The sequence below is a fragment of the Capricornis sumatraensis genome, chromosome 8 (assembly GCF_032405125.1).
Source record: "Capricornis sumatraensis isolate serow.1 chromosome 8, serow.2, whole genome shotgun sequence".
Taxonomy (NCBI): domain Eukaryota; kingdom Metazoa; phylum Chordata; class Mammalia; order Artiodactyla; family Bovidae; genus Capricornis; species Capricornis sumatraensis.
This window is the reverse complement of record NC_091076.1, coordinates 50887401-52040833: the sequence shown is the minus strand read 5'-3', so window position 1 is coordinate 52040833 and position 1153433 is coordinate 50887401. Positions and strand designations below refer to the sequence as shown.

At 39.7% G+C, this 1153433-nt stretch overlaps 1 protein-coding gene, 1 non-coding gene and 2 pseudogenes across 2 annotated transcripts; 3 read left to right on the top strand and 1 right to left on the bottom strand.

Moving 5' to 3' along the window:
• Positions 1 to 68986: 68986 nt before the first annotated feature.
• Positions 68987 to 69677, top strand: LOC138083547 (mRNA turnover protein 4 homolog; annotated as a pseudogene).
• A 119374-nt stretch (positions 69678 to 189051) lies between these two features.
• Positions 189052 to 972938, top strand: CA10 (carbonic anhydrase 10). The gene is made up of 9 exons (XM_068978556.1): positions 189052 to 189112; positions 292088 to 292162; positions 454307 to 454449; positions 779715 to 779900; positions 945518 to 945613; positions 961980 to 962052; positions 968198 to 968352; positions 970912 to 971086; positions 972916 to 972938. Exons 1-9 carry the CDS (start codon positions 189052 to 189054, stop codon positions 972936 to 972938), a joined length of 987 nt encoding a protein of 328 aa, XP_068834657.1.
• TRNAS-GGA (transfer RNA serine (anticodon GGA)) lies at positions 210469 to 210540 on the top strand. Its single transcript has one exon. It is a non-coding gene; the product is annotated as a tRNA-Ser (tRNA).
• LOC138082732 (protein MIS12 homolog) lies at positions 743977 to 744596 on the bottom strand (annotated as a pseudogene).
• Positions 972939 to 1153433: the final 180495 nt, after the last annotated feature.

Here is a 1153433-nt window from a genome sequence, read left to right as displayed (position 1 = left end):
AAGGCCTCCTCAGAAAGCCATTTGGCTTTTTTGCATTTCTTTCCATTCGGATGCTCTCGATGCTTGTCTCCTGTACAATGTCATGAACCTCCATCCGTATTTCATCAGACACTCTATCTATTAGATCTAGTGCCTTAAATCTATTTCTCACTTCCAGTGTATAATCATAAGGGATTTGATTTAGGTCATACCTGAATGGTCTAGTGGTTTTCCCTACTTTCTTCAAATTCAGTCTGAATTTGGCAATAAAGAGTTCATGATCTGAGCCACAGTCAGCTCCTGGTCTTGTTTTTGTTGACTGTATAGAGCTTCTCCGTCTTTGGCTGCAAAGAATATAATCAATCTGATTTTGCTGTTGACCATCTGGTGATGTCCATGTGTAGAGTCTTCTCTTGTGTTGTTGGAAGAGGGTGTTTCCCATGACCAGTGTACTCTCTTGGCAAAACTCTTAGTCTTTGTCCTGCTAATTCTGTACTCCAAGGCCAAATTTGCTTGTTACTCCAGGGGTTTCTTGACTTCCTACTTTTGCATTCCTGTCCCCTATAATGGAAAGAACATATTTTTGGGGGTGTTCTAAAAGGTCTTGTAGGTCTTCATAGAACCTTTCAACTTCAGCTTCTTCAGCGTTACTGGTTGAGGCATTGGATTACTGTGGTATTGAATGATTTGCCTTGGAAATGAACAGAGATCATTCTGTCGTTTTTGAGATTGCATCCAAATACTGCATTTCAGACTCTTTTGTTGACCATGATGGCTACTCCATTTCTTCTAAGGGATTCCTGCCCACAATAGTAGATATAATGGTCATCTGAGTTAAATTCACTCATTCTAGTCCATTGTAGTTTGCTGATTCCTCCATCTCTTGTTTGACCACTTCCAATTTGCCTTGATTCATGGACCTGACATTCTTGGTACCTATGCAATATTGCTCTTTACAGCATCAGACCTTGCTTCTATCACAAGTTATATCCACAACTGGATATTGTTTTTGCTTTGGCTCCATCCCTTCATTCTTTCTGGAGTTATTTCTGCACTGATCTCCAGTAGCATATTGGGCACCTACTGACCTGGGTAGTTCCTTTTTCAGTATCCTATCATTTTTCCTTTTCATACTGTTCGTGGGGTTCTCAAGGCAAGAATACTGAAGTGGTTTGCCATTCCCTTCTCCAGTGGACCAGTTACCAAAATATTTTAGTTTCAGCTTCAACATCAGTTCCTCCAATGAATATTCACAACTGATTTCATTTAGGACTGACTGGTTTGGTCTCCTTGCAGTCCAAGGAACTCTCAAGAGTCTTCTCCAACACCCCAGTTCAAAAACATCAACTCTTCAGTGCTCAGCACTCTTTACAGTCCAACTCTCACATCCATACATGAGTACTAGAAAAACCATAGCTCTGACTGAAGGATCATAAGACTTAAATGTTATTATTGCCATGGCAAATGCACCTCTTTCTACATATAAACAACTAGATTCTGTTTGCTAAATGGAGTTTTAAATAGATTAATTATATGATCTTAGTTGCTTGACTCATATTTTCTCTTTGGTTTTAGTGTCTAGATCATACTATCATCATTTAATATGTCAGATGGCTTTTCATGATTTTTTTTATCTTAGAACAATTTGAATAAGATTAGAGTTAACAATTTCTTAAAGCTTTTAGTCTAGAGCTGTTTTGTTTTGTTTTGTTAGTGAAAATTTGATAATTGACTCTGTGGGGAAGAAAAATAACTCTGCATGGCATGAAGATTAATTTAGACTTATTATTTTTAAGAAACAGAAGACTCAGGAAGTTTGTGCTATCTTCCCCTTAACTGACAAAAAAAAAAAAATTATTAAGAGCATTTTTTGAAGAATAGAACTATCACCAGAGATAATTCCAAAGAATATGGGCTGAGTGTGGTGGAGAAATTCTGTAGGGCCTGGAGATCAGAATTTATTCTGTTTCTCTTTGTCTCTGCCTGGCCCAGCGTATATTTGCATAACAAGCATTTTCTTATCTGTCTCCTTGTGAATTGCCTTCCTCCACTTTGAAGTCCCAAATTACTACAAAATAGGATCCTTACCACTTTTTTATTTTATTTGAATAAAACATTCAGTTAATAAATAAAATCATTAGTAATTATTAAACAAATATGTCAGGAGAGTGCATAATTTTCTTAGTTCAGTCTTGCCACAACAAAGATCTGAAACAATGGACCAGTGTTACTGCTAAGTCACAGCTCAGGGTTTTATTCAATTAACAAATGATAGTACACCCCAGAGAAACTTGAGGGTGGGCCAACTCTGAGGGAAAAGCTTTAATGCATCTTGGATCCCTCTTTATATACTTTTGTTCTCACCCCACCGAGGCTGCCATAAGCAAATCAAGGCTTTCACTCATCTTTGATCAGGAAAATATTTATTTCACCTGAGGTTCTCACTCAGGTCTGCAGATTTTTTATTTTGTTCCCTTTTCACGTGCTTTTTCCCTTTCTTTATCTGTCTTTTAGCCACTGTCATTTTGGACTCTTTTTTCTATTCTACCTACCTAACAAATAATATATAAAATATAAATTTAAAATATTTAATTATTTAAATAAAATAAAAAAAAATTTCTTTATTTAAAGTGAGACTTTGGGCCATAATTAGGCAAGTTAGTCAGTTTTCCTTGATCTCTTCCTAGTATGAAAGCTATTAGACTTCTGTTTAATTTTCTCCTGTTAATCTGTCTCATGTAAATTAAGTTCTTAAGTCAGCTAGAAGAACCTAGAAACGTGGAGTCATTTTTCTTTCCCCCCAATGATCTGTATTTCAAAGAAGGTAAGGAAAAAAAAAAAAAAAAGAGAGAGAGAGGAAAGCAAGAGTATTAGGAAGCTTATGGTGTGTCATAACAAAGAATTATTCTTTGGCTTTACTTTTTTCACTATTTTAACCATTTTAATGTGTACAATTCAGTGGTCTTTAATACAATCACAGTGTTGTAGAAACATCACTGTTATTTCCATAATATTTTATCATTCAAAAGAAACCCCATACCCATTAAGCAGCAATGACTTATTCCACCCACCACTTTGAAACTACTAACTTGTATCTATGGATTTCCCTATCCTGCATATTTCATATGAATGTAATTATATAATATGTGGCCTATTGTGTCTGAATTATTTTACTTAATAATGATTTCAGTCTTCATCTATGTTGTAGGATGAATCAGTACTTAGTTTTCTTTATGGCGGAATGACGTTCCATTGTATGGGTATACTACATTTTGTTTATTCTTTCATCTATTGATGGATATTTGGATTGTCTTCATTTGGGGGCAATTATAATCAATGCTACTATGGACATTTATGTATAATTTTCTGTGTGAATATACTAAATTTTAGACTAGTTTTTGCTTATTTTTTAGGCTTTAAGGGGTGTACTCCTTTTATGTTAGATTAACAAGTCAAAATAAGCATATTATCTAAGATTCTTTTTCTAATATTCAGCCATACATTTTTTCTTTAAAAAAAATTTAATTGAAGAATAACTGCTTAAAAATATTGTATACGTTTTTATTACACATCTAAATGAATCAGCCATAGATATGTCCCCTCCCTCTGATACCTTCCTCCCACCCAATCCCACCCCTCTAGATTGTCACAGAGCACCCTGTTTGAGCTCCTTCTGTTACACAGTAAATTCTCACTGGATATTTTACACATGGTAATATATATGTTTCAATGCTACTTTCTCTATTTGTTCCACCCCCTTCTTCCCCCACAGTGTCCACAAGTCTTTTCCTTATGTCTATGTCACCATTGCTTCCCTGCAAATAGGGCCATCAGTACCATCTTTCTAGATTCCATATGTATGCATTGATGTATGATATTTATTTTTCTCTTTCTAACTTAATTCACTTTACATAATAGGCTCTAGGTTCATCCACCTCATTATAACTGACTCAAATATGTTCCATTTTATGGCTGAGTAACATTGCATTGTATATATGTACCACAACTTCTTTATCTATTCAACTGTCAATAGCCGTTTTGGTTGCTTCCATGTACTATTTACAATAGCTATTGTAAATTGTACTGCAATGAACACTGGGGTACGTGGATCTCTTCCAGTTATGGTTCCCTTTATGGTATAAGTTCAATAGCGAAATTATTGGGTCATACGGTAGTTCTATTCTTAATTTTTAAAGGAATCTCCAAACTGTTCCCCATAATCCCTTTATCTTTTTACATTTCCACCAACAGTGAAGAGGGTTCCCTTTTCCCACATCCCTTCCAGCATTTATTGTTTGTAGATTTTTTGATGATAGCCATTCTGAGCAATATGAGATGATACCTCGCTGTAGTTTTGGTTTGCATTTCTCTAATAATCAGCAATGTTGATCATCTTTTCACATGGATTTCCATCTTTTCAATGTTGAACATCTTTTCCTCTAAGAGTTTTATAGTGTCTGATCTTGCGTTTAGGTTTTTAATCCATTTTAAGTTTATCTTTGTGTATGGAGTTAGGAAGTATTCTAATTTAATTATTTTATGACACAACAGTCTAGCTTTTCCAGCACCATTTATTGAAGAGGGTGTTTTTTCTCCATTGTATAATCTTGACTCCTCTGTCAAAGATAGGGTGCTCATAGGTGCCTGGGTTTATCTCTGGGCTTTCTATCTTGTGCTATTGATGTATATTTATGTTTTTGTGCCAGTACCATACTGTCTTAATTACTGTAACTTGGTAGTGTAGTCTGAGATCAGGGAAGTTTGATTCCTCCAGCTCCATTCTTCTTTCTCAAGACTGTTTTGGCTATTCAGGGTCTCTTGTGTTCCCATACAATTTGTGACATTTATTTCCTAGTACTGTGAAAAATACCATTGCTAGTTTACTAACGATTGTATTGAATCCATTGTTTGATTTGGGTAATATATTCATTTTCACAATATTGATTCTTCCAGTTGAAAAACGTGGTATATCTCTCCATCTGTTTGTTTCATCTTTGATTTATTTCATCAGTTTCTTACAGTTTTCTGTATACAGATATTTTTTTCTCTATAGGTTTCTGTTAAGTTCAGTTCAGTTCAGTCACTCAGTCATGTCAGATGCTTTGTGACCCCATGGACTGCAGCATGCCAGGCTTCCCTGTCCATCACCAACTCCCAGAACTTATTCAAACTCGTGTCACTGCTGGCATCAGTGATGCCATCCAACCATCTCACCCTCTGTTGTCCCCTTCTCCTACCACCTTCAATCTTTCCCAGCATCAGGGTATTTTCCGATAAGTTAGTTCTTCACATTAAGTGGCCAAAGTATTAGAGTTTCAGCTTGAGCATCAATCCTTCCAATGAATATTCAGGACAGATTTCCTTTGGGATTGACTGGTTGGATCTCCTTTCTTTGGGATTGGAATGAAAACTGACCATTTCCATCCCTGTGGCTACTGCTGAGTTTTCCAGATTTGCTGGCATATTGACTGTAGTAATTTCACAGCATCATCTTTGAGGGTTTGAAATAGCTCAACTGGAATTCATCACTTCCTCTAGCTTTGTTCATAGTGATGCTTCCTAAGACCTACTTGTCTTTGCATTCCAGGATGGCTGGCTCTAGGTGAGTGATCACACTATCATGTTTATCTGGGTCATGATCTTTTTTTTTATAGTTCTTCTGTGGATCCTTGCCACCTCTTTTTTGTCTCTTCTGCTTCTATAGGTTTATCCCTAGGTATTCTATTAATTTTGTTGCAATGGTGAATAGACTTGTTTTCTTAATTTATCTTTTTGATTTTCTATTGTTAATGTATAGATATGACAGGGATTTCTGTGTGTTAATTTTATAAACTGTGGCTTTCCTATATTCATTGCTTCACTCTATTATTTTCCTGTTGACCTCTTTACAATTCTTTATGTACAGTATCCTGTCATCTGCAAACAGTGAAATTTTTACTTCTTTTCCAATCTGAATTCCTTTCATTTCTTTTTCTTCTCTGATTTCTGTGGCTAGGACTTCCAAAACTATATTCAATAATTGTGATGACAGTGGGCTCCTTTGTCTTATTCTTGAATTAGAAATAATGCTTTCAGTTTTTCATCATTGAGAATGTTTGCCATTGGTTTGTCATATATGACCTTTATTATGCTCAGATATGTTCCTTTTATGCCTTCTTATCTGGAGAGGTTGCTGTGTTTTTTTTGTTTTGTTTTTTTTTTTTGTTTTAACCATAATGGGTGTTGAATTTTGTCAAAATCTTTCTCCACATCTATTGAGGTGATCATGTACTTTTTATCTTTCAATTTGTTAATATTGTGTATCACATTGACTGACTTGCATACATTGAATAAACTTTGCATCTCTGGGATTAAGCCTAAATGATCATAGTGCATGTTCTTTTAAATTTATTTTAATACATTTTAAATATATTTAAATGTATTGCATTCTATTTTCAAATTTGCTAGAATTTGGCTGAGAATTTTTACATCTATGTTCATCAGTTATATTGGCCTATATTTTTTTCTTTTTTGGTGTGATATTTTAGTCTGTTTTTGGTATCATGGTGATGATGGCCTTGTAAAATGAGTTTAGGCGTTTTCTTTACTCTGAAATCTTTTGGAAGACTTTAAACAGGATAGCTTTTAGCTTTTCTCTAAACTTGTGGAAGAATTCCCCTGTGGAGTTATCTGACCCGGGTATTAATTTGTTGGAAGATATTTTATAACAATTTCTATTTCTGCACTTTTCTTTGGTCTTTTCATATTTTCTGTTTCTTCTTGGTTCGGTTTTGGAAGGTTATACTTGTCTAGGTATTAATCTATACATTCCAGGTTGTCAATTTGTGACATATATTAATAGTTGCTTGTAATAGTCTCTTGTGAACCTTTGTATTTCTGTGTTATATGTTTTAACTTATTTTTCATTTCTGCTTTATTTGATTTGAGTATTCTCCCCTTTTTTTTTTTCCTGATGAGTCTGGCTAATGGCTTGTCAATATTTTTTTTAACTTCTCAAAGAACTAGCTTTTAGTTTTATTGATATTTACTATTATCTCCTTCCTTTTTTTTTTTTTTTTCATTTATTTCTGCTCTGATCATTAGGATTTCTGTCCTTCTACTAACTTTGGGGGCTTTTTGTTCTTCCCTTTCTAGTTGCTTTAGGTGTAAGTTTCAGGTGAGTTCCGTTCAGTTGCTCAGTCGTGTCTGCCTCTTTGTGACCCCATGAGTTGCAGAACGACAGGCCTCCCTGTCAATCAATAACTCCCAGAGTTCACTCAGACTCATGTCCATCGACAGTGATGCCATCCAGCCATCTCATCCTCTGTCATCCTCTTCCCCTCCTGCCCCCAAATCCTCCCAGCATCAAAGTCTTTTCCAATGAGTCAACTCTTCTCATGAGGTAGACAAAGTACTGGAGTTTCAGCATTAGCCTCATTCCTTCCAAATCCCAGGGCTGATCTCCTTCAGAACGGACTGGTTGGACATGCTTGCAGTCCAAGGGACTCTCAAGAGTTTTCTCCAACACCACAGTTCAAAAGCATCAATTCTTTGGGGCTCAGCCTTCTTCACAGTCCAACTCTCACATCCATACATGACCACTGGAAAAACCATAGCTTTGACCAGTTGGACCTTTGTTGGCAAGGTAATATCTCAGCTTTTCAATATGCTATATATGTTGGTCAAAACTTTTCTTCCAAGGAGTAGGCGTCTTTTAATTTAATGGCTGCAGTCACCATCTGCAGTGATTTTGGAGCCGCCAAAAACAGTCTAGCACTGTTTCCACTGCTTCCCTATCTATTTCCCATGAAGTGATGGGACCAGATGCCATGACCTTCGTTTTCTGAATATTGAGCTTTAAGCCAACTTTTTCACTCTCCTCTTTCATTTTCATCGGGAGACTTCTTAGTTCCTCTTCGCTTTCTGCCATAAGGGTGGTGTCATCTGCATATCTGAGGCTATTGATATTTCTCCCGGCAATGTTGATTCCAGCTTGTGCTTCTTCCACCCTAACATTTCTCACGATGTTCTCTGCATAGAAGTTAAATAAGCAGGGTGACAATATACAGCCTTAACGTACTCCTTTTCCTATTTGGAACCAGTCTGTTGTTCCATGTCCAGTTCTAACTGTTGCTTCCTGACCTGCATCCAGGTTTCTCAAGAGGCAGGTCAGGTGGACTGGTATTCCCATCTCTTTCAGAATTTTCCACAGTTTATTGTGATCCACACAGTCAAGGCTTTGGCATAGTCAATAAACAGAAACAGATGTTTTTCTGGAACTCTCTTGCTTTCTCGATGATCCAGCAGATGTTGGCAATTTTATCTCTGGTTCCTCTGCCTTTTCTAAAACCAGCTTGAACATCTGGAAGTTCACGGTTCATGTATTGCTGAAGCCTGGCTTGGAGAATTTTGAGCATTACTCTACTAGCGTGTGAGATGAGTGCAGTTGTGTAGTAGTTTGAACATTCTTTGGCATTGCCTTTCTTTGGGATTAGAATGAAAACTGACCTTTTCCAGTCCTGTGGCCACTGCTGAGTTTTCCAAATTTGCTGTCATACTGAGTGTTGCACTTTCACAGCATCATCTTTCAGGATTTGAAATAGCTCAACTGGAATCCATCACCTCCACCAGCTTTGTTAGTAGTGATGCTCCCTCAGGCCCACTTAACTTCACATTCCAGGGTGTCTGGCTCTCGGTGAGTGGTCATACCATCTTGATTATCTTGGTCGTGAGGATCTTTTTCGTACAGTTCTGTGTATTCTTGCCACCTCTTCTTAATATCTTCTGCTTCTGTTAGGTCCATACCATTTCTGCCCTTTATCGAGCCCATCTTTGCATGAAATGTTCCCTTAGTATCTCTAATTTTCTTGAAGAGATCTCTAGTCTTTCCCATTCTGTTCTTTTCCTCTATTTCTTTGCATTGATCTGTGAGGAAGGTTTTCTTATTTCTTCTTGCTATTCTTTGGAATTCTGCATTCAGATGCTTCTATCTTTCCTTTTCTCCTTTGCTTTTTGCCTCTCTTCTTTTCACAGCTATTTGTGAGGCCTCCTTAGACAGGTGTATGGCTTTTTTGCATTTTTTTCCCATGGGGATGGTCTTGATCCCTGTCTCCTGTACAATGTCACGAACCTCCATCCATAGTTCATCAGGCACTCTATCTATCAGATCTAGTGCCTTAAATCTATTTCTCACTTCCACTGTATAATCATAAGGGATTTGATTTAGGTCATACCTGAATGATCTAGTGGTGTAACTTTAGGTTGTTTATTTGATGGTTCTCTTGTTTCTTAACAAAGGCCTGTATTGCTGAAAGCTTCCTTCTTGGCATGGCTTTTAATGTGTTCCATAGGATTTGAGTTGTCATGCTTTCATTCTCATTTACTTCTAGGTTATCTTTTGATTTCCTCTTTAATTTCTACTGTGACCTCTTCGTTATTCAGAAGTGTATTGTTTAGACTGCATATGTTTGTGTCTTTTTGTAGTATATCTTCCTGTAGTTGATAACTAATCTTATAGCATTGTGGTCAGAAAGGATGTTTGAAATAATCTAAATGGTTTATTATTTACCAAAGCTTGATGTGTAACCCCAGATATAATCTACCTTAGAGAATATTCCCTGTGCATTCGAAAAGAAACTGAAGTCTATTTCTTTTGGATGAAATGCCCTGTAGCTACCAATTAGGCCTAATTGGTCCAAAGTATCATTTTAAAGCTAATGTTTTCTTATTAAATTTCTGTCTCGATAATTTTTCCATTGTTGTGAGTGGAATATTAAATTTCTCCACTATTATTCTGTTACTATGGATTTCCTATTTAATAGTTGCTAGCATTTGCCTTCTGTATTGAGGGCCTTCTATGTTGTGTTATTTATATTGGTAAGTATTATATCTTATTCTTGGATTGATATTTTGATCATTATGTAATGTCCTACGTTTTCTCTTGTAAAGGTCTTTATTTTAAAATCTACTTTATATAAGCATTACTACTCTGTGATCTTTGGATTTCCATTTGCATGAAATATCTTTTTCCAGTCCCTCACTTTCAGTCTTTACACATCCCAAGGGATGAATTGTGTCTGCTGTAGATAGCATATACAGGGGTCCTGGTATTGTATCTGTTCAGCCAATCTGTGTCTTTTGGTTGAAGCATTTAATCCATTTATATTTAAGGTAATTATATTGTATGATCCTATTATCGTTTACTTTATTGTTTTTGATTTGGTTTTGTAAGCCTTTTATTTCTCTAATACTTCTTGTTCGGGGAAGTTCCTTTAGAATTTATTGTAAAGCTGATTTGGTGATGCTAATTTGGTGATGCTCTTAACTTTTTCTTGTCTGTTAAGCTTTTGATTTCTCCTTCAAGTCTGAATGATATCCTTGTTGGAAAGAGTAATTTGGTTATAGATTTTTCCCTTTCATCACTTTAAGTATATACTGCCACTGCCTCTGGCCTGCAGTTTCTGTTGCAAATTCAGCAGTTAGCCTTATGGGGATCCCATTATATATTATTTGTTGCTTTTCCTTGCTGCATTTAATACTAGTTCTTTGTGTTTAATTTTTGTTAGTTTGATTACTATGTGTCTTGGTGTGTTTCTTCTTTGGTTGGTCATATATGGGAACTCTCTGAGCTTCCTTGACTTGGGTGCCTATTTCTTTTCCTATGTTAGGGAAGTTTTTGACTACAGTCTCCTCAAATATTGTCTTATATGCTTTCATTTCCTCTTCTTCTTCTGGCGCCCCTGTAATTCTAATGTTGGTTTGTGCTTAATTTGTCCCACTCTGAGACTCTCCTTATATCTTTTTATTTTTTCTTCTTTACTCTGCTTCAGTTATTTTCACCATTCTATCTTCCAGCACTTATCTGTTCTGCCTCAGTTATTCTGATATTGTTTTCCTCTAGTGTATTTTTATTTCAGTTATTGTTCGGTTCATTGCTAATTGCCTATTCTTTAATTATTCTAGGTCCTTGTTAAACATTTCTTGTATCTTCTTGATCCATGCTTCCAATCTATTTATCTATGCGTCCATTTTATTTTCAATGTTTTGAATTATCCTTATTATCATTGTTCTGAATTCATTTTCAGATATATTGCTTAATTCCTCTTAATTGTTTTGGTCTTTTGGGTTTTTACCATGTTCCTTCATCTGTTGCATATTTCTCTGTCTTTTCATTTTCTTTAATTGACTATGCTTGAAGGCTCCTTTCTGCAGGCTGGAAGGTTGAGTTCCTGTTAATTTTTGAGTCTGCTCTCCATGTATGGGGTTAGACCAATGCCTTGTGAAGTCTTCTTGGTTCAGAGAACTTGTGTCTGCTTTCTGGGGGGGAGAACTGGATCTTGTCTCTATAAAGGACAGTGTCATGTCTTGTAGTGTGTTTTGGGGTGTCTGTGGGCTTGATATTTCTTTAGGGAGCATTTCTATAATGGGTAGTTTTGCGTTCCCATTTTGCTAAAGTTTTGGTGTTCAGCACTAGAGCTTGCTAGCCTTTAAGTTAGTTGTGGTCTTAGTGTTGAGATGGAGCCTTTAGGAGAGCACTTGCCAGTTAATATTCCATGGTGTCAGGATTTCTCTGGTGGTTCAAAGTCCTGGACAAATGTCTACCACCTTGGGGATCAGGTCAGACCCCAACTGTATCACCAAGATTTCATAGGCCACATAGCACAGAAGACAAAATCCCAAGGCTAAAAGTGAAAGCAACACTCAACAGCCAAGAACACCTGAAAAAGTTGCACATCTATGAGGAGAAGAGAGAAAAAGAGAAAGAAAATAAGATACAGACAGGAGTCAAAAAAAGAAGAGTGCAATCTAGCCAATAAAATCTGTAAGTGAAAATGAAGAGTAAATATAAGCTAGCAAAAATACAAATTAAAAAACATAGAAAAAGGTGCAGTATAAATATAGAGTGCTGTAAAAATAGGAAAAAATAAAATGAATTTACTTAAAAATAGATGTTTTAAAAGAGAAAAAGTAGGTTTAAAAACTAAAAATTAAAAGAATAATAAAGAAAGAACAACATTAGGAACAATGTGAGAGAGGAAAAATGTGGACAATATATATAGAATGGTTTTAAGAAGAATGTCATTGTGATTCCTGCATTTTCCTTTCCAAATAGTTTGTTCTAGTCAATATGTCTATTCAAAAATTCCTCCAATATTTCTAGGACTACCTCAGGACCTGTTTTGCACAGTGCGGGGTCAGCTCAGACTCAGCTCTTAGCTTACTCCAGCTTGTACATGTTCCCAAAGCCCACAGTTTCCCTTAACACCCACAGTCTCATGATAATTGAGGAGATTTAGTCCCCTGGACCTACAGCTGCAGGACCAGTTTCTCCTTCCTTCCTTTGCTCATGCATCGTGTGGTGCTCTACTTTGATTTTGGCCATGCCTCTGCTTGTAGGTCACTTTCCAATGTCTGTTCTCCACCCAGACATAAGGGAGTGAAAGTATCGGCTTATTAGTACTTGTTCAGTTGAACTGGGGAGAAAGGAGGGTATTGCAGACAGAGTTGGGGTGTGTGGTGTGTGCCTGCTGTTGCCAAGACCTGTGATAAGTTGCCACAGTCTGAGGCAGGTCATATGTTTCCCCAGGGGAGTTGATCCTGGGTTATGGGTCCCTCAGCAGAGCCAAGCTGTTGAGGCTCCCAGCAAGACGTGGGCAGCAACTCATGCCTGCTTGCAGTTTGGTGGTAGCTGTGACCCCGCAGGTCTGGACTGTAGTGGCCTCCTGTCCTCTACCTATGGATCTCATACTGATTTCTCTACTTCTTAAGTCAGAGACAGAGGTGATTGGTTCCATCTATGGCAGTCACAAAGGCATGCCCTTGTATTCTGTGACAGTACCGACTGAGAAGTTTCCCACAGAAATGAGCTCTTGCCTCTTTGGCTGGACCAGGCTTTTCCCTGGGCTCCCTCAGCTGTGTCGTACTAGACTCCTCAGAGTATATTCTAAGCCGTGAACTCTGGTCATGTCCCTGGTGTCTGATTCCCAAAGTCTGATCTCATGCACCCAACCCCCACTTGCTGTGTTGGACTCATAAGCCATTTCTTGACAGGAAGTTTTATTCAGCAACAATCTCTGTGGTGAATCCTCTCCATTTTGCCTCCAAGCACCTGTTGCTGCGTTCCTCTCTGAGGTTCTGAAACTCCCCCTCCCACCCATGAAGGGGTTTTCAAATGTATGGAATCTTTTCCTCCTTCACAACCCCCTGCTCAGGGTTCAATCACCATCCCAAAATCCTTTGTCTCTCTCTCTCTCTCTCTCTCTCTCTCTCTCTCTCTCTTTTTTTTTTCTTTATCTTCTGCCCTACCTCATTCTGAGGAGATTGGCTTGCCTTTTTGGAAGTCTAGCACCTTGGCCAGCATTCAGAAGTTTGTAGGAGTTGATCTGCATGAAAATGAAATTTTTATGTTTTTCTGTGTGGGGAGGTGATCTCTCTGTCTTATTCCTCAGCCATCTTGAAAGTCTTCTCAGCTATACTTTTTCCTACTGCGACTTTAATAAGTAATGAAAGTATCCATTTCTCCTTCTCCCTTGATCTTTATCTATCTCAATATATTCAGAACTCAGACAGGGAGAATAGATATATCATTTAAAAGCATTCTCAACCCCTAAACCCTAATACTTAAGTTTCTATCATCAGGACTCACATTCAGAAGCCTGAACTATGGGCATCATTATGAAAGCTTCTGAAACCATCCAACTAAGATTTAGACTTGAACCCATGGACTGAGACTCAAACCTAAACAAAACCCAGTTGAAATCACACACCTGTTCTTAGGACTTAATGAAATTCAGGTTCTTTGTGTCTCATTGAAGAAAGAATTCAGTGAGAGACAATGTGATAGGTAAGAAATGGATTTATTTAGAGAGATACCCATTCCAAAGACAAAGTATCTCAAAAAGTAAGAATGACCCTGAGAGAAACACCTCCACAGAATGTAGGCCATCTCAGAAGGTGAGAGACCTTTAAATATGGAGTGATGGGACTTCCCTGATGGTCTAGTGATTGACACTTCATCTCCCAATGTGGGGGCTGTTCCCTGGTTGGGGAGCTGAGATCCCATGTGCTTCATGTCCAAAAAATCAAAACATAAAACAAAAGGAATATTGTAACAAATTCAATAAAGACTTTTAAAAAGAAATGTGGAATGATAGTTTTTAAGGGCTAGGTAATTTCATAGGTTGCCTGAAGACTTTTTAGTTCCATGACATGCAGTTCTAAATTCTGCAATTGACTTAATTAGACCCCATGTAGCCTTTTCATGTTCTTCATGGGGTTCTCGAGGCAAGAATACTGAAGTGGTTTTCCATTCCCTTCTCCAGTAGACCACATTTGTCAGAATTCTCCACCACGACCCATTCATCTTGGTGGTCCTGCACAGCATGGCTTATAGCTTCATTGAGTTACACAAGGCTATGATCTACGTGATCATTTTGGTTAGCTTTCTGTGGTTGCAGTTTTCATAAAACTTTAATCCAATTATCTGCTGATGGGTGAGGCTGTGCTCCCCTCCCTGTTAGTTGTCTGGTCCACGGCAACCCAGTCTTAGAGTTTATAGGTTCTATAGTAGGACTACTGGCAAACTCCAAGAAGGACTTATGCCAACACATGACACCAGGACTGCTTCTGCCAGTGCCCCATCCCTGTGGCAGGCAACTCCCAATCCAATCATGTGGGAGACACACTAACACAGGCAGATCTGGCTGACTATATTGTGCAGTCAATATCCCTTTACCCTGGGGTCCTGGTGTGCACAGAATTTTTGGGGGCCTTACAAGAGATCTCTTCAAGAAAATATTGGAGATAAAAAGAGAATATGTCATGCAAAGATGGGCACAATAAAGGGCATAAACAGCAAGGGTCTAACAGAAGTACAAGAGATTAAGAACAGGTGGCAAGAATACACAGAACTATAAAAAAGAGTCTTAATGATTGGGATAACCATGATAGTGTGCTCACTCACCTAGAGCCAGACATCCTAGAGTGTGAAGTCAAATGAGCCATAAGAAGCATTAATACAAACAAAGCTAGTGGAGGTGATCGAATTCCAGCTGATCTATTTCAAATCCTAAAAGATGATGCTGTGAAAGTGCTGAACTCAATATACCAGTGAATTTGGAAAACTCAGCAGTGGCCCCAAGACTGGAAAATCTCAGTTTTCATTCCAATTCCTAAGAAAGACAATGCCAAAGAATGTTCAAACTGCCACGCAATTGCACTCATCTCAGAAGCTATCAAAGTAATGCCCAAAATTCTCCAAGCTAGGCTTCAACAGTACATGAACTTGACATGGAAAAATGGACTGGTTACAAATGGGAAAGGAATATGTCAAGGCTATATATTGTCACCCTGCTTACTTAAATTCTATGCAGAGTACATCATGTGAAATGCCAGATTGGCAGGGGAAATATTAAAAACCTCAGATATGCACATGACACCATCCTTATGGCAGAAAGTGAAAAGGAACTAAAGAGCCTCTTGATGAAGATGAAAGAGGAGAGTGAAAAAGCTGGCTTAAACCTCAACATTTGAAAAAAAAACTAAGATCATGGCATCTGGTCCCATCTCTTCATAGCAAATAGATGGGGAAAAAATTGAAACAGTGGCAGACTTTATTTTCTTGGGCTCCAAAATCACTGCAGATGGTGATTGTAGCTCTGAAATTAAAAGATGCTTGTTCCTTGAAAGAAAAGCTATGACAAACCTAGGTAGCATATTTAAAAGCAGAGACATCACTTTGGATACAAAAGCCACACACAGTCAAAGCTATGGTTTATCCAAGAGTCATGTACAGATGCAAGAATTGGACCATAAAGAAGGCTGAGCACTGACAAATTGATGCTTTCAAATTGTGGTGCTGGAGAAGACTCTCGAGAGTCCCTTGTACAACAAGGAGATCAAACCAGTCAATCCTAAAGAAAATCAGCCCTGAATATTCATTGGAAGGACTAATGTGGAAGATGCAGCTCCGAAACTGCGGCCACCTGATGCAAAGTACTGACTCATTGGAAAAGACTCTGATGCTGAGAAAGATTGAGGGCAAAAGAGAAGAAGGGGCAAATGGTGACCTTCTCCAAGAGGACTCTTACTGTACATTACACCTTCCAGTTCTGCTGTAGCCAGAGCCCCTGTCCTTTTTCAACTGAACAAAATGTTACTTCAGGAAAATTTTTCCTGGATGATACAGATGATACCTTATACATACAGCAAATAGTGCCAACGGATTCATGGTTTGCAAAAGAGATTTAACCCCAGGACCAAAGACAGGTCTCAGTCACTCAGAGCTTTGTGTTTACTTTTATTTGAATTGACGGTGATAGGAAAAGCTTCTGACATAGACATCAGAAGGGGGTATGAGTCTACTCACCTCACTAGTTTAAGAGACCCATTATAAACTTCTCAACTTGTAGCTGAGAGTAAATAAGAAGAATGCCTCAAGTTTGTAAGAATTCCACCATACCCTTTCCCAAGGCATACATCCTGAGATAACTTTGGCACATGATTAGCCAGGGAGAATAGGTTCTGGGCAATGTCTCTGGGTGAGATATACTGTTGATGTGTAATCAGGGGTACAAGTATTGAGAAACAGGCAAGATTTGTTCCAATTTTGTTTATTAACATAGAATCTAAGAAAAGTATTTCCATGAGTAAGACATTGTGCTATGTATTCATTAGTTCAAGACCCAAGGAAAGGCCAGTTCTCGGGCAAGATATAGTATTGCACAAAGCTTAAAAGAAACAAGAGTTAGAATGTTCCTTAAGGGGCTCTAAGCTTTAATTCTCTCACAAAGATGGCATAAATCTTAGCAGTTGTGATTTTGCTAAAATGGAAGGTGCCACTTTTTGATCATTGAAACTGATTGTGTCTGAGATTAAATCTGTAGTTGAGAAAGTCTTCTTAAAGAAGTATCAATAAGTGTGATGCTTTCCTTCACCCACCACTAATCAGTTTCATTCTTTAGGGAAATACTTAATTTCCTGTTATTTTCTAAGCACTGTGCTGGGCACTAGCTCTGCAGTGATACAGAAGGTCTCTGCTTTCAGGAAGTGCAACCTATAGATAAGAGGACAGACATATACTTGACTACAGTGCCATTAATATGAACAATCTTAATAAATTTTAAAATTATTGAGGATGTCCTGATGATGCAACTTAAGGAAGGAAAGAGATGAAGATGGACCCAGTGGGAACACTGAGCTGGACTCTGAAAGAAAATAATTACTCAGTTAAAAAAAAAAAAAAGGAAAGAGATTAAAAGGCAGAGAAAACAGTGTATAGAAGAGATTGAAAGAGTGATATATAAATAATAACAATAATAATCTCATGTGACTAGCAGGTTGATATTGAGACTGGAAGTGATAGAAGACAAGTAAAAACAGTAGCTTGATAAAGATCATGAGAGCCCTTGAATGCCTTATGGAAAGGTTGCAGAAATCATTATATGAATATTAGAAAGATAGCTTCCTTTCTGATCATGTATCCATGTGATAATCAGTGGGAAGAAAGTGAAGGTCACAAGGACATAAGCATCTGGACAGAGGCTTTCAAATTACACCAACCACACTGCACCTGACCCAGCATCATTTATTAGAAAAAAAGACATGATGCAATCTCCATTTCAATTTTCATTTGCACTAAAATGGATGACCTTTTTACATACTATGAATAATGTCTGTGCTGAAGGTGCTCTTATTAGGACAAACATTCATCATTTTAAGGTTACTCTCCCCAAAATCATGAGAGCAATTTGTTGGCAAATTGGAAAATTCTTGTGCATTGGGCTGTTCTGCTCCCTTTTTGTCGGGAAGTGATCTCTGATAGGAGAGAATGACAATGACTGAAAATAGAAAAAAAAAAAAAGTGTGATTTATCATTTTTCTTAGCAATGTTCTTTCTGAGGAAGCTGTTCAATATAACATGAAGGGTAGGATAAGAGCAGTTGATCAGTGTTCTAAATACAGCTTTGTTATCAAATAATTGTTAATTTAAGTAATCTACTTACATTCCCTAAGGCTAAAGCCCCCTCGTCTTTAAAGTTCATGGGATGCTATCTACAGGGTTTCCCTGGTAGCTCAGATGGTTTGAAAAATCTGTCTGCAATGCTAGAGACTCTGGTTCAGTCGCTGGGTGGGGAAGATCCTCTAGAGAAGGAAATAGCTACTTACTCCAGTATTTTTGTCAGGAGAATTCCATGGACAGAGGAGCCTGTGGGCATCGTGAAGAGTCAGACACAGCTGAGTAACACACACACATTACACCACCACCAGTTCTCATAACTTATTTGAACATAACAGCTGCATTCTGATTGTATTATCATTCAGATTGAAAACATTCTTTCAATTTGAAAATACTCAATACTTGGACTATACTGAATGGTGATTTGTTCATTTAAATTTAATAAAATTGTAGATGAGATATAAGTCCAAATCAAAAGACATTTTTATTAAGATTTTAAATTCCAATTCCCAGTTAGTCCACTGAGTGTTAACTATGATGAAGAGAACTTGCTCTGAGAAGAATCTAATAATGTGTAATCATGAAATCTGTTCAGCTCAGTTCAATTTCTCAGTTATGTCTGACTCTTTGTGACCCCATGCACTGCAGCACGCCAGACCTCCCTGTCCATCAACAACTCCTGGAGTTTACTCAAACTCATATCCATTGACCTGGTGATGACATCCAACCATCTTATCCTCTGTTGTCCCCTTCTCCTCTCACTTTCAATCTTTCTCAGCATCAGGGTCTTTTCAAATAAGTCAGCTCTTCTCATCAGGTGGCCAAAATATTGGAGTTTCAGATTCAGCATCAGTCCTTCTGATGAACACCCAGAACTGATATCCTTTAGGATGGATTGGTTGGATCTCCTTGCAGGCCAAGGGACTCTCAAGAGTCTTTTCCAACACCACAGTTTAAAAGCATCAATTCTTTGGCACTCAGTTTTCCTTGTAATTGTGAAATAGATGCGAGTTCAATCCATTTGTACTAGATAAGCACTTATAGATTTCCTTGCATATGCTAGACACTGTGGAAAGTGATAATAGTCACTGGAAAGTATCAGAGGACTTTTCTGACCTCAAGGAGGCTACAGTCTGGTTTAAGGGGAGGAAACAAACATATAGAAGAAAAATAATGAGTCCGAGGCATTAAAGAATTTCAGAAAAACTTCCACTTCTGCTTCATTGATTATGCTAAAGCCTTTTACTGTGTGGATCACAACAAACTGTGGAAGGTTTTTAAAGAGATGGACATACCAGACCACCTTATCTGGCTTCTGAGAAATCTTTATGTAGGTTAAGAAGAAACGGTAAGAACCAGACATCGAACAATGGACTGGTTCCAAATTGGGAAAGGAGTACGTTAAAGCTGTATATTGTCACGCTGCTTATTTAACTTCTATGCAGAGTACACCATGCGAAATGCCAGACAGGATGAAGCATAAGCTAGAATCAAGATTAAAGGGAGAAATATCAACCTCAGATATACAAATGACACCACCTTTATGGCAGAAAGTGAAGAGGAACTAAAGAGCCTCTTGATGAAGATGAAAGAGGAGAGTGAAAGAGGTTTATTAAAACTCAACACTCAAAAAAAATGAAGATCATGGCATCCAGCCCCTTCACTTCATGCAAATAGATGGGGAAACAATGGAAACAGTGACTGACTTTATTTTTTTGGGCTCCAAAATCACTGCAGTTGGTAACCGCAGTCATGCAATTAAAAACATTTACTCCTTGGAAGTAAAGCTATAGCAAACCTAGACAACATATTAAAAAGCAGAGACATTACTTTGCTGACAAAAGTCTGTTTAGTCAAGCTATGTTTTTTTCTGGTAGTCATGTACAGATGTAAGAGTTGGACATTTAAGAAAAATTTGAACTGTGGTGTTGGAGAAGACTGTTGAGAGTCCCTTGGGCAGCAAGGAGAACCAACCAGTCAATCCTAAAGGAAATCAGTCCTGAATATTCAGAAAGACTGATGCTGAATCTGAAACTCCAATACTTTAGCCACTTGATGTGAAGAACTGACTCATTGGAAAAGATTGTGATGCTGGGAAAGATTCAAGGCAGGAGAAAGGGATGAGAGGATGCGATGATTGGATAGCATTACTAACTCAATGGACAAGAGTTTGAGCAAGCTCTGGAGTTAGTGATGGACAGGGAGGCCTGGCATGCTGCAGTCCATGTTGTCACAAAGAGTCGGACACAACTGAACGACTGAATTGAACTGAACTGAAGACATGCTATAAGGGTGCCCAAGAATTCAAGATAATAAAAGGCATCAAGGAAAAGACTTGTTTTGGAGTGTTCCCATTGAAAGTAATCACACCTTTTAATAAGACTTTTCAATAGCAGTAGTACTTTTATTTTTTCATGCTAAAGTTAAAACTGGAACTGAATTTTGAATCCTGCATCTTTGTTTTAGATGTGGCTCTGCATGTTCACATTGAGTGGCTTTTCCTTTAATTGCACTTTTCTGTCGTAAATACTGAATTATCTTCATAACCATCACACCTGCATTCTCTTTGTCTCCTCCAAGTCATTTTCCAAAACAAGAGCCAAAGAAGTGCTTTAAAAATCCATTGTCTCTTTGATTAAGACTAACAAATTGTCTCTTAATGTCTTGGGAATTGCCTGGTGCTCCAGTGGTTACGACGGTGGGCTAGGGTTTGATCCCTGTTTGGGGAACTGAGGTCCTGAAAGCCTAGTGTTGATAATTATTTCTAAATAATCATGTTCTCTAGAACTCTCCTTCCCCATCTTGCCTTTATACATGCTTTACTGAAATTATTCAGAAAGTTCAGAGATTCAGACGGGGTCCTGAAATAAGCCTTTCTTTGTTTTAGATTCCAATGAGTTGGTTTGTTTGGCCTCACTGTGTATGGGGCACACGAACATGCATTTAGTAATAATTGCTTTCCAGGTCTACAAAGTAGATGCAGCAGACAGCTGAATTCCTTTTTCCTACCTCTTCAGTTCAGTTCAATTGAGTTCAGTTGCTCAGTCGTGTCCGATTCTTTGCGACCCCATGAATCGCAGCACGCCACTCCTCCCTCTCCATCACCACCTTCCGGAGTTCACTCAGATTCAGGCCCATCGAGTCAGTGATGCCATCCAGCCATCTCATCCTCTGTCGTCCCCTTCTCCTCCTGCCACCAATCCCTCCCAGCATCAGAGTCTTTTCCAATGAGTCAACTCTTCGCATGAAGTGACCTCTTAGGTTTCATTTTCTGTTTCCTAGAGTTTAATTTTGATTATATTTTTCTTTGTGGTTTATTTTCTTGTTTTTCATGACGTATATTTTCCAGTTTATTTATTAGGTTAAAAAGTTAGTACCATAGAGTGAATTATGATAACAGCCCTGAACACTTGTTTTCAGTTTTTTTGTTTTATTTTCTTCCAGTTCTATTGAAATGTGGTTGATATATAACACTATTTAAGATATACAATGTAATAATTTGACTTACATACATCAAGAATGATCATCACAATAAGTTTAGTGAACATCCCTCATCTTTTATAAATAAAAATTGTGTTTAACTTAAAAATATATTTTGCTACAATTTGTGTCACAGAGTGTTCCATCTATGTACTCTTCCAAGAATTTTATAAATTCAGGTTTTACATTTAGATCTTTAAAACATTTGGAGTTTATTGTTTTATATAATATTGCATGTGGATATGTTCAAATCTCATTTTATATGTGATTATCTAGTACCCTCAGCACCACTTGTTGAAGAAACTTTTTTTCCCCATTGTATACTGCTTCCTTTGTAATAAGCTAATTGATTATAAGTGGGTGACTTTATTTTGGGGTTTGTTTGCTGTTTTATCAATATACACTTCTGTTTTGTGTTAATACCATGCTGTTGAAATACTGCAGCTTTGTAGTATAGTCTGAAGTCCAGGAGAGACATACCTCTAGATTTGCTCCTTTTTGATCAGAGTTACTTTGGAATTCAGGGTCTTTTGTGGTAAAGTAATTAGCCTCCAATTAAAATAAATAAATTTAAATTTAAAAATACTAATAAAATAAAATAAAATACAATTTAGAATTTTTAGTTTTAGTTCTGTGGAAAATGTCCTAGGTATTTTGTTAGAGATTCCATTAAATATGAAAATTGATTTGGGGAGCACAGTTATTTTAATAATATTAATTCTTCCAGTTGGACAGTGTGGGACACATTTCCATTCAATCTTCTAATGCAAAAGAAATAAAATTTTTAAAATGTGACCGAATTAAATTTAAAAGCTTTTGGATAATAGGAACCCATGGACATAATGAAAACAGCAACCTGCAGAATGGGAGAAAATATTTGCAAGTGATGCCATTGATAAGAAGTTAATATTCCAAACATACAAACAGCTCATACAACAACTCAATAGCAATTCATAAATACAAGCAAAAGACTTGAATGGACACTTTTCCAAAGAATACATACAGGTGGCTAACAGACACATGAAAAGATGTTTAATATCACTGCTTATAAAGAAAACGCAAGTTAAAATCATAATGAGGTATCACCTCACATCTGTCATAATTGTTATCATCAGAAAGCCTATAAAAAAACAAATATTGGAGAAAATATGCAGAAAAGAGGACACTTGTACACTCTATTCTGTGGATGAGAATGTAAACTGATGCAACCATTATGGAAAACGGTATGGAGTCCCCTTTAAAAACTAAATATAGAATTGTCATATGATCCAGCGTTCCATTCCTTGGTATATAATTAGAAAAAAGTGAAAACGCTAAATTGAAAAGGCACATGCACCTCAATGTTCACAACAGCACTATTTACAATAGCCAAATAGAAAAAGGAGTACATCAAGGCTGTATATTGTCACCCTGCTTATTTAACTTCTATGCAGAGTACATCATGAGAAACGCTTGGCTAGAGGAAGCACAAGCTTGAATCAAGATTGCCGGGAAAAATACCAATAGCCTCAGATATGCAGATGACACCACCCTTATGGCAGAAAGTGAAGAGGAACTGAAAACCTCTTGATGAAACTGAAAGTGGAGAGTGAAAAAGTTGGCTTAAAGCTCAACATTCAGAAAACGAAGATCATGGCATCTGGTCCCATCACTTCATGGGAAATAGATGGGGAAATAGTGGAAACAAAGTTAGACTTTTTTTTTTTTTTTTTGGTAGTTCCAAAATTACTGCCGATGGTGACTGCAGCCATGAAATTAAAAGACGCTTACTCCTTGGAAGGAAAGTTATGACCAACCTAGATAGCATATTGAAAAGCAGAGACATTATTTTGCCAACAAAGGTCCGTCTAGTCAAGGCTATGGTTTTTCCAGTGGTCATATATAGATGTGAGAGTTGGACTGTGAAGAAAGCTGAATGAGGAAGAATTGATGTTGGAGAGGACTCTTGAGAGTCCCTTGGACTGCAAGGAGACCCAACCAGTCCATTCTGAAGGAGATCAGCCCTGGGATTTCTTTGGAGGGAATGATACTGAAGCTGAAACTCCAGTACTTTGGCCACCTCATGTGAAGAGTTGACTCATTGGAAAAGTGTCTGATGCTGGGAGGGTTTGGGGGTAGGAGGAGAAGGGGATGACAGAGGATGAAATGGCTGGATGGCATCACTGACTTGATGGACGTGAGTCTGAGTGAACTCCGGGAGTTGGTAATGGACAGGGAGGCTTGGCGTGCTGCGATTCATGGGGTCACAAAGAGTCGGACACGACTGAGTGACTGAACTGAACTGAACAATAGCCAAGACATGGAAGCAATCTATGTGTCCATCAACAGATAATTAGATGGGCTTGCCTGGTGGCTCAGACGGTAAAGAATCTGCCTGCAGTGTGGGAGACCTGGGTTCGATTCCTGGGTTGGGAAGATCCCCTGGAGAAGGAAATGGCAATCCACTCCAGCACTCTTGCCTGGAAAATCCCATGGAGGGAGGAGCCTGATAGGCTACAGTCCATGGGGTAGCAGAGTCGGACAGAACTGAAGGAATTCACTTTCACTTTCACTTTCACTATATATATGTGCTAAGTTGCTTCAGTTGTGTCTGTTTCTTTGCAATCCCATGGACTATAGCTCACCAGTCTCCTCTGTCTATGGAATTCTCCAGGCAAGAATACTGGAGTAAGTTGCCTTGCCCTTCTCCAGGGGATATTCCCAACCTAAGTATGGAAGCTACATTTCTTTCTTACATCTCCTGCATTGTCAAGTGCGTTCTTTACCACTAGCACCACTTGGGAAGCCTGGTATGTATATATATATAACATACAAAATATATGTACATAACATAGGTATAGCATATATATATTAACTGTAAAAATATTACTCAGCTACCAAAAGAAGGAAATACTATTTGAAGCAACGTGAATAGACCTAGAGAATACCATCCTTAGTGAAGTAAAAGATAAATGCTATATAACTCTATGTTGAATCTAAAAATTAATACAAATGAATGTGCATGCAAAACAGAAACAAACTCACAGATATGGAAAAAAAAAATTGTAGTTACCAGAGAGGAGAGAGAAGCAGGCAGGGACAAATCAGGCATATGAGATTAACAGAAACAAGCCACTATATACAAAATAGACAAGTAACTAGGATATACTGTATAGCACAGGCATAGTAATTGTATGTAATAATCTATAATGAATATAATCTGGAAAAACCCTGAGTCACTATGTTTGCTGTATAATATTGTAAATCAGTCATACTTCAATAAAATAAATAAAAATAATTTTAATTTTAAAAATTAAAAAAAGTGATGGGGTAGGGTAACATGAAAATAATTTAATTAGAAATAAAAATATACTTTTTGTGATGGAAACTTTTAGGATTTACTGTCTTAAAAATGTTCATATATAACATAGAGCAGTGTTAATTATATTTATTATGTTGTATGTTATATCCCTAGTACTTACTTATGTTGTAATATTACTTACTTATGTTTTACCTACTTCCAGTCAATTTACCCTCACCCCTCACCCCACCTCTGGCAATGAAAAATCTGATATTATTTAGTATGAGTTTGCTTTTTAAGCATAATTGACCTATAACAGTGTTTTAGTTCTTGGCACACAGCATAATGGTATGATATTTCTATACATTTCAAAATGACCACCACTTTCCTTCTGTCACCATATAAAAAGTACTTTAAAACTGCATTCCCCACACAGTACATACCATGCCCATAAGTTAATTATTTGAGAGTTAAAGTTTGTATCTCTTAATCTCCTTCATATTTTTTCTCTCATCTCCTTTCTAGGACCATTCATTTGTTCTCTGTATTGATGACTCTATTTCTGTTTAACTGTATTTGTTCATTTGTCTTATTTTTTAGATTCCACATATAAGCGATCATAAGGTATGATCACTATGGCTTTCTCTATCTGATCTGTTTTACTTAGCATATTACCCTCTAGGTCCATCTATATTATTGCAAATGACAATATTTCATCCTGTTTTAATATTCCTATTATATTTAACATATTTTATCTTATTTTTCCATTTATTTATTTTGACTACTTAGATTACTTCCAAATCTTTACATGGTAAATAAAGTTACAATGAATGTAGGAGTGCATGTATTTTTTAAAATTAGTGTTTTAATTTTCTTTGTATAAATACACAACAGTGAAATTGCTGGATCATATGGTAGTTCTTTTTTTTTTTTTTTTTTTGAAAACTCTCCAATACTGCTTTGCAAAGTGACTGGACCAATTTAAATTCTTACCAACAGTGCATGAGTATTCCCTTTTCTTCACATCCTCACCAAAGCCTATTATTTGTTGAGTTTTTAATAATAGTCATTCTGACAGGTGTGAGATATCTTCAAAGTGATTTTTGTTTCCAATTCCATGATAATAAGTGATGTTGTTCATCTTTTCATTTGCTTATTGTCTATCAGCAGGTCTTTTATGGGAAAAAAAATGTTTATTCAGATCCTCTTCTCATTATTTAAATTGGGTTATTTGGTTGGTTTTTTACATATTACTTTTGTTAATTTCTCACTTTATGTTCTTTTATTTTAATATATGCTTTATGCACTTAGGTGCTCGGTGGTGGATGTATATATATTTACAGACATTGTATATTCTTCAACTGATAATTCTATCATTGTTCAATGCCCTTCTTTGTCTCTCGTTACAATTTGTTTTAATTTTATCTTGTTTGACATAAGTATGTTTACCCTCGATTTTTTTTTTTTTCTATTTTTGCCCTGGCTTTTTTTTTTTCTTTTCCATTTATATGTAATATCATTTTTCTACTCCCTTGCTTTCAATCTGTGTGTTTCTTTAAATCTGAATTTCTTGTAGGCAGTATATATGTAGTGTATATATATAATTGCTTTTTATTTTATTTATTTATTTATTTTAATTGGAGGCCAACTACTTGTTCAACCACCCTATGTCTTTTGATTGGAGAATTTAGACTCTACATTAACTATTTATAGCTATGTACTAATTTCCATTTTGTTCATTGTTTTCTGGTTGTTTTGGTAGTTTTTTGTGTGTGTTTTTTTGTTTGTTTGTTTGTTTGTTTTGTTTTTTTGTCTCTTTCTCCTTTTGTAGTTCTCTCCACCTTGTGATTTTTAAATTCTGGTTACACCATGTGACTGTGAGATCTTAGTTCCCCAAGCAGGGATAGAACCTGGCCCCCAGCAATGGGAGCATGGAGCCCTAACCATTGATCTGGACCATAAGAAATTCCCTGCCTTTTTCATTGCTGACTAGTTTTATGTTTGAATTCCTTTATCTTTTTAGCATGTTCATCTATTATAAATTTTGGATTGTTGTTACCATGAGGTTTAAATATAGATATAGATTAAACAGATAGATGGACTTCCCTCGTAACTCAGACAGTAAAGAATCTGCCTGTAATGTGGGAGACCTGGTTTTGATCTCTGGGCTGGGAACACTCCCTGTAGGAGGGCATGACAACCCACTCCAGTATTCTTGCCTAGAGAATCGCCATGGACAGAGGAACTTAGGGGACTTCAGTCCTTAGGATTGCAAAGAAAATTTGGAAAACTCAGCACAGGCCACAGGACTGGAAAAGGTAACTTTTCATTCCAATCCCAAAGAAAGGCATTGCCAAAGAATGTTCAAAATACCACCTAGTTCTACTCATTTCACATGCAACTATAATAATGCTCAAAATTCTCCAAGCTAGACTTCAGTAGTACTTGAACTAAGAACTTCCAGATGTTCATCCTTGATTTAGACAAGCCAGAGGAAGCAGAGATCAAATTGTCAACATCCACTGGATCAAAGAAAAAGCAAAAGAATTCCAGGAAAATATCTACTTTTGCTTAATTGACAATGCTAAATCCTTTGACTATGTGGATCCTTAAAAAAAAAAAAAAATTCTTCAAGAGATGGGATTATCAGACCACCTTACAAGCCTCATGTAAAATATGTATGCAGGTCAAGAAGCAACACTTAGAACTGGACATGGAACAATAAACTGGTTCCAAATTGGGAAAGGAGTACGTCAAGACTGTATTGATACCCTGCTTATTTCACTTCTATACAGAGTACACCATGCCAAATTTCAGGCTGGTTGAAGCACAATCTGGAATCAAGATTGCCAGGAGAAATATCAATAACCTCAGAAATTAATATGAGACCACACTTATGGCAGAAAGAAAAGAGGAACTAAAAATCCATTTGATGAAAGTTAAAGAGAAGAGCAGAAAAGCTGGACTAAAACTCAACATTCAAAACATTAGGATCATGGCGTCCAATCCCATCACTTCACGGCAAGCAGATGGGGAAAAAAATGGAAACGGTGACAAACTTTATTTTCTTATGCTCCAAAATCACAGCAGATGGTGACTGCAGTCATGAAATTAAAAGATAGTTGTTCCTTGGAAGAAAAAATATAACCAACCTAAAGAGCATATTAAAAAGCAGACACATTGCCAACAAAGTTTCATATAGTCAAAGCTATGGCTTTTCCAATAGTCATGTGTAGATTTGAAAGTTGAACCATTAAGAAGCCTTATCACCGAAGAACTGATGCTTTTGAACTGTGGTGTGGTATAGGACTCTTGGGAGTCCCTTGAACTACAAGGACATAACACCAGTGAATCGTAAAGGAAGTCAATCCTGAATCATTGGAAGAATTGATGCTGGCTGAAGCCCTAATAGTTTGACCACTTGATGGGAAGACCTGCCTTATTACAAAAGACCTGATGCTGGGAAAGATTGAAGGCAGGAGAAGAACAGGACAACAGAGGATGAGATGGCTGGATGGCATCACCGACGTAACGGACATGAGGTTGAGTAAGCTCTGGGAGATGGTGAAGGGCAGGGAAGCCAAGAGGAAGCATTGGTCATAGCAAACGCCTTCTTTGAATGACACAAAAAAAGACTCTACACAAGGACATCACCAGATGGTCAATAGGAGTTGGATTGATTATATTTTTTGCAGCCAAAGATGGAGAGCTCTATACATTCAGCAAAAATAAGACTGGGAGCTGACTGTGGCTGAGATCAGGAACTCCTTATTGGCAAATTTAAACTTAAGTGGAAGAAATATGAAAAACCACTAGGCCATTCAGTTCAGTTCAGTTGAGTTCAGTTCAGTCGCTCAGTCGTCTCAAAATCTTTGCAATGCCATGAATCACAGCACGCCAGGCCTCCCTGTCCATCACCAACACCTGGAGTTCACTCAGACTCATGTCCATTGAGTCAGTGATGCCATTCAGCCATCTCATCCTCGGTCGTCTCCTTCTCCTACTGCCCCCAATCCCTCCCGGCATCAAAGTCTTTTCCAGTGAGTCAACTCTTCTCATGAGGTGGCCAAAGTACTGGAGTTTCAGCTTTAGCAGCATTCCTTCCAAAGAAAACCCATTGCTGATCTCCTTCAGAATGGACTGGTTGGATCTCCTTGCAGTCCAAAGGATTCTCAAGAGTCTTCTCCAACGCCACAGTTCAAAAGTGTCAATTTTTGGCACTCAGCTTTCTTCACAGTCCAACTCACACATCCATACATGATCACTGGAAAAACCATAGCCTTGACTAGACGGACCTTTGTTGGCAAAGTAATGTCTCTGCTTTTCAATATGCTATCTAGGTTGGTCATAACTTTCCTTCCAAGGAGTAAGTGTCTTTTAACTTCATGGCTGCAGTCACCATCTGCAGTGATTTTTGGAAACCAAAAAAATGAAGTATGACACTGTTTCCACTGTTTCCCCATCTATTTCCCATGGAGTGATGAAACCAGATGCCATAATCTTCATTTTCTGAATGTTAAGCTTTAAGCCAACTTTTTCATTCTCTTCTTTCACATTCATCAAGAGGCTTTATAGTTCCTCTTCACTTTCTGCCATAAGGGTGGTGTCATCTGCATATCTGAGGTTATTGATACTTCTTCCAGGAATTTGTGTGTGTGTGTGTGAATTAAAATAATTTTATTTAATTTTTTTTTATTTTTACTCTATTTTACTTTACTATACTGTATTTGTTTTGCCATACATCAACATGAATCTGCCACGGGTGTACATGAGTTCCCAGTCCTGAATCCCCTTCCCACCTCCCTCCCCATACCATCTCTCTGGGTCATCCAGGGCACCAGCCCCAAGCATCCTGTATCCTGCATCAAACCTAGACTGGCGATTCGTTTCGTACATGATATTACACATGTTTCAATGCAATTTTCCCAAATCATCCCACCCTCGCTCTCTCCTACAGAGTCCAAAAGTCTGTTCTATACATCTGTGTCTCTTTTTCTGTCTTGCATACAGGGTTATCATTGCCATCTTTCTAAATTCCACATATATGTGTTAGTATACTGCATTGGTGTTTTTCTTTCTGGCTTACTTCACTCTATATATTCGGCTCCAGTTTCATCCACCGGCTTCAATTTCATTAGAATTGATTCAAATATATTATTTTTAATGGCTGAGTATTACTCCATTGTGTATATGTACCATCGCTTTCATATCCATTCATCTGCTGATGGACATCCACGGTACTTTCATGTCCTGGCTATTATAAACAGTGCTGCGATGAACACTGGGGTACACGTGTCTCTTTAAATTCTGGTTTCCTCAGTGTGTATGCCCAGAAGTGGGATTGCTAGGTAATAAGGCAGTTCTATTTTCAGTTTTTTAAGGAATCTCCACACTGTTCTCCATAGTGGCTGTACTAGTTTGCATTCCCACCAACAGTGTAAGAGGGTTCCCTTTTCTCCACACCCTCTCCAGCATTTATTGCTTGTAGACATTTGGATTGCAGCCATTCTGACTGGTGTGTAATGGTACCTCATTGTGGTCTTGATTTGCATTTATCTGATAATGTGTGATGTTTAGCATCTTTTCTTGTGTTTGTTAGCCATCTGTATGTCTTCTTTGGAGAAATGTCTATTTAGATCTTTGGCCCATGATTTGATTGGGTCATTTATTTTTCTGGAATTGAGCTGTAGGAGATGCTTGTATATTTTTGAAATTAGTTGTTTGTCAGTTGCTTCATTTGCTATTTATTTATCCCATTCCAAAGGCTGTCGTTTCACCTTGCTTATAGCTTCCTTTGTTATGCAGAAGCTTTTAATTTTAATTAGAGCCCATTTGTTTATTTTTGCTTTTATTTCCAGTATTCTGAGAGGTAGGTCATAAAGGATCCTGCTGTGATGTATGTCGGAGGGTGTTTTGCCTATGTTCTCCGCTAGGAGTTTTATAGTTTCTGGTCTTATGTTTAGATCTTTAATCCATTTTGAGTTTATTTTTGTGTATGGTGTTAGAAAGTGTTCTAGTTTCAGTCTTTTACAAGCGGTTGACCAGTTTTCCCAACACCACTTGTTAAAGAGATTGTCTTTAGTCCATTGTTTATTCTTGCCTCCTTGGTCGAAGATAAGGTGTCCATCAATTCAGTTCAGTTCAGTCGCTCAGTCGTGTCGGACTCTTTACGACCCCATGAATCACAGCACGCCAGGCCTCCCTGTTCATCACCAACTCCCGGAGTTCACTCAGATTCAATCATGTCCATCGAGTCCGTAATGCTATCCAGCCATCTCATCCTCTGTCGTCCCCTTCTCCTCCTGCCCCCAATCCCTCCTAGCATCAGAGTCTTTTCCAATGAGTCAACTCTTTGCATGAGGTGGCCAAAGTACTGGAGTTTCAGTTTTAGCATCATTCCTTCCAAAGAAATCCCAGGGTTGATCTTCTTCAGAATGGACTGGTTGGATCTCCTTGTAGTCCAGGGGACTCTCAAGAGTCGTCTCCAACACCACAGTTCAAAAGCATCAATTCTTCGGCACTCAGCCTTCTTCACAGTCCAACTCTCACATCCATACATGACCACAGGAAAATCCATAGCCTTGGCTAGATGTTTTCTAAGGCCCACTTGACTTCACATTCCAGATGTCTGGCTCTAGATTAGTCATCACATCATCATGACTATCTGGGTGGTGAAGATATTTTTTGTTCAGTTCTTCTGTGTATTCCTGCCATCTCTCCTTAATATCTTCTGCTTCTGTTAGGTCCAGAACATTTCTGTCCTTTATCGAGCCCATCTTTGCATGAAATGTTCCCTGGGTATCTCTAATTTTCTTGAAGACATCTCTAGTCTTTCTCATTCTGTTGTTTTCCTCTATTTCTTTGCATGGATCACTGAAGAAGGCTTTCTTATCTCTTCTTGCTATTCTTTGGAACTCTGCATTCAGATGCCTATATCTTTCGTTTCTCCTTTGTTTTTGCCTCTCTTCTCTTCACAGCTGTTTGTAAGGCCTCCCCAAACAGCCATTTTGCTTTTTTGCATTTCTTTTCCATGGGGATGATCTTGATCCCTGTCTCCTGCACAATGTCACAAACCTCATTCCATATTTCATCAGGCACTCTATCTATCAGATCTAGACCCTTAAATCTATTTCTCACTTCCACTGTATAATCATAAGGGATTTGATTTAGGTCATACCTGAATGGTCTAGTGGTTTTCCCTACTGTCTTCAATTTAAGTCTGAATTTGGCAATAAGGACTTCATGATCTGAGCCACAGTCAAATCCTGGTCTTGTTTTTGTTGACTGTATAGAGCTTCTCCATCTTTGGCTGCAAAGAATAAAATTAATCTGATTTTGGTGTTAACCATCTGGTGATGTCCATGTGTAGAGTCTTCTCTTGTGTTGTTGGAAGAGCATGTTTGCTATTACCTGTGAATTTTCTTGGCAAAACTCTGTTAGTCTTTGCCCTGCTTCATTCCACATTCCAAGGCCAAATTTGCCTATTACTCCAGGTGTTTCTTGACTTCCTACTTTTGCATTCCAGTCCCCTATAATGAAAAGGACATCTTTTTTGGGTGTTAGTTCTAAAAGGTCTTGTAGGTCTTCATAAAATGGTTCAACTTCAATTTCTTCAGCATTACTGGTTGGGGCATAGACTTGGATAACTGTAATATTGAATGGTTTGCCTTGGAGATGAACAGAGATCATTCTATCATTTTTGAGATTGCGTCTAAGTACTGCATTTCAGACTCTTTTGTTGACCACTATGGTGACTCCATTTCTTCTGAGGGATTCCTGCCTGCAGTAGTATTTATAATGGTCATCTGAGTTAAATTCACTCACTCCAGTCTATTTTAGTTCGCTGATTCCTAGAATGTCCACATTCACCCTTGCCATCTCTTGTTTGACCACTTCCAATTTGCCTTGATTCATAGACCTGACATTCCAGGTTCCTATGCAATATTGCTCTTTACAGCATCAGATCTTGCTTCTATCACCAGTCCCATCCACAGCTGGGTATTGTTTTTGCTTTGGCTCCATCCCTTCATTCCTTCTGGAGTTATTTCTGCACTGATCTCCAGTAGCATATCAGGCACCTAATGGCCTGGGGAATTCCTCTTTTGGTATCCTATCATATTGCCTTTTCATACTGTTCATGGAGTTCTCAAGGGAAGAATACTGAAGTGGCTTGCCATTCCCTTCTCCAGTGGACCACGTTCTGTCAGACCTCTCCACCATGACCTGCCCATCTTGGGTTGCCCCCAGGCATGTCTTGGTTTCATTGAGTTAGACAAGGCTGTGATCCTAGTGCGATTAGATTGACTAGTTTTCTGTGAGTATGGTTTCCGTGTGTCTGCTCTCTGATGCTCCCTTACAACACCTACCGTCTTACTTGGGTTTCTCTTACATTGGACGTGAGGATATCTCTTCACGGCTGCTCCAGCAGAGCACAGCTGCTGCTCCTTACCTTGGATGAGGTGTATCTCCTTATCTCCGCAGTTCGTGACTTTCAAGTGGGGTAGCTCCTCTAGGCCCTCCTGCGCCTGTGCAGCCACCGCTCCTCGGGTTGCTCCTCCCAGCCGCCGGCCCTGGCCTAGGGCGTAGGTTGCTCCTTCAAGCTGCCGTCCCTAGCTGTGGGCTCGAGGTGGCTCCTCAGGGTCACTGCCCCGACCTCAGATGCGGGATAGCTCCTTCCAGCAGCCCAGACCTCAGACGCAGGGTTTCTCCTCTCAGCTGCCACTGACCTCAGACACAGGGTAGCTCCTCTCAGCCTCCGCCCCGACCTTGGACATGGGGTAGTTCCTCCTGGCTGCCACTGACCTCGGACACAGGGTTGTTCCTCTCGGCCATTCCTGCACCATTGCAGCCTGTCACACTAGGCCGCTGCCCCTGACCTCGGATGTGGGGTAGCTCCTCTTGGCCTTGCTTAGTGAGACGGATCTCACAGCCACCCGTGCTTATCTCTGGGCTTTCTATTTTGTTCCATTGATCTATATGTCTGTCTTTGTGCCAGTACCATACTTTCTTGATGATTGTGGCTTTGTAGTAGAGCCTGAAGTGAGGTAGGTTGATACCTCCAGTTCCATCCTTCTTTTTCAAGATTGCTTTGGCTATTCGAGGTTTTTTGTATTTACATAGAAATTGTGAAATTATTCGTTCTAGCTCTGTGAAAAATACTGCTGGTAGCTTGATAGGGATTGCATTGTATCTGTAGATTGCTTTGGATAGAATACTCATTTTTACTGTATTGATTCTTCTGATCAATGAACATGGTATATTTTTCCATCTATTAGTGTCCTCTTTGATTTCTTTCATCAGTGTTTTATAGTTTTCTATATATAGGTCTTTAGTTTCTTTGGGTAGATATATTCCTAAGTATTTTATTCTTTTCGTTGCAATGGTGAATGGAATTGTTTCTTTAATTTCTTTTTCTACTTTCTCATTATTAGTGTGTAGGAATGCAAGGGATTTCTGTGTGTTGATTTTACATCCTGCAACTTTACTATATTCATTGATTAACTCTAGTAATTTTCTGGTGGAGTCTTTAGGGTTTTCTATGTAGAGGATCATGTCATCTGCAAAGAGTGAGAGTTTTACTTCTTCTTTTCCAATTTGGATTCCTTTTAATTGTTTTTCTGCTCTGATTGCTGTGGCCAAAACTTCCAGAACTATGTTAAATAGTAGCAGTGAAAGTGGGCACCCTTGTCTTGTTCCTGACTTTAGGGGGAATGCTTTCAATTTTTCACCATTAAGGATAATGTTTGCTGTGGGTTTGTCATATATAACTTTTATTATGTTGAGGTATGTTTCTTCTATTCCTGCTTTCTGGAGAGTTTTTATCATAAATGGATGTTGAGTTTTGTCAAAGGCTTTCTCTGCATCTATTGAGATAATCATAAGGCTTTTATTTTTCTATTTGTTAATGTGGTGAATTACATTGATTGATTTGTGGATATTGAAGAATCCTTGCATCCTTGGGATAAAGCCCACTTGGTCATGGTGTATGATCTTTATAATGTGTTGTTGGATTCTGATTGCTAGAATTTTGTTAAGGATTTTTGCATCTATGTTCATCAGTGACATTGGCCTGTAGTTTTCTTTTTTTGTGGCATCTTTTCAGGTTTTGGTATTAGGGTAATGGTGGCCTCATAATATGAGTTTGGGAGTTACCTTCTGCAATTTTCTGGAAGAGTTTGAGTAGGATAGGTGTTAGCTCTTCTCGAAATTTTTGGTAGAATTCAGCTGTGAAGCCATCTGGACCTGGGCTTTTGTTTGCTGGAAGAATTCTGATTACAGTTTCAATTTCCGTGCTTGTGATGGGTCTGTTAAGATTTTCTATTTCTTCCTGGTTCAGTTTTGGAAAGTTGTACTTTTCTAAGAATTTGTCCATTTCTTCCACGTTGTCCATTTTATTGGCATATAATTGCTGATAGTAATCTCTTATGACCCTTTGTATTTCTGTGTTGTCTGTCATGATCTCTCCATTTTTATTTCTAATTTGATTGATATGATTTTTATACCTTTGCTTCTTGATGAGTCTGGCTAATGGTTTGTCAATTTTATTTATCCTTTTAAAGAAGGAGCTTTTGGTTTTGTTGATTTTTGCTACGGTCTCTTTTGTTTCTTTTGCCTTGATTTCTACCCTGATTTTTAAGATTTATTTCCTTCTACTAACCCTGGGATTCTCCATTTCTTCCTTTTCCAGTTCCTTTAGGTGTAGAGTTAGGTTATTTATTTGGCTATTTTCTTGTTTCTTGAGGTATGCCTATATTACTATGAACTTTACCCTTATCACTGCTTTTATAGAGCCCCAGTTTTTGGGTTGTTGTGTTTTCATTTTCATTCATTTCTATGCACAGTTTGATTTCTTTTTTGATTTATTTTGTGATTTGTTGGTTATTCAGAAGCATGTTGTTTAGCCTCCATATCTTGGAATTTTTAATAGTCTTTCTCCTGTAAGTGAGATCTAATCTTACTGCATTATGGTCAGAAAAGATGCTTGGAATGATTTCATTTTTTTTTTAATTTAGCAAGGCTAGATTTATGGCCCAGGATGTGATCTACCCTGGAGAACGTTCTGTGAGCACTTGAGAAAAAGGTAAAATTCATTGTTTTGGGGTGAAATGTCCTGTAGATATCAATTAGGTCTAACTGGTCTATTGTATCATTTAAAGTTTGTGTTTCATTATTAATTTTCTGTTTAGTTGATCTATCCATAGGTGTGAGTAGGGTATTAAAGTATCCCACTATTATTGTGTTATTGTTAATTTCCCCTTTCATACTTGTTACCATTTGTCTTACATATTGTGGTGTTCCTATGTTGGGTGCATATATATTTATAATTGTTCTATCTTCTTCTTGGATTGATCCTTTGATCATTATGTAGTGTCCTTCTTTGTCTCTTTTCACAGCCTTTGTTTTAAAGTCTACTTTATCTGATATGAGTATTGCTACTCCTGCTTTCTTTTGGTCTCTATTTTTGTGGAATATCTTTTTCCAGACCTTTACTTTCAGTCTATATGTGTCCCTTGTTTTGAGGTGGGTCTCTTGTAGACAATATATATAGGTGTCTTGTTTTTGTATCCATTCAGCCAATCTTTGCCTTTTGGTTGGTGCATTCAACCCATTTACGTTTAAGGTAATTATTGATAAGTATGGTCATGTTGCCATTTACTTTATTGTTTTGGGCTCAGGTTTATACACCTTTTTTGTGTTTCCTGTCTGGAGAATATCCTTTAACATTTGTTGAACAGCTGGTTTGGTGGTGCTGAATTCTCTCAGCTTTTGCTTGTCTGTAAAGCTTTTGATTTCTCCTTCATATTTGAATGAGATCCTTGCTGGGTATAGTAATCTGGGCTGTAGGCTATTTTCTTCCATCACTTTAACTATGTCTTGCCATTCCCTCCTGGCCTGAAGAGTTACTATTGAAAGATCAGCTGTTGTCCTTATGGGAATCCCCTTGTGTGTCATTTGTTATTTTTCCCTTGCTGCTTTTAATGTTTGTTCTTTGTGTTTGATCTTTGTTAATTTGATTAATATGTGTCTTGGGGTGTTCCACCTTGGGCTTACACTGTTTGGGACTTTCTGGGTTTCTTGGACTTGGGTGGTTATTTCCTTGCCCATTTTAGGGAAGTTTTCAACTATTATCTCCTCAAGGATTTTCTCATGGTCTTTCTTTTTGTCTTCTTCTTCTGGGATTCCTATAATTCGAATGTTGGAGTGCTTCATATTGTCCTGGAGGTCTCTCAGATTGTCTCATTTCTTTTAATTCGTTTTTCTTTTTTCCTCTCTGATTCATTTATTTCTACCATTCTATCTTCTATTTCACTAATCCTATCTTCTGCCTCCGTTACTCTACTATTTGTTGCCTCCAGAGTGTTTTTGATCTCATTTATTGCATTATTCATTATATAGTGACTCTTTTTTTATTTCTTCTAGGTCCTTGTTAAACCTTTCTTGCATCTTCTTAATCCTTGTCTCCAGGCTATTTATATGTGATTCCATTTTGATTTCAATATGTTGGATCATTTTCACTATCAATATTTGGAATTCTTTCTCAGGTAGATTCCCCATCTCTTCCTCTTTTGTTTGGTTTGGTGGGCATTTATCCTTTTCCTTTACCTGCTGGGTATTCCTCAGTCTCTTCATCCTGTTTATATTGCTTCGTTTGGGGTGGCCTTTCTGTATTCTGGCAGTTTATGGAATTCTCTTTATTATGAAGTTTCCTCACTGTGAGTGGGGTTGTATCAGTGGTTAGGGAAGGTTGTGTCGGTGTTCTGGTGGGTGGAGCTGGATTTCTTCTCTCTGGAGTGCAATGACATGTCCAGAAATGAGTTATGAGATGTCAGTGGTTTTGGAGTAACTTTGAGCTGCCTGTGTGTTAAAGCTCAGGGCTGTGTTCCTGTGTTGCTGGAGGATTTGCATGGTAAGTCTTGCTCTGGAACTTGTTGGCCCTTGGGTAGTGCTTGGTTTCAGTGTAGATATGGAGGCGTGTGATAAGCTCCTATCAATTAATGTTCCCTGGAGTCAGGAGATCTCCCTTGTTCTCAGGATCTGGATTTAAGCCTCCTGCTTCTTGTTTTCACTTTTACTTTTACAGTAGTCTCAAGACTTCTCCTTCTATACTGAACCACTGATAAAACATCTAGGTTAAAGATGAAAAGTTTCTCCACATTGAGGGACACCCAGAGAGGTTCACAAAGTTACATGGAGAAGAGAAGATGGAGGAGGGAGTTAGAGGTGACCCGAATGAGGTGAGGTGGAATAAAAAGGGGAGAGCAAGCTAGCCAGTAATCACTTCCTTATGTGCACTCCACAGTCCGGACTGCTCAGAGATATTCACGGAGTTATACAGAGAAGAGGAGAGGGAGGAAGGAGACAGAGGTGGCCAGGAGTATAAAAGAGGGGAATGAAAAGGAGAGAAACATATCCAGCCAGTAATCAGTTCCCTAAGTGTCCTCCACTGGAACACAGAGATTCCTGCAGTTGGGTAGAGAAGAGCAGGGGGAGGGAGAAGTCAGAGGCGACCTAGTGGAGAAAAAGGAGAGTCCAAAGGAGGAGAGAGAAGTCAGGCCACTAATCTCACTCTCAGTAAAAATGGAAACTGAAGATTGTGTTTTTGAAGTTACAAAATTGATAACAAATACCATAAGAAAAAGTTAAAAATCTAGAGAAGAGGTAGGATTTTCAAAATTACAATATTAAAGAATAGAAGAAGAAGAAGAAAAAAAACAAAATCACAATAATTATATATATATATAATACATATATATACATATATATACATATATGTATATACATACATGTATATATACATACATATATATATGCATGAAGTTTGCTTTAAAAATAGAGTCTTTTTTTGGTGGGGGAAGTAATAAGCTATAGTAGTAGGTTATAGAAATGAAAATTAAAGGAGAAATAGAGGACTTAAAAATTAAAAACTGTTAAAAAAGAAGAAGAAAAAGAAAAGAGAAAACGAACATCAAAAAAAGAATGATCGTAAAATAGTAAAGATATATCTAGGACTTTCTCTGGTGTTGTTGTAGGCAGTGTGGGGTCAGTTCATTTTTGGATAGTTCCTTGGTCCAGCTTTTATTTCTCAAGATCTATAGGCCCCTTCCTATTTAGTCAGTACTAACGACAGGGTTTTAATCTATTGCACCTGTCATTTCCAAGGTGGTTCCCTTTGTTTTAGCTTCTTCTGTTTGCTGGTCTCTTCAGTGTCTGATTTCTGCCCTGACACAAGGGGGGTGGTGGTGGACACTTTTTTTTAGGCTCGCTTGTTCATTAGCGCTGTGGGAAGGGAGGGATGCTGCAAACAAATAACACTGGTGTGTGCTCGCAGTGTCCCAGCCACACTGGACCTGTCCCTGCTCATGGCGCATACAGCTTAGGCTCTAGGATGCTCCACTGGGAATCTTCTGAGGCTGGCCCTGGGCTGCATGCACCTCCCAGGTCTAAACCGCTCAGATTCAGGTACTCAGGTAGTCCTCAGAGGCACACACTCAGATGGGCCTGCATTTTGTGCCCTTCCCAGGTCCGAGTAGCTCAGTTGTTTGGCGAGCACGGTCGCTGTGACTTATCACCTCTCCTGTCCCTGCTGCTCAGTTTTCTGGGTGTACAACTGGCACACCTTCTCAGGTGGATGATGACTCTCCAGAACCCCAAGAAATCTTAGTTAGCAAAGAAGCCTGTTTGCAGTTTGATAGTTAATGTCTCTCTCAGGCTGTGATTGCCACCTTCCGGCCCTTCTGGGTCTGGCTGCCTGTCACTGGAGGGGAATGGTCTGTAGCTGGCTAATTCTGTTCTGTCCTTTGTTCTGTGCGTGGTCCTGGAGGCGTCTTATGTAGAGCTTTTCACGCGGTAGCTATCCCACAGTCTGGTTTGCTAGCTCAAGTTAGCTCACTCTGGTTACACTCGGGGCATTCGGGCTTGATTCTTAAAAAGCAGTGCAGACCGCGCCTCTCTGCCCAGCCCCCGCTTGCTAGTGGCAGATGCAGGCATCTGCTCTGCTTCTCCACTAGGGGAGTTACCGTTGGGCTTGTAGTCTGTGGGTTTAATTATTTATTTATTTTTCCTCACTGTTATGTTGCCCTCTGTTCTTCCAAGGCTCGCCACAGACACAGCAGTGAGAGTGTTTCCTGGTGTTTGGAAACTTCTCTCTTTTTAAGACTCCCTTCCCAGGAAGGAGCTCCCTCCCTACCTCTTTTGTCTCTTTTTTTGTCTTTTATATTTTTTTCCTACCTGTTTTCGAAGACAGTGAGCTGCTTTTCTGAGTGACTGATATCCTCTGCCGGCATTCAGAAGTTGTTTTGTGGAATTTAATCAGCGTTGAAATGTTCTTTTGATGAATTTGTGGGGGAGAAAGTGGTCTCTCTGTTCTATTCTTCTGCCATTTTAGGACAGCCCCTCTCCCAGCAGTCGTGTTTCCAGCTTGTGTTTCTTCCAGCCCAGCATTTCTCATGATGTACTCTGCATATAAGCTAAATAAGCAGGGTGACAATATACAGCCTTGCTGTACTCTTTTTCCTATTTGGAACCAGTCTGTTGTTCCATGTCCAGTTCTAACTGTTGCTTTCTGACCTGCATATAGGTTTCTCAAGAGGCAGGTCAGATGGTCTGGTATTCCCATCTCTTTCAGAATTTTCCACAGTTTATTGTAATCCACACAGTCAAAGGCTTTGGCATAGTCAATAAAGCAGAAATAGATGTTTTTCTGGAACTCTCCTTGCTTTTTCAATTATAAACTAAATCAAATCCCTAAAAATTATACAGTGGAAGTGACAGATTCAAGGGATTAGATTTGATAGATAGTACCTGAAGAACTAAAGACAGATGTTCGTGACATTGTACAGGAGGCAGGGATCAAGACCATCACCAAGAAAAAAAAATGCAAAAAGGCAATATGGTTATCTGAGGAGGTCTTACAAATAGCTGAGGAAAGAAGGAAGCAAAAAGCAAAGGAGAAAAGGAAAGATATTCCCATTTGAATGCAGATTTCCAAAGAACAGCAGGGAGATATAAGAAAGCCTTCCTCAGTGATCAATGAAAAGAAATAGAGGAAAATAACAGAATGAAAGATGAGAGATCTATTCAAGAAAGTTAGAAACAAAGGGAATATTTCATACAAAGATGGGAACAATTAAGGATAGAAACTATAGGGACCTAACAGAAGCAGAAGATATTAAGAAGAGGTGGCAAGTATACACAGAAGAACTATGCAAAAAAAAGATTTTCAAAACATAGATAATCACTATGGTGTGATCACTCACCTAGAGCCAGACATTCTGGCATGCGAAGTGGGCCTTTGGAAGCATCATTGTGAACAAAGCTAGTGGAGGTGATGGAATTCCAGTTGAGTTATTTCAAATCCTAAAAGATGATGCTGAAAGTGTTGCACTCAATACACCAGCAAATTTGAAACAGTCAACAGTGGCTAAGGCCTGGAAAAGTTGTTTTCATTCCAATCTCAAAGAAAGGCAATGCCAAAGAATGCTCAAACGACTGCACAATTGCACTCATCTCACACACCAGCAAAGTAATGCTAAAAATTCTCCAAGCCAAACTTCAACAGTACATGAACTATGAACTTCCAGCTGTTCAAGTTGGTTTTAGAAAAGGCAGAGGAGCCAGAGATCAAATTGCCAACATCTGCTGGATCATTGAAAAAGCAAGAAAGTTCCAGAAAAAAAAAAAAAAAAACCATGTACTTCTGTTATTTAGTATTCTAAAGCCTTTGACTGTGTGGATCATAATAGACTGTGGAAAATTTTGAAAGAGATAAGAATATTAGACCACCTGACCAGCCTCCTTAGAAACCTGTAAACAGGTCAAGAATCAACAGTTAGAACTGGACTTGGAACAGCAGGTTGGCTCACAATCAGGAAAGGAGTACGTCAAGGCTGCATATTGTCACCCTGTTTATTTAACTTCTATGCAGAGTACATCATGAGAAATGCCAGGCTGGATGAAGCACAATCTGGAATCAAGATTGCTGGGAGAAATAGCAATAACCTCAGATATGCAGATAATGTTGAAATATCAATAACCTCAGATAGGCAAATGGCCTTTTGGCAGAAAGCAAAGAAAAATTAAAGATCTTCTTGATCAAAGTGAAAGAGGAGAGTGAAAAAGTTGACTTAACCTCAACATTCAGAAAATTAAGATCATGGCAACTGGTCCAATCACTTCATGGCAAACAGATAGAGAAATAATGGAAACAGTGAGAGACTTTATTTTAGGGGGCTCCAGAATCACTGCACATGGTGACTGCTGCCATGTAATTAAAAGATGCCTTCTCCTTGGAAGGACAGCTTTGATCAATCTAGATATCATAGTAAAAAGCAGAGACATTGCTTTGCCAACAAGTATCCATCTAGTCAAAGCTATGGTTTTTCTAGTAGTCATGTATAGATGTGAGAGTTGGACTATAAAGAAAGCTGAGTTCAGAAGAATTGATGCTTTTGAAATGTGTTGGAGAAGACTCATGAGAGTCCATTGGACTGCAAGGAGTTCCAGCCCGTCCATCCTAAAAATCAGTCCTGGGTGTTCATTGGAAGGACTGATGTTGAAGCTGAAACTCAACACTTTGGCCACCTGATGGGAAGAGCAAATTCTTTGTAAAAGACCCTGATGCTGGGAAAGATTGAAGGTGGGAAGAGAAAGGGACGACAGAAGATGATATGGTGGATGGCATCATGGACTCGATGGACATGAGTTTGTGTAAGTTTCAAAAATGCATGATGAAGCAAAGCCTGGCATGCTGCAGTCCATGGGGTTGCAAAAAGTTTTATCCGAGTGAGTGACCCCAATAAAAAATAGATAGATGGCAGTTAGATAGATAGATAATGATTATTTATTTTTCTGATCTCTTAAGTTTGTGTACATTTTAACAATCTTATATTTTATCTCTTCCCGAATGTTTACTCTTTTGACATATTTTGCAATTTTGTTTTCTGTATCCCTTACCTAATTATTATAGACATCAATTATCTTTACCACTTTTGACTTTTAATCTTCCTAGAAACCTTATAAGTGGTTGATATACTACCCTTACTGTATATTTGCTTTTATGAATGGGATTTTCCTTTCCAAATTTTGTGTTTCTACTTGTGACCTTTTCTTTTCCAGTTATAAATGTCTTTTTTTAAAAAAAAAAAAAAAGAAGAACTGGTTTCACTGCAATGAAATTTTGTAGTTTTACTTTTCTGTAAAATTCTTGATCTCTCCTTGAAATCCAAATGATAGCCGTGCTGAGTTACATATTCTTCATCTTCCTTTTTGGGGTATTTTTGTTTGTTTGTCTTGCGTTTGCTTTCATCCTCTAGATATATCATGCTAGTCCTTTCTGGCCGATAGGTTTTCTGTTGAAAATTCAGCTAATAGCATTATGGGTATTCCTCTATATGCATCTTGCTTCTTTTCCCTTTTTTTATTTTTTGCATTTTAATTACATTATGTCTTGGTGTAGAACTCCTTAGATTGATCTGTGTATCTACCTCCTTTCCACTTATCTTTTGTTTTTGGATGTTATCTTGTTCCTCTGTAACATACTCCTCTGTCATCTCGTTTTGCCTAAATTGCTGTTTTTATTTCTATATACTTGGTAGGTTGGTTATACTTCTCAATATTAGAAAAGTGATTCTATATCATAGACATCCTATAGGACCCAGCAGTTCACTTCCTGTGGTCACCAGACTTATATGCTCTAGGGCTACCCTCAATGTGAACTGCATGACTCCTTCTGTTGTGGTGGGAACATAGAAAGTGGTGACTGACCCTGGCCTGGTTGATTGCCAGGCCCTGCCTTGTATGGGAGCTGCTTGTTACTGGTGTGAGCTTCTCTGCTGGCTCAGTGGTAAAAAAAAAAACCTGTCTGCCATTGTAGGAAACCTGGGTTTGATCCCTGGGTGTGGATGACCCCATGAAGAAGGAAATGACAACCCTTTCCAGTATTATTGCCTGGGAAATCCCATGGAGAGAGGAGCTTGGTGGATGATAGTCCATTGAGTCAAAAAAGTCAGAAAACAACTATATAGATATATGTAATATTTATGAATGTTTTTAAGAGAATAAATCCTGAGTTCTCATCAAAAGGAAAAGCATGTTTTTGTTTTTTTTCTATTTTCTTGCTTTATCTTTTTATTGTAGCTGCACAGCATGATAAATGCTAACTAAATTTATTGCAATAGTCATTTAACAAAATATTCACATTAAGCCATTGTGCAGTAGGCCTGAAATTCATGCAATTATGTATGTCAGTTATGTATCTTAACAAATCTGGTAAAAATAGAAGCTTTGGTGAATATTTCAATCACTATAAACCGAGGACCTGCATCTGTTTTGAAAATTAAATTGTTTTAAAAAACGAATTTAAAGCTTTTTTTTTTTTTTGTTTGTTTGTTTGTTTGTTTGTTTTTGGGGGATCTTACATTACTGATGCAGAAAAAAATGAAAATTTTAATCTTATTAAGGAAATATTGTTTTCAATTTTTCCCTGAACTTTTTAATATGCATTCTTATTATCCCTCCATTAATCCCATTTCATTTTTTCTCTTTAAATAGGGTTGCTATATCCAAAAGTACTAACATGATATTCATGAAATTAGTAGAGAAATGAATGGATGAGATTCTGATTGAGACTTTGGTGGTTTTGCATTTTTACTTCTTAGATATATTTTTCTCCATTATGAATTAAAGAATCATTAGAGGAGTCTATGCTATCCATAATGTTCTTCCTAGACCCTTCATTTCAGCCCAGTTGCATTAATTTAATGCTTAAGTTTATTGACCTAGTCTAACGTATATTACTCTTGTCAGCATTAAATTTAATTTAGTGCAATGGGATAAATGAGTTGCTGAAACCAGATTTTAATTCCTAAGCCATTAAAATATGATGTCTTTAATATATAAGAACTTTACTATATACAAGTAAAATGTATGTGCCTATACAGCTATAGTTCTGCAGAATGTGCTTTTCCTTTTTTAAATTATGTCTTTCATTTGTATATATGAATGTTCCAAAAATATTGAACTATTGAACCATTTTGTTCTAACTTTTCTTCTAGATTTTTCTCAAATGAAGAAATAGGAAATATTAATGTAACCCCAGCCAGATTACAGAATTCTGCTGTAATCATGTTGAGATCTTCTCAGCAGTTGATTTATTCTAAAAATCTATTTAAAAAAAAAGTTAAAGAGCATTTTGTTTTTAAAGTTACGTATGAATATGTGTGTGTTAAGTCACTTCAGTTCAGTTACATTCAGGTATTGCTCAGTTGTGTCCAATTCTTTGAGACCCATGGACGGCAGCATACCAAGCCTCCCTGTACAACACCAACTCCCGGAGTTTACCCAAACTCATGTCCATTGAGTTGGTGATTGCATCTAACCATCTCATCCTCTGTCATCCCCTTTTCCTTCTGCCTTCCAACTTTCCCAGCAACAGGGTCTTATTAAATGAGACAGCTCATTGCATCAGGTGGCCAAAGTATTGGAGTTTCAGCTTCAACATCAGTCCTTCCAATGAACACTCAGGACTGTACTCCTTTAGGGTGGACTGGTTGTCTCTCCTTGCAGTCCAAGGGACTCTCGAGTCTTCTCCAAACTACAGTTCAAAAGCATCAATTCATTGACACTCATCTTGCCTTATAGTCCAACACTCACATTCTACATGACTACTGGAAAAACCATAGCCTTGACTAGATGGACCTTTGTTGGCAAAGTAATGTTTCTGTTCTTTATTATGCTGTCTAGATAGGTCATAACTTTCCTTCCAAGGTGTAACTGTCTTTTAATTTCATGGCTGCAGTCAGCATCTGCAGCGATTTTGGACCCCAGAAAAATAAAGTCAGTCACTGTTTCCACTATTTCTCCATCTATTTGCCATGAAGTGATGGGGCGGATGCCATGATCTTTGTTTTCCACTCTCCTCTTTCAGTTTCATCAACAGGCTCTTAGTTCTTTTTCACTTTCTGCCCTAAAGGTGGTGTCATCTGCATATTTGAGTTTATTGATATTTCTCCTGGCAATCTTGACTCTAGCTTGTGCTTCATCCAGCCTGGCATTTCTCATGATGTACTCTGCATAAAAGTTAAATAAGCAAGGTGAAAATATATAGCCTTGGCATACTCCTTTTTCCTATTTGGAACCAGTCTGTTGCTCCATGTCCAGTTCTAACTGTTGCTTCTTGACCTATATACACATTTATCAGGAGGTAGGTCAGGTGGTTTGGTATTCCCATCTCTTTCATAATTTTCCACAGTTCATTGTGATCCTCACAGTCAAAGGCTTTGGCATTGTCAATAAAGCAGAAATAGATGTTATTGTGGAACTCTCTTGCTTTCTTGATGATTCAGCAGATATTGGCAATTTGGTTTCTGGTTCCTCTGCCTTTTCTAAAATCAGCTTGAATATGTGAAAGTTCACAGTTCATGTATTATTGAAGCCTATCTTAGAGAATTTTAAGCATTACTTTTCTAGTGTGTGAGATGAGTGCAATTGTGCAGTAGTATGAGCGTTCTTTGGCATTGCCTTTCTTTGGGTTTGGAATGAAACACCTTTTCCAGTTCTGTGGCCACTGCTGAGTTTTCCAAATTTGCTGACATATTGAGTTCAGCACTTTCTCAGGATCATCTTCTAGGATTTGAACTATCTCAACTGGAATTCCACCACCTCTACTAGCTTTGTTTGTAGTGATGCTTCCTAAGGCCCACTTGATTTCACTTTCCAGGATGTCTGGCTCTAGGTGAGTGAGCACAGTATCGTGATTATCTGGGTCGTAAAGATCTTTTTGCATAGTTCTTCTGCGTATTCTTGCCACCTCTTCTTAATATCTTTTGCTTCTGTTAGGTCCATACCATTTCTCTCCTTAATTGTTCCCATCTTTGCATGAAATCTTCCCTTGGTATCTCTAATTTTCTTGAAGTGATCTCTAGTGTTTCCCATTGTATTGTTTTCCTCTATTTCTTTGTACTGACTACTGAAGAATGTTTTCTTATCTCGCCTTGTTATCTTTGGAACTCTGCATTCAAATGGGTATATCTTTCCTTTTCTCCTTTGCTTTTTGCTTCTCTTCTTTTAAAAGCTATTTGTAAGGCCTCCTCGGACAGCCGCTTTGCGTTTTTGCATTTCTTTTTCTTGAGGATGGTCTTGATCCCTGTGTCTTGTACAATGTCACGAACCTCCGTCCATAGTTCATCAGGCACTCTGTCTATCAGATTTAGTCCCGTAAGTCTATTTCTCACTTCCACTGTATAATCATAAGAGATTTGATTTAGGTCATGACTGAATGGCCTAATGTTTTTCCTTACTTTCTTCAATTTAAGTCTGAATTTGGCAATAAGGAAGTCACTTTGGCTGTGTCCAACTCTTTGTGACCCCATGGACTGTAGCCTGCTATGCTCCTCCACCCATGGGATTCTCCAGGCAAGCATATTGGATTGGTTTACTATGCGCTCTCACCGGGGCCTTCCCAATGCCGGGATCAAACCTGCATCTCCTGTGTTGGCAGGCAGCCTCTTTACCACTAGCACCATATGAGAAGCCCAAAGTAACATATACTTGCAAAGAATTCAATTAGTGTGAAATATTCAGAAAACTGTCCAGTTTCATTATGTATCTTTCTATATATCTTCTTTCCTCTAATCTTTTCTACTCCACCCTCTTTGTATATGTGTGTGTGCATACGTTTAATGTGTATCTGAGTGTGCACATGTTCATTGGCAGCATATGTATTTACTAAGCTTTCTTTCTTTGCACAGTACATAATTAACCATTCAATAAATATTTATAGAACAATTGATTAAATATTTTATTTGTGGCATTTATTAATTGCATACAGATGCATGATGCTGTATGTAAAACAAAGCAAACAAAAATAAACCTAAAATTGACTGAAAATGAGTTGTATTAACTCACGTAAGAGTAAAGTTTCAAGTAAAATAGACTTATGGATTGATTTCTTGGCAGCTCTATGATGTTTTCAAGGCTCATTTTTTTAATGTCTCTCTTTTCTGTGAAAATAAGATGAATCCCATGTTTCCATAACAATTAGAGTTCCATGTTTCATCTTCTTTCATGTTATAATCATAGTTGATTCATATGAGTATTCCTCAACTAGTTCATAGCAAAGAGTGTGAGAATTCATTGTATCAATCAGGTCAATTGCTGATTCTATTCTGAAAAACAGAACTGTATGCCTAAGTGGTAGCCACCAAGCAAAATCTAGTTGCTAGTAAAAACAAAATGCAGTGTATCTGGGTTTATCACACAAAATCTCCTATCATAATATAAATCTCTGAAGTTCTAATTGTTTCAGTTATTTCTTTGGACTCACTTATTGACCTCAAGACTTATTAATGAGAACTGTTTTTACATTTAGTAAAATGCTTACTTTTTATTTTTTTCTTAATGTGGTTTTGGTTTTAATTTTTTTGTTTGTGTGTGTGTGTGTGTGTGTGATCTTTTGCTTTGTCTCATTTTTGTTAATATCAAAGCTTTGAATTAAAATTGTGGACTCTCCAGTGTGACAACCCACTCCAGCGTTCTTGCCTGGAGAATCCCAGAAACGGGGCAGCCTGGTGGGCTGTCATCTCTAGGGTCACACAGAATTGGACACGACTGAAGCGACTTAGCAGCAGCCAGTGATTACTTAGTAATATCTTATAACTTTAAAGTAATATATCTAAACTCTATTTAATAATTTAGCAATTTCAATAGTATTTATTGATACCATGACTTGAAAAATGAGTACATAATTAAACTTAAAATGCCTTTATATATTGTATTTTCTTATTCTTGATTTTGATTAGTTATTACATTTTACAGTCAGTTTTTATACTTTTTTGCATTACAGTCAGTCTAGTATGGATTGTAAAATTTATTTTCTATATTTACATACATACAATGATCACTGCTATTTCTTTTATCTTCTAAATTACTGACATTCATTTTGATTCTATTTTCCATTTTCTCTTTCTTCTGATTGGCTAGATTTCCAAAAAGGATTCAATCAATCCATCTGAGTGCAATTTTCCTCTAAGTTCTTAAATTGTTATTGTTGTTCAGGTGCTAAGTTATGTCTGGCTCTCTGTGACCCCATTCACGGCAGCATGCCAGACTTCCCTGTCCTTCACTATCTCCCAGAGTTTGCTCAAATTCATGCACCTTGTGTGGGTGATGCCATCCAATCATCTCATCCTCTCTCATCCCCTTCTCCACTTCCCTCAATCTTTCTCAGCATGAGTCTTTTTACAATGAATTGGCTCTGTCCATCAGATATCCAAAGTATTGGAGCTTCATCTTCAGCATCAGCCCTTCCAATGATATTCAGGGTTGATTTCCTTTAGGATTGAGTGGTTTACTATCTTTGCTGTCTAAGGTACTCTCAAGCATCTTCTCCAGCATCACAGTTTGAAAGAATCAATTCTTTGGTGCCCAGTTTTCTTTATGATCCAACTCTCATATCCTACATGACAACTGGAAAAACCATAGCTTTGACTATATGGACCTTTGTCGGCAACATGATGTCTCTACATTTTAATATACTCTGTAGGTTTGCCATAGCTTTCCTTCCAAAAAGCAAGCGTCTCTCACACTATCCACTTTTTCTCCGTCTATTTGCCATGAAGTGATAGGACCAGATGCCATGATCTTTGTTTGTGGATTGTTTAGTTTTAAGCCAGCTTTTTCTTCACTCTCCTTTTTTAACTTCATCAAAAGTCTCTTCAGTTCCTCTATACTTTCTGCCATTAGAGTGGTATCATATGCATATATGAGGTTGTTGACATTTCTCCTGGCAATCTTAATTCCAGCATGTGAATCTTCTAACCTGGCATATCTCATGATGTAATCTGCATATAAGTTAAATAAGCAGGGTGACAATATGCAGCCTTTATATTACTAAATTACAGACATTATTTTCTACACCATTATACAATAACTTAGCAGGGTATGAAATCTCTGTATTCACTTATCTCACAATTCTGAAAATATTATTTTAACATATTCTTCTGTTGAATTGTTGCTGAGAACTGTTAAACCTTTTTTTTTTTAAAGGTATTTCTGTTCTACCTAGATTACAGTAGTGTTAATTTTTATATTTTGAAATTCACTGTAACTTCTATGACTGTCATGCTTTAGCAGTTCTCCCGCCACCCATTTGATCACATAGTATTTTTTTGAATTTGTACACTTATGGCTTAATTTATTTAAGAAAAGCATTCCTGTATTATATCCATGAATACACTCTGCAATGTGAGAACAGTCCCCTTCAGGGTTTAGATTTCCTTCTTTTTTGGGTCATCCTATACCAAGGGATGAAACTTCACTGGTAAAGAATCTGCCTGCAATGCAGGAGCCACACAAATCATGGGTTCAATCCCTGGGTGGGAAAGATTCCCTGGAGGAGGGCATGGCAGCCCCCTCCATTATTCTTACCTGGCAAATCCCCATGGACAGAGGAGCTTGGCAGGACACAGTTCACAGGGTCACAAAGAATTAGACGACTGAGGTGACAACACGCACACATATGAAGGGAAAATTTCATGCAAAGATGGGCACAGTAAAGGACACCAATGGCAAGGGCCTAACAAAGCAGAAGAGTTTTCTTTAAAGGTGGCAAGACTACACAGAAGAACTATACAAAAATGGTTCTAATGACCCAGACAACCACAATAATGTGGTCATCCCCCTAGAGCCAGATATCCTGGGATGCAAAGTCAAGTGGGCCTTAGAAAGTATTACTCTGAACACAGCTAGTGGAGGTAATGGAATTCCAGAATAGCTGTTTATTATCTTAAAAGGTGGTTCTGTTAAAGTGTAGGTGTTGGAATCTAAACTGAGCTCTTTAAAATCTTAAAAGATGGTGCTGTACTCAATATGTCAGCAAATTTGGAAAACTCAACAGTGGCCACAGGACAAAAAGGTCAGTTTTCATTCCAATTAAAAAGAAAGGCAATGCCAAAGAATGTTTAAGCTGCCATACAATTGCACTAATTTCACAGGTTAGCGGGATAATGCTCAAAATCCTTCAAGTTAGGCTTCAACAGTACATGAACTGAACACTTCCAGATGTACAAGCTGACTGGATTTGGAAAATGCAGAGAAATCATAGATCAAATTGCCAACTTCCATTGAATTAAAAAAAAAAAAAAGGCAAAGGAATTCCAAAAAAAGAAAAAATCTACTTCTACTTCATTGACTATGTTAAAGCCTTTGACTGTGTGGATCACAACAAACTGTGGAAAATTCTTAAAGAGAGGGGAACACCAGACCACCTTACTTGTTCCTGAGAAATCTGTACACAGGAAAAAAGCAACAGTTAGTATTGGACATGGAACTATAGTTCAAAATTTGAAAAGGAATATGTCAAGGCTGCATATTTTCACTCTGCTTGTTTGACTGCTATGCAGAATACATCATGTGAAATGCCAGGCTGGATGAAGCACAAGCTGGAATCAAGATTACCAGGAAAAATATCAATAACCTCAGATATGCAGATGATATACTCTAATGGCAAAAATTGAAGAACTATAGAATCTCTTGATGAAGGTAAATAGAAGAACGGAAAAGCTGGCTTAAAATTCAACATTCAAAAAGCTAATATCCAGGCAAATGGTCCCATCACTTCATGGCAAATATATAGGCAAAAAGTGGAAACAGTGACAAGTTTCATTTTCTTGGGCTTAAAAATCACTGTGGACAATGATTGCAGCCATGAAATGAAAAGATGTTCGCTGCCTGGAAGAAATGCTATGACAAACCTAGATAGTACATTAAAAAGAAGAGACTACCAACAAAGGTCCATCTAATTAAAGCTATGGTTTTCCCAGTTTTCATGTAAGTATGTGAGAGTTGGGCCATAAAGAAGACTGAGTGCCGAAAAGCTGATGCTTTTGAACTGTGGTGCTGGAGATGACTCTTGAGAGCTCCTTAGACTGCAAGGAGATAATACTAGTCAATCCTAAAGGAAATCAACCTTGAATATTCATTGGAAGTAGTGATACTGAAGCTGAGGCGCCAATGCATTCATTGGCCACCTGATGCAAAGAGTTGACTCGTTGAAAAAAAAAAAAAAAAAAAAAACCCTGATTCTGGGAATGATTGAGAACAAAAGGAGAAAATAGTGGCAGAAAATGAGATGGTTAGCATCACTTACTCAATGGATATGAATTTGAGCAAACTCTGGGAGATAGTAAAGGACAGGGAAGCTTGGCCTGCTGCAGTCCATAGCGTTGCAATAAGTCAGAAAGGACTAAGAGACTAAACAAGAGCAACAGTTACTGCTAGCATATGGTGTAAAGTTACCCTAGTTTACTTATGACAACTGGAAGAATTCTTGTGTTAATTCTTATTTTATACTGAAGAATAGTTTATTTACCATGTTTTGTTAGTATCAGGTGTACCGCAATGTGATTCAGTTATACATATAGCCATTTATTTCAAATTCTGTTCCCATGTAGATTATTACATAATAGTGAGTAGAATTTCCTGTGCTATACAGTAGATACTTTTGATTATTTATTTTATATATAGTAGTGTCTACATGTTAATCCCAATCTCCTAGTTTATCCCTCCCTCCAACTTATCTCCTTTGGTAACCATAACTTGGTAACCTTGCTTTCAAAGTCTGCAAGTCTATTTCTGCTTGTAAATAAGCTCATTTGTATCAGTTTTTAGACTTCACACATAAGTGATATGATATGATACATGTCTTTCTCTGTCTGACTTATTTCAATTAGTATGATAATCTCCAGGTCCATCTATATTACTGTAAATGACATGATTTCATTCTTTTTAATGGCTGAGTAATATTCGATTGTATATATGCTCCCTGTGCTCTTTATCCATTCCTCTGTTGATGGACATTTAGTTTGCTTCTATATCTTAATTGTTGTAAATAGTGCAGCAATGAACATCTGGGTTCATACATCTTTTTGAGTTATAGTATTCTCTGAATTTATATCCAGGAGTGGGACTCCTGGTTCATATGGTAATTGAATATTTAGTTTTTAAAGGAAACCCCACATGGTTCTGCATAATAGCATACCACTTTACATTCTCAAGAACAATGTAATGAGGTTCATTTTCTCCACACCCTCTCCACCATTTATTGTTTGCAGACTTTTTGATGATGGCCATTCTGACTGATGTGAGGTGATATCTCATTGTAATTTTGATTTGCATTTCTCTAATAATTTGAAATATTTTGAATTGTTCTTTGCTCTATAGCCATCTGTATGTCTTCTTTGAAGAAACATCTATTTAGATTTTCTACTTGGATTTTTAGATTTTTTAATATTGAGCTGCATGAGCTGTTTGAGTGTTTTGAAAATCTCTTTCAGTAGCTTAATTTACATTCTGTGGGAGACAAGGCCTTTTCATTTTGTTTATGATTTCATTTGTTGTGCAGAAGTTTTTAAACTTAATTTTGTCCAATTTGTTTACTTTTGTTTTATTTCCAATACTCTGGGAGATGGATCAGAGAAGATCTTGCTGCTATTTATGTCAAACTGTGTTCTATATATGCTTTCCTCAAGAGTTAATAGTATTCAGATTTACATTTAGGTCTTCACTCCATTTTGAGTTTACTTTTGTGTATTATGCTAGACAATGTTCTAATTTCATTCTTTTGCATGTACCTGTCCAGTTTTTCCAGTACCACTTGAAAAGATTGTCTTTTCTCCATTATATATTCTTGTCTCCTTTGTCCATAAGTTGACCATAGGCATGTGGGTTTATTTCTGGGCTTCTTATCTATTCTATTGAACTATGTTTGCATTTTTGTGTCAGTATTCTATTATTTTGATTACTGTGGCTTTGTAATATGGTCTGAAGTAAAGAAGCCTGATTTCTGAGATTTGAAAGAATTCTATTGCAGAATTTGCCAGTCTTTATTAATAAATGAATGAGGCTAAGTGTGCCAGGCATTCTGAAGAGATGAACTGATAAACAGGAAATTTGCAATTACTTTCTACATAGCATTTTATTAGAAATGTAAGTACCATTATTCAGATTCAGGTTCAGAAAAATCTGTCTTCTTTCATGAAAAGGAGAACTTGATAGAAGAAAAGTACATACTATCTGCCCTTTCACTCTCATCCTTAGCTTCCAGATATAACTCTATTAGTTGAATCAGGGAGTCAGTAGTAAAAATGAAATAAATGGATCAAGATGTAAAACTAAGAAAGAAACCAATCTAGTACAAAGGAGAGCATTTTAAAATAATTGTTTAGGTATTGTGTAATAATAGACTATTCAACAGAAGATAATATTGTTTCTATGTACAAAACTAAACAGTGTCAAAACTGAGTAGGTAGGAATTCAGGGGTGGAGGGGGAAGAAGAGTAATATTTACAATAAATAATACTGGATCAGTTCGACATTGGTGAGGAAAAGTTAATTTTGATCCTTACCTTGATTTTTCCTAGCTTTGTTGATATATAAATGACATAACATTGTATTCAGTACAGTATATAATAAAGCATTATCAGGAAGTCTGCATACTGTATTTAGACCTTAGTAACATATTCAACTTATAACTGGGAGTTTGTGCTCTATGACCATTGCTACTCATTTTAGGCACACCTTATCCCTGGCACTCTGCATATAAGTTAAATAAGCAGGGTGACAATATACAGCCTTGATGTACTCCTTTTCCTATTTGGAACCAGTCCATTGTTCCATGTCCAGTTCTAACTGTTGCTTCCTGACCTGCATATAGGTTTCTCAAGAGGCAGCTCAGGTAGTCTGGTATTCCCATCTCTTTCAGAATTTTCCACAGTCTATTATGATCCAAACAGTAAAAGGCTTTGGCATAGTCAATAACGCAGAAATAGATGTTTTTCTGGAACTCTCTTGCTTTTTCCATGATCCAGCGGATGTTGGCAATTGGATCTCTGATTTCTCTGCCTTTTCTAAAACCAGCTTGAACATCAGGGAGTTCATGGTTCACGTATTGCTGAAGCCTGGCTTGGAGAATTTTGAGCATTACTCTACTAGCGTGTGAGATGAGTAAAATTGTGTGGTAGTTTGAGCATTCTTAGCATTGTCTTTCTTTGGAATTGGAATGAAAACTGACTTTTTCCAGTCCTGTGGCCACTGCTGAGTTTTCCAAATTTGCTGGCATATTGAGTGTAGCACTTTCACAACATCATCGTTCAGGATTTGAAAGAGCTCAACTGGAATGCCATCACCTACACTAGCTTTGTTCTTAGTGATGCTTTCTAAGGCCCATTTGACTTTACCTTCCAGGCTGTATGGCTCTAGGTGAGTGATCACACCATCGTGATTATCTGGCTCGTGAAGATCTTTTTTGTATAGTTCATCTGTGTATTATTGCCACCTCTTCTTAATATATTCTGCTTCTGTTAGGTCCATACCATTTCTGTCCTTTATTAAATGTTCCCTTAGTATCTCTAATTTTCTTGAAGAGATCTCTAGTCTTTCCCATTCTGTTGTTTTCCTCTATTTCTTTACTTTGATCACTAAGGAAGGCTTTCTTATCTCTTCTTGCTATTCTTTGGAACTCTGCATTCAGATGCTTGCATCTTTCCTTTCCTCCCTTGCTTTTTGCTTGAAGAAGCACAAGCTGAAATCAAGATTGCTGGGAGAAATACCAATAACCTCAGATATGCATATGACACCACCCTTATGGCAGAAAGTGAAGAGGAACTGAAAATCCTCTTGAGGAAACTGAAAGTGGAGAGTGAAAAAGGTTGGCTTAAAGCTCAACATTCAGAAAACGAAGATCATGGCATCTGGTCCCATCACTTCATGAGAAATAGATAGGGAAACGGTGGAAATAGTGTCAAACTTTATTTTGGGGGGCTCCAAAATCACTGCAGATGGTGACTGCAGCCATGAAATTAAAATACGCTTTCTCCTTGGAAGAAAAGTTATGACCAAACTAGATAGTATATTGAAAAGCAGAGACATTACTCTGCCAACAAAGGTCCATCTTCAAGGCTATGGTTTTTCCAATGTTCATGTATTGATGTGAGAGTTGTACTGTGAAGAAAGCTGAGCACTGATGAATTGATGCGTTTGAACTGTAGTGTTGGAGAAGACTCTTGAGAGTTCCTTGGACTGCAAGGAGATCCAACCAGTTCATTCTGAAGGAGATCAGCAATGGGTTTTCTTTGGAGGGAATGATGCTGAAGCTGAAACTCCGGTACTTTGGCCACCTCATGTGAAGAGTTGACTCATTGGAAAAGACTCTGATGCTGGGAGGGATTGGGGGCAGGAGGAGAAGGGGACGACAGAGGATGAGATGGCTGGATGGAATCACTGACTCGATGGACGTGAGTCTGAGTGAACTCCAGGAGTTGGTGATGGACAGGGAGGCCTGGTGTGCTACTGTTCATGGGGTTGCAAATAGTATGACACGACTGAGTGACTGAACTGAACTGAACTATCCTTGGCAACCACCAACCTACTATCTCTGTTTCTATGAATTCAGTTTAAAATTCCACATAAAAGTGAGATTACATAGTGTTTGCCTTTGTCTGTCTGATATTTCACTTAGTGTAAGTGATTCATCCAAGTTGTTGCAAATGTCAGGGCAAGGAACGACAGATTGTGCTCCAAAGTTGACTGAAGAAACAACCTGAGGTTTGCAGTTGGATAGTTTTGGCTGTGGTCAGCAGTTGGGTAACATTGGTGAATTCCTGCCCTAGTTGGGCAGGGTCACTAGCTATACCCCAAAGTTGATTGGAGTTGAAGATAATGCTTTGTGTTAGTGGAGTCTTCTGTCTAGACTTCCTGGTTAGGTAGGTTTATAGGCTATGCTTCCTAATTGGTTAGGGCCTCTGGCTGGACTCCCTGCCTCCACAGGCTATATTCGGCAATTACACAAAAATATATGCTGAGCTCTGTTTCTGGGTATGGTCACTGAACTAAACAGAGATGCAGGATATGCTCCACAGAGTAACACTGAAGATTAAACTTAGGAGTTGGATAGGAGAGCAAATTTTTCCCCTTGTCTGGATAGAGCCTTAGGATGTGCTCCACAGCTGGTATAGCCCGCTGGCTGTGTTTCCAAATCAAGCATAACTGCCAGACAAACTCGTTGGTCATAGAGGACCACTAGTTTGGCTCTAAAAATGGACAAAGCTGCTAATTTCTGGCCTAAATCTCTGTTCAGTCACCACTGCAAGCAGAAATTAAGACTGTCAATATGTGGACACAGGTTGCTATAAGCCTCTTCCCCTTCTCAGTCTCTATCTGAAATCCTGTGTTATAGATCCACAGGTTCCCCCAGTAATCCTTGTGGTATCAGACTCCATTGAGCTTCCTGGAAAGTGTTTGATAATTTGAAGGGAGCCAGATGTTCACCTTGGGTTAGCATTTTCCCACCAGAGAAGCAGCAATCTTAAGAGAATCCTCATGATGCTTCCCTGTGCAAGCATGGGGAAGGTTAATGTGGTCAAAATGTGGCTGCTCCTCTTTACCTTCTAATACAGTTCATCTTGGTCTCTGATGTCGATGGAAGTGCTACAGCCCATGCTCCACACCGAGCCTAGGTTCTGGCACTTTTATAATAATGTCTTATATATGTTAAATTACTGTATGGTCTTCTTGTGAGGAAGACTGAAGTCAGTTAACTCTTCAATGTATTGCCATTTTGATGACTACCTCCTTTAATTTAAAGTGAAACTCAAAACAATTTTGAGAAAGAACGGTAAGGTTAAAGGACACACAAGCTAAGAGAATTCAGCACCACTAAAGCAGTTTACAACAATTTCTAAAGGAACTTCTCTAAATAAGACACCCAAGAGCAGAGAAAAAAAGATGAGGGAATGATAAAGACTTACAAAAATAGACCAAAAACAATTAACAAATTAACCATAGAAACATACATATTAATAATTACCTTAAATGTAAATGGATTGATTGCTCCAAACAAGAGACATAGACAGGTTGAATGGATACAAAATCAACAGCCATATAGATGTTGTCCACAAGAGACCCACCTCAGACCTAACAGATCAAAACAAAACAATTTGAGTCATAGACTGGAAGTGAGGGGTTGAAAATAGGTACTCCATGCAAATGGAAATCAAAAAGAAAGCTAGATTACCAATACTCATATCAAAAAAAAAAAAAAGACTTTAAAATAAGAGACAAAGAATAACACTACATAATTACCCAGAGATTAATTCAAGAAGAAGACATAATAATTGTAAATATATATGCACCCAACATAGGAGCACCTCAATATATAAAGCAAATGCTAACAGTCATAAAGAGATAAATTGACTACAATAGTGGGGAAGACAATATCAAAGATCAATGAAACTAAAAGCTGGTTCTTTGAAAAAATAAAATTGATAAACTTTTAGCCAGACTCATCAAGGAAAAAATAAACAAACAAACAAACAAGACAGAGGACTCTAATCAGTAAAATCAGAAATGAAAAAGGAGAAGTTACAAATAACACCATGATAAGACAAAGGATCACAAGAGACCACAATGAGGTACTTTATGCCAATGAAATGGACAACATGGAAAAAATGGACAGATTCATAGGTACAATTTCCATGACTGTAATAGGAAGAAATACAAAATATGAACATAGCAATCACAATACTGAAATTTAAACTCTGATTTTAAAACTTCCAAAAAGAAAACTCCAGGACCAGTGTGCTTCACATGGGGGATTCTATCAAATATTTAAAGAAAAGCTAACATTTATTTTTCAGAAACTTTTCCAAAAAATTGCTGAGGAATAAAACTTGCCAAGTTCACACTGCAAGGGCACCATCACCCTGATACCAAAACCAAAGATGCTTACAAAAATAAAAATTTTAAGGGAATATCACTGATGAACATATACACAAAAGTCCTCAACAAAATGCTAGCAAATCTGAATCCAAGAATATATTAAAAAGATCAAGAAATGTTTTTCCCAAGGATGCAAGGATTTTTTAATATCCACAAAATCAATAAATGTGATACACCACATCAACCAATTGAAGAATAAAAACTATATGATCAACTCAATAGATGTAGGAAAGCTTTTGACAGTATTCAACACCTACTTAAAATAAAAACTCTCAAGAAAGTGAGCATAGAAGGAACATAACATGATAAAGGTCATATATGACAAACCTATAGATAACATCATACTCAATGGTGAATTGCTAAAAGCATTTCCCCTAAGATTAGGAATGAAATAAAGATTTTCATGCTCACTACCTTTATTTAACATAGCTTAGGAAGCCTTAACTATGGCAATCAGTAAAGAAAAAGTGATAAGAGCAATCTAAGCTGGAAAAAAAGAGTTTAAACTATCACAGTCTGCTGAAGACATGCAGCAGAAATAGAAAATATTTCTGCTAAAATATTTCTGCTAAATAGAAAATGCTAAGGCTGCTACCAGAAAACTACTAGACTTCAATAATGAATTTGATAAAGTTGCAGGTTACAAAATTAATACACAGAAATCTGTTGCATTTCTATACACTAAAACAAAAGGCCAGAAAGAGAAGTCCAATAAATAATCCCATTTACCATCACATCTGAAAGGGTAAAATGCCTAGGAATAAGTCTACTTAAAGACTTATACTCTGAAAATTATAAGAAACTGATGGAAGAAATCAAAGATGACATGAACAAATGGAAAGATATATCATTTGGGGGGTATCAGAAAAATCAGTATTTTCAAAATGTCTATACTACCCAAGGCAATCTACAGATTCAATGGAATCACTATTCAATGGAATCAGTATTCCAATCAAACATTGAAATCACTTGGTACAATGGAAAAATACAAAGGATATTTTTCACAAAACTAGGATTAAAAAAAAAAAAAAACCTTAAAATTTGACACAAAAGACCCTGAGTAGCCAAAGCAATATTGAGAAATAAGAACGGAGCTCAAAGAATCGAGGTGCCTGTCTTCAGATTATAATATAAAACTAAAGTCATCAAAACAGTATAGTACTGGCACAAAAATAGAAATATAGAATGGTGGAACAGGACAGGCTGCCCAGAAATAGACCCATGAACCTATAGCCAATTAATATATAACAAAAGAGGCAAGACTATAAAATGAAATAAAGAGAGTCTTTTTAATAAGTGGTGCTGGGAAAACTGGACAGCTACATGTAAAAAACTGAAACTAGATCATTCTTTGAGACCATACACAAAAATAAACCCAAAATGGATTAAAGTTCTAAATGTCAGATGGGATACTATAAACTCTAAGAAGAAAACATAGGCTGACTATTCTGTGACATAAATCATAGCAAGATCTTTTTGGATCTATCTCCCAGAATAGTGGAAATAAAAACAAAAATAAACAAATGGAAATTAATTAAACTCTAAAGCTTCTACACAGTGAAGGAAACCATAAAACAAAAAGATAATCCACATAGTGGGAGAAAATATTTGCAAATAATGTGACTGACAAGAAATCAATCTCCAAAATTTACAGTTTATGCAGCTTAATGCCATCAAAACAGACAATCCAATAAAAAAAAAATGGAAGATCTAAATAGACATTTCTACAAAGAAGTCATACAGGAGGCCAAGAAGCACTTGAAAAGATGTTCAATATTGCTTTTCATCAGAGAAATGCACATTAAAACTACAGTGAGATATACCCTCACAGCAGTCAGGATGGCTATCCTCAAAAAAAAAAAAATCTTAAATGCTGGAGAAGGTGTTAAGAGAAGGCAACACTTCTATACTCTTGGTGGGAATGTAAATTGGCATAGCCACTGTGAAGAACAATATGGAGGTTCCTTAAAAAAAAAAAAAAAAAAAACTAAAAAGAGAGCTATCATATGATCCTGCAGTCTCATTCCTGGGCATATATCTGGAAAAAAAAAAAAAAAGTCTGAAAGGGTATGCATCTCAATGTTCATTGCAACACTGTTTCCAATAGCCACAATTGGAAGTGATCTAAGTGTCCAACAACAGGTGAATGGATAAAGAAGATGTGGTACATATGTACAATGGAATATTGCTCAGCCATTAAAAATAAAAAAAAATTCCATTTGTAAAAATATGGATGGACCTAGAGAGTGTCATATTGAGTGAAGTAAGTCAGACATAAAAAGAGAAATACCCTATGGTATTGCTTATATGTGGAACCAAAAAAGAAAAAGATCCAAATGAATATATTTATAAAATATAAACAAACTTGAATATGAGGGAATGAACTTGTAGTTGTCACAGGGAAAGGGACAGGGGGAGGGAATTTTAGGGAGTAGGGTATTAACATGTACACACTGTTATATTTAAAATGGGTAACAAACAAGTACTTCCTATATAGCATAGGAAAATCTGGTCAATATTATGTAACAACTTAATTGGCAAAAGAATTTAAAAAAGAATAGATGTATATATCACTGAATCACTTTTGCTGTACTCCTGAAACTAAACAACATTGTAAATCGACTATACTCTGGTGTAAAATAAAAAGTTTAAAAAAAAAGGAAAAAAATTAACAATAATAATGAAAGTATTGCAGTAGTTTAAATATAAATCATGGAACAGGCTATTATGAATGGGGAAGGAGAAAAGAGCAATTCAGATTTTTATTTAATAAAACAATTCATACATAGTGACCTATGGGTGCATAAATTACAGCTGAGCTTCAAAAATACTGTATAAGCTTAACATAATACTGCATTTTCCCAGTCAGTCTTATTAATATTCTTTCTAAGTATGAGAAATGGAAGCTTGGATTGTTCAACTTAAAAAGTTATGTAAGATCTTATTCTGTTCTCTCCTTTTTTTTTCTTCTATAGTTCTTTAATATCATCAATATAATTGATTTCTTTCTCTTTGAGTTGAGTGTTTATTTTTTATTCTGGACTGTGTTGCCATTTCCTTCTCCAATGATGTTGGCTGTTTATTTGTAATATATTTTCCTTATTCTATTGAGCTGTGCTTCCTCTAGAATAATTTTGTTGAGTTTTTAAATCATGAATGGAAAAAAAAAATTATCAAATGCTTTTTCTGCACCTACTGAGATGAGGAGATTATTTTTTTAAGTCCTTTTCTTACTGTGGTATATCACACTGATTGTTTTGTGGAAATTAAACCATTCTTGCATCCCTAGAATAAATTCTACCTGATTATGATATATGGTCTTTTTTCTGTATTTTAAATTTGATTTGTTATTATTGTATAGAAGATCTTGCTATGTATTTGTCAGGGATATTGTCCCATTGTCTCCACGTTGACTGTGCAGGACCATACAGAAATCATGGGTCTAAGACACATTTGTGAGCAAGATCTGCTTCCCCTAGCATAATGGCAAGTCCTGACTTGGTAAGGGACTGCAGTTTTGTTAGTTTTTTTTTTTTTTTTCTTTGAATTGATTTCTTATTCTGTTGTAGCCAGAAAAGAGGCTTGATTTCAAGCTTCTTTAATTTATTAAGACTTGTGTTGTGGCCTACCATGTGATCTATGCTTGAGAATGTTCCATGAGCAGTTTAAAAGAATGTGCATTTTGATGGTTTTGAATGGAATGTTTTGCAGATATCTATTAAATCCATCTGGTCTTATGTGTCACTTAAGAGAACTGTCTGTTTATTTATCTTTTTGGTATGAATTACTTATCCATTTTTGTAAGAGTATTAAAGTTCTCTGCTGTTGTTCAGTCATGCAGTTGTGTCCAACTCTTTGCAATTCCATGGACTGCAGTACACCAGGCCTTCCTGTCCCTCACCATTGCCCAAAGTTTGCCCAAGTTCATGTTCATTGCATTAATGATGCTGTCCAGCTATCTCATCCTCTGACACCCTCTTGTCCTTCTGTCCCAGCATTAGGGACTTTTCCAATGAGTCATCTGTTTGCATTAGATGACCAAAATACTGGAGCTTCAGCTTTAGCATCAGTCCTTCCAGTGAATATTCAGGGTTGATCTCCCTTAAGATTGACAGGTTTGATCTCCTTGCTGTACAAAGGACTTTCAGGAGTCTTCTTCAGCACCACAGTTTGAAGGCATAAATTCTTTGGCATTCTGCCTTCTTTATGGTTCAGGTTTCACAACTGTACATGACCACTGCGAAGACCATAGCTTTGACTATACAGACATTTGTTGGCAGAGTAAAGTCTCTGCTTTTTGTCACACTGTCTAGGTTTGCCATCACTTCCCTGCCAAGAAACAAGCATCTTCTGATTTCATGGCTGCAATCACCATCTGCAGTGATTTTGGAGCCCAAGAAGAGGAAGTCTGTCACTACTTCCACATTTTACCTTTCTATTTGTCATGCAGTAATGGGACCAGATGCCATAATCTTAGTTTTTTTGTTTTTTGTTTTTCTAATATTTAGTCTTAAGCCAGTTCTTTCAACCTCCTCCTTCACTGTCATCAAGAGGTTCTTTAGTTCCCCTTCACTTTCTTCCATTAGAATGATATCATCTGCATATCTGAGGCTGTTGATGTTTCTCCCATCTATCTTGATTACAGCTTGTAACTCATCCCACCCCATGTTTCTCATGATGTACTTAGCATGTAGGTTAAACAAGCAGGGTGACAGCAGACAGCCCTGTCTTACTCTTTTCTTGATCTTGAACAAATACGATGTTCCATACAGGGTTTTAACTGTTGCTTCTTGGCCCACATACAGGTTTTTCAGGAGACAGGTAAGATGGGCTGGTATTCCCATCTATCTAAGAGCTTTCCACAGTTTTTCATGTTCCAAATAGTCAAAGACCTTAGCATGGTCAATGAAACAGAGATAGATGTTTTTCTTAAATTCCCTTGATTTCTCTGTAATCCAGGGCATGTTGGCAATCTGATCTCTAATTCTTCTTCTTTTTCTAAACCCACCTTGGACATCTGGAATTTCTTGGTTTGCATGATGCCAAAGCCTAGCATGCAGGGTTTTAAGCATAACCTTACTAGCCTGGGGTATGAGTGCAATTGTCCTATGGTTAGCACACTCTTTGGTACTGCCCTTCTTGGGAACTGGCATGAGAATTGATCTTTTCCAGTCCTGAGGTCACTGCTGGGTCTTCAAGATTTACTGACATAATGAATGAAAAACCTTGATGGCATCATCCTTTGGGGATCTAAATAGGTCGGTTGGAATTTCTCCACATTCACTAGTTTTATTAACAACAGTGTTTCTTAAGGCCTACTTGACTTCACACTCTAGAATGTCTGGCCCTAGGTGAAAAACTACACTGTCACAGTAATCTGGTTCATTAAGATCCTTTAAATACAGTTCTTCTGTGTATTCTTTCCATCTCATCATGATCTCTTTAGTGTCTCCTCAGTTCAGTTCAGTTCAGTCACTCAGTCATGCCTTACAAATAGCTGTGAAAAGAAGAGAAGCAAAAGGCAAAGGAGAAAAGGAAAGATATAAGCATCTGAATACAGAATTCCAAAAAATAGCAAGAAGAGATAAGAAAGCCTTCCTCAGTGATCAATGCAAAGAAATAGAGGAAAACAACAGAATGGGAAAGACTAGAGATCTCTTCAAGAAAATTAGAGATACCAAGAGAATGGGCTCAATAAAAGACAAAAATGATATGGACCTAACAGAAGCAGAATATATTAAGAAGAGGTGGCAAGAATACACAGAAGAACTTTACAAAAAAGATCTTCATGACCAAGATAATTACAATGGTGTGATCACTCACCTAGAGCCAGACATCCTGCCTGGAATGTGAAGTCAAGTGGGCCTTAGAAAGCATCACTACGAACAAAGCTAGTGGAGGTGCTGGAATTCCAGTTTAGCTATTTCAAATTCTGAAAGATGATGCTGTGAAAGTGCTGTACTCAATATGCCAGTAAATTTGGAAAACTCAACAATGGCCACAGGACTGGAAAAGGTCAGTTTTCATTCCAATCCCAAAGAAAGGCAATGCCAATGAATGCTCAAACTACCGCACAATTGCACTCAATATCTCCTCGGTCTCTACAATTTTTATTCTTTATTGTGCTCATCTTTGGATGGAATGTTCCCTTTATGCTTCAAGTTTTCCTGAAGAGATCTCTAGTCTTTATCTTTTTGTTGTTTTCTTCTATTGTTAAGCACTGTTTATTGAAGAAGTCCTACTTGTCTCTACTAGCTATTCTTTGAAAGTATGCATTTAATTGGATGTTCCTTTCCCTGTCTGCCTTGCTTTTTGCTTCTCTTCATTATTCCTCTATTTGTAAAGCTTCCTCAGATAAACACTTTCACTTCTCGGGACTAGACTCAAGGGAGTAGATTTAGTTAACAGTGTACCTGAAGAACTATGGACAGAGATCTGTAATATTATACAGGAGGCGGCAAATGAAACTACCCCCAAAAACCAAAAGCTAAAAAGCATTAAAGTCCTCTACTCTTATTATATTACTGTCAATTTATCCCTTTATGTCTGCTAATGGTTTATTTATAATTAGGTGTATATATTTTTATGAAAGCTATATCCTCTCGGATTGACTCCTTTATCATTAAATAATGTCCCCTTTGCATTTTGTTGCAGACTTACTTTTAAAGTTTTATAATAGTCTTGCTGCCATAATCTTTTCATTTTTACTTACATGGATTATCTTTTTCTGTCTCTTCACTTTCAGGCTGTATGACCTGTTTTGTAGTTAATCTCTTGTAGGCAGCCAATATATAGGTCTTCTTTTTTTTTCTGATTAGACCATTTAGTTCATTTACACTCCATCTTTATTAATAGACATAGACTTATTGACACTTTCTTAATTATCATTTTGTTTTCTTGCTATTTTTTGGTTATTCTGTTCTTTTATCCATCTTTTCATCAATTCTTTATGGGTTGTCTTTTTCTTTCTTTCTTTCGTTTGCATATCTATTATAGCTTCCTGATTTGTAGCTATCATAATGTTTGTGTATAAATAGTAACCTATAAATATACATACAATTTTTAAACAAATCGTCATTCTAGTTCAAATAAGGCAAGAAAATATAGCAACTCTTGGAGGAAAACATAGGTAGAGCACTCTTTGATATAAATCATGGCAGTATCTTCTTCTATCCACCTCGCAGAGTAATGGAAATAAAACAAAAATTTAAAAGTGGGACTTAAATTAACTTAAAAGATTTGCACAGCAAAGGAAACTATGAACAAGATGAAAAGACAACCCTCAGAATGGGAGAAGATAATTGCAAATGAACCAATTGATAAAGGATTAATCTCCAAAATGTATGGCAGCTCAGGCAGTTCCATACCAGAAACACAAACAATGCAATAAAAAATGGATGGAAGATCTAAACAGATTATTTCTCCAAAGAAAACATACAAATGACCAAAAAAACACATGAGATGCTACTCAATATCACTCATCATTAGAGAAATGCAAGTCACAAATACAGTGAGGTGTCAGAATGCCGGAGAGGGTGTGGAGAAAAAGGAATCTTCTTACGCTGTTGGGCGGAACATAATTGATACAGTCATTATGGAGAATAGTATAGAGATGCCTTAAAAATCTAGGAATCTACAACGTGCATGCATTCTCAGTCTCTTCAGTCATGTCCAACCATTCATGACCCCACTTACTGTATCATGCCAGGCTCCTCTGTCGATGGGATTTTCCCAGCAAGAAGCCTGGAGTGTGTTGTCACGCCCTCCTCCAGGAGAATTTCCCAACCCTAGGATTGAATCTGTGACTCCTGCGTCTCCTGTATTGTAGGGGGATTCTTTACTGCTGAGACACCAGGAAAGCCCTAAAACTACCCATATGACCCAGCAGTCCCACCACTGGGCATATACCCTGAGAAATCCATAACTGACAAAGACATGTGTAGCCCTGTGTTCATTGCAACACTGTATGCAATAACTAGGACATGGAAGCTACCTAGATGTCCATCAACAGGTGAAAGGATAAAGTAGTTGTGGTACATATGCACAATAGAATGTTACTCAGCCATGAAAAGGAAGACATCTGAGTCAGTTCTACTTAGGTGGAAGAACTTAGAACTTGTTATATAAAAGCTGTAAAATACAATATAAAAACACACACTGTGGGGGGAAATAAAAGTATTGAGCTTTAGAATGTGTTTCAATTTGAATGACCATCATTAAGTAGATATGAAAATAAAAACCTACAATAGATATACAAAAATTAAAGAGAAAAAAAAAAAGGTTTTTATAACCGAACACTAAAAAATCAAACCACAAGGGCAGAGACTAACAGAAGACAAGAACAGAGAAGAGCTACAAAAGTAACAAGAACATAAGTAACAAAATAGAAAAAAGCAAATGCTTATCAATTATGACTTTAAGTATCAATGTACTAAATGCTCCAATCATAAGAGCTATGTTGGAGATTGGAATAAGTAAAAATAAACATCTATGTGCTGCCTACAGGAGATTCACTTAGAACCAACGATGCACACCCTGAAAGAACAGCGATTGAAAAGTTATTTCATGAAAATGGAAATGAAAAGAAGCTTGTGTAGCAATACTCACATCAGACAAATTAGAACCTGAAATAAAGTTTATAATAAAGACAAATAAGGGCATTATATAATTACAACAAAGGCCAACCAAAGAAGAGGATATAACACAATAAATATATGTGCACCTAATGTAGGAACACTTAAATATATAAAGCAAATACTAATAGATGTAAATCAGAAATAATCAGTAATTCCATAGTAGTTGGGAACTTTTTACCGCACTTGCATCAATAGATAGAACTTCTAGACAGAAAATAAATAACCAGTGGCCTTTAATGAAACATACAACCAAATGAATTTAATGGATATCTACAAGATTTTACATCCTAAACAGCAACATGCACATGTTTTTAAATTGGACGTGGAATATTCTTCAGGATAGATCATATACTATGTCAAATAAAAAATCTCAATTAATTTAAGAAGATATAAATTATATCAAGCATTGTTTCCATCCACTATACTATACCAAAAATCAATTAATAGAAGAAAACTGAAAAAAAAAAAAAAAACTCAAACATGGAGAAATGCTACTAAATAGAACAATGGGGGTCAATGAAGAATTCAGATAGGAAATCAGATATTGTGTTGAGACAAAAGAAAATTAAAACACAATTTTCCAAAATTTTTGAGACATAGAAAAATAGTTATGAGGGAAGTTTTTAACAATATTATATTACCTCGAAGTAGAAGAAAAAAAATCTCAAACAACCTAACTTTTCATCTTAAGGTACAAGAAAAGAACAAACGAAACTCAAATTCAGCAGCAAGAAGGAAATAATAAAGGCTAGAGCAGGAATAAATAAAACAAAAGCCAAAAAGTAGAGAAAAATCAATGAAACTCTATATAAAATAGTAAATGATACTGATAAAACTTGTCAGACTCATTATTAAAAAAAAGAAAGGGCTCACATAAACAAAAGTAGTCTAAAAGTAAGAGAATTACAACCAATACCACACAATACAAATAATCACAAGAAAATGATATGAAATGTTATACACCCAGAAACTGGAAAACCTAGAATAAATAGATTAATTTTAGAAACATATAATCTTCCATGACTAAATGAAAGGTTACCATGATATCAAAACTAGACAAAAATACTACCAAAAAAAGAAGAAAATGACAGCTCAATACCCCTGCTGCTCCTAGGTGCAAAAATACTCAATGAAAGACTAGCAAACCAAATTCAGCAATAGATAAATAAAACCATGCACTGTGAAGAAGAGAGATTTATTCCAGGAATGCAAGAATTTTTCAATGTTCACAATCAATGTGATTCATCACACACACACGCACACACACACACACACAATGATAAAATTCACATGATTACCTTAATAGATTAGAAAACTATTTGAAAAAAAATCAATATTGGTTTGTGATAAAACCTTCAGCAAAGTTGTTATGGAGGGAGCATAACTCAGCGAACTAAAGCCTGTTGTTACCAAATCCACAGCTAACATCACACTCAATGGGGAAAATGTCAAAACTTTTCCTTCAAGATCAGAAACAACGATGCACAATCTCACCATTCTATTTAACATAGAATTGGAAGTCCTAGACACAGCAATCAGAAAAGAAAAAGAAGTAAAAGCCATCCAAATTGGAAAGGAAAAAGTAAAATTGTAACTATTTGCAAATGATAGGAAACTATATGCTGAAGTCTCCACCAGAAAACTATGAGAATTGATACATGAATTCAGCAGTTTCAGAATATAAGATTAATATAGAGAAGTCTGTTGCTTTTCTGTACACTAATAACTTCTATCTGAAACATATCAAGAAAGCAATCCAATTTACCACCTCATCAATAAGAATAACATTTTTAGAAATAAAATTAATCAAAAAGGTGAAAGATTTGTACTCTGAAAACTGTAAGACTTTGATGATGGGAACTGTGGATAATTCATTTAAATGAAACACATCTAGGTGCCTGCAGTGAGATGCCCAAGTCCAAGTGCAACAAGAAAGTCTTCCTAACCAAAACTGCCAAGAAAGCCTTGGAAATGAAACAGAACTTGATAAAAGAGCTTCAGGAATGTGTGAACACATACAAGTACCTCTTCATCTTCTCCATGGCTAGCATGAGGGAGAACAAGCTGAAGCACATCCACAGTACCTGGAAGCACAGTCTAATGTTCTTTGGCAAAAACAAAGTGATGATGGTGGACTTGGGTCAAAGCCCATCTGATGAATACTAAGACAATCTGCATCAGGTCAGCAGGAAGTTGAGGGGTGAGGTTGGTCTCCTTTTTGCCAATGGAACTAAGAAGGAAGTAAATGAGTGGTTCATGAAATACACAGAAATGGACTATATCTGAGTATAGTCTGCTTTCACCATAATCTGGACCTGGGGCTCCTTTGACAGTTATCAGATTCCATGGAGGCACACCTGAGGCAGCTGGGTCTGCCAACGGCCCCAAAGAAAGGTGTGGTGAACCTGCTGTCCGACTACAAAGTGTGCAAAGAGGGCAATGTGCTGATCCCAGAGCAGGCCCACATACTGAAGCTTTTTGGGTATAAGATGGATGAACTCAAGGTGACCCTGAAATACATGTGGGATGTGCAGTCTAGAGGTTCCTACAAATGGGAGATGACTTGCCAGGGTCAGAGGGAGACGATGATGACAGCTGATGGGCACTGGGGTCAGGGCCTCTGGACCTCTTCAGGCCTCATCCAGACTGGACCATGAGGGACTGCCAGTGCCTTCCTGGGAGAGCAGCCTTGTATTTTGCTGTGGATGAACATGAGCGAGGGTGACAAGGACAGATTATTTTTCTATAAACAATGAAGCTGTCTTTCAGGATATCTTCTGCAAAGGGGATTTTTCTTGAGAAAAAAACCTGTTAGGTTTGGGCTTTGATTTGGAAAAAAAATAAATAAATAACTCAAACACATCCAGTTTTTTTTCTGGGTTAGAAGAATTAATATTGTTAAATGTTCATATTACATGAAGCAATCTACAGATTTAATAAAATCCTCCATCAAAATACCCATGACAGGGATTCCACTGGTTAAGAATCCACATTCCAATACAGGGAATATGGGTTTGATCTTGGTCAAAGAAATAATATCCCACATGCTGTGGGACAACAAAACTTGCATGCTGCAACTACAGAGACCATGCACCTCAACTACAGAGAAACTCACAAACCACGATTAAGATCCTGCATGTCACAACTAAGACTTGACTACTTTTACCAGTTTTCTCAGTAAACAATTTTCATTTTTCTAATACATAAATGACTATATTTTAAATACCCATGATGTTTTCCATAGATCAAAAACAAATAATCCTAAGATGTGTATGAATCAAAAAGACCTCAAATAGCTAAAGCATTCTTGAACAATAAGAATAAACTTTGAAGGGATCATGTTCCTTGACTTCAGACTATACTACAAAGCTACAATAATCAAAACAGTAGGGAACTAGCACAAGAAAAACATGCAGATCCATGAAACAAAATAGAGATCCTGGAAATAAGCCCACACCAATACCTTTAATCAATCTGTGATAAAGGGTGCAAAAATATATAATGAGAAAAAACAGTCTCTTCAATAAGTGGTGTTGGAGAATTGGATTGATACATGCAAAAAAAGAAAAAAGAAAACATGTAAGAATTAAAGATTTTAAAATTAAAAAAAAAGATCCTAAAGGTAAAAAAAAAATAAAATAAAAATAAAAAAATAATAATAAAATTGGCAAATAGATAGGGAAAAAATGGAAACAATGACAGGCTTTTATTTAAAAAAATTAAAAAAAAGAAAGTAGAACATTTTCTTATAGCATACATGAAAATAAAATAGATTAAAGACCTAAGTGTAAGATGAAAAACCATAAAACTCCTAGAAGAAAATATAGGCAGTTCACTCTTTGACATAAATCTTAGCAATATTTATATGGATCTGTCTCCTCAGACAAGGAAAACAAAAGTAAAAACAAACCAATGTGACCTAATGAAACTTAAAAGCTTTTGCATATGCATGGAAATCTCATACTTTTTACATAAGTATGGGAAATCCTCAACAAAAAAAAGGCAACTTTCTGAATGAGAGAAGATATTTGTAAATGATATGTCTGATAACAGGTTAATATACAAAACATATAGAAACCTCATATAACTTAATATTTTAAAAAAGCCCAATTAAAAATGGACATAAGATTTTCCTGGTAGTTCAGTGATAAAGAATTTGCCTGCTAATGCAGCAGACACAGATTCAATCCCTAATCCAGGAAGAGCTCACATGCCACAGAGAAGTTAAGCCTGTGTTCCACAGCTATTGAGTACGAGCCCTAGAGACCAGGAGCTCAACTTCTGGGACCATATGCTGCAACAACTGAAGCTCATATACTCTAAAGTTCATTCTCCAAAAGAGAACCCATCTCAGTGAGAAGCCTCCCACCACAAAAAATAATAGCCCTCACTCACCACAACTAGAGAAAAGCCTGTGCAGCAACAAAGACCAAACACAGCCATAAATAAATAAATATGTATTATTTTAAATGGGCAAAAGACCTGAATAGGAATTTCCGAAGAATTCATACACATGACCAACAAGCACATGAAAAGATGCATAACATCTGTAATCATCAGGAAAATCCAAATCAAAATCCAGTGAGATATCACCTCACAAAAGTCCAAATGGCTATCATCAAAAACACAACAAATAACAAGTGTCGCCAAGAAAAGTGAGAAAAGAAACCCTAGTACACCACTGGTGGGAACTTAAATTGGTACTACTATAGGAAAAGTATAACTGCTTCTCAAAAATTAAAAATATAACTACCATATGAGCCATAGACATCATATATGCGATTCTACTCCTGGGTATATTTCCCCTATCCCCACCCCACCCCCCACAAAAAGAATTAGCAATTAGATATATAAACACCAATTTTCATGATGCATTATTTTATTTAGCCAAGATATGGAAGCAACCTTAATGTTCATCAACAGATGAATGGATAAAGAAGATATGGTGTATACATACAATGACTATTACCTAGCCACTAAAGTGAATAGAACTTTTCCATTTGCAATGATATGAATGGGCCTGGAGGATATTATGTTCAGTGAAGTAAGTCAGACAAAGACAGATATTATATGTTTTCACTTACATGTGGAATCTAAAAACAAAACAAGTTAACTGGTATAATAAAACTGAAATAGACTTGAGATACAGAGAACAAATTGTTGTTCAGTGACTAAGTCATGTCCCGCTTTTTGTGATCCCATGAAAAAACTAATGGTTACCAACACAGAAAGGATGTGGGGAGGGGCTATATAGGTGAAGAAGATTACAAGATATAAACTACTAGGTATAAATAAATTTGACACAGAAATGAAGTGCACACAATTGGGATATAGCCAATATTTTATAGTGTCTTTTTATCAAATATAACATAAAAATATTGAATGACTATGTTGTACTTCTAAAACTAACAATATTTTAAGTGAACTACACTTTAAAAAAGTACATCTCCCTTATTTTACCTTGCCCATGTAGAATTAATTGATCACCAATACCAATCTCTGCATAAATCAGCCAAGATTTTCACCTTCAGGTAAGAACTAAATTGACACATGACAACAAAAAGGCAATATTGATCAAGGTGATAATGGATTTCATCAATGACTAGAGATGGAATTTCATTAAGTTGCATATCAGTAAGCATGAACATACTAACTGACATTGTCAATGGTCTCAGCATTTTTAAAAATCACGTTGAAATGATTAGAAAAAAAAATTACAGAAGTGACAAATACTATGAGTTAGACACACAAAAAAAAATAATGAATAATTTATCTTTCTTTGTATTTTATTACAAAAGCTAAAGTAAAAGAGAAGATCTTCAAAGATTTAATTTTCCTCCCTGTCTTTAAACTACTTGTTCAGAATTTTGTTTCCATTGCTTAATTTCTATAATCATAAGAGACAGTCTAAGCACTTTTCTGGCCTTTGTCTGCATGATTTTCTGATGCCTATATATTCTTCATGGATGTCAGCAAAAGAGCAAGATAACATTCTCTTTAAATTTGGAAAATAACTGTACCAGCGATTCAAACTGTAACTTAACTCATGCAACGTTTTTTCTATATGGCACCATCTCTTATTCTAATAATCAGGGAAATTTAAGAAACCCAACAGTTTCCTCTCATTTCCTGCTTTAGAGGAATTCATGAGCTATCACTTCACTAAATTAAGAAGAGGTGCCAGGAAAAATATATATATATATTAGCCCATTGTCTCCAAATTTCCAACTCTGAGATAATTTTGATTGTAGATTCACTAAATAGTCTCTTACCAGGATAGCCTTTAAACTCTGAAAATAAATTTTGTCTTTCTGAGCCTTTATTTCATTTATAGAGATTTTGCAGAATGTCCCTAGAAGCTTTTCCAGTTCTAATATCTCAGGATTTAGAAGAAAAACACAACTAGCATTGTAATGGGGATAATCGAGTGACAAAATCCCTAATTATTTGTAGAAATAAAGAAGAATCAAAGCAAAATGTTATTGATTTTTAGATACCAAGTGCTCTCTCATTCATTTCCTCATGGTAATGAAAATAATTTTACCATAGAATCTTTGAAATGCCCTAGATGATAGCTTATTTTTCCAATTCCTACTTGATTACACTGATTTTTACATTTTGAATGAATTGTTAAACCTACTTCTGCATTTTTGTTTATTTTTAGTAGGGTTAATTTAACTTGGCAGAATTATAGCTACAATATCTGTAAGGAATATTCTGCTCTCAAGTGCTTTCTTTGTACAGTAAGTATATCTTCTGGTCTAGATGCTATCCAGTGTGCAAGTTATAAAACCACCTTTTATAAAATATGTAAACCTATAGAGGAAATGATGGGGGAAAGAAATGGGAAATCCTAGTCTCACATTGTGTGATCCACAGAGAAAATGTCTCTCTGGCTCTGTATTCAAAATGGGTCTGTTCCAAAACAGTTACTCATCCTCAGATCTCCACATGCTCCTCCAGGGTGACAATATCTTAAGCACACTCCAAAGTCTTATTGTTTCAAAATATTGTTGTTTCTTTTACTTTCTTCTACTTTCCTTCCCTTAATTTTGCAAGACACCCAGCATAATCAAAGTAAATGCCCTCTCTGCATATATATATATATATATTCTTTTCTAAATAAAGAAGTGGGAGGCAGGGTGAATTTGTTCTACTTGAGTGTTTCTGCTTTTCCCAGAGGAGCAATCGAACTTAAAATATTTTTTCCTGTCTTTCACAGCACACTTTTACATTTCCAAAAATAAAAGTGTGGATTCTAAACCCCATTCCTGTCTCCTCTTCTATCTTGCCCTCACTTACGCCACAAATCATTTCTCAACATTTCCTGATATTTCTTTTGTCAGTTGTCCTCTGTTCCCCATTTGCTTTACCAACAGAATATTAGCTCTACTCTCAGCTGTTTCTCTGAATTCTTACTAATGAAAAACTTCTTATGAAATCTCTTCCTCGGTATATTTATAGATCTTTGACTCTGAGTAAAAAGAGCTAGAAGTGGGCCTCTATGTAGTCATTCAGTTCCATTGGCTTAGACAAAATATACCTCCAGTTCATTACTCACCTGCAAAAGCAGCTTGCTCAGATAAAATGAGAGATAGGAAACATGAAATCTCAGAAATATCTTAAAAGAGAGAAACCTGGAAGAACTTTTAGAAAAAAAAAATATACAAAAAAGAGTTTTATTACAAAAGCTGGATTCCTCCAAATATGTCCTAAAATATCCCCCTGTCATTTGTCTTACACCTTCCAAAATTTCATCACGACCCAAATAGAGTCATCTCTCTAAATGTCAATGCTAATTGTCATGTGACTATGTAAATTTTTTTCAAGCCTCTCCCCACCAAACCTCCAAGGGTGATGTCTTGGCCTTTAGCATGGCATGACTTGGGCCTTACTAGTTCTTCAGTCATATCTCTTCTGTCCCAACTCTGTCCCCCACCTCCAACTTGTATCCTATGCTTCAGTCACACACTGCACATCATTCAGTGCATCTTGTTCATACTTCTCCCTCTGCTCAGAATAACTTTTTAAAAAATTATCTCAACTCTACATATCTCTGTTTTTAAACCTCAACTAATGATATGAAGCCAACTCTTGACACTCTCTTGGAAAACTTTATTTTTTTCATAAATTTATTCATTTAATTGGAAGCTGATTACTTTACAATATTGTAGTGGTTTTGCCATACATTGACATGAATCCACTATGGGTGTACATGTGTTCCCCATCCTGAAACCCAATCCCCATCCCCCTCCCCATCCCATCCCTCGGGGTCATCTCAGTGCACCAGCCCTGAGCACCCTGTCTCATACATCGAAACTGGACTGGTGATTCGTTTCATATATGATAATATACATATTTCAATGCCATTCTCCCAAATGCCATTCTCCCAAATCATCCCACCCTTGCCCTCTCCTACAGAGTCCAAAAGACTGTTCTTTTGTTGTCTCGCATATAGGGTTATCATTACATAATTCTAAATTCCATATATATGAATTAGTATACTGTATTGGTGTTTTTATGTTTTTTTTCTGGCATACTTCACCCTGTATAATAGGCTCTAGTTTCAGCCACCTCATTAGAACTGACTCAAATGTGTTCTTTTTAATGGCTGAGTAGATAGACAGAGTGCATGATTAACTATGGATGTAGGTTCATGACACTGTACAGGAGTCAGGAATCAAAACCATCCACAAAAAAAGAAATGAAAAAAAAAGAAAAATTGCTATCTGAGGAGGATTTACAAATAGCTGTGAAAAAAAGGGAAATGAAAAGCACAGGTGAAAAGGAAAGACATAACCATTTGTATGCAGAGTTTCAAAGACCAGCAAGGAAAGAAAAGAAAGCTTTTTTCAGTGATCAATGCAAAGAAATAGAGGAAAACAATAGAATGGCAAAAAACTAGAGATATCCTCAAGAAAATTAGAGATACCAAGGGATCATTTCATACAAAGATGGGCACAAAAAAGGGCAGAAATTGTAGGGACATAACAAAAGCAGAAGATATTAAGAAGAGGTGGCAATAATACACAGAAGACTGTACACAAAAGATCTTCATGATCCAGATAATCATCATGGTGTGATCACTCACCTAGAGCCAGACATCCTGGAATGTGAAGTCAAGTGGGCCTTAGGAAGCATCACTATGAACAAAGCTAGTGGAGGTGATGGAATTCCAGTTGAGCTATTTCAAACCCTAAAAGATGTTGCTGTGAAAGTGTTGCACTCAATATGCCAGCAAATTTGGAAAACTCAACAGTGGCCACAGGACTGGAAAAGGTCAGTTTTCATTCCAATTCCAAAGAAAGGCAATGCCAAAGAATGTTCAAACTATTCAAACTGTTCAAATGTTCACACAGTTGCATTCATCTCACATGCTATTAAAGTAATGCTCAAAATTCTCCAAGCCAGGCTTCAGTAATACATGAACCGTGAACTCCCTGATGTTCAAGCTGGTTTTAGAAAAGGCAGAGGAACCAGAGATCAAATTGCCAACATCCGCTGGATTATGCAAAAAGCAAGAGAGTTCCAGAAAAATATCTATATCTGCTTTATTTACTATGCCAAAGCCTTGACTGTGTGGATCACAATAAACTGTGAAAAATTCTGAAAGAGATAGGAATACCAGACAACATGACCTGCCTCTTGAGAAATCTGTATGCAGGTCAGGAAGCAACAGTTAGAACTGGACATGGAACAACAGACTGGTTCCAAATAGGAAAAGGAGTATGTCAAGGCTGTATATTGTCATCCTGCTTATTTAACTTCTATGCAGAGTACATCATGAGAAATGCTGCGCTGAAAGAAGCACAAGCTGGAATCAAGATTACAAGGAGAAATATCAATAACCTCAGATACACAGATGACACCACTCTTATGGCAGAAAGTGAAGGGGAACTAAAAAGCCTCTTGATGAAAGTGAAAGTGGAGAGTGAAAAAGTTGGCCTAAAGCTCAACATTCAGAAAACTAAGTTCATGGCATCTGGTCCCATCACTTCATGGCAAATAGATGGGGAAACAGTGGCTGACTTTATTTTTATGGGCTGCAAAATTACTGCACATGGTGATTGCAACCATGAAAATTAAAGACACTTACTCCTTGGAAGGAAAGTTATGACCAATCTTGACATCATATTGAAAAGGAGAGACATTACTTTGCCAACAAAGATCTGTCTCGTCAAAGCTATGGTTTTTCCAGTGGTCATGTATGGATGTGAGAGTTGGACTGTGAAGAAAGCTGAGCGCTGAAGAATTGATGATTTTGAAGTGTGGTGTTGGAGAAGACTCTTGATAGTCCCTTGGACTGCAAGGAGATCCAAACATTCCATTCTAAAGGAGATCTGTCCTGGGTGTTCTTCAGAAGGATTGATGCTAAAGCTGAAACTCCAATACTTAGGCCACCTAATGCAAAGAGCTAACTGGTTTGAAAATACCTTGTTGCTAGGAAAGATTGAGGGCAGGAGAAGAAGGGGTGACAGAGGATGAGATGGTTGGATGGCATCACTGACTCGATGTACATGGGTTTGGGTGAACTCTGGGAGTTGGTGATTGACAGGGAGGCCTAGAGTGCTGAGGTTCACGGGATCACAAAGAGTTGGACACAACTGAGTGACTGAACTGAACTGAATATTCCACTGGGTATATGTTACCACAGCTATCTTATCCATTCGTCAGCTGATGGACATCTAGGTTGCTTCCATGTCTTGGCTATTATAACCAGTGCTGTGATGAATATTAGGGTATACGTGTCTCTTTCAATTCTGGATTCCTCGGTGTTTATGCCCAGCAGTGGGATTGCTGGGTTATATGGCAGTTCTATTCCAAATTTTTTTAATAATCTCCACACTGTTCTCCATAGTGGCTTTACTAGTTTGCATTCCCACCTAGAGTGTAAGAGGATTCCCTTTTCTTCACACCCTCTCCAGCATTTACTACATGTAGACTTTTGGATAGCAGCCATTCTGACTGGCGTGAGGTGCTACCTCACTGTGGTTTTGATTTGCATTTCTCTGATAATGAGTGATGTTGAGCATCTTTTCATGTGTTTTTAGCCATCTGTATGTCTTCTTTGGAGAAATGTCTGTTTAGATCTTTGGCCCATTTATGATTGGGTCATTTATTTTTCTGGAATTGAGCTGCATAAGTTGCTTGTATATTTTTGAGACTAATTCTTTGTCAGTTGCTTCACTTGCTATTATTTTCTCCCATTCTGAAGGCTGTCTTTTCACCTTGCTTACAGTTTTCTTTGTTGTGAAAAAGCTTTAAAGTTTAATTGGGTCCCATTTGTTTATTTTTGCTTTTATTTTCAATATTCTGGGACGTAGGTCATAGAGGACCCTGTTGTGATTTATGTCAGAGAGTGTTTTGCCTATGTTTTCTTCTAGGAGTTTTATAGTTTCTGGTCTTATGTTTAGATTTTAATGCATTTTGAGTTTATTTTTGTGTATGGTGTTAGAAAGTATTCTAGTTTTATTCTTTTAAAAGTGGTTGACCAGTTTTCCCAGCACCACTTGTTAAAGAGATTGTCTTTTCTCCATTGTATATTCTTGCCTCCTTTGTTGAAGATAAGGTGTCCATAGGTGCGTGGATTAATCTCTGGGCTTTCTATTTTGTTCCATTGATCTATATTTCTGTCTTTGTGCCAGTACCATACTGTCTTGATGACTGTGGCTTTGTAGTAGAGCCTGAAGTGAGGCAGGTTGATTCCTCCAGTTCCATTCTTCTTTCTTAAGATTGCTTTGGCTATTTGATATTTTTTTTTTATTTCCATATATATTCTAAAATTATTTGTTCTAGCTCTGTGAAAAATACCGCTGGTAGCTTGATAGGGATTGCATTGAATCTATAGATTACTTTGGGTATAATACTCATTTTCACTATATTAATTCCTCCAATCCATGAACACGGTATATTTCTCTGTCTATTTGTGTCTTCTTTGATTTCTTTCACCAGTGTTTGATATTTTTCTCTATATAGGCATTTTGTTTCTTTAGGCAGATATATTCCGGAGTATTTTATTCTTTTGTTACAATGGTGAATGGAATTGTTTCCTTGATTTCCCTTTCAGTTTACTCATTGTTCAGTTCAGTTGTTCAGTCGTGTCCGACTCTTTGCGATCCCATGAATCGCAGCACGCCAGGCCTCCCTGTCCATCACCATCTCCTGGAGTTCACTCAGACTCACATCCATCGAGTCCATGATGCCATCCAGCCATCTCATCCTCGGTCGTCCTCTTCTCCTCCTGCCCCCAATCACTCCCAGCATCAGAGTCTTTTCCAATGAGTCAACTCTTCCCACGCGGTGGCCAAAGAACTGGAGCTTCAGCTTTAGCATCATTCCTTCCAAAGAAATCCCAGGGTTGATCTCCTTCAGAATGGACTGTTTGGATCTCCTTGCAGTCCAAGGGACTCTCAAGAGTCTTCTCCAACACAACAGTTCAAAAGTATCAATTCTTCAGCGCTCAGCCTTCTTCACAGTCCAGCTCTCACATCCATACATGACCACAGGAAAAACCATAGCCTTGACTAGACAGACCTTAGTCGGCAAAGTAACGTCTCTGCTTTTGAATATACTATCTAGTTTGGTCATAACTTTTCTTCCAAGGAGTAAGCATCTTTTAATTTCATGGCTGCACTCACCATCTGTAGTGATTTTGGAGCCCAGAAAAATAAAGTCTGACACTGTTTCCACTGTTTCCCCATCTATTTCCCATGAAGTGATGGGACCAGATTCTCATTGTTAGTGTTTAGGAATGTGATGGATTTCTGTGTGTTGATTTTTTATCCTGTAAATTTACTGTATTCATTGATTAGCTCGAGTAGTTTTCTGGTGGAGTCTTTAGGGTTTTCTATGTAGAGTATCATGTCATCTGCAAACAGTGAAAGTTTTGCTTCTTCTTTTCCAATATGGATTAATTTTATTTCTTTTTCTGCTCTGATTGCTGTGGCCAAAACTTCCAAACTATGTTGAATAGTAGTGGTGAGAGCACCCTTGTCTTGTTCCTGACTTTAGGGGGAATGCTTTCAATTTTTCACCATTGAGGATAATGTTTGCTGTGGGTTTGTCATATATAGCTTTTATTATGTAGGTATGTTCCTTCTATTCCTGCTTCTGGATGATTTTTGTAATAAATGGATGTTGAATTTTGTCAAAGGTTTTCTCTGCATCTATTGAGATAATCTTATCATTTTTATCTTTAAATGTTAATGTGGTATATTACATTGATTGCTTTGCAGATATTGAAGAATCCTTGCATCCCTGCAATAAGCTCACTTGGACAGGAAGTATGATCTTTTTAATATGTTGTTGGATTATGTTTTCTAGAATTTTGTTAAGAATTTTTGTATATATGTTCATCAGTGATATTGGCCTATAGTTTTCTTTTTTTGTGGCATCTTTGTCAGGTTTTGGTATTAGGGTGATGGTGGCCTCATAGAATGAGTTTTGAAATTTACTTTCCTCTGCAATTTTCTGAAAGAGTTTGAGTAAGATAGGTGTTAGCTCTTCTCTAAATTTTTGGTAGAATTCAGCTGTAAAGCTGTCTGGTCCTGGGCTTTTGTTTCCTGGAAGATATTTCATTAAAGTTTCAATTTCCATGCTTGTCATGGGTCTGTTAAGATTTTCTATTCCTTCCTAATTTAGTTTTGCAAAGTTATACTTTTCTAAGAATTTGTCCATTTATTCCAAGTTGTCCATTTTATTGGTGTATAGTTGCTGATAGTGGTCTCTTATCACCCTTTGTATTTCTGTGTTGTCTGTTGCAATCTCTTCATTTTCTTTCTTTTTATTTCCCCATTTTCACTTCTAATTTTGTTGATTTGATTCTTCTCCCTTTGTTTCTTGATGAGTCTGGCTAATGTTTTGTTAATTTTACTTATCTTCTCAAAGAACCATCTTTTAGCTTTGTTGATTTTTGCTATGATCTTATTGGTTTCTTTTGTATTTATTTCTGCCTTAATTTTTAAGATTTATTTTCTTCTACCAACCCTGGGGTTCTTCATTTCTTCCTTTTCTAGTTGCTTTAGGTGTAGTGTTAGGTTATTTATTTGACTTTTTTCTTGTTTCTTGAGGTAAGCATATATTATTATGAACCTTCCCCTTAGCACTGGTTTTACAGTGTCCCATAGGTTTTGGTTTGTTTGTTTGCTTCAGTTTCATTCATTTCTGAGCATACTTTGATTTTTAAAAAATTTCTTCTGTGTTTCATTAGTTATTCAGCAGCGTGTTTTTCAGCCTCCATATGTTTGTATTTTTAATAGATTTTTTCCCTAAATCAAATCCCTTATGATTGTACAGTGGAAGTGAGAAATAGATTTAAGGGCCTAGATCTGATAGAGTGCCTGATGAACTATGGAATGAGGTTCTTGACATTGTACACGAGACAGGGATCAAGACCATTCCCATGGAAAAGAAATGCAAAAAACCAAAATGGCTGTCTGGGGAAGCCCTACAAATAGCTGTGAAAAGAAGAGAAGCAAACAGCCAAGGAGAAAAGGAAAGATATAAGCAACTGAATGCAGAGTTCCAAAGAATAGCAAGAGATAAGAAAGCCTTCTTCAGCAATCAGTGCAAACAAATAGAGGAAAACAACAGAATGGGAAAGACTAGAGATCTCTTCAAGAAAATCAGAGATACCAAGGGAACATTTCATGCAAAGATGGGCTCAATAAAGGACAGAAATGGTATGGACCTAACAAAACTAGAAGATATTAAGAGATGACAAGAACACACAGAAGACCTGTACAAAAAGGATCTTCATGACCCGGATATTCACGATGGTGTGATCACTCATCTAGAGACAGACATCCTGAAATGTGAAGTCATGTGGGCCTTAGAAAGCATCACTAAGGATAAAGCTAGGGGAGGTGATGGAATTCCAGTAGAGCTATTTTAAATCCTGAAAAATGATGCTGTGAAAGTGCTGCACTCAATATGCCAGCAAATTTGGAAAACTCAGCAGTGGCCACAGGACTGGAAAAGGTCAGTTTTCATTCCAATCCCAAATAAAGGCAATGCTAAAGAATGTTCAAAATACCACACATTGCACTCATCTCACACGCTAGTAAAGTAATGCTCAAAATTCTCCACGACAGGCTTCAGCAATATGTGAACCATGAACTTTTTGATGTTCAAGCTGGTTTTCGAAAAGGCAAAGGAACCAGAGATCAAATTGCCAACATTCTCTGGATCATGGAAAAAAAGCAAGAGAGTTCCAGAAAAAAAAAAAAAAAACACATCTATTTCTGCTTTATTGACTATGTCAAAGCCTTTGACTGTGTGGATAACATTAAACTGTGGAAAATTCTGAAAAAGATGGGAATAGCAGACCACCTAACCTGCCTCTTGAGAAATCTGTATGCAGGCCAGAAGGCAACAGTTAGAACTGGACATGGAACAACAGACTGGTTCCAAATAGGAAAAAGAATACATCAAGGCTGTATATTGTCACCCTGCTTATTTAACTTCTATGCAGAGTACATCATGAGAAATGCTGGACTGGAAGAAACACAAGCTGGAATCAAGATTTCTGGAAGAAATATCAATAAACTCAGATATGGAAATGACACCACCTTTTCAGAAGAAAATGAAGAAGAACTAAAAAGCCTCTTGATGAAAGTAAAAGAGGATAGAGAAAAAGTTGGCTTAAAGCTCAACATTCAGAAAACGAAGATCATGGCATTTGGTCCCATCACTTCATGGGAAATAGATGGGGAAACAGTGGAAACAGTGTCAAACTTTATTTTTCTGGGCTCCAAAATCACTGCAGATGGTGACTGCAGCCATGAAATTAAAAGACACCTACTCCTTGGAAGAGAAGTTATGAGCAGCCTAGATAGCATATTCAAAAGCACAGACATTACTTTGCTGACTAAGTTCTGTCTAGTCAAGGCTATGGTTTTTCCTGTGGTCATGTATGGATGTGAGAGTTGGACTGTAAAGAAGGCTGAGTGCTGAAGAATTGATACTTTTGAACTGTGGTGTTGGAGAAGACTCTTGAGCGTCCCTTGGACTGCAAGGAGATCCAACCAGTCCATTCTGAAAGAGATCAACCTTGGAATTTCTTTGGAAGGAATGATGCTGAAGCTGAAACTCCCGTACTTTGGCCACTTCATGGGAAGAGTTGACTCACTGGAAAAGACTCTGATGCTAGGAGGGATTGGGGGCAGGAGGAAAAGGGGATGACAGAGGATGAGATGGCTGGATGGCATCATTGACTCAATGGACGCAAGTCTGACTGAACTCCGGGAGTTGGTGATGGACAGGGGGGCCTGGTGTGCTGCGATTCATGAGGTCACAAATAGTCGGACACGACTGAGTGACTGAACTGAACTGAACTGAACTGACATCTAATTTCTCTGCATTGTGATCAGAGAAAACGTTTTCAACTTTTAAAAATTTACCAAGGCTAGATTTATGGCCTAGGATGTGATCTATCCTGGAGGATGTCCCATGTGCACTTTGAAAAAAGTTAAATTCCATTATTTTTGAGTGAAATGCCCTATACATTATCAGTTAGGTCTAACTGGTCCATTGTATCATTTAAAGTTTGTGTTTCCTTTTTAATTTTCTGTTTTGTTGATCTATCCATAGCTGTGAGTGGAGTATTAAAGTCTCACACTATTGTGTTATTTTTAATTTCCTGTTTTATACTTGTTAGTATTTGTCTTACACATTGTGGTGCTCCAATGTTGGGTGTATATATATTTATAATTGTTATATATTCTTCTTGGATTGATCTTTTGATCATTATGTAGAGTCCATCTTTGTCTCTTTTCACCGCCTTAATTTTAAAGTCTATTTTATCTGATATGAGTATTGCTACTCCTGGTTTCTTTTGGTCTCTATTTGCATGGAATATCTTTTTCCAGCCCTTCGCTTTCAGTCTGTATGTATCCCTTGTTTTGAGGTGAGTCTTTAGTAGATAACATATATAGGGGTCTTGATTTCGTATCCATTCACCCAGTCTTTGTCTTTTGGTTGGGGCATTCAATGCATTTATATTTAAGGTAGTTGTTGATAAGTATGACTCATTGCCATTTAGTTTGTTGTTTTGAGTTCAAGTTTATACACTCTTTCTGTGTTTCCTATCTAGAGAAGATCCTTTAGTATTTGTTGAAGAGCTGGTTTGGTGGTGCTAAGTTCTCTCAGCTTTTGCTTGTCTGTAAAGCTTTTGATTTCTCCTTCATATTTGAATGAGATCCTTGCTGGGTACAGTAATCTTGGTTGTAGGTTTTTCTGTTTTATCACTTTAAGTATGCCCTGCCATTCCCTTCTAGCCTGAAGAGTTTCTATTGAAAGATCAGCTGTTATACTTATGGGAATCCCCTTGTGTGTTATTTGTTGTTTTTCCTTTGTGGTTGTTAATATTTGTTCTTTGTGTTTGATCTTTGTTAATTTGATTAATATGCCTTGGGGTGTTTCACCTTGGGTTTATCTTGTTTGGGACTCTCTGGGTTTCTTGGACTTGGGTGACTATTTCCTTCCCCATTTTAGGGAAGTTTTTAACTATTATTTCCTCAAGTATTTTCTCATGGTCTTTATTTTTGTCTTCTTCTTCTGGGACTCCTATCATTTGAATGTTGGGGTGTTTAACATTGTCCTGGAGAACTCTGAGGTTGTCCTCATTTCTTTTTATTCTTTTTTTTTTTATTTTTTCCTCTCTGATTAATTCATTTCTATGGTTCTATCTTCTACCTCACTTATTCTATCTTCTGCCTCTATTATTCTGCTATCAGTTCCCTCCAGAGTGTTTTTTATCTCATTTATTGCATTATTCGTTATATAGTGACTCTTTTTTATTTCTCTAGGTCCTTGTTAAACATTTCTTGCATCTTCTCAATCCTTGTGTCCAGGCTATTTATCTGTAACTCCATTTTGTTTTCAAGATTTTGTATCGTTTTCACTATCATTATTCTGAATTCTTTTCAGGTAGATTCCCTATCTCTTCCTCTTTTGTTTTTCGGTTTGGTGGTCATTTATACTGTTCCTTTACCTGTTGAGTATTTCTCTGCCTTTTCATCTTGTTTAGATTGCTGTGTTTGGGGTGGCCTTTCTGTATTCTGGCAGTTTGTGGTTCCTCTTTATTGAGGAGGTTCCTCACTGTGAGTGGGGTTGGATGGGAGGCTTGTCAAGGTTTCCTGGTTAGGGAAGCTTGTGTTGGTGTTCTGGTGGGTGGAGCTGGATTTCTTCTCTTTGGAGTGCAATGAAGTGTCTAATAGTGAGTTTTGAGATGTCTATGGGTTGGTGTGACTTTGGCCAGCATATATACTGAAGCTCAGGGCTATGTTTCTGTGTTGCTGGAGAATTTGTGTGGTATGTCTTGCTCTGGAACTTATTTGCTCTTGGGTAGTGCTTGTTTTCAGTGTAGGTATGGAGGCTTTTTGATGAGCTCTTATCGATTAACATTCCCTGGAGTCAAGAGTTATCTGGTGTTCTCAGGTTTTGATCTTAAGCCTCCTGCCTCTGGATTTCAGTCTTATTCTTACAGTAGCCTCAAGACTTCTCCATCTATACAGCACTAATGATAAAACATCTATGTTAATGGAGAAAAGTTTCTCCACAGTGAGGGACACCCAGAGAAGTTTACAGAGTTGCATGAAGAGAAGAGAGAGGATGGAGATAGAAGTGACCAGGAGAAGAGGGGGAATCAAAAAGAGAGACAGATCCAGCCAGTAATCAGTGACCGAAGTGTTCTCCACAGCCCGGAACACATAAAAAGATTCACAGAGTTGGGTAGAGAAGAAAAGGGGAGGGAGGAGATAGAGGCAACCTGGTGGAGAAAAAGGAGAGTCAAAAGGGGGAGAGAGCAATCAAGCAGTAATCACATTCCCAGGTAAAAATGGGTACTGAAGATTGGGTTCTTAAAGGTACAAAATTGATACCAAATACCATAAAGCAAAGATTAAAAATCTAGAGTAGAGGTTAGACTCTCAAAAATACAATATTAAAAAAAAGTCACAAGATATTATATATTATAAGATATTAGATATATATTGCTTTTAAAATAGGGTCTTTTTTTTGGGCAAGGTAATAGTAGAGTATAAAAATGACCATTAAAGTAGTAATAGAGGACTTAATTTTTTTTTAATTTAAAAAATGATAATAGTAAAAATATTTCTAGGAATTTGAAGCTGTTGCAGACAGTGTGGGGTCAGTTCAGTTTCAGATAGTTCCTTGATCCAGCTTATACTTCTCAAGATCTATAAGCCCTTTCCAATGTAGTCGGTGCTAACTACAGGTTTTTAATCTGTTTCAACTGTTACTTCCAAAGGCGTTCCCTCTGTTTATTTTAGCTTCTTCTGTTTGCTGGTCTCTTCAGTGTTTAATTTCTGCCCTGAAACAAGGGGGCGAAGGTCGTCACTTATTTAAGTTCACTAGTTCAGTAGTGTTGTGGGGAGGGAGGAACACTGCAAACAAATATTACTAGTGTGCATGGGGAGTGCTCTCAGTGTTTCAGCTGCACTGGGTTTGCTCCTGCTCACGGTGTATGATTTCATGGTCTAACTTCTCAGGCTCTAGATTGCTCTTCCCAGGAACTGCCTGAGGTGGGCCCTGGGTTGCATGCACTTTCCAGGTCTAAGCTGCTCAGGTTCAGGTTCTCAAGTACTCCCCAAAGGTGCAGACTCGGTTGGGCCTGCGTTTTGTGCCCTTCCCAAGTCAGAGAAGCTCAGGTGACCAGATGTTTGGCGAGTCACCCCCAGGTGGGCAGTAGGTCATTGCTTCCCCTATGCCAGCTGCTTGGTTTTCTGGGTGTACAAAAGGTGTGCCTTCTCAGGTGTGCCATGTGTCTCTTCTGGGGAGCTGATCTCTGGCCATGACCCTCCTGGCATATGTTAACCATCCAGAATCCCAAGAACTCTTGGTTAGCAATGGAATCTGTTTACAGTTTGGTAGAGGCCTCTCTGGGGCCGTGATTGCCTCTTTCAGGCTCTGGCTGCCCACCCCCTCCCTGCTTGTCTCCAGCAGGGTATAGGCTAGTCTGCATCCAGCTTGCATATTTTTGAGATTAGTTGTTTGTCAGTTGCTTCATTTGTTATTATTTTCTCCCATTCCAAAGGCTGTCTTTTCACCTTGCTTATAGTTTCCTTTGTTGTGCAGAGGCTTTTAATTTTAATTAGATCCCATTTGTTTATTTTTGCTTTTATTTCCAGTATTCTGGGAGGTGGGTCATAGACAATCCTGCTGTGATGTATGTTGGAGAGTGTTTTGCCTATGTTCTCCTCTAGGAGTTTTATATTTTGTGGCCTTACGTTTAAATCTTTAATCCATTTTGAGTTTGTTTTTGTGTATGATGTTAGAAAGTGTTCTAATTGCATTCTTCTACAAGTGGTTGACCAGTTTTCCCAGTACCACTTGTTAAAGAGATTGTCTTTAGTCCATTGTATATTCTTGCCTCCTTTGTCAAAGATAAGGTGTCCATAGGTGTGTGGATTTATCTCTGGGCTTTCTATTTTGTTCCATTGATCTACATTTCTGTCTTTGTGCCAGTACCTTACTGTCTTGATGACTGTGGCTTTGTGGTAGAGCCTGAAGTCAGGCAGGTTGATTCCTCCAGTTCCAGTCTTCTTTCTCAAGATTGCTTTGGCTATTCGAGGAATGCAAACTAGTACAGCCACTATGGAGAACAGTGTGGAGAGTCCTTAAAAAACTGGAAATAGAACTGCCTTATGACCCAGTAATCTCACTGCTTGGCATACACACTGAGGAGACCAGAATTGAAAGAGACACATGTTCCCCAATATTCATCACAGTACTGTTTATAATAGCTAGGACATGAAAGCAACCTGGATATCCATCAGCAGATGAATGGATAAGAAAGCTGTGGTACATATACACAATGGAGTATTACTCAGCCATTAAAAGGAATATATTTGAATCAGTTCTAATGAGGTGGATGAAACTGGAGCTGATTATACAGAGCGAAGTAAGCCAGAAAGAAAAACACCAATACAGTATACTAACACATATATATGGAATTTAGAAAGATGACAATGATAACCCTGTATGCGAGATAGCAAAATTGACACAGATGTATAGAACAGACGTTTGGAGTCTGTGGGAAAGGGCAAGGGTGGGATGATTTGGGAGAATGGCATTGAAACATGTATAATATCATGTAAGAAACGAATTGGCAGTCTAGGTTCGATGCAGGATACAGGATGCTTGGGGCTGGTGCACTGGGATGACCCAGAGAGATGGTATGGGGAGGGAGGTGGGAGGGGGGTTCAGGATTGAGGACTCATATACATCCATGGTGGATTCATGTTGGTGTATGGCAAAACCAATACAGTATTGTAAAGTAAAATAAAGTAAAAAATAAATAAATACAAAAATAATAAATAAAATAAACAGCTTTTGATACATGTGTAGAATACAGATTTATCTTACATAGACATCTATCAGTATATGAGCAACCCTTCTTGTTCTTACAACAAAGAGTCTTCTTTTTCCAAGGAAACTCTATGTTCAATAAGGGCAAGAACATGTCTGTGCTGTTCATTTCTGACTCTACAAGGTCTAAGAGTGCCTGCCATATAGTAAGTGTTCAGTTAATTTAAACAAATGAACAACTTAAACCATAATTTCCCTTCTTAAAATTCTATCAATGAACACCTTAACTTTTGAACATTTTATCAAAGGACCATAGGAACCTCAGGGAAACACTTGTTTTACTGTGACATGTACTGTGTTGTCTTTTTAAATTATACAAATAGTCACCCATTCAGATATGATTGGGGATTCATTCAGTATATGTAGTTTAGGATAAAGGAGAAATGAAGAAAAGAGGGTCCCACTTTGCACCAATAAAAATCTGAGTCATACCTGATCTGTTTTAAATTATGAAAGGTCTCAATTTGAGTGGTACAACTTTTCATTTTGGACAGGACAATAAATCTTCTAAATTGCAGTTTTAACACCTGTTGTCAACTCTTAAATGTCTTTCTGATTTAAATTCTAAATATTAAAATTCCACTCACTTTTTAGAAATCATTGAATGGTACTCTTAAAATGAGTAAATTTAATGGTGTATAAATTATACCTCAATAAAGCTATTTAAAAAAAAAATCCGGCCATCTGGATTATGTGCATGGTAAAAGTAAGGGACAGTTTTTCCTTAATGTGTATTACCTCCCTTTGCTCCCAATTATGATCATTCTTTCTGCTTTCAGCAAGGTGGCTAAGTTTCTCAGTTTAACCCAGAAGTTTATTTTTGGAAATGAAAGGATGGTTAAAACCTGGCAATGTATTTTCAAGAGAATAATAAAAGTCAAATTACCATTTGTACCTTGCAGGGCCAACCGAAACAGATGGGTCATGGCGGAGAGTTCTGAAAGAACATATTCCACTAGTTAAGGGAATAGCAAACTACTTCAACTTTCTTACAATGAGAACCTAATTAACAGTATGAAAAAAAAAAATTTAAAAAGACATGACACTGGAAGATGAGCCCCACAGGTCAGTAGGTGTACAAAATATCACTGGAGAAAAGGAGAGAAATAGCTCCAGAAAGAACAAAGAGGCTAGGAAATGATACCCAGTTGTGGATGTGTTTTGTGGTGAAAGTAAAATTCTATGCTTTAAAGAAGAATGTTGAATAGAAACTTGGAATGTTAGGTCCATGAATCAAGATAAGTTGGATGTAGTCAAGCAGGAGACGGCAATAATGAACATTGACATTTTAGGAATCAGCGAACTCAAACGGATGGGAATGGGTGAATTTAATTCAGAGGACCATTATATCTACTAATGTGGACAAGAATCTCTTAGAAGCAATGGAATAGCCCTCATAGTAAGCAAAAGAGACTGAAATGCACTACTTGGTTGTAATCTCAAAAAAAAAAAAAAAACAGACAAACAAAAAAGAAAAACTGAATGACCTCAGTTTGTTTCCAAGGCAAACAATTCAACATCACAGTTATCCAAATCTATGCTATAATCACTGATGTCAAAGAAGCTGAAGTTGAACCATTATATGAAGACCTACACAACCTTCTACAACTATCGGGAAAAAAAAAAAAAAAAAGCTATTTTTCATCGTATGGGATTGGAATAAAAAAGTAAGAAATCAAGAGATACCTGGAGTAACAGACAAGTTTAGCCTTGAAGTACAAAATGAAGCAGAGCAAATGATAACAGAATTTTGCTCAGAAAACACACTGGTCATAGAAAACACCCTCTTACAACAACACAAGAGATGACACTATGCTTTGGATCTCACCAAATGATAAATACCAGAATCAGATTGATTGTATTCTTTGCAGTTGAAGATGAAGAAACTCTATACAGCCAACAAAAACAAGACCTGGAGCTCAACGTTTTTCAGATCATGAGCTCCTCACTATAAAATTCAGACTTAAATTGAAGAAACTAGGGAAAACAATTAGGCCATTCAGGTATGATCTGAACAGAATCCCTTATGATTATACAGTTGCTGCTTCTGCTGCTAAATCGCTTCAGTTGTGTCCGACTCCGTGTGACTCCATAGACGGCAGCCACCAGGCTCCCCCATCCTTGCGATTCTCCAGGCAAGAACACTGGAGTGGGTTGCCATTTCCTTCTCCAATGCATCAAAGTGAAAAGTGAAAGTGAAGTCGCTCAGTCGCGTCCGACTCTTCGCGACCCCATGGACTGCAGCCTACCAGGCTCCTCCATCCATGGGATTTTCCAGGCAAGAGTACTGGAGTGGGGTGCCATTGCCTTCTCCAGATTATACAGTGGAAGTGACAAATAGATTCAAGGGTTTAGAATGATAGACAGAGTGCCTGAAGATCTGTGGACAGAGGTTCATAACAGTGTACAGGAGGCAGTGGACAAAATAATTCCAAACAAAAAGAAATGCAAGAAGGCAAAATGGTTGTCTAAAGAGGCCTTAAAAATATCTGAGAAAAGAGGAGACGTGAAAGACAAAGGACAAAGGGAAAGATACACCCAACTGAATGCAGAGTTCCAAAGAATAAGTAGATGGAAAAAATACACAGAAGAACTATACAGAAAAGGTTTCAATGACCCAGATAACCACAAAGGTGTGATCACTCACCTAGAGGAAGTCAAGTGGGTCTTAGAAGCATCACTGGCTAGTGGAGGTGAAGAATTCAAGATGAGCTATTTCAAATCCAAAAAGATGGTGCTGTTAAAGTGCTGCACTCAATATGTCAGCAAATTTGGATAACTCAGCAGTGGCCACATGACTGGAAAACCTGTTTTCATTTCTATCCTAAAGAAAGGAAATGCCAAAGAATGTTCAAACTAACCCACAATTGCACTCATTTCACATATTAGCAAGATAATGTTCAAAATCCTTCAGGCTAGACTTCAACAGTATGTGAACCAAGAACTTCCAGATATCCAAGTTGGATTTAGAAAAGGCAGAGGAGCCAGAGATCAAATTGTCAACATTTATTGGATCATAGAGAACCAAGGGAATTCCATAGAAACATCTACTTCTGCTTCAATGGCTGTGCTAAAGTCTTTGACTGTGTGTATCACAGCAAACTGGAAAATTCTCAAGGAGATGAGAATACAAAAACACCATACCTACATCCTGAGAAACCTGTATGCAAGTGAAAAAGAAATTAGAACCGGACATGGGACAATGGACTGATTCAAAATTGGGAAAGGAGTATGTTAAGGGAAAATTGGGAAAGGAGTATGCCATATACTGGCATCCTGCTTATTTAACCTATTTGAAGAGAACATCATGCCAAATTCTGAGATGAATGAATCACAAGTTGGAATCAAGGTTGCCAGGAGAAATATCAACAACTTCAGATATGGATATGATACAACTCTGACAGAAAGTGAAGACAAATTAAATCATCTCTTGATGAAAGCTAAAGAGGAGAGTGAAAAATCTGGCTTAAAATGCAACATTAAAAAAAAAAAAACTAATATCATGGCATCTGTTCTCAGCACTTCATAGCAAATAGAGGGGGAGAAAATGGAAACAGTGACAGAGTTTATCTTCTTGGGCTCCAAAATCACTTCAGTACGTGACCACAATGGCAAAATTAAAAGTTGCTTGCTCCTTGGAAGAGAAGCTATGACACACCTAGATTTAAAAAAAAAAAAAAAAAGGCAGAGACATCACTTTGCCAATGAAGGTCCATATAGTTAATGCTATGGTTTTGCCAGTAATCATGTATGGATGTGAGGGTTGGACCATAAAGAAGACTGAACACAGGAGAATTGAACTTTCCTATATTGTTATGGAGAAGACTCTTGAGAGTCCCTTGGACAGCAAGGAGACCAAGCCAGTCAGTTCTAAAGTAAATCAACACTGAATGTTCATTGGAAGGAATGATGCTGAAGCTGAAGATCCAATACTTTAGTGACCTTATACAAAGATCTGATTCATTGGAAAAGACACTAATACTGGGAAAGACTGAAGTTAAGAGAAGGGGATAACAGAAGATGACAAGGTTGCATGGCATCACCGACTCAGTGAACATGAATTTCAGCAAACTCTGGGATATACTGAAGGACAATGAAGACTGCCTCGCATCAATCCATAGGGTCGCAAAGAGTTGTACATGACTTAGAGATGGACCAACAACAGCAAATGGTACAACTCTGCTCTTGAATGTTTCTGATTCCATATCTCCTACCTCATTTACTTCCCCTAGACCCAAATATTCTCCAACTATTTGCTAACCTGTCTTTGACAACTAGCCATACCTATAAATGAGCATTCTTCACCATGAGCACTCTACTCATTTTACTAACCTGTAAAAATTTTGAAGCAATCTAATAATTTTTCCTTTTCGGACTGAAGCTGTGTGTTTTCTGCAAAGAACCTGTAACAGATTGTGTGCATGACCTTAGTCAGTATATGTAAGTTCTTTGGATTTCAGTTTCTACATCTGTGAAATGGAAAGAATAAAAAACATAGTGCAAAAGTTAAGATTTATTACAATAATGTATATTAGGAAAAGTGTTTGTCAGTAATGTCCAACTCTTTGCAACACTATAGATGGTGTATCTCCAGGCTCAACTCTCCATGGAATTTTGCAGGCAAGAATACTGAAGTGGGTTGTCATTCCCTTTTCCAGGGTATTTTTCTGATTAGGGATTAAACTTGGGTCTCCTTCTTTGCAGATGGATTCTTTACCGTTTGACCACCAAGGAAACCCAACTGTGACATGGTGACACAAATCTGTGAATTGTGTTTATTCAAAAAGTTTTGAAACTGCTCTTATTTTCAGGTGTTTGAATACACTGGTGAATTAGCAAATTTCTGGAGCTTTAGTCTAGAATGTTGAGTCAGATAATAAACAATGGGCAAATTAGTAAAGTGAACACTACTGAGTATATTGTTACCCTGCTTATTTAACTTATAAAAAGAGTACATTATGCGAAATGCTGGGCTGGATGAAGGAAAAGCTGGAATCAGCACTGCCAGGAAAAATATTAGTAACCTCAGATAAGAAGATTATACCACCCTTATGGCAGAAAGTGAAGAGGAACTGAAGGGCCTCTTGAAGAAGTTGAAAGAAGAGAGTGAAAAACTGGCTTAAAACTCAACATTCAAAAGGCTAATCATGGTATCCAGTGCCATCACTTCATGGTAAATAGATGGGGAAACAATGGAAACAGTGGCAGACTTTATTCTCTTGGTCTCCAAAATCACTGTAGATGGTCAGTGGAGTCATGAAATTAAATGACCCTTACTTCTTGGAAAAAAAAGCTATGATCAACCTTGACAGCATATTAAAAAGTAGAGACATTATTTTGCCAAGAAAATCTCTCTAGACAAAGCTATGGCTTTTCCAGTAGTCATGTATGAATGTGAAAGCTGAATCATAAAGAAAGCTGAGCCCAAAGAATTGATGTTTTTGAACTGTGGTGTTGGAGAAGACTCTTGAGAGTTTCTTGGACTGCAAGAAGATCAAAACAATCAGTCTTAAAGGGAATCAGTCCCCAATATTCATGGAAAGGTTGATGCTGAAACTGAAGCTCCAATATTTTCAACACCTGATGCAAAGAGCCGACTCATTGGAAGAGACCCTGATGCTGGGAAAGATTGAAGGTAGGAGGAGAAGGAAATGAAAGTGGACGAGATAGTTGGATGCCATCTCTGACTCAATGAGTTGGAGTTTAAACAAGCTGTAGGACTTGGTGAAAGACAGGAAAGACTGTCATGCTGCAGTCCATGGGTTGCAAAGTGTCAGACATGAATGATGATTCAACAACAAAAACACTGCATTATAGAATGATATGTGCTATAAATTAAAAGATAAAGTAAACTATACATAGGACTGAAAGTGTAGAGGAGGACAAGAGAGGTGTAGGTTGGAACATTAAAGAAAATGATTGAGAAATTATAAAATTTGATCACACAGATCTCTAGAGAGTGTGCTCTCCAGAAGAGACACTCACTGCCAATGAGATGTTCAGGGGAAAATTAATAGGACAGTGATTATGGAGCTGAGCAATGGAGAGGGAACTGGTTGGGGGCTGAGATCAGAGGTGAGCAGTATCAACTCTGTAGGGAAAGGGGCCATTGTAAGGACATGGATCTTTACTCTGAGTGAGATGTTAGTTGTCTTAACTTTCACTGAAGTTTAGTGTAATGATTACTAGATCCGATAGGTAGAATGGTTGAAGAACTATGGATGGAGGTTCATGACATTGCACAGAAGGTGATGATCAAAACCATCCCCAAGGAAAAGAAATGCAAAAAAGCAAAATGGTCGTCAGAGGAGACCTTACAAATAGTTGAGAAAAGAAGAGAAACAAAAGGAAAGGAGAAAAGGAAAGATATATCCATCTGAATGCAGAGTCCTAAAGAAGAGCAAGGAGAGATAAGAAAACTTTCCTCAGTGATCAATGCAAAGAAATAGAGGAAAACAATAGAATGGGAAAGACTAGAGATCTCTTCAAGAAAAATTAGAGATACCAAGGGAATATTTCATGCAAACATGGGCAAAATAAAAACAGAAATGTATGGACCTAGCAGAAGCAGAAGATATTAAGAAGGGCTGGCAAGAATACACAGAAAAACTATACAGATCTTAAAGACATAGATAACCATGATGTTGTGATCACTCATGTAAAGCTAGACATCCTAGAGTATGAAGTCAAGGCCTTAGGAAGCATCACTATGAATAAAGGTAGTGGAGGTGATGGAATTTCTGTTGAGCTATATCAAATTCTAAAAGATGATACTCTTAAGGTGATGCACTCAATATGCCAGCAAATTTGGAAAACTCAGCAGTGGCCAGAGGACTAGAAAACCTCAATTTTCATTCCAATCCCAAAGAAAGGCAATGTCAAAGAATGTTGAAACTACCACACAACTGCACTGATCTCACACACTAGCAAAGTGATGCTAAAAATTCTTCATGCTAGGCTTCAACAGTATGTGAACAAAGAAAATCCAGACGTTCAACCTGGGTTTAGAAAAGGCAGAGGAACCAGAGATCAAATTGTCAATGATCATAGAAAAAGCAAGAGAATTCCAGAAAAACATCTACCTCTGCTTTAGTGATTAAGGCAAAGCCTTTGACTTTGTGGGTCACCACAATCAGTGGTGAGTCTTGTGAAATCAATATTCCAACACAACAGGACTTCCCTGCTGGCTCAGATGGTAAAGCATCTGTCTACAATGCGGGAGACCCGGGTTCGGTCCCTGGGTCAGGAAGATCCCCTGGAGAAGGAAATGGAAATCCACTCCAGTAATATTGCCTGGAAAATCCCATGGACAGAGGAGCCTGGTAGGCTATAGTCCATGGGGTGGTAAAGAGTCGGACACGACTGAGCGACTTCACTCACTCACTAACTGTGGAAAATTCTTCAAGAGATTAAAATACCAGAGCACCCTACCTGCCTCCTGAGAAATCTGTATGCAGGTCAAGAAGCGACAGTCAGAACCAGAATGGAACAACAGATTGGTTCCAAATTCGGATTGGAGTTCAACAAGGCTGTATAATGTCACCCTGATTATTTAATTTATATGCAGAGGGCATCATGCAAAATGGTGACCTGGATGAAGCACAACCTGGAATCAAATTTGCCAGGAGAAATATCAGTAACCTCAGATATCCAGATGAAACCACCCTTATGGCAGAAAGCGAAGAGGAAATAAAGAGCCTCTTGATTAAGGTGAAAGAGGAGAGTGAAAATGCTGGCTTAAAACTCAACATTCAGAAAACTAAGATCATGGGATTTGGTCCCACAACTTCATGGCAAACAGATGGGGAAAGAGTGAAAACAGTGAGAGACTTTATTTTCTTGGGCTCCAAAATCACTGCAGACGGTGACTGCAACCATGAAATTGAAGATATTTGCTCCTTGGAATAAAAGCTATCATCAATCTCGACAGCATATTAAAAGCAGAGACAATACTTTACTGACAAATGTCTGTTTCGTAAAAGTTATGGTTTTTCCAGTAGTCATATATGGATGTGAGAGTTGGACTACAAAGAAAGCTGAGTCTGAAGAATTGATGCTTTTGAACTGTGATGTTGGAGAAGATCTGAGTGTCCCTTGGACTGCAAAGAGATCAAACCAATCAGTCCTAAAGGAAATCAGTCCCCAATATTCATTGGAAGGGCTGATGCTGAAGCTGAAGTGCCAATACTTTGGCCGCTGATGCAAAGAACTGACTTGATGCCATGAAAGATTGGAGGCAGGAAGGGAAGGGGATGACAGAGGATGAGACAGTTGGATGGCATCACTGACTAGATGGACATGTGTTTGAGCAAGCTCCAGGAGTTGGTGATGGACAAGGAAACCTTGTATGCTGCAGTCTATGGGGTCACAAAGAGTTGGACAGGACTGAGAGATTGAACTGCATTGATGATGATTATTAGAATCTGTTTCTTATTCTTTTATTCTCTTGGTGTAATGCCTTCAGTGAATTACGGGAGTTTCAATCAGTGGTGAGTCTTGTGAAATTAATATTCCAATGCATAGAGGTGAAGAGGAATGCTATCTAGGCAAGTGCACCATCATGTAATTGTGAAAGGACATGACATACATGGGTATGTGAAAAGCTCTGTCCTACTAGTTCATAATACACATATCTGAGAAGAAAGGAAAGACAACAACTGGGAAAATGGAATGAGACAGCGCTGGATGTCTTAAGTCAGATTATAAAAAGAATTGTTCTCCTGCAGATTTTAAATTTTCTACTAAGAAATAGAAAACAACATAGATTCTTTTTTTTTTAAAAAAGATGACATATCCAAGCTGAAGAAATTTTGTTTTTTTAAAAAAATTAATACTACTAAATAGCTGGAAAGGAGAGTTTAGAAACCCATCCCTTGAAGTACAGTTACCAACATTATGTAACAAACTGATAATATTTTGCCTCAATCATCCAAAAACCACCATTTTTTTTACATTAAATCATGCATTCATTCAATAAATATTTATTAAAATTTCTTTGTGCTAGATTTGTGGGACAAAGTGTTAAGCAAAACAAGTATAGTCCTGGTTCTTGTGAGTTTACAAGCTATTGGGAAATAAACATTATTGCTGAAAAATCATACAGAACAGATTGTTACAGGTTGTGATAAATGCTATTACAATAACACTACATAGCCATGGCATTTGCTGATACTGTTACCAAGCTTTCAGATTGAGCTCAAACTAATTACCCATAAAAAATGTCTATGGAAGTTACCTCAACAAAATAGCAAAATTACATTATTAATGGTATTTGCCAAGGAATTTAGAGTCAGTAACCTCAGCACCAGGTTTCCCAAGTGGTGCTAATGGTAAAGAATGTGCATACAAATTCAGTAGAGATAATAGACGTGGGTTTGATCCCTGGGTCAAGAAGATCTCCTGGGAGGGCATGGCAACCCCCTCCAGTGTTCTTATCTGGAGAAGCCCATGGACAGAGGAGCCTGGTGGGCTACAGTCCACAGGGTTGCAAAGAGTTAGTCATGACTGAAGCAATTGAACACACACACATACACAACCTCACCACAAACCAATGTAATATTTGTAACATTTTTTGCTACTTGAAATGCTGATAAATTATTAGAAATTGTTATATTTTGCTATAAAAGAGAAATAGCTTTTCTAGGAAAAAGTATTTGAAATGTATAGGTTTACTGGGAAAAAAGGACAGATGGCTGAGCTAATGTTAGTGACTACAAGGGAAAAAAATCCACTGTTAACCTGAAAATGCAACTGAATTATTTTTTTATAACATTCTAATGACTAGCTAGCTTAAGTTCCTAGATATTGCAAAATTTAGAAAAAGTAGCTGACTTCAGAAAATTTCCATAAGTACAAGAATACCAGGCCAATTCTCTGTTTATATTTAAATCATCTTTCCATTCTTTCCCCTCACTGACATCTCTCTGCAGTGATAATCAGTAGTTTGATCTCTGTATCTGCCTGTGAGTCTGTGTCTGTTTACTTATAATTGTTTATTGTTTTTATTTTTCAGATTCCACATATAAGTGAAAATATACATTTGTTTTCTCTGTCTGAAGTGTTTGACTAAGTATAAATATCCTTCAAGTCCATTCATGTTGTTGCAAGAGGCAACACTTTATTAATTTTAAGTTACATCATGAACTCCTTATTGCCAAATTCAGACTGAAATTGAAGGAAGTGGAGAAAACCACTAAACCATTCAGATATGACCTAAGTCAAATCCCTTATGACTATAAGGTGGAAGTGAGAAACAGATTTAAAGGACTAGATATGATAGAGTGTCTGATGAACTATGGATGTTCATGACATTGTACAGGAGACAGGAATCAAGACCACCCCCAAGGGGAAAAAAAATGTAAAAAAGGAAAAGAACTGTCTGAGGAGGCCTTACAAATAGCTGTGAAAAGAAGGGAAGTGAAAAGCAAAGGAGAAAAGGAAAGACATACCCATCTGAATGCAGAGTTCCAAAGAATAGCAAGGAGAGATTTTTAAAAAGCCTTCCTAAATGATCAATGCCAAGAAAAAGAGGAAAACAATAGAATGGGAAAGATGAGAGCTCTCTTCAAGAAAATTAGAGATACAAAAGGAACACTTCATGCAAAGATGGGCACAATAAAGGACAGAAATGGTAGGGACCTAACAGAAGCAGAAGATGTTAAGAAGAGGTCGCAAGAATACACAGAAGAACTGTACAAAAAAGATATCCATGACCAAGATAACCACAATGGTGTGATCACTCACCTAGAGCCAGACATCCTGGAAGGTGAAGTCAAGTGGGCCTGAGGAAGCATCACTACGAACAAAGCTAGTGGAGGTGATGGAATTCCAGTTGAGCTACTTCTAATCCTAAAAGATGATGCTGTGAAAGTGCTGCACTCAATATGCCAGCAAATTTGGAAAACTCAACAGTGGTCACAGGACTGGAAAAAGTCAGTTTTCATTTCAATCCCAAAGAAAGGCAATGCCAAAGAATGCTTGAGATGCCACATAATTGCACTCATCTCACACACTAGTAAAGTGATGCTTAATATTCTCCAAGCCAGGCTTCAGCAATACATGAACTTGAACGTCCAGATCTTCAAGCTGGTTTTAGAAAAGGCAGAGGAACCAGAGATCAAATTGCCAACATCTGCTGGATCATTGGAAAAGCAAGGAAGTTCCAGAAAAACATCTATTTCTGCTTTATTGACTATGCCAAAGCCTTTGACTGTGTGGATCACAAAAAACTGTGGAAAATTCTGAGAGAGATGGGAATACCAGACCCACCTGACCTGCCTCTTCAGAAACCTGTATGCAGGTCAGGAAGTAACAGTTAGAACTGGACATGGAAGAACAGACTTGTTCCAAATAGGAAAAGATATTCCTCAAGGCTGTGTATTGTCACCCTGCTTATTTAACTTATTTGCAGGATACATCATGAGAAACACTGGGTTGGATGAAAAACAAGCTGGAATCAAGACCTCCAGGAGAAATATCAATAACCTCAAATATGCAGATGGCACCACCTGTCAGGAGCTGCATTAGGCAGTACTGACAAAATGGAGGCACAGCCCCAACCCCTTCTCCTCATCCCGCAGGCACAGTCCCAGGATGAAGGAGTTAGGTCTTATGATTCTGATTTGTTTTTTTTCCTTTCTTTGGTTGAGTTGCCTGGAAAGAATGTTAAGGTGCTTATTGTTCTGAGAGAAGCATGAGAAAACACAAAACCTTCTGCAGTTTTGCCCAGAAAACAATGTATAAAGTAAACATTGACATTTGTTCAAGGGTCTTTACAAAGAATGTTCCAGGATGAGCACGTAGGTCGCTTGAGGCCATGGGAAAGATTGTTATCTGAGACCTGTTTGTGAGGGGAATGTTTCAAAGGAAGTTTGCTGAGTTTAGGGTTTAGGAATAAATAAGAATAGCTGGAAGCCTTTTTAGGAGATAGCTTAGGATACTAGGGGCAAGCAGGATTTAGAAAGATAAGAAATAAACTGAGGGATGTGGTATGCAGCCCAGACATAAGCATGAGTTGTAACTCTGATTGAAGGGCAACAATGATTTATGGAGACATTAAATCGGGGTGAGGGGGAGCTGAAAGAGCCAAACCTCTGACCTACTGCTTTTGTCAAAGTATAAAAGAAAACCTGATGCTTGAAATAAACATGCAGTCCTGCACCATGGGTCAGAGGCTGCATCATTCCCCGCTGACACCACTCATCTCTTCAGGCTTATTCCCTGGCTGCTGGAACCACCCTTGTGGCAGAAAGTGAAGAAGAACTGACTAGTGTCTTGATCAAAGTGAAAAAGGAGAGTGAAAAAGTTGGCTTAAAGCTCAACATTCAGAAAACGAAAATCATGTCATCCAGTCCCATCACTTCATGGCAAATAGATGGGGAAACTGGAAGCAGTGGCTGACTTTATTTTGGGGGGCTCCAAAATCACTGCAGATGGTGACTGCAGCCGTGAAATTTAAAGACACTGACTCCTTGGAAGGAAAGTTATGACCAACCTAGACAGCATATTAAAAAGCAGAGATATTACTTTGTCAGCAAAGGTCTGTTTAGTCAAGGATATGGTTTTTCAAGTGGTCATATATGGATGTGAGAGTTGGAATACAGAGAAAGCTGAGCACAGAAGAATTGATGCTTTTGAACTGTGGTGTTGAAGAAGACTCTTGAGAGTCCCTTGGACTGTGAGGAGATCCAACCAGTCCAACCTAAAGGAAATCAGTCCTGGGTGTTCATTGGAAAGACTGATGTTGAAGCTGAGACTCCAATACTTTGGTCACCTGATGCAGAGCTGACTCACTTGAAAAGACCCTGATGTGGGAATGATTGAAGGCAGGAGGATAAGGAGATGACAGAGGATGAGATGGTTGGATGGCATCATCGATTCAATGGACATGGGTTTAAGTGGATTGCAGGAGTTGGTGATAAACAGGGAGGCCTGGTGTGCTGCGGTTCATGGGGTCACAAAGAGTCGGACACGACTGAGTGACTGAATTGAATTGAAGTAATAGTCCATTGTATTTTATGTCTGAGTAATGTTCCATGTAGACAACATGTTTTCTGTGGTAATTGTCTTTTATGTCTAAGTAATATCCCATGTACACCACATCTTCTCTGTGGTAAAAGTGTTGTAATGAAATTGGAGGTTCCTGTATCTTTTTGAACCAGTGTTTTCATTTTCTTTTTATATATTCCAAGAAGTGGAACTGCTGGGTCATATGATTGTTCTTTTTTTTTTTTTTTTTTTTTTTTACTTTTCTGAGGAATCTCCATACTTTATCCACGATAGCTGTACCAGTTTATATTCTCACTAAGAGTGTACTAAGTTTCCCTTTCTCAACTTTCTGAGAAACACTTGCTATTTGTTGTCTTTTTGATGAAAGCCATTCTAACAGGTGGGAGGTCATATCTAATGGCAGCTTTGATGTGCCTTTCTGTGATGTGTAATGATGTTTAGCATCTTTTCACATGCTTGTTCACATGTCATGTGTGTGACTTCGTCAAAAATATATGCTCCTTAGTTCTTTTCAGGATCCATTGATATTTTAGGATTATTTGTTTTAATTCTATGAAAAAAAATGTCACAGATATTTTGATAGGAATTACATAAGTCTGTATATTGCCTTTGGGAATTATGGACAGTTTAATGATATTAATTATTTCAATCCAGAATATGAGATATCTTCCCATTTATTTGTTTCATCTCCTGTTTCCTTCGTTAAGTCTTATAGGTTTCAGAGTATAGTTTCTCCATATCCTTAAATATATTCCAAGGTATTTTATTCTTTATTATGTGGTTTTTAAATAAGGTGGTTTTCTTGATTTCTCTTTCTGATAGTACATTATTACTATGTAGAAAAGCAATAGATTTTTGTACATTAATCTTGTATCTTGCAACTCTTTTGAATTCATTCAGAGATTTATTGGTGGAGACTAGTGTTTTCTATAGAGTAGATATCATCTGCAAATCCTGACAGTTTCCTTTCCTATCTTGCAATTTGGATGTTGTTTATTTCCTTTTCTTGTCTGTTGTGTCTAGGGCTTCCAATGCTATGTTAAATAGAAATGCTGAGAGTGGGCATCCTTGTCTTGTTCCTAATGTTGGATGAAAGGCTTTAAGCTCTTTATCATTGAGTGTGATGTTACACATGTATGTCATAAATGGCTTTATTTGTTGAGACTTGTTACTTATATATCAATTTTGTTCAGAGTTTCTAATATGAATGTAGATAAATTTTCTCAAAGGCTTTCACTACATCTATTGAAATAATCATGTGACATTTATCTTCCATTTTAACAATGGATATTGATTTATTTGTTGATTTGTATCATACTTCTGGATTAAATCTCAGTTGATCATGGTGTGTGATCCTTTAAAAATACTATTGAATTTGGTTTATGAAATTTTGTTGAGAATTTTTGATTTATTCATCAGAGACATTGACCTGTAATTTTCTTTTCGTATGTTGTTGCTGTATGGTTTTTGTATTAGGGTAGTGGTGACATTTTAGAAACTATTTGTGAGTATTCCCTCATCTTTACCTTTGGGATTAGTTTGAGAAAGATAGATATTAAGCATTCCATAAGTGTACATTTGGCCAAACTCCCATGAGATGGTATCTGGTCCTGGACTTTTGATTTTGGGGATAGTTTTGATTGCTGACTCAGTTTCAATACTAATAATTGATCTGTTCAGATTACCTGCTTATTCCTGGTTTAGTCTTGGAAGATTGTGTATTTCCAGGAATTCAACCACTTCTTTCAGGTTTTCCAGTTTTGAGGGGCATATAGTTCACAGTATTCTCCATGTGTGGAAACTTCTCTTTCATTTTTTATTTTGTTTCCTTGTTTGTTCCTTTCTTTCTTAGCACCACCAAAGGCTTATCAATTTCTGATTATTTTTTATCTAATTTATCAGACTTATCATATCAATTTCTGTTACTGTTTCAAAAGATCAGCTTTTTGTTTCATTGATGTTTTCTACCAGTTTCTTTTTTAGTCTCTTACGTATTTCAACTCTAATCTTTATGATTTCCTTCATTCTGCTGACTTTGGACTTTGCTTATTCTTTATCTAATTTGTTTAGTTGGTACATCAAGTTGTTTAATTGGTACATTAAGTTGTTTAATTGAGATTTTTCTTGTTTCTTGAGGGAGACGTGTATTGCTAAAAAAAAAAAAAATCCACTTAGAGCTGCTTTTGCTAGAGACCAAAGATTTTGAAAATTTGTACTTCTATTTTCAATTGTCTCAAGATGCTTTCTGGTTTCTTCTTCGATTTATTCATTGACCCATTGTTTTTTTAGCAGTATGCTTTTTTACTATGCTTGTTTTCTTTTAATTTCATTTTTTCTTGTAATTGATTTCTATTTTCATGTTGCTGGGGTTGGAAAAAGAAAGTTGGATATAACTTCTATCCTCTTAAATTACCTGAAATTTGTTTTGTGGCCTAGACTATGATCTAATTAAGAGAAAATTTCATGTGCACTTGAAAGCAGTGTATTTTGCTGTTTGGGAGCTGTCCTGTTGATATCTACTAAGTCAAGCTTGTTTAATATGTCATCTAAAACCACTGTTTCCTTATTCTTATACTGTCCGGATTATCTATTGATGTATGTGGTTGTTAAACTCCCCTGCTATTATTATATTACTTTCAATTTTTTCCTTTATATTGTTAAAGTTTGCTGTATATACTTCAATATTCCTGTATTAGGTGCATCTGAATTTATGAATGCTATATTCTGTTTTTTAATTGATTTATTTACCACCATCTGATGCTGGGAAGGATTGGGGACAGGAGGAAAAGGGAATGACAGAGGATGAGATGGCTGGATGGCATCACTGACTCGATGAATGTGAGTTTGAGTGACCTCTGGGAGATGGTGATGGACAGGGAAACGTGGCGTGCTGTGATTCATGGGGTCGCATAGAGTCAGACACAACTGAGAGACTGAAGTGAACTGAATTGATATAATGCCTTTATTTGCTTTTCTTGTAGACTTTGTTTTAAAATCTAATTTGCCTGATGTGAATGTTGTTGCTAAACTTTTTAAAAATTTCCACTTGCATGGAATATCTTTTTCCATTCCCTCACTTTTATCTTTTTTGTGTATTTAGCTCTGAAGTGAATCTCTTCTTTGTAGCATACAGATGTATCTTTGTTTATCTAGTCACTCTGTGTATTTTGATTGGAGCATTTAGTCCATTGAGATTTAAAGTAGTTATTGATAGATATGTAATTATTTCCATTTTGTTACTTGTTTTCTGGTTGCTTTTGTAGTTCTTCTTTGTTCTTTTCTTATTTTAGTCTTTTCTCTTGTGGTTAATGATTTCGTTTAGTGTTACATTCATGTACCTTTCTTTCTAGGCTTGGGTGTCTACTGTAGATCTTTGATTTGTAGTTACAAAATAATTTTGGTATAATTTTAACTATTTGTTTTAAACTGATCATCATTTCAGTGCAAACATAATCTAAACGTTCTGTTTTTTATTTCCACATATTTTGGATTTAATGTCATGGTTTATATTTCCATATCTATTCTTTATTTTTTTAATGTACTTATAGATGATTTTTGGAGAAGGAAATGGCAACTCACTCCAGTGTTCTTGCCTGCAGAATCCCAGGGACGGAGGAGCCTGGTGGGCTGCTGTCTATGGGGTCGCACAGAGTCGGATATGACTGAAGTGACTTAGCAGCAGCAGCAGCATAGATGATTTTATATTTTTTTTTCTTTTAGCCTCATATTAGTTTATTTAAATGATTCATCTACTGCTTTTACTACATATTTGACCTTTCATTGGATTTCCCCCTCATATTTTCTTCTTTTTTGTTATACACTTTTTTTTTTTTTTTTTTCACTTAAAGACCATTTCGCATTTCTTATGAGGTCAGTGTAGTTGTGATGGACTTACTTTTTGCTTGCTGGAAAAACTTATTTCTCCTTCAGTTTTGAATGATATCCTTGCTGGATAGAGTATCTTAGATTGTAGCTATTTCCTTTCAGCACTTAAAAAGTATCACAACACTTCCTTTGTGCCTGAAAATTTTCTGCTGAAAACTCAGCTGATAGCCTTATGGGGGGAGGATGCCTTTTATGTGGTAAAATGTTTCTCTTTTTCTTTAAAATTTAAATAAATTTTAAAATTCTTTTTTTTAATCCTCTAAAATTATCTCTTTATTTTAAACTTTTGCCATTTTAATTACAATATTTTTAAATTTATTTATTTTTAATTTAAGGATATTTGCTTTACAGAATTTTGCTGTTTTCTGTCAAACCTCAACATGAGTGAGCAATAGATATACATATATACTGTCCCATTTGAACCTCCCTCCAATATCCCTCCCCATCCCATTCCTCTAGGTTGATACAGAGCTCCTGTTTGAGTTTCCTGAGCCTTACAGCAAATTCCTGTTGACTATTTATTTTACATATGGTAATGTAAGTTTTCACCATATTATTCTCTCCATACATCTCACCCTCTCATCCCATCTCCCCATGTCCATAAGTCTATTCTCTATATATGTTTCTCCATTGCTGCCCTGTAAGCAAATTCTTCAGTACCATTTTTCCAGATTCCATATATATGCGTTAGAATACGATATTTATTTTTCTCTGACTTACTAAAATCTGTGTAATAGGCTGTAGGTTCACCCACCTTATTATAACTGACTCAAATGTGTTCCCTTTTATGGCTGAGTGATATTCCATTGTTTATATGTACTACAACTTCTTTATCCATTCCTCTGTCAATTGACATATAGGTTGCTTCCATGTGCCAGCTATTTTGAATAATGCTGCAATGAACAATGGAATACATGTGTCTTTTTCAATTTTTCTTTCCTCAGGGTATATGCTTATGAGTCGGATTGCTGGGCATATGGTAGTTTTATTCCTAGTTTTTTAAGGAATCTCCACACCGTCTTCCATAGTGCCTGTATCAATCTACATTCCCACCAACAGTACAAGAGTGTTTCCTTTTCTCCACACCCTCCCCAGCATTTATTGTTTGTAGACATTTAATGATGGCCATTCTGACTGTTGTGAGGTGATATCTCATTGTAGTTTTTATTTGGATTTATCTAATAATGAGTGATTGTTGAGCATCTTTTCATGTGTTTGTTAACAATCTATATGTCTTCTTTGGAGAAATGTCTGGTTAGGTCTTTTTCCAAAAGCAAGACCCTCTATGACCCACCTCCTAGAGTAATGCAAATAAAAACAAAATCAAATAAGTGGGACCTGATTAAACTTAAAAGCTTTTGTACAGCAAAGGAAACTAAGTAAGTGAAAAGACAACCCTCAGAATGGAAGAAAACAATAGCAAATGAAACAGCTGACAAAGGATTAATTTCCAAAATATACAAGCAGCTCAAATAACTCTATATCAGAAAAATAATTATGATATATTTTTATGTGTTGCACTCACATCATCTTATTGAGACTCTACTTCTTTATTTTTATTAATTTTTTGTAAAATTATGTTTTTTAATTGGAAGATAATTTCTTTACAATATTGTGGTGGTTATTGCCATGTATCAACATAAATCACCCATGGGTGGACATGTGTCACCCCATCCTGAACCCGTCCGCCTTCCTCCCCATCACATCACTCTGAGTTGTCCCAGAGCACTGGCTTTATGTGCCCACTGTCATGCCTCCAACTTGCACTGGTCATCTATTTTACATATGGTAACGTACATGTTTCAATGGTATTCTCTCAAATCATCTCTCAAATCACCCTTGGCTTCATCCACAGAGTCAAAAAGTCTGTTCTTCACATCTGTGTCTTTTGTGCTGCCTTGCATATAGGGTCATCATTATCGCCTTTCTAAATTCCATATATATGTGTTAATATACTGTATCTGTGTTTCACTTACTGACTTACTTCACTCTGTATAATAGGCTCCAGTTTCATAAACCTCATTAAAATGATTCAAATGCATTCTTTTTTATAGCTGAGTAATATTCCATTGTACATATGTAACACGAATTATTTATCCATTCATCTGTTGATGGACATCTAGGTTGATTCCATGTCCTAGCTATTGTAAAGTGTTGCAATGAACACTGCACTATGTACAATGTGCTCATTTCAATTCTGCTTTCCTCAGTGTGTATGCCGAGCAATGGGGTTGCTCTGTCTTTGGCCTGCTTTTTGATTGGGCTGTTTGCTTTTCTGGCTTTGAGCTCCATGAGCTGCTTACATACTTTGGAGATTAATTCTTTGTCAATTGCTCCATTTGTTATTATTTTCTCCCATTCAGAAGGCTGCCTTTTCACCTTGCTTATAGATTCCTTCATTATACAAAAGATTTTAAGTTTAATAAAGTCCCACTTGTTTATTTTGGTTTGTATTTCTAATACTCTGGTAGATCGGTCATAGAGGATCTTGCTGTGAGTTTTGTTTATATTTCCAATAATCTGGCAGGTGCATCATAGAGGATATTACTTGTTCTGCTTATGTTTTCCTCTAAGGATTTTATAGTTTTTGAACTTATATTTATATATTTAATCCCTTTTGAGTTTATTTTTGGGTATGATGTTAGAAAGTGTTTTAGTTTCTTTCTTTTGCATACGGTTGACTAGTTTTCCCAGCACTATTTGTTAAAGAGATTGTCTTTTGTCCACTGTATCTTTTTGTCTCTTTTGTCAAAGATAAGGTGTCCATAGGTGCATGGATTTATCTCTGGGCTTTCTATTTTGTTCCACTAATCTATATTTCTGTCTTTGTCCCACTACCATATTGTCCTGATAACTGTAGCTTTGTAGTATAGTCTGAAATAGGAAGGTTGATTCCTCTCCTCCAGTTCCATTGTTCTTTCTCAAGGTTGCTTTGGCTATTTGAGGTTTTTTGTATTTCCATACAAATTGTGAAATTATTTATTCTAGTCCTGTGAAAAATACCCTTGGTAGCTTAATAGGGATTGCATTGAATCTATAGATTGCTTTGGGTATTATACTTATTTTCACTAAATTGATTCTTCCAATCCATGAACATGTTACATTTCTCCACTTGTGTCATCTTAGATTTCTTTCATCAATATTTGATAGATATTTATATACACATGTGTGTGTTTTTAGTTTCTTTAGGTAAATTTATGCCTAAGTATTTTATTATTTTCATTGCAATAGTGAATGGGATTTTTCTTTTTCCCTTAATTTCTCTTTCTGTTTTTCTCATTGCCAGTGTATGGGAATGCTAGGTATTTCTGTATATTAATTTTATATCCTGAAACTTTGCTATCTTCACTGATTAGCACTAGTAATTTTCTGGGGGTTTCTTTAGGATTTTCTATGTAGAGGATCATATCATCTGCAAACAGTGAGAGTTTTAATTATTCTTTTCCAATATGGATTCCTTTTATTTCTTTTGCTTCTCTGATTTTTGTGGCTATTACTTCCAAAACTCCATTGAATAGTAGTTGTGAGAATGGGCACCTTTTGATTTTAGAGGAAATGCTTTCAATTTTTCATCATTGAGGATAATGTCTGCTGTGCGCTTGTCATATATGATTTTAATTATGTTGAGGTATGTTCCCTCTATGCCTGCTATCATGAGAGTTTATATCATAAATTGCATTAAATTTTGTCAAAGGCTTTCTCTGCATCTATTGAGATAATCATTTGGTTTCATCTTTCAGTTTATTAATATGGTATATCACATTGGTTGATATGTGAATATTGAAGAATCCTTGCATCCCTGGGATAAACTGCACTTGGTCATGATGCATGATCTTTTTAATATGCTGTTGGGTTCTGTTTGCTAGTATTTTATTGAGGATTCTAACATCTATGTTCATTAGTGCTATTGGTGTGCAGATTTCTTTTTTTGTGCCATCTAAGTCTGGTTTTAGTATTAGGGTGGTGATTGCTTCATTGAATGAATTTAGGAGTTTACCTTCCTTTGCAATTTTCTGGAAGCGTTTGAGTAGGATTGGCATTAGCTCTTCTCTAAACTTTTGGTAGAATTCACCTGTGAAGTCACTGGTTCTAGGCTTTTGTTTGTTGGAAGATTTTTTATTACAGTTTCGATTTCCATGCCCTTGATGGGTCTATTAAGATTTCTATCTCTTCCTGGTTCAGTTTTGGAAAGTTACACTTTCCTAAGAATTTGTCCATTTCTTCCAAGTTGTCCATTTTATTGGCATATAATTGCTTATAGTAGTCTCTTATGATCTTTTTTTTTAAATTTCTGTTTTGTGTGTTCTGATTTCTCTATTTCTATTCTAATTTTATTGATTTCATTCTTCTCCCTTTTTTCTTGCTGATCGGCTAAATGTTTGTCTATTTTATTTATCTTTGCAAATAACCAGCTTTTAGTTTTGTTGATCTTTGCTAGGGTCTCCTACGTTTCTTCTCACTTATTTCTGCTCTGATTTCTATGATTTCTTTCCTTCTATTAACTTTGAGATTATTCTCTTCTTCTTTTCTATTTGTTTTAGGTGTAAATTAGGTTCTTTATTTGATGTTTCTCTAGTTTTTTGCGGTGGCTTATATTGTTCTGAACATACCTCTTAGCACTGCCTTTACTAAATCAATATGTTTTGGGTTGTTATGTTTTCATTTTCATTTGTCTCCATCCATATTTTTATTTCCTTTTTGTTTCTTCTGTGATTTGTTGGTAATTCTTTAGTCTCTAGCCTCCATATATTTGTATTTTTTACAGTTTTTTTTTTTCATGTAGTTGACATCTAATCTTACTGCATTGTGATCAGAAAAGATGCTTGAAATGATTTCAACTTTTTAAATTTTTCTGAAGCTAGTTTTATGACCCAGGGTGTGATCAATCCTGGAGAATGTTCCCTGTGCATGTGAGCAAAAGGTGAAATCCTTTGATTTGGGGTGAAATGCCCTGTAAATATCAATTAGGTCTGCCTTGTCCATTTTATCATTTAAAGCTTGTGTTTACTTGCTATTTTTTCTCTTTTTCTTTATCTATCTATACATGTGAGTGGGGGTACTAATGGTCCCCACTATTATTGGGTTACTGTTATTTTCCCCTTTTATACTTGTTAGCATTTGTCTTATGTATTGAGGTGCTCCCATGTTGGATGCCTATATATTTATAATTATTTTATCTTCTTCTTGGATTGATCTTTTGATCATTATGTAATGTCCTTCTTTGTCTCTTATCACAGTCTTTATTTCAAAATCAATTTTATCTGACATGTATATTGCCATTTCTGCTTTCTTTTGGTCTCCATTTGTATAAAATGTCTCTTTCCAGCCCCTCTTTTTCAATCTGCATGTGCCCCTAGGTTTGAGGTGGGTCTCTTGTAGACAGCACATACAGGAGTCTTGTTTTTAATCCATTCGGCCAGTATTTGTCTTTTGGTTGAATCATTTAACTCATTTACATTTAAGGTAATTATTGATAACTATGATCCAGTTATCATTTATTTGTTTTGTTTTGAGTTCATTTTTATAAACTTTCCCTTTGTTTCCTGTCTAGAGAAGATCCTTTAGCATTTGTTGAAGAGCTGATTTGGTGGTGCTGAATTCTCTCAACTTTTGCTTGTCTGTAAAATTTTTTATTTCTCCTTCATGTCTGAATGAGACCCTTGTTGGGTAGAGTAATCTTGGTTGTAGGATTTTCTCTTTCATCACTTTAAGTATGTCCTGCCATTCCCTTCTGGCTTGAAGAGTTTCTATTGAAAGATCAGCTGTTATCCTTATGGGGATCCCCTTATGTGTTATTTGTTCCTTTCCCCTTGCTGCTTTTAATATTTTCTCTTTGTGTTTGATCTTTGTTAATTTGATTAATATGTGTCTTGAGTGTTTACCCTTGGATTGATCCTGTTTGGGACTCTCTGGGTTTCTTGGACTTGGGTGGCTATTTCCTTCCCCATATTAGGGAAGTTTTTGACTATTACCTCCTCCAGTGTTTTCTCATGCTCTTCCTTTTTGTCTTCTATTCTGGGACACTTATGATTCTAATGTCGGGGCATTTAACATTGTCCCAGAGGGCTCTGAGGTTGTCCTCATTTCTTTGTTTTCTTTTCTCTCTCTCTCTCTCTCTCTCTCTCTCTGCTTCATCTATTTCCAACATACTATATTTCACTTCACCTATCCTGTCCTCTGCCTCAGTCATTCTTCTCTTAGTTCCCATCAGAGTGCTTTTAATTTCAATTATTTCATTGTTCATTATTGATTGACTCTTCTTTCTTTCTTCTAGGTCCCTGTTAAAAATTTTTTGCATCTTCTCAATCCTTGTCTCTAGTCTGTTTATCTATGACTCAAAGATATAACTTGTAGTTCTCAAGATTTTAGACCATGTTTACTATCAGTATTCTGAATTTTTTTTTTAAGTAGACTCCCTATCTCTTCCTCTTTTGTTTGGTTTGGTGGGTTTTTATCATGTTCCTTTACCTGCTGAATATTACTTTGCCTTTTAATTTTGTTTAGATTTCTGTGATTGGGTTGGAAGCTTGTAGTTCCTCTTAGTTGTGAAGTCTGCTCCCAGTGGGTGGGGTTGAACCAGTGGCTTGTCAAGGTTTCTTGGTTGGGGGAACTTGTGTCTGTGTTCTTGCAGGTAGAGCTGGATCTCTTCTCTCTGCAGTGCAATGAAGATTCCAGTAGTGAGTTTTGGGGTGTCTATGAGCTTGGCATGGCTTTGGGCAGACCATCTTTTAATATTCAGAGTTATGTTCCTGCTGGATAATTAGCATGGTGTGTCTTTCACTGGAACTTGCTGACTCTTTAGTGGAGCTTGGTTTCAGTGTAGGTATGGAGACTTTGGGGTGATTTCTTGTCTATTAATGTTCCCTGGAGTCAGGAGTTCTCTGATATTCTAAAGTTCTGCAGCTAAGCCTCTTGACTCTGGGTTTCAGTCCTTCTCTTACAGAAGCCTCAAGACTTGATCACCTTCACAGATGTTTTCTATTTCATTTCAAGTTGACAGAGAAGTTATCATAACCCTTTTCTTATGATTCTCCACTGGAGCTGCCCACTCACCAAGCTCCCACCACTCTTACTTTAGTAGCCCAGGACTGCCTGTGCACTAAGGAACACCATCTTCCAACGCCAGGCCAGCAAGAGCCTTCACTGGACCATTTCTCATGCCCACCAAGACTCTGCTTCCTGTACCTTCATGTCTGTTTCCTTCATCAAGTTAGGAAATATATTAGCCATAATTTTATCATGTATATTTTCTAACCCTTTCTCTCTCTCTTCTCCTTCTGGAATCTCTATAATGTGAATGTTAGTATACTTCGTGAGTAACAGAGGTCCTCTATACATCTCACATTGATTTCTTTTTGTCAGGGAGGGGGAGCTATCCTCGTTGATGATTTCTACTAATCTGTCTTCCAAGTTGCTTATTCTTCTGTATCAGTTAATGTGCTGTTAACTCCTTCTAGTGTATTTTTTCATTTTAATAATTGTATTTTTCAGCTCTGACAGGTTCTTATTTATATTCTAGTCCTTTGTTTTAGTTCTCACTATGTTCATCTGTTCTTTCTCCAAGTTCAATTTGCATTTTTGTTGCCATTGCTTTGGACTTTTTATCAGGTACGTTATTTTTCTTTTTTAATAGGGTATTAAGGTATTTTCTATGGTTTGTCTCTTTTTTAATATATTTATTTGTTTTCTCACTTCATTAACTTTCCTTGTCTTTATGAAATTAGATTAAACAGTTACCTCTCTCAGTCTTGAAGTAATATTCTTGTTTGGTAGCATCCCTATGCTATCTGCTTGTGTCTAGTGTCTTTTGTGGAAGAGCTAAATCTTAATTGAAGGTTAACTGTGTCTTCTCCTAGGGTGTGCTGGCAACCATTGCTATGGTGAGAATAGGGCTGGAGTTGGAGAAGCTAAAGCCTGAGCTAGGTGCAAGCTGGGGTTTTGCCTATGCTCAATGATTGTTATCACACTGTCAGAGTGGGGCTAGGGCCACAACACCTGTAGCAGGAACCTTTGGGGAGTTGGGCTTTTCCCTTTTGTGATGGTATTCTCCACTTGATTGGTGGTGTGATGAGGGCCTGAGTGTTTGGGAATGCACTTCTTAGCTAGTTCTTTTTTCTCAGTGTTCATGTCTTGGTTAGAGGTGGGGTTGGGGCTGGGGCAATTGGAGCCATGCTACTGAGCTACCTCTGATCCTTCTCAGGTGCCATAACATGCGTTTGCAATGGTTCCCTCCATCTTAGTGAGGAGCAGTGCCAGAGGAGGACGTGCTGGAGCCAGGGTTGGTGAAGGTTGTAGGACAATACCTGATGGGGTAGTACTGCAGGGCCAGGCAGAACAGCTGGAAATTTTTAATCTGCTGCCTTCACACTAGGACCGAGAGTAAGCAAGGATTTATGCACATCCTTTAGGACTGTAGGCTCAGTTTCTTACAGCTATCTGCTATTTCCCATTGGCTTTTAGACCATTTATAGGGGTTTCTTTCCTGGTGTCAGGACCCTGGGATGGATTGTCTCTTAAGTACCCCTTGCTTTCCAAGGAGAGCAACTATATGATATCCTCCTCCTTTTCTGGGTCACCACCTAAAGATGTGACTCCCGGATATGTTACCACTTATCCTTTCCTATCGGGCTCTGTATGGCTTTTACTTTACATCCTTAGTTGTAGAACTTTTCTGCTAGTTTTTAGGTCATTCTTAGAAATATTTACTCTCTACATAATTATAGATATGATGGAGAGGAGATGAACTCAAAGTCGTCAGACTCTACCATCTTGACCCACCTACATGTTAAAATAAAATAGTGTCTTTTCAGAGTGTATAACCATCACCTTTTCATATTTTGTTAAAATTCTATGTTTGCTAGAGTTTCTGTAACACAGTACTACTAAATGGGCTGCTGCTACTGCTAAGTCACTTCAATCATGTCCAACTCTGTGCGACCCCATAGACGGCAGCCCAGCAGGCTCCCCCATCCCTGGGATTCCCCAGGCAAGAACACTGGTGTGGGTTGCCATTTCCTTCTCCAGTGCATGAAAGTGAAAAGTGAAAATGAAGTCACTCAGTCGTGTCCGACCCTCAGCGACCCCATGGACTGCAGGCTTCCAGGCTCCTCCGTCCATGGGATTTTCTAGCCAAGAGTACTGGAGTGAGGTGCCATTGCCTTCTCCAACTAACTGGACAACTTAAATATTAAAAAAAAAAAAAAAAAGGTATTGTCTCACATCTGAAGGCTAGAAATCCAAGGTCAAGGTGTCACCAGGACTGGTTCTTTCTGATAATTGTATTGAATAATATCTTCCATGTTATTTCCTAGTCTTCTGGTGGTTTGTCCTTCATCTTGACATGACATTTTCCATGTGTACTGTTTGTCATTTGTCTCCCATTTTCTCTTTCTATACATTTTACCATTAATTTTGGGATAACAGGAAAAGCATGTATTTCATCCTTGTTGGGTCTACACTATGATGATCATACATCTAATGTAAAAGTAAAGCAACTATACTCCAATAAAAAGCAATTTGAAAAAAAAAAAAACCCTCATACCTGTCAGCAGTCACGCTACACCTTCACAGACTTAGACAGCCACAAATCTACTTTGTGCCTCTTTTGGTTTGTTTATTCTGCACATTTACTATAAGTGGAATCATTCAATAAAATAATTAGAGCAATAGTAAAGAGTGGCCAACTTGGAAGAGTAAGAAGACACTGAACTCAACTCCTCCCATGTGGATACCAAAATTACAACCATTTATAGAGCAACTATTGATGAGAATTACCTAAAGAATAGGAGAAAAGCTTTTCTACAACTAAAGATATAAAGAAGGAACCATACCAATATTGGTTAGAGGAAAGGAGATGCAGGATAGTGAAGACCCCACCAGATGTCAAGCACAAGCCCTGGAACTCACAGGATCCACAACCATCCCTGGAATTCCTGGACCCAACAGTAGCTGCTATGATATCTAACCCACCCACCAATGTGTCAGGGCAAGATTTGGAATGCCCAGGAGCACCCAACAAGCAAAGACTATCCTTCACATGAGGCAAGACTTGGCAGCAAACCTTGTCAGGAGCCAGCTCCCAACTTCCAGAGCACCCACTGCTGACAGCCATGCCACTACAGAAGAGCCCATGAAGCCAATGTAGGGAACATGCCTAAGGCCTATAACTCTTGTGACTAGAGAAGAGTGTGCTGCTAGGACCACAGAATATCTCTTACATAGGACCACTTATTCAAGATTGGAAATGTAAGCAACCTAACTAATGCATAGAGTAAAAATTGAAATTAGCCAAAATGAGGCAACAGAGGAATTTGTTCCAAATGAAGAAATAAGATAAAACCCCAGAAGAAGAACTGAGTGAAGATAAGAAATCTACCTGATAATGAGTTCTAGGTAATGACTCAAAGAGTGCTTAATAAACTCAAAAGAAGGATGAATGAAAACAGAGAGAAGTTTAACAGAGCATTAGAAAATATAAAGAAAAAATCTGAACTGAAAAACTAACTGAAGTAAAAACTACACTAGAAGTAATAACCGTGGTGAGATTATACAAAGGAAACAAATAAGTGAACTAGAGGACAGAGTAGTGGAAATCACCAAAACTGAACAGGAAAGAAATTAAAAAATAAGGACAATTAAAGAGATTTTTGGAACAACATCAAATGTACTATCACTTGCATCATAAGGATCTCAAAATGAGAAGAAAATGAGAAATTATTTGAAGACAAATTAGTTGAAAATTTCCCTAACCTGAGAGGCCATTCATTCATCACTCCAGGAAGCACAGAGTCCCAAGATAAGATGGATTCAAAGAGGTCCACACCAAAACATCTTGCTTTTAAAATGACAAATAAATAATAAAAGATAAAGAGAGGATCTGAAAAGTAGCAAGGGAGGAGAAAGTCTGTACAAAGGAAGTTCCATAAGGTAATCAACTTACTTTTCATCAGAAACTAATATATTCAATATGATTAATGAATAACACTTATAACCAAGATACTATAACCACAAGATTAACATTCAGATGTAAAGGAGAGGTAAAGACTATTACAGAGAAGCAAAAGATAAAAGAGCTCAGCACCTCTGAACTGCTTAATAAGAAGTTTTAAAAGGACTCTGAAAGTGGAAAAGATAAGGTCACAGCTAGAAATAGAAATATATATATATATATATATATTAAGAAAGCAAAAATCTCCTTGGTAAAAGCAAACATGTAGGTTTATAAAGCTACTAAAAATATTAACAACAAAGGTGGTAAAATCATCTATATCCACAATTAGTAGTTAAGAGATACAAAAAACAAAAAGATGCAAAACATGATGCCAGGAAACATTAAATGCAGAGAAGGAAATAAGAATTAAATATAAACCTCATAGTGGACACACACACACACATATATGTAAACACAAATTAAAAATCTATGATAGATATATGAACAATAAGGAGAAAGGAATTCAAACAAAGCAATAAAGATAGTGACCAAATTATAAGGGAAGAGAGTAAAAGAAGAAAGGAACAAAAAAAGAACTACAAAGGAAACCCTAAAACATTAACAGAATGAAAATAAGTATGTACATATTAATAATCACTTTAAATGTAATGGGCTAAATTCTTCAATCAAAAGTCATAAAGTAGTTGAATGATTAAAAAACATGACATATACATTTATGCTGAGATTCACTTCAGATATAAATATACGCACAAAATGATAGTGAGGGGGTAGTAAAACACGTTCCAAACAAATGGAAATAGAAATGCAAGAAGATGGTGGAGAAGTAAGATGGGGAGATTGCCAGCCTCCCCACAAATACATCAAAAACTCATCAAGATATGAAACAACTCCTAGAAGGCAACCTTTAATGACAGCAGAAGATCCCAGACCTTCAGGGGGACAGGCTAAGCTCCCTGAAATGAGGTAGAGAGGAGGGAGACATAAAAAAACAGAGAACTTCTGGGCAGGAGCCCCAAAGGAGAAAGGGAGCCTTGAAACAAGAGGAGTTCCCGTGCACAGGGAAACTCCCTCACAGTCGGGACCAAATAGCAACTGTGAAGTCTCAGAAGACCAGGCAAAGCAAGGACTTGAAGGGCAGTAAACAGAAAAAGCTGCACTTCTCAGCCCCTTAGGAGCTCCTGGACTGTGGCCTCAAACAGACGGTGGGCTCAGGGAACCGAGAGTGGGGCAGCATACTAACCCAGACAGCACACACAACCCTTGCCACAGGGGGCAGGCCCAGATAGCCGAGTGCGACAAACTGCTGACGAAAGGGCGGGACTGGGGTCCCGATAGAGGGGAGGTAGACAAACTTGGGCAGCGTACACAGCCCTCCTGGCACAGCTGAAAGGAGAACAAATAACCCCCGGTGAGAGAGAGTGTAGGCAGTGAGATGAAACAAGTGCACACAAGCACCACGACACAGCAGGTGGACCTCGGGAACTGAGACAAGTGCACACAAGCCCCGCGATCTAGAGGGCGGACCTCGGGAACTGAGACAAGTGCACACAAGCTCCATTATGCAGAGGGGGAATTCAAGGACTGAGGGATGCACACAAGTGACCACAACGCAGAAGGATCCACACAAGCAACTGCCTAGCAAGTTTCTGCCAGCAGTGCAGGGCAGGACAGGGGAACAGAAGCACCAGCAATGATCCCAGGGACAAGTAGGGGGCTGGCAGCACTGCAGATATGCTGAGAGGGCCACTTTGAAGTCGCTCTGTATATAGACGCCGCCAACACCAGAAAAGCTAGAAGGACTGCTCAAAGGCATACTGAACCCATACTGAACTCTCCAAAACCTACTACTAAACACTGAGCTGCCCTTTAGAGAGACGAGATCCAGCTCCAGCAACCAGAACACAGGCACAAGCTTCCCCAACAAGGAAAACATCACAGGACACTAACCCAATCCCATGCACAAAGGCAGACTCCACAACCAAGAGCTGTGACCTTGAGAACCTTTTTAAAATATTTTTTTTCTGTTTTGTTTGTTTCTTCTTTTATAAATCACACTTTATTCCCCCAACATATCTTCACCTTCATACTAGCCTTTAGCAGCGCTATGGAGTTTTCCTTGTTTAAAAAAAAAAAAAAAATCATTTTAATAGTTTTTTTTTTCTTTTTTTCTTATAAATTACATGGTTTATTCCCCCTACACATTTCCATCTCCATATTAGCTTTTTGTGATGCTGTGGAGCAATCCTCTTTGTGTTTCTTGTCAAAAAAGAAAAAAAAAATCTTAAAAATATTTTAAATCATTTTAAAATCTTAAAATCATTTTAAGATTTTTTTCTCTTTCACTTTTAAAAAAATTAACTTATTTTAATTGGAGGCTAACTACTTTACAATATTGTGGCAGTTTTTGCCATACATTGACATGAATCAGCCATGGGTGTACATGTGTCCCCCATCCTGAACCCCCTTCCTATCTTCCTCCCCATCCCATTCCTCTGGGTTGTCCCAGTGCACCAGCTTTGAGTTCCCTAGTTCATGCATCCAACTTGGACTGATGATCCATTTCACATATGGTAATATACATGTTTCAATGCTATTCTCTCAAATTATCCCACCCTTACCTTCTCCCACATATTTCAAAAGTCTGTTCTTTACATCTGTGTCTCTTTTGCTGTCTCACATATAGGGTCATCATTACTATCTTTCTAAATTTCATATATACGTGTTAATATACTGTATTAGTGTTTTCTTTGTGACTTACTTCACTCTGTATAATAGGATCCAGTTTCATCCACCTCATTAGAATTGATTCAAATGTGTCATTTTTAATACCTGAATAATATTTTATTGTCTATATGCACCACAACTTTCTTATCCATTCATCTGCTGATGGACATCTAGGTTGCTTACATGTCCTAGCTATTGTAAACAGTACTGTGATGAATATTGGGGTACACATGTCTCTTTCAATTCTGGATTTTCAGCATGTATGCCCAGCTGTGGGATTTCTGGGTCATACGCCAGATCTATTTTCAGCTTTTTAAGCATTTTTCACAGAACTAGAACAAGTAATTTCACAATATGAATGGAAATACAAAAAAAAATCCTTGAATAGCTAAAGCAATCTTAAGAAAGAAGAGTGGAACTGGAGGAATCAAACTGCGTGACTTCAGACTGTACTATAAAGCTACACTCATCAAGACAGATGGTACTGGCACAAAGACAGAAATATAGATCAATGAAAAAAAAAACACATAGCCTAGAGATAAATCCATACACCTATAGACACCTTATTTTTGACAAAGGAGGCAAAAATATACAATGGAGAAAAGACAATCTCTTTAACAAGTGTTGCTGGGGAAACTGGTCCACAATTTGTAAGAGAATGAAACTAGAACTCTTTCTAACACCATACACAAAAATAAACTCGAAATGGATTAAAGATCTAAATGTAAAACCAGAAACTATAAAACTCCTAAAGGAAAACAGGAAAAACACTCTCTGACATAAATCACAGCAAGATCCTCTATGATTCACCTCCCAGAATAATGGAAATAAAAGCAAAAATAAACAAATGAGACCTAATTAAGCTCTAAAAGCTTTTTCACAATGATTGAAGCTATAAGCAAGTTGAAAAGACAGCCTTCATAATGGGAGAAAATAATAGCAAATAAAGCAACAGACAAAGATTTAATCTCAAAATATACAAACAGCTCATTCATCTCAATTCCAGAAAAATAAATGACCCAATCAAAAAATGGTCCCAAGAACTAAACAGACATTTCTCCAAAGAAGACATACAGATGACTAATAAACACATGAAAAATTGCTCAACATCAGTCATTATCAGAGAAATGAAAATCAAAACCACAATGAAGTACCATCTCACACCAGTCAGAATGCCTGCTATTAAAAAGTCTACGAACAATAAATGCTGGAGAGGGTGTGGAGAAAAAGCAAACATCTTTCTCACTTTTTTTTTTTTTAATTCATGAGTTTTTGGATTTTGTTTCTGATATATTCAACTACTTTTTCCTACAGTTTTTACTGGCTATAGCTATACATCTATTCATCTTTGATTTTCTAATTTTTGTTCTCTCTCTCTCTCTCTCTTTTATTCTCCCCCTTTTCCTTCAATTTTTCTTCTTTCACTGGGTAAGTTAAATTGTTGAGCTCTCTATGCTATATTCATAGTTGGACCACTGCTCATGCTCAGATTTCCAGATCGAGGGTTAGCTAACTCTACTTTCAATTGGTTGATATCATCTCTAGTTTCCCTTGATCACCAAGTCAGATTCCTGTACTCTTTTCTGTAGAACACTTTGGTTATAACTGTATGTGTGTAAGTGTGTATATATATATATGTCCCAGTATTTTTATAAGTACCTACTTGATTCCCATCCACTAGAACACAGGCATACATGACTTCTAACAAGAAATCAACACAAACCACCCAACCAACACTTCCCTCCAAGGGCAAAAGTCAAAAAGAAGAATTAATACAACCCTAAAGTCTGGGAAAAGGAGATTTCAAGTGGAGCAAGTTAGAAAAGAAAAGAAAAAAGATGAAAAGACAGAAAAATACAGCACAAATGAAAAAGCAAAGAATAAACTCAAAAAGCCAAATAATCAAAGGAGAAATAAGTAATCTCCCTGAAAGAGAATTCAGAATAATGATAGTAGAGATGATCCAAAGACTTGAAAATACAATGGAGAAAATGCAAGAGGCACTTAATATAGTTAATGCAGTCACCAAGGACATAGAAGAAATAAAGAATAAGCAAACAGAGATGAATAACATAATTACTGAAATTAAAAATACTCTAGAAAGAACCAATAGCAAAATAACTGAGGCAGAGTAATGGATAAGTGAGCTGGAGGATTGAATGGTGGAAATAACTGCTGAAGAGCAGAATAAAGGGAAAGAAATGAAAGTAATAGAGGATACCCTTAGATACCTTTGGGACAATATTAAACACAATGACATTCGAATTATAGGGATCACAGAGGAAGAAGAAAAAAAGAAAGGCAATAAGAAAATGTTTGAAGAAATTACAATTGAAAACTTCACCAACTCGAGAAAGGTAATATTCATTCAAGATGAAGAAGTGCAGAGAGTCCCTTTCAGGTTAAACCAAAGGGGAAACACATTAAGACACATTAATCAAGCTCAAAGAGATTAAGAACAAAGAAAGAATATTAAAAGCAGCAAGGGAGAAGCAACAAGCAACATACGAAGGAAAATCCATATGATTCAGTTCAATTCAGTTGCTCAGTCGTGTCTGACTCTTTATAACCCCGTGAATTGCAGCATGCCAGGCCTCCCGTCCATAACCAACTCCCAGAGTTCACCCGAACTCATGTCCATCGAGCCGGTGATGCCATCCAGCCATCTCATTCTCTGTTGTCCCCTTCTCTTCCTGCACCCAATCCCTCCCAGCATCAGAGTCTTTTCCAATGAGTCAACATTTTGCATGAGGTGGCCAAAGTACTGGAGTTTCAGCTTTAGCATCAGTCCTTCCAAAGAACACCCAGGACTGATCTCCTTTAGAATGGACTGGTTGGATCTCCTTGCAGTCCAAGGGATGCTCAAGAGTCTTCTCCACCAATACAGTTCAAAAGCATCAATTCTTTGGCTGGCGCTCAGCTTTCTTCGCAGTCTAACTCTCACATCCATACATGACCACTGGAAAAACCATAGCCTTGACTAGATGAACCTTTGTTGGAAAAGTAATGTCTCTGCTTTTGAATATGCTATCTAGGTTGGTCATAACTTTCCTTCCAAGAAGTAAGCATCTTTTAATTTCATGGCTGCAGCAGATATTTCAGCAGAAACTCTACAGGCCAGAAGGAAATGTCAGGATATATTTAAAGTACTGAAAGAGAAAAACCTACAACCACCACTACTATACTCGGCAAAGATCTCATTCAAAATTGATGAAGAAATCAAAAGCTTTATGGACAAGCAGAAGTTAAGAGAATTCAGCAGCACCAAACCACCCTTGAAACAAATACTAAAGGGACGCACAGAGCCAGGAAACACAAGAGAAAGGAAAGACCTACAAAAACAAACCCAAAATAACAAGAAAATTCCAATAGGAACATATGTACCAATAATTACCTTAAATGTAAGTGGATTAAATGCACCAACCAAGAGATACAGACTGACTGAATGAGTACAAAAACAAGACCCACATATATGTTGCCTAGAGGAGACCCACTTCAGACCTAGAGACACGTACAGACTGAAAGTAAAAGGATGGAAACAGATATCCCATGTGAATGGAAATCAAAAGAAAGCTTAATGGCAATCCTTATTTCTGAAAAAGATAGTCTTTAAAATAAAGATCATAAGAGACAGAGAAGGACACTACATAATGATCAAAGGATCAATCCAAGAAGAAGACATAACAATTGTAAATGTATACACACACAGCATAGGAGCACCTCACTACATAAGGCAAACACTAACAGGCAAAAGAGGAAAAATCAACAGCAACACAATAATAGTAGGGGACTTCATCACCCAACTTTCACCAATGGACAGATCATCAAAAAAGGAGAATCAATAAGGAAACACAAACCTTAAATGAAACATTAGGCCAAATGGACCTAATTGACATCTTCAGGACTTTCCATCCAAATGCAGAAGAACACACTGTCTTCTCAAGTGCACATGGAACATTTTCCAGGATAGATCACATCTTGGGCCTCAAATGAAGCCTTAGTACATTTAAGAAAATCATAATTGTATTAAGTATCTTCTCTGACCACAACACTATGAGGTTAGATATCAACTACAGGGAAAAAAAAACAGCAAAAAAACACAAATTAATAGAGATTAAGCAATGCATTACTAAATAACAAAGAGGTTACTGAAGAAATAAGACAAGAAATTAAAAATATTCCTATAAACAAATGACAATGAAAAGACGACAACCCGAAACCTATGGGATTCAGTAAAAGCAGGTCTAAGTGGGAGCAATACAATCAAACCTCAAGAAACAAGAAAAGCATCAAAGAGAGAGCCTGACTCTACATCTAAAGCAGCTGGAAAAAGAAGAACCAAAAACCCCTAAAGTCAGCAGGAGGAAGGAGATCATAAAAGTCAGAGCAGAAATAAATGAAAAAGAAATGAAAGAAACAGGAGTAAAGATTAATAAAACTAAAAGCTGGTTCTTTGAGAAGATATACAAAATTGACAAACCAGTTGCCAGACTCATCAAGAAAACAAGGGAGAAAAATCAATTCAATAAAATTAGAAATGAAAAAGGAGAGGTTACAACAGAAAACACAGAAATACAAAGAATCATAAGAGAATATTATGAGCAACTATATGCTAATAAAATGGATAACCTAGAGGAAATGAACAACAGCAACACATTAAAAAGCTCATATACCATGATCAAGTTGGCTTTATTCCAGGGATGCAAGGATTCTTCAATATATGTAAATCAATCAGCATGATATACCATATCAACAAATTGAAAAATAAGAAAACATATGATCATCTCAATAGATTCAGAAAAAGCCTTTGATAAATTCCAGCATCCATTTGTGATAAAAACGCTTGAAAAAAATGGATAGAAGGAAGGTACCTTAACATAGTAAAGGCCATATATGAAAAGCCCACAGCAAACATTATTCTCAGTGGTGAAAAATTGAAAGCTTTCCCTGTAAGATCAGGAACAAGAAAAGGGTGTCCACTCCCACTACTATTATTTGACATAGTTTTGGAAATCCTAGCTATGGCAATTAGAGAAGAAAAAGAAATAAAAGAATCCAGATGGGAAAAGAAGAAGTAAAAATCTCAGTTTGCAGATGACATGATACATGATACTATACATATTTGGGAACACATGTAAGAAATAAAGATTTTAAAATTAAAAAAAATAATAATAAAATATGTAAAAAAAATAAAAATAAAAATAAATAAAAAATAAAAATAAATAAAAATTTCTTTGACAAATCAGAAAAAACAAACAAACAAAAAAAACTATCAGAAAATTACTAGAGTTAATCAGTGAATTTATCAAAGTCACAGGATACAAAATTAATACACAGAAATCACTTGCATTTCTATATACAAATAATGAAAAATCAGTAAGAGAAATTAAGGACTCAATCCCATTCACCATTACCACAAAAAGAATAAATATATAGGAATAAATTCACCTACAGAGACAAAAGACCTGTATACAGAAAACTATAAGACACTGATGAAAGAAATCAAAGATGACATAAACAGATGGAGACATATCCCATGCTTCTGGGTAAGAAGAATCAATGTTGTGAAAATGACTGTACTACAAAATGCAATCTACAGATTCAATGCAATCACTATAAAATTACCAATGGAATTTTTCACAGAAGAAAAATTTTTCACAATTCATATGGAACCACAAAAGATACCAAATAGCCAAAGCAGTTTTGAGAAAGAAGAACAGAGCTGGAGAGATTACCCTAAAAGAGGAGAGTGAAAAAGTTGGCTTAAAGCTCAACACTCAGAAAACGAAGATCATGGTATTCTGTCCCATCACTCCATGGGAAATAGATGGAGAAACAGTGGAAACAGTGTCAGACTTTATTTTTTTGGGCTCCAAAATCACTGCAGATGGTGACTGCAGCCATGAAACTAAAAGACGCTTACTCCTTGGAAGAAATGTTATGACCAACCTAGATAGTATATTCAAAAGCAGAGACATTACTTTGCCAAGTAAGGTCCGTCTAGTCAAGATTATTGTTTTTCCTCTGGTCATGTATGGATGTGAGAGTTGGACTGTGAAGAAGGCTGAGCGCCGAAGAATTGATGCTTTTGAACTGTGGTGTTGGAGAAGACTCTTGAGAGTTGAGGGGATATGAAAAGGTAAACCTCCCAGAATGATGTTTTTCAAGTACCTTTAATAGGGCCTGAAATTCTTCAGCGTCAGTGAAAACCTTCACTTCAGAGGAGCATGAGTGAAAAATATGACCAGGAATTGGCATCAAAAATTTTGGGGCCTGGTCTACACACTAACTTTTATTTGTTGGCTAACTATGCGTAATGCCTGTTAAAATCACTTGTCTCACTCTGTACATATGAAAAGTGGGTGCTAATATTATTATTAAGGAGGAATTAAAATGAGATCTTTTGTTAAAGCACTTTGTATATATGATGGAGATTAATGAATTTTACATAAGAGGTGAAATATAATGTTGTTGCTGCTGCTTTTTGAGACCCCATGAACTGTAGCATGCCAGGCTTCCTGTCCTACACTATCTCCCTGAGTTTGCTCAAACTCAGAATGAAATGGCAACCCACTCCAGTATTCTTGCCTGGAGAATCCCAGGGGAAGAGGAGCCTGGTGGGCTGCTATCTATAGGGTCGCACAGAATCATACACAACTGAAGTGACTTAGCAGCAGCAGCAGCAGCAGCATGTCCATTGAGTCAGTGATGCCATCTAACCATCTCATCCCCTGTCCTCCCCTTCTCATCCTGACTTCAGTCTTTCCCAGCATCAGGGTGTTTTCCAGTGAGTCAGTTCTTCGCATCAGGTGGCCAAATTATTGGAATTTCAGCTTTGCATCAGTCCTTCTAATGAATATTCAGGGTTGATTTCCTTTAGGATTGACTACTTTGATCTCCTTACTATTCAAGGAACTCTCAAGAATCTTCCCCAGCACCATAGTTCAAAAGCATCAGTGTTTTTGGAATTCAGCCGACTGGAAAAAAACATAACTTTGAATAGACAGAAATTTGTTGGTAAAGTGATGTCTGCTTTTTAGTATGCTATCCAGGTATGTCACAGATTTTCTTCCAATTTAATGATTTTTAGTATCTTTTGTTGCATGCCTCTAAAATTCACACTCAAACCACTCCTGCAGCTATCTATTCAATGCTAAATCTCTTTCTGTAGTTGTGTCCATTGATGGTTTTCCAGGCTGTGCTTGCACACCTTGAGTAATGAAGGGGTGAACAGAAAGTTCCAACCCATCTGTGACAATGTTTCCCAAAAGTGTTTTGTTTGTTTGTTTGTTTTTTAACATAACAAAAGCCGCTTTAATTACTCTTATCACTTAGGATAATTCCAAGGGTTTTAGGAACTCTGTGACAGAAATGAGAGGGATACCAAATATATATTTCTTATAAATCACAATATCAGAGCAAGAGTTTCTGAGGCCTAGAACTAGGCCAAGTTTTTAGATTTGGGGCCTATTTCAAGGGTAACATCCATAGGGATTCATGAAGGTTAGAGAAATGAAAGAAATAGAGGAGATAAGAAATTTGTTATGGAACACAAGCAAATCAATTTTTGTAAGCAGATTAAAGAACCAATAGGTACAAAAAGTTTTATTAACACATGAGCAATAATATCCTGACATATCTCATTGGCAACATGAGATAACATATACAACACTGGACTAAGAACTCACGCTTTTCTGACTTTGTCACTTGTAATTTGACCTTGAGCAGAGAAATTTCTCAGTTTCTTTTTTTTTTTTAATTTTTATTTTTACTTTACAATACTGTATTGGTTTTGCTTATATGTAAAAACTAAAGTGTAACCTACATGCTCTCTAAAAGTCCATTTAGTTCAGTTATGCAATGTCTTGAAGGGGTAAACACAACCTTCATTTGCTAATCAGTGATAGAAAAAAAAAAAGATGCTAACCCAGGAGACGCCCTCAGATGGAAGGAGACTTTACCAATAGCTCTCCTCCAAACCTGTATTGCTCCTAAGGAACAGGTGGATCTTAGTCCCTATGAGATGCTCTGTGGGAGAACTTTTATGTCAATGACCTCTTCCTAGATCCAGAGGTTCAGACCCTGTGGTCTTACACCATGGCCATTGGGCAATTCCAACAGGAAATATGCTTATGGGGTGTCAATTCATACCGAAAAGATTCTAAAGAGCCATCACTATATGCTCTAGGGACTCAAGTCCTAATTAAAGTCTGAAAAGATGGGTCTCCAAGGGCTCAACTCCAGCCCACATGGAAGGGTCCCTACACTATAATACTTTCTACCCCCACAGCAGTCAAGGTACCAGGGCAAGAATCCTGGATTCACTACTCCCAAGTCAAGCCATGGAAGAAAACAGAAGAGGACACTTAATACACCTGTGAGGCCCTGGGAGATCTCAGATACCTATTTGGGACTACAGAGGAGTGCCATCCTAATGAACACCCCCAAAATTAAGTTTCTCAGGATAGCTCTAAAGAGTCAACTCATCTTGGCAGGGTTGTACTCCAAAACAGGCAGGCGGTAGATCTCCTGACCACTGAACAAGGAGGGACTTTAAGCCATCTTGTATAAGATGTATTGTTTCTGGGTAAATACCTCCAGCCAAGTTGAAGAAAGTCTCACAGTACTCAAGAGAAACATTCAGATCCTACAGGATCTCAAAGAACGAGCTGAAGAGTCCTTGGAGTGGCTACAATCACTCTTTGGGGGATCGTTCTCCTGATTAGGGGTTATTGAAGTTGGCTAATGCCCCTACTAACCACTGTTATCTACCATGTTGATACTGCTTATGATTGTTCCATGCATTGCCAGTCATTTAATTCATTTTGTTTCTGCCCAGGTCAAGATGCTACAAAATGCAGTGCTAGTTCAACAAGGGTATACAAAATTGCAGTTGACCATGGAAAATACCTATCACTCACCCTTAGATGGACACTGCTATAAGGATTCTGAACCTTGAGGCTAGCAAGAGGGGGAGGCCAAACACCACTCATTGTCCCAGCTCAGCAGGAAGTAGCCAGAGAAATCTCAAAACCCCTATATCCAAAGAATTGAGTCCCCCCTCATCTCTTGAGAGGGGAATGTTGGTAATTAGAATGGGAAAAAGGAGTCCAAAATAGTGGTGGCTAAAAGACAAAGAAAGGGAAAAGCCCATGAATGGGTAACAAAGGAAAAATCCAGAGACTAGAGTGAGAAACTCAGGTGAAACAAACATGCCCTGTTCTTGGTTAGCCCTAATTTGCATAGGGCAGAATCAGGGAGGAGGAGACAAACATATAAAAAGAGGAAACCAAGACTAGTTGGGGCCGACACTATTCTTTGTTTGCCAAATAAAACTCTGGGCTGTAAACAAGCTGTAACACTAGTCTGCCTTTTCAAATCTTTGTTGTGGTGAGACAGAACTGAGGAAATTACACACTCTCCCTACATATTTTGAACCCATTGGTAATATTAGGAGACTGTTTCATACGGGAAGTATTTCCTAAGTGAAAAGTGTAGAATTCCATTATAAATTTAACCAGCGAATTGAGATATCATTTGGAGCTTGCACGGAGTCCCATTTTAATGACATGACCTATAAGACAAAGTGAATAAATAGAAAATTACCTTACTAGTGCCTGGGGCACAGAGAAGAGGTTCAATTTAGTTATTATACATCACTATATGTTTGACATGTTTCGTGTTTTTTCAGGTAAAAGATTAACCTAAAAAGTCAGTAAATGTGTGTTCAGTGGAATAAGAAGTACACAATGATTTAATTACATGTTATAGCTTCATTGATTTATGGCAAAGTACTAAGATATTTCACTTGGTTAACTGAAACTCTTGCATGGAATAATAAAAAAAGAAAACCTTGATTGTGTAATCAGAGCATGTTAACATATTGTTATCATTTCAAATATGTTTTTTCCTTTTTGAAAAAAATCTGAAAGAATATTTGTTTTACATTGTTTATATTCCAAGATCATGGAGTATAAACATAAGAACAGCAGTAGCTAAAGATGGAAGGGAGGTAGAAATGGGAAAGATTTATACAAAGTGAGAGAAAAATCTAGATCAGGGAGAGGGCAAATTTAAACACTATACCTTTCTCTTCCAATATTGAGAAAAAAAATTATTTCATGGATCTTGTCAACTTCCTCTTGTTAACACTTTCATTCTTCCTGCACACACACAAAAATCTGTTCATTTGGAAACTTTCTGCCTAAAATCAATCAAGTAAATTACAGGTGAATGTATTTTGTGACACTTAGGTTCTCCTCTTGGCTAATTGTTCTCAAGCTGTAATGATGATAGGAATCACATGTGGAACTTGGTGAACATGCAGACTTCAAGATTCCATCCCTCAGAGATTCACACTTGACATCGAAGATGGAGCTCCTAGCATATTTTTTTTTTTTTATCAAGCATCCCAGGTGATTCTGATGCAGATGGTCACCCATCACATTTTAATATCCACCTCTTAAGAAGCTTCACTGTATCATAGTTGAACTGATAATATTAATTTTTCTTGTTTGAGTCATTTACTCTTGCTGAAATTCTACAAGCAAATGGGTATTTTCTCATCACCAAACTTTCACATACTATATAAAATACAAAATTCAAACCTATGCTACTTAAGGGAAGTGCACCAGGAAAATGAAAGTATAGATGAAAAATTTTATTTCAGCTAGGTAGAATTCAAGATAAGAAAAATTAAATGGCAACAAACTGATTATTTTATACTATTACAGGCAAACTGAAATAAAGATATAATAATTATGAACATTTATGCACTTATTAATAAAATATTAAATATATTTTTAAAATATAGCTTCTTTAAAAACAGAAAAATTTTAAAAGTCTATAGTTTTATTGCAGCTAAATATTGTGGTCTTGAAATAGTCTAGTAGCTAATTTTATCATTTCTTCTATATTTAAAGGCAAAAAATGTTTGAACCTACCCATTGGAACTCAGAGATCATGGAAGCTGAATGAAGCCTATTTCCTAATTAAGAAATGGGGGACAAAGGAAGACTTTTTTGCCAAAGAGCACCACAGGTCCCTGCTCAACCTCAATATTACAAGCTTATCTTCTGCAGACTGTGTCCAAGAGCTAGAATCAAGAATTTCTCAAAGAACTTGGTATTTAAGAAAATAATCTGTGTAGTAGGTTTCTGAATTGCTCATGGGTTGGCCATTGTTTCCAGGGCTTTTTAATGGATAGAATTATGGTGGAAATATACTGCATATGTGTATCATATGTACATTGATATATGTTATATATGTGCATATGTTTCTTTTTACAGATTTACATGCATATTAATTTTTCATGTTTGTATTTAAAGATAAACCACATTATAAGTTTATACTTCCAATTAAAATTTAGGCAATTGTTTGAACTTAATCTCATCAATCTTACATCGATGCATTTATCTTTCTCTCATGTTAAAAGTCTTCATTCCTAGTATTACTAATTTAATTTCTAATTATTTAAATTCCAGAATTCATAGTCGTCTCAGAATAAAGTCACCAATGCTACCTCAAAGTCATGTACTGAGTTTTTTTTTTTTTTTTAATTATTACTCTTACTGTCTTTGGATGAATCTCCTTAGAGCTAATTGACATAATAAATGTTTTAATTTTTGCAAAATAATTCTTCTTTTCATTGCTGGCTATGCTACCCACTCAATACACAGCCATGTTCCTTTATTTCATTACGATTATCATTTTTAGGAATTGCTATTTAAATTTTATTTTTCTTTTTTGATTATGTTAAAATTTTGACCCCAAGATTAAGCATATAAAGCAAGATATATTTAGAGATTTCTAGCTTTAATCTCTGTCCCCTATAACCTTTTCCCTTCCATTAGGTTACCATTTTAGTTTTTTAACATATCGATTAAAAAAAAAATGTTCATCCAGCACATTTGTTTGTATACTCTCATTTCAAAAACTTTTTCTCCATCTTGCATTTTTCACTTATTATATACTATAGACCCCTTTATAACAATACATAGACGATATGCTGCATTTCTTGTTCTAGTATTATAAAGTTATTTCACACCTGTAACATAAGTGAAGTCGCTCAGTCGTGTCCGACTCTTTGCGACCCCATTGACTGTAGCCTATCAGGCTCCTCCGTCCATGGAATTTTCTAGGCAAGAGTGCTGGAGTGGATTGCCATTTCCTGCTCCAGGAGACCTTCCCCACCCAGGAATCGAACTTGGGTCTCCTGCATTGCAGGTAGACGCTTTACCATCTGAGCCACCAGGGAAGCCCATCAACCTAAAAATTAATAGAATAAGAAAAGGACTCTGACCAAATTCTATGCCCTTAGTATTCTGTAATTGTTAAGTGAAACTACACTTGAATGGCTACTGAAATTTTCACCAAGAATACAGTTTTGTCAGATCTTCTATAGAAGACTTTTTCTGCTCAATATAATCACATTTTCTTTTGAATAAACAAATGTTTAAAGAGTTCCATTCCACTATTTGATATACCAAGATATACAAGATTCCTTCTAGTCTTAAATGGCTAAAAAGTAGCAGAGAAAGCACTCACTTAAAACTGATATAAGTAAGTTAAGTGCGTGGCACATGATGCTTATGTCTCTCTTCATCATTTTCCCTTTGCTGTTTGCCTTAATGGCACTGAATAATGATGAAGCATGTGGAAGGCAAGTTGAAAGATTTCAAGAGGAGTCCAGTTCAGTGCAGTATCTTAAAGTTACAGGGAGACACGTGGACATATAATAAACATTAACTTTTCTATTCTTCCCCCAGAGTGTCACCAAACTTCTACTAGTTTATTAAAGCTCTCCTTTTAAGCTCTCCACCCCATTCCTATCCTCTTCTTTCCTTTCTTCTAATGCTTCTGTTGTATAAATTTCCAGTCATCCCTGCTGTTTCCTCCTTTACTCTAATGTAATTAATTCCACTCCTACAAACCCAATTCATTCCAAAATGAGACTTAATGTGCCATAAAACTAATGGGAGATTGCTCTTAAGGTGGGCAGAAAGCTGACTCAGCATACAGGTAATATTTGTACAGCAATATTTGGGAAGTATAAGCCACTACACTGCTTGTAAATCATAGAGTAATTATCAGCTTTAGGTCCTTAATCACCAGAGCAAAACCCTTCAATAGTAAACACAAATAGTGAACCTGGATGCTAAAGAATAATAAGACAAGAGAAAGGCAACCTTAGGTGTCAGGTGAAAAGCAGTGGAAGGAGTGCCTCTCTAAGGTCTTTAGGGAGGCAGTGAAATATAGTGGTCAGTATCAGAGTCTTTGATCTCAAGTAAACACAAGTTAAAATAATGCCATGACCTTGAACCAGTGCCTTGGTTTTCTTCCACAGAAGATAGACAAGATATTCCCACGTTACAGATTTGTTACAGGAATCAAATTATATAATGTGTCTAAATAAACACATAAATAAATAAATAATAAACACAAATAAATACTTAATAAACACAAATATATTTCTTCTTATTATCAGTGTTTCACCTTCATTTATAACTACCAAGTTTTTCTTCTTAGAGGACTTATTTTGAGGGGATCCAGAAAAAAAAACACATAAATTGTACTGATCATCACTTTACTGATCATCACTTTGCTGTACTTTGTTTGCTCCTATGCTGTTTCTTTAGAGAACTACAGGCTAAGACTCACCCTTGAAGAATGGGGTAACTAGAGATGCACTTTCAGCTTCCTTTTACCACACAGTTACAGATGAAAGTGACAGCCTAATTTTAGAAAGAGGCAAAAATGGGGACATTTTAGAAGCTCCAGGTTTTGCATGGAAAGCACTATCCTGACCTAACTATAGTAATAGCTAATGTATAAGCAGTCGTCTAGTCAAGGCTATGGTTTTTCCAGTGGTCATGTATGCATGTGAGAGTTGGACTGTGAAGAAAGCTGAGTGTTAAAGAATTGATGCGTTTGAACTGTGGTGTTGGAGAAGACTCTTGAGTGTCCCTTGGACTACAAGGCGATTAAACCAGTCCATTCTGAAGGAGATCAGCCCTGGGATTTCTTTGGAAGGAATGACACTAAAGCTGAAACTCCAGTACTCTGGCCATCTCATGCGAAGAGTTGACTCACTGGAAAAGACTCTGATGCTGGGAGGGATTGGGTGCAGGAGGAGAAGGGGACAACAGAGGATGAGATGGCTGGATGGAATCACTGACTCGATGGATGTGAATCTGAATGAACTCTGGGAGTTGATGATGGACAGGGAGGCCTGGTGTGCTGCAATTCATGGGGTCGCAAAGAGTTGGACACGACTGAGTGACTGAACTGAACTAAACTGAACTGAAGCATTCCCAACACATTTTAGAGCCTGCTTAACAATGATTCTTAGCCTTCTGGCTCAGGATGGCAGAGTAGAAAGATGTGTGCTCCTGCAAAAGTACAGAAATCACTGCTACCTGTTGAATAACCATCAACAGGAGGGTGCTGAAATCCATCAAAAGAAGATACTCTCCAAAAACAAAGAAGTTACAGTGAGACAGTAGGAGGGGCATGATCACAATAAAATAAAATCCCATACCTGCTGGGTGGGTGACACACAAAGTGGATAACAATAATACCAAAGAAGTTCTCCCACCCTGGTCAAGGTTCTGAACCCCACATCAGGCTTTCCAGGCTGGGAATCCAACAAAGGGACTGGAAATCCCTAGGGAATCTGACCTGGAAGGCCAGCATAATTTGATTATAGGACTGCCACAGGACTGGGAAACAGAGGCTCCGGTCTTAGAGGTCACAAACAAAATCTTGCCTGCACCAAGATTCAGAGGAAAGGAGCAGTAACCCCACAGGAGACTGAAACAAAACTACAAGTTAGTGTTGGAGGGTCTCCTGTGGAGGCCTGGGTTGGCAGGGGCTGACCACAGGGATGGGTCCCTCCTTGGCATAAACCCTCTTGGAGTTAACCATTACCCCTACCATTGACCCCAGGGCTGGGCCACCTCAGGCCAAACAATTACCAGTCATGGAATACAACCTCACTCATCAGCAGATAGTTGGAATAAAGCTTTACTGAGCAAGGCCCTGACTACTAGAGCAAGACCTAGTTGTTTCCATCGCCAGTCCCTCCCATCAGGAAGTTTACACTAGCCATTTAGCTTCATTTATCAGAGTGCAGACAGAATAAGTTAAAAAAAAAAAAAAAAGTCTAACAGTGGCTAAAACAAAGACCATATTACTGAAAGTTAGTCATGATGAAAAAGCAGAAAATTATGTCCCAGATTAAGGGTCAAGATAAAACCCCAGAAAAACAGCTAAATGAAGTTGAGATAGGCAACCTTCCAGAAAAATAACTCAGAGTTACAAAGGAAAATGATCCAGAACTCAGGAAAACAATGGAGAAGGTGAAAGAAATGTTTACCAAAGACCTGTAAGAACTAAAGAACAAACAAGCAGAGGTGAATAATACACTAGAAGGAAACAAGAGCAGAATAACTGAAACAGAAGAGATAAATGACCTGGAGGACAAAATGGTGGAAATATCTGCTGCAGAACAGAATACAGAAAAAGAATGAAAGGAAATGAAGACAGCCTAACAGACCACTGGGACAACATTAAGTGCACCAACATTTGAATTATAGGAGTCCCAGAAGAAGAAGAGAAATAAAGGACCTCAGTAAATATAAGAAGAGATAATAGCTGAAATCTTCCCTAACATGGGAAAGGAAATAGTCAACCAAGTCCAGGAAGCACAGAGAGTTCCAGGCAGGATAAACCTAAGGAAGAACACACTGAGACACATAGTAATCAAACTGACAAAAATTAAAGACAAAGATGAAATATTAAAGTGATGAAAGGAAGAATCTACAGGCAAGAATACTCTCCCAGCAAGACTCTCATTCCGATTTGATAGAGAAATCAAAAGACTTCCAGACAAGCGAAAGTTAAGAGAATACAGCACCACCAAACCAGCCTTGCGACAAATGCTAAAGGAACTTTTCTGGCAGGAAACACAAGAAAAGGAAAAGATCTACAGAAAATAAACCCATAACAATTAAGAAAATGGGAATGGGATCATGCATATTGATGCGGTTGTGGTTGTTGTTAGTCACTCTCTTGTGTCCAACTCTGTAAACCCATGAACTATAGCCCACCAGGCTCCTCTGTCCATGGACTTTTCCAGGCAAGAATACTGGAGCGGATTGTCGTTCCCTTCTCCAGGAGATCTCCATATTGATAATTGCCTTAAATGTAAATGGATTAAATGTACTGAGCAAAAAACATAGACTGATTGGGCAAATGAAACCATGTGCATGTATGCATTTCCACTTCCCACATCACTCTGCTTGAGCCCACAAATTGTATGTAATTGTTTTATATTGTGGGGCTTCCCTGGTGGCTCAGACGTTAAAGCGTCTGCCTGCAATGCAGGAAACCTGGGTTCTATCCCTGGGTCGGGAAGATCCCCTGGAGAAGGAAATGGCAACCCACTCCAGTATTCTTGCCTGGAGAATCCCATGGATGGAGGAGCCTGGTGGGCTACAGTCCATGGGGTTGCAAAGAGTCGGACAGGATGGAGCGACTTCACTTCATTTCACTTCATTTTATATTGTTAAGTAAATCATGCTCTAATTATGGCTTGCAACTGTAATTATCTTTTTTTTTGGCCTGGCTATTGATTGTGAAAACTCTTTGTAAAAGACAAGCATCTTTTACTGCTGTGATTGTGTAATTATTACTCAATACCATTGTATCATGATTGGTCAACAAAAAAATTGATATAACTCTATATCACAAAAACTAGGATTTAATAGAAAAATCCATAATCAGTTTTTTTCTTTTTTTTTTAAATTTATGACTCACTTACTGTCAGCAGTGATTTTGGAGCCAAAGAAAATAAAATCTGTCACTATTTCCACTTCTTCCCCTACTATTTGCCATGAAGTGATGGGACCAGATGCCATGACATTAGTTTTTTGAACGTGGAGTTTTAAGCCAGTTTTTTCACTCTCCTTTATCACCCTTATCAAGAGGTTCTTTTGTTACTTTTCACTTCCTGCCATTAGAGTGGTATCATCTGCATATCTGAGGTTGTTGATATTTCTCCTGGAAATCTTAGTTTCAGCTTGAGCTTCATCCAAAGCATCATTTTGCATGATGTACTCTACATATAAGTTAAATAAGCAGGGTGACAATATACAGGTCTGTTACTCTTTCCCAATTTGAACCAGTCAGTTGTTCCAAGTCTGATCCTAACTATTGCTTCTTAATCTACATACAGGTTTCTCAGGAGACAGATAAAACAGATAAGCTTATATATCTGGAAGTTCTTGGTTTACAGATTGCTAAAGCCTAGCTTGAAGAATTTTGAGCATGACCTTACTAGCATGTGAAATGAGTGCAGTTGAGCAGTAAATCGAACATTCTTTATATTGCCCTCTTTTGAAATTGGAATGTAAACTGAGCTTTTCGAGTCATGTGGCCACTGTTGAGTTTTCCAAATTTTGTGACATACAGAGTGCAGCACTTTAACCACATCATTTTTTAGGGTTTTGAATAGCTCAGGTGGCATTCCAGTACCTCCACTAGCTTTGTTCATAGTTATGCTTCTTAAAGCCCACTTGACTTCACACTCCAGGATGTCTGACTCTACGTGAGTGACCACACAATCATGGTTATCCCAGTCATTAAGACCTTTTTTGTATAGTTCTTCTCTGTATTCTTGTCACCTCATCTCAATCTTTTCTGCTTCTTTTAGGTCCTTACTATTTCTGTCCTAGTGCCTATCCTTAAATGAAATGTTCCTCTGATATCTCTAATTTTCTTGAAAAGATCTCTAGAGTCATGAAGATGGTGGAGGAATAGGATGGGAAGACCACTTTCTCCCTCACAAATTCCTCAAAAGAACATTTCAACACTGAGCGAACTCCACAAAACAACTTCTGAATGCTGGCAGAGGACATCAGGCAACCAGAAAAGCAGATCACTGTCTTCAAAAACAGGTAGGAAAAAATAAAAAAGATGAAAAAAGAGACAAAGGAGGTGGGGAGGGAGCTCTGTCCCGGGAAGGGAAGCCCGTCCCAGGAAGGGAATTTTAAGAAGAGAGGTTTCCAAACACCAGGAAACATTCTCCCTGCTGAGTCTGTGGCGAGCCTTGAAAACACAGAGGGCAACATAAAAGGAAGGAAAAATAAATAAATAATTAAAACCAGCAGATTACAAGCCCAACAGTAGCTCCCCCAGTGGAAAAGCAGCACAGACGCTTGCATCCACCCCTAGCAAGTGGGGGCAGAGCAGGGAAGCGCGGGAGACGCAGGCTGCAGAGATTTGTAAGAATCGGGCAGGAACACCCCATGCGTAACCAGAACAATCTAACTTGGGCTAGCAAACCAGACTGTGGGATAGCTACCACATGAAAAGCTCGAACATAAGACACCACCAGAACTGCACACAGAACAAAGGATGGAACGGAAATAGCCGGCTGCAGACCATCCCCCGCCGGGGACAGGCAGCCAGAGACGTAAGGGCTGGAAAGGGGCAACTGCATCCCTGGAGAGACTTAACCTACCAAACTGCAAGCAGGCTGCTTTGCTAAGACTTCTGGGGGATGCTGGACAGTCACCATCTGTCTCACAAGGGGCACCAGCGGTATGCCCAGAAAACTGAGCAGCAGAGACAGAAAAGGCGACAAGTCGCGCTCGCCAAACTCCTGAGCTACTCGAACCTGGGAAGGGCACAAAATGCAGTCGCAACTGAATCTGTGCCTCTGAGGGCTACCTGAGCGCCGAACCTGAGCAGCTTAGACTGGGGAGGTGCACGCAGCCTAGGGCCAGCCTCAGACGGTTCCCAGCTGAGCATCATAGAGCCGGAGAGGTTTGTGCACCACTAGAAGGGACAGGTCCAGCGGGGCTGAGACACTGTGTGCACACGACAGTGCGATTTGTTTGCAGCATCCCCCCCTCCCCACAGTGCGACTGAACTAGTGAGCCTTAAAAACCAGCAAACAGAAGAAGTTAAACAGAGGGAACCACCTTGGAAGTGACCCCACACTGCCCACAACATCAGAGAAGGGCCAGATATATCTTTACTATTCTTACAATCATTCCTTTCTTTCTTTATTTCTTTCTTTTTTTTCTAACTTTTTTTTAATTGTTAAGTCTTCTATTTCTCCTCTAATTTTTATTTCTATAACCTACTATTACTTTTCAAAAAAAAAAAAGATTCTATTTTTTTAAGGCAAACACCATATATAGACTTTATGTGGTTGTTGTTGGAGTTTTTTAATAATTCTTGTGGATTTTTTTCTTTTTTTTTTCTTTTTTCCTTCTGCTTCTTTTCTTTAATATTGTATTTTTGAAAATCCAACCTCTACTCTAGATTTTTAATCTTTGCTTTTTGGTTTTCATTGTCAATTTTGTACATTTTAAAACTCAAACTTCACTACCCAATTTTACCTGAGAGTGAAATTACTGGCTTGACCACTCTCTACTCCTTTGGACTCTCCTTTTTCTCCACCAGGTGGCCTCTGTCTCTTTCCTCCCCCATCTCTTCTCTATCCAACTCTGTGAATCTCTGTGTGTTCCAGACGGTGGAGAACACCTAAGGAACTGGTTACTGGCAGGATTTGTCTCTCTCCTTTTCATTCCTCTCTCTTATCCTCCTGGCCACCTCTGTCTACTTCCTCCCTCTCCTCTTCCCTGTATAACTCCGTAAATACCTCTGAGCGATCCAGACGGTGGAGCTCACATAAGGAAGTGATTGCTGGCTAGCTTTCTCTCTCCTCTTTTGATCCCACCTCATTTCATTCCAGTCACCTCTAACTACCCCCTCCCTCTTCTCTTCTCCATGTACCTCAGTGAACCTCGGGTGTCCTTTAATGTGGAGAAACTTTTTATCTTTAACCTAGATGTTTTATCATTGCTGCTGTATAGATGGAGAAGTCTAGAGGCTACAGTAAAAATAAAACTGAAAACCAGAAGCAGGAGGCTTAAGTCCAAAGCCTGAGAACATCAGAGAACACCTGAATTCAGGGAACATTAAGCAATAGGAGCTCATCAAATGCCTCCATACCTACACTGAAACCAAGCTCTACCCAAGGGCCAACAAGTTCCAGAGCAAGACATATCACGCAAATTCTCTGGCAACACAGGAACACACCCCTGAGCTTCAATATACAGGCAGCTCAAAGTTACTCCAAAACCTTTGACGTCTCATAGCACATTACTGGTCACTCCACTGCACTCCAGAGAGAAGAAACCCAGCTCCACCCATCAGAACTCCAACACAAGCCTCCCTAACCAGGAAACCTTGACAAGCCACTGATACAACCCCACCCACAGTGAGGAAGCTCCATAATAAAGAGAACTCCACAAATTACCAGAATATAAAAAGGCCACCCCAAATGCAGCAATATAACCAAGATGAAGACACAGAGGAATACTCAGCAGGTAAAGGAACAGGAGAAATGCTTACCAAACCAAACAAAAAAGGAAGATATAGGGAATTTACCTGAGAAAGAATTCCGAATATTGATAGTGAAAATGATCCAAAATCTTGAAATCAAAATGGAATCACAGATAAGCAGCCTAGAGACAAGGATTGAGAAGATGCAAGAAAGGTTTAACAAGGACCTAGAAGAAATAAAAAAGAGTCAATATATAATGAATAACACAATAAATAAGATCAAAAACACTCTGGAGGCAACAAATAGTAGAATAACGGAGGCAGAAGATAGGATTAGTGACATAGAAGATAGAATGGTAGAAATAAATGAATCAGAGAGGAAAAAAGAAAAACGAATTAAAAGAAATGAGGATAATCTCAGAGACCTCCAGGACAATATGAAATGCTCCAACATTCGAATTATAGGAGTACCAGAAGAAGAAGACAAAAAGAAAGACCATGAGAAAATCCTTGAGGAGATAATACTTGAAAACTTCCCTACAATGGGGAAGGAAATAATCACCCAAGTCCAAGAAACCCAAAGAGTTCCAAATAAGATAAACCCAAGCCAAAACACCCCAAGACACATACTAATCAAATTAACAAAGATCAAACACAAAGAACAAATATTAAAAGCAGTAAGGGAAAAACAACAAATAACACACAAGAGGATTCCCATAAGGATAACAGCTGATCTTTCAATAGAAACTCTTAAAGGCAGGAGGGAATGGCAAGACATACTTAAAGTGATGAAAGAAAATAACCTACAGCCCAGATTACTGTACCCAGCAAAGATCTCATTCAAATACAAAGGAGAAATCAAAAGCTTTACAGACAAGCAAAATCTGAGAGAATTCAGCACCACCAAACCAGCTCTCCAACAAATTCTAAAGGATATTCTCTAGACAGGAAACACAAAAAGAGTGTATAAACCCAAACCCAAAACAATAAAGTAAATGGTAACGGGATCAGACTTATCAATAATTACCTTAAATGTAAATGGGTTGAATGCCCCAACCAAAAGGCAAAGATTGGCCAAATGGATACAAAAACAAGTCCCCTCTGTATGCTGCTTACAAGAGACCCACCTCAAAACAAAGGACACATACAGTTTGAAAGTGAAGGGCTGGAAAAAGATATTCCACCCAAATAGAGACCAAAAGAAAGCAGGAGTGGCAATACTCATATCCGATAAAATAGACTTTAAAACAAAGGCTGTGAAAAGAGACAAAGAAGGCCACTACATAATGATCAAAGGATCAATCCAAGAAGAAGATATAACAATTATAAATATATATGCACCCAATATAGGACCACCACAATATGTAAGACAAATGCTCACAAGTATGAAAGGGGAAATTAACAATAACACAATAATAGCGGGAGACTTTAATACCCCACTCACACCTATGGACAGATCAACTAAACTGAAAATTAACAAAGAAACACAAACTTTAAATGATACATTAGACCAGTTAGACCTAATTGATATCTATAGGACATTTCACCCCAAAACAATGAATTTCACCTTTATCTCAAGTGCTCATGGAACCTTCTCCAGGATAGATCACATCCTGGGCCATAAATCTAAACTTGATGAATTCAAAAAAATCGAAATCATTCCAAGCATCTTTTCTGACCATAATGCATTAAGATTAGATCTCAATTACAGGAGAAAAACTATTAAAAATTCCAACATATGGAGGTTGAACAACACACTTCTGAATAACCAACAAATCACAGAAGAAATCACAAAAGAAATCAAAATATGCATAGAAACTAATGAAAATGAAAACACAACAACCCAAACCCTGTGGGACACTATAAAAGCAGTGCTAAGAGGAAAGTTCATAGCAATACAGGCATACCTCAAGAAACAAGAAAAAAGTCAAATAAATAACCTAACTCTACACCTAAAGCAACTAGAAAAGGAAGAAATGGAGAACCCCAGAGTTAGTAGAAGGAAAGAAATCTTAAAAATTAGGGCAGAAATAAGTGCAAAAGAAACAACAGAGACCACAGCAAAAATCAACAAAGCCAAAAGCTGGTTCTTTGAAAGGATAAATGAAATTGACAAACCATTAGCCAGACTCATCAAGAAGCAAAGAGAGAAAAATCAAATTAATAAAATTAGAAATGAAAATGGAGAGATCACAACAGACAACACAGAAATACAAAGGATCTTAAGAGACTACTATCAGCAATTATATGCCAATAAAATGGACAACGTGGAAGAAATGGACAAATTCTTAGAAAAGTACAATTTTCCAAAACTGAACCAGGAAGAAATAGAACATCTTAACACACCCATCACAAGCATGGAAATTGAAACTGTAAACAGAAATCTTCCAGCAAACAAAAGCCCAGGTCCAGACGGCTTCACAGCTGAATTCTACTAAAAATTTCAAGAAGAGCTAACACCTATCCCACTCAAACTCTTCCAGAAAATTGCAGAGGAAGGTAAACTTCCAAACTCATTCTATGAGGCCACCATCACCCTAATACCAAAACCTGACAAAGATACTACAAAACTAAAGAAAACTGCAGGCCAATATCACTGATGAACATAGATGCAAAAATCCTCAACAAAATTCTAGCAATCAGAATCCAACAACACATTAAAAAGATCATACACCATGACCAAGTGGGCTTTATCCCAGGGATGCAAGGATTCTTCAATGTCTGCAAATCAATCAACGTAATTCACCACAGTAACAAATTAAAAAAAAAAAGCCATATGATTATCTCAATAGATGCAGAGAAGGCCATTGACAAAATTCAATATCCATTTATGATAAAAACTCTTCAGAAAGCAGGAATAGAAGGAACATACCTTAACATAATAAAAGCTATATATGACAAACCCACAGCAAACATTATCCTCTATGGTGAAAAATTGAAAGCATTTCCCCTAGAGTCAGGAACAAGACAAGGGTGCCCACTTTCACCGCTACTATTCAACATAGTTCTGGAAGTTTTGGCCACAGCAATCAGAGCAGAAAAAAAAATAAAAGGAATTCAAATTGGAAAAGAAGGAGCAAAACTCTCACTGTTTGCAGATGACATGATCCTCTACATAGAAAACCCTAAAGACTCCACCAGAAAATTACTAGAGCTAATCAATGAATATAGTAAATTTTCGGGATATAAAATCAACACACAGAAATCCCTTGCATTCCTACACACTAATAATGAGAAAGTAGAAAAAGAATTTAAGGAAACAATTCCATTCACCATTGCAACGAAAAGAATAAAATACTTAGGAATATATCTACCCAAAGAAACTAAAGACCTATATATAGAAAACTATAAAACACTGATGAAAGAAATCAAAGAGGACACTAATAGACGGAGAAATATACCATGTTCATGGATCGGAAGAATCAATATAGTGAAAATGAGTATACTACCCAAAGCAATTTACAAATTCAATGCAATCCCTATCAAGCTACCAGCGATATTTTTCACAGAACTAGAACAAATCGTTTCAAGATTTGTATGGAAATACAAAAAACCTCGAATAGCCAAAGCAATCTTGAGAAAGAAGAAGGGAACTGGAGGAATCAACTTGCCTAACTTCATGCTCTACTACAAAGCCACAGTCATCAAAATAGTATGGCACTGGCCCAAAGACAGAAATATAGATCAATGGAACAAAATAGAAAGCCCAGAGATAAATCCACACACCTATGGACACCTTATTTTTGACAAAGGAGGCAAGAATATACAATGGAGTAAAGACAATCTCTTTAACAAGTGGTGCTGGGAAAACTGGTCAACCTCTTGTAAAAGAATGAAACTAGATCACTTTCTAACATTGCGCACAAAAATAAACTCAAAATGGATTAATGATCTAAACGTAAGACCAGAAACTATAAAACTCCTAGAGGAGAACATAGGCAAAACACTCTCAGACATAAATCACAGCAGGATCCTCTATGATCCACCTCCCAAAATTCTGGAAATAAAAGCAAAAATAAACAAATGGGATCTAATTAAAATTAAAAGCTTCTGCACAACAAAGGAAAATATAAGCAAGGTGAAAAGACAGCCTTCTGAATGGGAGAAAATAATAGCAAGTGAAGCAACTGACAAACAACTAATCTCAAAAATATACAAGCAACTTATGCAGCTCAATTCCAGAAAAATAAACGACCCAATCAAAAAATGGGCCAAAGAACTAAATAGACATTTCTCCAAAGAAGACATACGGATGGCTAACAAACACATGAAAAGATGCTCAACATCACTCATTATTAAAGAAATGCATATCAAAACCACAATGAGGTACCACTTCACACCAGTCAGAATGTCTGCGATCCAAAAATCTGCAAGCAATAAATGCTGGAGAGGGTGTGGAGAAAAGGGAACCCTCCTACACTGTTGGTGGAATGCAAACTAGTACAGCCACTATGGAAAACAGTGTGGAGAGTCCTTAAAAAATTGCAAATAGAATTGCCCAGCAATCCCACTGCTGGGCATACACACTGAGGAAACTAGAATTGAAAGAGACACATGTACCCCAATGTTCATCGCAGCACTGTTTATAATAGACAGGACATGGAAACAACCTAGATGTTCATCAGCAGATGAATGGATAAGAAAGCTGTGGTCATATACACAATGGAGTGTTACTCAGACATTAAAAAGAATACATGTGAATCAGTTCTAATGAGATGGATGAAACTGGAGCCGATTATACAGAGTGAAGTAAGCCAGAAAGAAAAACACCAATACAGTATACTAACACATATATATGGAATTTAGAAAGATGGCAATGATGACCCTGTATGCAAGACAGCCAAAAAGACACAGATGTGTATAGCGGACTTTTGGACTCAGAGGGAGAGGGAGCGGGGTGGAATGATTTGGGAGAATGGCATTGAAACATGTATACTATCATGTAAGAATCAAATCGCCAATCTATGTCCAATGCAGGATATAGCATGCTTGGGGCTGGTGCACGGGGATGACCCAGAGATGTTATGGGGAGGGAGGTGGGAGGGGGGTTCATGTTTGGGATCGCATGTACACCCATGGTGGATTCATGTCAATGTATGGCAAAACCAATGCAGTATTGTAAAGTAAAATAAAGTAAAAATAAAAATTTTTAAAAAAAGAAAGAAAGAAAAGATCTCTAGTCTTTCCCATTGTATAGCTTTCATCTCTCTCTCTCTCTCTCTTTTTTTTTTTTTTGCATTTTTCACTTAAGAAGCCTTTGTTATCTTCTTGCTATTCTCTGGAACTCTGCATCCAGTTGATTATGTCTTTCCCTTTCTTTCACCAGCTTCCCTTGTGGCTCAGATGGTAAAGAATCTTCCCTCAATGAAGGAGATCTGGGTTCAATATCTAGGTTTGGAAGATCCCCTGGAGAAGGGAACAACTACCCACTCCAGTGTTCTGGCCTGGAGGATTTCATGGACAGAGGAGCCTAGCAGGCTATGGTCCATGGGGTTGCAAAGAGTTGGATACAAATAAGCTACTTTCACTTCCCTTCTCTATTTCCTTTTGCTTCTCTTCTTTTCACAGCTTTAGTAAAGCCTACTCAGACAACAGTTTTGCCTTCTCACATTTCTTTTTCTTTGGGATTGTTTTGGTCACCACCTCCTGTACAATGTCCATACAAACCTATGTCCATAGTTCTTCAGATATTCTCTCTACCAGATCTAATCTCTTGAAACTATTCACCACCTCCTTTGTAGAATCATAAGGGATTTGATTCAGATTATACCTGAATGGCCTGTGGTTTTCTCTACTTTGTTCAGTTTAAGTCTGAATTCTGCAGTAAGGAGTTCATGTTCTGAGCCACAGTCAACTCCAGGTCTTGTTTTTTTTTTTTTTTCCTGTACTGTGTAGAGCTTCTCCACCTATGGTTTCAGAGAACATAATCAATATGACTTCAGTATTGACCATCTGGTGATGTTCATGTGTAGAGTCATCTCTTGTGTCATTGAAAGAGAGTGTTTTCTGACCAGTGTGTTCTCTTGATAAAACTGTGTTAGCCTTTCCCCTGCCTTATTTTGTACTCCAAGGGCAAATTTGCCTGTGTCTCTAGACATCTCCTGAGTTCCTACTTTTGAACTCCCATCCCCTATGATTGAAAGGACATCTATTGGGGGGGGGGGGAAGTGGGTGTCAGTTCTAGAAGCTCTAGCCTACATTAGTAGATATAATGGTCATCTAAATTAAATTTGCCCATTCTTGTCCATTTTGTTTCACTAATTTCTAAAATGTCAGTGTTCCTTCTTGCTATCTCCTGCTAGATTGCTTCCGAATTATGTTGATTAATGGGTCTAAAAGTCCAGGTTTCTAAGTAATATTATTCTTTACACCTGCTGCTGCTGCTAAGTCACTTTAGTCATGTCTGACTCTGTGCGACCCCATAAACGGCAGCTCACCAGGCTCCCCCATCCCTGGGATTCTCCAGGCAAGAACACTGGAGTGGGTTGTCATTTCCTTCTTCAATGCATAAAAGTGAAAAGTGAAAGGGAAGTCGCTCAGTCGTGTTTGATTCATAGTGACCCCATGGACTGCAGCCCACCAGGTTCCTCCATCCATGGAATTTTCCAGGCAAGAGCACTAGAGTGGGTTGCCAGTTCAACACCAGACACATCCACAACTGAGGATTGTTTCTTATTTGTCCCAGCCTCTTCATTCTTTCTGAAACAATTTGTAATGGCCAAATTTGTATTGAACACCTTCTGACCTGGGGCAGGGGGTGGTGGTCGGTGTTCATCTTCAGTGTCACAGCTTATTACCTTTCCATACTGTTCATGGGTTTCTCATAGCCACAGCACTTAAGTAGTTTGCCATTCCCTCCTTCAGTGAGCCACATTTTGTCAAAACTCTTCTCTATGACTCTTCAATATGAGTTTTTCCATAGGTACTGCTTGTATTAACAGATTCAGTAAAAGAGAGGAATTTTAAAGGTTTCTGTCTGGATTCAATATCTGATATCATTACTACATATAGATTTACATAACTGGAAATGACTTCATTGAAAATGAAACTATTTTATTCCACCTTTTCTATTCTTGAATGAAAAGCCCATGGAGTAAAGTGACACATCTAAGGGCAACATTTTGCGTTGTGCAAAATGGAAATTAGAACTCTATTCTCTCAATCCCCAGGACCATTGCTTTTTATTAATTTGTAGATGGCTTTGGATGTTAATAAATTAAATAATAATGTACCTGTTTTTTGATACAGATCAAGAAAACAAAATTATGAAAAAGCTTAATAAGACAGTGCAGTTTTTATATTTCTTTGAAAGTCACATTAGGCCTGCCATATCCTGCTAAATAGGGCTTCCCTGGTAGCTCAGTGGTAAAGAACCTCTCTGCCAATTCAGGAGACATAAGCAATGTGACTTCGATCCCTGGGTCAGGAATATCCCCTGGAGGAGGGCATGACAACCCAGTCTAGTATTCTTGCCTGGAGAATCACATGGTCAGAGTCCCTGGGCTACAGTCCATGGGGTCACAAGGAGTTGGACGCTACTGAAGTTATACAGCAGGAGCAGCATCCTGCTAGATAAAATTCAGAGATAGTTCCCTATGATCTTTTAAGCAAAGGGGAAATAATACATTGTTTATCTTCATCAGTGATCCAATATGGAAGCTTTTTATTGTTGCTAAACTACTGCTCATCCTATCCTATGCAACAGGGAAGACTGTAGATATCACTCAAAGATGCATGTCATGAATCAGCAAAAGCATGGATAATTTGATTTCATGCAAATATTACAGTGTTCCCTAATTTTAAGATAGTGAATTGAGTGGCTCCTTACCACTGAAATTATGTTAAAAATTATAGCAGCAATGCTGTGGCAAGCAGGATAGTGACCTTTCCCAAATAGGCCCTTATATTAATAACTGTGAATACGTGGTGAAAGGGATTTTACAGGTATGAATAAGGGTATGCATTTTGAGATGGGAAGATTACACGGGCTCATCTAGGTGATTTGGCCTGAGCAAATGAATCCTTAAAAGTGGAAGAGGAAGGCATTAAGCGAGTAAGAGATATGATGGAAAAAAAAAGAGGAGGCTTGCAAGAATTAAAGGGTAGGGACTCAATTCATGATGCATTCTTTAACAATGTAAGACAGGGGCCACTAATAAAGAAATGTAAGCAATTTCTAGAAGTTGGAATGACTTTCAGCTGACAGTAAAAAAGTGGGAACCTCAGTTGTAAAAACAGTAGAAGTTGAATTTTGCTGACAATGTGAATGGCTAAGGAAATGGAATCCCTCTTATTCCATGAGTAGCACAGTTGTCTACACCATGATTTTTGCCTGGTGAGATCAATTTCAGACTTCTGACTTACAGAACAGTGGGATAATAAATTTGCATTGTCTTAAGCCATTAAATTTGTGGTTATTTGTTTTAGAAGGATTTTTAAAAGTAATACAAATTAATATTTTCAAATATTAATTCTCACATTGATTCTCAAAACTAGAAAACTTATTTAGACCAAATCTGCCTTCCTAACTTTTTATTTGTTTCTTTGTTTCTCACTGTCCTAATTGATTCTTTACCCAACACATATATTTACTGATAGGCATCCTCAAATTAAACTGCTGTGGTTTTTATATCACAGATAAAGCTACACATTGAGATTAATATTAGTGCTTTTTTTTGTATGGAAATTAATCAAAATATTTTCTTTAAAATATAGAACAAAGCTTTGAACAACAAAAAAAAAAAGATAACCACCAAGTAATTTTATAAACACAGATGCATTCTCCTTTAGTTACATCAAGTTATGATTTCAAATCTAGTAAGGTTAAGACTTGTTGATTAGCTTAAGATAATCAAAGTCTATTAAGCAGGTAGTAATCAATGCAACCCAAACCACAAGAATGAGAGAGGAAGTAGTTTCCCCAAGGAAATTCATAAAATAGAAGGAGGATAAGTGAATGCTGGGCTGGAAAAGGCATGCTAGAAAGCATAGCCCTTAATGTATACACCACACTAATTTGTCCACACATAGAACTCATCTAGGGGGGAAAACTCAAGTTCAGAATTCTTCAATAGATAAAAATGTAATTCTCTTAGTATCTCCTTGTCTTTTGATATATGTCTAAATTATAATTCAGCCACCAAATGGGTATAAATGGTGTAAAACTCCTCTTTGGAGTAATTGTTGGTAAATAATATACAGTGGTCATGTAACTATGGTAAGCATTATATTCTCCAAGTCAGAAAGGAGGAATGTTGATCTCTAACAAAGGAGTAGATTTCTTGGTCTGTCAATTTGGTAGCTTCAGGTTCTGTTCTCTGATTAGGTTCTCTCTTCTTCATTGCCCTCTATGGACATATTTCAAAAGGGCTATTGGCAAGAATTTATTTTCTCTGTGTAGATTGTAAATTTTTAGCAGCATATATGACACAGCGTGAGTTTGAGGCCACGAAAATTTTCTTTGGGGTTAAGGAATTACAGAAATCAGTTAGACAAGCTTGTTTTTGGTTTGTTTCCCAACACAATTCTGTTAAACACTTAGAAGGTCATTTTTATCTTGGCGAACTAGTCTTTGAGTCCAGAACATGCATTTGGAATTTATATATGTGCATCTGTGTGTTTGTCTATATGTGTGTTTGTGTGTATACATTGACTTGCTCATGATTAGTGGTTTCCTAAATTCTTTATATTTCTGAATGTGAGAGTTTCCTTAGATTGGATTTCCTTTCCTATGGAAAGAGAATCCATGGTATTCATACGTTTCTATGGTGATTTTAAATTTGCCTCTGCCTAGAGCTTTGAACCGGAGAAGGCAATGGCAACCCACTCCAGTACTCTTGCCTGGAAAATCCCATGGGAAGAGGAGCCTGGTAGGCTGCAATCTATGGGGTCGCTAAGAGTCGAACACGACTGAGCGAGTTCACTTTCACTTTTCACTTTCATGCATTGGAGAAGGAAATGGCAACTCACTCCAGTGTTCTTGCCTGCAGAATCCCCGGGACGGAGGAGCCTGGTGGGCGGCCGTCTATGGGGTCGCACAGAGTCGGACATGACTGAAGCGACTTAGCAGCAGCAGCAGCAGAGCTTTGAACAGAGACATTACTTCACTGACAAAGGTCCATCTAGTCAAAGCTCTGGTTTTTCCAGTAGCCATGTATGGATGTGAGAGTTGTATCGTAAAGAAAGCTGAGTGCTGAAGAATTGATGGCTTTGAACTGTTGTGTTGGAGAAGACTTGAGAGTCCCTTGGACCACAAGAAGATCAAGTCAGTCAATCCTAAAGGAGATTACTCCTGAATATTCATTGGAAGGTCTGATGCTGAAGCTGAAGCTCCAGTCTTTTGGCCACCTGATGCAAAGAACTGACTTATTAGAAAAACCTTGATAGTGGGAAAGATTGAAGGAAGGAGTAGAAGGGGACGACAGGATGAGATGGTTGGATGGCATCACCGACTTGATAGACATGAGTTTGAACAAGCTCCGGGAGCTGGTGATGGACGGGGAAGCCTGGCGTGTTGCAGTCCATGGGGTCACAAATAGTCAGACATGACTGAGCTACTGAACTGACAGAGGTTTGAAAGATTAAAACTGAAATCAATTTTAACATTCGTTTCATGTTTAAAAGTTCACACACCCTTCAGGTGTATATATTTGAGCTTAAAATTCATGTGTCAAAGTTTCACAATCATGAAGTTTAAGGGAAACCAGTTTATTTTTTTCATTCAAATACCAAGTAGATACAAAGTGTTTTTGATAATTCTACTAATCCAACTGTCAAGAGTCTCAGCTTTATATAGGAGTCAGTTCTATTACCCTGTTTCCCATTGGTCCAAGGTTTAATCTATTGTGGTTATAAAATGTTAATAAAACACAGATTCTTGAGACTTGTTAGTACCTCCTAAGGCAGTTTCAATTTCTGCTCACATACTTATATTTGTAGTTAGTTTGCAGGAGAATGGATACATGTATATGTATGCTGAGTCTCTCTTTGTGCACCTGAAATTACCACAACATTGTTAACTTGCTATACTCCAATATAAAAAGTTTAAAAGTTAAAAACAACAACAACAACAACCAAACTTAAATAAGTGAAAAAAAAAAAAAACCTAAAAATTGAATTTAGGCAGTAAGGATATTTGAGAATCAGGCTAGTTGACTACAAATATATTCTAATTGTTCTCATATTAAAAAAAAAAATCATAGGTTTCCAGTCTTTATGGGGAAACCATTCAAGCTAAAAGGTCTGCTATAGGATGAAGGCTACAGGATATTTGGGTCTTACTCAAACACTGAATTTTGTCCTTTCTTTGATATATATCTTTAAAATATGTGATAAATTACTTGCAATAAGTGGCAGACTAGTTTGTCTTGTTTCTTAAGAAAAGTGAGTGGAAATTAACTAGGCATGTTTCCTGTTTGTATCCTATTAGGATCACGTCTGTCATTCTTGATATCTGTGATCATTACCAGTAACTGTAAGTCAAATGTTTCTTAAAATACTGTGTGTTGTTTCTTTCCCTTGCTATCAAATTAATGAACTAGTGGCAATTCTGGTTTGTAACATCACAAAGAGAAGTCATTGAGATCATTACTACTGATAGTTTCATCAGTTTCATTTTTATCTTTTAACTAGAATATTAAAATCTTATAATCTAAGATTATAATAAAGAATAATAATACTGCATGCAAAGCAATAAAGTGAAAGTGTTAAAGTGTTAGTCACTCAGTCATGTTCAACTATTTGTGGCTCCATTGACTGTAGTCTACCAGGCTCCTCTGTCCACGGGATTCTCCAGGCAAGCATGCTGGAGTGGATTGCCATGCCCTCCTCCAGGGGATCTTTCCCACCCAGGGATGAAACACATGTCTCTTATGTCTCCCGCATTAGCAGGTGATTTATTCAATTTATAGGCAGAATACTTCATGCAAAATGCCAGGTTGGGTGAAGCTCAAATTGGAATCAAAATCACTGGGAGAAATATCAATAAACTCAAATATGCAGATGATACCACCCTAATGACAGAAAGTGAAGAGGAACTAAAGAGCCTCTTGATGAAGGTAAAAGACAGGAGCAAAAAATTGGCTTAAATCTCATCATTTAAAAAACTAAGATCATGGCATGTGGTCCCATGACTTCATAGCAAATAGATGGTGAAAAATTGGGAAGAGTGACCCATTTTATTTTCTTGGACTCCAAAATGTCTGCAGATGGTGACTGCAGCCATGAAATTAAAAGATGCCTGCTCCTTGGAAGAAAAGCTATGACAAACCTAGACAGTGTATTAAAAAGCAGAGACACCACTTTGCTGACAAAGTTCCATCTAGTCAAAGCTGTGGTTTTTGCAGTAGTCATGCACAGATGTGAGAGTTGGACCATAAAGAAGTTTGAGTGCTGAAGAACTGATGCTTTGGAGCTGTGGTGCTGGAGAAGACTTTTGATAATACCTTGGACAGAAAGAAGAGCAACTAGTCATTCCCATAGGAAATCAAACCTGAATGTTCATTGGAAGGACTGATACTGAAGCTCCAGTACTTGAACACCTGATGAGAAGAGTCAGTTCACTGGAAAACACCCTGATGTTGGGAAAGATTGATGGCAGGAAGAGAAAGGGATGACAGAGTATGAGATGACTGGATAGCATCACTGACTCAATGGACGTGAGTTTGAGCAAACTTGGGGAGATAGTGAAGGACAGGGAAGTCTGGCATGCTGCAGTACATTGGGTCACAAAATTGGGACAAAATTGAGTGGCCAAACAACAAGAACAACATTATCAGAATGGAAAATAATAAATCAAATGATTATTTCAACAGAGAAAAATTATTTGACAAAATTCAACATTCAATCATGACAAAAATCTTAACAAAGTTGGTACAAGATAACCTATCTCAACATTAAAAAAAAAAAAAGCCATTTATGACAAACCCACAACTAATATTTTACCCAATAGTGAAAAGATGAAAACTCCACCACCGCCCCCCCCACCATATCAGGAACAAGATAAATATTTTCACTCTTGCCATTTCTATTACAATGATATTGAAAATCATAGACACAGCAATTAAAGAAGAAACAGAAATGAATGTCATCCAAACTAGAAGAGAAGTAAAAATGTCATTATTTGCAGATTATATAATGCTATTTCTAGTAAACCCTGATGTCTCCACCAAAACGTTGTTAGCATTACTAAATGAATTGAATAAAGTTTCAGGATATGAAATTAATGTACAGAAATCTGTTTCTCTTCTATACAATAATAATCAATTACCAAAACTAGAAAACAAAAGTAAATTCCATTTTCAATTGAATCAAATATACATACCTAGGAATATCTTTAATAAAGGATATGAAAGACTTATGCTGTGAAACCTATGACATTAATTAATGAAACTGAAGATGGTACAACTACAGATATAATGCAATCCCTATCAAAATACCCATGACATTTTCACAAACCTAGATCAAATAATCCTACTATTTGTATGGAACTACAAAAAGCCTGAATAACCAAAAAGCATGAGTGACAAAGAACAAAGCTGAAAGTATCACACTCCCCGATTTCAGACTATACTATCAATACAAATCTAAAGTAATCAAAGAATATGGTACTGGTACAAAAAACCTGCATAGATCCATAGAACAGAGGTTAGAGAGTCTAGAAGTAAGCCCACACATATATCTTCAAGTAATCTATAATAAAGGATGTAAGAGTGTATGATGGGAAAAAGACAGTATTTTCAATGAGTAATATTGGGAATATTGGACAGATATATACCAAAAATACAATTATAATATTTTCTTACACCATATACAGAAACAGTTTCAAAATGGGTTAAAAAAAAAAAAAATTAAGGCTTGACACAATAATACTCCAAAAGGAAACATAGGCAATATGTTCACTGACATGGATCTTTGCAATATTTATTTGTATGTGTCTCCTCAGGCAAAGGATACAAAAGCAAAGATAAACAGATATGACCGAATCAAATTAAAAGCTTTTGCACAGTGAAGGGAAACATCATAAAAATGAAAAGGTCTATTCCTGAATGGGAGAATACTTTTGCAAAACATGTATACGATAAGGGATAAGTATTTAAAATTCACAAAGATCTCATAAACACAACAGCAAAGAAAACAAAGTCTGATTAAAAATCAACAGAAGATCCAAATAGGCATTTCTCCAAAGAAGACATACAGATTACCAGTATGCACAAGAAAGATGCTCAACATCACTAATTACCAGGGAAAATCAAATCAAAATTATGAGCTATATTCTCACACCTATTCCAATTCAGTTCAGTTTAGTCACTCAGTTGTGTCTGATTCTTTGCCACCCCATCCTATTGGAATGGTTATTGTCAAAATTACAATAAATAATTAACATTAATGTGGAGAAAATTGAACCCTAGTACACAGTTGGAATATAAATTGGCACAGAATTATGGAAAACAGTTTAGATATTCCTCAAAATATTAAAAATGAACTACCATGTGATACAGCAATTTCACTCCTGGGTATATATCTGGAAAAAATAAAATCTGTATGTAGAAAAGATATATGCATCCCAATGTTCATAGCAGTGTTGCAGGAAGGGGGATCCCTTCCAGGGCCTGAAACTGGGCTCATGTCTAAAACTCAGAAATGAATTTTCTGAATAGACACATGTGCTGACAAAGCAAGAGATTTTATTGGGAAAGGGCACCTGGGTGGAGAGCAGTAGGGTAAGGGAAACCAGGAGAACAGCTCTGCCACTTGGCTCACAGTCTGAGGGTTTATGGTGATGGGATTAGTTTCCAGGTTGTCTTTAGTTAATCATTCTGACTCAGAGTCTTTCCTGGTGGTGCACGCCTTGTTCAGCCAAGGTGGATGCCAGAGGGAAGGATTCTGGGAGGTGGTTGGACATGCGGTGTCTCCTTTTGACCTTTCCTGAACTCTGGTTGGTGGTGGCTCATTAGTTTCATGTTCCTTACAAGGACCTCCTGTTGTAAAACAATTTATGCAAATGGTTACTATGGTGCCTGGCCAGGGTGGATGGTTTCAGTCAGTGTGCTTCCCCTAACAGTAGCATTATTTACCATGACCAAGAAAAGGAAGCATCTTAGTTATCCCTCAACAGATGCATTGATGAAGCATATGCTGCTACTGCTGCTGCTAAGTCGCTCAGTCATGTCCAACTCTGTGAGACCCCATAGATGGCAGCCCACCAGGCTCCTCCTTCCATGGGATTTTCCAGGCAAGAGTACTGAAGTGGAGTGCCATTGCTTTCTCTGGATGAAGAGTATAAGATATATACATATATATTAAATAAATACATATATAAGGGGGTATTAATCATAACAATACTTTTTATGATTTTTCCATTCAGAACAACATGTATGAACCTGGAGGGTATTATGGCTAGTTAAGTAAGTCAGAGAATGATAAATACTGTATTTTACACTTATTTGTAGAAGATAAAATGTAAAACGAATGAATATAACAAACAGAAACAGACTCACAGATACAGAAAACAAACTTTTGGTTACTCCCAACTGGGAGAGACTAGGAGGGCCAGAAATGATAGCAAAAAGAGATTCAAATGTACAGACTACTAGGTAATAAATAAATTATAAGATATAATGTACCCCTCAGGGAATGCAACCTACATTTTGTAAAAACTTTAAATGGAGTATTATCTATAAAGATATGAAATGACTATATTATATACCTGAAACTAATATAATATTATAAATCAGTTATACTTTAATAAAAAAGAAAATAACTGTGAAGCAATATTAATTGTGTTCAGTTCAGTTCAGTTGCTCTGTTGTGTCCGACTCTTTGCCACCCCATGAATCGCAGCATGCTAGGCCTCCCTGAACATCACCAACTCCCGGAGTTTACTCAAACTAATGCCCATCAAGTTGGTGATGCCATCAAGACTTCTCATCCTCTGTCATCCCCTTCTTCTCCTGCACCCAATCCCTCCCAGCATCAGTCTTTTCCAATGAGTCAACTCTTCGCATGTGGTGGCCAAAGTACTGGAGTTTCAGCTTTAGCATCAATTCTTCCAAAGAAATCCCAGAGCTCATCTCCTTCAGAATGGACTGGTTGGATCTCCTTGCAGCCCAAGGGACTCTCAAGAGTCTTCAACACCACAGTTCAAAAGCATCAATTCTTCGGCACTAATCTTTCTTCACAGTCCAACTCACATCCATACATGACCACTGGAAAAACCATAACATTGACTAGACGGACCTTAGTCAGCAAAGTAATGTCTCTGCCTTTCAATATGCTATCTAGGTTGGTCGTAGCTTTCCTTCCAAGAGGTAAATAACTTTTGATTTCATTGCTGCAGTCACCATCTGCAGTGATTTTGGAGCCCAAATAATAAAGTCTGACACTGTTTCCACTGTTTCCCTATCTATTTCTCATGAAGTGATGGGACAAGATGCCATGATCTTCGTTTTCTGAATTGAGCTTTAAGCCAACCTTTTCACTCTCCTCTTACACTTTAATCAAGAGGCTTTTTAGTTCTTCTTCACTTTCTACCAAAAGGGTAGTGTCATCTGCATATCTGAGGTTATTGATATTTCTCCCGGCAATCTTGATTACAGCTTATGCTTCATCCAGCCCAGCGTTTCTTGTGATGTACTCTGCATATAAGTTAAATAAGTTAGTTAACATCTGTTGATGGTTTATAGTGTGCCAAGCTCTGTTCTAAGCACTTCATGTATATTAACTTCTTTAATCTCTAATATACTTTGTAAATTTTTTTAAAGGAACAGAAAGATTAATCATTGAGACAGTTATTTTTAAAAAATGTTTTTGGAAAGGAATTATGTAAAAATTTACAAAAAAAAATATATAAGTAAATCCTCCAGATTATAACAGAGATGAAAAGACATAAAATAAACATGGATGGAAAAAATGAAACACCAAAGTGTAATTCTAATGAGATTTCCAGAAATGAATCCCAATTTAAATACTTGAAAAGAGGTAAAGGCTGAATCCAACTCTCTGTTCTCACAAGCATAAAGCTTGTTGATAATATCCACTCTTGGTGTTGAGAAAATGCATTGTATTAGGAAAGAGAAAATCCCAAGAATTGTCACTGCTTTGTGAAGCAGAATTTTTGGTAATAGTTCTCAGAGAATATTGACAGTGACCACAACATATATATCTTTATAATTTATGAAATTGCCTCATTTTATCTTCATAACAACCTGGAAAGTCACTTTTATTTTAAGTAGAATGCAGATGTTGTAAGCCAGTCTATGTTCGATACAGGATACAGGATGCTTGGGGCTGGTGCATGGGGATGATCCAGAGGGATGATATGGAGTGGGAGGTGGAAGGGGGATTCAGGATTGGGAGCTCGTATACACCCGTGGTAGATTCATGTCAATATATGGCAAAACCAATACAGTATTGTAAAGTAAAATAAAGTAAAAATAAAATTTAAAAAACAAAAATAAATAAACTATAAGAAAAATCAACAGCAAATAAATAAATAAATAAATATATATATCTTGAAATAACCAAAGTTAACGGTGAAGTTTTACACCTTTCAGTTCAGTTCAGTTCAGTCGCTCAGTCGTGTCCGACTCTTTGCGACCCCATGAATCGCAGCATGCCAGGCCTCCCTGTCCATCACCAACTCCCGGAGTTCACTCAGACTCACGTCCATCGAGTCAGTGATGCCATCCAGTCATCTCATCCTCAGTCGTCCCCTTCTTCTCCTGCCCCCAATCCCTCCCAGCATCAGAGTATTTTCCAGTGAGTCAACTCTTCACATGAGGTGGCTAAAGGACTGGAGTTTCAGCTTTAGCATCTTTATTGTTAAATTATTTTAATGATTTGTCATGGTCATAATCTTCATTTTCAGATAAGGTTATTTGGCTCCCAAGATCATGTTCTATGAAACAGTTTGAATAAAGATCTTCTGATTCCTAATTCTGGGCTGTTCCATTACACAGTATTACACACACACACACACACACATACAGACACACACACACACACACAAATCCATGCTATTTTACTCTAACCTATCAATGGATGACAGTTCTTAAAGGAATGTTGAGCTTTTAAAATAAGTTCCTGGAAATCCTATCTCAAATGGGAACTTCATGAATGGACACTATGGATGGATGATGAACAAGGCAATTAGTAAATCCTGACTCCTCTATGTGCTGGTTACTTCTCTGCCTCGCTATCCAAACTTAAGTTACACACAGGAACCCAGCAGTTGACTATCTTTTTATAATCTGGCCCTGTGGAAACTCTACTTGGCATCTGCTCCTGCTGTGTAAGCAAGGCAATGGCTCCATGGTTAGAGAAGTAGGCACACTTTCAGCCTCTACCACTTCTTAGTTCTAGGGCTTTAGATTTCTAAATCATTGGAGGTGTCTTTTTTTCTTCTGCAATAGAGACATCAACATATTTGTCTCAAAGAGTTGTCTCAAATAATTTAATGATTATAAATGTTACAAACTCTAGTGTCATCTTATGTTATCTTTCATTATTTATTGTGTCCTATGCATTAATCTTGTCTTGACAACAAGATGGTAAAACTTTGAGTATCTGCTTCAAGCATATTTTTGTTTCTCCTCCAAGAATAGCGAATAAATGCTAGACCCTCAGCAAATACTTACTAAAATTATGAAACTAAATAATTATGTTCTTTCATTCTATACATGTTACAGTCTATTTTCCCTCCCCTAATTCCATGAGGGGAGATTTTTTGTATTGTTCTTTGTTGAATTACACAGGCCTAGGCCTTGTCTGATATGTTTGGGCAGTTATTAAATATTTAATGATGAAAAAGTAAGGGAATGTATGACATTCCTTGACCTAAGCTAGTTTTGAGTAAGGAATCTAACTTTTTTCAGCAATAAGTTCTTTTTCTGGACTATTAGGCACATTAATTGTTTTTGGATGAGTTAGTACTTACCTTTATGAATATTTTGCTCCTTTCTGTCTGTTCTCATTGCTTTCATTCTTGTCCAGGTAGAATTAAATCACTTTCATATTATCTAAATCTTTTCATAATTTTTAATTAAAATCATTCTTTTGTATTACATATTGTATTATGCTCCCAGAAAAATCTACTTAAAATACAGATTTCAACCACTTATCTGCCTTAAAATATGTTCAGTGGTTTCACTAACCAAAAAATTTTATTGTGATTTTCACAATCACTAACACTTTAAATCCATCTGACTTTTTATTCATTTCCCTTAATATTTCCTCCTGTATCTGAAACCATTACTTGTAGCTAGCCTATCTCTTCTTATGTCTTTCATTTTCCCAGTTTTCCTACTTCAGGCATATTAGTCACTATCCAAAAGGATCTTCCTCCATAACTAACATGTATTCATCCAGTATACTTTAACTCTGAACTCTTTATCTAAATCATATGATGCTTATCCCCACAGTCCCTTTTGGTTCAAAAGTTAATATATTTTCAAAAAGATTATGGAATATTGCAAAGAAATCTTGCTATTTATTACAAATTAATTAACTAATTAAATTTGTTTTGTTTTACTTATTTATAAAATGTACTTTTAAAAATAAGTTGAATTTCATCATGAATATTATAAGAAAGCAATCTGAGTGATTTAAGGTGAAGAGTGACATGATCCAACTAATGATTAAAGCAGAGTTTCTCAACTTCAGCACTATTGACATTTAAAATCAGATAGTTCTTTGTTACAGGGTGTATTCCTGTGCGTTGCACGATGCTGATGGCTTCTACCTGCCAGATGCCAGTACACCTCCATCTCCATTGTAACAATCCAAAATGTCTCCAGATGTTGTCAAATGTCTCTTGATGGGCAAAACTGACCCCTTTTGAGAATTATTGTCTTGAGGAATCTTCCAGACTGCTATGGGGAGAAGAGACAGACTATAAAAACAAAGAAGATAAACTTTTGTGCAAACATTCCCACCATCTCTCTTACTCCAATCCTTAAATTTGAGGGCCCAGATATAAGAAAGGAAGCCATACACATGTAACCATATAGAACCAGCTAGCACCAAGATCTGACCTCCAACAGACTCTGAGTCTGAATTGACAAATATGTTGATTTTATTTATTAGCATATTAAATGGCACAACTACTGATAACCAGGACCAAAAAGGAATAAAAGAGAGCTGACACCCCACTCATCCAAAAAGCCCTGCCCTCTCCCCAGGAGACAAATACATGTGCCTCCTCACCATTAGCCTCACTCCTCCCTTTGTCTTTACTTTTGAAACTCAAATCATTCTCCCCAGGTGGGAGAGTGAACTTAATCTGTGAACTTAGTTCTATTCTGCTTCTGCATTCTTTACCACTGAATAAAGTTTGTGCTGTGACAACCTCAGCTTGGTTCCCTTATTCACCTACTTGAACACAAATGGAAAAAGAACCCTCCCCCACCATCTAGGCAGAGAGCCTGGGCCAGGCTAAGGCCTGACAAGGGTCCATACAATTTAATTGGTAACACCAGTGCAATATTCAGAGTTTAAAATGTTGTTTCTTGTTTTGAGAGATTTCTTTCTGTAATCAAATATGAATAACAAATTGTTAGTAATTAATTGATAGGAGCAGTGGCTCCCTTCCTGCAGCCTGTGACTGGGGTAACTATTTATCTTTAATCCTAGCCTGTATCTCCAGGATACTCTGGACTCCAGAATCAATCCTGCCTCCTGGCAGGGATGATAGGAGCTCCATGCCTTTTACTTTTTGGATCAGCTTTGAGTACGTATTGCTTTCATTCTAACTCAACTTTGGAATAAGCTTCCCAAGCATCTGGTTCCTAATTTGTTTTTTCATCTCTCTTAATGCTTGACTTTAAAGTGTTTTAAACCAATTATTCTTATTGAGATTGTTCCCACCATTTTTCTGATTGTGGCTACTGCACTACAAAATTATAGGTTTTTTTTTTTTTTCATCAAAAATTATTTCTATAATGGTTTTGAATCACTCACTGGAAAAAAATGAGAACATGAATATTTATTACATGAAAACACAGCACTTTTCAATATCTGGAGTTTGGAGATGAGTGAACTAATCTCTCCAGTTATAATTATATAGCACTGATAATAAAAACCATGTCAGAAACAGGTATGTATCAGAACACATTTTCTCTTTTCCATTCATATTTTCTGCTCTATCTTATTTATTATAGGATTGAAGGTGTTCTGTAAGAAAAATGATACAACAGGTACAATATTTGGATAATGATAATACTCTAAATTTTTACTCTGAGAGGAAGACAATGCAGTGTAGAGAGTTTGTTTATCTTGAATAAGATTCCCTCTTTAGCGGAAGACTCTACTGTCACTACTCAGAGTGTTAAGTCAGAAACAAGGTCTGCTATCCCCTCTCCAGGATGGATCTCTGACCCTTGGGAGAGAGTGGAGGAGGAGAAAGAAGAAAGGATGGTAAAGAGAAGGAATGAGAGGCCCATGATAAAAGGGACACCAGGATACCCATTATTCAATCTGATAGATGATTTACTGAGAAGAGTAAAAGGACATTCTGCTCCACATTTGGTCTCTATGAATTCATGTCTGCTTAATAGAATCTTCTTTTTATGTTAATAGATTCAATTTACCCTCCCTACCACTGAGGAGGAAACACCACCACTCCTGTAAGAACAATAAACATTACTTAAAGGCTTATTCATGCTGCCCTCTTGCTAAGCCCTTCGCCAGCTCTTCCTCTATATCCTAACAACAAAACCTGATTTTTTTTTTTCAGATTTCTTTCTCGATGAATTTGGAAAGACCTGTGCAAGATGAGAGCACAGAAATACCTTGAAAACTTTGCTGCCAGGCAAGTTTAGGACCAGGGATCAAAGTGGAGCAGGTATTTTTTCCTAGAGACTGGCTATCCAAGGAACTATTTGGCATTAAAAATGCTTTGTTCATTTTTCAGTGACAGGAGCCTATGGGCTGTCAAGAGAAGGTCCTTGGGAGCCCAGAGCTGAATTAGAAGGCAGCTTTCCCTTCCCTGGTGGCTCAGATGGTAAAGCGTCTGCCTGCAATGTGGGAGACCCGGGTTCGATTCCTGGGTCGGGAAGATCCCCTGGAGAAGGGAATGACAATCCACTCCATCACTTTTGCCTGGAAAATCCCATGGACGGAGGATCCTGATAGGCTACAGTCCATGGGGTCACAAAGAGTCGGACACGACTGAGTGATTTCACTTTCACTTTCCTTTCCTAGATTCTAACTGAATCAATACTAAGGATCACTCTTTTTTATTTTTAAATTGGAGGCTAATTACTTTACAATATTATAGTGGTTTTTGCCATACATTGACATGAACCAGCCATGGGTGCTCATGTGTACCCCATCCTGAACCCCTCTCCCAAATCCCTCCCCATCCCATTCCCCAGGGTCATTCCAGTGTACCGGCCCTGTCACATATGATAATATACACGTTTCAAGGCTACCCTCTCAAATCATCCCACCCTCACCTTCTCCCACAGAGTCCCAAAGACTGTTCTTTACATCTGTATCTCTTCTGCTGTCTCGCATATAGGGTCATTGTTACAATCTTTCTAAATTCCATATGTATGTGTTACTATACTGTATTGGTGTTTTTCTTTCTGACTTACTTTACTCTGTATAATAGGCTCATTAGAGAATCACTCTTGAACAAGTTCTGAGGACAGACCATTGCACTGTGATTACCCAGTCTTTTCACAAGTGCAGGATTTCACTTAGGGGCATACTAGAGAGCTGAATAGTGGGAGGGCTGATAATACTTTGAAAATCTGGTTTGAAGATCGTATCTGAGGTTGGGAAGCTTTCTTTATTTGACATGGTACAGCACGCAATCTTTTTCCCAGTTCTTCACCCTCTGCCCTTTATCAATAATCACCCCCTTGAAGTGCGTGACTTTACAATAATGTTCAGTAAACTACATCTGCTGCTACTGCTGCTAAGTCACTTCAATCTTGTCTAACTCTGTGCGACCCCATAGATGACAGCCCACCAGTCTCCCCTGTCCCTGGGATTCTCCAGGCAAGAGTACTGGAGTGGGTTGCCATTTCCTTCTCCAATGCATGAAAGTGAAAAGTGAAAGTGAAGTCGCTCAGTTGTGTCCGACTGTTCGAGACCCCATGGACTGCAGCCTACCAGGCTCCTCTGTCTGTGGGATTTTCCAGGCAAGAATACTGGAGTGGGGTGCCATTGCCTTCTCCTAAACTACATCTAGAGGGAGCTAAATCCTCAATGTGAAGGCAGTTTGTCAGTGCAATACTAAAGTGTGGAGAAGGAACACTTCCGCAAAAGTCTAGTTTGAGAATCTTTCAGAAGTAAGTGTACTTAATTTGAGCTGAATCAGAAAGACTGTTTGGCTGCTTAGGTATTTATACGCATTATGTTTAGGCTTTATTTTAGTCCAAAGTCTCCTTGTAAAATCTGCAATCCATCTGCAAAAATGTCTTCTTGAGCTGTAAGCTTAATCCAGAATCTTTACTAGCCTGGAGTACTTCTGTATTTGCTCAACCTGCCTTAGGGCTGTGTTGTGAACATTACTTCCTTGCTCTATTTTCCTATTCCTTCCTCAATCGTCACCACCTCACCCAAAAATGGCTGCTAGATATAGCCCAGAGATGAGATATTTTAGCATAACATCTTAGCTAGACTTGCTGTCTCCAGTTTCTACTTCTTTCATCAAAAAATGAAGCATACTATTTTCCACAAAGTTGTCAAAGTGACCTTTCAAAAATATAGGTCCATTATATTATTCTCCTGTTTAAACTTCTATGGCTTCCTGTTGCCTATTGATGAAATCCAAACTGTTTATAATGAAATTCATGGTAGTTCTCTGTTTGCACCCACTGTTATGCTAATCCATAGTTTCCAAGCCTTCCATATCTCTGACTGGAATTCTTCTTCTTAATGTCATGACTGGGGAAGTTCTATTCACTCTTAAAAATCTCATTTCAATAATCATCTCTTTTTGAAAGCCTCTTTGTCTTATTGTCTATGTAATCATTTCCTCCTCAAAGTTATTTTTGTCTCTTGCATATGCTTGTATTTGTGCACCTATTAGGCATTTTAGTTTCCTTACACCTCTGCCATATCAAATTATAACTATTTGAGGTAGAGATTGTATCTTACTCATTTTTGTATTTTTAACATTTAGCAATGCATTGGGTTGGCCAAAACATTCATTCGGGTTTACCCAAATGAACAATTTGGCAGCCCAGTACATGACACAGTAAGCACTCCACAGCTACTTCTTGATTTGTTTTGTTTTTTCAGAAAACTGGTAAATGTTTGATGGAAGAAAAAACAGTGTACAGATATAGAAGGAAATATGATTTCACGTTGAAAAATCATAAATCAAGTAAGTTGTACTAGATTGATTCTGGTTGCTTTTAATTGTATAAACTGGAAGAAGTATCTTGTTACTTTTGATGGATGAAAATAATTATATTTATATTTTCATAGTCAGTCCTTCCTCCTTTCTTCACTTTTTTCTCTCCCTAGAACTAAAGGGCACTGTTCTGAGTGCCTTCTATCCTCATCCTTCATTTCTTTTGTTGGACTTATCATGAAAGCATGAGATCAAGTTAACCCAAAATAGGCCTAGGTTGCACTTGACTTATTTTCAACATGAAAAAATGAACCCTTTCCATCTAGAGTTTAAAGGATTGGACAATAAATTTTGTGACCATTACTGCATACACACACACACACATGTTCACAAACACACACATACACACACACACATACCAGAATCAGAAAGTTGAAAAATCATAAAATGAACGATTTTAAGTTGAGAGTCACCTGCATAGGTTTTTATTTCTTATTCTTTAATGACCATCTCCTTCTTAGATGTTCTAAAGGGCTACAGAAATCAACACATGCAGTGAGGAATTTTTACATTACTTTGTTATGCCCTTCTACCCTTCAACTCCTTTGGTATTTCCTTTCGTGAATGGCACTATCACCTCCTTAGAAGTTGGAGGCAGAATTCTGCTTTTAACCATATTTTCTTCCCTCTCACACATCCAGTCACATATTCTGTAGATGTTAATATTTGAATATATATCCAATCTGACTCCTCATTCAATTGTCAAACATCACTTGAGTTGGTTGGACTCATTATATCTTGCTAGAAATATTGCCTAGGATTTTTCTTACACCCTGTCTCCAATCTTGTCTATTTCCAGTTTAATGCTTGATGTCAGATGAGGATTCCAAAATATAATTTTATGTATAATATTACCATGTTTGAAATCTGTTGATTGTAATGACCAACATGAATACAAAACATCGGGACTAACAAGAATGTTTTATTATCTAGATATGGTTAGCTTTGAAATCCCATAAATCTTAACTCTCCAAAATTTATAATCATACAACACAGCTGATGCAGTCTTATGTTACCTTGGCACTCTCACCCATCCATTCCTCATACCTACTTCCCTCAAAGTAAGAGTTAGTGTTTTCCTTCTATAATGAACACATAGCCGTTTATGACCTAGTCTGTATCATATTTAGAATAACTTATTTTCATACTTGCATTCCCTAGTCGCCTGTGAAATCCTCAGAATAAGATATTTTATATTACTAATCTTCAAAACCATGGGACTAATAACAAAGTGTCTTACTACACTGAAGACTATGAGTTCAGCAATTATTATTGAATTTTTGTTACCTTCTAAACACTGATACCGTGAAACTGTTCAGGGTTTTCAAAGAATGTCATAAACATGTGAAGATAATAAATTTGGCTTCCAACACAAGCAAACTTTATTCAGTTAGTAATTACAGTCAGAAGATAAGGGTTCAATTTCCTGGATTATATCATATTTTCTTTCTGTGAGTTTAAGCAAGATATTTAAACTCAGTTTAAATTTGTTAATCATTAAAGTTAGGATAACAATTCATGATCTGCCATTTTACTGTGCAGATTAAATGCAATCATATGTGACAAAAGAAGTTTGAAAATTTAAAAATGCTTTCAAAACCAAGATATTATGATTATCACAAAATAAAATTTATCAGATGTTGAAAATATAATTTCTGTATAATTTGAAATAATTTCAATTGAAAAACCAAAACAAAGAGAACATTGGCTTAAGAAACAGAAGCCAGGCCTTCCCCAGTGGTCCAGTGACTAAGACTAGACTCCATACTTCCAATGCAGGGGGCCTGGGTTTGATTCTTGGTCAGGGAACTAGATTCCATGTGCCAAAACTAAGATTCACATGCTGCAACTAAAGATCCTGGATGTCACAACAAAGATCAAAGATCCTGGGGATTGACAAGATGGTGAAGGAGTAGGTGGACTTGGAGTGTATCTCCAGTGTGTCAGGAATACATATTCAGATGCAGAAGATCTCACAGAGCACCAGCTGAGTACTAGCAGGATTCCCTGGCCATGGGAAAAGAATACATAGATCCATAGGATGAAGGAAAGAAGTGAAAAAGAAGAAGAGAGTGAGAAGAACCAGAACTACACCTGGGTATGGGAGAGCTGAATCAAGGGAGAGATCTCCACATCTAGGGGAATGGATTAGGACAGAAGGGAAGAATCGGAGGCTGTCAGAGAGTGAGACATCTGACGTATGACAGTCTGAATGGAGTGAGAACCACACAGATGATCCTTGGTGCGGTCCTATGTACCCCAGACAGAGACACAAGTAAACCAAAATGCATGGCGACTGGCAGCTGGGGCATGGAAACTGGAGAGCAATTCAGGGCAAAGGCTGCTGTTGACTGCTGGGGGATGGCCCAAGGGGATGAGAAAGAGGAAATCTGTGACAGGAAATGTCTCTTGAGGAAGGGTAGTCAGTCATAGAGGCAGGGTGCTGCTGCTGAGTCACATGCCAGCGTGGAGTCATTACTATAGCCTCTTTCTCCCCACACACTGGTGACAGCAGTTAGGCAGTAGAGAAAGACCCAGTGAGGGTGGCCCTTTGAGCACACGATATACTGAGCATTAGAGAAGAACCAGCCAGGAAGGTGCTTTGAGCTCCAGGTACCAGAATCTAGAAAAGAATCCTGATAGAGCCATATCTCCTGTGAGCCTGGCACTGCTGGGGTCCCCATGATCCAAGCAGCCATGCCAGTTTATGCCTAGCCCTCACTGGGTCAGACCCAAGTCCTCTAGCACAGCCTCAGGAGCAAACTCCTCAGGATGACCCACGTGTAGAGCTTGGAATAAAACCACACTATTTTGCTTCAGAGGTGGAGCAATCAAGGAAGAGGATCAGAAACATTTCTATGAGCTATGCAACCTACAGATTAAATCCACATGATCAACTTGGTAATTCTCTGTGTCTATGGAATATTAAAAGGACAATGAGTATTCCCACAAAAGAAAATGCTCTAGCTCTGGCAGTTTTGGACATTGGAGGCAAGAACCAGCACAAGTAGGCTTTGAATTCAGATTCTACTTACAAGTAGAGTGTAGAAAGATAAACACAAAAAGAATATAGACAGGAGAAGATTTAGAAAATAGAAAGAAGTAATGGAAGAAAGCAAAACTCTCAAAGACAAGACAAAACAAGAAGAACAAAGTTAAAATAATTTTAATAGCCTTTCTGCATAAATCCCAACATGGCATTTACTTTATAAAGAGCAAGGCAGTCTTCCTCCCTGGTCTCTCCTGGATGCTATGCAACAATTTTTTAAGATTACTAGTGAATTTGGTAGAGGTATTTACATTTTTCAGGTATGGAGAAATTAAGAACAGCCTTTGTTTTCACTAGTTCTGTCAAAGAGAGATGAAGAGCATCTTAAATAAGCATTATAAGGGTATTTTTTGAAAGCACAAAGGGTCATGACTCTGTTCAAGTATCAATTTAGTCAAGGAGTATATTCTGGGCTGTGACTACTCTATTTAACACACTGCATTTTGCTTATTTCTTACTGAAATATAATTGACTTACTACAGTGTGTTAATTTCAGGTATACAACAAAATCATTTATTTAGTAATATATCTGTGTATATATTTGTTTTTCAAGTATTTCCATTATAGTTTATTACAAGATATTGAATACATTTCCCTTGCTATACAGTAAATTCTTGTTGTTTACAGAGCATTTTACAGTAGAATAATTCTGCAGCAGATGGCCCATTTCTGTTTTTTGAAGAGTGGACTTGGGATATGTTTTACTTTTGATCATATTGAAAGGTTTTCTAAAAATTCAGAACCTATCAATCCCTTTTTATGTTTCTTATTTAAGCTAAAGCAAAATTGCATTAAAAATACTATTTAAAAATAGTAGAAATGGAATATATAATACCGTTCACAAAAATGAAGACATTAATTCTAACAATAAATCTGAGACCACAATACAAAATCACAGTAACCACCTGCTTCCACCATCATGTGGAAAAAATACTTAGTAGAAGCTGTCTATTATGTATTTCTTTCCAGCTTTTCCTATCTCCACCCTTTATGGCTTTTTTTCTGATATTTTCTGTAGTCCTTAACTTAAGCCACAAAGGTAGTGAGATCGATGATTTTGTAAAAGCTCTCTGCTAGAAACTATTCATGGCCTCCTTAATTTAAGGTCTATAGTTGCTTTTATAGGCAATGCTATCTACCAATGTTGCAGATGCTAGGCTTTTATGATGGACATAACTACAGTCAGTCTCTATTTTCTCATTCAGAGCATCTGACAACATTTTCAAGTTTAACCCTAACACACCAGTTCCTTAGATTGAGTTGTATTGAAAATCCATTTCTAGTTTGCTATGTGTATTTATTTATTTTCATTGGTCAACAAGCCTTCAAAGAAATTCAGTTGTCAACTTTAAATGTTGTAACTATTAATCTCTTAAATTGCATACAAGTAAAAGAAATTGACTAATATGCAGAAAGTCAACTTTTTTTTCTTTAAACAATAAATTCAGATGCTAGATAAAAAAGGCAGAGGAGTAAGAAGCAGAGTTCACCTCCCGTCACAGAAACATTGAAAATGCATCTACAATTGGAGTAATTCACACAAAACTGCTACTGAATACCTACAGAAGAACTCAGATGTCCAGAAAGATAAGAAAACCTCCGCAGGACCAGGCAGAACAACAACAACAAAAACAGAAATCAGGCATATGCCCTGGGGAGGGAGCTGTGAAGGAAGAAAGTTTTGTGAACCTTGGGAAGACTCTTCACCATGGAGACATTACACTGGACACAGGGAGAATTTGAGCACCTAAAGAAGGGAGACCCTCATGCTGGGAGTTTTTGAGGCAGGAGGAGAAGGAATGACAGAGGATGAGATGGCTGGATGGCATCACCGACTAGATGCACATGAGTTTGGGTGAACTCCAAGAGTTGGTGATGGACAGGGAGGCCTGGTGTGCTGTGATTCATGGGGTGGTAGAGAGTTAGACATGACTGAGTGACTAAATGAACTAAAAGAAGGGAGAGTAGTAACTGGTTTGTGGAAAGCAAGATGGAGTGTAGGCTACACAGAGGGTCAGAACCACCACACTGAATTCCCAAACCTGAGTTACCCCTCTGATAGTGAGAGTGGAAGTCAGGTGCTGAAGCTCAAACGCCAAAGCTCAGGCTCAGAAAGAGGACCAGGGTTAGAGGTGGAAACAGCCTATGTTAGATGTAGAAACAGTCAGGGTTAGATTGGGCCATGGCAAATGACAGTATACCAAAAAGAAGCCTGGCACACCAAAGAGGCAAAGCATCATTACTGGGAGGTGCCTGAGGAGAGGTGAAAGATCACCATCATAATTTATTTCCCTGTGAACACTCCCAGGCAATAGGACACTGCATTCAGGAGCTCCAGTGTGGGTATGTCACTGCCACCATCTTGGGCTCCATAGCCAGACACTGACCACATCTTCTAGATCCATGGGCAGACATCAGGTCCCATACCCACTAATTTAGAAGGGTGAAGACAACTTTCCCCACTAGGAATTCTGACATTGGGCCATACGACCTGCCCCAATTGACCTTAAATGTATGGGCATTTCCATCTACTATCATTGCTACCAACAGGCCCCAGGACCTGCTCTTGCTGATCCAGAAGGTTGCAGATAACTTTTCAAACCATTGGAAATTCACCAGTGGATGCCAGAGCTTGCCTTACTGTACCAGGAATGTACATAAATCTCCTACTTCTAAGAAATATACAAGTGGGTTCAGGGACCCTCCATGCTGTTCCAGGAGCATGTTGATAGCTCTGCTACTAGGAAACTTACCAGTGGGTTCTGGGACCCAGGGGAGGGGCTGAAACCATAACTGAACCACCAAGGGTGTATGACTAAGGAAGAAGAGCAGAAATCTCTCCTCATGGGTGTATGAACTGTGAAGTTACATCTCCACCGATGGCTTCCTAAATTCAGCACCTGGGAAATATCCAAAAGGACATGTGTTCTTGCAGCTGACCCAGGTTTGGCTTTAGTAATCATTATCTCTGTGGGCATGTAAGCACAGGGATTAGACCAGAACAGGGTCTGAACTGCCTCTATAGCTCCCACCATGAGTCCAGATATTATTATAGTCCTGGGACCTGAACTCAGTGGATCTTCACCAGAGGCCAGAATAAACCTGAGAATCACTACAGCGAGTTGCCAGCATACCAGTTAAGACAGGACAAAGAGTAGTATCAACAGCAGTATACTTTGTAAGCCTGTACAATGAGTGAAAGGGGACACAAAAGAGCACATTCACAGATGAAAATCTCCAGAGGAGGAATGCTTAGTGGCTTGTCTCTCAGCAAGGCTGCTCCAATCTTGCCTACCTCAAACCACAGATCAGAATCACAGCCAAGAAACAGAGCTAAGGGTCTCTACTTCAACAACTAGGGAGGAAACCCTGCCCCTGATAGGGGAGTGACAACCGCAGAACAAAGAGACCCTGCTGGCCATAGCCTCTAGAAAAATCTCACCCACAAAGGAGGAAGATAACATAAGCAAGAGGAACTATAAGCCTGCATCCTGTGGAATGAGCACAATAATTTTGACAAAATGAGAGGACTAAGAAGTGTGCTGCAGATGAAGGAGGCAGGCAAAAACCTATAAGAACAATTAAATAAAGAGGAGATAGCAATCTATCTGAAAAAGATTTCAGAACAATGATACTAAAGATGATCCAAGACCTCAGAAAAAAAATCGAGGCACAGATCAAGAAGTTACAAGAAAACTTTTACACAGACCTTGAAGAACTAAAGAACAAGCAAAGAGAGATGCACAAGACAATTGCTGAAATGAAAAGTACACTAGAGGAAATCAATAGCAGAATAACTGGCACAGAAGAACAGAAAAGTAACCTGGAAGATAGGATGCCAAAAATTTCTGCCACAGACAGAAAAAAGAACAGAATGAAAAGAAATGAAGACAGTCTAAGAGACTTCTGAAACAATAAATTCATCAACATTAGAGTTATAGGGGTTCCCAGAAAAAGAGCAAGTGCCTGAGAAAAGGTTTGAAAAGATTATAATCAAAACTTCCCTAACATAGGAAAGAAAGTAATCACCCAAGTCAAGGAAGTGCATAAGATAAACCAAAGGAGGAACACTCTGAAACACATTCATTCAAATGAACAAAAATAAAATACAAATAAAAACTTTAAGAGCAACAACTAATATACAAGGGGATCCCCATAAGGTTATCAGTTGATTTTCAGCAGACACACTGCAAGCCAGAATGGAGTGGCAGGATATACTTAAAGTGAAGAAAGGGAAAAGCCTACAAGCAAGAATACTTTACCTAGCAAGGTTCTCGTTCATATTTGAAGGAAAAATCAAAAGGACAAACAAAAGCTAAGAGAATTCAGCATCACAAAACCAGGTTTACAACAAACACCAAAGGTAATTCTCTAGGCAAGAAAAGTAAGAGAAGAGAACAAAAGAGGAAGGAAAACAGACCTACAAAAATCCCCCAGAACAGTTATGAAAATGGCAGTAGGAACATATACATCAATGACCTCCTTAATGCAAATGGATTAAATGTTCCAATGAAAAGACATAGATTAGCTGAATGGATACAAAAATAAAACTCATATATGGTGCCTATAAGAGAACCACTTCACACCTAGACACACATACAGACTGAAAGTAAAAGCATAGGAAAAGATACTCCACACAAATGAAAATCAAAAGAGAACTGGAGTAGCAATATTCGTATCAAACAATATAGACCTTAAAATAAAGACTGTTAAAAGAGAAAAGGAAGAACATTACATAATGATCAAGGGATTAATCTAAGAAAAAGATGTAAAAATTGTAACTATTTATGTACCCAAGGTAAGACCACCTCAATATATGAGGTAAATACTAACAGTCATAAAAGGGGAAATTGACAGTAGCACAATAATAGTGGGGAAATTTAATACCAAATTTACACTAGTGGACACATCACCCAGACAGAATATTAAAAAGGGAACATGAACCTTAAGTGACACTTTAGATGAGAGAGACCTAATTGATTTCATCTGAAAGCAACGTTGGTTGCTTTGTGGTTTGTCATGTTGAAAGCAACATTTTTTTCTCAAGTACACATGGAGCATTCTCCAGGATAGATCATATCTTGGGTCACAAATCAGGCCACAGGAAGTGGAAGAAAATTTATTTTAGATGCCATATCAAACATCTTTTCCAACCACAATGCTTTGAAATTAAAAATAAACTACAGGGGAAAAATTATAAAAAACACAAACACATGTAGGCTAAACATTATGTTACTAAATAACCAATGGATCAATGAAGAAATCAAAGAGGAGTTTAAAAATACCTAGAGAAAAGTGACAATGAAAACACGACAAACCAAAACCTAAGGGTCACAACAAAAGAAGTTCTAAGAGGGAAGTTTATAGCAATATAATCTCACCTTAAAAAACGTTAGCCACAGCAACCAGAAAAGAAAAATAAATAAAAAGAATCCAAATTAGAAAAGAAGTGAAACTCTCACTGTTTGCAGATTATGTCACACTGTACATTTGTTGCACACTCAGTTATGTCTGACTTTGTGACCCCATGGACTACAGCAGAGCAGGCTTTCCTGTCCTTCACTATTTCCCAGTTTTCTACACATAAAAAACCATGAAGGTGCTACCAGAAAACTGCTAGAATGAATTTTTTAAACTTGCAGGATACAAATCAATAACATAGAAATCCCCTGTATTCCTATACACTAACAATAAAAGATGAGAAAGAGAACTTATGGAAACAATCCCACTTACCATCATAACAAAAAAGAATTAAATACCTAGGAATAAACCCATCTAAAAAAGGAAAAATCCTGTACTCAAAAAACTATAAAATTACTGATGGAAGATATCAAAGATACAGATGGCGATCTATATACCAGGTTTTTGGACTGGGAGAATCAGTATTGTGAAAATAACTATATTACCAAAAGCAATCTACAGATTCAATGCTATCCCTATCAAATTACCAATGGCATTTTTTTCACAGAACTAGAACTGAGAATTTTACAGTTTGTTTGGAAACAAAAAGACCTCAAATAGCTAAAGCATTCTTGAGAAAGTAAAATGGAGTTGGAAAATCAGGCTTCCTTACTTCTGACTACACTACAAAGGTACAGTCACGAAAGAAATATGACACCGTCACAAAAACAAAAAATATAGATCAGTGCAACAGGATATGAAGCCTAAGAACATCGCAGACACTTTTGGTCACATAATCTATGACAAAGAAGGGAAGAATATATAATGGAAAAAAAGAGAATCTTGAGAAATGGTGCTGGGGAAACTGGACAGTTATATGTAAAAGAATGAAATTAAAGTAACCTCGAACAAGACATAGAAATAAACTCCAATGGATTAAAGACCTAAATGTAACCCAAGATTATATGAAACTATTAGATGAAAAGTTAGACTGAACACTTTGACAGAAAATAGTGAAAATAAAAGCAAACGAATAGGGCCTAATTAAACTTAAAAGATTTTGCACTGTAATGTAAACCGTAAGCAAAATGGTAGCCTTCAGAATGGGAGAAGCTATTTGCAAACTTATAAAATCAACAAGGGATTCAGTTCAGTCTCTCAGTCGTGTCCGACTCTTCCACACCCCATGTCTGCAACACGCCAGGCTTCCCTGTTCATTACCAACTCTCAGAGCTTGCTCAAACTCATGTTCATCGAGTCAGTGATGCCATCCAACCATCCCATCCTCCATCATCCCCTTCTCCTCATGCCCTGAATCTTTCCCAGTATCAGGGTCTTTTCCAATGAGACAGTTCATCATCAGGTGGCCAAAGTTTCAGCTTCAGCATCAGTCCTTCCAATGAACACTCAGGCCTGATTTCCTTTAGGATTGACAGGTTTGATCTCCTTGCAGTTCAAGGGTCTCTCAAGAGTCTTCTCCAACACCACAGTTCAAAAACATCAATTCTTCAGCACTCAGCTTTCTTTATGGTCCAACTCTCACATCCGTAAATTATTATTTGAAAAACCATAGCTTTGACTAGATATACCTTTGTTGGCAAAGTAATGTCTCTGCTTTTTAATATGTTGTATAGTTTTATCACAGCTTTTCTTTCAAGGAGCAAGTATCTTTCAATTTCATGGTTGTAGTTGTCATCTGCAGTTATTTTGGAGCCCAAGAAAATAGTCTTTCACTGTTTCCATTGTTTCCCCATCTATTTGCCATGAAGTTATGGGACCAGATGCCATGATCTTGGTTTTTTGAATGTTGAGTTTTAAGTCAGCTTTTTCACTCTCCTCTTTGACTTTTATCAAGAGGCTCTTCCTCTAAAAAGGAAGCATACAGATGGCCAAAAAGCACATGAAATGATGCACAACATCACTAGTTATTACAGAAATGCAAATCAAAACTACAACACTACATCACCAAAAAATCTACAAACAATAAATAATGTTGGTGGGACTGGAAATTGGGGTAGCCACTACAGAGAACAGTAGGGAAGCTCCTCAAAAAAGTTAAAAAAAAAAAAAAAAGAACTAACATATCACCCAACAATCCCACTCCTTGGCATATACCTGGAGAAAACCAGAATTAAAAAATATACATGAACACCGATGATCATTGAAGCATTATTTACAGTAGCCAGGATATGTAAGCAAACTAAATGTCTATCAAGAGAAGAATAAATAAATATGTGGTACATATATACAATGAAATATTACACAACCATAAAAAGTACAAAATAATGTTATTTTCAACAACACAGATGGACCTCGAAATTGTCATACTGAGTGAAGTAAGTCAGACACAGGAAAAATAATGTGATACTGCTTATAAGTGCAACCTAAAAAGAGATAAAAATGAACTTACAAAATAAAACTAGAGACCAGAAAGCAAACTTATGGCTACCAGGGGATAGGGGAGGGATAAACTGGGAGACTGTGATTGAAATATGTACATTATTATTTGCAAAATAGATAACTAAAGAAAACCTGCAGTATACCAGAGGGAACTCTACTCAGTATTCTGTAATGGCTTTATATGGAAAAAACCTCTTCTAAAAAGAAAGGATATGTGTATAATTGATTCACTTTGCTGTACAACTGAGATTAACACAGCATTGTAAATCAACTATTTTGTGGTCGTTGAATCTCTAAGTTATATCTGACTCTTTGCGACCCCATGGACTGCACTACAACAGGCACTTCTGACCTCCACTATTTCCCAGAGTTTACTTAAATTCATGTCCTTTGAGCCAGTGATGGTATTGAACCATCTCATCCTCTGTCACTCCCATCTCCTGTTGCCTTCAATTTCTCCCAAAATCAGGGTCTTTTTCAATGGGTTGACTCTTGTCATCAACTGGTCAAAGTATTCGTGCTTCAGCTTAAGCATCAGTACTTCATTCAGGGTTTATTTCCTTTAGGATTGACTGATTTGATCTCCTTTCAGTTCAAGGGTCTCTCAAGAGTCTTCTCCAGCACCACAATTCAAATATATCAATTCTTCAGTGCTCAGGCTTTTTTATGGTCCAACTCTCACATCCATATCTGACTACTGGGAAAACCATATCTTTGACTACCTGGGTCTTTGTTGGCGAAGTAATGTCTCTGCTTTTTAATATGCTGTCTAGGATTGCCATAACTTTCCTTTCAAGGAGCAAGCATCTTTTAATTTCATGGCTGCAATCACCATCTCCAGTGATTTTGGAGCCCCCCAAAAATAAAATACTTCACTGCTGCCACTTTTTCCACTTGTATTTGCTTTGAAGTGATGGGACCAGATGCCATAATTGTATACTTTTTTTAATATTGAGTTTTGAGCCAGCTTTTTTACTCACCTCTTTAACTCTCATCAAGAGGTTCTTTAGTTACTCTTCACTTTCTGCCATTATAGTGATGTCATCTACATATCTGAGACTGTTGCTGTTTCATCCAGCCTGGCATTTTGTTTGATGTACTCTGCATACAAGTTAAATATACAGGGTGACAATTTACAGCCTTGTTGTACTCCTTTCCAGTTTTGAACGATTCCATTGTTCTATGTTTGGCTCTAATTGCTGCTTCTTGACATGCAAACAAGTTTATCAGGAGACAGGAACGGTAGTCTGGTACCTCCATCTCTTTAAAATTGTTTCACAGTTTGTTATGAGTTCTTCATGGTTTCTTGGGTCTTACTTCGTGCAGATGTTTCACCTGTAACCAGACTATTTCCACAAAGTATAGACTGTTATTTCTTACAAATGTGGAGCACAGTCTCAGAATGAACTCAAACTTTCCACATCCTTTTTTAATATTGTGCCTGGACTCTGAGTCACCACCATCAGGTACTTATCCTCCATTTTAGTTAATTTTAGTTAATTCATTCATGTGGATGCTATACCTATCCAGCTCCTCTCATTTCTCCTGGTAATGAGTGTCCATAATTTCTTACACCAACATCTCCTGAGCTTAGACACCATTAGGAGATTTGAAGATAAATGAAAAGTTTAATGGATGAAGGTGATCTGTGCAGGGCACAGAATATTGCGATATTTCAGTGACACAACTGTTCCTCATCCAGAAGATCACATCAAGCAGAGTTATTTGGTTAAAATGGACTTATGACTGGCAATGAACCCTTCTTTTTGATAGAGGGCCATGCTTCTTAATCAAGGTTTATGCACCTTAAACTTCATTATTCTTGCTATCATCCAAGGAACCTTGCAGATGTGCTTGAAAATATCTGATGTAGCAGTAAATAAATTGGTCAGGAACTGCTTTAGGAAACTGATATCATTAAAAACAAAACCATTTCTAATTTTGACCTTTAAATGAACAGATGATATCAGCACCCTAAAGAGGTTTATTTGTAAGGTTTGGGCATTGAGGGGCATTTGACTGAGAATGAGTGGAACATAGGAATTAGGCTGCTCTGTGCTACTGCCCACATTTATTATTCTTTCTCACAAACAACAGCAATTGATTTTGACTCTGTGAATGGCTAAAATTAGAAACAGTATTGGAGGACACTAGCAATGGTGATCATACTGTAAATACAACTCATAGGTATATATGCATATATATAGGCTTCCTTTGTGGCTCAGCACTAAAGAATCCACCTGCAATGCAGCAGATACAGAATATTTGGGTTCGACCCCTTGGCTGGGAAGATGCCCTGGAGAAGGCATGACAACCCACTCCAGTATTCTTGTCTGAAGAATCCCATGAATAGAGAATCTTGATAGGCTATAGTCCATAGGGTCACAAAGAGTTGGACATGATGAAGCAATTTAGCACACATGCACTATATATGCATATATACGTATGTATATTTGTTCAAATATATGTTCAAACATATATATATATCTTTTTCTCTTTAAAGAATGATTACCTTAATCTTCAGATTATTTCAGATATTTGGAACTACTTTACTATTCTTTTTTTAATTCTTTGAAATTTTAATACCTTTTCCAAAGTTTTATTGAGGTCTTGCTGATAAAAATTATATCATTGGAGATATACAATATGATGGTTTTATAGAAATTTGCATTGTGAAATGATCATGAAAATCAAGAAGATTGCTTTTTTTTTTTTTTTTTTTTTGTGGTTATTCCACTCCCCCACCCTTATTCCTCCCCTCTGGAAAGTCCATGCTTGCTCTCTGCATCTATGAAGCTGTTTTGTTATTCCTGTTTACTTGTCTTGTTTTATACATAGCACACGTAAGTGAAATCACACATTATTTGGTCTTTCTCTGATTTATTTTGGTTAGTGTAACTCCCTCTAGAAATATTAATGTTGTCATTATAGCAAAATTTGGTTATTTTTTATGGCTGAGTGTATATATACCATTTTTTAAAATGCATTTATCCATCAGTGGACACTCATATCTTGTGTTTTTTTTTTTGTAAATAATGCTTCAATAAACAAATTAGACAATCTAATCACATGGACCACAGCCTTGTCTAACTCAATGAACTAAGCCATGATGTGTAGGGCCACCCAAGATGGACGGGTCTTGGTGGAGAGTTCTGATAAAATGTGGTCCACTGGAGAAAAGAATGTCAAACCACTTCAGTATTCTTGCCTTGAGAACCACATGAACAGTATGAAGAGACAAAAAAGATAGGACACTGAAAGATGAACTCCCTAGATGGATAGATGCCCAATATGCTACTGGAGGTAAGTGGAGAAATAACACCAGAAAGAATGAAGTGACAGAGCCAAAGCAAAAGCAACACCCAGTTGTGGGTGGGACTGGTGATAGAAGCAAGGTCCAATGCTGTAAAGAGCAATATTGCATAGGAACCTGGAATATTAGGTCCATGAATCAAGGCAAATTGCAAGTGGTCAAACAGAAGATGGCAAGAGTGAATGTCGACTTTCTAGGAATCAGCAAACTAAAATGGACTGCTGCTGCTGCTGCTGCTAAGTTGGTTCAGCCATGTCTGACTCTGTGCGATTCCATAGATGGCAGCCCACCAGGCTCCCCTCTCCCTGGGATTCTCCAGGCAAGAACACTGGAGTGGGTTGCCATTTCCTCCTCCAATGCATGAAAGTGAAAAGTGAAAGTAAAGTCGCTCAGTCGTGTCCAACTCTTTGTGATCCCATGGACTGCAGCCTGCCAGGCTCTTCCATCCATGGGATTTTTCAGGCAAGAGTACTGAAGTGGGGTGCCATCGCATTCTCTGAAAATGGACTAGAAGGGGTGAATTTAACTTAGATGACCATTATATCTGCTGCTGTGGGCAGGAATCCCTTAGAAGAAATGGAGTAACAATCATAGTCAGCAAAAGAGTCTGAAATACAGTACTTGGATGCAATTTCAAAAATGACAGAATGATCTCTGTTCATTTCCAAGGCAAACCATTCAATATCACTGTAATCCAAGTCTATGCCCTGACCAAACAGTGAAGAAATTGAAGTTGAACAGTGCCATGAAGACCTACAAGACCTTTTAGAAGTAACACCCCAAAAATATGTCCTTTTCACTATTGGGGACTGGAATGCAAAAGCAGGAAGTCAAGAAACACCTGGAGTAACAGGAAATTTGTCCTTGGAGTACAGAATGAAGCAGGGCAAAGGCTAATAGAGTTTTGTCAAGAGAACACACTGGTCATAGGAAACACCCTCTTCCAACAACACAAGAGAAGACTCTACAGATGGACATCCAGATGGGCAACACTGAAATCAGATTGATTATATTCTTTGCCATCAAAGATGGAGAAGCTCTATACAGTCAGCAAAAACAAAACTGGGAGCTGACTGCAGCTCAGATCATGAACTCCTTATTGCCAAGTTCAGACTTAAATTGAAAAAAGTGGGGAAAACCACTAGATTTTTCAGGTATAACCTAAATTAAATCCCTAATGATTATACAGTGGAAGTGACAAGTAGATTTAAGGTACTTGATCTTATAGACAGAGTGCCTGATGAACTATGGATGGAGGTCTATGACACTGTACAGGAGACAGGGATCAAGACCATCCCAATGGAAAATAAATGCAGAAAAGCAAAATGGCTGTCTGAGGAGGCCTTACAAATAGTTGTGAAAAGAAGAGAGGTGAAAAGCAAAGGAGGAAAGGAAAGATATACCCATTTGAATGCAGAGTTCCAAAAAATAGCAAGGAGAGACATGAAAGCCATCCTCAGTGATCAAAGCAAAGAAATAGAGGAAAACAAGAGAATGGGAAAGACTAGAGATCTCTTCAAGAAAATTAGAGATACCAACGGAATATTTCATGCAAAGATGGTCCCAGTAGAGGACAGAAATGGTATGGACCTAACAGAAGCAAAAGATATTAAGAAGAGGTGGCAAGAATACACAGAAGAACTGTAAAGAAAAGGTCTTCATGAACCAGATAATCATAATGGTGTGATCACTCACACCTAGAGCCAGACATCCTGGAATGTGAAGTTAAGTGGGCCTTAGAAAGCATCACTATGAACAAAGCTAGTGGAGGTGATGGAATTCCAGTTGAGCTATTTCAAATCCTAAAAGATGATGCTGTGAAAGTGCTGAACTCAATATGGCAGCAAATTTGGAAAACTCAGCAGTGGCCACAGGAATTGAAAAGGTCAGTTTTCATTCCAATCCCAAAGAAAGGCAATGCAAAAATGCCCAAACTACCTCACAATTGCACTCATCTCACACGCTAGTAAAGTAATGCTCAAAATTCTCTAAGCCAAGCTTCAGCAATATTTGAACCATAAACTTTCAGATGTTCAAGCTGGATTTAGAAAAGGCAGAAGAACCAGAGATCAAATTGCAAACATCTGCTGGATCATTGAAAAAGCAAAAGAATTCCAGAAAGACATCTACTTCTGCTTTATTGACTACCCCAAAGCGTTTGACTGTGTGGATCACAACAAATTGTGGAAAATTCTTAAAGAGATGGGAACACCAGACCACCTGGCTTGCCTCTTGAGATATCTGTATGCAAGTCAAGAAGCAACAGTTAGAACTGGACATGAAACAACAGACTGGCTCCAAAATGAGAAAAGAGTACAACAAAGCTGTATATTGTCACCTTGCTTATTTAACTCTTATACAGAGTACATTGTGCATAATGTCAGGTTGTATGAAGCAGAAGCACAAGCTGGAATCAAGATTGCTGGGAGAAATATCAATAACCTCAGATATGCAGATGACACCACCCTTATGGCAGAAAGCAAGGAATTAAAGAGCCCCTTGATGAAAATGAAAGAGGAGAGTGAAAATGCTGGCTTAAAATTCAGCATTCAGAAAACTAAGATCATGGCATCTGGTCCCATTACTTCATGGCAAATAGATGGGCAACAATGGAAATAGTAAGATTTTTTTTTTTTTTTAACTCCAAAATCACTTCAGATGGTGACTGCAGCCATGAAATTAAAAGACGCTTGCTCCTTGGAAGAAAATTTATGACCAACCTAAACAGCATATTAAAAAGCAGAGACAAAGGTCCTAGACAAAGGTCCATGTAGTCAAAGCTATGGCTTTTACAGTAGTCAGGTATGAATGTGAGAGTTGGACTGTGAAGAAAGTTGAGTGCCGAAGAATTAATGTTTTTGAAGTGTGGTATTGGAGAAGATTCTTGAGAGTCCCTACAAGTAGATCAAACCAGTCTTGAGACTGCAAGTAGATCAAACCAGTCAATCCTAAAGGACAGGGAAGCCTGGAATGCAGCAGTCCATGGGGTCGCAAAGAGTTGGACACAACTGAGCAACTGAACTGAACTAAATTGCAATGTACCATCAAATCTACCATCAAATCCAGGACACAAATGTAAGAAAGACTTAAGCTATTTAAATAAACAAATAGACTAATTAAAATTTTCAGAAACAGTTTACAGAATTCCTGCTATTTATTAATTCTAAATAAGTCTTCCACTTTTAAAATCTTGCATGCAGAAGCCTGGATACTTGAGAGAGAGAGATCAATTGTAATGAAAAGAAGAAAAATATAGTATGGGTGTTGCTAATTTCCAAACTGAATTTTAAGTTATTGACCAAAACTCTATAGGGTTAACTTGTACCTTTTTCTAGTAATTATTCTTCTGTCCTAACTTAAATAACAAATAAGGAATAGTACTTTACAGAAATAAAATATTCATTGTCTCCACTAAAAAATGAATTTTCTTATGTTGGTTTTAAATTATAGAATGGATGAGAAGAATCCTATTTCAAAAATACATCCTCAGAGACAAACTAAAATTTATTTTCTCAAGGTTCATGTTGTTGCTTTTGTAGCATTTGATGGAGGATCTTTTATATATATTGTAATAGATAAAAATAGACCAGATTGCCAATCCTTTTTCTTTCTTTTTAAAAGTAAACCATGTACCATGTTTTTGGTTTAAATTGTATAGGATAAGTAAAACTGCATTCTATTAACCAATATGAGTGTATTTCTGTAAGTGTAGTTAATTTAAAATAGATTTAAAAAGCAAAAGACATGTCCTATTTCAAAAATATTTCAACATCTTAATCCTTAGAATTTGTAAATATCTTCTGTGGCAAAGGGAATTCTGCAATGTGATTAATTTAAAGATTTTGAGAGGGAAGAGATTATCCTGGATTATCCAGGGAACTCAATGTAATCACAAGGATCTTTATTAAAAAAAAAAAAAGGGGGGGGCGGGGAATCAGGGTGTAAAAGAAGAGATGATGATTGAAGCAGAGGTTGAAGAGAAGGCAGTTCTGAAAGTGAGCCATGAGCAAAGGAATGAGGACAACCTCTTAGAAACTGAAAAAGGCAAGGAACAAATTCTCACCTTGAGACTCCAGAAACAAAGCTATACTTTAGACTTATTTCAGAATTCTGGCCTCCAGCACTGAAAGATTAGAAATTTCTGTCATTTTAAACCACTCGATGTGTAATAATCTATCACAGAAGCAACAGGAGACTAAGACACTGCTTGGTGGCCTCAGCTTGCATGCTGAATTGTACAATTGTAGACCTGTTTTTGAGGTTCTTCTCTCCCACCTACTAACTCCTGAGGATATCAGTGCTCACAATCCATGTCATCATCTGAATCTTCATCTGATCCTTTCTTCAATATAGTTCTCAGTTTCACCTACGGTTTACCTGCTGTATCACTTTCCATCACACTCTGCAGTTTGGTGTACAGCCATGTGTTTCCTTCTGCTACCACCTCTACATTAGTTTTGGATCTGTTGCAAGACCCCTTATCATTGTAGCTTAAGTGTTGGTACACAAATTTTCTCACAATGTTATAGTGTTTATCAATAGTCATCTGAAGACATAGTAGAAAAGAAGAACATTCAAAGATACTTTTTAACTGGTTACTATATATGATTGCTCTCAAATTACAGAATTACATGCCAGTCTTACTGGTTACCTTTGGTATGTTCCTGCCCTGCCTAGCTCATAGCCCACATCCAAGTGGCAGAATCCAGCCATCACCATTAAGCACACTCCTTTGTCTCTCATCCTAACTCAGTGAGATGAAAGTATTCTTGCTTGGTTCCACACTAAAGCTCATCTTTCAAGTTTTAGTTTTTGCCCCAAGAATTGCCTCTCTTCAGGAATGACTGACTGGACAATTATCACAAACTTCAAGGAAACTCTCCCCATATAATACTAGGGAAGCTTATCATATGTCCCCAAGAAGGTAGTTACATTGTAACTTAATAGTCCAATACTGATAAAATATATAAAGATACAGAGACAACATTAGAGCTACTTCTTTGAGTGATAACTTCCAAATTAAAGAATAACTCCTATAATTTTTGATGCTTCTCAAAATCTGAGTAACATTTCACATAGATCAGCAACAGTGTGCTAAAGTTGAGCTTCTCTAAGCCTAGTTGGGCCACAGTTTGTTAAATATATCCATTTCTGATTATTTATGATTATAGTCTGCCTCTATTTGCAAGAGGTAGTAATCTATTTTGATTGATAACCTTGAGATATAATTGACATAAAATAAACTTCACATATTTAAAGTGCACAATTTGACAACTTTTGCCATATGTATGTATCCATAAGCCATCAACACAATTAAGATATTGAATATATCCATTACTTTTAAAAAGCTTCCTTTTACTCCTTTGTAACACCTCCCTCCTGTCCACCTTCATTCCCCTGTCTCCCTTCCCAGAAAATCACTATTATTTTTGAGTCAAATATGGCATGGAAACCAGAAACACATGCGGGGGACCGCCCGTGAAGGGTTAAGTCTTGGGAGCTGCTCGGCAGGTATGCAGAGCCTTAGGCATTGTTCCTAAGCTCCCTGTCCCGCCACCCTTGAAGAGTTTTTACAGCCCTTAAGGTCAGGGTGTCCTGCAACATGTCATAGAAGATAGATTACTTAGTATACTCTGTACACAATGGTAAGGGTCTAGTGATTGTATCCTGAGGTTAAAAAATAATCTTGTACATGTCTTAAGTCACGTACATTATCCTATAAATACTATAGCCTAATAAAGAAAGGCATCAGCCAATTGTGGTCTGATCCTCTCAACCCCATCTTTTGTCTCTCTCTTATTTTTCTTAGTGGGGACGCTCCGTTCTCTCCCTGTGCAGGTGCAACTCTTGCTTGTGCTGGCCGCGGCAAACACGTACTGAAATTGTGAACCTATTTTGCCTGAATATAGGTTGACCAAGTGGAGAAGGCAATTGCACCCCACTCCAGCACTCTTGCCTGGAAAATCCCATGGATGGAGGAGCCTGGTGGGCTGCCGTCTATAGAGTCGCACAGAGCTGGACACGACTGAAGCGACTTAGCAGCAGTACCAGGTTGACCAAGAGAGCAGTGGGGAAGAGAGATGGATCTGCTTTGTGTTCTAATACATGGAAGATCTGCCTCAGAGAAATGTGCCCTGATGGATGTCAAATTCTCAAAAAATTTTATCAACCAGATGAGTCATTCCTTTTTCAGTGGGGCTGAGTAAAAGAGAAGGTAGAAAAATAATCCAAAGAATTTCAATACTGTTCTCTTCTAGGGAATGGAAGAGTCCCTTGCTTTCTTTGGGAAAACTGGAATTGACTCTCACACTTGGACTCAGCCAAGACTTTCTTTTGTATGTGTAACATACTTGTGCTGAATTTGTAGTAGAGAAATGTAAAGTAGGAAAGAGACAAAGACAGATACAGTAGAGAGAGATTCTTTGTAGTTATCAAGATTTGGGTACCAGTGTAAGATGGACAGCTGGTAAGAAGCTGCTCTGTAGCATGGGGAGTCCAGTCTTGGACGCTGTGACAACCTGGAGGGATGGCTTGGGGAGCCCCAGAGGGAGGGGATGTACAGACATTATGTTTTATAGCAAAAAACAAACACAATATTATAAAAAGTTTAAAAAAAATAAAAATATGAAAAAAAAGGATAAGAGTAAGTATTTTCTAGCTTCATAGTGTTTTTTTAATTTCTTTTGTTAGTTTCATGGGCTAAAAAATAAACACTTAAGTAAAGAGTGAAGACAGAAATTTTAAAATTAATACAAGCTTTTCCAGAGTTATTTTATGAATTAAGATGAAAAATTTCTTAGAAAACATGGGTTGAGCCTAGAAATAAGTCAAAAAAATATTGAGTTTTTTTCCTTCTAGAAAATGCTAACACGGAAATTAAATTTTGAGGGACTTTGATTTCACTGTTGTCTTCCAAGTGCCAAGAACTGAGTTGGCACTTAGCAGGCACTCACTTTCTTTCATTAGAAATGCCTTGGAGGAAATTCTTTGGGAGTTCAGTGGCTGGGACTTTCATTTCCAAAGGCCCAGGTTCAATCCCTGCTCAGGGAACTAGGAACTAGGATTCCAAAAGCTGTGCGATGCAGCAATTAAAAAAAAAAAATCACCTTTCATTATTCAATTTCCAGTGATCTTTTCTTTCTCCCAATTCTAGGGAAGTTAAATTCTAAACTGCATAATCTACCATTACATTTCAATGTGCCTTAAATTTCTTCTTGTGGCCTCTATCTACCTCCTCAAGATGACAAGATGATCCATTTTATTTTCTAGAGAGTGAAGGGAGATAGTCTGTCACAGAATCTAAATCTGAAATGCTTAGCTCTGATCTCTACACTATCAGTTAGTAGCTGTGAGACCCTGGACAAATAACCACTCTAGGGCTTTGTATTATCATCTGTAAAATATAAGTAATAACAGTATTTCACTCATATATATGATTAAATAAGATTATTCATGGAAGGGATTTGGCAATGCCTACCACATAGCAAACAATTGATACATACACGTTACTAGTTTTAGTTAAATACTATCCTATGAATTGATGTTTTTTGGGTTTTTAATTAAAAGGACTTGGTGGCAGAGAACGGATTAAATATTCTTTGAGAGGGCTGAAGGTGAGTATACAGACTGAAAAGAGAAAAGTATTGTTTTACTGGCATTGGCTTTTAAGGCAAAATGTAGAAGGTATTATAGTTTATAAGTATCTTGAAAACAAGGGTTATGAATTTTTAGTAACAAAATTCCAACGACTTGCCAGTGTGCTTGACTCATATCTAGCATTCAGTTAATAATTGCATAATTCATCAGTAAACAAACGGGTGAGCTGTATTCAATCCCTCAGTGCTCAGACCTGTCTGACTCTTTGCCCCATGTATCCTACCAGGCTCCTCTGTCCATTGAATTTTCTAGGCAAGAATACTGAGTAGGTTACCATTTCCTACTCCACCGGATCCTCCCCACACCGGGATCCAACCCGAGTCTCTCTGTCTCCTGCATTGGCAGGATTCTTTACCACTGCCACCTGGAATGCCCAGCCGATAAATGAATCCTGGTATAAAAATCCAGGCACTGTTCTGCTTCCAGAGAGAGCGCTCCTGCTGGCAAGCAGATTCCACTCCCATGTGCAGAAGGTAGGTCACTGTCTATGGTTTCAAAATCTCCCTAGGGTGGGATCTGTTCATCTTTAGCAAACAAACAGCTTTCTCTCTCCCTTCAAACTCTCTTTTGGGCGGAGCTTCCCTCCTCCCCCATGTATCCTAAAATGACTAGTTCTCACTATCTCGGATTCTTTTAATATTTCCAGATCTCAGTGTATTTCCTGCTGAGCTTCTAAGCTCTCTGCATAAGAATCCTGGACTTCCGTCATCTGGGCCTAGATTTTTAATATGCTGACCACCTGGAGACCCTGGCCTTCATCTCAGAAAACAGATAGCTCAGTCACACGTCTGTCTTAAAAAACAGTCGTCTGCTTGTGGTTCTTTTTTCGAATCCCTGAAGGCAGCAGAACTAAGCAGCTGTGGCTCCCAAAGTCTGCCCGGCCGAGGAAGCTCATGCTATTCACACTTCTCACTCTCCCTGCCCTCCACCCCCAACCCCGCAAAGGACAGCCACTCTGCAAAAAGGCGGCTGCGTTTCTTCCTGAACAGTTAGTTCAAGAATCCTGGGAACGCTGCACTGTAACTCCTTTGGTTCCAATCCCGCACTCTCACAAGCCACACTGCCTGGAAGACTCACTAACTTTACTGTGCGGATAATGGTAACCATTTCCCTTCTTCTCCATCCTTTATGCGGTTATTAGACCGAACCCCAAACCTCATACTGAAATGGTTTCTAAACTTTCCAAAATAAAAAGTACAAACAACAACAACAACAACCCTTGCGGGTTACGTGTCTTTGTTGTGTGTCCATCCGCGCTCGTGGAAAATCTCCAAACGTCATAGTTTGCAATCTGAACAAGAACGCAGAGCAATCCGAGATCATTTCAGGGATTTCCCCTTCACTGTCCTCTTCTTCAGCACTCCCAATGTGGTGAGTCTGGGGGTTTCTCAGACCTCTATAGCAGCCATAGAGGCAATACAACTCTGCAATTTTTTTTCTTTCTTTTTTTTTTTTTTTCTGTCTCGTTGCCAGCCTTCTCAAGGAAACAGTCCCGAGCCCAGGGTCTCTTCCGACTCCTTTGCATCTACACCGCGAGCTGTTGACCGGAAGCAAGTCCTTTCCTGGTCGCGGAGGGGACCTTTTGCGGAACATCGTGAGGCTGCGGCCACAGCCTCCGCCTGTGTGGCTGCTGGCGCTCCGGCCGCCCCCACCTTCCCCGAGGCCTAGAGGACCCGAGCTCTAGGCTTGTGTGCGTGCGCGCTCGCGCGGTTGGTGCGGGAAAATCTGAAGAAACTGCTGAGTATTGCTGGCAGTGATCTGAAGCCCAGCAAAAGCCTGCAAAGCACTTGAGCTTTCCGAAAGAAAAACAGAATAAACGAAAGAAAAGAAGCGAAACCCGTTCTCCTGGAGACCGGGTTTCCAATAGTCCTGGATCTTCCTGGAGCTAGGCAGAGGCGTGTTTGGCAGTGGCCACTGCCCGCACCCGGGCTTGGAAAGACGGGTTTTCCCCGTTTCAGGAGGGAGGTGAGGGACTTGCAGGACCTGGTCTACAAGCCTGCAGAGAGAACTCTAGGGTAAGTACTGTTGGGGCACCGGAGCGGAAACGGGGCATGAGGAGGGGGGCAGAAGAGGGACAGGAGAGAGGGAATGGAATGAATTATGCAAAGAAAAAAACAAAACAAAACAATACTCCACAGCGGAGGGAGCGCAGCGCAGCACTGGCAAGATGAGTCCGCCCGGGTCTCCCGCTCCTAACCCGCTGGCACAAAGTTCTTTTTAAGGAGAGGGAAAATCTCCCCAAATCCTGTAGTGACAGCAGCCGCCAGGGCGGGGCAGAGTGAGGGGCTGCGGCTCGGCGCTGGGCCTGGGCGGCCGTGCTGCCCCGAAGCCCCGCGTTCCCATCCTCATGGTCGCGTTAGGCCTCGCCTCCCCGCCGCGCCCTCCTGCCTCCGCCCCGAGCGGCAGGTCGCCAGGGTGACGCTGGGCCCGGGCTCGGCTAGACAGCTCACCTGGCCGAGCCCCTCTCCCGCCCCCCAGCCCCCGCCCGCCGCCTCCCCGCGGAATCGGAAGGCGCCGGGATCCGTAGACGAGGAAATAACGACCCCTGCAGTTGCATTGCGGAAAATCGTGGCGGCGGCGGCAGCGGCGGCGCTAGTCGCGGACCATGGAAGCGAGGGAACTGGAGGTTCTGGGGAGACCAGAAAAATAGAAGAGGGACAGCAGGCACGCGCGCCGTGGGAAGCCCGTGAGCTCGCGAGGCCAGCGGGGAGCCGGCCCCACACGGCCCCCGCTCCACGCCCTGGAGTGTCGCTCGAGCCGGGCTCCGAGGAGGCAGGCTGCGCGCAGACTGGGGCGGGAGGAAAGGTCTGCGGAGGCGGCAGGCGGCCGGCAGTCTCGGGCAGTAACCCCTGCCTCTCTTTCTGTCCCTCTGTATGCTGTGTCTGCGTCCCTCTGGTACCCAGGAACAGGAAGAGAACGGCGCGGCACGGAGCAGCCACCCTCTGACCATGCCCCGGTGAGGGGGGCGGACTTCGAGGGCAACTCGTCGCGGACTGCCGGGGCTTAGCCTGCAAACTGCGAGCAGCCAGGGACCTAAAACTGCACGGCGCGGCCTGGAGGGGGGCTATCGTCTATGTCTTCTTGGAGAGCCAGGCGGATCCGGGTCTCGTTTTTGCAGGAAGAGCCCAGAGCTGGTGCGTTCGGGTGGCTGCTGCCGCCACTGCTAGTGCTGTTTCCGCCTCCTGTGCAAGGAGCAGAGACCGGTGAGCAAGGAGACCTCCCGGGCAGCGAGGCATCGGTCATGTGTCAGCACGTCTGGGGCTCACGTCCGTCGAGCCCGAGGGGAAATTTGCTGGAACAGTTCAAACTGCGATATTGATTTTGGGGGTGACTGTCCCTGGCCGACTATCCGGTGGAAGTGAGAGTGTGCGCTCGCTAGGAAGTGTGCGTGTGTGCGTGTGTGTGTTCCTTGTGGGGCTCCCCCTTCCCCCCCTGTTTTCACGTCGAGTGATGCACTTGGAATGAGAATCAGAGGATGGAAATAGTCTGGGAGGTGCTTTTTCTTCTTCAAGCCAATTTCATCGTCTGCATATCAGGTATGGGACGCGTGCTGGAGTCAAAGGCGGGTCCGGGTTATGTTATGGTCTTTGGAATGTATGGGGGTTTTATTGTGTGTAGACAATTAAGTAGCCTTGCGGGGTGGGACGGAAGAGGGATGGTGGCAGAGACCCTTTCAGTGGGTTTGCTGCCTTAAGAATTAAAAAGCTTCTAAACCCAAGTGTGTGTGTGTGTGTGTGTGTGTGTGTGTGTGTGTTGGAGGTAATATCTGGGAGTCCTGGAAATTGTAGGGGTGGAGAGATAAGAAAGAAGAGGCAAACTAGTGTTGATTTCCAACTGTTTTCCTGATTGAGAACTATGACAAGGAAATCTGAGCCTTGGCAACCCCTGCTGCCTTCCTCTGGCTTTCAAAGTTCCCAAACTAGATGGTTTCTGTTTGTAAAAATAGATGCAGAGCCCTGCCCTAATATCTAGGCACTTTCAGGAGACTGCAGGAGGGTATGGAGACTGGAAAGTACCACCAGGGACCAAAGGGATGTAGATAAACTCCATGCCTTCCACAAATACATCAGACCTCCCCCCCGCCCCAAGAAAAAAGCAAAATCTATCTGAAACAACACAGTATCATAAATACCCCCCTTTAAATCATGATATTTCCTAATTTCCAGTGGTAAGAATGTACTTACTGGCTCAGACTTACAGACCTCAGGCTACTGGTGCCAGTGTGTGGATTTAGGAGCATGTGGGAAGCCAGGACATTGAAATGAATAAGGCAGAGCTTGTGCCTGGCTCTCTGTGTGTGAGTGTGTTTGTGTGTGTGTGTTAGGAAGGATTTTGATTTCCAAACAGTGTTCTTGTCAGTGCAGGAAGTTGAAGGTATGGAGTAGAGATACAAGAAAAAGCTCCAGGCTAAGCAGTATTTCCCTGTTCGGTTCAGTTCAGTGCCTCCTCCCACTGACAGTGTCCACACCATTTCTTTCACATTTATCATTTAAGCACCCAGGGTAAAGCCTGTGTGCAGTACTCCCCTCTGCCTGCATCCCTCTGCAGAACTGGGGACTCAGCCAAGTTCCCATGAAGTCAACAGAAGAGAACAGAAACCTTACCTTTGTGAGCAGGCCTATTTGAGCAGGATTAGGATGGAGGGACATGTTTCCTCTATCTTTGTTCTGCTCAGCCAGTCTCCACCCTTTAAACCAGACCTGATTCTGGATGTTAAAAAAACCCTTGTCTGCCCTTATTCTGGATCCAGTTCCAAATATCATTATTCAGGACAGGAATGGGGGATCTTTTATTTTAAATCATTCTGTTTGAGGCTTGGCTACCGTTGTTAGAAATTTGCCTCTATAAACTTTAGAGATATGTTGTGTACCTAGAAAACAAAAGCGCCCTGGGGTCATTCCCAACCCTCTACTCCTCTATGCATCCTACATATATGAGAAAAAAATTTCCAAGTGACTGTAAAGGTTTATATCAGTCATATATCTAGAGATAGACTAGGTGGCATCTTACAAGGCCACATTTTACATCTTTCTCTTCCACATCTCTTTCAAGTTCTCTTTCTTTTCTCCATGTTATTTCACTAGTTATAAAATAGCCTTTTTGTGCCTCTTTCCTCACATCATAAATGATTTTCAAATCAGACAATCTGAGTTCCTTTAAGATTTACAAAAGGTTAACATTAATGCTCTGGGCCTCCCCATCTTTTGTCCCTAACCTCTACTCTGCATTTGGGCGGGCTGGCACAGCGGAGAACCAGCTGAGAACGAGTCGAGTCTGTTCTTAGCTTCCAAAAGAGGCATTAGTGAAATATTTGTCACAGCTATACTAGATTTGGTGTATCAGCAGCTAAATTATATAAATAGAAGCTATTTCCAACCCAGGAGAGTTGCTGTGTAGTATGTGGCCTTTCACATGTATTTATTAAATTATCATTGTTATGTAATGAGAAAATAAAAGTATAAGCAAAATTGCTATTGCTTAGCATTCCTAAGGCTAACTGGAATGCCTAGTTATGATCAGCACTCGTTTACTCTTTATGAAGACATTTAGGCAGAGATACAACATTATGGACTCATTATTTACACACTCATAAACTTAACTTTAAAAGGTCATTCTTTCTCTAAAATCAAGGTAGCCTCTTCCCTCTATAAGAAGAATAGAGATGCTCATTCGGTGATGTCCATGTATATCACAGTTCTCATTAGTAATTTATAACTCATATTTGCCACGTTTTGGGAGACTTTGTTTCCCATCTGGCACCCCTCAGAGGAATGCAATGCACTAAGGTTAAATAATTGGCTCAGGGAGGGTTTAGTGGGCTTATCATTTCTGTTTCTGTGATTTGCAGTCTTAATTTAATCATGAATGAGCTTTACTGAAAGGAATGCAGGCGTGTATTCATAGAACCTACTAAATCTTAACTTTGAAAACAAGTTTTTTAAAAAGCACCTCTCTACCATTTTGGGATCAATTGCCCTGCCTAGTAAATGGGTACTAATTGTTACTGAGTTACCAGGAGTCTATGTTTGTTACATTTGTGTTTGGCTTCCTTACTGAGGAGTACCAGAGTAGAAGAGGCTAGCAAAAGTCTGCAGTGTAAACATTCTGCAAAAGGTAAATTTTGGTAGTAAATTTGGCCTATAGAAAATATGTTGAATGAATTTCAGTTGGCTTTCAGGAACACTCTGGAATTTTGTAACTTAGGGTTTACTTTACCAAAGGTTCCTACCCTCAGGGGTTTCCCTGGTGGCTCAGAGGATAAAGAGTATGCCTGCAATGCAGGAGGGTTTGATCCATCCCTGGGTGGAGAAGATCCCCTGGAGAAGGGAACGGCTACCTAAATCAGTTATTCTTGCTTGAAGAATTCCATGGACAGAGGACCCTGGCAAGCTGACATCCATGGGGTTGCAAAGAGTCAGACCTGACTGGGTGACTAACACTTCCCTTTTCCTACCCTCATCCTACCCCAGCACCTAAATTAAAAGTACACCCAAAGGAATTTTCTCCCTAAGTCTGTGTGTCTATGTTGTTTAAAATACAGACACCTGGGCTTGTATGTTTCATGGCTTTGCATTAATCATTTTGTTATGATGAAACTGAGTAAATGGGACGAGGGGGTCTGCTAGCTAGCTTAACCAGCTTTAGTTAGCTGCTGGCGACATAGCATGTGTGCCTTCACTTGAGAGAATTTGGTTACTTCTGGACAGCACAGCTAGTCTGAAGAGGGAATGTCATGATCTGGGAGTTCTTGGGTCTGTATGTTTGGCTGACATCTCATTTTACTGAAAATGTCAGGCGGCCAAGATTTGTGGAGATGAGAGAGAAAGAGAGAGAGAGAGAGAGAATATTTCCTCTTGCTAGCAAGAACACTATTTCCTTCTTACAAATGCAGCTCAGATCAGCGAGAATGAATACTTAGCAGCACCAGGAGAGAATTTTCTGGTCCAAAGAAAGCTGTCTGATTTAATTTGTGTTGAACATCCTACTTTTCTATATATAACTGTATATAACTTTAGTTCCTTGTCAGTTTATTCATAATGACTGCAATAGTAATTAGAATTATGTGATACTTTCACATTTATTATGTAATACTGCACACATTTTAACTCATCTAGTATCAAAATTTGTAGGGTGATTTTATAAATGAGGCAACCAAAGCCCACAGAAGTTCAGCTTGAAGGATTCACACATAGTTCTGAGGCAAAATTCAGTATATCATTTATGTTTTGGTATAAGATTTCTTTTAAAGTTTTCGTTATTTTTTATTTTGATATATCCAGTTGAATGACTAAAGTGTCTTAAATGGACGTAAGGCTTAGAGAGTTTCAAACTGGAATTTTAGGATGATTGCAGTCTAGATCTAGGATTAAGATAGTGTTTGCGTTGTATGTGACTCTGTCATTCAAACAGAGTGACAAACTGTTGCCCGTTTGCCTCCAGTGTCTCATGATCAGCAATACCTGAAAGAAATGAATATTTCATACATTTTCTCCTAATCTGAAAGTTGAATGGTTTCACATCAATGGCTTACATGTAGAAAGGGATAGTTGTATATATCCCATGTTTGTCATATAGGTTAAATTAGATAATATGATCAGTGATTTTCACTTAGCACAGTGTCTCAGGCCTATTGTTTGCAATAATATAATTTTGCCTGCAAACTTTGCATGGGTTTGTGAGGAATAAATAGAATCTTTGCCTTCATCCCATAACAGGTGTTTAAAAGTGAGCAAACAAACAAACAAAAATTCCAAAAACAAACATTAGCTAGTGCATTTTGTAAAATTGAGTACAAATCCTACTTTCAGTGAGGTGTTGGCTTGAAATGTTTCTTAATTTTCTTTCTCGTATAAATGAGACTGGTAACATTGGGCTTTGGTACATAGTTATGAGTGTGACCCACTTTATCTGTGTGAGCCCAATATTGAGATGAGGCTTGGAAATCACTGGGCACAATGTAGTGCTTATTTCCAGGGGAGCAGCAGCATTTTTCTTCTTTCTGCTTGTCAATTATAACTCAATATAGACTCAACTTTAAAGTGCTTCTGAAGTGGCAAACTGTATATGCTGTCAATATGATTTGTAATAGAAAATCCCATTAAATATGAAAAAGATAAAGAATAAAGAATCTGATAACCTTCTTGGCGATATGGTTTCTTTAAATTCAGTTTCCCATGTGATGTCTTATAGTCACAGATACCATAAATGGCAGATACAATAGATATGACTCTCTTGGCAGTGACATGAAAGATTTCCTAAGTAATACATCCTTGGTGTGTTGGGGGAGGGTGAAGAATTGTCAGTGTCAAAAAACATTTTGTTTGGTGGGGAGAGGGAGTTTTATTGCCATCCTAGACAGTCACGCTTATCATTCCAACTTTTAACCTTAATAAGCATTATATATTTGAGCCTGAGGTGTAGGTCAGGAAGAGGTCTAGGCCCATAAATGTATATGGTAGTAGGCCATTTTATAAAGAATAGGGGAGTTTGAAGACCCACCCTGCAATCAAAGTCTGCCTGATGGCTTTGGGCAATTCTCTTAGCCTCTTAAGAGTCTGTTTCCTCATTTGTGAAATGAAAAGTTCTGTCTTGTTTGCCTATTTCAAAGAACTGTTGAAGGAAACATCGAAGAGTGATCTTGAACATTCTTTGTGTTATACAAATGTAAAGTATCTGTGTCTTTACCATATTATGCTTAAAATATAGTTATAAAAGTAGAGATATATACATATAATGTAGAGTGATATTAAAAATATTAATAATACTTATGAAAGCAGTGTTGTAATGCACAAAATGTATTGTGATATAAAGCAGTATGAATAATGCCTAATTATTTGCTAGAGTTCATAAATGCTGTCTATGTGAGAAGGCCAGACTTGAAGGCAAAAGAAAATATTAAATAGGTGTTAGAGGTTTGGATAGAAAAGTTAGAGGGAAGTATATCATCAAAAGAAGATGAATCGAAATGAGTAAGATACACAGTGGAGAATGTCTCAATTGGAAAAAGATTCACTTCAGAAGATACTCAAAAGTTGGGAGGAGTCCACTTTGGAAGCTGTTGAATTGAGAGAATATGGAGTGTTCTAATATATTTAATTTCTTGGTGATTTTTATTTTCTCTTTTGGTTCTTTACATGGATTCAATGGATTGAACTTGGGTAAGATTTGGGAGAGATAGAGGAAAGAGAGTAAGTAGTGCCAGAAAGGAATTAGGGGTGAGTCTTAAAGGAAGCTTAAGAGTTGACTTAGAAGACTTTTATTGATTGACCAGGAGTGCGATGGGGAGGAATCATCATAGGAAACAACATTAGCTAAGACAGGGTAATCAGATAAGACATGATGAATTCAGGGGACTGTGAAGAGGTAAACAGGGCAATAAGTAGAGGGTGAAGTATGATGGATGAGGCTGAGATAGAAGAGCATTTAGGAAATATGATTCTAATAAGAATAATGCTTTACATATGATAGTAGTAGAAATTACCCTTGTGCCTCTCTGTGCAAGGAGAGCAAATTTTAAAGGAGGGTCAGTCCTCCGGAAGGTAGGTCTAGTTTTCTCTTATTTAGCAATAGACCAGTCAGGGTTAAAGCTTTTGGGTTTATTCCAGCTATGCTGTTTTTACGAAATCACAAATTATTTTCCAGTATTGTCTCTAGTTCCAAGTAGCTTCCCAGAAGCTTTTTTGATATTTCAGATTTAGACTACAGAATTTATCTCCTCACTTAGTTTGTATTCACATAATTCTACCCTAGGAAAAAGAGACAGGATGCTATTGGCTAACCCTAGATTTTGCAATGTGGCAATTTTATCTTACTCCCTTTGACAATTGAATCTTTCCTGTTACTATTTTGTTTTCATCTTGTGTAATCTTAAGCAAGACTAAAAGACTTCTAGCATGTGAAGGTGGTGTGGGGAGCTGTAAATGTTAAGAAATGGTCTGGGATTGCCTTCATAAAAAAAGCAAGATTGAGCTGGTAATGAGGTAGCCAGTATTTGGGTTTGATTTTATTTGCATTAAGGTGACTTCAAGATAGAAGTGGAAAGATCATCAGAGGTTGTAAAGGAGACAGCCTACAAATGCCTTTTCCTCCTAATCTGGGAGAGGTGGAGTCTTTTTCATAGTAAATGGATAATTAATCTTTAACTTCATCTAATACATCATGCCCAGAGACTGAAGGGGCTGAGAATAGAAAATGAAGCCTGTAACTTTCAGGTGAATTTTCCTGACCCAAATCCTGCTGGCTTTGCAACACATTTGACAGGAATGCCACAGTTGAAATAAACATGTTAACTGAAGGATATGAGTCAACATATTCCTCTTTTGCTGCTCCCTCTTCCTGCCATACACACAAGCAAGCTTTCATCCTCAAGGTAAACAATTTTGATGGCAGACTTACTGAGTGAATACAGGGCATTGCTCCTCCATGATATTAGAATAATGTAAATACCTAATAGGATTCTTAAAAAGGACAAATACAGGTGCATGCCTGTGGGAGGATTTTCTCCCACCCTGAAGGAATTTAATGTGCTGGTTCATTAATCTCACAAATGTTAATAAATGCCTCCTATGAGTGAGGCACTGGGCCAGACAAAAATATAATAAGCTAAACAGCTTTGCCCTCGTAGAATGTATATTTAGTGATGCACATTTCCCCCTTTGCTCAACCCGGGGCTTGACATTTTAGTAGATACTCAATAATGAATGTTTGAATTGGTACATAAATTAATAACAAGGATTGATTTAGAATGACTTTCCTTGCTTCACAGGACTCTGGGGAACACAATTGAGATCTTGTATGGGGGTTAAGAGTGAGGAAAATGAAGACATCTCTGTTAGCTGCCCTCTTGCTTCTTACTGTATACAGTCAGAGCTGGAACTTTTTCAGGGAGCAACTTATTGAATAGTTTTTTATTTCCTTCTCAGACTCAACTTTTATCTGCATTAAAGACATCAGTGCTAGTTGGGACACTTAACTGTAGTTTAAAATATCTTTCTGCTCCTTTGTGTTCTGAGATACCACTCTATAAGACTTGAACTAAGGTTCCATGGGTACATTGTTGTTCTTCCTCCATGCTTCTCTGTCCCTGTTAAAGTGAAGGGGAAGTCGCTCAGTCGTGTCCAGCTCTCTATGACCCCATGGACCATACAGTCCATGGAATTCTCCAGGCCAGAATACTGGAGTGGATAGCCGTTCCCTTCTCCAAGGGATCTTTCCCACCCAGGGATTGAACCCAGGTCTTCTGCATTGTAGGCGGGTTCTTTACCAACTGGGAAGCCCAAACCACTCACTTGGTTCCAGCTTGGGAGACGCCAGCACTTGAGAAGGCTCACTGTTAGCAATGAAGTAGAGTACTTTCAGTGAAAACCTACCCATTCTTTAGTCTTCATGCAGAGCAACACAGGAAACTGGTTTCGGAGGTGTTTTTGATCTTCTGTCAGAAAACTTTACTTTCCCCATGGCCTTTTGTAACAGAATTGTGGTGCCCAATGGTTCTTAACCCTGGAGGGGAGCCAGGAGCCTAGAAATTGAAAGAACATAATCGGTTTGCTGTTCTTGGCTGATCATTCTGCCTGTGATCTCCTAGTTGCTCTTCATAACTATGAGAAAATGGTCAGTTGGATGGTCTGTTGTTTGTTTCCTTTAAATTTGATTATAGAAAACATAGGAGGATATAGAAAAAATGGCTCCTACTGTTAATCTTGGCAGTAGATATGATAAAATTATACTGAGAGTTAGAAAGAGACATCTATGAATAATAAATGTCTGTTGTGTGGCCTGGGTATGAATAAAAATATGTTACTGTCTTTCTGTCTTGCAGTACACAGTAATGATACCAGCTCTAAGTAACTCACATCTTACAGAATGAAATATGAAGTAGTCAAGTCATTATTTTGTGTTATCTCTAACAGGGTCCTTCCCTGTTTTCCACTTTGGTGAAGATATTCTTGTGGTTTTAGTCTATGTCTTTGAAATTATGTGTTGTAGTGGCTAAATGAGTGCATGCTTAGTCAGTCATGTCCAACTCTTTGTGACCCCATTGACTGCAGCCTGCCAGGTTCCTCTGTCCATGGGAATCTGCAGGCAAGAATACTGGAGTGGGTTGCCAGGTCCTCCTCCAGTGTATCTTCCCAACCCAGGGATCAAACCCAGGTATCCCACTTTGCAGGTGGATTTTTTCCTATTTGAGCCAGCAGGGAAGCCTGGCTAAATGAGGGTCCTTTGCAATTAAAAGAGTGCGTAAGTTGGTGCAGCTTTTTTTTTCTTCCTCTTGCTATTAGAACTGCTGAAATTAGAGTCTGACTGAGCTAGGTAAAGTTTTTTAATGTGCCATATCTAAAGGTAAAATGTGTTGAACAAATTAAAAATGAGACTTTTATTTATGCATTTGTTGTTTAGGCTAATTGTGTGTTCAGTTGAAATGCTCCTTCTTGATCATTGCTCCATATGAGCAAGGTACTGTATATGCAAGTGTTTTAGTGTTACAAACATGAATGATACTAGAAGTCATTGAGGTAATTTTAATGCTAAGTGTGATACAACAGTAGTATCAAACAAAATTTATGAAAACAAACTGTTTCTTCATAGGCTAAATTTTTAATTTATCAAAGTTTACAGTTATAATTTTTTCCCTTAAAGCTTTGTACTTTAAACAACAACAACAACAACTTTGCATTGTATCTTAAGTGTTCCCCTGTGTTGCTATTCTAGTTGTGTTAGTGCAGGAAATTCAGGGTTTTGTGTTCAGTAAGCCCAACAATCTCAGAAACATAACACAGCAGAAGCTCACCTCCTGCTCATATTAATTATCTAACTGGTGTCTGTGTATGTGTGTGAGAGGGAGAGAGAGAGAATAGGGCCTTGGTAAGGGGGGAAAGATAAAAGAGAAGACATCCTGTTTGTGTAGTGACTTGGGAGTCTCAAGGCTGATAGTCTCTGTAATCTTCAAGACATGGCTTCCAGTGTTGTTCCCAGCATCAACATTAATAATTGGAAAAAGAGTGAGGAGGAGGAGGATCATCAGAGAGGTGCTTATGAGCCTGACAGAAAAACTGTATACCTCCTGTCTGGTCAGTCACATGACAATATCTTAATGCAAAAGAAACTGGAAATTGCAGGCTAGTCTTGTGTCCAAGAATAAAGAGAAAGATTTGGTGAACAACTGGCCACCATTTGCCACTTTAACATTTATGATTTTCTTTGTAATAGTTTTGAAATAATTTATTTATATAAAATAGCATTGTTTATATTTATCTTTTCCCCTATTTTTGAGCACTTATGTTGTTTCTAGTTTTAACATTCTGGGCATATGTTTTTATGTCTATAGATATTTCTTTCTATTGAACTATTTCCTTAAATAATCTCATTATTGAGATTACTGGGTAAAAGAATACAAAGTTTTTTGTGGTTTTACCATACTACAGGCAGAAGTTGGGAAAAGGAAGTTAGTTGCAAAGACTTGATTGTTTCAGGCAAGGTTACCTTTCTTTGGAGGACAGCAAGAATCTACCTGGCAGGTTACCTCATTAGTGCTGACTAGGAAATTCCAGTTGAGAAGGAAATGGCAACCCACTCCAGGATTCTTGCTTGGAGAATCCTATGGACAGAGGAACCTGGCAGGCTACAGCCCATAGGGTCACAAAGAGTCAGACACGACTGAATGACTGATCACACAGGAAATTCCAGAGTGACTGGTTAAGGTAATATTTCTAGGAGAGGCTGTAACTGCAGTTAGGTTAGGTATTAAGTCTTAATTTGGTGACACGAGCCTTAGCATAAATGACTCCATTTTGAACTTCTTGTTTCTTTTTTGACAGGTGATTTCAATAGTGGTCCATCCCAAGAAAGTATTAAGCAAAAGCTGTGAACATCCATGGCATTCAAGATGATATTTTTGCTTAATGTCAGATCAGAGAGGAAACCAAGGTTAAGGACAAGCAAATATCTCTTCTGAGTCCAGAAATTTGAGCCTTCTTGAGTATTGTTCCTAGAGCATGTTTTAATAAATTATTGGGAAGAATGACTCAGTTGATTTTCAAAAAGGATTATTGGGATGGAATTTAGAACATGTTTTGGTTAGTACTTGGTTTTCCACTGTGTTGTGTTGTGAAAGAAGTAGTTTTAATTGTCTGAACCCCAGTTTTCTCCTTTTAAACAAGGATATTGAACTGGGTAATTTCTAGGTCCCTTTCTAACTTGGAAAGTTTTACTGTTATGAACCTTTTAAGAAAATTATCAAAGTTTGCTGTCGATGCTAAATTTTTCTAAGTTGTGAAATGTCACGATAGCAAGATTAAATTATAGGAAGAATTTTGGAGGTTGTGGATAAGCAGAAAAGTGAGAAGTGACTTTCGAGATGGGCAAGTGTAAGGATAAGGTATAATAAAAGACTAACCGTAACTATATTTGTAGATTGCTGACCTTGTACCTCTCTAGTAAGACCCTGAGAAAGAGTTAATGGGTTGTCATTGACTGCTTCATAAAAGCATTTACTGAAAACCTTGGGGGAGGATCCTATATATTAAAGTCTTTAGAATTTAATCTCAACTCTGCTGTTGCTCATTGTGTGACATTAAGAAATATCTTAAAATCTCTAACTGAAAGGGTAACAGGCAGGAAGGCCAGAGGTCCCCAAGCAGCAGGAGGAAATAAACTGTAAGTGGCAGATTTTTTTTTCTTTTCCTTCTCTACACAAAATTAAAAGAGGCTTATTTAATTGTGTTGACCACACCTGGTTCAGGCTTGAGTTAACCAATGCGTTTTTCTTACGTTAATGGAACTGTGTATTTGCTTTGGAATTTGCCTTTCTTCAAAATGGTATCACCTAAGACTAACATTTTTCTTTTCTCAAATCTTGAACCGATAATGGCTCAACAAGCCAGTATTTTTGTCGATTGCTTTATTGCTGTGGGATAACACACCTTGTGCCATTCTATCTCAAAAGTGCATATTGTGGGAGAGGGGCCTGATGAAACTCCTTCAGCCTTGAGGTGTCTTACCTGATTAATAGCTTTCTAACAGATGTAAAACCCCTTGCTAAAAACTAGCAAGAAGGCATTCTATCTGTCCCCTTCTGATGTCTATGTCAGAAGCTTTCCCTATGTCTATTATACTTTATTAAAACTTTACTGCACAAAAAGCTCCAAGTGGTCAAGCCTTGTCTCTGACACCAGATCAAAATCCCCTCCTCCAGAGGTCATGAATCCCAGCATAACACATGGAATATTTTAGAGATTATAAGAAAGAAAACCATCATGACTTTTTCATAAAATTATCTTCAGAGATAATTTACTGAGTCTGACCCACATTTTTCTTTAATAATTACAAAAAATTAATGATGCATTTTCATTTTACAACTAGAGCTTAGACTTATCAAGGCCTCTAATATAAGCATATGGTCTCATGTGACTCAGTAAATACTCAACCTTCACAATAATGAAATAAACAAAATCCTGATTCAGAAATGTGGTCATAGTTTTTATCACTTTATATGTTTTTTCACCAGAGCAATAAAGATATGAGGCATTATGATCCAATCCATTTATGATAAAATATATAATATTTATATGTTCTAAAACTGTCACTCATTTGCTTTTACTAGAATCTCCTTGCTCTCTTTTATTTTCATTATTTTGTCTTGCCAGCTTCTTCAGGCATTAATACATACATGGTAGCCTTAATACACACATGGTAGTTTTTTCAATAGATTTTCAACATGAAAAGATCATTTTTATTTATGCTTCCTAGTCACATAAGAGAATGATTTTTATTTATTTATTTATTTTTTAATTAAATGCTAGACCATTTGTCAGATTGCAACATAGTTCCTTTTCAAATGTATCTGTCCTGAGAATTTAAGCAAAAGACATAAAAGAAAAACCTAAAAGAAATAGGACAGATGACAAATGCTATAAGGATGTTAAGTAAAAGCAAGCAACCTATGACCCAAGTGTGCCAGTCTCTAGGGAGCTGGCTTTGGAGTATTTTTGAGTGTTTGGATTTTTTCTGGGATTTTTTTCCCAATCACTTTGGTAGAGGCTGGATTACAATTGAGAATGCAGAGATTAATGGCCTGTTTTGACTAATCCACTAAGCCTCTACACTTATTTCTCTTAAATTGATTGAATTTAGAGAAGCCAAAGATAGGCCCATACCAGCTACCCTGTTATTAGATCCCAGTGAATTAATGGGTCTTAATAACTGTAAGTACATATAATCAAGAATCATGGCACCTTCATGTAGTCACTTTTGCATTAGAAAACTCCTCAATTATTTCTTTAGTAGAGTAGATCCCAATGTATTATTTCATAACCTTTTTTTTAAGAGAACATTTTTTACATGATTGAATTTAAGATAATTAAATTTTAATTAATTTAGAGAATGAGAAATGAAACAGATCACCTGAAATCACATAAATTGAATGCAACTGTTTTTAACAGTTTATTCCTCTTTAGGTTTTATTTATAAGCATGTTTACTTATTTGAAATTGTATACTTGAGTAAAAAGTAAACTGTTATACTTGAGTAAAAAGTCATGTGAGATATATTGTTTGTGTGCACTGAAGCAAGGTACACCTAAAATTTAGACAAAAACAATGTGAAAATAATCATGTAGTGAGATGGATAGATATGACATTGATTTAAAAATCACACACTTATGCTAAATTAGTGAGCTGAGACTGGATGAAATTTGAATATAACTTAAATTTCTACATCTTTGATTTGAATCTCTTGCTGTTGGAAAAAATATTTAGTAGGAAGACAAAAAAATGAAGAAGGTAGTATAGTATTGGGGATTTTAAGTAGGAGAAACATTCTGAAGAGACGGTTTAAAAGTGAGATTTAAAAAAAAATTTTTTTTAATACAACAATATGTTTAAATGCACTGAGAAGTCATTTAGGAGAATAATTAAAAGCTTACAGACAGATAAACTTACATTTAAACCCGCAGTCTGCTTCTTCTAAGCCGGATGGCTTTGTGTAAGTTAAATTCTTCTGCATCTCAATTTTCTAATCTGTAAAATTGGGATAAAAATAACCACCTTTGTGACCTTTTATAAGTTCTAAGTGATATATGATAGTAAAGCACTGAGTTTATTACTATCAGTTTATAATATATCATTGTTATCACATAACAATGGCTTAGTAAGTGTGACTCATTAGTTACATGACATTCATAATATGTAAGATGCAGCCAGTCTCATTGTCTTTCTAAAAGAAAAGGATTCCTTGAGTTGCCTGCTTTGAAGGGAATCTTGTACTAGGAGCTCAGAGATCCTCAGTACCTCCCACTAACTCTACAAAAGAGTTCACGCTGTTAAAACTGGATGTGTGATACTACATAAACCCTTTCCAGCTTTGCTCCAGTCTGCTAGCTCACTATTCTGTGAATGCATTTTATGCATACTTGCCCATGACTTTGTTTTTTTGTTGTGTTTCTCTACCTGATTTTCACTCACCTTAAACATACCCATCTCACAAGAAGTCTCCTTTTCTGCTAATGCTGTTGTGGTCAGTCCAGTTGGCGGTGGTCTCTTGATTCTCTACACCGCGTCGGCTTTTGTCGATTGTAGTGCTGCTTGTCACTAACTTTTCTTCCTCATCAGTTTCAAATGGAAAACTCATTGTGATCTAGTTTCATCTGGTCTGCTTGTATATCCTATTCTAATTCTAGCGATTGCCTGGGTTTTACTCTCTAGTCTGTAATGATGGTTATGAGATTATCTGTAGATATTCCAAGTAATATCTGTTGATCTAAGTTTTATTTTTTCTTTCCCAGCCTATCTAGTCCCAGTTCAGGACAGGGCTCATCAAACAGTAGCCAGTAGGCCAAATCTGGCCCACTATTTAATTTTGTAAGCAAAGTTTTCTTGGAGCATAACCATGCTCATTCATTTTTGCATTGTCTGTGGCTGCTTTTATACCATAGCCAACAGAGTTGAGTAGATGCAGCAGAGTGCATTGCCTGAAATGACTAAAATATTTACTATGTGGCCCTTTACAGAAAAAAGTTTGCAAGTTCTAATGCAAACAATTAAGGCTTTTCTTCAATGAAACCATTTTCCTCAATAAAAGATTGGCTCAGCTTTATTTTCTTAATTTTTATTTTATATTGGAACATACTTAACAATGTTGTATTGGTTTTGGATATACAACAAAGTTATTCAGTTATACACAGCATGTATCTATTCTTTTTCAAATTATTTTCCTATTTATGTTATTATAGAATATAGAGCAGAGTTCCCAGTCCTATACAGTAGGTACTTCTTGGTTATCTATTTTAAGTATAGTAGTGTGTAAATCCCAAACTCCCAATCTGTCCCTCATCCCACCCTTCTCCCCTGGTAACCATACATTAATCCTCTAAATCTGTGAGTTTCTTTCTGTTTTGTAAATAATTTCTTTTGTATCATTTTTTAATATTTCATATATGAACAATCATATAATATTTGTTTTTCTCAGTCTGATTTACTTTACTTTCAGTCTGTATGTGTCTGTAGACCTGAAGTAGGCCTCTTGTAGGCAGCATATATACTGGTCTTGTCTTTGTGTATATTCAGCCAGTCTGCATCTTTTGGTTGGAACATTTAATCCACTTACACTTAAGGCAATTATCAATATGTATGTTCTTTTTGCCATTTTCTTAATTGTTTTAGCTTCGTTTTTGTAGGTCTTTTGTTCTTCCCTTCTTTCATTCTCTTCTCTTGTGATTTGATGACTAACTTACGTGTTGTGTTCGGATTTCATTTTCTGTTTGTTTCATGTATCAGTTGTAGATTTTCAGTTTGCGATTACCATGATGTTTTGATTTAGCAGTCCATATGTGAACAATATTGCTTTAGGTTGCTGGTCTTTTACTTTTCAATGCATATCCAATATCCTATATTTAGGGGTCGCAAAGAGTTGGACACGACTGAGCGACTGAACTGAACTGAACTGATACTCTCCTCTTCTCACAGTTGCTGGTTTTGATATATTTGCATGTAGATAATTTTCTACCTTTTTGAATGTTTGCCTTTGCTGGTGAGCTTTTCCATTCCTAATTTTCTTGTTTATACTAGTAGTTTTTTTTCTTTTCTGCTTAGAGAAGTGCCTTTAGCATTTGTTGCAAAGCTTGTCAGGTGGTGTTGAATTCTCATAATTTTGGTTTGTCTGTAAAGCTTTTGATTTATATGTTGAATTTGAAAGAGAGCCTTGATGGGTGGAGTATCCTCTTTTTAAAAGGATCCTCCAATTTTAATTGGAGGCTAATAACTTTCCAATATTGTAGTGGTTTTTGCCGTACATCAACATGAATCAGCCATTGGTATACATATGTTCCACCATCCTGAATCCCTTCCCACATCTTTCCCCACCCCATCCCTCTGGGTTGTCCCAGAGTACCACCTTTGAGTGCCCTACTTTATGCATTGAACTTGTGCTTGTAATCTATTTTACATATGGTAATATACATGTTTCAATATTATCCTCTCCTATCATCCCACCTTCACATTCTCCTAGGTAATCCAAAAGTCTCTTCTTTCCATCTGTGTCTCTTTTGCAGTCTTGCATATAAGGTTATCATTATCGTCTTTCTAAATTCCATATATTTGCATTAATATGCTATATTGGCATTTCTTTTTCTGGCTTACTTCACCCTGTGTAATAGGCTTCAGTTTCATCCACTTCATTGTAACTGAGTCAAAGGTGTTTTTTTTTAATACCTGAGTAAATCCATTGTGTACATTTACCACAAATTCCTTATCCATTTGTCTGCCAATGAACATCTAGATTACTTCCATGTTCTAGTTATAATAAACAGTGCTGCGATGAACATTGGGGTACACGTGGATCTTTCAATTATGGTTTCCTCAGTGTGTATGCCCAGCAGTGGGATTGCTGGGTCATATGGCAGTTCTGTTTCCAGTTTTTTAAGGAATCTCCACATTGTTCTCTGTAGTGGCTGTACTAATTTGCATTCCCACCAACAGTGTAAGAGGGTTCCCTTTTCTCCACACCCTCTTCAGCATTTATTGTTTGTACACTTTGGTGGCAGCCATTCTGACTGGCATGAGATGGTACCTCATTGTGGTTTTGATTTGCATTTCTCTGATAATGGGTGATGTTGAGCATCTTTTCATGCATTTGTTAGCCATTTGTATGTCTTCCTTGGAAAAATGTCTATTTAGTTATTTGGCCCATTTTTTAATTGGGTCATTTATTTTTCTGGTATTGAGCTGTATGAGCTGCTTGTATATTTTTGAGGTTAATTATTCGTCAGTTGCTTCGTTTGCTATTATTTTCTCCCATTCTGAAGACTGCCTTTTCACATTGCTTATAGTTTCCTTCATTGTGCAAAAGCTTTTATGTTTACTTAGGTCCCATTTGTTTATTCTTCTCTTTATTTAAATTCCTCTGGGAGGTGGGTCATAAAAGATCTTGCTGTAATGTATGTCAGAGAGTGTTCTGCCTATGTTTTCCTCTAAGAGTTTCATAGTTTCTGATATTACATTTAGATCTTTAATCCATTTTGAGTTTATTTTTGTGTATGGTGTTAGAAAGTGTTTTAGTTTCATTCTTTTACAGGCTGTAGATCAGTTTTCCCAGAACCACTATTAAAGATATTGTTTTTTCTCCATTGTATATTTGATTCTCCTTTGTCAAAGATAAGGTGTCCATAGGTGTGTGGATTTATCGCTGGGCTTCCTATTTTGTTCCATTGATCTGTATTTCTGTGTTTGTGCCAGTACCATACTTTCTTGATGACTGTAACTTTGTAATGTAGTCTGAAGTCAGAAAGGTAAGGCTATTCAAGGCTTTTTGTGTTTCCATACAAATTTTGAAAGTATTTGTTCTAGTTCTGTGAAAATACACGTTGGTAGCTTGATAGTGATTGTGTTGAATCTATAGATTGTTTAAGTAGTATACTCATTTGCACTATATTGATTCTTCCAATCCACAAACACGGTATATTTCTCCATCTATTTGTGTCACCTTTGATTTCTTTCATCAGTGTTTTATAATTTTCTATATATAGGTCTTTTGTTTCTTTATGTAAATTTATACCTAAGTATTTTATTATTTTCGTTGCAATGGTGAATGGGATTGTTTCCTTACTTTCTCATTCTGTATTCTCATTGTTAGTGTATAAGAATGCAAGGGATTTCTGTATGTTAATTTTGTATACTGCAAATTTACTATAGTCATTGATTAGCTCTAGTAACTTTCTGTTGGTTTCTTTAGGGTCTATGTAGAGGATCATGTCAGGTAAAAGTTTTACTTCTTCTTTTCCAATCTGTATTCCTTTTATTTCTTTTTCTTCTCTGATTGCTGTGACTAGGACTTCCAAAACTATTTTGAATAATAGTGGTGAGAGTGGGCCTGACCACTTTTTTTTGTTCCTGATTTTAGAGGAAATGCTTTCAATTTTTTGCCATTGAGGATATTTGCTGTGGGTTTGTTGTATATGGCTTTCATTATGTTTAGGAATGTTTCTTTTATGCCTGCTTTCTGGAACATTTTTATCAGAAATGGATGTTGAATTTTGTCAATGACTTTCTCTTCCTTTATTGAGATAATTATATGGTGTTTATTTTTCAATTTGTTAATATGGTATCACATCGATTGATTTGTGAATATTGAAGAATCCTTCCAGCCTTGGGATAAAGCCCACTTGGTCATGGTGTATGATGTTTTTAATATGTTTTTGGATTCTGTTTGCTAGAATTTTATTGCAGATTTTTGCATCTATGTTTATCAGTGATATTGGCCTGCAGGTTTCTTTTTTTGTGTGGCATCTTTGTCTGGTTTTGGTATTAGGAATATGTTGGACTCGTAGAATGTGTTTGGGTGTTTACCTTCCTCTTCAATTTCCTGGAAGAGTTTGAGTAGGATAGGTGTTGGCTCTTCTCTAAATTTTTGGAAGAATTCACCTGTGAAGCCATCTGGACCTGGGCTTTTGTTTGTTGGAAGATTTTTTATTACTTTGATTTCTGTGCTTGTGATCAGCAAGCTTTGATTGCTGAAATCAAATCAGAAGCTTTGATTTCTGTTCTTGTGATGTGTCTGTTAAGATTTTCTTTCTTCCTGGTTCATTTTTGGAAGGTTATTCTTTTCTAAGAATTTGTCTATTTCTTCCAAGTTGTCCATTTTATTGGCATATAAGTGCTCATAGTAGTTTCTTATGGTCTTTTGTAGTTCTGTGTTGTGTATTGTGATTTCTCCATTTTTATTTCTAATTTTATTGACTTGATTCTTATCACTTTTTTTTTTCTTGATGAGCCTGATAATGGTTTGTCCAGTTTATTTATCTTCTCAAAGAGTCAGCTTTTAACTTGTTGATTTTTTTCTATAGTCTCCTTCTCCTATAAGGACTTCCCTGGTGGCTCAGATGGTAAAGTGTCTGTCTACAATGTGGGAGACCCAGGTTCGATCCTTGGGTCAGGAAGACCCCCTGGAGGTGGAAATGACAATCCACTCCAGTACTATTGCCTGGAAAATCCCATGGACAGAGAAGCCTGGTAGGCTACAGTCCATGGGGTCGCAAAGAGTCAGACACGACTGAGCGATGTCACTTTCACTTTCATAGTCTCCTTAGTTTCTCTTTCGTTTATTTCTGCTCTGATTTTTATGATTTCTTTCCTTCTGCTAACTTTGGGTTTCCTCATTTCCTCTTTTTCTAGTTGGTTTAGATGTAAAGTTAGGTTGTTATTTGATGTTTCTCTTGTGTCTTGAGGTAGGTGTGTATGGCTGTGAATCTCCATCTTAGCACTGCTTTTACTGGATCTCAGGGGTTGTGGGTTGTGGTGTTTTCATTTTCATTAGTTTCTGTGCATATTTTTATTTCCTTTGTAATTTCTTCTGTGATCTGTTGGTTATTCAGGAGCATGTTGTTTAGCCTCCATATGTTTGTATTTTTAATAGTGTTTTTTCCTCTAGTTGGCATCTAATCTCTGCATTGTGATCAGAAAATATGCTTTAAATGGTTTCAACTTTTAAAAATTTACAAGGCCAGATTTATGGCCTAGGATGTGATCTATCCTGGAGAATATCCCATGTGCACTATGAAAAAAGGTGAATTCCATTCTTTTTGAGTGAAATGCCCTATGCATATCAGTTAGGTCTAACTGGTCCATTGTATCATTTAAAGTTTGTGTTTCCTTGTTAATTGTCTATTTAGTTGATCTATCCATAGGTGTCAGTGGCATATTAACGTCTCCCACTATTATTGTGTTATTGTTAATTTCCCCTTTCATACTTGTTAGAATTTGCCTTACATATTGAGGCACTCTTATGTTGGATGTATAAATATTTATAATTGTTATATCTTCTTCTTGGATTGATCCTTTGATCATTATGTCATGCTTTTATGTTCAGTGCTCTTATGTTGGGTGCATAAATATTAATTATTGTTAAATCTTCTTCTTGGATTGATCCTTTGATCATTATGTCATGTCCTTCTGTTTCTCTTGTCACAGTCTTTATTTCAAAGTCATTTTGTCTGATATGAGTATTGCTACTCATGCTTTCTTTTGATCCCCCCTTTTCATGGGCTTCCCTCATAGCTCAGTTGGTAAAGAATCCACCTGAAATACAGGAGACCCCAGTTTGATTCCTGGGTCAGGAAGATCCACTGGAGAAGGGATAGGCTACCCACTCTAATATTCTTGGGCTCCCTCATGGCTCAGCAGGCAAAGAATCTGCCTGCAATGTGGGAGACCTGGCTTTAATCCCTGAGTTGGGAAGATTCCCTGGAGAAGGGAAAGGCTACCCACTTCAGTATTCTGGCCTGGAGAATTCCATGGACTGTATAGTGCATGGGGTCACAAAGAGTAGGACACGACTTTCACTTCACTTGCATGGATTATATATTTTCCAGCCCTTCACTTTCAGTCTGTATGTGTCCCTAGGTTTGAAATGGGTCTCTTGTAGACAGCATATACAGAAGTCTTGTTTTTGTATCCAATCAGCCAGTCTTTGTCTTTTGGTTTCCACATTTAACCCATTTAGATTTAAGATAATTGTCGATAAGTGTGATCCCATTACCATTTACTTTGTTAGTCTGGGTTCATTTTTAAAAACGTTTCCTGTGTTTCCTGTCTAGAGAACAACATTTAGCATTTGTTGAAAATCTGATTTGGTGGTGCTGAATTCTCTCAGCATTTGCTTGTCTGTAAAACTTTTGATTTCTCCTTCATATCTGAATGAGATCCTTGCTGGGTAGAGTAATCTTGGTTGTAGGTTTTTCTCTTTCTTCACTTTAAGTATATCCTGCATTCCCTTCTGGGGTGAAGAGTTTCTATTGAAAGATCAGCCTTTATCCTTATGGGAATCCCCTTGTGTATTATTTTTTGCTTTACCCTTGCTGCTTTTAATATTTGCACTTTGTGTTTGATCTTTGTTAGTTTGATTAATATGTGTCTTGGGGTGTTTTGCCTTGGATTTATCCTGTTTGGGACTCTCTGGGTTTCTTGGACTTGGGTGGCTATTTCCTTCCCCATATTAGGTGAGTTTGTGGCTATTATCTCCTCCAGTATTTTCTCATGCCTTTTCTTTTTGTCTTCTCTGGGACACTTATGATTTGAATGTTGGGGCATTTAACATTGTCCCAGAGTTCTCTGAGGTTGTCCTCATTTCTTTGTATTCTTTTTTTTTTTTTTTTCTGCTTTATTTATTTCCATCTTTCTATGTTCCATTTCACTTATCCTCTCTTCTGCCTGAGTTATTCTACCTTTGGTTCCCTCCAGAGTGCTTTTGATCTCAGTTATTGCATTATTCATTATTGATTTGACTCTTCTTTGTTTTTTCTAGGTCTTTGTTAAGTATTTCTTGCATCTTCTTAATCCTTGTCTCTAGGCTATTTATCTGTAACTCCATTTTTTTAAAGATTTTGGGTCATCTTTACTATCATTGGACTTCCCTGGTGGCTCAGAGGTTAAAGTTTCTGCCTGGAATGCAGGAGACCCAGGTTCGATCCCTGGGTTGGGAAGATCCCCTGGAGAAGGAAATGGCAACCCACTCCAGTACTCTTGCCTGGAGAATCCCATGGACAGAGGAGCCTGGTAGGCTACAGTCCATGGGGTCGCAAAGAGTCAGACACGATTGAGCGACTTCACTTTCACTTTCATTTACTATTATTATTCTGAATTCTTTTTCAGGTAGACTCCATATCTCCTCTTTTTTTTTTTTTTTTTTTTTTTTTTGTGGGTTTTTATCATGTTCCTTCACCTGCTGAATATTTCTCTGCCTTTTCATTTTGTTTAGATTGCTGTGTTTGGGGTGCCCTTATGCAGTCTTGAAGTTTGTGGTTCCTCTTAATTGTGGATTCTGCTCCCTGTGGATTGAGTTGGACTAATGGCTTGTCAAGGTTTCCTTGTTGGGAGAGCTTGTGCCTGTTTTCTGTTGTATGGAACTGGATCTCTTCTTTCTGGAGTGCAATGAAATATCCAGTAGTAAATTTTGGGGTGCCCTTGAGTTTAACATGGATTTGGACAGGCCATCTTTTAATGTTCATGGTTGTGTTCCTGTTTTGCTAGAGAATTAGTGTGGTGTGTTTTCACTGGATCTTGTTGGATCTTGGGTCGAGCTTGGTTTCAGTGTAGGTGTATAGACTTTTGGGTGAGCTCTTGTCTATTAATGTTCCCTGGTCAGGAGTTCTCTGATGTTCTAAAGTTTTGGAATTAGGCCTCCTGCCTCTCGCTTTCAGTCCTTCTCTTACAGTAACCTCAAGACTTTTCCATCGATACAGCATAGAAGATAAAACCCCTAGGTTTATTGGTGAAACAATTCTCCACAGCCAGGAATGCCTAGAGAGATTCACAGACCTATATGGAGAAGAGGGGCCAGGATCACCCAGAGAGATTCAGACAGTTATATACAGAAGAGAAAAGGGAGGAGGAAGATAGAGGTGATCAGGAGGAGAAAAGGGAGAGTCAAATGGGGAGAGAGCAATCTAGCCAGTAATCTGATCCCTAAGTGTTCTCCATAGTCTGGAACATCCAGAGAGATTCACAGAGTTATGTAGAGAAGAGAAGAGAAGAGGGAGAAAGGAGATAGAGGTTACCTGGAGGAGAAAAGGGAGAGTCAAAAGGGGAGGGAGCAATCAAACCAGTAATTAAATCCCTAAGTGAAAATAGATACTGAAGATTAGATTCTTCAAAGTACAAAGTTTATAACAGGTATCAAATAGCAAAGATTAAAAACCTAAAATAGAGGTTAGACTCTCAAAAATACAATATAAAAAATAGAGAATATAATCAATTACAATAATGAAAAAAATATTTGGAATTTGTTTTCTAAAGTAGTTTTTTTTTTTTGAAAGGTAATAGTTGGCTATAAAAATGAAAGTTAAAGGAATAATAAAGAACATTTTTTAAAATTAAAAACATAATAGTATAAATATATCTAGGAATTTCACTGGAGTTGGTATAGGCAATAGGGGGTCACTTCAATGTCAGATAGTCTCTTGTTTCAGCTTTTACTTGTTCTCAAGGTCTGTAGGTTCCCCTCAAATATTTCCAGCATTAAATATAGGGTGTTTTAATATTTTGCCTGTGTTACTTCCAAAGTGGTTCCCCCTTCTTTCTTTATTTTGATTTCCTCTGTTTTCAAGTCTCTTCAGTGTCTAATTTCTTCCCTGACACAAGGGAGCAAAGGTAGCCATTAATTTAAGCTCACTTATTCAGTTGTGTTGTGGGGAGGTAGGGACACTCCAAACAAATACCGCTGGATTGTGTGGGGAGTGTTTGCAGTGGATGGATTACAGTGGGCTTGTCACTGCCCAAGGCACCGTGTACTTCCTGAGTCTACACTGCTCAGGCTCCAGGGTGCTCTTCAAGGGCACTGTACTAAGTGGGCTCTGTGATTCGTGCACTTCCCAGGTCTAAGCTACTCATGTTCTTGGGTGCTTTGCAAGGGCAGACCCAGATGGGTTGTGCATTTTGTGCCCTTCCCAGGTCCAAGCAGCTTAGGCAACGAAGTGGTTGTTGAGTGCACCTTCTGAGGTGGGCCGTGCATCTTATTCACTTGCCTGGTCCCAGCCTCTCAGTTTCCCAGGTGTGCTGCGAGAACACAGCCCCTGGTGTGCCCTGTGTCTCTTCCGGGGAGTTGATCTCAAGCTGTGACATTCTTGACAGATTTCAACCATCCAGCATTCCAGGAAGACATGGTTAGCAACTGAGAGCCTGGTCCCAGTTTGATAAAAGATGCGGTCTCTGGGGCCAAGATTTCAGCAACCCCTTGCCTTTCAGCTCTACTGTTACATGCCTCCCTCTCTGCCTCCAGGGAGGGAGGACCCTATATGGCAACTGACTTTCTGTCCTTTGGTATTCACTCAGTCCTTTGTTCTGTGAGCACACCAGGGGTCATGATGAGGCTGTAGAGCCTTTCGTGGAAAAATCTTTTTTTTTTTTTTTGTCTCTCTGGTGATCTCATGAATTGGGTTGCTATCTCACATTAGCTCCCTCAGATTGTTCTCAGGGCATTCAGGCCCAGTCTTTATGCTAAGGACTCATGATGTAGCCCACACCTCTCTGCTCAGCCCTCACTTGCTGGTGGCAGATGCAAGTGTCTAGGTCACTTCCTTGCTGGTAGTTATGGTTAGGCGTGTATTCTGTCTCCGTGTGTGTTTTTTCCCCTCCCTGTTTTGTTGCCTTCTGAGATTCTGAAACTCCCCAAAGACATGCATGTGAGAGAGTTTCCTTCTGTATGAAGACTTCTCCTCCATCACAACTCCCTCCCCAGGATGTCTCCATCCCTAAATCTTTTCTGTCAGTTTTTGTCTTTTATATTTTGTTCTACCTCCTTTTGAAGAGATTGGGTTGCCTTTCTTGGAGCCTGGTGTCCTCAGCCAGCGTTCAGAAGTTGTTTTGTGGAAGTTGCTTAGCATTCAAATGATCTTTTGATGAATTTGTTGGGGAGAAAGTGGTCTCCCCATACGGGGAGAAAGCGGTCTCCCCATACTATTCCTCTGCCATTTTGGGACCATCTTCAAGTATTCTGGATTGTAGGTTCTTCCTTTTCATCACTTAAGTATGGTGTGCCACACCCTTCTGAGTTGCAGAGTTTCTGCTGAGAAATCAGCCGATAACATTATGGGAGTTCCCTTTTATATTATTTGTTGCTTTTCCCCTGTTGCTTTTAATATCTTTTGTCAGTTTGATTACTCTGTGTTTTGATGTGTTCCTCGTTGGGTTTATCCTGCCTGGGACTCTCTGCACTTCCTGAACTTGGATGACTATTTCCTTTCCCATGTTAGGAAAGTTTTTAGCTATTATCCCTTTGTATATTTTCTTAGGTCCTATCTCTCTCCTTCTGAGATGTCTATAATATGAATGTTGGTGTGTTTGAAATGTTGTCCAGAGGCCTTTGAGATTGTCTTTGTTTCTTTTCATTTTTTTTTCCTTTAATCTGTTCTGCAGCTGTGATTTCTGCCACTCCTTATTCCAGCTCCCTTTTTCATTCTTTCACCTCACTTAGTCTGCTATCGATTCCTTGTAGTGTATTTGTTATTTCTGCTGTTGTATTGTGCATCTCTGTTTGTTCTTTAGTTCTTCTAACTCTTTGTTAAACATTTCTGTATCTTCCCTGTGTCCTATTCTTTTTTCAAGATCTTGGACCATCTTTGCTATCATTACTCTCAATTCTTTTTCCAGTAGATTGTCTATGTCCACTTTACTGAGTTGTTCTTCTGGGGGTTTATCCAGGTGTTCCTTCACCTGCGACACATTCCTCTGCCATCTCATTTTGTCTAACGTTCTGTGGTTGCGGTTTCTTTTCCACAGGCTGCAAGATTGTAGTTCATCTTGTTTCTACTGTCTGCCCTCTGGTGGCTGAGGCTGTCTAAGAGGCTAGTATAAGCTTCCTGATGGGTGGAACTGGGTCTTGTCCCTCTGGTGGGCAGGGCTGTGGTCAGGAAGACTTTAAGCCACATACCTATTGAGTGAGTGGGGCTGTGTCCCCACACTGTTTGTTATTTGCCTTGAGGTGTCTCAGCCTGAAGCCTACAGGCTGGTGTGGGGCCAGGTCTTGTGGATGAAATGTTCTCTAGGAGGGCTCACGCCAATGAATACTCACCAAAATTGCTGCTGCAGTGTCTTTGTCCCCATGCTGAGCCACAGCCACCCCCTACCTCTGCAGGAGACCCTCCAATCCTGGCAGGTAACTCTGGCCCAGTCTGTAATGAGTTCACTTCTTTTTTCCCTGGGTTCTGGTGAGCACTAGACCTTGTATGCACCCTCAGAGGGTGGAGTTTCTATTTCCTCCAGTCCTGTGGAATTTCTGTGATAAAATGCCTGTAGCCTTCAAAGCCAGATTCTCAGGGGGCTCCTGCTCCCATTGTCAAAGACGCAGGCTGGGAAGCCTCACAGGAGGCTCAGGATTTTTACTCTTGCAGGATAATGTCTGTGGTATAATTATTTTCCAATTTGTGGGTCACCCTCCCAGCAGGTATGAGAGTTGATTTTATTGTGATTGTGCCCTTCCTATTATTTAAAAAGTTTGTTTCCTGTTGATGGTTGTTCAGCATTTAGAATTTTGGTGTTTTTGTAAGAAGGGGTGAACTCACGGCCTTCTACTCTGCCATCTTACTCTATTGTCTCTAAATTTTAGATGAAATATTAAAAAAATATTTTCTTGAAACCTTGAGACTTTAGAAACTCCAAAATCATTTTGAATTTTGTGGATGTATTGACAGTTTTTACTACCCAAAGAGGTTCCTTAAGCTTGTGCGAATGTCAGTAACCAAAAAAAGAAACCTCAGATTGTGCTGCTTTCGATTTTTAAGCCTCCCTTTGCTGTCAGAGGAACTTGGCATAGTTCTAGCCCTGCCCAGGTAAATATTCTCAGGGGAAGCCTCCCCTAAGGGATGGTTTGTGCTAGGGATGTCAGCTTGGCAGAGAAGGAGGAAGCTTTGAGACTACTGTTCTTCTGCCAGTTGTTTGAAATAATAGTGCTCTTCTTTTGGGACGGTGAATGTCAGAGCACATTCAGAAATAAGAACATCACTTGAAAAGATAAGCAAATTTGGGAATGACAACCTGAAAAATCAAACCTTTCCTCCTGATAATTGAGCCAGGCTAGACATATAACCTGAGTCATGATCAGTTGCTGTACTTGGATAAAGCATTTTCTGCCAAGGAAAAAGCTGATTGAGCTTTGTGGGCCTTTGGGAGAAAGTTGTCCTCCTTGCACATATGGGGAAATTGAAGTCAAAGGAAGCAGTGGCTTAGCCTAACCACAAAGGATGTGGGTTCTCAGAGGGAACCCACAGAACTCACAGGAGCTAGATTCCCACTCTCTTAGACAATAGCATTTGCACTGATAAGACCCTAAAAAAGATGTCAAGATACTGCTTGACAGAGACTCTTGAGCTATAGAACAGGGCTTGTCAAACAATGGCCCATGGATCAAATCCACTCTGTTGTCTGCTTTTACAAGGCCCAGAGCTAAGGATGATTTTTACATTTTTAAATGGTTGGGAGGAAAATCAAAAGAACAGCAATATTTTGTAATATATAAAATTATATGAAACCAAATTTCAGACCATAAATAAAATTCTATTGAAACACAGCCACACATTTATTTATTATTTTGTCTATAACTACTTTGGAACTATAACAGCAGAGTGGAGTAGTGCCTATGGCTGGCAAAGTCTAAAGTATTTGCTATCTGTCCCTTCACGGGAAAAAAAAAACACAAAAAGACAAAACAAACAAACAAAAACAAAAAAACAAAAAACCTTTCTCAACCTCTACTCTATAGAGTGCATGTGATATAATAATTAAAATCAACTTTATTGGAGTGTAATATATAAAATACACTAATTTTAAATCTACTGTTTGATGAATTTAGAAAAAAGCAGTCATATAGCAACTGCCACAATAAAGATAGAACATTTCCATTATCCCCCAGATTTCCTTGTTCTCCTAAGCAGTCACTCTCTCTCCTATTTTTAAACTCAGACAGCCATAGATCTGACCTCTGTCAATCTTATCAGCTTTGAAATGTTTGTTTCCAGAGCATTTTGGATCACTAGAGACTGTATTAAGGAGGGTGGTGGGGGAGGGTGTGTGAAAACATTAAGTTGATTTCATTCTCTCATTTGATAACTCTTTCATTCTCTCCAAACACCCAGTCCAAACATCCACTTACCTGTTTATAGTATTAGTAGCTAATAAGCACTGTGCAGAGCTCTCCATCTGTTATTTCATTTAATCGCTTAATATTATAAGTTCTTACCTGTCTCCCATTTTATTGAGAGAAGACAGAGGCACCCAGGTTGACTTGCTGAGGATGTACTGCTGATAAGATGTAATCACCATTTTTCTGAATTCAGACCTTGAACCACGCCCCACCACACACCACACTTATTCAGTTCTTGAACCACACCACACCACACCACACCACACACTTATTCAGTCTTCTCTACAAACCTGCTTGGGGGTGTAATATTGGCATTTTAACCTCATAGAGATTAAGTGACTGGTCCAAGTCACCCAGCTACTAAGTGCTAGAGTCGACAGAAGGCCCAGACACAGAACAAATGAAAAACAAACAAACAAGCATTATTTTGAAAAATAAAAATCACCCTGTCCTACAGAGATGAACCAAGGGCCTGGGTGAGTAAGCTATAAATAATGAAGGGATGAGAATGGCATAGGTGAAAAGAAGCCTTAAGTCAGGTATGCTTTTGCTTTCTAAACTAATGAATATGCCCAGACTATTTAATTTACTATAAACATATAATGTGATAAAGTGTTTTGAAAATCACCAAAGGACGCATCCATGCTGACCAGTATCAATAGTCAGAATCTCTTTTCCCATCCCTTCACAAACAGCATTAGTATCCATCTGTTTAGATTGACAAAGTCTAGGAGTAGGGCCACATAGGTTATTCTCTTTCCATCCTCCTCCTCCTCACACCTATTACAATGGATGGTGTTACTGACTCTTAGAATGACTGCACTGCATTTCTTCAGAGACATTTTACTCAGAGCTTGGCATCTAAGAGATACACCAAAATATTGTTTGTTATTATATTCTTTAGGAACACTTCTGTCAGCCTCTCTGCAGGCTCTTCTTACAACCTAGGACAGGAGGTTGTGTCCACTGGGATCCTTAGTTGTAAATGATCCTTTCAAAATTAGTATAAGCAGAAAGATTTGTTAAAGCCGATAGTCACTGAAACTTTGGGAGGGCCAAATAATTGGAATTGGAGGCTACATTTACAAGACTGTGCTATGGAATTATTCTAGAAAAGAACCCTGGTCCTGCCACTGCTGGGCAGAGACAGCTAGATCCCATCACTCATGTGAACTAGTCACTAGACACCACTGGGGTTCAGGAAGCTGGACAGGTCTACTGCCAGTCTCTCCAGAAAACGGATTTCACTTAAGACCTACTTTCTTATTATTGTTCACTTCAGAACTGAAATCTCAGGCATCTGAGGTTGGCCAGAATATGACACATGCCTTGGAAAGTAAAAGTTGCTCAGTCATGTCCAACTGCTTCCAACCCCATGGACTGTGGCCTGTCAGGGTCCTCTGTCCATAGAATTTTCCAGACCAGAGTACTGGAGTGGGTAGCTGTTCCCTTCTCCAGGAGATCTTTCCAACCCAGGGATTGAACCCAGGTCTCCCGCATTGCAGGCAGATTCTTTACCATCTGAACCACCAAGGAAGCTCAAGAATACTGTAGTGGTTAGCCTATCCCTCTTCAAGGGGAACTTCCTGACCCAATAATTGAACCCAGCCTTCTACATTGCAGGCAGATTCTTTACCAGCTGACCTACCAGGGAAGCCCAGTGTCCTATCAAAAGTAAGTCCAGGATTCTACCTGGGTGGAATTGAACCCAAGAGGTGATAAGTACTCCAAACATAGTGGGTTGGCTGAATAATGGCCCCTCTCAAAGTGTTACATCCTAATCTTGGGATACTATGAATATGTTACCTTACATGGTAAAAGGGACTTTGAAGATGTGATAAGCTATGGCCCTTGAGATGGGAAGATTTTCCTAGGTTATCCATGTGAGACTAGTGTAATCATAAGGGTACTTAAGAGAAGGAGGCAGGAAGATCAGAGGGAGAAAAGGGGGATAGAATGACTGAAACTGAGGTTGGAATGGTACACTTTGGAGATGGAGAAAGAGAACTGTGAGCTATTAATAAATCAATGCTAAAGGTCTCCAAGTAGCTGAAAAAGCAAGGAAACAAATCTGCTCTTGGAGCCTGAAAAAGGGACATCAGTCTACTGGCACCTTGATTTTAGCCTCCAAACACTCATTTCAGACTCCTGAGCTCCAAAACTATTAAGATAATGAATTTGTATTGTTTAAAGCCACCAAGGTTGTAATAAGTTGTTACAGAAGCAATGAGAAACCAATACACACAGGAAAAGCATCCAAAATGTGATGGGAAACCAGAAAGCATGAAAAATGTCCAGCCTAGGAGCACTTAAGGATAGCTTGAGGAATTGTTTCTACATGCAATTTATAGGGTTATATCTCTTCACCCTTTGAGAGCATTCTAATAGAGTCCTGAAGCTAAGTTGGGTAACCCTAACCCTAAATTGCTTCCTCACCTACTTTATTTATATTACATGATTTATTTAACAAATATCCTACTCATTAATAAAATATTTACTGGAGTTAAGTGCCAAGCACTGTGAAAGATATTATGATTATAAAGAATATAATTAGAGTTAATTACAGTCAGTAAGTTCATAGACACTGTGTTTAGATTTCACTGATTTTCAGTTGTCTTTATGTATTAAATCCCACCAACAATCCACATTGAGGTGGTTTGGAAGAATGGGAGTTAGGATATCCAGATTATTCTAGGAAGAGCCCCAATAATGCCCTAACAAATAAATTATAACTGGTGTGTGTGTATGTGTGTTTCTATAAATATGTATATAAATTGAACCCCTATTATAGCAGAAGTCAATACTTTTTGAATATTTTCTGTGTTAAAGGTAATGCTTAGTATTTTATATGCTTTATTTTTTATATATTTATATCAAGTACATGAGGTATGGACAGTTATTATTCCCATTTTACAGATGAAAAGACTATAGGAAATATGACTAGATTCACTCTGCTGGGTTACAGAGCTGGGATTTGAACTTGATGTTAACATCAGAATTTGAGCATCTGACTCTTGAGTACGTATGTTTTGCCACCCTGCCTACTTTGTATTAAATCATTTGTTAGAGACTAAGGATTCACATGTATAAGAGAAAAAAATCTCCAGAGAAGTAAATCTCAAAATTTAATAGGTAAAATAAGCAAAGGAATGCAGGAAAGCACTACCTAGCTTTCTAAGGTAACTGATTTATATATCCTCATTAGAATATATGATTTCTGATTCCTTTGATTAAAAATGATATTGCAACTGAAGTAGGAGCAAACTCTATGTTGCTTTCACTAATTTAAGTATAGAATATAGTCTAGATATTTTAGTTTTAAAATCACATTCCATAAGGAATATATATGAATCATACTTTCCCCTTTCTCCTCCTCCTTTCTACATTTGGCTATAAGCTAATGGGTTAGGAAGATACCCTGGAAAAGGAAATGGCAACCCACTCCAATATTCTTACCTGGAAAACCCCACAGAGGAGCCTGGTGGGCTACATCCACAGGGTCACCAAAAAGTTGGACATGACTTTGTGACTAAGCAACAACAAGGTCAATGCTTTGGTCAACAGTATTGTTTAGATTAATGCACCTTGAATCCTCTTTCCAGAAAATATAAAGGTTGGGGATGCAACCCTCTAGCACCCCGCTCTAAGCCAGGTGCCCCCCCTCTGCAATGGCTCTTCAAGCACCAAAACAGGAAATGTTGAGGCTGAATTGGACTGGACCAAGGATACACAGATCTTTCAACTGAAGAAAAGCACACAATTTAAAAGTTGTGTGCTATTTTATTTGCAGACCTTACTGAAGACCATACCCTAGGAGAAAGCCTCTCAGGTGTGTATGAAGAACTGTTCTGAAGAGGTAAGGGAGAAACCAGGATATATAGCATTTTTTTTTTTTGCAGGAAAAAAACAATCAAACAAACAAGAAAACCCCTTGAATGTGTAGTTGAATGTCAGAAGATTACTGCTAGTCACAAAAACCAGACATCTCAAGTTAGTGAATTCAGTGCTTCTCTATGTACAGGAATATACAAGGGTCTGGGCTCATTGAAATATTTCCTGGATATGCATCTTCACTACTGAGAGTCAGTATCCTGTTTTTCTGCATCCTAAATTCCCCTCAGGGTAGGTACACTGGCTAGGGTGGCTGCAGTGGTTGATGGCTTGATGGTGGGCAATATTGTTTGTTTATTGAAATGACAGGTGACTTTTTTTTTTTTCCCACAGATATCATTTATTCTTCTCAAGTTGAGTAGTGTGTAAAATCTCTTGACCTCTGAGCCAAGCGATACATCTTACCCAAATGGCACCAGAGTGTTCTGCTCCTTGGGTTCTGGGAGAGGATGTTACCATGTTACCACTTAGCCATCCTGTTGACAGATGATGTGCCCTGCTCATTAAGATGGAATCCCTATTTTGAGGGGCTGAGGCATGTTGGGAGACAGACTTGGTGGTGTTTCATAAGGCTGAATGATCTGCAGCTCAAGAATGTGAAGATAAATATTCTACTTCATTGTGTATCTACTAACTTAAGCCTTTTTGAGTTTACTCCCTATACTTTGACAGGGCACATTTAGAAAAGCTAAATGAAGTACTTTCAGGCACTTACTAGGTCCATTATCCCATCACTTTCTTTTACACTGTGTCAACTAGACCCTTTTCTAAGACTTGTCTTCACATAGTGTTTTATATCAGTTATGCACTGATTATAACTGATTAAAGATTTACTGGTATAAAAATTAAAAATTTACTGAGCATAGCCCCACCCATAAGAACAAGACCAAATTTCCCCCACAGTCAGTGTCTCCCATCAAGCAGCTTCTGTAAGACTCTTACCTTATCTATCAGAGGAAAGACAGAATGAAAACCAGAGTCATAGAAAACTAACTAATCTGATCACACGGACTACAGCCTTGTCTAACTCAATGAAACTCTGAGCCATGCCATGTAGGGCCACCCAAGATGGATGGGTTGTGGTGGAGAGTTCTGACAAAACATAGTCCAGTGGAGAAGGGAATGGCAAACCATTTCAATATTCTTGTCTTGAAAAACCCATGAATAATATGAAAAGGCAAAAAGATATGACACTAAAAGATGAGCTCCCCAGGTGGGTAGGTGCCCAATATGCTACTGAAGAAAAACAGAGAAATAACTCCAGAAAGAATGAAGAGAAGGAACTAAAGCAAAAACAAAGCCCAGTTGTGGATGTGACTGGTAGTGGAAGTAAAGTCTGATGCTGTAAATAGCAATATTGCATAGGAACCTGGGATGTTAGGTACATGAATCAAAGTAAATTGGAAGTGGTCAAACAGAAGATGGCAAGAGTGAACATCGACATTTTAGGGATCAGTGAACTAAAATGGATTTGAATGGGCTAATTTAATTTATATGTGTAAGAAACACCACGGGAAGAAGGAGCCACCCCTATGGTCCGTTGATCAGGGCCTTTTATTGGGCGGTCACTCTCGGGCAGAACTCCCGGGGGCGGGTAAGCAAGGGAGTGAAGGGGGTCTGCGAAGCAAAGGGAGTCTGCAGGGTAAAGGGAGTCTGCGGAGTCTGGGAGCTATGAGGGGTGGGGAAGGGTTTTATAGCCTGGGCCGGGCTCCCATATAAGGAGGAAAACGCGGGCTCAGCGGTGATTGGTGTCCAAGGGCTCCGTGTCAGCTCCTGATTGGTCGGCTTGGTTGCCGGCCCGTCTCCGGGGCTTGTCTGCGGCTTTCTGCCGGGACATGTCCCGACATGCCCGGGCATGCCCAGGCATGCCTCAACACGCCTGACCTTGCCCTGACCTTTCAATATGAACATTATATCAAGTACTGTGGGCAAGAATCCCTTAGGAGAAATGGAGTAGCCACCATAATCAACACCAGTCCAAAATGCAGTACTTGGGTGCAATCTCAAAAACAACAGAATAATCTGTTTGTTTCCAAGGCAAACCACTCAGTATAACAGTAGTTCAAGTCTATGCCCCAACCAGTAATGCTGAAGAAGCAGAAGTTGAATGGTTCTATAAAGACCTACAAGACCTTCTAGAATTAACACCCCCCAAAGATGCCCTTTTAATCACAGGGAACTGGAATGCAAAAGTAGGAAGGCAAGAACTACCTGGAGTAATGGGCAAATTTGGCCTTATAGTACAGAATGAAGCAGGGCAAAGGCTAACAGAGTTTTGCCAAGAGAACACACTGGTCATACCAAACACCCTCTTTCAACAACACAACAGAAGACTCTACACATGGACATCACCAGATGGTCATTACTGAAACCAGATTGATTATATTCCTTGCAGCAAAAGATGGAGAAGCTCTACACAGTCAGCAAAAGCAAGACCAGGAGCTGACTGTGGCTAAGATCATGAATTCCTTATTGTCAAGTTCAACTTAAATTGAAGAAAGTAAGGAAAACCACTAGACCATTCAGGTATGACCTAAATCAAATCCCATATGATTATACAGTGGAAATGACAAATAGATTTAAAGAATTAGATCTGATAGAGTGCCTGAGGAACTATGGATGAGATTCATGACATTGTACAGGAAGCAGGGATCAAGATCATCCCCAAGAAAATCAAATGCAAAAAAGCAAAATGGCAGTCTGAGGATGCCTTACAAATGGCCGAGAAAAGAAGAGAAGCTGAAGGCAAAGGAGAAAAGGAAAGATATACCTATTTGAATGCACATTTCCAAAGAATAGAAGGAAAGATAAGAAAGCCTTTCTCAGTGATAAATGCAAAGAAACAGAGGAAAACAATACAATGGGAAAGACTAGAGATCTCTTCAAGAAAATTAGAGATACCAAGTGAATATTTCATGGAAAGATGGGCTCAATAAAGGATAGAAATAGTATAGACCTAACAGAAGCAGAATATATTAAGAAGAGGAGGCAAGACTACACAGAAGAACTTTACAAAAGAGATCTTGACCCAGATAACCATGGTGTGTGATCACTCACATAGAGTCAGACATCCTAGAATGTGAAGTCAAGTGGGCCTTAGGAAGCATCACTACAAACAAAGTGAGTGGAGGTCATGGAATTCCAGTTGAGCTATTTCAAATCCTGAAAGATGATGCTGTGAAATTGGAAAACTCAGCAGTGGCCACAGGACTGGAAAAGGTCAGTTTTCATTCCAATCCCAAAGAAAGACAATGCCAAAGAATGTTTAATTACCATACAATTTCAGTCATCTCACATGCTAGCAAAATAATGCTCAAAATCTTCAAGCCAGGCTTCAACAGTACATGAACTCTGAACATTCAGATGTTCAGACTGGCAGGGGAATTAGAGATCAAATTGCCAACATCTGTTGGATCATCAAAAAAGCAGGAGAGTTCCAGAAAAAATGTCTTCTGTTTAACTGACTACACCAAAACCTTTGATTGTGTGGATCGCCAGAAACTGTGGAAGATTCTTAAAGAGATGGGAATACCAGACCACCTTACCTGCCTCCCAAGAAATCTGTATGCTGGTCAAGAAGCAACAGTTAGAACTGGACATGGAGCAACAGACTGGTTCCAAATTGGGAGCAGAGTACCTCAAAGCTGTATATTGTCACCCTGCTTATTTAACTTCTATTCAGAGTGCATCATGAGAAATGGTGGGCTGGATGAAGCCCAAGCTGGAATCAAAGTTGCAGGGAGAAATATCAATAACCTCAGATATGCAGATGACACCATCCTTATGGCAGAAAGTGAAGAAGAACTAAAGAGACTCTTGATGAAAGTGAAAGAAGAAAGTCAAAAACCTGTCTTAAACCTCAACATCCAGAAAACTAAGGTCATGGCATCTAGTCACATCACTCATGGCAAATAGATGAGGAAACAATGGAAACAGAGACTTTAGTTTTTTTGAGGGTGTGGCTCCAAAATTGCTGCAGATGGTGAATGCAGTCATGAAATTAAAAGACACTTGCTTCATGGAAGAAAAGCTATGAGCAACCTAGACAGCATATTAAAAAGCAGAGACATTACCACCATATGTCCATATAATTAAAGCTATGGTTTTTCCAGTAGTCATGTATGGATATAAGAGTTGGACTATAAAGAAAGCTGAGCGCTTTCTATAAAGAAAGCTGAAGAATTAATGCCTTTGTAATGTGGTGTTGGAGAAGACTCTTGAGAGCCCCTTAGACTGCAAGGAGATCCAACCAGTGAATCCTAAAGGAAATCAGTCTTTGAAAATTCATTGGAAAGACTGATGCTGAAGCTGAAACTCCAATACTTTGGCCACCTGATGTGAAGAACTGACTCATTTGAAAAGACCCTGATGCTGGGAAAGATTGGTGGCAGGAGGAGAAGGGGATGACAGACAAGGAGGTGGTTGGGATGGCATCACCGACTGAATGGACATGAGTTTGAGCAAGCTCCAGGAGTTGGTGATGGACAGGGAAGCCTGGCGTTTTTGCAGTCCATTGGTTTGCAAAGAGTCAGACATGCCTGAGTGACTGAACTGACTGACTGATATTTTGAACCGTGAAGAGACCTTTCTATTTGTTTTTGAAACAGTATTGTGCAGACCTGTTTCTTCAGAGAGATTGTTAGAGGAAGAGCCAATGGCCTAGGCAAAGAAGGGGTCCGGTTATGAACCAGTGTAGCTTCATCACAGATAAGTGAGATTAGACAACAACTATGCGAAACAGTGGGAACAGTGTCAGACTTTATTTTTGGGGGCTCAAAAATCACTGCAGATGGTGACTGCAGCCATGAAATTAAAAGATGCTTACTCCTTGGAAGAAAAGTTATGACCAACCTAGATAGCATATTCAAAAGCAGAGACATTACTTTGCCGACTAAGGTCCATCTAGTCAAGGCTATAGTTTTTCCAGTAGTCATGCATGGATGTGAGAGTTGGACTGTGAAGAAGGCTGAGTGCTGAAGAATTGATGCTTTTGAACTGTGGTGTTGGAGAAGACTCTTGAGAGTCCCTTGGACTGCAAGGAGATCCAACCAGTCCATTCTGAAGGAGATCAGCCCTGGGATTTCTTTGGAAGGAATGATGCTAAAGCTGAAACTCCAGTACTTTGCCCACCTCATGTGAATAATTAATTCACTGGAAAATACTCTGATGCTGGGAGGGATTGGGGGCAGGAGGAGAAAGGGACGACAGAGGATGAGATGGCTGGATGGCATCACAGACTTGATGGACGTGAATCTGAGTGAACTTCGGGAGTCGGTGATGGACAAGGAGGCCTGGCATGCTGCGATTCATGGGGTCGCAAAGAGTCGGACACAGCTGAGCGACTGAACTGAACTGAACTGAATATGAACAAACTGTGTGTTTATCCTAAGATAAATAGGCAACTTTGAGAGGATCTTAAGCAATGGCAACCCACTCCAGTACTCTTGCATGGGAAATCCCATGGATGGAGGAGCCCAGTAGGCTGCAGTCCATGGGGTCACTAAGTCGAACTCGACTGAGAGACTTCACTTTCACTTTCGCTTTCATGCATTGGAGAAGGAAATGGCAACTCAGTCCACTGTTCTTGCCTGGAGAATCCCTGGGACAAAGGAGCCTATTGGGCTGCCGTCTATGGGGTCGCACAGAGTCAAGCACGACTGAAGTGACTTAGCAGCAGCAGCAAGCTAGGTGGGGGTATGGCTCACCTGGTCACATTTGAGTTTTAAGATTTTTTTTCAGCTACAGAGGATAGAATTAACTAGAGTAATAGAGACAGACAGCCTTGAGAGGGACAGGCAGGAGAGTATGATGGCAGTCTGAGTTAGAGGACATCTACCAAAGACGGTGGTGGATTTGGCAGCAGTGGAGATAATCTGGAACTGTATAGGACATGGATCAATGGAGCTTAATAAACTGCATGTGGTGGGGTGACGGAGAATGGTGGGTTAGAGTGAGACCCAGATTTCTGGTTCATAAGTTGGTGGATGTTAGACTCACAGATCAAGGTAACAATGGCAGAGGGGAACCATTGTAGTTAGCTTGCCTCTGCATTGAGTCAAAGACAACTTGAAGAGGGGAGAGACAGATGCAGAGTTTGGGGATGGGGATAAAAGGAAATAATAATGAATGAAAGAAAATACAGTGTCATCTACCAGAGACTATTCCAGGGCATAAGAACACCGAAACCTCCTGTTACTACAATTTTTAATTTGTGTTGGCAACACCAGTATTACTGCTGCTGCTGCTGCTGCTGCTGCTGCTGCTGCTGCTAAGTCACTTCAGTCGTGTCCGACTCTGTGCGACCCCATAGACGGCAGCCCAAAAGGCTTCCCTGTCCCTGAGATTCTCCAGGCAATAAAGTGAAAGTGAAGTTGCTCAGTCGTGTCCGACTCATAGCGACCCCATGGGCTGCAGCCTACCAGGCTCCTCTGTCCATGGGATTTTCTAGACAAGAATACTGAAGTGGCTTGCCATTGCCAGTATTACTAGATGTTATTGATTGCTTAGTATATGTCTAAACCTTCATTAGGTTTCAGTTTTTACAAAAAGCACGTTGATAAATATCATTTATCACCCCCTATATAGCTGAACAGACTGAGGCTCAGGGGTAATTTAGCTGGAGTTAGAAAGCTCACAAATGGACAAGCTATAATTTAAATGCAAGTTTGCTTGGTTCTGAAGAATATACATTAAGGGAAAGCTGATACCACAAGGGACAGTTAAAAAGTTCAGGGTTACAATGATGTTAAGAGTAAAGTATTGAGATAACAAAGTGTCTGATAAGAGGTTATTTTAGGGATATTTCTTGGAGACTTGAGGTCTGCTTGTTTCTAATATACAGGCTAAATCTCTTGGTGCATTAGTTTGAAGCAAGAGCAATTAAATGAGACTAATAGCACATAGGGTGAAGGGGGCATTGGAGAAGGATGTATTTGAAACATTATTCTGTTTTATACCCTTTGATGATGCTACTTTGTCAGTGTGATAAGGCTCAAATATTTAGTTTGGCCCAAATGACTCTCATGACATGCTAAGGTATTAATACTGTTATAGACTCACTTCCTGCCTCCCCTCCGTGCATCCTATGTTTCAACCATAAACAATTTCTCATTTTTTTTCTTTTCTCCCCTTTTCCCTTCTTTCTGTGCTTCCTTTCTTCATTCTTTCCCTTATTCATTCATTTTTTTTTTCACTTACTCAGTGTTCATAAATTGAGCACCCATTGCATACAGTGCTAGAAACTCTACTAAGTCTTGAGGGTCTTGGGATATCCTCAAGGAGATTATGGACAGCTATAAAACACAGAGTTCATCATAATTGTATTGTACTTTGAAATACACTATTACAAACATTGAGTTATATGAAAACAGGCCTCTCTAAAGGAGGCAAACTTTTTGATGTAGGAGCATATAGAAATTTGTCAAATATGTAGAGGAGTTGAGATTTTCTGAAAGAGAAAATTACATGTGCCTTTAAAAAAAATTAAGCAGCAAGTTCTTAGAGAATATGAAACAGTGTTCAACAAATGTAGATTGGAATGGTTTTTGAGATGTGATCATTATTTTTTCCCTGTTAAATTCCTTTTCATTTATCTTTCAAAGTCCCAAGGCCTCTTCTTCCACTGGTTTCGTTTTTCTGCTTTCTTTCACCTCTTTGCTGACTCTCAGGATTAAACTTTTCATTTTAGATCTCTGACAGTTTCTTCTCTGCTTTGCTAACCAGCTTAAAAAATAGACATTTAAAAGCCTCTATGGCCTCCTGCTAAGTTATGGCTCTTGTGCTGTGTGAATTCGTGCTCCCTGCCCAAAGGATGTATGCCCCACCACTGGGGCTCTGGCAGCTGTGAACCTGCCATTAAGATTTGCACCATGGGCTTTGCTGACTGAGAACTTGGCTTTGGCTGCCTGGAATCAGTCATCTGCCACATAGCTGCCTTCAAAAAAGAGCGCAGCACCATATTGCTTGCTTACCAATAGAATGAGGCCTGGACAGGGCAGTGAGGTAGCCCAAATCAACATAGATCTGGTCCAGCATGATTCCTAGCTTTCTCTGACCTTCCGTGCTGCATCATTCTTATCTACATGCTCAGCCTTCCTGAGGTTCTCCAGGCTGCTCCAGAGTGGAGGTAGGGCTGATTTAATCTGCCTTCTCTTGTATATTGGGCTCTGCTCTAAAACAGCTATTCTGCTGTCTTACTCTGGTCTTTGCCTCAGCTGAGCCATGAGATTTCATCTGTGTCTGCACTGAACCCTCAGTTTGCCACTTGGATTTGATAGGGACTCCACTTGTAACCAAGCAAGGGCTTGTTTGCCTGCCCTTGGCACAGAGGTACAGAAAACCAAACTCTGACAGCAGATGTTTGCAGCAAAGTAAGGGTTTGCAAAGCACCAAGCAAGGTAGTGCGAGACAAATCTCAGATCTACTACTTTTTGATCTTTGAATTGAGAATGTTTTTAAAGGGGGAGGACCAAGAATCTGGGATTAATCATCATCTTGTGACATTTCTGTGACATTTTTAAATTGTAGTCTCAAAGAGTCAGGATGTTTCCAGCAGGATAGCCCATGGCTCAGGGGCCTACTAACTTATCTTGTCCTGGAGAGACAGCCTGGGCTTGTGTATTAATGATAATATTTACAACAGGAAATTTAGTATGTTAACAATGTTATAAACAACAGCAAATTTAATCATCTGACTCTGGTTGATTAGTGTTTAGTCAGCACAGGATTGAGCTCGGCGGAGAAAAGCAAGAGTATACAGTTTTAGATAGAGAGATTAATCATAAACTAGGTAATGGAACTTGGATTTAATGGGGCTAAATTCCACTCTCCCTGTACCTAGTGGCTTCATTTTTAAAGGCATACACAGGGACTTTTAGGTTAACGGCCCAGGGCTCTCCCTAAATTTGGTTCCAGTACTCATAGGGCTTCCCTCGTGGCTCAGCGGTTAAAGCATCTGCCTGGAATGTGGGAGACCCCGGTTCAATCCCTGGGTTGGGAAGATCTCCTGAGGAAGAAAATCGCAACCCACTCCAGTACTCTTGCCTGGAGAATCCCATGGAGGGAGGAGCCTAGTAGGCTACAGTCCATGGGGTCGCAAATAGTCGGACACGACTGAGCGAATTCACTTTCACTTTCACTCATAGGCTATCCTCACTAAAACCCATTGGATTCAGGTTGCCAGAGACCCAGGAAAAGATGCTTAATTTATCAAGCCTTCATTCCCCATTGCTGTCCCCATATACAAATCAGATCAGTTCAGTTGCACAGTCATGTCCAAATCTTTGCAACCCCGTAAACTGCAGGACGCCAGGCTTCCATGTCCATCACCAACTCCCAGAGCCTGCTCAGACTCATGTCGATTGAGTCAGTGATGCCATCCAACTATCTCATCTTGTCGTCCCCTTCTCCTCTTGCCTTCAATCTTTCCCAGCCATCAGGGTGTTTTCAAATGAGTCAGTTCTTCACATCAGGTAACCAAAGTATTGGAGTTTCAGCTTCAGCATCAGTGCTTCCAATGAATGTTTAGGTCTGATTTCCTTTAGGATTGACTGGTTGGATCTCCTTGCAATCCAAGGGACTCTCAACACTCTTCTCCTACATAATAGTTCAAAAGCATTAGTTATTCAGTGCTCAGCTTTCTTTATAGTCCAACTCTCAAATCCATACATGACTACTGGGAAAACCGAAGCTTTAACTAGATGGACCTTTGTTGGCAAAGTAATGTGTCTGCTTTTTAATTGTGCGGTCTAGCTTTTCTCCCAAGGAGCAAGTGTCTTAATTTCATGGCTGCAGTCACCATCTGCAGTGATTTTGGAGCCCAAGTAAATAAAGTCTCACTGTTTCCATTGTTTTCCCATCTATTTGCCACGTAGTGATGGCACCGGCTACCATGATCTTCGTTTTTTGAGTGTTGCGTTTTAAGCCAGGTTTTTTACTCTTCTCTTCCACTTTCAACGAGGCTCTTTAGTTCCTCTTTGCTTTCTGCTATAAGCGTGGTGTCATCTGCATATCTGAGATTATTGATATTTCTCCCTGCAATCTTGATTCCAGCTTGTGCTTCATTCAGCCTGGCATTTCACATGATGTACTCTGCATATAATTTAAATAAGCAGGGTGATAATATACAGCCTTGTCATACTCCTTTCCAACTTTGGAAGCCATCCTTTCTTCCATGTCTTGTTCTAAGTGTTGCTTCTTGACCTTCATACACATTTCTCAGGAAGCAGGTCAGGTGGTCAGGTGGTCATCTCTTTATGAAATTTCCACAGTGTTTTGTAATCCACACAGTCAATGGTTTGGCATTGTCAATAAAGTAGAAGTAAATTTTTTTTTTTCTGGAATTCTCTTGTTTTTCTGTGATCCAAAGGATGTTGGCAATTGATTTCTGCTTCCTCTTCCTTTTCTAAATCCAGCTTGAATACCTAGAAGTTCATGGTTCATGTACTGTTGAAGCCTAGCTTGGAAAATTTTGAGCATTGCTTTGCTAGTGTGTGGGATGAATGGAACTTTGCCATAGTTTGAACATTCTTTGGATTTGCCTTTCTTTGGGATTGGAATGAAAACTGACCTTTTCCAGTCCTGTGGCACTGCTGAGTTTTCCAAATTTACTGGCATATTGAGCACAGAACTTTCACAGCATCATCTTTTAAGAAATCAAGACCTCATTTATTGGAAATTATTATTTATTCTAACCACTGTGTATAATATAGAAGCTGGGCTTCCTAGGTGGTGCTAGTGGTAAAGAATCCACCTGCCAATGCAGGAGACACAGGAGACACAGGTTTGACCCCTTGGTTGGGAAGATTCCCTGGAGTAGGAAACAATCTACTCCAGTATTCTTGCCTGGCAATTCCCATATATGGAGGAACATGATGGGCTACAGTCCTTGGGCCATACACAAAATATCAATTAACACATAAGTGCACTTACCCTTCCAATTTTTGTGCTAGATGCTTGAAAAGAATTAACCTACATGCCTTTATAAGAGCTCTATGAAAAAGGCATTTCATGGCACTGAGATTCCAGCTCAGGGAGACTTGCTCCAAAGTCCATTGGAGGGAAACCCACTCTGGTATTCTTTTCTGGAGAATCCTGTGGATGGAGGAGCCTGGTGGACTGCAGCCCATGGGGATCACAAAGAGTCCAACATGACTGAAATGACTTAGCAGCAGTATAATTAAATATTAGTTTGTATAATGAATGCATGTTTTCTCAGTTGCTCAACTGTGTCTGACTCTTTGTGACTCCTTGGACTGCAGTCCACCAGGCTCCTCTCTCCATGGAATTTTCCAGACAAGAATACTGGAGTGGGTAGCCATTTCCTACTCCAGGGGATCATCCCTACCTAGGGATCAAACCTGTGTATCCTGCATTGCAGGCAGTCTCCTGCACTGACACACAGATTCTTTAACACTGAGCAACGTGGGAAGACCTTTGGGTGATGAATATGTCTTCTCTGGTAGCTCAGCAATAAAGAATCCAGCTGCAATGCAGGAGACATAGATTCGATTCCTGGATTGGAAAGATCCCCCTGGAGAAGGAAATGGCAACCCAGTACAGTTTGCTGGCATGGGAAATTCCATGGCAAAGGATCCTAGTGGGATATATTCCACCTAGTGACTAAGCCACCACAATAATTTTTCAGGGCAAGTTGGGAAAGGCAACATGGATGAGGTACTTGACCATGGCTTTGAGGATTAGTTGACTGGAGAAAGGCAGAGAGGGAGTGACGATTTAGTCTTGACATTAGGGCTGTCTCCTTCAGTGGAGCACTGATGACCCTTGTTACAGTGTTTGTTATTACCTGTTAGCAAAGTTTCTAGCCAAATAAACAAGAACCCAAGATTCTGAGTCTAATCTGAAATCTTGGGGACTTACATAAATCTTGGGGATAGAGTGTGATTCTTCCTTGGGAAGCAGAACATTGATTGAAAGATGATTCAAAAGATAGTGTTCAGGGGTAGAGATGACCTGGAAGCTGGACTATGAAACTAAGTTCCCACTCAGTAGTTGAACTGGGAGTCAGACTAAAGGCATGACCCAAAATATTGAAAACCAGGGCCTTGGTATGAAAGGGAGGAGGCAAGCTTCAATGGAATTCAATTGACAAATTTAGGCAAATAACATCTAATAAGTTATATCATCAGATACTGAATGAGTAGAATCCTAAGGGAATTGGCCATAATACAATTTGTTCATAATGATAGAGATGAAACAATTGAGGAACTAGCCCCAGGACAGGTGCCATATTAGGTGACCCAGGAAGCCATTGTCAGATTCACATTGGAGGACACTCGTAATTTTGGATCATAGGGGAAGAAATTTTATGAGATTGAATAGTGAATATGTTTTTCTTTCAAAATATAGTTATTAGCTTTCTACTGTGTTTAAGGTGCTTTAGTTTTTGAAGCAGTGATAGACACAGGTAGCTCATCCATGCATCTTTCCACTGAGAAACTTGAAATCCAAAAGAAGGTAAATCTTATTCACAAATAGCTAATTCATGGTAGAAAACAGTACCTGATATAAACAAGGCAAAAATAAAGAGCCTTGGGAAGGCAGAGGATGGAATGATTGCTTGCAGTGGAGGCTGATGGGTCATAGTCGCAGAGTCAGCATTGGAATCATGAAGCCTCGGTCTAGATTTCTGCTATACAACTTAGAGGATGTTGACACCCAGAATAGGTACATGTAACTTCTTTGACTATATCTTCATCTATAAAATATAGATTAAAATTGTTCCTTTCTAAAACAACTATTTTGAAAATAGGATAGTGCAGATAGATAGTGTATGCTATGTGTCACTTAATAAATGATAATTGCTATTAATTCCAGTGTACTATTGCATTAGGATCATATCAAAGGAAAGTGTAGGTCCAGAAGATTCTGATATAAGGTATCTAGGATCAAACAATAGAATGGGTAAGACTAGAGATCTCTTTAAGGACATTAGAGATACCAGGGGAACTTTTCATAAAAAGATGGGCACAATAAAGGACAGAAATGGTATGGAACTAACTGAAGAAGAAGATTTTAAGAAGTGGTGGCAAGAATACCCAGAACTATACAAAGAAAAAATCATAATGACCCAGATAACCATGATGGTGTGATCATTCACCTAGAACCAGACATCCTGGAGTCCTAAATCAGGTGGGCGTTAGGAAGCATCACTATGAACAAAGCTAGTGGAGGTGATGGAATTCCAGCTAAGCTATTTCAAATCCTAAAAGATGATGCTGTTAAAGTGCTGTACTCAGTATGTCAGCAAATTTGGAAAACTCAGCAGTGGCCACAGGACTGGAAAAGGTCAGTTTTCATTCCAATCCCAAAGAAAGGCAATGCCAAAGCATGTTCAAACTACTGCAAAATTGTACTCGTCTCAAAAGCTAGCAAAGTAATGCTCAAAATTCTCCAAGCCAGACTTAAACAATATGTGAACCTAGAAATTCCAGATGTTCAGGCTGGATTTAGAAAAGGCAGAGGAATCAAATTGCCAACATCTGTTGGATTATTGAAAAAAGCAGGAGAGTTCCAGAAAAACATCTACTTCTGCTTTACTGACTATGCCAAAGCCTTTGACTGTGTGGATCACAAGAAACTGTGGAAGATTCTTCAGGGAATTGGAATACCAAACCACCTTACCTGCCTCCTGATGAAGTTTAAGAGGCAACACTTAGAACCGGAAATGGAACAACAGACGGGTTCCAAATTTGGAAAGGAGTACATCAAGGCTGTATATTGTCACCTTGCTTATTTAACTTATATGCAGAGTACATCATGTGAAACACCGAGTTGGATAAAGCACTGGCGGGAGTCAAGATTGCTGGGAGAAATATCAATAACCTCAGATATGTAGATGACACTACCCTTATGGCAGAAAGCAAAGAGGAACTAAAGAGCCTCTTTGAAAGTGGAAGAAGAGAGTGAAAACCCAGGCTTAAAACTCAGCATTCAAAAAATGAAGATCATGGTGTCCAGCCCTATCACTTCATGGCCGATAGATGGGGAAACAATGATAACAGTAACAGACTTTATTTTCTTGGGCTCCAAAATCACTGCAGATGGTGACTGCAGCAATGAAATTAAGACACTTTCTCCTTGGAAGAAAAGCTATGACCAAGCTAGACAGCATAATTAAAAAAGCAGATATTTTACTTTTCTGGCAAAGGTCCATCTAGTCAAAGCTACCATTTTCCCAGTAGTCATGTATGGATGAGAGAGTTGGACCATAAAGAAAGCTGAGCAAAAAAGAATTGATGCTTTTGAACTGTGGTGTTGGAGAAGACTCCTGAGAGGTCCTTGGACTGCAAGAGGATCCAACCAGTCAATCCTAAAGGAAATCAGTCCTGAATATTTATTGAAAGGACAAATGTTGAAAGTGAAGCTCCAACACTTTGGCCATCTGATGCAGAGAACTGACTCACTGGAAAAGACCCTGATGCTGGGAAAGATTAAAGGCAGGAGGAGAAGGGGAGGACAGAGGATGAGATGGTTGAATGGCATCACTGACTCAATGGACATGAGTTTGAGCAAGTTCTTGGAGTTGGTGATGCACAGGGAGGCCTGGTGTACTGTTATCCATGGAGTCTCAAAGAGTCAGACACAAGTGAGCTACTGAACTGAATTGAACTGAGTATCAACTGAAGATTGAATAACCAGGGCAAAGTAGTAAAAGGGAGGCATTAACTCCAGAAATGTAGTGGAGAGATATCACTACTCTGAATTTCTTCTACACCTTCAGGATTTAGTTGCTTAAAGTGTGTATAGGACCCCAGAGAGCTAGAAGTCACCAGTTTCTCCTTCCTTATTCACTTCCTTCCTAAATGCTAACACAACGATGTCTCCTAACTAGAGTGGATCCCGGTTGTGAAAGTGTAAATTGGTATTCTTTTATTGGTAAGCCAGTCCTCTGTACCTATTAAAATGTAGATGAAGAAAAGTATGAATGTCCTGAAGCCACATCGATAGTACTTACACCTAGTGTACACCCTGGAGAAATATGTACACATATATTAGGACATACATAGAAGATATTCATTGTTGTATGGCTTGAATGAAAACACACTGGAAATAGCCTAAGTAACATGCAGAAGGAATGGGGTAGACTAAGATAAACTATGGTAGGTCTCTATAATACTATACAGCAGCAAAAATGGATGTGATAATGCTCCAGAGCTCTTTGTTTCTCTGTGGCAGGGACTCCAGAATATATCTTAATAAACAAATTTTCTGGATAGTATGCATAGTGTGCTATTTAGGTAAAAATACATGTATATATATGTAATCATATATTAAAAAGTTTAGAAAGATACACAGTAAATTAATAATAGTGATTACTTCACAAGTGGAGGGAAGTTATGATGGGATATCAGAGGAACTTGGTCCTATGCATGTTTAATAGCTCAGTCTGGTCCGACTCTGTGATCCTATGGAGTATAGCTCACAAGCCTTCTCTGTCCATGGCATTTCTTAGTCAAGAATACTAGAGCAAGTTGCATTTCCTTCTCCAGGATCTTCCCAACCCAGGGATTAAACCTACATATCTTATCTCTCCTGCATTGGCAGATGGGTTCTTTATGACTAGCACCACCTGGGAAGCCTGTAAAAATACTGTCAGAATTATTGTGCGGATGTCTTCAGATTTTATTGTAAAATAGCAGATAAACAAGTATATAAATAAAATACTAAATAAGCCCCAAATGTTTACCCCTGTTTGCCATATCTTCACTCCCAGGTGCCTTTCAAAATGGAAAATACCAGATTCTTCTTTAGCAAATGTGATATAGAAAAATGTCTATATTTATTTTCATGTACTAACTCCTTTAGAGCTAGTTAAAAATAAAATGTGTTGCCATTAAATTTATTTTTTTGGAAACAGTTGACAAATTAAATTTGGTTCCTAAGTTTTATGGAGAATGATTTAGTGTTTTCCCATACACTTCTGGCATGCAGATATATGTCCTAAATAAAAGTGAACTACAATAGAAATATATACATTGATGTGAGATGGACAGCATTATTTAGCTTTGTTCTCCCAGAGGGACATAAAAATGTCCTTGTCAAGTTTAGACAGGAAAATGCCCATTATCTCAATAGTAAAGGAAAAATAATCCTACAGGTTGATGCTTTCTAGTGCTTTCAAGTGCACAACAGTAAACTCAAGACTTTTCCAACCATGCAGATACAATAGCCAAATATTTAGATGAAGAATAAAGCTGTTAGATATTTGTTCATTTTCAAATATCTAAATGAATAATGGCTTTTTAAAAAATTCATGCATTGAATAAAATTGGGTAAATAGATATGTTCATTTCAGTTCAGTCACTCAGTCATGTCTGACTCTTTGCAACCTCATGAACTGCAGCATACCAGGCCTCCCTGTCCATCACCAACTCCCGGAGTTTACCCAAACTTATGTCCATTGAGTCGGTGATGCCATCCAACCATCCCATCCTCTGTCGTCCCCTTCTTCTCCTGTCCTCAATCTTTCCCAGCATCAGGGTCTTTTCAAATGAGTCAACTATTCACATCGGGTGGCCAAAGTATTGGAGTTTCAGCTTCCAACATATGTCCTTCCAATGAACACCCAGGACTGATCTCCTTTAGGATGGACTGGTTGGATCTCCTTATAGTCCAAGGGATTCTCAAGAGTCTTCTCCAACACCACAGTTCAAAAGCATCAATTCAGCGCTCAGCCTTCTTTATAGTCCAACTCTCACATCCATACATGACTACTGGAAAAACCATAGCCTTGACTAGATGGACCTTTGTTGACAATAGTACATAAAATAATAATAATAACATATACTTGGTATGTTTTCAATAATGTATTAATTTCCCTACATACCTGAACCTTATGGAAATGCTACTAGTTATCTGGGACTTCTCTGGTAGCCTAGAAGTAAAGAATCAGCCTGCCAAGGCAGGAGATGCAGGTTTGATCCCTGGGTCAGGAAGATACCCTAGAGAAGGAAATGGCAACCCACTCCATTATTTTGCCTGGTAAATCACTTGGACAGAAGGAGCCTGGCGGGCTACAGCCCATGGAGTCACAAAGAGTTGGATGTGACTTAGTAACTAAAAAACTATTAGTTATTTAGAGAAGATATTAGATTCATTAAAACAAAACAGAACAAAACAAAACAAAACAACTGTACCATTTAGTTTCAGAGAGATTTAATAGGTTGGCCCAGGATAGCATGTGCAATATCATAGGCACATTTTCCCTGACAGCACTTAGCAGTAAAGTATAGTGTATGTTTATTTTCATTATTTTTTCTTCAATTAATTAATTTGTTTCAATTGGAAGATAATTACCATATTGTGATGGTTTGGCCATACCCCAACATGAATCAGCCACAAGTACACATGTGTCCCCCAATCCTGAATCCCCCTCCCAGCTCCCTCCATCCTATCCCTCTGGGTTGTCCCAGAGCACTGGTTTTGGGTGCCCTGCTTCATGCATCAAACTTGTACTGGTCAACTGTTTTACATATGATAATGTACATGTTTCAATGCTGTTCTCTCGAATCATCCCACCCTGGCTTTCTCCCACTGAGTCCAAAAGTCTGTCCTTTACATCTGTGTCTCCTTTGCTGCCCTGCGTGTAAGATCATTGGTACCATCTTTCTAAATTCCATATATATACATTAATATGCAGTTTTTGTCTTTCTTTTTCTGACTTACATCACTCTGTATAATAGTCTCCAGGTTCATCTACCTCATTATAAGTGACTCAAATGCATTCCTTTTTATAGCTGAGTAATATTTCATTGTGTATATGTACTACAGTTTCCTTATCCATTCATCTGCCAATGGACATCTAGGTTGCTTCCATGTCCTAGCTATTGTTAATAGTGCTGCAATGAACATTGGGGTCAGTTCAGTTCAGTTCAGTTCAGTCGCTCAGTCCTGTCCGACTCTTTGTGACCCCACGAATCGCAGCACGCCAGGCCTCCCTGTCCATCACCATCTCCTGGAGTTCACTCAGACTCACGTCCATCGAGTCTGTGATGACATCCAGCCATCTCATCCTGGGTTGTCCCCTTCTGCTCCTGCCCCCAATCCCTCCCAGCATCAGAGTATTTTCCAATGAGTCAACTCTTCGCATGAGGTGGCCGAAGTACTGGAGCTTCGCTTTGGCATCATTCCTTCCAAAGAAATCCTAGGGTTGATCTCCTTCAGAATGGACTGGTTGGATCTCCTTGCAGTCCAAGGGACTCTCAAGAATCTTCTCCAACACCACAGTTCAAACGCATCAATTCTTCGGTGCTCAGCCTTCTTCACAGTCCAACTCTCACATCCATACAAGACCACAGGAAAAACCATCACCTCTAGTCAAGGCTAGAGGACCATAGTCGGCAAAGTAATGTCTCTGCTTTTGAATATACTATCTAGGTTGGTCATAACTTTTCTTCCAAGGAGTAAGCATCTTTTAATTTCATGGCTGCAGTCACCATCTGCAGTGATTTTGGAGCCCCCAAAAATAAAGTCTGACACTGTTTCCACTGTTTCCCCATCTATTTCCCATGAAGTGATGGGACCAGATGCCATTATCTTCGTTTTCTGAATGTTGAGCTTTAAGCCAGCTTTTTCACTCTCCTCTTTCACTTTCATCAAGAGGCTTTTTAGCTCCTCTTCACTATCTGCCATAAGGGTGGTGTACAAGCATATTACCATATGTGAAATAGATCACAAGCCCAGGTACGATGCATGAGATAGGGCGCTCAGGGCTGATGCACTGAGAAGACCCTGAGGGATGGGATGGGGTGGGAGGGTCAGGATGGGGAACACATGTACACCCATGGCTGATTCATGTGAATGTATGGAAAAAGGCACTGTAATATTGTAAAGTAATTACCCTCCAATTAAAATAAAATAAAAAATTAAAGTTAGAAAAATAATAAAAAGGACAGCCCCAAAGAACCAAAAAAGGCCATCATAGAGGCAGACATAAGAGGCAGACATATTTAAAAGAAAGTAAAACTGTGATTAACAATATTGTAAAGTAATTAACCTCCAATTAAATAAAATTATATTTTAAAAAATTCTCTAAGCTTAAATAGATTTATTAGTACTAATAAAGTCAACAACTACAACAAGAGGAAAGGGGAGAAAAAAGGAAAAAAAGATCCAGAAGCAACTACAGAAGTCAAAATATAAGAATAATAAATGTTTTTCTTGAATCTCGGCTGTCAACATCCTTTCCCTTGCTGGGAGTCACTTTCCACCTCACACCCCTAGGATGCCCTCCAATACTGGGCTTGTCTCTGAACCTACTGTGGGGGCAGCTCAGACGAATCTCATCCTACTCCTGTGTGTTCATGCATCCAATGTCCACAGCAGTCACAGCTAGTGTGTTCTTTTGTGGGACTCTCATTGTTCTTTTATATATTCCATAGACCCAGAGTCAGTCTAGTTGATCCTTGGATTTAATCTGCAGCTTATACAGCTGGTGGGAAGGTTCTGAGTCCTCTTCCTCAGCCAGTGTCCATGGGTTTCAGTCGTGGTTTTATCTTCCCCTCTGCATGTGAATCACCCACAGGGTTTGCTCCTGAGCCTGCCCTTGGAGGACTTGTGTCTACCTCAGTGAAAACCAAGTGTGGAGGTCCTGCAGCTGTTTGGGTTGCAGGGGCCATGGCAGCACTGAGTACTTGGGGGAGCTGGTGGCTGGGGCAGCATGAAATATGACTCTCTTAGGGGTTTTTCTTAGCCTCTAGCAGCTGTCCCAGTGGGGATTGTGCATTGGATATAGCATGGTTGCTTGGATCACGGGGACCCCAGCAATGCTGGCTTTGCAGGACTACTGTTGGCTACTGTCACAGGGGATATGGAGCTATTAGAGGTTTTTCTAGCCTGTGGCAGCTGTGAACAGTGAGGATTGACCATGAAGGTGGTGCAGCTTCTTGGGTCGCAGGGATTCTGGCAGCACCAAGTGTGTAAGGACACGGACCACCTCAGCTGCAGGGATTATGGCCTTATCAGAGTATTTTTCTAGCCTCGGGCAGCCTGGCGATCAGAGGGATTCGTTGGCTTGCCCTTCTCTGTTGCTCTGCCCATTCAGGCAATTAAAGGGCACCCCTGGTTGGAGAAGGCAATGGCACCCCACTCCAGTACTCTTGCCTGGAAAATCCCATGGACGGAGGAGTCTGCAGGGCTGCAGTCCATGGGGTCTCTGAGTTGGACACGACTGAGCCACTTCACTTTGACTTTTCACTTTCATGCATTGGAGAAGGAAATGGCAACCCACTCCAGTATTCTTGCCTGGAGAATCCCAGGGATGGGGGAGCCTGGTGGGCTGCCGTCTATGGGGTCGCACAGAGTCGGACATGACTGAAGCGACTTAGCAGCAGCAGCAGCTGGCTGGGGTCCTACTCAGTTGTTCGGCACATCAGGTGCTTAAAGAACCAGCCTCTCTGGCATTTTTTCTCTATTGTTCAGCTGCCAGAGCTAGTGTGTGGGGAGAGAGAGGCTACAGTGATGGCTCCACCCCTGTGCATGACTCACCAGTATCACCTTGCCTCCATGGCTGCCTGGTTTTCCTCTGCAGGCCTTTCCCACCATGATAGCCTCCCTCCTGTCCCCTTTGGGCCATCTCTCAGCAGTCAACAACAGCCCTTGCTCTGAGAATGCACTGCCATCCCTTGGCTTCCAGCTCCCAGCTGCTGTGCTTTTTAAGGGACCCACATCCCTGTCCAGGGTAGGTATGGCTGCAGCAAGGATTGTCTGATTCTCATTCCATTTGGAATGTTACAGATCAGCTGCTTTACTCTCAGCCTCAAATGTTTCTCCTATGTCCCAAACAATTGCCCCGATATGGGAATCTGCTTCAGTTCCCCCACCCACCAAGGGCATGTCCAGTCCTGCTAACTCTCTTTTTCCCCCTACTTCCTTCACCCTATCAAGTTTTGTGTGGTTCTGTATATTCTTTTCTGGTGGTTATATACTCCTGCTTGCTCATTGCTGGCATTCTGCAAGGTCTGTGTCTGAAGGTATATTCCTGATGTATCTGTGGAGAGAGAAGTACTCCATGCCCACCTACTCCTCTGCCATCTTGTTGTTCCCATTACAGCATGATTTTAAATAACTGGAAATATTGCTTACTTTGGTATTTATTGGCAAGGTACATCTACAAAATGGGCCTAATGATGCTCCTCACAACCCCTTCCCAGTGTTGTTTTACCAAGTATGCAATGAAAGTGACTGGTCAAATAAATGACTAATTAAATGTAGGAAAATTATGGTTTTATTTTTTATTATTGTAACTTGGTGAATTTACACTAGATCAGGTCATTGCTAAGTCAGTGAATGATTTATGTTGATTTATGTGGCATTTTATATTTCACTTGTGGTAGAAAAAGATATTCTTCCAGGATTGTCTTGCTCTGCCTTTCTTAAACACTCTCAGCATTTGTGCTCACCTTCTCTAAGCTAATGTGTCCTATGCACTGTGACCAGAGACTGGGGAGTCCAACACAAACGCCTGGAAGGAAAAGGATGCCAATCGTATTGTAAGTCTACTTTGTAGATGGAAGCAGCTCTGCTTTGTTCTAAGTGTTTCAGTTTAGGTACTCAGAGGCATCTGTTCTTTTTCATACTTGGAGGGCCTTGCCACTTCATTTTTTCAAAATATAGCCTTCATCTAGAGTCTGATGTTAGATTTATTTCCTCCCCTATATTCTGGAGAATAAAAATGTTAGGGTTTATTCAGACTGATCAGGTGCAAACAATAGTTTAGTTATAAATATAAGTGGCTATATAAGGGACAAGCCCTGTGTTTTCTGGATAATGTTCATAGAAAAAACTGAAAAATTGAAAGGATTTTAACTGGAATTATCCTCTTGAGAATTTCTCCCTGTCATTTATATGTGCTCGTGCTTACCTATGACTTAGTACATAAATAGCATCAAAATTCAAAGAAGCTCTAGAGATTCCATCCCATCTTTCTTTTCTGTATAGCAAAAGTTACAATCAGGACTAGAAATCAGGGCACTGGGCTCTTAGCTTGGGGTGTATACCACAACAGTGGAAAAGAATAAAACAGAGCCATGGGTTTGTCTTATGGAAATCTTTCTTTCACAGATGAGAAAGTGAATTGAAAGTGAAAGTCGCTCAGTCATGTCTGACTCTTTGCGACTCCATGAACTATACAGTCCATGGAATTCTCCAGATCAGAATACTAGTGTGGGTAGCTTTTCCTTTCTCCAGGGGATCTTCCCAACCCAGGGATTTAATCCAGGTCTCCCACATTGCAGGCGAATACTTTACCAGCTGAGCCACAAGGGAAGCCCAAGAATACTGGAGTGGGTACCCTATCCTTTCTCCAGTGGATCTCCCCAACCAAGGAATCAATCTGGGGTCTCTTGTATTGCAGGCGGATTCTTTTTTTTTTTTTTTGCAGGTGGATTCTTAAACAACTGAGATATCAGGGACAGGCCCATATGCACTCCTGGCTCCTGGCTCCTGGCCATGTTTCTTTATAAATCATCAACTGTATTAAGTCAGATGATCTTTCAGTAATTGGAATATGCAAAAATAAGGCAGATGGTTTAGGGTTTAGTTGAGATGAGTCTCTCTACACACATATAGTTGACCTATAAGAGTAGTTTGGAGTTCAAAAAGCCAGTACTTTCTAAAAGTAGCTGTAGTTTTTAACCTGTCAAAAACAGGTAGTACTTCACCTTATGACCAATAGAGGACGATCAAGTTAATACAATATTTTTGAGCTGTTAGGCTTTCAATTTGGAGAAGGAAATGGCAACCCACTCCAGGGTTCTTGCCTGGAGAATCCCAGGGACGAGGGAGCCTGGTGGGCTGCCATCTATGGGATTGCACAGAGTCGGTCACGACTGAAGTGATGCAGCAGCAGGCTTTCAGTTAATGTATGTATTTGAATAAATTAAACAAAGAACCAAATTAGCATCAGTGTTTTAAAACAAACTCTTTAATCAATATTCACTATATGAAGGAAACATATTTTGCTTTAATATACTATAGTCATTCACCAAGGAGTATTACATTTATAACACAGCCTATAAGAGTAAATTAATTAAGCCTCTGAAATCCAGGAGATCAAAGCAGTCAATTGAAAAAGAAATCAACCCTGAATATTCATTATAAGGATGGATGCTAAAGTTGAAGCTCCAATACTTTGGCCACCTGATACAAAGAGTTGACTCATTGGAAAAGACCCTGATGCTGGGAAAGATTGAGGGCAGGAAGAGGGGCAGGCATGAGATGGTTGGATGGTGTCACCGACTGAATGGAGGTGAGTTTGATGAAACTCTGGGAGATAGTGAAAAATAGGGAAACCTGGCATGCTGCAGTCCATGGGGTCACAAAAAGTCTGACACGACTAAGTGACTGAACAACAATAATGAAATCCTGTTTGCTTGTTCCTTCATCACTGTCAGGGCTATGATGAAAGTCAGGTAGAAGACACAGGCAGAGAACTTGCCATGTATTTTTGTAAGCACTTTAGAATTTTTGTATTAGCAGCAACAGACAGTAGTACTCTGCCAGAGTGCAAGGTTCTCATAACAAATGTGATGGGGCAGTTTTTAAGTCATTCTTCATACCTTTCTCTCCCTCTGTATTCAGTGTTCAAGGACTCAGTGATAAATCAGTGGTGGAAGATTCCATCTCCCTGGCTCATTCCATTGGCAACATAAATCAGGTCTCCTCTTGATTAGAGCCATAAGCAGGTTGGCAGCAGTTGGAGATGGAATGAATGGCCCCATGGTCAGTGAAGTGTTTACAGTCTTGAGACATGGGCAAGATTCTTTTGAGAGTGAAGGCAAATACAGATTCTCTGGTAATTCATTCATTCAGATACTTAGGAAATTTTCATTGAACTGATGTATGCCTGCCACTATGCTAAAAGCTGGAGAAACAAACACCAGTAAGATATTTTGCTTTGTTTAGTAACTAGTCCAAGGCCATGCAACTGGAAATCAGAGACTATATCATACATGTGTATAGATATAATGCTGTATTTGTGTGCTCAGTCATGTCTGACTCTTTGCAGCCTCGTGGGCTGTAGCCTGTCAGTCTCCTCTGTCCGTGGGATTTCCCAGGCAAGAATTTTGGAGTGGGTTGCCATTTCCTATTCCAGCGGATCTTTCCAACCCAGGAGTCAAACCCATTTCTCCTGCGTCTTTTGGCAGGCCGATTCTTTACCACTATGCTGCCTGGGAAGCCCTATATAAATTATATATGTAAATTAATATATGTGTAAGCACTGTACATATAAGGACTTGAGCCTGAGCCTGATTCCAGGGCTGGGAGCATAAGAGAAAGCCATTGGATTTTTCTAAAAAAATATTTAATTCCGTCAGTGTAAGAATCACCTGGGAGAAGATTCCTTGATCTGATTTTAGTGACTTGACTCTAATCATCTATAAAAATTATCTTGAAAGGTTTTAAAACTTATTTGGTTTCACCCTAGATCAACTGAATGCAAATCCCTGAAGGTAGAATCTCAGTTCAGTTCAGTCTCTCAGTCTTGTCTGACACTTTGCAACACCATGGACTGCAGCATGCCAGGCCTCCCTGTCCATCACCAACTCCGAGTTTACTCAAACTCAATGTCCATTGAGTCAGTGATACCATCCAACCATCTCATCCTCTGTCATCCCCTTCTCCTCACACCTTCAATCTTTCCCAGCATCAGGGTCTTTTCAAATGAGTCAGCTTTTTGCATCAGGTGGCCAAATTATTGGAGTTTCAGCTTCAGCATCAGTCCTTCCAATGAACACCCAGGACTGATCTCCTTTAGAATGGACTGGTTGGATCTCCTTGTAGTCCAAGGGACTCTCAAGAGTCTTCTCCAACACCACAGTTCAAAAGCATCAATTCTTCAGTGCTCAGCTTTCTTTATACTTCAACTCTCACATCCGTACCTAACCACCAGAAAAAAACATAGCCTTGACTAAACAGACATTTGCTGGCAAAGTAATGTCTCTGCTTTTTAATATGTTGTCTAGGTTGGTCATAACTTTCTTCCAAGGAGCAAGCATCTTTTAATTTCATGGGTGCAGTCACCATCTGCAGTGATTTTGGAGCCCCCCAAAATAAAGTCTGTCACTCACTGTTTCTCCATCTACTTGTCATGAAGTGATGGGACAAGATACCATGATCTTTGTTTTTTGAATGTTGAGTTTTAAGCCAACTTTTTCACTCTCTTCTTTCACTTTCATCAAGAGGCTCTTTAGTTCTTCGCTTTCTGCCATAATGGTGTTGTCATCTGCATATCTGAGGTTATTGATATTTCCATGTCCAGTTCTAACTATTGCTTCCTGACCTGCATACAGATTTCTCAAGAGACAGGTCAGGTGGTCTGGTATTCCCATCTCTTGAAGAATTTTCCACAGTTTCTTGCAATCCACACAGTCAAAGCCTTTGGCACAGTCAATAAAACAGTGGAGGTAGAGTCTAGGTTTCCCATAAATCTAATGTGCAAACAGGATGGTGATCATTTGACCCTTGAACATGGGTATTAGGGAGCTGATCCCACAGAGTTGAAAATCTGTGTATAACTTAAAATTAACTCCATATCTGTGATTCCATATTGGCAGATTCAACAAACTACAAATCATATAGTATCTGTATAAACTGTTTTTTGAAAAAAAAAAAAAAGAAATCTGCTCATTAGTGGATTTGTGCAGTTCTACCTGTGTTGTTCAAGCATTAAATGTACCTTTAAAGGTCTAGGATAGGGCTCAAGAACCTGTATTTTTATATTCATCCCAGTGAGAAAAATTGCCTGAGCTCTTCTTGTTGATTAATCTGAATTACATCTGAATCACCAAGAGAAAGGCAATGGTTGTTCTTAGTGCACCATATGATGAATTGAGGGAAGTGGAATCCACAACAAATCAAGACTAGAGTGAGCCCCCTAGGGAGCACATGCTCTCAAGATTGAGTAAGAGATTGAGCACCTCCTTAAACTACACCCTAGACACCTTACTTGCCACACCTGAGTCCACTATTTTAGAAACACTAAGGGAAGTCACCGAGAGGAAGAAAGGGGAGATAATGTTGGAGATTTTAAAAAGGGTTAATCTAGGGGTGTTGAAATGGATATTTAATGTCCTTCCAGTAATTATTTTTATTTGTATTATCCTTTGGTAAGAAAGGTATAAAGACAGGGGCTGTTGTGTGCTCTGCTCTCCTTTGTAAGAGGAGCCAAAAGAGGAATGTTGTTGTTCAGTCATTCAGTCATGTCCAGCTAATTGTGACCCCATGGACTACAGCATGTCAGGCTTCCCTGTCCTTCACTATCTCCCAGAGCTTGCCCAAACTCATGTCTGTTGAGTCAGTGATGCCATCCAATAATCTCATCTTCTGTCATCCCCTTCTCCTGCTGACTTCAATCTTTCCCAGCATCGGGATATTTTCTAATAAGTTGGCTCTTTGGTTCAGATGGTGAAAGTATTGGAGCTTCAGCTTCAGCATCAGTACTTCCAATGAATATTCAGTGTTGATTTCTTCTAGCTGCACCCATCAGCAGAAAAGAGGAATGAGCCTGTGTCCAACAAGTGTCTAACATATGTCCCTAACATAATTTTATTTATTATAACTCCATTAGACTCCTTTGGCAGTTGGCATTTTATTATTATCTCCATTTTGTGAATACCAAGTGGAATCTCAATCAAAGGTGGTCGCTAGCCCAAGGCTAAAATGCTTTAAGAGGCAGAGCTGGAATTTGAACCCAGATCAAGCTGGCTGTAAGTCTGAGATAGTTACACTGCTTCAGCCTGGCTCCTTGTACATTTGGAAACATTTAACATGTGACTGAGCACCCACACCAATGTGAAGTCATATCAAACTAACTAATCAAGTGATGGGATCACTTTGTGTGGTAAGGAGAAACTGAGACCATAGAACAAATGAAAAAAAAAAAAATGGAAGAAGAAATTTACTGAACTGCATTACTCATTTTGCATTAATCACTCTCCAAGCAGTAATTCTCAAGTCTGTGGCAGAAGGAAAAGTCCAACGATGAAGTCACCACAACCCAGGCAGATAGCACCTCACTACCCAAACGGTCTTGGGGCATCATCCATTTGTTCACCCAGTTGGGGAGCTTGCAAAGGCTGATCTCCCCTAATTTAAGGGTCAGAGTCTCAGGTACAGGCAGGTTAACTGAGTCCCTCTGAGTAGGAAGGGAACTAACTCTTGAGCACAGCTGACCAGCTCCTGAGGGGGGAACAATGATGAGATAGAGTAGCACCTAATAAATGACAAATGTGCAGATGAGTGCAAGCCTGGCTGTCACTGTAGATTACATTGTGGACACCTAGGAGAGGAATTAGAAGGAAATTGATAAAGGAGCAAGTGATAGAGTTACTCTTATAGGAACTGAAAAGTCCTAAGTCTCTACCTGATCACAGGAGGCAGTATACTGGCACCCAAAGAAAGACAATTATAAACCTTTGCTCCTGTACTGAATAGCTTAATCAGGGACAGGTGCCCAAACTACTCAAGCTATATTTTATAAAACACAGACTTTTGGTGTCACCTCTCAGATGCTGATTTAGAAAACCTGGGCCAATTTTTAGGTAGTTTGAATATCTCTCCAAGTTGTTTGTATCACCTTAGGCTGAGCCTTTTAATATCAAAAGCTTAACGTCAAAGATAACAAAAATAAGTTAAGACCCTGATCCAACAATCCATCTTCTAGGTATATATCCAAAGGCAATGAAAACAGAATATAAAAGAGATAATCTGCATCCACATGTTCATTGAGGAAATGTTTACAACAGCCAAGGTATGGAAACAACTAAATCATCCACTAATGGATGAATGAATAAAGGTGATTTTAATACACACACACACACACACATACATATATGGAGTATCATTATAAGAAAGGTATAAGAAAGAAGTAAGAAAGAAGTAAATCCTCCTATTAGACAACATGGATGGACCTTGAGTATTTATGCTAAGTGAAAAAAAGCAATACAAACACAAATACTGCTTGGTATTACTTATATGTAGAAGCTAAAAAAGGATTCATAGAAACGGAGTAGAAGAGTGGTTGCCAAGGGCTGGGAATTGAGGAAAATAGGGAAAGGTTGATAAAAAGGTACAAACTTTCAGCTATAAGATGAATGCGATCTGAGACTCTAGCATAAACCATGACTATTGTTGATAATACTGTATTTTGCTAAGAAAGTAGGACTTAAGTGTTTTCAATAAAAACAGGGAAAAAAAAGTATGTGGGGGTGATACATATATATGTTAATTAACTAGATGGCGGAATCCTTTCATAATATATATGCACATAAAATCATGATGATGTACACTTTAAATGTACACTACAAACTATGAACAAAACTAGTGGAAGTGACGGAATTCCAGTTGAACTATTCCAAATCCTAAGAGATGATGCAGTGAAAATGCTGCACTCAATATGTCAGCAAAATTGGAAAACTCAGCAGTGGAAACAGGACCGGAATAGGTCAGTTTCCAGTTCAATCCCAAAGAATGTTCAAACTACCATACAATTGTACTCATCTCATACACTAGTAAAGTAATGCTCAAAATTCTCCAAGAGAGGCTTCAATAGTACGTGAACTGAGAACTTCAAGATATTCAAGTTGGATTCAGAAAAGGTACAGGAACCAGAGATTAAACTGCCTACATGGGTTGCATAATAGAAAAAGGAAGAGAATTCCAGAAAAACATCTACTTCTGCTTTATTGACTATACCAAAGCCTTTGACTGTGTGGATCACAATAAAATGTGGAAAATTCTGAAAGAGGTAGGAATACCAGACCACCTGACCTGCCTCCTGAGAAATCTGCATGCAGCTCAAGAAGCAACATGGTACAATGGACTGGTTTCAAATTGGAAAAGGAGTATGTCAAGGCTGTATATTGTCACCCTGCTTATTTAACTTATATGCAGAGTACATCATGAGAAACGCTGGGCTGGATGAAGCAGCACAAGCTGGAATCAAGATTTCTGGGAGAAATATCAATAAGCTCAGATATGCAGACGAAATCACCCTTATGGCAGAAAGTGAATAGTAACTAAAGAGCCTCTTGATGAAAGTAAAAGAGGAGAGTGAAAAACTGGCTTAAAACTCAACATTCATAAAACAAAGATTATGGCATCCTATCCCATCACTTCATGGTGAACAGATGGGGAAACAATGAAAACAGTAACAGAGTTTATTTTCTTGGGCTGAAAAATCACTGCCGATGGTGAAGGCAGCCATGAAATTAAAAGATGCTTTCTCCTTGGGAGAAAAACTATGATCAACCTAGACAGCATATTAAAAAGCAGAGATATTATTTGCAGCAAATGTCCATCTAGCCAAAGCTGTGTTTTTCCAGTAGTCATGTATGGATGTGAGTGTTGGACCATAAAGAAATCTGAGTGCCAAAGAACTGATGCCTTTGAACTGTGGTGTGGAAGACTCTTGAGAGTCCCTTGGGCACCAAGGAGATCAAACCAATCAATCCTAAGGGAAATCAGTCCTGAATATTCATTGCAAGGACCAATGCTGAAGCTGAAACTCCAATACTTTGGCTACCTGATGGGAAGAACTGACTCATTTGAAAAGACCCTGATGCTGGGAAAGATTAAAGGCGGGAGGAGAAGGGGATGACAGAGGATGAGATGGTTGGATGGCATCACTGACTCAATGTAAATGAGTTTGAGCAAGCTCCAGCAGTTGGTGATGCACAGGGAAGGCTGTTGTGCTGCAGTTCATGGTGTTGCAAAGAGTTGAAATGACTGAGTGACTGAACTGAACTGAACTGTCATGTTAAATATCTTCAGTCAGTTCAGTTCAGTTCAGTCGCTCAATCATGTCTGATTCTTTGTGACCCCATGAATCGCAGCACGCCAGGCCTCCCTGTCCATCACCAACTCCTGGAGTTCACTCAGACTCATGTCCATCGAGTCAGTGATGCCATCCAGCCATCTCATCCTGGGTCGTCCCCTTCTCCTCCTGCCCCCAATCCCTCCCAGCATCAAAGTCTTTTCCAATGAGTCAACTCTTCACAGGAGGTGGCTAAAGTACTGAAGTTTCAGCTTTAGCATCATTCTTTCATTTATCAATTATCTCAATAAAGCTGAAATAATTTTTAAAAAATAAATGATGAGGTCATGTATATGGCAGTTTAAAAGTCTAATAAATGCAATCTCTGGAATATTTATATTCATGTCAATAGTAACTATCTTCCATATAGTTTGAAAGGTAAATGATTGTATATCTGGGATAAGACACATTTTGGATTTGAATTAAGAATCATTTCTTATTCTTAAATCTTTAATTCAATTGAGAAAATTTTATTTACCAACATTTTTTTTTTTTTTTTGAGAACACTGTGTTTGTTTTAGAGAAATGCTCAGTGAAATTGCTTAGTAAGTGGTGGAACATGTTTAACAGCCTTTGTTTCCCTGAAAATCTTGGTGTTTGGGAGAACAGAATTGTCTGTGAAATTTCATTTTGAGTGAAATGTCATGAATTCAGAAATATGATCTTTCCTCATGACACCATCACTCTTCAGTAGAGACTATCAACAAAGGAAGAGCAGAAGAGAGGGAGAGAGAGGGAGAAAAGGAGGAAGGAAGGAATTCATTAACTAACATGTCTACAGATGATTTTTAGAACACTCCTATTTAAATCTTGTGCTATATGTGTTCAGCTTAATTTTATCCATACCTTGGGAATAGCTAGCACTTGAAGTGCCTTGGAGGAAAATACATACTCCAGAGGGTAGCATTTGAAAGACAATGACTAGGAGTCAACAGTTCAAAGGCAGCTATGACAAGCAGTCAATCAACACTCCATATCTAAATGTATTCATACACCTAGAGACTTCGTAGATTAGCACAAATGTAAGAAATTTTTTTTTTTTAAATTGGTGTAATGGATAGTATTAAAAACACATAGATCAACTAGAAGTACATGTGGTGACTCTGCCTTTGAGTGAATGAGGTGAGGGGGTTTAGCCAGCCCCCAAACCTTGCATTCGTTTCTAGTGGTGCCCTTAGCTTAGGGCTCTAGTTAAGTCCTACATCCAGCTACTCAATAGCAATTTTGGTTGTCTGATTCCAACTAGAAGATTGGCTGGTTTCTTTCTGCTGACATACTGTCACATTTGTTTTAAGTAACCCTTTCACACAAGGATCCTTCTGAAAATTTAAAGTGAGAGAAAGTGAAAGTCACTCAGTCGTTTCCGACTCTTTGACCCCATGGACTATACAGTCCATGGAATTCTTCAGACCAGAATACTGGAGTGGGTAGCTTTTCCCTTCTCCGGGGGGGAATCTTCCTGACCCATGGATAGAACCAATGTCTCCCACATTGTGGGTGGTTTCTTTACCAGCTGAGCCACAAGGGAAGGGAAATAACAGAGAGATGGTGCTTTAGCTCCTCACAAAGTCTTTTGTGCATATTCTGATGAATACATGTGTGTATGTGTTGTGAAAATCAGTTGGAGACAGGTTTATATTGAACCATTCCATATCGTGACCTGTTATGGGGGAAGAGATCTAGAATCCCTCACCAGTATCTCATTACTGAAAGACGTTGATATGCACATCAAAATCCACCAACTGAATGGTAGCCTGGCTCAAGCTTGCTGAAACTAGACTTCTTATGGCAGTCTATTAAAAATCTGAGTTGGCAACTGTGTGGAAAAAGGGGCTGTTGATATTGAGGCCATGAGTCAGAGTAGGAAAAAACAATTCAGAAGGCATAGGACGATTATTTCATAGGACAATCAGGACATTTATTTCCTTCAAAGGGTACAAAACTGTAACTGTAATATAGGAAAGGCTTTGCTCAGTGATATAATAAGACTGAGAAATCAGAGGACGGAAAAACAGGTACCAATGATTGCGGGCAGGCATTGGGTGAATATCAGGAAAGGCTTATTGGAGGAGATATTTTTGAGGATGAGAGTGGATGTCAAAATACCAAATGAGAGGATATAGGGAGAAGACTGTCAGGAAGGGAATATTTCAAGTGCCAGGAATGGTAATGGGGGAAGTGGAATATGACAAGTCATATTTCAAGAAATTTAAGAGGTTTAAATGCTGAAGGGAATATTATATTTCATTTCCTCTCCCTGATAATTTAGCAGCTGCTTACCTCTCTTTTGCTCATTTTCATAAATAGTTGTTAGTTTTCCTTTGGAGTTATGGTAGGGTCTTGCCAGATGTTGGTTCTCTGTTTTATTTGAGAATGCTATTGCGTTTGAGAATAGGTTGTACATTTTTGACCTCAAACATTAAAAAAAAAAAAAAATCGAGAACGATAGGAACACTTAATCTTGTCAATGCCAAAACCACCTCTGTGTCTATACACATCTCTTTTCTTCCCATCCTATTTCTATGAAGATAGTGTCTGTTCAACTATCAAAAAAAAAAAAAAAACAAAAACTAATGTGTTTGATCTAGATTCCAATTCGTTTACCTTCTCAAAGTTTTTGCTCCTGCAATTGTATATTCCTTCAGTCCTGAATCATCACATTATCCCTCTCCATTCCCATTACCATACAAATATGTTCTGGGGTCTCCTATGAATAAAATTGATCTATTGTTTCCTTCTAGCTATTGCTCTTTCTCCCTTCACATAAAATCTTGAGGTATTTGTCTAAAAGTCACTGTTCTCACTTCTTCACTAGCATTCTTTTTGCAACTTTCCTGACAGACTTACTTCTCCATCACTACTCTACACTGACCATTGTCAGGGTCACCAGTAATCTCTGTGTTGCCAAATTCAGCAGTTTATGGATGCTCTGTTCTTATCTACCATTATCTTACAGTAGTGTCAGATACGGTCATCTCCTGCCTCCTTGAACCACCTCTAAGACTCCACATCTTATTTTTATTCTTCCTCTTCTTTAGTTGGATACTCTTCAAATTCCTTGGCTTTCCCTTTCTAATCAATCAGTAACTGTGGCATATCATGGGGGTCTGCCCTAGTAATCATCTATGTTCTTTAGCTCCAGTAGCTTGCCAGTTCTCTAGGACTGTTTTCCGCAACTGACTTGGCATCTACACATAGAGTTCTAGCCAGTCTCTCCAATTTATCACGGTGAAATGAAACTCTTGCCTTTCACCCTCAGACATACTCCAGACTACAACTTTCCCCAACAAAATAATTAGCGTGAACATCCAACTGATAACTAAGACCAAAAATCCAATAATACCTTGTAATTCAGTATAAAGGCAAGCTTTCCAGACTACCTCCAAAACAAATCCAAGATATCAAGGATGTCTAATGGCTACAAATCACACTTAAAATAAAATTTAAACTCCTTACCCTGACATATGTAACCAACAGAACCTTGCTCCTTCCTCCTTCCTCAGTGTAAGTGTACACCATCCTCTACCCCCACCCATTATGGTCTAGGCAGCTTACCAGCCATTTTGAACTATGACCATATTTCCTGCTTCCGTCCAGTACCATCTGTTTTTTCTACCTTCACTTTTTCCTTGTCATCTATTTATGATTTTTTCCTTTTAATCCAAGTCTCAGCCTAAATGATATCATCTTTAAGTGGTCTTTTCTCACCAACAAAACCATGGCAACCACCTTGCTACTCTGTCACCTCTTGCCGTTATCCTTGGCATCTGAAGTTCTTGTTTATTTATTCATATATAGCCCCAGAAAAAGTAAGTTCCAGGAGAATGCAAGTGCCATGTAAGCTCTATATATAGCCCCAGAAATATATAAGCTCCATGAGAAAAAAGACTTTGTCTCAGTACCTAAAACAGTGATTATTATGTATGAGTGCTCAAAATTCTTTGTTAAAATAATGAAAGAAACATTATAACAGTTTGTTTAAGAAACTTAGTTCACTGGAACATTGCTTTAATTTGGCAATGGACATTTAAACAAGGTAGCAGAAGCTCAGGTGCATTGTTGGAAGCAACTTTGGATGTATCTTCTCTGTAAACTGACTTGGCCGGGTGAGCACCGGAATGCAGCATCACTAGCCTCTAAATTAGTGTGGATGCAAAGTCATATGTGTACAAAACATACTTACACAAGTGAGAGAAGAGGAGGACTTGACTTTAACCTCAACTCTTCCAAAAAAGAGGACTTAGGGCAATATTTGTCCTTAGTATGACACTGGCAAAAAGTTGATGTGACATTGGGCTGGGTTAGCAGTGTTGTGTAAAAATTAGAAGAGTGTTAGTCCCATTATGGCATTACCAACTTGATGGACATGAGTTTGAGCAAGCTCTGGGAATTTGACCAAGCTCCGGGAGTTGGTGATGGACAGGGAAGCCTGGTGTGCTGCAGTCCAAGGAGTTGCAGAGAGTCAGACACAACTGAGCTGAACTGAACACTGTCCCATATATTCCCAGTCGATAAGACTCTAGCTACTGAAACTATGGTCCTCAGACCAGCAGCATCAGTATTATTTAGCAAGTTGTTTGGAATACAGAATCTTAGGCCCTGCCCCAGACCTTCTGAATCATAATCGACATTTTAAAAGTTCGTTAGGTGTTTCATACACACAGTAAAATTTGACACAGTAAAATACTTAGAGCATTTCCTCACAATTGTATCATTTTGGGTGGTATAATTTATGAGGGTTAAAGACAAGTCTGATGCCCAACAACAGATATTAGCTTAAGAAGATGTGAATATATGTATTAATATTATTCAGCTATAAAAATGAATGAAATATTTCCATTTTCAGCAACATGGATGGACCTCGAGAATATTGTGCTTAGTGAAATAAGTCAGATAGAGAAAGGCAAATACTATATGATGTCACTTACATGTGGAATTTAAAAAATAATACAAATGAATCTATATAAAAATGGAAACATTTATAGACAAACTTATGACTACCAAAAGGATGATAGAGTGGGAGGAACAAATGGAATTGACAGGTACAAACTACTATACATAAAATAGATAAGCAGCAAGGATTTACTGAATAACACAGGGAATTATACCCAATATCTTGCAATAACCTATAATTGAATGTAATCTACAAATAATCAACATCACCATACTGTACACCTGAAAATAATATAATGTTTTAAATAAACTATACCTCAATTTGAAAAAAAAAAGGAAAAGAAAATACAAGCCTGAGAGTAACTAGGATGTTGAAAATACCTGGAACAGGTCACGAGCAAAGATAGTCCCTTCCCAGAGGAAATGGTCAAAATATAGATTTGCATATTCTATAATTCAGCAATTCTACTTTCAGGTAGGCTTCCCAGGTGGCTCAGTGGTAAAGAATCCACCTGCCAGTGCAAGAGATGCAGGAGATGTGAGTTTGATCTCTAGGTTGGGAAGATTCCCTGAAGAAGGAACTGGCAACCCACTCCAGTATTCTTGCCTGGACAATCCCATAGACAGAGAAGTCCAGTTGGCTGCCATCCATGGGGTCACAAAGAATCAGACATGACAGCAACTGAACACACAAACTTTTAGGCATCCATTCTAGTTTTTTTTTTTTTTTTTTAATGCCATATCCTACTGTGTAAACAATGAGATTGACACAAGAGTGTTCACTGAAGCACAATTTGAAATGGTTAAAAAAGGGAAGTTAACTCCCAACTATTTATTAGTAGAGAAATAGATGAATCAATGATACTTTGTAACAGCAGTTAGAATGAACTGAGGAAAGCAAGTTCAAAAGACTGGATATGACTAGGTACATTTCACATAATTTTAACTACACAATAAACAACTGTTTATGGGAGTTATGGGTACAAAACCAAAATGATGTAAACCAATGATTTATACAAACTCTAGAAGTGAAGTACCTCAAGGCGGTGGGGGTAAGGAGAAGGATGGGGAGTGGAAATTCAGCTCTACCTGTATGTATTTATATTTGAAAGAGATCCGCATACATTTAACATGTCATCTTCTCTTCCGAAAGGGTAGAGGAGCAATTGGTGTCTGTTACATTATTGCTTGCTGTTTTTGGTATTTTACAACACATAATAAATTTTAAAAATTAAAGGGAACCAATTGTCATGGAAGTTGAGGGGATGAAGGACAGGAGCATCAGTTAGATTCCTTTGGAGGCTTGTTCACTGGGATGGCCTGGAACTTTTTCTCTAGGAATGGACAAAAAAAAAAAAAATATATATATATATATATATGTAGACCTGGGGTTCCAAGTCACCTGGTCATTACCCATCCTAGCCCTTTATGGTAGTTTCACAAGCTTCTTGCTGAGTCCTTAGTTCCTGCCAGCAGGAATTTTTCTTTCATCAGGGGGGATACTCACCAAGTTAAAATAAGGGATTGTAGGTCAGAGAAAATATGATGGATAAATATTAGTGAGGTCCTCAAGCTCTGGTGCGGAGAAGGCAATGGCACCCCACTCCAGTACTCTTGCCTGGAAAATCCCATGGATGGAGGAGCCTGGTAGGCTGCAGCCCATGGAGTCGTGAAGAGTTGGGCACGACTGAGCGACTTCACTTTGACTTTTCACTTTTATGCATTGGAGAAGGAAATGGCAACCCACTCCAGTATTCTTGCCTGGAGAATCCAAGGGATGGAGGAGCCTAGTGGGCTGCCATCTATGGGGTTGCAGAGAGTCGGACACGACTGAAGCAACTTAGCAGCAGCAGCAGCTCTGGTGGGGACCCTGAGACCTTCTTCATTTATCTCAGCTCATGTGTGCCTGTATTGGCAGCCAGGTGAACCTTATCACCATGCTTCCTTATACTTTTTTTTTTTTAATTCATTTTATTTTTATTTGTAAAAAACTTCATTGGAGTATAGTTGTCTTACAATGTTGTGTGAGTTTCTACTGTATAGCAAAGTGAATCAGCTATAAATATATGTATGGGTGCATGCGTACTGAATCACTTCAGTTGTGTCTGACTCTGTGTAACCCTATGGACTGCAGCTTGCCAGACTCTTCTGTCCATGGGATTCGCCAGGCAAGAATACTGGTGTGGTTTGCTGGGATGCTGTACCCTCCTCCAGGGGATTTTCCCAACCTCGGGACTGAACCCGTTTCTCTTACAATCTAAGTGGCATGGACAGGCGGGTTCTTTACTACTAATGCCACCTGGGAAGCCCATAAATATATGCATATCCCCTCTTTTTTGGATTTCCTTCCCATTTAGGTTACCACAGAGCATTGAGTAGAATTCCCTATGCTATACAGTAGGTTCTCATTATCTATTTTGTGTATGTGTATGCTCAGTCATGTCAGACTCTTTGCAACCCCATGGACTGTAGCCAGCCAGGCTCTCCTGACCCTGGAATTTTTCAGGCAAGAATACTGGGGTGGGTTGCCATTCCTACACCAGGGGATCTTCCTGACCCTGGGATCATACTCTCATCTTCTGCATCTTCTCAGGCAGATTCTTTACCACTGAGCCACCTAGGAAGCCCCTTATCTATTTTAAACATATATATCTTTGTGTGTATATATATATGCCTGCATGATATTTTTCACAAAGCATTATTCTCTCAGATATTCACAATGCCTGTAAAACAATAAAAGCATCTTGGTTTTATAGGTAAGGAGCCAAACATTCAACAAATTAAGTAGTTTTCTCAGGATCAGGGAGTTATCAGAACACCACTGTTTTATAACTCTGCATATTACTGTCTTTCTACCACTTTCCAACTTCTGTCATTAGCACCTTATTCAATTAATACATTATTTGTATTATACTCTTACCTGCATCAAACATGATTATGAAGTGGCAAAAGGCATACATGAAAGATATTTGTCAAATGGGGTCAGATTTGGTGACTGAGGAGCAAAAGAGGGAATGAAATTAAATATAACAAAACCCAGCCCAAGAGAGTAAAAAATTTTTAGCACTTTATTAGTGTGCACTTCCTAGGACAAAGGAAATATGAGGTTTATTGTTGATCAGTTACTAATTGATGTCTGACTCTTTGTGACCTGAGGACTACAGCGTGCCAGACTCCCCTGTCCTTCACTGTCTCCTGGAGTTTCCTAAAGTTCATCTCCACTGAGACACGATGTCAAATAACCATCTCATCCTCTGCCACCCCCTTCTCCTTTTGCCTTCAGTCTTTCCCACCATCATGTTCTATTCCCATGAGCTGGCCAAAATATTGGTACTTCAGCTTCGGCAACAGTCCTTCCAATGAATATGCAGGGTTGATTTCCTTTATGATTGACTAGTTTGATCTCCTTGCTGTCCAAGGGAATCTCAAGAGTTTTCTTCAAAACCACAGTTCAAAACATCAATTATTTGGTGCTTAGCGTTCTTTATGGTCCAACTCTCAATCCATACATGACTACTGGAGAAACCGTAACTTTGACTATATGGACCTTTGTCGGCAAAGTGATGTCTCTGCATTTCAAAATGCTGTCTAGATTTATTATAGCTTTTCTGCCAAAGAGCAAGTGTCTTTTAATTTCATGGCTGCAGTTATCAACTGCAGAGATTTTGGGGCCCCAGGAAGTAGAATCTGTCATTGCTTCTACTTTTCCCTATCTGTTTGCCATGAATTGATGGGGCAAAATGACACGATCTTAGTTCTTTGAATGTTGAGTTTTAAGCCAGATATTTCACTCTCCTCTTTCACCTTCATCACTCTTTAGTTCCTTTCACTTTCTGCCATTAGGGTGTTGTCATCTGCATATCTAAGGTTATTAATATTTCTCCTGGCAATCTTGATTCCAGCTTGTGATTCATCCAGCCCAGCATTTCACATGATGTACTCTGCATATAAGTTTGATGAACAGGATGACAGTATACAGCCTTGTTGTACTCCTTTCCCAATATTGAGATAGTCAGTTGTTCCATATAAGATTCTAAATATTGCTTCTTGACCCACATAGAGATTTCTCAGGAGACAAATAAGGTGATCTGGTATTCACATCTCTTGAAGAATTTTGTACAGTTTGTTGTGATCCACACAGTCAAAGGCTTTTATGTAGTCAATGAAGCAAAAGTAGATGTTTTACTTGGAATTCTCTTGCTTTCTCTGTGATCCAATGAATGTTGACTAGTTGATCTCAGATTCCTCTGCTTTTTCTAAACCCAGCTTGTACATCTGGAAGTTCCTAGTTCACATTCTACTGAACCCTAGCTTAAAGAATTTTGAGCATAACCTTAAGGATGTGAAATGAACACAATTGTATGGTAATTTGAACATTCTTTGGCATTGCCCTTCTTGGAGACTGGAATGAAAACTGACTTTTCCAGTCCTGTGGCCACTGCTGAATTTTCCAAATTACCTTTCATATTGAGTGCAGCACTTTAACAGTATCATCTTTTAGAATTTGAAATAGCTCAGCTGCAATTCTGTCACGTGCACTAGCTTTGTTCATAGTAATACTTCCTAATGGCCACTTGACTTCTCACTCCAGTATGTTTAGCTCTAGGTGAGTGACCACAACCTCGTGATTATCTGACTCATTAAGACATTGTTTTGTGTAGTACTTTTGTGTGTTCTTTTCACCTGTTCTTAATTTTGTCTGCTTCTTTTAGGTCCTTACCTTTTCTATACTTCTTTGTGACCATTTTGCATGAAATGTTCCCCTGATGTCCCCAATTTTCTTGAATAAACCTTCAGCCTCTCCCATTCTGTTGTTTTCCTCTATTTCTTTCTTTCTTTTTTTTCACATACAGAGACTATCTCTCTTTGTTATTCCTTGGAACTCTGCGTTCAGTTGACATCTTTGCCTTCCTTCAATGCCTTTTGCCTCTCTTTTTCCTCAGCTATTTATAAAGCCTCCTCAGATAACCACTCTGCCTCCTTGCATATATAGTTTTAATGTCTGATAAAAAAAAAAGCTTTTCAGTATGATGAGAGATATATGTTTTTAATTATAAGAAGCAGAGATCACATAAGTTCTTATACAGGAGATTGCTGTATTGATAGACAGAATTGTATTTCTAGTTACTATACTAACTCATTGAGAAACAGTGTTGTTTTATTGTTTTTTTTGTTCCTTTTTTTATTGAGATACAGTGTGTGAAGTTCACACACACATTACATATATACATATATATATACATATTAAGAACCACTCACATCAAAATATAAAACTTTTCCAGCTCCACATAGATATTCTCCCTTACTCCTTTTTAGTTAGTTAGTAACGGCTCCATTCACCCCATTCAGTTCATTTGTCACTCAGTTGTGTCCAACTCTTTGCGACCCCATGGACTGCAGCATGCCAGGCCCCCGTGCCCATCACCAACTCCTGGAGTTTACTCAAACTCATGTCCATTGAGTCGGTGATGCCATGCAACCATCTCATCCTCTGTTGTCCCCTTCTCCTCCTGCCCTCAATCTTTCCCAGCATCAAGGTCTTTTCTAATGAGTTAGTTTTTCACATCAGGTGGCCAAAGTATTGGATTTTCAGCTTCAAAATCAGTCCTTCCAATGAACACCCAGGACTGATCTCTTTTAGGATGGACTGGTTGCATCTCCTTGCTGTCCAAGGGACTCTCAAGAGTCTTCTCCAACACCACAGTTCAAAAGAATAAATTCTTTGGTGCTTAGCTTTCTTTATGGTCCAACTCTCACATGCATACATGACTACTGGAAAAACAATAACTTTGACTCCATAAAGTTAAGGAAAAATTGTTATCACTTTTATAAACATTGACTTATTTTGCTTATCCTTAAACATATATATAATATTAATATCATACAGAGTGTACTGTTTGTATCTTGCTTTTTTAACTCAACAGTTTGTGAGACTCACCAAAGTTGTTGCACATATCACTTTTTCATTCTTTTAAATTGATTTGTAGTATACTATTGTGTGAATATACAAATATATTGTTTTTTTGTGCTTTTATTCTGCTGTCACTGACATGTTGGTTGTTGACAGTTTTTCGCTACAATGGGTAAGGCTGCTGTAAAAATTTTATGCAAGTCTGTTGGTATACATAAATTCCAGTTTCTTTTGTATATGTGCCTAGGAGTGAAGTTGCTGGGTTATACAGTAGATTGAGTTTGCAGTTTTAACTTTAGGAGATACAGACAAACAATTTACCTGAATGGTTGTGCCAATCAATACTCTCATCAGCACCAAGTAAAAATTCCAGTTGCTTCATATTCTTGTCAGTACTTGGAATTGTCAGTTGTTTTAATTTTAGCTGTGCTGGTGGATGTTAGTGGTCTCTCATTGTGCTTTTAATTTGATTGATAAGTAATGACACTGAGCAAGTTTTCATGGCATGCTGGCCATTTGGATGTCCTCTTCTTTGAAGGGCCTGTTGAAGTCTTTTCCCCCATTTTATTTTATTTTTTTCTTCTTCCCCCCCCCCATTTTATAAAAAAAATTCATTGTTTGTCTTATCTATTTTTTCAATTAATTAATTTATTTTAATTGGAGGATAATTATTTTACAATATTGTGATGGTTTTTACCATATGTCAACATGATTTATAAGAGTATTTAATATATCCTGGATACAGATCTTTTCCTTGGGTGTATCTTCGCTCAATTAGTGACTTGCGATTTTGCCCTTTTAATTATATCTTTAGGTAAATAGAAATTCTTGTTTTTAATGAAGTCCAATTTATTAGTCTTTTCCCCCTGAGTGCTTAGGGCTATTTGTGACCTGTTAAAGAACCTTTAGCTTACCCCAAGGTCCTAAGGATATCTTTCTGTGTATTTTTCTGAAAGCTTTATTGTTTAGTGTGAGAAAATTGTAAGCATATGAATTTTCTAGTAAAATCTTGGTTTAAGTCCCTATTTTCCTACTTAACAGGTTCATAATCCTGCTCAAGTAATTTGGAGCTTCAGTTCTCTCATGTAAATGAAATAAAACCTATCTAATAAATTTGTTTTGAGAATTAAACAAGTCATACATGTAAAGCATTTACTACACAAGTGAAGCTTAGCGAACCTAGTTATCACCTTTCCCTGTTCTGCCACAGGAGTATTTATCTCTTACACTCAAAATATTCAGAAATTAAATATTTACTGAGTATGTACTGTAAAAGATCACAGTAAAGACAAACTGAGGCTCACTTGGTGGAAGAGACTGTTACAAAGGAAATATAAAACAACAATTCAAAGATTAAATAATAATTAAGACACTAGTTAAAGATTATTTACAGAAGAATACAAGGTAAACTGCTAAACAGGTAAAAATTGTCATAGATATTCGAAGAGAACCAATTGTTTCTGTCTGCAGAAGCAAAGGAGGCTTTCAATGATTTGATTGTGATGATTTGAACCAGTATATGAACAGTATTTGTAAAGGATGATGAAATATCTCAGATGGAGTCTACTGATTTAAGCAAGAAAATACATGGCATATATATTTTCTAGTTGGCTAAAGTGGGATATTTGTTGAGATGAGGATTGAGAAATAACACTATGAACTAACTGGTTCATTCAAAATGCAAATATTGAGCATCTACCATGTGCCCAGCTTGCTGATACTTGAATTTCTCTACTATGTGCTCTCATTTAATTAACTGATATATTTGTGCATATATGTATTATCTATCTATTTACCTATCTAATGTGTGTGTATATATCTTCATGTATATAAGAGTTGACTCATTGGAAAAGACTCTGATGCTAGGAGGGATTGAGGGCAGGAGGAGAAGGGGACAACAGAGGATGAGATGGCTGGATGGCATCACTGACTTGATGGACATGAGTCTGAGTGAACTCCGATGTTGGTGATGGACAGGGAGGCCTGGGGTGCTGCAATTCATGGGATCACAGAGTCAGACACGACTGAGCGACTGAACTGAACTGAACTGATATCTCAGATATATGCATATTATATATGTATCTTTTAAAAGGAAAAAATATATATATCTTTAAAAAAGACAAGAGAATAATACATACACATATATACTATGTATATATTAAATATTGTTTATTGGGTGGTGCAGTGGTAAAGAATCTTCTTGCCAATGCAGGAAACACAAGAGATGCACGTTTGATACCTGAGTTAGGAAGATCTCTGGAGTAGGAATCAGCAAAATGCTCCAGTATTCTTGCCTGGAAAATTCTGGACAGAGAAGCCTGGCCAGGTACATTCCAAAGGGCCACAAAGAGTCAGACATGACTGAGTGAACTCGAGCATTAAGCGAGCCCATGGATTATAGTCCATCTCAGGATCCTCTGTCCATAAATTTCTTCAGGTGGTAATACTGAAGTAGGTAGCCATTCCTTTCTCAAGGGTTTCCTGACCCAGATATCAAACCTGGGTCTCCAGCATTGGAAGAAGATTCTTCACCATTTGAGCCAACAGGGAAGCCCCTTGCAAGTGTAGTCACAGACTAAGAATTGTGTTACTCCATAGGGTGACCACTGAGGCTCACTGCTGCCTGAGACCAATCCCTATCACATACCTAAGATTTTGGACAAAATCCTTCTTTGAGCTTCAGTTTTATCCTCTTATGTTGCTTAAATTAAAGCTTCTGTTAGAGTGGCTTGAATGAAATAATGTATAATTAGTAACATACATCATCCCAGGCAAAGTAGGAGCTGTTTAGTTTCCCACTGCCAATCTTTTTTGTTTCAGTTCCACATGCAAGAAAACGGAATGTTGTACAGAAAAAGAGAAAGAAACATTGAGGAAAAAAAAAAAAACAAATAAAAAGACAGAATCAAAGAGAGAAGACAGAGAGCAGAGACAGAGAAGTTGTTTCAATTCTTGGCTTCCATGGAGATCTGTTGACATATAGTGGTTTGTGCAGTGTTTGATGTTGTGGTGGATGTGTGGGTTGGAAAAGAATTTACAGACATGAGGCAGAATGAGAGGAGAATAGAGTTTATTAGAGTGGGAGACACTGTTAAAATAGTGGGGCATCTCAAGGGAGAGTTGACCCTTTCATGGGCTACAAGCCAATTTTTATAGCTTCAAGGCAAAATTCCTGTTGGAAGGGTGGTGCTAGGTGATTGGTCAGTGATAGCTTACAGTGTTTGGTGAATGGTGCAAACCAGATTCGTGGTCTCCGAAGCAGATAACTTTATTCCAGGACCAAAGACAGTCTTAGTCACCCAGAGCTTTGTGTAACAGTTTTATTAGAGTGAAAAGGATAAAGAAAGCCTCTAGCAAAGGGCACTGCTTCTGCTGCTAAGTTGCTTCAGTCGTGTCTGACTCTCTGCCACCCCATAGATGGCAGCCCACCAGGCTCCATTGTCCCTGGGATTCTCCAGGCAAGAATACTGGAGTGAGGTGCCATTTCCTTCTCTGGCAAAAGGCACTGGAAGGAGGTAAAAGAGTACCCATCTCAGTAGGTTAAGCATTATGTACATTTCAAACTGGTGGCTGAGAATATGTAAAAAGAATACTTTAAAGTTGTGAGATTTCCATTAGACCCTTTCCCAAGGCATGCATCCTGAGATAAATTCAGTACACAATTAACCAGAAGGAATGAGTTCAGGGCAACATGTTTCTGGGCAAGACATACATACTGTCCTTGAGAAACATGTTCCCAGACAAGATTTGTTACAATTGTAGTTATTAACATAGAGTCTAAGAAAAGCATTTCCATGAGTAAGACATCCTGCTGGGTAGTCATTAGGTTGGGACCTAAGTAAGGCCAGTTGTCTAGCAAGATACATTGTTGCACAAGGCTTAAGGAAAGCATGCTTGAAAATGTTCATCTCCTTAAAGGGCCCTGAGCTTTAACTGTTTCATCAGGATGTTACAGGGTGATATTTTACCTAATATGGAGTTGGGGAGCTTGTCAGGAGGGCTCAGTTGGGGAGCTTGTTAGGAGGGCTCATGGCAACAGTTGCTGTGGAACTTTAACTCTGGAGAATTTTGTCCTGTTGATCTTGGCTTAGGGCTTCACATTTGAGAAGCACCAAAATATGGGAAGATCATAGGCAGCCTTCACATTTCTCAGGTAACATTTATCTCATTCCTCATTCAGTTCTCTTCTGCACTTTTTATTCTGGAAGCCTCATGAAACTTAATTAGCTGTGAAGAGAGCAGGTCCTTCTAGAGTACACTTAATTGAGCAGCTGATGTCACTTTAGGAAGACCTCTTGTCAAAGCTAGTCTTTGGGTTTGCTAACAGTATTCAAGATTTCCTAGTAAATTGAATGCTGACATAAATAATGAGACTCCCTAAAGTGAGGTTCTCTGTCATTTATAGCAACAAAGTGAAATTGAGTCCTAAATGTTATCACATTTCCTGAAGTAACACTCTGTACTCCTTTCCTTAATAATTTCCCTGAAAAAGCTTTCTCTGGTTTGCCATGTGTCTTATATGCGTGAGTCAAAATGAATAAGAATCAGGAGAAATGGTTTTTACCCAGCAGCATAGTGGCCAATATGTGAATAAGAAGTTATGCTCAGGAATGATTATCCTTTGGGTTTTCTTGCTATCTTCTATAGGTCTGAAAGTTAAATGTTAGTGTTGAGGAAACTCATTATTTTAACCATAAGAAGATACTTGTTACGGTTTTAGCTGAAATCTGGGTCACTGGTTTGGGGAAGTTCAGCATACAGTGAGAGGTTTTGCCTTTTAAATATTTTATAACTGTTTAATGCTAATCATAAAAATAAATACATGTTACTAAAACTGTTCTAAAATATAGAAAATATTAAACTTAGAAAATTAACTCCAGTTCATAATAGAGAAACTGGAAATAAACTTGTGTAACATTTAGTTGTAGCTCCTTCTAGATTTCATGAGGAGACTGATTATTTTAACCATAAGAAGAGACTTGTTAGAGTTTTAACTTAGATCTGGGTCATTGGTTTGGGGAAGTGCAACATACAGTGAGAGGTTTTGCCTTTTAAATGTTTTATAGCTTTTTAATGCTAATCATAAAAAATAAATACATGTTACAAAAACTGTTGTAAAATACAGGAACATTAAACTTAGAAAATTAGCTCCACTTCATAATTTGGAACCTGGAAATAACGTGTAACATTTGGTTGTAGGTTTATAAAATTTGGATATCTGAATGAGTAAGGCCCTAACCATATTCTTTTTAGTCTTATTTGTTTATTCTTCCATGCAAAGTTTGAAATATTTTATTTAAAAAAATAAATGTTATTTTAAAAAAATTGTTTATACTGAGTGAGATTATCATTAAAACTGTTGATCCATTTAGGAAAAAATGGACTTTTATTCAGTCTACCACATGAAAGGATCTTATTGATCTCTATCTTACTGACTTGTCTACATTACTCTTCTAAGATTGTTGATTTCCCAGCTAATTTTCAAAACTATGTAACTGTTTATCTAATAAACATGTTTGTTTACATTCATACCTATTTCTTCTTTCCTATTTTAAAATTGTGAATTATTTTGGGTATACCAGAAAACTAATATATCAAGCAATAATGTATTAATACTTGCATTCTAAAATAGCAAATATTAATATTTTGTTTTATTTGCTCCTGATATTTTTAGATAAATAAAATTGGCAGTAATCTACAGAATCACTCCTCAGTTTTATTCCTTACTTGTTCTCCTCTTCTGGAACTAATAACTCTCTTGAAGTTGATATGTATCTGTATAACTTTATATGCATGTATGCATAAAATTTTAGTTTGTACTTTATGAGTTTTAAGAATATTATAAATGTCATATGTGTTAGTTTACACTAAATATATTTCCAATTATCAGTATCTTTTACAAGTTGTTTATTTAATACAATTTTTAGCCTGTCTTAATAGTTATAGACCTAATTGATTTAACTACTGTAGAGCATTTTCTACATATGAATTTGACAACTGACATATTCTTATATTAATGAATATTTAAATTGTTTCCATATTCACTTACAACCTTTTGTGCCATTTTATGTATTTAAAAATATCAGAAGGAAATACAACAAAATGTTTCTAGCCGTAAAAACAAAAATGGGATTTCCTTCAAATTCTGCATCTGCTGCTTATTAATTTGTGACTTTGGACAAGGTATACAATGTTTCTGAATCTTAATGTCCACAAAATTTTGTTTTGTAGATTTGTTCTGAATGAGTGGCATATTAGAAATCCCAAGAAGGGTATCTACAATGTAACATCACTGAAGAAATGGTTCAGTTCACTTCAGTTCAGTTCAGTCGCTCAGTCTTGTCCAACTCTTTGTGACCCCATGAATTGCAGGAGGCCAGGCCTCCCTGTCCATCACCAGTAGTTTTATTTTTTCATCATTGCTGTAAGCATCCTTGTCATTTCTGATTAGAATTGTAATTCTCATTGATTTATTTCTCCCTGTGGACTCAAATAATTCAATTTCTAATATTATCCTAATAAATTAACCATAGATGCAGGAAAGGTTCATTACTGATAGTGAGCAGCTGTGATGGAATATTCCATAGAAGGACAGTGGTGGTGTTGGAGGAGTGATTTGGTCTGTGAGTGTCCATCTGAATCTGTTTTCAAGAGTCTTCTTGCATCCTACCTGGTTTTATTTTTATTTTTTTATTTTTTTCTCTCTAACTCTGTTTCTCCAAGATTGGAGGAGACATTTAAGCTCAACAGTCATCTTTAACTCTCAGGACTTGATTTCATTTATTTCTCTTTTAATTATAGTTCTCTAGCAATACGGGAACCGTGAACTTCCAGATGTTCAAGCTGGTTTTAGAAAAGGCAGAGGAACCAGAGATCAAATTGCCAACATCCACTGGATTATGGAAAAAGCAAGAGAGTTCCAGAAAAATATCTATTTTTGCTTTATTGACTATGCCAAAGCCTTTGACTTTGTGGATCACAATAAACTGTGGAAAATTCTGAAAGAGACGGGAATACCAGACCACTTAACCTGCCTCTTGAGAAACCTGGATGCAGGTCAGGAAGCAACAGTTAGAACTGGACATGGAACATCAGACTGGTTCCACATAGGAAAAGGAGTACGTCAAGGCTGTATATTGTCACCCTGCTTATTTAACTAATATGCAGAGTACATCATGAGAAACGCTGGACTGGAAGAACCACAAGCTGGAATCAAGATTGCTGGGAGAATCAATAACCTCAGCTATGCAGATGACACCACCCTTATGGCAGAAAGTGAAGAGGAACTAAAAGGCCTCTTGATGAAAGTGAAAGAGGAGAGTGAAAAAGTTGGGTTAAAGCTCAATATTCAGAAAACGAAGATCATGGCATCTGGTCCCATCACTTCATGGGAAATAGATGGGGAAACAGTGGAAACAGTGTCAGGCTTTATTTTTGGGGGGATCCAAAATCACTGCAAATGGTGATTGCAGCCATGAAATTAAAAGACATTTACTCCTTGGAAGGAAAGTTATGACCAACCAAGGTAGCATATTCAAAAGCAGAGACATTACTTTGCCAAGAAGGGTTCATCTAGTCAAGGCTACGGTTTTTCCAGTAGTCATGAATGGATGTGAGAGTTGGACTGTGAAGAAAGCTGAGCACCAAAGAATTGATGCTTTTGAACTGTAGTGTTGGAGAAGACTCTTGAGAGTCCCTTGGACTGCAAGGAGATCTGACCAGTCCATTCTAAAGGAGATCAGTCCTGGGTGTTCTTTGGAAGGAATGATGCTAAAGCTGAAACTCCAGTACTTGGCCACCTCATGCAAAGAGTTGACTCATTGGAAAAGACCCTGATGCTGAGAGGGATTGGGTGCAGGAGGAGAAGGGGACGACAGAGCATGAGATGGCTGGATGGCATCACTGACTTGATGGATGTGAGTTTGAGTGAACTACGTGAGTTGGTGATGGACAGGGAGGCTTGGCGTGCTGCAGTTCATGGGGTCGCATAGAGTTGGACCCGACTGAGCGACTGAACTGAACTGAGAGGAAAAAAAAAAGTTTTTGAGAGGAAATAAGCATAGTGATTAAGAGCATAGATTCTGGAGCTGTACTACCTGACTTTAAGTCTTAGCTCAAACACTTACTATCAATGAGACCTTAGGCAAATTACTTAGCATCTCTAATCATTAGTAATAATCTAATCTACCTTTAGATTATTTAATATTATCATTATTTAGATAATAATCTAATCTTCAATAGTAATATCTACAACCGTGGTCAGGAATCCCTTAGAAGAAATAGAGTATCCATGATAGTCAACAAAACAGTCTGAAACACAGTACTTGGATACAGTCTCAAAAATTACACAATGATCTGGTCGTTTCCAAGGCAAACCATTCAATAGCATGGTAATCCAAGTTTACGCCCCAAACAGTAATGATGAAAGAGCTGAAGTTGAATGGCTCTATGAAGACCTACAAGACCTTTTAGAACTAACATCCCCAAAAGATGTCCTTTCATTATATAGGACTGGAATGCAAAAGGAGGAATTCAAGAAACACCTGGAATAACAGGCACATTTGGCCTTGGAGTACAGAATGAAGCAGGGCAACGGCTAATAGACTTCTTCGAGGAGAACACACTGGTCATAGCAAACGCCCTCTTCCAGCAACACAAGAGAAGACTCTACACATGTACATCACCAGAAGGTCAACACTGAAATCAGATTTATTATATCCTTTGCAGCCAAAGATGGAGAAGCTCTATATAGTCAGCAAAAACAAGACTGGGAGCTGACCGTGGCTCAGATCATGAACTTCATATTGCTAAATTCAGACAGAAATTGAAGAAAGTGGGGAAAACCACTAGACCATCCAGGTATGACCTAAATCAAATACCTTATGACTATACAGTGAAAGCGAGAACTAGATTTAAGGGACTAGATCTGATAGACAGAGTGCCTGATGAACTATGGACGGAGGTTCATGACATTGTACAGGAGACGGGGAGCAAGACCATCCCCATGAAAAAGAAATGTAAAAAAGCAAAACGGCTATCTGAGGAGGTCTTACAAATAGCTGTGAGAAGAAGAGAAGTGAAAAGCAAAGGAGAAAACTAAAGATATACCCTTTTGATTGCAAAGTTCCAAAGAAGAGCAAGGAGAGATAAGAAAGCCTTCCTCAGCAATCTGTGCAAATAAATAGAGGAAAACAATAGAATGGGAAAAACTAGAGATTTCATCAAGAAAATTATAGATACCAAAGGAACATTTTATGCAAAGATGGGCTCAATAAAGGACAGAAATGGTAAGGATCTAATAGAAGCAGAAGATATTAAGAACAGGTGGCAAGAATACACAGAAGAACTGTACAAAAAAAGATCTTCACAATCCAGATAATCACAATGGTGTGATCACCCACACTTACCTAGTGCCAGACATCCTGGAATGTGAAGTCAAGTGGGCCTTAGGAAGCATCACTATGAGCAAAGCTAGTGGAGGTGATGGAATTCTGTTGAGCTATTTTAAATCCTAAAAGATGATGCTGTGAAACTGCTGCACTCAACATGTCAACAAAATTGGAAAACTTAGCAGTGGACACAGGACTGGAAAAGGTCAGTTTTCATTCCAATCCCAAAGAAAGGCAATGCCAAAGAACGCTCAAACTACTGCACAATTGCACTCATCTCACATGCTAGTAAAGTTATGTTCAAAATTCTCCAAGTCAGGCTTCAGCAATATATGAACCACGTACTTCAACCTGGTTTTAGAAAGCGCAGCCAATATCTGCTGGATCATTGAAAAAGCAAGAGAGTTGCAGAAAATAACATTTCTGCTTTATTGACTATGCCAAAGCCTTTGACTGTGTGGATCACAACAAACTGTGGAAAATTTTTAAGGAGATGGGAATACCAGGCCACCTGACCTGCCTCTTGAGAAACCTGTATGCAGGTCGGGAAGCAACAGTTAGAGCTGGACATGTAACAACAGAGTGGTTCCAAATCGGGAAAAGAGTACGATAAGGCTGTATATTGTCACCCTGCTTATTTAACTTATATGCAGAGGACATCATGAGAAATGCTGGGCTGGAAGAAGCACAAGCTAGAATCAAGATTGCCGGGAGAAATATCAATAACCATAGATATGCAGATGACACCACCTTTGGCAGAAAATGAAGAACTAAAGACCCTCTTGAAGAAAGTGAAAGAGGAGAGTGAAAAAGTTGACTTACAGCTCAACGTTCTGAAAACTAAGATTACAGCTCTGGTCCCATCACTTCATGGCAAATAGCTGGGGAAACAGTGGAAACAGTGGCTGACTTTATTTTTTGGGCTCCAAAATTACTGCAGATGATGACAGCAGCCATGAAATTAAAAGGCACTTACTCCTTGGAAGGAAAGTTATTACCACCCTAGACAGCATATTAAAGAGCAGAGATAATACTTTGTCAACAACAGTCTGTCTAGTCAAGGCTATGGTTTTTCCAGTAGTCACGTATGGATGTGAGAGTTGGACTATAAAGAAAGCTTAGCACCGAAGAATTGATGCTTTTGAACTGTGGTATTGGAGAAGACTCTTGAGAATCCCTTGGACTGCAAGGAGATCCAACCAGTCTATCCAAAAGGAGATCAGTCCTGGGTGTTCTTTGGAAGAACTGATGTTGAAGCTGAAACTCCAATATTTTGGCTATCGGATGCAAGGAGCTGACTCATTTGAGAATACCCTGATGCTGTGGAAGATTGAGGGCAGGAGGAGAAGGGGACAACAGGATGAGATGGCTGGATGGCATCACTGACTCGGTGGACGCGAGTCTGAGTGAACTCCGGGATTTGGTGATGGACAGGGAGGCCTGTCATGCTGCAGCTCATGGGGTCGCAAAGAGTTGAACACGACTGAGCGACTGAACTGAACTGAGCTGAACTGAACTGAATCTTTGGCTTCCTTACCTGCAAAATGGGAATGATGAAAGTGACACTGAAGAGGGCTTATATACATGTTCTGCAACCCCATGGACTGTAGCCTACCATGCTCCTCCATCCGTGGGATTCTCCAGGCAAGAATACTGGAGTGGGTTGCTATTTCCTTCTCCAGGAGATCATCCCAACCCAGGGATCGAACCCATGTCTCCTGCATTGTATGCATACGGTTTACCATCTGAGCCTATAGGGAAGTTCATAGGGGCTTCTCTGGTGGCTCAGATGGTAGAGTGTCTGGCTGCTGTGTGGGAGACTTGGGTTCATTCCCTGGGTTGGGAAGATCCCCTGGAGAAGGAAATGGCAACCCACTCCAGTACTCTTACCTGGAAAATTCTGTGGACTTAGGAGCCTGGCAGGCTACAGTGCACGTGGTTGCAAAGAGTCAGAAATGACTGAGTGACTTCACTTCACTTCATTTCTGATGTTCATTACAGCACTGTTTACAATAACCAGGACATAGAAATAACCAAATGTCCATCAACAGATGAGTAGATAAAGATGGTATAGAATATGTGTACAATGGAATATTACTCAGCCATGAAAAGAGCAAATTGGGTCATTTGTAGTGATGTGGATGAACCTAGCATCTCTCATAGAGTGAAGTAAGTCAGAAAGAGCAAAGAAATATTACATATTAATGCATACATATTAAATCCAGAAAAATGGTACTGATTAACCTATTTGCAGAATAATACAGATTCTGGTATAGAGAACGGGCTTGTGGATAAAGGGTGTGAAAGACAGAATGGAATGAATTGGAAGAGTAATATTGACATAGATACACTATCATGGGTAAAATGTAGCTTGTGGGGAGCTGCTGTATAACACCGGCAGCCCAACTCAGTGCTCTATGATGACCTGAAGGTTGGAATGGCGAGGGAGTGAAAGGAAGTCTAAGAGGGAGGGAATAGATGTATACATATAGCTGATTTCATGTTGTTGAAGAGGAAAAATTAACACAACATTGTAAACCAACTATCCTCCAATTAAAAAAAAAAGGATAAAATTAACAAAGTTCATTAAAAAGAGTTTATGTGACTTTAATGAGTCAGTATACATTAAGTGCTTAGGATAATGCCTTTGAATAAAAACTATTTAAATGTTACCTGTTATTATTTCCTCTCTTTGTTGACTCTTGGCTACCGAGAAGACCCTCAGCTCCAACTCAAGCCTAAAACCTAATGCCAGGCAGTCCTAGACCCAGTGATGACATCATTGTGTATCATACATTCACCAAAGTCAGAATTTTTCCATTCTGCAGCCATGCATGAGTACACTAATGACAAAAAAAAAAAAAAAAAAAAGGTACGAAAGTGACAGAAAAACTCAGTTAAGGTCAATACTCATATATTTCATATGAACTTCTTTATAATCTTCCAGTATGAAGTTTTTGAACTTGATAATTATAGCACAGCATTTGCTTCAGAGTACATATACTCTTTCTGGGTCTGCTTTTGGCTAACTTTGGAATTCAGAATTGCATAACTCAAAGAAAGTGGAATTTTAGAATTGCAGGATATTAATGGAGAAGGCAATAGCACCCCACTCCAGTACTCTTGCCTGGAAAATCCCATGGATGGAGGAGCCTGGTAGGCTGCAGTCCATGGGGTCGCTAAGAGTCAGATATGACTGAGAATCTTCACTTTCACTTTTCATTTTCATGCATTGGAGAAGGACATGGCACACCACTCTGGTGTTCTTGCCTGGAGAATCCCAGGGACGGGGCAGCCTGGTAGGCTGCAGTCCATGGGGTCACATAGAGCCAGACATGACTGAAGTGACTTAGCAGCAGCAGCAGCAACATAATGATAGAATCAGTGTGATTGTGGCCTCATAGGATGAGGTTGGGATTGTTTCTTCATCTGTAATTCTTCCTAAGATAGGTAACTCTTTTCAAAATGTTTGGTAGAATTCACCTGTGAAGCCATCTGGTTCTGGACTTCTGTTTGTTGGAAATTTTTAAATCAGTTTCAATTTCAGTACTTGTGATTGGTTTAGTCATATTTTCTATGTCTTTCTGGTTCAGTCTTGGAAAGTTGTACCTTTCTAAGAATTTTTCCATTTCGTCTAGAGTTCATTTTATTGGCATAAAATTGTTTGTGGCAATTGCTTATGATCTTTCATTTCTAATTTCATTGTTGTGAGTCCTTTCTTTTGTTTACTTGATGAGTCTAGCTAAAAGTTTATTAATTTTGTTTATTTTTTCAAAGAACCAGACCTTAGTTTCATGTATCTTTTCTATTGGTTTTTAGTCCCGATGTCTTTGTTTTCTGCATTAATCTTTAATATTTCTTTCCTTCTACCAACTTTAGGTTTTATTTGTGCTTATTTCTCTATGTTGCTTTAGGTGTAAGGTTAGGTCATTTATTGGATATTTTTCTTATGTTCTGAGGTAGGATTGTATTGCTGTAAACTTCCCTCTTAGGATTTCTTTTGTTGCCTCCCATAGGTTTTAGTTTGTTGTGTTTTTATTGTCACTTTTCTCTAGGTATTTTTTATTTCCTCTTTGATTGCTTCAGTGATCCATTGGCTGTTTAGAAACATAGTGTTTAACCTCCACATAATCTGTTAACTTGTGGAATACAAAATTATTACATAGAAATCTCTTACATTTCTGTATGCTAACAATGAAAAATCAGAAAGAGAAATTAAGGGAAACAATCCCATTTGCTATTGCATCTAAGAGGAATAAGTCTATCTAAGGAGGCAAAAATGTGTACTCTGAAAACTATAAGATGCTGATGAAAGAAGTTGAGGATGACACAAACAGATGTTATTTGTTTGGGAGAATCCATATTGTCAAAATGACTGTATTACCCAAGGGTATCTACAGCTTCAGTGTGATCTTTATTAAATTACCAGTAACATTTTCCCACAGAGCTAGAACAACAACAACAAAATTACAATTTGAATGGAAACAAAAGGCTTTGAATAACCAGAGCAAATTTAAGACACAATAAACATTGAATAGCCAAAGCAATCCTAAGAAAGAAAAATGGAGCTGGAGGAATCAGGCTCCATGACTTCACATTATACTGTAAAGCTACCATAGTCAAAACAGTATGGTACTGGCACAAATCAGACATATACAGCAGGACAGGATAGAAAGCCCAGACATAAAGCAACATACCTATGTCCAATTAGTTTATTACAAAAGAGGCGAGACTATACAATGGAGAGAGGACAGTCTCTTTAATAAGCTAGGAAAATTGGGCAGCTACATTTAAAAGAATGAAACTCGAACACTCTCTGATACCATCCATAAAAATAAACTCAAAATGGAACAAAGGACTTCCCTGGTGGCTCACTGCAAAGAATCTTCCTGCCAATGCAGAAGATACAGTTTTGATTCCTGATCCAGGAAGATACCACATACTGGGGAGCAGCTATGCCTGTGCATCACAATTCCTGGTCCTGTGCTCTAGAGCCCAGGAACTGCAACTGCTGAAGCTCTGCATGCCCTAGAGCTTGTGCTCCACAACAAGAGAAGCCACGGCATTGAGAGGCCCGTTCCCTGCAACTAGAGAGTAGCTTCACTCACTGCAACTAAGAAGAGCCTGCACAGCAAGAAAGACCCAGTGCAGCCAAAAATAAATAAATAAAATTACATATTTTAAAAAAGATCAAAGACCTAAACATAAGGCCAAACACTGCAAAATTATTAGAGGAAAACCTAGGAAGGACATTCTTGGACATAAAGCACAGCAATATATTTTTGGACTTGTCTCCTAGAGTGCTCTGTGACAACCTGGAGGGTGGTGGGAGGATAGGTGGGATACATGTATGCTTATGGCTGATTAATGTTTATGTATGGCAAAAGGCATCAAAATATTGTAAAGTAACTATCCTCCAATTTAATAATTAAAATTTAAAAAAATAAGCAGTGCAGTTCAGTTCGGTCGCTCAGTCATGTCCGACTCTTTGCAACCCCATGAATCGCAGCACTCCAGGCCTCTCTGTCCATCACCAACTCCCGGAGTTCACTCAGACTCACGTCCATCGAGTCAGTGATGCCATCCAGCCATCTCATCCTCGGTCGTCCCCTTCTCCTCCTGCCCCCAATCCCTCCCAGCATCAAAGTCTTTTCCAATGAGTCAACTCTTCACATGAGGTGGCCAAAATACTGGAGTTTTAGCTTTAGCATCATTCCTTCCAAAGACATCCCAGGGCTCATCTCCTTCAGAATGGACTGGTTGGATCTCCTTGCAGTCCAAGGGATGCTCAAGAGTCTTCTCCAACACCACAGCTCAAAAGCATCAGTTCTTCGGTGCTCTGGCTTCTTCACTGTCCAGCTCTCACATCCATACATGACTACTGGAAAAACTATAGCCTTGACTAGACAGACCTTAGTCGGCAAAGTAATGTCTCTGCTTTTGAATATGCTATCTAGGTTGATCATAACTTTTCTTCCAAGGAGTAAGCGTCTTTTCATGGCTTCACTCACCAGCTGCAGTGATTTTGGAGCCCCCCAAAATAAAGTCTGACACTGTTTCCACTGTTTCCCCATCTATTTCCCATGAAGTGATGGGACCGGATGCCATGAATTTAAGCCAACTTTTTCACACAGTTTTCATTCCAATCCCAAAGAAAGGCAATGCCAAAGAATGCTCAAACTACCACACAGTTGCACTCATCTTACACGCTAGTAAAGTAATGCTCAAAATTCTCCAAGCCCGGCTTCAGCAATACGTGAACCATGAACTGCCTAATGTTCAAGCTGGTTTTAGAAAAGGCAGAGGAACCAGAGATCAAATTGCCAACATCTGCTGGATCATGGAAAAAGCAAGAGAGTTCCAGAAAAACACATATTTCTGCTTTATTGACTATGCCAAAGCCTTTGACTGTGTGGATCATAATAAACTGTGGAAAATTCTGAGAGAGATGGGAATACCAGACCACCTGACCTGCCTCTTGAGAAACCAGTATGCAAGTCAGGAAGCAACAGTTAGAACTGGACATGGAACAACACACTGGTTCCAAATAAGAAAAGGAGTACTTCAAAACTGTATATTGTCACCCTACTTATTTAACAGAGTATATCATGAGAAACGCTGGACTGTGAGAAGCACAAGCTGGAATAAAGATTGCCGGGAGAAATATCAATAACCTCAGATATGCAGATGACACCACCCTTATGGCAGAAAGTGAAGAGGAACTAAAAAGCCTCTTGATGAAAGTGAAAGAGGAGAGTGAAAAATATAAGCAAGTGGAACCTAATTAACCTAATGATGTTAGAGAATTTCCTTACTTTATAGACAAGGTATTGACAGGGTAAATCTCCTAGGATGATGAAAACATTTTATTGGCTGAGTTATTAATAATCTTTGATATATTTTCCACTTGTGTGCCTGGTGATTTTGTTTTTCCCTGTAAACTAAGGGTGGTGTGGCTCTCAGGAATAACTTCTTCCTTACTCCTGTGATAAAAGAGTATTAGTAAAGGTGTTCCTTTCTTGGTTTTGGTATGACTGCATGCAACATTTGTTACAGAAAGGCTGTTCTTGGCATTCCCATAAATTTGAGAAATCTTTTATTTGAGGGAAAAAAGTCATTTTGAAGTACACTTTCCTCTGTTTCCATTAGAGATGAACTTTTAGAGCAGATCTCAGAGAAAGCTTCTTCTCATAATGCCCTCTTTTCACTCATAATGATCTGTCTTTGATTTACAAGTGAGTAGACCTTAAGAAGACATTGCACATAGTCCTGACAGTAGATGATTAAAGAACAGAAGGAATTTTCTGTAACTTATAACTCTAGAACTTATCAAAGTCTACTTCCACTTGGTTTTCCTAGTGGAAGTACACATTCTTTTCCAGGATCCTTTGCACATGTCAAGAAGAACAAATCTCATTATCAGAGATTTGTTTGGTGGAATTAGTACCAATACTATCATATAATCTTGGAATTTGCTGGCGACTGAACTGATAATCCTAAATTACTGAAATTGGATGTTCTGTTTAAATGATGACTAAACTTTTCTTTTACTACTCATTTAAAATCATTTTATATGTAATTGGAAGAGCAGCAGTTTGATCACCAAAGGCCTTAAGTCACAGTATTTGTTGGCTACCTGTTGTTAATTCTTCTGAAGGATTTTACTCTTCTAAGTCTCAGTTTCTCCCTCTGCTAAATGAGGGGAGCATAGAACAGGATTTACAGCTTCTCTTCTACATCTATAATTCAATGTTGTATTTATATTTTTCTTAATAGGTTAGCCCACATTTAGAAGGGAATGAAATATAGTTAGATAATTTGTTTATAAGGTAATTATAATTTGATATAATTAGTCTCGTATACTACATCTCATTCCAGCAGTGATTCTCACTCTATTGGAGTTAAAGAAATGTTTCAAGGGTTATGTTGAATACTTGTTTATTTTATTTTACTTTTTTTTGCTGCAAAGTGCATCTCTAATTTTTTTTATTATTATTACAGATTCACATTTATTTTTTAAACATTAATTTATTTATTTTAATTGGAGGCTAATTACAATACTGTAGTGGTTTTTGCCATACACTGACATGAATCCACCATGGGTGTACTTGTGTTCCCCATCCTGAACCCCCTCCCACCTCCCTCCCACCTCCCTCCCCACCTCATCCCTCAGAGTCATTAATAGAGAAAGGTAACTACAGAAGGGAACCCCTCCTTCCACTCAACTCCATCACCAGCCAGCCTTTAACACATTTAATAACTTCAGTAAGCTCATTTCCTTGAAATTTGTCTCTTCTCATCTAAGATTTAAATAAGAGGAAATGTATCTGGGTCCTCAGGTTTCTAGTAATTGCGTCTGGGTTCGAATGAATTGGTTTTCCTGATTTATCTCCTGGTAAATGGTGATGAAGTTAGTAGTGTTGATCGAAAAAAAAAAATGCATAGCCTAGAAGTTGAGAATTATGTTTTTTTTCAGGGCATTACAGAAGACTGTTGCATGATAAGGCATCACCTTATGTAGTTCTGAGAAATTGCTCCAAAGAATTAAGGGAGGAACCAGAATATATAGAAATTTTTGTTGAAAGAAAATGTAGTCAGACATTAAAAAGATTACTGCTAGTCACAAAAATAGACATCTCAAGTTAATAATTTCAGTGTTTTATTATTTTGGGGAAGATGCAAGAATCTGAGTTTATTGGAATCAGTCCTTTGGTCTGCATGTTCACTATCTAGGGTCACTCTCTTGTTTTTCCTCCATCCTGAATTACCTTCAGAGAACACCAGTGGAACAGCTGCAGTGGCTGATGACTTTATGGCATCTTTGTTTACTGAAATGGTAGGTGACATTCTTTATCCACAGCAGGAGAGAAAGAGTATAGGAAGGGAGGGAAAAGGTACAATTCTTGATTTAGGTTAGATAACACACATACATGATGAAGTTTTCAGCAATATGCGGCTAATCCGATATGAATCTAAGTGCCCTACAGGCTCTCTTCGAAATGGCTAAAGTGACATGGCAAAGACTGCTGTGTGCAAAAATTACCATATAATTTATCATCTAAACCACAACTTTTTGAGAGCCAAAGAGAGCCCTATTTATAAATGTATTGAGACAGGGTAAATAAGGAATATTCTGCCGCTGCTACTGCTAAGTCACTGCAGTTGTGTCTGACTCTGTGCGACCCCATAGACGGCAGCCTGTGAGGCTCCCTCGTCCCTAGAGTTCTCCAGGCAAGAACACCAGAGTGGTTTGCCATTTCCTTCTACAATGCATGAAACTGAAAAGTGAAAGTGAAGTTGCTCAGTTGTGTCCGACTCTTAGCGACCCCATGGACTGCAGCCTACCAGGCTCCTCCATCCATGGGATTTTCCAGGCAAGAGTACTGGAGCGGGTTGCCATTGCCTTCTCTGAGGAATATCCTAGGCAAGTCAAACAGATTCAAGGGATAATATCTGATAAACAAAGTCCCTGCAGAACTGTGGATTGAGGTTCGTAACATTGTACAGGAAGCAGTGATCAAAACCATCCCCGGGGGGAGGGGGGGGGGTGGGGAAGGCAAATAGGTTGTCCAAGGAGGCCTTACAAATGGCTGAAAAAGAAGAAGAACGAAAGGCAAAGGAGAAAGGGAAGATGTACCCAACTGAGCAGAGTTCCAAAGAATAGCAAGGACAGAAAAGAAAGCCTTCCTAAGTGAACAATGCAAAGAAATAGAGGAAGACAATAAAATGGAAAAGACTAGAGATCCCTTCAAGAAAATTAGAGATACCAAGGGAACATTTCATGCAAAGATGTGCACAATAAAGGACAGAAATGGTATGAACCTAACAGAAACAGAAAATATTAAGAAGAGATGGTAAGAATACACAGAAGAACCATACAAAAAAAGATCTTCACGACCTGGATAAATACCATAGTGTGATCACTCACCTAGAGCCAGACATCCTGGAGTGCAATGTCAAGTGGGCCTTAGGAAACTTTACTATGAACAAGGCTATTGGGGGTGATGGAATTCCAGATGAGTTATTTCAAATCCTAAAAGACAATGCTGTGAAAATGGTGCACTCAATATGTCAGTAAAATTGGAAAACTCAGCAGTTACTTCAGGACTGGTAAAGGTCAGTTTTCACTCCAATCCCACAAAAAGACAATACCAATGAATGTTCAAACTATCACACAGCTGCACTCATTTCACATGGTACCAGGGTAATGCTCAAAACACTTCAAGCTAGGCTTCAAGAGTACATGAACAAAAATTCCAGATGTACAAGCTGGGTTTAGCAAAAGCAAAGGAACCAGAGATCAAATTGCCAATATCTGTTGGATGATACGAAAAACAAGATAATTCCAGATGAACATCTAATTCTGCTTCATTGACTATGCTAAATCCTTTGACTGTGTGAATCTCAGCAAGCTGTGGAAAATTCTTCAAGAATTGGGAATGCCAGACCACCTTACCTGCCCTCTGTGAAACCTGTGTGCAGGTCAAGAAGAAACAGTTAGAACAGGACATGGAGCAATGGATGTGTTCCAATTTGGGAAAATAATTTGTTAAAGCTGTATATTGTTGCCCTGCTTACTTAACTTATATGCAGAGTGCATCATGTGAAATGCTGGGCTGGATGAAGCAGCACAAGCTGGAATCAAGTTTGCCAGGAGAAATATCGATAACCTCAGATATGCAGATGATACCAGCCTTATGACAAAAAGTGACGAGGAACTAAATAACCTCTTGTTGAGGGTGAAAGAAGAGAGTAAAAAAGCTGACTTAAAACTCATCATTCAAGAAACTAAGAACATGGCATCTTATCTCATCACTTCATGGCAAATAGATTGGGAAACCGTGAAAACAGTGACAGACTTTCTTTTCTTGGGCTTCAAAATCACTGCTGATGGTGACTCCAGCCATGAGATTAAAAGATGTTTGCTCGTTGAAAGAAAAGTTATGACAAACTTAGACAGCATATTAAAAAGCAGAAACATTGCTTTGCCAACAAAGGTCCATATAATCAAATCTATGATTTTCCCAATAGTCATGCAGGATGTGAGGATTGGACCATAAAGAAAGCTGATTACCAAATAATTGATTTTTTTGAATGATGGTGTTGGAGAAGACTTTGGAGAGTCCTTTGGACTCTTAGGAGATCAAAGCATTCAATCCTAAAGAAAATCAACTCTGAATATTCATTGGAAGGACTGATGATGAAGCTGAAGTTCTAATACTTGACCCCCTAATGCAAAGAGTTGACTCATTAGAAAAGACTCTGATACTGGGAAAGGTTTAAGGCAGGTGAAGGGGATAACAGAGGCTGAGATGGTTGGATGGCATCACCAACTTAACGAACTTAAGTTTGAGCAAACTCCCGGAGATGGTGAAGGACAGGGATGCCAGGCGTGCTTCAGTCCATGGAGTCACAAAGGGTCAGACATAACTGAATGACTGTACATAACAGGCAAGTCAGAAGTTACAGTCGCCCTAGCTACATATTCTCCTAGACATATTTCCTCCTCTTTTTGGTCCATCTTAGAAGAATGAGAAGCTTCCAAACTTTCTTCAGTATCAGTGTTATTGAACTAAAGACTGACTGCTCACCACTGGAAATCTGATTCTCAATAGACAAGCGTTGGTTGGAAAGTAAAGCTTGTTTTATTCAACAAGCCAGCAACCTGGCAAGGTGGGCTCTTGTCCAAAAACCAACTCTGAAAATTGTGCTTTTAAAGGGAGAATTATTTGGGGATGGGATCAGAACAAAGAACAACACTTGTTTGCAGAATGTCTTCTGATTGGCTAATGGTGAGGTAACAGTGCCATGCTCCAGAAATCTTGTGCTCAGCCTGAGATTACCCTCTTCCACCTGGGCAGGGACCTTAGCTCCTATAGAAAACTCAAAGGTATTGTCACAAAGAGTGGGAAAGACTGAGCAACAGAACTGAGCTGATTGCTTTGCATATTCCTTAAGGAGGAACCAGGACACTGCCCCACAGTTGCAGTACTGTTTCTTGACTGTTCAGCCTTTGTTTCTGCATTCCCTCCCTTCTACATTAAGCAACTATTTGAATTTGCCTTTTGGAATGCAGGGATGATCAAGGAAGCTGAATGAAGCCTGTGTCCTATAAATAAAAAATGGGGACACAGAAAGGATGTGTACATCTGAGAGTCCCCCATGGTCTGGGTTCTGTTTTGTCACTGTGAAATATGGAGGATTCTATAAGACTTACCTTCATTCTATCCAGTTTAAAACTATCGTGTAGTCTATAGTTGAACAACATTTCTCTAGCTTCCTTTACATTTAAATACATTCAAGAAACTAAATCCCAGTCGGTAAAATATAGGAAGGAGTAATGAACATTATGAGCAATTCTAAGCTTATGCCATGAAAACAACTTTGTGCTTCTGGCCTGTGTTGTACATACACACCATGGTTGTTTGAATTCATATATGGCAGAAAGTGGACCCACAAGACAGAAAGCCTGGGCCTTGTTTTGGGGTATTTTTTCCTTCTGTGAATTGGCTCAGGAACTGGAGAATGAAATGTGCAATTACTGCTTCTTCAAGCTATCCTATCATTTCTTTCTTTCTTTCTTTTTTTTTTTTTTAATTTCAACCCAATTCAAGTAAAATTGTGTTCTAGTTTCTGTTTTCTGGACAACTTTCTACTTTGTGTCATTTATCAGATTCCTTTTCTGCCTTTTGGTTGAAGTGCTCCAGACCTACCCCTCTTTCTCCCATGCCATACCACCAACCATTAACATCAAATAATAAAAGCAGCAGATGTTATATTGTAAGCACAAAGTATCATATTGATGTTCTTTTGACAGTCTTTCAAGATAGCTGTTACCAGTTTTTAGATAAGAACACTGGATGTTCTGTTGTTGTTTGAGAATTTGAAATATGAAATTATTTGTTCAAAGTAACACAAAATTTGGTAGTAAATTTAAATTCAATTACAAGTTGCTTTGTATCTTCCATTATTTCTCACTGCTTCTCAGTTCAGTTCAGCTCAGTCCTGTCCAACTCTTTGCGACCCCATGAAACGCAGCACGCCAGGCCTCCCTGTCCATCACCAACTCCCGGAGTTCACTCAGACTCACGTCCATCGAGTCAGTGATGCCATCCAGCCATCTCATCCTCTGTCGTCTCCTTCTCCTCCTGCCCCCAATCCCTCCCAGCATCAGACTCTTTTCCAGTGAGTCAACTCTTCGCATGAGGTGGCCAAAGTACTGGAGTTTCAGCTTCAGCATCATAAAGTACTGGAGTTTCAGCTTCAGCATCATTCCTTCCAAAGAAATCCCAGGGCTGATCTCCTTTAGAATGGACTGGTTGGATCTCCACTGCTTCTCAAAAGATACCAAAAGTCTGCTTATTTCCTTTCTTTTCATTTGACTAAGCCTTGCTTAAGATAGGTATGAGGAGATTTTAGTTTCATTCAAAGATATTGGTTGTGATTGGAAATTATGTGTGAAATGAGGTTAATCCCATAATTAACTAATTCATTTATTTTAAAAATTGTCAATAATTTATCAACTGTGTTTTAAAAATTGATTTATTATGTCAATACTCTTTTAGTATTCTGAATACAGCACATACATTCTCCTTATCCCTGTGACTTGTGGGAGGCCAGGTGAATCTGGGCATGAATTTGAAACTTTTGCATCTGAAGTTTTATCTGTCTGTTTTAAAACATGAATAAATTTTACTACCAAGTTGATCTAAAATATTTATGGATGATACATCTATACCTGATTTCAAGATGATAAATAATAGTAATAAAGTAAAATACAAAATGTGTATTCAGTTTGATGAATCATTCATCTCATGAATTTATGACAGAAGAGAATCATTCATTAGATAGTTACAATACTTCTTGCCTATTTTTCAGAAGTCAAAATTATGTTTAAATGGATTAGTATTGTTTTATCATTGTCTGAAATTTCCTCAGTATTCCCTTAAAATATAATCACTGTCATTACTATGGCAATGCAACCTACTAAACTTTTTTTTTTTTATATAAAGTAACTTAACAAGTGCACTTATGTGTTGTTTTTTGACCCTGATTTTGGTATACTGTCTCAAAGAAAGGTTCTTAAAGAGGGCGATCAGTGGACACTCTGGAACTGAAAAAAGATAATTGCAGTATTCAAACAATAAAATGGTCAATAGACAGGAAATCACTGGGAAATTATGGCATGGTTACTAAAATAAATATTATATGTACACTAAAAATAAGAATAGAGAAAATAACTCATGTTGCAATGTTTGGTGAAAGAAGCAGAAAACAAAATTATAGCTACACTTACAAAGATTAGAGCTGATCTTTCTATCCCTTTTCATTTGTATTCTACTATTGTTACTATTTTAGTTACATGGTTCTTAAAGCCTAGAAATTATTTAACATTAAACTTATTTTAAAGTAAGGAAATGGCAACCCACTCCTTTATTCTTGCCCAGGAAATCTCATGGACAGAAGATCCTGGCAGGCTGCACTCCATGGGGTCACAAAATTGTTGGACACACTTTAGTGACTAAACAACAATAAATGTGGCAAGGAGTCTGAGGAGTGGGTATTCCTAACAAACTTGTAGATAGCATTTCTGAATGGTGATTTACATCTTTCTCTCTTCCTAGATTTATTAAACAAATGTTCACTAAAACTGTGCCCAATGCACCTATTATATGAGTTGCATTATAGTAGACAAGGCACAACATTTACACTTGATATAGTTTTAATTTGCTTAAGGAGACAGGGATATAGGGAAATCACAGATTAGAAAAATATGAAGAAATTGTTGCAGCCATGAGAAGACTAAGAAGACATGAACCCTAGATGCCATCCTTGAACAGAAGAAGGACAATAGGCTAAAAGTATAGGAAATCTGAATAAAGTGTGCATGCATGCCAAGTCACTTCAATCGTGTCCAACTCTTTGCAACCCTATGAAACATAACCCACCAGGCTCCACTGTCCATGGGATTCCACTGTCCATTCTGAACTGGATTGCCATGATTTCCTCCAGGGAATCTTTCCTGATCCAGGAATCGAACCCACGTCTTTTACATTTCATGCATTGGCAGGTGGGTTCTTTACTACTAGCACCACCTGGCAAACCCAAATAAAGTGTGGACTTAAGCTAATAATAATTTTTCAACACTAGTTTATTAAGTTTGATAAATGTATTAATGAAGTATGTTAGTAATAAAGGAGATAGGAATACAGTATATAGTATATGGGAACTCTGTACTATCTTTGTAATGTTTCTATAAATCTAAAAGTTCAAAAACAAGGAGAGAGAGGCAAAGAAGAGAAGAAGGGAGAAGAGAGAGAAGTAAAATAGTTAAAAGAATGGCATGAGGCCTCTATTTTCTCTCCTATTTTTTTTTTTTTTGTTTTGTTTTTACCAACTTAAGTGGCCTTTCTCTCTCAATTTCATTTTGTATGAAATTTTGGTTTCACTTCTAAATACTGAACATCTTAGAACTCTACTCTGTTTCCTCTGGTCTCTCTCTACATATTTCTACTTTCTTCTTGGTGACGTCTTCTAAACCTATGGTTTTAAATATCATTTATATGTCAAAGAATCACAAATGTATGTCTTGTCTTGATCTCAGAACACCTTTTATATCCAACTGCCTGCTTAACATCTCCCCATAATTGCTCACTAGCCTTCTCAAACAGAGCTCTTTACTCCATGTTTCAAAGCTACTCTTCCCTTAGTATCCCTTTTAATCTCAATAACTTTCAACATCTAATCACTTAGGTCAAAAACGGTAGAAGCTATCCTTGATCTATGATGTTTAACTTTCTTCACTCAACTCATCAGCAAGTCCTGTCACTCTTCCTCTAAAATATACAGAGAAATAAAATATGTATGTATTTCATATAATTTATGTATATTAGTGTGTGTGTATGTGTGTGTGTAGTCCATTCATTTCTATTTTCACTAATAATATGCTAGTTGACGAGAGTAGGAAGTGGCAACCCACTCCAGTATTCTTGTCTGGAAAATTCAATGGACAGATTAGCCTGGTGGGCTACAGTTGCAAAGAGTCGGGCACAACTGAGCAGGCATGTGCACACACAAACACACACTTACACACATGCTAGTTGAAACCACCATCTTCTTGCTCCTGGACTACTACCTAAATCATTAGGACTCATCTGGACCCTTTCTCCCCATATGTCAACTATGGTTCAAACACAATGACCACTTTTATTTTTCTGGGGAAAGCTACACCACTTGCTTTCTCAGGATCTTTTAATCCCCCTGAAATGCTATAGAAAATGATTTTCTGGAAGTCAGGTCTTTTTTTGTTATTTAAATCTTAGATTAAGTATCAAAATATCCAAAGCCATCATTATTATACTATCTAATGTGTCTTTTAGCATGCTAAGTCACTTCAGGCATGTTCGACACTTTGCGACCCTATGAACTGTAGCCCGCCATGGTCCTCTGTCCCTGGGATTCCCCAGTCAAAAATACTGGATTGGATTCCCATTTCTTCATCTGGTGGATCTTCCCAAACCAGGGATTGAACCTGCATCTCCTGAGTCTCCTGCATTGGCAGGGGGATTCTTTACCACTAATGCCACCTGGGAAGCCCATTCTCTATTGCCTCACCTTCTTTAGTTGTACCAAAAAGTACTTTCCTCTACTAGTATTTTTATTATAGTTAAATTCAATTTGTTTGCTTTTATCTGTCTCCTTCCAGTAGAATATAAGTTCTTGGAAAATAGACACTTTGTATTATTGATGCTTATAATTCTGCCTGATAGACATAGGTACTCACCAAATATTTACTGAATTAATGAAAGTGACAAATAAGAAGCTGAAGATGAATGGTTAAATGAAGACCTACAAGGCCTTCTAGAACTAACACCCAAAAAAGATATTCTTTTTTTTATACAGGACTGGAATGAAAAAGTAGGAAGTCAAGAACTACCTGGAGTAACAGGCAAATATGGCCTTGAATTACAGAATGAAGCAGGGCAAAGGGTAATATAGTTTTGCCAAAAGAACGCACTGGTCATAGCAAACACCCTCTTCCAACAACACTAGAGAAGACTCTACACATGTACATCACCAGATGGTCAATATCAAAATCAGATTGATTATAGTCTTTGCAGCCAAAGATGGAGAAATTCTATGAAGTCAGCAAAAAAAAAAAAAAGAAAAGAAAAGAAAAGAAAGAAAGAAAGAAAGACCAGGAGCTGACTGTAGCTCAGATCATGAACTCCTTATTACCAAATTCAGACTTAAATTGAAGAAAGAAGAGCAAACCACTATACCATTCGGTTATGAACTAAATCAAATCCCTAAAAATTATACAATGGAAGTGAGAAATATACTCAAGGGATTAGTTCTGATAGAGTGCTTGAAGAACTATGGACGGAGGTTCATGACATTGTACAGGAGGCAGGGATCAAGACCATCACCAAGAAAAACAAAGGCAAAAAGGTAAAATGGTTGTCTGTGGAGGCCTCACAAATAGCTGTGAAAAGAAGAGAACTGAAAGGCAAATGAGAGAAGTAAAGATATACCCATCTGAATGCAGAATTCCAAAGAATAGCAAGGAGAGATAAGAAAGCCTTCATCAGTGATCAATGCAAAGAAACAGAAAAACAATAGAATGGGAAAGACGAGAGATCTCTTCAAGAACATTAGAGATACCAAGGGAATATTTCATACAAAGATAGGCAAAATAAAGAACAGAAATGGTATGGACCCAACAGAAGCAGAAGATATTAAGAAGAGGTGTCAAGAATAAATAGAACTATACAAAAAAGATTTTCATGACCCCGATAATCATGATGGTGTAATCATTCACCTAGAGCCAGATATCCTAGAATGCAAAGTCAAGTTGGCCTTAGGAAGCATCACTATGCACAAAACTAGTGTAGGTGATGGAATTCCAGTTGAGATATTTCAAACCCTAAAGGATGATGCTGAGAAAGTGATACACTCAATATGCCAGCAAATTTGGAATACTCAACAGTGGCCACAGGACTGGAAAACATCAGTTTTCATTCCAATCCCAAAGAAAGACAATGCCAAAGAATGCTCAAACTACTGCACAATTGCATTCATTTCACATGCTAGCAAAGTAAGGCTCAAAATTCTCCAAGCCAGGCTTCAACAGTATGTGAACCATGAACTTCGAGATGTTCAAGCTGGATTTAGAAAACAGAAGAACCAGAGATCAAAATCCAACATATGTTGATTCATCGAAAAAGAGAGTTCCAGAAAAATATCTACTTCTGCTTTATTGACTATGCTGAAGCCTTTGACTGTGTGGATCACAGTAAACTGTGGAAAATTCGGAAAGAGATGAAAATACCAGAACACCTGACCTGCCTCCTGAGAAAAGTGTATTCAGGTCAGGAAGCAACAGTTAGAACTGGACATGGAACAATAGACTGGTTCCAAATCGGGAAAGGAGTACCTCAAGGCTGTATATTGTCACCCTACTTATTTAACTTATATGCAGAGTACATAATGAGAAATACTGTGCTGAATGAAGCAAAAGCTGGAATCAAGATTGCCAGGAGAAATATCAATAACCTCAGATGTGCAGATGAAACCACCCTTATGGCAGAAAACAGAGAGTAACTAAAGAGCCTCTTGATTAAAGTGAAAGAGGAGAGTGAAAAAGCTGGCTTAAAACTCAACATTCAGGAAACTTAAGATCATGGCATCTGGTCCCATCACTTCATGATAAATAGATGGAGAAACAGTGGAAACAATGAAAGACTTTATTTTTATTTTTTTAGCTTCAAAATCACTGGAGATGTTGACTGCAGTCATGAAATTAAAAGACACTTGCTCCTTGGAAGAAAAGTTATGACCAATCCAGACAACATATTAAAATGTAGAGACAGCACTTTGCCAAGAAATGTCCGTCTAGTCAAAGCTATGGTTTTTCCAGTAGTGATGTATGGCTATGAGAGCTGGACTATAAAGAAAGTTGAGCACTGAAGAATTGAACTGTGGTGTTGGAGAAGACTCTTGAGAATCCCTTGGACTGCAAGGAGATCCAACCAGTCCCTCCTAAAGGAAATCAGTCCTGAATATTCATTACAAGGACTGATGCTGAAGCTGAAACTCTAATACTTTGTCCACATGATGCTGGGAAAGACTGAAGGCAGGAGGAGAAGGGAATGACAGAGAATGAAATGCTTGGATGGCTTCCCCCACTCAATGGACATTAGTTTGGGTAATATTGGGGAGTTGGTGATGGACAGGGACCCCTGGCATGCTGCAGTCCATGAGGTGGCAAAGAATGAGACACGACTGAGTGAACTGAACTGAACTAAACTGAACTGAATGCTCTTAAATTCAGGAAGATGAGGGATTACAGTAGGAGGGGCTGAGGCAGGGGTAAGGTACATCAAAGGTGTGGAGAGAACAATAAATGTGGTATTTGTGGTATTCTTGGGAACAGCAGGTAGACAGAAATTTTGTAATGATTATAAGATCAGAATGAGTGGCCAATCCCAACTGTAATGATTCTAGAATATCAGGTTCAGAATCTGTGATGTTAGGGACTTTCTTTTTCTTCATTTTCAACTCCAGGTACCTTTGAGCCTTTTAATCATGATCTCATTTTAATCCTTTTGAGTAAAAGTGACATAGGCTGCTCCACCACTTTAAAAAAAAAAATTCATTTCTTAATGCAAAGTTTGACTTCAGCCCTGCTTGGGCCAAAGTATAAGTTGATTCTAAATTATATCTTATCTTCTGTGGTTGGAACTGCCACAAGAAAGAGAATAAAATTGAAATTGCTTTTCCTTACTATCAAAAGAAAAACCTTGGCTATGTGTATTTCCTTATCTGGTAGTGATAACAGCTTTGTCAACACTTTTTTTGATTAATTACCTTGGTTTTTCCCAGGGGCTTGTTGAACATCAAGTAACGATCCCAATCCATAGCTAAAAAGAAGTGAAGAACACAGCAGAAGCTAAAACTGCTTTCTGTTCACATGTTTGCTCTGACAAATTCTTAATCAGCTCTTCACCCACTGAAAATCAGATGGAAGCAACCACAAGATGATTATTGAGGATCTTCTTGTGAAAAGCGCTCAGTCATGTCTGACTCTTTGTGACCCCATGGACTATACAGTCCATTGAATTCTCCTGGCCAGAATACTGGAGTGGGTAGCCTTTCCCTTCTCCAGGGAATCTTCCCAATCCAGGGATTGAACCCAGATCTCCTGCATTGAGGGCAGAGACCTCTTTACCAGCTGAGCCACCAGGGAAGCATTAAAATGGAAATGCAGTTCTTCTCGGAGAAGGCAATGGCACCCCACTCCAGTACTCTTGCCTGGAAAATCCCATGGACGGAGAAGCCTGGTGGGCTGCAGTCCATGAGGTCGCTAAGAGTCGGACACAACTGAGCGACTTCACTTTCACTTTTCCTTTTCACTTTTCATGCGTTGGAGAAGGAAATGGCAACCCACTCCAGTGTTCTTGCCTGGAGAATCCCAGGGACAGGGGAGCCTGGTGGGCTGCCGTCTATGGGGTCGCACAGAGTCGGACACGACTGAAGCGACTTAGCAGCAGCAGCAGCAGCAGCAGCAGTACTTCTCTTGTTTCCCTAGCTCACATAAACCCCTATGGTACTACAGGAGCATTTTAAATGAGTTGCTTTTAAAATGTACTGCCCTGTCTTTCCAAATTGCCCATTTAAATGGGAATTTTGAACATATGATGTGAAAGCCTTTGTTTTATTCAATTCTAATCTGTACCTATAAAGTTTTGTAATTGATGTCATCCAATGGGCCCTGCTCAGGCTGACTGATTTTTGCAGGGTGAATTTGGATCATTATCAATGCATGTCAAAGAAAGCTAACAGAAACTCTGCAGTTCCATCATAAGAGACTTGATTCAGATGGTCTGTCTTGCTGCCTGCTACAATCTTATATAATGCCACATCTTAATGGATGAGTTGCTGAAGAAATAATGAATGGAAATGGACAGGGAACAAAGGGTTTTGCAATTCTCTTGATGTAACAGAGACTTTCAGTGTTGTTTTTGTCAGTTGCAACATTTTTAATTATCCAGGGGCTTCCTTTTGCTTCATTTTAAATGACATTTCTTGAATTGATTCTTCAGTCAGACTGATAGGTCTCCCTTATATAGATGTGTGTGTATACATATGTGTAGGGGGCAGGTTAAAAAAGAAAGAGGTGAGTTAGAGATAAGTGATGGGAAATTCAAATAAGCTTAAGTACATCCTTACTATTTCTCTTCAGCAGAAATATCCTGAGTTTTTTTTTTTTTTTAATAAAACTTTATGACAGTATCTTTACAGGTTAATAATTTGAAAATAAGGAGGTGAACTGTTGTTGTTACATTCTATAGTTTTACTTTTGGATAGAAAAGTATTATTTTATGTACAGTCACTCTTCTTTATTGGACAGTCAGGATACAATACTTCTCTGCTATCATCTTAGTCTCTTTTCTCCTTTTTTTTTTTTTTCCTTTAGCTCAACAGAATTCACCAAAAATCCACGAAGGCTGGTGGGCATACAAGGAGGTGGTCCAGGGAAGCTTTGTCCCAGGTAAATGCACATTTTTTCTTCTTACTTTATTTTTAGAAAAGTAATATGAATGAAATCTATTATTTCCAGAATCTTGCATTTGCTATATGCATGGAATCTATTGTATAAGTCACCATAGTCTAATTTAGGTGCTAGATCAGTACTGCCTTAAGAGAAAGTTTATTAAATGAGTGCCAATTTAACCAAGACTATGTTTTTTCATCTGAGCTTATATCTTAAGGTTCTTCTTCTATCTTCATATGGCTCTGTCAATGAGAGGGCAATGCAGGAGTCAAGGTTGAGGTTCTCCTGGTGGCTTAGATGGTAAAGCATCTGTCTACAATGCGGGAGACCTGGGTTCGATCCCTGGGTCGGGAAGATCCCCAGGAGAAGGAAATGGCAATCCACTCCAGTACCGTTTCTTGGAAAATCCCATGGACAGAGGAGCCTGGTAGGCTACAGTCCATGGGGTTGCAAAGAGTCGGACATGAATGAGCAACTTCACACATGCTGAAATTTGGTTGAGAAATAGTTGTTTTTTTTTTTTTTTTTTTTAAATGTTAAGGAAACAGGAAGTCTGGCAAGGCTGATCATAGCAGTGAGGCTTACTGTGATGCATGCTATCTCTGATGTTACTTTAGTAATATTCATGGTCAGGACTTAGTTGGGCCAAATATCAGATAAAAAATAATAGGCAACATGGATGTTGTCAGCATGAGGGGAGAGAATTCAAGACAAGTTAGAGCCAGAAGCATGCCATAAGTTAAGTTTTGAAACTAGGTGGAGGGTCCTTGTCGTCCCTTACTACTCTTATCTTCAAAATCCTCAGTCTTCTTGCTTCAAGACTTTCATAGGCAAAGAAGCAAGGAAAAGAGCAAGAATGTTAAAAAGAAGGATGGAAGGGAAGGCAGGTGAGATATTCCAAAGTATTTTTAACTGCTTATATGTGAGAGGACAAGAAATAAAACTCTCAAATGGAGTCAATATGGGGTTCCAACTCAGGCACGGAAAATAGAGGACCCTAAGTGTCAGTTAAGGTCTTTGCAGTTGGTGGCAGGGGGGAAGAGTGGTGCCCCCAGGCTATCTGGTTCATTGTTGGATGCTATGTCTTCTTTCCCTGTCCTTCTGTTCCAGGAAAGGGGACTCCTTCCAGGGCCTGAAACTGGGCTCCTGTCTAATACTCAGAAAAGAATTGTCCAAGGAGACATGTGCTGACAAAGCAAGATATTTTATTGGGAAAGGGCACTCGGGTGGAGAGCAGTAGGGTAAGGGAACCCAGGAGAACTGCTCTGTCACATGACTTGCAGTCTTGAGTTTTATGGTGATGGTATTGGTTTCTAGGTTGTCTTTAGCCAGTCATTCTGACTCAGAGTCCTTCCTGGTGGTGCACGCCTTGTTCAGCCAAGGTGGATGCCAGAGAGAAGGATTCTGGGAGGTAGTCGGACAGGTGATGTTTGCTTTTGACCTTTCCCTAACTCTTCTGGTTGGTGGAGGCTTATTAGTTCCCTGTTCCTTACCAGGACCTCCTGTCCTAAAACAACTCATGCAAATGGTTACTATGGTGCCTGGCTAGGGTGGGCGGTTTCAATCAGCATGCTTCCCCTAACACTTCTGTAGACTTCATTATATCAGCTGTGCAGAGCTAAGAGAGTCATTAAACTCCTCTAAACCTCACTTTTCTCATTGGTCTTGTGGGACATAAATTTCAATAAGAGGAAACCAGGCATGGTGAGGAAGAGTGAATGGCCCAGGGAAAAGGCAGCCAGTTAGTTTCATAAATTAGTATTAACTTGATAAATTTAGAAGGTTATATTTATTTCTTGGTACAGTGGGCATTGAAATAAGGCTTGAATAATTCACCTGAAAATGATCATGTTTCTAATAATAGTTTTACAGTAACTTGATTGACACAACTGTGTTCATATGATATGACAGAGATATATGACATTTTATACTTATGATTGGGGGCATCCCTTTCCAATGGCTAGAAGGCTTGCATATATATATATATATATATACTTTTTTTTTTTTTTTCTGAGGAATCTGCTTCTGATATTCAGGATATCTGGGAAATTACATTTATAATGATATTCTTTATACTTTGCGATTATTAAATTAGAGCAACAAGGGGCACTCTGCCAGGCTATAGGAAGTCTTGCTAAACTAGTAATATCCTCCCTACTGATGGACATGCTCATGGATAATCCAGGGTAGGGTCTGAAAAATTTTACTTTTCTGACCCATATTTTTAAAATTACTTTATTTATTTACCTTTATTTTTTAATATATATGTTTTATTGACATATAGTTGATTTACAATGTTTCATGTGCACAGCAAGGTGATTCATTTATACATAATATACATATATTAATACTGAAATTATTTTCCATTATAGGTTATTGCAAGATATTGGCTACATTTCCCTATGCTATACAGTAAACCCTTGTTGTTTGTTGTATATCTATTTTAATTAGAAATCTAGCATTGTATTCATAGTAGTCAAACAAGTGGAATCAAAATGTCATAAATGTTTTAGGCAAAAATTCATGTGTTTTCTAAAGTATACATACACATGAATTTCATATTCATGTCTATATAAATAGAATACATACATAATATATATACAAAAGCTTTTCTACTATGCTTGATGAAGTTTTGAGAAGGAACATCGAAAAATAAAAAGAAGAGATGGAGAAATGGAAAACATAAACTAAATTAAATGGGAGTACTGAATATTAAATAGAAAAAGTGAAACAAACTAGATAAAAGTAAAAGATCATCATACATTTCAGTTGTTTTTAAACATGGCTGCTCATTAGAAACATATCTGGAGCTCTGGAGGAAAAAAAAAAAATACCAGGGCATTTTTATTTTTAAAAAATGTTCAAGATAATTCTGATATGCATCTGGATTTTAAAAAGTGATTACAGGTTTTACTATCTTAGTTTTGGTGATATAGATTTATTTTATTTTTCTGTTTACCAATCATGATACAATGGTAATAAGTGAGTAATAGTTACATAGTAACAATATAAGAGATGCTTATGAGGTTTCACAATCAATAGCAGGACAAATAGATAATTACAATTGCAAATAATAATGGAAACATGAATAACCTAACTATAAGGTAATTACTTACAATTTGGGGAGTCAAGTTGAATGATGTGGTAAGTGGAAATGCATACATGCACATATTTTCATCTGCCCAGTCTATATCTTTTGGTTGGTGCATTTAAGCCATTTAGAGTTAAGGCAGTTTTCCATATGTATGATCCTATTACCATTTTCTTTCTTTTTTTTTTAAATTTCTTTTGTGCAGATATTTTCCTTCTCTTGTGTTTCCTGCCTAAAGAAGTTCTTTTAGCATTTCTTGTAAAGTTGGTTTGTTGGTGCTGAATTGTCTTAACTTTTGCTTGTCTAGAAAGCTTTTGATTTCTCCATCAAATCTGAATAAGAGTCTTGCTGGGTAGAATATTCTTACTTGTAGTTTCTTCACTTTCATCACTTTAAATATGGCCTGCCATTCCCTTCTGGCTTGTAGACTTTCTGCTGAGAAAACAGGGGGTGCATCTCTCCCTTCTCTGAGTTACCACCCGGAGCTCCCTCTTGACAAGGATGCTGTTGACTGTGGAGCATGGGGGGTGTTTCAGCTGATAGCCTGCTGGGGTTCCCTTGTATAATTTTTGTGCTTTTTATCTTTGTGGTTTTAGTATTTTATATTTGTCTCTAATTTTCATCAGTTTGACTGCCGTGGTCTTGGTTTATTCTTTTTTTTTTTTTTTTTTTGATTTATCCAGCCTGGGACTCTTATGCTTCGTGGACTTGATTAACTATTTCCTTTTCCATATTAGAAAAGAGTTCAGCTGTTATGTCTTCAAATATTTTCTCAGGTCCTATCTCTCTCTCTTCTCCTCTTGGGACCCCTAAAATGCAAATGTTGGTGTGTTTAATGTTGTTTCAGAGGTCTCTTATGATGTCTTTATTTCTTTTCATTCTTTTTCCTATATTCTGTTCTGTGGTAGTGATTTCCAGCATTCTGTCCACCATGTCACTTATTCATCCTTCTGCCTCGGGTATTCTACTATGGATTCCTTCTAATATCTTATTCATCTCTGTTTATTTGTTCTTTAGTTTTTCTAGGTCTTTGGTAAACATTTCTTGCATCTTTTCCATTGTTTTTCTGAGATCCTGGATTATCTTCACTATCATTATTCTGAAATATATATATATATATATTGGAAGGTTGCCTATCTCCACTTCATTTAGTTTTTTTTTTTTTTGCCTGGAGTTTTATCTTGTCTCTTCAACTGAGACATAACTTTCTGCTTTTTTATGATAGCTGACTTCCTGTAATATGCTTTTTATTTTAACCACTGTGGGACTGTGGCTCTTCTTGCTTTGTCTGTGTCCCCTCTGATGGAGGAGGCTAAGAGCCTTGTATAAGCTTCCTGATGGGAGGGACTGGCAGTGGGAAAAAATGGATCTTGCTCTGATGGGCAAGGCCATGATCAGTAAAAGTTTTATCCAAATATCTGTTCATAGGTGGGGTTGTTCTCCCTCCCTGCTAGTTGTTTGGCTTGAGATCTTTTAGCCCTGATGTCTAATGGCTTTATGGAAATGTTAGTTGCAACTCCCAAGAGGGCTTACACCAAGGGGGAGCTTCCCAGCCTGCTGCTGCCAGTGCCCCTGTCCCTATGGTGAGTCCTTGCCTACTCACATCCCAACAGGAGACCCTCCAATACTAGCAGGTAGTTTTGGTTCAGTCTCCTGGGGAGTCATTGCTTCTTTCCTCTGATTCTTGGTGCATGCAAGATTTTATTTGTGTCTTCCAAGAGTGGAGTCTCTGTTTACCCTAGTCTTGTGGAAATCCTATAATCAAATCCCCCTGGTCCTCAAGGTCATATTCCCCGGGGATTACCAGACCCTTTGTCAGATCCCCAGGCTGGGAAGCCTAATGTGGGGTTCACAACTTTCAAAACAGTGGGAGAACTTCTTTGGTATTATTGTTCTCCAGTTTGTGGTTCACCTAACTGGCAGGTATGGGGTTTGATTTTATCATGATTGTGCTTCTCCTACCATCTTGCTGCAGCTTCTTATTTGTCTTTTGGATATGACATATCTTTTTTGGTGGGTTTCAGCATCACCCTGTTGATGGTTGCTCAAAAGCTAGTTGCAATTTTGGTGTTCTCTCAGGAGAAGATGAATGCACATCCTTCTACTCCACCATCTTGAACCACACTCCTTTGCCCCATATATAATAAATAAATAAAATTACTTATTTGGCTGCATTGGGTCTTAGTTGCAACACTCAAGGTCTTCATTGTGTCATGTGGGATCTTTCACTGTGGCACATGGACTTTATCAGTGGCACTCAGGCTCATTAATTGTGGCATGGGCACAGGGGCTATGTAGTTCTGGCAAATGGGCTGCAGAGTGCATGGGCTCAATAATTGCAACACACAGGCTTAGTTGTTCTGTGGCATGTGGGATCTCAGCTCTGTGACCAGGGATCAAAATTGTTTCTCCTGCATTGCAAGGCAGATTCTTAACCATTGTATACCAAGGTAGTCCCCCTGCCCCAGTCTTTGTTTTTCCCCCCTCTGTTTACACATTCTTTCTTTACATGTACTCAAGTCCCTGTTTTGAGTTGATGCTTTTTAGACAACCACAGGAGAAGTTTTATCTTTTCTTCAGCATTGATTTAAAAGACTCTAAGATTCCCTCATTCCCAGTTTTAAAATGAGTTAATATATATAAAACCTGCTACATGGGAAGCAGTAAGATGTGGAGTTATGAGCATGGACTCTGGAGTTGGATAGACCTGGAGTTTAATCTGGGTTCTATGGCTTCTTTTTGGAAGAACTGTCAGCAAGTTGCCTGACAACTCTCAGTCCCCTGGATTCTTCATCTGTTAGAGTAACAATAAGGGCCAAATCATTCTTACAATGTTTTGTGAGGATTAAATTATATAATGTAGGTAAAGTGTCTGGTACATGCAGTGAGTCAGTACCAGTCAGTTACTGTTGGCATTATTATCATTGGGACTTTTCTGGTGGCAGACAGTAAAGCGTCTGCCTACAATGCAGGAGACCTGGGTTCTATCCCTGGGTCGGGAAGATCCTCTGAAGAAGGAAATGGCAACTCACTCCAGTATTCTTGCCTGGAAAATCTCATGGATGGAGCCTGGTAGGCTACAGTCCATGGGGTCGCAAAGAGTCAGACACAACTGAGCGAGTTCACTTCACTTATTATCATTATTTTACCTAACAACATAATTGGATATTTAATAATTCTCTGTTTGAGAAAGAGAACCATATGCTGAAAAATACAATCATGCAAGTGAGGGTCTCTCATGATGTTAGAACATGTAAAGTACTTAGTAAATATTCCTGGAATTTGTAAGCTCAAAGTGTCTTTGATGACTGTGGTCATCGAAGAGGTAACTTCATCATCCTCTAGATTTAAGAGTCCCAAAGCACTTTGGCTTCTTGGTAAAGACTGATATCTGATGACCTCATTTTCTAAACTTTTCAGTTCAGTTCAGATGCTCAGTCGTGTCTGATTCTTTGAGACCTCATGGACTGCAGCATGCCAGGTTTCCCTGTCCATCACCAGCTCCTGGAGCTTGCTCATACTCATGTCCATTGAGAAGAAAATGCCTTCAACCATCTCATCCTCTGTTGTCCCCTTCTTCTCCTGCCTTCAGTCTTTCCCAGTATCAGGTCTTTTGCATCAGTTGGCCAAACTATTGGAGTTTCAGCTTCAGCATCAGTCCTTCCAGTGAATATTCAGGACTGGCTTCCTTTAGGATTGATTAATTTAATCTCCTTGTAGCCCAAAGGACTCTCAAGAGTCTTCTCCAACACCACAGTAAATAAGCTCCAATTCTTCAGTGCTCAGCTTTCTTTATAGTCCAATTCTCACATCTATACATGACTACTGGAAAAACCATAGCTTTGATTAGATGGACCTTTGTTGACAAAGCAATGTCTCTGCTTTTTAATGCTGTCTAGGTTGGGCATAGCTTTTCTTCCAAGGAGCAAGCATCTTTTAATTTCATGGCTGCCTTCACCATCAGCAGTGATTTTGGAGAAAAAGAATATAGTCTGTCCCTGTTTCCATTGTTTCCCATCTTTTTACCATTAATTAATTGCACTGGATGCTATGATGGTTGTTTGCATCATATATATCTTCTGTTTAAAATATTTTAAACTTTTGGGAACTTCAAATCTCTTTAAAAATATAAGAGTCATGAGAATTTATGAATTAAGTAATTGGACCTGAGGCTCTAACATTTGACAGACTCCAGTCTACCCACTTTATCTGAATTGGTGCTTTGATCCATGGTCCCTTTTTCTCTTATTATCATTACTAAATATAAGTTTAAGAGTGTCCTTTACTTTGCTGCTGGGACTTTTTTTTTTTTTTTCTTTTTTCTTAGGTTATCAATGTGTATAAGAAAATAGACACTCATATGACTGGATAATTTGAAAACATTTTATTGTCTCATTAATTTTTACAAATGTTCAGAAATAATTATCAGTTAACATAATAGCATAAATCTGTAACTGTAATGAAACTTGTGGTATATAAAAATACATGGTTTCTGTGGCAATGGCCAAATTAAGGTTGATTTAGCATTGGAGTATCCCATTTTGCCCAGTTCAACAGTGTTTAAGAAGTAACCAGCTGATACTGAGCACATGTGTGGGACTGTTGTTAAAAAGGTAACTGTACATGGCTCTTATACAAGGGTAAACCCACACCCTAAAGAAGAAGATAAGCCATAAAACCATGACTTAGTATAAGGGTTCTAACAGGACCATGTAAAGGAGGTCATAAAGAGTTGGGATTCAGTGTGCCTGGTGTTCAACAGACTTTGTTGTTTACTTGCTGAATTCTATGCTTCATCTGGCATCACTCATTTTGTCTTACAGATAAAGCCCCGTTTTATTGGAGTGTTCACCTCCACATGGTCGTGAACTCAGGGAAGGAGACCTTCCCAGTCCCAAAAAGGTTTTCCTTGGCTGATATCTACACCAGTCATGGTGCTTTAAGCCTCTTTATTGACAGTAATTGATTTAGATGTCATGAAGGCCAATTTTATGCGTCAAATTGGTTGGTCTACAGTACCCAGATATTTGATCAAATGTTATTCTCGATGTTTCTGTGAATATATTTTAAAAATGAGTTTAATATTTTCATTGATAGACCCTGAGTAAAGCATGCTACTCTCCATAATGTTAGTGGGCTTCATCCATCAGTTGTAGACTTTAAGAGAAAAAGGCTGAGGGAAATTGTGCTTGAAGAAGTTTTTGTCCTTCAGCTAGTTGCAACATCAGCTGCCCAAAACTGATGGCCTATCAATTTAGGATGGCCTATAATTTTGGATATGTCATTATGCATAATCATGTGAACCAATTCCTTGAAATATCTCTCTCTGTGGACACATGCACACACACACACACACACTCTGCTACTGCTAATTCACGTCAGTCATGTCTGACTCTGTGCGACCCCATAGACAGCGGCCCACCAGGCTCCCGTCCCTGGGGTTCTCCAGGCAAGCATACTGGAGTGGGTTGCCATTTCCTTCTCCAGTACCTGAAAGTGAAAAGTGAAAGTGAAGTTGCTCAGTCCTGTCCAACTCTTTGTGAACCCATGGACTGCAGCCTACCAGGCTCCTCCGTCCATGGGATTTCCTAGGTAAGAATACTGCAGTGGGCTGTCATTGCCTTCTCCAACACACACACACACACAAACATGAACATTCTGATTTTTCTGTTTCTCTGCTTCTGCTGCTGCTGCTGCTGCTAAGTCGCTTCAGTCGTATCCAACTCTGTGTGACCCCATAGACAGCAGCCCACCAGGCTCCCTCATCCCTGGGATTCTCCAAGCAAGAACACTGGAGTAGGTTGCCATTTCCTTCCCCTCTGTTTCTCTGCGACACCCTAAGACACTAACACAGATATGAACATATGATAAATATTTCTGTTCATTGCTTGAGAAGGGAAGTATGCTGAACAACTTGGGAGCAAAAGCTACACTAAAGATGCCAGAACATAAAGTTGCTAATAATCCAGATCTTTTATGGCCCTCTTGAGCATTGAATTAACCATTGGATTGCCTCAGCATTTTTTTTTTTTTTTTTTAGTAAGATAACAGGCATCTTATCATAGGAGCCACTTTGAATTAGTTTTTTGTTTACTTGCAGCCCAAAGCATTCTTTGAGATTCAAATTTCTCAGTAATGGGGAGAGAAAGGAAGTGAGTTGGAACTGGCTGTTGACAATCTTCAGGATTATCCAAAGTGAATAAAGAGGAGAATGTGAGGATTATCAGAGTAAACAGCATTGGCAAAGAGGAGTAAAATTTTACTATGAGTTTGGGGAGTGGTTCAGTTCAGTTCAGTCACTCAGTCGTGTCTGACTCTTTGCGACCCCATGAGTCACAGCACGGTAGGCCTCCCTGTCCATCACCAACTCCAGGAGTTCACTCGGACTCACGTCCATCGAGTCAGTGATGCCATCCAGCCATCTCATCCTCTGTCGTCCCCTTCTCCTTCTGCCCCCAATCCCTCCCAGCATCAGTCTTTTCCAATGAGTCAACTCTTTGTATGAGGTGGCCAAAGTACTGGAGTTTCAGCTTTAGCATCATTCCTACCAAAGAAATCTGAGGGCTGATCTCCTTCAGAATGGACTGATTGGATCTCCTTGCAGTCCAAGGGATGCTCAAGAGTCTTCTCCAACACCACAGTTCAAAAGCATCAATTCGTCAGTGCTCCGCCTTTTTCACAGTCCAACTCTCACATCCATACATGACCACAGGAAAAATCATAGCTTGACTAGATGGACCTTAGTCGGCAAAGTAATGTCTCTGCTTTTGAATATGGAGTGGTGGGTACCTCTAAGTCTCTAAAAGGCAGGGTATGCAATGGAATATGATGAGTGAGGGGGTTAGCAGTGTTATAAGGGACCATACCATGAAACTTTATGTTCCATGTTCAAAAGCTTAGACACAGCTTTTTTTTTTTTTTAATTAATTTGTTTTCTACTGAAGGATAATTGCTTTACAGAATTTTGCTGTTTTCTGTCAAACCTCAACATGAATCAGCAATAGGTATACAAATATCCCCTCCCTTGTGAAACTCCCTCCCATCTCCCTCCCCATCCCACACCTCTAGGTTGATACAGAGTCTGTGTTTGAGTTTCCTGAGCCATACAGCAAATTCCCATTGGCTATCTATTACATCTCTTCAGAGCTTTAAAAAGGTCTTATAATTCTCCTATTAAAAGAACAAAACGTTTTGTTTAATAGAAGAATTATGACAGTTTTAAGCTCTGAAGAGACATAATCAAATATGTATTTTAAAAGCCAATTCTGTGTCAAGTGGCCATGGGCATGACAGAATTATAACTATTTGCTGCTGCTGATGCTAAGTTGCTTCAGTCGTGTCTGACTCTGTGTGACCCCATAGATGGCAGCCCACCAGGCTCCCCCATCCCTGAGATTCTCCAGGCAAGAACACTGGAGTGGGTTGCCATTTCTTTCTCCAATGCATGAAAGTGAAAAGTGAAAGGGAAGTCGCTCAGTCGTGTCTGACTCTCAGTGACCACATGGACTGCAGCCTACCAGGCTCCTCCATCCATGGGATTTTCCAGGCGAGAGTACTGGAGTGGGTTGCCATTAGTGCAGCTATTAATGAAAAAGACTAAAGGACTAGCATAAAATATATAATTAAAGATATAAAGAAGGAATGACAAGACAGATGTGGGTGGGGAGCAGGCAGAGACTCAGTATATTTGAGACCCATATCCACAGGTGGACAAATAATTACAGTTGCAGAAGTGTTCCTCAAGGAGCAGGGAATCCAATCCCACTTTGGACTCCCCAGCCTGGGGGTTCTGCACCATGAAGATGAGCCCCTAGAATATTTTACTTTGACAACCAACAGGGCTTACTTTTGGGAGCATCAGTGGACTGGGAAATAGAGTCTACTCTTGAAGGACCCACACAAAATCTCACATACTCCAGGACCCAGGGAAGAAACAGTAATTTGAAAGAATCTGAGTCAAATGCGCCTGATGACCCTGGAGAGTCTCCCAGAGAGGCAAGAGCAACTGGAGCTCACCCTGGGAACATGGAGACTGGCAGTAGTCATTTTTGGAATCTCATTCTACCACAATTACACTGATTCTGGCAAGTGTTATTTTGGAATCCTCTCTGTAGCCTGTTAGTATTATGACTGTCCCTGCCCATCAGTAGGGTGGCTGCCCTAAAGACTTTGTGAGCCCACAGCCATCCAAAGAGCCAGCTCTTATACCAGAGGGCCCAGGACCCTGTCCTGCTCACCAGTTCACTGACATTATTAGCTGTAGGACAAGTCTCACCAACCAGTGGACAAGCACCATCTCCAAGGCCCCCTGGGCTCTGCAACGCTGGGACATGGATCCAGCTACCAGTGGGCCTGCACTAACCCTGGAACCATTCCTAGGACTCTGCAGCTGGCCACTTCATGACCCAGTCCTGATCACCAGTGACTGGCAACCTCCTCATAAGGCAGGACTGGCAACATTCACCCCATACAGGGCACACCTAGAGTATATAGCTCTTTGACTAGAGGTGAGTATGCTGCTGGGATATCTAAGATGTCTCCTACAAAAAGCCATTTCTCCATAGCTGGGAAATACAAACAACTTTCCAAATACATAGAAATAAAAACAGCAAATTAAGCAAAATTAGTTAACAGAGGAATATATTCCAAATGAAAGAACAAAATAAGACCAAAGAGGAATTAAGTGAAGTAAAGATAACGTAATAAGAGCTCAAGGTGATGATCATAAAGCTGTTCAAAGAACTTGGAAGAAGAATGGATAAACAAAGTGAGAAGTTAGAAATTTTAACAAATGTTAAAAATTTTTTAAAAAAGTTGGAAAATGTGAAAAAAAGGAACCAAACAGAGCTGAAAAAAAGTATACTAGAAGAAATCAACAGAATACTAGATGGTACAGAGGAACAATTCAAAGTTGGGAAACAGGGAAGGGGAAATCACTAGAATTGAACAAAAAGAAAAAAAACATGAAAAGAAATGAAGGCAATTTAAAAGACCTTGGAAACAACATCAAGCTCTAACATTCACATTATAGATGTTTGAGAAATATTTTTTTTCAATTTCTTTAATTTTGTATATATATGAAATGATGTATATTCACCATACTTATTGTGATAACCATTTTGCAGTGTGTATAATTCAAATCATTATGCAGTATACATAAACTTTTACACTGCTGGTCAATTATGTCTCAATAAAACAGGAAGAAAAAATGAATAAAAATTCAGCTATGGTGACAGTAATGGAGATGTACTATATTTCAATGAGAATATCAAAGGCGTAAAGATCCATGAGGTGATTTTTTAAATCATCCAAACAAGAGATGGCATGCACCTATGTTGACTATGAAAACAAAAAACCCACAATTTTTAAATTTATTATATTATTGAAAGATTCAGCATGAAATTAACTTGTGACATACAGGTAACATATTAAAATTTAGGGTAAATATATACACATTTAACACATTTCAGAAAATTTGTGCAGAATACTATCTGTTCACAATCCATTTATCCAAAGCAGTAGAAAAACTGAGCATACTTATAGAGGAGAGTCTGTGCCAGGAATTGGAATTTTAAAAAAGCATGGCTTCTAAATTCTTAAGAGATAGTCTTTAATAATAATAAGCAGTCTCTCACCATTAGCACCTTCTTCACATAGCAGTGTTTGGGTAGGATGTGGTATATATCTTTCCAACTTTATGGAACCTAGAGCAGGCAAACAAACAAACAAAACAACAACAAACAAAAAAACACGCCTTTTCCATTCTACCACCTCCAAAAGATCACTCCCAGGTAACTGGATGTGAGTTCTTGAGCTCACTCATCCATCAAGCCCTCTTTGGACACCTGATTTCAGCATCATCATCTTTGGCTCTTGGTGGGTAAAGACACAAAAAAGGCCCACTATGACCTCAGTGAACTGAGCATAGTGGGAGAGGGGTATCTAAATATCTATAACCTTATAATATTTTTGAGGATTGCCATGAAGGGTGTTTGGGGCTTCCTGATCTGAAAGAGCACAGAGGGTATTCCAGATGGACAAAGTTCTGAAGGCTGGGAAGAAAGAGGATCACTGGAATAAAAAGGCTCAGGGGAATCAGTGCCAAGAGGGCAGCAGGAGCCTGATAATGGAAGGCCTTACCAGTCGGAGTTTGGATTTTACCCTCAGGGCACTAGGGCACCAGAGGAGGTACTGAAACTAGTAGAGAATTCAGGGTGAGAGATGCAGGAGACATGAGCTATTATAATATAGTGGCAACAAGGACCCTGAGGTGGGTCAGCTTCTAGAAGCAGGAACCTCATTTCCTTCTACCCCTACTTCTCCAGGTCATTGTGCAAATGTTGTGTACAGCAGGGGCTCAATATTTGCTAAATCAATTTGGATTAGAGCAGGAGAATTGTTTCCAGATATAAAAAAAAATAATCACAAGCAAAATAAACACATCATTACAAACTGCTGTACATGCTATAAAGGGTTTAGAGAAGTAGAGCAAGAATAGTCTGGAAATAATGGAAGACCTTCCTGCAAAACCATGGGAAGGTGAGACTGGAAGTGCAGGATGGGCAGCAGCAGTGAAGAGTGTGCCTAGAAAAGTGTTCCAGGCAGAGAAGTGAGCCTGAATATATGAACATGACATATATAGGAAAAAAACAAAATTCACTGTGGCAAGAGTGCAGTGACAGAACTAAAGTGGTTTTAGACTGGACGTGGTCAGGAGCCAGATCACACTTAGTGTGGGCCACAATTGATTCATGTTGATGTTTGGCAGAAACTAATAAATTTTTTTAAAGCATTTAGCCTTAAATAAAAAACAAATAAATAAATAAAAGAGATCTTAGGAATAATGGGAAGTCAGTAAACTGTTATAATCAATTTACTCTTTCTCAGAGATCTGGCAGTCAAGAAGGGATCATGAGACTGAGTTTCTAACCATCTGAATGGTTCATAGAGAAGTTTGAATCTTTGTTTTTGATCAGGATTGCATTAGGAGGTTGCTTTGGCTCGTTATACTAGTGCCTTCTCTAAAATTAAGTAAAACTTGTTCTCTCAGACCAATACATTTTCCCAACATGCACTTTTCACCCCTGCCTTGTTGGATATTTTTTTTTTTTTTAAGAAACCTCAAGATTGTTGGAAGATGAGGTTAATTATAATCTATTGGCAACCACTTGTGATTTAGCCTTGATGACTGTGTTGCTGAAATGGCCAGTTTTCTTTACTTAAGAAAGGCTCCTATCAGACATTGGTAAGGAACTTGAACTCTCTTTTCTTTTAGCAGTCATGCGTTCGTAAAGATCCTTGCTGATCTAGAATGGCCTGCCTGGGGTCATGCATGACCTTCATTTTTCCATGTAGTAAATGATGCCTGTATTAGTTTTCTATGTCTGTGTAAAAATTACCACACATTTAGTGATGTAAATCAGTGCACATTTATTGTCTCACAGATTCCTTGGGTCAGGAATTTGGTCATGGTTTAGCTGGGTCTGCTTAGGATCTCATGAGAAGGTGTCAGACCAGCTGCATTGTCATTTGGGGCAAGCTCATGCATGTTCTTGGCAGAATTCAGTTAGTTATATGACTGAGGCCCTCAACTCCTATAAGTTACCCCTGTCCATAGGAATTCACCATATGGCTGATTATCTCAAGGCCAAAAGGAAAGTGTCTTGCTTTGAATCTCTCCTTTCTCTTCTGAGAAGGCTTGAATTCTCTTTTAAAATTTAGGCCTATTCAGGATAATGTCTCTTTTGATCAACTCAAAATCAATAGGTTGAGGACCTCATTCACATCTGAAAAAATTCCTTCCTTCTTTCACATATAGTGTGATCACAGGGGTGAAATTTCATCTTACACACAAATGCCTTCCATGCTCAGGCTGGAGGGATTATTCAGGGTATGTGTACAGGAAGCAGGGATCTTGGGGCCATCTTAGATTTTGATCTACCACAGTGACCCTCATTCCTACATACAGTAGAAAATTATGGAAGGCTGCTAAAATGTTCAACCAAATCACTACCATTATAGCATTTGAAGATGCATAGACAATGTTCAAGCCTAATATCTTTAAATTGAGAAGAGGGAAATAATAGTCTTTGGATTGGATATTAGTTTTTTGCCTTTACATGAAGTTCAGTTCAGTCTCTTAGTCATGTTCGACTCTGTGACTCCATGAACTGCAGCACACCAGGCCTCCCTGTCCATCACCAACTTCCAGAGTTTACCCAAACCCATGTCCATTGAGTCAGTGACACCATCCAACCATCTCATCCTCTGTTGTCCCCTTCTCCTCCTGCCTTCAATCTTTCCCAGCATCAGGGTCTTCTCAAATGAGTCAGCTCTTCGCATGAGGTGGCCAAAGCATTGGAGTTTCAGCTTAAGCATCAGTCCTTCCAATGAACACTCAGGACCGATTTCCTTTAGGATGGACTGGTTGGGTCTCCTTGCAGTCCAAGGGACTCTCAAGTGTCTTCTCCAACACCACAGTTCAAATGCATCAATTCTTCAGGGCTCAGCTTTCTTTATAGTCCAACTCTCACATCCATACATGACCACTGGAAAAACCATAGCCTTGGCTAGACAGACCTTTGTTGACAAAGTAATGTCTCTGCTTTCTGCTTTTTATTGTGCTGTCTAGGTTGGTCATAACTTTTCTTGCAAGGAGTATGCATGAAGTGTATCCTCAGAAGAAAACCAAAGCTAGCTTCCCTGACACCACCTCAAATTTCTCAGCCAGCATCCCAAGATTTCTTACAAATGTAAGGTGAGAGTAAAAGTGAGGGGTTTTATATATGGTTCCCACATTTCTGACTTGGGCAACCTGTTTGCAAGTGGAGCTGTTCTCCATTGTAGAGAGAGACGAAAGAAGAAGTGAGGTGGGTGGGAGAGGATATGCAGAGGCTCCATCTTGACGACAGCTCTAGGGACTCACCAGGTCTCTCTTCAAATTTCTCTTCCAATCGTTTCCTTTTTGCCTTATCTCCCTGGTCCTTTTATCCTCTGATCTCAGACTCTGGCTTCTGATGCCTCTCCCCTCCAAGTTCTTTGCTGTCCTGTTTGGTACATTGTATTTTGTCAGATAGCGCATGCTCAGTGTGTGCTTTACTCTCTCTGTACCTCCTGGTCCACTTTCAGTTGACAGGCTCTACTGATATTGGTGTCACATTTCACTCAGGACATAGGTTTTCTCTCCTCAGGGAATTCACTGCATGTCACCTCAATCCTCATTCCATCTCCCTTTGAAGAGAAGAGGATCCCACATCCTCTCAGCTTACCTACTCTCCAGTATCCCTCAGTGCAGTATAATTGAGTGCTACATAAAATCACCGTATTAGTTTCACGTGGCTGCTGCAACAAATTAACACAAACACTGGCACAAAACAAGCTTATTTCCTTATAATTCTGAAGACTGGATGTTCTAAAAGTCAAGCCCCTCCTAATCACTCACTTTGTAATATCAATTTCTTTGCTAAAAAAGTATGCAGACTTTTTTGTTTAAGTATAGAATTTCATTTTAAATTCTCTTGCATATTGCTTGGTCAAGGGAATAACCCTCTGCTACTAGATGACCTCAATCCTTACTCTGTAGGTGCTTATATTATCTGTTGAATTTCCTTGAGCATTGTTGTGGGTCAATACACCTGTGTATTGTCTGTGGAGTTTGCTTCTGTCATTACCAATCTTCTTCCTTCTTTGTGTTTTGGAAACAGCAAGGAGTATTATAAAGTTCTCGCTGGCTTGATTCATCCACTAATCAAACATGAAATCTTAGGCAAGTCACTTATTATTTCATAATCTTTGTTTCTCTACGTGTAAAATCAGAGTATTGAGCTGGATGATTTTCAAGGACCGATTCTGGCTTTGTCTCTGAGAGTTTGCTAATGTGATATAAGATTGGTTTGGAGGTATATGTTTTGTGTCTCACTCCATCATGTAAAAACAGTATGATGTTTGAAAATCACCTCATTTCTCAGAGCCACTTGTAAAATAAGGACAATAAAACTTAGCAGCATTAAAACAAAAACAAAAAATCTTAGCAGCACTGAAAAATAGAATATTTATCTAATTCACAGGATACTTCTATTATATTCTCAAAATCAGTCTTTGGAAATGGAACCAATGATGTAAGTGTTTCTCTAGATTTCTGATCCCTAATCTTTAAAGAAAGCAAATAGAATTTAATGGGTACATTCTCCTCAGTTTAGGAGGGTGATATTACGCTGACTAATCCTCAATTATAAGTACCTATTGTTATGTTCCCCCCCCCCCAATTGGAGTATGTGGAGATTAAAATTTACACTGAGCATAATAGGCAACGTACACCTTGCTTGACACTGGAGATATGAATAAGAACAAACTAATACTCCTGATCTTGAGGAGCTCAGAGACAAGTTTAGGGTCAGACATGACAACTAAGGGTTACAATTTAGCCTGGTAAGGAATGTGAGACTATAATGGTGAGACAAAGGAGAAAGCAACTATCTCTGCCTTTGGGGTAGGAAAAGGCTTTGCAGACAAAAACTTTCTTTGAGGTAGATCTTAAAAATATGTTGTATCACTGATCCTGTTCGTGATACCAGTTGTCTTGTTGTTCACACTGTTCACTGAAGCCAGGGTAGGAAAGGCATGAGCTAAGGTCTGGAAGAAGACTCAAGTAGCTGTAGGAAATGCAGAAGCATTTATTCTTTCCTGGCTGATGCAGCAGCCATAGCAGCAGACACACTATATTCTCTTTTCTCATGGTTGACCCAATGGACACAGTCTTGACACAGCAGTAAATGCTGCTGCTTTCTAGGTGGGACTCACACAGACGTACTGCACACAGTATCCCGTGACCAAGCAAGTACCTCGTGACATGCATGTAGAGTGCTATAAATGATCTCAGCTGTTAAATGATCATTATTTACAAAATCTGGAGTGAGAGAGCCTGAACACGCCATCTTGGCTAATTTGCTCTCTCCCCACAGATATGTAGGAATCTGTTATGTTAGCAAGATGGAAAAGGGCATTGCTGCTGGATTAAACATAATGGGATCTGACCTATTAGTAAACAATAGATTGTAAACTTCTTGAAGTAATTAGCACTTCTCTTTATCATTTCATCTATAACATCCCCTATTATCACTATGCTTCAAAACTGTTTAGTAGAAAGTACACCTCACACAGAAGATTGTTTTGTGTCTCACTCCATCATGTTCCAACTTTCGATGTTTGGAAATCACCTAATTTCTCAGAACCTCTCTTTACACATTTGTAAAATAAGGACAATAAAACTTAGGTCTTCAAATATTTTTATTAAAAAAATAATGTATTAGACATAGATATGCTTTATATACTCTGAAAAATCTATAAAGGTATTAGTATTTTGGAGCTTTACAGGTGGCTCAATGGGGAAGAATCTGCCTGCCAAGTAGGAGACGCAGGTTGGACCCCTGGGTCTGGAAGGTCCTCTGGAGAAGGAAATGTCAACCCACTCCAGTATTCTTGCTTGGGAAATCCCATGGACAGAGGACCCTGGTGGGCTACAGTCCATGGGGTTGCAAAGAGTTGGACATGACTTAGCAACAAAACAACAGCATTAATATTTTCATTGTCATAATTTTGTGTTATTTATGTTTGCAAGAAAGGAGTCTTCTCAGTTGTACTACTACTCTGAGTTCCTAGTAATCCAAATCCAGGGAAGAACTGTAAATCTTTTTAAGATATGTTAACAATAGCACATTGTACACAAGGATGCAACTCGAGTACAAGTATCCATAAAAGCTGTAAGAGGGTTTGTTGGGGTCAGGTTGCAGTCATCCAATATTGACTACACCTATTGGATTGGCTTCTGCACCATGTCTTCTCAGGGGTACATGGCTTTTCTGGTGCTACACTAATCCCAATCAGTGCAGCTGGTCATAGCTAAACGACCTCTTGGGAAATACTTTGGGAGCTTCAGAACCTATTCAGTCAGAGGTATATAAAGGAAAGCACCCTGGCAATGATCTTCAGTGAGTGCAGGCAGTCAGAAAGTACACTGTCTGTGAAGAATTTAATAATAATAAAGAAACCGACCAAAACTTTGATCTGCCTTTTATTATCCCCATATGCTGGAAATTCTAAAAATGCCAGCTATGAAATAACTCTCCCTTGTCAAAAGTGTTTTATTGGTCTACGAACCAAATAATTCCTATGTTTGTTGTTGTGTTAAAAGAAAATATGTGTAATCTTCAAGTTAGCACGTTTTTTGCTACTTATCCTTTAATTAGCACTGTATTCTACACAGAAGTTAACTGGGGGAACTCTCAGTTATTCAGTTAGCCTCAAATACACATGGACTTAGCTATATGTGTTTGTTCCATGAGAATGTCTTAAGTGCTCATGACTGATAGAATTAACTGTAGAACAGTCCCCATAGTCCAATGTGTAGTACTGCATATTCTTGAATTTAAATAGTTAATTGAAAATAAACAATAACACTTATTGTAAGCACAAAGAAGCAGGACTTGAATTACCTCAGTTAGTCATTCTATGTGATTATTTGGAGTTTTTGTTTGTATTTAAAATTTTAAAAGACAGAGGCAAAATGTGAACTGCAAGGTGTAATAGTTTTGTTTGTTAAGTGCAATTTTCAGTTCATCCATAAAATATCTTATTGAATCTGAGCAATGCCTGAACCACTGAAAATTTTAAATTTTAAAGAAAATGATTATTGATTGTTGTGTGGTTACTACTAAAAGTCATTATTATTATTTTTTAAAATTTTTATTTTTACTTTATTTTACTTTACAATACTGTATTGGTTTTGCAATACATTGACATGAATCCAAGTCATTATTATAACGGGTATTAAAAAATGATCTGCCCTAGAGTCAAAAACTTTAGGTATGCCTCTGTATACAGCCTTACGTTCAGGATCTTTACATTCACTGAATAACCCCAAAGCAGGTGTGGGCAACCCAGAAGCAGAGCTCAAGGCTGCCTTTTAGCCACGAAACATATGGCTTCTCTGAGTGAAATAATTTCCTTAATGTTCATAGCACTGTCCTCATTATCCCCTGGCTTCCTGGCTAGCTGAACATTCACTCTATTCTCCTCCTGGCAAAACCTCCCACGTGAAAGACATGCCTACTTTGCCTTTACAAGTCATAGATAGAGTTTTATTGAAAAGCGGCTTGGTGAGGTACTTAAAAAAGAATTTAATTAATTAATTAGTTTTTAGTGAGGTGTTTGTAAGAATAAACACTGTTCATTGAATTGTTATGTGATAACATGATTGTTTACAGAATCTGCAGCAGGTTTTTGTTTTGTTTTGTTTTTCCCTCAGTTTATATCTTTTGTCAGATGGAAGATAATCAAAAGCATCAAAACCATAACTTCCAAGCAGGAACCCTACTTCTTATACCGGCAAAAATGACAGGGACTCTTATAAAATGTAATACTCTATAGCATTGTAAAAAAGACAAAAGCTTTTATGTGGTAAGTATCCAGCAAAGGATGTTCTTACTTGGAAACTTTGGTAATAGGAAAGAGTCAACTCTCCCCCTTGGACCCCAACCTGTGTTGTAGGATCCCTATATGATGGCAAAGGCTTTCTCCCCACAATCCACTCCATGGACTGGCCACCATGGCAGCTGTGACAATTTCTTACATTCCAACTCCAAGTTTCCCCACAAACTGTCTTCTGACATTATTAACAAAATTGGGTCACCAGTTTGTGCCAAGTATCAAAGTCTGATCACCAATGATTCTCATTTCAGACACCTCCTCTTCCTTCTGGAAAAGCACACATTTATAGACTTACAGTTTCTAGATTTAAGGGCTTTGTAGCCTTTTGTGCCTTATCTTCCTCATGTCACTTCTATGAATTGTGCTTCAGAACCTCTTTCTTTGTCATCTCAGGTCTTCTCACAGCCTCAGCAGCTACCTGTTTTATGTGAACAACTCCAAAATCTGTAACACTGGTTCCAGCTACTCAGTTATGGACTCACTTTCTAAGCTTTTGGACAAACTTGCCTCCTTATCTTTTGAGCACAGGTGATTCACAGGATACAGCTTGAAAGGTTTTTGTTGAATCACAACACCAGGATTCTTGGCCCCTGGAGGAGAAGAATTCAATCCAGGGCCAGAGACGAGACTTGATCACTCAGAGCTTTTGTGTAATAAATTTTATTAAAGTATAAAGGAGATAGAGAAAGCTTCAAACATAGGCATCAGAAGGGGGCAGAAAGAGTACCCCCCTACTAGTCTTCAGCTGGATGTTATATAGTCACCAGCAGTCTGTTAATGAAAGAAAGGAATGTCTCAAAACTTAGAATGGCACGAGGCCCCCACCCATAAGATGTATTTTGGGATAATCTTGGCACCAAATGGTTTATCTTGGGCCATAAAATGATTAACTTGAATCTTCAAGAAGGGCAGATCACCATACAAATAGTTTCATTTACATAGATTCAGTTCAATTCAGTCGCTCACTCGTGTCCGACTCTTTGTGACCCCATGAATCGCAGCACGCCAGGCCTCCCTGTCCATCACCATCTCCCGGAGTTCACTCAGACTCACTTCCATCGAGTCCATGAAGCCATCTAGCCATCTCATCCTCGGTCGTCCCCTTCTCCTCCTGCCCCCAATCCCTCCCTCTGATGAGTCTTTTCCAATGAGTCAACTCTTCGCATGAGGTGGCCAAACTACTGGACCTTCAGCTTTAGCATCATTCCTTCCAAAGAAATCCCAGGGTTGATCTCCTTCAGAATGGACAGGTTGTATCTCCTTACATAGATTAGAGGAACAATATCTGAGTATAACATACTGGTTTATCAAGTAGGTTCTGAGCCCAAAAGGCAGAACCGACTTGAAGAAAGAGTTTGGGGTAAGTGCATAGTACATTAGCATAGCTTAAGATAAATATTTCCATAAGAAAAAGGCATTGGTTATCTCTAGGTTTGAGAATAGTTAACTTCAGGTGAAACCAGGTGTCATGGCAACACAGAATTTTAAGAGGAACCTCCTTTTAAATTTGTATAGAGAAGGAAAAAAATATCACTAGTTTGTTTCCTCCTGCCGCTTAAGAGAGATAAAAATTTCTGACACTTGCAGGCCATTTCCTCCATTTGGAGACCCCTGGCCTTCCTGCCTGTTACCCTCTCAAGCTAATATCAGTTATAAACATTAGTATATTTTATTTCAGGCTGTCTGCCTTACTCCTGAAGAGTTGAATTTTTTTCCTTTTGAATATTTTTCTCCAGAATGATCTTTCTAACACTATCACACTTGCCCAGAATCATGCCTCATTTTACAATGTTGTATATTTAGACCATACTTTTCTTGGATTTGTTTTTCCTGGGAAAATTTACTTTATATGTAGTTTCAGAAGAAATTATACCTGTATCTCATCAATATGAAAAAATATAATTAATATGGCATATTGTCATATGCATTATATAATATGTCATATTATGTCAGTTTTCTACTTTTTCATACAGAAGTTGTGCTATAATTTTGAATTCACTTTATAATTTTCTGAACTCTATATATTCAAGTTTTACTTATTTTATTTTTTTATTTTTTTGTTTTCTATAGAAAGGGTATATAGGTAATCAATTATATGGGTCTTCAGATATTAAAGATCTTTCTTTTGTCCTTATACATGAATGATTGTTTGTTCACTGATAGAATTCTAGTTTCAAAATTACCTTTGTTCAGATTTTATATGCATTACTCTATTGTCAGCTGGTAAATAGTATCCAAGAGGAGAAGTCTGATGACTTTGCAGATAAATAAATGTAACACTAGCTCAGACTCCTACTAGCTTTTAAAACACTATCATTATCATTGAAGTTGAGAAATGTTGTGGGGTGTATCTTAATGTATACATTTTTTTCCTTCATTATTTATGCTCAACATGTTGAAATGCAAGTTCCAACAGGAGAGATAATTTTTTTTTTCCTATTTTGGTCACTGATTTATGAATACCATAAACATTGTCTGACAAAAAGTAAGACTCTTATTGACTAAATGAACTAATATTCAAGTCACGTCTTATTTTAGGGAAATTCTCTCTCTCTCTCTTTTTTTTTTTTTTTTTTGATTATTTTATAGCCTTTTTTTTTTCTTTCAATCCACAGTTTCTATATCCTTTCTTTGCTCTCATAATTTCATTATCTGCCTTTGTATTAAGATCTAGGAGATTTCTTTTACTTATATTTCATATTTCTACCTTGGCCTTCAGCAATTTCCATTCTTTTACATATTTATTAAATTTTTAAAATTAATAATCTTATTTTAATTTCTAAAAACTTTTTTTTATTTTTGCTTTATACTTTTATGAGTATTGTCTTTTTTATAGGCACATTGTCTTCCTCAATCTCCATAAGGATACTAATTGAACTTTTTTAAGTTTTGTCTTCAGTTCTATCTATTAATCTTGGTTCTTCTTTTTCTTCCTGCTGATTTTTCTCAAATGTCTATGGATGTCTGTTCAAGTTTTAAATAAAGGACTTAAATGTTTAGTAAATAGTAACTGATGTGGTTTCTTCTGCAGTTACGCTTGCCATTTTCTATGAAAAGTTTCTTGAGTGAGAGGGTTAAAAATGGACAATGTTGATAGATCATTTTCTCTTCAAGGTACATGAGTACAAGGTATAAAGGCAAGGTCTGTCTCCAAAGTAAAAAAAAAAAAAAAAAAAAAAGTCTTTATGGAATGTTATATATGATTTTATTTCATTCCTCTGCAGATTTGCCTTTTTTATTTTTTATCTCTACATTAGCTGTGTGGTTCTGAAATCACCTTAGTTTTGGTCAGCTTCTGTTTCTGGACCCAGGTGCAGGAGATGTGGGTTTAATCCTTGGGTCAGGAAGATCCCCTGGAGAAGGAAATGGCAACCCACTCCAGTATTCTTGCCTGGAGAATCTCATGGACAGAGCAGTCTAGCAGGCTACAGTCCATCAGGGTTGTTATATATTCATATCCTTTCTAATATATTTTCTGTAATTGTACTCTGATATCTGGAAAGTATGGTGGAAGACAGAGTAAATATGTATGCCCTGAATGATAATGAACCAACAGCATAATAAATCATCTTTTCCCACCGAACTAGCACTTTCTCCCCAACTCCCTTATTATTTTAATGACTTGCCAGTTCAGGGAAGCAAGTCAATGGCCATTGATCAGTATTGGTGAATGCTTTCCTCTCTCTCTTTCCCTCCCTTCTTTCTGCCATTCTTTCCTTCCTTCCTCCTTTCCTTTCTTTCTGTCAAAAAATACATTTTAATTCAGGCACTAGATAGGGGCTGCATATACATAATAAACACACAAATATGGTCTTTTCTTCTCAGAACTTACAATCTAGTGCAAGAAGCAAATATCAGCCAAGTAAACACACAATATTATTTATTTATAAAGTATGCCAAAATCCCTGAAGGTAATATGAATGAGAAGGCCTTATTGGGCAAATGTCATCTGAGGTGGGTCTTGAAGAGTAAGTAGAGTCTGGCCAACAGATGAGCAAAATAAGAAGGTTGAAACAAGACAGAGCACAAAAATTGGAAGTCCTTGAGATAGGAAGAAATTAGAAAGTGAGAGGATTGCAGAGAAATCCAGGGAAATGATTGAAGTATCTAGCAACATGTAAAAAGAATTAGAAACTGGGAATAAGGGGCTTGTAAGACATGTCAGGAATTGAGATTTAAATGTTTTTCAGTACTAAGCATGCAGGATTATTAAATAGAGTTGTTGCATGCATGATACACATTTTAAAAAATGATCATTTTAGCTGTTTTGGAGAGAATAGAGCAGAGAAAAGGGAAAAGTGAATTCAGGGAAACTAATTGGAAAACGGTTATAGAAATATAGGTGAGAAACAATGGTAGCTAGAACTGGAGAATCAAGAGAAGAGATGGAGGTAAGAGTACTGATTCTGGAGAGGTTTTGGAGGTAGTGTGCACAGGTCACACTGAGGTATTGAATGGAAAGAGAATAATAAAGAATGAACCTTATATGTGGAGTTTGAGCAACTTGGTGAGTGGTGGAGACTTTATATGAATTGGCAAACTGTGGGAAATGTAAATGGGGAGTTTGGCGAGTCCAGTATTCTGTTTTAGCCATGTTAATTTTGACATGCTGTGAAACATTAAAGACGAGGCGGCATGTTGGCAAGAGAGGTCTGGGGAATATATATATATATATATATATTTTTTTTTTTCCTGTCAACAAATGATATTTAAAGCCATTGAGTGAATGGGACTATCTAAAAGAAAATATAGCTCAGAAATAGAAGAGTAAATACTGAGAAATGCCAACATTTTAAGAGATGGGCAGAGGTGGAAGACATTTCACCTACTAGGACAACTTATTAGTTATAGGACTAATTTGTCTGTATAGGAGCATTTGTCTGTCTTAACAAACATTTAGATTATGCTTAATTTGTGCCAGGCATGATTCCAAATGTTCATATAGAAATGAACTTTGTAAATATTCATTTCAGTTCAGTCGCTCACTCATGTTCGACTCTTTGCAACTCTACAGACTGCATCATACCAGGCCTCCCTGTCCATCATCAACTCCTGAAGATTATTCAAATTCATGTCCATTGAATCAGTAATGCCACCCAACCATCTCATCCTCTGTCATCCCCTTCTGCTTCCGCCTTCAATCTTTCCCAGCATCAGGGTCTTTTCAAATGAGTCAGTTCTTCGCATCAGGTGGCCAAAGTATTGGAGTTTTAGCTTTAGCATCATTTCTTCCAAAGAACACTCAGGACTGATCTCATTTAGAATGGACTGGTTGGATCTCCTTGCAGTCCAAGGGACTCTCAAGCATCTTCTCAACACCACAGTCCAAAAGCATCAATTCTTCGGTGTTCAGCTTTCTTTATAGTCCAACTCTCACATCCATACATGACTACCGATAAAACTCTAGCTTTGACTAGATGGAGCTTTGTTGGCAAAGTATGTCTCTGCTTTTTTTATATGTTGTCAAGGTTGGTCATAACTTTTCTTCCAAGGAGCAAGTGTCTTTTAATTCCATGGCGGCAATCACCATCTGCAGTGATATTGGAGCCTCCCAAAATAAAGTCTGTCACTGTTTCCACGGTTTCCTCATCTATTTGCCATGAACTAATGGGATCCGATGCCATGACCTTAGTTTTAGGAATGTTGAGTTTTAAGCCAACTTCCTCACTGTCCTCTTTCACTTTCATCAAGAGGCTCTTTAGTTCTTTTTTCAGTTCAGTTCAGTCGCTCAGTCGTGTCCGACTCTTTGCGACCCCATGAATCGCAGCACGCCAGGCCTCCTAGTCGATCGCCAACTCCCAGAGTTCACTCAGACTCACGTCCATCGAGTCAGTGATGCCATCCAGCCATTTCATCCTCTGTTGTCCCTTTCTCCTCCTGCCCCAAATCCCTTCCAGCATCAGAGTCTTTTCCAGTGAGTCAAGTCTTCGCATGAGGTGGCCAAAGTACTGGAGTTTCAGCTTTAGCATTATTCCTTCCAAAGAACACCCAGGACTGATCTCCTTTAGATGGACGGTTGGATCTCCTTACAGTCCAAGGGACTCTCAAGAGTCTTCTCCAACACCACAGTTCAAAAGCATCAATTCTTCAGTGCTCAGCTTTCTTCACAGTCCAACTCTCACACCCATATATGACTACTGGAAAAACCAAAGCCTTGACTAGACGGACCTTTGTTGGCAAAGTAATGTCTTTGCTTTTGAATATGCTATCCAGGTTGGTCATAACTTTCTTTCCAAGGAGTAAGCGTCTTTTAATTTCATGGTGGCAGTCACCATCTGCAGTGATTTTGGAGCCCCCCAAAATAAAGTCTGACACTGTTTCCACCTTTTCCCATCTATTTCCCATGTAGTGATGGGACCAGATGCCATGATCTTTCTTTTCTGAATGTTGAGCTTTAAGCCAACTTTTTCACTCTCCTCTTTCACTTTTGTCAAGAAGCTTTTTAGTTCCTCTTCACTTTCTGCCATAAGTGTGGTGTCATCTGCATTTCTGAAGTTATTGATGTTTCTCCTGGCAATCCTGATTCCAGCTTGTGCTTCTTCCAGCCTGGCATTTTTCATGATGTACTCTGCATATGAGTTAAACTAAGCAGGGTGACAAATACAGCCTTAACATAACTTCTTTCAATATTTGGAACCAGTCTGTTGTTCCATGTCCAGTTCTGTTTTTTTCTGACCTGCATACTGGTGTACTCAATAAAGCAGAAGTATATGTTTTTTCTAGAACTCTCTTACATTTTTGATAATCCAACAGATGTTGGCCATTTGATCTCTGTTCCCTCTGCCTTTTCTAAATCCAGCTTTAAGTTCCCATTCCCCTTCCAGGCCCTCTTGAGTTCACATTCCATGATATCTGGCTATAGGTGAGTGATCACACCATCGTGGTTATCTTGGTCATGAAGCACTTTTTTGAATAGTTCTTCTTTGTATTCTTGCCACATTTTCTTAATATCTTCTGTTTGTGTTAGGCCCATACCATTTATGTCCTTTATTGTGCCCATCTTTGCATGAAATATTGCCTTGGTGTCTCTAATTTTCTTGAAGAGTCCTCTAGTCTTTCCTATTCTATTGTTTTCCTCTATTTCTTTGCATTGATTGCTGAGGAAGGTTTTCTTATCTCTCCTTGCTATTCTTTGGAATTCTGCATTTAAATGGGTATATGTTTTCTTTTCTCCTCTTGTCTTTCACTTCTGTTCTATTCATGACTATTTGTAAGACCTCCTCAGACAACAATTTGGCCTTTTGGGGGGCTCTCAAGGGACATCTCCAACACCACCGTTTGAAAGCATTAATTCTTTGTTACACAGCTTTCTTTATGGTCCAGTTGTCACATCGATTCATGACTACTGGAAAAACCATAGCTTTAACTAGACAGACAGTCAGCAAAGTAATGTCTCTACTTTTTACTATGTTGTATAGTTTTGTCATAGCTTTTCTTCGAAGGAGAAAGTGTCTTTCAGTTTCATGGCTACAGTCACCATCTGCAGTGATTTTGGAGCCAAAGAAAATAAAATCTGTCACTGTTTCAATTGTTACCCCATCTATTTGCCATGAAGTAATGGAACCAGATGTCATAATCTTAGTTTTCTGAATTGAGTTTTAAGCCAACTTTTTTAGTCTCCTCTTTAATTTTCATCTTTCATAAAGAGGCTCTTTTATTCCTTTAACATTCTGTCACAAGGGTGTGTTAAGTACATATCTGAGGTTACTGATATTTCTCCTGGCAATCTTGAATCCAGCTTCTGCTTCATTCAGCCCAGGATTTCACATAATGTATTCTGTGTATAAGTTAAATAAGGAGGGTAGCAATATTAGTCTTGACGTACTCCTTTCCCAATTAGGAACCAGTCCATTGTTCCATGTCTAGTTCTAACTCTTGCTTCCTGACCTGCATGCAGATTTCTCAGGAGGCAGTTGAGGTTTCCAGTATTCCCATATTGTGAAGAATTTTCCTGTTTGTTGTGAACCACATAGTCAAAGGCTTTGGTATACTCAATAAATCAGAAGTAGATGTTTTTCTAGAACTCTCTTGTTTTTTTGATGATCCAGTGGATGTTGCCAACTTGATCTCTGGTTCGTCTGCCTTCTCTAAGTTCAGCTTGACATCTGGAATTACTCACTTCACATACTGTTGAAGACTGGCTTGGAGACATTTGAGCATTACTTTACTAGCGTGTGACATGGGTGCAATTGTGTGGTAGTTTGACCATTCTGTGGTATTGCCTTTCTTTGCAATTGGAATGAAAACCGACTTTTCGAGTCCTGTGGCCACTGCTGAGTTTTCCAAATTTCCTGGAGTATTTAGTGCAGCACTTTGAAAGCGTTTTCTTTTAGTTTTGAAATAAGTCAGCTGAAATTCAGTTACCACGTCTAGATTTACTCATAGTGATGCTTCCTAAAGCTCACCTTAGTTTGGACTCAAGGATGACTGGCTCTAGGTGAGTTATCTAACCTTCATGGTTATCTGAGTCATTAAGATCTTTATTATAAAGTTATTCTGTGTATTCTTGCCTTCTGTTAGGTTCATACCATTTTTGTCCTTGATTGTGCCTGTCTTTCCTTGGAATGTTCCCTTGGTATCTCTAATTTTCTTGAAGAGAAATCTAGTCTTTCCCATTCTGTTTTTTCCTCTCTTTCTTTGCATTGTTCATTGAGGAAGGCTTTTTTTTATCTCTCCTTGTTGTTCTTTGGAATTCTCCATTCAAGTGGGTATGCTGCGGCTAAGTCACTTCAGGAGTGTCTGATTCTGTGCGATCCTGTAGATGGCAGCCCACTGGGCTCCCCCTTCCCTGGGATTCTCCAGGCAAGAACACTGGAGTGGGTTGCCATTTCCTTCTCCAAAGCATGAAAGTGAAAAGTGAAAGTGAAGTTGCTCAGTCGTGTCCGACTCTTCACAACCCCATGGACTGCAGCCTACCAAGCTCCTCCGCCCATGGGATTTCCCAGGCAAGAGTACTGGAGTGGGGAGCCATTGCCTTCTCTGTCCTAAATTTTCTCCATTGCCTTTAACTTCTCTTCTTTTCTCAGCTATTTGTAAGGTCTCCTCAGACAACCATTTCGCCTTTGTTCTTTTATTTTTATTGGGAATGGTCTTGATCACTGCCTCCTGTACAATGTTCCAAATCTCCATCTATAGTTCATCAGTCACTCTGTCTATCAGATCTAATCCCTTGAATCTATTTGTCACTTCCGCTGTATAATCATAAAGAATTTGATTTAGGTCATTCCTGAATGGTCTAGTGGTTTTCCCTACTTTCTTCAATTTAAGTCTGAATTTGGCAACAAGGAGTTCATGATCTGAGCCACAGTCAGTTCTACATTCAGCTTTTCTTACAAGGGATATGATTAATTTGGTTTCAGTATTAACAGTTATCAAAGTCTATGCCCCAACCAGTAATGCTAAAGAAACTGAAGGTGAACGGTTTAATGAAGACCTACAAAACCTTTTAGAACTAACACCTCAAAAGTATGTCCTTTTCATTATAGGGGACTGGTATGCAAAAGTAGGAAGTCAAGACACACCTGGAGTAACAGGCAAATTTGGCCTTGGAATGTGGAAAGAAGCAGGGCAAAGGCTAATAGAGTTTTGCCAAGAAAATGCACTGGTCATAGCAAACACCCTCTCTCAACAATACAAGAGAAGGCTCTACACATGGACATCACCAGATGGTCAACACCAAAATCAGATTGATTATATTATTTGCAGCCAAAGATGGAGAAGCTCTATACAGTCAACAAAAACAAGACCAGGAGCTGACTGTGGCTCAGATCATGAACTCCTTATTACCAAATTCAGACTCAAATTGAGGAAAATAGGGAAAACCGCTAGAACATTCAGGTATGACCTAAATCAAATCCCTTATGATTATACAGTGGAGGTGAGAAATAGATTTAAGGGCCTATATCTGATAGATAGAGTGCCTCATGACATTGTACAGGAAACAGGGATCAAGACTATCCCCATGGAAAATAAATGCAATACAGCAAAATGGCTGTCTGGGGAGGCCTTACAAATAGCTGTGAAAAGAAGAGAGATGAAAAGCAAAGGAGAAAAGGAAATATATAAGCTTCTGAATTCAGAGTTCCAAAGAATAGCAAGAAGAGAAAAGAAAGCCTTCTTCAGTGATCAATGCAAAGAAATAGAGGAAAACAACAGAATGGGAAAGACTAGAGATCTCTTTAAGAAAATTAGAGGTACCAAGGGAACATATCATGCAAAGATGGGCTCGATAAAGGACAGAAATGGTATAGACCTAACAGAAGCAGAAGATATTAAGAAGTGGTGGCAAGAATACTGGAAGAACTGTACAAAAAAGATCTTCACGACCCAGATAATCATGGTGATGTGATGACTAATCTAGACCCAGACATCTCGGAATGTGAAGTCAAGTGGGCCTTAGAAAGCATCACTATGAACAAAGCGAGTGGAGATGATGGAATTCCAGTGGAGCTGTTTCAAATCCTGAAAGATGATGCTGTGAAAGTGCTACACTCAATATAACAACAAATTTGGAAAACTCAGCAGTGGCCACAAGACTGGAAAAGTTCAGTTTTCATTCCAATTCCAAAGAAAGGCAATGGCAAAGAATGCTCAAACTACCGCACAATTGCACTCATCTAACATGCTAGTAAAGTAATGCTCAAAATTCTCCAAGCTAGGCTTCAGCAATGCCTGAACCGTGAACTGCTTGATGTTCAGGCTAGTTTTAGAAAAGACAGAGGACCCAGAGATGAAATTGCCAACATCCGCTGGATCCTGGAAAAAGCCAGAGAGTTCCAGAAAAGCATATATTTCTGCCTCATTGACTATGCCAAAGCCTTTGACTGTGTGGATCACAATAAACTGTGGAAAATTCTGAAAGAAATGGGAATACCAGAGCGCCTAACCTGCCTCTTGAGAAATCTGTATGCAGGTCAGGAAGCAACAGTTAGAACTGGACATGGAACAACAGACTGGTTCCAAATAGGAAAAGGAGTATGTTAAGGCTGTATATTGTCACCCTGCTTATTTAACTTATATGCAGAGTACATCATGAGAAACGCTGGGCTGGAAGAAACACAAGCTGGAATCAAGATTGCCGGGAGAAATACCAATAACCTCAGATATGCAGATGACACAACCCTTATGGCAGAAAGTGAAGAGGAACTAAAAAGCCTCTTGATGAAAATGAAAGACAAGAGTGAAAAAGTTGGCTTAAAGCTCAACATTCAGAAAACGAAGATCATGGCATTCAGTCCCATCATTTCATGGGAAATAGATGGGGAAACAGTGGAAACAGTGTCAGACTTTACTTTGTTGGGCTCCAACATCACTGCAGATGGTGACTGCAGCCATGAAATTAAAAGATGCTTACTCCTTGGAAGAAAAGTTATGACCAACCTAGATAGTATATTCAAAAGCAGAGACATCACTTTGCCGACTAAGGTCCATCTAGTCAAGGCTATGGTTTTTCCTGTGGTCATGTATGGATGTGAGAGTTGGACTGTGAAGAAGGCTGAGCACCAAAGAATTGATGCTTTTGAACTGTGGTGTTGGAGAAGACTCTTGAGAGTCCCTTGGACTGCAAGGAGATCCAACCAGTTCATTCTGAAGGAGATCAGCCCTGGGATTTCTTTGGAAGTAATGATGCTAAAGCTGAAACTCCAGTACTTTGGCCACCTCATGCAAAGAGTTGATTGATTGGAAAAGACTCTGATACTGGGAGGGATTGGGGGCAGGCAGAGAAGGGGATGGTCGAGGATGAGATGGCTGGATGGCATCATGGACTCGATGGACCTGAGTCTGAGTGAACTCTGGGAGATGGTGATGGACAGGGAGGCCTGGCGTGCTGCAATTCATGGGGTCACAAAGAGTCGGACAGGACTGTGCAACTGAACTGAACTGAACTGATTGACCATCTGGTAATGTTCATGTGTAGAGTCAGGCTTCCATTTTACTAATACAGTAGTTTTTCACCATAAAGCATATTTTCTTTGTTTTTTTCAACATCTTTTTTGAATTTTTACAATATTTCTTCTTCTTTTTAATATATATTTTGATGTTTGGTGCTTTAGCTATAAGGCATATGGGATATTAGCTCCCTGATCAGGGATTGAACCTGTGCACCCTGCACTGGAAAGCAAATTCTTAACCACTGGACAGCCACGGAAGTCCCAAAGCATATTTTCTAATTGGATTTTATTTTTAAGTTCAAGAGGCAAACTTATTTTACAATACCTAGAAGCAGATATTTTCAGGTTTTGACCAGCATAATATACACCATATATATTGCTTTAACTTCGTAGGTTTAATAACAAAAGCAAGATATTAAATCAGCTTTATAGTATGATTTAACTTTTTAAAAGTTCTCTCATAACTATGTAAGAAATTATATAAAAAGGAAAACCAGCCCCCCCCCAAAAAAAAAAATTGTACCTCTCTGTAGTAGGATATTTTCTCTTTTGTACATTTCTGCATTTTCTATTTTTAGTAATTAGCATACATTACTTTTATGTTAAAAATACAGCTTTAATTTTATATAGGAGAACTATCAGAAAGGAAAGTAAGTCATAAGTATTTTTCTAGATCCTGTATGAAATTAAAGAATGTGGAAATCTCCTAGTCTTTTTGAAATGCATATTATTGAGTTATAATTTATGTTAAATTATCTAACTATAAATTTATAATTCTACAAATCTTGACAAATATGATATTGGCCTATAATTTTCTTTCTTGGTTTCTTTTTTTTTTTCTTTTTTGTAATATCTTTTGCTGCTTTCGTGTCAGTGTGATGGTGGCTTCATAGAATGTGCTTGGAAGTACTCCTTACTTGGCAATTTTATAAAGAATTTTAGAACTCTTTCAAAATGTTTCACAAAATTCACCTGTGAAGCCATCTGGTCTTGGACTTTTGTTTGATGGAAGATTTTTAAACAGAATTTCGATTTCTGTGCCTGTGATTTGTCTGTTCATATTTTCTATCTTCATGGGCTTACCTGGTGGCTCAGATGGTAAAGTGTGTGCCTGCAATGTGGGAGACCTGGGTTCGATCCCTGAGTCGGGAAGGTCCCCGGGAGAAGGATATGGCAACCCACTCCAGTACTCTTGCCTGGAAAATTTCATGGACAGAGGAACCTGGTAGGCTACAGCCCATGGGGTTGCAAAGAGTTAGACACGACTGAGCGACTTCACTTTCACTTTCATTTCTTCTAGATTGTCCATTTTTTTTGGCACACAGTTGCTCATAATTTTGTAGAGAAGAACCCATTCTGGCTCAATGATTGATTTGTTTCTTTGAATTTAACTTCTATTTTTCTTTGCTTTTGTGATTAGAATCCTACATAATGACTTGTCTCAAAAGACCCTGACCCTCTACTTGAAGAAATTCACTTCAGTTCAGTTGCTCAGTCATGTCCAACTCTCTGCAACCCTATGAATCGCACCACGCCAGACCTCCCTGTCCATCACCATCCCCCGGAGTTCACTCAGACTCACGTCCATCGAGTCGGTGATGCCATCCAGCCATATCATCCTTTATTGTCCCCTTTTCCTCCTGCCCCCAATCCCTCCCCTCATCAGAGTCTTTTCCAATGAGTCAACTCTTCACATGAGGTAGCCAAAGTACTGGAGTTTCAGCTTTAGCATCACATACCATTTACTTGAGGTTGACCATTGTAGGAGATATTTGCAAGATAATGGTCTTTACTTTGTACTTCCCTGGTGGCTCAGACAGTAAAGTGTCTGCCCACAATATGGGAGACCTGGTTTCAATCCCTGGGTAGGGAAGATCCTCTGGAGAAGGAAATCTTCTTCTCTTGGGTAGTTGGCCTATCATTCTGCAAGCAGACAGCTTGGACTCAGTAACAGTGGTAGTCTCTTATGATCCTTTTTATTTTTGTGATGTCAGTTGTAATTTCTTTTTCATTTCTAATTTTACTGATTTCAGTCCTCTCCCTCTTTTTTCTTGATATGTCTGGCTAAAAGTTTATCTGTATTTCTTTTTTTAATCTTCTCAAAGACTCAACTTTTAGTTTCATTGATCTTTGCTCTTGTTTTCTTCACCTCTGTTTCATTTATTTTTGCTCTGATCTTTATGATTTCTTTCCTTCTACTAACTTTGGGTCTTATTCTTTTTTATTTAATTGCTTTAGGGGTAAGGTTAGTTGTTTATTTGAAATGACTGTTTTGTTTCCTGAGGTGAGGTTATGTTGCTGTAAATTTCTCTCTTACAACTAGTTTTGCTGAATCCAATGTTTTTATCATTGTGTTTTTGTTGTCATTTGCCTCTAGGTATTTTGTGGTTTCCTCTTTGATTTAATCAGGAACCAACTGGTTGTTTAGTTGCATATGGCTCAGAGGTTAAAGTGTCTGCCTGCAATGTGGGAGACCTGGGTTCAATCCCTAGGTCAGGAAGATGCCCCTGGAGAAGAAAATGGCAACCCATTCCAGTATTCTTGCCTGGAGAATCCAATGGACAGAGGAGCCTGGTGGGCTGCTGTCCACGGGGTCACAAAGAGTCAGACACAACTGAGCAACCTCATTTTCACTTTCACTTTAAGTTCCTTATGTTTCTGTTTTTTACTTTTTTTTTTTTCCTGTGATTGATTTCTTTTTTTTTTTTTAAGTAATTATTTTAACTGGAGGCTAATTGCTTTACAATGTTGTAGTGTTTTTTGCCATACATTGACATGAATCAGCCATGGATGTACATGTGTCCCACATCATGAATCCCCCTTCCACCTCTCTCTCCATCCCATCCCTCAGGGTCGTCCCAGTGCACCAGCCCTGAGTGCCCTGTCTCATGCATTGAACCTGAACTAGTGATCTATTTCACATATGGTAATATGCATGTTTCAATGCTATTCTCCCAAATCATCTCACCCTTGTCTTCTCTCACAGAGTCCAATAGTCTGTTTGTTCTTTACATCTGTGTCTCTCTTGCTGTCTCACATATAGGGTCATCATTACCATCTTTCTAAATTCCATCTATGTATGTGTTAATATACTGTAATAGTGTTTTTCTTTCTGACTTACTTCACCTGTAATTGATTTCTAATCTCATAGTGATGTGATCAGAAAAGATGTTTGATATGATTTCGATTTTCTTAAATTCACAGATGATAGATGTGTTGCCCAAGATGTGATCTATCCTGAAGGATGTTTCATGAGTACTTGAGAAAAAAGTGTATTCTGCTGCTTTCAGATGGAATGTCCTATAAATATCAATTAAGTCTATTTGGTCTAATGTGTCATTTCTTTCTAGTGGTGTAAATGGGGTGTTAAAGTCCCCCATGTTAAAGTTCCACCCCATTATTGTTGCTGTCAATTTCCCCTTTTATGGCTGTTACAATTTGCCTAATATATTGAGGTTTTCCTTTGTTGGTCACATGTATATTTACAATTGTTATATAATCCTCTTTAATTGATCCTTTGATCACTATGTAGTGTCCTTCTTTGTCTCTTATAACAGTCTTTATTTAAACTCTATTTTATTTGATATGAATGTTGCTACTCCAGCTTTATTTTGATTTTTATTTGCATGAAATATATATTTCCATCTTCTCGCTTTCAGTTTATATGCATCCCTAGGTCTGAAGTGGATCTCTTGTAGATAGCATATATATGGGTCTTATTTTATGCATTCAGCCAATCTATGTCTTTAAGGGAGCATTTACTTCATCTAAATTTAAGATGATTATTAATATGTATATTTCTACTGCAATTTTCTTAATTGTTTTAGGTTTGTTTTGGTAGGTCCTTTTTTTCTTCCCTTTCTGTTTGGTTCTCTTCTTTTGTGGTTGATGACTATCTTTAATGTTGTGTTTGGGTTAAGTTTTCTTTTTGTGTGTGTATCTATTGCAGTTTTTTTGGTTTGCATTTCCCATGAAGTTTTTGATATATATATATGCAAGGTTGTTTTAAGTTGCTAGTCTCTTAATTTCATAGAAAATTCTCATTTCCTTAATTTATACTCTCATGTTTGCTATTTTTGATGTCATATTTGTGTGTGAATGATTTCCTACTTATATTGTATATTTGCCTTTACAGTGAGCTTTCCCATTTATAATTTTCTTCTTTGAAGTTGTTGCCTCTTTTTTCCCGTTGCCTTTAGTAGAAACTTTAGAGAAACTTTCTTTAGTATTTGATTCAAAGCTGGTTTAGTGGTGCTAAAATATCTTAGCTCTGCATGTCTCTAAAACTTTTGATTTTTCCATCAAATATGAATGAGAGCCTTGCTGGATGGAGTGCTTTAGTTACAGGTTTTTGTTTTTGGTTTTTCTCTTTCATCAGTTTAAATATACCATACCACTTCCTTCTGGCTTGTGGTTTCTGCAGACAAAAATCAGCTGATTACCACAAAGGGATTCCTTTGTATGTTATTTATTGCTATTCCCTTTTTGGTTTTAACATTTTTTCTTTGTATTTAATTTTTGTTAGTTTGATTAATATGTGCCTTGTTGTGTTCCTTCTTGAATTTATTCTCTGTGGGACTCTCTGTGGTTCTTGAACTTGTAAGACAGCTTCCTTTCCCATGTTAGGGAGATTTTTAACTGTAATCTCTTTGAATATTTTCTCAAGCCCTTTATCTTTCTCTTCTTTTTCTGGGACCTCTATCATGTGAATTTTGGTGCATTTAATGCTGTCCCAGAGGTCTCTGAAACTATTATAATTTCATTCTTTTTTAAAAAATATTCTGCTCTGTGGCAGTAATTTCCATTACTTTGTCTTCCAGCTCATTTATTTGTTTTCCTGCCAGTGTTAGCCTGCTCTTGATTCCTTCTAATCATTTTTAATTTCACTTGTGTTTTTCATCTCTGTTTTAAAATCTTTGTTAAAGATTTCTTGTATCTTTTTGGTCTGAGATCTCCATTCTTTTTCTGAGATTTTGGACTATATTTTCTTTACTCTGAATCTTTTTTCTGGTAGATTATCTTTCTCATCTCTATTTAATTATTCCTGCATCTCTTTACCTGGCTCCTTTGTCTGCAGCATATTTCTCATTCATTTCATTTTGTTTAACTCTCTGTTTGTGGCCTCCTTTCTGCCCGATGCAGGATTGTAGCTTCTTTTGCTTCTAGTGTCTGTCCCTTGGTGAGTGAGACTTTCTGGTAGGAAGGACTGGTTGTCTGGCTCTGGTGAGTGGAAAAGAGTCTTGTCCCTCTGGTAGCTGGCCCATGTCAGGTGTATGGTTTGTGTGGCTGTGAGCTTAGTATGATTTTTGGCAGCCTGCATATTGATATGTGGGATTGTGTTACCTTGCTGGTTGTTTGGCCTGAGGATTTCCAGTGGTGGAACCTGCAGACTGTTGTGTGGGGCCAGATCTTGGTACAGAAATGGGGATTTCCAGGAGAGCTCATATCAATTAACATTCTTTGGTCCTCTGCTGTGGGTGTCATTGCCTTCACAGTGAGCAACAGCCAACCCTCAACTCCTTGGGACTCCAAAACCCATAGTTAGGTCTAGCCCAGGTTCCTGTGGAGCTACTGCTTTGTGCTGGGTCCCAGTGTACATGACGTCTTGTGTGCACCCTAAAAGTAGAGTTTCTTTTTCCCAGTTCTGTGGAGCTCCTGCCTTCAAGCCCTACTGGCTCTCAAGGCTAAATGCTCTGGGAGTTCTTCCTCCTGATTCTAGACCCTCAGACTGTCATGGAGGGCCATTTTTCTGTTGGATCATCCCTGCATAGGGCATGTGGGTTTAATATTTATTTTTTAAAGAAAGAGTAAATTTCTGTTTTAAAGAGATTTTAAATAGCAAATTTCCTTTTTAAAACTTTCTTTTCTTTTTAAAGAAATAGTAAATGCTGTTTTTAGTGTGGATGTCTTCCACCTCATTCCTCAATGTATGCTGGCCATTATTCCCTTGATAGTAAGTTTGACTGATGTTGTGGTGACCAGAACTTACCCTACATGTTGATCACAACCTTACCTTTGCTCTATGGATGTTACTGCCCTGTTGTAGGTTGGATCTATTCCATAACTGTGTGGTAATTTGAGCATTATTTGGCATTGCCTTTTTTTTGTATTGTAATGAAAACTGATCTATACCAGTCCAGCCAATAGCTAAAGTAAAATAAAAAGTTGCTTTATGTTTTTACTTCAAATTTTACTTGAGTTGAATTCCTTGAGATACTTAAAATAAGCTACTGTGTTTCTGATACTTGTGTGTACTAAGTCACTTCAGTCAGTTCTGATTCTTTGAGACTCTATGGACTGTAGCTCACCCCAGACTCTTCTGTCTATGGAATTCTCCAGGCAAGAATACTGGAGTGGGTTGCCATTCCCTTCTCCAGGGGAATCTTCCTTACCCAGGAATTGAACTTGGGTTTCCCACATTACAGACAGATTCTTTATCATCTGAGCCACCAGGGAAGCCCAGTGACAGATTTCATTTCCTTGGGCTGAAAAATCACTGCGGATGGTAACTGAGCCATGAAATTATAAGATGCTTGCACCTTGAAAGGAAAACTATGACAAACCTAGACAGTATATTAAAAAGCAGAGACATCACTTTGCCAACAAAGGTCTGTATAGTCAATGCTATGGTTTTTACAGTAGTTACATATGGATGTGAGAGTTGGACTATAAAGAAGGCTGAGTACCAAAAATAATTGATGCTTTTAAACCATTGTGCTGGAGAAGACTATTGAGAGTCCCTTGGACAACAAGGAGATCAAACCAGTCAGTCTTAAAGGACATCAACCTTGAATATTCATTGAAAGAACTGATGCTGAAGCTGAAACTGCAATACTTTGGCCACCTTATACAAAGTGCCAACTCATTGGAGAGACCCTGATAGTGGGAAAGATTCAGGGCAAGAGGAAAAGGGGATGACAGAGGCTGAGAGGGTTAGAAGGCACCACTGATTCAATGGACATGAGTTTGAGCAAACTCAGGAAGACAGTGAAGGTCAAGGAATTCTGGTGTGCTGCATTTCATAGGGTCACAAACATTGGACATAACAGCGACTGAACAACAGCAACAAATTGTGTTTCTAACATGTTATAAAAAGATGTAACACGTTATGCATTAGAATTCTTCAGTGAGCTATCAAGCAGACTGATAATGAAAGGGAATTTTTCTTCCAAGAGGGTGCCTTGCAAAATGAAAATAATGAAAATACAATGATTTTGATAGCTTTGCTTGCCATGGAAATGCTAGTTCCCCTGCTCCTTCTAGTTATTGCAGTTCATTTCAATATATTAGGTGCAGTAGACAATCACATATCCGCTTTTATTCTTTCATGGGTTGTAATGGTAATGGGTAGGCATATAATTATGCATTTCATTTTGTGCATTGATATGACATCTCTGTTGGGTTTGAAGGCAGAATGCTCAGTGCTTTTAACTTAATCCATTTTGTTTGCATGTATAAAATGGGAGATGTTTAATGTGCCCATGATGACTCCTGTATTTTTCAGAGTGCTTACAATTTTAAATTCCTACCCTTCTGTTAAAACTTTGTATTTACTGAAAGTGTGTTCACGGCAGTTATATTGCAAAGATTCCAAAAGTATTTCACATTCTTAATTTCTAATATTTTCAACTTTATCAGTTTGCTCTACCATGTATTTTATGGATTGAGCAAGTTAATGCAAATGGGGATGTTGGGGCTGAGAGGGAAGATGCTAATAATGATTGAATTCATGGTTTTACCAAGGAACTGTGTGAAGAACTTTACTATTATTTTTATGTTTAATACTTAAGATATTATAAACCTTTGATTTTTTTTATAAAAACATTTTGTAAAACAGAATACCAGAGAATGGAGGTAATTTGCACACACTGCTTCATAATAATAGTGACAAAATCCATTGCCATTTCCAAAATATGATGGTAACTGGTAACAAATTGGATACTTTTTAGAAGTATAGAAGTTTACATTTTTGGGAACAATTAAACAAATTTGCTTATGCTTTGCATCTCCAAGAGTTTGAATCACTGTCAGACACCTAATTATAAGCCAAATATTTTATTTTTCTTTGCTAGTTGTATATCTGAAAACTGTGTAGGTGGAGTAGACAGAATTGGTATCAGTCTGTACCCCTTTGCTTCCATCTGACTTCATTTCCCATAGGAAAGAAAGCAAATTTTCTTTGTCATTCTGAACATCCCTTTCTCACCTCTTCCCTTCCACAAAGACTGCTCTGTAGTACACACTCTTTTTCACTTCATTCCATTAACATTATTCAACAGTTTTGCAACTCATCATTAAGAGAGAAAGGTCAATAGGCCCTATTGCATGATCTTTAAAAGCTGATAATGTCAAGATAAATGTATTCTCTTAAATGTGTTTTTAAAGGCCACAATGATTCTTGCATTTCTGGGAGAGGATACTAACATCAAAATTATTACCAAGAGCCAGTCCCTATAATCATGAGGGCCAGTTAGGATTTATTGCTCAACTGGATGGGGTCTCTGCCACTGAAACCCTATTGTCTGTCCTTGGTGGACTCTATTTTAGTGTGTAGTGGATAAGTCATGGCTGTATACTCTGCAACAAAGTGGTATATACTCTACAGAACAGAACAGGTGCCTTTGCTTGACGTAAAATTTTTGATTTTACAAAATGTCTGCTCTCTAAGAATATACATATAAAGTGTGGGAGAAAATACACATGTAACATTGTGATACAATAAATTATAGAATAAATCCACTTTTCTGTTCAGCTACATGGCTTTTTCATAGTTGAATATAAAATTGAATGCATGGATAAGGAGTTAGAAGTTTCTTAGAACTATTTGTGATCATATTTCAATGGTTCATTCTCAGTGTTTTTGCTTCCCTTCGTAGATTTAGATTCAAGGTGACTGAAGTGCCCACTCTTAGCCAGATCCCATGCCAGGTATCTCTTTCACAATAATGACATAAATAATGACATGATAGGGTAGGAATATATGGTATTTCATAGACTAGAAACAGAGAAGGCTGTGAGAGGTTGATACCTTGGGCATGGCTGTGGGATTTATGTCTTTCAACTTCCAAGTCCTATGGTCCATTATTGTACCACTACTTCAAAGTTGATAGAATTATTTTTAAGGTAAGGCAACTGAAATCTCAAATGGTAACTTTAGTTCTACTTATAAAATACCAAAAATGGACCCTTAAAAGACTTTGTGTAAATTGTCATTTTTTTTCAGTTCCAAGTTTTACTGAAATGCTACACATCATGAAACATATTGAAGAAGAGTCTTTTCAATATAATCCAGAATAATTCTGTGAAAGATAAAGATAAAATTACCTATTGCTATACTTTTTTTCTATTAATAGAGTTTTCATTTAATAGATTTGCTTGAAAGCAAGTGCACGCTGGTTCTGTTTCACTATTAATTAATAGTAAATACTGACTCCATATCTACATTTCCTTCCTTAAAAATTGCTAGTGTAAGCTTTGGCCACATACAACTCTGCAGCCTCTGTATTTTGCTAATTATACCATAATGCTCCATGGGGTTTTCAGCACCATAATTAAAATGGGCTATCTGGTTCTCACCTTTATTACTTCATTTATATTTCCATCCCTGGGAGGCATGGAGTCAGATGTTATTACTTCATTTATGGAAGGGAAATTCTGAAAATTTAGCCAACATTAAGTGATGGTCAGCAAAAGGACTCCATGGAGAATGCAGGTGGGCCAAAATCAGCCCAGCCCACTAGTGTTTGTTGATCCTAGGGGCCGTTGGCACAGAAATCTGAGGAAAATGAGGTTCTATCTATTGCTCTTGTCTTCTTCTTGTTCTGCCCTGCCACTTATTAGAGACACTGTGATGTGAAACAAGTTACTCAACTTCTCTGACCCGATTCAGTTCAGTTCAGTTGCTCAGTCATGTCCGATTCTTTGAGACCCCATGAATCTCAGCATGCCAATCCTCCCTGTCCATCACCAACTCCCGGAGTTCACTCAGACTCACATCCATCGAAGTCAGTGATGCCATCCAGCCATCTCATCCTCTGTCGTCCCCTTATCCTCCTGCCCCCAATCCCTCCCAGCGTCAGAGTCTTTTCCAATGAGTCAACTCTTCGCATGAGGTGGCCAAAGTACTGGAGTTTCAGCTTTAGCAACATTCCTTCCAAAGAAATCCCAGGGCTGATCTCCTTCAGAATAGATTGGTTGCATCTCCTTCCAGTCCAAGGGACTCTCAAGAGTCTTCTCCAACACCACAGCTCAAAAGCATCAATTCTTTGGCGTTCATCGTTCTTCACAGTCCAACTCTCACATCCATACATGACCACAAGAAAAACCAGGACCTTAGTTGGCAAAGTTATGTCTCTGCTTTTGAATATGCTATCTAGGTTGGTCATATGGAGAAGGCAATGGCACCCAACTCCAGTACTCTTGCCTGGAAAATCCCATGGATGGAGGAGCCTGGTGGGCTGCAATCCATGGGGTCACAAAGAGTCAGACATGACTGAGCGACTTCACTTTCACTTTCCACTTTCATGCTGTGGAGAAGGAAATGGCAACCCACTCCAGTGTTCTTGCCTGGAGAATCCCAGGGAATGGGGAGCCTGGTGGGCTGCCATCTATGGGGTCGCACAGAGTCGGACACGACTGAAATGACTTAGCAGCAGGTTGGTCATAACTTCTCTTCCAAGGAGTAAGCGTCTTTTAATTTCATGGCTGCAGTCACCATCTGCAGTGATTTTGGAGCCCAATAAAATAAAGTCTGACAATGTTTCCACTCTTTCCCCATCTATTTTCCATGAAGTGATGGGACCAGATGCACAGTTATGTTATTAGAAAAACGTGTAGAATACCTACCTCAATTCCAGGAAGAGATTCTTTTCTAAGAAAGATTAGCACTGACTCCAAGTGAGAATCAGGAGAAAAAAGGGTGGGGCTTGTGGCTGGCTCTTTCTGTACAACATGGCAAGGTCAGTCCTTTCCTACTTAGGGTTTCTTCCTACCTAAATAGTTTGTTTGTTTTTTTTTTTAAGTGAGTGTCTTCTCTCCCCAATTTTTTTCAAGAGTTTCATCTTTCTCAGTATCCCATTCTAGAACCTATAGCAACAGTACTCTGAAAGTGTATGCTGATTTGAGAATATTGGAATGATTTTCAGCTTTTGTATTTAACAGAAACAGTCAGAGGAAACACAGGATCCTAGACTCCCAGAATACATAGCTAAGATAGATTTCAGAGAATTTAATCCAGACTCTTCCTTTTACAGATGGGAAAAATATAGATCCAGTGAGGAGATTCCCAGAAGAAAGCTGGTTAGTTGTATTTCCTCAAAGAGGCTTTCTCTTGTCACATGCATTTATTTATGAAAAACTGAGGTAATTGGAAAAATTAAACTATAGAAAGAGGGACAGTAGTAGGTATCTATTGAGTAGAGAAACATGGGAGTTGTGTGAATGGGGTTAAGATTCCCCAAGTCTGGAAAGACAGTGGTGGTTTGAGACTCAGAGATGATTTAATTTTACTTAAGTGCCCATTTATTACACACCCCACCTGCATCACTCTGACCTACTTCAGTTGGGAGATCACTTAGATTTCCTAGACTATTTCCTCAGTGTTCATTGAGATAGGTTTACTCATGAATGGGAGACCATATCTGCCAGAATCTTAAACTTGGCCAAATTGGAAAACAAACAAACAAACAAACAAACCTGTCATTTTCCCCTCAGTTTAAAAGATACTTTCCTTTACTTTTAATATATTCATATACTACATTTATAATAACCATATTTATATCTGGCTGTTATTTCACATATGTTTGTGTGTGTTTAAGTAAAAATATGCAGGTTGTAGGTTCACTGTAAGATTTAGACTGGTACAGTATTAGAAGTATCACCTCAAAAGATATTCAGTATATACATACATACTTTAAATCTACACTTTGTATATAATATTAAATATTTATTTGTATATATTATATTATATTATTTTGTTGTTGTTTAGTCACTCACTCATGACTGAATCTTTGTAACTCCATGGACAGTAGCATGCCAGGCTTCCTTGTCCTTTACAATATCCAAGAATTTACTCAAACTCATGTCCATTGAATCAGTGATACCATACCACCGTCTCTCTGTTATCCCCTTCTCCACATACCCTCAGTCTTTCCCAGCATCAGAGTCTTTTCCAGTGCGTCAGCTCTTTGCATCAGGCAGCCAAAGTATTGGAGCTTCAGCTGTAGCATTAGACCTTAAAATTAATATGCCAGGTTGATTTCCTTTAGGACTGACTGGTTTGATCTCCTTGCTGTCCAAGGGACTCTCAAGAGTCTTCTCCAATACCACAGTTCAAAAGTACCAATTCTTCGGTGCTCAGCCTTCTTTATAGTCCAACTCTCACATCCATACATGACTAATGGAAAAACTGTAGCTTTGACTATAGGCACCTTTGTCAGCGAAGTGATGTCTCTGCTTTTTAATGCACCGTCTAGGTGTGTCATACTTTTCTTCCAAGGAGCAAGCATCTTTTAATTTCATGGCTGAAGTTACCATCTGTAGTAATTTTGGAACACAAGAAAATAAAATCTGTCTCTGTTTCCATTTTTTCCTGATCTATTTGCCATGAAGTATGGGACTGGATGCCATGATCTTTGTTTTTTGAATGTTGCAGTTTTAAGCCAGCTTTTTCACTCTCCTCTTTCACCTTCAACCACAGGCTCTTTAGTTCCTCTTCAGATTCTGTGATTAAGGAGGTGTCATCTGCATTTCTAAAGATATTAACATTTCTCCCAGCAATCTTGATTCCAGTTTGAGCTTCATCCAGCTCGGCATTTTGTATGATGTACTCTGCATATGAGTTAAATAAGCAGGGTGACAATATGCAGCCTTGATATACTCCATTCTCAGTTTGAAACCAGTCTGTTGTTCCATGTCCGGTTCTTACAGTTGCTTATTGACCTCCATACAGGTTTCTGAGGAAGCAGGTAAGGTGGTCTGGTATTCCCATCTCTTTAAGAATGGTCTACAATTTGATGTGATCCACACAGTTAAAGGCTTTAGCATAGTCAATGAAGCATAAGTAGATGTTTTTCTTGAATTCCTTTGCTTTATCTATGATCTGGTGGATGTTGGCCATTTGACCTCTGGTTCCTTTGTCTTTTCTAAATCCAGCTTGTATATCTGAAAATTCTTGGTTCACAGAGTGTTGAAGCCTAGCTTGAAGGATTTTAACTACAACCTTGATAGCATGTAAAATAAAGGCAATTGTGTGGTAGTTTGAATATTCTTTGACATTGTTCTTCTTTGAGATTGGAGTGAAAACTCATCTTTTCTAGTCCTGTGGCCACTGCTGAGTTTTCCAAATTTACTGGAATATTGAGGGCTGCACTTTAACAGCATTATCTTTTAGGATTTGATATAGCTCAGCTGGAATTCCATTGCCTACACCAACTTTGTTCATAGTAATATTTCCTAAGATGCACTTGACTTCACACTCCAGGATACCTGGCTTTAGGTGAGTGATCACACCATTTTGGTTATCCTTGTGATTATTATTATTGTATCACTCTTCTGTGTATTTCTGCCACCTCTTATTGATATCTTCTGATTCTGTTAGTTCCCTGCAATTTCTGTTCTTTATTGTGCCCATTTTGTATGAAATATTCCTTTGGTCTATCTAGTTTTCTTAAGGAGAGCTCTAGTCTTTCCCATTTTATTTTTTCTTCTATTTCTTTGCATTGTTCACTTAAGAAGGTTTTCTTATCTCCCTTTGCTATTCACTGGAATTCTGCATTCAGATGGGTGTATCTTTCTTTTTCCCCTTTGCCTTCCATTTCTCTTTTTTTCTTAGCCATTTGTGAGGCCTCCTCAGACAAACATTTTGCCTTTTGCATTTGTTTTCCTTGCGAATGGTTTTCATCATCACCTCCCGGTACAATGGTATGAACCTCTGTCCATAGTACTTCATTCACTCTGTTTATCAGATCTAATTCCTTGAATTTGTCATTTCCACTGTATGGTTTTTACCTTCTATATGATTGTTGAAAAAAGGCATAATAAATGCATGCATATGTGTAACTGAATCATTTTGCTATATTTCTTGAAACTGCCACAACATTGTTAAACAACTATTTGCATGCTAAATCACTTCAGGCATGTCCAACTTTTTGCCACCCTGTGGATCATAGCCTGCCAGGCTCCTCTGTCCATGGAATTCTCCAGGCAAGAATACTGGAGTGGGTTGCCATGCTCTCCTCCAGGAGATCTTCCCTACCGAGGAACTGAACCTGTTTCTTTTACATCTCCTGCATTTGCAGCCAGGTTCTTTACCACCAGCACCACCTGGGAATAACTATATTCCAATATAAAATAAAAAGTTTGAAAATGTACACTCTGGTGAAGGTTTGGTTTCTCTTTCCATTATATATTTCCCCAGCCACCTGTGTGTGTCTCACTCCTTCTCTGTTACTATCACATCCCTCTTAACCCATAGTTTGAACAGCAAAAAGCAGTCCATTTGTCTCAACAAAGTTGCCTAAGAATTCTGAAAAGACTGGTATGTTATGTGTGCCTCATTTCTCTACAGTCAAAAATATTTTAAGATAAATGGGAGAGGAAATGTGTTTATGAATAGAAATGGCAGTATTTTGATTTTATCAATTCCCAACTTGTCACCTAATCTATTTTGTTTAAGTGGCAGGCAATTTTTTTTTTTCCTTTTGCATTTAAAAAATGCAATGTATTCAAAGCAAAAGACAATTTAGTCTTGAGTCTATGAACCTTAGGGGAATTGTTTGATATGATCAATATTTTTCAGCCAGAGCTACAATGAGGTATGTGTCTATTCTGAAATATGTGCTATTCTTTCTTTAAGATCTTGTTTATTAATCATTGTGAAATACTGAACCATGTAACTTAACATTGAGTTCTTTGAGCTCTTTGACAATGAATGAGTTATAGTTATTCCCTCCCTGTTACATTTACTTATAAGACCCAATTGGGCAAGACCATGTTTGTAGCATTCCTTGTGTCCCTTGGAATGCTAGAGACTAGAAACTGTTTGGGGTACCAAGAACATGACTACTTTAAGGTAGAAAAATATTTTAAAAATAATATGTGTTATCCTTTTTATCTTAAAAAATCAGCTATAAAATTTCAGGAAAATACACTCTGATACCCTCTGACTTGTTTCTGATAATAATAGTAAAGGTCTTCATTTAATGGTCATCACCACAATCATGAACATCTTCTGCACAGTCATCATTATCACTATCATCATTATCCTGAATTATTAAGCAATTTTTATGAAGGAGACACTGTTCTATGTACTTTACATATTTACTATTTCCATTCATTTTGTTGTTGATGTTCAGTTGCTTAGTCATGTCCAACTCTTTGAGACCCCATGGACTGCAGATTGCCAGGCTTCCCTGTCCTTCAACTAACACCTAGAGCTTGCTCAAACTCATGTCCATCGAGTCAGTGATGACATCCAACCAACTAATCCTCTGTCATCCGCTTCTCTTCCTGTCTTCAATCTTTCCCAGCATCAGGGTCTTTTCTAATGAGTCATATCTTCACATTAGGTGGCCAACGTATTGGAGCTTCAGTTTCAGTATCAGTCCTTCCAGTGACTATTCAGGATTGATTTCCTTCAGGATTAACTGATTTGATCCCCTTGCTGTCCAAGGGATTCTCAAGAGTCTTCTCCAACACCCCAGTTCAAAAGGATCAATTCTTCAGCACTCAGTCTTCTTTAAGGTCCAACTCTCATATCCATACATGACTACTGGAAAAACCATAGCTTTGACTAGATGGACCTCTGTTGGCAAAGTAATGTCTCTGATTTTTAATGTGCTATCTAGGTTGCTCATGTGTTTTCTTCCAAGGAGCAAGCATCTTTTAATTTCATGGCTGCAGTCACCATATGCACTGATTTTGGAGCCCTAGAAAATAAATTCTGTCACTATTTCCATTGCTTTCCCATCTATTTGCCACGAAGTGATGGGACCAGATGCCATGATCTTAGTTTTTTGAATGTTGAGTTTTAAGCCAACTGTTTCACTCTCCACTTTCACCTCTGTCAAGAGGCTCTTTAGTTCCTCTTCACTTTCTGCCATAAGGATGGTGTCATCTGCATATCTGAGGTTACAGATATTTCTCCTGGCAGTCTTGATTCCAGCTGGTCAGTCTTCCAGCTGGAAGAATGGCATTTTGCAATATTGTATTCTGCAAAAGTTAAATAAGCAGGGTAACAATATACAGCCTTGACATACTCCTTTCCCAATTTTGAGCTAGTCTGTTGTTCCATATTTGGTTTTTATTGTTTCTTCTTGACCTGCATACAGGTTTCACAGGAGACAGGTAAAGGTGGTCTGGTATTCCCATCTCTTTAAGTATTTTCCACAGTTTGTTGTGTTCCACACAGTCCAATGCTTTAACCTTATCAGTGAAGCAAAAGTAGATGTTTTCTTGGAATTCCCTTGCTTTTACGATGATCCAGCAGATATTGGCAATTTTATCTCTAGTTCTTCTGCTTTTTTAAAATTCAGTTTGAATATCTGGACGTTCTCGTTTTATGTACTATTGACACCTAGCTTGGAGAATTTTGAGCATTACTTTGCAAGCGTTTGAGATGAGTGCAATTATGCTGTAGTTTGAACATTCTTTGACATTGCCTTTCTTTGGGATTGGAATGAAAACTGACCTTTTCCAGTCATTACAAGCCTGTAATGTAGTTATTCATGACTATTATCATTTTTAGAAACCTGAAGCTTAGCCACAAGAACTATCTGCTTTTAGAGGGACAACTGTGCCTTCCAAGACAGCAAAATATCTACATTTTATCTCATTAGTCTTTATACTATTACTTCCTTAATATGTTTCGTTTGGCTCTTGTTTCACATAGGTGTGTATGTCTAAGTAAGAATAAGCAGATTGTGTGCTTAGTCTATAATTGGAATTAGTACAGTTCTGCTTTATTGACTATGCCAAAGCCTTTGACTGTGTGGATCACAATAAACTGTGGAAAATTCTGAAAGAAATGAGAATACCAGAGCACCTAACCTGCCTCTTGAGAAATCTGTATGCAGGTCAGGAAGCAACAGTTAGAACTGGACATGGAACAACAGATTGGTTCCAAATAGGAAAAGGAGTACATCAAGGTTGTACACTGTCACCCTGCTTATTTAACTTCTATGCAGAGCACATCATGAGAAATGCTGGACTGGAAGAAACATAAACTGGAATTAAGATTGCCAGGAGAAATATCAATAACCTCAGATATGCAGATGACACCACCCTTATGGCAGAAAGTGAAGAAGACCTAAACAGCCTCTTGATGAAAGTGAAAGAGGAGAGCGAAAAAATTGGCTTAAAGCTCAACATTCAGAAAACAAAGATCATGGAATTCAGTCCCATCACTTCATGGGAAATATATGGGGAAACAGTGGAAACAGTGTCCAACTTTATTTTTGTGGGCTCCAAAATCACTGCAGATGGTGACTGCAGCCATGAAATTAAAAGATGCTTACTCCTTGGAAGAAAAGTTATGACCAACTTAGATAGTATATTCAAAAGCAGAGACATTACTTTGCTGACTAAGGTCCGTCTAGTCAAGGCTATGGTTTTTCCTGTGGTCATGTATGGATGTGAGAGTTGGACTGTGAAGAAGGCGGAACACTGACGAACTGATAGAACTGTGGTGTTGGAGAAGACTCTTTAGAGTCCCTTGGTCTGCAAGGAGATCCAACCAGTCCATTCTGAAGGAGATCAGCCCTGGGATTTCTTTGGAAGGAATGATGCTAAAGCTGAAGCTCCAGTTCTTTGGCCACCTCATGAGAAGAGTTGACTCATTGGAGAAGACTCTGATGCTGGGAGGGATTGGGTGCAGGAGGAGAAGGGGACGACCGAGGATGAGATGGCTGGATGGCATCACGGACTCGATGGACGTGAGTCTGAGTGAACTCCGGGAGATGGTGATGGACAGGTAGGCCTCGCGTGCTGCGGTTCATGGGGTCTCAAAGGGTCGGACACAAGTGAGCAACTGAACTGAACTGAACTGAAGGAATATCACCTCATGATAGATTGTTGTCCTTCTGGTTATTGAAGATTAACCTATACAAGATTGATTCTCTTTCTGAAAACTATATAACATTCAAAAAATATTTTTAAATATTTCAGAATTATAGAGTGACTTTAGATTGTTAGGACATTAGGTTTCCTGGCCTTAAGAAGCCAAGAGCCGGTACAGCCAGGAGGAGAACATTCCATTGTAAGGGATTTTAGCTAGTATATGCAGAGTTGTTTATTCTTGAAAGTTCATCAGGCTATACACTTGTGGTCTGTGCACTTAGCTACATACATGATATTTATCAGTTTAAAAAATAAATTTAAAGTTATATAAAAATATAAGGTGGATATTTAGATTATTCCTTGTGAAAAAAAAAGTCAAATAGATTTCAGTTATTGAAAGCTGTTAGTGGTAATTGGTTAAATGAAACAAAATTAACCTTTTTGTTCAAGTATTTGGAATGACTGAATCAGTAACAGGTAATCTTTTTGGCATGAGAGTCAATCAAGAAAAACTTTTTTTTTTTTTAATTTAATGAGCTATAATATTAAAACAAAAAGCTATACTGAATTTCATAAAAGCTTGTTATTTTACAACTAAGTTTGCCTTCTTTATTAAAGAGAATAAATGCAATAAGAAAATGACCCCATTTTTAAACAACTAAAATGCACAAATGTTGGAATCTATTTAAAAACAAGACAAAACTAGAATGAGCTCTTCCTTAAATAGGTGACAGTTGAAATACCAGACACCCTGTTGTGCCCTCTAAATATAGGATAATAAAATGGGAATGGCCTTTCCTCAAAATTTTTACTCCTCTTTTGCAGTTGAAGTCTACATGTCACCTGCTCTCTGACTCAACCTTGGCATGCAGCTACCAAAGAAAAATGTCAGCAGCAAAAAGTCGGAAAGCATTTTTCTTACATGTTTTTGGAGACTTTTCTTTTTTAAACAGAAAAAGCCATTATACAGTTAAAAACTTCTTAATTCAATTTTCTCTCCCTTTGTCACCAGAGGAAAAGTTGGTGCATCATTTTTATTCTTATTACATACATATATCTGTTCATAAACATTGAATCATGTCCTTTTGCAACTTGCCTTTTTAATTCATAATATATTTCCAAAATAATCTGAGTATCTATGTTTATGAGTATGTCTATAGTTTGTTAATTTTATATGATCTTTATGATTTCTTGTATGAATATGCTATCATTATTCATCCTCTTTCTTCCTTGAAATATTTTCCTGTGTGTATGTGAGTGCTTAGTCACTCAATCGTGTCCTACTCTTTTCAACCCCATGGACTTTAACCCACCACACTCTTCTGTTCATGGGATTCTCCAAGCAAGAATACTGGAGTGAGATGTCATTTCCTGCTCCAGGGAATCTTCCCCACCCAGGAATCAAACCTGGTCTCTTACACTGCAAGCAGATTCTTCCCCACTGATCTAGGAAGGAAGCCTAAATTGAAGGCAACATTTTGCTTATGAATGTGAATTGATATGTTGTTGTTTAAATATTCATTTCTCTGGTTTACTAGTGAAAGTTTGCATCTTTTCACATAATGGGATATCTTATGAGTTTTAATACAAATGATTTGTATGTTTTTAATGTATTTGTAAGGATTCTGGATACTAATATCATGTCACGTTAGTTTTGGCCCTAGTAAATATCTTCTCTCACTCCAGGACTTCACTTTATTTATAGAGATAATTAATTTTTAATTAATTTAATTGGAGGCTAATTGCTTTACAATATTGTAGTGATTTTTGCCATACATTGGCATGAATCAGCTACGGGTGTACATGTGTCCCCCATCCTGAACCCCCCTGCCACCTCCCTCCCCATCCCATCCCTCAGGGTCATCCCAGTGCACTGGCCCTGAGCTCCCTGTCTCATGCATCAATCCTGGACTGCGAATCTATTTCACATATGATAATATACATGTTTCAATGCTATTCTCTCAAATCATCCCAACCTAGAGGTAATTTAAATTGTCAATAGTGAAAGAAAGTGAAAGTTCCTCAGTCCATCTGACTCTTTGCAACCCCAGGGACTGTTCCTGCCAGGATGCTCTGTTCATGGAATTCTCCAGGCAAGAATACTGGAGTGGGTATCTGTTCCTTTTTCCAGGGGATCTTCCCAACTCAGGGATAGAACCCAAATTTCCCACATTACAGGAGTATTCTTTACCTTCTGAGCCACCAGGGAAGCCCTAAGTGTCAATATGTCACGTTTATTCATTCATCAAACGTTTTTTTATAGCTTGTGGATTTTGTATTAGTTTATTAATCCTCTCCTATTTCAAATATCTTTCTACATCCTTCTAAGTTTTATGATTTTGCTTTTCACATTTTTGCATTTTATCTATATGGCATGAGATAAGAATCCGATTTTTCCCCACAAGCAGTTGATACCCTTCAAATTATTAGATAGTCTGTTGCATGCTAAGTCACTTCAGTTGTATCTGACTCTCTGCAGCCCTATGTCCTGTAGCCTGCCAGGCTCCTCTGTCCATGGAATTCTCCAGTAAAGAAATCTGGAGTGGGTGCCATTCCCTTCTCCAGGGGACCTTCCAGACCCAGGGATCAAACTGGCATCTCTTATGTCTCCTACATTGGTAGGCGGGTTGCTAGTGTCACCTGGAAAGCCCTATTAAGTAGTTTATCCTTTCCTGTGTACCCATTTTTAATGCCACTTCCATCATATTCCAACTTGAAATATGTACAAATGTAATTGTGGAATTTTTTTTCTGCCACCTTGAACTAGTTGTCTACAGATTATGTAAGTTCCAATATCTGACATAGTGAGTCATCATTTCTATATATACAGTCCTTCTTGACTTGCCTTAGGTCTTCACTGTTTCGTATAAATTCTGGAGTTGTTATTTCATTAATTTAAAATGTGTAACTTTGGTTTTATAAAAATGGGATCTTATATTATTTTTATAATGTGGAAATTTAATCCCATTTTCTTTTATATGATTATGGATATACATGGTCATGTTTCTATAGCATTCTATTTTATTTTGTTTCTCATGATTTATCTTTGCTTCCTCTACTTTTTTAGAATTCTAAGTTTCATTTAATAGTTGTCCTAAAATTTATGCCATACATAACTGAATTAAATATAATCAGTATAGTACCTTTGACATTGCAAAAGTAAAAGTGGAAGTTAGCAAAATGCTATCATTAAAGACATGAGAAAACTAACAAACTATAAGTATATATCCAAATAAATTATTGTTTCTTGAAAGATAATCTGTCTCTGTACTCTATGTCTCTGAATCTCTTTTTATTTTTTATTTTTTTATAGTTTTCTCTGTGTGCTGCATTCTGTGTTGCGTCCTCAACCTATTTTCTAGTTCTCTTCAGCTGAATCATATTTGTTGTTTAGTGTATCACTTGAGTTTTAATTTTATAGTTATGTATTCAGTCCATTGTCAATTATTTTTAAATATAGTTTTCTTTTCCACACATGGTTCCCCAACATGATTTTTGTCTCTTTTTTGCTTCATCTTTTGCTGGTAAATATGTTCTCTTTTTCATGATTATATATTATTTCTAGCTCTTGCATTGCAAACTCTCACTTTCATTTTAGCTTCTTACTCTTCCCCATGTTGATTCATTTCCTCATATCGTTTCACTTGGTTTAATAATTTTCTGTCCAGTGAGCACTCTCTTTTCTGTGGGAATTTTTTGTGTGGATGATTGCAAAAGTGTTTCTACATAATTGTTTTATTTTTGCTTTTCCCAGGTTTGATCATTTCTCAGCTTAGCAGCTTCTTACCATGCTTAGTGCAAGATTTAACTTAAAATTTCTCATATGGCACTGATGTCTATCTACATTTCTAGCCAATAAACAAACTACACTGAGATTTTTTTAGTTCTCCTAATTGCCTGTCTACAGCAGAGGAATCCCCTGTAGTATCAATCCTATGTAAATTGCTGACCTATAACATAGAAAATAATATGGCACAAAAGAGTGATGTTAAACCACATTACAAATCAAAAGAGGAAAGAAATGATTTACAATTGGGAGTACAGAGGAAAGCTATGTAATAGAAAATGACTGTATTGCAGTATTCTCACTTCAAATTTTTTTTTTTTTTAGTTTTCTCTGTTATTTTCACTGCTCATTGAATGTATGCACATCTTTATTGATTTTACTGACCTCCCTTGCATTTTCATACCTCAAGTGTTTTACAGTCTTGCAAAGGAATCCTCTGGAAACAAGCAGTAATGAAATAGGAAAAAAACAAGAGATAATCAGCAAAATCAAAACTGGCCCTTTGAAAAAACAAACAAACCAGATTGTATTACCACATAAAGAAACAAGAATGATTAAAAAATAAGAGAGACTACACAAATATATATTTTGAATAGTGAAGAAGTAATGTAACTGTAGATATATTGGAAACATAAGAGAAAATTTTATACTATTTCAGTCAGTTACTTAAAATTTTAGGAACCAGATGGCTTTCTAGAAAAATAGAAATATTTAAGTATACTTAAAAATGAACCAATAACCATTACAGAAATGTTTTCATAGAAAATTATAGAGATAAATGGATTTATGACTATAATTCCCATATGATACAAAGTGTACCAGAAAAAAGAAAAATAAGGAAAACTGTAACTCATATGAGGATAATAAGTATCAATGCCCAAATCAGATAAAAACAGAAAAGAGAATATTAGCTCTTTTCAGGTATGACCACATATGCACAATCTTAAAATTAGCATAGTAAATCCAACATAATATTTAAAATACATTGCATTATGTTTAAAGTCATTTTTGTCCATAAAAGTGATGGTGGGCCATATTATAAAAATCACCTCAGTGTACTTCTGTCCATTTATTTATTTATTTATTTATTTTTATTGGAAGATAATTGCTTTACAGTATTGTGTTGGCTTCTTCTGTACAATATGAATCAGTTATAAGTATACATATAACCCCTCCCTCTTAAACCTTCCTCCCCACCCCATGTAATCCTTCTTGATTGTTACAGAGCACCAGGCTTAGTTCTCTGTGGTAAATGCAATTCCCCGTTAGCTATCAGTTTTACATGTGGTAATGTGCATATTTCAATGCTATTCCCTCGATTCATTCCACACTTTCCTTCCTCTGCTATGTTTACACGTCCATTATATACATCTTTGTCTCTATTCCTGACCTGAAAATTGGTTCATCAGGGCCTGGAGAAGTTAACAGCTACCCTCTCCAGTATTCTGTCATAGAATATTCCATGGACTGTACCGTATATGGGGATGCAAAGAGTCAAACACGATTGAGTGACTTACACCATTTTTCTAGATTCCATATATGTGCATTAATAAATGATATTTTTCTCTCTCTGACTTACTTTACTATGGCTTTATGTTCATCTACCTCAGTTCAATTGATTCAAATTTGTTTCTTTTTATGGCTGAGTAATATTCCATGGTATATATGTATCAAATCATCTTTATCCATTCATCTGCTGATGGACATCTAAGTTGTTTCCATGTCCTGGCTACTGTAAATATTAATGCAGTGAACTTTGAAGAACAAAGGTCATTTTGAGTTATGTTGTTTTTAGAGTATATGCCCAGTAGTGGGATTGGTGGATCATCTGGAAACTACAAACAAGATGAAAAGACAACTCTCAAACTGGGAGAAAATAATTGAAAATGAAGCAACTGACCAAGGATTAATCTCCAAAATACACAAGTAGTTCATGAAGCTCAATATAAGAAAAATAAACAATCCAATCCAAAAATAGGCAAAGACCTAAAGAGAAATTTCTCCAAAGAAGATGTACAGATGGCCAGCAAACACGTGCAAGCAATCTCAATCTCTCTCATTATTCAGTTCAGTTCAGTTCAGTCAATCAGTCATGTCCGATTCTTTGTGACCCAATGGACTGCAACACAACGGGCTTCCCTGTCCATCACCAACTCCCAGAGCTTGTTCAGATTCATTGAGTCGGTGATGCCATCCAACCATCTCATCCTTCATCATCCCATTCTCCTCCTGCTTTCAATCTTTCCCAGCATCAAGGTCTTTTCCAGTGAGTCAGTTCTTCACATCAGGTGGGCAAAGTATGAGTTTCAGCCCCAGCATCGATCCTTCCAATGAATATTCAGGACTGATTTCCTTTTGGATGGACTTGTTTGATTTCCTTGCTGTCCAAGGGACTTTCAAGAGTCTTCTCCAACACCACAGTTCAAAAGCTTCAGTTTTTTGGTGCTCAGCTTTCTTTATAGTCCAACTCTCACACCCATACATGACCATTGGAAAAACCATGACTAGATGGTTTTGACTAGATGGACCTTTGTAGGCAAAGTAAAATCTCTACTTTTTATTTTATTTATTTTATTTTTAAAAAAAAATATTTTTACTTGATTTTACTTTACAATACTGTATTGGCTTTGCCTACTTTTTAATGTGCTGTGTAGGTTGGTCATAACTTTTCTTCCAAGGAGCAAACCTCTTTGAATTTCATGGCTGCAGTCACCATCTGGAGTAATTTTGGAGCCCAAGAATATAAAATCTCTCATCATTTCCATTGTTTCCCCATATATTTGACCTGAAGTGATGGGACCAGATTCCATGATCTTAATTTTCTGAATGTTAAATTTAAGGCAACTTTTTCACTCTCATCTTTCACTTTCATCAAGAGTTTCTTTAATTCTTCTTCACTTTCTGCAATAATGGTGGTTTCATCTGTGTATCTGAAGTTATTGATATTTCTCCTGGAAATCTTGATTCCACCTGTGCTTCATCTAGCCTAGTGCTTTGCATAATATACTCTGCATATAAGATAAATAAGCAGGGTAACCGTATAAAACCTTAAGTTTTTTCTTTCCCAATTTTGAACCAGTCTGTTATTCCATGTCTGGTTCTATTTCCCAGGAGGCAGAAAATGTGGTCTGGTTTTCCAATCTCTGAGAATTTTCCAGTTTGTTGTGATTCACACAGTCAAAGACTTTGGCATTGTCAATGAAGCAGAAGTAGATGTTTTCCTGGAGCTCTCTTGGTTTTTTGATGATGCAACAGATGTTGGCAATTTGATATCTGGTTTTTCTACCTTTTCTAAATCCAGTTTGAACATCTGAAAGTTCATGGTTCAAATACTGTTGAAGCCTGACTTGGAGAATTTTGAGCATTACCTGCTAGTGCATGAGATGAGTGCAATTGTGTGGTGTTTTGAACATTCTTTGGCATTGCTTTTCTTTGGATTGGAATGAAAACTGACCTTTTCCAGTCCTGTGGCCACTGCTGAGTTTTCTAATTTTGCTGGCACATTGAGTGCAGTATTTTCCAAATTTTCTGCCATCTTTAGTGCATCTCTCATTATTAGATAAATGCATATCTAAACTACAATGAGGTATCACCTCACAGTGGTCAGAATGGCCATCGTCAAAAAAATGTACAAGCAATAAATGCTGGAGAGGATGTAGAGTAAATGGAACCCTCTTGCACTGTTGGTGGGACTGTAGACTGATATAGTCAATATGGAGAACAATATGGAGATTCCTTCAAAAACTAACGAATAAAACTAACTCCATTGATTTTTTTTAATTACATTGATTACAAACGAAAAAAAAAATTTAAATTTTAACATTAAGCAAATATTGTGGATGAGAAAAAAATTAATTTTGAAATAGATATCAAATAAAATTTTCTTAATCTATTGGAAGGCATCTACCAAGGTCCTATATAAAATATCTTAATTATTGGATAATATGTTAAAATATTTGCATTAATAGTGGTAGCACTTCTGACATTTAAATTATTACTAGAAGTCTCAACCACAAAAATAAATAAATAAATAAATAAATAAATAAATAAATAAATAAATAAAAATAGAAGCTTCAGAGAAGAAGGGAAAAACAAAATATTTTATTGCGAGTTTGGCAATAAAGAGTTTATTGGCAAACTAAACTCTTATAGTTTGGCTATAAGAGTTTATAGCTAAACTCTTAGAAGAGTATTTAACAGGTTTTCTTAAGAATATGCAAAAATTGAAAGTGTGTTTGTTCTTCAGCCATAGCAAAATGGAGAATATAATAAGGGGAAAATAGTACCACTCATAGTAATGACCATAAGGAACCTATTACTACATATATAACACATGGAAGACCTTTACCAACAACAACAACAACAGCAAACAAAACCAGAAACAACATATGATTAAAAAGAAATTGGATGAAAGGGAAAGAATCACAATGTACATGAATGACAAGAGTTAATATTATAATGAGGTTATTTTTTCCCAGATGAATTAATTCAGTAACATTTTAATCAAAATTCTAAGAGGGTCCAGGAATTGCCATGACACTTTTAGAAAAGATATATCTTTTCAGGAATACTTTACTACACTTAAATGAACTAGATATGCCCATGTCTGCACATAAATCTCAATCCATCTTGGGTGAAAAAGCAAATTGCAGAATGAACAACAAGTTTTACACTTATGTAATGCAGGTCAGGAAACAACAGTTAGAACTGGACAAGGAACAACAGACTGGTTCCAAATAGGAACAGAAGTACGTCAAGGCTGTATATTGTCACCCTGCTTATTTAACTTATATGCAGAGTACATCATGAGAAATGCTGGGCTGGAAGAAACACAGGCTGGAATCAAGATTGCTGGGAGAAATATCAATAACCTCAGATATGCAGACGACACCACCCTTATGGCAGAAAGTGAAGAGGAGCTAAAAAGCCTCTTGATGAAAGTGAAAGAGGAGAGTGAAAAAGTTGGCTTAAAGCTCAACATTCAGAAAACTAAGATCATGGCATCCGGTCCAATCACTTCATCGGAAATAGATGGGGAAACAGTGGAAACAGTGTCAGACTTTATTTTGTTGGGCTCCAAAATCACTGCAGATGGTGACTGCAGCCATGGAATTAAAAGACGCTTACCCCTTGGAAGAAAAGTTATGACCAACCTAGATAGTATATTCAAAAGCAGAGACATTACTTTGCTGACTAAGGTCCGTCTAGTCAAGGCTATGGTTTTTCCTGTGGTCGTGTATGGATGTGAGAGTTGGACTGTGAAGAAGGCGGAGCACTGAAGAATTGGTGCTTTTGAACTGTGGTGTTGGAGAAGACTCTTGAGAGTCGCTTGGACTGAAAAGAGATCCAACCAGTCCATTCTGAAGGAGGTCAGCCCTGGGATTTCTTTGAAAGGAATGATGCTAAAGCTGAAACTCCAGTTCTTTGGCCACCTCATGTGAAGTGTTGACTTATTGGAAAAGACTCTGATGCTGGGAGGTATTCGGGGCAGGAGGAGAAGGGGACAACAGAGGATGAGATGGCTAGGTGGCATCACGGACTCGATGGGTGTGAGTCTGAATGAACCCTGGGAGTTGGTGATGTTCAGGGAGACCTGGCATGCTGCGATTTATGGGATCACAAAGAGTCGGACACGACTGAGCGGCTGAACTGAACTGAACTGAACTGAATGCTTTTAAAAAATGTAAGTGGGATCTGTCGTATGGACATATGTGTAGTAAACATTCAAGAACAAGCATCATAAAGGAGATAAAGCATAAAGCAGCTCACCAGTATAATAGAGGAAACATGGGCTTAAAAATTTGAAAATGAATCGTCCACTGAGTTTGCATTTTTTTTCTCACAAAGATCTGTGGAAAAAATTACCATTGTTAACATCTGTTAAATCTGGGTGTGGGGTGATGTGGCATCTTTATATTATTCTCTAAATTTTCTGTAATGTTTTAATTGCAAAATTTATAATTTTAGGGACAGGTGTGCCCCATTCTTTTTTTTTTTTTTTTTTTAATCTAGTTGGGAACTAGGGGGCAGAGAATAAAATATGTTGAACATCATGACTTCACTTCATCCTTTCCATCATAGAAGCATACTGATTTATCGCGGTAGGATTTCAGCTGTATCATGGGATTTTGGATTTAGAGAGAAGCAGAAATCACATTAGGTGCTACTTCCTCCTAGAGATAAGAAAAATATCTCTTATCATTGATCAGGGATTTGGGAACATGTGCCTCCTGCATCTTTTCTCTCTGGAACTCATTACTTCAGAGTCTATATCAGGTAATGAAAGCTGAAATCTGACATTACCTATAAGACTGATAGAAGCTCTGTCTGGGATAAAATTTTATACTTTTGGGCTGTTTTTTCATTCTTTTTTCTCCTTGAAACCTTAAGTCAGTTTCCCCTCATCTTTCGTATCTTTTCATTTTTCACTCTTCTTTCATATCCAGATGTTGAAAGTTAACCTGTTTTATGGACCAAATTTCCAGCCCCTGGTTGTTTCTTTTGTGACTAGTTGGTATGGGTTAGTAGAGCCAAGAGACCAATATATTTTAGAGAAAATTTTCTGAAATCACTAATTTGTGAGGATATTAAAAAATGTTCTTCAAAATCTTATAGTACATCAACATTGCCAGTCAAATTCCCACTAGCCCCTAATACAGCTACTCTGGACAATGAAAGTCTGATAGAAAAAGAATTAACCATCCATGAAATGGCTTAGACAGTTGCTCCAAACCAGTGAAACAGAGCTCTTGAAGTCACTTATTTCAGTAGTGTCAACTCTCTTGTTAATGACTAAGGCCCAGAATGATTGTACCAAAAATCTCTACTATCAATTTCTAAGAAAAAAAAAATACATATTTCTTCCCCATATTATTGGATATAAATCACAATTTTGGTGGAATTAGCAAGATATTGCACTTATTCTGGAAATGTACAGCTGGTGTTCTTGTTAACTGGGCAGTTTTGTTTTTCTGAATCTGATTCTCTTGATTGAAGAAATTATGGTGTGAGAAATGTGTTTCATTAACTCTTATAACACATGTGCATGTATAAAATACATCATTTACAGTTGACTGCTAAGGGATAACATAGGAAAATTATATACTAATCCTGGGGGTTTATTCTGGTGCTGAAAAATGAGATGTTAAATTATACCATAAGAAGCATAATATAGTGAATTTTTATGATCTATAGAGATGAGCAAATTGAATTGCACATGATAAATGAGTTTTCAGCATGAAGATCCACAAATAAATCATCATCAGTAGATATTTTGATTTATTAATGAGAGGTAACAGGCAGGAAGGCCAGGGGTCTCCAAAGGGAGAAAATAGCTTGCAAGTGTCAGACATTTTTATCTCTCATTTTATCTCATTTTTATCTCGTAAGCGGCAGGAGGAAACAAACTAGCCATATTTTTTTCCTCTCTATACAAATTTAAAAGGAGGGTTCTCTTAAAATACTGTGTTGCCATAATGACACCTGGTTTCACCTGAAGTTAACTATTTTCAAACCTTGAGATAACCAATGCATTTTTCTTATGAAAATGTTTGTCTTAAGCTATGCTAATGTACTATGCCTTTACCCCAAACTCTGTCTTCAAGTCAGTTCTTCCTCTTGGCTCAGAACCTACTTGACAAGCCAGTATGTTATACTCAGATATTGTTCCCCTAATCTGTGTAAAGGAAAAAAATTTGTATGGTGATCTGCCCTTCTACAGGATTCAAGTTAATCATTTTATGGCCCAGGATGAGCCATTTGGTGCCAAGATTATCCCAAAATCCATCTTATGGATGAGGGGCCTGGTGCCATTCTGAGTTTTAAGACATTCCTTTCTTTTATTAACAGACTGCTAGTGACTATAAAACATCCAGCTGAAGACTAGCAAGGGGGTACTCTTTCTGCCCCATTCTGATGCCTAGGTCAGAAGTGTTCTCTATCTCTTTTATACTTTAATAAAACTTTATTACACAGAGCTCTGAGCGATCAAGCCTCGTCTCTGGCCCCAGATTGACTTCTTCTCCTCTGGGGGCCAAGAATCCCAGCATCTTTGCATGATTCAGCAACAACCTTTTATTAATATAACTGGGAAGCAGCCCTTTGGGATGTGCATGTTATTTTGAGTGGTTGTCCTTGTAAAAGACAGCTAACTTATTTATGTGCTGTTTTTTTTTTTTTTTTTTTTTTTTCTGTGAGTAACTTCTCTGAATATTTTGAGGGAAGAGTTTATTCCCTTGGGAATAAGTTTCCTTGCACATGAAGAGAGAATGGATGGTAATCTGATTAGCTCAGTGCCAGCATACAGAGTTCAACTTGATCAAATTAAGCAGGGCAGTTGTGAGGTCTCTTTCTCTACCTTTTACTTAAATGAAGTCGTTGCATCTAAATGTACCTATTTCCCTAATGAGCAAACTCTGGGCATTTTATTTTCTACCAGAGCTGCAAAGTCCCATATCTTAGTGTTAAACTTCTACTTCAATATAATTGGAATATTAATGAGCATTCATGTGTGTTTCCATCAACTGCAATCTAAAACTGTAACTTAAAAATTATTAAACAGAAAACAAAATGTTTCATCTACTCATTAATTTAATAGGTACCAGCTCTGTCCTTGTAGATGAGGGACTATGCTAGAGCTTGGAGAAACAGAATGAACATGATGCAGCCTCTGCCTTCCTGGAAGTGGCAGTAAAATGAGATAAAGAAATATCTAAATTGACTACTATAAGTGTGGTTTGTGATTGATTAGCGCGAGGACAAGGCACCATGGAACAGATGTGTAAACTGGAGAGGATCCTTGAGGAGCTGAAATGTTTGCCACAGTACAAAAGGTGGTGATAAAAGACTTCCAGGAGGAGATGATGCTCAAATTGAATCTTGAAAGATGTAAAGAGCAGTTAATCATATCCCTGCAAGGAGAGTGGCCTGTGCCACAATCTGTAGATTAAAAAAGAGTATATTTAGGGGTCTTGAAGAGATCAGTCTTTTGAATGGTCTAGAATGTAAACTGAAGAGAATAGTGGAAGCATCTTGGTATTTTTTGAAACTAGTGTAATTCTATATCATCTGCTTATTTTCTACATAGGAGGAAAAGGGTTGTATAATGGCAAGACACTAAGGTTCTAGCCAGACTTGGAGTTCAAATTCCACCTTTAAAGCCTGTTCCTTGTAAAACCTTACCTAATCTTCTCAGCCTCAGCTTTTTTGTATGTCATTTAACAACAATAATGATAACTAAAGACATGACGATAACACATATAGAGTTGTTGTGGTACTCATAGGAGAAAACATGGAAGTGTCTAGAGACTGCATAACACATCAGAGTTTTTAATGTATGTTAGTTTCCTTTTATTTTTGTTTCCTAGTTTCTAAAATGGAGAACTTGATTATTTCCTCCATAACTGGGTATTGAGAATCAAATACAATTATTCATAGAAAGTCACCAATAAATGAACTTAGATATATTTCATGTTCATTATTTATTTCTGTGTGTGGGAATAGATTTAGAGCATTAAAGGTAGAATGTCCCCATAAAGACCTCTATATAAAGACTCCTTTACAGTTTTTTATTCTCTAATCACTTACAGCAAGGTGGGACAGCAGTAAGGAAGATAAAACATCTAGTTTCTCATTCATTTTTATTCATTACACTGAAAAACACCAGAGCTTTCTACTACCGTGTTCAAGCCATTTGTTTCTCTCTGTCTGCTGCTGCTAAGTCACTTCAGTCGTGTCCAACTCTGTGTGGTCCCATAGACTGCAGCCCACCAGGCTCCCCCATCCCTAGGATTCTCCAGGCAAGAACAATGGAGTGGGTTGCCATTTCCTTCTCCAGTGCATGAAAGTGAAAAGTGAAAGGGAAGTCGCTCAGTTGTGTCCGACTCTTCACGACCCCATGGACCACCAGGTTCCTCTGTCCATGGGATTCTCCAGGCAAGAGTACTGGAGTGGGGTGCCATCACCTTCTCCGTTCTCTCTGTCAGTATCTATTAATTCTTTAGGCCAAAGATCTGTCTTTCTAGAGCATATCAATGTAGACTTTCTGGCTCATTCAGGTCTTTATTTCATGATCAGAGAAGCAGCATATGTTGATGTATGGCAAAAACCATCACAATATTGTAAGGTGCTTATCCTCCAATTAAAATAAATTAATTAAAAAAAAAAAAAACATAATATAAGACCGTGGATTAGGGTTCCCTGGCTCCTGCTCATGCAGGAAACACAAGTTTGATCCTTGATCCAGGAAGATCCCACATGTCACGGAGCTACTAGGCTCAGTGCACCACAACTGTTGAACCTGTGCTCTAGATCCTGGGAGCCACAACTACTGAGACCTCACACCAAAACTACTGAAGCCCGCATGCACTAGAGCCTGTGCTCCACAACAAGAGAAGCCACTGCAATGAGAAGCCTGAACACTGCAGCTAAAGAGTAGTCCCTGTTCCACCTGCCTCAACTAGAGAAAAGCTGATCCAACAGCAAAGACCCAGCACAGCCATAAATAAATTAATTATATTAAAAATAACTATTATCCAAAATATACAAAAAAAAAAAAAAAAACAAACACAAGAAAACAGACAATCTTTTGGCAAACTTTTCTGTACAGAATTGGATAGTAAACATTTTAGGATTTGTGAGGCATATAGGTCTTTGTTGCATATTCATCTTTGCATATTTCTGCAAGGCTTTGTGTGCATTAGTCACTCAGTCATGTCTGACTCTTCGTGACTGCATGGACTGTAGCCCACCAAGTTCCTCTGTCCATGGAATTATCCAGGCAAGAATACTGGAGTGGGTTGCTATTCCCTTCTCCAAGGGATCTTCCCAACCCAGGGATCAAACCCGTGTCCCCTGTATTGCAGGCAGATTCTTTATCATTGTGTCACTGGGGAGATTGCAAAGATTTTAAACCATAAAAATAATTTTTATGATTCATACAGAAACAGGCCTCAGACTGGATTAGGGCAAAATGACATAGGTTCCTAATCCGTGGTATAAGCAATAAAAGAACCACCAGCACTTAGACTGAACATGGACTACTATATGAGATCACTAACAAAAAAGGAGTTCTCAGTACATGTTAGATATGGTATAGAACAACATTATGAGACAGGTACTATCCTTGGGTCAGGAAGATCCCCTGGAGAAGAAAATGGCAACCCACTCTAGTATTCTTGCCTAGGAAATCTCACGGACAGAAGAGCCTCGCAGGCCACAGTCCATGGGGTTGCAAAAATGTTGGGCACGTCTTAGTGACTAAACAACAATAAGAAGTACATAGATATGTTATTAACACACTGAAACTGGGTAAATTGTCCCCACCCAACTCTTAGCCCTTTGGACTTCTACTGTTTAGATTTAGTTTATAAAATACATAATTTAACATCTCTTAATCTTTAAATTTCAGTTTCTTAATTTGTTAACAAGGAACAAAAATTATTATCTTTATAGGTTTTCTTTAGTTGCTTATGTGTTTCTTGATGAGGATTAAATAATCTAACATGTGTAGGCAGTGTCTGATACATCATATATGCTACATATATATCAACTTTATCATTATTACTTGTGGATCAGGTTATTGCTCCTTGTACTGTCACTTGCTGTTGCTCCTGTGAGCATTTGATCAAGCCATATGATCAAGCCATATCCTTGATCAGTCATTTATATACTTAGTACTTATTTTCTGTTAATAAAGTAGGTGATAATAGCATTTCAGGACTGCCTTGAGGATCCAGTTAAGAGATCTAGCAAAAATGTAAACATACAAATTTAAGAAATAATAATTACCATTTATTCACTATTATGTACCTAGCTTCATCCAAGGTCTCCATATCTATTATCAATGTATTTATTATGGCAACCCTATAGCAGACATTGGAGAAGGCAATGGCACCCCATTCCAGTAATTTTGCCTGGAAAATCCCATGGGCAGAGGAGTCTGGTGGACTCCAGTCCATGGGGTCGCTGAGAGTCGGACACGACTGAGCGACTTCACTTTCACTTTTCATTTTCATGCTTTGGAGAAGGAAAGGGCAACCCACTCCATTGTTCTTGCCTGCAGAATCCCAGAGACGGGGGAGCCTGGTGGGCTGCTGTCTATGGGGTCGCACAGAGTTGGACACAACTGAAGCGACTTAGCAGCAGCAGCAGCAGCAGCAGCAGCAGCATAGCAGACATTTTGACAAATGGGAGACTAGTTTTAAAAACACTTGAAAGGAAAGAAGTATTGGACACATGTGTGGATTTAATACTTTCACTGGACCTACACGAAATGAGGATATTCAACAACCACAAATCTTGCTGTTAAGCTTCATTGTCATCACACACTTCACACAAGTGGCTCAGGGCATGAGGACTCCCTTGGAATATTTTACACATCTCCAGACCTAATTCCTAATGATGACTGTTATCTTCACAACAACACCATCTTTGAATTTAGTTTGTGATTATCCATATATAAATTACCTGTTTTGTGATGTCTGTGAACAAAAAGTGAGCCTCAGCACAATTCTGAGTCACTCTTCACTTTCACCATAGAGCTAGAAAGGAGTATTTACTGATTAAGAACAGTGATCTGAAGAAAGGAATTTATTTCCTAGAATCGTTCAGTGTATGGGTCAGAATTTGATCAAAGAAACAGACCAAATAGGAGCTGTAGAACAGAAGGGATTTTTAGAGGGATTGGGCATTATGCAATGTGAGTGCTGGTCAAACGGTTTATGTGAGGCTGCTGCTACTGTGTCTAGCACTGGAGCCTGAAGTCCACATTTAAAAGAGTGGAGAAGAAAAAATGAATATGAAGAGGGGAAAGCAACGATGAAATGGGTGAGCTAGGACGCATGAGGATAACCTGAACCCATATTGATCTCTCATGACCATGAAACTTTCAATTTTGATGATGGAATTATCTGTAAGGAAAATTGTCATTCTACCTCAAGGAGCTAAGCACACATACAATGTCCAGCATGAACTAAAATTGTTGCATGTCTGGCTACTGTGTCATACAAACAACTCAAGCTAACAATAAGCATGCAAGTGTTTGATCTACAACTACTGCCTCAAACCTTGCACTAACCTTGCCCACATAAAATAACATGGCTGCTACTTCACTTCCATCTTCCATATCCCACTCAAAATGTCTCTTTTGACCCACACTAACTTAGAACTGTGCAGCAAAAGTAATCTTGGGAAACAATTTAGCAAAGCTAAATTAACCCAGTATATATCCACCTGTTTCAGTAAGTATGTGATGACACAGAACCTGAAATTTGTTTCTTCTAACTCTTAACCTTGAGAATTTTCCCACAATGCTCTGCTGTCTGAATTTCCTTCTGTATAAACTGGAAGTTATAATGACATCCTCACAGAGTGCTTACACAAGAAAATGCTTCACTTGCTAAACATATCTCCTTTTTCTTGATGCCTACTTGGGGGCCAAGAAGAGATTAAGAGAGATAATTCTTTTCAGGGGAAAAAGTATTTATTGTATTACTCAAGAAAAATGATTGATTTGAAACAAGGCTTTTTTTTTTTTTTTTTTAAGATTATTCATTCCATTATGGCCATTAAATAGTAGGGATAATGGAGAGTCAAGTAACAATTTCAGTTTAAAACCTGGCTTTCACTCCTGTTTGGGTGGAGTAGAAGAAATATGCTATTTCATATGGAAGAGGGAAGAAAGAGGAGGAGAGTGTCATTTGGTTACTCTCTGATTATGGCCTACCTGACACTACTAGATGATTACACAATTATTCTGGGACCAAAATAAGTTGATGAAAACCACAGTCCTGCTGCTGAGGTAAAATTAATCCACACAGAGTGATTTTAATACCATGCTCTTTCCTTGTGGTGTGTTGTATAGTAGAAAGCAATTGAAAAATATTTGTTAGGCCTTATAAATATAAACAAGTTGATGCACTCTGCAGAAAGCAGGCTTGGGGAGACCACAGTGAAAGTTGGTATTTTCAGAGTTTAGAGCTGTGTCTTTTTTTATTATTTAATTTTTTTTTATTTTAATTGGAGGCTAATTACTTTACAATATTGTATTGGTTTTGCTATACATCAACATGAATCCGCCACAGGTGTATACGTGTTCCCAATCCTGAATCCCCCTCTCACCTCCCTCCCCATACCATCCCTCTGGGTTATCCCAGTGCACAGAAAAAAAGACACAGATGTATAAAACAGTCTTTTAGACTCTGTGGGAGAGGGTGAGGGTGGGATGATTTTGGAGAATGGCATTGAAACATGTATAATATCATATAAGAAATGAATCATCAGTCCAGGTTCAATGCAGTATACAGGATGCTTGCAGAGCTGTGTCTTTTAGTTGATAAAAGGAAAATGGGAATAAAGAAAACTACATCTGTGAAAACACGGATAGTGCTATAATTCAATGAGGTTGGTGTTTTGTAGAATAAGGAATTCCCAGAGACAATCATTAAAAGAAAGGAAAGTTAAATTTATACTTGGCTGACTCACTGCATGAAGAAATGCAAAAGAAAATATATTTATATCACATCCTTTTCTGGATAGCCTTTCTTTCATCTCTATACTGTTTGCATTCTGTCCATGTGCTGGTGCAGACAGAATGCTCAGTCCTATTCTACTCTTGTGAAACCATGGACCTTGGCCTGCTAGGCTCCTCTGTCCATGGGATTTTCCCGGCAAGAATACTAGTTGTTATTGTTGTTCAATAGCCCAGACATGTCTGACTTTTTGTGATTCCGTGGACTGCAGCATACCAGGCCTCCCTGTCCCTCATCATCTCCTGGAGTCTGCTCAAGTTCATGTTCATTGCATCAGTAATGCCATCCAGCCTTCTCATCCTCTGATGCCCTCTTCTCTTTCTGCCCTCAATCTTTCCTAGCATCAGAGACTTTTCCAATGGGTCATCTGTTCACATTAGATGACCAAAATACTGGAACTTTAGCTGCAGCATCAATCCTTCCAATAAATATTCAGGGTTGATCTCCCTTAAGATAGACTGGTTTGACCTCCTTGCAGTCCAAGGGACTTTCAGGAGTCTTCTCCAGCACCACAGTTTAAAGGCATTAGTTTTTTGGCATTCTGCCTTCTTTATGGTCCAGCTCTCACAGTTGTCCATGACCTCTGGGAAGACCATAACTTTAACTATACAGACTTTTGTCAGCAGAGTAATGTCTCTGCTTTTCAACACGCTGTCTAGTTTTGTCATCAATTTCCTGCCAAGAAGTGATCATCTTCTGATATCATGGCTTTAGTCACCATCTGCCATGATTTTGGAGCCTAAGAAGAGGACATCTGTCACTACTTCCATTTTTCCCCTTCTATTTGCAATGAAGTAATGGGGCTGGATGCCATGATTTTAGTTGTTGTTTTTTTTTTTTTTTTTTTTTTACTATTTAGTCTTAAGTTGGCTGTTTCATTCTCCTCCTTCACTCTCCCTCATCAAGAAGCTCTTTAGTTCCTCTTTGCCTTCTGCCATTAGAGTGGCATCATCTGCATATTTGAGGTTGTTGATGTTTCTCCCATCCATCTTGATTCCGACTTGTATCACATCCAACCTGGCCTTTCTCATGATATGCTCAGTGTATAGGTTAAACAAATGGTGATAGCAGACATCCCTGTCATGCTCCTTTCTCAGTCTTGAAACAATTAGTTGTTCCATACAGGGTTCTAACTCTTGCTTCTTGACCTACATACATATTTTTTAGGACACAGATAAGATGGTCTGATATTCCCATCTCTCTAAGAGCTTTTGGCAGTTTGCCATTATCCACACTGGTAGCTCAGCTAGTAAAGAATCTGCCTCGATGGAGACTCTGGTTAGATTTCCTGTCAGGATGATACACTGGAGAAGGGATAGGCTACCCACTCCAGTATTCTTGGGCTTCCCTGGTGGCTCAGCTGGTAAAGAATCTGCCTGCAGTGTGGAAGACCTGGCTTCAATCCCTGGCTTGAGAAGGTCCCCTAGAGAAGGGAATGGCTACCCACTCTTGTATTTTGTCTTGGAGACTTCCATGGGGTTGCACAAATTGGACACAACTTAGCGACTTTCACTTTCACACTGTCAAAGGCTTTAGCATAGTCAGTGGAACAGAGATACTTTTTTTTTTTTTTCTGAAATTTCCTTGCTTTTTCTCAGTTCAGTTTGGTTGCTCAGTCGTGTTCTACTCTTTGTGACCCCGTGGACTGTAGCACACCAGGGTTCTCTGTCCATCACCAACTCCCAGAGCTTACTCAAACTCATGTCCATCAAGTTGTTGATGCTGTCCAGCCATCTAATCCTCTGTTGTCCCCTTCTCCCACCTTCAATCTTTCCCAGCACCAGGATCTTTTCAAATGAGTCAGTTCTTAGCATCAGATTACCAAAGTATTGGAGTTTCAGCTTCAGCATTAGTCCTTCCCGTGAATATTCAGGACTGATTTCCTTTAGGATGGGGTGGATTGATCTCACTTCAGTGCAAGGGTCTCTCAAGAGTCTTCTCCAACACCACAGTTCAAAAGCATCAATTCTTCGGCCCTCAGCTTTCTTTATTGTCTAACTCTCAAATTCATAGATGACAAGTGGACAAAACATAGCTTTGACTAAAAAGACATTTATTGGCAAAGTAACGTCTCTGCACTTTAATATGCTTTCTAGGTTGGTCATAGCTTTTCTTCCAAGGAGCAAGCCTCTTTGAATTTCATGGCTGCAGTCACCATCTGCAGTGATTTTGGAGCCCCAAAATTAAGGTATCTCACTGTTTCTATTGTTTTCCCATCTATTTGCCATGAAGTGATGGAATTGATGCCATGATCTTAGTTTTCTGAATGTTGAGTTTTAATCCAACTTTTTCACTCTCGTCTTTCATTTTCATCAAGAAGCTTTTTAGTTCTTCACTTTCTGCCATTTAGGGTGGTATCATCTGCATATCCGAAGTTATTGATATTTCTCCCAGCAAATTTGCTTTCAACTTGTGCTTCGTCCAGCCTGGCATTTCTCATGATATACTACTCCGCATATAAGTTAAATAAGCAGGGTGACAATATACAGCCTTGATGTACTCCTTTCATGATTTGAAACCAGTCTGTTGTCCCATGTCCAGTTCTAACTGTTGCTTCTTGACCTGCATATCGATTTCTCAGGAGGCAGGTAAGGTGGTCTGGTTGTCTCATCTCTTTAAGAGTTTTCCACAATTTGTTATGATCACACAGTCAAACACTTTGGGGTAGTCGGTAAAGCGAAAGTAGATTTTTTTTCTGGAACTTTCTTGCCTTTTTTACGATCCACAAATGTTGGCAATTTGATCTCTGCTTCCTCTGCCTTTTCTAAATCCAGCTTGGGCATCTAGAAGTTCATGGTTCACATACTGCTGACGCCTGGCTTGGAGAATGTTGAGCATTACTTTGCTAGCATGTGAGATGAGTGCAATTGTATAGTAGTTTGTGCTTTCTGTATAATCCAGCAAATGTTGGCAGTTTGATCTCTAGTTTCTCTTCCTTTTCTAAACCCAGCTTGGACATCTTAAAGTTCCTGATTTACATACTAGATTAATTGGTTCTAGAATACTAGAGTGGATTGCAATTTCCTCCTCCACGGGATCTTCTGAACCCAGGAATGAAACCTGCATGTCTCATGCTTCTTGCATTATCAGACAGATTCTTTAACACTAGCACCACCTGAGAAACCTCTGTCCATGTAATTGAGTGAACAAATAGTTCACTTCTTTTCTTGTTCATTCATTTTTGTAATGGTATGTCCTTATATTTGTCCTCCAGAATGCAGCCATTTGGGTGGATAAACAAACAACGTAGGCCGCAATACTCTTGGAAAGTACATAGGCTCTGGCCTGGAGGAACAGCTGAGTCCCCAAAGACCTCTTTGTCTTTCGTCAACAACATGATGCTCTCCAGTTTCAGTGACCATAATCCCCAGATTCTTCTGTCCCTGTGGTTCACACTGGGAAAGTGACTTTGGATTTGCCATTGAAGACTGACATTGTTACAACAGATTATTTTGACTCCCTTCTGTTTCTCTGAGTACTTATAAGCAATTAGGTGAGATATTTCCTCATGGTGTCAGTTTTTGTTGTTGTTGTTGTTGTTGCTTTTCAGTTGCTAAATCATGTCTGAATCTTTGCAGTCCCATGAGCTGCAACATTCAAGGCTTCCCTGACGTTCACTATCCCCCTCAGTTTGCTCAAACTCATGTCCAGTGAGTCAGTGATGCTATCCAACCATCTTATCCTCTGTTATCCCCTTCTCCTTCTGCCCTCAATCTTTCCTAGCATCAGGGTCTTTTACAATGAGTCAGCTCTTCACATCAGGTGGCCAAATTATTGGAGTTTAAGCTTCAGCATCAGTCTTTCCAATGAATATTAAGAATTCATTTTCTTTGGAATTGACCAGTTTGATCTCCTTGCTGTCCAATGGGCTCTCAACAGTCTTCTCTAGCACCACAATTTGAAAGCATCAGTTCTTTGGCTCCCAGCCTTCTTTATGGTCAAACTCTACATCTGTATATGACTACTGGAAAAGTCATAGCTTTGACTAGATGGATCTTTGTCAGCAAGGTGATGTTTCTGCATCTTAAAACACTGTTTAGGTTTGCCATAGCTTTTTTTCCAAGAAACAAACATCTTTTAATTCTGTTGCTGCAGCTACCATCTGCAGCGATTTTGGAGCCCACATAAATAAAACCTGTCACTGTCATCTATTTGTCATGAAGTGATGGGGCCAGATGCCATGATCTTAGAGTTTTTGAATGTTGAATTTTAAGCTAGGTTTTTTACTCTCCTCTTTAATATTCATCAAGCAGCTCTTTATTTCCTATTTTCTTTCTGCCATTCAATGGGTATCATCTGCATATCTGAGATTGTTGATATTTCTCAAGGCAGTCTTATTTTGGCTTGTAATTTATCCAGCTCAGAATTTCACATGATGTATTCTGCATATAAGTTAATTAAGCAGGGTGATAATATACCTTGACACACTCCTTTCCCAATTTTGAACCAGTTTGCTGTTCCATGTCCTGTTCTAACTATTGCTTCTTATCTTGCACACAGGTTTCTCAGGCAATAGTTAAGGTTGGTCTGGTATCCCCATCTCTTTAAAAATTTTCCACAGTTTGTTGTCATCCACACAGTCAAAGGCTTTAGCACAGTTAATGAAGTAGAAGTAGATGTTTTTTGGTATCCCCTTGCTTTTTCTGTGATCCAGAAACTATTGGCAGTTTGATCTCTGGTTCCTCTGCTTTTTCTAAATCCAGGTTGCATACCTGGGAGTTCTTGGTTCATGTACTGCTGAATCTTAACTTGAAGAATTTTGTGCATAATCTTGCTAGCATGTGAAATGAGTGTAAGTTTGTGATAATTTGAATATTTTTTGGCATTGTCTTTTTTGTGGACTGGAATGAAAACTGACCCTTTTCCTGTCCTGTGGCCACTGCTGAGTTTTTCATATTTGCTGGCATATTGAGTACAGCACTTTAACAGCAACATCTTTTAGGATTTAAATAGCTCAGCTGGAATTCCATCACCTCCACTAGCTTTGTTTTTAATAATGCTTCCTGAGGCCCACTTGACTTCACACTCCAGGATATCTGGCTCTGGGTGGGTGACCACATCATGGTGATTATCTGTGTCATTAAGACTTTTTTTTTGTACTGTTCGTCTATGTATCTTGACACATCTTATGATTTCTTCTGCTTCTGTTAGGGTCTTGTGGTTTCTGTCCTTTAATGTACCTATGTTTGCATGAAATGTCCCTTTGGTATTTCCAATTTTTTTGAAAAGATATCTAGTCTTTCCCATTCTATTATTTTCCTGTAGTTCTTTGCATTGTTCACTTAAGAAGGCTTTATTATCTCTCCTTGGTGTCTTTGGAACTCTGCATTCAGATAAGTATATCTTTCCTTTTCTTCTTTGCCATTTGCTTCTCTTCTTTTCTCAGCTTCTTGTAAGGCCTCCTCAAAAAACTACTTTGCCTTCTTGGATTTCTTTGTCTTGGGGATGCATTTTGCTCACTTCCTCCTGTTCAATGTTATGAGCTTCATCTATATTTCTTCAGTTACTCTACCAGATCTCATCCCTTGAATCAAATCAGTTTTTTTTGGGGGGAATTCCTAAACACTGTTTTGTGCTTTGAGTTTCTTGGAGAATGCTATTATAAATATGAGACAGTTTGCCCCAGGTTGTGTCAAATACCATTTAATTGTTTCAGTATAGATACATCTAGATATATTTGTTCATCACTGCAACTTAACACATTTTGTGGAAAAAGCCTAGGCAGCCTAACTCTCTTCTACCACAGGATGAATTTAGTCACTGAAAAATTGAAAATTTAGGAAGTATTTTGCTGAACTTGATTGCAAGTTTCAAAGTTCTTTTGTCTCTTTTTCTCTTAGGACTTCCTTGAGGACTTCATATAGACAAGTCTTGAAAATCACTTAACTGTCATGATCTAAATAGATGTTCATCATTTATTGATTTCTCAAGCAGCTAGACTACAAATATGTTGGACATGTAATCTACCTTTTTATTCTCTTAAGGCATGTCATCTGGCATGATGAAACATGAAAGTGTACTCTTCAAAACATATTTTTCGAGACTCACTCTGTTCCAGGCTAGCCCTGGGTGGATATGGATGAATAAAATAAATGTGGTCTCTATCATTATTGACTTTACAAACTTGTACAGAAAAGACAACAAATGAACAATAAGTATATAACGATAAATTGGGGTAAGTGGTATAAAGGGATTAGATGAGGGAGATGAGAGCAAGGACTAACCTGAGAAGTACATCTAGAAATATTTCTTGAAGAGTCTGATGATTAACCAAAATTTGAAGAATAAGCAGGAACTCATCATGCAGAATAATTGGAAGTCAGGGAGTTTAGAGTATAATTCAGTCTTTGTCACCTAACTGCTCTGAAATCTCATGATCCTCCTATTGGCTGTAAGTAAGTTAGCTATTTAGAGAAATGCATTAAATACATAGAAAATAGTTGAGCACATTACGACAGCTCTCTTGGTGACATTTTACCACATGTGGATGTGTTGCACTTCATTGTAGTGTGGTCCTCAGCTGTTATTTAAAAGTCAAGGTTTTGCCCTCATAGTGTGCGGTTGTTGAGTGAAGGGCCATCTGGTAACACTTTGCAAGCTGAAAGCTGAAAAGCCAATGGGAATGGTTTTATGGTCTATGGATTAGAATTTTGCCACGAGATGGAATCAGGAAGAAAGGTATGCCAAGCATAGAAGAGGGAAATGTTCAAAGCTACAGATAATAGAAAGAACATGGCAAATTAAGAGAATCAAGAGAAGTTTGCTATACCCTGAATAATGATGTGGGACTTGAGGGTGGAGCTTGTGAAAAGTTACTTCAACCATGTTAAAGAGATTGAACTTGATCTTGTGGGAAAATCAGAGCCAATGGCAATATTTATATTAATGCTGGTCAAAATTGATTGTAATGATTTTTGGAGAGGAAAATAGTGGCAAAGATGTTGTTGTAGTTGTCCAGGCAAGAGATGCTGAGGGTCTAATCCTTTAGAATTGAAATGAGATGGCTCAGATATTTCCAAAATAGAAATTTCCATTTGATATGAAAGGATGAAAGAGAAGAGGGAATACGACTTCAAGGTGCAGGCTGGATAATGACACCGTGAATAAGATGGGAGAGTCGCCTCACTCCTATTGGAAAGAGCTCTTCCTCATATGTGCTCTTATAACACATATCTTCCTCTATACTGACCATCTGCTTACATGTTTACTTCTCTTGGTTGGCTGGGAACTCCTCAGTGGCAAAAAATGCTTTATTTATCACTGATTCCCCAGCACAGCTGGCAAGATATATTTGAGGAATTCAATAAATAATAAGTACTAATATTATTTGGCTTTCAATTATTTGTTTTACTGAATATGTGACATTTTGAAAGTGTTATTGTGTATTCTGTAGACTACTGTGTATTCTTAGAATGTTGAGAAGTTGATTGAGAGAAGTGGCTTTGATTATTTTATTTCAAGAACAACAGTGAATACTGCCAAGGTAAGAAGAATATGTGATATACGAAGGAACATATTAGCCAATCTAGATTCATTTTATTTCTAAAAGGAAACCATGAGAAAGGGTTTCAAGCAAAAATAATGCAAACAATTACTTCTGAAAATCTAACTGTCTAAGTTGGGTCATCCTTAGCCCTAGATAGACAGAGAACGTTTCACAAAGAACACTCAACTTTATCAGATATTATAGAAATGTAGACATTAGCCTCAGCTACACTTTTTTCCATTTACATTCTCTTTTTGTTAGAACCAATTCTTTCAGTTAGGGAATGTCATTGAATGTAAGGACTGAATATAACTTTAATTAAAATGTTTATTTGATCTGCTGAAGGTTTAATTCTTTTGAATGGTTGAATGATCAAGCTTCAGTTATTTGATCAAACCACTATTGGCCTAAGTTTTTTTTTTTTTTTTTTCTCTTCTTTTTTTCCCTGAAGTCATGCTGAGACATAAGAATAATTCTTAGTTGAACATTCAGCAGTTGTGGTTTGGGCATTTAATTTCCTGAATATTTTTACTTATTTGCAACAAACAAAGAACAGCACAGAATCAATTAATTGTAATTAAAGAATGATATTTTTCTAATAATCCAAATGCTAAGTGTTAGGCTTTATTATCTTCTCTTGGTTGTTTTGTTTGTAATAAGTATTTAATGAACTTGACATTTGAAAGGTAAGATCCTTTACATGGCTATCTTCCTGAAAGATAGCTTTGTGTATCAGTCATGATCTTGACACCTTTTCACTTTTCTGTTTATATGACTATGCTTATTTATTTATTGCTAGGTTGTCACATTTAGTTCCATTCAAGCATCTTCTGTAGGTCTAATATTTTGCAAACCTTAAAAAGATAATTTATTATATGTCTTAGAATCTTTAGAGTCAGAAGATATAAGTTGGAATGTAGAAACAAGGAACTTCTAATAACTTAGCTATATGAAAAGTAAGCCTGTTCTCTCCAGTTTGAATTATTAAACCAACCCATGGGATATTAGAAATAGATAGTCATCTTAAGAAGGGTTGCCCTAAAAATTTGTTGAGAATTTATTTAGTGATCAATATATGTAGACAACATATATTTACTGACATCTATAGAAAGAAAAATCGGTGACCTAAGAAAGTTTAGAGGAAAAGATAAGTCTGAGGGTTGAAAGTTCACAGTGACTCTTTAACTCTGTCTTAGAAAGGGTTTCCTGGTCCAGCCTACTATGAAGTAGTTCCCCTTGATGAACTGAGGCAGGTACTTTTAGGACATGTGTGTATAAACATTTAAAACATTCAATTCCCTATGCTTTGAGCCCATGCTTAAGTAATCCTTGATTAAAATATGGCTTTCCCTTTAAGAAGAAAATTTCAGGATAGGATGATAAGAATGTGTATTATAAATCAAGAGCTTGATTTATAAATGTTAATCTCATAAATTTAGTCTATGTAAATCAGGTACTCAAGTCCAGATCACTGTAGTCTGATAAAGTGAAGTTCTGGGACCTTCAAAGTGAGATGCCAAACACTGATGTCTAGTAAATTCATCAAGATAGCCTTCTAGCTTACCTCTCCTGGAGACAGGCCAACCTCATTCTCTACTATCAGTCAGATGTTTGCAGACTTTCAGTAGGATGTGTACTGACCAAACTCCTTACGTTAGAATTGAAGAAACTAAAACCCAGACCAGGTGATTTAACTTGATTGAGGTCACATACAATTTTGCCCTGTTGATGTTTTCCTTCCATTACACCACGTCACCTAGTAATACACTATAATCCTTGAAGAACTGATCGTATTCAGCAAATCTTGTCTAAATCATATAGATAAATGAAACTCCTGGATTATTTATTAGTCTAATCTTTTTCCAGTACCTCAGTGGATGGTGGATCTAAATGCCATTTAATTCACCCTGTACTGTAATTTCTTCCTTCTACTGGGGTCAGGATCTAGAAAATCCCAACTCCTCTTTCAAGACTCACCCTATTTGTTACTTTCAATTTCAAAGCCTTCTCAACTTCTCCTAGTAGGATTGATCACTCCCTTCTCTGCACTGTTCATATCTCTACATCACATGATGTGAAATATCCAAATGCCTATTTTACTGCCTATTAAGATGTGAGCTCCTCGAAAAGAGTAATGACAGCTTTACTATCTCTGTATAACAGCACCCATTACAGCATGTTGTACCTAGTATATGTCATAATAAAAAAGAGACAAATAAAAAGAAAGAAGAAAGGGAGAGAAGGCAGGAGAGAGGAAAGACTTGTGTGTATTCTTGACAGGCAGAGATTTTGTTTTCTCAACAGTTATCACTAAGATTGCATGAGAAGAGGAAGGTGTAGAAAATGTAGGCAGAACCACAAATGAAGCTCAAAAAGTTACTTTTCCAGCTTAATTTGTAAGATCCTGAGTTATTTTCTTCCTTATTGCAGAATGCAATTATAAATTATTAGAATTTTTTTTCACATTCCACAGTGGATTTAAATAATAATGTCCTCAGAATACAGGGACCGGGGCACCAAGAGATTTTTTGCTCATGATTACACAGATGCTAATGAATACCTATTAATATCAGTTCTCTAAAGTGACCTCATGTCTGAGTTGAAGAGTGGTTGAGTCCAGTGGAAACTGAGATGTTTACATCAGTTGAACAAATGGAAAATATCAAAGTTTATGCTTGAGATGAGGTTTTTTATGACATTGTGTCAGAGACAGCAGCAGATGTTAAACCAGCAAAGCTAATTTTATACTGGGGAGTGAAATATTATTTAATCAGTAGTGCTTCATACATAATTCAATTAACTGTCTTCAATCGTCAGTATTAATGAGAATGATAGCCTGGATTAATGGGCAAGTGCCTCATAAAGGAGCTCCCAACCTACCTAAATGCTGCCAAAACTTAATAAAGTCCTGCCAATCAAATTCTGGAATCTGAACCCAATCCATCAGGGCACTGATATTACAAGTTATCCTGAATAATTCTCATTGTTTTCTAATTCTTTAATTATGCTGATCTTTGCACTACAGTGTTTAATTGGTGTATGGGGAAAGCAAGTAAGAGCAGTTGCTTCCTTGATTGCTGCTATTAAATAAACAAAGGAGAATTTTATTGCAAATAGTATTAAATGGCAAATTCTGTTTTTGTTATTTTTTTTCTTAAGGTCATTGTGAGATTTATTTATTTTTTTTAATCATAGCAAACTTTTATTTCTTTTTTTAATTTGAAATGTAGTTGATGTATAATATTATGGAAGTTTCAGGTGTACAGCATAGTGATTCAACATTTAAACATTACAAAATGATCAGCATGATAAGTCTAGTAACCGTTTTCCACCATACAGTTATTAGAGCATTATCAATGTATATTACATTCTTGTGACTAATTTATTTCGTAACTAGAAGCTTGTACATCTTAATTCCCTTTACCGATTTTACCTATTCCTCCACCTCTTTCACTCTGGCAACCATTCATTTGTTCTCTGTATCTATGAGACTCTTTACATTTTGCTTTGCTTGCTTTTTTTTTTTTTTTTTTTAGGTTCCACATATAAGTGTAATCATATGGTGTATATCCGTCTTTCCCTGTCTGACTTATTTCACTTAACATAATACCCTCTAGATCCATCTGTGTTGTCATAGGTGAAAATATTTCATTCTTTTTTATGTCTGAGTAATATTCTGTGTTTTTTTGTCTATTTAGCTATCCATGGAATGGACCCTTGGGTTGTGTCAGTATCTTGGGTGTTGTAAATAATTCTGCAGTAAATGTAGGGGTGCATATATCTTTTTGAATTAGTATTTTTGATTTCTTTGGGTAAATACTCAGAAGTGAAATTGCTGAATCATATGGTGGTTCTATTTTTAATTTCTAAGTAAACTCCATATTGTTTTCCATAGTGTTTGTACCAATTTATGATCCCACTAAACAGTACACAAGAGTTCTCTTTCTCTTCACATTTTTGGCAAAACTTGTTACTTATCTTTTTCTTTTTTATGCTTAATTAATTAATTAATATTATTATTTTACATTACAATATTGTATTGGTTCTGCCACACATATTGTTTTTAATTAGAGACAGCAAGTTGGGTTATAACAAACTGAAAAGCTGCTTTTACCTTAAGAGGATTTTTAAATAGTTAGAATACTTGGTTCACTCTGTCCAATACCTTGTCAGGTTATAGCTCAGCTTTTGAACTTCAAGAAACTTAATTTTGTCTAATTCTACTCTGAAGTCAGGTATTAGAGAAGAATAAAGATGCTAATAAACAAGTAATCAGGGCCACTTGAAATAATTAACAGATTATCATTTTTCTTAATTTTTTTTTAAGATGAATAAATAGTAGCCTGAATATTATTAGAGAACTGGTAAGGGACAATGTCTAATGTGTTTTAAGACTATGCCTGAAATCAGAGAATGTATGGCCATTGGTCCAGACTTTATAACATTCATTTAATATATAAATATGTGCACTATGGCTCATATACGTATGTGATATAGCTATGTATATATATGGCTATGTATCAAGAACTTAGCTACGCTCTGGGTATACATAGAGCATTTTGAAAGAGAGTTCCAGATCTCAGAAAAGCAAAACTCTACTGGCTGGAGTAGACAGGTAAACATGATAGTGACAATAGAGATGACAACAATGATGGTGATTATGAGGATGATAGATCCAACTATTGTACAATTAACTCATTGTCAACCCCATTATATATCTTATTTCATTCTCATAACTCTGTGAGATAGATACTATAACTGCACTTTACAGAAAGTAAGTTCAGTTCAGTTCAGTTCAGTTGCTCAGTAGTGTCAGACTCTTTGCAACCCCATGAACCACAGCACGCCAGGCCTCCCTGTCCATCACCAGCTCCCGGAGTCCACCCAAACCCATGTCCATCGAGTCGGTGATGCCATCCAACCATCTCATCCCTTGTCATCCCCTTCTCCTCCTGCCCTCAATCTTTCCCAGCATCAGGGTCTTTTCAAATGAGTCAGCTTTTCACATCAGATGACCAAAGTATTGGAGTTTCAGCTTCAACATCAGTCCCTCCAATGAACACCCAGGACGGATCTCCTTTAGGATGGACTGGTTGGATCTCCTTGCAGTCCAAGGGACTCTCAAGAGTCTTCTCCAACACCACAGGTCAAAAACATCAATTCTTCGGTGCTCAGCTTTCTTTATAGCCCAACTCTCATATCCATACATGACCACTGGAAAAACCATAGCCTTGATTAGATGGACCTTTGTTGACAAAGTAATGTCTCTGCTTTTCAATATGCTGTCTAGTTTGGTCAATAATTTTCCTTCCAAGGAGTAAGCATCTTTTAATTTCATGGCTGCAATCACCATCTGGAGTGATTTTGGAGCCCAAAAAATAAAGTCAGCCACAGTTTCCACTGTTTCCCCATCTATTTGCCATTAAGTGATGGGACAAGATGCTATGATCTTAGTTTTCTGAACGTTGAGCTTTAAACCAAATTTTTCTCTCTCCTCTTTCACTTTCATCGAGACACTTCTTCTTCACTTTTTGCCACAAGGGTGCTGTCATCTGCATATCTGAGGTTATTTATATTTCTCCCAGCAGTCTTGATTCCAACTTGTGCTTCTTGCAGCCCAGCGTTTCTCATGATGTACTCTGCATATAAATTAAATAAGTAGGGTGACAATATACAGCCTTGATGTACTCTTTTTTCCTATTTGGAACCAGTCATTCCATGTCCAGTTCTAACGGTTGCTTCCTGACCTGCATATAGGTTTCTCAAAAGTCAGGTCAGGTCATCTGGTATTCCCATCTCTTTCAGAATTTTCCACTGTTTATTGTGATACACACAGTCAAAGGCTTTGGCATAGTCAATAAAGCAGAAATAGATATTTTTTTTCTGGAACTTTCTTGCTTTTTGGATGATCCAGTGGATGTTGGCAATTTGATCTCTGGTTCCTCTGCCTTTTCTAAAACCAGCTTGAACATCTGGTAGTTCACGTTTCATGTATTGCTGAAGCCTGGCTTGGAGAATTTTGAGCATTATATTACTAGTGTGTGAGATAAAAATTAAAGTCATAATAGGATAGTGGTTACCTCAGAGGAAGGAGGGAGAAAACTTGGATTGAAAAGTTCACAACTCTATCTGAAACATTTATGGATCTTAAAAACCAGGACTTGAATAAAATATAACAAAGGGAAATACTTATGAAATCTGAGTTGTAGAGAGATGGATATTTTGCTTCTTTGTATATTTGAAGTGTTTTCTAATAATGATCCTCTGGAGAAGCGATAGACTACCCACTTCAGTGTTCTTTGGCTTCACTTGTAGCTGAAGTGTTAAAGAATATCCTGCATGTGACAGACCTGTGTTTAATCCCTGGGTTGGGAAGATCCCCTGGAGAAGGGAAAGGCTAGTCACTCCAGCATTCTAGCTGGGAAAATTCCATGGACATTCCAAGAGTCAGACATGACTGAGTGACTTTCACTTTACTTCACTTCTTCATTATTGGTCTTCTTCTTCTGCTGCTGCTACTAAGTCACTTCAGTCATGTCCGACTCTGTGCGACCCCATAGACGGCAGCCCACCAGGCTCCCCCGTCCCTGGGATTCTCCAGGCAAGAGCACTGGAATGGGTTGCCATTGCCTTCTCCAATGTATGAAAGTGAAAAGTGAAACTGAAGTCGCTCAGTTGCGTCTGACCTTCGCGACCCCATGGACTGCAATCCACCATGCTCCTCCGTCCATGGGATTCTCCAGGCAAGAGTACTGGAGTGGGTTGCCATTGCCTTCACCGTCATTATTGGTCTGAGACTCCAAAATTATTGGTTTAAGCCAAATAGACATCTCTAGATCCTTAGTTACCAAATAATTTATGATAGTTTTCCAGACAGGTAAAACATTGTTATCTAGAAATTTATTTTATATATATTGGCAATCTATATTCAGGTAATACTCATTAATAAATTAACTTAAATTACTGTGCAACATCTGTTCAAATATGGAATATTTAGAACAATATTTCTCATGCAAATTCATGACATATTTGAGTAAAATTTCATTATTTCTTGTCTGTTTTCTCTGCAGCTTCTCTTCACAGCCTCAAACCCACCTATTGTTGCTGGTTACATTTTCACTTCTCTCTATTCTGTTTCACTCCTGAAATGTAGATAATTTACCTACCAATACAAGTATTACTTTATTTCTCAAAGTAAGGCAGAGAAAATGAAACATATTTGTGACTTTTGATAAATGGAAATAAACAAAATAATGGAACCTTTTAGGATAAAATTTAGAATAGATTTTACCTTAATAACTTTGGAAAGGCTGATGAGTTAGATCACAAAAAGATTAATGCTTATCATGCTGTTCATATAAGAACTAATAATTAAAATAATTCTGAATAAGCAAAATAGGCATTTCAGCATTTATACAGTGCAATGTATCTGTGCATTCACTACAAAAAAATATTCAGGGTGATAGTAGAATCACTTTTCTGTTAAAGCCATGCAGCATAAAATTTTAAAAAAATTCTGCTGTGATCACTTTATCTAAGATTTTAGATTCTCATACTGACTTGTCATGCTGCTGCTGCTGCCAAATCACTTCAGTCGTGTCCAATCTGCGTGACCCCATAGACAGCCTCCTACCAGGCTCCCCCATCCCTGGGATTCTCCAGGCAAGAACACTGGAGTGGATGGCCATTTCCTTCTCCAATGCACGAAAGTGAAAAATGAAAGTGAAGTTGCTCAGTCGTGTCCAACTCTTAGTGACCTCATGGACTGCAGCCTACCAGACTCCTCCATCCATGGGATTTTTCAGTCAAGAGTACTGGAGTGGGGTGCCATTGCCTTAGAGTGGAAAATAATAAAAATAATAAAACCAAAAGGCTTCTTGTAGTTTGTAGGGTGATTTTTCTTTTCTCCTCAAGGAAATTACTTTCTTTAGAAAATCCCTTCTGTTTTTCATATTAATTGTTAATCCACACTCATAAAAATTAGATTGAAGGATTATGCTTTCCAGATACCATGAAAGGATATTTGAGAAGATTATGCTTTAATAGGAATTAGGTGAAGTGAAAACTGTCTAGGTAGCTCAGAATTGGACAACTTTAGCCCCACCTTGCATAGTATTTTTTTTAATTAAAGATGCTAGAGAAATTTCATTTGGAGTACAAAATCTAGATTGGCCTGAAATGAGTGTTCTATCTCTTCCCTTCCCACCCCTTGGGCTATCTAACTATTTCATGTACTTTTATTATTCTACCAACAGCCCACTCTTTGACTCCATGATTTAGCTGTTGCACTGCAGATAGTGCATCCAGTCCCCACTAAAGAATTTAAGAGGAAGAAATAGTATCTTCTCAGAGCAAATTTTGCTTGTTTTGTGTCTATTTCTTTGCACTTTTTCACTCTGCCTGGAATGGGATTTTCTGCTCATCCCCTACTCATTCTCTAAGATGCACACAGAAATTCCTTAAAGATTCATTCATTCATTCATTTTAATTTTTGGTCTAATCTTCTTTACTTAACAGTTATCTGGCTGTAATATAATAGAATATATTGTATATACGTTACATTATAGAGCGTGTATATATATATATATATACACACACACACATATATATATTACATTTATATAGAATATAATATATATTATTATAATATTCTATAATATTCTAAAATATAATATTCTAATATTATTCTATATTATTCTAATATTATTACTAGAATTCTAATATTCTAATATTATTATTCTAATATTCTATAATATTCTATATTATTCTATAATATTCTATGATATAATATATAATATAATATATATAAATGTGTGTGTGTGTGTATGTGTGTGTATACACCATTCCTAGCACAGAGCTCTTAAAACCCTTATAAATTTTTAACTAATAAGGGTACCAGCAGTATTTCTTGTTATAACATTTGTCTTTGACCCTGTTCACAGAAACAGAAGCTCCCATTCTTTGGATCTTCCCAGATCTTGCTCTATGTATCTCCTCATTTGATTGTTCACCTATATCCTTTATCTTCTAATAAATTGGTAAACATAGAAAGGATTTCCCTGAGTTCTGTGAGCTTCTCTGGAAATCTTGAGATGCTTCAATTTGTATCCACATTAGACAGAAGTTATGGATAATTATGGATAATAAGCAACTGACTATCTGTGACTGGCATATGAAGTAGGAGGGGGGAGCAATCTTCTGGGTCTGAGCACTTAAATCAAAGAATCTAACAGAATGTCAGGATAATGTCATAATGGAGTTAAATTGAGGTATACTCAGCTGGTGTCACTGGGAATTCCTGATGAGAATTTGGGAATAAAGACATGGTAGGAAAGAACTGAGTCTTTCTCTGGCACACAGAGGATATTCAATAAATATCCATCTAGTTGGAGAATAAGTATGTAGTTCAATACAAGCAAGAACTGGATTGTTTCTCATGGTTAAAATATATTTTTTCATTCATTATGCTCAGAGAATTTCAAGGAAGATATTTTAGAGGGACTTTCTAAAATATCTTTATTTTAAACCTTCAAATAATTATATTTCTTTCTTATAATACAATGACTATCAGTTCAGTTCAGTTCAGACACTCATTCGCATCAGACTCTTTGCGACCCCATGAATCACAGCACGCCAGGCCTCCCTGTCCATCACCAACTCCCGGAGTTCACTCAGATTCACATTCATTGAGTCAGTGATGCCATCCAGCCATCTCACCTTCTGTCGTCCCCTTCTCCTCCTGCCCCCAGTCCTTCCTAGCATCAGAGTCTTTTCCAATGAGTCAACTCTTCGCATGAGGTGGCCGAAGTACTGGAGTTTCAGCTTTAGCATCAGTTCTTCCAGTGAACACCGAGGACTGATCTCCTTTAGGATGGACTGGTTGGATCTCCTTTCAGTCCAAGGGACTCTCAAGAGTCTTCTCCAACACCATTTGGAGTTCAAAGGCATCAATTCTTAGGTGCTCATCTTTCTTCACAGTCCAACTCTCACATCCATACATGACCACTGGAAAAAACATAGCCTTGACTAGACAGACATTTGTTGGCAAAGTAATGTCTCTGCTTGTTATTATGCTATCTAGGTTGGTCATAACTTTCCTTCCAAGGAGTAAACATCTTTTAATTTCATGGCTTCAGTCACCATCTGCAGTGATTTTGGAGACCCGAAAAATAAAGTCTGACACTGTTTCCATTGTTTCCCTATCTATTTCCCACGAAGTGATAAGAACAGCTGCCATGATCTTAGTTTCTGAATGTAGAGCTTTAAGCCAACTTTTTCACTCTCCTCTTTCACTTTCATCAAGGAGCTTTTTAGTTCCTCTTCACTTTCTGCCATAAGGGTGTTGTCATCTGCCTATCTGAGGTTATTGATATTTCTCCCAGCAATCTTGATTCCAGCTTGTGCCTCTTCCAGCCCAGTGTTTTTCATGTTGTATTCTGCATATAGGTTAAATAAGCAGGGTGACAATATACAGCCTTGACCTATTCCTTTTCTTATTTGGAACCAGTCCGTTGTTCCATGTTCAGTTCTAACTTTTGCTTCCTGACTTGCATACAGATTTCTCAAGAGGCAGGTCAAGTGGTCTGGTATTCCCATCTCTTTCAGAATTTCCCACAGTTTATTGTGATCCACATAGTGAAAGACTTTGGTATAGTCAATAAAGCAGAAATGGATGTTTTTCTGGAACTCTCTTGCTTTTTCCATGATCCAGTGGATGTTGGCATTTGATCTCTGGTTCCTCTGCCTTTTCTAAAACCAGCTTGAACATCTGGAAGTTCACGGTTCACGTATTACTGAAGCCTGGCTTGGAGAATTTTGAACCTTACTTTACTAGTGTGTGAGATGAGTGCAATTGTGCAGTAGTTTGAGAATTCTTTGGCATTGCCTTTCTTTGGGATTGGAATGAAAAGCAACATTTTCCAGTCCTCTGGCCACTGCTGAGTTTTCCAAATTTGCTGGCATATTGAGTGCATCATTTTCACAGCATTATGTTTCAGTATTTGAAATAGCTCAACTGAAATTCCATCACCTCCACTAGCTTTGTTCGTAGTGATGCTTCCTGAGGCCCAGTTGACTTCACATTCCAGGATGTCTGGCTCTAGGTGAGTGATCAAACTATCGTGATTATATGGGTCATGAAGATCTTTTTTGTACAGTTCTTGTGTATATTCTCGCCACTTCTTTTTAATATCTTCTGCTTCTGTTAGGTCCATAGAATTTCTGTCCTTTATCGGGCCCATCTTTGCATGCAATATTCCCTTAGTATCTCTAATTTTCTTGAAGAGATCTCTAGTCTTTCCCATTCTGTTTTTTCCTCTATTTCTTCGGATTGATTGCTGAGGAAATCTTTCTTACATCTCCTTGCTATTCTTTGGAACTCTGCATTCAGATGCTTATGTCTTGCCTTTTCTCCTTTGCTTTTCACTTCTCTTTTTTTCACAGCTATTTGTAAGGCCTCCCCAGACAGCTATTTTGCTTTTTTGCATTTCTTTTCCATGGAGATGGTCTTGTTTCCTGTCTCCTGTACAATGTCATGAACCTCCATCCATAGTTCTTCAGGCAGTCTGTCTATCAGATCTACTCCCTTAAATCTATTTCGCACTTTCACTGTATAATCATAAGGGATTTGATTTAGGTCATACCTGAATGGTCTAGTGGCTTTCCCTACTTTCTTCAATTTAAGTCTGAATTTGTCAGTAAGGAGTTCATGATCTGAGCCACTGTCAGCTGCTGGTCTTATTTTTGTTGACTATATAGAGCTTCTCCATCTTTGGCTGCAAAGAATATAATCAATCTGATTTTGGTGTTGACCATCTGGTGATGTCAATGTGTAGAGTTTCTTTTGTGTTGTTGGAAGAGAGTGTTTGTTAAGACTAGTGCATTCTCTTGGCAAAACTCGATTAGCCTTTGCCCTGCTTCATTCCGTACTCCAAGACCAAATTTGCCTGTTGCTCCAGGTGTTTCTTGACTTCCTGCTTTTGCATTCCAGTCCCCTATAATGAAAATGACATCCTTTTTGGATATTAGTTTTAAAAGGTCTTGGAGGTCTTCATAGAACCATTTAACTTCAGCTTTCAGCGTTACTTTTTGGGGCATAGGCTTGGATTACCATGATATTGAATGGTCTTCCTTTGAAATGAACAGAGATCATTCTATCGTTTTTGAGATTGCATCCAAGTACTGCATTTTGGATTCTTTTGTTGACCATGATGGCTACTCCGTTTCTGCTAAGGGATTCCTGCCCACAGTACTAGATGTAAGAGTTGAGTCTTATCTTTTGTTATATATATCTTCTGTGTTTTCATTTTGCTTAGAACATTTACTTTAATGTAATTATTTATATGGATAGATTTGCATGCTCAGTCACTCATTCGCATCTGACCCTTTGTGACCCCATGGACTGTAGTCCACCTGCTTCCTCTGTCCATGGAATTCTCGAGCCAGAATATTGGGGTGAGTTGCCATTTCCGACTCCAATTGATAGATTTAGGCTTATAATTTTATTATATATGTTTGTTTTCTTAGATTTTTTTTTCAAGTTTTACTGAAACAAAATTAAGAAACAGCAATGTAAAGTTTAGTGTGTACAGTACAATGATTTTTAATAAGTATTTATTTTTATTGAAATATGTTTGATTTATAATATTAGTTTCAGATGTAAAACATAGTGATTCAGTATTTTACAATGTAATCTGCTGCTATCCACTATATACATAATCATTTGTATCTCTTACTACCATACTCCTAATTTGTCCCTTCGCTTATCCTCTGCCCCTTGTCTTCTATATCTGTGGGTCTGCTTATGTTTTGCACATACATTTATTTGTATTATTTTAAGAATTCTTTATGCAAATGATATGCAGTATTTTTGTCTGTCTGCCTTAATTCACTGAGTGTAATATTTTCTAGGGCCATCCGTGTTGCTGAAAATGGCATCATTTTATTCTTTTATGGCTGTGTAATACTCTATTTTATATATACACTCATCACATCTTCTTTTTTTCATTTATCTGCTGATGGGCCCCTGGCTAACTTTAACATTTTGGCAAGTGTAAGTAGAGATTCTGTGGACATTGAAGTGTATGTATCTTTTTGTTTTTGCGTGTTTTTTTTTTTTTTTTTCTGAATTTATACCCAAGAGAGGAGTTGTTTGATCATGATAGTTCTGTTCATAACTTTTAGATTAAAATCTATACTATTATGGAATATCCATGTTTTCCACAGTGGCTGCTCCTAGTTACATCCCCACCAACAGTGTGCAAGAGTTGCCTTTTGTCTATATTCTCTCCAACATTTGTCACTTGTAGACATTTTGATGATAGCCATTGTGACAGGTGTGAGGTGATATCTCATAGGATTTTGAATTGCATTTCTCTAAAAGTGATATCAAGCATATTTTTGTGTGCCCGTTAGCCATCTGTATGTCTTCTTTGGAAAAATATCTATTCAGTACTTCTACCTAGCTTTTTATTTTATTTTTTAAATACTGAGTTGTATGAACTTTTTATATATTTTGGATATTAATCCCATTGTCAGTCATATCAAATAGTGTCTCCCACTTCATTGGTCTCTTCTCATTTTGTCAGTGATCTCCTTGGGTGTCCAAAAGCTTCTAAGTTTAATTAGGTACCTTTTTTTTGTATGTTTGTTTGTTTTGCCTTGGAAGACAAACTCAAAGAAATTTTGCTAATATGTTTATGGTAGAGTATTCTGCCTATGTTCTTTTTTAGGAACTTTAATGGTTTCAGGTCTTTAATCAATTGTGGGTTTATTTTTGTATGCTGTATGAAGAAAGGTTCTAACCTCATTGTTTTACATGTGGTTGTTCAGTTTTCCCAACACCACTTACTGAAGAGGGTATCGTTTCTTTATTATCTTTTCTCTTGCCTCCTTTTTTATAGATTAATTGATGATAACTATGTGTTTATTTCTAAGTTTTACATTCTGTTCCATAGACCTATGGGTTTATTTTTGTGTCAGTATCATGCTGTCTTGATTACCATTGCTTGGAAGTATAGTCTTAAGTCAGGAAGCATGATACCTACAGCTTTGTTCTTTCTCAAGATTGTTTTGGCAAACCAGGATCTTTTGTACTTTAAGATTTTTTTTTTTTTTTTTAGTTCTTTAAAAAATATAATGGGTGTTTTGATAGGATTGAATATGGAGATCACTCTAGATGTTATGGGGATTTAAACAATATTAATTATTTCAATGCGAGAGAACAGGATATATTTTCCATTTCTTTGTATCATCTTTAGTTTCCTTCATCAGTATTTTATAGTTTTCAGAGTATAGGGCTTTCATCTCATTGATTTAAGTTTATTCCTAAGTATTTTATTCTTTTTGATGAGACTTTAAATGAGCTTTCCCCCCTACTTTCTCTTTTTGATGTTATTAATATAGGGAAAAGCAACAGATTTCTGTATATTAATCTTGTATTCTGCAAGTTTACTGAATTCATTCAGTTGTTCTAAACAGTCTTGGGGTAGAGACTTCAGGGTTCTCTATATATCTGCCATCTGCAAATAGTGACAGTTTTATTTCTTCCCTTCCAATTTGGATGCCTTTTATTTCTTTTTCTTGATTGATTGCTGTAATTAGGTCTTCAAATAATATGTTAAATAGAAGTGGTAAGAGTGGCCACCCTTCACGCTGTGGGTTTATCATAAATGGCCTTTATTATGTTGAGATGTGTTCCCTGTCTACCCACTTTGATGAGAGTTTTTGGATGTTGAAAGTCAGTTGTTTTTTTTTTCTGAAATAGATGTATTATTTTTATTCTTTATTTTTGGACATACTGCATCACATTGAAGTGAAGTGAAGTGGCTCAGTCGTGTCTGACTCTTTGAAACCCCATGGACTGTGGCCTACCAGGCTCCTACATCCATGGGATTTTCCCAGCAAGAGTGCTGGAGTGGGCTGCCATTTCCTTCTCCAGGGCATGTTCCCAACACAAGGATTAAACCCGGGTCTCCCACATTGTAGGCAGACGGCTTACCATCTGAGCCATCAGAGAATGAGGATTGTATAACATTGATTGATTTGCAACTGTTGGACCAGCCTTGTGTCCTTGAAATAAATCCAACTTGATCATGGTATGTAATTTTATATATATATATATTGTTGGATTCAGTTTGTTAATATTTTGTTGAGGATTTTTATATCTATCTTCTTCAAAGATATTGGCCTGTAATTTTTTTTTTCTTTGTCTTCTTTTGCTATCTATGCAATGCCTGACTAGTAGAATAGATTTGGAGTGTTCTGTCCTCTGGTTTTATCCTCTTTCCCTTGTGGCTCGGACAGTAAAGCATCCGACTACAGTGTGGGAGATCTGGGTTCGATCCCTGGGTCGGGAAGATCCCCTGGTGAAGATCCCCTGGTGAAGGCAGCCCACTCCAGCGTTCTTGCCTGGAAAATCCCATGGACAGAGGAGCCTGGTAGGAAACAGTCCATGGGGTCGCAAACAGTTCGACACTGAACCACTTCACTTCATTTTATCCTCTCCAGTTTAGGGGGATAGTGAGAGAAGGATAGGTAGTTGTTCTTTATATATTTGATATAATCGCCCAGAAGGCAGTTGGTCCTGGACCTTTGTTTTCAGGAAGTTTATTTTATTATAAATTCAATTTCACTGCTAGTGATTGACCTGTTCAACTTGTCTTTTTCTTCTTGATTCAGTAGCTTATATCTTTCTAGAAATTTGTCCATCTCTTCTAGATTTTCCTACTTTTGACATATAAGTTTTCGTAGTACTTTCCTATGATATTTCCTATTTTTGTGGCATTTGTTGTTTTTTGTTTTTCCTTTTTCATTTCTTATTTTGTTTATTTGGATCCTCTCTTTTCTTCTTGGTGAGCTTGGCTAAAAGTTTATCAATTTTATTTATCTTTTCAGAAAAACAACTCGAGTTTATTGATCCTTTATATTAATTTTTTGGACCTTTATTATTTATTTTATTGAAACTTTAAAATAAAAAGGTCTCCATTTTTATTTCCTCTATGATCTCAATTATTTTCTTCAATCTGCTAACTTTGAGCTTTTGTTTTATTCTAAATCTTTTAGCTGGTTGGTTAGATTTATTTGAGAGTTTTGTTTGTTTCTTGAGGAAAGCCTATACTGCTACAAAATTCATCTTAGAATTACTTTTGCTGCATCCCATAGATTATGCAGGGTTGCATTTCCATTTTCATTTATCTCTAGGTGTTTTCTGATGTTCTCTTTGATTTATTCATTGATTTTTTTTGGTAGTAGCATGTTTAGTGTCCACATTTGTTCTTTTACAAATTTTCTTTCTGTCTTTGATTTTTTGTTTCATGCTTTTGTGGTTGGAATAAATTCTTGGTATAATTTCTATCTTCTGAAATAATTTCCTGAGACTCATTTTGTGGCCTACTGTGTTATCTGTACTGTAGAACATTTCATGTGCACCTGAAAAGAATGTTTATTCTGCTATTTGGGGATGTGGTATCTTATAGAGTCCATTTGCTCAATTGTGTCATTTAAGACCACTGCTGCTTTGCCTATTTTCTTTCTGGATGACCTGTCCACTGATAAGCAGAATGTTAAATTCCTCTACTATTATTGTATACTTTTCAATTTATCCCTTTAAGTTTATTCAGTTCAGTTCAGTCTCAGTCATGTCTGACTCTTTGGACCACATGAACCGCAGCACGCCAGGCCTCCCTGTCCATCACCAGCTCCCGGAGTCTACCCAAACCCATGTCCATTGAATCAGTGATGCCATCCAACCATCTCATCCTTGCCTGTACCCTTCTCTTTCTGCCCTCAATCTTTCCCAGCATCCGGGTCTTTTCAAATGAGTCAGCTCTTCACATCAGGTAGCCAAAGTATTGGAGTTTCAGCTTCAGCATCAGTCCTTCCAATGAATATTCAGGACGGATTACTTTAGGATGGACTGGTTGGATCTCCTTGCAGTCCAAGGGACTCTCAAGAGTCTCCTTCAAAACAACAGTTCAAAAGCATCAATTCTTCTGAGCTCAGCTTTCTTTACAGTCCAATTCGCACATCCATACATGACCACAGGAAAAACCATAGCCTTGACTAGATGGACCATTGTTGACAAAGTAATGTCTCTGTTTTTCAAAATGCTGTCTAGGTTGGTCATAACTTTCTTCCAAGGAGTAAGCATCTTTTAATTTCATGGCTGCAATCACCATCTGCAGTGATTTTGGGGCATTTTTTCCACTGTGTCCTCATCTATTTGACATGAAGTGATAGGACCAGATGCCACTATCTTAGTTTTCTGAATGTTGAGTTTTAAGCGAACTTTTTCACTCTCCTCTTTCACTTTCATCAAGAGGTTCTTTAGTTCCTCTTCATTAGTATTATGGAGACGGCAGTGGCAATCCACTCCAGTATTCTTGCCTGGAAAATACCAGGGACAGAGGAGCCTGGTAGGCCACAATCCATGGGGTCGTGAAGAGTCAGACACGACTGAGCGACTTCACTTTCACTTTTTACTTTCATGCATTGGTGAAGGAAATAGCAACCGGCTCTAGTGTTCTTGCCTGGAGAATCCCAGGGATGGTGGAGCCTGGTGGGCTGCCATCTATGGGGTCCCACAGACTTGGACATGACTGAAGTGACTTAGCAGCAGCAGCAGCATTAGTATTAGCTTTATATATTTAGGTGTTCCTGTATTTGGTGTAATGTCCTTTTATGTATTGGTCTCTTTTTCATTATGTAATGGCTTCCTCAATAGCTCAGTTGTCAAAGAATCCAATTGCAGTGCAGGAGACCCCGGTTCAATTCCTGGGTCAGGAAGATCCCCTGGAGAAGGGATAGGCTCCCCACTCCAGTGTTCTTGGGCTTCCGTTGTGGCTCACCTTGTAAAGAATCTGCCTGCAATGTGGGAGACCCGGGTTCAATCCCTTGGTAGGGAAGATTTCTGGGAGAAGGGGAAAGCTACCCATTCCAGTATTCTGGCCTGGAGAATACCATGAACTATGTAGTCCATTGGGTCACAGTCAGACATGCTGAGTGACTTCCACGTTCACTTTGTCCTTTGCTGTGGCCTTCACTTTAAAGTTTATTTTGTCTATTAAGAGTTTTGTTACCCCTGCTTTCTTACCATTTTCATTTGTATGAAATATTTGTTTTCCTGTTTTCTCACTTTCAGGCTGTGTTTGTCTTTTACCCTGAAGTGGTCTCTTGTAAGCAGCATATTTAAATTTTCTGGGTGTTTTTTATGTAATGAAACAGCTTGTGCTTAGCTCATTGACATTTAGAGTAATTATTGACAGATATACTTATTGCCATTTTATTACTAGTTTTCTGGTTGTTTTGGTAGCTCTCTTTTCAATTACTGTCTTGGTTTCTTCTCTTGCTGTTTGATTATTTTTTTAGCATTTTGTTATGGGGTTTCGTATAACTATTGTAGGTTTTTGATTTGTGGTTAACATGAGATTTTTATATGTTGACCTATAACTATATTTACTTGTTTTAAACTGATGGTTATTTAAGTTTAGACACATTCTAGGAGATCTACACTTTTTTATTCCTTTCACCACATTTTATGATTTCAGTGTCATATTTTACACCTTTATGCTTATGCCTTAATTATTTATTGTAGTTATATTTGCTTTTACTTTTTTTTTTTTTTTTTTGTATTCTACATACTGGTTTACCTAAGTGTTTAATCTTCAATTTTTACAGTACATTGGGCCTCAGTCCTATATATTTGCCTTTCTTACAGGCATTTTTCATTGTGTATAGTTTTTTACTTCATTTCAATTTAGTTTTTTTTTAATTTTTTAGTTTTTTAAATTTAATTTAATCTTTCAATTTAGTTTTTTTTTATTCTGTTTTTATACTATTACCAAACTGTTAAGTGAATTTAGCTTTATGATAGAGTCTGAAGTCAAGGAGCCTGATTCCCTCAGCTCCATTTTTCTTTCTCAATATAGCTTTGGTTATTCAGGGATTTTTGTGTTTCCATACAAACTATACTTTGTTGTTGTTGTTGTTGTTGTTCGAATGCTGTGAAAATTGCCATTGACAATTTGATAGGGATAAGGATTGCATTCAATCTGTAAAATTTTTAGTGTGTTATAGTCATTTTGACCGGAGAAGGCAATGGCACCCAACTCCAGTACTCTTGCCTGGAAAATCCCATGGATGGAGGAGCCTGGTAGGCTGCAGTCCATGAGGTCGCACATGGTCGGACACAACTGAAGCAACTTAGCAGCAGTCATTTTGACAACACTGATTCTTCCAATTCAAGAGCATAATATATATATCTCCATCTGTTTCTGTCATTCCTGATTCCATTCAACAATATCTTATGGTTTTCTGAGTACAGTTTTTACTTTTTATTGTGTTGTACAACATATGTGCATGCAAAGCATCTTCAGCCATGTCAGACTTTATGAGACCCTGTGGATCATAGGCGGAGAAGACAATGGCAACCCACTCCAGTGTTCTTGCCTGGAGAATCCCAGGAACAGGGGAGTCTGGTGGGCTGCTATCTGTGGGGTCGCACAGATTTGGACACGACTGAAGTGACTTAGCAGCAGCATGGACCATAGGCCGCCAGGCTCCTCTGTCCATAGGATGCTCCAGACAAGAATACTGAAGGGGTTGCTGTGCCCTTCTACAGAGGATTTTCCTGACCCAGGAATTGAACCTGCAACTCTTATGTCTTCTGCACTAGCAGGAAGGTTCTTTACTGCTAGTGCCACCTAAGAAGCACAGTTTTGGCTCTTTCACTTCACTTCAGTTTTGCTCAGTCACTCAGTTGTGTCCGACTCCTTGGGACCCCATGGACTGCAACATGCCAGACCTCCCTATTCATCACCAACTCTCAGAGTTTACTCAAACTCATGTCCATTGTGTTGGTGATGCCATCCAACCATCTCATCCTCTGTCATCCCCTTCTCCTCCTGCCTTCAATCTTTCCCAGCATCAGGGTCTTTTCAAATGAGTCAGCTCTTTGCATCAGGTGGCAGAAGTATTGGAGTTTCAGCTTCAGCATCAGTCTTTCCAATGAACACCCAGGACTGATCTCCTTTAGGATGGACTGGTTGGATCTCCTTATTGTCTTCTCCAACACCACAGTTCAAAAACATCAATTCTTCAGTGCTCAGCTTTCTTTATAGTCCAACTGTCACATCCACATATGACCACTGGAAATACCATGGCCTTCACTAGACAGACCTTTTTTGGCAAGTAATGTCACTGCTTTTTTAATATCAAATCTTCAGTGCTCAGCTTTCTTTACAGTCCAACTCTCACATCCATACATGTGTACTGGAGAAACAATAGCCTTGACTAGATGGACCATTGTCGGCAAAGTAGTGTCTGTGCTTTTTAATATGCTGTCTAGGTTGGTCATAAGTTTTCTTCCAAGGTGTAAGCGTCCTTTTATTTCATGGCTGCAGTCACCATCTGCAGTGGTTTTGGAGCCCATAAAAGATAAATTCAGCCACAGTTCCTCCTGTTTCCCCATCTATTTTCCATGAGGTTATGGGACAAGATGCCATAATTCTAATTTTCTGAGTGTTGAGCTTTAAGCCAACATTTTCACTCTCCTCTTTCACTTACAACAACAGGCTCTTTAGTTCTTATTCGCTTTCTGCCATAATGGTGGTATCATCTGCATATCTGAGGTTATTGATATTTCTCCAGGCAATTTCGATTCCAACTTGTGCCTCATCCAGCCCAGCGTTTCTCATAATGTACTCTGCTTGTAAGGTAAATAAGCAGGTGACAATTTACAGCCTTGATGTACTCCTTTTCTTATTTGGAACCAGTCTTTTGTTCCATGTCCAGTTCTAACTTTTGCTTCCTGACCTGCACACAAATTTCTCAAGTGGCAGGTCAGGTTGTCTGGTAGTCCCATCTCTGTCAGAATTTTCCACAGTTTGTGGTGATCCACACAGTCACAGGCTTTGGCATAATCAATAAAGCAGAAATATATATATATTTCCAGGAACTCTCTTTCTTTTTCAATGATCCAACGGATGTTAGCAATTTGATCTCTGGTTTCTCTGCCTGTTCTAAGTGCAGCTTGAACATCTGAAATTTCTTGGTTCACATATTGTTGAAGTCTGACTTGGAGAATTTTGAGGATTACTTTACTAGCGTGTGACGTGGGTGCAATTGTGAGGTAGTTTGAACATTCTTTCATATTGCCTTTCTTGGGGTTTGAAATGAAAACAGACTTATTCCAGTCCTTGGCCACTGATGAGTTTTCCACGTTTGTTGGCATATGAGTACACTTGCCTAAGGCTCACTTGACTTCACATTCCAGGATGTCTGGCTCTAGGTGAGTGATCACACCATCTTGATTATCTGAGTCCTGAAGATCTTTTTTTGTACAGGTCTTCTGTGTTTTCTTGCCACCTCTTCTTAATATCTGCTTCTCTTAGGTCCATACCATTTCTGTCCTTTATTGAGCCCATCTTTGCATGAAATGTTGCCTTGGTATCTCGAATTTTCTTGAAGAGATCTCTAGTTTTCCCCCATTCTATTGTATTCCTCTATTTCTTTGCATTTATAGCTGAGGAAGGCTTTCTTATCTCTCCTTGCTATTTTTTGGAACTCTGCATTCAAATGGGTATAACTTTCCTTTTCTCCTTTTCTTTTCACTTCTCTTCTTTTCACAGCTATTTGTAAGGCCTCCTCAGACAGCCATTTTGCTTTTTTTGCATTTCTTCTTCTTGGGGATGATCTTGATTTCTGTCTCCTGTACAATGTCACGAACCTCCATCCATAGTTCATCAAGCATCAGATCTAGTCCCTTAAATCTGTATCTCAATTCCACTGTATAATCATAAAGGATTTGATTTTATCATACCTGAATGGTCTAGTGGTTTTCCACACTTTCTTCAATTTACATCTGAGTTTGGAAATAAGGAGTTCATGATCTGAGCCACTGTCAGCTCCTGGTCTTGTTTTTGCTGACTGCATAGAGCTTCTCCATCTTTGGCTGCAAAGAATATAATCAATCTGATTTTGGTGTTGGACATCTGATGATGTCCATGTGTAGAGTCTTCTCTTGTGTTGTTGGAAGAGGGTGTTTGCTATGGCCAGTGCATTCTCTTGGCAAAATTCTATTAGCCTTTGCCCTGCTTCATTCTGTACTCCAAGGTGAAATTTTCCTGTTACTCCAGGTGTTTCTTGACTTCCTCATTTTGCATTCCCATCCCCTATAATGAAAATTACATCTTTTGGGGGTGTTAATTCTAAAAGGTCTTGTAGGTCCTCACAGAACCATCACAGGCACAGTCACAGACAAGTAGCCAATCTGATCACATGGATCACAGCCTTGTCTAACTCAATGAAACTAAGCCATGCTGTGTGGGGCCACGCAAGATGGACAGGTCATAGTGTAGAGGTGTGACAGAATGTGGTCCGCTGGAGAAAGAAATGGCAAACCACTTCAATATTCTTGCCTTGAGAACTCCATGAACAGTATGGAAATACAATAAGTTAGCACACTGAAAGATGAACTCTCCTGGTCAGTAGGTACCCAATATGCTACTGGAAATCAGTGGAGAAATAACTTCAGAAAGAATGAAGGAATGAAGCTGAAGCAAAAACAATACCCGGTTGTGGATGTCACTGGTGATGAAAGCAAGGTCCAGTGCTGTAAAGAGCAATATTGCATAGGAATGTGGAATATTAGGTCTATAAATCAAGGCAAATTGGGAGTGGTCAAACAGGAGATGACAAGAGTGAATGTTGACATTCTAGGGATCAGCGAACTAAAATGGACTGGTAGGGGTAAATTTAACTCAGATGACAGTTATATCTACTACTGTGGGCAAGAATCCCTTAGAAGAAATGGAGTAGCCATCATAGTCAACAAAAGAGTCTGGAATGCAGTACTTTGATGCAATCTCAAAAATGACAGAATGATGTCTGTTTGTTTCTAAGGCAAATGATTTAATATCCACTGGAGAATCCCAGGGATTGGGGAGCTTGGTGGGCTGCCGTCTATGGGGTCGCACAGAGTCGGACATGACTGAAGTGACTTAGCAGCAAGGAAACCCAAATATCATGTTAATCCAAGTCTGGGCCCCAACCAGTAACACTGAAGAAGCTGAAGTTGAATGGTTCTATGAAGACCTAAAAATGTTCATAGTGAAGTTCAAAAATGGATTTTTATGAGTTTCTGATTTTTTTAAGCATTTGTTTAATTAGCCATTCTGCTCTAAGAGATTGCTACTGAAGACTGTTGTTACATCTGATACAGGCAAATATGCCCTAGATCTTGTAAACTAATGAAATAATTGAGCATACGATGCAAATTAAGTAGCTTAGTTGGGGTTACTGAGGTAATTGCTTCTGCTGTGAATGGAGATAAAGTGTGTCAGTCAAATCTTTACTTCCTGAGGCAGGTTTTACCTTCATTATTGGAAGAAAGAGAGACAATATCTTAAACCAGAAATCAGGAGGGAGAAAAACTAACCTGTTAACTCAAAGACATGCCAGAAATGTGAACTAATAAACTCTTTCCCATGACTGACTTATTATCTGTTGGGGCCCTTATTATAGGAATATTGTGAGAAGCAAGTATGTTCTTCCAGAGGGATTAGATAGTAAATTATATTTGTTTTATGGTTTAAAAATACAGTTTTGTATAAGATGGATTTTGGCTAAATTAATCCAGTTGTTAAATCAGGCAAAGAAAAATATATATTTAAATCTTAAGCTAGTAATTTCCAAAATGGAATGTGCAAGACAAACCATAGGAATCCAGGAGGAGAATATTATTCATTTATTTGTCAACTACTTAAATGCCTATGATGAGCTAGGGACCAAGGATGAGGCAACAAATAGCAGCAATAAAAGCAGATGAAAATATCTCTTCCCTCAGGAATTTTGCATTCTAATGAGATAAAACAGATTATCAATATACATACTGGTTATCAGATTCCTGAAAAGAAACAGTTGGCACACTCAAATGTAAGTAGTTAAAGAGAGTTTAATGAAGAGCTATGTATGGAGGGCTAGCCACAGTTTGAGGTTTCCCAGGTGTCTCAGTGGTAAAGTAGGCACCTGCCTATGAAGGAGATACAGGAGATGCAGGATCCATCCCTGAGTCAGGAAGATCAGGGTTTAAGAGAAAGTAAGAGGAAATGGTGAACCTCCCTAGGGGCTACCAAGAGTAGGAAGCTACCTCCCTCATAGGAGCAGGTAATGTCCCAAGCCATCCCAACAGATGAAGACATAGAAGGACAACCAACAAGAGGTGTGGCCTTGGGAGAGGAAAACAGCCATTTTCCAAATCGTGACCCAGCAGAGATAAATGCTGAAGGGATAAATGCCCGGTCTTCTATCCACTCTTGTCTTCCTCTACCTACTAGTGCCTTCCATTGGCAAGACTCAACTGGAAGCCAGAGTGCAAAGGGGCCTGGTAGATGCAGGACAGCTTCCCAGGGCACAGAAAAAGGCAGAGAAGGGGGAGGAGGTAATGCCAAGGTAAATGGAGAATGCACACAGGAAAGTACTCTGGGGAGTAATAAAGCAAGGAGGAAAAGGGGCGAAGTAGGGCAAGGAGAGCATTGGGAAACGTTTTAAATTTTAACAGGGTGGTCAGGAGAAAGTGGTATTTCAGGAAAATTCTGAAGTAGATGAGCATGTGAACTGAGTGGAGTGGCTAACTGTAGGACAGAGATCAAGGTTAGAGACGATGATGTAAGAACATGTTTGGCAGGGTCAGGGGTCACTCAGGAGGTTGATATGGGTACAGATGAGTGAGAGAGGATGTTGCTTAGTATATAGTGTCTTAGAAGTACCCAATACCTGTACAATTAGTATAATAGTATATCAATTTAATTTATGAATAAGTATTTATAATGGACATGAGTTTGAGCACACTCCAGGAGTTGGCGATGGACAGGGAGGCCTGGCGTGCTGCAACCATGGGGTCACAAAGAGTCAGATACTACTGAGTGACTGAACTGAAATGAACTGATTTATAATGGGATTGCATGGTGAATGTTGTTTTGTCACTGATAGGGCAATGCTACACAAAATTTTTGCAACCACATAAACTGTGAAAAAGATGGGAATATCAGACCACCTGACCTGCCTCTTGAGAAACCTATATGCAAGTAAGGAAGCAACAGTTAGAACTGAACATGGAACAACAGACTGGTTCAAAAGAGAAAAAGGAGTATGTCACAGCTGTATATTGTCACCCTGCTTATTTAACTTACATGCAGAGTACATCATGAGAAATGTTGGGCTGGAAGAAGCATAAGTTGGAATCAAGATTGCTGGGAGAAATATCAATAACCTCAGATATGCAGATGACACCACCCTTATGGCAGAAAGTGAAGAGGAACTCAAAAGCCTCTTGATGAAAGTGAAAGTAGAGAGTGAAAAAGTTGGCTCAAAGCTCAACATTCAGAAAACGAAGATCATGACATCTGGTCCCATCACTTCATGGGAAATAAATGGGGAAACAGTGGAAACAGTGTCAGACTTTATTTTTGGGGGCTCCAAAATCACTGCAGATGGTGACTGAAGCCATGAAATTAAAAGACCCTTACTCTTGGAAGAAAAGTTATGACCAACCTAGATAGCATAATAAAAAGCAGAGACATTACTTTGCCGACTAAGGTCCGTCTAGTCAAGGCTATGGTTTTTCCAGTGGTCATGTATGGATGTGAGAGTTGGACTGTGAAGAAAGTTGAGCGCCCAAGAATTGATGCGTTTGAACTGCGGTGTTGGAGAAGACTATTGAGCGTCCTTTGGACTGCAAGGAGATCCAACCAGTCCATTCTCAAGGAGATCAGCCCTGGGTGTTCTTTGGAAAGAATGATTCTAAAGTTGAAACTCCAGTTCTTTGGCCACATCATGCAAAGTGTTGACTCACTGGAAAAGATTCTGATGCTGGGAGGGATTGGGGGCAGGAGGAAAAGGAAACAACAGAGGATGAAATGGGGGGATGGCATCACTGACTCAATGGATGTGAGTGTGAGTGAACTCCGGAGATGGTGATGGACAGGGAGGCCTGGCATGCTGCATTTCATGGGGTCACAAAGAGTCGGACACTGAGCAACTGAAATGAACTGAACTGAGTTGCTTTAAGATATTGCAGATTATTATTAAAATGGCTTATATTAAAGTTTCAAAGGGGCAATAGTTCTCTACTAGTCCAACACTGTTTTCTCAGATTTAGATTAGCCCAATGTTACACTAAAGAACATGGCCTTCAACTCAGGTCTCCTAAAGTTCCTGTTCAGAGCTTGGCTTTCCTACCTCCTGCTTTCCTCCTGCTTTATCATGTGTTGAATGTCAGGTGTCTTAATAAGGAGTCCTATTTTGGCTTGTATACTAAATGAACATATTTTAATGTGGAATCTTGTCCACATTCACAGACAACTTTGCCACATCTGCCTGAGAGCCTCATCCACATAGCTCCAAGTTGAAATTTTGACGAAGGAATCAAGATGTAGATATTTTAAACATAATGCAAATATTTAAGCATTGTCATTTTCTGTCAGGAACTCACAGATTGATTGAAGGCATGTGACCAGAGTTTGAAATTAATTCATGAATGAGCTTGAAAATAGATGTGTAAGTGACACTATAATCAAAATTCTTCTCAGCTGTGAACTCTAGTATGGGTTATTTTTAGCTATACTTAGCAAAAAAGTTAAATTTTAGAAGTAGTAGCATGCATGCCTTTCAATCACACATATCATATAAATGTTAAGAGTTTCAAATGGAGGCAAAAACATCCAAAAATTGCACTTTAACTGCTTTTTAAATATATATATATATATTTATTTATTTATTTATTTATTTATTTTAATTGGAGGCTAATTACTTTACAATATTGTATTGGTTTTGCCATACATCAACATGAATCCAGCACGGGTGTACACGTGTTCCCCATCCTGAATCCCCTCCCAACCACCTCCGTCCCCATACCATCCCTCTGGGTCATCCCAGTGCACTAGCCGCGAGCATCCTGTATCATGCATAGAACCTGGACGGACCATTCTTTTCACATATGATATACATGTTTCAATGCCATTCTCCCAAATCACCCCACCCTTGCCCACTTCCACAGAGTCCAGAAGACTGTTCTATACTTCTGTATCTCTTTTGCTGCCTCGCATATAGAGTTATCATTACCATCTTTCTAAATTTCATGTATATGCGTTAGTATACTGTATTGGTGTTTTTTTCTTTCTGGCTTACTTCACTCTGTATAATAGGCTCCAGGTTCATCCACCTCGTTAGAACTGATTCAAATGTATTCTTTTTAATGGCTGAGTAATATTCCAGTGTTTATATGTACCATTGCTTTCTTATCCATTCATCTGCTGATGGACATCCAGGTTGCTTCCATGTCCTGGCTATTATAAACAGTGCTGCAATGAACATTGGGGTACACGTGTCTCTTTCAATTCAGGTTTCCTCAATGTGTATGCCCAGCAGTAGGATTGCTGGGCCATATGGCAGTTCTATTTCCAGTTTTTTAAGGAATCTCCACACTGTTCTCCATAGTGGCTGTACTAGTTTGCATTCCCACCAACAGTGTAAGAGCATTCCCTTTTCTCCACACCCTCTCCAGCATTTATTGCTTGTACACTTTTGCATAGAAACCATTCTGACTGGTGTGACATCATACCTCTTTGTGGTTTTGATTGACACTTCTCTGATAATGAGTGATGTTGAGCATCTTTTCATGTGTTTGTTAGCCATCTGTATGTCTTCTGTGGAGAAATGTCTGTTCAGTTCTTTGGCCCATGTTTCGACTGGGTCGTTTACTTTTCTGGAATTGAGCAGCAGGAGTTGCTTATATATTTTTGAGATTAATTCTTTGTCAGTTGCTTCATTTGTTATTGTTTTCTCCCATTCTGAAGTCTGTCTTTTCACCTTGCTTATGGTTTCCTTTGTTGTGCAGAAGCTTTTAAGTTTAACTAGGTGACATTTGTTTAATTTTTGCTTTTATTTCCAGTGTTCTGGGAGGTGGGTCATGGAGGATTCTGCTGTGACTTATGTCGGAGAGTGTTTTGCCTATGTTCTCCTCTAGAAATTGTATAGTTTCTGGTCTTACATGTAGATCTCTAATCCATTTTGAGTTTATTTTTGTGTATGGTCTTAGAAAGTGTTCTAGCTTCATTCTTTTACAAGAGGTTGACCAGTTTTCCCAGCACCACTTGTTAAAGAGATTGTCTTTAGTCCATTATATATTCTTGCCTCCTTTGTCAAAGACAAGGTGTCCATAGGTGTGTGGATTTATTTCTGGGCTGTGTATTTTGTTCCATTGATCTATATTTCTGTCTTTGTGCCAGTACCATACTGTCTTGTTGACTGTGGCTGCGTAGCAGAGCCTGAAGTCAGGTAGGTTGATTCCTCCAGTTCCATTCTTCTTTCTCAAGATTGCTTTGGCTATTCGAGGTTTTTTGAATTTCCATACAAATTATGAAATTATTTCTTCTAGTTCTGTGAAAAATATCATTGGTAGCTTGATAAGGATTGCATTGAATCTGTAGATTGCTTTGGGTAATATACTCATTTTCACTATATTGATTCTTCCAATCCACGAACATGGTATATTTCTCCATCTATTTGTGTCTTCTTTGATTGTTTTCACCAGTGTCTTATAGTTTTCTATATATAAGTCCTTAGTTTCTTTAGGTAAATATATTTCTAAGTATTTTATTCTTTTCATTGAAATGGTGAATGGAATTGTTTCCTTAATTTCTCTTTCTATTTTCTCTTATTAGTGTATAGGAATGCAGTGTATTTCTGTGTGTTGATTTTATATCCTGCAACTTTACTATATTCATTGATTAGCTCTAGTAATATTCTGGTGGAGTCTTTAGGGTTTTCTATGTAGAAGGTCATGTCATCTGCAAACAGAGTTTTACTTCTTCTTTTCCATTTTGGATTCCTTTTATTCCTTTTTCTGCTCTGATTGCTGTGGCCAAAACTTCCAAAACTATATTGAATAGTAGTGGTGAAAGTGGGCACCCTTGTCTTGTTTCTGACTTTAGGGGAAATGCTTTCAGTTTTTCACCATTGAGGATAATGTTTGCTGTGGGTCATTGGAAAAGACTCTGATGCTGGGAGGGATTGGGGGCAGGAAGAGAAGGGGGCGACAGAGGATGAGATGGCTGGATGGCATCACTGACTTGATGAACGTGAATCTGAGTGAACTCCAGCTGTTGGTGATGGACAGGGAGGCCTGGCGTGCTGTGATTCATGGGGTCGCAAAGTGTCGAACACGACTGAGCGACTGAACTGATCTGAACTGAATTGTCATATATAGCCTTTATTATGTTGAGGTATGTTCCTTCTATTCCTGATTTCTGCAGTTTTTATCATAAATGGATGATGAATTTTGTCAAAGGCTTTCTCTCCATCTATTGAGATAATAATATGGCTTTTATTTTTTAATTTGTTAATGTGGTGTATTACATTGATTGATTTGTGGATATTAAAGAATCCTTGCATCCATGGGATAAAGTCCACTTGGTCATGATGCATGATCTTTTTAATATGTTGTTGGATTCTGATTGGTAGAATTTTGTTAAGGATTTTTGCATATATGTTTGTTAGTGATATTGGCCTGTAGTTTTCTTATTTATTTATTTATTTATGTATTTTTTGTGTGGCATCTTTGTCAGGTTTTAGTATTAGGTGATGCTTGCCTCATAGAATGAGTTTGGAGGATTACCTTCCTCACCAATTTTCTGGAAGAGTTTGAGTAGGATAGGTGTTAGCTCTTCTCTTAATTTTAGGTAGAATTCATCTTAGAAGCTGTCTGGACCTGGGCTTTCGTTTGCTGAAAGATTTCTGATTACAGTTTCAATTTCCATGCTTATGATGGATCTGTTAAGATGTTCTATTTCTTCCCGGTTCAGTTTTGGAAACTTGTAGTTTTCTAAGAATTTGTCAATTTCTTCCAGATTGTCCATTTTATTGGCATATAGTTGCTGATAATAGTCTCTTTTGATCCTTTGTATTTCTGTATTGTTGTCTGTTGTGATCTCTCCATTTTCATTTCTAATTTTATTGATTTGATTTTTCTTCCTTTGTTTCTTGATGAGTTTGGCTAATGGTTTGTCAATTTTATTTATCCTATCAAAGAACCAGCTTTTGGCTTTGTTGATTTCTGCTACGGGCTCTTTTGTTTCCTTTGCATTTATTTCTGCCCTAATTTTTAAGATTTCTTTCCTTGTACTAACCCTGGGGTTCTTTATTTCTTCCTTTTGTAGTTGCTTTAGGTGTAGAGTTAGGTTATTTATTTGACTTTTTTCTTGTTCTTGAGCTATGCCTATATTCCTTTGAGCCTTGCCCTTAGCACTGCTTTTAGTGTCCCACAGGTTTTGGATTGTTGTGTTTTCATTTTCATTCATTTCTATGAATATTTTGATTTCTTTTTTGATTTCTTCTGTGATTTGTTGGTTATTCAGCAGAGTGTTGTTCAGCCTCCATATGTTGGAATTTTTAATAGTTTTTCTCCTGTAATTGACATCTAATCTTACTGCATTGTGGTCAAAAACGATGCTTGGAATTATTTAATTTTTTTTTTTTTTTAATTTACCAAGTCTAGCTTTATGACCCAGGATGTGATCTATCCTGGAGAAGGTTCTGTGTGCACTTGAGAAAAAAGTGAAATTCTTTGTTTTGGGGTGAAATGTCCTATAGATGTCAATTAGGTGTAACTGGTCTATTGTATCATTTAAAGTTTGTGTTTCCTTGTTAATTTTCTGTTTAGTTGATCTATCCATAGGTATGAGTGGGGTATTAAAGTCTCCCACTATTATTGTGTTATTGTTAATTTCCCCTTTCATACTTGTTAGCATTTGTCTTACATATTGCAGTGCTCCTATGTTGGGTGCATATATATTTATAATTATTTTATCTTCTTCTTGGATTTATGCTTTGATCATTATGTAGTGTCCTTCTTTGTGTCTTTTCACAGCCTTTGTTTTAAAGTCTATTTTATGAGTATTGTTACTCCTGCTTTCTTTTGGTCTCTATTTGTGTGGAATATCTTTTTCCAGCCCTTCACTTTCAGTCTGTATGTGCCCCCTGTTTTGAGGTGGGTCTCTTGTAGATAACATATATAGGGGTCCTGTTTTTGTATCCATTCAGCCAGTCTTTGTCTTTTGGTTGAGACATTCAACCCATTTACGTTAAAGTTAATTATTGATAAGGATGATCCCATTGCCATTTTCTTTATTGTTTTGGGTTTGAGTTTACACATCCTTTTTGCATTTCCTGTCTAGAGAATATCCTTTAGCATTTGTTGGAGAGATGGTTTGGTGGTGCTGAATTCTCTCAGCTTTTGCTTGTCTGTAAAGCTTTTGATTTCTCTTTCATATTTGACTGAGATCCTTGCTGAGTACAGTAATCTGGGCTATAGGTTATTTTCTTTCATCACTCTAAGTATGTCCTGCCATTCCCTCCTGGCCTGAAGAGTTCCTATTGAAAGTTCAGCTGTTATCCATATGGGAATCCCGTTGTGTGTGTGTGTGTGTGTGTTTTTTTTTTTTTTTTTTCCTTGCTGTTTTTAATATTTGTTCTTTGTGTTTGACCTTTGTTAATTTGATTAACATGTGTCTTGGGGTGTTTTGCCTTGGGTTTATCCTGTTTGGGAATCTCTGGGTTTCTTGGACCTGGGTGATGATTTCCTTCACCATTTTGGGGGAAGTTTTCAACTATTACCTCAAGTATTTTCTCATTGTCTTCCTTTTTGTCTTCTTCTTCTGGGACTCCTATGATTCGAATGTTGGGGCATTTAACATTGTCCCAGAGGTCTCTGGGGTTGTCCTCTTTTCTTTTAATTCATTTTTCTTTTTTTACTCTCTGATTCATTTATTTCTACCATTCTATCTTCTACCTCACTAATCCTATCTTCTGCCTCCATTATTCTACTATTTGTTCCCTCCAGAGTGTTTTCTTTAATCTCATTTATTGCATTATTCATTATATATTGACTCTTTTTTATTTTTTCTACGTCCTTAACTGCTTTATAGTTATGGCAATTTCAGCTATGTAGGGGCAAATATATATATATTATACTGTCTTGATTACATATATTAAAGAGATTTAACAGGAATAATAAAATATTCTCTTAGAGATTACAGTATCTTTTAACATTATTTCTTCTGTTTTTCTCTAGCTGTATAACATATACTTGCCAATTATAAAAAGCATTTGCTTTTATCACTCAGTATATCATAGACATCATTCAGGACCATTATATTGATCAATAATATGTGTTGTTTTTTTTTTTTTTTTTTATAAATGCAGGTTTCCTGTACAGTTTTAGCACATGAATATACCATCTAAAATATAAATACATATCAGAAATGTAGCAAAAATCTGTGTAACTCAATTATAAGTAATAAATATCTATTAAGGCACTGTCTAGAAAATGCAATCCACATAATAATATCAGCAGAGAAAATTTAATATTAAATAATTGTTTAATCAGAGAGTTAGAAAGGTGAAAAAAAAAACTTGGTGTTTCACAAGAGTCATAATAACAAAAAAAAAAAAAAAAAAAAGCTAGTGATCTAGGACTGGGAGAACAGAGAGAAAGATGGGATGAGAAATTAGAAGCCTAGCAGAGGAGGTAACCAAACTGGAGGCTCTGAGTAGGTAGGGCTTGCTGTTGAGGACTTCGAGCTCAGAAGAGGTTCTGGTGAAATGGTACTCCAGACCTCTGGGGAGTACTGCTGGCTGGTTGGTGTTTGTATATCTAGGGGAATGTGATGAAGCTGGGTCTAGGAGCATGTGAAGGAAGGCCTGCAAAATGGAACCAAATGCCTACTTATAGAGCAAAGCCACATCCCTGAGGTAATTGTAACTGGAACAGGATGAAAACCCGAAGGAGAGGGCCTTTCACATTTCCTTTTAAATCTCCCTATAAGCATTGTCTACAGAAGTGAGCTGGTAAATCACAGAAGATGCTATTGGAGCCCAGCAGCAGTGCCACAGGCAGAGTGTGAAAAAGCAGATTGGAAGCTGCAAGGCCTTCACACAAGTGAGTGTCTCATGTCAAGTCCCAGCAGTATTGGGGTTGTTGCTCAATCCCCACATTAAAATAAATTCTATTGTGCCTAAAATCAGGTCTAGCTCAGTTTTCAGGGTCCCTTCTATTTGAATTTCTGAAGGACAGTTATCCCCGTTAGCAGAGAGATCGATCTGTTTATTGTGTGCCAAAGCTCCTGAGAATAATTGTAGATGTGCATGCTTGGTCTAAACCCAACCCACCTTTTCCTTTTCCTTGAATTTCTTAAGCCTTCCTAGTATCTTTGGAAAAGACATGTTTCATATTTTTCTGGAAACAGACTCTTGTACAATTAAAAATAAGTATGCTATGTTATTTTGTAGGAATTTGCAACCAAAATGTTAAAAAGTTCTCAGAGAAGCTGAAGTATATCATCACAGACACTTGCTGCATCATCTCATGATTGCCAAGCTCTAAGAGGTGTACCATGGCCTCCACAAGTGGTATTGTCAAGAGGGGCTTGAAAGAAAGAGCAGGGAGTTTTTAGTAGGAAAGGGATAAATGACTTTATGCTACAAATTGTTGTGTTGTTAAAACTATGCATACACAATTTTAATCTAGTTTGAAAAGGGATCCCTGTCTTAATATTAAGAATTCAGACTATGGTATCATATGAACTGAAGATAAACATCTGTCTATTTCCTGGGAGAAAAATTTCCCTGCTTTAATGTGACTTTACAAATATATAGGGATATTTGTACAGCATGAATATAGTCTGCAAGGAGACCCAAAAGGTCATGTCTACGCCAGCAATAATATATGCTCTGTTTATAAAACTTAGGTAGGTGATCCTCCATTATGTTTACTGAGGTCCTCCTAGTTACCACTCTACAGAAACCTGGGATGATCTTTCCTGATATCTCTTACAATCCACAGAAAAAGGTGGTTCAGAAAGTCTAGACAAAGTTTTTGACTTATTTTTTGCCATGTGAAGATGCATCTTAAAATCAAGATTTTGCATTGTAAAAAGTGCCCAAAGCTTTGTGTGGAACAAAGTGGATTTAATATACAGAAATTCATGAATAATTATATTTTAAAGCCTAGGTAGAAAAAGATCTGTTCTATTTGAGACAATGGAAGCATTAACTATTTATTTATTTTTACTGTTTTACCTTCTTCTTATTAATCTTTTATTTTTTGACTAAGATATCCAAGTTATTCTCACTGGCAGAAATGCATGAGTATATATAAATGTGCATACATGTGTATGCGTGCTATGTTGCTTCAGTCAACTCTTTGCAACCTTATGAACTGTAGCCTGCCAGGCTCCTCTGTTCATGGGATTCTCCAGGCAAGAATACTGGAGTGGGTTGCCAAACCCTCCTCCAGAGGATCTTCCCAACCCATGGATTGAACCCTTGTCTCTTATGTCCTGAGCATTGGAAGATGGGTTCTTTACCACTAGCACTGCCTGGCAACACATTAGTGTGCATATGAGAGCAAAAATAAGAAAAGAGATCCATCATTGTGGTATGGTAGCATTTACTCAGCATCTGTGGTCAGGATTCCTCATTCATTCATCAATCAATTAATATGTTGTTATCACATTATAAGCTAAAATGATATTAGGACATAAAAAGGTTTCTTCCACTTTTATGAGACATTATAAGAAGGGGGCATAGGAGAGGTGTTGGATAACAGCTCTGATAGAATTTCAGAGAAAGAAGATAATACAGTTTCACAAGGCAGAAAGAAGTATTGAGGGAAATTCCTTGGAGAATAAGTATAATTTTAGTAAGTAGGCATATAGGCAAAGAGGATGGTACGATGAAGAAAGGAACGTCCCAGGACACACAGAGAATAACAGAGTTCTTATTTAGTTGGAGGTCAAGCTGCATGAAGAAGAGCAGTGGGAGATAAGGCTGCTTCCTGAGAGTGAAGGGTCTTGAAATCTACATTAACAAGGCCCTAGTGTACCATAGCGGAGAAGGCAATGGCAACCCGCTCCAGTATCCTTGCCTGGAAAATCCCATGGATGGAGGAGCCTGGTAGGTTGCAGTCCATGGGGTCACAATGAGTCAGACATGACTGAGTGACTTCACTTTCACTTTTCACTTTCATGCATTGGAGAAGGAAATGGCTACCCACTCCAGTGTTCTTGCCTGGAGCATCCCAGGGATGGAGGAGCCAGGTGGGTTGCCATCTGTGGGGTTGCACAGAGTTGGGCATGACTGAAGCCACTTAGCAGCAGCAGCAGCAGCAGTGTACCAGAGGTAATGAAACATTTAGATCCAATGCAAGGAAAGTGAAGCAGGGAGAATGGATATTGTGAAACTTCTCAGTGAATGGTTACTTTAGAGGTTCAGGAGGTTAAAAAGATTTATAGAAGCAACAAAAAAGGATAAAATAGAAGAGACTTCAGTCTTCATTTTGTACAAATCCTGGAATTCTTCTTGCTGTCCTCGGAGTCCTTTCTCTTGCTATAATGGCATATGGCCTGAGGCTTGAAGCCTTTGTCAGCTGGTCTTGAGGTCACTGTTGGTAGTCTTTTTACCATATGCTCTTTCATATCTTTTTATCATATGGTCTTTCTTTCCTATTCTTTTCTACTTTGCCTTAGTTTTATTTTTACTTTTCCTGTCATAATTTTTGGATAGTTGAATACAGTCCTTATCTGGCCTGGATTTCTGATCTAGCACCATTTTCAAGTATTCTGCCACCCCTTGTAAGAAGGTATGTGTGTATTTCTGATCACAAGTGCTCAGACTGTTTGTAATACCTGTTACTGGAAGCAAGAGAAGTAGTCTGAAAGGAAATGAGGAAGGGAAACACAAATACAGGACAGAATGAGGTTTAAAAGATTGGTGAAAAGGGAAAGGGTGGGATGATTTGGGAGAATGGCATTGAAACATGTATACTATCATGTAAGAATCGAATCACCAATCTATATCTGATTCAGGATACAGCATGCTTGGGGCTGGTGCATGGGGATGACCCAGAGGGATGTTGTGGGGAGGGAGGTGGGAGGAGGGTTCATGTGTGGGATCGCATGTACACTCGTGGTGGATTCATGTCAATGTATGGCGAAACCAACACAGTATTGTAAAGTAAAATAAAGTAAAAAAAAAAAAAAAAAGATTGGTGAAAAGGTATGGAAAGCAAATTTATCCTACCTCAAAATTTTATGGAATGCTAGCCACACAAAGTGAGTTGATACTGAGAGTTGGATGATAGACCAGGAAATGAGATGATAATCTCTACATTAAATTGCTAATTAATTGGTTTGGGGAATGAAAGAGTAAATTTAATTGAGATGAGCTTAACTTGCATCTTTCAGAAGTCCCTGGTACTCACAAGGTACAAGTGCCTCAGCTATCCTGAATCTTCTATTCCAAGCCCAGAATGAGTCCATGTTTGCTTAAGCTGAATTTAGTAGTAGAACAAAATAAAGTGTGTTCCATAAGTTTCAGTTTTTCTTCAAGGAGGCTAGAAGGCCTGGTGTGTATGTCAGTGACATTTACCCCTTCCTTAATGGAGCCTCCACTTTCTGGGGAGCTAATACTCTGAGCCTAAGGACTTCAGACCTCCTGAAAGATAAAATGCAGGCTTTTCTTAAACCTCCTGTTATTATTTCCTCCTCTTTGGTTTTTCTTGAGATTGGAATGATTTGTTAGCCAATTATGATGAAAACCAGTCAATTAGCTAAATCCCTGTTAACTTCTTATGCCTAAGGGCAGTGATGAAAGGAAAGAAATCTTGCTCAATATATTGAGTTTTCTCATGTCTCCTGTTTGGCAATTGCAAAGTATGACTGTTGTTTCTCTCCATTCTTACACAAAGGGAAGGCTATCATTTCATTATATTCCTGCCTATACTCATATCTTTTCAGTCAGCCAAGAAATTTGGAAAGTGAGTCCAGGCAGGCAGTCTATCTTGCCACATTGAAAACAGATGTTATAAAACTGTTACTCTGTTTAACAGGATATAATTATTGGAAGGATTAAATTTTGGCCCCAAAAAAGTGTTTTTTTTTTTTTTTTAATTGTAAAAGTACAACCTGCTCATTGTGAAAAGCTTGGGACATATGGACATACTTGCATATATGGTAATATTCACCTATAACTGGACTATCCAGAGATAAATTCTATCCAGATTTTGGTTTGTCTTCCACTTAATTGCAAATTTTTTGTGTATTTGAAACAATATTCTATATAAAATTTATGTTAAAGACTGCACAAATATTCTTTATGTCGATGCACCTTCAGTTCAGTTCAGTCGCTCAGTCGTGTCAGACTCTTTGCAACCCCATGAATCGCAGCACGCCAGGCCTCCCTATCCATCACCATCTCCCGGAGTTCACTCAGACTCACGTCCATCGAGTCCGTGATGCCATTCAGCCATCTCATCCTCGGTCGTCCCCTTCTCCTCCTGCCCTCAATCCCTCCCAGTATCAGAATCTTTTCCAATGAGTCAACTCTTCTCATGAAGTGGCCAAAGTACTGGAGCTTCAGCTTTAGCATCATTCCTTCCAAAGAAATCCCAGGGCTGTTCTCCTTCAGAATGGACTGGTTGGATATCCTTGCAGTCCAAGGGGCGCTTAAGAGTCTTCTCCAATACCATAGTTCAAAAGCATAAATTCTTTGGCGCTCAGCCTTCTTCACAGTCCAGCTCTCACATCCATACATGACTGCAGGAAAAACCGTAGCCTTGACTAGACGGACCTTAGTCAGCAAAGTAATGTCTCTGCTTTTGAATATACTATCTAGGTTGGTCATAACTTTTCTTCCAAGGAGTAAGCGTCTTTTAATTTCATGGCTGCAGTCACCATCTGCAGTGATTTTGGAGCCAAAAAAACATAAAGTCTGACACTGTTTCTACTATTTCCTCATCTATTTCCCATGAAGTGATGGGACTGGATGCCATGATCTTCGTTTTCTGAATGTTGAGCTTTAAGCCAACTTTTTTAAATTAAAAACCTTTTTATTAAAAAATTTCCCTACTATTGTTGCACATTTAGATTTTTTTTAATGATTCATTATTATGCATTATGTTCTGTGAAAACCTATTCACAGATTATGTTTGATATTTCAATATATTTGCGGTTTCTAAAGTAATAGTATTAATAAGTGTAGACTCTCTTCTGGTAAAGTTGATGTGGGACCTGGTTGTAGGCATTGCATGTCAGAGTGCACATATTGGTCAAACCCTCAAGGCTGATGCACTGATTCTCAAATCAGGAGGCATAATATTCTTGGTATATCCACAGATCATCTGGCCTTTGGGACTTGCTGTTTCTCACGAAAATAGCACAGGATGATGAATAAGTCATCTTGGTAGTCTACTTTATAATGGGGAAATTGAGAAACCCACTCCCCAAACTTTGCCCCCAGTAGCTAAACTATTTTTCTTTTTTGAGATCCTGACATTTGGGAAGGTTTATCTGAGGTTTCCTTGATGGAAAAGGAATTAGAACAAAAGAAGATCATAAACTTAAGGGCTACAATTTCTGGAGAAATATTGCTACCTCCACTGAGAAATACCCCTCTGCGCTTCTCTCATCTGACAGGACAGGAAGCAAAATCTGAATGTTAGTTTCTCTGATTTATTATTCTTTATCAACCAGCCCATTAATCTATCATTATTCAGATCACATTGCTGTGAATTTAGAAGACCAATTTCCCCCTTTATATGTTAGTTTTATCAGCTGATTGGTTTGCAGTTTTTATGGTCTATGAACAACCTGCATTGTAAGCACCTTTGCTGCTTGTTGATAATGCAAACCCCTGGATCCCACACAGCATTATTTAATCCAAATCTCTGGTGAGAGGTCCCTAATGAGTTCTTTGGTTTGTGTGTTTATTTGGCTTGTGTGTTTATTTGGTTTGTGTGTTTATGTAAATGTCAAGAATCAAGGTGAGTGATATCACACGGAATTTAAATTTAAGAGATGCAGGTTACAGAGCCAGATTGCCTGGCATTGAATCCAGGCCTGACTTCATACTAGCTGTGAAACAATCTCCCTGAGCTTGTTTCCTCATGTGTTAAATAATTCACATTATAGGACTGTTGTGAGGATTAAACTGAAACAAGGCCTAGAACTGAGTTAGCACTTAACAATACACCATTAGGCCAAGCCTCCATTTATAACAGCATATAAAGACCTTTGACTCTTTAACGTTTTACCCTGATTTTTTTTTTTCCAAACATTAACCTACTCCCTTATTTATTTTCTGAACCAATATCAATTGAGTGCCTCTTATGATCATAACTTCTTCTTATTCCAGGATATTAACACTTCATCATTACACTAAGTGTCTGTTGGTATATGTTCATATTTGTGTGTGTGTGTGTGTTAGTTGCTCTATTGTGTCCAACTGTTTTTGACCCCATGGTCTGACCTTGGAAATCTCTAGGCAAGAATAATGGAATGGGTTATCATTCCATTCTCCAGGGGATCTTCCCAACCTAGGGATCTAATCTGGGTCTCCTGCATTGCAGGCAGATTCCTAACTGTCTGAGCTACTGGGGAGCACTGGTTTATGTTCATAGCTATCAGTAATTCATCACCTCTGATTACTTCTTGATTTGGGTTTTCTTCCAACTTTCTAGTAGATCAAAACATGTAAAGAGTTGCCTCTTTCCAAGAGAATAGGTTCAGTTCAGTTCAGTTCCTCTGTTGTGTCTGACTCTGCAACCCCAAGGACTGGAGCATGCCAGGCCTCCTTGTCCATCATTAACTCCTGGAGTTTACTCAAACTCATGTCCATTGAGTCGGTGATGCCATCCAACCATTTCTTCCTCTGTCATCCCCTTCTCCCCCTGTAGTCAATCTTTCCCAGAACCAGGGTATTTTCAAATGAGTCAGTTCTTCCCATCAGGTGGCTGAAGTATTGGAGTTTCAGCTTCAGCATCAGTCCTTCTAATGAATATTCAGGACTGGTTCCAAATTATCACCCTGCTTATTTAACTTATATGCAGAGTACATCATGAGAAATGCTTGAAACAAGATTGCATGGGGAAATATCAATAACCTCAGATATGCAGATGACACCACCCTTATGACAGAAAGTGAAGAAGAACTAATCAGACTCTTAATGAAAGTGAAAGAGGAGAGTGAAAAAGTTGGCTTAAAACTCAACATTCAGAAAACTAAGATCATGGCATCTGGTCCCATCACTTCATGGCATACAGATGGGGAAACAGTGGAAACAGTGACAGACTATTTTCTTGAGCTCTGATGGTGATTGGTGATCACTGCTGATGGAGACGGCAGCCATGAAATTAAGACACTTGCTCCTAGGAAGAAAAGTTGTGACCAACTTCGACAGCATATTAAAAAACAGAGACATTACTTTGCCAAAAAATGTCCATCTAGTCAAAGCTGTGGTTTTTCCAGGTGGCATGTATGGATGTGGAAATTAGACTGTAAAGAAAGCTGTTCAGTTCAGTTCAGTCACTCAGGCGTGTCCGACTCTTTGCGACCTCATGAATTGCAGCGTGCCACGCTTCCCTGTCCATCACCATCTCCCGGAGTTCACTCAGACTCACGTCCATCGAGTCCTTGATGCCATCCAGCCATCTCATCCTAGGTCGTCCCCTTCTCCTCCTGCCCCCGATCCCTCCCAGCATCAGAATCTTTTCCAATGAGTCAACCCTTCGCATGAGGTGGCCAAAGTACTGGAGCTTCAGCTTTAGCATCATTCCTTCCAAAGAAATCCCAGGGCTGATCTCCTTCAGAATGGACTGGTTGGATCTCCTTTGCAGTCCAAGGGACGCTCAAGAGTCTTCTCCAACACCACAATTCAAATGCATTAATTCTTTGGTGCTTGGCCTTCTTCACAGTCCAACTCTCACATCCATACATGACCACAGGAAAAACTGTAGCCTTGACTAGACGCACCTTAGTGGGCAAAGTAATGTCTCTGCTTTTGAATATACTATCTAGGTTGGTCATAACTTTTCTTCCAAGGAGTAAGTGTCTTTTAATTTCATGGCTGCAGTCACCAACTGCAGTGATTTTGGAGCCCTACAATTAAAGTCTGACACTGTTTCCACTAGTTCCCCATCTATTTCCCATGAAGTGATGGGACCAGATGCCATGATCTTCGTTTTCTGAATGTTGAGCTTTAAGCCAACTTTTTCACTCTCCTCTTTCATTTTCATCAAGAGGCTTTTTAGCTCCTCTTCACTTTCTGCCATAAGGGTGGTGTCATCTGCATATCTGAGGTTATTGATATTTCTCCCAGCAGTCTTGATTCCGCTTGAGTTTCTTCCAGTTCAGTGTTTCTCATGATGTACTCTGCATATAAGTTAAACAAGCAGGGTGACAATATACAGCCTTGAGGTACTCCTTTTCCTATTTGGAACCAGTCTGTTGTTCCATGTCCACTTCTGACGGTTGCTTCCTGACCTGCATACAGATTTTTCAAGAGGCAGGTCAGGTGGTCTGGTATTCACATCTCTTTCAGAATTTTCCACAGTTTATAAGCTTTTAAGAAAGCTGAGCACCAAAGAATTGATGCTTTTGAACTGCGGTGTTGGAGAAGACTCTCTAGAGTCCTTTGGACTGCAAGGAGATCCAACCAGTCTATCCTAAAGGAAATCAGTCCTGAAGAGAATAGGTTGGAAATTTTTATGTTTGGTGACCCAGACTTTGCACAGGATTTTTTTTCTTAAACTGCCAAATTGTTGTTGAACTTGTATACAGTTGTATCAGAGAGTAATGGAACTGTGTGTTTTGAGACAATGTTTTAGAATTCTCAAGAAGTTGCAAAAGTCAGGACTTTGCTGATTTTCCTTGATTTTCCAATGCATAAACAAAAACAGGAGGTGGTGATTAGAATTTGTAGTTGAGTCTCAGGGTGTTTACAGAGGAAGCTTTTAAGAATCTAGTCATTGTTGATTATATTTCTAATAAGTCCTTGCTGACTTTCCTAGGCATCTCAGCCTTTTTTTTTTTTTAATGTATTTAGTTTTCATTGAAGAATAATTGCTTTACAGTATTGTGTTGGTTTCTCCCATACATCAGCATGAATCAGCCATAGTTTATACATATGTCCCTCTTGAACCCTCCCTCTTGAACCTTTTTCCCACTTCTCACCCATCCCACCACTGTAGGTTGTCACAGATCCCTGGTTTGAGTTCCCTGAGACATATAGCAAATTCCCACTGGTTATCTATTTTAAATATGGTCGTATATATGTATATATATATATATATATATATTTTTTTTTTCCCACATTACTCTCTCCATTCATCCCACTCTCTACTTCCCTGCTGCCATCTCCCCCTCCATTCCATGACACCTGGGTCCATAAGTCTGTTCTCTCTATGTCCACATCTCCACTGCTGCCCTGCAAATAGTTTCATCAGTACCATCTTTCTAGATTATATATATATATATATATATATATATATATATGATATTTGATATATATATGATATTTGTTTTTCTATTTCTGACTGACTTCACTCTGTATAATAGGCTCTAGGTTCATCCACCTCATTAACACTGGGTCAAATATGCTCCATTTCATGGCTGAATAATATTTCATTATATATATATATATATATAAAGAAGCTGATATATATATATATATATATATATATATATCAGCTTCTTTATCCATTCATCTGTCAGTGGACATCTAGGTTGCTTCCATATCCTATCTATTTTAAATAGTGTTTCAGTAAATTTGAGGTACATGTGTCTTTTTCAATTGTGATTTTCTCAGGGTATATGCCCAGTAGTGGAATTGTTGGGTCATATGGTAGTTTTATCCCTAGTTTTTTAATGACTGTCTTCCATAGTGGCTGTATCAGTTTACATTCCAACCTACAGTGCCAGTTGCACCTGGACTTTTAAATAAAGATGCTCTTTTAATCTGCTTTCACTCTGAACTCCTATTTTCTCCAGGCACTTCAAGTTGTTCTCAGATAAGACCAGGGAGCTCCCAACAATAATGAGGAAAGTTCAGGGTCTCACTGTTTCAGAAAGATTTTGGAATTTAATGTCCTGAGCCACTGACTTGAGAGAATCTTCTAAGCTAGATCAGTTTCTAAAAGAATGCTTCACTTAGATCAGTGTGAATTTCTTTTGCTATGTTGCCATGGATCTCTTGGACAGGCCTAAGCTGGAATATGGTTTATTAAGCACCTCACTTTTTCTCAAACAATGATAAAAAAGGCCAGCTTTCATGCCACCTGTTTGAGCAAGCATCACAGCGTAATCTGTTACTTTTGCTTACTATTTGAACCTGAGTCATACTGCCAGGAGAACAAAATTGTACTGAATTGCAGAGATCATACTGACCAAGAACATGCTAGTCATTGTATTTATGTTGCAATTTAAACATGAATAATTAAGAAATCAGGATAGTATAATAGTTTAAAAATCACCTTTATTTTAATTATAATTGAATCTTTGTATAGTGCTCTGTGAAAATGAGAAATCTTTTTGAAAATGGAAACATAAGTTCCAGCTTGAGTAGGCATTATTTTATGTTCTAAAGCCATATTGGCCAGTGGTCTTCTGTGGTGGTGCTGCTACTTCTTTTTCCGATATGATCATTTGATGCAACCTTCAGTCTACCTTCTGTGATTACTACAAAGATGGATCAAATGTCTGCTATGGCTATATTTTCGAAAGCTCAGAGTATACCATGACCACAGACATAGAAATAAGTAAAATGCTTCTCTGTATCCTTACTACCTGACCCATGAAATTCCTTTATTCCTTTTTCTACTGCCTATTGTAAGTCTATATCATTTCTGTCCTTTACTGTGCCTTTTAGGTAGTTAGAACAGAAAAAAAAAAAAAAAAAAAAAAAAAAAAGGAGTCTAAAATAGCGGTGGCTAAAAAACAAAGAAAGGGATAAGCCCGTGAAAATGGAACAAAAGAAAATCCATGTACCCATAGTGAGAGCTTCAGGTGAAACAAATACATCCCCTTCTTGGCTAGCCAAATTTGCATGGGGTAGGCTCAGGGAGTGGAGGAGACAAACGTATAAAAGGAGGAAGCCAAGATGTATGGAGGCTTCTCCTTTAGGGGCGGCCCACCCTCATACCTCAAGGGTGTACTATCCTTTGCTTGCTGAATGAAAGTGAGCTGTAACAGAGCTGTAACACTAGTCTGCCACTTCAAAGTTTTGCTGCGGTGAGAGAGAACTGAGGAAGTTACACACTTCTTCAATATATCTGGTGCCATTTCTCAGATTTAGCTGGCAGAAACAACCTTGGCTCAGCCCGTGTGAGGCAGAAGCCAAGCACCACTGAAGCCCAACTTGCAAAAGCTCACATGGTAGAAGCTGGATGGGAAAGAAATCCAGTGCAGTGGAAGTGACAAGAAACCAAGTGTGCTAGAAACTGGGACAACAAAAATGAACTCGGTAGAAAGCTCACATGGCTCAGTCTCAGATTCCAGAAGACCTCTGGTTAAGTTAGGAGGCCCTTGCCCTTATGGTTGGAGGGACATAAGGCTAACAAAATCTTAATTCCTTTACAATCTCTTGCTTCCTTGAATCCCCTGGGAACAGGCGAATGGCAGTGGGTGCAATTGAGGGACTATGGCAGGGGCTACTCCCCAGCTCTTCTATCTGCTGTGCCTTAGTAGCTATTGCCCAAATGGGTGAGGGTTCGTCTGTCCTTAATCTTTGTGTCAAGGATCAAGCCAGTGAAAATTGTGGACATTGGTCAGGCATTTAGCAGTTTTTCTGGCAAGTTATGAAAGGGGTTCCTTGGCATGTTTTTCCCACTGCATCTTCCTCTCGTCCTTCAGTTCCTCTGTCCATCTGTGCCACTGCTTACAGAGTATTGGACAGGTCATCATCTTTCCTAAAGGGAAAATGTTGTGTTTGAAACTGCTTACCTAAGATTGGGACTCAAACTCACGTGGCAGGGACTGTGTGCTATGCTTAGTCACTCAGTCATTTCCGACAGGGACTTGAACCTGGCCAAACCCATGGTGCCTGGTTTCAGGACCTAATGAAGCTCAGGTTCATAATATCTCATCACAAAAGGAATTCAGTGAGAGACGCAGAGATAAGTAAGAGGTAGATTTGTTAGGATTCTGAGAGAAGCACACTCCACAGGCAGTGGGCCATCTCAAAGAATGAATATGGCAGTCATGAAGTGTGGTGTGGTTAGTTTTTTATGGGCTGGGTAATTTCATATGATAATGAGTGGGAAGATCATTCCAAAAGTTGGGGAATCACCCACTACTTGGTCTTTTGATAGCACCTTGGAACTCTCAAGACACCTCTGGGTGTGTCACTTAGCTTGCAGATTGATGATCAAGGTTTAGTTGAATTTGGCTTGTCTGTCATCTTGGACTCATTTGATTTTAATCAGTTTATGTTATGCCCTTGGGGTATTTCATTCTTTCGAAAGTTGTGCCCTTCCCCCTTCCATCCTATTTCATGCTCTTTTCATGAGCACTGGTTCCACAGTGTTAGCTCTACAGTCTTGTGGAGGGACAACCAGAAAATAGCTGGTGTTTCCCTTGGGATGGAAATACTGGATAATATCCAGTCCCTTTACAGTTACAGGCCTTCATCTTCCATGTGTCTACAACATGTGCAACAACAGCATCTCCCAGTGAACCGGCTAGGGTAAGTGACAGGCACACAATGCCTGATAGAAGTCCATCTGCTGGCATCCCTTCAAAGGAAATTGGGCTTCCAGGGATAATGTTTGCCACTTTAGAAGGTAACCCTGCAGGCTGTTTGGGCCGAAACCCTTATACCACCCTTCTCCTAAAGTTACAAACATACCCCTGGATCTCTACTCCACTTTTATGGAACATCTGGTCTCTTGCCTCTTATCAATCCTTAAGCAACTTACTAACCCTTACAACCAGGACCCTGCCCCCTTGTAAGCAACATGTCTCCACCCCACTTATTATTAAAATACTCTTAATGCCCCTAACAGGACCAGATAACTCACTCCTTTTTCAACTTCTGTTTCTACCTAACATGGGTCTATGACAATGAAATGTTTACCATTGGAAACACCATGAACTGTTCTTATGGAGGACTAGGGGAAAAATTCAATGACTTACGTTACCTCAGAGCAATAAGAGGATAAGGGTTATGGCTGTTTCGCCAGGTTCCCAGTCTCAGGGTGCAGGCTTTGGTTGCTTTACATCATGGTATTTATTCCCATCTGTGATGGACAAACCGGCAATGAGTTAAGATTACAACCCCTTAATCCTACCCAGCACTGGTCATGCTGGAGAACTTTGGGATGCCCAACTCCAGTCTGGGGATCCCAGGAGGTCGACCTGCCTTGACTTGCTTGGGGATCTGGTCCTCAGAAGGTTGTCACACCCCAACCTTCTCAGGGATCCACCAGTTCAGGGGTCACAGGGGGTTGTCTTGCCTCAACCTGACTAAGGAGTCCATCTCCAGGAGGATGTCACACCTCAGCCTGTCTGGGGATCTTCACCCTGATCCAGGGAGGCCTGGCTCTCAGGTTGCAACAGTACTGGGTAGGATAAGCCTCAGAAAGACTCACCACTCATGGAAATAGAAGGAAGCCTATTAGTTGTGGGACTGTGACTGATCTCAGCAATAACTCAGGACTCCAGTGAGAACCTCATTGCCATTTTGGAAAGAGGCCTCCAAGGGTTTACCAATCTGGACTTATCCTCTTACTAGGCACAGGTGATTTTATTTTATTTTATTTTTATTTTTACTTTATTTTACTTTACAATACTGTATTGGTTTTGCCATACATTGACATGAATCCACCACGGGTGTACATGCGTTCTCAAACATGAACCCCCCTCCCACCTCCCTCCCCATAACATCTCTCTGAGTCATCCCCAGCACAGGTGATTTTAAAGGACAAATCCCTTCCCAAATGTGCATCAGAAATCAGGATAAAGTTACGACAGCTACAGCAGCAGGACCCCTGCTGCCTCTTTTGATGAGATGGTCCAGACAGCCACCAATACCTTTTGTAACAGAGAACAGGAGAGGGAGGTCAAGGCCCAGGAAAGAGAGACAGATAAGGAAAGAGACATGGCATGCCCAGATGCTGGCTGCCCTCCAGGGAAGCCCTATGGCAAACCCTGAGTCCTTGAAGGACAAGACAGGAAGCAAGTGCCTAATCTATAGATGGGTAGGACATTGGTCCAAAAAGTGTCCAAACTGTGACAAGTCTCCTAAAATGGCTTGCTTCAAGTGACATCAATTGGACACTGAGTGGCATTCTGCCCTGGGGACACAAAAGCCTCAAGGTCAAGCATCAAATCTTCCCTCATGATGGTTCAACAGGACTGAAACAGCACATTCCAGCCATTCCACCTCTCACAGATAACAATCGCAGAGCTGGAGCCAAGGGTGCACCTGGATGTAGCAAGTAGGTCTGAGAATTTCTTGGTTGACAAAGGGGCTACCTATTCTGTCCTGACCTCCTACTCTGGAACCTTCTCCTCCCAAACCTGTATCATTTCGGATGCTACAGGAAAAACAACTGCAAAAAGATTGACCTGAACCCTTCTTTATTGCTGAGATGGACAAATACTTTCCCACCAACTGTAGGTGGTCCCTGTGTGTCCTACTCTCTTATTGGGAAGAGATCTTTCCCTGTATTTGAAATCTTGCAGCAACTGCAGTCCTGATAGAAGATGCTTTAAAACTCTCTTTTGGGGGCAAAATAGCTATTTTTACCAGCTACCAAGAGAAACAGCTCCTGAATGGGAGAAGCCATTTATGGATGTCTGATCAAAGAATCCTCAGATATCAAGTAGTACTGATGGAAATTCCAGCCCTGACTATATATCCCCTTGCAAGGTTCTTAACACAGCTACTCCCCTGTCTACCCCCAAGGGCTCTCTCCCCTTTCACTCTGGCCTAGAAACTTTGGACAAACCTCAGAAAAGGATGGTCAGAAGACCCTCTGACGAATCCTGAGAAAATCTTGTACACTTATGGAAGCAGCTTTCTCTTGAATGGAAAAAGAAGAGTTAGATATGCAGTAGTCTCCAACTTTGAGACCATAGAGGCTAAACATTTGTCACCAGGTACCTCAGCTCAGTTAGCTGAATCATTACCCTGGTATGAAGCTTTAGAGCTGGGAAAAGGAAAAAGTAGACATTTACACTGCCTCCAAATATGCCTTTCTGGTACTATATGCACATGCTGGTATTTGGAAAGAAAGAGGTCACTTGACCACTGAAGGGTTCACAATCAAATATGGTGATTAAATCCTTAGGCCCTTGGAAGCAGCCCATCTGCCCACTAAGCTTTCATTCTCCCATTGTAAATGACACCAAAAGGGGAACATGGAAGTGGCACAAGGCAAACAAGCAGCTGCTCAGACAGCTAAGAGAGGAACATTACAGAACAATGACCTAATAAGAGTTGTACCTTAGATCCACAGACTAATTTGCCAGAAACTCCGTCATATACTGAAATTCACTTCAGTTGCTCAGTCGTGTCCAACTTTTTGCAACCCCATGGACTGCAGCACGCCAGTGCTCCCTGACCATCAACACCCAGAGTTTACTCAAACTCATATCCATTGAGTCGGTGATGCCATCCAAACATCTCATCCTGTCATCACCTTCTCCTCCAGCCTGCAATCTTTCCTTTCAAATCACGGTCTTTTCAAATGACTCAGTTCTTCACATCATGTGGCCAAATATTGGAGTTTCAGCTTCACCATCAGTCCTTGCAATGAATATTCAGGACTGATTTCCTTTAGGATGGACTGGTTGTATCTCCTTGCAGTGCAAGAGATTCTCAAGAGTCTTCTCCAACACCTCAGTTCAAAAGCATCAGTTCTTTGGTGCTCAGATTTCTTTATAGTCCAACTCTCACATCCATACTTGACTACTGGAAAAACCATAGCTTTGAATAGACAGAGCTTTGGTGGCAAAGTAATGTCTCTTCTTTTTAATATGCTGTCCAGGTTGGTCATAGCTTTTCTTCCAAGGAGCAAACATCTTTTAATTTTGTGACTGCAGTCACCTTCTGCAGTGATTTTGAAACCAAAGAAAATAAATTATCTCACTGTTGCCATTGCTTGCCCATTTATTTGCCATGAAGTGAAGGGAACAGATGTCATGATCTTAGTTTTCTGAATCTTGAGTTTTAACCAACTTTTTCACTCTCCTCTTTCAGTTTCATCAAGATGTTCTTTAGTTCTTCACTTTCTGCCATAAGGGTGGTATCATCGGCATATCTGAGGTTGTTGATATTTCTCCCTGCAATCTTGATCCCAGCTTGTGCTTCATCTAGCCCAGCGATTCTCATGATGTACTCCACATATAATTTAAATAAGCAGGGTGACAATATACAGCCTTGACGTATTACTTTCTCAATTTTTAACCAATCTGTTGTTCCATGTCCAGTTCTAACTGTTGCTTCCTGACCTGCATATAGGTTTCTCAAGAGGCAGGTCAGATCGTCTGGTATTCCCATCTCTTTCAGAATTTTCCATAGTTTGTTGTGATCCACACAGTAAAAGGCTTTGGCATACTCAATAAAGCAGAAGTAGATGCTTTTCTAGATTCTCTTCATTTTTTTTTTGATGATCCAGTGGATGTCAGCAATTTGATCTCTGGTTCCTCTACATTTTCAAAATCCATCTTGAACATCTGAAAGTTCGTGGTTCATGTACTGTTGAAGCCTAGCTTGGAGAATTTTGAGCATTACTTTACTAGCATGTGAGATGAGTGTGATTGTGTGGTAGTTTGAGCATTCTTTGATGTTTCCTTTCTTTGGGATTGGAATGAAAACTGACCATTTCCAGTCCTGTGGCTACTGCTCAGTTTTCCAAATTTGCTGGCATATTGAGTGCAGCACTTTCACAGCATCATCTTTTAGGATTTGAAATAGCTCAACTGGAATTCCATCACCTCCACTAGCTTTGTTCGTAGTGATGCCTCCTAAGGACAACTTGACTTCACATTCCAGGATGTCTGGCTCTAGGAGAGTGATCACACCATCATGGTTATCTGGGCCGTGGAGATCTTTTCTGTATATTTCTGTGTATTCTTGCCACCTCTCCTTAATATCTTCTGCTTCTGTTAGCTCCATGTCATTTCTGGCCTTTATTGTGCCCATCTTTGCATGAAATGCCCTTGATATCTCTAATTTCCTTGAGAAGATCTCTAGTCTTTCCCATTCTATTGTTTTCCTCTGTTTCTTTGCATTGATCACTGGGAAACGCTTTCTTATCCTTCCTTTCTATTCTTTAGAACTCTGCATTCAAATGGGTATATATTTCCTTTTTTCCTTTCCTTTCACTTCTCTTCATTTCACAGCTACTTCCACATAGAACCATTTTGCCTTTTGCATTTCTTTTTTTTTTTTTTTTTTTTTTTTGAGGTGGTCTTGACTCCTGCCTCCATCCATTGTTCTTCAGGCACTCTGTCAGATCTAATCCCTTAAATCTGTTTCTTACTCCCACTGTATAATCATAAGGGATTTGATTTAGTTCATACCTGAATGGTCTAGTGTTTTTCCCACTAAATGAGACTCTTAAACCTAAGAGTGAGGGCTTTTAAGATCATATGAGGTGTTTTCAAAAGGAGGGACTTCTATTTCTTCCTAGGAACCTTCAAGTTGGTTAACTCCTTACATGCCACCACTCATTTAGTGAAGAAGGCCCTCTGAATATTACCAGAAAGTTCCTTCAGAGTAACAGGCCTCCAAATGACTATAAGGCAGTGGTCTCCTCTTGTCCCACATGTTACTAAACAACCCCCAAGGAGCTCTATGATCCCAGCTGGCCAATGGTATGGTCCTACCCAGGAGAGGACTGGCAGATGAACTTCACCCAGATGCCAGTTTCTCAAGGGTATAAATACCTATTAACCATGATAGATACATTCATATGATGGAGTGAAGTCTTTCCCACTTGGACTGAGAATGTTGAGGAGGGGCAAACACACACACACACACACAAACTGCTCAGTGAAATCCTTTCAATCTTTTGTCTGCCCAGGTCATTACAAAGTGACAACGGGACATCATTTACTTCTGAGGTCACCCAAGGGGTCTCTAAAGCTTTGGGTATTACTTATCTCCATTGTGCCTGGAAGCCTCAGTCGTGAGGACAGGTAGAAAGAGCCAACCAATTCTTAAAATCAGTGATTATATGTATATATAACACAAGAGACCTCCCTGGGATGGAAGGAGGCTGTACAAATAGCTCTCCCCTGCATCTGTATTGCCCCTAAGGAACAGGTTGCTGTTAGTCTTTAAGAGGTGCTATATGGGAGACTTTTTGTTTATATTAAAGACTTCTTCCTAGATCCAGAGGGGCAGACACTCTGGTCTTATGCTATGGCCTTTGGGCAATTCCAACAAGATATATGCTTGTGTGGTGTCAATCAGGGCCCAAAAGATTCTAAAGAGCCACCACTATTTGCTCTAAGGACTCAAATCCTAATTAAAGTCTGAAAAGATGGGTCTCCAAAGGCTCAACTCGAGCCCACATGGAAGGGCCCCTACCCTGTAATGTTTTCTACCCTACAGCAGTCAAAGGACCAGGACATGACTCCTGGATTCACTACTCACGAGTCAAGCCATGGGAAAAAAAAAAAAAAAACAGAAGAGGACACTCAATATACCTCTCAACAAACCGCAACATGTAATGCCAGTTCAAAAAGGATGTATAAAACTATCCCCAACCATGGAAAATATCACTCACCCTTAGATGGACACCACTATAAGGACTCTGAGGCTTGAGACTACCAAGATAGGGAGGCCCAATGCCCGTGACCATTCCAGCTCAGCAAGAAGTAGCCAGAGAGACATCGACGACCCTATTCCCAATGAATTTGGCCTCCCATCTATTGAGCAGGGAATGTTAGGTAGTTAGAATGGGAAAAAGGAGTCCAAAATAGCAATGGCTAAAAGACAAAGGGAAAACCCTGTGAAAATGGAACAAAAGAAAATCCATGGATCAGAATGAGAACTTCAGGTGAAGCAAATACACCCCCTTTTTGGCTAGCCAAATTTGCTTGGGGCAGGCTCAGGGGGTGGAGGATACAAACGTATACAAGGAGAAAGCTAAGACAGATTGAGGCCTCTTCTTTGGGGTCAGCCCACCCTTACACCTCTAGGGTGTACTATCCTTTGCTTGCTGAATAAAACTGAGCTGTAGGGGCTTCCCTTGTGGCTCAGCTGGTAAAGAATCTACCCCCAATGTGGGAGACCTGGGTTCGATCCATGGGTTGTGAAGATCCCCTTGAGAAGAAAAAGGCTACCCACTCCAGTATTCTGGCCTGGAGAATTTCATGGACTATGCAGTCCATGGGGTCACAAAGAGTTGGACACGACTGAGAGACTTTCACAAAAAAAAAAAAAAAAGAAAGAAAGAAAGAAAGAAACACACACACACACACACACACACACACACACACAAACGAGCTGTAACTGAGATGTAACACTGGACCACAGCTTCAAATTTTTGCTGTGGCAAGACAGAACCAAGAAAATGACACATTCTCCTGACATGCCTATCTTTGCATGAAATGTTCCCTTGGTATTTCTAATTTTCTTGAAGAAATCTCTAGTTTTTCCCAGTCTACTCTTTTCCTATATTTTTTTCATCGATCTCTGAGGAAGGCTTTCTTATCTCTCCTTGCTATTCTTTGGAATTATGCATTCAAATGAGTATTTCTTTCCTTTTCTCCTTTGCCTTTAGCCTCTCTTGTTTTCTCAGCTATTTGTAAGGCCTCTCCCTACAATCATTTTGACTTCTTGCATTTATTTTGCTTGGGGATGGTCTTGATCCCTGCCTCCTGTACAATCTCACGAACCTCCACCCATAGTTCTTCAGGTGCTCTATCTATCAGATCTAATCCCTTGAATCTACTTATCACTTCCACTGTATAAAAATAAGGGATTTGATTTATGTCATGACTAGTTGTCTAGTGATCTAGTGGTTTTTCCTGCTGTTCATGATCTGAGCCACAGTCAGCTCCTGGCCTTGTTTTTAGTGACTCTATAGTGCTTCTCCATCTTTGGCTACACATATTATAATTAATCATGTCCAATTCTAACTGTTGCTTCCTGATCTGCATACATATTACTCAAGAGGCAGGTCAGGTGTTGTGGTATTCCCATCTCTTTCAGAATTTTCTACAGTTTGTTGTGATCCACACAGTCAAAGGCTTTGGCATACTCAATAAATCAGAAGTAGATGCTTTTCTGGAAAAATTGAGAAAGGAGTGCATCAAGGCTGTGTATTGTTGCCCTGCTTATTTAAGTTATATGCAGAGTACATCATGCAAAATACTGGACTGCATGAAGAACAAGCTGGAAGCAAGATTGCTGGGAGAAATACCAATAACCTCAGATATGCAGATGATGCCACCCTTGTTGCAGAAAGTGAAGAACTAAAATGCCTCTTATTGAACTGAAAGAGAAGAGTGAAAAATTTGGCTTAAAATTCAGCACTCAGAAAAATAAGATCATGGCATCTTGTCCCATCCCTTCATGGCATATAGGTGGGGAATCCATGGAAACAGTAACAGAATATTTTCTTGGGCTCCAAAGTCACTGCAGATTGTGACTGCAGGCATGAAATTAAAAGACACTTGCTCCTTAGAACAAAAGCTATGACCAAGGTAGACAGCGTATTAATAAGTAGAGTCATTACTTTCTCAACAGAGGTCCATCTAGTCAAAGGTATGGTTTTTCCAGTAGTCATGTATGGATGTGAGAGTTGGACCATAAAGAAAGCTGAGAGTAAGAGAGCTGATCCTTTTGAATTGTGGTGTTGGAGAAGACTTGAGAGAGAGTCCCTTGGAGTGCAAGGAGATCCAGCCAGTCAATCCTAAAAGAAATCAGTCCTGAATATTCACTGGACGGACAGATGCTGAAACTGAAACTCCAATACTTTGGCCACCTGATGCGAAGTACTGACTCACTGGAAAAGGCGCTGATGATAGGAAAGATTGAAGGCAGTAGGAAAAGGGGATGATAGAGGATGAAATGATTGGATGGCATCACTGGTCCGATGGACATGAGTTTGAGCAATCTCTGGGAGTTGATGATGGACTGGGAAGCTTGGCATACTGCCGTCCTTTGGATCACAAGGAGTCCATCTCGACTGAGGGATTGAACTGATTGGACGTCTCCTCACTCATCTACTTTCTTCCTTTGATTTTGCATCTCAAATCATTCTTTTTTATTTTATTTGGTAACCCAACTTTGGATTTTTGCATCGATGATAATGCTATCAAATACTCATTTCTTCTGGTATTCATACTTCAGAATCCTGATAAATAAGACTGTATCCATAGATTTGGATCTTCCTTTCCTACTTCATCTGGGAAGAGTGATCAGACATTAAATAGACATCCTGAACAAAGCCAGATACCTGGTCTGTCATAAAATAAATACTCTGTAAAATGCAGTCCTCCCTATTCCTAATCTTTTGTCTCTTCTTCCACTAATGTATATCAAGTTTTGAACACCTTTTATTCTTGTTTTTAAATGAAACTATATTACCTATGAATTTATTATATAGTAGGCACTGAGTGTAACAACAATAACTGAGTAGAAGTCTGTTTTCAAAAAAATTTCCAATTTTTTATGGAAACAGAAATGTAGAAAATTACAAGTTGTATTAATATCAAATATTAATAATAAACACAAGAAGTTGTATTAATATTAAAATAAAGACTGCCCTAGTTGTACAAAGGCGGAGCATGAGATCCATCAAAAGTGTCAAAAGTGGAAGAAGTAACAGATTTGGAAATCTTCCTAGTGAGGTCTCTTTGAGCTTAATTTTTAAAAATGAGAAAGTTCTCTTTGCATGGACTATTGGGAAGGTCATTCTAGACAATGGTACCATTATGGGCAGTATAAGTTAGTGGAACCACAAAGAGCTTATTCGGGCTGAACTTATTTTAGGGAGCCAAGTGGTTAGATGGGTCAAAATAGCACTAAATCTATTTCACTGCTGACGTCTTTTCAAGTAGAAATGTTTTCTTTAAAGGTTCCTGAAGAGAAAAACCTCAGATAAACAACTTAACCTTACATTTAAAGCAACGGGAGAAACAGGAACAAATAAAACCTAAAGTTGTAAGAAAGAAATAGTAGTAGAAGAAAAAAAATCATAAAGATAAGAGCAGAAATAAATGAAATAGAACAAATAAAAACAAACAAAAAAAGATCAGTGTAAAAGCTGGTAATTTAAGATGATAAACGAAATTGATAAATTTTTAGCTAGTCTCATCAGGAAAAAGCAAAAAGGCTCAAGCCAATAAAATTATAAATGAAAAAGGAAAAGTTACAACTACCACCAAGAAATAAAAAAGATGATAAGAGACTACTAGAAGCAACTATATGCCAGTAATACCTGCCAAGCATGCTAAAGTTGCTTTAGTTGTGTCCTATTCTGTGTGACCCTATGGACTGTAGCCTGCCAGGTTCCTCTGTCCATGGGATTCTCCAGGCAAGAATACTGGAGTGAGTTGCCATGCCCTCCTCCAGGGGATCTTTCACACCTAGGGACTGAACTCATGTCTTACATCTCTTGCTTTGGAAGGCAAGTTCCTTACCAATAGTGTCACCTGGGAAGCCCATATGCCAATGAAATGGATGACAGATAAGAAATGGATGAATTCTTAGAAGACAAACCTTCCTAAGACTGAACCAGGGAGAAATATAAAGTATGAGCAAATCAACTACAAGTACTGACATTGAAACTGTGATAAAACTGTGATTTAAAAACTTCCAACAAATAAATGTCCAGGATCAGATGGTTTCACAGACGAATTCTGTCAAACATTTATAGAAGAGTTAGCACTTATCCTTTGAAAACTCTTTCAAAACATTACAGAAGAAGGAATATTCCCAAACTCATTCTATGAAGTTACCATCATCCTGATACCAAAAGCAGACAAAGGTATCACAAAAAAAAAAAAAAAAAGAAAGAAAGAAAGAAAGAAAGAAAATTACAGGCCAATATCAATGATGAACAGAGATACAAAAATCTTCATCACAATGCTGGCAAATTAAATCCAAAAACAGATTAAAAGGATCATACACCATAATCAAATGAAATTTATCCCTTGGATGCAAAAATCCTTCAGTATATGCAAATCAATCAATGTGATACACTGCATTAACAAACTGAAAAATAAAAACCTTATAATCATCTCAATAGATGCAGAGAAACCTTTTGACAAATTTCAACACACATTTGTTATATGAAACATAATTTGAAAAAAAAAAAATTTGAACACCAATGTTCATTACAGCATTATTTACAATAGCCAAGACATAGAAGCAACCCTAATATCCATTGACAAGGGAATGGATTAAGAAGGTGTGAAGGGGAGTGGGGAGGACGTCTAAGATAGCAAAGGAATAAGATGGGGAGATGACCTCCTTCCCCACAAATATATAGAAAAATCACCTGCATATGGAATAACTCCTACAGAATTCCTCCTGAGCACTGGCAGAAGATCCCAGACTTCCAAATTAGCAGTCCAATCTCCCTAGAATTGGGTAGGGCAAAAGATAAAAAAGATAGGGGATTTGTGATGAAGACCTGCACCCCACAGAGCAAGTTATGAAGGAGGAAATTTTTCTGCATGCTCAGAAACCTCCTCACAGGTGGGAGGAAATTTCAGAACCGCAGAGGGGCCTACAGCAGTGGGTTCTCAGAAGGCAAAATGGAGAGACTCCACTATAGAGTTTGTTGCCAAACAGGACTTCCCACCCTAAAAGTGGCTGACAGGCCTGTGCCCACAGCAGAAAGTGGAGGCAGAGTCCTGAGGCTCAGTCCTGGGTGTCAGGTCCCAGGGAAAGGGCTGTGGTTGGCTGCTGCAAGGATACTTTGAGGGGGCTAGTCCAACACAGCTGGGTGTCTCAGAGAAGCAAGGACACTCTAAATTCACTGTTGGCCACCAAAATCAGCAAAACCAGTATGAGCAGTAGCAGCAGGACTAGACATGACTGCAGTTTACGATCCCAGAGTGTGAAACATAAGCCACTGCCAAAGTAGCTACAGCCAGGCTGTGGGCAGGCAAGGGTTACTGCCCACACATGGCTAGGAGCCTGAGCAACTTGGCTGTACTTCGGGTTCCATGAACTGGAGCCAGTTCCTTTGGGAGGGCACATGACCTGCCTTCTACTGTAACATCTAGTGGGTCTCTCCCACTGCAGGCACTCCCCATAATCTCAGTTGTGGTTGTCATACCCCTTTCTCTCCCCAGCTCAAGTTAGCAAGTTACCCCAAATAAGCTTTGGCCCTGGCCCCCTCTTGCCTAGGCAGTGAAGTGACAACAGAGGGTGGCCCACAAGCAGAGCTGAACCCACAACCAAAGAGGAACACAATGGGCTCAATGACAGAAGAGGAAGAGAATTAGCTCCTATAGCTGCAGGTACAATGGCTTAAATCTTTACAATTAGCCTGAGACAGGTCTTTAGGGGCAAATGTGGACTTTGGGAGCAAGTATAACCTGGAGTAAGTTCAGATCTGAAACTAAGCTGATTTCATACTGCCCACAACAGGTCCAGAGACCTTTCTAGAAATATTGAAGGACTTTCTGAATAGGGAGATTGACTGGAATACACTACATGGAGTGAAAAAACAGAGGAATCGCAAGAGCAGTCCTCTTACTACTACTCAATATATGATCTTGTCACTTTTTTCTTTTTAATATTGTTCTAATATTGTTTTCTATATTATTCCTTTTTTATTTTTTATAACCTATTTCCTTTTCAAGAACATCTTATTTTCAAATAAATTCACTTTATTTTATTCCCCAGTTTTTACAATACCATTTATTTATATTGCATTTTTTCCAGATATTGATTTTGTATTCTTGCTAGTCTAGTTTTTTGTATTCATTCTCAGTTATGAGTTCCTTTATTGACTTCATTACTCTCTTCATTTTTGATTCTTGTTTTTATCATTTTTTGTTGTTGTTGTTCTCTTTTTTCCTCTTATTTTCTCCTAGTAGGAGTGTGAATTTCTTTGTGTATTCTGGGCTGGTAAGTGTTGCATTCACCAAAAGGGTTTTGTCTTCTGTACTGTGTGGACTGTGAATTCTTGGTGCAACAGTAATCGGTTGGGCCTGAACCACCGAGATGGGAAAACCAAGTCCAGGACATTAGACTACTGCAGAATTCCTGACCCCATGGAACATTAATCAGTGAGAGCTCTCTCAAAGGCCTCCATCTCAACACTGAGATCAAGCCTCACCTGAAGGCAAGCAAGCTCCACTGCCAGATGTACCATGCCAGTACTTTAGCAAAACAAGAACACAACCCTGCACATTAGTGGACAGGCTGCCCAAAGTCATACCAAACCTCAAAACACTACTGGACATGACAATGCACTTCTGATAGACAAGACCCAGTTCCATCCACCAGAACACAGACACAAGTCCTACCAACCAGAAAACCTTCAAAAGGCTCTGGTCCAACCCGACCCACAGGAGGAAGACTCCATAATTAAGAGGACTATGAACTCCCAGCATACAGAAAGGAGACCCCAAACATAACAAACTAAACAAAACAAAAAGACAGACAAATATGCATCAGAGAAAGGAATATTATAAAACCCACAAGACCAAGCAAATGAAAAGGAAAAGGCTGTTTACCTAAAAAATTAAAAAATGCAAAGTAATGATAGCAAAGATGATCCAAAATCTTGAAAATAAAATGGAGGCACAGATAAATAGACTGGAGTCATGAATCAAGAAGAAACAAGAAATGCTCCACAAGGACCTAGATGAAATAAACAATAGACAATCAGAAATGAACAACAAAAAAACTGACATTAGAACTACACTAGAGTGAACCAAAAGCAGAATAATTAAGGCAGAAAAATGGATAAATGAGCTGGAAGACAGGATAATGGAAATAACTGAAGCAAAACAGAATAAACAAGAGAATAAAAAGAAGTGAGAACAGTCTCAGAGACCTAGGGGATAATAATAAATGCGCCAACAATCAAATTATGTGGTAACAGAAGAAAGAAAAAAAGAAAGAATATGAGAAAATATGTGAGGAGATTATAGTTGAAAAATTCATGTACATGGGAAAGGAAATAGTCACCCAGGTCTAGGAAGCCCAGAGAGTCCCATACAGAGTAAACACAAGGAGAAACATGCCAAGACACATATTAATGAAACTAACAAAACTTCAACAAAAAGGAAAAAAAAAATATTAAAAGCAACAAGGGAAAAGCAACAAGAACTTACAAGGGGATCCCCATAAAGATAATGGCTGATCTTTCAGTGGAATCTTTGCAGGCCAGAAGGGAGTGGCAGGATATAGTTAAAGTGATGAAAGTGAAAAACCTACAATGATTACTCTACAATGAGTTCCACCAAGGAACTCATTGAGATTCAAAGGTGAAACCAAAAACTTGACAGACAAACCAAATTTAAGAGAAGTCCACACCACCAAGCCAGCTTTACAACAAATGACAAGGGAAATTCTCTAGACATGATACACAAGTGATAGAAAAGGCCTAAAACCCCCCCAAAATAAAATAGTAATACAATCATACATATCAATAATTACCCTAAATGGAAATGGATTAAATGGTCCAACCAAAAGTCACAGATTGGCAGAATGGATACAAAACAAGACCCCTATATATACTGTCTATAAGAGACCAACCTCAGAACTAGACATACATACAGACTGAAAGTGAGGAGACTAAAAAATATATTCATACAAATTGAAATCAAAGGAAAGCAAAAGTAGCAATACTTGTATCAGATAAAACATACTTTAAAATAAAGCTCATTACAAGAGACAAGAAAGAACACTATATAATGATCAAGAGATCAATCCAAGAAGATGAGACAACTATAAATATACATGTCCCCAACATAGTGGCACCTCAATGCATAAGGCAAATGCTGTACTGTATGCTGTGCTGTGCTGTGCTGTACTAAGTCGCTTCAGTCATGTCTGACTCTTTGCGACCCTATGGACTGTAGCCCACCAGGCTCCTCTGTTCATGGGATACTCTAGGCCAGTATACTGTAGTTGGTTGCCATGACCTGCTCCAGGGGATCTTCCTGACCCTGGGGTTGAACCCGTGTCTCTTTTGTCGTCTGCATTGGCAGGCAAGTTCTTTCCCACTAGCACCACCCAGAAAGCCCCAGGGCAAATGCTAACAACCATTAGATGGGAAACCAACAGTAACACAACAATAGTGGGGGATTTTAATCCCCCGTTCACACTAGTGGACAGATCATCCAGACAGAAAATTAATAAGAGAAAAGAAGCTTTAAATGATACATTGCACTAGTTGGACCTCATTGATATCTACAGGATATTTTATCCAAAAATAGTATATTTCATTGTTTTCTCAAGTGTACATGCAGCAATCTCCATGATAGATAGCACAACTTGTGTCACAAATCAAGCCTTGGCAAACTTTTGAAAAATAGATATCATTTCAAGCATCTTTCTTTGACCATGATGCTGTAAGATTAGAAATCAACTACAAGGAAAAAACTATTAAAAAAAAAAAAAACACATGGAGGCTAAACAATACACTTCTGAATAAACAAGAGGTCATTGAAGTGATCAAAGTGGGAATCAAAAAATACCTTAGAAACAAATGACAAACAAAACATGACAGCTCAAAACTTACAGAATACACCAAAAGCAGTGCTAAGAGGGAAGTTTATAGCAATATAACTCTACCTTTCAAAACAAACAAACAAAAAAAACTTCAAATAAACAATCTAACCTTACATATAAAGCAACTAGGAAAAGAATACCAAAGTAACCTTAAAGTTAGTAGAAGAAAAGAAATCCTAAATATCAGAGCAGAAATAAATGAAAAATAAGTCAAGGAGACTGTAGCAAAGATCAATTAAACTAAAAGGTGGTTTTTGGAGAAGATAAACAAAATTGAAAAACCATTAGTCAAACTCATCAAAAAACAAAACAAAATAAAACAAACCTAAAATGAATATAGTTAGAAAAGAAAGTTATAATAGAAAACACAGAAATAAAAATGATCATAAGAGAATACTACAAACAACTATATGACAATAAAATGAACAAATTCAAAGAAATGGGCAAATTCTCAGAAAAAAAAAATATATATGTATATATATATATATATGTATATATATATATATATATATATATATATATATATATATATATATATCCTTCCAAAACTGAACAACGGAAAAATAGAAAATAAAATCAGACCTATCACAAGCACAGAAATCAGAATTCTAAGTAAAGATCTTCCAAAAAACAAAAGTCCATGGCTAGATGGTTTAGCAGGTGAATTCTACCAAAAGTTTAGAGAAGAGCTAAAACCTATCCTGCACAAAACCCTTCAGAAAATTAAAGAGGAAGGAAAACTCCCAAATTTGTTCTACAAGGCCACTATCACTCTGATAGCAAAACCAGAAAAAACTGTCACAATAAAGAAAATATCACTGGTGAACGTGATATCATTGGTGCAAAAATCCTCAACTGGTGCAAAAAAAAAAAAAAATCACTGGTGCAAAAATCCTCAACAAAATTATAGCAAAGAGAATCCAAAAACACATTATAAGGATCATACATCATGATCAACTGGGCTTTATCCCATGTATGCAAGGATTCGTCAGTATATGCAAATCAATCAATGTAATACACTATGTTAACAATTTGAAAGATAAAATCCATGTGATCATCTCAACAGATACAGAGAAAACTTTCCACAGAATTCAACACCCATTTATGACAAAAATTCTCCAGAAAGTAGGCATAAAAGGAACATTTGTGTGCATGCCTACTTGCTTCAGTCATGACCAACTCTTTTGTAACCTCGTGGACTGCAGCCAGCCAGGTTCCTCTCTCCATGGCATTCTCCAGACAAGAATACTGGAATTGGATTGTCATACTCTCTTCCACGGGATCTTTGACTCAGGGATCAAACTGATATCTCTTACATGTCTGCATTTGCAGGTGGGTTCTTTACAACTGATATCTCTTACATGTCTGCATTTGCAGGTGGGTTCTTTACTACTTGCCACCTGGGAATTCAATCCTGAATATTCATTGGAAGGGCTGATGCTGAAGCGTAAAGGAATCCAGATTAGAAAAGAAGAAATAAAACCCTCACTGTTTGAAGATTGAAGATGACATGATACTATACATAGAACATAGAACACCCTAAAGATGCCACCTGAGTTATTAGAGCTAATAAACGAATATAGTAAAGTTTCACAATATAAAATTAGTACACAGAAATCCCTTGCATTCCTGTACACTAACAATGAAAACTGGCTTTCCAGGTGACGTTAGTGTTAAAGAACCTGCCGGCCAATGCAGGAGACATGAGAGATGCAGGTTTAATCCCAGTGGTTGGGAAGATTCCCTGGAGGAGGGCACAGAAACCCATTCCAGTATGCTTGCCTCCAGAATCCCATAGACAGAAGAACCTAGCAGGCTTCAATCTGGTTGATCACAACCAGCTGGACACAACTGAAGCTATGTAGAACACATGCAACAATGAAAATCAGAAAGAGAAAGAACAATAGCGTTCACCATTGCAACCAAAAAATACTTGGGAATAAACCTACCTAGAAAAACGAAAGACCTGTATGTAGAAACCATAAGACACTGATTAAAAAAAAAAAAAAAATCAAAGACAACACAAACAGATGGAGAGAAATACCATCTTCTTGGATTGGAAGAATCTATATTGTGAAATGACTGTATTATGCAAAGCAATCTACAGATTCAATGCAATGTCTTTCAAACCACCAATGGTATTTTTCACATAATTAGAGCCAATAAATAAATAAATAAATAACACGATTTGTATGGAAACATGAAAGAACTCAAACAGCAAAAGCAATCTTGATAAAGAAAAATGGAGCTGGAGGAATCAACCTTACTGACTTCAGATAAATACTGCAAAGCTTCTATCACCAAGATAGTATGATACTGACACAAAAAAAGAAATATACACCAATGGAACAAGATAGAAAGTGCAGAAATAAACCCTTGCTACTATGGACAATTTACATTTCACAAAAGATTGAAGAATATACAGTTGAGATAAGACAAACTTTTCTTTAAATGATGCTGGGAAAAATAGACAGCTACATGTAAAAGAATGAAGCTAGAACACCTCCTAATACCATACACAAAAATAAACTCAAAATGGATTAAAGATTAAATATAAGGCTAGATAAGGCTAGATACTGTAAAACTCCAAGAATATAGTCACCACATTGCTTTATGTAAATCACAGAAAGATTGTCCATGACCCACTTCCTAGAATAATGGAAATGAAAAAACAAAACAGAACAAAAATAAAAGTACAAAGAAACAACAACAACAACACAAAAATCAAATAAACAAGTGGAACCGAATTAAACTTAAAAGATTTTTTTACCACAAAGGAAACTATAAACAACATGAATAGACAACCCTCAGAATCAGTTCAGTTCAGTCACTCAGTCATGTCCGACTCTTTGTGACCCCATGGACTGCAGCACGCCAGGCCTTCCTGTTCATCACCAACTCCCAGAGTTTACTCTAACTCATGTCCATTGAGGCGGTGATGCCATCCAACCATCTCATTCTCTATGGTCCCCTTCTTCTCCTGCCCCCAATCCCTCCCAGCATCAGGGTCTTTTCAAATGACTCAGCTCTTCACATCAGGTGGCCAAAGTATTGGAGTTTCAGCTTCAACATCAGTCCTTCAAATGAACACCCAGGACTGATTTCCTTTAGGATGGACTGGTTGGATCTCCTTTCTGTCCAAAGGACTCTCAAGAGTCTTCTCCAACACCACAATTCAAAAGCATCAATTCTTCAGTGCTCAGCTTTCTTTATAGTCCAATTCTCACATCCATACATGACTACTGGAAAAAACATAGCTTTGACTAGATGGACTTTTGTTGGCAAATAATGTCTTTGCTTTTTAATATGCTGTCTAAGTTGGTCCTAGCTTTTCTTCCAAGGACCAAGCATCTTTTAATTTCATGGCTGCAGTCACCATCTGCAGTGATTTTGGAGCTGAAAAAATAAAGTCTGTCACTGTCTCCATTGCTTCCCCATCTATTTCCTATGAAGTGATGGGACTCGATGCCATGATCTTAGTTTTCTGAATGTTGAATTTTAAGCCAACTGTTTTACTCCCCTCTTTCACCTTCATCAAGAGGTTCTTTAGTTCTTCACTTTCTGCCATAGGCTGCAGAAGAATGGGAGAATATAATAGCAAATGAAACATCTGATAAAGGATTAATCTCCAAAATACATATGCAGCTCATGTAGCTCAATACCAGAAAAACAAACAACCCAGTTAAAAAATCAATAGAAAACCTAACAGACATTTCTCCAAAGAAGTCATGCATATGACTAATACACACATGAAAATATGCTCAACAATGCTCAGTATTAGAGAAATGCAAGTCAAGATTTCAATGAGGTATTACCTCACACCAGTCAGAATGGCCATGATCAATAAATCTGGAGACAGTAAATGTTGGAGAGTGTGTGGTGAAAACCAAAGGCTCTTACCTTTTTTCTGGGTATGTAAATTGATACAGCCACCATTGAAAACAGTATGGAGATTCCTTAAAAAACTAGGAATATTTTATTTTTATTTATTTATTTTTTATTTAATTTTAATTTTTACTTTTACTTTATTTAGCTTTACAATACAGTATTCGTTTTGGCATACATTGACATGAATCTGCCACGGGTGTACATGAGCTGCCAAACATGAACCCCCCTCCCACCTCCCACCCCACATCATCCCTCCGCATCATCCCTGTGCACCAGGCCCAAGCATCCTGCATCCTGCATCAAACATAGACTGGCAAATGAAAAATAAACAGGCAATCATATACAGAGAGAGAACTGGGAAGAGGATGCAGATAGAAGAGAAAGAGTAAGAGAAAAGGTAGGGGGTGGAAATGCTGGCCTTCTACCTGTGGGCTTGCTGTGGGACTCCATAAATGGGAAAATAAGTTAAAGTTTTGTATACTGAGCTTTTATAAATTAAAACAACATTTTTTTCCTTGAAAAAAAAAAAAAAAACTAGGAATAAAACTACTATATGACCCAACAACCCTGGGGAAATCATTATTGAAAAAGATGTGTGTAACCCAATTTTTATTGCAGCACTGTTTACCATAGCTAGGATATGGAAACAACCTTGCTGTCTATCAACAGATGAATGGATAAAGAAGATGTAGTACAAATATTCAATGGAATATTACTCAGTAATATAAAGGTACACATTTGAATCAGTTTCAATGAAATGGATGAACCTAGAGTGTATTATACACAGAGAAGTAAGTCAGAAAGAGAAAAATAAATGTTGTATTTCAATACACATATATAGAATCTAGAAAGATTGTACTGATGAATCTATTTTCAGGGAAGCAATGGGATGAGACACAGACATAGAGAACAGACTTGTGAACACAATGGGGGAAGGAGAGAAGGGACAAATTGAAAGTGTAACATTGAAACATATACATTACCATATATAAAATATATAGCCACTGGGGATTTGCTTTATGATGCAGCAAGCTCAAGCCTGTGCTCTGTGACAACCTAGAGGGGTGGGACATGGGACAGAAGTTCAAGAATGAGGGAACATATATACACCTATAGCTGATTCATGTTGATGTTTGGCAGAAACCAACACAATATTGTAAAACAATTTTCCTTCAATAAAAAATAAATAAATTTACTCAAAATACAGAGGGGAAAAAAAAAGCCATGGCACATGTATGCAATGGACTATTACTCAGCCATAAAAAAGAATGAAATTGTGCCATTTGCAGCAACAGGAATATACCTAGAGATGGTTATGCAGAGTGAAGTAACTCAGAGAAAGACAAACATAAAATTATATAGAATTTTCTTTAAAAAAAAATGTACAAATGAACTTATTTGAAAAACAGTGGGTCACAAAACAAACTTATGGTTACCAGGGGGAAAAGAGGGGAGGGATAATTTGGAATATTGGGATTGATATATACAGACTACTATATCTAAAATAGATAAAAAAATAATAGCATGGTGTATATATAGTACAAGGAACTCTATTCAATACTCTAATGACCTGTATGGAAAAGGAATCTAAAAAAGCATGGTTATATGTATAACTGATTCACTTTATTGAATACCTGAAACTAACATAATAATATAAATCGTTTACTCCAATAAAAATATTTTAAAAATTTCTAGAGATATTTAATCTTGATCACTTCATGAATTATCATTTATAGGCCTAGACCCTGTAATCAAGTGCTGTACTATGTCTAAGTTTGTAATCTTGAGGTGCTTGCTTCTATTTAGTAAATTATATTAATAAATTTATAAATTATTGAACAATATAACCATGTATAATTAAATGTGAAATTATGTGGCATCTTACCAGCTTCTCTAGAAATCTAGACTGAAGACTTAACCAGTAAAGGATGATTTATGGAAGGACTATAATTCAAATTAGCAATTGTAGAATGTATATCATTTGATCAGAGAAGCTCAAGAGATGCAGAATGAAAATGTGAAACCTAAAAATTCAAACTCATAGACCTATAGAACAGAACAGCAGCTGAAGAATGGGGACATGTCTGGCTGTTTGCAGCCCAATGGACTGCAGTATCCCAGGCTTCCCTGTCCTTCACTATCTTCCAGAGTTCACTCAAACTCATGTTCATTGAATCAGTGATGCCATCCAACCATCTCATTCTCTGTCATCCCCTTCTCCTTCTGCCTTCAATCTTTCCAAGCATCAGGGTCTTTTCTAATGAGTTGGCCAAAATACTGGAATTTCAGCTTTAGTATCAGTCCTTCCAATGAATATTCAGGGATGATTTCCTTTTGGATTGATTGATCGAATATCCTTGCTGTTCAAAGGACTCTCAAAAGTCTTATCCAACACCACAGTTGAAAGGCATCAGTTTTTCAGTGCAAAGCTTTCTTTATGGTCCAGGTTTCACATCTGTACATGATTACTGGAAAACCTTAACTTTGGCTATATGGACATTTGTCGGCAAAGTGATATCTCTGCTTTTTAATACGCTGTCTAGGTTTGTCATAGCATTTCTTTGAAGTAGAAAGCATCTTTTAATTTCATGGCAGCATCCACAGTGATTTTGGAGCCCAAGAAAATAAAGTATGTCACTGTTTTCATTATTTCCCCATTATTTGCCTTTAAGTGATGGGACAAGAGGCCATAATCTTAGCTTTTTGAATGTTGAGTTTTAAGTCAGCTTTTTCACTCTTCTCTTTCACCTTCACCTCTTTAGTTCTTCACTTTCTGCCAGAGGGGTGGTGTCATTTGCATATCTGAGGTTTTTGATATTTCTCCTAGCAATTTTGATTCCAGCTTGAGCTACATCCATCCTGGACTTTGCATGATGTACTCTGCATATAAGTTAAATAAGTAGGATGACAGTACACAGCTTTGACATCCTCCTTTCCCAGTTGTGAACCAGTCCATAGTTCCACATACAGTTCTAACTATTGCTTCTGGACCTGCATACAGGTTTCTCAGGTGATAGGTAAAGTGGTCCATTATTCCTATCTCTTTAAGAATTTTCCACAGTTTGTGGTGATCTACACGGTCAAAGGCTTTAGTATAGTCAATGAAGCAGAAGTAGATGCTTTCTTGAATTCCAGTGCTTTTTCTATGCTGCAATAGATATTGATCTCTGGTTCCTCTGCCTTTTCTACATCTAGCTTGTACATCTGGAAGTTCTTGTCTCACATATTGTTGAAGCCTAGCTTGAAGGTTTTTGAGCATTGCCTTTCTAGCATGTGAAATGAGTGAGGTTGTGTGATAGTTGAACATTCTTTGGCATTGCCTTCCTTTGGGATTGGAATGAAAACTGACCTTTTCCAGTCCTATGGCCACTGCTGAGTTTTTTAAATTTCCTGCAAATTTCCTGATTGCAGTACTTCAACAGCATCATCATTAAGATTTGTAGTAGCTCAACTGGAATTCCATCACCTCCGCTAGCTTTGCTCATAGTAATGCTTCCTAAGGCCCACTTGACTTCACATTCCAGGATGTCCAGCTCTAGGTGAGCGATCACACTATTATGACTACCTGGGTCATTAAGATGTTTTCTGTATAGTCCTTTTGTGTATTCTTGCCACCTCTTCTTAATATCTTCTGTTTCTGTTACATCAATACCATTTCTGTCCTTTATTTTATCCATTTTTGCATAAAAATTGTATTTTTCTTGATATTTTTCTAGTTTCCTTGAAGAGATCTTGTCTGTTTCATTCTATTCCTTTCCTCTATTTCTTTTCACTGTTCACTTCAGAAGCCTTTCTTATCTCTCCTTGCTGTTTTTTAGAGCTCTGCATTCAGATCGGTTTATCTTTCCATTTTTTTTTCCTTTGCCTTTCACATCTCTTATCTTCTCAGCTATAGTAAGACCTACTCAGACAACCATTGTGTCTCTGCATTTCTTTTTCTTGGGGCAGGTTTTGATCACCACTTTCTGTACAATGTTACAAACCTCCATCCATATGTCTTCTGGCACCTATCAGATCTATTCCCTTGAATCTACTTTTCACTTCCACTGTATAACCATAAAGAATTTGATTTAGGTCAACCTAAATGGCCCAGTGTTTTTCCCAATGACCCAACCATTGGTGCCAAGGAATACGAAGTTGAATAGTTCTAAGCAGTTTTGAATTATTGTGTGTGCCAAGCATTGGAATGGGAACTGAGAGTGTAATAATGGTGCAGAATCAGAATTCTAGAGCTAAAGGCAACAGTAATATTAATTTTATTGTATACTAAATTCTGTTGTGAACAACAAATTTAGCCCATTTTCCAGTCATGGTTCCTCTTTGTATGCTCAGCTCTCATGCCATTTGTGATGTGAAACATTTCCTGGAGATGGAGAATTTATCTACGGAATTATTGCAAAAAGTAAAGTACATGGCACTGGGAATCTGGATTAGGCTAGTGGTAGGTACCTAGGTTGGACAAGAATCATTCCAAAGTGGAGAACTCACCCAGATTTGATCTTTGATAAGATTGTTGGGGATGATAGAGATCTACAGCTAGTGAAATGCCTGCATGTTTTCTTGTTTGCTAATAGGAAGCATGGTGGTCAAGAGTCAAATAGGAATGTTAAGAAGATAAGTTAAATGTGTTAGTAGAAGTCACTATGTTATAGACGCTAAATCTAGCATCTCAACAGAAAATACATGCAGGCTTATTGAATAATCCATCCCAGTGCAGAACTGAGAAAAGACCAACAGATCATTTGTGTGTTTTTGTTCCCTGTTTAGTGACTGATTCTACTCTATTTGGGTCCCAGGATTCAGTGATGGCATGGAGATTAATTTTCATCATGCATTATGAAGATAATAAAGCCCTTACTTTTGCAAATGGTAAATAAAATGCCTTAAATACCTGCCAAAGTCAAGACAGACTGAAAGTGCTTGAGATTTCTGTAAGGTTACATGAATGTGAACACACTGAATTGCAAATGACTACTCATCTTCATACGCATCTGGGCAGCAGGGCTCTCACAATTTGCCAAATTTTAACATGTGCATAATATGTAACGTTGTGCATACATAAAGACAGAGTGAGAATTAGAGGGAGAGAAAGTCTACAATATGGATATGGATATATGGCACTCAACTAGGTATGGATAAAGGGCACTGTATTCTGAAATATCCACATGTTTTGCAGGACTTTAAGTGTTTCACCAGATGTTTGAATTCATATGGAATAGTTGTCCAACGGCATGTTGGTAAATTTTTCAGAATTTAGAATAGTTAAGTTTCTAGGGTCACTAATTCTAGCAAATTTCCCTGGAGCATTTATGGTCCTTTAGAGGTAGCAGGGGAAAGAGAGAAGAAGGTCTGATCTCATAAATGCTCTTAAAATTTACTATGCTCAAAACAATATGGCACTAACATAGGGATATAAATATAGTTTGGATAATCCAGAAAAATTGGAAAAAATCTAATGTAATCTATATGGAAACTTAATATGTGATATAAGTAACACTCAATTTGGTCACAAACGATCATTTATTTAATTAATAATAATGGCTTATTCACTTTATGTCTGGGAAAAATCTTAAACCCCTGTGTCATAGTATAAGATAAAATTGTAAAATTATAACAAATATTTTTAACATTTAGAAAAATGCTATATACTCTAGTTGATTATGCAATATGAAATAATAGAGAAAACACAGAATCTTATTCAAAAAAGATGGATAAATCTAACCATATAAAATTTTAAATATCCCTAGATAACCAAATTCCAAAAATGAACTTAAAATTTAGGTAATAGGTTAGGAGAAAATATTTATAGCATGTGACAGAAGGCTAATATTTCTCGAATCCAAATAATAGGTAAAAATCACATAAAACATGAATAGTCCAGAGAAAAATACATTAAGAATATGATCAAAAGAGAAGTGAAAATAGCTAATGAGTATATGACAAGATACTCATCCTTGGCAGTGGTTAAGAAATGCAAATTAAATCAGTGAAATTGCATGCTTCCTGTTAGATTGCCACAACTAAATAAACAAACAAATATACCCTATTATACAGAGTGAAGTAAGTCAGAAAGAAAAAGACAAATATCATGGTATGTTAACACACATTTATGAAATCTAGAAAAATAGTACTGAGGATCTTACTTCAGTTCAGTTCAGTAGCTCAGTCATGTCCTACTCTTTGTGACCCCATGAACTGCAGCAAGCCAGGCCTCCCTGTCCATCACCAACTCTCGGAGTTCACTCAAACTCATATCCATCGAGTCGGTGATGCCATCCAGCCATCTCATCCTCTGTTGTCCCCTTCTCCTCCTGCCCCCAAACCCCTCTCAGCAATGTCTTTTTGATGAGTCAACTCTTCCCATGAGGTGGCCAAAGTACTGGAGTTTCAGCTTTAGCACCATTCCTTCCAAAGAACACCCAGGACTGATCTTCTTTAGAATGGACTGGTTGGATCTCCTTGCAGTCCAAGGGACTCCCAAGAGTCTTCTCCAACACCACAGTTCAAAAACATCAATTCTTCGGTGCTCAGCTTTCTTTATCATCCAACTTTCACATCCATACATGACCACTGGAAAAACCATAGCTTCGACTAGACGGACCTTTGTTGGCAAAGTAATGACTCTGCTTTTGAATATGCTGTCTAAGCTGGTCATAACTTTTCTTCCAAGGAGTAAGCGTCTTTTAATTTCATGGCTGCAATCACCATCTGCAGTGATTTTGGAGCCCCCCAAAAATAAAGTCTGACACTGTTTCCACTCTTTCCCCATCTATTTCCCATGAAGTGATGGGACCAGATGCCATGATCTTCGTTTTCTGAATGCTGAGATTTAAGCCAACTTTTTCACTCTCCTCTTTCACTTTCATCAAGAGGCTTTTTAGTTCCTATTCACTTTCTACCATAAGGGTGTCATCTGAGATCTTACTTAGAGGGCAGCAAAGGAGAGGGGCGAAGAGAGGGTGTGATGATTTGAGAGAAAGTATTCAAACATACACATTACCATATGTAATCTAGATAGCCAATGGGAGTTGGATGTATGATGCAAGGAACCCAAAGCAGGTGCTCAGTGACAGGCTAGAGGGTTGGGATAGGGAGGGAGTTGGGAAGGAGATTTAAGAGGGAGGGACATATGTATCAGTTCAGTTCATTTCAGTTGCTCAGTCGTGTCTGACTCTTTGTGACCCCATGAATCACAGCAGTCCAGCACCACAGTTCAAAAGTTTCAATTATTTGGTGCTCAGTTTTCATCACAGTCCAACTCTTTCATCCATATATGACCACTGGAAAAACCATAGCCTGGACTAGATGGACCTTTGTTGGCCAAGTAATGTATACATATGGTCAATTCATGTTAATGTGTGACAAAAATCATCACAGTATTATAAAGTAATTTTCCTCTAGTTAAAGTTTGTTTGGTTGTTTTTTAGAAGAAAAAAATGCAACTCTCCCCCCCCCCCCCAATAAACAAGCAAATAGCATTTAGGGTCATGGAGATTATGGGGAAATGTAGCTGATAGGAACACAAGTATTCATAGACACTGCCAGTATTTTTTAAAGTTATGAGGCAACATCTATTAAAATAAAGCATGTGCATACTTTGGGAAAATATTGAAGGCAAAAGAAGAAGGGAGTGACAAAGCATGAGATGGTTAGATAGCATCACTGTCTCAATGGACGTGAATTTGAGCAAACTCCAGGAGATATGGAGGACACAGGTGCCTGGTGTGCTGCAGTCCAAGAAGTAACAAGGAGTCAGACATGACTTAGCAACTGAATAACAACAACATACTTTAACTAAAAAATACTATTAATATGAAAAGTATTTTTCATATTTATTTATTGCAGCATTAATTTTCAAAGTAAAATAAAATTGAAATAAGCTTAATGTCTTTCATCTATGAAATAGGTTTAGAAAAGTAAGGTATATTCAACCTATATTCAACCCATATGGAAGCTCTGTAGCTTTACACATGGATGAGTAACTCTGTAGCTCTTATACATGGAGGACATGTATACTGTTACTTGAAGCAAAAAGTCTTTTTATAAGTGAAAATTCTCCATATGTATATGTATTTGAATGTGTTTGTATGAGCATGGTGAAAGATGTTAAATTGTTCACACTAATTACCTCAGGACTGACATTGGAAGAGAGAAGAGGGAGATGATTACCTGTTTTATATACCTGTGTATTTTTTCACATGTTACTACACAAGCATTACTTTGGTTCCTTTGTCTGTCTGGTTATTTATTTATCTTAGACAAAAGAACTAATCTCAAATTCTAGTCCCTCTGCTTACTGGATTGCAAAAGGGAATGGCACCCAACTCCAGTATTCTTGCCTGGGAAATCCCATGGGCAGAGGAGCCTGGTTGGCTACAGTCCATGGGATCACAAAAGAGCTGGACAGAATTAAACAGCAGCAGAATCTACTTACTGGCTAAATGGTCTTGGAAAGTCACATAACCTCTTTAAGTCTTATTTTTTCTCATCTGAAAAATAGTAATCATATTATCTCACAGAATTTTGGGGAGGATTAAGAAAAATAAGATATGTCCAGTTCCTAGCACGGAGCTAGGAAAACTCCCCTCTTCCTTTTATTTAACCCTCTGTTGATGTGTTTGCAGGGATGCAAGCCAGTTACCATATAACAACCAATCTCATACAGTAGGATGAAGCCACTGTGCAAACAAATTATTCAACAAATTCTAAACCTAAATTAAAATTATTTTCGTTGGTGATAAAACCATCTAGGATAACCTATATCACTGTTCACTTCCTTCATTCATTTAGACATTAAGAGTTATAATAATTAATTTCATATGGCTCATTAAAGTATGAAATTAAGTGACCAATGCTATGACCTATACTGGTTCCTATTCTGAATTCAGGTTGGGTTTTGTGGGGGTCCCAAAGCTTCCTTTCTTCCCCACCAGCTGTTATGGATATGGTAGCTCATGGTCTTTCTCCTATACATTAAAAACCTCTCCAAGTTGGAGAAGTCAAATGATTCAATGGCTTAAAATCTCCCTGCATGACAGTTATTCAAATTCCAGCAATAATTTCTCTCAGTTCCTAAGAAAACTTTCATCTTTTAACTAGTATAAGACTTGCATGGCTTTTCAGTTTCTATTCATACTTTAAGGATGAATCCAAATGTCTCTTCTGCTAGAAAGGCTAATGCCAACACTTTAGGGAAGGAGCAGAGTCAGTTTACTCCCCTGTCTCTATTTAGACTTTAATATTCACGTGCCTAATTATAACATATTTTATTATAACATGATTTGTTAGCTTGCTTGTTTTCCCACCATTAAAGGTCTCCATTAGAGTAGAGGCATTAAAACAAAACAAAACAGAACAAAACAAAAAACCTGGCTCATTGGAGATGTTCCATGATTTTTAGATGAATACCATTTTAAATAAATGGTATATTTCCAACATTTTAAAGACTCCCAAGTGAGAGAAGGGGAAGCCCTAGTTAGAAGCCCTCCATGTAATTTGCATCAGCATCCCAACAGTGGAGAAGAGTCCAGTAGCAAAGGAGTCATTTAAAGCCAGTTCCCTTCATTATATAAATCTGAAGCGGGCCAAAACTTGCAGCAGTGAGCATTTCAAACATGATTATTAATAATGGCTCAAAATGGAGATTTACTACAGTTGAGAATAAGGAAAGGGACCGTAAATCAGCTCTGGTGAGGAAAAACCAAAGAAAAATTATTATTTAAAATATGTTCATATGCTTTATAATTCTAAAATGGAGATTGCTGTATTGAAATAGAGCCTTTATTTGTAAGATTGAATTTATTGAAAATATGTTTTATGCCAGTATTCATTTTTCCAACTTTCATTTGCTTTCCTTTGGCTGAAAAGTTGAGGACTTAGTTTATTGCTTGAAAGCAAAAGAAGATTTTCTTAGTTGAATCTCTTCATCCCTTGTTTCAAATGATTACTTGTAATGCTCTATTTGGCTTATGGGAAAATGCTGCTTTATTGACACATATGTTGAAAAGAATAGTTTTTAAAACATTCAATTAGTGTGCCTTCAACTTAGAATTAAAAAGAAAATAAAGAAATAAGATTAAATTCTCATAAAAACCCTACTGTTGCTTAGAAACCAATTATTTTTCTATTCAAAACTACTACAAGGATCATCAAGCTCACTCTTGGTTGTATCCCAAACAAGGTAAATACATGTGTTTACTTCATAAATCAGACCATAACACTCCCTTGGCCCAAATTCTTGGTTGCTTTCTAATACAAATCCCTGTCCATGGTAAAATGAAAATCCCTGTCCCTGGTCTTCCTGGCCAAACTCATGTCTTCTCATCTCATCTTATTTTTCTTCTCATCTGGCTCATGAAGTTCAGATTAACTGACTTCCTCTCCACAGCTTGAACACATCAGTCTCTTCTCTGTTAAGACCTACCTCTCCTCTGCCTTGAACACCCTCCCCCCTGACATTCTTCCAAGAGTAACTGCTCTCAGTCCTTTGAGAGTCTGTTATATGTCACTTTCAAAGAAATTATTTCTTACCATTCTATCTAGGTTATCTCCCCTATCCATACTATATTCTATAATTCATAATTGTTTTGTTTCTAGAACATATTTACAAGTAGTTATGATTACATGTATATGCATATATAAACTTGGAGATAAACAATAAGATGAACAATATCTCCCATATTTCTCATTAGATGGCAGGATCATGAGAGAGGAACCATATCTGTTTTACTTATTGCTGACTACCCAGAAATTATGACATTGCCTGGTATTTAGTGTAGGTCCTCAGTAAATATTTGCTGCAGGAATTCTCAGTATCAAGCCTAATGCTTGGCACATAATAGGTTGCCAATAAACACTTTTCAATTGAGTCTGTTTTGTTTCAATAGAATTTGGCAAGTCCAATAAATTCCATAAATTAATTCCAAGTGCCAAACTCCCTACCATAACAGCATGGTCTCTGGAAATTCTGCTGAAACGACAAATGATAATTCAGGACAGATGAATAGGGAGGATGCCTAAAAGCTCAATCTGATGTTAGAGATTATTTTCTAGGATAAAAACACCACCAAGATAAATTTTAACTCTATCAGAATAAATTCCTCTAGGTCATTGTTCTCTCAAACTATTTCTTTCTGGTGGGAATCTTTTGGTTGTATCTGGGAGTTACCATGATGTGCTAATAAACTAACTTGAGCTTTTTGTTTCACTTGTTTTTGAAAAAGCAGTTGATAAGTTTCACTTTGAGTTTTCCAAGACTCATGCTTTAAGCAGCTGATATCACAGTCACTGCACATCCTGTATAGCTCACTAGACCCAGAGCCAAGACATTATTGGAATTTGTAGTTTATGATACAATGACAACATTAACACAGGAAAATGTTTTGGCAAGATAACAAATAGCTGTGAAGAACCAGTTAAGTTCTATTTGTTTAGGCTCTGTGAAAATTAATTTGCAAAACTTTCTAAGTCTGGTGTGTTTTCTGGTTTATATGTAAATTAAAAGACTGTGTGAAAAGGATTCTAGAGACGATGCCATTCAGACATTTCAGACAAGTTGTCCACTAATTAATTTTCACTCCATTTTACTTTATTTACATTCACATTTTCTTCAAAAACAAATTGTATCAGTCAGGCTAGAAAAGGACACCTCCATAGCCAATAAGCCATAATGACTGATGCTTTTTTAAAAAAGGACAGAAGACATACAGATGGCTAACAAACATGAAAGGATGTTCAACATCACTCATTATCAGAGAAATGCAAATCAAAACCACAATGAGGTACCATTTCACGCCAGTCAGAATGGCTGCTATCCAAAAATCTACAAGCAATAAATGCTGGAGAGGGTGTGGAGAAAAAGGAACCCTCTTACACTGTTGGTTGGAATGCAAACTAGTACAGCCACTATGGAGAACAGTGTGGAGATTCCTTAAAAAACTGGAAATAGACCTGCCATATGACCCAGCAGTACCATTGTTGGGCATACAAATCGAGGAAACCAGAACTGAAAGAGACATGTGTACCCCAATTTTCATCACAGCACTGTTGATAATAGCCAGGACATGGAATCAACCTAGATGTCCATCCGCAGATGAATGGATAAGAAAGCGATGGTACAGATAAACAATGGAGTATTACTAAGCCATTAAAAAGAATACATTTGAATCAGTTCTAATGACGTAGATGAAACTGGAGCCTATTATACAGAGTGAAGTAAGCCAGAAAGAAAAACACCAATACAGTATACTAATGCATATATATGGAATTTAGAAAGAAGGTAATGATAACCCAGTATGCAAGACAGCAAAAGAGACACAGATGTATAGAACAGTCTTTTGGACTCTGTGGGAGAAGGCAAGGTTGGGATGATTTGGGGGAATGGCATTGAAACATGTAAAATATAATATGTAAAATGAATCTCCACTCCAGGTTTGATGCATGATACAGGGTGCTTGGGGCTGGTGTACTGGGATGGTCCAGAAGGATGGGATGGGGAGGAAGGTGGGAGGAGGGGTTCAGGATGGGGAACACTTGTACACTCTTGGTGGATTCAAGTCAATGTATGGCAAAACCAATACAATATTGTATAAATACAATAAATTAATCAATTAATTTAAAAATAAATAAAAAATGGCAGAAAATTAAAAAATTTGACTGGGACAACCATGGGAGTTAGAAAAATAATTCAGCAGTGATTCTCTAAATTTGGAAATAGAAACTGTCCTAGCATTCTACAAAGACACTTCTCTTTCCAATCGTAATATCAGGTGTTTATAAACCTGAAGGATAAAAAACATGGAGCATAGTTAAGTATTAAAAGTCTGGGGATAACTGAGAGTTCTGCACAAATCCATAGAGGGAGAGTTTCTTACTCAGAATTTTGAAGCCTTAGTTTGTTTGCCCAGGTTTGCTCTGCCAGTAGAATCCACAGGCTCATTCCATGGCAGAAAGTGAAGGAGAACTAAAGAGCCTCTTGATGACAGTGAAAGAGGCAAGTGAAAAAGTTGGCTTAAAGCTCAGCATTCAGAAAACTAAGATCATGGCATCCATTCCCATCACTTCATGGCAAATAGATGGGGAAACAGTGGAAACAGTGGCTGACTTTATTTTTCTGGGCTCCAAAATCACTGTAGATAGTGATTGCAGCCATGAAATTAAAAGACGCTTACTCCTTGGAAGAAAAGTTATGACCAAACTAGACAGCATATTAAAAAGCTGAGATATTACTTGGCCAACAAAGGTCCATCTAGTCAAGGCTATGGTTTTTCCAGTAGTCATGTATGGATGTGAGAGTCGGACTATAAAGGAAGCTGAGCACTGAAGAATTGATGCTTTTGAACTGTGGTGTTGGGGAAGCCTCTTGAGAGTCCCTTGCAGTGCAAGGAGATCCAACCGGTCCATCCTATAGGAGATCAGTCCTGGGTATTCATTGGAAGGACTGATGTTGAAGTTGAAACTCCAATACTTTGGCCACCTGATGTGAAGAGCTGACTCATTTGAAAAGACCCTGATGCTGAGAAAGATTAAGGGCAGGAGAAGAAGGGGACAACAGAGGATGAGATGGTTGGATGGCATCACTGACTCAATGCACATGAGTTTGGGTTGACTCTGGCAGTTGGTCTTGGACAGGGAGGCGAGGCATGCTGTGGTTCATGGGGTTGCAAAGGGTCAGACACAACTGAGCGACTGGACTGAATAAGTATGGGCACCCCTTGTTCTGTTTTCACAGCCTTCCTCTTATAGCATTTCCCAAGAACCTCGATTAACACCACATTTGCAGATCTATTCTGGGTCCTTTTTTTACCTGAGGTCCCTGGACTGGTTTGACACATTAATTATGTCTCAACACATTCAGTGATTCTAAGAGCATTGACCTCTTTCATCTGGACTAGTCCAGCTCTTCATGAGCAGTCATCCCCCTTAGGTCTTGGGGCCCTGAAGATGAAACACATCTTTTCTTGCATGTAACAAAAAATTTTTTTACCCAGCTATAGTTGAATGGTTTTCTAAAGTCCTAACTATTTTTGGAATGATTGACATTTAAAGCAATTGATTTGAACTTTTGCAGTTTAAATCAATTTCAACTGGAGTCTAGACATTAAGCGAAAGGAAACTTTCACTTTACCAAAAAAGAAATGGCATCAAAAATTTTACAATGGCCACAACAACAACTTAACTCTGAAACCCTGATTCTGATAATCTGCTCAGATATGAAACCTGCTAGGGAGCAAGGGATTTCAAGCAGTTTGAGTCTTGAGACCTGAGTAATGATGCTTACTCTGTCCTTCCCTGACTCTCCCTGGCTGTTTGGCTTTGAGCTGAGGACATTCCCTCCCCTTATGGCTTTCATTTCATTGTAGCCATTTAGATTAGATGACCTCTAAGGTGGCTTTGGTTTCTGAAAGATCATTAATTTCTGGCTGATTTAAAATGAATAATCCAGTGGTGAATAAACTTTGATACCCTTTTAGGAGTGAAGCTAATGGTACACTTGAACAAGGAAGAGTGGTTCTCCATTGTCTAAGCATGTAGTTAGAACCAGACAAACAGGCTTCAGCAGTAAAGTGAATATGTAAAACCCTGAAACTTTTTGTCATAAACAATTCCATGCCCATCAGCAGATGAATGGATAAGAAAACTGTGGTACATATACACAATGGAGTATTACTCAGCCATTAAAAAGAATACATTTGAATCAGTTCTAATGATGTGGATGGAACTGGAGCCTATTATACAGAGTGAAGTAAGCCAGAAAGAAAAACACCAATACAGTGTACTAATACATATATATGGAATTTAGAAAGATGGTAATGATGAGCCTATATGTGAGACAGCAAAAGAGACACAGATGTATAGAACGGACTTTTGGACTGTGGGAGAGGGTGGGATGATTTGGGAGAATGGCATTGAAACATGTATACTATCATGTAAGAAATGAATCGCCAGTCTATATTCAATACAGGATACAGGATGCTTGGGGCTGGTGCACAGGGAAGATCCAGAGAGATGATATGGGGTGGGATGTGGGAGGGGGTTTGGGATTGGGAACTCATGTACACCCATGATGGATTCATGTCAATGTATGGCAAAACCAATACAGTATTGTAAAGTAAAATAGAGTAAAAATAAAAATAATAATAATAATAAAAGAATTCCACGCTCAATCAAATTCCATGCCCAAGCAAATCAGATATTCGTATAAAACTTCCACTGTTTGTGTTTTATGGGGGTAATTTTGGGGTGTGAAGTTTATTAATAAAACACAGTAGCATGGTATATTTCTCCACCTAATAGTGTCCTCTTTAGTTTCTTTCACCAGTGGAGAAATATACCGTGTTCATGGAGTGGAAGAATCAATATAGTGAACATGAGTATATTACCCAAAGCAATCTATAGATTCAGTGCAATCCCTATCAAGCCACCAATGGTATTTTTCACAGAACTAAAACAAATAATTTCACAATTTGTATGGGGGGAAAAAAAAAAAAAACCCTCTAATAGCCAAAGCAATCTTGAGAAAGAAGAATGGAACTGGAGGAATCAACCTACCTGACTTCAGGCTCTACTACAAAGCCACAGTCATCAAGACAGTATGGTACTAGCACAAAGACAGACATATAGATCAATGGAACAAAACAGAAAGCCCAGAGATAAATCCACACACCTATGGACACCTTGTCTTTGACAAAGGAGGCAAGAATATACGATGGAAAAAAGACAATCTCTTTAACAAGGGGTGCTGGGAAAACTGGTCAACCACTTGTAAAAGAATGAAACTGGAACACTTTCTAAGACCATACACAAAAATAAACTCAAAATGGATTAAAGACCTAAATGTAAGACCAGAAACTATACAATTCTGAGAGGAGAACATAGGCAAAACACTCCTCAACATAAATCACAGGAGGATCCTCTATGACCCACCTCATATAACCCATATCATCTCTCTGGATCTTCCCCGTGCACCAGCCCCAAGCATCCTGTATCCTGTATCGAATATAGACTGGCAATTAATTTCTTACATGATAGTATACATGTTTCAATGCCAAATGGGAAACAAATGGGACCTAATTAAACTTAAAAGCTCCTGCACAACAAACCATAAGCAAGGTGAAAACACAGTCTTCATAATGGGAGAAAACAATAACAAATGAAGCAACTGACAAAGAATTAATCTCAAAAATATACAAGCAACTCATGCAGCTCAATTCCAGAAAAATAAAACACCCAGTTAAAACATGGACCAAAGAACTAAACAAACATTTCTCCAAAGAAGACATACAGATGGCTAACAAACACATGAAAAGATGCTCAACATCACTCATTATCAGAGAAATGCAAATCAAAACCACAATGAGGTACCATTTTACACCAGTCAGAATGGCTGCAATCCAAAAGTCTACAAGCAATAAATGCTGGAGAGGGTGTGGAGAAAAGGAAATGCTCTTACACTGTTGAGGGGAATGCAAACTAGTACAGCCACTACGGAGAACAGTGTGACGATTCCTTAAAAACCTGGAAATAGAAATACCTTATAAGCCAGCAATCCCACTGCTGGGCATACACACTGAGGAAACCAAAATTGAGAGACACGTGTACCCCAATATTCATTGCAGCACTGTTGATAATAGCCAGGACATGGAAGCAACCTAGATGTCCATCAGCAGACAAATGGATAAGAAAGCAATGGTACATATAAACAATGGAATATTACTCAGCCATTAAAAAAAATACATTTGAATCAGTTCTAATGAGGTAGATGAAATTGGAGCCTATTATACAGAGTGAAGTAAGCCAGAAAGAAAGACACCAATATAGTATAGTAATGCATGTATATGGAATTTAGAAAGATGATAATGATAACCCTGTATGCGAGGCAGAAAAAGAGACACAGATGTATATAAAAGTATTTTATACTCTGTGGGAGAGGGCAAGGATGGGATGATTTGGGAGAATGGCATTGAAACATGTATAATATCATATGTGAAATGAATCGCCAGTCCAGGTTTGACGCATAATACAGGGTGCTTGGGGCTGGTGCAGTGGGATGACCCAGAGGGATGGTATGGGGAGGGAGGTGGGAGGAGTTCCAGGATGAGGAACACGTGTATACCCGTGGAGGATTCATGTTAATATATGGCAAACCAATACAATATTGTAAAGTAATTAGCCTCCAAATAAATAAATTAAAAAACAAAAAAGAAACACAGTAGCATCTGCCCACCCTCACTGCCATAAAATAGCAGCACAAAGCATTTATGGGGTTGGATTATTTTTGTTAATAATTTTCATGTGAATATTTAAAATGCAATATGTACCAGCTATTACTATGTTGATCACACACCTGCCTTCCAAGGAAGATTCCTAAGAGATCATAGGAAAGGAAATTGTATTAATTTCCTGTTGTGGTTCTGACAAATAATAGCCACTTAGTGACATAAAACAACACAAATGTATTATCTTAAAGTTCTGGAGGTGATAACTGTGAAATGAGTCTCAGTGTCAGCAGACTGATATTCCTTTTGGAGTCTCTAGAACAAGAATCTGTTGCTTTGCCCATTCCAGCTTGTAGAGGCCAACTGTGTTCATCGGCTCATGTTTCTTACTCCTCTCCTGACCTCTCTGACCTCTCTTACCATCCTTAAATCTTTTCTCTGTATCTGTTTCCTTTCTACACTTCTCTCTGAAAATAGACCCTTGTTATTACGTTGGGCCCAGATAATCCAGGTAATCTATGCATCTCAAGATGCTTATTCAGTTCAGTTCAGTTCAGTTGCTCAGTCGTGTCCGACTCTTTGTGACCCCATGAATCGCAGCAGGCCATGCCTCCCTGTCCATCACTAACTCCCGGGGTTCACTCAGACTCATGCCCATTGAGTCAGTGATGCCATCCAGCCATCTCATCCTCTGTCGTCCCCTTCTCCTCCTGCCCCCAATCCTTCTCAGCATTAGAGTCTTTTCCAATGAGTCAACTCTTCCCGTGAGTACTGGAGTACCAAAGTACTGGAGTTTCAGCTTTAGCATCATTCCTTCCAAAGAAATTCCAGGGCTGATCTCCTTCAGAATGGACTGGTTGGATCTCCTTTGCAGTCCAAGGGACTCTCAAGAGTCTTCTCCAACACCACAGTTCAAAAGCATCAATTCTTCGGCACTCAGCCCTCTTCACAGTCCAACTCTCACATCCATACATAACTACAGGGTAAAACATAGCATTGACCAGATGGAACTTAGTCGGCAAAGTAATGTCTCTGCTTTTGAATATGCTATCTAGGTTGGTCATAACTTTTGATAATTCATTAATTAGTTTTAGTAATTTATTCCCAGTACATTTTACAACATAAGGTAACACATTCACATGTTCTGGGGATAGGATGTGGACATCTTAGGAGGAGTCGATTATTCAGCCTATGTCTGAGGCCATAGATACCAACAAAGGCCCAAGAAGTAAATGACTATCTAAAGTAATAATCTAATAAGCTAATCTGTGGCAGTGCCATGAATATATCCCCAGGATCCTCACATTGGCCATGTTTATGTACATCACTGATGAAAACAGGTAGGAATATGCACTGATGGAGTCTTTATTTTTATAATAATCTTGAAATTATAGAGAAATAAGTATAAAATTCAGTGAATTTAAAAGACCATTTTAGAGATAATAGTTTATATTTTTTAAAAAAAAATATTTTTAATGTAAGAGTTTCCTTAAAATTTTAATTTTGTTGGGTCATGGTACCTTCTAATGATAACGTGACTTGCAGTGATAATATAACTTAAATAATGATGGGAAATGAAGGTGCCAATGAACAACATGTACATATTCTCCTAACTAATTCTTCTCTTCCTTATCCTTTTCTTTCTCCTTCTGAAACTCTGGTCATGGCTGCCATTTTGAAAATCTGTTGTAACTGAAAAGCTAATTCAAACTTTTTTTTTTTTTTTACTTTATTTTGCTTTACAATACTGTATTGGTTTTGCCATACATTGACATAAATCTGCCATGTGTGTACATGAATTCCCAATCCTGAACCCACCTCCCACCTCCCACCCCATATCATCTCTCTGGATCATCCCCATGCACCAGCCCCAAGCATCCTGTATTCAGTATCAAACATAGACTAGCGATTCGTTTCTTACCTGATAGTATACATGTTTCAATGCCATTCTCCCAAATCATCCCACCCTCTCCCTCTCCCACAGAGTCTAAAAGTCCATTCTATACATTTGTGTCTATTTTGCTGTCTCACATACAGGGTCATCATTACCATCTTTCTAAATTCCATATATATGTGTTAGTATACTGTATTGGTGTTTTTCTTTCTGGTTTACTTTACTCTGTAAATAGGCTTCAGTTTCATCCACCCCATTAGAACTGATTCAAATGTATTCTTTTTAATGGCTGAGTAATACTCCATTGTGTATATGTACCATCGCTTTCTTATCCATTCATCTGCTGATGGACATCTAGGTTGCTTCCATGTCCTGGCTATTATAAACAGTGCTATGATGAGATAGATCACATCCTGGGCCATAAATCTGATAAATTTGATAAATTCAAAAAAACCTGAAATCATTCCAAACTTTTTAAATTGACGGTAATGGAGCTACCAGAGGCTTATTACCATGGTTTTATCCAAATTATTTGTCATATTTCACAATAAGATGTTGAAGCATTCTTCTAAGGCTCTAAGGAAATTGTTTTTATCTCTTCTCCCACTTCTACACAATAATTGCTTTAACAGTTAAAAGGGTTATAGAATTTTGACTTTAGATGAGATTAGACATATTGTCCAGCCCAATACTTTTCTCTTTCATATTATCTTTGGCAGATATTTGCCATATTCTTCTCTTGCCTGTTTTCTTCACCCATGACATGGGAAGGAATGATGGCTGCTGTAAATTAAAAGCTGTATTTAGTTTTAGTTCCTGAGAGAGTAGGTACTTTTGAGAGGGTTGTGATTTTATATTGTTAGGCTCATGTTCTTTACTTCCTCTGCTGCCGGCTTTGGTGCCCCTCTTCTAGAGTTTTATACACACTTGACTTAACTGCATGCTGTTCCCTACCCTCAGTGCCGTAATTGTTCTTACATGTATCTGCCTTCAAAATTCAACCTAACCCAGTGATGGGCATGCAATAATAATTCACTGTACTGCTGATGGATGTGGTAGATGGATGAATGAATGATGACTATATAATCTCAGAGGCATGACACATGGATTCAAAGAGATACTAAGGTGGCCGGGAAAGGTTGAAGATACAGCTTCTGATCATCACTGACATAACATTAGTAGGTTATTTACACTAACATTCTGCTAACTTTCTTAAACAGAGTAAAATATGACTGGAAATAGGATAAAAATTTGTTTAATAGATTCTTTAATGTGACACTGAAGATAAGTGGCTGGTTTCCTTTCAGATATTTCCATTTAGCACTCAATTCCATCCTTTTCTGCTTATCAATGAACATACCCTTCAGGTGTGGTTACATTAAGTCAAGTTGCCAAGCTGTTGTTTGGCATTGATTGCATGCATGCATGCTCAGTTGCTCAGTTGTTGCTGATTCTTTTTGACGCTATGGACTGTACCCTGCCAGTCTCCTCCCTCCATGGGATCCTCCAGGCAAGAATACTGGAGTGGGTTGCCATCTCCTCCTCCAGGGGATCTTCCTCATCCAGGAGTTGAACCTGAGTCCCTGCATTGGCAAGTGGATTCTTTACCACCAAGCTACTTGGGAAGCTCCCTGATATTGGTTGGGGGTTCATAAAATAATTCACTCCCTCAGTTTGGTCTTGACAACAGAGAATAATATCTTGTATATGTTGAATGCTTTCTAGGTCAAGGTTGATTTCCATATCATTTCTGTCAAACAAAGAAGCAAAGTATCAGCTAGGCATTGCTAAATATTTAGTGCACGTCAATATGAACAGAAGAGAAGGAAATGACAACCCAATGTTCTTGCCTGGAGAATCCCAGGGACAATGGAGCCTGGTGGGCTGCCATCTATGTGGTCACACAGAGTCTGACACAACTGAAGCGACTTAGATAAACATATACATATATATGAGTAGGTGATGTGGCTGGTCTATGCCATCTTCTTATTATGGTATTAATATTGACTGTACCCATCAAAGAGGCCACAGGATAGTGGGTCTGAAATAACAATCTCTGATCTTAAGACATCATGAAGGTAAGACTTAGAGAAGTTGACCAAGATTCAGGCTAGGAAACTGCCATGACACCCAAGGATGTCTATGGGTGGGGAATATTGTATGGCTCTCTGATTTTATGACTTTCGTGCCATAGTTCTTATTACATTGTTTCCCCAGCCTTCCACCCAGCTTGATTCTACTTTTTTACCTTTTTTTTTTTTTTTTCCTGTTTCTAGTTCCTTCTTTCTGGGGATTGGTGAACTCAGCTTGGAATCTTTGCTCTGTGGGGAAACGGCAGTCGCCAGTCAACATAGAGACTAGTCATATGATCTTTGATCCCTTTCTGACACCCCTTCGCATCAACACTGGGGGCAGGAAGGTAAGTAACCATGTTGCTTCCATTGTGAAGTTGAGGATAGGGGAGATGCTGATTCTGAAAGCCAAACTTCTAGTCCTTGATCTCTGTGATGAGCTTGTCTTTCCACCCAGGAGTAATATCACAGATTTCAGGTCTATTGCTAACAAATATGTCTTAATCATGCTTTTTCTCTACCCAGTCAATCTCCATGCTTCTGATTACTTTTGTACTCCCTGAATGTTTCCTGAGGTCCTATCCCTTGGAAGTGAAAGGTTGTTGTATCACGCAAGGATGCCTGGATTCTTGGCCCTGAAGGAGAATTCAATCTGGGGCTAGAGACGAGGCTTAATCACTCAGAGCTTTTGTGTAATAAAGTTTTATTAAAATATAAAAGAGATAGAGAGAGCTTCTGACATAGACATCAGAAGGGGGCAGAAAGAGTACCTCACTGCTAGTCTTCAGCTGGATTTTATGTAGCCACTAGCAGTCTGTTAATGAAAGAAAGGAATGCCTTAAAACTCAGAATGGCACCAGGCCCCTCACCCATAAGATGCATTTTGGGATAATCTTGGCACCAAATGGTTCATCCTGGGCCACAAAATGATTAACTTGAATCTTGAAGAAGGGCAGATCACCATACAAATAGTTTCATTTACATAGATTAGGGGAACAATATCTGAATATAACATACTGGTTTGTCAAGTAGGTTCTGAGCCTAGAGGCGGAACCAACTTGAAGACAGAGTTTGGGGTAAATGCATAGTACATTAGCATAGCTTAAAATAAACATTTCCATAAGAAAAAGGCATTGGTTATATCTCTAGGTCTGAGAATACTTAACTTCAGGTGAAACCAAGTGTCATTATGGCAACACAGTATTTTAAGAGAAAACTCCTTTTAAATTTGTATAGAGAAGGAAAAAATATGGCTAGTTTGTTTCCTCCTGCCGCTTAAGAGAGATAAAAATGTCTGACACTTGCAAGCTATTTCCTCCATTTGGAGACCTTCTCACCTGTTACCCTCTCTAGAAGCCCATGAAGGAAGATCAGAAAACAGTGTTTGCCAAACCCTAAATATCATGCTGGGAAATTCTTCCTCTCAGAAACCTCTTTACTGGGGCTTCTTTTAACCTCAACAAAGTGAAAATCTTTTTATCAAAAGTAATATCAGACATTTATCATCCTGTAAGGAAAAACAAACAACAATCACCTTAGGTGGTTTCTGAGAAAAACAATAATTAGTCTTACTAGGGCTTCCTGGGTAAGAATCCTATCTCCTGCATAGAAATGCTGAACGATGATTCCCATTCTCACACCAGCATCCCTCCTTTTCTCCCCCCACTTCCCTTCCCCCCATGATAAGCATCTCCTTAGTTTATAGAAGAGTATAATATCCATGGGGTCTTCTCATCACAGGAATCTAGCATTTATTTTGCTACCTTTTACTGTTGAGTATGTTGTTGAAGGTGGAAAAAAAATACAGAAAATTGTGTTTGAAGGTGACTTAGCTATTATGTACTCAAGAGAAATGGAAAATCATTTATGTGTAAGAAACTATGGTTAAAATTATGGATAACTTTTGCTATTGCTAGTAATTGATTTTCCAGGGTTTGGGCTCCTTGGGGTCTGATTTCTACACCCCTTATGCAGTCGGTTCACCTTGATTACCACAAGTTTGTAAGCAATCTTTTTGTTTTCAGACTTTTTTTTTTTTTTCTTGTCATGTAGTTTACACATACATACAGAAAAGTCAAATGGCCCATCAAAGTGTTGTTAGCAACCTTGGTTCAGGTCACAAAGCAAGTTTCAGAAGATCTTCTTGTGATTGATACTATTCAGCTAAGTAGAGTTTGTGTGCTGTTTTGAATATGACTTAGGAAGCATTTTTATAAAAATGTCCTATAAAAAGGTCCTTATTTCGTGTGGTTTATTGTTCTGATTCTGTTAAAAACTAACCTGCCTTAATTATTCTTCCATTCTCAGTTTTATTTTTGCAAAGCCTAAGGGGATCTTGAATTGGGTGAAATATATACCTTTCTCTAAAAAGTTGATCATTCAGGTCATCGTAACCATGTATAGGTTCCCTGACCAATATATTTAAAAAGGCAATTTTGAGTATTCAATCATTCTTTCTTCCTTGAAGAGGGTGATTGAGGGAATAAGTGTACCCCAGGCAAAGTGAAAATTCTAAAAATGTAACCATACACACACACAAAGTATATAGAAGGTTGGTATCTGAATTCCAGAGATTACCTGAAAAATGGCGAGAAAGGCTGAAGCACAGAGACTGAAGAGGAGTTAATGAGGAGATAAGTATGGAAGAGTAATGTGAGGTGAGATCCTGATACCATGTTAAAGAAATGGATTTTTTCATAAGGATATGCAAGGATTTAAAGCATTATTGGGTAGATGGTACATAGGGAGCGGAATAGAATAGGAATTAAGCTAACACAAATAGTGAATATGTAAGTTTCATTTTTCATCATACCATCTTAGAGGAAAATCTTAGTGTGAAAGAAATTAAAAAACAAAACAAAATGAAGATAACTTCTCTCTGCATAGAAATGCTGAACTATGATTCCCATTCTCACACCAAATAAATTTTATATTGGAAAAAAAAAAAAGAATGAGAGATAGCTGGAGTTAAAAATCGTTCATAAATTATGTTGCTTTTCAGTGTTTTTTTTTTTTTGTTATATGTGATTTAAAAAATATATTTTCAATTTAGTAAAGTGTGTCTGATCCACGTCAACTTTTAAATGCATTGGAGTTTGAAATTTTTGAAATATTTACTTTTGATGGTGTTAATTTTATATCTGGCATGATTTGTGTTGTCAACTGTTAGAAGAGCTGAGAACTGTCTGATGATATCCTTTGCATTTGTGAAAGGCCAAAAATAAAATATAGATGGTAGTTGGATAAACTAATGGGTAATAAAATACCTAAACTTGATAGACAATAATTAAATCACGCTTGCAATCTTTTAAGATATATGGACTTCCCTGGTGGCTCAGACGGTAAAGCATCTGCCTGCAATGCGGGAGACCCAGGTTCGATTCCTGGGTCGGGAAGATCCCTTGGAGAAGGAAATGGCAATCCACTCCAGCACTCTTGCCTGGAAAATCCCATGGACGGAGGAGCCTGATAGGCTACAGTCCATGGGGTTGCAAAGAGTCGGACATGACTGAGCGACTTCACTTTCACTTTCACTTACTGAATTGGGGTTTATTTTGGAAGTGAGGATTCAGATCAGTGGCTCTGAATTTAATTTTTCCTCAAAGAAACATGTATCTAACTCAAAAGGTTTAAAAACCTCCCCACCAGATTGGGAGGTTTTGTAGAATTTGGGAAGGCTGCCACAGTTTGAAGTCTAAGATCAGCTGGGTATCAATATGTAAAATCCATCCCAGTCATCATGTGTTTTATTTGACACTTTTATCCACGAGCATCATTCTTGCTCATGTTTAAATGAACAGGGTTTACAAAGCCATGAAGCTGCTTTGATGTAGTACCTGACTGTGTTACTATGTTTGTTTGAACATATTTGACCTGGCATAAGGCTCAGATGATGAACTACAGGTTTTTTCTTTTTTTTTTTTTTTTTTTTTTGGGTTTGTTTGTTTTGCTTTTCCTGCTTTTTGTTTTCATTTTGTTTTTTGTTAGGGCTGAAATTCAATGTGAACACAGGAATGCAAAGAGTAATAATAGATAAAAATCAAAGTATAATCATGCCTTGATATAATAAAAGGTATTTATCATGTGTGAAAAATGATTTATTTTACCTTTCAAGTTGCTTATTTACAATGGTAGTTTTTAAGCAATGGTACTTTTTGTTCCAGTTGTTCATATCTGACACATAGGACTCTTATGGACAAAATCCAAAATAAGCATACTTTCAAACAATACTCAAACATGTTAGTTTTGCAAATGCATATAAGAATCCTATTTTGGGGAGAAATGTCGCCAAGATGGAAGAATAGGAAGACCCTGAGCTTACCTCCTCCCATGGGCACACCAAAGTTACAATTACACAGCAACTATCAACAGGAACCTCAAGACTAGCTGAAAAATTTTCCATAACTGAAGATATAAAGAAAGAGCTGCAATGAAATGAGTATGAGGAATGGAGACATAATCCAGTTAAGACCCATACCCCTTTCTAGGCAACCCATAAACAGAAGAACAATAACAAATGCAGAGCTTCTCTCCAAGGAGAAAGAGGTCCAAGCCTCACATTAAGCTCACCAATTAAGGTGTCTTGTACCAAGAAGTTGAGCTCCAAGAATGTCTAGCTGTGAAGGTCAACAAAGTAGTTGGCCCTGACACAACAGAAAGTGCCACATAGGGGGCACTCTTAGAGCCTATAGCTCTGCTGACCATAAGAGAATGTGTTCATAGGCTCCATAGTACATCTCCTACATGAATCCAATTCTCCAGAATCAGGTAAAGTAACCAAATTTTCTAACACTAGAAATAAATACAGAAAATAGGCAAAATGAGGAGATAGAAATATGTACCAAAGAGGCAACAAGACAAAATCTCAGAAAAAATGTTAACAAAATGGAGATAAGCAGTCTACAGCCATTGAGATACTCAGTGAACTCAGGAGAAGAAAGGAAGAACACAGGGAGAAATGCAACAGAATTAGAAAATATAAAGAACCAAATGGAACTGCAATTTAATTTAAAAATACAATTAAAAAAGATTAAATTTAAAAACCAATTTAAATTTAAAAATACAGTGGAAGGAATCACATTAGATTAAATGATACAGAGGAATGGATCAGTTAACTGGAAAAGAGCAGTGGGAATCACCCTAACTGAACAAAAAAAGATTTTAAAAAATTTATAAAATGAAGGTAGTTTAAGATACCTCTGAAACAACATCAAGCACTCTAATGTTCTAGTGGGCCCCGTATACTAGTGTGTCTCAAGACCATTAGTATAGGGGACTGAAGAAGAAGAAGAGAGAGAAAGGGGCAGAGAACTTATTTGAAGATAAGTTCTCTTCAAGATAATAGCTGAAAACTTCCCTAACCTGTGAAAGGAAACAGATACAGGTCCAAGTAGCAAAGGAGTTCCAAAGAAGGTAAGAAGAAAGAAGATCACACTAAAACACTGTAATTAAAATAGCAAAATATAAAGATAAAGAGAGAATATTAAAAGGAACAAGATAAAAGCAACTAGTTACATGTGAGGGACTTCTCGTAAGTCTATCAGCTGACTTTTCAGCAGAAACTGCATAAGCCAGAAGGGAGTGTCACAATATATTCAAAGTGATGAGAGGAAAAACCCTACAAACAAGAATATTCTATCCAGCAAGACTACCATTCAAATTTGAAGATGACAGAATTTTAGAGACAAGAAAATCAAAAAAAGAGTTCAGCACTACTGTCTTTACAAGATATGTTAGAGGGACTTATCTAAGCAGGAAAGATGACAACTAAAAATATGAACATTGCAAAAGGAAAAATCTCATTGGCAAAGGAAAATATACTATAAATAAAAGAGATCAACCATTAATAAAACTACCTATTTTTGTTGTTTTTCAGTCACTCAGTCGTGTTTGACTCTTTGTGACCCCATGGAATGCAGCACACTAGGCATTCCTGTCTTCATCTCCCAGAGCTTTCTGAAACTCAAGTCCATTGTGTAAGTGATATGATCCAACCATTTCAGCCTCTGTTGTCCCCTTCTTCTCATGCCTTCAAACTTTCCAAGCATCAGGGCCTTTTGGAACATATTGGCTCTACATATCAGATAACCAAAATTTGAAGCTTCATCATCAGGCCTTCCAGGGAATATTCAGGGCTGATTTCCTTTCCGGTTGACTGGTTTGATCTTCTTGCAGTCCGAGGGACCCTTGAGTCTTCTCCAACATCACATTTCAAAAGCATCATGTCTTATTTTGCACTCAGACTTCTTTATGGTTCAACCTTCACATCCATACATGACTACTGGAAAACAACAACAACAACAACAACAACAACATAGCTTTCACTAGATGAATGTTTGTCAGTGAAGTAATCTTTCTTTTTTTTAATATGCTGTCTAGATTGGTCATAGGTTTTATTCCAAGGAGCAAGCTTCTTTTAATTTCGTGGTTGCAGTCACAATCTCCAGTGATTTTTGAGCCAAGAAAATAAAGTCTGTCACTATTTCCAATGTTTCCACATCTATTTTTCATAAAGTGATGGGACTGGATGCCATGATCTTAGTTTTTTTAATGTTGAGTTGTAAATCAGCTTTTCATTCTCCTCTTTCACTTTCATCAAGGGGCTTTTTAGTTCTTCTTTACTTTCTGCCATAAGGGTAGTGTCATATGCATATCTGAGGTTATTGATATTTCTCCTGGCAATCTTTATTTGAACTTGCTTCATCCAGCCCAGCATTTCACTTCATGTACCTTTGCATAGAAATTAAGTAAGCAGGGTGACAATATACAGCCTGACATACTCCATTCCTGATTTGGAACCAATCTGTTGTTCCATGTACAGTTCTAACTGTTGCTTCTTGACCTAAATGCAGGTTTCACAGGAGGCAATTAAGGTTGCCTGGTATTCCCATCTTTTTAATAATTTTCCACAGTTTGTTGTGATCCACACAGTCAAAGGTTTTAGCATAGTCAATGAAACAGATGTAGATGGTTTTCTGCAATTCTGTTCCTTTTTCTGTGATCCAATGGATGATGACAATCTGACCTCTGGTTCCTCTGCCATTTCAAAATCCAGCTTGAATATCTAGTTGGAGAACTTTGAGCATTACTTTGCTAGCGTGTGAAATGAGTGCAATTTTCTGGTAGTTTCAACATACTTTGGCATTGCCATTCTTTGGAATTGGAATGAAAACTGACCTTTTCTAGTCCTATGGCCACTGCTCAGTTTTTCAAACTTCCTGGCATATTGTGTGCAGCACTTTAACAGCATCACCTTTTAGGATTTCAAGTAGCTCAGTTGGAATTCCATCACCTCCACTACCTTTGTTCATTGTGATGCTTCCTAAAGCCCACTTGACTTCATAAGTCAAGATAACTCACTCTAAGTGACTGATCACACTATCATGGTTATCTGAGTCATTAAGATCTCTTTTTTGGTATAATTCTTCTGTGTGCCTCCCACTCTTCTTAATATCTTGTTTCTTTTAGGTCCATACAGTTTCTGTTCTTTCTTGTGCACATCTTTGCATGAAATGTTCCATTGGTATCCTAATTTTCTTGAGGAGGACTCTAGTCTTTCCCATTTTACTGTTTTCCTGTATTTCTTAGCATTGTTCACATAGGAAGGCCTTCTTATCTCTCCTTGCTACTCTTTGGAACTCTGAATTCTTTGGAATCCAGGTGGGTATATATCTTTCATTTATTTCTTTGCCTTTCAGATATCTTCTTTTCTCAGAAATTTTTAAGGCCTCCTCAGAAAACCATTTTGTTTTTTGAATTTCTTTTTCTTGGGGATGGTTTTGATCACTGTCTCCTGTACAGTGTTACATACCTCCATCCATAGTTATTCAGGCCTGCTGTCTATCAGATCTAATCCCTTGAATCTATTTGTCACTTCCATTGTATAATGGTAAGGGATTTGATTTAGGTCATACCTGCATGGCCTAGTGGTGTTCCCTACTTTCTTTAATTTACATCTCAATTTTGCAATAAAGAGTTCATGATCTGAGACACAGACAGCTCCCAGTCTTGTTTTTGCTGTCTGTATAGAGCTTCTACATCCCTGGTTGCAAGGAATATTATATATCTGACTTTGGTATTGACCATCTGGTGATATCCAAGTGTAGACTTCTCTTTTGTGTTGCTGAAAGTGGATGTTTGCAATGATTAGGTGTTCTCTTGCCAAAATTGTTAGCCTTTGCCCTGCTTCATTTTGTACTCTAAGGCCAAAGTTGCCTGTTACACCAGGTAACTCTTGACTTCCTACTTTTTCATTTCAGTCCTCTATGATGAAATACTTTTTTTTTTTGGGGGGGAGGGTGTTACTTGTAGAAAGTTAGTAGGAAAGTTAAAAGGCAAAAGTAGTAAATTTATCTATATCCATAATAAATAGTTAAGAAATCCACAGACCAGAAAGCTATAAAATATGAGGTAAAAAATTAAGTATGGGGGGTAAAAAGGAAGGTTATTACAATGCATTTGAAGTGAAGAACTCATCATCTTAAAATAATCATATATTGCTATATAAAAACTTCATGGTAACCACCAACCAAAAATTGATAGCAGATACACACACACACACACACACACACACACACACACACACACACACACACACACACAGAATAAAGGGACCCAAGCATAGTGCTACATATTGTCATCAAATCTCAACATAAGAGATCAAAAGAAGAAAGGAACAGATAAGAACCACAAAAGACAATCTCAAAATAATGTTTTAAAATGGTGATGCTTGCATATTTAACAATAATTACCTTAAAGTTAAATGCACTAAATATTTCAATCAGAAATCATACAGTGGGTAAACAGATAAAAAACAAGTCCCATATATTTTCTGCCTGCAAGACACCTACCTCAGATCCAAAGACACACACAAACTAAAAATGAGGGATGCTGCTGGTACTGCTGCTAAGTCACTTCAGTTGTGTCTGACTCTGTGTGACCCCATAGACGGCAGCCCATCAGGCTCCCCCGTCCTGGGATTCTCCAGGCAAGAAAACTGGAGTGGGTTGCCATCTCCTTCTCCAATGCATGCAAGTGAAAAGTGAAAGTGAAGTCGCTGAGTTGTGTCCGACTCTTTGCGAGCCCATGGACCACAGCCTACCCAGGCTCCTCTGTCCATGGGATTTTCCAGGCAAGAGTACTGGAGTTGGGTGCTGTTGCCTTCTCTGAAATGGGGGATAGAAAAAAAGTATTCTGTGCAAATGGAAAGGAAAGAAAAACAGGCATGCTTATAGTTCCATCAGAAATAATAGAGTTTGAAACAAAGACTGTAACTGGAGACAAAGAAGAACATTATATAATGATCAAGACTTAAATCAAATAAGAAAATATAACAATTTTCTAAACTAGATAGAAGCTCCTAATATAAATAGGAGCACATAAATACATAAACCAAATATAAATATATTTAAATGGAGAAATTGACAGTAACTCAATGATAATAGGAGACTGTAAAATCCCACTTACAGAAATGGACAGATCATCCAGATGGAAAATTAATAACACTGGCTGTAAATAATATGCTCTACAAGATAGCATTAAAAGATATATATATAGAACATTTCATCTGAAAGTAGCATAATACACATTATCTTCAAACTCATATGGAACATTATTGAGAATAGATCGTATGTTAGGCCAAAAAACAAAACAAAAAACTTGAGTTTTAAATCACATTAAGCATTATTTCTGATCACAAGAGTTTGAGACTACTGATCAACTAAAAGGGAAAGAAGAAAATGCAGAAGTCACAAACACAAGAAGTCTAAACCATATGATACTAAACAACCAACTGGTTACTGAAAAAAGTCAGAAGGAAATGTAACAAAAAAAAAGAAAAAAATTGAAGACATATAAAGATAGAAATACACAGTTGAGAATCTATGAGACCCAACTAAATAAGTTAAGAAGGAAGTTGGTAATGATGCAGCCTTCTTCAGGAAACAAACAAACAAACAAACAAACAAAAAACCCTCAAATAAACAGTTCATCTGTACATGTAATGGAACTAGAAAAAGAAGAAAAAAAAATGAAGGTAGTAGAAGGAAAGAAATAACAAAGATCATAGCAGAAATAAAATAGAGAAAAGAAATGGTTTTCTTTGAAAAGAAAGCAAAACTGATAAACTTTAGCAAGAATCATCAAAAAAGAGAGATGAATCAAAGCAATAAAAATAAGAGGGAAAGTCAAACTGACACCACAGAAATACAAAGCTGTAAAAAAAACCTTATGAAAAATTATATGCTGACAAAATGGATAGCCGAGAAGAAATGGATTCATTTCTAGAAATGAACAATCTCCTAAACTAAATTAGGAAAAAATTGGAAATATGAGCAGACTGATTATCAATAATAAACTTGAATCAGTAATTAAACAATTCCCAACAAACAAAATGGATTCACAGATGAACAAGATGGCTTCACAGCTGAATTGTACCAAATATTTAAAGGAGAGTTAAAAACTATTTTTTCAAACTATTATAAAATAATTGAAGTGGGAGGAAGATTTTTGAACTTACTTTATGAGATCAACATTGCCCTGATACCAAAAGCAAAGGAAGACTCCATGAAAAAAGAAAGTTAGTATCAAATATCACACTGATGAAAATAGGTGGAAATTTTCTCAACAAAATATTAACAAACCAAATTCAACAATATATTGAAAGGATCAATAGGATTGCACCATGATCAAGTGGACTCTGTCCCAGGAATTCAAGCATGGCCCAATATCTACAAATTGATCTACATGATATATCACATAAATAAAGAATGAAAAATCATATGACCATCTTAACAGATGCAGGAAAAGCCTTTAACAAAATTCAACAATGATTTATGATAAACACTGCCAACAATGTGTGCATAGAGGTTAGATACCACAGCACAATAAGGGCCATATATGATGAGCCCACAGCTAATATGCTCAATGGTAAGAAGCTGAAAACATTTCCTGTAAGATCAGGAAGAAGATAAAGATGCCCTCTATCACCACATTGTTGGAAGTTCTAGCCACAGCAATCAGAGAAGAAAAATAATGAGTTCAAATTGGAAAAGAAGTAAAACTGTCACTATTTGCAGATGACAAGATAGTATATAGAGACAATCTTAAAGACACCAACAAAAAATGATAATTAAAAATTAATTCATTTAGGATCCAAGGTATATTTTCAATATACAGAGCTGTGTTGCATTTCTGTAAACTAACAGCAAACTATCAGAAAGAAATTTAAAAAACAACCCCATTTACAACTGCTTGAAAAAATAATATACTTAAGAATAAATCTTATAAAAAAAGGTACAAGATCTATCACTCAAAATGGTGGAAGACATTTACTAAACTAATTGAACATGATGAAACAATTGGGAAGATATACCATATTTATGGATTGGAATGAATATTGTTATAATGAGTATACTACCTAATGAATCTACAGATTCAGTACAATTCCTATCAAAGATACAAATGGCATTTTTCATAGAACCAGAACAAATAATTATTGCTAAATTTGTATGGAAACACTAAAGACCTCAAATACCGAAAACAATCTTGAAAAAAAGGACAAATCAGGAGATTTCATGCACCCTGATTTTCACCCATTCTCTGAAGCTGTAGTAATCAGAATAGTATGGTACTGGCACAAAAACAGAAACCTAGATCAATGGAACAGAATAGAAAGTCCAGAAATAAATCCATGCACCTGTGGCTAATTAATCTATGAAAAAGGAAACAAGAATAAACTATGGATTAAGACAGCCTCTTCAGTAAATAACATTGGGAAAATTGAGTGGCTCCATACTAAAGAGTCAAAGGAAACTGTTTTCTTATACCAAATGCAAAAATAAATCCAAAGTGGATTAAAGACCTAGATGTAGAATCATAAAGCACAAAACTAGAGGAAAGCATAGGTAATATATTCTTTGACACTGGCCTCAGCAATATTTTTTTGTGTGTCTCCTTAGGCAAGGGAAACAATGAAAAATTAAACAAATTAGATTATGTGAAACTGAAAAGCTATTGCATAGAGAATAAAATTCTCAACAAAATGAAAAAGCCACTGGTTTAATAGGAGAATATATTTGCAAATGATATATCTGATGAGGGTTAATATTCACAATATACAAAGTACTTTTATAACTCAGTATTAAAAAAAACACAAAACCCAGCAGTCCAATTTTTAAAAAGACAGAGAACCTGAATAGACATTTACCCCAAGAAGACACATAGATGGCCAACAGATACATGAAAAGATACTAAACATCACTAATCATCAGAGAAATGCAACTTAAACCCACAATTCTACTCCTGAGTATTTTCACAAAGACAATCAAAATACTAATTTGAAAAGATATGTGCATCTCTATGTTTATTGTAGCATTGTTTACAATAATCAAGATAGTAGAAGCAACCTAAGTGTCCATCTATAAATAGGAAAAGGAGTACATCAAGGATGTATATTGTCACCCTGCTTATTTAACTTATATGCAGAGTACATCATGAGAAACGCTGGACTGGAAGAAGCACAAGCTGGAATCAAGATTGCCGGAAGAAATCTCAATAACCTCAGCTATGCAGATGACACCACCCTTATGGCAGAAAGTGAAGAGCAAATAAAAAGCCTCTTGATGAAAGTAAAAGAGGAGAGTGAAAAAGTTGGCTTAAAGCTCAACATTCAGAAAACGAAGATCATGGCATCTTGTCCCATCACTTCTTGGGAAATAGATGGGAAACAGTGTCACACTTTATTTATTTGGGCTCCAAAATCACTGCAGATGGTGACTGCAGCCATGAAATTAAAAGACACTTACTCCTTGGAAGAAAAGTTATGACCAATCGAGATAGCATATTCAAAAGCAGAGACATTACTTTGCTGACTAAGGTCCGTCTAGTCAAGGCTATGGTTTTTCCAGTAGTCATGTATGGATGTGAGTGTTGGACTGTGAAGAAGGCTGAGCGCCGAAGAATTGATGCTTTTGAACTGTGGTGTTGGAGAAGACTCTTGAGAGTCCCTTGGACTGCAAGGATATCCAACCAGTCCATTCTGAAGGAGAACAGCCCTGGGATTTCTTTGGAAGGAATGATCCTTAAGGTGAAGCTCCAGTACTTTGGCCACCTCATGCGAAGAGTTGACTCATTGGAAAAGACTTGGATGCTGATAGGGATTGGAGACAGGAGGAGAAAGGGATGACAGAGGATGAGATGGCTGGATGACATCACTGACTCGATGGATGTGAATCTGAGTGAACTCTGGGAGTTGATGATGGACAGGGAGGCCTGGCATGCTGCGATTCGTAGGATCGCAAAGAGTCAGACATGACTGAGCAACTGAACTGAACTGATAGATACATGAATAAGATAAGGTATAACTGTACAATGGAAAGCCATAAAAGGGACCTAAAGTGCACTATGCTAAATGAAATAAGTCACAGAAAGAAAAATACCACGTGATTCCATTTATATGTGGAATCTATAAAACAATGAAGAAACGTTTTTAAAAAAAAAAAAAAAACAACCACAGATCAGATTAATAGATACAGAGAACAAATTGTTAGTTACCAGAGAACAAATTTGTGAAGTGATGGGTGAAATATCTGAGGGTGATTCAATGTACAAGTTTCCAATTACAAAATGAGTCATACAATGAAATGTATAGTGTGGGAAATATAGTCAATTATATCTTAATATCTTTGTATGGTGACTGCTGATTACTAGACTTATGAGGATAATTTTCAATGTACTGAAAGATCAAATCAATATTTTGTCACTTGTAACTAACATAGGTTTATTTTATGTCAATTAGAGAAACAATATGTAGACACTTGAAGGAAATGCATCAAAATGCTAATAATGTTTGTCTCTGCAGAGATGGGGATTATAGGTGATTGGTTTTGCTTTGTTTTCTTATGTATGTTGTTACCTTCAATGAAAATGTATTTCTTGTAAAATTATAAATTAAACAATAAATGTCATTAAAGATTAAAAGTGAACATAGATATATAGAAGTTAAATGGATGTTAAAGTGAAGAAGTGAAGTAAAGTGAAGTGAAAGTTGCTCAGTCGTGTCTGACTCTTTGCAACCCCATAGACTATATAGTCCATGGAATTCTCCAGGCCAGAATAGTGGAGTGGATGGCCTTTCCCTTCTCCAGGGGATCTTCCCAACTCAGGAATTGAACCAGTGTCTCCTGCATTGCAGGCAGATTCTTTACCAACTGAGCTATTATGGAAATCCTATGGCAGTTACTTGAATTAAATAACTATTTTGCCATAATTATGTAAATCATGAACTGTCAAATCAGTCATATTGGCATTAATTTTCCAATTTGATTTTTATTTTAAACTGGGGTATTGTTGATTTACACTGTGGCATTAATTTCAGGTGTATAGCAAAGTAATTTGGATATACATATACATATACATATACCCTAGAGAAGGCAATGGCACCCCACTCCAGTACTCTTGCCTGAAAAATCCCATGGCTGGAGGAGCCTGGTAGGCTGCAGTCCATGGGGTCGTTAAGAGTCGGACACGACTGAGCAACTTCTTCACTTTCACTTTTCACTTTCATGCATTGGAGAAGGTAATGGCAACCCACTCCAGTGTTCTTGCCTGGAGAATCCCAGGGATGGGAGAGCCTGTTAGGCTGCTGTCTATGGGGTCGCACAGAGTCGGACACCACTGAAGCGACTTAGCAGCATACATTACCCAATCTTTCTCAGATTATTTTCCCATGTATCAATAGATTATAAAAGAGTATTGAGTAGAGTTCCCTGTGCTTCACAATAGATCCTTGTTGGTTAGTTTATATATAATGGTGTGTATATGTTAATTCCAAACTCGAAATTTACTCCTCCTCTGTCTGCTTTTCCACTTTGGTAACCATAAGTTTGTGCTGGAAGCCTATTAATCTGGTTATATTTCATAAATAATTCATTTGTACCTTTTTTTTTTTGCATGCCATATATAAGTGATATTTCTTTTTCTCTATCTGACTTACTTCACTTAGTATGGATAATCTCTAGTTCATTCCATGTTTCTGAAAAGAACATTATTTCATTATTTTTGATAGCTGAGTAATATTCTACTATATATGTATGCAACACCTTCTTTATCCAATCAATTGTCAATGAGTTTTTAGTTTGCTTCTATATCTTAGTTAATTTTTATAGTGCTGTTATGAACTTTGGAGTGCATATATCTTTTTGAATTATGCCTTTCTCTGGATCAATGCCCAGGAGTGGGATTGCTGAAGGATATGGCAAGGGGGTGATTGAGGATGAGATGGTTGGGTGTCATCACTGACTCAATGACATCAGTATGACATGAGTGTGAATAAACTCATGGGAAATAGTGAAGGACAGGGAAGCCTGGTGTGCTGCAGTCTATGGGGTCACTAAGAGTTGGATGTGACTTAGCAACTGAACAAGAATGGTAACTTTATTTTTAATTTTTAAGTAATCTCCATACTGTTCTCCACAGTGGTTGCACCAATTTACATTCACATTAAAATTATAGGAGCATTTGCTTTTCTCCACACCCTAACCAGCATTTGTTGTTTGCAAAAATTTTTAATTTTGCTGTTCTGACTGGTGTGAGGTGATACCTCATTGTAGTTTTGATTTGCAGTACTCTAATAATTCGTGGACAATATTTTCATGTGCTTCTTGGCCATCTGAATGTCTTCTTTGGAGAACTGTTTATGTAGGTCTTCTGTTCATCTTTTGATTGGTCTGTTTTTGTTTGTTTCTTTCTAATATAGAGCTTCATGAGCTGTTTTTATATTTTGGAGATTAATCCCTTGTAGGTCATTTAATTTATAAATATTTTCTCCCATTGTGTAGTCTTTTCATTTTGTTTAGTCCTGAGAACTGTTATTTTGTCTCCTCAGGTAGGTTTATTCCTAGATATTTTATGCTTTTTGAAGTGATGTTAAAATGGATTATTCCTTTTGGTGCACAAAAGCATTTAATTAGGTCTCATTTGTTTATTTACTAAAAGTTTAATTACTTTAATTTAATGTTATATCCAAAAAGATATTGCTGCTATTTATGTCAGAGAGTATTCTGCCTATGTCTAAGAGTTTTGTAGTATCTGGTCTTACATGTAGGTCTTTAAACTGTTTTGAGTTTATTTTTGTGTATGGTATTAAAGAATGTTCTAATTTCATTCTTTAACATGTAGTCATCAAGTTTTCCCAACACCACTTACTGAAGAGACTTTTCTTCATTATATATTCTTACCTCCTTTGTCATGGATTAGGTGACTGTTAGGGCATGGCTTTATCTCTCAACTTTCTATCCTGTTCCATTACCAGTACTATTTTTATTTATTTACTTTTTTCTTTATTCTGCACCATGCAGCATGGATCAAATGGTTTTGATTACTGTCGCTTTGTAGTATAGCCTGAAGTCAAGGAGAATGGTTCCTCCAGGTCCGTTTTTATTTCTTATGGTGATTTCACTTTTCTGGATCTTTTGTGTTTCCATACAAATTTAAGATTTTATTTTTTTGTCTAGTTCTCTGAAAAATGCCATTGGTAATTTGATAGGGGTTACATTGAATCTGTAGATTATTTTGGTAGTATAGTAATTTTGACAATATTGATTCTTCCAGTCAAAGAAAACATCTCCCCATCTGATTGTGTCATTTTTAATTTGTTTCATCAGCATTATAGTTTCCAGAGTACAGTTATTTTGTCTCTTTAGGTAGGTTTATTCCTAGATATTTTACGCTTTTTGAAGTGATGTTAAAATTGATTATTTATTTAACTTCTCCTTATACTCCCTTGTTGTTAGTGTATAGAAATGCAAGAGATTTTTTGTGTATTAAGTTTTTACCCTGCAACTTTACCAAATTCATTGATGGACTCCAGTAGTTTTCTGGTAGCATCTTGAGGATTAACTTTGCATAGCATCATGGCATCTATGAGCAGTGACAGTTTTACTTTTTTTTCCAATTTGGATTCTTTTTTTTTTTTTTTCTCTCTCTGATTACCATAGCTAGGACTATCAAAATTATATTGAATAAAACTGATGAATGGACATCCTTTTATATTTCTGATCTTAGATGAGATACTTTCAACTTTTTACCACTGAGAATGATGTTAGCTGTAGGTTTGTCATATGGACCTTTATTATGTTGAGATAGGTCCCTCTATGCCCACTTTCTGGAGAACTTTGTTTTTTTCTGTGTGTGTTTTGTTTTTTTAATTTTTTAATCATAAATGGTTGTTTAAGTCATACCTTTTTCCTACATCTGTTGACATGACTATATGATTTGTATTCTTCAATTTTTTGATGTGATGTATCACACTGATTGATTACAAGATATTGAAAATACCTTGCATACGTGGGAAAGACCTCAATTGATCATGCTGTGTGATTCTGCTAATGAATTGTTGGAATTATATTATTAGTATTTTGTTGTGGATTTTTGCATCTGTTTATCAGTGATATTGACCTGTACTTTTTCTATATTTTTGGTATCATTGTCTGGTTTTTATATCAAAATGACAGTGACTTCATAAAATGAGTTTGAAAGTATTTAATCCTTTGTAGCTTTTTGGAATAGTTACAAAGGCATTGATTTTAGCTCTTCTTTAAATATTCAGTAGAATTATCCTGTGAAATCATCTGGTTTATTCAAAATTTTTAAATCACAGTTTCAATTTTAGTACTTGTTATTCATCTGTTCATATTTAATAGTTCTTCCTTTTTTAGTCTTAGAAGGTTTTATGTTTCTAACAATTTGATACTTTCTTCTAGGCTGTCCATTTTATTGGTACATAATTGCTGGTAGTAGTCACTTAAGATCTTTTGCATTTCTGTGGTATTAATTGTAATATCTTTTTCATTTCTAAGTCTATTGATTTGAGTCTTCTCCCTTTTTTTCTTGGTGAATTTGGCTAAACGTTTATCAGTTTTATTTATCTCCTCAGAGAACCAGCTTTAAGTTTCCATGATCTTTGCTATTCTTTTTTTTCTCTATTCCAAATATTTCTGCTTCAGTCTTTATGATTTCTTTTCTTCTACTAACCCTGGATTTTGCTTATTCTTAATTTCTCTAGTTGCTTTAGGTATAAGTTTAGGCTGTTTATTTGAGATTTTTCTTATTTCCTAAGTTAAGGTTGTATTGCTATAAACTTCCCTCTTGAAGCTGATTTTGTTGTGTTCCATAGGTTTAAATGTCATGTTGTCATTTTTATTTTTCTCAAGATGTTTTTTAGTTTCCTCTTAGATTTTTTTCAGTGCTCTATTGGTTGTTTAGGAACATATTGTTTATTTTTGACAGATTTTTTTTTTCAAGTGTATTTCTAATCTCACAATATTGTAGTTGAAAAAGATGATTGATATCATTTAAATTTTATTAAATTTATTGAAATGTGCATAGTGGCCAGCATATTGGTCTACCCTGGAGAATGTTCCATGTGCACTTGAAAAGAACATATATATTCTGCTGCTTTCAGATGGAATGCTCTGTACATATAAATTAAGTCCCTCTGGTCTAATGTGCCACTTAAGGCCTGTGTTTCCTTATTGATTTTCTGTCTGGATGGTCTTTCCATTGACATAAGTGAAGTGTTAAAGTTTCCCTTTATTGTGTTATAATAAATTTCTTCTTTTATGACTAGTAGAATTTGCCTTATATATTGATGTGCTCCTATGTTGTGTGCATGTATATTTATAATAGTTATATCTTCTTCTTGGTTTGATCCCTGGATCATTATGTAGTTTTCTTCTTTGCCTATTGTAATAGTCTTCATTTTAAACCCAGTTTGTCTGATTTCAGTACTGTTACTCCACCTTTCTTAGATTTCCATTTGCATGGAATACCTTCTTATATCACCTCACTTTCAGTATATATGTGTCCCTAGATCTGAAGTGGGTTTCTTGTAGACTTTCTGTTTCTGTTCTGTTCTTACTTTCTGTTTCTATTCAGACATTCTATGACTTTTGGTTGGAACACTTGATTCATTTACATTTAATGCAATTATTGATATGTGTGTATATGTGTGTGTGTGTGTGTGTGTGTATGTATGTATGTATGTATGTATGTATGTATGTATAAGATTGTTTTAAGTTGCTGGTTGCTGGTATCCTAATTTCAAATGCATTTCCAATATCCAATATTTGTACTCTCTTCATGATTGCTGGTTTTGATATCATATTTGTGTGTGGATGATTTCTTACCTTTATTATATGTTTGCCTTTAGTGATGAGCTTTCTTAGTCATAATTTCTTTTGTTTCTAGTTGTGAATTTTTATGACAACAGATGAACTTTTAGCAATTGTTATAAACCCGGTTTGATGATGCTGAATTCTCTTAGCTTTTGCTTGTCTGTAAAGCTTTTGATTTCTTCATCAAATCTGAATGAGCGTCTTGCTTTAGACCATTCTGGGTTGTAGACTTTTCCCTATCATCCCAGTAAATATATTGTGCCACTCTCTTCTGGCCTACAGGTTTCTGCTAAAAAATCAGCTGTTAACAATATGGGGATTCCATTGTCTGGTACATGCGGATTTTTGCTTGTTGCTTTTAATATTTTATTTTTGTCTTGAATTTTTATCAATTTGATTAATATGTGTTTTTGTATCCTCCTTGGGTTTATCCTGTAGGGGACTTTCTGAGCTTTCTGGACTTGAATGAGTGTTTTTATTTATTTATTTATTTTTCACATGTTAGGGAAGTTGATGGCTGTTACCGTTTCCATTTTTTCCCCTAGCTCTTTTTTTCTGTCTTCATTTTCTGGAACCCCTATAATGATAATGTTGATACAGTTAAGGTTTTTTTTTTCCATAGGTCCCTGAGATTGTACTCATTTTTGTTTCATTTGTTCTGTTCCACAGTAATGATTTCCATCATTCTTTTCATTCATTATTCATTCTTCTGCATGTTTTAGTCTACTATTGATATCTTCTATAGTATTTTTCATTTCATTTTTTATTTTTAATCTCAATTTGTTTGATTTTCATTTGGTTGTTCTTCTGCAATACATTTCTTCTAGCTGTCGTTCATATGGAATACATTTCTCTGACATCTCATTTTGTCTAACTTTCTGTGTTTTTAGCTTGTTTTTCTCAGGCTACAGGTATGTAGTTCTTGATTCTTGTGTCTTCCCCTTGCTGAGTGAGGTTGGCCTAGGGGTTTATGCAGGCTTACTGGTGGGAGGGACTGGTGCATGCCCAGTGGAGCTGAGCTGGGTCTTATCTTCTGGTGGGCAGGGCTGTATCAATGGGTGTATTTAGAAACATCTGTTTGCTCAGCATGACTTTGGGCAGTTTTTCTGCTGAAAAGTGGAGCTGTCTTTTCACCCTGTTGATTATTTGGCCTGAGGTGTCCCAGCACAGGAAGCTTCAGGCTGTTAGGTATGCCTAGGTACTAAAATGACAAACTCCAGGAGAGCTCACACTGATGAATATTCCCTCGGGCATCCTCCATCAGGGTTCTTTCCCCCTCCCCAAGAGAACCACCAAGACCACAGGTAGATCTGGCACAGTTTCCTATGGCATCACTGCTTTGCCTTGAGTCCCAGTACATGTGTAATCTTGTGTGTGAAGTTTAAGAGTGGAATCTGTTTTCCCCCAGTCCTTTGCAGCTCCTTCACTCCCTGCTCACCTTCAAAGTCAATTATATAGGGTGTTCTCCTCCTGATATTAGACTCCCAGACTGGGATGCCTGACATGGGACTCAGAACTCTCACTCCTTGTGGAGTTATTTTCCAGTATATGACTATACTGAAGAAGTGCTTCTCCTACCATCTCATTTTGGCTGCTTCTTTATTTTGGATGTAACCGGTCTTTTTGATAGGATCCTGTCTTTTGTCTATGGTCATTTAGCAGTTGTGAGTTTGGTGTTTTATGAGAGGAAAAGAGATCACACTTTTACTCCATCATCTGATCTCTCTAATCTCCTTGAAGGCTTCTTCATACAAGCAAAATTTCTGGCAAAAGAAGACACCTCATCCTTTTTTGAAAAAGTGGCCTAATTAGCAATAGCACCATCAGGAAACCAGAACAAAGAGTGGCAGAGACAGGGGGCAAAGCATTTCATTTTTATAGGGCCAAGAATTTGAATTTTTAAATCAGACTTTATGGGGTGCTAGAATATGAACTAGCATGGAACATCAAACAGAATGAAGTATTATTTGGAGAAGGATCTTTTAAATATTAGATATTCTGGCTCCAGATATGTGAAAAATTAATGACCTACATGTATTTCATTGTGGATTCTATTCCAAAAAGTGTTCTTGGAAGGAACGAAGCCACTTGAGACTGTAGAAGAAGCTCAAGCATCAAATAAGACTCTTGTCCCGGGCATCCACTTCCAATCTAGAAACTCTTTGATTTTATATGAATGGTTGTTAGACAGGACACAAAGAATATATTTCTTTGAAGCTGACCCTGAAATGATGATCTAACTAGAATGTCAACCCTCTAATTTAAATGACGTCTCCCTTTAAAGCTCTAGTATTCGTTTGGAAGAAACTTTCAGTCTTCTCTTCATATCTTCTATCAAAATTATTCCTCAAAATTTTGAATGCAGGACTCTTTCTCCTCTAAGATATTTTTCTCTGAGTAGCTAGAATGGAGAATTAAGGATAAAACAAATGAAAGGATTTTGATTAATGGTTTAAAAATGAGGCCAAAATAATTATGTTTATGTGCAGAGCTTTTGGCAAGCAGTGGAAGGTTTCAGAGCATAGTATTGAAAAGTGATAAAAGTTAAGCCAAATGAGAAAGGCTAAGGTGCTGTATTCTAAGTTGGGAAACAGGTTTAGAGTAAAGGTGTTCTATTGTTGATACCAAGTTCTGGTACATGGTTGCCTAGCTTAGATCTGGGCTGAGGATTACTGCACACTGTCTTGGAAGTTTCATGGAAATATGTACTTCTTGACATCTCCCAGTAAGTAAATCAATGCAGAGTCTTTAGGCAAGTCTCCCAAAGAAACACCTGGATACTGGTTTTAGTTTTTTTTTTTGTTGTTGTTGTTTGTTTGTTTTTGTTTTTTAATAAATATATGTAGATCTCATTCTTTACTGTTCTTGTGAGTTTTTTTTTTTAATAGACTTTGCATTCTTCTCCTGCTTCTTGTTATTTTGCTCTCTTTCTCTCTACTCATCTCCCTCATTCTTCTCCATTTCTTATTCTTTCTTGTTCTCTTATCTTTTCTTCTCCTCTCCAATACTCTTCAGTTTTCTTTCTCCTCTTCACCTTTTCCTAAACCTCTGTCCTCCCCTTCCTTTCTTCCCTCCTTTCTCTTCCTGAGTACATTTGACTAAGGAACCTGTGCCTCTCTCTTCTGCATCAAAGTGGAATAGGTTTTCCTCTTTCATGCATTTTAGAGGGATTGAAATTGTATGATTTGCGTGCCAATACATAAATGAGACAAAACTCTAGTTATTTGAGAACCAAACACAACTCTTACAAAAGGATACAGGGAGAATTAACTGCAGGTGTTTAATGAAATTTAGGCAGATGAATTTCTAGAAGGAAATTTTTCCTTTAGTAATCTCACAAATTAAATATCTGTTACATGCATTTTTTTTTGGTTATGGTATTCCACAGATAATACAAAAGAACTAGATTAAAACTGAAAATCTAGAATAAAAAATATGATTTGGGGATTTTCAACATCATAATAGAATATTTGAGCAATTATCAGACTTTTAAATTTTCTTATGAAAATTTAATGTGATATATTTGCAACTTTATTAATGTTGCATGAAAGATTAAGAATAACTAAATAACAAAGTATTTTCCAAATTAACTGCTCTTTCAAAAAGAGATAATAAAGCATATGATTCACATACACTGCTTGCAGCTCAGTTTTCTTCCCATCCATCTAAATATGAGGGAGAAGAGGAGCAAAGGGGGGAGACGACCTAATTTTTACAAATTTCTTCCAAGATAGTCTTATCTCTCAAGCATTTCAGAACAAGTGTCTCCATCACCATCAAGAAGATAAAACTGACAGAGCAACTGGATGACATAGAAACAGTCACACACACAGCAAAATTCTGAATTTTGATGTTAAGAATCTGGTTATCAGTTGTGTTTTCTTGAAGAAAATGTTCTCAAATTGGGCAGCCTGCTCCTCATAAAACCAATCATTTTGCTGGATTAATCAGCAAAGCTCTCCCTACATAAACATTAGACTTTGAAACCTGTTTAAGGGCTATCACAACCTAGAAAACTTTGGTCTGAATATAGAAACAAAATGCATTTTCTTATCACTTCAGAATTAAAAAAAAAAGAAGTATATTCTGTTTGAAGGACTCAAGAAAATGCTAATTTTCTTCTAAGTTCTGTTTTTCTAAAACAAAAGAACTAGATTAAAACTGAAAATATAGAATAAAAAGTATGATTTGGGGAGTTTCAACATCATAAACTGCAGATGATGACTGCAGCCATGAAATTAAAAAGCACTTGCTCCCTGGAAGAAAAGGTAAGGCCAACCTAGAAAACATATTAAAAATCAGAGACTTTACTTTGCTGACAAAGGTCCATCTAGTCAAAACTATGGTTTTTCCAGTAGTCATGTATGGATGTGGGAGTTGGACTATAAAGAAAGCAGAGTGCTAAAGAATTGATGCTTTTGAACTTTCGTGTTGGAGAAGACTGTTGAGAGTCCCTTTGACTGCTAGGAGATCCAAGCAGTCAGTCCTAGAGGAAATCAGTCTTGAACATTCATTGGAATGTCTGGTGCTGATTATGAAACTCCAATACTTTGCTCACCTGATGCGAAGAACTGACTCATTGGAAAAGACCCTGATGCTGGGAAAGAGTGAAGGCAGGAGGAGAAGGGGATGACAGAGGATGAGATGGTTGGATGGCATCACTGACTCAATGGACATGAGTTTGAGCATGTTCTGGGATTTGATGAGGGACAGGGAGGTCTGATGTGCTGCAGGCCATGGGGTCGCAAAGAGTGGGACAAGACTGAATAACTGAACTGAACTGTATATCATAATCAATTGATAATCAGACAATTTTTATGAAAATTTATTGTGATATAGTTGCAAATTTATTACAGTTGCCTGAATGATTAAGAATAACTAAATAACCAATCCATTTCTTTTCAGTATCTCATCAGTCAGTTCCGTTGCTCAGTTCAATTCAGTTCAGTTCAGTCTCTCAGTCGTGTCCAACTCTGTGATCCCATGAATTGCAGCACTCCAGGTCTCCCTGTCCATCACCAACTCCTGGAGTTCAGTCAGACTCACGTCCATCGAGTCGGTGATGCCATCCAGCCATCTCATCCTCTGTGGTCCCCTTCTCCTCCTGCCCCCAATCCCTCCCAGCATCAGAGTCTTTTCCAATGAGTCAACCCTTTGCATGAGGTGGCCAAAGTATTGGAGTTTCAGCTTTAGCATCAGTGCTTCCAAAGAACACCTAGGACTGATCTCCTTTAGAATGTACTGGTTGGATCTCCTTGCAGTCCAAGGGACTCTCAAGAGTCAGTTGCTCAGTTCAGTTCAATTTAGTAATGTGTTTCATTTTGCATCCACTTACAGTGCTAAACAGATTCTTTTCATATTTTTTCCTCAGATCTTCATCAGATGTGATATTTAATATGACATTTAGTCAGATCTGGCCCTTATCCCTGAAACACCCATTCTCTGACCATAAACAAACCCTAGTACATATGATCTCATTTTTACCAATAAGTGAAAACATACACACTCACAGTTTGTTGTATCATACTGAATGCAATCCTATCAAACTAGCAGCATTTCAGCTGCCTGAAACTGTTTTCTCCCATCTTTAATACTCAAATATGCTTCACACCACAACAGAAGGAACAGAGTTTGTTTGTTTGTTGTTTTTTTGTAGTTTGAATTTTTGTCTAAAATATTCACAAAATATTTATTTTTTAATTGAAAGAAAATTACTATTGTTTCAATTTTTAGACAATTAGTTTTCCTAATTTTTCAATATAAGAAAAAGACATTGCATGTGCTGTGATGAAGAGAGAGAATATTATGGACAGCACATTGCTGCTTAGTGCTCATTTGTTAGGTAGGATTGAATGTAGAAATCAGCTCAGTGTTCAGTGACTCCTAAATTATTTATTCTGAGCTGGAGAAACTTTGATATAATAAGATTTTAGCAAAATTATTATTCAATATGTGTTGCATCACCTTTTTGTAGTCTGATGTTCTCCAAGGCCAGATTTAGAGCCTGAGATAGAGATTCTCATGCAAATGATTTTCAAAGGAAGTATTTTCAAGGGAAAGCTGCAATGGAATGGGGGAGGCAGGGCACCGGAAGAAATTCAGTAAAATATGGGTCCAACTAGAATCCAACTGGAGCCTGATCTCACAGGGAGTTCTTTAGCATGAATGCCATCACAGTGCTGTCTGTCTCCCACCTATCCCTGGGGCTAAGGAATGCACTCAGTGACTTAAAGTTGATAACCTAAAATCCACTGTGGTAGGAATGTTTATACTACAGAAATCTGGACATGTTACACACCAGGATCTTGGTTTATCAATCTGGAGAGCTAGTTTATAAACACTTGCTAGAGTGTTACTATTCTTACAGGACAGCAGCAGTTCCTAGCAGGAGGGTAAGCTGATTGCAACCAACACTCAAAGAAATTGGGAGGACTGTCCACTGACCTAGAAAAGGAGGTTGGGGTGAACTGACAACAGCATCTATTATAACTAGTGTTTAAAATAAGTCTTTGATTTATTACAAATATCCATATTGGAAACATTTTCAGTGACTGTCATGGTCTGTGTGAGGGTTGGAAAAGAATTTCCAGAAGTGAGGTAGGATGAAAAGACAACGAAGTTTATTAGCACAGGAGACACTATTAGAACAGTGGGCCAGCTCAAGGGAGAACCAAACCCTTTTGCTGGCTGTGTGCTTAGTCATGTCCAGCTCTTTGCATCCCCATGGACTGTAACCTGCCAGGATCATCTGACCATGGGAATTATCCAGGCAAAAATACTAGAGTGTGTTGCCATGCCCTCCTCCAGGGGATCTTCCCAACCCAGGGATCGAACCCAGGTCTCCCACATTGCAGTTTAATTATTTACCATCTGAGTCATCAAAGAAGCCCTAGTAGTCAATTTTTGGCTGCTAGACCAATTTTATAGCCTCAAAACAGAGAAAAATCCTGTCTAGTAGCCAATTTTTATAGCCTCAAAACAGAAAATTCCTACTGGAATGGTGGCAATAGGTGATTGGTTAGGATGCTGTGGGGTGGGTGAGTGAAACTGATCAGTCGTGTCCAACTCTTTGTGACCCTATGGGCTATAGCCTACCAGGCTCCTCCATCCAAGGGACTTTCCAGGCAAGAATATTCTGGCAAGTGGATTGTCATTTCCATCTCTAGGGCATCTTCCAGACCCAGGGATTGAATTCAGTTCTCCCACATTGCAGGCAGACTCTTTACCATCTGAGCCACCAAGGAATCACTTAGGGTGGGTAATAGAGTAGCACTTTATTTAATATGGGGCCAGGAAACTGGCTGGTTTAGATTCAGAAGCTCATGGTAACAGTTGTTATGGGGAATTCCAGAGATTTTTGTCAAAGGACAAGAGATTTTGTCATTCCCAGAGAGTTTTGTTCTGTGACCTTGGGTAAGGATTCACACCTGTGACCTTGGTATAGGGCTCCACAGTGACCATCTTATGCCCTCCTGAAGCATCATTCAAACTGAACTGCCTATGCCCTGTTTCCTGCACTTCCCAAACACAGTTGCCACTAACTGGGGAATGGATTGGAAGCATGGAAGTAGTTATGCAGACTCTGATATTCCTTACAGTCATCTTAATTCCTGTCTTAATATATCATCTGTATTTGTTTGCCTCCTACATGGCTATATTCCTCCTAATCACATTTTTGCAAGAGGTAAGCTTGGAATATAGATGTACCTCAATGTTTGGAAATCACAAATCAATTCACTCAACTTATTTTCCAGTTTTAGCCACCACTATTCCACAGCAAGAGATGTCCTAGGTTATTTCACAAAACCAGTCACCTACCTTCTAGTGATACCATGTTTCTCACAAAGAAATAGAGGAAAACAATAAAATGAGAAAGGCTAGAGATCTCATCAAGAAAATTAGAGATACCAAGGGAACATTCCATGCAAAGATGGGCACAATAAAGAACAGAAAAGATATGAACCTAACAGAAGCAGAAGATATTAATAAGAGGTGGCAAGAATACACAGAACTGTAAAAAAATTCTCAGTGACACAGATAACCACCATGGTGTGATCACTCACCTAGAACCAGATATCCTGGAGTGTGAAGTCAAGTAGGCCTTAGGAAGCATCACTACGAACAAAGTTAGTGGAGGTGATTGAATTCCAGCTGAGCTATTTCAAATCCTAAAAGATGATGCTGTGAAAGTGCTGCACTCAATATGCCAGAATATTTGGAAAACTCAGCAGTGGCCACAGGACTGGAAAAGATCAGTTTTCATTCTCATCCCAAAGAAAGGCAATGCCAAAGAATGTTCAAACTACTGCACAATTGCACTCATCTCATATGCTAGCAAAGTAATACTCAAAATTCTCCAAGCCAGGCTTCAACAGTACATGTGCTGTGAACTTCCAGGTGTTCAAGGTAGATTTAGAAAAGGTAGATTTAGAAAAGGCAGAGGAACCAGAGATCAAATTGCCAACATCTGTTGGATCACTCAAAAAGCAAGATAATTCCAGAAAAAAACATCTACATCTGCTTCATTGACTTGTTAAAGCCTTTGTGTGGATCAAAACAACCTGTGGGAAATTCTTCAAGAGATGGGAATACCAGACCACCTGACCTGCCTCCTGAGAAATCTGCATGCAGGTCAAGAAACAACAGAACCAGACATGGAACAACAGACTGGTTCAAAATTGAGAAAGGAATACATCAAGGCTGTATATTGTCACCCTGCTTATTTAACTTATGCAGAGTACATGATGCGAAATGCCAGGCTGGATGAAGTAAAAGATTGAATTAAGATTGCCAGGAGAAATATCAATAACCTCAGATTTGTGGATGACACCACCCTTATGGCAGAAAGTGAAGAGGAATAAAGGAGCCTCCTGATGAAACTGAAAGAGGAGGATAAAAAAGCTGCCTTAAAACTGAACATTCAAAAAGCAAAGATCATGGCATCCAGTCCCATTATTCCATGACAAAAGGTGGGAAAACAATGGAAGTGGTGACAGACTTTATTTTCTTGTGCTCCAAAGTAACTCTAGATGGTAACATGACTGATACCATGAAATGAAAAGACACTTGCTCCTTGGAAGAAAGGCTATGACCAACCTAGACAGTATATTAAAAAAGCAGAGACATTATTTTGCTGATAACACTATGGTTTTTTCAAGTAGCCATGTATGGATGTGAGAGTTGGACCATAAAGAAAGCTGAGTGCAGAAGAAAGATGCTTTTCAGCTGTGGTGTCAGAGAAGACTGTTGAGAATTCCTTGGACAAAAAGGAAATCAAACCAGTCAATCCTAAAGGAAATCAGTCCTGATTATTAATCAGAAGGGCTGATGCTGAAGCTGAACCTTCAATACTTGACCACCAGATATGAAGAACTGACTCACTGGAAAAGACCCTGATGATGGGAAAGATTTAAAACTGAAGGAGAAGGGGATGACAGAGAATGAGGTGGTTGGATGATATCACCAACTGGATGGACCTGAGTTTGAGCATGCTTTGGTTGTTGCTTTGGAGTTGGTGATGGACACCGATGCCTGGTATGCTTCAGTCCATGGGGTTGCAAAGAGTCAGATACCACTGAGCTACTGAACTGAAATTGTTTCTAGCAACACTGAAGGCATTGCATACAACACTTTAAACCCATATCAGAAGCAAGCTGGAAAGTCCAACAGAAAGTAATAGGGAGAAGCTTATAGGCTTTTCCAAGTAAGATTACTAATATTTTTCAACACTTAGCCTTTTAATGATTATTTCAGTTTCTGAATCCAAAAGGTAAGTTTTGTGTTTTTTTTTTTTTTTTAAATCTAAATAGGAGTGAAAAAATAGCCTTGTGCCAGGCAGTTTTGAGAACACACTGTTCAGTCAGTTCAAAGCATTATTAGCATTTTTCTTGAGTGTAATATATGATAACTGCCAAGCTTTCCTTTTGTGGTTACAAAGTGGACAGATACATAGTGAGCCATATTTCAGCACTGCAGAGATATAAAAAATGACCTGCTGAAAATGGCCCAGAAGGAATGAATAAGACATCAATGTCACCAGTATACTGATCGGTGATGAATTTCTAAAAAGTTTAATGGTATGATGCTATGATATATAGGGGCTTCCTGAAAGATAATAACTGTACGTTACCCACTTAGAAGACTGTAAAGGGTGAAAGTAACTAAGCCCAGATAATATATAAATATGTGACTTTACTAACATAGTCAAACCATTTTGTTAATTCCATATTGGTACCCTCTATGACTAGAAATAAAAATTAACAGGATTGTGAAAAATCAGGAAGATCAGATGTCCCACAACTCTTATTATTACACATTTAGTAAAGCCCTTAATTTGCCTTCTCATAGACTGGGACCTATACAGCGGAAAAGGAAAATGTATGTGCCAATCACCTTTTGGGGTGAATTAACAACAGTCAGAGTCCTCTAATCCATATTCAAGAGGGAACAACAAAATCTCTTTGGATGAACATATTGTCCTTGCCAGTTACTATGTGGTATGGCATTTCCCACAAGGAGGAGGCACAGGATCTTGAATAAGAGTGACACTTTTCAACCTACAGTCTGGGTTCCTTTGGCCTACTAATTTTTTTATGGCCATGGTTTACAGCTTCTGGTTTGTAGTCAAGTACATGGCACAAAGAAATCACCTGATAAATGTTTATTGAATAAAATGATAGATGAGTGAAAAAAGGAAAAAAAAAGCCCCAGATTCTGTAATTACAAACAGATGGAAAAGAGAAAGGAAATAAATATAGTAAGTGACTCCCACATAATAAATATATTAAGTAACTCCCACATGCATTTATTTATATATATGTGTGTGTGTGTGTGTGTATATATATATATATATATATATATATATATATATATATTGTGTTTAATTCCCTGAACAACTTGAAATGGTTAGTTTTACAGACCACAACATTGAAATCTACATTTGTTACATAGTTTACCTAGAGTCACAAGGACAGGAAAAAGAGCTAAGTTTCAACCTTTAGGTTTTCTGACTCCAACACAGTGTTCCTTTCCAGAATCTTGCACTAAAAGCTAAAGACAAAGGAGAATATTTTCCTTTTCCATTAAGGATTTAGGAAGAAGAGGGCATAGGATTAGAAGAACACTGACCTTCAGCCAGTTTCCTTCTCTTTTTCATAATTTAAAAGAATGAGGGAAAGTGGTGCCCTGCACCAGGTTCTCACCATGTTCAGCCTGTTAACTCATCTCTGAGGCCTATTTGTTTTGGCTCTAGCATGATACATATTTTATCCTTAGAGGTGGTGCTATAGGTTGGCTTTGTTATCTGGCTGCCACTCTTTTCCTCAGCACGTGGGCAAAGTATGCATTGAATGTTGCTTCTGTATAGGTAATTTTCCTACATCTTTCAAACAAAAAGTGCAATGCCCAAGATAGTTATTGTCATCACTGTACTAGATCTGGCAGCTACTGACTAAGGGGAAATGTCTACAGATCTCATTTCTACAACACAAATATGGGTACTTTCTCTCTGTATAGAGGGTGGAAGTATTTTCTGTGTCTTCTCTCTCTTCTGTTGTCTCTTACATTGTGCTGAGGACATGCTTTGGTGTTTCTGCTGCTGGTCTATTCCCTTAAAGAACATGAATTGTACTGTGGAAATCCTCGTTGGCTTATTTCCAAGTTCTGCACAGCTCAGAACACATTAAAAAAAAAGTTTAAAGTTATGAGCCTCAAAAGACTGGCTAGTGTGAATGCTCTCCCTGTTTTTTCTAGGCAGCCATCCTTTCAGTCATTATGATATTTATAATTTAAAAAGGAACCTGGCATATTGCTATTATTCCTTCCTCAGACTGCCCATAGTTCTCTGTGGATAATAATGATGATAATGGATGGAAATTTTAGGTTATTCTTCTATCCAGTGTTAAGACTGAAAGGAATTCAAAGGTGACCCTCAGTTCTCAAACTGCACCAGGAATAAAGCAATTAAATCAAAGGGTTGCAATTCCAATGTTAGTTAGCCCATTATCTGCACTCAAGAGCATTGCTGGAGCTTACCCCAGCCTCCTACTCCCTCTTTCTGCATGTGGTGGGGTGACATATGCTTCCTGGAAGTGGAATGCATATGGAGATGGGGGTCACTTCTGCTTCTCTCACCCACTCGTTCTCTATCCTTCTCTCATAAATGCTGCAGAAACAGGGTACTATTATTCTCATCCTCTCAGTGTATTTCTCCAAAGCAAACAGAGTTTTTATCAACCTAAAATTTGTCTGACCTGGAAGGGACTTCTTCCTTTTTTGAGTTTCTCAGAATATATATCAATATTACAATTTCATAAGAGTCTCTGACAAAAAGTTTAAAAGAAGAGCCTGGGGACGTGTCTGTAAGCTGTTTGAATGGCCATGTCTGGTGGAAACTAGAAGTACTGTTCTCAGTTACCAACAAAAAGATGTCTCACCAAGGCCATTTTTTAAGAGTCTCTTCTGCCTCAGAGTGATTCACCCAGCCTGCAGTTCCCCAACTACCAAACATTGGTAATTTTCTCTCCTTGTTTTACTTGAGATTCTTACTGTCAATTTCAAAGTTCTCTTTGCTGATTTCTTGAGAATGCCCTGAAAGCTTTATGTAGATGGGTTCTTAGAAACTAGGATCAATACCCCTGTGATTCTAGAGTAATAGACAAATTAAGCCAATCTTGTACGGTTGGCCCTTGGTATTCCTGGGTTTCATAGCTGTGGATGGTTATGTTCATTGCACTGTGCCATTTTATATATGAAGCTTGAGAAGATTTTGTTATTCATGGGGATTCCTGGAACCAATGTCAAAGGCCAACTGTGTTTAACTCCCTGTGCACAAGAAATCCACTCCACCCCACCATCTTGCTAATTGAAAGGAAGCCTTTATAAATAAGTGGCTTCTACTCTGCCCTTAAACTTCCACATTTCCCCTGCTATAAAGAGTGCAGAGTTACAGGGTTATGCTTTTCCTTCTGTAAATGAGGGATATTCGTTCCTAGAACAGACTGGTGAGCTAGTGAATTTTTAAATGTTATTAATGTGAATGTAACATAATTAGAATATACTTTGAGTTTTAGATGGATATTTTATTCTTTTGTTACCAAGGCTTTTCAAGCAATAAAATATACTTTATAACTTTTGGAGTATTTGAAAGTTCAGTAAAATATGATAATGTTGCTTCACATGCTGTTCTCTTGGGTATGATACCAGTAAGATGTTTTCCTAACAGTCTCTTATAATGGAAGTAAATATTCCCTCTCATTGCAGGCACAATGCTGGTTTTGAAGCATATCATTGGAGTCAGGTAATCACACTTTGAAATAGTGGTATTTGAAAAGAAAATTTAACTCTTCAGACATTTTTGTTTTATGATCATTGACACTGATGTTAGTAAACTCTTTCTCTAGCTATAGAGAAGAGATATAGCAGGAAAAGTTTTTATTTTTTTTCCTTCCCCATTTGCCACTGCTTTTTAATGATTACACCATATGGAGCAGAATAAATAAACTATGAACGTAGCAAGATGCATAGAAAAAAGAACCTGGACTCTGACAGTCCTTAAGCATGTTACTTTATCTCCTTGAGTCTGTTTTCTAATCAATAAGGCAGAGTTAATTTTAAAGAATTGAGGGAAGGACTTAAGATCAAGGCGATGAAGTAGGAAGATGCTAAACTCACATCCCCTCATGAACATATCAAAGCTACAGCTACATATAGAATGACTCTCATTGAAATTGATATGGGGACTAGATGAACAAGTTTTCTTCAACCAAGGCCATAGAGAAAAGTCTGCATGGAGTCTGGTAGAAGGGGAGGAAAACAATCTATTTGGGAACCATGCCCCTAGGGGGCAGAACAGAAGAGGAGGGGGTTATCACAGGTTTGTGATCCTGTCTGGGGAGCAAGGAGTTTAAACTACATATTAAGCATCTCATTCCTGTGATCCAAACCCCTTAACTGGTTTGAAAACCAATGGGGCTTACTAGAGGGTTGTAAGAAAGTGAGACTCATAAAAAGTGAAGGCATACTTGCCTACTGTTTGTCACAGAGCAGAGACAGCAGATTTTAAACACCCTGGGGCTGAGGCTAGTTTGGAAGTGCTGCCTCAACAGGGCCAGTCTGTTCCAGGTCCCTGCTCTGGCCCCTCTGGTTTAAATGCTGCTCCTCACTAAAGTGGAAGCTGTAATTGTCAACGAGAGTGTTCACACGTGAGGTAACAGAGCCTGCTTGGACCCTAGCCCTGCCTCTGGACAGAGTGGAAGCAGACATTGCACGTGCATGCATTGGCACACACACTCAGAAGAGACTGAGACTAGCACCTTGGCAGAGACCACTGTAATCAGGGAACCATGTCATTGTGCACTGTAGGAGGGAGAAAGGCTAACTTCAGGTTGGAGAACACATCCGTGTACATCTGGGTGGGGGCAGAGCCAGCTCAGTGGTATGACACCAAACCCTCTGGTCCCCATGTAGATTCTAACCAAGGCTCATACACATGAGGGTGGGTAGAGTAAAGACAACACAAAAGTATAACCCCAAGCCCTCAAGCCCTGAACACATTCCAAATAAAGGCAGTGGCTGCCCTCACACCCAGGTGAAACCTAACTACCTCCCTATTCCATCTCTACAGGCTTTGCCACCCATTCCCTATAAGGTGTGACAGCCGTTGAGCATTGGAAAAACCCTGGCTTGCATATTACTCTGATTGTAGCCTCTCCAACTCTAGCCATTCTTCCCACGAAGGAGTTACTTGTCAGCACAACTTAAGGGAGAAGATGCTCATTTCAAATCGAGCTCTTCTACCAAAACCACTGGGCACACACAGGGCCATTTCCACACAAGGACTTGCCTTCAAGACTAGAATAAGTATCTAGTTCACATAATTCCATAGAAAGAGAAAGTAAAATAAAGTGAGAAGACAGAGACTATGTTTCAAATAAAAGAACAAGAATAAAAACCCTTATTAAACAAAGGTAAGTAATTTGCCGATAGAGTTCAAAGCAGTAGTCATAAGAATGACATAGAGATGGCTAAGAGGCACAGGAAAAGATGCTCAACATCACTAATCATCATGGAAATGCAAATTTTAAAAAAAAAGAGAGATATCACGTCACACCTGTCAGAATGGTTGTTGAGAAAACTACTACAAAAAAAATCAATGTTGGTTAGGTTGTAGAGAAAAGGGAACCTTAATTCACTGTGGTCGGAATATGAGTTGGTACATTGACTATGAAAAACACTATGGGATTCCTAAAAAAAAAAAAAAAAAAAAAAAAGAACATTATTAAACAATTCTACTCCTGGATATAATGTGTGAAATAAATGAAAACTTGAATTCAAAAAATATATGCAGTCCAATGTTCAGAGTAGCATTATTTATAATAGCCAGCATAGCAGCCTAAGTGTCTATTGACAGATGAATTGATAAGGAAGACATGATACATATGGGATATACCATATATACCATGCAGTATATATACCATGTAGTTATATATATATATATATATATATATATATATATAACTTTGAGTGTTGTAGTATATTATACTTCATGAAGTAACTCAAAGACAAATTATGTATGGTCTCACTTATATATGGAATCTGAAAAATTAAAAAAAAAAAAAGAATGAACATAAAAAAAACAGAAACAGATTTATAAATACAAAGAACAAAGTTGTGTTTACCAAAGGGGAGACAGATGGGAGAAGATAACAATAGTGGATGGATATTAAGAGCTCCAAACTACTACTCATTTTATTAAATGAGATACGAATATATAATATACAGCACAGGGAATATGTTGCACACATGAATCAAATGTAAATTTATAAATTAACTATACTTCATTTCTTTAAAAAAAGCAATTTTTGGTGATGGTCATAATTTATTGAGATAGTCCCGTTATTGTGCCTAATACATCATGTTTCCATAATTTATTTGTGATTTAACAGAGAAATAGCTGATCCTGGAAATTATTTCAGCATTGTCTACCTTGGTGGTGCACTGGTAAAGAATCCTCCTGCAATGCGGGAGACCTGGATTCAATTCCTGGGTTGGGAAGATCCCCTGGAAGTGGGCATGTCAACCCACTCCAGTATTGCTGCCTGGAGAATCCCCGTGGACAGAGGAGCCTGATGGGCTACAGTCCATGAAGTCACAGAGAGTGACATGACTGAGTGATTAAGCACACACACACACACACCCAGGTGGCACAGTAGTAAATAATCCACCAGCCAATTGAGTAGATGCAAGAGACATTCATTCAGTCGTTAGGTTTGGAATATCTCTTGGAGTAGGAAATGACAACCTACTCCACTATTCCTTCCTGGAAAATCCCATGGAGAGTGGAGCCTGGTGGGCCAGAATGAGTCCATGGGGCCAGAAAGAGTCGTAAATGGCTGAGCACTGTTGTTGTTATTCAGTCACTAAGTTACGTCCGACTTGTTGTGACCCCATGAACTTCAGCATGCCAGGCTTCTCTGTCGTCCATCACTGTCTCCCTGAGTTTCCCTCAGACTCATGTCCATTGAGTCAGTGATGCCATCCAATCATCTCATCCTCTGTTGTCCCCTTTTCCTCTTGCCCTCAATTTTTCCCACCATCAGAGTTTTTTTCAATGAATCCGCTCTTCACATCAGGTGGCCAAAGTATTGGAGCTTCAGCTTCAGTCCTTCCAATGAATACTCGGAGTTGATTTCCTATAGTATTGACTGGTTTGTTCTCCTTGTAGTCCAAGAAACTCTCAAGAGTCTTTTCTAACACCACAGTTCAAAGGCATGAGTTCTTTGGTTTTCAGCCTTCTTTAAGGTCCAGCTCTAACATCCATACATGACTAATGGAAAACAAAACAAATTAAAAAAAAACAAAAAAAACAAAAAAACATAGCTTTGACTCTATAGACCATTGTCAGCATGGCTTTTAAAAACACTGTCTTGGTTTGACATAGCTATTCTTCCAAGGAGCAAGCATCTTTTAATTTCATGGCTGCAATCACTGTCTGAATTGATTTTGGAGCCCAAGGAAATGAAATGACACTGTTTCCACATTTTTCCCAACTATTTGCCAAGAAGTGATAAGGCCAGTTGCCATGATCTTGATTTTTTACATGTTAAGTTTTAAACTAGCTTTTTCACTCTCTTCTTTCACCTTCATCAAGAGGCTCTTTAGTTCCTCTTCACTTTCTGCCATTAAACAGATCATCTACATAACTGAGGTTGTTGATAATTCTCTCAGCAGTCTTGATCCCAGCTTGTGATTCACCTAGCCCAGCATTTTGCATGAGGTACTCTGCATAGAAGTTAAGTAAGCATGGTGACAGTACATAGAGTTGGAGTACTCCTTTCCCAATTTTGAACTGGTCCATTGTTCCATGTCCTGTTTTACCTGTTGCTTTTTGACCTGCATACAGGTTTCTTAGGAGGAAGGTAAGGTGCTCTGGTATCCCCATCTCTTTAAGAATATTACACAGTTTATTGTGATCCACACAGTAAAAATGAAGCACAAGTAAATGTCTTTATGGAATTCCCTTGCTTTTTCTATGATCCAGCATATGTTGGCAATTGGATTGATTATATTCTTTGCAGCCAAAAATGGAGAACCTTTATACAGTCAGTAAAAACAAGACCTGGGACTCACTGTGGCTCAGATCATCAGCTCCTTATTGCAAAATTCAGGCTCAAATAGAAGAAAGCAGGGAGGAACCACTAGGCTATTAAGTTATGACCTATATCAAATCCCTTATAATTATATAGTGCTGATGACCAATATAAACGGACTAGATCTAGTAAACAGAGTGCCTGAAGAACTATGGATGGAGGTTAATAATGTTGTAGAGGAGGTAATGATCAAAACCATCTCCAAGAAAAAGAAATGTAAGAAGGCTAAATAATGTCTGAGGAGGCCTTACAAATAGCTGAGAAAAGAAAACATTCTTAAGTGACCAATGCAAAGAAAGAGGAAAACAATAGAATGGGGGAAACTCTTTAAGATAACTGAAGTTGCCAAAGGAACGTTTCATACAAAGATAGACACAATAAAGGACAAAAATATCAAGAGCCTAACAGAGGCAGAAGAGATTAAGAAAAGGTACAAGAATACACAGAAGAACTGTGCAGAAAAGCTCTTAATGACCCAGTTAAACAGGACAATGTGGTCTGTCACCTAGAGCCAGACATCCTGGAGTGTGAAGTCAAGTGGGGCTTGAGAAGCATTACTACGAACAAAGTTAATGGAGGTGATGGAATTCCAGCTGATCTATTTCAAATCTTAAAAGATGATGCTATTAAAGTGCTACCCATGTAATAATATGTTCATGATTTAAAGTGAATTTTATTTATGCCATACCTTTAGTTCACAAGAGAGGTAAAAAAAAAAAAAAAAAGCTAACTATAATATAGAGAAATATATGATAGTTTACAAGTTCTGTAATGTGTTACTTGCTCAGTGCTGTTCGACTCTTTGAGACTCCATGGACTTTAGCCAGGTTTTCTGTCCATGGAATTCTCCAGGCAAGAATACTGGAGTGGGTTGCCATTCCTTTCTCTAGGGATCTTCCTGACCCAGGGATCGAAACTGGGTCTCCTGAATTGCAGGCAGATTCTTTACCATCTGAGCCACCCAGAGGGGAGAAGAAATGTATATCTTTTTTCTTCTGTCTTCCTAGGTTCTCCAGCAAGGGCCTTATAAATTATATTGACAAAAGACAGATTAACAAGAGAAAAGCAAACAGAAGCTTATTCAAATGTGCTTGGAGACTTTTATCACTTTGTAATACCTAGAGTTGACTAACTCAAAGGGGGTTTTAGAATTTGCAGTCTATATAACTAGCCTAATAGGGGAAGGAGAGGAGGAGAAAGGGCACTTATAGAAAAGCAAATGACTTTTGAAAGGATAAATGGGCCCTTGGGAGAATAGATGGGAGATATTAGTTTGTGACAATAGTCTGCCTATGAGTGTGGTACTGTCAAAAAGAGAAGACTGGAATTGCTAGAGGGATATAACAATTGAGTTCTCTGGGAAGACTATGCTTTTTGGCAGATAAGAGGTTTTGGGAACACAAATGCATTCAGCCTAAAATAATATTTATGCAAAGTGGCATTCTTTGAGTTGGCATGATTTGATTGCCATGAATGATATCTATACTTCATAGTCATTATGAAGTGCAGTTCTCATGTATTGTATAATATGGCATATAATTTAACCATGTCTGGTAGTCTGCTTGCTTACCCCCTGAGGCCATATTTTATTTGGGTGATAGAAGGTGCCCAGGAAGTACACACTGAGATTTTTGGTTGGTGCTTGATTAATGTTTATTGTATTTAATTTGGGCTAGGATTTAGCAGCAGCAGCAGCAAGGTGACCAAAGTAGGTAAAATAAGAATATCCACAAATGTGGTTGTTATCATAACTCCAATGAAAAAGACATACCTCTGGAAAAGGCAAGGGGATAATTCAAAATTTTACTGATCGAATAATATCAATCACATCAAATGATTAGTACTTAACAGTAAACCAGCCAGCCTTCCACTTGAGTTTCCAGACTCCTTTTGGTGTCTCATTGCTATTTTATCACAGTTCTTTGAGCTCCTTCTGGATTGTCAGTTTGTATCATTCAAACCAGTAGTCTCAATTTACTCCCCTATTCATACATAATATATGCAGTGTCTTTTGCAATACTCACGGTCCACATAAGATGTCAACTACTATATCTGGTATTGCTTGGCATAATGAATCACATCCTCTACTATTCTGTTGCTCCAATATTTTCACAATATTTTCCTGGATCCCTGAATATCCCAGATCAGTTCATTCTCCACCAAGCATCAGGTCAATCTCTTGAAAATTCTATAAGCCCATATATTGGAATAAACATCACAGCTATTATAATTTACCTATTAACTGTGAATATATAAATAACATCCCTGATCATTTCTCTCATTTAGTCTTCAAAACAAGTTTTTGAAGTAGTCAAGGTAGGATATTGGAAGGCTATAGCCACAATAATGCTATTTGACAAAAACTACAATGCCATTTAACAAAAAACTACAAAATTGCAGTGATATAAAACATACATATATTTCTTGCACATGGGCCTTCAGGTCTTCTGGAACAGAACTCACTGATGCTCCAAGTAAAGGTGAGATATGTTCTATGACCCAAGCTGAAGTGGCAGCAACTACCTAGAGTCTGTTCTTTTGGCTGAGATCAAACGTTTTCAGTCAGGAAATAAAGCATATAGTGCCACAAAAGCCTTAAATGAAAAACTGGCCTACTGTGACTTCCACTCATATTCCATTGGCTATATTGAATGCCCATCCATAGTTTCCAATATATTCTCTCCACTGGGTACCTTTTTGTGAGAAAATTTCACATAAAACAATCCAGGTTAACAAGGTAGTAAATTGAAGGACTACTACTTATCAAAACCTGCCCCCCTTGCCCCATTCACAAACATCTTTGGTTTACTTTGTTTTGTAAAACTCAAATTTGTGAGCAATTTAGGGAAAATATCTACCGTTAAATTGCTGCTGGCATTTTGTAAAGGACATTGTGTCATTGGGTCTTCCTGAAAGAAACTCTAGGTAAGAAATTTCTTTAATACTAACTGCTTGGGAAAACTTTGCTTCCTCTGTACAATTGATGTTCTTTTTTCCGCCATGAAAATTGTGTTATTGTGTTGTTCATTTCCCTCTGAGGGTCAAGATTTTCAGAACCAAGTTTTAACCTGTTATAAAGTTAGTGGGACTTTATAACCTGCTAACTTCCTCTCTGGATCCTGCTATTCTACTTTTTTTTTTTTTTTTTTTTGCTTTATTTGATTCTTTTGCTATTTGTAAATTTATATACTTTTTTAATATATAGACTTTATATATACATATTAAGTATTTTGTGGAATGAGGAAAGATAGAAGGAATAACAAAGCAAATAATTAAATAAAGCTATGCATTGTCAAGAGTACCTAATTAAGAAGAGGGAAACCAGCTGGTCTGTTTTTCTACTTTAATTACTTACCATTAATAGGAAAATATTTTGTTTATAATAAAAATTAAACTAGATCTTTGGAGATTAAGCTTTCCAGAAGAGCTGAAGCGTAAGGTCAAAGGGGGTTCTGTGCATTTTCTCTAAGGCTCTCATATGACATTATCCTCTCTATAAGACTCCCTTCTCCCCTCCTTCCAGCCCAAACCCACAAAAAGATGTGAGATTTTCTTTCTCCTGTTAATACTTGTCTCTCTGCTTCTGACTGGTGGATCTGGTTTAAATAGATTCAGTCACCAGAATTTGAAAAGAAAGCATAATAGATATAAGTGGAGTAGATTAACCAAAGAACTACAACATTTTATTCATGTCTACAATTTCAAAATTTAAAATGGAAAATATTCCCAGTTACATATGGAGTGGAAGAAAGTGCAATAATTTCAAAGACCCAGTGCAGTGAAAATGGAGGAGGGAGCTATGAGTTGCCCTGCTGGCTGTTGAGGAGAGGGATATTTCTTATCACACTTAGCTTACTTTTGTGGTTAGCATCAATGAGGTGAGCACATTGCACAAGAATGAATTCTGCAAATTTCAGGGGTACTAAATAACCTTCTAAGAGAAGAATATTTTTTTTTTTTTCTGGGAAACCAAATTATAAAAATCTGAGCCTCCATGTGATTTTTGAAGTAAAAGCTATCCAAAAAAAAAAAAAAAATCTGTAGAAGATTTCCTGAAATGGGCTTGTTGTCCTTTGAGTGGATGGTTGGAAATTGATAGGTTCAGTCTCATTTCAAAAGGTGTTGCTTTTCATTTCTAGTGTTTTCTATGCTTCTGAAGTGTCTTCCCATGTCTCAAAATATCTCAATAGAAAGAGCAGAGGACACAATATTTTCCTCTTTTCAAACTGATAGACTTTATCTCTGAATTTCACCTGCCTTGTGTGGCTTTCATTTCCTGAAATCATGGTAAGAAGCTCTATGCTCAGTTTGGAGATAAGTAGTAACTAATTCTGAAAACTTGAACTCCCTCCACTGTAATTTTGCAAAACAGAGATGGCATCTAGTCTTATTTAGTGTTGCTTTAACTTGAAAGTCAGTTTTGCCTTTTTTTTTTTTTTTTTTTATACACAGGCCAGGGAAGAGCTATCTCGGTACACCTTTTATGTTACTGGGAAATGACTACAAATAGATACTGACTGTAGAAAGGACAGCATAGCTGCTCTTTAAAACAAAAACAAAAACAAAAAAATGTATGTGCTTATGATGCATTCACTTGAGTTATGGTTTTCCATGAAATACAAAGGAAGCTGTATCCCTTGTCTTTTCACAGAACCAAATGAAGTCATGTCAACAAAGTGGTTATGAAATCCAAGGGCACTTTATTCAATGAGAGTAACCTATTTCACTAATGTCCTTGTATCGATATCAGATTAGCATAATCAGAGTTTGATTCTGTCTGCATTTGGACAGATACAACAGCACATAGCTTTTCTAGTGATTTGGTAAAGTAGGGTTCTAAACACATCACTGGAATATGATCTGTGATGCTGTGAGTTTTAATCCAGAAGATGCTACAGGAGTCATTTGGAAGATACAGCATCATTCTTTAACCAAACAGGCTTTTTATTTCATAACTGATTTTGTATTTGTCAGATAGTTGGGAATGAAAATGTTGAATATACTCAACTATTTCTATTGGCTGCCTCCCATTTTATTTTGGCATAAAGCTAGCTAATTCGAAAAGTATCTTAAGTGGAAGTCAAGAATAGAGAAGACACAGAGTTGAATGCTCTCAGAGGAAAATTCACTTTCCTGATAAAATCTAATCTAGCAGGCAGGAGTTGTCAACATGATAAATATTCTAGACTTTAATATTGGTTTAATACCAGGGCAGAAGAAAGGGAAAAATTATTCACACACTCAAAATTTGTTAAAATGATGTTGTTTGACTTCAAGTGACAGAGGCCCAAGGAAATCCAAAATTAAGATAGAAATCTGTCAGGTTGAGCCTGGGTCTAGATTCTCCAGGGGCTTTCTGGTGTATTGATGCCATCTAAGTAATTACACTGCCACACATGAGGTCTCCCAGGTTTGCCATTTGTGATGATGAGTTCTTTCCATTTATCCCTATACCTTAGCTAACTGCAAGTCTCATCTAGCACCAAGCACATGCAGAAACAAAGGCAGTATTTCAAATTTGACTGAATTTCAAGGTTATTCGTTGGTAAATGCCTTGCCAGTAGTGTTTGTGAGGCAGAGAACACTGGCTTTAAAATCTTACAGAACTGGACCTATTACCAGTTCTTCCACTTTATTCATTTATTTGGCAACTATCTATTGAACACCTACTGTGTTCTAGGCACTGTTCTAGGCTCTATATATATCTGAAAGCTGGTCCCATCACTGGTGGAGCTTATCTTTTAATGGAAGTGTTGCAGGTCAGATTCTCCAAGAAAAGACTCTGAGATTGACATTTGCATGCAAGAAGTTTATTCAAGAGAGATTTCAAGTTTAACTCTTATGAAAGGAAGGAAGAAAGACTGAGTGGAGGGAGAAGAAGGACTCTGACACTATCTCAACAAAGGCTGAAGGTGAACCTATAGTGAGCTCTGAAGCTGAGAGGCCCTTCGGAATGGTACCCCACTAAAGTGAGGGACTCTCACTTTTGTTTCAGTACATGACTGAGGGTTATCTAGGAAGGCAGCATGGCCTTGGACAGGAGGTCTTATCTGCTAAAAGCAATTCTGGCAGCTGAGGACTCCCAACAGCTGTTCTCACAGCAGTTGTGGATGTAAAAATGCATATGTATGAGAGAAGGGGAGTTAGAGAGGAATGGGGATCAAATTAAGCTTTGTTTGTTTTCCATACAGGAAAAATTAAGACATATTTATATGTTGATGGGAATAATCCAATTCACTTGTAATGCTAAGGAAAGATAAGTTACCTGTAGGTTTCAGGTTGTCCTGCAAGCAAAAGCAGATGGGATCCATCATGAAAATGAGGTACTAGCCATCAGTAGGTGAAGGGATAAATCACTCCCATGATTAGAGGGATGAGATAGGTCTAGGTGTGGATGCAGTTGAGGGAGAATGCAGGGTTATGGGAAAATAAATAAGCTTTATATGTGATTGTTTTATGTTATGAGTCAAATAATCAAGGGCTTTACATCTGTGTCTCCTTTGCTGTCCTGTACATAGAATCATTGGTACCATCTTTCTAGATTCACTATATATGCTAGTGGGAGAAGGAGAAGGTGGGATGATTTGAGAGAAGAGCATTACATTACCATGTATAAAATGTATAAGTAGTGTGAGTTTGATATATGAAGCAGGACGTCCAAAGCCAATGCTCTGTGAAAACCCAGAGATGCCCTGGGGAGGGCAATGGGTGGGGGGGTTCAGGATGCAGAGAACAAACCTCTGGGCAGGCAATTCATATTGATGGATGGCAAGCCCTCATGATACTGTAAAGTGATTATCCTCTAATTAAAATTTAAAAAATAATCAAGGACATAAATTGAGAGTGAAAATGGGAAGGATACTTTGACGAGGGTGAAGATAGGATATAAAATAGGTATCCCTGAATACACCAGACCAACTTACATGCAGAAACCTGTATGCAGGTCAAGAACCAACAATAGAACCAGACATGGAACAATGGATTGGTTCTAAATTGGGAAAGGAGTATGTCAAGGCTGTATATTATCACCCTACTATTTAACTTATAAGTGCAGACTACATCATGAAAAATGCCAGGCTGGATGAAGCACAAGTTGGAATCAAGACTGCCAGGAAAAATATCAATAACCTCACATATGCAGATATCACAACCATTAAGGCAGAAACTGAAGAGGAATCATTGAGTCTCTTGATACAAATGATAGAGGAGAGTGAAAAAGATGGCTGAAAACTCAACATTCAAAAAACTAAGATGATAGCACCTGGTGCCATCATGGCAAATAGATGGGGAAATAAGGGAAACAGTGACAGACTTTATTTTTGAGGGCTTTAAAATCACTTCAGATGGTGACTGCAGCCATGAAATTAAAAGACACTTGCTCCTTGGAAGAAAAGTTATGACCAACCAAGACAGCATATTAAAAAGCAGAGACATTACTTTGAGACAAAGGTCTGTCAAATCAAAGTTATGGTTTTTCTTCTTCTTTTTTTTAAGCTATGGTTTTTCTAATTGTCATGGGTGGATGTGAGAGTTCAGTTCAGTTCTGTCACTCAGTCACGTCCAACTCTTTGTGGCCCCATGGACTGCCACAAGCCAGGCCTCCTTGTCCATCACCAACTACCAGGGTTTACTCAAACTTATGTCCATTGAGTCGGTGATACTATCCAACCATCTCATCCTCTGTTCTCCCCTTCTCCTTCTGCCTTCAATCTTTCCGAGCATCAGGGTCTTTTCCAATAAGTCAGTTCTTCACATCAGGTGGCCAAAGTATTGAAGTTTCAGCTTCAACATCAGTGCTTGAATGAATATTCAGGACTGATTTCCTTTAGGATGGACTGGTTGGATCTCTTTGTTGTCCAAGGCACTCTCAAGAGTCTTCTCCAACACCACACTTCAAAAGCATTAATTATTTGGCGCTCAGCTTTCTTTATAGCCCAACTCTCACATCCATACATGACTACTCGAAAAAACATAGCTTTATTGGGCCATGAAGAAGGCTGAGTTCTGAAGAACTGAAGCTTTTGAATTGTGGTTCTGGCAAAGACTCTTGAGAGACCCTTGGACCTCAAAGAGATCAAACCAGTTAATCCTAAAGGAAATCAACCCTGAATTGGCCATTACTTGAGTTGGCAATGGCCAATACTTTTGCCAGCTGATGCAAAGAGCCAACTCATTAGAAAAGATTCTGATGCTGGGGAAGATTGAAGGCAGGAGGAGAAGAGGATGACAGAGGATGAGATGGTTGGATGGCATTACTGACTCAAACGATATGAATTTGAGCAAACTCTGGGAGATGGTGAGGTACAGGGAACCCTGGTGTGTTTCAGTCCATGGAGTTGCAAAGAGTCAGACATGACTGAGTGACTGAAGAACAGCAACAACGAACTGACCAAAGCAATGTGAAAATCCCCACAGTGCTGAGCGTACATTTATGGTACAAAAGAAAATATAGTTGTATATTTATATTTGTATGAATCCAAATTCATTTGAGCCAAACTTCCCTGGTGGCTCAGATGGTAAAGCATCTGCTTGCAAAGCAGGAGACCCGCTTTGATTCTTGGGTTGGGAAGATCCCCTGGAGAGGGAAATGGCAATCAACTCCAGCACTCTTGCTTGGAAAATCCCATGGACAGAAGAGACTGATAAGCTACAGTCCATGGGGTTGCAAAGAGTCGGACATGACTGAGCGACTTCACTTTCTTTCACTTTCAAATTCATTTGAGTTGGGGCAAGAACAATGTAGACATAATGCTAAATCCAAGCAACTATATTGTGTGCCAGGTGAGTGTGATGAAAGGAGAGAGAAACAAAGGAATTAAGTTGTGGGAAATGCACTGATTATGGTGATACATTGGATCCTAAGCAAGTAAGAAGAGAAGCCAAGGAGTGATAGAAATGCTACGTTTTAACCATGTAAGCCTTTGATTCCTTTTGCTAAAACAGAAAATGAAGTCTGCCCAACTTAAGAGTGATTAAGTATTTTCTCTGTGTCCCATGCTTTTAGATCCATTCTTAATTCTCATAAGCCTGAGAGGTTGAGAGGAATTATCCCCATTTGAGACCTGATATTTGCCCAGATATTTCTAACACCATATGTAACCTCAATTTTCCAGTTCTGCTGTTGCCTCAGTGCCATAGGGGAGAATCGACTGCAATTGCTGGGGCACCAATGAATAACTTTTTTATTTCCAACCTTAGGGAAAATCTTCAACCTTTACTTGTCTTAATGAAGAAAATATAAAGAACTTGCTTGTATCTTTAACTGTTGCAGTTTTTGGGTTTCTCATAATTATCTCTCATGGTGAAAACAGAAGCAAACCAAGCAGTCTTCTTGGAAGGTTGAAAGTGAAAGTGTTAATCGATCAGTTGAGGCTGACTCTTTTTTGACCCCAGGAATGTATTCCACCAGGCTTCTCTGTCCATGGAATTTTTCAGGCAAGAATACTGGAGTGGTTTGGAACAGGTAAATATTACTTTTTAATATTTTTAAGTCTCTATGAGTAACAAATTTTAGAGAGATGAAGTATTTCATCCAAGCATATTCAACTAGAAAGCAGAAGAGCCAGGATCTAAAACAAATTCTGAATAGGGAGAGAGCACCAAATCAATGTGGTTTATACACACATGTGGTTTGCCTCCTACAGCCATGAAAAGTGGAAGGAGCCTAGAAGAGAAGCATCTTCATTAAGCCTGAAAATAACAGAGGCAAAGAGGGGTTGGGGATTGGTTAGAGAAGGGCTTATCACTCTCAGGTATGCAATTAGAAAATAAGGAAACTGAACAGCCTTGTACAACAACACAAGACAAGCCTCTACACATGGACATCACCAGATGGTCATGACTGAAATCAGATTCATTATATTCTTTGCAGTCAAAGATGGAGGAGCTCTATACAGCCAGTAAAAACAAGACCAGGAGCTGACTGTGGCTCAGATCATGAACTGCTTATTTCCAAATTCAGACTTGAATTGAAAAAAGTAGGGAAACTACTGAAGTCTTCAGGTATGACCTAAATCAAATCCCTTACTATTATACAGTGGAAGTGACAAATAGACCATCCCCAAGAAAAAGAAATGCAAAAAGGAATAATTATGGCCTGAGGAGGCCTTACAAATAGCGGGGAAAAGAAGAGAAGTGAAAAGCCAAGGAGAAAAAGCAAGATATACCCACCTGAATGACAAATTCCAAAGAATAGGAAGGAGAGATAAGAAAGTCTTCCTCCATGATAAATGCAAAGAAATGGAAGAAAACAATTGAATGGGAAAGACTAGAGATCTCTTCAACAAAATTAGAGATACCAAGGGAATAATTCATGCAAAGATGGGCACAATAAAGGACAGAAATGGCATGGACCTAACAGAAGCAGAAGATATTAAGAAGAGGTGGCATGAAATCAAAGAATAACTATACAAAAAGATCTTCATGACCCAGATAACCATGATGGTGTGATCACTTATCTAGAGCCAGACATCCTGGAATGAGAAGTCAAGTGGGCCTAGGGAAGTATCATTACAAAAAAAGCTAGTGGTGGTGATGGAGTTCCAGTTGAGCTATTTCAAATCCTAAAGATAATGCTGTTAAAGTGCTGCATTCAATATGTTAGCAAATTTGCAAAACTCAGCAGTGGCCACAAGACTAGAAAAGGTCACTTTTCATTCCAATCCCAAAGAAGGGCAATGCCAAAGAATGATCAAACTACCACACAACTGCACTCATCTCACATACTAGCAAAGTAATGCTCAAAATTCCCCAAGCAAGGCTTCACAGTACATAAGTCATGAACTTCCAGATATTCAAGCTGGATTTTAAAAAGGCAGAGGAACCAGAGATCAAATTACCAACATCAATTGGATTACAGAAGCAGCAAGAGAGGTCCAGAAAAATATCTACTTCTGCTTTATTGATTAAGCCAAAGCCTTTGACTGTGTAGATGACAAGAAGCTGTGGAAAATTCTTAAAGAGATGAGAATACCAACCACCTTACCTGCCTCCTGAGAAATCTGTATGCAGGATGAGAAGCAACAGTTAGCATGGGACATGGAACAACAGACTGTTTCCAAATTGGGAAAGGAGTGCATTGAGGCTGTATATTGTCACCCTGTTTATTTAACTTATATTTAGAGTACATCATGCGAAATGCCAGGCTGGATGAAGCACAAACTGGAAACAAGATTGCCGGGAGAAACATCAAAAACCTCAGATATGCAGATGACACCATCCTTATGGTCGAAAGTGAAGAGTAGTAAAAGAGCCTCTTGATGAAAGTGAAAGAGGAGAGTGAAAAAGCTGGCTTGAAACTCAGTATTCAAAAAACTAAGATCATGGCATCCCGTCACATCACTCAGTGGCAAATAGATGGAGACATAATGGAAACAGTGACAGTTTATTTTCTTGGATTCCAAAATCACTACAGATGGTGACTGCAGCCATGACATTAAAAGATGCTTGCTCCTTGAAAGAAAAGCTATGACCAGCTTAGACAGCATATTAAAAAGCAGAGCCATTATTTTTCTAACAAAGGTAGAAAAAGGTAGATCTAATCAGAACTATGGTTTTTCTAGTAGTCGCCTATGGATGACCCACTCCAGTACTCTTGCCTAGAAAATCGCATGGATGGAGGAGCCTGGTAGGCTGCAGTCCATGGGGTCGCTAAGAGTCCGACATTACTGAGTGACTCCACTTTCACTTTTCACTTTCCTGCATTGGAGAAGGAAATAGCAACCCACTCCAGTGTTCTTGCCTGGAGAATCCCAGGGACGGGGGAGCTTGGTGGGCTGCCATCTATGGGGTTGCACAGAGTCGGACACGACTGAAGCGACTTAGCAGCAGCAGCAGCATGTATGGATGTGAGAGTTGGACTATAAAGAAATCTGAGCACCGAAGATTTGATGCTTTTGAACTGTGGTGCTGGAGAAGATGCTTGAGAGTCCATTGGACTACAAGGAGATCCAACCCGTCCATCCTAAAGGTAATCAGTCCTGAATATTCATTGGGCAGTCTGATGCTGAAGCTGAAACTCCAATCCTTGGGCCACCTGATGTGAAGAACTGACTCAATGGAAAAGACTCTGATGCTGGGAAAGATTGAAGGCAGGAGAAGGGGAGATCAGAGGATGAGATAGTTGCATGGCATCACTGACTCAAAGGAAATGAGTTTAAGCAGGCTCCAGGAGCTGGTGATGAAAAGGGAAGCCTAGAATGCTGAAGTACATAAGGTCACAAGAATCGGACATGACTGAGTGATTGAACTGAGCAGAACTGAACTGACCTAAGATTAAACTTGCTGCATATGTTGGGTTGGGCAAAAGGTTGCTTCAGGTTTTCTGATAACATTATTCAGTTCAGTTCAGTCACTCAGTTGTGTCTGACTATTTGCAACCCCATGAATTGCAGCACGCCAGGCCACCTTGTCCATCACCAACTCCTGGAGTTCACTCAGACTCATGTCCATCAAGTCCGTGATGCCATCCAGCCATCTCATCCTCTGTCACCCACTTCTCCTCCTGCCCCCAATCCCTCCCAGCATCAAAGTCTTTTCCAATGAGTCAATTCTTCGCATGAGGTGGCCAAAGTACTGGAGTTTCAGCTTTAGCATCATTCCTTCCAAAGGAATCCCAGTGCTGATCTCCTTCAGAATGGACTGTTTGGATCTCCTTTCAGTCCAAGGGACTCTCAAGAGTCTTCTCCAACACCACAGTACAAAAGCATCAATTCTTTGGCGCTCAGCCTTCTTCACAGTCCAACTCTCACATCCATACATGACCACAGGAAAAACCATAGCCTTGACTAGACGGACCTTAGTCGGCAAAGTAATATCTCTGCTTTTCAATATGCTATCTAGGTTGGTCGTAACTTTCCTTCCAAGGAGTAAGCCTCCTTTAATTTCATGGCTGCAGTCATGATCTGCAGTGATTTTGGAGCCCCCAAAAATAAAGTCTGACACTGTTTCCACTGTTTCCCCATCTGTTTCCCATGAAGTGATGGGACTGAATGCCATGATCTTCGTTTTCTGAATGTTGAGCTTTAAGCCAAATTTTTCACTCTCCTTTTTCACTTTCATCAAGAAGATTTTTAGTTTCTCTTCCCTTTCTGCCATAAGGATGTTGTCATCTGTATATCTGAAGTTATTGATATTTCTATCAGCAATCTTGATTCCAGCTTGTGTTTCTTCCAGTCTAACATTTTCATGATGTACTCTGCATAGAAGTTAAATAAGCAGGGTGACAATAGACAGCCTTGACATACTCCTCTTCCTATTTGGAACCAGTCTGTTGTTCCATGTACAGTTCTAACTGCTGCTTCCTGACATGCATATAGGTTTCTCAAGAGGCAGGTCAGGTGGTCTGGTATTCCCACCTCTTTCAGAATTTTACACAGATTATTGTGATCCTCACAGTCAAAGGCTTTGGCATAGTCAATAAAGCAGAAATAGATGTTTTACTGGAACTCTCTTGCTTTTTCCATGGTCCAGTGGACACTGGCAATTTGATCTCTGGTTCCTCTGCCTTTTCTAAAACCAGCTTGAACATCAGGAAGTTCACGGTTCACGTATTGTTGAAGCCTGGCTTGGAGAATTTTGAGCATTACTTTACTAGCATGTGAGATGAGTGCAATTGTGTGGTAGTTTGAGCATTCTTTGGCAATGTCTTTGTTTGAAATTGGAATGAAAACTGACCTTTTCCAGTCTTGTGGCCACTGCTGAGTTTTCCAAATTTGCTGGCATATTGAGTGCAGCACTTTCACAGCATCATCTTTCAGGATTTGAAATAGCTCAACTGGAATTCCATCACCTCCCCTAGCTTTGTTCGTAGTGATGCTTTTTAAGGCCCATTTGACTACACATTCCTGGATGTCTGGCTCTAGATGAGTGATCACAGCATCGTGATTATCCATGTTGTGAAGATTTTTTTTTTTTTTTTGTACAGTTCTGTGTATTCTTGCCACCTCTTCTTAATATCTTCTGCTTCTGTTAGGTCCATATCATTTCTTTCCTTAATCAAGCCCATTTTGCATGAAATGTTCCCTTGGTATCTCTAATTTCCTTGAAGAGATCTCTAGTCTTTCCCATTCTGAGAATTCCAAAATTACATTATTTTTCCTTCACTACTATTTTTTTTTTCCCTAGAAAAGCTCATTGGCTTATGTTTGTTTAATAATGTTGTTAATTTTATGTGAGTAGCAAAGTGAATAAATTTTACATATACCTATATCTACCCTTTTTTAGATTTCATTCCCTAATATAGGTTATTTCTTTTCTAATATAGGTTATTTCCAAGTATTAAGTAGAGTGTCCTATGCAATGCCATGTGATCATTAATAATTTAATATGTAATTGTGTTTATATATTATTCCTAAACTCTCAGTTTATTTTCCCTTCATTTCCCCTTGGTAACCATAAATTTGTTTTCTATGCTTGTGATTCCACTTCTGTTTTGTAAGTAAGTTTATTTGTACTATTTTTTAGACTCCTCATATAAGCTATACCATATTATATTTATCTTTCTCTGTCTGATTTGTTTCACTCAGTATGACAATCTCCAGTTTGATCTATGTTGCTAGATCAAAAATTTATTTCATTAATTTTTTCAGTTGAGCAATACTCTGTTGTATATATGTACCACATGTTTTTCATCCATTCCTCTGTTAATAGATTATTTTCATACCCTGGCCAGTGTAAATAATACTTCAATGAATATTTGGGTGCTTCTGCTGCTAAGTCACTTCAGTCATGTCCTACTCTGTGCAACTCCATAGACGGCATTGCACCAGGCTTCCCTGTCCCTGAGATTTTCCAGGCAAGAACACTGGAGTGTGTTGTCATTTCCTTCTCCAATGCATGAAAGTGGAAGTGAAGTCACTCAGTCATGTCCGACTCTTGGCAACCCCATGGATTGCCACCTACCAAGCTCTTGCGTCCGTGGGATTTTCCAGGCAGCAGTACTGGAGTGGGTTTCCATTGCCTTCTCCAACATTTCGGTGCATGCATCTTAAAATTATGGTTTTATCCAGATATATGCCCAAGAATGGAATTGATGGATCTCATGGTAGCTATATTTTTAGTTTTTTTATAGAAACCTCCCCACCAACCGTGTGTGTGGGGTTTATCTTTTCTTATCTCCAGCATTTATTCTTTGTAAACATTTTGATTTTGGCCATTCTGACTGGTGTGCAATGTTACCACTTTTGCATTTCTCTATTACTGACGTTGACCATATCTTCATGTGCCTATTGGCCATCTGTATATCGTGGCATCTGTTCCCATCACTTCATGGGAAATAGATGGGGAAAGAGTGGAAATAGCATCAGACTTTATATCCGTCCAGAAAAACATCTATTTCTGCTTTATTGACAATGCCAAAGCCTTTGACTGTGTAGATCACAATCAACTGTGGAAAATTTTGAAAGAGATGGGAAGACCAGACCACCTAACCTGCCTCTTGAGAAATCCATATGCAGGCCAGGAAGCAACAGTTAGAACTGGACATGGAACAAAAGATTGGTTCCAAATAGGAAAAGGAGTACGTCAAGGCTGTATATTGTCACCCTGCTTATTTAACTTCTATGCAGAGTACATCATGAGAAACGCTGGACTGGAAGAAACACAAGCTGGAACCAAGATTGCTGGGAGAAATATCGATAACCTCAGATATGCAGATGATACTACCCATATGGCAGAAAGGGAAGAGGAAATAACAAGCCTCTTGATGAAAGTAAAAGAGGAGAATGAAAAAGTTGGCTTAAAACTCACCATTCAGAAAACGAAGATCATGGCATCCAGTCCCATCACTCCATGGGAAATAGATGGAGAAACAGTGGAAACAGTGTCAGACTTTATTTTTGGGGGCTCCAAAATCACTGCAGATGGTGACTGCAGCCATAAAATTAAAAGACGCTTACTCCTTGGAAGAAAAGTTATGACCAACCTAGACAGCATGTTAAAAAGCAGAGACATTACTTTGCCGACTAAGGTCCGTCTAGTCAAGGCTATGGTTTTTCCTGTGGTCATGTATGGATGTGAGAGTTGGACTGTGAAGAAGGCTGAGTGCTGAAGAATTGGTGCTTTTGAACTGTGGTGTTGGAGAAGACTCTTGAGAGTCCTTTGGACTGCAAGGAGATCCAACCAGTCCATTCTGAAGGAGATCAACCCTGGGATTTCTTTGGAAGGAATGATGCTAAAGCTGAAACTCCAGTACTTTGGCCACCTCATGGGAAGAGTTGACTCACTGGAAAAGACCCTGATGCTGGGAGGGATTGGGGCAGGAGGAGAAGGGGACAACCGAGGATGGGATAGCTGGATGGCATCACGGACCTGATAGACGTGAGTCTGAGTGAACTCCGGGGCATGGTGATGAACAGGGAGGCCTGGCATGCTGCGATTCATGGGGTTGCAAGGAGTCGGACACAGCTGAGCGACTGAACTGAACTGAACTGAACTGAAGCAAGAGAAACCAGTATCAGAAATTTGCTTTTGTATTTCCTTTATATGACATTATGGAAAAGACAAGACTATAAAGATAGAGAGCAGTAGTTGCCAAGGTAAGAACTGGCTGACACTAAGCAAGTGAGTGTCAGTACAAAGAAGCTATATGAGGAAAGTATTGGAGACGATGAAATTGTTAATGTATCTGTATTGATGGGGAGTACACAAATTCATACGTGTGCTAAAATTCAGTGTACTTCATACACCCCAAAAAATGGAGTCTTATTGTTCATAAATCATTTTTTAAATGGAAAAATTTTGAAAAGTTAAAAAAAAAAAAGAAACAACAACAACAACAAAAAAAAAAAAATCATGAAGCAAGGCATGGAGATTTGTCTGTGGCATAAACCTTAAGGTGATGGTGTTGTTCAGTCACTGAATCATGTCTGACTCCTTTTGACCCCACAGACTGAACCACATGAGACTCCCCTGTCTTTCACTATCTCCTAAAAATTTCTCAGATTCAATTCCATTGACTCAGTGATGCTGTCTAAACATTTCATCCTCTGTTGCCCCTTCTCCTCTTCTATCAATCTTCCCAGCATCAGGGTCTTTTCCAGTGAGTCAGCTCTTTGTGTTACCTGGCCAAAGTATTGGAGTTTCAGCTTCAACATCAGGCCTTCCAGTGAATATGCAGGGTTTATTTCCTTTAGGATTGACTAGTTTGATCTCTTTGCCATCCAAGGGACTCTAGACTCGCTTCAAGCACCACAATTTGAAAGCATCAATTCTTCAATATTCAGCTTTCCTTATGGTCCAACTCACACATCCATACATGACTACTGGGAAAACTATAGCTTTGACTAGACAGATTTTGTTGGCATAGTGGTGTCTCTACTTTTTAATATGCTTTCTAGGTTTATCATAGTTTTCCTTGCAAAGAGCACATCTTTTAATTTTATGAGTGCATTAATCATCCACAGAGTTTTCAGAAGCCAAGAAATTAAAATCTGTAACTGCTTCACTTTATCCCCTTCTATTTTCCATGGGCTGATGGGGCTAGATGCCGTGATCTTTGTTTTCTGAATGCTTAAGAATTCCCCTCTTTCTTCCTCATCAAGAGGTTCTTTAATTCCTCTTTACTTTGCCTTTAGAGTGGTATCATCTGCATATCTAAGGTTGTTGATATTTTTCCTGGCAATTTTGATTCCACCTTGTGATTCATCTAGCCCATCATTTTTCATGAGTTTCTCTCCATATAAGTTTAATAAGCCTCATGACAATATACAGCTTCATCATACTCCTTTACCAATTTTGAACCAGTCTTTTGTTCTATGTCCGCTTCTTACTGTTGCTTCCTGACCTTCATACAGGTTTCTCAGGAGACAGATAAGGTTTTCTGATATTCCCACCTCTTTCAGAATTTTCCACAGTTGATTATGGTCTACATAGTCAAAGGCTTTAATATAGTCAATCTAGCAGAAGTAGATGTTCTCTGGAAACCCCTTCCTTTCTTCATGACATAATGAGCGTTGGCAATTTGATCTTGGGTTCCTCTGCCTTTTCCAAATCCAGCTTATACATCTAGAAGTTCTTGCTTCATGTACTGCTGAAGCCCATCTTGAGGGACTTTGAGAATAACCTTACTGGTGTGTGAAATGAGCATAATTGTACAATAGTTTGAACATTCTTTGGCATTGCCTTTGAACATTCTTTGGCATTGCCATTCTTTGGGATTGGAATGAAAACACCTTTTCTAGTCCTGTGGTCACCGCTGAGTTTTCCAAATTTGGTGATATATTAAGTACAACACTTTAACAGCATCACCCTTTAGGATTTGAAATAGGTCAACTGGAATTTCATCACCACTCCACTACTAGCTTGCTTTGTAGTAATGCTTCCAACCACTCACCTCACTCATACAGGATGCCCAAGGGTAAGTGCGGAGACATGCCAACAAGGGAGTGGTCCAGTTCAAGATGTAGTATCCTTATGTATAGTAGATAGGCTGTAGGAGTGATAGAAGCACGGAGCTTCATGTTTTAGTGTTATTTCAACTCACATCTACATTTTATTTGTCAGGTCTCTGGTTTGTAATACTCTTACAACTTTTATCTCTAATAGTGAACAGTTGCCTGAGGTGCCATAAACAAAGCAAGGAAGAGCTGAATGACAATGTTGTCAACATGTTTTACTTATGGAGCAAGGTTAATGTAATACACCTTGCTAATAATGAGGTGATATTCAAGATCCCAACTCTCTGTCTCATTTGACTTTTTTGGCACATGTGATCAGTCTATTCTATCAGCTCTATTCACCTCCTGATATTTTGATTGTTGAAACAAGTATTATTGCTTAGGAAATAACTTGGAAATGACTTTAGTAAAAGAACATAGAAAGGAAAAGGGATTTTTGGATATTTGAAAATAATTACTCCTAGAGTGGGTGCTAAGATGGCAGTTTTAGAATGTAATTAATAAATAAATGTTGGGGTTCAATGCTACCTCCACTAGGATTAATCATAAATGAACACAAAACTGAATCTTGGAGTTCAAATGAAACTTTTCCAGGCAATGCTATCTTCTCTCAGTTTAAAAGGAATGACTTTATCTTCCAAGTTCAGCAGCTACTGTGTAATTATCTCCACGAAAGCCACAGTCCTGTAAAATTGTTTAACATTCTTTAGTATTGATTAATATGAAAAGGAAAAAAGAGATTCACATTTACTAAGTAATTATTTCATGCCAGACACAATACTAGATGTTTTAGAGTCACTGTACTATGTTCCTGTAAATTCCTCCCCAAACCATGTTTCTTAGTCCTGGTACAGTTGCAGAACACAAACAACTGCTTGGTCACTTGAAGTTGTTTAACACAACTTGAAACATCCCTAGAAGGGCTGAAGGAGGACTATAGGCTGGGGTTTCAGGAACAACACTGTGGACACCAGGGGAAATGCTCCTGCTTCACAGACAGAAAGAATGGAATCAGAGGTCCACTGCATCAAGCACAATTGCCTCTCAACCCCAACCCTACCCACAGCCAATCATGAACACTGGAACTCTCCTGCAGGGAAGCCCAGTGTCTCCACAACCATACTTAACAACATGAGCCAAGAAATGAAAAATTGTCCTCTGCCTTGCATCTCCATTCCAAGTCCTACACAGGTTTATCTTATTGATAGAATATAATTCACATCTAAATGCTAGCTGCAGGAATGTCTGGTAAGTATAATTTTTGCCTTGTAGCCTCTGCAATACTGAGAGCAGAATGATTTGGAGTTCCTGCTACCTAATTCACTACACCCTGTGAATTATCAATGCTACTAGATAAGAAAAGGAAGATCAGAGAAGTTAGATAATTTTAACAAGATATAGCTTCAGAAAGAATGAAGATGGTGAGGCCAAAATGGATAAAATGCCCAGTGGTGGCTGTGTCTGGTGCTGAAAGTTAACTCTGATGCTGTGAAGAATGATATTGCATAGGAAGCTGGAATGTTAGGTTCATGAAACCAGGTAAATATAAGTGGTAAAGTAGGAGATGGCAAAAATGAACATTAACATCAATGAATCATTGACACAATGATATCAGTGAACTAAAATGGATGTAAATGGGTAAATTTAATTCAGATGAACATTATATTTACTAATGTGGGTAAGAATCCCTTAGAATAAATCGAGTAGCCCTCATGGTCAACAAAATAGAACGAAATACAGTACTTGGATGCAACCTCAAAACTGACAGCATGATCTTGCTTAGTTGTCAAGGCAAACCATTCAGTATCACAGTACTCCAAGCCTATGGCCCAACCATTAATACAGAAGAAACTGAAGTTGAATGGTTCTATGAAGACCAACAATATCTTCTAGAACTAACACACACACACACAGAGACACACACACACAAAAAAAAAGATGTCCTTTTCATCACAGGGGATTGGAATGCAAAGTGTGAAATCAAGAAATACTTGGAGTAACATGCAAGTTTGGCCTTGGATTACAAAATTAAGCAGGGCGAATGCTAATAGTTTTGCCAAGAGAACTCACTATTATAGCAAACACCTTCTTTCAAACATCTCTTCCAAAAGAAATATCCATCTGAATGCAGAGTTCTAAAGAATAGCAAGAAGAGATGAGAAAGCCTTCTTATGTGAACAATGTAAAGAAATAGAGGGAAACAACAGAACAGGAAACACTAGAGATATCTTTAAGAAAACTAGAGATTCCAAAGGAACATTTCATTAAAAGATGTCAAAATGAAGGACATAAGCACTGTGGACAGAAGCAGAAAATATTAAGAAGAGGTGGAAAGAATACACAGAAGAACTGTACAAAAAAGGTCTTAATGACCCTGATAACCACTATGGTGTGATCACTCATATAGAGCCAGAAATCTTGGAGTGTGAAGTCAAAAGGACCTTAGGAAGCATTACTACAAACAAAGCTCATGGAGGTGATGAAATTACAGCTAAGCTATTTCAAATCCTAAAAGATGATGCTGTTAAAGTGCTGCACTCAATATGCCAGAAAATTTTGAAAACTCAGCAATAGCCACAGGACTGCAAAAGTCAGTTTTAATTTCAGTCTCAAAGAAGGGCATTGTGAAAGAATGTTCAAACTACCACAAAATTGCACTTATTTTATATGCTAGCAAAGATAGTCCTCAAAATCCTTCAAACTAAGCTTCATTAGTCTGTGAACCAAGAACTTCCAGATGTACAAATTGAATTTAGGAACAAGAGATCAAATTGCCCACATCATTGCTCAGATATGTAGATGACACCACCCTCATGGCAGAAAGTGATGGTCAATACTTTGACCACCTGATACAAAGAGCTGACTGATTGGAAGAGACTCTAATGGTGGGAAAGACTGAAGGCAGGAGGAGAAGGGGATGACAGAAGATGAATTGGTTGGATGGCATCACTAACTCAATGGACATGAGTTTGAGCAAGCTCTGGGATTTGATGATGGACAGGGAAGCCTGGGGTGCTGCAATCCATGAGGTCGCAAAGAGTCAGACAGTACTGAATGACTGAACAACAGCAAGATCATACAAGCTGGGAAGCAGTAGTATTAACATTTGAACTTACATTAGTCTGTTACCAAAGTTATTTATTGGGTGCTTATTCTATTCTATATGGGCTTCCCTCATGGCTCAGATGGTAAAGAATCTGCCTGCAATGTAGGAGACCCAAGTTCAATCCCTGCTTCAGGAAGATCCCCTGAAGAAGGAAATAGCATCCCACTCCACTATTCTTGCCTGTAGAATTCCATGGACAGAGGAATCTGGCTGGTTGCAGTCCATGGGGTCTCAAGGAGTTGGACACAACTGAAAGACTGGCACTTTTACTTTTACTTCATTCTATTGTATACATTATTCTGAGTGCCTTCATATATCATCTTATTTAATCTTTGTATCTCTGTTACATAAATATTAAGATCCCTATTTTTCAGATGAGAACAACACAATACAGAGACATAGATAAACAAACATAAATAAACTTCCATAAATCACAGAGTCAGTTAGAAATAGAGCTAGAATTCTTAGATGCTGTAGTTCAATGTTTCTACTCTTTCCACTGCAGAATGCATAGTCTTGACTAGTACAGTATTCTTTTGACTAGTACCCCTGTTGATATCCATTTACCAAAGAACTCCTTTGGACATCAACATTCCATTCATCATAGAATATGGTGATAATCCTCTGAAAGTCTTTGTGTGCTCATAGCTAACTGATGTGGAATATTTGGGGACTCTTAAAAAGCAAAATATTCAGTATGGTATGGTAAAAATTTAATAAATTACTCTCTGAAATTAAGATTCAAAAGCTTGGAGCCTTTGCCAGTTTCCATAGTATAAATAATCCCACTCTGATCAATTTTCAGGTGCCATATGATATTAACAAGCTCACAAAATTTCTGACTATTTAGCAATTGGATATGGCAAATCCAGAATGAGCCAGATCCAGATAGCACCACAAATAGTCTTTATTATTCAGAACTCAGGATACCCTTACAAGAAAACTTAAATCCTTTTCTATATTTGAATTTCTGACATGTATTGAGACATCTTAAATGGTGAAGATGTTCTGATAAATGGCAGATAGCAAGATAGAAGAAGAGACTAAGAGATCTCTGGGGGGGGGGGGGAAATACTAAATTAAGCATGAGCCTATCAGGATGGACTTGATAATATCTGAGGGAACAATGATTAGGTGTTATTTTTTAATTTCTCTGGTTTAATTCTCTTGGTTTAACAAGCACTATAAAGGAAATAAAATGGATTTTTTTTTTTAAGTTTTCAGGACACTTTCTAAGGGAGTAAATAAGTGATGAAGCTGACAAAGCTCTATGACTAAGTTGCCATGTCACTGTTTGGACTAGCTTCTATCCTTTTTGCTAGAAGGAGGAGGAGGAGATAGTTTCATTCCAGAAACTAATGTGAGCACCAGCAATGCCACAGTGCTTCACAGAGACGACTGAATACAACCACTGGCTTTCTCTTCTCCAGGTCTTTAACATGCTATTTCCTAGCTGGGTTTTTTTTTTTTTTTTTTCCCCTGTTTCCTTACTGGTGAAAATTCACTCTCAGTCAAAGTTCAAATGCCGTCTTGTACACTATAGTTTCTCAAAGTCTTTAGAGTTGAAATTAGTCATTCTTTCCTTTGCTTGTATTCTGTTTTAAATGACATGTTTTGTTCTTACTGGTATTTTTATTAACTTCCTACATGTGATTTTTTATAATAGTTGGTGAACTCTCTAATAGCAGGAGTGACAGCTCATTTGTGTCTGCTTACATAAGCAAATGTTCGCTAAGAATGCTGGCATTGCTAATATAGTGTGAATAGGAGCATCTAATGCACTTTCCATAAAGCAATCTGGGAGGAAGCTAAAGGGGAGGAAATTAAGGAGGGGAGGAAAGAAGGGAGAGAGGACAGGACAAGAGGATAGGAAGGAAAGAGGGAAGAATGTTTACCTCCCAACTCATTCATTATTTGGCTCAAAGTTGGGGGTACAATTTCCCCCATGATCTGAGATTAAAAACGTGATTTTAGAAGAAAGCAAAAAAAATCCATTTAGAACATCTTAGAGCTACCTACTTGAGAAGCTTCTTTCATGATATAAGTGTGTCTCTCTGTACTTCCTATTTGTGAATCATCTTTTTAGTGATATACATGTTCTCCATAAAAATTATTCACCAGAGGAATTGTCCTTGGAAAAGCCCTTGACTAGAGGCTAAAGCATTGTTTCAGTCAATGTGCCAATGCCTCCTTGATAGAAAATGCTTCTATGATGAAAACACCTTCATCACTTTGTGTTTCTCTCATTACATCAATAAGTGCTCATTGTATAATATATGTGTGCTTACAATATTTATAATACATTGGATGTATATGGTTCGTTTCCCATCCCTGAAAGAACAGCTGATTTATTTCATAACTTTTATGGACTATTTTGGGCATCCCAGGTGGCATTGAACCCATCTGCCAATGCAGGAGACTTAAGAGATGTTTGTTTGATCCCTTGGTCAGGAAGATCCCCTGTAGGAGGGCATGGTAACCCACTCCAGTATTCTTGTCTGGAATCCCTTGGATAGAGGAGCCTGCTGGGCTATAGTCCACAGGGTCACAAAGAGTTGGACACACTGAAGCAAGTTAACATGCTTGGACTATTTTATTATTCTCAACATCACATCCATTCTCTTTGCATGCATATTTTATAGCACCTTGATGGATTTATTTGATTTGACCTAGTGTTTTAATGACTGGAGAAGGTCATAGCAAACCACTCTAGGTCTCTTGCCAAGAGAACCATGGACAGAGACTGGCAGGCTGCAGTCCATAGGGTAGCACAGAGTCAAACACAACTGAAGAGACTAAGCAGCAGCAGTGTTTTAATGACAGCATGGCTGTAGGAGGAGCACATTAACTTACAAAAAATCATATATTCAAGTCACTTCACAGTGTGATCCTGCCCTCAGATGATTCGTGAACTGCCAGCCCTTTCATGATGGGCAAAATAGCATCGCATGGACTATAAAGCTATGGCTTAAGAGAAGCTAGTGGTGATTCCTGAATCAGCAGGTCAATCTCTTGAAGAGACTGCTAATTGTATAAATATAGTCACCCATTACCATAACTGTATCACTGGGTTCAATTCTATGTGATTCTTTTCTTCTGAATTTCAACTTCCTCAGAGGGATAGTGAAGGACAGAGAATAGTGATGGTAGGTAAGATCCTAGAATCCTAAAAGTTCATACACCAGTGGAATGGTCTAAATAAATACTAATTAAAGAATGATATGAGTAGGAAGGTCTGAGGCTTCATTTTGGATAACACCTGAACTCTTCTTCACTCTCAGTTTTGGGGAACCACTCCTAAACTCCAAAGTTTTGCATTTTTATCTTTTTGGTGCCCTAGTTTTTAACTGGTTAAGGGGAATGAACTTGTATCCTAAGACAAAGCATATTTATTTGTAGTAGTATAACCACCCATCCTTCTCCCCATGGTGTCACCTCAGAGTACCTTATCTGACGGACAAACCAGAGGGAAAGGGTGAGGAGGGAGGAGGAGGAGGGAGCGGGTTCAGTGTGGGGGGACATTTACACCTATGACTGATTCATATTGATGTAAAGCAAAAACCATCACAATATTGTAAAGTAACTATTCTCCAATTAAAATAAATTAATTAGTATTTTTCTTTCTGGCTTACTTCACTCTGTATAATCAGCTCCAGTTTCATCCACCTCATCAGAATGGATTCAAACGTATTCCTTTTAATGGCTGAGTTATACTCCTTGTGTATATGTACCACCACTTTCTTATCCATTCGTCTGCTAATGGACATCTAGGTTGCTTCCATGTCCTGGTTATTATAAACAGTTCTGCGATGAACACCGAGGTACACGTGTCACTTTCAATTCTGGTTTCCTCGGTGTGTATGCCCAGCAGTGGCATTGCTAGGTCATAAGGCAGATCTACTTCTAGTTTTTTAAGGAATCGCCACACTGTTCTCCATAGTCGCTCTACTAGTTTGCATTCCCACCAACAGTGTAATAGGGTTCCCTTTTCTCCACACCCTCTCCAGTATTTATTGCTTGTAGACTTTTGGATCACAGCCATTCTGACTGGTGTAAAATGGTATCTCATTGTGGTTTTGATTTTCATTTCTCTGATAATGAGTAATGTTGAGCATCATTTCATGTGTTTGTTAGCCATCCATATGTCTTCTTTGGAGAAATGTTTATTTAGTTCTTTGGCCCATTTTTTGATTGGGTCATTTATTTTTCTGGAATTGAGCTGCATGTGTTGCTTGTATATTTTTGAGATTAGTTGTTTGTCAGCTGCTTCATTTGCTATTACTTTCTCCCATTCTGAAGGCTGTCTTTTCACCTTGCTTATATTTTCCTTTGTTGTGCTGATGCTTTTAATTTTTTTTAGATCCCATTTGTTTATTTTTGCTTTTATTTCCAGTATTCTGGGAGGTGGATCATAGAGTATCCTGCTGTGATTTACATCAGAGAGTGTTTTGCCTATGTTCTCCTCTAGGAGTTTTACAGTTTCTGGTCTTACGTTTAGATCTTTAATCCATTTTGAGTTTATTTTTGTGTATGGTGTTAGAAAGTGTTCTAGTTTCATTCTTTTACAAGTGGTTGACCACTTTTCCCAGCACCACTTGTTAAAGAGATTGTCTTTTCTCCAGTTTATATTCTTGCCTCCTTTGTCAAAGATAAGGTGTCCATATGTATGTGGATTTATCTCTGGGCTTTCTATTTTGTTATACAGAGTGAAGTAAGCCAGAAAGAAAAACACCAGTACAGTATACTAACACATATATATGGAATTTAAAAAGATGGTAATGATAACCCTGTAGGCAAGGCAGCAAAAGAGACACAGATGTATAGAACAGACTTTTGGACTCTGGTAAGGGAGAGGGTGGGATGATTTGGGAGAATGGCATTGAAACATGTACACTATCATATAAGAAACGAATCGCAAGTCTAGGTTCGATACAGGATACAGGATGCTTGGGGCTGGTGCACTGGGATGACCCAGAGAGATGATATGGGGAGAGAGGTGGGATGGGGGGTTCAGGATTGGAAACTCATGTACACCCATGGTGGATTCATGTCAATGTATGGGAAAACTAATACAGTATTGTAAAGTAAAATAAATAAATAAATAAGGAAAGAAAATAAAAACAAAAAAATAGAATAATAAAATTAAATTAATTAATTAAAAAATTAAAAAAAATATTTGGTGTAGTTTCGTGTAGCCTTTGGAAGTTTGCCTGATTCTCAGAGTAACTTGTCCTATGTTTGTGCTAGATTGCAGTATCAAAGACACATTAATTAATTCAGTACATGTTTTAGCATTATTTTTCAGTGGTCTAGTAGGTTCCAGACACTTGATAAGACATGTACTCTTTTTCTAAAACTTCTTTAACACCAGTGCATGTCAGAAGACTCACTTGTGAGTGATTATGCAATATGGGAATCTATAGGGAAAGGGCTCAAATGGGCACTAAACCTCAAGGGGCTTGCTTTATGAAGCTTCTGATCTTTCCAGAGATGCTAAATAGGTTCTCATAGACATCTCTCTCGGAGAAGGCAATGGCACCCCACTCCAGTACTCTTGCCTGGGAAATCGTATGGACGGAGGAGCCTGGTGTGCTGCAGTCCATGGGGTCGCTAAGAGTCATACATGACTGAGCGACTTCACTTTCACCTTTCACTTTCATGCACTAGAGAAGGAAATGGCAACCCACTCCAGTGTTCTTGCCTTGAGAATCCCAGGGATGGGGGATCCTGGTGGGCTGCCGTCTCTGGGGTCGCACAGAGTCAAACACATCTGAAGTGACTTAGCAGCAGCAGACATCTCTCTAAAGTGATAGGGGAGCCCAAACAGTGCAATGACAAACTTCATCTGAGGTAGTTGAGGCCAATTTCCAAAGATTTGACATCCAGACTCTTTTTCATCCCTTGATTTTTTTTTCCTACTCTAGCAGATTAACTCCTTTCACTCTTTTTAACATCCTGAGTCATACTAGCTGTCCAGGATCCTGAAACCTGCTTTATACATGGTCATCATATGAAATAATACCAAGGATCTGGAAAAGACACTCTTGTTTAAGTTCCAGGTGAGTTTTTCACTGTTTACTGATAATCTCTTTTATTAACCAAACTTGAATGCTGTATGGCTTATACAGTTTATAGGTATAAACTGAGGCCCAAAAAGATGACAAACAGTTCATGGCAGGACTAAGACCAGATTCCAGGCTTCCTGATCTTAAAGCACTTATTCTTCCTATGACAGTGGATTCCCTCTGATCTCCTTTCTTTGCCCTCAAAGATTCTGCTTGTGCATTTTAAGTGGTTTGTGGTCATCAAAGGGGTATACATGAGAATTCATTGTTCAATACTGAGATTTTACAGTTTAACTTCAATAGAGATGAACTTCTTAACCTTAAGATTGTATTAATTTTTTGTACCTGGCCTTAATTATTAATAGTTTCCTTATTATTAACTATTAATATTGACTAATTATTAATTGCTTTCCTTTTGTATAGAGTTTCTTTTTTTACTTTTTTGACTATTGCATTTTAGGTTTAAAAGCTAATATAAGCATTAACATCATTCAGTGTAACTATATTTTGAATGTCTTTAGAGGGGTATAAGTCTTTTTATAAAGTAGTGTGCTCCTATTAAATGTGATTAGAACAAATTAGACATTATTTGACTTTCAATTTTGTATATATGTATATATGTTTGTGTTTCTGTAAGTCTTAGGCTTCACAGCTAACTTGTTATTTCTTCCTATAAGATACTTTGACAATGATCATTAATGTTCAACGTCAACCTTCTTGGGCAAGAATTGATGAAGATGAGTGATTATATAAACACTGACCTGTGTCCAACGGATCTGCTTATGAATGCTGTTTGGGAGGGGAGGGGTGTCTTAAGGTCAAACAGAAGATGCCAAGATACCAGGTGGTTAAGCTGAGTGGTGCTGGGCCAGGAAAAAAAAAATGGAAATAAATATTTTAGTTGGAGATTGGAGATACAGCTAACAAGGCCACAACCTTGTTGAATTTATTAAAAGGGAGGCTAGATGATCAGGAGGTATATCAACAAAAGTTAGACAAAGATTGGGTAGGGCTCATAGTGTGGAATAAGTTCAGTTCAGGGATGAATCTTATATCTTAGCCACTTTAGTGCCTTTTACTGGAAACTTGGCACCCTCATATTGGGTGGGGCAGGAGATAGCTGCTTTAGGTCATAAGCACCTTTTTAAAGAGTAGATCAATTTCTTCCAGAAGCAATACCACAATCATGCATTTGTAACTCAACAGTAAAAATAATTTGAGCATTATGAGAAAAAGTAGAAGAGATCCTAATGCTTCATGTAAAAACCTTTAAATTCTCATTTCATTAAAAATTCCTCTCTGCATCTAGTAGCAGAGAATACCATGATTCACCATCTGTGCAGATTAATGTATAATAAAAAAGAAAGAGAGGGAAAGAGCAGCAGATAAGATGAATGCTTTCCCAGATGCAGCAGAAATAAAAAATAGAGTATCTTTCCATAACTTTTTTTTCACATCTCATTTTACACCTGTTTTATTTGAATCTTGATACAATTGTTTAAGGAAAACTCATATTTATTTGTATTTAAAAACTGAATAATGTAGAAACTGTGGATCATCATCAAACACTTATGCCTCATTCACATTGAAAGGCTTTAAGAATATGTTGGAAATAATTAGGCAACCTTGGCATTTCATTTTTACATTTCCCATTCTGGGAAGATTTCCCCTACTATTTCCAGCTTGAGTTCACGGGGCAGAACCTCAGAATATGCACTGGGGGACCACAGATTGACAGTTGCCTCTAAATCTGAATTTGATTTGTTACAAAAGTGAATCTCATTCATAGGCTGACTTTGCTTCAGTGGACCATTGAATTGTTGTCTTCCGGTAACTAGAGTTTCTGGTAAACGAATAGAACCAGTTTGTTTGTTTGTTGTTGTTGTTGTTTTTTTGAGCACCTGCAGTATGAGAGACACAAGCTTTGCTTTACTTGCACTGTCTCTTTCAATCCTCACAATTACCTAAAGAAGTAAACACTATTAGCATTCCCACTTTATTGTAGAAGAGACAGAGACAGAATTTGAGGAACTTGTTACATGTCAGCAAATGAATACATACTAAAATTTACCTTAGAAGTCAGATCTGTTTCCTTCTAAAGCCCATGCTCTTAACTATTACACTCTACAATCTCATTCAATAATTAGGTTAGGTTACTTGCTATTCAATTTGGGTACTTATAGATCCAGCCTTAATACTGGGAATCCCATGTCCCTGCAAATCATACTTTTCACTCTCAGTATACCACAAATCATCATTCCCAGCAGCAGAGAGGATCTCACTGCAATTGTAGTTGCCAATCAATTTTGCATCAATGCTTACTTACATTCTATGTAAATGGTCAGTAGTCTCAGTTTTACAGGACTTTTTCTAATAGCATAGGGAAGGCAAAGAATTGTAATCCTTATTGCCAACCAAATGGAAATAAATCATTGTGTCATATTCATCAGTTGGGGATTCCAGGTATTTCTGAGTTTTAACTTTTTAATCAAGGGAACTATTTGAGGAAATATGTGTCTTACCATTATTTTCAAATTGTCCCTTTAATTTTTCTACTAATAGTTCTACTAATAACTTAACTTGCATTAAAATATTTTCAGTATTTTTTCATGGGATTTAAAAACCATTAAATGAGGCTAAATTTCTACTAAAATTCAAAAAGTAAAGATCATATGTCTCATGACATATGATTATATGACTATGTTAGAAGACATTCTGGGATCAATTCCATGTTCTCTGGCTGGCCTTCCTGAAGGTGGTTTGATACAGGCTGGGAAATAAATGAGTCAAAAATTATGTCTTCCTGTTACCTCTAAAGGGGAATCTGATAGTCATAAAGTCCAAGGGGTATTTTGAGTGCCAATCATATGATTTTCAGGGTGCAAAAGGAACTAAGACTCTGCTTCTGCGCTAGGTCCAGAGAAACCTGGTAGCTGGGGATATGCTAGAAACATGGTCCAATCTTAGAAAAAGCCAGATAAAGTGTATACCGGCGAGAACTATAGTAAAAATAAGCTGCAAGGAGGGAGAAGAAGAATAGTTATGTGGAGAGGACATTACATGAACTCGTCTACCTTTAAGCAAGGCATGGAAACAGCATACTAATTTCAGAGCCCTCTCTGTCTGCCTGCAAGGCAGGAGACCCAAGTTCAATCCCTGGGTTGGGAAGCTTCCCCTGGAGAAGGAAATGACAACCCACTCCAGTTTTCTTGCCTGGAGAATCCCATTGACGGAGGAGCCTGGTGGGCTACAGTCCATGGGGTCACAAAAAGTCGGGCATGACTGAGAGACTTCACTTTCACTTTCTCCCTGTTAAAGAAGTGCCTCAGGGGCCTAACCTAGTGGCTTACTGGGGCTTTCTTAGCTCAGATCTGGAAAGTGGGAGTTTTGTTCCTTTGATCTTTCATTACAGTATGTGTCCAGGGAGATAGTCAATATGAGGGAAGCCAATAGCTCATTCACTGCAGCATTTTTACATCTGCCCTGTCCAGCATTCTATGAATGGTGCAAAGGGACATGTAACCCCAACTTTACACATTATCATGTCTCTTTTCCTTAATTTGTTTATTTATTTTTAATTGAAGGATAATTACTTTACAATATGGTGTTGTTTTCTGCCATGCATCATCATGAATCAGTCATAGGTATATGTATGCCCCCTCCCTCTTGAAACTCCCTCTCACCTCCCACCATATCTCATCCCTTTAGATTATCATAGAACACAGGTTTGAGCTCCCTGAGTCATACAGCAAATTCCCACTGGCTATTTTAAATATAATAACGTATATGTTTTTGTGCTGCTCATTCCATTCATCCCACACTTTCCTTCCCTGCTCTGAGTCCACAAGTATGTTCTCTATATTTGTGTCTCCACTGATTCTCTGCAAATAGGTTCATCAGCACCATCTTTCTAGATTCCATATACATGTGTTAAAATAGAATTTTTTTTTCCTCTCTTTCTGACTTACTTGACTCTGTATGATAAATTCTAGCTTCACCCACCTCATTAGCACTGACTCAGATGGGTCCCTATAAAAGGAAAACCCCATTGTGGATTGGCCCTATGGTGGCCAGCAGCAGTGACGATGCTGCACAGCCCTCCATTCCCCACAGCTCCTGGGCCGAGGATCAGCCCTGGGGCAGCCACCGACAGCAGAGAAGCCAGGGAGCCTTCTGCTTCTGGGAATCTTCCAGTATCAATTGGCTCCAAGCAACAACGGCAACGAGGCCTTTGCCCAGGCCCCCGAGTGGCACCTTGGCTAGCACCTGGTGGTCAATGAAGCTTTACAAACACAAGAGGACCAGCCAAGGCTCATGCATGTCCTATGGCTATGTGGGGCAGCTGAAGTGCATGTCCCTGATAGCCAGAGCCTGACAAAACATGGTCCACTGGAGAACGGAATGGCAAACCACTTCAGTTTTCCCAAAAACTCCATGAAAAGTATAGAAAGTAAAAAATATAAGACACTAAAATAAGAGGCCTCTAGATCCATAGATATCCAATATGCTACTGGGGAAGAGCAAAAAATAGCTACATAAAGAATGAAGAGGCTGAGCCAAAGCAGAAAGAAAGTCCAGTTGTGGATGTGTCTGGTGGTGAAAGTAAACTCCAATGTCGTAAAGAACAATATTTCATAGAAACCTGTAATGTTAGGTCCATTAATCAAGGTAAATTGCAAGTGGTCAAACAGGAAATGGTAAGAGTGAACATTAATATTTTAGAAATCAGTGAACTAAAATAGATAGGAATGGGCAAATTTGATTCGGATGACCATTATATCTACTAGTGTGGGCAAGAATCTCTTAGAAGAAATGGAGTAATCTTCATAGTCCAAGAAAGAGTTCAAAATACAGTTCTTAGGTGAAGTCTCAAAAATGAAAGGATAATCTCAGTTCGTTTCCAAGGTAAACCATTCAACATCACAGTAATCCAAATCTATGCCCCAACCACTAAAGCAGAAGAAGCTGAAGTTGAATGATTCTAGGAAGACCTTCAAGACCATCTACAACTAACACCAAAAAAGATGTCCTTTTCATCATAAAAGACTGGAATACAAAAGTAGAAAGTCAAGAGATACCTGAAGTAACAGGCAAGTTTGACCTTGGAGTAGAAAATTCAGTTTAGTTCAGTTCAGTCCCTCAGTCATGTCCAACTCTTGCGACGCCATGAATCACAGCATGCCAGGCCTCCCTGTCCATCACCATCTCCCAGAGTTCACCCAGACTCACGTCCATCAAGTCAGTGATGCCATCCAGCCATCTCATCCTCGGTCGTCCCCTTCTCCTACTGCCCCCCAATCCCTCCCAGCATCAGAGTCTTTTCCAATGAGTCAACGATTCACATGAGGTGGCCAAAGTACTGAACCTTTACCTTTAGCATCATTCCTTCCAAAGAAATTCCAGGGCTGATCTCCTTCAGAATGGACTGGTTGGATATCCTTGCAGTCCAAAGGACTCTCAAGAGTCTTCTCCAACACCACAGTTCAAACAAATCAATTCTTCAGCGCTCAGCCTTCTTCACAGTCCAACTCTCACATCCATACATGACCACAGGAAAAACCACAGCCTTGACTAGACGGACCTTAGTTGGTAAAGTAATGTCTCTGCTTTTGAATATACTATCTAGGTTCGTCATAACTTTCCTTCCAAGAAGTAAGCGTCTTTTAATTTCATGGCTGCAGTCACCATCTGCAGTGATTTTGGAGCCCAAAAAATAAAGTCTGACACTGTTTCCACTGTTTCTCCATCTATTTCCCATGAAGTGATGGGACCAGATGCCATGATCTTCGTTTTCTTGAGTGTTGAGCTTTAAGCCAACTTTTTCACTCTCCTCTTTCACTTTCATCAAGAGGCTTTTTAGTTCCTCTTCATTTTCTGCCATAAGGGTGGTGTCATCTGCATATCTGAGGTTATTGATATTTCTCCCAGCAATCTTGATTCCAGCTTGTGTTTCTTTCAGTCCACCGTTTCTCATTTTGTACTCTGCAAAAAAGTTAAATAAGCAGGGTGACAATATACAGCCTTGACGTACTCCTTTTCCTATTTGGAACCAGTCCGTTGTTCCATGTCCAGTTCTAACTGTTGCTTCCTGACCTGCATACAGATTTCACAAGAGGCAGGTTAAGTGGTCTGGTATTCCCATCTCTTTCAGAATTTTCCACAGTTGATTGTGATCCACACAGTCAAAGGCTTTGGCATAGTCAATAAAGCAGAAATAGATTTTTTTCTGGAACTCTCTTGCTTTTGCCAATACACAGCGGATACTGGCAATTTGATCTCTCGTTCCTCTGCCTTTTCTAAAACCAGCTTGAACATCAGGGAGTTCAAGGTTCACGTATTGCTGAAGCCTGGCTTGGAGAATTTTGAGCATTACTCTACTAGCATGTGAGATGAGTGCAATTGTGCAGTAGTTTGAGCATTCTTTGGCATTGTCTTTCTTTGAAATTGGAATGAAAACTGACCTTTTCCAGTCCTATGGCCACTACTGAGTTTTCCAAATTTACTGGCATATTGAGTGCAGCGCTTTCACAGCATCATCTTTCAGGATTTGAAACAGCTCCACTGGAATTCCATCATCTCCACTTGCTTTGTTAGTAGTGATGCTTTCTAAGGCCCACTTGACTTCACATTCCTAGATGTCTGGCTCTAGAATAGTGATCACATTATCATGATTCTCTGGGTCATGAAGATCTTTTTTGTACAGTTCTTCTGTGTATTCTTGCCAACTCTTCAAAATATCTTCTGCTTCTGTTAGGTCCAGACCATTTCTGTCCTTTATCGAGCCCATCTTTGCATGAAATGTTCCCTCGGTATCTCTAATTTTCTTAAAGAGATCTCTAGTTTTTCCCATTCTGTTGTTTTCCTCTATTTCTTTGCATTGATCGCTGAAGAAGGCTTTCTTATATCTCCTTGCTATTCTTTGGAACTCTGCATTCATATTCTTGCATATTTCCTTTTCTCCTTTGCTTTTCACCTCTCTTCTTTTCACAGCTATTTGTAAGGCCTCCCCAGACAGCCATTTAACTTTTTTGCATTTCTCTTCCATGGGGATGGTCTTGATCCCTGTCTCCTGCACAATGTCACAAAACTCATTCCATAGTTCATCAGGCACTCTATCAGATCTAGGCCCTTAAATCTATTTCTCACTTCCACTGTATAATCATAAGGGATTTGATTTAGGTCATACCTGAATGTTCTAGCGGTTTTCCTTATTTTCTTCAATTTGAGTCTGAATTTGGTAATAAGGAGTTCATGATCTGAGCCACAGTCAGCTCCTGGTCTTGTTTTTGTTGACTGTATAGAGCTTCTCCATCTTTGGCTGGAAAGAATATAGTCAATCCGTTTCGGTTTTGACCATCTGGTGATGTCCATGTGTAGAGTCTTCTCTTGTGTTGTTGGAAGAGGGTATTTGCTATGACCAGTGCATTTTCTTGGCAAAACTTTATTAGTCTTTGCCCTGCTTCATTCCGCATTCGAAGGCCAAATTTGCCTGTTACTCCAGGTATTTCTTGACTTCCTACTTTTGCATTCCAGTCCCCTATAATGAAAATGACATCTTTTTTGGGTGTTAGTTCTAAAAGGTCTTGTAGGTCTTCATAAAACCATTCAACTTCGGTTTCTTCAGCATTACTGGTTGGGACATAGACTTGAATAACTGTGATATTGAATAGTTTGCCTTGGAGATGAACAGAGATCATTCTGTTGTTTTTAAGATTGCATCCAAGTACTGTATTTAGAACTCTTTTGCTTATCATTATGGCTACTCCATTTCTTCTGAGGGATTCCTGCCCACAGTAGTAGATGTAATGGTCATCTGAGTTAAATTCACCCATTCCAGTCCATTTTAGTTCGCTCATTCCTAGAATGTTAATGTTCACCCTTGCCATCTCTTGTTTGACCACTTCCAATTTGCCTTGATTCATGGACCTGACTTTCCAGGTTCCTATGCAATATTGCTCTTTTACAACATCAGATCTTGTTTCTATCTCCAGTCACATCCACAAGTGGGTATTGTTTTTGCTTTGGCTCCATCCCTTCACTCTTTCTGGAGTTATTTCTCCACTGATCTCCAGTAGCATATTGGGCACCTACAGACCTGGGGAATTCCTCTTTAGGTATACTATCATTTTGCCTTTTCATACTGTTCATGAGGTTCTCAAGGCAAGAATACTGAAGTGGCTTGCCATTCCTTTCTCTAGTGGACCACATTCTGTCAGTAGAAAATTAATCAAGGCAAAAGCTAATGGAGTTTTCCCAAGAGAACACACTGGTCATGGCAAAACCCTCTTAAGTATAAGAGAAGACTTTACATGGAGACATCACCAGAAGGTCAATCCTGAGAGCAGATTGATTATATTCTAGGCAAAAATGCAGAAGCTCTATACAGACAACAAAATGAAACCCTAGAGCTGACTGTGGCTCAGACCATCAGCTCCTTATTGGAAAATTCAGGCTCAAAGAAAATAAGGAAAGTAAAGAAAGTAAGGAAAACTAATAGGCCATTCATGTGTAACCTAAACCAAACCCCTTATAGTGGAGGTGAGGAATTGATTCAAGGGATTAGATCTGATAGACAGAATGCCTGAATAACTATAGACAGAGATTCATGACATTTTACAGGAAACAGTCACCAAAACAGTGCCCAAGAAAAAGAAATTCAAGAGGGCAAAGTGAAATGGCCTACAAGAACACACACACACACACATTAGGCAAAGCGGTTGTCTGACAAACCCTTACAAATAGCTGAGACAGTAAAAGCCAAGGAAATAGGGAGAGATATGCCCAAATGAATGCAAAGTTCCAGAGATTATCAAGGAGAGATAAGAAAGCCTTCTTAAGTTAAAAATGCAGACAAATAGAGAAAAATAACAGAATGGGAAAGACCAGAGATATATTCAAAAAATTTAGAGATTCCACAGGAAAATTTCATGCAAGACAGGCGCACAAAAGGGCTGAAACAGCAAGGACATAACAATAGCAGAAGAGATTAAGAGGTGGCAAGATACACAGAAGAACTGTACAAATGACCAAGATAACTGTGATGGTGTGGTCACTCACCTAGAGCCAGATATCCTGGAGTATGAACTCAGTGGACCTTAAGAAGCATTACTACAAAGAAAGCTCATGGGATTCTAGCTGAATTATTTCAAATCCTAAAATATACTGTTAAAATGCTGCAGTTAATATGCCAGCAAATTGAGAAAACTCATCAACTGCCATAAGACTGGAAAAGGTGAGTTTTCATTTCCAATCCCAAAGAAAAGAAACACTAAAGATGGTTCAAACTACTGCACAAATGCATTCATTTCACATGATAGCAAGGTAATGCTCAAAATCATTCAAGCTAGGCTTCAACAGGACACGAACTAAGAATGACCAGATGTACAAGCTGGATATAGAAAATGCAGAGGAACCAGAGATGAAATTTCCAACATCCATTGGGTCATAGATAAAGCAAAGGAATTCCAGAAAAACATCTACCTCTGCTTCATTGACTATGCTAAAGCCTTTGATTGTGTGGATCACAACAAACTGTGGAAAATTCTTAAAGAGATGGGAATATCAGACCACTTTGCCTGCCTTCTGGGAAGCCTGCATGCATGTGAAGAAGCAACAGCTAGAACAGGACATGGAAAGACTGGTTAAAAAATTGGGAAAGGAGTATGTTAAGGCTATATATTGTCACCCTGCTCATTTTTATTTAGAGTATATCATGCAAACTACAAGCCTGGATGAATCACAAGCTGGAATCAAGATTTCCAGGAGAAATATCAAAAACCACAGATATGCAGATGACACCACCCTAATGGCAGAAAGCAAAGAGGAACTAAAGAGCTTCTTGATGAAGGTGAAATAGGAGAGTGAAAAACCAGGCTTTAAACTCAAGATTCAAAAAAAAAAAAAAAAAAAAGATCATGACATCTGGTTCCACCACTCATGGCAAATAGACGGGGAAAAAATAACAAATCTAGACTGGTTATTAAAAAAACAGAGATATCACTTTGTCAACAAAGATTTGTATAGTCAAACTATTGTTTTTCCAGTAGTCCATAAAGAAGGTTGAGCACTGAAAAATTAGTGCTTTCAAACTGTGACGCTGGAGAAGACTCTTGGAGACCAAGGATATCTAACTAGTCAATCCTAAATCAACCCTGAATATTCATTGGAAGGACTCATGCTGAAACTGAACTGCCAAAGTTTTGGCCTCCTGATGTGAAGTGCTGACTCTTTGAAAAAGACCCTGATTCTGGCAAAGATTGAGGGCAGGAGCAGAAGCAGGTAACAGAGGATGAGATGGTTGTATGGCATCATTGACTCAATGGATATGAGTTTCAGCAAACTGAGGGAAGAAGTGCAGGACAGTGAAGGTTGAAATGCTACACTCCATGGAGTCATAGAGTCTGACACAAGTGAGGGACTGAACAGCAACATTCCATTGCATATATGTACCACAGCTTCTGTATCCTTTCATCTGTTGACAAACACCTAGGTTGCTACTGTGTCTTAATTGTAAATAGTTTTACAATCAACGTTGGGCTACATGTGTGTTTTTAAATTATGATTTTCTAAAGGTATATGCCCAGTAATGGGATTGTGGGATCATATGGGTGTTTTGTTACTAGTTTTTTAAGGAAGCTCCATACTGTATTCCTTCAAGCTAGGCTTCAACAGTATCTGAACCAAGAACTTTCAGATGTATACACTGGATTTAGAAAAGACACAGAAACCAGAGAACAAATTGCAAACCATTGTTGGATTGTAGAAAAAGCTAGAGAATTCAAGAAAAACATCTACTTATACTTCATTGACTACACGAAAGCCTTTGACTGTGTAGACCACAACAAACCAGAAAATTCTTAAAGAGATGGTAATATAACCACGTTATCTGCCTCTTGAGAATTATGTATGTAGGTCAAGAAGCTATAGTTAGAAGTAGATTGTCACCCTGCTTATTTAACTCATATGCAGAGTACATCATGTGAAATTCTGGATTGGATGAAGCACAAGCTGGAATACATCAAGCTTGCTGGGAGAAATATCAATAACCTCGGAAATGCAGATGGCAACCATCCTTATGGCAGAAAGTGAAGAGGAATAAAATAACCCCTTGATGAAGGTGAAAGAGGAGAAGCAAAAAACTGGCTTAAAACTCAACATTCAAAAAATTAAGAAGGCATCCAGTCCCATCACTTCAGGCCAAGCAACTGGGGAAACAATGGAAACAGTGACAGATTTTATTTTCTTGGGCTCCAAAATCACCGAAGACAGTGAATGCAGCCATGAAATTAAAAAAATGCTTGATCTTTGAAAGAAAACCAATGACAAACCTAGATAGCAAAGACATTACTTTGCCTTCAAAGGTGTGTGTGCATGCTAAGTCAGTTCAGTCATGTCCATCTCTGTGCAACCCTGTGGACTATAGCCTGTCAGGCTCCTCTCTCCGTGGGATTCTCCAGGCAAGAACACTGGTGTGGGTTGCAGTCCCTTCTCCAGGGGCTCTTCCCAACCCAGAGATCAAACCCATGTCTTTCACATCTTCTTCATTCGCAAATGGGTTCTTTACCACTAGCACCACTTGGGAAGCTCGCCTTCAAAGGTCTGTATAGTCAAAGCTGTGATTTTTTAAATAGTCTTATATAGATGTGGGAGCTGAACTTTTAAAAATGCCGAGTGCAATAAAATTGATGTTTTCAATCGGCGGTGCTGGAAAAGACTCTTGCTAGTCTCTTGGACAGTAAGGAGAGCAAACCAGTCAATCCTGTAGGAAATTAAGCCTGAATATTTATTGGAAGGACTGATGCTGAAGCTGAAACTTCAGTACTTCAGCCACCTGAAGCTAGGAGCCAACTCACTGGAAAAGACCCTGATGCTGGAAAAGATTGAGAGCAGTAGGAGATTGGGACAACAGAGGATGGGGTTGTTGGATGGAATAACTGACCCATTGTACATGAATGTGAACAAACTCTGGGAGGTAGTGAAGGACAGGGAAGCCTGGCATGCTGCAGTCCATGGGGTGGCAAAGATTTGGACATGACTGAGTAACTGAATGACAACAGAATACTGTCTTCCATATGACTGTATCAATTTACATTTCCATCAACAGTGCAAGATGGTTCAACTTTGTGTACACCCTCTTCAGCATTTATTGTTTAGAGGTCTTTTGATGATGACCATTCTGACTGGTTTAAGGTGATATCCTATTGTATTTTTCATTTTCATTTCTCTAATAATGAGCAATACTGTGCATCTTTTCATTGTTCATTAGCCATCTGTATGTCTTCTTCTGAGAAATGTATGTTTAGGTTTTCTGACCACTTTTTTGATTGGGCTAGTTGTTTTTCTGAAATTGAGTTTCATGAGCTGCTCGTATATTTGGGAAATTAATCCTTTATTATTTTTTCATTTGCTATTGTTTTCTCCCATTCTGCATGTTGTCTTTTCACCTTGTTTATAGTTTCCTTTGCTTTGCAAAAGTTTTTATGTTTAATTACATTCATTCCTTTTTTTTTTTTTTTTTTTTTGCTTGTTTCTTTGTCTTTATTTCCATTTCTCTAGGAGGTGGGTCATAGAGAATCTTGTAATTTATATCATAGTGTGTTCTGCCTGTTTTCCTCTAAGATTTTAATAGTTTCTGGTCTTACATTTAGGTCTTTAATCCATTTTGAGTTTATCTTTGTGTATGGGGTTAGGAAGTATTCTAATTTAATTATTTTACTTGCACTTGTAATGTTTTCCCAGCATCACTTATTTTAGAGACTATCTTTTCCCCATTCTATATTTGTGCCTCCTTTGTCAGAGATAAGGTGCCCATAGTTGTGTGGCCTTATATCTGGGCTTTCTAGCTTCTTTCATTGGTCTATATTTCTTTTTTTTTTTTTTTTCCAGTACTATAACTGTCTTGATGACTGTAGTTTTGTATTTAGTCTAAAATCAAGACGGTTGATTCCTCCAGCTCCATGCTTCTTTCTCAACATTTTATTGGCTCTCTGGGGTATTTTTTGTTTCTATATAAATTGTGAAAAAATTTTTGCCTAGTTCTGTGAAAAATGTTATTGGTAATTTGATAGAGATTGCATTGAATCTGTAGATTGCACTTGGTAGGTTAGTCATTTTCACAATATTGATTCTTCCAACCAAGAAAAAGGGGTATCTCTCCATCTGTTTATATTATATTTAATTTCTTTCATCCGTGTCTTACAGTTTTCTGTATATAAATATTTTGTCTCTTTAAGTAGGCTTATTCCTAGGTATTAGATTCTTTTTCTTGCATTGGTAAATGGAATTGATTAATTTCTCTTTCTAATTTTTTTTGTAAGTGTATAGGAATGCAAGTGATTTCTGTGTATTGATTTGTATCCTGCTACTTTACTAAATTTACTGGTTAGTTCTAGTAATTTTCTGATAGTACCTTTAGGGTTTTCAATGTATAGTATCATGTCATCTGCAAACAGAGGGCATTTTTCTTCTTTTCCAATCTTAATTCTTTTATATCTTTTTTTCTGGGATAGGAATTCCAAAACAGTGTTGAATAACAGTAACAAGAATGCACTCACTTGTCTTGTTCCTGATCTTAGAGGGAATGCTTTCAGTTTTTCACCATTGAGAATATTTGCTGTGGGTTTATAATATATTCTTTATTATGTTGAGACAGAATCCCTCTATACCCATTTTTTGAAAGTTTTTAATCATAAATGAATGTTGAATTTTTTTGAAAGATTTTTATGCATCTATTATCATGTGATTTATATATACATTTTTAATATGGTGTGTCACATTGATTTGCATATATTGAAGAACTGTTGCATTCCTGAGATAAACCTGACTTTATCATGGTGTATGATCTTTTAAACCTGTTGTTGAATAATAGTTGCTAAAATTTTATTGAGGACTTTTGCATCTATATTTATCAGTGATATTTGCTTGCAATTTTCTTTTTTTTTGTTATGTCTTTAGTTTTGTTATTAGGGTGAAGATGGCCTCGCAGAATGAGTTTGAAAGTATTCCTTCTTCAGCAATTTTTGGAATGAGTTCAGAAGAATAGGCATTAGCGCTTCTCTAAATGTTTGATAGAATTCACCTGTGAAGCCATCTGGCCCCCGGCTTTTGTTTTTTGGGAGATTTTCTAAATCACAGTTTCAATTTCAGTGACTGTAATTGGCTTGTTAATAATTTCTGTTTTATCCTGTTTCAGTGTTACGAGGTTGAATTTTTCCCAGAGTCTGTCCATTTTTTCTGGGTTGTACATTTTATTGGCATATAGTTACTCATAATAATCTCCCATGATCCTTTGTATTTTTTTGTTGTCTTAATAACCTGTTTTTCATTTCTAGTTTTGCTGATTTGATACTTCTCCCCTTTTTTCTTGATAAGTCTTAGATAATGTTTTTTCAATTTTGTTTACCCTCTCAAAAACGAACTTTTAGATTAATAACTTTTTATTAAATAATTACTTAAATAATTACTTAAATCTTACTGTCATTCCCTTTATTTCTTTTTCATTTATTTCTGCTTTGATATTTATTATTTCTTTCTTTCTGCTCACTTTGGGGGAGGGGGTTAGTTGTTCTTTTATTGGCTTTTAGGTGTAAAATTAGATTTTCCATTTGAAGTTTTCCTTATTTCTTAAGGGAGGACGGTATTGCTATAAACTTTCCTTTTATAACTGCTTTTGCTGCGTTCTATAGGTTTTGGGTCATTGTGTTTTCATCGTCATATGTTTCTATGAATGTTTTGATTTCCCTTTTTATTTCTCCTTTAGCTTGTTCATTATTTAGAAATGTATGTTTAATCTTTATGTGTTTCTGTTTTTCACAATTTTTCCCCTGCAACTGATATCTGATCTCATAGGTTTCTAATCAGAAAAGATGCTTGATATGATTTCAATTTTCTTAAATTTATGAGACTTGATCTGTTACCCCAATGTGTGATCTATCCTGGAAAATGTTCCATGTGCACTTGAGAAGAAAGTGTATTCTTCTCAATTTGGATAGAAAGTCCTAAAGATCAATTAAATCTACCTAGTCTACTGTGTCATTTATGCTTATGTTTCCTTATTAATTTTCCATTTTCATGATCTCTCCATTGAGGTACATGGGGTGTTAAAGTCTCCTACTATTTTTGTGTTGCTGTCAATTTCCCCTTTTATGTCTGCTAGTGTTTCCCTTATGTATTGATGTCCTTGTAGATTGGGTGCATAAATATTTACAATTGTTATGTCTTTTTCTTGGATTGATACCTTGATCATTATGTAATGTCCTGCCTTATCTCTTATAATATTCTTTATGTCAAGGTCTATTTTGTCTGATATGATAATTGCCACTGTGGCTTTCTTTTAATTTCTATTTGCATGGAATAGCTTTTTCAATCCTCTCATTCTCAGTCTGTATGTGTCTCTAGATCTGAAGTGGGTCTCTTGTAGATACCCTATATATATCTCTTATTTTTGTATCCATTCAGCCAATCTGTGTCTTTTTGTTGCAGTGCTTTATCCACTTATATAAAAAGTAATTAACTTTTGCTTTTCTGTAAAGCTTTTGATTTTTCCCTCAGTTTTGAATGAGAACCTTAATCTTGCTTTTAGATTTTTACCTTCCAGCACTTAAAATATATCCTGCAATTCCCTTTTAGTCAGAAGAATTTCTGCTGAAAGATCAGCTGTTAATGGTATGGGGTTTCCCTTGTGTGTTATTTGTTTCATCTTCCTTGCTGTTTTTAATATTCTTTCTTTGTGTTTAATCTTTGTTAATTTGATTAGTATGTGTCTTGATGTGTTTGTCCTTGGGGTTATCCTGTGTGGTATTCTCTATACTTTTTGGATATGACTGACTATTTCCTTTCCCATGTTGTGGAAGTTTATGACTATAATCTCTTCAAAAATTTTCTCAGACCCTTTTTTTTTTTCTCTTCTTCTTCTGAGTCCCCTATAATTCGAACGTTGATGTGTTTTACATTGTCTCAGAGGTCTCTAAATCTTTCTTCAATGCTTTTCATTCTTTCTCCTTTATTGTGCTCTTCAGCAGTTATTTCTACCCTTCTATCTTCAAACTCAAATTTCCATCATTCTGCCTCAGTTATTCTGCTATGGATTCGTTCTGTTGCTACTACTGCTGCTAAGTCGCTTCAGTCGTGTCTGACTCTGTGCGACCCCAGAGACAGCAGCCCACCAGGTTCCCCCATCCCTGGGATTCTCCAGGCAAGAACACTGGAGTAGGTTGCATTTCCTTCTGCAATGCATGAAAGTGAAAAGCGAAAGTGAAGTCTCTCAGTTGTGTCTGACTCCTAGCGACCCCATGGACCAGGCTCCTCTGTCCATGGGATTTGCCAGGCAAGAGTACTGGAGTGGGTTGGGTATTTTTAATGAGAGTAATTGTATTATTTGTCTTTGTTTGTTTTTTCTTTATTTCTTCTACATTCTTGTTAAACATATTAATTGATTCTTGCATTTTCTCCATTTGCTTTTCAAGATTTTGGATCACCTTTACTATCATTTCTCCATATTCTCTTTCAGGTAGTTTGCTTATTTTCTCTTTGTTCATTTGGTCTTTTGAGTTTCTACCTTGTTCCTTTATTTGCTCAATATTTCTCTATCTTTTCTTTTTTTTTTTTTTCCCCTTAAGTTACTGTGTCTGAGGTCTCCTTTTCCAGGTGCTAGTCTTGTATTCCTTCTTGTGCATCTCGACACTTTTGCTACTGAAAGAGGAATCTGGTTTTCTTGCAGTGTTTTCTGTCTTTTCTGTCTTCCTCAGTAATCAACACTGAAGTTCCATTCATAAGGAATTGTCTGAAAGGCAAAGGCAGAATTTTAAGGAGGAAGTTAGAGTCTCTTTTACAGTAGCAAGAAATTAGGTGCTAGTTTGAAGAACTCAGTGATACTATAAGAAAGTAGAGGAGAGAATAGACTAAGGGATTTGAATGCTTCATATGTGAGGAATAAATCTACCCTCAAAAGCAAGATAATTGACCAACTCTCTTTCCATGTGGTTAAGATGGTGGCCTTGTTTTAACTTCTCTTATTCATTCAGTAAATCATTTATTCAGCAAATATTTATTGACCACCTACCATATACTCTACTAAGCACTCAAGAGTGCATAATCTTTGTTTCTGTGAGATAAAGAATTTGGTTGACCTTTGTCCCTGGTTTGGGGGAGATAATTACTTAACTATTGGAACTTCTTGAGTGACAGGAGTGTCTTTGTTATTCATAGTGGGCCTTTTAGGCCACAAACCTAATAGTTTATACTAATGAGGTGACTCAGGAGAGGAACTGGCCAGGCCACATAACCAACCATGTGATTAGAGGATTGGGGCTTTGAGACATCTCATACTTCCTGTGGAGTGAAGAAGGGTTCAGAATTGAATCAACCATGTAGCCAATGATTCAATCAAGGAGGCCTAAGGAAGTCTCAGTAAAAACTCTGGACACCAAACTAGAACAAGTTTCCCTGGTTGGCTGCACTCTGTGTATTGATGCAGAGTGATGTGCTATGAAGGTAATGCATACCTGAGGATGATGGAAAGTTCTCATTTGGAGCCCTCCCAGACTTTACCCCATGTGCCCCTTCTTTGATTTTTTTCTGAATTGTTTTCTAATAATAAATGTAGGTTTTCCCTGAATTCTATGAGTTGACCTAGTGAATTATCAAGCCTGAGTGAGTCCACAGGGACCCCTGATTTCTAGACAGCTAGTCAGAAGTGAGGGTGGTCCCAGGGACCCTGAACTTGTGACTGGTACCTAGAGTAGTGAGGGCAACCTGGTGAAGGGCTGTACCCTTAACTGTGAAATTTGGTTTAACTCGAGGTAGTCCCTCAAGTAGCTCAGAATCTAGCTAGGGTAAGGAGAAAATCATATTCACAATACAGTTATAAAGCTGTTTGTTCACAATGTTACTGAGTCCAAGTTCACTCAACTTGGCACATGACAGGTCAATAAATCTGAGAAACAAGGTAGTGAGGCAAGAAATATGACTTTATTCAGAAACAGTGCTGACTAAGAAGATGGCAGACTAATGTCTCAAATTAACCATCTTATTGGGATGTGGTGAGGAAATGCCCCTCGTCCAAGGTAAGGAGCAGGGCCTGTGTTTTGCTGGAGCAGCTGTGAAGAGATACCCCACGTCCAAGGTAAGAGAAACCCAAGTAAGATGGTAAGTGTTTCAAGAGGGCATCAGAGGGCAGACACAATGAAAAGATACTCACAGAAAACGAGTCAAACTAATCACCCTAGGACCACAGCCTTGTCTAACTCAGTGAAACTAAGCCATGACCTGTGGGGCCACCCAAGATGGGCAGGTCATGGTGGAGAGGTCTGACAGAATATGGTCCACTGGAGAAGGGAATGGCAAACCACTTCAGTGTTCTTGCATTGAGAACACCATGAACAGTATGAAAAGGCAAAATGATAGGATACCAAAAGAGGAACTCCCCACGTCAGTAGGTGCCCAATGTGCTATTGGAGATCAGTGGAGAAATAACTCCAGAAAGAGTGAAGGGATGGAGCCAAAGCAAAAACAATACCCAACTGTGGATGTGACTGGTGGTAGAAGCAAGGTCCGATGCTGTAAAGACCAATATTGCATAGGAACCTGGAATGTTAGATCCGTGAATCAAGGCAAATTGAAAGTGGTCAAACGGGATGTCAAGAGTGAACGTCAACATTCTAGGAATGAGCGAACTAAAATGGACTGGAGTGGGTGAATTAAACTCAGATGACCATTACATCTACTACTGCGGGCAGGAATCCCTCAGAAGAAATGGAGTAACCATCATGGTCAACAAAAGAGTCCGAAATGCAGTATTTGGACGCAATCCCAAAAACGACAGAATGATCTCTGTTCATTTCCAAGGCAAACCATTCAATATCACAGTTATACAAGTCTATGTCCCAATCAGTAATGCTGAAGAAACTGAAGTTAAACGGTTCTATGAAGACCTACAAGACCTTTTGGAACTAACACCCAAAAAAAGATGTCCTTTTCATTATAGGGGGCTGAAATGCAAAAGTAGGAAGTCAAGAAACACCTGGAGTAACAAGCAAATTAGACCTTGGAATACAGAATGAAGCAGGGCAAAGGCTACTAGAGTTTTGCCAAGAGAACACACTGGTTTTAGCAAACACTCTCTTCCAACAAACAAGAGAAGACTACACATGGACATCACCAGATGGTCAAAACTGAAATCAGATTGATTATATCTTTTATAGCCAAAGATGGAAAAGCTCTATACAGTCAGCAAAGACAAGACCGGAAGCTGACTGTGGCTCAGATCATGAACTCCTTATTGCCAAATTCAGACTTACATTGAAGAAAGTGTGAAAAACCACTAGACCATTCAGGTATGACCTAAATCAGATCCCTTATAATTATACAGTGGAAGTGAGAAATAGATTTAAGTGATTAGATCTGATAGATAGAGTGCCTGAAGAACTATGTACTGAAGTTTGTGACATTGTACAGGAGACAGGAATCAAGACCATCCCCATGGAAAAGAAATGTAAAAAAGCAAAATGGCTGTCTGGGGAGGACTTAGAAATAGCTGTGAAAAGAAAACAAGCTAAAAGCAAAGGATAAAAGGAAAGATATATGCATCTGAATGCAGAGTTACAAAGAATAGCAAGAATAGATAAGAAAGCCTTCCTCACCGGTCAATACAAATAAATAGAAGAAAGCAAGAGAATGCAAAAGACTAAAAATCACTTCAAGAAAATTAGAGATACCAAGGGAATATTTCATGCAAAAATGGTAAAGGAGAGAAATGGTATGGACCTAACAGAAGCAAAAGATATTAAGGAGACGTGGAAAGAAGACACAGAAGAACTGTACAAAAAAGATCTTCATGACCAAGAAAGTCACGATGATGTAATCACTCACCTAGAGCCAGACATCCTGGAATGTGAAGTCAAGTAGGCCTTAGAAAGCATCACTACGAACAAAGCTAGCAGACGTGATGGCATTCCAGTTGAGTTATTTCAAATCCTGAAAGATGATGCTGTAAAAGTGCTGCACTCAATATGCCAGAAAATTTGGAAAACTCAGCAGTGGCCACAGGACTGGAAAATGTCAGTTTTCATTCTAATCCCGAAGAAAGGCAATGCCAAAGAATGCTCAAACTATCACACAATTGCATGCATCTCACATGCTAGTAAAGTAATGCTCAAAATTCTCCAAGCCAGGCTTCAGCAATACATGAACCATGAATTTCCAGATGTTCAAGCTGGTTTTAGAAAAGGCAGAGGAATCTGAGATCCAGTTGCCAACATCCGCTGGATATTGGCAAAAGCAAGAGAGTTCCAGAAAAACATCTATGTCTGCTTTATTAACTATGCCAAAGCATTTGACTATGTGGATCACAATAAACTGTGGAAAATTCTGAAAGAGACTGGAATACCAGGCCACCTGACCTGCCTCTTGAGAAACCTGTGCAGGTCAGGAAGCAACAGTTAGAACTGGACATGGAACAACAGACTGGTTCCAAATAGGAAAAGGAGTACGTCAAGGCTGTATATTGTTACCTGCTTATTTAATTTATATGAAGAGTACATCATGAGAAATGCTTGGCTGGAGGAAGCAAAAGCTGGGAGAAGTATTAATAACCTTAGATATGCAGATGAAACCACCTTTATGACAAAGTGAAAAAGAGCCTCTTGATAAAAGTGAAAGAGGAGAGTGAAAAAGTTGGCTTAAAGCCTCAACATTCAGAAAACGAAGATCATGGCTTCCGGTCCCATCACTTCATGGGAAATAGATGGGGAAACAGTGGAAACAGTGTCATACTTTACTTTTGGGGCTCCAAAGTCACTGCAGATGGTGATTGCAGCCATGAAATTAAAAGACACCTTCTCCTTGGAAGGAAAGTTATGACCAACCTAGATAGCATATTGAAAAGCAGAGACATTACTTGGCCAACAAAGGTCTGTCTAGTCAAGGGTATGCTTTTTCCAGTGATCATGTATGGATAAGAGAGTTGGACTCTAAAGAAAGCTGAGTGCCGAAGAATTGATGCTTTTGAATTGTTGTGCTGGAGAAGACTCTTGAGAGTCCCTTGGGCTGCAAGGAGATCCAACCAGTCCATTCTAAATGAGATCCGCCCTGAGTGTTCTTTGGAAGGAATGATGCTAAAGCTGAAACTCCAGTACTTTGGCCACCTCATGTGAAGAGTTGACTCATTGGAAAATACTCTGATGCTGGGAGGGATTGGGAGCAGGAGGAAAAGGGATGGACATAGGATGAGATAGCTGGATGGCATCACTGGCTCGATGGACGTAAGTTTGAGTGAACTCCAGGAGATGGTGATGGACAGGGAGGCCTGGTGTACTGGGATTCATGAGGTCGCAAAGAGTCGGACACGACTGATCGACTGAACTGAACTGAACTGATTGGGATCTGGATGCCTGGTTGTTTCATAGAACAGAGATGGAGAGGTGATGAAATAAAGTAAAAAAGGCAGGATGAAGAGCGAGAGGCAGTGAGGAAGTAAAAATGGTCATCAGTCTTGCAAAACACATCTGGATGCCCAGTCTTCTGGAAGGGATGTGTTAATTTATTCTTTCCTGCAGCCATTCACTGGTGGGCAAGATCAGATTATCTCCCTGTGACCTGAGCAAGGCATATTAGTTTAACAATCAGGTAGAGAGTTTGGGTTCTCAGAGGCAGGCCACTATATAATAGTGGCCACTATATAATAGCAGGCCACTATAATCAAATAGTTTTAATTAAATAACAAAAGCAATGAAAAACAAGTCAGAGTTCCAACATGGAGACAGAATTGGCTCTTCTCTGCAACAACAAATGTAGCCTTAATCATGAAGAGCAAGGTAGGTACATACCATTCAACTCACTGAGGATAATCAGAGATATCTTTCAGGACAAAGTGAAATCTCAGCTGCATTTAAGGGCAAATAGTAATTAGTAAATCAAGGCAAAAACAGAAGATCATGAGACAACTTTCAAACATCCTGTATTATCTAATAATGATAATAATAACAGCAACAGTAGTAACAACTAAAATTTCTTGGACTATTTCAATGTCAAAATACTTTATGTTCATTGACTCATTTAATCCCCATAACAACTTTGTCAGGAAGGTTTTGCTGGGGTTTCTGTTTTCTAGTGGTCTGTGAGACTTTGGTATACAAATTGGCCAAACTCGCACAAAGTAGTAAGTTGGCATACATTTACTTTGCATTTTGATTTCTGTTTAGAACTCAATGTTTTTGTGGGCTTCCCTGGTGATTCAGATGGTAAAGAATTTGCCTGCATTGCAGGAGACTTGGGTTCAATCCCTGGGTCAGGATAATCTCATGGAGAAAGGAATAGCAACCCACTCTAGTATTCTTGCCTGGAGAATCTCTTGGACAGAGGAACCTGGCAGGTCTATTCATTCACAAAGAGTCAGACACAACTGAGCTACTAACACTATAACACTACAACACTACAAATTCCTATGTTGTATCCCTAATCCCCAACGTGATGATATTTGAAGGTAGGACCTTTGGGAAGTAATTAGGGTTAGATGAGCACATGAGGGTGAAGCCCTTAAGATGGGATTAGTGCCCTGATTAGAAGAAACATGAGAGAGTTCTCTCTGTCTCTCTTTCTCTTTTTCTTTCTTTCTCCGTGCATATGCACCAAGGTAAGTCTACATGAGAATTTACCTCTCTGTGTTTTCCACCCCTTGACTCTGGCTCTGTGTGTGAGAGTAAATTAAACAAGAAATAGTGTCAATAGAAACAGGGTAGCTTCTGTATATGATGGACCATGCAGGAAGTCTTTCAGTTCTGCTTTGAACAAATTCTAATGTTGACTTTAAAAATATAGTCACAACTTGGAAGTTGAATTATGTATTTTGTGAGAATTTCCAGGATTTCAAACCCAGCAAACAGAATCTCAAGTAACCTGAGAGAACTGTTCTGAGGAGGTGAGGGGAGAAGTCAGGTGATATAAAAGGTTTCAACAAGGGGCAAATTGTCTGAACATCAAAAGATTATTGTTAATTAAGGAAAATCAGATATCTCCAGTTAAGGAATTTAGTGCTTTTCTATGCATAGGAAGAGGCAAAAGTCTGGGCCTACTGAAATAATTCCTCTAAAATGCATCTCAGTTATGTGGAGCCATCACTCTGTGATACCTTATGGTGAACGGTGTCAGATTTGTGATCTCCAGAGTTCACTTTGGGCCCAGGGACAAGGCTTGATCACTCAAGAGCTTTTGTGCAGCAGAGTTTTATTAAAGTGAAAAAGGGACAGAGAAAGCTTCTGACATGGACATCAGAAAGGAGAGTGCCCTGACTCACTAGTCTTATCAAAGCCTTATATACTTTTACCAGACCCACTCCCAACATATATACATACATCTTAAATTAACAAGATTAGAACTAACAGTAGAAAGGTCTTACATACAATATACATCTTAAGATAACAAGATTAGTCAGAAAGTTCTTGTTAAGGAGAAACATGTCCTCCAGCAAGATACATTGTTATATTGACTAAGACAAACCAATGTAGAAAAAAAGTTTGTCCTTTTCTACTTGAGGGCCCCAGGCTCTGGACCCCTTTCCCCTCCTCAGGGACCCTGACTCTCACCTGCATCGTCTGTCCCCTGAGCTTCTCAGAGCTCACAGTAAGGAATGCTGGCACCTCAGTGGCTGCTGGGTAGCAAGCATTGTTTTTCATGGACATTCTCTAGGCTCAGAGATTCATGTTTCAAGGATCAGAATCACTGATGGTCGTGACATCCTTGGTTATCGCTATGAGAGGAAATCATCTCACAGTCCATCCACATGGTAGAAATTCGACCGCTATTTGGGAGACATTGCATGAGCATTTTTTTGTCCTACTGTGCTGGGAAACTTCAGGATGTCTGGCTCTAGGTGAGCGATCACACCATCAATGGTTACCTGGGTCATTAAGATCCTTTTTGTATAGTATTTCAGTGTATTATTGCCACTTCTTCTTAATATCTTCTGCTTCTTTTAGGTCCATACCATTTCTGTCTTTTATTGTGCCCATCTTTGCATGAAATGATCCATTGATATCTCTGATTTTGTTGAAGAGATCTCTAGCCTTCCCCATTGTATTGTTTTCCTCTATTTGTTTGCAGTGATCACTGAGGAAGTCTTTCTTATCTCTCCTGGCTATTCTTTAGAACTCTGCATTCAAATGGGTGTATCTTTCCTTTTCTCCTTTGCCTTTCACTTCTCTTCTTCTCTCAGCTATTTTTAAGGCCTCCTCAGATAACCATTTTGCCTTTTGACATTTCTTTTTCTTGGATATGGTTTTGATCATCCCCAGCAAAGGTTCATATAATCAAAACAATGGCTTTTCCAGTAGTCATGTATGGGTGTGACAGTTGGACCATAAAGAAAGTTGAATACCAGAGAATTGATGCTTTTGAATTGTGTTGTTGGAGAAGACTCTTGAGAGTCCCTTAAACAACAAGGAGATCAAACCAGTCAGTTCTCAAGGAACTCAGTCCTGAATATTCATTGGAAGGACTGATGCTGAAGCTGAATCTCCAACACTTTGGCCACCTTATGCAAAGAGCTGAGAAATTGGAAGAGACTCTGATGCTTGAAAAGATTGAAGGCAGGAGGAGAAGGGGATGACAAAGAACAAGATGGCTGACATCACCGATTCAACATGAGTTTCAGCAAGCTCTGAGAGTTGGTTATGGATAGGGAAGCCTGGCTTACTGTAGTCCATGAGGTCTCAAAGAGTTGGACACTACTGAGCAACTGAACTGAAATGCTGAGAGACTCATCTCAGATCAAGTGAAAGTTATTGTTGATGTGTCACTCTAAGGTGTTAATTTCTGAGTTAGATCTGTTGATAGATAATAAAAGATTCTCTAAATCCTCTATTTTTTAGGCTACTAGCATCCAGAAGATATTTCCCTTGTTGCTTCTTCCTATACCTAGAATCACACTATTAAGCAATTATTTATTGTATATAAAGCTATATAGCTGATCAATTACTTTAAGTCATCTAGTCACCATTAAGTTTTTTGCAGGTCTGGTTACACACTATAAGAAACAACAATCTTATAGAATAGATATAAGTAATGTAGCTAGTAACACTGACAAAGTCAAAGTGTGCCAGAGAGACAAAGGCATAAATAATTTGGAAACAATAAATTAAAACAATTATTAGTATAACCCGTTGTAATCCAGTTATAGTAAACCATAAAGTCCAAAGGAAAGCCAGTTCGAAAAGCTACATTTTGGCAGAATAAGGTAGAAAGAAAAAGATAAATGCTTCATCTTTGCTTACAAAAGCATACTTTATCAACTTGTAGGTTACAGCAAAACAGAAAAAAATGTTTACTGGAAAATGGACTTAAGTTACCATGTTTTTTAAAATCAGCATTATAAATCATTTTTATCAGTTCAACTAGTACCAAGTAATTGATTCCTATTCATCCACATGAAATAATCAATTTTTGTTTTTGTTTTTGTTTTTTCATTACAGTTTGTCATTTGTTACTCAGTTCAGGGGCATTACCTAAAGGCTATCAGAAATACGATTATTTAAAAGTTCCTTTCATGAGTCTTCTTGTAAACCTTCATTTTGTAAAAACAGCATAAAATTATGATAGTCTAGAAAGGACAAAACAAAATAGCATTCAGTTCAGTTCAGTTCAGTCACTCAGTCGTGTCCAGCTCTTTGTGACCCCACGAATCGCAGCATGCCAGGCCTCCCTGTCCGTCACCAACTCCTGGAGTTCACTCAGACTCACGTCCATTGAATCCGTGATGCCATCCAGCCATCTCATCCTCTGTCGTCCCCTTCTCTTCCTGCCCCCCAATCCCTCCCAGCATCAAAGTATTTTCCAATGAGTCAACTCTTCACATGAGGTGGCCAAAGTACTGGAGCTTCAGCTTTAGCATCATTCCTTCCAAAGAAATCCCAGGGCTGATCTCCTTCAGAATGGACTGGCTGGATCTCCTTGCAGTCCAAGGGACTCTCAAGAGTCTTCTCCAAAATCACAGTTCAAAAGCATCAATTGTTCGGCACTCAGCCTTCTTCACAGTCCAACTCTCACATCCATACATGACTACTGGAAAAACCATAGCCTTGACTAGATGGACCTTAGTTGGCAAAGTAATGTCTCTGCTTTTGAATATGCTATCTAGGTTGGTCATAACTTTTCTTCCAAGGAGTAAGTGTCTTTTAATTTCATAGCATTATTAAAGACTTAAGTATGGCAGTTCTATTTCCTGTTTTTTTAAGGAATCTCCACACTGTTCCCTAGTGGCTGTACTAATTATACACAATGGAATATTGCTGCTGCTACTACTGCTGCTAAGCCGCTTCAGTCTTTCCTGACTCTTTACCACCCCATAGACAGCAGCCCACCTGGCTCCCCTGTCCCTGGGATTATCAAGGCAAGAACACTGAAGTGGGTTTCCATTTCCTTCTCCCAACGCATGAAAGTGAAAAGTGAAGGTGAACTCGCTCAGTCGTGTCTGACTCATAGCAACCCCATAAACTGTAGCCCACCAGGCTCCTCCATCCATGGGATTTTTCAGGCAAGAGTACTGGAGTGGGGTGCCATTGCCTTCTCCCAGTGGAATATTACTCACCAATTAAGTAGAATGCTTTTGAATGAGTTCTGATGAGGTGGATGAAACTGGAGCTTATTATACAGAGTGAAGTAAGTCAGAAACAAAAACACCAATACAGTATACTGACGCATATATATAATTTGGAAAGATGGTAACAATGACCCTATATGTGAGATAGCAAAAGAGACAAGATATAAAGAACAGTCTTTTGGACTCTGTGGAAGAAGGTGAGGGTGGGATGATTTGAGAGAATAGCACTGAAACATGTATATTATCATATGTGAAACAGATCACCAGTCCAGATTTGATGCATGAGACAAGGTGCTCAGGTGTGATGCACTGGGATGACCCTGAGGAATGGGATGGGAAGGGAGGTGGGAGGTGGGTTCACGATGGGGAACACATGTACACCCATGGCTTATTCATGTCAATGTATGCAAAAACCACCACAATATTGTAAAGTAATTAGCCTCCAATTAAAACAGATAAATGACTTTATTTTTATTATTATTATTTTTTAATTTTTATTTTTACTTTGTTTTACTTTACAATACTGTATTGGTTTTGCCATACATTGACATGAATCCACCACGGGTGTATATGCATTCCCAAACATGAACCCCCCTCCCAACTCCCTCCCCATAACATCTCTCTGGGTCATCACTGTGCACCAGCCCCAAGCATGCTGTATCCTGTGTCGGAAATAGACTGGCAATTCGATTCTTACATGATAGTATACATGTTACAATGCCATTCTCCCAAATCATCCCACCCTCTCCCTCTCCCTCTGAGTCCAAAAGTCCGTTATACACATCTGTGTCTTTTTTGCTGTCTTGCATACCGGGTCGTCATTGCCATCTTTCTAAATTCCATATATATGTGTTAGTATACTGTATTGGTGTTTTTCTTTCTGGCTTACTTCACTCTGTATAATCGGCTCGAGTTTCATCCATCTCATCAGAACTGATTCAAATGTATTCTTTTTAACGGCTGAGTAATACTGATTGTGTATATGTACCACAGCTTTCTTATCCATTCATCTGCTGATGGACATCTAGGTTGTTTCCATGTCCTGGCTATTATAAACAGTGCTGCGATGAACATTGGGCTACATGTGTCTCTTTCAATTCTGGTTTCCTCGGTGTGTATGCCCAGCAGTGGGATTGCTGGGTCATAAGGTAGCTCTATTTGCAATTTTTTAAGGAATTTCCACACTGTTCTCCAAAGTGGCTGTACTAGTTTGCATTCCCACCAACAGTGTAATAGGGTTCCCTTTTCTCCACACCCTCTCCAGCATTTATTGCTTGCAGATTTTTGGATCGCAGACATTCTGACTGGTGTGAAGTGGTACCTCATTGTGGTTTTGATTTGCATTTCTCTAATAATGAGTGATGTTGAGCATCTTTTCATGTGTTTATTAGCCATCCGTATGTCTTCTTTGGAGAAATGTCTATTTAGCTCTTTGGCCCATTTTTTGATTGGGTCATTTATTTTTCTGGAATTGAGGGGCATAAGTTGCTTGTATATTTTTGAGATTAGTTGTTTGTCAGTTGTTTCATTTGCTATTATTTTCTCCCATTCTGAAGGCTGTCTTTTCACCTTGCTTATATTTTCCCTTGTTGCGCTGAAGCTTTTAATTTTAATTAGATCCCATTTGTTTATTTTTGCTTTTATTTCCAGTATTCTGGGAGGTGGGTCATAGAGGATCCTGCTGTGATTTATGTCGGAGAGTGTTTTGCCTATATTCTCCTCTAGGAGTTTTATAGTTTCTGGTCTTACATTTAGATCTTTAATCCATTTTGAGTTTATTTTTTTGTATGGTGTTAGAAAGTGATCTAGTTTCATTCTTTTACAAGAGGTTGACCAGTTTTCCCAGCACCACTTGTTAAAGAGATTGTCTTTACTCCATTGTATATTCTTGCCTCCTTTGTCAAAGATAAGGTGTCCATATGTGTGTGGATTTATCTCTGGGCTTTCTATTTTGTTCCATTGATCTATATCTCTGTCTTTGTGCCAGTACCATACTGTCTTAATGACTGTGGCTTTGTAGTAGAGCCTGAAGTCAGGCAAGTTGATTCCTCCAGTTCCATTCTTCTTTCTCAAGATTGCTTTGGCTATTCGAGGTTTTTTGTATTTCCATACAAATCTTGAAATTATTTGTTCTAGTTCAGTGAAAAATATGGCTGGTAGCTTGCATTGAGTTTGTAAATTGCTTTGGGTAGTATCCTCGTTTTCACTATATTGATGCTTCCAATCCATGAACATGGTATATTTCTCCATCTGTTAGTGTCTTCTTTGATTTCTTTCATCAGTGTTTTATAGTTTTCTATATATAGGTCTTTAGTTTCTTTAGGTAGATATATTCCTAAGTATTCTATTCTTTTCGTTGCAATGGTGAATGGAATTGTTTCCTTAATTTCTTTTTCTACTTTCTCATCATTAGTGTATAGGAATGCAAGGGATTTGTGAGTGTTGATTTTATACCCTGCAACTTTACTATATTCATTGATTAGCTCTAGTAATTTTCTGGTGGAGTCTTCAGGGTTTTCTATGTAGAGGATCATGTCATCTGCAAACAGTGAAAGTTTTACTTCTTCCTTTCCAATTTGGATTCCTTTAGTTTCTTTTTCTGCTCTGATTGCTGTAAAATAAAGAATTAAAATACAATTAGAAGGAAACTTGGATATTTCTATAACATATAACGTTTTAGCATAATCATGAATTATAACTGATAATATTTTATCAGGACATATAAAATGTTAAATTTTCCACATAAAGTTTGGTAGTGTCTATATTAATGACATTTATCCTTACATTACAGCCCAAAATTAACCTCCAATCATTTGGCAATGCTTCTGAATTAAAAGTACCAAATAAACTTAGTTTAACGTTCCTCTTTCAGATGTCTCAGAGCCTTTATCCAAGCATCCTTCCAAGCTGGAAGCTAAAAGAGCCTAGTTAGATTTTGTTATTTGGGAAGTTTGTTAGAAACATCAAAAAGGCTTTAAAACACCACAGGATTATAGGTCACTTAAACAATGTTCATTTAACTAAAATCATAAAACAACCAAAGGAAACAAATATAGACCTCTTAAGGGTGCAGAAACTCACACAGTTTGTCATCAAACAGGAGCACTTTCAATAGAAAAAACAGTCGTTCAGTAGCTCACTTAACAAAATATACCTGGTCATGTCCAATCCAAATTCAGTTAATCTTTACTATATGTAAAATCCTTTCCATCAGGGTTCCTCTCCATACTCTCATCACTTTCAGCATCCAGCCTGTTTCTCATTTTCCATCTGAATACAATCAACCATTTTTTTCTGTTTCTTCAATAAACTGTAATTCCATTCTTCATACCTTCTTTACTGAAAACATATCTTCTACTTTTTACTGTATACTGAAATGTTGCTGTATTATTCCTAATCACTGTAATTACATGTTTAAATTAGAACCCTCAACTCTTAAAACCTTAATTTTTAGTAAAGCTGAGAAGTAAGCAATTATGAGCTAGCTTTATGTTGACATTGATTAGTGAGCATAAACAGCAGTGATAATATCTAAAAGCATTTGTTTTCTTATAGAGAGCATCTCAGGTGATAGCAAATATTTTCATTAGTATTCCCAAATATCTTCAGTTTTCTAATTGCAATCGATGCCTCAATATCTTTTAGCTGTTTAATAAATTCACACAGCTCTAGAATTTTAAGTTGCCAAATATCTGGAAATATCATTTTAAGTATACTTTTCTTAAATATAATTACTTTAAAGATTTTATTCCAAAGTTATTTCATGTACATCTACTTTAAAATTTCACCATGTTATTTTTATTGCAAGTTATCTAATTAGATCTTATGTATTAAACCTTGTATAATAATTTTAACAACATGTCACATTAATTAGATCAACATATTTAAATATTAATGACAGATATCAACTTAATATTGAATATTTCCCAGTTCACATGTATCTGAAATCCATTTTGGCCAGTTTCTGTAAATGCAGGCATTTTTTATTAAAATTGAAGAGCTCTTTATAAATTTAATTTTGATTGTATTTTTAGAAGTAGAGATATCTCATGTGTATAATGTATAAAAGTGAAAGTTGCTCAGTCGTGTCCGAGTCTGTCCAGGGAATTCTCCAGGCCAGAATACTGGAGTGAGTAGCCTTTCCCTTCTCTAGGGGATCTTCCCAACCCAGGGATCAAATCAAGGTCTCCCACATTGTGGGTGGATTCTTTACCAACTAAGCCACAAGGGAAGCCCAACAATACTGGAGTGGGTAGCCTATCCCTTCTCCAGCAGATCTTCCCAACCCAGGAATTAACTGGGGATCTCCTGTATTGTAGGCAGATTCTTTACCAACTGAGCTATCAGGGAAGCCCTACATGTATACAGACAAACAGGCAAACTAGAGATTGCATAGCTTAATTAAATATTATATGTGAATCATATACTACAATATAAATCTACTAGTTTGCAGAGTGCATTATAGTTGTTTGCAAGGATAACTAAAACTTACTATCTATAATTTTGGCTAAGAGAACATTTCCAGTGGTTTGAATTTTAATGCTGACTTTGTTTTCCCCTTGGCTTTAGATTTTGCCTATTTGAGCTAATTCGGGTCCTTTTGGCCAGCATTTATATTTCTGGTTTTTAGACACTTGCAAGACAAAGACAATTGCTTTTAGTTTCCCAAAGAACAGTTCTAATTCTGTTGCCTAAAGTTACTAAAATCAGTGACAAGATTTGTAACTAAACTGAAACTTATTATATGAATTGCAGGGTCTAGAAATTTAGTGTATCACACCTTTAAAGGTTTACTTGAGGCATTCAGCAAAGATCTTTCTCAGTTTAAAAATTAAATAAAAGCAAAATGACTATTTTTATTTCTATTGGCCCTTGAATGTTAGTTCTCAGTTTTTATGTATTTGTATGACTCAGGAAACCTATTTGCTTCCTCAGTACTTTTAGTTAATATTTCATGTGTTTGCTCAGTCACTAAGTTGTGTCCAATTCTTTGAAACCCCATGGACTGTAGCCTTCCAGTCTCCTCTCTCCATGGGATTTTTTACTGGTGAGAGTCTATATGTCTTGTCTATTCCACAAAACAAACAAACAAACAAACAAAAAACAAATAAAAACAAATATATAAATATTAACTAAATAAATAAATAAAGAACTAAAAAGCCTCTTGATGAACGTGAAAGAGTAGAGTGAAAAAGTTGGCTTAAAACTCAACATTCAGAAAACTAAGATCATGGCATCTGGTCCCATCACTTCATAGCAAATAGATGGGGAAACAGTAGAAACAGTGAGAGACTTTATTATTTTGGGTTCCAAAATAACTACAGACAGTGACTGTAGCCAAAAATTAAAGGATGTTCGCTCCTTGGAAGAAAAGCTATGACCAACCTAAACAGCATATTAAAAAGCAGAGGCATTACTTTACCAAAAAAAGGTCTGTCTAGTCAAGCTATGTTTTTTCCAGTGGTCATATATGGATGTGAGAGTTGGACTATGAAGAAAGCTGAGCACCGAAAAATTAATGCTTTTGAAATGTTGTGTTGGATAAGACTCTTGAGAGTCCCTTGGACAGCAAGGAAATCAAGTCAGTCAATGCTAAAGGAAATCAGCCCTGAATATTCATTTCAAGGACTGATACTGCAGTCCATGGGGTCGCAAAGAGTCGGATACGACTGAGCGACTGAACTGAACTGGACTGATATAAAAATGGCCCAGCATCAGGGTCTTTTACAATGAGTCAACTCTTTGCATGAGGTGGCCAAAGTATTGGAGTTTCAGCTTTAGTATCAGTCCTTCCAATGATCACCCAGGACTGATCTCCTTTAGGATAGACTGATTAGACCTCCTTGCAGTCGAAGGGACTCTCAAGAGTTTTCTCCAACACCACAGTTCAAAATCATCAATTCTTTGGTGCTGAGCTTTCTTTACAGTCCAATTCTTACATCCATACATAACTACTGGAAGAACCATAGCCTTGACTAGATGGACCTTTGTTGTCAAAATAATGTCTCTGCTTTTTAATATGCTGTCTAGGTTGGTCATAATAGTTTTGCCTAAATTCTGTTAAGTTTCAAAACTTTAACTTGAGGGTTAGGATTTCATTAGGGTCCTATCCACAAGTTTTGGTCTTAGAAGAGGGGTTTTAGAAGTTTGTTGTTGTTGTTGTTCACTGTCCATTTAGCTACTTTATTTAAAAAGCTTTATTTAAAAAGAATGAAGTTGAGCCAAGAAGGTCAGGCCCTTTGGCTCAATTGTCCCAAATAACTGCTGGTCAAATATCTCAGTGTGTAAAAACTGGGGTAAATAGAACAATGTCATTTTATTTTTATTGTTGGGGACTAGTAAGAGGTCCTTTTTGGTCCATTTAACCTTAGATGAAGAAGACACTGGCAACCCACTTGCCTGGAGAATCTCAGGGATGGGGGAGCCTTGTGGGCTGCAGTCTATGGGATTGCACAGAGTGGGGCACGACTGAAGCGACTTAGCAGCAGCAGCAGCAGTGTAGTAATATCAAATCTTGCTTTAATTACATAAATGTCTATTTATCCCATTCTAAATAACTGTTCAAAGATTTCTTTATTCATCTGAGATAACTCCTTTTAAAATGTACCTTGTTGGAAATTATAGGCAGACTTTCTTTCAAGTTTTCCTATTGACATTATAATTATTCTAATGTTCTTATTAGCATCTGTAAGAGCCAGTGAGTGGAAGCAAAGACCACAGATAAAGGTTCTCAAACTAGTTTTTCCTTACTTATTTTGAAACTATGGAAGTTTTCTGGTTAATTATTATAACTTTCACACCTTTAATTTGACTTTTGTTTTATAGGTACCAATTAAGCAGTTGTTTACAATGAGAATGCTCAAGATTGACCAATTCGTTAGTCTCTCCAATTTTAAAAGGGATCCATCATTTGGCCACCAGTAAAATATATCTCTTGAGAAGGGCATGGTGATCAACTCCAGTACTCTTACCTGGAGAATCCCATGGACAGAGGGGGCTGATGGGCTACAGTCCATAGGTTTGCAAAGAGTTGGACATGACTTATCACTTTTGAAGTGACTTAGCACACAAAATATATCTCAACAGAGATTCAAACTATTAAGATGTTGCTCAGTCGTGTCCAACTGTTTGCAGCCCCATGGATTATACAGTACATGGAATTCTAAGTATTCTTATTGGAGTGGGTAGCCTTTCTCTTTTCCAGGGGATATGCCCAACCCAGGGACTCAACCTAAGTCTCTGGCATTGCAGGCGGACTCTACCAGCTGAGCCACAAGGGAAGCCCTTAAAGCACAAAAATCCTCCCCATAAGAGAGTCTGGGAGGATTTAACCTAAATTCAGGGAGTCTTACTTACAAGGCCACATTTTGAAAAACCTGAACGAACAAAACACACAAACATAGAATGGCCTAGGAAGATCAGATTGAAAAAAAAAAAAAAATATATATATATATATATATATATATATATATATATATATATCTCAATGACACAGAAAAACGTGTGCATTCTCCTAGAAGACCTTTATTTAATGTTTTACCAAGCCAGCTTTTAAGTTTAACTGCATACACAATGAAAAACAAACAAACAAACAACAAAAAAAAACCCTTAATTTCCAGGACAATATTTTCTCCAGTTTCCAATCAAGCAAACACTTGCAAATTTTTCATGTACATTTACCCAGCTGGAGTTTTGGAAATCTGTCATTCCTTTTTCTTTTATTTTGAAATTTTATTTTCCATTTTTGATGTTTATTTTCCATTTTTGATGTCAGTTTGTTGAAATAAAATTGCTAATGATGATTTTGTGGTGGGCCAATGCATGATGCTTGGCAGCTTAACTTCTCTGGTTTTGCTCCAGAGTTGCTTTAGCCCCATCTTATGTTCTTTGGGTTTCCCAGGGGAATATAAGACTTCCACGGGTGCTTGGATCATGAAATGGCCAATTCTTATGTGTGTCCCTGGTTAATCAGGCTGCTAATTATATGAGTGGGTTTCCCTACATGGACAAGCTATGCAGCATAAGATCCAGCCTCCACCACTCCCGCAAGTTTCTCAGTCGCCTAAGAAAACTGTTGCAGCCCAGGAGGAGAGAGTCCCTTCTTTGGAGCTCAGACACTCTCATGAGATTTCAGTTTTATTTCAAAAAATCTCTCTTAATGTAGCGAATTCAAAGAAAAACAATAGGCCAGTCTTACCTCTTAGCAACCCACCTTACTCAGCATTGAGCTGAGCAAGACTTCCCAGTTGCTAAACTGAGACTAACCACCCAGTATTCAAACTGAGTCTTCCCAGTGTTTTTACACTGAGGGTCTCCTGCTGTCAAGGCACCAGCCAGGAAGCTGCAAGAAAATATGAGGAGCCTTAGGAACAACTGACATGCTTTATTTGCTAATGGCTAATGAAGCAGCAAGGCAGACATGCTTTATTCACAGTGACTAACGCAGCCTCCAGGCATTGTTTACAGAACATGGGTCGAGGGAGCGAGACCACTGCCATCTTGGCTAATTGCTATTTCTCTACATTCTACCCTTCAGGGTCTTTCTCTTTGCAATCTTTGTGCAGTCTATCTTCTGCAATGCCCACCTGACAAGTAACACTGACCCTTGGACCCACATACCACAGCAACAAACTACTAGGGTGCAAGTTACAGCTCCAATACATAGCAAAACCCAATGCCAAGTACTGGAAACTTAACTTTCTCACAAGGGACCAGGCACTCATTACCGAGTGTACAACCTGGAACTCACATTGCAGTCCTTGTCCCCACAAGGCTAGAAGAGTCACCCACTGCATGTGGGGTGCCTTTATCGTCCATGACCAAGTCCAGCCCACTATCTGTCCATGACCAGTTGGAGCCAGTAGTGGGATGCAGGAGAGCCTCCACAGGGCCAACTGCACACCTGCAGGGCTTTTCATTAAGGACCCAGAGAAAAAAAATCTCTCAGCACTGGACCCATCCCTTGAAAGAGGGGATTGCTATTGCTTTCACAGCCCACTCACATGATTCCAAATGTTCTATAAGCTCTCGTGCACACTGTTCTAAATCTGCAAGAGAATCAGAGGTTAATAGCACATCATCCATATAATAGAACAATTTCGCTGATTTTGGATGCTTCCATTTCACCAACTGTTCTGCAACCAGGCTGTGACATATTGTTGGGATGTGCAAATATCCTTGGGGAAGGACCTGAAATGTCCATTGGCTTCCCTACCAAGTGAATTTAAATTGATATTGCCTCTCATCATCTATAGTTATAGAGAAAAAAGCATTAGCTAAGGCTACCACATAGTAATAACTGCCCAACACTGTGGTCAATACATCCACAGATAGATCCATCAAATCAGAAATCAGTGGCATGTCAGCATGCATAGGTGACAGCACCTTATTCAGTTCTCTGTAGTTGACGGTCATTCATCATGATCCATCATGTTTCTGAATAGGCTACATGGGGGAGTTAGCCAATGAGAAGGCCATACAATGCTCACTTTTGCCAGCACAATGGTGGCCCCTATTTCTTCATGGCCAACTGGTAGACAATACTGTCTCATAGCTGTTAACCTCCACTGTTTTGGCAGTAACTGTGAGGTATGCTTCGTATATCTTCTCACAGCAGCCTTTTCCTATGCACTTGGAGGCAAAATGCCCTCACAGAGATCTGCATCATTAGGCCTTGAAGAACATCTATACCCAACATATATTCCAGGATTGGGTAATACATACACACCATACACAGGGAGTCGTCCAGTTTCCAAAGGTAAGGACACAGTCTTTACAGTATAACTCTTTACAGGGAGCTGTCCAATTTCCAAAGATAAGGACACAGCCTTTACCTTAATTGTTTGGCTGCCATAGCTATCAATTTGTGCACTAGGACTGGGAAACTGCTTTGGCTTGCTGTATATAAGACTGCATTCCACAGGAGTCAACCAGAGCCATTACTCTCTGTGCATTAGCCTGTGACAGAGAATTGCAAGCTCTACATGGGGTCTTTGGTCCCCACTTGGGCTCTTCAGGTTGGCACATTGGCCTGAACCCCATTCAAAGTGGAAAAGTACATGTGAAGCAACATCCATGGGCACCATATAATCTTCTAAATAAACCACCTGTATCTCTTGCTGTGGATGCTTCTCACACTTGGTAAACTGCTGCTTGGTCTCAGTTGCCTCGATAGCTTTAGAAGTATAGCATTGGGCTGTTGATCAATTTTATTTCTGTTAACTCCCACTGCTGGCAAATCGCCCCACATTTGCATCACCCAGATGGGGTCTTTACCAGCTTGGTCCTCCTTCAGGGTCTTCATGCTTCTTTCCCCTTTGCCTGCCACCATCCCTCTACTTTTCTAAAACTTGCCAACATCGAGGTCACTTTGCAGATGGGGTAGCTCACATAGGGCTTAAGAATAGCATTAAAGAACCTGAAAGTGATAGACAGGGCATTGTTCAAAATGGTATCTAACATGCCACCTGTAAAATGCTCATTATCATGGCCTTGAATATTTAGGTTATACATAGCCTGTTTCATGCACAATTCTCTCTCACCTTGTGTTAACTTGGCAAAAGGTATGCCACTTACTCACAGTGTCTGGGATTTCTCCCACATTTGTCCACACAGATCGGATGGCAGTGTTAATCCATTCCATCAGGGTATGTGTTTGGTTAGGTGTCCCCTACCTGAGTCACCTAGCATTCTGTAAACTTTGTCTCAAAGAGAGGTTAGTGGTTATAGATGCCAACTGTTCTATTTTATCCCCAGAACAAATAATACCATCAACCCTTGCCCCAGTGTTGCAAAAGCCAAGCTTCCAAGGATTCCTCTTGCTGCTGCTAAAATTGCTTACCGAAATCAACCAATTCCACCTTGGAATATGGCCAATAAGTCATATACTCAGTCACACTGGAGGCTTCTTGGGGATGCCCACCACCCCAGGCCAAAGGCTGCTCATATTTCATCTTCCGTTGCACAACAGGCCTTGCTAATAAGCAGGGATCCATGGTCTCATAATGTTTATTGTCATGATCCCTGATTGCCTCATTGTCTTAGGCACTGAGTTCATCAAAGCTATGCATTTCTTGCTCCAGTAAACACATATGCTCTTCTAGTACTTCCTCCCTTATCTGCAGTTTATGCACTTGCACAGAATCATGGAGGGCATTATCCATGTTAGCCTTCAGGCCAGTCAGGAAAACCACCCCATAGTACCAGCAGGAGTACTTGCTGCTTTGTTGGGCAAACAGGAGCTCACCACCTGAAACACCTTTACAAGGCTAACCATTGACCCATTCATTGACTCCCAGTCTTCCACCAAGTCCCCTGCCGAGAGGACCATGGCCACCAGGTACCACATGTTATGCAATGGCCACTGGCTTCCTCTATCCATTGGAGCCTCAGGCTCCCCTACCTAATGAATACTACTGACTATGCCAGTTGTCTTGCTGATCATTGAATCCAGGGTAGACAAGGCTCAAGCAGAGGGGCTTGAAGAAAATATGAAAAGCTATAGGAACTGCAGACATGCTTTACTCACTAACCATTGACACAGAAGCAAGGAAGGCATACTTTATTCACAGTGGCTAATGCAGACACAAGAGATTTTCAGGTGGTGTTTGTATACATACACAGAACAAAAGGGGGCACATGGCCAAGGGCTTACCACATGACACACATTTGCATTGTTATAAATGATCTCAGCTATTATATAATGACGTAAAGTCATTGTTTACATAACATGTGACAAGAGAGCCTGACCAGACCATGTTGGATAATTGCTATTTCTCTACACCTGCTCAAGCAAAATCATCCTAGTGCCTTCTACACTAAAAGTGTCCACACACAGTGTTTAAACTGAGCAACACAGGTACCTCCTCTTGAAACCAACTTTCAAAGATAACTTCCCCAGCCCCCCACCAAATAAAACTCCAAGACTATGCAATGGCCAGTAACACTGAAGAAGCTGAACGGTTTTATGAAGACCTACAGCCCTGGGTGTTCTTGGGAAGGAATGATGCTAAAGCTGAAACTCCAGTACTTTGGCCACCTCGTGGAATGAGTTGACTCATTGGAAAAGACTGATGCTGGGAGGGATTGAGGACAGGAGGAAAAGGGGATGACAGAGGATGAGATGGTTGGATGGCATCACCAACTCGATGGACATGAGTTTGATTGAACTCTGGGAGAGGTGTTGGACCGGGAGGCCTGGTGTGCTGCGATTCATGGGGTCACCAAGAGTCTGACACTACTGAGCGACTGAACTGAAATGAACAAGACCTTTTAGAACTAACACCCCAAAAAGATGTCCTTTTCATTATAGGGGACTGGAATGCAAGTAGGAAGTCAGGAAACACCTGGAGTAACAGGCAAATTTGGCCTTGGAGTACAGAATGAAACAGGGCAAAGGCTAATAGAGTTTTGCCAAGAGAATGCACTGGTCATAGCAAACACCCTCTTCCAACAAACAAGAGAAGACTCTACAAATGGACTGGTCATAGCAAACACCCTCTTCAAACAACACAAGAGAATACTCTACAAATGGACATCACCAGATGGCCAACACCAAAGTCAGAATGATTATATAATTTGCACCAAAGATGGAGAAGCTCTATACAGTCAGCAAAAGCAAGACCATGAACCAACTGTGGCTCAGATCATGAACACTTTATTGCCAAATTCAGACTTAAATTGAAGAAACTGGGGAAAACCACTGGACAATTCAGGTATGACCTAAATAAAATCCCTTATATTATACAGTGGAGGTGAAAAATAGGTTTAAGGAACTAGATCTGATAGACAGAGTGCCTGGTGAACTATGGACAGAGGTTTGTGACACTGTACAGGAGACAGGGATGAAGACCATCCCCGGGGGGGAAAAATGCAAAAAAAGCAAACTGGCTCTCTGAGGAGGCGTTACAAATAGTTGTGAAAAGAAGAGACGTGAAAAGCAAATGAGAAAAGGAAAGATATACCCATTTGAAAGCAGAGTTCCAAACAATAGCAAGGAGAACTAAGAAAATCTTTCTCAGTGATCAATGCAAAGAAAGAGAGGAAAATAATAGAATGGGAAAGACTAGAGATCTCTTCAAGAAAATTAGAGATATCAAGGGAACATTTCATTAAAAGATTGGCTCAATAAAGGACCAAAATGGTATGGACCTAACAGAAGCAGAAGATATTAAGAAGAGGTGGCAGGAATACACAGAAGAACTGTACAAAAAAGATCTTCATGACCCAGTTAATTATGATGGTGTGATCACTCACCTAGAGCCAGACATCTTGGAAAGTGAAGTCAAGTGGGCCTTAGGAAGCATCACTACAAACAAAGCTAGTGTAGGTGATGGAATTCCAGTTGAGCTATCTCAAATCCTGAAAGATAATGCTGTGAAAGTGCTGCACTCAATATGCCAGCAAATATGGACAACTCAGCAGTGGCCACAGGACTGGAAAATGTCATTTTTATTCCAAACCAAAAGAAAGGCAATGCCAAAGAATGCTCAAAGTACTGCACAGTTATATTCATCTCACACGCTAGTAAAGTAATTCTTAAAATTCTCCAAGCCAGGCTTCAGCAATACATGAACAGTGAGCTTCCAGATGTTCAAGCTGGATTTAGAAAAGGCAGAGGAACCAGAGATCAAATTGCCAATATCTGCTGTATTATCAAAAAAGCAAGAGTTCCAGAAAAATATCTATTTCTGCTTTATTGACTATGCCAATGCCTTTGACTGTGTGGATCACCACAAAATATGGAAAATTCTTAAAAATATGGAAATACCAGACCACCTGACCTGCCTCTTGAGAAAACTGTATGCAGGTCAGGAAGCAACAGTTAGAACTGGACATGGAGCAACAGACTAGTTTCAAATAAGAAAAGGAGTTGGTAAAGGCTGTGTATTGTCACCCTGCTTATTTAACTTACATGCAGAGTACATCATGAAAAACACTGGTCTGGAAGAAGTGCAAGATGGAATCAAGATTGCAGGGAGACATATCAACAAGATCAGATATGCAGGTGACACCATCCTTATGGCAGAAAGTGAAGAACTAAGGGGCCACTTGCTGAAAGTGAAAGAGGAGAGTGAAAAAGTTGGCTTAAAGCTCAACATTCAGAAAATGAAGATCATGGCATCTGGTCCCATCACTTCATGGGAAATAGATGGGGAAACAGTGGAAACAGTGTCAGACCTTATTTTGGGGGGCTCCAAAATCATTGCAGATGGTGATTCCAGCCATGAAATTAAAAGACACTTACTCCTTGGAAGGAAAGTTATGACTAACCTAGGTAGCATATTCAAAAGTAGAGACATTACTTTGCCAACAAATGTCCATCTAGTCAAGGCTATGATTTTTCCAGTGGTCATGTATGGATGTGAGAGTTGGACTGTGAACAAAGCTGAGTGCCAAAGAATTGATGCTTTTGAACTGTGGTGCTGGAGAAGACTCTTGAGAGTCCCTTGGATTGCAAGGAGTTCCTACCAGCCCATTCTAAAGGAAATGAGTCCTGGGTGTTCATTGGAATGACTGATGCTGAAGCTGAAACTCCACTTTGACCACTTCATGCCAAAAGATGACTCATTGGAAAAGACTCTGATGCTGGGAGGGATTGAGGGCAGGAGGAGAAGGGTATGACAGAGGATGAGATGGCTGGATGGCATCACTGACTAGATGGTCATGAGTTTGGGTAAACTCTGGGAGGTGGTGATGGGCAGAGAGGCCTGGTGTGGTGTGATTCATGGGGTCGCAAATTTGGACACGACTGACTGACCTCACTGAATTAAACTGAACTGAACTAAACTGAATTTTTCAGATTTCAAGTCCAGGAGATAGCATCTCAAGTAAATTGATAGAACTATTCTGAGGAGGAGGAGCGTGATCCGATGAGGGGAAGGAAGAAAGGGGAATAACTCAAGTTATACAGAAGTTTGCAGCAATGAATTGGTAGTCTGAATATTAAAAGATTGCTATTAATTAAGGAAAACCAGATATTTCAAGTTGAGGAATTTAGTGTTTTTTCCTATGTATGTGAAGATAGAAGACTCTGGGCCTACTGAAATTATTTGTTTCATATGCATCTTAGCTATCTGTGGTCAGCATCCTGTCTTTTCCCTCCCCAAACTCCTCAGTACTTACTGTAGGGAGTGCTGGCAAGGCAGCTCAATAGCTGTCAGATAGCAGACATTGTGTTTCCTGGGCATTCTCCAGGCTAAGAAATTCATATCTGAAAGATCAACAATGCTGATGGCTTTGAAATTTTTGTTTATTGATATGGTAGAAAATACTCCATTTCACACTAGCCTTTCAGAGTCCATTCAGCATGTTTTTAAAATTTTTATTTATTTTCATTTTGTGCATTTTTAATTGGAAAAAAATGCTTTATAATATTGTGTTGGTTTCTACCATACAGTATACACATCTGCCCTCCCTCTTGAACCTACCTCCTACCTCCCACCCCATCCCATCCAATCTGTTGTCACAGCCCTGGGTTCAAGCTCTCTGCATCAAGCGGCAAATTTTCACTGGCTATCAATTAAGAAGGTCATAGTTCTGGAGAGCTTTTCAGATGTAGCTTTTAATTATTCATCTTTCAGTATGAGCCTTTGAATTGTATAGTAATATACATAAATAATCTTTTATTCAACTCTTATTTTCTGTGTATGTGTTCATTGTTCACATTAGATTTCTTTTATGTAAATCCAGTTCCTAGATATGAAGAAACAACAACAAAATCCAGTTTAATCAGCTAATTTTAAAAGGTTTATTCTACATTGATTATAGCTGTTTTTTTTTTTTCTTTCTTGAATTTTTAATTATTCCCTCCCTTTGCTATGCAAAGAGTTACCTTGTAAGGTTGGTATTTAGGATGTTGACCCAAATCATTTCTAAAAACCCCTACACATTGTGACCTGTTTCTCATTTTTCCAATTCAGCAAGTTTAAAATATAACAAGGAGGAGAAAAGAGCCGTGGAGGGTGGGGGTGGGGATGTGGTGGCTCTTTTTTCACAGGTGTAATTCTTTTCTACTGCCTTTCTAACCTTGTGCTTTACATCTGTCCAACATTTTCTCTCGTCCTCATTTTTCCACGTTTGTAATTTTAACCTGTGAATTTAGTAAACTTAGACTAAAATCAGAATATTAAATAGCACTGGATTTGAAAGAAAAAACACCCAGTCTTTGTGCTTTAGCACAGACCTACCTCTGACTGTTCCCACCTCCCATCTCCCACGTTCCCACCTGACAGGGAATTCACATTTTCCCTAAGCAGTAAGCCTTTGTATTTCTCACTTTTATAAAATCACTGTTTCTCCTAAGCAAAATTACTCCTTTTCTCCTATCTTGGTTCAGTAAAATCATGTCTTATTCCTCATCTACTTCAGAGCTTTGATGATGAAGAGACTTAAGTCCCCTTTGCTCTTTCCAAGTCCTTTATTCTCTAGCCTAAAAGGAATGTAAGTAGTCTCCATTTTATTCCTGCTAATTTTAAATGGCAAAACAAGAAAAAGATACAGCTGCCAATTTTGTTTTCCTAAATCTCCAAATTTAATGATATTGGTTTATATAACAACTTTGCAGGAAACTGGATAGTCACTGTTCTACTATAAAAAGTATTACACACACAAGCATGGCATGGGAGTTGTTTTATATTAAAATTTCAATAAGTGCAGTGTCTATCCTTGATTTAATAAGAGATCACAAATAGCTCATGAGTAGTGAAGAAGAGGAATGAGTCAAGTGTTTAGTGCAATATCAATATCTCTCGATACCATTCTTAGTCTCTTCCCCCCCTAATTTCCACTTATTAAGTTGGCTATTGCTAGTGTTTATATTCTGAATACTCCCAGTATTTTTAAATTAATTTATATTTTATTGAAGGATAATTGCTTTATATAATTTTGTTGCTTTCTGTCAAACTTCAACATGAATCAGCCATACGTATACGTGTATCCCCTCCCTTTTGAACCTCCATCCCATTTCCCTCCCCATCCCACCCCTCTAGGTTGACACAGAGCCCCTTTTTGAGTTTCTTGAGTCATACAGCAAATTCCAGTTGGCTGTTTTACATATGGTAATATAAATTTCCATGTTACTTTTTCCATACATCTTACCCTCTCTTCCCCTCTCCCCAAGACCATAAGCCTATTCACTAGGTCTATTTCTCCATTGTTGCCCTGAAAATAAATTATTCAGTACCATTTTTCTAGATTCTAGATTATGCTTTAGAATGTGATATTTATCTTTCTCTTTCTGACTTACTTCACTCTGGATAATAGGTTCTAGGTTCATCCACCTCATTAGGACTGACTCAGAGTTGTCCCTTTTTATGCTTGAGTGTTATTCCATTGTGCATATGTACCGCAACATCTTTATCCATTCATCTGTCCATTGACATCTAGGTTGCTTCCGTGTTCTAGCTATTATAAATAGTGTTGAAATGAACAATGGGATATGTGTGTCTTTCTCAATTTCAGTTTCCTCAGGGTATATGCCTCAAAGAAGGCAATTTCAACCCACTCCAGTACTCTTGCCTGGGAAATCCCATGGATGGAGGAGCCTGGTAGGCTACAGTCCATGGAGTCACAAAGAGTTGGACATGACAGAGCAACTTCATTTTCACTTCTCACTTTCATGCACTGGAGAAGGAAATGGCAACCCACTCCAGTATTCCTGCCTGGAGAATCCCAGGGATGGGAGCCTGGTGGGCTGCCATCTATGGGGTCACACAGAGTTGGACATGACTGACGTGAGGGTATATGCCTAGGAGTGGGATTGCTGGGTCAAATGGTGGTTTTATTTCTAGGTTTTTAAGGAATCTCTATACCGTCTTCTTTAATGGCTGTATCAATTTACATTCCCACCAACAGTGCAAGAGCATTCACTTTTCTCCATACCCTCTCCAAAATTTATTGCTTGTAGAGTTTTTGATGATGGCCATTCTGACTGGTGTGAGGTGATATCTCATTGTAGTTTTGATTTGCATTTCTCTAATAATGAATAATGTTGAGCATCTTTTCACGTGTTTGTTAGCCATCTGTATGTCTTCTTTGGAGAAATGTCTATTTAGGTCTTTTTCCTACTTTTTGATTGGGTTGTTTGTTTTTCTGGTATTGAGTTGTATGAGCTGCTTGTATATTTTGGAAATTAATCCTTTGTCAGTTTTTTTAATTGCTATTATTTTCTCCCATTCTGAGGGTTCTCTTTTCACCTTGCTTCTAGTTTCCCTTCCTGTGAAAAGCTTTTAAGTTTAATCAGGTCCCACTTGTTTACTTTTGTTTTTATTTCTGTTACTGTAGGAGGTGGGTCATAGAGGATCTTGCTTTGATTTATGTCATCAAGTTCTGCCTGTGTTTTCCTCTAAGAGTTTTATAGTTTCTGGTCTTACATGTAGGTCTTTATTCCATTTTGAATTTATCTTTGTGTGTTGTGTTAGGAAGTGTTCTAGTTTCATTCTTTTACATGCAGATGTACAGTTTTCTCAGCACCATTTATTGAAGAGGATGTTTTTACCCTATTGTATAGTATTGCCTCCTTTGTAAAAAATAAGGTACCCATAAGTGCATGGGTTTATTTATGGGATTACTATCTTGTTCCATTGGTCTATATTTCTGTTTTTGTGGCAGTATCATACTGTCTTGAGGACTGTAGCTTTGTAGTGAAAAGTAGTTGCTAAACCATGAAAGACATCAGGATTTTTGGTCTCCAGAGGAGAAGAATTCAATCCAGGGCCAGAGACGAGGCTTATTCGCTCAAGGCTTTTGTGTAATAAAGTTTTATTAAAGTATAAAAGAGACAGAGAAAGCTTCTGACACAGACATCAGAAGGGGCCAGATAGAGTGTCTTCCCGCTAGTCTTAGTCACTAAGTCAGTTCAGTCACTCAGTCATGTCTGACTCTTTGCAACCTCATGGACTGCAGCACACCAGGCCTCCCTGTCCATCACCAACTCCCAGAGTTTACTCAAACTGGTGTCCACTGGGTCAGTGATGCCATCCAACCGTCTCATCCTCTATTGTCCCTTTCTCGTCCCGCCTTCATTCTTTCCCATCATCAGGGTCTTTTCAAATGAGTGAGCTCTTTGCATCAGGTAGTCAAAATATTGGAGTTTCAGCTTCAACATCAGTCCTTCTAATGAATAGACAGGACTGATTTCGTTTAGAATGGACTTGTTGGATCTCCTTACAGTCCAAGGGACTCTCAAGAGTCTTCTCCAACACCACAGTTCAAAAGCATCAATTCTTCAGTCCTCAGCTTTCTTTATAGTTCCACTCTCATATCGACACATGACTATTGGAAAAACCATAGCCTTGACTAGATGGACCTTTGTTGATGAAGTAATGTCTCTGCTTTTTAATATGCTGTCTAGATTGGTCATATCTTTTCTCCCAAGCCAGATGTTATATAGCTACTAGCAGTCTTCCAATTAAAGAAAGGAAATGTCTCAAACCTCAGAGAATGACAACAGACCCCTCACTCACAATATGCATTTTGAGAAAACATTGGCACCAGGTGAGTCATCCCTGGCCATAACACGATTGAAATGAAACTTAAAGTAAGGCAGATTTCCATACAAACATACAGTTTCGTTAACATAGATTAGGAGAAAAATATATAACATACTGGTTTATCAAGTCAGTTCTGAGCCTTTAGGCAGAACCAACCTGAAAACAGAATCTAGGGTAAATGCATAGTACATTAACATAGCTTAAGACAAACATTTCCATAATAAAAAATCATTGAACAGCTCAAGGTTTGAGAAAAGTTAAGTTCAGGTGGAACCAGGTGTCATTATGGCAACACAGAATTTTAAGAGAAGCCTGTTTTTAAATTTGTATAGAGAAGGGGGGGAAAGTAACACTAGTTTGTTTCCCCCTGCCACTTAAGAGAGAGATAAAAAAATGTCTGAAATTCGCAGCCTATTTCCTCCGTTTGGTCTTCCTGCCTGTTGCCCTCTCAGGAGTATAACCTGAAGTCAAGACGGTTGATTCCTCCAGCTCCATTCTTCTTTCTCAAGACTGCTTTGGCTATTCGGGATCTTTCATGTTTCCACATGAGTTATGAAAGTTTTTGTTCTAGGTCTGTGAAAAATGCCATTGGTAATTTGATAGGAATTTCATTGAATCTGTAGATTGCATTTAGTAGTATAGTCATTTTCACAATATTGTTTCTTCCTACCCAGGAACATGGAATATCTCTCCATCTGTTTATGTCGTCTTTGATTTCATTAGTTTCTTATAATTTTTTGTGTACAGTTCTTTTGTCTCCTTAGATAAGTTAATTCCTAGATATTTAATTATTTTTGTTTCAATTGTAAAGGGTATAGATTCCTTAATTTCTCTTTCTGATTTTTCATTGTTAGTATAGAAGTGCAAGTGATTTCTGTGTATAGATTTTGTATCCTGCAACATTGATAAATTTGCTGATTAGCTCTAATAATTTTCTGACACTATCTTTAGGGTTTTCTTTATACAATATCATGTCATTCTGATCTGGATTCCTTTTATTTATTTTTCTTCTCTGATTGCTGTAGCTAGGAGTTCCAGAACTATGCTGAATAATAGTGGTGAAAGTGTATACCCTTGTCCTGTTCCTGGTCTTAGGGGGAATGCTTTCAATTCTTCACCATTGATAATAATATTTACCATTGGCTTATCATATATGGCCTCTACTATGTTGAGGTAAATTCCTTCTATACTCTTTTTTTTTAAAGAGTTTTAATCATAAATGTGTGCTTAATTTTGTCAAAGAGTTTTTCATCTCTATTGAGATGATCATATGGTTTTTATCTTTCAATTTGTTGATATGGTGTATCACACTGATTGATTTGATATACTGAAAAATCCTTGCATCCCTGGAATAAACCCTATTTGATCATGATATATGAGCTTTTTGATGTGTTGCTGAATTCTGTTTGCTAAAATTTTGTTTTTAGATGAGTATTTATCAACTATGTTCATCAGTGACATTGGCCTGTAGTTTTCTCTTTTTTTCTGTTGTCTTTTTCTTGTTTTGAAATCAGGGTGATGGTGGTCTCATAGAATGAGTTTGGAAGTGTTCCTTCCTCTGCAATTTTTTGAAAAACTTTTACAAGGATAGGCATTAACTCTTCTCTAAATGTTTGATAGAATTCTCCTGTGAAGCCATCTGGTCCTGGGCTTTTGTTTTATGGGAAATTTTTTATCACAGCTTCAATGTCAGTGCTGTGATTGGGTTGTTCATAATTTTTATTTCTTCCTTTTTCAGTCAGGGAAGATTGAACTTTTTTAAAGAATCTGTCCATTTCTTCCAGGTTATCTATTTTATTGCCATATAGTTGTTCATAGTAGGCTCTTACAATCCTTTGTATTTCTGCATTGTCTGTTGTCACATATCTTTTTCCATTTCTAATTTTGTTGATTTGACTCTTCTTTCTCTCTCTCTCTCTCTCTTTTTTTTTTTTTTTTCCCTTGATGAGTCTGGCTAAATGCCTATCATTTTTTTTTCTTAATCTTCTCAAAGAACCAGTTTGTAGTTTTATCAATCTTTATAATTTTTTCTTTCATTTTGTTTTCATTTATTTCTGCTTGGATCTTTATAATTTCTTTCTTTCTACTAATTTTGGGGCTTTTTTTGGTTCTTTTTCCAGTTGTTTTATGTGTAAAATTAGGTTGTCTATTTGATGTTTTTCTTGTTTCTTGAGGTAGGATTGTATTACTATAAAATTCCCTCTTAGAACTGCTTTTACTGCACCCTACAGGTTTTGAGTTGTCATGTTTGCATTGTCCTTTGTTTCTAGAAATTTTTTGATTTCCATTTTAATTTCTTCAGTAATCTGTTGGTTACTTAGAAACATGTTGTTTAATCACCTTGTGTTTTTGTTTTTTACAGGTGTGTTTTTGTTTTTGTTTTTTTTCCCCTTGTACTTGATATCTAGTCTCATAGTGTTGTGGTCAGAAAAGATGCTTGATATGATTTCAGTTTTCTTAAATTTACTGAGGTTTGATTTGTGACAAAAGATTTGATCTATCCCAGAGAATTTTTCCATGTGCACTCGAGAAGAAGGTGTATTCTGCATTTGGATGGAATATCTTGAAGATATCAATAAGATCCATCTCATCTAATGTATCATTTAAGACTTGTGTTTCTTTATTTTCTGCTTTGATGATCTGTTCATTGGTGTAAGTGGGGTGTTAAAGTCTCCTAGCTATTATTGTGTTACTGTCAATTTCTCCTTTTATGTCTGTTAGTGTTTGTCTTATGCATTGAAGTGCTCCTATGTTGGATGCATAGATATTTATCATTTCTCTGTCTTTCTCCTGGATTGGTCCCTTGATCATTATGTAGTGTCCTTCCTTATCTCTTGTAATATTCTTTATTTTAAGGTCTATTTTGTCTAACATGGGGATTGCTACTCCACCTTTCTTTTGCTTGCTATTTGCATGGAATATATTGTTCCATCCTCTCAGTTTCAGTCTGTATGTATCTTTAAGTCTGAAGTTGGTTTCTTGTAGACAGCATATATATGGGTCTTGTTTTTATATCCATTCAGCTAGCCTGTGTCTTTTGGTTGGAGCATTTAATTCATTTACATTTAAAGTAATTATTGATATATATGTTCCTATTGCTATTGTATTAATTGTTTGGGGTAGATTTTGTAGATTTTTTTTCTTCTCTTGTATTTCTTGACTATGTAAGTCCCTTTATCATTTGTTGCAAAGCTTGTTTGGTGGTACTGAATTCTTTTAACTTTTACTTGTCTGAAAAACATTTTATTTATCCATCAATTTTGAATGAGATCCTTGCTGGTTACAGTAATCTTGGTTGTAGATTTTTCCCTTTCAATAACTTAAATATATCCTGCCATTCCTTCTGGCCTGTAGAGTTTCTGCTGACAGATGAGCTGTTAAGCATATGGGGTTTCCCTTGTATGTTACTTGATGCTTCCCCCTTGCTGTTTTTAATATTCTTTCCTTGTGTTTAGTCTTTGTTAGTTTTATTAGTATGTGTCTTGACATGTTTCTCCTTGGATTTAACCTGTATGTGACTGTTTATCCCTCTTGGACTTGATTGACTATTTCCTTTTCCATGTTGGGGAAATTTTTAATTTTAAAAATTAAATTTTAATTTTCAAGAATTTTCTCATACACTTTTTTTTCTCTTATTCTGGGACCCCTATAATTCAAATATTGTAGTGTTTAATATTGTCCCAGAGGTCTCTGAGATTATTCTCAGTTCTTTTCATTTAAAAAAAAAAATTATTCTGCTCTTCAGAAGTTATCTCTACCATTTTATCTTCCGGCTCACTGATTTGTTCTTCTGCTTCAGATATTCTGATTTTGATTCCATCTAGAGTATTTTTAATTTCAGTAATTGTGTTGTGTGTCTCTGTCTGTTTATTCTTTAATTCTTCTAGGTCTTTATTCATTGATTCTTGCATTTTCTCCATTTCATTTTCAAGGTTTTGATCATCTTTACTATTATTATTCTGAATTCTTTTTAAGGTAGTTTGCCTATTTCTTCTTCATTTATTTGGACTTCTGTGTTTCTAGTTTGTTCCTTCATTTGTGAAGTCTTTCTCTGCCTTTTCATAGTTATTTTTTAACTTATTGTGTTTGATGTCTCTTTTACCCATGATTCAAGGAAAGCTGGATTCCTTCCTTGAAGAAGGTTGAATTCTTTCTTCTTTTTGGTTTCTGCCATCCTAAGGTTGGTCCAGTGGTTTTTGTAAGCTTCACAGAGGGTGACTGAATAGTCCCAGTATTTTAATGGAGGAGAGAAATCAATAGCTGCTATGGTGACATTGGCATATATATATCACTGTATGTTTACCAAGTTTATAATGTGTTTATGCTACATGGTAAAGTCTAGGAGGTAGAAAAATCACACTTGCTGGTGGTCCTCCAAGTTCGGCATTACTGATAACTATTTGGGACTGCTAACACTAGGAACAGTGGCTTCTCCCAGTGGCTCAGCAATAAAGAATCTTCCTGCCACTGCAGCAGAGGCACGTTCAATTTCTCAATTGGAAATATCCATTAAAGAAGGAAACGGCAACCCACTCCAGTATTCCTGCCTGGGAATTCCCATGGGCCAGGGTTTATAGGGTCACAAAGAGTCAGACACAACTTAGCAACTAAACAACCACCACCAATATTCTTCTGTGTGTGCTCAATCATACTCAGTTCTATGTGACCCCAGATTTTCTCAGAGCAGTAAGTGTGGATAGTAGCAAACTATCCTTCACCAGTCAGTTCTTTGCCTCAGATATTTATCCTTGCAGACCTTCTGCATGAAATGGCATGCCCACCTCCACCATGGCATCAAAATATATATTTCACAATTGGCCCAGTTTCCCAATCACTGCTTGTAGTCCTACTTTCAGCCACTTAACTTGACAAGTGTTTCAAGAAAGGAGAAAAAAAAGAGAGAGAGAATGCTGCAAATGAGGCCTCTTGGACTGGCAAAGAGAACTCCAAATCTGATTGTGCCTGAACCTCTCCATAATTGGATGGTTCCAAGTGGGAAGGACTAATTTTGTGAGGCTGGTGCTGTGTCCCCTAAAATTGTATACCATTTAAAAATTAATATTTGATGAGTGATAAGTCCAAGGTATTTCAATAGGCCAGAAAAGAAAGGCTTTCCAGAATCTGGATTTGAAAAGAGTGTAAGGATGAAGTGGGATAAGTTCACATAAAGAAGAAAAACTGTGAAGAAGTTCAATTTTAATAAATCAGAAGTAAGTGAACTTACTTTCTCCTTGCACAATCCACATTCCATACCTTTGTGGCCTGGCATGACCCAGTACAGCAGTCTCTTGCCTCTCACCATTGTATCCTTTCCTAATTCAACCTTACTGCTCTGACTTTGGATAAGAAAAACATTAAATTTTATGTAGGCAATCTTCAGCCACAGGAACTCTCAGAATTTTCAATATAAGAAACTGATCAGACAGTGATAGTCCTGCTTACAAAAATAATAAGTAGCATTTATGTAGTTCATTACAGTTGATAATGTTCTTTTGTGTTATGTCTTTTAGTCTTAAAAAACTCTGTTAAACAAATAACAATATAATTTCAATTTTTGGATAAGAAAATCAAGGCTCAGAGAGACTGTATGTAACAAAGATGGTAAAGAGTCTGCTTGCAATTCAGGAGACTGGGGTTTGATCTCTGGATAGGGAAGATCCCCTGGAGAAGGGAATGACAACCCACTCCAGTATTCTTGGCTAGAGGATTCCATGGAGAGATCATGGCTTCGCTGAGTCAGACGCAACTGAGTACTAAACAGAATGTCAACAGGGAGTGGAGCAGGACTTGAACCCAGCTCTCATAACTAGTATTTTCAGTGATCTTTGTGATATGTGGCAAAAGAAATCATGTGCCTCACTAGTTGGGTGGGTCCTCCAAGGTTATTTCCAAACCCAACCAAAAGTATAAATCCAAACACCCTTCTGGATGTCAAGTAATTCCAGTATGAGGAAAAAGAATAACAAACATGGAGACCAGAGAGGTCCTAACAGCACAGGATATGGACAGTGTGCCAGGTCCTGATTTCACTCACTCACAGACAAGGCTAAGAAGGATGTAATCTTACCATAGCCTAGAATCCTTCAATAAAAGAAGAATAAGCTAGAATTCATCATTATTAATTCTGAGTTATCTTAAGAAAGTGGAAGTTCCTCAAAATATTGAAACTAGAACTACCACTTGATTCTTCAATTCCACTTCTGGGTATATATCCCAAGGAAATGAAAACAAGATCTTAAAGAGATATCTGCATCCCCATGTTCATTATGGCTTTATTCACAAAAACCAAGATATGGAAACTACCTAGGTTTTGATGGATAAATATATAAAAAACAGTCTCTCTCTCTCTCTCTCACACACACTCATAGATGCACACACACACATACACACACATGGGAATATCATTCAAACTTAAAGAAGAAGGAAATTCTCTCATTTAATATAACAAGGATAAATCTGGAAGGCATTATGCTAAGTGAAATAAGATAGATATAGAAAGACAAATATTGCTTTATCTCATTTATATGTGAAATCTAAGATAGGCAAACTGGTAGAAGCAGACTGGTTGTTGCCAGAGGAGGAGGTTGGGGAAATGAGGAGATGTTGGTCAAATGGTACAAAGTTTCATTTATGCAGATGAATGAATTCTGGAGAACTAATGTATAGCATGGTTAGCATAGTTTAATATTGTATTATGTATTTTGCTAAGAGAGTAATAAAACTTAAATTTAATCTTCTCAAAATGTATACATGAGGCTAACCCATTCACAGGAGTTACAAGCAGCTCTAGGAGTCAAGATTGCTTTGACTTCAGCACTTATCCTCTCCATCACTACATCACATGACATAGATTTGAAGTCTGTCTTCACCTTCCCCTTACTAGCCACAAAAATCATTTCATTATGACATGGGGACTACACAAATGTGCCACAACATTTACAGTATTCTAGCTGAGATGGGAACCAAGGTACATCAGAGCAAAGTGTTTTAATATCTTCATGTGCTAGCTTTTATAAAAAATAAGACCATGCTTCAGGTTCAAAGAATGAAAATGTGCGAAGGTAGAAGGAGCTCTCAAAGTCATCTTTGAGAATTATGTCTTGGCTGGCCCTTGTAAACAACTTTTATATTCCACTTTTGGATTGTGTATAATGAAAGGACTAACATTTTCAGCTATAACTGGAGCACGGCAGTTGAGGGTTTTGTAGCTGGAAAGGTGAAAATTGGTGGAAAGGGTGAGCTGTGGGGATTCTTTGCCTCTGCAAGGACACCGTTTCTGTCTATTCCCAGTGGGAATGGCCTCCATAAAGCAAACAAGGTAAGAATAGCAGGTAAATCACACTGTGCCTTCTCAGCATAAAATGAAACTTTTATCAGCATGTTTCACTTCTGATTTTAATGTCAATGGACCTTCTCTCTTGCTCACTAAAATGGAGAATATAGTGAAAAAGTAAAAGTGAAAGTCACTCAATCGTGTCGACTATACGGAGTTCTCCAAGCCAGAATACTGGAGTGGATAGCTTTTCCCTTCTCCAAGGGATCTTCCCAACCCAGGGATTGAACCCAGGTCTCCCATATTGCAGGCAGATTCTTTACCAGATGAGCCATCAGAGAAGAACAAAGTGGAGAACACAGTTTTATTTTATTTTTTATAATTAATTTAATTGGAGATCAATTATTTTACAACATTGTGGTGGTTTTGGTCATACATTGACAAGAGTCAGCCACAAGTGTACATGGGTCCTTCCATCTTGAAACCCCCTCCCACCTCCTTCCCCACCCCATCCTTCTGGATTGTCCCAAAGCACCAGCTTTGAGTGCCCTGCCTCAACTTGCACTGGTCGTCTGTTTTATCTATGGTAATATACATGTTTCAATGCTGTTCTGTAATGAGGTGGATGAAGCTGGAGCCTATTATAAGGAGTGAAGTAAGTCAGAAAGAGGAACACTAATACAGTATATTAACATATATATATATGGAATTTAGAAAGGCAGTAACAATGACCCCCTTTGCAAGTCAGCAAAAGAGACCATTATAGTTTTATTTTTAATCTTCCCTTAAAAAAACTACAAGCTACAAAAGTATAACATTCCAGGTGCCCACCTAGAATTCAAAAACTTATATGATTTGCATTTGTGATGGAGATTCCCAGAGAGATCTTTGTTGAGTAGTTTCTTTCCTCCTCTGTTTCATGCTTTACATAATAATATCTATAGTTGCAAGTCACAGTTATGAATATCCCGAAAAGGGTAATATGAGCTTATTGAGCCCCTTTTACCTGAGTTTCAGAAAGCAGACCTCACAGCTAATTCAGTGATGCCAGCTAATGAATAAGTCCTGAGTTTCCCATTCAATTTTAACCTTAAATGTACTAAAAATGAGTGTTTTCTAAGGTAAGACCCTATCACAAAATCAGGATTGTTATACTTATTCCTGCAGACTAGACAGAAAAGCATAAACTATGGGAGCAGAATAATATGCCTGTCTTGTCTGCTGTCTTTAATAACAGTCAGACCACAAATACAGACCACTTCATTTTTCGCCCTTTTATATAAGAATGGGAGAAGGCAATGACAACCTGATCAGTACTCTTGCTCGGAAAATCCTATGGTCAGGGAAGCCTGGTAGGCTACAGTCCATGGGGTCGCGAAGAGTCAGACATGACTGAGCTACTTCACTTTCACTCATTGGAGAAGGAAATGGCAACCCTCTCCAGTATTCTTGCCTGGAGAATCCCAGGGATAGGGGAACCTATTGGGCTTCTGTCTATGGGGTTGCACAGAGTCGGACATAACTGAAATGACTTAGCAGCAGCAGTAGCCTATAAGAATGACTGTGAGAACAGAATGTGATATTGTTGTACTTCCCCCAAACCCAACAATAGTTTGTTGCTGTAATACAAAAAAAGAAAAGAAAAAAAAAAAAAAAAGAGTCATGATTGATTGAGCCATATCATGGCAGGTAAATTAGGGGAGTATCCTTACCTGGAACAATTTATTTCCTTAAAACTTATGGTATTGTGCTCAGGATTATGAGGGAACCGTGAAGAGCTATGCTAATAATGGTACTTCTCATCCAAGGCTCTTTGTTAAAATAGGATATTTTCTTTTTTTTGCTGATAAAATCAGTAGCACATGGTAAAAAGTGTATACTGCAGGTGGGACAAAGCAGTCTTTAGACTGTGATAGACTTTTATTTTGTTCTTGATCCTCTGCCATGACAGACAGATTATATCCTTTCTCAGAACCTCAGTGGCCTCATCTACAAAATGGGCATAATAATATGTTTAAGGTGGTTGTGGTGATAAATAAATGGGACACAATTGTAAAATGCTGGCAACGGTAGATGCTCAGTAAATAGTGCTTTAGTATTATTATCAAAGAGTATATAGTTTTGTGGAGAAGAGCAGTGGCTTTGGTTCATTTGGAAGACAATAGCTTTTAATTTTGTCATGTCACTTCCCTCCTCAAAACAAATTCATTGCTTTGCACTGCATATGCAATACAGTCATTTTCTGTGTATGTGTATATCCATCTGTCTGTCTGTCTCTCTTGTCTCTCTGCATCTGTCTCTCTCTTTTACAGCACACTTATAGACATGAAATCCATTTTGGAGTCATCATCCTCTGGATTATTGTCCTGAATCAGGGATTTGGCTCCTGCTGCCTCAGTCACCTAGAATGTCAATTCCTCTTCTCTCATCCTGTTAAATTGCTAAAAAACTATTCCACTCTTGTATTTTTCTCCACAGGTCTTTTCACAAGGCCTTCATCTCAAATTAAGGCTCTCTGCTTCTTCAAGTAATCTTTGTTTTATTAATACCTCTACCTTAGTGCTCTACACCGGCAGCTATATAGTAAAGGAGTCTTTCTGCTTTTTCTGTGCCTCACAAGAATGTGAGAATCCACCAGCCCAAGAATTGTGACATATTCACCTTTACTTTCCTCCCAGCAATGGACCAAGTAAATGGATATAAATTTAGTTGAAGTTCAATGTTTATGAAGCTCCTATATCTGTTCTGAACTTTTCAGTAGTTTATTTGTGATTTGTGTCTTATTAGTTCATGCTCCTTAGCAGCCACTTACTTTACAAATATCAGTCCTTTTATATAAGTCACTTCTAGACAATTTGTGAGCTCGTTCAGAAATTTAGAAATTGTTATTTTTGTTGTTTTGCTGAAATGTCTCTCTCATCTGTTTCCTTGTGAGTGACCCTTTAAATAACCAGCATTAACAATTGAAAACAAACTAAAACAAGCGTTTGGAATGCAGCATCTCTTCTAGTGCTACTTTATGGATGAAAGAAGGATCTCAGATATATTAGGACTGGATCTGCTTTAGGAAGAAATTTTGCTCTGGTTTGTTAGTTTATTTTCATGTGGAAGGCTCAGGCAGCAAAAGGCCAGAAATGTTCAGGGGACTGGTCAGAAATGCTTGAAGTGTTGGAAAGTCCAGTTTCCTAATACCATCTTCAGTTTAGCTGTTTTACAGTAGCATTAAGGGAAGACACATACTTGTTCAGAGCCCCAAAATACCTCATTGTTTCATTCTTCAGCCCTTTGGTGGTAGCCAGGTAAGTGAGGTTCAAAGGTAAACGAACCAACCCAAGTCCCGTAGGAAATTAGGGAGAAAGCTGGAGGCCAGGACAAGAGCCTCCAGGCTCTGAGTGCACTGCTTTATCCTCTCCTACATCCTGTTATCGTTAATGCTGCTGTTGTTCACTCGTGTCTGACTCTTTGCCACTCCATGGGCTGCACCATACCAGGCTTCCCTGTCCTTCACTGTTTTCCAGAGTTTATTCAAATTCACATCCATTGAGTCAGTGATGCCATCCAACCATCTCATCCTCTGTCATCCCCTTCTCCTGCCTTCAATTATTCCCAGCATCAGGGTCTTTTCCAATGAGTCAACTCTTGGCATCAGATGGCTGAAGTATACGAGATTTAGCTTCAGCATAGTCCTTCCAATGAATATTCAGGGTTGAGTTCTTTTAGTATTGAATGTTTTGATCTCCTTGCTTTCCAAAAGACTCTCGAGAGTCTTCTCCAGTACCACAGTTCGAAGTTATCAGTTCTTCGGTGCTCAGCTTTTTTTGTTGTCCAGCTCTCACATCCATACATGACTACTGGAAAAACCATAGCTTTGAATATATGGACCTTAGTAGGTAAAGTAATGTCTGCTTTTCAATATGTGTCCTAGGTTTGTTATACCTTTTATTCGAAGAAGCAAGTGTCTTTTAATTTCGTGGCTGTAGTCACCATTCTCAGTGATTTTGGAGCCCAAGAAAATAAAGTCTGTCATTGTTTCCATTGTTTCCCCATCTATTTGCCATGAACTGATGGGAACGGATGCCATGATCTTCATTTTTTTGAATGTTAAATTTTAATCCAGCTTTTTCAGTCTCCTCTTTCATGTTCCTCAAGAAGCTCTTTTATTTCTCTTCATTTTCTGCCATTAGAGTGGTCTCCTCTGCATTTCTGAGATTACTGATATTTTTCTCTTGGCAATCTTGATTCTGTCTTGTGCTTCATCCAACCCAGTATTTCACATGATGTACTCTGCATATAAGTTAAAGAAGCAGGATGACAAAATACAGCCTTGACATACTCCTTTCCCAATTTGGAAACAGTCCGCTGTTTCATGTCCGGTTCTAACTGTTGCTTCTTGACCTGCATACAGTTTTCACAGGAGGCAGGTAAGGTGGTTTAACATTCCCATCTCTTTTAGAATTTTCCAGTTTGCTGTGATCCACACAGTAGTCTCTTCCAGTTCATGGATTACTCACACAATCCAAATTGTGTTATTTTCAAGGTTCACCTAAGGAATTAGTCACTGACTTTATCATTGCCTCTTTTTACTTTGAGAGGTAGGGCCAGACTTTGCCATTATTGAACTGTGTGGCTCCACAAATGAAGAGACTGGTGTGGTCTAATTGCCTGAAATCACCTCCTACCAGCAGAGAGCTTGCCAGTGAGCACCTGTGTTTTGTTCTTTAGTTCCTTTGTGGTCCTGGCTCCTCATAAATTTGACACTCTGTTTGTATTGCCTTCTTTCCTTGTGGGCGATGAGAAGAGGTAGGGATTCTTTTAGGTTGTTTTTAGGTTCTTTTAGGTTGTTTGTCCATAGGTATACTACACTGTATTTAGCATTTTAGCATCACTGAAACTGAGATGTTTCTTATAGTCAATCATATGTGACAGCTTGTCAATATATTTTCTTAAATGATAGTCCATGTTACTGTCTTGCCATTGTGGAATTAAAAATATTCATAGTTCAAATTGTATAAAGTGTTTTCCTGTAAAATAATAAGAGCTAACAGATATAGAATGCTCTGTGTGTCAGGCACTGTGGGCTTGATGTGTCATACTAAATGATTTATCCCCTCCTCATAATGGCTTCCAGCTGGCATTATCCCCGATTTCATAGAAGAGGAAAATGATAAAATAATCTTGTAAAACTCACAAAAGTAGTAGGATACAAAGCTATAACCACACCCAAGGCAGCTTTAATACAAACCTGAAATTCTTTCCTCTTCTCCTCCTACTGAGTTTTGCTCTCAATCTTAGAGTCAAATGGGTGGCAAAATGAGCAGCATAAAAGCACAAACTCTCAAGTGACCTTGTATAAGTTACTCAACCATTTTGTGCCTCATTTGTAAAATGGGGATGAAAATAGGATCTTCCTATAGGCAGTTGTGAGGATTCAAGGAGATGAACTATATAAAACATTGATCCTGGGATGGAGGTGGGGTTACACACCATGGGTTAAGTAAATGTGAGTGATATTAACCAAAATTTTGGAAATGGAGACCCGCTTGAAATAAAGAAACATCTATCTGTGGTATATTAGGATTGCAGCCTGTAAGACATAGGTTCAAATAACACTTGAATTGTGTTCCAGTGGACTGGGAGAGGTTTTTAAAAGCAAAGAACAATTGAATGGTGTTCCAGTGGACTGGAAGAGGTATTTAAAGGCAAAGAACTGCAAATTGTTTGTCAAGAAGTATGACTGGAGCTGACAGGACCTGGGGGTATTTTTTAAGTAAAGGTTCTTTGGGGTTTAAAATTATTACATAGTTGCAAAGTAGGGGGTATTTTTCAAACTACAAGTTCGCAACTGGCAACTGCTAGCAGGTATTGTTTTGAAAATGTCTGGTGATAGCCTTGAATTTGATACAGTTCAGAAAACTCAAGTTCTCAGTGATACAAGGATGTGTCTAAAACCACATTCACAATGGCTACCTGGCTCCACTTTGCATACCTGAATCATAGTTCCTCTATTTTAATGTTTTAATGATGTGGAATATGTCACCAGTGATAATGTCAATCCTTTGTCTTCTGTGTCCCTTTTGGGTATCATCTTCATCTTAGAAATGACTGCCAGCTCTGTCAGCCATATTACCAGAACCCTCTGAGATGTCCTGTGTTGTGTGCACACTTCCAAGAGAGCTGGAGGGGAACTGTGGACTTGGGAACAGAGTCTTGGAGGCAATATAATGCCCTACATTACAGTATTAGATGGCAGATGTATTTCATCACCCCATGCTCTATCTAGTTGTTGCTGTGAGTTTTATTATATAGCTAAATATCATTGGGACCTTTTCTAATAGTCTCTTTTTTATTAAAAATAATATATTATTATTCAGGCTAATGTCTTGCAGTAAAGGAGACTCAAGCTCTATTGAGTATCCAGTTATATATGTGTGTGCTTAGTTGTTCAGTCATGTCTGACTCTTTGATACCCCATCAGACTATAGTCCACAGGCTTCTCTGTCCATGGGATTCTCCAAGCAAGAATACTGGAGTGGGTAGCCATTCCCTTCTCCAGGTGATCTTCCCAACCCAAGGATCAAACCAGGGTTTCTTGCATTGCAGGCAGATTCTTTATCATATACTGTTGTACAGTTGCTCAGTCATTTCTGACTCTGCAGTCCCATGAAGCACACCAGGCTTTCCTGTCCTTCACTATCTCCTGGAGTTTGCTCAAATGCATGCCCACTGAGTAGATGATGCCATCCAACCATGTCATCCTCTGTTGTTCCCTTCTCTATCACCCTCAATCTCTCCCAGTACCAGAGTCTTTTCCAGTGAGTAAACTTGTCAAATCAGGTGGCCAAAGTGTTGGAGCTTCAGCTTCAGCATCAGTCCTTCCAATGAATATTCAGGGTTGATTTCCTTTAGGATTGACTGATTTGATCTCCTTGAAGTCCAAGGGACTGTTGACTAAAATATATGCACAACTTGAGAGTTTTGAGTTAAATTTTATTTGGAACAAAATGAAGGTTGCAGCCTGGGAGGCAGCATCTCAGATAGCTCTGAGAGACTGCCCCAAAGTGGCAGTGGGGGAAGGTCAATATATAAGGTTTTTGTGAAGAGGGAGTTCAATACCATTATGCATTCATTTTACAAAAGATTTTTGTTAGTCATAAGGAACTGATGTCACCATGAAGGGACTTAGTGCTTATCTAAATATGAGGAGATGCAAGGCCTGAGATTATAAAATCTGTTCCAAAAGACATCCAACTATCTAAAGACCTGTCTCTTCGGATTCTCTGGAGCACAGAGTGCCTCATCAAACTCCCTCAGAGGCTGTTGAAGATCAACAGCTATAGCAGCACCAGTTTCAATCTCTGCAGTGGCAGATGGCAAATGCCATTGTTGTTCAGTCATTGACAATGCTCTTGGTTAGTGCCAATTTGTAGTTGACAAGACTCTCAAGAGTCTTGTCCAGTACCTCAGTTCAAAAGCACTATTTTCTTCCGTGCTCAGCCTTCTTTGTGATCCAGCTCTCACATCCGTACACGAATACTTGAAAAACCATAGCTTTGGCTATACAGGCCTTTGTCAGCAAAGGGATGTCTCTGCTTTTCAATACACTGTCTAGGTTTCTCATAGCTTTTCTTCCAACGAGCAAGCATCTTTTAATTTCATGGCAGCAGTCAATCATCCACAGTGATTTTGGAGCCCAAGAAAATAAAGTCTGTCACTGTTTCCATTGTTTCCCCATCTATTTGCCGTGAAGTGATGGGACTGGATGTTTTGCCAAAAGTTTTCACTTTTGACTCAGGTTCAAAGGATTTGTTAACAAAATAAGTCACTTGTTATATACAGATAAACAATACAAATTCTTATTAGAGAACTATCTACTATACTTGCAATGTACTAACATTACAAGGGAAATAAAAGACAGAACAGCAGAGTAGAGCAACAGTACATACATCACCAAATGGCCTCCAGACTTAAACAGTGCTGGGAAGTCCCATGTGACAGCAGTCCAGAGTTCTATTTGGGAAAATGTCCCAGGCAGCATGTCCACTCAGTGTGTGAGACTTCAAAGATACAATTCAGGGATTCCCACTTATAATACCAGGGTGGACTCAAACTGATATGATCATCAGTCTGTGACCAAATTGCCAGCCTGGTTTAATGTTAATGCTGTTGGTTTTCTCATGTGAAATTTGAAATCTTGCTAAACCTGGAGCTTGGTTGGTTATGCCCTCTCCAGGTTCCTCTCAAGATTCCTCTCAATCTCAAGATTCCTCTCAACCTCAAGATTCCTCCCTCATATTATCTATGGTGCTGCAAATCTTGCACTCACACCAGTCAGTCACCCAAAGTCATTTCCAATCAGGACAGCGTCCAGGTAGGTTAGAAGCAAAGTCAGAGTGTTACAGGAAGGGGCCCCTTCCAAGGCCCGAAACTGAGCTCTTATCTAACACTTGGAAATGAATTGTCTGAAAAGACACATATGCTGACTAAGCAAGAGGTTTTATTGGGAAAGGGCGCTGGGTCAGGGAGCAGTAGGACCAGGAGAACTGTTCTGCCACATGGCTCGATGGGATTAGTTTCTGTATTGTATTTAGCTGGGAGCTGACTGTGGCTCAGATCATGAACTCCTTATTGCCAAATCCAGACTTAAATAAAGTAGGGAAAACTACTGGGCCATTTAGGTTGACTTAAATCAAATTCATTATGGTTATACAGTAGAAGTGAAAAATAGATGTAAGGGACTAGATCTGATAGACAGAGTGCCTGATGAACTATGGATGGAGGTTCGTGACATTGTACAGAAGACAGGGATCAAGATCATCCCCAAGAAAAAGAAATACAAAAAAGCAAAATGGCTGTCTGAGAAGGTCTTACAAATAGCTGTGAAAAGAAGATAAGTGAAAAGCAAAAGGGAAAAGGAAAGACATACCTATTTGAATGCAGAGTTACAAAGAATAGCAACAGTGAGAGTTTTATTTCTTCTTTTCCAATTTGGATTCCTTTTATTTCTTTTTCTGCTCTGATTGCTGTGGCCAGAACTTCCAGAACTATGTTAAATAGTAGCAGTGAAAGTGGGCACCCTTGTCTTGTTCCTGACTTTAGGGGAAATGCTTTCAATTTTTCACCATTAAGGATAATGTTGGCTGTAGGTTTGTCATACATAGCTTTTATTCTGTTGAGGTATATTCCTTCTATTCCTGCTTTCTGGAGAGTTTTTATCATAAATGGATGTTGAATTTTGTCAAAGGCTTTCTCTGCATCTATTGAGATAATCATGTGGCTGTTATTTATCAACTTGTTAATGTGGTGTATTTCATTGATTGATTTGCAGATATTGAAGAATCCTTGCATCCCTGGGATAAAGCCCACTTGGTCATGGTGTATGATCTTTTTAATGTGTTGTTGGATTCTGATTGCTAGAATTTTGTTGAGGATTTTTGCATCTATGTTCATCAATAATATTAGCCTGTAGTTTTCTCTTTTTGTGGCATCTTTGTCAGGTTTTGGTATTAGGGTGACAGTGGCCTCATAGAATGAGTTTGGAAGTTTACCTTCCTCTGCAATGTTCTGGAAGAGTTTGAGTAGGATAGGTGATACCTATTCTCTAAATTTTTGGTAGAATTCAGTTGTGAAGCCATCTGGACCTGGGCTTTGGTTTGCTGGAAGATTTCTGATTACAGTTTTGATTTCCATGCTTGTGATGGGTCTGTTAAGATTTTCTATTTCTTCCTGGTTCAGTTTTGGAAAGTTGTACTTTTCTACAAATTTGTCCATTTCTTCCAAGTTGTCCATTTTATTGGTGTATAATTGCTAATAGTAGTCTCTTATGATTCTTTGTATTTCTGTGTTTTCTGTTGTGATCTCTCCAATGTCATTTCTAATTTTATTGATTTGACTTTTCTCCCTTTGTTTCTTGATGAGTCTGGCTAATGGTTTGTCAATTTGATTTATCCTTTCAAAGAACCAGCTTTTGGCTTTGTTGATTTTTACTATGGTCTCTTTTGTTTCTTTTGCATTTATTTCTGCCAAAATTTTTATTTTAATTTTTATTTTTACTTTATTTTACTTTACAATACTGTATTGGTTTTAAGATTACTTTCATTCTACTAACCCTGGGTTTCTTCATTTCTTCCTTTTGTAGTTGCTTTAGGTGTAGAGTTAGCTTATTTATTTGCCTTTTTTTTTCTTGTTTCTTGAGGTATGCCTGTATTGCTATGAAACTTCCCCTTAGCACTGCTTTTACAATGTCTCACAGGTTTTGGATTGTTGTGTTTTCATTTTCATTCATTTCTATGCATATTTTGATTTCTTCTGTGATTTGTTGGTTATTCAGCAGGGTGTTGTTCAGCCTCCATATGTTGGAATTTTTAATAGTTCTTCTCCTGTAATTGACATCTAATCTTACTGCATTGTGGTTAGAAAAGATGCTTGGAATTATTTTCATTTTTTAAAAATTTACCAAGGCTAGATTTATGGCCCAGAATGTGATCTATCCTGGAGAACGTTCTCTGTGCACTTGAGAAAAAGCTGAAATTCATTGTTTTGGGGGTGAAATGTCCTATAGATATCAGTTAGGTCTAACTGGTCTATTGAATCATTTAAAGTTTGTGTTTCCTTGTTAATTTTCTGTTTAGTTGATCTATCCATAGGTGTGAGTGGGGTATTAAAGTCTCCCACTATTATTGTATTATTGTTAATTTCCCCTTTCATACTTGTTAGCATTTGTCTTACATATTGTGGTGCTCCTATGTTGGGTGCATATATTTTTATAATTGTTATATCTTCTTCTTGGATTGATCCTTTGATCATTATGTAGTGTCCTTCTTTGTCTCTTTTCACAGCCTTTGTCTCAAAGTCTATTTTACCTGATATGAGTATTGCTACTCCTGCTTTCTTTTGGTCTCTATTTGCATGGAATAACTTTTTCCAGCCCTTCACTTTCAGTCTGTATGTGTTCCCTGTTTTGAGGTGGGTCTCTTGTGGACAACATATATGTAGACAACATATATTGTCTCCTCAAGTATTTTCTCATGTTTTTTTGTTTGTTTGTTTTGTTTTCTTCTGGGACTCGTATGATTCGAATGTTTGGGCATTTAACATTGTCCTGGAGGGCTCTGAGATTGCCCTCATTTCTTTTAATTCATTTTTCTTTTTTCCTCTCTAATTCATTTATCTCTACCATTCTATTTTCTACTTCACTAATCCTATATTTTGCCTCCATTACTCTACTGTTGGTTCCCTCCAGAGTGTTTTTGATCTCATTTATTGCATTATTCATTATATATTGACTCTTTTTTTATTTCTTCTAGGTCCTTGTTAAATCTTTCTTGCATCTTCTCAATCCTTGTCTCCAGGCTATCTGTGAATCCATTTTGATTTCAAGATTTTGGATAATTTTCACTATCATTATTCGAAATTCCTCATCAGGTAGATTCCCTATCTCTTCTTCTTTTGTTTGGTTTGGTGCACATTTATCCTGTTCCTTTAATTGCTGGGTATTCCTGTGTCTCTTCATCTTGTTTATATTGCTGTATTTTGGGTGGCCTTTTTGTGTTCTGTCAGTTTGTAGTGTTCTCTTTATTGTGGAGTTTCCTTGCTGTTGGTGAGGTTGTATGGATGGCTTTTCAAGGTTTCCTGTTTAGGGAAGCTTGAGTCGATGTTTTGTTGGGTGGAGCTGGATTTCTTCTCTCTGGAGTACAGTGAAGTGTCCAGTAATGAGTTATAGAATGTCAGTGGGTTTGGAGTGACCTTGGGCAGCCTCTTTATTGAAGCTCAGGGATGTGTTCCTGTGTTGCTGGAAAATTTGCATGGTATGTCTTGCTCTGGAACATTTTGACCCTTGGGTGGTGTTTGGTTTCAGTGTAGATATGGAGGTGCTTGATGAGTTCCTGTCGATTAATGTTCCCTGGAGTTGTCTGGTGTTCTCAGGATTTGGACATAAGCCTCCTGTTTCTGGTTTTCAGTCTTATTTTTACAGTAACCTCAAGACTTCTCCTTCTATACAGCACCATTGATAAAACATTTAGGTTAAAGATGAAAAGTTTCTCCACAGTGAGGGACACCCAGAGAGGTTCAGAATTACATGGAGAAGAGAAGAGAGAGGAGGAAGTTAGAGGTGACTCAAATAAGATGAGGTGGACTCAAAAGAGGATAGAGTAAGCTAGCCAGTAATAACTTCCTTATCTGTGCTCCACAGTCTGGACTGTTCAGAGATGTTCACAGAGTTATACAGAGAAGAGAAGAGGGAGGAAGGAGAGAGAGGTGGCCAGGAGGATAAAAGGGGGAATCAAAAGGAGAGAGACAGATCCAGGCAGTAATCAATTTCCTAAGTGTTCTCCACTGTCTGGAACACACAAAGAGATTCACAGAGTTGGATTGAAGAGAGAAGGGGGAGGGAGGAAATAGAGATGATCTGGTGGAGAAAAAGGAGAGTCCAAAGGGGGAGGGAGAAGTCAAGCCAGTAATCTTGTTCCCAAGTAAAAATGGGTACTGAAGATTGGGTTCTTAAAGGTATAAAATTGATAACAAATACCAAAAAGCAAAGATTAAAAATCTAGAGTAGAGGTTGGATTTTCAAAAATACAATATTAAAGAAAAGAAAAAAAATCACAACTATTTTATTCTCCTCTTTCACCTTCATCAAGAAGCTCTTTAGTTCCTCTTTACTTTCTGCTATTAGAGGGTTGTCATCTGCATATCTGAGGTTATTGATATTTTCTCCTGACAATCTTGATACCAGTTTATGATTCATCCAGCCCTGTATTTCACTTGATATACTCTGCATATGTTACATAGGCAGGGTGACATTTTACAGCCTTTATGTTCCCCTTTTCCAATTTTGAAGCAATCTATTGTTCCATGTCTGGTTCTTACTGTTGCTTCTTGACCTACATACAAGCTTTGCAGGAGGTAGGTAAGGTGTTATGGTATTCCCATCTCTTTAAGAATTTTCCAGTTTGTTGTGATCCACACAGTCAAAGACTTTAGCATAGTCAATGAAGCAGAAATATATGCTTTTCTGGAATCATCTTGCGTTTTCTGTGATCCAAAGGATGTTGGCAGTTTAATCTCTGTTCCTCTGCTTTTTCTGAACCCAGCTTGTACATCTGGAAGTTCTTGGTTTATGTACTGTTGAAGACTAGCTTGAAGATTTTTAACATTATCTTGCTAGCATGTGAAATGAGTGCAACTGTGTGGTAGTTTGGGCGTATTTTTTGATCCACCAGGTAAGTCCAAGCCCACTTTCCTCTTTTCAGTTTTTCTAAAGGCAAACAACAAAGCCCCCATATTTCAAATTAAGCTATGTTCTCAGTTAAATAAAACATGTGAGGGAAATTAAATGTTATAAATTTAAAAGAACTTGTAAAGCCATTATTCTCTTAAGAATGAGGGGAATGGGGGATATCTGTATTAGATAAAAATGATGCAGGAGTATTAAATTTTAAAAATAATGGCAAATATACTTGATGGAACACCTACTTTGTGGTAGACACAAATCAGATGAATCTGAATGAATCAGATGACATATCTCATTTAACCGTTAGTACAGTTCTATAAGATGAATACAGTTATTCTCATTTTACATAAGGTGGAACAGAGACTTAAACACATTTTTAGTAGGTTCCATAATACTAAATGGCTCTTGAGAGGTTTGCCTAGAATTTAAGTCTAGATCCTTCTGATTCCAGAGCCCAAATACTTACTCCTGAACACGGTATATAGAGTCAAACCAGCATTTTATTTTCAGCTGTGTGATTTTAGGCAAGGTACTTAACCTCTCTGGGTCTGCATTCTGGAGTTTCATTACTACTACCTCAGTTTCTGTGGTGACTAAATTAAATAATATACAAGCAAGTGCCAAGTACTATTATTGCCTATAATTGACATGAATTTACTACTTTTAAAAAAAAGTGTTCTCACATTCCTAGATACAGTTGACCCTTTAACGAAATAGGTTTAAACTAAACAGGCACACTTATGATAGCTTACAGTGGAAGATTTCAGATTCATGATCTCCAAAGAAGATTAGCTTTGGGACCAGAGACCAGGCTTGATGAGTCAACTTTTGTGGCAGAGTTTTATTAAAGTGAAAAAGGGACAGAGAAAGCTTCTGACATGGACATTGGAAGGGGGCAGAGGGTGCCAGCTTGCTAGTGTTAGAAAAGGAGAAAATGATTTTAATTAATTACAATAAATCAAAAGATTTTCTCAAGGTTGTAAAGATCTTACTAGACACACTCCCATTATATACATTTTAATATGACAGGATTAGTCAGAAGATGTTCAGAAAGGAGAAACATGTCCTCAAGCAGGATACATTATTGTTATATAATCTTTACTAAGAAATGCAGAAAAAAAAAGTTTGCCCTTTCCTCCTCTTTGAGAATTCCAGACCCTTGTCTCCTCCTTGAGAGCCCCAGACTCCTTTCTCTTCCTCGGGGACCCATGACTTCTATCAACCTGCCTAGGAATTGACTTTCTCACTTATACATGGGGATTTTTCAATAGTAAATAGTATCCATGTATGAGGATTTACAGATTCAGTGGAACCTTGGATACAGAGGACTCTCAAGTAGGGAAGGCCTACTCTAAGTTTTCAAGGACACAGCACATCAGGTATTACAGGTCCAGCCCATATCTTCTTACAGAATTTTTGACTGCACAGAAGATTGGCACTTCTAATCCCCAAATTATTCAAGGGCCAACTATAATTGAGAAAAAAAAGAAAAAATATATATATATATATATTGCCTTAAGTGTCCCTGGAAGTCAGTTACCTCCATTCATTACGTTAGTGTGAAGACCAAGAACAAACCTGATCTTCTCTCCTGCAAATCCATGAACCAGGCATCTTCTCAAATGGAACCAGGCTGTGGTCATGGTTGAGGGTTCATCCATATCTATGCTGTCAACATATATGGACAAGTGTACTGCTGTGTGATCTTGACCCCATCTGTGGCCCCTTGAGTTTTAAAGACTCTGTTATGCTAGGTCCTGGATAAAATGGATTGCTTATGTATTTCTTCCACTTAATTATATAATCCAAAGAAGAAGAATACATAAAAAATTCAATTGTTGAGTGTGGATTTCTGGCTGGCATTCAAATAGAAAACTCTTAATATCTCTCAAAACAAAAGATTTCATTTATAACTAAGGATGGGGAAAAATTTAGTGAAATCTAATCCTTTTAACTGAGATAAGAGGTATTTGGCAAGAATTTCCCATTCTGAAGTGGACAATTCAAAATGAGATATGGTGAAAATGACTCAGTTTTACTATTTGCTAACAGCTTGTTCAATTTGTGCAACAAATATTTATCAAGAGCCCAGTTTGTGCTCAGCACTTGGAGAAAGATGATAGAAGGATAAGTGGCCACAGACCTACCTTCTATACCAGTCTAGTCAGGAAAACTGACCCTAAAATAGGCTTAATACAGAATTTTAAAAAGGTTCCGTTCAGTTAAGTTCAGTTGCTCAGTCATGTCCGACTCTTTGCAGCCCCATAAATCGCAGCACACCAGGCCTCCCTGTCCATCACCAAGTCCCGGAGTTCACTAAGAATCACATCCATCGAGTCAGTGATGCCATCCAGCCATGTCATCCTCTGCCGTCCCCTTCTCCTCCTGCCCCCATTCCCTCCCAGCATCAGAGTCTTTTCCAATGAGTCAACTCTTCGCATGAGGTGGCCAAAGTACTGGAATTTCAGCTTTAGCATCATTCCTTCCAAAGAAATCCCAGGGCTGATCTCCTTCAGAATGGACTGGTTGGATCTCCTTTCAGTCCAAGGGACTCTTAAGAGTCTTCTCCAAAACCACAGTTCAAAAGCATCAATTCTTCAGCGCTCAGCTTCTTCACAGTCCAACTTTCACATCCATACATGACTGCAGGAAAAACCATAGCCTTGACTAGACGGACCTTAGTTGGCAAAGTAATGTCTCTGCTTTTGAATATGCTATCTAGGTGGGTCATAACTTTTCTTCCAAGGAGTAGGCGTCTTTTAATTTCATGGCTGCAGTCACCATGTGCAGTGATTTTGGAGCCCCGAAAAATTAAGTCTGACACTGTTTCCCCATCTATTTCCCATGAAGTGATGGGACCGGATGCCATGATCGTAGTTTTCTGAATGTTGAGCTTTAAGCCAACTTTTTCACTCTCCTCTTTCACTTTCATCAAGAGGCTTTTGAGTCCCTCTTCACTTTCTGCCATAAGGGTGGTGTCATCTGCATATCTGAGGTTATTGATATTTCTCCCGGCAATCTTTCTTCCAGTTTGTGTTTCTTCCAGTCCAGCGTTTCTCATGATGTATTCTGCATATAAGTTAAATAAGTAGGGTGACAGTATACAGCTTTGATGTACTCCTTTTCCTATATAGCATAATAAAAAATAATAATTGGCTGTCTCTCAAACTCTGACTGTTGCTCTTGTTCAATCACCAAGTCATATTTGACTCTTCACAACCTCATGGACTGCAGCACGCCAGGCCTCCCTGTCCCTTACCATCTCTTGGAATTTGCCTCAGTTCATGTCCGATGAATTGGTAATGCCATCCAACCATCTCATCCTCTGCCACCCACTTCTTCTGCCTTCAATCTTCCCAGCATCAGGATCTTTTCCAATAAGTTGGCTCTTTGCAGCAGGTGGCCAAAGTACTGAAGCACTGACTGCAAGTTCCAAGTGCTTTACATGTATTCCTCAGAACAACCCTATGAGATACATACTTCTGTTACTATTTACAAGTGAGGAAGTTGAAACAGCCTGCACAGCTTGAGAGTGGTAGTGCTGACTTGAATTTAGTTTTTTTTTTTTTTGGCTCCATTTGTGGCTTCTTTCTCCTGTGCCCAAGTTCCTTCATCCAGAAGCAGGGCTACTGTGTAATATAGCTTCACATCACAGTTTAAATCACAGATAACAGAGTCTGGAGTTGTGCAGCATATAGCCTATGAAGCTGTATAAAGATCACAAGATGGGTATTATACTCTTCTCAGAGATAAGAAGATTGAGAATTGAGGGGCCTAATGGCATCACCAAAGTTATAATTGTAGTAAGTGACTGTGCCTAGAACTGGGTCTGTTGCCTCTGAGCACAATGCCAGGATTTCTAGATGCCAGGCTGCCTCTACTTTGCTCCTCATAAACCACTTTCATAGCACAAGGAAGGGGCATTCAGTATAGGCTAGTCTGGAGAAATGGTCTGGGCAAGTGGTGGGGTCGGTGTCATGCAGTGTTTTAAGAGTTGAGAGTACAGTGATATCCAAGACGCTTTCGTGAGGCTTCTATTCCAATGTAGTATCTGCTTCCTATGTGTCCTTGCTTATGTAACTCAACTTCTCTCGGTGTTAATTCTCTCAAATGTGAAAGGAGGGCAGTCGTATCTGACTCAGAATTATGGAGAAGTTGAAATGAGATAATGTAATGTGCTTTGCAGACACTTGCCCCATTGCATGTGGTCAAGAAATCTTGGTCTATTTTCCACCCACCTATCCCTATAACATGAATATGATCAGAGCTGCATTTGCCACTCATTTGAATCCTTCTGAGATGGTGATTGTACTTGTTACTCCTACACAAAGTTGATAGATTATTTCAAGTTCACTCAATCAACATGGATTAGGACAATGAACTGCTACTCTATGTTGCTCTACTTTATATACATAATGAGTTTATATATGGAACCGTAAAACTCAGGACAGGTTTATCCACATGATATATTGTGTATTTTCACAGAAATGTTTTGCCAGGCACCTGTAATACACTAATATATGTGAGCAGTTTTCTGAAGTTTATTTCTCATAGATCTCTCTTAAATTGCATCGGAAGTTACATTTTATGGTTTAACTTTTGTTTTCATGACATAGCCCCAGATTACATCTTTGCTCTAGCACTCAAGAGTTCTCTGCTTATAGCACATATGTTACTCCTGTCCTTGAAGCATATTTTCAGGCCCACATTTCATCAAGAAGCTACTTTTTTTTTTCATTAAAAATATTTTATTGAATATATTTGATTTAAATTCTTGTGTTTAATTTCTGCTGTATAGCAAAATGACTCAGTTATACATACATATGTTCATTTTCTTTTCCATTGTTACTTATTACAGGATATTGAATATAGTTTCCTGTGTTATAGTTGGACCTTGTTGTTTCTCCATCTTATATGTAATAGTTTGCAAAGACAGTTTCTGTTTTTTTATGTCTAATTTTCTTTGTCTAATTTTGTGTTTTCCTTTCCCAAAGAGGAAACTTTACTATTATTTTCATATTATGTAAAGTAAAGTATTTTTCCTATTAAGATTATTCTTAATGATCAGGAGTAAATATGAGTGTCCCTGTCTCCTCAACTATCTGAAGAGAACGACCTTAATTCAGGTAAAATGTCAAGAACTGGTCCCTGTAGGGAAAAAGCATGCTACATATAGCCCAGTATAATTAAAATTATTTCAGCATTCTAAGAAAAGGAAAAGATATAAGCAGAGAGAAAAAGACAACAAAAAGATTGTGCATCTAAGCATAGTAAAGTATAGTCAAGTATAGAATGAATAGAAAACTTTCACTTTAGTTAGAGAAAATTTTCTTAAAGGTGGTAGAGGGTTCTTTGGAGCAAGCTGTGTCTAAGCTACATGCCATAATTCCTTGAAAAAAGTGAGACTTTCTACTTCTATGACTACTTGGAAAAAGCAAAACCAAGCAACACCCCCCCCCCCAACAGCCAATTATTCATCATTTTGTATAAAATTAAGTCTTCTATGTTTGACTATTACATTTTCAAGAGAATGTATCTTGATTTTCCCATGGCCAATGCAATCAATGAGCATTTAGCTATCTGGTAGTTGAACAAAAACTATTGCTGAAGGTTTTTTTTTTTTTTAAATTATTTTATAGCAATACCTGGGCATTTGTATTTTTCAAAAAAATTCTAAAATAATTCTGGTTTGAATCTATATTTTAAAAAGTGATTGCAAGCTTTTCTATTAAATGGTAGTTTTAGTAATATAGAATTCTGTTATTTTTTGTTGGCCAATCATGATGCGATGATATTAAGAGAATAAACATAATCACAACAGTACTTTTCCTTTTACTGCTTATCAGTTTTCACAATCAATAGCTAGACAAAAAATAGAAGATAATTACAATTCCAAGCCACAATGGAAACAAGATTAACCTAACAATATAAACTAATTACATACAATTTAAGGGTTAAGTAGAGTGATGTGGTAATTGGAAATACACAGATGCACATGTTTTCATCAGCCCTGCCTGTCTATGTCTTTTGGTTGATGCATTTAATCCATTTAAAGTTAAGGTAATTAATATATATGATCCCATTACCATTTACTTAATTGTTTTGGGTTTATTTTGTGTAGATCCTTTCCTTCTCTTGTGTTTCTTGTAGGAGAATTCCCTTTGCTGGGTAGAGTATTCTTGTTAGTGAATCTTCCCTTTCATACTTTAAATATAGTGTGCCATTCACTTATGGTATGCAGAGTTTCTGTTGAGAAATCAGCTTATAAACTTATGGGAGTTCCCTTATACATTGTCAATTTTTCCTTGTTGCTCTTAATAATTTAAGTTTTATCCATCTGATTCCTATGTATCTTGCTGTGTTCCTCCTTGGGTTTATCCTGACTGGGACTTTGTGCTTCCTGAACTTCGTTGACTATTTTCAAGTTAGGAAAGTTTTCAGCTATTATTTCTTCAAATTTTTCTGGGGGTCCGTTCTCTCTCTCCTCACCTTCTGGGACCCCTTTAATGCAGAATTTGGTGTGTTTAATGTCCCAGAGGTCTCCGCCTGTCTTCATTTTTTTTTTTTTCCTGTATTCTGTTCTATGGCAGTGATTTATACCTTTCTTCCCTCTAGGTCACTTAACCATTCTTCTGCATAAGTTATTCTGCTATTGATTCATTGTAGTTTATTTTTGGGGGGTTTGTAAAAAGTTAATAAACTGAATAAACTATGTGGACCACAACAAACTGTGGGAGATTCTTTAGGATATGGAAATACTAGACTTCCTTACCTGCCTCCTGAGAAGCCTGTATGCAGGTCAAGAAGCAAGTTAGTACCAGACATGGAACAGTGCAATGATTCAAAATTGGGAAGGAATACATCGAGGCTGTATATTGTCACCCTGCTTATTTAACATCTATGCAGAGTACATCTCATGATATGTTGCATTGGATGAATTACAAGCTGGAATCAAGATTGCCAGGAGAAATATAAATCACCTCAAATGCAGATGGCACCACCCTAATGGCAGAAAGTGAAGAGAAACTAAAGAGCCTCTTGATGAAGGTGAAAGAGGAGAGCAAAAACAGCTGGCATAAAATTCAACATTATAAAAAAAAGAAAAAAGAAAAAGCAATTATCATGGCATCTGGTCCCACCACTCTGTGGCAAATAGAAGGGGAAAACATGGCAACAATGACAGATTTTATTTTATTGGGCTCCAAAATCACTGCAGACAGTGACTGCAGCTATGAAATTAAAAGATGCTTGCCCCTTGGAAGGAAAGCTATGGCAAACCTAGACAGCATATTAAAAAGCAGAGACATCACTGCTGAACAGCAACAATAATAAAAGGGTAGTCAAAGCTATGGTTTTCCCTGTAGTCATGTATGGATATGAGAATTGGTCCATAAAGAAGGCAGAATGCTGACGAATTGATTCTTTCAAATTGTGTTGTTGGAGAATCCTTGAGGGTCCCTTGGACTACAAGGAGATAAAACCAGTCAATCCTAAAGGAAATCAACCCTGAATATTCACTGGCAGGACTGATGCTGAAGCTGAAGCTCCAATGCTTTGGCCACCTGATGAAGAATGTCACACATTAGAAAAGACCCTAATGCTACAGAAAGGTTGAAGGCAAATGGAAAACAGAGCAGCAGAGGCTGAGATGATTAAATAGCATCACTGACTCAGTGTACATGAATCTGAGCAAACTCCAGGAGTTAGTGAAGGACAGGGGTGCATATCATGCTGTAGTCCATGGGGTCACAGAGTTGGACATGGCTTAGTGACTGAACAATAACAACAACCAGGAGAATGTTGAGAGAAATTCTTTTGGAATTCAAAAATTGCTATGACTACTTCAAATGCAGCAACTACTATAGTGCCTACCACATAAGACACACTCAATAAATAAATATTTGAAAAATGACTATTCAAACTAATGTATTTGTCTGAGTAGATGGAGATAATAAGTTACGTTCTGCCCACCTGGAATTCCTTTTTTTGCCTTGGATGCTTGTGGGCTTGGTACAATGGAGAGAATCAAACTTTGCAATTAATAGATCTGAATCTGAAGCTTGGTTTCACAACTTACCAGCTATTAGTGGAACTTGGTGTGACCTAGGTCAATTTAATTAATCATTCTGAAATAATTTCTTCTATAAGGTTATTACTGCCAAATTTTCAAGTCCTTAGGGGGATTACAGCTCTTCAAAGTGTTTTGAGTCTGGCTCATAGGAGATGCTCAAGAGATGTACATTTCTTTCTTTTCCATTTTGTTTCAGAATTTGATGGAAAGTGCAAGTCAAAAAGTCTGAGTCTATCTCAGGCAAGGAAAATAATTTGAAGAAGGGGTAGTGAGGTTTTGGGTTTCCCTTATGGCTCAGATGGTAAAGAATCTGCCTGCAATGCAGGCGACCTGGGTTCCATCCCTGGTTTGGGAAGATTCACTGGAGAAAGGCATGGCAACCCACTCTAATATTCTTGCCTGGAGAATCCCCATGGACAAAGGAGCCTGGTAGTCTAGTCCATGGGGTCCCAAAGAGTCGGACATGACTGAGCAACTAAGCAGAGTGCAGTGAGGTTTTGGGGGCTTCTCTGGTGGATCAGACGTTAAAGAATCTACCTCCAATGTGGGAGACCTGTGTTCCATGCCTGGGTTGGGAAGATCCCCTGAAGGAGGTCATGGCCACCCACTCCAGTATACTTGCCTGAAGAATAGAAATGAATGGAGGAGCCTGATGGGCTATAGTCCATGGGGTTGTAAAGAGTTGGATACAACTGAGTGAGTAAGCACAGCACAGTGAGGTTGTATGACAGCTATCATATCAAGGGCTCTAACCACACAAAGACTGGAACCAGTCTCTTTGCATTAATACCCCATAAACACTATGGATATGGAACATGAATAATCCAAATCCATTTCTACAAGACAGCAACAAATGGACTGACTTCTCTAGAAAAGATGCCAAACTGGGGTCTTTATAAATAGCTTCTTGACAAACTGAATCAGAACTACCTGCTAATGTTGGAGGGTTTCCTGTGAAAGCATGTGTCAGAAGTGGCTTGCTGTGGCAGCTGCGGTCCTGGAAGGGGCTTCTTGGGTTAAGTCCCCTTGGAGGACTACATTAACACTACCATAATGGCCCTAAACCCCAGAGGTTGGATGCCTCAGGCCAAACAACTAACAAAGAGGGAATGCAACCCCATCCATCAGCAGATAATTGAATTGAAGTTTTACTGAGCACAGCCCTGCCAACCAGAGCAACACACAGTTTTTCCAACCACCAGTTCCTCTCATAGCCGGAGATGTTAAGAAGTGGCAAGAATATACAGAACTATACAAAAAAGATCTTCATGACCAGATAATCATGATGGTGTGATCACTCACCTAGAGCCAGACACCCTGGAATGCAAAGTCAAGTGGGCCTTAAGAAGCATTACCGTGAACAAAGCTAGTGGAGGTGATGGAATTCCAGTTGAGCTATTTCAAACCCTAAAAGATGATGCTATTAAAGTGCTGCTCTCAGTAAGCCAGCAAATTTGGAAAACTCAACCATGGCCACAGGACTGGAAAAGGTCAGTTTTCATTCCAATCCCAAAGAAAGTCAGTTCAAAGAATGTTCATCTTACACACTAGCAAAGGAATGCTCAAAATTTTCCAAGCCAGGTTTCAACAGTACGTGAACTGTGAACTTCCAGATGTTCAAGCTGAATTTAGAAAACCCAGAGTAACTGGAGATCAGATTACCAACATCCATTGAATCATTGAAAAACCATGAGAGTTTCAGAAAAAAAAAAAATCTACTTCTGCTTTATTATGCCTTTGACTGTGTGCTGCTGCTGCTGCATCACTTCAGTCGTGTCCGACTCTGTGCAACCCCAGAGACGGCAGCCCATCAGGCTCCCCCGTCCCTGGGATTCTCAAGGCATGAACACCAGAGTGGGTTGCCATTTCCTTCTCCAATGCATGAAAGTGAAAATTGAAAGTGAAGTCCCTCAGTCATGTCCGACTCTTAGCGACCCCATGGACTGTAGCCCACCAGGCTCCTTCATCCATGGGATTTTTCCAGGCAAGAGTACTGGAGTGGAGTGCCATTGCTTTCTCTGTTGACTGTGTGGATCACCACAAACTGCGGAAAAGTCTTCAGGAGATGGGAATACCAGACCACCTTAACTGTCTCTTGGGCAACCTTAGGAGGGTCAGAAGCAACAGTTAGAACCAGACATGGAACAGCAGACTAGTTCCAAATTTGGAAAGGAGTATGTCAAGGCTGTATATTGTCACCCTGCTTATTTAAATTATATGAGGAGTACATCATGAGAAATGCCAGATTGGTTGAAGCACAAGCTAGAATCAGGATTGCCAGGGGAAATATCAATAACCTCAGATATGCAGATGAGACCACTCTTACGGGAGAAAGTGAAGAAGAACTAAAGAGCCTCTTGATGAAAGTGAAAGAGGAGAGTGAAAAAGGTGGCTTAAAGCCCAACATTCAGAAAACTAAGATCATGGCATCCTATCCCATCAGATCATGGTAAATAGATGGGAAAACAATGGGAACAGTCAGAAACTTTATTTTTGGGGGGAAGGGCTACAAAATCACTGAGGATGGTGACTGCAGCCATGAAATTAAAAGATGCTTGCTCCTTGGAAGAAAAGCTATGACCAACCTAGACTGCTTTTTAAAAAGCAGAGATATTACTTGGCCAAAAACTTTCTGTCTAGTCATTGCTATGGTTTTTCCAGTAGTCATGTATGGGTGTGAGAGTTGGACTATGAAGAAAGCTGAGCACTAAACAATTAATGCTTTTGAACTGTGGTGTTGGAGAAGACTCTTGAAAGTCCCTTGGGCTGTGAGTAGATCAAACCAGTCAATCCTAAAGGAAATCAGTTCTGAATATTCATTGGAAGGACTGATGCTGTAGCTGAAGTTCTAATACTTTGGCCACCTTCTGCAAAGTACTGACTCATTGGAAAAGATCCTGATGCTGGGAAATATTGAAGGCAGAAGTAGAAGGAGATAATAGAGGAGTGGATGAGATGGTTGAATGGCATCACTGAAATGAGTTTGAGCAAGATCTGGGAGTTGGTAATGGACAAGGAAGCTTGGTGTGCTGCAGTCCATGGAGTCACAAAGAGTTGGACACAACTGAGTGACAACTGAACTGAGTTCCTCTCATCAGGAAGTTTCTACAAGATTCTTAGCCTCATCCACCAGAGGGCAGACAGAGAAGGAAGAAGAGTCGCAATCCTCCAGCAGCTAGCATCAGTCTTGCAAATGAGTATTGAGGGGTGGTTTTCTTTAGGATTGACAGCAAGTCTCCTTGCTGTCCAAGGGACTCTCGAGTATTCTCCAGCACCACAATTTGAAAGAATCAATTCTTAAGCACTCACACTCAGTCTTCCTTATGGTCCAACTCTCACATCCATACATTACTACTGGGAAAACCATAGCATTGACTATACTTTTTTTTTTTTTTTTTTTTTTTGATCAGCAATGATGTCTCTGCTTTTTAATAGGCTGTCTAGCTTTTCCTTAACTTTCCTTCCATGGAACAAGCATCTCTTAATTTCATGGCTGCAGTCACCATTTTGGATCCCAAGAAAATAAAATTTGTCATTGTTTCCACTTTTTCCCCTTCTATTTGACGTGAAGTGATGGGACCAGATGCCCTAATCTTCTTCTCTCTCTTTTTTTTTTTTTTAATGTTGAGTCTTAAGCCAGCTTTTTTCACTCTATTCTTTAACCCTCATCAAGAGGCTATTTAGATCCCCTTTGCTTTCTGCCATTAGAGTGGTATGATCTGCAGATCTGAGGTTGTTAATATATCTCCCAGCAATCTTGATTCCAGCTTGTGATTCATCCCACCCAGCATTTCACACGATGCACTCTGCTTGCAAGTTAAATAAGTGGGTTACAATATACAGCATTGTCATATTCATTTCCTAATTTGGAACCTGTTCATTGTTTCACGTCTGGTTCTAACTTTTGCTTCTGACCCTCATAAGGTTTCCCAAGAGAGGTAAGCTGGTCTGGTATTCTCATCTCTTGAATAATTTTCCACAGTTTGTGGTGATACACATAGTTAAAGGCTTTCGTGTAATCAATGATGCCGAAGTAGATATGTTTCTGGAACTCCCTTGCTTTCTTTATGACATAGTGAATGCTGGCAATTTGATCTCTGATTCCTCAGCGTTTTCTAAACCCAGCTTGTACCTTTAGAAGTCCTCAGTTCACATACTGCTGAAGCACTCAAAGGATTTGGAGCTTAACCTTACTAGCATGTGGTATGAGTGTAATTGTATGGTAGTTTGAGCATTATTTGGCATTGACTTTCTTTGGGATTGGAGTAAAAACTGACCTTTTCCAGTCTTGTGGCCACTGCTGAATTTTCCAAATTTGCTGGCATATCGAGTGCAGCACTTGAACTGCATCATCTTTTAGTATGTGAAATAGCTGGAATTCTATTACCTCTACTTGCTTTGTTCTTAGTAATAATTCCTAACGCCCACTTGACTTCACACTCCAGGATGCCTGGCTCTAGGTAAGTGACCACACCCTCATGGGTATCCCAGTAATTAAAACGTTTTTTTGTATAGATCATCTGTGTATTCTTGACACCTCTTCTTAATATCTTATGCTTCTGTTAGGTTCTTACCATTTCTTTCCTTTATCATCACCATCCTTGCATGAAATATTCCTTTGATGTCTCCAATTTTCTTGAAGAGATCTCTAGTCTTTCCCATTTTACTGTTTTTGTTTGCATTGTTTATTTAAGAAGGCCTTCTTATTGTTCTTTGCTATTCCCGGAAACTCTGCATTGAATTGGGTATATCTTTCCCTTTCTCCCTTGCTTGTTGCTTCTCTTCTTCCCTCATCTATTCACAAATCCTTCTCAGACAATCACTTTACCTTCTTGAATTTGTTTATCTTTGGGATGGTTTCATTGTCTGGGTATGTCACTGCAAATAAGTGTTTTTATTGACACAAGAAAATACTGACCCACATAAAACTGATCATTCACTTCCTGAATTCACTGTTATACCTGGTACATATTATGTACCTAGCACATACAGAGGATGTTCTCACTGAACACTGTGGGATGAATCAATGAATGGATGCATTTACAATACCCCTGTTGAATATATTGCTCATGTCTGTGTGTATCTGTGGCCACAGGCTGGCTCTGTGTATCCCTAATGCCTGACACAGCACCTGGCAGAGATCAGGGGCTTGCTGAATGAGGATGTGAGTGAAAAGAGAATTGCCATAAAACCAATTTAGGCACAATTAGAAACAATCAGTCTAATCTCAGAAATGTAACCAAAGTTGGGCCTAGGATAAACAAAGTGAGGCACTAGCCTCAGGTGCAAAATTTTTTTGAAAAATTTATAAATCAAGGTATATAATATTTTCATACAACATTTTAAATAATCTTGACAGGGTCCAACAGAGGATAGATTAGAGTAAGACAATGAGGTGTGTCACCCTGATGAAGACCCAGATTCTGCTTTTGTTTAAAATTTTGTTTTTATTCCGCATCTTGTACTTTTTTATTAGTCTTAATTTCTAAAAAGATATATATTGCATGAAAGTATTACTCATCTTGTTAACTGAGACTTTGGCTCCTCTTAAGCATTACATCCAAGGCCAGGCCTCAATTACCTCCCCCTAACCCTGGTCCCAGATAACCAACAGCAGTAATAAAGATTCTTTCATATTATAGGGATATTTTATATACATAAATACAGAAGACCTACAAAAGCTTCTTATCAGGAAGATATTTTTGTGATATCTTTTACAGACTGTATGACTGATATTTGAGGAGGCAAATAAAGGTCTCAGAAATGTATCAGGTCTAACTAAGATACTCATTTTCTCAGCTCCTAGCTCCCAAGGAGTGCTAACCAGAACCTGGATACAGGAGCCCCTGGCCTACCACCCTTCAGCCTGAATCAGCTTCATGCATTTATCTTAGCATGATTTACAAATGCCGCATTCAACTGAACACCAAGATTCCTGCCATTATATGAAGCAGCATGATTTTATGTACAATGTCACTGCTGCCCCCAAGATGACAGCAAGTGGAAGGTGCTAATAACTGAAAGGTACATACCAACCTCAGAGATTTTATACTGTTCCAAGTAAGTGCCTCTTGGAATGGGATAGGAATTTTATATTGTCATATTCCAAGTGGCCGTGAGATTGTAAAAGTTTGGGGAGATTCTGCACAAGGGTACACTGCAGTGACATATGAAAAGGATTTTGGTATTTTGTATATTTCAGCATTCAGAAATTCATTCTTTAGGCTCAGTTCATTGAAAGATGATGCCATGCCTTCAATTAGACAAACTTTAATCTACCAGAAATGTAGAGGATGCTTGGAACCTTCCCTGGTAGCTCAGAGGTTAAAGCATCTGCCTGCAATACGGGAGACCTGGGTTCGATCCCTGGGTCGGGAAAATCCCCTGGAGAAGGAAATGGCAACCCACTCCAGTATTCTTGCCTGGAGAATCCCATGGACGGAGAAGTCTGGTGGGCTACAGTTCAGGGGGTTGCAAAGTGTCAGACACGACTGAGCAAGTTAACTTAACTTAGAGGATTCTTAGGAAGGACACTGCTTCATTTGTGCTTTGTAGAGATTTCTCCAAAAGAGAAGATATTGCAGTATTAGTCTTCTGATTATATTATTTTTCAAGGAGTTAAGAAGTTTTTGTTTTTCATTCATTTAGGTGTATCTGAATCTTCACCACCCCATGGACTGAAGCACAACAGGCTTCCCTGCCCTTCATTATCACTTGGAGTTAGCTCAACCTAATGTCCATTAATTCGGTGATACCATCTACTCAGAGCATGATCTCTGTCATCACCTTCTTCTCCTGCATTCAATCTTTCCCACATCAGGGTCTTTTCCAATGAGTCAGCTCTTCACAACAGCTGGCCAAAGTATTGGAGCTTCAGCTTAACATCAGTCTTTCCAATGAATATTCAGGGTTGATTTCTTTTAGGATTGACTGGTTTGATCTCCTTGCAGTCCAAGGCACTCTCAACAGTCTTCTCCAACACCACAGTTTGAAAGCATCAATTCTTCAGCATTCATCTTTCTTTATGGTCCAACTCTTACATCCATACATGACTACTGTAAAAACCATAGTTTTGACTATATGGACCTTTGTTGGCAAAGTAATATATCTTCTTTTTACTACTCTGTCTAGGGTTGTCATAGCTTTTCTTTGAAAGAGCAAGCATCTTTTAATTTCATGGCAGCAGTCACTTTCTGCAGTGATTTTGGAGAGCCCAAGAAAATAAAGTCTGTCACTGTTTCTATTGTTTCCTCATCTAATTTCTATGAATGATTAGACTGGATGCCATGATATTAGTTTTTTATTTTATTTTTTTTTAATATTGAATTTTAAGCCGCTTATTTCACTCTCTTCTTATTTCACTCTCTTCTTTCACCTTCATCAAGAGGTTCTTCAGTCAGTCCCTCTTTTCTTTCTGCCATTAGGGTGGTGTCATCTGTGTATAAAAGGTTATTGATATTTCTCCTGCCAATCTTGACTACAGCTTATAATTCATCCAGCCTGGCATTTCACATGATGTATTCTGCATATAAGTTAAATAAGCAGGGTGACAATATACAATCTTGATGTACTCCTTTTCCAGTTTTCAACCAGTCAGTTGTTCCATGTCGTGTTCTAACTGTTGCTTCTTCACCTGCATTCAGGTTTCTCAGGACACAGGTATGGTGGTCTGGTATCCCTATCTCTTTTAAGAATTTTCCACAATTTTTTATGATCCACACAGTCAAAGGCTTTAGCATAGCCACTGAAGCAGAAGTAGTTGTTTTTTCTGGAACTGTTCTTTTTTTTTTTTTCTATAATCCAACAAATGTTGGCAATTTGATCTCTGGTTCCTCTGCTTTTTCTAAATTCAGTTTGAATATCTGGAATTTCTCAGTTCATGTACTGTTAAAACCTAGCTTGAAGGAATTTGAGGATTACCTTGCTAGCATGCAAAATGAATGCAATTGTGTGATAGTTTGAACACTAGCATTACCCTTCTTTGGGACTAGAGTGGAAACTGACATTTTCCAGTCCTGTGGCCACTGTTGAATTTTCCAAATTTGATGGCATATTGAGTGAAGCACTTTCATAGCATCATGTTTTAGGATTTGAAATAGTTCAACTGGAATTCCATCATCTCAACTAACTTTGTTCTAGTAATACTTCCTAAGGCCCACTTGACTTCATACTCCAGATGTCTAGCTCTAGGTGAGTGATCACACCATCATGGTTATCTTGACCTTTAAGATTTTTTTTTTTTGGTATAGTTCTTCTGTGTATTCTTGCCACCCCTTCTTAATATCTTCTGCTTCTTTTAGGTCTGTACCATTTCTGTCCTTCATTGAGCCCATCATTGCATGAAATGTTCCCTTGGTATCTCTAATTTTATTGAAAACATCTCTAGCCTTTCCTTTTTATTGTTTTCCTCTGTTTTTTTTTTTTTTTCCACTGTTTGCTTAAGAAGGCTTTCTTATCTCTCCTTGCTATTCCCTGGAACTGTGCATTCATATAGGTATATCTTTCCATTTCTCCTTTGCTTTTCACTTCTCTTCTTTTCTCAGCTATTTGTAAGAAGTTTATCTATCTACAGAGTTATTTGGGGCCACACAATAAGGAGGAAAGGAAAGATGCATTACAGCTGATTTGAGACTCAAAATCTATTTTCCTTAGCAGATAAATTTGTTACATTAAAGTTTACTTATACTTAAAATATACACAATGATGCATTGATCCAAATCAACATTGACTTCCTAATTATTTTCAAAAATAGTCACAAAACAGCTGTCTGCCTCCCCATCATTAATTCTTGTTTGTACATATCTACCAAACACAGACACAAGCCAGCCCTATGTGGTAACTGCAAGCTCACCAGGGTTAGACCTGTGTGATTTGCTTAAAAGTACTAAAATCCTGCCTTATGCCAAATTTTATCAAAATTCCAAATTAGCTTTAGTAAAGAGAAATTAATATGGAGGGGCATTGTTTGAAGATTGATTGCCCAGGTTTAAATCCAGCTTTGCTCCTTACTGTATCTCAATTTCTTTCTGAAGTGGGGATAGTAATAATACCTACCTCTTCAAGTTATTAGGAGGATTTAATGAGCCAATAGTTCTGAAACACCTAGAACACTCTATAGTACTTGGTGTTTGGTAGCATTTCTGATTACAGGCAGCTCCAGCACAGGATTACCACATATAGATAATCAAATGTTTTCATTCATTCCAGGGGTATGAGGCTATGGTACTGAACTTGCAGTATAAGTGGATTTGTTTCTTCTCTCTTGTTTTTCCCCCTCCTTCAACAGTGATGGGTGCAGTTATCACCTTGAAGAGGGTTCCCATCCAATTTCTAATGGTGAATGAACTTGTAGGCAAATATATTCTGGAGTGAAAAAGCATTTGGCAGACTCAGTTCATCTCTTCTCTTTTCCTGTTGACATGTGTACATGTTTGCATTATTGTCTTCATCATACTGCATGCGATGATCTTTTTATGGAGTCGTCTCCTTGATGGACAATCTTAGGTCTTTGTCTTATTTTACCTTGCCTGCACAGGACCTTAGCACCTGTTCTTGGTGCACTTCAGGGACTGGATGGATCTGGTGTATTAAGCAATGACCAATGACTGACTCTCTAGACCTGTGTCACATCCTTGTGGGAGCTCAGATCTCAGGAATCCTCTCCCTCCTTTGTATACTCTGATATACAAAGTATACCTCTCCCTCTTTTGTATATTCACTGGTAAGGCTACCAGAAAGTAGAACAGCCTTCACTGAATTTTCTGAGGAGTAAGGGAGACTGCTGCTAAGTCGTTTCAGTCGTGTCCGACTCTGTGTGACCCCATAGACAGCAGCCCACGAGGCTCCCCCGTCCCTGGGATTCTCTAGGCAAGAACACTGAAGTGGGTTGCCATTTCCTTCTCCAATGCATGAAAGTGAAAAGTGAAAGTGAAGTCCCTCAGTCATGTCTGACGCTTAGCAACCCCATGGACTGTAGCCCACCAGGCTCCTCCATCCATGGGATTTTCCAGGCAAGAGTACTGGAGTGGGGTGCCATTGCCTTCTCCAAGAGAGACCAGAGACCAAATATGAAATACATACAACCCTTGAACATCCTCTAAAGCTTACTGAATAGAATGCCAGTGTTGGAATTTGCATTTAAAGGCATTTTTTCAAGGAGATTATAAGAAATTTTAGGTGATCTTTGAAATATCTGAGGTAATAAAACTAATAAATCTCTTTTATGAATGTGGCAGCCACTCTTTATTAAGAATTTTTGTATCTCAGAGATGATAGAGCTTTATTAGTTAATTCTATGGTAGAAAGAAGCCCACTTTTTAATATTTCAGAAATAAGAGATGAATAAGTAGTGTAAATGAAGTTATAGAAAATTATGATGGCCTTAGGGGGAGAAATCTCTGTTCAGTTTTAAATGTATTGTGATTGTAGTTGCATCTTCAGAAAATTTGCATGCATGCTAAATCACTTCTGACTCTTGTGACTGTATGGACTGTAACCTGCCAGGCTTCCTTGTCCATGGTATTCTCTAGGCAAGAATACTGGAGTGGATTGCCTCCAGGGGATCTTCCCAACCCAGGGATCAAACCTGCATCTCTTATATCTCCTATATTGGCAGGCACTTCTTTACGAGTGCCACCTGGGAAACCAAGAAACTTTGGAGGCAGGGAAATTAGATCTGAGGGAGCAAAGGTATTAGTTGTTTGTTGCTACATAAAAAATTATGCAAAGGTTCAGTGGCTTGAAACAATGAATACTTATTTTCAGTTTCTGTGAATAAGAAATTTGGAATTCACTTACTTGGGATTCTGGCTGAGAGTTTCTTAGGGAGCTGCAGTCAGCATGTTGGCAGAGGTGGCAGTCATGTGAAGGCTTGGCTGGGGCTGGAAGGTTCACTCTTAAGTTAAATTGCCCACATGGCCATTGAAAGGAGGCCTTGGCTCCTCACCATAGGGGACCCTCTGTAGGTTGAGTTTCTTCATGACATGGCAGTTAAATTGCCCTGGAGTTAGAGGTCCAAGAGAAATAGTGAACAAAGAATGCTTCAGTGCCTTCTATGATTCAGTCTCCAAAGGCATCCTATGCTAGTTTCCTAGAGCTGCCTTTGGAAAGAACCACAGACTGGGTGGCTTAAAACTATAAAAACTTATTTTTTCACATTTCTGGAGGTGAGAATTCCAAAGTCAAGCTGTCAGCAGGGTCATGCTATCTAAAAGAATTGAGGGAAGGATTTCTTTCTTGACTCTTTCTAGTTTCTTATAGCTGCCAACAACACTAGCAGTTCTTGACTTCAGTATGCACCTGAAGTCTCTTGCTGTTCAGTTGCTCAGAGTGTGTCCTACTTCATGGGCTACTTCGTGGGCTGTTACACGTGAGGTTTCACTGTCCTTTACCATTTCCTGGAGCTTTCTCAAACTCATGTCCATTGAGTCGCTGATGCCATCCAAACATCTCCTAGTCTCATCACCTTCTCCTCCTACCTTTATTCTTTCCTACCATCAGGGTCTTTTATAATGAGTCAGTTCTTTTCATTAGGTGGCCAAAGTATTGGAGCTTCAGCTTCAGCATCAGCTCTTCTAATGAATATTCAGTGTTGATTTCCTTTAGGATCTACTAATTTGCTTTCCTTGCAGTCCAAGGCACTCTCAACAGTCTTCTCCAACACCGCAGTTTGAAAGCATCAATTCTTCAGTGATTAACCTCATTTATGGTCCAAATCTCACAACTGTATGTTACTACTGGAAAAGCCATTGCTTTGACTAGATGGACCTTTGTTGGGAAACTAACGTCTCTGCTTTTTAATATGCTGTCTTGGTCTGTCATAGCTTTTCTTCCAAAGAGCAAAGGTCTTTTAATTTCATGGCAGCAGTCACCATCCACAGTGATTTTAGAGGCCATGATAATAAAAGCTGTCACTGTTTCCATTGTTTCCCCATCCATTTGCCATGAAATGATGGGACTGGATGGCATGATCTTAGTCTTTTGGATGTTGAGTTTTAAGCCACATTTTTCACTCTTCTCTTTCACCTTTATCAAGAGGTTCTTCAGTTCCTCTTCTATTTCTGCCATTAGGGTGTTATCCTCTGCCAATCTGAGGTTATTGATATTTTCTCCCAGCAATCTTGAATCCAGGTTGTGATTCATCCATCCTGGCATTTTGCATGATACATACTGCATATAAGTTAAATAAGCAGAGTGATAATATACAGTATTGACATGCTTCTTTTCCAATTTTGAACCAATCTGTTGTTCCATGTTCCATGTCTGGTTCTATTCATTGCTTCTTGACCTGCATACAGGTTTCTCAGGAGGCAGGTTAGATTGTCTGGTGTTCTCATCTCTTTAAGAATTTTCCATAGCTTGTTGTGACTCACACAGTCAAAGATTTTAGCATAGTCAATGAAGCAAAAATAGATTTATTTATGAAATTTTCTTGCCTTCTCTATGATCCAATGGATGTTGGCAATTTAATCTCTAGTTCCTCTGTCTTTTCTAAATCTAGCTTGTACATCTGGAAGTTCTCAGTTCACATACTGTTGGAGCCTAGCTTGTAGGATTTTCAGTATTGCCTTGCTATTATTGGCTTTCTTTGGGACTGGAATGAAAACTGACCTTTTCCAATCCTGTGGCCACTGTTGATTTCTCCAAATTTGCTGACATATTGAGTGCAGCACTTTAATGATATCATCTTTTAGAATTTGAAATAGCTCAGCTGGAATGCCATCACCTCCACTAGCCTAGTTTCTGGTGATGCTACCTAAGTCCCACTTGACTTCACACTCCAGGATGTCTGGCTCTAGGTGAGTGATCACACCAACATGGTTATTGGGGGCCATTAAGATCTTTTTAAATGTAGTTCTTTCTGTGTGTTCTTGCCACCTCTTCTTAAGATCTTCTGCTTCTGTTATGTCCATACCGTTTCTGTCCTTAATTGAGCCCATCTTTGCATGAAATATTCTCTTCGTATCTCGAGTTTTTTTTTTTTTTTTGAAGAGATCTCTAATCTTTCCAATTGTATTATTTTCCTCTATTTCTTTGTGTTTTTCACTTTGGTTTTTTAAATTAATTAATTAATTTATTTATTTTACTTTACAGTATTATAATGGTTTTGCCATACATTGACTTGAATCCACCATGAGTGTACATGTGTTCCTCATCCTGAACCCCTCTCCCACCTCCCTCCCCATCCCATCCCTCATTGTTCACTTTGGAGGGAGGGCTTTCTTATCTCTCCTTGCTATTCTCTGGAACTATGCATTCAGATGAATGTACATTTCCTTTTTTTTTTTTTTTTAATCTTTCCACCATGTCTTAGTTTTCTGTTTGCTTTTGTTGTTGTTGTTGTTGGCAAAGTAATGTCTCTGCTTCTTTTTTTTTTTTTTTTTACTTTACAATAGTGTATTGGTTTTGCCATACATAGACAAGAATCCACCATAGGTGTACATGAGTTCCCAACCCTGAACCCCCCTCCCACTTTCCTCCCCATCTCTTTTCCTTTCTTCTCAGCTATGTGTCAGGCTTTCTCAGACAACCATTTTACCTTTTTGATTTTCTTTTTCTTGGGGATCCTTTTGATCACCATCTCCCATACAATATTATGAAACTCCAACCATAGTTCTTCAGGCACTCTATCAGATCTAATCTTTTGAATCTCTTTGTCACTTCCACTGTGTAATCATAATTGATTTAATTCAGGTCATACCTGAGTGACCTAGTGGTTTTTCCTACTTTCTTCAGTTTAAGTCTGAATTTTGAAAGAAGGATCTGATCCAGTCAGCTCCCGGTCTTGTTTTTGCTGATTGTATAAGGATCGTTCATCTTTGACTATAAATAATGTGATCAGTCTGATTTTAAAATTGACCATTGGTAATATTCCAGTCTCTGTCTTCATCTTAACATGGCTCTTTTCTCTCTGTATGTCTGTTTTCTTATAAGACACTAGATATTGGAAGAAGGTCTATCCTAACCCATTCTGACTTCATCTTCAGTTCAGTTCAGTTCAGTTCATTTGCTCAGTCGTATCTGACTCTTTGCAACCCCATGGACTGCAGCACGCGAGGCCTCCCTTTCCATCACCAACTCCCAGAGCTTAATCAAATTCATGTCCTTTGAGTCAGTGATGCCATCCAACAATCTCATCCTCTGTCGTTCCTTTCTCCTCCTTCCTTCAATCTTTCCCAGAATCAGGGTCTATTCCAGTGAGTCAGATCTTCACATCAGGTGGCCAAAGAGTTGGAATTTCTGCTTCAACATCAGTCCTTCCAGTGAATATTCAAGATTGACTTCTTTTAGGATGGACCGGTTGGATCTCCTTGCAGTCCAAGGGACTCTCAAGAGTCCTCTCTAACACCACACATCAAAAGCATCAATTCTTTGGTGCTCAGCTTTCTTTATACTCCAAGTCTCACATCCATACATGACTACTGGAAGAACAATAGCCTTGACTAGATGGACCTTTATTGGCAAAATAATGTTTCTGCTTTTTAATATGCTGTCTAGGTTGGTCATAACTTTTCTTCCAAGAAGCAAGTGTCTTTTAATTTCATGGCTGCAGTCACCATCTGCACTGATTTTGGAGCCCCCCCAAAATAAAATCTGCCACTGTTTTCTCTGTTTCCCCATCTATTTGCCATTAAATGATGGGACTGGATGCCATGATCTTAGTTTTCTGAATGTTGAGGTTTAAGCCAACTTTTTCACTCTCCTCTTTCACTTTCATCAAGAGGCTCTTTAGTTTTTCACTTTCTGCCTTAAGGGTGGTGTCATCAGCATATCTGAGGTTATTGATATTTCTCCCTGCAGTCTTGATTCCAGCTTGTGTTTCATCCAGCCCAGTGTTTTGCATGATGTACTCTGCTTAATGTACTTAATGTACTCTTGCATGATGTACTTAAATAATCAGGGTGACAATATACATTCTTGATGTACTCCTTTCCCTATTTGGAAACAATCTATTGTTCCATTTTGAGTTCTAGCTGTTGGTCCTGACCTGCATACACATTTTCTCAAGAGGCAGGTCAGGTGGTCTGATATTCCCATCTCTTTAATAATTTTCCAAAGTTCATTGTGATCCACACAGTCAAAGTCTTTCGCATAGTCAATAAAGCAAGAATACATGCTTTTCTGGAATTCTCTTGTTTTTTCACTGATCTAGCAAACGTTGGCAATTTGATCTCTGGTTTGTCTCCCTTTTTTAAAACCAGCTTGACTATCTGGAAGTTCACAGTTCACGTATTGTTGAAGCTTGTCTTGGAGAATTTTGAGCATTAATTTACTAGCGGGTGAGATGAGTGTGACTGTGCAGTTTTTTAGCATTCTTTGGCATTGTGTTTCTTTGGAATGGGAATTAAAACTGATATTTTCCAGTCTTGTGGACACTGCTGCGTTTTCCAAATTTTCTGGCATATTGATTGCAGCACTTTCCCAGCATCATTTGTAGGATTTGAAAGAGCTCAACTGGGATTCCTTCATCTCCAGTAGCTTTGTTTGTAGTGATGTTTCTTAAGGCCCAATTGACTTTGCCTTCCAGGATGTTTGGCTCTGGGCGAGTGATCACACCATCGTGATTATCTGGGTCATGAAGATCTTTTTTGTACAGTTCTTCTGTGTATTTTTGCCACCTCTTCCTAATATCTTCTGCTTCTGTTAGGTCCATGCTATTTCTGTCCTTTATTGAGACCATCTTTGCCTGAAACTTTCCCTTGGCATCTCTAGTTTTCTTGAAGAGATATCTAGTCTTTCCCATTCTAATGTTTTCCTCTCTTTGCACTGAGCACTGAGGAAGACTTTCTTATCTCTCCCTGCTATTCTTTACAACTCTGCATTCAAATGGATATATCTTTTCTTTTCTTCTTTGCTTTTTGCTTCTCTTAATTTATCAGCTATTTGTAAGGCCTCCTCAGATAGCCAGTTTGTTCTTTGGCTTTTCTTTTCTTGGGGATGGTCTTGCTCCCTGTTTCATGTACGAATTTCCATCCATAGTTAATCAGGCACTCTGTGTATCAGATCTAGTCCCTTAAATCTATTTGTCACTTCCACTGTATGATTATAAGGGATTTGATTTAGGTCATTTCTGAATTGTTTAGTGGTTTTCCACACTTTCTTCAATTTAATTCTGAATTTGACAATGAGGAGTTCATGATCTGAGCCACAGTCAGCTCCCAGTCTTATTTTTTGCTGACTGTATAGAGATTCTCCATCTTTGGCTGCAAAGAATATAATCAATCTGATTTTGATGTTGACCATCTGGTGATGTCCATGTATAGAGTTTTCTCTTGAGTTGTTGGAAGAGGGTGTTTGCTATGGCCAATGCATTCTCCTGGAAAACCTCTATTAGACTTTTCACTGCTTCATTCTGTACTCCAAGACCAAATCTGACTGTTTCTTCAGGTGTTTTTGGACTTCCTACTTTTGTATTCCAATCCCTTATAATGAAAACAACATTTTTTTTTTTTTTGAGGGGGAGTGTTTTTTCAAAAAGATCTTGTAGGTCTTCATAGAACCGTTCAACTTCAGCTTCTTCAGTATTACTGGTCAGGGCATAGACTTGGATTACCATGATTTTGAGTGGTATGCCTTGGAAAAGAACAGAGATCATTAGCTCATTTTTGAGACGGCATCCCAGTACTACATTTTGGACTCTTTTGTTGCCTATGATGGCTACTCCATTTCTTCTAAGGGATTCTTGCCCACAGTAGTAGATATAATGGTCATCTGAGTTCAGTTCAGTTCATTCCAGTTCAGTTCATTCCAGTTCAGTTCAGTCGCTCAGCCGTGTCCAACTATTTGTGAACCCATGAATTGCAGCACGCCTGTCCATCATCAACCCACAGAGTTCATACAAACTCATGTCCATCGAGTCAGTGATGCCATCCAGCCATCTCATTCTCTGTCGTCCCTTTCTCCTCCTGCCACCAATCCCTCCCAGCATCAGAGTCTTTTCCAGTGAGTCAACTCTTCGCATGAGGTGGCCAAAGTATTGGAGTTTCAGCTTTAGCATCAGTCCTTCCAAAGAACACCCAGGACTGATCTCCTTTATAGAATGGGCTGGTTGGATCTCCTTGCAGTCCAAGGGAATCTCAACAGTCTTCTCCAACACCACAGTTCAAAACCATCAATTCTTCGGCACTCAGCTTTCTTCACAGTCCAACTCTCACATCCATACATGACCACTGGAAAAACCATAGTCTTGACTAGATGGACCTATTCTTTGGAACTCAGGATTCAGATGCTTATATCTTTCCTTTTCTCCTTTGCTTTTTGCTTCTTTTCTTTTTACAGCTATTTGTAAGGCCTCCTCAGACAGCCATTTTGCTTTTTTTGCATTTCTTTTCCATTAGGATGGTCTTGAATCCCTGTCTCCTGTACAATGTCAGAAACCTCCGTCAATAATTCACCAGGCACTCTCTCTACTAGATCTAGTCCCTTAAATCTATTTCTCACTTCCACTATATAATCATAAGGGATTTGATTTAGGTCATACCTCAATGGTCTAGTAGTTTTCCCTACTTTCTTTAAGTCTGAATTTGGCAGTAAGGAGTTCATGATCTGAGCCACAGTCAGCTCCTGGTCTTGTTATTGTTGACTGTTTAGAGCTTCTCCATCTTTGGCTGCAAAGAATATAATCAGTCTGATTTTGGTGTTGACCATCTGGTGATGTCCATGTGTAGAGTCTTCTCTTGTGTTGTTGGAAGAGGGTGTTTGCTATGACCAGTGTGTTCTCTTGGCAAAAGTCTATTTCCTTTCCCGTGCTTCATTCCAAATTCCAAGGCCAAGTTTGTCTGTTACCCCAGGTGTTTCTTGGCTTCCTACTTTTGCATTCCAGTCTCCTATAATGAACAGGACATATTTTTTGAGTGTTAGTTCTAAAAGGTCTTGCAGGTCTTCATAGAACCATTCAACTTCAGCTTCTTCAGGGTTACTGGTTGGGTCATAGAGTTGGGCTGTGGTATTTTTAAAATACCACAAGGACAAAGTCATGCTTCCATACCAGATGTCCTTCATACTGGGCTTTTCTAGTCTCATATACAATAATGTGGCCCAGTATAAAGAGAATGTTTTCTGAAGTTTCATCTTATTTAAGAAAAATCAACTTATTGTGATATTGAATGGTTTGCCTTGGAAACGAACAGAGATCATTCTGTCGTTTTTGAGATTGCATCCAAGTACTGCATTTCGGACTCTTTTGTTGACCATGATGACTACTCCATTTCTTCTAAGAGATTCCTGCCCACAGTAGTAGATCTAATGGTCATCTGAGTTAAATTCACCCATTCCAGTCCATTTTAGTTTGCTGATTCCTAGAACGTTGACATTCACTCTTGCCATCCCCTGTTGGATTACTTGCAATTTTCCTTGATTCATGGACCTAACGTTCTAAGTTCCTATGCAATATTGCTTTTTACAGCATCGGGCCTTTCTTCTATCACCAGTTTCATCCATAACTGGGTATTGTTTTTGCTTTGGCTCCATCCCTTCGTTCTTTCTGTAGTTATTTCTCCACTGATCTCCATTAGCATATTGGTCACCTACGGACCTGGGGAGTTCCTCTTTCAGTATCCTATCATTTTGCCTTTTCTTACTGTTCATGGGGTTCTCAAGGCAAGAATACTGAAATGGTTTGCCATTCCCTTCTCCAGCGGACCATTTTTTCTCAGATCTCTCCACCATGACCCGCCTGTCTTGGGTGTCCCCACATGGCATGGCTTAGTTTCATTGAGTTAGACAAGGCTGTGCTCCATGTGATTAGATTGTCTAGTTTTCTGTGATTATGTGATTATGCCCTCTGATGTCTCTCACAACACCCACAGTCTTACTTGGGTTTCTCTTACTTTGGACGAGGGGTATCTCCTCACAGCCACCCCTCTTGACCTTGAATGTGGAGTAGCTCCTCTTGGCCTTCCTGCTCCCATGCTGTCACCACTCCTTGAACATGGGGTTGTTCTTCTCACCTGAGTTAAATTCACCGAATTCCAGTTCATTTTAGTTTGCTGATTCATAAAATTTTGAAGTTCACTCTTGCCATCTCCTGTGGGTTTTACCACCTCCAATTTGCCTTGATTCATTTATCTTACATTCCAGGTTCCAATGCAATATCGCTCTTTATAGCATTGGACCTTGATTCCACATTTTCTTATCCACATCTGGGTGTTGTTTTTGCTTTGGCTCTGTCTCTTCATTCTTTCTGGAGTTATTTCTTCACTGATCTCTAGTAGCATATTGAGCACCTACTGACCTGAGCAGTTCATCTTTCAGAGTCCTGTCTTTTTGCCTTTTCATACTGTTCATGGGGTTCTCAGGGCAAGAATACTAAAATGGTTGCCATTCCTTTCTCCAGTGGGCCAGGTTTTTTCAGAACTCTCTACCATGACCCATCCATCTTGGGTGATCCTCTACGGCATGGCTCATAATTTCACTGAGTTAGGCAAGGCTGTGGCCCATGTGATCAGGTTGGTTAGTTTCCTGTGATTGTGGGCTGACTCAAAGAAAAACTGGGTCTTGTTCTGATAGCCGGGACCATGCTCAGTAAACCTTTAATCCAATTTTCTGTTGATAGGTGGAGCTGTGTTCCTACCCTGCTATTTGCTTGGGGCCAAACTATGGTGGAGGTAATGAAGATGATGGTTACCTCCTTCAAAAGATCCCATGCATGTACTGCTACACTCAATGCCTCCAACCCTGCATCAGGCCACCACCAACTCATGCCTCCACTGGAGACTCCTGGACACTCACAGACAACACTGGATCAGTTTCTTGTGAGGTCATTGCTCCTTCCTCCTGGGTCCCAGTGCACAAGTTTCTGTTTGTACCCTCCAAGAGTCTATTTCCCAGGCCTGTGTAAGTTCTGGCAGGTCTATGGCAAGGTTAATGGCGACCTCCTCCAAGAGGGCTTATGCCATACCAATGTCTGCTGCACCCAGAGGCCCTGCCCTGTGGCAGCCTACTGCTGACCCGTACCTCCACAGAAGATGCTCAAACACAGTTCTGTCTCAGTCTCTGTGGGGTCCCTGGGTCCTGGTGTGCACAAGGTTTGTTTGAGCCCTCCGAATGTCTTTGGCAGGATTGGAGTTTGATTGTAAAAGTGAATTCGCCCCTCCTACCATCTTGCTGGGGCTCCTCCTTTGCCCTTGGACAGGGTGTGTCTCCTCACAGCCGCTTCAGCACCTACCATCTTACTGGGGTTTCTCTGACCTTGGATGTGGGGTATCTCCTCACAGCTGCTCCTGCAAAGCACAGCCGCCACTGCTGACCTTGGACATGGGGTTATATCTGCAAAGATTTTATACGCAAATAAGATCACATTCTGAGGTTCTGGGTGGACACAAATTTTCTATTGTGAGGAGGAGTATGTATTCAACTCAGTACCCTCATCATCACTTCTGTTTTATTCAGTTTGTTAGAAGCAAGTATTTAATTAGCTCACACTCAAGAACATAGAAATTAGACTATGCCTTTTAAAGAAAGAAGTATCTGAAAAATGGTTGGGTATATTTTTAAAATACCACAAGGACAAAGTCATGCTTCCATACCAGATGTCCTTCATACTGGGCTTTTCTAGTCTCATATGCAATAATGTAGCCCAGTATAAAGAGAATGTTTGCTGAAGTTCCATCTTATTTAAGAAAAATCGATATTTGAAAATGACCATTCAAAGTGAATTTTTTTAATGGGGAACAAATTTTCTTTTGAAAAATGAATGAAAAGATATTTTGGATTTGATAATGAAAAATAATTAGAATACATATATTTTACTTAAATTGAAAAAGAAAATAGGTGAAAATATAACTGTACTAATTCTTAAAACAAAGAATGATCTGGTTTTGTTTCTCACTTTGGTTTAATTTTTCCAACAAAACCATGAAATTTTCACAACAGATCCTTCAGTTTTAGATTGACTTTCTCAGTAAAGTCATAAAAAATGTTGTTTTTGAAAAATTAAAGGATTTTGTCATTATTCCCTAATTTATTTTTTATTAATCACATTCTCTTCTATAATGACAAGGCTATCATTATGCTTGAGGATTTCTTCTTCTTTGAATAATGCCTACTTTTGTTTCTGTCACATCATCATTCAATAATAATTCTTCCTGTGTTTCTAGCCGTTCTTCAACAGTACTTTTTTTTTTTTTTAACTCCGTGAAAAGTTTCATTTGAGGCAAATTTTTAAATTTTACTTTATAATCAGTTTACAAAGTATATTTGTAAACTTTCTTGGAGTCAATGAGAGATTTATAATGACACTGATTTAGGCTATAATTTAGGGACCGATTTTGAATGGGTATTGTAGTTTATAAGTGGACAATTTGGTCATAGATATGTTCATATAATTGTGACGGTATTTCTCTCTCAGTTCAGTTCAGTTCAGTTCAGTCACTCAGTCATGTCCGACTCTTTGCGAACCCATGATTCACAGCACGCCAGGCCTCCCTGTCCATCACCAACTGCTGGAGTCTACCCAAACCCATGTCCATTGAGTTGGTGATGCCATCCAACCATCTCCTCCTCTGTCGTCCCCTTCTGCTCCTGCCCCCAACCCGTCCCAGCATCAGGGTATTTTAAAATGAGTCAGATCTTCACACCATGTGGCCAAAGTATTGGAACTTCAGCTTCAACATCAGTCCTCCCAATGAACACACAGGACTGATTTCCTTTAGGATGGACTGGTTGGATCTCCTTGCAGTCCAAGGGACTCTCAAGAGTCTTCTCCAACACCACAGTTCAAAAGCATCAAATCTTCGGTGCTCAGCTTTCTTTATACTCCAACTCTCACATCCATACATGACTACTGAAAAAACCATAGCCTAGACTAGACAGACTTTTGTTGGCAAAGGAATCTCTCTGCTTTTTATTATGCTATCTATGTTGGTCATAACTTGTCTTCCAAGGAGCAAACATCTTTTAATTTCATGGCTGCAGTCACCACCTGCAGTGATTTTGAAGCCCCCCCCAAAAAAAGTCTCTCACTCTTTCCACTGTTTCCCTATCTATTTGCCATGAAGTGATGGGACTGGATGCCATGATCTTAGTTTTCTGAATGTTGAGCTTTAAGCCAACTTTTTCACTCTCTTCTTTCACTTTCATCAAGAGGCTTTTTAGTTCCTCTTCTCTTTCTGCCATAAGCGTGGTGTCATCTGCATATCTGAGGTTGTTGTTATTTTTCCAGGCAATCTTGATTCCAGCTTGTGCTTCCTCCAGCCCAGCATTTCTCATGATGTACTCTGCATATAAGTCTCTCTCTAGGACCTTTTAAGTAGAGCCTCCAGTCACAAAAACCCAAACAACAAAGACTCTCTGATCTTTTTACCCTCTTTCTACAACTCCATTCCTCATCACACTAATATATCATTAAGATCCTTCAGGCTTCTTTAAAGCAATACTGTGAAAAACAAAACAAAACATTAGAATTACTTTGGTATATTGTTGCAAGAAAAGGATAGTGTATATAACCAGAGACTGTTAGTAGGACTTCATTACCTCAGAAATTTCTTTACTGAAGATGGACCTATATCATTTCAGATAACCAGAAGGTAGTACAATACCTTGGCTCTAAGAGAATCTTCCTGTGGGAGGAAAAGTCAACCAGCATCAGAGGATTCTAGTTTACCCTTCCCTGTAGCAGAGGTCTGAAGCTGTTTTTTGAAAGTTCCTTTCAGCCAAAGTCTTGATCCAATGTTCAAGGCAATTAAAGTGACAAAACAAATAAAATTTTGTCTTATCTTACAAGCGCAATGATTTATTCAAAGGCAATGTGTTTAGATGGCTGTCAATTAGAGAAATTTTTCTGAGCCAGATGTTAGCCAGATATCATAAGTCACCACCACCCTAAAGACAATGGCTCTTTTCCAAAGAAGCCCACCGAAGTCTCCACCTGCCAACTTGGAATGTTCTAGGTGCTTGGAGTTCCCTTCAAGGAAGAGACTGCATCTGCTCTTGCAGATATTCCCATGGTTAATTTCTTCTGTAGCTGTTTTTATACTTTTACTCTAGCTTAACTCTGGATAAATTTGTCTGCACACTTTATTTCTCCATCAGTTCCATCTTTCTTGTATACACAATATATTTTCAGCAATGAATGCAATCATAGTACTTATCATTCACAGGTAACTTAACAAAGCTCTGTTATAAGCATCCCTCTTGCTCATCCTCTGGAAATAGTGAATTTGCAGTCCTTACTCTGCTCATTTTCCTGCAACAGAAACATGTTTTTGCTTCTGTTTTATAGCTTTGTTTGTAAAAACTGAAAGCCTATCTTCAGGTAGAGAGCCAGGTTTTATGATTCCAAACAATACTTAAACTTTAATTACTTATTGATTTATTGATGTAACTTTTTCTTCTTTTTTAAATTATGAAAGTATGATAGCACATATACAGGAGACTTAAAAAATACAGAACAAGGTTACATATAGTTCATACAATAGGGTGAACACAACAGTAGGATGCAAATTCTATTCAAGATTCCGTAGACTATGAATTAGGAGACACTGGAACAAATCCAGGGACATAAAACAAGGTACAAAAATTTATGGTCTAAAGGTACTGAAATCATAGAAAGTCTGTTCTATTATTACTGTGGAATTATTTTAGAAATCAATATCAAAAGATATCTGAAAATAACCCACATATTTTCAAGCGCAATGTGACATTAACCAAGACAGATCTTTGACTTAGCCATTGACACTCTCGGTGAAGTTAAAGGTCTGAAAAAACACAGCAAGTGATTGCAGAGAAGAAAGCATTTAATTGAGAAATTAATATCAAAGATACTTTAAAACTCCCATGTATTTGGAAGTTAAATATTCACTTTTAAATGAAGTTAAAGTCAAAAGAAAGAAAATTAGAAAATATTTGTAGCATAATAAAAATAAAAGAATTTACCAGAATTTGAGGCATAAAGTCAAAGCTGCTGAATGCAAGTAAATAAAATATGGAGCCTTAATAAGGTATGAAAACAAACCATGGACACTAGCATAAAATTTTGTGAAATTTGATCAAAATCTGTATTTTAGTACTGTATCTCATGTTAATTTCCTGTTTTGATTTGTTTTTTTTACAACATAGCATTTCTTTATATCCTCAGAATTTGATTAGAATTTTCAAGTTTCATTCAATTTTTAAAAATCACTAAAATAATAACATTTTTTATTTTTAGCAGTAATACTGGATTCTAAAATACATAGAACCATATCAATGTTTTGAGGAATATAAAAAATGATCATATAGCCCAATTGTTTTTAAACATAACTGCTCATTAGAAACACATTTGGAGCTTTGGAGAAAAGAACCAATACTTGGACATTTGTATTAAAAAAAAAAAAAAGTCTGAATTTTAAGAAGTGATTACAAAAAAAAAAAAAAGAAATAAAAAGTGATTACAGGTTTTTCTATTAAATGGTACTTTTAGTGATCGAGAATCCTATTTTCTGTTAACCAGTTACAATACAATGATATTGAGAGTAATAGTTACATAATCACAGTATTAAAGTGAAAGTCATTCAGTTCTGTCCGACTCTTTGAGACCCCATGGACTCCAGGCCAGAATGCTGCAGTGGGTAGCCTTTCCCTTCTCCAGGGGATTTTCCTAACCCAGGGATTGAACCCAGGTGTCCCATATTGTAGGTGGATTCTTTACCAGCTGAGCCACCAGGGAAGCCGGTAAAGAGCCTACCTGCAGTTAGGAAGACTTGAGTTTGATCTCTGGGTTGAGAAGATCCTCTGGAGAAGGAAATGGCAACCCAATCAAGTATTCTTGCCTGGAGATCCAAAATTTGAAGGAACCTGGTGGACTACAGTCCACAGGGTCATAAAGAGTCAGATAAGACTGAGTGACTTCATTTTTTAAATTGCAGTAGCAAAAGACATTTATTAGTTTTCACAATCAATAGCCAGACAAAAGATAAGATAATTATAATTGCAAGCCATAATGGAAACATGATTAACCTAACAATATAAAATAATTACATACAACTTGGGGGGTTAAGTAGAGTGATGTGCTAAGTGGACGTACATACATGCACACATTCTCATCAGCCAAGCCAGTCTATGTCTTTTGGTTGGTGCATTTAATCTATTTACGTTTAAAGTAATTATTGATATGTATGGTCATATTACCATTTTCTTAATTGTTTGGGTTTATTTTGTGTAGGTCTTTGCCTTCTCTTGTGTTTCCTCCTAGAGACGTTCCTTTAGCTTTTGTTGTAAAGTTGCTTTGATAGTGCTGAATTCTCTTAACTTTTGTTTGTCCAGAAAGATTTTGATTTCTTCATCAAATCTGAAGGAGAGTCTTGCTCGGTAGAGTATTCTTGGTTGTGGGTTCTTCCCTTTTCTGCCCTTTCATTTATTTAAAATATGTCATGCAATTCCTTTCTGGCTTGTAGAGTTTCTGTTGAGAAATCAGCTTATAACCTTATGGGATTTCCCTTGTATATTATTTGTCCTTTTTCCCTTGTTGCTTTTAATATTTTCTCTTTGTCTTTGTCTTTAATTTTCATCTATTTGATTACTGTTGGTCTTGTTGTATATCTCCTTGGTTTTATCTCACCTGGGACTCGGTGATTCCTGGAATTGGTTGACTGTTTCCTTTCCCATGTTAGGGAAGTTTTCAGCTATTATCTCTTCAAAGATTTTTTCAGTTATTTTCTCTCTTCTCCTCCTGGGACCCCTACAAGGAGAATTCGGTGTGTTTAATGTCCCAGAAGTATCTTAGAGTGTCTTCTTCTTCTTCTTCTTTTTCATTCTCTTTTCTATATTCTGTTCGTGGTACTAATTTCCACCATTCTGTCTTCCAGGCCACTTATCGGTTCTTCTGCTTCAGTTATTCTGCCATTGACTCCTTCTAGTGCATTGTTCGTCTGTTTGTTTGTTCTTTCATTCTTCTAGGTCTTTGGGAAACATTTCTTGATCTTCTTCCTTCTGTTTCCAGGACCCTGAATCACCTTCACTGTTATTGTTCTGAATTCTTTTCCTTCTCCATTTAGTTGTTTTCTGTGGTTTTATCTTGTCCCTTCATCTGGGATATAATTTCTGCTTTTTCATGCTGGTTAACTTTCTGTAATGCAATTTTGGTTCTAGCCACTGTGGGATTATGGTTCTCCTTGCTTCTTCTGTCCATCCTCTAATGGATGACTCTAAGAGGCTTGTGTAAGATTCCTGATTGGAGGATTTGTTGTGGGAAAAAACTGGGTCTTGCTCTGGTGGGCAGGGCCATGCTCAGTAAATTTTAACCCAATTATATGCTTATGAGTGGGGTGGCACTCCCTACCTGTCAGTTGTTTGGCCTGAGGTGACCCAGCTCTGGAATATATAGGCTCTGTGGAGGGTTAATGGTGACCCTCAAGAGGACTTAAGCTAAAGGTCAGCTTCCAGGACTGCTTCTGCCAGTGCCCCTGTCCCCATGGCAAGACACTGCCAACCTACACCTCAACAGAAGATGCTCCAATACTAGAAGGTATGTCTGGTTCAGTCTCCTGTGGAGTCACTGCTTCTTTTCCTGGGTCTTTGAGCATACAATATTTTGTTTGTGCCCTCCAAGAGTGGAGTCTCTGTTTCACCCAGTCTTGTGGAAATCTTATAATCAAATCCTGCTGGCTTTCAAATTCAGAATACCTGGGGATTCCCAGACCCTTTACCTGATCCCCAGGCTAGGAACCTTAATATGAAGCTCAAAACCATGACAACAGTGTAAGAACTTATTTGGTATTATTATTCTCCAGTTCATGGGTCATCTACTGAGCAGTTATTAGACTTGATTTTATTGTGTTTGCACCATTCCTACCATCTTATCACAGCTTCCTCTTTGTCTTTAGATATGGAGTATCTTTTGTTGGTGGGTTATAGCATCCTCCTCTGGATGGTTGGTCAACAGCTAAATGTGATTTTGGTGGTCATGCAAGAGGAGATGAGAGCTCATCCTTCTACTCCACCATCTTGAATTGGAAGCCTATTGATGCAAATTTTATTAAAATAAAAATTATTTAATCTGCAGGAAAAATAAGTTATTAGTTATATATATGTGAATATTATATAATATTATAGTGCATATATTTATTTCTCTGTGTAAGTTTATATGTAAGAGAGACTTTCATGCCAATGCATGTTTGATGCATTACACTTTACAGGGAAAAGTTTCCAATGAGGTAAATCTAATTACTACCAACTCTAAACTTACACATAATACAGATCATAGTAAAGGTCAACTCTAACATTGCACACATTCTGAGAGTAAGTGCAGAGTTATCTGACTTTGCAGTGGTCAATCACAGTTGTGTCTAATGGATACATGAGCAATTTTGGTATTTCTGCAGCTGCTGACCATGACATCCAGCTGTTTATATTTTCAGGTTTTGTTTCTAACGGTATCAAGCTATACAAAACCAGAATCAGTTGTCCAGAATTAGTCTATCTTATTAATCCTTAATCTATTCTAATAACATTTTTTGTTTTTATTTCTGTCTTTTTTTCTTTTAAAATATACAGAGAATAGGTTGTAGAGTAGACCCTATCAGCTGCCCACTTTAAATCTGTCCTCATTTATAACTTCATTGGCAGAGTACTTATTTTGTTAAAGTGGTTTCTCTCAGTAAATACGACTACTCAATGGGCAAACCCAAGATCATCATTGTAATCTCATACCACTTATAAGTGACTAACTTAGAGGCGATTTTGTGACCTTGTCCAGGCTGAAGAGCTGAGAAATTCACAGAAGGCACTCATAGGAAATGTCCTCTTGCGCTTAAAAAGAGATATAAGAGGGAGACAATACTATTTCTTTCTCTAGTCATTGACATGCCGGGGTATGTTGCCTGGAACTGCTGATGAAGCAAAACCCACAAAGGAAGACAGGGCCACAGAAAAGTGAGGTCAGAGCCCTGATGCACCCTGCCTGGAGCCCTCCCCACATATAGATGGCTTGCCTTGTGATATAATAAATCTCCTTTAATTTAAGTTGACCAGGTACAGGTTTTCTGCCAATGTAGCCAAAAGGATAAATCATCGCATGATCTGTCTTTTGCTTGGAGGATCTTCTTTCCAGGTTTACATGGACAGGTGCCTAGTCCTACAAGCCAAGGTGCCTAGTCTTCAGAGTGGAATGAACCATTGTCTCATCAAATTTCTCTTGAAACTTTTTGTGCAAATATCCTGCTACTTATCCTATTTACTGGTACATCCTTATGAATTCACCTGCTTATGGTTTCAGACAAATTCACATTACAAATTTTCTTACAGAACAGTCAGATTTGTTCCAGAAATAGTACTAGGAACATGACTCAATAAAATATTTGCCAGCAAAGAAGGTGAATTCCTATGCTCACTGGTTTATCAGGAAATATGATGTGAGAATTAGAGGTAATACAGTATAATGGATATGTGTGAATGCTATGAAGCCAGCAAAAAAGACTATAAAATCTAACTCTCAGTGCATACACAAAGTTAAAGTCACATATGATGGCAAATATAAGTGACACAAGAACTGAAGATTCAATGTTGGGGTAGAAGGTATCAATACTAAAATCAGATTGATTATATTATTTGCATCCAAAGATGAGCAAGCTCTATACAATAAGTAAAAACAAGAACTGGAGCTGACTGTAGCTCATATCATGAACTATTTAGCAAAATATAGGCTCAACTTGAAGAAAGTAGGGAAAACCACTAGACCATTCAGGTATGACCCAAATCAAATCCCTTATGATTATACATGGAGATGATGAATACATTCAAGGATAAGATCGGGAAGATAGAGTACCTGAAGAACTATGGATGGAAGTTCATAACATTATACAGGAGCTGGTGACCAAAACCTTCCCCAAGAAAAAGAATTGGAAGAAGGCAAAGTGGTTGTCTGAAGGGAACTTACAAATAGTGGACAAAAGAAAAGATGCTAAAGGCAAAGGGGACAGGGAAAGATATACTCAACTGAATACAGAGTTCCAGAGTATATCAGGGAGAGATAAGAAAGCCTTCTTAAGTATGCATTGCATGAATAGAGGAAAGTAATAGAATGTGAAAGACTAGAGAGCTCTTCAAGAAAATTGAAGATACCAAAGGAATATTTCATGTAAATATAGGCACAATAAAGGAAAGAAACAGCAAGAACCTAACAGAAGCAATTAAGAAGAGGCGGCAACAATACACAGAATAACTACAGAAAATATGACTTAGAAAGCCGTGATGGTGTGGTTACTCACCTAGTGCTAGACATCCTGGAGTATGAAGTCAAGTGGGCCTTAGGAATTGTTACTGTGAACAAAGCTAGTGGAGGTGATGGAATCCAGCTGATCTATTTAAAATCCTAAAAGATGATGCTGTGAAAGTGCTGCTGTCAATATGCCAGCAAATTTCTAAAACCCAACTGTGGCCACAGGACTGGAAAAGGTCAGTTTTTATTCCAATCCCAAAGAAAGTCAATGCCAAAGAATGTTCAAACTATTGTACAATTGCATCATTTCACATGCTAGCAAGGTGATGCTCAAAATCCTTCAAGCTAAGCTTCAACAGTACATGAACCAAGAACTTCAGATGTACAAGTTGGATTTTAAAAAGGCAGAGGAACCAGATATCAAATTAGAAACATCTGTTGGATCAGAGAAAAAGCAAGGGGACTCCAAAAAGCAATCTGCTTCACTAACTACATGAAAGCCTTTCGATCTGGATCACAACAAACTGGAAAAGAGATGGGGATACCAAATCACCTTACCTGTCTCCTGAGAAACCCGTATTCAGGGCAAGAAGCAACAGTCAGAACCAGACATGGAACAATGGACTGGTTCAAAATTGGGAAAGGAGTACGTCAAGCCTGTATATTGTCACCCTGCTTATTTAACTTAAAGGCAGATTCGTGTGCCATGCTGAGTTGCTCCATCATGTCTCTTTGTGACCCTGTGGAGTTTGGCCTGCCAAACTGCTCCTCTGTCCATGGGGATCCTCCAGGTGAGAATATTAGAGTGGATTGTCATACCCTCCTCACGGGGATCTTCCCAACCCAGGGATCAAGCCCAGGTCTTGTGCATTGCAGGCAGATTTTTTTACCGTCTGAGCCACCAGGGAAGCCCAACAATACTACAGTGGGTAGCCTATCCCTTCTCCAGGGGATCTTCCTGACCCAGGAATCAAACCAGGATCTTCTGCATTGCAGGCACATTCTTTACCAGCTGAGGTACCAGGGATGCCCGTATGCAGAGCATGTCATGTGAAATGCCAGGTTGGATGAATCACAAGCTGGAATCAAGATTGTCAGGAAAAATATCAATAACCTTAGATATACAGATGATACCATTCTAATGGCAGAAAGCAAAAAGGAATGAAACAGTTTCTTGATTAAGGTGGAAAAAAAAAAAAAAAACAACAGTGAAAAAGCTGGCTTGAAACTCAACATCCAAAGTACTAAGATCACAGAATCACACAAAGTCGCATCAGTTTTATGGCAAATAGAATGGGAAAACATGGAAAGAGTAACAGATTTTGTTTTTTTGGACTCCAAAATCACTGGAGATGATGACTGCAGCCACAAAATTAAAAGATGCTTGCTCCTTGGAAGAAAAGCTATGAGAAACCTAGACAGCTTAAGAAAGGCATTACTATTCAAAGGTCCATCTAGTTGAGCTATTTTTCTTCCAGTAGTCATGTATGGATGCGAGAGTTGGGCTGCAAAGAAGACTGAGCACTGAAGAAGTGATTCTTTCAAATCGTGGTGCTGGAGAAAATTCCTGAGATTCTCATGGTCTGCAAGGAGATCAAACCAATCAATCCTAAATGAAATCATCCCTGAATATTCTTTGGAAGGACTGATACTGAAGCTGATGCTCCAATACTTCGGCCACCTGATGGGAGGAGTTGACTCATTGGAAAAGATCTTGATGCTGGGAAAGATTGAGAGCAGTGGGAGAAGAGGGCGATAGGGGATGAGATGGTTGGATGGCATCACTGACTCATTGGACATGAGTTTGAGCAAACTCCAGAAGGTCGGGAAGGACAGGGAATCCTGACGTGCTGTATTCCATGGGGTTGCAGAGAGTTGAACACAACTTAGTGACTGAACAACAAGGAAGGTTAAGCCTTGACTTTTTGCAGCTACAATAAGTTGAAGAGGAACAAAAAGAACAAATCCTTCTTGAGGGTGAACAAAAGGAATTCTATATCATATAAGAATCTGGTCCTCTCCAGGAAAGACTGACTGTTTGGCTTATGGAAATGAAGGCCAGTACCATCTGTCTCTACCACTATCACTTTGCCCTTCAGAGGATTATTTTACCTCTACTTCTGAGCAACCACAAGGGTCTCATGAAGTGGATTCAGGTCTGTTTTGCCAAGGGCTAGACTCTGTTTTGCTTTCTCTTTCTCAACTGATAAACTGTGAGTTTATTCTCACAATATTTTCCTGTGCTGCTGCTTTGATTTCAAGGTTGGTCTGTTTCATTTAAGATATCTATACTTATAGCACACATTCTTGGACTGTGGTTCTGGTGTTTTTCCTCTATACTCAAAGCCTCCTACCTTTCTCCCTCATGTAGTCAGTTGCTCTTGACAATGCCTTTATGATGTCTTTCTCATTTGTACTTTCCTCTGTACTGGTATAATGCATAGGAATCTCAAAACCAATATATTCAAAACTAAAATCATCCTTCTTATCCTTCTTATCCTTAGACTTACTCTCCAAATTAAAAAAAAAAAAAACAAACATAAGAAAGGGCTATAATTAGTCCCTCTTTTTATCTGTAATTTACCAACACTATCATTAAAGCCACAAGGAAATTTTATTAGGGCATTTTTTCCTAACCTGAATCTAAACTCAGGTGAGAGTCGAGATAGAATTCAAAGTTCAAGTTGAATAGAAGGTCCTAATAATGTGATCAGAAGAGCTGTGCTCTGCCTTTTGGTTCATGTCAGACACCTAATGAATGTGTGTCAAATCACCCAGAAAGACAGCAAACATGAAGGAATATCAGTTTGGAATAAAGAGGATTGGATGTAGTAACTCTACCTTGCTAGATTACAGTCTTGAACTAAAGAAACAGTCAATAGGTAATGGGTTCTATACAGGGTACTGTACTAATAAGTACTTTACCTGCCCCATCAGTGAAATGGGTACTATCATTTGCCCCTATATTGCAGGTAAAAAAACCTGAGGATTAGCATGGTTTTTCCAAGCCCACACTGTTAAATTTTGGATTCAGTATTCAAACCCAGTTCTGCCAGTCACCAAAGCTGGCTTCTTAATAATATATTGTATTTACTTTATCCCTATAATCCCAAATTTTTATTCATAAAAGAAATCCAAGTGCTTATTTTCCAGGTTTAGGGTAATGGATAAGTTATACTGTACCAGGAAGGTACCACCCTTTATGACACTGAGGAACAATTAATCTAAATGGTAGGGAACCCATGGCTCATTGCTTGGCTGTGTTTTGCTGATTTCCATAATTGATTTTCATTTGAATTCCTTTGTTAGACCTCTATTTTGTATCTCTTTCAAAGTTTTCCAATTTTCTTTCTGTTTAATTCTTCCTTTATATTTAGGCTTTCGGTTTACTTTATTTAAGTTACTTGATTATAGTCCAGCCTGTAAGACCCTCCATAACCTTGTCATTTCCTTTTTACACATAGTCATTATTGCATATCTGGACCACAGTAACAATTTATCTAACATCTGATGAACAAATCAGTGATTTACATATTAACTTACCTCTTCTAAAAGACAGTGCTTTTTAAACTGCATCATTCTGTACATGGTAGGAAAGCACAGGATATATTCAGATCCTGCTGATTCTTGCTTTTTCTAATCAATAAGGAATATATACTTAAGCAAGGTCTATGAATCCCTGATTTCACACACTTATGTCTCCCTCTAATATTTTTGAGGGCCTTCTGTTTTGTAGAATACTCTGTTAGATATCAAGGATACAAATGTTAATAAAATAATATATCTGTCATTAGGATGTATGTACTCAATTTTGTAGGGAAACTATAAGTAATTAAAATAACTACTATTCATAGAGTTCTATAAAGGGCACAATGGTGGTGGATGGAAAGGAGAAAAGAGAGGCAAGAGCAGGGTCGCAGAAAGTGCTAGAGAGTTAATCTAAAGACTCTCTAGAGGAAAATTATGTATTCTCAAACATTTACTGTTGAGAAGTACAGGGTATGTATGTAGAGAAGTTTGCTATGTAATGGCAGGGGCACTTGATCAGCCATGGGATGTCTCATTGAATTTATTTGGAAGTTTTGGTAATGCATCAAGTCATTCCAGAAAAAAAAAAAAAATTGTCAGTCTTCAAATAAGAAACAAGGCACTTTCACTCTGAGTAATAACTGTATTCAGTCCCTTATAGTAATTAAGCAGTTCCATACCCTATAATTGAGTTAGAATACAACTTCAGTTCAGTTCGGTCATGTCCAACTCTTTGCAACCCCATGGATCGCAGCACGCCAGGCCTGCCTGTCCATCACCAACTCCTGGAGTTTACTCAGACTCACGTCCATCGAGTTGGTGATGCCATCCAGCCACCTCATCGTCTGTCATCCCCTTCTCCTCCTGCCCCCAATGCCTCCCAGCCTCAAAGTCTTTTCCAATGAGTCAACTCTTTGCATGAGGTGGACAAAGTACTGGAGTTTCAGCTTTACCGTCATTCCTTCCCAAAAACACCCAGGACTGATATACTTCAGAATGGACTGGTTGGATATCCTTGCAGTGCAAGGGACTCTCAAGAGTCTTCTCCAACACCACAGTTCGAAAGCATCAGTTCTTTGGCACTCAGCTTTCTTCACAGTCCAACTTTCACCTCCATACATGACCACTGGAAAAACCATAGCCTTTACTAGATGGACCTTTGTTCACAAAGTAATGTCTCTGCTTTTGAATATGCTATCTAGTTTGGTCATAAATTTTCTTCCAAGAAGTAAGCGTTTTTTAAATTTCATGGCTGCAATCACCATCTGCAGTGATTTTGGAGCCCCCAAAAGTAAAGTCTGACACTGTTTCCACTGTTTCCCCATCTATTTGTCATAAAGTGATGGGACCCGATGCCATGATCTTAGTTTTCTGAATGTTGAGCTTTAAGTCAACTTTTCCACTCTCCTCTTTCACTTTCATCAAGAGGCTTTTTAGTTCCTCTTCACTTTTGGCCATAAGGGTGGTGTCATCTGCATGTCTGAGGTTATTGATATTTCTTCCAGCAATCTTGATTCCAGCTTGTGTTTCTTCCAGCCCAGTGTTTCTTATGATGTACTGTGCATATGGTTAAATAAGCAGGGTGACAATATGCATCCTTGATGTTATCTTTTTCCTATTTGGAACCAGTCTGTTGTTCCATGAATACAACTTACTGCATGTATCTTGCTGGGGTCTAGGCCAGGTGGATCCAGGGAATTCGAAGCGGGGACAGCATTGGCGAATAAAAATCTTATTTATTTATAAATCTAAGATTAGATTAGGAAGAAATAGTGTAGTAGGAAAATTAAGTGGAGAAAAGAGGCTGAATAACTTGGTTTATGTGGAAAGCCAATAAAGTTCCAGACAAGGAGCTTGCACCATCTACGTTAGGCCACCAGCGTCCGTTTGAATATCAGAGGGTGCCCCGCCTTGGGCTCCCTCTCTTACGGATCTTAGAAGCCGGGACAAGTAAGTAGACATGGCGAGCCTCCATGCCCCAGATGGGAATTCAGCAAGAAAATAGAGTAAAGAAGAGACATGGGGGAAACCAGTCCTTCCAATGACTGGCCCGACCTCTACTGTCTAGAAAGGGCTTTAATACCTTTTTAATTATACATAGAGATCAATGGATAATACAAACTTATGCAGCATTAGCAGCCCAGACTCTTATTAAAATCAGGCTTTTCTCTCTGCATACCTAGTTGTATACACGTCTTAGGTGATTTACATCATCTTCCAGCCAAAAGGGCCAATTAATATTTACAGCCTTTTGTCTGATAAAGGCTTGTCAACCAGAAGACTTATTTGTGTTGTTCTTCTCAAAGTCTGGTGCCACTCTCAGAAAGCACTAAATAAAGTTACATTCTTACATAGCAAAGATACAGCAATTTATAACAAGTAAAAGGAGTACAGTGATTTGTAACAAAAGAAAAGTAATTAACTCAAAAGTCTAGTGTTGCTAACATCAAAACTATTATATATCCTTTTCCATATCACAGTTACTTTGATTAACATCCTCCCAGGTGCCTAAAAGATAAAGAATATGGAGGTCTGGCAGCAATCATTGAGTCAACAGTGAAATCCATAACCGATATGATTTTTTGCTCTTTAGAAAAGGCTCTGTATCTTTAAGATGTTTTAAGCTTTGTGCCTCTTGTGGCTGGGGTCTGCAAGCAATTCACAAGCTGTAAAAGGTCTGGGGGAACCTGTTAGGCAAGATAGAGAGCTATCAGAGGGGCTTTGAGCTGAAACATCCCTTTCAAATGCAGAAGACTAAAGCCTTGAGTTAACTTTTTCCAGAGAGTGTCAGAAAAGTGGAAAAATACAATAAGGCAGGCAGATACTTATTTTGGGGGGTACATGCTCAGGAAATACCAGAGAGAAAACCTGAGGCCTGATTTGCCTTGCCCATTAGACCTCTGCCACATGACCTTGTCACAGGTGGGATTCTTCATGCTGGCTCCCGGCAGTATTTCTTAGAATTTTCTGAAGCTTAGAGCAGTTCCAAAAGACATATTTCTTTGGGGGTTTGGAGGTAAATGGAAATTGATTTAGAAGATACTATTTCCATCAGAATTTTTCCTATAATAAATTAACTAAGACAGCATGAATATATGTCTAAAGTTAGTTAGTTAAGTCACTCAGTCGTGTCCGACTCTTTGTGATCCCATGGACTGTAGCCCACCAGGCTCCTCCATCCATGGGATTCTCCAGGCAAGAATATTGGAGTGGGTTGCTATTTCCTTCTCCAGAGGATCTTTCAGACCCAGGGATCGAACCCAGGTCTCCCATATTAGAGGCAGACGCTTTAACCTCTGAGCCACCAGGGAAGCCTCCTAGACAATAACCAAAACTCAGACAAGATAGTTTAGTGAGAAATGCGCCAGATTCAGAACCCAGATCCAGAATCCCTGATTCCAGTCGGTCTTTTGCTTCTTCTGTTGACTCAGAGGGCTTAGATTTTTTAAATATGTTGATAAATATTTGTAAAGTGAATGAAATAGTGGATAAATGTAAGATAAGGCTAGTAATACTTGCACCACCTACTTCAAAAGAGTTTTAAATAAGTTAACTGATTATACATTTGAGAAGATAAAATGTTTCAGGACATTTGTATTCCAATTTGTAACTTCATAATGATAAATATCACTGTCAAGATTTTGTTGTTCATTGTTCAGTCACTCCATCATACCCAACTCTTTGCTCCTCTTTGCACTGCAGCACACCATGCTTCCCTATCTTTCACTTTCACTTTCTGGAGTTTGTTCAGACATATTCGTTGAGTTGATTATTACATCCAACCATCTCATCTTCTATCGTCCTCTTCTCCTCCTGCCCTCAATCTTTATAAGCATCAGGGTCTTTTCCAGTTAGGATCTTCACATGAGGTGGCCAAAGTATTGGATCTTCAACTTCAGAATCAGTCTTTCCAATGAATATTCAGGGTTTATTTCCTTCAGGATTGATTGGTTTGATCTCCTTGCTGTCCAAGAGACTTTCAAGAGTCCTTTCTAGTACCCCATTTCAAAAGCATCAATTCTTAAATTCTCAGCCTTCTTTATGTTCCACCTGTCACATCCATACATGACTACTGGAAAAACCATAGCTTTGACTAGGTGGACCTTTGTCAGCAAAGTAGTATCTCTGCTTTTTAATATGCTGTCTAGGTTTGTCAATGACACCCCACTCCTGTACTCTTGCCTGGAAAATCCCATGGATGGAGAAGCCTGGAAGGCTGCAGTCAATGGGGTCGCTGAGGTTTGGACATGACTGAGCGACTTCACTTTCACTTTTCACTTTCCTGAATTGGAGAAGGAAATGGCAACCCACTCCAGTGTTCTTGCCTGGAGAATCCCAAGGACGGGAGAGCCTGGTGGGCTGCCGTCTGTGGGGTCACAAAGTCGGACAAGACTGAAGCGACTCACCAGCAGCAGGTTTGTCATAATATTTCTTCCAAGGATCAAGCATCTTTTAATTTCATGGCTGTAGTTATCATCTGCAGTGATTTTAGAGCCCAAGAAAATAAAGTCTGTCACTGTTTCCATTTTGTCATTTGCCATTATCTCATTTCCATCTATTTGCTATGAAGTGATGGGACCGCATGCCATGATCTTCGTATTTTGAATGCTGAGATTTAATCCAGCATTTATACTCTCCTCATCCACCTTCATCAAGAGGCTTTTTAGTTCCTCTTCGCTTTCTGCCATTTTGGTGGTGTCATCTGCATGCCTGAGGTTTCTCTCCTGGCAATCTTGATTCCAGCTTGTGATTCATCCAGCCCGACATTTTGCATGATTTATTCTACATATAAGTTAAATAAGCAGGCCAGCAATATGCAGTCTTGACATGCTCCTTTCCCAATTTCGAGCCAGTCCATTGTTCCATGTCTGGTTCTGTTTCTTCTCGAGCTGCATATAGGTTTCTCATGAGGCAATAAGGTGGTCTGGTATTCCCATCTCTTTAAGAATTTTCCACAGTTTGCTGTGATCTACACAGTCAAAGGCTTTAGCATAGTAAGTGAAGCAGGATTTCAGAGTCTGGGAATATACTGATTCTTCCATTATACAAATTTGTTCTTGACCAGGAAATAAGAAATATTAACCAGAACCATAGGTGTCACAATGCAATTCTATTAAATAATTAGCTGGTTGCTGCTGCTGCTGCTAAGTCGCTTAAGTCATATCCAACTGTGTGCGACCCCATAGATGGCATCCCAACAGGCTCCCCCATCCCTTGGGATTCTCCAGGCAAGAACACTGGAGTGGGAGTTAGCAGGTTAGGAACTACAATAATCTAGCTTCCCAATGAACCAGATTAAAAAAAAAATAAAAAAAAATTAGAAGCTGTAAATAATGGAAAGTTTTCAATGACAATGAAGTAATGACAAATAATCCTTATATGGATGTATTTCATATATAGTCAATAACTTTCATTCTCACATTTGATTCAGTTCAGTTCAGTTCAGTCTCTCAGTTGTGTCTGACCTTGCAACGCCATGAACATCAGCATGCAAGGCCTCCCTGTCCATCACCAACTCCCAGAGTCCATGAAAACCCATGTTCGTTGAGTCAGTGATGCCATCCAACCATCTCATCTTCTGTTGCCCCCTTCTCCTCCTGCTGTCAATCTTTCCCAGCATCAAGGTCTTTTCAAATGAGTCAGTTCATCGCATCAGGTGGCCAAAGTATTGCTGTTTCAGCTTCAACATCAATGCCTCCAATGAACACCCAGGACTGACCTCTTTTAGGATGGACTGGTTGGATCTCCTTGCAGTCCACGGGACTCCCAAGAGTCTTCTCCAACACCACAGTTCAAAACATCAATTCTTTGGTGCTCAGCTTTCTTTATAGTCCAACTCTCACATCCATACATGACTACTGGAAAAAACCATAGCCTTGATTAGACGGACCTTTGTACACAAAGTAATGTCTCAGCTTTTTAATGTGCTGTCTAGGTTGGTCATAACTATCCTTCCAAGGAGTAAGTATCTTTTACATTTCATGGCTGCAATCACCATTTGCAGTGATTTTGGAACCGAGAAAAATAAAGTCAGCCACTGTTTCCCCATCTATTTGCCATGAAGTGATAGGACCAATGCCATGATCTTAGTTTTCTGAATGTTGAGCTTTAAGCCAACTTTTTCATTCTCCTCTTTCACTTTCATCAAGAAAGGCTTTAATTCTTCTTCACTTTCTGCCGTAAGGGTGGTGTCATCTGCATATCTGTGGTTATTGATATTTCTCCTGGCAATCTTGATTCCAGCTTGTGCTTTCTCCAGCCCAGCGTTTCTCATGATGTACTCTGCATATAAGTTAAATAAGCAGGATGACAATATACAGCCTTGACGTACTCTTTCTCCTGTTTGGAACCAGTCTATTGTTCTATGGCCAGGTCTAACTGTTGCTTTCTGACCCGTATACAGGTTTCTCAAGAGGCAAGTCAGGTAGCCTGGTATTCCCATCTCTTTAAGAATTTCCCACAGCTTAATGTGAATGTGAAGTCAGATGGGTCTGAGGAAGCATCTCTATGAACAAAGCTAGTGGAGGTGATGGAATTCCAGTTGAGCTATTTCAATTCCTTAAAGTTGATGCTGTGAAAGTGCTGGACTCAGTATGTCAGCAAATTTGGAGAACTCAGCAGTGTCCACAGGACTGGAAAAAGTCAGTTTTTATTTCAGTCCCAAAGAAAGGTAACGCCAAAGAATGATCAAACTACTGCACAATTGCACTCATCTCACACGCTAGTAAAGTAATGCTCAAAATTCTCCAAACCAGGCTTCAGCAATACATAAACAGTGAACTTCCAGATGTTCAATGTGGTTTTAGAAAAGGCAGAGGAACTAGAGATCAAATTACCAACATCCGCTGGATCATCCAAAAAGCAAGTTCCAGAAAAACATGTATTTCTGCTTTATTGACTATGCCAAAGCCTTAAACAAAATTTCTAAACTCCAAGCCACAATTTCCAGCCATTGATAGAATGAATGTAACCTCTCATGCCTAATGTTTATACAGTGTTATAAGAATTCAATAAAAATTTTATAGCCTCTGTCAAAGGGTGGATCATCAGAAATATGAGATCTCACCTCTTCAACCCTATTGTAATTGGTAGTGTAGGATCCTACTTCCATATCATTTGCCATGATAATGCTGTAAGAGGAGACTCATAATTTCTATAAACTCAGTTTGCAAAAGAAAGTTGTACAAAGGTTGCTATTTCTATTCTTTCAGTGCTGCTCCTTTGAAGAATTTTCCTGAAATGTTGAATCTTACACAAAATCCTTTCACTGACTTACTTCCAAAGTTATTTGTGTGTGTGTGAGTGTCTGATTCGACTTCAAACCAGTATATATATGCACCATTTATTATGACAATATAAAAGTACACGCAACATTTTACTTCCTATTCCCCAGCCTTATATTCCCCTTCTTGCTTTTATTATCCCTTTACTCGGTTTTTCTTCAGTAAAACATTACAGTGAATGGAACTAAGTATGTACAATAAAAATCCTTCATACTCTCATATGTTCACTTTTGGGAAGATTTTCTTTACATCCTGGAAAATTCCAGCCCACCAGTTATGTCAATTTTCTGTTTCTGTTGTATCACTGTTTCTTAACATTTGGCACATATAATATACAATTATTTTTCATATGTCCATTTTTCTCACATACTGAGAGATCTTTGACCCTGGTGTCCACAGAAATTGGCACAGGCATTCTACAAATTTTATTGCTGCAAGTGAATGAATTAACATATCTATTTTTCTTGACTCTGTTTTACTTCTTGTGGAAATGGATGTTGGCAAGATACTAAGTTAGATTCCCTGCAGTTTAGTGTGGAGAAGACCGGGGTTCACCATATGCCACATACCCTGTCTTCTTGCTACATCATCTCTGTTTTTAGACTGCTTGGCTATGGCCGTCTCCACACTGGGAAGTCTGACTGAATAAGAGGACTTCAGCTTCTTTACAACACTGGCTTTGCCTGCATACTGGATGCTGGTGCTTTTTTGAAAAGTGCTTTTACATAAAGCATGTCACTGAATTTACAAATGAGTTATAGGATCTTGGAGAAAAAAAAAAAAATCCCAGGAAAAATAATGACATTGTTTCATCTATAGTGTGTTTATCTTGGCAAGCAAGAATAACAGATGAGAGGCTGAGAGCCAACCTTCAGCCTACAGAAAGAATGACTCACTTTTTGGTGCACTCAACAAAGAGACTTTTTAGTTCCTCTTCACTTTCTGTCGTAAGGGTGTTGTCATCTGCATATATGAGGTTATTGTTATTTCTCCCAACAATCTTGATTCCAGCCTGTGCTTCCTCCAGCCCAGCGCTTCTCGTGATGCACTCTGCATATAAGTTAATTAAGCAGGGTGACAATACACAGACTTGATGTACTCCTTTTCCTATGTGGAAACAGTCTATTGTTCCATGTCCAGTTTTTACTGTTACTTCCTGACCTGCATAGAAGTTTCTCTAGAGGCAGGTCAGGTGGTCTGGTATTCCCATCTCTTTCAGAATTTTCCACAGTTTATTGTGATCCATACAGTCAAAGGCTTTGGCATAGTCAAAAAAGCAGAAATAGATGTTTTTCTGGAGCTCTCTTGCTTTCTCCATGATCCAGTGGATGTTGGCAATTTGATCTCTGGTTCCTCTGCCTTTTCTAAAACCAGCTTGAACATCAGAAAGTTCATGGTTCAAGTACTGCTGAAGCCTAGCTTGCAGAATTTTGAGCATTACTTTACTAGCATATGAGATGAGTGCAATTGTGCGGTAGTTTGAGCATCCTTTGACATTATCTTTCTTTGGAATTGGAATAAAAACTGACCTTTTCCAGTCCTGTGGCCACTGCTGAGTGTTCCATATTTGCTGGCATATTGAGTGCAGCACTTTCACAGCATCATCTTTAAGGATTTGAAACAGCTCAACTGGAATTCCATCACCTCCACTAGCTTTGTTCATAGTGATGCTTTCTAAGGTCCACTTGACTTCACATCCCAGGATGTCTGCCTCTAGGTGAGTGATCACACCATCGTGATTATCTGGGTCTTGAAGCTCTTTTTTGTGCACTTCTTCTGTGTATTCTTGCCACCTCTTCATAATATCTTCTGCTTCTGTTAGGTCCATACCATTTCTGTCCTTTATCAAGCCCATCTTTGCATGAAATGTTCCCTTGGTATCTCTAATTTTCTTGAAGAGATCTTTCCCATTCTGTTGTTTTCCTCTATTTTTTTGCATTGATCGCTGAGGATGGCTTTCTTATCTTTACTTGCTATTCTTTGGAACTCTGCATCCAGATGCTTATATCTTTCCTTTTCTCCTTTGCTTTTTGCTTCTCTTCTTTTCACAGCTATTTATAAGGCCTCCTCAGACAACCATTTTGCTTTTTTGCATTTTTTTTCCATGGGGATGATCTTGATCCCTGTCTCCTATACAATGCTACAAACCTCCATCCATAGTTCATCAGGCACTCTGTCTATCAGATCTAATTCCTTTATCTATTTCTTACTTCCACTATATAATCATAAGAGATGTTTAAGTATAGTGTATTCTCAGCAGACCATGGTTCCAATTTTGAGGAACCCTAAAGTAAATATGCCAGTAAATTTTGAAAACTCAGAAGTGGCCACAGGACTGGAAAATTTCAGTTTTCATTCCAATTCCAAAGAAAGACAATGCAAAAGAATATTCAAACTACCACACAATTGGACTCATCTCACATGCTAGTAAAATAATGCTCAAAATTCTCCAAACCAGGCTGCAGCAATATGTGAACCGTGAACTTCCTGATGTTCAAGCTGGTTTTAGAAAAGGCAGAGGAACCAGAGATCAGATTGCCAGCATCCACTGGATCATGGAAAAGCAAGAGAGTTCCAGAAAAACATCTATTTCTGCTTTCTTGACTATGCCAAAGCCTTTGACTGTGTGGATCACAGTAAACTGTGGAAAATTCTGAAAGAGATGGGAATACCACACCACCTGACCTGCTTCTTGAGAAATCTGTATGCAGGTCAGGAAGCAGCAGTTAGAGCTGGACATGGAACAACAGACCGGTTCCAAATAGAAAGAGGAGTACATCAAGTCTGTATATTGTCACCCTGCTTATTTAACTTATATGTAGAATACATCATGAGAAATGCTGGACTCGAAGAAATACAAACTGGAAGAAAGATTGCCAGGAGAAATATCAATAACCTCAGATATGCAGATGACACCACCCTCATGGCAGAAAGTGAAGAGGAACTCAAAAGCCTCTTGATGAAAGTGAAATAGGAGAGTGAAAAAGTTGGCTTAAAGCTCAACATTCAGAAAACGATCATGGCATCCGGTCCCATCACTTCATGGGAAATAGATGGGAGAAACAGTGGAAACAGCGTCAGACTTTATTCTGGGGGGCTCCAAAATCACTGCAGATGGTGACTGCAGCCATGAAATTAAAAGACGCTTACTGCTTGGAAGAAAAGTTATGACCAACCTAGATAGCATATTCAAAAGCAGAGACATTACTTTGCCAACAAAGGTTGTCTAGTGAAGGCTATGGTTTTTCCAGTAGTCATGTATGGATGTGAGAGTTGAACTGTGAAAAAGGCTGAGTGCTGAAGAATTGATGTTTTCGAACTGTGGTGTTGGAGAAGACTCTTGAGAGTCCTTTGGACTGCAAGGAGATCCAACCAGTCTCTTCTGAAGGAGATCAGTCCTGGGATTTCTTTGGAAGGAGTGATGCTAAAGCTGAAGCTCCAGTACTTTGGCCACGTCATGCAAAGAGTTGACTCATTGGAAAAGACTCTGATGCTGGGAGGGATAGGAGGCAGGAGGAGAAGGGGACGACAGAGGATGAGATGGCTGGATGGCATTACTGACTCGATGGACGTGAGTCTGAGTGAACTCCAGGAGTTGGTGATGGACAGGGAGGCCTGGCATGCTGCGATTCATCGGGTCGCAAAGAATCAGATGCGACTGAGTGACTGAACTGAACTGAAAGTAGATATTGACTTTCAAAATATTGATACATGTATTAAGGCAGAGTGGCCTCTCTTATCAAACATATAATCCAAGGCACAGCTTCAGCTCCAATCCAAACCTTATCACCTACTCTTCAACAATTTTTCCCAACTCTGTTTCCAGCACATATCACCCTTGGTTGTTGGCTGTTATGTCTACCAATGAAAGTTTTAGACTTCCCACAAGTTATAGGTGATAACATGCCAGGATTAAACAACTCCCCTGAGGAACTGGTGTCCAGCTGAAAGATGTTTTTCTACAGCCCTCTTGAATAACTGTGATGCAAGAGCAAATCATTTTCGTCAGTCTTTTGAGAGTACTTTCAGACTTAACCTAAAAATGATAGAGCAATAGGGTGTCATACCCCCAAAGCACAACCTCATGCTATATCCAGTCAGCTTGGCCCCTGGACAGTTCTCTACATAAAGGAAAAATGGGGACTAATCTTGTGTATCCTCTGCTTGTAAATTCCCCAATAAAATCTGCTTTTGCATGATATTGGAATGATTTCTGTTATGTCCAGTCCCCATCACTGGCTAACTTTAATTCCCTCCATAACTATATGAGAGGTGTTTCATCAGCCCCTTTTAGCAGCTGAGGAACTGACTAAAGTGCAACTAATTTAAGCAACTTTCTCAAGGACTCCTAGTCAATGGAGGAGCAAGTGTTCAAATCTAAGCTTATCAGGCACCAAAGCCTTAGTGCCTTTGCCTCCTGCCTCATATTGCAGGTGTCCCCTCACCTGCCTCCTGAGAAACATGTATGCAGGTCAAGAAACAATGGTTAGAACTGGACATGGAACAACAGACTGGTTCCAAATTGGGAAAGGAGTTGGTCAAAGCTGTATATTGTCACCCTGCTTATTTAACTTATATGCAGAGTACATCATGCAAAATGACAGGCTGGATGAGGCACAAGCTGGCATCAAGATTGCTTGGAAAAAAATCAATAACCTCAGATATGCAGATGACACCACCCTTATGGAAGAAAGTGAAGAAGAACTAAAGACTCTCTTGATGAAAGTGAAAGAGGAGAGTGAAACAGTTAGCTTAAAACTCAACATTTAAGAAACTAATATCATGGCATCCAGTCCCATCACACCATGGCAAAGAGATGGGGAAATGAAACAGTGAGAGACTTTATTTGTTGGGGCTCCAAACTTACTGAAGATGGTGACTGCAGCCATTAAATTAAAATGTGCTTTCTCCTTGGAAGAAAAGCTATGGACAACCTAGACAGCATATTGAACAATAGAGACACTACTTTACCAACAAAAGTCAATCTATCAAGGCTATGTTTTTTTTCCAGTGGTCACGTATGGATGTGAAAGTTGAACTATAAAGAAAGCTGAATGCCAAAGAGTTGATACTTTTGAACTGTGGTGTTGGAGAAGGCTCTTGAGAGTTCCTTGGACTGCAGAGAGATCCAACCAGTCCATCCTAAAAAAGATCAGACCTGGGTGTTAATTGGAAGGATTGATGCTGAAGCTGAAACTTCAATACTTTGGCCACTTGATACAAAGAACTGACTCAATGGAAAAGACCCTGATGCCAGGAAAGATTGAAGGTAGGAGGAGAAGGGGGTGACAGAGGATGAAATAGTTGGATGGCATCACTGACTTGATGGACATGAGTTTTAGTGAACTCTGTCTGTTTGTGATGGTCAGGGAAGCCTGTTGTGTTGCATTCCGTGGGGTCACAAAGAGTTGGGCACAAGTAAGTGAGTGAACTGAAATGAACTCTCCTCAAAGATGAGAAATCTTGTACTATGGCAGAAAATGATACTCTTGCCATTTCAAATGCGTTCACTCAGCTGGTCTCTCTGAACCTGCAGTTTAAAAGGAAGTGAAACACTGGCGACCCATCTTCATTATGATCATTTGGACAACAGGCAGTTTATCTTTCTTCTAAGTAATTGCCATTGTATGTATAATGCTTTTGGGAAGCATAGACAGAGAATCCATGGAAGGAGACAGCTTCTTGAAGAGTATCCATTCTCTTTCCATTTTCTATGAAAACCTTAAACGTGCTATGTGTAATTTTACTTTATGAAGCTAAAGTTTGAGCTAATCTCTAAATCATTCTCATGTATTACATATTGCTTTTCAAAGGAAAATAATATACATTAAAAAGATTTGTTCAATCTTAAACCTGCCTTTGAGCATCCAAGATCAATGTAGAAACTGTTAAGTTGTGTTCTGTAGATTTCTGCAGTCAGATTCATCAAGGCACCCATTTCTTTTCCACTAATGATGCTGAACTCCAAACTCTTCTCTGAAGTGCTTTAATTTTCACATGATCATTTTGAGAAGATAGTGATTTAATGAATTGCAAGTCGGGAAAGAAAATTACATAAATCATCTTTGTATCCTTTTCCATGGTCTTACTATTGCTGTTCTTTCATCATTATAATGACTCAAATGGCTTCTTTGTACTCACAGAGTGAAAATTTAAGTATAAACCACAGTTTTGGTAAGGTGGCTCACCAATAAAACCATAAAATAATTAAGATAAATGCATGCTCACTCACTTCAGTCATATCTGACTCTTTGTGACCCTATGGACTTAAGTCCACTAGGCTTCTCTGTCCATGGGACTCTCCAGGCAAGAATACTGGAGTGGGTTGTCATGCCCTCCTCTAGGGGATCTTCCCAACCCAGGGATGGAAACTGAATATTCTTTTCCCTCTGAGCCACAAGAGAGGCCATTTAGGATAAATAACAAAGATAAATTAATGTCAACACGGCAAAATATCATTTTACCCTGTATTATTATAATTTTCTCCTGCCTATCAATGCAGGTTTTACAAAGCCAACTTCCAATAAGAGACCTTTACACCATTTTTTTTTTTTTATTCTTTGGCAGACAGCCCTGCCTTTCAAAAAGATAAGATGAGTCTGAAGTTGAAACGTAGCACCATGTTTTAAAGGTAGCATTGAAAATTAGTGAAGTGTTATTCAAAGATTAATTAAAAGTGCTAGACATTTAGTAAATTTAGTGTATTTTGCTTCATTCTAAGTGCTCCAGTTTGAAAGAGTGTTTGAACTTAGTTAGAAATTTGATCAGCTGGGTGGAAATTGGGAGAATAAAACAGGGATAGAAAGAAATAATCCTCAGGGTAAGTGCTTAAAAATGCATCAAACCCTATTGAAAAGAACACTCTTAATCTGTGTCACATTGGAGGAAAGAGTGCTGACAGGAGAAGGACAGAATGCCTTGGCTTGTCTTGGCATCTTGGGTGGTGGCATTTCTGAGATCCACCAGTGAGAACAAGAGTCATCCTTCTTTCCTTTCAGAGCAAGCCTCTCTCACTAATGCCCAATGTAGAAACCTGGCTGCCCAAAAGACTTGACTGTCGCTTCCCAGCAAGGGCTCAGAGAAATGAGGGAAAGGGCAGAGAGATCATACCTGTCTGACTCCAAGATTCCTGTGCAAGTTAATCAACTCTGAATTTTGATCCTGCTGAAAAGGTAGATTCTACCCATTCCAGAGCCTCTTATGAGGTTGATGTTGGCCTATCCTTTACCTCGCAAAATCATGGATCTCAGAGCTAAAAAGCTTCTCAGAATCATCCAGTCATACTTCCATGCCTCCATCCAAAGAACCAGTTATCTCTACAGATCAGGGTTGCTTGATTACCTCCCCTAACAGGAAACTCACTTTTCTCCAACATCATTAATTACCAGGTTGCTTAGCTCATACTGCATATTCTTTCTTATGTTGTTCATAATTTAACAGTATGATTCTTGACTTCAATCTGTGGAACCTAAAATTATAAGCAAAATCACTATTTTATAAGCCAGCCCACTGATGTTTAAAGACAGCTAGCATAATGCTCCTGAGTTCTTCAGATTAATCCTCAATGGTTACCAAGCAATCTGCTATTGACCTTGCTGCTCAGTTTGCATGTGCCAAGGTAGAATGAAGAGACACGTACACCTGGTGACTAATTCTGCCCCTGCTGCTTACCAAATGTACCCTCGTGTTCATCATGAGCATCTCTAAGTGTCTAATGCCTCAGCTATTCATAGGGATTGTATGAAAATCAAAGGAGATAATGTGTGTAACATATTTTTATAACACATTTGTAAACACACATTTGACAAACATCTCACCTTGTGGTTGGTATGAAACTATCTGTTCTAAAATCACAAAGTTTATACATTGTCAAGCTACTCTCCCTAGGAGGGTTATGTTGCAGATCATCCCACATTAGTATTCCTCCTCCCTCTGAATTATTGTTCATCATGTTCAAGGAATTATGTGTTACTACAGCTTCACGTTAACCCATGAGGCAGCACTATTGCTGCCTCTATTTTATGGATGAACAAATAGAAGTGAGAAAGTTATTGCCCAGGTCACACTGGGTAAATGACAGAGCCATGACTCAAACCCCAATCTCTCTGGTAGTGGGTCCATTGGAAAGTTCTGAAGCATCTAGAAGCTGATGATTCAAACCCCAAATTGGAAAGTTCTGAAGCATCTAGAAGCTGTCCTGGGGAAAATGAAAACAGAATCTAGGAGTAAAGCTTCCTCTTATAGGAGCAGATTCCTATTGCCAGTTCTGGTCAAAGGGAGAGTAAGCTTGGGATGTAATTGTGGTACACATCAGTTGTTTATCCAGGAGCCACTTTCTTTTTTCTTTGATTTTCTAGCCCCTGGCACTAAAGCATATTTGTTCTAGGCTTAAAATAGCCATTATATTTCTTTTGGCCCAATGCTCCCTTTGATACTTATATGACCCAGTTCTGGTAGATGAAAAAAAATGTAGATGCTTCTAGAAAATATTTCATATAAAAAATTAATTAACAAGGGAAAGCTTCTTTTCTTCCCATTCATTTATTTTCGACTTGGAAAAACAAAGTGTGAAGACATGTTGGGAGCCATTGAACCAACCTTAAGATAAAAAGTGAGCACACAAAACTTGGGAGGATAGAGACTAAATTTTTAATCATATGTTAAGCTGGTGCTCTGATGCTAGAGTCACCTATTGCTTATCACTTGATAGTGCTGGTCAGGGCTCTAAATTACAAAATCACAGCATCCACTGTAGTTAGTTTGAGTAAAAACCAGTAAGTTTTAAAATATGTTAGCTGACTCTGAAGGAGGACCAGCGAGCTGGGCTTTGAAAATGTAGAGATAAAAATAATGTCTAACCATGTCAGGGGAACTGTTTTATTTTAGTGAAGACATCACTGTCATAGTCATTACCCCTCATCTTTAATGCTGCTCATGCCTGAATGCTAGAAGGTCTGAAGAAGGAGAAGACTACATCACAATGATCACCAGCATAGTGAGAGCCCACACCTAGTTCTTTCCTCACATTGCCCACTTTTGCACCCAAGTCTTACATGGATACAACCAATTGGCAGAAGCCCAGTAACAGACCTATACTCCAGTTGCAAGGGAGTCTGGGAATACCAGTTTTATGTACTTGTAATATGAAATATAACCAACATATAGAGAGGATATGTGACAATAACAAGAGACAAATAGCCAGTAGAGTGAGACAATCACATGGCATTATCTCTTAAAGCAGTATCAGTCAAATATTCTGTTTCTTGGCTTCCTTCTCTCCATCAGGTGCAAAGTAACCAGAGAGGTTGCACACTGTGTCCCTCCCTGAAGCAGAGCATTATTTTTCTATCTCTGGAACACCTGGGGTGCAATCATGATTGCTCAAGCCTGTGCAAAAGCCACTTAATGAGGTGAACTCCTAAACTTTTCAAGATTTGTGCCTCATTTGCATTAGCAGATCAAAAACTTTTCATAAATAAGGATAACAGGAGCTACAAAGCATAAAAGCATAGAACTGTAATGCTGGAATGAACCTCAGAAATAGTTTCTTAAAAAGCATAACAATCTGTAAATCAGGTGCATTTTATTTATTTATTTTTATTGGAGTACAAGTGATTTAAATGTTGTGTTAGTTTCGGGTGTACAGCAATGTAAATCAGTTATATATGTATATGCACATATCCTCTATTTTTTAAACTATTTTCCCATATAACCCATTACAGAGTATTGAGTAGAGTTTTGTGTGATATACAATAGGTCCTTACTAGCTTTCTATTCTATAACTGTGAAAGTGAAGGTGTCAGTTTCTCAGTTAAGTCTGACTCTATACCACCCCACGGACTGAAGCCTGCCAGGCTCCTCTGTCCCTTAAATTCTCCAGGCAAGAATAGTGTAGTGGGTAGCCATTCCCTTCTCTAGGGGACTTTCCTAACCCATAGCAGTGTATATATGCCAATACCAGTCTCCCAGTGTATCCCTAAATAGCACTTGTGTTTGTGTATGTGTGCCCAGTTGCTCAGCTGTGTCGAACTCTTTGTGATCCTATGGATTGTATCCCACCAGACTCCTCTGTCCAGGGGCTTTTCCAGACAAGAATGCTATAGTGTGTTGCCATTTCCTTCTCCAGGGTATTTTCCAGACCCAGGGACAGAAGAAGAATCTCCTGTGTCTCCTGCATCTCCTGCATGGGAAAGCAGATTCTTTACCACTAAGCCATTTGAGAAGCCTATCCCCCCACATAATCCCAGTGTCCATAACCATAAGTTCATTTTCTACATTTGTGACTTTCTTTTTGTTCTGTACAAGTTTATTTGTACAAGTTTTATAGATTCCACATATAAGCAATTTCACATGGTGTTTGTCTTTCTGTATGACTTACTTCACTCAATATGACAATCTCTGGATCTATACATGTTGGTGAAACTGACATTGTTTCATTTTTTATGGCTGAGTTATATTCCATTATATATGTAACACATCTTCTTCATCTATTCCTCCGTTGATGCACATCTAGGTTGCTTTCAAGGCCTAGCTATTGTAAATAGTGCTTCAATGAACATTGTGTGCATGCAATTTTTTGAAATTTGGTTTTCTCTGGATATATACCCAGCAATGGGATTACTGAATCATATGGTATCTCAATTTTTAGTTTTTCTTTTTTTAAAAGAACCTCCTTACTATTCTGTGTAATGGTGGTGCCAATTTATATGCCCACCAACAATGTAGGAGGGTGCTCTTTTCTCCATATCCTCCCCAGCATTTATTGTTTGTAATTTTTTTTTAATGATGGCCGCTCTGACAAGTGTGAGGTGATACCTCACTTTTCTTTTTTATTTGCATCTCTCTAGTAATTAGTTTTGTTATATATGATTTCATGTGCTTTTTAATCATATCTATGTTTTCTTTGGAGAAATATCTATCTAGATCTTCCACCCATTTTTTTATATTGATCTGCATAAGCTATTCATATGTTTTGGAGATTAATCTCTTGTCAGTCACTTCACTTGCAAATATTTTCTCCCATTTTGAGGGTTGTTTTTTTTTTTTTTTCTTTTCTTTTCTTTTTATGATTTCCTTTGCTGTGCAAAAGCTTTTAAATTTAATTAGGCTTTATTTGCTTATTTTTGTTTTGATTTTCAAAACTCTAGGAGGTGGGTCAAAAATGATCTTTCTGTAATTTATGCCAGAAAGCATTCTGCATGTGTTTTCCTCTAAAAACATTACATTCTCCAGAATTATATTTAGATCTTTAATCCATTTCAATTTATTATTGTATATGATATTAGGGAGTATTCTAATTTCATTCTTCTACCTGTAGCTGTCCAATTTTCCCAGTACCACTTATTAAAGAGATTGTCTTTTCTACACTGTATATTCTTGTCTTCTTTGTCAAAGATATGTTGACCACAGGTGCCTGGGTTTATTTCTGGGCTCTCTGTCCTGTTTCATTTATCTCTATTTATGGTTTTGTGCCAGTACCATACTGTTCTGATTACTGTACCTTCGTAGTAGAGTCGGAAGTCAGAGCCGAATTCCTCCAGGTCCATTGTTCTTTCTTGAGATTGCTTTGGGTATTTGGAGTCATTTGTTTTTCCATACTTCCATTCAAATTATAAAACTATTTTGTTCTAAACCTGTGAAAAATGTCTTTACTAATTTGATAGAGATTGGATTAAATCTGTAGATTGCTTTGGATAATATAATCATGTTGACAATGTTCCAGTCCAGGAACATGAAATATCTATATATCTGTTTGTGTCATCTTTGCTTTTTTTCATCAATATCTTATAGTTTTCTTGACTATAGGTCTTTTGCCCCCTTAGATAGGTTCATTCCTAGATATTTTAATCTTTTTTGATTCAATGGTGAATGGGATTGTTTTCTTAATATTTCTTTCTAATCATTCATATTTATTATATAGAAATGCAAAAGATTTCTGTGGGGAGAAAAAGAGAGAAAGAGAGTGATAAAGGCATCCCCATTCTATTATACATGAAGTGAATTGCGTGCATTTTGGAATTGTCCGTGTGCATCTTCTTGACTTATTTATATTTATGAAGACCCTTTCTCCCTTATTATGAGGGTCATTCCTGAATTTCATGATGGTGTCTCAATCATCTTATGTTTTCAAAATAAACTAAAGCTTGGAAATCAACTTAGCCTGGATGCTTTTTCTGTCTGAATTATCTTGAGCAAGTCACTTGTCTCTAAATCAGTTTCTCGGTTTGTAAAGTTGGAGTGACAGTTAAAACTACCTCACTGGGCTACTATGAAAGTTAAAAAGCTAACCTGGTAATGAAGAACTCTAGAATGATGCCTGGCACATAGTAAGCACCTAAACAAATGCTAGTTTATATTCTCCTTTCCTCTCCCTCTGTATTTCTTATGTCATTGTGGTGGTGATTGTGGTATACTCACTAACTTGTATCTGACTCTTTGTAACCTCATGGACTATAGTCCACTAGCTTCCTCTGTCCTTGGGATTCCCAGGCAAGAATAATGGAGTGGTTTGCCATTTTCTTCTCTAGGAGATCTTCCTGACCCAGGGATCGAACTTGGGAGTCATGCATTTGCAGACAGATTCTTTACCAAATAAACCACCATGGAAGTTCACCCTTCTGACATTGTACTGGTTTTCAATTGCATATATGTTTCTTGTAACTCCTTGTCCTAAGTATTAGCGTGAAACATTCAACTGTCACTCCTTGCTGCTGCCTTTATTTGTGTGGATCTGTCTTTGATCCCCCATTGAACCCGACCTTCACTGCTCTCCTGTCCTTCCTCAGCCCAGCCTCTCACAGTCAACTCCAGGCATACAGTGCTTGAGTTTGATGGGAGCAGGAATTGAAGCTTCAGCAATCCATGTATATAGCAAATGTTTACAATCACTGAAGCTATTAACTTAGTAATGATTTAAAACACTTTAAAAATTAAAGGGGACAACTTCAGAAAGGTTCAAAAGACATGGGGGGATAGTCTTTTAATAACATAAATCTCTGCTGCCTACAACTTTCATTCCTTTAAATTCACTTACACTTTCAAGAAGGATTATGTGTCTCAAGAAAGTGAGAAAGAACCAAAAAGAGCTGGAGATCAATTCTCAGAAGGACGCTTGCTGGACCATAATATTGGGACTTCTGTTGTCCTCCTAGGTCCTATAACATCAGATGTCTCTGACATGGAGCTTCTGTAGTTGCTTATAGCTTCACCTTCACCCCCAGCAATGATATTTGCATAGGGCTTGTACTGTGCTCTGAATCAGCAATTTTGCTGGTTAAAAATAATTTTTGGATACCTGGCCCAATAGAACAGTGCTGGTATGAGGATAAAATAAAATAATATTCGATTCTTAGTGAGAACTTCAACTAGGCATGTAGACAAATATTCTCATGGTTAATTCTTAAAATAGTCCCCTGAATTAGGCAAACCACCCCTATTTACAAGGATAAAATTATATTTTGCATATCTATAGTGAGGAAAATGTGGTTCAGAAAAATTACATCATTTGTCCAAGCTTTATAACTAGAGTCAAGAGTTTGAATCCAATATCCATAGAGCTTTCCACGACTATCTACTTATAAGATATAACACTGCCACTTCCACAAGCAAATAGCTGTTACTCAGAAGCAGAGATTGGCAATGTTTTCTATAATGGACCAGAGAGTAAATATTTTAGACTGTGCTGGAAACATATGGCCCAATGCACATTCTGCTTTGTTTATCTATGTCTTTGTTGTATACCTTAAAATGATAACAACTATTCTTAGCTTATGCAGATATGCAAACACAGGCAGTGAGCTGGACCTGACTAATGGAACTTAGTTTGTGGACCCAAGTGAGAGTTAGACATCTTAAATAAATCAATGAATAAAACCCCTAGCCCATGAAATAATAAAAATAGCTGACATTTAATGATTACTTACTGTATGCTATGCACTATTTTCAGCACTTTACATGTAGTTACCCAAAGTTACACAATGCATTAAAAACTAGGTCATTTTTCATTCCAATCTCAAAGAAAGGCAATGCCAAAGAGTATTCAAACTATGGCAAAATTACACTCATTTCACATGCTAGCAAGGTAATGCTAAAAATCCTCTAAGCTAGGCTTCAACAGTATGTGAACTGAGAATTTCCAGATGTTCAAGCTGAATTTACAAAAGGCAGAGGAACCAGAGCTCAAATTTCCAGCATCTGCTGGATCATAGAAAAAGCAAGAGAATTCCAAGAAAACATCTATTTCTGCTTCATTGACTATACTAAACCCTTTGATTGTGTGGATCACAACAAACTATGGAAAATTCTTCAAGAGATGGGAATACTGGACCACCTTAACTTCATCCTGAGAAACCTGTGTGCAGATCAAGAAGCAACAGTTGGAATGGGACACGGCATTGCAGACTCATTCCAAATTGGGAAAGGAGTATGTCAAGGCTGTATATTGTCACTCTGCTTATTTAACTTCTATGCATAGAGCGTCATGCGAAATGCCAGGCTGTATGACTGATAAGCTGGAATCAAGATTGTCAGCAAAAATGTCAGTAATCTCAGATGTGCAGATGACATGACCCTTATGGCAGAAAGTGAAGAGGAACTAAACAGGTACTTGATGAAGGTGAAATATATGAGTGAAAAAGCTGGCTTAAAACACAACATTCCAAAAGTGAGGATCATGGCATTTGGGACCATCACTTCATGGGAAATAGATGAGGAAGTAATTGGAAACAGTGGCGGATTTTATTTTACTGTGCTCCAAAATCACTGCAGATGGTGACTGCAGTCATGGAATTTAAAAATGCTTGCCCTTTGGAAGAAAATATATGACAAACATAGACAGCATATTAAAAAAGCAGAGACATTACTTTGCCAACAAAAGTCTGTATAGTCGAAGCTATGGTTTTTCCACTAGTGATGTATGGATGTGAAAATTGGACTGCAAAGAAGGCTGAGCACCAAAGAGTTGATATTTTTGAACTTTGGTGTTAGAGAAAACTGTAGAGAGTTCCTTGGACCTCAAGGAGATCAAACCAATCAATACTAAAGGAAATCAGTCCTGAATGTTCATTGGAAGGACTGATTTTGAAGCTGAATCTCCAATACTTGGGCCACATGATGTGAACAGCTGACTTATTAGAAAAGACCCTAATGCTGAGAAAGATTGAAGGTAGGAGAGGAAGGGGTGACAGAGGACTAGATGGTTGGATGACATCACTGACTCAATGGACATGAGTTTGAGCAAGCTTTGGATGATGGTGAAGTACGTCTGCTGTGCTACTGTCCATGGGGTTGCAATGAGTCAGACATGACAGAAACTGCAAAACAACAGCTATATATTATTATTGTTATATTCACATATTACAAATGAGAAAAAAGATTAAGCCTCTTAGTAGTACACACCTGATTATTTCCAAAAACACAGTCTTAAACTGTCACCAACAGTCTTTAGAATCGTGTTTGTTGTTATTTAGTCACTAAGTCATGCATGACTCTTTTGCAACTCCGTGGATTATAGCCTGTCATTCTCCTCTGTCCACAGAATTTTCCAGCAAGAATTCTGGAGTGAGTTGCCATTTCTTACTCCAGGGGATCTTCCCAATCCAGGGATGATACTTGGGTCTCCTGCATTGGCAGGCAGATTCCTCACCACTAAGCCACCTGGGAAACTCATATTTTAACAATAAAATCTTGCTTAATTTAATAAATAAAATGCATTTAGCTACAAAATAGCCCTTTGGAAAGCCTGTGGATGAAATAATTTTTTGCTTTGTTTTCAAAGTTTTTCTCAAAATCTGATTGCTCTTGAAGTCTTGGATTAGTTTTATTTATATTTATTCAAATGGTGGAATTTACTTGGAGATACACTAAATATGTGAGAAAGGTTCCAAGATAATTTATTTGACTATACAGAGTTCTAGTAATTCATTAAAATGTTTTTTGAATATGCACTCAACTCCAGCCACTATATGGTGTCCTTGACCTCATGGAACTTGTGGCAAAAGAGGGAGACAGACATAGAGACATGAAATGCAACTTTATAAGTGTTTTAGAAAAACTATGCCCAAAGGGCCAGGAAGAGCAAGCAAGGGAGCAGCTAGCACTTGGTGAAACATGGGGAAGATATCAAATAAGAGAAGCCTGGGTGTGGACATATGTCCTAAGTTTACAACATTGGCCAATGTTGTGTACAATGTTTAGCCACAGGCCACACTCCTAAACCCAGCCACTCCCTAGGCACAGGGGTGTTGTGTTAGTTTATGTAACACCAGTCACATTATAAAGCAGATGAAGCCCAGAGTCTCAGTGACTTTGTACAATATAAATATATTTCCTGCTTAGTCAAAATTGAAACAGTGTTAATGGGAGGTTGGATGTAGAGGGAACTTTTGCATTAAAAAATGTAGGCTAATGATATGTCTGCAAGTTCAACACATGGCCTCCAACTTTGCTATTCCACCAGTCGATGAGAGAATAGAGCAGGAAGGGGAGAGAAACTTGAAAGCAGCTCATATTATTTCTGACCACATTCTATTATGAGGAACTCACATGCCACACCTGTGAGGAAGATTGACAAATGCAGTTAGTTGTCTGCACAGGAGGAAACAGAACTGGGGTTGGCTTAGTCAACAGTGAGCCAGCCTCTGTCACAGAACTCACTCAACCACTCCTAGGATATTATTTGTATGTCTGCAGATGCTGTTAATTAACTGCCAAGCAGGAGACTAAAAACCAATTTATAGATAAAAAACGATTCAGTAATAAAAGAAATGCTCAGGAGTTATATATTCCATTGGCTAGTAAAAGGCATGCACCAGATTTTACCAAAATATGTTCCATAGTGCTCTATTCGGATGAGATTTTTCTACTCAGAGAGTGATCCTCAAGAAAGAACAATTGAAAGGTATGCATAATCTTATATTCCATGTTCAAAGAACACATTTTTCATATTTTAACTTGAAATATTAATACATTTTACAGTAGATGGTTTCTTACAGTTACACAGCTTGTGCATGTGCATGTGCATGTGTGTGTGTGTTCTCTCCTGGTAGTATGCAACATGCATAATGGCAAATTAAAGGCTCTCAAAAGTCTTACAGTTAAAAAGGGAGTTCATGGAATGTAGTTTGTTAAACCCGAGTCCCCAAAGTATCAGAACATGAAAAAAAAAAACTTTTTAATGTCACTAATATCCATTAGAACAAATATTCTTTCCACAATATTCGCTTTGGCAAAAGTTGGCAAAAATAAAACACAAGGAGATTTGAGTTCAGAGCAAGGTACATTAGCTGGCTACTGAGTTGGGATTTGATAGGAGAGCCTAACCAGTCTCCTAAGAAACTCGCATGTGGGTCAAAAAGCAACATTTAGAAATGGACCCTGTATGCAAGACAGCAAAAGAGACACAGATGTGTATAGCGGACTTTTGGACTCAGAGGGAGAGGGAGAGGGTGGGATGATTTGGGAGAATGGCATTGCAACATGTATACTATCATGTAAGAAACGAATCGCGAGTCTATGTCTGATGCAGGATACAGCATGCTTGGAGCTGGTGCACGGGGATGACCCAGAGAGATGTTATGGGGAGGGAGGTGGGAGGGGAGTTCATGTTTGGGAAAGCATGTACACCCATGGTGGATTCATGTCAATGTATGACAAAACCAATACAGTATTGTAAAGTAAAATAAAGTAAAAATGAAAATTTAAAAAAGAAAAAAGAAAAAAAAATAAGAAATGGGCATGGAACAACTGACTGATTCAAAATTGGGAAAGGAGTATAACAAGCCTGTGTATTGTCACCATGCTTATTTAACTTATATGCAGAGTACATCATGTGAAAAGCTGGGCTGGATAATTCACAAACTGGAATCAAGATTATTGACAGAAATATCAACAACTTCAGATATGCAGATGATACTACTCTAAGGGAGAAAGTGAAGAAGAACTAAAAAGTCTCTTGATGATGATGAAAGAGGAAAGTTAAAAAGCTGGATTAAAACTCAATATTCAAAGAACTTAAGATGATGGCATATGGCCCCATCACTTCAAGACAAATAGAAGTGGATAAAGTGGAAAGAGTGGCAGATTTTATTTTCCTGTTCTCCAAAATCACTGCAGATGGTGACTGCAGCCATGAAATTTTAATGCTTGCTCCTTGGAAGAAAAGCTATGAGAAACCTAGACAGTATATTAAAAAGCAGAGACATCACTCTTCCAACAAACTCTGTATAGTCCAAAGCTGTGATTTTTCCAGTAGTCATGTACAGATGTGGGAGTTGTACCATAAAGAAGGTGGAGTGCTGAAGAATTGATTCTTTCAAGTTGTCGTGCTGGAGAAGACTCTTGAGAGTCTCTTGGACTGCAAGGAGGTCAAACCATATTAAAGGAAATAAACTCTGAATATTCATTGGAAGAACTGATGCTGAAGCTGAAGCTCCAATACTTTGGCAACTTGTGAAAAGCTGACTCATTGGAGAAGACCTTGATGCTGGGAAAGATTGAGGGCAGGAGGCAAAGAGAGCAACAGAGGATGAGAAGGTTGGATGGCATCATCAACTCATTGGACATGAATTTGAGGAAACTGTGGGAAAGAGTGGAGGACAGGGGAGCTTGGTGTGCTATAGTATATATGTTTGCAAAATGTCAGGATGGACATTACTTAGCAACAGAACAACAAAACAACAAAGGACAGCCTCATGAAGAAGGTAATATCTTGAGAAGCAGATGAATGAATGAGGGTCCCAGTAGGGAACTATAACACAAATGAAAATAACTTGAGAAAGGTTTGGTGTGTGCCTGGTGTACAGACATTACAGGGAGAATGCACTGCCCAGAATTGACAGTCACTGCCCTTTGACTGGAAGGAAAAAATGAAGGAGAGGGCCAGGCAGAGAAGACTGCCTTAAAAGAGACAGTGACAGTTGAAGGACATAGCAAGCCCTACTGGGACCCTAAGAGTGAGGAATAGATGATGGGATAAGTCCTCTGGTCTCTTACTCCTTTTTTGACCCAGTCTCCTTTCAGGTTTTACATTGGTCAGATCAAAGCAGATGTCAATATGTAATGGAAGCTGATAATGACCATAAGGCTCATTGTCCCACAGCAGAGACATTGGGAAAGGGTAGAGGCAGGATCAAGAGGTATAACGCAGAGTATCCATCACAAGGAGGAATTTAGAGGGCATGAGAACCTGGATTGGTGGTTTGGTGTAATCACTAAGTTGTGTCCTACTCTTTATGACCCTAGGAACTGTAGCCCACCACACTCCTCTGTCCATAGCATTTTCCAGGAAAGAGTATTGGAATGGGCTGCCGTTTCCAACATGGAATGGTCATAATTAAATCTGTCCATGGAAAATATAATAAGCTATGTAAAGCTATGATAAAATCACTATATCGCTTCATAGCTTATAAAACCCTTTTACGTCTTCTTTCATTTGCTGTCACAATAGCCCCATGAAGTACAAAGAGGAAGAGTAATTCTTCATATTTTACACATGATGAAACCATCTTTCCCACACCTGGGCTTCAAAGGTCTGGTTGGGACTTGCAGGTGGAATTTCCTGGAACAAACACCCCCACCCACCCCCCCTGCACCCTGCCCCGAGGCAAATTTTGCCATGTACATGACACACTTTAGTGATGGTGTACCAGCAAGATCATCTCCATGGAAGGATGTTATTAATCACTTACTGCTGATTAATCACTTACTGCTTACTCCTCTATATTTATATAGCATTTCATACTTTCTGGGGCTTTCCTGGTGGCTCAAACAGTAAATAATATCCCTGAAATGTGGCAGACCCAGCTTCAATCCCTGGATCAGGAAGATCCCCTGGAGAAGGCAATGGAAATCCACTCCAATATTCTTGCCTGGAGAATTCCATAGGCTGAGGAAGATGTTGAGTTACAGTCCATGGATTGCAATGAGTCTGACATGACTAAGTGAATAACACACACACATGCACACACAGTTCCTATTGATTGCATAGAAAGGTCATGAAAAATCTACAGAATCCTCTGACTGCCCAGGAGCTAGAACTACTGGGCATAATCATTCCTTTATTCCTTCTCCTACATGTATTTATTACTATGCTATTTTGTACAATGAAAAGATGAAATTCCAATAAATTAAGAGAGATCACATGTCTGTTGAGTAAAAGAACAATAAATTTTGAGGGATAGACAAACAAAGTACTGTTAATTGTTCTGAGAAGAATAGATTACTTCTATTAATAGCTTGTCAAGGAAGGCAACATGAAACGGTAGATGTTTTTTCCTGAGCCTTGGAAAAGGCTAGGAATGGGACCATCAAAAATGGGAGAAGTCTTGGCCAGAGCACTGCTTCTATATGTAAAGCTTATTGAATCAAGAACAAAAGTAAATTCGTGCAAAATATATGAAGTCCAGTAGAGCTACATGTAACTTAAGAGGTTTGATGTCTTTTAGGCTGGGATTCCAGAGTCATACCACCTAGGTTCACATCCTATCTCTGACACTCATTAATTGTAAGGCCTTGGGCAAATTACTTAGCTTCTCTGAGCTTGTTTTCTCATCTCTAATAATAACAATTAAAAAAAAAAAGATAAAATGGATAATATTAACCCTTGCTCCTTAAGGTTGCTAGTGGGATTACATGATTAAATACATGTAAATTGCCTGGCATATAATACATTCTAGGTTAACCATTATAATGATATATAATGATATTCCCAGAAAGACTAAACAACAGCAAAAAAAAAAAAAAACTGTGATTAAAACTTACCTTTTGAGAGAATCTTTGATAATGTGGCTTTAACATTTTTATGCATTCTTTAATCCTGTTCTTTCTTTCCACTTGTGGACACATGGTCAACAGACAAATGCACCAAGACTCTGATTGACACTCAGAAAGTGTTGTAGACAGACGCTTTACCGTCTGAGCCACTAGGGAAGACTTTTAGCATGCTTACTGACTTCCAATTTTTGATTTAATTAGGTTAGTTTATAAAATTTACATTTCCTCTCACTAGATTCAGCTCTTTCAATTTTCTGTGTTTCACTCATATTCACAAAATAATAAGGGAAATGCAAAGAAATAATCCAGTAATTGAGCAAAGTGGCAGTACAGACAATAGTTCTGACAAACAGAACTAAGTAGCTGATAAATGAAGTCAACAAACCCTTTCCAGCTGCCATTGGTTAGTAAGATGTAGGGATCAGAATTTGTGGAGGAAACAGTGTATAAGAGATGTCACATAGTACTATGTGACCAATCCACCATGGTGTAGAGAGATTTATTAAACACACCAAACTGCCAGTGGTTCAAGAGGCACATATCTCAAAGTCCATGAGGATTTGAACAAGACCTGGAGAGCAGAAGTACCTGGAAAATAAGAGATTTAACATACCACTCTGACTAGAAGGCAAGGTAGGAGTCAGGGTAATGTCAATATTTTAAATAAAGATGGGTCAGTGCTGGGTTGAACCACATTGGAGCCTGAGACAAAAGGAAAAATCAGTAATACTGTTCTTTTATTTATAATTTTGAAGTTTTATTTACCATGCGTTTTTCAGCATTATTATTTTTTTAATTTTTAATAGGGCAGTAAAACATTTATTTTGATTACTGGATTATTTGATGCCTCCTTAAATTGTGCAGAAATGATTGCCTCACTTGCCTCACCCTAACATCGGTTCTGCTAGAATGTAGGGTGTGTAAAATGACATATTAAGAAAGGTATCTTTCAAGTCAGATGGCCTGGGATCAAATCTTGGCTCAACTCTACTCTCAGCCTTATCCTGAGTATGTTATCTTCCCCTTTGATTGGTTTCTTCCTTAAAACCAATAAAACCTACTATATTGGTATTTTTCTTTCTGACTTACTTCACTGTGTATAATAGGCTCTAGTTTCATCCACCTCATTAGAACTGATTCAAATGCATTATTTTTAATAGCTGAGTAATATTTCATTGTGTATATGTACCACAGCTTTCTTATCCATTCATCTGCTGATGGATATCTAGGTTGCTTCCAATTCTTAGTTATTGTAAAAGGGCAGTGATGCACATTGGGGTACACGTTTCTCTTTCAATTCTGGTTTCCTCGGAGTGTATGCTCAGCAGTAGGATTGCTGGGATCCTATGGGAGTTCTATTTGCAGTTTTTTTAAGGAATCTTCACACTGTTCTCCGTAGTGGATGTACTAGTTTGCATTCCCACCAACAGTGTAAGAGGGTTCCATTTTCTCCACACCTTCTCCAGCATTTATTGTTTGTAGACTTTTTGATAGCAGCCATTCTGACTGGCTTTTGGATTCTGTGGGAGAAGGCGAGGGTGGGATGATTTGAGAGAATAGCATTGAAACGTATATTATCATATGTGAAACATATCACCAGTCCAGGTTCAATGCATGAGACAGGGTGCTCAGAGCCAGTGCCCTGGGATGACCCTGAGGGGTGGGATAGGGAGGGAGGAGGGAGGGAGGTTCGGGATGGGGGACACATGTACCCCCATGGCTGATTCATGTCAGTATATGGCAAAAACCATTACAATATTGTAAAGTAATTAGCTTCCAATTAGAATAAATAAATTACATTTAAAAAAGGAAAAAATACCTGATGCATGGAATTTTTCATTTATCTATTAGTAATTATTTCTTGAGCATCTATTATATGTTAGAGATGTAGCAGTTATCAGAAACAAAACAAAATGCTTAAAGTATTTTTATTTTAGTTTGGAGAGTAATGCTCAGTAAAAATAAATATGTAATATTATGTAGCATAGTTATGACATTTTCTTAAAAGAAAAATGAATCAGGGTAGAGTGACTGAGTGTGTTGACAACAGAGGTAAAGACAGAAGTGGAACTGGTTTAAAGAAAGGTTATTGAGAGGAACAAATGAGATAATTCTCTCTATGTGTATCATAATGTCTAACACATCTTAATGCCTTAGTAAATGATTATTGTTTATCTTGATGAAGTAGGGAAAGATAAGTTTGAAATGGGAAGGGGACCAATGTACATGACTTTAAAGCTGAAACTCCAGCATTCTGGACAATTCTACCATAAAATTTACTGAAACAGCATTAAAGTGTTAACAGTTATCTTTATCACTTAGTTCAGATGGGAGTCTCTGACCTTGAGGCCCAGAAAATTCAGTTATCTGAAAAAAGCTTCACCCTTCTCTCCATCCATAGTGAGCACACTTGGGCTTCATCTTTATTCCTTGCAGCAAATGGAGGAGAAAGAACATATATCCATTTATGTTGAAGAAGTAAAAGAGATGAGAAGAACTACAAATAAGCTCTTTGGAAACTGGGTGTACCAGAGTGAACATAATTCATTTCCAGAGAAGCAGCCAATCATGGCAGAAAACATCAATAAAGCTACTTCACTTCCTTAGAGCTGCAGCCCTCTTCCCTATCCCCAGACTTCCTGAGGGTTGGATGATCTGGCCTGGTCTGGCCTACATGGCCCTTTGCCAATACTCTGGATATGGCTATCTGGCATTTCACCAACTTATTTTATGGTATTTGGGTTCTGGTAAAACAGGATGTAAAAAAAGAAATAAACATTTTCTTTTCTCAACCTGGAATTTTTATCTTTTTTTTTTTTTTTTTGGCCTTTTAAAAACAAAGGAAGAGACACAGATGTATAGAACGGACTTTTGGACTCTGAAGGAGAGGGAGAGGGTGGGATGATTTGGGAGAATGGCATTGAAACATGTATACTATCATGTAAGAAACGAAGTGCCAGTCTATGTTCGATACAGGATACAGGATGCTTGGGGCTGGTGCATGGAGATGATCCAGAGAGATGATATGGGGTGGGAGGTGGGAGGGGGATTCAGGATTGGGAGCTTGTATACACCCGTGGTGGATTCATGTCAATGTATGGCGAAACCAACACAGTATTGTAAAGTAAAAATAGAAAAAAAAATTAAAAAAAATTTAAAAATAAAATAAAAACAAAGGAAGACAAAACAAAAGTAAAGAAAACAAAGTGCTACCTAGTTTAGGAAAAGAAGGGCTCACAAAAAATATTTTTAAATTCTCTTGGTTGATAAAACCTCCCTAGTAAATTATTAGGGATCAAAAGAAGATGAAGATGATGAGAATAAGTCTACATCTCTTCCCTCGACTATGGCAGAAGGATTCTGTCCTTCTTTTCATCTAGAACCACTTATAGTTCCCCAAATACATCACGTTTTTTTTTTTTCTTTAGAATCTTTGCACAGAATATTTGCGTTCTCCATTGAATTTCAAACTATGCAGGGCTACTGCATAGTTTCTCCATTTTCTCTCTGGCTAATATTATCTTTTAATTTTTTTTTAAAAACTGAGAACAGATGGCACCTTTTCCAAAAGGGACTTTTATGACTCCTCCTCTGCCTCACCAAGTCCTGCAGGCTGTCCCCTCTCTGAGTCTCTGGCTCACCACCCTTTACATTCTGTCTACATTCGCTGAGCACTTACAGTAAGCCAGGCACACTTGCACACTAGGAAAACATCAGGGTGCCAGACAGACATCACAGAGCTTCCATTTCATGAGGAAGAAGACAGAAAACACTTGAACAATTAGATATATATCCAACTACATTAAGTTCTTAAAAGAAAAGTTAACAGAAGGGCTTGCATAATTCAATGAAGCTATAAGCCATGACATGCAGGGCCACAAGACAGGTTGGTCATAGTGGAGATATCTGACAAACTGTCATCTACTGGAGGAGGGAGTGGCAAGCCACACTAGTATTCTTCCCATGAGAACCCCATGAACAAGAACAGTATGGAAAGGCAAAAATATATGACACCAAAAGATGAGCCCCCATGTTGGAAGGTATCCAATATGCTACTGGGGAAAAATGGAGGGGAATTACTAATGGCTCCAGTAAGAATGAAGTGACTAGGTCAAAGCAGAAACAACGCTCAGTTATGGATGTGTCTGGTATTGAAAGTAAAATCTGATACTGTAAAGAACACTGCACAGGGACCCGGAATGTTCAATCTATGAATCAAGGTAAATTAGAGTTGCTTGAGCAGGAGATGGCAACATGGAACATCAGCATCTTAGGAATCAGTGAACTAAAATGGATGGGAATGGGTCAATTTAACTGAGGACCATTATATTTTCTACTGTGGTCAGGAATCCCTTAGAAGAAATGGAGTAGCTATCATAGTCAACAAAATATGTACTTCCATAAGTGCTGCATAGTTTGAAATGCTGTACTTGGGTATTTCAAAAACAACTGAATGAGCTCAGTTCACTTACAAGGCAAGTCATTTAACATCACAGTAATCCAAAGCTGCACCCCAAACACTGATGATGAAGAAGCTGAAGTTGACTGGTTCTGTGATGACCTGCAAGACCTTCTAGAACTAACACCAAAAAAAAGAAAAAAAAAAAAGTCATTTTCGTCATAGGATTTTGACTACAAAAGTAGGAAGTCAAGAGATACTTGAAGTTACAGGCAAGTTTAGTCCTGGAATACAAAATGAAGTGGGGGAAAGTCTTACAGAGTTTTGTCAAGAGAACCCTTGTCATAGCAAACACTGTTTATCAACAACACAAGAGATGGTTCTTCACACAGACATCACGAAATGATCAATACTGCAATCAGATTGATTATATTTTTGCAGAAAAAAAATGGAGGAGCTCTATATAGTCAACAAAAACAAGAACTGCAGCTGTGGCTCAGATCATGAGCTCTTTATTGCAAACCTCAGGCTTAAATTGAAGACAATGTAAACAACTACTAGGCCATTCAGGTATGACTTAAATCAAATCCCTTATGATTCTACAGAAGAGGTGATGAATAGACTCAAGGGATTCGATCTGGTAGACAGAGTCCCTGAAGAACTGCAGACAGAGGTTTATAAAATTGTGCAGGAGGCCATTACCAGCATTGCAAAGAAAAGGAAATGCAAAAGGGGAAAGTGGTTGTCTAAGAAGGCTTTACAAATAGCTGAGGAAAGAAGAAAAACAAAAAGCAAGGGAGAAAGCAAAACATATATGCAAGTGAATGCAGAGTTCCAGAGAATAGCAAGGAGAGATGAGAAGGTCTTCTTCGAAGGACAGGGCAAAGAAGCAGAGGGAAAGAATAGAATGGGAAAAACTAGAGATTTATTCAAGAAAATTGGATTTATCAAGGGAATACTTCATGCAAGGAGGGAGACAAGTAAGGACAGAAACAATAAGGACCTAACAGAGGCACAAGACATTATGAAGAGGTGACAAGAATGGACAGAAGAACTACACAAAAAAGAGTCAAAATGGCCTGGATAGCCATGATGTTATGGTCACTCATCTAGAGCCAGACATCCTGGAGTATGAAGTCAAGTGGGTCTTAAGAAGCATTACTAAGAACAAAGTTAATAAAATTGATGGAATTCCAACTGAGCTATTTTGAGCCCTAAAAGATGATGCTGTTAAAGTGCTGCACTCAGTATGTCAGCAAATTTGGAAAACTTAGCAGTGGCCACAGGACTAAAAATGGTCAGTTTTCATTTCAAGCTGAAAGAAAGACAGTGCCAAAGAGTGTTCAAACCGCCAGATAATTGCAGTCATTTCATAATCTAGTAAGCTCAAAATCTTTCACTAGGCATCAGCAGTAAATGAACCAAGAAATTCCAGATGTGAAAGCTGGGTTTAGAAAATGCTGAGGAACCAGAGATCAAATTGCCAAAATTTGTTGGATCATAGAGAAAGCAAGGAAATTCCAGAGAACCATCTTCTGCTACATTGACTATGTGAAAAACTTTGATTGTGTGCATCCAAAAAAAAAAAAATAATAATAATAACTGTGGAAAATTCATAAGAAGATATGAATACCTGACCGATTTGCTGCCTCATGAGAAACCTGTGTGTGGCTCAAGAAGCAACAGTTAGAACTGAACATGAAAAAACTGGAAGGTTCAAAATTGGAAAAGGAGTACAACAAGGCTATATATTGTCACCCTGCTTATTTAATTTTTATGGAATTGCTAGGCTGGATGAATGACAAGCTAGAATCAAGATTGCTGACAGAAATATCAGCAAACTTAGGTACGCAGATGATACCACTGTAATGGCAGAGTGAAGAGGCGCTAAATAGCCTCTTGATGAGGGTAAAAGAGGTGAGTGAAAAAGCTGGATTAGAACTCAACATTCAAAGAACTAAGATCATGAGATCTGGTTCCATCACTTCATGACAAACAGAATGGGGCAAAGTGGAAACAGTGACAGATCTTATTTTCCTGGGCTCCAAAATCACTGTGGACAGTGACTGCAGCCATGAATTTAAAAGAACATTGCTCCTCAGAAGGAAAGCAATGACAAATGCATATAGCATAGTAAAAAGCAGAGACATCACTTTGCTAAGAAAGATCTGTCTAGTCAAAACTGTGATTTTTCCAGTGGTCATGTATGGATGTGTGAGTTAGACTAAATAGAAGGCTGAGCGCTGAAAAACTGATGTTTTGAATTTTGGTGCTGAAGAAGGTTCTTGAGAATCCCTTGGATGCCAAGGAAATTAAACCAGTCAATCCTATAGGAAATCAACCCTGAATATTATTTAGAAGGACTGATGCTGAAACTGCAACTTCTGGTCATAGAAAACACCTTCTTCCAACAACACAAGAGCCTACACATGGACATCACCAGGTGGTCAATACTGAAATCAGATTGATTATATTCTTTGCAACCAAAGATGGAGAAGCACTATACAGTCAGCCAAAACAAGACTGGGAGCCAACTGCATTTCAGATCATGAAATTCTTATAGCTAAATTTAGATTTAATTTAAATATAGTAGGGAAAACTACTAGACCATTCAGGTATGACATAAATCAAATGACTTACAATTATACAGTGGATGTGACAAATAATTTCAAGGGATTAGATGTGATAGAAAAAGTGCCTGAAGAACTATGGACAGAGGTTCATGACATTGTACAGAAGGCGATGATCAAGACCATCCCCAAGAAAAAGAATGCAAAAGGGCAAAATGGTTGTCTGAGGAGGCCTTACAAACATCTTAGAAAAGAAGAGAAGTGAAAGGCAAAGGAGAAAAGGAAAAATATACCCATTTGAATGGAGAGTTCCAAAGAACAGCAAGGAGAGATAAAAAAGCCTTCCTCAGGGATCAATGCAAAAATATAGAGGAAAACAATAGACTTGGAAAAAACAGAGATATCTTCAAGAAAGTTAGTGATATGAAGGGTACATTTCATGCAAAAATGGGCACAATAAAGGACAGAAATGGTATGGACCTAACAGAAGCAGAAGTTATTAAGAAGAGGTGGCAAGAATACACAGAAGAACTATACGAAGAGAGCTTAATGACCCAGATAACCATGATGGTGTGGTCACTCATCTAGAGCCAGACATCCTGAAATGCAAAGTCAAGTGGGCCTTAGGAAGTACCACTACAAACAAAACTAGTGCAGGTGATGGAATTCCAGTTGAGCTATTTCAATCCTAAAAGATAATGCTGTGAAAGAGCTGCACACAATATGCTAGCAAATTTGGAAAACTCAGCAGTGGCCACAGGACTGGAAAATGTCAGTTTTCATTCAAATCCTAAAGAAAGGTAATGCCAAACAATGTTTAAACTACTGCATAACTGCGCTCATCTCACACGTTAGCAAAGTAAGGTTCAAAATTCTCCAAGCCAGTCTTCAAGCCAGTTTCATGGTACATGAACCATGAACTTCCAGGTTTTCAAGCCGGATTTAGAAAAGGCAAAGGAACCAGACATCAAATTGCCAACATCTGCTGGGTCATCCAAAAAGCAAGAGAGTTCCAGAAAAATATCTACTTCTGCTTTATTGAGTACGCCAAAACCTTTGACTGTGTGGATAACAATAAACTATGGAAAATTCTTCAAGAGATGAAATACCAGACCACCCTACCTGCCTCCTGAGAAATCTGCATGCAGGCCAAGAAGCAACAGTTACAACTGGACATGGAACAGATTGGTTCCAAATCGGGAAAGAAGTGCATCAAGATTGCATATTGTCACTCTGCTTATTCAATGTATATGCAGAGTATATCTTGCGAAATGCCAAGTTGGATGAAGCTCAAGCTGGAATCAAGATTGCCAGGAGAAATATCAGTAATTTCAGATACATAGATGACACCACCCTTATGGCAGAAATCGAAGAACTAAAGAGCCTCTTGATGAAATTACTGACAGAGGTCCATCTAGTCAAAACTAAGGTTTTTCCTGTAGTCGTGTATGGATGTGAGAGTTGGACTATAAAGAAAGCTGAGCACCAAAGAATTGATGTTTTTAAACTGTGGTGTTGGAGAAGACTCTTGAGAGTCCCTTGGACTGCAAGGAGATCAAACCGGTCAATCCTAAAGGAAATCAGTCCTGAATATTCACTGGAAGGATTGACGCTGAAGCTGAAACTCCATAACTTTGATCACCTGATGCAAAAAGCTGCCTCATTGGAATAGACCCTGATCCTGGGAACGATTGAAGGCAGGAGGAGATGAAAACAATGGGTGAGATGGTTGGATGGCATCACCTACTTGATGGATATCAGTTTGAGCAAGCTGTGGGAGTTGGTGATGGACAGGGAAACCTGGTGTCCATGGGGTCACAAAGAATCCAACCACTGAGTGAATGAACTAAGTTGTACTGAGATGTATCAAACAAGATTATCTTCAAAGAGTTTATAACCCATGGAGTCATGGAACAAATATTTATTGAGTGCCTACTATGTGTCAGTTGGGAGTGCCTTTTTTGAGTGCCTTTTATGTGCCATACAAAAAACAAGGAAACACTGAAATGGGGATGGATACTGTGGACTCAGTCTGAGGACAGTCTAAGTGTTTACAGTTGAGGTCAGTGTTACATGCAGATTTCAGGTTCTGGAGTCAAATTTTTAGGTTTTAAATTCTGGCTGTGTCACTGGCTAGCTGTCTTCTGGCTAGCCAGGAGAAATATCAGTAATTTCAGATACATAGATGACACCACCCTTATGGCAGAAATCGAAGAACTAAAGAGCCTCTTGATGAAATTGCTGACAAAGGTCCATCTAGTCAAAGCTATGGAACTTGAGAAAATCCAATTAATAACTCTGGGTGTCATCTATAAAACAAGAATGATGGCAGTGACCACTTTATAAAATCCTTATAATGGTTAAATGAGAAGATGGATATGAGAACTCATCTTAGGGTAAATTGTTAAACAAGGACAGAAAGACAGTGAGAGTGCACACTTCTGGCAACAAATAGGATTTGAGTGGAACTCTGGAGGTTGGATCTAAATTCATGAAAAAGAGAGAGGATGAAATTCCACTGGACAGAGTTCTCAATCTAAAAAATGTACAAGGGGCATCAGCAGCCCTAGGCTCCAGGCTCTGGAGGAAGACTACACCTGTATCACTTCTTCCTGGAGGAAATATGAATGTGGGACTTTGAGGCCTTGGGAATCTGCTGGAAATTATGTTCAGGTTGTATATCTGCTAAGTTGTTTCAGAGGGTGACTACGTTTCAGTTCCATTTGCTCTTCAAGGGTTTCTAAATGAGGCTAATTAGCCCCAAACAGCAAATTCTCCCAGTGCTCCATGGAAAGCTTGGTTGTATATAAAACAATGAGCCTGGGACCTCTGTCCATGGCTAAGAAGCCTGCTTTCTGGGCATCAGTCTTATCAGAATTTAATGCTTAAAGACATTTCAGAGTTAGTAAGGATTTGCAGTGGCCTTGGATCCAAGAAAGTCATCAAGTGCTGAAGACAAATCCTGTGGTCAGAAGGAGGCTGGCTCTGAAGGAACCCATGTGCAGATTAAATCAGATGTCAAGGGGCAACATGTGGCTGGAGAGAAAACAGTGGCAGAAGATTTACCTCAGGAAGTTTAAGTTGTTTATGTGTGATTGCTTCACTTGCTGACATAAAAAAGTGAAAAAAAATACATATTTAAAATCCCATTTAGTGATATCAAGTAAGAGACCTAAATTTACAGTGATTTTCTTGAATGCAGCTTTTCTCAATAATAAGTGGGCAAATAGCCATGGCTACTAATACCTTGTTTCTTACCATTCTTTTTGTAGATCTCCAAATGGCACATCACATAGACTGCACTAGGAGGTACTAGACAGAATGCTTACTTTAGGTTGCTAGAACAATAGAAGTAATTTAGCCAGCATTTATCGAGTCATTATATTCCATGGACTTTAACCCCCAATACACTACGAGGTAGGTACTACAGGTCTTCCTCAACAAGGGGGTTATATCCTGATAAACACATTGTAATTTGGAAGTATCATAAGTCGAAAATGCATTTAATACACCTAACCTACCAAATATTGTAGCTTAGCCCAGACTACCTTTAACATGCTCATAACACTTACATTAGCTTATAGTTGGGCAAAATCATCTAAGACAAAGCCTATTTTATAATAAAGTGTTGAATATCTCGTGTAGTTTGTTGAATACTGTACTGAAAGTGAGAAACAGAATGGTTGTCTGGGTACACAAATAGTTATCAGTATATTGGTTGTTTGCCCTGGTGACCAAATGGCTGATTGGGAGCTGTGGCTGCTGCCCTGCCCAACATCATGAGAGTGTCATCCCCCATATCATTCGCCTGGAAATGAGCAAAAATCAAAATTCCAAGTATAGTTTATCCTGAATGCACATCATTTTTGCTCCATCATAAAGTCAAAAAATTGTAAGTTGAGTACTGTCTGTATTTTTATCTCTCTTTTACAAGCAAGGAAAGAAAGACTACAGAAAAAGGAAGCAGCAAGCTCAAGGTCTCATTTGTTAGTGGCATTCAAAGCTAGACTATCTTCAAACTAAAGCTGGCAGATTTAGCATTGCACACTTACCCCCATAGGAAATAGACACATTGATGATTATGACTTTTAAGCTGAAACAATCATCCCCCAAGTCGGGTGCTCTGAACAGGACCCTCCTTTAGGAGGCAAGGAAGTATTGTGGAGAACATAGTCTATGGGAATCATGGACTAGAATTTCAGTCTCAGCCCATAGATCCTGGGACACACAAAGCTAATAACTGCCTCCTGGCACCCATGTTTCCTCAACGGCTAAAAGAAGAATTAGCTTAGAAAGATCCCTTAACTCCCTTCTAGCTCTGGCATTCTACCATTATATGATGTGTCAAATAATGGAATCAAATAAGATATATATTTTTAAAAAGGAAAAGTCAGATGCTAATTTTGGCAGCTCTCAGGTTTGTGAGTCTTTCAAAGAAAATATGTTTTTCCAGTGCAAGATTAAAAAAGGAAAAATCAACTCAAATATTTATTTCCTTTCTTCTTTCAGTGAGTTTTAAATAACCATCAAGTAGAATTAAATTATCATTTTGTTTTTATAGTTTAATAAACTGAGGCTCATTTTGGTTAATGAATTAATTAGGATTACATAGCAATTCAACAGCAGAGGACAAATAAGCATTCACCATGTATCATTTGAAAGACCATTTTGAATTGGCAAATGTCAGAGACATTTTCACTGAGTAACCACATCCATAACATGAAAGTCTTTGATAATGAGGCTGCTGTCAGTGAACATGATGGCAGAGAGCAATATTGGGCAGTATACATTGTAGTGGGCATGGAACCAAGCTGGGTTAAAAGCCCAGCTCTGCAATTTACTATTTATACTAACTTGGGCAAATCTTATGATTTCCTCTGCTTCCCACTACCCAATTCCTGCATTCCACATAGTAGGGTTTTAAGAAATATATATGATGATTGCATGATGGTAGTTCCTGTCTCACATTCCCTTAACTTCTTATGACTCAGTTTCCTTAACTGTAAACAGGTTGTGATCATATCTTCATTGCTACTTGCAGATATACTGTTGCAGCCACGCTTTCCAGGAAACAAACTTACTCAGAAGGACAATGTAGATAGTGCAGTGCAGTTTATTACACTGGCAGGCCCAAAGCAGAGTCTCCTCTTAGCCAAGGACCCCAATCAGTTTTGTGAAAACCTTATATACCCTAAGTGTATAAGGTTCTCTGAAACTAGTCTGAACAAAGGAAAAAGAAATATACAATCAAAGTTAACCCATGATCATATGCCTTAAGCCTAGGTAGTTAAAAGTGGACAATTATACCCCAATAACCAAAATAGAATGTATGATTCTATTCGGTTACACAAATGATTAGGATATTATTTTAGCAACGGAGAGCCCTAGGACTCTTCCTTCCGGGGGTGGGGCCTGGTTTTCCAGTTGGTATGTAGTTTCCATAGATACTGGGCATATAGCTCAAAGTCCACAGTCCGGCCCAAGATGGAGTCCTGCTTTCAAGATAGAGCCTGTTCTGTTTGCTCCTTCAATACCACTGGAAGAATATGGAACAAACTGCCCTTGTTAATTTGCTTCATGCATTCCTCCATGCTGCTCCTAAGTCACTTCAGTCGTGTCTGACTCTGTGCGACCCCATAGACGGCAGCCCACCAGGCTCTGCCGTCCCTGGGATTCTCCAGGCAAGAACACTGGAGTGGGTTGCATTCCTCCATATATGAGGATATTTGTCCACTTGATCAAAAGAAATAACCCAAAGGAAGCATCAGTATATTGAACCAGTTCAAGCAGATGCCAAAAGGGCTGCCAGTTCTGGCTTAGAATTTAGTCAATTCCCTTAGGTGACAGGAACCGCTGTGTGTGCCCTTGGAACCTCCTAATTGGATTTGAAGATAGCATCTCCCCAGGTTTTCCATCCATACAAAAAGGCTGCTACTTTTCCCTCCCACTACCATCTAAGTGAAAAAAGCAGGGCCCAGGGCAGAGGGTAGCAAAATTTTCCTTAAGGAGCCAGATGGCAAATATTTCAGGTTTGCAGGCCTTCTGGTCTTTGCCTCACTTTTGCCAGGAAAGCAGCTCAGACAATATGTAAACAAATGATAGACCTGTGTTCCAATAAAATGTGACTTACAAAAATAGATAAATCATTGTTTGCTTTTTCTCGAGTTAGGGAAAAGCAGCCTTACTTGGTAATTCATAATAATCTCTTCATCAGAAGTACATGACATACATGTTCTCCTCTTTACTCTTCCCAACCACGCTGTGAATAGATGATATGATTATTTTCAAGAAGAAGTTTAGAAGCCAGGCTGAGAGCAATTAAGAAGCTTGGCAGGCTTAATCAGTGTGGCTGTGGCAAAAAAAAAAACTCTTTGAATCTCAGTGGCTTAACAGCACAAAGTTTTCTCCCTTGCTCATGGTATGGCCCAATGTGGGTTGGCAGGTTATCCCTGGGGATGGAATGGTGCCATGGTGGGAAGAAGGGCTCTGATCCATGCAGTCCACTCAGAGAGCAGGGGCTCTGAACCTTTTTGTGCCACAAACCCCTTCGTCAGACTGCTGCTGCCTATGAACCTTCTCTGAAATTTTTTTGTAAATGAGTAACATAAAATACATAAGATTACATAGAAAATCAAATTGGAAATAGGTATCAAAATAAATATTAAAATTAAAAGAAAAAATATAATACAGTAATGTGAGTTCTTCTTTATTAGTGCATTATTAGACAGATTAAGCAGCTGCTCTTGGGGCTTCCTTGGTAACTCAAACAGTAAAGAAGCTGCCTGCATTTCTCCTGGTTTGATCTGACTTCAGTCCCTAGGTTGGGAACATCCCCTGGAAAAAAGAAAAATTATTCACTACATTATGCTTGCCTGGAGAATTCCGTGGACAGAGGTACAGTCCATGGGGTCTCAAAGAGATGGAAAAGAATGAATGACTAACAATTTTTAACTGATAACTACTATAATCAAAAGGTTATTGTTCAGTCGCTCAGTGGTGTCCAACTCTTTGTGGCCCCATGAACTGCAGCAAACCAGGCTTCCCTGTCCTTCACAATCTCCCAGAGTTTGCTCAAACTCATGTCCATTGAGTCAATTATTCCATCCCACCATGTCATTCTCTGTCACTCCTTCTCCTCTTGCCTTCGATCCTTCCCAGCATCAGGTCTTTTCTAGTGAGTCAGCTCTTCACATCAGGTGGACAAAGTATTGGAGTTTCAGCTTCAGCAGCATTCCTTCCAATGAACATCCAGGGTTGATTCCCTTTAGGATTGACTGGTTTGATCTCCTTGAGGTTCCAGGGACTCTCAAGAGTCCTCTCTAGCACCATATTTCAAAAGCATCAACTCTTCTGTGCTTAGCTTTGTTTATAGCCCAACTGTCACATCCATACATAACTACTGGAAAAACCATAGCTTTGACTATATGGACTTTTGTTGATAAAGTGATGCCTCTGTTTTTAATATGCAGTTTAGGTTGGTCATAGCTTTTCTTCCAAGGAGTAAGTGTCTTTTGATTTCATGGCTGCAGTCATCATCTGCAGTGATTTTGGAGCATAAGAAAATGAAGTCTGTAAGTGTTTCCATTTTTTACCCATCTATTTGCCACGAAGTGATGAGACCAGATGCCATGATCTTCATTTTTTAATGTCAAGTTTTAAGCCAGCTTTTTCACTCTCCCTCTTTCACATTCATCACATGGCTCTTTAGTTCCTCTTTGCTTTCTGCCATTAGGATGATATCATCTGCATATTTGAGATTATTGATACTTCTCCTGGCAATCTTGATTCCAGCTTGAGCTTCATCCAGGCCAGCATTTTGCATGATGTACTCTGCACAGAAGTTAAACAAGCAGGATGACAATATACAGCCTTGACATACTCCTTTTCCAATTTGGAACCAGTCTGTTGTTCCATGTCCCATTCTAACTGTTGCTTCCTGACCTGCATACAGATTTATTAGGAGGCAGGTAAGGTGGTCTGGTATTCCAAGCTCTTTAAGAATTTTCCACAGTTTTCTGTGATCCATGCAGTCAAAGATTTTAGCACAGTCAGTGAAGCAGAAGTAGATTTTTTTCTGTAATTCCCTTTCTTTTTCTATGATCCAGCAATTTGAGCTCTGATTCCTCTGCCTTTTCTAAATTCAGCTTGTACATCTGGAATTTCTTGGTTCACCTACTGTTGAAGCCTAACTTGAAGGATTTTGAGCATTACCTTTAACAAAAATGATATTTTGAGATATTGATGTAATAACTATAATGTGATATGAAAACATCTCTGATTTCTATTAGAGAATGACTCACAAGTACTATTATCATTACAATGGTTTGGTGCTTACACTCAAACAGAAACTTCTAAGTTTCAGAGGTTAGCAAAAATAAAATATTGTTTCCCTTCCCAAGTTCCAGCATTTTTGGACCTCTTAGAATTCCTTAATCCAATGTCTAGATCAGGCCTCAGCATTCTCCACTGGATTCTCTGCTGGAAGGTAGATGGGAGCAGAGTTGGAAGGTTTCATGGGCAGCTTAGGGGCCAGGATGAGAAGGGGTCACATCACTTCATCTCTGTCCACTATCATGTACTAAGGCATAGGATTTACCAATCTGTGGCAAGGGGCAGGGGGAGGCTTGCTGCATGAACTTTTCCTGGATACCAGGAAGCAGAAGAGAACCACTTAACTGTGAGTCCCAGAAAGGCTCTTTCACATTAGCAGACCCAGGATTTGACTCTGGCCTTCAGGCAAATGGTCAGAGTTCTTTCCACTACTCTACACTGCCTCAGTAACGTGGCACATGCCCAAACTATCTCACTCCCTTAGTCCAGGGTTTCTCTGTTGCTGCTGCTGCTGCTAAGTCGCTACAGTAGTGTCCGACTCTGTGCAACCCCACAGATGGCAGCCACCTGGATCCACTGTCCCTGGGATTCTCCAGACAAGAACACTGGAGTGGGTTGCCATTTCCTTCTCCAATGCAGGAAAGTGAAAAGTGAAAGTGAAGTCTCTCAGTCCTGTCCGACTCTTCGTGACCCCATGGACTACAGCCTGGTACTTTAGCACTATTGACACTTTGAATTACATGCGGGGGATGTCCTGTGCTTCAAAGGACATTTAGTAGCAATTTTGGCCTTTACCCACTAGATTTAGTAACACCTCCTAAAATGTTTCTAAGTATCACCAAATGTCTCTTAGCAGGGGAAACTTGGGGTGGATTGCTCCTGGTTAGAAACTGCTGCTTTTCTCCCCTTACCCAATCCTCCCTCTTCAGTATCCGGAGTATATCTCTGGAATGTTCAAAATTGCTTGGAAAGAAATAGCAATGAGATCCCCAAAGTCATCTTTACAATGCATGATCCTTTTAGACTAGGGCACAGAAGCCTCCATACACCTTTTCACAAACTCCCACTCCCGTATTTTTGCTGGATGTTTAAGTCGGGACCAGCCATGCAGTGATGTGAAGTTAGTTTAGTGCACTAGCAACTCAGCATTTCATGGGCAACAAGTTAAAGTCAATAGGGACTGGAGTGACTGCACAACCCTACTGGATCAAAGCAAACAGGAAACTGACCAATATAGGTAGTTTAAGTTTATTGTGAACAGAAGGCTAAAATATGTTTCTACTAATGATCCCACCACTGTGTACTGACTCAGAGACAGAATATCAGCTGTCCCAGTCACACTACCTTGATTAAGTAGTTTAATCCAGAGTCTCCTAAAGATTAGTTAATTCTACAGATCATGAGCTCCACAGAAACCTAGTTTCACAAAATATTAATAGGTTTTCAGAGAGGGAGGCTATTATATATATATATATATATATATATATATATATATATATATATATGGACTTCCCAGATGACCCTGGTAATGCAGGAGAGCTAAGAGACACAGGCTCAATCTCTGGATCAGGAAGATCCCTTGGAGGAGTGCATGGCAACCCACTCGAGTATTTTTGCCTGGAGAATCCATTGGACAGAGGAGCCTGGGGTCAGTCCATAGAGTCTAAAAGGGTAGTACACGACTGAAGTGACTTAGCATACATGAATGCATGTATGTGTGTATGTGTGTGTGTATATATATATATATATATATATATATATATATATATATATATATATATATATATATACATATATATATATATACATATACATTTTAGCAAGTATTTAAGATAATTTTGTTTTCTTGATGTAGAACCTACCAGAGCCTTTACTGTGCCTTGCACTTTTAACTTTCTAAGCAAAGATACAGCATATAGTATTTCCCACTCATCTTTTTTTTTTTTTTCCATAGAGTATCTCCAGGGATTAATATGCTCTCAAAATATACTTTATAAAATGCTGCTGGTATCTCTCTAGGTCTCAGTTTCTTCACTCTTACAATGGGGCAAGACTGTGTGCCATGCTGACCTTACAGAGCTATTGGGAGAAAAATATGAGAAAACACTTGAGAAAATGCTTTGTAAACTCTAAAGAGTTTAAGAGGTCAATATTAATGTGTATTAACTAATAATTTACTATTAATAAAATTTTTCCTGCCTCAATTAGATGTTGAGTTGTTATATGTGATAATTGAAGCAGCAGAGATCCCAAGAGATTAAGGTCTTGCCCAAGGTTGTGTAGCTAGAAATGGAGCTACAGTGCATATAAGTTAAGGTCACTATACGGATGTGCTCTGAGCTAAGGAAAGTACTCTCTGCTGTGTCAGTTGCTTTTGTTGTTGGGGTGGTTATTATCTTGACTGTAGTGGTAAATAAGGCAGTAGGAGATCAGATAGTGGCAAAAGACATCCAGAAATTTGGAATTAATGAGTAAAGGGCAGGAGACTGAGTCAGAATATGGCGTGAGCTCTTCTGTAAGCTATTTGACCTCTGTTCTCCAATCTACAAAGTAAAAGTCTTCCTGTGTCAGGAAGATACTTGGAGAAGGGATAGGCTACCCACTCCAATATTCTTGGCTTCCCTGGTGGCTCAGCTGTTAAAGAATGTGCCTGCAATATGGGAGACCTGGGTTCAAAACCTGGGTTGAGAAGATCCCCAGGAGAAGGTATCAGCTACCCACGCCAGTATTTTGGCCTGGAGATTTCCATTGACTGTATATCCATTGGATTGCAAAGAGTTGGACATGACTGAGTGACTTTCACTTTCATTTTCTTTCACCATCCACAGTGCTTTCACCTTCCAGAGTGCTTGCAAGCACTGGAATATCCATGGGGTATCAGGATTAATGTAGTGGGTTATAGTGTGGAGAGTGAAGAGTATTTGTAAGAGAAAGCTTTCACTCTTACCTTGAAATTACATGCAACTTTTTGGAGAATCCTCTAAAGGCTACAACTTTATAATGGACAGACCCTATGCAGAGGATGCAACAGAGACAAGGGGCACAATTCCAGAACTCAGGTGAAACATGTGAATGACTATGCAAAACAACATTGACCTGAGGGAGACTTAAGGGGTAGAGTGAGAGCTGCTGGGGTTCTGAAGAGAGCTTACTGGTCTATCTAAAAGGGCTCCCTGCAGGAGGTGGTACTCGTACTGACCTTTTCCTCTTCACATATAAGTATAGGCCTAGTCTTCCTCACACCCGTGGCCCTCACCACAGCTGCCCAGGTGAGCATTCTGGGTATGGAACAAACCAATGTATTGATGCCAAGACTACAACACTGAAACCTATTTGAGAATTCCACTGTGAACATGAGTAATAAAACATGTCCTGATGAAATGGCACAGTTACATCTCAGCATTGATGAAGTACTTTAGGCCTTTAAAGTATTTTATAACCATTAATTACATGGACTGTCTGCCAGAGACAATCATTTTAGGAAGCTCCCTCCTTCAGAGCACAGAACTCTTGTTCCTCCCCAATTGGTAAAATTTTAACCTGTTATATATGACACTCGTTTTAATATTTTCTATCTGCTCTCTACTTTTCTATTATCTGACTTGTATAAGTGAAATTTTAATGCCAATTAAATTTTTTTAAAGTAAATAAAATTTAAGCATCTTTATTTCTATGTTTTGTTTTTCATTTTATTTTAATTGGAGGATAATTACAATATTTAATGGTTTTGCCATACATTGACATGAATCAGACATGGGTACACATGTGTCCCTCCATCCTGAACCCTTCTCCCACATCCCTACCCCATCCTTCTGGTTTGTCCCAGAGCACTGGTTTTGAGTGTCCTGCTTCATGCATCAGACTTGCACTAGTCATTTGTTTTACGTATGATAATATACATATTTCAATGCATCTTTATTTCTAAGCCATATCTGAAGTAAATAATTTAAGACACAAAGTTGTGCTTGTCCTTTTAGGTTATGATAAACAGTTTGGAAGATTACTAAGCATGATGCCCTCAGCCTTGCAGCTCCCTGTCAGTGATCTGAGGGCATCAGAACTTCCCTGAGCTTTTTCTTACCTTTCAAACCAAAGGTCAGAAATCAGCCTGGGAGCAGGTAGGGCTCAGGGAAGTAGAAGGAGAATCAGGAAAGCATATCTTGGTAACAAAAAACAGGACTCTTTAAGCAAAGTAAACCCAAGTGTCATAGGTTTCATACCAGAGATTGGAAGAAAAATGCATATAATTAATTCCCTTCTCTGTCAGCTCTCTTGTCAGCTGTACAATTCTTGAATCCCCTCAGTGATCCCCTGCCCTGCTTTTAGTGCCTAAGTGCAAGGCTTCAACATTTGTGGACTAGCTTTTGGTTTACCAAACAACTGGAGATAGACAGAAGCTTTGACTTGTAGTATTTGTCAATTTCCATGTTATAACTACTTCTGTTATGTCAAATATCCAGCTAACAATATGAAAGATATCATTAAACATGAAGCAAGAAAGAGAGGCACAGTGGCACATCATTTTATACCATTTCTACCATGAAAGATAAAAAAATATGATTCTAATAATCTCCAGAGCAGAGAAAATTATAAAATGTAATAAAAGAATTTGGAAGTAATGAGTTTTACGGATGCATTGCTATTGTTTCAATATAATTAAATTTAATGGAAAGCTTATAGATTTTAATTATCAATAATGATGTATTTAACAACTTGCAAAATTCCTAAAATTTAACAATAGGCTCTCACAAACTGGTACAGGTGGACTGTAGCATTTTAATTGTAGCAATCTTTTAGCTATGTTATTGCCTTCCAGCCAAAGGCCACCAGGAACACATATTCAGTTGAACAAATCTGGTCTATTGCTCTTAGCAATGAGGCAGAATGGGTATCAGGTGCTAGGAAGGATTTATTATAGGATTTAAATTTGTGTTGGGTGCTTCAGAGGAGGGTTCAAGGAAGAGGAAGCAGCTCTGAACTGTGTGTTGTCAAGAAATGGAGGTAATCCTGAGACTGTATATCTTATCTATAATACTGGAAGAATGAAACAGAGTGCAAAGTATAAATGGTAAAGCTGCATCAGTGGCTGACATTAACAGGAAAGGGGGGTGTTTGGTCACTTTTATAGTTAGGACAATGTTTGTGCTTTGTTTCTGTGTGATAAGATTATGAAGTGGTCTTTTTTTTTTTTTTTTTTTTACTTAACACATCATGGGCAGAATGACCTTCTCTCTTGTGGTCTGTGAAGGCATTTATGTTCATCAGGGGAACACCAAGTTCTGACTGACAGTCCCAGCCAGGTCCTAGAGGTCAGGAACTACTTTTCCATTTCCCAGCTGAAATCCTCACCTGTCTTGTGTCATGCAAAAGTGTCTTTCCATGCTGTCAGACTTTCTAAAACAAAGATCCAGTTGTGACCATCCCCACTTAAAACCATCTGATTGATTTCTTTTAAATCAAATCCAAATAAAATGGAAGCTTACAAGTCCTGGTGGAATCTAGTCCCTGCCTCATTTTGAGCATCATCTTTAGGTACCAGTTTGACACTTTCCAGCTCCTCTCCTGTGGTTTTTCTCCTGTCATGTCATTCCTGTGATATTCAACAATGTCTTCTCTCACTTCTCTCCGCCCTCCCATTTCTATTCAGACCCTGCAGACAATCTATTCATCCTTTGAAGCCTATCTCAAATGCAACCTCCCACAGAAAGCCTTCTTGACATCCATCCCTATTTCTATCCAAGCTGGAAAACTTCCTTGGTGCTCCCATAACATCAATTAATTAATTCAACAAATATTTCATGAAAGTTTATTTTCCAGGCTTTGTTCTAGGCTCTAAAAATTCAGCTAGGAATAAGGCAGACATTGTCTGTGTTCTCTTGGATTTCACATTCTGATGGACAGAAATAGTCAATCTCTTAAAAGCTACAAAAGAGACACACCAATACTAATTTATAGATTTATAATTGGGTTCTAGGAAAAGACTGGCTGAGATTGGGCCTTACTGCAGAGGTGACAGTCTGAGGTTGAAATCCAAGTGACTAAATAGCTTGAAGCATATTGTAACCTTATTACCTTATTGGGGACACATTTCCTTACAATACTATGAGAGCATGGGATCATTCTTATCTCCTGGGCTTTTGAGTTGCTGGGATTTCCCCCTGTCACCTCCAGGTACCCAAATCTCATCCATGGTGAAACCTAGTGAGGTTGTCCCTTCCCTGAATGATTTGCTGGCTGCTGAAGACTTTGGCAGTCCTGCAGCATCTGTAACCCACATCACACAATTATCCTCAAAACCAGGATGTTGCAGATGAGCTACTTGATTTCTGGCCCCAGCAACGTCTTTCTGTAGGACATTGGACAAGTCATTTAACTTCTCAGTGCTTTTTGCTTCTGTTCAGTGGATGAGCTCCCTTGTGATACATTTTTCTTTACATATAATTTATGTAGAGCCATAAGAACTGTATCTTATTTATCTTTATATCCCCAGTGAAACAGATGAGTGCTGTTTCCCAGGGCTCTGAAGAGTTCCAGTACCATAGTCCTTTAGGCATTAGTGCAGAAAGAATTCAGTGAGAGACAAACTGATAGTTGAGAAGTGATTTATTGTTCTTGTGGGGCTTCCCTGATAGCTCAGTGGGTAATGAATCTGCCTGCAATGCAAGAGACCCCGGTTCTATTCCTGGGTCAGGAAGATCTGCTGGAGAAGGGATAGGCTACCCACTTCAGTATTCTTGGGCTTGCCTTCTAGCTCAGCTTGTAAAGAATCCATCTGCAATGTGGGAGACCTGGGTTCGATCCCTGAGTGGGGAAGATACCCTGGAGAAGGGAAAGACTACCCACTCCAGTATTCTGGCCCAGAGAATTCCATGGACTGCATAGTCAATGGGGTCACAAATAGTAGGACACGATTGACCTAATAGTTAAGGAGTGATTTATTAGAATAGGATCCTTGTGAGGCTTATAAGTGGGTGGGCAAGGGTGTACCACTCCCTGAGACCACACTGAGCTATAGTTTTATAATCAAAGAAAAAGTGAGGAGGGGAAGAAGTATACTTTTTTGCTTTTCTTGAGTAGATGTCGTTATTTCACCATCAGCTCCTCCTCCAGATTGAGCAGGGAAGTTTTCTTGTCCCTTCATGGTCAAACTAGGTCCAGAAATCATTGTTTTTTACATGTGCAGAGAGGATGTCCTAGGGATCATTAACTTACTGAGCTCACTGGGAAGGATATGTGTCTCATGTCACCATTATTTTATTGTTTCAGGGTATGTCTTGTGCTTCTGTTGCAGGGCATTTTTGCTAAGCAAGTAATCATTAATTACAAGGGTCTCCCAAGTGCTTCCCAAGTGTCTCAGCAGTAAAGAATCCTCCTGCAATGCAGGAGATGCAAGAGATATGGGTTTGATCTCTGGGTCAAGAAGATCCCCTGGAGGAGGGCATGGCAATGCTCACCAGTATTCTTGCCTGGAGAATCCCATGGAAAGAGGAGCCTGGTGGGCTCCTACATGGGGTCAGAAAGAGTCAGACACAACTGAAGTGAATAAGCACATACACACACACACTCACAAGGATCTCCCATATTTTCTCTATTTACAATCCTCTAGTGGGATTAACTGTTTAATCACCTACTTTGTCCCTTTACCCTAACTCTATCACTAGCACTGAACACAATGCCTGACACACATTCAGTTCAGTTGCTTAGTCATTCCTGACTCTTTGTGACTCCATGGACTGAAGCAAATCAGGCCTCCCTGTCCATCACAAACCACTTCAGTATTCTTGCCTTGAGAACCACAAGAACAGTATGACACACATTAAACGTTTATAAATGATTGTGGAATAAATGGATGGGAATGATCATAACCACTTTCATCAAGGAATCTTTTTGATATAATTGATATCAAATGTCTAATAGGAAATAGGTCAAAATAAACTCTAAGTCTTTACACTTACATTAGTCTTTTTTTCCCATATGATTTTTGTTCCTTTTATTTACACTGTTATATTTTAATTTTATTCCTCATAGTGCTATGAGAAGCCTTTGACACAAAGTTAGGGCTTAATAAACCTGTTTACTGGTTTAAGAATGTGATGTTGTTAGAGACATTTGATAGCTCTGAAAAATAGACGACAGGGGAAAATACACATCAAAGATATTGGAAATTGATCTGTTTTGTCTTAAGATGTCATTCTTTAAGTTATAAATGTAGTGCACACTCATTAAAGAAAATTTAATAACCATAGAAGCGTAGGAAGAAGAGCAATATTCTAGTTTTCCCATCTAAACATAATCAGCTCATGATGACACTTTATATACGCATTATAATAAACATGTATACTGTTGAGTACTTGAAACATACTGTACATGAAATTTCATTTACGTTTTCCCCTTAATATACCAAAAGAACTTTCCAAGCTATTGTCTAAATTTTAATGTCTGCATTATATTCCATTTAACAGTTACACCACAGTTCACATAGGCATTTCCTATCATTGAATATTTATTTGTTTCCTATTAGTTTCTATTCTAAATAATGCTGTAACTGGTGTTTGTGTGGATGTTCTACCTCAGAAACAAAACAAAATAATAAATTCAAGAAATTTTAATGCAGATGTAAATCTGAAATTCCCTCTAGAATTCTTTTCTCTAAAGCAAACTATGCAAAGTATTTTTCAAAAAGCAATCTCTTAGATCCAAACTCTGTTGTGTTCATTGATACAGGTTGAGAAATCAGAAAAAAATGTCAGGGGACAATTGGGAATTAACAAGTTGAGTATATTGTCTAATCCAAACCCATTAGATAAACATTTATTGCAATACAAAATCTTGACACATGTATAGTCTATAGCAGTGATCCCCACCTTCTTGGCACCAGGAATCAGTTTTGTGGAAGACAGTTTTTCCATGGTTCAGAAAGGGAGTGTGTGTTGGGGGAAGGATGGTTTTTGGATGAATCTCATTAGGAGTGGGCAACCTAGATCCCTCATGTGCACAGTTCACAGCAGGGTTCATGCTCCTGTGAGAATCTGCTGCTGCTGCTTCTCTGACAGGAGGCGGAATTCAGGTGAGAATGCAATAGATGGGGAACAGCTGTAAATACAGATGAAGCTTTGCTTGCTTGCCTACTGCTCACCTCCTACTGTGCGGCCTGGTTCCTAATTGGCCACAGACCATTACCAAACCCCATGATCCAGGGGTTGTAGACCCCTAGTCTATGGGAAGCTTAAAGATGTTTATTGACAGAAGTCTTGAAATCAACAGCCTTTCAAGCAGAGCTGTGGCTGGGCAGCATGTTCCATGAACAGTGCGATTGGTCACAAAACTCCCTGAGCCTAATATTCCCAAGCCTGGTCTTAATTCTCAGAGCTGTTATAAGAGAACAGAAGATGACAATTAGAACCTTTCATTATTTTTTTCATTCATCAAATCTGTTGAGAAGTAACTTGCATTCAGATACATGTACAGATCTTAAAAGGACAATTTGAGGACTTATATATGTTTACACCTTTGTTACCTCCATCCAGATCAAAACAAAGAACATATCCAGCACCCTGGAAAATTCCTTCATGCCCCAACTCAATCCTATTTAACTTAACCTCTGTCACTATTTTGCCTGTTTTTTAACTTCATTTGAGTAAAATCATACAATATGGACTCTTTTTTTTTTTTTTTGTCCTGACCTATTTTACTGATTCTATGTTAAGATTTTCTGATGCTGTTTTGTGAAACAGTAGCTCACTCTTTTTCATTGCTTTATTCTATTATGTGACTATATCCATTCTACCACAAGGGACATTTTTGCTTTATTTATTTTTTGACCATTATGCTTGAAGGCATTATGGACATTTTTACAAGTCTTTTGGTGAACAACAGGAATAAGCTTTTAAGTTTTTTTCCAAGCTAGTGGTGAGAACAGTGGACCAAAAGCTAAGGGACCCAGATTCCTTTGGGAGTTCTGCCCTTTTCTAGGTATATAATTTTATGCAAATCACTTCACATCTCTGGATCCAAATTTGCTCAACAGTAAAATGGATGAGGACTTTTCACTCTGAGAGTTCATGATTTTCGGACTAAATACTTTTGTAACGTAAAGGAAAGTCATTTCATTTCCTTAGGTCTTGATTTCAGTTCAGTTCAGTCGCTCAGTCATGTCTGACTCTTTGTGACCCCATGAATTGCAGCACGCCAGGCCTCTCTGTCCATCACCAACCTCTGGAGTTCACTCAAACTCACGTCCATCGAGTTGGTGATGTCATTTAGCCATCTCATCCTCTGTCTCCTCCTGCCCCCAATCCCTCCCAGCATCAGAGTCTTTTCCAATGAGTCAACTCTTCGCATGAGGTGGCCAAAAGGTCTTGATTTACTTATCTGTAAAATAAAGTAGATGAACCATATGCTCCCTAAGGTCTCTTCCATCTGTAATTCCATGTTTAAAAAGAATCTGATATTTTCTGCATTCCAGAGATAATCATTACTTTCCACAGGAAAACACCTAAGTGTCATGGATATAGCAATTATTTCCAAGATCCACCATTCAGCAAAGGGATTTGGAGGCAAAGGTCACAGATTTGAGTCTCAGCTCATATTTTAGGCATGCTCCTCAATATTCCTTGTTGTTGTTTTTTTCCCCCATCTGTAAAATGAGGATAATGAAGTCTGACTTATGCTCCTGTCAAGCCTGTTGTATGATATTGTGATTTTCAGCTTCCTCCAACTTGATGGCTCCATGCAGAGCGGCTTTTACTATCTTGGCAAATCTTATATCACTCATGTATAGTGCCTGGTATAAGGCAGGTATTCAGAAAGAATTCTGAATGAATAAAAATCCTTTGAAAACTATATATTGTTATACAAATGTTGACTTCCATTATTATCTCACCTTGTATTCCATGTGCTGATGGAATCAAATCTCAAGTTAGATTAATTTATGCAATTGAAATTATACATTGCTCCTCTTGTGCATTAAATATGCTACTTGCTGAGGAGATTCAAAACATGAGGCATGGCCTCAGCCCTTGAAGAAATGCAATATTCAATTCAACAAATATTTATTCCCTGAGCACCTGTTACTTGATCACACATCATGCCAGGTGCTTGTAATAAAAAGATAAATAACACATAATTCTTCTTTTGATCTTATTGTTGTTTGTTATTTTTCCATTAATTTACTTATTTGGTGAGTTTTCCCTGCCAAGTAATCCACAAAATCATGCATAACGTATAGATGAGATAGACAAGTAGATTATTAATAATCCCTTATAATTGGTCTTTAGTGAAAATATGGATAGAGCTCTTTGGAAACAAAAGTGGGGGCACAGAGAAAGCCAACCAAAGTAGGTTACATTTAATCAAATCTTAAAGGATGAGTAGAAATCAGCCACATACACATAGGCTTCTATCTTTTTGCTTTTCTCTTTGTGCCCTCTCTGAACTCAGCTCTGCAAAGCTGATAGGAATCTTTGAAAAGGAAAATCATAGCATGTTGCACTTCTACATAAAACCCTCAGTGATCTCTCATGCTCTCAAAGGGAAACCCAAGCTCCTCACCATGCAACAAAGCCTGGAACATTCTGGATCCTGCCTCCTGCTCTGTTCTCACCCTTGTTCATTTTCCACAGTGGCCTCCATTTTGCTCCTGAACCATGCAAATCTCTTTCCCTCCTCCAAGGAGGGCCTGTTTGTGCACTTCTCTCAATCAAGAGAGCTATTATCCACATTCTTTGTAAAAACGGTTTATTTTCATCCGTGCAATTTAGCATAGCTGTTCCCACCCCTCATTTACTCTGCCTAGTGTTTCTCAGTCCATCATGCACATTAAAACTATCTGGCAAATGTCTAGAAAAGGCAAATCTTAGAAAGTAGATCAAGGGTTGCTTAAGGCTGGGGGTGAGAATGAATCAGAGGAGCAGAAGGAATCTTCTTGTTTCTCAGTAGCTCAGTTCTGTCCAACTCTTTGTGACCCCATGAACTGAGCACCAGCATGCCAGGCTGCCCTGTTCTTCACTGTCTCCTGGAGTTTGCTCAAATTCAATTAATGTCCATTAAGTCGATGATGCCATCCAACAATCTCATCCTTTGTCACCGCCTTCTCCTCCTGCCCTCATTCTTTCCCAGCCTATGGGTATTTTCCAGTGAGTCAGCTCTTTGGATCAGGTGGCCAAAGTATTTGAGCTTCAGCTTCAGCATCAGTCTTTCCAATTAATATTCAGGGTTGATTTTCTTTAGGATTGACTGGTTTGATCTTGCTGTCCACAAGACTCTCAAGAGTCTTCTCCAACACCATAGTGAGAAAGCATCAATTTTTTGGCAGTCAGCTTTCTTTATATTCCAACTCACACATCCATACGTGACTATTGGAAAAACCATAGCTTTGACTAGACAGACCTTTGTCAACAAAGTAATGGCTCTGCTTTTTAATATGCTATCTAGGTTTGTCATAACTTTTCTTCCAAGGAGCAAGCATCTTTTAGTTGCATGGCTACAGTCACCATCCACAGTGATTTTGGAGCCCAAGAAAATAAAATGTTTCCATTGTTTCCCCATCTATTTGCCAAAAATGGAAATATTCTAAACCTGAACTCTAAAGATAGTTGCACAACTTTGTTGTTTACTAAAAATAATCCAACTATATATTTACAATGGGTAATATAAATTATATTTCAATAAAGCTGTTTTTAAAAATTACTCAGGCAGTTTTTTAAAAATACAGGTATCTCATTCCTAGAAATTCTGGAGATGAGGCCTAAGAACCTGTAAATTATTAAAGCTCTCCAGTTGATTCCAATGTTTGGACGTAACAGAAAACCACTAATCTGTCTTATCACCCTGATTATTACCTTCATAGCACTGTAATTATATTATTTACTGAGTTGCTTACTTGATTGAGTAATCCAGACCACACAAAGTGAAAGTTCCCTAACGAAGAGTCTTTTACTTGATCAACTTTAAATCTCCAGCATCTAAACATACAGTAACTTCTTAATATATATTTATTAAGTAAATAAATAGGAAAATGAAAGACAGAGAGAAAGCCCTTTCTAAGGCACAGAAACACAAATAACATGGTGCTATAAAAAGGCACCCTATCCCCAGATTGGCAAATATAGAACTGGAACTATATTTATACAGGATTCATTCAGTCAGTGCTGAAAGGGACTGGTGAGATCACAGATCCAGTGGTCTCATAGCCCTGCAAAGCAGTGTGGAAAGACTTCAAGCACAGAAAATAAAAATGTTCAGTAAAGGATCCCAGAAATATGGGAATGGAGAGTTCAGGGAAAGTATTGTCTTTCCCCTTACTGACACCCTCAGTGTAGGAAATTTTATATTTGAGGATTTCAAGGCCTGTTGTCACTATTTCAAGAGATATCTGCCCTACTATGTTCATACAGTTGAGGTATGGAGATGTGTAAACAAAATAAGTGTCCATCAATAGGTAAATGGGTAAAGAAAATGTGAAATACAGAGTCAATGGAATATTATTCAGCCACAAAAAGATGAAAACACTGCCATTTTTCACAAATTGTGTAGACTTCGAGAACATTATGCTAAATTAAATTAATCAGACAGAGAAAGATAGATACTGTATAATCTCACTTTTATATGGAATCTAAAAAACAAACAAACAAACCAAAAACAAACAAACAACAAAAAAAACCCTCAAAAACAGAGAACAGTTTGCTGTTTATCAGGGGTGTCAACGTAAAAAATATTCATGACTTTAAAGTTGAGAGCTGTGTTTATTTGGTGGGAAATTTTTAGGACTTGAAGACTGGGAGACTGCATCTTAAGTAACTCTGAGGAAATTGCTCCAAGAAGGTGAGAGGAGGAGCCAAGTTATATAGAAGTTTTGCAACAAAGGGCAGGTAGTCTGAACATAAACATATTTTTTGGTAAATTAAAGAAAACCAGCTATCTCAAATTAAGAAATTTAGCATTTTTCTATTTATGGGAAGATGTAACAGTCTGGGCTCTGAAATCATCCTTTTGATATGCACCTCTACTCTTTGGGGCCAGTATCCCATTTTCACATCCTGAGCTTCTGAGGGCTCATCATAGCAGTCTTATGGCTGCTAAATGGCAGATTTTCTTCTCCTTTCTGAGTGTCCTCTATGCTCACTGGCTCACACTGAGGGGCTGCACTTGCTGATGACTGTCGCATCCTTGTTTACTGACATGGCAGGGAATATTCCATTTCTCAGGGGCAGGGAGTGAGAGAAATGGGTGAAGGTGGTCAAAGGGTACAAACTTCCAATTAAAAGATGAAAAAATTCTGGAGAGGTACCATACAGCATGATGACTATTGTTACAACACCATATTGTACATTAGTAAGTCATTAAGTAGTATATTATAAAAGTCTCCACTACACACAAAACTGAAACTATATGAGGTGTTGGATGTGTTAACTGTTCTTAATATGGTGATCATTTTGCAATATACACATATATAAAGTCAGTATGTTGCACACTTTAAACTTACACAATGTTATATCTCAATTATAGCTACAAATAATAAAGGATAAGATAAAGGACAGAAATGGTACGGATCTAACAGTAGCAGAAGATATTAAGAGGAGGTAGAAAGAATACACAGAGAATGATACAAAAAAAAAGATCTTCATGATCCAGATAATCATAATGGTGTGACCACTCACCTAGAGCCAGACATCCTGAAATGTGAAGTCAAATGGGCCTTAGGAAGCATCACCAGAGACAAAGATAGTGGAGGTAATGGAATTCCAGTTGAGCTATTTCAAATCCTAACATATGATGCTGTGAAAGTGCTGCACAAAATATGCCAACAAATTTGGAAAACTCGGTAATGGCCACAGGGCTGGAAAATGTCAGTTTTCATCCCAATCTTAAAGAAAGGCAATGCCAAAGAATGTTCAAACTACCCTCACAATTGCACTCATCTCACATGCTAGCAAATTAAGGCTCAAAATTCTCCAAGCCAGGCTTCAACAGTACATGAACCGTGAACTTGCAGATGTTCAATCAGGATTTAGAAAAAGCAGAGGAACCAGAGATCAAATTGCCAACATCCGCTGGATCATCAAAACAGCAAGAAAGTTCCAGAAGAACACTTACTTCTGCTTTGTTGACTTTGCCAAAACCTTTGACTGTGTGGATCACCATAAACTGTGGAAAATTCTTCAAGAGATGGGAATACCAGGCCACCCTACCTACCTCCTGAGAAATCTATATGCAGTTCAGGAATAATCAGCCAGAACTGGACATGGAGCAACAGACTGGTTCCAAATCAGGAAAGGAGTACGTCAAGGCTGTGTATTGTCACCCTGCTTATTTAACTTATATACAGAGTACTTCATGTGAAATGCTAGGCTAGATGAAGCACAAGCTGGAATCAAGATTTTTGGGAGAAATATCATTAACCTGATATATGCAGATGACACCACACTTATGGCAGAAAGCTAAAAAGAACTAAAGAGCCTCTCAATGAAAGTCAAAGAGGAGAGTGAAAAAGTTGGCTTAAAGCTCAACATTCAGAAAACTAAGACCATGGCATCTGGTACCATCACATCATGGCAAATGGATCGAGAAAAAATGGAAACAGTGAGAGACTTTATTTTGAGGGGCTCCAAAATCATTGCAGGTGGTGATGGCAGCTATGAAATCAAAAGAGTCTTGCTCCTTGGAAGAAAAGCTATGACCGACCTAGACAGCATGTTAAAAAGCAGAGACAATACTTTGCCAACAAATCTCTGTCTAGTCAAAGCTATGGTTATGATGTCAGAGTTGGACTATAAAGGAAACTGAGCACCAATGAACTGATGCTTTTGAACTGGTGTTGGGGATGAGATAGTTGGATGGCATCATCGACTTGATGAATAAGTAGCAAGCTCTTAGAGTTCATGGTGGACAGGGAAGCCTGGCCTGCTGCAGTGCATGGGGTTTCAAAGTGTCGGACACGACTGAGTGACTGAACTGAACTGATATCTCAATAAAACGGGGAAAAAAATTATTGCAAAAATAAGGTTAAGGAAAAAGGTCTTATTTGTAAAGCTGTGGAAACCCAATGGGTATTTTACATTCACCAGTAGAGAGCATCAGACAGATAACTAAATAATAAAATATAAAACAAAAGATGGTACATATATATTTAAATAGTAAAAATAGTTAGGGAAGTTTTCAGGCTCTTCTCCTTCCATTTAAATTAGATGTAACTTCATTTTGCATTATTGAAGGTAATTTTCTCCTAGGAAAGCAAATTTATTTTTTCTCTTTGGTGTTCCATCCAAGTTAGAAGATTGCAGATGGAACTTCACCCAAAACTTGGTGAGGACTGAGAGTATAAATAGATACAGAGGTTTATTTCAATGAGAAGAAACCACAATGTCCAAACTGAGGTTAAAAGTTGATTCTTCTGACTCTTAGGAGAGGACCCACAAATAAGAATGAGAGTCTAGAACTGGAGAGATCTTGAATGTGATGTCGCTCAGTCGTGTCTGACTCTTTGCGACCCCATGGACTGTAGCCTACCAGGCTTCTCTGTCCATGGGATTTTCCAGGCAATAGTACTGGAGTGGATTGCCATTTCCTTCTCCAAGGAATCTTCCCAACCCAGGGATCGAACACAGGTGTCCCACATCGTAGAGAGATGCTTTACCTTCTGCGATCTCAGCCAAAAGGCTGAGAAACAGAGTATAGATAGAATAGAACAAGTTGGGATAGGACTTGTCCAGAGCTAAGCAAGCTATGTTTTTGTTTTTGTTTTTTTTCCTGCGTATGTGATTGTCATTGGTGCTCCTTATCCCAATTCCATGACTTAAGTATTTTCTGCTAGTCCATGATACTGCAGACCACTTGGGCTTAAAATTAAGACCCAGGAATAAAAGAAAGATAGCTAACAACAAATTGATCTATTGAACAGTTAGTGAAAACAATCCAGTTATGCTTTGGAGGATATCTGTCACCAATAGTTATTTTAACTTTTAGTACAGTTGAGAGCCAAGCAAACATCTGTGAAGAGTTATTTAGCAAAACCATTGATCAGTTTCAGCAGCTCCCAGTATGTGGTATCATAGAAGACAATCCTAATTTCTATGCCTGAGCAGTTTGTGTGCAGGTGATTGTAAAGCTATTTAAGATCATCAACATGTAAGCTAAGAAGAGCTTTTCCTTTGTGGCTAAACATAATTATCTGATTTCTCAAAAGAGGAAACTGACCTTAGGTCTCCTAATAGGACTGTGAGGTAACTTTTGTCTACATCAGTAACTAAGAATCGACAATTAAAATTCATACCAGGTCAAGTTAAAGGCCAATAAGAGGACAATGAAAGCTGCAAAGATTTTGTATTAATTCTTGAAAGGTTTTTCACAAATGTTAATGAGTATAAGAGCTGTCAATAGCAGATTAACTTTGCTATAAAAAAGTCCACAGAAACCCTGACCCATATGTTAAGGAAGAAATGTATATGTATTTCTTTGTATATATCCAAGATTTATGGATATGTGATACCCAACCAAACTTTTGTAGGAGGTAAAATAATTTTCTCTACAAAGATAAGTAAATTACATACCAAATCTATTCAGGTGCAATAATGCCATGATAATTATAAGGGTAAACATGTTTGCAAGGGTCAAGTCTGCCTGTCAGAAAGGACTTGAACTCTTCCTGGGGCCAGGGAGTCTTTATACCTTAATTAGATTATGCTAACAGTTTATTAATCAGATTGTGATGTGAATTACCAAGCAAGTAACATATTTACACCTGATGCTGGGAGGATATCCCCTAGTGCATGACTAAGAATGCAGCTAGAAATGCAAACTGTGACTCTGACTAAGTCTTCCTAGAGCAAGGTGGCCAAGGCCGTTTCTTCTTTTCTATCCCATCTCCTGGCAACGTTACATTCCTCCCTATTCTGAAGGCTTATAGAAGAAACTGATCTATTGTGGAGGTAACTCGAGTATTTTAGATTGTAATGCTCTGTCTTTTCATGACCTCTGTAACTGTTCACAAGAAGATCTTTACCTGCTCCAAATCAAGAAATGAACCATCAACTGTAGTCACTTGCAAAATTTCAGTTGTGAGAATCTATGAAGGAGAAAAAAGAAGATAGGAAGGAAAAATATGGACAGTGATATGTCACAAATTAAAAATAATTGGCTAATCATGTGTGGCATATGCTATCATCAATGAATTTATGCTCTTACTCTTTTCTCCCAGATTCATTCCTAGAAATTTGTATTTTTGAATAGGCTTGACATTGGAAGAGATAAGTTCAGAAAGAATAAGAATTGTTTAAAAATCTTTATAGATAACACTAACTTAGCACTTAGTATGTGCCAGGCAACATTTAAAAAATTTTTTAAAGAATTAATTTATTTGTTTCTCATGATAACCCAGTGAGATAGGCACTGATTAATATGAAGAAACTGAGACACAAAGAGGTTCAGTAACTTGGTCGAGATCACACAGTGTCTAAATCAAGCTTAGAACCAAACAACATAGGTCCTAAGTCTCTAAACTTAACTATTTAGGTTGGTGCAAAAGTAAGTGTGATTTTTTTCATTGTTGAAATTTGCTTTTTGATATTGGAATATATTCTTAAATAAATGTGTCTATTGTGGTTATATTGCACATCATTTTAATGCACATCTCTAGCCTTGGGGTTTTTTGCTAATGACATTACTTGTTTGTTTGTTTGTTTTGTATTTACTTTAGACTATGGAAATGATGTTAGACAAAAAACAGATCTAAGCGATTTTCTTATTTGAGTTCAAAATGGGTAATAAAGCAGTGAAATCAACTCATAACATCAACAACATATTTGGCAAAGGAACTGCTAATGAATGTTCAGTACAGCAATAAGTTCAAGAAGTTTTGCAAAGGAGACAAGAGACTTAAAGATGAGGAACATAGTGGCTGGCCATCAGAAGTTGACAACAACCAACTGAAGCCAATCATCAAAGCTGATCTTCTTACAACTACACGAGAAGTTGTGAAAGAATTCAATATTGACCATTCTACAATCATTTGACAGTTGAAGCAAATTAGAAAGGTGATAAATCTCAATAAGTGTGTACCTCTTGAGCTGACTGAAAATCAGAAAAATCATTGAAGTGTCTTTTTCTCTTATTCTACATAACAATAAAGAAACATTTCTTGATTGTGACATGTAATGGAAAGTGGATTTTATGTGACAAGACGGTGACCAGCTCAGTGGTTGGACTGAGAAGACAGTCTAAAGCACTCCCCAAAGCCAAATTTGCACCAAAAAAAAGGTCAAGGTCACTGTTTGTGGTGTTTTGCTGCCCATCTGATCTGCTACAGGTTTCTGAATCCTAGAAAACCCACTACATCTGAGAGACATACTCAGCAAAGTAATGAAATGCACTGAAAAAACTGTAATGCTTGCAGCCAATATTGGTCAACTGAAAGGGCCCAATTCTTCTACATGACAACACCCGACCACACATCACACAACCAACACTTCAAAAGTTGAACACATTGAGCACTGAAGTTTTGCCTCATCTGCCATATTTGCTGGACCTCTGATCAACTGACTACCACTCCTTCAATGTCTTGATGTCTCACAGGGAAAATGCTTCCACAGCCAGCAGGATGCAGAAAGTGCTATCCAAGAGTTTTTTGAATCTCAAAGCATGGAATTTTACACTACAGGAAAAACCAAACATTTCTTGTTGGAAAAGTGAGTTAATTGTAATGGTTCCTATTTTGATTAATAAAGGTGCGTTTGAGCCTAGTTACAGTGATTTAAAATTCACAGTCCAAAGCTGAAATTATATTTTCACCAACCTACTGAGTCCAAGCTCACTCTGCTTGCTGCACTACAAGTCAATAAATCCAAGAGATGGAGTGTTGAGGCATGGAATATGACTTTATTTGGAAAGCCTGCTGACCAAGAAGATGGCAGACTAGTGTCTCAAAATAACCATGGATGGATGGTATGGATGCCAGATTCTTTTATGGAACAGAGATGAGGGGAGGTGAGGAAATGAAGTAAAAAAAAAAAAAAAAGCCATTAATCTTGCAATTATCTCCTAGAATGGCAAGACTTGGGGAGAAGCTGTGTTAATTCTGTCCTTCCTGTAGCTACCCATATGTAGACAGGGTCCTGAACAAAGGCTTTTTAATTTAACATTAAGTAGAGGGGCAGGGTTCGCCCATATATATAAACACTTTGAGTGAACAAAAGCAAAGGAAAGCAAAGGTTTAAGGAACAGATCCAGCGTTGAGTCAGAATTGGCTCTTCCCTGTAACACTACATGTTTCCTATAAGATACAATGTGGGAAGGAAATTTCTTTTATTATCTTTGCCTTGCCTGCTTTTTAGGAGAGGGCAATGGCGCCCCACTCCAGTACTCTTGCCTGGAAAATCCCATGGACGGAGGAGCCTGGTGGGCTGCAGTACATGGGGTCGCTTAGAGTTGGACACGACTCAGTGACTTCACTTTCACTTTTCACTTTCATACCTGGAGAAGGAAATGGCAACACACTCCAGTGTTCTTGCCTGGAGAATCGCAGGGACGGGGGAGCCTGGTGGGCTGCCGTCTATGGGGTCGCACAGAGTCAGACACGACTGAAGCGACTTGGCGGCAGCAGCAGCAGCAGCAGCAGCAGCCACCGCCGCCGCCTACTTTTTATTTATTGAGAAAAAGAAAGATGCTAGAATCATTACAACTTAGTAACTTAAAACTCCATTTGTGCTGAAGATTGAAAATACTGAAAAGTAAATTTAATTAGTTCACTGGTAATTATTGTCTGACTAAATTCTACTTTAAAATTTAATATACCAATCACCACTTAATTAGCAAACTGAGTTGTAGACTAGCCATATGCTCTTAATTTGACTGAAATTAGTGATTAAAAATAAACATTGTGTAGATCTCTGCTTTTCCTAAATTGTAGTAGTTTTTGTTTATTCATACATGCCAATCTACCCGCCCCCCAGCCAATAAGTGAATTTTAAAAAATATAGAAAAGGTAGAAACAAACCAAAAATTTCCCAGACTTGAAGTCTCCATAAATTTTTCATTGTTAGGTTAGAGTTTATAGCGGAGAAAGAGATACAGAAATCAGGATTAGAGGGAAAGAAAGAGTGAAAAGGAAATGAGGTCTCCAGTGAAGGCCTAGAATACAGGAAGGTTGGGAAGGAAGAAGCAGTAGGGAAGCTGACCATTTCTGCCTGCCATTTCGGAACAGTGAAGGCTCAGAGGGAGATGACTCAATCTCAGGAGGATGGAAGGCAGGGCTACTTCTTCTTCAGGAAAACTTGGACATGGTTCTCCAACCTCATCAGCTTCTCAGAGCCAAACTCCAGACTAACCTTCCTGAAGAGCCCTTTTGGCTAGACTGTATTAGTTTCCTACCAATCCAGAGGTTTGAGCATTATTCATTTCTGGTACAATTTCAAGAGATGTCAGGGAAAGTAAGAGAAAAACTGGCTTGTACTGTGACAGGTTTATTCCCCATTTAAACTTGGAGTAGCATGTCAATCCCTTAGCCAGAAGGTTGTCTGAGCATGACTCTCAGTCTTTGAGATGTTAGGCTTTGTGTCTCACAGTCTGTTACTCTAAATTTAGTGTAAATAAGATAGAAGTTCTACTGTCAATCTCTCAATAGAGATAGATAATTTTTAGTGATTGAACATGCCATGATAGGAATACTTGTCAATCAAGAGTTTTGATTAGACCAAGGTGTTAAATTGAACAAAAATCTGAAATCTCAACGGAGTATGTTTAATTGGTTGCTTTACCTTTCCAGTGTTTTCAAGCACTCTGAATAACTTAGTATGTTCACATAGCCAAACACAACATTTTTGTTTACCACTAGTTAATTAAATAACCTAAAAAAATTTAAAATAAAATATTTTCTTAAAAAAAATAAGATAGTAGTTCCACTGTTATTGGTGAAGGGATAGTGGCACATAAATGTGGAAAAGATTTAGAAGAATCTGAAAGTGAATATAACTTGGTTACTTGAAAGAAGGTTACAGAACCTACTGAAACCAGGCAAAGATTGCAGACTTCCAGTATCATGTCCTAATGCAATAATGGGCATGAAATGGAGGTAGCCAGGTCCTTCATCAAAACAATTTCTAGTATCATCTGCACATTAACTGGTGGTGGGAACACTCTGTGGATACCCCTAGCCATCTATCTGGAGAAGGCAATGGCAACCCACTCCAGTACTCTTTCCTGGCAAAATCCCATGGACAGAGGAGCCTGGTAGGCTGCAGCCCATGGGGTGGCAAAGAGTCAGACACAACTGAGCGACTTCACTTTCACTTTTCACTTTCATGCATTGGAGAAGGAAATGGCAACCCACTCCAGTGTTCTTGCCTGGAGAATCCAAGGGACGGGGAAGCCTTGTGGGCTGCCGTCTTTGGGGTCGCACAGAGTCGGACACAACTGAAGCAAATTAGCAGCAGCGGCGGCAGCAGCCATCTATCCCTCAGACTGAATCCAGATTTGTCAATCCCCTCTCAACTTAAATTTAATCCTCAGATGTCCTTTGGATCATGTGAAGCTCTTTTGGTTCTTCAAATTTCATGTGCAAGTCCTCCCTTCAAGCAGATCCTGACTAGTACATTATGTGGAGTTCAAATACACTGAACTGAGGAGGAGGTTTTTCCAAAGTGGAAAGTATCTTTCTTCTACAATACCAGAGATTGATTGTGCTGGGCACTTGTGAGAACCACATGAGTTGAAATATTCAAATCCTTTTTGAACTAAGCCCATGTCACTAAATAAAGCCCAGGCAAAGACCATGGAACTAAGTAAGTAATATATAACAGATCACAATTATTATTACCCCCACTTGTAAATGAAAAAAATGAAGCCTCAGGGAGATAAAATACAAAACCAAGATTGAGAACATGTGTGATTGATTCCAAATCTTTCCTTCTAGGATGCTGTCTCCCTTAGGAAAACTAATAAGAAACATAAGCAGCAGACCTACTGGCCATACCAAAAGACCAGTCTTACTCCCAGCACCTGCTAAGTAGACATAATCAATAATAGTGCACTTTTTCCAATTAAAGTTTTGAAGCAGCTTCTGAATGCTTCTCAACATGGCATGCCATGCAGCCACTTCCCATCATTTAGAATTCTGTTGAAAAATGAAACTACTTGCCACCTCTGAGTTGTGATACCCAACTATGAGGATAGGTGATAACAACTATGCAGATCCTGTGGACCATACCTTGTAATCCTTCCCTGAAGCTTAGTCGATTGTGATCTTTTCAGCTTGTTCTCTGAGGAATATCTCCAGTAAGGCTGTAATTAAGACTTCAGAATGACAATCTTACATGCTTCAAGCATGAATACTGTTATGAGAATTCAGTTCAGTGCAGTCACTCAGTTGTGTCTGATTCTTTGTGACCCAATGAACTGCAGCTTGCCAGGCCTCCCTGTCCATCACCATCTCCCAGAGTTTACTCAAACTCATGTCCACTGAGTTGGTGATGCCATCCAACCATCTCACACTCTGTTGTCCCCTTCTCCTCCTGCCTTCAATCTTTCCCAGCATCAGGGTCTTTTCAAATGAGTCAGTTTTTTGCATCATGTGGCCAAAGTATTGGAGTTTCATCTTCAACATCAGTCCTTCCAATGAACCTTCAGGACTGATTTCCTTTAAGATTGATTGGTTGGATCTCCTTGCAATCCAAGGAACTCTCAATTATATACCTCAAACACCAAGATCAAAGCTTGCTGATGTCATTAAGTTAGATACTTTGTGTAAAACATGGGTTGTCTTGCACTAGAATGTCTTTCTCTTACGTCACCCTAATTTTTGTGAAGTTATACTCTAAATCTGGAATCATTCAAAAGAAAATGTCAGATCCAAGAGAACTGACATAAAGTAGACATGGCATCCACAATGGTCTTCTAGATTTGCTCACTGCTCTTTCTAGATTTGCTCACTGCTCTTTCTAGATTTTGTTTCTGAGAAAGATTTCTTCTTGTCACTATTTTTTCTTGTCTTTCCTCACAAGAACATTCTATAATTCACACAAGGTTTGTATATAAGGAAGATAGAATTTAAGAGCATATTTTTGTCTCTCTTCTATTAAAATTAGAAATAAAGAATATTTATACTGTTAAGAAAGTGCCAGAGAGCCTGTCTATGATGAATTTATTCTCTTATCTGTCCTAAAAGAGACTGGTGAATTTTAAGAGGGAGAAAAGAATTCTTGCCAGTTCCCAAGGGGGACTGCAGATTACTGACAATCAAAAGATGGATAGGTAGTACTTTTATTCATTCCATTGTCTGTCAGTCAATAGCTCTGACTGCCCAGAATGAATATATATGTGGTTTTTCACTCTCTCTTTAGTGGAATCTGCCACCAGGAGCAAGGTGTCTGTCACCACAACACATCCCAGTCACATCCAGTCATGGGGGAAATAAAAGATGCCTGAAGGACCTCAAAGGCAAAAATGACCACCAGTCACTGAGGGAAAGGTAGGCTTATTCTATGACCAGGCCCCCCTCCCTGTAAAGAGTCAAGAGATACTCAGGAAGTCCAGGGACTCCTAGGACAGGCATACTATGAAATGGTAGGGCAGGTTGGACTAAGAAGGACAGGTATTTCACCTGGTCATACTTGTTGAAGTTGATGAAGACTGGAAGTCATGAATTGGATACCTAAAGACCATTAATCTAGGCATTGTGTGTGAGCATAAAATTTGAATTTGGAAGAATGAAAGATCTATGTTTTTGTTGAATGGATTTAATTTCAGATGCTGCAAACATTTCTTTAACATGAATTGTTTTTTATTGATTCTAAGACACATATTTTTCTACAATTAAAATCTCTGAGGGCTTGATTGGTGGCTCAGCTGGTAAAGAATCCGTCTGCAATGTAGGAGATGTGAGTTAAATCCTTGGGTTGGGAAGATCCCCTGGAGGAGGGCGTGGCAACCCACTCCAGTATTCTTGCCTAGAGAATCCCCATGGACAAAGGAACCTGGCGGGCTACAGTCTATGGGATCACAAAGAGTCATACGTGACTGAGCATCTAAGCACATCTCTGAAATCAGAATGTACATTATAATTATCTGTTGTAGTTAACTTGTCAGTATTTTTTTCTTTCTTGGTGATATACAAAATAATGGTGCATATTACAATCTACAGCATCACAGTTTTCATGAAGTATGGTTACATGGCCAAGTACTATACTGGTAACTTCATAGGAGTTAACTTATTTAATTTATGTTTTCTAGTAGAAGCTTTATTGAGATACCATACAATTCACCCAACTAGTTTATAATTCAATGTTGTTGTTTTTTATATTTACAGAATTGTGCTGCATCACCACAATTTTATAAAATTTTTTATATCATAAAGAAAAATTTTTCCGTTTAGAAGTCCCTTCCATTTCACCCCACTCTAGGCAACAAATTTGCTTTCCAACCCTATATATTTGCCTATTCTGTACATTTCATATAAGTGGAATCATATCATATGTGGCCCTTTGTGTTGGCTTTTCTCATTTAACATGTTTTTAAGGCTTATGCATGTTGTAGTATGTGAACGAATTAATTCCTTTTTCTGGACAAGTTATTCTATTGTATGAGTATGTTACATTTTATCTGTTCATCAATTGATGGACATTTGGATTGTTTCCACCCTTTGGCTCTTATGAATAATGAGGCTACAAACATTTGTTCATGAATTTTTGCGTGGACTTATGTTTTCATTTGTCTTGGGTATATTCATGAAGTGGAAATGCTAAGTCAAATGGCAAATCAATGTTTAACTTGTTGAAGAACAGCCAGACTGGTTTTCAAAGTGATTTCTCTAATTTACATTACTATAAACAATATATGAGTGCTCCAATTTCTCCAGGTCCTTGCCAATACTTGTAAATATCTGACGTTTTGTTGCTAGTCACCATAGTACACATGAAATAACATGTCACTGTGGTTTTGATTTGGCTTTCCAGGTGGTTCAGTGATAAAAAAATCTCCTGCAATAAAGGAGACTTGCAGGAGACAAGAGTTTGAACCCTGGATCAAGGAGATCCCTTGGAGAAGGAAATGGCAACCCACTCCTGTATTCTTACCTAGAAATTATCATGGATAGAGGATCCTGGCTGGCTACAGTCCATGGGGTCACAAAGAGTCAGACACAACTGAGTGACTAAACAACAATGACTAATGATGTCAAGCATTTTTTCCCCATGCTTATTGGCCATATGTATATGTTCTTTAGAGAACATTAAATTCATTTGTTGTGACAAACTTTTTTTTATAATCAATGTATTTATTTTAATTGGAGGCTAATTACTTTAAAACATTGTAGTGGTTTCTGCCATACATTGACATGAATCAGCAATGGGTGTACATGTGTCCCCCGTCCTGAATGCCCTTCCCACCTCCCTCCCCATCCCATCCCTCAGGGTCATCCCAGTGCACCAGCCCTGAGTGCCCTGTCTCATGCATCAAACCTGGACTGGTGATCTATTTCACATGTGGTAATATACATGTTTCAATACTGTTCTCTTAAATCATCCCACCTTCACCTTCTCCTACAGAGTCCAAAAGTCTGTTCTTTATCTCTGTGTCTCTTTTGCTGTCTCACATATAACGGCATCATTACCATCTTTCTAAATTCCATATATATGTATTAATATACTGTATTGATTTTTTTCTTTCTGACTTACTTCACTGTGTATAATAGGCTCCAGTTTCATCCATCTCATTAGAACTGAGTCAAATGCATTCTTTTTAATGGCTGAGTAATATTGCATTGTGTATATGTACCACAGCTTTCTTATCCATTTGTCTGCTGATGGACATCTAGGTTGCTTCCGTGTCCTAGCTATTGAAAACAGTGCAGCAATAAACATTGGAGTACACATGTCTCTTTAATTTCTGGTTTCCTTGGTGTGTATGCCCAGCAGTGGGATTGCTGGGTCATACGGCAGTTCTATTTCCAGTTTTTTAAGGAATCTTCACACTGTTCTCCATAGTGGCTGCACTAGTTTGCATTCCCACCAACAGTGTAGGAGGGTTCCCTTTTCTCCACACCCTCTCCAGCATTTATTGCATGTAGACTTTTGGACAGCAGCCATTCTGACTGGCATGAGATGGTATTTCATTGTGGTTTTGATTTGCATTTCTCTGATAATTAGTGATGGTTAGCATCTTTCATGTGTTTGTTAGCCATCTGTATATCTTCTTTGAAGGAATATCTATTTAGTTCTTTGGCCTATTTTTTGATTTGGTGGTTTATTTTCCTGGTACTGAGCAGCTCTGCATGAGCTGCTTGTATATTTTTGGGATTAGTTCTTTGTCAGTTGCTTCATTTGCCATTATTTTCTCCGATTCTGGACACTGTCTTTTCACACTGCTTATAGCTTCCTTCATTGTGTGAAAGCTTTTAAGTTTAATTAGACCCCATTTATTTATTTTTGCTTTTATTTCCATTACTCTGGGAGGTGGGTCATAGAGGATCCTGCTGTGATTTACATCAAGGAGTGTTTTGCCTGTGTTTCCCTCTAGGAGTTTTACAGTTTCTGATCTTACATTTAGATTTTTAATCCATTTTAAGTTTATTTTTATGTATGTTGTTAGAAAGTCTTCCATTTTTATTTTTTTATAAGTGGTTTACCAGTTTTGTTTTGACAAACTTTTTAATTGAGCTTTTACCGTATTCTAGGCATGTGAGAGATTGATGATATTAATGACCTCAATTCTTTCCTTCTTTCTGTATTCATACCCTTTGCCAACTATTTTGGTACTTGGTAGTACCAATTTGGAATTACCCTATCATTTGGACTCAGAACTTAACCATATGTCTTTCTTTGTCCAGTGAGATATTAGGAGATTCTTACCCAATCTAGCTTGTTGAAGCACCAGATATGGGGTGAAGGGCTGAGTCATCCCAACCAAGACTATTGCTACACCCAATAGCCAGGTAACCCCCTGACATGTGAATGAACCCATTAAATTTGGCAGAGCTGTCTAATTGACTTGGAGCTAACCAGAGATACAAATAAACAAATTCAGCTCAGATCATTTGAACCCCTAAGACTCATGAGTTAGATAAATGTTTAATGTTACCTGCCACTGAGTGTTTGTGACCATTTTGCAGAATTATTATGGGACCTGATATTTAATACAAGACAGTATGCTAAGTACTGAGAATAGAAATAGAAAATGAAAAACACAGTTCTTGCCCTCAGGAAAGTTTATTGAATTAATTTGGAAGGCCATAGAGTAATTTGTAATTTGGAATGTCATAAAGTAATAATATAGTTCAATCTGTGCTATGAAAGACATATGAACACTCTTTGACCTAAATAGACATCAACGCCCATTTTGCATAAGAAGTTTTAGGGGTTTGAGTGACAAAACTTCCCACCATTTTCTCCACCTTGTGCATTTGACTCTTCCTTGATGTTCAGTGCAATGTATCCTATACATTCATCATGTTCTTCCTGGAGTCATTAAAAATGTTTGGCGATGTGAAGAGTTGGCACAAAATTTTAATTATAAATCTTGGTTACTCAAATTAGTGTACTAGCATAACTTTATTTAAAAATTACTGCTTCGTATTTCTCCCAAGTTCTGCCCTGATAAAAGTTTTATTATCCTTTTAAGTCTATGTCTTAATCTTTCTCTGGCTTTACTTGTCTTTTCCTTCAGACTTTTTCGCTTGGCCATACTTTTGCTTCATATTAGTGACAGTGCAATTTTAAGCCAACATAACTTTTTCTCTCAAGTTGCATTAGCTTTCATGTTCATGTCCTCTATGTTGACACTTTATCAAACACTTTCATTATGCTTAGCATAGCTAGATGTGTCAAAAACCAGTAGATTAAGCTAACTTCCTTTATTTTTTCTTTCTTTCTTTCTTTTCTTTCTTCTTCTTTCTTTCTTTCTTTCTTTTTTTTTTTTTTTTTGAAGTTCTAAGCCATCCCTTTCAAAACAGTAGAAAAGCAGGTTCTTATCATGGATATTATATGCTAGAGGTTCAAGTCATTTTAGGTAGAAGGTAGATCTTTTTGGACATCTGGTGAAAGCTATTAACCTTCTTCAAAAAAATAAGCAGAGATGTATTTATACAGAAATATTTATACATTTTCAGAGGCTAATCTCTAAAGACTCAGAGTTTCTCTAAAGCTTTTCAGTCTCTTACCTAAGGGACTCATGTTGTAGAATTATGAGCTTCCAAAGGGAGGTCAAGTTAGATTAAATATATTTTGATCAATAAATATGTTTGCTTAGTCATATGCACATATGTTGTGTTATGAACAGGACAAAATAGGTAGACTAGTTTGGCCATTAATAGGGGATGAGGCAGTATATGTTGGTGTTGTTGGTTAGTTGCTAAGTCATGTCTTACTCTTTTATGAATCCATGGACTGTAGTCCACCAGGCTCCTCTGTCCATGGGATTTCCCAGGCAAGAATACTGGAGTGGGTTGCCTTTTCCTTTCCTGGGGTATCTTCCTGACCCAGAGATCAAATCCATGTCTCCTACATTGGCATGTGGATACTTTACCACTGAGTCACCAGAGAAACCTGCAATATATATTCTAAGAAGAAGCAAAGACATAAGAAATGACTGATTTGCTTCCAGATCCATGTCTGTCAGGGCTTTGCCATGGGTCCAACACAGGTCTATTCCCAAGGCTGTGGCATCCTCTTTAATAAGAATTATTCTGGTGAAAAGGAGGCATGTGAACTATAATCATTGACCACAAAATTCTAATCCATGGATGCATGATGAGCTGACTACATCCAAATCATTTGGAAAGGTGTTCATATATAGATGTTTTTCTTTACCTTTAGATAATCTGATTTACTAGGTCAGAAGGTGGGATCCAGTAATCTGTAATTTCTAAAAGTTCCCAGGTGGTTAGTTTGGTCAGTAGGTATGGTCAAGTGTAAGAACCATTGGATTAAATGATCCTAAAGCCAGATCTAGAACCATCACACCACAAGTAAGTAATAACAATGTGTTTGTACATGCACTTGGATGATCCACAAAAGCATCATCACTTCACATAGTACAGACAAATGCAGGCCCAATTTCATGCTGTCTGCTCTCAGTAGCTATTCCATGCCCAAATTGGCTGCCAGCCACCAATAACTGGGGCTGTCTGTGACAGGTCTGCCTGCCTCTCTGATGCTAGAGCTGTGCAAAGGCTCTCTAGTTTCTAATTCCAGCTGACGGGCAGCTTTTCTGGCAGACACAGCTGGCAGATGGTCTGTAGGTAAGATATGTATCTTCTAGGATACTTCTAGGATGCTTCTGGGGAAAAGAATTAAAAAAAAATATGTCTTTAAAGGCAAGGGTAATGACTGAATAATTGTTAACAAGGTCATCATCCTCAATTTTAAAGACACATTCTATGCTTTATAGATTTAAAAAAATGCCAACAGCTATGGGAAGTGGCTTTGCAATGACCTTCCCAAGCCTTGATAGCTTTAGGGAAAGCATCAAATAAAAGTCTGGGGAGTTGGAGAGGAAGAGATAAAATAACAGATACTACACGGTAATTAGGAGATAGCTTCCCTGATTTAAAGTGCTTCAGGCAACCGAACTCTAGGAATAGAAAACCCCACAGTAACCCACCGTTATGACTATTGTGAATTTAGCTTTATTCCCAAGCTAGAGTTGTCCAGACCTCATGAATTTTACTTGAATTACTCACCCAAAAATATTTTAAAAAAAACATGATTGCAGGTCTCCTCGTCTAGTCTGTTGACTTAATCTACTCCTTATCTCCTTTACCACAAAGGGAGAAGGGTTCTCTGAATAGCCAGGTTGTCAGAGATGGTAATAAAAACTTGGATGAAGAATAGCACTTTAGATTCTGATCCCATGCTGCCATTACTAAAAACCTCTGTCCCTTTCCAGATTCCATAAAATAAAATATCTAGATAAATTGGTCTGAGTTCTAGGACTTTACCAAAAAAATAATATTTTATTTTTTAGAGCGTCTTAGATTCACAGAAAAATTGAGAGGAAGGTACAGAATTTCCTGTAGACCCGCTGCCACTACCCATATATGTCTTTATCAACGTCCCCCACTATAGTAGTATATTTGTTACAATTAATGAACCTATATTGATACATCATAGAGTCCATAGTTTACATTAATTAGGGTTTACTCTTTGTGTTGCTTATTCTATAAGTTTGGACGTATATATAATGATAGGTATCTATCATTGCAATATCATAAAATATGTTCACTACTCTAAACATCGTCTGTGCTCTGCCTGTGCGTCTCACTCCACTCCACCTCTGGTAACCACAACCTTATTACTTCTGCCAAATTTTGCCTTTTTCAGAATGTCATATAGTTATAATTGGGCTTCTTACTTGACTCAGTAGTGAAGAATTTCCCTGCAAATGCAGGAGATGCAGGAGACACAGGTTCTATCCCTGAATCAGGAAGATCTTGCAGAGGAAGAAATGGAACTCACTCCAGTATTCTTGCCTGGAAAATCCCCTTGACAGAGGAGCCTGATGGACTACAGTCCATGGGGCCACGAAGAGTCATACACAACTGAACAAGCATGTGTACATATAGACTGAGCAAACATACATACATGTATACATATAGTTGTAATCATATAGAATGTAGCCTTTTCAGATTGGTTTCTTTCTACAACCTTTTTATCACATAATTTTCTGGTTCTTTGGATTCTGGCCTCAACTCTCCGAATCAAATTTTTGAAAAGTGGGCTTCTTTGATAACTCAGTTAGTAAAGAATCCACCTGCAAAGCAGGAGACCCCAGTTCAATTCCTGGATTGGGAAAATCCACTGGAGAAGGGATAGGCTATCCATTCCATTATTCTTGGGCTTCCCTTGTGGCTCAACTGGTAAATAATCCACTTGCAATGTGGGAGAACTGAGTTCAGCCCCTGGGTTGAAGAGCCCCTGGAGAAGGGAAAGACTACCCATTCCAGAATTCTAGCCTGGAGAATTCCATGGCCTGTATAGTCCATGGGGTTGCAAAGAGCTGGGCACAACTGAGCAACTTTCACTTACTCACTTAGACAATATTTTACACATTCAGAAGCATTAACATATATGCTTACCAGTTCTTCCTTACAAATGCCCAGCACAATGTTGCCCTCTGACCACCATGAGTGTGGGTAAGGACCTTGCAGAGGACACTTTGTGCCATACTGGGATCAGCCCTGAGCTCTGTCAGCACTAGTCCCATCCTGGAGCAACTATTTTTAGGAAGGACACTCAGGTCCTTTACCTCCCAGAGGAAGCTGATGCCAAGAAACAGACCTTCATCCAAAGACACTTATATTAGGTTAGCACAAAACAAAACAGCACACACCCTCAATTCTTATAGCAACCATGTTAGTTGAATCTTCTGATTGACTTTTCAAAGGCTAAAAGTCTTTCTTAATAAAAATATTATCTTTGTTACTTAGAAAACACCAGTGAGAGTGAGATCTTTATTAGATGGTTGTGGCTTCCCTGGAACCTTTTCACATAATTCCGAATGTTGGTTCTGTTTCATTTTATGAGGAAAATGATGCCAGACACAATTCTGAGTATGAATCAAACGCAAGAAAGCCTTTTAGAAGTGAGGAAAAGCAGGAAGACTTACAGAGCATATGTTTTGTGTCAGCCTCTATGCTGGGTATTCTGCATACATTGTATCATCCCAATCCAACAATTAAGCCTGGCATTGATCTTTTACAAACAATGAAACTGAACAGCAGAAAAGTTAAAGCTTCTGGAAAATTTGGAAATCCTTTCTAGATGCCATCCTGCCTGGTACATCCTATATTATTTATGGTTTGTCTCTTTCTTCCAGAGCAGAACTAGCAACTCAATTGTGATTAACTGAGAGTCCTACATAATTCTCTTCTAGTTAACTGAGATTTCATCATAAATCCTACATAAAGTGAGCATTTTTTTTAGTTTTTTTTTTAAAGTTTCAAGTATCTTGTTTTATATTTGTAGAAATATTCTTTTTTATTTTTTTAATTTATATTTTTACTTTATTTTACTTTAAAATACTGTATTGGTTTTGCCATAAATTGACATGAATCCGCCACGGGTGTACATGAATTCCCAATCCTGAACCCCCCTCCCACCTCCCACCCCATATCATCTCTCTGGATCATCCCCGTGCACCAGCCCCAAGCATCTTGTATCCTGTATCGAACATAGACTGGAGATTTGTTTCTTACATGGTAATATACATGTTTCAGTGTCATTCTTCCAAATCATCCCACCCTCTCCTACTCTCTCAGAGTCCAAAAGTCCGTTATACACAGCTGTGTCTCTTTTGCTGTCTCACATACAGGGTTATCATTACCATCTTTCTAAATTCCATATATATGTGTTAGTATACTGTATTGGTGTTTTTCTTTCTGGCTTACTTCACTCTGTATAATCGGCTCCAGTTTCATCCACTTCATTAGAACTGATTCAAATGTATTCTTTTTAATGGTTGAGTAATACTCCATTGTGTATATGTACCACAGCTTTCTTATCCATTCATTTGCTGATGGACATCTAGGTTGTTTCCATGTCCTGGCTATTATAAAGAGTGCTGCAATGAACATCTCAAAAATACACAAGCAACTTATGCAGCTCAATTCCAGAAAAATAAACGACCCAATCAAAAAATGGGCCAAAGAACTAAATAGACATTTCTCCAAAGACATACTGAAGGCTAGTAAACACATGAAAATATGCTCAACATCACTCCTTATCAGAGAAATGCAAATCAAGATCACAATGAAGTACCATTTCACACCAGTCACAATGGCTGCAATCCAAAAGTCTACAAGCAATAAATGCTGGAGAGGGTGTGGAGAAAAGAGAACCATCTTACACTGTTGGTCGGAATGCAAACTAGTACAGCCACTATGGAGAACAGTGTGGAGATTCCTTAAAAAATTGCAAATAGAACTGCCATATGACCCAGCAATCCCACTGCTGGGCATACACACCGAGGAAGCCAGAATTGAAAGAGACTCATGTACCCCAATGTTCATTGCAGCAGTTTATATTTGAACAAATATTCTTGATTTAGCTGTAATCAATTTATTTTGGGGGTTGCACTTTCTACTTTTTTTCTTTCCTTACTTCTCTACTTTTTCACTCTATTATTATAAATTTATCATAATATTTATATTATAGATTTCTTATATTGGAAATTTTGACTATATGCCAGAATTTACAGAAAGGCCCTAAATAAATATTGATTGAAATAATGAAGAAATTTATGAAAATGCATATTACATATATATATATATATATGTTATCAGAAAAGGCAATGGCACCCTACTCTAGTACTCTTGCCTGGAAAATCCCGTGGATGGAGGAGCCTGATAGGCTGCAGTCCATGGCGTCGCTAAGAGTCACACACGACTGAGCGACTTCACTTTCACTTTTCACTTTCATGCATTGGAGAAGGAAATGGCAACCCACTCCAGTGTTCTTGCCTGGAGAAACCCAGGGAGAGAGGAGCCTAGTAGGAGGCCGTCTATGGAGTCACACAGAGTCGGACACAACTGAAGTGACTTAGCAGCAGCAGCATATATATTATGCATGTTGTTTGTTTCTATTTGATTTCAATTTTTAAGTATCATACAATTGAATTTAAATTGTATATAAAAAAGAACAGTGCCTTAGTAAGAGAAGGTGTGTTAGAGCCCAGTGCCTAGAAATTAAAATGAATACAATATAGTTAGATGACATCTTCTGATCAGGGATTAAAAGAGCTAGTCTCCACTTCCATCTCTGCCACCAGTTACCTGTACGAACTTAAAACAAGAATGTAACCTTTTCTGACTTCAGTTTTCTCCTGGTGAAATGGAGATCATCCTTTCAGCACTTGTCTTCCTGCTCTATACTATATCTATACTTGTAGGTGCTCAGGAAGCATAATTCCCTGTTTACATACTCATTTTGGTTAACAATAGAACAAGAAACAAACTAAAAATGCACCTTTCCCTCTTGAGATACTCAAGAAATTCCAGGTGACTGGTGTAATTAACTTCTCTATTTGAGCCTTGTAACACAACAAAAAACCTTGGCCAAAAAGAGGCTGTTTTAATTTTCAAATATCTGTATTGCCTAGTTCAATTTAGCTTTCTTCCAAACAACCACCAGCATCTGTTGACTTTTCAGAGATGGGTCCGGCAGTCACCATTTGGTGTTTGACTTATTGTGTACAAAGAGAAAAACACTCTGAAAAGCAAATCCTTATCAGATTGCATTGGGTGTGAAGAATCTTGGTATACACAAATATTCTAGAGCAGCTGAAAGTGCAGCCGGTTTACCCATACCCTGAATGAAGACTCAGCAAAGAAAGGTCAGAAATGAGGTGGTAAAGAAAGAAAGCACAAGGAACACAAAACAGGTCTAAAAGATGATGGGGGATGTGGGGGGGAGATGATCTTTCCTGCATATATATTCATCTTTGCATGAAATGTTCCTTTGGTATCTCTAATTTTCTTGAAAAGATCTCTAGGAATTCCCATTCTATTGTTTTCCTCTATTTTTTTTGCACTGATACTGAGGAAGGCTTTCTTATCTCTCCTTGCTATTTGAAACTCTGCATTCAAATGGGTAGAGCTTTCCTACTCTCCTTTGCCTTTCATTTTCTTCTTTTCTCAGCTATTTGTAAGGCCTCCTCAGACAATCATTTTGTGTTTTTGCATTTCTTTTTCTTTGGGGATCCCTGCCTCTTTACAATGTCATGAACCTCTGTCCATAGTTCTTCAGGCACTCTGTCTATCAGATCTAATCCCTTGAATCTATTTGTCACTTCCACTGTATAATAGTAAAGGATTTTATTTAGGTCATACCTGAAAGATCTAATGGTTTTCCCCACTTTCTTCAATTTAAGTCTGAATTTGTCAATAAGAATTTCATGATCTGAGATGCAATCTGCTCCCAGTGATTTTTGCTGACTATATAGAGCTTTTACATCTTTGCCTGCAAAAAAATATAATCAATCTGATTTCAATATTGACCACTTGGCAATGTTCGTGTGTAGAGTCATCTCTTGTGTTGTTGGAAGAGGGTGCTTTCTATGACCAGTACGTTGTCTTGGCAAAATTCTGTTAACCTTTGCCCTGCTTCATTCTGTATTTCAAGGCTAAATTTGCCTGTTACTCCAGGTATATGTTGACTTCCTACTTTTATATTCCAGTCCTCTGTAATGAAAAGGACATATTTTGAGGGTGTTAGTTCTAGAAGGTCTGGTAGGTCTTCATAGAACCATTCAATTTCAGCTTTTTCAGCACTAGTGGTTGGGGCATATACTCGGATTACTGGGATATTGAAAGGTTGCCTTGGAAACCAATAGAGATCATTTTGTTGTTTTTGATACTGAATTACAGAACTGCATTTTGGAATATTTTGTTGACTATGAGGGATACTCCATTTTTTTTTTTTTCCTAAGGGATTCTATCCCACAGTAGTATATATAATGGTGATCTGAGTTAAATTCACCCATTCCAGTTCATTTTATTTCACTTATTCCTAAAATGTCAATGTTCACTCTTGCTATCCTCTGTTTACCATTTCTAATTTGCTTTGAATCATGGACCTAACAGTCCAGGTTCCTATGCAAGATTGTTTTTTACAGCATTGAACCTTGCTTCTATCACTAGTCATATCCACAACTGGGTATGGTTTTTGCTTTGGCTCTGTCTCTTCTTAATTTCTGTGGTTAGAAACAGAAGAAAGGGAATAGAAATAGTATTTCCCAATAAAATGGGAAAGACTAGAGATCTCTTCAAGAAAAAATGGGGACAAAAAGGACAGAAATTGTATGGAACTAAGTTTTAGCCCTGGGATTTCTTTGGAAGAAATGATGCTAAAGCTGAAACTCCATTACTTTGGCCACCTTATGAAAAGAGTTGACTCATTGGAAGAGACTCTGATGCTGGGAGGGATTGGGAGCAGGAGGAGAAGGGGACGACAGAGGATGAGATGGCTGGATGGCATCACGGACTCGATGGATGTGTCTGAGTGAACTCCTGGAGTTGGTGATGGACAGGGAGGTGTGGTGTGCTGCGATTCATGGGGTTGCAAAGAGTCGGACACGACTGAGTGACTGAACTGAACTGAAGTGGGCCTTAGAATGTATCACTACGAACAAAGCTAGTGGAAGTGATGTAATTCCAGTTGAGTTATTTCAAATCCAGAAAGATGATGCTGTGAAAGTGCTGCACTGAATATGCCACCAAATTTGGAAAACTCAGCAGTGGCCACAGGACTGGAAAAAGTCAGTTTTCATTCCAATTCCAAATAAAGGCAATGCCAAAGAATGTTCAAACTACTGCAAAATTGCACTCGTCTCACACGCTAGTAAAGTAATGGTCAAAATTCTCCAAGCCAGGCTTCAGCAATACATGAACTGTAAACTTCCTTCAAGCTGGTTTTAGAAAAGGCAGATGAACCAGAGATCTAATTGCCAACATCCGCTGGATCATCAAAAAAGCAAGAGAGTTCCAGAAAAATATCTATGTCTGCTCTATTGACTATGACAAAGCCTTTGCCTGTGTGGATCACAATATACTGTAGAAAATTCTGAAAGAGATGGGACTACCAGACCACCTGATTTGCCCCTAGAGAAACCTCTGTGCAGGTCAGGAAGCAACATTTAGAACTGGACATGGAACAATAGACTGGTTCCAAATAGGAAAAGGAGTACATCAAGGCTGTATATTGTCACCCTGCTTATTTAACTTATATGCAGAGTACATCATGAGAAGCACTGGGCTGGAAGAAACACAAGCTGGAATCAAGATTGCCGGAAGAAATATCAATAACCTCGGATAAGAAGATGACACCACCCTTATGGCAGAAAGTGAAGAGGCGCTAACAAGCCTCTTGATGAAAGTGAAAGAGGAGAGTGAAAAAGTTGGCTTTAAGCTCAACATTCAGAAAACAAAGATCATGACATTTGGTCTCATCACCGCATGGGAAATAGATGGGGAAACAGTGGAAACAGTCTGAGGCTTTATTTTTGGGGGCTCCAAAATCACTGCAGATGGTGATTGCAGCCATGAAATTAAAAGACGCTTATTCCTTGGAAGGAAAGTTATGACCAACCTAGATAGCATATTCAAAAGCAGAGACATTACTTTGCCAACAAAGGTCCATCTAGTAAAGGCTGTTTTTTTTCCAGTGGTCGTGTTTGAATGTGTGAGTTGGACTGTGGAGAAAGCTGAGCACTGAAGAATTGATGTTTTTGAATTGTCTTGGAGAAGACTCTTGATAGTCCCTTGGACTGCAAGGAGATCCAATCAGGCCATTCTAAAGGAGATCAGTCCTGGGTGTTCCTTGAAAGGAATGATTCTAAAGCTGAAACTCCAGTACTTTGGCCACCTCATGTGAAGAGTTGACTCATTGGGAAAGACTCTGATACTGGAAGGGATTGGGGGCAGGAGGAGAAGTGGACAACGGAGGATGAGATGGCTAGATGGCATCACTGACTCAATGAACATGAGTTTGAGTGAACTCTGGGAGTTGGTGATGGACACAGGGAGGCCTGGCATACTGATACATGGGGTTGCAAAGAGTCAGACGTGACTGAGCAACTGAGACGAACTGAACAGAAGCAGAAGATATCAAGAAGAGGTGGCAAAAATACACAGAAGAACTATATAAAAAGAAACAAACCAACAAACTTCATGACCCATATAACCAAAATGATGTGACCATCCACCTAGAGCCAGACATCCTGGAATGTGAAGTCAAGTGGGCCTTAGGAGGCATCATTATGAACAAAACTAGTGGAGGTGATGGCATTCCAGATGAACTATTTCAAATCCCAAAAGATAATGCTGTGAAAGTCCTGCACTCTATATACCAGCAAATTTGGAAATTTCAGCAGTGGCCACAGGACTGGAAAAGGTCAGTTTTCATTCCAATCCCAAAGAAAGGTAATACCAAAAAAATGTTCAAACTACCTCACAATTGCACTCTTGCACATGCTAGCAAAGTAAGGCTCAAAATCCTCCAAGTCAGGTTTCAAAAGTATGTGAAATGTGAACTTCCAGATGTTCAAGCTGGATTTAGAAAAGTCACAGGAACCAGAGATCAAATTGCCAGCACCTGCTGGATCATCAAAAAAGCAAGAGTTCCAGAAAAACATCTACTTCTGCTTTCTTGACTATACCATAGCTTTTAACTGCATGGATCACAACAAACTGTGGAAAATTCTACAAGAGATGAGAACACCAGACCACCTTACCTGCCTCCTGAAAAATTTGTATGCAGTTCATTAGTCAATAGTTAGAACTGGACATGAAACAACAGACTGGATGCAAATTGGGAAGGGAGTATGTCAAGGTTCTGTCTTCTCACTCTGCTTATTTAAATTATATCCAGAGAACATCCATCAAAATGCCAGTCTGGATGAAGCCCAAATAGAATCAAGATTGCTGGGAGAAATATCAACAACCTCAGATATGCAGATGTCACCACGCTTCTGGCAGAAAGTGAAGAAGAACTAAAGAGCCTCTTCGTAAAAGTGAAAGAAGAGAGTGAAAACGTTGGCTTAAAACTCAACATTCAGAAAACTAAGTTCATTGACTCCAGTCACATCATTTCATGGCAAATGGATGGGGAAACAGTGACAGATTTTATTTTTGTGGGCTCCAAAATCACTGCAGATGGTGACTGCAGCCATGCAATTAAAAAATGCTTGCTCCTTGGGGGAAAAAAAAAAAAAAAAGCTATAACCAACCTAGATGGCAAAGGTTTGTCTAGTCAAAGCTATAGTTTTTCCAGTAGTCATGTATGGTTGTGAGAGTTGGCCTATAAAGAAATGTGAATCAATGCTTTTGAAATCTGGTGTTGGAAAAAACTCTTGAGAGTTCCTTGGACTGCAAGGAGATCAAACCAGCCAATTGTAAAGGAAATCAGTCCTGAGTATTCATTGGAAGGACTGATGCTGAAGCTGAAACTCCAATACTTGGGCCACCACAAGTGAAAATTTGACTCATTGGAAAAGACCTTGAAGCTGGGAAACAATGAAGGCAGAGAAGGTGATGACACAGGATTAGGTGGTTGGATGGCACGACCAACACAATGGACATGATTTTAAGAAAGCACTTGGAGTTGTTGAAAGACAGGGAAGGTGAGCGTGCTGCAGTCCATGGGATCACAAAGAGTTGGGCATGACTAAGCAACTGACCTGAACTGAACATATGTACCATGTAGGTCTGTGTACTAATTTACAAAGAAACTCTTTGATGTTTCCACTGTTTCATCATACAAGAGAAATGTTTCAGTAAATTTGTCTAAACCTATTTACTATTTACTATTTACTATGTTTAGCCAAAAACTATTTGTTTTATCTAGTCAAAACTATTTGTTTTATCTTTCTGTCTTGACCAAGCAGTTTCAACACAGGGCAGAATTGACATAATCTATATTTTCCCCCATTTTTCAGCCAGTAACCACTTCTGGATTTTAATATATATTTGTCATGTGACTAACTAATGGGGCAGGCAAATAATCTTAGACCATCTTCTCACATAAATCTACAGCCAGTTAGCTGGCAAAAGAGACATCTTGGTTTTTGTTTCTCTGAATTTTTCCCCAAATGGCCTCTGATCCAAGGAATTTGTCAGTAACTCAGTTCATGGCACAGAATTCTCTCTGCCCCTCCCTCTACTCCAAGTTTATTTTATTTTATTTTATTTATTTTATTATTATTATTTTTTTTTTTTTGCTCTTTCTTCTGCATTGCTGACACTGAGACTGACCAGCCACAGCGCGCCGAGGATACTGCTGGGTTTCAGCTTAGCCAAACCATCAGTGAATCAGGCCCGGATATTTAGGGAGTTTCTGTGAATCAAGGATCCTATTGAGTCAGTGGCTTTGCCTCAGGTAGCTGAGCAGATTAAGTTTCCTACAGAGAGAGAGAGAGATGCTGCTCTTTAAAATGTAAAACTGAGATGCTTCTGGGGCCACACCAACTGCATTCTTTTTTTTTTTTTTTTTTTACTTTATTTATTTTTATTTTTATTTTTTTTATAATCAGATTTTTATTCTTTATTTTTTTATTTTTTTTAATTTTTATTTTTTAATTTTAAAATCTTTAATTCTTACATGTGTTCCCAAACATGAACCCCCCTCCCACCTCCCTCCCCATAACATCTCTGTGGGTCATCCCCATGCACCAGCCCCAAGCATGCTGTATCCTGCGTCAGACATAGACTGGCGATTCAATTCTTACATGATAGTATACATGATAGAATGCCATTCTCCCAAATCATCCCACCCTCTCCCTCTCCCTCTGAGTCCAAAAGTCCATTATACACAGCTGTGTCTTTTTTCCTGTCTTGCATACAGGGTCGTCATTGCCATCTTTCTAAATTTCATACATATGTGTTAGTATACTGTATTGGTGTTTTTCTTTCTGGCTTACTTCACTCTGTATAATCGGCTCCAGTTTCATCCATCTCATCAGAACTGACTCAAATGAATTCTTTTTAATGGCTGAGTAATACTCCATTGTGTATATGTACCACTGCTTTCTTATCCATTCATCTGCTGATGAACATCTAGGTTGTTTCCATGTCCTGGCTATTATAAACAGTGCTGCGATGAACATTGGGGTACATGTGTCTCTTTCAATTCTGGTTTCCTCGGTGTGTATGCCCAGCAGTGGGATTGCTGGGTCATAAGGTAGTTCTATTTGCAATTTTTTAAGGAATCTCCACACTGTTCTCCATAGTGGCTGTACTAGTTTGCATTCCCACCAACAGTGTAGGAGGGTTCCCTTTATCCACACCCTCTCCAGCATTTATTGCTTGCAGATTTTTGGATCGCAGACATTCTGACTGGTGTGAAGTGGTACCTCATTGTGGTTTTGATTTGCATTTCTCTGATAATGAGTGATGTTGAGCATCTTTTCATGTGTTTGTTAGCCATCCGTATGTCTTCTTTGGAGAAATGTCTATTTAGTTCTTTGGCCCATTTTTTGATTGGGTCATTTATTTTTCTGGAATTGAGCTGCATAAGTTGCTTGTATATTTTTGAGATTAGTTGTTTGTCAGTTGCTTCATTTGCTATTATTTTCTCCCATTCAGAAGGCTGTCTTTTCACCTTGCTTATATTTTCCTTTGTTGTGCAGAAGCTTTTAATTTTAATTAGATCCCATTTGTTTATTTTTGCTTTTATTTCCAGAATTCTGGGAGGTGGATCATAGAGGACCCTGCTGTGATTTATGTCGGAGAGTGTTTTGCCTATGTTCTCCTCTAGGAGTTTTACAGTTTCTGGTCTTACATTTAGATCTTTAATCCATTTTGAGTTTATTTTTGTGTGTGGTGTTAGAAAGTGATCTAGTTTCATTCTTTTACAAGTGTTTGACCAGTTTTCCCAGCACCACTTGTTAAAGAGATTGTCTTTACTCCATTGTATATTCTTGCCTCCTTTGTCAAAGATAAGGTGTCCATATGTGTGTGGATTTATCTCTGGGCTTTCTATTTTGTTCCATTGATCTATATGTCTGTCTTTGTGCCAGTACCATACTGTCTTGATGCCTGTGGCTTTGTAGTAGAGCCTGAAGTCAGGCAAGTTGATTCCTCCAGTTCCATTCTTCTTTCTCAAGATTGCTTTGGCAATTCGAGGTTTTTTGTATTTCCATACAAATCTTGAAATTATTTGTTCTAGTTCTGTGAAAAATATGGCTGGTAGCTTGATAGGGATTGCATTGAATTTGTAAATTGCTTTGGGTAGTATACTCATTTTCACTATATTGATTCTTCCAATCCATGAACATGGTATATTTCTCCATCTATTAGTGTCCTCTTTGATTTCTTTTATCAGTGGTTTATAGTTTTCTATATATAGGTCTTTAGTTTCTTTGGGTAGATATATTCCTAAGTATTTTATTCTTTTCATTGCAATGGTGAATGGAATTGTTTCCTTAATTTCTTTTTCTACTTTCTCATTATTAGTGTATAGGAATGCAAGGGATTTCTGTGTGTTGATTTTATATCCTGCAACTTTATTATATTCATTGATGAGCTCTAGTAATTTTCTGGTGGAGTCTTTAGGGTTTTCCATGTAGAGGATCATGTCATCTGCAAACAGTGAGAGTTTTACTTCTTCTTTTCCAATTTGGATTCCTTTTATTTCTTTTTCTGCTCTGATTGCTGTGGCCAAAACTTCCAGAACTTGTTGAATAGTAGCCGTGAAAGTGGACATCCTTGTCTTGTTCCTGACTTTAGGGGAAATGCTTTCAATTTTTCACCATTGAGGATAATGTTTGCTGTAGGTTTGTCATATATAGCTTTTATTATGTTGAGGTATTTTCCTTCTATTCCTGCTTTCTGGAGAGTTTTTATCATAAATGGATGTTGAATTTTGTCAAAGGCCTTCTCTGCATCTATTGAGATAATCATATGGTTTTTATTTTTCAATTTGTTAATGTGGTGAATTACATTGATTGATTTGCGGATATTGAAGAATCCTTGCATCCCTGGGATAAAGCCCACTTGGTCATGGTGTATGATCTTTTTAATGTGTTGTTGGATTCTGATTGCTAGAATTTTGTTGAGGATTTTTGCATTTATGTTCATCAATGATATTGGTCTGTAGTTTTCTTTTTTTGTGACATCTTTGTCAGGTTTTGGTATTAGGGTGATGGTGGCCTCATAGAATGAGTTTGAAAGTTTACCTTCCTCTGCAATTTTCTGGAAGAGTTTGAGTAGGATAGTTGTTAGCTCTTCTCTAAATTTTTGGTAGAATTCAGCTGTGAAGCCGTCTGGACCTGGGCTTTTGTTTGCTGGAAGATTTCTGATTACAGTTTCAATGTCCATGCTTGTGATGGGTCTGTTAAGATTTTCTATTTCTTCCTGGTTCAGTTTTGGAAAATTGTACTTTTCTAAGAATTTGTCCATTTCTTCCAAGTTGTCCATTTTATTGGCATACAACTGCTGATAGTAGACTCATCAAGAAACAAAGGGAGAAAAATCAAATCAATAAAATTAGAAATGAAAATGGAGAGATCACAACAGACAACACAGAAATCCAAAGGATCATAAAAGACTACTATCAGCAGTTGTATGCCAAGTTTATTTTAAACTTGAAGAAAGGATGGAAGATGGAAATAAAGTGACTAGATATCCAGTTCTCTTCATGAACATCGCTAGGGAGAAAGAAACTGAGAAAAGCAGTACCTTGAAAGTCTGCATTCTCACTGTTGCTTTCCAATTAACTATTGACAGCCTTGGACAAGAACTTCTGAGCCTCTATTCCTCACCTGTGAAGTGGGGGTGATAAGACATACCTTATAGTGTTGTTTGAGGATTAAAATTAATGAGGGGTTTGGCATTATATTTAAGCTAGAAGTAGATGCATAAAGATAAGTTATTATTGTAGTTGTTAAAGTAACTTTTGGGAAAGACATTAATCATCCCTAAAGTTTACTTGCACATGATTTATGACTCTTATTTGCATCATTACAGACCAGCCTCTTCATTAGATCTTTTGGTCCTGGTGTTCATTTTCCTTTTATTTATTTTTTGTCTAGGTGGATTAAGACATAAAATAGCAACTAGTCAATTTATTTTTTATTTAAACATATTTAACAGAATGCTATCATGATGGCTTTACATATATATAGCAACTGAGGCTGAGCTTCTACACTAGGCTTCACTCATTAGTTCAGTCTTTGCTTCCTATTTTAATGAATTGGCTTTTCATAATGTAGTTAGTTTGATAAACATATGCTGTCACCCATCTTCCACTGCTCAAATACTGTGAAGCTGTTAAATAGGATTTGATTTTGTTTAGCTATGATTACATACACTCTATCTGTTATTGGGTTCATCAGGTCATAATACAACAATTACTAAGCTTTTAAGCAAAACATGGACTTCCCTGGTGGCTCAGATGGTAAAGCATCTGTCTACGATGCGGGAGACCCGGGTTTGATCCCTGGGTTGGGAAGATCCCTTGGAGAAGGAAATGGCAATCCACTCCAGTACTATTGCCTGGAAAATCCCATGGACAGAGGAGCCTGGTAGGCTACAGTCCATGGGGACTCGCAAAGAGTCGGACACAACTGAGTGACTTCACATCCACGTTAAGCAAAACATTAGGAGGTAGCTCATAAAATGGAAGAACAAGCTTTGAAATCAAACAAAATTGGGCTCTATTTCCAACTCCACAATTTGTAGTTGTCATTACTTAGAGCAAGCTTCTTAACCTCTCTGTGCCTGTTTTCCCTTTGGTAAAACTGGAGAAGTAATATATATCTCTCAGGTGAGAACTACCCGTAATATATGTTAAGTGTGTGAGTACATCTTACGTTGCTTCAGTTGTGTCTGACACTTTGCAGTCCTGTAGACTGTTGCTTACCAGGCTCCTCTGTCCATGGGATTCTCCAGGCAAGAATACTGGAGTGGGTTGCCATGCCCTCCTTCAGGGGATCTTACTGACCCAGGGATTGAACCTACATCTCTTGTATCTCATGCATTGGCAGGCAGGTTCTTTACCACGAGCACCACTTGGGAACCCCAAGTTTTAAGTACCTGTCACAATACCTAAACTAAGAGCAGGTACAATGTCATAGTTTTCTACTCATTCATCCTTCAAGTTCTCTCTCTGCATATCATGTGTGATGTTTCTCTGTGTAGATAGGAATAGTGCTTATTTTCAAGAATTTACCATCTAGTAGAAAATATAGAAATATACCCAAGTAATTTTCATGCAGAGCAGAATTGAATGGTTATAAAAGAGAGGTTCAAACCAAGTTCTTCAACCATTACAGTTGAAGTGCATTAATACCTGAAATGAAAAGACTAAATTCCCTTCAAAGGCTACCAGGATTCTAACAAGTGGCAAGGCGAGAATATTCACTTACATAGTTAACCCAGAAGAGCTGATTCTACCACAGCACCATGAAGAATTCATTTGTGACCCTACTAAGAGATAATCACTTTGTCCTTTCTTTAAATTGTTTTATTTACTCCTTCCAGTGTCCCTATATGGCTCAACTATACTATTTCACATATGAGGAAACAAAGGTTTGCTCAAGCTCACTCAGCTAGTGAGTAGGATAAAAGTTGGTTTGGAGCCCAGTTCTAATGCCAGAACTCATGGTATCATTATTCAGAGTTCAATGAAACAAGCAAGGCTCCTTGGAAAAGGAAGTCAACATGGCACTGTAGAGAGAAAAGGATGAAGGTGTTTCTGAGGAGGGTCTAGGATATGGTCCTGAAAGTACTCATGGGATATTTGAGTTTCAGAAGGTGAAGGACTTCAAAGGTGAAGTCTTTCCTATTCCTTCATTCTACATTCAGGGGTCTGACAGCCTGAGAAGGGAGATGGCTTGCCCAGGGTGACATAGAACACTAAGTGACAAGTGTGAAAATTGAACCCAGGGCTACAAGTTCTGAGTTCGCTTCTACTACCTATATTCCTTTAACTAAAAGAAAAATCTTAAGTTCCTGCACTCCTTACAATAGCTAAGACACAGAAACAACCTAATTGTCCATCGACAGATGAATGGATAAAGATGACATGGCATATATATATAATGGAATACTACTCAGCCATAAAAAAATAATGAAATAATGCCATCTGCAGCAACATGGGCGGGCCTAGAGATTATCATACTAAGTGAAGTAAATCAGACAGAGGAAGACAAATATCATGTAATATCACTTATATGCAGAATCTAAAATATGAAACAGATGAACTTATCTATGGAACTGGAAGACTCACAGATGTAGAGAACAGATGTGTGGTTGCTAAGGGGCAGGGGAGGGTGGAGGGAGGGATTGGGAGTTTGGGATTAACAGATACAAACTATTATACATAGAAGATAAACAACAGGGCCCTACTGTATAGCACAGGGAACTATATTCAATATCATATAATAAGCCAAATAGAAAAAAAATGAAAAAGAATGTATACACACACACACACACACACATATATATAGCTGTGTCACTTTGGTATACAGGAGAAATTAATATGCTGTAAACCAATTATACTTTAATAAAATAATTGTTCAAACAGAAAAAAAAAAAAGAATTAATTTGTGTCTAGTAATCTGAGGTGGTGACACCACAATGCTGATAATTCCCAGACACAGGCCTCCAGCTACTTATGGGGTATGGAATAATTTCTTTAAGTTCTTTATCACAGATACTTTCCCTAATATGAGTCAGAGAGGCACTTCCCTGGTGGCTAAGTGGTAAATAATTTTCCTGCCAATGCAGGAAATGTGGGTTCAATCCCTAGATTGGAAAGATCCCCTGGAGAAGGAAATGGCAACCCACTCCAGTAGGCCTGGGAAATCCCATGCAAAGAGGAGCTTGGAGGGATACAGTCCATGGAGACCCAAAGAGTCAGACATGACTTAGTGACTGAGCACATATGCATGAGCCAGAGAGAGTGAGATTGGATCAGGCAATCCAAAGAGTCATATCAATATCCTCCTGGTGTAGTCAGTGAGAAAGTTTAGAAGTTGAAAGAAAAGGAGCTAAGAATCCACAGGGTGTTGTATTTAACAAACATTAGTTGAATATCTATTGTGTACAGGCACTGTACATTTCAATCAAAAATATATAGATGAGATATTAATTGTACCTTTGTATCTAAAGAAAAAAATTTAAGAATTCATTGTGATATTGTCATTTGATCACATGAATTGTTTTGAGTGGGAATTCAAAATGACATACACTTTATTAGCAGCATTAGACTAGTACAGTAACCAAACCATGAATGGATTATGTAGGGCTTAGTCTACCTCTACTATTTACTATGTATGTGATCCACTATACTATTACAGTGTAAAGAGAGAAACTATATTTTCAATAATTATATAATCAACACTATTCTTCCTAAAGTTCTTCAAGGTATGAAACTTGGTTATCATTTCCAGATATAGAAGCTAAAGATATATGAAGACAGGTAACTTGCCCAAAGACACATGTTACATAGCTAATACAGCCTGGACTTAAACCTCAAACCATAGTTTTTCCTCCTGACCAACATGTTATGTTGCTTCCAAGGGAAGTGGATACTACCCCTTGCCCCAGAAGTGGAGATAATATCTATGAAAGTGATGATGTGTTGGAAAACTGTATACAGATAATTATTACAAGCAGCATTTAATACATTGTTAGCATCAATATGACCAAGATACGAAGCTAGTTCAATTCAATTACTCAGTCCTGTCCTACTCTATGTGACCCCTATGATAGCAGCACGCCAGGCCTCCCTGTCCATCACCAACTCCGGAAGTTTACTCAAACTCATGTCCATACAGTCAGTGATGCCATCCAACCATCTCATCCTCTGTCGTCCCCTTCTCCTCATGCCTTTAACCTTTCCCAGCACCAGGGTCTTTTCAAATGAGTCAATTCTTTGCAGCAGGTGGCCAAAGTACTGGAGTTTTAGCTTCAAAACCAGTCTTTCCAATGAATATTCAGGACTGATTTTCTTTAAGATGGACTGGTTGGATCTCCTTGCAGTCCAAGGGACTTTCAAGAGTCTTCTCCAACACCACAGTTCAAAAGCATCAATACTCAGCCATTAAAAAGAATACATTTGGAGGAGGGGGGTTCATGTTTGGGAACACATGTAAGAATTAAAGATTTTAAAATAAAAAAAATAAAAATAAAAAGAATACATTTGAAAACAGTTCTAATGAGGTGAATGAAACTGGAGCCAATTATAGAGAATGAAGTAAGCCAGAAAGAAAAACACCAATACAGTATACTAACACATATATATGGAATCTAGAAAGATGGTAATGATAACCCTGTATGTGAGACAGCAAAAGAGACACAGATGTAAAGAACAGACTTTTGGACTCTGTGGGAGAGGGAGAGGGTGGGATGATTTGGGAGAATGGCATTGAAACATGTATGCTATCATGCAAGAAACGAATCGCTAGTCTAGGTTCGATACAGGATACAGGATGCTTTGGGCTGGTGCACTGGGATGACCCAGAGAGATGATATGGGGAGGGTGGTGGGAGGGGGGTTCAGGGTTGGGAACTCATGAACACCTGTGGTGGATTCATGTCAATGTATGGCAAAACCAATATAGTATTGTAAAGTAAAAAAATAAATAAAAAATAAAAAGCATCAATTCTTTGGCATTCAGCTTTCTTTATAGTCCAGTTCTCACATCCATACATGACTACTGGAAAAACCATAGCCTTGATTAGATGGATCTTTGTTGGCAAAGAAATGTCTCTGCTTTTGAATATGCTATCTAGGTTGGTCATAACTTTTCTTCCAAGTGGTAAGCATCTTTTAATTTCATGGTTTCAGTCACCATCTGCAGTGATTTTGGAGCCCCTAAAAGCAAAGTCTGCCACTGTTTCCACTGTTTCCCCATCTATTTCCCATGAAGTGATGGGACTGGATGCCATGATGTTAGTTTTCTTAATGTTGAGTTTTAAGCCAACTTTTTCACTCTCTGCTTTAACGTTCATTAAGGGATTCTTTAGTTCTTCTTCACTTTCTGCCATAAGGGTGGTGTTATCTGCATATCTGAGGTTATTGATATTTCTCCTGGAAATCTTGATTCCAGTTGAGCTTCATCCAGCCCAGCATTTCTGGATGTATTCTGAATATAATTCAAATAATAGGGTGACAATATACAGCCTTGACCACTCCTTTTCTTATTTGGGCTGGAGCCAGTCTGTTTTCCCATGTCCACTTCTAACTGTTGCTTCCTGACGTGCATACAGATTTCTCAAGAGGCAGGTCAGGTGGCCGGGTATTCCCATAATCTTTCTGAATTTGCCACAGTTTATTCTGATCCACACAGTCAAAGGCTTTGGCATAGTCAATAAAGCAGAAATAGATGCTTTTCTGGAACTCTCTTGCTTTTCCTATGATCCAACGGATGTTGGTAATTTGATCTCTGGTTCCTCTGCCTTTTCTAAATCTGGAAGTTCATGGTTCACATATTGCTGGAGCCTGGTTTGGAAAATTTTGAGTATTACTTTGCTAGCGTGTGAGATGAGTGCAATTGTGTTTGACCATTCTTTGGCATTGCCTTTTTTTGGAATTGGAATGAAAACTGACCTTTTTCCAGTACTGTGGCCACTGATGAGTTTTCCAAATTTGCTGTCATATTGAGTGCAGCACTTTCAAAGTATCATTTTCACAGTGCTAGTAGAACATTTAAAATTGATCCACCTATAAATCTAAACTTTTCATAGTAACAGAATGAATTTAAAATCAAGTTTTTCACAACTTCTTAGAGAAGACACATTTTTAAGCAAAAAAAAAAAAAAATCTATTTTTGGTAAATTTAGGAAAATAATTGTGTCCAGGGTAGAGAAGAAACCAAAGTCAGACGTCAGGGCTCTAGTGGAGCAGCACATTAAGACAGGTCCCAGACATCCACCTAGAATGAGCCCTTGTTTCTCACTCATTGGTCTGTACAAGCATGTGATTTACAATGGCTCCTCCCATGGGCAGCAAGTAAGGAAGCAGCTAAGCAAACTACTGACCAGGCTTTACTTAACAGGGCAGGGATGGAGCTGGCTGCTGCTGGTGTAGACTGTGGGCCCATCAAAGGGAGGTGGGACATATATCTTATGAGAAGAGTTGTGTCTAGAGAAGCCACCTATCTTCATCTTTCAGAGACTTATCTCCCCCAGCATCACCTAAGGCTAAAAACCAGAGCCATTTTCTAGGATTCACAGGTAGAATATGAGAGGATCTACCGTTTTAGGCACTTACAATGGAAAGTGACAAATGAGTCTGTAAATGGGGGTGTAAACTCTAGCTGTGTATGGATGCCCAGCGAGTGAAATAGACTTATAGAACCATTGAAATATGGGGCTAAGGGACCACCTCCTTAAGAAATTGTTAGCCAGATGGAAGTCAGGGTTGATGAGAGTGGGCAGAGCAGCTGGTTTCCCAGCAGGGGAAATACCATGTGCACACACTGACAGAGGGTTACAGCTGGGAGCCAGAAACCATGCAGTGTATATTGAAATGTTTCTTGCAAGGACAGAATCAGAGCAAGCAAGATTTGTCTCTGGTGCATTGAAGCCGCTAATGGCAAATGTACTGAATCTGTTCCTTTAAGCTACAGGCTCTAATCTGATAGAAAAAAAGGTGAATTACAAATAAATGCAGCATTATAGTATTACAATAAGATAAATGTCTTTTATTAGAAAACTGTCTAATTGAGAACTAAATTATATGACAAATACTGCAAATGCCACTGAATGTCAGAGGAAAGGGAAAAAGAAGAGGGAAAACTAGATTTATTTAGTTATTCTTCAGTTGTATATTCTATGTAGGTAGCTTTTTCTTTCATCGAAGTGTTTCAGAGAAGGAAACTGAGACTCAGGCAGATAAGTAACTTGCCCAGAATCACACAGATAATTAGCAATAGAGCCTGGAATTGGACCTGGATCTGTTCATTTTTGAAGCCCCAGAAGAGAGGTCAGGGAAAATCTTCCAGGAGGCGGAGAAATGGGATTTCCTGGCAATTCTCCATAGTAGATTTTAATGGGAATCTTTTAAAACCAACATATTTTAAATGAAAACCTATCTAATTCCCATAACAGCCTCCTGTATTCTATTACACCAACATAAGCTCCCAGCACAAGCTGCCCTTGCCCTCTGTTTGCAAATAGAAAAGGATACCTCAGAAAATTCTCAGTTGTCCAGTAAGGTGACTCATTCTGAAATCTACCCGGCCTTTTATTCACTTTATTACCCTCTCTTTTCTTCTCTCTTCTTTTTAGTCTTCTTTTCCTTTGCATCATGTCTTCTTCCCTGCCTCAGGATGGAGAGCAGTACAGCATGAACTAGATGGACTTCAGTAATAACTCTTACTGTGAATTTTAGCTTCTCTATTAGACCTTGAAAATATGACTTAACCTTGCTGAGTTTCAGTTTTTCTGTCTTATGTAGATAATACAGTGTTTAGGTATTGTTTATGAAGACTAAATGTGATGTGCCTGGTAGTTACTCTTTGAGACAACAGTTAAAAAGCATTTCTATCATTCTGAAAAGTTCCTTTGTAGACCTTCCAGTCAACATTCCCCAATATGTAACCACTTTTCTGACTTCTATATTTTCATAGAATGAGTTCACCTTGGCACGGATACATTTGAGAAAAGATAATTCTTTATCACAGGGGCTGTCTCACACACTATAGGGTATTTGGCAGTGTCCCTAGGCTCTACCCACTTGACTCCAGTAGTAAACCATCTCCTCCTACCTGCTGTGAAAGCAAAAAATGTCTTCAGACATTGCCAAATGTCCCTCAGTGAAGGGTGGGGATTCACCCTCGTTGAGAATAACCAATCTAAATTGGTGTTGTTTGTCCTGAAACTTAACATGAATAGAATCATATAGTAACAACAACAAAAAAGACCAAATGTGAAAATACCTGGGTTTTTATCTATTAATAAGGACCTGTTTTGGTCTGTTAATAAGGACCAATTACTTAATTCATTGGACTTCCCAGGTATCACTAGTGGTAAAGAAATTCCTGCCCATACAGGAGATGTAAGAGATGTGGGTTCAATCCCTGAGTTGGCAAGAGCCCCTGGAGGAAGACATGGCAACCTTCTCCAGTATTCTTGCCTGGAGAATCCCATGGACAGAGCAGACTGGAAGGCTGCAGTTCATAGGGTTGCAAAGAGTAAGATGCAACTGAAGTGACTTAGCACACCTGCAATTCATTAAGTGATCAAATATATATTGGTTGAGTACTCAGTGTGTTCAAGACATTGTTCTACATTTCAGGCACAGAGCAATGAGAGAAGAAAACACTAGCTTTCATACTTCTCTAATGGGCCACTTGAATAAATACTCATTTCCAAATAAGTTCTTGCTTTGCAGACATCTTCCTGTTCATCAGCATCTCTGAATTGGGAAGAAAGGAAAGAAATAAGAGTTTCCCACAATGCAGTGAAGCAGCTCTGGGAAAAAAAAAGATTTTAGACAACAAATAACTGGGAGATTGTCAGTAAAACTGTATGTTCCAAACTATGTCACCCAGGATTCTTGGTTGCAAAAAATAGAAATAACTGGCTGTCTTAGCAAAAAGGATATTTGTTGGAAGGATATTAAGGGCAGGCTAGAGGAGAAGACATGGAACAAGAGATATCAAGCATTAGAGCAACCACTTCTTGTCAGGAGGCCACCAAAGACTCTGAAACATCATTGTTGCCATCACAGTTGCACCATCTCTAGGACAAGTTGACCTCTGTCAGGTTACTATTTACTTTTGTGAAATACAGTCTCCTACTTCCTGGCTGTAGGCAATATTGCAAGAATCTGAGCCTCGGACTTCTAGAGAGAAAGACAGGCACTGGGACCTGCTCTCCTCCTAAGACCATATACACGGGAGAAGAGAGAGATTCCTTCTTAGAGGACTTGGGTTTTAAATAATCAGAAAAACATCCTATGTCTATCGTGCATCCTGTTTCCATGGAGAATAGAGAGATGAAAAAAGTAACCATGGTCTTTTCTTACCAGAAAATAATGGATCAATGCTTGACATCATCACCACTATTTAAAAAAGAAGTACAGTTCAATGGACCACGATTTGAATTTTTTTTAATTTATTTATTTTAATTAGAGGCTAATTACTTTACAATATTGTAGTGTTTTGCCATACATTGACATGAATCAGCCATGGGTGTACATGTGCTCCCCATCTTGAACTGCCCTCCCATTTCCTTCCACATCCCATCCCTTAGGGTCATCCCAGTGCACCAGCCCCGAGCACCCTGTCTCATGCATCGGACCTGGACTGGCAATCTGTTTCACATATGACAATATACATGTTTCACTGCTATTCTCTCAAATCATCCCACCCTCTCTCTCACACAGAGTCCAAAAGACTCTTCTATACATCGGTGTCTCTTTTGCTATCTCGCATATAGGGTTATCATTACCATCCTTCTAAATTCCATATATATGTGTTAGTATCCTGAAATGCCATTTTTCTTTCTGGCTTACTTCACTCAGTATAATAGGCTCCAATTTCATCCACATCATTGCAACTGCTTCAAATGTTTTCTTTTAAATGGCTAAGTAATATTCCATTGTGCATATGTACAAGAGTTTTCTTATCCATTCATCTGCTGATGGACATCTAGGTTGCTTCCATGTCCTGGCTATTATACAGGGCTGCGATGAACATTGGGGTACACGTGTCTCTTTCAGTTCTGGTTTCCTCAGTGTGTATGCCCAGCAGTAGTATTGCTGAGTCATATGGCATTTTTATTCCAAATTTTTCAGGAATCTCCACACTGTTCTCCATAGTGGCTGTACTAGTTTGCATTCCCACCAACAGTGTAAGAGGGTTCCCTTTTCTCCACACCCTATCCAGCATTTATTGCTTGTAGATTTTTGGATAGCAGCCCTTCTGACTGGTGTGAAATGGTACCTCATTGTGGTTTTGATTTTCATTTATTTGATAGTGAGTGATGTTGCACATCTTTTCATGTTTTTGTTAGCCATCTGTATGTCTTCTTTGGAGAAATGTCTGTTTAGTTCTTTGGCCCATTTTTTAATTGGATCATTTATTTTTCTAGAATTGAGCTGCCGAAGTTGCTTGTATATTTCTGAGATTAATTCTTTGTCAGTTGCTTTTTTTGCTATTATTTTCTCCCATTCCAAAGGCTGTCTTTTCACCTTGCTTATAGTTTTCTTGTTGTGCAAAAACTTTTAACTTTAATTAGGTCCCATTTGTTTATTTTTGCTTTTATTTCCAGTAGTCTGGGAGGTGAGTCATATAGGATGCTGCTGTTATTTAAGCCAGAGACTGTTTTGCCTATGTTTTCCTCCAGGAGTTTTATAGTTTCTGGTCTTACATTTAGAACTTGAATCCATTTTGAGTTTATTTTTGTGTATGGTATTAGAAAGTGTTCTAGTTTCATTCTTTTACAAGTGGTTGACCAGTTTTCCCAGCATCACTTGTTAAAGAGATTGTCTTTTTCCCATCGTATTTTCTTGCCTCTTTTGTCAAAGACAAGGTGTCCATAGGTGTGTGGATTTATCTCTGGGCTTTCTATTTTGTTCCACTGCTCTATATTTCTGTCTTTGTGCCAGTATCATACTGTCTTGATGACTGTAGCTTTGTAGAATAGCCTGAAGTCAGGCAGGTTGATTCCTCCAGTTCCATTCTTCTTTCTCAAGATTGCTTTGGCTATTAGAGGTTTTTTTTTTATCTATTTCCATACAAATCTTGAAATTATTTGTTCTAGTTCTGTGAAAAATATGGCTGGTAGCTTGATAGGGATTGCATTGAATCTACATATTGCTTTGGATAGCATACTCATTTTCACTATATTGATTCTTCCAATCCATGACCATGGTATATTTCTCCACCTATTTGTGTCGTCTTTGATTCTTTCATTGGTATTTTATAATTTTCTATATATAGGTCTTTTGTTTCTTTAGGTAGATACATTCATAAGTATTTTATTATTTTCATTGTAATGGTGAATGGAATTGTTTCCTTAATTTCTCTTTCTCTTTTCTTATTGTTAGAGTATAAGAATGCAAGGGATTTCTGTGTGTTTATTTTATATCCTGCAACTTTACTATATTCACTGATTAGCTCTAGTAATTTTAGGGTGGTGTCTCCAGGGGATTTCTATGTAGAGGATCATGTCATCTGCAAATAGAGAATTTTGCTTCTTTTCCAATATGAATTCCTTTTATTTCTTTTTCTGCTCTGATGGCTGTAGCCAAAACATCCAAAACTATTTTGAATAATAGTGGTGAGAGTTGCCACCCTTGTCGTGTTCCTGACTTTAGGGGAAATGCTTTCAATTTTTCACCATTGAGCATAATGTTTGCTGCTGATTTGTCATATATAGCTTTCATTATGTTGAGGTATGTTCCTTTTGTTCCTGCTTTCTGGAGGGTTTTTTATCATAAATGGATGTTGAATTTTGTCAAAGGCTTTCTCTGCATCTATTGAGATAATCATATGGTTTGTATCTTTCAATTTGTTAATGTGGTGTATTACATTGATTGATTTGTGGATGTTGAAAAATACTTTCATCCCTGGGATAAAGCCCACTTGGTCATGCTGTATGATCTTTTTAATATATTGTGGGATTTTGTTTGCTAGAATTTTGTTAAGGATTTTTGCATCTATATTCATCAGTAATTTTGACCTGTAGTTTCTTTCTTTCTTTCCTTTCTTTCTTTTTTGTGGCGTCTTTGTCAGGTTTTGGCATTAGGATGATGGTGGCCTCATAGAATGAGTTTGGAAGTTGACCTTCCTCTGCAAATTTCTGGAAGAGTTTGAGTAGGATAGATGTTAGCTCTTCTCTAAATTTTTGGTAGAATTTAGCTGTGAAGCCGTCTGGTCCTGGGCTTTTGTTTGCTGGAAGATTTCTGATTACAGTTTCAATTTCCATGCTTGTGATGGGTCTATGAACATTTTCTGTTTCTTTCTGGTTCAGTTTTGGAAAGATATACCTTTCTAAGAATTTGTCCATTTCTTCCAAGTTGTCCATTTTATTGGCAGATACTTGCTGATAGTAGTCTCCCATCATCCTTTGTATTTGTGTGTTGTCTATTGTGATTTCTCCATTTTCATTTCTAATTTTGTTGGTTTGATTCTTCTCCCTTTGTTTCTTGATGAGTCTGGCTAATGGTTTGTCAATTTTATTTATCTTGTCAAAGAACCAGCTCTTAGCTGTGTTGACTTTTGCTATGCTTTATTTCGTTTCCTCTGCATTTATTTCTGCCACAGTTTTAAAGATTTATTTCCTTCTACTAACCCTGGTGTGCTTATTTACTTCCTTTTCTAGTTGCTTTAGGCGTAGAGTTAGGTTATTTATTTGACTTTTTTTGGTTTGTTTCTTGAGATAACCTGTATTGCTATGAACCTTCCCCTTAGCCCTGCTTTTACAGTGTCCCATACGTTTTGGGTTGTTGTGTTTTCATTTTCATTTGCTTCTATGCATATTTTGATTTCTTTTTTGATTTCTCCTGTGACTTGTTGGTTATTCAGAAGCATGTTTTTTAGCCTCCATATGTTGGAAATTTTAATAGTTTTTCTCCTGTAATTGACATCTAATCTTATTGTATTGTGGTCAGAAAAGATGCTTGGAATGATTTATTTATTTATTTTTTTTAATTTACCAATGCTAGATTTATGACCCATAATGTGATCTATCCTGGAGAAGGTTCCATGCACACTTGAAAAAGGTGAAATTCATTTTTGGGTGTGAAATGTCCTATAGATATCAATTAGGTTTAACTGGTCCAGTATATCATTTAAAGTTTGTGTTTCATTGTCAATTTTCTGTTTAGCTGATCTCTCCATAGCTGTGAGTGGGGTATTCAAGTCTCCCACTATTATTGTCTTATTGTTAATTTCCCCTTTCATACTTGTTAGCATTTGCCTTACATATTGTGGTGCTCCTATGTTGAGTGCATACATATTTACAATTTTTATATCTTCTTCTTGAATTGATCCTTTGATGTAGTGTCCTTCTTTGTCTCTTTTCACAGCCTTTATTTTAAAGTTTTTTTTTTTTCTGATATGAAAATTGCTACTCCTGCTTTATTTTGATCTCTATTTGCATGGAATATCTTTACCAGCCCTTCACTTTCAGTCTGTATATGTCCATTGTTTTGAGGTGATTCTCTTGTAGACAGCATATATAGGGGTCTTGTTTTTGTATCCATTCAGCCAATCTTTGTCTTTTGGCTTGGGCATTCAACACATTTACAGTTAAGGTAATTATTGGTAAGTATGATTCCATTGCCATTTACTTTGTTGTTTTGGCTTTGAGTTTATACACGCTTTCTCTGTTTCCTGTCTAAAGAAGATCCTTTAGCAATTGTTGAAGAGCTGGTTTGGTGGTCCTGAATTCTCTCAGCTTTTGCTTGTCTGTAAAGCTTTTGATTTTTCTTTCATATTTGAATGAGATCCTTGCTGGTTACAGTAATCTGGGCTGTAGGTTTTTCTCTTTCATTACTTTAAATATGTCCTGCCATTCCCTTCTGGCCTGAAGAGTTTCTATTGAAAGACCAGCTGTTATCCTTATGGGAATCCCCTTGTGTGTTGTTGTTGTTTTTCCCTTGCTGCTTTTAATATTTGTTTTTTTGTGTGCTTGATCTTTGTTAATTTGATTAATATGTGTCTTGGGGTGTTTCACCTTGGGTTTATCCTGTTTGGGATTCTGGGTTTCTTGGACTTGGGTGGCTATTTCCTTCCCCATTTTAGGGATGTTTTCAATTATTATCTCCTCAAGTATTTTCGCATGGCCTTTCTTTTTGTCATCTTCTTTTGGGACTCCTATGATTTGAATGTTGGGGCATTTAACATTGTCCTAGAGGTCTCTGAGGTTGTCCTCATTTCTTTTCATTTTTTTTTTTTTCTTTTTTCCTCTCTGCTTCATTTATTTCTACCGTTCTACCTTCTACTTCACTTATACTATCTTCTGACTCAATTATTCTACTGTTGGTTCTCTCCAGAGTGTTTTTGATCTCATTTATTGCATCATTCATTATTTATTGACTCTTTTTTATTTATTCTAGGTCCTTGTTAAACATTTCTTGCATCTTCTCAATCCTTGTCTCCAGGCTATTTATCTGTAACTCCATTTTGTTTTCAAGATTTTTGACCATTGTTTCTATCATTATTCTGAATCCTTTTTTCAGGTAGACTACCTATCTCTTCCTCTTTTGTTTGGTTTGGTGGGCATTTATCATGTTCCTTTACCTGCTGAGTATTTCTCTACCTTTTCATCTTGTTTAGATTGCTGTGTTTGGGGCGGCCTTTCCATATTCTGGCAGTTTGTAGTTCCTCTTTATTGAGGAGGTTCCTTGCTGTGGGTGGGGTTGGATAGGCGGCTTGTCAAAGTTTCCTGGTTAGGGAAGCTTGTGTCGGTGTTCTGGTGGGTAGAGCTGGATTTCTTTTCTCTGTAGTGCAATGAAGTGTCCAGTAGTGAGTTTTCAGATGTCTGTAGGATTGATATGACTTTGGGCAGCCTGTATATTGACACTTAGGGCTATGTTCCTGCATTGCTGGAAAATTTGTGTGGTATGTCTTGGTTGGAACTTGTTGGCTCTTGGATAGTGCTTGGTTTCAGTGTAGGTATGAAGGCTTTTAGATGAGATCTTATAAATTAATGTTCCCTAGAGTCAGGAGTTCTCTGATGTTCTCAGGTTTTGGACTTAAGCCTCCTGCCTCTGGTTTTCAGTTTTATTCTTATAGTAGCCTCAAGACTTTTCCATCTATCCAGCACCAATGGTAAAACATCGAGGTTAATGATGTAAACCTTCTCCACAATGAGGGACACCTGGAGAAGTTCACAGAGTTACATGGAGAAGAGAAGAGGGAGGAAGGAGATAGAGGTGACTAGAAGGAGAAAAGGGGGACTCAAAATGAGAGAGACAGATCCAGCCAGTATTCAGTTCCCTAAGTGTTCTCCTCAGCCCGGAACACAAAAGAGATTCACAGAGTTGGGTAGAGAAGAGAAGGGGGCGGGAGGAGGTAGAGGTGACCTGGTGGAGAAAACAGAAAGACAAAAGGGGGAGATAGCAATCAAGCCAGTAATCACACTCCCAAGTAAAAATGGTTACTAAAGATTGGGTTCTTAAAGGTACAAACTTGATAACAAATACCAAAAAATAAAGATTAAAAATGTAGAGTAGAGGTTTGATTCTCAAAAATACGATATTAAAAAAACAAAACAGTCACAAAAATTATATATATATCAAGTTTGCTTTTAAAATAGGGTCTTTTTTTTTTGCAAGGTAATAGTAGGTTATAAAACTGAAAATTAAAGGAGTAATAGAGGACTTAAAAATAAAACAAATTAAATTTGAAAAATGATAATAGTAAAAATATTTTTAGGAATTTCTCTGGAGCTGTTGCAGGCAGTGTGGGTTCAGTTCAGTCTCAGATAGTTCCTTGATCTGGCTTATATGTTTCAAGAGATATAGGCCCCTTCCAATGTAGTTGGTGCTAACTACAGAGTTTTAATCTGCTGCACCTGTCACTTCCAAAGTGGTTCCCTCTGTTTATTTTAGCTTCTTCTGTTTGCTGGTCTCTTCAGTGTCTAATTTCCACTCTGACACAAGAGGGAGAAGGTGGTCACTTATTTTTGGCTCACTTGTTCAGTTGTCCTGTGGGGAGGGAGGAACACTGCAAACAAATATCACTGGCATGTGTCGGGAGTGCTCTCAGTGTCTCAGTCACACTGGGTTTGCCCCCACTCACAGAGCGTGTGCTTTCCCAGTCTACACTTCTCAGGCTCTAGGTTGCTCTCCCGGGGAACTGCCCTAGGCGAGCCCTGTGTTATGTGCCCTTCCTATGTCTAAATTGCTCAGGTTCAGGTTCAGGTTCATGGGTACTCCACAAAGGCACAGGCTCACTTGGGCCTGCGTTTTGTGCCTTTCTCAGGTCCGAGCAGCTCAAGTGACCAGGTGCTTGGCAAGTGCAGTCTCCCCAGGTGAGGAATGAGTCTTATCACCTTCTCGGTCTCAGCCACTCAGTTTCCTGGGTGGCCACAGGTGCGCCCATCTCAAGTGTGCCGTGTGTCTGTTCTGGGGAGCTGATCTCTGTCTGCAACCCTCCTGGTGGATGTCAACCATCCAGAATCCCAAGAAATAGTGGTTAGCAACTGGGAGCCCATTAGCAGTTTGGTAGGGAATGCCATCTCTGTGGCTGAGTTTGCCCCCTTGCTTTCTGGCTCTGACTGTTGCCCGCCTGCCTCCCTGCCTCCAGTGGGGGATGGGCCAGTCCGTAGCTGGCTAGCTATCCTCTGGTATCCACTCAGTCCTTTGTTCTGTGAGCAGACCTGGCAGTGCCCCAGGTTAGGGCTTTTTGCAGGACAGTTCTCTCTTTTTTTTCTTTTTCTTTTCCTCTCTCTCTCTGGCTATCCCACAGTTTGGGTTGCTATCTCAGGTTAGTTCCCTCAGATTGCCTTCAAGGCATTCAGGCCCAGTCCTTACCCTAAGCAACGCAGCCCACGCCTTCCTGTTAGCCCTCACTTGCTGGTGGCAGATGCAAGCATCTGGGCTACTTTTCTGCTGGGAGTTGCCGTTAGGCGCATAAATCTGTGGGTTTTATTTATTTATTTTTCCTCCTGGTCATGTTGCCCTCTGAAATTCCAAAACTTCCCACAGGTCTGCTGATGAGAGTGTTTCCTGGTGTTTGGAACCTACTCCTCTATTAAGACCTCCTTCCTGGGATGGATCTCCATCCATACCTCTTTTGCCTCTCTTTTCATCTTTTATATTTTGTCCTACCTCCTTTCAAAGACAATGGGCTGCCTTTCTGGGTGCCTGATGTCTTCTGCCAGCACTGGGAAGTTGTTTTGTGGAATTTGCTCAGCGTTCAAGTATTTTTTTTAATGAATTTGTTGGGGAGAAAGTGATCTCCCTGTCCTATTCCTCCACCATCTAAGGACTGCCCCCCATGATTTGAATTTAACTGAGAAGGTATTTTCTCCAAGAAGATGCTGAGTATCAGGCCTCCTCAACAGAGAGACTTCACTTCTGGGCGGACTTGTCATCTGTAATTAAAACATCAAGGTGCTTGTGTTATGATTGGTAGGCCAATATTTTCAGGCAGCTGTTATAATACTGCTTAGCATATAAACAGAGAAAATTATTTCCACTCTTGCCATATGTCAAAAGAGTGGTAATTTCCAAAGGCCAAGAATAAGTTAGTGATGCATTCTTTGGAACAATCCAAGTGACAGTGGGACAAGCGTATTTTCAAATTAAGTCTTCAGGAATTTAATAAATGTTAACTTTTCCATCTTAAATTGGGTACTGAGGAAAAAAATATTAATAAACACTGTCTGGTTGAGGAAAGAGGCTGACTTAAAATGAATAATTTGGAACATCAAAAGATAGTGCACAAATAAGTATCCTTTCAGGGCACAATTATATGATTTGAAATCAGACAAATCTCACTCAAATCCCAGTCCTCTCACTTGGTAGCTATAAAGTTTGGAAAATGTATTCTATGCCCCAGTTTTCTCACCTGCAAAATTGGTGTAATAACAATAGTTACATCACTGTTATATAACCATATCATTATATAATATCTACTTCATGTAATAGAAGAAATGGAACTTAAGTACAGAAATTGTTGAGGATAATGCCTTGCATATAATAAGAAGTCAAAAATGTTATATATCACTACTGCTATAAGCTCAAAAGTCTACATGGCACAGGAATGAAAGTAGGACTTAAAGAGGAGAAAAGAAAGAAGGCATGCAAATGGAATGATGTATACAAGTCATCTCTATCAAACACTGGGTTCTACTGGCTGCAAGATGCCATGGATACAGAGATGAATGTTCCACTTTCAAGATGCTCACATCCAGTGGAAGAAATAAATAAAGCAAAGAGAAAATTTGTTGGAAGGATATTTGTAGCTTTCCATTGGGCTTAATATAAGTTGTTGTTTAGTCGCTCAGTCATGTTCGACTCTTTGTGACCACAGGCTTCCTTTTCCTTCGTTATCTCATGGAGTTTGCTCAAACTCATGTCCATTGAGACAGTGATGCCATCCAACCATCTCTTCCTCTGTCACCCCCTTCTCATCCTGCCTTCAATCTTTCCCAGCATCAGGGTCTTTTCCAATGAGTTTCCTCTTCACATCAGGTGGCCAAAGTATTGGACCTTCATCATCGGTCCTTCAAATGAACATTCAGTGTTGATTTCCTATAGGATTGACTGGCTTAACCTCCTAGCTGTCCAAGGGACTCTCAAGAGTATTTATGGTCCAACCTTCACATCCATACATGACTACTGGAAAAATCATGTTTTTGAACTAGACAAACCTTTGTCAGCAAAGTAATATCTCTGCTTTTTAATACACTGTCTAGGTTTGTCATACCTTTTCTTCCAAGAAGCAAGCTTCTTTTAACTTCAAGGCTTCAGTCATCATCTGCAGTGGTTTTGGAGCTACCAAAAATAAGTCTGCCACTGTTTCCACTCTTTCCCCATCTATTTGCCATGAAGTGATGGGAACGGATGCCATGATCTCAGTTTTCTGAATGCTGAACTTTAAGTCAACTTTTTCATTTTCCTCTTTCACTTTCATTCAGATGTTCTTTAGTTCTTCTTCACTTTTGGCCATTAGGATGGTGCCATCTGCATATCTGAGGTTACTGATATTTCTCCTGAAAGTCTAAGTAAGTTCAGATAATAAAAGGCCATTTGACCTGGAGCCTCAGTGTAAAAATATTCCATTGAAGAATTCCCCTCTGAACTTATAGCTAAACAGCCTTTCTCCATATTAACCTGCTATTGGAAACAAGTACTTTGCTTCTTGAGGCAATTCTGAAACCATGGCAAATCAACATTCCCATCTCTAAATGTATCCTATTTGTAGAGCATTAGCAACTATTGTTTTATAGCAAAATGCCAGGAATTGTGCTTGGTTTATCTCAGATAGTATTCACAACAATCTTTCTTGGGGAGTTACTTTGATTGCTATTTCACAGGTGAAGATGCTAAGGCCCGGAGAAGATAAGTGACTCATGCAAGCAAGTCTTTACCATGCAAATCCCTTCTTAATTTGGTCCTTACCAATCTAAGATCTTAGAAAAACCAAGAGAGTTCCAGAAAAACATCTACTTCTGCTTTATTGACTATGTCAAAGCCTATAACTGTGCGGATTACAGCAAACTGGAAAATACTTAAAGAGATGGGAATACCAGACTACCATACTTGCCTCCTGAGATATCTGTATGTAGGTCAAGAAGCAGAAGTTAGAAACAGACGTGGAATAACAGACTGGTTCCAAATCAGGAAAGGAGTATGTCCAGTCCGTATATTGTCACCCTGTTCATCTAACTTATATGCAGAGTACATCATGCAAAATGCCGGGCTGGGTGAAGCACAAACTGGAATAAAGATTGCCAGGAGAAATATCAATAACCTCAGATATGCAGATAACACCAACTTTATGACACAAGCTGAAGATGAGCTAAAGAGCCTCTTGATGAAAATGAAAGATGAGAGTGGAAAAAAAAAAAAGGGTTTAAAACTCAGTATTCAAAAAACTAAGATCTTGGCAGATGGTCCCATCACTCCATGGCAAATAGGTGGGGAGACAATGGAAATAGTGACAGACTTTATTTTCTTGGGCTCCAAAATCACTGCAGACATTAAATGCAGCCATGAAATTAACAGACACTTGCTCCTTGGAAGAAAAGCTATGACCAGCCTAGACAACGTATTAAAAAGCATAGACTTTACTTTGCCAGCAAAGGTCCATCTAGTCAAAGCTATGACTTTTCCAGTATTCATGTATGGATGTGAGAGTTAGACAATAAAGAAAGCTGAGCAACAAAAAAAAATGGTATTTTTGAACTGTGGTGTTGGAGAAGACTCTTAAGAATCCCTTGGACTGCCAGGAGACCAAACCAATCAACCCTAAAGGAAATCAGTCCTGAATATTCATTAGAAGGATTGATGCTGAATCTGTAGCCCCAATACTTTGGCAACCTGATGTGAAGAACTGACTCATTGGAGAAGACCCTGGTTCTGGGTAAGATTGAAGGCAGGAGAAGAGGGAATGACAGAGGATGAGATGGTTGGATGGCATCACCAACTCAATGGGCATGAGTTTGAGCAAGCTCTGGTTGTTGGTGATGGACAAGGAAACCTGGTGTACTGCAGTCCTTGGGGTCGCAGAGAGTCGGCCATGACTGAGTTACTGAACCGAACTGAACTGAAGCTAAATAGATTCCTCTTTTGTCATACTTTTCATTGTTAACTACTTATATTCTTTAGTGCGACATGCAAACTATATCCCACTGGCCAAATCTGCCTAACTGCCTAATTTTATGGGCTTCTCTGATGATGCAGCAGGTAAAGAACCTGCCTGTAAAGCAGGAGACACAGGGGATGCAGATTCGATTCATGGGTTGGGAATATCCCTTGAAGAAAGAAATGGAAACCCACTCCAGTATTTTTGCCTGAAATGAGTCACACAGGATCAGACAAAACTGAGTAACTAAGCATAGCCTAAAGCATGGATGTGCCCATTTGCTTGCACATTTTCTGTGGCTAACAGATTAGAGCAGTTGCAGCAGAAAACCTATGACCCACAAAGTCTAAAATTTTTATTGCCTTGCTCTTCCCAGAAAATGTTTATGACATCTACTCTAGAGTTTTCTCTACTCCGGCCTCTTGAAAATTTACTTTCTGTTAGATGTGCTATTTCTTCCATCAGGATGATGAACTTTAACTTCTGACTCAAAGCCCTCTGACATTTTCTGATTTCTCAAGAAGTTTGTTTCTTCCTCTCTGGAGTTACCACTGTTCTACATACATTTCTGCTTAGCGTCTGTCCCACTATATTTCAGTTATTCATTTACATGCCTTTGTGATCTAAAGGACAACAGTCTTATTTTATGCATCTGTATATCTGTCATGCCTAGAAAGCACATTAAAAAGAAGAGACATCATTTTGATGACAAAGTCCCATATAGTCAGAGCTATGGTTTTTCCAGTAGTCATGTACAGATGTGAGAGTTGGACCATAAAGAAGGCTGAGAGCTGAAGAATTGATGCTTTCAAATTGTGGTGCTGGGGATGACTCTTGAGAATCCCTTGGACTGTAAGGGGATCAAACCAATCAATTCTGAAGGAAATCAACACTGAATATTCATTGGAAGGGGTTCTCTGGTGGCTCATCTGGTAAAGAATCTGCCTCCAATGCAGGAGAGCTGGGTTTGATCCCTGGGTTGGGAAGATTCCCTGGAGAAGGAAATGGCTACTCACTCCAGTATTCTGGCCTGGTGAATTTCATGGACTGTATAATCTATGTGGTCACAAAGAGTCAGACACGACTGGAGACTTGTACTTTCACATTCATTGGAAGGACTGATGCTGAAGCTGAAGCTCCCGACCTTTGGCCACCTGACATGAACAGATGAAGACCCTGATGCTGGGAAAGATTGAAGGCAAAAGTAGAAGAGAGTGGCAGAGAATTAGATGGTTAGATAGAATCACCAACTCAGTGGACATGAATTTGAGCAAACTCTAGGGGATTTTGAATGACAGGGGAGCCTGTTGTGCTGCAGTTCATGGGGTCACAAAGATTAGGGGATGATTTACTGACTCAACAACAACATATCTACCATGCCACCAAATTCCTCTAATATATTAGGTTCCTATTTAATATTTATTGAAACAAATTGCAGCTCTTCCTTCTTTCCCTGCTCTCTAGCATATTGTATCCATATAATGAGAGTGTCTTAGAGGCTATCGTTGTGCCAGAAGGAGACACTGGAAGCCAGAAGCCAAGATTCAGGAAACATTGTGTCACTTCTCCTGTCTTTAGATAGCTCACTTCATCACTTGAGTGATCTTGGGCAGGTGCCTCATCTCTCTGAGTCAGAAGACTTTCATCCACACTATGAAGGTATTAAACTCCATTCTCTCCATTTTTTTTTTTGTCCTAAATATTCTATGAGCCAGGAAGACATTTAAGTCACAGACTCTCCTGTTTCCTTGTCAAAGAAGGTTTTATTTACAAGAATGCCAAGAATGTTCCAGAAATCCAGGTTGGGTTTCTATGATTACATTCCCAAAGCTATTTGTTTTCTCTAATTTATATAAAAGAGAGAGAATTAATTAGCAAGTCATGATGCCTTCTTCTTGTTTTCATGTTTACTGGATTAAACTACTACTTATTCAGAATCCACAGAGAGAGATAGTTTTCTACATTATTTCTGGCAAAAACAACCCAGAAAGGACTGGTAAATGGCATCCCCATGTCCCATTATCATCCATCCCCACAGATGGCATTTCACAGCCATGATCAGCTCCAGTTTCTACTTGGAGCACATTCCCCAAACTTGTCTTATGACAAGAGTCATATGAGTTACTTTTTAAGCTATAGATTTCTAAGCCCCATATCTAAACTCCTTGAACTTGAATCACCAGAAGTGGGGCTGAGGAATCTATAAATTCACAAGTAGTAATTCAACAGGCAAGTCTGGGAATTCTGACTTAAGAGTCTGAGTCCAAGCCTAAAGTTCCACTGGCCTCATCATCAGCTGCATTTGTCACCCAAAAAGAAAATGGCAGTACAAGGAAAGCACTTGCTGAAGGGGAGGCATTTTTCAAGCTCTTCTGCATCAGGTAGGTCGCATTTGCACATCTGCATGTTTTCCCCAGTTTTCCAGTATAAGCCTCTGTGAATACTTGCAGTTTTGCTAATTGAATCTGAGAGCACTGGTTTCTTAATCACTATTAATACTGTTTATGGGCACAGAATTTGTAATGAATTATTTGTGGAGTAATTTAATTTTTTAAATTATAAAACCATTCAGTGTTCATCTGAAGGCCAGAATCCTGTCTTGAAGGGTAGAAGACAGAGGAGGCTGCTAGATAGGCAGGAAACCTGAGATGCCAAACCTTCAGCAGGGCTCTCAATCCGACCACTACTAACATTTCCCCCAGTTTTGGAAAATGGAAAGCAAGGTCTATAACTACCAGTCCCTAGACTTCTCTCCATTTGTTAACCCTCTCTGGCTCTGGCCACTTAATGGTTTTCAGTTTCCTTACAACTCCAGATGCAGCACTTCTTGCCACAAACTCTCTATGTTTTTTTTTTTTTTTTTAATTTTGTGAATCAAAAAGTCCCTAGTTCAAACAACTGATGCATAACTGCCACTTGAAGGAGGTGGGAAATGGAGTTCATGACTCCCAGGACCCGCCTCCCCTCAACTCTTTGACCTGAGACTTCAGAGCTTCTGTTTCATCAACAGTCTCATCATAGGTTACTTTCTCCAAGACAATTTCCCCATATTTTCCTCCCTACACAGCTGTAGCTGGAAGCCTCACTTCTGTGATTCCCTCCATCAAACCTTCTAGCATATTCTACCATGATTGTCTGTTTATTGATTCTGCCTCCGGAGCAGAAGCAAAACCAGCTCAGCCTTGGGCTCCCATTCCTTAGCACAAGGCCTTGGGAAAACATCAGTGCTTTAAAGCTTCAACATGAAGAAATGATTAAGCACTGGACTATTTCCTTTGTATAAAGATGTTAGATGTGATTTTACAGCTATCACGACCATTATTATGTGGTCAAGGTGTGTTTTCTGCAATATCATCTAAATGATATCATCTAATATCATCTAATGGTGGAATAAAATGTTCTAACAAAGTGAGAAATCCTGTAAGCCTTCACTGTCTGTGCCACCTTGAGTTGTCCTGTTCTAAAATAGATGTGGTCCTGTCACCCAATCAACTGCCAAGCCCACAAGCCAGCCAGCTATACCTGACTTCCAGGAAACACTGAATCTGGAGGACTTTCAGGTTGTGCCACTGGTCCTCCTCTGATGTCAGTGGAGTCCTGGGAGAGTCGCCTGTGAACCTCACACTGAACTTGACATATATTGACCAAACACATACAATTGATGGGTCCTGGGGAGATTCAAGTAAAACATTACACTCAATTCAGTTATTGGGAAATTTCTAAGTATGTTTACAATCTAGGAGTAAGGATCTACTTTTTCTAATATAACTTTTATGAAATATAAACTCATATCAAGTATTTCCAAATATAACGATATTTATTCAAAATGAGATGTCCTGTAACTATAGAGTAAGTACACATGGATTTAAAAACACATGTGAGATATCCTATTAATAATATTTTCTTTGACTACATGTGAAATCCTTGAGATTTACTTAGGTTAGACAATATGTGTTCTTTTTAAATTAATTTTTTTTTGGAGTATAGTTGATTTGCAATGTTTTGTCAGTTTCTGCTATACAGCAAAGTGAGTTAGTTATATATACACATATATCCACTCTTGTTAAAATTATATTCCCATTTAGGTCATTACAAAGTATTTTAAAATTCCCTGTGCTATTAAGTAGGTTCTTATTAGTTATATATTTTATATATAGTAGTGTGTATAGGTCAATGCCAATCTCCCAAGTTATCCCTCCCCCAGTTGCCCCCTGGTAACCATACATTTGTTTTCTAAATTTGGTACTCTGTTTCCATTTTGTAAGTAAGTTCATTTGTACCCTTAAGATTCCACATATAAGCAATATCATATAAATTTTGTCTTTCTGTCTAACTTACTTCATTCAATACCACAATCTCCAAGTCTATTCATGTTGCTGCAAGTGGCATTATTTCATTCATTTTTATGCTTGAGCAATGTTGCACTGTATATATGTACTACATTTTCTTCATCTATTCCTCTGTTGATGAACATTTAGGTTGGGTGCATGCATCTTCTCAAATTATGGTATTCTCTGGATATATGCCCAGGAATGAGATTGCTGGATCATATGGTAGCTCTATTTTTAGTTTTTTAAACAAATTTATATTGCCACCAACAGTGTAGGACGTTCTCTTCTCTCCACACTCTCTCCAGCATTTATTGCTTATAGATTTTTTAATGATGGCCATTCTAACCAGTGTGAGGTGGTATCTCATTGTGCTTTTGATTTGCATTTCTCTAGTAATTAGTGATGTTGAGCACCTTTTTATGTATTTGTTGGTCATCTATATGTTTTCTTTGAAGAAATATCTATTTAGGTCACTCACTCATTTTTTATTGGGTTGTTTATTTGATATTGAACTACATGAGTTTTTTTTTAATATATTTAAAAGATTAATGTTTTGTCAGTTACTTCATTTGCAAATATTTTCTCCCATTCTGAGGGCTGTTTGTTTGTTTGTTTGTTTTGTTTATGGCTTACTTTTCAGTGCAAAAAGCTTTTAAATTTAATTAGGACCACTTTGTTTATTTTATCTTTATTTCCATTACTCTAGAAGGGGGTGGGGGTCAAAGAGGATCTTGCTGTGATTATGTTAAATATTTGTATCTCAAAGACTGTTCTATGTTTTCCTCTAAGAGTTTCATTCTTTGGCATTATATTTAGGTATTTAGTGCATTTTGAGTTCATTTTCCTACTTGCATTAAGAAGTGTTTTAATATCATTCTTTTACATGTAGCTGTCCAGTTTTCTGAGCACTATTTATTAAAGAGACTACCTTTTATCTCTTGTACATTTTTGCCTCCTTTGACAAATATCAAGTGCCCATTAGGTGTGTCAGTTTGTCTATGGGCTTTCTTTCCTGTTTCATTAATCTTTATTTCTGGTATTGTGCCAGTACCATGTCTTGATGACTATCTTTGTAGTATAGCCTTAAGTCAGAGAACCTGATTTCTCCAGCTCTGTTTTTTTAAATTTTTTCTCAAGATAGCCTTGTCTATTTTGGATCTTTCACATTTCCACACAAATTGTAAAAAATTTGTTCTAGTTCTGTGAAAAACGCCTTTGGTTAGCTGATACAGATTGCATTGAATCTGTAGACTGCTTTCAGTAGTAGTCATTTCACAATATTGATTCTTCCAATCCAAAATCACAATATATCTCCCCATCTGTTTGTGTCATCCTTGATTTCTTTCATTAGTGTCTTATAGTTTTCAGCATACAGGTCTTCTGTCTCTTTAGGAAAGTTTATTCAAAGGTATTTTATTATTTTTGTTGCAATGCTAAGTAGAATTGTTTCCTTAATTCCAATTTATGATTTTTCATTGTTAGTGTATATGAATGCAAGAGATTCTTGTGCATTACTCTTGTATCCTGCAACTTTACTAAGTTCATTGATTACCTCTATAAATTTTCTGGTGGCACATCTAGGCTTTTCTAAGTATAGGATCATGACATCTGCAAACTGACAGTTTTACATCTTCTTTTCAAATTTGAATCCATTATATTTCTTTTTCTTCTCTTATTGTCATGTCTAGGACATCCAACACTACATTGAACAATAGTAGCAAGAGTGAACATCTTTGTCTCATTCCTGATCTTAGAGGAAATGCTTTCAGGTTTTCACCACTGAGAATAGTGTTGATTGTGAGTTTGTCATATATGGCATTTATTATGTTGAGGTAGGTTCCCTCGATGTCCATTTCCACAGAGTTTTTATTATAAATGGGTGTGGAATTTTGTCAAAAGTTTTTTCTGCATCTATTGAGATGGTCGTATGGTTTTTATTTTCAGTTTGTTAACATGGTATATCATGTTGACCGATTTGTGGATTTTGAAGAATGCCTGCATCCCTGGGATAAACACAACTTGATGATGATGCATGATCCTTCTTATGTGTTTTTGGACTATGCTTGCTACAATTTTGTTGAGGATTTTTTAATTTATTTTCATCAGTAATATTGTCCTGTATTATTATTTTTTTTTGTGTGTGTGATGTCTTTGTCTCATTTTGGTGTCAAGGTGATGGTGGGCTTATAGAATAAGTTTGGGAGTGTTCTGTCTTTGGAAAAATTTTTGGATGAGTTTGAGAACAAGAGATGCTAGTTTTTTTTCTAAATATTTGATAGAATTTACCTTTGAAGGCACATGGCCCTGAACTTTTGCTTGTTGAAAGATTTTGATCCCCATTTCAATTTTAGTACTTATGACTGATCTATTCATAGGTTCTATTTTCTTCTGTTTCAGTCTTGGAAAGTTATACTTTTCTAAGAATTTGCCCATTTCTTCCAAGTTGTCCATTTTATTGACATATAGTTGCTTCTAGTAGTCTCTTATGATCCTTTGCATTTCTGTGGTATTAGCTGAAAATTTTCCTTTTTTTATTCCTAATTTGATTGATATGAGTCTTCTCTCTTGTTTTCTTGATAAGCCTGGTAACAGTTAATAAATTTTGCTTATCTTCTCAGAAAACCAGCTGTTAGTTTTATTGATATTTGCTATTGCTTCCTTCATTTCTTTTATCTTTTTTTAAATTTTTATTTATACTTTATTTTACTTTACAATACTGTATTGGTTTTGCCATACATTGACAAGAATCCACCACGGGTGTACATGCATTCCCAAACATGAACCCCCCTCCCACCTCCCTCCTCATAACATCTCTCTGGGTCATCCCCATGCACCAGCCCCAAGCATCCTGTATCCTGCATCAGACATAGACTGGTAATTCGTTTCTTACATGATAGTATACATGTTTCAATGCCATTCTTCCAAATCATCCCACCCTCTGATCTTTAGGATTTTGTTCCTTCTCCTAACACTGGGTTTTTGTTTTTCTTTCTCAAATTGCTTTAGCTGTAATGTCAGGTTATTTATTTGAGATTTTTCTTGCTTCTTGAAGTAGGATTGTATTGCTATTAACTTTCCTCTTAGAACTGCTTTTACTGCATCCCATGCATTTTAGTTCATCATGTTTTCACTGTAATTTGTCTCTAGGTTTTGTTTTTTGTTGGTTTTTTTTTTAATTTTCTCTTTGATTTCTTCAGTGATCTCTTGATTATTTAGTAGCACACTGTATAGCCTCCATGTGTTTGTGATCATTAAGGTTTATTTTTCCCCCAGTAACTGATATCTAACCTCATAGCTTTGTGGCCAGAAAAGATCCCTGAGATGATTTCAATTATCTTAAATTTCAAGGATTTTTTTATGTGACCCATGATGTAATCTGTCCTGAAGTAAGTTTTACGTGCTCTCAAGAAGAAAGCATGTTTTGCAACTTCTATACAAAGTATATTGTAAATATCAATTGTCTACTTAAATATCAATTAAGTCTACTCAAATATCAATTAAGTCTTATATTATTTGCAACTTGTGTTTCTTTAATAATTTTCTGTCTGGAGGACATTTCCATTGGCCCAAGTTGGGTGTTAAACTCATCCAATATTGTGTTGCTGTTGGTTTCCCCTTTTATGGATTTGTTTTATTATTATTAGTGTTATTATATGCATTATTATTATATACATTCATATGTATATATGTTATTATTACATATTAACCTTTGCCGTATGTATTGAGGTCAGAGAAGGCGATGGCACCTCACTCCAGTACTCTTGCCTGGAAAATCCCATGGACAGAGGAGCCTGGTAGACTGCAGTCCATGGGGTCGCGAGGAGTCGGACATGACTGAGTGACTTCCCTTTCACTTTTCACTTTCCTGCATTAGAGAAGGAAATGGCAACTCACTCCAGTGTTCTTGCCTGGAAAATCCCAGGGATGGGGAAGCCTGGTGGGTTGCCTTCTATGGGGTCAAGCAGAGTCGGATATGACTTAGCTTATGTATTGAGGTGCTCCTATGTTGGGTCCATAATTATTTAGAATTTTAATATCTTCTTGGATTGATCCCTTGATCATTATGTAGTGTCCTTTCTTTGTCTATTTTAATAGTCTTTATTTTAAAGTCTATTTAGTCTGATAAAAGTATTGCTACTCCAACTTTCTTTTGACTTCCATTTGCATGGAATATCTTTTTCTCTCCCCTCATTTTCAATCTGTGTGTGTCCCTGGGTCTGAAATAGGTCTCACAGATAGCGTATATACAGATCTTATTTTTGTATCCATTGAGCTATTCTGTGTCTTTTGGTTTGAATATTTAATCCATTTACATTTAAGGTAATTATCAATATGTATATTCCTATTACCATTTTAATTGTTTTTATAAGCCTTTTCCTTCTCTTGTATTTCCTGACTAGAGAAGTTCCTTTAGCATTTGTTGCAAAGCTGGTCTGCTGCTTCTAAGTCACTTCAGTTGTGTCTGACTCTGTGTGACCCCATAGATGGCAGCCCACCAGGCTCCCCCATCCCTGGGATTTTCAAGGCAAGACTATTGGAGTGGAGCGACATTGCCTTCTCCGAAAGCTCATCTGGTGGTACCGAATTTTCTTGGTTGTAGGTTTTTCTCTTTCATTACTTTAAATATGTTCTGCCACTCCACTCTTGCCTGCAGAATTTCTGTTGAAAGTTCAGCTGTTAACCTTATGTGGATTCCCTTGTATGTTATTAGCTGATTTTTCCCTTGCTGCTTTTATTTTTTTATATACTGATGAATATTTAATTGCAAATATGAATACCCTGAGTTGCACTTCTATATAAAGGAGAAACTTCAAAGTCTGTTCTTTAGGAAGACATGGAAGCCAAGTAATACCTTAGGAGCGGCTATTGCCATTTCTCCCCTTTCCATGGGTAATCTAACATTTTACATGGATTAGTTACAAAAGGAAATATTAAGTCCCATCGAATTTAAGCACAAAATACAGCTAAAATTTATCACTCAGAGGTTCTATGACTGTGAATAAATAAGTTAATTAAATATTAGGTTCAAGACAGAATCCAAAACTAACTGAAATATGACCACACACACACACACACAAAAATGGTACGTATACCTAATAGTCAGTTTTTATAATCTTTGCAATTCAGTATGTTCCAGGCTTCCTTTTCTATGCCAGTAAGATGCTTCATTTTTTGTCCCATGTCTTCCATTGCTGGGCTCTAAGACATTAAACTCTTTAACATCATCAAGGATTTATCTTGGAAACAAACAACTTCTTTCTTCTTTCTAAAGGTCATGGTTGTTTTTTCTGCTACTTGCTTCTTTCAGCTAGTTATTAACTTCCTCATGTAAGAAGAAAACTTTCTGGGCAAGAACAAGCAGTCTGTGTTGGCTGTCCCACAATATGGTGGCTGGTTAATAAAGAAGACACCCACTTAACCTTGGTGTCATTTCATTTCATCCAAAGAGTAAGTCAAAAAGGTCAAGGTTTTAAAAGACTGATGACCAAGGTAAAACTTTTACAAATATCTTTGAATGGGCAGGGAAAGCTTTACTTCTTCAGTCATGTCCCCAAATGGGTTCTTAATGAACCAAGAATCCCTTTCCACCCATTACAGACCTCTAAGCACAGATGCTTCAAAGATTAGTTCAACATAAAACACAGATGCTTCAGGAGAGTGGACTAAAACAGGAGGATGTGGAATATAAGAAAGCGTGAAAAAAGAAACCATCCCCAAAATATGCAGTTCACTAGGATTAAGAATATCATCGATATAAATCCTGTACCAGTCCACCTTCTGAGAAACTCCTTTTCCTATTAAAAAATCAAGATATTTTCAATCGTTTGCTTTCCTTTTCCACATTCTTTCTGATATTCCGGAGTTTTCCAGAGTTCTGGATCAGGAACACCAAGCCCTCCCTAGAATCACTAGCCCCATGGTCTCTGCCAACATTTTCAAGTTCATCAAACAGAGACAATGTCTGTTTGAGTTTGGCCTGAACGATTTTTTGCTCTTCTAATTCTGCAAGAAGGGCCTGCTTAGTGCAAAATTCAGTCTTATACTTCTTCTGTAACTGTTCAATTTCTTTTTGGAGAAAGTGGAATTCTTCCTCCTTGTAAGAGTGTGTCTCCTGAGATTTATCTTCTGGAAGCAAGACTTTTGGAGGAATCCGCAAAATCAACTTTAAGAAGAGCTGCTCCATTTTGCCAAAAAGGTTATCAAAATGTCCTTTCATGAAGCAAATAAACTTTTCTGTGTACTTGCAAATCTGGACTGGGCTAATCTCACAGTCTGGGACGCCATCCAGCTTCTTTAGAATAACCTGTTCAACATCCTGCATCACTTAAACAGGTAGTCTTGAAAGGCAATGTAGATCCTAAGCATGCAAGTCTGTGATGTGAAGCCAAAGAACTGGGCCTTATAGGTCATTGGATCAACAGACATCTTGGTGTTTTGTTTGTTTTTTACTTTGTTAATTTTGATTGTGAACACCCCAAGCGACTATAAGAGTGATGAGTTCAACCAAACACCAGCTTCCCACCACCTCCTTTATACCACTGCAGGCTGCCAGAGATAGGTGGCGTGGTTGACTCCCCCAGATTCTGACCGCTCCTTTGCTGCTTTTAATAATTTTTTCTTTGTGTTTAATTTTTGTTAGCTTGATTAATATATGTTTTAACTTGTTTCTGTTTGGGTTTATCCTGTATGGGACTCTGCAATTCCTGGACTTGACTGATTATTTTCTTTCCCACATTAGGGAAGTGTTTGATTATAACTACTTCAGACCCTTTCTCTTTCTCTATCCTTCTGGGACCAATATAATGCAAATGTTAATGCGTTTGATATTGTCCCAGAAATCTCTGAGTGAATCTGTCCTCATTTCTTTTCATTTCTTTTTTCTTTATCCTATTCTGTGGCAGTGATTTCCACTACTCTGTCTCCAGTTCACTTATTCTTTTGCCTCAGTTATTCTGTGATTGACTCCTTCTAGTATATTTTTCATGTCAGTTATTGTATTGTTTATCTCTGTTGGTTTGTTCTTTAAATTTTCTAACTTTTTGTTAAACTTTTCTTGTATCTTCACTTTCTGTGCTTTCACATTTTCTTCTGAGATTTTAGATCATCTTTATTATTATTTCTTTGAATTTGTTTTCAGATACATTGCCTATCTCTGCTTCATTTGATTATTCTTCCACATATTTACCTTGTTCCTTTGTTTGAAGCATATTTCTCTGTTGACTCATTAGTCTGAATTTTGGTGTTTGCGGTCTACTTTCCATGGGCTGCAGCATCATAATTCCTCTTTCTTCTGATGTCTGCTCCCTGCTAGGTGAGATTGATCCAGGGGTTTGTGTAGGCTTCTTGGTTCCTGCCCTTTCATTGGTGGAACTGGATCTTGTCCCTCTGATAGGCAGGGAAGTGTCAAATGGTGTTTTTGAGGTGGCTGTGAACTCTGTATGACTTTAGGCAGCCTGTCTTTTGATGGGTGGGGCTGTGTTCCTGTCTTGGTGGTTTTTTGGTTTGAAGCTTTCTAGCTCTTGAGCCTGTAGGTTTAGGGGTGGCCTGGTCTTGGTGCTGAAATGTGGACCTCTAGGAGATCTCACTCTGATCAATATCCCCTGCAGCTTCTGCTACCAGTGTCCTTGCCCTCACAGTGAGTAATAGTTGACTTTCACCTCTCCAGGAGAACCCCTAAGACCCTTAGGTAGGTGTAGCCCAGGTTCCTATGCAGATACTGCTTTGTGCTGGGTTCCAGTGTATATGAGAACTTGTGTGCATCCTCCAAGAGCAGAGTTTCTGTTTCACCCAGCCCTGTGGAGTTCGTGCACTCAGGATCTGTTTGTCTTCAATGTTAAATGCTCTGGGGTTGCTCTGCCTGATATCAGATCTTCAAACTTCCTTGGAAGACTATGTTATGTGGGAACACATCTGTGTAAGGTTTAATATTTTTTGGTGTGAGGTTTTTTTTTTTTTTTATGATATGTCTGCCACCTCTTTACTCAGTCTATGCTGGCCATTATCCCCTTTGTAGGAGGCGTGACATATTGTGACCCAAGCTTGCTCTGGGCATTGAGAAGGGCCTCTTCTTTCACTGTGTGGTTGTCACTGCCCTGTCAGGGGTGGGTTCTGCTCCCTAGTTTTTGGAGTAGAAGCCTTCATATCAGTTTCTTTGTGTTTCTGATCTGCAGTGATAGGTAGGTGAAACTGGGGCTCCAACTGGGAGGGAAGGTGCTGAGTATTCCTTTTGTGGAGCTGTTCAACTGTGGGTATATTCTGTTGTCACCTTTCACTTGCTGTGTGAGCTCTCAGATTATACTATTGTTGGGACTTCTCTCATTCCCACCGTAACTATTTACCAGCGATTGACTGTAGGTGTTATTTTCACCAGTCCACCAATATAGATTCAATTGAAGTCAAGTCTCAGGATTGCAACAATCATGGATCTGAACCTGCTGTTGGTGTTATGGGGGCAACTCTGACTCTGTCCTGGCCCAACCTTCATGTGTATGTGCCCACAAAGCCCCCAGATGCTAAAGCTTAAAGCTATTTGCACCTTCGTTGCAAGAGCATTCATTGTCCATTTAGATCTTCTGTAGGCAATGAGTTTACAAGGACAGTCACAGGGGTGTCAGTTCATTTCTTGGGCAACTGTGAGAAGTGATTTCAGCTTTTCTTCCTTAGCTGCATGTCCTCTGGAGTACAGCTGTGTGGTTGCAATCCCACATCTATGTGTGGGCCACCCACAGGAGTTTGCTCTTGAGGTTGCCGTGAAGCACATGAGTCCACCCCAGTGAAGAAAGAGCATGGAGACAGCATAGTATGTTGGATAAAGGACACAGTTTGGCTAATGGTGGCAAAACTCCCCTTTTAGTGTTCCCATTTCTTTAGCATCCAATGGATCCTGGGGCATTATCCCAAAGAAAGCCATTCACCCTTTTAAAATATTATGAACAAGCTAAATATTAACACTAGTCAGTTGAGCTATTTCAAATCCTAAAATATAATGCTGTGGCCAAAGGACTGGCAAAGGTCAGTTTTCATTCCAATACCAAATAAAGGTAATGCCAAAGAATGTTCAAACTACTGCACAATTGTATTCATTTCACATGCTACCAAAGTAATGCTCAAAATACTTAAAACTAGGCTTCAACAGTATGTGAAAGAAAACTTCCAGATGTACAGCTGAACTTAGAAAAGGCAGAGGAACCAGAGATCAAATCGGCAACATCTATTGGATCATAGAAAAAGCAAAGGAATTCCAGAAAAAACATCTACTTCTGTCTCATTGACTACGCTAAAGCCTTTGACTGTGTGCATCTCACACACACACACACACACACACACACACACACACAAACTGTGGAAAATTCTGAAAGAGATTGGAATACCAGACCACCTTACCTGCCTCCTGAGAAACCTGTATGCAAGAAGCAACAGAACATAGAACCATTGACTGGTTCAAAATTGGGAAAGGAGTATGTTAAAACTGTATATTGTCAACTCGCTTACTTAACTTTTAAGCAGAGTACATCATGCAAAATGCTGGGCTAGATGAAGCACAAGCTGGGATCAATACTGCTGGGAGAAATATCAATAATCTCAGATATACAGATGATATCACTCTAAAAAAGTGATATCACTTTCTGAAGAAAAACTAAAGGGCCTCTTGATGAAAGTGAAAGAGGAGAGTGAAAAATTTGGCTTAAACTTCAGTGGACAAAAATGAAGATCATGGTAATTGGCCCCATAACTTCAGGGCAAATAGACGGGGAAAAATGGAAACAGTGACAGACTTTATCTTCTTAGACTCCAAAATCACTGTAGACAGTGACTGCAGCCATGAAATTAAAAAACAAATCAAATCAAAACAAACAAAAACACTTGCTCCTTGGAAGAAAAGCTGTGACAAAACTAGACAGCATATTAAAAGCATAGATATCACTTTCCTGACAAGGTCCATAGAGTCAAAGCTATGGCTTTTCCAGTAGTCATGTACAGATGTGAGATTTGGGCCATAAAGAAGGCTGAGCACTGAAGAGTTGATGCTTTCTTACTGTGGTGTTGGAGAAGACTCTTGAGACTCTCTTGGACAGCAAGGAGATCAAACCAGTCAATCTTAAAGGAAATCAACTCAATATTCATTGGTAGATGGATGCTGAAGCTGAAGCTCCAATACTTTGGCCACCCAATGCAAAGAGCCAGCTCATTGGAAAAGAGCTTGATGTAGGTAAAGATTGAGGGCAGGAGGAGAAGGGGGCAACAGAGGATGAGATGTTGGATGTTTGACTCAACAGACCTGAGTTTGAGCAAACTCCAAGAAAGTGAAGGACAGGGATGGAAGCCTGGTGTGTCCATTGGATCACAAAGAGTTGGATATGACTGAGTGACTGAATAACAACAACAATCCAAATAATATTTTCTCATTGAGTTGCCCTAACAACTGGCAAGAACAGATGACATTCATTATAAAGATATGAAAATGTAATTTTCTTTAAAAAAATAAAAATAAAAAGAACCTGCACATAACTGCAGATTATTTTGAGAGCAGCCCTGGGAAAGTTGTTGTGGAGAGAAACAGTTTGTTTTGAATTTTCCCTGTTCAGTCTGGTCCTGTCATCAGTTTTCCTCAATAGCCTTTTTCTAAATGCAATGATCTCTCAAAATTGAGTTCTGAGACAAGTTTGACTTTCTTTTGTTCTAAGACAAAAGGAAGCACAAATTACATACCCACTATGTACTATGTACTAGCCACAGTGTAGATTCACAGGGCTCATCTCTACATTATTTTAAAAACATTAAAGAAATTTTACTACAAAGTTAATGTGGCAGCAGTGAGGAAAATGTCCCTATGATCAGTTTGGATTTGATGTAACACCAGACTTTGAATTTAGAGTCAGGGACCTGACATCATAAATGTCTCTATCTGTGTAAGTACACAACAGAAAAGTCCCAGTCAGAAATTTTCGATAGAAAGATAAGCACTAAGATCAATAGAGCAATATTTTATGAAATTCAATTTATCAGAAGATTTTACATTTTAAAAATGATGGAATGTCTTATTTATAGGCAAGTGTGGAAACTTCAGAAATGTTTGGTGCAGTGAATACTAGAGCCCAAAACTGTCTTGAAATTTTCCATTCTTGAAAGAAAACAGTGATGGAGAGTTACTTTTGAAAGCTGAATCCCTATTTCAAACTTTCATTGCCACGGTAAAAGCAAACCAACATTCCTAGACAAAATGAAACTGCCATTTGCAATAAGTTTTCAGAATTGCTTCTACCAAAATCTAAATTAAAAAAAAAAGGCAAAAAACTGGTTTGTCTCTATAAGTGAGTACAGCATACAAAAATATTAGCCTTTAAATTTATCCCTATGCCAACCATTTCCCAAATGAAATTGAAAAAAATTAAAACTCATAGTCACTTAGATCACAGTCTTGTCTGACTCAATGAAATTATGAGCCATGTTGTGTAGGGTCACCCAAGATGGACAGGTCATGGTGGAGAGTTCTGACAAAACGTGGTCCACTGGGAAGGGACCAGAAGGGAAGGGAATGGCAAGCCACTTCAGTAGTCTTGCCTTGAGAACCCCATGAACAGTATGAAAGGCAAAAAGACATGACATTGAAAGATGAATTCCCCAGGTCGGTAGGTGTCCAATATGCTACTGGAGAAGAGTGGAGAAATAGCTCCAGAAGGGATGAAAAGGCTGAGTCAAAGTGAAAACAATGCCCAGTTGTGGATGCGACTGTTAATGGAAATAAAGCCCAAGGTTGTAAAAAACAATATTTCATAGGAACCTGCAACGTTAGGTCCATGAATCAAGGTAAATTGGAAGTAATCAAACAGGAAACAGCAAGAGTGAACATCAATATTTTAAGAATCAGTGAACTAAGATGAAATGGAATGGGTGAATTTAATTCAGATGACCATTATATCTACTACTGTGGGCAAGAATCCCTTAGAAGAAATGAATTAGTCCTCATAGTCAACAAAGAGTTCAAAATGTAGTATTTTGGTGCAATCTCAAAAACAATGATGCTAATCAACCACTAGTGTTGAAGAAGCTGATGTTGAATGGTTCTGTGAAGAACTACAAGACCTCCTAGAACTAACACCAAAAAAAGATGTCCTTTCCATCATAGAGAACTGGAATGCAAAAGTAGGAAGTCAAGAGATACCTGGAGTAACAGGTAAGTTTGACCTTGGAGTACAAAATGAAACAGGGTAAAGGTTAAAAAGGTTTTGCCAAGAGAATGCATTGGTCATTGCAAAACCCTTTTCCAACAATACAAGAGATGACTTTACACATGGACATCACCAGATAATCAATTCCAAAATGAGACTAATTATATATTTGTAGTCAAAGATGGAGAAGCTCTATATAGTTAGCAAAAACAAGACCAGAAGTTGACTGTGGCTCAGATCATAAACTCCTTATTGTCAAATTTAGACTTAAATTGAAGAAAGTAGGGAAAATCATTAGATCATTCAGGTATGACTTAAATCATACCCCTTACAGTTATACAGTGGAAGCGACAAATAGATTCAAGGGATTAGATCTGATAGAGAGAGTGCCTGAAGAACTATGGATAAGGGTTTGTAACATTGTACAAGAGGCAGTGATCAAAACCATCTCCAAGAAAAAGAAATGCAAAAAGGCAAAATGGTTATCTGAAGAGGTGTTGCAAACAGCTGATAAAAGAAGAGAAGCTAAAGACAAAGGAGAAAAAGAAAGACATATCAATCTGAATGAAGAGTTCCAAAGAATAGCAAGGAGAGATAAGAAAGCCTTCCTCAGTGACCAATACAAAGAAATAGAAGAAAACAATAGAATGGGAAAACCTAGAGATCTCTTCAAGAAAATTAGAGATACCAAGGGGACACTTCATGCAAAGATGGACTCAATAAAGGACAGAAATGTTATGGACCTAACAGAAGCAGAAGCTATTAAGAAGAGATGGCAAGAATACACAGAAGAATTATACAAAAAAGATCTTCATGACCCAGATAACCACAATAGTATGATCACTCACCTAGAAACAGACATCTTGGAGTGCAAAGTCCATTAGGCCTCATGAAGCATCATTATGAACAAAACTAGTGGAGGTGATGGAATTAGAGCTATTTCAAATCCTAAAAGATGATGTTGTGAAAGTGCTGCACTCAATATGCCAGCAAATTTGGAAAACTCAGCAGTGGCCACAGGACTGGAAAATGACAATTTTTTACAATCCCAATAGATTGGTTCCAAATTGAGAAACAAGTATATTAAGGCTGTGCTGTCACCTTGCTTATTTAACTTATGTGCACCATACATCATGTGAAATGCCAGACTGGATGAAACATAAGGTGAAATTAAGATTTCACAGATAAATATCAGTAACCTCAGGTATGCAAATGACACCACCCTTATGACAGAAAGTGAAGAGGAACTAAAGAGCCTCTTGATGAAAGTGAAAGAGGAGAGTGAAAAAGCTGGCTTAAAATTCAACAATCAAAAAACGAAAATCATGGAATCTTGTCCTGTTCCTTCATGGCACATAGGCAGGAGAACAATGGAAACTTTGACACTTTGATTTTCTTGGGGTCCAAAATCACTACAGATGTTGACTGCAGCCATGAAATTAAAAGTCTTTTGTTCCTGGATGAAAAGCTATGACAAACTTAGACAACATGTTAAAAAGCAGAGACACTACTTTGCTGCCAAAGGTCCACCTAGTCAAAGCTATGGTTTTTCCAGTAGTCATGTATGTATGTGAGAATTGGATCATAAAGAAAGCTGAAAGCCAAAGAATTGATGCTTTTTAACTGTGGTGTTGGGGAAGACTCCTGACAGTCCCCTGGAAAACAATGAGATCAAACCAGTCAATCCCAAAGGAAATCAGTTCTGAACATTCACAGGAAGGATTGATGCTGAAGTTGAAGCTCTAATACTTTGGCCACCTGATGCAAAGATCTGAGGCATTGCAAAGACTCTGATGCTGGAAAAATATTGAAGGCAGGAGTAGAAGAGGATGACAGAGGGTGAGAAGGTTGGATGGCAACATCAACTTGATAGACATGCAATTTAGCAAGCTTTGGAAGTTGGTGATGAATAAGGTAGCCCGGTAGACTGCAATCCACGGGTTTGCAAAGTGTCAGACATGACTGTGCAACTGAACTGCACTGATCCTAGATTGAATTCTGTAACAGAAAAATGGCACAAGTGGAAAATCTGATGAAATCCAAATAAAACCTATAGTTTAGTAGTAGTGATGTACCAATGTTAATTTCTTAGCTGTGACAAGAGTATAGTGGTTATATAAGATGTTAACATTAAAGAAATGTGGGTGGGGATAACAGAAGCAGAAGATATTAAGAAGAGGTGGCAAGAATAAACAGAAGAACTGTACACAAAAGATCTTCACGACCCGGATAATCATGATGGTGTGATCACTCATCTAGAGCCAGACATCCTGGAATTTGAAGTCAAATGGGCCTTAGAAAGCATCACTGTGAACAAAGCTAGTGGAGGTGATGGAATTCCAGTTGAACTATTTCAACTACTGAAAGACGATGCAGTGAAAGTGCTGCACTCAATATGCCAGCAAATTTGGCAAACTCAACAGTGGCCACAGGACTGGAAAAGGTCAGGTTTCATTCCAATCCCAAAGAAATGCAATGCCAAAGAATGCTCAAACTACTGCACAATTGCACTCATCACACATGCTAGTAAAGTAATACTCAAAATTCTCCAAACCAGGCTTCAGCAATATGTGAACCATGAAATTCCTGATGTTCAAGCTGGTTTTAGGAATGGCAGAGGAACCAGAGATCAAATTACCAACATCTGCTGGATCATGGAAAACGCAAGAAAGTTCCATAAAAACATCTATTTCTGCTTTATTGACTATGCTAAAGCCTTTTACTGTGTGGATCACAATAAACTGTGGAAAATTCTGAAAGAGATGGGAATACCACACCACCTGACCTGCCTCTTGAGAAATCTGTGTGCAGGTCAGGAAGCAATAGTTAGAACTGGACATGGAACAACAGAGTGGTTCCAAATAGGAAAATGAGTACGTCAAAGCTGTATGTTGTCACCCTGCTTATTTAACTTCTATGCAGAGTACATCATGAGAAACGCTGGACTGGAAGAAACACAAGCTGGAATCAAGATTACCAGGAGAAATATCAATAACCTCTGATACACAGATGGCACCACCCTTATGGCAGAAAGTGAAGAGGAACTAAAAAGCCTCTTGATGAAACTGAAAGAGGTGAGTGAAAAGGTTGGCTTAACGCTCAACATTCAGAAAACAAAGATCATGTCATCCGGTCCCATCACTTCATGGGAAATAGATGGGGAAACCGTGGAAACAGTGTCAGACTTTACTTTTGGGGGCTCCAAAATCACTGCAGATGGTGACTGCAGCCATGAAATTAAAAGATGCTTACTCCTTATAAGGAAAGTTATGACCAACCTAGATAGCATATTCAAAATCAGGGGCATTACTTTGCCAACTAAGGTCCTTCTAGTCAAGGCTATGGTTTTTCTTGTGGTCATGTATAGATGTGAGAGTTGGACTGTGAAGAAGGCTGAGCGCCAAAGAATTGATACTTTTGAACTTCAGTGTTGGAGAAGACTCTTGAGAGTCCCTTGGACTGCAAGGAGATCAAACCAGTCCATTCTGAAGGAGATCGGCCCTGGGATTTCTTTGAAAGGAATGATGCTAAACCTGAAACTCCAATATTTCGCCACCTCATGAGAAGAGTTGACTCATTGGAAAAGACTCTGATGCTGGGAGGGATTGGGGGCAGGAGGAGAAGGGGACGACAGAGGATGCAATGGCTGGATGGCATCACTGACTCGATGGACATGAGTCTGAGTGAACTCCAGGAGTTGGTGATGAACAGGGAGGCTGGTGTGCTACAATTCATGGGGTCGTAAAGAGTCGGACACCACTGAGCGACTGAACTGAACTGAACTGATACAATAACTCTCTATTCTCTCTTTGCAACTCTTCCCTAAACCTAAACTTATTCCCAAATTTAAAGATTATTTAAAAATCTAAGAGGATCAAATCCAGAAATCACTGAGGAAGAGAAATGAAATACAGTAAAGAAGGTGAGACATGGAATCCATCCAAAGGCATGAATATGGTGCTCCCCTCTCCTGTTATTTCCTGTCCCTCTGTTTAAGTTCTTAACCTATCTGAGCCTCAGTTTTTTCATCTTTAAAAATGTAGTGTCATAATTAAACAATCTTCATCAATCATTATGATGATTAAATGACATAACATATAAAACAAACTTACAGATAGTAAATATCCAGTGTACATTAATTGAATTTAGTAAAGACCAAGATAAGTATCAAAAACTGAAAAAAATATATATATATTTAAATTAAATCTGGGAAATCTTTGTCAAGCCACCTCCCATAACTTCTAGACAACCAGGAAAATCTCATTTCAAGGACAAGAAAAATTGATAGGCATTGCCAGTGTTGCCTATCAGGGACTTCTGGCAATAATTTGAATTTTGTATAATCAATTTCTCGCCTTAAGTAAACACCCCAATTAATGAATTATTATTACAACCCTTTGACTTATGGAAATATACTTTTTCCACAAATTTACTTCCAAGTTATTTGAATTAATAGCAATCTTAATTGGGGCTTCCCTGGTGGCTCAAATGGTAAAGCATCTATATGCAATGTGGGAGACCCAGGTTCAATCCCTGTGTGGGGAAGATCCCCTGGAGGAGGAAATGGCAACCCACTCTAGTACTCTTGTCTGGAAAAACCCATGGACAGAGAAGCCTGGTAGGCTATAGTCCATGGGGTCACATAGAGTCAGACACAGCTGAGTGATTACACTTTCTCTTTCATTTTCTTTATTTCCTAAGTAAGTTCCTCTCAAGGTAAGAATTGCTTCAAGGGAAATAATTCTGATTTTTATTTTTTCTTCTCTCTGGTTTTAGAGAAATAAAAAGACAAAAAGCAAAAATTAGCAAACTGTTATTTATTTATCTTCCAATCTCCTTTGAAATGGATAGACTGCCAAACAAACTAAATGTCATTTAAGGAAACTACACCTCAGATAGGTTGAGCAACCTGCCCAATACCACCCAGCTAAGACCAGAGAAATCAGCTTGAACCTGACTTTAAGAGCTGTTCTCTTTCCTCTATGTTACCTGTCCTCTCCCCTAGAGTCAAGCTGAAGGATACTAGTGAACTCAGCTCTCGTATCTGGTTTTCCCCTCCAAATCAGAGCTTCCCAATATGACTGGGCAGCATGTCAGAGGATCAACTACTACTGCATGGAGACTTGTGAAAAATTTATTCCATCAACTTCTGTATTTAAAATCAAATATTTATCTTTTCACTCTTGAATGTAGATTATAGAATCAAGCAAGCCTGACCATGAAGCCCTTGCTCTTAAACGAGCTACTGAATGTGGAACTTCTTAAAAAGATACTCACTGGGCTGGGTTGCCCTTGCCCCCATCACCACTAAGTGCCTGGTTCTTCATACACTGTATGGGGAACTCCAAATCAGTATGAATTCCAAGCATCTTTTCTTGCTTCCCAACCTAGATCCTGCACTCTTTTCCCATCCAGCCCTCCTGTTTTTTGATTGAGTTTCACTTACCTTAATAAAAGATTCCATGCATCTTCAGTTCAGATTTCGCTCTCGATACTACTTACCTAGTAGTAACCTCAGCTTCTTTATTCAAGTATGATTTTAGGGCTTTCAGACTATATATTCTTGACTTTTCCAGGTATGTATTTGTCTGTCTGGCTTGAGTCACCTCAGCCCCTCGAAACCTTTCCTAGAGCCCTCGCAGCTTCCTGACTTTCCTGGTGTATTGCCTGAGCCCAAGACACACACACACACAGACACAGCTATCTGACTTGCAAGCATTCATTAGCATTAAATACTAACTTTTAGGAATAACCAGCCTTCTTGTTACAAGTAAATCAGAGATTGCCACATTGATGCAGTAATGGAAATGTAATGAAGGAATTTATAGTCCTTGAAAGATACTCTCTGCCACACAAACCCCATGGGACATCTCCAGATAGTAAGTACAGCTCTATGCCTTCATTAACTCCGGCCCATAGTTATCTCAGGAGGAACAGGACTCTGCAGTTCTCCATATTAAAAGTATATTTCCTTACAAAAAGAACTGTGCTTTATTGAATTGCATTATTTTGATCACTGGAAATTGACATATTGGGCTCATTATTTAGGAAGTTTTGTAGTTAATTTATGAGGTTTCCTCAGATCCTGTCCCAGACCACTCACTGATGGAGCTAAACAGCCCACAATGAACTAGAAGTAAGTTACTCTGGCAGGGTTCCACTGTATATCTCTCATTAAAGAGATAATGAACAGAAAACTTTCCTGGTGCAGATATTGCTTGCCACCCCTTGCTCCACTCTCCCACCTAAAAATGATTTTGGTTTATTGTAACCTGATACCATTTGCTAGGCAGTCTTATTATGCTCATTAGCATCATTTTTTCATTTAAAATGCTTCAGCTGCTAAGATGAAAAGGCAATCTGAGTCTTTGCCTTTACCTTTAATATTTAAAAGTGTTCAAATAGCCTTTTATGAAAAATCAAATATTGATGCTGCTGCCTGTTGTATTTCAAAGTGAAGCAATTATACTTCAGGCAGTTCATGGCAAGGCTGTTTTTATTAGAAATGAGAATGGAGATGTTAAGGAGGAATATTTTCCCCTCTCTATGGCCTCCCCCTTCTGCCCTGGATGGAAAGCTGGAAAGAGAATTTGGCTCCTATTACAGTTCTGAGGCAGCCACCTGGAAACACCTAGTGAGCGGGCTGACCAGGGACAGGGAGATGTGAGAAGCATCCTCAAAGGAGGTCTTGCAGAATAGTGAGGCACCTGTGGAGCTTTATAGCCTGTGAGGCTCTCAGCCAGTTTGCACACAGGAGGCTGTCTTCCTTTAATCTCTGCAACCTATATTCCTGGAGAACAGCAATTCCTAGTGGGCTAGATAAAGCACAAGCTGGAATCAAGATTGCTAGGAGAACTATCAATAACCTAAAATATGCAGATGACACCACCCTTATGGCAGAAAGTGAAGAAGAACTAAAGAGCCCATTGATGAGAGTGAAAGAGAAGAGTGAAAAAGTTGGCTTAAAACTCAACATTCAGAAAACTAATATCATGACATCTGGTCCCATCACTTCATGGCAAATAGATGGGGAACCAATGGAATCAGTGGTAGACTTCATATTTTTGGGCTCCGAAATCACTGCAGATGGTGACTGAAGCCATGAAATTAAAAGATGCTTCGTTCTTGGAAGAAAAGCTATGACCAACTTAGCATATTAAAAAGCAGGGGCATTACTTTGCCAACAATGGTCCGTCTAGTCAAAGCAATGGTTTTTCCAGTGGTCATGTATGGATGTGAGAGTTGGACTATAAAGAAAGTGAGCACCAAAGAATTGATGCGTTTGAACTGTGGTGTTGGAGAAGACTCTTGAGAGTCCTTTGGACTGCAAGGAGATCCAATCAGTCTATCCTAAAAGAAATCAGTACTGAATATTCATTGGAAGGACTAATGCTGAAGCTGAAGCTCTAATACTTTGGCCATCTGATGGAAGATCTGACTCATTTGAAAAGATCCTGGTGCTGGGAAAGATTGAAGGTGGGAGGAGAAGGGGACGACAGAGGATGAGATGGTTGGATGGCATCACCAACTCGATGGACATGAGTTTCAGTAAGCTCCAGGAGTTGCAGATGGGCAGGGAGACCTGGCTTGTTGTAGTCCATGAGATTACAGAGAGTCAGACATAGTTGAGCAAATGATTGAACCGAATGGTTCCACACTGCCCTCTAGTTGCTGTTACCAGAAGCTATGAGCACCATACAGTCCTCATCTGGATTCAAAAGTATCTAGCCCAGGATCTGCCTTGTGCCAAGGACCTGGGATATTGAGGTGAATAAGACATGAAGCCTGTCCTAAAATTCCTCATAGTCCTTGGAGGGGAATTCATAGGCTGATAATTACAAAGCAGCATGTATGTATTTTTAGACAGGATGCCATGGGAATTCTGGACAAGACAGCTTCATCACCATGTCTATAAAGCAGGAGTCCCCAAACCCCAGGCCATGGACCAGTATGTCTATGGCCTGTTAGGAATCAGGCACCCACAACAGAGGTGAGCTATGGATGAGTGAGCAAAACTTCATCTGCAACTACCATCGTTTACATTACACCTGATTCGTTACCACCTCCAGTCAGAGGAAAAGGAGACATAACTCATTGTCTGATTGTGTAGGGGCTGCTCCCCCCTATGAGCAATTAGGAGACAATTCTAAGTGTTTAGTTGAGAAACTGTGTGTCAATTTTAAAGATATACATTTTCTTTTCATATTTTAATATCTGTTTGGGATGTGTTCTATAATGATGGTGCTTGTCAATTTATTTGTATTATTTTTTCTTTTCATTGTGAGACATAAAATCATGGTGCATTTTAAAAATCTATGACATCTGAGATTTGAGAAAATACAGTAAAATAAATGTTTAAATTAGGCAGTGAGTGAGGGGTAGAAAGGAAATAACAACATAAAATATAGGGATATAGGAACAGAACTATGTATCTTAGCATGCAGAGAGAAGGGGACAGATTATAGAGACTTTGGGAAGGTGAGATTTTTAAAATAATTGTTGAATGATTGTATGTCAGAGACAAAGATGAGGAGAGTTCCTCTTGTGTGTGTGGGTTGGGGGGGGGGCAGGCAACAGTTAGAAGAAACTAGTAAAAAGAGCTTTTGCCCTATTACAGTTTCTTTTTAAACGAGGTATATTAGTTACTCAGTCGTGTCTGACACTGTGCAATCCCATGAACTGTAGCTTGACAGGCTCCTCTGTCCATGGATTTCTTTAGGCAAGAATACTTGAGTGGGTAGCCATTCCCCTCGCCAGGGGATCTTCTCAACCCAGAGGTTGATGAAAACCCAGTCTTCCTCATTATAGGCAGATCCTTTACCTTCTGAGTCACCAGTAGGGGGTTGCATAATAGAAAGGTGCTCTGAGATCACCTCATTAAAAAGAAATCTGCATAAGTTTTCAGTTGGTAGGATGATAGAAGCAGAACAGGGAAGGCATGTGTGAAAAAATTGGATGATTTCTTTTTGGCCCTCTGGGTTTAAGATGGCCTTCTCCCTATAGAAAACAGGAGCATAGCACTGCCTTTAATTTGCTCAAGTTCATCTGTGAATATGCTCTTCTAATATCAGCTACATCAATTGTACAAATAACTTTTGAGTCATTCATTTGAAATTGAAAGGTACTATTTGCTTCCCCATCCTGAATACCCAGAGAGATAATTTTAGGATCCATTACAAATAATCTTCACCTTCACAGCACACACACTGCACAGCCTTCCTTCAGTAGGCATTTTACTATATTAAGGATCCAAATTGGCTCACATAAATGATGCTTTGGAGCCATGAAATATAATATCACTTGCATAAAATTGAGCCATATATTTCTGAGTTATTATTGCAGTATTTATCATATCATCTCTAAGATGAGATTCTAATAGGTACTGTCAATCACTTAAATATTTATTTGGGGCTTTTACTCATTGGTGATTTTTAGATTTATTTCTATTAGTCTAAGACTGGGGAAGAGGGAGAAGAGGGTTGGCAGGGATGGCAATGGTCGTTTGTATAATGATAAGCATTACAGAGGAGAGAGAGATACAGAAATGTGGCAAATCAGAAGAATCAGTATAGCAGAACAGGGCATGGCAGCATGAATTTTTTTTTTTTTACTTTATTTTACTTTACAATACTGTATTGGTTTTGCCATACATTGACATGAATCCGCCACGGGTGTATACAAGCTCCCAATCCTGAATCCCCCTCCCACCTCCCACCCCATATCATCACTCTGGATCATCCCCATGCACCAGCCCCAAGCATTCTGTATCCTGTATTGATCATAGACTGGCACTTCGTTTCTTACATGATAGTATGCATGTTTCAATGCCATTCTCCCAAATCATCCCACCCTCTCCCTCTCCCTCAGAGTCCAAAAGTCCATTCTATACATCTGTGTCTCATTTGCTGTCTCTCATACAGGGTCATCATTACCATCTTTCTAAATTCCGTATTTATGTGTCAGTATACTGTATTGGTGTTTTTCTTTCTGGCTTACTTCACTCTGTATAATCGGCTCCAGTTTCATCCACCTCATCAGAACTGATTCAAATGTATTCTTTTTAATGGCTGAGTAATAATCCATTGTGTATATGTACCACAGCTTTCAAATCCATTCATTTGCTGATGGATATCTAGGTTGTTTCCATGTCCTGGCTATTATAAACAGTGCTGCAATGAACATTGGGGTACGTGTCTCTTTCAATTCTGGTTTCCTCGGTGTGTATGCCCAGCAGTGGGATTGCTGCATCATAAGGCAGCTCTATTTGCAATCTTTTAAGAAATCTCCACACTGTTCTCCAAAGTGGCTGTGCTAGTTTGCATTCCCACCAACAGTATAAGAGGGTTCCCTTTTCTCCACATCCTCTCCAGCATTTATTGCTTGTAGACTTTTGGATTGCAGCCATTCTGACTGGTGTGAAGTGGTACCTCATTGTGGTCTTGATTTGCATTTCTCTGATAATGAGTGATGTTGAGCATCTTTTCATGTGTTTGTTAGCCATCTGTATGTCTTCTTTGGAGAAATGCCTATTTAGTTCTTTGGCCCATTTTTTGATTGGGTCGTTTATTTTTCTGGAGTTGAGCTGCATAAGTTGCTTGTATATTTTTGAGATTAGTTGTTTGTCAGTTGCTTCATTTGCTATTGTTTTCTCCCATTCAGAGGGCTGTCTTTTCACCTTACTTATAGTTTCCTTTGTTGTGCAGAAGCTTTTAATTTTAACTAGATCCCATTTGTTTATTTTTGCTTTTATTTCCAGTATTCTGGGAGGTGGATCATAGAGGATCCTGCTGTGATATGTCGGAGAGTGTTTTGCCTACGTTCTCCTCTAGGAGTTTTATAGTTTCTGGTCTTACATTTAGATCTTTAATCCTTTTTGAGTTTATTTTTGTTTGTGGTGTTAGAAAGTGATCTAGTTTCATTCTTTTACAAGTGGTTGACCAGTTTTCTCAGCACCACTTGTTAAAGAGATTGTCTTTACTCCATTGTATATTCTTGCCTCCTTTGTCGAAGATAAGATGTCCATAGGTGTGTGGATTTATCTCTGGGCTTTCTATTTTGTATGGAAATACAAAAAACCTCGAATAGCCAAAGCAATCTTGAGAAAGAAGAATGGAACTGGAGGAATCAACTTGCCTGACTTCAGGCTCTACTACAAAACCACAGTCATTAAGACAGTATGGTACTGGCACAAAGACAGAAATATAGATCAAAGGAAAAAAAAATTTTTTTAAGAAAAATGTACTTTTCTAGCATAATTTCACAGTATATTGGAAAGAGTGGGACAGATATGCACTGAAATATTTCCTTCTTTGCTCGCTGGCTGTGCAGCCTCAAAAAATCCATGAACATCTCCGAGCCTAGTTTTTCTTTATCTATAATGGAGAGAACCTCACAGATTTTGCAAACAATAAAAGGAGATGATCTGTGTAAGGCATTAGCTAGGAGTCGTCACACCTCGGTCACAGGTTCCCCATGTCATGCCATGCTTGCTCCTGTCTCAGTCACTCTAGGAATACTAGTTCTTTCTTCCATTCCCTTTTGCACCTTTTATATTTTCCCATCCCCAGGTCTCTGCTATCCTAAGTATGTATGGACATCCCCAAGGCCCATCCCCAAGGCTCATTTCAGTGACAGCTCCGCTAGGAAACATCACTGGTGCTCCTGAATAGAAGTCATCTCTCCCTCCTCAAAGCCAGTGTATGCAGTCCACATGGGCTATTTCACATTTACCATCTCTGACACTCACAGTTCTGTGACATATTTGCCCTCACTGAGCCTCAGTTTCTTCATCAAAATGGTGATAATAAAAAAATATCTGTCTCTCAGGGCAGCAGCAAGGATCAAGTTGTTAATGCATGCACAGCAACAGACACATAGGCTTGACAGATGAGAGTGATGCTGATACATTCATCACTGCAGATCTAGATGTGACCTCTAGTCAGAAAACGTAACTGTCTTGACTGCCTGTTTCTAGAAAGGACCCATTCTGTTTCTAGAAATTGGTGTCTTTTTTTTTTTTCACAATCACCCTTCACTTTTTAGGGGCTACAGCAGTCAATGACAGCAGTATGAATCCAATAAAATATTGGATTGTGCAAGTCGTCCTTGAATTTGACTTGTGGATTATATTTACTTATCAGCCAAAGACCTTAAGTCTTCCTTCCATGGCACAGGAAAGGTTCATTATGGTTGCAGAGCCACTGAAAATTGCAAAGCACATAAAAACTGGACAATATGAAATCCAAACTGCACAGTTGTTAACTGACAAGACAGTTTAATCAATGCTTTAATTAATACAAAATAAATGGCTTTCATGTGTGAAACAAAGGCTATCTATTCCTGGGTGGAGAAGAAGCAGTGGGATAGCAGCACTCGGGAATTTTCCCATTTGTATTCACCAATACACCTGTGAGAAAAAAGGTTTCCCACTTTTATATAATTTATCTTCTCATTTTATTTCATGATTTTCAGATTCAGCCAACTTCTTAGGAGGAGTATTAAAAACTTTATAATTTAGATAACAGGGAGTTATACATCCTTAGTGAATAGTGCTAGGCAATGCATATCTGAGTTTCAAGGACAGTAGATTCTAAACACCAGCCCAGGTGACTGTCATTTGTCTACTTTCATGCATGGTTGCTTCATAAATTTTACTATATGAATCACTAAAAAATAAAAGGAGAGGAAAAGAAAAACCTGAACAGATAGTGAACTGTGTATGCAGGTGGGAAGCAGATACAACTTACTAATACCATGCTCCTAATTTATTCCTGGGGTGTTTAGTGTTCCTGAGTCTAGCATCTCCAACAGCTGCCCAGTTTGCTCAATTCTTAATATGAAACTATGAGAAAGAACAGGTTAGAAAAGAACACTGACTAGGCTACCCTGTCCAATAAGGCAGTCACATGTAGCTATTGCATACCTGAAATGTAGCAAGTCTGAATTGATATGTTCTTTGAGTGTAAAATGCATACCGAATTTCAAAGACATTATAAAAAAGTGAAGTCAAACATCTCATTATTATTTTTGTATAGGTTGCGTGTTGCAGTAATATTTTGGATATATAGGATTAAACGAAATATGTTTTTAATTTTTTTCTTTTTTTTTCTTTTTACATGTAACTTTTCACTACTAGAAAATTTAAGATCGTAAATGTAACTTTGCTTCCTATTTCTATGGGCAGCTACTCTAGACTAGCTCCTGGGCCCACATGATAACCATTGTACCTCATCCAAGATTTAGCATTTGATATGATTGCCCAAAGTGTATCTTATTTCAATTTAAAAATCACTTTTTTTTAACTTATAAATTTAAAACAATACCAAAAAGCACAAGAGTGCAAAGTGAATTTTGTATCCTGTCTCTCCTTTGCCTGATTCCCATTGTTTTCTCCCCTCAAGGCAAGCATCACCCGATTTATCTTGTACACCCTTCCAGAGATACCCAGGACACTGCCCCCAAATGTCCCCACCATTTCCATCACACCTCACCTACCTCACTTATTTATGTTGCCTAATGATCACTGTGGGCATTTGAGTATGTCCTAGAGGGTAGCAGCTGTTGATAAACAAGAGCCCATAGGGTCAAGTACATGATGAGAGATAAATGTTAAATAATTACCTTGCATGCAATGGCATGAAGAATGAACCAAAGGACTTATCCTCTAAATACTTTCCAGACATTTACTATTTTTAATTTCTTTGAAAAACTGACGTCAAGGATTCTAACCCAACCAGTGGGACCCAGGACACCCACGTGGAATAATTTTAAGAAGGTGATCTGTCTGCTCTTTTGGTGCCTATGTGCCATTGTGTCCCACCAAGCTCTTCTTAGGAGACATTTTTCTCTTTGGACACCAAATAACTGGAGATGCAGAGTTAAAGCCTGTGAATCAGAGATTGAATTAAGTGACATTAAGCTAGAAATACTTTTCTAAGACAAGTTTTAGTATGTTAATTAAGGTGGACTAACCTTGAATTTTCACAGAGTAAGAATAAATTATGTCCTGAAAATGAGTCAATATATGTTTAGAAATATATTTTATACTATTGTCTTTCTTGGAATTATCTTTTTTTTAATTTTTATTTTTAATTGCAGAGTAATTGCTTTATAACTTGGGTTGCTTTCTGCCATACAACAATGTGAATCAGCTACAAGCATACATATATTCCCTACCTCATGAGCCTCCCTCCCATCCCCTCATCTCACCTCTCTAGGTTATCACAGAACATAAGGCTGGGCTCCCTATGTTATTATATAGCAACTTATCACCAGCAATCTGTTTTACACATGGTAATGTATATATTTCAAAGCTACTCTCTGAATTCACCTCACCTTATTCTTCCACCACTGTGTCCACAAGTCCATTCTCTATATCTGTGTCTCTATTCCTGCCCTGCGAATAGGTTTATCAGTACCATTTTTTTTTTATATTCCATACATATGCATTAATATATGATATTTGTTTTTCTTTTTCTGACTTACTTCACTGTGTATAATGGGCTCTAGGCTTGGCCACCTCAGTTCAACTGACTCAAATTCATTCTTTTTGTGGCTGAGTAATATTCCATAGTATATATGTACCACTTCTTTATCCATTCATTTGACAATGGACATCTATGTTGCTTCCATATCCTGGCTATTGTAAATAGTGCTGCAATGAATATTTGGGTACATATGTCTTTTTTTAATATAATATATGTTTAATTGCTTAATTAATTTTGAAGTATAGATGATTGACAATGTTATGTTAGTTTCTGATGTATATCAGAGTGATTCATTTACATATACATTATATATATATATATACATATTATTTTCATATTTTTTCAGTTACGTTTTTTCTTAATTATGGTTTTCTCAAGCTATATGCCCTGTAGTGGGATTGTTGGGTCATACTGGCACTAGTGGTAAAGAACCGGCCTGGCAGTGCAGGAGACTTAAGAGACGTGGGTTCAATCCATGGGTTGGGAAGATCCCCTGTAGAAGACCATAGCAACCCACTCCAGTATTCTTGCCTGGAGAATCCCATAGGCAGAGGAGCCTAACAGGCTATAACCTATAGGGTCACACAGAGTCAGACATGGATGAAATGACTCAATACATCATGGCACTATTGTTTTATTTCTAGTTTTTCTTCCATAGCAGATGTATCAATTTACATTCCCATCAACAGTACAAGAGGGTTCCCTTTGCTCCACACCCTCTCCAGCATTTATTGTTTTTAGATTTTTTGTTAATGGACATTCTGACAGATATGAAGTGATACCTCATTGTAGTTTTGATTTGGATTTCTCCAGTAATGAGGAATGTTGAACATCTTTTGATATTCTTGTTGGCCATTACAGATGTCTTCTTTAGAGAAATGTCTGTTTAGGTCTTCTGGCCATATTTTGATTGGGGCTTGTTTTCTAATATTGAGCTGCATGAGCTGTTTGCACATTTTGAAAATTAATCCTTTATCAGTTGCTTTGTTTGCAATTATTTTCTCCCATTCTGAAGGCTTTCTTTTCATCTTGTTCATAGTTTCTTTTGCTTTAATTAAGTCCCATTTACTTATTATTATTTCCATTAGTCTATAATGTGGGCCAAAGAAGATTTTGCTATGATTTATGTCAATGTTTGTTAAGCTTATATTTTCCTCTAAGAGTCTTATAGTTTCTGTTCTTACATTTATGTATTTAATCCATTTTGAGTTTATTTATGTTTATACCATTAGGACGGATAAGGAAATGGCAATCCAGCTCATTACTGTTGCCTAGAGTATCCTGTGGACATAACTGAAGCGACTTAGCATGCATGCATGCATTGGAGAAGAAAGTGACAACCCACTCCAGTGTACTTGCCTGGAGAATCCCAGGGATGGGGGAGCCTGGTGGGCTGCCATCTATGGGGTTGCACAGAGTCACACACGACTGAAGCGACTTAGTAGCAGCAGCAGTACTGTTAGAAAATGTTCTAATTTAAGTCCAGTTTCCCAGCTCCATTTATTGAAGAACTTGTCTTTTCTGCATTGTACTTTCTTACCTCCTTTGTCAAAGATAAGTTACCAAAAGTGAGTGGGTCAGTCTGAGGGTGGACCTGGAGCAGCATCCAGATATGCTCAGAATATCATCTTGTCCACTTCTTCTCTATAAATAAAAAGCAAGTAGTATTGATGTACTAGGGATACAACAGGAAGTATGAAAAGTAAATTCAGAGAAACATGTCTATGTTATTCCCCTCCCTACCGAAAATTATTTCCATTTATAGGCATGTACTCAACCTAAGCTTAATTTGAGCTATCACATAACCCCCAAAAGGAGTAGTGGTTGTTCAGTCATTAGGTCATGTCTGACTCTTTGAGATCCCATGAACTGCAGCATTCCAGGCTTCCCTGTCCTTTACTATATCTTGGAGTTTGCTCAAACTCATGTCCTTTGAGTCAGTGATGCCATTCAACCATCTCATCCTCTGTTGTCCCCTTTTCCTGCTGCCTTCAATCTTTCTCAACATCAGTGTCTTTTCAAATAAGTCAACTCTTTGCATCAGGTGACCAAAGAACTGGAGTTTCAGCTACAGCATCAGTCCTAGCAATTAATATTTAGGGCTGATTCTTTTAGGATTAACTGATTTGATCTCCTCGCAGTCTTCTCCAACATCACAATTCAAAAGCAACCATTCTTCAGCGTTCAGCCTTCTTTATGGTTCAACTCTTACTCTTGTACATGATTACTGGAAAAACCACCGCTTTGATTATATGGACCTTTGTCAAAAAAGTGATGTCTCTGCTTTTTAATGCACTGTCTAGGCTTGTCATAACTTTTCTTCCAAGGGGCAAGAATGTTTCAATTGCAGCTGCAGTCACCAGCTGCAGTGATTTTAGAGCCCAAGAAAATAAAATCTGTCATTGTTTCCATTGTTTCCCCATCTATTTGCCATGAAGTGATGGGACTGGATGCCATGATCTTAGTTTTTGAATGTTCAGTTTTAAACCAGTTTTTAAAGTCTCCTCTTTCACCTCATCAAAAGGAACAGAGGAGCAAATATTTCCAAGAGGGCAGCACTGCTGTTCAATCAGCTGATACCACCTTCATTCTGATTACTCTATACAGTTGGTCACTCTCTAGAGAATCCCAAAATTTTGATACAAATGAGATGCTTGGCAAGAATTTTCTAAGCATTAAAATGCCTAGCATGCCGATTTAGAGTTCTAGTCCAGCTAAGAGAATTGGAAAACTAATCTTTCACCCAAAACTGAACCACAGTGATACAGATGAGGCTGGCTTTTTAAGGGCTAGGAGAAGCACAGTGGAGGAGAAAGAGACCAACCTTCAAATCAGACAGTTTGCATCCAATCTCTGACTCTTTAGCCCACTATCTGTAATGTCACTGAGCAAGTTACACAACATTCTGTGTTTCAATTTCCTCATCTGGAAAATTGGAAGGTCACACCTACCTCCAGATTTTGTGTAAGGATTTAAAATGTTCATAAGATACAGAAGTAAAATTATCAAAATTAAAGTTTACTCATAAGATTAATTAATTCAAGTAACATTAAATTAATAAAACCATTAGTTGGCAGCAATGGCTCAATAAACAAGAAATATATAGGACTCATGCCTGGAAATCTATATACCAGGGTTATAGTGGAAAAACTCATTCCAGACACATCTTTCTGCTTCCCTCTCCCTGATCAGATACTGTGCAAACCTTGGGCATAGGTGAAGGGCTTCGGTGCCAACAATTATGTAAGGGAAGAACATACCAAGCCTAATGCCAGCTACCTGCCCTTAAGAGAGATGGGGGATAAAGAACATTCTCTTTACACAGCCTATACCTTTGCAGATCAGGCAGCATCTTTCACAATATTCCTAATTCCTCTTGTCATTACCAATCATGTTAAGGGATGCTTTACTGCAGCCTAGCAACCCTGAAGTATTCAAATTGAAAGATATCATCTGTGATTTGATGAATCAGTATTACCATACATAGGTTAAATTTCTATCTTAATAATAATAATAGGATTAGTACAATTATAAGAAGCACATTTGATTATTGCATCTAGTTTTTCAATATTGACTCCAGACTCCCAGTCTCTTCATATAGGAAGAGCAGAGTGACTTAGATGGACGGGTTACAGAGAGACAAGTAAACTAGCATTCCTAGGGAATAAAACCTCTATCCTCCCTGCAGGGTTAAGAGTGATGGGTGAGATTATACTTTAACCTGCCTGAGCAACTCCATCTATGCCAGCTCAGAGCTCATCATTCTAGTCCAGCTCCTTTTTCTTTTTACCCACATCTCAGTAACTCCCTTTCTAACTACTCCAACTTGCAAGCTCCAAATATTTATCTTTTCTTTCTTTCAAAGGTACATTGCAAAAATGCCTGCTTCTAATACTCCATGTCTTTTACCTTCATCTCCCCTCTCAGCATCTAACACCTTTCATTTGTACTTAGTGCTCTAAAGTCATGGCACAAAACATTTGAACAACCACTGAGAGAAGCTCTGTATCCAGATGAGTGATATCATGTAAATGATATGTCCAGGTGTCAAGCATTTTTTTCTATTTTTTTATTGACTATTGTAGTTGTGTATACACCTCTCAGTGCTCTGACATTTCTGAGTCCGTATTCTGGTGTACCCTGAGTGTAAAAAAAATTAAAAGACAAATAAAAGGAAAAAAGGAAGGGCTGATGTGCTGCACAGAGCAAGAAGCAGAGTTAACTGGTTGATTTCTAGTCTTGGGTCTGCAACTTAGTTGTTATACAGTCTTAGATAAATCTCTCAACCTTTCTGTGTCCCAGTTTCCAGTTTTATTCATTGAAAATTTGGGCTTGATTATCGCTGAAGTCCCTCTCACTCTAAAACCCACCTCAATTTTGCTAATCTATGTATATGTTCATTATAGTGAGGCCAATAATTTGACTCCAGTTGCTTCTGCCACACTGTTTATTCTTCCCTGGATGCTTCCAGAGTGTCTATATGAACAATAAGCCTACTGGATTCATGAATTCAGCCTATAGAAATCAACCTTTTGGCATCTTGAGCTACTCTGTAGGAAACCAGATTAAGTGATGTTTTTAAATTTCTTGTGCTCACTAATTACATTCAAACATTATGAGTTTGACCACCCAGTCGATAAAGCCAACACTAGGATAATCAGGTATGAATCCATATCTCAACAACCAGCAAGTGTGTACTGGAGTTTCTCCTGCTGCCTGGATGGTAAAGAAATCCCCAAGGATATTTAGGCCAGGGCTTGCCAAAAAAATTAAACCCAACCTCTCACATCTGTGGGGAATCATATTTTGATTTTAAGAGTTTATCTCCAATCCCAGCAGCTACTTATAAGCTAAATGATTTCCCAAACACTTTTTCTGCCAACTCCTGCCCTTTTCTCTTTTAAGAGCTTATAATTTGGAATCAGATAACCCAGGGATGCATTCTGACTCTGCCAGTTTCTAAACTTACAGCTTTAGATAGAGTCATGTAGCTCCTTGAGCCTCCATCTCCTCCTTTTATAACATGGATTTTAAAGTCTTCCTCACATGGGCAGCACAGGATTAAGTGAAGACAGTAACTCAAGCCCTAGTACACAACATAATCGCTGATACTGTCGTGGATGTTAGGGTTACAGTCACCATCCAAGTGCATTCAGTCAAATTACTGTAAAAAACAACCTGCTAGAGAAGACTGAATCCTAAAGGAAAGAGTACCACCACTTCTGTTAGGAGTGAGACAGGTTTCTGCCAGTTCTATATGGGAAAATAAATTGAGACTATTATTAAAATTCTACAATGTAAGTGACAAATAGTTTTAAGGGATTAGACCTGATAGAAAGAATGCCTGCAAGAACTATGGATGGAGGTTCATAACATTGTACAGGAGGCGGTGATCAAAACGATTCCCAAGGAAAAGAAATGCAAAAAGGCAAAATGATTGTCTGGGGAGGCCTTACAAATAACTGAGAAAAGAAGAGAAGTTAAAGGCAAATGAGAAAAGGAAAAATATACCCATCTGAACACAGAGTTCCAAAGAATAACACTGAGAAATAAGAAAGCCCTCCTCAGTGATCAATGCAAAGAACTAGAGATAAACAATAGAATGGGAAAGGCTAGAGATCACTTCAAGAATACTGAAGATACCAAGTGAACATTTCATGCAAAGATGGGCACAATAAAGGACAGAAATGGTATAGACCAAACAGAAGCAGAAGATATTCATAAGAGGTGGCAAGAATACAGAGAAGAACTATATAAAAAAGATATCTTAATGACCCAGATAACCATGATGGTGTGATCACCCACCTAGAGCCAAACATCCTGGAGTGCAAAGTCAAGTGGGCCTTAGGAAGTATCACTATGAACAAAGCTACTGGAGATGATGGAGTTTCAGCTGAACTATTTCAAATCCTAAAAGATGATGCTATTAAGTGTTACACTCAATATTCCAGCAAAATTTGAAAACTCAACAGTGGCCATAGGACTGTTAAAGGTCAAATTTCATTCCAATCCCAAGGAAAGGCAAAGCCAAAGAATGTTCAAACTAGCACACAAAGGCACTTATTTCACAATATAGTAAAGTAATGCTCAAAATTCTCCAAGCTAGGCTTCAACAGTATGTGAACTAAGAAATTCCAGATGTTCAAGCTGGATTTAGAAAAGGCAGAGGAACCAGAGATTAAATTGCCAACTTATGTTGACTCATAAAAATAAAAGAAAATTCCAGGAAAACATCTACATCTGTTTCGTTGACTATGCTAAAGCCTTTGACTGTGTGGATTGCAACAACCTGTGGAAAATTCTGAAAGAGATGGGAATACTAGAACAAGTTACCTACCTCATGAGAAACCTGTATGCAGGTCATGAAACAATAGTTAGAACCTGCATGGAACAATGGAACAGTTTAAAATTGGGAAAGGATCATGACAAGGCTATATATGGTCACCCTGCTTATTTAACATATATGCAGAGTACATCATGCAAAATGCTGGGGTGAATAAAGCACAAGCTGTAATAAAAGTTCCAGGAGAAATATTAATAACTTCAGATATGCAGATGATACCAGCCTTATGGCAGAAAGTGAAGAGGTAGTAAAGAGCCTCTTGATGAAGGTAAAAGAGGAGAGTGAAAAAGCTAGTTTAAAATTCAACATTCAAAAGACGAAGATAATGGCATCCGGTTCCATCACTTCATGGCAAATAGATTAGGAAACAAGGGAAACAGTGACAGACTTTATTTTTTAGGGCTCCAAAATCGCTGCAGATGTTGACTGTAGACATTAAATTAAAAATGTTTGCTCCTGGGAAGAAAAACTATGACAAACCTAGACAGTATAGTAAAAATCAGAGACATTACTTTGCTAAAAATGTTTGTCTAATCAAAGATATGTTTTTTCCAGTAGGCATGTGTGGATGTGAGAGTTGGACTGAGGGCTGAGCACCAAAGAATTGATGCTTTTGAACTGTGGTGCTGGAGAAGACTCTTGAGAGTCCCTTGAACTGCAAGGAGATCCAACCAGTCCATCCTAAAGGAAATCATCCCTGAATATTCATTGGAAGGACTGATACTGAAGCTGACGGTTTAATATTGACCACCTGATGCAAAGAGCTGACTCAGTAGAAAAGACATGATACTGGGAAAGACTGAAGGCAGGAGGAGAATGAGACGACAGAGGATGAGATGGTTGGATGGCATCACTGACTCAAAGGACATTACTTTGAGCAAGCTCTAGGAGATGGTGAAGGACAGGGAAGTCTGAAGTGCTGCAGTCCATGGGGTTGCAGAGTAGGACATGACTGAGCAACTGAAAAACAATAAAATATTTAAATTCTAAAGTTTACAGGGTCATTGAGAAATGGAGTGCAGCATCTCTATGGTAGCTTTAAAGCTGTTTAAGACAGTAGGAAGACCATGAGCTTTTGCTCATAAAGTCTTTTGAGTGGTAGCACCCTCTCTTGCTCCTCACATAACCTTGAATAGTCCTTAGCTTTTATTTATACCTAGTTTTATGATCCAAAATGTGACATAGCATGTAACATATAATAAATTCTCAAAATTCTTGTGTGTCTCCTACCCTGACTCTGTCATCCATCTGTGCTAAGAATCAACCTTTGTTCATCAGATGACAGTATTTCCCTTTTACACAGCTGGAAATCTGTTTCCTGTTCTATACTCTATTTGTAGTACTGCATTTCCATGAATGCTGTGGGGAATTGTTTCTGAGTATTAAGAGGAGATTTCAGTCAGACTGCTTTGAGAGGCAATATAAATAGAATAGAATAAAAATGTCACATAAGCTTTGTAACACACCAAACAAGTAACTATTTATTGAATGTTTTGTAATTTCTGAAAGTGAGATTCGCTCAAGCTTAGCTGTCCACATTAGACATCAACCATACACGTGCTATCTCCATTAAGCCAAAAGATTGTCATATTTATTTTGTGAATTAGGTCTTTTAAAAAAGATGCTTTTCCTCTTTTTTTCCACAATCTGATAATAAGAAGTTTGACAACCTGAAGGACTTGAACAGAATCATCTCTAATATCCCAGGCAAACTCAAAGATAAAGCTATCTTGTTGTGTGTATAATCAATTTATCAAAAGCAATTTATTTTAAAAGTTATTAATAAATTATTTCTTTTTAATTATTCTATAATTCAAACATACATTATTGCAAACTGGCTATCTTCTGATATGACTGATGTTTGGAGAACAACTTTAATACAGTTGACTTTCTAAACTATATAATATAGAAATTATGTGTGCATGCATGCTAAATCACTTCAGACTCTTTGTGACCTTATGAACTGTAGCCCGCCAGGCTCCTCTGCCCATGGGATTCTCCAGGCACGAATATGGAGTGGGTTTCCATGCCCTCCTTCAGGGGATCTTTCCAATCCAGGGATCAAATCCGTATCTCCTGTGTCCCCTCCATTGCAGGCTGATTCTTTACTGCTGAGCCACCAGGGAAGCCCACAGAAAATACATACTATTATATTACACATATCAACCTGTTATGTGTCGTATTAGCATAGCTGCTTAAGAGCTGTTTAAGGAAGATGTAGTAAAGAAAGTAAATGGGATTTGAAGAAAAATATGATGGTTAATTTTATGTGTTAAGTTGTCTGAGTTATGGTGCCTGGATGTTTGGCCAAACACTATTTTGGATGTTTCTGTGAGGGTAGTTTAAGTAAACTCCATGAGTTGGTGATGGGCAGGAAGGCCTGGCATGCTGCAATTCATGGGGTCGCAAAGAGTCAGACAGGAATGAGCGACTGAATTGACTGACTGACTAAACTGTGAGGGTAGTTTTGTATAATATAAATTTTTAAGTCAGTGGGCTTTGAGTAACACAGACTTCCCCTCATAATTTGTCTGGATCTCATTGCATCAGTTGAAAATCAGAGTAGAACAAAAAGACTGGCCTCCCCAGGCAAGAAGGAATCCCGAAGTAGTTGGCCTTAGGACCTGAACTACATCATCAGTTACTTCTGAGATCTCTAGCCTGCCAGGACACCCTTCAGATTTTGGACTCACCAGCCTCCATAATCACGTGAGCCAATTCTTTAAAATAAATCTCGTTCTACATTGTATTGTTTCTGTTTCTCTGAAGAACCTTAATATAATAAATAACCCCAGATCTTATGAATTCTGAACCACTGAGGGTTTCCTATTCTATCAATCCATATATGAAGAATGCATTGGTAGGTAGTCAGCATGTGATCTAATAGTTCCCAGTGGTTAAAAGTATAGGCTTTAGAGCCAGAGACATGTGGAATCAAGCTCTGGCTCCCTTGTTCTCTTTGCCTCAAGATGCGAAGAAGTCACAGAGACCAAGGAGAACAGGTATGCCTGTGGAAGGCCTCCGTGCTATGCAGACTTGGCCCCATAGCTTCCCATCCAACAGGAATCTAACAGCACAGATCTAAGTATCACACTGGATTTGGTGATGGAGAAATTGTGAAGATTAATTAAGTTCAGATTCAGTACTTAGCACCATGTGTACGTATGTGCCTGCTCAATCATGTCCAACTCTTTACAATCCCATGGGCTGTAGCTTGCCAGGCTCCTCTGTTCATGGGATTTCCCATGCAAGAGTAGTGTTGTGGAGTTCCATTTCCTCTTCCAGGGGATCTTCCTGACCCAGGGATCAAACCCGAATCTCCTGCATCTCTTGCATTGCAGGTGGATTCTGTACCATTGAGCTATCCAGGAAGCTTGTACTTAGCACCATATCTGACACCAACTAAGGATTCAAACCAAGATGCCAAGTGTTGTAAATAGAATTGTTGCCCATTTTCAAAGAATTAAAAATCCCCTTTAAAATATTGGCTGATTTTTTTTTCCTTCTAATGCTGCAATGCCAGCAGAATGAAAAAGGAAATGAGTCCATTAATAAGAGGCCCTGGCTAATTGTGAGCTGCCACAAAACACTGTATCTGCCATATTAGAACAGCCAACTTTACAATGTGAGCATTTGCTCACATCAAGATCATTAGACTGGGAATCAGGAGACAAGACATTGAGCATTCGCCAACCACACTTACTTCTCTCACTTACAAAATGGGCATGACATCTCTCATCTCATTTTGTAGTGAATTAAAATAAAACAAAAAGGAGAACTGTGAGGCAGCCAGAGGTAACCTGGATATCTCCTGCAGCTTCAACTTATATCCTGAATGGTCTGAACTCAGTTTCCTGGTCTGCATCAAAGTAGTTCACAGGGAACACTATAAATTAGCATTACTGGTAAGATGACACTACTGCAACGTTAATTACTACAGTGCAGATGTACCATTAGATATTATATATAATGTTGTCAAGCCTCTATTTTTAAATTAAAGTGCAACACACCATTACCTTGGATACACAATTTTTTTTTTTTTAAATCAGAGTCGGGGGGAAGGGGACAGGGGATAGGGTTGTTGTCTCTAATTGTTAGAATACATAAGCAAATGGTAGAATTTCAGATGGATTGCCCATAATTTCCTTCTCTCACTCTGGTCCCTATAATAATGAAGATTGTGAGCTCCTTGAGGGCAGAGACCATTCCTGGTTTTACTCACCACACTGTCCCCAGATACTGGCACACAGCCAGTGAAATGAATAAAGATAGAGCCTTGGAAGTAGAAGAAGTCTGGAAGTATGGAATGGAAGAATTAGAAGGCATGCTAGTTTATACCTGGTTATCCTGGTTTCAAGTTTGCTTCATGGCCTTCAAAATGATCTTGAATATTTCCCATATCCAAAGCTTTAAAATCCAAAATGACAGGCAACTGAATCATCACAATGCAGAAGTCAGTAAAAGTTATTCATTGTGAATTTTAGAAAGTGGCACTATATTCCACTAGGCTATAGTCTCTCGACATCAGGTCCCTTCACATCAGCTAAGCACTCATTGTCAAAAGTAAGGAAAGAAAAGAATTAAAATTTTTGATCATTACATGTATTAAGTCTCACAACAAACTCATGAAGGAATTTTTCCCAATTTTTATATGTGTAAAAATCACATCTTAACCACCTCTTAACACACATCTTAAAACCACATCTTAACCTTAATTTGTACATTCAGCAGTATTAAGTACAACCTCCATCCATATCTAGAACTCTTTTTGTCTTTCCCACTCAATAGGCATAACTCTATGCCCATTAAGCAATAACTTCCATTCTTCTCTGCCCCTCCTCCCCAAACCCTGGTAACCACAATTCTGCTTTCTATTTCCATGATTTTGACTATTCTAGGTACCTCATATAAGTGGAATCCATTTACATTTGAAGTAATTACTGAAGAGCTTATTTCTATCATTTTGGTATTGATTCTATATGTCTCATACTTTTTTAATCCCACACTTTCATAGGATAAATTCTCTTGTCTCTATTTTACTATTAAGGAAACTGAAGCTTCAAGAAATTAACTGAACTACCCAAGTAACCAAGAGGCATACTGGGAATCTTTTGACTCAAGAGCCCTTTATTCTTGTCTCTACTTTGTGTCAGGGTGTTTTCTAACTACTTGGAAAGTGCAGACAAACATAGGACATGGTCTCTGCTTTGCTTCAGTGGGCAACAAGTTTCTTAGGAAAGCGACAAATACAGTGAGATGATTTTTAGAAGTGCAGGGAAGTCAAGTATACTTGCTAATTTGAATAGAGCACATATCCTATGAGAATTTGAAGTAGCTCCTGTATGCAGCTTGCATACTATAGGTACCTCATGAATGTTGCTAGTTGAATTAAGGTCATTTGAAGAGAATTTGAAATCCAGTTCTGCTTTGTGGGATCGACTCTAGACAACAGATTGATTCAGCAATAGACAATAAGCACTATAATAATGCACACACCATTTAACCCAGAGTTTGTGTAATGAAATATCTCTGAACTAGTAAAAATATTTTTCCATCAGGATGCTCATTGCAGTATTTTGTTGTTGTTGAATCAAAGATCCAGTTGTAGTGCTATACAATTTTCACACAAATGATTTCAAATAATCCCATATTAATCCCTTTTCTCTTCTACTCCTATATTGCTTCTCCCTCCTTTCCTCTCCCCAATGGTAACTACATTGCAATATTTTTAGCAATAGTGAAAAGGTAAAGTGTAAAGTTAAAGTGTAAAGATTCAACAGTGAGTTATATATTTTTACAGTGGAATATTATGAAACTGCTTCAAAGTGATATTGCAGCAGAATGGTTAATAATCTCAAAATAATCAAGTGACTAAAACTAATATATGTTTACTTTATATTAGTATAAAATGATATGTAATAGATATGTTAAATTATTATACATGATAGTTGTATGTAATATATTAGATATATAAATTTTTATATAATATATTTACATATTTAGACAATCCATGTGAAAATAATTTATTACATATATAAAATAATCTCATTAAAATATAGGCATATATGGTTATGAGCATGAAGAGGTATATACCAAAATATTAATTATTGGTTAGCTGTGGAATTGTGACTGATTTTTATTTCCTTGTGCTGTTCTGTATCTTCCTACTCATGTATAATGCCTATGTATTATCTTAATAAGTAGAAAAAATAAATTTTGCTGAAATTGAAAACAGTGTCAAACACAAATCTATCTCTACCACTTCATTGCAAAGAAAGCCTTGAACTGAAACAAGAAAAGAAGACAAACTCTTGTTATGTAACACTGACTAAATATACATTTACTTGAGATTGGAAAAAGAAGTAGAGTCTTTGATATGCATCATTTGATTCAAGGAATAGATAACTTTCAAAAAATAAATCCTTTTGTAAGATACAAAGTATCAGAGGAAGTGCAGCCTGGGCTTCATGAAGGAACTGGAACAAGATGTGCAAGGGATTTCTGAAGGTAAAGTAGATATTGTCTCCAATTCTCTCTGTTTGCATAGTTTCCTCTGCCACTGTTGGCATATCTACTGCCGTCTTCTCTTGCTCTGGTAAGACTTTCTAGCTGATCAGCAGACTAACTATCTGAGCCTCAAATGACTTTCTAGTTCAGCTACTCTAGACTGTCCAGAGTTTTTGTTGATAGTTTCAGACTCAAGGACAAAGAAGATGATTGACTTAATATGTGTCAGTTGTATTTTGCTGTATAACAAATCTCAAAGCTTAGATACTGAGAAGAGTGAATTGCTTTAGCTCCACAGGGTATGGGAAGCTATGGTCTGTGGAAAATTCTTCTGGTTTAGGCCAGACTAAGCCAATCAATTGGTGGATCAGTCATAGAATGGCCTAGTCTAAAATGGCTTCTACTGGGATGGTTCTCCTCACTCTGGTGTCATGCTCTAGCAGGCTAGCTCAGGCTTGTTTGCATGTTGGCCTCAAGTTTCTGAAAAGGAGTAGGGACACATGCAAGGTCTCTGAAAGCTTGCTCTTAGAATATTGTATCCAGCAAGTGACAGGAACTGTCCAAATTCAAGGGGTGAAGGAGAAAGCTCTGCCTATCTTGATGTGAGTAGCTACAAGGTCACATTGTAAGTAGTGTGATTACAGGGAGAGGAAGAATTCTAACCATTTTTGCAGTTTGCCAATAATCTGCCAAGGACCCAGGCTGACACAGGTTCCATCTTGTAGTTGTACCACATTTACATCTTTTCATATTGCCCCCTTGATTGATGCAGCAGGTGAAGAAAGAAACTGGAGAATTATGCATAAGCTTTTCACTGTTTCACTGGAAATTGCACTTGTCATGGCCCCTCAGAGACCATGGCCAAAATCAGCCACGTGAGCTCTACCTTATAGCAAGACAGTGTAACAATAAGTCAGTGAAGTATTTAATGAGCACTGCTGTCTCTGCCACAGTGAGAAATCTATAGAACTAAATTAACTAATCATTCACAGGACTGGTGTTAGGAAACTGTAGGCTCAGGTAAGGCTAATGCTGTAGAGCAAATATATAAAAAACCTATCTAATTAAGTTATCAGAAGTTATGTGAATCCCTTAAAAAGTCCCTAGGGCTGAACCCAAAGAAGTCAGAGTAAATAGGTAGAAAATACAAGAAGCTCAGCAACCAGTAGCCCAGAAGCATATAATCCAGACCCATTCAAAGTTTCCTTTAAGCTTTCAATCTGCTCCTAAAGCGAGGTTGACCCAAGAGACGAAGGCAATGCAGTTCCAGGTAAGATTCAGTGTTTTAGAATCAAGTGTTAAGAGGCACTAAGTCAAGAAAATGAAAGTGAGCATCAAGTCAAAGAGGAAAGAAGGAAAAGAAACCTAAGTAGTAAGGTTAGCAGCTTGCATGGGCTGAAGCAAAAGAGAATAAGAATCTGTGAAATTAGAAACTTGTATGAAACTTTTTAGCTCAACATTGAAGCCATGAGTTGCAAGGACAGATCAAAGTTCTGACTCTGTACAGGGTAAGAGAAGGACCTAAAGCAAGACACTCCAGACTGGATGCTTGAGACTTCAGACCTAAGCCTCAGTCTCCCCCTAGAGTTTGTTCCTGTTCACTCATTTTATCTCCCTCACTTCTCTCTTGGTAACATCTCATCCTTACTAATTGCTTTCTTCAATTTCTCATACCTGAGATTTTAACTTTTGCAGTATCTTTACATTCCAAATATTTATGGTAAGAGGCCAAGTTAATTCTTTATAAGGTGCAGTGCCCAAAATATTAGTCACAATTGATGAAGTCTCCTTTGAATTTCTACCTCAGATTCCTAATTGACAATGTGGCTTGTGCCTCACAGAAAGTACCGTAGAGACCATGTAAGACAGGAATGCCCTCTAGGAAACCTGTCACTTCCTACTCCATATGTGGACTTAGCTTAGTGTCTTACTATCAAAAAGAAACAAAAGGGATTGGTCTAAACATCATGCTGGGTTGAGTGAGAAACTGAGAAATGGAAGAAGAGCCTTTTTTGACCTATTGCCCATTGTCTTGCAGGTCAGTGGAACCATGTACAACACTGGAAGACATGTGTCCTTGCGTCTGGACAAGGAACACTTGGTTAACATATCAGGAGGGCCAATGACATACAGCCATCGGCTGGAGGAGATCCGGCTACACTTTGGGAGTGAGGATAGCCAAGGGTCAGAGCACCTCCTCAATGGACAAGCCTTCTCTGGGGAGGTATGTGGGGTTATTGAAGTAGTATGAGTAAGTGCCAATTAATAAAATTTGATGCTGATTTATATCCAAGGTGGGAGACAGATTGAAAGACTGCTCTTGAATCTATGAAATAAGAATATCTGTGCCTCTTTTCTCCATCTGTCTTTTGCAAGTTGATACAGATGTTTATAATGAGCTTCCAGCATTCTCCAGGGAAGACCACAGTGATACTTGAAAGTTCCTCCTGAGACACTGGTAAACTCCTTTGTGACTAATGCCCTAAGATATCACCAGAACATTATTTTCACCCTAAACCCTCACCTTCTATGTATGTCTTCATTAACATTCACCCTATCTGGGTAATCAGTCTTCTATATGTCACATATGTTCACATAAATTCCATAATTCTCCCTTCTGGTAGAATGGGTCTTCTTTGCACAAAACTATACCTTATAGCAAAGTAAATGTCAGGGAGCTAAATAGTCTGAGATTCCATAGAATGGAAAGGTCATTGTGTGCCACCATTAATGGTGAGTATCATCATGTTCATTAACCCAGAGAGAATTCAGATCACATCAGTGAGCAAATTACTCCTTCAGTTATAGACAAGAGCTACAATTTAAATGAATATCATATGTGTTATGACACTTGACAAGCAGGGTGTAGTTAACTTGATCTGTTTTGCCCCCCTTACACTTGAGGGTTGTTATCATTAGAGGTCAGGCATGTATTTATATGCTAAATACCCTGTAACTAGGTTTCTGTTTAAGAGTTCTCAATAACTGATGTCAAGAGGGTATTGAAATAACAGAAGTGTGTATCTCACTATTGATTTGGTCTTGACTAACATTGATTAATATTTTTAATCAAGACCATGTTTAAACTTGGCATTGTTTTTAGTATAGTAAGTTCATATACTGAGAAAGAGATCCACAAGCTTAATAAGGACAGTGGCCAGATTTTCATGATCATTCAAAATATATCAACTGAGGACCTAACTAGGTACTGTGCTAGTTACTAGGGATATTGACATTAAAAATAAAATAAAGACAGAGCTCCTACCACAGAGGAGCTCAAAGAAATACTATCTTCAAATCAGTAAAGTGTAACGCCATGCTGTAGGGTCTTCCAGATGGTGCAGTGGTAAAGAATTTGTTTGCCAATGCAAGAGACATGGGTTCAATCCCTAGATTGGGAAGATCCCTTGGAGTAGGAAGTGGCAACCCACTTCAGTATTCTTGCCTGGAAAATTACATGGACAGAGGAACCTGGTGGGCTATAGCCCATGAGGTCACAGGAGTTGGACACAACTGCACGATTGAGCATGCCCGCACTGTCTGCTGTAAGGCCCTGCCTAACTTTAAGGAAGAAATGACAAATTTTTATTGAAGGGTTCAGAGTAAGCTTCACAGAGGAGGTGGCCTTTGAACTGGGCTGAGAAGAGAAGCAATATAAAACAATTTTAAGTTTGGGAGTGAAAAGGTACACACTAATTGTGTGACCTTTATATGGTTACTTGATCCTTCTAAAGCTGAGTTTAGACATCTCTCTAGGTGGTTTTGAAAATTAAGTGGGATTAAAGATGAAAGGAGCACCAAAAGTACTCAATAGTTGATAGACAGTAAAGATAAAGCAGGGGATGAGGGACAGCAAAGACCTTAGGATGTGTCAAGGCACTGTGCATGGGGGAAGCTACACATGGATTTCATCTGTGATCTATGAGTAAGGGCTGCCTAGAGGACCAGGCTGAGCAGGACTATGACTCTCCTTCCTATATCTGTAGGAAACAATTCTAGGAGTGATTTGGGTTGTCTTCCAAAGGGACATGGGCTTTACTGCACCTTCTAATGCCAAAATCCTACCTAACCTATGATTTCCTTAGAGGAATTGTTTTTCAATTGGATTCTGCTAAGGGTTAGCCTCAGTGAAGTAACTATATTCCATCCTGTATGTTAATATTTTATTTTTATTTTGAGCTATTTTCAGAGCCTCCTTTGGTTTCTATTTGGGGCTATCCTATGAGAGGGCCCAAGTAGACACCTCAGCAACAAAACACGTGTTTATTTTGTTGATGGTGAATAATCACATTGCCATCTGCACCATCTATCATTACAGATCATGTTAAGTCAACTAATGTCAGGCATTTTCCTTGGCACATTGGAACAGTCATTTATCTGAAGAGCTGTTGATTAATTGCAGTCTTGTCTACAGAGGTTATTGTAATTGATGGCAATCATTTGCTTTGTTTTATAAAATTGCATGGATGTATGACACAGTCAGCAACTGTGTTTTTATGAATATTATTAATGTCCTACACAATAAGTCTTGGATGCTTTGTTGGGGGTTGGTGGTATACGAGCATATTCATATATTCAAATATCTAGTTTTTTAAGATAGGAAAATTAACCATTTTTAATAAGTAAGAACTTTAGCTTGCTAATCAATTCTTAGTGGTTAAATTAATGTCCAGTATATAGTAAGGTATTAATGAAGGGTAAAAATACATTAACCAGAAAAAAGATAACATTTGAAAATAATCATTCTTATGGATTAAGTTGCAGTAGTGAGGCTAAACAAGAAGAATCTTTATATTTGGGGGGAACTAGAAGTAATCATTTTGAAAACCTTCCATAAGTTCTTCATTTCAAAGGGTTAAGGGGATACACTGAGAATTGTACCAGCCACTTCATGGGATTCCTGTGGCCAGTTCCTGGCCAGATCCAGTTTCTTGAATCTTGATTCTGTTCAAACATATTTGAAGATGGAAAAAGCCTGTAACCGTTGCTATGCAGATAAGATCTGTTTAATTAAAAAGAGAAATAAAAGTCCCACGTAAAATATATATTTTTGTGACTTTGAATCAGAGAAACAAGTATCTCAGAACAAACAAGTGAGACTAAACAACAGATAATTCAGGCCTTGTCCTTTTAAAATCAGTTATTCGCATCTTTGAGAGATTCATTTCATTAAAGTAACACAAATTTGTAAGAATAAGCAACTAAAACCAATTTTCCTGAAGTGTGCAAAGGTATGAAAGTTCTGAAGTGCATGTGCCTGAGCACCAGAGCCTGGTGAGGTACTGAATATTTCTTGGTGAAGGTACTAGAGAAATCTAACTAGCACTCTATGGGAGCCTGGGACTTCCTGATTGGGGTGATCCATTAGCACGATTGGAGATTTGAGGGGGAATGAAAATTGGAATATTTAAAAATAACAGATATGCAAGTAATAAACATGAAAGAGCTACTTGAATGCCATGGTAAGGCTCTTCCCTCTACTCTGATTACTAGCTGTCTCCCTCCCTCTATATCCAGCACAGCCCATCTGTTTGTTTTCCAAGCCCTCTTCCCTCCTCCCATATATTATAAAAGTCCACAAACTGTAGACCATGGGACGAGTATAGCTGAGGAGCTAAGGATGGTTTACACTTTTAAAGGATGGCTCTTTTGAAAAAGAATAATATGCAACAGAGATCATGTGTGGCTTCCAAAGCCAAAATATTAACTACCTGACCATTTAGAGAAAATATTTGTTGATCCTAATTCTATAAACTACCCATCACTATACATTTTATAGCTGTTTATTCTCATTTCTGGAAACATAGTTCTTTGTTAATAGTAATTTAATCTTAATCATTATTGTATTCCCAGAACCTTAAACTCTCACATGACAGCAGAGTCAATAAATGTTTGCTGAATTAAGCAATAAATAATTTTGGTAATTCCCTCAAGGGCAGATTTTTGTTGTTGTTGTTGCTATTCATCTTTGTATGCCATGCACTTAGCAGAGTTGCTAAAATAATTGCTGTTTGTGAAATGAATCATTCAGTCACTGAATCAGTAACTCCCAGGTTGCACTAGTGGTAAATAACCTGCCTGCCAATGCAGGTAGACCTTAAGAGATGTGGGTTTGATCCCTGAGTAGGGAAGATCCCCTGGAGGAGGGCATTGCAACCCATTCCAGTATTCTTGCCTGGAGAATCTCATGGACAGAGGAGCCTGTCAGGCTGTAGACTATACGGTTGCACAGAATTGGACATGACTGAAGCTACTGAACTTGCATTTTAGGATTTGAAACATTTTTTTTTATTTTTTAAATTTTTAATTGGAGGACAATTATTTACAATGTTGTATTGGCTTCTGCCAAACAACAGTGTGAATCAGCCACAAGTATACATATGTCCCCAGCCTCTTGAACCTTCCATCCACCTTCTCACTCCATCTCACCTCTCTAAGTGTTACAGAATGATGGGTTGAGCTCCTTATGTTATGTGGCACTAACTCTCTATTTTACACATGGTAATATATATGTGTCAATGCTGATGTCTCAATCCATCCGATCTGAGTCTCCCCTGGCTCAGTCCACAAGTCTGTTCTCGTTGCCTGCATCTCTATTCCTGCCCTGTAACTAGATTAATTAGCACCATTTTTCAAAATTCCATGTACATGCATTAATATATGATATTTGCTTTTCTCTTTCTGACATACTTCATTCACATATTTAATTTACTTCATGAACAGCCTCTAGGTTCATCCACCTCAGTTCAACTGACTCAAATCCATTATTTTTATGGCTAAGTAACATTCTATTATATATATGTTACATAACTTCTTTATCCATTTATCTGTCGATGGATGTCTACGTTGCTTCCATGTCCTGGCTATTGTCAATAGTTCTGCAATGAACATTGGAGTTCAATTATGGTTTTCTTGGAGTATATGCCTAATGTGGTATTGCAGAGTCATATGGTATTTTTATTCTTAGCTTTTTGAGAAATCTCCTTACTGTTACCCATAGTGCCTCTAACAATTTACATTCTCAACAATAGTGCAAACGGATTCCTTTTCTTCTATTTTGTAGATTTTTTGATGATGGCCATTCTGACCAGTGGGAGGTAATACCTCATTGTAGTTTTGATTTGCATTTCTCTAATAATGAGAAATGTTGAGCATCTTTTGATCTATTTGTTGGCCATTACAGATACCTTCTTTGGAGAAATGTCTGTTTAGGTCTCCTGCCCTTTATTTATTTATTTATGAGAGGCATGAGCTGCTTGTATATTTTGGAGATTAATCCCGTTTCCGTTGCTTTATTTGTTATTATTCTCTCAGTTTGCAGGTTATCTTTTCACATTGATTATAGTTTTCTTTGCTGTGCAAAAGTTTTTAAGTTTAATTAGGTCTCATTTGTTTATTTTCATTTTTATTTCCATTACTCTAAGAGGTGGGTCACAGAGGATCTTGCTGCAATTTATGTCAGAGCCTATATTTTCCTCTAAGAGTTGTATAGTTTCTGTTATTACATCTAGGTCTTTAATCCACTTTAAGTTTACTTTTGTGTATGATGTTAGGAAGTTTACTCATTTCATTTTTTTACATGTAGCTGTCCAGTTTTCCTAGCACCACTTATTGAAGAGACTGTCTTTTCTCCATTGTATATTTTGCATCTTTTGTCAAAGTTGCCCATGGGTGCTTGGGTTTATCTCAGGGCTTTCTGTCTTGTTCCATTGGTCTATATTTCTGTATTTGTGCCAGTACCATACTGTCTTGATGCCTGTAGCTTTGTAGTATAATCTGAAGTCAGGAGAGTTGGCTCCTCCAGAACCATTTTGCTTTCTCAAGATTGCTTTGGGTATTGGGAGTCTTTTATGTTTCCATCCAAATTGTAAAAATAAATAAATAAATAAATAAATAAAATAAATTTGTTCTAGTTCTGTGAGAAATGCTATTTGTGATTTGATGGGGGTTGCATCAAGTCTGTAGCTTACTTTGGGTGGTATAGTCATTTTCACAATATTTATACTTCCAATCAGAGAACAGGATACATCTCTCCATTTGTTTGTATTTTCTTTGATTTCTTTTATGAGTGTCTTGTAGTTTTCTGTATACAAGTCTTTTGTTTCCTTAGGTAGGCTTATTCCTAGGTATTTTATTCTTTTTGTTGCAATGGTGTGGTTGGAATAGATTCCTTAGCTTATCTTCCTGATTTTTCTTTGTTAATCTTATAGAAATTAAGGGATTTCTGTGTATTGATTTTGACTCGAAATTAAACTAAATTCGTTGATTATTTGTAGTAATTTTCTTAAAGTATCTTCAGAGGTTTTTATGTATAGTATCATGTCATCTGGAAACAGTGAAAGTTTTACTTCTTCTTTCCCAATCTGGATTATTTTTATTTCTTTTTCTTCTCTGATTGCCATAGGTAACACTTCTTACACTACGTTCAATAATAGTAGTGAGAATGGGCACCTTTGGCTTGTTCCTGAAATTACAGGAAATACTTTTTGTTTTTCATCATTGACACTAATGTTTCATGTGGGCTTATCATATATAGCTTTTATTATGTTGAGGTAGGTTCTTTCTATATCTATTTTCTGAAGAATTTTTATCATAAATTGGTGCTGAATTTTTTCGAAAGCTTTTCCTGTATCTATTGAGATTATCATGTGAATATTTTATCTTTCAATTTGTTAACACAGTGTATCAAATTGATTGATTTGCATGTATTAAAGAATATTTGTACGTCTGGGATAAACCCCACTTAATCATGCTGTTTGATCCTTATAATATGTCATTGTATTCTGTTTGCTAGAATTTTGCATCTAAATTCATCAGTGATATGAACTGATCACTTAAATGACTGGATTTAAGTTTTTTTTTTGTGTGTGTGTGTGTGTGTGATGTCTTTGTCTGGTTTTGGTATCAGGGTGGTGATGAACTCATAGAATGTGTTTGAAAATATTCATCCCTCTGCAGTTTTTTGGATGAGTTTGATAAAAATAAGCATTATCTCTTCTCTAAATGTTTAATAGAATTCACCTGTGAAACCATCTGTCCTTAGGCTTTTGTTTTTGGGGAGATTTTTTATCATAATTTCAATTTCAGTGCTTGTGATTTGTCTGTTCATAATTTCTATTTCTCTCTGGTTCAGGCTTGGAAGGTTGAAATTTTCTAAGAATGTGTCCATTCCTTCTAGGTTATCCATCTTATTGGCATTTAGTTTCTCATACTAGTCGCTTATGATCTTTATTTCTGTGTTGTCTTTTATAACTTCTTTTTCATTTCTAATTATGTTGATTTTAACATTTTCCCTTTTTATTCCTTGATGAATCTGGCTAATATTTTGTTAAGCTTCTCAAGAAACCAACTTTTAATTTTATTGATCTTGCTGTTGTGTCCATTTCTTTTTCATTTATTTCTGTTGTGATCTTTATGATTTCTTTTCTTTGATTAACTTTGGGATTTTGTGTTCATCTTCTTCCAGTTGCTTTATGTATAAGGTAAATTTGTCTCTATGATGTTTTTCTTATTTTTTGAGGTAAGACTGTATTGCTATAAACTTCCTTCTTAGAACTGTTTTGGCTTCATTCCATAGGTTTTGAGTCATAGTGATTTTGTGGTCATTTGTTTCCAAATAGTTTTTTTTTTTTTTTCTTCTTGATTTCTTCAGTGACTTTTTGGTTATTCAGAAGTGTATTATTTAGCATCCATGCATTTGTATATGTGTATGTGTGTGTGTTTCGCCTCTAGTTGATAACGAATCTTACAGTGTTTTGGTCAGAAAAAGTGCTTGATATATTTCCATTTTTAAAAAACTTACCAAGGCTTGATTTGTGACCCCAGATATGATCTATCTGGGAGACTGCTTCATGTGTACATGAGAAGAAAGTATATTCCACAATTGGATGGACTGTCCCAAATAAATCAATTAGGTGCATTTGGTCTAGTGTCATTTAAGGTTTATATTTCCTTATTATTTTCTATCTGGATGATCTGTCCATTGGTGTAAATGGGATGTTTAATCCCCTACTATTCTTGTGTTACTGTTGATTTCCCATTTTATGGCTGTTCGTTTTTGCCTTATGTATTGAGGTGTTTCTTTGTTAGGTGCATAAATATTTACAATTGTTATGTCTTCTTCTTGGATCGATCCCTTGGTCATTGTATGATGTCCTTCCTTATCTCATGTAATATCCTTAATTTTAAGGTCTATTTTGTCTAATATGAGAATTGCTACTTCAGCTTTCTATTGATTTCCATTTGCATGAAATATCTTTTCATTCTTTCACTTTCAGTCTGCATATGTCTCTAGGTCTGAAGTGGATCTCTTGTACACAGCATATAAACGGTCTTGTTTTTTAATCCATGCAATCATCTGTATCTTTTGGGTGCAGCATTTAATCCATTTATGTTTAAAGTAAGTATTGAATATATGTCCCCAATGCCATTTTCTGAAATGTTTTGGATTAGTTTTTGTAGATCTTTTATTTCTCTTGTGCTTTCTCCCTATATGTCATTTTAGCATTTGTTGTAAAGCTGAATTGGTGGTGCTGAATTCTCTTAACTTGCTTGTCTGTAAAGTTTCTGATTTCTCCATCAACTTAAATGACATCCTTGATGTGTATAGTAACCTTGTTTGCAAATTTTCCCCTTTCATTATTTTAAATATATCTTTCCATTTCCTTTTGATCTGCAGTTTCTGGTGAAAGCCAGCTGTTAACCTTGTGAGGCGTCCCTTGTATATTGCTTGTTGGTTTTCCCTTGCTGTTTTTAATATTTTTTCTTCCTGTTTAATTTTTATTAGTTTGATTAATATGTGTCTTGGTGTGTTTCTCCTTGAGTTATCCAGTTTATCTTGTATTGGACTCTCTGTGCTTCTTGCACTTGATTAATTTATTTTCCCATATTATGGAAGTTTTCAACTATAATCTCTTCAAACATTTTCTCAGACCCTTTCTTTTCCTCTACTTATTCTGGGAACCTCTGTAATTTGAAAGTTGATATGTTTAGTATTGTCCCAGAGATTTCTGAGACTGCCTTGGATTCTTTTCATTCATTTTTTTTTTTTAATCCTGCTCCTCAGCAGTTATTTCTACCTTTCTATCTTCTTTGACATGTATCCATTTTTCTGCCTCAGTTATTCTGCTATGGATTCATTCTGGTATGTTTTTAATTTCAGTTATCATGCTGTTCATCACTGTTTGTTTATTCTTTATTTCTTCTACATCTTGTTAAATGTATTATATGATTCTTGCATTTTCCAGATTCTATTATTGAGATTTTTGGATCATCTTTTCTTTCATTACTCTAAATTATTTTTCAGGTAATTTGTCTATTTCCTCTTAATTTATTTTGTATTATCAGTTTTTACCTTGTTCCTTTATCTGCACAATATTTCTCTGCCTTTTTATTTTGTGTAATTTACTGTGTTTGGTGTGTCCTTTCCCCAAGCTATAGGTTTGTATTTCCTCTTTCTTTTGGTCTCTGCCTCCAGTAGGTGAAATTGGTCTGGTGGCTTTTGTAGGCTTCATGTTGGGAGGAACTCATGCCTGTATTCTGGTGGAGGAAGTGAGTTTTTCTCAGCTGATGAGCAGAGCCATGTGATGTGGCTTTGGGGCATCTGTGTGAGGCATGTCTATTGATGACTTGGTTTATATTCTTATCTTGCTTGTTGTTTGGGTAAAATTTTCTGCACTTTTTGCCGCAGGCAGTTGGATGGTGCTGGGTCTTGGATATAAGTGCGGGCCTTCATGGGAGTTCTCACTGATTAATATTCTCTGGGGTCAAGAGATCTCTGGTAGTCTATTGCCCTGCACTCACTGTTCCTACCCCAGAGGCTCAGGCCCTACTTCTGGATGGAGAACCAAGACCATGCAAGCTGTTCATTATGACAATAAAGGGGATTAAAACAGACAAACAAAAAGCAAACAAGCAACCAGAAAAGAAACAAAAAGTGGACCCCAGACAAATGGTAAAAGTAAAATCAGACAAATTAAAACAAAAACAAAGGAACAAACACACACACGTACATACACTTGAACCAAAACGGACCAAAGGAAAGTACAAGAGAGTTACCCAGCAAGCAAAGGAAACCGGAAATGATATCAGCCAATTAAAAACGAAACTAATTAAAGCACAAAACTGAAAACAAGACCAAAATAAAGTGCCATGATGAAACTGGAGCCGATTATACAGAGTGAAGTAAGCCAGAAAGAAAAACACCAATACAGTATACTAACACATATATATGGAATTTAGAAAGATGGCAATGACGACCCTGTATGCAAGACAGGAAAAAAGACACAGCTGTGTATAACGGACTTTTGGACTCAGAGGGAGAGGGAGAGGGTGGGATGATTTTGGAGAATGGCATTCTATCATGTATACTATCATGTAAGAATTGAATTGCCAGTCTATGTCTGACGCAGGATACAGCATGCTTGGGGTTGGTGCATGGGGATGACTCACTGAGATGTTATGGGGAGGGAGGTGGGAGGGGGGTTCATGTTTGGGAACACATGTAAAAATTAAAGATTTTAAAATTAAAAAAAAAAAGAAAAAAAAAAAAAAAAGAAAAATAAAGTAAAGCAAACAAAACAAACATGTTAAAAAGAAGAAAAAAAAATAACAAAAGAGAAAAGCAGTATTAAATAGAAGTACATAAAAAATCCACATATATATTAAAGAAAAATCATAAGAAAATAGCAACAACAAGACAAAACATGGAACCATAGAAAGCCAAAGGAGAAATACTGCTGAAAGAAATCAAAGAGGACACTAATAAATAGAGAGATATACCATGCTCATGGATTGGAAGAATTAATATAGTGAACATGAGTATACTAAACAACGCAATCAACAGATTCAATGCAATCCCTATCAAGCTACCGGAAGTATTTTTCACAGAGCTAGAACACAATAATTTCACAATTGTATGGAAATACAAAAAAATCTCAAATAGCCAAAGCAATCTTGAGAAAGAAGAATGGAACTGGAGGAATCAACTTGCCTGACTTCAGGCTCTACTACAAAGCCACAGGCATCAAGACAGTATGGTACTAGCACAAAGACAGACATATAGATCAATGGAACAAAATAGAAAGCCCAGAGATAAATCCACACACCTATGGACACCTTATCTTCAACAAAGGAGGCAAGAATATACAATGGAGTAAAGACAATCTCTTTAACAATTGGTGCTGGGGAAACTGGTCAACCACTTGTAAAAGAATGAAACTAGATCACTTTCTAACACCATACACAAAAATAAACTCAAAATGGATTAAAGATCTAAGTGTAAGACCAGAAACTATAAAACTAGAGGGGAACATAGGCAAAACACTCTCCGACATAAATCACAGCAGGATCCTCTATGACCCACCTCCCAGAATACTGGAAATAAAAGCAAAAATGAACAAATGGGATCTAATTTTTTTTTTAATTTTTTATTATTTTTTTTAAATTTTAAAATCTTTAATTCTTACATGTGTTCCCAAACATGAACCCCCCTCCCCTCCCTCCCCATAACATCTCAGTGGGTCCTCCCCATGCACCAAGCCCAAGCAAGCTGTATCCTGCGTCAGACATGGACTGGCAATTCAATTCTTACATGATAGTATACATGATAGAATGCCATTCTCCAAAATCATCCCACCCTCTCCCTCTCCCTCTGAGTCCAAACATCCGTTATACACAGCTGTGTCTTTTTTCCTGTCTTGCATACAGGGTAAAATGAAAAGCTTCTGCACAACAAAGGAAAATATAAGCAAGGTGAAAAGACAGCCTTCAGACTGGGAGAAAATAATAACAAATGAAGCAACTGACAAACAACTAATCTCAAAAAGATACAAGTAACGCATGCAGCTCAATTCCAGAAAAATAAACGACCCAATCAAAACATGGGCCAAAGAACTAAATAGACATTTCTCCAAAGAAGACATACAGATGGCTAACAAACACATGAAAAGATTCTCAACATCACTCATTATCAGAGAAATGCAAATCAAGACCACAGTGAGGTACCATTTCACACCAGTCAGAATGGCTGCAATCCAAAAGTCTACAAGCAATAAGCACTGGAGAGGATGTGGAGAAAAGGGAACCCTCTTACACTGTTGGAGGGAATGCAAACTAGTACAACCACTATGGAGAACAGTGTGGAGATTCCTTAAAAAACTGGAAATAGAACTGCCATATGACCCAGAAATCCCACTGCTGGGCATACACACAGAGGAAGCCACAATTGAAAGAGACATGTGTACCCCAGTGTTCATCGCAGCACTGTTTATAATAGCCAGGACATGGAAGCAGCCTAGATGTTCATCAGCAGATGAATGGATAAGAAAGCTGTGGTACATATACAAAATGGAGTATTACTCAGCCATTAAAAATAATACATTTGAATCAGTTCTAATGAGGTGGATGAAACTGGAGCCGATTATACAGAGTGAAGTAAGCCAGAAAGAAAAACACCAATACAGTATACTAACACATATATATGGAATTTAGAAAGATGGTAATGATAACCGTGTATGCTAGATAGCAAAAGAGACACAGATGTATAGAACAGACTTTTGGACTCTCTGGGAGAGGGAGAGGGTGGGATGATTTGGGAGAATGACATTGAAACATGTGTAATATCATGTATGAAATGAATCGTTAGTCTAGGTTTGATCCAGGCTACAGGATGCTTTGGGCTGGTGCACTGGGGTGACCCAGAGAGATGGTATGGGGAGGGAGGTGGGAGGGGGTTTCAGGATGGGGAAGTCATGTACACCCGTGGTGGATTCATGTTGATGTATGGCAAAACCAATACAGTATCGTAAAATAAAATAAAGTAAAAATAAAAATTAAAAAAAAAAGAAAAAGAAAGCCAAAGGAGAAGAGTATGATTTAAAAAATTAAACGTATGATTTTAAAAATGTTTCCAAAAGGCTGAATAGAGATTTAATAGTAATAAAAATAACAAACACAGCAATAGAGGGAAAAAGAAGAGAAAAAAGTCCAGAGCCAATTACAGAATGAATCAAACTATAATAATAATAAATATTTTTCTTTGATTTCAACTCTCAGCATCCTTTACCCCTCTGTATAATAATGATATTATTATTAGTTTGATACATACTGGGGAGGGCTGGTCTCTGGACCTGCTGGGGAGGGCTGGTTTCTGGACCTACTTTGGAGACAGCTCAGACTAATCTGGCCCTACTCCTGTATGTTCTTGCCTCCAATGTCCCCAGCTGTCAGAGCTAGAGCATTTTCTCTAGTGGGAGCATTCATTGTCCTTTTATATATTCCATAGAGTCAGAGTCTACCTAGTTGATCATGTGGACTTAATCTGCATTGTGTTGAGGTCTGTGGAAAGTTTTTCAGTCTTCTTCCTTAGTCACTCCACCCCCAGATCTCAACTGTCATTTTATATTCATCTCTGTATGTAGGTGATCCACAGGAGTTTTCTCCTGAGGCTTGAGGACTTGGGTCTGCCCCAGTGAGGATTTGGTGTGGAGGTGATGCAACTTCTTGGATTGCATGGATCCCGGTGGTTCCACATGCACAGGGAAGTCAGTGGTCACAGGTGCAGAAGATATGACACTACCAGAATTATTTTCTAGCCTCCGGCAGCTGACATTCAAAGGGCCTTTCTAGCTGGTCTTTTTCTACTGCTTAGCACAGGGGGCACTCAAAGGGCAGCCCTGGCTGGGGTCCTTCTCTATTGCCCAATGTGACAGTTTCCCTATTGGTCAGCTGCCAGGGCCAGTGTGTGGGGAGAGAGAGGATTCAGTGATGGCTGCATCACCTACACTTGACTCAGCAGTAGCGCCCTGGGTGCCTGGCTTTCCTGTGAGGGCACTTCCCACCACAGATGTTCTCCTTCCTGTCCCCTGAGGCTGTCTCCCCACGGCCAACAGCACTCTACACCCTGGTACTGCTCTCCAGTCCCACCCTCAGCTCCTAGATTTGAATCCCCGTCTGGGATATGTAGGGCCACAGCATAGTTTCTACATGTTTCTCATTCCATTCAGATGGTCACAGATCAGTTATTTCACTCTCTGACAGTCTTAAATGCTTCCCCTCTATCCCAACCATTTGGTAGTTCAAAGTAATCACTAAGACAAGCTCTGAAAAAGAGGTATGTTTTGAGAAATTCAAAGTGTATTTAAAGGGCACTAACCTAATCCCATTCTAAATGTGGTAAAGAACAGAAAGGGATTGAACAATTGTGTCATCTTGGAGGAATTTTGTATCCATTGGAAAGAGAAGGTACAGACATGAATCAATTATTGTGCAGTGCAACCCAGTACTTATTTAGTCACATCTGTAGGTGACTACAGATTCTCACTCTAACATCTAGTCATTATTTATATGTATTGTGATTTATTTTCATTTATTCTCTTAGTTAACAAATAATGATTGAGAGCCTACCATGTGCTATCATAAATAAAATAGGTAAAAATCTTGCCTATAAAGTGACTAGGCCTCACTAACTAATGTTCGGCTGTTTTGTAACCCCATGCACCTGCCTTTAAAGAGTATTTAATCTACTGGAAAATCCCATTTTCCCACAGACTGTTAAATCCCTTCAGCCATAGAGTAGGTTGTACTTTGTAATATTTTCCCATGCATGTGACAGGAACTTAGTAGACTGAATGACTAAATGAATGTCATTTAAAAGATTTTTGTTGTACAGTCACTATGTTGTGCCCAAATTTTGTGACCCCATGCCAGGTTTCCCTGTATTTCACTGTCTCCTGGAGTTTGCTCAAACTCGTCCATTGAGTCAGAGATACCATCCAACCATATCATCTTCTGTCTCCCTCTTCTGCTCTTGCCCTTAATCTTCCCCTGCATCAGGGTCTTTTCAAGTGAGTCAGCTCTTTTCATTAGGTGGCCAAAGTATTAGAGCTTCAGCTCCAGCATCAGTGCTTCCAATGAATATTCAGGGTTGATTGCCTTTAGGATCAATTGATTTGATATCCTTGCAGTCCAAGGAACTCTCAAGAGTCTTCTCCAGCACCACAGTTTGAAACTATCAATTCCTCAATGCTCAGCCTTCTTTCCTGCCCAATTGTGGCTCAGTGGTAAAGAATATGCTAGCAATGCAGGAGACCTGGGTTCAGTTCCTGAGTTGAGAAGATTTCCTGGAGAAAGGAATGGCAACCCACTCCAGTATTCTTGCCTGGAGAATCCCATGTACAGAGGACCCTGGCGGGCTACAGTCCATGGGGTCACAAAGAGTCAGACATGACTGATCGACTAACACAATCACTTCACTTTCAGGCTTCTTTATGGTTCTCTTCTAACATCCATACAGGATTATTGGGAAAAAAATCATAGCTTTGACTGTACCGACCTTTGTCAGCAAAATGATGTCTCTGCTTTTTAATACTCTGTCTAGGTTTGTCATAGCTTTTCTTCCAAAGAGCAAGCATCTTTTAATTTCATGGCTGCAAGTCACTATCCACAGTGATTTTGGAGTCCAAGAAAATAAATCCTGTTACTATTTCCACTTTTTCCTCTTCTATTTATCATGAATTGATGGGGCACGATGCCATGACCTTAGTTTTCTTACTGTTGACTTTTAAGCCAGTTTTTTCACTCTTTTCTTTCACCTTCATCAAGAGGCTCTTAACTTCCTCTTCATTTTCTGACATTACAGTGTTATCTCATCTGTGTATCTGAAGTTGTTAATATATCTCCTAGCAGTCTTGATTCCAGCTTGTGATTCATCCAGCCGGGATTTCACATGAGGTACTCTGTATAGAAGTTAAATAAGTAGAGTGACAATATACAACCTTGATGTACTCCCTTCTCAATTTTGAGTTAATTTGTCATTCCATCTCCAGTTCTAACTTATGCTTCTTGTCCTGCATACAGGCTTCTCAAGAGACAGATTAGGTCTTCTGGTATTCCCACCTCTTTAAGAATTTTCAGTTTGTTGTGATCCAAAATTGTAATTTTCAGAAGCTATAAATTATGCCTGTTATGTCATAAAATAAATTCTGCTGTCTTAAAGGCAAACCTAATAAAATCAATGGCATTATTAATAGAAGTTTCTTGGTGTTTATATCAAATTATTTACAAATATAAGGTAAATGAATTTTTGATATACTTATAAGAAGCACTGGAAAATTGACAGCTAGTATGCTAGAAAAATTCGTTTATATTCCTCATTTTAGCCTTGGAATTACTGGTAAGATCAGACAAGGGAACTTGCCTTTGCCAGTGTTAGATTCCAAAGCTCTGGATTCCAGGAACAATTCCTACCCAGCAAGCAAACTGGCCTTTAAGAAGCAAAGCAAACAGACAGAAGCCCAGTGGTATCAGCAAGCAGGTGATGATGCTGATGCAAGTATAGGCACTTTTGCCTTTGGACATTTTTATAATTACTTCAGGGAATGGACAGCCCAGTCCAGTTAGCAGCTTCTTGGATTACAATTTCAGATGGACACTTTGTGGCTCCCTAAAAGAGAAGACATTGCATTTGAAGACAAATTGCTGAGATCAACTCATTATCCCATTGATTCTATCTTAACTTGCAGCATAATTGAACCTGGTCCTGCCAGGATGGCATTATGACAGCCACCATCTTCCTGTACTTGATTCTTATCTTTCCTGTTTATGATGATCTCAAAAGAATCGTACATGACCGAATGACTAAACAACAAACAACTGCTTTTAACACTTCCATGAACCATCTACTGGCAAGCACTTAAGTTGACACCATTGAAATAAGTAGTGTTATTTTGTTCAGTAGCTCACTCATGTCTAGCTAATTGTGACCCCATATACTGCAGCATGCAAGGCTTCTCTCTCCTTTACCATCTCCTGGAGTTTGCTCAAACTCATGTGCAATGAGTCGGTGATGCTGTCAAATCATCTCATCCTCTGTCATCCCCTTTTCCTCCTTCCTTCAATCTTTCCCAGCATCAGTATCTTTTTTCAATTAGTCAGCTCTTCACATCAAGTGGCCAAGTATTGGAGTTTCAGCTTCACCATCAGTCCTTCCAATGAATATTGAGGACTGATTTCCTTAGGATTGACTGGTTTGATCTCCTTGCAGTCCAAGGGACTCTCAAGAATCTTCTCCAGCACCACAGATCAAAAGCATCAATGCCTTGGCACTCAAACTTCTTCACTGTCCAGCTCTCATTTCTTACATGACTACTGGAAAAACCATACCTTTGACTATACAGACCTTTGTAGGTAAAGTGATGTCTCTGTTTTTTTAATACTCTGTCTAGTTTGGTCATAGCTTTTCTTCCAAGGAGCAAACTTCTTTTAATTTCATGGCTGCAGTTGTTGTCCACAGTGACTATGAGGCTCAAGAATATAAAGTCTGTCATTGTCTCCACTGTTTTCCCATCTATTTGCCTTGAAGTGAGAGGAACAGATCCCATGATCTTCATTTCTGAATGTAGAGTTTTAAGGCAGATTTTTCAATAACCTCTTTCACTTTCACCAAGAGGCTCTTTAGTTCCTCTTTGCTTTTGGCCATAAGAGTGGCATCATCTGCATATTTGAGGTTATTGACATTTCTTCCTGCAATCTTGATTCCAGTCTGTACTTCATCCAGCCCAATGTTTTGCCTGTTATAATCTTCATATACATTAAATAAGCATGGTGACATTGTACTGGTGCACATCAAGGTGACTCATTATACAAATGTACATATATTATTATTTAAAATATTTTCCATTATGTTATTTAAATATGTAGACTATATTCCCTGTGCTATATAGCAAACCTTTATTGTTTATTGAATAGCTACTTTTTAATTAGAAATCTAGCATTCTGTTCATACTAAATCAAACAAGTGAAATCAAAAGGTCATAATATATTTAGCTAGACAAAAATTATCTAATATATATTACACATATTATATATATATTTATACATGTATATAAAAAAGTTTTTCAATTGATAAAGTTTTCTTAAAGAACATCAAAAAAATGAAGAAATGGAGAAGTTGGAGAACATAAACTGAATGAAATGGGAGCACTGAATATAAAATACAAACAGTGAAACAAACTAAATAAAAGTAAAAGATCAGTTATTTTTAAACATGACTGCTCATAAGAAACATGTCTGGAACTCTGGAGAAAAAGGTAATACCTGAACTTTCTTTTAACATTTTTATTTTTCAAAAAAATTTAAGACAATTCTGATATACATCTGGATTTTTAAAAAGTGATTGCAGGTTTTTCCATTAGATCCTAAATTTGGTGATTTAGAGTTCTGTTATTTTTTCTGTTGATCAATCATAATACAGTTGTATTAAGAGAGTAATAGTTACATAATCATAATAGTAAAGGATGTTTATCAGTTTTCACAGTCAATAGCCAGACCAAAAAAAAAAAAAATGATAATTACAATTGCAAGACATAATGGGAACATGATTAACTTAACAATATAAAATAAGTACATACAATTTGGGGAGATCAAGCAGACTGATGTAGTAAGTGGAAATGCACACATGCATATATTTTCATCCACCTAGCCAGTCTATGTTTGTTGGTGCATTTAATCCTTTTATGTTAAACGTAATTGGTATGAATGATCCTATTACCATTTTCGTAATTTTGAGGGGTTTATTTTCTGTTTCTTTTCTTTCTCTTGTGTTTCCTGCCTAGAGAAGTTCCTTTAGCATTTGTTGTAAAGCTGGTTGGTGGTGCTGAATTCGCTTAGCTTTTACTTGTCTGGAAAAAGTTTATTTTTCATCAAATCTGAAAGAGAATCTTGGTGGGTAGAGTATTTTTGGTTGTAGGTTCTTCCCTTTCATCACTAAATATATCATGCCATTCCTTTCTGGCTTATAATGTTTCTGTTGAGAAATCAGTTGATAGACTAATGGGAGTTCCTTGTATGTTATTTGTCATTTTCCCTTGTTCCTTTTAATATTTCAACTGTCTTTAATTTTTGTCAATTTGATTACTGTATGTCTCAGTGTGTTCCTCCTTGAGTTTATCCTTCCTGGACTCCCTGTGCTTCCTCGACTTGACTACCTATGTTTGGGAAGTTTTCAGCTATTATCTCTTCAAATATTATCTCAGGTCCTTTCTCTCTCTCCTCTCCTTCTGGGACCCCAATAATGCAAAAGTTGGTGTGCCAGAGGTTGCTTAGGCTGTCTTCATTTCTTCTCATTCTTTTTTCTATATTCTGTTCTGTGGCAGGGATTTCATCATTCCGTCCACTGTTATAATGCTCTTGATTCTTCCTAGTGCATTATCCATCTCTGTTTGTTTGTTCTTCAGTTCTTCTAGATCTTTGGTAAACATTTCTTGTATCTTGTCAATCTTTGCCTCCATTCTTTTCCAAAGATCCTGGATCATCTTCACTATCGTTACTATGTATTATTTTTCTAGAAGTTTGTTTATATCCACTTCTTCTTCTTTTTTTTTTTTTTTAGGATTTTATCTTTTCCCTTGAACTGAGACATAACTTTCAGCTTTATCATCATGATTAACTTTCTGTAATATGGTTTTTGTTTTCCCTTCTGTGAGGGTGTGCTTCTTCTTGCTTCTTCTGTCTGCCCTCTGATGTCTGAACCGGGAAGGCTTGTGTAAGCTTCCTGATGGAAGGACTGGTGATGGGAAAACTGGGTCATGCTCTGATGCGCACAGCCTTGCTCAGAAAAGCTTTAATCCAATTATCTTCTGATGGGTGGGGTTTCATTCCTTTCCTGGTAGTTGTTTGGCCTGAGATGGCCCAATACTGGGGTCTATGGGCATAATGGGGTCTATGGCTTAATGGGTCTATGGTAGGTTTAATGGGGGACTCCAAAAGGGTTTACACCAAGGGGAACCTTCCAGTGCCCCGTCCCTCTGGTGAGTCCCTCCTGACCCACGTCTCCATGGGGGGCCCTCCAACACCAGCTGGTAACTTTGGTTCAGTCTCCTGTGTGGTCACTGCTCCTCTCCTATAGGAACAACAACAACAAAAAAAGTTGTTTTTGCCCTCCAAGACTGGAGTCTTTGTTTCCCTCAGTCCTTTGGAAGGCCTATAATCAAATTCCACCGGCCCCCAAGGCCATATTCCCTGGGTGTTCCCAGCTCCTTTGTCAGGTTCCCAGTCTGGGAAGACTGATGTGAGGTTCAGAACCTTCATAATAGTATGATAACTTCTTTGGTGTTATTGATCTTCAGTCTGTGGGTCACCCAGCCAGAGGATATGAGATTTGATTTGGTAGTGATTGTGCCACTCCTACCATCTCACAGCAGCTTCTTCTTTGTCTTTGGATGGGGTATCTTTTTCTGATGAATTTCAGCATTCTCCTGTCGATGGTTGTTCAACAGCTAATTGCAATATTGCTGCTCTTGCAGGAGATGAACACACATCCTTCTACTTCATCACCTTTAACTGGAAGACCCAACAATTTTCCACAGTTTGTTGTGATCTACACAGTCAAAGGCTTTAATGTAGTCAATGAAGCAGAAATGAATGCTTTTTTCTGGAATTCTGTAGCTCAAACAGTAAAGAATCTGCCTGCGATGCAGGCGACCCAGGTTAGATCCCTGGGTCAGAAAGATTCTCTGGATAAGGGAATGGCAGTCCACTCCAGTATTTTTGCCTGGAGAATCCTTTGGACAGAGGAGCCTGGCAAGCTACAGTCCATGTGATAACAAAAAGTCGGACATGACTGAGTGACTAACACTACTACTACTAGCTTTTTCTTTCTTTCTTTTTTTTTTTAATTTTTATTTTTACTTTATTTTACTTTACAATACTGTATTGGTTTTGCCATACATTGACATTAATCCACCACAGGTGTACATGCGTTCCCAAACTTGAACCCCCCTCCCACCTCCCTCCCCATAACATCTCTCTGGGTCATCACCATGCACCAGCCCCAAGCAAGCTGTATCCTGCGTCGGACATAGACTGGTGATTCAATTCTTAAATGATAGTATGCCTGTTACAATGCCATTCTCCCAAATCATCCCACCCTCTCCCTCTCCCTCTGAGTCCAAAAGTCTGTTATACACATCTGTGTCTCCGTTGCTGTCCTGCATACAGGGTCGTCATTGCCATCTTTCTAAATTCCATATATATGTGTTAGTATACTGTATTGGTGTTTTTCTTTCTGGCTTACTTCACTCTGTATAATCGGCTCCAGTTTCATCCATCTCATTAGAACTGATTCAAATGAATTCTTTTTAATGGCTGAGTAATACTCATAGTATATATGTACCGAAGCTTTCTTATCCATTCATCTGCTGATGGACATCTAGGTTGTTTCCATGTCCTGGCTATTATAAACAGTGCTGCGATGAACATTGGGGTACATGTGTCTCTTTCTATTCTGGTTTCCTTGGTGTGTATGCCCAGCAGTGGGATTGCTGGGTCATAGGGTAGCTCTATTTGCAATTTTTTAAGGAATCTCCACACTGTTCTCCATAGTGGCTGTACTAGTTTGCATTCCCACCAACAGTGTAGGAGGGTTCCCTTTTCTCCCCACCCTCTCCAGCATTTATTGCTTGCAGATGTTTGGATCGCAGCCATTCTGACTGGTGTGAAGTGGTACCTCACTGTGGTTTTGATTTGCATTTCTCTGATAATGAGTGATGTTGAGCATATTTTCATGTGTTTGTTAGCCATCCGTATGTCTTCTTTGGAGAAATGTCTATTTAGTTCTTTCGCCCATTTTTTGATTGGGTCATTTATTTTTTTTGGAATTGAGCTGCATAAGTTGCTTGTATATTTTTGAGATTAGTTGTTTGTCAGTTGCTTCATTTGCTATTATTTTCTCCCATTCAGAAGGCTGTCTTTTCACCTTGCTTATATTTTCCTTTGTTGTGCAGAAGCTTTTAATTTTAATTAGATCCCATTTGTTTATTTTTGCTTTTATTTCCAGAATTCTGGGAGGTGGATCATAGAGGATCCTGCTGTGATTTATGTCGGAGAGTGTTTTGCCTACGTTCTCCTCTAGGAGTTTTACAGTTTCTGGTCTTACATTTAGATCTTTAATCCATTTTGAGTTAATTTTTGTGTATGGTGTTAGAAAGTGATCTAGTTTCATTCTTTTACAAGTGTTTGACCAGTTTTCCCAGCACCACTTGTTAAAGAGATTGTCTTTACTCCATTGTATATTCTTGCCACCTTTGCCAAAGATAAGGTGTCCATAGGTGTGTGGATTTATCTCTGGTCTTTCTATTTGTTCCATTGATCTATATGTCTGTCTTTGTGCCAGTACCATACTGTCTTGATGCCTGTGGCTTTGTAGTAGAGCCTGAAGTCAGGCAAGTTGATTCCTCCAGTTCCATTCTTCTTTCTCAAGATTGCTTTGGCAATTCGAGGTTTTTTGTATTTCCATACAAATCTTTTTTTTTTTAATTTAAAAATCTTTAATTCTTACATGTGTTCCCAAACATAAACCCCCCTCCCACCTCCCTCCCCATAACATCTCATGGGTCACCCCATGCACCAGCCCCAAGCATGCTGTATCCTGCGTCAGACATAGACTGGCGATTCAATTCTTACATGATAGTATACATGATAGAATGCCATTCTCCCAAATCATCCCACCCTCTCCCTCTCCCTCTGAGTCCAAAAGTTCCGTTATACACAGCTGCGTCTTTTTACCTGTCTTGCATACAGGGTCGTCACTGCCATCTTTCTAAATTCCATACATATGTGTTAGTATACTGTATTGGTGTTTTTCTTTCTGGCTTACTTCACTCTGTATAATCGGCTCCAGTTTCATCCATCTCATTAGAACTGATTCAAATGAATTCTTTTTAATGGCTGAGTAATACTCCATTGTGAATATGTACCACAGCTTTCTTATCCATTCATCTGCTGATGGACATCTAGGTTGTTTCCATGTCCTGGCTATTATAAACAGTGCTGCGATGAACATTGGGGTACATGTGTCTCTTTCAATTGTGGTTTCCTTGGTGTGTATACCCAGCAGTGGGATTGCTGGGTCATAAGGTATTATATTTGCAATTTTTTAAGGAATCTCCACACTGTTCTCCATAGTGGCTGTACTAGTTTGCATTCCCACCAACAGTGTAGGAGGGTTCCCTTTTCTCCCAACCCTCTCCAGCATTTATTGCTTGCAGATGTTTGGATCACAGCCATTCTGACTGGTGTGAAGTGGTACCTCATTGTGGTTTTGATTTGCATTTCTCTAATAATGAGTGATGTTGAGCATCTTTTCATGTGTTTGTTAGCCATCTGTACGTCTTCTTTGGAGAAATGTCTATTTAGTTCTTTGGCCCATTTTTTGATTGGGTCATTTATTTTTCTGGAAGTGAGCTGCATAAGTTGCTTGTATATTTTTGAGATTAGTTGTTTGTCAGTTGCTTCATTTGCTATTATTTTCTCCCATTCAGAAGGCTGTCTTTTCACCTTGCTTATATTTTCCTTTGTTGTGCAGAAGCTTTTAATTTTAATTAGATCCCATTTGTTTATGTTTGCTTTTATTTCCAGAATTCTGGGAGGTGGATCATAGAGGATCCTGCTGTGATTTATGTCGGAGAGTGTTTTGCCTACGTTCTCCTCTAGGAGTTTTACAGTTTCTGGTCTTACATTTAGATCTTTAATCCATTTTGAGTTAATTTTTTGTGTATGGTGTTAGAAAGTGATCTAATTTCATTCTTTTACAAGTGTTTGACCAGTTTTCCCAGCACCACTTGTTAAAGAGATTGTCTTTACTCCATTGTATATTCTTGCCACCTTTGTCAAAGATAAGGTGTCCATAGGTGTGTGGATTTATCTCTGGGCTTTCTATTTTGTTCCATTGATCTATATGTCTGTCTTTGTACCATACTGTCTTGATGCCTGTGGCTTTGTAGTAGAGCCTGAAGTCAGGCAAGTTGATTCTTCCAGTTCCATTCTTCTTTCTCAAGATTGCTTTGGCAATTCGAGGTTTTTTGTATTTCCATACAAATCTTGAAATTATTTGTTCTAGTTCTGTGAAAAATATGGCTGGTAGCTTGATAGGGATTGCATTGAATTTGTAAATTGCTTTGGATAGTATACTCATTTTCACTATATTGATTCTTCCGATCCATGATCATGGTATATTTCTCCATCTATTAGTGTCCTCTTTGATTTCTTTTATCAGTGGTTTATAGTTTTCTATATATAGGTCTTTAGTTTCTTTGGGTAGATATATTCCTAAGTATTTTATTCTTTTCGTTGCAATGGTGAATGGAATTGTTTCAATTTCTTTTTCTACTTTCTCATTATTAGTGTATAGGAATGCAAGGGATTTCTGCGTATTGATTTTATATCCTGCAACTTTACTATATTCATTGATTAGCTCTAGTAATTTTCTGGTGGAGTCTTTAGGGTTTTCTATGTAGAGGATCATGTCATCTGCGAACAGTGAAAGTTTTACTTCTTCTTTTCCAATTTGGATTCCTTTTATTTCTTTTTCTGCTCTGATTGCTGTGGCCAAAACTTCCAGAACTATGTTGAATAGTAGCGGTGAAAGTGGGCACCCTTGTCTTGTTCCTGACTTTAGGGGAAATGCTTTCAATTTTTCACCATTGAGGATAATGTTTGCTGTGGGTTTGCCATATATAGCTTTTATTATGTTGAGGTATGTTCCTTCTATTCCTGCTTTCTGGAGAGTTTTTATCATAAATGGATGTTGAATTTTGTCAAAGGCCTTCTCTGCATCTATTGAGATAATCATATGTCTTTTATTTTTCAATTTGTTAATGTGGTGAATTACATTGATTGATTTGCGGATATTGAAGAATCCTTGCATCCTTGGGATAAAGCCCACTTGGTCATGGTGTATGATCTTTTTAATGTGTTGTTGGATTCTGATTGCTAGAATTTTGTTGAGGATTTTTGCATCTATGTTCATCAGTGATATTGGCCTGTAGTTTTCTTTTTTTATGGCATCTTTGTCAGGTTTTGGTATTAGGGTGATGGTGGCCTCATAGAATGAGTTTGGAAGTTTACCTTCCTCTGCAATTTTCTGGAAGAGTTTGAGTAGGATAGGTTTTAGTTCTTCTCGAAATTTTTGGTAGAATTCAGCCGTGAAGCCGTCTGGACCTGGGCTTTTGTTTGCTGGAAGATTTCTGATTACAGTTTCAATTTCCGTGCCTGTGATGGGTCTGTTAAGATTTTCTATTTCTTCCTGGTTCAGTTTTGGAAAATTGTACTTTTCTAAGAATTTGTCCATTTCTTCCACGTTGTCCATTTTATTGGCATATAACTGCTGATAGTAGTCTCTTATGATCCTTTGTATTTCTGTGTTGTCTGTTGTGATCTCTCCATTTTCATTTCTAATTTTATTGATTTGATTTTTCTCTCTTTGCTTCTTGATGAGTCTGGCTAATGGTTTGTCCATTTTATTTATCCTTTCAAAGATCCAACTGTTGGCTTTGTTGATTTTTGCTATGGTCTCCTTTGTTTCTTTTGCATTTATTTCTGCCCTAATTTTTAAGATTTCTTTCCTTCTACTAACTCTGGGGTTCTCCAATTCTTCCTTTTCTAGTTGCTTTAGTTGCAGAGTTAGGTTATTTATTTGACTTTTTTCTTGTTTCTTGAGGTATGCCTGTATTGCTATGAACTTTCTTCTTAGCACTGCTTTTATAGTGTCCCACAGGTTTTGGGTTGTGTTTTCATTTTCATTAGTTTCTATGCATATTTTGATTTCTTTTTTGATTTCTTCTGTGTTTTGTTGGTTATTCAGAAGTGTGTTGTTCAACCTCCATATGTTGGAATTTTTAATAGTTTTTCTTCTGTAATTGAGATCTAATCTTAATGCATTATGATCAGAAAAGATGCTTGGAATGATTTCGATTTTTTTGAATTTATCAAGTTTGGATTTATGGCCCAGGATGTGATCTATCCTGGAGAAGGTTCCATGAGCACTTGAAAAAAAGGTGAAATTCATTGTTTTGGGGTGAAATGTCCTCTAGATATCAATTAGGTCTAACTGATCTAATGTATCATTTAAAGTTTGTGTTTCTTTGTTAATTTTCTGTTTAGTTGATCTGTCCATAGATGTGAGTGGGGTATTAAAGTCTCCCACTATTATTGTGTTATTGTTGATTTCCCCTTTCATACTTGTTAGCATTTGTCTTACATATTGCAGTGCTCCTATATTGGGTGCATATATATTTATAATTGTTATATCTTCTTCTTGGATTGATCCTTTGATCATTATGTAGTGGCCTTCTTTGTCTCTTTTCACAGCCTTTGTTTTAAAGTCTATTTTACCGGATATGAGTATTGCCCCTCCTGCTTTCTTTTGGTCTCTATTTGCGTGGTATATCTTTTTCCAGTCCTTCACTTTCAGTCTGTATGTGTCCCTTGTTTTGAGGTGGGTCTCTTGTAAGCAGCATATAGAGGGCTCTTGTTTTTGTATCCATTCGGCTAGTCTTTGCCTTTTGGTTGGGGCATTCAACCCATTTACGTTTAAGGTAATTATTGATAAGTATGATCCCGTTACCATTTACTTTATTGTTTTGGGTTTGGGTTTATACACCCTTTTTGTGTTTCCTGTCTAGAGAATATCCTTTAGACTTTGTTGGAGAGCTGGTTTGGTGGTGCTGAATTCTCTCAGCTTTTGCTTGTCTGTAAAGCTTTTGATTTCTCCTTTGTATTTGAATGAGATCTTTGCTGGGTACAGTAATCTGGGCTGTAGGTTATTTTCTTTCATCACTTTAAGTATGTCTTGCCATTCCCTCCTGGCCTGAAGAGTTTCTATTAAAAGATCAGCTGTTATCCTTATGGGAATCCCCTTGTGTGTTATTTGTTGTTTTTCCCTTACTGCTTTTAATATTTGTTCTTTGTGTTTGACCTTTGTTAATTTGATTAATATGTGTCTTGGGGTGTTTCACCTTGGGTTTATCCTATTTGGAACTCTCTGTGTTTCTTGGACTTGGGTGATTATTTCCTTCCCCATTTTAGGGAAGTTTTCAACTGTTATCTCCTCAAGGATTTTCTCATGGTCTTTCTTTTTGTCTTCTTCCTCTGGGACTCCTATAATTCAAATGTTGGAGCGTTTCATAGTGTTCTGGAGGTCTCTGAGATCGTCCTCATTTCTTTTAATTCGTTTTTCTTGTTTCCTCTCTGATTCATTTATTTCTACCATTCTATCTTCTATTTCACTAATCCTATCTTCTGCCTCCGTTATTCTACTATTTGTTGCCTCCAGAGTGCTTCTGATCTCATTTATTGCGTTATTCATTATATTTTGACTCTTTTTTGTTTCTTCTAGGTCCTTGTTAAACCTTTCTTGCATCTTCTCAATCCTTGCCTCTAGTCTATTAATCTGTGATTCCATTTTGATTTCAAGATTTTGGATCATTTTCACTATCAACATTCGGAATTCTTTCTCAGGTAGACTCCCTACCTCTTCCTCTTTTGTTTGGTTTGGTGCGCAACTCTCCTGTTCCTTTACCTGCTGAGTATTCCTCTGTCTCTTCATCTTGGTTATATTGCTGCGTTTGGAGTGGCCTTTTTATATTCTGGTAATTTGTGGAGTTCTCTTTATTATGGAGCTTCGTCACTGTGGGTGGGGTTCTATCAGTAGCTTGTCAAGGTTTCCTGGTTAGGAAGGCTTGTGTTGGAGTTCTGGTGGGTGGAGCTGGGTTTCTTCTCTCTGGAGTGCAGTGGAGTGACCAGTAATGGGGTATGAGACATCAAAGGTTTTGGAATAACTTTGAGCTGCCTGTATATTGAAGCTCAGGGGAGTGTTCCTGTGTTGCTGGAGAATTTGCATGGTATGTCTTGTTCTGGAACTTGTTGGCCCTTGGGTGGAGCTTGGTTTCAGTGTAGGTATGAAGGCATTTGATGAGCTCCTATTGCTTAATGTTCCCTTAATTCAGGAGTTCTCTGATGTTTTCAGGCTTTGGACTTAAGCCCCCTGCTTCTGGTTTTCAGTTTTATTTTTACAGTAGCTTCTAGACTTCTCCATCTATACAGCACCGATGATAAAACATCTAGGTTAAAGATGAAAAGTTTCTCCACATTGAGGGACACTCAGGGAGGTTCACTGAGTTACAAGGAGAAGAGAAGAGGGAGGGGGTAGTTAGAGGTGACTGGAATGAGATGTGGTGAGATCAAAAGAGGAGAGAGCAAGCTAGCCAGTAGTCACTTCCTTATGTGCGCTCTATAGTCTGGACCGCTCAGAGGTATTTATGGAGTTATACAGGGAAGAGGAAAGGGAGGAAGTAGACAGAGGTGGCCAGGAGGGTAAGAGAGAGGAATGAGAAGGAGAGAGACAAATCCTGTCAGTAACCAGTTCCTTAGGTGTTCTCCACCGTCTGGAACACACAAAGATTCACAGAGTTGAATAGAGAAGAGATGGGGGAGGAAAGAGACAGAGGCCACCTGGTAGAGAAAAAGGAGAGTCCAAAGGAGGAGAGACTGGTCAAGCCAGAAATCTCGCTCTCAGGTAAAATTGGGTAGTGAAGTTTGGGTTTTTAAATGTACAAAATTGACAACAAAAACCAAAGAGCAAAGATTAAAAATCTAGAGTAGAAGTTGGATTTTCAAAAATACAATATTAAAGAAAAGAAGCAGAAGGAAAAAGGAAGAAAGAAAAAAAGAGAGAGAGAGAGTAAAAACAAACAAACAAACAAACAAAAAAACCACAAGAATTATTAAAACACACACACACACACACACACACACACACACACACACACACACACACACACACTAACAACCACCCAAAGACTGTATATGGTGTTTGCCTTAAAAAAAAAAAAAAAAGTATATATTTTTAAATAGTAATAGTAGGTTATAGAAATAAAAATTAGAGGATAAATAAAAGACAACAATTTAAAAAAAGTTAGAAAAAAAAGAAAAAAAAGGGAATGATTTTAAAAATAATAAAAATATATCTGGCCCTTCTCTGATGTTGTGGGCTATGTGGGGTCACTTCCAAGGCGGTTCCCTCTGTTTAACTTCTTCTGTTTGCTGTTTTTTTAGGCTCACTAGTTCAGTTGCACTGTGGGGAGGGGGGATGCTGCAAACAAATAGCACTGTCGTGTGCACACAGTGTCTCAGTCCCACTTGACCTGTCCCTTCTCGCAGCGCACAAACGCTCCGGCTCTATGATGCTCAGCCGGGAACCGTCTGAGGATGGCCCTAGGCTGCGTGCACTTCCCCGGTCTAAGCCGCTCAGGTTCGGCGCTCAGGTAGCCCTCAGAGGCACAGATTCGGTTGGGACTGCGTTTTGTGCCCTTCCCAGGTCCGAGTAGCTCAGGAGTTTGGCGAGCGCGATCACTGCGACTTGTTGCCTTTTCTGCCTCTGCTGCTCAGTTTTCTGGGTGGACTGCTGGCGCCCCTTGTGAGGCAGATGGTGACTGTCCAGCACTCCCAGAAGTCTTAGCAAAGAAGCCTGCTTGCAGTTAGGTAAGTAAAGTCTCTCCGGGTCTGCAATTGCCCCTTTCCAGTCCTTATGGCTGCCTGTCCCCTGCGGGGGATGGTCTGCAGCTGGCTTTTTCTATTCTGTCCTTTGTTCTGTGCTCGGTCCTGGCGGTGTCTTATGTTTGAGCTTTTCGTGTGGTAGCTATCCCACAGTCTGGTTTGCTAGCCCAAGTTAGATTGTTCTGGTTGCTCATGGGGCGTTCCTGCCTGATTCTTACAAAGCACTGCAGCCCCTGCCTCCCGCGCTTCCCTGCCCTGCCCCCACTTGCTTGTGGTGGATGCAGGCGTCTGTGCTGCTTTTCCGCTGCGGGAGTTACTGTTGGGCTTGTAATTTGTTGGTTTTAATTATTTATTTATTTTTCCCTTCCTGTTATGTTGCCCTCTGTGTTTCCAAGGCTCGCCACAGACTCGGCAGGGAGATTGTTTCCTGGTGTTTGGAAACTTCTCTTCTTAAAATTCCCTCCCCTGGACGGGCTTCCTTTCCTGGGATGGAGCTCCCTCCCCACCTCCTTTGTCTCCTTTTTCATCTTTTGTATTTTTTCCTACCTGTTTTTGAAGACAATGGTCTGCTTTTCTGGTTGCCTGATGTCCTCTGCCAGCCTACAGAAGTTGTTTTGTGGAGTTTGCTCAGCGTTGAAATGTTCTTTTGAGGAATTTGTGAGGGAGAAAGTGGTCTTCCTGTCCTATTCCTCCACCATCTTTGATTCTCCTCTCTAGCTTTTTCTATGATACAACAGATTTTGGAAATTTGATCTCTGCCTTTTCTAAATCCAGCTTGTACATCCGGAAGTTCTCAGTTCACATGTTGCTGAACCCTAGCTTGAAGGATTTTGGGTTTTACCTTGCTAGTATGTGAAATGAGTGCAATTGTGCAGTAGTTTGAACATTCTTTGGCATTTCCCTTCTTTGGGATTTGAATGAAAACTGATATTTTTCCAGTCCTGTGGCCACTGCTGAGTTTTCCAAATTTACTGACATACTGACTACAGCACTTTAATAGCATCATCTTCTAGGATTTGAAATAGCTCAGCTGGAATTTCATCACCTCCACTAGTTTTTCTCTTTTTTTGTAGTGATTCTTCTTAAGGTCCACTTGACTTCACACTCCAGGACGTCTAGGTGAGTAATCACACCATCGTGGTTATCTGGATCATTAAGATCTTTTTTTGTTTTGTTTTGTTTTTTAGTTCTGTGTATTCTTGCCACCTCTTCTTATTGGTATGATTTTATCCATTTCCAAAGCCACAGGAATAAAATCAACTGGAAAATAAAATGCAAGATAAAATGACTTGTTCACTACTAATCTGACCAATGTCAGTTCAGTTCAGTCGCTCAGTCCTGTTCAACTCTTTGCGACCCCATGAATCGCAGCATGCCAGGCCTCCCTGTCCATCACCATCTCCCGGAGTTCACTCAGATTCACGTCCATCAAATCCGTGATGCCATCCAGCCATCTCATCCTCTGTCGTCCCCTTCTCCTCCTGCCCCCAATCCCTCCCAGCATCAAAGTCTTTTCCAATGATTCAACTCTTCTCATGAGGTGGCCAAAGTACTGGAGCTTCAGCTTTAGCATCATTCTTTCCAAAGAAATCCCAGGGTTGATCTCCTTCAGAATGGACTGGTTGGATCTCCTTGCAGTCCAAGGGGCTCTCAAGAGTCTTCTCCAACACCACAGTTCAAAAGCATCAATTCTTTGGCACTCAGCCTTCTTCACAGTCCAACTCTCACATCCGTACATGACCACAGGAAGAACCATAGCCTTGACTAGACTTAACTTAATCGGCAAAGTATTGTCTCTGCTTTTGAATATACTATATAGGTTGGCCATAACTTTTTTTCCAAGGAGTAAACGTCTTTTAATTTCATGGCTGCAATCACCATCTGCAGTGATTTTGGAACCCACCAAAATAAGGTCTGACACTGTTTCCACTGTTTCCCCATCTATTTCCCATGAAGTGATGGGACAGGATGCCATAATCTTCGTTTTCTGAATGTTGAGCTTTAAGCCAACTTTCACTTTCATCAAGAGGCTTTTTAGCTCCTCTTCACTTTCTGCCATAAGGGTGGTGTCATCTGCATAACTGAAGTTATTGATATTTCTCACAGCAATCTTGATTCCAGCTTGTGCTTCTTCCAGTCCAGCGTTTCTCATGATGTACTCTGCATATAAATTAAATAAGCAGGGCTACATTATACAGCCCTGATGTACTCCTTTTCCTATTTGGCAATGTCAATGTTCATTAAAATTTGGAAAATTTTCACCAAAGATCATATCTCCTCTTCAAAATGCATGCATACTATTATAAAGAAGTCTCCACAAAGCTCAGCCTAAAGTATCAGTGTTAGAGGTCCCACTGAGATAATTTCTTTCAAACTTCTTACTTACACAGAGAAAATTAGAGTCAGGAAGGGCAAGAGACCTGTCCAAAATCTCCGAGATTTGGGACCAGAACCCAAGTTTCTTGGCTCTTACTTTGAGATTTTAAATATTCTAAATAAAAACTCAATTATATGAAATATTAAGATTCCAAAGACTCTTTTGCAACTGACTCTTTGAGACCCCATGGACTATTTCATGGAATTCTCCTGGCCAGAATAGTGGGGTGGGTAGCCTTTCCCTTCTCCAGGAGATCTTCCCAAACCAGGGGTTGAACCCAGGTCTCTCACATTGCAGGAAGATTATTTACCAGCTGAGCCACAAGGGAAGCCCAAATAAAAATTCAGTTATATAAAATCCCAAGATTCAAAAGTCCCTTTTAGGTCAGCTGGTTTAGTTGCCCAGGAAAGTAAGTGTAGTGTGATATTCAGATTTCCTGCTTTAGTGAGCAAAGCACAAGGGCACTTATACAATCAAACTCATAAAAGCAAAGATATTGACAAATTATTTTACAAACATGGTCAATGATGAATGTCCAACCAAAATACCATCAATCTGAGAACATTTTATTCCTTGATTGAAAGAAGTATGGAAATAAAAGTTTAGAAGACCAAACTAAAAAGTGAAATGCCTTAAAGGTCCTTCATTTTTGTCTCAATAGGAAGCTGCAACCTTATTATTACATTAAGAACCCAAGGATACAAGCCATGCTTTTTACAGTTTGAATTATTCTTCTCATCCACTCTCCTCAATAAACATCTAGAACATTATAAATTCAGTAATACTAAATATAAGTAATCTAATTAATAATATTGCAAAATTAAATAATTAGATGTCTAGCTGATCCATGGATGTGCTGCTATGCAGTTCAAAATAAAGCCATTTAAAACCTCCAGTTTCACTTACTCTGACATATCAATAAACTTTTGCTGAAACAAAGCTAATCATTTCAGAGGTGCCAACTTACTTGCTCACCAGTTGATGGATAAAAAACAGACCTGAGGATTAAAATATGAACTAATTACTCTATTCAATTCCATTTAATTGATTTTATGTTCCATTAATTCTTTGCATCATTTCTGGCAGAAGTCTTAGATTTATGGTCACCTCAAATGAATTATGCCACTTAGTTGCCTGTGATGTGCTCACGTTCAGAATTGATTGGAAAGGACAGAATTTTGGGCAGTTATTATTTAGCGAAAGCAGCCTAGGATATAGTAAGTGATGGTAAATATTCATTCCCAAATACCAGCCAGACTCATCCTCTATAAATCTGTCCCCAGCTCAGTAGTAAAAGGCCAAAAATAGGATTGTTCTTATGATTATTCATTGGATCAGCTTGTTAGAGGCAGTCTCCAAGAGAAGTCATTGCCTTGGTCTGGAAGAGAGCTGCAGAAAAGCATAGACAAATGCATCATGAGGAAAGAACTTTGGCCCAGGAGACAGACACTGGGAACATGAGTCAGAGGGCAACATTTTGAAGTAGATCTGACTTTGAGACCCTATTCTGTCACTTATTAGCTGTATGAACTTGGTAAAGGCAGAACTGTGCAAGTCTTTGAACTTCCCTAACCTGTTAAGCTGTGACAAGGGGTAATAACGCCAGTTCTATAAACACTATAAAGTGATTGTGTGATGTCAAAACAAACAAACAAACAAACAAAACCCTGAGATAGGGCTTTAAAAAGTGCTGTGCAAGTCAGTTATTAGCCAATAGAGCTCATGTAGTCCAATATCCTTGCAGATAAAACATATAAAGATACAATGTACTGATGTTATTACTACCATCAGATTTCATTTATTGAGCATGCACTATGTTCCAGATTTTGCTCAGTGCCTTATTGCACCCAATCCTCACAAGAAATTTGTGAGGTAACACTCATCAGCACCATTTTACAAAGAAGGAAGGAAAATTGGAAAGATCAAAGAGCCTGCCTTCAGTCAGTTGTTTGGTATGGAGAAGAGCTAGGATTTGAACCCAGCAATGCACTGAATGACCTTAGATATAAATCAGATCACCTCTTTAGTTATGTCTTTAAGTAGCTTCTTGATCATACTGTCTGTTCTCTCTAATCACAAATTATTATGTCTGTTACCTGAAACTATCTTTTGGCCTCTCCCAGTTCTATACCAGCCTTAAGAGTAACCTGTACTTTTTCTGACTGTAAAGTGAGGCAGAAGCCTAATTACTCCAAGTGGCAGAATTACTATGTAAAATATGACACAGAATAATTTCGAGTGCCTTCTGAGAACAATAATAGTTTCATTTGCCTTCTCAAATGGACAGCAACTGGAAAGTTTCATACAGATACATACATTTTTCTCTCACTTCTTTGAGATATGATAAGCAAGATATTATATATCTGTGAATTTGGTTGTGTATAAACACATCTGTTTCCCTTTACAAAACATGAGAAACCATATTTCTTAGTCTCACAAGCAGCTTGAGTGAATACAATTTCTTGTTTTGCATCTATTTGCTGAGCCAGAAATTTCTGGATTGAGCCTTGAAACTGAATCCTACAGGAGCTATTTGACAAAATGAGCATAGCCAGGAGGTTTTAAGTCACTTTACCAACCAGAGGAAGGGAGAGACCCAGGGGCCAGATTCCTGCCTCAGGACTCAGTGTCCGTATACTAGTTTTTCAAAGAAAATAATTATCTGCTTCAAGAAAGACTTACTGTGGTGAGCCCATATGGCCACCTCAGAGCAGCTGCTGTCTCTGTAAGGGCCTTTGTGGAGGACACATTTCCTCCCTGCTGTGCCTGTCTCCCTAGGACTGCTGGGTTTCCTGTCCGGGTGGGCAGCAGAGACCTACTTGTGTGAGCAGCTATTAATTGCAGGAGTTAAGATTAATGAAATTTTTCATTCCTGTTTTTGAATCTTCAACTGTCACTTATCAGCTGTGGCCTTAGACAAGTTATTCAACCTCCTTGTGTCTCAGTTCCATTGTTAATGAGACTAACAGTACTGCTAATGATATAGAGTTATTTTCCATCCTATATCAACATTTAACAAGAATCCAGAATGGGATCTGTGTGGGAGGTAATAGTTCTAAAAATTCCATCAGCCATTGGGAATTGATTCAAAAAACTCTTACTCTAAGAAGATGAATCTGAGGCCCTTTCTTTTTGCCATTTTCTTACCAATTTTAATACACCTTGGAACTTTAACAAAACATATACTGCCCAAGTCACCATCCCCTACTTTGTGTATTTGTCCTTAGTAGATTTGCACCTTCTTCTAATACTCATACAGGCTTTGAATAGGCCAATCAAACCCCTACTAACACACAAGAGTCTTCTCCAACACCACAGTTCAAAAGCATCAATTTTTCAGTTCTCAGTATTCCTTATAGTCCAACTCTCATATCTATACATGACTACTGGAAAAACTATAGCCTTGACTGGACACACCTTTATAGACAAAGTAATATCTCTGCTTTTTAATATGCTATCTAGGTTGGTCATAACTTTTCTCCCAACGAGTAAGCATTTTTTAATTTCATGGCTGCAGTCACCATCTGCAATGATTTTGGAGCCCCAAAAAATAAAATCTGCCACTATTTCCCTTATTTCCCCATCTATTTGCCATGAAGTGATGGGACCAGATGCCATGATCTTAGTTTGCGGAATGTTGAGTTCTAAGCCACCTTTTTCACTCTTCTCTTTCCTTTTCATCAAGAGGCTCATTAGTTCTTCTTTGCTTTCTGCCATAAGGGAAGTATCATCTGCATATCTGAGGTTATTGATATTTCTCCTGGCAATCTTGATTCCAGCTTGTGCTTCTTCCAGCCCAGCGCTTCTCATAATGTATTCTGCATAGAAGTTAAATAAGCAGGGTGACAACACACAGCCTTGATGTGCTCCTTTCCCGATTTGGAACCAGTCTGTTGTTCCATGTCCAGTTCTAACTGTTGCTTTCTGACCTGCATATAGATTTCTGAAGAGGCAGGTCACGTGGTCTGCTATTCCCATCCATTTAAGGATTAGAGTTGCTCAACCAGGGCCCTCCCAACACCAAAAGATCTAGGGAAGAAAAATACTACTCTATAATTTTATCATAACCTATGAACAATGAGTGAGTGGATCACTGTGCTGTCTGGAGAGTCAGAAACATTGATCTTTAATACAATTTTATGTTATATTTGATAGGTTCTCACAAAGATTAAATATATACTTTAAAAATAGCTTTCATCAAACATCCTTTTAGGTGAAAGATTTGGAAATTCAGTCATTTGATATAATACCAAAAATTAAAACTCAGATTGCTCTGCTCTCTTGGATATGTCACCATTACTTGTTATGATGCTTGAAATATTGAACTTCTTATTCATTCCCCTGCCATTACCAGGCTGCCAGCACACACACACACACACACAGACACACACACACACACACACACACACACACACACACACACTGTCACACATCAGTCATTCAACTGCTTCCAAATTTATATATTCCTTAGGTTAATAAGGTATTTACTAAAACTAGCAGTTACCCTTGAACCATTTTCTTTGTATATTTTAATTGCCATTACAGTTATTTCTCTATACTGAGAACTCCTGGGAAAACCCCCAGGAATTGTCATCAACATCCTTTTAGACTTTGTTTCAATTGTGGTCTTTAGAGAGTCAGAACAGCAAGAAAATTCTGTCACATTAAACTCTTTTGTAAATCCCTATTGGTGTCAACATTTAGTCTCCTTTACTAACATACAAAATGAAGAGTGTTTCTGCTCCAAAAAGTAGATGAAGGCTTTGGTTTTGAAACCTCAGGGGCATCCAAACACTTAATCCCAACATCCTCTAATACTGCTTCTACAGTATTCATTTAACCTGAGTTACATTGTTTTAATTTTCTTAAGGCTGTCTTAATTAGCTGGAGGGTGACTTTTTCTCATTAATTAAATAATAAATTAACTTCAAAGCACATAGGAACAACAACAAAAAGAATCCCCTTTCATACCCTGCCTCACTTATCACTCTCTTCTAATGTTCTCTCTCTGAGTGCTTTTCAGCTTTCATTGCACCGGCCTCCTCCAACTGGAAATAAGGTGGAGCAACAGCAAGGCAAATCATGCTTTTCTATGGAAACTATTTTTCCTTGATTTCAATTCATTTAATTTTCTAGAGCATATGACAATTTAGGGAAGGATCAGTAGTATTATCTCTATCTTTTAGATTTAAAAAGCTGTGTTCAGTAAGCACAACTTGACAAATATTCATGGAGTTAAGCCAAGAACTGTGCTAGCCTAAGTCTACACAAATGAACAAACCTGGCCACATAGAGTTGAAATTTCAAAGAGGCTCTTAGCTATGGTGCTTTGCTGTACAAATAACAGAAATTCACTCAAGCTGGGTTAAGGTACCAGGGAAATTTACTGGAAGTCTTCTAGGATGTATCATAAGCCCCAATAGCTGTTGACCCAGTAAAGAGTCTGGCATTCAGAAATGAAACAAGACCATGACCCCAGAAACTACTCTTATCCCATTTCTTATCTCTGCATTGGTTGCTATATTCTCATTTTCTCCACAAGCATTACTTTTTCTGATTTACTGTGTACATGGAGACTTTAAATACTCTACCCCCTTAAACTCCCTTAAACTTTGGATGAGAATCATCCTGGACTGGATGGCTGGCAGACTCTTCATCCCAATTTAAAAATCTCCAAAGAAGAGATTTTATTTTCCCAACCTAGACCTGAAGTTCTCTCTAATTGAATCAGCTATGTGGGTAGGGTGAGGTCATGTAGATAAACAGGTCTTAGAAGACTTGCCTCTATAGTTCAGTTCAGTTCAGTCACTCAGTCGTGTCCAACTCTTTGCGACCCCATGAATTGCAGCATGCCAGGCCTCCCTGTCCATCATCAACTTCCAGAGTTCTCTCAGATTCATGTCCATTGAGTCAGTGATGCCATCCAGCCATCTCATCCTCTGTCGTCCGCTTCTCCTCCTGCCCCCAATCCCTCCCAGCATGAAAGTCTTTTCCAGTGAGTCAACTTTTTGCATGAGGTGGCCAAAGTGCCCCTATAGTTGGGATAGCAATTATATGGAGAATACAGGCATTGTATGCTATGTACACATCCCCTAAAATGTCTACTGTGGTGGGAAAACAACAACAACAACAACAACAACAAAAACAGTTCTTTTCTGTTCAGCCCAACAAAAGTGCTAAAGTGATACTTTCCTGGTCTTTCCAGTTATCCTTTCTCCACCATCACAGCATAGCTACTAAAAGGCCAGCTGTGTCTATCCTGCTGGAATGCTTCCAGTGAGGGCTACAAGGATTAGGTGTTTACTGGGTGGGCAAAAATTGGACCAAAATGATGACTATAAAGGAAGCTTTAGAAATCCTGGATTCTGTCTCCTTTAGAAATACAGGAAACTTTGACTCAAAATGTCAGTTTCTCCTCAAAATACCTTTTTCATGCATAGGTTGGTAAGAAATGTGATGCAGATGCCCCTTTAGCAAATTAAGAGAGAGCAACAGAATGCATTAATTCCTGTGTGTGATAATTTAAATGCCACTGTGCATTTAGAACTGTATGCAGTGTCTAAAACAAAGAAAGGGTAAACCTGTAAACCTGGCAATGATAACTCTCAAAAATAAAAAGCAGCAAAGGAGGTGGAAATTAAACAGTCATGGTTGTCTATTGGCTTGCCATGCAGGCCCAGTCAACTAAAAAAAGTGCTCAATGCGTGATTTTATGTGAGACTTCCTTCTAACTCAGTGCTGATGTCCCAAGTAACAGGGGAACCTACTCACTCACTCGGTCTTGGGTGTGTTGTGTTGTGTGTGTGTGTGTGTGTGTGTGTGTGTGTGTGTGTTGCAATTTAAAGCTGATACAGAAAAAGAAAGCAGATGAGGCATCTTGAAGTTATCAGCAGTGAAGGCTCATGCTGCTATTTTTGATAAGAATATCAAGGTAGGCATCACTACAAAGATGACATTTCAACCAAACCTTAAAGGAAGTCAGGAGGTTGGCTGTGAGTGCTGAGGAGGAAGAGAATTTCCCTGGAAGAAATGGGCCAGTGCCAAGACCTGGGTATGGTGCCTTAGTATGCTTGGTGCCTTTGAGGGGCATTAATGCAGTCAGTGGGGTCTAGAAGAAGAGGCACGAGGTCAGAGAAATAGTGGTGGGAAGGACAGAGAGTGGAAATTTGTGGGCCAATGGAAGGGGTTTGGCATGCCCTCTGGGTGGAAAGGAATTGTGAGAGAGTGAAATGTGGAATGATGCTGCCCTTGTTCCTGCATTAGAAGCTTCCCTCTCCTTAGATTCCCTTCCCCCAGCTTTTTCACTTCTTTTTGTTATTCAGATCTCAACTGCAGTTGCCCAGTCACTCACAGTGACAGAATGACTGTTTTAAATCTGAGATCATTGTTTTAAGTCACCGATGACAATTTTGTTTGTTTTTGTTTACTCATTCACTTGAAGTTTTCTATCTCTTTTCATTAAAAAGCACACTCCACCTGGGAGTTCCCTGGTGGTCTAGTGGCTAAGACTACATACTCCCAATGCAGGGGGGCTGAGTTTGATCCTTGGTCAGGGATCCTGTGTGCCACAACTAAGAGTTTGCATATAGCAGTTAAAGATCCTGCACACTGCAACAAAGATTAAAGATCCCAAGTGCTGCAACTAAAACCCGGTGCAGACAAATACATAAATAAAATACTTTTGAAAATGGAAGCTTCACTCTAATTCCCCACCTCTTGAGTGGAGACAGAACTTAGAGACTTGCTTCCAAATAATAGAGAGCTGAAAGGGGAAAATAGTAACTTCACAGAAGAAAAATCCGAAACAAGTGATCAGCGTAACATCAGCAGGAAAGTCATGTGGGTACTCCTGAGACATGATTAGGAGGGCACTTTATCTTTGTCATTTTTGCAAACAAAAATCCATAATCCCAGTATATTCATGGGAAAACTTCAGAGAAATCCAAATTGAGAAATATTGTATAAAATATGGTGAAAAACAAAGACTAAAGAGCTATGTCAGATTGGAAGAGACTGAGGAGAAATTGCAACTAAATGAATGTGGGATCCTGCATTGAACCTGGAACAGAAAAAGGTCAGTAGCAGAAAAGCTGGTAGAATCTGAATACAGTTTCTAATTTTGTTAATAGTTTTGTGCCAATGTTAATTTCATAGTATTAATAAAATTAACACAGTTATGTAACACTAAGGGACGACAGATGAAAGGTATATGCAAACTCTCTCTACTATCTTTGCAACTCTTCATAAAATACAAAATTATTTCCAAATAAAACACATTTTAAAAAGCCAGCTCTGCAGTATTCGAAGCACTGTTTTTTGTTTCTTTGTTTGTTTTTTCACTACTTTGTCCCTAATGTTTAGAGTGGTACTAGGACCTCAATAAATAGTCAATAAATAATTAGGATGGATACTCAATCAACTCAATAATGATAGTGTTTAAAAAATGAAAAAAACAAAATGTTTTGCCAAATGAAAAGTATTTTGCAGTCAGCTCTTTACAAACATAAGGAAATATCATTATTATTCCATTTTCATGTTAAAATGGGGGAAAGACTGCCCATCTCCTGGGGGCAGAGCTGCTAAAAGGGACAGCTTAGTCCAGGACCACTAAAAGCCACTATATGGGGTCAAGACACTACTGGGCATCACAGACCTGCAGCCAACTCTGTTCATAAAGATTCTCCAACTCAGAAACTTTGAGACAAGAGAACTTAAGTTAATTTTTTAAATCATCATCTTGCTGACATCTTATTAATCTGAGTTTATTAAGAATATGTGGAATACTACTCCGCAGCTGATTGTTACTCTGAAAACGCTTGCCAAACAAGGGGAAAAAAAATTTTTTTTATGAGATATAAAAGTGAAAGCAGGAGATTATTTCCTCTTCCTTCCTCTTTCAACCTCTAAATGCCAGCTGCTCTGTGAAAACTATCCTCAGAAGGCTCAGGTCGAAGATAGTCCATTGATGAAGAATCTCAGCTTCTGGAAATGTAAGCTTCTCTCAGCCGTGATAGTTGGGGGAACTAGGATGAAGGGTAAAAGGGCTTAGCAAGTGTCTGAAGAGTGAGCTCCTTCAGGACTAAGATGCAGTTGACATACATCAAGCACCATGGTGTCCACCATCCATATATCCACCCAGCTATTCAGTAACTAAAGAAGCAGATGATAGAACAGACAGACTGATACCTGAGAACAGGAAGACCTGGGTCTGGTCACATCAAATGGTTTCATAAATGTAGGCAATTCATTTCCTCTCTCTGGTCCTCTTATCTGTCAAATGAAGACAGATCTCTGGAAAAGCTAGTAAGTCCTTGTCTGGTTTATTCAAAGTTCATATTAAATATTTCTAGGAGTTCTGTACTATGCTTGTCATAGTAAGGCAACAGAATATGCATAGGATATACTCCATGCTTTCCAAAAGCTGCCAGCAGTATAGTCAGGAAAAAAAGAGACATACTTTGAAAAGTTAAGTAACAATAGTAGTCATTAGATAAATAAGTGTTGACAAATAATTCTATAAAATTCTTTTAAAAGGAGGCCAAGGATTCCTTTGTTGTTTTTGGTCAGTCACTAAGTCACGTCAGATTCTTTGTGACTCCATGGACTGCAGCACACCAGGTTTCCCTGTCCTCTGCTATCTCTGAGTTTCCTCAAGTTCATGTCCATTGAAACGATGATGCTATTTAACCATTTTATCCTCTGCAGCTCTCTTCTCTTTTTATTTTCAATCTTTCCCAGAATCAGGCTCTTTTCCAATGAGTTAGCTCTTCACATCCAAAAAATGCTCAAACTACCGCACAATTGCACTCATCTCACATGCTAGTAAAGTAATGCTCAAAATTCTCCAAGCTAGGTTTCAGCAATACTTGAACTGTGAACTTCCTGATGTTCAAGATGGTTTTAGAAAAGGCAGAGGAACTAGAGATGAAATTGCCAACATCCGCTGGATCATGGAAAAAGCAAGAGAGTTCCAGAAAAACATCTATTTCTGCTTTATTGACTATGCTAAAGCCTTTGACTGTGTGGATCACAATAAACTGTGGAAAATTCTGAAAGAGATGGGAATACCATACCACCTGACCTGCCTCTTGAGAAATCTGTATGCAGGACAGGAAGCAACAGTTAGAACTGGACATGGAACAACAGACTGGTTCCAAATAGGAAAAGGAGTACGTCAAGGCTGTATATTGTCACCCTGCTTATGTAACTGATATGCAGAGTACATCATGAGAAATGCTGGACTGGAAGAAACATAAGCTGGAATCAAGATTGCTGGGAAAAATATCAATAACCTAAGATATGCAGATGACAACACTCTTATGGCAGAAAGTGAAAAGAAACTAAAAAGCCTCTTGATGAAAGTGAAAGAGGAGAGTGAAAAAGTTGGCTTAAAGCTCAACATTCAGAAAACGAAGATCATGGCATCCGGTCCCATCACTCCATGGGAAACAGATAGAGAAACAGTCGAAACAGTGTCAGACTTAATTTTTTTGGGCTCCAAAATCACTGCAGATGGTGATTGCAGCCATGAAATTAAAAGACGCTTACTCCTTGGAAGAAAAGTTATGATCAACCTAGATAGCATATTCAAAAGCAGAGATATTACTTTGCCGACTAAGGTCCGTCTAGTCAAGGCTATGGTTTTTCCAGTGGTTATGTATGGATGTGAGATTTGGACTGTAAAGAAGGCTGAGTGCCGAAGAATTGATGCTTTTGAACTGTGGTGTTGGAGAAGACTCTTGAGAGTCCCTTGGACTGCAAGGAGATCCAACCAGTCCATTCTGAAGGAGATCGTCCCTGGGATTTCTTTGGAAGGAATGATGCTAAAGCTGAAATTCCAGTAATTTGGCCACTTCATGTGAAGAGTTGACTCATTGGAAAAGACTGTGGTGCTGGGAGGGATTGGGGGCAGGAGAAGAAGGGGACGACAGAGGATGAGATGGCTGGATGGCATCATTGACTAGATGCATGTGAGTCTGAGTGAACTCCAGGAGTTTGTGATGGACAGGGAGGCCTGACATGCTGCAACTCATGGGGTCGCAAAGAGTTGGACACGACTGAGCAACTGAACTGAACTGAACTAGCTCTTCACATCAGTGGCCAAAGTATTGAAGCTTCAGCTTTAGCATCAGTCCTACTGACGAATATTCAGAGTGTTCCTTAGGTGGTCTAGGTCCACTTAGAAAAAGTGAGAGTTAGAGGGGACTTGAAAGAATGCATCATATTTACATAAGCAGAAAACAAAATAGTAGTTTTTCAGTCATTTCTCTGACAACAATGTTCTTTTACGTTTCCAGGCTTTTGAGTAGGCAGTTTCTCTGCACCGGACACTCAACTCTCTTGCCCTGTTTATAGGCTTGTCAAATGCTATTTCTCCTTTAAGATTCAGTTCAAACGTTCACTACATCTCTGAAGTCCTCTCTGTGCCCCTACCTTGCCAGTATCACTATTTCCACTCCCAGATAGTCTTAGTCTCCTCATGGTACCACAGGATCTGGATATGTGTCCTTGTTGCATACTACAGTTTTATTTTGTTTTGTTTTGTTTTTAATACTCAGAAGGTCTTTACATATCCAAGAGTTTTCAAGGTCTCTGTTTTTCTTACCTATCTATCTCCAGTAAAAGATGTAAGGCCCATCAGAGGATAGACACTGTGTAGATGAGTGGATGAGTGAATGAGACTGTTAAACAAACTCTGAACCAAATATAGCTGACCGTTAGTATCTACCGCCTAATTAAACCTGAGGGACAGGGATCAGGATGAATACGGAAAAAACCACAGAGAAGTTTGAAGAGAAAAAAGACCCCTCTCAATGAGCAAACATACCTTCTTTGATGCTAGAGAAGGAGATAGAAAAAAAATCATCCTTCCCCTGTCAGCCAGTGAGTGGCTATAGGGTACTTTTCTTGTGCCACTTCTACTTGCTACAAAGGACCGGGGACACCCAGGATGGCTCGCTACTAGCCTTACCATCGAGAGGGTTACTAGGAAAGTCCCCTCAACCTGATGACGTGCTCGGCAGTTGAGCACATTTCTCCTTAGATGCATGGCTCTGGAAAAGGAAATCTTGACAGTCAAATTTTCTAGAAAGGTGAAAGATATGCATTCTATTTCATGAAAGTTTAGTTCAGTTCAAACGCTCAGTCATGTACCACTCCTTGCAACTCCATGGACTGCATTACGCCAGGCTTCCCTGTCCATTCCATACTCCTGGAGCTGACTCAGACTCATGTCCATTGAATTACTGATGCCGTCCAACCATCTCATCCACTGTCATCCTCTTCTCCTCCTACCTTAAATCATTCCCAGCATCAGGATTTTTTCAAATGGGAAAAGACCACATCAGGTGGCCAAAGTATTGGAGTTTCAGCTTCAACATCAGTCCTTCCAGTGAATATTCAGGACTGATTTTCTTTAGGATGAACTGATTGGTTCTCCATTCAGTCCAAGGGACTCTCAAGAGTCTTCTCCAATATCACATTTCAAAAGCATAAATTCTTTCGTGCTCAGCTTTCTTTATAGTCCAAATCTCTCATCCATACATGACTATTGGAAAAACCATAGCTTTGACTAGATGGACCTTTGTTGGCAAAATAATGTCTCTGCTTTTTAATATGTTGTCTAAGTTGATCATAGCTTTTTTTCCCAGGGAGCAAGCGTCTTTTCATTTTGTGGTTAAAATCACCATCTGCAGTGATTTTAGACCCCCCTTCCCAAAATAAAGTTTGTCACTGTTTCCATTGTTTTCCCATTTATTTGCCATGAAGTGATGGAACCAGAGACTACGACCTTAGTTTTCTGAATGTTGAATTTTTAGCCAACTGTTGCACTCTCCTCTTTAACTTTCACCAAGAGCTCTTTAGTTCTTTGCTTTCTGCTGTAAGGGTGGTATCATCTGCATACCTGAGGTTGTTGATATTTCTACCAGCAATCTTGATTCCAGCTTGTGTTTCATCCAGTCTAGCTTTTCTCATGATGTAATCTGTATATAAGTTAAATAATCAGGGTGACAATATACAGCCTTGACATACTCCTTTCCCAATTTGGAACCAGTGTGTTGTTCCATGTCCAGCTCTAACTGTTGCTTTTTGACCTGAATACAGATTTATCAGGAGGCAGGCAAGGTAGTTTGGATTCTCATCTTTTAAAGATTTTCCACAGTTTGTTGCAATCCACAGTCAAAGGCTTTGGCATAGTAAATAAAGCAGAAATATATGTTTTTCCTGGAACTCTCTAGCTTTTTTGATGATCCAACATGTTGGCAATTTGATCTTTGGTTCTTCTGCCTTTTCTAAATCCAGCTTGAACATCTGAAATTCCATGGTTCATGTCAAGTTGAACCCTGGCATGGAGAATTTTGAGCATTACTTTGCCAGTGTGTGAGAGGATTGCAATTGTGTGGTAGCTTGAACATTCTTTGGCATTGCCTTTCTTTGGGATTGGAATGAAAACTGACCTTTTCAATTCCTATGGCCACTGCTGCATTTCCAAATTTGCTAGCAGATTGAGTGCAGCCCTGTCACAATATCATATTTCAGGATTTGAAATAGCTCAACTGGAATTCGATCACCTCCACTAGCTTCAAGCGTAGTGATGTTTCCTAAGACCCACTTGATCTTGCATTCCAGAATGTCTGTATCTAAGTGAGTGATCACACCATCATAGTTATCTGGCTCATGAAAATCTTTTTTTGTATATTTCCTCTGTGTATTCTTGCCACCTCTTCTAATATCTTCTACTTCTGTTAGGTCCATACCATTTCTGTCCTTTATTGTGCCCATCTTTGCATGCAATGTTCCTTTGGTATCTCTAATTTTTTTGAAGAGATCTCTAGGCTTTCCCATTCTATTGTTTTCCTCTGTTTCCTCGCATTGATCACTGAGGAAGGTTTTCTTATCTCTCCTTGCTATTCTTTGGAACTCTGCATTCAAATGGGTATATCTTTCCTTCTCTCCTTTGCCTTTCATTTCACTTATTTTCACAGATATTTGTAATGCTTCCTTAGACAACCATTTTGCCTTTTTGCATTTCTTTTTCTTGGGGATGGTCTCGATCCCTGCCTCCTGTACAAGGTCATGAATTTCCATCCATAGTACTTCAGGCATTCTGTCCATCAGATCTAGTCCCTTGAGTCTATTTATCACTTCCTTTGTATAATACTAAGGGATTTGATTTAGGTCATGCCTGAATGGTCTAGTGGTTTGCCTCCTTTCTCAAAATTAAGTCTGAATTTGGCAATAAAGCATTCATAATCTGAGCCACAGTCAGCTCCCAGTCTTGCTGTGTTGACTGTAAAGAGCTTCTCCATCTTTGGCTGCAAAGAAAATAATCAATCTGATTTTGGAATTGAACATCTGGTGATGTCCATGTGTGGAGTCTTTTCTTGTGTTGTTGGAAGAGGGTGTTTTCTAAGACCAATTCATTCTTTTGGCAAAACTCTATTAGCCTTTGCCCTGCTTCATTCTGTATTCCAAGTTCAAATTTGACTGTTACTCCAAGTATATCTTGACTTCCTACTTTTGCATTCCAGTCCTCTATAATGAAAAGGACATCTTTTTTGGGTGTTAGTTCTAGAAGTTCTTGTAGATCTTCATAGAACCATTCAATTTCAACTTCTTTTGAATTACTGTTAATGGTTTAAACTTGGATTACTGTGATGCTGAATAGTTTTCCTTGGAAACTAACAGAGATAATTCTGTTTTTTGAGATTTCACCCAAGTGCTTCATTTTGGACTGTTTTGTTGACTATGATGGCTACTCCATTTCTTCTAAGAAATTCTTGCCCACAGTAGTAGATATAATGGTCATCTGAGTTAAATTTACCCACTCCAGTCCATTTTAGTTCACTGAGTCCTAAAATGATGATGCTTACTCTTGCCATCTCCTGTTTGACCACTTCCAATTTGCCCTTGATTCATGGACCTAACATTCCAGGTTCCTATGCAATATTGCTCTTTCCAGAATCAGACTTCCATTCACCAGTCACATCCACAACTGGATGTTGTTTTTGCTTTGGCTCTGTCTCTTCATTCTTTCTAGAGTTATTTCTCCTCTGACCTCCAATAGCATATCAACCTCGGGGGTTCATCTTCCAGTGTCCTATTTTTTGCCTTTTCATACTGTTCATAGGGTTCTCAATGCAACAGTATTGAAGTGATTTGCCATTCCCTTCTCCAGTGGGTCACATTTTGTCAGAACTCTCCACGTTGACCCGTCCATCTTGGGTGGACTTACCTGGAAGGGCTCATAGTTTCATTGAGTTAGAAAAGGCTGTGGTCCATGTAGTCAGATTGGTTAGTTTTCTGTGATTGTGGTTTTCAGTCTGTCTGCCCTCTGCTGGAAAAGGATAAGAGGTTTATGGATGCTTCCTGATGGGAGAGCCTGACCTAGGAGAAAAGTGGGTCTTGTTCTGATGGGCGATGCCATGCTCAACTAATCTTTAAATTATTGTTTATTTATTAAATTTATTTATCAAAGATCTTTTAATCTTTCATGCAAAGATGGGTACAATAAAGGATAGAGATGGTATGGACCTAACAGAAGCAGAAGATATTAAGAAGAGGTGGCAAGAATACATAGAAGAACTATAAAAAAAAAAAAAAAAAAGATTTTTCACAACCCAGGTAATCACGATGGTGTGATCACTCATCTAGAGCCAGACATCCTGTAATGCAAAGTCAAGTGGTCCTTAGGAAGAATCACCTCAAACAAAGCTAGTAGAGGTGATGGAATTCCAGCTGAGCTATTTCAAATCCTAAAAGATGATGCTGTGAAAGTACTGCACTCAATATGCCAACATATATGGAAAATGCAGCAGTGGCCACAGGACTGGAAAATATCAGTTTTAATTCCAATCCCAAAGAAAGGCAATGCTAAAGAATGCTCAAACTACCACACAGTGGCATTCATCTCACACACAAGCAAAGTAATGCTCAACATTCTCCATGCCAGGCTTACACATATGTACATGAACCACACTTGAATTTTCAGATGTTCAAACTGGATTTAGAAAAGGCAGAGGAACCAGAGATCAAACTGCCAACATTTGTTATATATTTGAAAAATCAAGAGAGTTACAGGAAAATATCTACTTCTGCTTTATTGACTATGCCAAAGCCTTTGACTGTGTGGATCAAAAGAAACTGTGGGAAATTCTTCAAGAGATGGCCACATGACCTGCCTATTGAGAAATCTGTATGCAGGTCAGGAAGCAACAGTTAGAACTGTACATGGAACGACACACTGGTTCCAAATGGGGAAAAAAGTAAGTCAAGGCTGTGTATTGTCACTCTGCTTATTTAACTTACCTGCAGAGTACAACATGAGAGATGCTAGAATGGATGAAGCACAAGCTGGAATCAAGATTGCAGGGAGAAATATCAAGGGATCAAGGGATCAAGAAAAATCAAGGGAGAAATATCAATAACCTCAGATATGCAGAGGACACCACCCTTATGGCAGAAAGTGAAGAACTAAAGATCCTCTCGATGAAAGTTGAACAGGAGAGTGAAAATGCTGGCTAAAACTCAACATTCAAAGAACTAAGGTCATGGCATCTGTTTCCATCATTTCATGGCAAGTGGATGCGGAAATAAGGGAAACAGTGACAGATTTTATTTTTAGGTGCTCTAAAATTACTGCGGAGAAGGCAATGGCATCCTACTCCAGTACTCTTGCCTGGAAAATCCCATGGACAGAGGAGCCTGGTGGGCTGCAGTCCATGGGGTCGCTAAGAGTCAGACACGACTGAGCGACTTCACTTTCACTTTTCACTTTCATGCACTGGAGAAGGAAATGGCAACCCACTCCAGTGTTCTTGCCTGGAGAATCCCAGGGATGGGGGAGCCTGGTGGGCTGCCATCTCTGGGGTCGCACAGAATCAGACACGACTGAAGCGACTTAGCAGCAGCAGCAGCAAAATTACTGCAGATTGTGACTGCAGCCATGAAATTAAGACACTTGCTCCTTGGAAGAAAAATTATGACTAACCTAGAAAGCATATGAAAAAGAAGAAACATTACTTTGCCAAAAAAGGTTTGTCTCATCAAAGCTATGGTTTTTCCAGTAGTCATATATGAATGTGAGAGTTGGACAATAAAGTAAACTTCCCCAGCGACCTAAAAAATGAACTCTTTGAAATTATGACTATTTACTTCCTTAAAGTGATGTATTTCCTATAGATGCTGCTCACAGGATCATTCAGTGGATATCATGTCCAGTCTTGTGTGCTACTGCCAGGCAGCATGCTTGTCCCCACACCATATTCCAGGCATTGATAGCACTTAGTGGCCATTCGCATCCTTGGTTCTGAACATTGTTCTTCATCCTACTCCTGAGCCTCTTGGTATCACCTGCATGGTCCATCCTACATTTTCATCCCTAGCTTCCCTCTTTGAACTTGACATTCAGCACTTATCTTCTAGCTACAACCCTGATCTTGCTTATCACAATTCAAGTACTCCAGTAAAAGATATATCCTGGAATAGCCTGAATAAATACATACCCAGGTTTGATTCATCCTGGCATCCATCTTCCACTAACCTATGTAAATGGCGACTTACTCATTTGGCCCGATCTTATAATTAAGAACCAGAAACCATCTTAGAAGGCTCATTGATAAAGCCGAGTTACTGTTGTTGGTCTAATTTTTTTTTCCAATCAACTATTCACTCTTTGTCTCATCAGGTGGGGACCTAACTTCAGGAAGAGTCTTTATTTCATAGACTGTGGTGTAAGGGGAATAAGCCATTTGTTATTAAAAGAGAGAGAGAGACATAACTGATGTAACCAAGAGAGAGATGTACAAAAATAAGGATCAAGACAGATGGGTTTCAAACTACCAAAGACCATGAGGCATTGGACAAGTCCCTCACTTCCTGATCTCTCAATCATAAAATGAAAGAGTTGTACCACATGATCTCCAAGACACCCTCCAGGTTCAATATGCTTTGATTCTTTTATTAACAATGTGTCTTTTTGAGGTTCCATTTTCTCATTTGGAAAATAGTGTTAATACCTAGTCCAAACTTCCTCCCAGGGCTATTGTGAGTGTCAAATAAGAAAGTGGCTGAAAGACCACAATATACTTTAAATTTTGATATGTGGGCATAAAGTCTGACACCATCCCACAACCTAAGATTTAGCAGAGTTATATGAACTGAGATGGTGAATATGCATTCCTCTTCCTCATTTCTTCAATTAAACTTTCAAATCATACAAAATAGACCTGGATTAAAAGAATACCCACATCTGCCCTGATGTAAGGTACTTGTAAAGGAAAAAATGTCACAAACCCACAAAGTTGGAATTGATCTTGACGTTGGAGTAAAAATTTGGTCTAGTGGAATCTGGCCAAATCACTGAAAGAGTTGAGGAAACCTGAACATGAACAAGCATTTGCATAGTGCCTGTTGTGATCTGTCATTCTTGGCACATTATTATTAGCTCTGTCTTTGGAATAATGTTGTGAAGGTATACTTGATTGTTATTGTTATTACTATTACTATTACTTCTGCTGCATTCATCTCAACGGTGGAAAACTAGAGCTCAGAAATCACATACTTACCCTATCTCAAAGCTCAGAACCAAATTGCAGTCTATCTAGTCTCAACACCCACCTCATCACTTCTTTAAAAGGCTGGAAAATGCAGGTTCCTCTCCATCGCATGTACTTACCTGTTAAATCATGAACGATAGACATCTGCAAAAGGGTTTTAACCTCTCTAAGACAGAGACAGCTCTCCTTTCCATTTAGAAACATTCAAGAAAAACAAATACGACACCTACTGTATCCCTATTCTATATTAGGTTTTGAGATTACAGGGAGAAATACAACATAGATCTTGCCTTTAAATCCTCAGTGATTCAACTTCCCAGTCTGGTTTTCAGCAATAGGCTGAGTTCAAGTGTCATCTAAGTTCAGTGATGGGTGATATAATTATTCCACAAGTTTTTGTGAGGACAAGCTAAAAAAAAAAAAAAAAAAAAAAAAGATGGGAGTCATCTGGGAGTTTAAAATTTCATGCTTCAATTTGCAATGTCATCCATCATTTATGTGGGGGTTTTGGTGGCATTTACTTATTGAAGCCCATTTATCCTGGACTCTCTCCAGTGCTGTGTGATATTTTATAATTCATCAAATTCCTTTTCTCCATAATGTAGTTTTGCATGCATGCTGAAATGTGGTATCCTTAGATGAGCCCTCGGAAGGAAAAAAGAGACTAGAGTGAGATCAGAGGAAAGGTGTGACCTTTCTGGGGACTGCCTACTGCTTCCAGTTTACAATGCTGTGCCAAAAAAAAAAAAAAAAGAGGGAGAGAGGTACAAAAGCCTTCCTCACTGAAGTAAATTTCCAAAAAATGGCAGCTTAGATTTCATAGATTCCTTCCATAACACTGTAATTAATTTTCCATGTCTATATTCTACCTAAGATCCTAGTGCCTGCATTGTCAAAGCTTAAAAGAACAAAACTTGATAAGCAAGTGTTGCGCCCACCATGAACCTGGTGAATCTTGGACTTTTTGTCAAAGGTAAAAGCAGTTTTTCCTCAGCAATCCTGAAGGGTGTATAAAGGAACAGATTTTATATTCAGTTCAACATTTATTGAGGCTTATAATTTAGTGTGGGAGGTAGCATATGCTTAAAATACCCCTCTACAAATAATATGGAAGGAATTGCAGCTAATAGGGAAAAATAAGTTTCCCAAGTTTATACATTCAGCAAATGGTAAGGTATTACTTAAACCATGGTACTGACATCACCTGAAAGGGCAGCTCTGTTACTTTCACCAGTGAAGGTTCAATCCTGGAGGGAGAAGAGAAGGAGAAAGGACCCAAAGGAATAACATTGGCATATTTTCCTTTTTCTCTCCTTTTTTCTTCTGAATAAGTGTGATTTTTTTGATGAAAAAGAGGAAACTGTGAATATTCTAGACATCCTTTCTTTGGATATAGTTTCTTACCCAGGTACATTTCTTCTCCCTCAAAATATTTCCTTAATCTTATCACCTTCAGGCTCCAGACTCTCCCCACTCCAACCAAATTCCTCTGAAAATGATGCAAGGAACTGTCATGTGTAAACCTCATTTGCTATATCAAATCTGGAGGGAAAACCCCTGAGTGAGGTGGCCCAAGGGACTGTCCTCAGGTGAGGAGTAAGATAAATAAAGCAGAGCCATTTTTTACATTGTTTTGAATAGCACTTATTAAGTCAAGAAATAATAACACAAAATTCTGAATGAAATTTCTTGGAAAGTGAAAGTCACTCAGTCCTGTCCAACTCTTTGCAACCCCATGGGTTTCCAGGCCAGAATACTGGAGTGGGTAGACTTTCCCTTTTTCAGAGGGTCTTCCCAACCCAGGGATCAAACACAAGTCTTCCACATTGCAGGCGGATTCTTTACCAGCTGAGCCACAAGGGGAGCCCAGGAATACTATCCTTTCTCCAGCAGACCTTTCTGACCCAGGAATTGGACTGCAGTCTCCTGCATTGCTGGAGAAGGCAATGGCAATCCACTCAAGTACTCTTGCCTGGAAAATCTCATGTATGGAGGAGCCTGGTAGGCTGCAGTCCATGGGGTCGCTAAGAGTTGGACACGACTGAGCAACTTCAATTTCACTTTTTCTTTAATGCATTGGAGAAGGAAATGACAACCCACTCCAGTGTTCTTGCCTAAAGAATCCCGTGGACAGAAGAACCTGGTGGGCTTCCGTCTATGGGGATGCACAGAGTCAGACACAACTGAAGCGACTTAGCAGCAGCAGCAGCAGCAGCTCCTCCATTGCAGACAGGTTCTTTACTGAGCTATCAGAGGAGCTTACTTGGAAACTGTCTTCCTAAATTGTTTCCCCACCCCATTAATTTTGTTCCTTTCCCTATGAGAAATTGATAATAAGATAATGTAAAGCTAAAAGAAATATGATTACTGACAATCTAGAACTCTTCTAAAATAGTGAGAATTTGAGAAAAGTGTTCTTGTACTAACAGACTATGCTGCATTTCCATTCTCTGAATAATTAGCAGCTATATAGCCAGGATCAAGAGCAGAAAGGGATCTGTTAATTCTCATTCCTACTTGCCCACTCTCTTGTCAGGCTACTAATTGAAATTGTCTCACATAAATAGAGATGAAATCTATTTTCTGAATATGTTTATGTCTGTAGACCCCTTTTACTCTCTCCATCTGAGCACACTATTGCTTACATCTAAACTAAGCTCCCATCACCTTTTAAGTGCATTATCTTAGTGACAGTATGTATCACCTTTCCAATCAAATCTCCAGTGTTTGAAACCACAGACAGTCTCTGCTCGTTCACCTGAATGTGACCTCATCTAGTATCCTGACAAGGTTCAACACTGTGAAATAACAATGATGATGAAGATTCCAATCCACTTCCCAGAGAGCTCAAAAGGGAAGAAGGAAATTATTTGTTCTAGTGAAAATGGCAATACTTGGTCCTTTATAAGGATTGCCTTATTTATCTCTCACACCACTCAATGAGAAGATAGCTGTTATTGTCCCACTTTTACAGGTAGGGAAAGTAAAAGGATGCATAATGTCCGGAGTTGCACAAATTACAGATGACAGAACTGGCAGTCAAACCCAGGTTTTTTGATTTCAAAATCTGTACTCAATCCACTGTGCCTCTTTGAGACAGAAATGGATGACAGAACATAATATCACATCACACCTTACCTTTCAAACTGACACAAAGTCTGAAGTAAACTTCATGGAGGTGTAAGAAGCTTGTCAGTGCTTACACCAGCATAAGTTCATGCATATACAGAAAGAGCTAAGAGAGATGGAGAAAGGTTGACATTAGTCTCTTTTGGTATGCTACTGCCCTCTATACTGAAGCACTAATTTTTCCTTGGTTATAAGCAGCAGAAAGCCACCCTAGCAAACTTAAGGATTAAATTAACTTTTTAAAAATGATCATCAAAGGACACAAGATGGTCAGGAACATAAGGTCAGCACCAAGGATCTCAGACTTAGTCTTTTTGAGCATTGCCATCAAATTGTGTTATCTTAACCATGCTCCAGCCATATTTCACTCCACTTATAATTTAAATTCCTAGGAGACTGAATCTAGCCTAACTTGTGAGGTCTGGTATTTTCCCACCTATTGTATACAATAAGACAGGGGCAGTTCTCCAAAGGAAAGGGAGGATGCTATTATCAACAGAGGTGGGGAGAATAGATAGATTCTGGGCAGAATAACAACAAAAAAAATTCATTACCCATACCCTATTCTTTGTTCTGCTCTAAGTAAACCTAGGGGTCAAGGAAACTACTCTTAGCTTCTAGGCTTGAATGACAGCTAGGAAACATATACAGCATTTTTGTATTCTTTATGACCCTAATCTTTTCATGATGGTAAAAGGCTTTACCATCATCATTGTCCTCAGATGCTCCCCCTGTCCCCATCTTTGATGGGGTCAGTCAACGGATGATTTTAATTGTCTTCTTATACCTGCACATTAGGTTTCTATTTCCTTAATGTGGTCATGACCAAATCAAGAAATAACCAGTCATATGTTCCTTCCTCTTTCTGACCATACCTGAAGTCTAACCATTAGTCCTGTCCCTAGTCAATGACAAGAGGAGTAATGTTCAAACCATTCGAAGTGTGTGAGAGGTCATTCTGAACAGCCGTTCTGAATTCTTTTGGAACTGTAAAATAGAAACACATTCTGTAGAAGTCACCCAGTTGGACAATTGATACGTTCATGTTCCAAATAATTAAAAATCCAACATGTGACTTAGAGTTTGGCTGAATCTCTATAATGGCCTTCTGTTCTGGACCCATGAACAGTTGTCCATCAGGGGTAGAAAAGGAGAGTCTGTAGAGGTCAAGAGAGACAGCTATAACACCAAGGCAGAGAGTGCCTGCAGTACCATGCCCTAACCTGTAAAGCCCTCTTGCTATCTTTTTGCCTTCCTGGCAGGTGATAGGGGGTGTTTTGCAACCCCCCAAAAGTAACATGAGATAATGTAAGAGGGTAGTAGGTATTATGTATATGTGCACAGAGACCGTACAAGTGGTCAACACACGGGAAACTCATGTTCAGCCTGCAACTCACCATTTCTCTAGTGAAGAGGAGTTCAGGGCCTGAGCTTCAAACTATGCTGAGTAATAAAACAATGAGACACTTACTCTAGGTCTAACCTATCTTTATGAAGTAGCTTCATTTCTAAAATTGTGTTCTATAGATTAATATTAATCCATTGTGCCTATTAATTTAGAGCAATCTTTCAGTATAGTTTTTTTTAGAATTTTTTTTTAATTTTATTTTTTTACTTTACAATACTGTATTGGTTTTAACGTTGCACAGTATTCTTTTTTTTTTTTATTAAAGCATTTTAATCCTTTAGCTTTAAGAGTCCCTCCTCCTTAACTCTAGCCTGTCTGTCAAAGAAGAGCATTTTAGGAGAAAATGCCAAATTGCTATGTATTTGTATGTGCCATTTCTATTAATCTTCATAAGAGGCTTGCAAAATTTTATTTATGTACCTGACTTAAAGATTGGACAACTGAGGTCCAAAGCCACATACCTAATAAAAAGCTACACTAGAGCTCTCACCCATGTTTTCTAATGATAGTGAACTTCAAGAAGTGTATTATTGTTGTATTCCCCATGAGTATTTGTAAAATATTTGGAAAGGACATGGAAACTGCTACATCTACAGTTAACACTATTAGTGATCTGTTTACCATTTATTTAACAAACATTTGTTAAGTGATTCATATGTTCAGAGGTGAACAAGACAGTGTCTAGAGCCTGGAGTGGCTTCCACTTTAGAATGAACTTGTCATCAAAGGTAGCTTTCAGCCCTGTCCTTATCTAAAATCACCCAATACTCTCTATGAGGCAGAAATTCCCTGGTCCAACAGAGCAGTCTCAGTGTCCAAATCCTATCTAGTAGCCCTGAGCACATCCCCCAGTGGTTGTGACTGTCTGATTGCACCTGAGAGCTTCCTGTTCCTGGGAAGTTGCCTCCTGCTAGTGTGCAAGAGATCATGCCCAACACTCTCACCCATACCCAGCAGAAGCCCACAGCTAGTGACTGGTGTATATAGGGCAAGAGCATAATGGATCCCTGCTTCAGGTGGAGCGCCTTCTGTTGTGTTACCCACACTCTAGCACTTCTCTAAGGCTCAGAGTGAAGCAATCTCCAGCTGAGTCGACATCCTTGCTTAGATATTTGTTCCAGCTCTGTCTTGCTTTCCTTCCTCCCTTTGTCTAGGGAACATGTTCCCAATAAATTACTTGAACTAGACTTCTCATCTCAGGTCTTGTCTAGGATAACACAACCAAACATAGATGGTTTTACTTTATTTTGTAGCAGAGGAGTTGGAAAAGATAGGTCTTTGAAAATAATCCATACACTGTTTTTTCACTCATTCAAATTGGAGCTTCTCCTAAAATTAAACAAAATAAGTAAAATCTATTTGCATTTGCATGGCTTTATTTGTATTGAGGGTAAGAAAACAGTGTTCTCTTATACCATTCAGGACTATTTAAAAATCACATGGTTATTGCCAATTTCCCAAAAATCTATCTCTAAATCAGTTTGTGTGTGTGTGTGTGTGAATTCCTTTCTTTGTTTTTTAATATAAATTTATTTCTTTTAATTGGAGGCTAATTACTTTACAATATTATATTGATTTTGCCATACAGCAACATGAATCTGCCACGGATGCACACGTGTTTCCCATCCTGAACCCCGCTCCCACCTGCCTCCCCATACCATCCCTCTGGGTCATCTCAGTGCACCAGCCCCATGCATCCTGTATCATGCATCAAACATAGACTGGCGATTTGTTTCACATATGATATTATACATGTTTCAATGCCATCCTCCCAAATCATCCCACCCTCGCCCTTGCCCACAGAGTGAAAAATTTAGATGTCTAAATCAGTTCTTTTTGAGAATATCACATCTATTGATAAGAGTCACACATTTTGGCTTTTGAATAATAATTTTAAAGCTAGTGTGAACTACATGAAAATTGATGAACAACAGAGCCTTGGTGAGTTTGATGTTGATCTTGTAAGGTAATTATCTGTTTTAATCTGAGAATTATTCTATTTATTCCAATTTCTGTTTACAAAATTAGTTTCAGGTTTACTGAACCATTTAATTAACTTAATTATTTAAACTTTTAGAGGTGTTGGTTGATTCTAATCAGTATTTTCTGCTAATCTAATTGAAAATTTTCCTGGACTATTGTTGACAAAGAAAAAAAATTAAAACAGGAAAATGTTGTTTTGTCCTTGGTATCAGTTGAGTTCAGTTAAGTCCCTCAGTCGTGTCCAACTCTTTGCGACCCCATGAATCACAGCATGTCAGGCCTCCCTGTCCATCACCAACTACCAGAGTTCACTCAAACTCATGTCCATTGAGTTGGTGATGCCATCCAGCCATCTCGTCCTCTGTCGTCCCCTTCTCCTCCTGCCTGCAATCCCTCCAAGCATCAGGGTCTTTTCCAATGAGTCAACTCTCCGCATGAGGTGGCCAAAGTATTAGAGTTTCAGCTTCAGCATCAGTCCTTCCAATGAACACCCAGGACTGATCTCCTTTACGATGGACTGGTTGGATCTCCTTGCAGTCCAAGGGACTCTCCAACACCACAGTTCAAAAGCATCAATTCTTTGGCGCTCTGCTTTCTTCACAGTAAAATTCTCACATCCATACATGACCACTGGAAAAACCATAACCTTGACTAGATGGACCTACTTTTTAATATACTGTCTAGGTTGGTCATAACTTTTCTTCCAAGGAGTAAGCATCTTTTAATTTCATGGCTGCAATCACCATCTGCAGTGATTTTGGAACCCCACAACAATAAAGTCTGTCACTGTTTCCAATGTTTCCCCATCTATTTCCCATGAATTGATGGGACCAGATAACATGATCTTAGTTTTCTGAATGTTGAGCTTTAAGCAAACTTTTTCACTCTCCTCTTTCACTTTCATCGAGAGGCTTTTTAGTTTCTCTTCACTTTCTGCTTCCCTGGTGGCTGAGATGGTAAAGTGTCTGCCAGCAATGAGAGAGACCCGGGTTCAATCCCTGGGTTGAGAAGATCCCCTGAAAAAGGAAATGCCAACCCACTCCAGTACTCTTGCTTGGAAAATTCTACGGACTGAAGAGTCTGGTAAGCTGCAGTCCATGGTGTCAGAAAGAGTCAGACATGACTGAGCAAATTCACTTTCACTTTTCACTTTCCACCATAAAGGTGGTGTCATCTGCATATCTGAGGCTATTGATATTCCTCCCCACAATCTTGATTCCAGTTTGTGCTTCTTCCAGCCCAGCGTTTCTCATGATGTACTCTGCATATAAGTTAAATAAGCAGGGTGACAATATACAGCCTTGACATACTCCTTTTCTTATTTGGAACCAGTCTTTTTTTTTCATGTCCAGTTCTAACTGTTGCTTCCTGACCTGCATATAGGTTTCTCAAGAGGCAGATCAAGTGGTCTGGCATTCCCATCTTTTTCATAATTTTCCACAATTTATTGTGATTCACATAGTCAAAGATGGAGAAGCTCTATACAGTCAGCAAAAACGAACTGGAGCATGAACTCCTTATTGCCAAATTCTGACTTAAATTGAAGAAAGTGGGGAAAACCACTAGACCATTCAGGTATGACCTAAATCAAATCCCTTATGATTATACAGTGGAAGTGAAAAATAGATTTAAGGGACTAGATCTGATAGAAACAGTGCCTGATGAACTATGGATGAAGGTTCATGACCTTGTACAAGAGGCAAGGATCAAGACCACCCCCATGGGGAAAAAATGCAAAAAAGCAAAATGGCTGTCTGAGGAGGCCTTACAAAGAGCTTTGAAAAGAAGAGAAGTGAAAAGCAAAGGAGAAAAGGAAAGATATAAGCATCTGAATTCAGAGTTCCAAAGAATAGCAGGGAGAGATAAGAAAGCCTTCCTCAATGATCAATGCAAAGTAATAGAAGAAAATAACAGAATGGGAAAGACTAGAGATCTCTTCAAGAAAATTAGAGATACCAAGGGAAAATTTCACGCAAAGATGGGCACGATAAAGGACAGAAAAGGTATGGACCTAACAGAAGCAGAAGATAGTAAGGAGATACGGTAAGAATACACAGAAGAATTGTTCAAAAAAGATCTGCACGACCCTGATAATCATGATGGTGTGATCACTCACCTAGAGCCAGACATCCTGGAATGTGAAGTCAAGTGGGCCTTAGAAAACATCACTGCAAACAACGCTAGTGGAGGTGATGGCATTCCAGTGGAGCTATTTCAAATCCTGAAATATGATGCTGTGAAAGTGCTGCACTCAATATGCCAGAAAATTTGAAAAACTCAGCAGTGGCCACAGGACGGGAAACAGTGAGTTTTCATTCCAATCCCAAAGAAAGGCAATGCCAAAGAATGCTCAAACTACTGCAAAATTACACTCATCTCACATGCTAGTAAAGTAATGCTCAAAATTCTCCAAGCCAGGCTTCAGCAGTACGTGAATCATGAACTTTCAGATGTTCAAGCTAGTTTTAGATAAGGCAGAGGAACCCAGCGATCAAACTGCCAACATCTACTGGATCATTGAGAAACGAAGAGATTTTAGAAAAACATCTATTTCTGCTTTATTGATTATGCCAAAGCCTTTGACTGTGTGGATCCTTGGCATAATCTAACACAAATTGTATAAAATTAGGGGAACAGAATGGAGCCAATTTCTGTTTCCTTTGAAGCTGAAAAGTCAGCCCCAAGAAGAAAGATTGTGCAGCAAGCCCAGAGAGGATACTCTTGCAAACATCCGCCAGGACTTGAACTTCTATCCAAGGTATTTTCAAGTTTGGCAGATTTCATTCTTCATTAAACTCAGTGGAGGATGCTTTACTGGGACACTTGCCACCCACAGAAAGTGATTTTCTTCTTTTAACACTTCTTCTTTTCTTAGAAAAATGAATAAAGTCACCCCAACCTCCCACCTCCTGTAGTATGAACCCAGGCAAATGTAAACCTAATTCTTAGAATAATAGCTCCCCAACATTGATGGGGTTTTTCTATTGATTGTGAGGATGGAGGCCAGACTTCTGAACTTCAGGTGTTCAGACAGCACAGGAATTTTGTTTATCATCCCTTTAGAGTTCCACCAAGCAGAGGGGAGAGGTGTGTCAGAACAGCTCTTGGAACTGCCCTCAAACTGCAGGCACCTGAGATGTGATCCTAAGACCATTTCTCAACTTCAACTTTTGAAACCTAGGTTTCCTATTGCCTTCAAAAAGATTTTATTTTTACCAAATTGTTATTGGTCTGTCCTGAGACAATTCTGTTCTAGTTAACTTCTGTTCAGCACAAACCAATGTGTTATGAATACTGCATTTTTCTGCTAAGAAAATATGTGTAAAACTAGATAAAACCACCCTCCAGTTCTTCCATGCTGACTCACTTTAATTATTGAACTTCTTTCTCTGGAAAGTAATCTCTGTGCTGTTTGTGAGAAACTGGCGGTTTTAACAAAATTTGGAAATCTGTCATAGATTTATCACCCCAGAAAACCACCAGCTTATCACCAGAGAAATTTTTTAGTTAAGATTAGTTTGCTATGAGAGGACACTGAAGAAGTAAAATATGGGAGGTTTTCTCTCTTCCATTCACACTGGCTCCCTGACTGTCTCTAAGACAATGTTCTCCTCCTCCTCCTCCTCCTCCTCCTCCTTCTTCTCCTTCTCCTCCTCCTCCTTCTCCTTCTCCTTCTTCTTCTTCTCCTTCTTCTCCTTCTTCTTCTTCTTTGATTTCTTTCATCAGTGTTTTATAGTTTTCTATATATAGGTCTTTTATTTCATTAGGTAGATTTATTCCTAAGTATTTGATTCTTTTTGTTGCAATGGTGAATGGAATTGTTTCCTTAATTTCTTTTCTGTTTTCTCATTGTTAGTGTATAGGAATGCAAGAGATTTCTGCGTGTTAATTTTATATCCTGCAATTTTATTATATTCATTGAAAAGTTGTAGTAACTTTCTGGTGGATTCTTTAGGGTTTTCTATGTAGAGGATCATGTCATTTGCAAACAATGAGAATTTTACTTCTTCTTTTTCAATCTGGATATTAATCAAATTAAAGAAGATCAAACAAAATAGCAAATATTAAAAGCAACAAGGGAAAAACAGCAAATAACTCACAAAGTGATTCCCATAGGATAACAGCTTATCTTTCAACAGAAATTCTTCAAGCCAGAAGGAAATGACAGGACATACTTAAACTGATGAAAGAGAAGAACTTACAACCCAGGTTACTGTACCCAACAAGGATCTCATTCAAACATGAAGGAGAAATCAAAAGTTTTATAGACAAGCAAAAGGTCAGAGAATTCAGCACCAGCAAATCAGCTCTTCAACAAAGGCTAAAGGATCGTCTCTAGACAGGAAACTGAGAAAAGGTTTATAAACTCAAACCCAAAACAACAAATTAAATGGCAAGAAGATCATACTTATCAATAATTATCTTAAATGTAAACTGTTGAATGCCCCAACCAAAAGACAAAGATTGGCTGAATGGATACAAAAACAAGACCCCTATACACGCTGTCTACAAGAGACCCATCTCAAACCTAGGAACACATACAGACTGAAAGTGCAAGGCTGGAAAAAGATATTTCATGCAAATGGAGACCAAAAGAAAGAAGGAATAGCAATACTCATATCAGATGAAATAGACTTTGAAATAAAGGCTGTGAAAAGACACAAAGAAGGATACTACATAATGATCAAAGGGTCAATCCAAGTAGAAGATATAACAATTATAAATATATATGCACCCTACATAGGAACACTGCAATATGTAAGGCAAATGCTAACAATTATGAAAGGGGAAGTTAACAGTAACACAACAATAGTGGGAGACTTGAATACCCCACTCACACCTATACATAGATCAACTAAACAAAATTAGCAAGGAAACACAAAATTAGACCTAATCTATATCTATAGGGCATTTCACCCTAAAACAATGAATTTCATGTTTTTCTCAAAGCACACGGAACCTTCTCCAGGATAGATCACATCCTGGGCCATAAATTTAACTTTTGTAAATTCAAAAAAAAAAAAGAAAGAAAAGAAAAGAAAAAGAAAAAAGAAACGAAAAGAAAGAAAAGAAAAAGAAATCATCTCAAGCATGTTTTCTGATCACAATGTGGTAAGATTAGATGTCAATTACAGGAAAAAAAAAACTATTACAAACATATGCAGGCTAAACAGCACACTTCTGAATAACCAACAAATCACAGTATAAATCAAAAAATAAATCAAAATATGCATAGAGACGTTGAAAATGAAAACACAACAGCCAAAACCCTATGATATTCAGTAGAAACAGTGCTAAGGGGAACTGCTGTTGCTGCTGTTGCCGCTAAGTCACTTCAGGCATGTCTGACTCTGTGTGACCCCATAGACAGCAGCCCACCAGTCTCCCCCATCCCTGGGATTCTCCAAGCAAGAACACTGGAGTGGGTTGCCATTTCCTTCTCTAGTGCACGGAAGTGGAAAATGAAAGTGAAGTCACTCAGTCATGCCCGACTCTTAGCGACCCTGTGAACCACAGCCTACCAGACTCCTCAGTCCATGGGATTTTCCAGGCAAGAGTACTGGAGTGGGTTGCCATTGCCTTCTCTGCTAAGGGAAAGGTTCATAGCAATAGAAGCCTGCCTCAAGAAACAAAAGAAAAAGCAAATAAATTTCCTAACTCTACACTTAAAGCAACTAGAAAAGGAAGAAATGAAGCACCCCAGGGTTAGCAGAAGGAAAGAAATAATAAAAATTAGGGCAGAAAAAACAAAGGAGAACATAGCCAAAATCAACAAAGCTAAAAGTTTATTCTTAGAAATGATAAATAAAATAGACAAACAAATAGCAATACTCATCAAAAAACAAAGGCAGAAGAATCAAATCAACAAAATTAGAAATGAAAATGGAAAAATCACAACAGACAACACAGAAATACAAAGGATCATAAGAAGAGTACTATCAGCAATTATATGCCAATAAAATGGATAACTTGGAAGAAATGGACAAATTCTTAGAAAAGTACAACTCTCCAAAACTGAACCAGGAAGAAATAGACCATCTTAACAGACCCATCATAAGCATGGAAATCGAAACAGTAGAAATCTTCCAGCAAACAAAAGCCCAGGTCCAGATGGCTTCACAGCTGAATTCTACCAAAAATTTAGAGATGAGCTTACACCAATCTTACTCAAACTCTTCCAGAAAATTGCAGAGGAAGGTAAACTTCCAAACTCATTCTATGAGGCCACCATCACCCTAATACCAAAACCTGACAAAGATTCCACAAAAAAAGAAAACTGCAGGCCAATATCACTGATGAACATAGATGCAAAAATCCTTAACAAAATTCTAGCAATCAGAATCCAACAACATATTAAAAAGATCAAACACCATGACCAAGTGGACTTTATCCCAGGGATGCAAGGATTCTTCAGTATTTGCAAATCAATCAATGTGATACACCACATTAACAAATTGAAAGATAAAACCCATATGATTATTTCAATAGATGCAGAAAAAGCCTTCGACAAAATTCAACATCCATTTATGATTAAAACCTTCCAGAAAGTAGACATAGAAGGAACATACCTCAACCTAATAAAAACCATATGTGATAAAGCCACAGCAAACATTATCCTCAATGTTGAAAAATTGAAAGCATTTCCCTTAAAGTCAGGAACAAGACAAGGGTGCCCACTCACCAGTACTATTCAACATAATTTTGGAAGTTTTAGCCATTGCTACCAGAGAAGAGAAAGAAATAAAAGGAATGCAGATTGGAAAAGATCATGAAGGTTTTGAAGGGCAGAAGATGGTATTCATTTTAAGTGCGATGAGCACTAAAGATGTTTTCCAGCAGAGGAGTGGCATGATTAAGTTTAGATTTTAGCATGCTTGTTCTGACTATTGTACCAAAAAAAAAAAAAAAAAGACTAGAGGATAAAGGCAGAGTCAGGGAGACCAGTTAGGAGACCACTGCAATCATCTGGTGAGAGCTGCTGGCAGCTTAGAACTGAGTATTAGCAGCAGAAGCATAGACAAATCAGTTGGACTCTGGATACATTTTGAAAGGAGAGCCAACTCTGGTGGTGATGGAATTTGTATGCTACGGAGAGAGGAGAGGAGTCAGTCCTCTCTGACTCTCAGTCCAACTCTCATTGGAACTGAGGTTCGGGACTCTCAGTTCCAATGAGAGTACTCTTCCGGCAAACAGATTCACTCAGGAGTCAAATGCAGACCAGATGGACCCATAAGCATGAGCACAAAAGCACAACAAATGGAAAATTAACCTCATTGATAACACTTCTATATATGGAGCACCAAATACATTCTGGACTCTGTATTAAGCTCTTAGCCTTCATAACTTCATTTTCCTCTTCCAACAACCCAGTAATAAACATACCATAGTTTTCATAGAGGGAGAAGTTGAAACTTAGAGCAAAGTGACTGCCCCAGTGCTGGAACCATGACTACTTCAACAACCCCTGTCCAACTTCCAGACTCATGCTCCCAACCAGTGTTTAGGCTCTCATGAGACTGAGACACTAGTAGGGGAGCTAAAGATGAAATCAAAAGACCTCTTTATTAAGGGTTAGGATAAGAGTAAGGTTTGTGCTTTAAGGAGAGAAGACACTGGACAAGGAATGGCAACCCACTCAAGTATTCTTGCCTGGAGAACTCCATGTACAGAGAAGCCTGGTGGGCTACAGTCCATGGGTTTGCAAAGAGTTGCACAAGACTGAACAACTAACACATGTATATATACAACAAAGGAGCCAGGCTCGCTTGAGAGATAAGAGAAAGTATCCTGGAAGAATGATGGGTAAACTTTTCACTGAAAAATGATTGATTCTTCCTGGGGAGAGGATGGGGAAAAGACAAGTGGTTCACAGAGGCCTTATTACAAGAGGACTAAGAGTTTAAGGGGCAAAGAAAGGAAATCAAGACTTGCTGTGAAACTAAATATTAGAAAAGGTCATAAAGGCCTTCTTAAGCATGTTAATTCTTTAGCCTAAGAAGAATAGGAATCCCTCCTCAGAGGACAAATTAAAAGAAAAACAAGACAGATTTTCTAAGGAAGGGCCCACTCTCTCTCACTCTGCGTACACTATAGGAGGCGGATTGGAGGAGGTAAGTGTACAGAGGAGACTATTTACTATATTATTGCAGTATTTGCATTTCTGTGATGAGCTTATTTTACATTAATTCATCTGGATGTAGAATCTTACCATGTCTGACCTGGAAAATATCTCACATTGGTAGTTCAGCTACATTATTTTATGGATGAAAAAATTGTCCTAGAGAGAAGTGACTTGCCCAAGACCACATGGCCAATTAAATCACAGAATGAGCACTCAAACCAAGATTTTCTGGCCTAGACTCATGAGTTTCTAACCATTGTTTTAGTTGACCATTAATTGTGCCATATTTAGTATTATATCTTCCATGTTTGACCAGAGTAAGTACTCAGATTATGTTGGATGAATTAACAGAGAGGAAAATGGATGGATGGAACGATAGAAGGTTGCATGAATAGCTTTAGAAAGAAGGATGATCTTTCTTTGACACTCCAAACACCCATCAGTTCAGTTCATTCGCTCAGTCATATCCGACTCTTTGCGACCCCATGAATCGCACTACTCCAGGCCTCCCTGTCCATCACCAACTCCCGGAGTTCACACAGACTCACGTCCATCGAGTCAGTGATGCCATCCAGCCATCTCATTCTCTGTTGTCACCTTCTCCTGCCCTCAATCCCTCCCAGCACCAGAGTCTTTTCCAATGAGTCAACTCTTCACATGAAGTGGCCAAAGTACTGGAGCTTAGCTTCAGCATCATTCCTTCCAAAGAAATCCCAGGGCTAATCTCCTTCAGAATGGACTGGTTGGATCTCCTTGCAGTCCAAGGAACTCTCAAGAGTCTTCTCCAACACCACAGTTCAGAAGCATCAATTCTTCAGCGCTCAGCCATCTTCAGAGTCCAACTCTTACATCCATACAAGACTACTGGAAAAACCATAGCCTTGACTAGACAGACCTTAGTCAGCAAAGTAATATCTCTGCTTTTGAATATGCTATCTAGGTTGGTCATAACTTTTCTTCCAATCAGTAAGCGTCTTTTAATTTCATGGCTGCAGTCACCACCTGCAGTGATTTTGGAGCCCAAAAAATAAAGTTTGACACTGTTTCCATTGTTTCCCCATCTATTTCCCATGAAGTGATGGGACCAGATGCCATGATCTTTATTTTCTGAATGTTGAGCTTTAAGCCAACATTTTCACTCTCCTCTTTCATTTTCATCAACAAGCTTTTTAATTCTTCTTCACTTTCTGCCATAAGGGTGTTGTCATCTGCATATCTGAGGAAATTGATATTTCTCCCGGAAATCTTGATTCCAGCTTGTGTTCCTTCCAGTCCAGCGTTTCTCATGATGTACTCTGCATATAACTTAAATAAGCAGGGTGACAATATACAGCCTTGACATACTCCTTCTTCTATTTGGAACCAGTCTGTTGTTCCATGTCCAGTTCTAACTGTTGCTTCTTGATTGCATACAGGTTTCTCAAGAGGGAGGTCAGGTGTTCTGGTATTCCCATCTCTCTCAGAATTTCCCACAGTTTATTGTGATCCACACAGTAAAAGGCTTTAGCATAGTCAATAAAGCAGAAATAGATATTTTTTCTGGGACTCTCTTGCTGTTTTGATGATCCAGCGGATGTTGGCAATCTAATCTCTGGTTCCTCTACCTTTTCTAAAACAAGTTTGAACATTAAGAAGTTCACGGTTCACATATTGCAGAAGCCTGGCTTGGAGAATTTTGAGCATTACTTTATTAGCATGTGAGAAGAGTGCAATTGTGTGGTAGCTTGAGCATTCTTTGGCATTGCCTTTCTTTGGGATTGGAATGAAAACTGACCTTTTTCAGTTCTGTGGCCACTGCTGAGTTTTACAAATTTGCTGGCATATTGAGTGCAGCACTTTCACAGCATCATCTTTCAGGGTTTGAAATAGCTCCACTGGAATTCCATCATCTCCTCTAGCTTTGTTCGTAGTGATGCTTTCTAAGGCCCACTTGACTTCACATTCCAGGATGTCTGGCTCTAGATGAGTGACCACACCATCGTGATTATCTGGGTGGTGAAGATCTTTTTTGTACAGTTCTTCTGTGTATTATTGCTGCATCTCCTTAATATCTTCTGCTTCTGTTAGGTCCAGACCATTTCTGTCCTTTATCAAGCCTATCTTTGCATGATATGTTCTCTTGGTATCTCTAATTTTCTTGAAGAGATCTCTAGTCTTTCCCACTCTGTTTTTTCCTCCGTTTATTTGCATTGATCACTGAAGAAATCTTTCTTATCTCTTCTTGCTATTCTTTGGAACTCTGCATTCAGATGCTTACATCTTTCCTTTTCTTATTTGCTTTTCACTTCTCTTCTTTTCACAGCTCTTTGTAAGGCCTCCCCCAGCAGCCATTTTGCTTTTTTGTATTTATTTTCCATGGGGATGTTCTTGATCCCTGTCTCCTGTACAATGTCACGAAACTCTGTCCATAGTTCATCAGGCACTCTGTCTATCAAATCTAGGCCCTTAAATCTATTTCTCACTTCCACTGTATAATCATAAGGGATTTGATTTAGGTCATACCTGAATGGTCTAGCAGTTTTGCCCACTTTCTTAAATTGGAGTCTGAATTTCGTAATAAGGAGTTCATGATCTGAGCCACAGTCAGCTCCTGGTCTTGTTTTTGTTGACTGTATAGAGCTTCTCCATCTTTGGCTGCAAAGAATATAATCAATCTGATTTTAGTATTGCCCATCTGGTGATGTCCATGTGTAAAGTCTCCTCGTGTTGTTGAAAGAGGGTGTTTGCTATGACCAGTTCATTTTCTTGGCAAAACTCTATTAGTATTTGCCCTGCTTCATTCCGCATTCCAAGGCCAAATTTGCCTGTTACGTCAGGTGTTTCTTGAATTCCTACTTTTGCATTCCAATCCCCTATAATGAAAATGACATCTTTTCTGGTTGTTAGTTCTAAAAGGTCTTGTAGATCTTCATAGAACCACTCAACTTCAGCTTTTTCGGCATTACTGGTTGGAGCATAGACTTGGATTATGGTGATATTGAATGGTTTGCCTTGGAAACAGAGATCATTCTGTCGTTTTTGAGATTGCATCCAAGTACTGCATTTCGGACTCTTTTCCTGACCATGATGGCTACTCCATTTCTTCTGAGGGATTCCTGCCTGCAGTAGTAGATATAATGGTCATCTGAGTTAAATTCACCCATTCCAGTCCCTTTCAGTTTGCTGATTCCTAGCATATTGACGTTCACTCTTGCCATCTCTTGTTTGACCACTTCCAATTTGCCTTGATTCATGGATCTGACATTCCAGGTTTCCATGAAATATTGCTCTTTACAGCATCAGACCTTGCTTCTATCACCAGTTACATCCACAGCCGGGTATTGTTTTTGCTTTGGCTCCATCCCTTCATTCTTTCTGGAGTTATTTCTCCACTGCTCTCCAGTAGCATATTGGGCACCTACTGACCTGGGGAGTTCCTCTTTCAGTATTGTATCATTTTGTCTTTTCATACTGTTCATGAGGTTCTCAAGGCAAGAATACTGAAGTGGTTTTCCATTCCATTCTCCAGTGGACCACATTCTGTCAGACCTCTCCACCATGACCCGCCCGTCTTGGGTTGCCCCGCAGGCATGGCTTAGTTTCATTGAATTAGACAAGGCTGTGGTCCTAGTGTGATTAGATTGACTAGTTTTCTGTGAGTATGGTTTCAGTGTGTCTGCCCTCTGATGCCCTCTTGCAACACCTACCATCTTACTTGGGTTTCTCTTACCTTGGGCATGGGATATCTCTTCACGGCTGCTCCGGTAAAATGCAGGTACTGCTCCTTACTTTGGATGAGGGGTATCTCCTCACCACCACCCTTCCTGACCTTCAACGTGAGATAGCTCCTCTAGGCCCTCCAGTGCTCAGGCAGCCACCGCTCCTTGGGTGTGGTGTGGGGTGGCTCCTCCCAGCCACCACCCCTGGCCTCAAGCGTGGGGTTGCTCCTCCCTGCCACCGCCCCTGGTGGGGTGGCTCCTCCCAGCTGCCACCCCTGGCCTTGGACACGTGATAACTCCCCCGGCTGCCACAACAGTTGAAAGAGAAGTCATTTTCCTTTAGTGGGACTCATACTTCACAACTTGTCATCAGCCAACATTAATTGATCTATTAGATACAGGGTATCCTACCAGAGGTTTATCTCAGACCAATTGGACGTTCTTCTTTGTCCTCAGAGCACTAAACTGGAGACCTCATTCCAGCTTTTAGTCAGCTACTTTCTCCACATAAATCTCCACCTCATCTTCTACCAAATGGACATAGTAATTTATACACAGGAAATCCCCATTAGGATATACACAGAGCACTCAAAATTGGATTATTTAAGGAATGTATTTTACAAAAAGACCGTTTATAAAGACATGAATATGAGGCGGCCTCCTGGAATAATACACTAACCCAGGGATTGCTTGGAGGCACAAAGGGACAAAGAGGGGGAGAAGTTACCAGAAGCTGGAAAGAGAGACATTCTTGTAAGTCTGGCAGCCCTGAAAGAAGCAGTGTACCTTTGGGACACAAACAGCTCAAGATAACTTCACAGGGCAGGAAACAGGGGCATAAAGACCTGATCTCCTTGACCTCTTCCCTCTGATTTTTTTCCCAGGGCTGCCATTAATGGAACCCCAAGATAGCTAGAGGGCATGTGAGGTTCAAATTGGTGCAGTGCACAAGTTGGGCTCCCCAGGTAGAGTGTAGAAGGATGGAGAGGGGCTCTGGGGGCACAAGTAGAAGCCACCAGAACACAGCACCTACTCTACCTGCATGCAAATGTAATATGTCCATGGAGGGATAGGTGCCCTGTAACACAGAGGATGCCAGACTAGTAAAAAGTTATTAACCAGCTTGAGAATAAGAACTGTCACCATCCCTCTATATGCTATTTAGTGTGCCCCCCCAAAAAAGGGTGAGAGTGATATAAAAGAGGCAGAGTAAGATCTACATTTCTCCTCTTCAAATTGAATGATAAGGAGCTGGGTTTCAAGGCAGTAAACCTGAGTGAGAATCGCCTCTCTGTGCCTCTGTGCCCTTGTCTGTACTACAAGGCCATAATGTCCACTTAACAGTGTGCTATGAGATTTTAAGGTGATAGAGAGGAAAACTCATAATGCCTGGTGCATAGTAGGTTTTCAAGAAATATATTATGATGTGAATGAATTAATGATTACCAGTATCCCTCTAGCTCTTGGGTGATAGGAGTCTGATTCACTAGACTGATTATTAAGTTCTGAGAAAGGACATCTGAAGGAGGAAATAAGCTGAGGAAAAATCTAAGGCAGGACAGGTGGTTGGGGAAGGGAACTGTGACTGCACGCTCTGCAGAAAGAAGGGTTCTGACTGAAGATAATGCATCTAAAAACTTTCTCTCTCTTCATACAGACTTCAGCAAGTTGTGGCAGCCTCTAGTAAGTGAAATTTGAATATAAGCTAGAAACTTTGATAAAATGTCCAAATAGTCAAAGTAAGATTCTTCTGGCAATACATTAGAAAAATTACTGTGAAATTACCTTTCTTGGTCAGTTTCCATATATGGATAGATACCTGATAATTAGTTATTATGAAAATTTCATTTAGGGTTAAAAATAATATTTTAAAAATTAAGAACTTGAGGGAAGGAAGTTGACGTTTGTTAAGTATTTTGGGATTCAACCAGTGCACATAACAAAGGTCCCAATCTTTACTTAGGGAAAGTAGGCAATAAACAAGAGCTTAGGGAAACAGACAATAAACAAGAAACATATAAAAATTAAATTATTATTATGGCTTGAATTGTGGCTTCCAAAAGGTTATGTTCAAGATCTAACTCCCAGTACCTGTGAATATGACTTTATTTGGAAACAAGATCTCAGCAGATTTAATCATTCTAGCTAAGGTGATATCATCAGGATGGGCCTTCATCTAAGGACTAGTGAGTGTCCTTATAAGAAGAGGGAAATTTTGACACATGCAAACAAAAAATAGCCACATGAAGACAGAGGCAGAGCCTGGAATTATGCTGCCACAACCCAGGTATTGCCAAATATTGCTTGCTTTCTTCAGAAAGTAGGAGAGAGGCATGGATCAGAATCTTCCTCAAAGACACCAAAAGGAGTCAACCCTGTCCACACCTAAGTTTGGACTTCTAGTCTCCGAAACTGTGAAGGATAGTTGCTGTACAATATTATACATGTTACAAGAGTACAATACAGTGATTCACAATTTTAAAAGGTTATACTCCATTTATGGTTATTACAAAATATTGTAATACTGCCATCACTTCATGCAAATAGATGGGGGGGGGGGAATGGAAACAGTGACAGGCTTTATTTTCTCAGGCTCCAAAATCACTATGAACAATTGCTTCAGCCATGAAATTAAAAGACGCTTGCTCCTTGGAAAGAAAGTTATGAGAATACTAGACATTGTGTTAAAAAGAAAAGGCATCAGTTTGTAGCCATCAGCTTACCTGCAAAGATCCTTATGGTCAAAAGTATAGTTTTTCCAGTAGTTATGTACAGATGTGAGAGTTGGACCGTAAGGAAAGGTGAACACTGAAGAATTGATGCTTTCAAACTGTGGTGCTGGAGAAGACTCTTGAGGGTTCCTTGGACAGCAAGGAGATCAAACAAGTCAATCCTAAAACAAATCAACCCTGAATATTCATTGGAACGACTGATGCTGAAGCTGAAGCTCAAATATATTGGCCACCTGATGCAAAGAGCTGACTCATTGGGAAAGACCCTAATGCAGAGAAAGATTGAGGGTGGGAGAAGAGGGTGACAGAGGATAGGAAGGTTGGATGAAATTATTGACTGAAAGGATGTGAGTTTGAGCAAACTCCAGACGACAGTGAAGGACAGGGAAGCCTGTCATGCTGAAGACCATAGGGTCACAGAGTCGGACACGACTGAGCGACTGAACAACAACAACAAAATTATTGGCTATATTTCTCGTGTTGTACAATATATACTGATAGCTTCAGTTCAGTTCAGTCGCTCAGTCATGTCCGACGCTGCGACCCCATGAACCACAGTACGCCAGGCCTCCCTGTCCATCACCAACTCCCGGAGTTTATCCAAACCCATGTTCATTGAGTTGGTGATGCCATCCAACCATCTCATCCTCTGTCATCCCCTTCTCCTCCTACACTCAATCTTTCCCAGCAGCAGGATCTTTCCAAATGACTCTGCTCTTCACATCAGGCAGTCAAAGTATTGGAGTTTCATCTTCAACATCAGTCCTTCCAATGAACACCCAGGACTGATCTGGGTGTTTAGGATAGACTGGTTGGATCTCCTTGCAGTCCAAGGGACCCTCAAGAGTCTTCTCCAATGCCATAGTTCAAAAGCATCAATTCTTCAGTGCTCAGCTTTCTTTATAGTCCAACTCTTCAGTAGTTATACATGACTACTGGAAAAAACACAGCCTTGACTAGATTATACACCTAACAGTTTGTACCCTTAATCTCCTACCCCTACTCCTCCTGGCCTTCCTCCTTCCTTCTCCCCACTAGTGGTAACCACTTTCTTTTTCTCTATATCTGTGTCTGCTTCATTTTGTTATATTCAGTAGTTTGTTGTAATTTTTTGGTTCCCCTTATAAGTGATATCATAGTTTCTGTCTTTCTCTTTTGAACTTATTTTATTCAGCATAATGCCCTCCAAATCCATCCATGTTACTGCAAATGGCAAAACTTTTTTTTTCATTGGCTAAGTAGTGTTCCATTGTGGTATATATATATATATGTATATTTCTTTATCCATTCTTCTGTTGATGGACATTTAGGCTACTCTCATATCTTGGAAATTGTAAAAAACGCTGCTATCATCTTTGGGATCTATGTATCTTTTCCCATTAGTATTATTTTATTTTTTTCATGTACACCCAGAAGTGGAATTGCTGGACCATATGGTAGCTCTATTTTCACTTTTTTGAGAAACCTCCATGCTGTTTTCCACAGTGCCTGCACCAATTTACATTCCCAACAATGTCGAGTGTTCCCTTTCTCCACAACCAACATTTGTTATTTCTGTTCTGTTTGATGATAACCATTCTAGTTGGTGTGAAGTGATATCTCATTGTGATTTTGATTTGCATTTGCCTAATTATTAGCTGCAGTCCATGGAGTTGGAAAGAGTCGAACACATCTTAGAAACTGAACTGAACTGATGATTGGCGATGTTGAGCATCTTTGCATTTGTATGTTAGCCATCTGCATTTCCTCTTTGGAAAAATGTCTACTCAGTTCATCTGCCATTTTTTAATCAGATTGTTTTTGTTTTTGATGTTGAGTTGTGTGAGCTGTTTATATATGTTGCATATTAATCCCGTATCAGTCATATCTCTTGCAAATATTTTCTCCCTTTCAGTAGATTGTCTTTTTGTCAATGGTTTCCAGTGCTGTACAAAGCCTTTTAAGTATAATTAGGTCCCATTTGTTTATTTTTGCGTTTATTTCCTTTACTTTATAACACAGATCTGATTTTTTTTTTAAATATATTGCTGTGATAAATTTTTGTTGTTTTTAGTTTGTGGTAATTTGTTATAACAGCCTGGGGAAGCTAATACATGTAGTATATTGAAAGATGATAGGTGCTACAGAGAAAAGTAATATATAAAGCGTGATGAGAAGGATGAAGAAGGAAGAAGGTGGGTGGGCAGGAAAGGCAGGTCTAAAGAAAGTAGATCAGGCAGCTTGGAGAAGGTGAGACATAAGCAAAACTTGAAGGCATGAGGTGAGCCAAGCAGAGATGGGAAATGACTATGCCAGGCAGGAAGCAGATGTGGTGGAGGCCTTATGGTGGAGTGTGCCACATTTGAGGAAAACCAAGGAGGCCAATGTGACAGGAGTATGAGCAACCAGAGGTGACCATGAGGTCAGATCATGGCACGGCCCTGTTGGCCATTGCCAGGGTTTATACTCTCACGTGGACTTGGGTAGGAAGCTGTGGGATGGTTCTGAGAGTAGCAGTCACATAGTCTGGAAGAGGACTGAAAATGCTCACTTTTCTGCTGCATTGAGAACAGATGGAAGCAAGGGTAGGATACAAGGAGGGAACATGTTAGAGGCCACCACAGCAATTCAGCTAAGAGCACTCCCTGTGCAGAGATCTTTGCCAGTTTCCCCAGCAAGACCCTGGTGGTTAGGGGAAAGAGCTGGTGTTCCCTGTTTGGTTCTCTCCTCAGCATCAATCACCCAGCAGGTCCATCATCCAAAGGTCTGGTTTCTAACCACACACTTGACGTAATCTGGCTGTAAAACCTGGCAAGGAAAGAAGGGTTTCACTTTGCATGAACTCCTGGGTTTCATTGCCCTCAACTCTAACATCTACCTGTTAGAGATATTGCAGAAATCATATGAAGGAACAACTATGGAAGCATTAAAAAGCATAAAGCACTAGATAAATGCAAGTGATTGGAAATAGTACTAATACTAGTCACATCTTTTTACCCTGCAACCACCAGCCTATAAATACTGCTAAAATAACTTGTAAATGAATAGACTGATTTCTATGAGGAGATGAAACTGGTGTACACATAACTGGGAATGATTTATCATTTAATAGAATTCATTTTTAAAAGATCAGTGACACCCTGTTGCCATAGGCCATATGTTGGGCTGGGAACCTGACCTTTTCATGCAGAACTGTACCTTCAGGTGGGACGGCGGTTTATCAACATATTGTAACTTAACACATTGAATTCTTCTATAAGGCTGTTTTCATTTTTAATGAAGACTAGTTTTGTTTTCAATGCTTGGGAGAGATGTCTTTGTTGAAGCTAAGTGAAGGACGGGTGTGAGGTCAGAGGACACCTGCTGGCAGACAGGTACTCACATGAATTGAGGCCCTGGGAGCTGCCCACATCTCTGAAGGAAGAGGGACAAGGTTGGTTCAAACGAAGCCTGGAGCAAAGACCAGAGGAAAGGTGACAATGGGGAACAAGTTCACATCTGTCATATGTCTGTTCTAAGTCCTAAGTAAAACTGAAAAGGACACACAATTTGTCACACAGTCTTGAAAGGCTTAGAGCACAAGTTGTTTTGCTTCAGGGTCCAGGTGAGCCTTGGCAACAGAGAGTAGAGTAGAGGAACATTTTCTTCCTTTCTGGGGAGAACAAAGCAATAGTAGTCAGAGTCATGACGGAAGAGCAGTAGCAATAGATATTGTGCTGGGCAATGAGAAAGCAGCAGCAGGGCCTGCTGCGTCAGGAGGGTGGCAGGGAAGCAGTATACCCTGGAGGGCTCCTCATGACTTCAAATATCTGGAACCACTGAAACTCTGGAGCTGGAGAATAGGAGCAGACTGGTAACTGGGACCACTTTATGTTGTTGTGTTAGTCACTCAGCTGTGTCCGACTCTTCATGACCCCATGGACTGGGGCCCACCAGGCTTCTCCGTCCATGGGATTTTCCAGGCAGGAATGCAGAAGTGGATTGTCATTTCCTTTTGCAGGGACCCCTTTCAGTTCAGTTCAGTTCAGTCACTCAGTAGTGACCCCTTTAGGGTCTCATAAGTGACTACAGAAGAAATGGGTGTCAGGAGAGGGAGCTGAGGTCCTGCTGCTATGCAGGGGTGTCAGTAGTAAAGTTGGAGCATTAGAATTGTTCCTAATCCCAGGATGAAAAAAACTGGAGAAGTGGAGTATGCATCAATAATAGCTAATTTCACTGCAGTCACTGAAAGATATCATTCTTGAGTATATTCATTTATTTACTTATTCATTCTTTCATTCAATAGATATTTGCAGTGGCCTTCCATGGTGGCTCAGATGGTAAGGAATCTGACTGTAATACAGGAGACCTGGGTTTGATCCCTGGGTTGGGAAGATCCCCTGGAGGAGGGTGTGGCAATCTATTCCAGTATTCTTGCCTGGAGAATCTCTATGGAGAGAGGAGCCTGGTGAGCTACAATCCATGGGGTTACAAAGAGTTGGACATGACTGAGTGACTAAGCATAAGTACTAAATGCCAGACTCTCTTCTAGTTGTCAGGGACACATCAGCCAGAAAAAGCAAAGCAAATGGTCTCAGGAGTGGATGGAAGAGAGTGCAGAACTAATTATTGTAGTAAAGATAGAACTCATGGAGGAGGAAACATGCAAGCCAACATTTGAAGAGGTGAGACACTGGTTATCTGAGTGAGACATGTTTTGAGCAAAGGGAAAAGCTGGTGCAAGTCTCTGAATTAGGCGCTTGCCTGATGAGTTTGAAGAATAGCTAGGAGGTCAATGCAGCTGGAGATGAGTGTGCAATGGAAGGATATCATAGAATTAAGTGTCATGGCAGTCTGAGTGCTTGTTGGAAAAGGCTTTCCAGCCATAGAGAATTTCAGAAGGGAGTGACTTATTTTATTAAAAATAAAGAGTAGAGATAATTAATGTGCCCTGTACCCAGTGCACTGACCACCTGACAGACCAGGGAGACTTGATGCTTTTCATGGGTTAGCAGTCAATTTTTATAGCCTCAAGACAAAGAAAATTGCTGCTGAAAGTTGCTATTAGGTTAGAGTGCTTTAGGGTGACTACTGGTGTGGACATTTTTGCCTAATTTGAGGTCAAAAACCCTGTTGGTGATGATCAGGGTGACTTTTCACAACTTGTTCTAGGCTCTGCTTCTGTGGCCTTGGTGCAAGGCCTTGCACTTGTGACCTTGGGATAGGGCTCCACAATAAGTTCAGAAAGGAATGGGATGTCAAGGTTGTATAGGACATTTGACACATTTAATCCTCAGAATAAAATTTAAATAGACACTGGACAAGGGTCTGAAATCCACCGGTATAGGCCATAGAGCTCAGCCTCTACAAATCATGAGACTGCATGAACCACGTGAAGATCAAAAAAAAAATTACATTCTGTGTGGATGAAACAGTTGGTGCAAGATTCCAAACATGGGAATGAACTTGATGTTTGAGGTCAGAATATCTAGGCCTCATGGATAAGAGAGGAATTATATAAAATGAAATTATAAAGATGAGATGCAAAAGGTCATGGAGGGCTTCAAAATTCAGGATAATTAGCTTGGATTTTATTATATATGTAATGGAAGCCATCAGAGGATTCTAAGCAGAGTATGACATGGCCTGGTTTTAACTGTAAGACCACTTTGGATATCAAAAGGAGAATAGATGAGGGAGAAGCCAAATATAAGCAGACAGAACCTGGTGGTCAGGTGATTAAGAGTCTGCCTGCCAATGCAGGGGACAAAGACTTTGATCCTTGGTCCAGGAAGTTCCCACATGCTGCAGATACCATAGCTACTGAACCTGCAGTCTAAAGCATGTGCTTCACAACAAGAAAAGCCACCACAATGAGAAGCCCACACATCATGATTGAGAGTGGCCCCAGCTTGCTGAAACTAGAGAAAGCACACATGCAGCAATGAAGATCCAGCACAGCCAAAAATAAATAAATAAACATTTAAAAAAAAGCAAATATTAAATGATCCAGTTTAGCTAGATTGTCGGAGGCTGTTGTTATTTTCAAGTTAGATTTGAAGAATTTGCTGGTAGCTTAGATATAGATACTCAGAGAAAGAGTAAAAGAGCAAGAATAATAAAATTTAGTGGATAGGGAGGCCTGGACAGAACCAGGCATAGAGTGGGGATATAATTGTGTTTGACCCTGTTAAGTTTGAGACACGAATCATATTATAATCAATCTTAAAGGAAATCAGTCCTGAATATTCATTGGAAGAACTGATTTTGAAACTGAAACTCCAGTACTTTGGCCACCTGATGTGAAGATTGGACTCATTGGAAAAGACCCTGATGCTGAGAAAGATTGAAGGTGGGAGGAGAGGGGGACGACAAAGGATGAGATAGTTGGATGGGATCACTGATGTGATGGACATGAGTTTGAGTAGGCTCCGGGAGTTGGTGATGGACAGAGGCCTGACATGCTGCAGTCAATGGGTTTGCGAAGAGTCTGACATGACTGAATGACTGAACTGAACTGAATTGAGTAAAGAAGTCTAAAGCAGAGGTTTTCAAACTTAGCTGAACATTGGAATCACCTGCACATTGAACTCCTTGATGCCAAGGTTCCACCCCCCAAAATTCTGACTAATTGGTCTATGGTGTGGTCTGAATGTGGAGATTTTTTAAAATATCACCGTCAGGTGATTCCAGTATTTAGATAACTTTGAGACCCACTGACCTAGAGCTTCAGAGAAAGGCTAGAAAGGCTAATTAAAGATTTAATTTTAAATGTCAACAGATTATAGATGATACTTAAAGTCAAGGAACTGATTGAGATTCTTTGCAAAGGTAGTGAGACTGGAGAAGATCAAGGTCCAAGCCCTCAGGTGGCACCAAAGCATGGGGCACATCAATGTTTAGAGATTGACCAAAGGAGCTGGTGAAAGAGCAAGAGAAGCAGCAGCCAAGACTTAACTCATAGAATGGCCAGCAGACAATTTTCATTTGTCATTTGTCTTTGTGGAGCATAGGGTACCTGCAAGGCAGGCATTAATCTGATCATTATTCTCCCTCTGACTTTTCTGGGGCTTTTTTTTCAGCAAAGGAGACTGGCTTCTCCAGCCTTCCTCTCTGTTATCTCTTTGGCTGCTGCTCAGGTCCATTTCTATTCCCTGGTCAGTGTAATGCAAAACAATTCATTTAGCAGATGTTTCTACTTTTGATTGTTTGTTCAAAGACATATTATTCCACATATGTCCACGTTAAACTGCATTTTATCACCCAAAATGCCAAGTCCTTCAATGATCTGGGCCTCTGTGTTTGATTAAAAGATTTGGTGATTTTCTGTGCCTGCAAAAGCTGTCATTTGCAGATTTAAAATTCTCCTAGCAGAGCCATTATGTGACTCATTAGCATCAGTAACACAAAGGCAACTTTGTAGAGGCAGGAAGAAACACGTTAGACATGGGTTGGTTCGTTTTCTGGAAAACACAGTGACACCCAAGCCCTCCTCTGCTACTGCTGCTGCTGCTGCTGCTGTTGCTGCTGCTGCTGCTGCTAAGTCACTTTAGTCGTCTCTGACTCTGTGTGACCCCATAAATGGCAGCCCACCAGGCTCCCCTGTGCCTGGGATTCTCCAGGCATGAACACTGGAGTGAGTTGCCATTTCCTTCTTCACTGCATGAAAGTGAAATGTGTAAGTGAAGTCGTTCAGTTATATCCTACTCTTAGCTACCCCATGGACTGCAGCCTACCAGGCTCCTCCATCCATGGGATTTTTCAGGCAAGAGTACTGGAGTGGGGTGCCATTGCTTTCTCCGAAGCCCTCCCTTAACCCACCTCATTCTGGGCTTCCTTCCTAGCATGTACCGACACTCAGAATGTCTCTAACATTTCACAGGCTTCAACTCTGATTCTTCATGCCATCCTCCCTGGCATCCATAGCCTTCAAAAATATTAATATTCTTTTTTTTTCTTTTTTTCAATCTATTATTTTTTTTAAAAAGTGGGGGTATAATTGCTTTACCTCGCTGTGTTAGTTTCTGCTGTACAACCATGTGAGTCAGCTATATGTATACATATATTTCCTCCCTCTCGAGCCACCCTCCCTCCCTGACTCCATCCCTTCTCTTTAGGTCATCACAGAGCACTGAGCTGAGCTCTTTGTGCTACACAGCACTTTCCCACTAGTTATCTATTTTGCACGTGGTAGTATATATATGGGTTTCCCAGGAGGCTCAGTGGTAATGAACCTGCCTGTCAATGCAGGAGATGTAAGAGATACCAGTTTTATCCCTGAGTTGAGAAGATCCCCTAAAGGAGGGCATAACAACCCACTCCAGTATTCTTCCCTGGAGAATTCCACAGACAGAGGAGACTGGTGGGCTACAGTTCCTAGGGTCACAAAAAGTTGGACAAGAACTTAGCACACATGCATGTAGTGTATACATATCAATACTACTCTCTCAGTTCATCCCACCCTCTCCTTCCCCTGTTGTGTAAACCACTCACACCAGAATGCCTCTGGCTATTTCTTATTAAGCTAGGTCCATTTTCCAACCAACTCTCACATAATTTTAAGGAACATTTCTGGACATCAAACATATATTTGTATTTCCAGCATTTGAGTCTTCATACACCATAGCTGATAAACAATATGTCACTACTGACATATCCTATGATTCAACACTGATCCTCACATAAGACCTACAAGGAAATTTAAGTGGCAGTTGCCTGTCTAACTTTTGCAGTCAGGAATACAGGGCCAAAAGTGGTGCTCAGAAACCGGACCTCAAACTCTATCCTTCCTCCCTCCCACCACAGGCACCAGGACATCTCTTCCTCTGCTCCTTTTAATGAGATTTTATTTAATTATTTCTGGCTTATACTTTTTAATATTTTAAGGCACAATAAAAACTTCTTGGAGGCCTGAGAAATAATTAATGAAATAGCTTGTTTATTTTCTTCACAAACACTTAAAAAGCAGTACTCTGAACCAAGTGGTGTGCCTTGCTGTGCAGAGGTCATAGAAGCATGAAGGAGTTTCCAGTAGACTGCTGTACCAATAATGCTAACGAAAATTATTGAGCTTTAAGTGTATATGCTTTTAATTCTACTTTTCCAAAGTTGGCTCCCACATGCACCTTTCCTCCCCAGATGCCTCAGCTGTATAAGTTGCTGTTCTCAACTGGGCCAATGCCATGAAGCATTTGGGCATATATGGGTATGTTTTGGGTGATTACAGTGACTTGGGAGGGAAGCTGACATTAACATCCTGCAGGACTGTAGATGTCGTGCAATGCTCAAGACCAACCTGCACTAACCTGCCAACTCAGAGAGAGCATGCATTGGTTTCCTATGGCTGCAGTAACACATGACCACAAACTTTGTGCTTCTAAATAACATACATGTATTTTCTACCATTCTGGAGATCAGAAGTCTAAAATGAACTTCCCTGGCCTAAAATTCAGACATTGATAGTGCTGTGTTCTCTCTGGAGGCTCTAAGGAAGGATTCATCTTCAAAGCCAGCAGTGGTCTGTTGAGTCTTTCTCACACTGGATCACTATACTTTGTGCCCCCAATAGCACATCTCCTCTATTCCCCTCCTTCCCTCTTTCACTTGCAAAAACCTTTGTGATAAATGAGTTAACTGGGACAATCCAAGATAATCTCTCCATCTCAGGATCCTTAATTTAGTCACATCTGCCAAGTCCTTTTTTCTATGTAGAGTAACATATCAGACTTCAGAGATCAGACAGGGACGTCTCTGGGCGGGGCGGGGGGGGGAGGGGGTGGCATTATTCTGCCTGAAAGAGGATGGATGAAAGTCTACATGTCTGAAGGTGCATTGACAGCCTCATCCACTAGAGCATGCAGACAACACTCAACTATTCTTCCTAAACTTGCTTAATATTCAATACTAGGCACAGAGGGCATTGGAGGGTGGCCAACCCTATTATTTTTTAAATTGGCATATAGTTGATTTACAAGGTTGTGTTGGCTTCAAGTGTACAACAAAGTGAATCAGCTATGCCTATACATATATCCACTCTTCTTTTAGATTATTTTTCCATATTGTCCACTATAGAGTACCAAGTAGAGTTCCCTGTGCTACACAGTAAATAACTATCTATTGTGTATATGTCAATCCTGACTTCCCAAGTTTCCCCTTCACTCCCCCTTTAAACCCTGGTAAGCATAAATTTGTTTTCTACATCTGTGACTCTATTTTTGTTTTGTAGATAAGTTCATTTGTAGTATTTTTCTATATTCAACATGACATTTGTCTTTCTCTGTCTAACTTATTTCACTCAGTATGACAATCTCTAGGCCTACCCATGTTACAGCAAATGGCTACCCTGGGTCTCTTATGTTGAGTAACAGGCTTCAGTGGGAATGCTATTCATGTTTCTTGTATCTGTTAGTAACAAGCTTTAATCACGATTTCCGAGAGAAATATCAATAACCTCAGATGTACAGATGATACCACCCTTATGACAGAAAACAGAGAACAACTAAAGAGCCTCTTGACATAAGTGAAAGAGGAGAGTGAAAAAGTAGGCTTAAAACTCAACATTCAGAAAACTAAGATGATGGCATTTGGTCCCATCACTTCATGGCAAATATATGAGGAAAAAATGGAACCAGTGAGAGAATTTATTTTGGAGGCTGGGAGTGGGGGGCTCCAAAATCCCTTAGGATGGTGACTGCAGCCATGAAATTAAAAGACTCTTGCTCCTTGGAAGAAAACCTATGACCAACCTAGACAACATATTAAAAAGCAGAGGCATTACTTTACCAACAAAGCTCTGTCTAGTCAAAGCTATGGTTTTTCCAGTAGTCATGTATGGATGTGAGAGCTGGACTATAAAGAAGGCTAAGTGCCGAAGCATTGGTGCTTTGGAACTGCGGTTTTGGAGAAGACTCTTGACAGTCCCTTGGACTGCCCAGAGATCCAACCAGTCCATCCTAAAGGAAGTCAGCCCTGAATATTCATTGGAAGGACTTATGGTGACGCTGAAACTCCAATACTTATGGTGGAGCTGAAACTCCAATACTCCACCTAATGCAAAGCATTGACTCATTGGAACAGACCTTGATGCTGGAAAAGATTGAAGGCCAGAGGAGAAGTGATTGAATGGCATCACTGACTCAATGTAAATTAGTTTGAATAAGCTCCAGGAGTTGGTGATGGACAAGGAAGCTGGGAGTGCTGCAGTCCATAAGGTCACAAAGAGTTGGATACGACTGAGTGACTGAACTGAAGTATGAATTTCTTTTTCTCACTCTGACTAGACAATGGAAAGTGACTCAAAGATGAAAAGGAAAGTTCAATCTTTACAAAAGATTTGCCCAAATAAAAACTGGTTTTGTGGATAACTGGGAATCAATCTAATCAGAACTCTGTAATGTTAAGGCCTCACAGAGTTTGCCATTTGCAAAACTCTTTCTTATACATTATCTTGTTCAGTCTACACAATGAATCCAGAAGCAGTTGGAGCAAGTATTATTTTTTATTACCTTTTTACAAATGGAAACAAACAAACAAACAAACAAACAAAAAACTGTGACCAGAATAACTTTAGTAACTTGCCAAGGTCACAGAATAAATAATGTGCAAGGTTGGAGTTTCAGTCCTAGGAGTCACATGTGCTGTCTTATCCACCACATGGGATCTCAAAGCTCTAAGGAGCTGATATGCAAAGCAGTAACAAATTTCAAGGCTGTCTTCTTGGAATAAAGTAATGCTAGCAAAATAACACTCAAAATTCTCCAAGCTAGGCTTCAACAGTACATGAACTGCGAAGGCCCAGATGTTCAAGCTGCATTTAGAAAATGCAGAGGAACCAGAGATCAAATTGCCAATATACGTTGGATCATAAAAAAAGCAAGGGGATTTCAGAAAAGTATCTACTTCTGCTTCATTGACTACACTAAAGCCTTTGTGTAGATCACAATGTATTGTGTAAAATTCTTAAAGAGATAGAAATACAAGGCCATCTCACCTGCCTCTTGAGAAACCTGTATGCAGGTCAAGAAGCAACAGTTAGAATCAGACAGGAAACAATGGACTGGTTCCAAATCGGGAAAGGAATACATCAAGGCTGTATATTGTCACCCTGCTTGTTTAACTTATATGCAGACTACATCATGCAAAATGCCAGGCTGGATGAAGCACAAGCTGGAATCAAGATTACAGGGAGAAATACAATAGTTTCACGTATGCAGATGACACTACACTTACAGAAGAAAGCAAAGAGGAACTAAGGAGCCTTTTGATGAAAGTGAAAGAGGAGAGTGAAAAAGCTGGCTTAAAACTCAACATTTTAAAAACTAAGATCATGGCATCTGGTCCCATCACTTCCTGGAAAATAGAAGGGGAAACAAAAGAAAGAGTGACAGACTATTTTCTTGAGCTCCAAAATCACTATAGATGGTGACTGCAGCCATGAAATTAAAATACACTTGCTCCTTGTAAGAAAAGCTATGAGAAACCTAGACAGCATATTACAAAGCAGACACATTACTTTGACAACCATGGTCCACATGAAAGTGAAAGTCCATGGAATTCTCCAGGCCAGAATATTGGAGTGGGTAGCCATTACCTTTTCCAGTGGATCTTCTAAATCCAGGGATTGAATCCAGGTGTCCTGCATTGTGGGTCGATTCTTTACCAGCTGAGCCACAAGGGGAAGGCCCAAGGTCCGTATAGTCAAAGCTATGGTTTTTCCAGTAGTCTTGTACAGTTGTGAGAGCTGGACCATAAAGAAGGCTGAGCACTGGAGAATTGATGCCTTCAACCTGTGGTGTTGGAGAAGACTCTTGAGAGTCCCTTGGACAGCAAGGAGATCAAACCAGTCAATCCTGAAGGAAATCAACCCTGAACATTCACTGAAGGGACTGATGCTGAAGCTGAAGCTCCAATACTTGGCCACCTCATGCAAAGAGCTGACTCATTGAAAAATACTCTGATGTTGGGAAAGATTGAAAGCAAGAGGAGAAGGGAACAACAGAGGATGAGATGGTTGAATGGCATTACTGATTCAATGGACATTAGTTTGAGCAAGTTCTAGAAAATGGACAGGAAAGCCTGGCATGTTTCAGTCTATGGGGTAGCAAAGAGTTGGACAGCACTGATCGACTAACAACAACATTTTCTCTGTTTAAATTGAACCTGTCATTTCTAAGCAAGCAGTGTGAAGCCACAGGAAGGATTTAGAATTAGAATTCAGGCAATACCCAGTTTCCACATCTAAAACTAGGGATGATAAATTACAGTTTACTGTTAAAAACTCCTGAGGTGATAGTTAAAAATGCACATTTTCCTTTTCACCCAGAAAGTCAGATAGAAGGTCTGAGGGTAGAACTCAAATATGAATTTATAATAAGCATATATGATAGTTCTTATTAGCAGACAAGTTTAGAAATGATTGGCCCAAAGAATTTTTGTTTGAATTAAATATAATAAGATGGTGTATGCATCAAGCACTTGGCACAAAGCAGCCTTTTCAAAACCTTAGATTTCTTCTCCCTGCCTTCATCAAAGTCGTGTTCTGTTTTTCTATTTCTTTACTTTTGATTATTGGTATTAAGAAGACAATCTTCAGCTTCCAATGCCAAAGTTCTGGAACTTTCTCATAGAGAACATGGCCTTTGGTGGGTCAGGGTGGAAGTTAAGCCTTTCGGTAGTTTGAAGAAGAATCCACTAAGTTTCTATAATTCTCTTAAATAAATTTATTGCACCATTCCCTTTCACCCTTATTCAAGGAGCAGGAAAGAATACTAGAGTGAATAGCCATTCCCTTTCAGATAAACATGAGCATAAATCTACCTACTCTTCCATCTTATCGGTTAGGATGCCCAACGAAATGTTTTCCTGAGACATAGTGACAGGCTTTACCTGAAAAATGAATAGCTGCTTGGTGGTCAGAGTTTGAAGAACTTTCTTTGCTGTTTTTTAGTTGCTAGCTCAGTTCAGTCGCTCAGTCGTGTCCGACTCTTTGTGACCCCAAAATCGCAGCACAGCAGGCCTCCCTGTTCATCACCATCTCCCAGAGTTCACTCAGACTCATGTCCATTGAGTCAGTGATGCCATCCAGCCATCTCATCCTTGGTCGTCCCCTTCTCCTCCTGCCCCCAATCACTCCCAGCATCAAAGTCTTTTCCAATGACTCAACTTTTCTCATGAGGTGGCCAAAGTACTGGAGTTTCAGCTTTAGCATCATTCCTTCTAAAGAAATCCCAGGGTTCATCTTCAGAATGGACTGGTTGGATCTCCTTGCAGTCTAAGGGACTCTCAAGAGTCTTCTCCAATACCACAGTTCAAAACCATCAATTCTTCAGTGCTCAGCCTTCTTCACAGTCCAACTCTCACATCCATACGTGACCACAGGAAAAACCAGAGTCTTGACTAGACTTAACTTAGTTGGCAAAGTAATGTCTCTGCTTTTGAATATACTATCTAGGTTGGTTATAACTTTTCTTCCAAGGAGTAAGCGTCTTTTAATTTCATGGCTGCAGTCACCATCTGCAGTGATTTTGGAGCCCCCAGAAATAAACTCTGACACTGTTCCCACTGCTTCCCCATCTATTTCCCATGAAGTGATGGGACCGGATGCCATGATCTTTGTTTTCTGAATGTTGAGCTTTAAGCCAATTTTTTCACTCTCCGCTTTCACTTTCATCAAGAGGCTTTTTAGTTCCTCTTCATTCTCTGCCATAAGGGTGGTGTCATCTGCATATCTGAGGTTATTGATATTTCTTCCGGCAATCTTGATACCAGCTTGTGTTTCTTCCAGTCCAGCATTTCTCATGATGTACTCTGCATGTAAGTTAAATAAGCAGGGTGACAATATACAGCCTTGACGTACTCCTTTTCCTATTTGGGACCAGTCTGTGGTTCCATGTCCAGTTCTAACTGTCGGTTCCTGACCTGCATACAGATTTCTCAAGAGGGAGGTCAGGTGGTCTGGTATGCCCAACTCTCTCAGAATTTTCCACAGTTTATTGTGATCCACACAGTCAAAGGCTTTGGCATAGTCAATAAAGCAGAAATAGATGTTTTCTGGAACTCTCTTGCTTTTTCCATGATCCAGCAGATGTTGGCAATTTAATCTCTGGTTCCTCTGCCTTTTCTAAATCCAGCTTGAACATCAGGGAGTTAATGGTTCACGTATTGCTGAAGCCGGCCATCACCAGATGGTCACCACCAAAATCAGATTGATTATATTCTATGCAGCCAAAGATGGAGAAGCTCTATACAGTCAACAAAAAGAAGACCAGGAGCTGACTGTGGCTCAGATCATAAACTCCTTATTACCAAATTCAGACTTAAATTGAAGAAAGTAGGGAAAACCACTAGACCATTCAGAAATGACCTAAATCAAATCCCTTATGACTATACAGTGGAAGTGAGAAATAGATTTAAGGGCCTAGATCCGATAGATAGAATGCCTGATAAAGTATGAAATGAGGTTCGTAACATTGTACAGGAGATAGGGATCAAGACCATCCCCATGGAAAAGAAATGCAAAAAAGCAAAATGGCTGTCTGGGGAGGCCTTACAAATAGCTGTGAAAAGAAGAGAGGCAAAAAGCAAAGGAGAAAAGGAAAGATATAAGCATCTGAATGCAGAGTTCCAAAGAATAGCAAGAAGAGATAAGAAAGCCTTCTTCAGCAATCAATGCAAAGAAATAGAGGAAAAGAACAGAATGGGAAAGATTAGAGATCTCTTCAAAAAAATTAGAGATACTAAGGGAACATTTCATGCAAAGGTGGGCTCGATAAAGGACAGAAATGGTCTGGACCTAACAGAAGCAGAAGATATTAAAAAGAGATGGCAAGAATACACAGAAGGATTATACAAAAAAGATCTTCATGACCAAGATAATCACGGTGGTGTGATCACTCATCTAGAGCCAGACATCCTGGAATGTGAAGTCAAGTGGGTCTTAGAAAGCATCACTACAAACAAAGCTAGTGGAGGTGATGGAATTCCAGTGGAGCTATTTCAAATCCTGAAAGATGATGCCGTGAAAGTGCTTCACTCAATATGCCAGCAAATTTGGAAAACTCAGCAGTGGCCACAGGACTGGAAAAGGTAAGTTTTCATTCCAGTTCCAAAGAAAGGAAATGTTTAATTGCTAAGTCATGTCCAACATTTTGCGACCTCATGGAGTGCAACTTTCCAGGCCTCCCTGTCTCTCACTATCCCCCAGAGTTTGCCCAGGTTCACATCCATTGAATTGGTGATGCCATCCAACCATCTCATTCTCTGTCATCCCGTTCTCCTCTTGCTGTCAATCTTTCTCAGCATCAGGGTCTTTTTCAATGAATTGGCTCTTCGTATCAGATGGGCGAAGTTAAGGGGCTTCAGCTTTAGCATCAGTCCTTCCTGTGAATATTCAGGACTGATTTCCTTCAGGATTGACTGGTTTGATCTCCCTGTTGTCCAATGGACTCTCGAGAGTCTTCTCCAGCACCATAGTTAGAAAGCATCAATTCTTTGGTATTCTTCCTTCTTTATCACCCAATTTTCACATTTGTACATGACTACTGGAAAGACCATAGCTTCAATTACATGGACCTTTGTAGGGAAAATGATGTCTTTGCTTTTTAATACACTGTCTAGCTTTGTCATAGTTTTCCTTCTAAGAATCAAACATCTTCTAAGTTCATGGCTTTAGTTACCATCCACGGTGGCTTTAGCATTTTAGAAACCAAGAAAAGAATATTCGTCACTGCTTCCACTTTTCCCCTTCTATTTGCCATGAAGTCATAGAATCAGATGCCATGATCTTAGACTCTGCAAAGCAGGTTATCTTCACCTGAAGTACAGCAGCCATGACTTGTCCCCAGGACCAAGTACAGTGGCTGGCACGGAATGAAAATGTGGTATGTTGTGGTATTTACAGGCCACAGAGTTTTGAGATCTGTAGTCAAAATTTTGATTTAGGAAAAAAAAAAAAAGCAATCCATGTTTCTCCTTTCATTCAAAACAACTATAACTCATTTCACTCACCCTGACCAATGATTTTCAACCATGCACAATTTTGCTCCCCCAGAGGAGGGTATATGCCAGGGATGCTTCTAAAAATCCCCCAATGCACAGGACAGCCTCACAACAAATAATTGTCAAGCCCAAAATTAATAGTACTAAGTTAACTAAAGTTAATAGTACTAAGATAAGGAAACACTGCCTTACACCAATTGTCATGCTTGGCTAAGATTGATTCCCGTCTAATTTTGCCAATCAGCCTGTAACAGCAATTCTTTTGGCAGGAAAAAAGAAAAAAAAAAAAACAACCAATATGTGGTCATCAAAGCAGAGAAAGAGGAAACACATTTACTAGGCACCACTATGGGCCCAAATATTGTGCTAAGCCTGTCCCAAAGTTTATCTCAATCAATCTTTTTAACAATCCTTCACCATACCCATTTTACAGGCCAGGAAAATAAGGTTAAGAATATTTAAATAATTGGCTAAGGGTTACTCAGCTCAGAAAAGACCAAAGTGAAATCATACCAAGCTTTTTCTGATTTTAAGGCCAGCGATCTCGCCACTGTGCACAGTGATCATGGGTAAATGGTAGCCATACACCTTTATCCCTACCCAAATCTTATCTTTCATGGGCACTGTAATTATCACATAAAACATAGGCTCCCTTTGAATTTGTGCATTATCTGGCATTTTGGCTTTCCTTGGAATCGGAGGGGAAAAATAAAAGCCTTTCAGCCAAGCATCAGCATCAGTATCCATGTGAGTGGCATTCCCTTCATCCAGCCTTTTTATTCTTCAACCCATGGACTTTCTGCACCATAGCAGAGTCCTAGCCTTAAATTGTTAGTGGGAGTGCTATTGATATTTAGAAAAAAAAAAAATGATCTTGCCCAGAATTACAGTCCTCTGTTTTTCATTACAGTTGCTTTTAGCATCTCTGGCACCTGGGCAGTAAATGTCAACAGATATTCTCCAGTTATTGTGACAGCCCAAAACACACATACCCCAACACTCCCTTAGGGGCAGTGTCACTACCCAACTTTGAGAATACTGGGTCCCAAGTTCTCACTCCAGTGTTATGCCTGTGCTTTTTTGTTGCTCACAGATACATGTGTAATTCAGCTGTTTTATCTTCCCAGAGTTGGGAATGGGGTTTTATTGTGTCAGATCATTTCTCTTTCTTATTCAAAGGGAAGTTTTAAGGATGCTGTCACATTGGCATTCTGGTCAGTTGCCTGGTTTGTTTATGTTTTGACACTGAGATCTGCAGTCACACCCTCTGCTTTTCCCATTCCCAAGACTTTGTACATACTAGAATTCTTTCTTCCCTAAACACAGCTCTTCAGGTCCTGCCCTGTCTATTTATTCCTAACTACTCAAATGCACTTTCAAATCAGATGCAGTTACCACTCAGATGCACTTTCTCCTTGAGGTTTCCCCTGATTAATCGAGCAGAATCCGGTCTCTCTTTCTCCCCTGAAATCCTTTAATATATTATACCAGTGGAAAAAAGTCTTCCTGTAAAAGGCCAAATAATAAATATTTTAGGTTTTGCAGGCCATATGGTTTCAGTTGTAACTGCTCAATGTTTCCTTTATAGTAGGGAAGCAGTCACAACCCTATATGTAAAGGAATGGCTGTGTCCATGAGCCAGACATCCTGGAATGTGAAGTCAAGCGGGCCTTGGAAGACATCGCTGCAAACAAAGCTAGTGGAGGTGATGGAACTTCAGTGGAGCTATTTCAAATCCTGAAAGATGATGCTGTGAAAGTGCTGCAGTCAATATGCCAGCAAATTCGGAAAACTCAGCAGTGGCCTCAGGACTGAAAAAGGTCAGTTTTCATTCCAATTTCAAAGAAAGGCAATGTCAAAGAATGTTCAAACTACTGCACAATTGTGCTCATCTCACATGCTAGTAAAGTAATGCTCAAAATTCTCCAAGCCAGGCTTCAACAATATGTGAACTGTGAACTTCCTGATGTTCAAGTTGGTTTTAGAAAAGGCAGAGGAACAACATCCGCTGGATCATGGAAAAAGCAAGAGAGTTCCAGAAAAACGTCTGTTTCTGCTTTATTGACTATGCCAAAGCCTTTGACTGTGTGGATCACAATAAACTGTGGAAAATTCTGAAAGAGATGGGAATACCACACCACCTGACCTGCCACTTAAGAAATCTGTATGCAAGTCAGGAAGCAATAGTTAGAATTGGACACGGAACAACAGACTGGTTCCAAATAGGAAAAGGAGTACGTCAAGGCTGTATATTGTCACCTTGAGTACATCATGAGAAACGCTGGACTGGAAGAAACACAAGCTGGTATCAAGATTGCCGGAAGAAATATCAATAACCTAAGATATGCAGACGACACCACCCTTATGGCAGAAAGTGAAGAGGAACTAAAAAGCCTCTTGATGAAAATGAAAGGAGAGTGAAAAAGTTGGCTTAAAGCTCAACATTCAGAAAATGAAGATCGTGCATCTGGTCCCATCACTTCATGGGAAATAGATGGGGAAACAGTGGAAACAATTTCAGACTTTATTTTTTGGGGCTCCAAAAACACTGCAGATGGTGACTGCAGCCATGAAATTAAAAGACGCTTACTCCTTGGAAGAAAATTTATGACAAACCTAGATAGTATATTCAAAAGCAGAGTTATTACTTTGCCGACTAAGGTCCATCTAGTCAAGGCTATGGTTTTTCCGGTGGCCGTGTATGGATGTGAGAGTTGGACTGTGAAGAAGGCTGAGCACCGAAGAACTGATGCTTTTGAACTGTGGTGTTGGAGAAGACTCTTGAGAGTCCCTTGGACTGCAAGGAGATCCAACCAGTCCATTCTGAAGAAGATCAACCCTGGGATTTCTTTGGAAGGAATGATGCTAAAGGTGAAACTCCAGTACTTTGGCCACCTCATGCGAATAGTTGACTCACTGGAAAAGACAGTGATGCTGGGAGGGATTGGGGGCAGGAGGAGAAAGGGACAACAGAGGATGAGATGGCTGGATGGCATCACTGACTCAATGGACGTGAGTCTGAGTGAATTCTGGGAGTTGGTGATGGACAGGGAGGCCTGGCGTGCTGTGATTCATGAGGTCGCAAAGAGTCGGACATGACTGAGTGACTGAACTGAACTGAACTGATGTTCCACTGAAGTATTACTTATGAAATAAAATTTGAAATATGTATATGTATATATATATGTGTGTGTATATATATACATATATATATATATATATTTAGCTATCATGAGATAGCCTGTTTTTCCCAACCATTTAAAAGAATATAACCATATTTAGTTCACAGGTCATACAAATTAGGCAGCGAGCCATATTTGACCCACTGGGCATCATTTGCTGAAACTTGCTTTATGTCATCACTTTCTTTTTGTGTTTATTACATTCTAGCTCCTTGCCATGTCAAGTAGGGTTCTCAGGCCAGCATCATGGATTTCACCTCAGTCCTTTGAGAAATTCAGAATCTCATGTATAATGAATAAGAATCCTCATTTTAATGAGATCTTAAAGTGATTTATGTACCCAATACAGTCTATACACACTGATAAGCCTTGCTTATTAATTGTTTGTTTTCACACGCTCACCTCCCACCTCCCCACAGTAGACAGTAAACTCTGTGATGGCAAATATGTCTGTCATATATATCTTTGATTCCTTACACTTCACCAAAAAAGGACTATGATTGCTTTTGAGAGTGAATTAATTATTGGATTATGAAACCTTAATTAATATACCCCTTGGTCTTCAGGCTGTCCTTTTCTCTCTTTTCCTTCACTCTTTTTATTATCTGTCTCTCCCGAAAGCTTCATTTTCTAGTTTCTGGATAATCCATTAGGGAAAGAGAACACATCTTTTCTTTGTTAATTAAGATAAAGAGAGAGGCAGAATCTTGGAGATTTCAGATCTTCCCTAATTGTGATTGGAGATAAACTGCCAATTTTATGCTCCTGATTTGTCTCTCAGAATGGCTTGCCTGTATGCTTTGCCTTCATATTTTTCTCTTGGCTGCATTAAACCATTTTTCTGACCCTATATTAGATGTTCGCCTCTTTTAGAAGCAGCTGAATTGTTATCAACTTTCATAGCTCCTGATTTTTACATGAAATTCCTGGACTAGCACGGTCAACTTTGTAACCATGAACACATACTGGAAGCCACTCATACTTCACTGAGAACCCCACATGGATCAAATAATTTTTAGTTATAGCAGGAAGCAATAGAATCTTTTAAAATGGTTGTGTTTTTCAGGAATAACTACAAAAATCTCACAGGCTCAACCTTTCATCTCTTTTTGTTCTTTAAATACACATACATAAATATTCTTTAATTTATAGCAACATTAATTTGACCATGTTAAAGTGAACAATTCCATGGTTCTTAGAACATTGATAATGTTGTACAAACACCACCTTTATTTAGTTCCACAACAATTCCATCGCCCCAAAAAGAAAGCTTGTACTTACTAAATAGTTACTCCCCATTTTCCCCCTCCCTAAACCCCTGACTGCCACAAATCTGCTTTTTGATGTGGATTTAACTATTCTGAATATTTCATATAAATGGAATCATACAACACATGACTTTTTGGGCCTGCCAGCTTCTTTCACTTAGCACAATATTCCCAAGTTTCATATCTGTTGTAGCATGTATCAGTATTTTATTCCTCTCTTTGACTGAATGATATTTCATGATATGAAGAGGCCACAGTTTGTTTATCCATTTGCCTATTAACAGACCTTTGGATTTTTTACACCTTTACTCTATTATGGATAGTATGACTATAAATATGCATGTACAGGTTTTTGTTTGAGTACCTACTTTTTATTCTTTTGTATATACACCTAAGAGTAGAATTGCTGGGTTATATGATAATTATATGATTCACTTTTTGAGGAACTGCCAAACTGTTTTACTGTATTTTTTGCAGGACATTTGACTTATGCCAAGCATTGAGCTAGAGTTCAAGAGCACTTTTACTAAAAAAAAAAAAAAAAAAAAATTCTAGAAACAGGAGGAAACCAGAGGACCGAAATAGTCCAAGCAGTCTTTAGGAATCTATGACAGTTGTGCCTCTCTTGTTCTTTCTCCTCCACCTTAATTATCTTCCTCTTTCCATGTATTTTCTCTTTACTATTATTATTAAAATGTAACAAGGAGGAGGGGAGGGCAGAAGCACTATGGAGAGTTACCATCAACAAGGATTAATAACAATAATAACCACTATTTATTGGACAAATACTATGCCAGGTAGCGGGCATTATCAACACTTTTAAAAACACTTCCACAGTTTTTTCTTGATGAAATTAAAAACACAATGTCAATAATGATAAGATCATTTTATAAATAGTAAAAGTTTGCTAATGAGAAGAATAACATTTTACTTAATTGGAGTTTAAAGTTACTGTTTCTTATCATCAGAATTGACTATGAATGTCCATGTTTAATGTTGATTTGTAATGAGATTTTGTTTTATTTATTTAATTTAAAAACTTTAAAATTTTATTTTGGAGTATAGCCTGTTAGCAATGTTGTGATAGTTTCAGATGGATAGCAAAGGGACACAGGCATACATATACATGCATCCATTCTCTCCCAAACTGCCCTGTCATCCAGGCTGCCATATAACAATGAGTAAATTCCCCTGGTCTATACGGAAAGACCTTATTGGTTATCCATTTTAAATACAGCAGAGTGTACCTGTTTATCCCAAACTCCATAACTATCTCTTCTCCTCATCCTTCCCCCCTGACAAGCATAAATTCACTCTCTAAGTTGGTGAGTTTCTTTCTGTTTCATAAATAAGTTCATTTGTACCATTTATTTTTAGATCCTGCATATAAGGGATATTATACAATATTTATCCTCTGTCTGACTTACTTCACTCAGCATGGCACTCTCTGTGTCCATCCATATTGCTGCAAATGGCATTATTTCATTTTTAATGGCCAACTAATATTCCATTGTATATATGTACCATATTTCCTTTATGCACTCCTGTTGAGGAATGCACAACCAATATTTTTAGAAAGCGACTGAAGACTTGGAGAATTAAGAAGCATATTCAGGTTTGAGTGTCAGAACTAGAATTTGGTCTGTATAACAACAAAATGTATAGTCTTTCAAAACACTACCACATTAACATTTCTTGACCAGTAGTAACCAAAAAATCTCAACACAAACATCAAAAAATCACATGTCAAGGCTGCCTTTGGCTATTAGGGAGTCACAGAGGGTTAATTTACACCAGTGGACTCCACTGTAGGACAATCATCATACTTGTAGTTTGGCCTGGGTGCTAAGGAAGAATACAGTCTCAGTAATAACTATGAAGATCATAGAATAAAAACTACTATGTAATCCAGCAATTTTACTTCTGGATATTTATCTGAAGGAAACAAGAACACTAATTTAAAGATATATCTGCATTCCATTCATTTTGACATTATTCACAATAGAGAAGTTAGGGAGGCAACCTGAGTCGGTCAGGAGAAGGCAATAGCACCCCACTCCAATACTCTTGCCTGGAGAATCCCAGGGACAGGGGAGCCTGGTGGGCTGCCATCTATGGGGTCACACAGAGTCGGACACAACTGAAGCGACTTAGCAGCAGCAGCAGCAGCAGCAGCATTAGCTGTGTCCATCAATGAATGAATGGATAAAGAAGATATATCATGGAATATTAACCATAAAACAAATGAAACCTTGCCATTTGTGAAATATGGGTGGACCTAGAAGGTATTATGTTAAACTAAATGTCAGACAAAGGCAAATGTTGCATATTTTTACTCATATATGGAAAGTAAAATACAAATAAAACAAAATAGATTCATAGATACAAGGTACAAATTGGTGGTCACCAGAGTGGGGAGCGGAGAAGGCAATGGCAACCCACTCCAGTACTCTTGCCTGGAAAATCCCATGGACAGAGGAGCCTGGTGGGCTGCAGTCCATGGGATCGCTAAGAGTCAGACACGACTGAGCAACTTGACTTTCACTTTTCACTTTCATGAATTGGAGAAGGCAATGGCAACCCACTCCAGCGTTCTTGCCTGGAGAATCCCAGGGATGGGGGAGCCTGGTGGGCTGCCCCCTATGGGATCACAAAGAGTCGGACACGACTGAAGTGACTTAGCAGCAGCAGCAGCAGCAGCAGAATGGGGAGAAGTTAGGAGAAGGGGCAGGTGAAATAGGTGAAAGTGATTAAAAGGTACAAACTTTCAGATATAAAATAAATGTCATCGGGGTATAACTTATAACCTAGTGAACATAGTAAATAATACTGTAATAACTTTGTATAGTGCTAGATGGTGATTAGATTTATCATGGTGATTACTTCCTAACGTATATTAGTATTGTATCAGTATGATGTTAACCTGAAAGTAATAGGATATTTATGTCAATTATATTTTAATAAAAAATGAGATCTGGAAAAAGACCCTAGATCATTTCTACAGGAACCAGTTGAGAGCTTAATGACATGACATGGGCCTGAAGTGTCTCTCTATGCATAACTGCCCAGAATGGTCTTGTACTGCAATTGAAGTAAGGTAAGGTGCACACAGTTTTCTCAAAGTGAGGAGTGTTGCAAATTATTTATTTTATATAAAGTAGAGAAAATTCACATCTACCGCTAAAGCAGTGTCTCTGTCATTCACTTTGCTTGTAGATAGGTTTTCTAATATAAGAGGAAAGAAAGTAGCTGTAAAGTTACCCCAAATTCTATCTCAGAGCTTCTGGAATTTGAGAAATATCCAAATCACATGACTTGCTTGAAAACACATTATTGGGCCTAACTGCCAGAGATGCTAATGCAGTAGGTCTGGGTAGGGCACTCAATGCTATATTTATAACAAGCCCCTAGGTGATGCTCAGCCTGGATGTGCCACTCACAAGACAGTTCAGAGTAGGCAAGAGAGAAGGATAATGGGAAAGGGTCCTTGAGATTTGCTTGCAGAACCTCGATCCTTTGGTCCCCTCCTGTCTCTAGATAAATGCTCTACATTGCAAACTTTTAAACTCTGTGCCTGGCACAGGTAATGGTCAGTTTTTAAATGTAAGGAAGTAGTTTGGCAGTTCCTCAAAAGATTAAACATAATGTAACCATATGGCCCAGCAATTCTACTCCTAGTTATATATCTGAAATAATCGAAAATAGATGCTTAAAAACATGTGTACACAAGTTCATAGATTCCATTTCAAGTCCACTGAGCCACCTGAGAAGCCCTAGCACACACATGTTTATAGACTGCACTTCAAGTAGTACTGAGCAATCTTAATTGTGCTGAAACTGCCAACAACCAGCCATTACCGACAGTGCTTTATGACACTAGAAGATATCTGTGGGTTTTCCTCAAAAGCAGCATATTCCCATGGAACTCTGTATCACATGAATGTCATGCATGTGTTCAGTTAAGATAAAATTTTAAAACCATTAGCCCAGTTTCATCCACCTCATTAGAACTGATTTAAATGTATTCTTTTTAATGGCTGAATAATACTCCATTATGTATATGTACCACAGCTTTCTTATCCATTCATCTGCTGATGGACATCTAGGCTGCTTCCATGTCCTTGCTACTATAAACAGTGCTGCGATGAACACTGGGGTACACGTGTCTCTCTCTGTCTCTTTTTTTTAATTTTTTTTTCTTTTTTTAAATTTTATTTTTACTTTATTTTACTTTACAATACTGTATTGGTTTTGCCATACATTGACATGAATCCACCATGGGTGTATACGAGCCCCTAATCCTCAATCCCCCTCCCACCTCCTACCCCATATCAACTCTCTGGATCATCCCCGTGCACCAGCCCCACGTGTCTCTTTCAATTTTGGTTTCCTCGGTGTGTATGCCAAGCAGTGTGAGCATCTTTTCATATGTTTGTTAGCCATCTGTATGTCTTCTTTGGAAAAATGTCTATTTGCTTCTTTGGCCCATTTTTTGATTGGGTCGTTTATTTTTCTGGAATTGAGCTGCATAAGTTGTTTGTATATTTTTGAGATTAATTGTTTGTCAGTTGCTTCATTTGCTGTTATTTTCTCCCATTCTGAATGCTGTCTTTTCACCTTGCTTATAGTTTCCTTTGTTGTGCAGAAGCTTTTAATTTTAATTAGATCCCATTTGTTTATGTTTGCTTTTATTTCCAGTATTCTGGGAGGTGGATCATAGAGGATCCTGCTGTGATTTATGTCAGAGAGGAGCTGATTATACAGAGTGAAGTAAGCCAGAAAGAAAAACACCAATACAGCATACTAACATATATATATGGAATTTAGAAAGATGGTAATGATAACCTTGTATGTGAGACAGCAAAAGAGACACAGATGTATAGAACAGACTTTTGGACTCTGTGGGAAAGGGAGAGGGTGGGATGATTTGGGAGAATGACATTGAAACATGTATACTATCATGTAAGAAATGAATCGTCAGTCTAGGTTCGATACAGGATGCAGGATGCTTGGGGCTGGTGCACTGGGATGACCCACAGAGATGATATGGGGAGGGAGGTGGGAAGGGGGTTCAGGATTGGGAACTCATATACACCTGTGCTGGATTCACGTTAGTGTATGGCAAAACCAATACAGTATGGCAAAGTAAAATTTAAAAAAAAAAAAGAAAGAAAGAAAGAAAGAAAGAATAAAGATAAGAAAAGAATAAAAAATAAGCAAAGGGAAGAAATCAAGTCATGCATAAACACATAGATTGTTAGAAAAATGACTCTTGAAGTCCACTGTCTACATCAGTCAGTTAGCAACAGACCAAAGACCATGATTGAAATCAAATTTAATTGACTTTGCTATTTAAAAGATTTGGTTGATTTTTATAAAGTAATTAGCTTCCAATTAAAGTAAATAAATTAATTTTAAAATTTTAAAATAAATAAATAAATAAAACCATTATCCCACAGATTTGGGATATTCAAAGAGTCACAGATCCCATTCATATTGTTCAGGCTACAAGAACAATGACAATTATGCTAATTATGTCAGTTTTACTCCTGCAACCTCCATGGCAGGTTAGGGGGATGTGCTTACGAGGCAGAAGTAAGCCAGGTGTTCCCTCCCAGCAGCTGCCTCTATCATAGTGTCCTCTGCAAAGCTACAATTTTTGACCTTCATACCTCTTTAGAGCTCATCTTTTATGATGGAGCATCTTCCTTGAGATGGTTCTAAAATTTATTCAAGGCAACTGGGAGGCAAAAGTCTGTGAACTGAAGCTCACAGAAAATGAAATGAGAGCTGTGTTAATTTCATATTAATAACAGGAGAACAATTTTCTTACAGGGAATAACTAGTTACCTTAATCATTTTAAGTAGTTATTAGCAGTAGCCTAAAAAGGATGTTTATGCTTATCACAATATGAGCACAAAGGAAATGAAGGCATGAACAGCAAGACTTTAAACAGATTTCTGGCATTCTCTTTCTAGGTAGATGATTAAATGGTATTAATCTTTAAAACTGACTTCAATCTTGAGATCATAACCATGTGATAAAATGCTAAATTAACTGCTGGAAATAGAGGTGGGCCCAATAGATTTATTGTGCCAATTTACTAACAGCAGAAGTGTGCACCACTGTTATGAGGAAGGCCATAGAAAAGAAATAATGACAGGTAGATATATGGATTAATTAATTAAATGCATATAAAAGAATCTTTCCTAATATAATGACTTCCTCAGAAGCTGCTCTATATATTTCTGAGAATAAGAAAAGCTACAAAGTATTGTTTGTTCTTTCATTTCACCCCACCCCCAAGAAAATGATCAGAGATTAGAAAATGAATAAAACTCAGGCAACTTATGTAAACGACATCTACACAATAGAAAAAAAAAATTGCAAAAGAAGATCAAAATACGTGTTCAAAGATTTTACAGTTTTAAGACATGTCATGTAATTTTTTCATAAGTAAGAGGACAATTCCTCCCTGTGATCATTGTAATTTGTAAGAAGAATCAGTTTAATAATTCAGGAAAATCATCCATATCAACAAAGTGCATTTAGTAACCAGTGATGCAAGAGGGGCTATGTTAGCTCCTGGAGAGAAAATCTGTAAACCACATTCTGGCTTCCAGTAATTCTCATCATTCTGGAGAGATGTTTCTCTAAACAATAATTGTAACTTGGAATGGTAAATGTCTTAGTTTATGTTGTAAATAAACTATGTTGTAGGAATAAAGGTAACACAGAGGCACAGGAGAGCATTCCCACTTGAAAGGTGAAGCCTGGGCAGGGTTTCAAAGAATGAGTAAGAATTTCCAAGCGGACACAGTAGTGAAGGATATATCTGGTGGAGGGAAGTTCAGCTCAGTTCAGTTGCTCAGTCGTGTCTGACTGTTTGCAACCCCATAGACTGCAGTATGCCAGGCCGCCCTGTCCATCACCAACTCCTGCAGTCCACCAAAACTCATGTCCATTGAGCGGTGATGTCATCCAACCATCTCATCCTCTGTCGTCCCCTTCACCTCCCACCTTCAATCTTTCCCAGCATCAGGGTCTTTTCAAATGAGACAGTTCTTCACATCAGGTAGCCAAACTATTGCAGTTTCAGCTTCAACATCAGTCCTTCCAATGAATATTCAGGACTGATTTCCTTTAGGATGGACTGATTGGATCTCCTTGCAGTCCAAGGGACTCTCAAGAGTCTTCTCCAATACCACAATTCAAAAGCATCAGTTCTTCAGTGCTAGCTTTCTTTATAATCCAACTCTCACATTCATACATGACTACTGGAAAAACCATAACTTTGACTAGATGGACTTTTGTTGGCAAAGTAATCTCTCTGCTTTCTAATACACTGTCTAGATTGGTTATAGTTTTTCTTCCAAGGAGCAAATGTCTTTTAATTTCATGCCTGCAGTCACCATCTGCAGTGATTTTGGAGCCCAAGAAAATGAATAAAGACTCTCACTGTTTCCATTGTTTCCCCATCTATTTGCCATGAAGTACGCTAAAGCTGAAACTCCAGTACTTTGGTCACCTCATGCTAAGAGTTGACTCATTGGAAGAGACTCTGATGCTGGGAGGGATTGGGGGCAGGAGGAGAAAGGGACAATAGAGGATGAGATGGCTGGATGGCATCACTGATTATATGGACATGAATCTGAGTGAACTCCGGGAGTTGGAGATGGACAGGGAGGCCTGGCGTGCTGTGTTTCATGGGGTTGCAAAGAGTCGGACATGGCTGAGTGACTGAACTGAACTGAACTGAATATGCCAGAAAATTTGGAAAACTCAGCAGTTGCCACAGGACTGAAAAAGGTCAGTTTTCATTCCAATCCCAAAGAAAGGCAATGCCAAAGAATACTCAAACTACCACACAATTGCACTCATCTAACATGCTAGTAAAGTAATGCTCAAAATTTTCCAAGCCAGGCTTCAGCAATATGTGAACCATGAAATTCCTGATGTTCAAGCTGGTTTTAGAAAAGGCAGAGGAACCAGAGATCAGATTGCCAACATCCGGTGGATCATGGAAAAAGCAAGAGAGTTTCAGAAAAACATCTATTTCTGCTTTATTGACTATGTCAAAGCCTTTGACTGTGTGGATCACAATAAACTTTGGAAAATTCTGAGAGCGATGGGCATACCAGACCACCCGACTTCCCTCTTGAGAAATCTGTATGTAGGTCAGGAAGCAACAGTTAGAACTGGACACAGAACAACAGACTGGTTCCAAATAGGAAAAGGAGTATGTCAAGGCTGTATATTGTCACCCTGCTTATTTAACTTATATGCAGAGTACATCATAAGGAACTCTGGACTGGAAGAAACAAAAGCTGGAATAAAGATTGCTGGGAGAAATATCAATAACCTCAGATATGCAGATGACACCACCCTTACAGCAGAAAGTGAAGAGGAGCTAAAAAGCCTCTTGATGAAAGTGAAAGAGGAGAGTGAAAAAGTTGGCTTAAAGCTCAACATTCAGAAAATGAAGATCTTGGCATCTTGTCCCATCACTTCGTGAGAAATAGATGGGGAAACAGTGGAAAGAGTGTCAGACTTTATTATGGAGGGCTCCAAAATCACTGCAGATGGTTACTGCAGCCATGAAATTAAAAGGCACTTACTCCTTGGAAGAAAAGTTTTGACCAACCTAGTTAGCATATTCAAAAGCAGAGACATTACTTTGCCGACTAAGGTCCGTCTGGTCAAGGCTATGGTTTTTCCTGTGGTCATGTATGGATGTGAGAGTTGGACTGTGAAAAAGGCTGAGTGCCGAAGAATTGATGCTTTTGAATTGTGGTGTTGGAGAAGACTCTTGAGAGTCCCTTGGACTGCAAGGAGATCCAAACAATCCATTCTGAAGGAGATCAGCCCTGGGATTTCTTTGGACGGAATGATGCTAAAGTTGAAACTCCAGTGCTTTGGCCACCTCATGTCAAGTGTTGACTCATTGGAAAAGACTCTGATGCTGGGAGGGATTGGGGGCAGAAGGAGAAGGGGATGACAGAGGATGAGATTGCTGGATGGCATCACTGACTAGATGCACGTGAGTCTGTGTCAACTCTGGGAGTTGGTGATGGACAGGGAGGCCTGGCATGCTGTGATTCATGGGGTCACAAAGAGTAGGACATGACTGACTGACTGAACTGAACTGAACTGACCTGAACTGAACTGAATGGGACCAGATGCCATGATCTTAGTTTCCTAAATGTTAAGCTTAAAGCCAACTTTTTCATTCTCCTCTTTCACTTTCAAGAGGCTCTTTAGTTCCTTTTCACTTTCTTTCATAAGGGTGGTGTCATCTGCATATCTGAAGTTATTGATATTTCTCCTGGCAATCTTGATTCAAGCTTGTGCTTCATACAGCCTATGTTTATCATGATGTACTCTGCATATAATTTAGATAAACAGGGTGACAGTATACAGCCTTGGTGTACTCCTTTCCCGATTTGGAACCAGTCTGTTGTTCCATGTCCAGTTCTAACTGTTGCTTCTTGACCTGCATACACAGTGCTCAGGAAGCAGGTCAGGTGGGGGGGGAAAGCATCTTCAAGGTTGCAGATATGAAGTTGGGTCTGTCTAGGAAACTGTATAGGGTTAGCATATATGGTTTGCAGAAAGAGTGAAAGGTTCGAAATTGTGAAGGGATTTTCAGTGATGCAAAAGAGCCTAGATGTTTCCCTAAGGAGTATGAGGTGTTAGAAAAATTCCCTAAGCAGGAGAGTAAAATGTTTAGGCTGAAGTCACCATAATGCCCACTGTGCCTAGAGTGGATTAGAGCGACACAAGTTTGGAAGCAGCAACTCAAGTTAGGAAGTTAAGAAATAATCCTGATAAGGTTACGCATGGCCCTGAACTAAAGTAGTGGTGTTGGGAATAAAGAGGACAGGGATAATTAAAAGGACGATTAGAAATATTCCTGATAATCTAGAGGACTTTGTGACTGCTAGGAATAATGAAAACAAGATTCTTCCTAAGCAGATCTGTTGCAAGTGTATCAGTGCAGTGCTGGCTGGATGATGGCCTTGTTAGAGGGCTTGCAAGAGGAGCAGATCCAAGAGAAGTCCAAGTGGTGGGACTGTGAGCATGGTTTAATATAAGCTGCAGCTTGGAACATAACATTCCCTGCAAGAGCTCGAATGTTTCCCTTGCCTAGATGCAAAAATTTACCATAGGCAGTTGGGGAAACCATATGGGATTGCCTTGGGTTGGCCCTGTATCTTTCCCATCTGGGGTTTTAGGTGTTCTGCTTTCCAAATGCTGAAAAATGAGAATGAGCATAAGAAGCTCATAAGAAGCTTCAGGGCTGTTACTGGGAGGCTGTGTTTGCTCATTGCTGCTTTACCTCTCTCTACATTTACTGACCGAGAAAACCAAGAATAGTCCTTGCTGGAACCCATTCAATTCAACAGGCCATAAGGCATGAAGCATGTTCAACAGAATTACCAGCAAGAGAGGTATGTGCTTTTGTGTCAGTCCAAGACAGAGTTAACCTTCTTGTCTCCTGGGCAGGCCTAAGGTTTTACCACAGAGAAACCTAAGTTGTTCCAGTTCTCCTTCCAGGCTTCCTCTCCTGTAAAGCTTATTGGAACTCCCCACAGAAAGCAGCCAATCCTTGAGGGAACTCATTTTATCTATTGAAGGAAGTGACAGAAGGGCAAGAGATCTGAAATAAATTCCATTTATTCCATTTATTTATGTTTAATTCAGAGTTTATTTCTGTTCAATTCAGATATACTGTACAACACTGGGAAAATAGCTATGGCAGAGGTATTGGAACATGAACTTTGCCTGAATTCCTGCAGCCCTACCTGAAGCACTGGAGAGGGTTCTGGAAAGAAAGCAAGATCTCTGGAGTCCATTTTTATTTGGGCTTCTGGTTAAGAGCTGGGAATGGAATTAGGTTCTGGGATTTAAATTCTAGCTCTTAAATGTATTATCAAAATGGGATACTGGAAAAGCTATGTAACTTCTTTAAGCCTTAGTTCCTTGAATGTGTGCATACATGCATGCTCAGTCACTTCAGTCATGTTCGTCTGTTTGCAACTCTATTGACTGTAACCCATGAGGCCCCTCTGTCCAGGGATTCTCCAGGCAAGAATACTGGAGTGGGTTGTCATGCCATCCTCCAGGAGATCTTTCTGACTCAGGGATCAAACCCATGTCATCTGCCTTGAATGCATTGAAAACCGATTCTTCCCACTGAGCAACCAGAGAAACCCTAGTTCCACCCCACTTCTGTAAAAGGGGGATGATGAAAATGTTATTACATGGCCTCACAGGGGATTCATTGAGAGGATTAAATAAGGTAATATTTGTGAATCACCAAGTGCAACATCCAGTATATACTAGGAAATCAACAAGTGTCAGTTATATTGCTATACTAACTTAGGGCAACTGGAGGGCACCTGATCTCCAACCCACGTATTAGTAACTTATATGTAAAACAATGAACTGCTAATGAAACTTACAGCTCAGACGTGCTGTGATCCCATGTACATTGCAGTCATCTTCATGATCACAGCAGTGGTGGTGATGGAGGTGGTATGTGTGTATGTAGGTATATTTGTACTTTGGGGAAGAGGTAATAAAAAAGTGGGGTTGAAGGTGAAATTAAGATTGTTGAATGCCCAGTATATGCCTGGCATGTGCTGTGTATTTTATATGCATTAATTTATATAATCACTTGCTAATAAGTTGAAAAACTAGAGAAATAAGTTTTATCAGACCACCTTACCTGTCTCCTGAGAAATATGCATGCAGGTGAAGAAGCAACAACGGACTGGACTGGTTCAAAATTGGGAAAAGAGTACATCAAGGTTGTATAGTGTCACCCTGCTTATTTAACATATGCAGAGAACATCATATGAAATGCTGGGCTTGATGAATCACAAGCTGGAATCAAGATTACTTGGATAAATATCAATAACCTCAGATATGCAGATGACACCAATTTAATGGCATAAAGCAAAGAGAAACTAAAGAGTATCTTGATAAGAGTGAAAGAGGAGAGTGAAAAAGTGGCTTAAAACTCAATATTCAAAAAAAAAAATAAGATCATGGCATCTGTTCTCATCACTTCATGGCAAAAAGATGGGAAAAGTGGAAAGAAAACAGATTTTCTTTTCTTGGGCTCCAAAATCACAGTAGTGACTGCAGCCACAAAATTAATAGACATTTGCTCCTTAGAAGGAAAACTATGGCAAAACTAGACAGCATATTAGAAAGCAGATAGATCATTGTGCCAACCAAGTTCCATCTATTCAAAGCTATGTTTTTTCCAGTAGTCATATGTGGATATGAGGGTTGAACCATAAAGAAGGAGGAGTGCCAAAGAATTGATATTTTCCAATTGTGGTGCTGGAGAAGACGCTTAAGATTCCTTTGGAAAGCAAGGAGATCAAATCAGTCAATCCTACAGGAAATCAACTCTGAATATACATTGGAAGGACTGATGCTGAAGCTGACGTTCCAAAAATTGGACCAACTGATGTGAAGAGCCAACTCACTGGAAAATACCTTGATGCTGGAAAAGATTGAGATCAGAAAGAGAAAGGGGCTGCAGAACATGAGATGGTCGCATGGCATCACTGACTCAATGGACATGAGTCTGAGCAAGCTTTAGGACACAGTGAAGGACAAGGAAGCCTGGAGTGCTGAAGTCCATGGGGTTGCAAAGAGTTGGACATAACTTAGCAACTGAACAAGAACAACAATCCCTACCTTAAAAATGAAGAACCTCAAGTTCATAGGAGTTAACTAACTGGCTCTAAGTCACAGAGATAAAGCCAGGGCCACGGTCAGATTTACAATTCTTTCCAATACTCAGAGATTTTGGGGGGATTTTTACAAACATACAAAAGTTATCATTTAAAATAGTAAAAGCTAACTTTTAGTGCTATAAGAATTCAAAAAAAGGAAGAGAACAAATTCAGACAGGGAAATCAAGAAAGTTAATATGTAGAAAATGGTAGTTAGGAGGGTCTTTCAATTGGCAGAAAAGATAGCTTAAGAAAATGGCCATTCCAGGTGAAGGCCAACAGCACAGGCAAAGGCCAAGCTGTGTGAAACTATTCAGCACATGGAGGGAGCAGCCAGGAGCCCCTTGCATGACTAGTTGGGGTAGGGGAAGGGGTAGAGGAGAGTGTGAGAGAATGCTAGAGTTGATGGGGCTGTGGAAGCACTGAGGACCAACAAGGGGCAGGGAGGCCTGGAAGTAGGAAGAATGAGACAGCATTAGCAGTAAGGAAAAGCTGAGAGGCTGATCCCAGGCCAGAACTTGCAGGGGAGTGATTGGCAGTGTGTCTGGAGTATCTCCTGCCCAGGAAAGACAGAACCTGAGACACAACAGATCAGCACACGAAACCTCTCCTCCCAACCTTAGAGATAGGATCCCAGGCAGCTGGAGCCTAGGCTGGAGGATAAGGAAGAATGGACCTCTGGGCCTTTTCTCCACAACTAACTCTAAGTAACACATAGTATCAGTGGTCTTCGCTCCATAATGAGTAATTTGTTTAGCCGATCCCTCAAACCTGAATGGTCATTCCCAGTCCCAAAGAGTTTACATCCATTTGGAGGCCACATGACTTCACAGTTAACATCTTGCCTTTGGAATCTTGTTTGATCCATTAATAACTGTGTGGCTTGAACATATTACTTAACATCTCTATGCCTTAGTTTCCTTTTCTGTAAATTGGAGGTAATGATAATTTCCTCATGCATGAAGTTTTTGTGAAGAATAAATTAGACAAAATATGTGAATGAGCTAACACAGTCCTGGCTCAACTACAGGCTCAGTAATAATGTTCACAAGTGTTCCTGTCATTATTCATTGAGGATATGAGATAAACAGATGGATATTTGAGAGTAGAATGAACAGTCCAGATACAGCCAGAGAAAGGCAGAGGTGGAGGGGGTTTCAGGTATCATTCAGTCTCTCATGTTCACACATGAGTTGGTATCCCATAGGTTCAGGGAAGAAAAAAGAAACCAGACCAGAATGATCAGGGAGGCTCTAAGCAGTCAGGACTGTCACAAGAACCATGTAGAAGCAGGGGCTGCACCTAAGGCCAAAGAGCAGGTTTGATTCATGGCTCCACATTCCACTAGCTGGAGGACTTCAGGCAAGTCATTCCACCTCTCTGACCTCAGTCTCCTCATCTGTTAACTGGGGGGAAATTGCTGCTGGTATAGTTGTTACAAGAATTAAATGTGAGGCATTCAGGACCCTGCTGGCTCATAGAAAGACTATGTAATAGTTCTCTTAATATTTTTGAAATTGAAGATCAGGCAAGATAGAGTTGCCAAAATCTTGGCTTTCTGTCAAGTAGAAATACAGAGAGTTTTGGATGAAAGAGTCAGACAACTCAGTATCTGGGTCTGGTGTCTCTGAGTTTATCAGCTATCAAATTTATTTCTGAAATGCATAATGCTACAAGGGAGTGTACAGGGAGAAAAATGCAAGGTTCAGAGTATAATTCATATGGATTCAGAGTAATTAGCTTTATGAAAGACAAATCTAACTACAAGTGTTTGTTAGTGAAGTAACAGCTAAAGAATAACCAAAGTTGTTTAACTCTTGCAGCATATTTGGTTGGTTAGTGCCGAAGGCTGTTGACTCAATTCTATTTTTGCTGCAACAAATTACTCACTGCTATTTCATTCCCACCATTTCAATGGAGAAAGGAAAAGGGCATCCTTCTCATCTTATTGAGGACAAAACTTCAGTTTTACTTCACTTGACAAACACCAGCTATCCAACCTGGTGGAGGGCATCAGTTCAGTTTTGTTCAGTCGCTCATTTGTGTCCAACTCTTTGCGACCTCATGAACTGCAGTGTTCCAGGCCTCCTTGTCTACCTCCAACTCCTGGAGTTTACTCAAACTCATGTCAATTGAGTCGGTGATGCCATCCAACCATCTCATCCTCTGACATTCCCTTCTTCTCCCACCTTCAATCTTTCACAGTATCAGGGTCTTTTCAAATGAGACAGTTCTTCACATCAGGTGGCCAAAGTACTGGAGTTTCAGTTCAACATCAGTCCTTCCAAAGAATATTCAGGATGGGCTAGTTGGATCTCCTTGCAGTCCAAGGGACTCTCAAGAGTCTTCTTCAAAACCACAGTTCAAAAGTATCAATTCTTCGGTGCTCAGCTTTCTTTATACTCCAACTCTCACATCCATACATGACTACTGGAAAAGCCATAGCTTTAACTAGATGGACTTTTGTTGGCAAAGTCATGTCTCTGATTTATATAACTTTACTTCCAAGGAGCAAGTGTTTTTAATTTCATGACTACAATCACCATCTGCAGTGGTTTTGGAGCCTCCCCCCGCCCCTCCCCCCACCGCCTCAAAATAAAGTCTGCCACTGTTTCCCCATCAATTTCCCTTGAAGTGATGGGACCAGATGCCATGATCTTCGTTTTCTGAATGTTGAGCTTAAAGCAAACTTTTTCACTCTCTTCTTTCACTTTCATCAAGAGGCTCTTTAGTTCTTCTTCACTTTCTGCCATAAGGGTGATGTCATCTGCGTATCTGAGGTTACTGACGTTTCTGCTCACAATCTTGATTCCAGCTTGTGCTTCATCCATCCAAGTGTTTCTCATGATGTACTCTGCATATAAGTTAAATAAGCAGGGTGACAATATACAGCCTTTATGTACTCCTTTCCCTATTTGGAACCAGTCTGTTGTTCCATGTCCAGTTCTAACTGTTGCTTCCTGACCTGCATACAGCTTTCTCAAGAGGCAGGTCTGGTCGTCTGGCATTCCCATCTCTTTAAGAATTTTCCATAGTTTGTGGTGATCCACACAGTCAAAGACTTTGGCATAGTCAATAAAGCAGAAATAGATATTTTTCTGGAACTCTCTTGCTTTTTTGATAATCCAGTGGATGTTGGCAATTTGATCTCTGCCTTTCCCCTGCCTTTTCTAAAACCAGATTGAATATCTGGAAGTCCATGGTCCATGTACTGTTGAACCCTGGCTTGGAGAATGTTGAACATTACTTTAGCGTGTCAGATGAGTGCAATTGTGCAGTAGTTTGAGCATTGTTTGACATTGCCTTTCTTTGGAATTGGAATCAAGTCCTCTCCCACTCCAAGAGATGAGAACCTCTAGAGATCTTTTTGTTGTTGTTGTTGAGGATGTGGAATGATGGTCTATCTTCTGTAGCTTCTTTAGACAGGCAAAGGGCTAATAGGCCCTACCTAGTTGGATCACAGAGCTCTCTCCCTGTGTCACTCACCCCACAGTGACTTTTGTCGTTATTTCAGCAGGATCTATTCTGGGGAGTGGCTGGATTCTCTGCAACACCATTATCTTGCTGTAAAAATGTTGTGACTTTAGAGACAAACTTAACAAGTGGTTTTACAAAAGGCAGAAGCCAAAGATCAGGAAAACAACAACAACAACAAAACTATTGCAACCAGAAGCCAAAGCAGAAGAAAAGATCAACTTACATTTGATAGCAACTTTTGTTGTGGTCCAGATAGTCAGCACTTTTGTTATCCTGTCCAAAGGCATGGAGACATTTAGCATGGTCATACCTATTTTTGATGTCTTTTTTAAATTAACCCAGTATAACTGATGTTGTTATAGCAGATACAGAAATAGTTGGAGGAGTGACAGCCTGAATATTAATAGAAAAAATATATCTTATTTATTTTCAAGAGAATAAACCTGAATACTAATGCAAACCTGGAACTTCAAGGAGACTTGTAACCAGGTAGCCACTTGTCTAATTTTATCTCAGTAAGTTTCAACCTTTGATGTGATAGTAATACATAAACCAAAGGAATTGTCACCATTAATAACTTTAGTGTTTTTCTAGGTATGAGATGATTTAAGATTCTAGGTTCATGAAAATCCTTACCTCAAAATATCTATCTGAAGGCCTGCTTTGTCAGTTTTTCCTAGAGCAAAGGATGAGTGCTCCATTTCTGATCTTCATTCTGAAGTCCTTTTAGGGAGTTTTGAAGGTCAACAGCTGTAGTGGCTATGGTTTAATCTTTGTAGAGATAAACCACAAGTTCCAATTTCCAATCAGTAGGATCTTGTGATGATCATAAATTCAACCATAGTTGGGAAGGGCATTTTATGATCATTTCATTCCTTGGTGATAAGAATGCTCATTCCTAGGTCTGGCAAAGATTTTGCTGATAGGCTGCTCAAATTGCTACTATTGGGTTAGTCCAGACTAGTAGCAGAAACGGAGAGGGCACTGGTGATCCATTCTAGTACTCTTGCCTGGAAAATCCCATGGATGGAGGAGCTTGCTAGGCTGCAGTCCATGGGGACTCGAAGAGTCGGACACAACTGAGCAACTTCAGCTTCACTTTTCACTTTCATGAATTGGAGAAGGAAATGGCAACCCACTCCAGTGTTCTTGCCTGGAGAATCCCAGGGACGGGGGAGCCTGGTGGGCTGGCATCTATGGGGTCGCACAGAGTCAGACACGACTGATGCGACTTAGCAGCAGCAGCAGGAAAAAAAGGCTGCTCCCCCTGTCCTACTAGTCTCTTATGGTCCAGGAAAATATTCCCTCTTACTGCTTCTTCCCATAGCAAGAGTTACATTATAGCAAACATTGATCTCATATGGAACTACATAATTTTATTAGAGGCTCAGTCACACTGTCTTTGGTAATGCAAGAAACAACAATCTTGTAAAACAGGCAAAATGCAAATAACATATCTAGCAGTATTAGTAAAGTCATAAGTAAGAATTAACCCAAGAACTGCCATTAGGTCCAGCTTAGTACATCCCAGGTTGTCTGACTTAGTCTGTTCACAGCATGTTCAGTTGCTTCAGTTGTGTCTGACTCTTTGTGACCCCCATGGACTGTAACTCACCAGGCTCCTCTGTCCATGGGATTCTCCAGGCAAGAATACTGGAGTGGGTTGCCATGCCCTCCTCCATGGGATCTTCCTGACCAGGGATCAAATCAGGGTCTCCAAGTATGATTTAATTGTTCCCAGCATAGAAGAGCCTTTAAACTTAAATTACCGTAGCCTGGTGATTAACTAGATAAATTCATCCCGTATTTGTGGGATGTTTTATTCCTTGGCTGAAATTATGCTTGTTGCTCTGATTGAACTTGAGTAAAAGAGGAAATTTTACATTTATGGTCAGGGTCAGAGCAGGTATTTTTAACTGGCGGATGAGGGTATCCTCATCTAACAATATCAATAATAGCCTAAACAAGACTCTAATTTTTCTTTTAAAATAAATTTCTTAACAGCCAACCAGTTAGAACCTTAGAGTGGAGAAATCCACTCAGGTAACCCAGAAGTACTAGACACAGGTAATTTGCCACAACCTCAGCAATTTGATTGATTGTGTTAAACTAGCATAGGATCATAAGCAAAGGTCCAAGAAGTCAAGAAAACATTAGAAATGATCATATGTTTCCAGCTGAGGATCTTGGGCAAACTGTTTTCTTCTGATGTAGTCTTCTTCTTTTCCTGGTGTGAGTGTAATTTCTCCTCTGCTTGAGTACTGTTTTAAGGTGATTTTGAAGTCAGCAATCCTCTCTATAGACCGGTTCAGTGCAGGGGCCCTTTGTGAGTGGAAACTAATCCAAGAGTCAATTCCCTTCAACTTCCCTGTGCATGAGCTAGTTAAAAGTGCCTGATAAGAGTCCTTCCACCCAGGTAGAAGAAAGTCCTTTAAATATGTCTTTTCCTGTATGCATAATCTCCTGATGCAGGTTATGGGGCATCTGATCCTCATTCAAAGATAGATTGCTGAGATAAGCTTTAGAAATAAGTATAGAGTACCCTTTAATAATTTAATTAAGCTTTTAAGCAATATAAAAGCTCCCATGAGCTTTTCAGCAATGGGAGAAGGCAATGGCACCACACTCCAATACTCTTTCCTGGAAAATCCCATGGATGGAGGAGCCTGGAGGGCTGCAGTCCATGGGGTTGCTGCGGGTCAGACACCACTGAGCGTCTTCACTTTCACTTTCAGCAATATAACACTACAGCAAAGAATTATCTGGGAAATGAGTCTTGGTAAACAGACTTTTCATTGAGTTAGACAAGGCTGTGGTCCTAGTGTGATTAGATTGACTAGTTTTCTGTGAGTATGGTTTCAGTGTGTCTGCCTTCTGATGCCCTCTTGAAACACCTACAGTCCTACTTGGGTTTCTCTTACCTTGGACATGGGGTCTCTTTTCACAGCTGCTCCAGCAAAGCACAGCTGCTGCTCCTTACCTTGGACGAGGGGTATCTCCTCACTGCCACCCCTCCTGACCTTGAATGTGGAATAGCTCCTCTAGGCCCTCCTGTGCCCGTGCAGCCATCGCTCTTTGGATGTGGGATAGCTCCTCTCGGCCGCCACCCCTGACCTCAGACCTGGGGTAGCTCCTCTCGTCTGCTCCAGCAGCTGTCACAGCCTGGCATTCTTGGCTGCTGCCCCTTACCTCGGACGTGGGGTAACTCTTCTTGGCTGCCGCCCCTCGGGCATGGGGTCCAGCCGGTTTCTGTCCCTTACCTCGGCCATGCTCTGTGCACTGTCGCAGCCACCGGTGCTCTGTGCATCATCATAGCTGCCAGGGTTGGTCATGGTAGAGAGGTCTGATAGAATGTGGTGCACTGGAGAAGGGAATGGAAAACCACTTCAGTATTCTTGCCTTGAGAACCCCATGAACAGTATGAAAAGGCAAAATGATAGGATGCTGAAAGAGGAACTTCCAAGCTCAGTAGGTGCCCAATATGCTACTGGAGATCAGTGGTGAAATAACTCCAGAAAGAATGAAGAGATGGAGCCAAAGCAAATACAATACCGAGTTATGGATGTGACTGGTGATAAAAGCAAGGTCCGACGCTGTAAAGAGCAATATTGTATAGGAACCTGGAATGTCAGGTCCATGAATTGAGGCAAACTGGAAGTGGTCAAACAGGAGATGGCAAGAGGGAACATTGACATTCTAGGAATCAGGGAGCTAAAATGGACTGGAGTGGGTGAATTTAACTCAGATGACCATGATATCTACTACTGCAGGAAGGAATCCCTTAGAAGAAATGGAGTAGCCATCATGGTCAACGAAAGAGTCTGAAATGCAGTATTTGGATGCAATCTCAAAAATGACAGAATGATGTCTGTTCATCTCCAAGGCAAACAATTCATTATCACACTAACCCAAGTCTATGCCCCAACCAGTAACACTGAAGAAGCTGAAGTTGAATGTTTCTATGAAGACCTACAAGACCTTTTAGAACTAACACCCCCAAAAGATATCCTTTTCAGTATAGGGGACTGGAAAGCAAAAGTAGGAAGTCAAGGAACACCTGGAGTAACAGGTAAATTTGGCCTTGAAATGCGGAATGAAGCAGGGCAAAAACTAGTAGAGTTTTGCCAAGAAAATGCACTGGTCATAGCAAACACTCTCTTCCAACAACACAAGAAAAGACTCTACATATGGGCATCACCAAAATGTTATGGTCAACACCGAAATCAGGTTGGTTATATTCTTTGCAGCCAAAGATGGAGAAGCTCTATACGGTCAACAAAAACAAGACCAGGAGTTGACTGTGGCTCAGATCGTGAACTCCTTATTGCCAAATTCAGACTTAAATGGAAGAAAGAAGGGAAAACCACTAAACCATTCAGTTCAGTTCAGTTCAGTTTAGTCACTCAGTAGTGTTCAACTCTTTGTGATCCCATGAATCGCAGCACGCCAGGCCTCCCTGTCCATCACCAACTCCTGGAATTCACTCAGACTCACGTCCATCAAGTCAGTGATGCCATCCAGCCATCTCATCCTCTGTCGTCCCCTTCTCCTCCTGCCCCCAATCCCTCCCAGCGTCAGAGTCTTTTCCAATGAGTCAACTCTTCGCATGAGGTGGCCAAAGTACTGGAGTTTCAGCTTTAGCATCATTCCTTCCAAAGAAATCCCAGGGCTGATCTCCTGCAGAATGGACTGGTTGGATCTCCGTGCAGTCCAAGGGGCTCTCAAGAGTCTTCTCCAACACCACAATTCAAAAGCATCAATTCTTTGGCACTCAGCCTTCTTCACAGTCCAACTCTCACAGCCATGCAGGACCACTGGAAAAACGATAGCCTTGACTAGATGGACCTTAGTTGGCAGAGTAATGTCTCCGCTTTTCAACATGCTATCTAGGTTGGTCATAATTTTTCTTCCAAGGAGTAAGCATCTTTTAATTTCATGGCTGCAGTCACCATCTGTATTGATTCTGAAGCCCACCAAAACAAAGTCTGACACTGTTTCTACTGTTTCCCCATTTATTTCCCATGAAGTGATGGGATCAAATGCCATGCTCTTCGTTTTCTCAATTACCTCTTTTTAATTAAACACAGTCAAGACTAATTTGTTGTTGTTGTTGTTGTTTAAATAAATTTGGTCCATTGACCATATGGGTTTCCTTTATACAGACACATAATTTCTCAGGAGTCTCAGACTATATTCCCAAGGGCCTTTCAAGGTCAAGAAAGCCAAACCAAGGGCTTTCCATTCTTGGAGGATATCTCTCAAGAGATTTTAAAAATATTTTGAGATTCCTGTACATATCCAGAGGCACTCTAATTTTTTGTTTAAATTTACCTGATAAGACTGCTTAGAACTCAAGCATCTCCAATCTTTGAAGGGACAATCCAGAGAGAAAAAAAAAATGTTTTAAATTTAAATTACTTAATTTTGGTATATCATAAGTAGCTTGAGGAAAAGAAGTTTCTCTCGCTTTTTTTTTTTTTAATCTGACAAGCAAAGATTTGAAAACCTCAATACAAAAAGTCATAAAGTTTACAATGATATTAAGCACTTAGTTTGAAAGTAAAGTTAGTTGTGTCTGACTCTTTGCAACCCCATGGACTTTAATCTACCAGGCTCTTCTGTCTATGGGATTTTTCAGGCAAGAGTACTTGAATAGGCTGCCATTTCCTTCTCCAGGGGAATCTTCCTGACCCAGGGATCGAACACGGGTCTCCCGCATTGCAGGCAGACGCTTTACCATCTAAGCCACCAAGGAAGCCCTCAAGCACTTAGTTTAATCCCATATAAATAATCTTTTTTCTGTTTGAACCCAGTTTTCCCATTAGTTTTGTTACCTTTCCCTGATGATTAAGGATGACAATGACAGTGATAATTTTAAGAAGTTTGTGATGTTTTTATTAAGATTTGTAAGACTTATCCATCAAATTAAAAAAAAAAATAAATAAATAAGGTTGGTCAGGGACCTGGGAAGAGCCAAGTGACCATCTTGGATTTGCCATAGTCCTAGCTATTTAATTTACAGCTATTGTTGTGTGAGTGCTAAGTCACTTCAGTTGTATCTGACTCTGCGACTCTGTTGATTGTAGCCTGCCAGGCTCCTCTGTCCATGGGTTTTTCCTGGCAAGGATACTGGAATGGCTTGCCATCCCTTCATCTAGGGGATCTTCCTGACCCAGGGATCCAACAGCCTCTCTCTGCTTTGGCAGGTAGGTTCTTTACCACTAACACCACCTATTGATCCATCTCAAATTATCTGATTTAGGAGTAGCCCATTGTCATGCTACAAGGACATTAGGATAGCACAGGTCTCACTATGACGGGCTAATTTTTGTAAAAGTGGAATGAAGTTTGTGCCATAGTCTTCACAGTGAAAGTGAAAGTTGCTCAGTCGTGTCCGACTCTTTGCCACCCCATGGACTGTATGGAACGTTCCAGGCCAGAATACTGGGGTGGGTAACTTTTCCCTTCTTCAGGGAATCTTCCCAACCCAGGGATTGAACCCAGGTCACCCATATTGCAGGCAGGTTCTTTACCAGCTGAGCCACAAGGGAAGTTCATAATCTTCATAAATCATAGTAAAATAATAATTATTTACTTTACCAAAATAACAAACGACTTTAAAGATGAATGCAAATCACTTCAGCTCAGTTCAATCGTTCAGTCATATCCGACTCTTTGTGACCCTATGGACTGCTGCACTCCAGTCCTCCCTGGCCATCACCGACTTCCGGAGTTTACCCAAGCTCATGTCCATTGAGTCAGTGATACCATCTAACCATCTCATCCTCTGTCATCCCCTTCTCCTCTTACCTTCAATCTTTCCCAGCATCAGGGTCTTTTCCAATGAGTCACTTCTTTGCATCAGGTAGTCAAAGTATTGGAGTTTCAGCTTCAACATCAGTCCTTCCAGTGAATATTCAGGACTGATTTCCTTTAGGATGGACTGGTTGGATCTCCTTGCAGTCTGAGGGACTCTGAAGAGTCCTCTCCAACACCACAGTTCAAAAGCATCAATTCTTTGGTTCTCAGCTTTCTTTATAATCCAACTGCCACATCCATACATGACTACTGGAAAAACCAAAACTTTGACTAGCCAGACCTTTGTAGGCAAAAGGTAATGAAATTCACACAGCCTATTATCAAAAGCAGCATTCCAAGAATTGTTCTCCTTCTTTCATTTTTTAACATTGTAACTAGTGTTATTTTTCTTTTCTTAACTTATTTTTAATTGGAGGATAATTGTTTTACAATATTGTGTTGGCTTCTACCATACAACAATGAGAATCAGTCATAATTATACATATATTCCTTCCCTCATGAGCCTCCCTCCCCTCCTCCATCTGAAAGAGAAAAAAATATTGTATATTAACACTTACATATGGAATATACAAAAATGATATTGATGAGCCTATTTGTAAGGAAGGAATGGAGACACACGTGTAGAGAATAGACCTGTGGACACATTGGGAGAAAGAGGATGGGATGAATTGAAAAGTAGTCTTGACATATATTCACTATTATGTGTAAAATAGATAGTGGGAAGTTGCTCTATAGTACAGGGAGCCTAGCCTGGTACTCTGTGAAAATTTGCTATTAAAAGGGGGGGGGGGCAGATTCCAGTCTGCTACTAGCTTACTGTTAATCACAAAACTTATTTGCCTAATTAAATTTAATCTACTCTTAATTTTAGAAAGTCCTGATGGCATACAAAATTCTTTATCAAGTGTTTCTTTTTCACAGGCCTTTTAGCATTTTCTGGATACACATTAACTTGTTTCATTTCTTCCCATCTATACACAATTAGTTCTAAGACACAATTAATCTCCTCATTTTCTTCAAAATAATATCTCGAGTATGTATGTCTTCTTTTGCCAACAAACTATAAACTACTTGCTTTACATGTTGAAATACTTCCCTTGTCACTTTAATAGCTCTGGTTACATATTATAATTTTAAAACCTTTAAAAAACCTGGACTTTTAGTGAAAACCAATAAGAAAGCAATTGTTAGCTGTTTGTCCTATTGGCAAGTTTTAAATTAGTAAACTGGAGAACATATTCTGTAATCTCTAAAAACATGTATTTTCCCAAGGCACAATTTCTTTTCCCATAACTAATAAACCCAAACATCTTTAATGTTTTTCTTGTATTTAAAGTCATTTGATTTGTAAGCACTTACTTTTCCTTTGGAGACGGAAAGGGCAACACACTCCAGTATTCTTGCCTGGAGAATTTCATGGACAGAGGAACCTATCTCAAAGAGTTGGACACAACTGAGTGACTTAACACTTTTTTTTAAAGCTCATTCACAAATAAGCCTCAGCAATATTATTCAAAGACAAAGACACATACTGATACACATACATATTTCCAAACAAATAAAGATCTCATAGTTTCCACTTGAGTGTAAAATGCCTTCTGCTCCCCACCCTCCTTTCACCCAAAGGTGAAGGCTCAGGCAAGGTGGACTCTTATCAAAGACATGATAAGAGTTAACTTCGAGCGTTCTCCTAGGCATATTTTTGTTCTCCCAGGGACAAAATTATGAAGAAAAAAAAAAAAGTATTTCAAGAAGCTATCTTTTGCTAAGTGAAAGTTATTCACTGCTCAGTCATGTCCTATTCTTTGCAACCCCATGGGCTATAGCCTGCCAGGTTCCTCTGTCCCTGGAACTCTCCAGGCAAGAAGACTGAAGTGAGTAGCCATTTTCTTCTCCAAGGATTGTTCCCAACTGAGGGATGAAATCCTCCTACATTGCAGGGGGATTCTTTAGCATCTGAGCCATCAGGGAAGCCTTGTTGCAAATGCAAAAAGATACAGTTTTTTCGATTCCAAAACAGTATCATTATAACCAGTTTTGTCTAGAGCATAAAGAATATCATGGCTATCCAGCATCAAAATGTCATCTCTCCTTTCTGTAGTAATAGTTTCACAGCTAACATATTCACCAAATACTGCTCAAATTGGCCTTAATATCAGAGGCAGTCTGGCTGATGAAATGTTGTCCTAGCAGGGATTTTTTTTTTTTTCCTCTAGGGAGGTGGGGTCTTAGTTTGATCAGAATAGTTTGACCAAAAAGAGTAAGGAAACTTGCAGGAGTAGGGGAAGCTTGGTTCTCCCCACCTGAGAGTTGAGAGAAGTTAAAAGGGCATCATTTAGAATGTTAGAGAGATTTCTTGATTCCTCAGGCTTTTGATTGTAGAAGCACAAAGAACAGGATTATGATAAAATCCTGAACGAAAGAGAGTCTCAGTCCTTCTTTTTTTTTTTTTTTTTTTTGTCATTGGATCATAGCTGTATATCAGCCAGTCATTCAAAACTTTCCCCAAGGGATTCCTATAAAGTTGAGGTTGAACCTTATAGGAAGAGCGTCCCATTTCTGCTCAAGTAGCTGGCAATAAACTTTAAATGTTTGCACACTCAAAACAGAATTAAATCTTTACGTCACCATCTGGTAATCACAAGTAAAGGAAACAGCAAAGATATGCTAAAAAACAGAAAGACATATGGCATAAAACTGCCCAACATGACTTTTGAGTCCAACTAGACCTGGACTGTTACCCAAAGCAGCACCTTAAATGAGAATTTCCCTCTTCAGGGAAAATTTCACATCAAGATTTTCCTTTTCAGGGTAATCCGCAAGTTTGGAATTGAGGTTCCCCTATGGACAAGGTCAAAGGCCCAGTCTGGGTGACTCACCAAAGTGAGTCTGTTGGGTACAATGTGATTTCCAAATCCCCTATTTCTGATCCTCCAGTAGTCACTGTTTTCCTCGGAGTGGAATTTCAAGCCATCGCAGACAAGAAAAGAGACAGTGTCCTCAAGGCAAAAGAAGCCTCAGCCGCTGCTATGTCAAACTTTTCCCTGTTTTCCACCACAGTCCTGAAGTTCTGCAACCCAGTCAGTGGATCAGATGTGATTGGGGCATGGCTCTATGACAGGCAGTCCCTGGCAACCTGGTATCAGAGAAGTCTTCCAACCCTCCTCTCTCCTGGAGGAGGCTGAAATGGAGAGAAATCCCCAAGCATCCAATCAAGGGGCCGAGTTTTGGGGGAAACAGAAAAAGTAGCTTTATTTCTTTGTCAGACAGAGAAGGAACACAGCAGTCTACCATCTCAAGAACTGTGCTGCTTCTTCCCTGGGGAATAGAAAAAGGCCTTGTAGTCAGTGCTCTTTTGGTCTGGGGTAGGTTAAAAGGATAAGAGTAGTGGAGGTCTTGTATTCTTTTCTTCAGCAAAATTTTCAGCTAAAGCTGGAGTCAGGTGGCTCGGTAACCAGGTCTGGAGTCTCCAAGTTTATCGGGGTTATCAGATTGTGAACTTCTTTGTGAAATGCAGAATGTTAAAAGCAGGCTTGCTTTCAAAAATGTTGAGCTTGGCTCAACATTCAAAAAACTAAGATCATGGCATCCTGTTCCATCACTTCATGGTGAATAAATGGTGGAAAAAAAAAAAAAGAAGCAGTGACAGACTTTATTTTGGTGGGCTCCAAAATCACTGTAGATGGTGACTGCAGCCATGAAATTAAAAGATACTTGCTCCTTGGAAGAAAAGCTATGACAAATCTAGCCAGCATATTAAAAAGCAGAGACATCACCATCATCCCCACCATACTCCAGCTGTTTATACTGGAGAGGTTGCTTGAAAATGTATGGGAGGCCTTTAGTATTTTAGGATTTTCACCATGATCAGAAGAGAGGAGTAAAGAAGCAATTAGTGGGAGGGGAACAAAGGTTTTAAAGGCCCTGCAATGCATGGGACAGTCACATAAAATAAAGTCTTGTCCAGACCCAACTGTCCACCACTTACTGATTATAAAACATTGCTTGAATTGAAGAATGAAGGATGAATTCTAAACTATATTAGGTTGACAATAAGCCCATTCTTCTGCATTTATCACAGTCCCCTCTTTCTACAGTGTGGTCTGTTTCTGTGGCTCCCCCTCTCCTATAAGGCATTTAAGTACTCTGAAGACAGATTCCACTATCCTCTGGCTTTTGGCTTAATTTTGCATTACAATAAAAGGCCAGAACCAATGTGCAAATTAGTTCCTGAATTATCACTGTTATATTTTTCTACCTACATCCTGGGGTTTTCTTGGTACTTTTGTCAATTATTTTCTAATTATTGAATTACCTGCACCTTACTTTTTAGAATAAACTGATATTCTCTGTATTTTCCCAAAGTTCTTTTGTACTCATTATATTCATCTTTCACAATATTCTTGTATATATTTTCCTGATTTTTCAAAACCTCTTTGATAGCCTTCCATTTCCTATAATATGGATTAATTTTTTTTCTTACTCTTTTAAATTATATATATATATATAATTGAAATTTAGTTGACTTATGATGTTTGTACAGCAAGGTGATTTGATTATACAAATAGGCATGTATTGTTTTGGAAATTATTTTCCATCATAGGTTATTATAAGATATTCACTATAGTTCCCTAGCAAAAATCTATTTTTTAATTAGAAAGCTAACATTCTATTCATACTAGTTCAAACAAGTGGAATCAAAAGGTCATAATGTTGTTAGGCAAAAATTCATAAGTTTTCTAAAATATTTATATTATACATATTAATATACATGTATACAAAAGCCTTTGTGCAAAGCTTGATAAAGGCTTGAGAAATAATATATATAAAAAAAGAGATGCAGAAATTGGAGAACATAAACTAAGTGAAATGGGAGCATTGAATATGAAATAGAAAATGTGAAAAAAAGGTAGATAAAAGAATCATATACTCCAGTTGTTTTTAAACAAGAACACTCATTAGAAACATATCTGGAATTCTGGAGGAAAAAAAAAAAAAAGCAATACCTGAGCATTTGGATTAAAAAAAAGAAATTCAAGACAATTCTGAATGCAACTGGATTTTTAAAAAGTGATTACAGGTTTTTCTACTAGATCCTAGTTTTGGTGATATAAAGCTCTTATTTTTCTGTTGATCAATCAAGAAACAATGGTATTAAGTGATTACAGTATTAAATATTAGAGTTACATAATCACAATAGTAAAATATGTTTATCAGTTTTCACAATTAATAGCTAGCAAAAAATAAAAAAAGATAATTACAATTGCAAGCCATAATGGGGAGATTATTTACTTAACAATATAAAATGATTGCATACAAACTGGGGGATCAAGCAGAGTGATGTGGTAAGTGAAAAGGCATATATGTACATGTCTATGTCTTTTAGTTGGTGCACTTACATTAAATGTAATTTTTTATATGCATGATCCTATTACCATTGTCTTAATTGTTTTAGGCTTATATTCTATAGGTCTTTTCTTTCTGTTGTGTTTCCTGCCTAACGAAGTTCCTTTAGAATTTGTTGTAAAGCTGGTTGGTGGTGCTGAATTCTCTTAACTTCTGCTTGTCTGGGAGCTTTTGATTTCTCCATCAGATTTGAAGGAGAGTCTTGCTGGGCATTCTTGGTTGCAGGTTCTTCCCTTTCATCACTTTAAATACAACATGCCATTCCCTTCTGGCTTGTAGAGTTTCTGTTGAGAAATCAGCTGACAGCCTGATGGGAGTTAGTTCCCTTGTATGTTATTTGTCATTTTTCCCTTGTTCCTTTTACTATTTTATCTCTGTCATTAATTTTGTCAATTTGATTATTATGTGTCTCAGTGTGTTTCTCCTTGGGTTTATTCTGCCTGGAACCCTCTGTGCTCCCTGGATTTGGTTCCTTTTCCATGCTTGGGAAGATTTTAGCTATTATCTTTTCAAATATTTTCTAAGGTCCTTTCTCTCTCTCTTCTTCTGAGGCCCCTATAATGCAAATGTTGGTGCATTTAATGTTGCCAAGAGGTTTCTTAAGTTGTCTTCATTTCTTTTCATTCTTTTTTCTATATTCTATTCTGTGACAGGGATTTCCACCATTCTGTCAACCAGGCCATTCATCTGTTCTTCTGCCTCAATTATTCTGCTATGAATTCCTTCTAGTGTATCATTCATCTCTATTTGTTTGTTCTTTAGTTCTTCCAGATCTTTGGTAAACATTTCTTGCATCTTCTCAACTTTGCCCTCATTCTTTTCCCGAGATTCTGGGTCGTGTTCACTATCATTATTATGAATTCTTTTTCTGGAATGTTGCCTATCTCCACCTCGTTTAGTTAGTGTTCTGGGATTTTATCCTGTCCCTTCAGCTAGGACATAACTTTCTGTTTCATTATCGTGATTAACTTTCTGTAAAATGGTTTGGTTTACCTGCTATGAGGCTGTGCTTCTTCTTGCTTCTTCTGTCTGCCCTCTGATGGCTGAGGCTAAAAGACTTGGGTAAGCTTCTTGATGGGAGGGACTGGTAATGGGAAAACTGGGTCTTGCTCTGGTGGGCAGGGTCTTGCTCAATAAAGCTTTAATCCAATTATCTGCTGATGGGTGGGATTGCACTCTCTCCCTGTTAGTTGTTTGACCTAAGGCGACCCAGACCTGGGGGTTTATGGGATCTATGATAAAGTTAATTAATGGTAAACAAGAGGATTTATGCCACAGGGGACCTTCCAGTGCCCTGTTCCTGTGATAAGCCCCCTCCACAGAAGGCCCTCCAACACTAGCAGTTGGTTTGGTTCAGTCTCCTGTGGGGTCACTGCTTCTGTCCTCTGAGATTTTGTTAATGAAAAATTTTGTTTTCTCCCTCCAAGACTGGAGTCTCAGTTTCCCCCAGTCTTCTGGAAGTCTTATAATCAAATCCTACTGACCTTCAAAGCCAGATTCCCTGTACATTCCCTGTCCCTTTGTCAGATCCCCAGGATGACATGGGGTTCAGAACCTTCACAACAGTGCACGAACTTCTTTGGTATTATTGTCTCCAGTCTGTGGATAATTTTATTTTATCGTGATCATACCCTTTCTACAATCTCATTGCCATTTTTTCTTTGTCTTTGGATGTGGGATATCTTTTTTTGGTGGGTTCCAGCATCTTCCTGTCAATGGTTGTTTAACAGCTAGTTGCAGTTTTATGCTCTCAGAGGAGGAGATGAGCGCATGTCATTTTACTCCACCCTCTTGAACTAGAATCCCTTCTTGCTGCTGCTGCTGTGCTGCTGCTGCTAAGTCGCTTTAGTCGTGTTTGACTCTGTGCGACCCCATAGACGGCAGCCTACCAGGCTCCTCCGTCCTTGGGATTCTCCAGGCAAGAACGCTGGAATGGGTTGCCATTTCCTTCTCCCATGCATAAAAGTGAAAAGTGAAAGTGAAGTCTCTCAGTCATGTGTGACTCTTCATGACACCATGGACTGCAGCTTCCCAGGCCCCTCCGTCTGGAGTGGGTTGCCATTGCCTTCTTCAGGAATCACTTCTTACTCTTTTTTAATTAAAAAAGAAAGAAAGAAAGAAGGAAGGAAAGGAAATCACTAAATAAATTGTAGTGTCGTTAATGATTAAAATATTTAGACAGGTATTCAAATTACTTTAAGCCTCTAAAACACCATGGCATGAGGTATGTTATTGAATTTAATTGACCTGATTCTAGGATTTGGAATACATGGCTGACTGAAAAGCTGGGCAGATTCTGAAAGGGCAATAATAGGGGAAAGTTGGCAGGCATTTTGCAGTGTGATTCGTGGAAGAGTCAGACGCGATAGTGAGAAAATGTGCTATAGTGAAGAATCTTTTCTATAGTGAAGAGACTTCTCTATAGTGAAGAGACTTCTCTATAGCGAAGTAATTACAGACTTCCTTCTACAGTCTTTGGTTGTGTGATCTGCAACAAAAGTAAATCTGAAATTATCACCATTCCCACTCCTCTACACACATGCATCTTAACATTTTTGATGACTTTCCATTGTTTTTAAGAGAAAGGCAAAATTCTTACCATGGTCTTCAGGACTAGGAATAGTCTGGCCCCTACTTTTTACCCTTAGATTATTTTACCTTTGTTTCCCCTTAAGAAAGTTTAGTTGAAAGTTTAGTCGCTCAGTCGTGTCCAACTCTTAGCAACCTCATGGACTGTAGTCCACCAGGCTTCCCTCTCCATGGGACTTTCCAGGCAAGAATACTGGAGTGGGTCGCCATTTCCTGTTCCAGAGGATTTTCCTGACCCAGGGATCAAACCCAGGTCTCCCACGTTGTAGGCAGATGCTTTACCGTCTGAGCCACCTTAACTTCTGCATTCCAACTTGTACATTTTACACATGCTGCAGGGCCTTTGGACATGTACTTCCTTCTGCCTTTAAGATCTTACCTTTTTTATCATCTCTTACCCAGCAAAGTACAAAGTATATAGGAGATATAAATAAGCTATATTGAAATAATAAATGAATGAAGACTTGAGAATAAATTCTGAGGCTTGGGGTATTTTGTTTAATTTGGGTTTGATTTGATTTAGCCTAAACATTATAATATGAGAAACCAGAGGTCACAAACTGCCAACCAGGAGGCCCAGGGACTCTTGTTGACCTGTACATGTGATCTTTTGCTGTTGTCATTCTCAGCACCCTTCTCTTATCTTTAGGACATATGTCGCATTATAATGACCAAGCATGATGAATTTTCAAACATGTGTTTGTCCATTGTAGTATTTATGTACTTAGAATATGCTAGGTATTGCATCTAAAGCCTGCTTTGTCACAGTCATGAACTTCAGCTAGTTTACATGCTTTAACTTATTTAATCATCCCAGCAACTCTTTCAGTGGTTGTATTGTAATCACATTTTTGCATGTGAAAGAACTGAGACTCAAAAAAGACTAAATAACCCAGGACTTGAACCTAGGATGTTAGACTCAAGAACAAACAAGTGATCCTCATTCATGTTCTCTGCTGGGATGATTTTAAGGTAGAGAAAGCGTAGGTGGGAAGTTGGGAGTTAAGAGAAATAAGATGGAAACAATGAAGTATGGGTTATAGGAAACAGTGAGGCAGAGCCTTAATTAAAATTAGGTGAAGGTCTAAAAGTACCTCCAGGCCCCACCTTTAGATACTGACAGGTAAAAAACAGTCCATGTAGGTATATTCTGGGATTTTCTGGACCTCATTACAGAAGGTCCATCCTGCTCCAGCTTTCAGCAGTTTCTTTTATGAGAAGTGGAAGGGATATGGCTGCTTCAGAAACAGGATTGTAGGAGGAAAGATCAACTTCTAGAAACAGCTATTAATATTTTTCAGAATATTTCAGGGAAAAAAAGTATCAGGAAACATCCCAATTCAATGTTTCTATAAAAATGTGAGAAGGTTGTGAAAACTCTCTGGAAGATTCTTGGTGTTCAATTTCTTTTGTAACAATAAATTTGAAGTCAGTAAAGCAATAAGAAGGAAAGTATGTTTGATCTTCGTGTCATGAATGAAAAAGCAGTGTTTGATAACTGCCTTTTATATGTGTGGTTCTTTGTATGTGTAACCTTATTTATTTTGCTTATTTGATTATACTCTGCCTAGTTCCTGAAAGGCTGTGTAGTAGATTATCTTGTTTTATTCCTGTGACAATCCTTAGAGGCATCCCCATATTATATATGAAGAAACTAAGGCACAAAGGAGCTAAGTCACTAAACTAAGGTTATTGGACAGAAGGGTATCTGAGGAGGCCCAAAGGATTGCTTTTTCTAGCATCACCCTGCACTCAAACATATCATTCCATACTTGTGCAAACTGCAGAGCTCTGTGAAAAACACCATGCTTTAAAATCCAAATTTTGCTATTTTCTTGGGGGGGGGGAGGGGGTAGTGGTGGTGGAAACACCATATATCACTCTGATGTTATAGGTTGTGGTGTGATACCTGAACCGCATTTGGAGGTCTTCACTCAATGAAACTTAAGCACTTCTTTTTATTCTTAGCTATAATTGCATTTTAAAATGCAAGATACCATCAGTCACCAGGCAGACCAATGATGGTTGCCAAACTGAGAGTGAGAATGTGACAGTTGGTAAATCTGAAACTGTTCTTCTCTGCAGACTGTGTGTGCACTTACACAGAGAGACAAACTTGTTAATGACTTTCCATAAATAAATTCTAGCTTATAATTGTTGTTCCAGCAGCAGCTGTTGAAATGTAATCTACCCTCAGATATTAAACATCTTTCATCTCTGTGGAAAAATAAGGTTGTACACTCAAAAAGGAAAGTGAACCAGGATCACAATTTGGCTGTGTGACCTTGGAAGAGTTGCTTAAATTCTCTGTACCTTCTTTAGATCTTTTGTCTATTTTAGAAACAAATGGGGTAACACGGGTGAGCTCCTCAAGGATTTGGAAATATATAGCATTTGTCTCTGGACTTCTGGAGTCTGACATTGGATGATCACTTGAGACTTGTGCACTGACTACTATTAAATTCATTTGCGATATACATGCCTTGAAAGGTTTAGAGGGCTATAGAAATAGGAAATGGTAATCATAATTTAAAGGGAAGGGAGAGTATAATACTTAAATTCTTTAAATATGTGTTTTCTTCCTATCTCTACAGAATGCTGTGCTGTGCTGTGCTAAGTCGCTCAGTTATGTCCTACTATTTATGATCCAATGGACTAGCCCACCAGGTTCCTCTGTCCATGGGGATTCTCCAGGCAAGAATACTGAAGTGGGTTGCCATGCCCTCCTCCATGGTCTCTATAGAATAATTTATGGAAAATAAATGCTCATAAAGTATTGTATTCATCTCTCAAATTTAAACTAGCAGCAAAGTATAGTTTGCCACCATTTTTGTAAATAAAGGTTTGTTGGAACCCAGCCATGCCCAGTATTTTATATTTTGTCTATAGCTGCTTTCATGTAAAAGCAGCATTGTATGGCTGTAATGAAGACCATATAGCTAATATGATCATATTTGCTAACTGCCTCTTTACAGAGAAAGTCTCCCACTACCTGAATTATAGTATGACCTGCTGGGGATGCATTTCTCTTTAAAAGTTCTCACCTCATCCAGTGCTTGGAACACAGTAGGTGCTCCATGTATGTCTAGATGAAACAAGACATACTGGAGAATGATATAGTTTGTGAATAGGTGACACCTCAAAGTGAGAATGGAAAAGATGGGACTTCACACACCTACCCATTCAGGAGTTGAAAATTATATTATATATGCTTTATATAATAATTGTAGTGTGAAAACAAAAGTTACTAACCATTGAGTGCTTGCTAGATTCCTTGGTGGCTCTGCCTGCAATGCAGGAGACCTGGGTTCAATCCCTGGGTTGGTAAGATCCCCTGGAGAAGGGAAAGGCTACCCAAGCCAGTGTTCTTCCCTGGTGAATTCCATGGACAGAGCCTGGTAGGCTACATCCCATGGGGTCACAAAGATAAGACACGACTGAACAATTTCCACAAGTATCAGATTTCAATATTCAGTGTCGTAAAATGATCACCACAGTTCTATAAATTAATTAGTATTATGATGTCTTTATTACTGAAGTATAGTTACTGTACAATATGATGTATGTGACAGGTACAATATAGTGAGTCATAATTTTGAAAGATTATATTCCATTTATAGTTATTATAAAATATTAACTACATTCCTCGTATTGTACAATATACATGTGTGCTAAGTCACTTTAGTTGTGTCTGACTTTGTGCAACCCTATGAACTGTAGCCCGCCAGGCTCCTCTGTCCATCGGATTCTTCAGGCAAGAATACTAGTGGGTTGCCATGCCCTTCTCCAGGGGATCTTCCCAACCCAAGGACTGAACTCTCATCTCTCCTGCATTAGCAGGCAAGTTCTTTACTGCTAGCACCAGTAGGAAGCACAATATATCCTAGTAGCTTATTTTATACCTAACAGTATGTACCTCTTTTCCTCTTCCCCTATTTTGCACCCTGTTCCCACCTCCACTGATAGACACTAGTTCGTTCTCTACATCTGTGAACCTGTTTCTTTTGTTATATTTGTCACCTTGTTGTATTTCTTAGATACACACGTAATGGTATCATTGAGGATTTGTATTCCTCTGTCTGATGAATTTCACTTAGCATAATGCTCTACAAGTCTATCCATGTTGATGCAAATGGAAAAAAAAAAACAAAACATTTTTTTTAAAATGAGTGTTCCACCTTTCATATATATACCACACCTTCTTTATCCATTCATCTGTTGATCGACACTTAGGATGTTTCCCAAAAAGTACTGCTATGAATGCTGATAATACGTTCATCTTTTCAAATTAGTGTCCTTTTTTTTAGGGGGATACATACAAAAGAGTGGAATTGTTGGATCATATGGTGACTCTATGGGGTTACCCTGTGGGGCTTCACTCGTGGGGCTTCCCTCATGCAGCTTGCCTCATAGCTCAGTTGGTAAAGAATTGGCCTGCAATGCAGGAGACACTGGTTTGATTCCTGGGTCAGGAAGATCCACTGGAGAAGGCATAGGACGCCCACTCCAGCAGTCTTGGGCTTCCCTTGTACTCAGCTGGTAAGGATTCCACCTGCAATGTGGAGACCTGAATTTGATCCCTGGGTTGGGAAGGTTCTTGGAGAAGGGAAATGCTACCCACTCCACTATTCTGGCTGGAGAATTCCATGGACTGTATAGTCCACAGAGTGGTAAAGTCCAACACTACTGAGTGACTTTCACTTTCTTTCATTTTTGGTAATTCTGTTTTTAGTTTTTTGAGAAACATCCATACTTTTTTCAACAGCGACCATGCCAATTTACATTTACACCAACAGTGTAAGAGGATTCTCTTTTTTCCACATCTTCACCAAACATTATTTGTGTTCTTTTTGATGATAGCCATTCTGTGAGGTGTGAGGGGATTTGTGGTTTTGGAAAATGGAAAAAAAAATCATTTTGGTTTTGATTTTCATTTCCCTGTAGTGGTATTGGGAATCTTTTCTATGCCTGTTGACTATCTGCATCATCCCTGTTTTCATTTTTATTTTTAATTAATTAATTAACTAATTTTGCTTTACAATATTGTATTGGTTTTGCCATACATTGATTTGAATCTGCCATGGGTGTACATGTGTTCCCCATCCTGAATCCCCCTCCCACCTCCCTCCACATCCCATCCCTATAGGTCATCCCAGTGCACTGCCCTGAGCACCCTGTATCATGCACCGAACATGGACTGGTGATTGGTTTCACATATGATAATTTACATGTTTCAATGCATCCCTGTTTTTAGATGAGAGGCCTGCCTTGTCCAGGGTTACAAGGTTGTAGTATTCTGACAAAACGTGGTCCACTGGAGAAGGGAATGGGAAACCACTTAAGTAATCTTGCCTTGAGAACCACATGAACAGCATGAAAAGGTAAAAAATAATATGATACTGAAAGATGAACTCCTAAGGTCAGTAGTTGCCCAACATGCTACTGGAGAAGAGTGAAGAAATAACTCCAGAAAGGATGAAGAGATAGACCCAAAGCAAAACCTCCCCAGTTGTGAATGTGACTGGTAATGGAAGTAAAGGCTGATGCTATAAAGAACAATATTGCATAGAAACCTGTAATGTTAGGTCCATGAATCAAGGCAAATTAGAAGTGGTCAAACAGGAGATGGCAAGAGTAAGCATTGACATTTTAGGAATAAGTGAACTAAAATGGAATGGAATCAGTGAAATTAACTCAGATGACCATTATATCTACTACTGTGCACAAGAATCCCTTAGAAGAAATGGCGTAGCCCATAGTCAATGAAAGAGTCCAAAATGAAGTACTTGGGTACAATCTCAAAACAATAGAATGATCTCTGTTCGTTTCCAAGGCAAAACAGTTGATATCACAGTAATCCAAAGTCTATTCCCCAAACACTAATGCTGAAGGAGCAGAAGTTGAATGGCTTTCTGGACCTACAAGACATTTTAGAACTAGTACCTCCAAAAGATGTCATTTTTGTCATATGGGACTGGAATGGAAAAGTAGGAAGTCAAAAGATACCTGGAGTAACAGGCAAATTTAGCCTTGGAGTACAGATTGAAGCAGGGCAAATGCTAACAGAGTTTTGTTGAGAGAGAGAGCACTGGTCATAGCAAACACCCTCTTCCAACAACACAAGGGGTGACTCTACACATGAACATCACCAGATGGTCAATACTGAAATCAGATTGATTATATTCTTTACAGCCAAAGATGAAGAAGCACTATACAGTCAGCAAAAACAAGACTGGGAACTGACTCTGGCTCAGATCATGAAATCCTTAATGCCAAATTCATACTAAAGTTGAAGAATGTAGGGAAAACCACTAGACCATTCAGGTACAACCTAAATCAATTCCCTTACAATTATATAGTGGAAGTGACAAATAGTTTCAAGAGACTAGACATGATAGACAGAGTCCCTGAAGAACTATGAACAGAGGTTCATGACATTCTACAAGGAGGCAGTGATCAAGACCACTCCCAAGAAAAAGAAATGCAAAAGGCAAAATGAAGGCCTTATCTAAGGAGATCTGGTCTAAGGAGGCCTTACAAATAGCTGTGAAATGAAGAGAAGTGAAATGCAAAGGTGAAAAGGAAAGATATACCCACCTGAATGCAGAGTTTCAAAGAATAGCAAGAAGTCAAAAGAAAGCCTTCCTCAGGCTTTCTTGAAAAGAAATAGAGGAAAACAATAGAATGGGAAAGACTAGAGATCTCTTCAAGAAAATTAGAGATAACTAAGGAATATTTCATGCAAAGATGGGCACAATAAAGGAAAGAAATGGTATGGACCCGAAAGAAGCAGAAGATATAAAGAAAAGGTCACAATAATACACAGAAGAACTATACAAAAAAGATCTTCATGACTCAGCTAACCACAATGGTATGATCACTCACCTTAAGCCAGACATCCTGAAATGTGAAGTCAAGAGGGCCTTAGGAAGCATCACTATGAACAAAGCTAGTGGAGGTGATAGAATTCCAGTTAAGCTATTTCAAGTTTTAAAAGATGATGCTGTTAAAGTGCTGCACTTAATATGCCAGCAAATTTGGAAAACTCAGCAGTGGCCACAAGACTGAAAAGATCAGTTTTCATGTCAATCCCAAAGAAAGTCAATGCCAGAGAGTGTTCAAACTGCGGCACACTTGCACTCATCTCACACACTAGCAAAGTAATGCTTAAAATTTGCCAAGCCAGGCTTCAACAGTACATGAATCACATTTGAACTTCCAGATGTTAAAACTGCATTTAGAAAAGGCAGAGGAATGAGAGATCAAATTGCCAATATCCATTGGATCATTGAAAAAGCAAGGGAGTTCCAGAAAAACATCTTCTTCTGCTTTATTAACTACACCAAAGACTTTGATTCTGTGGATAACAACAAACTGTGGAAAATTCTTCAAGAGATGGCAATACCAGAGCACCTTATCTGCCTCCTGAGAAATCTGTATGCAGGTCAAGAAGCAACATTTAGAACTGAACATGGAACAACAGACTAGTTCCAAATTGAGAAAGGAGCACATCAAGGCTGTATATTGTTTCCCTGCTAATTTAAATTATATGCAGAGTGCATCATGTGAAATGCCAGGCTGGATGAAGCAGAAGCTGGAGTCAAGATTGCTGGGAGCAATATCAAAAACCTCAGATACACAGATGATACCACCATTATGGCAGAAAGCAAAGGAGAACTAAAGAACCTCTTGATGAAAGTGAGATAGAAAAGTGAAAAAGTTGCCTTAAATTCAACATTAAAAAATTAAGATCAGGGGACCAGGTGTCATCACTTCATGGCAAATAGATGGGGAAATAATGGAAACAAAGAAACTTTATTTTCTTGGGCTCCAAAATCACTGCTGATTGTGACTGCAGCCATGAAATTTAAAAAAGGCTTGCTCCTTGGAAGAAAAGCTAGGATCTACTTAGACAACATATACAAAAGCAGAGACATTACTTTGCCAACAGAAGTCTATCTAGTCAAAGCTATGGTTTTTCAGTAGTCGTGTATGGATGTGAGAATTGGGCTATAAAGAAAGCTGATTACTGAAGAATTGATGCTTTTGAACTATGGTGTTGGAGAAGACTTTTGAGAATCTCTTCATCTGCAAGGAAATCTAACCTGTCAATCCTATAAGAAAATCAATCCTGAAAATTCATTGGAAGAATTGATGCTGAAGCCAAAGCTCCAATACCTTAGCCACATGATTGGAAGAAATAGCTCACTGTAAAAGGCCCTGATGCTTGGAAAGATTGAAGGCAGAAGAAGAAGGGGAGGACAGAGGATGAGATGTTTGGATGGCATCACTAAATTGATGAACTTGAATTTGAGCAAGCTCCGAAAGTTGGTGATGGACAGGGAAGTATGGCTTGCTGCACTCCATGGGGTCACAAAGAGTCAGACAAGAGTGAGCAACTGAACTGAGCTGAACTGAACCCAGTAGCAAAGCCAGGCTTCACAATCTACATAGCCTAATATGATATTTAGTTTCTGAGTTTCCATTAGAGATACACTTTATGATTCTGGACTGTTCCACTAGTGACTCAGCCAAGTACCTTTCTCTCCTTGTCCCTCAGAACATCACATTTTGTTGCATTATTTTCATCCTGCAAGCTTTTCTTTACTCATTTAACAATTATTTATATGTTACTACTTCTCATATGTGGCAGCTACTATGTTGGGTAATTGGAGGATCACAAGAGGCAATTGGATACAGTCTTTGCCTGGATGAAGCTTATGTTCCAGTGAAAGTGATGGGCATTACTCAATCACACAAAAAATATTTAAATAAAGCTGTCATATACGTTTCAAAGGGGAAAGGCCAAAGATGCTGTAAGACTGGGTTATGGGGATCTCCCTCAACTGATGACCCTTAATTTGAGAACTAAATGGGAGTCATAGTGCTCATAATGGGAGTCAAATTGCTCATAAATGGGAGTCAGGCACAGAAGAGAAGGAAATATCTTCTAAGCAGAAAGTTAGTGCATGCACAGACTCTAAGGAAGGAGAAAGCATAGTGCATAAGGGAGACAAGAAGAAGGTGTCTCTGGCCAGAGCACATTAAACAAGGAGACATTATTGGAAAAGTAAAGGGCCACAAGGCCTGTGCTCAGATTTGCATCTTTGTCTTAAAAGCGATAGCAAGCCACTGAGGTGTTTGAGCAGGGGTATTCAGGTGTGGTGTTATCACTCCAAATGTCAAGTATGGTCCTCTGAGCAAGTCTTATCTTTCCTGAATTCAATAAGGGGTTTCTGCTAATGCAACTTTATGCTAAGGAAGACAAAATAAAGTGTATACATCAATCTGAAAACACACCTGGTATATCTGCTGAGGCTTGAGGAACAAGTGAGCTGCAGCCTGGTGTGCAATGGTAAGTCAGCTCACTGCTGCAAAGAGAAGATGTGATTGGAGACCTTTATACCAAAGATTGTACAGAATCTAACCAATAACAAGGACAACTTACTGTCAACTTGGAAGACTGCTTGCAGTAGGTCTGCTCATTTAGTAAATATAAGTACTTGTCAATTAGCTTGAAAGCTGGGTTACTCGTCACCAAAGGCCAGTGTTTGCCTTGCTCCTCACTTCAGTTATGGGGCAGAGGAAAAGCTTTCCTTTTGTTCCTAAGAGAATTCTAGGACATAAACTTAATTTTCTGTCACTCTTAGAATGGAATCCAGACCCTAGGTCTGCCAGGCTCTCTACAGTCTTGTCCTGCTTCCCTATTTGATTTCTCCTCATATGATTCTTCTTCACTTATAAATTTCTAGTAAATACTTCTTGAACAAATGGATATACAAATTACTACATAATATTGGACAAGGCAGAGCCCTTTTCTTATCTCAGTTTTCTTCATTTTGAAAAATGGGCTGGCCTGGGTTTTCTTTAAGGCCCAATTCTATGAGCTGCAGAATTCAAAGTCATTCAGCAAACACTTGCCAACATTTCCTCTAAGCCAAGTCCCATGACAGGCACCAGGATGATCCCTGCTCTTGAGATGCTTTTTCAAAAGTAGATACAGACATACAGAAAGCAGTTTTAAAATCAGACGAGGCATGCATGTGTGCTGTATCGTCATAGGAACTAGGCACAATCCTAACTCTACCACTTTCCTGAGAAAATCATCTCTCAGTGGCCAAGTGCCCCCCATAACTTAAATGGAGATAATGCGACTAACTTGCGCAATTTTGTAAGATTTAAATGAGATGATGTTACTACTGGCATTGTCTCTGGCACAAAGCAGTACTCAACAAATGTTGGCGATGATCATCAACAAATGATGATGACTGCTAGCATCAACAGGATATTCAACATATATACTCTATAGTCACTATACCAATGTGACTATACCAGATGTCAATGGCTTTTATCTATTCTGATTACCTAACTACTCATACCATCCTGGTTGTAAGATATTTGAACTTGCCAACTGAAGGAAAGCACATGATATCAGAGAGTAGCTACATTTGATGCTCAGGGTCAGTGGTTCATGGAATGTGTCTGGAGGAAGATGAAACCAAAGCTGAACTGCAAGGTAAAGAAGAGTAGACAAAACTTCTTTCAACTTTGCCCTCTAACAGTCACTGGAGGAATTTTTCAAAAGTGCATATCAGGAAAAATCAAACAAAGCAGTGCACAATAGACCAATTGATTTGATTTTTTTTTCCCCTAAAGGCAGTGACCATCTGTTGCACTTGAAATAAAATCAAAACCCTTCACCAGGGTCTACAAAGCCTTGTAGGAGCTAGTTCTATCTTGAGGCACCTTTACACTTTCCAACCACAGTCTGCTATTTATCCCTACCTTGGACTCTTTGTGCTGACTCCAATGTTTGCCAAATATGTGCCTCCCTTTAGCCCTCCCATACTTGGATCCTTTTCATCAGCAGAACTCAGTTTCAGTGTCATTTCTGAGACCTTCACTAGCTATACTACCTGACATTGTCCCCATTCCTGTATGCCACCCTCTAATATTTTCTTTACTGTAATTCACTTTGCAAACCAAAACCTTATTTTGTTTCTTTCAAACAAATTTTAAAGATTTATTACTATCATATGAAATGATCTCTAGGAGAACAAGGATTTTATCAGTCTCACTTCTTTGGCTTCAGCACATAGATGACCCTCAAAAAAAAATTTTTTTTTTAATGAACTAGTTCTAGATCCTTGTAAAGATTTGAGGTGAGGCAGAATATTCTGGGATAAGAACATAAGATTAGAGTGCCACACAATGATGAATCACATCAGATCTCAAAGAACTTGGATACAGAAATTTCCCTGAAACACAGCGTGTGCCATGTCTGAGCATCATGAAAAATCCACCAACATCTTATATCTTTCTCTAAGACAGCTGTTTCTTAATCTTGCATTTCCAAGACTGAAGAGGATACCTGTCTAAACTAATTAAAAAGTCATGATTATGAAATAATTTCCAGTAACCAAGGTTTAGCTCATCTTTTTTTTTCCTGTAGTATACAGTAAGCTTTTTTTTTTTTACTTTATTTTACTTTAAAATACTGTATTAGTTTTGCCATACATCAACATGAATCCGCCACAGGTGTACACGTGTTCCCAATCCTGAATTCCCCTCCCATCTCCCTCCCCATACATCTCTCTGGGTCATCCCAGTGCACCAGCCCCAAGCATCCTGTATCCTCCATCGAACCTAGACTGACGATTCGTTTCTTACATGATAGTATACATGTCTCAATGCTAGTCTTCTAAATCATCCCACCCTCTCCCTCTCCCAGAGAGTCCAGAAGTCTGTTCTATACATCTGTGTCTCTTTTGCTGTCTTGCATACAGGGTTATTGTTACCATCTTTCTAAATTTCATATATATGTGTTAGTATACTGTATTGGTGTTTTTCTTTCTGGCTTACTTCACTCTGTATAATCGGCTCCAGTTTCACCCACCTCATTAGAACTGATTCAAATGTATTCTTTTTAATGGCTGAGTAATACTCCATTGTGTATCTGTACCACAGCTTTCTTATCCATTCATCTGCTGATGGACATCTAGGTTGCTTCCATGTCCTGGCTATTATAAGCAGTGCTGTGATGAGCATTGGGGTACACGTGTCTTTGAAGGTTTAGCTCTTTCACATGGTAATTCCAGTTAGGTTAACAGAAGCTTTTTGGGTGTTTCTTTAATGAATAGCTAAATGTAGTGTTTAATTAGCATGTCATCATTAGCCCACAAAGAGTTTGCTCTTGTAAGCAGTTTTAGCATTGTCCCTGAAGTTCTAGTTGCCTCACACTCTTGCTCAGAAGGTCAAGCATTCACTTATTAATCTCCCATCTCTTGTCAAACATTTTGATAACGTTGAGTAGGTTCCATAGTTGGTGTTCAAACTACAGGCTAACTGGTCATCCAAATGATTCAAAATTCTGACTTTGTAGGATTGGATTTTAAAATATTACCCATAAATGACAGAAAGTATCCACACACATCACTTTTAGGATTCACTCAGCAATCTTATACTCTTTTCCTAGTGGGATAAGTTTTGCACACAGCTGATCCTGTCAACGTAAAGTATTCACAACCTAAAACTTGAGTTATGTTTTATTTGACAGGAATTTTTAGGACTTCAAGCCTGGGAGACAGCATCTCAAGTAACCTTGAGAGAATTGTTCTGAAGAGCTGAGGGGAAGAAACAGGTTACATGGAAGTTTTACAACAAACAGCAGGTAGTCTGAATATCAAAAGATTATTGTTAATTAAAGGAAGCCAGATATCTCAAGTTAAGAAATGTAGTGCTTTTCTATGTATGGGAAGATGAGAGAGTTTGTGTTCACTGAAATTATTCCTTTTAGATGCATCTCACCTCTCTGGGGCCTGTATCACTTGGTTTTCACCTCTTGAGCTCCCTTGGGTTTCACTGTAGGGAGTGACCAAATCTCAGGTATTCCCCTTCCTGAGCACATTTAGAGCTCACATTGGAGGGCTGGAATCGCTGATGACTGTGCCATCCTTGTTTATTGACATGGCAGGAAATATTTCATTTCTCAACTCACAATCCCAAATTAATAGAAGGACAAGAAACAGACTCCTTGCCCCTAGTTCTACCCACACCTATCCATAATGTGTGTGGTTAGTGTGAATTGGATTGGCTCTACTGTGCCTACCTAAGGTACAACAAAATCAATAGCCACAGGAATTACAATTGCTGCTGACAGGGACTTAGGAGGCAGGTGAAAGGGAAGCAGTGCTTTTTCACAGTTAAGCCCTGCTGTTGATGCATGAATGTCCCTCTTGCCTTTGATGCCAAAATTGTGTTCTGATGGGTGGAAACAAGAAGACTGGCCATTGTCAAGTTGCCTCCTGAAGTCTCCTGGTGGTCCTGACTGGTCTGAGGCCAGGGGGGTTACTTGGTGCACACTCATTACACACATTCACATTGTATAAACTGCAAAGTCCTATGGAAAATTCTCTGCTTTAACAGCCACCACCAGAAATTACATCCTAGCTATCTCCAGTCCCTCCCTGTTTATCTCACTCTTACAGTCCATAATGATTCTATTATCTCCTTTTCACATTTTCCCCTGGTTCCTAGTCTATAACCCCTATGATGAGAACTCAGCCTATTATCAGCATTAAAAAAAAAAAATAGTCAAACCTAAAAAATAGAAGTTATGTTTTATTCAGTGGGAATTTTTAGGACTTCAAGCCTAGGAGACAGCAACTGAAGCAACCTTGAAAGAAAGCTTTGAGGAGGCAAGGGGAGGAGCCAAGTTATATAGAAGTCCAACAACAAAGAGCGGGTAGCCAGAACATCAAAATAATTATTGTTAATTAAAGAAAACCAAATATCTCAAGTTAAATAATTTAGCACTTTTGTATGTATGGGAAGATCCAAGATTGTAGGCTCACTGAAATCATTCCTTTCATATGCATCTCAACTATCTGGGGCCAGTATCCTATGTTTTTCACAATCGGAGTTCCTCAGGACTCAACTGATGGCTGCCAGAACACAGATATTTTCCTTCTTGAGTGCCTTTAAGAATTGGAGGGCTGGAATCACTGATGATTGTGGCATCTTTGTTTACTGATGGCAGGAAATGCTCCATTCCTCAGTCCCTCACCATGGTAAAACATTCAACCAGTACTTGAGAGATATTTCATGACCATTTTTTTGTTTCCCAGCACTGGGATACCAGATCAGGCAAAATTATCATTATGCCATATATACCATATATGTGGTACATGCTGTGCTGTACTCAGTCATGCCCTGGGGTTGAAGGTTTGAATACAATGCAATTAGCAGGAAATATTGATATTTCTATAACACATAACATTATATTAAGACATATCATATTAGCAATTCCATATAAATTCTGGAATATATGAATAACATTTATACATACATTACAACTTGAGGTTTACCTTCAATCACTTGACAACATTTCTGAATTAAAAATACTAAATAAACTTAGTTTAACATACCTCTCTGAGTTGTCTCAGAGATGTTTCTTTGAAGCATATGAGTCAGCTGGAGGCTAAAAGAGCTTTACTTAGATTCTGAATTTGGGAAGTTTGTTAGAAATATCAAAAAGATTTTAAAAGACAACAGGATCATAGGTCACTGAAAAAATATTATTAATTTAACCAAATTCACAATAACTATTAAAAAATACAGATCACTTATAGGCATAGAAACTCACACAATTTGTTATCATAAAGGAGCACTTTTAACAGAAAGAGGAATCAAACTACAGTCTTGCATTAGCTTACTCAACAAAAAACACGTAATTAACTTCAATCTAAGCTTAGTTAATCCTGACTAGGCATAAAAGTTTTTCCTCCTCAGGGTTCCTTTTCACAGTATCTCATCATTTTTTGTATCCACCCTGTCTCTCATTCTCTATCCAAATAAAATCAACCAGCTCATTCTTTCTCTTTGCTCAGTAAAATGTAATTCCATTCCTCATACCTTCTTTGTTGAAAACACACATTTTACTGCTTACCATATATTGAAATGTTACTGTATCATTCTTAAAAGCTTTAATTACATGTTTAAATTAGAATCCTCAAATCTTAAAACCTTAATTTTTAGTAAAAGCTGAGAATTAAGCAATTATGAGCTTTTACATTGGCATTTTGTAGTTTGGTGAGTATAAACACCAGTGATAATTTCTAAAAAACATTTGTTTTCTTATAGAGGACATCTCAGGGTGACACCAAATATTTTTCATTAATAGTCCTAAATACCTTCAGTTTCTCTATTCAGTAATTGATGTCTCAGTATCTTAAACTATTTAATAAACTTCCATCCCTTGACTTAAATTAGCACAGCTCTAGATTAAGTTATCGACTAACTGGAAATAACATTTTAAGTAGACGTTTCTAAAATGTAAAAGAGACTACACCAAAGCTCTGATCTCATTTACACTTACTTTAAAGTTTCATCATATCAAGTTATTTTCCTTGCTACAGATATGCTATGCTGTGCTTAGTCGCTCAGTTATGCCCACTTCTTTGCAACCCCATGGACTGTAGCCCATCAGGCTCCTCTGTCCGTGGGAATTCTCCAGGCAAGTATATTGGAATGGTTTACCTTGCTCTCCTTCAGGGGATCTTCCCAACCCATGGATTGAGCCCAGGGCTGCCACATAGCAGGCAGATTCTTTACCCTCTGAGCCACCAGGGAATCCCTTATTATAATGGTTGCAGGCTTCCTTGGTGGCTCAGAGGGTAAAGAATCTGCCTGCAATGTGGAGACCTAGGCTCAATACCTGGATTGGGAGGATCCCCTGAAGAAGAGAACAGCTACCCACTCCAGTATTCTTGCCTGGAGAATTCCAAAAACAGAGGAGCCTTGTGGGCTACCATCCAAGGGGTTGCAAAGAGTCAGACATGACTGAGCAATAGATATAATAAGGCCTTATTTATTAAACCTAGCTACAGAAAAGTATTTAATTTTGATGACTCAATGCCATGGCTATATTAATTAGGTTAACAAACTTAAATATTAATTAATTAATACCAGGTCTCAATAATACTTATTAATACCAGGTATCAACTTAATATTAAACTAAATATTGAATGTTTCCCGTGTCATGTGAACTTGAAAGTCAGTTTGGCCAGTTTCTTTAAAGGTAATTGTTTTCATTTTAAATTAAATAGAATTCTTTATACATTCAATATTCACAATACTATTGTGATATCAATATTTGTTTATATCTGTGTACACGTTATAAATATGAGATATCACTACTTCTGTGATATTGTAATATTGATATCACAGAGTTCTCATGCTTCACTAAAAGCTTAGTTATGAACCAAGGTTCAGTTCAGTTCGGTTCAGTCGCTCAGTCATGTCCGACTCTTTGCGACCCTATGAATCGCAGCATGCCAGGCCTCCCTGTCCGTCACCAACTCCTGGAGTTCACTCAGACTCATGTCCACCGAGTCAGTGATGCCATCCAGCCATCTCATCCTCTGTCGTCCCCTTCTCCTCCTGCCCCCAATCCCTCCCACCATCAGGGTCTTTTCCAGTGAGTCAACCCTTCGCATGAGGTGGCCAAAGTACTGGAGTTTCAGCTTTAGCATTATTTCTTCCAAAGAAATCCCAGGGCAGATGTCCTTCAGAATGGACTGGTTGGATCTCCTTGCAGTCCAAGGGACTCTCAAGAGTCTTCTCCAACACCACAGTTTAAAAGCATCAATTCTTTGGCGCTCAGCCTTCTTCACAGTCCGACTCTCACATCCATACATGACCACAGGAAAAACCATAGCCTTGACTAGACAGACCTTAGTGGGCAAAGTAATGTCTCTACTTTTAAATATGCTATCTACGTTGGTCATAACTTTTCTTCCAAGAAGTAAGAGTCTTTTAATTTCACCATCTGCATTACAATATAAACTTACAACTAGTAAGTTACAGTTAACTTACAATTAGTAAGTTACTTACAATTAACAAGTTAGGAACAGTTGGAGAGTATATTAAGGTTGCTTGTTCAGATGATCAAGGCTTACTATCTGTAAAGTTTGGCTGAGGGAGCATTCCAAGTGGTTTGAATTTTTAAATTGCTATTTCCCCCCCTTGATTTCAAGGCTTGTCTGATTGACCTAATTAGGCTTAGTCTCAGGTCTTTGTGGCCTGTGTTTGTATATCTGTTTGCAGAGATTTGTAAGAGAAAGCCATTTGTTTTAGTTTCCTAAAAACAGTTTTGCCACCTGCTGCTGCTGCTGCTAAGTCGTATCAGTCGTGTCTGACTCTGTGGGACCCCATAGACGTCAGCACACCAGGCTCCTCTCTCCTGCGATTCTCCAGGCAAGAACACTGGAATAGGTTGCCATTTCCTTCTCCAATTCATGAAATTGAAAAGCGAAAGTTAAGTCACTCAGTTGTGTCCAACTCTTAGCGAACCCATTGACTGTAGCCTACCAGGCTCCTCCATCCATGGGATTTCCCAGGCAAGAGTACTGGAGTGGGATGCCATTGCCTTCTCCGTTTTGCCACCTAAAGATACTTAAATCAGTGACAACATTTTTCACTAAATTGTAATGTATTTTATTAGTTCTACATTCTATATCTTTTACAGTTTAATTTATCATGCCGTTTTGAAAAGGCTTGTTTATAAGGACTTTTCTGAGTTTACAAATTGAATCCAAAACAAAATCACTGTTTTTATTTTTACTAGCACTTGTACGTTAGCTCCCAGTTTTACTTATTTGTATGTCTCAGGCAACCTTATTGGTTAAGTGTGTTTAGTTAATATTTCCTTAGAGACAAGCTATATGTCTTGTGTTATAATACCACACAGGGGAATTATTACCCAGTGAAACATATCTATCAAATAATATAATTATACAAGAGATGTAGCCATCTTATATAAGTCCCATGTAAATATGTTGTAGGAAGGGGGGCCCACTCCAGGGCCACAAGAGTGGGCTCTTGTCTAACACTTGGAAAATAATTGTCTGAGGAAACATGTGCTCACAAAGCAAGATACTTTATTGGGAAAGGGCACCTGGGTGGAGAGGAGTAGGGTAAGAGAACCCAGGAGAACTGCTCTGCCACAGGGCTCACAGTCTTGGGTTTAATGTTGATGGGATTAGTTTCTGGGTTGTCTTTAGCCAATCATTCTGACTCAGAGTCCTTCCTGGTGGTGTACACATTGGTCAGCCAAGATGGATGCCAGAGAGAAGGATTCTGGGAGATGGTCAGACATATGATGTCTCCTTTTGGCCTTTCCCCAACTCTTCCTGTTGGTGGTAGCTTGTTAGTTCCATGTTCCTTACCAGGACTTCTTGTCATAAAACAACTCATGCAAATGGTTACTAGAGACCTTATCTATGGTGAACGGTTTCAGTCAATGTGCTTCCCCTATCAACAGTACCAATTTTATATACTTTCATCTAAATTTGGTCAATTTTTATGCCTTTAAACTTTAGCTTTTAAATTAGGATTGAATCAACAAACTTTGGTCTTAGAGGCTGTCTTTTAGAAGTTTTTTTCTTTTTTCTTCTATTCCCTGTCCATTTTACCTACTTTTATATAAAATTTCCAGGAGCCCTAGAGTGAAGTTGAGCTAAGGAGGTCATGCATTTGGCCTAATTTTGTCCCAAATAATTGCTGGCCAGATATCTCAGTGCAAATGCTTTCAGCCTTTTAAATATATATTTTAAAACTGGAATAAATAGAGCAATTATGTTTAGTTTTTATTGTAAGTGGTCCCTTTTGGCCCATTTAACCTTAGGTAGTGTGCTCTGCCTAAGAAGGGAATGGCACCGCACTCCAGTACTCTTGCCTGAAAAATCCCATGGACAGAGGAGCCTGGTGGGCTGCAGTCCATTGGGTCGCTAAGAGTCAGACACGACTGAGTGATTTCACTTTCACTTTTCACTTTCATGAATTGGAGAAGGAAATGACAACCCACTCCAGTGTTCTTGCCTGGAGAACCCCAGGGACAGGGGAGCCTAATGGGCTGCCATCTATGTCGACTGAAGCAACTTAGCAGCAGCAGCAGCAGCAGCAGTGTGCTGTACTTAGTTGCTTAGTCATATCTGACTCTTTGCAACCCCATGGACTGTAACCCACCAGTGTCCTCTGTCCATGAGGATTCTTCAGGCAAGAATACTGGAGTGGGTTGCCATGCCCACCTCCAGGGAATCTTCCCAATCCAGGGAACAAACCCAGATCTCCTGCACTGCAAGTGGATCTCATGCATTGCAGGTAGATGCTTTAGCATTTGAGACACCAGGGAAACCCAAGAATACTGGAATGGGTAGCCTATCCATTTTCCAGGGGATTTTCCTGACCCAGGAATCAAACTGGGGTTTCTTACATTGCAGGCAGATTCTTTACCAGCTGAGCCAGCAAGAAGGACCTTAGGTAGTGTAGTAATATCAAATATTGTTTTAATCACATAGATGTCAATTTTATTTATCCCATTTTAAGTAGTTAAACAAAGATTTCTTTATTTATTTGAGATAATTCATTTTAAATTTTACCTTGTTGTAAATAATAGCTATACTTGTCTTACAAGTTTTTCTGTTAGCAGTTATTCAAATGCTCTTATTAGCATATCTAAGACCCACTGAAGGGAAGCAAAGATCACATATGAAGCCTCTCAAGTTTGTCTTACTTGCTTTAAACAAGAGAAGTTCTTAGGTAAAACATTAGACATAGTTTGTCAAGTTTAATTTTTGTTTTACAGGTACCAATAAAATAACTGTTTATAATGAGAGCACTCTAGATTTGCTTCCCTGGTGGCTCAGAGGTTAAACCATCTGCCTCCAATGCAGGAGACCTGGGTTCGATCCCTGGGTCGAGATGATCCCCTGGAAAAGGAAATGGCAACCCACTCCAGTATTCTTGCCCGGAGAACCCCATGGACAGAGGAACTTGGTAGGCTACAGTCCACGGGGTCACAAAGAGTCGGACACGACTGAGCGACTTCACCCCCACCAATTTTAAAAGGATCCATCATTTGGCCATCAATGAACATTATCTCAATAGCGATTGAATCCACTAAGATGTAAGGGGAAAATATAACCTATATTTGGAGAGTTTACTCTCAAAAATAGTAAGATAAAGGCCAAGTTTTCAAAAACATGAACAAACAAAACGCAGAAACACAGAATGTCCTAGAAAATCAGGTGGGACATTTGCATCTCAAAGACAGAGAAATACAGATTTTTCCCTAGAAGGCCTTTGTTTAAAGCCTGAAAAAATATATTTTTTTCTAATCCAGCTTATAACCTTAATGTAATTTAACTGTGTGTGCAATGAAACAGACCACTCATTCAGGATGAGATTTCCTTTAATTCCCAGGTAAGTTTGTACATGTATTTACCTAGCTGGTGTAATGACTAAAGGCTGGCAGTCTGTCATTTTCTCTTATTTCATTTTGAAACTTTTATTTCCTATTTTGAAGTCAGTTTGTCAAGAAAAAATTGGTAGTAACTATTGTGTAGTGGGCCAGTGTGTGCTGCTCGGGAGCTTAACTTCTCTGATTTTGCTCCAGAGTTGTTTTAACCCCTTCTATCATATTGTAAGGGGAAGCACAATGATTGAAACTGCCCACCCTGGCCAGGCACCATAGTACCATTTATATGAGTTGTTTTATGACAGCAGATCCTGATAAGGAATACAGGACTAATAACCCACCACCAACCAGAAGAGCCCGGGAAAGGTCAAAAGGAGACACTGCGGGTCCATCTACTTCCCAGAATCCCTCTCACTAGCATCCACCTTGGCTGAGCAATGTGTGTGCCACCAGAAAAGACTCTGAATTAGAGTGATTGGCCAAAGACCACCCGGAAACTAATCCCATCACCATAAAATCTGAGACTGTGAGCCACACAACAAAGCAGTTCTCCTGGGTTCCCTTACCCTACTGCTCTCCACCCAGGCGCCCTTTCCAAATAAAATCTCTTGCTTTTTCAGCACATGTGTCTCCTCAGACAAATCATTTCTGAGTGTTAGACAAGAGCCCAGTTTTGGGACCTGGAAGGGGTCCCCCTTCCTGCCACAATATTGCAGATTTCCCAGTGTGCTCAGATCTTCCACGATGTGGTGTTCAGTTCATGGAATGACCAATTTTTAACCATGTCCCTGGTTGAGCAGTTTGTTAACTACATGAGTGGGTTTCCCTATAGGGACAGCTTCATGGTGTGAAGTCTTGTCTTCACCACTCCTGCAAACATTTCATTTACTTGAGAATGCTGTTGCTGACCAGGAAGAGAAAATCCCTTCTTCAGTGCTCAGAACCTCTTATAAATTTTCAATTTTATCTTTACAAACTTTAGTAGGGTAGCCAATTCAAGAAAAATGACAGGCCAGTCTTCCCCCTAACCATTCAGTTCCATTTTATGCAGTATGTAACTGAGCAAGTCTTCCCAGTTTCAAAACTGAGACTAACCACTCAGTATCCAAACTGAGCCTTCCCAGTGCATTTACACCCAGGGCAACCTTCTCAGTGCCTAAACTGAGGAAAATCTTCCCAGTCCTTCAACTGAAAATAACCCACTCAGTGCTTAAACTGAGCAACGCAGGTACCTCTTCTTGAAACCAAGTTTGAAGGACAACCTCTTCTCCCATTGAGTAAAACTTCAGTTCATCATCCAGTAACAGAAGATCCTAGACACAGAAGAGACTCACTCAAATTGTCTAACATTCTAAGAAGGTGGATAGACACAGATGACCCTTCTGGTACCAAGGGTCCAGATCCTCAAAAAGTTCAGGTAGAGGAGAGGAATCTGCTCTGGCTCCCTCGTGGTCACCATAACTGTTGATATAAAAATACTAACCTAAAATTGAGAGTTATCTTTTATTTGGTGAAAATCTTTAGGACTTCAAGCCCAGGAAACAGCATCTCAAGTAACCCTGAGAGAACTGCTCTGAGGAAGTAGGCAGAGGAGTTAGGTTATATAGAAGTCTTACAACAAAGGGGAGGTGGGCTGAACATAAAAAGATTATTGTTAATTAAAGAAAACCAGATATATAAAGTTAAGGAATACAGGGCTTTTCTATAAATGGGAAGCTGCAAGTGTCTGGGTTAACTGAAAGCATTCCTCTAGTATGTACCTAAACTATCTGGGACCACTATCCTATATTTCTCACATTCTGAGTTCCTCAAAGCTCAACTTAGGTAGTGGCTGCAGTCTGATGTCTGTTAGATCATAGTTATTCTTTTCCTTTCTAAATGCCTTTAGGCATTTGAGAGTTGGAATCACTGAAGATTGTGACATCCTTGCTTACTGATAGAGCAGGAAGTATTCCATTTCTCATCAATAAACAATGATACCACAGTCATCAACGATTCCAGCCCTCCAAGGTAAGCCCTAAGGCACTCAGGAAAGAAGAATGTCTGTGATCTGGCAGCCATCAGGACTGCAGTCACACTCTACAGTGAGCCCAAAGGGAACTCAGGATTTGAAAAATATAGGATACCAGCCCCAGATAGCTGAGATGCATATGAGAGGAATGAATTCAGTGAGCCCGGACTCTTGAATCTTCCCATACATAGAAAAGTGCTAAATTCCTTAATTTTAGATACCTGGTTTTCTTTAGTTAATAATAATATTTTGATGTTCAAGTGACCTGCCCTTTGTTGTAAGACTTCTACATAACCTGAATTCTACATAACCTGACTTCTCCCCTCGCCTCCTCAGTGGAGTTCTCTCAGGTGTACTTGAGATGCTGTCTCCCAAGCTTGAAGTCCTAAAAGTTCCCACCACGTACAACATAACTTTCAATATTTATGTTGTGACTACTTTCTAAGTCAACATTGATATGGCAGGAAATACTCCATTTCTCACTGTCTTCCAACATGCATAACACATGCACCACTAAACTCATTCAAAATGAATCAGAAGATGGGTGAACAGCCAGACAAAATAGGGCCCTGCTAAGTAGTCAACAGTATCTGTTAAACCAGTACATCTTAAGTACTAATAATGTACATTCAAATCACTGGGAATTCTTTAAAATACAGATTATGACTCAACAGGTGTAGAGTAGGGAATAAGATTCTGCATTTTTCTAACAAGTTTCCAGATCTGTGGCTGGTCCCTGCACTGCACAGTGAATAGGAAAGTACTATGCCATCTTTTAAAAATACCTAATAATAGATTTATTTTTAAGTTGATGTTAACTCTATAAAATCACCATTTTTGTGAATTAAAAGGTCAATTTCATATGGTTCAATGTGATCTCAACCTTAGCCAACTTACCTTGAAAGAGAGAGGAATCAAGACTTTGGATCAAAATTCTAAATGTGTTAACTTGAGTTTAAAGAGAGCACAGACTCACTTCTATATCACCAGTCCCTTTCTCACAATTCCTGGCCCAATGGAAGCCCACTTGATGGGGCACCCAAGAGCCATCTTCCTGCCTTTTTCAGTCTTATACGTGGGAGAGAATAATCACTCCACTAGATTCCCTTGTATTTTACTGTTCTCGAAAGCCTTGTTCTGAGAACATGCTGAAATTTCAAGGAATGTTTTCTAGGTCAAATGCTGAGAAGGTCTTCAGTTCAGTTCAGTTCATTTCAGTCACTCAGTCGTGTCCAACTCCTTGGGACCCCATGAATCACAGCATGCCAGGCCTCCCTATCCATCACCAACTTTCAAAGTTTACCCACACTCATGTCTATTGAGTCAGCGATGCCATCTAGCCATCTCATCTTCAGTCGTCCCCTTCTCCTCCTGCCCCCAATCCTTCCCAGCGTCAGGGTCTTTTCAAATGAGTCAACTCTTCCCATGAGGTGGCCAAAGTATTGGAGTTTCAGTTCCAACCTCAGTCTTTTCAATGAACACCCAGGATTGATCTCCTATAGGATGGACTAGTTGGATCTCCTTGCAGTCCAAGGGACTCTCAAGAGTCTTCTCCAACACCACAGTTCAAAAGCTTCAATTCTTCAGTGCTTAGCTTTCTTCACAGTCTAACTCTCACATCCATACATGACTACTGGGAAAACCATAGCCTTGACTAGATGGACCTTTGTTGGCAAAGTAATGTCTTTGCTTTTGAATATGCTATCTAGATTGTTCATAACTTTCCTTCCAAGGAATATGTGCCTTTTAATTTCATGGCTGAAATCACCATCTGCAGTGATTTTGGATCCCCCAAAAATAAAGTGTGATACTGTTTCCACTGTTTTCCTGTCTATTTCCCATGAAGTGATGGGGCCAGATGCCATGATCTTAGTTTTCTGAATGTTGAGCTTTAAGCCAACTTTTTCACTCTCCTCTTTCACTTTCACCAAGAGGCTCTTTAGTTTCTCTTTACTTTCTGGCATAAGGGTGGTTTCATCTGCATATCTGATGTTATGGATATTTCTCCCCACAATCTTGATTCCAGCTTGTGGTTCTTCCAGCCCAGCATTTCTCATGATGTAATCTGCATTTAAGTTAAATAAGCAGGGTGACAATATACAGCCTTGACATACTCCTTTTCCTATTTGGAACCACTCTGTTGTTCCATATCCAGTTCTAACTGTTGCTTCCTAACCTGCATATAGGTTTCTCAAGAGGTGGGTTACATGATCAGTTATTCCCATCTCTTTCAGAATTTTCCACAGTTTATTGTGATCCACACAGTCAAAGGCTTTGGCATAGTCAATAAAGCAGAAATAGATGTTTTTCTGTAACTCTCTTCTTTTTTCCATGATCCAGCAGATGTTGGCAATTTGATCTCTGGTTCCTTTGCCTTTTCTAAAACCAGCTTAAACATCTGGAAGTTCACAGTTCACGTATTGCTGAAGGCTGGCTTGGAAATTTTTGAGTATTACTTTACTAGCGTGTGAGATTAGTGCAATTGTGCAGTAGTTTAAGTATTCTTAGGGATTGCCTTTCTTTGGGATTTGAATGAAAACTGACCTTTTCCAGTCCTGTGGACACTGCTGAGTTTGATAAATTCATTGGCATATTGAGTGTAGCACTTTCACAGCATCATCTTTCAGGATTTGAAATAGCTCCACTGTACATTCACAAAACGAAGATCATGGCATTCGGTCCCATCATTTCATGGGAAATAGATGGGGAAACAGTGGAAACAGTGTCAGACTTTATTTTTTTGGGCTCCAAAATTACTTCAGATGGTTATTGCAGCCATGAAATTAAAAGACGCTTACCCCTTGGAAGAAAAGTTATGATCAACCTAGATAGTATATTCAAAAGCAGAAACATTACTTTGCCGACAAAGGTCCGTCTAGTTAAGGCTGTGGTTTTTCCTGTGGTCATGTATGGATGTGAGAGTTGGACTGTGAAGAAGGCTGAGTGCCGAAGAATTGATGCTTTTGAACTGTGGTGTTGGAGAAGACTCTTGAGAGTCCCTTGGACTGAAAGGAGATCCAACCAGTCCATTCTGAAGGAGATCAACCCTGGGATTTCTTTGGAAGGAATGCTGCTAAAGCTGAAACTCCAGTATTTTGGCCACCTCATTTGAAGAGTTGACTCACTGGAAAAGGCCCTGATGGTGGGAGGGATTGGGGGCAGGAGGAGAAGGGGATGACAGAGGATGAGATGGCTGAATGGCATCACTGACTCAATGGACATGAGTCTGAGTGAACTCCAGGAGTTGGTGATGGACAGGGAGGCCTGGCGTGCTGTGATTCATGGGTTCGCAAAGAGTCGGACACGACTGAGTGACTGAACTGAACTGAATTCCATCACCTCCACTAGCTTTGTTCATACTGATGCTTTCTAAGGCCCACTTGACTTCACATTCCAGATGTTTGGCTCTAAGTGAGTGATCAGACCATCTTGATTATCTGGGTCATGAAGATCTTTTTTGTACAGTTCTTCTGTGTATTCTTGCCAGCTCTTCTTAATATCCTTTGCTTTTGTTAGGTCCCTACCATTTCTGTACTTTATTGTGCCAATCTTTCTATGAAATATTCCCTTGGTATAACTAATTTTCTTGAAGAGATTTCTAGCCTTTCCCATTCTGTTGTTTTCCTCTATTTCTTTGCATTGGTTGTTGAAGAAGATTTTCTTATCTCTCCTTGTTATTCTTCAGCACATGCTGAAATTTCAAGGAATGTTTTCTAGGTCACATGTTTGGAAGATCTTAATAGATGGCAGAAGGTGCTTTGATTCTCATTAAGAAGCTTACTCAACAGGAAAAGGATGTCTAACAGATCTCTCCATAGCTCCTGTTTCTCCATCTATGAGATATCCTGACTATTTGGTGGGAGGGAAAACATGGGGGTATACTGCTGAGCACAGGCCTGTAAGTTTGCCTAGCTTGAGTTCTGCACAGGCATAACAGATTCACTAACTCCTGCCTGAAGTTGATTTTTTTCATAATAAAATAACTGCTGTATAAACATTTGGCATCATTGGCAAAACTCACAAGAAGTGAAGAAGTGATAAACAAATAGGATATTTCAAGAGCAGCAATAATATGGGCTCCCACCAAGGGAAGCTCTATGAAGTCAAAGTGATCAAGATATTTTTAGATTAAATGTACCATCCTTCTGTGTACACACTGATGGTAAATGAGATATTGATGTTTACTGACTGTGGTGCATTGGTCCTTCCCTCCAGCAACCCTCTAATTAGAGAGTTTTGAAAAGTACCAGTGCCTTGTTCCCCCAATAAATGAATCAGAGTTTGGCATAGGTGGATTTTAAAAGCACCCAGGTGAACTGGATGCACAGTGAAGGTTGCAGTTCACTGGTTTAGGAATGTTTTTGCAAAGAGCAAGGAAAAATATTTTTATTCTGGTCATTGACTTTCTCAGTTTCCTAGAAAATACCTCCTTTTAAAATTCACTATAGGATATTGGGAATAATGAATACTCTTTATACTTTCAGAGTCATAAATCACTTTTATATGCACCATCTTATTAGATACTCCGAGAAGTAATTCTACGTATTAGAGTAGTCCAATAAGTGTCTTATCACTTAAGACAAGATGGGGAAGTAGGAGGACGTGTGCTCATCTTTTTCTGCAAAAATTCCAAAACTGCAACTCGCTATTGAACATCCATTGACAGGAGAATGTTCGATCCCACAAAAAAGATACCCCACATCTAAGGGCAAAGGAGAAACTCCAACAATAGGGTAGGAGAGGAGAACTCGCATTTAAAATCAATCCCCATACCTGCCAGAGACATTCAGAGGGCTCAAACAAAACCTTGTGGGCACAAGGTCCCAGGGGCCTCACAGAGACTGAGCCAGACCTGCCTTTGAATATTTCAGTGTCTCCGCATTCAAGGACAGGGGCGGTGGCCGGGAGGAGCTACCCCGAGTTCGAAGGCAGGGGCAAAGTCTGAGAGGAGCTACCCTGCATCCAAGGTCAGGGCTGGCGGCAGAGAGGAGCCACCTGGTGCCCAAGGCCAGGGGTGGCGGCTGGGAGGATCAACCCCAAGTCCAGGGAGCGGTGGCTCCCTGGGCGCAGAAGGACCTACAGGAGACATCCGATGTTGAAGGTCAGGAAGGGAGGCAGTGAGAAGACACCCCTCATCCAAGGTAAGGAGCAGTGGCTGCGCCTTGCTGGAGCAGCCATGAAGAGATAACCCCTGTTCAAGGTAAGAGAAACCCAAGTAAGATGGTAGGTGTTGCAAGAGAGCATCAGAGGGCAGAAACACTGAAACCATACTCACAGAAAACTAGTCAATCTAATCACACTAGGACCACAGCCTTGTCTAATTCAATGAAACTAAGCCATGCCTGAGGGGTAACCCAAGACGGGCGGGTCATGGTGGAGAGGTCTGACAGAATGTGGTCCACTGGAGAAGGGAATGGAAAACCATTTCAGTATTCTTGCCTTGAGAACCCCATGAACAGTATGAAAAGGCAAAATGATAGGATACTGAAAGAGGAACTCCCCAGGTCATTAGGTGCCCAATATGCTACTGGAGATCAATGGAGAAATAACTCTAGTAAGAATGAAGGGATGGAGCCAAAGCAAAACCAATACCCGGCTGTGGATGAGACTGGTGATAGAAGCAAGATCCAATGCTGTAAAGACCAATATTGCATAGGAACCTGGAATGTCAGGTCCATGAATCAAGGCAAATTGGAAGTGGTCAAACAGGAGATGGCAAGAGGGAACGTCAACAATCTAGGAATCAGCGAACTAAAATGGACTGGAATGAGTGAATTTAACGCAGATGACCATTATATCTAATACTGCGGGCAGGAATCCCTCAGAAGAAATGGAGTAGCCACAATGGTCAACAAAAGTGTCCAAAATGCAGTACTTGGATGCAATCTCGAAAACAACAGAGTGATCTCTGTTCTTTTCCAAGGCAAACCATTCAATATCACGGTAATCCAAGTCTAGGCACCAACCAGTAACTCTGAAGAAGCTGAAGTTGAGCGATTCTATGAAGACCTACAAGACCTTTTAGAATGAACACCCCCCCCCCCCCCGCCAAAAAAATGTCCTTTTCATTATAGGGGACTGGAATGCAAAAGTAGGAAGTCAAGAAACACCCGGCATAACAGGCAAATTTGGCCTTGGAATGCGGAATGAAGCAGGGTAAACCTAGTAGAGTTTTGCCAAGAAAATGCACTGATCATAGCAACACCCTCTTCCAACAACACAAGAGAAGACTCTACACATGGACATCACCAGACGGTCAATACTGAAATCAGATTGATTATATTCTTTGCAGCCAAAGATGCAGAAACTCTATACAGTCAACAAAAAGAAGACCGGCAGCTGACAGTGGCTCAGATCATGAACTCCTTATTACCAAATTCAGACTCAAATTGAAGAAAATAGGGAAAACCGCTAGACCATTCAGGTATGACCTAAACCAAATCCCTTATGATTATACAGTGGAAGTGAGAAATAGATTTAAGGGCCTAGATCTGATAGCGTGTGCGATGAATTGTGGAATGAGGTTTGTAACATTGTACAGGAGACAGGATTCAAGAGGATCTCCATGCAAAAGAAATGCAAAAAAGCAAAATGGCTGTCTGGGAAGGCCTTACAAATAGCTGTGAAAGAAGAGAAGTGAAAAGCAAAGAAGAAAAGGAAAGGTATAAACACGTGAATGCAGAGTTCCACAGAATAGCAAGAAGAGATAAGAAAGACTTCTTCAGTGATCAGTTCAAAGAAATAGAGGAAAAGAACAGAATGGGAAAGACTAGAGATCTCTTCAAGAAAATTAGAGATATCAAGGGAACATTTCATGCAAAGACGACCTCAATAAAGGACAGAAATGGTATGGACCTAACAGAAGCAGAAGATATTAAGAAGAGATGGCAAGAACACAGAAAAACTGTACAAAAAAGATCTTCATGACCCGGATAATCACGGTGGTGTGATCACTCATCTCGAGCCAGACATACTGGAATGTGAAGCCAAGTGGGCCTTAGAAAGCATCACTACGAACAAAGCTAGTGGAGGTGATGGCATTCCAGTTGAGCTATTTCAAATCCTGAAAGATGATGCTGTGAAAGTGCTGCACTAATTATGCCAGCAAAATTGGAAAACTCAGCAGTGGCCACAGGACTGGAAAAGGTCAGTTTTCATTCCAATCCCAAAGAAAGGCAATGCTAAGAATGCTCAAGTTCAGTTCAGTTCAGTTCAGTCACTCAGTTGTGTCTGACACTTTGCAAACCCATGAACTGCAGCACGCCAGGCCTCCCTGTCCATCACCAACTCCCGGAGTTCACTCAGACTCACGTTCATCGAGTCAGTGATGCCATCCAGACATCTCAAGCTCTCTCATCCCCTTCTCCTTTTGCCCCCAATCCCTCCCAGCATCAAGGTTTTTTCCAAAGAGTCAACACTTCCCATGAGGTGGCCAAAGTACTGGAGTTTCAGCTTTAGCAGCATTCCTTCCAAAGAAATCCCAGGGCTGATCTCCTTCAGAATGGACTGGTTGGATCTCTGTGCAGTCCAAGAGACTCTCAAAAGTCTTCTCCAACACCACAGTTCAAAAGCATCAATTCTTCAGCGCTCAGCCTTCTTCACAGTCCAACTCTCACATCCATACATGACCACAGGAAAAACCATAGCCTTGAATAGATGGACCTTAGTTGGCAAAGTAATGGCTCTGCTTTTGAATATGCTCTCTAGGTTGTTCAAAACTTTTCTTCCAAGGAGTAAGCTTCTTTTGATTTCATGGCTGCAATCACCATCTGCAGTGATTTGGGAGCGCAAAAAAGTAAAGTCTGACACTGTTATCACTGTTTCCCCATCTATTTCCCAGGAAGTGATGGGACCAGATGCCATGTTCTTCGTTTTCTGAACGTTGAGCTTTAAGCCAACTTTTTCACTCTCCTCTTTCACTTTCATCAAGAGGCTTTTTAGTTACTTTTCACTTTCTGCTATAAATGTGGTGTTATCTGCATATCTGAGGTTATTGATATTTCTCCCGGCATTTCGCATGATGTACTCTGCGTATAAGTTAAATAAGCAGGGTGACAATATACAGCCTTGATGCACTCCTTTTCCTTTTTGCAGCCAGTCTGTTGTTCCATGTCCAGTTCTAACTGTTGCTTCCTGACCTACATACAGATTTCTCAAGAGGCAGGTCAGGTGGTCTGGTATGCCCATCTCTCTCAGAATTTTCCACAGTTTATTGTGATCCACAGTCAAAGGCTTTGGCATACTGAATAAAGCAGAAATGGATATTTTTCTGGAACTCTCTTGCTTTTTCCATGATCCAGTGGATGTTGGCCATTTGATCTCTGGTTCCTCTGCCTTTTCTAAAACCAGCTTGAACATCAGGAAGTTCACGGTTCGCATACTGTTGACTCGTGGCTTGGAGAATTTTGAGCATTATTTTACTAGCAAGTGAGATGAGAGCAATAGTTCGGTAGTTTGAGCATTCTTTGGCATTGCCTTTCTTTGGGATTGGAATGAAAACTGACCTTTTCCAGTCCTGTGGCCACTGCTGAGTTTTACAAATTTGCTGGCATATTGAGTGCAGCACTTTCATGTCATCTTTCAGAATTTGAAACAGCTCCACTGGAATTCCATCACCTCCACTAGCTTTGTTCGTAGTGATGCTTTCTAAGGCCCACTTGACTTCAGATTCCAGGATGTCTGGCTCTAGATGAGTGATCACACCATCGTGATTATCCGTGTCATGAAGGTCTTTTTGTACAGTTCTTCTGTGTATTCTTGCCACCTCTTCTTAATATCTTCTGCTTCTGTTAGGTCCACACCATTTCTGTCCTTTATCGAGGCCCTCTTTGCATGATATGTTCCCTTGGTATCTCTAATTTTCTTAAAGAGATCTCTAGTCTTTTTTCCATTCTGTTGTTTTCCTCTATTTCTTTGCATTAATTGCTGAAGAAGGCTTTCTTATCTCTTCTTGCTGTTCTTTGGATCTCTGCATTCAGATGCTTATATCTTTCATTTTCTCCTTTGCTTTTCGCCTCCCTCCTTTTCACAGCTATTTGTAAGGCCTCCCCAGACAGCCATTTTGCTTTTTTGCATTTCTTTTCCATGGGGATGGTCTTATTCCCTGTCTCCTGTAAAATGTCACGAACCTCATTCCATAGTTCATCAGGCACTCTATCTATCAGATCTAGGCCCTTAAATCTGTTTCTCACTTCCACTGTATAACCATAAGAAATTTGATTTAGGTCATACCTAAATTTTCTAGCTGTTTTCCATACTTTCTTCAATTTAAGTCTGAATTTGGCAATAAGGAGTTCATGATCTGAGCCACTGTTAGCAGCTGGTGTTGTTTTTGCTGACTGTATAGAGCTTTCCGAACTTTGGCTGCAAGGAATATAATCAGTCTGATTTCGGTGTTGACCATCTGGTGATGTCCATGTGTAGAGTCTTCTCTTGTGTTGTTGGAAGAGGGTGTTTGCTATGACCAGTGCATTTTCTTGACAAAACTCTATTAGTCTTTGCCGTGCTTCATTCTGAATTTCAAGGCCAAATTTTACTGTCACTCCAGGTGTTTCTTGACTTCCTACTTTTGCATTCCAGTCCCCTATAATGAAAAGGACATCTTTTTTGGATGTTAGTTCTATAAGGTCTTGTAGGTCTTCATAGAACAGTTCAACTTCAGCTTCTTCAGCACTGCTGCTTGGGGCATAGATTTCGATTACCATGATATTGAATGTTTTGCATTGGAAACCTGCTTTACTGACTATGCCAAAGCCTTTGACTGTGTGGATCACAAAAAAACTGTGGAAAATTCTGAGAGAGATGGGAATATCAGACCACCTAATGTGCCTCTTGAGAAATCTGTATGCAGGTCAGGAATCAACAGTTAGAACTGGACATGGAACCACAGACTGGTTCCAAATAGGAAAACGAGTGCATCAAGGCTGTATATTGTCACCCTGCTTATTTAACTTATATACAGAGTACATCATGAGAAACCCTGGACTGGAAGAAACACAAGCCGGAATCAAGATTGCCGGGAGAAATATCATTAACCTCAGATATGCAGATGACACCACCATTATGGCAGAAAGAAAAGAGGGACTAAAAAGCCTCTTGATGAAAGTGAAAGAGGAGAGTGAAAAAGTTGGCTTAAAGCTCAACATTCAGAAAATGAAGATCATGGCATCCGGTCCCATCACTTCGTGAGGAATAGATGGGGAAACAGTAGAAACAATGTCAGATTTTATTTTTCTGGCCTCCGAAAGCACTGCAGATTGTGACTGCAGCCATGAAATCTAAAGACGCTTACTCCTTGGAAGATAAGTTGTGACCAACCTAGAGAGCATATTCAAAAGCAGAGACATTACTTTGCCGACTAAGTTCTGTCTATTCAAGGCTATGGTTTTTCCTGTGGTCATGTATGGATGTGAGAGTTGGACTGTGAAGAAGGCTGAGCAACAAAGAATTGATGCTTTTGTACTGTGGTGTTGGAGAAGACTCTTGAGAGTCCCTTGGACTGCAAGGAGATCCAACCAGTCCATTCTGAAGATCAGCCCTGGGATTTCTTTGGAAGGAATGCTGCTAAAGCTGAAACTCCAGTACTTTGGCCACCTCGTGTGAAGAGTTGACTCATTGGAAAAGACTCTGATGCTGGGAGTGAGTTGGGGCAGGAGAAGGGGACGACAGAGGATGAGATGGCTGGATGGCATCACTGACTCGATGGAGGTGAGTCTGAGTGAACTCCGGGAGTTGGTGATAGACAGGGAGGCCTGGTGTGCTGCAATTCATGGGGTCGCAAAGAGTTGTACACGACTGAGTGACTGAACTGAACTGAACTGAACTGTGGAGGCATGGGTCAGCAGTGGCCTGACAAAGAGACAGGGACTCTGGCTGCAGCATACCTGATCATGCAGTGTGTGGCATAAGCCCTCTTGGAGGAGGTCACCATTAACCCCACCATAGAGTCACCGAGCTGATGAACCAAAAAATGCAGAACAATTATGGCAAAGAAACTCTCGTGATTTTAATAAAGTTCTAAGACCCACAGCAGATTTCTCAATCTGGAAATCTGATAAAAAAAGACTGAGAACATGCAGCAAATTGGACTTTGGAAGCCAATGGGGTTTAATTGCAGAACTTCCACAGGACTGGGAAAACAGACTCTTTGATGCCATAAATAAAACTTTGTGTGCACCTGGAACCAGAAGAAGGGAGCAGTGTCCCCATCAGAGACTAAGTCAATCTTGCCTCTGAGTGTTCAGGAGACTCCAGTGGAGGTTTGGGTGAACAGATTGGCCTCATGCCATGCAACATGGAGGGAACACAGCCATACCCATCAACAGAAATTTGATTAAAGACTTACTGGGCATGGCCCAGCCCATCAGAAAAAGACTCAACTTCCCCACAGTCATTCTCTCCAATCAGGAAGATTCCATAAGCATTTTATCCTTATTAATCAGAGGGCAGATAGAATGAAAACCATAATCACAGAAAACTAACTAAACTGATCACATGGACAACCACCTTGTCTAACTGAATAAGACGATGAGTGGCTCCCTGTAGGGCCACCCAAGATGGTGGAGAGTTCTGAAAAAAAACGTGGTCCACTGGAGAAGGGAATGGAAAACCACTTCAGTATTCTTGACATTGGATCACTGAAGAAGCAAGATAGTTCCAGAAAAACATCTACTTCTGCTTTATTGACTATGCCAAAGCTTTGACTGTGTGGATCACAACAAACTGTGGAAAATTCTTCAAGAGATGAGAATACCATACCACCTTACCTGCCTCCTGAGATATCTGTACGCTGGTCAAGAAGCAACAGCTAGCACCAGACATGGAAAAACAAACTGGCTCCAAATTGGGAAAAGAGTACATAAAGGCTGTATATTGTCACTCTGCTTATTTAACTTATATGCAGAGTACATCATTAGAAAAACTGGGCTGGGTGAAACATAAGCTGGAATCAAGATTGTCGGGAGAAACAGCAGTAACCTCAGTTATGCCGATGACACCACCCTTATGGCAGAAAGTGAAAAAAAAAAAACTAAAAATCCTCTTGATGATACAGAAAGAGGAGAGTGAAAAAAAAAAAAAAACAACCTCACAACATTCAAAAAACTAAGATCATGGCATCTGTTTCCATCACTTCATGGCAAATTCAAGGGGGAAACAGTAGAAAAAATTGAGAGATTTTATTTTGGGGGCTCTAAAATAATTGCAGATTGTGACTGCAGCCATAAAATTAAGAGACACTTTCTCCTTTGAAGGAAAGCTATAACAAACCTAGACAGCATATTAAAAAGCAGAGACATTACTTTGCTCACAAAGATCCATCCAGTCAAACCTCTGGTTTTTCCAGTAGTCATGTATGGATGTTAGAGTTGACCGTAAAGAAAGCTGAGCATTGAAGTACTGATGCTTTTCAACTGTGGTGCTGGAGAAGACTTTTGAGAGTCCCTTTGACTACAAGGAGATTAAACTGGTCAATCCTAAAGGAAACCAATCCTGAATTTTCATTGGGTGGATTGATGCTGAAGCTGAAGTTTCAATACTCTGGCCACCCAATGCAAAGAACTGACTCATTGGAAAACACCATGATTATGGGAAAAATTGAAGGCAGGAGCAGAAGGGGACAACAGAGGATGAGATGATTCTATGGCATCACTGCCTTGATGGACATGAGTTTGAGCAAACTCCAGAAGTTGGTGATGGACAGGGAAGCCTGGCTTTCTTCAGCCCATGGGGTCGCAGAAAGTCAAACATGACTGAGTGACTGATTATATACTCACATCAACCTGTGGAAAATGCTAATATCATAAAAGAATGATGTATTCCAATGTTGTTGTGACATTATTTACAAGAGACAAAAAATGGAAACCACCTGAAAACTATTGAGAGGACAGTAAACGTGTTGCAACGCATTTATATGATGGAGAATTCTACAACGATTAGAAAGATTTAGGTAGATTCATTTACATGGACTTAGAAAGATATCTACAAACTTTTTAAACTTTTTTAAAAAGTTTTAAAAATCAAGTTCATGTGTCTCTTTCAATTCTGGTGTTCAGTTTCATTCTTTTACAAGTGGTTGACCAGTTTTCCCAACACCACTTGTTAAAGAAATCTCTTTAATAAAATTGTCTTTACTCCATTGTATATTATTTGCCTCCTTTGTCAAAGATAAGATGTCCATAGGTGTGTGGATTTATCTTTGGGTTTTCTGTTTTGTTCCATTGATCTAAATTTCTGTTTTTGTGCCAGTACCACACTGTCTTGAAAACTATAGCTTTGTAGTATAGCATGAAGTAGGCAGGTTGACTCCTCCAGTTCCATTTTTCTTTCTCAAGATTGCTTTGGCTATTCTAGGTTTTTTATATTTCCATACAAATTGTAAATTTATTTATTCCAGTTCTCTGAAAAATACCATTGGTAGCTTGATAGGGATTGATTGATTGAATCTACACTTCGCTTTGTTTAGTATACGTATTTTCACTATATTAATTCTTCCAATCCATGAACATGGTATATTTCTCCATCTATTTGTGTACTCTTTGATTTCTTTCACCACTGTTTTATAGTTTTCTCTATATAGGTCTTTTGTTTCTTTAGGCAGATGTATTCTTAAGTATTTTATTTTTTTGTTGCAGTGGTGATTGGAATTCCTCTATTTTCTCATTATTAGTGTATAGGAATGCAAGGAATTTCTGTGTGTTGATTTTATATCCTGAAACATTACTATATTCATTGATCAGCTCTAGTAATTTTCTGCTGGAGTCTAGGGTTTTCTATGTAGAGGATCATGCCATCTGCAAACAGTGAGAGTTTTCCAATATGGATTCCCTTTATTTCTTTTTCTTCTCTGATTGCTGTGGCTAAAACTTCCAAAACTATGTTGAATAGTAGTGGTGAGAGTGGGCATCCTTGTCTTGTCCCTGACTTTAGGGGAAATGCTTTCAATTTGTCATCATTGAGAATACTATTTACTGTGGGTTTGTCATATATAGCTTTTATTATGTTGAGTTATGTTCCTTCTATTCTTGCTTTCTGGGAGATTTTATCATAAATGGATGTTGAATTTTGTCAAAGGCTTTCTCTGCATCTATTGAGATAATCATAAGGCTTTATTTTTCAATTTGTTAATGCGGTTTATTACATCGATTGATTTGTTGATATTAAAGAATCCTTGCATCCCTAGGATAAAGCCCACTTGGTCATGTTGTATGATATTTTTAATATGCTGTTGGATTCTGTTTGCTAGAATTTTGTTAAGGATTTTTGCATCTATGTTCATCAGTGGTATCGGGCTGTAGTTTTGTGTGTGTGTGTGTGTGTGTGTGTGTGAGGAATCTTTGTCTGATTTTGGTATTAGGGTGATGGTGGCCTCATAGAATGAGTTTGGAATTTTACCTTTCTCTGTAATTTTCTTGAATAGTTTGAGTAGGATAGATGTTAGCTCTTCTCTAAATTTTTGGTAGAATTCAGCTGTGAACCCGTCTGGTCCTGGACTTTTTTTTGCTGGAAGATTTCTGATTACAGTTTTGATTTCCATGCTTGTGATGGGTCTGGTAAGATTTTCTATTTCCTCCTGGTTCAATTTTAGAAACATATACTTTTCTAAGCATTTGTCCATTTCTTCCAAGTTGTCTATTTTATCACCTGATAGTTGCTGATATAAGTTTCCTATGTTCCTTTTTATTTCTATGTTGTCTGTTTGATTTCTTCATTTTCTTTTCTAATTTTGCTGATTTTACTCTTCTCCCTTTGTTTCTTGATGAGTCTGGCTAATGGCTTGTCAATTTAATTTATCTTCTCAAAGAACCAGCTTCTGGCTTTGCTGATTTTTGCTATGGTCTTTTTTGTTTCTTTTACATTTATCTTTGCCCTAATTTTTAAGGTTTATTTCCTCCTACTAACACTGGGGTGCTTAATTTCTTCTTTTTCTAGTTGCTTTAGGTGTAGAATTCGGTTTTTTATTTGACTTTTTTCTTGTTTCTTGAAGGAAGCCTGTATTGCTATGAATCTTCCCCTTAGCACTGCTTTTACCGTGTCTCATAGCTTTTGGGTTGCTGTTGTTGTGTCTTCATATTCATTCGTTTTTATGCATATTTTGATTTCTTTTTTTTTATTTCTTCTGTAATTTGTTGGTTATTCAGAAGCATGTTCTTTAGCCTCCATATGTTGGAACTTTTAATAGTTTTTCTCCTGTAATTGACATCTAATCTTACTGCATTGTGGTCAGAAAAGATAATTTGAAATTTTTCAAAAAAATTTTTTTTAATTTCCAAGGCTAGATTTATGACCCAGGATGTGATCTATCCTGGAGAAGTTCCATGTGCACTTGAGAAAAAGGTGAAATTCATTGTTTTGGGGTGAAATGCCCTATAGATATCACTTAGGTCTAACTGATCCATTGTATCATTTAAAGTTTGTGTTTCCTTATTAATTTTCTGTTTAGTTGATCTATCCATATGCTTGAGTGGGATATTCAAGTCTCCCACTATTATTGGGTTATTGTTAATTTCCCCTTTCATACTTTCTAGCATTTGGCTTACATATTGCAGGGCTCTTATTTTGGGTGCATATATATTTATAATTGTTATATCTTCTTCTTGGATTGATCCTTTGATCATTATGTGGTGTGTTTCTTTGTCTTTTTTCATGGCCATTATTTTAAAGTATATTTTCTATAGTATGAGTATTGCTATTCCTGCTTTCTTTTGGTCTCCATTTGTGTAAAATATCTTTTTCCAGCCGTTCACTTTCATTTTGTATGTGTCCATTGTTTTGAAGTGATCTCTTGTAGACAGCATATACAGGGGTCTAGTTTTTGTATCCATTCAGGCAGTCTTTGTCTTTTGGTTGAGGCATTCAACCCATTTGCATTTAAGGTAATTATTGATAAGTTTGATCCCGTTGCCATTTACTTTGTTGTTTTGGCTTCAAGTTTGTACACCCTGTCTGTGTTCTCTGTCTAGAGAAGATCCTTTAGCATTTGTTGAAGAGCTGATTTGGTGATGCTGAATTCCCTCAGCTTTTGCTTGTCTGTAAAGCTTTTGATTTCTCCTTCATATTTGAATGAGATCCTTACTGCATACAGTAACCTTGGTTGTAGGTTTTTCTCTTTAATCACTTTAAGTATGCCTTGCCATTCCCTTCTGGCCTGAAGAATTTCTATTGAAAGTTCAGCTGTTATCCTTATGAGAATCCCCTTGTGTGTTATTTATTGTTTTTCTCTTGATGCTTTTAAAATTTTTTGTTGTGTTTGATCTTTGTTAATTTGATTAATATATGTCTTGGAATGCTTTGATTTGTGCTTATCCTGTTTTGGATTCTCTGGGTTTCTTGGACTTGGGTGACTATTTCCTTCTCCATTTTAAGAAAGTTTTCAACTATTATCTCCTCAAGTATTTTTTCATGACTTTTCTTTTTGTCTTCTTCTTCTGGGACTCCTATGATTCAAATGTTGGGGTGTTGAACATTGTCCCAGAGGTCTCTGAGGTTGTCCTCATTTCTTTTAATTCTTTTTTTTTCTTTTTTACTCTCTGCTTCATTTATTTGTACCGTTCTATCTTTTACCTCACTTATCCTATCTTCTGCCTCCATTATTCTACTGTTGGTTCCCTCCAGAGTGGTTTTGATCTCATTTATTGCATTATACATTATTGATTGACTCTTTTTTATTTCTTCTATGTCTTTCTTAAACATTTCTTGCATCTTCTCAATCCTTGTCTCCAGGCCCTTTATCTGTAACTCCATTTTGTTTTCAAGATTTTGGATCATTTATTTTAAACTCTCCTTTTATGAGTTTGAGTATTTTATTTTCTACATGTGAGTGAGTTTATTAAGTATGTGCCTTTCTGTTTCTGACATATTTCACTTAGCATAAAGCACTTCTGGCTCATCTAGTTGACTGGTGTCACAAATAATAAAATTTCAGTCACTATTATTATTGAATAATCTTACAGTGTGTAAGGAGGGAGGGGTAGGTATCACATTTTCCTTATCCATTCATCCATCTGTGGACGCTCATGTTGCTTTCATATTTTAGCTACTGTGAATAATGATACAATGAACATGGGAGTGCAGATACCTCTTTAAGAGTCAGATTTCATTTTTTTTTTGAAGGCAATGGCACCCCAATCCAGTACTCTTGCCTGGAAAATCCCATGGACAGAGGAGCCTGGAAGGTGGCAGTCTATGGGATCACTAAGAGTCGGACACGACTGAGCGACTTCACTTTCACTTTTCGCTTTCATGCACTGGAGAAGGAAGATACAACCCATTCCAGTGTTCTTGCCTGGAGAATCCCAGGGGTGGGGGAGCCTGGCGGGGTGCCATCTATGGGGTCACAGAGAGTCGGACACGACTGAAGCGACTTAGCAGCAGCAGCAGGCCATATACGCACAATCCTGTTGCTGGATCATGTAATAATTCTATTTTTCATTTTCTGAGGAACTTCCACACTGTTTTCCATAGTGGCAGCACAAATTTACACTTCTACCACAGTGTGCAAGTGTCCCCTTTTCTCCACATCATCAACACTTTTTATCCCTTGTTCTTTTTCTTTTTTTAATAGCCTTTATAACAAGTGTAAGGTTATATCTCATCAAGGGTTTGATTTGCATTTCCTCAATGATTTGTGATATTGTACACTTTTTCATGTACATATTGGATATTTGTGTGTTTTGTTTTGAGAAACATCAATTTAAATTATTTGCCCACTTTTAAAATCAGGTTTCTGTTTTTGTTTTTGCTATTGAGTTGTATGAGCTACCTGTTTATTTTGGATATTAACCCTTATAAGATACATGGTTTGCAAATATTTTCTCCTTTTCTGTAGGTTGCCATTTTACGGTTTTGGTTGCTTCTTTCGAGCTTCTTAGGTGGCTGTTGTGCTAAAGTGTCCACCTGCCAATGCAGGAGGTGCAAATGATTCAGGTTTGATCCCTGGCTCAGGAAAATCCCGTGGAGTAGGAAATGGCAGGAAGTGGAAATGGTAGGAAATGGAAAATTCCATGGGCAGAGGAACCTGGCAGGGCTACAGTTCATGGGTTACAAAGAATCAGAAATGACTGAGTGATTGAGCACACACCCATTGTACTTTGCAGAAGTTTTCTAGTTTGATACAATTCCACTTTTCTATTTTTGCTTATTGGCTGTGCTTCTTGCTGTCATAAAAACAACAACAACAACAACAACAACTTCAACAAACCATTGCCAAGACCAATGTCAAAATCCTTTTCCTATGTGTTCTTTCATTTACTAGTTTTACAGCTTCAGGTCTGATACATAAGTCCACTTTTAGTTGATTTCTATATATGGTATGAAGCAGAGTCCAATTTCATTATTCTGCATGGGAAAGCTAGTTTTCCCAAAATAATTTACTAAAGAGTCTATCCCGTATCATTATGTGTTCTTGACACCTTTGCTGAAGATCAATTGACCATAAGTGTGAGGATTTATCTTAGGGCCCTCAGTTCTGTTACATTGTGGGTTGCCTCCTCTAGGGGATCTTCCAGAACCAGGGATCTAACCTGCGTCTCATTTCATATGTCTCCTGCATTGTCAGGCAGTTTCTTTACCACTAGTGTGCCACCTGGGAAGTAGACTGTTCTATTAGGTATATTGGACTTTTTAGTTCTGTTTTCTTGCAGTGTCTTTGTCTGACTTTGTGTCAGGATGATTCTGGCCTAATAAAATGTATTTGGAAATGTTCTTTATTCTTCTGTGCTTTTGAAGAGTTTAAGAAGGACTGATATGAATTTTATTTGAAAGATTGTTGGAACTCACCCACAAAGCCATCTGGTCCAAGGATCTTTTTTTTTTTTTTTTTCCTGAGAGATTTTTGATTGCTACTTCAATTACCTTATTTGTACTCATTTGTTCAGGTTTCTATTTTCTCTTGATGCAATATTGGTAGGTTGTATGTTTCTGGTAATTTACTCATTTAATATTTTTAAAAACTCTCTGTGTGTGTGTCTCTTTGTGTGTGTGTGTGTGTGTGAGTAATAAAGACAAAAATATCTGGAAGGATATGTACTAAACTCTTAATAATCATATTGCTAGGACTACAATTAGAAAGATGTGGGGGGGATCTTTTGTTTCAATTTCTCTATCATTTAGCTTATTACAAAATTATACCCCCATACTGTTAAAATATATTAAAAAACAACAGCCTGAAATGAATGCATAAAGGCTCAACAGGCAGATTACTGATCTCCATTCAATGAGGAGCAAATTAAGTCCAGCACAGATAACCTGGGCAGGCTGATGCATCAGAAACCTAAGCCACCAACTTCCTCTCCCTCAGGAACACTTCATCTTGCAGTTTAGCCAGTCTCTTTCAAAGTCACTTGACTGAAAGGATCTAGCAATTCCCTGCTTGCCAATGGCCATGAGTAAGATTTACTTGTTGCTAATGGCAACTGTAGGTGCATCCTGGAAAGCTGGCCCACTTCTGTAGGGCAATTCTGCTTCTAAGAAGGGAAAATAACTTTACATACATCATAACTTTACTAATGTCCTTAAATGAACCCAGAGCCAGATGGGCACTGAACTTATTAAAGCCATGATTGTTACCAGAAATTAAATGCAAATATGTATGGATATTTTTGTATGTGTGTGTACATGTATTTTATGACACATGCCATATCCCTGAAATCTCAATTATAGAATTATCTTTCCAATTGTTTTACAATTTACTTTACAGTTTACCCTTATGTAGGGTGGCTATGAGGTGCCTCACATCTTTTAATGTTACATTGTTGTTCTCATTATTGCATTATTGCTTTTTCCTCCTGCCAGGTGCAGCTCATCCACTATAACCACGAGCTATATACCAATGTCACAGAAGCTGCCAAGAGCCCAAATGGATTGGTGGTAGTTTCTATATTTATAAAAGTAAGTGTGTTGCATTCCTTCATTCTTCTCTTCTTACCATTTCCACCCCAATCAGAATATCAGTTTATAGTCCTATTGAATCTTAGAAAATTAGCAAACTAACCCAAGCTGCATAGATATTACCAAAGGGAAATATCTATGTCCAATATTTATGTCCATAAGGTTTATGAAAAATAAAGACCCTTTCAGTGAGATGCAAAAATGATGAGTTTAGAGCACTGGGGCCTGAGGATCCAGGTAGTTTCTGTCCTAGAGAGAAAAACGATGCTGGATCCAGGGGCAGGTTCTAGATTCCACTCATGCAGAAGAATCAGAAGGAATCAGTGGAAGGGAAGATGGTTTCTCACTGATACCCCACAGGATTAAAGGGCTGTCAGTCAGATGACCCTTGGAAAAAAGGATAAAAAGAAAATGTGAGATGTCCCTTCCCTCCAGGCACCACACTAAACAGTTCCTTCTAGCTTTCAGGAATTGCTCTGAGTATCATCTTTCCCTCTCAGTTTACCTCTCTCATGTAAACATCCCTGTGAATAATTAAGAAAATTCACCAATGCTGGCTTTATGACATTCTAGGGTAGCTCCACATCTCCTTATAGTCATCATCAACAACAGACTTCCAACAAATAAAAGTTTAAGTTGTTAAAAAATTATACAACATTTTTACCATTGTTGGGTGAAACAGGTTTGCAAATTAAAAAGAAAAAGAAGAAGAAGAAGAAGAAGAACCACCTGTTACCAGGCACTAGGAAAGGCCACCAACAGGACTGATCCTTTCACTATAGCAAGTGGATTATGGGAAAGGCTACCACTAGAGCTGGACCTCTTGAACTCCTGGCCATTGGCTTCCCTGTGCACCTCCTCACTGGCTGGACTATATCTCTTGCAGCCACTGATCCCCCATGCACCTGTCTTTGCCAGGGCTCCTGTGACCCAGCAGCCAGGCCACCTCCATGCCCTGTCCTCACCAGGTCAGATCTGAGTGCTTTGGGGAAACCTCAGGAGCAGACCTCTGTGGGAGGCCCACATGCAGAGGTGGGGCTAAAGCCTTAGCTAAAGCCCAAGAATAGAGTGACTAAGGAAGAGGAATCAAAATCTTCTCATGTAATTGCACAAGCCACAAGTTAAATCCTCATGATGAGCTTGATAAACTGTGCATCTGTGGACTATATGAATGGACAATGAGGGTTCCCACAACTGAGACCAGTCAAGGGGGTGAAGTACATATGATGTTGGGCCAGCTCAGAGTCTGAGCTGCCCATACCTTGTCCACAGCATGTCCAGAAGCCTATCTAGAGAATACTAAGGAAAGCAGAGTTTGGCTGGGGATCATAGTGGGGGTAAAAACACTGAGAGATGAGACACCAGGAAAATATTCTTATTGCTTTATTTATATGTTCTGTTCTGTTGCTGCTTTCATTATTTTTAATGCAATTTTTATTTTTCTATTTTTACTTTACCTTTCCACAGTTCTGTGTTCTTTCCTTGTTTTGTTTTTAACATTTACTTTACTTTATTTTTAGTTTGTATTCTACTTTGGTTTTCTTTCTTGTTTTTCTTAGTTTTGTTTTTAATTGCTCTGATTTTGTTTTTAGGTTCTTTTATTTGTCTAGTTGCTTTCTGGTTTTTTATTTTCATTGTTTTTGTTTCTTTTTTTGTATGTGTGTGTGTGTGTTTTAGTTTTTATTTTTCTTTGTTTCAGTTTTCTTTTACCATCTATCTTCGGTTTTGTTTCTTCATTTTCCTTTTTTTTTTTTAAATTATCATTCTTTGTTTTTGTCTTTTCTATTTGTCTTCGGTTTTGTTTGTCTGTTTAGTTTCTTTCCTGACCCTTTTTTCATTGCACTGTGTGGCTTGCAGGATCATGGTTCCCTAACCAGGGGTTAGGCCTGAACCTCTGAAGTGGGAGTGCCAAGGCCAGGACATTGGACCACTGGGGAATTCTTTCTTGTTGTTGTTCAGTCACTAAATCACGTCTGGTTCTTTGCAACTCCATGGGCTGCAACACCCCAGGCTCCTCTGTCTTTCATTATCTCACAGAGTTTGCTCAAATTCATGTCCATTGAGTCAATGCTTTTATCAAGCATACTCCTTACCACAGCACCACCTGGGAAATCCCAGAGAATTCTGAGACCCAGGGAATATTAATTGTCAAGATCTCAACAGAAAGTCTCTCCCTTGATTCCAAGATACTTAATATGTAACACTAAACAATAAGCATAACTGGAACAAAACCCCACCTATTAGCAGACAGGCTGTCAAGAGTGCTAAGCACACAGATATACCAAAACACACCACATGATGTGGGCCTGCCCATTGGAGGGATGAGACTCAGCTCTACCCATCAGAGCACAGGCACCAGTCCTTCCCAACAGGAAACCTACTCAAGCCAATGGGCCAAACTCATCCAATGGGGGCAGATACCATAAGCAACAGGAGCAATGGTCCTACAACCTGCAGAAAGGAGACTTCAAAGACAGTAAGTTAGATACAATGAGAAGAATAATAAATATGGTGAAACTAGTAAAAACACAAGATCAAATAAATGAAGAGGAAATCGGCAATCTATGTGAAAAATAATTCAGAGTAGTGATAGTAAAGATGATCCAACTCTCAGAATTAAACTTGGAGGCATGGACAGAAGATAGATGAAGTGTTTAACAACGACTTAGATGAACTAAAGAAAAAACAGTAATGCAAAACAAAATAACTGGAATTGAAAACTCAGTTCAGTTCAGTCGTTCAGTCGTGTCCGACTCTTTGCGACCCCATGAATCGCAGCACACCAGCCCTCCCTGTCTATCACCAACTCCTGAAGTTCACTCAGATTCATGTCCATCGAGTCAGTGATGCCATCCAGCCATCTGATACTCTGTCGTTCCCTTCTCCTCCTGCCCCCAATCCCTCCCAGCATCACAGTCTTTTCCAATGAGTCAACTGTTCGCATGAAGTGGCCAAGTACTGGAGTTTCAGCTTTAGCATCATTCCTTCCAAATAAATCCCAGGGCTGCTCGCCTTCAGAATGGACTGGTTGGATGTCCTTGTAGTCCAAGGGACTCTCAAGAGTCTTCTCCAACACCACAGTTCAAAAGCATCAATTCTTTGGTTCTCAGCTTTCTTCACAGTCCAACTCTCACATCCATACATGACCACAGGAAAAACCATAGCCTTAACTAGACGGACCTTTATTCACAAAATAACGCCTCTGCTTTTGAATACGCTATCTAGGTTGGACATAACTTTTCTTCCAAGGAGTAAGCATCTTTTAATTTCATGGCTGCAATCACCATCTGCAGTGATTTTGGAGCCCCCAAAAATGAAGTCTGACACTGTTTCCACTGTTTCCCCATCTATTTCCCATGAAGTGATGGGACCGAATGCCATGATCTTCGTTTTCTGAATGTTGAGCTTTAAGCCAACGTTTTCACTCTCTTCTTTCACTTTCATCAAGTGGCTTTTTAGATTCTCTTCACTTTCTGCCATAAGGGTGGTGTCATCTGCATATCTGAGGTTATTGATATTTCCCCCAGCAATCTTGATTCCAGCTTGTGTTTCTTCCAGTCCAGCGTTTCTCATGATGTACTCTGCATATAAGTTAAATAAGCAGGGTGACAATATACAGCCTTGACGTACTCATTTTCCTATTTGGAACCAGTCTGTTGTTCCATGTCCAGTTCTAACTGTTGCTTCCTGACCTGCATACAGATTTCTCAAGAGGCAGGTCAGGTGGTCTGGTATTCCCATCTCTTTCAGAATTTTCCACAGTTTATTGTGATCCACACAGTCAAAGGCTTTGGCATAGTCAATAAAGCAGAAATAGATGTTTTTCTGGAACTCTCTTGCTGTTGCCATGATCCAGCGGATGTTGGCAATTGGATATCTTGTTCCTCTGACTTTTCTAAAACCAGCTTGAACATCAGGAAGTTCATGGTTCACATACTGATGAAGCCTGGCTTAGAGAATTTTAAGCATTACTTTACTAGCATGTGAGATGAGTGCAGTTGTGCAGTAAGTAGTTTGAGCATTCTTTTGCATTGCCTTTCTTTGGGACTGGAATGAAAACTGACCTTTTCCAGTCCTGTGGCCACTGCTGAGTTTTCCAAATTTGTTGGCATAATGAGTGCAGCACTTTCACATCATCTTTCAGGATTTGAAATAGCTCTACTGGAATTCCATCACCTCCACTAGCTTTGTTCGTAGTGATGCTTTCTAAGGCCCACTTGACTTCACATTCCAGGATGTCTGGCTCTAGATTAGTGATCACACCACCGTGATTATCTGGGTTATGAAGATCATTTTTGTACAGTTCTTCTGTGTATTATTGTCACCTTTTCTTAATATCTTCTGCTTCTGTTAGGTCCATACCATTTCTGTCCTTTATCGAGGCCATCTTTGCATGAAATGTTCCCTTAGTATCTCTAATTTTCTCTAAGGCATCTCTAGTCTTTCCCATTCTGTTGTTTTCCTCTATTTCTTTGCATTGATCACTGAAGAAGGCTTTCTTATCTCTTTTTGCTATTCTTTGGAACTTTGCATTCAGATGCTTATATCTTTCCTTTTCTCCTTTGCTTTTCACTTCTCTTCTTTTCACAGCTATTTTTAAGGCCTCCCCAGACTAGAAGTAATCAATAGCAAAATAACTGAGGCAGAAGAAAGGATAAGTGACAAAGAAGTTAGAAAGGTGGAAATAACTTCTGCAAAGCAGAATAAGGAAAAAAGAATGAAAAGAAATGAAGACAGTCTCAGAGACCTCTGTGACAATGCTAAACACAATCACATACAAGTAATAGGGGTCTCAGAAGAAAAAGAGATATAGAAAATGTTATAGAAAATGTTTTAAATGATTCATATTTGAAAATTTCCCTAACATTGGAAAAGGAATAGTCACCCAAATCTGGCAAGTAAAGAGAATCTCATACAGGATACAACCCAAGAGGAAACACACCAAGACATATATTAGGCAAAATTACAAAATCAAAAGAAAAATAATAGAGGCAGTAAGGGAAAAACAACAAATAACATATCTAAGGTATCAGCTAAAGTTTCAGCAGAAATTCTGCAACCCAGAAGGGAGTGGCAGGATATATTTAAAATAATGAAAAGAGAAAACCTACAACCAAAATTACTCCATCTAGCAAGGATCTTTTTCATATTCAAAAGAGAAATAAAAAGCTTCACAGATAAGCAAAACCTAAGAGAATCCAAAACTAGCTTTATAGAAATTTCTTTAAAACACACACACACACACACACACACACACAAAACAAACAAAAAAAAACACAAAAAAATAAAAAAATAAAACACACACACACAAACAAACAAACAAACTTCTCTAGATGCTAAACACAAGAAAAGAAAAAAAGAACTAAAAAAAAAACAGAATTAAGTAAATGGTAGGAGAAACATACATATTGATAATTACCTTAAATGTAAGTGGATTAAATGTGTCAGCAAAAAGACATAGATTGATTAACGAAATCTAAAAGACAGTATATGTACGGTCCACAAGAAGTCCACTTCAGACCTAGGGACACATACAGACAGAAAATGAGAAGAAGAAAAAATATATTCCACGCAAATGTAAATAAAAAGAGAGTGGGAATACAAATAATCATATCAGAAAAAAAATACTTTAAAATAACAACTGTTACAAGAGACAAGAAAGGGCACTACATAATGATCATGAGATCAACCCAAGAAGAAGATATAACAACTGTAACTATTTATGCACCTAATATCGGAGCACCTTAATACTTAAAGCAAATGCTAACAGCCATAAAAAGGGAAATGAATAGTAACACAATAATAGTGGGGTACTTTAACATCCCAAGTACACCAATGGACTGATCATCCAGACAACAATTTAATAAGAAAACAAAGACCTTAAATGACAAATTAAAACAGAGACTTAATTGATATTTTTAGGACATTACATATAAAAGCAGCATAATACACTTTTTTCTCAAGTTCACATTAAACATTTTTCAGGATAGGTCATATATTAAGTAACAAATCAAGTCTTGATACATTTAAGAAAACAGAAATTGCATCAAGTATCTTTTCCAACTACAGCACTATAAAATTAGTATTCAATTACAGGAAAAAGAAACACAGTAAAAACCACAAACACATGGAGCCTAAATAATATGCTATTAAATAGCCAAAAGATTATTGAAGAAATCAAAGAGAAATTTAAAAATACTTAGAAATAAATGACAATGAAACATAACAACCTGAAACCTATATGATGCAGCAAAAGCAGTTCTAAGAGGGAAGTTAATAGAAATGTAATCCTACCTCAAGATTCACGAATAATCTCAACTAAACAACTTAACCTTACAAATAAAGCAACTAGAGAAAGAAGAAAAAGTTAGTAGGAGGAAAAAATATTATAAGGTCAGAGCAGAAATAAATGAAAGAGAAATTAAGGAAACAATAGCAAATATCAATGAAACCAAAAGTTAATTGTTTGAGAATATGTTTTTAATAAATTGATCAACCTCACCCAGATTCCCCAAGGGGAAAAAAAGGGAAGGAACTCAAATCAATAAAGCTATAAATGAAAAAGGAGAGATTATTAAATAAAATTCAATCAATTAAATTAATACAACTGACACTGCAGAAATATAAAGGATCATAACTACAAGCAACTATATGCCAATACAATGGGAAATCTGGATGAAATTAACAAATTCTGTAAAAGGTAAAACCTTCCAAGATTGAACCAGAAAGAAGCATAAAATATTAACAGACCAATCACAAGTATTAAAAATGAAATTCTGATTAAAAATCTTTCAATAGACAGAAGCCCGGGACCAGATAGCTTCACAGATGAATCCTATCAAGTACTTAGAGACAAGCTAATGCCTATTGTTCTCAAACTCTTCCAAAAATATAGCAGAGAGAGGAACACTCCCACACTCATTCTACAAGGCCATTATCACCCTGATACCAAAACCAGACAAAGATATACCAAAAAACAGCCAATTTTACCAGTAAATATAGATGTGCTATTCCTCAACAAAATAATAGCAATCTGAATCCAACAATACATTAAGAGAATTATACATTATGATCAAGCAGGGTTTATCCAAGGGATGTAAGGATTCATCAATATATGCAAATTGATCAATGTGGTAAAACATATTAACAAACAGTAAAATAAAAACCATGTCCCACGTGATCATCTCAGTAGATGCAGAAAAAACTTATGGGAAAATTCAACACCCATTTAGGATTAAAAAAAAAAAAGTCTGCAGAAAATGGATATAGAGGGAACTTACCTCAAAATAATAAAGGCTATATATGACAAAACTCTGCAAACAAACTCCTCAGTGGTGAAAATTTGAAAGCATTTCCTCTAAGATCAGGAATCAGACAAGGGATTGTCCTCTCTCACCATTATTATTCAACATAATCTTAGAAGTATACTAGTCACAGCAACCAGATAAGAAAAAGAAATAAAAGGAATTCAAATTAAAAAAAAAAGTAAAACTGTCATTGTTTGCAGATGGCATGATACTATTCATAGAAAACCTAAAGATGCCACCAGAAAACTCCTAGAGCTAATCAATTAATTTCATAAAGTCACAAGACACAGAATTAATACACAGAAATCTGAACCCCTATATGCCAACAATGAACCATCAGAAAGAGAAATCAAGAAAATAATCTCATTTACCATTGCAACAAAAATAATAAAATACCTAGGAATAAACATCCTTAAGGAGGCAAAAAAAAATTGTATGCAGACAACTATAAGATGAGATTTTTTTAAAAAATCAAAGATGACACAAACAAATAGAAAGATAGGTCATGTCCTTGGATTCAAAGAATCAATATTGTGAAAATGACTATATTACCCAAAGCAATCTACAGATTCAATGAAACCCCATCAAATCACTGATGGCATTTTTCATAGAATTTAGAACAGAAAATTATAGAATTTGTATGGAAATACAAAAGGTCCTAAAAAGTCAAATCAATCTTGAGAAAGAAAAACAGAACTGGACAATCAGGCTCCCTGACTTCAGATTATAGACAAAGGTACAGTCATCAAGACAGTATTGTACTGGCACAAAAAAACAGAAATGCAGATTAATAGAAGAGGATAAGAAAACCAGATATAAACTCACACACCTATGAACCTTGTCATGCACTTATTTTTCACAAACAAGACAAGAGTACACAATGGAGAAAAGATAACATCTTAAGAAATGGTTCTGGGAAAACTGGACAGATACATGTGAAATAATAAAATCAGAACACTCTAACACCATGTACAAAAATATACTCAAAATGATTTAATGACCTAAAGTTAAGGTAGGATAATATAAATTCTTAGAGGAAAACATAGGCAAAATACTCTATGACATAAATTGCAGGAGGATCTTTTTTGAGCCACCTCCTAGAGTAATAAAAATAAAACAAAAATTAACAAATTGGACCTAATTAAACTTAAAAGCTTTTGCATAGCAAAGGAAACCATAAACAAGATGAGAAGACAACTCTCAGAATTGGAGAAAATATTTGCAAATGGAACAACTGACAAAAGATTAATCTCTAAAATATAATTCATACATTCAACATTAAAAATCTCAATCAAAAACGGGGCTGAAGACCTAAACAAATATTTATCAAAAAAATACATACAGATGGCCAACAAAGTTATGAAAAGATGATTAGCATCACTTTTTCCTAGAGAAATGTAAACCAAAACTACAATGATGCATCACCTCACACAAGCCAGACTATCATTTTAAAAAATCTACAAAAAAAAAACATTGTAAAGCAATTATCCTCCAATTAAAAATAAAATTTTAAAAATTATACAAACAATAAATGCTGGAGAGAGTGTAGAGAAAAGTAAATCCTTTTGCTGTTGGTGCGAATGTAAATTGATATAGCCACCATGGAAAACCATAGGGGGTTCCTTAAAAAAAAAAAAAGAAATATACCATATAACCCAGAAACACTACTACTATTCTTATACCAGACAAAGCCAAAATTGAAAAGGACACATGGACCACAATGCACATTGTAACACTATTTACAATAGCCATGGCATGAAATCAATCTAATTAACCGTATATATATACACACACAATGGGATATTCAATTCAGTTCAGTCGCTCGGTCATGTCCGACTCTTTGCGACCTCATGAATCATAGGACGCCAGGCCTCCCTGTCCATCACCATCTACTGGAGTTCACTCAGACTCATGTCCATCAAGTCTGTGATGCCATCCAGCCATCTTATCCTCGGTCATCCCCTTCTCCTCCTGCCCCCAATCCCTCCCAGCATCAAAGTCTTTTCCAATGACTCAACTCTTCGCATGAGGTGGCCAAGTACTGGAGCTTCAGCTTTAGCATCATTCTTTCCAAAGAAATCCTAGGGCTGATCTCTTTCAGAATGGACTGATTGGATCTCCTTACAGTCCAAGGGACTCTCAAGAGTCTTCTCCAACACTGAAGTTCAAAAGCATCAATTCTTCAGCCCTCAGCCTTCTTCACAGTCCAACTCTCACATCCATACATGACTCAGGAAAAGCCATAGCCTTGACTGGACTTAACTTAGTTGGCAAAGTAATGTCTCTGCTTTTGAATATATTATCTAGGTTGGTATAACTTTTCTTCCAAGGAGTAAGTGTCTTTTAATGTCATGGCTGCAGTCATCATCTGCAGTGATTTTGGAGCCCCAAAAAATAAAGTCTAACCCTGTTTCTACTGTTTCCCCATCTATTTCCCATGAAGTGATGGGACCAGATGACATGATCTTAGTTTTCTGAATGTTGAGCTTTAAGCCAACTTTTTCACTCTCCACTTTCACTTCCATCAAGAGGCTTTATAGCTCCTCTTCACTTTCTGCCATAAGGGTGTTGTCATCTGCATATCTGAGGTTATTGATATTTCTCCTGGCAATCTTGATTCCAGCTTGTGTTTATTCCAGTCCAGCGTTTCTCATGATGTACTCTGCATATAAGTTAAATAAGCAGGGTGACAATATACAGCCTTGATGTACTCCTTTTCCTATTTGGAACCAGTCTGTGGTTCCATGTCCACTTCTAACTGTTGCTTCCTGATCTGCATAGAGATTTCTCAAGAGGCAGGTCAGGTGGTGTGGTATTCCCATCTCTTTCAGAATTTTCCACAGTTTATTGTGATCCACCCAGTCAAAGGCTTTGGCATAGTCAATAAAGCAGAAATAGATGTTTTTCTGGAACTCTCCTGCTTCTGCCATGATCCAGCGGATGTTGGCAATCTGATCTCTGGTTCTTCTGCCTTTTCTAAAACCAGCTTGAACATCATGGAGTTCACGGTTCACATATTGCTGAAGCCTGGCTTGGAAAATTTTGAGCATTACTTTACTAGCATGTGAGATGGGTGTAATTGTGCGGTAGTTTGAGTATTTTTTGTCATTGCCTTTTTTTGGAATTGGAATGAAAACTGACCTTTTCCAGTCCTGTGGCCACTGCTGAGTTTTCCAAATTTTCTGGCATATTGAGTGCAGCACTTTAACAGTATCATCTTTCAGATTTGAAACAGCTCCACTGGAATTCCATCATCTCCATGAGCTTTGTCCGTAGTGATGCTTTCTAAGGCCCACTTAACTTCACATTCCAAGATGTCTGGCTCTAGATTAGTGATCATATCATCATGATTATCTGGGTCGTGAAGATCTTTTTTGTACAGTTCTTCTGTGTATTCTTGCCACCTCTTCTTAATATCTTCTGCTTCTGTTAGGCCCATACCATTTCTTTCCTTTATCGAGCCCATCTTTGCAGGAAATGTTCTCTTGGTATCTCTAATTTTCTTGAAAAGATCTCTAGTCATTTCCCATTCTGTTCTTTTCCTCTATTTCTTTGCACTGATTGCTGAGGAAGGCTTTCTCATCTCTTCTTGCTCTTCTTTGGAACTCTGCATTCAGATGCTATATCTTTCCTTTTCTCCTTTGCTTTTTGCCTCTCTTCTTTTCACAGCTATTTGTAAGGCCTCCCCGAACAGCCATTTTGCTTTTTTGCATTTATTTTCCATGGGGATGGTCTTGTTCTCTGTCTCCTGTACAATGTCACAAACCTCATTCCATAGTTCATCAGGCAGTTTATCTATCAGATCTAGGCCCTTAAATCTATTTTCATTTCCACTCATACCTGAATGGTCTAGCGGTTTTCCCTACTTTCCTCAATTTTAGTCTGAATTTTGTAAGAAGGAGTTCATGATCTGAACCACAGTCAGCTCCTGATCTTTTTCTTGTTGACTGTATAGAGCTTCTCCATTTTTGGCTGCAAAGAATATAGTCAATCTGATTTCGGTGTTGACCATCTGGTGATGTCCATGTTAGAGTCTTCTCTTGTGTTGTTGGAAGAGAGTGATTGCTATGACCGGTGCATTTTCTTGGCAAAACTCTAGTAGTCTTTGCCCTGTTTCATTCTGCATTCCAAGGCCAAATTTTCCTGTCACTCCAGGTGTTTCTTGACTTCCCACTTTTGCATTCCAGACCCTACAATGAAAAGGACATCTTTTTTTGGTGTTAGTTCTAAAAGGTCTTGTAGGTCTTCATAGAACCGTTCAACTTCAGTTTCCTCCACATTACTGGTTGGGGCATAGACTTGGATAACTGTGAAATTGAATGTTTTGCATTGGAGATGAACAGAGATCATTTCATTGTTTTTGAGATTGCATCTAAGTACTGTGTTTCACAGTCTTTTGTTGACCATGATGGCTACTCCATTTCTTCTGAGGGATTCCTGCCTGCAGTATTAGATATAATGGTCATCTGAGTTAAATTCACCCATTCCAGTCCATTTTAGTTTGCTGATTCCTAGAATGTCGACGTTCACCCTTGCCATCTCTTGTTTGACCACTTCCAATTTGCCTTGATTCATGGACCTGACATTCCAGGTTCCTATGCAATATTGCTCTTTACAGCATTGGACCTTACTTCTATCACCAGTCACACCCACAACTGGGTATTGTTTTTGCTTTGGCTCCATCCCTTCATTCTTACTAGAGTTATTTCTCCACTGATTTCCAGTAGCATATTGGGCACCTACAGACCTGGGGAGTTCCTCTTTTGGTATCCTATCATTTTGCCTTTTCATACTGTTCATGGGGTTCTCAAACCCACAGGCATGGCTTAGTTTCATTGAGTTAGACAAGGCTGTGGTCCTAGTGTGATTAGATTGACTAGTTGTCTGTGAGTATGGTTTCAGTGTGTCTGCCCTCTGATGCCCTCTTGCAACACCTACCATCTTACTTGGGTTTCTCTTACCTTTGGCTTGGGGTATCTCTTCATGGCTCTTCCAGGAATATACAGCCGCTGCTCCTTACCTTGGATGAGGGGATGTTACTTACCCATTAAAAGGAACAATACTGGATCATTTGTAGAGACTATCATACCTAGATAGTGGACCTAGATAATGGACCTAGAGATTACCATCTAGATAATGGACCTAGAGACTATCATACAGAGTACAGTAAATGAGAAAGAGAAAAACCAAATATCATGTATTAACACATGTATGTGGTATCTATAAAAATGGTATAAATGATCTTATTTCCAAAACAGAAATATAGACACAGTTATAGCATACGAATATATGGACACCAAGGTGAGAAGGAGGGGTTGGACGATTTAAGAAATTGGAATTGACATATATACACTATTATTACTATATGTAAAATAGATAACTAATGATGACCTACTGTATAGCTCAGGGAATGCTACCTAGTGAGTGCTCTGTTGTGACCTAAATGGGAAGGAAATCCAAAAAAGAGGGCATATATGCATATGTATAGCTACTTCACTTTTCTATACAGTGGAGACTAAAACAATATTGTAAAACAGATATACTCCAATAAAAATTAATTTTAAAAACCTTTTCCTACTCTTGGCCTGAGGATGTTCCTTGATTAGATTTCATTTCTGCTCCCTGAGATAATTAACTTGTTCACAATCTTCTGAATCCCTCAGCTCTACCTTTAGGGTTTTCCCCTCTTTAGGTAAGAAATATCTGTTATTCTCATTCTGATTTCTATCCATAAAATGTTAGAAGTCCAGAAATCTTACTTCTTTTTGAACTATTGCAAGTCTTTTTGTCACAACAGGTAGTTATTTTATTGGTGTAATGGACTTTAAAACTTAATGAATTTTATATGTATCTGATGCATATCTACTTCACTACCTTTGAAGTAGTGAATTGCAGCCAATTTTTTTTTTTTTTCCAAGATAGGGCTTTCTCTACTCTGGTTGCAGCAAACTCCTGTAGGGAAAAGAAATAATGTCCTTAGGATTATTAGCAGCCTATTTTTCTTGCTGAGGACTCTTTTATTTAGTTTAGAACTTTTAGAGGTATTACAAAGGGTCTTCTGTCCAAGTTCCTGTAGATGAAAATTTTGCCGAATGTTCTATGTCATAACTTGGTTCATCATTTTTTTTTTTCATTCTCTACTAACAGTCGCCTCATTGTTTTCCAAAGTCCATCTATAGCCTGAATTCAAAGCCAATATTAAGTATGTACAAATTATTATGAAAAGAAAACCTAAAGTGGGCAACACCCACTTTGAGATACTAGTCTTTACATCAATTAACTTCTGCTGTTTTAATATTTGTTTTAAACAATAAACATTTCTAACTTCTTAAAAAAAAATCTGTCTTCCCAAAAGCGGGTGTGGGTGGTGGTGGTGCAGTGTGGCATTTGTAAAAGTTGGCATTCATTGTGTATCTCCTTGGGAAGTTTTAGCCAGACCATTAGAGGAAGTGCCCCAGTCAGAACTTCAAATCTGATGACAGTCGAAAGAAATTCAGGATTTGGCACTAGGGAGTTTTAATACAGCTTTCAGGAAGACATTATCATCACACAGAATAGACACAGGGGCAGCCCCAGGCACCACTCCCCCTCCTTCCTCATGAGCATCACCTTTTACAAGAGGCACTTTGCTCTGTCTGGTCATGCAGCCTCCTAACTTCCTCTCTTCCTCTCCCTCACGTGGGTCAGATCAAGCCTTTTCGTGGTCCCAGGAGAGCTGAACCCTGGACATAACTGCTGCCACTGACAACCCACCCCACCTCCTTTAGCTTGTCACTGGCAAATGTAGAAAAGGGCTTTTGACCAGATAAGTATGATTTTATGCTTTATTCATCCCTAATAAAACTTCCCAAAGGAAATTGGTCTTGGTACAGACAGATCCTTCCAATCCCTGCTCTATACCTCTTGGCACCATCACAGACCCTCTTATAATAAATAGTAGATTACTAAATGTGAGGCACTGAGACATGTATTTACATATGTATTTTATCATTTAACCCTAACAATAAACCTGTGGGGTGGGGATCATTGTCCCTAAGGAAAATGAGGAAAATGGTACAGAGAATTTTTGACATTACATCCCTGTTCATGAAGCTCATAATAGTACATTCAGGAAAGGAACCCAGGTCTTGCTTGACTTTAATATTGACACTAATGACTTTGTTCACATAGAGCTGGAAGGGAAAAAAGAGAAAACAACATTTAAAAATTTTCCCCTACATCCCCGTGCTGTCCACAAACATAGGACAAATACTTACCCTCAACCAGCCACAATTATGACTTTGATAACTTATTGTTGTGTTCAACCTGGGACATACTTACTCTTATGCAGCCTGAAGGCATTTCACAATATTAAGCAATGCATATCCAAGGGCTCACATCTCCTGTAAATTTCCCAAAACTAGGCCTTCTGTGAGTAACTCTCATGACCAACATGGACTGCCCAACAGCTCTTGACCTTTGATGAGTGTCTCAGCCTCGGCTGCTGACATTGCCTCACTTTGCTCAAAGTTTCCGAATCAGTGAATGTCATCCTGTCAATGTGGGCACATTACAGCTGACAGGGTGATTGATTTGACAGAAGTGAGCCTTCTAACTGAAAACTACTGGAATGTTTCACAGGCTTCTGTAGAAACACTCATTCCATTTAGATTGCTGACACAGGTCCTGATTGTTTCCCTGTGGGTTACTGACAGGAACTTATGCCCCAGACCCTGAGATCAGTAAAAGGATTGTCCCTAGCTCCTGCATCTTCTCAGAACAGTTTCCCACTTAGGGATGCTTCCTACTCTTTCCCTGAGCAAACCTGAGGCTTTCAGGCTGGATCTCAAAATAAGCTACAGCATTTCTATCTTTGTCCGACATAATCAACTCCAAGATGCTCTACAGTGAATCATCCAAGCTGTGACTTGCCATTCACTCATTCCCAAACTGATTGTGCATGGGACACAGGCCAGACTTTTCTTGGCACTGATACCTAGAAATGACATGAACAAAGCCTCTGGTACTCTTCCCCTCCTTCTGATCTTTCTACCTCCCCTTCCTAGTTCCCTGCAAGGTAAGCAGTAACATAAATTCAGAAGCCCCATATCTAGGTCAGCTGAACCCTTGAGATGTCAACCGGCCAAAATCTGAGTCATAAAAGGGTTGCAATTGTTTAAAATAAAATATTTGTTTATCTGTGGGTTTCACTTATCTATGTCCCCTCCTAATCCCCCACCTTTCCTATAACCACAGGGAGCAGAGATTTGGCTATGATTGCTGCTCAGTCACACACCATTAACTTCCTATTTAAGTGCATATATACCAAGAACATATTTTATTCTCTCACCCACATAGTCAACACACTAAATCCCACAAATTGTCTGTGTGCATTTTGGAAATTTTTCAGCTATTTTCAATCAGCTCAGAAGTGTCTAGTTGTAATGTTAGCTCTGCCTAGACTCACCAGGTACCATGGACCCAAGGCACTCAATTAAAGGACATGGCAGATTCCTTACCCAACAGGACAATCTATTTTTGACTCTCCTTTCATGGATTGCATCAGCACAAATACTCTGGGTACTCTTTCTGTTTCATGCTGTACTTAGATAACTAGCCCCTTCCTAATATGTCACTCCCTGCTGCTGCTGCTGCTGCTGCTAAGTCGCTTCAGTCATGTCCGCCTCTTGGTGACCCCATGGACTGAAGCCCACTAGGCTCCTCCGTCCATGGGATTTTCCAGACAAGAGTACTGTAGTGGTGTGCCATTGCCTTCTCTGATGTCACGCCTTACTCTCTACTTAAAACCTTCTGATTGTTCCCTATTCCTAGAAAATAAACTTTAAATGCCCTAATATGACATTCAAAGCCTGGCATGAGCTATCCCCTGCCTACCTTTCTATCTTTACCTCCCATCCTTCCTCCATACTCTCACTTTCACCTGTCCTGAAATGCTTCCCTAAGAATGACTAGTTCTCCCATGTCTATGTGTGCACAATATGTTTTTCCTCACCCTTCCTCCTTTTCCACTGAAGTTAACTTCTGTCTACCTTTTATTAATATTTTCTTTCCCCCCCTAGGTTTCTGATTCATCAAACCTATTTCTTAACCGAATGCTCAACAGAGATACTATCACAAGAATAACATATAAAAGTAAGTTTGGCTGAATTTTCTATATAGCAATTATTCTATAAAGGTTAGTCCTGTTTGAAGGCAGAAAGCCAGAACTAATGATCTCCAAGGGCCTCTTTCAGCTTCATGATCATTCAATTCTGTAGAAAATCACTCTGGAGAGTCAGGGTTGGCTAAGAAACAAATCATTTCAAGCAGAAACACCCAGTGTGCCTTTTTCATCCATGCCTGTCTAAAGCAATAATGATTATTATGATGATGGTCATCATTATCCTATGGATTGGTAATGAGCTGGGAGACTCTACTAGCTGACAGACTCCGACATATCAGTTGGCCACATTTAGGGCTTTGCCAATTATGTGATTGAGAAAGCATTCACCAGCTGGTTTGATCCAACTTCAACATTACAAGGCCCTCAGCTGGACCACATTTCCCCCTCTGTCACTGGATCTCCCTTTCAGGTCAGACAAGGTGGAATTTTTCTTCATTTCCAAGTGTGACACCATGAGCTATAGAATTCTGCCCAATTTCCCTGGGTTTCTAGAGTGTATAATCCCCTGAATCTGTAAGCAGAAAAGAGATAATGGTGCAAAGTTGAAAAGAGTAGAGTAGAAAGGATGCCACTGTCTTCTGCAGCAATCTCAGAGTTTGCAGGACTTGGCGAAAGTTATGGAAATAGCATACACAAAGGGATTAAAGAAAATAACAGGAAAAGGTTTAACTAATTAGAAGTGAGCAGGAAAGTGGGGTTTTGTCCTTAAGAAAAGTGCATCCTCACTTTGTTCCCTCCTTTGTAAAGAATTTTAAATTCAGTTTCTAAGGTCATTCTAAATCTAGGATTTTGAATCTGATTTTTGCAAAAGTAAAAATCAGTACACAAACATTCTAACACACCACATACCCCAGGCATGTCCTCACTTGGTGGAGAAAACTGCTATGGATGGTGATGTGGAAAGACAAAGTGAATCTCTTACAGATCTCATCTAGGACTGCTGGAGGAAGAGTGTGGAGCACCCTTCTCTTTTTCAATTATTCATCAATTCAGCAAGCATTTCTTTCATACCTGCCCCATGACAGCACCAAGTGAAGCTCTTGGGATATAGAGATGGGCCAGACACCAGCCCTCCACACAGAGCACGCCCCTATGAAGAGTTTGGGGATGCTGGGGGTAATGAATGTACCTGGAGAATCAGCTAGAAGAATTATCTCCAAAACCATTCCAGTCTTCCTCATAAGGACCCATAGAGTCCTTTAAGCTCCAACTTAGATTGCTTAGCAAAGGGAGACATTTCTGTGCTGGGTTGTAAATACATTTTATAACTGTTCATAAAGATTGTTAGTTTTTTAACTTTTTTACTAAAAGAGCATAAAATTAAATAAAATGCTTTCAAATAATCTTGAATTTGCAGTTTAGAGACCATGAAAAGCCATGAAATTACACTTTAAACCCCAACACCCCATCTAAGAGATTGCTAGCTGCAGTCAACCATTAGTCAAACTTTGCAACCCACCCCACCTCACAGCTCTAGGCTGATTAATGTAAAGTGATTTGGCTGCTTCCAAAGAGAAAACCAGTCATATGGGTTTATGCTATGGGAAGGTGGCCTTTCACGTGAACAATGATTCTCTCACTCTTTAGTCACGGAGACAGACATATAATGGTGTTTCTTAAAGATTTGTGTAATAAGCACAATGTATTAAAAATTGGAATGGAACTCTAGGGGTCATAGAAAATCTGCCTAAAATTCATGGCAGTTTTTTAAATAGGTATTGCTATTCAAATAAGTACTAAATAGATGAACAACCATTTGGTGAGGAAAGACAGAAGGAAAGAAAGGGATGGAGGAATAGAGGAAAGAAGGGAGAGAAAAAGAGAGAGAGGGAAGGAGAGTGGGAGAGAAAGGAGAGGGAAAGGAAGGAAAGAAGGAGGGAAGGAGAGAGTGAAGAACATTCCAAACAGCATACACAAATGCAAGGAGAGGGTTTAAAGGACTCTGAAGAGTTCAAAGACAGGAAATTTGCCTTCATCAGCTCTTCCTCTGCATGGACAAGTGAGAATGACCTAAACACTGCAATGCCTAGGACATGTGGCTGAAAGGGATGTATTTTCTCAGCAGGAAAGTGCCAACACTCTTCTTTCTAGCTCATCACCTAGAGACAGCCAGCCTGTGGAAATTTGGCCAAACAAGGGAGCAACAAGAAAGTTTCTGAAACAGGAGTCATGCCTGAGTATACAGCCAGTGTGGGAAACATAAGCCTGAGAAGTCCCTCTAGGGGCTCAGCAGGAGACAGCAGGTTATGCTGGCATTTTCCCATGAACTCTGGTAGACAACACCTCCTGCTCAGGGGCCCCTACCAGAGTCCTCTGTTTCATCCTTTTAAGAAATCAAGAAAGAAATGAATCCCACCCTCTCCACCCAGCTACTATCCAACCACAATACTCAGAAACACCTGACCTTGGTCCCTTACCACCCTCACAACAAATCCATTTTTCTGCTGCTACCCAGAATTAGACTCCAGTGTAGCTTCAGTCTGCCACACTCACTCAGATGTGTACACACTCTGCTAATTGCTTCAGCATCAGGAACATGGAAGTAATGCTAGCTAACATTTTCCATACTCCAGGGAGCTTCACATGCAGCATCTCAGCTGGTGCTCACATAGTCCTATTCCAAAAATAGGTATTACTAGCTATCCAAGTTTATAGATGAGGAAAGCAAAGCTCTAAGAAGTGAAGCCCTCTGTCAATGATACACATTTAGTGAGTGGCTCTATTAGTCAGCAAATTCTGCATAATGAACAAGCATTCAACAATAGGCATTGATTTCTCACTGCTGCATCTGTGGGTTGGTTGGAGTGACTCGGTAAATTTACATGTCAGATAAGGTCAGAAAGCATGGCTTTCTTTGGTCTAGGATCAAGTACTTCTCATGTTGGGGATCAGAAATGCTTGATGTTATTTAAGGCCTAGTCTTGAAACTCACACACTGTCACTTCTATCCACTGTTCACTCTTCAAAGCAAGTCACATGGCCAGGCCCAACATAAAAATGCTCCCATGGATTCTGGGCTGGGAAGGGAATGAACATTTCCTGAACAATAGTTTACTCATCCATATTGGGGTAGTAAGGATTTTAGCATAGGTCGTTCCAGGGATGTTTTAGGCTCTTTCTTTCCTATTGTCTTCCTCCCTAATGGGCAAGGAAAGCTTAGCTCTTAGCTCTGAGCTTAGCTCTTAGCTCTGACCTTAGCTCTGAGGTCTTAAATCTAGTTGTATTGCTAATACTATCACATTACATGAAGCTGCTCAGCTTGTTCTTTTAATCCCAAATTTAGTTCAATCTGAAGAGACTTCTTTTTGCTTTTTGCCAATGTTTTCACTTTGGAAGGGTCATAAACTAAGCAAAGAACTTATGGGCAATTTGAAATTTCAGACTCATACCATCCTAAGCCCCCTGCAATTCCTGCTTCTCCTTTGGCATGGGACTACTGGTGAAATCATTGCCATTCAAAGGAAGACAGTGGTATCACCATTATTTGGTGCATACTGAAACCAGAGGAGACATAGAGATTAGTACTAGATGGGGTCATTCTTCCCCATCAGTCTTTCCTTTGGGGATGTTTCATAATGAAAAGTCAATCTAAGATTCTGAGCAGAGAGTGACATGATCTCCTGACAAAAGAATCACTCCATTTGCTTGGATGAAACATACTCACGGGTGAGAAGGGAATCAGAAGTTTCAAATATGTTAATCTCGAAATGAGCTTCAAAGAAGAAGTATAGAGTTTGCAGCTGTATATATGAGTGTGGATTTCAGGAGAGATAAACTACAGATATAAATGTGGAAGTCACTTGGATCCAGATAGCATTGAAACCTGGATGAGATCATGGCAGAGAATAAATAGAGAAGAGAGAAACATATCCTCTTTTTTTTTTTTTTTGCTTTTCTTTAAATATAAATTTATTCATTTTAATTGGAGGCTAATTAATTTACAATATTGTATTTGTTTTTGGACTCTGTGGGAGAGGGCGAGGGTGGGATGACTTAGGAGAATGGCATTGAAACATGTATAATATCATATATGAGACAAGTCACAAGTCCAGGTTCGATGCAGGATACAGGATGCTTGGGGCTGGTGCACTGGGATGACCCAGAGGGATGGTACGGGGAGGCAGGTGGGAGGGGATTCAGGATGGGGAACTCGTATACACCTGTGGTGGATTCATGTTGATATCCTCATTTTTTAAAGAACAGCTCAGATGCCCATGATCTAACATTGTAAATCATTTCTAAAGATAGTTTTTAAATTCTACCCTGGAAGTGAACATGAAAGTGAAGTTGTTCAGTCGTGTCCGACTTTGCGACCCCATGGACTGTAGCCTATCAGGCTCCTCCGTCCATGGGATTTACCAGGCAAGAGTGCTGGAGTGGATTGACATTTCCATCTCTAGGGAATCTTCCCGACCCAGGAATTGAACCCGGGTCTCTCGCATTGCAGGCAGATGCTTTACCGTCTGAGCCACCTCTTGTATATCTATATCTGTCTGATCAACTGGTTCAAGAGGTGTAAAGAGGCAGGAGTTAGCATGGAATCATGGGGTAAAATCACCACAGAATGGCAGCCAGTAGTCACACTGTCCATTTGCTTGATTTGAACATACATTAGATGACTAGGAAGAAAAAAAGGAATTGTGCAAAATCATTCTGTTGAGCCAGTTGAGAAAATCAATGTCAGTAATCCATAGAAAGAGGAAACAGGAAAATATTGCCAAAAGGACTGTGAATTTTGGAAGCCAACATGCTAGTAAAAGCTATACTGTATAGGACTATAATACTACACTATGCTTGTAGCACTCAATATGTTCTGGTGAAGAGATATAGAACTAAGCAGACCTCGGCTCCTAGCTCTACCATATCTTTACTGTATAGCTTCAGGCAAGTTTCTTAACCTCTCTTAGGTAATTTCCTCATCAATAAAATGAGGATACTAATACTGATGTTGAGAGAGTTGAGATGAGGATTAAATACAGTGCCTGGACAAAGACTGGTATAAACAAGGTGCTTAATAACATGTGTTTCTCTATTACCCCTAGGTATGTTTTGGTCAAATCTAGCTTCTTGGGAGATGAGAGGAAGGTCAATATAATACTAAATAAAATTATCTTCAAGGTGAATACAACACAGGGCACATAAGCAACATAGCTTGTTTACTCAAATGAACTCCAGCTCCTGTGTGGGACCCATGCAATGCATGGCAATAGTCTAGTGAGCTTCTACTTTCTTTGAAAGTTTGGATTTCATATGTCTGACCAAATCTTATAACACACTATCACTAAACCAGACTGACAATGAAAAAAAAAAGCCTAAATTAATTTCAGCTGACTTTGGAAACTCTTTTAAAGAAAATCTACACAGCAGCAGAATCTGGGATATCTGCACAACAGTATTTTGGAAGCAGATTGTTATTCTTTTACATGGATTAAATCCATAAACATATCCTTTTGATTCTGGCCTTCCCTCTCTACGAGAACACACACAGACACACGCAGACACAGACACAGACACACACACACACACACACACACACCTGTCCTCAAATGTGTATGCAACACAGAGGCTGATTATAGTTTCAGAAAAACCTTATTATTTTTTTTTTCTTTACTCTAGAACCATGCCTGGAATGCCCCTCATTCTGTAGTCTCCTTCAGTCCCTCCTCCCTATCACACTTAATAAAATAAAATAATAGCAGCATGCTAGAGTATCCAATATGGTCAAAGTGCAAGCTTGATTAAACAAATCATGTTAACCTTTAATAAAGATGTGTTGAATGCTTCCTTTTCTTATTCATTACATTCAATTTCATATTGTATAGCCAAGCCACCATCAGAGGAAGCATCAGTAAGTGTCAATGTTATCATGTTATTCCTCTGCCTAAAACATTTTGGTGGCTCCATATTGCCATGACTAGTACTAGAGTAAAAAATAAACATTTTTTTTTGTTGTTGTTGTTGTTTAAAATGATTATATTTGGGGGACTGTTTGTTCCTGCAGCCTATCCTGACAGTCTACTGGAATATGAAAAGAATCAAAAAAGAAAAATGTTATCAGTAATAACCAACACTTTCTCAGGAGTCCTAATTATTAAGTCTTATTTTATTCTTTAGATGATGCATATTTACTACAAGGACTTAATATAGAAGAACTATATCCAGAGACTTCTAGTTTCATTACCTATGATGGTTCCATGACTATCCCTCCCTGCTATGAGACAGCAAACTGGATAATAATGAACAAACCTGTATATATAACCAGGATGCAGGTGAGTTTCTCTGTGGTCTTTTAGCTAATGGGGAAGATGATGTGAAGACTGGCTGGGTTTTTGGAGTGCTTATTGTATTTATTTGCTTGGACTGCTTTAACAATATTCCACAAATTTGGTGGCTTAAACTGAAACATATTACCTCACAGTTTTGGAAGCTCTAAGTCCAAGATCATGCTGTCTGCAGAGACATTTCCTTCAGATGAAGTAAGGGGGAATTTGTTCTATACTTCTTCCCTGGTTTCTGGCGGTTTTCTGAAAAGCTTTGGTATTCCATAGCTTATAGAAGCATCACCTCAATCTTCCTTTATCTTTACATGGCATTCTCCCAATGTGTGTGTCTCTTTGCCCAAATCCCCCTTAATAAGAACATCAGTCAAATGGGATTAGGGTCTACCCCAATTAGTCATATTAGATTAGTGTCCACTTCAATAACCTCATTTAATTACATCTATAATGATCCTCAAAATTCAAAAACAAATATCATGGAATCCCATCCCATCACTTCATGGAGAAACAGTGGAAAAAGTGAAAGACTTTATATTCTTGGGCTTCAAAATCACTGCAGATGATGACTGCACCTGTGAAATTAAAAGATGTTTGCTCCTTGGGAGAAAAGCTATGGCAAATCTAGACAGCATATTAAAAAGCAGATATTACTTTGCTGACAAAGGACCATATAGTCAAAGCTATGGTTTTTCAAGTAGTCAGCATGGATATGAGAGTTGGACCATAAAGAAGGCTGAGTGCCAAATAATTGATGCTTTTGACTGCGGCATTAAAGACTCTTGAGAGTCCCTTGCACTGCAAGGAGATCAAACCAGTCAATCCCAAAGGGAATCAATCCTGAATATTCATTAGAAGGACTGATGCTGAAGCTGAAGCTCCAATACTTTGTCCACCTGATGCAAAGAACTGACTCATTGGAAGAGACCCTGATGCTGGAAAAGATTGAAGGCAGGAGAAGGGGACGACAGAGGATAAGTTGGTTGAATGGTATCACCAACTCAATGGACATGAATTTGAGCAGTCTCTGAGAGATGGTAAAGGACAGAGAAGTCTGGTGTGCTGCAGTCCATGGGGTTGTGCATAGTTGAATACAAGTGAGCGATTTAACAGCATAAGGACCCTATTTTCCAATGAGGTAATATTCTGAGGTACTGAGGGTTAGGACTCTAACATTTGCATCTGTGGGGTAGACAATTCAGCCCATCATACTTATGTTTAAGGAATTAGTATCTTGAAAGACTGAGCTTGAAATAATTATAGATGTGCCCTACCTGCCTGAGTGAGAAAGGAATAACGGTTAGTTCCCAAAGTGTGCTCTGCCAACTCTAGTATTCAAAAGCATTTGAGCAAAATTGATGATATTGTCAAATATGTTTGAAAAAACTGTACCTAAAAAGAGCCAAATCAGTTTCATTGCTGGGAGACTTCTTCGGGCCTTTAGAATGATAATATATGTCTATCTCCAAGAGGAGGCAATATGATGTGTAGCATTTCATAAGCATATTTGAATGTAGGATTTTTTAGAGCTTCCCACAGTATTCCTTGTTGGGCTAGCTAGCATTTCTCAGAACTGGATGGGAATCAGGAAACCTGGCTTCTGAGGTCAGCTTTGTTAATGGATCATTATGTACTCCTAAGCCTGTTGCCCCACTTCTGTAAAGTGAATTATCTTCTTTATAATGAGGCGGTAAATTACATGAGTCTATCCTGTGATTGTGAGGGTCTATAAAAGTTCAAAGGAAACACAAGCAAAGGAAGCAAAACCAAATTCCTTTATAGGACATGTACTCACAATCTGACAACTCTTTGAACAATTTTAAGTGCCTGATGCTATCTGTATTTATTGGGATTTTTTTTTTAGTGACAAGCAAACACTTTGGGATAACCTGAACTTAGACAAAAGATTTACCCATGACATCTTATGGAATTTAAGATCAGAAATTGATGTCAAGAATTCACTGGAATCAAAACTGCAGAAGCCCTTTCTCTCTGCACTCTCCTGCTCCCCCTTCACCATGGTTCATCCTCCTCTATGCTAGAGAGTTTTCCTTAATTTCACAGTCATGGGTGGAACATAGCTGAAAGCATTTTAGTCCAGCTCTTGGTCCTGATCATCACAGAAAAATAACTTAATTAATCCAGCTTAGTTTAGCTTTGACTCTTGTACCAGTCACTATAATTTTGATAATACTCATATCAGAAAATAATTCCCTAAATTACTCAACTTCAGGGTGTGAGCATGAGAAGAGCCTCTGGAGAATATGCATTTGGGTTTCCACCTTTGATAGTGTATCATAGGACAGAGAATAATCACTGACTTGTCCAAAGGCACACCAGGGACCAGTGAGCTTAAAGTAAGGCTCTCTCCAAGCATGGAGGTATCAGTGGGTTGTACCCACTGAACACACGGGTCAGGGTCTGTGGAAGACTCAGGTACACTTTCCCACACAGCTGGCACTGCCCAGGCTGGCCATGGTCTATGTAGTCTTACTTCTTCCCTATTACATGTAAGAGGATGGGTGGATCTCACAGCTGTTTCTCTCCCCTCAGATGCATTCCTTACGTCTGCTCAGCCAGAATCAACCATCTCAGATCTTTCTGAGTATGAGTGACAATTTCAGGCCTGTCCAGTCACTCAACAACCGCTGCATCCGCACCAACATCAACTTCAGTTTACAGGGGAAGGACTGCCCAAACAACCGGGCACAGAAGCTTCAGTATAGAGGTGGGTTCAGAGGGCAGTAGACACAAGTCACTCTAGTCTTCTTACGTAAACCTACTCTGAAAGGTTTTGAACTATTTCTTTTTGTAGGAATCATGATTGTAAATGATATTTTCATGGTGCTTTTCTATTGAAAAAATTATATGTCATAATCAGAAACACAGATCAAATCTTTAAATCTTGTCTGGTACAGACAAAGATAGCATTTTTATCACCATTTTACAGAAGAACTCAGAGAAGCTGATTTCTCCAAAATTATGTGTTAAAATAGGACAACTAGTAGCACTAATGCTTTTAGTTATATACAAATAGATCCCTTTTCCTTTAGAAGGTGAGCAAATAACTCTAGATACCAGGTGATTGGGGCCCAATGAGATATGTTTCTGAACACATCTTCTTCCAGTGCTTTGTGTCTAGAAGTGATTAGAATTCCTACTAAAGGAGAGTATTCAGGGTGCCTCCCACCTTCTGTAACCCACATCCAACCCACTCTCTTCCTTTCTACACACTAAGTACCTATTGATCATTGTTGTAAAATTCCAATATGGAAAGGAAAGTGGAGATGAGTCATGGAGATGTCTTCAACCAGGAGTCAGGACAGCAGAGTTCCAGGCCTGGTTCTGACACTAACAAGCCAAACCGTTTACCTCTCTAGCCCTGGCTCGCATGACAGTCCTTATACCATCTACATCATGATTTGTTGCGAGGAGAAAATGAGAGACTGGATAGGGAAGTCCTTTGTACTGATAATATGTTGCTTGAATATGGGGACTGTGGATATTACCATACAACTTTTAGAAGCAACTACCTCTACTGGCCTCCACTGTATCGCTCCAACGTCCCCCAAATTTCTTTAATTTTCTCTCTCTTTCAGACATACCCAGAGTACTAAAACTATAATTTCTGTTTCTTTCCATCCAGGAGTGCTAACTCATTTATTCATTGAGACTTCTGTTTATTCAACATTTATTTATTATGTACCTACTATGTGCTAGGCTTCCCTGGTGGCTCAGCTGGTAAAGAATCTGCCTGCAGTATGAGAGACCTGGGTTTGATCCCTGGGTTGGGAAAATCCCCTGGAGAAGGGAACAACAACCCACTCTAATATTCTGGCCTGGAGAATTTCGTGGGCTATACAGTCCCTGGGGTAGCAAAGAGTCGGACATGACTAAGTAACTTTGACTTTGACTTTCACTTGCTATGTGCCAGGCACTTAGCTAGGTGATGAAGACATGACCCTATCCCTAAAGAACTTATAGTCTAAGAGTGGGATCAGCTAACATTTTCTGCAAAGGGCCAGATGAGAAATAGAGGCTTTTGCTCTGCTGTGCTCTGATGTTGTAATGTGAAAGCAGCCATAGACAATATGTAAATAATTCGGTGACTGTGTTCTAATAAAACTATATTCACAAAAGCAGTTCACAGGTGGATTTGGCTTGCAAGCAGCCATTTGCCCACCTCTGGTCTAAAGCAACACCATCCACTATAGCTTCTTGACACAATGGAAATGTTCTCTGTCTGCATTGACCAATATGGTAGCTACTGGCCACATGTGGCTATTGAACATTTGAAGTATGGCTAGTATGGCAATGCAACTAATATTTTTAATTTATAGCCACATGTAGCTAATGGCAATACTATTAGATATCTCAGACCCAGAAGTTCGTAAGAAGGTGGAGAGGACAGTTGGCATACATACAAGTAAGCAGACATTTAAAAACTGTCCCTTCCCCTTTGAAGTAAGCTGCCCAACCCGTGTGCAAGTTCATCCAATTATGCCTTGTTTTGTGTTGTTCGTTTTGTTTTATTTCTTTCTTTTTCTCTCTTTCCAGTAAATGAATGGCTCCTCAAGTAGGGAACCAAGCCAAGAAGAATTCCACCTCAGTGAAATGCTACGACTGTGAATTGATGTAACCTAAAATGTCCCTCTTCTTTCTTCTCTCTCCTTCCCTCCTTCAAGCTTCATTCACTCTTTGGATTGGCCCTTCCTTCATGAAAAGTGTCTGCAAAACCTTGGCAGAGGAGTAAAACTCTTACACACACTCACAAACACGCACACATGCAAATATATATACATACAAACACACTCACACAGCACCCAAGATGGGAAGTCAAGTTTCAGAAACAAAAGGCTCATTCATTAAAGGTTTTAGAAGAAAATAACCAACTAACCTGAGTACAATTTTAATACTGTTTTCTGGAACAAATGAATCTACCCAATGAGAATTTTCAGTCTTTGTACATACAAAATTCTTCTGAGAGAAAGGAGAAAACACAGCTCTGACAGCATCACGTGGACTTTGTTCTTTGCATCAAGTAATCTTGGATAGTGTCCTAAGATCCTTTAAAGGTGCTGGTAACAGGTAAGCCAGGATAAAGTTAGCCAAGGACACATTTCTAGATTATGATTCTTCCATCTACTCAACAATTCAAAAAGAAAAAGGACAGATATTGAAGAGATACACATTGTGTGTGTGTGTGTGTGTGTGTGTGTGTGTATCACCACAGACTATTAAAAAATGGAGATTGCTCCTTTTTGTCATATATCTATACTAGGATTTGCCAAGTTCAGATAGATCCATTGCTGTTTCTTGTTTTCCAAAGGTCATACATTGTGTTTGGTTATTGTTAAAAGCTCAATAAATGTGTTTAACAAGTTAATTTCATTTTTCTTGCTTTGATCTATTCTCCTTCCTTACAGGCTAAGCTCTGTCTTCATACAACAGCATTATTGTTTTTACTTGTTCCTTCATATATGTTTTGTTAATTTGCAGCCAGTTTTTTACTGAAGTTGTGGCAATCAGGAATGCATTTGATAAGCTAAGCATAATTTTAATTCCACTCCATGGCTTGATCATGAATAGGAGGTGAGCTTCATCCTGAGATAGCAGGCAATAGATTTCTTGCATTTCAAAACTTCTACCCCCATGCCAATGATGCTCCCTTGAAGGAATGCACTTTGCCTTGTAATTTCTGCGTAAGGGGTGTCTTTTCTCTCCAGGTGCAACTGGATCTCACAAAGTACAAATGAATGCCTTTCTTTTCTTCTTTATAATGGTCACTCACTGTGTTTGGTTACTGTCAAGAAATCAATAAATGTGTTTAACAAGTTACTTAGTACACCTGTTTGAGTTTACTTAAGAGGACGATGTTCTCTGCTGAAGCCTCTGAGTCCTGCTGGGTCCACAAGCAATTGTATTATGGCCAGCAGGACAGCTGAAGCTGCCAGAACAGCCCATCTGTTTATATTCCTAGAGCCAGATAATTAATACCCTGTTGAGAAATCATATAGGCTTAGCTGCTGGAAAGGAGGACTTGGATGTTCATCCAGAGGCCAAATTAAAAATAACTTTCATCTCTTATTTCTGTTATAGCCTCCAGAAAGTGAGAAACCACAAGTGTGTATGCTCTGTGCACATGGGAACATTTACAAATATGCCAAAAACTTCAGCCAGGTAGCTAGGCTTGTTGACAAAAATAAATAAACAATTAGATAAAAATCTGTCATATATTTCATATTTGAAATAACACACTTAATTGGAGTTTTAAAACATTTTACACCAAAGTGATGATGGATTTAACCATGATGACATGTGACCCTGTATCTAAGCATCACTTTTTGCATATAACCAGATCTTCCTGAAAATATTAAGGGTGGGGAAATGGTAGTCTTTCTCTGTATGGCTTGCTGCCTTCCCTCTGAGTCAAAATATTCTTTAAACTGCAATGAAAAGGAGTGATGTATTATATCAGCCCGGACTGGCTTCAAATCTTCAGTGTACCATTTGCCTACTTGCTGTGTGTGATCTTAAGCAAGTTGCTACTTCTCTGATCTGTTAATTGGAGATCCCAATAACTGCTTCTATGAATTAAGAGGCCTTAAATGCTACATAGCTGATTAAAGCATCTCACAAAATACCTGCGATGATTGTTCTAGAAATAGTGCCTATAGAGCATGTGTGTGGCCTACCTATTAAAGGTTTTTCTGTACCATACTTTCCCCAGGGAGGGGTTAGCACCAATCACAAGTTAATACCAAATAACAGCAATAGATACCCAGCATTCAGCACATAGGTAAGTATATATAGTATGTTGAGGCAAAAAGGAAAGAGTATCAGTGAGAAAGGAAGATAAGAGGCTGAGTTTCTAGGCCTTGTTCTGTTACCAGCATCTTCTGTGACTTTGGACAAGTCAACTGCCCTCCCTGGAAGAATGTTCTTGTACATAAGTGATTTGGATACAGTGATCTCTCACAGACTTTCTATTATTCCTTCACTCTTGTCTCTTATTCAGTTATCAGTACAAAGAGGAAAAAGGGAAATTAGTTTGTCATCCCTTTGGAATCCCTTGGCCCAGGCAGAGGTTCACTCTGGCCAAACAGAACTCAAAATGGAGTGAACTAGCCTGTCTACCACACCTTAAGCCCATCAAAAATGCCCTTTCTCCCAGTCACTGGATTTTCCAAACTATGAAATGAAAATTGGAGTACTTTGTCTTCAAACCAGATAGAAGTAATAAAGATTAGCTAGATTTATACCACTTTAAAAAGTGAAGAAGAATTTTAAAAAGCACTAAAAGCCCCCAACAGTTGGCTTGATAAAGTCATCAAGGAATAAAAATTCATTTTTCATTTTCAGTCCATGGTGCTTAGGAAGGTCAGGCAGTGATGCTGCTGTGGTCTTCAGTGTGTGAAGGCCAGCTGGTTTTGCCCAGTGAGCCACAGGCTTACAGGGACATTCCTTTCACCTTAGAAGTTGGACACAGCTGAGCAACTAACACTTTCACCTTCATTCCTTCTGAGAAAGATAATTAGACATTTCAGGAAAATATATGTTGAAACCCAATTCCCTCCTTAACAAATAGCAGAGGGAGGTAAATATACACAGAAGAGAACTCTGGGCAAAATGTATGAGAAAAATTCTTAGTGTGGAGATTCACGGTTCCCCTCTCAAGAACATTTTTTTTTATAGTTTCCAAGACCATTTAAGGACTTGTTCCCATTTCCATGGTAGCAGTTTGGTTTCCATGCTGATGTCAGAACAACCACAACTCACTGCACCACATGTTCTGAAATGTAACAGTCATTTGGTGTTTGCACAGGAGTTCAGTCCTCAGGCCTGCCCCATAGCTACCTGCACCAGGGTAAAATATCTAATTGAGGAAAATCAATTAACATGAAAACACCTTTAGGGGAGTCCTTATTCACCCTACAGGACCCCAGAGCAATTTTAGGCTCTCTGAAACGTGAAAACTTGAAAATTGGGATAGTTCACAGAAGTATCCCAATTCTTTTGTTCCGGAAAGACTAAGAGAAAGATTGCTAGAAGCAGAAACTCACTTTCCCATCATTCACCAGTTAATACAATTGACCAAAAGTCAAAAACTACCAAGACCCAGCCAAGGAAACATATTAATAAAATCTACCATGGATCACACATTTCCTGTGGGTTAAGTCTTATGCTTAGCAATTTATAAATATAATCTCATTTCACACAGCACTCTGCAAGGGCAAGGTAATCACCATTGTTACTTTGCAAATGCAGAAAATTTCCATACTGTTCATGGGGTTATCAAAGCAAAAATACTGAAGTGGTTTTCCATTCCCTTCTCCAGTGGACCACTTTTTGTCAGAACTCTCCACCATGACCTGTCTGTCTTGGGTGGCCCTACATGGCATGGCTTGTAGTTTCATTGAGCTACAGAAAGCTGTGATCTGTGTGAAAGTGAATGATGATGAAAGTAAAGCCCAATGCTGAAAGAAAAATATTGCATAGGAACCTGGAATGTTAGGCCCATGAATCAAGGCAAATTGGAAATGGTCAAACAGATGACAAGAGTGAACATCAACATTTTAGGAATCAGTGATCTAAAATGGACCAAAAATAGGGGAATTTAATTCAAATGACCATTATATCTACTGCTGTGGCTAAGAATCCCTTAGAATAAATGGAGTAGCACTCATAGTCAACAAAAGAGTTCAAAATGAAGCTCTAGGTTGCAATCTCAAAGATGCCAGAATTATTTCTGTTCATTTCAAAGCAAACCATTCAATATCATAGTAAATCAGGGATATGCCCCAACTACTAATGCTAAAGAAGCTGAAGTTGAATGGTTCTGTAATGACCTATAAGACCTTCTACAAACAACATAAAAAAATGATGCCTTCTTCATCATAGGGGACTGGAATGCAAAAATCAATAGATATCTGGAGTAACAGGCAAGTTTGGCTAGGAGTACAAAATGAAGCAGGTCAAAGGCTAACAGAGTGTTGCCAAGACAATGTACTGATTATAGCAAACACCCTCTTCCAATAACAGAAGAGAAGACTGTACACATGGACATCACCAGATGATCAATACTGAAATCAGATTGATTATATTATTTGCAGCCAAAGATGGAGAAGCTTTATACAGTCAGTAAAATATAAGACTGGGAGCTTACTGTGGCTCAGATCATGAAGTCCTTATTGCCAAATTCAGACTTAAATTGAAGAAAGTAGGGAAAACCACTAGACCATTCAGGTACAACCTAAATCAAATCCCTTATGATTATACAGTGGAAGTGACAAATATATTTAAGGGATTAGATCTGATAGACAGAGTCCCGAAGAATTGTGAATGGAAGTTCATGACATTGTACAGGAAGTGGTGATCAAAACCACCCGCAAGAAAAAGAAATGCAAAAAGGCAAAATGGTTGTCTGAGGAGGCCTTACCTATAACTGAGAAAAGAAGAGACATTAAAAACAGAGGAAAAAGGAAAGATAAATCCATCTGAATGAAGAGTTCTAAAGGATAGCAAACAGAGTTAAGAAAGCCTTCCTCAGTGATCAATGCAAAGAAATATAGGAAAACAATACACATCTGTGTCTTTTTTGCTGTCTTGCATACAGGGTCATCATTGCCATCTTTCTAAATTCCATATATATGTGTTAGTATACTGTATTCGTGTTTTTCTTTCTGGCTTACTTCACTTTGTATAATCGGCTCCAGTTTCATCCATCTCAACATAACTGATTCAAATGTACTCTTTTTAATGGCTGAGTAATACTCCATTGTGTATATGTACCACAGCTTTCTTATCCATTCATCTGCTGATGGACATCTAGGTTGTTTCCATGTCCTGACTATTATAAACCATGCTGCGATGAACATTGGGGTACATGTGTCTCTTTCAATTCTGGTTTCCTCGGTGTGTATGCCCAGCAGTGGGATTGCTGGGTCATATGGCAATTCTATTTGCAATTTTTTAAGGAATCTCCACACTGTTCTCCATAGTGGCTGTACTAGTTTGCATTCCCACCAACAGTGTAGGAGGGTTCCCTTTTCTCCACACCCTCTCCAGCATTTACTGCTTGCAGATTTTTGGATCACAGACATTCTGACTGGTGTGAAGTGGTACCTCATTGTGGTTTTGATTTGCATTTCTCTAATAATAAGTGATGTTGAGCATCTTCTCATGTGTTTGTTAGCCATCCGTATGTCTTCTTTGGAGAAATGTCTATTTAGTTCTTTGGCCCATTTTTTGATTGGGTAGTTTATTTTTCTGGAATTGAGCTGCATAAGTTGCTTGTATATTTTTGAGATTAGTTGTTTGTCAGTTGTTTCATTTGCTATTATTTTCTCCCATTCAGAAGGCTGTCTTTTCACCTTGCTTATATTTTCCTTTGTTGTGCAGAAGCTTTTAATTATAATTAGATCCCATTTGTTTATTTTTTGCTTTTATTTACAGAATTCTGGGAGGTGGATCATAGAGGATCTTGCTGTGATTTATGTCGGAGAGTGTTTTGCCTATGTTCTCCTCTAGGAGTTTTATAGTTTCTGGACTCAGAGGGAGAGGGAGAGGGAGAGGGTGGGATGATTTGGGAGAATGGCATTGAAACATGTATACTATCATGTAAGAATTGAATCACCAGTCTATGCCCGATGCAGGATACAGCATGCTTGGGGCTGGTGCATGGGGATGACCCAGAGGGATGTTGTGGGGAGGGAGGTGGGAGGGGAGTTCATGTTTGGGATCACATGTACACCCGTGGTGGATTCATGTCAATGTATGGCAAAACCAATACAGTATTGTAAAGTAAAATAAAGTAAAAATAAAAATAAAGAAATAAAGGAAAACAATAGAATGGGAAAGACTAGAGATCTCTTCAAGACAATTAGAGATAGCAAGGGAACATTTCTTTCAAAGATGGGCACAATAAAGGACATAATGGTATGAACTCAATAGAAGCAGAAGATGTTAAGAAGAAATGACAAGAATACATGGAAGAACTATACAGAAAATATTTTAAAGACCCAAATAACCATGGCGGTGTGATTACTTACCAAAAGCCAGACATCCTGGAATGTGAAGTCAAGTGGGCGTTAGGAAGCATCACTATGAGCAAAGTTAGTAGAGGTGATGGAATTCCAGCTGAGCTACTTCAATTTCTAAAAGATAATGCTGTGAGAGTGATGCACTCAATATGCCGGCAAATATGAAAAACTCAGCAGTGGCCACAGGACTGGAAAATGTCAGTTTTTGTTCCAATCCCAAAGAAAGACAATGCCAGAGAATGTTCAAACGACTGTTCAGTTGCACTCATCTCATATGCTAGCTGAGTAATGCTCAAAATTCTCCAAGCTAGACTTCAATAATATGTGATTTGAGAACTTCCACATGTTCAATATGGATTTAGAAAAGGCAGAATAGTACACGGTGCCAAGATGGCAGAGGATTAGAATGGAAAGATCACTTTCTCCCCCGCAAATTCATCAAAAGACCATTTGAATACTGAGCAGTAGCCACAAAACAACTTCTGAACACTGGTAGAGGACACCAGAAAGGCAGCCCAATACCTTTGAAAGGAGATAGGGCAAAATATTTTATATGAACACAGAAACAAATTTAGGTATGGAGACCCATCCTGAGGAGGGAGTCATGAAGGAGGAGAAGTTCCCACATAGTAGGAAACCCTGTCACAGGTGTGTCTCTGGGGAGCTTTGAAACCTCAGAGGGCAACATAACTGGGAGAAAGAACAACAATAAATAAATAAACACCACAGACTATGTGCCTAACTGCAACTACTAACAGATAAGTGTCGCAGATGCTCGTGTCTGCCAGCAGTGAATGGGAGCTGGGTTGGGAGGTGTGGGCTGCATCATTGGCCCTTAGAGTAAGGACTTGGACTGAATGCCCTGAGGACAATCTGAGGGAGCTAATGTGAGATAGCAATCCAAACCATGGGATGCCAGAGAGACAAAACAAAACAAAACAAACAAACAAACAAAAACTCTTCTGAAAATAGAACAAAGGATTGAGTGAATACCAAAGGAGCATAAGCCAGATGTCATAAGCCAGATGTCTCCCCAATTGGAGAGAGGCAGATGTTCAACATCTAGAGCCACAAGGCAAGGGATTGCTGCAATCTCAGCCCCAGAGACTGTGTCTTCCACCAAACTGTCAGCAGGTTCCCAGTTGCTAACCATGTCTTCTTGGGATCCTGGATGGTTCACATCTGCCAGGAGTGTCACAGCCTGAGATGATTCCCCAGAGGAGACACATAGCACACCTGGGAAACCAAGCAGTTGGGACCAGGGAGGTTCATAAAATGAAGGCTCCACCTGGGATAGTACTCACCAAGCACCTGGTTGCCTGAGGTGCTTGAACCTGGCAAGGGCATAAAACACACAGCCCATTAGGGTCTGTGCCCTTACAGAGCACCTGAGAATCTGAGCAGCATAGACCTGGAAATTGCATGAAATGCAGGGTCCACTTGACGCTGTGCACTTGCAGAGCACCCTGGAGCCTGAGCAGTGTGGACCTGAGAAATACATGATGCCTTGGGCTGTGGGAAACCCAGTTTGGTCCATGCATGGTGAGCATTTCTCACACATGCCAGTGATATTTGTTTGTAGTTCCTCTCCCTCACAGCACAATTGAACAAGTGAGCTTAAATAAATGGCCACATTTGCCCCATTGTGTCAGGGTGGAAATTAGACACTGAAGAGACTTGAAAACAGAGGAAGCCAAAATAAACAAAAATAGGGGAACTTCTCTGGAAGTGACAGGTGCAACAGATTAAAATCCTTCAGTTAATTTTGAGATTGTGCATTTGAGGGGCAACCATAGACTTTGAGAACAAGTACAAACACGAATACAGGACTATGTGTCACTGAACTGACCCCACACTGGCCACAACAGATCTAGAGAAATTTCTAGATATATTTTTACTATTATTACTTTTTACTTTTAATGAGTTCTTTATTCCTCCATTAACTTTCATTTTTATAACCTACCTTTCAAAAAATCCTATTAAAACGATTCCATATACATATATTTTTAATTTTTGTGATCGATTTTATTTTGTATATTTTATATTGTATTTTTGAGATCTTAACATCTATTATAGATTTTTATTCTTTGCTTTTTTGGTATTTGTTATCAATTTTGTACCTTTAAGAATCTAATATTCAGTATCCATTTTCACTTAGGGATTTGGTTACTGGCTTGATTGCTCTCTCACCTTTTGACTCTCCCTTTTCTCCTCCAGGTCACCTCTATCTCTTTCCTCCCTCTTCTCTTCTAAATATAACTCTGTGAATCTCTCTGGGTGCTGCTAGCTGTGGAGAATCCTCTCACAATTAACCTAGGGTTTTTATCTTCTGTGCTATATGGATGGAGAAGTCTTGAGGCTACTGTAAGGGAAGGACCAAAAGCCAGAGACAGGAGGCTTAACTTCAGAACTTTAGAACATCAGGGAACTCCTAACTCAAGGGAATATTAATAGACAAGAGTTCACCCAAGAGTCTCCATACCAGCTTTGAAACCAGGTTCCACTCAAGAGCCAATAAGTTCCAGTGAAAGACACACCACGCTAATTCTCCAGCAAAACAGGAACACAACTTTGAACATTAAAAGACGGGCTGTCCAAAGCCATGCCAAACCCATAGACACTCCAAAACTCACTACTGGACACTTCACTGCACTTCAGAGAGAAGAGATACAGGTCCACCCACCAGAATACAGATGAAAGCTTCCCCAACCAGGAAACCTTGACAAGTCACTAGTCCAACTCCACCCACAGGGAACAGGCTCCACAATTAAGAGGAAGCCCAAACTTCCAACCTGCAGAAAGCACACCACAAACACAGCAATCTAAACAAAATGAAATGGAAGAGAAATACTCAGCAGGTTAAGAAACATGAGAAAGCCCCACCAAACCAAACAACAGAGGAGGAAATAGGGAGTCTACCTGGAAAATAATTCAGAATAATGACAGTGAAAATCATCAAAATCTTGACAACAAGATAGACTAGAGACAAAGATTTAGAAAATGTAAGAAATGTTTAACAAGGACATAGAAGAAATAAAGAAGAGTCAATCAAAAATGAACAATGTAATAACTTATTAAAAGCACTTTGGTGGGAAACAGCAGTAGAATAACTGAGGCAGAAGAGAGGATAAATGAAGTGGAAGATAGAATTGTGGAAATAAATGAAGCAGAGAGGAAAAACATAAAAATAATTTAAAGAAATGGGGAAAACTTCAGAGATCTCTGGGACAATGTTAAACTTTTTTAAAATTTGAATCATAGGTGTCCCAGAAGAAGCAGACAAAAAGAAAAGGCATGAGAAAATACTTGAGGAGGTAATAGTTGAAAACTTCCCTAAAATGGGAAAAGAAATAGCCACCCAAGTGCAAGAAACACAGATAATCCCAAATAGGATAAACCCAAGGTGAAACAACCCAAGGCAAATATTAATCAAACTTACAAAAATTAAACACAAAGAGAAAATATTAAAAGCAGCAAGGGAAAAGCAATAGATAACATACAATGGGATCCCTATAAGGATAAAAGCTGATCTTTCAATAAAAACTCTTCAGTCCTGAAGAGAATGGCATACATGAATAAAGTGATGAAAGAGAAAAAAACCTACAACCAAGATTACTCTACCCAGCAAGGATCTCATTCACATATGAGGGAGAAATCAAAAGCTTTACAGATAAGCAAAAGCTGAGATAATTCAGCACCACCAAAACAGCTCTTCAAGGAATGCTAAAGTATCTTCTCTAGACAGGAAACAGAGAAAAGGTTTATAAAATAAATCAAAAATGAAAAAGTAAATGGTAATGGAATCATACTTATGAATAATTGCCTTAAATTTAAATGGGTTAAATGCTCCAACCAAAAGACAAAGACTGGCCAAATGGATACAAAAATAAGACCCCTATATATGCTATCTACAAGAGACCCACCTGAAACTTAGGGACACATACAGACTGAAAGTGAGGGGCTGGAAAAACACATTTCATTCAAATGAAGACCAAAAGAGAGCACAAGTAGCAATACTCATATCAGATAAAATAGACTTTGAAATAAAGACCATGGTAAGAGACAAAGAAGAACACTACATAATGATCATAGGATCAAGTCAAGAAGAAGATATAATAATTATAAATATATATGCACCCAACATAAGAGCACCTCAATACATAAGGCAAATGGTAACAAGTATGAAAAGGGAAATTAACACTAACACAATAATAGTGGGGGACTTTAATACCTCACTCACACCTATGGACAGATCTACCAAACAGAAAATTAGCAAGGAAACACAGCTTTAAATGATGCAATGGACCAGTTAGACCTAATTAATATCTATGGGGCATTTTACCCCCAAACAATAAATTTCAGCTATTTCTCAAGTGCTCATGGAACATTCTCCAGGATAGATCACATCCTGGGCCACAGATATAGACTTGGTAAATTTTAAAAAGCAACATCATTTCAAACATCTTTTCTGATCACAGTGCAGTAAGATTAGATTTCAACTACAGGGGGAAATGGATAAGAAAGCTGTGGTACATATACACAATGGAGTATTATTCAGCCATTAAAAAGAATGCATTTGAATCAGTTCTAATGAGATGGATGAAACTGGAGCCGATTATACAGAGTGAAGTAAGCCAGAAAGAAAAACACGAATACAGTATACTAACACATATATATGGAATATAGAAAGATGGTAATGATGACCCTGTATGCGAGACAGCAAAAGAGACACAGATGTGTAGAGCAGTCTTTTGGGCTCAGAGGGAGAGGGAGAGAGTGGGATGATTTGGGAGAATGGCATTGAAACATGTATACTATCATGCAAGCAAAGAATCGCCAGTCTATGTTTGATGCAGGATACAGGATGTTTGGGGCTGGTGCACGGGGATGATGCAGAGAGATGATATGGGGTGGGAGGTGGGAGAGGGGTTCATGTTTGGGAACTCATGTACACCCGTGGTGGATTCATGTCAATGTATGGCAAAACCAATACAGTATTGTAAACTTTAAAAAAAAAAAAAAAACCTCAAACATATGGAGGCTAAACAACACATGGTAGAAATCAGAAAAGGAAATCAAAATATGTATGAGTGAGTGAGTGAGTGAGTGAAAAACGCTCAGTCATGTCTGACTCTTTGTGACCCTCAAGGACTGGGGCCTTCCAGGCTCCTCTGTCCATAGAATTCTTCAGGTAAGAATACTGAAGTGTGTTGCCATTCCCTTCTCCAGGGGATCTTCCCAAGTCAGGGATTGAGCTCAGGTCTCTCATACTGCAGGCAGATTGTAAATATACTGTCTGAGCCACAAGGGATTGAAACAAATGAAAATGAAAACACAACAACCACAAACATATGGGATTCAGTAAAAGCAGTGCAAAGAATGAGGTTCATAGCATTACAAGCCTACCTCAGGAAACAAGAGAAACATCAAATAAACACCTTAACTTTACACCTACAGCAACTAGAAAAACAAGAATAAAATAACTCCAAAGTTAGTAGAAGGAAAGTAATCATTAAAATCAGAGCAGAAATAAATGAAAAAGAAACAAAGGAGACAAAGGAAACAAAGCAAAGATCAACAAAACTAAAAACTGGTTCTTTGAGAAGATAAATAAAACAGTCAAACTGTTAGCCAGATTCATCAAGGAAAAAAGAAAAAAGGTAAGGAATCAAATCAATAAAATTATAAATGAGAATGATAAATCACAATAGACAGCACAGAAATACAAAAGATCATAAAAGACTACTATGACCAATTATATGCCAATAAAATTGACAACTTGGAAGAAATGGACAACTGGTAAGATATGGACAAATTCTTAGAAAAGTATAACAGCGATTATATGCCAATAAAATGGACAACTTGGAAAAATGGAGGATTTCTTAGAAAAGTATAACCTTCCTGGTTCAAAACTGAACCGAGAAGAAATAGAGCATCTTAACAGATCCATCACAAGCACAGAAACTGAAACGGTAATAAAAAATCTTCCAACAAATATAAGACAAGGGCCACATGGCTTCACAAGTAAATTCTACCAAAAATTTAGAGAAGAGCTAACACCTATTCTACTCAAAGTCTTCCAGAAAATTCCAGAGGAAGGTAAGCTTCTAAACGCATTCTATGAAGTCAGCCTCACCCTAATTTCAACCAGACAAAAATACCACAAAAAATGAAAACTACAGAAGATGGTGGAAGAATAGGACAGGGAGACCATTTCTCCCCCACAAATTCATCTAAAGAACATTTGAATGCTGAGTAAATTCCACAAAACAACTTCTGAATGCTGGCAGAGGACATCGGGCACCCCAAAAAGCAGCCCATTGTCTTCAAAAGGAGCTAGGAAAAATATAAAAGATAAAAAGAGAGACAAAAGAGGTAGGGATGGAGATTCGTCCTGGGAAGGGAGTCTTAAAAAAGAGAAGTTTCAGAACAACAGGAAGCACTCTCATTGGCAAATCTGTGGCAAGTCTTGGAACCACAGAGGGCAACATAGCTGGGAGGAAAAATAAATAAATAATTAAAACCCACAGATTACATCCTTAATGGTAACTCCCAGAAGAGAAGCAGTGCAGACCCCTGCATCTGCCACTAGCAAGTGGGGGCTAGGCAGGGAGCTGAGGGCTGCATTGCTTAGAGTAAGGACGGGGCCTGAATGTCCCAAGGGCAAGCTGAGGGAACTAACTTGAGATAGCAAACCAAACTGTGGGATAGCTACCCCACGAAAAGCCCTAACCTAAGACACTGCCAGGCCCACTGACATAGCAAAGGACTGACTAGAGCTACGTGAAAAGCCCTAACATAAGACGCTGCCAGAGACATTACTTTGCCAACAAAGGTCCATCTAGTCAAGTCTATGGTTTTTCCAGTAGTCATGTATGGATATGAGAGTTGGACTGTAAAGAAAGCTGAGCACCAAAGAACTGATGCTTTTGAACTGTGGTGTTGGAGAAGACTCTTGAGAACCCCTTGGACTGCATGGAGATCCAACCAGTCCATTCTGAAGGAGATTATCCCTGAGTGTTCTTTAGAAGGAATGATGTTAAAGATGAAACTCCAGTACTTTGGCCACCTCATGCAAAGAGTTGACTCATCGGAAAAGACTCTAATGCTGGGAGGGATTGGGGGCAGAAGGAGAAGGGGACGACAGAGGATGAGATGGTTGGATGGCATCACCGACTCGATGGACATGAGTTTGAGTGAACTCCAGGAGTGGTGGACAGGAAGGCCTGGCATGCTGTGATTCATGGGGTTGCATAGAGTTGGACATGGCTGAGTAACTGAACTGAATTGAACTGAAGACACCACCAGGCCTGCTCACAGAACAAAGGACTGTGGACCAGCCCATCCCCTTCTGGAGACAGGCAGGCGAGGGCAGCCAGAGCCGGAAGGGGGCAATGTGGCCCCAAAGAGGCATCATCTACCAAACTGCAAGAAGACTTTGTTGCTAACCAAGACTTCTTGAGATTCTGGACGGTCAACATCCACCTGAGAAGGTGCACCGGTTGTACACCCAGTAAACGCAGCAGCACAGATGGGGGAGGTGATAAGTCACAGCGACCACACTCACCAAACACATGGTCACCTGAGCTGCTTGGACCTGGGAAGGGCACAAAATGCAGGGCCAACTGAATCTGCACCTCTGAGGAGTACCCAAGTACCTGATCCTGAGTGGCTTTAACCTGGGAAGTGCATACCACACAGGGCCCACCTTAGACAGTTCCCTGCAGAGCAACCTAGAGCCTAAGCACTGTAGACAGGGAAAGCACACACACCATGAGCAGGGGCAAATCCAGTGTGCCGAGACACTGCGAGCACATGCGAATGTTATTTGTTGGCATCGTCCCTCCCTCCCCACACCGGGACTGATCAGTTCAGTTCAGTTCAGTCGCTCAGTCGTGTCTAACTATTTGCGACCCCATGAATTGCAGCACGCCAGGCCTCCCTGTCCACCACCAACTCCGGGAGTTCACTCAGACTCACGTCCGTCGAATCCATCAAGTGAGCCTACAAAAATGTCCACTACCGCCCCCTTGTGGCAGGGCAGAAATTAGACACTGAAGAGAATAGTAAACAGAAGAAGCTAAAACAGAGGGAACCGCCTTGGAAGTGACAGGTGCAATACTTTAAAACCCTGTAGTTAGCACCATCTATATGGGAAGGGGCCTATAGATCTTGAGAATTATAATCCAGATCAATGAACTATCTGAAAATGAACTGACCCCACACTGTCCACAATAACACCAGAGAAAGTCCTAGATATATTTTTACTATTATCATTCTTTAATTAAAAAAAATATTTTAAGTCCCCTATTACTCAATTTTCATTTTTATAACCTACTATTACTTTGCAAAAAAAAAGAGACCCTATTTTTTATAGCAAAATTCATACATATATTTCATAATTTTTGTGACTTTTTTCCTTTAATATTGTATTTTTGAGAATCCAAACTCTACTCTAGATTTTTGATCTTTGCTTTTTGGTATTTATCAATTTTGTACCTTTAAGAATCCAATCTTCAGTACCTATTTTTACTTGGGAGTGAGATGACTGGCTTGACTGCTCTCTCCCCCTTTAGACTCTCCTTTTTCTCCACCAGGTCGCCTCTATCTCCTCCCTCCCCCTTCTCTTCTCTACCAAACTCTGTGAATCTCTTTATGTGTTCTGGACTGTGGAGAACACCTAGGGAACTGATGACTGGCTGGATCTGTCTCTCTCCTTTTGATTCCCCCCTTTGTCTTCCTGGCCACCTCTGTCTCCTTCCTCCCTTTTCTTTTCTCTGTATAACTCTGTGAACATCTCTGAGCTGTCCATACTGTGGAGTGCACATAAGTAAGTGATTACTGGCTAGCTTGCTGTCTCCTCTTTTGATTCCCTCTCGTCTCATCCTGGTCACCTCTATCCCCTCCTCCTTCTTCTCTTCTCCGTATAACTCTGTGAAAGTCTCTGGGTGTCCCTCACTGTGGAGAAACTTTTCATCTTTAACCTAGATGTTTTATCATCGGCTCTGTATGGATGGAGAAGTCTTGAGGCTACTGTAAGTATAAGACTGAAAACCAGAAGCAGGGGGCTTAAGTGCAAATCCTGAGAACACCAGAGAACTCCTAACTCCAGGGAACATTAATCAATAGGAGCTCATTAAATACCTCCATCTGTTCAGTTCAGTTCAGTCACTAAGTCGTGTCCGACTCTTTGCGACCCCATGAATTGCAGCACGCCAGGCCTCTCTGTCCATCACCATCTCCTGGAGTTCACTCAGACTCACGTCCATTGAGTCCGTGATGCCATTCAGCCATCTCAACCTCGGTCGTTCCCTTCTCCTCCTGCCCCCTCCCTCCCAGTATCAGAGTCTTTCCCAGTGAGTCAACTCTTTGCATGAGGTGTCCACAGTACTGGAACTTCAGCTTTAGCATCATTCCTTCCAAAGAAATCCCAGGGTTGATCTCCTTCAGAATTGACTGGTTGGATCTCCTTGCAGTCCAAGAGACTCTCAAGAGTCTCCTCCAACACCACAGTTCAAAAGAATCAGTTCTTCAGTTCTCAGCCTTCTTCACAGTCCAACTCTCACATCCATATATGACCACAGGAAAAACCATAGCCTTGACTAGACGGAACTTAGTCGGCAAAGTAATGCCTCTGCTTTTGAATATACTGTCTAGATTGGTCATAACTTTTCTTCCAAGGAGTATGCATCTTTTAATTTCATGGCTGCAGTCACCATCTACAGTGATACTGGAGCCCCCCAAAAATAAAGTCTGACACTGTTTCCACTGTTTCCCCATCTATTTCTCATGAAATGATGGGACCAGATGCCATGATCTTCGTTTTCTGAATTGTTGAGGTTGAAGCAAACTTTTTCACTCTCCTCTTTTACTTTCATCAAGAGGCTTTTTAGTTCCTCTTCAGTTTCTGCCATAAGGGTCGTGTCATCTACATATCTGAGGTTATTGATATTTCTCCCAGTAATCTTGATTCCAGCTTGTGTTTCTTCCAACCCAACGTTTCTTGTGATGTACTCTGCATATAAGTTAAATAAGTAGGGTGACAATATACAGCCTTGACGTACTCCTTTCCCTATTTGGAACAAGTCTGTTGTTCCATGTCCAGTTCTAACTGTTGCTTCCTGACCTGCATACAGATTTCTCAAGAGGCAGGTCAGGTGGTCTGGTATTCCCATCTCTTTCAGAATTTTCCACAGTTTATTGTGATCCACACAGTCAAAGGCTTTTGCATAGTCAATAAAACAGAAATAGATGTTTTTCTGGAACTCTCTTGCTTTTGCCATGATCCAGCGGATGTTGGCAATTTGATCTCTGGTTCCTCTGCCTTTTCTAAAACCAGCTTGAACATCAGGAAGTTCATGGTTCACGTATTGCTGAAGCATGGCTTGGAGAATTTTGAGCATTACTTTACTAGCATGTGAGATGAATGCAATTGTGCGGTAGTTTGCACATTCTTTTGCATTGCCTTTCTTTGGAATTGGAATGAAAACTGACCTTTTCCAGTCCTGTGGCCACTGCTGAGTTTTCCAAATTTGCTGGCATATTGAGTGCAGCACTTTCACAGCATACATACACTGAAACCAAGCACCACCCAAGGGCCAACAAGTTCTGGAGCAAGACATACAACATAAATTCTCCAGCAACACAGGAAGCCCTGAGCTTAAATATACAGGCTGCCCAAAGTCACTCCAAAGCCATTGACATCTCATAACTCATTACTGGACACTTCATTGCACTCCAGAAAGAAGAAATCCAGCTCCACCCACCAAAACTCCAACACAAGCTTCCCTAACCAGGAAACCTTGAAAAGCCACCTGTCCAACCCCACCCACATTGAGGAAACTCCACAATAAAGAGAACTCCACAAACTACCAGAATACAGAAAGGCCACCTCAAACACACCAATATAAACAAGATGAAGAGGCAGAGGAATACACAGCAGGTAAAGGAACACGATAAATGCCCACCAAATGAAACAAAAGAGAAGAAATAGGGAATCTACCTGATTAAGATTTTGAAATAATGATAGTGAAAATGATCCAAAATCTTGAAAACAAAATGGAGCTACAGATAATAGCCTTCAGACAAGGTTTAAGAAGATGCAAGAAAGGTTTAACAAGGAACTAGAATAAATAAAAAAGAGTCACTATATAATGAGTAATGCAATAGTGAAATGAAGTTACTCAGTCGTGTCCGACTCTTTGTGACCCCATGGAGTGTAGCCTATCAGGCTCCACCGTCCGTGGGATTTTCTAGGCAAGAGTGCTGGAGTGGATTGCCATCTCCTTCTCCAGGGGATCTCCCCAACCCAGGGATCGAATCAGGGTCTCCCACATTGCAGGCAGACGCTTTACTGTCTGAGCCACCAGGGAAGCAAATAATGCAATAAATGAGAAAAAAAAAAAAAAACACCCTGGAGGGAACCAACAGTAGAATAACAGAGGCAGAAGATAGGATAAGTGAGGTAGAAGATAGAATGGTAGAAATAAATGAAACTGAGATGAAAAAAGAAAAACTAATTAAAATAAATAAAGACAATCTCAGAGACCTCTGGGACAATGTTAAACACTCTAACATTTGAATCACAGGAGTCCCAGAAGAAGAAGACAAAAAGAAAGACAATGAGAAAATACATGAGGAGATAATAGTTGAAAACTTCCCTAAAAGGGGGAAGGAAATAATTACCCAAGTCCAAGAATCCCAGAGAGTTCCAAACAGGATAAACCCCAGGTGAAATACCCCAAGACACATATTAATCAAATTAACAAAGATCAAGTACAAAGAACAAATATTAAAAGAAGCAAGGGAAAAACAAATAACACACAAGGCAATACCCATAAGGATAACAGCTGATCTTTCAATAGAAACTCTTCAGGCCAGGAGGGAATAGCAGGACATACTTAAAGTGATGAAAGAAAATAACCTACAGCCCAGATTACTGTACCCAACAGGGATCTCATTCAAATATGAAGGAGGAACCAAATGCTTTACAGGCAAGCAAAAGACGAGAGAATTCTGCATCACAAAACCAACTCTCCAACAAATGCTAAAGGATCTTCTCTAGACAGGAAACACAGAAAGGGTGTATAAACTTGAACCCAAAACAATAAAGTAAATGGCCATGGGATCATAGTTATCAATAATTACCTTAAATGTAAATTGATTGAATGCCCCAACCAAAAGACAAAGACTGCATGAATGGATACAAAAACAAGACCACTATATATGTTGTCTACAAGAGACCAATCTCAAAACAAGGTACACATACAGACTGAAATTGAAAGACTGGAAAAAGACATTCCACACAAATAGAGATGAAAAATAAGCAGGAGTAGCAATACTCACATCAGATAAATTAGACTTTAAAACAAAAGTTATTAAAAGAGACAAAGAAGCACACTGCATAATGATCAAAGGATCAATCCAAGAAGAAGATATAACAATTATAAATATATATGCACCCAACAGAGGAACATTGCAATATGTAAAACAAATGCTACAAGTACTAAAGGGGAAATTAATATTAACACACTAAAACTGGGAGAGTTTAATACTCCCTTCACACCTATGGATAGATCAACTAAACAGAAAATTAATACAGAAACACAAACTTTAAATGATACAATATACCAGTTAGACCTAATTGATATCTATAGAACATCTCACCCCAAAACAATGAATTTCACCTTTTTCTCAAGTGCACACGGAACATTTTCCAGGATAGATCACATCCTGGTCCATAAATCTAACCTTGATAAATTCAAAAAAAGTTAAAATCATTCCAAGCATCTTTTCTGACCACAATGCAGTAAGATTAGATGTCAATCACAGGAGAAAAACTATTAAAAATTCCAACATATGGAGACTGAACAACACGATGCTGACAACCAACAAATCACAGGAGAAATCAAAGAATAAATCAAAATATGCATAGAAACAAATGAAAATGAAAACATAACAACCCAAAACCTGTGGGACACTGTAAAAGCAGTGCTAAGGGGAAGGTTAATAGTAATAGAAGCATACCTCAAGAAACAAGGAAAAAGTCAAATAAATAACCTAACTCTACACCTAAAGCAACTAAAAAAGGAAGAAATGAAGAAACCCAGGGTTAGTAGAAGGAAAGAAATCTTAAAAATTAGGGCAGAAATAAAGGCAAAAGAAACAAAAGAGACATAGCAAAAATCAACAAAGCCAAAAGTTGGTTTTTAGAGAGGAAAAAATTGACAAACCATTAGCCAGACTCATCAAGAAACAAAAGGAGAAAAATAAAATAAATAAAATTAGAAATGAAAATGGAGAGATCACAAAAGACAACACAGAAACACAAAGGATCATAAGGGACTACTATCAGCAATTATATGCCAACAAATGGACAACTTGGGAGAAATAGACAAATTCTTAGAAAAGTACAACTTTCCAAAACTAAACTTCCAGCAACAAAAGCCCAGGTCCAGATGGCTTCACAGCTGAATTCTACTTAAAATTTAGAGAAGAGCTAACATCTATCTTACTCAAACTCTTCCAGAAAATTGCAGAGGAAGGTAAACTTCCAAACACATTCTATGTGGGCACAATCACCCTAATATCAAAACTTGATAAAGACGCTAAAAAAAAAAAAAGAAAGAAAGAAAGAAAGAAAAAGAAAGGGAAGAAAACTACAAGCCAATATTACCTATGAATATAGAGGAAAAAATCCTTAACAAAATTCTAGCAATCAGAATCCAAAAACACATTAAAAAGATCATATATCATGACCAAGTGGGCTTTACCCCAGGGATGCAAGGATTCTTCAATATCCGCAAATCAATCAACATTCAGTTCAGTTCACTGCAATCGCTCAGTCGTGTCTGACTCTTTGAGATTCCATGAATCACAGCACACCAGGTCTTCCTGTCCATCACCAACTCCCGGAGTTCACTCAGACTCACGTCCATCGAGTCAGAGATGCCATCCAGCCATCTCATCCTATGTCGTCCCCTTCTCCTCCTTCCCTCAATCCCTGCCAGCATCAGAGTCTTTTCCAATGAGTCAACTCTTCGCATGAGGTGGCCAACGTACTGGAGTTTCAGCTTCAGCATCATTCCTTCCAAAGAAATAAAAGAGATTCTCAAGAGTCTTCTCCAACACCAAAGTTCAAAAGCATCAATTCTTTGGTGCTCAGCCTTCTTCACAGTCCAACTCTCACATCCATACACGACCACAGGAAAAACCATAGCCTTGACTAGACGGACCTTTGTTGGCAAAGTAATGTCTCCGCCTTTGAATATGCTACCTAGGTTGGCAATAACTTTTCTTCCAAAGAGTAAGCGTCTTTTGATTTCCTGGCTGCATTCACCATCTGCAGTGATTTTGGAGCCCCCCAGAATAAGGTCTGACACTGTTTCCCCATCTATTTCCCATGAACTGATGGGACCAGATGCCATGATCTTAGTTTTCTGAATGTTGAGTTTTTGCCAACTTTTTCACTCTCCACTTTCACTTTCATCAAGAGGCTTTTTAGTTCCTCTTCACTTTCTGCCTTAAGGGTGGTGACATCTGCATATCTGAGGTTAATGATATTTCTTCTGGCCATCTTGATTCCACTTCATGTTTCTTCTATTCCAGTGTTTCTCATGATGTATTCTGCATATAAGTTAAACAAGCAGCGTGACAATATACAGCCTTGACGCACTCCTTTTCCTATTTGGAACAAGTCTGTTGTTCCATGTCCAGTTCTAACTGTTGCTTCCTGACCTGCATACAGATTTCTCAAGAGGCAGGTCAGGTGGTGTGGTATTCCTATCTCTTTCAGAATTTTCCACAGTTTATTGTGATCCATACAGTCAAAGGTTTTTGCATAGTCAATAAAGCAGAAATAGATGTTTTTCTGGAACTCTCTTGCTTTTGCCATGATACAGAGGATGTCGGCAACTTGATCTCTGGTTCCTCTGCCTTTTCTAAAACCAGCTTGCACATCAGGAAGTTCATGGTTCACGTATTGCTGAAGCCTGGCTTGGAGAATTCAGAGCACTGCTTTACTAGCATGTGAGATGAGTGCAATTGTGTGGTTGTTTGAGCATTCTTTGGCATTGCCTTTCTTTGGAATTAGAATGAAAACTGACCTTTTCCAGTCCTGTGGCCACTGCTGAGTTTTCTGAATTTGCTGGCATATTGAGTGCAGCACTTTCACAGCATCATCTTTCAGGATTTGAAATAGCTCAACTGGAATTCCATCACCTCCACTAGCTTTGTACGTAGTGATGCTTTCTAAGGCCAACTTGACTTCACATTCCATGAGGTTGGTTCTAGTAGAGTGATCACACCAGCGTGATTATCTTGGTCATGAAGATCTTTTTTGTGTAATTCTTCTGTGTATTCTTGCCACCTCTTCTTAATATCTTCTGCTTCTGTTAAGTCCACACCATTTCTGTCCTTTATCGAGCCCATCTTTGCATGAAATGTTCCCTTGATGTCTCTAATTTTCTTGAAGAGATCTCTAGTCTTTCCCATTCTGTTCTTTTCCTCTATTTCTTTGCACTGATTGCTGAGGAAGGCTTTCTTATCTCTTCTAGCTATTCTTTGGAACTCTGCATTCAGATGCTTGTATCTTTCTTTTTCTCCGTTGCTTTCTGCTTCTCTTCTTTTCACAACTATTTGTAAGGCCTCCCCGATCAGCCATTTTGCTTTTTTGCATTTCTTTTCCATGAGAATGATCTTGATCTCTGTCTCCTATACAATGTCACGAACCTCCGTCCATAGTTCATCCGACACTCTATCTATCAGATCTAGGCCCTTAAATCTATTTCTCACTTCCACTGTTTAATCATAAGAGATTTGATTTAGGTCATACCTGAATGGTCTGTGGTTTTCCCTACTTTCTTCAATTTCAGTCTGAATTTGGCAATAAACAGTTCATGATCTGAGCCACAGTCAATTCCTGGTCTTGCTTTTGTTGACTATATAGAGCTTCTCCATCTTTGGCTGCAAAGAATATAATCAATCTGATATTGGTGTTGACCATCTGGTGATGTCCATGTGTACAGTCTTCTCTTGTTTTGTTGGAAGAGGGTATTTGCTATGACTAGTGCATTTTCTTGGCAAAACTCTACTAGTATTTGCCTGTTACTCCAGGTGTTACTTGACTTCCCACTTTTGCATTCCAGTCCCCTATAATGAAAAGGACATCTTTTTTTGTGTGTGTTAGTTCTAAAAGGTTTTGTAGGTCTTCATAGAACCATTCAACTTCAGCTTCTTCAGCGTTACTGGTTGGGTCATAGACTTGGATTACTGTGATATTGAATGGTTTACCTTGGAAACGAACAGAGATCATTCTGTCGTTTTCGAGATTGCATCCAAGTGGTGCATTTCAGACTCTTCTGTTGACCATGATGGCTATTCCATTTCTTCTAAGGGATTCCTGCCCAGAGTAGCAGATATAATGGTCATCTGAGTTAAATTCACCCATACCAGTCCATTTTAGTTCGCTGATTCCTAGAATGTCGACTTTCACCCTTGCCATCTCTTGTTTGATCACTTCCAATTTGCCTTGATTCATGGACCTGACATTCCAGGTTCCTAAGCAATATTGCTCTTTACAGCATCGGATCTTGCTTCTAACACCAGTCACATCCACAGCTGGGTATTGTTTTTGCTTTGGCTCCATCCCTTCATTCTTTCTGGAGTTATTTCTACATTGATCTCCAGTAGCATATTGGGCACCTACTGACCTGGGGAGTTCCTCTTTCAGTATCCTATCATTTTGCCTTTTCATACTGTTCATGGGGTTCTCGAGGCAAGAATACTGAAGTTGCTTGCTATTCCCTTCTCCAGTGGACCACATTATGTCAGACCTCTCCACCATGTCCGCCTGTCTTGGGTGGCCCCACAGGACATGCCTTAGTTTCATTGAGTTAGACAAGGCTCTGATCCTAGTGTGATTAGATTGACTGGTTTTCTGTGATTATGGTTTCAGTGTGTCTGCCCTCTTTCAATACCTACCGTCCTACTTGTGTTTCTCTTATCTTGGAAGTGGGGTATCTCTTCACAGCTTCTCCAGCAAAGCACAGCTGCTACTCCTTACCTTGGACCAGGGGTATCTCCTCACCAATGCCCCTCTTGACGCTGAACATGGAATATCTCCTCTAGGCCCTCTGGCTACCATGCAGCCACTGCTCCTTGGACATGAGGTCTACACCACATTAATAAATTGAAAACTAAAAGCCATATGTTTATCTCAATAGATGCAGAGAAAGCCTTTGTCAAAATCCAGCATCCATTTATGACAAAAACCCTCCAGAAAGCAGGAATAAAAGGAACATACCTCAACATAATAAAAGCTATGTATTAGAAACCCACAGCAAACATTATCCTTAATGGTGAAAAATTGAAAACATTTCCCCTAAAGTCAGGAACAAGACAAAAGTGCCCACTCTCACCACTATTATTCAACATAGTTTTGGAAGTTTTGGCCACAGAAATCAGCAGAAAAATAAATAAAAATAATCCAAACTGGAAAGAAGAAGTAAAAATCTCACTGTTTGCAGATGACATGATCCTCTGCATAGAGACTGCACCAGAAAATTACTAGAGCTAATCAAAGAATATAATAAAGTTTCATGATATAAAATAAACACACAGAAATCCCTTGCATTCCTATACACTAATTATGAGAAAATAGAAAGAGAAATTAAGGACACAATTACATTCACCACTGCAACGGAAAAAATAAAATACTTTGGAATATATCTACCTAAAGTAATAAAAGACCTAAATATAGAAAACTATAAAACGGTGGTGAAAGAAATCAAAGAGGACACCAATAGATGGAGAAATACACCATGTTCATGGATCAGAAGAATCAATATAGTGAAAATAAGTATACTATCCAAGGCAAAGCATAGATTCACAGCAATCCCTATCAAGCTACCAACAGTATTTTTTTCAGAGAACTAGAACAAATAATTTCACAATATGTATGGAAATACACACACACACACACACACACACAAAAAAAAACCTCTGATAGCCAAAGCAATCTTGAGAAAGAAGAATGGAATTGGAGGAATCAACCTACCTGACTTCAGGCTCTACTATAAATCCACAGTCATCAAGACAGTATGTTACTGGCACAAAGACAGAAATATAGATCAATGGAACAAAATAGAAAGCCCAGAGATAAATCCACACACCTATGGACACCTTGTCTTTGAAAAAGGAGGCAAGAGTATACAATGGAGAAAAGACGATCCCTTTAACAAGTGGTGCTAGGTGAACTGGTCAACCACTTGTAAAAGAATGAAACTAGAACACTTTCTAACACCATACACAAAAATAAACTCAAAAGGGATTAAAGATCTAAATGTAAGACCAGAAACTATAAAACTCTTAGAGGAGAACATAGGCAAACAACTCACCAACATAAATCACAGAAGGATCCTCTATGACTCACCTCACAGAATATTGGATATAAGAGCAAAAATAAGCAAATGGGACCTAATTAAAATTAAAAGCTTCTGCACAACAAAGGAAACTATAAGCAAGGTGAAAAGACAACCTTCAGAATGGGAGAAAACATTAGCAAATGAAGCAACTGACAAAGAATTAATCTCAAAAATATAGAAGCAATACCTGCAGTTCAATTCCAGAAAAATAAACCACCCAATCAAATCATGAGCGAAGAACTAAACAGACATTTCTCCACAGAAGACATACAGATGGTTAACAAACACATGAAAAGATGCTCCACATCACTCATTATCAGAGAAATGCAAATCAAATTACAATGAGGTACCATTTCACGCCAGTCAGAATGGCTGCGATCGAAAAGTCTACAAGCAATAAATACTGTAGACAGTGTGGAGAAAAGGGAACCGTCTTACACTGTTGGTGGAAATGCAAGCTAGTACAGCCACTATGGAGAACAGTGTCGAGATTCCTTTAAAAACTGGAAATAGAACTGCCATACGACCCAGCAATCCCACTGCTGGTCATACACACCAAGGAAACCAGAATTGAAAGAGAAACATGTACCTCAATGTTTATCACAGCACTGTTTATAATTACCAGGACATGGAAGCAACCTAGATGTCCACCAGAGATGAATGGATAAGAAAGCTGTGGTTCATATACACAATGGAATACTACTCAGCCATTAAAAAGAATACATTTGAATCAGTTCTAATGAGGTGGATTAAACTGGAGCCTATTATACAGAGTGAAGTAAACCAGAAAGAAAAACACCAATACAGTATACTAACACATATATATGGAATTTAGAAAGATGGTAACGATATCCCTGTATGTGAGACAGCAAAAGAGACACAGATGTATAGAACAGTCTTTTGGACTCTGTGGGAGAGGGCGAGGGTGGAATGATTTGGGAGAATTGCATTGAAACATGTATATTATCATATGTGAAACAAATTGCCAGTCCAGGTTTGATGCATGATACAGGATGCTAGGGGCTGGTGTATTGGGATGACCCAGGGGAATGGGATGGGGAGGGAGGTGGGAGGGGGGTTCAGGATGGGGAACACGTGTACACCCATGGTGGATTCATGTCGATATATGGCAAAACTGATAAAATATTGTAAAATAATTAGCCTCCAATTAAAAGAAGAGGGAGAATCAAAAGAGGAGAGAGCAAGTTAGCCAGTAATCACTTCCTTATGTGCTCTCCACAATATGGACCACTCAGAGATGTTCATGGAATTATACAGAGAAGAGAATAGGGAAGAACGAGTCAGAGATGGCTAGGAGGATAAAGGGGGAATCAAAAGGAGAGAGACAGATCCTGCAAGTAATCAGTTCCCTAAGTGTCTTCCACAGTCCGGAACACACAAAGAGATTCACAGAGTTGGGTAGAGAAGAGAAGGGGGAGGGAGGAGATAGAGGTGACCTGATGAGAAAAAAGGAAGTCCAAAGCTGGAGAGAGCAGTCAAGCCAGTAATCTCGTTCCCAAGTAAAAATAGTACTGAAGATTGGGTTCTGAGGTACAAAATTTATAACAGATACCAAAAAGCAAACATTAAAATTCTAGAGTAGAGGTAGGATTTTCAAAAATACAAAATTAAAGAAAAAAACAAAGTCACAAAAATTATTTAAAAATACATGGTTTGCTTTAAAAAATAGGTGTTTTCTTTTTTTGCAAAGTAATAGTAGGTTATAAAAATGAAAATTAAAGGAGTAATAGAGGACATAAAAATTAAAAAAATAAATGTAAAAAATGATAATATTGAAAATATATCTAGGACTTTCTCTGGTGTTGTTATGGACAGTGTGGGATCAGTTCATTCAGATAGGTCCTTGATCCGACTTATACTTCTGAAGGTCTATAGACCCCTTCCTATGTAGTCGGTGCTAACTACAGGGTTTTAATCTATTGCACCTGTCACTTCCAAGGCGGTTCTCTCTGTTTTAGCTTTTTCTGTTTGCTGGTCTCTTCAGTGTCTAATTTCTGACCTGTCACAAGCAGGCAGTGGTGGACACTTTTTTAGGCTCACTTGTTCAGTCCTGGTGTGGGGAGGGAGGAAAACTGCAAACAAATAACAGTGGCATGTGCTCATAGAATCTTGGCACACTGAGTTTGCCCCTGTTCAAGGCCGCAGACTGAGGCCATGAGAAGGATTATTATCTGAAACCTGTTTGTGATGGGAATGTTTATGGCAAAAGAAGTTTGCTGAGTTTAAGGTTTAGGATTAATTAAGAATAGCCAGAAGCCTTTTTAGGAGATAATGATCTTAAGATGCTAGGGGCAAACAGGGTTTAGAAAGATAAGAAATAAACTGAAGAATGTATCATGAGTTACAATGTAATCACAAGTTAAGTACAGTAAATCTGTGTGGGGGAAACTAAAAACGTTAAATCTCTGACCTAATGCTTTTGTTAAAGTATAAAAGAGAACCTGAAACTTGAAATAAACATGTAGTTCCATACTATGAGTCAGAGACTACATCATCGTCCGCCAATGTAGCTCCATACTATGAGTCAGAGGCTACATCATCATTGCTGACACAGTCCATCTCTTCAGGCTGAATGTCTGGCTGCTGGAGCTGGACTCCAGCAAGTGGTGCCTGAACAGCAGACAATGAAGAGTAAGTAATTTGTGATTGCAATGTGGGACAGCTAGGATTGTACCTGTGGGTGGCTGGCACCCCTCTGCAGTTTAGGCAGGGTGAGGGGGGTACAGAATGAATAAGAATATTCTCTAGAAGAATGAGTTTCTCTGCATCTAAGAATAGACAAATGTTTATTGAAATATTACATCATATGTTAGCTCACAGAGGCGTTAAAGTAAGCACAGGAAGCCTGTCTAAATTTATCCATTTATTTTATACTTATCAATGGCCAGAAAAGGTTCTTGTATATGCTTTTGCTCTGTGGAATATGATTAAAAATGTCCTGGACCCCCGTCATGAGGCTGTTAGATAGCCTATGGGGGAGGCTATAGCAGTGGATGGTGGGTCTCCAACCTTCTGTGCAGATCATATTTTCTGCCATTGATGAAGAAAAGGAGGGAGACTGTGCTTTACCTCCTGAGGAAGGAAAGGGCTTAGAGGACGCTGCTTCCAGGCGCCCTGGTGAGCCCCTTCCCCTCTATGCAAACCTTTAAAAATTTATCCATCACTTTCTGATTCAAGGTGATCACCACCACCTCTGCTTGTGCCTCTCAGGCCCTAGAAATTCCCCACTTTGCCCCCAAGCCTTCCCAGAGCATTGCCTAAGGCTCAGAAAGATAAAGGTTTTGTTTGTTTGTTTGTTTGTTTGTTTTTGTTTTGTTTTGTTTTTTTCAAACAAAGGAGCTTTTAAAGCAGACACATGCACAACATACAGAGCCTGCTCTTTGGAGAAAACCCTCTCAGTGGGGCCTCACCCAGGCTTAAAAAAAAGAAAAAAAGATTTATCCTAATGGAAATGATTCTACAAATAAAAGCTGTTTCTCTTGTGGCCAAATGGAGCTTTTTTGCTGGCAATGTCCTGCCAAGCAAGGCCAACCAGCTGTGCCAATACAGACTAATACCAACTCCCCAAAGGCACTTTGCCCCTGATGCCAGAAAGGGTATCTTTGGGTAAAAGACTGTAGATCTAAATTTCATAAGGATGGAACTAAGCTCACCCCCTAAGTACAAGAAAGCAATTTTTCCCAGTTTCAGGGAAATGGGCAGCAGGGGCAGCCTCAGCCCCAGACAACAATAGGTGCAGTCACGTTGAATCCCTTTATTCCCTTTGTTCCATCTCTGAACTCCTCAGAGCAACCCCAGGTAGCGCAGGACTGGACCTCAGTTCTGCCACCACAACAATATTAACCCCTGACGCATTGGTTACTCCAATTCCAAAAGGAGTGGCTGGCCTCCTCCCTGAGGGCATTGTAGGGCTTGTGCTAGGGGGTAGCTTGCTCTCTTTTCAAGGAATTTCAGTAGTGCCTGATGTAGTAAATTCTGATTATACTTGGGAAATTAAAGTTTTGATCTCACCACCTGCCAAAACTGTGCAAATTAATAAAGGTCAAAGAATAGCACAGCTTTTGCTTTTACCTTATTATTAGACAGGAAAAAAAAAAATTGCCTTCTCAAGCTAGGGCCCCCAGAGGATTCGGATCCAGTGATCTAGCTTTTGGGGTGCTGGAAATCACAGCCTCTAGGCCTTTAAAAGATCTTTTAATTCAAGGAGATAAAATGTCAGGGCTGTTCGATGCTGGAGAAGACGTCTCTTGCATTGCTGGAAAAGATTGGCCCTTGTCCTGGCCGACACCAATGCCGGCATGGTAGGAATAAGGTCAGTGCCCTCGGTTGCTAAGAGCTCACAAATTTTGACGTGGTCAGATGAGAAGGGGGTACAAGGCACCTTTTGTCAATATGTGATTCCTTCATTACCTTTTGCTTTATGGAGGAGAGATATATTACCTCAGATGGGAATGCTTTTATATAGCCCAGATGAAAATGTTACTAATCAAATGCTGCAAATGTATAATCCTGATAAAGGGCTTGGTAACGATCATCAGGGAATTGCTTCTCCATTAGAGGCTGTTCCTAACATGAATAGAGAAGGTCTGGGATATTCAAATTTATTCTACAGGCTGTTGCTCTTATTGCTGACCCTATGACCTGGAAATCTGATGATCCAGTATGGGTGGGGCAATGGCCCTTAATAGCTGAAAAGCTGCAGGCAGCTGAGGATTTAGTTATGGAACAACTGGCAACTGGCCATATAGAGCCCTCTAATAGCCCCTGGAATACTCCTATTTTTGTTATTAAGAAAAAAGTAAGGAAAATGGAGATTGTTACATGATTTGAAAGCTATAAATGCAACTATGGAAGACATGGGGGCCTTTCAGCTGGGTATCCCTTCCCCAGTAGCTGTGCCCTTTCAATAAAATGTGACAGCAATAGATCTAAGGATTATTTCTTTACCATCCCCCTGGCTGTTCAGGATTGTAAATGGTTTGCCGCCAGTCTCCCTAGTCATAGCAAACAACCTCTTCCAACAACACAAGAGAAAACTGTACACATGAACATCACCAGATGGTCAACACTGAAATCAGATTGATTATATTTTTTGCAGCCAAAGACGGAGAAGCTCTATACAGTCAACAAAAACAAGACCAGAAATCGACTGTGGCTCAGATAATGAACTTCTTATTGCCAAATTCAAACTCAAATTGAAGAAAGAAGGTAAAACCACTAGACCATTCAGGTGTGACCTAAATCAAATCCCTTATGATTAAACAGTGGAAGTGAGAAATAGATTTAAGGGCCTAAATCTGATAGATAGAGTGCCTGATGAACTATGGAATGAGGTTCGTGACATTGTACAGGAGACAGGGATCAAGAACATCCCCATGGAAAAGAAATGCAAAAAAGCAAAATGGCTGTCTGGGGAGGCCTTACAAATAGCTGTGAAAAGAAGAGAAGTGAAAAGCAAAGGAGAAAAGGAAAGATAAGCATCTAAATGCAGAGTTCCAAAGAATAGCAAGAAGAGATAAGAAAGCCTTCTTCAGCGATCAATGTATAAGAAATAGAGGAAAAGAACAGAATGGGAAAGACTAGAGATCTCTTCAAGAAAATTAGAGATACCAAGGGAACATTTCATGCAAAGCTGGCCTCAATAAAGGACAGAAATTGTATGGACCTAACAGAAGCAGAAGATATTCAGAAGAGGTGGCAAGAAAACAGGGAAGAACTGTACAAAAAAGATCTTCACAACCCAGATAATCATGATGATGTGATCACTAATCTAGAGCCAGACATCTTGGAAAGTGAAGTCAAGTGGGCCTTAGAAAGCATCACTACGAACAAAGCTTGTGGAGGTGATGGAATTCCAGTTGAGCTGTTTCAAATCCTGAAAGATGATGCTGTGAAAGTGCTGCACTCAATATGCCAGCAAATTTGGAAAACTCAGCAGTGGCCACAGGACTGGAAAAGGTCAGTTTTCATTCTAATTCCAAAGAAAGGCAATGTCAAAGAATGCTCAAACTACTGTACAATTGCACTCAAAGAGATGGGAATACCAGACAACCTAACCTGCCTCTTGAGAAATCTATTTGCAGGTCAGGAAGCAACAGTTAGAACTGGACATGGAACAACAGACTGGTTCCAAATAGGAAAAGGAGTATGTCAAGGCTGTATACTATCACCCTGCTTATTTAAATTCTATGCAGAGTACATCATGAGAAATGCTGGACTGGAAGAAACACAAGCTGGAATCAAGATTGTTGGGAGAAATATCAATAACCTCAGATATGCAGATGACAACACCCTTATGGCAGAAACTGAAGAGGCGCTAAAAAGCCTCTTGATTAAAGTGAAAGAGGAGAGCGAAAAAGTTGGCTTAAAGCTCAACACTCAGAAAACGAAGATCATGGCATCCGGTCCCATCACTTCATGGGAAATAGATGGGGAAACAGTGGAAATAGTGTCAGAATTTATTTTGGGGGGCTCCAAAATCACTGCAGATGATGACTGCAGCCATGAAATTAAAAGGTGCTTACTCCTTGGAAGAAAAGTTATGACCAACCTAGATAGTATATTCAAAAGCAGAGACATTACTTTGCCGACTATGTTCCGTCTAGTCAAGGCTATGGTTTTTCCTGTGGTCATGTATGGATGTGAGAGTTGGACTATGAAGAAGGCTGAGCACCGAAGAACTGATGCTTTTGAATTGTGGTGTTGGAGAAGACACTTGAGAGTCCCTTGGACTGCAGGAGATCCAACCAGTCCATTCTGAAGGAGATCAACCCTGGGATTTCTTTGGAAGGAATGATGTTACAGCTGACGGTCCAGTACTTTGACCACCTCATGCGAAGAGTTGACTCATCGAAAAATACTTTGATGCTGGGAGGGGATGGGGGCAGGAGGAGAAGGGGATGACAGAGGATGAGATGGCTGGATGGCATCACGAACTCGATGGACGTGAGTCTGAGTGAACTCCGGGAGATGATGATGGACAGGGAGGCCTGGCGTGCTGCGATTCATGGGGTCGCAAAGAGTCGAACACGACTAAGTGACTGAACTGAACTGATAGGAGGTTTCAATGGAAGGTTTTGCCTCAGGAAATGAAAAATAGCCCCTCCTTTTGTCAGAAATTTGTAGACCAAGCTGTGCAAAATATTAGAGGGCCGTATAAAGAAATATATTTGATACATTATATGGATGATATTTTGGCAGCTCATAAGGACAGAGCCTTGTTGAAACATATCTTATAAGAATTGATTGAGACCTTGGAAAACTGGGGTTTAAAGATGGCTCCAGATAAGATACAAGTAAATCCTCCTTTCTCTTATTTAGGGAGGGTATTGAATACCCATACTCTGAGTCATGCCTCTTTGCAGCTTTGGAGAGATTATTTACTAACTTTAAATGATTTCCAGAAATTGTTAGGGGATATCAATTATACACACCCACATTTAAAGCTGACCACTGCAGATTTAAAGCCTGTGTTTTATTGCCTAAAAGGCGATCTAATCCCAGTTGTAAGAAAGAATTGACTAGTGAGGCTGAATTGGCTCTTGTTAAGGTGGATGAGGCTTTAAATGATCAGTTAATTAGAATTAATATTGCCAGAGGACGGAATTTAATTATTCTCACCACAGAGCATACACTTACAGGATGCTTGTGGCAAGACGGCCCATTGGAATAGCTCCATCTACCAGTGACCCCAAGAAAAATAGTTTTGATTTATCCCAGCTTGGGGGCACAATTAATTATAAAAGGTAGAAAAAGAAGTGTGGAACTTTTTGGAAAAGAAGTAGCAAATATACTGACTCCATTCAATAAGGATCAACTGAAATTTCTTTTACAATATAGTGATGATTGGCAAGTTGCCCTGATAGATTTCAGGGGACAAATTTTGTTTCATTTGCCCTCAAGCCCTGTTTTGCATTTTTTGAAAAAACATCCAGTGATTTTTCTGAAGAAATTTTCTATTCAACCTTTGGAAGTGGCAATTTTAGTTTTCACAGATGGTTCCTCTAATGGTAAAGCACTCACAATTATTGATGGAAAATCCCATGTTCAGGTAACTGAAGAGACATCAGTCCAGAGAGCTGAGTTGAGGGTGGTTATTTGGGCTTTTCAACATTTGAGAGACCGTACCTTCAATCTTTTGACTGACTCCCACTATATTGTAAGGTTTTTTCCTCATATTGAGACTGCAAATATTCCAGAAAATAAGACTACCATCTTCTTGTTATCTGATTTACAGGAGGAGATTAAACATATAGATAAAAAATATTTTGTTGGACATATTAGAGCCCGTTCCAGCTTTCCCGCCCTTTGCATGAAGGAAATGCTTTGGCAGATGCATTAACTAAAGTAATTGCTTTAAATTTACATGAAAAGATTGACAAGGCCAAAGATTCTCACAAAATTCACCATCAAAATGCAGCTTATTTAAGGTATGAGTTTCATATCCCTAGGAAAGCAGCTAGACAAATAGCTAAGTTTTGTCCAAATTGCTCAACATTTAATCCATCTCCACCAGTAGGAGTTAATCCCCGAGGCCTTAGGCCTAATGCTCTCTGGCAAATGGATGTAACTCATATTCCGGCCTTTGGAAAACTTTGCTTTGTGCATGTTACAGTGGATACCTTTTCTCATGGTATTATAGCCTCTGCTAGATCAGATGAAGCAGAAAGAGATTTAATTCAGCACTTTTGCTTTTCCCAAATAGGATGTCCCTAACAGATAAAAACAGATAATGCCCCAGCTTATACTTCTGCTGCTTTTAAGAGATTTTGTCAACAATTTCCCATAGTACATTCAACAGTAATACCTATAATCCCCAAAGCCAAGCCATAGTTGAAAGGGTGCACCAGACTTTAAAAAATCAGGCAGACAAATTAAGGAAGGGAGAATTATGTACTCATCTCCACATCATGTTTTAAGCCATGCTTTGTTTGTAATTAATCATTTAAACGTGGACACGCAGGGGCAGGCTGCAATGATGAGACACTGGACTCCTGAAGGGACTATGACGGCCTCTGGTGAAGTGGAAAGACCTCCTTACAGGAGAATGGAGAGGGCCAGATATGTTGCTAACTTGTGGGAGAGGGTATGCTTGTGTGTTTCCACAGGATTCCACTTCTCCTGTTTGGATTCTTGACAGACTGATTCGACATGTCCAGTCCCATGAGATCTCCAAGATCACAAAGACCCCTGAGGTCACTGAAATCTCTGGGGTCCTGGAGCCTGGGACCGAGGAAAGATGGGGAGATCAGAAGAAGCTCATCGAGTCTGGACCTGAGGGAGCCAAGGAGAAGCTGAAGGGCGAGTGACTAGTCACCACTAGTAAGTACATCGCTTCAGGCACCTGGCGCTTCAGGAAAGACATGCTGATCAAGTCCAACTGTATTCTGCTCCATCTCCTCACCATCATTGTACTGAAGCAACTACCTCCAGCACAGTGCCAACTTGCTGCCAGCTGAAACATCTCACTCAACAGGCTGAAGAATTAATAGAAAGGGGGAGACATAAGGCCACTCTTATGGTAATGTTTGTGGCTATGCTTCCTGTGTTGGCTTGTCAGCTGAGGCCCTCCAGCGCAGAAAATGTTCATTGGGCCTATTTGCCTAACCCACCTTCTTTCCAGCCTGTTGATTGGATGAATGAGCCCATTCATGTTTTTGTTAATGATACTCTTCTTTTGGGAGGGGCTTCTATCTATCCTATTAATGCTAAAACAGTGGTCAGTGCTTGCTTCAATTTTTCAGGCATGTCCATTTATCCACCTATTTGCTTTGCCATACCTTCCTCCTTACAAGTATCAGCTCTGGTGTTGAATGGATGTGTTAGCACTTCCTTGAAAGACATGCTTATTGATTCTCCAAGAAGCAATGGCAAAAGAAACTTTTAGTCCTTACAGCTGCTGATGCTGGGAGCTCAGGAAAAACCATATGATGCCATAAAACAGGCAGCCCCTCATTTAAAAGACTTTCTGAGCTGTGCACTCCCTCCTCTGGATTCTGATGAACAAGGACTACAGGCCTGGGAAAGCATAAGCAGAATTACTGTCTTTCCTCGTTGGAAAGAATGCATGTATGCCATAAAGTTATCTATTCCCATTGTTACCATCAGACATTTTCTGACTGGATGAGGGTGCCCCTATCTTTTGGATAAATGATTGAACTTGATTTTTCAAGAACTTTATACATCAATATAAAATGATTCACTCATCCCTTATCCTTTAGCAATTACTAGGTGTCATGTTAATGGATGGGTTCCTCCTTTAGTGAGTTCGATGGAACAGGTCCCATGCAGCCTGAATTATGGAGACAATTGGCTGCTATGTCACCTGTGATTTTACATAGACTTTTAAATGAAGAAAGATATATTGTATGGGCCTGAGTACATTCTCCCTATGCCTTTTTGTTAGTCAGAAATTGTAATGATTTGGGAGTTTTTGAAGGAGAAACTGTTTATAATGTTGAATGTGTGAATTGTTTTATATCAAATTGTGTTGATGGGAATTATAGTAATTATAAGGCTGTGATGATTATTAAGCAACCACCATATTTGATGGTTCCTGTAAAATTAGAGGGACAATGGTTTGATGATTATGCATTGAAAGTTTTGTATGAATTTAATGGCTTAATTTCTCAACCTAAGATATTCATTGCAGCTCTGATTGTGGGAATAACTGCCTTAATTGCAATAATTGCTTCAAGTACAGTTTCTGCTGTTGCCCTGTCAAAAGAAGTGCATACTGCCTCTTTTGTCGATTGGCTGTCCAAAAATGTCTCTGTAGCTCTAATTACACAGGAAATTATAGATAGGAAAATAGAAAATAAGGCCAATGCTTTAGAAAAGGCAGTCCTGTTTATAGGGCAAGAAATTACGAATTTAAATATTAACTTGTCTTTAAGGTGCCTTGGTGAATTTAAATGGATGTGTGTTACCCCTCTACTAGTGAATGATTCCGTACATTCTTGGGAACACATTAGGAATCATATTTTAGGCGTCTAGAATCATTCAGATTTTAGTATTGATATTTCTAAGTTACATCAGGATATTCAGAATACGAAGCATGTGGAGTCTGGCTTTTCCTCTCAATGGCTTTCGAATTCCCTCTTTGAAAATCTGGAGGGATATCAGGGACAGGGATCTCAGGGTTGCATTCAAGGTTCACCTGGGGAGTCAGGACTTGTATCGAGTTGAAACAAAGAACTCTGCTTTCCTCTCAACTTGCAACGGGTATCTCTTGGAGTCCTTTGTGTGGCCTAAAGGGAGTCACTCTTCCTATATCAAGTGTTGAGAGGGAACTCGGGATTGCTCTCTAGGCTCTGCAGGAAAAGAAGGCCTTCATTGTGCAATGACAGGAGAATCTCATAGTTTTTCTCGAGTTGCGGTGGGAAGTTTGGGGTTTCTCTCGAGTTATGATGGGGAACACAGGGAGCCTCTCATGTTGTCTTAGGGAAGTCCAGTCTCCATTCGAGTTGTGAAGGGGAGTGCGGGATTGCCCTCGAGTCACAGCAGGGGAATCAGGCCTCAATTTGCATTGAAAGGGGAATCTTGAGGTCTTTCTCCAGTTGCATGAGGGAGGAAACTTTATCTTCTCTCGAGTTGTGAAGGTGACCTCAGGTAACCTCATAGTGCCTATGGGATGTCAGGAATACTTTTGAGTTGTGAAGGGCCTCTCGATATTCCTCTGGGGTCGGGGCAATGGAAGAGGGCCTCATCTCGAGTTGAGGCGGGGACCTCAGGGTTCCTCTCCTGTTCTGACGTGAATCTCAGGGTGTGCATGCAGTTTCAAACTGGGAGTCAGGTTTCAACTTGTGTGGAGACATGGAACTCTGCTTTCCTCTCGAGTTGTAAATGAGGTTTCAGGCCTCCAGTTGAGTTGAAACTGGGACCTAGGGCTTTTCTCGAATTTGCAACTGGGGTATCAGTCCTCCCTTCATGTCTTGAGTTGATTCTTGGGGTGACATTTGAATCGATGCAAGAGAATCAGGCTTTATCTTGAGTGGATGGGGAAAACCGTGCCTTCAAATTGTGGCAAGACCCCTGGGTTCCCCTCCAGGTTCAAGTTGAGAACAGCCTCCTCTTGTGGAGCTACAGGGACATAGGCATTCCTTTCCAGACGAAGCAGGGGAATCAACCCTCACCTCGAGTTGAGGAGTGAAAAATTGGGTTCCTCTTGAGTTGTGGAGGGAAACTCAGCATTCCTCTCGAGTAGGGACTGGTATCTCGGGAAACTTCTGCAGTTTCATATGGGGTGGCAAGTACCCTTTTGTGTTCCAGGAGGCAACATGGGATTTCTTTGGAAATGCTGCAGCATAAAAAGGCCTCATCTCGCATGGAGGGGAGAATTTAGTGGTTTTTGTCGAGTAGTGGCAGGAAGCATAGGGTTCCTCTCAAGATGCGTGGGGACCTGGGGGCTCAGTTCATGTTTCCTCAGTGATGTCAGATCTCCTTTTGAGTTGCGAGGAGCACTTCTGGATTCCTCTCGAGTCACTGCAGGGATGAATAGGGCCTCATTTCATGCTGAGGTGGGAACCTCTGGGTTCCTCCCCATTTCTGACATCGATCTCAGGGTTTCTGTGGAGTTTGAACAGGGGAGTCAAGCCTCGTTTTGTGTTGAGGCATGGAACTCCACTTTCCCCTCTAGTTGTTCATGGGGTGTCAGGGTTCTCGTTGAGTTGGATTTGGAACCTGGGGCTTTTTCTGGAGGATGCAACCGGGTTTCAGTGCCCCTTAATGTTGTGACTTGATACTCGGGCTTACATTTGAATTGGTGCAGGGGAATCAGGATTTATCTCAAGTGGATGGGGAAATTGGTGTCTCTCGGGTTGTGGCATGACCCACAAGGGTTCCTCTCGAGTTTCAATGTGAGACTGGCCTCTTCTTGAGGTGCGATGGGAACATCGGGATTCCTTTCCAGACAAAGCAGGGGAATTGACCTTCATCTCAAGAGGAGGAGGAGAAAAGGGGCTCAGACTGCATTGTGCCGTGAAACTCGGTGTTCCTCTCGAGTGGGAACCAGTATGTCGGGGAGCTTCTTGAGTAGTATAAAGGGTGTCAAGTACCGTTTTGAGTTTCAGGAGGAAACGTGGGATTTCTCTTGCGACACTGCATTGGGAAAAGGCCTCATCTCGCGTTGAGGGGAGAATCCCATGGCTTTTACCGAGGCTTTTCAGCAAGTTTTGGCTTGCTCTCGAGTTGTGAGGAGAACCTCAGGGTCGCACTTGCATTGTCTCAGGAAAGTCAGGTCTCATCTCAAGTTGTGACTGTCACCTTGGGATTCCTCTCAAGTCATCAGAGGGGAAATTGGCCTCATCTAGACTTGTGTCCAGAAACTCCGTGTTCCTCTCCAGTGGCGACAGGGATCTTGCAGTTGCTTTCGAGGTTCACTTGGGAAGTCAGATCTCCTCTCGTGTTGAAGCAAAGAACTCTGCTATCCTCTCGATTTCTGACGGGTGTCCTTGGAGCCCTTTGTGTGGCCTAAAGGGAATCACTCCTCCTATCGAGTTTGAGAGGGAACTCGGGATTGCTCTCTAAGCCCTGTAGGAAAATAAAGGCCTCATGTTGCAAGGACTGGGGAATCCAGTGGTTTTTCTTGAATTGTGGTGGGAAGTTTGGGGTTTCTCTCTAGTTACTATGGGGAACTCAGGGAGCCTCTCTTGTTGCCTCAGGGAAGTCCAGTCTCCATTCGAGTTGCCAGGGGGAGGGCGGGATTGCTCTCAAGTCACAGCAGGGGAATCGGGCCTCAATTCAGGATGAAATGGGAAGCTCAAGGTCTTTTTCAAGTTGTGGCAGGGAACTTTGGATTCTCTCGAGTTGTGACAGTGACCTCAGGGAGCTTCTCATGGTGCCTCTGGGAAGTCAGGAATGCTTTCATGTTGTGAGGGGCCTCTCAGGATTCCTCTGGGGTTGATGCAAAGGAAGAGGTCTTCATCTCATGTTGAGGCAGGAACCTCAGTGTTCCTCTCCTGTTCTGACGTGTATGTCAGGTTGTATATGCAGTTTCAAACAGGGAGTCAGATCTCGACTTGTGTGGAGGCATGGAACTCTGATTTCCTCTCGAGATGTTAAAGAGGTTTCAGGCCTCCAGTAGAGTTGAATTTCGGAGCTGGCCTTTTTCTCAAATTTGCAGCCAGGGTATAAGTCCACCCTTCTTGTGAGTTGATTCTCAGTGTTACATTCGAATTGATGCAAGGGAATCAGGCCTTTTATCTCACGAGGATGAGGTAATGGGTTTGTCTGAACTGTGGCAAGACCCCCGGGTTCCTCTCCAGATTCACATTGAGAATGGCCTCCTCTTGTGGAGTGAACAGGAGGTTGGCATTCCTTTCCAGACAAAGCAGGGGAATCGACCCTCACCTCGAGTTTAGGAGTGGAAAACTGGGCTCTTCCTGAGTTCTGGCAGGAAACTCAGCATTCCTCTCGAGTGGGGACCAGTATCTCAGGAAAATTCTGCAGTTTCATAAAGGGTGGCAAGTACCCTTTCGTGTCCCAAGAGGGAATGTGGGATTTCTTTAGAAATGCTGCAGTGTAAAAATGGCCTCATCTAGCGTGGAGGGGAGAATTTCAAGGTTTTTGTTGAGTGGTGGTGGGAAGCATAGGGTCCCTCTCGAGTTGCATGGGGATCTGGGGGACCTGCTTGTGTTTTCTCAATGAATTGAGATCTCCATTCGTGTTGCAAGGAGCACTTCAGGATTCTTCTCGTGTCGCTGCAGAGATGAATAGGGCCTCTTCTCGTGTTGAGGCGGGAACCTCTGTGTTCCTCTCCATTTCTGACATCGATCTCAGGATTTCTTTGGTGTTTGAACAGGGGAGTCAGGCCTCGTTTTATGTTGAGTCATGGAACTCCGCTTGTGTCTCAAGTTGTTCATGGGGTGTCAGAGCTCTTGTCGAGTTATATTTGGAACCTACGGCTTTTTCTGGAGGATGCAACCAGGGTGTCAGTGCCCCTTCGTGATGTGACTTGATACTTGGACTTACATTCAAATCGGTGCAGCGACATCAGTCCTTATCTCGAGTGGATGGGGAAATCGTTGTCTCTCGAATTGTGGCATGACACACGAGGGTTCCTCTCGTGTTTCATTGTGAGACCAGCCTCCTCCTGAAGTGCGATGGGAACGTCGGGATTCCTTTCCAGACAAAGCAGGGGAATTGACCTTGATCTTGAGAAGAGGAGGAGAAAAGGGGCTCAGATTGAGTTGTTCCAGGAAATTTGGTGTTCCTCTCGAGTGGGGACAGGTATGTTGGGAAGCTTCTTGAGTGGTGTAAAGGGTGTCAAGTACGGTTTCGAGTGTCAAGAGGAAATGTGGGATTTCACTCTAAATGCTGCAGTGGGAATGGACCTCATCTTGCATTGAGGGGAGAATTCTGTAGTTTGTCCCGAGGCTTGGTGGGAAGTTTGGGGTAGCTCTCGAGTTGCAATGAGAACCTCAGGGACCTGATCATATTGCCTCAGGGAAGTCAGGTCTCATCTCGAGTTGTGATGGGCACATCGGGATTCCTCTCATGTCACTGCAGGGGAAATAGGCCTCATTTAGACCTGTGTCCAGAAACTCCGTGTTTCTCTCCAGTGGCGACTTGGATCTTGGGGTTGCATTCAAGGTTCACCTGGGGAGTCAGGCGTCATCTCGAGAAGAAGCAAAGTACTCTGCACTCCTCTCGACTTGAAAGGGTATCTCTTGGAGCCCTTTTAGTGGCCTAAATGGAGTCACTCCTCTTATCGAGTTTTGAGAGGGAGCTTGCGATTACTCTCTAGGCCCTGCAAGAAAAGTAAGGCCTCATCTCGCGATGACAGGGGAATCTCGTTTTTCCTCAACTTGCAGCGGGAAGTTTGGGGTTTCTCTCGAGTTATGACACAGAACTCAGGGAGCCTGTCGTGTTGCCTCAGGGAAGTCCAGTCTCCATTTGAGTGCGAGGGGGAGCACGAGATTGCTCTTGAGTCATGGCAGGGGAATCGGGCCTCAATTCACGTTGAAAGGGGAATCTCCAGGTCAGTCTCGAGTCGTGGCAGGAAACTTTGGATTCACTCGAGTTGCGACAGTGACCTCTAGGAGCTTCTCATGGTGCCTATGGGAAGTCAGGAATCCTTTCGAGTTGTGAAGGGCCTTTCGGTTTTCCTCTGGGGTTTGTGCAAAATAAGAGGGCCTCATCTCGTGTTGAGATGGGAACCTCAGATTTCCTCTCCTGTTCTGACGAGGATCTCAGGGTGTGTATGCAGTTTCAAACAGGGAGTCAGGTCTCGACTTGTGTGGAGGCATGGAGCTTTGCTTTCCTCTCGATATGTTAAAGAGGTTTCAGGCCTCCAGTCGAGTTGAATTTGGGATCTAATGCTTTTCTCAAATTTGCTGCCCGGGTATCAGTCCACCCTTCATGTCGTGAGTTGATTCTCGGGGTTTGCATTCGAATCAGTGCAAAGGAATCAGGCCTCATCTTGCATGGAATGGGCAATGCGTTTGTTTTGAACTATGGCAAGATCCAGGTTCCTCTCCAGTTTCACATTGAGAACGGCCTCCTCTTGAGGTGCGACAGGAAAGTCAGCATTCCGTTCCAGACAAAGCAGGGGAATCAACCCTCATGTCCAGTTGAGGAGGGGAAAACGGAGCTCATCTTGAGTTCTGGTGGGAAACTCAGCATTCCTCTCCAGTGGGAACGGGTATCTCAGGAAACTTCTGGAGTTTCATAAAGGGTGGCAAATACCAAGAGGGAACGTGAGATTTCTTTGGAAACCCTGCAGTGTAAAAGGGCCTCATCTCGCGTGGCAGGGGAGAATTTCATTGTTTTTGTCGAGTGGTGGCGGGAAGCTTCGGGTTCCTCTTGAGTTGCGTGGGGACCTGGGGCCTCCGCTCGTGTTTCCTCAGTGAAGTCAGATCTCCTTTCGAGTTGTGAGGAGCACTTTGGGATTCCTCTTGGGTCACTGCAGGAATGAATAGGGCCTCTTCTCCTGTTGAGGCGGGAACCTCTGGCTTCCTCTCTATTTCTGACATCAGTCTCGGGGTTTCTGTGGAGTTTGAATGGGGGAGTCAGGTCTCGTTTTGCATTGAGGCATAGAAATCCGATGGCCTCTCGAGTTGTTCATGGGGTGTCAGGGCTCTTGCGACTTGTATTTGGAACCTGCGTTTTTATCTGGAGGATGCAACTGGGGTGTCAGTGCCCCTCTTTTTGTGTCTTGATACTCGGGCTTACATTAGAATTGGTGCAGGGGCATTAGGCCTTATCTCGAGTGGATGGGGAAATCAGTGTCTCTCGGGTTGTGGCACAACCCACAAAGTTTCCTCCCGAGTTTCAATGTGAGACTGGCCTCCTATTCAGGTGTGACAGGAAGGTTGGGATTCCTTTTCAGATGAAACAGGGGAATCATCCCTCATCTCCAGTTGAGGAGGCAAAAACGGGGCTCTTCTTGATTTCTGGAGGGAAACTCAGCATTCCTCTTGAGTGGGGACAGGTAACTCGGGAATCTTCTGGAGTTTCACAAAGGGTGGCAAGTACCCTTTTGAGTTCCAAGAGGGAACGTGAGATTTCTTTGGAAACGCTGCAGTGTAAAAGGGCCTCATCTCACGTGGAGGGGAGAATTTCGTGGTTTTTGTCGATTTTGGTGGGAAGCTTAGGGTTCCTCTTTGAGAGGGGACCTGGGGTACCCGCTCGTTTTTCCTCAGTTAATTCAGATCTCCTTTCGAGTTGCAAAGGGCACTTCGGGATTCCTCTTGCATCGCTGCAGGGATAAATAGGGCTTCATGTCATGTTGATTAGGAACCTCTGGATTCCTCTCCATTCTGACATTGATCTCAGTGTTTCTGTGGAGTTTGAACAGGGGAGTCAGGCCTCATTTTGAGTTGAGGCATGGAACTCCGCTTGCCTCTTGAGTTGTTCATGGGGTGTCAGGGCTCTTGTCTAGGTGTATTTGGAGCCTACGGCTTTTTCTGGAAGATGCATCCCGGGTGTCAGTACCGCTTCGTGTTGTGACTTGATACTCGGGCTTACATTCGAATCGGTGCAGGGGCATCAGGAGTTATCTCGAGTGGATGGGGAAATTGGTGTCTCTCAGACTGTGGCATGACTCACGAGATTTCCTCTCGAGTTTCAGTGTGAAACCGGCCTCTTCTTGAGGTGCAATGGAAACATCGGGATTCCTTTCCAGACAAAGCAGGCAAATTGACTTTCATCTCGAGAGGAGGAGGAGAAAATGGGCTCAGATTGAGTTGTGTTGTGAAACTCGGTGTTCCTCTGGAGTGGGGACGGGTATGTTGGGGAGCTTTTTGAGTTGCATAAAGGGTTTCAAGTCCTGATTCGAGTTTCAAGAGGAAACGGGGGATTTCTCTCAAGATGCTAGAGTTAAAAAGGTCCTCATATCGCGATGAAGGGAAAATCCTGTGGTTTTTCCGAAGGCTTGGCGGGAAGTTTGGGGTTGCTCTCGAGCTGCAAAAAGGACCTCAAAGTCCCGCTCACATTGCCTCAGGGAAGTCAAGTCTCATCACGAGTTGAGATGGGCACCACGGGATTCCTCTCAAGTCACTGCAGGTGAAATCGGCCTCATCTAGACTTGTGTCCAGAAACTCTATGTTCCTCTCCACTGGTGACAGGGATCTTGGGGTTGTGTTCAAGGTTCACCTGGGGAGTCAGGCCTCGTCTTGAGCTGAAGTAAAGAACACTTCTCTCCCCTCGACTTGTGAAGTGTATCTCTTGGAGCACTTTGAGTAGCCTAAAGGGAGTCAAATCCCCTATGGTGTTTTGAGAGAAAGCTCCAGATTGCTCCCTAAGCCCTGCAGGAAAAGAAGGGCCTCATCTCGCGATGAGATGAAAATCTCGTGTTTTTTCTCACCTTGTGATGAGAAGTCTGGGGTTTCTCTCAAGTTACAATGGGGAACTCAGGGAGCCTCTCCTGTTGCCTCAGGGAAGTCCAGTCTCCATTCGAGTTGCCAGGGGGAGTACGGGATTGCTCTCGAGTCAGAGCAGGGGAATCTGGCCTCAAATCACGTTGAAAGGGGAATCTTGAGGTCTTTCTCATGTTGGGGAAGGAAACTTTGGTTTCCCTCGAATTGTGACGTTGACCTCAGGCAGCTTTTCATGGTGCCTATGGGAAGTCAGTAATACTTTTGAGTTGTGAGGGGCCTCTCGGTATTCCTCTGTGGTTGGTGCAATGGAAGAGGGCCTCATCTCGAGTTGAGGTGGGAACCTCAGGGTTCCTCTCTTGTTCTGACATGGATCTCGGTGTGTGTGTATGCAGTTTCAAACAGGGAGTCAGGTCTCGACTTGTGTGGAGGCATGGAACTCTGCTTTCCTCTCGAGGTGTCAAGTTTCCAGTAAAGTTGAATTTGGGATCTGGCACTTTTCTCAAATTTGGATCAGGGGTATCACTCCTCCCTTCATGTGGTGAGTTGATCCTTGGGGTAACATTCGAATCGGTGTAAGGGAGTTAGGCCTTATCTCGAGTGGATGTGGAAATCCGTGTCTTTTGAATTGTAGTAACGCCCCCAGGTTCCTCTCCAGGTTCAGTTTGAGAACAGCCTCCTCTTGTGGTGCGACAGAGATGTCAGCATTCCTTTCCAGAGGAAGTAGGGGGATAGACTCTCATCTCGAGGTGAGAAGGGGAAAACGGGGCTCTTCTTGAGTTCTGGCGGGAAACTCAGTGTTCCTCTTCAGTGGGACGGGCATCTTGGGAAACTTCTGGAGTTTCATAAAGGGTGGCAAGTACCCTTTCGAGTTCCCAGAGGGAATGTGGGATTTCTTTGGAAACACTGCAGCGTAAAACGGCCTCATCTAGCGTGGAGGGGAGAATTTCGTGTTTTTTACTAGTGGCGGGAAGCTTCGGGTTCCTCTCGAGTTGCATGGGGACCTGGGGCCTCCGCTCGTGTTTCCTCAGTGAAGTCAGATCTTTCGAGTTGCAAGGAGCACCTCGGGATTCCTCTTGCATCACTGCAGGGATGAATGGGGCCTCTTCTCATTTTGAGGCGGGAACCTCTAGGTTCCTCTTCATTTCCGACATCAATCTCGGGGTTTCTGTGGAGTTTGAACAGGAGAGTCAGGTCTCGTTTTGCATTGAGGCATGGAAATCCGATGGCCTCTCGAGCTGTTCATGGGGTGTCAGGGCTCTTGCAAGTTGTATTTGGAACCTGTGGCTTTTTTGGGAGGATGCAACGGGGGTGTCAGTGACCCTTCGTGTTGTGACTTGACACTCTGGCTTTCGAATCATTGCAGGGGCATCATTCCTTATCTCCAGTGGATGGGAATATCAGTATCTCTCGGATTGTGGCATGACACAGGAGGATTCCTCTCCAGTTTCAATTTGAGACCATCCTTCTCTTGATGTGCGATGGGAACGTTGGGATTCCTTTCCAAACAAAGCAGGGGAGTCAACCCTCATCTCGAGACAAGGAGGGGAAAAGGGGCTCAGATTAGTTGTCCCAGGAAACTCCGTGTTCCCTTCGAATAAGGACCGATGTGTCGGGGAGCTTCTTGAATTGCATAAAGGGTGTCACATACCGTTTTGAGTTTAAAGAGGGAAAGTGGGATTTCTCTCGAGACACTACAGTGGGAAAGGGCCTCATCTCACAATGAGGGGAGAACCCATGGTTTTTCCCAGGGCTTGGCGAGAAGATTGGGGTACTCTCGAGTTGTGATGAGGACCTCAGGTCCCACTCCCATTGCCTCAGGGAAGTTAGGTCTCATCTCGAGTTGAGATGGGCACATCGGGATTCCTCTCAAGTCACTGCAGGGGAAATAGGCCTCATCTAGACTTTCGTCCAGAAACTCTGTGTTCCTCTCCATTAGTGACAGGGATCTCGGGGTTGCATTCAAAGTTCACCTGTGGAGTCAGGCATCGTCTCGAGTTGAAGCAAAGAACTCTTCTCTCCACTCTACTTGAGATGGGTATCTCTTAGATCCCTTTGAGTGGCCTAAAGGGAGTCAAACCTCCTATGGAGTTTTGAGAGGGAGCTTGTGATTGATCTCTAGGCCCTGCAGGAAATGAAGGGCCTCGACCATGTGATGACGAGGAAATCTCATGGTTTTTCTTGAGTTGCAGCGGGAAGTTTGGGGTTTCTCTCGAGTTTCGATGGGGAACTCAGGTAGCCTCTCGTGTTGCCACAGGGAAGTCCAGTCTCCATTCGAGTTGCCAGGGGGAATGTGGGATAGCTCTCGAGTCACAGCAAGGGAATTGGGCCTCAATTCACATTGAAAAGGGAATCTCGAGGTCAGTCTCGAGTTGCATCAGGAAACTTTGGGTTCCCTTGAGTTGCGATGGTGACCTCAGGGAGCTTCTCATGGTGCCTATGGGAAGTCAGGAATACTTTTGAGTTGTGAGGGACCTCTTGGGATTCTTCTGGGGTCGGGGCAATGGAAGAGGGCCTCATCTTGAGTTGAGGCGGGTACCTCAGGGTTCCTCTCATGTTCTGATGTGGATCTCGGGGTGTGTATGCAGTTTCAAACTGGGAGTCAGGTCTCCACTTATGTGGATTCATGGAACTCTGCTTTCCTCTCAAGGTGTACAAGAGGTTTCAGACCTCCAGTCAGCTTGAATTTGGGACCCGGGGATTTTCTCAAATATGAAACAGGTATCACTCCTCCCTTCATGTTCTGAGTTGATTCTCGGGGTGACATTCAAATCAGTGTGAGGAAATCAGGCCTTATTTCGAGTGGTTGGGAAATCCGTGTCTTTTGAATTGTGGCAAGATCCCTGGGTTCCTCTAAAGGTTCAAGTTGAGAACAGTCTCCTCTTGAGGTTCGATGGGGACGTTGGTATTCCTTTCCAGACGAAGCAGGGGAATCAACCCTTATCTCGAGTTATGGATGGTTAAACGGGGCTCTTCTTGAATTCTGGCGGGAAACTCAGCATTCCTCTCGAGTGGGGACGAGTATCTTCGGAAACTTCTGGAGTTTCATAAAGGGTGGCAAGTACCCTTTTGAGTTCCCAGAGGGAACATGGAATTTCTTTGGAAACGCTACAGCAAAAAAGGGCCTCATCTCGTGTGGAGGGGAGAATCCCATGGCTTTTCTTGAGGCTTGGCGTGAAGTTTAGGGTTGCTCTCGAGCTACGATGAGGACCTCAGGGCCCTGCTCCCATTGCTTCAGGGAAATCAGGTCTCATGGTGAGTTTTGACGGGCACCTTGGGATTCCTCTCAAGTCACAGCAGGGGAAATAGGCCTCATCTAGACGTGTGTCCAGAAAGTCTAGGTTCCTCTCCAGGGGCGACAGGGACCTCGGGGTTTAGTTCAAGTTTCAACTGGGGAATCAGGCGTCGTCTTGAGTTGAAGCAAAGAACTCTGCTCTCCGATCAACTTCTGACTGGTATCTCTTAGAGCCCTTTGAGTAGCCTAAATGGAGTCACTCTTCCTATGGAGTTATGAGAGGTAATTCGGGATTGCTCTCTAGGCCTACCAGGAAAAGAAGGGCCTCATCTGGTGATGATGGGGGAATCTTGTGGTTTTTCTCCAGTTGTGGTGGGAAGTTGGGGATCCTCTTGAGGTGTGACGGGGACCTCAGAGACCCACTCATCTTGCCTTAGAGAAGTCAGGACTCTTTTCAAGTTGTGAGGAACGCATAAGTATTCCTCTCAAGTCGCTGCCGGTGAATAGGGCCGTGTCTAGAGTTCAGTCAGGAAACTCAGTGTTCCTTTCCCTTTGGTGACAGGGATCTTGGGCTTCCTATCAAGGTTCAACTAGGGAGTCATTCCTCATGTGGTGTTGAGGCACTGACCTCTGTTTTCGGCTCGAGTTGTCAAAGAGGTGTCAGACCTCCTGTCAAATTCAGGCAAGGAAATTGGGCTTTTCCAAGAGGGTCAGTAGGGGAGTCAGGCCTCCCATCATGTGAGGATATACTCTGTGTTCCATTGGAGCTGGAGCAAGGTAATCAGGACTTATCTCAAGCTGAGGGGGAACTCAGTGTCCTTTTTCCTTGCAGCAGGATCCACGGGGTTCCATTCGAGATTCAATAGCTGAGAAAGGCCTCTTCTTGTGGTGTGAGGGGAAGTTGGGATTCGTCTTGAGTTGAAGCAGGGAATGGGCCCTCATCTCCAGATGAGGTGGGAACCACGGGGCTCTCCTCGAGTTGTGGTGGGAAACTCGGTGGGTCATCTCAAGGGGTGATGGGGACCTCTGAGCCCCCTTGAATTGAATGCAGGGAATCAAGCCTCTTCTCAAGTTTTGAGAGAGAACTCGGGATTTCTGTCTAGGAGCTGCAGGAACAAAGGGCCCCATCTCTTGTTGATGGGAGAATATCGTGGTTTGTCTTGAGTTGTGGCGGGAGGCTTGGGATTCCTCTCCAGGTACCACGGGGAACTCAGGCACCATTCCTGTTGTCTCAGGGAACTCAGGTCTCCATTCGAGTTGCGATGGGGAGTGCAGGGTTGCTCTGGAGTCACAACAGGGGAATCGGGCCTCAATTCGCATTGAAGGGGGAATCTTAAGGTTCTTCTTGAGTTTTGACAGGAGGTTTGGGTTCCCTCAAGTTGTAACAGGGACCTGAGGGAGCCTCTCATGTTTTCTCTGGGAAGTCAGGAATCCTTTTAAATTGTGAGGGGCCTCTCGGGATTCCTCTTGAGTTGGTGCTGGGGACTAGGGCTTCATTTAGAGTTGAGGCAGCAAGCTCAGGGTTCCTCTCCAGTGCTGACATACATCTTGTGGTTCCTATGGAGTTTCAACAGGGGAGTCAGGCCTCATCTTTTGTAGAGACATGGAACTCTGCTTTCCACTCGAGGTGTCACAGGGGTGTCAGGCCTCCCGTCGAGTTGAAGTAGGGATCTGGGGCTACATCTCGAGGGGCCACAGGGCTGTCACACTTCCCTTTGTGTTTTGAGTCAATACTCGGGGTTCCAGTCGAGTCAGTGCAGGGGAATCAGGCTTACCTGGAGTGGATGGGGAAATTGGGGTCTTTTCAAATTGAGGCATGACTCTCGGGGACGTGATAGAATTTCAAAGTGAGACCTGCCTCCTCTTGAGGTGCAATGGAAATCTCGGGATTCTTTTCCCGATGAAGCAGGAGAACTGACCCTCGTCTCGAGGTGAGAGGAGGAAAACGGGGCTCTTCTTGAGTTGTGGCCTGAAACTCGGTGTTCCTCTTGAGTGGGGATGGGTATCTGGAGCTTTCTGAGTTGCTAAAGTGTGTCCAGTACCCTTTTGCGTTTCAGGAGGGAACCTGGGATTCCTCTCTAGAGTGCTCTGGAAAAGGACCTCATCTCACGTTGAGGGGGAGAATCTTCTGGTTTTTCTCGAGTTGCAAATGGAAGCTTATGATTCCTATCAAGTTGCGATGGGAACCTCAGGGACCCGTTCATCTTGCCTCAGAGAAGTGAGGTCTCCTTTAGAGTGGCTAGGAGCACGTCGGGATTCCTCTTGAGTCCCTGCCAGAGAATAGGGCCGTGTCCAGAGTTCAGTCGGGAAACTCAGTTTTCCTCTCTGGCGGCGACAGGGATCTCGGGATTCCTCTAAATGTTCAACTAGGGAGTCAGGCCTTGTCTGGTGTTGAGCACGGAACTGTGCTTTCCTTTCGAGTTGTCAAATGGGGGTCAGGCCTCCTGTCACGTTCAGGCGGGAAATCGGGGCTTTTTCAAGAGGATCAGCAGGGCGTCAGGCCTCCTATCATGTTGTGAGGGGATACTCGGTGTTCCATTGGAGCTGGCGAAGGGGAATCAGGACTTATCTCGAGCTGAGGGGGAACTCGTGTTTTGAGTCTATACTCGGGGTTCCAGTCGAGACAGGGCAGGGGAATCAGGCTTATTTGGAGTGGATGGGGAAATCATTTATTTTCAAATTGAGCCACGACTCCCGGGAATGCGTTCAAGTTTCAAGGTGAGACCAGCTCCTCTTGTGGTGCAATGGGAACGTTGGGATTCCTTACCAAGGAAGCAGGGGAATCGACCTTCGTCTTGAGTTGAGGAGGGGGAAAATGGGGCTCTTCTTGAGTTGTGGTGTGAAACTCGGTGTTCCTCTCGAGTGGGGACGGCTATCTCGGGAAACTTTGGGAATTTAATAAAGGCTGTCCAGTACACTTTCATGTTTCAAGAGTGAAGGTGAGATTCCTCTCAAGATACAGCTCTGGAACAAAGGCCTCATTTCGTGTTGAGGGCGAGAATCTCGTGGTTTTCTTCGAGTTGCAGCATGAAAGTTGGTGTTCCTCACGAGTTGCGATGGGGACAGAAGGGACCTGCTCATCTTGCCTCAGAGAAGTCAGGTCTCTTTTTCAGTTGCGAAGGTCACATCGGGATTCCCCTCAAGTCACTATAGGTGAATAGGGACGTGTCTAGAGTACAGTCAGGAAACTCAAGTATTCCTCTCAGACGGCAACAGGGATTTCAGGCTTCCTATCAAGGTTCAACTAGGGAGTCAGGCCTCGTCTGGTGTTGAAGCCAGCAACTTTGCTTTCCGCTTGAGTTGTCAAAGGGGTGACAGGCCTCCTGTCGAGTTTATGCGGGGAATATGGGCTTTTTCAAGGGGACCAGCAGAGGAGTCCCATCATGTTGTGAGGGGATACTCGGTATTCCATTGGAGCTGGTGCAAGGGAATCAGGACTTATCTTGAGCTGAAGGGGAACTCGGTGACAGGAGAATCTCAAGTTGTGGTGGGAAGCTTGGGGTTCCACTCGAATTGCGACAGGATTTCAGGAACCCTCTCATCTTGCCTCAAAGAAGTCAGGTCTCAGTACCAGTTGTGAGGGGCATGTGGGGATTCCTCTCGCGTCGCTGCTGGCAAATATGGCCGTGTCTAGAGTTCAGTCAGGGCGTCTGTGACTGGCACACGAAGTGCGGGTGGCTGCAACCAGCACACAAAGCAAGGTTGGCTGTGACTGTGGCCGAAAGGAGCTACCCCACGTCCAAAGTCAGGGGCAGAAGCCATGAGGAACCCCATGCCCAAAGGGCAGTGGCCAAGAGGAGTTACTCCACGTCCGAGGTCAGGGGCAGTGGCCGAGAGTGCCAGGCTGTGACAAAGCAGCAATGACTGAGAGGACCTACCATGAATCCGAGGTCAGGGGCGGCAGCAGGGAGGAGTAACCCCACATCCAAGGAGTGGTGGCTGTGCCGGCACAGGAAGGCCTGGAGGAGCTATCCCACATTGAAGGTCAGGAAGGGTGGCAGTGAGGAGATACTCTTGGTCCAAGGTAATGAGCATCTGCTGCGCTTTGCTGGGGCAGGTGTGAAGAGATACCCCACGTCCAAAGTAAGAGAAACCCAAAGTAAGATGGTAGTTGTTGCAAGAAGGCATCAGAGGGCAGACATATTGAAACCAAACATACAGAAAACTAGTCAAACTAATCACACTAGGGCCACACCTTGTCTAACTCAATGAAACTAAGCCATGCCAATGGGGCACCCCAAGATGGGCCGGTGATGGTGGAGAGGTCTGACAGAATGTGGTCCACTGGAGAAGAGAATGGCAAATAACTTCAGTATTCTTGCCTTTAGAACCCCATGAACAGTATGAAAAGGCAAAATGATAGGATACTGAAAGAGGAACTCTCCAGGTCAGTAGGTGCCTAACACGCTACTAGAGATCAGTGTAGAAATAACTCCAGAAAGAATGAAGGGATGGAGCCAAAGCAAAAACAATACCCAGCTGTGGATTTGATTGGTGATATAAACAAGGTCCAATGCTGTAAAGAGCAATATTGCATAGAAACCTGGAATGTCAGGTCCATGAATCAAGCAAATTGGAAGTGGTCAAACAAGAGATGGGAAGAGGGAACGTCAAAATTCTAGGAATCAGTGAACTAAAATGGACTGGGATGGGTGAATTTTAATCAGATGACCATTATACTTACTACTGCAGGCAGGAATCCCTTAGAAGAAATGGAGTAGCCATCATGGTTAAGAAAAGAGTCCGAAATGCAGTACTTGGATGCAATCTCGAAAACGACAGAATGATCTCTGTTCGTTTCCAAGGTAAACCATTAAATATCACAGTAATCCAAGTCTATGCCCCACCCAGTAACGCTGCAGAAGCTGAAGTTGAACAGTTCTATTAAGACCTACAAGACATTTTAGAACTAACACCCCAAAAAGATGTCCTTTTTATTATAGGGGACTGGAATGCAAAAGTAGGAAGTCAAGAAACACCTGGAGTAACAGGCAAATTTCGCCTTGGAATGTGGAATGAAGCAGGTCAAAGACTAGTAGAGTTTTGCCAAGAAAATGCAGTGGTCATAGCAAACACCTTCTTCCAACAACACAAGAGAAGACTACACATGGACATCACCAGATGGTCAACACCGAAATCAGACTGATTATATTCTTTGAAGCCAAAGATGGAGAAGCTCTATACAGTCAACACAAACAAGACCAGGAGCTGACTGTGGCTCAGATCATGAACTCCTTATTACCAAATTCAGACTTAAATTGAAGAAAGTAGGGAAAACCGCAGACCATTCAGGTACGACCTAAATCAAATCCCTTATGATTATACAGTGGAAGTGAGAAATAGATTTAAGGGCCTAGATCTGATAGATAGAGTGTTTGATAAACTATGGAATGAGGTTCGTGACATTGTACAGGAGGCAGGGATCAAGACCATCCCCATGGAAAATAAATGCAAAAAAGCAATATGGCTATCTGGGGAGGCCTTACAAATAGGTGTGAAAAGAAGAGAGGCAAAAAACAAAGCAGAAAAGGAAAGATATAAGCTTCTGAATGCAGAGTTCCAAAGAAAAGCAAGAAGCGAAAAGAAAGCCTTCTTCAGTGATCAATGCAAAGAAAAGCAACAAAATGGGAAAGACTAGAGATCTCTTCAAGAAAATTATAGATACCAAGGGAACATTTCATGCAAAAATGGGCTCGAAAAATTACAGAAATGTTATGGACTTAACAGAAGCAGAAGATATGAAGAAGAGGTGGCAAGAATACAAAAAAGAACTGTACAGAAAACATCTTCATGACCCGGATAATCACGGTGGTATAATCACTCATCTAGAGCCAGACATCCTGGAATGTGAAGCCAAGTGGGCCTTAGAAAGCATCACTATGAACAAAGCTAGTGGAGACGATGGCATTCCAGTTGAGCTACTTCAAATCCTGAAAGACGATGCTGTGAAAGTGCTGCACTCAATATGCCAGCAAATTTGGAAAACTCAGCTGTGGCCACAGGACTTGGAAAATGTCAGTTTTAATTCCAATCCCAAAGAAAGACAATGCCAAAGAATGCTCAAACTACCACACAATTGCACTCATCTCGTATGCTAGTAAAGTAATGCTCAAAATCCTCCAAGCTAGGTTTCAACAATATGTGAACAGTGAACTTCCTAATGTTCATGCAGGTTTTAGAAAAGACAGAGGAACCAGAGACCAGATTGCCAACATCTGCTGGATCATGGAAAAAGCAAGAGAGTTCCAGTAAAACATCTGTTTCTGCTTTATTGACTATTCCAAAGCCTTTGACTTTGTGGATCACAATAAACTGCGGAAAATTCTGAAAGAGATGGGAATACCAGACCACCTAACCTGCCTGTTGAGAAATCTGTGTGTAGGTCAGGAAGCAACAGTTAGAACTGGACATGGAACAACAGACTGGTTCCAAATAGGAAAAGGAGTACGTCAAGGCTGTATATTGTCACCCTGCTTATTTAACTGATATGCAGAGTACATCATGAGAAACCCTGGACTGGAAGAAACACAAGCTGGAATCAAGATTGCTGGGAGAAATATCAATAACCTCAGATATGCAGATGACACCACCCTTATGGCAGAGAGTGAAGAGGAACTCAAAAGCCTCTTGCTGAAAGTGAAAGTGGAGAGTGAAAAAGTTGGCTTAAAGCTCAACATTCAGAAAACGAAGATCATGGCATCCTGTCCCATTACTTCATGGGGAATAGATGGGGAAAGAGTGGAAACAGTATCAGACTTTATTTTTCTGGGCTCAAAAATCACTGCAGATGGTGACTGCAGCCATGAAATTAAAAGACGCTTACTCCTTGGAAGAAAAGTTATGACAAACCTTGATAGCATATTCAAAAGCAGAGACATTACTTTGCCAACAAAGGTCCGTCTAGTCAAGGCTGTGGTTTTTCCAGTTGTCATGTATGGATGTGAGAGTTGGACTGTGAAGAAGGCTGAGCGCCGAAGAATTAATGCTTATGAACTGTGGTGTTGGAGAAGACTCTTGCGATTTCCTTGGACTTCAAGGAGTTCCAGCCAATCCATTCTGAAGGAGATCAACCCTTGGATTTCTTCGGAAGGAATGATGCTAAAGCTGAAGGTCCAGTAGTTTGGCTACCTCATGCAAAGAGTTGACTCATTGCTTAAGACTCTGATGCTAGGAGGGAATGGGAGCAAGAGGAGAAGGAGACGACAGGGATGAGATTGCCGAATGGCATCACTGACTCGATGGACGTGAGTCTGAGTGAACTCCAGGTGTTGGTGATGGACAGGGAGTCCTGGCATGCTGCGATTCATGGGATCGCAAAGATTCGGACATGACTGAGCAATTGAACTTAACTGAGTTCAGTCGGGAAACTCAGTGTTCCTCTCCAGCTGTGACAGGGATCTCGAGCTTCCTATCAAGGTTCAACTAGGGAGTCAGGCCTCATCTGGTGGGGAGTCACAGAACTCTGCTTTCCTCTCGAGTTGTCAAATGAGTGTCAGTCCTCCTGTCAAGTTCAGGCCGGTAATTTGGTCTTTTTAAAGAGAATCATGTTGTGAGGGGATACTCAGTGTTCCACTGGAGCCGGTAAAGGGAAATCAGGATTTATCTCGAGCTGAGGGGGAACTCGGTGTCCTTTTTCTTTGCAGCAGCGTACATGGGGTACCACTTGAGATTTAACAGGTGAGAAAGGCCTCTCCTTGTGGTGTTAGGGGAAGTTAGGATTCGTTTTGAGTTCAAGCAGGGAATGGGCCCTCATCTCCAGATGAGGCGGGAAACACAGGGCTCTCCTGGAGTTGTGGTAGGAAACTCGGGTTTCGTCGTGAGGGATGATGGGGACCTCTGGGCCTCCTTGAGTTGCATGCAGGGAGAAAAGCCTCCTCTCTAGTTTTAAGAGGGAACTCGTGATTGCCTTTTAGGCTATGTAGAAACAATCGGCATTATCTTGCATTGACGGTGGAATTTAGTGCTTTTCTCAAGTTGTGGCTAGAAGCTTGAGGTTCCTCTCGAGTTGCGACGGGGACCTCAGGGACCCGCTCATCTTGCCTCAGAAAAGTAAGATCTTTTCAAGTGCTGAGGGGCTCGTCGGGATTCCTCTCGAGTCGCTGCCGGTGAATAGGTCCATGTCTAGGTTCAGTCGGGAAACTCATTGTTCCTCACCAATGGCAACAGGGATCTCGGGCTTCCTCTCAAGGTTCAACTAGGGAGTCAGGCCTCGTCTGGTGGGGAGTCACAGAACTCTGCTTTTTTCTCCAGTTGTCAAAGGAATGTCAGGCCTACTGTAGAGTCCAGATGGGGAATTTTGGCTTTTTCAAGAGAATCAGCAGTGGACTCAGGCCTCCCATCATGTTGTGAGGGTATACTCTGTGTTCCCTTGGAGCCGGTGCAGTGGAATCAGGACTTATCTCGAGCTGAGGAGGAAGTCGGTGTCCTTTTTCCTTGCAGCAGGATATGCGGTGTTCCACTCGAGTTTCAATAGCTGAGACAGGGCTCTTCTTGTGGCACAACAGGAAGTTGGGATTGCTCTTGTGTTGAATCAGGGAATGGGCCCTCATCTCCAGATGAGGTGGGAACCACGGGGCTCTCCTTGAGTTCTGTCGGGAAACTCGGATTTCTTTTCCAGGGGTGACAGGGACCTCTGAGCCCCCTTAAGTCGCATGCAGGGAGTCAAGCCTCCTCTCCAGTATTTAGAGGAAACTCGACATTGCTCTCTAGGCTCTGCAGGACCAAAGGCCTCATCTCGCATTGATGGGGGAAACTCATGGTTTATCTCGAGTTGTAGCGGGAAGCTTGGGGCTCCTCTCGAGTTGTGACAGGGACCTCAGTGTCCCGCTCCTCTTGACTCAAGGAACTCAAATCTTCATTGGAGTTGCTAGGGGGGGCGCAGGTTTGCTCTGGAGTCACGGCAGGGGAATCAGGCCTCAATTCGCATTGAGGAGGGAATCTCAAGGTGTTTCTCGAGCTGTGGCAGGAGATTTGGGTTTCCTTGAGTTGAGACAGGGACTTGAAGGAGCCTCTCATGTTTTCTCTGGGAAATCAGGAATCCTTTCTAGTTGTGAGGGGTCTATCGGGATTCCTCTTGAGTTGGTGCCAGGGTCTAGGCCCTCATCTCGAGTTGAAGTGGGAAACTCAGGATTCCTCTCCAGTTCTAACATGGATCATGGGGTTCCTAAGGAGATTCCACTGAGGAGTCAGACGTCATCTCGTGTTGAGGCATGGAACTCCACTTCTTTCTCGAGATGTAAAAGTGGTGTCAGGCCTACCATCGAGTTGAGGTAGGGATCTGGGGCTATTTCTAGAGGTGCCACGGGGCTCTGAGGCCTTGATTTGGGTTGTGAGTTGATACTCTGGGTGACAGTCGAGTCGCTGCAGGGGAATCAGGCCTTATATCGAGTGGATGGGGACATCGGTGTGCTTTCCATCGGTGGCAAGACCCTTGGAGTTCCCCTCGAATTTTAAGATGGGACAGGCCTCCTCTTGAGGTGCGACGGGAACGTTGGGATTCCATTGCAGACAAAGAAGGGGAAGGGACCGTCATCTCGAGGTGAGAGGGGAAAACGGGGCTCTTCTTGAGTGGTGGCAGGAAACTCGGTGTTCCTCTCAAGTGGGGACGGGTAAGTGGGGGAACTTCTTGAACTGCATAAAGGGCGTCAAGTACCCTTTTGAGGCTCAAGGGAGAAGGTGGGATTTCTCTCATGACACTGCAGCAGAAAAGAGCCTCATCTCGCATGGACAAGAGAATTTCCTGGGTTTTCTCAAGTTGCGGCAGGAAACTTGGGGTACCTCTTGAGTTGCGACAGGGACCTCAGTGGCTGGCTCGTGTTGCCTCAGGAAAGCCCAGGCTCCATTTGAGTTGTGAGGGGCCTCTCAGGATTCCTCTCCAGTTGGGGCAGAGGCATAGGGCCTCATCTGAAATTTGTGGCTTGAACCTCAGAGTTCCTCTCCATGCTGACATGGATCTCAGGGTTCCTAAGGAGTTTCAACAGGGGAGTCAGGCCTCGTTTCATGTGGAGACTTGGAACTCTGCCTTCCTTTCGAGGTGCCAAAGGGGTGCCAGGGTTCCTGTCGAGTTGACATAGGGATCTGGGGCTATTTCTTGAGGTGCCACAGCGCTGTCACACCTCCTTTCATGTTTTGAGTCAATACTTGGGGTTCCAGTCGAGTATGTGCAGGGGAATCAGGCTTATCTGGCGTGGATGGGGAAATCGGGTTTTTTTCCAACTGAGGCACGACTCCTGGGGACGCCCTCGAGTTTCAAGGTGAGGCCAGCCTCCTCTTGAGGTGCGACAGGAACCTCGGGATTCCTTTACGAATGAAGCAGGGAAGTATACCCTTCTCTCGAGCTGAGGAGGGGGAAAATTGGGCTCTTCTTGAGTTGTGGCCTGAATCTCGGTGTTCTTCTTGATTGGATAAGTTTATCTTGGGAGACTCTCTGGGTGGCATAAAGGGTGTCCAGTACTATATCACGTTTCAGGAGGGAACGCGGGATTCCTCTCCAGACACTGCTCTGGAAAAGGGCCTCATCTTGCTTTGAGGGGGAGAATCTCGTGGTTTTTCTCTACTGTGGTGGGAGGCTTGGTGTTCCTCTCGAGTTGTAACGGGGCCCTCAGGGACAGGCTCTTCTTGCCTCTGAGAAGTCAGGTCTCTTTTTGAGTTGCGAGGGACACGTGTGGATTCCTCTTGAGTCACTGCCGGCGAATAGGGCCGTCTCTTGAGTTCAGTTGGGAAACTCAGTTTTCCTTTCTGGCGGCAACAGTGATCTCGGGCTTCCTCTCAAGGTTGAACTAGGGAGTCAAGTCTCGTCTGGTGTTGAGGCACAGAACTCTGCTTTCCTCTTGAGTTGTCAAATGGGGGTCAGGCCTCCTGTCGCATTCAGGCAAGGAATTTGGGCTTTTTCAGGATGATCAGCAGGGGCGTCAGGCCTCCTATCATGTTGTGAGGGGTTATTAGGTGTTCCCCTATAGCCAGCGCAGGGGAATCAGGACTTATCTCGAGCTGAGGGGGAAATCAATGTTCTTTTTCCTTGCAGCAGGATCCTGGGGGTTGCAGGTGGGAGTCAACAGGTGAGAGAGGCTTCTTCATGTGGTGTGAGGGGATATTGGGATTCGTCTTGAGTTGAAGCAGGGAATGGGCCCTCATCTCCAGATGAGGTGGGAACCACAGGGCTCTCCTTGAGTTGTGGCAGGAAACTCGGTTTTCATTTCGAAGGTTAATGGGGACCTCTGGGCCCCCTTGAGTGGCCTGAAGGGAGTCAAGCCTCCTTGAGATGAGGAGGGGAAAACAGGGCTCTTCTTGAGTGGTTCTGTGAAACTTAATGTTCTAGTTGAGTGGAGATGGGTATGTTGGGGAACTTCTTGAGTTGCATAAAGGGCGACAAGTACCCTTTTGAGGCTCAAGAGGAAGGTGGGATTTCTCTAGTGATGCGGCAGCAGAAAAGGCCTCATCTCGCGTGGAGGTGAGAATCTCCTGGGTTTTCTCGTGTTGCAGCAGGAAACTCGGGGTATCTCTCGAGTTGCGACGGTGACCTCAGGGGCCCGCTCGCATTGCTTCAGGATAGTCCAGTCTCCATTCGAGTTGTGAGGGGCTTCTTGGGATTCCTTTCCATTCAAGGCAGAGGCATATGGCCTCATCTGGTGTTGAGGATGGAACCTCATGGTTGCTCTCCAGTGCTGACATGGATGTCGAATTCCTATGGAGTTTTAACAGGGGAGTCAGGCCTCGTCTGGTGTGGAGACTTTGAACTCTGGTTTCCACTCGGGGTTTCAAAGGGATGTCAGGCTTCCTGTCGAGTTGACATAGGGATAGAGGGCTATTTCTCAAGGTGCCACAGGGCTGTCACACCTCCCTTCGTGTTTTGAGTCGATACTGGTTGTTCCAGTCATGTCAGGGCAGGGGGATCAGGCTTATCTGAAGTATATGGGGAAATCAGGGTCTTTTCAAATTGACGCTCGACTCCCTGGGATGCGCTGGAGTTTCAAGGTAAGACCAGGCTCTACTTGAGCTGTGAAAGTGCCTCGGGATTCCTTTCCTGATTAAGCAGGGGAATCGACTCTTGTCTCGAGCTGAGGAGCGGGAAAAAGGGGCTCTCCTTGAATTGTGGCTTGAAACTCAGTGTTCCTCTCGGAAAGGGACGGCTATCTTGGGGAAACTTGGGAGATGCAGAGAGGGTGTCCAGTACACTTTCGCATTTCAGGAGGGAACGTGGGTTTCTGCTCAAGACACTGCTCTGTAAAAAGGCCTCATCTCGCGTTGAGGGGGAGAATGTCATGGTTTTTCTCGAGTTTTTGGCGGGAAGCTTGAGGTTCCTCTAAAGTTGTGATGGAGACATCAGGGACCCGCCCGTATTGCCTCCAAGAAGTCAGGTCTCTTCCAGTGGTGAAGGCACGTCGAAATTCCTCTTGGGTCACTGCCGGTGAATAGGGCCATGGGTAGAGTTCAGTCGGCCGTTCAGGAAACTCAGTGTTCGTCTGTGGGGGGCAACAGGGATCTCGGGCTTCCTCTAAAGTTTCAACTAGGGAATCACGCCTCGTCTGTTGTTGAGGCACGGAACTCTGCTTTCTCTCGAGTTGCCAAATGGGGTTCAGGCCTCCTGTCGCTTTCAGGTGTGGGATTTGGGCGTTTTCAATAGGATTAGCAAGTGTGTCTGGCATCTCATCATGTTGTGAGGGGATATTAGGTATTCCCCTGGAGCTGGTGCAGGGGAATCAGGACTTATCTCGAGATGAGTGGGAACATGGAGTCCTTTTTCCTTGCATCAGAATCTGTGGGGTTCCACTCGAGATTCAATAGTTGAGACAGGCCTCTTCTTGTGGTGTGAGGGAAAGTTAGGTTTCTTCTTGAGTTGAAGCAAGGAATTGGTCCTCATCCCCTTTTGAGGTGGGAACCACAGGACTCTCCTAGAGTTGTGGCAGGAAACTCTGGATTCATCTCGAGGGTTGACAGGGACCTCTGGGCCCCCTTGGGTTGCTTGAAGGGAGTCAAGCCTCCTCGAGATGAGGGGAAAACAGGGCTGTTCTTAAGTGGTGGCGGGAAACTTTGTGTTCCTCTTGAGTGGAGACGGGTATGTCGGGGAATTTCTTGAGTTACATAAAGGGCATCAAGTACCCTTTTGAGGCTCAAGAAAGAAGAAGGGGTTATTCTCGCGAAGCTGCAGCCTAAAGGGCCTCATCTCGAGTGGAGGGGAGAATCTCCTGGGTTTTCTCGAGTTGCTGTAGGAAACGTGGGGTTCCTCTTGAGTTGCAACAGAAACCTCTGGGGCCCGCTCATGTTGTCTCAAGAAAATCCAGTCTACATGCGAGTTGCGAGGTGCCTCTCATGTTTTCTCTCCAGTCGGAACAGGGGCATAGGGCCGCATCTGGAGTTGAGACCAGAACCTCAATGTTCCTCTCAGTGCTGACATGGATCTCGGTGTTCCTATGGAATTTCAACATGGAAGTCAGGCTTTGTCTCGTGTGGACACTTGGAACTCCTCTTTCTGCTGAGTCCCAGCATGAGGAACCCCACCCATGGCAAAGGTCATGATGAAGGAGGCTCGGCATACACAAAGGCAGGATCGAGCCTCAGGGCTCCCCCTGGAAATTCTTGAGCATCTACCCCCAAAACCAGAGTCTGCCTGCTTTACTGTGTTATGCTTTCCACCTACTCTTCTGACATTAACAAGGGGCTGTCCCCCACCACCACCTTTTTCTGGAAAAAGTTAATTTGTTAATTTAGAGCTTTTAAATAATAAGTCTTCTGGGCATAATAAGAGTGTTTCAGTCCAAAAACCCCTCTGATGGCTTTCTAGCCTGCCTGCTGGACTCTTATAGCTGTGCATGTGATTGTTTGTGACCTCCCGACCATGAAAGGCATAGAAAGCTTAAAACATCCTAGGAATGTAGGGGCTTCTGAGGCATCAAAATCATTAGAATAGGACTGATTAAGGGCTTCATTTGTTGAGCCAATACTTGCTGCCAAATTTTCATCTTTTATTTGTTGACATAGTTGGCATATAGAAAAAACAAGTAGCAACATTAGATCTTTGAGTTAAGTACCTTCTTTATTATAACCCACTGCACCTTTGTTCTATAGGGATGAAAGTTTAGTGCTTTAAGGGTGATGCAGATTACAGAAAAACACTTCAGGGGAAATGAAATTAACATTCATTAAGGAAGAGAGCCATAAAGTGTAAACAGGCCTCTTGGCAAGAAGATAATGTAAATCACCTGAGACCTTTTGTATATGGAAAGATATGCAAAAAGAAAGCCTGCTATCGATAAGGGTCAGGACTGCTGCCCCTACATGACTCTGTATCTTCTATTAGGTAAAACTTAGGGTATATAAACACCTTTTAAAAATAAAGTTATGGGATTTTTGCAGAAGCTTGGCCTCCCACATGTCAACTCTCTCTCTCTCTTTCTCCCTCTCCCTCCCTCTCTTTTTCAGGCTGATCCCTTGGAAAGCGGAGGCTCTCTGTGTCTACTTATTTGCCTGGGCTTCTAACACCCATGTGAGAGGGAGCCCAAGGCGGGGCACCCTCCGCTACTCAAGCAGGTGCCTGTGGCCTAACATAAATGGTGCAAGACTTTATTAGCTTTCCGTGTAAGCCATGGAATATCAGCCTCTTTTCTCCACTTATTTACCTACTACACTATTTCTTTCTAATCTCCCTCCATATCTTCAATTAAGCAATAAATTCCTAAGACGCCGATTCTGTCCTGGCTTCGAATTTCCTGGATCCACCAGGGCTGGACACCGGCAAGTGGTGCCTGGAACAGGCTGTTCAAAGGTACCACTCAGAAGTGCTCAGAAACTCGGGACAGATAGAACCCCACTCAAGGCGTCGCACACTCCCTTGCATAAGATAGGTAGGGTGAGAAGGAGTGGGAAAGTGTTTTAAATGTTGAAAGAAACCGATTGGTTGAAAGAAACCCCCCTTCGTGAAGGGTAGACGGGTTGAAATAAACCCCCTTGGCAAGGGTACAAACCTTGACAAGGCAGACTTTTACAGGTTGAAAAGAAACCCCCCTTAAGAAAGTTAAAAACTTTGACAAGGAAGAAACTAAGCCTTCTTTACTAAATCTTTGTTTTCTGACATGGGTAACAGTGAGTCAAAACAATGACAACTCTTTATAGAACTGATTTTGCAACTGTTAAACAAAAGAGTAATTAAAGTTAAAAAGGCTAGTGTTCAATCCTTTTTAAAATTTGTACAAGAGCAATGTCCTTGGTTTCCAGAAAAGGGCACTGTTAATTTAGGTACTTGGGTACAGGTAGGGAAACAGCTAAAAACTCATCATGCTTTTGCTCTGTGGAATATGATTAGAAATGTTCTGGACCCCCGTCATGAGGCTGTTAGATAGCCTATGGAAGAGGCTATAGAGGTGGATGGTAGTGGGTCTCCACCTTCTACGCAGGTCATATTTTTTACCATTGATTTAAAAAAGGAGGGAGACTGTGCTCTACCTCCCAAGGAAGGAGAGGGCTTACAGGATGTTGTGTCTAGGAGCCCTGGCGAGGCCCCTTCCCCTCTACATAAACCTTTAAAAATTTAAAACATTTGAAATACCTCCATTTGCACCTCCCAGGGCCTAGGAATTCCCCAGTTTAGATCCAAAGCCTCCCAGAACATTGCCTAAGGTTGAAAAAGATAGGGACATTTTTTTTTTTTAAACAAAGGAGCTTTTAAATCAGAGGCATATACAATATACAGAGCCTGCTCCTTGCAGAAAACTTCCTCAGGGGGGCCTCACACAAGCAAAAACAAAACAAAACAAAACAAAAAGAGAAAAAGAAAAACAAAAAAGAGAAAAAGAAAGAAAATAATTGTAATAAAAAAGATTCTAAAAATAAAAAATGTTTCTTTTGTGGCCAAATGGGACATTTTTTATCGACATTGTCCTGCTAAACAGAGATGACAAGCCATGCCAATTAACCCCAGGTAGCTCAGGACTAGACCTCAGTTCTACCGCCGCAACGATATTAACCCCAGACATGCCGGTTACTCCGATTCCAGCGGGAATGGCTGGCCCCCTGCCTGAGGACATTCTGGACTTGTGCTAGGGCATAACTCACTTTCTTTTCAAGGAATTTCGGTGGTGCCTGGTGTAGTAGATTCTGATTATACTGAGGAAATTAAAGTTTTGATCTCGCCACCTACTAAAACTGTGCAAATTGATAAAGGTCAAAGAATAACACAGCTTTTGCTTTTACCTTATTACTCAAGCTAAAATACAGCTTCTAGGCCTTTAAAAGATCTTTTAACTCAAGGAAATAAAATGTCACAGCTGTTAGACACTAAAACAGATGTCTCTTACATTGCTGGGAAAGACTGGCCCAGCTCCTGGCAGACACATACTACTGAAAATGAGTTGGTGGGATTAGAGAAAGTGGTCAAGACGCTGGAACTTCAGGGTTCCTCTCCAGTGCTGACATGGATCTCAGGTTCCTATGGAGTTTCAACAGGGGAGTCAGGCCTCATTTGGTGTGGAGACTTGGAAATCCGTTTTCCTGTTGGGGTGTCAAAGGGGTGTCAGGCTTCCTTTCCAGGTGGCATAGGGATATGGGACAATTTCTCAAGGTGCCACAGCGTTGTCACACTTCCCTTAGTGTTTTGAGTCGATACTCTGGGTTCCAGTGGAGTCAGGGCAGGGGAATCAGGCTTATCTGGAGTGGATGGGGAAATCGGGGACTTTTTGAATTGAGGCACGATTCCCAGTGACATGCTCGAGAGTCAAGATGAGACCAGGCTCTACTTGAATTGCGACGGGAACCTCGGGATTCCTTTCCAGATTGAGTAGGGGAATTGACCCTTGTCTTGAGTTGAACAGCAGGAAAATGGGGCTTTCCTTGAGTTGTGGCTTGAAACTCGGTGTTCCTCTCGCGTGGGGACAGGTATCTTGGGGAAATGTGGGAGTTGCAAAAAAAGTGTCCAGGCAACTTTCACATTTCAGGAGGAAATTTGGGATTCCGCTCAAGACTCTGCTCTGTAAAAAGGCCTCATCTCGCACTGAGCGGGAGAATCTTGTGGTTTTTCCCATGTTGTGAAGGGACGCTTGCGGTTCCTCTTGGCTTGCAACGGGAACCTCAGGGACACGCCCATCTTTCCTCAGGAGTCAGGTCTCTTTTCCACTGGCGAGGGGCACGTGGGAATTCCTCTCAGGCCGCTGCTGGCACATAGGGCCATGTCTAGAGTTCAGTCGGCCATTCAGGAAACTCAGTGTTCCTCTGTGCCAGCGACAGGGACCTCGGGCTTCCTCTCAAGATTCAACTAGGGAGTCAGGCCTCATCTAGTCTTGAGACACGGACTCTGCTTTCCTCTCGAGTTGTCAAATGGGGGTCAGTCCCCCTGTCGTGTACAGGTGAGGAATTCGGGCTTTTTCAAGAGGATAAGCAGGGGTGTCAGGCCTCTCATCATCTTCTGAGGGGATACTCGGTTTTCCCCTGGAGCCAGAACAGGGGAATCAGGACTTATCTTGAGATGAGGGGGAACTTGTGTTTTCAGTTGATACTCAGATTTACAGTCGAGACAGTGCAGGGGAATCAGGAAGTATCTGGAGCTGAGGGGGAACTAGGACTCCTTTTTCCTTGCAGCGGGATCCGTGAAGTTACATTCAGATTCAATAGGTGAGACAGGCCTCTTCATGTGGTGTGAGGGGAAGTTGGGATTCGTCTTGAATTGAAGCAGGAAATGGGCCCTCATCTCCAGATGAGATGGGAACCACGGGGCCCTCCGTGAGTTTTGGTGGGAATCTCGGGTTTCTTCTCCAGGGTTGATGGGGATCTCTGGGCTCCCTTGAGTTTCCTGAAGGGAGTCAAGCCTCCTCGAGATTAGGAAGGGAAAACGGGACTCTTCTTGAGTGGTGGCAAGAAATTTGGTATTCCTCTCGAGTGGAGACAGGCATGTCAGAGAACTTCTTGAGTTGCATAAAGGGTGTCAAGTACCCTTTTGAGGCTCAAGAGAGATGAGATTTCTCTCACAACCCTGCAGCAAAATGGGCCTCATCTTGCATGGAGGGGAGAATCTTCTGTGTTTTCTCGAAACTCTGGGTTTTCAGGAAACTCCGTATTTATCTCGAGTTGAGATGGGGATCTCAGTGGCCCGCTTGTGTTGCCTCAGGAAAGTCCAGTCTCCATTTCAGTTGCGAGGGGCCTCTCAGGATTCCTCACCAGTCAGCACAGGGGTATAGGGCCTCATCTGCAGTTGAGGCTGGAACCTCAGTGTTCCTCTCAAGTGCTGACCTGAATCTCGGGGTTCCTACAGAGTTTCAACAGGGGAGTCAGGCCTCATCTCACGTGGAGACTTGGAACTCTGTTTTCCTTTTGGGGTATCAAAGGTGTGTCAGGATTCCTGTCACTTTGACATGGGGATCTGGGGCTATTTTGCGAGGTGCCACAGGGCTGTCACAGCTCCTTTTGTGTTTTGAGTCGATACTGGTTGTTCCAGTCATGTCAGGGCAGGGGAATCAGGCTTATATGGAGTCGATGGGAAAATCGGGGTCTTTTCAAACTGAGGCATGACTCCCGGGGATGCACTCGAGTTTCAGTGTGTGACCAGCTTCCTCTTGAGTTGCCATGGGAACCTCGGGATTCCTTTCCTGACGTAGTAGGGGAATCAACCCTTGTCTCGAGTTGACTAGGGGGCAAACATGACTCTCCTTGAGTTGTGGTGGGAAACTCGGTGTTTCTCTCATGTGGGGATGGGTATCATGGCGAAATCCAGGAGTTGCAGAAAGGGGGTCCAGTACCGTTTTGTGTTTCAGGTGGGGACGTGGGATAACTCTCGAGACACTGGTCTGGAAATAGGCCTCATTTCGCGATGAGGGGGAGAATCTCGTGCTTTTTCTCGAGTTGTGGTGGGATGCTTGATGTTCCTCTGGAGTTGTGAAGGGGACCTCAGGGACCCACATGTCTTACCTCCGGGAAGTCAGGTCTCTTTTCGAGTTGTGAAGAGCATGCCGGGATTCTTCTTGAGTCAATGCCAGCGAATATGGCCGTGTCTAGAGTTCAGTTGGGAAACTCAGTGATACTCTCTTGAGGCCACATGCGATCTCGGGCTTACTCTCAAGGTTCAACTAGGGAGTCAGGCCTCGTCTGGTGTTGAGGCACAGAACTCTGCTTTCCTCTTGAGTTGCCAAACGGTGGTCAGGCCTCCTGTCATGCTCAGACAAGGTATTTGGGCTTTTTCAAGAGGATCAACAGGGTTGTCAGGCCTCCCATCATGTTTGAGAGAATACTCGGTGTTCCCCTGGAGCCAGAGAAGGGGAATCAGGACTTACCTCGAGCTGAGGGCAAACTCGGTGTCCTTTTTCCTTGCATTGGAATCTGCGGGGTTCCACTCGAGATTCAATAGCTGAGACAGGCCTCTTCTTGTGGTGTGAGAGGAAGTTGGGATTCGTCTTGAGTTGAAGCAGGGAATGGGTCCTCATCTCTAGATGAGGTGGGAACCACGGGACTCTCCTCAAGTTGTGGTGGAAATCTCGTGTTTCATCTTGAGGCTTGACGGGGACCTCTGGGCCCCCCTTGAGTTGCCTGAAGGGAGTCAAGCCTACTCGAGATGAGGAGGGGAAAATGGGGCTCTTCTTTAGTGGTGGCAGGAAACTCAGTGTTCTTCTCAAGTGGAGACAGGTATGTCGGGGAACTTCTTGAGTTGTATAAAGGGTTTCAAGTAACCTTTCGAGGCTCAAGAGGGAAGCTAGGATTTCTCTCCTGATGCTGCAGCAGAAAAGGGCCTCATCTCATGTGGAGGGGAGAATCTCCTGGGTTTTCTCGAGTTGGGGCAGGAAACTGGGGGTACCTCTCAAGTTGCGATGGGGACCCAAAGGGCCTGCTCGTGTTTCCTTGGGAAAGTCCAGTTTCCTTTCCTGTTGCAAGGGGCCTCTCGAGATACCTCTCCAGTCGGGGCTGGGGCATATGTCCTCATCTGGACTTGAGGCCAGAACCTCAATGTTCCTCTCCAGTGCTGACCTGGATCTTGGGGTTCCTATGGAGTTTCAACAGGAGAGTCAGGCCTCATCTCGTATGGAGACTTGGAACTCCGCTTTCCTCTTGGGGTGTCAAAGGCGTGTCAGGATTCCTGTTGAGCTGACATAGTGAACTCGGGCTATTTGTCTGAAAGGAGGGCTGTCACAACTCCTTTCGTGTTTTCAGTTGATACTCATGGTTCCAGTCGAGTCAGGGCAAGGGAATCAGGCTTATCTGGAGTGGATGGGGAAATCGGGGTCTTTATGGATTTGAGGCACAACTCCCGGGGATGCGTTTGCGTTTCAAGGTCAGACCAGCTTCCTCTTGATGCCACACAGGAACATCGGTATTCCTTTCCCGAAGAAGCAAGGGAATCGACCCTTGTCTCGAATTGAGGATGGGGAATATGGGGCTTTCCTTGAGTTGTGGCATGAAACTCAATGTTCCTCTCGCGTGCAGATGGGAATCTCAGGGAAATTTGGGATTAGCAGAAAGTGTCCAGTACTCTTTCGTGTTTCAGGAGGGAAAGTGGGATTCGAGACACTGCTCTGGAAATGGGCCTCATCTCGTGTTGAGGGGGAGAATCTCATAGTTTTTCCTGAGATGTGGCGGGACGCTTGAGGTTCCTCTCGAGTTGCTACAGGGACTCAGGAAACTGCTTGTCTTGCCTCTGAAAGTCAGGTTTCTTTTTGAGTGTTGAGGGGCTCGTCGGGATTCCTCTCAGGTCACTGCCAGCGAAGAGGGCAGTGTCTAGAGGGCAGTGTCCAGAGTTCAGTCGGCAGATCAGGAAACTCATTGTTCCTCTTCAGCATCAACAGGGATCTCGGGCTTCTTCTCAAGGTTCAACTAGGGAGTCAGGCCTCGTTTGGTGTTGAGGCACTGAACTCTGCTTTCGTCTCGAGTTTTCAAACGGGGTCAGGTTTCCTGACACGTTCAGGAAGGGAATTTGGGCTTTCTCAAGAGGAACATCAATGGCTTCAGGCCTCCCATCTTGCTGTGAGGGGATAGTCGGTGTTTCCCTGGAGCCGGCACAGAGCAATCAGGAGTTATCTTGAGCTGAGGGCGAACTTGGTGTCCTTTTTCCTTGCAGCAGGATAGGCGAGGTTTCCACTCGAGTTTCAATAGGTGAGACAGGCCTCTTCATGTGATTTGAGGGGAATTTGGGATTCTTCTTGAGTTAAAGCAGGGAATGGGCCCTCATCTCCAGATGAGGTGGGAAATAACGGGGCTCTCCTCGAGTTGTGGTGGGAATCTCGGGTTTTATCTCGAGGGTTGACAGGGACTTCTGGTCCCTTTTGTATTGTCTGAAGGGAGTCGAGCCTCCTTGAGATGAGGAGGGGAAAATGGGGTCTTCTAGAGTGGTGGCGGGAAACTCGGTGTTCCTCTCGAGTGGAGACAGGTATGCCAGTGAATTTCTTAAGTTGCATAAGGGGCGTCAAGTACCCTTTCAAGTCTCAAGAGGAAAGGTGGGATTTCTCTCGTGTTGCTGCAGTGGACAGGGCCTTATCTTGCGTGCAGGGGAGAAACTCATGGGGTTTCTCGAGTTGCGGTAGGAAACTCGGGGTACCTTTCGAGTTGTGACGGGGACCTCAGGGGCCCACTTGTGTTGCCTCAGGAAAATCCAGACTCCTTTCGAGTTGCAATGGGCATCTCAGGATTCCTCTCTAGTCCAGGCAGGGGCATAGGGCCTCATCTGGAGTTTGTGGCTGGAACCTCAGGTTTCTGCTCCAGGGCTAACATGGATCTCGGGGTTCCTATGGAGTTTCAACAGGGGGTCCGACCTCATCTCATGTGAAGACTTGGAACTCCGGTTTCCTCTTGGGGTGTTAAAGGGGTGTCAGGATTTCTGTGGAGTTGACATAGGAATCTGGGGCTATTTATTGAGGCGCCCACAGCACTGTCACACCTCCCTTCCTGTTTTGAGTCAATACTCAGGGTTCGAGTCGTATCAGGGCAGGGGAATCAGGCTTATCTGGAGTGGATGTGGAAATAGGTGTCTTCACGAATTGAGGCACGACTGCCTGGGACACACTCGAGTTTCAAGGTGAGACCGGGCTCTGTTTGAGTGTGACGGGAACCTGGGATTCCTTTCCCAATTAAGCCGGGGAATCGACCCTCATCTTGAGGTGAGGAGGGGTAAAAAGTGGCTTTCCTTGAGTTGCGTCTTGAAAATCAGTGTTCCTCTTGTGTGGGGATGGGTATCTCGGGGAAATTTGGGAGTTGCAGAAAGGGTGTCCAGTACCTTTTCGCATTTCAGGAGGGAATGTGGGCCTCCGCTCCAGACACTCCTGAAAAAGGCCTCATCTCGCATTGAGGTGGAGAATCTCGTCTTGCGACGAGACAGGTATGCGACTTTCTCGACTTGCGATGGGTATCTCAGGGACCTGCTTGTCTTGCCTCCGTGAAGTCAGATCTCTTCCACTGGCGAGGGGCATGTCAAAATTCCTCTCAGGTTGCTGCTGGTGAATAGGGCCGTGTCTAAAATTCAGTCGGCCATTCAGGAAACTCAGTGTTCCTCTCCGCCAGCGACAGGGATCTCGGCCTTCCTCTCAAGATTCAACTAGGGAGTCCTACCTCGTCTGGTATCGAGGCATGGAACTCTGCTTTCTTCTCGAGTTGTCAAATAGGGGTCAGACTCCCTGTCGCTTTCAGGTGAGGAATTTGGACTTTTTCAAGAGGATCAGCAGGGGTGTCAGGCCTCCCATCATGTTGTGAGGGGATTCTCAGTGTTCCCCTGGAGCCAGCACAGGGGAATCAGGACTTATCTCGAGCTGAGGGGGAACTCGGAGTCCTTTTTCCTTGTAGCGGGATCCATGGAGATCCACTCCAGATACAATAGGTGAGACAGGCCTCTTCATGTGGTGTGAGGGGAAGTTGGGATTCATCTTGAGTTGAAGCAGGGAATGGGCTCTCATCTCCAGATGAGGTGGGAACCATGGGGCTCTCCTTGAATTGGTGTGGGAAACTCGGGTTTCATTTCGAGGGTTGACGGGGAACTCTGAGCCCCCTTGAGTTGCCTGAAGAGAGTCAAGCCTCCTCAAAATGAAGAAGGGAAAACGGGGCTCTTCTTGAGGGGTGGCGAGAAACTCGGTGTTCCTCTCGAGTGGAGACGAGTATGTCGGGGAACTTCTTGAGTTGCATAAGTGGTGTCAAGTACCCTTTTGAGGTTGAAGAGGAAAGGTGAGATTTCTCTCACAACGTGGCAGCGGAAAGGGCCTCATATCACGTGGAGGAGAGAATCTCCTGGGTTTTCTCGACTTGCAGCAGGAAACTCGGGGTTCATCTCAAGTTGCAACGGGGACCTCAGGGGCCCGCTTGTGTTGCCTCAGGAAAGTCCAGGCTCCATTTGAGTTGTGAGGGGCCTCTTGTGATTCCTCTCCAGTCAGGGCAGGGGCATAGGGCCTCATCTGGAGTTGAGGCCAGGATCTCAGTGTTCCTTTCCAGTGCTGACCTTGGTCACGGAGTTCCTATGAAGTTTCAACAGGGGAGTCAGCCCTCATCTTGTGTGGAGATTTGGAACTCCGCTTTCCTCTCGAGGTATCAAAGGGGTGCCAGGATTCCTGTTGCTTTGACATAGGGATCTGGGGCTATTTGTCTAGGTGCTACAGCACTGTCACACCTCCCTTCATGTTTTGAGTCAATACTCAGGGTTCCAGTCGAGTCAGGGCAGGGGAATCTGGCTTACGCAGAGTGGATGGGGAAATTGGTGTCTTTTTGGAATTGAGGCATGACTCCCGGGGACGCCATCATGTTTCAAGTTCAGACTGGCTTCCTTTTGAGTTGCCACGGGAACCTCGGAATCCCATTCCCAAAGAAGCAGGGGAATTGACCCTCGTCTCGAGTTGAAAAGGGAGAAATCAGGGCTCTCCTTGAGTTGTGGCAGGAAACTCGGTATTCCTCTCGCATGGGACTGGTCTCTAAGGGAAATTCGGGAGTTTCAGAAAGTGTGTCCAGTACCCCTTCGTGTTTCAGGAGGGAACGTAGGATTCCTCTCGAGACACTGCTCTGGAAATGGGCCTCATCTTGCGTTGAGGGGGAGAATCTCGTGGTTTTTCTCGAGTTGCGTCGGGACTCTTGAGGTTCCTCTCGAGTTGCGATGGGGACCTCGGGGACCCACGTGTCTTGCCTCGGAGAAGTCAGGTCTCTTTTCGAGTGGTGAGGGGGACGTCAGGATTCCTCTCAAGTCGCTGCCAGTGAATAGGGTTGTGTTTATAGTTCAGTCGGGAAACTCAATGTTCCTCTCCGGCGGTGACATGGGATCTCAGACTTCCTCTCAAGGTTCAACTAGGGAGTCAGGTCTCATCTGCTGTTGAGGAATGGAACTCTCCTTTCCTCTCGAGTTGTCAAACGGGGATCAGGCCTCCTGTCGCGTTCAGGAGAGTCATCGGGGTATTTTCAAGAGGATCAGCATGGGCATCAGGCCTTCCATCATGTTATGAGGGTATGCTCGGTGTTTCCCTGGAGCTGGCGCAGGGGAATCAGGACTTATCTCTTGTGGGGAACCAGCATGAGGAATCCCGCCCATGGCAAAGCTCATAAGGAAGAGTCCTGACATGCAAAGGTGGGATCAGGCTTCAGTGGGCCCCCCTGGGACTACTTTAGCATCTACCCCAAAACCAGAACCTGTCTGTCTTATTATTTCATGACCTTCACCAAATCCTATGACATTAACAGGGTCAATCCCCAACCACCTTTCTCTGGAAAAAGTTAACTTAGAGTCCAGTTATCAGTCTATATAAAAGTAGTGTCTCAGCTCAAATCACTCTGATGGCTCTATCACTTGCCTGACAGGTTTACCCAGACTTTTACAACTATGCATGTGATTGTTTACAACCCCCAACCGCAAGAGGCACGAAGCTTAAAACATCTTAAAGATATAGAGCCTTTTTTAAAAGGGCTAAGAATTATATTGATGAAGGGTTTCATTGTTGAGTTAATGATTGCCGCCAGGCCTCCATATCCTTTATCTTTTAGGCACCTGGAGGATATTAATCAATGTAATTGGGATATAGAAAAAGGAATATAGCAGTTTTGATGTTAGCAATACTAGACTTTTGAGTTAATGAATTTCCTCTTTGTTACAAATCACTGTACTCCTCCTTCCTTGTTATAAAGTGTTGTATCCTTGCTATGTAAGAATGTAACCTTAATTAGTGCTTTCTGAGAGTGGCACCAGACTTTAGTAAGAACAACACTTTTAGGGCAAATAAGTTTTCTGGTTGACAGACCCTTATCAGAAAAGGGCCATAAAATGCTAACAGGCCTCCTGGCCAGAAGATGATCTAAATCACCTAAGACTTGTGCATACAGCTAAGTATGCAGAGAGAAAGCCTGGTTTTGATAAGGGTCAGGGCTGCTGACCCTGCATGGTTTTGTATTATCCATTGATCTCTATGTACAACTTAAAGTATAAAAGCTTTCCTGGAAAATAAAGAGATGGACCATTTTCACAGAAATCTGGCTCCCCCCATGTCAGTTCTCTCTCTCTCTCTCTCTCCCACTCCCTCTCTCTCATTTTCAGGCTGAATTCCAGGCTGGAACATAAAGTCTCGCCATGTCTACTAATTTTGCCTGGGCTTCTAAGACCCAAACAGGGAGGCACTTTGTGACTCCACTCCTTTGGGAGACCTGGAGAGCACCTGTGGCCTAACATAGACAGTGCAAGTTCCTTGTCTCAAAACTTTATTGGCTTCTTGTGTAGACCAAGGAATCTCAGCCCCTTTTTCTCTACTACACTATTTTCTTCTAATCTCTCGTTATATCTTTAAATATATATATATATTTTTTCCTAATCGCCGATGCCATTTCCCCTTCCAATTACCCGGGATCCACTGGGGTGGACCCCGGAAATCTTGAGCTGAGGGGGAATTCGGTGCCCTTTTTCCTTGCAGCAGGATCCGTGGGGTTTTTTCACTCGAGATTCAATTGGTGAGACAGGCCTCTTCTTGTGGTGTGAGGGGAAGTTGAGATTCATCTTGAATTGAAGCAGGGAATGGGCCCTCATTTCCAGATGAGGTGGGAAACACAGGGCTCTCCTTGAGTTGTGGCGGGAAACTCGGGCTTCATCTCGAGGGCTGATGGGGACCTCTGGGCCCCCTTGAGATGCGTGAAAAGAGTCAAGCCCCCTCGAGAAGGGGGGGGCGGAAATGGGGCTCTTCTTGAGTGGTGGCAAGAAACTCGGTGTTCCTCTCGAGTGGAGATGGGTATATCGGGGAACTTTTGGAGTTGCATAAAGGGCTTCAAGTAACCTTTCAAGGCTCAAGAGGGAAGGTGGGATTTCTCTCGAGACGCTCCAGCGGAAAAGAACCTCATCTCACGTGGAGGGGAGAATCTCCTGGGCTTTCCTGAGTTGGGGCAGGAAACTCAGGGTACCACTAGAGTAGCGATGAGGACCTGAAGAGCCCGCTTGTGTTGCCTCAGAGAAGTTCAGTCTCCCTTCGTGTTGCCAGGGGCCTCTCGAGTTTCATCTCCAGTCGGGGCAGGGGCATAGGGCTTCATCTGTACTTGAGGCCGGAACCTCAGGGTTCCTCTCCAGTGCTGACCTGGATCTCGAGGTTCCTATGGAGTTTCAACAGCGGAGTCAGGCCTCATCTCGTGTGGAGACTTGGAATGCCACTTTCCTTTCAGGGTGTCAAAGGGGTGTCAGGCATCCTGTCGAGTTGACCTAGGGATATGAGGCTATTTCTTGAGGTGCCACAGGGCTGTCACACCTCCCTACTTGTTTTGCGTTGATTCAAGTGGAGTCAGGGCAGGGGAATCAGGCTTATCTGAAGTGGATGGGGAAATCAGGGTCTTTTTGGAATTGAGATACGACTCCTGGGGACGTGCTCGAGTTACAAGTTGAGACTGGCCACCTCTTGAGGTGACACGGCGACCTCGGGATCCCTTTGCCAAAGAAGTAGGGGAATCGACCCTCGTCTCGAGTTGAGGAGGGGGAAAACAGGGCTCTAGTTGAGTTGTGGCATGAAACTCAGTGTTCCTCTCGTGTGGGGACAGGTATCTCGGGGAAATTCGGGTGTTTCAGAAAGTGTGTCCAGTGCCCTTTCATGTTTCAGGAGGGAAAGTGGGATTTCTCTTGAGACTCTATACTGTAAATGGGCCTCATCTCGCGTTGAGGGGGAGAATCTCGTGGTTTTTCTCGAGTTGTGGCAGAACGCTTGAGGTTCCTCTCGAGTAACGATGGGGAAGTCAGGGAACCGCTCATCTTGCCTCTGAGAAGTCAGGTTTCTTTTCGAGTGGCAAGGGGCACATCAGGATTCCTCTTAGGTCGCTGCCAGCAAATAGGGCCATGTCTAGGGTTCAGTCGGCCGTTCAGGAAACTCAGTGTTCTTCTGCACCGGCGACAGGGATCTCGGGCTTCCTTTCAAGGTTCAACTAGGGAATCAGCCCTCGTCTGCTGTTGAGACATGAAACGCTGCTTTCCACTTGAGTTATCAAATGGGGTTCAGGCCTCTGTCACATTCAGGCAGGGTATTTGGGCTTATTCAAGAGGATCAGCAGGGGCGTCAGGCCTCCCATTATGTTGTGAAGGATACTCGGTGTTCCCCTGGAGCCAGGGCAGGGCAATCAGGACTTATCTTGAGCTAGGAGGGAACTGAGTGACCTTTTTCCTTGCAGCAGGATACGTGGGTTTCCTCTCGGGATTAAATAGGTGAGACAGGCCTCTTCATGTGATGTGAGGGGAAGTTGGGTTTCATCTTGAGTTTTAGCAGGGAAAGGGCCCTCATCTCCAGATGAGGTGGGAACCACGAGGCTCTCCTTGAGCTGTGGTGGGAATCTCTGATTTCATTTCGAGGGTTGACGGGCAACTTTGGTTCCCTTTGTGTTGCCTAAAGGGAGTCAAGCCTCCTTGAGATGAGGAGGGGGAAATGGGGCTCTTCTTGAGTTGTGGCAGGAAACCTGGTATTCCTCTCTAGTGGAGACTTGTATGTCGGGTAACTTTTTGAGTTGCACAAAGGGTATTAAGCACCCTTTCGAGGCACAAGAGGGAAGGTTGGATTTCTCTGGCGACACTTCAGGGGAAAGGGCCTCATCTCGCGTGGAGGGGAGAATCTTTTGGGTTTTTTGGAGTTGGAGCAGGAAATGCGAGGTACATGTTGAGTTGTGATGGGGACCTCGGGGGCCCGTTCGTGTTGCCACAGGAAAGTCCAGGCTCTGTTCAAGTTGCGAGGGTCCTCTTTGGATTCCTCTCCAGCCGGAGCAGGAGCGTGTGGCCTAACCTGGAGTTGAGGCTGGAATTTCAGGGTTCCTCTCCAGTGCTGACATGGATCTCAGGTTCCTATGGGGTTTCAACAGGGGAGTAAGGCCTCATCTCATGTGGAGACTTGGAACTCCCGTTTCCTCTTGGGGTGTCAAAGAGGTGTCAGGCTTCCAGTTGAGTGGACAAAGGGATCAGGGGCTCTTTCTTGAGGTGCCACAGCGCTGTCACAACTCCCTTCATGTTTTGAGTCAATACTCGGGGTTCCAGTCACGTGAGGGCAGGGGAATCAGGCTTATCTGGAGTGGATTGGGAAATTGGCATCTTTTTAAATTGAGGCACTACTCCCTGGGATGCGCTCGAGTTGCAAGGTGAGACCGGGCTGTACTTGAAGTGCGACGGGAACCTCGGGATTCCTTTCCTGATTAAGCAGGGGAATCGACCTTCGTCTCGAGTTGAGGAGTGGGAAAAAGGGACTCTCCTTGAATTGTGGCTTGAAACTCGGTGTTCCTCTCACGTGGGGACAGGTATCTCGGGGGAAATTCAGGAGTTGCAGAAATGGTGTCCAGTACACTTTCACGTTTCAGGAGGTAACGTGGGATTGTGCTTCAGACACTCCTCTGGAAAAAGGACCCATCTTGCATTGAGGGGGAGAATCTCGTGATTATTCTCGAGTTGTGGTGGGATGCTTGAGGTTCCTCTCGAGTTGCTACAGGGACCTCAGGAACCCACTCTTCTTGCCTCCGAGAAGTCAGGTCTCTTTTCCAGTGGCAAGGGGCACGTTGGAATTCCTCTCGGGTTGTTGCCAGTGAATAGGGCCAAGTCTAGAGTTGAGTCGGCCTTTCAGGAAACTCAAAGTTCTCTGCCAGCGACAGGGATTTTGGGCTTCCTTTCAAGATTCAAACAGGGAATCAGGCCTCATCTGGTGTTGAGCACGGAACTGTGCTTTCATCTCGAGTTGTCAAACGGTGATCAGGCCTCCTGTCCCCTTCAGGCAGGGATTCGGGGCTTTTTCAAGAGGAGCAGTAGGGGCGTCAGGCCTCTCTTCATGTTCTGAGGGTACACTCGGTGTTCCCTTGAAGCTGGCACAGGGCGATCCAGATTTATCTCAAGCTGATGGAAAACTCGATGTCCTTTTTCATTGCAGCAGGATCTGCGGGGTTCCACTCGAGATTCAGTTGGTGAGACAGGCCTCTTCTTGTGGTGTGAGAGGAAGTTGGGATTCGTCTTGAGTTGAAGCAGAGAATGGGCCCTCATTTCAGGTGAGGTGTGAACCGCGGGGGTCTCCTTGAATTTTGGCGGGAAGCTCTGGTTTCATCTCGAGGGTTGATGGGGCCTTCTGAGCCCCCTTTAGTTGCCTGAAGAGAGTCAAGTCTCCTCGAGATGAGGAGGGGGAAACGGGGATCTTCTTGAGTGGTGGTGGGAAACTCGATGTTCCTCTCGAGTGGAGACGAGTATGTCGGAGAACTTCCTAAGGTGCATAAAGGGAGTCAAGCTCTGCCGATGATTCAGGGGAAAGGGCCTCATCTCGCATGGAGGGGAGAATCTCCTCAGTTTTCTCGAGTTGCGGCAGGAAACATGAGGTATGTGTTGAATTGCAATGGGGACCTCAGGGGGCCTGCTCGTGTTGCCTCAGGAAAGTCCAGGCTCCGTTCGAGTTTCGAGGTGCCTCTCTGGATTCCTCTCCATTCAGTGAGGGGCATACCACCTCATCTGGAGTTGAGGCTGGAACTTCAGGGTTCTGCTCCAGTGCTGACATGGATCTTGGGTTCCTATGGAGTTTCAACAGGGGAGTCAGGCCTTGTCTCATGTGGAGACTTGGAATTCCAGTTTCCTCTCGTGGTGTCAGGCTTTCAGTCCAGTTGACATAGGGATATGGGGCTATTTCTCCAGGGGCCACAGCGCTGTCACACCTCCCTTCATGTTTTGAGTCGATACTCGGGGTTCCAGTGGAATCAGTGCAGGGGAATCAGGCTTATCTGGAGTGGATGGGGAAACCGGTGTCTTTTCAAATTAAGGCACTACTCCCCGGGACGTGCTCGAGTTTCAAGGTGAGACCGGGTTATACTTGAGGTGCGACGGGAACCTCGGGATTCCTTTCCCTATTAAGCAGGGGAATCGACCCTCGTCTTGAGTTGAGGAGCAGGAAAAAGGGACTCTCCTTAAATTGTGGCTTGAAACTCGGTGTTCCTCTCGCTTGGGGACAGGTATCTCAGGGAAATTCGGGAGTTGCAGAAATGGTGTCCAGTACACTTTCGAATTTCAGGACAGAACGTGTGATTCTGCTAGAGACACTCCTCTGGACAAAGGCCTAATCTCACATTGAGGGTGAGAATCTCGTGGTTTTTCTTGAGTTGCAGCAGGACGCTTGAGGTTGCTATGGGGAACTCAGGAATCCGCTTGTCTTGCCTCAGAGAAGTCAGGTCTCTTCCCCAGGGTCGAGGGGCACGTTGGAATTCCTCTGGGGTCGTTGCAGGCAAATAGGGCCCTGTCTAGAGTTCAGTCGGCCGTTCAGGAAACTTAATGTTCCTCTGCGCCAACGACAGGGATCTCAGACTTCCTCTCAAGGTTCAACTAGGGAGTCAGGCCTCGTCTGGTGTTGAGCACGGAACTGTGCTTTCCTCTCGAGCTGTCACACGGGGATCAGACCTCCTGTCATGTTCAGGTGGGGAATTGGGGCTTTTTCATGAGGGTCAGCAAGGGTGTCAGGCCTCCGCTCATGTTGGGAGATTATACTTGGTGTTCTGCTGGAGACCGCGCAGGGCAATCAGGACTTATCTTCACCTGACGGGGAACTCGATGTCCTTTTTCATTGCAGCAGGATCTGCGGGGTTCCACTCAAGATTCAATTGGTGAGACAGGCCTCTTCTTGTGGTGTGAGCAGAAGTTGGGTTTCATCTTGAGTTGAAGCAGGGAATGGACCCTATTCTCCAGATGAGTTGGGAACCATGGGGCTCTGCTCGAGTTGTGGTGGGAAACCTGGTTTTTTTCTCAAGGGTTGATGGGGCCCTCTGAGCCCCATTTAGTTGCCTGAAGAGAGTCAAGTCTCCTAGAGATGAGGAGGGGGAAACGGGGATCTTCTTGAGTGGTGGTGGGAAACTTGATGTTCCTCTCGAGTGGAGACGAGTATGTCGGGGAACTTCTTGAGTTGCATAAAGGGCGTCAAGCACTCTTTCAAGGCACAAGAGGGAAGGTTGGATTTCTCTGGCGAAGCTTCAAGGAAAAGGGCCTCATCTCGCGTGGAGGGGAGAATCTCCTGGGTTTTCTTGAGTTGCGGCAATAAAAGTGAGGTGTGTTGAGTTGTGACGGGGACCTCAGGGGCCCTCTCGTGTTGTCTCAGGAAATTCAAGTCTCTGTTCGAATTGAGAGGAGCCTCTCTGGATTCCTCTCCAGTCGGGGCAGGGGCATAAGGCCTCATCTGGAGTTGAGGCTGGAACTTCAGGGTTCCTCTCCAGTGCTGACATGGATCTCAGGTTCCTACAGAGTTTCAACAGGCGAGTCAGGCCTCGTTTTATGTGGAGCCTTGAAACTCCAGTTTCCTCTTGGGGTGTCAGGCTTCCTGTCAAGTTGACATAGGGATATGGGTCTATTTCGCGAGGTGCCACAGGGCCGTCACACCTCCTTTCATATTTTGAGTTGATACTCTGGGTTCCAGTGGAGTCAGGACAGGGGAATCAGGCTCATCTGGAGTGGGTTGGGAAATCGACATCTTTTCGAATGAAGGCACTTCTCCCAGGGACGCACTTGAGCTTCAAGGTGAGACTGGGCTCTATTTGAAGTGAGATGGGAACATTGGGATTCCCAATTAAGCAGGGAAATCGACCCTCATCTCGAGTTGAAGAGCTGGAAAATGGAGCTCCTTGAATTGTAGCGGGAAACTTGGTGTTCCTCTCAAGTGGCGACGGGTATCTCGGGGGAATTTGGGAGTTGCAGAAAAGGTGTCCAGTACCCTTTTGTGTTTCAGGAGGGAATTTGGGATTCCTCTGGAGACATTGCTCTGGAAAAGGGACTCATCTCGCATTGAGTGGGAGAATCTCTTGGTTTGTGTCGAGTTGTGGCAGGACGCTTGAGGTTCCTCTCGAGTTGCAACGGGGAACTCAAGGACCGGCTCAGCTTGCCTCCGAGAATTTAGTACTCTTTTTGAGTTGGGAAGGAAACGATGGGTTTCCTCTTGAGTCGCTGCTGGCAAATAGGGCCATGGCCAGAGTTCAGTCGGTAAACCCAGTGTTCCTCTCCACTGGCAACAGGAATCCTGGGCTTCCCCTCAAGGTTCAACTAGGGAGTCAGGCCTCATCTGTTGTTGAGACATGGAACTCTGCTTTCCTCTCCAGTTGTCAGACAGGTGTCAGGCCACCTGTCACATACAGGCGGGAAATTTGTGCTTTTTCATGAGGATCAGCAGGGGCGTCAGGCCTCCCATCATGTTGTGAGGGGATAGTTGGTGTTTCCCTGGAGCTGGCACAGGGCAATTGGGACTTATGTTGAGATGACGGGGAACTCTATGTCCTTTTTCCTTGCAGCAGGGTCCTCTGGGTTCAACTTGAGGCTCAGTAGTTGACACAAGCCTCTTCTTGTGTGGGGGGAAGTTGGGATTTGTCTTGAGTTGAAGCAGGGAATGGGCTCTCATCTCCAGATGAGGTGGAAACCACGGGCCTTTCCTTGAGTTGTCGTGGAAATCTTGGGTTTCATCTGAGGTTTGACGGGCACTTCTAGGCCCCTTTCTGTTGCGTGAAGGGAGTCAAACCTCCTTGAGATGAGGATGGAAAAATGGGGCTCTTCTTGAGTGGTGGCAGGAAACTCAGTGTTTCTCTACAGTGGAGATGAGTATGTCGGGGAATTTTTTGAGTTGCATAAAGGGCGTCAAGTACCCTTTTGAGTCTCAAAAGGAAGGTGAGATTTCTCTCACAACATGGCAGCAGAAAGGGCCTCATCTAGCGTGGAGGGGAGAATTTCCTGGGTTTTCTCGAGTTGTGGCAGGAAACTTGGGGTTCCTCTAGAGTTGCGACGGGGTCCTCAGGGGCCTGCTCGTGTTGCCTCAGGAAAGTCCAGTCTCTGTTCGAGTTGCGAGGCGCCTCTCTGGATTCCTCTCCAGTTGGAACAGGGTCATAGGGCCTCATCTGGAGTTGAGGCTGAAACTTCAGGGTTCCTCTCCAGTGCTGACATGGATCTCGGGTTCTTATGGAGTTTCAACAGGGGAGTCATGCCTCGTCTTGTGTGGAGACTTGGAACTTTGGTTTCCTCTTGGGGTGTCAAATGGGTGTCAGGCTTCCTGTCGAGTTGATATAGGTATATGGGACTATTTCTCGAGGTGCCACAGTGCTGTCACACTTCCCTTCGTGTTTTGAGTTGATACTCAGGGTTCCAGTTGCGTTAGGGCAGGGGAATCAGGCTTATCTAAAGTGGATGGGGAAATTGGCGTCTTTTCGAATTGAGGGACTACTCCTGGGGACTCGCTCGATTTTCAAGGTGAGACCGGGCTCTACTTGAGGTGTGATGGGAACCTCAGGATTCCTTTCCTGATTAAACAGAGGAATCGCCCCTCGTCTCCAGTTGAGGACCGGGAAAAATGGGCTCTGCTTGAATTGTGGCTTAAAACTCGGTGTTCCTCTCTCTTGGGGTCAGGTATCTCAAGGAAATTCGGGAGTTCCAGAAAGGGTGTCCAGTACACTTTAGCGTTTCAGGAGGGATCGTGGGATTCCACTCCAGACACTTCTCTGGAGAAAGGCCTCATTTCGCACTGAGGGGAAGAATCTTGTGGTTTTTCTCGAGTTGTGGCGGGACTCTTTAGGTTCCTCTCGAGTTGCTATGGGGAACTCAGGAACCCGTTCTTCTTGCCTCTGAGAAGTCAGGTCACTTTTCCAGTGGCGAGGGCCACGTCGGAATTCCTCTCGGGTCGTTGCCAGCGAATAGGGCTGTGTCTAGAGTTCAGTCAGCCTTTCAGGAAACTCTGTTCCTCTGCGCAAGTGACAGGGATCTCGGGCTTCCTCTCAGGGGTCAACTAGGGAGTCAGGCCTCGTCTGGTGTTGAGCATGGAACTGTACTTTCCTATCGAGTTTCATTTTTTTGGTTTCTCTCTCGAGTTTTCAAAAAGGCATCAGGCCTCCTGTCACGTCCAGGCGGGGAATCGGGGCTTTTTTAAGAGGCTCAGTGGGGCGTCAGGCCTCCCATCATGTTGTGAGGGGATACTCGGTGTTCCCCTGGAGCCGGCGCAGGGCAATTGGGACTTATCTCAAGCTGATGGGGAACTCGATGTCCTTTTACATTGCAGCAGGATCCGCGGGGTTCCACTCGAGATTCAACTGGTGAGACAGGCCTCTTCTTTTGGTGTGAGAGGAAGTTGGGATTAGTCTTGAGATGAAACAGGGAATGGACCCTCATCTCCAGATCAGGTGGGAACCACGGGGTTCCCCTCGAGTTTTGGCAGGAAACTCGGGTTTCATCTCAAGGGTTGACGGGGCCCTCAGTGCCCCGTTGAGTTGCCTGAAGGGAGTCAAGTCTCCTCAAGATGAGGAGGGGAAAACGGGGATCTTTTTGAGTGGTGGCGGGAAACTCGGTGTTCCTCTCGAGTGGAGATGGGTATGTCAGGGAACTTCTTGAGTTGCATAAAGGGCGTCAACCACCCTTTCGAGGCAAAATATAAAAGGCTTAATTTCTCTGCCGATGCTTCAGCAGAAAGGGCCTCGTCTTGCATGGAGGGGAGAATCTCCTTGGCTTTTTGGAGTTGCGGCAGAAAATGCGGGGTATGTCTCGAATTGTGATGGGGAACTCAGGGGCCCTCTCGTTTTGCCTCAGGAAAGTCCAGGCTCTGTTCGATTTGCTAGGGGCCACTCGAGATTCCTCTCCAGTCAGGGTAGGGGCATAAGGCCTCATCTGGAGCTGAGGACAGAACCACAGGGTTCTTCTCCAGTGCTGACATGGATCTCGGGGTACCTATGGATTTTCAACAGGGGAGTCAGGCCTCGTCTCGTGTGGAGACTTGAAACTCTGCCTTTCTCTCGAGGTGTCAAGGGTTTGTCAGGCTTTCTGTCGAGTTGACATAAGGATCTAGGGCTATTTCGCGAGGTGCCACAGGGCTGTCACACCTCCCTTCGTGTTTTGAGTCGATACTCAGGGTTCCATTTGAGTCAGGGCAGGGGAATCAGGCTCATCTGGAGTTCTTGGGAAATCGCGGTTTTTTCAAATTGAGGCAGGACTCCTGGGGACGCGCTCGAGTTTCAAGGTGAACCCAGCCTCCTCTGGAGGTATGACGGGAACCTCGGGATTCCTTTCCTAATGAAGCAGAGGAATAGACCCTCGTCTCGAGTTAAGGAGCGGGAAAACGGAGCTCTCCTTGTGTTGTAGCGTGAAACTCAGTGTTCCTCTCGCGTGGCGACGGGTATCTTGGGGACATTCAGGAGTTGCTGAAAGGGTGTCCAGTACTCTTTAGAGTTTCAGGAGGTAATGTGGGATTCCTCTGGAGACACTGCTCTGGAAAAGGGCCTCATCTCACGTTGAGGGGGAGAATCTTTTGGTTTGTGTCGAATTGTGGCAGGACGCTTGAGGTTCCTCCCGAGTTGTGACGGGGACCTCAAGGACCCGCTCGTCTTGCCTCGGAGAATTCAGTACTCTTTATGAGTTGGAAAGAACACGACGGATTTTCTCTCAAGTCGCTGCCAGCGAATAGGGCTGTGGCCAGAGTTCAGTCGGGAAACTCAGTGTTCCTCTCCGCTGGCAACAGGAATCTCAGGCTTCCTCACAATGTTCAACTAGGGACTCAGGCCTCGTCTGGTGTTGAGGCACAGAACTTTGCTTTCCTCTTGAGTTGTCAAATGGGGGTCAGGCCTCCTGTCGCGTTCAGGCAGGGAATTTGGGCTTTTTCAAGAGGATCAGCAGGGGCATCAGGCCTCCCATCATGTTGTGAGGGGATACATGGTGTTCCCCTGGAGCCAGGGCTAGGCAATCGGGATTTACCTTGAAACGACAGGGAACTCGATGTCTTTTTTCCTTGCAGCAGGGTCCTTGGGGTTCCACTAGAGATTCAGTAGTTGAGACAAGCCTCTCCTTGTGGTGTGAAGGGAAGTTGGGATTCGTCTTAAATTGAAGCAGGGAATGGGTCCTCATCTCCAGATGAGGTGAGAGCCATGGGTCTCTCCTCAAGTTGTGGCGTGAAACTTGGGTTTCATCTCGAGTGTTGACACAGAGCTCAGGGCTCCCTTGAGTTGCTTGAAGGGAATCAAGCCTCCTCGATGTGAAGGGGGGAAATGGGGCTCTTCTTGAGTGGTGATGGGAAACACAGTATTCCTCTGGAGTGGAAAAGGATATGTTGGGGAACTTCTTTAATTGCAATGAGAACTTCAAGTAGCCTTCGAAGTTGAATAGGGAGATATGGATTTCTCTTGTGACACTGCAGTGGAAAAGAACCTCATCTTCCATAGAGGAGAGAATCTCCTAGGTTTTCTTGTGTTGTGGCAGGAAACCCGGCATACCTCTCGTGTTGCAGTGGGGTCCTCAGTGGACCGCTTGTGTTGCGTCAGGAAACTCCAGGCTCCATTCGAGTAGCGAGGGCCTTCTCGGGAATCCTCTCCAGTCAAGGCAGGGACATAGGTCCTCATCTGGGGCTGAGGCCAGAAAATCAGATTTCCTCTCCAGTGATGACATGGATCTCGGGGTTCCTATGGAGTCTCAACAGGGGAGTCAGGCCTATCTTGTGTGGAGACTTGGAACTCCGCTTTCCTCTCGACATGTCAAAGGGGTGTCAGGCTTCCTGACGAGTTGACATATGGATCTCAAGGTGAGGCGGTCTCAACTTGAAACTCGAGATGAACTCCAGGGGTCTTTCCACAATTCAAAAAGGCCCCAATGTCCCAATTCGCTCCAGATAAACCTGATTCCCCTGCACTGACTCTACTGTGACCCCAAGTATCGACTAAAACCATGATGGCAGGTGTAAATGCCCTGTGGCCCCTCTAGAGAAAGCCACAGATCCCTATGTCAATTTGAACAGGAAGCCTGACACTACATTTACAGCTAAAAGCAAAAGCGAACTTCCATGTCTACACACGAGATGAGGCCTGACTCCCCTGTTGAAACTCCATAGGAACCCCAAGATCCATTTCAGCACTGGAGAGAAACCCTGAGGTTCGAGCCTCAACTCCAGATGAGGTCCTAGGACCCGGCACCGACTGGAGAGGTATCCCAAAAGGCCCCTAGCAACTCCCATGGAGACTTGACTTTCCTGAGGAAACACGATTGGGTCCCTGAGAACCCTGTCGAAACTCGAGAGGAACCCCAAGTTTTCTGACGCAACTCGAGAAAAACCAGGAGATTATCCCTTGAGCGCAAGATGAGGCACTTTTCCACTGTGGTGGAAGGCTTTCTCGAGAGAAATCCTGCCTTTACTCTTGAGCCTCGAAAGGGTCCTTGACACACCTGGTGCAACTCAAGAAGTTCCCCAACATACCCTTCTCCATTCGAGATACACTGAGTGTCCTGCCACAACTCAAGAAGAGCCCAGTTTTTCCCTCCTCATCTCGAGATGAGGGTCCATTCCCCTGCTTCATTGGAAAAGGAATCCCGGCGTTCCCGTCCCACCTCAAGTGGTGGCAGTCTCAACTTAAAACTCGAGAGGATCTCCAGGGATTGTGTCACAATTCAAAAAGACCCAGATATCCCAATCCACTCCAGATAAAACTGATTTCCCTACACTGACTCTACTGTCACTCCAAGAATCAACTCAAAACATGATGGCAGGTGTGACAGCCCTGTGGTACCTCAAGAGATAGCCACAGTTCCCTGTGTCAACTCAACAGGAAGCCTGACTCTACTTTTCCATCTCGAGAGGAAAGTGGACTTGCATGTCTCCACAAGAGATGAGTCCTGCCTCCCCTGTTGAAACTCCATAGGAACCTCGAGATCCATGTCTGCACTGGAGAGGAAATCTGCGGTTCCAGCCTCACTTCTAGATAAGGACCTAGGACCTGGCACCGACTGGAGTGGTATTCCGACAGGCCCCTCGCAACTCACACGGAGAATTGACTTTCCTGAGGCAACAAAAACGTGTCCCTGAAGTCGCAGTTGTAACTAGAAAGGAACCCCAAATTTCTTGCTGCAACACTAGAAAAACCAGGAGTTTCTCCCCTCAATGCAAGATGAGATCTTTTTCTGCTGCGGTGTTTGGAGAGAATCCGACTTTCCCTCTTGAGCCTCAGAAAGGTCCTTGACACATTTAATGCAACTCAAGAAGTTCCCCGACATACCCATCTCCACTGGAGAGGAACACCGAGTGTCCAGGCACAACTCAAGAAGCGTCCTGTTTTTCCCTCCTCATCTCGAGATAAGGGTCCATTTCCCTGCTTCAGCGGGAAAGGAATCCTGACGTTCCCATCGCTCCTCAAGAGGAGACCGTCTCATGTTGAAACTCGAAAGGGACTCCAGGGGTCGTGCCACAATTTAAAAAGAACCCGATGTCCCAATCTGCTCCACATAAACCTGATTCCCCTGCATGGACTCGACTGTCACCCAGAATATCGACTCAAAAGTTGATGGCATGTGTGACAGCCATGTGGCAGCTCTAGAAAAAGCCACAGAACCCTATGTCAACTCGACTGGAAGCCTGACACTACTTTTACACCTCGAGAGGAAAGCGAACTTGCATGTCTCCACACGAGATGAGGCCTGACTCCCCTGTTGAAACTCCATAGGAACCCTGAGATGCAAGTTAGCACTGGAGATGAACACTGAGGTTCTGGCCTCAACTCGAGATGATGACCTAGGACCCAACACCGGCTGGAGAGGTATCCCAAGAGGCCCCTCGCAAATCGCATGAGACTTCACTTTTCTGAGGAACATGGGCGGGTCCCTGAGATCCCTGTAATAACTCGAGAGGAACCGCTAGTTTCCTGCCATAACTCGAGGAAAACCAGGAGATTCTCCCCTCAACACGAGATGAGGCCCTTTTCCGATGCAGCATCTGGGGAAGAATCCCACCTTCTCTCTTGAGCCTCCAAAGGGTCCTTGACACCCTTGATGCAACTAAAAAAATCCCCGACACACCCGTCTCCATTTGAGAGGAACACCAGGGGCCTGCAAAAACTCAAGAAGAGCCCCATTTTTCACTCCTCATCTCGAGATGAGGGTCCATTTCCCTTCTCCATTGGGCAAGGAATACCGGCATTCCTGTCGCACCTCAAGAGAAGGCGGTCTCAAATGGAAACTCGAGAGGAACTCCAGGGGTCGTGCCACAATTCCAAAAGACCCTGATGTCCCAATTCACTCCAGACAACCCTGATTCCCCTGCACTGACTCTATTGTCACCCCGAGTATTGACTCAAAATGTGATGGCCGGTGTGACAGCCCTGTGGCACCTCGAGAGAAAGCCACAGATCCCTATGTCAACTCGACAGGAAACCTGACACTACTTTTACACCTCTAGAGGAAAGCGGACTTCCATGGCTTCCCAGGAGACTAGGCCTGACTCCCCTGTTAAAAATTCATAGGAATCCCAAGATCCATGTCAGCACTGGAGAGGAACCCTGAGGTTCCAGCCTCAACTCAAGATGATCACCTAGGCCCCTGCACCAACTGGAGAGGAATCCCGAGTTGCCCCTCACAACCCGCATGGAGACTTGACTTTCCTGAGGTAAGACGAGTGGTTCATTGAGGTCCCTGTCTTAACTTGAGAGGAAACCCGAGTTTCCTGCCACAACTCGAGAAAAACCAGGAAATTCTCCCCTCAACACGAGAAGAGGCCCTTTCCCCCTGCAGCGTCTTAAGAGAAATCCCTCCTTCCTTCTTGAGCCACAAAAGGGTCTTTGAAACCCTTTCTGCAACTCAAGAATTTCCCCAACATACCCGTCTCCACTTGGGAGGAACACCGAGTGTCCCACCACAACTCAAGAAGAGCCCAGTTTTTCCCTCCTCATCTGGAGAAGAGGGTCCATTTCCCTGCTTCATCAGGAAAGGAATCCTGGCGTTCCCATCACACCTCAAAAGGAGGTCGTCTCAACATGAAACTCAACAAGAATTCCAGGGGTCGTGCCACAATGCAAAAAGCCGCCGATATCCCAATCCACTCCAGATACAGCTGATTCCCCTACACTGACTTGCCTGTCTCCGTAAGTATCGACTCAAAACACGATGGCAGGTGTGTGTGGCACCTCGAGAGAAAGCCACAGATCCCTAGGGCAACTCGACTGCAGTCCCCTTCCTGCCTATTTTTGGACCCCGCCCCCACAATGGAGGACTGAAAGGAAGACTGGAAGGTCACCTTCTCTGATTTAAAAGAGGACCCAAATTTCTGGTCGTCTTTTTCCATTGAGATTCTGGTTCAAGTGCCCCATCTCGGCTTCCATGGGTGGCTGAGCCTATAATGGCTCCCTGCATTCTTCTCCTTTACTCTAATAAGCTTGGCTCATTTTCCCACTTCTGTGGGAGATGGGCACTGTCATTGCTTCTAACTTCCAGATAGGTTTATGAAAAGGTCTGTAAAATCTACTCATTTCCTCTTTTTTTTTTTTTATAATGTCTCTCTATAAACATGTTTTTATTTTCCTTTCAAAATTCATTCTCTGTCTTCCTTTTTCTCTTTCTCTCTGTCTCTCTGGTGGATGGATGGATGCCTTTGAATGCACATGGATATTGTTAGCTTAGGGTTAGGTTTTAGGGATATGTTAGAGTGAGATAAAGTATTTAGGTTGGAGTTGGTGTTGGGGGATGGGACAAGGGTGGTGTGTTTTCTCTTGGAGACTTGAGTGCTGTTTTTTCTTAGTCTATTTTACATAGGAACCGCTTATCAGATACATGACTTGCATGTCGTCTCTTATGTTCAGTTTACTATCTTTTTGACTTGTGAAAGCTTGATTCCATGGTGGCTCAGACGGTAAAGCATCTGCCCAAAATGTGAGACCCTGGTTTGATCCCTGGGATGGGAAGATCCCTTGGAGAAGGAAATGGCAACCCACTCCAGTACTCTTGCCTAGAAAATTCTATGGATGGAGGAGCCTGGTGGACTAGAATCCATGGAATCATAAACAGTCAGACACGACTGAGTGACTTCACTTTACTTGCAGTTGGAACACAGATTTGTAGTTTCAACACCACTAAAGGTTGTGTGGGGGTGCAGGAGGGCTGAGAGGAGCTACTCAACGGTCAAGGTCAGGAGGGGCGGGCCTGATGAGATCCCCCTCGCGCAAAGTAAGGAGCAGCGGCTGCACTTTGCTGGAGCAGCTGTGAATAGATACCACACGACCAAGATAAGATAAACCCAGTTAAAGCGGTAGGTGTTGTGAGATAGCATCAGAGGGTAGAAACACTGAGACCATAATCACAGACAACTAGCCAAACTGATCACATGGACCACAGTCTTGTCTAACTCAATGAAACTAGGCCATGCCGTGAGGGGCCACCCAAGGCAGATGGGTCATGACGGAGAGGGCTGACAGAATGTGATCCACTGGAGAAGGGAATGGCAATCCACTTCAGTATTCTTGCCTTGAGAACCCCATGAACAGTATGAAAAGGCAAAATGAGAGGACACTGAAAGAGGAACTCCCAGGTCGGTAAGGGCCCAATATGCTACTGGAGATCAGTGGAGAAAAAACTCCAGAAAGACTGAGAGATGGAGCCAAAGCAAATACAATACCCAGTTGTGGATGTGACTGGTGAAACAAGTAAGGTCTGATGCTGTAAGAGCAATATTGCATAGGAACCTGGAATGTTAGCTTCATGAATCAAGGCAAATTTGATGTGGTCAAACAGGGGATGGCAAGAGTGAACATTGACATTCTAGGAATCAGTGAAATAAAATGGACTAGGATGGGTGAATTTAACTCAGATGACCATTATATCTACTACAGTGGGCAGGAATCCCTTAGAAAAAATGGAGTAGCCATCATGGTCAAGAAAAGAATCTTAAATGCAGTATTTGGATGCCCTCTCAAAAACGACAGGATGATCGCTGTTCCTTTCCAAGGCAAACCACTCAATATTAGGTAATCCAAGCCTATGCCCCAACCAGTAATGCTGAAAAAGTTAACGTTGAACAGTTCTATGAAAACTTTTAAGACCTTTTCGAACTAACACCCAATAAAGATATCCTTTTCATTCTAGGGGACTGTAATGCAAGAGTAGGAAGTTAAGAAACACCTGGAATAATAGGCAAATTTGGCTTTGGATTACAGCATGAAGCAGGGAAAATAATATAATTTTGCCAAGAGAATACACTGGTCATAGCGAACACCCTCTTCCAACAACACAAGAGAAGACTCTACACATGAACATCATCAGATGGTCAACACTGAAATCAGACTGAGTATATTCTTTGCAGCCAAAGGTGGAGAAGCTCCATACAGTGTGCAAAAACAAGATGGGGAGCTGACTGGCTCAGATCATGAACTTCTTATTGCTAAATTTAAACTTAAATGGAAGAAAGTAGGAAAAACCACTAGACAATTCAGGTATGACCTAAGTCAAATCCCTGATGATTATACAGTGAAAGTGAGAAATAGATTTAGAGGATTAGATCTGATAAAGAGCCTGATGAACTATGGATGGAGGTTGGTGACATTGTACAGGAACAGGGATCAAGACCACCCTCATAAAAAAGGAACGCAAAAAAGCAAAATGGCTGTCTGAGGAGGCCTTCCAAATAGCTGTGAAGAGAAGAGAAGAGAAAAGCAAAGGAGAAAAGGATAGATATAAGCATCTGAATGCATAGTTCCAAAGAATAGAAAGGAGAGATAAGAAAACCTTCAGGAGCAAACAATGAAAAAAATAGAGGAAAACAACAGAGTGGAAAAGACGAGAGATCTCTTCAGGAACATTAGAGATACCAAGGGATCATTTCATGCAAAGATGGGTTTGATAAAGACAGAAACGGCATGGACTTAACAGAGGCAGAAGATATTAAGAAGTGGCAAGAATTCACACAAGAACTGTACCAGAAAGATCTTCACGACCCAGATAATTACGATGATGTGATCACTCACCTAGTATCAGACATCCCGGAATGTGAAGTCAAGTGGGCCTTAGCATCACTACGAATAAACTAGTGGAGGTGATGGATTCCCAGTGGAGCTATTTCAAATCCTGAAGGATGATGCTGTGAAAGTGCTGCACTGGATATGCCAGCAAATTTGGAAAACTCAGCAGTGGCCACAGGACTGGAAAATGCCAGTTTTCTTTCCAAGGCCAAAGATTGCTCAAACTACTGCACAGTTTCACTCATCTCAGACGCTAGTAAAGTAATGCTCAGAATTCTCCAAGCGAGGCTTCAGCAATACATGAACCATGAACTTCCAGATATTCAAGCTGGTTTTAGAAAACAGAGAGAAACCAGAGATCAAATTGCCAACATCCGCTGAATCATCAAAAAAGCAAAAGAGTTCTAGAAAAAAACATCTATTTCAGCTTTGCTGACTATGCCAAAGACTTTAACTGTGTGGATCACAATAAAATGTCAGAAAATTTTCAAGATATGGGAATACTAGACCACCTGACCTGCCTCTTGAGAAACCTATATGCATATCACGAAGCAAAATGTATATCTTGATATGGGACAACAGACTGGTTTCAAATAGGGAAAGGAGTACGTCAAGGCTGTATATTGTCACCCTACTTCTCTAACTTATATGCAGAGAACATCATGAGAAAGGCTGAGCTGGAAGAAGCACAAGCTGGAATAAGTATTGCTGGGAGATATATCAATCACCTCAGATATGCAGATGACAACACCCTTATGGCAGAAAGTGAAGAGGAATTAAAGAGCCTCTTGATGAAAGTGAAAGAGGAGAGTGAAAACGTTGGCTTCAAACTCAACATTCAGAAAACTAAGATGATGGCAACTGTCCCATCACGTCATGGCAAACATATGGGGAATTGTGGAAACAGTCTCAGATATTATTTTGAGGGGGCTCCAAAATCATTGCAGATGGTGATTGCAGCCATGAAATTAAAAGATGTTTACTCCTTGGAAGGAAAGTTATGACCAACCTAGATAGCATATTCAAAAGCAGAGACATTAATTACTTTGTCAGCAAAGTTCCATCTCATCAAGTCTATGGTTTTCCCAGTTGTCACGTATGGATGTGAGAAGTGGACTGTGTAGAAAACTGAATGCCGAAGAATCTATTCTTTGGAACTGTGGTTTTGGAGAAGACTCTTGAGAGTCCCTTGGATTGCAAGGAGGTCCAACCAGTCCATTCTGAAGGAAGGCAGCCCTGAGATTTCCTTGGAAGAAATAATGATAAAGCTGAAACTCCAGTAGTTTGGCCACCTCATGCAAAGGCTTGACTCATTGGAAAAGACTCTGATGCTAGGAGGGATTGGGGGCAGGAGGAGAAGGGGACAACAGAGGATGAGATGGCTGGATGGCATCACTGACTCGATGGACATGAGTCTGAGTCGACTCCAGGAGTTGGTGATTGACAGGGAGGCCTGGTGTGCTGCGATTCATGGGGTCACAAAGAGTCAGACACGACTGAGCAAAAGAACTGAACTGAACTGAATATGTAAAGGAAGAGAGGAGGCCCATTGGGGCTATTTTGCATCCACTCAGAAAGTAAGTTGGATCCCTGCTTCACAAAACACCACCATAGCAATTAAGACACATATGAAGAATCAACAATTGAAAGGAAAACTTGACACATTTTATAACAATTTTGGATGAGTGAATACCTTACTTTATAATCGAGGTATTATACATTTTTAAAGATTTGTTAGTTTAAGGCATACAGCAACGTGATTGAGGGATTCAGTGTCTCATGGGCTTCCTTGGCAAAATTCACTCCATTTGAGGGGCCACTGGAACATGTCCTCTACTCAGAACAGGCAAGAATCCTGAAAACACAGAGCAGCATATGGTGGTGCTAGTGGGTATTTTTTCACTGAATCAAGTATTCTAACATGACACACAGAAGAAGCCTAGATGCTAGGAGGGGGATCTCCAAACTTATCTTCAAACAAAAGGCCTTGCTCCCTTCAATAGTGTTGCGTGAAACTATGCTTGGGAAGGGAAGTGGTGTGTCATGAAGATTTTGTCTGCAGAGTACAAAGTGCTGTGTAGAGACGTTGTGCAAGCTCGTCCCAGGACATGGAGTACAAGGACAGAGTGACCTGATTCTCAGAACTGCTCTTGGGGCATCACACTGCCTCCACCCCTGACATATGGTGAGGCCCTCACTGGTGTCCTGCAGAGTATGGTCACACGACCTGAATCTGTTCAATCTGTGTGTTCCATCCTCCCTGGATACCTTGATGGGCTCAGGACTTGCACAGTGACCAATCAGTGCCCAGGGCCAGGGCTTAGGCTGCAATCAAGGGGAAGAGGAGCTCTGGTTCTGCTGGAAGGGGCGGGGCTGCTGAGATCAGTCTACAGCAGTGGGAGGAGCATGAGGTCAGCCTGGGGTGATTGGTGACCTTTCTGCTCCTGTCAGGGCAGAGGCACTGGCTTGAGAATGAGGGCCCTGCAGAGCCCAGGTTTTGAGAGTGCTGGTTCCTGCCGTGGTCTCGAAGCTCCATCTGAGACCGGAGGAAAACCGTCTGTCGGTGAGTCCTCCTGCTTATCAATGAGCTTGTGGAACCATGCTGATTTTTCTGTGCAGCGGGCTAAGTGGAGAGACTGCAAATGCAAGTGTGTGGGTTTTGGCTAGCTTCAGGGAAGAAATGCCAGATGGCACTGGGTGATTCCAGTCTAATCTGGACTCAGGGGATATCTCTTGAAAGTGAAGGGACAAGTCCTTCAATCGTGTCCAACTCTTTGTGACCCCATAGACTATAGAATCCATGGAATTGTGCAGGCAAGAATATTGGAGTGGGCAGCCTTTCCCTTCTCCAGGGGATCTTCCAATCCCAGCGGTCGAACCCAGGTCTCTACATGCAGGCAGATTCTTTACCGGTCAGCCACAAAGAGACCCAAGAATATTGGACTGGGTAGCCTGACCCTTCTGCAGCAGATCAGGGTTTCCTGACCCAGGAATCAAACTGGGCTCTCCTGCTTCACCAGCTGAGGTATCAGGGAAGTCAAATATCTCTTACGACCACCTACTAATTGTAGGGTTACCCTCAAGAGCCTTCACAGGTTTAAGGTAGCAACCTGCTAAGGTAGCAATCGATGTCCTTATTCTAGAGAACAAAACTGAGGCTCTAAGAAGGGGGTAACTCAGCTATAGCAAGGAAGTGTGTACCCAGACAAACCCCTCAGTTCCTGCTGTTAGAACTCAGGGGGGCCACATGGTGAAGCTTGTCCGTGTGACAGGGGCTAAGGCACCCAGCCCACACTGGGTTCTGCGGGGACCTGACTTGGTAACTGCCGTTTGGCAGCTTGGAGATTCACAAAATCAGTTTTCACTGAAGAAAGGAATGGCGCCTCCCTTGATCCACCCCACCACACCCTCCAGGTCCTCCCACAGCCTGCTCCCTTTCTCTTGCTTTCTGAGGAAATTAGAGTCATGCTCATGTGACCACATTGGCTGTCCAATGTTTGCAGGCTAACACTGGAGCTGCTAAAGGAGAGGCCAAAAGCCTTTGGCCCTGGGTATCTCTCTTTCCTTTAAACTATCGAGGCCCTCTCCACACTTGCACAACATAGGCCTTTTCTGAGATGGCCAGGGACCCTCCCTCAGTTTGCAACAAGTTGTATCCACTGCTTTCCTTTCAATGCCTCCCGTGAAACTCAGCTCATATGCTCCTTTTCCAGCATGGTGGCCCACCTGGCTGCCATGGGAGGGTCAGAGCTGACTGTGAATCCAAAGCTCAGATCTGACAGCTTGGAATCTGTGTATAAAGACCTGATTATTCCCACTGTAAAGGCTGAAGTAGGCTCCAGGGTTCCAGAATTAGGGCTTGGGCCAAAGTGACTCCACAGGCGTTTGGATGCCAGGGGAGAATTCTGGCTTTAGTGGGGATGGGGCGAGTTTCTTGACGTTCTGAAGTAACACTGTGTGCAGGTTCACGGTGCATAGAAAAGAGAAGGTGGAGGCTACCCTGGAGGTGGTCGCAGCTCATGGCTGAGCGAGCTACCTTCCTGAGGGTGGGATGTGGGTTAGAGGAAGAGACCCAGATTTCCTCCCTCTCGTGGTATCTGGGGTATATTGACACCAGACTAAACACTTACACGGTGATGAACATCGCTACTGTCTGCAATGGATTTACACTGGCATGTGTCTTCATCTGAGAGGTCAGACCATCTCGAAACTATACTAGTCATGGGCATGGCCTGTCCACCCTCACATGTTTCTTCTGTTCCTTACTGAACATTCATTTCCCAGAGGGATTTTGGGCCATAGGATGTTGGGTTTTCTCTTCCTTTGTCCAATGAGGAACGCTTTTTGGTAATTGGTGTTGTTCATTTTCCAGCTCTCTCCTTTGGCTTCTTCTGTGAATTTGTTTGTGGAAAAGGAAAAGCTCCACATCTCCCTTCTGGCTGAGATGTCACATTTACAACAGCAATGTCTACCTGGAGGTTCGGACCACATTTGCCGAATGGGCTCCATTTTGTAAATGACATCCTGAAAGTACCTACACTGTCCTTTCAGTTACCCAAAGGCTACTTCAAATGAAATAAAGACAAGAATTCTCAAATTTAGTCTTACAATATGTGGAGAGTCTGAAAAATCCCCTGGAGAATGGAAAAGTTTCCCAATCCAGTATTCTGGCCTAGATAACTCCATGGACTGTAAAAACCATGCGACTGCAGAAAGTCTAACACGATTAAGCACCTATAACGTTCCCTTTCTGTCAGAAAAAAAAAAATCTGTTTTTCTATCATTCAGTGACTGACACTGATTGTGGACATCCAAAGAATGGGAAGAAATGGAGAAAGAAGAAGACTAAATGTTATCAGGTGGGGGAGGGAGGAATGGGGAGTGCTTGACATGAATCCAGGCTTTGCTGGGAAGTGGGGGGATAGAATGAGAATGTGCGAATATAGACATTGATGATGGTTGCACAGCATTGTGAAGGTCTTAATATCCCAAAATTGCATCAAATAAAGTAAAATTTATTAACAAAAACTTAACAGAAAAAAAATGGATAAAGCCATTAAAAAAAAATCACAAGAAAGCTACACACAAACCAGATGCAAATAAGCTCAGGGGAAGGGCACTCAATCTGCCCTGGGTGGGGAGCAAGATGATGGCATACACAGGAAGCAGGCATGGACGGAGGCCGCAGAGCCAACCGCTCCCCTGGACGAGGTGTTTCCAGAAAGGGCTCCGTGTCTCTGTCCATAGCGGGGGCCCATTCTCCCTGCAGGGGTGGGTCAGTCATTGTGGGCATCTGGGTCTTGTGCAGGAGCCATGCAGGCTCTCCCTGCAGAGGTTTTCCTGCCAAAGCCCGAGCAGGTACAGGTGCAGGTGGTGGTGGATGTTCTCACTGAGGGCGTCGGATTTCGGTGCCTGTGGCTGGGGATCCTGCAGGCACAGAGGCCTAATTTGCCCAGTGTGCTGGCCAGTACCCAGCTGGCCCGGTGTCTTTGGGAAGGGAAGTCTCAGGTCTCGATCTCCCCTCAGGGGATCCCTGGGTCCTGAACCTGTAGCACCCACTGCTGTAGGGACAGGTCTTGGAAGTGGGGTCTTGTTGTAATGAGAGGCCAGTGCTATAGCTGTGTGAGAAGAGAAGGTTACCCATTACCAGCATTTTAATGTGTGTATACGGGGACAGAAAGCTTCCCAGAGAATGGCAAAGAATATCCAGCAGAGGATGCACTCTGACTGTAGTAAGAATGATGGGTGGTGTGAGGCCAGCCTTTGTTCCAGGCCCAGACCCAGCTCTGGGGAATTCCTCCCTGTGTAGCTCAGCACCCCCTCCCCACACACTCACATGCACAGCTCCAGCCTCCTCACCTCTGTGCTCTGCTGTGCTGGGCTCCAGGTCCTCCTGCTGCCTCAGTGGGAGGGGTTCTCGGGGCTCAGGGTCAGAGCCAGGTGTGCTGAGCTCCATGGCAGCCTGAGATAGGCCCCGGGGTGTGTCCTGGGTGGTGTGTGTGGAGCAAGCCTTCCCTGCTTCCTCTTCATTCTCAGTTGGGCTGATCCCTCCATGGGCACACTCATCAGGACCCTGCACTGGGCCTCACGGGCGGGGGGGAGGGGGTGGTGACCCAACGCCTCCCTCGGGGAGGTGAATGAGGTGCCCCCCTCATCGGCCACATCAACTGGGAAGCTCTGAAATGACACAGACCATCATCCAGCGCTGCCTAGATTTTACTGAGCTGGGCCTGACCAGTATGGTATCTGCTTCTGCCCGCTCGAAATTCTGCTGCCAGCAGAAACATGTGTCTGGTCAGGCACTCACCCTGGACGAAGGAGACGCCCCTGAGGGTGTGGGGTCTTCCTGGGCAGCCGGTGCTTCCTGGACTCTCCTGATCCTGCCCAGCCTGCTCTGCCCTGGGGTGTGGACACACCCAGCCCACAGACTTCTGAGCCACATCTGCAGGGGCTTGCTTGAGGCAGAGATACCCCAGGAAAACCCCATTCACACACACAGGGAAAGGACTCAGGGTTACCCGGGTGGGATGGGAGAGGGGACCTGGCCCGGGATGGAGCTCCCGTGTTACCTTTCTGTTCCTTTGAGCAAAGGGTCAGAGGCCTCTCCGCGGGCTCCTGAGCACCAACTGCGTTCCTATACACTCTGCTGGTGAGCTCTCCTGAGGCCCCGGCCTCTGGGGAGGGGCAAACAGCAAATCATCCTGGCTGCCTGTGAACTGGCTGGAGTCTTCTTTCGACTTTGAGGCCTGGAGATCCGGTTTCCGTGTTCTGTTGGGTTTTGTTGCCAGGAAGTGATATCGCTTCCTCGGTACATTGCCGAGGTCCCTTACAGAAAGCTCCACAAGTGAACCTCTGGGTTTCTATCTGTTTACCCATCCCCTTAGGTCATGTGCAGGCACAGTGACACACACACCACTCACCCCACAGTTTTGGCAGGCCTGGGTGCAGCCGGGGCCTGAGCTCTGAGGGCACAGCTCTTTCAGACAGGCTCCTTCTTCTCGTCTGTGATGTGGCCCTTGACAAGCCATATGCCCCTCAGGGTTTCCCTAGTCTCTCCATCTGCAGAGTGAGGTCAATCTCTCATCTACTGCCTTGGTCTGTCAGCCAACAACACCTACATGCCTTTCAACCTGGGGCTGGCATCACATGGAGCTTGTGCCCTGGGACTTCCCAAAGGCAAGATTAAATTCATGGCTGACCTAGCACACAATGGGGCAGAAACAAGACTGGATGTAATCTGGGATCAAGGAAAAGATCAGGAAAAGTGTCAGGAAGCCTGACACTACTTTTACAGCTTGAGAGAAAAGCAGACTTCCATGTCTCCACCGGAGACGAGGCCTGACTCCCCTATTGAAACTCCATAGGAACCCTGAGATACATGTCAGCACTGGAGTGGAAACCTGAGGTTCCGGCCTCAAATCAAGATGAAGACCTAGGCTTCTGCACTGACTGGAGAGGAATCCGGAGAGGCACCTCACAACTCACATGGAGACTGGACTTTCCTGAGGCAACACGAGCGAGTCCCTGAGGTCCCCTTCGTAACTCGAGAGGAACCTCAAGTTTCCTGCCGCAACTGGAGAAAAATGAGGAGATTCTCCCCTCAATGCAAGATGAGGCCCTTTTCCGCTGCAGTGTCTCAAGAGAAATCCCACCTTCTCTTTTGAGCCTTGAACGTATCCTTGACACCTTGATGCAACTCAAGAATTTCTCCGACATACCTGTCTCCAATTGAGAGGAACAACGAGTGTCCCCCCACAACTCAAGAAGAGCCCCATTTTTCCTTCCTTATCTCTAGATCAGAGTCCACTTCCCTGTTTCGTTGGGAAAGGAATTCCGGCACTCCAATCTCACTTCATGAAGAGTCGGTCTCACCTTGAAACTCGAGAGTAACTCCAGGGGTCGTGCCACAATTACTAAAAACACCGATGCCCCAATCCGATCCAGATACACCCGATTTGCCTGCACTGACTTGACTGTCACCCCAAGTGTCAACTAAAAACACGATGGCATGTGTGACAGCCCTGTAGAACCTCGAGAGAAAGCCACAGATCCCTATGTCAAGTTGACAGGAAGACTGAAACTACTTTTACAGCTCGAGAGGAAAGCGGACTTGCATGTCTCCACATGGGATGAGGCCTGACTCCCCTGTTGAAACTCCACAGGAACACTGAGGTTCATGTCTGCACTGGAGAGGAACCCTGAGGTTTTGGCCTCAACTTCAGATGAGGTCCTAGGCTCAGGCACCTACTGGAGAGGAATTCTGAGAGGCCCCTCGAAATTTGCATGGAGACTTGACTTTCCTGAGGCAACACGAGCTGGTCCCTGAGGTCCTCATTGTACCTTGAGAGGACCCCATGTTTCCTGTTGCAACTCCAGGAAAACCAAGAGATCTCCCCTCAACGCAAGATAAGGCCCTTTTCTGCTGTGGCGTCTTGAGTGAAATCTCACCTTCCCTCTTGAGCCTCGAAAGGGTCCTTGACATCCTTAATGCAATTGAAGAAGTTCCCCGACATACCCATCTCCACTCGAGAGGAACAACGAATGTCCCGCCACAACTCCAGAAGAGACCTGTTTTTCCCTCTTTATCTCGAGATGTGTGTCCATTTCCCTACTTTGTTGGGAATGTAATGCCGGCATTCCTGTCCCACCTCTAGTGGAGGCAGTCTCAAATCGAGAGTAACTCCAGGGGTCGTGCCAAAATTCCAAAAGACCCCGATGTCCCAATCCACTCCAGATACACCTGATTCCCCTGCACTGACTCGATGTCACCCCAAGTATTGACACCAAACAAGATGGCAGTTGTGAAAGCCCTCAGGCACCTCGCAAGAAAGGCACAGATCCCTGTGTCAACACGACAGGAAGCCTGACACCACTTTTACAGCTCAAGAGGAAAATGAACTTGCATGTCTCCACACAAGGCGAGGCCTGACTCCCCTGTTGAAACTCCATAGGAACCCCGAGATCCATGCCGGGCACTGGAGAGGAAACCTGAGGTTCAGCCTCAACTCCAGATGAGGACCTAGGCCCTGGAACTGATTGGAGAGGAACCGAGAGAGGCCCCTCGCAACTCACATGGAGATTTGACTTTCCTGAGGCAAAACAAGCGGTCCCTGAGGTCCCCCACATAACTTGAGATGAACCCCAAGTTTCCTGCCACAATTTCAGGAAAACCAGGAGATTCTCCCCTCAACACCGGATGAGGCCCTTTTCCACTGCAGCATCTCGAGAGAAATCCCACCTTCTCTCTTGAGCCTTGAAAGGGTCCTTGACACCCCTGATGCAACTCAAGATGTTCCCGACATACCTATCTCCACTCGAGAGGAACAATGAGTGTCCCTCCACAACTCAAAAAGAGTCCCGTTTTTCCCTCCTCATCTCGAGATGAGGGTCCATATCCCTGCTTCGTCGGGAAAGGAATCCCGGCATTCCCATTGCACCTCAAGAGGAGGCGGTCTCAATTTGAATCTCTAGAGGAACTCCAGGGGTTGTGCCACAATTCCAATGTCCCAATCCACTCCACATACACCTGATTCCCCTGCACTGACTCGACTGTCACCACAAGTATCGATTCAAAACACGATGGGAGATGTGATGCCAGGAGCCAGCGTGGAAAATCCCACTCATGACAAAGGTCATAAGGAAGAGGCCTGATGGGGAAAGGCGAGATCAGGCCTCGAGGGGCCCTTCTCAAGCATCTACCCCAAGACCAGAATCTGTCTGTTTTATTATTTCATGACTTTCACCAACTCCTCTGACATTAACAGGGTGTTATCCCCAACCACCTTTCTCTGGAGAAAATCAACTTAGGGCTCTAGCTAATAAGTCTCCTTGACATGAGAGGAATATTTCAAATCAAACCCCCTCTGTTAGTATTCTAACTTGCTTGGCACGTGTATCCAGACTCTGGCAGCTACACATATGATTGTTCACAGCCTCCCAACTGTGAGAGGAATGAGAAGCCTAAAACATAGAGCCTTTCAAAGAGGTAAAAGTTATTAGAATAGTGCTGGTGTAGGATTTCATTATTGGGCCAATGCTTGTTGCTAAGTTCTCATATCTCTTATCCACTGTGAACCTGGAAGTGTATTCATTAACATAGTTGAAATGTAAGAAAAACAAGTGTAGCCTTGAAATTAACCACATCAGACCTTTGAGCTAATTGGCTCTTTCTTTGTTGTAACTCTGCATCTTTGCTCCGTGAGAGATGTAACTCTGATTAGCATTTTCTGAGGCTGAAATAGATTAGAAATATATATATATATATATATAAAACATTTCAAGGGAAAATAAATTTTCTGCCTGAGCAGACTTTATCAAAAGAGGGTCATAATATGTTCACAGGCCTCCAAGTCCAGAAGATAGTGTACACAACATTGTTTATGGTAAAGGTATGCAGAACAAATCCTGGTTTCGATCAAGACAAAACAGATATAATGTTTGGGCTGAATCTGTATGATTTTGCATCTTTTATTGACCTCTGTGTAAAAGTCAAGGTATAAAAGCTTCCCTGAAAAGTAAAGTGACAGACCAGGATCAGTTCCACAAAAGCCTGGTTCCCCCATGTTTTTTCTTTTTTTATTTCTCTCCTCTATTTCTTATTTGTAACATTCTTTCCTTATCTCTCTCTATATCTCTTGACTGATGCAATTTCTTCTTTGGGTTCCCCTGAATCCTGTGGGGGCTGGACCTTGGCAGTGTGACAGCCCTGTGGCACCTCGAGAGCAAGCCACAGATCCCTATGTCAACTCGACAGGAAGCCTGACACGACTCTTACAGCTCGAGAAGAAAGCGAACTTCCATGTGTCCACATAAGAGGAGGCCAAACTTCCCTGTTGAAACTCCATAGGAACCCCGAGATCCTGTCAACACTGGAGAGGAAACCTGAGGTTCGGGCCTCAACTCCAGATGAGGACCTAAGGCCGTGCATCAACGGGAGAGGAATCCCAAAAGGCCCCTCACAACTCACATGAAGACTTGACTTTCCTGAGACAACACTAGCAGGTCCCTGAGATCCCCCTCAGGGGGGTCTTGTGGCAACTCAAGAGGAACCCCAAGGTTCCTGCTGTAACTTGAGAAAAACCAGGAGATTCTTCCATCAAGGCAAGATGAAGCCCTTTTCCGTTGCAGCGTCTCGAGAGAAATCCCACCTTCCCTCTTGAGCCTAGAAAGGATCCTTGACACCCTTGAGGCAACTCAAGAAGTCCCCGGACATACCCGTCTGCACTCGAGAGGAACACTGACGGTCCAACCACAACTCAAAAGAGCCTCGTTTGTCCCTCCTCATCTCAGGATAAGGGTCCATTTTCCTGCTTCATCAGGAAAGGTATCCGGCATTCCCTTCACATCTAAAGAGGAGGCGGTCTCAACTTGAAACTCGACAGAAACTTCAGGGGTTGTGCCACAATTCCCAAAGACCCCAATGTCCCAATCCACTCAAGATAAACCTGATTCCCTTGCGCTGACTCGACTCTCACCCCGAGTATCAACTCGAAACACGATGGCAGGTGTGACAGCCCTGTGGCACCTCGAGAGAAAGGCACAGATCCCTATGTCAACTCGACAGTAAGCCTGACACTAGTTTTACAGCTCGAGAGGAAAGCAGACCTCCATGTGTCCACACGAGATGAGACCTGACTCCCCCTTTGAAACTCCATAGGTGCCAGGAGCCATCATGGGAGATCCTAGCCATGACAAGGTCATGTCAAGAGACCTGATGAGCAAGGTGGATCAGGACTCGAGGGACCCCCTGGACCTGCTCGAGCATCTTCCTCAAAACGAGAATCTGTCTGTCTTACTATTTTGTGCCTTTCACCAACTCTTCTGACATTAACAGGGGCCTATCTCTGACCTCCTTTCTCTGGAGAAAATCAACTTAGGGCTGTAGCTAATAAGTCTTCTGGACATGAAAATAATATTTCAATTAAAACCTCCTCTGTTAGCATTCTAGCCTGCCTGACAGGTTTATCCAGACTCTTGCAGCTACACATGTGATTATTCACAGCCTCCCAACTGTGAGAGGCATGGGAGGCCTAAAACATTCTCAAAATATAGAGCCTTTGGAAGAGTTAATAGCTATTAGAGTAATGCTGGTGCAGGATTTCACTGTTAAGCCAGTTTGCTGCTAAGTTCCCATATCTCTTATCCACTGTGCATCTGGGAATGCAATAGTTAATGTAGTTCGAATTTAAGAAAAACAAGCATAGCCTTGGAATTAACCATGTCAGACGTTTGAGCTAATTGGTTCTTTCTTTGTTGTAACTCACTGCACCTTTGCTCTGTGAGAAATGTAACACTGTTTAACACCTTCTGAGGCTGACATAGATTAAAAATACAAAGGAAAAAATTCAAGGGAAAATATGTTTTCTGCTTGAGCAGGCTTTATCAAAAGAGGGTTCTAAAATGTTCACAGGCCTCCAAGGCCAGAAGATAATGTACACAACGTTGTTTATGGGAAAGGTATACAGAAAAAATCCTGGTCTCAATAAAGACAAAACAGATGTAGTGTTTGGGCTGACTCTGTATGACTTTGCATCTCTCTTTCCCTCTTTATACAAGTCAAGGTATAAAAGCTTCCCTGAAAAATAAAGTTACGGGCCTTGCTCATTGAAGCTTGGTGACCTCGTGTCTTTCTTCCTTTCTTTCTTTCTTTGTTTCTCTCTCTTACTCTCTTTTTCAGGCTGATCCCTTGGAGCACAGATGTTCTCTGCCTTCAGTTTCCGCTCTGGGCTTCTAAGACCTGAACAGGAAGGCTCTCTGCATCTTCACTCCATCGGGAGACAGGAAGGGCACTTGTGGCCTTTGTGAACAGAGCAAGCCCCTTGTCTTGGGGCTTTATTGGGTTTCTGTGTAAACCAAGGAATATCAGCCTCTTTCTCTCCTCTATTTTCTTATCTGCAACATCCTTTCTTTATCTCTCTCTAAATATCTTAGCTGATGCTATCTCTCCTGAGGATATCCCTGGATCCTGCGGGTTCTCCTGAATCCTGCGGGGCCTGGACTCCGGCAATTGGCCCCTGAACAGGGACCAAAAAGGATTCCACTTATCCTATTTGGATCCCAGACAGACTGATTTGCCATGTCACAGTCCCCCAGACATCCAGTTCCCCCATTGCTTCAACCAAAAAGGAGAAAGACACTCCTCTGCCCCTGCCTCTGCCACACACCTGAAAAGTCCAACAGACTCTAAGACGACCAACAGCAGATATCTTGGAAAAAACTTAATGTACAAATAAATTACTTAGGTGGACCTATGCAATATCTTGTAAAAAGTGTAGGCTTTCATCTTGTTTTACCCCTCAATATAATGTTTGCTCCTTTGCGGTGTTACAACGTCCACCCTATCTTATGGTGCCTGTGACTGTAACCACTTATTGGTATGATAATTATGGTGCTGTGCTACAACAACTACAACATTTAATGCAATCATGACGGTTTGTGGACTTACTTATCTTAGAAACGTATGCTTTAATAACAGCAATTACTTCTGTTACTTCAGTTACTACTGTTACTGTTACTGTTGGCATGGCAGCAATGTCGTTGGCTCAACAAGTACATACTGCCCAGTATGTTGATACTATGTCTGGGAATATTTCTTTGGTGTTGGCAACACAGGAGGTTGTAGATGGGAAGCGAGGGGTGGGGGTGGGTGCCCTGGAGGAGGCGGTGATGCATGTTGGGACTGAATTGTAGGCTTTGAAAGTGGAGTTGGCATTGTCCTCTTGTGCCAACTGCAGTGGATTTGTGTGGCACCCCTGAGAGTAAATGAGACGGTTTGTGGCTAGGAGGGAAATGGGAATCACGTTTCGGGGATATGGAATGGCTCCAGCCTTGGTTTGCAGTTGGGAAAAGTTCATGGTCAGGTAGAGATCATGGAAAACTCCCAATTAGATTTTACTGCCATAGGAGTAACAGCTGACTATTCCCATACATATTCTAACTTTATTTCAAGAAAAAACATTCTGTCTACTATTTTTAGCTGTGGTGCTCAGGCCACTCTAATTCTGCTTCTCATAATTATTCTTCTTTGTATTGTTAAAACTCTTCGACAGAGTACTCAGAAGTTCACTACTGAATTACATCTGGCTGTCTAAAAAAATAAAAAAGAGGAAGATGCCAGGAGCCAGCACGGGAGATCCCAGCCATGACAAGGTCATGTTGAAGAGACCTGACAAGCAAGGTGGATCAGGACTCGAGGGAATCCCTGGACCTGCTCAAGCATCTACCCTAAAACCAGAATCTGTCTGTCTTACTATTTTGTGCCTTTCACCAACTCTTCTGACATTAACAGGGGGCTATCCCCGACCACTTTTCTCTGGAGAAAATCAACTTATGGACCTAGCTGCTAAGCCTCCTGGACATGAAGGGAATATTTTAATTCAAACCCACTCTGTTGGCATTTTATCTTGCCTAACAGGTTTACCCAGACTCTTGCATGTAGGCATGTGATTATTCACAGTCTTCCAACTGTGAGAGGCACGTGAAGTCTAAAACATTCTAAAAATATAGAGCCTTTGGAAGAGTTAAAAGCTATTAGAGTAGTGCTGGTGTAGAATTTCATTGTTGAACCAATGCTTGAGGCTAAGTTTCCATATCTCTTATCCACTGTTCACCTGGGAGTGCAATAGTTAATGTAGTTGGAATTTAAGAAAAGCAAGCATAGCCTTGGAATTAACCATATCAGACATTTGAGCTAATTGGTTCTTTCTTTGTTGTAACTCATTGCACCTTTGCTCCATGAGAAATGTAACACTGTTTAATACCTTCTGAGGTTGACATAGATTAAAAATATAAAGAAAAAAAAACATTTCAAGGGAAAATAAGTTTTCTGCTTGAGCAGCCTTTTTCAAAAGAGGGTCATAAAATGTTCACAGGCCTCCAAGGCCAGAATATAATGTACACAACATTGTTTATGGGAAAGGTATGTAGAAAAACTCCTGGTTTCGATAAAGACAAACAGACGTAATGTTTGGGCTGACTCTGTATGACATTGCATCTTTCATTTCCCTCTATGTACAAGTCAAGGTATAAAAGCTTCCCTGAAAAATAAAGTTACAGTCCTCAATCACCGAATCTTGGTCACCCCGTGTCTTTCTTTCTTTCTTTCTTTGTTTCTCTTACTCTCTTTTTCAGACTGATTCTTTGGAGCACAGAGGCTCTCTGCCTTCAGTTTCCGCCCTGGCCTTCTAAGACCTGAATGGGAAGGCACTCTTCATCTTCACTTCCCCAGAAGACAGGGAGGGCACCAGCGACCTACATGAACAGAGCAAGTCCCTTGTCTTGGGGCTTTATTGGGTTTCTGTGTAAACCAAGGAATATCAGCCTCTGTCTCTCCTCTATTTACTTATCTGCAACGGTTTTATTCATCTTTCTCTAACTCTCTTATCTGACACCAGCTCTCCTGAGGGTTCCCCTGGATATGGCAGGGGCCGGACCCTGGCAGATAGGAACCCCAATATCCATGTCAGCACTGGAGAGGAACATTGAGGTTCTGGCCTCACCTCGAGTTGATGACTTAGGCCGCTGCACCAACTGGAGAGGAATCCCGAGAGGCCTCTCAGAACTTGGATGAAGACTTGACTTTTATGAGGCAACACAAGCGAGTCCAGGAGGTCCCCATCATAATTTGAGAGGAGCAACAAGTTTTCTGCCGCAACTTGAGAAAAGCCAGGATATTCTCCCCTCCATACGAGATGAGGCCCTTTTCCCCTGCAGTGTCTCAAGAAAAATTCCAATTTTCCTCTCGAGTCTTGAAAGGCTCCTTGACACCCTTGGTGGAACTCCGAAGTTCCCCAACATATGCGACTCCACTAGAGAAGAACACTGAGGGTCCCGCATTAACTCAGGAAGACCCCTGTTTTTCCCTCCTCATCTCAAGATGAGGGTCCATTTCACTGCTTTGTTCGGAAAGAAATCCCAGTGTTCCCGTCGCACCTCAAGAGGAAGTGGTCTCAAATTGAAAGTCGAGAGGAATTCCAGGGGTTGCGCTACAATTCAAAAATACCCCGATGTCCCAATCTACTCAACAAAAACCTGATTCCCCTGCACTGACTCCACTGTCACCCCGAATGTTGACACAAAACACGATGGCAGGTGTGACAGCCCTGTGGCACCTCGAGAGAAAGGCACAGATCCCTATGTCAACTCGACAGGAAACCTGACACTACTTTTACAGCTCTAGAGGAAAGCAGACTTTCATGTCTCCACACGAGACGAGTCCTGCCTTCCTTGTTGAAACTATTTAGGAACCCCGAGATCCATGTCAGATCTGGAGAGAAACCCTGAGGTTCTGGCCTCAAGTCGAGAAGAGGACCTAGGACCCTGCAACGACTGAAGAGAAATCCTGAAAGTCCCCTTGCAACTCGCATGGAGACTGGAATTTTCTGAGACAACATGAGTGGGTCCCTGAGGTCCCCATCGTAACTCGAGAGGAACCCCAAGGTTCTTGCCACAACTAGAGAAAAACCAGGAGATTCTCCCCTCCATGCAAGATGAAGTCCTTTCCTGCTGCAGCTTCTCGAGAGAAATGCTACCTTTCCTCCTGAGCCTCAAAAGGGTCCTTGACACCCTTGATTCAATTCCTGAAGTTCCCCGAGATATGCGTCTCCACTCGATAGGAACACCAAGTGTCCCACCACAACTCAAGAAGAGCCCCCTCTTTCCATCCTCATCTCGAGAAGAGAGTCCATTTCCTTGCTTCATCAGGAAAGGAATCCTGGCGTTCCCGTCACACCTCAAGAGGAGGCAGTCTCAACTGGAAACTCGAGAGGAACTCGAGCGGTCTTGCCACAATTCAGTAATAACCCCTTGTCCCAATCCAATCCATATAAACATGATTCCACTGCACTGACTTGACTGTCACCCCGAGCAAAGACTCAAAACACAATGGCAGGTTTGACAGCCCTGTGGCACCTCGAGAGAAAGCCACAGATCCCTATGTCAACTCTACAGGAAGCCTGACACCTCTTTTCTAGCTTGAGAGGAAAGTGGACTTGCATGTCTCCATATGGGACGAGGCCTGACTCCCCTGTTGAAACTCCATAGGAACCCCAAGATCCATGTCAGAACTGGAGAGGAAACCTGAGGTTCCGGCCTCAGCCTCAGATGAGGACCTAGGACACAGCACCAACTGGAGAGGAATCCCAAGAGGCACCTCGCAACTCGAATGGAGACTGGACTTTTCTGAGGCAACAGAAGCGGGTCCCTGAGGTCCCCGTCGTAACTTGAGAGGAACCCCAAGTTTCCAGCCGCAACTCGAGAAAACCCAGGAGATTCTCCCCTCAACATGAGATGATGCCTTTTTCCGCTGCAGCTTCTTGAGAGAAATCCCACCTTCCCTTTTGAGCCTCGAAAGGGTTCTTGACATCCTTGATGCAACTCAAGAAGTTCCCCAATATACCTATCTCCACTTGAGAGGAACACTGAACGTGTTGCCACAACTCAAGAAGACCCCGTTTCTCCCTCCTTATCTCGAGATGAGGGTCCATTTCCCTGATCGTCAGGCAAGGTATCCTGGCAATCCTGTCACCACTCAAGAGGAGGCGGTCTCAACTTGAAACTCAAGAGGGACTCCAGGGGATGTGTCAATACTCAAAAAGATTTTGATGTCCCAAAGGACTCCAGATAAACCTGATTCTCTGCACTGACTCGACTGTCACACTGAGTGTCAATGTAAAACACGATTGGCTGTGTGACTGTCTTGGGACACCTCGAGAGAAATCCTCATATCCTTATGTCAACTCGACAGGAATTATCACACTACTTTTACAGCTCGAGAGAACAGCAATTGTCTCCACACGAGACGACCTGACTCCCACGTTAAAAGTCCATAGGAACACCGATATCCAAGTCAGGACTGGAGAGGAACACTGAGATTCTGGCCTCAACTTGAGATGAGGATCTAGGACCCTGCACCGACTGGAGAGGAAACCCAAGAGGCCCCTTGCAACTCGCATGGAGACTTGACTTTCCTGAGGCAACAGGAGAGTGTCCCTTGAGGTCCCTGTCATAACTCGAGAGGAACCCGAAGTTTCCGGCCCCAACTCGAGAAAAAACATGAGATTCTCCCCTCAATAGGAGATGAGGCCCTTTTCAGCTGCAGCATCATGAGAGAAATCCAACCTTCGCTTGTGAGCTTTGAAAGAGTCCTTGACACCTTTGCTGCAACTCAATAAGCTCCCTGACATACCCGTCTCCACTTGAGAGGAACACCTAGGGTCCCGCCACAACTCAAGAAGAGCCCCGTTTTTCCCTCCTCATCTCGAGATGAGGCTCCATTTCCCTACTTCTTCAGGAAAGGAATCCTGGCATTCCCATCACACCTCAAGAGGAGGCAGTCTCAACCTGAAACTCGAGAGGAACTCCAGGGGTTATTGCACAATTCAGAAGAACCCCGATGTCCCAGTCCACTCCAGATAAACCTGACTCCCCTGAACTTACTTGATTGTCACCCCAAGAATCAACTCAAAACACAATAGAAGGTGTGACATCCCTGTGGCACCTCGAAAGAAAGCCAGAGACACCTATGTCAACTCGACAGAAAGCCTGACACTACTGTTACAGCTTGAGACCAAAGCAGATTTCCATGTCCCCACAGGAGACAAGGCCTGTCTCCACTGTTGAAACTCCATAGTAACCCCGAGATCCATGGCAGCACTGGAGAGGAACCCTGAGGTTCCAGCCTCAACTCGAGATGAGGACCTAGGCTCCTGCATCGACTGGACACCAATCCTGAGAGGCCCCTTGCAACTCTCATGGAGACCTAATTTTCCTGAGGCAACACGAGCGGGTCCCTGAGGTCCCTGTCGTAGCTGGAGAGGAACTCCTTGTTTCCTACCGCAACTTGAGAAAAACCAGGAGATTTTCCCTTCAACGCGAGATGAGGCCCTTTTCCGCTGCAGCATCTCGAGATAAATCCCACTGTCCCTCTTAAGCCTCAAAAGGGTACTTGACACCCTTGATGCAACTCAAGAATTTAGCCTACATACCCATCTCCAATAGAGAGGATCACAGAGTGACCCGCCACAACTCAAGAAGAGAACCAGTTTTCCCTCCTCATCTCGAGATGAGGGTCCATTTCCCTGCTTTGTCAGCCAAGGAATCCCGCCATTCCATTGCACTTCAAGAGGAGTTGGTCTCAACTTGAAACTTGTGAAAAACTCCAGTGGCCTTGCCACAATTCAAAAAGACCCTGAAGTCCCAATCAACCCCAAATAAACCTAATTCCCCTGCACTGACTGGTCTGTCACCCCGAGTATCAACGCAAAACACGATGGGATGTGTGACAGCCCTGTAGCACCTCGAGCAAAAGCCACAGACCCCTTTGCCAACTCGACAGGAAGTCTGACACTACAGCTCGAGAGGAAAGTGGACATCCATGTGTCCACATGAGAAGAGGTCTGACTCCTATGTTAAAACTCCATAAAAACCCCAAGATCCAAGTCAGCACTGGAGAGGAAACCTGAGGTTCCAGCCTCAACTCCAGATGAGGACCTCAGCCCCTGCACTGATTGGAGAGGAATCCTGAGAGGCCCCTCACAACTTGCATGGAGATTGATTTTCCTGAGCCAACAGGAGTGGGTCCCTGAGGTCCTTGTCGTAACTGGAGTGGAACCCCTAGTTTCCTGCCGCAACTAGAGAAAAAACAGGAGATTTGCCCCGCAAAGCGAGATGAGGCCTTTTTCCACTGCAGCGTCTCGAGAGAAATCCCATTTTCCCTCTTGAGCCTCGAAAGGGTCCCTGACATCCTAAATGCAAGTCAAGAAGTTAGCCGACATATCCATCTCCATTGAAAGGATCACCGAGTGTCCCACTACAACTCAAGAAGAGCCCCGTTTTTCCCTCTTCATCTCGAGATGAGGGTCCATTTCCCTGCTTTGTCGGCCTTCCATCTCACCTCAAGAGGAGGCAGTCTCAACTTGAAACTCGAGAAGAACTCCAGGGGTCTTGCCACTATTCAAAAAGACCCGATGTCCCAATCTGCTCCAGATAAGCCTGATTCCCCTGCACTGACTTGTCTGTTACCCCGAGTATCTATGCAAAACACTATGGGAGGTTTGACATTCCTGTGGCACCTGGAGAGAAAGCCTCAGATCCCTATGTCAACTTGACAAGAATCCTGACACTACTTTTTTTAGCTCAATAGCAAAGCGGGCTTCCATGTCTCCACACGAGACGATGCCTGACTCACCTGTTGAAACTCCAAAGGAACCCCGAAATCTAAGTCAACACTGGAGAGGAACCCTGAGGTTCTGCCTTAAACTCGAGATGAGGATCTAGGACCCTGCAATGACTGGAGAGGAATTTTGAGTGGACCCTCGCAACTCGCATGAAGACTTGACTTGCCTGAGACAGCCCTAGCTGCCGGGAGCCAGCACGGGAGATCACACCCATGACAAAGGTCATGAAGAAGAGGCCTGACAGGCAAAGGCGAGTCAGGACTCAAGGGACCCCTTGGACCTTCTCGAGCATCTACACCAAAACCAGAATTTTCCTGTCCTGCTATTTTTCACCAACTCCTCTGTTACCAAAGGGGGGCGTTCTCTGATCACCTTTTTCTGAAGAAAATTAATTTAGAGATCTAGTTATTAAGTCTCCTGGCCATAATTGAAGTGTTTCAATTCAAACCCCTCTGATAGCTTTCTAACTTGCATGACAGGTTTATCTGGACTTTTACAACTATGCATGTGATTATTTATAGCCTCCCAACAGTGAGAGACACATTCTAGGAATGTAGAGCCTTTAGAGGAGCTAAAAATTATTAGAATAGTATTGATGAAGGATTTCATTGTTGATCTAATACTTGTTGCCAAATTTTCATATCCTTTATTTGTTGTGAAACCAGGTATTGTATTAATTAATATAGTTGGTGTATAGAAAAAAATAATTAGCAGCATTAAGTCTTTGCATTAAGAACTTTCTCTATTGTAACCCACTGCACCTTTGTTCTATAACAATTTAACTTTATTTAGTACTCTGAGGATGATACAGATTAAAGAAAAAACACTTCAAGGGAAAATGAGTTTTTTGGTTGATTAACATTTATCAAGGAAAAGAGCCATAAAATGTTAACAGGCCTCCTGGCTAGAAGATAATGTAAATCACCTGAGACCTTTTGTATATGGAAAGGTATGCAGAAAGAAAGCCTGGTATTGATAAGGATCAGGACTGCTGCCCCTGCATGACTCTGCATCTTCCATTATTTAAAACTTAGGATATATAAACTCCTTTTGAAAATAAAGTTACGGGTCTTGCACAAGATTGGCCTCCCCATGTCGTACTATCTTTCACTCTTTATCTCTTTCTCAGGCTAATTCCCTGGATCACAGGGGCCCTCTGAGTTCACTTTCCTGCCTGGGCTTCTAAGACCCACTCGAGAAGGTGCCCAAGGTGGAGGTACCTTCCGCTATTCAAGAGGGCACCTGCGGCCTCTGCGAACAGTGCAAGTCCCTTGTCTGGTGCTTTATTGGCTTTCTGGGTAAACCAAGTAATATCAGCTCTTTTCTATCCTCTATTCTCTTAACTGAAAATTCTTTCCTTATCTCTCTCTATATCTATATATCTCTCTTGCCACACTGTCCACACTCGGATACCCTGGATCCAACCAGGGCTGGTCCCCAGTAAGTGGCGCTTGGAACGGGCTATCTGAAGGTAGGTCTCCCCCATTGCTCAGTTTTCAGGATGGCTAGGACCCCACTCAGGGTGTTGTGGACGCCCCTGCATAAGATAGGTAGGGTGAGTAGGAGTAGGAAGTGTTGAAAAGGGTTGAAACGAAACCTTCTTTCTAAGGGTTGAAAAGAAACCCCCTTTACAAAGGTTGAAAAGAAACCTTCTCTATCAGGGTTGAAAAGAAACTCCCCTTTAGAAAGGTTGAAACAAAACCTTCTTTACAAGACTTGAATCTCTGTCATGGGTAACAGTGAGTCAAAAGAATGACAACTTTTTATAGGAGTAATCTTGCAATTGTTAAATAAAAGAGGAATTAAAGTTAAGAAAGCCAATATTCATTATTTTTTCACATTTGTACAAGAGCAATGTCCTCGGTTTCCAGAAGAGAGCACTATTAACTTAGATACTTGGGAAAAAGTAGGAAAACAGCTAAAAATTTATTATACTCAGCATGGTCCAGAAAAGACGACTACTGATGTTTTTTTCCTTATGGAATATGATTAGAGATGCTTTAGACCCTGCTTCTGAATCTGAAAAGGTACATTTTAAAGAGGAAAGTGAAGAAAAAAACATACATGTAAAAGAGGAAGATGAAGAAAAGAGGCAATACCTACTTATCAGCAGCTAATGTTGATGCTTTACCATCTGAGCCACCAGGGAAATCTATGACTGCCCAGGAGCATGCAGAAGATAGGGATGAGAAGAAAAATCAGCTTTCCCCTCATGATGAGGAAGATTTAGAGGGAACAGCAGCTTGATACCATTCTGAGAAGGACTGCTCCCTTTTAGATAAAGATGCTCCCAGGAGTTTACGAGAAACGTCCCCAATCAGACCATCCGCTCCCAGGAACTTAACAGAAACATCCCCAATTAGACCATCTGTAAGATTTAAACATCAAACAGTTAAAAGATCTCCAGAGTACAAAAAGAAAGACATGGGATGCTATGGTCTCCCCTTCCCCACTCCCTATAGGGGTGAGGGGCCTCCAATAGAAGTTCCCCAGAGAAGGGTTCTCTCTAGCCCCGAGGATGAATTTGATCCCCACCTTGAGGCTTGTTTTCCTGTAATATTTGATGGAAGCAGTGAGAGAAGAGGCCCCACTGGGAACCCATTCCAATGAAAATGATTAAAGAACTCAAACAGGCTTGTGCTTTGTATGGGCCTACAGCACTTTACACTGTATCATTGGTAGAGGCCTTAGCGGCCAGATGGATTGCACGCCATGACTGGAAAACAGTCGCTTAAGCTTGCCTCTCTGGAGGGCAATATGTACTTTGGAGAGCTGAATATGATGACCTTGCCCAGAAACAGGCCAATACCAACCAGAAATATGGTCTGAGATATACTATAAAAAGTATGTTGGTAGGGACTAATGAATTTGGTGTGCTGGGCACCTGAGGCCAGGGCTGCGACTGGGAGGAGCAACCCTATGCCCAAGGAGTGGTTGCTGTGGGGGCGCAGGAGGGCCTAGAGGAGCCATCCCATGTTGAAGGTCAGAAAGGGCGGCATGAAGAGATACCCCTCATCCAAGGTAAGGAGTAGCAGTTGTGCTTTGCTGAAGCAGTCGTGAAGAGATACCCCACGACAAAGGTAAGAGAATCCCAAGTAAGATGGTAAGTGTTGCGAGAGGGCATCAGAGGGCAGACAAACTGAAACCATATTCACAGAAAACTAGTCATTCTAATCACACTAGGACCGCAGTCTTGTCTAATTCAATGAAACTAAACCATGCCTGCGGGGCAACCCAAGATGGGCGTATCATGGTGGAGAGAGTTGACAGAATGTGGTCCACTGGAGAAGAGAATAGCAAACCACTTCAGTATTCTTGTCTTGAGAGCCCCATGAGCAGTATGAAAAGACAAAATTGTAGGATACTGAAAGAGGTACTCTCCAGGTCAGTAGGTGCCCAATATGCTACTGGGGGTCAGTGGAGAAATAACTCCAGAAAGAATGAAGGGATGGAGCCAAAGAAAAAACAATACCCAGTTGTGGATGTGACTGGTGATAGAAGCTAGGTCCGATGCTGTAAAGAACAATACTGCATAGGAAACTGAAATGTCAGGTCCATGAATTAAGACAAATTGGAAGTAGTCAAACAGGAGATGGCAAGAGCAAACGTCGACATTCTAGGAATCAGCGAATTAAAATGGACTGGGATGGGTGAATTTAAATCAGATGACCATTATATCTACTACTGCGGGCAGGAATCCCTCAGATGAAATGGAGTAGCCATCATGGTCAACAAAAGAGTCTGAAATGCAATACTTGGATGCAATCTCAAAAAAGACAGAATGATCTCTGTTCGTTTCCAAGGCAAACCATTCAATATCACAGTAATCCAAGTCTATGCCCCAACGAGTAATGTTGAAGAAGTTGAATTTGAACGGTTCTATGAAGACCTACAAGACCTTTTAGAACTAACACCCAAAAAAGATGCCATTTTCATTATAGGGGACTGGAATGTAAAATGAGCAAGTCAAGAAACACCTGGAGTAACAGGCAAATTTGGCTTTGGAATGCAGAATGAAGTAGGGCAAAGACTAATAGAGTTTTGCCAAGAAAATGCACTGGTCATAGCAAACACCCTCTTCCAACAACAAAAGAGAAGACTCTACACATGGACTTCACCAGATGGTCAACACTGAAATCAGACTGATTATCTTCTTTGCAGCCAAAGGTGGAGAAGCTCTATACAGTCAAGAAAAACAAGACCAGGATCTGACTGTGGCTCAGATCATCAACTCCTCCTTATTAAAAAATTCAGACTTAAATTGAAGAAACTAGGGAAAACATCTAGACCATTCAGGTATGACCTAAGTCAAATCCCTTATGATTATACAGTGGAAGTGAGAAATAGATTTAAGGGCCTAGATTTGATAGATAGAGTGCCTGATGAACTATGGAATGAAATTCGTGACATTGTACTGGAGACAGGGATCAAGACTATCCCCAAGGAAAATAAATACAAAAAAGCAAAATGGCTGTCTGAGGAAGCCTTACAAATAGCTGTGAAAAGAAGAGTAGTGAAAAGCCAAGGAGAAAAGGAAAGATATAAGCATCTAAATGTAGAGTTCGAAAGAATAGCAAGAAGAGATAGGAAAGCCTTCTTCAGCAATCAATGCAAGGAAATAGAGGAAAACAAAAGAATGGGAAAGACTAGAGATCTCTTCAAGAAAACTAGAGATACCAAGGGAATATTTCATGGACAGATGGGCTCGATAAAGGACAGAAATGGTATGGACCTAACAGAAGCAGAAGATATTAAGAAGAGATGGCAGGAATACACAGAAGAATTACACAAAAAAGATCTTTACGACCCGAATAATCACAATAGTGTGATCACTCATCTAGAGCCAGACATCCTGGAATGTGAAGCCTTAGAAAGCATCACTATGAAGAAAGCTAGTGGAGGTGATGGAATTCCAGTAGAGCTATTTCAAATCCTGAAAGATGAAGCTGTGAAAGTGCTGCACTCAATATGCCAAAAAATTTGGAAAACTCAGCAGTGGCCACAGGACTGGAAAAGGTCAGTCTTCATTCCAATTCCAAAGAAAGGCAATGTCAAAGAATGCTCATACTACTGTACAATTGCACTCACCTCAGACACTAGTAAAGTAATGCTCAAAATTATCCAAGGCAGGCTTCAGCTATATGTGAACAGTGAACTCCCTGATGTTCAAGCTGGTTTTAGAAAAGGCAGAGGAACCAGAGATCCAATTGCCAACATCTTCTGGATCATGGAAAAAGCAAGAGAGTTCCAGAAAAACATCTATTTCTGCTTTATTGACTATGCCAAAGCCTTTGACTGTGTGGATCACAATAAACTGTGGAATATTCTGAAAGTGATGGGAATACCAGACCATCTGACCTGCCTCTTGAGAAATCTGTATGCAGGACAGGAAGCAACAGTTAGAACTGGACATGGAACCACAGACTGGTTCCAAATAGTAAAAGGAGTACGTCAAGGCTGTATATTGTCACCCTGCTTATTTAACTTATATGCAGAGTACATCATGGGAAACGCTGGACTGAAAGAAATACAAGCTGGAATTAAGATTGCTGAGAGAAATATCAATAACCTCAGATATGCAGATGACACCACCCTTATGGCAGAAACTGAAGAGGAACTAAAAAGCCTCTTGAGGAAAGTAAAAGAGGAGAGCAAAAAAGTTGGCTTGAAACTCAACATTCAGAAATCAAAGATCATGGAATACGGTCCCATCACTTCATGGGAAATAGATGGGGAAACAGTGGAAACAGTGTCAGAGTTTATGTTTATGGGCTCCAAAATTACTGCAGATGGTGATTACAGCCATGAAATTAAAAGACGTTTACTCCTTGGAAGAAAAGTTATGAGCAACCTAGGTAGTATATTCAAAAGCAGAGACATTACTTTGCCGACTAAGGTCCGTCTAGTCAAGGCTATGTTTTTTCCAGTAGTTATGTATGTATGTGAGAGTTGGACTGTGAAGAAGGCTAACTGCTGAAGAATCGATGCTTTTGAACTGTGATGTTGGAGAAGACTCTTGAGAGTCCCTTGGACTGCAAAGACATCCAACCAGTTCATTCTGAAGGAGATCAACCCTGGGATTTCTTTGGAAGGAATGATGCTAAAGCTGAAACTCCAGTACTTTGGCCACCTCATGCGAAGAGTTGGCTCATTGGAAAATACTCTGATGCTGGTAGGGATTGTGGGAAGGAGGAGAAGGGGACGACAGAGGATGAGATGGCTGGATGGCATCACGAACTTGATGGACGTGAGTCTGAGTGAACTCCGGGGTTGGTGATGGACAGGGTGGCCTGGCGTACTGTGATTCATGGGGTCGCAAAGAGTTGGACATGACTGAGAGACTGAACTGAACTGAACTGAATGAATTTGGAACACTTAGAGGACAGATGGGATTAGACAGAAGGACTCTAGACCAAGTAACCGCCTACACCCTTGGGGCTTGGCGATTGTTGCCTCAGGGGAAAGAATCAACCTCTTCGTTTTCAAACATTAAACAAAAACCAGAAGAGCCATATGAGGACTTTATTTCACGGCTTACAGAGGCAGTTCACAGAGTAATTTCCAATTTTGAGGCAGCTGGAATACTGGTAAAACAACTGCCATTAAAATGCTAACTCTACCTGCCAGGCCATCCTATGTCCTTTTAAAAAAATCTGGGCAAATAGTAAATTATATCAGACAATGTGCAGACATAGGGCCTGCAATGATGCAGGGCATTGCCATAGCTGCAGCTAGAATGGGAAATTCTTATCAACAGGCAGTACAATCCTTTTTTCAAAACAGGAATAACCTGTCAAAGAGTCATTTCAGAAGTCCAGGCCAGAATACTGGTTTATCCAAGGCCTGCTTCTCTTGCGGATGGGAGGGGCACATTATGTGCGCTTGCCCCCCAAAACCAGCTGGTTCTTATCTGCCAAATTCTGCCTCCCCGGCTGTGTCTGCTAATCTTGCTAGATCTTCTTGCCCTCATTGTCAGAAAGGATATCATTGGGTAAAGTACTGCAGTTCAAGATTCCACAAAAACGGAACCTTGCTAATTCCTGATTAGCAGTCAGGAAATGGGTTGCGAGGACAGCCCCAGGCCCCGACAACGACTGGGGCAAAGACACCAAACCCATTCATACCCTTCGTCCCATAGCAGAACTCATCAGGGCAACCCCAGACAGCACAAAACTGGATCTCAGTTCCACCACCTCAACAATATTAACACTAGATAGCCCCACTATTAAAATCCCTACAGGGGTTAAAGGTCCATTACCGACAGGCTTGGTGGGAATTACATTAGGCAGAAGTTCCTTAGCTATGCAAGGTCTCACAATTATCCCTGGAGTGATTGACTCAGATTATACACGAGAAATTCAGATAATGTTTTCACCCCCAACTAAAATTATACAAATTCATCAGGGACAAAGGAATAGCTCAACTTTTACTTTTGCCTTACCACAATGCCATAGAGCACAAAGCTACTCAAAGTGAAAGGCAGGAGAAAGGTTTTGGGTCTAGTGATATGGTTTCTTGGATAACAGAAATTACTCAGAAGCACCCTATTCTGATCAGTGGCAAGTCTATTGTGGTGTTATTAGATACAGGAGCAGATGTTTCTTGCATTGCTGGGAAAGACTGACCCAGCTTCCAGCCAACGCATACTTCTGAAAATGAGTTGGTGGGATTAGGGAGAGCCCCTGCTGTAGCTAAGAGTGCAAAAATGTTAGACTGGCAGTTTGAAGATACCTGTGGAACTTTCTAACCCTATGTAGTTCCTTCGCTCCCCTTTACCCTATGGGGGACGGGCATGCTGTCTCAAATGGGAGTGCTGCCTTTCAGCCCTAATGACAAAGTGACCTCCCAAATGCTCCAGATGGGCTATCATCCATTAAAAGGATTAGGTAAATGACAGACAGGAATAATTGAGCCAATTTGCCCAACTCCTCAACAGCTATGTACTGGATCTGGGTATCCAAATTTATAATGGAGGCCATTGTTTTTGCTGCTGACCCCATTACATGGAAATCTCAAGACCCAGTGTGGGTGGAACAATGGCCTCTGCCTAAAGAAAAATTACTGGCAGCTAAAGTGTTAATCTTTGAACAAGTATACTTGGGACTTATTGAGCCCTTCAATAGCCCCTGGAACACTCCTATTTTTGTCATTAAGAAAAAATCTGGCAAGTGGCGATTTCTACAAGATTTGAGAACAATTAATGCCACTATGGAGGACATGGCGGCTTTACAGCCTGGGCTCCCTTCTCCAGTAGCTGTTCCGGAGGGCTATAAAATAATTGTAATTGATTTACAAGACTGTATTTTCAGCATTCCCTTAAGTGCTGAAGATAAAAAGCATTTTGCCTTTAGTCTGACATCAGAAAATTTTAAACAGCCTTATTTGAGGTTTCAATGAATGAAATCTCAGGGAATGAAAAATAGCCCTACCTTATGTCAAAAATTTGTCAATGTTGCTTTAGAGGATATTAGGGCTAAATATGAACAAGTATGTATGATTCACTACATGGATGATATTTTAATAGCTCATCCAGATAGAACTCATTTACAAACCGTTCTCCAAGATTTGACTCAGGCATTGTCAGCTAGAGGCTTAAAACTTGCTCCAGAGAAAATTCAAACTAACCCATCCATAACTTATTTAGGAAGGGTTATAAATTCAGAAACAGTGACTCATGACCCGCTACAATTAAGAAAGGACCATCTTGTTACTCTGAAAGATTATCAAAAACTTTTAGGTGATATTAATTGGATAAGGCCTTATCTTAAACTAACCACTACTGAGCTAAAGCCTCTTTTCAACATTCTGAACGGGGATCCTGACCCATCTTCAAAAAGGCAATTAACTGCTGAGGTTCAGGAGGCCTTATGCAAAGTAGAACAGGCTTTATCTGATAGTGATGTAAAAAGAATTGAATTGGCAGCTGCCTGGCAATTCCTTTGCCTGGCTACCACCAACTACACCTACGGGAGTTTTATGGCAAAACGGCCCCTTAGAGTGTTTCCATCTTTCTCCTCAAGCTAAAAAAGTAGTGGCTTCTTATCCAGGGTTGATAGCTACGTTGATATTTAAAGGAAGAAAGCGGAGCATTGAATTATTTGGTAAAGGACCATCAGAAGTTGTAATTCCATATAACAAAGAAGAGCTTGATATTCTAACGTTTGATGAAAACTGGAAGATTGCTATAGGAAACTATTTTGGTCAAATTCTGCATTATTTACCCTCACATACTTTGTTAAATTTTATATCTGGACACCCAGTTATTTTTCCTGTTAGGTGGAAACAGTTCTTATTCCTGATGCTCAAATGGCATTTACTGACTGGCTGGCTAATGGTGAAGCTTCTATAGTTACAAAAAATCAGCATAAGGTTCTGCAGACACAGGAAAATTCAACTCAAAGAGCTGAACTCACAGCTCTTATCAGTTCAGTTCAGTCACAAAGTCGTGTCCAACTCTTTGCGACCCCATGAATTGCAGCACGCCAGGCCTCCCTGTCCATCACCAACTCCTGGAGTTCACTCAGATTCACGTCCGTCGAGTCAGTGATGCCATCCAGCCATCTCATCCTTTGTCGTCCCCTTCTCCTCCTCCCCCCAATCCCTCTCATCATCAAAGTATTTTCCAATGAGCAAACTCTTCGCATGAGATGGCCAAAGTACTGGAGTTTCAGCTTTAGTATCATTCCTTCCAAAGAAATCCCAGGGCTGATCTCCTTCAGAATGGATTGGTTGGATCTCTTTGCAGTCCAAGGGACTCTCAAGAGTCTTCTCCAACACCACAGTTCAAAATCATCAATTCTTCAGTGTTCAGCCTTCTTCACAGTCCAACTCTCACATCCATACATAACTACTGGAAAAACCATAGCCCTGACTAGATGGACCTTAGTCGGCAAAGTAGTCTCTGCTTTTAAATATGCTGTCTAGGTTGGTCATACATTTCCTTCCAATGAGCAAGCGTCTTTTAATTTCATGGCTGCAATCACCATCTGCAGCGATTTTCAAGCCTCCCAAAATAAAGTCTGACACTGTTTCCACTGTTTCCCCCTCTATTTCCCATGAAGTGATGGGACCGGATGCCATGATCTTCGATTTCTGAATGCTGAGCTTTAAGCCAACTTTTTTGCTCTCCACTTTCACTTTTAAGAGGCTTTTTAGTTCCTTTTCACTTTCTGCCATAAGGGCGGTGCCATCTGCATATCTGAGGTTATTGATATTTCTCCCAGTAATCCTGATTCCAGCTTGTGCTTCTTCCAGTCCAGCGTTTCTCATGATGTACTCTGCATATAAGTTAAATAAGCAGGGTGACAATATACAGCCTTGACGTACTCCTTTTCCTATGTGGAACCAGTCTGTTGTTCCATCTCCAGTTCTAACTGTTGCTTCCACACCTGCATACAGGTTTCTCAGGAGGCAGGTCAGGTGGTCTGGTATTCCCATCTCTTTCAGAATTTTCCACAGTTTATTGTGATCCACACAGTCAAAGGCTTTGGTATAGTCAATAAAGCAGAAATAGATGTTTTTCTGGAACTCTCTTGCTTTTTCCATGATCCAGTGGATGTTAGTAATTTGATGTCTGGTTCCTCTGCCTTTTCTAAAACCGATTTCACAGTTCAAATATTGCTGAAGCCTGGCTTGGAGAAGTTTGATCATTACTCTACTAGCATGTGAGACGAATGCAATTGTGCGGTAGTTTGAGCATTTCTTCGCATTGCCTTTCTTTGGGATTGGAATGAAAACTGATCATTTCCAGTCCTGTGGCCACTGCTGAGTTTTCTGAATTTGCTGGCATATTGAGTGCAGCACTTTCACAGCATCATCTTTCAGGATTTGAAATAGCTCTACTGGAATTCAATCACCTCCACTAGCTTTCCTCGTAGTGATTCTGAGTCCCACTTGACTTCACATTCCAGGATGTCTGTCTGTAGATTAGTGATCACACCATCGTGATTATCTGGGTCATGAAGATATTTTTTGTACAGTTCTTCTGTGTATTATTGCCACTTCTTCTTAATATCTTCTGCTTCTGTTAGGTCCAGAACATTTCTGTCCTTTATTGAGCCCATCATTGCATGAAGTGTTCCCTTTGTATCTCTAATTTTCTTGAAGAGACCTCTAGTCTTTCCCATTTTGTTGTTTTCCTCTATTTCCTTGAACTGATCGCGAAGAAGGCTTTCTTATCTCTTCTTGCTATTCTTTGGAATTCTGTATTCAGATGCTTATAACTTTCCTTTTCTCCTTGGCTTTGCACTTCTCTTATTTTCACAGCTATTTGGAATGCCTCCTCAGACAGCCATTTTGCTTTTTTGCATTTCTTTTCCATGGGGATGATCTTGATCTGTGTCTCCTGTACAATGTCACTAACCTCATTCCATAGTTCATCAGGCACTCTGTTTATCAGATCTAGGCTCTTAAATATATTTCTCACTTCCACTGTATAAAGGATTTGATTTACGTCATACCTGAATGGTTTAGCGGTTTTCTCTTTCCTCAATTTAACTCTGAATTTGGTAATAATGAGTTCATGATCCTAGCCACAGTCAGATCCTGGTCTTGTTTTTGGTGACTGCATAAGCTTCTCCATCTTTGGTTGCAAAGAATATAATCAATCTGATTTTGGTGTTGTCCATCTGGTGATGTCCATGTGTAGACTCTTCTCTTGTGTTGTTGGAAGAGAGTGTTTGCTATAACCAGTGCATTTTCTTGGTGAAACTCTTAGTCTTTGCCCTGCTTCATTCCACATTCCAAGGCTAAATTGCTTGTTACTCCAGGTGTTTCTTGACTTCCTCGTTTTGCATTCCAGTCCCCTGTAATGAAAGGGACATCTTTTTTTGGTGTTATTTCTAAAAGGTCTTGTAGGTATTCATAGAACCGTTCAACTTCAGCTTCTTCAGCGTTACTGATTGGGGCATAGATGCTTTTGTTTGCAGACGAGGAATTTAAACTCTACTCTGACTCTCAGTATGTGGTCAAGCTGTTTCCACACATTGAGACTGCAGTTCTGCCCGAAACAAATCTACTATCTTTCACTTGTTAACTAAATTGCAGCCGCAAATTTGGAAATGTAACCGATAATTTTTTATTGGCCCCATTCGAGAATAATCCGGACTGCCTGGACCTTTAAATTCTTTAAATGATTTGGCAGATTCACTATCCAGGGTTACAGTTGCCTCTGTTTTTGAAGCCAGAGCCTCTCGCTCACTTCATCATCAAAATGCTACTGCGTTAGGATACCAATTTCAGATTCCTCAAGAATCTACTCAAGAGAATGTTCATTCCTATTCACATTGTCCCACTATTATAAATAGTTTGTCTATTGGAGTTAACCTTTGTGGTCTCAGATCTAATGCACTCTGGCAGATGGATGTAACTCATGTCTCCTCATTTGGAAAATTGTCTTTTGTTCATGTAACTATAGATACCTTTTCTCATGTTATTGTTGCCACTGCTCGCACTGGAGAGGCATATAGGGATGTAAAACAACATCTCTTTACTTGTTTTTCATATTTGGGTCTCCCAAGGGCTTTAAAAACTGATAATGACCCTCTTACAATTCTACGTCTTTCCAGGAATTTTGTACAAAGTTTCAAATAAAACATAACACAGGCATCCCCTATAATCCCCAGGGACATGCTATAGTAGAAAGAGCACACCAAACATGAAAACTACAAATTCAAAAATTAAAGGAAGGGGAATTTAAGTATAGTTCCCCCCATCAGATTTTATAGCGTGTTCTTTTTGTGATAAGTAACCTGAATGCTGATTCGTCCAGAACCACTGCAATGCTTCATCATTTGTGTCCAGAACAACAGAAGGTAAAGTCGTTGGTAAATTGGAAGGACCTCCTCTCCGGACAATGGAAAGGTCCTGATCCGTTGTTAACTAGCAGCCAAGGATATGCTTCTGTTTTCCCACAGGACACAGATTTACCGATTTGGATCCCGGACAGACTGATTCGTTATGTTGCAGCTCCCCAGACACCTGGTTCCTCCACTGTCGCGACCCCCAAAAAGGAAGGGGCCTCCTCTACCTCCACTCCCTCCGCCAGTACGAGAAATGCCACTGACCTCGGGATGACTGACATCGGAGATCCCAGATGAGCAGGGAGTGGACCCTCCCACCAGACAGATGTCACAACGCCATATACGAGATATTGCTCCCCCTAATCCTTTACCCAACAGGAAGGTGCCAGGACGTCCTACTCAGGCAACTCAGCAAGTCTCCATACCCACCTGGGGACAGATTAAAATTCTCTGTCACCAGGAACAGGGGATAGCTTCTTTACAGGGATTTTCAACCTCCCCTGAGAAAGTGTTTATTGCTATGCTTGCCCTACTATCTTGCCAGATAGGTGTCTCCTCCCCCACTCCAGAAAATTTTGGGGCATATTTCCCTGGTCCTCCAACTTTTCAAGTAGTCATGCGGAGTAGTACCCTATAAGGGCTAATAAAGACCAACCTCACCTTCTGGGAGAATCTTATACTTCCCCTGTAAAAGGCCAATACCCTATTAATTTCAATTATACCTTTAGGGGACTAACAGATGATCTTCCTGTTTGCTTTAATTTTCCCTCTGGTCATACAGGAAACTTTATTACTCCCACCAAAAAAGGATGTGTTGGAGCCTCTAAAAAGCAGTTCTGACAGACTCCCCAACCTCAAAATTTGCACTTAAAGGGGATCGGTCAGTTTGGGTATTACAAGCTCATATGCCCAGTGTCTTTAACCCCTATAAATCCTTGTTTCTCAAAGCTCCACCAGAATATCCAAATTGTGACAATGTTGCTCCCTCAGATGTCATATGGAAAACTATAGATGATCATTTAGGATATCTGATTTGGAAATGTTGCACTTATAATTCAAGAATTGATTACAGAATACCAGGAGGAGGAAATTATATAATTCAGGACTGGAGCAACCCAAGTCCAAGTCTGGACCCACTGTCTAACAGTGATTTTATCGATAGTTTGGGCAATTGGAAAAAAATATGCAGTTCCTTGGCCATTAGCTGCCACTAGATGGTACCATAATCAATTTGTTCCCCCTATGCTGTCTTACATGGCTAAGGGTAAAACCCTTTGGCAGCCAGAAATTTGGAGAGCCCTTGATGCTACTGCCCCTATTACTTTTACCCAGCCAGAAAATAATTCTATTTACTCTATTTTAGCTTGTCTATCTCTCCTTATGTTTTTCTTTACACTAATGACTCTGGAAGACTTAATATACAAATGATTTATTCAGGTGGACCTAATATAGTGTCTTGTGAATAATATATTCTCTCATCTTGTTTGACCCCTCAGTATAATGTTTGTTCTTTTGTGGTGTTGCAAAGGCCACCCTATCTTATGGTGCCTGTGATTGTAACCACTTATTGGTATAATTATGGTCTTGTGTGCTGCAACAACTACAAGATTTAATGTGGTCACGAAGATTTGTGGGCTTACTTATTTTGGGAATATCAGCTTTAATAACTGCAATTACTTCTGTTACTTTGGCAGCAATATAATTGACTCAACAAGTGCATACTGCCCAATGTGTTGATATTATGTCTAACAATGTTTCTTTAACGTTGGCAACACATTAAGTTATAGACAGTAAACTAGAAATGAGAGTAGATGTCCTACAAGAAGCAATAATGCATATTGGGACTGAATGACAGGCTTCAAAAGTAAAATTGGCACTCTCTTGTCATGCCAACTACCGGGGGATATGTGTAACACCTCTGAAAGTAAACAAGAATGATTATGACTTGGAGAAGATTAAAAATCTTATTTCAGGTGTTTGGAATAGCTCAGATATTAGTTTAGATATAGGGAAACTTCATAATCAGATACAGACCATGGAACACTCCCGATTAAATTTTACTGCTGCAGGAGTAGGGAGTGACTTTTTCCATTCTTTCTCTAACTTTATTTCTGGAAAGAGCATTCTGTCTACTATTTTTAGCTATGCTGCTGTGGCCGCTCTACTTCTGCTTCTCATAATTATTCTTCCTTGCATTGTCAGGATTCTTCGACACAGTATTCAGAAGCTCGCGACTGAACTACATCTGGTTGTCTTAAGAAATAAAAAGGGGGAGATGCCGGGAGCCAGCACGGGAGATCCCACCCATGACAAAGGTCATGAGAAAGAGGGCTGACAGGCAAAGGTGAGTCAGGACTCGAGAGAACCTCTGGATCTGCTTGAGAATCTAACCCAAAACCAGAATTTGCCTGTTCTATTTTTCACCCACTCCTCTGTTACCAACAGAGGGCTGTCCCTGACCACCTTTCTCTGAAGAAAACTAACTTAGAGATCTAGTTATTATGTCTCCTGGCCATAATTGGAGTGTTTCAATTCAAACCCCTCTGATAGCTTCCTAACTTGCATGACAGGTTTATCTGGACTTTTACAACTATGCATGTGATTGTTTACAGCCTCTCAACTGCAAGAGACACATTCTAGGAATGTAGAGCCTTTAGAGGAGTTAAAAATTATTAGAATAGTATTGGTGAAGGATTTCATGGTTGATCCAATACTTGCTGCCAAGTTTTCATATCCTTTATTTGTTGTGTACCCGAGATCATATTAATTAATATAGTTGGTGTAGAGAAAAAATAGTTAGTAACATTAGATTCTTGAGTTAAGTACTTTCTCTGTTGTAACCCACTGCACCTTTGTTCTATAAGAATGCAAATTTATTTAGTACTTTGAGGGTGATGCAGATTAAAGAAAAAACACTTCAAGGGAAAATGAGTTTTTTGGTTGATTAATATTTTTTTAAGGAAAAGTGCCATAAAATGTTAACAGGCCTCCTGGCCAGAAGACAATGTAAATCACCTGAGACCTTTTGTATATGGAAAGGTATTCAGAAAGAAAGTCTGGTTTCGAGAAAGGTCAGGGCTGCTGCCCCTGCATGACTCTGCATCTTCCATTATGTAAAACTTAGGGTATATAAGCACCTTTTGAAAATAAAGTTATGGGTCTTGCACAAGCTTGGTCTCCCCATGTCATAATTTCTTTCTCTCCTTATTTCTTTTTCAGGCTAATTCCCTGGAGCACAGGGGCCCTCTGAGTTCACTTTCCTGCCTGGGCTTCTAAGACCCACTCGAAAACGTGCCCAAGGTGGGGGCATCTTCTGCTATTAGAAAGGGCGCCTGCGGCCTCCATGAACATTGCAAGTCCCTTGTCCCGGGATTTTCTGGCTTTCTTCATAAACCAAGGAATGTCATGCTTTTTCCTCTCCCTTATTCTCTTAACTGAAAATTCTTACCTTATCTCTCTATATATATCTCTATCAGCACACCGTTCGCACTTGGATACCCTGGATCCAACCAGGGCTGGTCCCTGGTAAAAAGCGAGTCTGTGAGGTCCTCTTCGTAACTCGAGAGGAACACCAATTTTCCTGCCGCTACTCGAGAAAAACCAGGAGACTCAGTCCTCAACCCGAGATGAGGCCCTCTTACAATGCAGCATCTCAAAGAAATCCCACCTTCCCTCTAGAGCCTCAAAAGGGTCCTTGACACCCTTGATGCAACTCAAGAAGTTCCCTGACATACTGGTCTCTACTCGAGAGGAATAACGAGTGTCCTGCCACAAGACAAGAAGAGCCCTGTTTTTCCTTCCTCATCTTGAGATGAGGGTCTATTTCCAAGTTATCCCAGCGTTCAAGTCTCAATTCAAGAGGAGGCGATCTCAAATTGAAAGTCAAAAGGAAATTCAGGGGTTGGGCCACCAATCCAAAAGACCCCGATGTCCCAATCCACTCCATATATACCTGATTCCCCTGGACTGATTTGACTGTCACCCCGAGTATCTACTCAAAATGCGATGGCAGGTGTGACAACCCTGTGGCCCTCGAGAGAAAGCCACAGATTCCTCTGTCAACTCGACAGGAAGCCTTCCACTGCATTTCCAGCTCAAGAGGAACAACACTAGCACTTTTTCACACGAGACAAGGCCTGATTCCCCTGTGGAAATTCCAAGGGAACCCCAAGATCCATGTCGGCATGGGAGAGGAACAGTGGGGTTCCAGCCTCAGCTCCATTGAGGACTTAGGACCCAGAACTGACTGGAGAGGAATCCCTAGAGGACGCTCGCAACGCGCATGGAGATTGAACTTTCCTGAGGCAACACGAGTGGGTCCCTAAGGTCCCCATCATAATTTCTGAGGAACACACCTTTCCTACCACAACTCGAGAAAAACCAGGAGATTCTCTCCTCAACACGAGATGAGACCCTTTTCTGCTGCGGCATCTTGAGAGAAATCCCACCTTTCCTCTTGAGCCTCGAAAGGGTCCTTGACACCCTTGATGCAACTCAAGAAGTTCCCTGACATATCCGTCTCCACTTAAGAGGAACACCGAGTGTCCCCTTCAAGTCATGTTCACTTCAGTTGCTCAGTCATGTCCGACTCTTTGCGACTCCATGAATTGCAGCATGCCAGGCCTCCTTGTCCATCACCAACTCGCAGAGTTCATTCAGACTCACGTCCATCGAGTCAGTGATGCCATCCAGCCATCTCATCCTCTGTCATCCCCTTCTCCTCCTGCCCCCAATCCCTCCCAGCATCAGAGTCTTTTCGTATGAGTCAACTCTTCACATGGGGTGGCCAAAGTACTGGAGTTTCAGCTTTTGTGTCATTCCTTACAAAGAAATCCCAGGGCTGTCTTCCTTCAGGATGGACTGGTTGGATCTCCTTGCAGTCCAAGGGACTCTCAAGAGTCTTCTCCAACACCACAGTTCAAAATCATCAATTCTTCGGCGCTCAACCTTCTTCACAGTCCAACTCTTACATTCGTACATGACCACTGGAAAAACCATAGCCCTGACTAGATGGACCTTAGTCAGCAAAGTAATATCTCTGCTTTTGCATATGCTATCTAGGTTGGTCATAACTTTTCTTCTAAGGAGTGAGCGTCTTTTAATTTCATGGCTGCAATCACCATCTGCAGTGATTTTGGAGCCCCCCAAAATAAAGTTTGACACTGTTTCCACTGTTTCCCCATCTATTTCCCATGAAGTGATGGGACTGGAACCATGATCTTCATTTTCTGAATATTGAGCTTTATGCCAAATTTTTCACTCTCCACTTTCAATTTCATCAAGAGGCTTTTTATTTCCTCTTCACTTTCTGCCCTAAGGGTGGTGTCATCTGCATATCTGAGGTTATTGATATTTCTCCTGGCAATCTTGAATGACAAAATGTGGTTCACTGGAGAAGAGAATGGCAAACCACTTCAGTATTCTTGCCTTGAGAACCCCATGAATAGTATGAAAAGGCAAAATGATAGAATACTGAAAAAAGGAACTCCCCAGGTCAGTAGGTGCCCAATATGCTACTGGAGATCAGTGTAGAAATAACTCCAGAAAGAATGTAGTGATGAAGCCAAAGCAAACACAATACCCAGTTGTGGATGTGATAGAAGCAAGATCCAATGTGTAAAGAGCAACACTGCATAGGAACCTGGAATGTCAGGTTCATGAGTCAAGACCAATTGGAAGTGGTCAAACAGGGGATGGCAAGAGTGAACATTGACATTCTATGAATCAACGAAATAGCATGAATGGGGATGGATGAATTTAACTCAGATGACCATTATATCTACTACTGAGGGCAGGAATCTCTTTGAAGAAATGGAGTAGCCATCATGGTCAACAAAGTAATCTGAAGGGCAGTACTTTGATGTCCTCTCAAAAACGACAGAATGATCTTTGTTCCTTTCCAAGGCAAACCATTCAATATCAGGTAATCCAAGCCTATGCCCCAACCAGTAATGCTGAAGAAGTTGATGTTGAATGGTTCTATGAAGACTTTCAAGACCTTTTTGAACTAACACCCAAAAAAGTTGTCCTTTTCATTCTAGGGGACTGGAATGCAAAAGTAGGAAGTCAAGAGACACCTGGAATATTAGGCAAATTTGAACTTGGAATACAGAATGAAGCAGGGCAAATAATAGAATTTTGCCAAGAGAACGCTCTGGTCATAGCAAACACCCTCTTCCAACAACACAAGAGAAGACTCTACACATGGAGATCATCAGATGGTCAACACTGAAATCAGACTGAGTATATTCTTTGCAGCCAAAGGAGGAGAAGCTCCATACAGTGTGCAAAAACAAGACAGGGAGCTGACTGGCTCAGATCATGAAATTCTTATTGCTAAATTTAGACTTAAATGGAAGAAAGTAGGAAAAACCACTAGACAATTCAGGTATGACCTAAGTCAAATCCCTGATGATTATACAGTGGAAGTGAGAAATAGATTTAACGGATTAGATCTGATAGAGTGCCTGATAGGCTATGGACAGAGGTTCATGACATTGTACAGGAACAGGGATCAAGACCATCTCAAAGTAAAAGAAATGCAAAAAAGCAAAATGGCTGTCTGAGGAGCCCTTACAAATAGCTGTGAAGAGAAGAGAAGAGAAAAGCAAAGGAGAAAACGAAAACTATAAGCATCTGAACGCATCATTCCAAGGAATAGCAAGGAGAGAGAAAAAAGCCTTCAGGAGCGAACAATGCAAAGAAATAGAGGAAAGCAACAGAGTGTAAAAGGCTAGAGATCTCGTCAAGAAAATTAGAGATACCAAGGGATCATTTCATGTAAAGATGGGCTCTATAAGGACAGAAACTGTATGGACCTAAGAGAAGCAGAAGATATTAAGAAGAAGTGGCAAGAATTCACAGATGAACTCTATCAGAAAGATCTTCACTAACCAGATAATCACGATAGTGTGATCACTCATCTATTATCAGACATCCCGGAATGTGAAGTCAAGTGGGCCTTAGCATCACTACGAAGAAACTAGTGGAGGTGATGGATTTCCAGTGGAGCTATTTCAAATCCTGAAAGATGAGTCTGTGAAAGTGGTGCACTCGAAATGCCAGCAAATTTGGAAAACTCAGCAGTGGCCACAGCACTGGAAAAGGTCACTTTTCATTCCAAGGCCAGAGAATACTCAAACTACCGCACAGTTGCACTCATCTCACACGCTAGTAAAGTAATGGTCAAATTTTTCAAGCGAGGCTTCAGAAAAACAAAAACCGTGAACTTCCAGATATTCAAGCTGGTTTTAGAAAAGGCTGAGGAACCAGAGCTCAAATTGCCAACGTCCGCCGAATCGTCGAAAAAGTAAGAGTTCTAGGAAAACATCTATTTCGGTTTTGCTGACTATGCCAAAGCCTTTGCCTGTGGGGATCACAATAAAGTGTTGGAAAATGTTCAAGAGATGGGAATACCAAAACACCTGACTTGCCTCTTGAGAAACCTATATGCAGGTCACGAAGCAAAGGGTAGAACTTGACATGAAACAACAGACTGGTTCCAAATAGGGAAAGGAGTACGTCAAGACTGTATATTGTCCTCCTGCTTCTATAACTTATATGCAGAGAACATCATGAAAAAGGCTGGGCTGGAAGAAGCACAAACTGCAATCAAGATTGCCAGGAAGATATCAATAACCTCAGATATGCAGATGACAACACCTTTGGCAGAAAGTGAAGAGGAATTAAAGAGCCTCTTGATGAAAGTGAAAGAAGAGAGTTAAAATGTTGGCTTTAAGCTCAGCATTCAGAAAACTAAAATCATGGCATCTGTCCCATCACAGCATGGCAAATAGATGGGGAATTGTGGAAACAGTGTCAGACATTATTTTGAGGGGGCTCCAAATTCACTGCAGATGGTGATTGCAGCCATGAAATTAAAAGATGATTACTCCTTGGAAGGAAACTTATGACCAACATAGATAGCATATTCAAAAGCAGAGACATTAATTACTTTGCCAACAAAGTTCCCTCTAGTCAAGGCTATGGTTTTCCCAGTTATCATGTATGGATGTGACAGATGGACTGTGAAGAAAGCTGAAAGCCGAGGAATTGATGTTTTGGAACTACGGTGCTGTAGAAGAGTCTTGAGAGTCCCTTGGACTGCAAGGAGATTCAACCAGTCCATTCTGAAGGAGGGCAGCACGGGGATTTCTTTGGAAGGAATTATTCTAAAGTTGTAACTCCAGTACTTTGGCCACCTCAGGCGAAGTGTTGACTCATTGGAAAAGACTCTGATGCTAGGAGGGATTGGGGGCAGGAGGAGAAGGGGACGACAGAGGATGACATGGCTGGATGACATCATTGACTCGATGGACATGAGTCTGAGTGGACTCCGGGAGTTGGTGATGGACAGCGAAGCCTGGCGTGCTGTGATTCATGGAGTCGCAGAGAGTCAGACACGACTGAGCGAAAGAACTGAACTGAACTGAATATGTAAAGGAAGAGAGGAGGCCCATTGGGGCTATTTTGCATCCACTGGGAAAGTAAGTTGGATCCCTGCCTCACAAAACACCACCATAGCTATTAAGACACATACGAAGAATCAACAATTGAAAGGAAAACTTGACACATTTTATAACAATTTTGGATGAGTGAATACTTACATTATAACCAAGGTACTATGCATTTTTAAAGATTTGTTACTTTAAGGTGTACAGCAACGTGATTGATGATTCAGTGTCTCAGGGGCTTCCTTGGACAACATTCACTCCATCGGTGGGGCCCCTGGAGCATGCCCTCTACTCTGAACTGGCAAGAATCCTGAAAACACAGAGCAGCATGTGGTGGTGCTAGTGGGCATTTTTTCACTGAATCAATTATTCTACCATGACACACAGAAGAAGCCTAGATGCTGGGAGGGGGATCTTCAAACGTATTTTTAAATTGGAGGCCTTGCTCTCTTGAACAGCATTCCGTGAAACTACGCTTGGGAAGGGAAGTGTTGTGTCTTGAATATTTTGTCTGCAGAGAACAAAGTGCTGTGCAGAGACGTTGTGCAACTTGTCCCAGGACAAGGAGCACAAGGACACAGTGACCTGATGCTCAGCCCTGCTCCTGGGGCATCGCACTGTCTCCACCCCTGACATATGATGAGGCCCTCACAGGTGTCCTGGAGAGTATGGTTACACGACCTGAATCTGTCCAATCTGTGTGCTCCATCCTCCCTAGCTACCGTGAGGGGCTCAGGACTTGGGCATTGACCAATCAGTGCCAGGGCCATGACTCAGGCTGCAATCAAGGGGAAGAGGAGCTCTGGTTCTGCTGGAAGGGGCGGGGCTGCTGAGGTCAGTCTACAGCAGTGGGAGGAGCATGAGGTCAGCCTGGGGCGATTGGTGACCTTTCTGCTCCCATCAGGGCAGAAGCATTGGCTTGAGAATGAGGGCATTGCTGAGCCCAGGTTTAGAGAGCGTTGGCTCTTGCTGTGGTCCCGAAGCTCCACCCGAGACCGGAGGAAAACCGTCTGTTGGTGAGTCCTCCTGCTTATCTGTGAGCCTGTGGAACCACGCTGGACTTTCTGTGCAGTGGGCTAAGTGGAGAGACTGCAAATGCAAGTTTGTGGGTTTTGGCTGGCTTCAGGGAAGAAATGCCAGATGGCATTGGGAGACTCCAGTCTAATCTGGACTCAGGGGATATCTCTTGAAAGTGAAGGGACAAGTCCTTCAATAGTGTCCAACTCTTTGCGACCCCATAGACTATAGAATCCATGGAATTGTGCAGGTAAGAAAATTGTAGTGGGCAGCCTTTCCCTTTTCAAGGGTATCTTCCAAACCCAGGGATGGTACTCAGGTCTCAGAATGCAGGCAGAGTCTATACCGGCTGAGCCACAAAGAGGCCCAAGAATATTGGACTGTGTAGCCTGACCCTTCTACAACAGATATGGATTTCCTGACCCAGTAATCAAACTAGACTCTCCAGCAATGCAGGAGGATACTTCTCCAGCTGAGGTATCAGGGAAGCCTAAGTCTCTTATAATCAGCTACTAATTGTAGGATTAACCTATAGAGTCTTCACAGGTTTAAAGTTGCAACCTGATAAGGTAGCAATTGATGTCCTTATTCTAGAGGACAAAGCTGGAGCTCTAAGAAGGGGGTAACTCAGCTGTAGTAAGGAAATGTGTACCCAGACAAATCCTGCAGCTCCTACTGTTAGAACTCAAGGAGGCCACATGGTGAAGCTTGTCCATGTGACAGGGGTTAAGGCACCCAGCCTACACTGGATGCTACAGGGACCTGACTTGATAACTATTGTCTGGCAGCTCAGAACTCAGAAAATCAGTTTGTACTGAAGAAAGGAATGGCACCTCCCTTCATCCAACCCACCACACCCTCCAGGTCCTCCCACAGCCTGCTCCCTTTCTCTTGCTTTCTGAGGAAATTAGAGTCATGCTCATGTGACCATATTGGCTGTCCAATTTTCACAGGCTAACAATGGAGCTGCTAAAAGAGAGGCCAAGAGCCTTTGGCCCTGAGTATCTCTCTTTCCTTTGAACCATCGAGGCCCTCCTCCACACTTGCACACCACAGGCCTTTTCTGAGATGCACAGGGACCCTCCCTCAGTTTGCAATGTGTTGTATCCACTGTTGTCTTTTCAATGTGTCCATTGAAACTCAATTCATGTGCTCCTTTGCCTGCATGGCAGCCCACCTGGCTGCCATGGGAGGGTCAGAGCTGACTGTGAATCCAAAGCTCAGATCTGACAGCTGGGAATCTGTGTATAAAGGACCTGATTATTCCCACTGTAAAGGCTGAAGTAGGCTCCAAGGGTCCAGAACTAGGGCTTGGGCCTAAGTGACTCCACAGGCGATTGGATGCCAGGGGAGTCTTCTGGCTCTAGTGGGGATGGGGCGAGTTTTTTTGAGGATTTGAAGACCCACAGTGTGCAGGTTCATGGTGCATAGAGAAGAGAAGGTGGAGTCTACCCTGGTGGTGGTCACAACTCATGGCTGAGCCAGCTGCCTTCCTGAGGGTGGGATGTGTGGCAGAGGAAGAGACCCAGGTCTGCTTCCTCGTGTGGTACCTGGAGCATGTTGACACCAAACTAAACGCTTATATGGTGATGACCATCGCTGCTGTCTGCAAAGGATTTACACTGGCATGTGTCTTCATCTGAGAGCTCAAACCATCTCAAAACTACACTGGCCATAGGAATGGACTGTCCACTTCCACATGTTTCTTTTCTTCCTTACTGAACATTCATTTCTAAGAGGGTTTTTGGGCCATAGGATGTTGGGTTTTCTCTAGCTGTGTCCAATGAGGAACACTTTTTGGTCGTTGGTGTTGTTCATTTTCCAGCTCTCTCCTTTGGCTTCTGTGAATATTTTTGTGGAACAGGAAGAGCTCCGCATCTCCCTTCTGGCTGAGAAGTCACATTTACAACAGCAATGCCTAACTGGAGGTTCTGATCACATTTGCCAAAAGGGCTTCGTTTTGCAGATGACATCCTGAAAGAACGTACACTCTCTTTTTGGTTACCCAAAGGCTACATCCAATGAAATAATAATAAGAATTCTCAAGTTTAGTCTTACAATATGTGGAGAGTCTGAAAAATCCCCTGCCGAATGGAAAAGTTACCCACTCCAGTATTCTGGCCTAGATAATTACATGGACTGTAAAAACCATGGGAATTCAAAGAGTCTAACAAGTCTAAGCGCTTATAATTTTCCGTTTCTGTCAGAAAAGAAAATCCACTTTTCTATCATTTCAGATATTGGCATTGATGGCAGACACCCAAAGAATGGGAAGAAATGGAGAACGAATAACACTAAATGTTGTTAGGTGGGGGAGGGAGGAATTGGGCATGCTTGACATGAATCTAGGCTTTGCTGGGAAGTGGAGGGATAGAATGAGAAGGTGAGAATGTAGACATTGGTGATGGTTACACAACATTGTGAAGGCCTTAATATTCCCAAATTGCATCAAATGAAGTAAAATTTATGAACAAAAATTTAACAGAAAGAAATACATAAAGCCACAAAAAAATAAGACATCACAAGAAAACTGCACACAAACGAGATGCAAATAAGCTCAGGGGAAGGGCATTCAATCTGCCCTGGATGGGGAGCGAGTTGATGGCATCCATGGGAAGTAGGAAGGGACAGAGGCTGCAGAGCCAACCGCTCCCCCAGACAAGGTGTTTCCAGAAAGGGCTCTGGGTCTCTGTCCAGAGCGGGGACCCATTCTCCCTGCAGAGGTGGCTCAGGCATCATTTGCATCTGGGTCTTGGACTGGAGACAGGGCAGGCTCTCCCTGCAGAGGTGGTGACTCATCCCCTGACTTGGGTTCTCCTGCCAAAGCCCGAGCAGGTACAGGTGCAGGTGGAGGTGGGTGTCCTCGCTGAGGGGGTGGGACGTTGGTGCCTGTGGCTGGGGGTCCTGCAGGCACAGAGATCCGATATGCCCAGTGTGCTGGCCAGTACCCAGCTAGCCTGGTGTCTTTTGGAAGAGAAGTCTCAGGTCTCGATCTCCCCTCAGGGGATCCCTGGGTCCTGCACCTGCAGCACTCACTGCTGTAGGGACAGGACTTGGAAGTGGAGCCTGGTTGTAATGAGAGGTCAGTGCTAGAGAGAAGAGGTTACCCATCACCAGCATTTTGATATGTGTATCCAGGGACAGAAAGCTTCCCAGAGAATCACAAAGAATAAGATGCACTCTGACTGCAGAGTGAAAGATGTGTGGTGTGAGGCCAGCTTTTGTTCTAGGCACAGACCCAGCTCTGGGGGACTCCTCCCTGTATAGCTCAGCATCGCCTCCCCACACACTCACATGCACAGCCCCAGCCTCCTCACCTCTGTGCTCTGCCATGCTGGGCTCCAGGTCGTCCTGCTGCCTCAGCGGTAGGGGTTCTTGGGGCTTAGGGTCAGAGCCGGGTATGCTGAGCTCCATGGCAGCCTGAGACTGGGTCTGGGGTGTGTCCTGGGTGATGTGTGTAGAGCAGAACTTCCCCCCTTCTTCTTCATTCCCAGTTGGTCTGATCCCTCTATGGGCAGGCTCACCTGGAGCCTGCACTGGGCCTCATGGGCAGGGGGGTGGTGATCTGACACCTCCCTCGGGGAGGTGAACGGGGTGCCCCCTCATCGGCCACATCAGCTGGGAAGCTCTGAAATGACACTGACAGTCAGCCAGCCCTGCCTGGAGTTTACTGAGCTGGGCCTGACCACTATGGCATCTGCTTCTGCCCTCTTGAAATTCTGCTGCCAGCAGAAACATGTGTCTGCTCAGGCACCAGCCCTTTTTGAAGGAGACGCCCCTGAGAGCGTGGAGTCTTCCTGGGCAGCTGGTGCTTCCTGGACTCTTCCCATACCACCCAACCTTCTCTCCCCTGGAGTGTGGACATACCAAGCCCACAGTCTTCTGAGCCACATCCACAGGGGCTTGATTGAGGCAGAGATACCCCAGGAAAACCCCATTCACACACACAGGGAAAGGACTCAGGGTTACCCCGGTGGGATGGGAGAGGGAACCTGGCCCAGGCTGGAGCTCCCATGTTACCTTTCTGTTCCTTCGGGAAAAGGGCCAGAGGCCTCTTACAGGGCTCCTGAGGCAGCACCAACTGCGTTTCCACACACTCTGCCGGTGAGCTTTCCCGAGGCCCCAGAATCTGGGAAAGGGCAAACAGCAAAACATCCTGGCTGTCCGTGAACTGATTAAGGGCTCCTCTCCCCTGTGAGGCCTGAAGATCCGGTTTCCGTGTTCTGTTGGGTTCTGTTGCCAGGAAGTGATGTCATTTTCTCAGTTCATTGCCAAGGTCCCATACACAAAGCTCCCCAAGCGAACCTCTGGGTTTCTCTCTGTTCAACCACCCCCTTAGGCCATGTGCAGGCACAGTGACACACACACCGCTCACCCCACAGTTTTGGCAGGCCTGGGTGCCGCCAGGGCCTGAGCTCTGAGGACACAGCTCTTTCAGACAGGCTCCTTCTTCTCATCTATGATGTGGCCCTTGAAAAGCCATATGCCCCTCAGGGTTTCCCTAATCTCTCCACCTGCAGAGTGAGGTCCGTCTCTCATCTACTGCCTTGGTCTGTCAGCCTACAACAACTACATGCCTTTAAACCTGGGGCTGGTATCACATGGAGCTTGTGCCCTGGGAATTTCCAAAGGCAAGATTCAATACACTGGTGGCCTAGCAGAGAATGGGGCAGAAACAGGCCTGGATGGGCTCTGGGACCTCAGAAAAGGCACTCCCCTTCTTGCCTATTTTGGCCCCCAGTCCTCCCCCCTCCCCAATGGAGGACTGAAAGGAAGACTGGAAGATCACCTTCTCTTATTTAAAAGAGGACCCAACTTCCTGGTCCTCTTTTTACCATTGAGAGTCTGGTTCAAGTGCCCCATCTCGGCTTCTGTGTGTGTCTGAGCCTATAATGGCTCCCTGCATTCTTCTTCTTTACTCTCATAAGGTTGGGTCATTTTCCCACTTCTGCAGTGGATGGGCACTGTCATTGCTTCAAGTTCCAGATAGATTTATGAAAAGATCTGTAAAATCTACTTATTTCTTCACTTTGATTCAGTGTCTCTCTCTAGACATGTCTTTCTTCTCCTTTGGAATTTCAGTCTCTGTCTTCCATTTTCTCTTTCTCTCTGTCTCTCTTGCGGATGGATGGATGCCTTTGAATGCAGATAGATATTGTTAGCTTAGGGTTAGGCTTTAGGGATAGGTTAAAGTGAGATCAAGTGTTTTGGTTGAAGTTGATGTTGGGGGATGGGACAAGGGTGGTGTGTTTTCTCTTGGAGACTTGAGTGCTGTTTGTTCTTAGTGTATTTTACATTGGAACCACTTATCAGATACATGACTTGCAAATAATCACTTATGTTCAGTTTACTATCTTTTTGATTTGTGAAAGCTTGATCCATGGTGGTTCAGATGGTAAAGCGTCTGCCCGCAATGTGGGACCCTGGTTTGATACCTGGGACGGGAAGATCCCCTGGAGACGGAAATGGCAACTCACTCCAGTACTCTTGCCTAGAAAATTCCATGGATGGAGGAGCCTGGTGGGCTAAAGTCCATGGAGTCACAAAGAGTCAGACACGACTGAGCGACTTCGCTTTACTTGCAGTTGGAACACAGATTTGTAGTTTCAACACCACTAAAGGTTGTGTGCAGGTGCAGGAGGGCTGAGAGGAGCTACCACACGTTCAAGGTCAGGAGGGGCAGGCCTGATGAGATCCCCCTCCCGTAAAGTAAGGAGCAGTGGCTGGGCTTTGCTTGAGCAGCCGTGAATAGATACCACACGACCAAGGTAAGAGAAACCCAAGTAAGACGGCAGGTGTTGGGAGACAGCATTAGAGGGCAGACACACTGAGACCATAACCACAGATAACTAGCCCATCTGTTCACATGGACCACAGCATTTTCTAACTCAGTGAAACTAGGCCATGCCGTGAGGGGCCACCCAAGGCGGATGGGTCATGATGGAGAGGGCTGACAGAATGTGATCCACTGGAGAAGGGAATGGCAATCCACTTCAGTATTCTTGCCTTGAGAACCCCATGAACAGTATGAAAAGGCAAAATGAGAGGACACTGAAAGAGGAACTCCCAGGTCGGTAAGGGCCCAATATGCTACTGGAGATCAGTGGAGAAAAAACTCCAGAAAGACTGAAGGGATGGAGCCAAAGCAAACACAACACCCAGTTGTGGATGTGACTGGTGAAACAAGCAAGCTCCAATGCTGTAAAGAACAATACTGCATAGGAACCTGGAATGTTAGGTTCATGAATCAAGGCAAAGTGGAAATGTTCAAACAAGAGATGGCAAGAGTGAACATTGACACTCTAGGAATCAGCGAACTAATATGGACTGGGATGGGTGAATTTAACTCAGATGACCATTATATCTACTACTGAGTGCAGGAATCCCTTAGAAGAAATGGAATAGCCATCATGGTCAGCAAAAGAATCTGAAGGGCAGTACTTGGATGCCCTCTCAAAAATGACAGAATGATTTCTGTTCCTTTCCAAGGCAAACCATTCAATATTAGGTAATCCAAGCCTATGCCCCAACCAGTAATGCTGAAGAAGTTGATATTAAACGGTTCTATGAAGACTTTCAAAAACTTTTCGAACTAACACCCAATAAAGTTGTTCTCTTCATTCTAGGGGACGGGAATGCAAAAGTAGGAAGTCAAGAAACACCTGGAATATTAGGCAAATTTGAACTTGGAATACAGAATGAAGCAGGGCAAATAATAGAATTTCGCCAAGAGAACGCACTGGTCATAGCAAACACCCTCTTCCAACAACACAAAGAAGACTTTACGCATGGACATCATCAGATGGTCAATACTGAAATCAGACTGAGTATATTCTTTGCAGCCAAAGGAGGAGAAGCTCCATACAGTGTGCAAAAACAAGATGGGGAGCTGACTGGCTCAGATCACGAAATTCTTATTACTAAATTTAGACTTAAATGGAAGAAAGTAGGAAAAACCACTAGACAATTCAGGTATGACCTAAGTCAAATCCCTGATGATTATACAGTGAAAGTGAGAAATAGATTTAAAGGATTAGATCTGATAAAGAGCCTGATGAACTATGGATGGAGGTTCGTGACATTGTACAGGAACAGGGATCAAGAACATCCCAACGAAAAACAAATGCAAAAAAGCAAAATGGCTGTCTGAGGAGCCCTTACAAATAGCTGTGAATAGAAGAGAAGAGAAAAGCAAAGAGAAAAGGAAAGCTATAAGCATCTGAATGCATCATTCCAAAGAATAGTAAGAAGAGAGAAGAAAGCCTTCAGGAGCCAACAATGCAAAGAAAGAGAGGAAAGCAACAGAGTGTAAAAGGCTAGAGATCTCGTCAAGAAAATTAGAGATACCAAGGAATCATTTCATGCAAAAATGGGCTCGATAATGACAGAATTGTTATGGACCTAACAGAAGCAGAATATTAAGAAGAAGTTGCCAGTATTTACAGAAGAACTGTACCAGAAAGATCTTCACAACCCAGATAATCACGATGGTGTGATCACTCACTATTACCAGACATCCTGGAATGCGAAGTCAAGTGGGCCTTAGCATCACTACGAAGAAACTAGTGGAGGTGATGGATTTCCAGTGGAGCTATTTCAAATCCTGAAAGATGAGTCTGTGAAAGTGCTGCACTCGAAATGCCAGCAAATTTGGAAAACTCAGCAGTGGCCACAGGACTGGAAAAGGTCAGTTTTCCCTCCAAGGCCAAAGATTGCTCAAAGTACTGGACAGTTGCACTCCTCTCACATGCTAGTAAAGTAATGGTCAAAATTCTCCAAGCGAGGCTTCAGCAAAACATGAACTGTGAACTTTCGGATATTCAAGCTGGTTTTAGAAAACGCAGAGGAACCAGAGATCAAATTGCCAACATTGGCTGAATCATCGAAAAAGCAAGAGAGTTCTAGAAAAACATCTATTTCAGCTTTACTGACTATGTTAAACCCTTTGACTGTGTGGATCACAATGAAGTGTTGGAAAATATTCAAGAGATGGGAGTACCACACCACCTGACCTGCCTCTTGAGAAACCTATAAGCAAGTCATGAAGCAAAAGGTAGAATTTGACATGGGACAACAGACTGGCTCCAAATAGGGAAAGGAATACATCAAGGATGTATATTGTCCCCCTGCTTCTATAACTTATATGCAAAACATGTCATGAAAAAGGCTGGGCTAGAAGAAGCACAAGCTGGAATCAAGATTGCCAGGAGAAATATCAATAACCTCAGATATGCAGATGACAACACCCTATGGTAGAAAGTGAAGAGGAACTAAAGAGCCTCTTGATGAAAGTGAAAGTGCAGTCAGTTCAGTTGCTCAGTCGTCTCCTACTCTTTGCGACCCCATGAATCGCAGCACGTCAGGCCTCCCTCTCCATTACCATCTCCCGGAGTTCACTGAGACTCACTTCCATCGAGTCATCGATGCTATGCAGCCATCTTATTCTCGGTCGTCCCCTTCTTCTCCCGCCCCCAATCCCTCCCAGCATCAGAGTCATTTCCAATGAGTCAACAATTCGCATGAGATGGCCAAAGCACTGGAGTTTCAGCTTTAGCATCATTCCTTCCAAAGAAATCCCAGGATTGATCTCCTTCAGAATGGACTGGTTGGATCTCCTTGCAGACCAAGGGACTCTCAAGAGTCTTCTCCAACACCACAGTTCAAAAACATCAATTCTTTGGCACTCAGCCTTCTTCACAGTCCAAATCTCACATCCATACATGACCACAGGAAAAACCATAGCCTTGACTAGACTTAACTTAGTTGGCAAAGTGATGTCTCTTCTTTTGAATATGCTAACTAAGTTGGTCATAACTTTTCTTCCAAGGAGTAAGCGTCTTTTAATTTCATGGCTGCAGTCACCATCTGCAGTGATTTTGGAGTCTAAACAAATAAAGTCTGATACTGTTTCCACTGTTTCCCCATCTATTTCCCATGAAGTGATGGGACCAGATGCCATGATCTTCAATTTCTGAATGGTGAGCTTTAAGCTAACTTTTTCGCTCTCCTCTTTCACTTTCATCAAGAGATTTTTAAGTTCCTCTTCACTTTCAGCCATAAGGGTGTTATCATCTGCATATCTGAGGTTATTGATATTTCTCCCGGCAATCTTGATTCCAGCTTGTGTTTCTTCCAGTCCAGCGTTTCTCATGATGTACTCTGCATATCAGTTAAATAAGCAGGGTGACAATATACAGCCTTGACGTACTCCTTTTCCTATTTGGAACCAGTCTGTTGTTCCATGTCCAGTTCTAACTATTGTTTCTTGACCTGCATACAGATTTCTCAAGAGGCAGGTCAAGTGGTCTGGTATTCCCATCTCTTTCAGAATATTCCACAGTTTATTGTGATCCACACAATCATAGGCTTTGGCATAGTCAATAAAGCAGAAATAGATGTTTTTCTGGAACTCTCTTGCTTTTTCGATGACTCAGCAGATATTGGCACTTTGATTTCTATTTCTTCTGCCTTTTCTAAAACCAGCTTAGACATCAGGGAGTTCATGGTTCACATATTGCTGAAGCCTGGCTTGGAGAATTTTGAGCATTACTTCACTAGCATGTGAGATGAGTGACATGTGCGGTAGTTTGAGCATTCTTTGGCATTGCCTTTCTTTGGAATTGGAATGAAAACTGACCTTTTCCTGTCCTGTGGCCACTGCTGAGTTTTACAAATTTGCTGGCATATTGAGTGCAGCACTTTCACAGCATCATCTTTCAGGATTTGAAACAGCTCCACTGGAATTCCATCACCTCCACTAGCTTTGTTCATAGTGATGCTTTCTAAGGCCCACTTGACTTCACATTCCAAGATGTCTGGCTCTAAATGAGTGATCCCATCATCATGATTATCTGGGTCGTGAAAATCTTTTTTGTACGGTTCTTCCATGTATTCTTGACACCTTCTTCTTAATGTCTTCTGCTTCTGTTAGGTCCATACCATTTATATCCTTTATTGAGCCCATCTTTGCATGAAATGATTCCTTGGTATCTCTAATTTTCTGAAAGTGATGTCTCGTCTTTCCCATTCTGTTGTTTTCCTCTATTTCTTTGCATTGATCACTGAAGAAGGCTTTCTTATCTCTTCTTGCTATTATTTGGAACTCTGCAAACAGATGCTTATATCTTTCTTTTTCTCCTTTGCTTTTCGCTTCTCTTCTTGTCACAGCTATTTGTAAGACCTCCCCAGAAAGAAAGTGAAAGAGGAGCGTGAAAACGTCGCCTTCAAGCTCAACATTCAGAAAACTAAGATCATGGTATCTGTCCCATCACGTCATGGCAAATAAATGGGGAATAGTGGAAACAGTGTCAGACATTATTTTGAGGTGACTCCAAAATCACTGCAGATGGTGATTGCAGCCATGAAATTAAAAGACGCTTACTCCTTGGAAGGAGTTATGACCAACGTAGATAGCATATTCAAAAGCAGAGACATTAATTATTTTGCCAAAAAAGTTCCATCTAATCAAAGCTATGGTTTTCCCAGTTGTCAGATATGGATGTGACAGTTGGACTGTGAAGAAAGCTGAAAGCCGAGGAATTGATGCTTTGGAACTCTGGTGTTGGAAAAGACTTTTGAGAGTCCCTAGGACTGCAAGGAGATCCAACCAGTCCATTCTGAGGGAGGGCATCCCTGGGATTTCTTTGGAAGGAATGATGCTAAAGCTGAAACTCCAGTACTTTGGCCACCTCAGGCGAAGTGTTGACTCATTGGAAAAGACTCTGATGCTAGGAGGGATTGGCAGCAGGAGGAGAAGGGGACGAGAGAGGATGACATGGCTGGGTGGCATCATTGACTCGATGGACATGAGTCTGAGTGCACTCAGGGCGTTGATGATGGACAGCGAGGCCTGGCGTGCTGCGATTTATGGGGTCGCAGAGAATCAGACACGACTGAGCGAAAGAACTGAACTGAACTGAATATGTAAAGGAAGAGAGGAGGCCCATTGGGGCTATTTTGCATCCACTGGGAAAGTAGGTTGGATCCCTGCCTCACAAAACACCACCATAGCAATTAAGACACATATGAAGAACCAACAATTGAAAGGAAAACTTGACACATTTTATAACAAATTTGGATGAGTGAATACCTTACTTTATAATCGAGGTATTATGCATTTTTAAAGATTTGTTACTTTAAGGCATACAGCAACGTGATTGAGGGACTGAGTGTCTCAGGGGCTTCCTTGGACAAAATTCACTACATTGAAGGGGCCCCTGGATTATGTCTTCTACACAGAACTGGCAAGAATCCTGAAAACACAGAGCAGCATGTGGTGGTGCTAGTGGGTATATTTTCACTGAATCATGTATTCTACCATGACACACAGAAGAAGCCTAGATGCTAGGAGGGGGATCTCCAAACTTATCTTCAAACTGGAGGCCTTGTTCCCTTGAATAGCATTGTGTTAAACTATGCTTGGGAAGGGAAGAGTTTTGTCATGAATATTTTGTCTGCAGAGAACAAAGTGCTGTGCAGAGACGTTGTGCAACTTGTCCCAGGACAAGGAGCACAAGGACACAGTGACCTGATGCTTAGTCCTGCTCTTGGGGCATCACACTGTCTCCACCTCTGACATATGATGAGGCCCTAACAGATGTCCTTGAGAGTATGGTCACACAACCTGAATCTGTCCAATCTGTGTGCTCCATCCTCTCTGGCTACCGTGAAGGGCTCAGGACTTGGTCAGTGACCAATCCCGGGCCGGGACTCATGCTGCAATCAAGGGGAAGAGGAACTCTGGTTCTGCTGGAAGGGGTGGGGCTGGTAAGGTCAGTCTAGAGCAGTGGGAGGACCATGAGGTCAGCCTGGGGCGATTGGTGACCTTTCTGCTCCCATCAGGGCAGAAGCACTGGCTTGAGAATGAGGGCGCTGCAGAGCCCAGGTTTTGAGAGCACTGGCTCTTGCTGTGGTCCCGAAGCTCCACGTGAAACTGGAGGGAAGCCGTCTGCCTGTGAGTCCTCCTGCTTATCTGTGAGCTTGCAAAACCATGCGGGGTTTTTTGTGCAGTGGGCTAAGTGCAGACCCTGCAAATGCAAGTTTTTGGTTTCTGGTTGGCTTCAGGGAAGATATGCCAGACGGCATTGGGAGACTCCAGTCTAATCTGGATTCAGGGAATATCTCTTGAAAGTGAAGGGACAAGTCCTTCAGTCGTGTCTGACTCTTTGAGACCCGGTAGACTATAGAATCCATGGAATTGTGCAGGCAAGAATACTGGAGTGGGCAGCCTTTTCCTCCTCCAGGGGATCTTCCAAACCCAGGGGTCGTACTCAGGTCTCCACAGGCAAGCGGATTATTTACCGGCTGAACCACAAAAAGGTCCAAGTATATTAGGCTGGTAGCCTCTCCCTTCTGCAGTAGATCAGAATTTCCTGACCCAGGAATCAAACTGGGCTCTCCTGCAATGCAGGAGAATACTTCTCTAGCTGAGGTATCAGGGAAGCCCAATATCTCCTAAGAACAGGTTCTAATTGTAAGATTACTCTAAAGAGTCTTCACAGGTTTAAGGTCGCAACCTGCTAAGCTTGCAATCTATGTCCTTATTCTAGAGGACAAAACTGGGATTCTAAGAAGGGTGTAACTCAACTATAGCAAGGAATTGTGTACCCAGACAAACCGTGCAGTTCCTGCTGTTAAATCTCAGGGAGTCCACATGGTGAAGCTTGTCCATTTGATAGGGGCTAAGGCACCCAGCCTACACTGGAGGATGCGGGGACCTGACTTGGTAACTACAGTCTGGCAGCTAGGAGCATCACAAAATCAGTTTGCACTGAAGAAAGGAATGGCACCTCCCTTCATCCACCCCACCATACCTTCCGAGTCCTCCCACAGCCTGCTCCCTTTCTCTTGCTTTCTGAGGAAATTAGAGTCATGCTCATGTGACCATATTGGCTGTCCAATTTTCACAGGCTAACAATGGAGCTGCTAAAGGAGAGGCCAAGAGCCTTTGGCCCCGAGTATCTCTCTTTCCTTTGCACCATCGAGGACCTCCTCCACACTTGCACACCACAGGCCTTTTCTGAGATGCACAGGGACCCTCCCTCAGTTTGCAACGTGTTGTATCCAATGCTGTCCTTTCAATGCCTCCCTTGAAACTCAGCTCATGTGCTCCTTTGCCTGCATGGTGGCCCACCTGGCTGCCGTGGGAGGGACAGAGCTGACTGTGAATCCAAAGTTCAGATCTGACAGCTGGGAGTCTGTGTATAAAGGACCTGATTATTCCCACTGTAGAGGCTGAAATAGTCTCCAGGGGTTCAGAACTAGGGCTTGTATCAAAGTGACTCTACAGTCGTTTGGATGCCAGGGGAGGCTTCTGGCTCTAGTGGGGATGGGGTGAGTTTCTTGAGGTTCTGAAATAACACTGTATGCAGGTTCATGGTGCATAGAGAAGAGAAGGTGGAGTCTACCCTGGAGGTGGTAGCAGCTCATGGCTGAGCCAGCTGCCTTCCTGAGGGTGGGATGTGGGTACAGGACGAGACCCAGGTCTGCTTCCTCGTGTGGTACCCAGGGCATGTTGACACCAGACTAAACGCTTACACGGTGATGACCATCACTGCTGTCTGCAAAGGATTTACACTGGCATGTGTCTTCATCTGAGAGCTCAAACCATCTCAAAACTACACTGGCCATAGGAATGGACTGTCCACTTCCACATGTTTCTTTTCTTCTTTACTGAACATTCATTTCTAAGAGGGTTTTTGGGCCATAGGATGTTGGGTTTTCTCTAGCTGTGTCCAATGAGGAACACTTTTTGGTCGTTGGTGTTGTTCATTTTCCAGCTCTCTCCTTTGGCTTCTTCTGTGAATATTTTTGTGGAACAGGAAGAGCTCCGCATCTCCCTTCTGGCTGAGAAGTCATATTTACAACAGCAGTGCCTAACTGGAGGTTCTGATCACACTTGCCAAAAGGGCTTCGTTTTGCAGATGACATCCTGAAAGAACGTACACTCTCTTTTTGGTTACCCAAAGGCTACATCCAATGAAATAATAATAAGAATTCTCAAGTTTAGTCTTACAATATGTGGAGAGTCTGAAAAATCCCCTGCCGAATGGAAAAGTTACCCACTCCAGTATTCTGGCCTAGATTACTCCATGGACTGTAAAAACCATGGGACTGCAAAGAGTTTAACAAAACTAAGCACCTATAACGTTCCCTTTCTGTCAGAAAAGAAAATCCATTTTTCTGTCATTTCAGATATTGGCATTGATTGCGGACACCAAATGAGTGGGAAGAAATGGAAAAAGAGGAAGACTAAAACTTGTCAGGAAGGGAGGGAGGAATAGGGACTGCTTGACATGAATCCAGGCTTTGCTTGGAAGTGGGGGGATACAATGAGAAGGTGCGAATGTAGACACTGGTGATGGTTACACTGCACTGTGAAGGCCTTAATTTTCCCAAACTGTTTCAATTAAAGTAAAATTTAGTAACAAAAACTTAACAGAAAAAAATACATAAAGCAAAAAAAAAAAATCACAAGAAAGCTACACAAAAACAAGATGCAAATAAGCTCCGGGGAAGGGCACTCATCTGCCCTGGGTGGGGAGTGAGTTGATGGCATCCACGGGAAGCAGACAGTGATGGAGACTGCAGAGCCAACCACACCACTGGACAAGGTGTTTCCAGAAAGGGCTCCAGGTCTCTGTCCAGAGCGGGGGCCCATTCTCCCTGCAGGGGTGGCTCAGGCATCGTGGGCATCTGAGTCTTGGGCTGGAGCCAGGGCAGGCTCTCCCTGCAGAGGTGGTGACTCATCCCCTGACTCAGGTTCTGCTGCCAAAGCCTGAGTAGGTACAGGTGCAGGTGAAGGTGGATATTCTTGCAGAGTGGAGAGGACTTAAGTGCCTGTGGCTGTGGGTCCTGCAGGCACAGAGGTCCAATATGTCCAGTGTGCTGGCCAGTACCCAGCTGGCCTGGTGTCTTTTGGAAGGGAAATCTCAGGTCTCCATCTCCCCTCTGTAGATCCCTGGATCCTGCACCTGTAGTCCCACTGCTGTAGGAACAGGACTTGGAATTGGAGTCTGGTTGTAATGCGAGGCCAGTGCTAGAGCTGTGAGAGAAGAGAAGTTTACCCATCGCCAGCATTTTGATGTGTTTATACGGGGACAGAAAGCTTCGCAGAGAATCGCAAATAATACCCAGCATAGGATGCACTGCAACTGCAGAGTGAAAGATGGGTGGTGTGAGGCCAGCCTTTGTTCTAGGCCCAGACCCAGCACACGGGGCCTCCTCCCCGTGTAGCTCAGAACCCCTAACCACACATTCACATGCACAGACCCAGCCTCCTCACCTCTGTGCTCTGTCGTGCTGGGCTCCAGGTCCTCCTACTGCCTCAGCAGCAGGGGTTCTCAGGGCTCACGGTCAGAGCCGGGTATGCTGAGATCCAGGGCAGCCTGAGACTAGGCCCCTGGGTGTGTCCCGGGTGATATTTGTGGAGCAGGCCTTCCCCGCTTCCTCTTCATTCCCAGTTGGGCTGATCGCTCCACAGGCACGCTCACCTTGAGCCTGCACTGGGCCTCATGGGCAGGGTGGTGGTGATCTGACGCCTCCCTCGGGGAGGTAAATGGGGTGCCCCCCTCATGGGCCACATCGACTGGGAATCTCTGAAATGACACTGACCATTAGCCAACACTTCCTGGAGTTTACTGACCTGGGCCTGACCAGTATGGCATCTGCTTCTGCCCGCTCGAAATTCTGCTGCTAACAGAAACATGCGTCTGCTCTGGTACCCATCCTGGACAAACGAGACACCCTTGAGGACGTGGGATCTTCATGGGAAGCCTGCGCTGCCTGGACTCTCACCATGCACCCCGCCTGCTCTCCCCTGGGGTGTGGACACACCCAGACCACAGACATTTGAGCCACATCCACAGGGGCTTCTTTGAGGCAGAGATACTCCAGGAAACCCCCATCCACACACACAGGGAATGGGACCTGGCCCAGGCTGGAGCTCCTGTGTTACCTTTCTGTTCCTTTGGGCAAAGGGCAAGAGGCCTCTCGGGGTGGGGGGTCGGGTGGTCCTGAGGCAGCACCGACTGCATTCTCACACACTCTGCTGGTGAGCTCTCCCAAGGCCTTGGCCTCTGGGAAGGGGAAAACAGCAAAACATTCTGGCCACCCACGAATTGGCTGAGGGCTCCTCTCTGCTGTGTGGCCTGGAGATCCGGATTCCATGTTCTGTTGGGTTCTGTTGCCAGGAAGTGATGTTATTTCCTGAGTTCATCGCTGAGGTCCCTTACACAAAATTCCCCAAGAGAACCTCTGGGTTTCTGTCTGTTCACCTACCCCATTAGGCAACGTGCAGGCACAGAGACACGCACATTGCTCACCCCACAGCTTTGGCAGGCCTGGGTGCAGCCACGACCTGAGCTCTGAGGACACAGCCTTTTCAGACAGGCTACTTCTTATCTGTGATGTTGCCCTTGACAAGCCGTATGCCCCTCAGGGTTTATCTAGTCTCTCCATTTGCAGAGTGGAGTCCATCTCTCATCTACTGCCTTGGTCTGTCAGCCTACAACACCTACAAGTCTTTCAATCTGGGCCTGATATCACAAGGAGCTTGTGCCCTGGGACTTCCCAAAGGCAAGATTCAATACATGGCTGACCTAGCAAAAAATGGGGTAAAAACAGGCCTAGATGGGCTCTGGGGGGTAGGAAAAGGTCAGGAAAAGTGTAAGGAAGCCTGACACTACTTTTACAGATGGAGAGGAAGCAGACTTCCATGTCTCCACACGAGACGAGGCCTGAATCCCCTGTTGAAACTCCATCGGATCCCCGAAATCCTTGTTAGCCTTTCAGAGGAAACATGAGGTTCTGGCCTCAACTCAAGATGAGGACCTAGGCCCCAGAACCGACTGGAGAAGAATCCCAAGAGTCCCCTCGCAACTCGCATGGAGCCTGGAATTTACTGAGGAAACACAAGCGGGTCCCTGAGCTCGCCGTCATAACTTGAGAGGAATCCCAAGTTTCCTGTCACACTTCAAGAAACCAGGAGATTCTCCCCTCAACGTGAGATGATGCCCTTTTCCACTGCGGCATCTAGAGAGAAATCCCCCCTTCCCTCTTGAGCCTCAAAAGTGTCCTTGACACCCTTGAGACAACTCAAGAATTTCCCCGACATACCCCTCTCCATTCGAGAGGAACCCCGATGGTCCCACCACAACTCAAGAAGAGCCCCGGTTTTCCCTCCTCCTCCCGAGAGGAGGGTCCGTTTCCCTGCTTCGTTGGGAAAGGAATCTTGGCGTTCCCGTCACAACTCAAGAGCAGGTGGACTCAACTTGACCCTCGAGAGGAACTCCAGAGGTCATGCCCCCACTTCAAAACACCCCGATATTCCAGTCCACTTAAAATACACCTGATTTCCCTGCACAGGCTAGACTGTCACCCCAATATCGACTCAAAACACGATGGCAAATGTGAAAGCCCTGTGGCACCTTGACAAAAAGTAGCAGATCCCTACGTCACCTCGACAGGGAACCTGACACCTCTCTGACAGCTCAAGAGGAACCCCAACTTTCCTGCCCAACTCGAGAAAAACAAGGAGATTATCCCCTTAACACGAGATGAGGCCCTTTTCCACTACGGCAACTCGAGAGAAATCCCACCTTCCCTCTTGAGCCTCGAAAGGGTCCTTGACACCCTTGATGCAACTCAAGAAGTTCCCCGACATACCCGTCTCCATTTGAGAGGAACCCCAAGGGTCCCCCTGCAACTCAAGAAGAGCCCCGTATTTCCCTTCTCATCTCAAGATGAGGGTCTATTTCCCTGCTTCATTGGGAAAGGAATCCCAGCATTCCCGTCACACCTCAAGAGGAAGCAGTCTCAACTTGAAACTCTGGAGGAACTCCAGAGGTCGTGCCACCATTCCAAAAGACCCTGATGTCCCAATCCACACCAAATACACCTGATTCCCTGCCCTGACTCGACTGTCACCCCGAGTATCGACTCCAAACACGATGGCAGATGTGACAGCCCTGTGGCACCTCGAGAGAAAGCCACAGGTCCCAATGTCAACTCGACTGCAAGACTGACATACTGTTACAGCTCGAGATGAAAGTGGATTTGCATGTTTCCACATGAGACGAGGCCTGACTCCCCTGTTGAAACTCCTTAGGAACCCAGAGATCCATGTCAGCACTGGAGAGGAATACTGAGGTTCTGGCCTCAGCTCCAGATGAGGACCTAGGCCCCAGTACCAATGGAGAGGAATCCCGAGAGGCCGCAAGCAACTCGTATGGAGACTTGACTTTCCTGAGGCAACATGACAGTGTCGCTGAGGTCACCGTCGTAACTAAAGAGGAACACCAAGGTTCCTGCCACAACTCGAGAAAAACCAGCAGATTCACCCCTCAATGCGAGATGGGGCCCTTTTCTGCTGTGGTGTCTCGAGAAAAATCCCATCTTCCCTGTTGAGTGTTGAAAGGTCCTTGACACCCTTGATGCAACTCAAGATGTTCCCAACATACCGGTCCCCAATTGAGAGGAACACCGAGTGTCCCGCCAAACTCAAGAAGAGCTCCATTTTTCCCTCCTCATGTCGAGATGAGTGTCCATTTCCTTGCTTCGTCGGGAAAGGAATCCCGGCATTCCTGTGGCACCTCAAGAGGACACGATCTCAACTTGAAAGTCGAGAGGCACTCCAGGTGCTGTGCCAACATTCCAAAAAACCCTATGTCACAATCCACTTCAGATCAAATTGATTCCCCGGCACTGACTCTACTGTCACCCCGAGGATCAACTCAAAACACGAGGGCAGGTGTGACAGTCCTGTGGCACCTCGAGAGAAAACCACAGATCCCTATGTCACCTCGACAGGAAGCCTGACACTACTCTGACAGCTCAAGAGTAAAGCAGACTTGTATAGCTCCACACGGGATGAAGCCTGAATCCTCTGTTGAAACTTCATAGAATCCCCTAAATCCTAGTCAGCACTGGAGAGGAGACCTGAGGTTCCAGGCTCAACTTCAGATGAAGACCTAGGCCCTGGCAATGACTGGAGAGAAAGAACGAGGGGCCCCTCGCAACCGGAAAGGAGACTTGACTTTCCTGAAGCCTCACAAGCGGGTCCCTGCTGTCCCAGTCCTCACTCGAGTGGAACCCCAAGTTTAATGCCACAGCTCGAGAAAAACCAGGAGATTCTTCCCTCCATGAGAGATGATGCCCTTTTCTGCTGTGGCGTCTCAAGAGAAATCCCACCTTCCTTCTTGAGCCTCGAAAGGGTCCTTGACACCCTTGTTTCAACTCAAGAAGTTCCCTGACATACCCGTCTCCACTCGTTAGGAAACCAGAGTGTCCTGCCACAACTCAAGAAGACCCCGTTTTATCCTCCTTATCTCGAGAAGAGAGTCCATTTCCCTGCTTCTTTGGGAAAGGAATCCCGGTGTTCCCTTTGCACTTGAAGAGGAGGCGATCTCAAGTTAATACTCGAGAGGAAGTCCAGGAGTGGTGTCAAAATTCCAAAAGACCCCAATGTCCCAATCCACTCCAGATAAACCTGACTCCTTTGCACTGACTCAACTGTCACCCCGAGTATCAACTCAAAATACAATAGCAGTTGTGACAGCCCTGTGGCACCTCGAGAGAAAACCAGAGAACCCTATGTTAACTCGACAGAAATTTTGACGCTACTTTTACAGCTCGAGAGGAAAGGGGACTTCCATATCTCCACTCGAGACGAGGTCTAATTCCTCTGTGGAAACTCCATAGGGGATCAAACATCTTTGTCAGCACTGGAGAGGAATCCTGAGGTTCCGGCCTCAAATCCAGATGAGGACCTAGGCCCCTTCACAGACTGGAGAGGAATTTCGAGAGGCCCCTCGCAACTCGCATGGAGACTTGACTTTCCTGAGGCAACACGAGTGGGTCCCTGAGTTCCCCGTCATAATTCAAGAGGAACCCCAAGTTTCCTACAGTGACTCTAGATAAACCAGGAGATTCTCCCCTCAATGCGAGATGAGGCCTTTTTCTGCTGCGGCGTCTTGAGAGAAATCCCATCTTCACTCTTGAGCCTTCCAAGGGTCCTTGACACCCTTGATGCAACTCAAGAAGTTCCCCAACATACCCGTCTCCACTTGAGAGAAACACCGAGGGTCCCACCACAACTCAAGAAGAGCCCCGTTTTTCCCTCCTCATCTCTAGATGAGTGTCCATTTCCCTACCTCATAAGGAAATGAATCCCAGCGATCCTGTCACACCTCGAGAGGAGGCGGTCTCAAATTGAAACTCAAGAGGAACTCAAGGGGTGCTGCAACAATTCAAAAAGACCCATATATTCCAATCACTCCAGATAAACCTGATTCTTTTGCACTGACTCGACTGTCATCAGAGTATGGACTCAAAACAGGATGACAGGTGTGACAGCCCTGTGGCACCTCAAGAGAAAGCCACAGATCCCTATGTCACCTCGACAAGAAGCCTGACACTACTCTGACAGCTTGAGAGGAAAGTGCACTTGTATATCTCCACACGGGATGAGGCCTGAATCCCCTGTTGAAACTCCATAGAAACCCCGAGATCCTAATCAGCACTGGAGAGGAGACCTAAAGTTCCAGGCTCAATTTCAAATGCAAGACCTAGGCCCTAGCAATGACTGGAGAGAAAGCACGAGGGGCCCTTTGCAACTCACATGGAGACTTGACTTTCCTGAAGCCTCACAAGTGGGTCCCTGCGGTCCCAGTCCTCACTCGAGTGGAACCCCAAGTTTCCTGCCACAACTCGAGAAAAACAAGAGATTCTCCCCTCCACGTGAGATGATGCCCTTTTCTGCTGTGGCATCTCAAGAGAAATCTCACCTTCCTTCTTGGGCCTCGAAAGGGTCCTTGACACCCTTGTTTCAACTCAAGAAGTTCCCTGACATACCTGTCTCCACTCGTTAGGAAACCCGAGTGTCCTGCCACAACTCAAAAAGACCCCGTTTTATCCTACTTATTTCGAGATGAGGGTCCGTTTCCCTGCTTCTTTGGGAAAGGAATCCCGGTGTTCCCTTTGCACTTCAAGAGGAGGCGATCTCAAGTTAATACTCCAGAGGAAATCCAGGGGTGGTGTCACAATTCCAAAAGACCCCAATGTCCCAATCCACTCCAGATAAACCTGACTCTCCTGCACTGACTCGACTGTCACCCCGAGTATTGACTCAAAATACGATGGCAGTTGTGACAGCCCTGTGGCACCTGGAGGGAAAGCCAAAGATCCCTATGTCAACTCGACGGGAATACTGACACTACTTTTACAGCTCGGGAGGAAAGGGTACTTCCATGTCTCCACAGGAGACGAGGTCTGATTCCCCTGTGGAAACTCCATAGGAAACCAAAGATCCTTTTCAGCACTGGAGAGGAACACTGAGGTTCCAGCCTCAAATCGAGATGAGGACTTAGGACCCAGCACAGACTGGAGAAGAATTTCGAGAGCCGCCTTGCAACTCGCATGAAGACTGGACTTTCCTGAGGAAACACAAGTGGGCCCCTGAGGTCCTGGTCGTAACTCAAAAGGAACCTCATGTTTCCTGCTGCAACTCGAGGAAACCCAGAAGATTCTCTCCTCAACACGAGATGACACCCTTTTTTGTTGTGGAATCTCGAATGATATCCCACCTTCCCTCTTGATTCTTGAAAGTTTCTGTGACACCCTTGATGCAACTCAAGAAGTTCCCCTACATACCCGTCTCCACTTGAGAGGAACCCCGAGTGTCCCACCACAACTTCAAAATGAGCCCCTATTTTCCCTCCTCATCTTGACATGAGGTTCTGCAGGGAGCCAGCATGGGAGATCCCACCCATGACAAAGGTCATGAGGACGAGGCCTTACAGGCAAAGACGACTCAGGCCTTGAGGGATCCTCTGGACTTGCTCGAGCATCTACCCAAAACCAGAATCTGCTGGTCCTGCTATTTTTCACCAACTCCTCTGTTACTAATGGGGGGCTGTCCCGAACCACCTTTCTCTGAAGAAAATTAACTTAGAGCTCTAGTTTAGAAGTCTCTTGGGCATGTAGTTGGAGTGTTTCTTTTCAAACCCCTCTGATAGCTTTCTAACTTGCCTGACAGGTTTATCCGGACTTTTTTTTTTTTAACTCTGAATGTGATTGTGTACAGTCTCCCAACCGTGAGAGGCACAGGAATCTTAAAACATTCTAGGAATGTAGAGCCTTTTGAGGAATTAAAAATCATTAGAATAGAACTGGTTAACGGTTTCATTATTGAGTCAGTACTTGCTGCCAAATTTTCATATCTTTTACTTGTTGATATAGTTGGTATATAGAAAAAACAGGTAGTAGCCTTGGCATCAGCAACATTAGATCTTTGAATTAAGTACTTTGTTGTAACCCAATGCTCCTTTGTTCTATAGGAATGTAACTTAACTTTATTTAATACTTTGTGGTTGATGCAGATTACAGAAAAAAAAAAAAACACTTCAAGGGAAAATGAGATTTCTGGTTGATTAACATTCAGAAAGGAAAAGAGCCATAAAATGTTAACAGGCCTCTTGGCCAGAGTTCAGTTCAGGTCAGTTCAGTCCCTCACTCGTGTCCGACTCTTTGCAACCCCATGAATCGCAGCACACCAGGCCTCCCTGTCCATCACCATCTCCTGGAGTTCACTCAGACTCATGTCCATCGAGCCCGTGATGCCATCCTGCCATCCCATCCTCGATCGTCCCCTTCTCCTACTGCCCCCAATCCCTCCCAGCATCAGAGTCTTTTCCAATGAGTCAATTCTTCGCATGAGGTGGCCAAACTACTAGAGTTTCAGCTTCAGCATCATTCCCTCCAAAGAAATCCCAGGGTTGATCTCCTTCAGAATGGATTGGTTGGATCTCCTTGCAGTCCAAAGAACTCTCAAGAGTCTTCTCCAACACCACAGTTCAAAAGCATCAATTCTTTGGCGCTCAGCCTTCTTCACAGTCCAAATCCCACATCCATACATGACCACAGGAAAAACCATAGCCTTGACTAGACGGACCTTAGCGGCAAAGTAATGTCACTGCTTTTAAATATGCTATCTAGGTTGGTCATAACTTTCCTTCCAAGGAGTAAGCGTCTTTTAATTTCATGGCTGCAGTCACCATCTGCAGTGATTTTGGAGCCCCCCAAAATAAAGTCTGACACTGTTTCCACTGTTTCCCCATCTATTTCCCATGAAGTGATGGGACCGGATGCCATGATCTTCGTTTTCTGAATGTTGAGATTTATGCCAACTTTTTCACTCTCCTCTTTCACTTTCATCAAGTGGCTTTTTAGCTCCTCTTCACGTTCTGCCATAAGGGTGTTGTCATCTGCATATCTGAGGTTATTGATATTTCTCCCGGCAATCTTGATTCCAGCTTGTGTTTCTTCCAGTCCAGCATTTATCATGACACACTCTGCATATAAGTTAAATAAGTAGGGTGATAATATACAGCCTTGACGTACTCCTTTTCCTATTTGGAACCAGTCTGTGGTTCCATGTCCAGTTCTAACTGTTGCTTCCTGACCTACATACAGATTTCTCAAGAGGCAGGTCAGGTGGTCTGGTATTCCCATCTCTTTCAGAATTTCCCACAGTTTATTGTGATCCACACAGTCAAAAGCTTTGGCATAGTCAATAAAGCAGAAATAGATGTTTTTCTGGAACTCTCTTGCTTTTGCCAATACCCAACGGATACTGGCAATTTGATCTCTGGTTCCTCTGCCTTTTCTAAAACCAGCTTGAACATCAGGGAGTTCACAGTCCAAGTATTGCTGAAGCCTGGCTTGGAGAATTTTGAGCATTACTTTACTAGCATGTGAGATGAGTGCAATTGTGCAGTAGTTTGAGCATTGTTTGGCATTGACTTTTTTTGGGATTGGAATGAAAACTGACCTTTTCCAGTCCTGTGGCCACTGCTGAGTTTTCCAAATTTGCTGGCATATTGAGTGCAGCACTTTCACAGCATCATCTTTCAGGATTTGAAATAGCTCAACTGGAATTCCATCACCTCCACTAGCTTAGTTCGTAGTGATGCTTTCTAAGGCCCACTTGACTTCACATTCCCAAATGTCTGGCTCTAAATTAGTGATCACATCATCATGATTATCTGGGTCGTGAAGATCTTTTTTGTACAGCTCTTCCGTGTATTCTTGCCACCTCTTCTTATCACCTGAGACATTTTGCATACAGAAAAGTATGCAGAAAGAAAGCCTGGTATCGATAACAGTCAGGACTGCTGCCCCTGCATGACTCTGCATCTTCCGTTATGTAAAACTTAGGGTATATAAGCTCCTTTTGAAAATAAGGTTATGGGTCTTGCCGAATCTTGGCCTCCCCCTGTCATGCATTCTTTCTCTCTTTACTTCTTTTTCAGGCTGTTCCCTTGGGGTGCAGGGGTCCTCGATGTTCACTTCTCTTCCGGGGCTTCTAAGACCCACGCTAGAGGGAGCCCAAGGTGGAGCACCCTCTGCTATTCAAGTAGGCACCGGTGGCCTATGTGAACAGTGTAAGTCCCTTGTCTTGGGACTTTCTTGGCTTTCTGTGTAAACCAAGGAATATCAGCCTCTGTTCTCTCCTATATTCTCTTAACTGCAAATTCTTTCCTTATCTCTCTCTCTGTCTGTATATCTCTCTTGCCTTGCCATCCATGCTTCGGGTACCCTGGAACCAACCAGGGCTGGACCCCGGTAAGGGTACATTTCCCTGCTTCATCGGGAAAGGAATTGTGGCGTTCCCATTGCAACTCAAGGGAAGGCGGTCTCAACGTGAAGCTCGAGAGGAACTCCAGGGATCGTGCCACAATTCAAAAAGAACCCAAAGTAAGAATCCACTCCAAATAACCCTTATTCCCCTGCACTGACTCGAGTGTCACCCCGAGTATTGACTCAAAACACTATGGCAGTGTTGACAGCCCTGTGGCACCTCGAGAGAAAGCCACAGTTCCCTAGGTCAACTTCACAGGAAGCCTGACACTACGTTTACAGCTCAAGGGGAAAGCGGACTTGCATGTTGCCACACAATACAAGGCCTAACTCACCTGCTGAAACGTGATAGGAACCCTGAATCCATGTCAGCACTGGAGAGAAACCCTGAGGTTCTGGCCTGAACTCCAGAGGAGGATCTAGAACCCGGGAGCCACTGGAGAGGAATCCAAGAGGCCCCTCGCAACTCGCATGGACCTTGACTTTCCTGAGGCAACACAAGCGGGTCCCTAGGTCCCTGTCGTAACTCGAGAGGAACTCCAAGTTACCTGGTGCAACTCGAGAAAAACCAGGAGATTCTCCCCTCAACACGAGATGAGGCCGTTTTCCACTGCGGCATCTTGAGAGAAATTCCACCTTCCCTCTTGAGCCTCGAATGAGTCCTTGACACCCTTGATGAAACTCAAGAAGTTCCCGGACACACTCGTCTCCATTCGAGAGGAACACTGAGGGTCCCATCACAACTCAAGAAGAGCCTCATTTTTCCCTCCTCATCTCAAGATGAGGGTCCGTTTCCCTGCTTCGTTGGAAAAGGAATCCTGCCATTCCCGTCACACCTCAAGAAGAGACGGTCTCAAACTGAAACTTGAGAGGAACTTCAGGGGTCATGCCACAATTCAAAAAGAACCCGATGTCCCAATCAATTTCAATCAACCTGATTCCCCTGCTCTGACTTGACTGTCACACCGAGTATCAACACAAAACACGATGGCAGGTGTGACAGTCCTGTGGCATCATGAGAGAAAGCCACAGATCCCTATGTCACCTCGACAGGGAGCCTGACACCTTTTTAACAGCTTGAGAAGAAAGAGGACTTGCATGTCCCCACACGAGACGAGGCCTGACTCCCCTTTTGAAACTCAATAAAAACACTGATATCCTAGTCATCACTGGAGCGGAGACCTGAGGTTTCGACCTCAACTCCAGATGAGGACCTAGGCCTCAGCAACGACTGGAGAGAAAGCCCAAGAGGACCCTCACAACTCACATGAAACTTGACTTTCCTGCAGCCACACTAGCGGGTCCCTGAGGTTCCCGTCCTCACTCAAGAGGAACCCCAACTTTCCTGCCCAACTCGAGAAAAACAAGGAGATTTTCCCCTCAACACGAGATGAGGCCATTTTTCTCTACGGCAACTCGAGAGAAATCCCACCTTCCCTCTTGAGCCTCAAAAGGGTCCTTGACACCCTTGATGCAACTCAAGAAGTTCCCCGACATACCCGTCTCCATTTGAGAGGAACCCCGAGGGTCCCCCTGCAACTCAAGAAGAGCCCTGTTTTTCCCTCCTCACCTCGAGATGAGGGTCTATTTCCCTGCTTCGTCGGGAAAGGAATCCTGGCGTTCCCGTCACACCTCAAGCAGAGGTGATCTCAACTTGACACTCGAGAGGAACTACAGAGGTTATGCCACCATTCCAAAAGACCCTGATGTCCCAATCCACTCCAAATACACCTGATTCCCCTGCCCTGACTCGACTGCCACCTCGAGTATTGACTCCAAACACGATGGCAGGTGTGACAGCCCTGTGGCACCTCGAGAGAAAGCCACAGGTCCCAACGTCAACTCGACTGCAAGACTGACATACTGTTACAGCTCGAGATGAAAGCGGATTTGCATGTCTCCACATGAGACGAGGCCTGACTCTCCTGTTGAAACTCCATAGGAACCCAGAGATCCATGTCAGCACTGGAGAGGAATACTGAGGTTTTGGCTTCAGCTCATGATGAGGGCCTAGGCCCCGGAACCGAATGGAGAGGAATCCTGAGAGGCCGCACCCAACTCTCATGGAGACTAGACTTTCCTGAGGCAACACAGAAGGGTCGCTGAGGTCGCCGTCATAACTAAAGAGGAACACCAAGGTTCCTGCCACAACTCGAGAAAAACAAGCATTTTCACCCCTCAATGTGAGATGGGGCCCTTTTCTGCTGCGGTGTCTCAAGAAAAATCCCACCTTCCCTCTTGAGCCTCGAAAGGTCCTTGACACCCTTGATGCAACTCAAGATGTTCCCCAATATACCCGTCTCCCCTAGAGAGGAATACCAATTGTCCCGCCACAACTCAAGAAGAGCTCCGTTTTTCCCTCCTCATCTCGAGATGAGTGTCCATTTCCCTGCTTCATCGGGAAAGGAATTTTGGCATTCCTGTCGCACCTCAAGAGGACGCGGTCTCAACTTGAAAGTCGAGAGGAACTCCAAGTTTCGTGCCAACATTCCAAAAAACCTGATGTCCCAATTCACTTCAGATCAACCTGATTCCTCTGCACTGACTCAACTGTCACCCTGAGGATCAACTCAAAACATGATGGCAGGTGTGACAGTCCTGTGGCACCTCGAGAGGAAGCCACATATCCCTAGTCATCTCGACAGGAAGCCTGACACTACTCTGAAGCTTGAGAGGAAAGTGGACTTGCATATCTCCACATGGGACGAGGACTGACTCCCCTGTTGAAACTCCATAGAAACCCCAAGATCCTAGTCAGCACTGGAGAGGAGCCCTGAGGTTCCAGGCTCAACTTCAGATGAAAACCTAGGCCTGGGCAATGACTGGAGAGAAAGCACGAGATGCCCCTCAAAACTTACATGGAGACTTGACTTTCTGTAGCTTTCTCTCGAGGTGCCACAGGGCTATCATACTTGACATCACGTTTTGAGTCGACACTTGGAGTGACAGTCGAGTCAGTGCTGGGGAATCAGGTTTATCTGGAATGGATTGGGACTTTGGGTCTTTTGGTATTGTGGCATGACTCCTGCAGTTCCTCTCGAGATTAAATTTGAGACCACATCCTCTTGAGATGCGATGGGAACACCGGGAATCTTTTCCCAATGAAGCAGGGAAATTGACCTTCATCTCGAGATGAGGAGGGAAAAACGGGGCTCTTCTTGAGTTGTGGCTGGACACACGGTTTTCCTCCCGAGTGGATACTATATGTCGGGGATCTTCTTGAGTTGCATCAAGGGTGTCAATGACCCTTGTGAGTCTACAGAGTGAAGATCTGATTTCTCTCGAGATGCTTCAGCAGAAAAGGCCCTCATCTCGCGTTGAGCTGAGAATCTCCTGGATTTTCTAATGTTGCATCTGGAATCTTGGGGTTCCTCACGAGTTATGATGGGGACCTCAGGGACCCGCTCGTGTTGCCTCTGGAAAGTCTAGTCTCCATGCGTGTTGCAAAGGGCCTCTTGGAATTCCTCTCCAGTCGGTGCAGGGGCCTAGGTCCTCATCTCGAGTTAAGGCTGGAATCTAAGTGTTCCTCCCCAGTGCTGACATGGATCACGGGATTTCTATGGAGTTTCAACAGGGGAGTCAGGCCTTGTCTCGCGTGGAGAAAAGGAAGCTTACTTTCCTCTCGAGCTGCAAAAGTAGTGTCAGACTTCCTGACAACTTCCCTGAACTTCTCCTAGGTGCCAGAGCCCATCCAGGCCTGTTTCTGCCCCATTCTGTGCTAGGTCAGCCATGTACTGAATTTTGCCTTTGGGAAGTTCCAAGGCACAATTTCCATGTGTTACCATCCCCAGATTGAAAGGCATGTACGTGTTGTAGGCTGACAGACTAAGGCAGTAGATGAGAGATTGACCCCACCCGGCAGATGGAGAGACTAGGGAAACACTGAGGGGCATATGGCTTGTCAAGGGCCACACCACAGATGAGAAGAAGGAGCCTGTCTGAAAGAGCTGTGTCCTTAGAGCTCAGGCCCTGGCAGGACCCAGGCCTGCCAAAGCTGTGGGGTGAGTAGTGCGGTTGTCAGTGTGCCTGCACATTGCCTAAGGTGGTGGGTGAACAGACAGAATCCCAGTGGCTCGCTTGGGGAGCATTGTGTAAGGGACTCTGGCAATGAACCCAGGAAATGATGTCACTTCCTGGCAACAGAACCCAACAGAACATGGAAACCGGATCTCCAGGCCTCACAGCAGAGAGGAGCCCCCATCCAGTTTGCAGGCAGCCAGGATGTTTTGCTATTTGCCCCTCCCCAGAGGCCAGGGCCTCAGGCGAACTAACTGGCAGAGTGTATGGGAACGCTGTCAGTGCTGCCTCAGGAACCGCCCCCCACCCCCCACCCCCGAGAGGCCTCTTGCCCTTTGCCCGAAGGAACAGAAATGTTACACGGGAGCTCCAGCCCAGGCCAGGTCCCCTCTCCCATCCCACCCGGGTAACCCTGAGTCCTTTCCCTGTGTGTGTGGATGAGGATTTCCTGGCGTATCTCTGACTCAAGCAACACACTTCGAATGTGGCTCAGAAGTCTATGGGTTGGGTGTGTCCACACCCCAGGGGAAAGCAGGATGAGTGGAATGGCGAGAATCCAGGCAGCACCAGCTGCCCAGGAAGACCCCACGCCCACAGGGACCTCTCCTTCATCCAGGGTGGGTACCTGAGCAGACACATGTTTCTGCTGGCAGCAGAATTTCAAGCAGGCAGAAACAGCCACCATACTGGTCAGGCACAGCTCAGTAAACTCCAGGCAGGGCTGGCTGATGGTGTGTGTCATTTCAGAGCTTCCCAGTTGATGTGGCCAATGAGGGGGGCACCCTGTTTACCTCCCTGAGGGAGGCATCGGAATACCACTCCCCTGCCTGTAAGGCCCAGTGCAGGCTCCAGGTGAGCGTGCCCATGTAGGGATCAGCCCAACTGGGAATGAAGAGGAAGCGAGAAAGGCCTGCTCCACACACAGCACCCAGGACACACCCCGGGGTCCAGTCTCAGGCTGCCATGGAGCTCAGCATACTTGGCTCTGACCCTGAGCCCCTAGAACCCCTGCCACTGGGGCAGCAGGAGTACCTGGAGCCCAGGACTGCAGAGCACAGAGCTGAGGAGGCTGGGGCTGTGCATGTGAGTGTGTGGGGAGGGCGTGCTGAGCTACACAGGGAGGAGTCCCCCAGAGGTGGGCCTGGGCCTGGAAAAAAGGCAGGCCTCACAACACCCATCTTTCACTCTGCAGTCACAGTGCATCCTGTGCTGGGTATTTCTTGCGATTCTCTGGGAAGCTTTCTGTCCCAGTATACACACATCAAAATGCTGGCTATGGGTAACCTCCTCTTCTCTCACAGCTCTAGCACTGGCCTCTCATTACCACCAGACTCCACTTCCAAGTCCTGTCCCTACAGCTGAGGGTGCTACAGGTGCAGGGACCCAGGGATTCACAGAAGGGAGATCGAGACCTGAGACTTCCCTTTCCAAAGACACCGGGCCAGCTGAGTGTTGGCCAGCACACTGGGCATATCGGACCTCTGTGCCTGCAGGACCCCCAGCTAGAGGCACCGATGTCCCACCCCCTCAGTGAAAACATCCACCTCCACCTGCACCTGTACCTGATTGGGCTTTAGCAGGAGAACCCAAGACAGGGGATGAGTCACCACCTTTGCAGGGAAAGCCTGCCCTGGCTCCAGCCCAAGACCCAGATGCAAATGATGCCTGAGCCACCCCTGCAGGGAGAATGGATCCCTGCTCTGGACAGAGACCCAGAGCCCTTTCTGGAAACACCTCGTCCAGGGGAGTGGTTGGCAATGCAGCCTCCGTCCCTGCCTGCTTCCCATGGATGCCATCAACCCGCTCCCCATCCAGGGCAGACTGAGTGCCCTTCCCCTGAGCTTATTTGCATCTGGTTTGTGTGTAGCTTTCTTGTGATATTTTATTTTTTTAAGGCTTTATGTATTTTTTTCTGTTAGGTTTCTGTCAATAAATTTTACCCTAATGGACACAATTTGGGAATATTAATGCCTTCACAGTGCTGTGTAACCAACACCAATGTCTACATACGCACATTCTCGTTCTATACACCAACTACCCAGCTAAGCCTGGATTCAAGTCAAGCACTCCCCGTTCTTTTCTTCCCCACCTAACAACATTTAGTCTTCTTCTTTCTGCACTTCTTCCCATTTTTTGGGTGTCTGCAATCAATGCTAATCCCTGAAATAATAGACAGAAAAGGAATGTTATAGGCACTTAGTCTTGTTAGACTCTTTACAGTACCATGGTTTTTAGTGATTGGAGTTATCTAGGCCAGAAAACTGGAATGGGTAACTTTTCCATTCTCCAGGGGATTTTTTGGACTCTTCACATATTGTAAGATTAACTTGAGAATTCTTGTTTTTATTTCATTTGAAGTAGCCTTTGGGTAACTGAAAGGACAGTGTAGGTATTTTCAGGATGTCATCTTCAAAACCAAGCCCTTTTGGCAAATCTGGTCCAAACATTCCAGGTAGGCATTGCTGTTGTAAATGTGACATCCCAGCCAGAAGGGAGATGTAGAGCTCTTCCTGTTCTGCAAACAAATTCACAGAACAAGCCAAAAGAGAGAGCTGGAAAATTAACACCAACGAACAAAAAGCATTCCTCATTCAAAAAAGCTAGAGAAAACTCAACATTCTATAGCCCCAAAACCCTCTTGGATATAAATGTTCAGTAAGGAGAAGAAACACGTGAGGGTGGACAGGCCATGCCCATGGCCAGTGTAGTTTCGAGATAGCCTGACTTCTCAGATGAAGACACATGCCAGTGTTAGTGCTTTGCAGACAGCAGCGAAGGTCTTCACCGTGTAAGTGTTTAGTCTGGTGTCAACATGCTCTGGGTACCACACGAGGGAGCAGACCTGGGTCTCTTCCTTTGCCCCACATCCCACCATCAGAAAGGCAGGTGGTTCAGCCATGAGCTGCTACCACATCCAGGGTAGACTCCACCTTCTCTTCTCTATGCACCGTGAACCTGCACACAGTGTTACTTCAAAACCTCAAGAAACTCGCCCCATCCCCACTAGAGCCAGAAGCCTCCCCTGGCATCCAAACACCTGTAGAGTCACTTTTGCCCAAGCCCTAGTTCTGGACCCTTGGAGCCTACTTTAGCCTTTACAGTGGGAATAATCATGTCCTTTATACACAGAATCCCAGCTGTCAGATCTGAGCTTTGGATTCACAGTTAGCTCTGTTCCCTCCCATGACAGCCAGGTGGGCAGTCATGCAGGGAAGTGAACACATGAGCTGAGTTTCAAGGGAGGCATTGAAAGGAAAGCAGTGGATACAACTTGTTGCAAACTGAGGGAGGGTCCCTGTGCATCTCAGAAAAGGCCTGTGGTGTGCAAGTGTGGAGGAGGGCCTCGATGGTGCAAAGGAAAGAGAGATACTCAGGGTCAAAGCCTCTTGGCCTCTCCTTTAGAAGCTCCAGGGTTAGCCTGTGAACATTGGACAGCAAATGTGGCCACATGAGCATGACTCTAATTTCCTCAGAAAGCAAGAGAAAGGGAGCAGGCTGTGGGAGGACTCGGAAGGTGTGGTGGGGTAGATGAAGGGAGGTGCCATTCCTTTCTTCAGTGCAAACTGATTTTGTGATGCTCCTAGCTGCCAGACTGCAATTACCATGTCAGGTCCCCTCAGCACCCAGTGTGTCCTGGGTGCCTTAGCTCCTGTCACACAGACAAGCTTCACCATGTGGTGTCCCTGAGTTTTCACAGCAGGAACTACAAGGTTTATCTGGGTACACACTTTCTTGCTATAGTTGAGTTACCCCCTTCTTAGAGCCCCAATTTTGTCCTCTACAATAAGGACATCAGTTTCCTCCTTAGCAGGTTACAACCTTAAATCTGTGAAGACTCTTTAGAGTAATCCTACAATTAAAAGCTGGTCTTAAGAGATAGTGGGCTTCCCTGATACCTCAGCTGGTGAAGTATCCTTCTTAACTGCAGGAGGGCCCAGTTTGATTCCCGGGTCAGGAAATCCTGATCTGCTTCAGAAGGGTCAGGCTACCCAGTCCAATATTCTTGGGCCTCTCTGTGGCTCAGCCAGTAAAAAATCTGCCTGCATACCGACACCTGGGTTCAACCCCTGGGTTTGGAATATCCCCTGGAGAAGGGAAAGGCTACCCACTCCAGTATTCTTGCTGGCAGTATTCCATGGATCCTATAGTCTATGTGTTCGCAAAGAGTTGGACACGACTGAAGGACTTGTCGCTTCACTTTCAAGATACATCCCCTGAATCCGGATTAGACTGGAGTCGCCCAGTGCCATCTGACGCTTCTTTCATGAAGCCAGCCAAAACCCACACACTTGTTTTGCAGGATCTCCAATTAGCCCGCTGGACAGAAAAACCAGTGTGGTTCCACAAGCTCACCGATAAGCAGGAGGACTCACAGGCAGATGACTTCCGCCAGTCTCAGGTGGAGCTTCGGATCACAGCAGGAGCCAACGCTCTCTAAACCTGGGCTCAGCAGCGTCCTCATTCTCAAGCCAGTGTCTCTGCCCTGACGGGAGCAGAAATGTCACCAATCGCCCCAGGCTGACCTCAAGCTCCTCCCACTGCTTTAAACTGACCTCAACAGCCCCGCCCCTTCCAGCAGAACCAGAGCTCCTCTTCCTGTTGATTGCAGCCTGAGTTCCAGCCCTGGGCCCCGATTGGTCACTGACCAAGTCCTGAGCCCTTCACGGTAGCCAGGGAGGATGGAACACACAGATTGGACAGATTCAGGTCGTGTGACCGTACTATCCAGGATACCTGTGAGGGCCTCATCATATGTCAAGGGTGGAGACAGTGCAATGCCCCCAAGAGCAGAGCTGAGAATCAGGTCACTGTGTCCTTGTGTTCCATGACCTGGGAGGAGCCTCCACAACGTCTCTGCACAGCACTTTGTTCTCTGTAGACAAAATATTCATGACACATATCTTCCTTTCCCAAGCGCAGTTTCACGCAGCGCTACTTAAGGGTGCAAGGCCTCCAGTTTGAAGATAGGTTTGGAGATCCCCCTCCTAGCATCTAGGCTTCTTCTGTGTGTCATGGTAGAATAATTGATTCAGTGAAAATATACCCACTAGCACCACCACATGCTGCTCTGTGTTTTCAGGATTCTTCCCAGTTCTGAGTAGAGGACATGATCTAGGGGCCCCTACAATGGAGTGAATGTTGTCCAAGGAAGCCCCTGAGACACTGAATCATCAATCACGTTACTGTACACCTTAAAGTAACAAATCTTTAAAAATGCATAATACCTCGATTATAAAGTAAGGTATTCACTCATCCAAATTTGTTATAAAATGTGTCAAGTTTTCCTTTTAATTGTTGGTTCTTCTTATGTGTCTTAATTACTATGGTGGTGTTTTGTGAGGCAGGGATCCAACTTACTTTCTGAGTGGGTGCAAAGTAGCCCCAATGGCCGGCCTCCTCTCTTCCTTTACATATTCAATTCAGTTCAGTTCAGTCGCTCAGTCGTGTCTGAGTCTCTGTGACCTCATGAATCACCGCACGCCAGGCCTCGCTGTCCATCACCAACCCCCAGAGTCTACTCAGATTCGTGTCCATCGAGTCAATGATGCCATCCAGCAATGTCATCCTCTGTCGTCCCCTTCTCCTCCTGCCGCCCTCCCTCCTAGCATCAGAGTGTTTTCCAATGAGTCAACTCTTTGCATGAGGTAGCCAAAGTACTGGAGTTTCAGCTTCAGCATCATTCCTTCCAAAGAAATCCCAGTGCTGCCCTTCTTCAGAACGGGCTGGTTGGATCTCCTTGCATTCCAAGGGACTATCAAGAGTCTTCTCCAATACCACAGTTCCAAAGCATCAATTCCTCGGCACTCAGCTTTCTTCACAGTCCAACTCTCACATCCATACCTGACAACTGGGAAAACCATAGTCTTGACTAGAGGGAACTTTGTTGGCAAAGTAATTAATGTCTCTGCTTTTGAATATGCTAACTAGGATGGTCATAACTTTTCTTCCAAGGAGTAAGCGTCTTTTAATTTCATGGCTGCAATCACCATCTGCAGTGATTTTGAAGCTCCCTCAAAATAATATCTGACACTGTTTCCACTATTCTCCATCTATTTGCCATGACGGGATGGGACAGATGCCAGGATCTTAGTTTTCTGAATGTTGAGTTTGAGGCCAACGTTTTCACTCTCCTCTTTCACTTTCATCACGAGGCTCTTTACTTCCTCTACCCTTTCTGCCATAAGGGTGTTGTCATCTGCATATCTGAGTTTATTGTTATTTCTCCTGGCAATCTTGATTTCAGCTTGTGCTTCTTCCAGCCCAGCTTTTCTCATGATGCCTCTGTATATAAGTTATAGATGTAGGGGGACACTGTACAGCCTTGACCTACTCCTTTCCATATTTGGAACCAGTCTGTTGTTCCATATCAAGTTCTACATTTTGCTTCATGACCTGCATATAGGTTTCTCAAGAGGCAGGTATGGTGGTCTGGTATTCCCATCTCTTGAACATTTTCTAACACTTTATTGTGATCCACACAGTCAAAAGCTTTGGCATATTCAATAAAGCAGAAATAGATATTTTTCTAGAACTCTTTTGCTTTTTCAAGGATGCAGCGGATGTTGGCAATTTGATCTCTGGTTCCTCCGCCTTTTCTAAAACCAGCTTGAATATCTGGAAGTTCACGGTTCTTGTTTGACTGAAGCCTTGCTTGGAGAATTTTGAGCATTATTTTACTATGGTTGTGATGAGTGCAACTGTGGGGTAGTTTGAGCATTCTTTGGCCTTGGAATGAAAACTCACTTTTCCAGCCCTGTGGCCACTGCTGTGTTTTCCAAAATTGCTGGTATATCGAGTGCAGCCCTTTCACAGCCTCATCTTTCAGGATTTGAAATAGCTCCACTGGAAATCCATCACCTCCACTAGTTTCCTCGTAGTGATGCTAAGGCCCACTTGACTTCACATTCCAGGATGTCTGATACTAGGTTAGTGATCACATCATCGTGATTGTCTGGTTCATGAAGATCTTTCTGGTAAAGTTCTTCTTTGAATTCTTGCCACTTATTAATATCTTCTGCTTCTGTTAGGTCCATACCATTTCTGTCTTTATCGAGCCCATTGTTGCATGAAATGATCCCTTATCATTAAGAAATAACAAAAAACAACAATATTATTTTACCCACCTTCATAGCAATCACAGCGCTCTACTAAATCTATACTTCTATATACGACTTACATACTCTACCACACTCACAATATTTCCCTCCACAAACAATATAAAAATAAAATGACAATTCTCAACTACAAAACGAATAATCCTCTTACCAACAATAACCGTACTATCCACTATATTATTACCACTTACACCAATCCTCTCAATCTTAGATTAGGAATTTAGGTTAAACAGACCAAGAGCCTTCAAAGCCCTAAGCAAGTATAATTTACTTAATTCCTGATAAGGACTGCAAGATCATATCTTACATCAATTGAATGCAAATCAACCACTTTAATTAAGCTAAATCCTCACTAGATTGGTGGGCTCCACCCCCACGAAATTTTAGTTAACAGCTAAACACCCTAAACAACTGGCTTCAATCTACTTCTCCCGCCGCAAAGAAAAAAAGGCGGGAGAAGCCCCGGCAGAATTGAAGCTGCTTCTTTGAATTTGCAATTCAATATGTTTTATTCACTACAGGACCTGGTAAAAAGAGGAATTAAACCTCCGTTCTTAGATTTACAGTCTATTGCTTTACTCAGCCATTTTACCTATGTTCATCAACCGCTGATTATTTTCAACTAACCATAAAGATATTGGCACTCTTTACCTCCTATTTGGTGCCTGAGCTGGCATAGTAGGAACTGCCCTAAGCCTGCTAATTCGCGCTGAACTAGGCCAACCCGGAACTCTACTTGGAGACGACCAAATCTACAATGTAGTTGTAACCGCACACGCATTCGTAATAATCTTTTTCATAGTAATACCTATTATAATTGGAGGCTTTGGCAACTGACTAGTTCCCTTAATAATTGGAGCCCCCGATATAGCATTTCCCCGGATAAACAACATAAGTTTTTGACTCCTCCCCCCTTCCTTCCTATTACTCCTAGCATCCTCTATGGTTGAAGCCGGAGCAGGAACAGGTTGAACCGTATACCCCCCTCTAGCAGGCAATTTAGCCCATGCAGGAGCCTCAGTAGACCTGACCATTTTCTCTCTACACCTAGCTGGTGTCTCCTCAATTTTAGGAGCCATCAATTTTATTACAACTATTATTAACATAAAACCTCCTGCAATATCACAATATCAAACTCCCCTATTCGTGTGATCCGTACTAATCACTGCCGTACTACTCCTACTCTCACTCCCTGTATTAGCAGCTGGCATTACAATACTGTTGACAGACCGAAACCTGAACACAACCTTCTTTGACCCAGCAGGAGGGGGAGACCCTATTTTATACCAACACCTATTTTGATTCTTTGGACACCCCGAAGTATATATTCTCATTTTACCTGGGTTTGGAATAATCTCCCACATTGTAACTTACTATTCAGGAAAAAAAGAACCATTTGGATACATAGGAATAGTGTGAGCCATAATATCAATCGGATTCTTGGGATTCATTGTATGAGCCCATCACATATTTTCAGTCGGAATAGACGTCGATACACGAGCCTACTTCACATCAGCTACTATAATTATTGCTATCCCAACCGGAGTGAAAGTCTTTAGCTGATTAGCAACACTCCACGGAGGCAATATCAAGTGATCCCCCGCTACAATATGAGCCTTAGGCTTCATTTTCCTTTTTACAGTTGGAGGCCTAACTGGAATTGTCCTAGCTAACTCCTCCCTCGACATCGTCCTCCATGACACATATTATGTGGTCGCACACTTCCACTACGTGCTATCAATGGGAGCTGTATTCGCTATCATGGGAGGGTTCGTACACTGATTCCCCTTATTCTCAGGCTACACTCTTAACGATACATGAGCCAAAATCCACTTTGCAATTATATTTGTAGGCGTTAACATAACTTTCTTCCCACAACATTTCCTAGGACTATCCGGTATGCCACGACGATATTCTGATTACCCGGACGCATATACAATATGAAACACCATCTCATCTATAGGCTCATTTATCTCACTAACAGCGGTAATACTAATAGTTTTCATCATCTGAGAAGCATTCGCATCTAAACGAGAAGTCCTAGCTGTAGACCTGACCACAACGAATTTAGAGTGATTAAACGGATGCCCCCCGCCATATCACACATTTGAAGAACCCACATATGTTAACCTAAAATAAGAAAGGAAGGAATCGAACCCCCTGTAATTGGTTTCAAGCCAACACCATAGCCATTATGTCTCTGTCAATAAACGAGATGTTAGCAAAACATTACATAACCTTGTCAAGATTAAATTACAGGTGAAAATCCCGTACATCTCATATGGCATATCCCATACAGCTAGGCTTTCAAGATGCAACATCACCCATCATGGAAGAACTGCTACATTTTCACGACCACACACTAATAATCGTTTTTCTAATTAGCTCATTGGTTCTTTACATCATTGCACTAATACTAACAACAAAATTAACCCATGTCAGCACCATAGACGCACAAGAAGTAGAGACAATCTGAACCATCATGCCAGCCATTATTCTAATCACAATTGCTCTACCATCTCTATGGATCCTGTACATAATAGATGAAATCAACAACCCATCCCTCACAGTAAAAACCATAGGACATCAATGGTACTGAAGCTATGAGTATACCGACTATGAAGACCTAACCTTTGACTCCTACATGATTCCAACATCAGAATTAAAGCCAGGAGAACTCCGACTACTAGAGGTAGACAACCGAGTTGTATTGCCTATAGAAATAACAATTCGAATATTAATCTCCTCTGAAGATGTTCTCCACTCATGAGCAGTACCTTCCCTAGGACTAAAAACAGACGCAATTCCAGGTCGTTTAAATCAAACAACTCTCATGTCAACTCGTCCAGGCCTATTCTATGGTCAATGCTCAGAAATCTGCGGATCAAATCACAGTTTTATACCAATTGTTCTCGAACTAGTCCCACTGAAATATTTCGAAAAATGATCTGCATCAATACTATAAAATCATCAAGAAGCTATGCAGCGTTAACCTTTTAAGTTAAAGACTGAGAGCATAATTCTCTCCTTGATGACATGCCACAACTAGATACATCAACGTGACTCACGATAATTCTATCGATATTTCTAACTCTCTTCATTATTTTCCAATTAAAAATCTCAAAGCACAATTTCTACTATAACCCGGAATTAACAACAACAAAAACACCAAAACAAAGCAGCCCTTGAGAAACAACATGAACGAAAATTTATTTGCCTCTTTCGTTACCCCTATAGTACTAGGCCTTCCCCTTGTAACCCTTATTGTCCTATTTCCTAGCTTTCTATTCCCCACATCAAACCGATTAATTAATAACCGCCTCATCTCCCTCCAACAATGAGCACTTCAACTCATCTCAAAACAAATAATAAATATTCACAACGTCAAAGGACAAACATGAATGCTAATACTAATATCCCTAATTTTATTTATTGGGTCTACAAATTTATTAGGCCTATTACCCCACTCATTTACACCAACAACACAATTATCAATAAACTTAGGCATGGCTATTCCCCTATGAGCAGGGGCCGTAATTACAGGCTTTTGCAACAAAACTAAAACATCACTTGCTCATTTTCTACCACAAGGAACACCAACCCCACTAATCCCAATGCTAGTAATTATCGAAACCATTAGCCTCTTCATCCAACCAATAGCCCTCGCCGTACGACTAACAGCCAATATCACAGCTGGACACTTATTAATTCACCTAATTGGAGGAGCCACTCTTGCATTAATAAACATCAGCACCACAGCAGCATTTATTACATTCATCATCCTAATTCTACTAACAATCCTAGAGTTCGCAGTAGCTATAATTCAAGCCTACGTATTCACCCTTCTAGTTAGCCTATACCTGCATGATAATACATAATGACACACCAAACCCATGCTTACCACATAGTAAACCCAAGCCCCTGACCCCTCACAGGAGCACTATCCACCCTCCTGATAACATCCGGCCTCACCATATGATTTCACTTTAACTCAATAATTCTACTGGCCCTAGGTCTAACAACAAACATACTTACAATATACCAATGATGACAAGATGTTATCCGAGAAAGTACCTTCCAAGGCCACCACACCCCAACTGTCCAGAAGGGCCTTCGCTACGGAATAATCCTCTTTATTATCTCTGAGGTCCTATTCTTTACTGGGTTCTTCTGAGCTTTCTACCACTCAAGCCTTGCTCCCACACCCGAACTAGGAGGCTGCTGACCCCCGACAGGCATCCACCCACTTAACCCCCTAGAAGTCCCACTACTCAACACCTCTGTTCTTCTAGCCTCAGGAGTCTCTATTACTTGAGCCCACCATAGCCTAATAGAAGGAAACCGCAACCACATGTTACAAGCCCTGTTTATCACCATCACACTAGGCGTATACTTTACACTCCTACAAGCCTCAGAATATTATGAAGCACCCTTTACCATCTCAGACGGAGTTTACGGCTCAACCTTCTTTGTAGCTACAGGATTCCATGGCCTCCACGTCATTATTGGATCCACCTTCCTAATTGTTTGTTTCTTCCGCCAACTAAAATTTCACTTCACCTCTAGCCACCATTTCGGTTTTGAGGCCGCTGCCTGATACTGACACTTCGTAGACATAGTATGGCTTTTCCTCTATATCTCCATCTACTGATGAGGCTCATGTTCTTTTAGTATCAACCAGTACAACTGACTTCCAATCAGTTAGTTTCGGTCCAGCCCAAAAAAGAATAATAAACCTTATAATTACCCTTCTAACTAACTTTATACTAGCCACATTACTCGTAACTATCGCATTCTGACTTCCCCAACTGAACGTATACTCAGAAAAAACAAGCCCATATGAATGCGGATTTGACCCCATAGGATCCGCTCGCCTCCCTTTCTCCATGAAATTTTTCCTAGTGGCCATCACATTTCTCCTCTTCGACCTAGAAATTGCACTACTTCTTCCACTACCCTGAGCCTCACAAACAACTAATTTAAGCACTATGCTCACTATAGCCCTCCTCCTAATCTTCCTATTAGCCGTAAGCCTGGCCTACAAGTGAACCCAAAAAGGACTAGAATGAACCGAATATGGTATTTAGTTTAAAACAAAATAAATGATTTCGACTCATTAGATTATGATTAAACTCATAACTACCAAATGTCCCTCGTATACATAAATATTATGATAGCATTTGCAATATCTCTCATAGGACTACTAATATACCGATCCCATCTAATATCCTCTCTCCTATGCCTAGAAGGGATAATATTGTCTCTATTTGTTATAGCCACCTTAACGATCCTAAATTCACACTTCACCTTAGCCAGTATAATACCTATTATCTTACTGGTTTTTGCAGCCTGTGAAGCAGCACTAGGCCTATCTTTGCTAGTAATGGTATCAAACACATACAGTACCGACTATGTACAAAATCTTAACTTACTACAATGCTAAAATATATTATCCCCACAATAATACTCATACCCCTAACCTGACTATCAAAAAATAACACAATCTGAATTAATCCCACACTTCACAGTCTGTTAATTAGCTTTATAAGCCTACTCCTCATAAATCAATTCGGCGATAACAGTCTTAACTTTTCATTAACTTTCTTCTCCGACTCATTATCTACTCCACTACTAATTCTAACTATATGACTTCTTCCCCTAATACTTATAGCAAGTCAACACCACTTATCAAAAGAAAGCCTAGCTCGGAAAAAACTATTTATCTCAATACTAATTCTACTACAACTTCTTCTAATTATGACATTCACTGCAACAGAACTAATTTTCTTCTACATCCTATTTGAGGCAACACTAATCCCTACACTTATTATTATCACTCGATGAGGGAACCAAGCAGACCGCCTAAATGCCGGCCTCTACTTCCTGTTTTATACACTAGCAGGATCCCTGCCCTTACTAGTCGCACTAATTCACATTCAAAACACAATTGGATCCTTAAACTTCCTAATCCTTCAATACTGAGTACAACCAATATCTAACTCCTGATCCAACACTTTCATATGACTAGCATGTATAATAGCCTTTATAGTAAAAATACCACTATACGGACTTCACCTCTGACTACCCAAAGCCCATGTAGAAGCCCCCATTGCAGGCTCCATAGTCCTTGCGGCAATTCTACTAAAACTAGGAGGATATGGCATGCTACGAATTACACTGCTCCTAAACCCAATAACTGACTTCATATCATACCCATTCATTATACTATCATTATGAGGCATAATCATAACCAGCTCAATTTGCCTTTGCCAAACGGACCTAAAATCACTTATCGCATACTCTTCTGTTAGCCACATGGCACTTGTTATCGTAGCCATCCTCATTCAAACACCCTGAAGCTACATAGGAGCCACCGCCCTGATAATCACCCATGGCCTCACATCCTCCATACTTTTCTGCCTAGCAAACTCCAACTACGAATGAATTCACAGCCGTACAATAATTTTAGCTCGTGGCCTACAAACACTCCTTCCACTAATAGCTACCTGATGACTCTTAGCAAGCCTAACTAACCTAGCTCTACCCCCCACAATCAATCTAATTGGAGAGCTGTTCGTGATAATATCAACCTTCTTATGATCTAACATCACAATTATCCTAATAGGACTTAACATGGTAATTACTGCTTTATATTCCCTCTACATACTAATCACAACACAACGGGGCAAATATACCCACCACATTAATAACATCTCACCCTCCTTCACACGAGAAAACGCACTCATAGCACTACATATATTACCACTACTACTTCTATCCCTAAACCCAAAAGTCATCCTAGGCCCCCTATACTGTAAATATAGTTTAAAAAAACATTAGACTGTGAATCTAATAATAGAAGCTTACAACCTTCTTATTTACCGAAAAAGTATGCAAGAACTGCTAATTCTACGCCCCCATGTCTAACAACATGGCTTTTTCAAACTTTTAAAGGATAGTAGTTATCCATTGGTCTTAGGAACCAAAAAATTGGTGCAACTCCAAATAAAAGTAATTAACCTATTATCTTCCTTCACATTAATAACCTTAATCCTACTGATCACTCCTATCATAACAACTAACCTCAACACCTATAAATCCTCCAACTACCCTCTCTACGTAAAAACAACCATCTCATATGCCTTCATCACTAGCATAATTCCTACAATAATATTTATCCACACAGGACAAGAGACAGTCATCTCAAACTGACACTGACTAACTATTCAAACCCTCAAACTATCTCTCAGCTTCAAAATAGACTACTTCTCAATAATATTTGTCCCAGTAGCACTATTCGTCACATGATCCATCATAGAATTCTCAATATGGTATATACACTCAGACCCCAACATTAACCAATTTTTCAAATACTTACTTTTATTTCTTATTACAATACTTATCCTCGTCACTGCAAACAACCTCTTCCAACTATTTATCGGCTGAGAAGGAGTAGGAATCATATCATTCTTACTAATCGGATGATGATATGGATGAACAGACGCAAACACAGCAGCCCTACAAGCAATTCTATATAACCGCATTGGCGACATCGGATTCATCCTAGCAATAGCATGATTCCTAACTAATCTTAATACCTGAGATCTTCAACAGATCTTTATACTAAAACCAGACAACTCAAATTTACCCCTAATAGGCCTAACATTAGCAGCAACCGGAAAATCCGCACAATTTGGCCTACACCCATGACTACCATCCGCAATAGAAGGCCCAACTCCCGTCTCAGCATTACTCCACTCAAGCACAGTAGTAGTAGCAGGTATTTTTCTACTAATCCGCTTCTACCCATTAACAGAAAATAACAAGTTTGCCCAATCTATCATACTATGCCTAGGAGCTATCACCACATTATTCACAGCAATATGTGCCCTTACCCAAAATGATATTAAAAAAATCGTCGCCTTCTCTACATCTAGTCAACTCGGCCTTATAATAGTAACAATCGGGATTAATCAACCCTATCTAGCATTTCTCCACATCTGCACCCACGCCTTTTTCAAAGCCATATTATTTATATGCTCCGGTTCCATCATCCATAGCCTAAATGACGAGCAAGACATCCGAAAAATAGGAGGCCTACTCAAAGCAATACCATTCACCACAACAGCCCTTATTATTGGCAGTCTAGCACTAACAGGAATACCTTTCCTCACCGGATTCTATTCCAAAGACCTAATTATTGAATCTGCCAATACGTCATATACCAACGCCTGAGCCCTCTTAATAACACTCATCGCTACCTCCTTCACGGCCATCTACAGCACCCGTATTATCTTTTTCACACTCCTAGGACAACCCCAATTCCCAACTCTTATTACTATTAATGAAAACAACCCACTCCTAATCAATTCAATCAAACGCTTACTAATCGGAAGTCTTTTCGCAGGATTCATTATCTCCAACAACATCCCCCCAACAACAATTCCTCAAATAACTATACCCTACTATCTAAAAATAACTGCCCTAGCAATTACAGCCCTAGGCTTTATTCTAGCACTAGAAATCAGCAATATAACCCATACCCTAAAATTCAGCTACCCATCAAACACCTTCAAATTCTCCAATCTACTAGGATACTACCCCACAATCATACACCGCTTGGCCCCCTACACAAACCTAACAATAAGCCAAAAATCAGCATCCTCCCTCCTAGACCTTATCTGGCTAGAAACCATCCTACCAAAAACCATTTCAACAACTCAAATAAAAATATCCGCTATGGTAACAAACCAAAAAGGCCTAATTAAACTATATTTCCTCTCTTTCCTAATTACAATCCTCACTAGTATAATTCTATTTAATTTCCACGAGTAACCTCCATAATTACTACAACACCAATCAACAAAGACCAACCAGTAACAATAACCAACCAAGTGCCATAACTGTATAAAGCAGCAATCCCCATAGCTTCCTCACTAAAAAACCCAGAGTCCCCTGTATCATAAATAACCCAATCCCCTATTCCATTAAACTTAAACACAATCTCCACCTCCTTATCTTTCAATACATAATAAACCATAAAAAATTCCATTAACAAGCCAGTAATAAATGCCCCTAAAACAACCTTACTAGAAACTCAAGCTTCAGGATACTGTTCGGTAGCCATAGCAGTTGTATAACCAAAAACTACCATTATACCCCCTAAATAAATTTAAAAAAACATTAAACCTAAAAAAGACCCACCAAAATTTAGCACAATACCACATCCAACTCCACCACTCACAATTAACCCTAACCCCCCATAAATAGGCGAAGGCTTTAAAGAAAACCCCACAAAGCCTAGCACAAAAATGATACTTAAAATAAATACAATATATGTTATCATTATTCTCACATGGAATCTAACCATGACCAATGATATGAAAAACCATCTTGTTATTCAACTACAAGAACATTAATGACCAACATTCGAAAAACTCATCCACTAATAAAAATTGTAAATAACGCATTTATTGACCTCCCAACCCCATCAAACATCTCATCATGATGAAACTTCGGCTCCCTCCTGGGCATCTGCCTAATTCTACAAATCCTAACAGGCCTATTCCTAGCAATACACTATACATCCAACACAATGACAGCATTCTCTTCTGTAACACACATTTGCCGAGATGTAAAGTCTTTAAAGTCTTCATAGAACCATTCAACATCAACATCTTCCACATTACTGGTTGGGGCATAGGCTTGGATTACCTGATATTGAGTGGTTTGCCTCAGAAAGAGACAGAGATCATTCTGTCGTTTTTGAGAGGACATCCAAGTACTGCCCTTCAGATTATTTTGTTGACCATGATGGCTACTCCATTTCTTCTAAGGGATTCCTGCCCTCAGTAGTAGATATAATGGTCATCTGATTTAAATTCACCCATCCCAGTCCCTTTTAGTTCCCTGATTCCTAGAATGTCAGTGTTCACTCTTGCCATCCCCTTTCGACCACTTCCACTTTTCCTTGATTCATGAACCTAACATTCCAGGTTCCTATCCAATATTGCTCTTTAGAGCATCAGGCATTGCTTGTTTCACCAGTTGCATCCACAAGTGCATATTGTGTTTGCTTTGGCTCCATCCCATCAGTCTTTCTGGATTTATTTCTCCACTGATTTCCAGTAGCATATTGAGCACTAACCGACCTGGTAGTTTCTCTGTCTGTATCCTCTCATTTTCCCTTTTCATACTGTTCATGGGGTTCTCAAGGCAAGAATACTGAAGTGGTTTGCCATTCCCTTCTCCAGTGGACCACATTCTGTCAGCCTCTCCAGCATGACCAGTTCGTCTTGGGTGGCCCCTCACAGCATGGCCTAGTTTCATTGAGTTAGACGAGGCTGTGGTCCATGTGAACAGATTGGCTAGTTGTCTGTGATTATGATCTCAGTGTGTCTGCCCTCTGATGCTGTCTCACAACACCAACCGTTTTACTTGAGTTTCTCTTGCCTTGGTCGTGGGGTATATATTCACGGCTGCTCAAACAAAGTGCAGCCACTCCTCCTTACCTTGGATGAGAGGGATCTCATCAGGGCCTCCCCTCCTGAGCTTGAACGTGTAGTAGCTCCTCTCGGCCCTCCTGCACCCGCACAAAACCTTTAGTTGTGTTGAAACTACAGATCTGTGTGCCAACCACAAGTAAAGTGAAGTCACTCAATCGTGTCCAACTCTTTGTGACTCCATGGACTGTAGACCACCAGGCTCCTCCATCCATGGAATTTTCTACACAAGAGTACTGGAGTGGGTTGCCATTTCCTTCTCCAGGGGATCTTCCCATCCCAGGTATCAAACCAGGGTCCCACATTGTGGGCAGATGCTTTACCATCTGAGCCACCATGAAATCAAGCTTTCACAAATCAAAAAGATAGTAAACTGAACATAAGAGACAACTTGGAATTGATGTATCTGATAAGCAGTTCCAATGTAAAATGGACTAAGAACAAACAGCACTCAAGTCTCCAAGAAAAAACCCTTGTCCCATCCCCCAACATCAAATCCAAACTAAACACTTGATCTCACTCTAACCTATCCCTAAAGCCTAACCCTAGGCTAACAATACCCATGTGCATTCAAAGGCATTCACCCATCCACAGGAGAGACAGAGAGAAAGAGAAAAAGGAAGACAGAGACTGAATGTCGAAAGGAAAAGAAAGACATGTCTAGAGTGAGACACTGAACAACAGAGAGGAAATGAGTAGATTTGCAGACCTCCTCATAAATCTATCTGGAAGTTAGAATCAATGACAGTGTCCATCCACTGCAGAAGTGGGAAAATGACCCAAGCTTATAAGAGTAAAGGAGAAGAATGCAGGGAGCCATTATAGGCTCAGCCACCCACAGAAGCCGAGATGGGGCACTTGAACCAGAATCTCAATAGGAAAAAGAGGACCATAAAGTTGGGTCCTCTTTTAAATAAGAGAAGGTGACCTTCCAATCTCCATTTCAGTCCTCCACTGGAGGGGGCAGGGTCCTAAAATAGGCAGCAAAGGGAGTGCAATCGAGTTGCCATAGGGATCTGTGACTTTCTCATGAGATACCACAGGGCTGTCACAACGGCCATCGTGTTTTGAGTCGATAATCGGGGTGACAGTCAAGTCAGTGCAGGGGAATCAGGATTATCTGGAGTGTATTGGGACATCGGAGTCTTTTGGAATTGTGGCAAGACACCTGGAATTCCTCACGAGTTTCAAGATGAGACCACCTCCCCTTTAGGTGTGACGGGAATGCCCAGATGCCTTTTCCAACGAAGCAGGGAAATGGACCCTCATCTCAAGATGAGGAGGGAAAAACAGGGCTCTTCTTGAGTTATGGAGGGACACTAGGTGTTCCACTCGAGTGGAGATGGGTATGTTGGGGCACTTCTTGAGTTGCATAAAGGGTGTCAAAGACCCTTTCAAGGCTCAAGAAGGAAGGTGGGATTTCTCTCAAGACACCACAGCGGAAAAGGGCCTCATGTCGCCTTGAGGGGAGAATTTCCAGGTTTTTCTCAAGGTGCAGCAGGAAACTTGGGGTTCCTCTCGAGTTATGATGGGGATCTCAAGGACCCGCTCATTGCCTCAAGAATGTCAAGTCTTCATGCGAGTTGCGAAGGGCCTCTCAGGATTCCTCTGCAGTTGGTGCAGGGGCCTTGGTCCTCATCTCGATTTAAGGCCGGAAGCTCAGGGTTCCTTTGCAGTGCTGACATGTATCTCAGGGATCCTATGGAGTTTCACCAAGGGAGTCAGGTCTCGTCTCAT

Bases quoted from the DNA above. Each gene is read 5' to 3' on its own strand.
- CA10 (XM_068978556.1), top strand. From the start codon at position 189,052: ATGGAAATAGTCTGGGAGGTGCTTTTTCTTCTTCAAGCCAATTTCATC. The intron at 779,901-945,517 runs GTATGTGGGGTT...TCCTCCTGCCAG, and splicing joins GACAAGCCTTCTCTGGGGAG to GTGCAGCTCATCCACTATAA. The intron at 971,087-972,915 runs GTGGGTTCAGAG...CTCTCTTTCCAG, and splicing joins ACAGAAGCTTCAGTATAGAG to TAAATGAATGGCTCCTCAAG.